Source organism: Sciurus carolinensis, chromosome 14, assembly GCF_902686445.1.
Source record: "Sciurus carolinensis chromosome 14, mSciCar1.2, whole genome shotgun sequence".
Taxonomy (NCBI): domain Eukaryota; kingdom Metazoa; phylum Chordata; class Mammalia; order Rodentia; family Sciuridae; genus Sciurus; species Sciurus carolinensis.
Genome location: NC_062226.1, coordinates 61,177,520 through 62,330,952, shown reverse-complemented (window position 1 = coordinate 62,330,952; position 1,153,433 = coordinate 61,177,520). Strand labels below are relative to the sequence as shown.

The 1,153,433-nt window shown below is 36.4% G+C and overlaps 2 protein-coding genes and 1 pseudogene across 48 annotated transcripts; 1 reads left to right on the top strand and 2 right to left on the bottom strand.

Annotated features, from left to right (window-relative positions):
* Positions 1-363,735: 363,735 nt before the first annotated feature.
* LOC124964863 (40S ribosomal protein S15a-like) lies at positions 363,736-364,170 on the bottom strand. The gene has a single exon (XM_047525575.1). The coding sequence runs from the start codon at positions 364,165-364,167 to the stop codon at positions 363,775-363,777; it is 393 nt and encodes a 130-aa protein (XP_047381531.1). The 5' UTR covers positions 364,168-364,170; the 3' UTR covers positions 363,736-363,774.
* A 143,162-nt stretch (positions 364,171-507,332) lies between these two features.
* Ptprd (protein tyrosine phosphatase receptor type D) lies at positions 507,333-1,136,846 on the bottom strand. Of its 47 annotated transcripts, none has more exons than XM_047523757.1 (38): positions 1,136,828-1,136,846; positions 891,762-891,928; positions 797,232-797,380; positions 794,616-794,757; positions 696,388-696,576; positions 695,135-695,143; positions 694,405-694,422; positions 692,686-692,796; positions 691,311-691,322; positions 689,003-689,272; positions 685,511-686,092; positions 674,943-675,076; positions 672,327-672,471; positions 668,820-669,125; positions 667,743-667,936; positions 665,594-665,620; positions 661,945-662,062; positions 656,818-657,405; positions 656,283-656,383; positions 655,020-655,279; positions 642,948-643,038; positions 637,528-637,737; positions 632,632-632,792; positions 626,800-626,811; positions 621,164-621,276; positions 608,711-608,752; positions 608,112-608,209; positions 578,656-578,779; positions 564,069-564,244; positions 552,839-552,958; positions 552,153-552,307; positions 521,233-521,518; positions 520,629-520,807; positions 519,900-520,026; positions 518,682-518,807; positions 515,752-515,906; positions 512,665-512,800; positions 507,333-511,013 (listed from the first exon to the last, which is right to left on the bottom strand). In XM_047523757.1, the coding sequence occupies exons 2-38, from the start codon at positions 891,844-891,846 to the stop codon at positions 510,945-510,947; spliced, it is 5,820 nt and encodes a 1,939-aa protein (XP_047379713.1). In that variant the 5' UTR covers positions 891,847-891,928; positions 1,136,828-1,136,846; the 3' UTR covers positions 507,333-510,944. The 47 variants fall into 47 exon arrangements, with proteins under 47 accessions (XP_047379713.1, XP_047379714.1, XP_047379712.1 ...); XM_047523758.1 differs by lacking the exon at positions 1,136,828-1,136,846 and adding an exon at positions 1,006,479-1,006,497; XM_047523756.1 differs by lacking the exon at positions 1,136,828-1,136,846 and adding an exon at positions 1,006,161-1,006,453.
* Positions 946,783-947,199, top strand: LOC124964127 (histone H2B type 1-L-like; annotated as a pseudogene).
* Positions 1,136,847-1,153,433: the final 16,587 nt, after the last annotated feature.

The following is a 1,153,433-nucleotide window of genomic DNA, read 5'->3' as shown; positions in this document are numbered from 1 at the left end:
GTTAATAGTTTTGAGGAGTTAACATAAACTTTGTTTTTGCATGTTTACATTCTTATCCCTTAAGAATGACCTTTTAATTCAGATTGCATCTTTATAAGTCAATTCCTTTATCATGCACTCCTAATTCATTTCACCTTTGATTTCCTTTGGGTATAATTGAAAGTATATTTCTTGTGCTGGTTTGTTCCCAGAGAATTACTGGTAAGAAAGGTATTTAGAATTCAAAGGTTGTCTCTGTTGGAGGAGATTGGTAAAAAACAGGACTCTAGGTTTAAACCTTTCCCCTTTCGGTTAGCTTTAAAAAAATGTTACTTTATTTTTTAAAATGGAAGTGATTTTTGGAAACTGAAAAAGGCAAAAATAAAGACATGATAAATAGGTAAAATTAGAATTCTGGGTTGACCTGCTGCTTACTTTCAAAGACCCTCTCTGTTTTGATATACATACATGGACAGATATTCATATCTCTATATATTTTACTCTGCATATCAAAGTATATATGTATATATGTGCGTGTATCTATCTTCATTTGTTGTATATTAGAAAGACATTTGGTCAAAGACCCTCTCTGTTTTGATATACATATGTGGACAGATATTCATATCTCTATATATTTTACTCTATGTATCTAAGTATATATATATATGGGTGTTTGTGTGTGTGTGTGTGTGTGTGTGTGTGTGTATCTATCTTCATTTGTTGTATATTAGAAAGACATTTGGGCAGCATACCTGGTTCTATGACTACGAGGCAGCCATATAACATAGAAAGTATTACTTATCTTCTCTGGCTCTTATTGGTCTCCTGTCTAAAATGAGATTTGAACTAGGTAGTCTCTTTCTGACTTGAAAGTCCTGTTACTAGGAATCTCCCTTCTAATACCACTGTGGTGCCATACCAAATGAATTCAATAGTATTTCACTTTGAAATTATTATTTCATGGCTGCTGCTTCTTACTGTCTGATACAACGTTCTACAATGCATTCAGCTTATTCTTATTTATGTGGGACAAAAATATCATTTGGCAATCACTTGGCAAACATTTTTATTACACATCCTTAGAGAAGAAAAAAGATTGAGCACACACTAATCATTCATGCATATTTGTTACTTATAAATTATTTATTCATATACTACCTTATATAAGAATATGGTAAAAATAATAGAAATAAAAATTTCAATATCTTCTCATCACAATATGTGGGCTCATGTGTCTTTGTGGATAGCATGCTATTTGACATAATTTTATTCATATTTTATCTAGAAGCTTGACTTCTGTACAGTACTTATTATAGTTGAGAATACCAGAGAGGACATCTTTTTATTTTTTTTGTATTCGTGATTCGTGAATTATACTCATGCATGATAGTTGGGTTGATTTTGACAAAATCATACATGCATTTTTTTTTTTTTTGGTACCAGGGATTGAACTCAGGGACACTCAACTACTGAGTCACTTTCTCAGTCCTATTTTGTATTTTATTTAGAGGCAGGGTCTCACTGAGCTGCTTAGAGCTTCGCTTTTGGTGAGGCTGGCTTGGCGATCTTCCTGCCTCGGCCTCCCGAGCCGCTGGGAAGACAGGTGTGTGCCACTGCTCCTGGCTCATGCATGAAATTTAATTTACTCCATTTCAATCCCCAGTGCTCCCACCTTTCCTCCCCTCCCCGCTTCCCTGTTCCCCTACCTCTACTCTTCCACTACCCTTTCACTCATTTACATATTTTTTTATTTTTAATCAGTGTCTTATAGATACACATAAAGGTGGAATTCACTGTGATACATATATACATGTAGCATATTTATATTTATATATGTAGCATAATTTTGTCAAATTCCAATTTCCTCCCCTTTCTCATCTTCCCTCCCTCCCTCTAATTTCCTTCTACTCACGGATCGCCTATGATATTTGACACCCCCCGCCTTTTACCCTTGCTTTGCTCTAGTTTCCACATGTGAGAGAAAACATTTGACCTTATATTTTCTGAGTCTCGCTGATTTGACTTAGCATGATAGTCTTTAGTTCCAACCCTTTACTAGCAAATGCCATAATTTCATTCTTCTTTATGGCTGAGTAAAACTCCATTGTGTATATATGCCATATTTTCTTAATCCATCCACCTATTGATGGGCATCAGTGCTGATTCCATAATTTGGTTACTGTGAATTATGCTGATATAAACATTGAAGTGGCTGTATTGCTATAGTATGCCAATTTTAGTTCTTTTGGATAAATATCAAGGAGTGGGATAACTGGGTCATATGGTGGCTCCATTCCTAGTTTTTTGAGGAGTCTCCATAATGCTTTCCAGAATGGTTATACTAATTTTCAGTCCCATCAGCAATGTATCAGTATACCTTTTCCCCACATCTTTGCCAGTATTTATTGTTATTTGTAGTCTTGATAATTGCCATTCTGACTAGAGTGAGATGAGATGAAATCTTACTATAGTTTTGGTTTGCATTGCCCTTATTGTAATAGATATTGAACATTTTTCATATATTTGTTGGCCATTTTTGTTTTCTTTATTTGAGAAGCATCTATTTAGTTCTTTTGCCAGTTTATTGATTTTTTTTTTTGTGTGTGTGTGTGTTAATCTTTTTGCATTCTTTATATATTCTGCATATTAATCCTGTGTTGGTGGAATAGCTGGCAAAATATTTCTCCCAATCTGTAGGCTCTTTCTCCACACTCTTAATCATTTCCTTTGCTGTGCAGAAGTTTTAAAATTTGATGCCATCCCCCTTACTGATTCTTGATTTTTATTTCTTGAGTTTTATTCAGGTCTTAGTCAGGAAGTCAGTGCCTGCACCAATATGTTAGACTGTTGACCTTATGTTTTTTTTCTAGTGACTCTAAAGTTTCTGGTCTAATTCTTAAGTCTTTGGTTCACTTTCATTTGACTTTTGTTCTGGGTGAGAGATGGGGATCTAGTTTCATTCTTCTACACATGGATATCCAGTTTTTCCAGCACCATTTGTTAAAAAGGTGATCTTTTCTCTGACATATATTTTTGGCACCATTGTTAAGTATCAGATGACTGTAACTAAATGGATTTGTCTCTGTGTATTTTATTCCATCCCATTTGTCTTCATGTCTATTTTGATGCCAATATCATGTGGTTTTGCTATTATAGCTCTGTAATATAATTTGAGATCAGATATTATAATGCTTCCTGCATCACTCTTCTTGCTCAGGATTGCTTTGCTATTCTGCATATCTTATTCTTCCAAATGAATTTTAGGACTATATTTTCCTAGTTCTGTGAAGAACATGATTGGTATTTGATGGGGTTTGCATTGAATCTGCATAATGCTTTGGTAATATAACTGTTGACAATATTAATTCTACCTATTTAAGAACATGGGAGGTCTTTCTATCTTCTAAATTCATCTTCAATTTCTTTCTTCGGTGTTCTATAATTTCATTGTAGAGATCTTCCTTTGTTAGAGTCATTCCCAAGTATTTTATTTTTATGAGATTATTGTGAATGGGATATTTTTCCTGATTTCTTTCTCAAGAAATTGTTGAGTATAGGAAAACTATTCATTTATGAATGCTTGAATCCTGTGACTTTGCTGAATTCATTTATCAGCTCTAAAAAGTCTTCTGGTGCAATTTTTTGGGTCTTCAAGACATAGGATCATGTCATCAGCAGAGATAATTTGACTTTTTTTTTTTTTTTTTGCTAATCCCATGAGAAACAAATTTATTAACTAGAGTATACTGCTTATATGCAATTCCTTTATCTTTTCTTCTTACAGACTCCATTCATCTTGAAAGTTTACTTAGATCAGCAATGAGTTTGTTTCATACATTTGTAATACAGCTAGGTTCTCTCATCATAATTTTACTTCTTTTCCTATTTGTACCCCTTTGATTTCCTTCTCTTGCCTAATTGCTTTGGCTACAGTTTCAAGAATAAGAGTGAATATTCTTGTCTTGTTCCTGATTTTTAAAGAAAATGTTTTCACTTTTTCTTCATTCACTATGATGTCAGCTTTGGGTTTTCATATATAGCCTTTACAATGTTGAGGTAAGTTCCTTCTGTTCCTAGTTTTTCCAGCATTTTAATCATGAATGGGTGCTGAATTTTATCTAAGGCCTTTTCCACAGCATCTATTGAGATGATCATGATTGTTGTACTTAATTCTATTTATGTGGCAAAATACTTTTATTAATTTGCATATGTTAAAACAACCTTCCATCCCTGGATGAAATCCACTTGATTGTGGTGTATTATCTTCTTCATGTGTTTTTGAATTTGTTTGGTTAATATTTTATTAAAAATCTTTGCATCTATGTTCATTAGGGATATTGTTCTGAAGTTTTCTTTCCTTGATATGTCTTTGTCTGATTTTGGTATCAAGGTTATACTGGCCTCATAGAATGTATTTCAGTGTTTCCTTCCTTTCAACTTCATGGAAAAATTTGAGAAAGACTGATGTAAAAGTCTGGTAGAACTCAGCTGAGAATCCATCTGTTCCTGGACTTTTCTTTATTGCAAGGCTTTTAATTGCTGTTTTGATGTCATTACTTGATATTGTTCTGTTTAGGTTTTCTTTATTTTCCTGGTTCAATTTGGGTATCTATAGGTCTATAAATTTATAGGTCTATAAATTTGTTAATGTCTTCTAATTTTGTTTATTTGGTTCTTCAGGAGAAGGTATCTTTAATTCTACAAATAAATACCATGAAAATAACCCAAAACACAATTCCCAAATAACAGGCAAGTTTTCATTTTAGTCTCTATTTACTTAAAGTTTGTTCCAAAAGATGATTGTTCACTTATGATGACCTTAAATGATCTTATGCTTTTTTGTGATATTCCTCCAAAATTCAACAATGACTCCTATGGAACCCATGTCTTACACTGCACGTAGGTGAACTAATACAATTTTGATTGGAAAATTATTTAACTTGTTGATGCCTCTTGACAAATATGAAACAAAACTGTCTGAGGATAACAGTACAGGTCCATGAAAGCAAGCACAACTATAATTGGAAGAGGACTGTATGTATTTGGGGAGAGGGAAGAAGAAGAAAAGTGAATACTAATTTTACCTCATTTTATTCTCTATTGTATTCCTTTCTCTTACTACTTATTATCACTATCGTTTACTTTGGCACTTACGATACTCAAGGTCTTGTGACTTCCTATGTACTAATAAATGTAAAAAGTTAAAAATTATAAAATGGTATGTATTAAAATGTCTTTCACATTTTCACAACCACTCAGTTCCCCTTCTCTAGCAACCACTGTTAATGATTTTTGCTTCTCTTTTCAGAGATATTGGCATGTACCTGTGTTCTCTCCTCCCATAATTTTAGAGTCCATTCCATTTCCTCTCAATCGGTGTGTAAAGAATTTCTTCATACATGTATATGGCTCATAATATTCCATTTTGTGAACATGCTGTGCTATATCTAACTGTGCCTTGTATTGGTGGATATTAGTGTACATTTAGGTTGTTCCTACTCTTGCTATTACAAATAGTGCCACAATAAATAGCTTGTACACATCATATCACAAACATATGAATATATCTTAGACTATATTTCTATAAGAGTATCAAATTTAAAAACTTGATGGACATTACCAAGTTGTCTTGCACAGAGTAGTAACAATGTACACGCTCCCCAACAAGTATGCAAAGACCCATTTGCCCTACTCTGTTCTCCAAATTGGTGGATTGTTGAACTTTGATCTCTCCCAATCCAATTGGTGAAAATAATTTAACTTTTTTTTATTATGTGTGAATTTCTCAATGCATATTTAAGGATAATTCGTATTTCCCTTTTGTGAACCATTTCTTTTTCCTATATTTCCATTTGAATATCTTTTTCTTATTCACTTCTAGAAACTCTGTCACATTCGGGAGTTAATCTTCTGACTGTGATATAAGTTCATATATATTTCTCTCAATTTGATATTTATCTTTTCATATTGTTTGCCTTACTTTTTACCATTTTTAAAAACATGTAACTGAATTTATCAATCTATCCTTTTATAAATTCTGGGTTTCATATCCTAATTAGAAGGACCTTTAACCTTCTGTAGTTTCTCATCTTATTTTGATCTTTTTAAACACTTAATATTTTAATACATTTAGAATTTATTCTGTTTTCAGATGTCAGGAATAGAATCAGATTTTCTTTTCTCCTCAGAGGCTGCCCAGTTGTCTCAATGCTACTTACTAAATACCCCACTACTATGACTTTTTCTAAAGTACCATATATATTAATTTTCATTCCTGGATGCTATATTCTGTTTCATGATCTGCCTATTGGTTGATGTGCTCACATCAAACTATTTTAATTACTAAACATGATACTTGAAGACTGGTTCCTCTCTTTTTACTTCTCTTCTAGACATTTTTTGGATGCTTTTGCTTGTTTGTTTTTCCACATGGATTTTTTACTCAGTTTGGTTATTCTGACAAAATGTTACTGACATCATTCTTAGACATGTATTGACATTGTAGGTTAATTCAGGGAAAACTGACATCTTTATGACACCAAGTCATCTAAGGACATGAATCCTTTTTCTTTTGTTTATATCTTCTTTTGTATGCCTGTGTAGCATTTTATATTCTTTTTTGTAATGATTTCGCACATTTCCTTTCAGACATTTTATCCCCTTTCATTTCAAATAAGAGATTTTCCTTCTATTGTATATTCTAATTCAGAGTTGTTTAAATATATGAAGTCTCTTTATTTCCACAGATCATAATATTGACTTATCAGTGCATTCTCATGAAACTCTGAAACATGGCTGGTAGTAGTTTCCTTTTTATGCTATCTTTGTTGATTTGGGGAATCACTAGTATGCTTGCTTCCCAGAAAAAATCTGGAAGCATTTCTTCTTTCTCTGTACTCTGGGGCAGTTTAAATACCACTGAAATTAATGTATGGTGGAATTTTCCTGCAAGATTTTCTAGTTCAGGCACTTTATCACTTGGAGGTTGGGAGTGGAAAGGATATTCTTTGTCACCTTTCTCTATTTCTGTTTTGGAAATCGATTTATATTTTCTTTTTTGGTAAACTATATGTTTCTGGAATATTATCTATTTCATGCTAGTTTTGAGGTTTGTTTGAAGTACATTGAGAAAAATCTCTTAAAATTCCTTTGCTTAATTTATAACTTAATCTATGTGGAATCCATCTGTGCTGCTTTACATAGGAAAGGGGAGATTTGCTAGGAATCTTGAGCTGGGTTGATTGTGATGGATTATCTGGTCAGACTCTATATACAATAAGAGAAATGCAAAGAGAAATTATATACAGAAAAAATGCAGCATGATCACAGAAACAGAGATTGGAGTGATGCAACTACAGTCAAAGAATACCGACAGTCACCAGAAACTGTAAGAGGAAAGGAACAAATTCTCCCTGAAAACCTCCAGAGGGAACTTGATCCTTTTGTCATTTTGATTTTGGACACTGGCAATCAGAATTATGACAGATAAACTTCAGTTGTTTAAAATCCACGAAGTTGTGAAAATTTTGTTGTAACAATCACAGGAAACTAATACATGTACTTGACTAAACTTTTGTTTCCAACTCTGAACTCAGGAGCTCTGGGCTGAGGCAGCAAAGTATGATCACTTGGGACAGCATCTTCTTTTAAGAAGCATTTGTGTTACTCCACTAATTTCTGACATTGAACATTGCTGTGGAGAATTCTGAGGCCCAGCAAATTCATTTTCTAATATAAGTGACTAGATCTTTTTGTCTGAATGCCCAAATAATCTTCTTTCCCTTCCTTCTTTCCTAAAATTATTGAAGTCCAAAAACATCTTTTTTGACTATTCTTGGTCCATTTTTCCAGACTTAAGCAATACTTTTCTACATATTTATTTCAGAAATATTTATCAGAATTATAGTTTTGTAAAGCACAATTACTTTATTACTTTCTTATAACCCAATACGGCCAACTAGCACTTCTTCCACTCCCTCATCATTCCATTCAAAAGACAATTTGTTGGCTATTTTAAAATAATGAACTACACAATACACAAAAGAATAATTACAATTAGTTATGTAGACTGGTAATTAAAGACAGAGCTGAGTTAATCATTTGTTCTTTTTTCCTTATATAATAGAAATAAAGTTCTGTTGGTCTTAATATTATCTTTATGTTAAAGTAGTACAAATTTTGGTACATATAGTTTCACCTTCAAAGGTGTGTGATCTACACACCTTATATGAATTAATAACATTTGAATAATAAAATGAATACAGAGAGCCTTCAGGTTTCATATTAAACTTAATAGTGAATTATCTTTCATGACATTATAGATTAATTATGTAAAATAACTTTGCCCACTTATAACTCTAAGAAAAGAAAAATAATTGTTTTCTTGTAAAAAAAAAAAGTATCCCAATGGCCATTTTCTTTACGATAGCTGGAACTCTAAGGAGTTTAGTGTCTATTAAATCTGTATTTCTTAGCTTTAGTTGACAGAGTAGATATGCTTCATTTCTTGTCATGAATTTGCCTTTTATACTGAAATATTGACAGACTATGCACTTCTGAGAGCACCCTGGTGTCATGGTTTTCCTTGGGTTGTTGTTTTTTATGAAGCATATTATTTCTCCACCTTTCTTCTTATGTGTTTTTCCATTTTACTTAATTATATATGAATCCTTTCAGAATATTCTCAAGAAGAATGTTCTTCCAAGAATTTCTCTAAAAGAAATTTTGGAGATGGTAAATTAAAGACAGGAAAATTGAGTATTGGAATGCCCTTGACTTTCCTTATAGTTGCTACAAACTTTGCCAGATTGATAATGATGTTCAAGTTTTTAAATGTGGTAACGAGCTCCATAACTCTTATTTTTTTCCTACGAAATCAGCCTTCACCTATGGCTCCTTTTTTATCGGATCTTTCTTAAAGACTTGGTCATTCAAGTCTTTAACTGTTTACTTTTTTTCTCTTACTCTTCAGTTCTTAGCTTCAAACAACTCCATATGTCTACTTAGATATGCAGTTTTGCAATCTACCCATTTGAACATCTTTTGGAATTTTGCTTTTAGTGTATGACTCTCCTGGCTTATTCTGTTGCTGAAGCAAAATATAGGTCCTTGTAAAGGACTGTCCTTGAGTTTCTGCCAGTGATAAGCATTCATTTCTAAGAAATAAAGAAGCGAACTTTTACCTTTCATAACAGAGGATAAGGAGATACTAGCATGATGAAGAGCTACATCTCTATACATATTCTTTTGGACTTTTCATGTTTTTCTCCTTTCTCACCCATCCAGAATGGTAACTGCATCATGTGAGGATTCCTTTGTCATTATAATGATAAATGGTTTGTTCAGACCATGTCAGTTTATTAGTTCAGAAAGATAAACATCTACCCTTTTGTGACAAGAAATAGCCTCTACATATTTCCCTGAAGCAAATAGTCTGTTCTTTTACTTTGTTTATGAGTTGTGCTTGAGAGAATTTATTATTTCCATAGACATTGGGGTGAGTGGTGACCCATGTGGTGGACTGTAGCATCAGCTACGTGGAGGAGGAATAACAAGGAAATGTGACAAGCTTTGGCCCCTCTCCTGTGCCCAGCGGAATAATAGCTAGAGCCCTTTTTCTTCCTGCACTATTGTCAATATGGATCTGCCCTTTAAACGTTTGTTTTACTTTTTTTTTTCTTTTTCTCCAAGAATTCAAAAAGTATGCATTGTTATATCTTATTTTATTTTCTCACTAATCCTTTTCATCCTTTAAATTTTATCTTTGTTCCTTAATTTGTTTATGGAAGTGTCTGTTCACTCTTGTATTCCTCTCTATTTGGTCTTATAAATGTGATGGCTTCATTTTTCTCCCACTGCTTTTACTGAGCTCTGACAACTCATATTTTGTGTGTTCCTGCTGTCTAATTGTCTCATTCCTAAGTTCTTTTATTAGTGCTTTGGACTCCTGCTTCATAGATTTGATAGCTTCATATTGTTTTTAAAATTCATGGAGAAATATTTGGTCATGTTGTTTATGTTCTCCCTGACAATATTTTTCTGAATGTTGTTATGAATCCACCTTTTATATTTCTTGTTTCTTTCATTCTGCCCTTTTTTTCTTACTGTATTTTTGACTGCTCTTTTTCGGTGTCTTGTTTAATTAAGTATCTTCCAACGGGTGAGTTTTCCCAGATATCAGGAGGTTTATATTGAAACAGACCTGGAACTGAGTTCCAGGTCAGTGGCAATTATCCTCACAGTTCAGGGAGTGGTGTGAGTTCCTGTTGCCTCCTTGTCTTGGAATAGGCAGCTTTGAATAGATCTCACAATTCAAAGTGTTTTTCTCCTACACTGCTAAAGAGACCATGTGCTTGCTGTACATGGCTTGACAAATACAGCCAAATTGTCTACCTGGAATGAGTGCCCCAACTGGAGAGTTTTCACATTTCTTGTTTAAGTAATTCATATAATTTTGTTATTTTATATGCATATATATTATTTCCTAAGTGTACTATCCATGAGTGAACTATTAGAGTTTATTCACTATAAAGCATTCTCATACTGTTTAACATAATACCTTGTACCTAATTGGTACTCAGTAAATATCTCTTTTATTAGATTGAAATATCATCTTGGGCCCAGGTTTCATAATGTACTTTCAGTATTATGGGTACACATTAGTAAATTCAAGGTTCCCCCTTTGTTTTCTGTAGTTTGAACTGACAAGAGACTTGAAAACTAAACAATTGAAAAAGACATTCCCTAAAGGTAACCATCAAATGTAATAAGGCTCAAGTCAAATGGCCCAGCTGTCACAGTAAAATACAGCCTATTGACTTCCTTCTCACTAGGGAAAAACACTGCATGCCACTTACCACAGACAGCATGGAGAGACAGTATCACCCCAAGAACTGCAGGAGGGAACGTTCTGTGCGGCTGAGAGAAAGGCATAAAATAAATCTGGCTGGTAGTAGATAACCAGATGTGTTTATAAGGGATGTGGGTGTAAAACAATTATCTTACTTTTCTCTAAGGGTGGAAAAAGTAAATACCAGCATAGTTAAAATCTACATGAGGTGACCAACAGCATTTTTTAATCGCTCAAGAAACGACTAAATACTAACTACAAACTTCTAAAGGAAGGAAGGTGGGTAGGAGATGTCACTCTCACAGAAAATGAGCAGGATTGAATTCATCTCTTAAGTTCTTGGAACCTAATCTATAAACTAAGCATATATATAAATGAATCTTTATCTATAGACATTAACAAATATTTTCATGGAGGCAGTAAGACTAGTAAGTGAAAATGCAGAAAAAACGGGCTTATTTCTAATAGGAGGAAAGAAAATGAGTAGAATTTAGGAGGAAGAATGCTTTAAGTTGAGACTTAAAAGAAGACTGATGTGTGGATCACTGGACCATAGGTAAATAACAGTAATTTACCTTATCTTAGGGTAGGGTTAAGAAGCATAAAAACTAACCTTGATAAAATGTTTTGCACTTAAATGGTGTTACATACATTATTCATGTGGATGTATTACTATGACTTGATGGCATATATAATTAGAACCTGAAAAATTATGAATGTTAAGTCTTTAAAATTGGGTATACTAAACATTTTTTTGCAATAATTTCCCAATGACTCTCAGCATATGATTTCAGATATGTTTGCCTAGGAGATTTACGTCTTGTAAAGTGGTAGCCAGTGCATATTCACATTGCTTCAGTCCACAGGCATTGACTTCTTATAGTACCTCATTTCAACCAGAACCAAAGATAAAAACATCATTCAAGATATTGTCTGAGCATGTTCTGTCCTTATAAGACAAAATACCATTACGGCTTAGTTTTAATGTTTATAGAATTCAAGAAGTTATATGTAGACTACTAAACTGTCTATTTCCTTTGGTGTCAGTATTTATATTGATTAAATATGGATTAAATATGTTGACTTGTCTTCAAGAAATGGCACTTCATAATGTCTTGAATCTCCTTAGAAAAAGTCTGATGTATATACAGTAAAGGGGGAGGAAAAGCTATTCAAGTATATGTCAGTGAGCCCAGACTTTAAGAACTTTAAGCCAAATAGAGTTTAATTATTTTTGTTCTTCCCATAACGCTTACCTACTTCAACAGGATGTCTTTCTACTCCCTAGCTTCTTATTACTGTCATGAGGAAGGAGCTCATATTGATCCCTCTTGTAATCTTTTTAGGCCTAGTGGGTATTGCATGGGTGAACATCTGGGAGTGCTGTTCTTTACTGTCCAGTGAATCAGCAGAAGAGGAGATGGGCCCCAGATGTCTTGCAGCCCAGTGCATCTTAAGAATTGCTGATACTAATCCACATCTCGTTGTACTGTCAAGTTAGATGACTCTGGGGAAGCTGCTGATGTGAAGCATAGACAACCCCAGGGAGATAACTGCTCTTGTGATAAAATGCACACTTTTCTTGGAATTTTAATTTATTCCAGAATTTCCTTCCAGAGTGTAACCTAGAAGTATAGCGGTACTTATGTGAATAATAAAGTGAAACAGAGAATTAAGTGATAATATGAATTAAAATAGCTGTAGTGCTTTTAGCTTATACATAATCTAATTTTAATATTCACAATAGTATGACAACATTAGCTATCATTATCCTCATTTTAAAGTAAGGTAAATTGAGATCTAGAAGGGTTCCGTAATTTTCTCAAAGAATTCAATAATGGATGAAGAGACTGGGGCAAAAAAATAACATGTAACATTGAGCCAGACACTCTGCATATGCTCTATGTGTGTTGGTAAATTAATTTTTCATAACAATCTTATGAAACAGGGAAACACAGTAATTTCATTTTTAAATAAATTGATGGATAACAAGATTTTAGGTTCACTTAGTTTAAGCGCTAAAAGCCTACATTTGAATCCGGGTCTTCAGACTCTAGAACCTAGTCTTGGCCTTTTTATTGGGATGTCGGTCCAGCTCCGTGTGGCATCTTTTAACTGAAATATGAGATTTCCAGTCATATACTGTGCTAAGATAATGTCTGTAAATTGTGTGCATACTGCCTGGCACATAAAAAAGCATTCCATAATATAGTAATATATGAATAGCAATGTTATAGTTGCCCTTTTTATTATGAAGATTTATGCATGTTTAACACCTAATGCTGGAGTCGTGTAGCACTAGATTCCATAATGCCTCTCTCTGGGTAAGGCACATTTTCAGGTTGTGGCTAGAAAGGCTGAAGTTCAGTGACCAAGTGTGGCTTTTCTAAGTTGCTAAGTTGCCAGTGGCAGGTGAAGCTGGGAAGGCCTAGTATGGAGGGAAGTTCTTACTGGGCTTGACCACATGTACACTTTTACTGACCATAAAGCCTTCACAATATTATTTTTTAAAAATGTTTTGCAGTTTTTCAACTGCTTTCCAACATGTTCTTTAATTTAAACTTTACAACATATAGGGATGCTATTGTCCTGGTTTTCAGAAAAGAATTGAGAAGCAAAGTGAGAGGTTAAGGAATGATGATGATTCACTCAACAAGGAAACGGAGGAGCCAAAGTCAAGGGCAGATTTCCAGGCTTGAAACCCAGTGTTTCCTTCCCTACACATTGCTACCTCATCATTTTATTAAGATTTCCATTCTTTTATATTAGTTATGAACCATTAGAATCTGAAAATACAAATGTGATAAAGTATCACAAGGGATAGTTTTATGAAATGCATGAGCAAAAAGAGAATTTGGTGGGCCTAATATTGAAATCTTTAAAAATCCTTTCAAGATAATTTTCCTTTTTACAGATATGAAAACATCACAGTGAATCCCACCATCAAGGATATTCAAAAGAATGGGATCTTAACTAGAATAAGATATATTCTCATACAATTTTATCAAAATGAAATTTTCTTTTCTTTCACATAAAGCCACAGCTATTCACCAAGCCATTCTTCGACTTTATTCCAGGAAGGATCCAAGAAGGGAACAGCACTATTCCCTTTCCTTTCCTTTCAAAATGGATTCTACTGTCATGTAAAACCAAAAAGAACCAATAAATAAGATAAAAACCTTTCAATCAATATTCACCCAATACATATTTATTTGGCATTCCATTGTTTATCACATTGCATTAAATTATTTTAGGTTTATAATGAATCAGGGGCCAGGATGCTGGGAAAAGACTTCAACTCAAGTTCACACATTTTTAGGTGTAAGAAATTTTATAAGAATCATGTCAAGATATTTTATTTTCTTTGAGGCTATTGCAAATGGAATCATTTTCCTAATTTCTCTTTCAGTTGATTTATCACTGATATATAGGAACACAATTGATTTATGGGTATTGATTTTATATCTGGCTACTTTGCTGAATTTATGAGTTTGTTTGAGGGCAGAAATTTTGGGGTCTTCTAAATATAGGATCATGTCATTAGCAAACAGGGATAGTGTGAATTCTTCTTTTCCTATTTGTAACCCTTTAATTTCTTTCTTTTAATTGCTCTGGCTAGGGTTTCAAGGACTATGTTGAATAGAGGTGGTGAAAGAGGGCATCCCTGTCTTATTCCAGTTTTTGAGGAAATGCTTTTAATTTTTCTCCATTTCTAAGCCTTGGGCTTAGCATATATAGCTTTTACAATGTTGAGGTGTGTTCCTACTATTCCTGGTTTTTCTAGTGATTTGAACATGAATGAATCCTGTATTTAAAATGCTTCTTCTGCATCTATTGAGCTAATCATTTATTTCTTATATTTAAGTCTATTGATGTGATGAATTATGTTTATTGATTTCCATATGTTGAACCAACCTTGCATCCCTGGAATGAACCCCACTTGATCATGGTGCACTATCTTTTTAATGTTTTTGTATATAATTTGCCAGAATTTATTAAGAATTTTTGCATCTATGTTCATCAGGGATATTGGTCTGAAATTTTCTTTCTTCTTGATATGTCTTTGTCTGGTTTTGGTATCAGGGTGATACCATTCATAGAATGAGTTTGGAAGGGTTCCCTCCTTTTCTGTTTCATGGAATAATTTGAGGAAGATTGGTGTTAATTTTTTTTTGAAGGGCTTGTAGAACTTTGCTGAGAATCCATCTGGTCCTGGGCTTTTCTTTCTTGGTAGGCTTTTGATACCATCTTCAATTTCATTGCTTGAAATTCATCTTTTAAAATTGTGTATGTTCTCCTGATTCAATTTGGGTAGGTCGTATGTCTCTGGAAATCTGTCAGTGTCTTCAAATTTTTCTATTTTATTAGAGTATAAATTTTCAAAATAGTTTTTGATTATTGTCTGTATTTCAGTAGTGTGCATTATGATATTTCCTTTTACATTGTGAATTGTAGTAATTTGAGTTTTTTCTCTCTTTCTCTTTGTTAACTTGCTAAGGGTTTATCAATTTTATTGATTTTCTTCAAAAACCAACTTTTGGTTTTGTCAATTTTTTGGATTGTTTCTTTTGTTTCAATTTCATTGATTTCAGTTCTTATTTTAATTATTTCCTTTCTTTTACTGCATTTGGAGTTGATCTGTTCTTTTTCTAGGGATTTGAGATGTAATGTTAGGTTATTTTAATTTGTGACTTTGTATTCTTTTAATGAATGAGCTCAATGCAATGAACTTTGCTCTTAGCACTGCCTTCATAGTGTCCCAGAGATATTGTACATTGTATTGCTATTCTCACTTACCTCTAAGTATTTTTTTATTTCATTGCTGATTTCTTCTGCTGTTTTTCATTTAATAGTGTATTATTTAGTCTCCAAGTGTTAGAGTAGCTTCTATTTTTTATTATATCATTGACTTCTAATTTCATGCCATTATGATCTGATAGAATGCAAGGTATGATCTATTTTTTGCATTTGCTAAGAGTAATTATATAACTTATTTTACTTATTATACTAATATCAAACTGGTGAAGGCAGTTGTGTCTTACTTATCTTTATATTTTACACAATCTAGCACAGTATTTTACCTTTTGAAGAAGAGAGTGGAGGTGTAGAGTCAGGGATCCAGTTGTCTTGGAATTTATGGACTAGACTAGATGACAATATATGCAAATTAATGTAATGAAATATAAAAATCATACATTATTATTTCTAGTTGGAACAATCAAGGAAAACTCCTTGTAAGAAACTTTTTTAAAATTTATTTTTATTGTAAACAAATGGGATATATGTTGTTTCTGTTTGTACATGGAGTAACAGCATACCATTTGCCTAATCATACATTTACATAGGGTAATGATGTTTGATTCATTCCGTTATTTTTTCCTTCCCCCCACCCCTCCCACCTCTATTTTCCCTCTATAGAGTCCCTCCTTCATCCATTCTTCCCCACTCCCACCCCCCATTATGTGTCATCATGCGCTTATCAGTGAGATCATTCATCTTCTGGATTTTTGAGATTGGCTTATCTCTCTTAACATGATATTCTCCAATTTCAACCATTTGCCTGCAAATGCCATAATTTTATTATTCTTTATAGCTGAGTAATATTCCACTGTATATATATATACCACAGTTTCTTTATCCATTCATCAATTGAAGGGCATCTAGGTTGGTTCCACAGTCTGGCTATTGTGAATTGAGCAGCTATGAACATTGATGTGGCTGTATCTCTGTAGTATGCTGATTTTCAGTCCTTTGGGTATAGGCCAAGGAGTGGGATAGCTGGGTCAAATGGTGGTTCCATTCCAAGCTTTCTGAGGAATCTCCATACTGCTTTCCAGAGTGGCTGCACTAATTTGCAAACCCACCAGAAATGTATGAGTACACCTTTTCCCCCACATCCTCGCCAATACCTATTGTTGCTTGTATTCTTGATAATCACCATTCAAATTGGGGTGAGATGGAATCTTAGTGTAGTTTTGATTTGCATTTCTCTTATTACTAGAGATGTTGAACATTTTTTTCATATATCTGTTGATTGCTTGTACATCTTCTTCTGTGAAGTGTCTGTTCATTTCCTTAGCCCATTTGTTGAGTGGATTATTTGTATTCTTGGTGTAGAACTTTTTATATATTCTGGAAATTAGTGCTCTATCTGAAGTATGAGTGGCAAAGATTTTCTCCCACTCTGTAAGCTCTCTCTTCACATTGCTGATAGTGTCCTTTGCTGAGCGAAAGTTTTTTAGTTTGAATCTATCCCAGTTATTGATTCTTGCTTTTATTTCTTGTGCTATGGGAGTCCTGTTGAGGAAGTCTGATCCTAAGCCGACATGTTGAAGCTCTGGACCTACTTTTTCTTCTATAAGACGCAGGGTCTCTGGTCTGATTCCAAGGTCCTTGATCCATTTTGAGTTGAGTTTTGTGCAGGGTGAGAGATAGGGGTTTAATTTCATTCTGTTGCAAATGGATTTCCAGTTTTCCCAGCACCATTTGTTGAAGAGGCTATCATTTCTCCATTGCATATTTTTGGCCCTTTTGTCTAGTATGAGAAAATTGTGTTTATTTGGGTTTGTGTCTCTGTCCTCTATTCTGTACCATTGATCTACTCTATTTTGGTACCAATACCATGCCGTTTTTGTTACTATTGCTTTGTAGCATAGTTGAAGTTCTGGTATTGCGATACCCCCTGCTTCACTCTTCCTGCTAAGGATTGTTTTAGCTATTCTGGATTTCTTATTCTTCCAGATAAAGTTCATAATTGCTTGCTCTATTTCTGAAAGATACATCATTGGGATTTTAATTGGAATTGCATTGAATCTGTATAGCACTTTAGGTAGTATGGCCATTTTGACAATATTAATTCTGCCTATCCAAGAACATGGGCGATCTTTCCATCTTCTAAGGTTTTCTTTAATTTCTTTCTTTAGTGTTCTGTAGTTCTTGTTGTAGAGGTCTTTCACCTCTTTTGTGAGATTGATTCCCAAGTATTTTATTTTTTTCAAAGTTATTATGAATGGGGTATTTTTCCTAAATTCTCTTTCTAAGGATTCATCACTTATGTATAAAAATGCATTAGATTTATGTGCATTGATCTTATATCCCGCTACTTTACTGAATTCACTTATGAGTTCTAAAAGTTTTCTGGTGCAATTTCCCAGTTCCTCTAAGTATATAATCATGTCATTAGCAAATAGGATAGTTTGAGTTCTTCTTTTCCTATTCGCATCCCTTTAATTTCTTTGGTCTGTCTAATTGCTCTTGCTAGAGTTTCAAGGACAATGTTGAATAGAAGTGGTGAAAGAGGGCATCCCTGCCTTGTTCCAGTTTTAAGGGGGAATGCTTTCAGTTTTTCACCTTTTAGAATGATATTGGTCATGGGCTTAGCATAGATGGCCTTTACAATATTAAGGAATGTTCCCACTATCCCTATTTTTCCTAGTGTTTTGAGCATGAAGGGATGCTATATTTTATCAAATGCTTTTTCTGCATCTATCGAAAAAATTGTGTGATTCTTGACTTTAAGCCTGTTGATACGGTGAATTACATTTATTGATTTCCAGATGTTGAACCAACCTTGCATCCCTGGGATGAAACCCACTTGATCGTGGTGCACTATCTTTTTAATATATTTTGTATGCAATTTGCTAAAATTTTGTTGAGAATTTTTGCGTTGATGTTCATTAAGGATATTGGTCTGAAATTTTCTTTCCTCGATGTGTCTCTGTCTGGTTTAGGTATCAGGGTGATATTGGCTTCATAGAATGAGTTTGGGAGTGTTCCCTCCTCTTCTATTTCATGGAATACTTTGAGGAGTATTGGAATGAGCTCTTCTTTAAAGGTTTTGTAGAACTGGACTGAGAACTCATCTGGTCCCGGACTTTTCTTTGTTGGTACGCTTTTGATGACTTCTTCTACTTCATTACTTGAAATCGATCTATTTAAATTGTGTACGTCCTCCTGGTTCAGTGTAGGTAATTCATATGTCTCCAGAAACCTGTTGATGTGTTTGAGATTTTCTATTTTGTTGGAGTATAGCTAGCTTTTCAAAATAGCTTCTAATTATGTTTTGTATTTCACTCGTGTCTGTTGTGATATTTCCTTGTTCATTATGAATTTCAGTAATTTAATTTGAGTTTTCTCTCTCCTTGTTAGTGTGGCTAAGGGTTTATCAATTTTGTTTATTTTTTCAAAGAACCAACTTTTATTTTGTCAATTTTTTCGATTATTTCTTTTGTTTCAATTTCATTGATTTCAGCTCTTATTTTAACTATTTCCTGTCTTCTACTACTTTTGGTGTTGCTCTGTTCTTTTTCTAGGGCTTTGAGTTGTAGTGTTAGGTCATTTATTTGTTGATTTTATTTTCTTTTATTGAATGCACTCCAATAAATAAAATTTCCTCTAAGAATTGTTTTCATAGTGTCCCAGAGATTTTGATATGATGTATCTTTGTTCTCATTTTCCTGTAAGAATTTTTTTATTTGCCCCCTGATATCTTCTGTTATCCATTCATCATTCAATAGCATCCTATTTAGTCTCCAGGTGTTGGATTAGATTCTGTTTTTTATTCTGTCATTTATTTCTAATTTCAATCCATTATGGTCTGATAGAATATGAGGTAGTATCACTATCTTATATTTGCTAACAGTAGCTTTGTGACATAACATATGGTCTATTTTAGAGAAGGATCCATGTGCTGCTGAGAAGAAAGTGTATTTGCTCTTTGTTTGATGATATATTCTATAAATGAGCATTAAGTCTAAATTATTGATTGTGTTATTGAGATCTACGGTTTCTTTGTTCAATTTTTGTTTGGAAGATCTGTTCAGTGGGGAGAGAGGTGTGTTAAAGTCACCTAATATTTTTGTGTTGTGGTCTATTTGATTCCTGGAATTGAGAAGGATTTGTTTGACATATATGGATGAGCCACTGTTTGGGGCACAGATATTTATGATTGGTATGTCTTGCTGATTTTTGCTTCCCTTAAGCAGTATGAAATGACCTTCTTTATCCCTTCTGACTAACTTTAGCTTGAAGTCCACATTATCTGATATGGGGATGGATACTCCGGCTTTTTTGCTGAGTCCATGTGCATGGTATGTTTTTCCCCATCCTTTCACCTTAAGTCTGTGGGAATCTCTTTCTATGAGATGAGTCTCTTGCAGGCAGCAAATTGCTGGATCTTTCTTTTTAATCCAATCTGCCAGTCTACATCTTTTGTTTGATGAGTTCAGGCCATTAACATTCAGGGTTATTATTGAGATATGATTTGTATTCCTGGACATTTGGCTCGTTTTTTTTTGTTTGTTTGTTTTGACACCACTTTGTTTCTCTTTTATTTGGCTATTCCTTTAGGGTAGTTTCTCCCTATGCTGACCTTCATTGTTGTTTTGCATTTCTTCCTCAAGAAATGTTGCTGAGAATATTCTGTAATGCCAGCTTTCTTTTTGTAAATTCTTTTAGCTTTTGTTTATCATGGAAGGATTTTATTTCATCGTCAAATCTGAAAGTAAGTTTTGCTGGGTATAAGATTCTTGGTTGGCAATAGAGTAGAGGAAGGAAATCAAGAAGGTGGGAGGGAGGGAGGCCATGGAGAAGTCTATCCAATTATACTATGTCCACGTATAAATATACCACAATCTAGGTGGGGGTGACCCCATCTATTTAATTCTATAATATTAATAATAATATATGCAATGCACTAATTAAAATAATAATAATAGAAGGGAGAGCTTTACAGTAGAAGAAAGTGGATCAGGGGAGGGAAAGGGAAGATGCCTGGGAATGAGATCATCGGAGTTGTCATGTGCACGTACGGATATGCCATAATGAATCCCACTACTATGTATGATCAGAAATGCACCAGTTTTAAAGACCTTTAAAAATTGCATGGACTTCTTGAGGCAGAGAATTCTCCAGTGCAAAGGCCCCACAGGCCATGTTTCTTCCTCTTCCTCTTATTACTTTATCAGGAAGCAGTTCAGGGACTCACCGCCTTATCCAGTGTTTCCTTTTTCTACATACAAGCGGTCACAAAAGGACAGTTAAAACCAACGATGTCCTAGGAGGGGTCACATCTAATAGAGGAGCTGCCACGGCCCCTTCCCATTGGCAGGACCACCAAGAGGAAGACACAGGAACTCTGCTCTGTTCCTGGCAATTCAGAGGCATCCCTGCCCTCCTAGCAGAGGGAGGTGACCTACTGCAGCCACCAAGAAGAGGGTTTGTAGCCTGAAGATAAGAAGGAAGCAGCTTTCCTCAGAGACCAGCATGGGTGGGGGGCAGGGGTGGGATTCTATTGTACTCCCGGGTAACTGCTGAGTAGTAATTATTAAATTTGGAGTGAACATTCCTTTAAAAAAAAAAAAAGATTCTTGGTTGGCATCCATTTTCTTTCAGAGCTTGAAAAATGTTCCAGGCCCTTCTAGCTTTTAGGGTCTGGATTGAAAAATCTGCTGATATCCGTTATTGGTTTCCCCCTGAATGTAATTTGGTTCTTTTCTCTCGCAGCCTTTAAAATTCTGTCTTTATTTTGTATGTTAGGTATTTTCATTATAATATGCCTTTGTGTGGGTCTGTTGTAATTTTGTACATTTGGAGTCCTATAAACCTCTCATACTTGATTTTCCATTTCATTCTTCAGATTTGGGAAATTTTCTGACATTATTTCATTGGATAGATTGTTCATTCCTTTGGTTTGTTTCTCTGTGCCTTCCTCAATCCCAATAATTCTTAAATTTGGCCTTTTCATGATATCCCATAATTCTTGTAGATTCTGTTCATGATTTCTTACCATCTTCTCTGTTTGGTCAACTTTGTTTTCAAGGTTAAATATTTTGTCTTCAATGTCTGAGGTTCTGTCTTCCAGGTGTTCTATCCTATTGGTTATGCTTTCTATGGAGTTTTTAATTTGGTTTACTGTTTTCTTCATTTCAAGAATTTCTGTTTTTTTTTTTTTCAGTATCTCTAACTCTTTATTGAAATGATCTTTTGATTAAGCATTTTTTAATGTAAAATCAGTGACAGAAACATCTTTGAGAGGTTACATCATTTCTTTGAGAGGGAGAACACCAAGTCAGGTATTTGGTTGTATCCTCAACCCTAGCTTACCCTTGACAGTCTGGCCATTTAAAAGATAGAATATGGGAATGGGAAAGAAAGAATGGAGGAAGGATGGGTTGTATAGAGGAAAATGAGGGGTGGGGAGGTAGGAGGAAGGAACGATAATAGAATGAGACAAACATCATTACCTTATGTACATGCATGATTACACAAACAATGTGACTCTACTTTGTGTTCAACCAGAGAAAAGAAAGTTGTATCCCATTTGTGTACAATGAATCTAAATTTAAAAAATTAAAAAAAAAAAACATAAAAAATAGAAAAATAAAAGCTACAATATGGGGATTCCAGCTCAATCCTGAGTCTAGGTAACACTTTAGCCTGTGCATTAGTCATTTGTTTTTATTTCTTGGCACAGAAAACCATTAACAATGCCTCCTACATTATTCTCAGTGTGATGGGTTTTATACCAATAATAAAAAGAGACATTATTTACCATAAGGCATTTTGCCATTTGATGGCCAATGAGTCACAGTGCTTTTCTTTACTCGAGTAAAATAATAGCGCTTCTGCCTAGAATTTAAGTTTTTTTTTAATGTTTACATAAATTTTAACCTGGATTGTAATCATTAAAAAATAAATAAGAAAAAGCATTTGTATGGAAGTGGCACTTCAATTTGCTTTTAATTATAGCTATAAATAAAAACATGTTAACTGACTTTCTAAATATTGTAATTTTACAGGATTTTCTTTAGCACATTTTAAAAGAATAACATAAATAACACTATCAACAATATTAACATTACTAACACAAATTATTTGATATTTTTGATGATAACATTTGGAGTCCCATCTCTCATTCAGGAGGTTCCACACCTGTATCGGATGACTGCATATCTTCAGTGACACCCAAAATGATTTGAAATTTTGATGTATAAAATATTGATGAGCAAGTGCTTTACCACTGAGCTATTGTGTACAACCATAGACACAAAATGTTGTACCTCATTTGTGTACAATGAAAAAAATGTAATCTGTAAAAAATTTTTAAAAATATTGATGGGCACTTATCAAAAATTACTTTCTAAATTAATTACTTAGCACATAAGGTACATGGTTCATTTTTGCAGACTTTATTCATAGAGATAGTTGAAACTTTCATTTTGTGTGATAAAAGTGAGTCTTTTATGCAACTTCTCGGAAATTTGAAAAGTTCAGAGAATCATATTATCCCCATCTGTTTTTTGTAACAACACATCATAGTTCTATATTTTTATAATGATTATGGCTATATGACTATCCTTACTTGGAATTCTACCAAATAAAAGAAGAAAATGATGGTAATAATTGAGCATATCATAAACAATAAGAAAAGATACTTTTAAAATATTTAGAGGAAAAAGATGGGTTTCATAAATAGATGTACCAAAATGGAATGTGTTTCATCAAATATATGAAGTACCTCCTCTGAGGTAATAGTTCTCAAACCTTGGTGAATAGGGGAATCACTTGGGGAACCAATTGAAAATAGCAATTCTGGGACCCAAACCCAAAGATTCTCTAGAAAATCTAGTATGCTTCTAAACAAACATGAAGTCAATCTCCTGGCCACATTCTAAGAAACATTTAATAGGGAAAAATTACATTCTATTCAGTAACTAAGCATGAATTTTTGTCACTAAAAGAGAAAATACTTCTACCAAGGAAACATTAGAAAATTGGGCAGCTAAGGTGCATGTGGTTTGGAAAAGATGCATGGTTGATTCTGATACATGCACTCTCCTCATTATCCTCCCTCTTTACTTTTACTCAAGACTGATATTCAGACTATAGAGTTGGAAAGGAGTATAATGAAATCTAAATGATTTCACTTAGTTAAACACCAAGGCCATGCAAGATCTCTCAGATATGTTCAAATATTTACAGAATGTGGATGAAAGAGAAATGTACACATAAGTGAAGATGATATGTTATGGTTAGATATTAGGTGTCCCCCTACAGCTCATGTTTAGAGGTGGAATTATTGGATTATGAGATCCTAGACCTAATCAGTGCATTAATATGCTGATAGGGATTAACTGGGTGGTAACTAAAGGCGACTATTGTGTAGCTAAAGGAGGGTCATTGGAGGAGTGCCTTTGGGGTATATATTTTTTTCTGCGGTATGGGGACTCTTTCTAGTCAGTCTCTCTCTCTCTCTCTCTCTCTCTCTCTCTCTCTCTCCCTCCCTCCCTCCTGAACTGGAGGTAAATGGTTTTGCTGTGTCCCACACTAGCATCGTAATGTGTTGCCTACCTCCTAACCACTTCAGAGCCTAAATGCATTAGGTCTGCCTGTTCATGGATCAAAACCTGCAAAAGTGTGAACCAAAATAAACCTTTTCTCTTCACAAGTTGATTATCTCAGGTATTTGATATAGTAACAGAAAACTGACTGTGAATTAAGCAAGATAACATTTTCCTACTGAAAGAAATTTAAATTATCCTTTTTTATTAAAATCTTTTTTATTTTTACAGACTGCATTTTGATTCCTTGTACACAAATGGGGAACAATTTTTCATTTCTATGGTTGTACACAATGTAGATTCACACCATTCATGTAATTATAATTATATATACATAAGGTAATACTGTTTCATTCTACTATCTTTCTGTCCCCTACCCATTCCCACCCCATTTTCCTCTACACCATCCAAAGTTTCTTCATTCTTCTCTTCCCCCCGCCACCCACCCTGGTTATATATTGTCATGCACTTATCAGAGAAAACGTTTGGTCTTTGGTTTTTTGGGCTTGGCCTATTTCACTTAGCATGGTATTTTCCAACTTCATCCATTTACCAGCAAATGCCATAATTTTATTCTTCTTTTTGGCTGAGTAATATTCCATTGTGTATATATACCACAGTTTCTTTATCCATTCATCAATTGAAGGCAACTAGGTTGGTTCCACAATCTAGCTATTGTGAATTGAGTTGCTATGAACATTGATGTGGTTGCATCACTATAGTATGCTGATTTTAAATCCTTTGGGTATAAACTGAGGAGTGGGATAGCTGAGTCAAATGTGGTTCCATTCCAAGTTTTCTGAGGAATCTCCATACTGCTTTCCAGAGTGGCTGCACCAATTTGCAACTCCACCAACAATGTATGAGTGTGCCTTTTCCCCACATCCATGCCTACACTTATTATTGCTTGTGTTCTTGGTAATAGCCATTCTAATTAGAGTTAGATGAAATCTTAGGGTGTTTTAAATTTGCATTTCTCTAATTAGTAGGAATGATGAGCACTTTTTCATATAAATTATCCTTCTATACTAAATAGATTCAGCCTTGAGCATCTATTTCTGACAGTAGTAAAGTAACTGGGATCCTATTTACTCTCTTACATGAAACAATTAAAAAACTGGACAAAATACATGTTTCAAGACAGTGGATGTCAAACAATAATGGACAGTGATCCCTGAGAGATAAGAAACAAACTAGGCAAGTTTTTATTGTTCCAGCTTACTGACTGGATAGAGTCTCCAGAATGTAGTACAGAGAGGGAAGCTAGGCAGAGCCTGGAGGTCTTAATGAATTGAGGTCTCACATATGGGAAACCAGAGGCAAAGGCAGCTAGAGTTCACAGGGCAAAGCGCCAGAGAGCAGATTGTTGCTCACATCTGCACAGGTAGCATTGGTACCTTCATCTGAATACCGACTGGCATATATATGTAAAGAAACCAAGAAAAGGACCACCCAAAAGACTGGAGGAAACAATCCTCACAATTTAGATAGGAACTGCAATAGCTCCTGTTCTCATCACCCAGAGAACGTATAATTCATGAGACATACAACAGAGAGTTCTGAGGACTTGCTAGTAGAGAGAAAATATTACCCCCAAATGTATCTCACCTAACAAAGGTGAAAATCAAGAAAAGAAAGGTTTAAACAGCTTTTGAGTAACTCAACCAAATCCAATAATGAAACTCAAGAATATGTATGGGAGTATAATAATTTCCAGCACTGAAGAAGGTACTGTTCCTAATGCTTGGCACCTATCAAAAGGCATATCAACAGTAAGTACAGATATTAGAATTAGGAGACAAGGATATTAAAACAATTATAACTATATTGCATAAGTTGAAAAGATTGGACTTGTTGAACAGAGACACAGAATATGTCAAGAAGGTCCAACTGAATGAACTTGCTGATTGACAGGTATATAGAACAGTCTACCCAACAGTTGCAGAATGTGCACTTTTGATGAGACTCACAGAACATTTAGTAAGATTGATCATATATTGGTCTATAAAAACTCAATAAATTTAGGAAGATTGAGAATGTACGATGTAAGATTTGAGCATAATATAATTAAATTACAAATTAATGTTACCAGGAAAATATACAAATATTTAGGAACTAAATAACATACTTTTAAACAACCCACAGTTCTAAGAGAAATCAAAAGGTAGATAGGAAATTAATTTGAACTTAATGAAAATGGAAAACAATATATAAAGAGGTGGGATATAGCCAAGGCAAAACTAAGGGGAAAATGTCTCTGCTGGAAAAGAAGGAAGGTCTCAAATCAATGCTTCAGTTTTACCTTAAAAAACTAGAAAAACAAAACCAAACGAATCACAAAGAAGAAAAGAATAAGGAAATAATAGAAATCAGAGCAGAAATCAAATCAAATAATAAAACCAAAGCTGGTCCTTTGAGATCACCAAAATGGATACATCTTCTTATGAAATGAATTGTGTTCTCTCAAAATTCACAAGTTGTAGTCCTAACTCACTGAGGTTCAGAATGGGACTGTATGTGGAGAGAGAAACTTTAAACAGGTAATTAAGTTAAAATGAGGTGGTTAAGGTGAACTTTAAATCCAACATGACTGTGTCCTTATAAAAGGAAGAGATCGGGACAAAAGAGGAACATATGGAATACACAGTGCACAGAGAAAGACTATATGAGCACGTAGTATGGTGTCGGCCTTGGACAGAGGCTTCAGGGTAAAATCAGCATGGCTGATGCTTTGATTTCAGATTTCTAACCTCCAGCATTGTGAGAAATAAATTTCTGTTGTTCAAGCCACTCGGTCTGTGGGTATGTTGTTATGGCAGCCACAAAAAACTAATCCAAATCTCAATGCGGATTGATTAGGAAAAATAGGAAAGAAAAAACAAATGAACTGTACAAGGAATGGGGGAGATAAGCACGATACATTCAACATTGTGCCAGTTAAGGACAATAAAGAACAAGTCCCTTGGAAGACACAAACCAGCAAAATTTACTCGAGAAGATAGTGAATTCTGAATTGCACAAATCTATGAAGGAACTTGATGTTATTAAAACACTCCAAGAAAATTGTACCAAACATTCAAGGAAGAAAATATGCCAATGTAAACATTTTTTTTAACCAAAAACTGATGAATAGGAAATACATCTTGACTCATTCTATGAGGTCATCATTACTTCGATTACCAAAACCAGAAAAATAAAGTGGGAAAAAATAAAATTTTAGGTCAGTATCTTTCAGAAATATAGATGTGAAAAATTTAACAAAATTTTAGCAAATGATATCCAAAATATATTAAAAATATAATACATGATGACAATGTGGCATCCATCCCAGGAATGCATATTGACTAATTATTTTTAAAAATTGATGTAATATACCATATCAACAGATTAAATTAGAAAAATGATGTGATCATCTCAATAGATGGCAGAAAAAAATTTTCAAGTCAACCATCTATTCATGGGGTAAATTCTAAGCAAACTAGGAATTGAAGAGGACTTTCTCAACATGATAAATGGCATTTATGAAAGATCCACAAATTGCATCTTATTTATAAAACTAATGACTGTATTCTCTTCCAAAGATCAGGAGCAAACAAGGATGTCCACTTGCACCATTTCTAATCACTTTGTGTGGTCTGTATGGTTTTTAGCTAATGCAACAATGTAAGATAAATAAATAAAAAAGCATCTAAAGGAAAGACAGGAGGAAGTAAAGCTGTCATTCTTTTTAGACAACATGATTGTTTATGAAGAAGATCCTATGGAGTCTACACAGAAGCTGCCAGAACTAATAATTGAAGTTAGCATGAGTACAGGATAAAAGATCAAAGTGTAAAAGCTCAGTTGTATTTCCATATATGAGAAATGAAAGAAAGGCTACTACATATAAAAATTTATTGAAAAGTCATCATAGACCTAATATAATGCATAATAAGGCACAAAAATCATAGAAAAACTGGAAAAATTTGTGTGACAACAGGTAGACAAAACTTTCTTAGCTCTAATACCAAGAGAAAAATTATAATTCATCTTCAACAAAATTTAAAATTTCTCTTTAAAAGGTACTGCTAAGTAAATGAAAAGACAGACCATATTGGGAGAAATTCTTTGTAAATCACACAACCCATAGTGGACTCCTGTTCTTTATTAGGATAAAAGAACTACCAAAATAAAAAACAAACAATTCAATAAGAAAATTGGCAAAAAGCCTGGTATGGTGGTGCACACCTATATTCCCAGTGAATCAAGAGATTGAGGCTGGAGGATTGCAAGTCTGAGACCAGCATCAGCAACTTAGACACCATCTCAAAACAACAACAAAAAAGGACTGGGGATGTAGCTCAGTGGTGAAATGGCCCTGGATTGAATTCCTAGTGCCAAAGGGGAAAAAATGGGAAAAACCTTTGAATAGACATTTTAATAAAGAACATATGTGGGGGCTGGGATTGAGGCTCAGTGGCAGAGGTTTTGCCTGGCACGTGTGCCGCACTGGGTTGGAGTCTCAGCACCACATCTAAATAAAGGTCCATCAATATCTAAAAAATAAATAAATAAATAAATAATATATGTGGATCCGTGGTTATAGTTAAGTTCATAACACCATTATTTTTCAAGAAGACATAATGACTAATATGTCAAGTATTATCATTTAAAACCACAATGAGATGCCTTGACATACCTATTAGTATATCTGGAATTAAGACGCTGATAATACCAAAGTGTTGAAAATGATTTAGAGAAACAGAACTTTCACACTCTGGTGGCAAGACTGTCAAATGGCACATCTGCATTGGAAAATAGTTTGGCAGTTTCTTAAAAAGTAAAGCATACTTCTACCATGTGACCTGACTATTTTACTCAGAGTTATTTACCTAAGAATTAATGCACATGTCCATACAAAGACAACTTTTATTTGTATTAGAGAAAAACTGAAAGCAACAGAAATGTTCATCTTCAAGTATAAGCAAAATCCACAGCATGGTATATCCATTTAATAAAATATTCTTTATAACAAAGAAACAAGCAACTGAGAAGAGCAACGATACGAATGAATTTCTGTATAACCATGCTTAGTGAAAGAATTCAGAAAAGTGTTCATATTGTATGATTATTTTTATACAAAATTCTATAAAATGAAAATTATAGTAACAAAGCAGTTTAGTGGTTTCATGCAGAAAGAAGTGATGGGTGAATGAGAAAGGGATAGAATGGAAGGGTTAAAAGTTCTGGGAAAATAACTCCTGGGGAAGATAGATATAGTCCTTATCTTAATTGAGGTGATAGCTCCACAGGTATGTACCTAAGTCAAAATATCAAATTGTACATTTTAATTTTGTTCAGTTTATTGCATGGCAGTTATATCTCAGTAACACTATTAAAAAAAATAAAAGACAAAGGGAAGAAGAGGGTTTCCCTGCCCTTTGAATCATGTTGTAGTATTAGAAGTTCTTATGTTTAATCCTGCAACCAGTCTAAGCAGTGTGTGTGTGTGTGTGTGTGTGTGTCTATTAGCATGCAGACATTGTGAACAAGGAGCAGGAACACTAGGCTTCAGACAATGTGTGTGTGTGTGTGTGTGTGTGTGTGTGTGTGTGTGTGCGCTTATACCAGGGAAAGGCATGACTACTATTTTTTCCCAATATTTTGTCTATGCTTAAATATTTTGTAAACATGAGATTATGATGTACAGTACAATTTGTATTGGTCTTTGTGCGTGTGTGTGTGTGTGTGTGTGTGTGTGTGTGCTGAAGGTTGAACCCAGAACCTAGTGAATGTTTAAACACATGTTCTACCACTAAGCTACATCCCTGCCTTCACAATTTGTATCTCATTTTTCCCTAATATAGCATGAGAATTTTTCTCTATTCAGAAATACTTGAAAATTACTAAGTAGTTTGCTAAATTGACTTAAAAATTAGTTTTCTTCTCCTTCATTGTGGATAGTTAGATTATTTAAATTGTTTTGGGATTTAAAAAAATTATAAAAAAATAAGAGCCAAAGAGAAAAGGAGACTTTGAGGGAAAATTTGCTGTAGGACTCTAGCAAATAGGAGTAGGAAGCCTTGCCTTGGTCTTCTGGACCCCTCTGGTGATTGTGGCACTATAAAGAAGCTAGTCACTGTCATATTGCCTAAGGCATTTGTTGTCCACATTCTTAAAAGACTATTTTAGAGCGATTTTAGATCTACAGTAAAATTAAGTGAAGGTACAGAGATTTCTCATATGCCCTGTGCTTCCAAACATTCCTAGTCTCCTCATTATGAACACTTTCCCTCAGAGTGACATGTTGGTTTTAAATGAGGAACCTATGTGGACACCTCATTATCACTAATAGTTCATAGTTTGCATTAGGGTTCATTCATACTATTGTATATTTTATGGATTTGGATAAATGTATTAATGACATGTATCCTCCTTTATACTATCATACAGGGTAGTTTCACACTGTCCTAAAAATCTCTGTTCTGCCTGTTTATCCTTCTTTCCTTCTGCTCCCTAGCAATCACTTATCTTTTAACTGTCTCCATAATTTTTTTCTTTTTCAGAATGTCATGGAATTGAAATTATATCATATGTAACTTTATCAGATCAACATTAATCACTTCGAAATATGTACTTAAGATTCCTTCATGTCCTTTTTATATTTTTATTTTAGTTTTGGTTTTTGGCATTAGGAATTAACCCAGGGGGTGCCTCACTGCTGAGTTATATACCTAGTCCTTTTTTTTTTTTTTTAATTTTGAAACAGGACCCTCTAAATTCCTAAATCTGACCTCAAACTTGCAATCCTCCTGCTTCAGCCTCCCAAGTCACTGGGACTACAGGTGTGCAACAGCATGCCCTATTCCTCCATGTCTTTTTATGGCTTGACAGTTCATTTCCTTTTAGCATAAAATTCCATTGTCTGGATGTACCATGGTTTGTTGATTCATTTGCCTCCTGAAGGGCAATCTGATTGTTTCCAATTTTTGGTAATTATGAATAAAACTACTTTATACACATATGTGAAGATTTTTATGGGGCTGTTTTCAAATTCTCTGGGTAAATACGAAGGAGTGCAATTTCTGGAACTTATGATAGAGTATGTTTAATTTTGTAAGACACTGCTGTATTATCTTACAAAGTGCCTGTATCATTTTGCATTCACACAAGCAGAGAAGGAGAATTCCTCTTGTACCATACCTTTACCAGCATTTGATGTTGGCATTCTGGATTTGGGGCATTCTCTTAGATATGCAATAATATCCTGCTTGTTTTAATTTCCCTGATTATATATTATATGAAACATATTTTCATATGCTTATTTTCCATCTGCATATGTTTTTTTGGTGAAGTGTCTGTGAAGGTTTTGACTCATTTTTTAATTGCAATATTTGTTTTCTTATTGTTGATTTTTAAGAACTCTGAATATTTTTGGGGGAAGTTCTCTATCAGATATTTCATTGGCAACTGTCTTCTTCCAGTCTGTGTACTTTGCACAGTATAAGTTTTTAATTTTAAAGAACAGGTTGTAAATCTCTTTATCATGGATCATACCTTTTTTGGTCTTATCTAAAACACCATCACCAAACTCAATGTCATTCAGATTTTCTCCATTGTTACTTTCTGGGTACTTTATAGTTTTGCCTATTATACCAAGGTAATTTTGGGAAAGGTGTGTGATCTGTGTCTAGAATTTATGTTGTTATTATTGTTATTATATGGATGTCCAAGTTTTCCAGCACCGTTTATTGAAAAGGTCATCTTTCTTCATTGCCTTTGTTACTTTGTCAAAAATTAGGACATTTCTGCTTGTGCATTTCTGCTCAGGTTAAGTTGTGATTTCTTTATGTATCTCTTGAATTTCGGCGTTAGAAATTTGCCCTGTAACCTCACTTCTCTTGTGGATCTAAGAAGAATTCTTGATTTTTTCCATTTGTTTGTGTTTTCCTTTTTTTGCTGTTTTTAGTTTTTTTTCATTTGTTCTAATTAGTTATACATGACAGTAGAATGCATTTTGACACTTCATACATAAGTGGAGTATAACTTCTTATTCTTCTGGTTGTATGTGGTGTAGAGTTACATTGGTCATGTAATCATATATGAACATAGGGTAATAATGTCAGATTCATTCTATTGTTGTTTCTACCCCTGTGCCTCCTTCCTTTCACTCTCCTCCACCTAATCCGAAGTACCTCTATTCTTTCCTAGCCACTCCCCTTAATGTGAATTAGCATCTTTATATCAGAGAAAGCATTTGACCTTTGATTCTTTGGGACTGGCTTATTTCACTTTGCATGATATTCTTCAGTTACATACATTTAAGGGCAAATGCCATAATTTCATTCCTCTTTAAGGCTAGGTAATATTCCATTGTTTATATATACCACAATTTCTTCTAGTTCTTCTTTTCCTGTTTTTATCCCTTTAATTTCTTTCTTCTGTCTAATTGCTCTGGCTAGAGTTTCCAGGACTATGTTGAATAGAAGTGGTGAAAATGGACATCCTTGTTTTGTTCCATTTCTTAGAGGGAATGCTTTCAATATTCTCCATTTAGATGATGTTGGCCCTGGGTTTAGCATATAAAGCTTTTACAATGTTCAGGTATATTCCAAATATCCCTAGTTTTTCTAGTGCTTTTAACATGAAGTGGTATTGTATTTTATCAAATGCTTTTTCTGCATCTATTGAAATGGTCAAATGATTCTTGTCTTTAAGTCTATTTATAATATGAATTATGTTTATTAATTTCTGTATGTTGAACCAAACTTGCATCTCTGGGATAAACCCCACTTTGTCACAGTGCACTGTCTTTTTAATATGCTTTTGTATGCAATTTGCCAGAATTTTATTGAGAATATTTGCATCTACGTTCATCAGGGATATTGGTCTGAAATTTTCTTTCCTTGATGTATCTTTCTTTGGTTTTGGTATCAGGGTGATACTAACTTCATAGAATGAGTTTGGAAAGGTTCCCTCCTTTTCTATTTCATGGAATAATTTGAGGAATATTGGTATTAATTCTTCTTTGAATGTCTTGTAAAACTTTGCTGAGCATCCATCTGGTCCTGGACTTTTCTTAATTGGTAGACTTTTGATGTTGTCTTCAATTTCATTGCTTGAAATTGATCTTTTTAAATTGTGTATGTCCTCCTGGTTCAGTTTGAGTAGGTCATATTTATCTAGAAATTCTTCAAGATTTTCTGTTTTATTGTAGTATAAATTTTCCAAAATACTTTCTGATTGTCTTCTGTATTTTAGTAGTTTCTGTGTTGATATTTCCTTCTTCATTACAAATTTTAGTAATTTGAGTTTTTTTCTCTTTCTCTTCATTAGTGTGGCTAAGAGTTTGGCAATTTTATTGCTTTTTTCAACGAACAAACTTTCCATTTTTGTCAATGTTTTGTATTTTTTTTTCAATTTCATTGATTTCAGCTCCAATTTTAATTATTTCCTCTCTTCTGCTTTTAATACTGATTTGTTCTTTATCTAGAATTTGAGATGTATTGTTAGGTCATTTATTTTTTGACTTTGTATTCCTTTAATGAATGGGCTCAATGCAAAGAACTTTCCTTTTAGCATTGCTTTCATAATGTCCCAGAGATTTTGATATTATATCAAAGTATTTTAATACTTAATTATATCTAAGTATTTCATTTATTTCATTCCTGATTCCTTCTCCTATCAATTCATCATTCAATAGTGTACTATTTATTGTCCAAATGTTAGAATAACTTCCAATTTTCATTTTATCATTGATTTCTACTTTCATTCCATTATGATCTGATAGAAAGCACAGTATTATCTTTATATGTATTTGCTAAGATTTGTTTTGTGGCATAAGATATGGTCTGTTTTAGAGAAGGATCCACGTGCTGCTGAGAAGAAAGTGTATTTGCTTATTTATGGATGAAATATTCTATACATGTCTGTTAAGTCTAAATTATTGATTATATTATTTAATTCTGTAGATTCTTTGTTTAGTTTTTGTTTGGAGGTTCTATCCAGTAGTGAGAGAGGTGTGTTGAAGTCACCCAGTATTATTGTATTGTGGTCTATTTGCTTTTTGAAGTTGAGAAGGGTTTTTTTGATGTACATAGATGCTCCATTGTTTGGGGCATAAATATTTATGATTGTTATGTCTTGTTGATGTATACTTCCCTTAAGCAATATGAAATGTCCTTCTTTGCCCCTTCTAATTAAATTTGGCTTGAAGTCCATTTTATCTATAAACCCTTACTTGTTTATGCAATCCATATGATTGATTTTTTTTCCTATTCTTTTACCTTCAGTCTGTGGATGTCTTTGCCTATGAGATGCATCTCTTGGAGACAGCATATTGTTGGGTCTTGTTTTTTAACCCAATCTGCCAGTCTGTGTCTTTTGATTGATGAGTTTAGGCCATTAATGCTCAAGGATATTATTGAGATATGATTTGTATTCCTGGTCATTTTGGTTTATTTCTAGTTTTTTTTTTTATTTGAATTAGTTTCTCCTTTGATTTACTAGTCCTTTAGTGTAGTTCCTCCTTTGTGTATTTTCACTTTTTTTCATTTCATCTTCATGAAATATTTTATTGAGAATAATTTCTAATGCAGGCTTTCTAGTTGAAAATTCTTTCAACTTTTGTTTATCATAGAAGACTTATTTCATCTTCAAATCTGAAGTTTATTTTTGCTGGATATAGGATTCTTGGTTGTCAAAAATTTTCTTTCAGATCCTGGTATATGTTATTCCAAGACCTCCTATCTTTGAGGGTCTGGGTTGAAAAATCAGCTGAGTTCTGAATTGATTTCTCCCTATATGTAATCTGATATTTTTATCTCATAGCCTTTAAAATTCTCCTTATTCTGTATGTTAGGCATTTGGTGCTTTGGTATGGGTCTGTTGTAATTTTGTACATTTGGGGTCCTATAAACCTTTGATATTTGATTTTCCATTTCATTATTTAGGTTTGGGAAATTTTCTGATAAAATTTTATTGAAAACATAATACTTTTCTGTATTATCTGTATTATTATTCTGTATTATACCTTAATCTATCCTGATAAATCTTAAATCTTTTCATGTTATACCATAATGTTATCCCAATTCATATTGGAAGCTCTGTTCATGATTTCTTAACATCTCTCTGTGGTGAACTCTCTTTTCAAGATTATATATTTTGTCCTCATTGCCTGAGGTTCTGTCTTCTATATGGTCTCGTTGGTGATGCTTTCTATTGGATTTTTAATTTGGTTTATTGTTTCCTTCATTTTTAGGATTTCTACTTCTTTTTTTCAGAATCTCTGCCTCTTTATTGAAGTGATATTTCACTTCCTATATTTTCTCTCTGATTTTATTCCTTACATTATCCTTATTTTGCAGATCATTTTAACTATGTACATTTTGAACTTCTTCTCTGATATTTCTTCCACTGTGGTGTCAATAGATCCTGTTATGGAGTATGGGGGTGATTTGTTTCCTTGCTTTTTCATGTTGTTTGTATTTCTACCTATCTAACAGTATGGATCTGATGCACGAGAGCTTTTACTCTGTGGACCTATAGTGTCCCTGAAGGTTTCTAGTATCTCAATGTTTAAGGGGAGACAAATAATAACAACAACTGATGCAAACAATCTACAACATTAAACCAAATAGTTCCTATCTATAATGTTAATTATCATAGTACACAGAAATGATAGGATCAATTTATTTCCTACAATGAAAACAGCAAGTATGACCATGTGCAGTGGCTCACACCTGTAATCCCAGCATCTTGGGAGGCTGAAGCAAGAGGATTGAGTTCAAAGGCAGCCTCAGCAACAGCGATGCACTAAGGAACTCAGTAAGACCCTGTCTATAAATAACCTACAAAACAGAGCTGGGGAATGTGGCTCAGTGGTTGAGTTCAATCCCCAGTACAACCCCCTCCCCCCAAATAAAGAAAAGCAGGTTTGCAAAAGGATTTATAATATCCAATGGTGGATAGGGAGAGAACAGAAGTGATATAGGATGTGATGATTATGAGGGAGGAGAAGAGAAGATGGAAGTAAAAAATTAAAGGAAGAGTGAAAGAGAACAATAGAGATGGGCTGTTAGCAGAAGAAAAGGGAATCAAGGGAAAGAGGTAGTAGAAAAATATTTATATATAAAGTAAAAATATTTTCAAAATTAAAAATAAAGGTAAAAGAATATAAAACAAAACTAAAATGTACTAGTCAAATATCCTAGTTCACAAAAAAATAATCCATGAAAAATAGCTGCCTTTAAAAAAACTAGAAATGAGAAAAAAAATAAATGTTCATGTACCATCAAGGTTACAATTAAAACTAGAAATGAGAAAAAAAATAAATGTTCATGTACCATCAAGGTTACAATTAAAGAAAGAATTTTTAAAAAGTAAAAGAAAAAAATTCTGATCAAAAGTTAGAGAATTCTTTCCTTTGGAGTTCAAAATATTCTCACCAGTTGCAGGTGGGGTCCTCTGGAGTGTGGTGCTCTACCCTCTGGATTGCTGGAGTGAGAGTTGTAATCCTGTAAGCAGAGTTCCTGGAGTTCCTGGAGGCAGGGTTTAGGCTTAGGTGGGCTCCCGACTCTGTAAATTGCCAATTGGTCTGGAGATTTTAAATCAGCACTGCTCTTGCTGGTCCACACTGGAAGACTGTACCCCAGGGATCTTTCTTGGATTACACTAACAGGGTAGAGGATCCAATTCTTAGTCCTCTAAGTCACCAGCAGATCCCATGTTTCCTGGTCTCACGTTCAGTCTCCAAAGAATTTTTCCACTGCCCCCCACCTTCTGAGTTCCCCACCAGACTCGTTTCTCCCAGTAGGTCCTGCAAGCAGTTGGACTGGAGTGGAAGGGTAGAGCTGGGTGGGTTTTTGCAACTGATTGTCCCCTGTGTAAACCTCTCTCCATGTTTGTTTTTTTCCTGGTCACTTAAGCAAACTCTATGTAGTGCAATATGAGTTTACTGGGCCTGTATTTTGGGTCAAACTCGAGTTTGACAGGAATTGGCCTCCTCAGCTATAGCACCCCACACAGTAGCTTCAAAATGGCTCCTTTCTTCGTCCTATTCATGCCACCTCAAAAGATGGCAGCTAATTTCCTCACACACAGATATCATGCAGCATATCTTTCAGGTTTGTTGGGTAATGTCCTTGATCTCCAACTGCTCTGTACCCCCACATGCCTCAGGCCTTCCCAAAATGTGGTTCCTTTATTTCTCTTATCCCTCTCCTATGCTCACAGAGGGACCACTTTGGCCAGTGGTTCTGGCCCAACCACCGGCCTTATTTTATTATATTCAATCTCCTGTGTCCTTGGTCTGCTTTGAATGTCCAGTTTTAAATTCCAGTAAAGTCTCCCCCAGTTCCTTTTTGTTTTCCCACCTTGCTGTCTCTGCTTTCTTAGTTTCACTCCATGAAACAGCCAAGAACATGACTTCTTCTATTCTGCCATCTTGAAAAATCCCCTCTGTTTAGCTTTCTCCTCTTGTTAGGACACAGCAGCAACTTCTAAGATCCTTTCATTGTTGGCCAGGACATAGCTTGGTCTTCATGACAGTAGTGTGAAATAATGGTGTGAACTAACAGCAGGGATAACTAAATGAGAGAACCTCAAAAAAAATCTGAAATTGTTATGAAGATGATCACATATGATGAGAGAAATGATTGATTCAGGGGTTTTATGAGTATTCTTTGGGCTGCCTAAAAATAACTTTGGGAGAAAACATTAGTAGAGAGGAATTGACTTTAATAAAACAGAATAGTGATTAGGAGTCACTTGAATATTAAAAGAATAATTAGTTAGATAACCACATATGGACCCTCCTCATATTTATGATCACAGAAGTATTTATGTGAATGAAAATGGAAAGTACATTTACTGAGGACAAACATGGAGGAAGACTCCAAGAGTTACGCATTCTTGTTTCCTCATATGAATAGAAAAATGCAGTCAAATATCAACCGTGAACTTTGCCTAAAGTATGTACACTGTGTGGCAACTGACATAAGGAAACAAAACCCATTTTCTCAGTTCTCAAGTGTCTGATCTTTCCACTACTCTTTCCACCAACAGACAATACTCTTTGTTTTGTTTTAACTCTGTAGAATTTACCATTGGATAGAGTAGAACAAACATGGCTAAGAGGTATTTGAAGTTCAGGCAAGATTAGACATGGAAGAACACCTGGGCACTGTAAATGAACATACAGCTTTGGTCATAAAAGTTGCAAACCAACGTACTAAAAGAACTTTCAGGGTAAGTCTTAATGAACAACATTTTTTTAAATGAAAAACAAAAAAGGTAGCATTTTGGAAAGTTGGACAAATCTGATAACACATAAGAACCAACATACTATGCTATGTGTCTCGCTTATAAACTGATAGGTTCAATAAGACAATCATTTTCAGATTTTACATAAATGTAACAACATTCCAGATTGATTGTTGTAGAATTGAAATAAGGGAGATTCTAGTAGACCTTTTAAGAACATGAGTGAGTGTTGGAAAGTTTAGCTGGATATAGTTTGGAGTAAAATCATTGACTGTAAGTAATTTAATAAGAGTTTTCATATAGAGAAAGGTTGTGGATGATTGTACCTATTCTCCCTAAGGTTGTATCTTAGGAAATAGATTAAAATTTGAATGAGGTTAGCAGAATGATTAATATTAGCCACCATCAGAATATGTAAATACTAAATATATTAAAAAAGATCTTTTAATTTATATCATATTATATTGCAAGTTCTATAGCCCCCAGGAACAGTTTTCTTTGATTTCCATTGACTAAATTTGTTTTACCTTTTTCTACACTTTATTCCTTTCAGAATCAATTTCGTGCAGGTTGCTCCATAATTAAGTTCAGCTTATATTTACAATGTGTAAATACCAAGTTAAGTATGACAGGAAGTACATACATGAAAAGATAATTCAGTTATCATCTTCTTGACTTCATCTGAGGAAGGCTTATTCTGAAAGTTTAGTTAGACTTTAAAAAGGAAAAAGGAAATTTCAGCTACAACTTAGAAATTTTAAATAGAGGGCTAGGAAGTAAATAATGAATGGACTATAATCACGATGGTAAGAGGCAGGAGGTGAAGATAGAACTGTAGATTGGGGTCAGATTGCAAGACAAACCATGGATGGGAGAAAGTATGATTTGAGGAAATCATGTATCTGATAAGGTTATAATATAAAAATATATAAAGGATTTGTACATCTCAGTTATAAGATGATAAATAACTTGATTTAAAAAAATAATCAAAGGATATAAATAGACATTTATCCAAAGAAGATATAAAATGGTCAATAAGCACATGAAATGATGCTCAGCATCCTTAGTAATCAGAAAAATGCAAAAGAAAATGATATTAGATGCCATTTCAACCTACCAGCATGGCTGTAATAAAAAGTCAGAAAATAGCAAATACTGTCAAGAACATGAGAAATCAGAACTTCATATACTGCTGATAGGAATGTCAATTGTAGTCACTTTAAAAAACTATGTAGCAGTGTTTCAAAAGTTATATATAGAGATACTTTTTGACCCAGAAATTTTACTCTTGACTTTTACAAAAACACAAGAGAAATGAAAACATGTGCTCACATCAAAAGCTATCCACACAAAAACTCATACTTGTTTTATATTCATAATAGCCAAATGGTAGAAAAATTCCAGATATTCTTCAGCTAATAAATGGGTAAACAAAATGTGGTATATCAAAGAGTGAAATATTATTCAGCCATAAAAATGAAGGACACACTGATGCATACTGCAACACAGATGAACCTTGTGAACAGGGTGCTAAATGGAAGAAGACAGGCACAGAAGTTCATTTTGTATGATTCTCTTTATATGAAATATCCAGCATGCACAAGTCTCTAGAGGCAGAAAGCATAATAGTTACTTAGGGCTGGTAGGGGAGTGGGATTATAGAGATTAGGGGGTGATAACGGAAGAGTATAGGCTTCTTGAGGTGGTGATGAAAATGTTCTAAAATTGATTGTGGTGATAGTTGTACAACTCTGAAAATATTGTAAAAACCACTGAATCGTATACTTAAAAGAATGAATCTTAATGAGATGCAAATTATGTCTCAGTAATACTAGTATTAAAAAATACAGTTCTATTAATTTGAGTTCTAACTAGAATTACCAATATTAACCATTGATATATTTCCTGTTTAAAATTTCCTTAGCTTTCTATACTGAAAAATACCTAAAATCAATCAATCAACATAGAGCAAAGTCTATCTCTACCTGTAGCTTTCAAATTACAGGTTTCTACCACTTCCAATAAAAGGAACTTGAGTTTCTTGGGTAAATGGTAGCTTCTAAGTATGGGGCAAAATGAAATATCAAAATGAGCCTAGAATGTACCTTTTTATTGGAAAGCAAGGTGGCTATCAAAGATTAGTCAAGTCTTGGCAAAAGAATTTAGGAGGCATATTAAACATGCCCTTTGGCCAAAGATTAAATATTTGGAGCATCAGTTAGACAAAACCTATAATCTTATCATACCAAATATGGGTTTTAGATGGTACTCAAAATAACTTTATAACTTTTACTGATTCAATTTGTTCATTTATTTTAAATTTCTAGAGTTAAAGAAGTAGGCATTTTTTTTTAATTGTAAACAAATGGGATAAATGTTGTTTCTCTATTTGTACATGGATACAAGGCATACCATTTGTATAATCATAAATTTACATAGGGTAATGTTTGATTCATTCTGTAATTTTTCCCTCCCCCCCACCCTTCCCACCCCTCTTTTTCCTCTATACAATCCTTCCTTCCTCCATTCTTACCACCCTCCTTAACCCTAATCCTAAACCTAATCCTAACCCTAATGCTAAACCCTCCCACCCCTCATTATATGTCCTCATCCACTTATCAGCGAAATCATTCGTCCTTTAGTTTTTTGAGATTGGCTTATCTCACTTAGCATGATATTCTCCAATTTCATCCATTTGCCTGCAAATGCCATAATTTTATCATTCTTTATGGCAGAGTAATATTCCATTGTGTATATATATATATATATATATATATATATATATATATATATATATATATATGCCACTGTTTCTTTATCCATTCATCAACTGAAGGGCATCTAGGTTGGTTCCACAATCTGACTATGGTGAATTGAGCAGCAATGAACATTGATGTGGCTGTATCTCTGTAGTATGCTGATTTTAAGTCCTTTGGGTATAGGCCAAGGAGTGGGATAGCTGGGTCAAACGGTGGTTCCATTCCAAGCTTTCTGAGGAATCTTCATACTGCTTTCCTGAGTGGCTGCATTAATTTGCAACCCCACCAGCAATGTATGAGTGTACCTTTTTCCTCACATCCTCGCCAACACCTATTGTTGCTGTGTTCTTGATAATCGCCATTCTAATTGGGGTGAGATGGAATCTTAGTGTAGTTTTGATTTGCATTTCTCTTATTACTAGAGATGTTGAACATTTTTTCATATATCTGTTGATTGCTTTTACATCTTCTTCTGTGAAGTGTCTGTTCATTTCCTTAGCCCATTTGTTGGCTGGATTATTTTTATTCTTGGTGTAGAATTTTTTGAGTTCTTTATAGATTCTGGAAATTAGCGCTCTATCTGAAGTATGAGTGGCAAAGATATTCTCCCACTCTGTAGGCTCTCTCTTCACATTACTGATAGTTTCCTTTGCTGAGAGATAGATTTTTAGTTTGAATCTATCCCAGTTATTGATTCTTGCTTTTATTTCTTGTGCTATGGGAGTCCTGTTAAGGAAGTCTGATCCTAAGCCAACAAGTTGAAGATTTGGATCTACTTTTTCTTCTATAAGATGCAGGACCTCTGGTCTGATTCCGAGGTCCTTGATCCATTTTGAGTTGAATTTTGTGTAGGGTGAGAGATAGGGGTGTAATTTCATTCTGTTGCATATGGATTTCTAGTTTTCCCAGCACCATTTGTTGAAGAGGCTATCTTTTCTCCATTGCATATTTTGGCCCCTTTGTCTAGTATGAGAAAATTGTATTTATTTGGGTTTGTGTCCATGTCCTCTATTCTGTACCATTGATCTACCTGTCTATTTTGGTACCAATACCATGCCATTTTCGTTACTATTGCTTTGTAATAGAGTTGAAGATCTGGTATTGCGATACCCCCTGCTTCGCTCTTTCTACTGAGGATTGCTTTAGCTATTCTGGGTTTCTTATTCTTCCAGATGAATTTCATAATTGCTTGCTCTATTTCTGTGAGGTACATCATTGGGATTTTAATTGGAATTGCATTGAATCTATATAGCACTTTAGGAAGTATGGCCATTTTGACAATATTAATTCTGCCTATCCAAGAATATGGGAGATCTTTCCATCTTCTAAGGTTTTCTTGAATTTCTTTCTTTAGTGTTCTGTAGTTCTCATTGTAGAGGTCTTTCACCTCTTTTGTGAGATTGATTCCCAAGTATTTTATTTTTTTCAATGCTATTGTGAATGGGGTAGTTTTCCTAATTTCTCTTTCTGAAGTTTGATCACTTATGTATAAAAATGCATTGGATTTATGAGCATTGATCTTGTAACCTGCTACTTTACTGAATTCACTTATGAGTTCTAAAAGTTTTCTGGTGGAATTTCCTGGTTCCTCTAAATATATAATCATGTCATCAGCGAACAGGGATAGTTGGTGTTCTTCTTTTCCAATTCGTATCCCTTTAATTTCTTTGCTCTATCTAATTGCTCTGGCTAGAGTTTCAAGGACAATGTTGAATAGAAGTGGTGAAAGAGGGCATCCCTGCCTTGTTCCAGTTTTTAGGGGGAATGCTTTCAGTTTTTCACCATTTAGAATGATATTGGCCATGGACTTAGCATAGATGGCCATTACAATGTTAAGGAATGTTCCCACTACCCCAGTTTTTTCTAGTGTTTTGAGCATGAAGGGATGCTGTATTTTATTGAATGCTTTTTCTGCATCTATCGAAATAATCATGTGATTCTTAACTTTAAGTCTGTTGATATGGTGAATGACATTTATTGATTTCCGGATGTTGAACCAACCTTGCATCCCTGGGATAAAACCCACGTGATCGTGGTGCACTATCTTTTTAATATATTTTTGTATGCGATTTGCTAAAATTTTGTTGAGAATTTTTGTGTCGATGTTCATTAAGGATATTGGTCTGAAATTTTCTTTCCTCGATGTGTCTCTGTCTGGGTTAGGTATCAGGGTGATATTGGCTTCATAGAATGAGTTTGGGAGTGTTCCCTCCTCTTCTATTTCATGGAATACTTTAAGGAGTATTGGAATGAGCTCTTCTTTAAAGGTTTTGTAGAACTGGGCTGAGAACCCATCTGGTCCCGGACTTTTCTTTGTTGGTAGGCTTTTGATGACCTCTTGTATTTCATTGCTTGAAACTGATTTATTTAAGTTGTGTATATCCTCCTCATTCAGTTTAGGTAATTCATATGTCTCTAGAAACTTGTTGATGTCTTTGAGGTTTTCTGTTTTGTTGGAGTATAGATTCTCATTATGTTTTGTATTTCAGTCGTGTCTGTTGTGATGTTTCCTTGTTCATTCCGAATTTTAGTAATTTGAGTTTTCTCCCTCTTTCTCTTTGTTAGTGTGGTTAAAGGTTTATCAATTTTGTTTATTTTTTCAAAGAACAAACTATTTATTTTGTCAATTTTTTGTATTGTTTCTTTTGTTTCAATTTCATTGATTTCGGCTCTGATTTTAACTATTTCCTGTCTTCTACTACTTTTGGTGTTGGTCTGCTCTTCTTTTTCTAGGGCTTTGAGCTGTAGTGTTAAGTCGTTTATTTGTTGATTTCTACTTCCTTTGTTGAATGCGCCCCATGAAATAAATCTTCCTCTAAGTACTGCTTTCATAGCGTCCCAGAGGTTTTGATGTGATGTGTCTTTGTTCTTGTTTAGAAGTAAGCATTTGTTCTCCATTTTTAGATCACTTCAAAGTAACCAAATAATTGATATGGGAAATTTTTCTTATATAAAAGTGTTCCAGCTAATATATTAAGAAAGAATGACAAATATCACTATTTTGAAACTCTCTAATGAAATGGAGTGCCTAAGTTATAGTCATCAATAGTTGACAACATTAAAAAAGAGAAGCAATCATATGGATCCTGATAAAAGTATGTAATATTACCTGTGCAGGAAATTTGCCCAGAAAAGAACAAAATAATGCAAATCTGAGCAAACATCTAGATTTGGCTATTCATTTATAAGAAATGTGAGTGATAGAAGAATTCAAACAGCATCATGGGAATGTCATTAGCAAATAATTTTTTTAAAAAGTGCCACAAGATAAATGACTGTTTCTACACCAACAGAAACAGCAAAAAGAAAGTTAATCTTTTCAATGTATAGACCTTATTTACATTCTAACTTAAATGAACAGTCTCTTTAAAAAATTAATAAGGTCTTCCATGCGGTGAAAACATTTCCTCCAGATTTTTCTGCTCTCATTATAGGCAAGACAAATGGGATTTGTATATACACAAATGCTGGGAGGGTGGAGCACCCAGCGTGGTCACGGATGCCCTGTGCCAGCACGCTCTCCCAAACCTCATCTTGTGCATCTCTCCCCCTTAAGTATTCCTGAGTTGTATCTTGAATAATACACTGGTTATGTAAATTTTAAAAGTTATAATACAACTAGGGTTATATGAACATCGTGTGGATACTTTTTGTTATTTCATTAGATGTGATTTTATTTTGTAGTCTTTTAAAAAGAATTTCATTTTTAGAAATCTATGCTTAAATATGCCTATGATATGAAATGATAGGATATCATTTGCTTTTAAATAATTAAGGGAATAGAGAAAATGAGTATAGATGGAACAAGCTTCTCATTTAGTAATCGTTGAGTGATGGGATAGATGGATTGATAATACTATTGCCAGTATGGATAATACTGTTTATCTTTGAAAACTTCAGTGTTAAAAATGTAAAATAGAATAATAACAATAGTGAATATTCTCAGACTACATAACCAGTAAGGAATAATTTAAGGGAAAGGAATTAAAGGAACAATTCTCAGCAGCTCCTATCCTACCTTGCAGAACATCATCACATTTACACTATACACTAGTTAACAGGTGTAAGTCACTAAACTCAACTGGTCCTAACCAAGAATGTATCAGAGCCTCAGAATAAGTAATTCAAAGCCAGAAAATGTCACAAGTTAAACCGTTTATGATGCTTATTTAAATATTCCGTGTATTCATTCCCTGTAGGTAGCAAGGAGTTTGCCTGTAGATAACAGTAGGCAGTGGGTGTTTCAGCATTAATGAAAATTAAATGGAAAGAAGGACTGACTACCTTCAGAACCAGAGAGGAGAATGAGAAAACAGATTTTTAAAAATGTGGAAAAATACAAAAAAAGAGGAAATGCTTTATGAATCAATTGTAAAAGAAGGGGGAGCTGCCTGAAAATAGGACATTCATGGGTATGAAGTAAGTAAATCCATTCAGAAAATTAATATTATTTAATGTTGGATAGCCCTTCTCCTGGAGTATCATTCATAAAGATTGATGTTGACTTAGTTTCTAAAGACCAGGAGACATTTAGTGATTAAACTATTAGCCTGGTGCTACAGGTGTAGCTCAGTAGTAGAGAGTGTAGGTAGCACACGCAGGGCCCTGGGTTCAATTTCTAGCATTGTCCCACATTTAAAAAAAAGTTTTTAGTATTCTGATATTTTTATATACTGGTTTATTTTTAAATAACTAAATCCTATTATTTATGTTTATATAATACCATTATTTGGTGTGTTAAAAAATCTGAAATCTCGTTATTTATGTCTTAAGATTATCATTTTCAAACCAACAAAATATACTCAAACTTTTCTGATGATATTCCTCCCATAAATAGTATTATTGTTAGTACTCCCATTTCCTAAGTTGATAATGAGTCTGAGCAGATTTTTTTAATGCTTGCTAGTCATGTGTTTTGCTAGTCATGGGTATATTTCATCAGAGTCACTTGGGCTTATCTGCTATACTCCTGGGGCAGGCAGAATTCTAAGACATCCCCCAAGATTCCCACACCAGGGAATTCATTCTTTGTTTAATTCCTTTTCCTTTAGGGTGGCTGGGAACTGTGAATATGGTGGGCCACTGGCTCCTTTGCTTACATGAGATGATGAAGGTGTTGGGATAGTTACTCCTGTGATTGTCTCCTGTTACACATATGCTGTCCTAGTACACTGGAGATGCTCCTGCTGGTTTTGAAAGAGCAAACTTCCATGTTGTGCGAGGGCCACATGGCTATAACCTGAGGAGAGCTACTAGGAACTAAGAGCAAACCCTGGCCAACAGAGAATGGGGACCTCAATCCTACACCCCAAGGAACTGAATTCTGCCTACCACCAAATGGACTTGGAAGAAGACTTCAATATCTACATGAGAGGACAACCCCACCTGCAACCTGGATTTAGCCTTGTGGCACCCTGAGCTTGGAACTCCAATGCCATGTCCAGACTTATGATGTACATAACTGCAAGATAGTATGTGAGTACTGTTTTAAGCCACTGTTTGTGCTATTTTTATTTAGTAATCAAATTTTTTTTTATGATTGGTATCCTCTGATGGAAGTGATATGAGTGGTAGCACATTCTAGAACATGGAAGGATGGTGTGGTTAGAGGTTTAATGAGCAGGAAGTTCTTGAGCCCAGTTTCCAGGAGTTTCCCTGGATTATGGTTTCCTGCCTTCACTGATAGATTCCCTCCATTTCAGTCCCCTGATTTTCCTTCAGGAAAGATCCAGATAAGAATAACAGTTGCTTACTTTAAATAATTAAACCAGGTCCTTTGACTCTAATTATTTCCCCCTGTAGCACTATGCTGTGGTTCTCACTCAGGTGGGAGCAACGTCTTAGGGCTATTCCCTTAAATAAAAGTAGTACTATTATGTGGCATGTATTTATTTACCTACTTGGTTGAACAAGTCTGTTGGTTTATTTTGTATTTATCTCCTTTTTTTCCCACATGAAAACAAACATGGTTTAAATATCATATTAAATTAAAAACTAAGTATTATCTTTTGCATCCAATATCATATTCAGTAGAGATATCTACTAATATATCTTCTTACCACTAGAGAACAGAGGAATTCATTTTGTTACAATTATTTAGTGTTTACTACTTACTATATGTTAGACACATCAGAGAGACATAAAAATGAATGAAACGTGGTATTTTCCAAGTACAGTAACTAGTAACTAGTGAGAGGGCAACTACATTGAAACCTTCCTCAAGTTCACCAAGCATCAGCTGAAGCACTGACTCATCCTCTGACTTCTCTGGGCTTTAGTTTCTTCTAGATAAGGATAGAGGTGGTAAATCACCTAAAGTGTCTATGGTAAGTGCAATAGTGAGGGGTCAAGTTATTAGGGACATGAGGCGGAGACAGAGACTAAAATTAAGATAAGCTTCACAGAGAGGTAGAATTGAAACTATAACATTAAGTTTTATTTGTACTTAATGAAATATAAATTAAAACAAGCATATTCCTATCAGATTATCAAAAAGGAAAAAGTTGATAAGGTCCAATTTTGGATGATATGCTAAAGAAGTTCTCTCTTAAATACAATGGGTGAGAGGGAAATTTGATGTTCATCAGAATTTCAACTTTGGTTCAGAAACTCCACTTTTAGGCTTTCATTCTTTAAAAATACTCTGACTGGTACTCACATACTTCTTTACAAGGATATATGTTACCATGATGGTTATAATTCCCAAACTGGAAACAACCCAAGTGGCCATCAGTCAAAATTGGTTCAATAAAGTAACTAATATAGTTGAATATCATACTATTACTAAAAAAAATTTGTGCGTGTGTGTGTGTGTGTGTGTGTGTAGAGAGAGAGAGAGAGAGAGAGAGACATTGAAAAGTATCCATGATAGAGTCTATTTAAAAAAGCAAGTTATAGAATATATGACTCCATTTCTCTAAAAATGGTATATATGTATGTTTAAAATATATATACAATATATATGCAAACATACATATTTTTATGCACTTTGGTAAATGTTTATATATAGAAGATTCTAGAAGCTACCCACTAGGTTGTTAATAGTACTCACCTTCAAGGAGTAGAATAGGGCTAGGAAGCAGACTTCCATTTTTGTATCTGAAAGATTTCCAGGAAGTGTACACAATTTTTACCACAAACAAATTCTTTAGACAATTTTTAATTGCATGTGAAAAGTATAAAAAAGGAATTATGATCTTGATCATAGGGAAAATCAGGCTTGAGTTTAGACCCTTGAAAATACATCAATGAAAATACAGAGCCCAGACTAAAGTACAGGTTTCCTTGGCAGCATCTGTCCCATTTATAAGACAGCCATCAAAAAACCTGCTATATTTAAGAAGTATGAAATATGCTCAGAGGAATGTGAGTGGATAAGGAAAGAATTCAACATGATCAGGACTAGGACTAGGAGAATAGGTCCACACTGGACTATTCCTGAGACTCAGGGTGGACAGTTGAGGATGGGGCTTTCCTTAGGTATTTTAATGCTTCATTGAACTCAGATCTAAGGACAGATATTATCTCCTATTACCATAGTTGCCCTTAATCTCAACTTCTGCCATAAGAAGCAAAAGTGGCTACAGAGACCAGAAAATCCCTGAATTAAAAATTATCCCCAAATAACATTAATCCATAAATGTGTAGAGATGGGATACTGTAATGGCTAATTTGAATTGTCAACTTGATTGGATTAAGAGATGCCGATGATTAAGAGGCTTCTGGGTGTGTCAGTGAGGGCGTGTCTAGGAATGATTGGAATGTGGGATAGGAACTGAAGTGGAGTCCCTCCCTAAGCATGGGCAGCACTGCCCAATAGATGGGAAAAAAGCTGGAAGAACAAAGAAGCAGATGCAGATGCAAGCTCAGCTCTTCTTGAACAGGTTCTTGACTGCTGCTTCTATCTTCTGAGGATAACTGACTCTTACTTCTTCAATCTTCCAAAGTGGTCTCTGCCAGTGATTTTCCAGGTAGTTTTCAGAAGCCTTGGTCTTGGACTAAGGTAGCACTGTTGATCTTTCTTGTTCTGGGGCTTCTGTGTCTTGGACTGCACAGCTTCTGGTTCTTCCAGCTCTCCAGCTGCAGACAGTCAGCCATTGTGGACTATTCAGCTTCTGGTCATGTAAGCCCATCTAATAAATACCCTTTTTATAATCATACTTCCTGTTGATTCAGTTCCTCTAGAGAACTCTAATACAGTTACTGTGCAGTATGCTTGCAGGAAAGTAAATGGTAGTGTGTGTATGGTCACACTGTAGAGTGAAATATCTAGAACCAATTTACACTGATTCTAGTGTTTATATCATTGAAAAGAGCACTGGACTCAGAGTCAGAAAACCTTGGTATACTTGTATCTTTGTGTTGTTACTTATTAGTTCTGTGGCTTCGTGTAACTTAAATAGTTTTCTTTGACTCCCAGTGTCCTCATTAGTAAATAGGATGTTTATTATTACCTATTTCATAGGGTTATTATGAGAATTAAATTTTGCCTGGCATGTGGTAAGTGCTTACGAAGCAGAGGCTAGCATTATTCTTTAAATGGTACTACATTGTAAAAGGTACTACAGAAATGCTTCAGTATTATTTGACTTAACCCTCACAATAGTTTTAAGTGGGAGTTTGGCTCTTTCAAGATGCTGAAGCTTATTAAATTTAAACTTTCCCCAGAGTAACAAGTGACCAAGTTGGAGTTAGGTTCTGGCTTTTAAGTTATTATGTATTATTAGTTTGTTCATATATTTTTATATTAGAAAACAACAATGTTCCAAATAATTTCAGAGTGTTAACAGAGGTAAGAGACAGAAACAGCAATAAAGGTGAATTACCTATTCTTAATAGATGGTAATCTTGATGAAGCTGTTCAATTAAAATATAATCTCTGTCTAAAGGTGAGATAAAGACACTTTCTTTCACCAGTACTTTTCAATATCTTTTACTGAATATGGGGAGTTTTTAATTCTATTTCAACAAAATTTGTTTGTAAGTGTTTAAAAATCTATTGTATGAAAAAGAAAACTATTGCTTCTTTTAAGTAAGGGACGTTGTAGAATCTGCAAAATTTTATGGTCTCTGCTTTTTTCCTGACTGTTGGGGAAGAATTGGGGGAATTCTTCAAGTATATTTCTTCATTTTTGCCAGAAAATGAGCTTTTAAATGTGCCAAATACAAGAGCTATGCTTGTATAGAGGGAATTTTTATTTCAAAAAAAAAAAACAAAACAAAAACAAAAAAAAAAACTGAGAAAGGAAAAGTTTCCTATTTCATCCTATCTGTAAATCTCTTACCACAAAGATTTATTCTCACTTAGTGCACCCCCACTACACACACACACACATTAGGAAATGACACCACATTCTATTGGTGAGAACTACAGATGCTTCCAGGAACTTTTGTCATTCAAATGTACCATTAGCAGTGGGGAAAAGAGGGTGCTGAAGGGGTTCAAGAGCTATGGAAAAAATGAGATTAGATTATAATTCTTGGTAGAGTTGTAGGAAAACCACAATTAGTCTTGGAAACTATGGTACTCTTCTCTGTGGTAGGGACAATTGAGTCTTAGAAAAAATACCATATTTTTGGTAAGAATTGTATATTCTAGGTCTATGTTTTCTCTGGAATGTAGACAAAGACATTTGGAGAAACACCTAACTATGGCAGAACTTTTTGCTGGGGTTTTTCAACCATCAGAGTCACTGCAATAATCTCTTTCTGCCACTCAGCTTAGGTCACTCTTGGAGTGCCACAGTCTCCAAAGGAAAGATGGGCAGTTGAGTGGTCATGTTAAAGTTTGTCATGATGGCCAGATCTATAGTTGGACAAAAGTATCTTACCATGTTATCCACAAACAAGAAATGAGGGAGCATTTATCATTCCAAGAGATAACTAACATCTGAAAGATTCAGCTTGACTGTTTCAAATATCCTAATTCTATTATTTGTTAAGTGTATATTTTATGCTAGTAGTCAAGGCATCAAAGATGAATAAGGCATGAACCTTTGCCTCAGAAGCATAAAGTCAAGTTGAAAGAAAGACAGTTACTCGGGTAATAATTTTCAATAAGTGCTATAGCAGGATTTGTATAAAACATTAGAAGTAGGTAAGTGAGGGAAAAATCAAATCTTCTTGGAGAGGAGATGAAATTAAAGTAGTAGACAAAATTACAGAGGGGCACTTGTGGAGACTGTGAAGGATTGCTAATTTTACCCTACTGGCAACCTAACAAGTTAACCCACTATGGTTTCATGGGTGCAAGCTGAAAACCCAACACTCCCGGATCAGAGACAAAGAGATTTATTACTCATGGCACCACAAGCAAAATGAGTTTCATGTTTCCCTTAGTTTTCATTTTTTGTCCAAGTCTCACAGGGACATTGCAGGGGGTCCGAAGGGATACTGTGTATAAAGTGTGTTTTTTGTCACAACTGAATAACTCCAGGCTTAGGAAAACCAGATCTTTTATCATGGCCTACAAACAGATCTGCCCAAGGGAGACATTATCTGTGTTATACAGGATGGTAAACAAACCTGACCTCTGATTCAGAAGGATAAATTATCTCTATCTTCCAAAGCTATTTGCAATATAGATATTGTTGAAAGGATCATCTGAAACAAAGCTGCTAGTGCTTCTGCTTGTAAGATGTGCAGAAATGTGAGAGGTATGTGAAAAATTGTCAACTAACAAAACCTACTCCTTTTTTTCCCATATATTATTGGTGCATTATAATTGTACATAATATATAATGTTTTGTTATTGCTATTCATACATGCACCTGATATAATGTAATTTGGCCAGTGTCATTCCCGTTATTTCCTTTTTCCCTCTCCTGCTCCCTCATGCTTTCCTCCCCTCTGCTGATCTCCCTTTGATTTTCATGAGACTCTCCCCCCACTCTCACTCCCTTTAGTTTCCTTTTTCCTCTCTAGCTTTCACATATGAGAGAAAACATGACCCTTGACCTGAGTTTGGCTTATTTTGCTTAACATAATGCTCTCAAGTTCTGTTTTCCTAAAAATGACGTAATTTCATTTTCTTTATGACTGAAGAAACTTCATTGTGTATATATACCACATTTTCTTCAGCGGTTCATCTGTTGATGAAAACCTACACCGGTTCCATATTTTGGCTCTTGTGGGTATGAATGTATTGCTATGGTATGATGTCTTTAATTCTTTCAGCTAAATACCAATGTCCACTCCTACTTTCTACCTCATCTTGGCCTATAGTATATTTTCCAATATGTACAACCACTCTGAAAAATTTTATCTACTGAAGATGACAAAAATGCCTTTAAATTTGTTTTATACAACATTTCTGTCCAACTATTAGACTCTAAGTAGTTAGATGAACATAGACTTCAATGTTGCCCTTGACCTGGCCCTAGAATACCCTAGATCAAATCAGTTAAACAAACCCCCTAAATGATCAGAATGTATCTTAGAAATTCAGGTTTTCTCCACAAACATCCATACTGGCCTTTCTACTTGGCCTAAGATGTTAATCCAGGTACAGCAGAATCTATCAGTGATGGCGCAGACTCTTTCTTGTCCCCTGAAGGAGGACATCTAGGGCTATATAATAGTCTTGGCCAATAAGTTGAGGCTGTTCTGAAGGCTTTCCAAGACTGAAGTGTGGCCTTAAACATTTGAAAGTCTCTTAGGACCACACCCAAAGTGCAAGTCCCTATATTTTTCAGGTGCAATTAATGCCTCACTTCTGCCTAAGGAGTATAGTCCCAAGAACACACATGCTGCTGGTAGTGTTCTTTGTAATTTTTGTTTCTCGCACCCCAAGTAGGACATACCTCAGACAGGGACAGAAGTTAACAATGTCTCCAATATGGCTTCTTGACCAGCTGGTGGGCATTAGGAATCTCACTTCATTATGATGGTGTCCAGTCCCTGTTCAGGAAGAACTGCTAGAGGGCAGTCGGTTCAATCTATGAAGTCCTATCTGTGTTGTCAGTGATGGGGACATTCATCAACCACATGAAATGACAGAGCAGCAGCTGTGGAAATAGAGGTGCAGTAGATAACTGGAGGTGTGACAGGTACTTTGTGTGGGAGGTGCACAAGTTGGACCAACCCTACTTTTTCTGACTTACTTCTCATAAAGATTAAGGAGAATGGGTATCAAACTATTGTCAAAATTCTTGGTGGTAGTGGGCAGTTCCTGTAGTCATTTAAATGTAAGGCATGCAGTTGTTTCAGGTAGAACTTCCCAGAAAGGAGAGTGGGGAGATAGAAAGGACACATAAAAACAAAGTTGCTGTTGTAACCAGAATATAAGAGTTCACAATCTAAGTTGTAAGTAAAAGTCTTTATTTCATGGGTGAAGAAATGTGGAGAGGCAGAAATGCTATTCACCTATTCTGAGTGACTGCATTTTTTTGGACTGAAGACATTTGACTCACATTTCTCCTGCCTCCTCAAGTAGAGCAATAACTTTAGAGAGGAAAAGAAAGAGTAAGGCTGTGCACTTAGCTACCAGGAGATAGTGAAACGGTCATGTCATGAGGGAAGTTCATAGGATAGTGTAGCACCTGGTCCATTGCTCTGGATGCAACTAAGGGTAATAGAGGAGGAAGTTTGATGGTTTATTTCAACAGAATTGTCCTATGACTGCACATCTGCTACACATTATTTTGTTCATTGGAATTTTTCAAATGATAAGTGGCCAGATGTCACTTTCTGTCACTTATCGGCCAACACCATCCCTTCCTCCTCAGTGAAATGACAGGGCCACTACCAATGTTGCTGCTGCTGTTTCACTGATAGGTATTTTGGAAAGGCTATATGATGGTGTTGTGAGCCCAAGCTAATCACTCCTTCTAGTTCTGAATACAAGCTGCCCAGCAGATGTCATTCCCACACAGAAAGCGATGAGCTGCCTAGTAAAAAATCACCAGGTTGTGAATTCTCTCTCATCTTAGAGAACTAAAAGAAAAACAAATAAAAAGGAAATTGGAGAAATCCAAAATGGTCCTTTGGTTCTTTAATATTTACTTAGACATTTTAAAAAATACCATTATTTACCAGGCTCTCCTACCTTCTTGCTCTGGCACACAGCCCCCTCCCAATCCTTCCTTTTCTTTCTCTCTTTGCATTCTCATCCTACAGACGTTCATAAGTAACTCTTCAGAAAGTGGCCAATACCCTTTCGTAACAAAGAGGCACTTTGTCTGTCTTAACATGCCAAGTGGCAGGCCGCCCAAGATTCCCTTTACAGGCAGCACATATCTGTCTGCTTTGGTATAGAGTGGCAGACATTTGAAATATGGTGAATAAAAAAGACTGCAGAAATCAAATTGCACTTGTGAAACAAAACGACAATAAAAACAACTCTCTGATCTTTCAAATGTCACCTAGCTCAGCTATCGTTTTCAACTTAGCGTTCACAGCCAGCTTTGCCTTAAATGCAATTTCTCTTCGTACTGGCCAAATAACACCTTCTATTTAGAAACTACTTAATTTTAATAATGTCACTCCACATCACCTCCAATGAAATATATAAATGGATGAACTTTTGCAGGAGACAAACTGTCATGAATAAATGGCTCCTTTTCTCACCAGGAGTCTTGTGAAAGATGTACATTTTAGGCCTCTTGTCAAGACACAACTTTCATGAAGTTACATATACATGATTAATACTAACTACTCTGAGAATGTTTTTAAAGAACTTCTTTTTACCTTCTACTCAATATTATTGCTGTTCAGATGTTTAGAACAACAAGAAAATAGTCATGATAGAACCCTGTGATGGTGGCACTATGCATAGGCTTGAAGTCAGGTGGGTTGGGATTGGAATCTCGGCTCTGCTGTTCAAGTGACTTAACATGACCTCATGGCAGTAACTTAATCTCGCTAAGTCTCAGTTACATCAAACATAAAGTGGATACAAAAATATCTATGGCATTGGGTATTTGTGAGGATAAAATGAAATAAATAATACAAAAATAGTATTGGAAAAAACATTGCTAGTTGTCCACCCAAATCCATTCTCCACTTCCTCTTGGACTTATTACAAGGCCTCATTTTCTATCTTTCCTGTTGCTATGTGGGGCTGTGTGACTTAATTCTTTCCAGTGAATGTAAGCAGGAGTAATATGTGCCATTCTGAGCCTTGGCATTAAGACTATGTGCCTGCTGCCTCCCTGGTCTCCATCTTCTTACTGTCAAGTGAAACCAGGACCTAGGTATGACTTTCTGCTTTGTTCATGAAAATAACAGTGTGTTAGACTCCACAGACCTGGAAAATGGCAGGTGTTGTGGTTTAGATATGAGATATCTCCCAAAAGCTCATGCGTGAGACAATGCAGGAAAATTTAGAGGTAAAATGACTGGATCATGATAACCTAATCAGTGCATTAATCCATTTGAATGGATTAAATGGGTGGTAATTAGGCAGGTACGGCGTGGCTGGAGGAGTTGTGTCGATAGTGGCATACTTTGGGGGTACATATTTTGTCCATGGTGAGGCAAGTCTCTCTCTGCTTCCTGTTTGGTCATGTCCTGAACTGCTTTTCTTCTCCACACCGTTTGGCCATGATGTTCTGCCTTACCTCAGGTCAAAAGGAATGAAGTTGGTCATCTATTTCCTGATAACTCTGAAACTGTGAGTGTCAAATAAATTATAAATTTTCCTCCTCTAAAATTGTTCTTGTCAAGTCTTTTAGTCACAGTGGTGAAAAAACTGACCAAAACAGCAAGTATATCTCTAAAGTCATGGGTCCCTCCAAGAGCCTAGCTACCTACCTTGAATATTTACATGGCAAGTAGGCTTATCTTGTTTGAACTATTGCAATTTTGAATATCCTTGTTAAAGCACCAAAGTCTTTATCTAACTAGGTATCTAGCATGAGATCCAGCTAGCTACAGGTGTTCAAAACCATATATAATGTGTACATGTTGACTTCCTTACCAGTCTATGTTTTATTTCAGTAACGTGTTTATGTTTTGTGTGGTCTTTCAATCCTCTACAGTGTTTAGTGCAGGGCTTTCTACATAGAAAATCTAGAACCATTGTTTATTGAATATATACACTTCCTGAAATTAAATCACAATTCATAATATTCTGAGTTTGAAGTCACAGTTGTCATACATTCTTTTCTTTCCCATTCATTTCTGACCTTTGCCGTTTTCTTTCCTTAACTATAGGCTGTTTGGAGGCTAGAATTAATAACTTTTCATCACCCTGTTTTTATAATCACAAGATTGTGCTTGCAGCAAGGATGTGCCATGATCTGACATGATAATTTCTTCTTTAAAATCCAATAAACCTGTAAGGAAACTAGGAATTCTTTCCTGTAGAAGAACTGCTATATTATGGGTAGCAATGCCAGTGGTTTTCTGGAGAAATTAAGCACATAATAAAAATTCTCATAATAAAAATGCTCAGGAAAGTTGCCACGAATTGAAAAATAATAACTCATAATTTAAAGTTCATCATTCTTCAGCATTATTTCATGAGATAGGTTTAAGTCATTATTAAGAATGTGCTGCTTCTTGCATTAAAACTAGATTAAAAAGGGACAGTAGTTTATGATCATTATATAATTGATATTAAATTTTGCATGCAGCAGGAGCTCAAGGAGAAGAAATATGTGAGAGAAACATACCCTATCATGGTGATTCTCTAGTCTAGATTCTGATCTAGTTTATAAGTTAGTATGAAACAATTACCATTTTTATAGCCATGTTATATATCCACATGTACTTAGAGATATGTAATTAACATGGATGATCTTGGGAAAATGATATTTAATTGATTTTTAAACCTCAGAGCACATAGGCGATGAAGAAACCAATACTGGGGAACTCATTGTTATCTATTTTACCCAGAAAGTTGTCATCTTCCTGGTTGTTTGCTGTCGGAAAGTTTATTTTAGGAGTCATTTGAGTTTCAATTCCAGCTTTGACACTTTCTAATATGTTTTCTTGATAAAGTCACTCAGTCTTTTCAAACTTTAGCTTCCTAAAGCTATAAAATAAAATAATAAAGTAGCATTATTTACAAGATTAAATAGGATAATGTATATAAACCTTATAACCATGCTTGAAACTTAGCAATTAATTAAAAAGTTAGCCTTTTATATTTATTCAGAACCAGAGTTCTCAAATATGAGAAATAGGAAGAATGACATCATATCACTTGAAAGCTTACTGGAAAAGCAAATTCTTGTGACTCAACCCAGACTCACTAAATCAGAAACTCTGGGGACTGAGAACAGCAATCTGTATTTTAAGTAGTTTGATTCTATCTAAAGTTTAAGAACCACTGCCTGTACAAAGAGTTGAACATTTCTGTTTCTGTTTTTCACTCGAAACACATTTCTATGATTAATGTACAATGCTCAGTAACTGCTTCTCTTCTTTTGAATAATGTGCCCTAGTTTTCCATTTTGGAAACCACCCTTCTCTATTCTCAGTTCATGTGGTAGGGTGAAACTGATCTACCTCCACCTTTGGAGCAAGCTAATTGGTGGCTAATTAGGGCTAAGTCAATTGGTGTGTCCCATTCGCCACATGATTACCTCAAGTATGAACGTGTAGTCTGATTGAGGGTAAAGAAAGTCCAAGAGGTTTGCTGGTATCATGGGTAAGATGGGACTGTCAGGCGCCTATCATCCACCATTTGCCTGCCTCTCGCCTGTCCATCACCTGCCTTACTCCTATCCATCACCCAACGCTGGAGGTTCACCTCCCGATCGTCTGACAACAGTCAGCAAACTGATTGCCAACCGCCAGTGGAGCACCAGCTGCCTGCTGCTGCCTGAAAGTTCACTTTTACAGTACCTGCAGGTTTGATTACACGTGGCTGCCGCCATTTTGAGACAACAGCCAGGCCCCGTAGGACCCCTGGCCGGACTGACTGAGCCCGGTCTCCAGGATCCCTCAGTCCGACTGATCACTTCCTGCCTCTGGGGCCCTCTCATCGAATGACTGCTCCCTGCCGCCAGGACACCCAGACCAACTGACTGCACCCTATCACCGGGACCCAAGATCAACTGATTGCACCCGGCCTCCAGGATCCCACAACCACACCAAACACACCGGACCTCCAGGACCCCTGCCAGACCAACTGCATCCCATCTCCAGGACCTCATCCAGCCCCTGAGCTGCAGCTCCCCAATTGCCAACACATTTCGAAGCCAGAGTGGCCATCTTGGATAATCCTGGAAGCCGTAGCTCCAATCTTTGGGTGGGGCAAATCCCATCTTGTGACATCTGCTGGAGGCTTGAAGCTCATTGTCAGGTACCTCTCATGCATCAGGCTACTGAACACTGGGAGGTTTCATTAGTATATGACTATTATACAGTAGATTTTCTTTTTTCTCCTTTTTAAAAAAATTTAAGTTTTTATTTCTTTACTTTTCTTGCTCTCTTTTCCTTTTGTTTACCTGTTCCCTCAGAGTCTCTTTCTCCCTTTTTTGCATGCTAACATCTGATTTCTTTTGATTACACTCTCACCCTTTATATTTTCTAGAACTTCTGTATATTCTTTTCTTATCCCACTAACAGCCACATTCTACATCCCTCTGCATCCTCTTTGTCCTCCATTAGAAACTGCAGACCTTATTGCAAACCTGTTTGTTTTACTGAAGATAATATTTGAACTCATTTTGTTTATTATGACAATTTTGTTATTGTCCCAATAGGGGCTATTTGGTCTAGGATTGCATAGTGTCTGATTTGGGCACTGCTAATATTGATCTCCCCTTAAAGAAAGGGTTTTGGAAACCTATAGGGCCACTATAAGCCTATAGGGGGAAATCTGCAATACCCCAGATCTGCACTGCTAGAGGGGAAGATACATGAACAACATGAAAAAACAAGGGAAGAAAATGATCCAAACAAATCTAGATTCTATAGTAATAGAATCCAATGACAGTATGTTAGAAGAAATGTCAGAAAAGGACTTCAGATTATACATGATTAAGATGATTCACGAAGCAAAGGATGAGATAAGAGAGCAAATGCAGGCAATGAATGATAATACCAATAAGCTGAAAGAGCACCTACAGGAAGCAAAAGATCATTTCAACAAAGAGATAGAGATTCTCAAAAAAAACCAAACAGAAGTCCTTGAAATGAAGGAGACAATAAACCAAATAAAAAACTCAATGGAAAGCATCACCAACAGACTAGACCACTTGGAAGACAGAACCTCAGACAATGAAGACAAAATATTTAATCTTGAAAATAAAGTTGCCCAAACAGAGAAGATGGTAAGAAATCATGAACAGAATCTCCAAGAACTATGGGACATCATGAAAAGACCAAATTTAAGAATTATTGGGATTGAGAAAGGAACAGAGATACAAACCAAAGGAATGAACAACCTAATCAATGAAATAATATCAGAAAATTTCCCAAGCCTGAAGAATGAAATGGAAAATCAAATACAAGAGGCTTACAGAACACCAAATGCACAAAATCACAACAGATCCACACCAAGGCACATTATAATGAAAATGCCTAACATTCAAAATAAAGATAGGATTTTGAAGGCCGCGAGAGAAAAGCATCAGATTACATATAGGGGGAGACCAAGACGGATAGCAGCCAACTTCTCAACCCAGACTCTAAAAGCTAGAAGGGCCTGGAACAACATATTTCAAGCTCTGAAAGAACATGGTTGCCAACCAAGAATCCTATACCCAGAAAAACTAACCTTCAGATTTGAAGATGAAATAAAATCCTTCCATGATAAACAAAAGTTAAAAGAATTTACAAATAGAAAGCCTGAACTACAGAATGTTCTCAACAAAATATTCCATGAGGAGGAAATGAAAAACAACAATGGAGGTCAGGAAATGGAGGAACTACCTTAGAGAAAAACCACTCAAAGGAGAAACCAAGCCAACTTAAAAACCAAAAATAAGTCAAATGACTGGGAATATAAATCATTTCTCAATAATAAACCTGAACGTTAATGGCCTAAACTCATCAATCAAAAACATAGACTGGCAGAATGGATTAAAAAGAAAGACCCAACAATATGCTGCCTGCAAGAGACTCATCTCATAGAAAAAGACATCCACAGACTAAAGGTGAAAGGATGGGAAAAAACCTACCACGCACATGGACTCAGTAAAAAAGTGGAGGTTTCCATCCTTATATCAGATAAAGTGGACTTCAAGTCAAAGTTAGTCAGAAGGGATAAAGAAGGACATTTCATACTGCTTAAGGGAACCATAAATCAGGAAGACATAATGATAGTAAATATTTATGCCCCAAACAAAGGTGCATCCCTGTACATCAAACAAATCCTTCTCAATTTCAAGAATCACATAGACCACAACACAATAATTCTGGGCAACTTTAACGTACCGCTGTCACCACTAGATAGATCTTCCAAACAAAAACCAACCAAAGAAACCATAGAACTCAATAACACAATCAATAACCTAGACTTAATAGACATATATAGAATATTCCATTCATCAACAAGCGGATATACTTTCTTCTCAGCAGAACATGGAACCTTCTTGAAAATAGACCATGTGTTATGCTACAAAGCAGCCCTTAGGAAATGCAAAAAAATAGAGATACTGCCTTGTGTTCTATCAGATCATAATGGACTGAGAGTAGAAATCAATGACAAAATAAAAAAGGGAAATTACTCCAACACTTGGAGATTAAATAATATGCTATTGAATGAAACATGGATAACAAAAAACATCAGGGAGGAGATTAAGAAATTCTTAGAGGTCCAACTCACAATTGGAATTTATTTTCTTGTTTAAAAAAAAATCAGTTATTAAGAGGTCAATGAGAACGATGATACAACATATGAAAATCTCTGGGACACTATGAAAGCGGTACCAAGAGGAAAATTCATTGCATGGAGCGCATTCCAGAAAAGAATGAAAAGTCAACAACTAAATGACCTAATATTACAGATCATGGGTAAGATGAAAGCTTTCTACCACTGGTTTTGCTGAGAGGAGGATGTAAAGCTGAAGTTAATACAAAAACACAGGCTCTCAGAATGGGGCCCAAACCAGAACTTCAAAGTTAAAAGATGACAGAAACCAAATCCTGATAATATTGATTGAATCCTTAGAACCAGTCATGCTAGAAAAATTTACCTGGACTTTACAGACAAAAAAATAATTATAACTCTTACCACCTATGCTCATAATTGGAATTTATTTTCTTGTTTAAAAAAAATCAGTTATATATACATATACATATATATATAATAACTGATTAATAAACTATTTCATAAGATTTTTGCAAGCCATAATTCTGAAAGATACAGTACCAAATATTATAATAACACATCTTGAAATTCCAAAAGATCAATAGCCCTAAAAGATTAAAATCCTGGAAATGGTAATTCTGGAAAAAATAAAATTTATTTAAAAGACATTTGTTTACATTTTAAAAGGGGATTTATTTAAGAAACATAAAACATATTAGACTTTGAAAACCACTTTACACAATAAAATATGCAATAATAACACACATTTTTGCAAGTATATGTACTCAGGTATTAATGTCAATCAGATGGATGTAGTAGTTATGAGCAGATAAATTATATTTAAAAAGTTAAAAAAGTGAGATGTATAAACACATATTAATATGATTGGTAATTCTGTGCACCAGTCTTTATTATTGAGATCATCTGAAATACCAAGGCAAATAATCTAAGTCTTTTGATGAGACTGATCAAAAATTATTATGGGTCATTTACCACACAAGAACAGTTAGACTCTTGAGAAATTTTATCTTTCACAAATGTAGATATAAACAAGCAATCTCTTTGTTGACAGAGTGAGTTTCACATGTACACACACAATGCTTAAGCACAAAGTTAACATTTATGATAATGCACTTTCCGAAGTTGAATTTGCAAAAAAAAAAAAATGCATAAAACAAATTATAATCCTCAAAATTCTTTATACGATTTTACTTGCCATATTGGAAATAATGTGAACATGAAATGCTTATATAGTGAATTGTGAAAAATAATGTTAACAATCTAAAATATTAAGGGGAAAACAAAAAAAAACTAAAAGAAAAATATGATATACGAAACAGTAAATCACAGGAATATTTTATGGGCAATTGCGAAAAGGTGATCTACAAGAGAGGAACAACCTTCACTATCATTAACTGTGTTTTGAGCTTGCATCATAATGAATGATTTGTTTGTTTGTTTGGGGCATTACTTTCCTTAGAGAATATGTTTACATTCATTGATTATGTGGTGCTGCTCATTTTGAAATTCTTTGATTCAGTGCACATATACATAAGCATTCCCTAGTAGATTTTCACATCTTCAGTTCCATGTTTCTAGGTTATTTTGGGTACATAGAAATCCATCCCACGAGTACTCATACAGACCACAAATGTGGTAGAAATAGCAGTGATCAAACAGCCACACCGATGTTTAAGTGTCTTCTTATGCTACTGTGTCTGCTTATCCTTCCTGAACCAGTCAGTATCTTTTCTGGCTTCTTCAGGCAATGAAGCTTTAATTCATTAAAAGATCCTGGGAATTTCTTCAAAGGGAAAGAAAGCCAGTGCAGACAAAGGACACATTTTAAAACTGAAAGTGTCATTTTTGTCATATTGCATGGCCAAACCCTTCCCCAGAATTCAAATTTATACCACTTTTATAGTTTTCTCCCTGGCCTCTTGGGAATTGTGGTTTGGGGGATTTCAGCATTCAGATTTTAATGTTTGAAATTATAAAATTTCAGAACTGTGATTTTCAGAACTTTGGAGTGTAAGGGTTTTGATCTTTAAGGATTTCAACATTTGGGTTCATGATGTTTAGGAGTGTGTCCTTTGTGATTTTAATGGGCACCATTTGTGAGGAGTAAAATGAGTCAATGTACATACAAATACTGTGCCATTTTGGGCCATCTGGAGAAGCAAATACTGAGATGGGATTAGATATGCAAGAGATTTATTAGAGGAAATGACTATTGGGGAAAATGGTAAGGATTCAAGGAATACTGGGGGCACTGTCAGACTTGCACTAAAGTATTTGTGAAGAAGGGAGGGAGGCTATGAGGAGGAATCTTAAACTAGAGCATAGTTTTAAGAAAGTCTTTGTGTCAAAATCACTGTCCAGAGAAGTCCTCTGCCTTCTAAGAGTGGACAGACCTTGGTATCCAGCCATGCTCACTTATTTACTGGTTAGAAGTAGCTCAGGGGAAGTCTGACCTCCATGGGAAGGCAGTGATGTATTTCAGAGCACAGCAGTTGACACCTAGACAGAGCATGCTCACCACCGTCAGAGATCCAAGAGACACATTTTCATGACTACACACATGCTTAGAGCAATGTCTATAATTAATAAAGCTTCCATAGGGGCTAATACCACTTTCTCTTAACTATTCTTCTGAAAGAAAAACAAGTGTCCCTGAAAACCTGCACACTCCTTCTATTCTTTGTTCTAATTATGAGCACATCCCAGGTCTCGTAGAGCAGTCACATGTTCTAAATATTGCAGACTAATAAAGCAAAATAAACTCTATGGGCCCAGCAGGGAGCAAGCTATTCAGCTAATCATTTATTGAAAATGCCACTCAGGTGCTGCCTTTAAGGCATAACTACCAGGCATACTGATTTTGTCAGTATTACACCTGGACTAAAATCAGGGTAGGTTAGCTGAGAGTACAGGCCACTGAGGCTCTCTCTTATTCTACTGAAGTATAATTTCCACACACTCTCACCCCAATTTATCCTTCTATGACTCTAGAGTAAATAGTTGAGCATCAGGTTTAATGACTTTCAAAAAATACAGTTCCAAATTCTCGGAATTCCAATCCAAGACCCATGCAGGGAATTTTTTTTATCATTCTTTCTCTCCTCTTGTGGAAGAGTTGAGAATAAATGGTAGCCAGGTAGATTGTAAATATTTGAGTTTTTTAAAAAAGTCATTCAAATAAAATTTCAGTGAAAGTTCTGAGATTATCTAAAGTGCTAAAGGAAGAAGAAAAAATGTGAATTACTATTATTAGGAGAGGCATTTGTAGATAGCAGTTTCTAATGCATTGATTTTGGGGGAAAATGATATGAATAAGACTCTGATAGTATTCTGAACATATATATCCATCAGAAATAGCAGTTCCTACTGTACTAAAAATAAAGCCTGATATTTTTAGAGTTTTTTTTCCTAGTAGAGACCATTTAATTCCCTATATAGTACAAAGTAAGAGCAATATTAATTATTTTAATATTTATGGGAGGGCTGCTTCCCATGTCCCACCCTGCAATTTTAAGAGGATTTCCCATCACACGTCAGACTTCAGTTCTCTTCAATTCTTGGTTTTTAAATTCCACTTTAAAATCTTTCTATATTTGTATCAGTTTAGCAGTGAGACTATTCAACTTCTTTCCTTCCATTTGCTTTACAACCTTCTCACCCATTTATTTAGAATTTCTAAAAGACCCATTTGGTATCACTGTTATTACTCAGATGATCCAATTATGTTTTAAATGACCAGATCTGTCTGTGGTGAATGCTGAGTGTTCCCCATGTGAGCTGAAGTAGCTTACAATTTGGATTAAAATAAGGAGAACAATATTGGAGTATGCACTACAGGAGAGAGGCCTGGGCATCCAGGACAAGGGAGCTGGCTAGCATCAATAACTGTGTTCCAAAGGGCAGAGAAAATCAGGGTTCCAACATGAACATACTTGACTGTTAGAGAATCAAGCCAAATCTGAGCCATTGGCTACCAGCAAGCCAAGAAGCAGCACCAAGGTTGTAGGTCCTGGAAAAATGGAGTAGGGTTTTCAGAATTCAGAAATCACAGTAGCTTAGAGACAGGGCTTGAAGAGGCAGCAGGTAAGGTACAAGCAAGCAGGATCTGGGAGTGGGGTGCCATGAGCAACTCGGGGTGTCTCTGGCTCAGAAAAGTGTGTGGCACATGAGTATTTGGGTTGCTTTAAAAGTGTCAGAGCCAGTTAGGTATACAGAGAAAGGACTAACCCCATCTTAGATTAAACCTGTGAGTCTAAATGGTGGAAGGATAAATTCAAGTTCCAGACCAATTTATTAATTCCAAGGGATTCAGTCTGAGGAAAAATGGAGCAAAACTCAGTTTTGAAATTTCTGAGTGCACACAGTTCTCACTTTTGTTGGAAGTCTTGTTTCCGAGGAGAGTCATGCAAAGTGATTGGAGAGATATTCAGAAGACAAATCTGCTCTAAAACCAACAAGGAGTGTTTGCCTCTGATGTTCTCTAGGTATTATAATAGAATAGTTAAGAGCATGGACTTTAGAACTAATGTGCCCCCCATTTGAGTCTTAGTTTTGCTAATTACTAGTTTGTGTGAATCTGAGTTAAGTTCTCTAACCTCTTTATGCCCCAGGTTCTACATCTGAAAAGTGAGAATAATAGTAATATTTACTATTATTATTATGATCATTATGACAATTTAGTAAATGATAGTAATACTTACTATTATTATTAGGATATTATAAGAATGTAGTGAATGATACCTACAAAATTCTTAGAATAGAACCCTAGCACATAGTAAGTGCCCATTACTATGCATTATTACTGTTACTTGCCAGTAGATACTTGATGTTTTGAGTAGAATATTTGAGGTCTTGTCTTAAGGTCTTCAAACATTTCTTAAAACAATGAACTCATCTTTAAAGTTTAAAATTTCATGTTAAACATCAGCATAATTAGATGAGAGATATACATGGTACTTCTCTGTTTGATACAAGAGATAGGGTACCCAAACTCCCACCCACTCATCTCTCTATAAGAATTCATGTAATCCAAAGACCATGAAGAGCACAGTTTGAAAGCCACTGAACAAGAATATTCAAACCCTCACCTTGCTAGTTGGACATGTGCTATCACCTATATGTGTGGGTTCTTATTGGTTCCATGTTGGGATCTTTAGCCCCCTCGCTCTTCTCAACCAGAGACAAGGGAAGGGAGCACTCCCCAACGAGGCCAGACTGGGAAAGGTAGGGCCAACTGACTGCCCACACCCAGCCCTCTAGGCTGAGGACAATCAGACACGTCAGGGAGACCAGTCACAGCACGAACTCGTTTATTGAGGAAGTCACACAGTTTTTATGCAGGGTGAAGGCTAGGCAGGAACCAATCAGCTTAAAGGTCAGCAAGGGGGTGGGGAGTTCACCTAGGCGAGAGTCCCATAGGACTATATGGCAAGCACGAGCTGATCACGTTCGCGGAACTGTTGTTAACCCAATCCCTGACGGTGGTCGGATTTATTGTCATTAACTTTTGAAACTGCCTTTGAGGACTTGATCTTGCTCACCCGCCAGGAAGTAAGGAGTCAGCCTGAGTTAGTTAACGTGTCATTAGTCCCAACAGTTCCAGAAGTGGAACCTACAGTGCCTAGGTTAGTCTTGCTGAAAACTTTGGAATGAACATTGGATAGAATGAAGCTCATAAGATACATGGTTGTACCCTCACTAATGTATTTGTGTAGCAGAAATAACCACCCACTGCAGAGAATTATTTCACAATAAGATGAAGGATTTTTGCCAACTATTGGTGGAGAAGGAAAGAATGACTTTGTTTTTCAGCTGAGTGCAGGTTCATCCTAATTGATGAACAGTGTACACATTCTTAGAACCTGGTTGAGATATTTCCCCAATTCATTATTCATTAAATCAACAAATATTTTTGAGAGCCTATGATGATCCAATCTATATTCTGAATGTATTGAAGTCCACATAACAAACAAAATTCCCAGTCCCCATGAAGTGTACCTTCTGGAGTCATTGCAGCATACCTGTGACTTTAATCCCCAGGGTTGAATAGTTCTAGGTTCAGGGAAGTTTCCGTTTATATATTATAGATCAAACAGAATCACAGACTAGTAAGATGAAATTAATTTTAGACATCTAGTAATGATACCATCTTATGACCCAGTTATACTACTCAATATCTATCCTAAACAATAAAGCCAGTATATTATTGTGATACATGCATACCCATGTTTGCCGCAACACAGTTCACAATATTCAAACTATGTAACCAGCCTAAGTGTCCATTAACAGATGAATGGGTAAAGAAAATGTGGTATATGTTCACAATGAAGTTTTATTCAGTTGTAAAAAAGAATGAAATTATTCCAATAGCAGGAAAATGGATGGAACATGAGAGTATCAAGAGTCATATGTTTTCTCTCATATGTGGAAGATACAGAGGAAAATGGAAAAGAAAGGTGGGAGTGGAGGACCTTATGAAAACTGAAGGGAGATAGTAGAGTAGAAGATAAGGACCAGGGGAGGGAGAAGAGGGAAAGAGGAAATACTGAGGAATTATATTGGCCAGATTGTGTTACTATATCATGTGCATGTATGAATATGTAACAATGAAACCCAGATTATTTTGGTATATTATTGGTAAAATTATACCAATAAAAATGGGAAAAATTAATTTTGGGAAATGTTTGATCAAAAATTCTTTATTTTATAAGAAAAGTAAAATCCTTTGCCCAAATTCCACACTATGTTAAAGTAGACTAAGCCTCAGATCTCCTTTCAGTCTTTAGGCCACAGACTATAACCATTACCCTTTGTCAGTTCTCATGCCCACGCCACCCCATCCTCCTATCCCTCAAACAGTTCTGCCATCCATCCCTATTTCATTTTCTCATGGATGAGTCTCAAGTTTGGCTACAAAATTCCTGAAACATTTCTTATACTGCAAGACAGGGTGTGCAATGCTTAGATTAATTAAAACTTGGATACCACCTAGAATTTATTTTTCCACACTGTCACACTTTTATTCCTGAGTTTATCTTGTGACCATTAATTCTGCCTTAAACCCATTAATTCTGCCTTACTTCACTGTCTTCTCCCTCCCTGCTTCAAAGCTACTGCAGCATTATCTCTGAAATGTCCTGTACCTGGCATATATTTCTTGCAGCCCATCTGCTCTCTTTTGACTGACATACTTCTTCCCATAGTACTCATTAAATTGTTTCTTCCATAAACATATACACATCCAATGCATATTCCAAAAATACATTTCATATTTTATAAGAACTGTGTTTGCCAATGAAATATTGGTGTTAATGTTCAATTTATCTATTCGTTCACAACATAGTAATAAAAACCAGGCACTCTTTGGGAACTAAGAGTGCAAAGATGGAGAGAACACTTCCCCCTCAAAGAATTTACAATCTAATAGGAAAAAACACATAGGTAGATATTTAAAATCTGATGTCATAAATGTTAATGGACCCATGGGAACAGAGAGAAAGGATAAACTAATAGCACAAATAGAGAAGTTTTTATGGACTGAAGAGTTGCTGGCTGTGAGATCTGGAGACTGGGTAAAATTCTGGCAGATGGAAGACAGAGGAGCAGGGAGACACTTCACATAGGCAGAATAGCATGTAGACTCACATATGTGTGCAAAACAGCCTGGTAAACTTGGGAAATTGTGAATCGTTTGGAATTTTTTGAGTATAGTGTCTTTGTGCCCTGGGTTTTTAAGAATAGACTACAGATAAAATTCTCAATGAAGAACTTGACTTGTTTCTGGTATTCTGGACAATAGGGACACACTGAAAGAGTTTAAGCCAGTAAATGATTAATCTGGAAATGGTACAGAGAATTGATGGGTATGGAATAAGGAGCTTGGGAATCTGTTGCCAGGGTATTGGTTGGATGGAGCAAAAGGGTTGGATTTGACAAAATAGAACAAAGCTTCTAACAGGTTATCCAAGAGCTAAATAGAATTCAGAGTAATATTTTGTGTTGTTTTAACATTTTAGCTATTATGTCTTTAAAAATTCCAATTACTTGCTGGGTGATCAGATTTCTCAAAACAATCTAGATTTTCATATTAAAAAAAATAGAAGAGGGTTTGTAAACATTGTTTCTGAGTTAGTAACATTGTTCCTTGTGGATGAGGCTTATACTCTCCTGGTTACCACAGTTTCCAACTCTCCCTTTTGTATGTGCAACACTGGAGAATATACAATATCATTAGTCATATGCCATTGTACATTTATGTCACCCAAGGGCATTTCTACAAATGGAGCCTCTCCTGAACTTATAGCCAGTTTCTAGCCTCTCTGTATTTCCTTTTTTAGTTGATTGGGGGCATAGTTCTCCCTACCAAAAACCATAGCATTTCCTCAGGATTGCTTGATTTTATAGATATCTTTTAATTTGACATTCTTAAATGTGGTTTAACTCTAGCACTAAAAGGGTTTGTGCTGGATGTAAAGAGCTCTCTCCTTTAAAAAAATATGTTTTCCCATTTTGTAGCAAATTAAGTTATAGATAAGTGCATATAGTAAGCCAACCACAGATCTAGGTACCATGGAGTATATTGGAGACATAAGACTGATTACTATTCCTTGCAGAAATTAGCAATCTAATTAGAAGGCATTTCCAATCTTCTAACTGAAGCTATCTCTTATAAGTGTCCACTCTTGATGCTTGATCAATGCTTTCTAACCCATAAAGTACCATTTAGTGCACTGAAACAGCTATCTCCTCAATGGCACCCTGAGGCCTGAAAGAATTTCTATAGCTCTCAAAGGGGTGGAGGCTGTATTAGAGAGCAGCATTTGAACTGAATCAGTGGAATCTATTCCCATCCGAACTCTGTTTACTACAGAATACCAATGTATTTCCTGTAAATGAGGTGAGTGGTGTCTTTGAAATCTCGGGAAGTTTGAGCAGTAATCAGTAAGTCCCTGTAAGCAAGATCATAATTGCTAAAATTTAAAAATGTATATACGCCTTCTAAATTGTGCTTTTGTAAGATAGAACAATATAGTTGTTAGTGCCTTATTTTTCTTAATGTTCTAAAAATTTATCTTCTGAGACCATAAATACTCTCACCAGCAATAAGAATAAATTACAGCAATAAACATATACAGTGACCTAATAGGAAAAGTGATAATCTCTAAAAATGTCACAGGGTAGCATTTAATTTGCATTTAAAAGGCAGTTACTGTGAATAATTATAACTTAATTAAATATTGATTATTCTAAGAGCTCTATTGTGATTTAGGATCTATGTAGTGTAGAGTAAATCTGGGTGATTTGAAATAAACTCAAAATGACATTAGTAACTATGGTGTAATTACATTTTATGGTTATTAAATGTGACAAAACAAGCTAAACATTTATGCCAAACAAGTCAAAGATTATGGTAGGACATCAACATTGGTTTCTGGGTACCTAATCTTATCATATGTCTGCTTTTCCAAGTAGTTACTAAATGATTAAACATTCCCAAATTGTTCTTTTTTTAAACTATCACTGTACTCTCAATTCTCTCTGTGGAACATTGAAGTATTTACAAGCGAAATTTTATGTATTCTTGGGAACATTTTGCATCGTGCTTGTCAATATTCTCAAATGCAATCAATAGTAAATTATTATGCAGTAAGGATCCTACACATACTTAGGCTAAAATGTTCCTTCAAAACACTTACGTTTTATCTCAAAGTTTATGTTTATGAACTACACAGCCAACTGATTTATCTTTCCTCTCTTGCCTCTTACTAGAAGAGTGCCATCAAGTAAACACCAATTAAATCCAAATAAAACTCATTCTTCCTGTTCCTTTGGGTGTCTATTTGAAGAGCAAATGCATTTTTGAGAAGGTTTCTAACTTTTAAATGAAGGGCAAACACAAAATTTGCTACTTGCAGCAAGATTAAAGGAATTTCTTTAATAAACTTCTAGACTTTGCTGTTGTGACTTTCCATTCATATTCACTTTCCATCTGTTAAAGAAAAAAATTATTCATGATGCTTGTTAAAGAGGTGAAGAGAAGTTTACTCACAGGGCGACTGTTGCAAAAGTAGAGGGATCAATGCCATGGGGCTCTTTCAATGGGGGAGAGATATTGAACCCCACCAAATCCAACAAGTTCACATGTGGATTCACAGCCAAGTAGTAGGAAGGAGTCAGTGGATGAAAAATTATCAAGAGGAAACATCAAAGATAAGGGAGATTCTTGCTGGACTAACTTGACAGAATTCTCAGTAAAGGCAGACAGAACAATAAGATATGAAAGTCGAGGAATGAGGATTGATACCAAGGGTGGGGGATTATTGCTAAATTGATTTTGTGGATTCTTGCTCAAACTGGATTCTACCAAAATGAAGAGAGATGTCTAAGGTCAATCCTCATGGATTAGAGAATGCAGAGGAATCCAATTTAAGTTTGGTCAAAAAGGAGATCCTTTGCCTCATCCATCCATTCATCTACTCACCTGTCCATCCAAATGGTTATTTATTAAATAGCCATCGTGACCAATTGAGCATAGAATTGTGAACAGATTCAATCTTTTGGCTCCTTTCCTAGAAACCCAATTCTGTTGCTGCTGGGGACTAGATAGGTACATTGATGGAACTCATATTCCTAGTGAAAATTTATGCAAAGTGTACACCCCACAGAAAAATCCAGGCCCCTTGTTATTGACCTCTTCCTCTGGTGCAGAAAAGCACCTGATGCTATAGGGATCATCAGGGCGTTGCCTCTCTCAAGCTTGACCCTCTGTACCCCTTCCCCAGGTGGTTAAAATTAGAAAGGGGCTTCCCAGGAAAAGGGTAGGAAAAATAATTAATGCACTGATAACCGTAAAGTTCCATAAACAGAGAAGTACAAATTGAACTATCGTGCACCTGATACGTGAAAAAATACTAACAAACATCTAAAAAGAGAAAAAAGCATTAATTATGAGCAGACACACTTCTACACTCACTCTTCTAGGCTTCGGAAGAGAAAACACAAATGAGGAACTAGTTGTCATTTAATCTTTTATTGAGCCTATAGAATGAGCCTGACAATGTCTCTATACTTCATATGTTTTATTCCGTTTAATTTCAATCCATGCAACAACTCTAAGATGTACAAAGTTTTGTTATTTTCATTTCACAGATGAGTTAACTGAGGTTTGGGGTGGTTAACTTATCTAAGAATATACTTCCAAACCTTGGTTTATTTCCATCAAAAACTCTTTCCTCATTCTATTATCCTGCTCCTGCTTGGAAACTCTATACTCATGAATGGTAAAACATCTCTATTTTAAAAAGGTGTTTTAAAAAAAAATTTTTCCTTAAATCAAATGTTAGCAGAACTGATGACATTTTAAATACACTTCGGTTAAAGGAAAGATGCTATTTAAGGAATCCTAAAATCACACTTTTGTGAAATAAGAATTCATTTGGTGATGTGCATTGTAATGCTTTAATTTATATTTTCTTTCACATCAAATTTTATAGTTCTTATTTTCTATAACCAGTATAGACTTGCAAAGGCCCTAGTGTGGACTATATTGTGTTGGAAATCTCTAATTTGAAAATTAATGGATCTTTTCTTAATTTCTTTCTCCAGTAAGTGGGCATCACGGAATATGAGAAAAACTAACCCATTAAGCTGATAAGTTTTTAACTCTAACTAGAATGTGCTGGTACTTTGCTAGGCATTTTATATATTGTTTCTATCCTTATAATAGGTTGTGAAGTAGCAGTTATCAATTCTTGTTTTGCCCATGTCGAAGCTGAGGCTTAGAGAAATTAAGCAACTCATTTCAAAGTCACTGCTTTATTAATGGATAATCTGGGATTTATTCTTACATACATCTTGGCTGAAACATGCCTTGTTCTCCATATCAGATTGTTTTCAGAATGTAATTTATAGGGGTTAACTAAGAAAAATTACAAACTAATTGGTTGTGATTTAATTAACACTAAGAACGGATGGTATTTCATGTTCACTTTGTCATATTTTAATATTTCTAAAATTGGCATGGAACTTTGATTCAATAGCATCTTTGTATTGTATCATATGTTAACCATAGTGATTCTTATTTCTTTAGTACATTAAGTGATGGTGCCTCTTCAATAAATGATATCTTAATTCAAGAAAATATCCAAATACATGTTTATTGAATATAGTATGATTTTGTGACATTTAAAGGTAGATTACTTTTTCCTTTATCTTTTAAACATTTTATGTTTTACTAGACCTCGCACTCAGACTTGGTTTTCCAAGGCATTGATCCTTGTAACTCCTCTCTACTTTCCCATCCATCCTTCAGATTCTTCTTTTATTTGATGTCACTATATTTTCATGTGGGTTGGATTTCTGAAAGTGAAGGCCTTAAAATGTTATTTTGAAATGAAACATTAAATGATATGTAAATATTGACAAGTCTCTTGGATCTTGCCAAGTGTTGATGTTGATATAAACTATATGAAGGAAAGAGTTAGATGTTTGCTTGTTAATCCATCGCTATGACCTTAAATTCGATTTGTTTAAAATTAATTACCCCTTTCCATTTTTCATCTCTTTTTAATTCTTATTTTTAATTTGTTCTTTTTAGATATACAGGACAGTAGGGTGTATTTTGACATTATGCATACATGGTATACCTTATTCTAATTAGGATCCCATTTTTATGGTTGTACATGATTCACTGTGGTGAAAGACAGTGGAATAAATCAGGCATAACTCTCCTGTATTCATATGTGAATACATCACAGTGTTACGGTTTGGATGTGAGATGTCCCCCAAAAACTCACGTGTGAGACAATGCAAGAAGGTTCAGAGGAGAAATGATTGGGTTGTAAGAGTCTTAACCTCATCAGTGATTTAATCCCTAGATAGGGATTATCTGAGTGGTAACTGAAGTGGTAGGGTGTGGCTGGAGAGGTGGGAATTGGGGCATGGCTTTGGGGTATATGTTTGAATCTGGCAAGTGGACTCTCTCTGCTTTCAGATTGCAATGTGAGCTGTTTCCCTTTGCCACACTCTTTCATGGTGATATTCAACTTCACCTCAAACCCCAAGGAATGGACCCAGCCTTCTATGGACTAAGACATCTGATACCGTGAGTCCTCAAATGCACTTTTCCTCCTAAAATTGTTTTGGTCAGATCCTTTTAGTCAGAGCAGTGAAAAAGGTAACTAAAACACCACAGTGAATCTCCATTTTTCACCTTTCTAAAATAATTCCCCTTCTCAAATTGTTGAGATCACTGTGTGCTCAGAATTTTTCAGTTGTTATCTCCCTTCCTAAAACCTCAAGTCTTAGCTACTCTGCCTGCATTCAGAGCCCTCCAGAGTCACCTAGGAGTATCCTCTATCCATTCTTATTTCTCATGACTCCCCAGCACAGTCTCAACAAATCCTCCCTTTCCTGTTTACCAAAATCTTTTAAGGTTGGGAACCCTATCTTGGGTCTACAACTCTGACTATTTTACATTTGTGCCAAAGCACCTAATCTCTCTCAGTCTCAGGTTCTAAATCTGTAAAATAGAGAGAATAAGGATGCAGGCTGTGGATGTGGAGGTGCATGAGATATCACTAAATTCTTTTCTGAGAAGTTTACCTGCTTTTAATTCTATGTTGTACTCGATGGTCGTCATGACTTTCCCAATTGTGCTAACACACATCAACTTCACTTCTCTGAACTCTTACAGCACTTGTAGCCCATGCTACTCAGTCACCAAGATATGAACTCTGTTTTATCATTCCTTTTTGCATTATGAAATTTTAGTATTACCTTACCAATGAACCATAAGCTTATAGGGTCATGATAGAGGATTATTTGACATACCCATTACCGTATGTCAAAAAAAACTATCATAGTAATAGGCTCAGAGAAGAGGCTAACTATATACTTTTGATAGAGGATAGATTAAAAAATAGAATTAATGGCTTCATTGCATCAAGTTGTATGGGCTGAAAAAATGCTGCTTTTCTCTCTAAACTCAGACAAGATTTTAATTAGTCTGTTGAACTATGTTTTGTTCACCTTTCATTCCCAGCACCAAGCAGATAGTGAGTGTTCAATAAAGGTTGGTTGAGAGATTGAATAAATGAATATCCTCTTCTTTGAGAGGTCTTATTAGATACTAGGTTTATTGAAAATGACTTCATCTCTTAGTCCAGGCACCAAGAAAATACTTCAGATCTGAGCTTTTCATTTGGGGATTTAAGTACTCCCTTTCAAAGTACATTAATCTCCATAAGCTTTTTATTATTTTTATTAATATCCCTTGTACTCCAAAGCCTTGTTTTCCCCAACAGGGTCTCTATACTAAGAAGGCACTTGCCTTGTCTAATCACATCTGCAAGTAGGCAAATATTGGCAAAAACTCATAAAATCTTATTACTCCCTCTGGGTAAATGATATCAAACTCAGTGGCCACTGTTGCCATTCAAAGTATGAATCACAAATTTATGTTGCCTATGGACATCATAAATGGACTGTCTCATAAAATGTGTGTAAAGACACTGCTTCCTCTTCTATAAGAAGGGTCAGCATGAATAATCAACTCAAAACAAGCCTTTAAAAGCATTTTGATGTTAAAGGTTGCTTATCTCAGCTCAATTTCTAACAGTAACATGTATTTTCACTTGTTTAGTTCTATTCCAAGATTTTGGTTGCTTATAAAAATTGTACCATGCAACAAAGAAAGCTAAAATGGCTTCTCTGAATAGCAGGAATGTCACTTATCACTCTTGATTGCAAATAGCAGAAAACAGTCTTTGTCTAATAAAAGGCAACTCATTGCCTGGGAATGAAGGATTCACAGGAACTCTGGGAAGCAGAAGGTCAGGGACTGAGAACAGATGGGAACCAGCAAAGCTCTGGAAAGCAGGAGGCAGGGATCCTTACAGCAAGCTTATAACCTAAACTGCCTGGTGAGTACTCCACACCATTGCTAAAGTGAGCGAACTTTCAAGCTTCCCCAATTGTTCAGTCACTCACTCAGGAGTTCCTTTCCTTATGTGCAAGACAGTTGCATAGAATTATACACAATGAGAAAAAAAGACATTGTCTGTAGTAAACAGGGTGCTGTTATAAAAAGGAAATCATATTGAGTGATCCCATATGACAAACATTCACCAAAGTAAATGCTCAGAAATACAGGTTTGCATTTATCCAGTGTATCACTTATTCAGTCAGTAGACTAACTATGCATGTCTATCATGTTTACCTGCTGGCAAAGAGCCTGGCCCCAATCCTGAAAAGTACATCATCTAGTGAATAAAAGAAGCCTGTAAAGGAATAAGTAACTGCAGTGTGGTTAGGGTCACAATGAATAAGTGTTAAGGAAACTCAGTGAGCAAGTATAATGAAAGGCAATGAAAGCAGGGGGAAAAAGTACCAGGTATGAATTTACTGGGGCTGGATTTGATTTTCTGTTTCAGAACCTAACAACTCTGTGTCTTTAGGAAAGTCACTTATCATCTCAACCTTCAGAATCCCCAAATGTAAAATAAAAAAAAAAGGTTCTTGCAGGATTGGGTAAAAGTAAATATGATTGAGTATATTTTAGCATTTAGCACTTTTAGAAGGTGGTCAATCAGTGGTTGTTGATTCATTCACAAAATAGGGAGTGACTAATTCAGCCTTGGCTATACAGAGAAGAGAATACAGGAAATAGATTTTGAAGGATGAGTAAGTATCCCTGAGTTGGAGTGAAAGAGTGTTTTGGTCCATTCAAAGATGAAGAAATGATAAGGACATGAGAATGTCTGAAGGGGTAGCAAGAAGATCAGCAAAGATGGATGGTGGACATTTAGGGCATTAAGATAGGTAGAGGATAGTCAATAAAAGGTATTGTACAATGTTAGAGTATGGGTTTTACCCTGTAGGTGTCAGTACTTTTCAAAATGTGATCCCTGTGCCTCTTGCAGTCAACCTGCCAGCAGCACTTCTTAGCCAGGGAGACCCCAGGGCTCCAAACTAGATTTCCTAAATCAGAATCCCTAAGGGTAGGGCATGAGCACTGCACAGTCTCCCCAAGGGATTTTAAGGTACTTCACACTGTGGGAATCCCTGTTATGGTATAAAGAGCCAGGGAAAGTGTTTAGGTGGGATAATCACAAGGAAAGAAGGCTTTAGTACTCCATGCAATGACTTTCTTTACTTTAGGACTTTGGAGTGCATTTTACCCATCTGGGTAGGATTTTGATATTGTTGAGCTAAACTTAACACATATGAAACAGAATCTCAGCTCAAATAATTGTATTCTCTTTTTACAGCCAAGAATCAGTCTAGACTATGGAATAATTCTATGGCAAATAAAACAGAGTGAGATGGCTGATAATAAAAATGAAAGATTTCAAAAAGCATTTAACACTCAAGGAGATGGAGCCAGAAGAAGAAGTATGCTTTTGAAAAGGAGTTAGAAGCAGGGAAAGGGAAAAAAAGCAGCATAAATTTACAGAGTTATGGTAAATGTCACAGAGAATTCAACAATTTTCTTTGCAGAATTTAGAAAATAAGTGTGTATAATTCCAACTGGATATCACAGGGAATTTGAAAAGTACCCTGGGGCGATTTAGAGAGCTGCTTTTACATTCAAACTGAATGAAAGAAAACATCTATATTTCAACTAAACATACACACACTCAATGACTGCATGCACAATGCATTTGCTTTAAAAAAATATATTGTTACACTGAAAGTACAGCAGGTAGGATTGCTTTCTGGATGCCCTCTATCTATCTATCCAGGTCCCAAAGACAGGGCTTCAGATGTTGAGCCAAAATGATCAACCTGGGGCAAAGCAACCTTGGACTTTTTGTTGGAAACTGAAAAGATTAAAAAAAAAAAAAAAGCCAATGTCTTTTACTTATTGTTCTAATTTAAAGTCTCAAAATTGCATACCTATGGACTTCTGTATTATTTAGATACTTATTTGCAGAGAACTACAGTGAGGTATAGCAGAACATCTGGCTTCGAACTCCTTTGAACCAGTTCCCTGCTTTCATTCATGCACTACAGGCAAATCAGAAAGCGAAGAGAGAAAAGAAGGTGGTAACATGTTTCAAAGACTGTGGAGAGTCAAGTTAGATAAGCCATTAAAAACAAACAAAAAGCAAACTGTTCTTCATCTGGGAAGCAATGTTAACATTATAATATGAAGGTTAGGGGTAATGTTACTTTTTTTGTTTGTTTTGGTAGATGTTCATTTTCTAACAGCTTGATAGAGATGTAACTCATGTTCTAAGAGTTACCCATTTAAAGTGCACACAATGCACTTGTTTTACATAGTTGTAAAATAATTGCAAGAATCGGATTTAGAACATTTCATCATTCTGAGGCAGAAAGACAGATGTGTTTTCATGACCATAGTGCTGTGGGCAACAGAGCAAAGAATGTCAATAGAAGATCCAAAATGGAGCTCCCAGGGATCACTCTTGGTCAAATTCACTCATCCATTCACCCACTCAACTAACATTTGGTTAACCAGGCAGTGCCTGGAAGAAGGGAGAAGCAGATGTGAAGTAAATAGTTGCAAAACAATGTGCGTAAATGCCAGCAGGAAGCACACCAAAAGCCATAAAAGCATTTAGAAGAAACCTGAAGAAACACAGTACTTGAAACTGTGACAGAAAAGAGACAGCAAGTAAAGTCCATAAGAATGCTTAAGGGAAATTTAAGATGACTTTCTGGCCAGTTTTAATGAAATACTGGGAACTTGCTTGATGTATTACCATTTAAATATCAACTTATTATCATGCTGCATGATAATAAGTTAGCATGAGTCTGAAGATGAAACGATCTTATAGCGTTGCTGTGGGAATGACACATGGCCTGTCCTGTAACTCTATGCTTCTTTCAGGATGAAGGAAGGAAGGTGCTCTAACTCTGAGTCAGGAATTTGTAGAAATTTATACCATTTGCTTAACCAGAAAAAGTTCATGGTTGTGTTCTCTTTTATTGCAGCCCAAAAGGAAAAGAATATTAGGGTAGAGTCTGCTCAAATTAAGCCCTAAATCGTAGACTATATGACTTTTTTCCTTTTTTGTGGTAACCCAGAGAACATTAGATGAATTAAAGGAACTGGCACATATGGAGTGTCGACTTTTCATCTGGTTCTGTGTCTACAGCCTAATGTAATTTATCTCCTAGGTTACTATTATGTCTGAAGTTTATGGAAGTAACAACAGTGCATAGATGTTCTAAATACCAGTTCCTCAATTCACAAGTTCTAGAACTTTGGACAAATTGCTTAACTTCCATGGACCTCAGGATTTTCATCTGTAAAACATCTATATAATAGACTCTGTCTCAATGGATCTTATGACTATTGCTATGACCCAATAATTACATAATTATTTAATATAAGTAAAATGTGTGGAGGAATACCTGACCTCAAATAAATCCCAATAAACTTGAGCTGTTCTTACTGCTTTTTGTATCATATACACCATTTTATCCTGACTTGATTCTCTGAGGGATGTTTTCATTTATATTTTAAAAGCTTAGCAAAATAGATACAGAGGAAATAGAATTTAATAAAGTGAAAAAAGCTTACAGTAAATATTTTACTTAATGGTGAAATGTGAAAAACTATCTCTCTGAGACTAGAAACAGACAAGAATGAATTTTAGCACCTATACTATTCAACAATATACTGGAAATTCTAGGGAGGGCAGTAAACAAGGAGAAAAATAAGAACCGGAATAAGAACTATTCTGAAGACATAGTTATCAGTATTCATAAATAATTTGATGATGTATATAACAATTTTAAAAGAACTACTAGAATTGAATGGTGAGTTTATCAAGATTGCTAGAGCCAAAGTTCATATAAAAGTAAATTGAATATTTATACCATATTTTAGAAACAAATAAAAGTAAAATTTCAAAAATATATATTTCATGATATGAAAGCATCAAATATCTAGTACAAACATAACAATTCTATTAAGAGAGCTATTTTAAAGTATTAAGGGAAATTAGAATGTGGAAGACTCAATAGCAATGGATTAGAAGACTCAATATTTTAAATATGTTAATTTTCCTCAAATTAAATAATGATCTTTTTGATAGAGCGTTTCCAACTTGTTCTTCTCTAGAAATGAAAGGCCTTTGGGGGGGGCAATAAGGGAATATTGACTGTTCTTAATTTTTTATATTTCCATGTTAATTTTTAAATCATCATCTCAGACGGGCATGGTGGCGCATGCATTTAATCCCAGCAGCTTGGGAGGCTGAGGCAGGAGGATCACTAGTTCAAAGCCAACTTTAGCAAAAGTGAGGTGCTAACCAACTCAGTGAGACCCTGTCTCTAAATAAAATACAAAACAGGGCTTGGAATATGGCTCAGTGTTTGCATGCCCCTGAGTTTAATCTCCGGTACCCAAAAAATCAAATCAGCATCTCAAAGGAAAACTATTGGGATAGCAATGGACTTTAGATTAATTAGGGTGGGAAAAGGGAAAATTTTTATTGCATAATCTGCTTACAAAATTAAAAACACGTAAAAATTCATAATAATGATAGCCATTGGTAGAACCAACAAATAGGAAAAGTTACACATAAGGAAATAGATATAGTGGAGTAAATGGCCAAGGTGTTTACAACTAGTATGTTTAGAATCCTCAAAAAATAAAAAAAGAAATGGATATTCTTAAAATAAAAATACCTTATTAAGTGGGAAAAGGCACATGCATATGTAAATAAAAAATGTGGAAATGAAAATTTAATAAATGACAGAGTAGAAGTGTTAAATAGTGGATTGTATAAAGTCACAGAGAATCAGTTTGCTGAAAGAGAGAACTAAATAAATGTAGTGTAGTCTGGCTGTATTACAATTACATTGGCTACATTACCAATTACATATTCTTTCTTAGGCCAGTAAGAAAGCTACATTTTCTATGTGATTGGAATGTGAGTGGCATTAAAGCATCATTTTTAGGTCTGGCCATAAGTCATCCTGGGTGATTCATTCTTCATGCTTTTCTCTTTCTTGGAAATTGCAAAGACCTTATATTAATAGTAGCAGCTTCACAAGATCTAAGGAGTTGTATGTCTGAGTCATAGTTTTTGGTTTGTTTGTGCTTTTTGTCAATTCTTTTATTTTTACAGACTGCATTTTGATTCATTGTACACAAATGGGGTACAACTTTTTGTTTCTATGGTTGTACACGATGTAGATTCACACCATTCATGTAATCATACGTGTACATAGGGTAATGATGTCTCTCATTCCACTATCATTCCTACCCTCACCCCATAGTTTGAAGGAGACCTGCTCAGAGAGCCACCAAACATCATTGAACACAGAGAAAAGCAAGAAATAAACCTTTGTTCTGCTCTCTTGAGTTTGTTATGCATCATATCATAGCCTATACAGAATATGCAGAAATCATCCAGAATCCAGTAAAACAAGATAAATACAGAGACAAATAAAAAGAAGTTATAGAGGAGAGACTTAGAAACTCCAACATATGTATAACTGGTGAGTTGGATGAGAAAATTGTTAAAATGGGAGAAATTATTACAAGAGAAAATAGACTGAGAATACTCCAGAATGAGGAAAGACATAAATCTTTTGATTGAAAAAGTCATTCAGTGTACTGGTTTTCTTGCTGTAGCAAATTTCATAATGACGATCCTGAAACATAATTGGGAGTAAAAGCTTAGAAAGACTATTTAACCATTTCGTAATTCTTTATTCATTCATTAATTGTTAGGTTAATCTATGTGGTGCTGGGGATTGAACCCAGGACCTGAAGCTTTCAAGGCAAGAACTCTACCAATTGAGCTATAACCCCAGCCCCTACAGAAGATTAAAGAAAAAACTTACTATCTGATTCTTTGTCAGTAACTGAAAGCTCATAATCTAATGAGAAATCAGAAAGGTAGCCATACATTACTCTAGAATGAATTTTATACAAAAGGGAAGTATTGAGCACATTCTTGGCAGAAAAATAGGTTATATAATGACCAAGAGGTGAGGAAAAGAAAGACTCCATTAAAGATATATAAAAGATCAGTTTAAGTATAATTCATGTGATATAATCGAAAAGAAAATATATAGTAAGTCATTTCTTGTTTTGAACTTTAATGGTAATTATTTTAAAGTTTTCCAAAAATTGCCTACCTCTGTTTCTTTAAATACAGAAGATAAAAATTAAAATTCCTTCTAAGTCCATGAGATGCCTTTCTAGTTAATCTTCATTAACAGTGTACAAATGGGGACAGCTATTCTGCATGATGCTATCAATGCATAGATAAGGACAGTAAAGAACCCCAGAAGTTTATGTTGGGTGTGATCTTCTGGGAATTAACATGGAGTGGGAAATTAAAAGTCAATAAGAAAGACCACAGGGAGATGTGAGCAAGCCTGCTCTCACACTAAGGACCTAGTTGTGGTTTTATCATAAAGGAGTGTTCTATTGGATTTTGAGAGAAAGGGGCTATAAGAAGTTTATCAAGAAGCATTTCTAGGAAGGTTATAATTCAGACTTATGAAAAGATTTTTCAGCATCTAAATATTCTCAGTTATGACTGTGTGTGAACACCATAAGTCAGGTAGGAGAGAGAACCAGTGTTCAGGAGACAAGAATCTCAAAGGTATGAAGATTTTCCTGCTGAGGGGAAAGTAATTGAGGAAGCCCTGTAGAAGATAAAAAATAGTTAATCCTTTCACTCTAAAATGCTTATTATTGCAAAAAACAGCAAATGAAGCTAGAATCTAGAACTTTCAAGGGATAGACCCAACATGGAACAAAGCTGAGGCTCCCAAATAGGACCACCAAGAACAAAGGGGATGCCATGAAGAGAAAATTTCAGTGTATCATCCCTAAAGAAAAGGGAGATAATAAACCACCTTGTTCCTGAATTCCTCCTTTCTGTTCAAAAAAACCTAGTTAAGAGAATAAAGAGAGCTAACCTGGGCCAGAAAGTCCAGATGCATATTATCTTCAAGGACACTGACTTTCTTTCATACACACTGGGAAGTAGGGCAAGTTCGTGTTATCTATAGATAGCTACTTTCTTGCATGTATGCCAGGACAATTGCTTCTTAGGATCCTGTCATACAAGCAAGCTAAAGCTGATAATTGTCCCTGAATCTGCAGTCTAACATATAAAACCCCTCTGAATGGGGCAGGCATGCAATGGAGGGCAACATAGAAAGGAAATGTGACATTTATACAATTGGCCACCACTGGTTATATGTTTAGTCTGTTGCCACTAAACATATTTTGAAGTAATCACCAATCTCTCATAAACTTTTTCTAATAAATCATACTTTCTCTGGACACTTTCTTTGACCTTTCAGCAACCTATGCCATTACCTCTACACAACTGGGCTGTGGATGTGATATCCTCATTTTCAAATGCCAAGGGAAATCTTCTCTACAGTGTTGTGAAGATCCTGATTCTATTTCTTGACCGTCCTTCCCTCAAAATTTTGAAATTTTTTGTGATGATGATAACCTCTCAGATTACTTAAATAGGGCTGGTCAATGCCCAGATTGTAGACGTGATACCCCAGATAGAACAAGAAGATGTCGGGGGGATTTTACATCTATAGGAAGTTTCCTAATGCCATCAAGGTCTCTCTGGTCATCCTTTTGGTGAGTATATATATGTAAGTTGACCAATGAGGTGGACCACAATATCCTGTTCTGTCTGCTGCAACTGATCTACCTCATAGGCAGGATGGACCTCATTCAGCTTCTTTGCTAGTTTGATGCCTTGGGTGGGCTCTTCTTGGAGGCTCACCTGTTTGGTGAATTTGCTCAGTTGCCTTCCTATTGCTGTGCAAGATCCCAGTCTTTTGTCAAATCCCTTAGTGTCCCTAGCTGTTCAGCAGTATATCACCTAGCCCTAAGTTCCGAAGGACTGGGAGTGACTGTAGCAGATTCTAAAGGTCCTAAAAGTCTGATAAGATGTTTCTTCTAATCCAGAGACTCTTAAGGGTTGAAAATGGGGTTTGCCTTGAGGACAAAAAAAAGAAGCAAACATCACTGTGTGCAGGGGGGACACATAAGGTGTGACTCAAAGAAGAGATTTTCCTGCCCAATTTGCTCATAAAACACTTCCTCCACTGACCAGAGCATATCAGTACATTTCTAATTGTAGAAATTTCCCACTTGTTAGAGGGTCAAAAAACCACCTTAGTGGATCCTGGGCAGCATATATTTTTAAATTTCTGGATTTAAATTTTTTTTTAATCTTATAAATGTTTTACTTAGAGCTATTTCATTTTTTAAGTAAAATTTTTAGCATTTTTACTTTGCACCACTTTTTAAAAGAGGAATTTTGCCAGATCTCAGCCTGGCTGAGTATAAACATTTTCAACTTACAGGTTCTTCTAGGAGATAGAACCAAGCTTAGGGAGATGATAATCTGAGAGAAAACAGAATAATTTTTTTAAGAATTAAACCAGCCAAACTTAGAAATATTGTCTCAGGAAGGGATGCTTGGGAGCTTGGGAAGATATCCTCGTCATGCCCCTAACTCCATTTCATGCTGTTCCACACAAAACAAAACCCCTCTCAGTATTTGTAAAAGGAACTTATTTTCTCCGAGGGAATATGGGAAAAAACTGATTAACAGGGAGCAGTTGACTTCTTTAGTAAATTCATGAATATTCCTTTTGATTCTAGGATCTGTGATGTTTCATTCATCTTAACATGAACAAAACCAATATCAACATGGGGAAATAAACATGGACTGAATGCCCTTTACAAACCAGAAACTTTTACATCCTTGATCTCATTTACAACTGTCCTGAATAGAATGTGTTACCATTCTCATTTTCAAATGTGTGGCTAGTAGCTATGAAACCTAAGTAATGTGCTCAAGTTCATCTGGTTGGCAGGTTATAAGAGCAAGGATCACTGTAGGCAAAGCGCCATGATGCAGATTTTTCTTGGATACATCTTGTTTTCTCTCTAATCACAATCAGAGGATTCATTTTATTTCCTTTTGACATCATTGTAATCCATGCTTTCTCTTCTGGTAGGTTTGATAGTGATCTTTCCATTGACTCTTACCATTGGTCCATAAACTATGACTACCCATCTGAAATGGCAACTCCCTTTGAACTCTTTCTCAAAACTCAGATAGCACAAAAGATGGAGCACCTTTCAAGGCATTTTACTGCTACAGTTTTGTACAAACCAAAACAAATCCTTTGGAATCTTAGTTGAAGATTGACTACCTTAAAAGCCAGCATCCATTATTACTGGAATTAAATTATCTTTTGCCACAAGACAAATGATTTTTTTTTCCCTAGAAAGAATAATGTAGTAGGTAACTCAGCTCATGCTTCACTCTATTCTAACAATGTGTTTAAATTCCTCAGTCTTGCACCACTCAGGACCAGTATGTTCTCTTGGCAGATTGTCCAAGCATTCTTATTTCCTTCTCCCTTTCTGAGAGTTGTCTATTTTAGTACTCTTACTGCAGGTGGAGCTACTTTGAGGCAATAGGAAACCCTAAACTCATTCATTTAAATAAGAAGGGAGTTATTTTATGTACATACCAGACCTCCTGGGTATGGATAGAATTGAGATTCCCAGAGAGCTTCTCTCATGACATTTCTCCCTCTCTCTCTTGCCTCTCTGTTTCTCTCTGCCCATCTTCTCCCTTGTCCTTTCTGTGAGTAGCTTTACCTCTAAACATTTTTTTTCTACATTTTATTGATAACTAATTTTCAAAGTCCAACCAATGCATTTTTTTTAAAGATGAGGTGTTTTTTCACTGGTATATATTATATTCAGTAAATAAGAGCATCAGAGTTTGTGTTTTTAATAGTTAGATGTTTTTAATACATCTTGTTAATTTCTTCATGGCAAAGTGGGGCAGTGAAAGTGGATGTGCTCATCAGAAAAGTTATGTTAAATTTTCAGGAGATCCAGATGTGCCTCTAATATGACCCCCACTACCTGCATCATCCCCTCAAAAAAAAGAAAAATAGTCCCTGCAAGCACCTTACCCACCATCAGTTTTCTGGAGTTTACCAAAGCAGTCCTATTCAACCACATTAAAAGGCTAGCCATGGTGACCACACACCTTCTTCCAACTCTAACTAGCCAAACAATCTAACCAAGATCCAAACCAGGAGGTATTGAAGGAAAGCACAACACTGAGTATTCCTTTCAATGACAGGAATGTGCTACCTGGCTTACTGAATTCTGATATTGATTATTAGAAGGTGTTGGGCAATGATTCTCCAGGCTCATGCTCTGAAAGTCCTGGATAGAGGAGGAATTTGTTAGGGTCTGTCTGGTTTTCTGAGTCAGGTGACCAATGAGGGGTTCTAGGCAAGTGGTAGACACAGGTTGGATCTATCTGCGCTTCAGTTCAGTTAGGGGCACTCTCCAGTGCACTGTAGCTATCCTTAAAGCTCACCAGTTCGAGGAAGTGCTTGGCACTTAGTTCTCTGCAGGAGAGCAGTATGACCCTCAGATGGATGGAGGTAGGGAAACTGGGCAGCATCTTCAGCTTTGCCTGATCATCATGTCCAACTAAGATGCTGCTTCCAGATAGAGCAAGCCCTCGTTCTGGTTAGAGACCCCTTCCCAGAGCATGCTGTTTCATAGTTATCTAGTAGAATATAAAAGAGAACCTTGCAAGTTTCTCTTGAAAGATACTAGCGTTTTGGAGATCTAAGCAGTGGGAGCCGAAATGCTCATCCATTAGGAAATGGAGCTGCTGGTCTGTAGCATGAAGTGGAATCTCAAAGGTACTTATGCTGGCCAGTGCGTTCATGCTATAGAGGTAATTGTTGCAATATTGATTTTCCCAGGTCTCCTGCTGCAGCAAACTGCCAACTTAATCTGCAAGAGCTCAAGCTAATGCTTGACATCATGTTTCCTGGAGAGTAGAGTGTCAATTTTTCTGTTCAGGAATTTAAGGCATTGTCTCCCACAGTACATGAGGTCCTCTTAAAGATGTCATTTCAAAGTATCCCACTCACTTTTTCATAAATGAATAAATTTAACAATGTAAACATCAGATTTCATCTCAGGTTCTCACCAGTATGATCTCTCAGTCAACCAGTTACATGTTGACTATAGGGCCTATCTCTATTCCTGCTCTCCTCAGGGTAATGGCTTCTAGAGTCCCCTGCCATTTTCTTAGGAAGAATGTCCACAGCAGGACTTGTCTGAAAGTATGGAGGCAGGGGGAAGTAAGAACATTGAGGGCCTATAAAAAGGGGGACATGTCTTTCTGCTGCCTTTTGACAAGAGACCCAGGCAGGCAATGGGTGGGTGGAAATTGGCTTGCTCCTCAAGGGTTAGGTGTTCTGTTTTCCCATAACTTCCTAGCGTCTGTGGTTTGGCTGGGTATGGCGCCTACTCTGACTTTTGCAGCTTCTTTCTCTAGAATGACTCTCTATTGTAGGATTTGTGTTTCTCAGTTTAATTTCTCAGTAGAGAGAAGCTTGATGAGCTTAGCTCAACCTAGCAAGGGTCTTCCCTTAATCGGGGGCTTCCCCTTAGTCTAATCAACTGCAAGCAGATTGGTTAATGTTTTGTTGACTCTCTGTAGGAGAAACTCCAAGAGTGGAAAGAAAGGGCTGGGAAGGAACCCCAAAATTATCAACCTTGATTAACATTCTCTGATAACAGTGATTAAAAAATAAAAAGCATAAAACCCAAATATCATTTATTAGAGGCTCCAGTGATTTATCAGCTATGGAAATATAATTGCTGTGTCAGATAGCACCTTATCTAAAGAAAATAGCCTTTCTGGATTTGTTTTTACCAATTTGAATCATAGCAAGAAATTTGGTAAGTTCTAGGAAATTTACTAAAGGCGTGGGATTGTGCTCCATATTACACAGGGTTCCTTAATGAGATCATGAGACACAATCTTTTAAATGGTCTCAATTCTAGGAAAAGTATTTCTTCTGAGAAATTGTGTTGACTTTATAATATGAATACTTTGTCTCATATAAAGGATTGTGTTTCTCTCTTTCCTCTTGCTATCAGGAAGTCCAGAACAAATTCGTAGACTATTTCCATTAAATGTATGGCTTTCCTGTTTGCTCATTTTCCATTCAATTTTATTTCATATTCCTCCCATTGTTCCTGTTTTCCTGTGTAACCTCCTGCCTCACTGATACAGGCTCCCTGCTATGTCTGCAAAAATCCCAGTTCCAAAGAGACTCTTGAGGTCTTATTTCTTCCCAGGGAAGGGGAACTCTCAAATACTGTTCTTCAATCTCTTACTAAGTTGAAAATACCATAAAGTTGAAAATTCATTTAATATGCCTAACCTATTGATCATTATACCTTGTCATGTTCATAGTACATTATAGAATATTGGTTGTTTATCCTTAAGATCAAGTGGCTAGACTGGGAACTATGGCTCATTTCCATTGTCCTATTATTACAAGAGAGTTATCATATCACATATTACTACTTAGATCAGGGAAATGATCAAAATTCAAAATACCACTGAATGCATATTTTAGACAAAATATCCTAAGCAAAACCATCATAAGTTGGGGGTCTGTCTATAGCTCAAGGTCAAAATGGAATTCCTTGATTAAGCAAATTAGGTTATCATTATGGTTTGGATATGAGGTGTCTCCAAATGGTCCATTGATAGTGCAGGAATGTTCCGAGATAAAATGATTCAATTATGAGAGCTATAACTTAATCAGTCCATCCTTTTTTGAATAGACTGGCTGAGTGGTAATTGTAGGAAGATGGGGTGTTTGGGGAGGAGGTGGGCCAATTGGGGTGAGCCCTGGAAGGGTTTATCTTCCCTGAGGCTCTGCCCACTCCCCCCCACACTTCCCTGTCGCCATGTCCTGAGCAGCTTCCTTTGCCATGTTCTTCCACCATGATGTGCTGCCTCAACTTGGTTGGGCCCAGAATAAAGAAATTGGTTAAGCATGAATTGAAATCTCAGGTACTGTGAGCCAAAATGAACCTTTCCTCTTCTAGTTTGATTTTTTTTTTCCTTTTTTTTTTTTTGCAAGGGGGTACTTTGCTCACAGTGACACAAAGCTGTCTAACACAGTTATCATATTGGCAGAGGAAAGCAGAGATTTTAATGAGAGTACTAATCAAATTATAGACCAAACAATATGGGAGACATTTCCCCCATATCACTTCAATTTTCTCATTTTCTCTTTCTGTATTATTCTCCAAGAAACTGGTATAACCAATAAAAAACAAGAAGTGTCTTTTCCTGGGAAGTACCCTGCTTTGGAGGGCTAAGTAGGAATCTAACAGGGCCCAGAGGAAAGGAAACTCAGATCAGCTGGTGATACTGATCTTTAAAAAACAGAGTAAGGATTACTAGATACACACCTTAGTTTTCTTTCTGCTCACCAGGGTGACTGGAACAAAGCTCCAATGGAAAAGAAGAGCCTATGTGGACTAGGAGATTGTCTTGTGCCTCTGTCCCTCATGGTGGTCCTCCTAGTGATGCCAGACAACTGAAATAGATTTGGATCCTTGCCAAAGAGAACATGAATAGCTGCTACAATTTTCTTATCTATTCATTTAATCCTGTTAGAGTGTATTTATTTTTGAAAATGCCTCAAATTCCTTTGTGGGCAAAACAGGATATGCATGCATGAACCAAAGAATATGGGACTATAATGAAAATGAGGGGAGTGAGCCCCATTCCCAGTGATGCCAGGGTCCTCCCATACCTTGATGAGGCACAATGCCTGAAATATCACCACTAGAGATACTTGTTTGAAATAAACAAGATCAAAATGAGCACATTTTATCCCATAAATACATTGGTAACTTATCATTGTCCCTTCAAATACTTTGCAAACTGAATATCCTTTAGGAACTAAGAAATTATAATATTAGCACCATATCTTGCATTAATCTGGATTAGATCATTATTATCTCAGAAGTCAGAAGTAAAGACCCTGGCACAAAGAAGCAGAGAACAGATAAATCATAAAAGTGAGGAAGATGAAACTTAAGGAAAAGCCTGAGATGTGTTGTTCATCTCTGGCTGGGGTAGAGTTGGCCCTGGAGTAATGAAGTCATTCGGGGAAAAAGGGCATTCCTCCACAGGAGGCTAAGTAAGTCCTGAGGAGCACAGACCCTGGGGCTAGAGTGCCCAGGCCAAATCTTCCTCTGCCACACACTACTGGAGCTGCGTGATCTTGGACAATTGACAACACTTCCTGTCATTTTCCCATGTGTAAATTAGAGGTAATAGAATGATCCTCATAAGCAGCAATGAGGACCAAAGGAATTGATATTAGAAGTATTTAAAGTAGTGCCTGGCACTTGGTATTTACCACATTAGTTAAATGAAGTATGGGGAAAAAATGTAAAATAACAGTAGTCCAGGTTGCTATGGGGCACAACTTAAGAACAGACCGATCACCACTGAGAAGTCCAAATTTGAGAGTCTTTAGTAAGTGGGCCGACTGACTGTCTCACACAATGCCCCAAAAAATGGCTATTGGGAGAAGAGCCCCGACCACAGGGTTGTAGGGGTTCTTATACAAAAAATCACATTAATCATAAGTGTCTGTTGCTATGATTCGAAATTACACATTAACATCATGAGATCATCAACAGAGGGGGAAGTGGGTCAAAATGACCATTACCTAGGTACAAACTAAAGAATGGTTACTAACATCCACACAATCACTGTTCACATGGTACATTGTTTAGGAGCAATAGAAATCAAAAGAGAACAATTTTTCTTTACATAGGAATTATCATTCTGTATTGTTAAACATGTCACACTAAGTAACTGATGATGGGTACAGAGGCAGGGTGTTCCCATGGGAGAAGCTTATTTCCTACATAACATGGAGTCTCAAAGCAAAGTGGAGTCTGTTTAGTCATTTCCCTTAGAGTCTGTCCTATAACATTCTCATGGAGCCAGTTCTGTCAGCCCATCACACAGGCAAAACTGAATATCATGAACTTTATAAACTGCCAGAGATTTTGAGTTTAAAATGTGTATATTTTTCTATTTTAATGAGCATATTCATAAGACAGATGTATAAGATAAATAAATACTAGAAGTAGGTGGTGTGGTGAGGCAAAGAGTGTGCAAATTCAGTGGAAGAGAAAGAAAAAGAGCAGATTTGGAAAATGAGTTAAAGGAAAAGAAAATACAATATGATAGAGGAGTAGTAGTTTTTGTTTTAATTTGTTTTGTTTTAGAGGAACAAGTAAGAGAGTCCTTGAGTACCAAGAATTGTCATTACTCAAGTATAAGGTCCTGATGTTTATGGAAAGGTGTTCTGGGGGCCTATTGTGAGCACAGGCATTGAATGGATGGTGCTGGACGCTGCTAAGAGTGAGCAGTGGCAGGACATGGCATGTCTGGGCTTATTCTGTCACTGCCCAGCAGAAACTCAATGAGAGCCACAGATGTAACTAAAAATTTTCTAGCACTTTCATTAAAAAGAAGTAAAACAAAGCAGATAAAATCAATTTTAATAACACATTTGATTTAAATATATTAAAATATCACTCAATATTTAATAAAATATAAAGAATTGGTATATTTTACATTTTTAAAACTAAATCTTTACAATTTACTATGTATTTTACATTTCCAATACAACTTAATTCAGACACTTCTACATTGCAACTGCTTAATAGAAAAATGTGACTAGTTGCTATGGTATTGGAATCCTTGTCATTAACCTCTGTCTTGGGGTACATAATCAATTCAGCAGAAAATGTTCTAGTTATTCCACTTTAATTATCCATGGTTTTACCTAATTGTATTCAGTTCCCACTCTATATTAGACTCACTATTAAACTCTGAAGATTCAAAGATGTCTGCAAGGAGTATGATTTTATATCCCAAGGACGTCTTAACTGGATTAAATTTGTTCTTGACTATTCAAATGGAATTCAACCAAATCAATCTAGTTCAAATATAACCAATCGAAAAATAGATCAAGCAGTTTTAAGCCAGCAAGCTAACATTAACACAAGAGCAAAGATTTCTAGTTAGTTCCTTTGGATCACAGCTTAATTACATGAGTAACAGTAGTTCTGTATTCAAATGGTTCTTGCATGTTTTGATAATTTAGCTTTACCTGGACTAAGTATATTCTAACCATTTCAAAATAACTTGATAATTTCTTTCCAATTCAAAGTTGAGTAGTTAGATTCTAATAATATTAAAATTTTTATCCACCTATGAGTAGATACATGTTGCTAGACCCAAGACACCATGGGGTAGAGGGCTAAAACCAGGTTAAAAAAAAATCAGACCCTATGGTCACAGCTACTTTGGCAAGAAGCCTGACTTTAGCCTGAGATTATTGTACTAGAATACTGCAAACCTGAGTAAGGGAATGCTTGTTCCCAGAAAGAGGTAGAAGTGTGAGACACTGTGTTAAAGTCAAGCAACCTTCATGGTGCATTTTTGGCAATGGGATGCTAAGTGATTCCTTACTCTTAGGGCAGTACTAATCAGCGGTGAGAGATCTAAGATTGAACTCCAGTTCAACTTGGGGTCCAAAGGAGGCTCCTGTAACTGTACTAGACTGAGTAATACTTTACCAGACTTCTGAGTTTATGCCTCAGGAGGTGTTTGGGAAGGGTTCCAACTGCCTTGGGTCAACCATGAGTTAATGTATGGATAGCCTTTACAGAAATGAACTACCCTTTTCTTATTCCAGATTTTGTACCATTCAATTCATGCTGCCTAGCACCATCAGGCTAATTTTTACATCAACTAACCTTTCATCCTTTTAGGCCCTTCTTTTCAGAAACTTTCAATGGCTTCCACTGGGCTACCAAGTCAAGCTTACATCTGACTTTTTTGTCACCTCTTGCCACCTTCTGATTGTGACTAACCTCTGTAGACAGAATTGTTACCTTTTAAGGATCATGTTAATTTGTTCTTTGGGTTGTTTGGTCTCCCCATCTTTTTTATTTTTCTAAATAGTTAATTTCACCCATTCAAAAAGGCCAGTATAGGTCCTGTTTCCTTCCCGATGTCTCTGGTCTCATACTTTTCACTATCCACTGAAGACTCCAAACCTTGTCAACATCAGATGACTTATCACCTTTATTGCCTCATCCTATTCCTTGAGAATTTCACCAGTGTTAATCTCAGCACCCCAAACAGCTTGGAAGATATTCAACAGCAAGAATCATGTTTTTATAATTAATCTCCATCAACATTACTACGTTATGAATACATAGTCTTTAGTGCATTTATTCAAAATTTGTTTTGATGTTTACCAAGGAACGAGGGCCCCATGAAGCTTTTAGCCCAATAGGAAAAAAAAATAAAGATGTAAATGAATAAATAAACTAGTTTACACTTGATATGTTCCATGATGAAAATGAATTGGGGTCAATGAGATGAAAAGAATAGAACTTTAGTTACTAAGATTCAGAGAAAGTTTCTTTGAGGAAGTTAAATGTGAGGAGATACTTAAATGATGGCAGGAAGAGATAGCCATGCAAAGGAAAGTATATATTAAATATTTTATCATTTGCATGGTTCATAATGAAAGCAGAGAAGCTATCGAACACACTTAGCCAAGGTACTGAAGAAACTTTACCTACTTACCTTTCTCAATAGTAAAGGAAGACACTAAACCTAGAAAAAACTGTGAAGGAAAAATTGTCCATAGGATAATGGAAGAACATTTTTCCAATTACTTTCTGACTGTGGGGTATTGATTTAAATGTGATAGTCAAAGCAATCTTACGATGAAACTTACAGCCTAGAGAGCATTTCAGCAGATTTTTTAAAAAAATAAAATAAAATGGTAATATAAAAGAGAGATGTTCAAGAACATTGAGGAAAATGAAGGATGGACCTCCTAGTCCCACCTTCTGGTGTCTAGACTGCCTGAGAAATATGAATCCTGTATTAGTCAGGGTTCTCCAGAGAAACAGAACCATGAAGGATAAATATTCAGGTAAGCAGGCTGGAGATTCAGTTAAAGAGTTGTAGTTTGAATCCAAAGGCAGTCTATAGGCAGAATTTATTCTGCTTCTAGGAAGATCTGTCTTTTAAAAAAAATCTTATTAAGGCCACAATTAAGGTGTAAACTATGATAATAGTTGTAGTGATAAAGAATGGGTTATATTCAATAAATATTTGCAAGGTAAAATAAGCAGAACTGAAGGGTCAGATGTATAGAGAGGTAGAGAAGAATCTTTTCTCCTAGATGCTTAACTTGAATGTCCAAGAGGAGTTTGGATCTATTACTTGGGATCAGAAGACAGGGAGAGAAGCAATTTGTTAAAGAAAGATGGTGTGGATATTAGTATATGTGGCGAATTCAGATTAGAATATAGTGAGTTTGAAGAGTCAGTGGGACTTTCCATGAAGATATGCAAAGTATTCTGTGAGCCTGCCTTAAGTTCAAAGAAGGTTTGGGAACATGAGACCAAAATGTGGGAATCAACAACATAGGGATGGTAGTATTTTTCAATAACTTTAAGTGAAAGTGACAAAATAGAGCATGAGGAAGAAAAGAGCAGTGAATCCAGGAGAGAGGACTCACCAAAAAGACTGGGAAGGAATAGGCAGAGAGGTAGAATGAAACCAGAAACAAGTCACATATCCAGGGCAACAGAAGGAACAGGGGGAATAAGGGATCTACAATTCTGAAGCATTAAAGAGTTTCAGAAGGTTAATGACCTATGCAGGACTGTGGTATTCAGCAACGAGGAGGTTATTGTCAACCTTAGCAAGAGAAGCTGGAGGGCAAACATGGGAAAAAACCTGAAGGGTGAGCAGGAAGAGATGGAAGGGCAAATATGATAATCCTCTCATAAAAACCCTGACGTAGAAGAAGAAAGTTGTGAAGACTCAAGTGCAAGGGAAGACTTAAAATACTAATATGGGAGAGAACTGAACCTGTTTCTAAGCTCTAGAAAATAATGAAATTGCAGGACAGGTAGAGGCTGTAGGATGAGATCATTGATGGAGTACATGATTCCAGAGGAAATGGGAACAAATCAGTTCAAGGCCCAGTCCTGAATGACTATTCATAGATGCAGGAAAGCAGAGGACCTGATTACACACACACACACACATACACAGACACACACACACACGCACACACAAAGTGCATGTGTAGTTGGTGAAGCCCCGAACTGAAAAACTTTGTGGTGGTAGCCACAGTTTCTTCAAGAGAAGTTAAGAGCTAAGATAATAATCCTAAGAATGCAAATGGGATAGGAGTTCACATGATTTGGGGCAACTGCTTAAGGTTTGGTATAGTAAGTAAAGGGAAGGGGAGAAGAAGCCATCAAGGTACCCAACTCAAGACTGAATTGTCAGGGCATCCATGGTTACCATTGTGTGATGCTTTGCTAGTTGGACCAATACTGTCCAAGGGGAGAGCAAATAGATAGTTGCCAGCATTGGTGAAGTGCTTCTGAAAAACAGCCACTTTAATTCTCTTGTCCTCTTTTCTTTTACCTTAGGGAGGTTTTACAGAAAAATCTCTAAAAACATCTCCAAGTTGCTTCCCCTTAAAATCCCACTAACTGAGTTTCTTAATCTTTTACTACTTGACTTGATGTGGAAGGAAATGATAAAACACTGAGCCTTCCAAATAGGTTTCAAACTATTAGATAACAATAGTAGCCTAACTTAAACAGTACATTTACTTCCAACAAACCCACAGAAATCTGAATGCAGAGTTTGAAAGATATGCATATGCATACAGGTGCATATATTTGACACAATGTGGACCTTTCATTGGAAAACTAAATACTATTCATGCTGAGTAGTTTTCATAATTATTTTCTTTTTGTATTATTGAAAGGAAAGCAAATGTACTTCCTCTGTATTCACAGGGATGGAAATTAGTATTGGAAATAAGCAATTAAAATCCACAAGAAGATTACATTAAAGATGAAATACAATAAGTTAAAAATACCATATGGAGCAGACAAAATCTGATGTTGAGCCAAGAAGAAAATGGCTATAAAGGTCCAGATTTCAAGGACAAGCTTTCCCTGCCCCTTCACTCTCTGCAAGGTGCAGGATCTCCACACATATGGTGTTAGAATCTTTCACTGTTCTGTAGCCCTAGTGCAGGACCATATGTGCTGCAATCTACAAGCACAACGGGATGGGATGGGAATTATCTGCCAGTTTTTTCTTGGATTTCCTTTGTATTAAGGAGTTTTATATCTTTTCCCTATCATTATAATTCATGAAATTAATTACTGAAGCTTTTTATATATTTGACATCCCCCACTGCCCCAGTCTCATGTATGACTGACGTTGCTCAAGGCTGTGCCCAAGATCACCACTGTAATCTGTTTGGGCCTTAAACCTAATCTGATGGAAAATCTAACCAGCTAATTGATTAAGTACTAAATTATACTTTTCTCTGGCTGGCTTTTCTCTTGTCTATAATTCAGAAATTCCATAATTACTGACTCTCCCACTATCCTTCAACCTTTTTAATTAGTTTTGAGAAGACAGAAGTAGCATCATGGTATGCTATATTCTTAGTTCTGGATATTTCTTTTGAACTTTAGTTTTTAAAATACAGTAAGGATTCAGAAGACATTAGAAGTAGCTCCCGCAGGATTTTTATGTTTTGCTGGATTTTTGAGTAGTTGACAGCCAGGACAAAATTTGTTAACTTTGGTACTATTGGCATGTCTGCCAGATAATCCTACCTGGAGGGAAGAGATCCTGTGTGTTATAGAATGCTTACCAAGTCTCCCTCTCCTCCACCCACTAGATGCCACCCCCCTGCAGCTGTGATGATCAAAAGTGTGTCTAGACATTTCAGATATCCCCTATGTTGCAAAATCACTCCTGGAGTAAAATCACTGATCTAGGGAATCTTTGAAAACTTAAATATATGGCCACAACAAACCCATTCCTCTATGAATGGTATCAGGAGGAGCAAAACATTAATTCTTATCACAGTATTCTCCTAATGAGTATAAAAGACTGTATGTCTGAGCAAGTCTGAGAATTCCAGAAACTAGAAACTAAACTAAATGGGGAAAAGGGCCACTGAAAAGGAACAAGGAGTAGAAAGGAGCGACTAAGAACACTGAACATTCTCTATCCAGATTTTTCTCAGTTCTGTCTCAGTTGAATTAACTGCTAAAAATTGATTACCACTTATCTCTGCTCTTATTCCCCACATCTAATCCATTACAAATCCTATTGACTTTATCTTTTGGATCTCTTACCCCACTCACTGATTTCCATACCCATTACTACCTTACTAGTCCAAACTGTCACCATCCCTTGTCTGAAATAGCACAATACCTCCAAACTGTCCCCTGGATCCAAATTTGGCCCCACTTTTCAATTCACTCTTTTTGCTTTTTTAATTTTTAAATCTTTTTTTTTTTTTTTTGTAGATGGACACATACCTTTATTTTATTTATTTATTTTCATGTGGTGCTGAGAACCCAACCTAGGGCCTCACACATGCTAGGCAAGCACCCTAGCACTGAGCCACAACCCCAGCCCCTTCAATACATTCTTTATGCTGCAGTCAACATGATGTTTTCAAACATTCAGATCAAATTAGCTCCCCATTGCTTTGTGTCCTATCATTCTTAAGATAAAAATATAACTCCTTAACATGGCAAACAAGATCCTACATCATAGGGTCTCACACCCTAACACAGTCCCAGTTCACTCACCACACTCCCTATTTCCTTATAGGTTCACACATTCCATTCTCTCTCTCTTGAATGACCTCACCCGCATTTTACTTACTCATCTTCAGATCTCAGTTGTAACTTTGCATAAATTTCATTAATATTCATTTCCCATCAGAATGCCTGCTCCTGGAAGCTTCTATCTCCAAAGACCAGCAGCCCAATGCCAGTATATAGAATGTGTCCAATAAATATTTGTTCTATCATTAAATAAAGAAATGCATAAATGAATGAATTATGTTGCAAATAACTTTATTAAAAGTTTTGATGGAGTTGCATCTTCTTAAGGTACTTTCTTATTCCATAAATATACAAATGTTACTCATTCAGTCTGATGATATCATGATCAGTTCATGTGACTCCATGATGTCCCAGACTCGGTAGAGAGCAAGAACTCTGCCTAAATACCTCTGTATTTTCCCTAGGGACTTCACTAGAGACCAGGAGATGAATAAATTCATAAGAAAGAAGAAACAATCAAATGAATGAATGAGTATATGAATGGAGATGAAAATTCTGTGGGGTAATTTCCATGAAGTTGGGGTCATTCAAATTTTCCTTTACATTGTAGCACCAGATAGTTCTCGAATCTCTTCAAAATTGATCTAGTTTCTTTATTTCCTTGTGTTCTCCTTTATAATCTGTTATCTATTTTGTGGTGAATTGCTACTGAACCAAAGTTCACTTCAAGATTAGGAAAGACTGAGTCTTGAATAATTTGATAAAGTAGAGAGAATCTATTAAAAAGCTGCTTCTGATCAGTAGCATTTTGAAGTGTTTTACAGACCTTATTGTTGGATAATACAGATTTCATTCTCCTAGTTTCTCCATAGGCTAAGATATCCAAATGAAAGAAAGAAGTAAATCCCAGAATAGCCTGAAGATGAGAGTGAGCCATAGTGACAGTTTTGCTAATATAATGGAATTTGGGATCTACTCTAGGGGGAACACTTTTTAAATTTTTAAATGATGATGATGATGACAATTGCTATTTTAGTGAGCTCTTAACTAAATTATAGACTTGGCAGCTAGCCACAAACATCTTACTTAGCTCTTGTGACTACTCTTGGAGTTATTATTGCCAGGGGTCAGAAAATGGGGCTTGGAGAAATTAATTCTTGGATCTGAATTCATACTCTGTTTTTGTCTATATGGAGCACAAGAGAAGAGAGGTGATCATAATGGTAGAGTTTTCATGTTTACACAGTCTAAATTTTTAGCTTACATCAAGAACTATAGTTTGTCTTATTTAGGGTCAACCATGGATGGTATCTGTTAGTGTTGTATGTATGTGTTAATGTTAATGCTGCCTAAATTTGAAACGTATTTCATTTTTATAAGTCAGTTTCATAAACATTGTCTCATTTGATTCTTTTTTTTTCATTTGATTCTAAATAGTCTTCTATCAAGAATTATATCCCATTTTAAAGAGGAGGAGTCTGATACTCAGTCCAAAATCTGTAGACCGCCAATAGTTCTGCCAGACCTTCAACAGAAACCTTGGGAGTGAGAACCCCAAATAAATGTGCTCCACTTATGAGAGCGTTTGATGAGTTTTATTAACAAGGTAAGGAGAGAAGGGGGTGATCATCACTTGACCAAAGAGGGATCTGTTATGAAGGAATACTTACTAGTGTGTGGAACTTTGAAGACTGTGTGATGGGCTATGGAGAATGAAGAAAACTTGTTTTGGAGATGAGAATATTCATGAAGAGAAAGTCAGGCTATAATTGAGAAAATAGCTTGACAGCATTAACAGTTTCCCTGAAAAGTTTTGGACTCAGGGAAAAATATTCAAACGTGGTTGTAAGTTGAGGGAGTAGGAAATCTAGAGATATGACTTAGAGACTTGACCTAGAAGTTTGAAGATTGAGATGGAAAAGTCAGAAAAGAATATGTTGATTAGTGTGTGTAAAGGGGTAAACACTAGATGATTTAACACTCAATTTATCTTGGCAGGTGTATTAATTCAACAGAATTTTAAAAGTAGAATTCTGTCTACAATAGTAATAGCTAATATTTAAGGTCTGAAGTGTTTCAGGTGCAATCAAAATACAAAAGAAATAACACTTTTAATCCTCACAGTGATTGCCATGTTGGTTGTTCCAAGGAGAATTTGAATTTATATTTCTTGGGTACAAAATCCATTTTTGCCTCTATTAACTATGTGAACTTGTACAAGTTACTCACTATTTAAGTTTCTTTATTTCCATATCTTTAAAATGAGAATAATAACAGAAACTTCCTCAGAAGATGGGTTTGGGGAAAAAAAAATGAGTGAACACAAGTAAATAGACCTAGAACAATGCTCAGTATATGATAAGCACTATGTAAGTACTAGTTGAGCATCCCTATATCGAAAATCTAAAATTGGAAGTACTCAAAAATCTGCAATTTTTTGAGCACTGACGTGAAACACAAGTGGAAAATTCCACACCAAAAAACTTTGTTTCATGCACAGAATTATTTTTAAAAATGTATAAAATTACCTTCAGGCTGTGTATATAAGATGTATATGAAACATAAATGAATTTTGTGCTTAGACTTGGATTCCATCCCCAAGATATCTCATATATATGCAAATATTCTAAAATTTTTAAAAATTCAAAACACTTCTGGTCCCAACCATTTCAGATAAGAGATACTCAGCCTGTACTTGCTCTTATTACTCTCATTAGCTAGCTCCAGTGTGGTTAGAGAGGAAAGGAGGCAGGAACTCCTTCATACTGAAGATTAACCACCTTATATTATGAAAGAAGGAAGTATGACTGAAATTCCTGAAAAAAAATCTAAGGTTTGGATTTAATAGATCTGAGTTCAAATTCTGTCTTCACTCATGGTAGCTACTACTGGACATTCAATGGAACATCCCTGAGCTAATATTTCTTCATCAATAACATAATAATGATATTGCTATCTCTTCATTAGGATTAAAGGGGATGCCATCTCTGGGGTGCCTTCCATTCAGTAACATGCCCTAGAAGATGGGAACACTAAGATCAAGGCAAAAAATGACTAAAGTGAAAAAGTCAACCAATTTAGTGATAGGATCAGGATTTGATTTATGTTTTTAAATCCTATTATAAATTCAAATCTCACTGCTTTCCTCATATACTTTAAAAAAATGCATTGCTATAATCAGTAACCACTAAACTAATCTGATTGCATCAATCAATTTATTTATAATTTAAACCTTGCCTGCTACCAACAAGAATTAGAAGTGACTTGATCAAATTTAATGCCTTAAGGAGAAACCATTACCAGCCTCCTCAGCAGTGTTGATAATAAGCATGTCATGCTGGGAAGGAGCAGAGAGGCCTGCTACCTGATGGGACATGGCAGACCCAACAGGTACTGCTGATCAAATGTAATCACACAATCCAAGGGAGAACTCATGGATTCTCCGACTTCATCATTCAGCATTTGTGCTGTTTGTTGATGGGAAACATTCTGAAGAATATGCTAGCAAAAATCTCCTAAGGAAAGTTACCATTGGCACAATGCAAGATAAAGTCACAACAGAGTCAGGAGTAGGGTAACAATTGGAAAGACAGCAAAATGACTAGTAAAGAGTAAAACTGCTTACCCACCTTAAGAAATGTGTTTTGAAAAACATCTTACCGACCAACCTTAACCTTCTGCTGAGTTTAATAAAAGCCAAGAATTAACAATGCTTGGAAAAAGTAAATGTTCAAGTCAGCAGGTTACCAAGCTACTTCTCAGAGTGAGTTCAAACAGAGTAAGTCCTGCTGCTGGCCAAATTAAGAAACCAGGGGTTGGAAAACAAATCCAATTGTGATAATAAAACTATAAACTTATTTAGTTCAGATTGTAGCCTGAAGTGGTCTGAAATGGATATGTAAACATGTGTGTATGCATATAAAACCATTCAAATTTATTTAAAACTTTTTTGGGGGTACTGAAGATTGAACCCAGGATACTTTACCAATGAGCTACATCCGCAGCCTTTTTCCTTTTTTATTTTGAGATGGGGTCTTGTTAAGTTGCTGAGTGTCTCACTATATTGCTGAGTCTGGTGTTGAACCCATTATCCACCTGCCCCAGTTTCTTGAGTTGCTGGGATTACACCACCACTTTTTGCTTAGTTTTTTGATGTATATATGTTGAGTGGTAGTCAATGTGTGAGATAAAATCAGAACCTGACCTCAGAGGTCTATTATAAAACATGAGCCATTTCCATGCATAAACTGTAATGAAGACAGGAAATCGTAAGTATAAAAGAGCGGTACAGAAAAGGCATATTTGAGTTCAAGGACATGGCACACTTAGTTGGGGAAATGAGGAAAAGCATTTTGGAAGAGCTGTTTTAAGTTTTGAGAAATAAATAAAAGCTGCATTTGAGGAGACAGGGTAGAAAGAAAGCCAAATGTAGGGTGTGTGGGGCGTGTGGGGAATGTGTGTAAGAATGAATGACAGGACTTTTTACGTGGGGAGAGCATGGAAGAAATATAAATTTATTTATTCAATCAAAAATATTTATGGAGAAGCTCCGCTGTGCTGTGCTCATTTTGAGGGCAAAGAGATGAAGAAGACAGATGGAATTCCTACCTTCATAGAAGGTAGTAAAAGTTGTTCATAGATACAGTACATTAAAAGGAAAAAAATTCATGGATGATATCAGTCCCACAAAAAGCAAAAACAGATTCTTGGCATGAAACAAACATTCTTTTAAATTTACTTCACTATATGAAGAGACTGCATTTATGAATGACTGTTCCAAGTAAACGCATCACTTACAGATAAATTCTACTCTTGGAAAGAAACAGAATATGCTATTCACTCCCCCTTACCTTTTTTTTTTTTTTCATAATGGAAAAGAGACACTGAAAAGTCCACAATAATTGCTAGAATAAATGCCTTCATTCCACAAAAAGAGTAAATGTATCTAGTATTCATGGTGTGTTTACTATGCATCTTGCATACGCTTGCTAGTTGATACTGGCAAAAACAAACAGTAGCGATCATTATTTTCCTGCCCATTTTACAATAAAGAAATTAACAGATCACAGGATTCAGTGGTCTTCCCAACATTGGTGGTTTTATAGCAAGTTACCAGCAGAGCTGAGACAAATTCAGGTAGTGAGCTCCTGGGTCCACCTTCTCAATTGGTCCAAGTTGCTCTTTCTTCCGTGTTACTCATTTCTAGAAGTTTCCTGGATGAGCTGCAAACTGAGACTAAAAACTGAGTTAGAAACAGGGAGATAAAAATTGATATTAGATGCTGTTTTGGGTTCTCTCTGCCTAACACTTTTCCTGCAATTCTCTTAAGTGGTAACATTTAGTTTTGGATACATTCCAGAAGCGTGCACAGAATAGTGTGAGAATGTGGCCCTCTCATCTAAAGATGGAAGATGTTGCTTCTTATGGGATTGCAAGTCTTCAGAATTTAGTGGTAGTCATTGGCCTTCCAGGACTTTGTGATTCCTTTATGGGAGTCCTGCTGGCCAAACTTCCAGGATCAAGTAGGTCCCATATGCTCCAAAAGTGTGGCTCAGCCCTTTGCTTCTGTGGCAGACAAATAGAAATCCCCTGCTGGGTTTAGCATTCTTGCTTTGTTCTCTAATCAGCAAAAATTCTTTTTCCCCCAAGTCAGTGTTTGTTCATGCATTTCTTGAGGCCTGGGAGGAAGGATATTAAGCAGAGAACACACCCAAGCATATAACTGGGTAGATTAAAAGATCCAGATGGACACCCAATGTAGTCACATAAATACATAAAAAGCCAAACTAGAGCACTAAGCAGTGGCACTTATTGTAAAATGGCACTGAATACTGCCGTTTCTTCTATTTCTAAACCAATTTAGATTTCAGGGCTCATTTGCAGTACTGGTTCTATAGCCATTGGTAACCCAGGGGACTTCTGCATTCTCTTCTTTTCATACGTTAGCCTTTTTCCTGTTCTTTTTAAAGGCATCAAACTTTTTAACAAACTTATTTTCAAATCTTCATCTGCCAAGTGCCACTTCCAGAGTTTCTCATGGCAAAGACAGGCGAAAACTCCTAACTGATCCTTATCTGTCCTGAACACTTACCTGGGTGCATGTGCTTATGAACACCTGGAGTTGTTTGGATGTCATGGACCACCAGCTGGGAGCCAGGTATCTACACAGGGCCATGATCTTGGAAGAACCTTTGACATGTGTTCTTTCCACAAAATTAGGATATTTGAAAATGTCACTAATAATTATTTCAGCAATGAACCAAAGATATTAACACGGTGCCAACTCTCATTATGAGCTGAGACAAAAAATTCTGAGATTCATCTTGAATCTTCAGACACCTGATCGCCACATTTGCACAGAAGTCCTCACTGGAACAGTTACTCTCATATAAGATTCTGAAAGGATAGGGAAATTTTATACAGAAATACAGCTTTGAATATTTTTATACTTTTAAATATTTTTAAATGAAAAAGGCAGAGTTACTTTTATAGGAAATCTTCCGAACTAAGGTATTCAGCATTGTGTTTTAGAATCAGATGACAGGGAAGGTAGGCTGGGGACGGCAAACACCATTGTTTCCATCACTGAATGGAAATATGAGAATCCCCAACACCCCATGATGAATTGGAATGCAATGCTGTAATTGGAGTGTTTTTCATAAGTATGATTACATTCCCGGAACTAACACATTCAGGAAACTCCAATAGTCCAGTTTATATTCACAGATGCCTTGACAGCTCCAGAAAGCATTGTGTACTTGATAGGCACTGAATAAACGCTCTTTGAATAATTATTGAATGAAAGTCAAAGAGCAATAACAAAGACTGACAAAAATCCACACATTTCCAAGCACACTGGGAACCATTTGGGTATATAAATCCATAATATGAGCAGGTGTCAATTTTCATGTAGCAGAGAGAAGAAAATTGGACTTGGGTCCAGGAAACCTGGCTTTGAGTCTCTACCCTCATATACCCCAGGCAGTGAGCTCAGGTAACCTAGCCCTGCTCCTGGAGATGAGGCCTTCCGCCATTCCAGTGCACTCATCTATAAATGGGGATCACTGCTTTCAGGCAACAACTACTTAAAGAGTTGAGTTTTGAAATGGTGAACAACATAATTTGTTATTAAATTTGGGGTCCTAAGCAGACATAATAGATGGATTTAATGATGAAACAAGTATGTTTTCCTTTAATCCTCATGAAACCCCATTATTCTGAGAGATTCTTTAAAGGATATCAGATTAGGGATGAGAATGGAACAGGGAAAAGTTGATCTATGAGTCTGCATCTCCAAGTCCTAACCTTTCATCTAGAACAGATTTACTTTATTTTATATGTGTTGGACTTGCCAATAAGATTTCAACTGAAGAAATAGTTGTATTGATTTAAAAATGTTGAAGACCATTGAATCAACTCCATTTATTTGGGTTTAAAACTATGAAAACAGGAAAGAACCCAAATGACCATGAACAGGAGAATGGATAATCACTTTGTAGCATGTTCATACAATAGTGTACTACTCAGCATTAAAAAGGAATGAAACTTTTCATGTGAAAAATGAATCTTAAAAGTGTTATGTCAAACAAAGAATCAGACATAGAAGAGTATAGAGTCTATGATTTTATTTATATAATGGTAATTATATGTTTTAGGCATCTTCCTCCAAGGTGCACTAACTGGAGAGAAGTACAAGAACTTTCTAGAATGAAAGAAATGTTATGTATCTTGTTTGACCTGGCAATTGATAATGCAAATATTTTTAAAGCTATTTAACTGTACATTTAAGATGTGTGCAATTCACTCTATGTAAATAATACCATGATTTTTTTACTTTTTTATTTCTTAATTTTTACAGATTGCATTTTGATTCATTGTACCCAAATGGGGTACATCTTTTTGTTTCTATGGTTGTGCACAATATAGATTCATACCATTCACGTAATCATACATGTACATAGGGTAATGATATTTGTATCAGTCCACCATCTTTCATATCCCACTCCTCCCTCTCATTTCCCTCTATGTAATCTAAAGTTCCTCCATTCTTCTCTCACCCTTCCACCCCCCACCCCCCATTATATATCATCATCCACTTATCAGGGAAAACATTTGGCCTTTGGTGTTTTGGAATTGGCTTATTTCACTTAGCATGATATTCTCCAATTCCACCCATTTATCTGCAAATGCCATAATATTATTCTTCTTTATGGCTTAGTAATATTCCATTGTGTATATATATACCACAGCTTCTTTATCCTTTCATCTGTTGAGGGGCATCTAGGTTGGTTCCACAATATAGTTATTGTGAATTGAGCTGCTATAAACATTGATGTGACTGTGTTTCTGTAGTATGCTAATTTTAAGTCCTTTGTGTATAAACCAAGGAGTGGGATAACTGGGTCAAATGGTGGGTCCATTTCAAGTTTTCTGAGGATTCTCCACACACTGCTTTCCAGAGTGGCTGCAACAATTTGCAACTCCACCAGCTATGTATGTGTGTGCCTTTTTCCCCACATTCACACCAACATCTACTATAATTTTTTAAAAGTAGGCACAATCTATTGGTTCTTTCATTGTTGTTGTACAGGAGGGAAACAGAATCAGTTAAATTCCAGACAGATACAAAGGGAAAAAATAAACTGTATCCATCTCTCTATGACAGAGTCTATCTCCTCACATCCAACTCTCTAAACAGTAGACACACACATCTGACAATATACACACCCATCCACACACTTCTCATTAAACTCATTTATTTTCTTATTATTTTCCTCTTTTTGTTTCCAGATCCTGCTAGATTACTAGATGTTACAAAAATCTTTCATGAAATAAGAATCCTTAGTTTTTGAATTGTTTTGTGTTCCTGCTACCATCTCATGAGACTCTCTAATGGAGAGAAAAATGCATTTGTATATATAAAAATATTCTAGTTCCAGCAAAGCATCTTTCCTAGAAAATTATTTTAATTGTACCTCAGACACACAAAAGTATTTTAAGATCTTGAGAATGATTACATATAAAATAATAAGTACTCTATGGACCTCTTACTATGGAATCTAGACAATGTGTATGAATTAACGATTTAATTTTTTCAACAAACTTTTGAGGTAAATGTAGATGAGAAAACTGAGACACAAAGAGATTACACAACTTGTCTATAGTGCTACATCAATTAAGTCTGGGAGCAGAAACAGGAACCTGGGTAGCCTGACTCCCTTCTCCCAGTAGCCATTAGCAAGACAAGCATCTTTGATTTAGCAGAATGTGTTCACTCTTTAGCACTATGTGACCTCTGAGGACCCACCTTACAATTAGTTACTTTCTAGTGATTTTCTTCAGACTTTTCAAACCTATCACCTCATTTTGGTTGGTGTTCCCAGGTGATGCTGTCATGGAAGAGACCTGTAAATTTTCCTGCAAGGCTTTGCAATAATAAACAAAGAGAAGACATTCATGTGCCTGGGCAAGCTGGTAAAAGGGGCACCAGTAAGCCCTTAACTTTTACAGCAAATCAGAGGCATGAGGACTCCTGAGCTAGTTTTGCAGTGCTGAGCCCAGTATGAGGCACAGAAGGGCTATTCTTGATAAATGTGTGACTTGTGGAGATCTAAACACAGCAAATATCTGTACACCTTGTATTAGTTTCCAAGGGCTGCTGCAGCAAAATACCACTGACTGGGTGACCTAAAACAGCTGTAAATTATTGTCTCAATGTTCTAGAGGCCAGAACTTTGAAATCAAAGGATCAGCAGCAGGGACATGATCTCTCGGAAACCTCTGGGGAGGATATTTTCTTGCTCTATTTAAAAAAAAAAAAAAAAAAATTATTTTTTTTCCCCATAACTCTATTGAGATAAATTGAAGTACAATACAATGCACACATCTTAAGTATGCAATTTGATAAGTTTTGACTTGTATGTAACCAATACAATCAATATTAAAAGCATTTCCATAACTTTTTTTTAAATTTGAAATCATGCAGACTGTTTCCTGCATGATTTATTACATTGGAAATCAATCACCATAAGATATAGAGAACACCACCCCCACATGTCAACTATTTCAAAATTAAATGATATACTTATAAATACCTCAGAGGTCAAGGAAGAAAGCATATGAAAAGTAAATAAAAAGTGCTTTGAAGTAAGTGATAATAAAAGCTTAAACTATCAGGATCTCTGTGATGAAACAGTACTCAGATGGACATTTATAACAAAGTACTTGTATCAGAAAGAAGCTAAAATAACAATCAAATTATTTTCAAATTATGTAGTAGGAAGGGAAAAATAAGAGAAGGAGCAGAAATATGTGAAATGGAGAAGAAATAATACAGTTCAAATTTGATAAATTTAAACAAGTCTAATCAAGAAATAACCAAGAACACAAAAATTAATATGAATGGAAAGGGAGCTATCAAAATAACCATACAGATGCTAAAAATATATTAAGGTAATATTACAACTATATGTCAATATATGTGATAGCTTATATATGATGGTCTACATTAGAGAAGGATCCATGTACTGCTGAGAAGAAATTGTATTCAGTCATCAATGGATGAAATATATATGTGTTTGTTAAGTCTAAATTAGCAATTTTTTACTTCTATAGCTTCTTTATTCAGTTTTTGTTTGAGGTATCTATCCAGTGATCAGAGAGGTATGTTAAAGTTACCCAATATTATTGTGTTATGGTCTATTTGGTTCTTGAAATTGAGAAGAATTTGTTTGATATACATAGGTGCTCCATTGTTTGGGGAATACATATTTATGATTGTTATGTCTTGTTGATGTATAATTCTATTTAGAAATATGAAAAGGCCTTATTTGTCCCTTCTGATTAACTTTGGCTTAAAGACCACATTATCTGATATGAAAATAGAAACTGCTGCTTGTTAATGTAAGTAATACATATTTTCCCCATCCATTCACCTTCAGTCTGTGGATGTCTTTGCCTTTAAGGTGAGTCTCTTGGAGTTAGCATATTGTTGGATCTTGTTTTTGAACCCAATCTGCCCAATCTGTGTCTTTTGATTGATGAGTTTAGGCCATTAATGTTCAAGGTTATTTTTGAGATATGATTTTTATTCTGGGTTATTTGGATTTATTTCTAGTTTTTAATTTGAATTAGTTTCTCCTTTGATTGACTAACACTTTAGTGTAGTTCCTCCCTTTGCTGGTTTTTACTTTTTTTTTTTCTTCATCTCATCTTCATGGAATATTTTGTTGAGAATGTTTTGTAGTGCAGGATTTCTAGTTGCAAATTCTCTAACTTTTTTTTTTTTATCGTGGACGGTTTTTATTTCACCTTTAAATCTGAAGCTTAATTTTGCTGAATATAGGATTCTTGGTTGGCATTCATTTTCTTTTAGAGCTTGGTACATGTTATTCCAGGACCTCCTATCTTTGAGGGTCTAGGTTGAAAAATCAGCTGAGTTCTGAATTGGTTTCCCCCTATACATAATCTGATATTTTTCTCTCAGCCTTTAAAATTCTATCCTTATTCTGTATGTTAGGCATTTTCATTATAATGTGCCTTAGTGAGGGTCTGTTGTAATTTTGTACATTTGAGGTTCTGTAAGTCTCTTGTATTTGATTTTCCATTTCATTCTTTAGGCTTGGAAATTTTCTGAAATTATTTCATTGAAAAGATGGTGCATTCCTTTGGTTTGGTTTGTGCCTTCATCTATCCTGATAAATCTTAAATGCATTCTTTTCATGTTATCCCCTAGTTCTTGGAAGTTCTGTTCATGATTTCTTAACATCTTCTCTCTATGGTAAACTCTATTTTCAAGATTATATATTTTGTGTTCATTGCCTGAGGTTCTGTCTTCCATGTAGTGATGCTTTCTATTGAATTTTTTATTTGGTTTATTGTTTCTTTCATTTCAAGGATTTCTGCTTCTTTTTTTCAGAATCTCTGCTTCTTTATTAAAGTGATCTTTCACTTCCTGTATTTTCTCTCTGATTTTATTTCTTATACTATCCTTTATTTCACAGATCATGTACATTTAACTATGTACATTCTAAACTCCTTCTCTGACATTTTTTCCACTGCGGTGTGAATAGATTCTGTTATTGGAATATCTTGGTTTGTTTGGAGCAATTTGTTCCCTTGCTTTTTCATGTTGTTTGTGTGTATGGATCTGAGGCAGTAGAGTTTCTGTCCTGTGGACTTATAGTGTCCCTGAAGGTTTCTAGTACCTCACTGTTTAGGGGGAGACAAATAATAACAACCAATGCAAAAAATATACAGCATTAGATCAAATAGTTCCTACTATGACATCTACAGTGTTAATTATCACAATAAACAGAAATGATATGATCAGTTATTGTCTACAATAAAAACAGCAAGTTTGAAAAGGGTTTATAATTTCAAATGGTGGATAGGTAAAGAACAGAGGTGATATAGGATGTGATGATTATGAGTGATTATGAGGGAGGAAGAGAGAAGAAGAAAAAAATTAAAGGAAGAATGAAAGAGCTAACAATAGAGATTGGCCATTAGCAAAAGAAAAGAGAATCAAGGGAAACCGGTAGAAGAAAAATATATATAAAGTAAAAATTTTTTTAAATTAAAAATAAAAATAAAAGAATACAATACAGAACAAAAATATACTAATCAAACATCCTACTTCACAAACAACAAATCCTTGAAAAATAACTGGTTTCAAAAATGCTAGAAATGAGAAAAAAATAAGAAAATGTACAAATGTCTGTGTATTGTTAAGGTCACAATTAAACATAGTAAAAGAATAACAAAAAAAAGATCTCTATGAAAAGTTAAAGAATTCTTTCTGTTGGAGTTCAAAATATTCTCAGTTTCCCTTCTCAGCAGTTTTAGGTGGGGTCATCTAGAGTGTGATGCTCCATCCTCTGGATTGCTGGAGTGAGGGAGGTAATGCCTTAGGTGGAGTTCCTGGAGCCAAGGTTTAGGCTTAGGTGGGCGCCAGGCTCCTTGCTGAATGAAAATTGGTCTGGAGATTTTAAATCCCCACGCACTTCCAGCACCCAGTCCACACTACTGGTCCACACTTTAAGGCTATACCCCAGAGATCTCCCTGGGTTCCACTCTTGTGGTAGGGGACCCAATTCCTAGTCCCTTATGTCACCTTTGAACCCCACATTTCCCGATCTTGGGTTCAGTCTCCAAACAATCTCTAGGGTAGTGTGGCCCTACTCTTCTGAGTTCGTAGCCAGATGTGTCTCTCTGCCAGCAGGTCCTGCAAGCAGTCAGATTAGAGGGGGAGGGGTGGAGCTGGGTGGGTTTCTGTGACCAGTTGTCCCCTTTGTAAGCCTCTCCCCACATTTGATTTTCTCCTCATCACTTAAGCACACTCTGTGGTGTGTAGTGAGTGTTTACTGGGTCTATATTTCAGGTTAAACTTGGATTTTCCAGGCATCGGACCCCTCAGCTGCAAGTCCCCTGCACCGCAGCTGCAAAATGGTTCACTCCTTCCTTTGTCCTCCACACCCTGCCTGGAGAGATGGTGACTTCTTTCACCTCACTTGGATATTGTGCAGTGTGTCTTCATGTTTGCTAAGCAATGTCCTTGATCTCTAAATGTTCTGTACCCAGACACACCTCAGGCCTCCCAAAAATGTGGGTTCTTTAATTCCTTTATCCCTCCACTATGCTCATGAAGGCTGATGGTTTTGACACAGCCATGGCAGTGGCTGTGCCGCTAGGGATTTCTTCCTCATTTTATTATATTATTATTATATACCAACCTCGTGAGTCCCTGAGCTTCTTTGAATGTCCAGTTTTAAATTCCAGTAAAATGCCCCTGCTTTTTTTTTTTGTTCACTTACCTTGCTGAGAAACTGCCTGTCTGCTTTTTGGCTTAACTCCATGGAGCAGCCAGGAAATGGGACCTCCTCTATTCCATCATCTTGAAAACTCCCTTTTCTTGCTGTTAAAAAAATATTTTAATTGACAAGTAACAATTGTACATATTTATGGGGTAGAATGTGATGTTACATTGTAGAATAATTGAATCAGGTCATTAACATATCCATCACCTTCTACTGCTTTTTCTCTTTTGGTAAGAACATTTAAAACCCATTTTACCAATTTTGAAGTATATAATGCTTAATTACTTAACTATTAATTACAGCCACCATTTTATTCATGTGATTGTTGGAGCTTATTTCTCCTATATAATTGAAAGTTTGTACCCTGTGATCAACATTTTCCCTTTCTCCATCCACCGACCTCCTCTAACAGAGTAATCGCCAACCTGCTCTCTAGTTCTGAGTTCAACTTTTTAGATTCCACATAAGTGAAATTATGTGGTATTTGTCTTTCTGTGCCTGACTTATTTCACTTAGCATAATGTTCTCTAGGTTCATCTGTGTTGTTGCAAATGATAGAATGTCCTTTTTAAAGACTGAATAGTATTCCATTGTGTGTGGAAGAAACCCAAGTGTCCATCACAGGATGAATGGATATAGAAAATGAGTTCTAGAGACACAGTGAGGTACTATCCACTTTTCCTTGTCTTTTCAAATTTCTGGTTTTCCCAGGATTCCCTTTGGTTTGTAGTGGTAACACCCCAGTCTCTCCTTCTGTTGTCATACTGTGCTGTCCCTATGTGTCTGTGTCTTCAAATGGCCATCTTCCTTTCTTATAAGAATACCAGGCATTTTGGACTCAGGGTTTGCCCTACTAATCTCATCTCAAGTTGATTTCATGTGCAAACACCATATTTCTAAATAAGGTCACATTCACAGGTCCTGGGGATTAGGACTTTAGCATTTCTTTCTGGGGAATATAATTTAACCCTTAACAAGTCTAGCCCACCCTGGTCCTAGAGTCTCCCCTCATGTTGTTCCTTGGTCATAGCCACTTTCCTATAAGCACATCTGTCTCTTCCCCACCACACCACTCTAATTTGCAAGGGGATTTGAGCCACACCAGCAAACTGAGTCTTCTCACCCACATACTACTGTTACTTCTTTTTCCTTGGGAGAAAAATCATCTCTGGAAAAGACCTTTAAAATGAGTTGTCTCTCTTCACTTTGACACCAAGTTCATTTTGCTTTCAGAACTCCAGGCTAAACAGGACCTTTGAGATAAATTTTGCATTAGTTTATTTGTGTAAATGAATATTCCGCAACACAGTATTGAATGTCACTGGGTTGCCTCCTTCCCATGCAGTTGCCAGCAAATTCCCACCATGGTGTCGGAGTGTGAAATTAGTGACTAATAAAATGAAACAGACAAAAGGAAAATGTGAGTTATGGAAGGGCTGGGCATGATATATGGATATCATTAGCTGTTCCTCAACGAACATTTATGTGATTACATGAATGTGAAAATGCAATGCAGTATTTTAGAATTCCACTAGTCACTGGAAAGCTCTGGAGCAGATGGACTGTGTGACTGATGCTTCAATAATTGCACTCATTAAAAATTTTCATGCTTTTAATTTCTTCACAGCCCCCACCCCCATCCCATTTTGTGATAAGCTGAAGAATGAAATGTTTTTGTCATTGTCAGCAGATAGATAATAATTGAGTTTGCTTTGATTTCCTGGGGTGCCCCACCCCATCTCTGGGTTCCGGATTGACAGCTCAGAAGCCTAATAAAACACTGGAACCAACCCCAGCTGTTTCAAAGGCAAGTGATATCACAAGATCTTCCCTCTGCCTTCATAGTCTCACACAACAGCCCACCTCACACATAAAGCGTGTGCTTGTGTCTCCCCAAGTTGCTATACCACAAATCTCAGGCATAAAAAAATTTGAGCTGACTACTTTGAATTCAAATTTGGAAAATTTCTCCATCCCTAGTTGTAGCCAAGAATAAGTAGAAAGTGAATGAGAGGGAGGCAGCAGATGGAGGAGTCTACAATACAGCCCTGATGTCAAGATGGGTAATGGAAGTCTAACTGAATAGCTGACATTATAATCTTGTATCTGTTGCAACCACAGTATCTGCAGGTCAGCAGAATGACTTCAGGCTGGAAAGAGTTAAGTGCTCGCAGAACCACAGCATAAAAGTGAAACTTGCTTTTCTATTTCTATTTATTTTCTTTACCGTGTGCATTCAATAGCAAAATATAGCATTATCCACTATCAAGAGATCTAGATTCTGATCTGATTCGTACCACTAATTAGCAGGGTATCCTTTACAACCATGAGCTTCATTATGTACAGTTCTCAGCACTAAAACACTATGATGATGTGAAATTCTGATTGCTCACTCAGAAGAAAGTGCTGTAGATCAAAGAAACACTAACTGAAGTAGTAGCCATTTTCAGAAATCCCTGGACTCACTGGGGAGATAAGGTACCATTGACACCATAGGAACAGCTAGAACCCTTCACCCAAAGATGTAGCAATGAGTGCCTGGATTTCATGGAAAAGAGAGAAAGCTCTTGTGGTTAGGGAGGTCTCAGAGTGGTATTCTTTGACGTAGAGATAGAATTTTGAGAGAAATAAAAGAAGGAAGAGTGTGTGAGGAAAATGGTTTGAGCAAGGGTTAGAGTAGATTAGTAAACATCTTAGGATAGACTAATGAGTGGGTGGGTTGGATTTGCAACTAATTTCCATTAGGATACTATGACTATTTGTACAGTGACAACAACATTGGGGTGCAGGCACTGAACATCCTCCCTAGCTCCTCTAAGCATTCTGTTCAGGATTGAATGGGGTTGGGGTTCTCAAAAGGGAATGTTTTAAGTGTCACACAAAGAAGCAGAGTTTTATTACTCTTATTATTGAGAGTTCCTGAGAAGGGAGTAGCACATGATCAGTAAAGGTAAAGGAAATTTAAACAGGGAGTACTCTAAAGGATGGATCGGAGGTCAGACTGAAGAAAGGGAGGCTGCCTCAAGAAGTAGGTATCAAAGGACCTACCCAGAGCAGAGAAGAAAGGGTGGAAAGAAAAGGTTGGATTTGCTTCTCCAGCACATGCCTATACATAATCTTCATTTCCCTTTTATTTTGAGTCAAATTTGTAACTGTGAGCTCTGTGTTGGATTTTCTTCCTGGACTACAAGGTCACCACAATGATACAATTGTGCCTGCCTTTTTAGAGTTTTGTGTCTCTAGTGCACAGTATTGTGGTTGCCTCAGAGAAAATATTCAAAACACTTGGGGAATAACCACATGCATGTAGGATACACTGAAGAAAGGAGCAACAAAATTCAGTGAGTCAAGAATTTTTCACTTGGTAGATGGAAGCATGATGACAGGAACTGGGAGAAGTGGAAATAGCAACATTGGAAGAAAAATGATGCTGGTGATGAATTTGAAGTCAACCTAGGATATCCATGTGGAAAAGTTCCAAAGGTCATTGGGAATATTGGGTTGTATGCTGAAAAAAATCTGCCACTGTGTTCTCCTTTAATAGAGAAAAATTGAGCTGGCTGGATGAAGTGCTTTGATTTCCAAATTTTATTCTGCAGAGAATACATTTGAGGTCATGATCCTCCAATTTAAAAAAAAAATGCATAAAAATGAAGAGGCACTGTTACTCTTTTCTTACCTTCCTAGTCCTTTATCTGAAATTTAACATCTACTTTCATACCATTTTTTACTTTTAAGAAAGACTTTTGGTAAACTAAAAACCTGATTTTTTTTCCTTTTAATAATCTAAACCATATCTGAAAAATCCAGAAGCAGAAGTTAAAATAAAATGCATAATATTAGAGAATGGTTTATATTTATTAGAGATATTAATACATCCCATTTGTTGAGGTGTTTTTCTTTCTACCTTTGGATGCCAAAGGGAAGACTACTGGGGAAACAACTAGTGAAGTTTTGGATATAATTTAGTAAGTTTTGGTGTCACACTGACTTCAACCTGAATTGTGGGTCCACAACTTTTTACTGAGTCACTTACCTACTTTGTTAATTGGAGTTTCTGTTACCTGCTCCGTGATTTTGTGAATGTTAGATACATGTTAGAATGTTGTGGATTGAATGATGGCCCCACAAAACATTTGTCCACATCTCGAAACCTGGGAATATAATCTTATCTGGAAAAAGGGTCTTGGGGATATACGGGTCTCAAGATGAGATCATACAGAATTATCTGGATGAGCCTTAAATCTGATGACAAGTGCCCCTACACTGAACAAAGACAGAGAAGAGGAAAAGAGAAGGCCGTGTAAAGAGGGAGGCAGATGGAGGAGATGCAGCCACAGTGAATACTGACAGCCACCAGAGGCTGCAAGAGGCAAGGATCTTCCTCCCGGGTTTCCAGAGGAACATGGTCTTACCGACATTTGATTTCACTCTTCTCAGCTCCAGAACTGCGTGAAAACTGTGTGAAAACACATTTCTGTTGTTTTAAGCCACAGGTTTGTGGTAATTTTTTTTACCACAGCCCTAGGAAACAAATACACACACAAACACTCAGGATGCTAGTTTTAAATAAAGATTTCCTTATTCTATTTACATGACCACATTCCAAGCCTTTCTATACAAAAATAAAATAAAGTGATATCTGGAAACATAACTCTGGAGGAAATAGGGGGAGAGGCCGCTAAGAAATATCTGTGGAACAACGGAAAATAATCCATGTGATGCTGGTATTAACTGTGAGAGAGTAATTGTGAGACACACAGGGAGAACAAAGAAGAGGACAGTACCAGAGGAAGGAAGAAAATGAGAGGAGCAAAGCAGAAACTGAAGCATGAAATAAGGAAAAACAATGTCTCCTCATTCCAACCAACCCCTGCCTTCCTTGCCCTTTAGAGTCCTTCCTTGATGGCTACTCAATAGGCACTGGAAGGAAATGGGAGAAGACATTAAGGAAAGGAGAGACACAGATATTGCAAACTTGCCCTCATGACATGTAAAAGCTGCTCTGCCATTAATCTTCTCAGGTTGGAGAAGTTGAGATATGGGGCTGCTGTCGAGTGAAACTGTCATTAGAACCAAGGACTATTGGCTCCCAGTTTTCAGTCCATGTGATTTGTATGATTCCTGCCTCATACCAAACATCTATCACTCTTTCTCCCCTCTTTTGCTCAGCTGTCAAACGGAAAGTTAAAAGAAATGTGAGGTTTAATATAAGACACTATAATAATCACAGCAGGCATAATCTTTGCCATAACACATTTTTCTTGTACATTAGTGACTTGTCATTTCTAAAAAGCATTTATTGAGCAGTAAAGTTATTTTCTAAGCATCATGTCCCATATGAACAATAAGATTAAAAAAAACTTAAGTTGCCAAGTATAAGCCACTTTCAAATATTATTATAAATAATCATATTGTATGGGGGCACATAGAGAATGGGAAGAATAACCTCTTCTTACACTCTAAGCAAATATATTGATATGACTGTAATAATGGAATCTTTCAAATACCAAATGATTGAAGATATATCTATGATTTCTCTGGGAAAAAAGTGTCCTGGGGCCCTTGATAATCACAGACTCTTTCAGTCTTCCATCTCGCAGTCTCAGCAGTGGTTCAAATGGATACAGGACAATTGTATAAAGTCTGGAGAGAAAGAAAATAGCAACTCATCACAATTGTGAATAATCATCCTAATAGGGTGACTGTTCTGGTATGGATTTGGAAATATTCCCCCAAAACTCATAATCCCCAATGAAGCAAGGTTCAGAGATGGGACTTTTAGACAGTGACTAAGACTACAATCTCATCAGTGGATTAATCCATTGGATAGATTAATATTTTGAATGGACTATTGGATGGTAACTACAGGCAGGTGGGGTGTGATCACAGCAAGTAGGTCACTGGGAACATGCCTTTGGAGACTATATCTTGTCTCTGACTCCTCTCTCTTCTTTCAGTTGCCATGATCTGACCACCATTCATCTGCCACGTCCTTCTACCATGATGTTCAGCTTCCTTTCAACCCAGAGCAATGGAGTTGGCCAACCATAGACTGACTCTCTGAAACTGTGAGCCCAATATAAACTTTTACTCCTCTAAGTTGTTCTTGTCAGGTATTTTGATCACAGCAAGGAAAAGTTGGCTAACACAGTGACATAAAAATTTGCTACATTGTATAACAGAGAGTTTTATTTCTTTGCTGCTATAGATATACCACAAGCCCAGAAAGTATCTCCCAATCATACCCCTTCTTCAGCCCCAGGAAAACAAGAGACTAGCATATGTTTCTGAAGACTGGAAAGGGATTAAGCTCAAAACAGGCAGATCTCAGAAGCCTCCAGTACAGATCTGATGTCCAGCCTGCTTTTGAATGGATTGCATGGAGTTCTGCCATGGCCAGAGTAGCTGTGGGTCCAGAATTCTCTCCAATACCTTGGGATGTGTAAGCCCCCAGGGATTTTCTATCATCTAATTCCAAAGGGGAGATCTTAAAAAGCAAAACTCTGCTGAGCAGTCCTGGCAAATGGAAAGTTAAAACTGAATTCACTGGAATTAGAAAAATAAAGAGCTGTGAAATAGCCCATACTGTTGTGAAACCATTTTCATTTTCACTTTTAATACTGGCCTCAAGGTTGGAAGTATTTGAGTGAAAAATTTTCCCAGTGTTGTTCCGTAGACTGCTATTTAGTTATACAAGTTTTAGTTTGTGAGAAATTTCCAATTAAATCAGTACATTGTTCTCCAGTAAAATGGACCTTTGGGACAGTAGTGGGTCCATCACTGGAGTACCACATGGAAAGTGCTGCAAGCCCCACCCTCTCCTGACATTCTGGAGACTAGAATTAATGACCTCTGGTGTGGGACACATGAAATATCAAAGGTTAAAGGTTATCAAAGCATGCCATGCATCTGAGCAGCTTGCCTGTGTTTTGGCCTGAGGATGACAGCCCTGGTGCTCTACTAGCCAACTGATAAAGGAGCTGTGTCCCTGTGTCACAGAGAGGCAGGTGCCCCCAAGGGTGCCAGAGATCAGAGTGGTCCACATCACTCTGCCCTCTCGAAAACGTTTTTCCTAAGGGGAAAACTTTAAACACATTAAAAAGAAAAAGACAAAGAAAATATAGTGTATATTTCCATCTCAGAGAAGATCTGAGTGACTAATCCTACCCCTAATGTCGCTCCCATGCAGGAGTCTTTCAACACCTTTTGAAGACCCAGGGAGGGTTTCTGGAAGTCCAGGAGCACCCTAAAATTGTGGGCAAAATCTTGTGTATTTTTGCCAGGAGAATATTTATAAACTTACAACCTATAAAAGTTTAAGCACCACTGAGGAGGGAGAAGCATGATCTTTCCTCTCCTGGCTACGTTTATTAACACAGGCCCCAAGAGTAATAGCTCTCAGGGACTTAATTCTAGTTTGGTGGCTCAATATAAAAGTGCAGGTGAATCCAGGAGTCTTTAGACTCCCCGTTGATGTTTTCTTTCATGTCTTGTGGGTCTGTGACTGCCAGGAGTCTTGCGTTATGAAAATCACCTTACTGTGAAAACTTGTCTCATTGCATCTTCACTGAAATCCTCTGAGGGAACTCTGTACTCCACAGAGAAAAAAAAAATCAGAAATAGAGAGGTTTTATAATTTACCAGAAACCACATGGTGAGGAATGAGCAGGCCATGAGCTCAAGTTAGTGGATTCCAAATCCTGGCCTGAGTCTGTGGTCTGCACTTCTTAGAACTCTTTGGCAATGGCCTTACAAGCCTCTCCCATTTCTGCTCAAGTGGGCTCATTCCTTCAGTTGTAGGGGTTTCCTAAGTATATGCTGAAGTAATTATATATCTTTAGTATTCCCTGGTGATACAGAATCCAGAAAGACAAAGGAAGGTATTTCATTTCAGGGAACGGAGTGATTGTGACTATTCAGACATGTGGTCTTATTCACTTCAGTCCTGCTTCAAATAGTGTACAGGGTGCGGGTTCCTGTGGCAGACTCAGGGCACCCAAGAGCCAGCTCTACCTGCTCTACCGGTTCCTGTCTGGTGCTGATGCTTTGGATGGTCACCTTCCCTGTGTCTGAATCATCATCTGACAAATGGGGATGATAGCTGACCTCTCAGGGTTGTGGTGTGACTATAGAGTGGAAGGTGACATTGGTAAGACATAAACATTTTAAACAAGGCACCCAATAAGACTATTTTTGTTAGTTTTAAAACAGTAAGCTCCTTAAGGGGGAAATTCATGTCTGATTTGTGTTTGTCTCTGTAGTTCCTTGAAATTCATAGGAGCTCAGTCAGTATGGACTGAGTCAATGAATTCAAATCTATCAGGAGATAATAACACCACCTGACAGGCAACGTGTGTGTATAGATGAGGTCATAACTTAATATTTGTGCTGTGGAAGAATAATTAGAAAATCAAATTATTTTAGTCCATTTTGGCAGCTATAAAAAAGTATCTTAAACTGGGTAATTGATAAACAAGAGAAATGTATTACAGTTCTGGAGGTTGGGAAATCTGAGCCCATGGTACTAGAAGATTCAGTGTTTGGTGAGAGCTCATTCTCTGCTTCAAACGTGATACCTTGTTGCTGTGTCCTCATACTAGAAGGGACAAATGCTCTGTCTTCAAACTGTAAAGAGCAAAAATGGATCAAACTGGCTTCTTCAAGCCCTTTCATAAGGACACAATCCCAGCCATGGGGGTGGAGTCCTTATGGTCTAATGCCCTCTCCCCCACTAAGGTCCCTCCTCTTGATAACATCATTGGAGTTTAAGTTCCAACATATGAATTTTGGAGAGATACATAACATTAAAACCATAGCTCAAATGAATGCCGTTACTATGTAACTGTTGTCAGAACTTTTAATTTAAGTATCAGGAATAATAACATGAAAAGTTTTTATTACTACTTGTGAAATTCAAGGCTTGATGCAAAGTAAGAATCATAATCAAAGCCGGAGTCTGTACTTAAAAAGACTACCTTCCAAATATGTTCTTACTCAGCAGAATTCTAGTCCAAAGAAGTGTGCAGGCAAATCATGTTGGAGCACTTATACTATGTTTCATAGAGATTTAGCATATGAAGACTGATAAATCTTGAAACAAAGAATACCATATAACTGTGCTTAAACCAAGATTATTTGGCTCTGGCATTCTTCTCTTCCACCATCTAGCTCTCCTCCTTTTAATTGTATATACTTAACATTCCTTTGAATAAATCTGGCAGTAGAAGAATAAGTAGAAATATCCCTATTTTGTTAATTGCCATTATATAACTATGTACATGGATTGAAACATACATAATAGAGTTCCATTCTCACTTAGCACTTTGTGAGAATCAAAACTATCAACTTGTGATATTGTAGAGGTGAAGACACTCTATGTAAAAATGCACGTTGAGCACATATGACATTGAACTCCCTTAATGAATATGTAAAGAACCTCAATAAGTAAACAGGAAAATGACAAAAACTAAGCAGGAGTAGAAAACAGAAATGCATTTAAACATAGCTTATTATAAAAGAAATGCAAATTAAGAATTCGACAAGATATAATTTTCACTTAGATTGTCAAAATAAAAAGCTGTGATAATATATTGGCAAGAGCATGAGAAAATGATATTTCACTCATTATTAATGAGAACATAAATTAATGCAATTTCTACCGAGGTACAATGGACTTATGAGTCACCTCAAAATTCATATGTTGAAACCCTCCCTCACAATGTGATAATTTTTGGAGGGTAGGGCCTTTGGAAGATGATGAAGTCATCAAAATGGTGCACTCATGAAATGAATGGAATTGCTACTCAAAAAATGACAGAAAAGAGCTTTCTTCTCTCTCTTTCCCCTCCCCAACACCCATTTGAAGATACATTAAGTCAACAGTTTGCAACCCTATTCTTCTGTTGCCTTTTCTTGGTCATGCTGGCACCCAGAAATTGGACTCCTTCTAGAACGATGAGAAAAAACATTCATTATCTAAGTTACCCAGTCTGTGATATTTTACTATAGCAAACCGAGTAGACGAAGACAGAGGGCAATGAAGCAATACTTATAAAAATTTTAAATACACATCCCCTTTGACACAGCAATTCCCTTTCTGGAAATTCCAGTGTACATTTATATATGAATATGTCTTCAGAGAAATTTGTATAAGGAGATTCATTGCAAGATTGCTCATCAGAGCAAAAGACTTAAAAAAAAATCACTAAACATCCCCAAACTAAATAAATTATGGTTGTAGTCATCCAATGGAATCTGATATAGGCATGAAACACAGCACTTTTATATACATGAATATGAAATGGTGTGCTGCTGAATGACAAGATGCAGACAGCTGGATCCATACTTCCATTTTTGGTTAAACACATGTATTTATTTAGGGACAGAATGACTTCAGAAGGCTGCCAAGAACACTGGTAAAAACAATTGCCGCAGAAGATAAGAAACTAGAGGGTAAGAGTAAGAACGAGGCCTTATTTTCATCGTATATCCTTTCTCCTTTAAAATTATGGTTTCTCAAATCTACTTATTAACTACTCAAATAAAATACATTAATTAAACTGAAAAAAAAAAAAGGAAAACAAACGCTTACAAACTTATATGTTCCATTCATGGGTAGAGTTGGTTTTGAAATCAGCCAAAATGATCTGTGGACATAGCTCACTGGTAGACACACGCTTAGCATGTACAAGCCCCCAAGTTCTAGGTGCCAAAGCAAAACAAAATCAACTAAAAAGTAGCTTTTTAATGGAGTTTCACTTTGTATAATATGTAAATAAGGATATTTATAGCATGAAAAATATAAAGCTGATATTTTCTTGACTATTCATAAGATAAGAAAGTTGACCAGAAAAGTCTTACACATCTGTCCTTGTAGGATGATGACCCCAAGTAGAATAATCTTTGTAGATTTACCTTGGTCCATAGAAATGTCAGGCACATACAATTCAAAGCTATCACTATCATTCTTAGCTCTTGTTGGATATTAATAATAGATTATTCAGAAGGTCTGAAAATAATGACAAACCACTTTCATTCTAATATGGACTTGAAATTTTTCAGCAGAGGAACTACCAAAATAACCAGACCCTCTCCCCCTAAATATGAAGCGGCTAAAGATACTTTTTCCTGCAAGCTTGAAAGGGCAAGGAACCTTCTCAATTGCTACATCCTTTAGCCTGTCTTCCCTCTTGTTCAGTGGAAGTAAACAAGAGTATTGGTTCTCTAAGAATTACTATGAACTAGAAATGGCCCATCACTGATTCGGGAAGGGATCATGATATAATTAGCCCTGAACACCAGAAGGGAGAATATTCTCCTATTTTCTGTGAAACTGTTCATTACCAAAGGGAATCTAATGTAACTCCCAGTTGCCAAATTATATCACTTAAGGGGAAGATGTTTCATTTAGAATGTCTTACTTTTGTTGCAAACAGAGACAAAGAAATTCAATAAGAAGCAAGTGACCAGTGGCTTTGGGGTATGCAATCTTTCAGGCTGGCAGATTTGCTTGTGTTTAAAGACCAATCTAACAGGTATAAAGGTCAGTTTGCTCAGATAGCTATAATTAACGATGAGAAAAGTGTTTTTGTTAGGTCACATGGAAATGACTGCGATCTGCAAATTTTCTTTAATCCATGTAATTCCATCTCTCAAGACAAGGGATGGCTATACATATACAGACATATATATATATGTATACGTATATGTGTGTGTGAAGCAATACTTCTGTCCATAACAGATTCCATTTAGAGACATCATGAACCTTATTGGAAATAGATCTGTTAGATCTAGTCTTAGTGAAATCTGGCCATATTTTGAATGAAATAATATAATACTCAGTAGCTCTGCCTGTGAACACTTCTCTCGAAAGGATAGTTATGTGTTTACTGCTGCATTAAGTAACTGGGTGAAGCTTCTACAGACAGAAGCAAAAAAGAGGATGAGTTTATAATTTAGCATTACAAACTCATTACTAGAGGAAGGCAAATACTAATATAACTCATTTATAACTCAATGATATGATTCAATGAGTAATGAGTGAAAAAGTTGGATACTCTTTTTTGTCCTTCATCTGAAATACATGGAATTTGGTAAAGGCCAGATAATGTGGTTCAGTGGAAATAGTGTTGGATTAGTGCCCACAAGAATGTGTTATCATCCCAACTCTGCCTTTTGGTAACTGAATGACCCTGGACAATAATTGGATTTTGTTGGCCTCCCTTTGTTCATGACCTAAGAGAGTTGGACTAGATGATCCTTCAAGTTTGTTCCAGCTATAAAATTCTAAGATTCTAATTAAAATTAGCCAGTGAGGTTTACATGCCAGGAAATCGCAGCAAGAAGATGGACATGCTATTAAAGACTCTCATTTGAAGCTTGCTGTATCAGAAAAGTATGCAGTAGCCAGTAGTGTATTAATCCTTTCATTTCGTGAATAAAGTTTGAGGTTCTTAGCACTAAGTGTTAAACTGAATTTTTAGAAAAGTGGTGTTTATAATATTTGTAGTTTAAAATGACAGGAAATTCCAATATGTATATGTTGAATTATTGCTTTTAAACATGCTGTCTACTGAAAAGAATTCACTTATTCTCTCGTTCTAAGTTATTGCCCTCTTATGCAGTACCTAGAAGCCTCTCGGACTGATCCGTGTCCCAGTATGTCTTACATCAGACTGGGGCAAGCAGAACCTAGGACAGGGTCTCTTTCCAAGCAATGTGTAGAGAGAGTACTCTGGGTAAAAACTGTAATGTAGCAAAGGTTGCTGATAAGTTAAGCAGGAAAAGCAGCTTTGCTTCCTGAAGAACTCAAGCTAGCATATATTTGAATCAAGATTTTTTTTAAAGTCGAACTCAAATATAGAGAGATGGATTTATTTATTTATTTTCCAATTCTGGGGATTGAACCCAGACATACTCTACCACTGAGTTACATTTCCATTCCTTTTTAAAAGTTTTGGGACAGGGTCTTGCTGAGTTGCCCAGGCTGACCTTGAACTTGTGATCCTCTTGACTCAACCTTTAGAGTTGATGGATTACAGGCATGCATCACCAGGCTCAATATATCTGTGTTTTATAGCAATGCTTTCTACAGCTTGAGTTAACCATTCTAAGAAGAATACACACTTTGCTTTCACATGATAACATAGAATACTTTGTAGGTACTACTAGAGTTAACACAGACCAGAAAGAAACAAAGGAGCCTCACTCCTTCTTTGCTGCTCATCAAACTAAGAGATGTGAATTCCATCAGTCTTCATCCAAGACCTCATCTTGTAAGTATGAGGGAATAGATAACAACCAGGTACTACCAGCTAAGCTAAGAATGACTTGTAGTTTAAAGTAAAAATCTGTATATATTAACTTAGACAAAATGGGCTGGTGTGAGGGGAGAGACAGTGGTCAAGCCAGAAATTCAATTTGCTCATTTGAAAACTGAAGGTTTATTAATGGAGGAAATGTGACTCATAACCACTCAAGTATCATTATAAGGTTGGAGGACTGTGGGTAGGAAGGCAGCTCTCTCTCAGGAGATCTCAGAGGATCACATTCTCTGTAACAGCATCTTGATCTGTCCTACTGTTTTACTGTGAGTATTACTGAAACAAATTGTTAGCACACTGAAAATTAGTACACGCCTCAGGAGCAGATACCTCTACTAAGTCCTTATAGCCAATGCCAAAGGGTAGAATGCCCATGATTTCTATGCACTGAGGGCAGGAGGCCTCAGGCCTGTGCTCTCTCCCTGTATCATTAGGAAGTCATGTGACAATGTGTTTTGTCAGCAAGGAAGTAAAGCAAGAAAGCTAGGAAAAAGAAACTACTGACTCACACCTCAACACATGTCCCCAGGGCTAACCTCTGTATTCCACTCTATCTGTGGTGGGCAGTCTCAGGTACACCATGGTCAGTTTCCCACTTTAAATCCTGCTTCTCTCTGATTCTCTGCTGGAGAGCTTCCTTCACACACAGGAGCATGTTCAGCCACAAGCCAGAACAACTCAGAAATGCCAAGGAATTGGTGCTGCCCTAGGGCAATCTTTAGCAGGGGCTAAATGAGAGTCCATGGAAAAAATGCCACAGACTTCTGTCCTGCTGTAGCTCGCTTCTGAGGTTCATTGCCCATGGTTTCTCAGAAATGCCCAGAAAGTTGGAACATCCATGGTCTACATTGATAACCTATTTGTTATTGTACTCTTTACTGGCTATTCTCTTTTACAGGATTGCCAGATAAAATTACAAGTCATTCAGCTCAATTTGAATTTCAGATAAACAGTGAATGATTTCTTTAGTATGATGCCTCCATGCAATGTTTGGGATATACTTATACTAAAAAGTTATGGTTTGTTTATTTGAACTTCAATTTTATGAAGCATTCTGTATTTTTATTTGCTAAATTGGGCAAGTGTGCTTTCATTTCTCAACTTCTTCACTTCCTGAATTGCATCCCAAATAAACTAGTCTCAAGTCCTGCTTTTGGATAAATTCAAATTAAAAGAGAGCCCAAATATTTTTTGCATTCCTGAGTAAAAAACCACTAATTCCTCAAAGAATATAAATTCTCCCCTTTCTACCAATAGAATTTGGTTTTATTCTAGGTAGGAATCTCCCTGTTTACTTCGGGCAAGGAGATATCAACTAAAGTCTTTTGGTAAAGCTTAAAATGCCAGTTGATTTAGGGAGCTTAAAATATCAGCTGACTTTAGGGAGATATTACCTTTTTATCTTTCTTCTTACTCCCCATTGAGAATACAACTATAATGACTGGAGCAACAACAGCCATCTTAGATATGAAGCTAATTTTAGTATTTTAAGGATGCATAATGAAAATACAGAAGACTAAGTCCCTAATGATTGGAGAATCACTAAAACAATCCATAACTGCCCACCCTTAGATTTTTTCTGCACATGAGAAAAGAACTTCTAATTTCTTCCAATTTCTAAGATAGAGTTTCTGTTCCTCACAGTTCCATTTAGATCCATGTCAATAGGCAGCATTCCCTCCCTCCCCTGCCACAATAGAACCAGAATTCTTCATCTGGTTTTCATCTTTCTCAGAAAAGTCTTTTCGTCTTCTCAGAAAAGGCCTATATCAAATGACACTTACCACCATTTCCACAGTTCTACTCTGTTTTCTTATTATATGACTATCTAATATTCATTGCAGGCCTAACTGAAGCAGAATTTCTAATTGCCTGACAAAGTAAGCAAATGATAAATGGTATTCACAATTATGCCCATCATTCAATGAGAAAACAGAGGAGCGTGGAGTTAACATTAGGTTACTTTGAGTTCTTGATCACCAGAAATAGACAACACAGTGTTTCCATGCTGATTCTTTTACAAGGCCGGGGGTCTATAAAAGTATTTGCTTAATCAAGGATAGGCTTTTTAGTTTTTTCATCTTTTTTAGCGGATTATTGTCATGTGCACTTAGGGAAGTATTCCAAACTATACTGAAATATTTAGGACTAAAGGGGAATTGCATTTGTAACTTTCTCTCAAATGGCTTAGAAAAAAATTATAGATGGATAGATGAGATAGAGATAAATAGTTGCTAGCTAGCTAGACAGTTGAAAGCAACGATAAAGCAAGATGAAATGAAATGTCAACTATACCTTCTGGGAGAAGGAAAATGAATGCTTTTGTACCAGTCTTGGAACTTCTATTTAAGTTTGAACTTGTTTCTAAACATCAACTTGAACACAGTTGAGAGGGATCTTCTAGTCAGCAACAAGTCACTGATATACTTCAGCTCCTCACTTGTAGGTGAGGAAATTAACCCCCAGAGGACCTGCTCAAACAGTGGCACTCATGTCTTCCTGGGTCTCACTCGACAGTCACACAAAATCTACCTTGCAATTCAAGTGGATATAAAGTTTAAATGATACACAAACCATCATAGCCATAAAGCTGTTCCCCTCTATTTGTGCAAATAATTGTTCTAAAAATATCAAACTTTTCTTTTGCCAACTTTAGACCTGTTCAGAGCTTCCCTGGATATTTTCCCTCATTACTTTCACTTCTGTTGTGCCCTGGCTATTTATTTTGGATAAATTAGAACTGTAATATAACCTTGCCTTGGGATAGGTTTTTATATGGGGGAAGGGAGTTTCTCTCTGTATAGCTGTTTGAGGGGTAGGTGGGGCAGGAATAGAAGCAGGTGGGGTGGGAACCAGCCTTCCACTCTTTCTTCAGGGTTTCTGACTTTGCTAAAGAGATTTCTTTCTTTTTCCTGTTTTTTTTTTTTTTTTTTTTTTTTTTTTTTTTTTTTTTTTAATAGCTTTGAAGGAATGGAAAATTTCTGTGGTAGCTGATAGCAAATACAGAAAGACTCATTTGCATATAGATGTTTCAGCTTGCAACTGCATAATCCCCTGAGAGAGGCCTTGTTTAAATGGGCAGGCAGGCTGGCACGGGGCTGCCCGGTTCCTAATGAAAACTAAATTGAAACTTGGGAAACATTTGCCTTGGAGGTAGCCAGCCTTTTTAGAGTATCAATTTAAATCTGAAAAATGCAGACAGACCCATGCCAAGTTGCCCCTCACTCTTAAAAAGCCCAAAGATGGAGAGTAGAGGAGAACTGGAGAGAAAAAGATAAATGATTAGGTAAAACCAGAGTTAACCAATGTGCCTTTTTCACTTAGAGATTCTGCCTGAAGAATTCAAAACCGTGAGCAGGTAGGAAAGTGGAGAAAAGCAGAAAATGCAGAGGTTCCATCTTTGCTGGGAAGGTCCTGGGAACAGAAAGTCTCTTCCCAGGCATCCTGGTGAGCCGACCCTTTGGAGACAACTGGTAATCCATTTACAGGCTAAAGACTTTTAAGAATGAATGTTCCCCTGAACCTGACTGTGGGCTAAGCAGATAAGGACAACTCTGAAAACAAGATAATGTGGAAAGAAAAGAGATTACAAAAAGGTCAAAAGATTAGCTGGGGGATAAGAAGAAGTCAGAGGAAAATAAGGGAAAAGGTTAGAAACTGATACCAGGCAAGGAAGATAAATCAAGTTAGTAAGTGGAGAAAGTGAACATGGGAGGAGAATAAGCAATGGGATCAGGGGAATTGGTCACAAGATAGGAGAAAAATACAAAGATGACTCAGAATAGAAATGCAAGGAAACAAAAGAACCGGATGAGGGAAATAAAATTTAAATATCAAACTGAGTAGCTCCAAGTCTTCTTCATTTAAATCTAATGAGAATTGGTTATGTCAAAAATTTCTTTTTTGCTCAGAAAAACTAGTCTTTCTTTGTTGTCATTACCAAAAACATTGTTTTCCTTTGATCAGACATGATTCTAGATCTTTTTGATTCAACATCTGGGATTGGATATAAAATCTTCCCTCATTAGCTAAGGCATCACAGGATTGGATCAAGCTTTTGATAAATGAATCTCTTAAAGGAGCCTTTCATGTAAGTGCAAGCAAGATAATAACAGACTCACATACACACTGATATCAGGCATGCTCACATGCATGTGTAGTGCACACATGCATGCTTTCTAGATACAGAGGATATTAATAATTAATTACATACACCTACCAGACAGGAAACAGATTTATCCTATAGTGACATGCATTTCAAATAAGCATTTACTGAGTGCCCATTGTTATATTCCAGGTTGATGCTTAAATGGGGAACTTGACTGACAGTCTTTGTGCCCATACTGCTTTTAGTTCAGTGTGACAACAAATAATTAGATAATGAATGAAATATGATTTTACAGGGAAAGGAACAAATAGGAGTGAAAGGAAATAACAATTGTTATCCACAGTAACCCACCCACAGAGGGTAGAGTCTGATACATGGAAGAACTCTTGTTTACTTCTCCTAGAGAAAGTATTAAACAATATGAATGTCAGATGACAGAAACTAAGTTATTTTGTCTATGAAATGGGTAGAGAGATTCTGTGGGAAGATGCTGTAATAGCACAGTTGGAGAGACCTTGTAAACATAAATCTATAATATCAAAAGCCAAATGGGACCTGGGAAGTCTGAAAGGAAAATGCATGCTCTGAAGTACAAATCCTTTTTTTGCTGCTCCTCAGCTACATCTCTAGGAAAATATACATTTTTCTACCAAAGTCCAGTGAGGAAGATTTTCTTTTAGGACTGAAAAGCATTGCTAAATTCTGCCCAAGGTTGACTTTGGAGGCTCACACTTACCGGTAAGGGAGCATCTGTTACACAGACAGGTTAAGTGTAGCTCATTGCAGACTGATTCAGTACGTCCTCCGTTTCAGAACATATGTGGGGCAGAGGGGTTAAGATGTGACTGAGCCAGTGCCTATGCCCCACAGGAACATGATCTGTGCAACTTGAATGGGGACATATCTGATTTGTCATTCAAATGCTTATTCATGGGTCCCAGACTTTTAAAGACAAAAACAAGCAGAAATGAATTTAAACAGCTACACAATCCAAGTATCTGTGGCTAAATACATTGTGGGCTAAACTGTATCAGATGCTGTGCTGAGCACTTTACATGCAATATCTCATTCAATTCTCATGACCAATTTTAGAGGTAGATATTTTTATTATCTGCATTAAGTAAATAAACTATTAAATAATTTTCTAAAATCATGGTGATCAAATGGCAAATTGAGGCTAAACCCATCTCTGTTTGATACTAAAGTCCATGCTTCAGATTTCATGATAGAGAATCTCAAAAGTGAAAACTACTTTAGTTCTTTATATTCCAACAGGAACCTAGTCCAAGGAGAAGTACTCAAGTTTAGATTGGCAACTCCACTTGAAATCCATACGGGTAATGTCTACATTAGTTCATAAAGTATTTGAGAACTTATTTGGTCATGCAAGAGCGTGACTGTTGCCTGTAAAACTAACTATAGCATCAATTGGATTTTTCTCTTAGATGTTTTGGTGAAGAGTTGACACAGAAAATCATTGCAACAGATAATGCAAATTCAGTCCTGAGTATCAATGATTGTATCATTGTATGGTGTATGACTTCAGGATATTATCAAATTTGACTCTTGTTTGTAAAAATACCATGCAAATGGGACAAAATATTCACAGCTTGCTTGTGCTTTAAAGAAAGAAGGAAGGAAGGGAAAAGAGGAGGTAAATGTACCACTTTGGATTGGAATTTCTTAACTTTTGTCTTGCTGGTTTGCTTGGTGTACCTTCCTTGTCACTGACCCCAAGTGACTCCAACCCCAAGTGAGAGTTCTCCTCTGGCATGTCAAGAATTTTTTAAAAAATTAAAGTATTTGTAGTTAAACAGGGCAATTCAAGGCAAGATGGAATTTATATATAAAATGGTATTTGCCTATAAAGGAAGGGAGCCAGCAGAAGAGAAATACATTCTGTCAGTGATTTTAATAACTATTGGACTAAAATCACTCATTACTCTCAGGCACACTGCATTTTGGTTGACCTTGTGGAATGTCTATTTGATGGTTTTCAAAATCACTTATCCATGCAGTTTGGCATCTCTGTGCTGTGTTAGCAATCCCAGTTTTATATTAGATTTTACTTCAATCTTTTTTGTAAGTTCTGAATTTTCTACTTCTCCCCCATCAAAACACATAAGCAAGTACCCTTCATTTGTAGGTGACCACAAAGGAGTATTTGAGGGCTATGAAAGGATACTAACATTTCAAAATATACTAAATCATGCATATACTTGTAATAAAGATGTGCAGTAGTTATCCTCCTGAAGTCCTAGGTCCATTTAGATATTCTTTAATAGAGTGATGAAAATCCTTATGTGAAGTTTGGGAAAAATTTTAGTAAACTTATGGAATGTTTACCACCACTAGATAAGTTTATTTTGGGTTTTGATTCTATCTTATTATCAATTATTTTTTTAAAAATCCATGTCCCTTTAGGGAAAAAGTTCATTTTGTCTCTAAATTCTCTTTTTCAAGTTCCATCACCTTTAATATATTTATTTAGTGGTTGGATACTATTTGTCAGCTACTATGCTTTGTATGTACACATGCTCTCCTATAATCCTCACAGGAAATCTATGAGCTTGGTACAACTAATATTTCTATTTTATAAATACACAGAGAGATTAAGCAACTCACCTGATTCTGCACAAATTGGAAGTGTCAGAGTGAGGAGGTGGTAGCTCTGTTTGACTTTAAAAACTTAAGTCTTAATGCACATTGTGGCCTTAGTCTAGTTTGAGTTGGGAAGCAGTTACAACTGGAAAAGGTCCGTGAGGCAGCACGAAGAGCCCTCATCTGGTTAAGACACAACATTGGCCAGTAATACCATGGGACACTTAGGGCCTCTTCCTTTGGTCTCTTGTTCTTTGTCAACTGCTGACCTTTCACAAGTTCTAATGATACCACCTCTTCAGTTTGGTGTTAAGACAATGGTGATGTTTTGAAGTTTAAATGCTACTTTTTTTTTTTTCTAGTTACTATGTCCTTGAGATTTTCCTTGCCTTTGACAGCTTTCTTTTGTTCCTATTATTAACATCTGGATCAGAACACAGGTGGGATTCAGGTCAGGGAAGTTAGTACTAATTGCACTTAGAAGTTTGGCAATGAGTAGTTGTCTACTTTTAAGGAGCTACTACAGCAAAGTACAATTAGACTAGTAAGCTTATAAACAACTGAAATTTACTGCTTATTATTCTGGATGTTGGGAGGTCCATAACTAGAGTTCTGCTGATTTGGTGTCTAGTAAAGTTTCACTCTCTGGTTCAGAGATGGTGCCTTCCTGCTTCATGCTCATGGTAGAAGAAGCTGGTTACTCTCTTAGGTTTCTTGTGTAGTGGCACAAACCCACTTATGAAGGAAGAACTCTCATGGTCTAATCACCTGCCGAAAGGCCCACCTTCTCATATTATCATACTGAGGATCAGAGTTTAATGTATGAATTTTGGGGGGACGCAAACCCTCAGACCATAGCTGTGGAGTTATGGGCAGAATGTTTATTTGCCATGTGTTGAAACCCTACTTCCCAGTGTGATGCTATTAAGAGATGAGGCCTTTGAAAAGTGTGGGGAGTCATCCATGTTTAGCAGACTCAGGCATGGCTGAGCCTTGGGATACTGAGGCCTGACTCCCAGGAAATGGCAGTCATGGGAGACTGTTTCAGATAGCCGAGGAGTAAGTGGCCCTGTACAGAGTTGGCTCACCATCTGAGGATATGCTAATTCTCTAAGCAAATGACTTCCCTAACTCCACCTCATCCTGTTTCTTACAGAAGAAGTCCCTGCCGGTCAGGGCCCTTTTACCTACGCAACTATAAATAAAGGTGAAGGTAGGGTCCTCCATCTTGTTGGAGGCCAGATCTGGTATAGTCCCAACCGTCATACCCCTTTCAATTTGAAAAAAGTATTGGCTCTTGTGTTTATTGAGTACATGAGTTTATTAGTAATTGATCTCTGGCACTATAGTCCTCCAACAGAAACTCTTCCCCTCATCCACGCAGGTCGTGGCTGAATCCCCCACAGAGAGGTAATTAGGTTTAGATAAGGAGGGTAGACCCCTAGAATGGGATTAGTGTCCTTACACAAAGTAAAAGAAATGCCCGTTTTCTCTCTGGCATGTGAGGGTACAGCAAGAGGGCAGTCTGCGAGCCAAGAAGAGGGTCCTCACCCAAACAAAAGGCACCCTGATCTTAGGCATGCCAGCCTGAGAACTTTGAGAAACAAATGGCTGTATTTAACCCACCCAGTTTATGGTATTTTGGTACAGTAGCCTCAGCAGACTAAGGACAAGCAGACAGGTAAGGTCTTTTAAAGAATTATTTCATCATAATAATTTTGTGAAGCAAGCAATAAATACATGAAAATAAAATCTATTAGAAAATTAGCAAGTTATGTTAAATGTAACTCTTAGAATACTTTGATTCAAAAGACAATTTACATTATTTGAAGGTGGAGATTTGTTTTAGAGTTCCAAGTTTATATGTTTCTGTTCTCTGATAAAGATATGTGTTCAATAAATATTTATTAAATCAAATAGCGAAAACTAAGTATGATTGATCTCTGTGTTAGGGTTCTTCAGAGAAACAGAATGAGTAGGAAATATACAGACAGCTAGTTAAATAGATAAAAGGGAGATTTATTAAGAGAGTTGGTTTGTGTGATCATAGGGACTGGGGAATCCCATAATAAACTGACAGCAGTCTGGAAAACTAGGGAAGCAGGTAGCATCTCTCAGCTCAGAGACAAAGGCCTGGGAAGCAGGAGGCTGCTGATACAAGTTCTGGAATTCAAAGTTCAGAGATCCTGCAGTTCTGTTATTCAATGGCTGGAGAAGATAAGCAACCCAACCTTGGGAAAGGGGAGGTGTGTGGGAGAGACTGACTAGGAATCTGCCTTTCCTCTGTCTTTTTGTTCTATCTGGGCCCTTGGCTGAGTGTATGGTAGCCACCCTCAATAAGAGAGAATTGATCCTCCTAACCAACCTCTTCCAGAAACGCCCTCACAAATGTAATTCTTTAAACCGACATAATGCTTTACCAACGATGTATTCTTCAATTAAGTTGCCACCTAAAATTAACCACCACAATCTCCTGGTCCATAATTAAGTTAACACATCAGAATCCCCAAATCAAGTACACTATGACATTTGTCAAACCAGAGATTTGTCCTGCATCTGGGTCTTTATTTACATGTTTAATTATGTATTTCATATATATATGTATCTATCTATCTATCTATCTATCTATCTATCTATCTATCTATCTACTTACCTATCTATCTCTGTAGGGAAGGTGGTGTTCAAAACTTGTCAGTTCTCTAGGCTTATAATTACATATGTGCTGATAGATTCATGACCCATGAAAGCTTTATAAAGGACTTTACCAATGAAAGATGTTGCTGTTAACAATGAATAGATTAGTTTGAATTTTAGTAAGAGGTTACAAAATTACTGCCATCTTTGAGATGAATTTCATCTCAAGATATAGGTTCTTGTTTCAAATCTGATTGAGTGCAATAATGAGTAATGAATTATTTTGAAAGGTTAAAAAAACATACAAACAGAAGGCAACAGACATGGTATGGGTCTAGAAATAATTGTCAGGAATTTTGGAATTAAAAAGTATATATTTGGACACAGATATAATCTGCACAATATATATGTGTGGATATATATGACATAGTATATGTATATATCATTTATAATACGTGTGTGTGTGTGTGTGTGTGTGTGTGTGTGTGTGTGCATGTCTGTGTATCAGGACTTTCCATGGATTCTGGGAACCACATGAAAGTAACAAGAAAGGAAATTCCCTTTGAGAGAAAAATTATTTCTCTCCACCAAGTATCACTGACACATATCCATCCTGAAACATGCACGCTTTCAATTCTGAGGACCAGAAGCACATTGAACTCAGGTTTTTCTGATTTTAAAACCTGAGCATTCAATGCAGCACTACAGAAGTATCACTCAGACTTCAAAAACACGACATCCTAACTCCCAATTCCCCTTCTACTTTGATTATAACCAAAATGTAATGAAGAGACTCAACAAAGTTTTATTAGATGCCTCAGAATACATTCTAGGAGGAAAATTAATAACATATATTGTCCTTGCCTACATTTTAACCTAGCAGGTAAATATGTAAAAAACATTTATCTGATTTTTTTCTTTTTAAATCGAAAGCCCAACTAGTGCCACTTTCCAACAGTTTGTTCTTTAAATATTCCTATCAAGGCTGATTTCAATCTACTATCAATTTATTAACTGCTGAATCCTGAAAATTTAGCAATTGGTTCTTGTGGGGGTAAAAATAGGCAGCTTTGGTGAAAAAAAAGAAGAAAAGAAAAACTTAAGGAAGAGCTTTGACCTGATTTGAGGGATTTACCATCATTTTAGACCAATCACTGTGTCAAAAGGTGTGAGAAATTACAACTCCTCTTCCTCACTAGGTAGACACTGAGGAGACCAGATCACATGCCTGATAACAGTATTAGTGAGAAACCATCCTCTGAAGTCCTGAAGAGATATGTGGATTGGGTAGACAAAATCCAATTGTATGCTATACATAATCTCTGAGAGAAAGACAAGATACACAAATACAAGAATATCAAGAAAATGTGAATAGGACCATAAGAATTACAAAGAAGAATCCAGAGGAATGAAATGAAGTCTTTCAAGAATACCTTTATTGGCATAGAAAACAGAAGGGTAATTGGAGAAGAATTTGCATGAGTTACATTTTTAAACTTCTTCAGCATGATCTTGCTGTTTATGATAAAATGTGGAAATGGACCCATTTTTCTCTTCCTCAGAAAAATGTTATTGAGGACAACATTTAGAACAAACACACATTAAGTATATTGCTTGTTTTAGGGCTGCTGAGATTGTGAATATGAGTTTTTCAATTAGCGCAAACACAGGTGTATTTTAAATGCTTCAGTTCTCAGCAGTTCTATCACTACAGTCTCTACCTTTGAAGCTTTGTTTTGATCATTTTTTGGCTCTGAAAAGGATTTCTTTTTTGTTCTGTTAGTCTATATTTTGCTTCTTTGATGTGGGGCTTGACTATCATATTGCAAAATCACATTTCTCAAACTTAGGGGAAAAAGTAAAAAACATTGCCCAACACATACACATTTGGCCTCATGGAACAGTTTCTTTCCTTATAAATAATCCAAAGGGAATCAAGATGTGTTGCTTCCTCTATTCATCAAGGCAATGGTCAATTGAAAAAGGGATAGTATCAAATGAAGCTAATTCTTCTCAGAAGCTCTTAACCAAAACAAACAAACAAACAAACAAAAAGGCATGAAGAGAGGGAACTTCTTTAGAAATCATTTAGAATTACGCATTTTCCTCACATTGTTATTTATAAATGAAAACAATTAGAAATATCTGAAGTATACAAATATGGAAGTTACTTAAGTAAATTATAGTGTTCCACTGAATAAAAACTAGGCAAACATTTAAAATATATTTTAAAAATAACTGATAAATATCTTTTTATTTCAAAATTCAAAATTTTATGTAAAATAAGTAAATGTTCATAATAGCTTATTCTTGATACCAAACTACTGTAAATGATCCAAATGTTCCTCAGAAGGTAAATGGATAAACAAATTATTGTGGATTCATCCAATGGAATATTCTTCAACAAAAACAACAACAACAAAAAAGAACAACTACTAATGCATGAATAAATCCTAAAATCATTATGCTGAGTGAATAAAAGTCAAGCACAAAATGTTACATATATGAATTTCTAGAACAATCAAAACCAATAAATAACAACAAAAAGCCAATTAATTTTAGCCTGGGGCTTGGACTAAAAGGGGATTCACCTCAAAGGTGAATGAGGGACCATTTTGCTGTTACATAAATGTTCTTTATCTGGATGGGGATCATGGTTACATAAAAGTATATTTTGTTGAAAACCATCAATTCATATACTCAAAATTTAGACTTTATAGTATAATATGCTAATAAAGTGGATTTTAATATTTAATGTTGTCTTAAACATTAGCAACTGGGTCAGAATTTACCCTTGACAGTTCTAGAGGCTGAGAAGTCCACAAATCAGCCAACTGCAGATTTGGTGTCTACTGCAGGAGTACTTTCTGGCTCATAGATGGCACGTTTTTGTTGTGTCCTCACATGGCAGGAGGCAAATGAGGGAATGGGCCTATTTTTGTAAGACAACCAATTCCATTTTGCCTCTCCTCTCTCTATAACCTAATTGCTTTTCAAAAGATCCCATCTCCTAAAATCATCATTTGGGGGCTAGTAATTCATTATATGAATTTTAGGGGCACACAAGCATTCAAACCATAGCAGAGTTAATTCCCATCTTGTAAAATAAGCAAACAAGAAACTCTGCATGAAAAATTCTATGAGAAACATTAATAAATATTGAAATCTTTGCATTTACTGTCTCTAGGTATGGAATTAGGGGTAATTTTTTTCTTTCCCCTATTTGAGTTTTTAAAATCTCTATTGTAAATATGTAAATCTGTATAGGTAATATATATCTATATCCACAGATATCTATGTCCATATCTGTCTATCTAAATATATATGTATATATATATTTTTTTTTCCTTTTTCCTTTTTGGCACTGGGAATTGAACCCAGAGACACTTTACCACTGAGCCAAATCCCCAGTCCCCCTTTTTTGTGGCTTCTTATTTTATTATTATTTTTTATCCCCAATCCTTTTTAATTTTTTATTTTGGGACAGGGTCTTACTATGTTGCTGAGGGCCTCACTAAGCTGCTGAGGCTGGTTTCAAACTTTTGATCTTCCTGCCTCAGCCTCCCAGGTCGCTGCAATTACAGGCATACATCACTGTGCCCAGTTGGAAACATATATTTTGAATTTTATATATCTATATACTCTGTCTTTGTATTCACCAATTGGTCTCCTCTTGATTGTCCTACCTATTTCTCCTTCCCTTCAGTATCATCATAAATCATCACTCTTTTAAGTGCTGCAATAACAGGTGGATATAGATATAATTTTCTAAGTGTGCTTGCCAACCCCTAGCATTATAACAATTCTGCTGCATAAATATTTAACCTGAGGATACTCTCTTGGTTAGTTTTGTTGGCTTGCATGTCCCTGTCTTTCCTAGATATGGGCACGCCAGAAAAAAAAACATAATAAAATACTGGATGTCTTTAAAGAAAGGCAGGATCATTGACTGCTTAGAATGCTTTGATCATTCATTTTGTCTGGATTAAAGAATAGGGACTATTGATTACCTAGTATTCTATACAGACCTGCTTGTATGACACAAAGATTACCTGAATAGCACTGATTGTTGTCTCTAAAATCTCAATGAAAATGGAAATGATTCTCTGGGGAAGCTGTCAATCTAAACCCAACAATAACATCAACTACCATCACCATAAAAAAAAAAAAGAATAAATCCAGAAAAAAATGAGCATATTGATAATAAAATAATTTGGGATACTTACATATTTATAAAGCACTTTTATCCACAATAACTCTCATAATATAACAATCCTGCAAGCATTACAGACCTATTTGCACAAGAAGACACTTGGGCTTGGGTGGCTTATCATACTGTTAAATGACAGAGCTAGTGCTGCAGCAAGTCCAAGAGTCCCAAAATGTTGTTTCTAGTACAATACACTATTAGTCTCAATGAAGGTTAAAATGCCTTCTTTCTTTTATCTTCATGTTATCATTTATGGAAGCTTTCTCTTCTGTATCAAATGAACAGAAAAAAAGACTTTATAGAAATTTTGGCAGTTATTATTAAGATGATTAATATTTCCTCCATTTTGCTCCTAGTTTGAAGGTAGAGATAATGAAATAAAGTCTGTTATAACTTACAAATATTTTTGGACCAGATCCATTATATTCACTAAAATCTGAGAATTCAGATACTTAAAGGCATTCAAAATGGTTTGACTGTGTATTCTTTCCTCTGACCAAAGTGTCAATATTCTAGACCTAACAGTGTGTTGGAGTTCTATTGCTGTAACAGAATACCTGAGAAAAATCAACTTAAAAGAAGGAAAGGTTTATTTTGGCTTATGGTTGCAAAAGTTGCAGTCCATGGTCAGTCATAATTGTTGGGCCTCTGACATGGCAGAACATGATGATGGGGAACACATGGTAGAGCATATATGCTTACTTCCTGGCAGCCAGGGAACAAAGAGAAGTAGAGGTAGGGGACTGGGAGCTCAATATCCCCATCAAGAGCACACTCATAATGACCTAACTTCCTTCCACTAGGTTCCACCTTAAGCTGCACCACTTCCCAACTGCACCACTTCCCAACTGCACCACAACTGGTCAACAAGTCTTCAGTATATAGATGGACCTTTGGGTGACATTTAATATCTCAACCATAACAAAGGAAAACCTGACAAATCTGTATCACTGGCAGTAGGGTAGGTATAATGGGTAATGCAACCACAAATACAAAGACAATTTCAAAGAAGAATTTAAACCTAATGTTTCATTTTGTCTGCATCAAAGTGCTACAGGGCTTGGGACTTCTAGAAAACTGAGGCAGGGTTTCTTCACTTCCTGCCATCAGATCAGGAAGATTTCTGGCATGTCACTCAGATCAATAGGCATGAGTTTATTAGAAGCAATAAAATAGAAGAAATGGGACACTCTCAAGGGAGAGAGTGGGTCCTGTTAGAGAGGAGAGGGACAGTGCCCCTCTCCCATCCTCCAGTTTTATTGTGGATTGTAGGAAAGTTTCCAGAGAAGCCTGACCAAGTCCACCTCTTGACTTTTGACCGACAGCAAGATGACCTAGACTTTTTTTAAGTCCTTACTGCTATGAGCACTCCAGGTCACTTCGGCCCATGCTGTCGAGTTCTAATTAGAACCTGTACTTACAGATCTTTTGGTCAATGGGAATCATCCTTAGTCCCTGAGTTCTGGGATTTGGTCTGTGTAAGGGTCACAAAAGTCTCCACTTCAGGGTAACTTGAGTTCTTCTTATTGGCATTCCAGGGCCTCTATTTTTCCTGCAGGTACAGGTAGCTTGCTGAGGAACGTAATATAACCTGTTAAATTAAGCTAGGCAGGGCTGCAGGTAAGTTGGTTTTTAAAATGAAAGCATGTGGGGTCAGCACCATGGGCCCCTTTTATAATATTATTCCCTTAACTTTATGTTCCCCCCACCCACTCACATCTGTCTGTCTCCTATCTAAAGAATAGGGACCCTTGATTATTCATCTCCTGATAGAGAAATAGATTCTCATTCTTGGTTCTACAACTTAATTTCTGTAACTAATCAATTTCTGGATTCAAAAATTTCTTCCACAAGACCTTTTGTTTCCCAGGAAAACACTTTTTAACTTGATAGATAAATCAGTAACAAAAGGACATATTTTACCAAAATATTTGTTTTATAAATTTTGTGTTTACATATCTACAAACATGATGACTTTTTCTTATTGGTATGAACACTTCTGGTTCAGTCAAAAACAAACAAACAAAAATACCTTTTTGCTGAACCCCTCATAAGAAAGTAACTGAGAATATCCCAAAGGTAAAATAGTTACTTCCTCATTAGGCTGAAACTCTATGCAATGTCAATATTATTAGCAGAGTGAATCCTAACCCAGCTCATCTAGGTTTGTGATTTTAATTAGCTAATTTTGCTCCTTCCAAAAGTAATGCAAATCAAAGGTGCCAAAATCACTTCGTAGGAGAAAGAAACACTATTTCTAAATCATTAAATAAAGCCAAGAGAAACTGCCTATGGACAATTGGCTTAATCTAAGAGTTCATCTTTTTCTGCCTGAAGTTTCACTGAACAGATGTTCCATTTTTCTCATTTTTCTTATCTTCTTGAAATATGATTTAAAAAAACATCCAGGGGAAAATTTAAAATTTCATGAAGGATGATAGTTTAGCATCCTTTTTTACACCTTCCAAAATTTTCTTCTTCAGGCAGATTATGCAGTAGGAATTCACGTTTGAAAATAATTGTAAACCCTGAGAATTCATGTGCCTAAAAAGAAGACACTTATTTGAGCAAAGCATCGGACATGGGAGACTCAAGGGAGAAAGGTTGTTTATAAGGTAGTTAAATTCTCAAATAATTTTTGTCTCCCAAATTTTAAATTGTAGGTAGGGAAAGTTCCTGTTAGTTTCATTAGATCCTTCTGTTCTTAATCCCAAACTTAGTTAATGACACAGGTATATTTTACTTGCATGAATTTGTCCATCATACACTTTCTTCTGCCTTCCTGCATTATGTAAAATGAGTAAAAGTTGGAAATGCAGACTTTTGGAAGAAGATGAAAATATGGTTATCAGAATGGGGAACAAGGTCACAGGAGGACAAGCAGAGCTATGGTATTACAGATTTTCTCATTCATTCTATTCATTTATTCAACTGTAACTAGTACTTAAAATTATTACAGTTACAAATGGCAAAGCCTAGCTCTTGGCTAGGTTCTTAAAATTATTGGTTAGAAAACTGCTATTTGGGGGGAAGTCTAAGTCTCTCAATTGCTATTTTTAGGCCATTTTCTGATATACTGAAATGTACTGGAAGGACATCTAATTAACCAGGAAAATAGATTCCTTTCTACCACCCTACAGGATCACCATCACAATCATACTAAATGAAGTATGTGCTTAACTTCATCTTGGTATGCATGCAATGTAATGTTTAAAAACAAGTAGCAAGGCTCTTCTTGTATGGCTTGTGGTTTATTTTCTAAAAATATCAATTAGGGCAGGGGGTGTAGCTCCGTGGTAAGGCATATACTCAGCATTCACAAAGCCTTAGTTCAATCCCCAGCACCCTAAAAAAAATTATGTGTGTGTGTGTGTGTGTGTGTGTGTGTGTGTGTGAACTTGTGTGTATTAGAAAATAGATCTTTGAGGGAAGACAAGGTCTGGGCCTCTCTGTTGCTATTTTCAAGATATTATCTTGTATACTTAAATGTATGGAATAAGCATTCAGTTAGGCCAGAAAAAAAAAAAAAAAGATCTCTTTCTATCACCCTACAGGATCATAATCACAATAATACTAAAGTATGTGATAAAGTTTATTTTATTATGCATGCGATGTTTAAGAACAAGTAGAGAACCCCCCACCCCCAACTAACTCTCAAAATGAAAAGAAACCAAATCAATGTAAGAATGGGATGCCTTCATTTAAGCCAGCTGCATAAATTCCCTAGATACAAAGCAATTTATGGACAGCTCTTTCACCTGCTAATGGCACTATTGTGGATATGTGACTTGATTTCTCTAAGCTTTAGTGTCCTAATCTGTAAAATGGGAATGCTAGTAGTACCTGCCTTAGAGTGTTATTATGATTAAGCAATTAACAAGACATCTGGCATTGTTGTGTTAAAAAATGTAAAAATTTTGTTGTTGTGTGAATATAAACTAACACAAAAACTAATAAATATACATATTTTTTACCTTAAGGATACCTATACTTGTGTCTACACACATATACACACATACACATAAGTGTAATATTTTAAGTGGAAGTATCTTTATTGTTGCTTCTGTTAGTCAATCACTGCAGTAAAATTCAAATAAGACAGAGAAAGGAACTTTGAGACCAGAGGTAAATGAGACAGTGGTTGTAATCATCATGGAGGAGATTGAGTGAGGCCTCCATTTTGTAGTAATCACTTCCCAGGTCAAAGGAGTCTTTGGGACCTGGAGTTTGAGAACTGGACAGACACAGAAGTGTGCAGAAACTATTTTATTATAATAAAGTGTAAGCCCTGTTCTAGTAATGCACACTTTGCCAGACCCCATTTTCTCATGACTGCATAATTTTTCACAGTATTGTTTGAGGATTATTGCTTTAAGCCTTCGTGGAATCTTGTGCTGAGTCTGTGGCTTGTGGATTAACAAGAAAATCCTAGAATTGAGAATTGCCAGAAGGCCATTTGCTACGAGCCTGGGTGATATCAGAGCTTTTGGAACATTGTCATCAAAGAGTTTACTAGCTAAAATTCAAGGAATTTTTTTCCCTAAGGTTTTTATGATCTCCCACAATTTCCCCTCATAGAATTTTTCTGTCTCATTTTCCAGTGATGAGTGCCCTTTCCTTCCTTTCCTATTGAAAATCTGCAAACTGCAAAGTGTAGACAGTATTTGTAAAAGGTTGGGGAAGGGACTCCCATTTCTAATCAGGCATCAGAAGTGGCTCCTGTAACTTGCAGAAGAAAAGACTAGTGTCCCTACTCCTCTGTCACTGTCTTTAGTCATGCAACCTGTGGTTTACTAAACCCTCAGTGCCATGACCACATATTTTGTAATATACTAAGATTTGCTATATAAGAGTGGTGAGACTTAGATGGGAGGGCAAACTCTCTCAAATGAAAATGAAACCAGGGCAGTGCATATCTTGTGCATATGAGGTATTTGATGAGAATTTATTAAATAAACTAAAGCATAATGAACGATTCATTGAGTCTTGCCTCAGATTTTCCTTTGCATCCTAGATTCCTCATCTGTATGGAGTTGGTCACAGATGGAGGTTATAAAAAGTTTTGGGAGATGACAACATTCCCTGCTCCCATCCCACATGCTGACAGATGAAAAGAGACTGGTGGAGCCACCTTCCCCCACCAGGATGCCCTCAAACCTGGTGCTGAATGCTTACCCTTCCTAGTACAGAGACTCTCCTCCGGGTTTCTGTGTTCAAACAGGAGCACAGCCAGTTGTTTGGGAAGTCAGTGTCAGCAATGAGGAGAGAGAGGAAGAGAAAGAACATGGAGCATGTTTCTTCTCCCCAGGGGAAAGGTCTTTGAGAAGCCAGGCAATGTGTCCAGAGTGCTATGACTCTGCAAAGGGCTAGTGTCCCAGCAGGAAGCCGAGGCAGCAAGCCAGGCCATGTGGACCAGGCCCAAAAGGCAGAGCGAAGGTGAGGATTACCATTTGGTCAGGCCCCAGGTACCCAGCACTCACACCAGGCCTACCAGATTCGGAATTTATGGCTACACAGCTATTTTTGGACTCCTTGTGCTAGTAAAGCCACAATTCCTTGCATACTGCCTGCCTTGGTTCAGGAAGGAGGTGGCATTTTCCTGCAGGTGGAAAAGCACAGCTGAAAAGGGAAAGAGAAAACAGCTCTGATGGACACAGAGTGGCATCCTTTCTGTGGTGCTAATTTGAAGTCCTCTGTAATCATACTGACAGGAGGGTGATGACATGGGCAGAGAAATGGAGGTGAAAGGAACGGATGCTTTCTTAGGTCTGTATAGCTGGCACGGGCTATGCTGAGAGCTACAAAATTACTTCCTGATGGATTTATGTCAATGTGTCCCACACCAAAAAAAAAAAAAAAAAAGGAAGAAGGAGAAAAATATAGGGTTCAGTTCATTAAAAATGTTATTTTTTAATAATACTAAGAAATGCCCATAGTATGTAGAAGGATGACCACATGGCAAGCTATAACAGGAAAACGTGTGTGTTAGTTTAGTGGAGTCTGAAATAGAGCTGACTTCATGTAGACAAGGTACAACCAACTAAAAAACATACAGAAATAAAATGAGATATTTAAACTTTAATATTGATTTCTATTATTCTACATTAGTGTCACTTTGAATTTTACCAAAAAGCCCAGAATTGAAATGCAACTGGAGAAACGTTTGCTTCACACAAAAGGGTGCGTGACTAGTCTCCCTATGTCTGGGCTCAGCTCTTAGGAATCCAAATCTCAGAGCCTTGGGTTGCATATGGCAGATAAGACATTCCCAGTAAGGCCCTCGGTGACCTTTCCCAAGTTGGGAAACTATTTTAATGAAGCCAATGGCTACAGACACCAGGGTATCCTTGAGGTGTTTTCTTCTCTTTTGTTATAATTCCCAACTGTTGTGAGAAGGTATGCATACTGGTGACAGCCTGTTACTTATGTTGCCTCTGCAAGGGCGCTGGTACCCAGGGAGCAAGGCAAGAGGGAGTTTTGAGGTCCATGTAGCCTTTTCCAGGGACCTTTAGAGGCATCATGGTAGATAGAAGGGGTCTGAGGTGGGCAGTGTGACATTCTAAATCCTGAGTGAGGTGAAGCAAGGCTCTCCTAGTCCCTATTGTCTCTATTTTCTTCATCTCTGTATTAGCTCCAGCATCATAACAAGACATCGTAGACTGGTTGCCTAAGTAACACTCATTTTCTTATAGTTTTGGAAACTAGAACTTTGAGATCAAGGAGCTAGTAGAGCACAGCTCCTGGAGAAGTATCTCTATGGCTTGTAGAGGCCCATCATATCATTGAGCCCTGGTGTAGCCTTTACTTTGCGTGTCCAAGAGGGATCTCTGATGCCTTTATCATTATAAAAACACCTTGTCTAATTGGATTGGGGCCCCACCCATATGACCTCTTTAACTTGAATTATTGCCTTCACACCCATTTCCAAATATGGTCACATTGGGGTTGGGACTTTAACACATGTATTTTAGGGGGACAAAATTCAGCCCATAATTATTTTGGTGTTGCAGAGGCAAGTGGGAGATGACAGCTGAGGAAACTAGAACTTAATTCTGATACAGTAAGTTCCTACATGGAGCTTGAAGACTGAAAATTGTAATGACTTATGTGTACATTTATATTTTTTCTCAAAACACCTTCATACTGATTTCTTTAAAATATTCATGACAACCCATAAGAGGTAAATTGGAAAAATATTATACTCCTGTTTGCCAGGCAAGAAACTTGAGGGGGTATTGGAAGTATGTAAAGTGAATTGCCCCTAGTAAATCTGGAAGCTTGGGAGGAGCCAGGAGCTCTGCACAGGCCCCACTGCATGCTTTCAATCGCCTCCCCTCTATCACTTGTCTTTCCCTTGCGAGCTGCTGGTAAAATATTTTTCAGATGTCCCACAATGACGCAACAGGACAAATATCTATTGCAATCCCAGACACCAGCAGTTATTTAAAATGAATAATATGAAATCATGCCCCAAAAGGTTGAGGCTCTGTAAGTTATTTCACTCTTGGTATAATTTCATTCTTAAAATATTTTCTGGGCACCGTTCCTCAAGTAAATGGAAGAAAAATACCCTGGAGGAAGATAAAAACTTTAGTGTGAGATCTATTGTATTTTTTTAAAGTAAAAATGAGCAAAGTTCAGACACAAACAGGAAAATTGAACACCTGGGGTAAGGGGGAAATATTTCTTATACAGAGTCTTTTAGATGATCCAGCATCACATCAGGGGGGATATGCCGATAATATGCAATTTGGAATATTCCCAAGAACAAGGTGCAGCCTCTCTGGGGTTTTATGGGAGATGCATCTGTGAAAACAGCTGCCTTGTCCTTGAGACTTTTTAAGCTCAGATCAGCACCATTGGTCCATCCTTCCTCTTTCCCTTTACTTCCTTGATCATCAACCAGCATTCATGGAGCAACTTACATGGATTCGAAGTAAAGAAAGCAAGGGAGATAGACCAATGGTTCTCTGATGCTTATGGCAGGGGCAAGCAGGTGTCTTCTAGTTGCTGGTCCCATCAAAGTCCTATCGATTCTGCTCTGTAAAAATGAGCCAGACTTATATATTCTTTGCAATAGGTTCTTACCCCTGACCTCTGTCCTATTATGCTTTGCTTTAATTCTTTTACTATAAATAATTTTTGACTAACTGCCAGTTTAGAAATGATTTACCAGCCTGAGCATGTGGGGTACTGAAATACCATTGCTCACAAAGTTGTTTGGTATATTTAAGAAAACTACATGTCATGGTGACCTCATTTCAGCACTATGTTATATGTATAGATATTTATAGATTTGCCCCCCTAGGATGGGGGGAAAATCATGGAAGAAAGGACTGGCTGTATTGTAAATCCATGGTTGTAGTTACTCTTCAAATAATAGTATTCACCAGATCTGCCACATCCTTGACCAACACATTTCATGTCAATTGCTACTCTACCTACGTAGACCTGCTTGGAAATAGTCCACCTATTTATTTATTTAGAGACCAACTATTCAGGGGAAATGAGTTGAGAGAAAAATAAAAACTGCTATTTACTAAGCATCTGCTGTGGACTATGTCCCTAGCTAGCTCTTCTACACACATTATCTCAGCTCCTGCTCACAAGCATTCCATCAGGTGAACGTTTCCATTCCTGTTTAGCCAAAGAGAAAACTGAAACTTGGAAGGACCAAATAACATGCTCAAGATTACCCAGCAGCAGAGTTAGGACTGAAACCCAGGACTCGTGACTGCCAAAGCCTATCAGCTTGACTAAAAGTCACACTCCTGCCCCCAGAGGTGCTTCATTACTTTCCCATTGTAGCATTTTCTGGGCTGTCTTCATTCAACCAAATGGAATCAATCTCAACACCCCAAAAGGTTTGGGCAAACAGTTTGTCCAGATCCACTCCACCAATTCCCTTTGAAATCCTTGTAAGCTATGTTCATTGTGTATTATTGCTATAATACAAATGAAGTAAAAGGCTTTGAAAAGCAAGTTGTAATTAAAATTTCAGACAACTGTATAACACAGCAGTTCTCTGTGTCATTCTATTCCAGAGCATGTGATCAGTGGGAAATGGCTGTGCTGGAATTGCAGATAAACTGTGGTTCTGACAGCAGAATTGAAGCCCATTATCAACACTGAGAAAACTCACTGTTCATTACCAGAAAGATTACAGATTGATTCTATCTGTCCTGCAACCTACATTTTTAAAAACATTTTGAAATAACTTGTTACACAAACACATAACAGTATCGATGGGATGCAAAAGAAAGGGGAGAAAATTACCCATAATCCCGACACATTTTTTAAAAAATCTATTTTCATTCCTCTCTGTTCCCTTCCAGTCTTAGTTAAATATATAAATTTTACAATGTTAAATCCTAGCAGAGGTATAATACTGTATTCTATTTATGTTCCTTAAAATAAGCATTGTCCATGCTGATTCAGACTCTTTCACGGCTCCACTGCTCCAGCCATGGAGTGGCACTGTCCACTTGCAGCTGAGGCCAGGCAGTGGGCAGCCTCACACACCAGGAGACCAATGCAAATGGTTCTTGCAGAAGCACTTGCTTCCTTTACTCCCCATTATGTTTTCGTATGTCCACATTGAGATATGTAGCTACAGTTTATTCACTTTAACTACCACAAAACATTGCCAGTATGAATACATCACTGTTAACCCACATCGAGGGAAGAATGAGAGCAGAAGGAAGGGATTAGTCTATCAAGGGATGTGATTCAATACCCAAAACCTGCATTAAAGATCATCTCCTGGAGTCCAAAAGCTTTCCTAGGAATCCTTATATAGAAGTGAGGAGAGAAACAAAGAAAGCAGAAGCAGTGATATCTTAGCCTTAAGATCCAGGTGAATCATCATTAACTAGGACAATCATTCATTTTTTTTCCTTTTTTTTTTTTTTTTGGAAACACCATCTCGCTAAGTTGCTGAGGCTGGTCTTAAACTGGAGATTCTCCTGCCTCAGCCTCCCAGTTTGCTGGGATTACAGTTGTGTGCCACCATGCCCACCTCGTTGCTCATATATTTATATTAAATTTCCATGAAGCTCACTCTACCCTTGTTTCTTGAGTTTTTAAAAATACTCGATTTAAAATTTCAAAGACATGCAGATTTATCAAGAGTAACAACAAAACTCCCAGGTATTCATCAGGTAGCCTGGTCAAATGTTAAAATGTTGCTATTTGCTTCAAATATTTTTAAGTCTTAAAACATTACAGAATGGAATCTACCTGTGTTGGTCCTCCCTGGTCACATTTCCATCATCTTCTGCAGAAGTAATTACTATTCTAAAGTTGGTATCTTCCCCATGAATGCTCTTAGAACATAGCATGCATATATCTAAGTAATAAATTATTTTCCAGGTTTCATACTAAATACAAATAATAGCATACTGTTTGTGTCTTTCCAAACTTGCTTATTTTGCTCCACATTATTCACATCTTAACTGTGAATATCTCATTGATTAAAATATACTAGTCTATTCATTTTCCTTTTGATGGAGAGTTATGTAGGTTTTTGTTATATCTAAAATGTTATACTTAATGTTCTTCCATATGTGCTTTTGTGAACATCAAGGGGTTTTAGCAATTTCTTGATAATGCCAACCTACTTCCTAAATTTGTATTTCTCCACATTCTTATCAATTCTTGGCATTAGAAAACTTAAAATTTTGTTGATCTTATTAATGTAAAATGTACCTCACTTTGGTTTGCTAATACTTAACTATTTACTGGTAAGTCTGAACATTTTTTCCCAAGTTAATAACCAATTCTGATTTTTTCTTCCATGGAGTCCCTGTGTATTTCCTTCTTCTTTTCTATCTGGTTGTTTGATACACCAATAACTATTAATGGTTCTTGTATATGAATATTAATATTTATTAATTATAAGAACTGCATGTATCTATATTTATTGTTCCTTATCTTTTAATCTTATAAAAAGATACTGAACAGAAATTCTGACATTACCAACTTTAGCAGGCTTCTTTTAAAATTTTTGATTATGTTTTAATAGCTTGTCTAAAAAATTTTTCTGTACCCCTCACATATATATTTTTAAAGTTTAAAAATCTTTTTAAAAAGGTTTAAAACTCTTTTTTAATCTTTATCTGGAACTATATTTTGTGTATAACATAAGATTAGCATCTGATTTTTCTCTATTTATTTTTTCATAGTCAGTTTCACAGCGTGTATTGCACTGTGATCTGATACCATCTTTGTTATATAGTAGGTTTCCCTATAGGAAAGGATGTTAGGGCTCTCTTATCCACCCTACTGTTTCATTGTTCATGCTCCAAAGCACAATTCTCACTATCAGAGCTTTATAGTAAATGTTGATACCTGTGCAAAAAATTCACTTAACCTTGTTCCTCAAAATTATTGTAGCTTTTTGTGGTGGTGGTTGTTCCATATTACTTTAGGATCATGAAAGTTCACACCTCTCTCTCTCTCTCTCTCTCTCTCTCTCTTACTCTTTCAATTCTTATACCTCCTACTTCTTTGTACTACTGAATTCCCCAGAAACTCCTGAATAATCTTGAATAAAACCATCAATAGGAAATATCCATATCATGGGACCACTTTTAGATTTACAAAGTTGAGTATAGAATTGGATGCAAGTTTTTAGTAAATGGTAGTAGTTATCAGTTTAAAGAACAAATACTCTTATTATTAGTGTTCTTAGAATTTTCTTTATCAAGCGTAGATATTGAATGATACTAAATTCTAGTACTTTATTATGACAATTGTATGAAAACTTTTCTGAAGTATCTATTAATAGATTTTTAAGTCAGTCTCTTAATTCTGAAAAATATATAGTTGACAATGTTACTGTAATTAATAAAATGCTGAATTCTATTAACCAATATTTTGCTATTTTTGTTTACTATTTTATAACCAAGATTTATCACCAAATTTTCTTATTTGTTTAAACTGTTGAATTTAATGTATTTTTTTCTTATACTGTATTTGTCTGGTTTTGTTATCAGGGTTATACCAACCCCGTAAAACAAATCAAGTAACTTTCTTCTCCATTTTTATTTCTAATACTTTTTTTCAGGATTGAGATTCTCTGTTGAAGGAAGATTTAGTAAGGCATTACTAAAAACTTCCAGGAAGAGAAAATATATAATCAGTGAGTTTTGGAATGTTTTGGAGAAAGATATTTGATCATTCATTTTGATTTAATAATGGCATTTCTCTACAGAATTTTTTTGAGTCATTTTTTGGTAATTTTTCTAGAAAACGATTTTAGAAAATTTATCTTAGCCTTTATGTTTTTGGAATAAAATTGTGATTTCTTTTGATTTTTAATCTTCATTGTAACTATCGCAGTTTTTCTTTCTTTTTTTTTTTTTTTCAACTTTAGGATTATTTGTGATTTCTCTTCATTTCTTGATCACTCTTGCCAGAGGTCAGTTCTGCTACATCAGAAATATTTCCATGATGCTTATCACATTGAGTCAGTTTGCTCTTTTATCATGAATACCACAAGTTGTTACTAGGTAATGCACTTTAAATAGGTGTTATGAGGTCAAATTAATGTACTTTTAACATAGTATGTTAAATAAGAGTCACCAAAAAGAGAGTTTTCATATATAATATTTCCCAAGCATATTTGAAGATGGAAAACAACCTTTAGGTCAACTTCATGTGAATAGGATTCCATGGAAACTTGAAAACTTGGGGAAAATCTTATATTGCCTAAATAATTTTGTAAATGAGGAAACTCACTCTTGAATCCCAGAAGTTACATGTTTGATGAAGGCTATAGTATTATTTCCTCACTAAGTCACTGAGCTCACAAAAGCAAGGTGAACCAATGCAACATCACAATTTAAAAAACTAATCACCAACTGCAACAGTTCTTTTTTTTGACTGCATCTTTATATAAAATGTTGGAAAAAATTGTTGTTGAAAATGCTAGTTTTTCTAAATATTGGATTGCAGTAATTTAGCATGAGAATAAACTTTATAATGTAACATGGCCTGGGAATGACAAATTTAACTCCAGTCCTTACTTCATAAGAAGAAATTCTTAATAATGGAGTGGGGAAGGGCAGTCTCCCAATTACATTTGTCTCATCACTTATCACAGTATCACTTCTAATAGAAATGTATATCATGAATATGTTGAAACCAAGAAATACTGATTGTGATTCATAACTTTTAATGAAAGATAATGAAGGAAGTAATATTAAAAATAGAATGTGCAGTAATTAAGATTCCCGATACTGAGTCAAGAAACACTGTTATCTACACATAATGGTATGTATTAAATTAACATTTAAAATTCTGCATGGTGTTAATGAAATGTATATAAGGAACCTATACAATAAATGGCTTAATGAAAGGTCAACATAACATCTGTTTAGAGACATAACATAGAAAGATATACAATGAAAAATTCTATTATGATAAATAAGAAAATGAGGGTATTTTACATAAAATACAACAATTTCCTGCTCTTTCTGTAGAAACCCCATGTAGGAATAATGTCTCACTTTATATCTTTATTCCTGCTTTGGGATTGATTAGGCCTACTATTTACTTCCCAAGACTTGTATCAAATAAGAACATCATTACCCATCAACATCCATGACAGTCCTTGTACATTTCTGTTATAGAACTCTGAAAGAAGATTAAAATTATTCTTCTATTGGAAACACAATTCAAACTTCCAGTGTGGCCCTCACATAACAAATACCAACAAAATAGGAGACAGGCAGGAAACATTATTACTTCAAGTAACATGTTTCAGTGAAAACTCTGAGATGTTCTTGGAAAAGAGCCTTTACTCTTCTCACCTTTGGAACTAGTCCAACCTCCAGAAGGCAACAGCCATAGAAATAAAACCACTCTGAAAGAATAGATATGTTCCATTTGATATTTAGATTTCAAAGGCCATCATTTCCAAACCAAAACTGGCACACATAATCTGATAAATATACATGAACTCAGGAGGCCCATAAGGGAAATATTTGAAGCTGAAATCAACCTGAAGAAGCAAGTACTATTTAATTCTTGTTAGAATATAACTGTTCTGAATTCTCCTTACTTCATTCCCTTAGTCTTGAACTTTTAACCTATTTACTCTTCTTGCTTCAAGTGGTAACTCTTTAGTGAAATGCCTGACTTTTAACAACCTATAAAGTACTAAGCAAAATCACATAAGGAAATGTACACCTGTGCCATGGAGGGTTAAGTAGAGGTCTGCTCTGCAATATGTTTTAAGTGCTTCCTCTACCCTGTGACTATGTAATGAAAACAATTTTATTCAAGGACATTTCCAAATAAATACTAAATGAACTTGAAAAATAGTTAAACATAAATTGTTACGGACAACATTAACTTAACAACATGGACACTATAAAAATCCATCTGTTACAGAATGATAATAGCTGAAAACACTAACGTAAAAAAAAAATGGAGGACACTGTGTGGGGTTGTTAATTTTCCGTCACCGCTTTTCTTTATGTTTTTGAAAAATGTTTTAGATATTGAGTTGTAGGAAAGTAAGAAGAGTAAGAATAAACATCACCCACCATCTCACTACCTAGAAGTCATTTTAAATTTTATTTACATTTACTTTCTCTGTGTGTGTGTGTGTGTGTGTGTGTGTGTGTCTGTGTGTGTGTGTGTGTTATTGGGAATTGAGCGGAGGAACCTCATACCTGTTATTCAATTGTTCTACTACTAAACTACATCTCCAGTCCTATTTCCAGTTTTATTTTTCAAATAAAGCACTACAAATGCAGTGAAAATCCATTCTTCCCTCTTCTCAGCCCCCATATCCCAGTCATCATTGCTTTTCCCTTGTTCTTCTTTTTGCATCTTCTACTAAAAGCTGAAGAGGTCAGGGGTGAAATTTCTCTAGTGGGTGAATAATGAAAGACATCCTGTAAGAGTGGAGCTGGGGAAGGGATTTAAAAAGAGATTTGCAGGTGGTAGGATTTGGTGGTACCTGAAAGAGAAGAGAGACTTTTTTACAGATGAGGCAGGTTTTCTTCTGTTTTCTTTAATGCTTTCCTATTTTTATATGTTATCATTCCCTGAGGCTCTAAGCCATGTGTGTGCTTCTTTAAATAAATCTCACAAGATAAAAGCCAAGTGCATCAAAATCACCAGGCATTGATGCCTGTCTGTAAAATATAATCACACACTAATCATGGAGTATAGATTTGCTTTCTTCCCCTAGGCAAGACGCTCCCTGGCACCTGTGGAGGTGAGCCCCAGCATGAATGATCTGTTTTTGACAGTCTTTTCATACATGAGAGCTCATTGACAAGTCACCTAGGCACACAATTTAACAATTCCAACTGGTATTTGTATTTGCTGTGAAATCATACATCCAGCCACACCCAAGACTGTTGCTGTTCTGAAAAGTACAACTAAGCTGTCCAGTAAATGACTGACCACGTATGGGTATTTAAGGTAAACTTAACCAAATCTAAAAATCCAGTACCTCAGTCATACAAGTTACATTCAAGTGCTTAGTAGCAATGTGACAGGTGGCTATCATATTGGACAATACAGATATTAAAAAAGTTCTACCATTACATAAAATTTAACTGGCAATGCTGGTCCAGTATTCTGTCAGTGATGACATTATTCTCTATGATTGAGTAGGAGTCCTCTGTATGCATAGCTTTCCTTGGAGATGGGTGGATCAGGGTGAAAACTATCTTCTTAGACTTTAGATTCTTTTTCCTCCCCCATCGCTTATAGAAATATATGTGAAGACAAGGAAAATACTATAGCTCTTTCTTGCTAAACATATCTAATACCCTTACACATAATCTATCACCGAACAAAAGAAATGACATATAGAAGGTGCTCAACAAGGGTTAACTCCTGTATTTACCAGAGCCACATTAGGAGAGTGAATTACACACCAGTTATAGGAACACAGAATTTAATATAAAAAAATCATTAATGAGATATACAGTTGTGAACCAAGGTATGGTAGAGATAGCAACTACAGAAAGTCGTTTCTGTTCTTAGGATTGAAAGAGCAATGTCAGAGATTGGAATTAAATCTTTGAAGCTCAGAGTAAAGTCTCTTGGTTGCGGAAACCCAAAATGCTGAGAAAAAGATGCTACTCTGGAGGGATTGGTGTCTCTTGCAAACACTGGGAAAAATTGAAAATTGAATTCTGCTGCTGCTATGAGAAAGATTTGCTACAGTCACAGTGAAAAGCATTGCTAGGGAGATGTTTGTGGGAAGGAGTGATGATCCTACAGGGAACAAATGCAAGGTAACCAATCCCTTCTGCCTCTTCTAACTTTGACCCCATGACCTCCAATGGCAGAGTCGAAAGGGAACAGATAGCAAAGCTGAAATAATGTTTGCAAAACACTGACAAGCCTGTTACAGAGACAATAACTTATCAACAAGCATAAGTTATAAACGCCAACATTTTTTCTTTGGCTAAAGATGGGACTTTTTTTTGCCCACAAATCCTTCTTATTTGTAACTATTTCTTTACTTTGGGCTGCCATTTTTGATGTTTCAAAACTACTTACTTTGGACCAATATAAAATCATTTATAATTCTATGAACTGTGTTTATAGTAGCATCAGACAATAAAAAATTTAGTATTAAATTTAACCAAAGTACAAGACTTTTGTAGTGAAAAGGTAAAAAACAGTGTGGAAAGAAATTAAATAAATGTTCATAGATGGTAAGAAATATTGTTAAGATGGTAACACTACCAAAGACTGCAATACTACCAAAATAAGGTATAAATTTAATGAAAATCTGATCAAAATTCCAACAACTTTTTTTAAAATTTTTAGTAATGGACAAAATGATCCTAAAATTCATATGGAATTTCTCAAAAACTCAAATCTTGAAAAGGAAGTGTAGAGTGGAAATAATCACATACTTCCTTATTTCAGCACTTATTATAAAGGTGTAAGTAATTAAAACTCTTTGTCACTGGCATAAGAATATGGACATATAGATCAACGAAGTAGAATTAAAGTAAAACAATAGATTCATATAGTTGGACACCTACTTCACACAATTTAAGAAAATTAACTCAAAATTCATCAAAGACCTAATTGTAAAAACTAGATATCTGAAACTCTTAAAAGGAAGCATAGATTTACATCTTCATGATTTTGAATTAAGAAATGGTTTCTTAAATATGATAAGAAAAGCGCATTCAGCAAAAGAAAAATAGATAAATTCAACTTCAAAAAATTAAAAACTTCAAAAATTAAAAAAACTATTGAGTGTTTCACAGAATGGCAAAAGATACAATCTACAGAAGGAAGAAAACATTTCTTACTCATGTATCTGTTAAGGACCCAGTACATAAACATTTTCACAACTTAACAAAAAGAAAGAACACAACTAAAATAAAAATGGGTAAAAGTGGGTATGGAACTTGAATAGATATTTCTATAAAGAAGATATACAAATGTCCAACAATTAAATGAAAAGATGTTTATCAACAGTCTTTAGGGAATTATAAACCAAAACCTCAACTGACTAAGAGTGCTTTTATATTTGTATCCAGCAGGAGAGAGACAGGCAGATAACTTATTCTCTAACTAACTATAAAACATAACTCCCATAGTTCTAGAATGGGCCAAATCTGGGGAAATGATATACTTATAGCAAGTTTACTTAAGTTCCACCCTGCAGATGGGTGAAAAGGGAATAACAGAATGAAATAATAGTATAACTAACTGGAGAGGGAAGAAGAGAGTGGGCACCAAAGAGTCCAGTACTTTTTCCTAACCATAGATGCCAGCCATTCCCTTAGGGAAGGAATTATCTCTTTAAGGAAAATACTGGGATCAGTCACTTGGTGGTAGAAGTTGAGAGATACCTTGGAGGCATAGGTAGGCAGGAAACAAGTAAAAAACAACAACAATAACAAAGAGCAAAATCATTTTACATGAGAAATAAACGGGTTTTTGATGGACTTGTGAAAAACAGATCACAGGATCATAGTGAGAAGGAAAAGAGGTGATAACAGAAGCCTGGAATGAGACTGAGGGATAGCTAAAAGAACTTAGAACTATGGATGTGTAATATTTAAATATTCACAGTTCTGGAGGTAAAGCCCCGTTCCAATGCCATACTCAGTGCTGAGATGTTTCATGGATGAGAAAAAAAAATTTTTTTTGGTGAAAATTGAAGAAAAGACTGTTTTCATATGTGCACCATTAAAGAAGTTGTGGAAGGAGGTTTTCTTCAGTCCTTGACTTAAGTCTTATATGAGAGATGGGAGGTGAAACAAGGAAAATAGAAAACAATGGTAGAATGGGGGTCTCTGTGTGGTTTATTTATAAGGCAAATCTTCATCTGAGGTGGAAACCAATCCAAGGTCAGGAGTCTGACTAAGTCCAATGATCGCTTCTGTTGAGGGCCATGCATGGTGTGTTTGTGTGCCCAGGTACATGTAGATGGGTGTGGCGGGGATTGTACTTGAAGAGAATGGCATTGTGAACAACAAATCTACCAAGTACCTAATACTGTATTTAATCCTCACCATAACTCAATTATGCACATATATGTATATGTTACATAAAATTTGGTGTGTGTGTAAATATATATATATGCAAGTAAGTGTATGTATATATGTATATGGGTGTGTGTGTGTGTGTGTGTGTGTATATATATATATATATATATGCAAGTAAGTGTATGTATGTATGTATATGTGTGTGTGTGTGTATGTGTGTGTGTGTGTGTGTGTGTTGTGTGTATCTCCAAGGTTACCCAGTGGAAGTAGATTTGAACCAACCCACGGTATGTATGATTCCAAAAGACATTTGCCTTATATCTGAATGATGATGATCTGTCTCTTGCACTCATAGATGAGAGCCAGAATTAGCCAAACATGCATCAAGTTGATAACATCACACATTTTAAATCCCAAGTGTTACGACCTCTAATATTTCATTAATTTTACAAACCCTGCCTCTATCCATTGTGGTATAAGGTCTTGTTTAAAAAGAATGATAGCAATATCAACCTCTTTGCTTAAATTGTACAACAGTAACTAAAAATGAATAAGTCTTTTCTGTGGTATATTGATCACTTTAGTAGAGGTCTGGCCCTTATCACCTCCCTGCCTGAGCATCTCAGGCCATTTTCTGCCATGACTTGGAAATTCTACTTTCATATGTCCTTGGAACAGTTCTGCCCTCCTACCTGGAGGCTTCTCCTCTTCCAGCTGACCATATGGTGGCTGTTTAGCTAGCCTGCTGCTGTCCGTCCTCTGCACATGGCCATTAAAGCAGTGCTCTTGCAGAGGCACAGTGTGCAGGTCTTTTTATATTTTTATGCTATATTATATTATAGTATAAACAGTTTGTGATGTGCTACATACACACACACAGAATAAGAGACAGGGGAGTGCATGTGTGTGTGTGTGTAGAGAAGGGACATGGACTGGCACACCTTTTATAATAAGGACTTATTTGTAGCTCAAGTAAATAAAACCCATTCTCTTTCTCTCATTCTATAAGTCTGCATGAGTTGGGTAATTCTGAAAGAGAAACGAGAAAAAAGAGAAAGAGAAAAAATTATATCTGCTTTTTAGGTATGGAGACCCGAGGCTCACAATAAGTATTATATAATAATCCAAGGTTGCTCTTATTTAGCACACATTAATTCTGAAACCATAATAATGAATTAATTATTAAGTTTCTACTGTGTTTCAGGCACACACATTTGCTACTTCTAATTCTCAAAATCATTTTAGAAAGATGACCTCCTTATTCCTATTTTACAGATAAAGAAATTGAGGATCAAATAATTTAGTAACTTAATAACACAGTGCAATTGACCAAGAGCTGGGACCAGATTTGAACTGCTATCTGAATGTCTTCGATATATTATTCTTTCCGCTCTATCTGGCAGATTTTCTTTGTGCCATGCACTTTGTGAGATGAGCCACAGAGATGAACACACCCTTAAAGTGTACACAACTAGATGGGGAAAGTACCCAGGGAAACTTCCATATTGTTGAGTAGCATTAAGTGCTGTGGAGGAAAGACCAAATTGGCTCAGGAAGACTGAGAAACAGCACAGAAATGGGTCTGAAGTTGGTGGCAGGGCTGAGGGTATTGGTTAAAAAAAAAAAAAAATCTTAGGAGCAAGAAAAAGCTTTTGATAGAGAAGGAAATGAGGACTCACTCCATTTTTTTGTTGTTGATTTGGTCTCTCTCTACGTAGAGTATCAGATGGTCAGTTGAATGAGACACAATATGTACCTACACCACCTTTCCTTCTCCAAAGGGATGACCCAAACCAACTAGCAAAAGTGGTGAGTTGGAAATGCCATGTGAGATCATTTATTTTCTGTTCTCAACCCTTAGTTTTTTATTCTAAATATAATTATGACCCTGGGGATTTGGCAAGTACAATCTGCAACACCCAGGGTGAGCTAAGAAGGGTCTTCAACAATACACAGATATATTCAGGGGAGTATTTTTGAGCAAGGGCTGTTTTTTTTGGCCAGCACCAGAGGTGAAGAACGTTTGAGAGAGTCAGCATGATCAGAGCTAAGGCTGAAGATGGTAAAGCAAAACCAAACTGTCCACAGTCACATCCATGCATGTTTGACTCTAACGAGTAGTCACCAAGTTACAGGCCAGAACCTGTCCTTTGGCGGGCTGGAAGCAAGTGTGGATGAAGATATGTCCATTGCTTCATTACGATGACTGAGTCTTCCCCACCTTAGGGTTTCACTTCAGAGCTTTTATTCTGAGCTAAGACAAAGTTCAGGATGATTAGAACCAGACATTTTTGGACATGATTTCTCTTGTGGGTACTTCTGCTATTGATGAAAACCCATTTACTGTTTTTATACCTCTGTGTCTAATAGGAGATAACCAGTCCTGCCCTATTTAATATAAATGAACCAGTCATGTGCAATACCATACACACACACACACAATTTAAACACACAATTTTATATTTTAAAATTTAAAAACAAAGAACCAGCACTGTACTAAGTACTGGGCACTCTACTTACTTAGCATTTTACTCACATCATTTCACAAAGCTTCACAAGGCCTCTATTAGAATATTTTTACTACTGTTTTTGCTTTACAGATGAGGAAACTGAAGCTTAGAATACATAGGTAACTTACCATAAAAACACCATAGTTGTAAGTGGATGAGTCAGGGTTACTGTACCTATATTCCTAGCTCATGTTCAAATTATAAATTTCCAAAATTCTATGAGATACAATGTAAGCCTCTCACTGGATTGCAAACTATTCATCTTTGTATGCCTGGAAGCATCTTGCAGAATATTGGCACCTAGTAGGAATTCAGCAAGTTTTATTTTATAATTGATAAATAGGAATTAAATAATAGATAAGCAAGTAAGTTATTGTCACTGTTATCATTGTCTTTTTATTAATAATAAAATAAGAAAAGCCAGCTTCCCTGGCAACTATGGTGAATCATGATATATAGACCCAGAGAATATTGATAAACTATATCACATCATTTTTCCCAAAATGAGGAGAAAAAGCACAATGAGAATCTATATGGAAAAGTAATTGAAGTGTCTCACTTCAAGAAGATATTATTGGATTTGCAACAGGGCAGTTCCAATATGTCTAAATGTTTTAATATGTGGTCAGTCTGGATTACTTAGAACAATGAACCTTGTGTATAAATGGCATAATGATCACTTTGCAGTATAACATCTACTACATTTTATAGCTGACAGTATAAATTAATAATATTGTAATATAGGAGGCTTACATACTTGTTTTTATGCCCCTAATAAGTCCCAAAACTTATGTCATGATACTAAACTGTAGAAATTATTATCAAGTAAAACATACTTGAAACCAAATTTCAAGTATATTTTAAAGAAAAAATTATCTATGATATATAGCTATCAGTAGAAGCACACACACACACATACACACACACAAATGTTACAGGTATGCCTGTGTCCAATATATGTGTGTAAATATATATATGTGTGTGTGTATATCTATATATATATAGATATACACACTCTATGACAGGAAAATGCAAATCAAAACTATACCAAGATTTTATCTTACTCCAGTCATGTGTGTGTGTATATATATATATATATATATATATATATATATATCGTGTGTATATATATGTGAAAATGTATAGATGTATATATGAAAGAAATTCTATTGAATAATTTTTAAAATCTTAAAGCTGGATCCAATCTATGGAATTCAAAAGGAAGAGAGATAAGGAAACAGAACAGTATATTATTAGCAAAACTACTTTGAATGAACAAGTGAGCCATCTGCACACCTGAGTATTCCTGTGTCCACATGTACACTATAAAAGTATATATCTGTCTGTTAGTTAATGCTCAATGAAAAAATGAGTAGCAAGTGTTTGTCTAAATTCACAGGGGAAATTTTGGGTAATGAGTTAAAGTAAAGGCTATGTTGCATATGCAAAATTTATTTGGGGAACTTTAGAGGACACCTCTAAACAGAGCATTATCTACGGATGGTTGAAATTGAGGTGGCCCATAATTATTAAGACACCAGGCAAAGTAATTAGCAGACATTCTAATGGAAACTGGTTCTCATGTGGGCAGCTCTATATGGTGGGTTCCAAGTAGCAGATTTATTTATTTACCAACAGCTACTTTTTCTCCTTCCCTTTCATTGATAGTCCCAGCAATTTTGAACATTTTAATAATGCTGCTGATATATATTTTACTATTTGTTTAAAAAAGAATGGAGGAAGGAGGGACTGTATAGAGGGAAAGAGGGGTGGGAGGGTCGGGGGAGAAGGAAAAAATAACAGAATGAATCAAGCACCATTACCCTACGTAAATGTATGATTACACAAATGGTATGCCTCTACTTCATGTACAGAGAAACAAGATGTATCTCATTTGTTTACAATTAAATAAATAAATAAATAAAATGGCAAATAAAAATTTAAAAAGAATTCTTCAGTAAGTACATCTTTTTCTCAGAGCATTGCAGTTACACATAGTAGTTGAGTTCATCCTGAAATCATACATGTAGAGAATTTGATTTCAGTTCACATTCCCCTCTTTTTCCTTCTCTCCTCTCTTCCCAATTCTCCTTCTGCTATTCTACTGATCTTCCTTTTATTCATCTATTTATTTATTTTTGATTGGTTCTTTCTACTTTTATATAAAATTGAAATTTCCTGTGGCATATTTATATATGCACATAGTATGATTTTTAAAATTCAATCCACCATTTCCTCCCCTTTCCCATCTCTCCTCCGTCCTTCTTTATCTCCTTCTTCTACTCCACTGATCTTCACTGTATATTTATGAGGTCTGACCCCCTCTCCTTCTTTACCTTATTTTGCTCTAGCTTACATGTATGACAGAAAACATCTGACTCTTGATTTTCTGACACTGGTTTATTTCACTTAGCATAATGTTCTCCAGTTCCATCCATTTACCAGTGAAGGTCATAATTTATGGCTGAGTAAAACTCCATTCTGTATATATACCACAATTTCTTAATCCACACATCTATTGACAGGCATCTGGGTTGATTCCATAATTTGGCTACTGAGATTGTTCTGCTATAAACAGCGAGGCAACTGTATTACTATAGTATGCTGATTTTAACTCTTTCGATAAGTACCAAGGAGTAGTATAGCGGTCTCTTACTGTGGTTCCATTCCTAGTTTTTTGAAGCATCTCCAACCTGCTTTCCAGAGTGACTATACTAGTCTGCAGTCACACAGAAATATACAGGTCTACCTTTTCACCCATGTCCTCACCAGCATTTATTATTTGTATTCTTGATAAATGTTATTCTGACTGGATTAAGATGAAATCTTAGTATAGTTTTGATTTGCATTTTCCTGATTGCTAGAGATGTTGAACACTTCTTTCATATATTTGTTGGCCTTATGTGTTTCTTCTTTTGAGAAATATCTCTTTAGTTCTGATGCCCATTTATTGATTGGTTTATTTGCTTTTTGGGTGTTAAATGTTTTTAGTTCTTTTTATATTCTGGATATTAATTCCCTGTCAGAGAAGCATCTGGCAAAGGTTTTCTCCCAGGCTGTAGGCTTTCTCTTCCTGTTCTTAATCATTTCCTTTGCTGCGTAGCTTTTTTAATTTGATGGCATCCCATGTATTGATTCTTGGTTTTATTTTTTGAGCTTAAGGGCTCTTGTTAGTGCCAGCACCAATATCCTGGAGTGTTGACCTTCGTTTTCTTCAAGCATGCAAGGTTTCTGGTCTAAATCCTGAATCTTTGATCCTTTCAGTTTGACTTTTGTGTAGGGTGAGAGGTAGAACATTAGTTTCATTCTTCTACATATGGATATACAGATTTCCCAGCATCATGTATTTAAAAGACTGTCTTTTCCTCAGCTTATATTTTTGGCATCTTTGTCAAGTATCAGATGGTCGTAAGTATATGACTTTATCTCTGTGTCTTCTATTCTTTTCTATTTGTCTTCATGTCTCTTTTGGTGCTAATACCATGCTGTTTTGTGTTGTTGTTGTTGTTGTTGTTTGTTTGTTTTTTTACTACAACTCTGTATTATAATTTCAGATCAGGTATCGTGATGTCTCCAGGATTTTCTTGCTCAGTATTACTTTATCTATTCTGGGTCTCTGATTCTTCCAAATGAGTTTAAGGATTGTTTTTTTACCCTAGTTCTGTAAAGAATATCATTGATATTTTGATTATGATTGCATTAAATCTGTATACTGCTTTTGGTAGTATGGCCATTTTGAAAATATTAATTCTGCCTATCTATGAATATGGAGGTCTTTCCATCTTTGAAGGTCTTCTTCATTTTCTTTCTTCAGTGTTCTATAGTTTTCATTGTAGAGATTTTTACCTCCTTCATTAGATTAATTCCCAAGTGTTTTTTTTTCTTTGAGATTATTTTGAATGGGATAGTTTTTTGTGATTTCTTTCTCAGTGGAATCACTATTAGAGTATTGGAAGGCTATTGATTTATGGGTTTTGATCTTGTATCTGCTAATTTGCTGAATTCATTTATCAGCTCTTGAAGACTTCTGGTGGTTTTGGGGTCTTCTAGATATAGAATTATTCATCAACAAAAAGAGATAGTTTCACCTTTTTCTTTTCCAATTCATATCCCTTTAATTTCCTTCTCTTGCCTAATTTCTCTGGCTAGTGTTTCAAGAACTTCAATAGGAATGAGCCTGCTGTCGGAGGGAGCGGGGCTGCTTGGGGAAGACTCTAGCTGCCCTGTCCTGCTCCGAGAAGCTGCCCCTGTCCGGGCCTGCCGCCCGGGCCAAGCTTCACCCGGTGGGAGAGACTCACCCTGTGGCTCTATGTTAGTCCGAGTCTCTCAATACCTCCCCTTCTTGAATCCTGAGTTCTGGAGCGCCGGGAGATGCAGTCACCCTCTGGTCCACCATCTTGGAAAGCTTGGAATGGAACCACCATTTGACCCAGCTATCCCACTCCTTGGCCTATACCCAAAGGACTTAAAATCAGCATACTACAGAGATACAGCCACATCAATGTTCATTGCTGCTCAATTCACCATAGCCAGATTGTGGAACCAACCTAGATGTCCTTCAGTTGATGAATGGATAAAGAAACTGTGGCATATATATACAATGGAATATTACTCTGCCATAAAGAATGATAAAATTATGGCATTTGCAGGCAAATGGATGAAATCGGAGAATATCATGCTAAGTGAGATAAGCCAATCTCAAAAAACCAAAGGACGAATGATCTCGTTGATAAGCGGATGAGGACATATAATGGGGGGTGGGAGGGGTTAGCGTTAGGGTTAGGGTTAGGGTTAGGTTTAGGGTTAGGGTTAGGGAGGGTGGCAAGAATGGAGGAAGGAAGGACTGTACAGGGGTACAGAGGGGTGAGAGGGGTGGGCAAGAAGGGAAAAATAACAGAATGAATCAAACAACATTACCCTATGTAAATTTATGATTACACAAATGGTATGCCTTTACTCCATTTACAAACAGAAAAACAACATGTATCCCATTTGTTTACAGTAAAAAAAAAAAAAGAACTTCAATAGGTACAATTTTGAATGATGAAGCTAAATTAACTCATTGCCCACTTTAAAATAATTTTGCTACTTATTTTATCTCTTCTTTCTGGTTGTATGTAAAAAAGAAAAGCAAAAAACTTGCCTATCATCCTAGAAAAATATTTCTGTTTTAGTCAGATTTTTCACTGCTGCGACCAAAAGACCTGACAAGAAAAAATAGAGGAGGAAGAGTTTATTTTGGAACTCTTCATCTTAGTACATAGATAGCCAACTCCATCGCTCAGAGCTCAAGGTGAGGCTAAACATCATGGTGGAAGACTGTAGTGGACAGAAGCAGCTCAAGACATGATCAGGAAGTAGAGAGGGAGAGAGAGACTCCACTTGCAGATACAAAATATATACCCCAAAGGCATAAAGGGGCCTATGTCTTCTAGTCACACCCTACCTACCACTTAGTTAATCCCTATCAGGGCATTAATTCACTGACTGGGTTAAGGTGAGGGCATTAGAAGGTGAACCTTGGGAGGTGATTAGTTCAGGAGGGCTGATAATGGTATTAGTGTCCTTATAAAAGAGACCCCAGAGAGCTAGCTAGCTCCTTCCACCACTTGAGGATGCATCACAAACATACCATCTAGAACCCAGGGGAATGAAGTCTCACCAGATATGCCTTGACCCTGGACTTCTCAACCTCTGGAATTAGAAGTAGTTTTATTGTTTATGAGCCACTCAGTTAATAGTATTTTCTTATGGCAACATAGCACATAGAAAGTGCTTAGTGATATTTACCAACTGAAAAGGTAAATTTACAGATAAGTCTCAAAATAACTGAAAATAATCACAAAATACCTGATGATAATGTCAGATAGGCAGTGATGACCACAAGAGGTAAGGATAGTTATCTAGCTCAGTATGGTGTCATTTAGGAAGTATTCCTGAGGATCATAGCCAACCTCCGTCAAGTACCTTTCTGGAAAACCCCTTGCGTTTATCTTCCTTATTCATTTGAAATTTAATCATATTCTCTTTTAAATTGATATACTCTCTTTTAAATTATAAAATTCACAATTGCTTGGCATTTCAGTTCACTAGACTATTTCACATATACTAATGATTATATTGTTATATCAACTAGTCAAGATAGGCAGAAAATGACTCCTGTCCTTTTATAAGATAAGGTTCATAGAGGTTAAGTGACTTGCTCACCTTGAACAAGTATTTAGCACTTTCTCTGTATAAGACTCAAGTGCCTAGAAATTTTGCAGGAAGTTCACTGAGATTGTGGCCTTCCATTTTGTTGCAGATGCCTAGATGTTGATTATAACTAAATCCTTGTTTTGTTTTGTGACTGGTATAATTATATATAAAAACTAGGATTAAAGTTTTTAGTTCTGTACAGCTACTACAAATGAAGGAAAGAGGCTCTGTGTAGAGAAAAATAATTTAAATACTAACGGAATCAATATTCTAACTCTTTATGTAGATAATACTTTTCCATCTGTTCCTATTTTGCATTGAGTTTTGTTTTAGGAATTTGGTGAGATACTTTTTTCAGATACCATTGTTCAGTGTATTACTTCATTTTCTGCTGCTGCAACTGAATGCTGAAAACTGAAATAGAAGTTCATTTGGTTACAGTCCTGGAGGCTGGGAAGTCCAAAAGCATGGTACAAGCATCTGGAGAGGGCCTCCAAGCTTCATCATAATGTGGTGGATTATGTGAGTATGTATAAGCAGAGATCAGGAAGCAGCTCAACTCACTTTAAAACAGACCCAATCTCATGAAAATTAACTCACTCCCTCATAATGATACCCTCTGTTAACGAAGGTGGAGTCGTCATGACCTACACACCTCTCATTAGGTCCCACCTCCCAGTTGGCCCCAACTTCCAACAATGCTGCTATAATAATGAATTTCAACATGAGTATTGGAGGGAACATTCAAATCATAACAGTGTGCTGGTACTGCCTCTTATCATTGATAAAAAATTTATATGACCAGACATTGATTTAATTAAAATCCTAGGACAAATGGTTTAGTGAATTTTTTGGCCACATCTGTATTCCATTTGATTATTCCTTATTTACACTTTAATATCTATATTTACTAGTGAGAAAATCTGTGGATTTATTGTTTCACACTATTTTAAACAGATTTGGTCTTAAAATGATAATATAAAATGAATTGAGCAGCCTACCATCTTTTTTCAAGAACTATAAGGTAGAAGGTAAACTCTCTGAGGACAGTGGTTTTGTTTTATTTAATGTTGTACAGAGACACCTAACACAGTGACCAGCATATACTAAGCACTGAATGAATGTCTATAGTTGGAAGAGAAGGCAGAAAGGAACAGAGAACATGAGAGAGAATAGGAGAATGCTTTTTTTTTTTTTTTTTTGGTAAAGCGATTGAACTCAGGGTCACTCCACCACTGAGCCACATCCCCAACCCTATTTTCTGTTTTACTTAGAGACAGGGTCTCACTGAGTTGCTTAAAGTCCTCACTGTTGCTGAGGCTGACTTTGAATTCTCAATCTCCTGCTTCAGGCTCCTGAGTTGCTGGGATTACAGGCCTGTCACTGCTACCAGCAAGAATCCATTTTTTACATTTGGTGAAACTCAACAGTGATGCTATCAACTGCTATTTCTGACTGTAAATATTATACTCTTTTCAACCTTTTCAGTATTATCTGGTTTACTTAAATTTTCAAATGTTTCCTTATGTAACTCGAGTTATTTGTATTATTCATTTTCCCTAGGTTTTAAAATGTGTTGCCATAGATTTGCATATAATATTTCCTTGTATTTGAATTTATTCTGTTTCTGGATGTGGTTATGTCTCCTAATGGTTCATAAACTTATAGATTTTACATTTTCTCCCTCTTCATTTTCCCTCTTAATTTGGATTCTAGATATTCATTTCTTCTTTGGGGCTTGTCAAAGGACTAGCTTTTGAATTTATCTCTTCTACTATTTCCATTTTGTTTTGTTTTCTAGTCCATTACTTTCAGATTGTATTAAATTAATTCTCTTTTGCTACTCTGCTCTAGTAGACTGTTTTGCATTTTCAGGATGCATGTTAATTTACCTTAGTTTTATTCATATATATATATGTATATATACATATATATGAAGGCATTATGGTTATAGCTTTTGCTGTAAATATTACTTTTGCTACTTCTGTGTTTGTATAAACTTTTATTTTCATCTTTTCCAGGTAGAATGTAATTTTAGTTTTCCTTCCTGCTTAGGCCCAAGGTTACATAAGTAACTGATTTATAATTTCAAAGAGAATAAGATTTTTCAGTTGAAATGTTTCCTATTTTATTGGATTATTCTGAGAGTGAGGCCTTTATGATAAAAAAATTTTTGAGGTTTTACTTGTATAATATGCTACTGATTTTATAAATTTCCATTGAACATAACAAACATGATCTCTATTTCTAAAGTTAAGATTCAATACCTATTAAATTCAGTTGGTTGACTAAATTATTACATTTCTTTGTTAACATATTGCCTTCTGGATCTTTCTGATTTTGAAAAATACAAATTAAAGTATGCCACCAACTTTTATGTTTTGCATAGTTCTTCTTGAACTTTTGGTAGTTTTTGCTTTATTGGTTTAGCGTTTTTTGCATTGTATGGCATCTACAGGGTTATCATTTTATTTCCAAATTTATACATTATACTTAATATATAATTTCCTTCTTATTCAAAAATTTTAACTTTAAATTCTACTTGGTATCACTCCTAATTTTAAATTTATAATTCCCCACTATGTTTCTATCCCTATTTTTAAACTTTAGCATTTCATTTTCAACTGTGTTTCTTATAAATGGTGTATAGCTCAACTTTGATTTTTACTACAATCTAACATACTCTGTCTTTGTTGTGAGAATTTAATTTTTCATAATTTGTATCATGATATACTTGGTTTTATCCTTTCCTTGTTACCTTTTGTTCAGTTTTTATTTTAATTTATTTTAGGCTTTTTTTCTTTTTCCTTAGTTTGATTGTATGATTAAGTTGTTAAAAACTTTATTAATTTTCCTTTTTTCTCCTTGTTAATTTGGAAGTTCTACTATAATTTTACCTTTCCTTAGTGTTTATTTCCTTTTCCTCATGCTCATAACTAGATGTATATTCCTTTACTGTGTTATGAAAATAAGACCGTGACTCTTTCTCTACTAAGGTTCTTTATTCTTTGACTGCTTTTCTCCCCGCTCCCAATAAGGCAAGACTTTTAATGTATTTTCACTTGCCACTAGCTTCCCCTCAACCCCATCTGTGCTCCATATGAGATTTCTGGAATTCTTTCACTCTACTTTTCTTCTTCCCACCCAAACTTGATCTTGAATAATTTAGTACTTTTAGTTTCAGATAATTAGAATTTCCTTTGCAGTAGTCCTATTTTAAGGATTCTTGTCTATCCCCTAATTTGTACATCTTTATATAGATCATCATTATTAAATTACATTTAATTATAAATCAATTCCCAAGTTCTCTGATCACCAGTTTTCCTCTTTCTCTGCTCTCTGTCTTTCCATCTCTCTCTCAGTTCAGATTTATTTATTCTCTTGCTTAAGTCCTTTCTTAAATGTTTCCTGAGATGAAATATGTGAGTGAAATAATCTCTGTAAATAATGTTCTCATAAGCTGTCAGTGAATAATAGCTGATCACAGCTCCAGTTTTTTATTCTAAAGCATCCTCAGAGATTGTTTCACCATTTCATAGCTTCAGAATTGCAAAACTTCATTACCAATCTAATTTCTTTCCTTGCAAAATACTTTGTTTCTGTCTGAATGCATTAAATATTTATTGGTCTTTATCATCAGAGTTCAGGAATTAAGACATCCCTAGGTGTATGTATTATCTCTGGAGTCTTATCTGGAATTCGAAGAGTTGTTTAAATCTGCTAACTCAGGTACTCTTCAACTCATGGAAATTTTCTTCCATTACTTGTTTAGTCATCATCTCTCTTGCATCTGTGTCTTTTTCTCATTCTGAAACTTCTATTTTTTTCTCATGAATCTACCTTCCAAAATGTGCATAGTTCCCTTCCTTTTTCTGTATAGTTTCTTTCTTTTTCTTTCTGTATGGTTCAACATATTCCTCTTCTTGATATTCCAAGCCACTGATTTGAGTAATGCTAACCTTCTCTTTCATGTCATCTATTCTATTTTTAATTAAAAATATCAAGTGATTTTAGTTCCAAGACCTGCCCTGAGAATTGTATTTGGGGCTCTTTTCATGTTCCTTTACTTCTTTTAAGTCTGGTTTTAATTGAAGTAGCTCTATTTCTTTAGTGGTCTATTCAGAATTTTCTGTTTAGTCTGCTCTCTGACTGATAGAACCTTTGAATGGGTTGTAATTTTTCTGTCTGCTCATTCAGACACCTCACATGGGATACCTCCTATGAGTGGTAGATCATGCAATCACATCTGCCCAGTGGTTCATTATGCAGTCTCCAAACTGTTAAGCTCTCCTCTCTCGGTGCATAATCTCATGATCTCTTCTGTTCTGTAAATCTCAGAAGCAGAGATCAGCAAACCCAACTGTTCAACTCTTTTTTTGGATGCTAAGAAACAGGGAGATTTTGAAGTTTAGAAGAGATGAGGTTCAGGAGACCTGAAAATGACTTTCTCTCTTGAAAAGGCTATTTTAGATCTTTGTTTTGGGCTTTTATAGTGAGCCCTAGAATTTTCACCAAAAGCATAGAAAGTATAGAAACAGGTCTTGGCTCACCCTTGCCTATTGGCCTGCTGGAAGTGGATGGGTTGAAGCTAGGTCCTTGAGTGGAAGGATATGGGACACCTCAAGCCACCATCCTCCTGAGTTTGTTCTAATTTTCTCTTTTTAGGGCAATATTTTAATAAGTTTTTTCAACTCAATAGTGGACTTTCCTTCATCCACCATGCAAGTTTGGATATTCACCTCCTTGGGCCTAAAGTTCTTCTCACTAAAACTATGTCCTTTCCATGAGTCTAAGGTATCTTTCTCCCTCTTCCAGCATGCTAATTGGCTCAGTTGTGTAACTGCCATATATTCAAGTGAGAATTACCACTCCCTGTATCAGCTCTGAGTAAGAAAATTATTTTGGAGTAAAACTTGGCAAAACAAGATCTTGAACTGCCAACAAATTATTCTGCAAGATTTCAAAACATTAAGTTTTAGCATTCACTCTCAAAGTCAAGCCAATTTTGCTTTAGGGAACACTATTGTTTGAGCTGAGAAAAAAAATCAAACCTAAATTGTGGTTATGCATCTGGCATTTTTAATATAAGTATGAAAGCAATAGATTTGCCTGGGTTTTTTTTTTTCCTAAAATCACACAAGCTGCAAAAAGTATATACACATATGGAATTTCTTTTCACATTCAAAAGTTAAAATCAAATTATGACTGCAAAGACTGGATCCTGAGATGTATGAGGGAAAATGCAAAATTTTACAGCGAATTGTTCTTTTGTAGATATGGCTTTTCCCTTTGTTTTTCTATTGCTCCTCTTAGATCATATTTAACCATACACATTTGCTGAAGAAGTCACAAATCTCAGCACAAGGTATGCTATCTTAATGCTTCATATAGAGCATTTTAGTCATCTCTTTGACTCCACTCTGCTATTTCTGCCTGAAGTGTCCCTCCTATCCCCTTCCTCTTTATATAGTTACAAGGTTTGCTGGCAATTCAATGTCTGACATTGGCTCTGGTTCCTATCAGCTATGCATGTGGAGCTGGGGATTCAGAAAATTTAAGGTTAGATTCAGTAGCTTCAAGTACAGTTTTATAGATGAGTGAATAAGTTCTGTAAGCCACTTTAGAGTCCTTTGTATTTATTATCATTATATGTATTTTTCTCCCTCCCCTCAATGATTTCAAGTCGCTTGAAGGTAGAGTGTCTCTCTGTTGTCTCTGAGTTCCTGAAGGAATGGGACCAATCTCTTAAAACATCATATACTCATATCTTACATCAAAAATTATTTGAGTATCTTTTCCAATTTCAATTCCACTATTCTCCAGTCAGAAATGCCAATGCTAGAATCTGAAGATCATGGTAGGTAGAAGCTGCATTTTCACAAATGGAAGATTAAAAACTGCTTACCATTACTGCCACTATGACTTGATTACAGAATATTCACAAACATTAAAATTTGTCTCCAGAGCAGTGAGAAAACTATTCTAAAGTCAAAGAATCAAGCCAAATTGCATCATGATTTTTCTTGACCTGGAATGGATAAAGCATTTCTTGATTCAAGAGTTGTCATTGTTGTTGTGGGTTTTTTTCCCCTTTCTTTTTGACCTCCTGCTGTCCCACACTGTAGTTTAAGTGATGGATAGATTGAAATCAATTGTATGCACTCTAACTATCCCTGCTATTGCTTCTCTGCAATTGTGCGGGAGCAGCAAATGAAGGATTAGAGGGTAACTCTCTGGGGGCAGTGCAAATACACATCAATCTGTTCCTGCTGCAGGGTAATATGGATGATGTAAAGCCAGGGTATCCAGAGATCACAGCACAATGTTCTTTGAGAGGGAAGGGTCATCCTGAGGAAAAATCACAATAACAACAGCCATTTACTTCTCATCTGTGACCACTCAACAGTCTCTCAGCCCCCTTTCCCAGCCAACACAATACACAGAAAGCCAAATATGGAACCTTAAGAATTACAGTGAGCTGCTGATAATCTGATTGTTATAAAATGGCAACATACTGTTTCTTGATCACCAGCATAGAATAGGTTTGGAAAGAAAAACTTTTGGTTTTAATTCTCAGAAGCTGACATTTTGCAAAAAAGCCCTGCTTCTTTCATTTCTCCTGGTGACTACTGAAGAAGAGATTTCCTCCCAGGCTTCTCCCTGTGCAACTCACAGCAATTATGGAGGATGCAGTGGACCTGTTACCAGTAGGAATGTTAGCCATGGTAGTGAGAGAAAACCCTGGAAAAGGAATTTCCGGGGGATTTTCAGAAGTGGTAGCTCAATTTATTTATTTATTTTTTAATTGTTGTGACCCTTGAGAAATAAAAGCAAAGCACAGCCCGTGGAAAAGACTGGGAGGGAGACTTCCCCCTCTTCAGTCCTTCTTTTTGCTGACTTGTGAGCACTTGGAAACTCACAAATGAAATTGTAAAGATGGGAGAGCACGTCTGGCATCCCAGTTACCATGGAATTAAAATACAATGGAGTCTTCTAGAGAGGCCTGGATTCCATTGAGCTGATACCAGAGAAGGAAAATCCTGTGGACATGACATTTCCTTGTCTTCTGAGCAACCAGGAATTAGGCAGAGGTCATTTAACTAATTTGAGTTTGTTTAGTTGTGTGTGTGTGTGTGTGTGTGTTCTTATGTTTAGCTTCCATATATCACCTGCATAATATTTCTTAGGTCTTTTTCTAAATCCTAAGACTGTGAAGCTGGTGAAAACTATAATCCTACCTGGGCATGGTGACACATGCTTATAATCCCAGGGATTTGGGAAGCTGAGGGAGGAGGATCACAAGTTCAAGGTCAGCTTTGGCAGTTTAGTGAGACCCTGTTTTAAAAAAGGGCGGGGGGGCACTAAAAAGGGCTGGGGAATGGTTCAGTGGTAAAGTTCCCTTGAGTTCAATTCCCAGGACTGAAAAGAAAAGGAAAAAAAGAGAGAGAGAGAAGAGAAGAGAAGAGAAGAGAAGAGAAGAGAAGAGAAGAGAAGAGAAGAGAAAAGAGAAGAGAAGAGAAAAGAGAAGAGAAGAAAAATGCATAAGCATTGAAGTGAAAAGATCTAGGTCCAAATTTGAACTCTGTCATTTATCAGCTAGATGAGCATCAGTTGAGCTGTGAATAACTTATTTTTCTCCTGGTTCTACCTCTACCTAATTGAGTGTTCTTCAGCAAGTGGCTTAAACCTCTGAATCAATTTCCTTATCTGTAAAATGGAGATAATAATTGTACTTAATAATAGTTGTGATAACATACGTAGTGCATATGTGCTTATAAAACTTGGAGAATTGAGGCTGACATACATTAAATACTCAATAAACAGTAAAACATTTAACCCTCATTTTATGAATTTACCTATGTATATACTCCTGTGGAGAAAGTTTGCCAACTGGTACAGTATTTATTCTGGGTAGCATTTGGTAGTTGCTATACCAAGCAAAGTGTGATACCTCTCTATACTCTATGCCCTGATGCACACGTGTGTGCCCACACACACACACACACACACACACACACACACACCAGAAACTTGAACCATGATAGCAGAGATGCAGATACATGGAATATACCTGTAAGTAACATGTCATGGTGGTGATTTCACTTACTAAACCTAGGGTGAAACAAAAATGGTCCATGACTCTAATCCAAAGCAATAGATAATGCCTTTGATGACCTCTCTCACTAAGCCTTTGAACCTGAAGAAATCAAATAGTCCTCAACATGTCTCAAACCTGGCAACCTACTGCCAAAACAAACAAACAAACAAAAAAAAAAACCCACTAATGTAGATGCCATTTGAACACCCATATTGTGATTTTTCAAAACCCAACTGTGTAGTAATCACTGGTTTGAAAAAGAAAAAACACATCTCCCAAACTCTCGATGACTTGTTTTTGCTCCGATGCTCTGGCAAGCCATTTAAGTTGGGTTTTAATCTTTATTGGTGATACATCTGCTCAAACTATAATGAATTATGTCAGTACATATGTGAAATCCCAGGAGGAAAGAACTTTCAGACAGCACTGAATGTCTGGTAAAGCCTTCCCAGGAAACCACACAATCCTCATGGACCACTGAGAATAACTTCAGATTTTCACAGATGCAATTGCTCCAGAAGGGTGACCTTCTGTGTAGTTCATATAATCAATTCCAGCCAATTCTCTGTGCCCTCTTTTATCCCCCAAGGGAGAATAAGCTTGTAAAAATCAGAAGTGTCTAAACAAGAAAGGGAAGACACCATCACATGTGGAAGGAACAGAGGATCAGGGGAGAGAGAAAAGAAAATCACATTGTGATGGTTTGTAACAGGTTTCTCATAAATGTTTCAGGAAGTGCATCCACTTTGATTAATTATCACAATTCCATTCATTTCTTGCTAATACAGCTAATAGCAGATGCCCCAAAAGGGTATTTCAAGGTGGCATATGACCACTTCTTTGTTAGTACCTGATATATGAGGACAGTGACACTGAGCATAAAGTTGCGTGGCTAGTAATTTTAACACCCAAAATATCAGCCTTTTCTGCAGCTGTGGTTGCACAGATCAACTAGTTACTGTGAGCAAGGGGCAGAAGAACAGGGTTTCAGTTTTAGGACTTGTTTATAACCTGCTGTAAGGGCTAACTGAGCTGTGAACAAAGGAGGAAGCCTGAATTCTGAAAGATGTAACAACAGAGATGTTTTTAAGGTAACTTCCATAGTAGACTCAGTACTGCTAAGTATGGAATTGAACTCCTCATGGGTAAGTTAGCAGTATATGCACTTTCTGATCCATACATATACAATTATAGTTCTGACAAGTCACTTCTAGATGAGGATACATTTCACAGATTTTTCTTCAAAAGGAGACTTGTTTCCCAGCTGTGGGGAGTGTATTAGCCAATAGCCTCCAGCTGTCAGCTCCTTCTTGGTAGAATACAGCTGCAAAGAGCCTTCTCTTCTGGGATCCCAGCCCATACCTGGGTATCAGGGCACAGGGGTATAGAGACAGTTATTTTGGCCCAACTTGGGACATCTCTAACAATCCATATTTTCTCCCAACATCCTCCTCTTAGGTCCTGACAGGTCAGCTGCAGTTTCTTCAAAATTCATCACAACTTGGCATCTCCTTCTCTGCCAAATGTGCTGCCTCTTCCTTTCATGGTTCTTGAACCCTAATAAACACCTGTCCCCTCTACCCACCAACTCAGTTTCAGCATCTGCTTCTGAAGATCCCAGTCTGCAAGTAGACATGACCATACTTTCTCACTAGCACATGCCTTTTCAGTTTTTTATTTCCAAAATCCAAGGAAACCCCAGAGCCCTAAGGTAAAGAGCTTGAAACCACTGCACTGAAGTTCAGAAGTAGAAGTAGTAGGGATTTTCTGGTATTTGGTATTAATTTAGTGAGGGAAGGGTGATTCCATCCAAGATTAAGGGAGGCTGAGAAATTCATTTATCAGCTTATGAAGGACTTACATTAGTATATGGAGCTGGGAATAGAAATGCTGAATAAATAATGTAATCCCTGACTTCTCAAGAATCACTGTCTAGAAGAGAGAAAGAAATTACACTGAGTATCTCTGATTTAAAAAAATTAAAATTAAAAATTAAGATAAACAAGTGTAAGGATTAGAGTAAAAAGGGTAGACAGAAAAAAAGTCAGGGAGATGGAGGGGAATAAATGGGTGAGGGGAAAGGAATCATCATCAAATTAGCATCCAAAAACACCAGCATAATATTTCAGAGAAGGAATTTTTCTCTCAATTCAATCTTCATATTAGTGTTTTGAGATTAGGTTGTATTTATCAGAAAAGTCACTAAACATTGTCTATAAAATCTGGTACAATAGGGAAATAATAAACAAAAATAGGGGAAAGAAAACTTTTCTGTCTCCTTAAAGAGTTTTGGTTGACTTTGTGATGAATTCAGAACAGCATCATTTTCTTGAGTCTCCCCAGTTATTGCTTCTTTTTTAGACTCCCCTCACTTGTTATAGTTTGACTCGGCATGGCGTCCATACTTCACCCACATGCATACACAACCCTTCTGTTCAGGGGAACCAGCTGCTTGCGTTCATCTCTTTGGTCCAAGCAGATGGGAGCAGCGTGGCCAAACAAGTACAGTCAGAAAACTTGGAAGAAATCTAGCTGACTGCTGGGGTCCTTGTACTATATCAAAGTATGCAATGGTCAATGTCACATAAGAGTATATGCAAATTAACTGCAGACATGAGGATACATCAGAGGGAAACCATAGTATTAAGGAACATTTAGGTAAATAAATTGACTCAAAAAAATTTTAAAATAAGTGAGAATTTAAAAATAAGTCAGTTCTGAAGAAAATAGCTTAAGTTGTAAATACAGGTGAAAAAGACAGGAGGCTAGGGAAGTTTAGGAAGTTAGACAAGCGAATAATAGGTGGGGGAAAATCTTAAGAATTATTCATGAATAAAAAGAGAAAAATAAGCCAGGATAGTAGCACACCTTTTAACTGTTAAAACTTAGTTTTTGATGTACTTCAACCTATTGTGTGACTTTTTTCTAAAATACCCTAGGAAAACTATAGGAATAGCAATTTTTGTCTTCATTTTTTTAAAATGAGGTTTGAAGAGAATATAAAACCATTTTTAAAAGCTGCATCACTGATTAGGGAAAAAGCTGGAATCCATGCCCTGTTTCCTTGGTTCTGAGTCTAAGATCTCTTCTCATCAGACCTTGATGAATATAAAAAACTGCATTTCCAGGATCTCCTTTCTTTATACAACCCAAGGAAAACTTGAGAGAAAATAAAGAACTTTGTCCTTAGAAACAAGCCATCTGTTACAGAGCAGAGCAAAACAGCCAGGCATTCATAAGCCTCACATCAGTTCTGCCAGGATCTGGCTGGGCGGCCTCTGTTGCAAGCTGTTTAATCTCTAATTTCTGTAAATCAAGAACAATAGCAACTGGTTGGTGAAGGGTCTGGAGAAGTTCAGGGCAAAGTAAATGCAAAAGCAATTACCAGCTTAGCTTTAACCAAGACCAGCTCTGCAAATTCTTTCTCATTCTGGGTCAGGTCAGATCCTTTAGGTTACTACCTGCCTGCTGCCTTTGTTACCAAGAGTAATAGACATGCCAGTTAAGACATGATGCTTAGATATTTTTAAGAAAAATTAACAAGATGACTATTCTCATCTCTAAAGGAAAATATTAAAAGCCAGGTGTGTTCTTATTTTCATTTGCCTAGCATTTTTATCAACCCTTTATAACATGCCATCAGCAATGTCAAAGAATTATAGTAATGCAAGTTTTATTTCTCTCTCTTTTTAACTTCTTAGTTTCATCTAGTTCATTTTTTTTTAGTTGTAGAAAAGAAAGTTATAAAATCACTGTTTTGAAATTATTAGAAAGAAGACATTTTTGGAAATTTTACATTCTGCCAAAGTAATAGCAGAATTCAAAAATGAGTGTCTTGTGATGAAAACATGTGTTCCACTTTGGTGAAGTAGTTTGTAAAATTGTTCCTGAGTGCGCGGGCATGATCTGGGATTTTACAATAGCTATTCCCTCTGTCTAAACACCTTTCCCATTCTCTCTTGCCTTCTCACCTCCTTCTACACTACTCAAATTAGACATCTTAATCAATTATTCTTGGCTACCCTTTTGAAGATTACATTCTTGGGCCAGGATGTAGCTCAGTGGTGGAGTGCTTGCTTAGCATAAGCAAGGCCCTAAGTGTGATCCCAGAATGGTAGAAAATAAATAAATAAATAAAATTTTAGGAAAATTATAATCTCCTCCATATGTTCTACCCCTTTTTTCTACTCATCCCCAACCCATAGAAACCATTGGTTCAACACCTTCTATAATTTACTTCTAAGCTGGAGGCAGTAGACTGAGTGATTGAGGATGGGCTCTGGAGCTCAGCTGCCTTGGCTTCATGTCCTGGCTGCCTCATGCCAGCTCTACAATCTTGGGCAAATTACTAAACATTATCTAGAAAATAGGGATGGGAACAATAGTAACAATCTCATCAGGCAATTGTGGGGGATTAGATCAATGCCTGGAACATAATAATAAGTACTATAAAAGTGTTAGTAATTAAGCCCTTATTTCTTGTTATTAGAACATGTACTCTGTGAGAGTGGTAGATTTTTGTCTCCTTTGTTCACTAATGCATCCCTAGTGACTAGATTAGTTCCTGACACATAGCATGTGCTCAATAAATATTTATTGGACAAGTGAGTGAAGGAAGAACAAATGCAGGCACACAGACAGGCAGGCAGGCGGGCAATCCTGTGCACAGGAACCAGAGTCTAGTTAGGCCATATTTGGTTGCAGATAAAGACAGTCAGCTTGGTTAGTTTTAGTTTCTAACCTACCCTTAACTTTTTTTACTTTAGAAGACTCAATGTGTTCAAGGTAGAGAATTAACAAACTTTTCCTTCTTCATATAGATGTTTTGGTATCTGGGTTTGTAAGAAAAAATGAAAAAGAGAAAGAGAACATTTATATTGAGTGAAAATTTCAGAATCTTTAATTATCATAATTTATCCAGGGAAAGAAACTTATTTTTCATGTCTGTATATTTTGGAGAATTATTCCAGCAATGGGAGCATAGCTCCACTGGAGAAGGGGAAAGTATAAGAAAGGACAGGACATGAAATTCCAGGATGAAGGACAAGGGTTCCTGCCAAGTACTGGAGGCAGAGGTCCAGCAGGAGAAATCAAAAAGTGCCCAGTGATATAACTGGTGTGCTAAGACAATATGTAGATGTATTAGCCAATGTGTTTCTTCTCCCCAGGGCTCTTCCTCTGGGAGATTAGAAAATAAAATGGCAGAAGAAAAATAAAAAAGAGACCAAACTCAGCTTTCGAGTGTCAAAATAAACTTTTGACTATTGTGGCAGAGATAGTGGTAAGAGAGGAAAAGTTATGAGTTCCTGAAGTTTTGGTTTTGAATTTTATAATCCACAATCTCAGGGGCACCGGGCATAAACTTTATGCACCAAACAGATAGGAAAGAATACAAAGTTGGCAAGGGTGAGTTTTCCTACCCATCTCACCCCTAAATTTCTCCAAACTGGATAAGAGAGGTCAGAGTAAAGCAAGATTTTAAAAATATGAAATGTTTAGCAAAAGGGTTCTGCACTCATGTCCTTCCTCTGGCTGAGTCCAGGAGCTAGTACTCTAGAATCCTCCATCAGGTCTGGGGGTTTGATGATAGGGTTAATATGTGCATTGCTTCCTAATTGGATTTTGAAGGGGAAGCCAGCCTTGGTCATGTGTCTCCTCTCTGTCACACAGAGGAGTTGAGATGTCTACAAAACTCTCACTTGTTATAAAGTAGGCTGATGAAATTCCTGTGTCCTAGTTATGGTTGGAGGATGCTCAGAATTTTCACCATGAACCTGAGAGCAGCACAGATAGAGCCCAGGGAGCAGACTGCAAGGCCTTCCAGTCTGGAGAGCATAATTACCATTTTGCAGGGGTGCGGATTGTGGTGTTTCAACATCAGGGGTCTTGTGGACTTCAGAGGGACTACCCTAAACAAGGTTGGCAAATTTCTTAAAAAACACTAAATAATTTGCCAGCTCAACTGGATGACTTTTCAAATCAAATCAACCAGTCGAGAGCCCACACTCCCAACCACTTCCATAGTGGACTTCCAAACTCTGGGCCAGTATCCACCTGATCTTATTGACCCAGGATCATGTATGAGATAACCTGGATAGCCCCTACATACAAGAGCCCGCTGATAAGAGACTATCCTATCCTATTCAAACTATCCTATCCTAAACATGCTTAGTTTGCTTTGCCTGCTTCCTCCCGCAGATCCACAGTAAAGTTTCTTACCCACAGCTTCCCTCTTCCCTCTGCCACAACCAAACTTGGTGCTTCTCTGTGTGGTCCCCATGGCGTGACGCACCTCTCCAGAGCTCGTGAGATCTGTGAGTATAATAAATTGCATTTTCATTGGCAGTTGTCTTCTGATCTATTGGCCTTACCCTACATAAATAATAATAAAATCTACATTAAAACAAGGGTGTATTGTTGATCAACAAGCAGAAAACCAAAAGCACATTAAGGTCTATAGGCAGATAAAACCTGGGGACCAGTTTATTACTCCCTTGCACTGATGCCTGGTACCCCAAAGCCTTCCAACACACAGACCCAACATGGGAAAGAAAAGAAACATTTGAATTGACAGGGAAATCCTAAAATCCAAGATAATTCCAAATTGATTATGAATAAACTGAAGTGAATATGAATTGGCTGAGATTTAGTTTATACCACTCACCAGAATGCAGAAATTAGTTTAAGTTAAAATAAAGACAGATATTTCCTGTGCCTGGGAGCTTGTGACCTGCAGTTTGAAAACTGGGATAGATGGAAGAAAGATTTGGTAAAGAAATACACTAGAGCAAAGTAAATAAACTAGTTCATTGAACTAGAGCAGACATTGACAAGCTATGGCCCATGGACCAAGTCCAACTTGGTTTTGAAAATAAAGTTTTGTTGGAACAGAGTTATATTCATTCATTTACATATTATATATGGTTGCTTTCCATTTACAAAGACAGAGCTAAGGAATTGTGACAAGGCCCATATATCCCACAAAGCCTACAATATTTACTACCTGACCCTTTACAAAAATTTTGCCCTGAACTGAAATACAACATCAGCAAAGGCTCAATTAATCTTGCAGCTGTACTGTACTGACATATAGTTGTTTAAATTTCTCCTGTTGGGAATAAGGTTGGCGCTAGAATCTGGGGTAGGTGGCCCTGGTGCAGACATTATAAAAAATATGACTAATAAGAACATGAAGTATGTGGCATATTATTATTGTTCTCCAAAGAGTTCCTCATGTAATCTTATTTATGTGTTGGGTGTCTATCTACTACTGGATGGTTTGATTGTATATCTGGAAAGTATCTTTTTTGAATGATCTCTGGTCAGTTCTACCCATGAATTAAAGTTTCAGTAATTAGCTAATCTTATCTTGTGAGTGCAAGGAAAAGATCATAGAACAGGGAACCTGGTTTTAGTGTTCATTTTATCACACTGCAGAGTGACTTTGTACAAACCATCATGACCTGTAGTTCTCAATTGCGAAGAGGGTGGTATTTTGTCCTTCCTTCCTAGGGAACACCTGACTACATGTGGAGAAATTTTCAGTTTTTCCATGTCAGGGTGGAGGTGCCATAGACAGAGGCTGGAAATACTGTTACCCATTCCACAGAGCACAAGGCCACTCCCCTCAGTGAGAACTGTCCATCTGTCAACAGTGCTATGATTGAGAAAGCCTTGTTTAGACTCTTTTTAAAAAAATTTATATATTATGATTCATTGTACACAAATGGGCTACCATTTATTTCTCTGATTGTATACAAAGTAGAGTCACACTATTTGTGTAATCATACATGTACATAGGGTAATGATGTTTGCATCATGCTGTTATTTTTCCTTTCCCCCACCCCCTTCCCACCCTTCTTTTTCCTCTATACAATCCATCCTTCCTCCATTCTTTCCTCCCTCCCACCCACCCATTATGTATCATCATCTGCTTATCGGAGAGATCGAAATTCATCCTTTGGTTTTGGGGGATTGGCTTATCTCACTTAGCATGATATTCTCCAACTGCATCCATTTACCTGCAAATTCCATAATTTTATTCTTCTTTATACTGAGTAATATTACATTGTGTATATATACCACAATTTCTTTATCCATTCATCAATTGAAGGGCATCTAGGTTGGTTCCACAATCTAGCTATTGTGAATTGAGCAACTATGAACATTGATGTTGCTGCATCACTGTAGTATGCTGATTTTAAGTCCTTTGGGTATAGGCCAAGGAGTGGGATAGCTGGGTCAAATGATGGCTCCATTTCAAGTTTTCTAAGGAATCTGCTACTCCTTGAGGTTCATTTTCCCCCCACACTCAGTGAATGAACCAAATTACTTACCTTACCTTTCTAATATAAAACTACTATGAAAAATGCCCCATATAAACATTACACTTATTATTCATTATAAGTAAAAACTTATTATAATAATACTAATTTTAAGACATCAGCTAGCTATTCTTGCCAACTTATTCAATAGACCACAATTTGCTCTTTTACCAGATTATTCCATTTTGTTAAATATAGTTCAAAATTAATTATATCTCCTAACCTGTGTTCCTGCAGCTCAGTGAATACACATAACTCTATTTTACCAAATTACATTAATTATGCATCTCTTTATATTATATTTCTCCTTGAGAGTGTGGGTTGAACCTCACTTCCCCTGGTCCTGAGCCAAAGCCAACTCTAAATAAACAGTAGGAGTATTATTATTTGAAATGCCCAGTTATGAATGGATGTGAATTGTTGAAATCATCAAATCATTTAAGGAAGATTTCGGCTGTGACAGCAAACCTGACATTGGACATAATGAAAAGGATGGGTTAGTTTTCGTCTATGATGGGAAGTCCAGGTCTGGATGAAGGTTGCCGTGGGCCTAGTGGTGTCAGACTGAGACGTCAAGGCTGAAGTCACTCCCTTCTTTTACTTTTCCCTGAAGACCAGCCTTTTCACTTCAGCTCTGGGCATCATTTCTATGCTTAAGGTAGACAGCAAAGGAGTGAGAAGCATTGCTTCAGCTTCAGCCATACTTTAATTTTGGAAAACATGAACTTCCCTCGAAGCTTCCCTGGCCAAATTTCATATATGTATCATCAGCTGGAAGTTGATTACATACGAACTCCTCTGCAAAAAGGTGTGAGAAAGGATGCATATTTCCAGTTTGCACATTTGGAAGTTCAGAAGAAAGGAGCCAATGGTAGCTTTTGGGAATCCACTCATTAGCTTTCTTGAGGACTCTCAAGAGAGTACAGTTGACCTTCTGCATCCATGTACTCCCATATTCAGGGGTTTAACCCACTGTAGATTGAAAATATTCAGGAAAAAATGGACACAGACTTTTTTTTATCACTACTCCCTAAACAATGCAATATAACAACTATTTTATATCTTTTATGGCACTTACATTGAATTAGGTATGATAAGCAATTGAGAGATAATTTAAAGTACATGGGAAGATGGATACAGGTTATATATAAATGCCACACCATTCTATGTAAGGGATTTGAGCACCCTCTGATTTTGGTATCTGCAGGCAGAGTGATCCTAGAAGCAATCCCTCAGAGACACTGAGAGAAAACTGCAGTTCATTTTGAAATGGGCATGGTATTCATGGAACTTGAAATTAAAAGAGGGTGCAGAGTTAGACGTTTAAAGTTCTTATAGTTCTGAGAGATAATATTGACCTTGTAGTCAAAGATGAAAATGCACTTTAATTTTATCTTCCCATTAATTATAAAATGGGAACCAATTTACTCTAAAGCATTTACTCCAAAGCATTGCAAAAATAAATAAGATTAAAATTAAATCATAGCAAATACCAGAAACATAGAAATGTTCCATTTTATGTTTTTTAAAAATATCAATATATTAATAATCTGCTCTTCTAAAATAAAGTCCACGTAAAGATATAGTAGAGAGACTTTGCCATTGGGGGACGCCACTATACACCCCTTTTGCCCATTTGGGAGACGGTACACATTGGCACAATATCATAAGGCACAGTCTTTATTTATGTAATCTAATCGGGAGTCTCCTTCACCCATGGCTTCAGAGCAGGGAATGAGTGGTCACAGGATCTGACTTCTGCCAACTGAACCATCCTACCTGGGATTTGAAGATCATTAGCAAAAGGTATTGGATTTATTTGTGATAGCTGTGAGATACCAGGAGGACAAGGCTCTGTAACAGTGGTAGAAAATCTTCACCAGAACTTTCTGTTAAAAGAGCCTTGTTGTGTTTGCTGTGCTACTGAAAAAAATCTTTTCTCTTGTTTAAACTACTAAAATCAACCATGGGCTTGCAAACAAGAAGCCTGACTGATACTGAAACTATTGGTAGATATACACACTACTGTTTGCAAAGTTAAGGTCAGATGAAGTTTATGAAGTTATAAGACAAAAACAGGTTTGTATCATATACTTTTCTACTTGCTAACTCAAGGCAAGATTATTAGTTATAAATTGACAACCATTCCCAGGAGAAGAATGGAAACATAAATGCCTGTTCTGGCATTTTGGAATTTGAGGCTCATATAATATGAACAAACAAAATTCTGTTGCTTTTATGTACTTTTTCTCCATAGTTCCTGTCGAGCAATGGGTTGTTCTATTAACCAAGACCATTAGGTGTATTTCTCTTACAAAATTTTTCCTCTGTTGTTACTAGTTGAGAAGTTGACAAGAACAGAATCTCCTGCCCAACCATCACAAATACACAAAACCAAAAAGAGCAACTTGGGTACTGCCAGAGTCGATGAAGCCAGGGTCTCATGAATCAGAACTAACACGCACAGTGATAATGGAAACATCTCATCCATATCTGATTCACTTACATATAGTTATTTAGATAACAAATAACACATTCCTGAGTAGGGAGACTCCGATTTGATTTCAATCTCATAGACCAAGTAAATATAAAATGACTGCCAGCCCAGCAGACATAAATCTCTACTATCTCAATTTCATCACAGTCTCTGCATTGGGAAAAGTGTGAGTGAAAAGGCATTTTCTCCCACCTTGTTTAGTACACAATTACATGGTTTAAAGAAGATAAGATTTCCAAATTGTTAGAACGATAGCATTACTCAAATGATTCCCCGAGATCCTAAAGTTACCCCCCCCCCCGCAGTGAAGACACAGCAAAATAGAACCAGAGGAAATGAAAAATGTTAATTGTTTCATGTTCTTTAATTTTGGGTTTAATGACACAGGCTCTGTGCCACTGAGTAAAATACTCATTTGGAGAAAAAGACAATTGTGTGACATATTTCGGATTAAGGACAATTTAAACTAATTCTAAGAAAACCCTTACATACCACACATGCCATAAAATAAGCAATCCTCTTAGAAACCAAATGAGCACTTATGAGTGATGTGAGTGAGTTATGATTGCCCTGGGAGTCTTGGTCTTGCTTCTCCTTGCCCTTGTAGATTTAAATGATTACTGCAGCATAGATACTGACAAATGGAGGCTTTACGAGCTCAAAGAATTGCTGTTGCTGTGAAAATACTCAGCTTGTGAGTAACAGGAAGTGACCCTGGATACATGTGCCATCTCATCCCCTTACCCCCAGAGTGCTAGCTTTCTGATGTCATCTCTGCTAAACTATCTGCCTGATTCCAGAATTTGTTTGTCCATAGCCCTATCAAAGCAAGACTTGCCTCTTAACCAAACGCTCTCTGCTGATTTTCAACCACCTTAGAGTGTCTCCCCTTTGCTGCTCTAAATTGATCTGCTTCTTCAAGTTTCCCAGAATCCAATCTCACCAGTGCACACCTTTCCCCTGGGGATGACCATGCTAGGGCAGCAGAGGGTGGATGAAAGATCCTGCTACTATTTCATGCAAGTGTCTTGATCCTATCTTTTCTAGTACATGGACAGGGCCATCTCTTTTTTCCTTCTTCACTTGCCTGGGTTCACATAGAAGGGATACAGACAATCAAGCCTATAAGGGAAAAACCACAGAAGCATTCTTACTGTCTTTTTCCAGTGCTAAAGTTTCAGCCAGGTTGATCCTTGCTACCTGATGAGACCCCTCTGATTTCATAGCCTCTCTGCTTGGCTCCTCACATATTAGAACAAGCTGACAATTTCCAGCTTTGAAGGCAGTTAGGCTCCATTCATGGAGGTTTTACTCTCTTAGAAGAGAGGGAGGGAATTATTGAACTATTTCTTCACATAAAATCTTTTCTGTAATCTTAATGACGTATTTAGCACTAATTCCAATTGGCCCTTAATTGTGTGTTTATATGCTTAATGTCCATAAGGGTCAGACCAGTGTTTGTCCTAGTTGCCTTTGGATTCCCAATAGCCTAGAAACCAGTGCACAGTGGACCTATCTGTATATTCAGCAAATATATTGAGCATCTGTTTAGCGCCAGAATGGTTACATGCTGGAAAGACATAGTGAACAAAAGACATGTATTCCTGTCTTTGAAAGCTTAGCTTCTTTCTAACCCACAAAAAAAAAAAAAAAAAAAAAGTAAGAGGTAAGACAGCAATGCTTACTCTCTGACACTTTTTAAAGTATTTTATATGTATTTCAGACATTTAAACTTCATACTAACCTGTATGTCAGGGATTATTAATATCCCTTTATTTTATAGATGTGAAAACTAAAGAACTTTACAACACAATATATAGCATATTTTCTAGATAATACACATATGCACAAATACATACTATAACCCACAACATATGTTATACATTACACAACTCATTTAATCATGTTCGTTCATGTGTATGTGTTTAAGCATATACACACACCACATATATAACACTGATAAAAATGAAGCTGTTCTAATTTAGGTGTGTGATGGATGGAAGGACAGAAGTCTTCTGTGTGCTCCCTCATCCTCACCTCTAACTTCCTCGGCACCCACTTTGAAAATCACTCTTTTAGCCCCAATCTCCCATTTCACAATTGAAGGAACTAAGGTTCAGAGAGGGAAAGTGACTTACTTAAGATGTAACAGCTAATTATTGAAATAAAACTAGAATTTTCTAATTTTTGGATTAAAAAATCTAAAACTCAGAGGCATCAGTTTTTCAAAATCTTGCAGGCATTAAGTGATGAAACTATGGTTAATCTACGATTTGCCTTATTCTTTCATGGTTTCTTTTTACTAAGCCCCTGACATCCTGGCCTGAACTTTCCTGAATCCAAGATGCTATATTCTGCCCATACAGTCTGTTATCCTCCAGATAGATTGACAACCTGCTCTTACACTCCTTGAATTTTTGTTTGTAAACTTTCTTGTCTTGATCAGAATGTCCTTCCCTCTCTCTTCATAAACCAAACTCCTAGTCATCCTACAAGAAGCAAACTAGTGTCATTTCCTTTTGAAACCTTCTCAATGTCTACACCCCAATCCCATTACCTCTCTCGTGAATGCAGGTTTGGCTTGAACCAGGGGTCTCCTCCTTGGTTTAACCCACTTTGAAATTCTTAATAACTTATGGACAAGAGACCCCACATTTTCATTTTGCATTTTAATTCTGCATATGATATAGCCAATCCTGTTTGTGTTTATTCACATAATATATTTCATACAGTCCCTTATAGTAACTAACACGTTGAAAAAGAGAGATTCTACCTCTTGCCAGGCATTGGGGCCACACGTGTAATTCCAGAGTCTAGGGAGGCTGAAGCAGGAGGATGGAGCATTCAAAGCTAGCCTCAGCAAAATGAGGCTAAGCAACTTGTTGAGACCCTGTCTCTAAATAAAATATTTAAAAGGGCTGGGGATGTGGCTCAGTGGTTAAGTGCCCCTGGGTTCAATCTCTGGTACCAAAATAAAATAAAATAAAATAAAAATAAAGAGTTTTTTCTCTTCTGATGGATTATGAGTGCCTGAAAGCAGAGTCTTGTCTTATTCATTGTATCCTTACTGCCAAATTTCATTTGGAAGTTCATGATTCACTTGTTGAATCTGTGATGTAGCCCAGGTTTGGGGGAATGCCTTTCTTTTAATTCCACAGTAGTCCCTGATTAAGAAAAATCGCTTGGCCTCTAGACAATATGGATATTTGCTCCTGGAAGTGGACCATTGCCTTCCCAATGTTGAAGCTGTTAGCACACAGTTGTATTCCAGGAACACAAAGCAGGCATATGCAGATTTCATCGGCTTTGATTGGTTTCCAAGATAAGTATACTGAGGAGAAAAGGAAACATTTTAGTTGCTTAGATGAGGTAAGAATGTAATAAGACAAAGGACCTTATTCCACTGGGTAGGGACTAAGCCCAGGATAGCATTGCTTTGTGATCACAGTGACCTCTTTAACCAGTGACATTCCTGAAGATTATGACTAATCATAATCTAGTGAAAGTTCAACTAACCTAACAGGAAGAATGTCCTCAATCTGCCCCTTTGCCATAGAATTAGGATAGATAGCTGGTTGTGTTTTTTTCATTGCTGAATACACAGAGGTCTCACATTTCATTTATGAACAGAAAAAGGTTCTAGAAGAGATAAATTAGTATTGGAGTTAGAAACAAATTAGAAGGCAAAGATGTGATCCCCATGATGTTATCACAATGCTTTGTTGATAATTCCAGGAAGGACTTGCCTAGAAAGAAAGAGGAGGCCAGATTGGTGTAATAGAGAGAATACAAGGGTCAGTGTGTGAGGGAATATGGTAACTGGTAAGCTTAAGGGCGGTGTGTGAGTCAGCAAAGCACCTGGACCCCTGCAAGATGAATATGCACACAGTCTCTGCCTTCCCTGGTATCCCCAACTCCACCAACACTGCTCACAATCCTCACATTCCAGATCCCATACTAGCTGCTGTGAACAAAGAGTTAAGGAAAACAGGTAGTCTCCGCCCTCAGGAGGGAGCCCAGGATGTAGATGATTGACAGCTCAGCATATGGGGCCAGACTACTGAGTTTGAAACAAGATTGGCTGCTCACTGACCGACAAACCTTGGGCAAGTTATGTAACCACTCTATGCCTCACTCTTTTCATCTGTAAGATGGAATAATCAATGTACTTTTTGAAGATATGAAATAATTTATGAGGATTAGTTTGAGTTAAAACATAAAAGCAACTTAGAACAAAATACCACCAAATAAATAATGTACATAAATATTTTTAACTACCTTTTACCCAGTAGGGAAGATGGGTATGTTACCAGAGGACTTTCATGTGAGGGGGTCAAAGTCAAGTCCCTGAAGCAACACACCACGAATGGCAGCTTCAATGCCAACTGAGGCTAGCAGTAGAGGTTGTGGATCCCAAGAATATGTTACAGAATAGATAGATCCTAATAAGTTTCATCTCTGGAAGCTTTCAAATCACATGAGATATGGTTCTGGAGGGACTTACCCTGTATGAATTCCAAGGATATTTCTGGTCAGAGAAAAAAAGATGGTAGGGAATGAGGGAGGAGGATGGGGGAGGTTGCCTACAGCTCCTGGTTACAGGTCCATTCAGGAGCCAACACAGGTAGTTTCCTTTCCATTATGTGCATAAAAAAAAAAAATAGGGAAAGACTCTCACTCTCCTTTTTAACTTTCTATTTCAATAACTATCAACAGATTCCAAAAGTCTAGAACAGTAAAGAGAAGGAATAATCATCAATAATTTTTTTCAGTGGCCCCCAGCATGTGCACCTGCACTGGAGCAAAGACAGTGTCATAGAACCACCTTGGACATGCACGTTACTATGGCAGTTTGTCACCTGGCTGGGCAGAGGGCCGCCAGAGGATGAGAAATGCAGACAGCAGACAGCGCCATGGCCCGATCATGAAAATGTTCCTGTTGTTTACGAGTTAATCTGAACTGTTCACCAGGGAAAATGCTGTTAGTCCTCTGAGTCTAGTTTTTCTTTCTCATCCCTTCATGCCTTTTCAAGACAGCCAGCTTTCCAATGAAATTCACATCCTAGATAAGACCCTTGCTGCACGGGTAAGATAGCAGACATCAAGGCTCACGGACGATGTAAGTTATGACCAAATCAAAACCGCTGCTCTGTGTCCTGTCCAACAGAGATATGACATTTATATTAATATTTGGCTAAGTTTCTCAATTAGTGATTGATGAACTAAAGCTCATCTTCACAGTGAGGTGATGTATTTTTTCTCTTTGCTTGATATTTGCATGGTAAATCTTTTAGAGGGCAGGGACGACATATTCTTACCGTGTAATAATATCTCAAAAGCAGGTCTGTCGTGAGAAGAAGATTTTTTTTTCTTTAATAGAGTCTGAGAAATAGTGCATTTCATATGAATTTTGAAATAAATTTGGTGGGAGCCCACCAGATAACTAGTTATTGTGGGATGTGATGAAATGTGGGAAGGGATTTAGGTCCTTTCAAAGACCTAAAGTCCCCTGTGTCAAGGTATGGCTATAATATGGTAAATACAGTGATAGGGATCCCTGGATTCTCAGATCATAATTGCCTTATAAATAATGAGATGTGCTTTCTCCGTAAAGCCTCGTGATTTCCTTAACCTAGCTATGAAAATGAATTTCATTAGTCTTTCCATTCAATGGCAGTTTTAGCACTCAAAGGTTTTCATTTTGGTCACTGCATTGTCATTTTAAACCCATTTTAATAGGACCGAATTCTAAGTAGGGAGTCACTATTTGGGAGAAATTTCTTCAAATTTCTTTAACAAGAAATGGACATATTTTTGCTTTACTCTGAAAAATGTCTTTTTCTATTTGCCTTAATTAAATTTCCTTTAATTAGAGTCTTAAAAATAACATTTACACTGCTGGGCTTGCAAACATTCTCTAGGTTTTCTTGGTAACATTTACACGTATTACTTTGCTGTTTGTGCAGCCACAGAAGTGGCTTTTCCTTTGAGCTTTCTCCCTACTTTAGTTTTAGCCAAAAATAAAGTGCTAATCCTACTTTTTGGGCAGACATCTTGCCTGCTCCTAAAACTCTCAACCAGCAGCCAGTTTCTTCAGACAGTTTTTAAATGTGTCTTTAGGCACAGGCTACAGAGTGGGAACTGGATTGTAAAAAATCTAGGAATAACATGTCCTGTTTACTTCTCCTTATTAGAAAGCATTAGTCCTCTGAGCACAGAGGAGGAAGGACCTTTCCCCGGGTCTCTCTCAGCATCAGGGTAAATGTAACTGCTCCAGTCCCATCCTGCCCTGGGCCAATCGCACCCTCCCTGCCCAACCTGTTATCTGTCCCCATGAAGCATACATCTAGGTTTTCAAATTTAAAGGAGAATTTCCACAAAATTGAAAGTAAAGCTTGAGTCCTATGGAGACGGCCCAAAACCATCCAAATGACCACACACAGAGGCTGTTTATTTAGAACTTGCTAAAGCACGTTCATTGCCACCGCTTGTGTTTGACAAGACTGAAAGACAGGCAGGCGAGTAGGAAAGCTTTAGAGGAGCAAGAATGGGATGGGGAGGCCCCAAGTAAGCTCTGACTGCAGTTCATTGCCATGTGAAGGAAGAGGCAGCTAACTGGAAGCAGGAAGTCTTGTGGAATTGACTGGGAATATACTTGATTTTCTCTGTTTGGTCCAGAGGTAGCACGGAAGGATGAGTTATTAACCAAATCATGACATTCGCAATTACTAGAGGACGCTGTGGGTTAGCCTCTCAGGCTTTTCATGCATATCAAGAGTATATTGTCATGTATGGCCTGAACATTGTCCATCTGATATTCAATTCTCAGTCTACATAAAGACTGATGCATCAGTAAAGTGTAACGCTGTGCTGTGCAGTACTGGAGCCATTAGCTGTACGTGGTTATTGAGTATTTGAAGTGTAGGTAACCTGAATTCAGATGTGCTGTAAGTACGCAGTATGCACTGAATTTCAAAACCTTTGGATAAAAATGTAAAAATGAGGTCGTTAAGAGTGCTTTCAATATTGAATCCATGTTAAATTGGATATAATTTGGGATACATTCAATTAAATAAAATATAAATATTAATTTTACTTCTTCTTACTTTTTATAATGTGACCAGGAGAAAATTTAAAGTTTCAAGTATGGGTCTCATTTGCGGCTTGCCTTATACCTATTAGGCAGCAGCAGAATGGAGGATTTACAGGGGTGGGGTGCTATTTTTCCTGGGAAATCCTGTACTAATCCTTTAGTATATAAACATTTTTCTCAGGGTAGAGAGTAGTGAGAAGGCAATTTAAAGGATCAGGAACTGAGGAGAGAAGACTTACCTATTCAAAATACTGCTGCCTAAATATGTCATTGGAAAGTTCTGATCCATGTGTCTTTACACAGCATTGCCCTTTGGTTTAGGAAATCTTTTTACTGTCCCTTTTGATTATATAAATAATCAAATAATAGAAGAGAGGGAATGAGTGGAGAAATCACTTACCCAACATCAGAAATAAAAAGGTTGATTTTCTGGATCCATGAAGTTTTGTGGTGTTAAGATTTTCCTCTTTTCTCGATAGCCTTTTCAAAAAATGGTGCTGGGAAAACTGGAAATCCACATGCAGCAAAATGAAATTAAACCCCTATTTCTCACCCTGAACAAAACTCAAATCAAACTGGATCAAGGACCTAGGAATTAGACCAGAGACCCTGAAACAATAGAAGGAAAAGTAGGCCTGAATATTTATCATGTTGGCTTAGGACCAGACTTACTTCCTGGACAAGACTCCTAATGTGCAAGAAATAAAATCAAGAATCAATAAATGGAATGGTTTTAAACTAAAACAGCTTTTTCTCAGGAAACAATCAATAATGTGAAGAGAGAGCCTACAGAGTGGGAGAAAATCTTTACCACACGCATTTCAGATAGAGCACTCATCTCCAGGATTTATAAAGAACTCAAAAAACAACACCAAAAATACAAATAACTCAATCAATAAATGGGCTAGGGAACTGAGCAGACACTTCACAGAAGAAGATATACAATCAATCAACAAATATATGAAAAAATGTTCAAAATCACTAGTAATTAGAGAAATGAAAATCACAACTATGCTAAGATTTCATCTCACTTCAATTAGAATGGCAATTATCAAAAATATAAATAACAATAAGTGTTGGTGAGACTTCAATTAGAATGGCAATTATCAAAAATACAAACAACAATAAGTGTTGGCGAGGATGTGGGAGAAAAGGTACACTCACACATTGCTGGTGGGATTGCAAATTTGTGTAACCACTCTGGAAAACAGTATGGAGATTCCTTAGAAACCTTGGAATGGAACTACGATTTGATCCAGCTATCACACTCCTTGACCTATACCTAAAGGACTTAAAATCAGCATACTACAATGACATAGCCACATCAATGTTTATAGTAGCTCAGTTCACAATAGCTAAATTGTGGAACCAACCTAGATGCCCTTCAATAGATGAATGGATAAGTAAACTATGGCCTATATACATAATGGAATAATATTCAACCTTAAAGAAGAATAAAAATTATGGCATTTGCAAGTAAATGTATGGAGTTGGAGAACATCATGCTAAGTAAGATAAGCCTAAGCCAATCCCCAAAATCCAAAGGTCAAATGTTTTCTCTGATAAGTGAATGCTATACATAACGGGATGGGGTAAGAGAAGAATAGAGGAACTTTGGATGGGGCAGAGGGGAATGAGCGGAGGGGAGCAGGTATGGGGGTGAGAAAGATGGTGGAATGAGACTGAAATCATTACCCTAGGTACATGTATGATTGCATGAATGGTATGAATCTACATCGTGTACAACCAGAGAAATGAAAAGTTGTAATCCATTCATGTATAATTGAAATTAAAAAAAGATTTTCCTCTTTCCTAGAGAAAGAAGTTAGGGGCCATAACAAGAAGAGGAGCCTGAGGGCCAGGGAAAGAAGAGGGAGCTAAGCACAATGTCTAGGACTTTGAGGGTGAGGTGGACCCTAGCAGCCCTGGAGGAATAAGGGAGTGGATTGGTGCTCACTGGGGGACCCTTCTGGTGTGACAGAAGAGACATACGGTCTGATAGCCAATGCTAGGCTCCTTTCCCTTTCTGCCTTGCAGCTTCCTTTTAAATTCCCAATCCTGTAGTCAGACAAGCGATTAGGATTGGCACTCCAGCAGGGCGAGAATGGGAAACCCTCCACGTTTTGAGGGGTTGCCACATATTAATCAGATTCTTCACTTTCATCCTGCTCCTTTGTGGTGCTGTTGTTTTAAACACAAGCCTTTCAAGGAAGACACCCAATGTTAATGCCTTAAATTTCCTAACTGTTGTCTTCCGTGAATCTTTTCCTATTGGCTGAAGAATGCAAAACTGTAGCAAGTCTCAAAGGGTTTATATTGTGGAAAGGGTAGCTGTAGATTAAAAATAGCTCAGCAGTTTATCTTCGGCTGCTGGGATATTGGTTTACTTTCCTCACAGAAACAGGCTTTAATTACAGAGCAAAGAATAAACTGGACTTGATTGCTCTTTGGAAAGACTGACATTTCAGGCTCTCCCACAAAAATGCTTATTGATGTTGATGTAAGAAGAAGAGAAGAGTCAGAATACAAAGGAGCTTTGTGTTGCCAGCAGTCAGGGAAGCATCCTTTGTCTTCCCAACTTAACAGTTTTGATGTGGAAGTCAACGCGAGATAAAAAATTTCAAACACAACATTGTCATTTTCCCAATCTTTTCTTTTTTGGGTGGCTGTCCTTTAGAAAACATCCACAGTAAGACAATTGATGTTTTTGAGCTGCTAGAGGAAAAAGGAAAACAAAGTCAGCCAACAAAACTGACCAGGTCCCAAATTCATACTTAGGAAAGTGTATTATTTGTAATAATTGTAGCTGTATTTTCTATTCATGTTGAAAGACAGAAGATGATTTAAAATTCAAATGGGAAAGAAAGCCCTCATTGAAAATAATTGGTGACATATAAACCCCTTTTGGAATGTTGTTTGGGATTAATTAAAATGCATGTGCAGTGGTATGTATTAAAGAGAGGGAGAGAGAGAGGGAAAGTATTCAGGGCTAAAGATGTCAGGATTCTTTTCCTATCTCAGAGAGAAGCTTCTGAACATTCCTGAGAGACATATGCTTGTAAGAAAGTAAACATTGCTATTAGGTAGATAAAGAAAGTTGACAGTAGAGGATAACATGTTCACACAAGGAAAGCCATCTGAAAACAACTCTTAAGCACACAGGTGAAGAGATCACCCTAGGAACAACCATGAGAGGGGCAGTCCAAACAGATTTTCATGGAGAAATACACCTACCTAGAAGTATTTTCAGATTTTAACAATAAATGCTAGCCTCTCAGCTTATTGGCTCTAGAGTTTACTCTCTTCGGTACTGCCAGAGCAAGTGCTAACAAGATAGAGTGGTGAGGAGGAGGAAGAGAGAGAGATAACATAAAGATCTTTCATCAACTCCCAGGGAATACAAAGGGAGGAGAGAACAGAAAGAGAAAGAGAGAGAGAGAAAAGAAGAAGAAGATAGAAAGGAAGGAAGGAAGGGAGGGAGGGAGGGAGGGAGGGAGGAAGGAAGGAAGGAAGGAAGGAAGGAAGGAAGGAAGAAAAATTCATCTTCCAAAATGAAAGAAAAGTGAAATCAAACTCAATCTTTAAGGAAAAAAAAAGGCAATATAAAAAATTGCTAATATCCATACAATTTCTGAGCATTCCTCAAGAGAGTGTGATGTGGGGAGGAAGAAATGAGGATGGCAAAACAAGAGTTTACTCCTAGTCCACTGAAGCTAGTTCTTGGCACCCTCAAATCCTCATCGTTCTCAAGTGTGCAGAAGGAATGCTTTAAATAACTCACGAAAATGGCAAAGCAGAATTTCAGATTTCAAAACATTTCAGTGTGAAGCAACCCAAAGGAGCAGCATCAAAATCATCATTCTCCAGCAGTATCCCCCACTCCTCCCGACTCTTGCCATCCGGGCAGAATGCTAGCAAACAACACAAAGCAAGGAGCATAGGGCCTCCTCCTTTTTAGAGACTCCATCAATAACGACTTCCTTTTAAAATTGTGGTACTAATTAAATATATCCTTTCACAATCTGTAAAAACAAAATTCAGAAGATAAAATCATTTTATAAATAATAGAACAATAATGATGTTTACAAGATATCCAATGACGAGACCCATTTGAATGAAAATCTCCTGTAGGAAACTTAGCAGTGTTAGAATTAAGTTAGTTTCTAATTTATGAAACATCATAGTTTTTGAGCATGAGCTTCAGAGATATTTAATGGTATGCCAACAAAATAAAGCAGAATTCTTGGAGATAACTAGTTCAATGCTTTAGTGTAAATTTGAGAAAATGGCTGTAATTGAGAGTGATAGTGATTACATAACTTTCCTAGATCGAAGGCCACAGAATGTGACTCCCAGATGCTGCCTGTCATAACCACACAAACCCAGTGGATCCACATGAGCCTCTCTCACAAGTAGGAAGTCTATGAGGGAAAGACAGAACTGCTATTCTGAGAAGGTAACTTGGATTCTTATTCTTGGAATAGTGCCATGGGTCTGAATCCACAGATGCTATGGTAGCATTATGATTACTCAACTCCCTAGGTTACAGTGGCTCAAATTCTGCCACTGGCATTTTAACCTGTGCCCCAACTGTTTTATTTGTCATATTGCCACCTGTGCACTCAGACCAAAACAGAGGGGATGGCTAGAAGCCATCATACTAATGGCTGAGGTCAAAAAAGTCATGAAATGCCACTGGGTTGCCAATTGAAAGGGTTCCTATCACCAAATTCATGTCAAGATAATAACTATCTTTCCATTAAAATAGTTAATATAACTTTATCCTTAATGTAATGTCCTGCTCCAATAGACTTACATATTCTGTTGGTTGCTACCTTAGGTCACAGAAATATGATCTTTTAAAAGCTGTAAGCAGCATCAGCCACCATACAGGCACGTTTGCTGTAATTTATTGAGCTGTGTGTGATTTAGATCCATGACCTAACAGATACATTCTAGATGCTTAGATGTGATACCTTCATCTAATAGTTTATGTAAGACTTATTATGGTATGTGTGAGATGAGCAAAAATATAAAGAAATATGGAATCGAGAAGACCTCATCTTGATTTTATAAAATGGTTAGGAGGAGGTCTCTTAGATCTTGAATCTTAGGTATGAGGCTCTGGAACATATAAATCTCTAATAAGAAAAAGAAGCTTGGACCCGATCATAAAATAAAAACCCTTACAGTTTCTTCTATAAGACTAACCTTAAGAAGTCAAATCAGTTGCAACACATACAATAAGATAAGTAATTGAAATTCATTCTTTATTTTATCTTAAGGGTCTGTACCAAAAGCCAACAGCAGAGAACATTCCCTTGGTGGTATTAAATCTTACAGCTGATCTATGCTAAGGTTGTATTTTTCCCCTCTTATGAAAAAGTAGAAAGGTCTTTCTTAAAGTAGCAAGTGCATGACTGAGATCTTATCACTTGTGATAATCAATTTACCCCAGTGAACCTCATTTTTCTTACCTCGGAGAAATGAAATATCCCATTTGTTCTCTGAGTTTTCTTCTAGCACCGAGTCCTTGATTCCCAATTGTCAGTATAATATCATATTACAAAGAAAATGATTAGCACAGTTAAGATAGTAAAATAATACTAATGTTGACTTTGCCATTGTCTCTTACAGTGGACACATGGCATTATCTTTGGTATCATAGATAACTTCTGATGGCTACTTTCCATGACAGAAAATGGAATCTTTTAAGTATATCTTTGAAGAAGAGCACCTACCTTTGGTAAGCAGAAGCGACCTTGATATAGGTGTTTATTCTTTGTCAGAAGTAGGTATGAACGCTATCTTTTGGTGAAGATGATAATCTAGGAATTGGTTCTTTATTCATATGCTAAACCAAAAGATGCTCTTGTTTCAGTCGTACTTAATATCCACAATTAAAATTCAGATTATTCTGTATTTGGAATATTTGGCAATGTACTAACTTTGTATAAAATCATGCTGAGAATATGCAAACATTTAAGCAGAGCCCAATTTCTATTTCATTGTATGAACTACTCTTCTCATGGAAGTTTTATGGAGGTTCTGAATTGACTTTACCTCCTGTAGTACAATTAGCTTGTCTTCAGGAAACAGAAAATATACCAGTCCCATTCTTCCCCTACAAAACTAATGAATACCAGGGCAAAATGAAGGCTTTTAAAGTTGAGTGGCAAAGGGATTGAGACTAAGTTTGTTTGTTATAACAAACAAGATGAGTCTAACTCTCTGAATGACACACTCGCTAGAAAATAAATAGCTGGATATTTGGGAGTTAGAAGCAGGATTGCATTTGCAAAGTCTGTAATAAAAAAGGAAATAGAGTTTTAAATTACACTTTTGAAGACCATTTCTGCCCATTTCCATAACCCAACATTCCATGAACTTAAGCCAGTGAGGACTGAGATTTCTACCTTAATCAAAATTGAATATGACAAAACTCTTCTTAGAATCACAGCAGGTCTTTTTGTCTCTTTCAAAAAAAGAAAAAAAAAGCAGCCTACTAATTGTGCTCTAGAAGAATAAATCAGGATCTGATTACATAGTTTAGTTGTCAAGTTAAGTCATGAATTTTCCAAAATTTTAAAAATCACACATGTTGAAATGTTGAACTTCTGCCCTGTGGAAACTTTTAGGTCCCTAAAAGACACAGTGACACAGAAAGAAAATATGAAAAATAATGAGAAGTATTTTCATGATATGTAGTGATATTTGCTACTCAGAATTCTATTAATTTAAGAGAACTCCTTGCACCAGTTACCACATTAAGAAACTTGGCAATCACGGAAGTATAATTATTTCTGCCTACAGACTGACACACACAAAAGAAAGAAAACTATGCACAAAATGTGTGTATGTATTTATGGCTTCTCTTATTTATGCTATTATAATACACGGTTCCCAGAAAATTACCTTCTTTCTTCCTCCATGCTCAGAAAGTATACACAAATGGTATTGCATTTCTATCAGTTGGTTCCCCCTGCAAAGCTAGTCCTAGAGAAGAGATGCTAATGATGATTCCTAGCAAAGCTGTTCATGAATTCTTAGCATCTGCCTTATGGATGTACTGAAGACCTAACTTTTTTTTTTTCAGTAATGTGGATTTAATCCAGGGCACTGCACATGCTAGGGAAGCACTCTACCACTGAGCTATATTCCTAGCCCTTTTTAAAATTTTTATTTGATACAGGGTCTCTCTGAGCTGCTGAGGCTGGCCTCAAACTTGTAGTCTTTCTACCTCAGTCTTTCAAGTAGCTGGGATTACAGGCATGTGCCACTGAACCTTTAACTGTATCTTGGCAATATTCCTCAGTGTTCGCCTGGTACCTAGATAGGACAGTTCTTCATTGTGTGGGATTGTCCTGAGGGGTTAAAGGTATAATATAAGAACTCCAAAATTTCTGTAGATCTAAAATTGTTCTAAAACAAAAAGGGTTACTTTATTTTATGATGCTTCTCAACCCTCACCCCTCTTCACTGACCCAATAAATGCCAAGAGCCATTGTAACTACTTAACTGACCCCACTTCCAAACTCTTCCTATAGACCTCCATTCAAGGACAACTGCAAATAGATGGGATGATATGATATTCAGAGTATCATAACAGGAAGAGGAAATTGTGCTCAACTTTTTTCTTTTTCTTTTTCTTTTTCTTTCTTTCTTTCTTTTTTCTTTTTTTTTTTTTTTTTTTTTGTTAATATGACATACTTGTTACTGGCAAATGAGAATGTCTTAGGATCAGAATTTCAATGCTAGAGGGAAACTCAGAGAACAACCAGTTAATTTCTTTTGCTTTATGGATATGCGGCTGAGGTCCAGTGAGGTGAAGTGACTTGATGAAGGCCATCCAAAGTAATAAAGACCTTCACTTTAGGGCAGGGCTGCTACACTAAGCTTTCTCTTATGATGCCTCTACTAATTATATAGATTGTGTAAAATTCAAAAAGCCTCTGATTCCTAGGACCTTCCATTTTGAAAAATTAATTTCTCTTTGGTGGTTTTTGAACAAGTTAAAGAAAAAATTTTAAAAAAAATAACACTTCTCTCCTGAGCCAAGTTGTTGAATCACTTCTTTCTACTACCTCTAAATGACTTCCCAGGAAGGGTAAGATTAAGGAACTCTTTCCAGAACATCAGTTCATCAAGACACAGGTGAGTTATCCCAAGGACCAGGGAAGGTTTCTATGATGGCTCTGCTCTGCAACATATTTTTGGAAGCTGAGTTATAAAACCAGAAATTAACTGAAGAACTGAGAACACATGGAGTTAGGGATCAGTTTGTGCTTCTTTTACTTGCCTAGTTCAGAAAGTGGAACTGACAACCATTACAAGATTAGGGCTTCCAATAATGTCTGTAGTATAGTTGACAGCTATGGGCTAATGTCACCCAGTGTATAATACACATAAATAATCAGTGGGAGAAACTGGGTGAGAGGTATAGTACAAGAATTCTGTGCTATCTTATAACCTCCCTGCAGATCTAAAATTGTTCCAAAATAAAAAAGATTACTTTGTTTTAAAAAAGTTGCTTTATAAACTTATTTCTTTTATTTAAAATGTCTCTTTCCCTTCCCTTTTCATTGTTTCTTCTTCCCATTATACTTTGCTTCCCAGTTTCTCCTTTCCCTCCACAGGTTTCCAATTCTACCTGCATTCCAATTGGGTTGGTGGCAAAAGTTTCACACGTCAATTCCAGTTTCTTTATGAATCATGAATTCTTCATGATTTTCTCAAGAATTCTACTGTCTTAGCCCTCTCTTGCTTGCTTGACTTCTAGTACTCACTTTCTCCTTGTTTATTTTTTAAACTATCCAGGTCTTTATCATTTACAAAGCATCTCCATACATACTCTGACATTTGATCTCCATCATATCCTAGTGTGTCGATCATAATTATCACTCCTGTTTAATAAATGACAAATGGAGGCGCAGAGAAGATAACTGATATGAGTGCTTTACCTATAACACTATTTATCATTAATAGCAGAGATGGAATTCAAATCGAGAAACCTTGACTATCTCTATTATATCACATTGTCTAGAAGTTAATACATTTTCCTGTGCTTCTACATTTTCCCACTACTTCCTGAAAATTTGGAAGGAATTTTGAGAGAAAAATACAACTCAATCTCTTAATATGACATACAACATGAAAATTAGATGACAGATTTGACATGATTTACTAGAGTTAAAAATAAATGCAATTCTCTTGAATACCAAAGAGAGGTCAGCTTTCTCTCACTGAACCCAGTACTCGTGAAAGAGCAGTATGCAGAGGCTCTACTCATTATAGTTTCTGTACACCTCACAGATGAGGGAACTTGCATCAGAAGCATACTATGAATTCACTAACATACTTGTCTCAGGAACATAAAGAGACTAATTTGCCAAACCCATCCCCCCAAAACCTTCTTGCTACTGAATTCTGCCCTTTGGAATAGGCAGAAATGAGTCATGTCACATCAGAGCCTAACTGTAAAATGTCTTGCCTAAGCTGTCTCTTTTTCTTTCTACTCACAGTCTCTCCAGTTGGAGAAGAACTTCTCTGCCAGAGGAAAGTCTTCTAGAAGAGCATTTGATTTCATGTGAGTAAGAAACCAACTCTTACTGTTTTAGCCTTTGGAATTATGGGGGATTATTTGTTACCTCAGCAGAACCTAGCTTATTTTAACTGATACATCAACTGCAATTCAGAGCTACTGAGTGGCTTGCTTAGGTTTACTTGGCTAACAAACTCTTTGTTAGCACTGGTAATATTAGCCAGGTGCCCTTAGTCAAGTTATTAACTTTTGTAAATATCCACATGTGCCATGAGAGACCAAGTCCTAGAAATACTCCTTTTCATTGATCTAACTGGAGGTAACACATTTTTCATTGATCTAACTGGAGGTAGCACACTACATTCTAAATTTTCAAAAATTCACTGTTACATGTGTACATACCTCAGTACACAGGAAAAGGCTAGAAATAATGGGAGAAAAAGCAATGGGGAGTGACTGATGAGGGAGAAAGGAAAAGAATTGGTGCTGCTTTAAGATTACCAACTTCATTATTTATTTTTGGAATGAAAATGTATTTGTTTACAACTGCTAAATTTTCAAAACAGAAAGAAAAAAGAAAAAGAAATCCTGGGTCAGCATAACCACAATGCTGTGGTCAGTCTTTCAATAACTACCAAAATACTATCAACCCTTTAAGGCTCATACCAGTGCTACCTTCTCCCTTGATGGGTTTCCCCATCCTTTCCAGAAGACACGATTTTCTCCTCTAACCGTGGTCAGTTTTACTAATATAAAAATCAATACTATACTAATATACTAATATAATATATTATACTAATATAATATAAAATTTTACTAATATAAAAATCAAGGTGTGTCTAGAATGACAGAGTGAAGAGTTTATTGAATCTTTTCCCAACAAGCAGTGATAAAACTGAAAAAAAACATTAAAAATAACCATACCATGGCTTTAGACAAGTAGCAAATTGAGATGTATTTATTCAAAAAAAGTTACTGCAGTTCAGGTAGGAACAGACTGATGTTAAAACCCAGGCTGCTTCCATTGCTGAGCTACCACCACTACCCGTTAACAGAACAACAGCAATTCTATCATGACTGGGAAAACTGTAAAAACCAACAAATACCCTACACAGAGGCTAATATGACTCAGAGTGTGGAAAAATACTAAGACCTATAAACAACCCAAAAGCCCATAATAGATGAATAAATAAACTCATGGCAGTCCACCAATGTAATGGAATACTATTCAGCAATTAAAAAGAATCATCTGCTGACACAGGAGGCTATATGGTAAGTCTCAAAATAATTTCTCCAAGTAAAACAAACTTTAAAAATATGCATACTTTGTAATTCCACTTATATAAAGTTCTAGGAAATGAAAACTACAGTGATAGAAACCAATAGAAACCAGTGATAAAGGATAAAGGAGGAATTACCAGTAGCATGAGAAAGCTTTTTCAGGTAGTGGATACATTCACCACCTTGTGATGATGTTTTCATAGAAGATTATGTTGGTCAAAACTTAAGAAATTGGGCACTTGAAACATCTGTAATTTATTATATGTCATTAGACCTTAATAAAGATGTCTTTTTAATGTCCTTCACTCTAAAAATTTTTGAGTTAAATTGATCTTCCTCAAAATCTCTCTCATCTATAGCCTGGAGCTCCATTTACTCATCAGTACAAAGCTTGAAGCCCTAAGGGGTACATTAAAGTTAAAAGAAGCATGGATTTAGAGCAAACAGAATCACTGTGCTTAAGAAATAGCAGTTCCATGATTCATAAATGTTCAAAGGAAGTGTTGTAACTTGAAGTCAATTGTCTAGTCTAGTCTCTCATATCATCCTCAAGGAAATAAGAGAATGAGGAAGAGAGATACCTTGTTGAGGACAATTGACAACCAAGTAAGGACTTGAAGATGTGTTTTTTTGTTTTAAGAGACTGGAAAACAGGAAGTAAATACTCACTTCATTGATTTTATAATTCACTTAGGACATTTCTACTTAGAACTGCAAAAGTAAAAAAATCACACTGAAAATACCAATTCTTCTTCAACTCTCACTGGTTTCCAAAAAAATGCAACCAAACCTGTATTTTAAGATGCTGTCTTTGATTTAATCATCCTGATCCTTTTTTAAAAAAATTATTTGTCCCAATTAGTTATACATGACAGTAGAGTACATTGATGCATTTTGATAAATCATACATAAATGGAGTATATATTTTTTATTTTTCTGATTGTACATATTGTAGGATCTCATTGGTCATGCAGTCATATATGTACATGAGGTAGTACTGTCTGTTTCCTTCTCCTGTACCCTGTTCATTTGATTGTGCTCATAGAGATTTAATTTTTGTCGATGTTTCTTTGAATCTCTGACAGCCAAAAACAGCTGAGACAGAAATAACGACTACTTGCAAAACCAGTTTTGAGGAGGGAGAAATTAGTTGCCAAAGATGGAAAGAAGAGTGTTTGTTCATCTAGAAGAGTTTTTAATTCTAACACTCATTTTACCCTTGGTCTCAGACATCCAGACACCAACCACAGAGAGGAAGGGCCACTTGGGTTAAGTTTCTGATAGTTGGCTACAAAGAGGCCCAGGGAAGAAATCCTCTCTCCATGCTCTGTTGAGGCATCAGTAATGCTCTGGTCTTCTCCCTAGTGGTGAGAAGAGGAGAGGCACAGAAGTCAGACACAAGCTAATCCATGGCCTAATCCTCCACTGCCAGCTAATTTTCTTCCTATTCAATGATTTCCTCGTCTGTAAAATGGAGGTAAAAATGTCTACCATATAGTGGAATTGAGATGAAATTCAGAAATAATTATGTCAGTTCCATTTTACAGTGCCAGACTTGAACAAGTGATCTGTGGACACTCCATAAAGGATAGCTGTCATCGTTTATGATCTTAGGACCAAGCACATAACCATGAAAAGAGAAGCTGCTGGCAGGGAGAAGAATAACCTACTGTACTTGGCAGTTCCCTTCCATCACACAGGGGCTGCTGTATTTGCCCCTCAGCGCCCAGCTGTTTCCTTCTGTTATACCTGACACAGTGTAAGAAAATTTCTCTGCGGGTTTCTGCAGATGCAGCCAGCAGCTTGGTTGTGAATCTCTTCTCAAGTTGGGTGAGAAATGGTTTCCTTTTGTGCTTAGAAGGACACGCTGCTCTCTCCAACACGGAGAAGAACTTCACTGACTTTGAGACCTTGATGGACTCACCTTTTTCCTTCATAAATGAACAGAACACTTCGTTTTACAAGTGTAGTTATTCCCTCAACTGTATTCCCTTAGCCCTTTATATTTTTGTCATGGAAATTATCACAACACGTTATGGTATTAGCTTATGCTCTTACTAGTACATCCGGAACTAAATTTTGAAATTCTCAAGCATAGGGAGTATCTTCTTTCTCTATGTGTCCCCAGAATGTAGCACAGTGTCTGCACATAGATGAAATTCTGTGTTTATGAAATAGAATATGAGAAGCCTCGATTATTCTAGATCAAATCAGTTAATTTCTCCTTTGAAGATCAGCAAAGTCTAAAGATTCTCTGGGCTACCTGAAAAGTCCAGTGTTCCAGTGGCTTCCCTTAGTTAACTGGTGCAGTTGGAAAATTTGGAAAAAGACTTCTTATTGATTATGAGTTTAGACTTAAAAGAGTGTATCTATCTCCTGGAGGAAGGATACACAACGTTATGTTAGCACCCCAGTTGGAAATGGTTGACTATTTTAAGCACGTTGCCCTAGATGACAGAGGATGGGTAGGCGGAAACAATTTCCCCAAAGTTAGTTTGGGGAAACAAATGAATTGGCAATAATAATCTATCATTATTTACCAACCTATCTGAGAATTTCACCAAAATGAGCTTGACATGCTTTAATAAGATATGCTTTCCTAACTTTATAAAACAAAAGAGGTTGAGGTAAGAAGTCCTGCATCTACTCACTGGAATTCTTTATTTAATAAACATTTAATTTAACTTTGGTTTAACTTAGTAAGAAGTCTGAGTTTGTGAGTTTCATGGAAATAAAAAAAAAAATGTTTTTATTCTGCTAATAACTGCTACTGACTGTATTCAGTCAAAGCCTGCTTTCCAGCTGGTGGAAGATTAGCTTAACAACCTCTCATCCAATTCTATTTCTTTTTTTGTCGCTTTCAATTAAGACAACTGTCTCACTTGGGTTCTTCAAGACTCTGCCCCATTCATTTTACCACTTTATTAATTGCATGTGCAGTTAGACCTTTCTCTTCTTCTCCCCCTTCCCCATCTCCTGCCTGCAGTCAGCACAGACCAGATGCATACATCTGGGGTCCTGGTTGGTGAATGAGGCATTGGGTTCCCCCTCACCTTTCACCTGTCTCCACTCAATTTCACTTCTCTTTCCTCTGCTTGAGGTAGAGGTGCTTAACAAGGCGGTTGAGAGACATGACCTCCATTAATGTGACTATCAGTTTCAGATGCTATTGGAAAGCTATTCCTCTACTTCAAAGGTTAAAGAAGCTAAAAATGTCCCTCCCTCCCTTACAGTTATAGTGTCCAGGTAACACAATTCTAGTTGATGAGAAAGAAGTAGAAATTTGCTCTGTAGCTTCAGACAACGCTTTTATATTTCTGATAAAAGACGCAGACTTGGCAGTTCGTTCCCATCCTCAGACTTCTTTCATCTTTAAATTTTCGCCAGCTGCCTGGAGTTTATACAACCATCTTGTAGCCATGAGGGAAAGGCTCAGAAAATTTCAGAACCATTGAGATATGAAACCAAGGCCAAATGTGACTTCTCACCAGACATTTTGTTATACGAGAAATAAATCTCTATTTGTTAAGGCTTTGTATTACTTGCAGCCAAAACATTTCCAACTGAGACATTGCTTCTAGATACATTTCAGTTGTCTCCTTGATTGGCCACGACCCTGATCTATCTGTTGTCCATGGGCTTTGCATGACATTGGCATCGCCGATCAGACCTGCACTAATTGCCAACTCCTAGGCAGTATCCCTGTATGTTTGTAGCCCCTTGAGAAGTCTGTCCACATCCGTGAACTAATCCTAAGCTGGCAGCTTCATGCCTCCTTCCTCTGATCTCTCTACCTCTTTGCCATTCACTGTGACATTTTCCCATCACATGCTCCTTCTACAACTTCCCGTTGCTGAAGCATACAGTGAATCCCATCTTCTGTACCTCTGGAGAACTGGGAACTTTAGATGGTTCTCAAAAAGTCTCTACAAATGTGATCCTCCCACCCTACACCACCTCCCCCTGCTCTGATGGAAAGCAGATCAGAAGCAAGCTTCAGAGATTAAGCAGACATGCAGGTTGCCAGAAAAACATCAGATTCACTTGGGGTCTTCCTCACCTGGTTCTTCCCACAACCCCAGAGAATTTAGGGAAAGGAATATGTTTTCTTCCTCAACATATTGAGGAAGAAATATTCCTACTTGAGTGCTCTAGTCCTACTTGAATGAGACATCTGCATCCCCATCTCAGACTCCTTCTAATATCCACCAGAGTAGAATGAAGACAGCGGTGAGGCGTGGGGCAGGCAGCAGCTGCAGTCCTGATGAACTGGCGTCCGTCAGCACATCCATCCTGCAGGAGGGGGCTGGCACCAAGAAAGGGAAGGCCTTCAAACTTAAATGGACGTGATGGATGTCGTAGATTCTGTTTTCAGTTGTGTGCTTTAGTTTCCAGTTCTGGTAGCTCTCCATGTTATCAGAAGCATTCACAGTCTAATATATATTTTCATGTACAGGGACCCTGGGTAATTTTCTGCTTCCATCTTCAACGCTACTCTATATTGTACTTCCCTTTTCCTCATGTCAAAAATGAGAATTTAAATGTCAAAGTTTCTCACTCCTTGGTTATCAGTTGCTGGAATATCAGCTTTGAGTGCGCTAGACTTCATGCTTTAGAGAGAGAGAATTAATGAACTGTATCTATTGCCCTTCTGCCAGCTATATCACAAGCCTACAGAATGTTACTCCATTGCAAACATGCTCTGCTGACATCTGCTGTGACAAGTCTACTGTAACGTTGCTGCTGCAGCCTTAGTACCAAGGGTGTTTAAAGACCTCGTCTTTAGGTCTCCCAAGGATGCATTTCAGGATCCATGCAGCTTGGAAGGCTCTCTAACTTTAGCTAAAGTTTTGTGGTTGTTGTTGTCTTTTTCCTGGTTCCCCAACCCCCAGAAACAAGCACACATTGCTCCCATACAGGTGTTGAGTGGAGTTAAAAGCCTACCTGTTTTAGCCTTGTTGAGGTTTGCTGGGTAACAATTTCAGACCCACTTAAGTTCCTCCCACTTGTACCGTTCAGTCTTTCACTCGCAAATCAGGGAGGCAGCACATGAGAATTTGGATGACAGCAAAGAAACAGAAAATTTATTTACTTATTTTTTATTAAAAAGGAGAGGTATTGGTGGATTCTGTTATGATTGAAATTGTGTGGTTGGAAAGCACTTTTTCATGATTCTGACCACTTTTAACTCCTTATGAACTGTAATCTAGACATAATATTGGATGAAAGCTTACTCCCCACCAGCGTTCAAAAAGAAAAAAAATATAACAATGACATCCAGAAATTCTAGCCATCATATGAATATGATATATATTCTTCAATAAGAAATCTAAGGAAAATAAGAGAAACTTCTCTAACTGAATTTAGAGAAGTTTTATTTCCTCTGCTATCTAAAACAAGCATGATCATAAAATCTAAATCCTTATTAAGGCAATTCAACTAATTTTCTTTGCTAATAATGGTAAGTAAATGTTCCACACTCTGATGCTGAACATGATACTATAGTCACATAGGTGTAGTAATTTTTACTCTTTCATATTTCTCTTTAGTGGTATCTATAATAACTTGCTAATTATTCTGTTTCTCCATTTGAAGTTATTATACTTTTTAGGTGGAGTCCACTTGTATTATTAGTAGGCTTTGTAGGAATGTTCTTTCTATACAAGCCTTGGTCCCAAATACATCAGGAGGACAAGAGTCCTGAGGTTTGCTGACCAGGAAGGCAATGACAAAGCAGGTGTTTTTGATGTCAAACAGAAAATGTGGTTTCTAAGGCATAATAACTCTCCACATTTGTACTTTGGTTAATCTATTCTTAGCAACTGGTCAGTCTCAGTCACTGAGAAACTGACTACGGATTATGTGGCCTGTGGAATATCTGCCCACCTCCTTTGTGCTTCTGAAATCTTGCTCTAAAACATTCATTTCTGTCCTTAAAGACTTTGGACCTCTCATTTCTGAAATGAGGGGACACTTTTAGTATTTCTGGTCTTCTGATCAGATCACCTATGATGGAAGGAACTCATGCCGTATATCTTAAAGGAGACCTTGGGTGTGGGAGACATGACTGAAGGGGAGATTGATACCACCAAAGTGAATTTGAATGTCTTCCTTGTTTTGCCTAAATTAGATGATGATTAGAGTAATAGACTTTTACATGTTCTGTCTGATCTTTCTGATTTATACACATAGAATACAACGAGAAAACCCAATGAGGCAACTACAAAGCAAGTAGAAAGAAGAAACTCTTTTAAGAAGAAACTGCTTGCTGAACACAGAAGATCAGAGAATTTAATTTTACCTGACAACCCATAGAAGCATAATAATTGAACCTGTCTCCTGCTTTGTTCATCCACTTTCTCTATCAGCTTTCCACTCTCTTCTTGTAGCCTCGACTTGGCCAATGGCTATTTCTAAGGTGAGTACTAAAGAATCAAGTCTATGACACTATGTGTTCAATAAGGTCACTAATATAATTAGACGCACATGTCTATTTAAAACTACACACACACACACACACACACACACACACACACACACACACGTGGGTTTGAAGTTAATGAGATGAGGTTTTTCAGTGTGTTGTACATTATATTTCCTGAAAGAAAATGGTGAAAGTTCCAAATGTTTTACTTTTTCCACTTTGCCTTCTTCTCATTTTAACTTGAGCCTGCCTGATAAATATCAGTGATTTCCCACTCATGCCTTCAGATTTAGTTCTCCTTTGGGAGGCCAGCAAAGCAGCTGTGTAATGGACCAATACCAGGGAGAGGCCAATAATGTTCATCTGAAAGCTTTCTCCATGTTCAGGGTACCTCCTGGCTTCCATTTCTTTCCCCATCAATTGTGCAGAATTAAAATAACAGGAGTCTACTTTCAATTATTTTAAGAATGGCTTTCTATTCTGGAGAAAACACCAGTGATTCTTGACAGGGCTTGAAACTGAACTAGCACATAGGCCCCTTAAATTCTTGTTTTTAGAAATCCTTGTTTTAGTCATACTCCAGTTCATATACAATCATCTCTGACAAAAAGCAAGGCAGTAACTGCTAGTATTTGGTGCTTCGAAGGACACTCTGAAAGCTTATCCCTGGTTCACTCTTCTCCCTAGCAATCCTCAAGATGCCAGAAGTTCCATCATTATTTGTTCTTGTGGTTCTTATCTGGCTAAACATCCATTAAAATATGAGGATTCTTAGGGCGATTATACATTAAGCTTTTATTATAAGGCAACTTAGATGCCTTGAGGCTGAGATGCTCTACTTTCATGTGAGGCTGAGGGTGAGCAGTGGAAAAGTAGTTGAAGACAAGTTCAAAGGTGCTATGTTCTATTATTATTATCAATATGATGGTAGAGGGGATTGAACCCACGGTGCTTCACCACTGGGCTTCATCCTCAACTTTCATATATATATATTTATATTTAATATATATTTTTTTTAAATTTAGAGACAGAGTCTCTCTAAGTTGCTTGGGGCCTAACTAAGTTGCTGAGTCTGGCTTTGAATTCGCGATCCTCCTGCCTCAGCCTCCCAAGCCACTGGGATTATAGGTATGACCAACACACCTAGCTAACATGTTCAAATTTTGACACCTCGAAAATTTGCTGAGAATCCACCTAAATTCTCAGTATCTTCATACAATCTAAAATATTTACTTGTTCAAAAATAAGCCATATGTGAATTCCTTAATTCATTTATTTCAACTTCATTTAATTCTACAAACATTTGTTAAGTATATTCTGTGTGCCAACCAGTGTGGCAAATCCTGGGAAGATAAGATAAGGAAGATAGGTGTGCTCTGCCCTTAGTAAAATCACAAATAGGAAAGACATTCATGAAACCTAATATTAACATACAAGGTAGACCACAGGAATGCCAGGTGGAGACAGTGACAGCAAGCTGCAGGAAGGGGAAAGAAAAAGCTGCTCATTCTGCTTGGCAGGTCAGAAAGACACTCACAGAAGTGATAACATTTGACTTAAGCTCTGATCAGTAGATGGAAAATAAGAACATTCTGGAGGCAACATCATGGAAGTAATTAATTGAAAGCTTAAACATATATGGATCTTCTGAGGTGGCTCTGTTACCTGGTGTGACTTCAGATTTGGATAGATGAAGGGATGGAGTGGGAGAGACCATCCATTCAATTAACATTTGTTGGGTGTTTTCAATGTGTAAGGCAGCTGACTATGAAATAACACTTTGCATATAAATAGTAAGTTAAAGAGCAGTGCGCGCATACACACATACACACATATGGAACTCTCTTCTTATTACTTTCTATATCAAACCAGGTATCAATTTTGAGTTTCCCAAAGTGGAAAGGATGGAAATACAGAGGGTGATCTACTGTAAGGCATTCACAACTGGAGTCCCAATGTGCTCCAGAGAGACAAGCCTGGGAAATAAGTGAATCACAGGAGAAATAACTGGAGAATATTCCACTTATCTCTGAGGGAGAAATTAGGGAAGCTCAGAAGAAATCACATCACAGTTCAAATTACCATACATCTCAACACTGTCATTCCATGAGTGAATAAAAATAGAGCGATGGCCTACTAAGTGCTGATCATTGGGCTCAGTGCTGGGGACAGAATGGTAAGTAGAATAGAAACTACAGTTAGGTTAGGGAGAAGCATGCACTAGCCAATAGCACTAAGGAGTAAGGGCAATAGTTAAAATGAAAGACCAAGGCTGTTCATCCTGCTTATGGAAGACAAGAAAGACTTCCTAGAAGAGTCAGCAGGCAAACAGAGTTTTGAGGGATGAGTAAGACTTTCTCATGGTCAAGTAGAAGAGGAGGAAGAGGAGGACAGGGAAGGAAAGGCAGAGATTGCATGGCTTATTACAGGAACTCCTAGTATTCTGGTTGAGCTGAAGTAATAAGAGAGGAGAAGAGCAAAGAGTTAAGGACTAACTCTCGAAGGACCTTGTATGGACCTTGTATGTATTTAAAGAAATTTAAATGTTATTGCAAAGAGAATTAGTTTTACTGGGGGGATTAAAGGAAGGCATTTATGTGAGCACATTTAACTTTGAATTTAATTTAATAATAGAATTTTTAATAAAAAATAAAATAGTATATATTTATGGTATGTAACATGTTTTGAAATATGAGTACATTGTGGGATGGCTAAATGAAAGCAAATTAAAATATGCATTACTTCATATATCATTATTTTGTAGTGAGAATGTTTACGATCTCTTTTAGCAATTTTTAAGTACATAGTATATTGTTATTAACTCTAGTAACCATGTTGTACAATAGATCTCTTGAATTTATCCCTCTTATCTAACTAAAATTTTGTATCAAGACCAACATCCCCCAATACCTCCACCAGCCCCAGGTAACCACTACCATAACTAGAATTAGACTATGATGATTGCTTGTTAGATTGGGCAGTAGTACTAGGAGTACGTGAAACCAATACTGAAGAAGTCACCTGAGTAAAAAGAGGGAGTAGGGAACAGTCTGGAAGCTCCCTTTTCTCCACCTTCTCATCTTCTGCCATCACCTTCTTCCAAAATTACCTGAAAGTTGGTGGGAAGCGAAGCTGGGAAATGTAGTTTTCAGGGATCATACCTCAGCAATATAAAACTGAGAAGGAGACGTCAAGGAATACACTCAGGAGTAAAGAGAGAGAACTCACTGGCTATCCACATATGTGTTACATACCCTCAGGTACAGTAATTCATTACACATGAAAACAGACAGAATTATATGATCTAATGTCATATACTGTCTTCCAGATGCTATCAGAACTTGTTATGCAAGTGTAGAAATTTTATTCACGTTTCTTTCTATTGACCCACACAAATTAAGAAGGGGATCAGTGTTTCAAAATTTGAAATATTTTATACAATACTCTTTGTGAGTTTCATAATTTGAATTGGGTAGTCAGTTGTTAATTATTTTATTTCCTTCATGATTTAATCCAGCTTTTAGCCACAGAGTCCTCATGGTTTGCAGCACACATGGACTCATTTCCTGTATTTTGTAAATGCTAAAGGATGAATGTTCTTTCTTTCTTTACTTTTACCCTGAGCAGCTCAAGTCTCTGTGCATGGGGCTATTGAATAAAACTGTTTGATAATGACCTAATAGAAATGGAGATTACAAAATGAGTTGATTTTCTATTTCTATTGTTTTTTCTCTCCACCACAGTTCTCAGTAACCTTAAAATGTATTCAGTGTGAAGAGTTCTAACATTAAGTTAAATTGTGGCAGATAAATATGTTTTCCCTTCCTCAAGCCACATTTGCTTTAAAGTCCATAAAACAGTTTTATTCATGTTTCTGTTAATTGAAGAACTCCTGGTAATCTGCCAAGGATAATGACGTGTGCCACTTTTGATCAGTGCCCTGCTATAGAACAACTCGTTCAGACCCTTGCTGAGAAAAGAAAAAACTTATTAAACGGATTACACCACATTTGTTGTATGTCGAGTACCAAACTGTGCTGAGATCAGAGAGAGCGATAATGTCATGATTCATCTTCGTAACTCAGAAATAAAGAAACACTCAAATTTATCCTGACTCTGAAAGTTCTTCACCCAATTTCCTCAGCATTCTTGCATCTCATCTGAAATGAACAGGGAGCTTAGATAAATAGTTTTTGTGACTTTTATTTCCATTTGAAAGTAAGGCTAATACTTAAAGCCAGAGTCACAGATTCATAAAGGAGTCGGGCAGAAAACTTAGAGTGAAATGATCAGTGACAAACAGGAGAACACATGGCCTATCTAAAGAAAGCAACTGCTTCTAGGCATTGTTGCTCCCTGTCGGGCAACAAGGTCCGATGTACCTCCTCAGGGCCCACCTGAGGAGAATACGGGGCTGAGCAGGATGATGAGTGTCAGAGGCAAAGGAAACACACCAGAGCTGGGAGGTCTGTCAGCTGACAAGGCACAGCAGGAACTCGTTTATTGAGGAAATCACACAGCTTTTATGTAGGGTGGAGGCTAGGTGGGAACCAATCAGCTTAAAGGTCAGCGAGGCACAGGGGAGGGGGGTTTGGTTCACGCAGGTGAGAGTCCCATAGGACTATATGGCAAGCACGAGCTGATCACGTTCGAGGAACTGTTGTTAACCAATCCCTGACGGTGGTCCGATTTATCGTCATTAACTATTGAAACCGCCTTTGAGGTCTTGATCTTGCTCACTCGCCAGGGAGTAAGGAGTCAGCCTGAGTTAGTTAACCTGTCATTAGTCCCAACAAGGCATGACTCAACATGGATGCACAAAGTAATACCTAACACAGGATGAATAACCTACACAACCTGAGCCATCGGGCCACATGGATGTTTAAGAGGAAATAGCAGATCTTTCAGACAGAAACCAACCAACCAACCAACCAACAAACAAACAAACCAGCGAGTTCAAAGGTACTAAGGCAGTGAGTGGTTCCCAGATTTTGCTAAACATTGGAATCACCTGGGCATCTTTAAAAATTATTGAGAGCCGGCACCCAACCACTCATAGACACTCTGTTTTAATTAGCTTGGGGGGCAAGTTGAGCATCAGGAATTTCTAAATCTCCCCAGTTGACTGTAATGTGCAGCGGAGTTGGGAACCCCCACCCCATGCCTCAGCTAATTATCATCAGGCCTGCAGGACTGCAGCCGCCATGCTTGTGACCCTTATGATGATTACCAGCAATCTGTTTTCTTTTTTAATTTGAAATTTCTTTTTCTTTCTCTGCCATGGTTTCCCATTTATTTATTCATTTTTACCCTTTTCAATTTGATTTTTACCTTTTTAAATTGATAAATAAAACTGTCTGCACTTATCATATCACTATGGTGTTTTGGAGTATATTCACACTATGGAATGACTGAATCTAGTTTATCAACATGTATGACCTCACATATTTATCTTTTCTGTAGAAAAAATACTCGACATCCACTTGCTTAACACTTTTTAGGGTCACAGTATATTATTAAATACAGTCAACATGTTTTATGATGGATTTCTTTAATTTATTCCTCCTAACTAAAATTTGTATCCATTGACCAACATCTCTCCAAACTTCTCTCCACTACTTAAACTCCTGGTAACCACCACTTTACTTTTCTTCTACTAGTTCAATTTTTTTTGTTTTTGATTACACATATAAATGAGGTCAAATGGTATTTGCTTATTGTGCCTGACTTATATCTTCCAAATTCAGTCAAGTTGCTGCAAATGACAGGATTTCCTTCCTTTTTATGCCAGGATAGTATTCCATTATGTATATACACTAAATTTTCTTTATTCCTTCATTCATTGATGGGCATGTAGATTGATATCTTGGCTATCTTGAGGGATACAGCAATAAACATGGGAGTGTAGATACTCTTTGACATAGTAATTTTATTTCCTTTGAATATATATGCTCAGTAATGTGATTGCTAGAGCATGCAGCAGTTCTAAAGTTAATTTTTGAGAACTCTCCATACTGTTGTCTGCAATGACTCTATTACCTTGCATGTCCACCGGCAATGTGAAAGGATTCCCTATTCTTCACATTCTTGCTTGGACTTGTCATCATTTTTCTTTTTGATAATAGTCACCCAAATAGGTGTGAAGTGATTTCTCATTGTGGTTTTAATTTGCATTTCTCTGATGATTAGGGATGTTGCACATTTTTTCATATATCTATTTTGTATGTCTTTTTTTGAGAAAGATACACTTATGTTCTTTGCCCATTTTTTAATTGTGTTGTTTTCTTGCTAATGAGGTCTTTCATCTGCTTAAGATTTTTGATATTAATGCCTTATCAAATGCATATATTTTTCTTATTCCATAGATTGTCTTTTTATTCTGTTAATTATTTCTTTTACTGTGCAGAAGCCTGCTAGATTGATATAATCAATTTTGTTTCTTTGGTCTGTCTTTTGGAGTAATATATAAAAATTCATTGCTCGAACCAATGTTATGCAGCTTTCCCCCTGTTTTCTTCTAGTAGACTCAGTTTGGGGTCTTTCTTTTAAACTTCTAATTCATTTTTAATTTTAATATCTTGTGTGAGAGCTACAGCTTTCCAGACACAATTTGTTAAAGAAACTATTTTCCCCATTATGTGTTTTTATAATCTTTGTTGCAGATCAACTGACTGTAATTGCACGGAGTTATTTCTTGACATGCTATTCTATTCTATTGAGTAATGTGTTTTTTAAGGAAGTACGATGCTGTTCTTTTCATGCTAACTTTGTTATGTATTTTGAAGTCTGGTTGCATGATGCCTCCATCTTTGTTCTTTTTGCTTGAGATTATTTGACCCTTTTGGGATTTTTGTGCTGCTATACAACATTAGGATATTTTCTTCTATTTCTGCAGAGAAATGTCAATGGAATTTCAATTAATAATACATTAAATCTGTAGATTGCTTTGGGTAGCATAGATATTTTTAAAATAATACTTCCTCCAATCCATGAATATAGGATATTTTTCTATTTATTTCTGTCTTCTTCAATTTCTTTTTTCAAAGTTTTACAGTATTCAGGGTAGAGATCTTATATTTCCTTGATTAAATTTATTCCTAAGTATTTGAAATTGTGGTAGAGTGAGATTGTTATTTTGATTGCTTTTTCAAATAGCTTGCTGCCAGTATATAGAAACATTACTGAGTTTTGTATGTTAATTTTGTACCCTGATACTTAATTGAACTTACTAGTTTTAACAACTTTTGGTGGAGTCATTAGGGTTTTCTATATATGTTCACACTGGAGACCACACACTGCTCTTAGACCCCAGCCTGACTATGCCCCATGTGGACTTGAAATTTATATTCCAACAAAATAGAAAATCTTGAAGACATTGACAAATTTTTAGAGACATATGATCTTCCCAAACTGAATCAGGAAGACATAGAAAATTTACACAGATCAATTTCAAGCACTGAAATAGAAGAAGCCATCAAAAGCCTACCAACCAAGTAAAACCCAACACCAGATGGATTCTTAGCCAAGTTCTACAAGATATTCAAAGAATAACTCATTCCAATACTCCTCAAAGTATTCCATGAAATAGAAAAAGAGAGAAACCTTCTAAACTCATTCAATGAAACTAGTATCACCCTGATACCAAAACCAGACAAAGACTCATCAAACAAAGAAAACTTTAGACCAATATCTCTGATAAACATAGACACAAAAATCCTTAACAAAATTCTGGAAAATCACATACAAAAACATTAAAAAGATAGTGCACCATGATCAAGTGGGGTTTATCCCAGGGATGCAAGGTTGGTTTAACATCCAGAAATCAGTAAATGTAATTCATCAAATCAATAGACTTAAAGTTAAGAATCATATAATTATTTCGATAGATGCTGAAAAAATGTTTGATAAAATACAGCACCCCTTCATGCTCAGAACACTAGAAAAACAGGAATAATAGGAACATACCTCAACATTGTAAAGGCTATCTATGCTAAGCCCACGGCCAACATCATTCTAAATGGAGAAAAACTGAAAGCATTCCCTCTAAAAACTGAAATAAGACAGGGATGCCCTCTTTCACCACTTCTATTCAACATCATCCTTGAAACACTAGCCAGAGCAATTAGACAGACTAAAGAAATTAAAGGGATATGATTAGGAAAAGAAGAACTCAAACTATAACTATTTGTGGACAACATGACTCTATATTTAGAAGATCCAAAAACTCCACTAGAAAACTCCTAGAACTAATAAATGAATTCAGCAAAGTAGCAGGATATAGAAATCAACATGCATAAATCTAATGCATTACTATTCATAAGCAATGAATCTTCTGTAAGAGAAATTCAGAAAACCACTCCATTCACAATAGTCTCAAAAAAATAAAAATAAAATACTTGGGAATCAATCTAACAAAAGAGGTGAAAGACCTGTACAATGAAAACTATAGAACACTAAAAAAAAAAATTAAAGAAAACTTTAGAAGATGGAAAGTTCTCTTATGTTCTTGGATAGGCAGAATTAATATTGTCAAAATGGCAATATCTGTATTCTACCAAAGGTACTATACAGATTCAATGCAATTCCAATTAAAATCCCAATGACATTCCTCATAGAAATAGAGAAAGCAATCATGAAATTCATCTGGAAGAATAAGAGACCCAGAATAGCATAAGCAGGAAGAGCAAAGCAGGAGGCATCACAATATCAGATCTTCAACTATACCACAGAGCAATAGTAATAAAAATGGCATGGCATTGGCACCAAAATAGACAGGTAGACCAATGGTACAGAATAGAACACACAGAGACAAACCTACATGAATACAGTTACATCATACTAGACAAAGGTGCCAATAACATACCCTGGAGAAATGATAGCCTATTCAACAAATGGTGCTATGAAAACTGGAAATCCATATGCAGTAAAATGAAATTAAACCCCTGTCTCTCATCCTGAACAAAACTCAAAATGGATCAAGGACCTAGGAATTAGACCAGAGACCCTGCAACAAACTGAAGAAAAATTAGTCCCAAATCTTTATCTGGTTGGCTTAGGATCAGACTCCTAAAACACAAGAAATGAAAGCAAGAATCAATAAATTGGATGATTTCAAACTGAAAAGTTTTTTTTCTCTGCAAAGGAAACAATCAATAATGTGAAGAGAGAGCCTACAGAGTGGGAGAAAATCTTTCCCACACACACTTCAGATACAGCACTAATCTCCAGGATTTATAAAGAACTTAAATAACTTTACACCAAAACTACAAAGAACCCAATCAATAAATGGACTAAGGAACTGGGCAGACACTTTACAGAAGAAGATATACAGGTGATTAATAAATATATGGAAAAATGTTCAACATCTCTAGTAATAAGAGAAATGCAAATTAAAACCACCCCAAGATTATCTCACTCTAATTAGAATGGCTATTATCAAGAACACAAGCAATAATAGGTATTGACTTGTATGTGGGGTAAAAGCACACTTTTACATTGCTGGTGGAGTTGCAAATTGGTGCAGCCACTCTAGAAAGAAGTGTGGAGATTCCTCAGAAATCTTGGAATGAACCCACCCTTTGACCCAGTTGTCCTACTCTTTGGTTTATACCCAAAGGACTTAAAATCAGTATACTACAGTAGTCATACTATATTGTAACCACATCAATGTTTATAGTAACTCAATTCACAACAACTAGATTGTGGAACCAGCCTAGATGCCCTTCAACAAATGAATGGATAAAGAAACTGTGGTAGATATACACAGTGGAATATTATTCAGTCATAAAAAAGAATAAAATTATGGCATTTGCAGGTAAATGGATGGAACTGGAGAATATCAGGCTAGGTGAAATAAACCAATCCCCAAAAAACAAAGGCCAAATGTTTTCTCTGATAAGTGGATGATGACACAAAATGGGGGTGGGGGTTGAGACCTGGGGATAAGAGAAGAATGGAGGAACTTTGTATTATATAGAGGGAAATGAGAGGGGTATAGGGCAGGGGTAAGAAAGATGGTGGAATGAGACAGACATCATTATCCTAGGTACATGTATGATTATATGAAAGGTATGAATCTACACCATGTACAACCATAGAAACAAAAAGTTTTACCCCATTTGTGTACAATGAATAAAAATACAGTCTGTAAAAATAAAAAAAAATTTTAAAAGATCACATCACCTGCAAACAGGAATATTTTTTATATATATATATATATATATATATATATATATATATTCAAATTTGAATGTTCTCTGTTTCTCTCTTTTACCTATATGTTCTGCCTAAGGCTTTCAGTACTATGTTGAGTAGAAGTGGTGACAGTGTGTGTGTATCCTTGTCTTGTTATGGACCTTAAAGGAAAAGCTTTTAATTTTTCCCCATGGAGCCTGATGTTAGCTGTGGCTTTTTCATGTACATGGTTTTTGTATCAAAATAAATTTCTTCTGTACCTATGTTGAAAGTTCTTATAAATAAAGAATGTTGAATTTTGTCAAATTATTTTCTGCATTTACTGAAAAGATTGTATAATTGTTTTTCATGTATTAATTTACATATGTTGAATTTTTCCTAGTATCTCTGTGATGATTCATTTTATACTGGTGGTGACATTTTTAATGTGCTGCCAATATGTTTTGATAGTATTTTTTGTTGAGGAATTTTGCATATATATTCATTATTCATCTGGACATTGGCATGTAGATTTTTGTTTTGGTTTGAGTTTTGTTGTTGTTTGTTTTGCCTTTTTTTGGTTGGTTTGTTTGATGTTTTTCGGTCTTGTTTTCATTTGGCTTTACCATTAGGATAATGTTTGTTTGACTTGTTATGTAAGTTTGGAAGGGCTCTCTCTTCTTAATTTTTTGAAGAGTTTGAAAAGAATTGGAATTAGTTCTTTAAATTTTGGATAGAATTGAGCAATGAAGATACCCGCTCTTGGACTTTTCTTTAATTGGAGACTATTTATTAATAATTTAATCTCTTTATCCATAACCTCCTTACTCAGATTTTCTATTTCAACATAATTCAGTCTTGGGTGACTCTAAATGCCAACAAATTTGCCCATTTTTTCTAAGCTATCCCACTTTTTAGTATATAATTATTTTTCATAGTCTTTTTTGACCACTTGCATTGCTACTGTTTAAGTTGGAATATTATTCTCTCTTTTTTTCTTAGTCTAGCTAAGGTTTATTAATTTTATTATTTTAAAAAGTCAACTTAGTTTTGTTGATTTTTTTTTGTTTTTCTAGTACCTATTTCATTTTTTTTTTCTCTAAACTTTATTTTTTCTTTCTTACACTAACTTTGGTCTTAGCTTGTTCTTGTTTTTCTAATTCCTTGAGGAATTAGAAAGGTATACAATATTGGGTTGTTTATTTGAGGTTTTTCTTTTTTGATGTAGGAGCTTATTGCTATAATCTTCCCTCTGTTTTTGCTGTATCACATAGATTTTGGTATGCTGTGTCCTGTTTTCATTTGTTTTGAGGCTGTTTTATTTTTCTTTGCTAGTTTTCAACCTCAGAGACTCTCTCATGTTGGGCAAGAACTCTACTAGTAAGCTACATCCCCAACCCTGTTTTAAGAAATATTTAAATTTATCTTTTTATTTCCTTGTTGAACATCCATTGTTCAGGACCACATTGTTTAATTTTCATGATCTAACAAAAGCTTAAGCCCAATGTTTCCCTACTGATTTTATGTCTGGATGAACTGTCCACTGCTGTAAATAGGGAGTCGAAGTCTCCTATTATGATTGTATTACAGACTTTCCCTCCTTTCAGATCTACTAATACTTGACTTACATATTTAGAAGCTCTTAGTTGAGTACCCATCTATTTACATTATTATACCCTCTTGCTGAATTGACCACCTTATCATTATATATTGACCTTATTTACTTCTTTTTACTATTTTTTATTCAAAGTCTATGTGATCTGACATAAATATAGCTAACTCTGCTTTCTTCTGGCTTCTGTTTGAATGGAATGCCCTTTTCTTCCCTTCACCTTCAGTCTATGTGTATCCTTAAGCACTATAGAGTTGAGTCTTCCTTTTTCATCCATTCAACTAGTTTATATTTTTGCATAGGAGAATTGAATCTATTTAAATTCAAGGTAATTATTAATGGATAAGGTCTTACTATTGTCATTTTGTAAATTGTTTCCTAGTTGTTTTGTAAATTCTTTGTTCCTTTTTTTCTTCATTGCGATTGATTTTTCTCTAGTGGTATGTTTTGGTACCTTGCTTTTAGCCTTTTGTGCATCTGCCAATGGTTTTTGCTTTGTATTTACAATAAAACTTACAAAAAATAATGCATCATATGGTTGTAATAGGTTATTTGAAGCTGATAAGAACTTTTGATTATGAAAACAACAAATAAACTGAAATTCACTACACTTCATAAATTTTGAATATTGATATCACAGTTTGCATCTTTTTATAGTGCACATTCTTTAACAAATTATCATAACTATTGTTGTATTCAGTAATTTTCTCTTTTTACTTTCATGCTAAAAAGTGATTTCAACCTAACTATTACAGTATTAATAATATTCTGAATTTGATGTGTGCATACTTTTACCATTGAGTTTTATACTTTGGATGTTTTCTATTTTCATTAGCATCCGTTTCCATCAGCTCAAAGACCTCCCTTTAACGTTGTTTGTAAGAGTTCTGGTAGGGAAATACTCCCCTAGCTCTCATTTATCTGGTGAAGTCTTTATCTCTCTTCTAAAGGACAGCTTTGTTGGATACAGTGTTATTGGTTGGTAGTTTTTTCCTTCAGCACTTTGAATATATTATCTCACACTCTCCTGACCTATAAGGTCTCTACTAGCCTTATTAGAACTCTCTTGTATGTTATTTGCTTCTTTTCTGAAGCTTTTTTTCATGATCCTCTCTTTGTTTTCTGACGGTTTGATTGTATTATATATGTTTGGGGAGAATCTCCTCTAGATTGAATATGTTTGGAAACCTTTGACCCTCAGGTATCTGGATATTTACATGTTTCTCCAGATTTGGAATATTTTCTGCTGCTATTTTTGTAAACAGGTTTTCTACATCTTTACCCTATTGTTTCACCATTTGAACTCCTGTGACTTGGAAGTTTGTTCTTTTCATACTGTCCCATACATTCCATAGCTTTCTTCATTCCATTTCAATTCTTTTTTTCTTTTTCCTCCCCCAAATGTACATTTTTAACAAACCTGTCTTTGGGTTCAGAGATTTTTGTAATTTATGTTTGCTTTTAATTTTTATTATCATCTCCTTATTAATTTCTCATTCTGATCACTATTTTCCTCATTTTGTTGAATTGATTCTATAATTTTAAGTTTACTGAGCTTCATTAAAATAGTTATTTTTAAAGGTTTTTGCCAGGCATTTCATACATCTCCATTTCTTTAGAATCAGTCACTGGTACTTTATGTTGTCCCTTTGGTGATGATGTTTCCCTGATTGCTCTTCATCCTTGATGCTGTGCATTGATGTCTATGCCTTTATATTAACTTTTTTACTACAGTGACTGCAAAATCTGACCAGAACAATTTTAGGGAAGGGAAAATTTATTTGAGGGCTCCTGGTTTTGGAGGTCACAGTCCAAAGACAGCCAGCTTCATTCCTCAGGGCTCCAGGTGAAGAAGGAGCAACATGGCAGAAGAGTGTGGCAAAGGGAAGCAGCTCACATGATGATCAGGAATGAGAGAGAGAGAGAGAGAGAGAGAGAGAGAGAGAGAGAGAGAAAGAGAGAGAGAGAGATCTCCACTTGCCAAATACAACCAATGCCCCACCTCCCCTTAGTTACGATTCAATTGTCCCATCAGGTTATTAGTTTACTGATTTGGTTAAGGTTCTCATAACTCAGTCATTTCTTCTCTGAACCTTCCTGCATTGTCTCACATGTGAGCTTTTAGGGGACATCTCACATCCAAACCAAAAGGGACTTTGAAGGAACAGGTATTTATTCTAGTCTTTGCAAATTGGCTTTGTCTACGAAAGCCATTCAAATTCAATGGTTTTCCTATCTAGCAATTTTGGACATCTGTCTGACATGGTCCCTCCTGAGAACTGGGCTGCTGCAGCCCATGTGGTTCTGAAGTATTCTTGAAGCCTTGGGCTACCGAAGCCTGCTATGGCTGTCTAGAGCCCCAGGTGCCGACAGCAGCACAGTAGGGGTTCAGATTAAAGACTGAGTCTGTTATACCAGCTGGAAGTCTGAGCTGTGCAGTCCCACCTGGCACTGAAGCAGATTTGGAGGTCTAGTCTATGAAAACCAGCCTGGAGTTTGGGACTAGTGCTTGCTGCAGTGCTGAGTTTTACTGTGATGTGCCTATTGTTTGGGTTCGAGGCAAAATTCTGTGTTAACTTTCCTGTTACACTCAAGAAGAAAATATATCATTACAAGTTATACTGCCTGGATTTTAGACAGGGGTGATGCAAGTGATGTAAAACTGTTCTTTGTACTTTCATCAAGGCATATTTTCTTATTGTGCTTACAGTCATGTACTGTGCTTTCTCACCTTGTTTCCTTAGCTCTTGTCAAATTGATATTTCTGCAAGGGAACACTTTCTCCAAAGAGACATATTTCATCATTTCATTCTGTTTCTCAAGCTGATTTGTCTTAATTTATAAATATTAAGTCCTTTATTCTTTTTGAAATTTAATGGCTATTGAAAAAAACCTCTGGACTAGATCTAGCCTGTGGCCAACAAGTTTCTAGTAATTTCCATTTTATTTGAGTAAACTGAAAAATTCCCCCAAATAAAAGAATATTTCCTATATGTGGAAATATCAGGGTGCAGTGCCAAAGTATGGGAACTTTATTAGGGATAAGTGAGGAGGTTGAAGAAGATCAGGTCATCCCTAGCTCGATCCAGTATTGGAATATCTTCATTTGATCTTGCCTTAGAACTGTGCTCCTTCCTCCTTCTATATCTATTCCATCTTCTCAATTCGTTTTGACTTGAGTTTCAAGTCCAGATATATAAATATAAATATATATATATATATATATATATTTTTTTTTTTACTTTTTATGTCTTAGCTCCAATAGACAGTTATATAGCTTCGTAGTACCTTTGGTTTATCACTTATGTGAAAAAAAAAATCAAATTTCCAAAAGCAACATGCAGTAGAATCCCATTTTTAATAGTATGTTCTTGTAGCGATCTTAATAAATGTAACATTCTGGAAGGATATACCAATACTAGAGTATTTATTTCTGAAAGAAACAAATGTAAGTGGTTGAATTTTCTTTTTTTATTGCTGTCAATATTGAGTGTGATTTTTTTTTTAAATAAGCTTATGATACTTTTAGAATCTGCAGATTTTCTCCTACTGGAAAACCCAAGACAGAAAGGAGTATGCCTTAGATGTATTTTAAACATAGATTTATAGATAGATATTTGGAGGGAGAGAAAGAAAGAATCTGACACCGGAATAAAATGAATAAATAGAAGCAACGTGAATTTTAAATTCAACCTTTCTTCTTCTTAAATACATTATAAACATTAGTATGTGACAGAGTTCAGTGAAAATCTTCTTTTCAACCTCATGCTCAAAGCAAACAATTCTCCCAGAGGCCCCAAAATGGGGAGGGAATAAGGAAGGGATGAGAAGTGGAAATGAAGCAGGATATGGACATTCTTAATTGTTTTTCCACATTTTTCCCAGAAGTTCAAATTCATGCTAATTTCTAAAACATCCACTACCTTATGTCCAAGTGGACTTCCCTCCACCATTTTACTCTAGTCAAATCTGAATTACAGCTCTGATAACCAGGGGCCAGTGAGAAGCATAACCATGTTATAAACAAGGTTGATTTTTGCATAATTTCAAGGTTTATTTCTTTTTAATATGTTAATTTAATGTTTATTTCCTATCTTCTTCAAAAGTGGGAATTTAGTCAGCAGATTTATGTTTGTATTATGAACACTGACTATACAATACAGTATCACATTTCAATGGACTGAGAATTCTTTTCTCCTTTCTTAACCTTATCAGTATCACCTGAACAGAAAGGAAGCTATGAACAGGAGGTACGATACTTTTTCAGCACAGAGTCCCTGATTGTAAGTTCAGAATGTCCTTGGAATTTACATTTCCCAATGATTCACAAATGCTTTGTTTTAGCATTGGGACCTCCCCACACTTCCCCATACATACTGAAAAAAAAAATATGACTGCAGCATCATTGCAAAAAAACATAAATTCAGCATGGCCCAGTTAAAGCAGAGGCCAGAATTCCTCTTGTTGCTTCAGGTGATGTTAAGGACCAATTTAGGATCCTAGGGCTCCTAACAGCAGTTTTAATAACTGCTGAGCAAGTCCAAGCTTCACAGTCTATAGACATTGAAACTAAGCCCCAGAAAGGCTGTGACTCATATTATACTGTCAAGTTAATGTGCAGAAAAACCACCTCTTGAATGTTTAATAGTGATGATGAGTGGATTCTTAATGGCCTTTTCCAGTTTGTGGATTAGTTTTGCCATCTGTTTCATCTATTCTTCTCTAAGGCTGCCTGCCCTCTGGCTATTTCACACTCATTAATAGCTCCATCAGAGGTCTAGTAAAGGGATAAGAAGATGGAAAACTCAAATCCCTTATTAGATTTTATCTATAGGAAGAAAGATTGAAACTAATGAACATGGCAAGATTGGATGTCAGCTCTAGCTGAGCCCAGAGTGCTGTCAACCTTGCTCCTGTTCAGTTTCAACACATTGTTCCACAGTCAAGTATTTCCACTCACCCAACTTCAGTCAGACTTTTCTCCTGACCATACATGAAACTTATGATGTTTCCTATCTAAAGCAAAGACTTCATTCAATATCAAACTTGGTCTTACTTAGACTGAGGTTTAGTACCTGGCACCAGACTCCAACTGAGTCTGTCTTCTTTTATTGGGAAAGTTTGATGGTTTCAGCTTGTCTACTATCCAGCTGCCCCTTCTGAATTTTAATGCAAACTCAGCTTCTTGTTCAAGATTTCATAGCAGCAGTTAGGAGAAGTTTGGGTTTTGACCTTCTATCACAGTTTGATCTCCTTCATAGGCTTCTGGATTCTGTTCTCTGGGATTATCTGCTTTTCCTTTGAAGAAATGGCTTTGGGCTTATTGGTGTGACTCCTTATCCCTAGTGCATGATAATCCATTGCACCTGTGGTGAGTCTAATGAGGATCTTAATGATACCTCATTTGACAGAGTTCCTGACTCTGCTGCTTCCAAATTGAGACCAGTCGCCCTAACTTGTAGGTACAGGCTTAGATATGAAACCAGAAGCTCCACTCATTTAATATCAATTTGGTGAGTTGAAAATGGCAGCTTCAAGTGTAAGAGATTCAAAATCACCATCACTTATTATGTATAAACACACAAACTGAAAAGAGAGAAGTTCAATAACATTGGGCATTAGCCATATGCAAAATATTCTTGTAGGCCATTTTACAAATAGATATTCCTTAATTCAAGTCATTTCTTCTCTCACATAAATTCATTTTTACATCTGTATGTATGAATAAACATGTAAGTATACATATTCAGATTTATAATATACTAATTAGTTTGAATATAGCTTTATTTACTACAGCAGAGACCAAATAGAGTTTAAATAAGATAGAGGCATTCCTTTTTCAAAGACTAGGTCTTAAATTGTAGATATTTCCTTTCCTTCTGCATTAGTAAGTAGAATGCCTGAGTCATCCTCTCTCCTATAAGGGAATGAGAAGCAGTGTTGGTATATTGACAATGAACACTTCTCAGTGCACCCGTAGTCTGTGGCCATATATAAAGAATCATTTAATCTGCCTTAGCCCAAATGGCTCTCTCTCACTCAAGCATAGCTAATGCATTCCTTTCTTTTGGTAGATTGTATGCTCTTGGAAGTGGGAATTGTATCTTCTATAATTTACCTTGAAAGGTCTTTGTCTGTGTAGATGGTGATTATTAGCTATTTCCTATTACCACAAAGGACAGAACAAGGATAAATAGCTTCAAGGGAAAGGAGGTAATCAGATAAGTTGGTCAGATATTAGAGTCATTTATTGAGGGAATTCATTGAAACTTCTTCCTTGAAAACATTTCAAATAGAATAGAAAACTATATGTCCGGTTTGGTTTAGAAGCAATCTTGCCTGGATTTAAGTACCTAAATTTTGAAACAAATGATATTCTACAATTTGGATAAATTCAACTGAGTGATCTACCCCTTAATTAGCCAAGAGCACATAGAGCTGGTTATAAAATACATTTAATCAGAGGTTGATCTTCCCCAATTTCCATTCCCTTAGGGTGAATTGTTAGGAGTCCTCTACTAGGACCCACAGACATTACAACATACTAATTAACTAATATATATTGATATACCTGTATATCAGGTACTAGATACTGACTGTAGAATGTGAAGATGGCAGATTATCCTTGAAAGTGAGGTCCTGGTTACACTGTGCACACTGACATACTAGATATCACTTTTGACTCCCAGAAACTTAATGAGCCTCAAGCGAATGAACCCCATATCCTTCTAACTTGGGGAAAATCTCAAATTCTTTCTTTTCCTGTACCTTGGTTGTCTTTAAGATCTGGAGGCTAAGGAGTAATACTGAGATTCTTTAGCTCCAAAAAACCCAAATTTGAATTCTCATCCTAGATCCTTCTTAAACTTATCTCCATGTCTGAATACTTAAATCCTCCATCCAAGTGGGGATTATTGGACCAGAGTGTGACCCTTAAAAGTCATAATAATATTAATGTTTTATTGTCTTCTTTCCTCTATCCGATCAGAAGGGAATGGTAGAAGTGCAATTAGACAGAGACTAAGAGGCATGTGAGGCATAGACCATGCACATTCTCAAAGTAAGTGCTAGACTTCACATCCCCTTTCCCCAAATTAACACACACGCTCACCTGAAAGGGAGATGAAGATCAGCATTAGCACTGAGGGTCCCAATGGATAGATGAGTCTCAGGTTTTATAATTGCTTCCATTTTTAAATATCTACTATGTGTCAGACACTAAGCCAAATGTCTTTTATACTTTTCCCTAATCTTCACAATTACCACAGATGGTATTATCCTTATTTTGCTGACAAGAAATATTTGTGGGCTCTCTGCTAACACATACCTACACATATATAACATATAATGTAACTTGTAACATGTAACATATAGAATATAATTAGGGTAGGCTATCTGCTAATGTTTAACATGTAACATATGTAATTTTAATATCTGACAAACCATAAAATTATCTATTATTCAAAAATAGCCCAATGTGATTTTTCTAGTCAGGTAATCATTCATATAGGAACTCAAGAATCCAGGATGGAAGCACCTTGGAGATCTCTCTAGCCAGTTTATAGGGAAAGAAAATGGAGAATTAAAAGTGGTGTGTGTCACTTTTCCCTACATCCCATTCATCAGAACAGTTAGATGGACAGTTAGTACCTAACTACAAGGAAAGATGGGGAACAGTCTAAACAGTCTGGTCATGAGAACAGGAAAAAAAAAAAAAAAGGAAATAGCTTGGTGAACAACTAGTTAGTTTCTACCACCCATATTATACAATTAATATGTGGTGGAACTGTGATCCAAACCTTCTGACTGGGAGCATAATCATGTCAATGTGCTTGTGTACCTGTGCCGCAGAATATTGGTGTGCCTTGACAAAAGCAAGTAATTCTTTGGAGAAAAGATGTTTACCCCATCTTTGGGATCTAGGAAGCACACTGAAATCAGAGCTGGCTATGTTATTCCATCTGCAACTAGAAGTGATAAAGACCTTACTGAAGACGAAAGAGGGAAGTAGAAGTTGAGAGGTGGCTATTTTACCCTTCCAGGAGACACAGAGATGCTACCAGGAGTCAGTCCTCGGCAGTCAATACAACTGATCTATCACTGGATAAAAGAACTTGCAGGAAGGGAGCTCCTGTGTACTTTATTGAAAGATCTGCACACTTCTCTGAAAGACCCATGATCCCAAACCATGTCATTTCTTATGAATTTCTTGAGTACCCAGAAAGACCTGAAAATGCTTATGAAAGAGTCCAACTGTAGCTTGAAGAAGACCCCAGCCCACAAGAAGCAGTTAGTCCATCAAAACAGGAAGCTAAAGCCAGTCATGGCAATGGACCAAAAGCTGTGAGCCACAGAATCAGAAGATAAACGGTTCAGTATGATTACAATCACCTACTCAGAATGTTGTTTACTGAGGAACACTGAGAAAGACTTGGGAGACACAGTGAAATTTTAAGGGACATATTTGGCTCCTACAGGATATCATGCTTGATTTTTTTCACTTATAGTTACATTTCAAGTTGTTTCTGGTACATTTATAAGTGGGTACTGGTTCATTTATAAGTGGGTACTGGTTCAACAGTTCTCCAGGTTTGGGGAAAGCATAGACCAAAAGAAGTGACTCACACCCATAAAGTAACGTGGGCCCCAGTTGTCATGGGTCTCATAGTGGCAAGTGTTACAATAACATAAATATCTTAATTTCAAAATCATATAGTCTCAGAGGATAAGACTTCTGAACTGTTCTTTTTATTTTGTCTTTATAGATTCCAACTTACATCTTCAGGCAGTATGATAAGTCTTATATAAAGAAAAACTCCACAGATAATTTTATGGTACCTTTTTTATCCTCCCTGAAAGTTCTTTACTTTTGTATTTGCATATGTCTGTTTGGGAAATATACCTGCACTTACATGTGTTTTCTTTGCCTTTGTCCTTGTGAGCTCTTATGATTCTTTGGAGATTGCAAAAACATTCCTTTTCCTAGGTCTCCATAGCTGTGTTGCCCTTAGCATACTACTATGCATATGGAGATGAGCCCATGATTACCCCAGCTATACAGAGTAGATGGCTGCCTTCCTGGCTAGGAGTACCCAATTCTGCCCCCAAATGGTTCAGTTTGTCTTTAATTAAAACTTAAAGCATGAGCTTCTTGGCTTTGGAAAAGGCTCTCAAATGAGAACCTGCCTCACACAGATTTGTCTCACTGCAATCTGCCTCACAGCAGGCCCCTTCGATGGCTGCCATCAGATTCTGGGACGAGAGGAAGCTTGCAAGCTCACAGAGCTGCAAAGAAAGGCAGTTTATGGCCAGAGGTACTGCAGTTCCTCTCAGTTCATTAACCAACACTAATGTGGGGATCATTGCTGGAGGGAGACGTACTTGGCACCTATCAGCTTAGAGGGCAGAGACACTACACCACTTGCAGGCCGGGTCAACCTGATGCCCCCCACCCATCAGCTAGTCCTTCCCTCTTCCCCATTCCAAAGGCCAGCTATTGCTCATGAATAAAGTCCCTCCCCATCTTTACCCAATACTTACCCTTTATCTAAATTTTAAAAAGTTTTTTTGATCTAAAATTCCCATACACTTTGTAAGAACATTAAAAGCCAACTAGCCTATCAATTAACAATTTTTTTTTTTATTATCCGCACCACACTTAATTAAAAGTTAAGGATATAAAAGAAATAAAAGATATAATTTCTACCCACAAAGATCTTTCAACCAAGCTTTGAGATAAATTTGCATGAATACAATATTATTTTGTATAAAATTAAAAAATACATGAACAAATAAATTTATATGAAACTATATGTAGAAGATCATTTAAAAATTAGACATTGCATAGTGTACAGAGTAGATGCAGAATAGGAGCAGCTGTAGAAAAGGAAAGTGCTCACAGAGTCTTAGTACTACTTTTTCCTCTTCCAAATTTTATGTAACAAAAGGTCCCTTAATTGAAATTTACAAAAGCATGGACAAAAAGGGAACATGTACACTTAAAATATGTTCTGAATTCCTTTACTATTGATTTAATCCACATCAATGATTCTAACTTTCAGCAGAAGTGCCTAAGAGATTTTCAGATACTATAGAATGTGCCAACCTCATATTGCTTAAGAACTGAATTGAATGAAATTCTCAATTATTTTTCAAACATTCAGATACACTGATATAATTAATGGATTGTTAACCTGTTAAGGAATATTGTTGAACCCATAGTAACTCATCAATATTTTATGCTTTTTTCCAGTCAATGGAATTAATTTTGTAAATTCTACATATGAAATGTCAAATTTAAACCAAATTCTTTTTTTTAAGTATTCCATTATTTTTCTCTATGTTCTTCAGCTATTTTCTACTGATACATTTTTTATTTAATTAATCATTTCTAGAATCCAATATTCTTTTAAACCTCTATGTTATAGTCTCAATTTCAATTATTATATTTTTATTCTAGAATTTTCATTTTGTTATATTTTATAAATTTCAGTTCTACAGAGACATTATCATTATATTTTCTATTTTTAAGCATATAATCACAGTCATTCTAAAGTTTGATAACTTCGATGTATGTGATGTTGATGGATATATTTAATTTTTTTTACTTTTTTTAAAAAATTTAATTATTTATTTATTTTTTAATTTTTTACAGACTACATTTTGATTCATTGTACACAAACGGGGTAAATCATTTCATTTATATGGTCATACATGATGTAGATTCATACCATTTGTGTAATCGTACACATACATCAGGTAATGATGTCTATCTCATTCCACCATTTTTTATACCCCCCATCTCATTTCCTTCTACATAATCCAAAGTTCCTCCATTCTTCTCTCACTCCCCATACTATCCACCCCCATTATATATCATTCTCCACTTATCAGGAAAACATTCAGTCTTTGATTTTTTGGGATTGGCTTATTTCACTTAGCATGATATTCTCCAATTCCATCCATTTATTTGCAAATGCCATAATATTATTCTTTTTTATGACTGAATAACATTCCAATGTGTATATATATCACAGTTTCTTTATCCATTCATCTGTTGAAGGGCACCTAGGTTGGTTCCACAATCTAGCTATTGTGAACTGAGCTGCTATAAATATTGATGTGGCTGTGTTACTGCAGTTTGCTGATTTTAAGTCCTTTGGGTAAAAATCAAGCAGTGGGATAACTGGGTCAAAAGGTGGGTCCATTTCAAGTTTTCTGAGGATTCTCCACACTGCTTTCCAGAATGGCTGCACCAATTTGCAACTCCACCAGCAATGTAAAAGTGTGCCTTTTTCCCCACATCCACACATCCATTATTGTTTGTGTTCTTGATTATAGCCATTCTAATTGGAGTAAGATAAAATCTTAGAGTTGTTTTAATTTACATTTCTCTAATTACTAGAGATGTTGAACACATTTTCGTATATTTATTAATCGCCTGTATATCTTCATCTGTAAAGTGTCCAATTCCTTGGCCGATTTATTGATTGGGTTCTTTATATTTTGGATGTAAAATTTTGTAAGTTCTTTATAAATTTTGGAGATAAGTGTTCTATCTGAAGTGCTTGTGGAAAAGATTTTCTCCCTCTCTGTAGGCTCTCTCTTCACATTCTTGATTGTATCCTTTGCTGAGAAAAATCTTTTTAGTTTGAGTCCATCCCATTTATTGATTCTTGATTTGATTTCTTGTGCTTTGGGAGTCTTGTTGAGGAAGTCTGATACTAAGCCAACATGATGAAGATTTGGGCCTACTTTGTGTTCTGTTAGGTTCAGGGTCTCTGGTATAATTCCTAAGTCCTTGATCCATTTTGAGTTGAGTTTTGTGCAGGGTGAGAGATAGAGGTTTAATTTCATTTTACTGCATATGGATTTCCAGTTTTTCCAGCACCATTTGTTGAAGAGGCTATCTTTTCTCCATTGTATGTTTTTGGCTCCTTTGTCTAGTATGAGGGGACTGCATTTTTGTGGTTTTTGTCTCTGTGTCTTTTATTCTGTATCATTGGTCTGCCTGTCTATTTTGGTACCAATACTATGCTGTTTTTGTTACTATTGCTCTGTAGTCTAGTTTAAGGTCTGGTATTGTGGTACCTCCTGCTTCACTTTTTCTCCTCAGGATTATTTTGGTTATTTGAGGTTGCTTGTTCTTCCAGATGAATTTCATGATTGCTTTCTCTATTTCTATGAGGAATGTCATTGGGATTTTAATTGGAATTGCACTGAATCTGTATAGTACCTTTGGTAGAATGACCATTTTGACAATGTTAATTCTGCCTATCCAAGAACATGGGAGACCTTTCCATCTTCTAAAGTTTTCTTCAATTTCATTCTTTAGCGTTCTATAGTTTTCATTGTAGAAGTCTTTCACCCCTCTTGTTAGATTGATTCCCAGGTTTTTTTTTTTTTTTTTTTTTTTTTGAGGCTATTGTGAATGGAGTGGTTTTCTGAATTTCTCTTTCAGAGGATTCATCGCTTATGAATAGTAATGCATTAGTTTTATGCATGTTGATTTCTATATCCTGCTACTTTGCTGAATTCATGTATTAGTTCTAGAAGCTTTCTAGTGGAGTCTTTTGGATCCTCTAAATATAGAATCATGTCATCCACAAATAGTTATAGTTTGAGTTCTTCTTTTCCTAATTGTATCCATTTAATTTCTTTAGTCTGTCTAATTGCTCTGGCTAGTGTTTCAAGGATGATGTTGAATAGAAGTGGTGAAAGAGGGCATCCCTGTCTTATTCCAGTTTTTAGAGAGAATGCTTTCAGTTTTTCTCCATTTAGAATGATGTTGGCTGTGGGTTTAGCATAGATAGCCTTTACAATGTTGAGATATTTCCTATTATTCCTGTTGTTCTAGTGTTCTGAGCATGAAGGGGTGCTGTATTTTATCAAACATTTTTTCAGCATCTATTGAAATAATTATGTGATTCTTAACTTGAAGTCTATTGATTTGATGAATTATATTTAATGATTTTCAGATATTGAACCAACCTTGCATCCCTGGGATAAACCCCACTTGATCGTGGTGCACTATCTTTTTAATATGTTTTTGTATGTGATTTTCCAGTATTTTGTTAAGGATTTTTGCATCTATGTTCATCAGAGATATTGGTCTAAAGTTTTCTTTGCTTGATGAATCTTTGTCTGGTTTGGTATCAGAGTGATACTAGCCTCATAGAATGAATTTGGAAGGGTTCCCTCCTTTTCTACTTCCTGGAATACTTTGAGGAGTATTGGTATTAGTTCTTCTTTAAAGGTCTTATGAGAAAAGACCTTATGGATTATCTGGTTCTGGACTTTCCTTGATTGGTAGGTTTTTGATGGCTTCTTCTATCTCTGTGCTTGAAATTGATCTGTTTAAATTACGTTCATCTTCCCGATTCAGTTTGGGAGGTTCATACGTCTCTAAAAATTTGTCAATGTCTTTGATATTTTCTATTTTATTGGAGTATAGATTTTCAAAGTAACCTCTAATTATGTTATGTATTTCAGTGGTGTCTGTCATGATTTTTCCTTTTTCATCGTGAATTCTAGTAATTCTCCTTCTCTTCATTAGTGCGGCTAGGGGTTCATCAATTTTGTTTACTTTTTCAAAGAACCAACTTTTTGTTTTGTCAATTTTTTGAATTATTTCTCTTGTTTCAATTTCATTGATTTCAGCTGATTTTAATTATTTCCTGTCTTCTACTATTTTTGGTGTTGATCTGTTCTTCCTTTTCTAGGGTCTTGAGATATAATGTTAGGTCATTTAGTTGTTGACTATTTACTTTTTTAATGTATAAGCTCAATGCAATGAACTTTCCTCTTAGTACTGCTTTCAGAGTGTCTCAGAGATTTTGATATGTTGTATTGTTGTTCTTATTTACCTCTAAGAATTTTTTTATTTCTTCCCTGATGTCTTCTGTTATCATTGCATCTTTTAATAGCGTATTATTTAGACTCCATGTGTATGAGTAGTTTTTGTTTTTATTTTTATCATTGATTCCTAATTGCATTCCATTATGGTCTGTTGGGATATAAGGTAATATCTCTATTTGTTGTATTTACTAATGGCTTCTGTGTGGCATAGCATATGGTCTACTTTGGAGAAGGATCCATGAGCTGCTGAGAAGAAAGTATATTTGCTCGATGATGGAAGAAATACTCTGTAAATGTCCATTAAGTCTATATCATTGATTGTATTATTTAGTTCTATAGTTTCTTTGTTCAGTTTTTGTTTGGAGGATCTATCCAGTGGTGAGAGCAATATGTTAAAGTCCCCCACTATTATTGTGTTTTGGTCTATTTGATTCTTAAAATTGAGAAGAGTTTGTTTGATGTACACAGATGTCCATTGTTTGGGGCATAAATATTTAAAATCATTATGTCTTCTCGTTTTATGCTTCCCTTAAACAGTATGAAAAGTCCTTCTTTATTCCTTCTGACTACCTTAGGTTTGAAGTCCACTTTACCTGATATGATGATGGAGACTTTTTTACTGGGTTCACCTGCATGGTATGTTTTTCCCCATCCTTTCACCTTTAGTCTGTGGATGTCTTTTTCCATGAGATAAGTCTCTTGAAAGCAGCATATTGTTGAGTCTTTCTTTTTAATCCAATCTGCCAGCCTATGTCTTTTGATTATTGAGTTTAGGCCTTTAACATTCAGGGTATTATTGTGATATGATTTGTATTCCTGGTAATTTTGGTTTACTTTTGGTTTTTTACTTGTCCTTTGATTGGCTTTTCCTTTAGGGTAGTTCTTCCCTTTCCTGACTTGTATTGTTGTTTTTCACTTCCTCCTTATGAAATATTTTGCTGAGAATGTTCTGTAGGGCAGGTTATCTATTTGTAAATTCTTTTAACTTTTGTTTTTGTGGAAAGATTTTATTTCATTGTCAAATCTGAAGGTTAATTTTGCTGGGTATAGTATTCTTGGTTGGCATCCGTGTTCTTTCCGAGCTTGAAATGTATTATTCCAGGCCCTTCTTCATTTTAGAGTCTCGGCTGAGAAATTTGCTGATTTCATATTGAAACAGTATTGGTTTCCCCTTATATGCAATCTGATGCTTTTCTCTCACAGCCTTTAAAATCCTATCTTTATTTTTTATGCGAGGTATTTTCATTATAATGTGTCTTGGTGTGGATCTGTTATAGTTTTGTGCACCTGGTGTTCTATAAGCCTCTTGTATTTGATTTTCCATTTTATTTTTCAGGTTCGGGAAATTTTCTGATATTATTTCGTTGAACAGGTTGTTCATACCTTTGGTTTGTATCTCTGTGCCTTCCTCAATTCCAACAATTCTTAAATTCAGTCTTTTCATGATATACCATAATTCTTGGAGGTTCCGTTCATGACTTCTTAACATCTTCTCAGTTTGTTCGACTTTATTTTCAAGATTCAATATTTTGTCTTCATTGTCTGAGATTCTGTTTTCCATGAGATCTATTTTGTTGGTGATGCTTTCTATTGAGTTTTTAATTTGGTTTATTTTTCCTTTCATTTCAAGTATTTCTGTTTGGTTTTTATTCAGAATCTTTATCTCTTTATTGAAGTGTTATTTTGCTTCCTTCATTTGCTCTTTTAACTGTTTACTGGAATGATCATGCATTGCCTGCATTTGCTCTCTTATCTCATCTTTTGCTTCATGGATCTTTTTAATTATACAGATTCTATATTATTTTTCTGTCATTTCTACTGCCATGCTATCATTGGATTCTATCAAAATAGCATCTTGGTTTGTTAGGGACACTTTCTTACCCTGTTTTTTCATATTGTTTCTGTATATACCCCTCTAGAAGTGAAGATCAGAGGTACTGAAGTTTCCCCCCTGCAGGCTTATTATGATCCTGCAGTTTTCCAGTACCTCTCCTTTGAAGGGGAGATCAACAATAGCAGCACCCAATACAGAGAAAATACAGCCCTGAAACAGATAACCATTATAAAGACTTTAACAGTATTGTAATACACAGGATGAGTTTGATTACTATTTATAGTATTTCTTGTTGTGAACAAAGAGGATGAGGAAGGGTGTAGGATGTAAGTGAGTAAATAGAGGTACCTGTCAAAGGGCCTCCAGACTCCTGTAGGTGTCTCAGGAAGAGAGCTGCCCTTCCAATGATGATGACCACGCCCTTAGGAATAATTTAAAATGTCTGCACCAGCCCCCAAAGAAGCTGGGGAACCCCAGCAAGGGTGCACTGAGTCAGCACAGGGGGCAGGCGCAGTGCCCCTCTGCAGTGAGGGTCCTGGGTGGGCTCAGCAACCAGCGTCCATCTGCCCCAAATTCTCGCTGTTGAACATTTGTTGAACATTTGTTTGTTGTTTCTCAGGATTTACTGTCTTAATTATGGAATTGCATTCAGAATATTTTTAACTTGTAATATTTCTAACTAGTTGTGAAGGATCTTTTTTCAGTTTTTTTCTTTATTTTTATTAGGTAACTACATGGAGTAATTTTTTAAATTTATTTTTTATTTGTTCTAATTGGTTATACATGACAGTAGAATGCATTTTGACACATCATACATAAATGTAGTATATCTTCTCATTCTTCTCATTGTACATGATGTAGAATCACACCAATCATGTAATCATATATGTACACAGGGTAATAATGTCCAATTCATTTCACCATGCTTCCTATCCCCAGACCCCCCCTCACTTCACTCCCCTCTGCCTAATCCAAAGTACCTCTATTCTTTCCTAGTACCCCACCACCACTTATTGTGAATTAGTATCCACATATCAGAGAAAATATTCAGCCTTTGTTTTTCTGGGGAGATTGACTTATTTCACTTAGCATGATATTCTCCAGCTCCATCTGTTTACCTGCAAGTGCCATAATTTCATTCTTCTTTAAAACTGAGTAATATTCCATTATATAAATATATCGCATTTTCTTTATCCATTCATCTGTTGAAGGGCATCTAGATTGGTTCCATAGTTGGGCTATTGTGAAGTGAGCTGCTGTAAACATTGATGTAGCTGTGTCACTGTCACATGCTGATTTTAAGTCCTTTGGGTATAAACAGAGGAGTGGGAGGACTGTGTAAAATGGTGGTTCCATCCAAGTTTTCTGAGGAATCTCCATACTTCTTTCCATGGTGGTTGCACCAATTTGCAGTCCTACCAGCTGACGCCGTCCAGCAGAGTCAATTTGGCGCGGGGGCGAAGGAGTAGTGAGGCTCTTGAATTCGGAATGGTTTATTGATGAATCAGGAAACCCAGGAACTGGAACCTCGAACCTGGAACATCCAACCTTGAACCTGGGGCCACAAACCTCGAACCCCGGCATTCGAGAAGAGTCGGCTTATATCCCCTCCAGGAGGTGAAGGGTAGGGCTGAGGCCAGTTATGCAAAGATTAGGCGAGGAGCTAGCTGCCCAATCACGGTAAAGGTCAAAACGAGCAGGCACAATCAGGAGCACTCGGGAGCACCTGTGCACGAGTTGTGTGCGTGGACTTAATTGGATACAGCCAATGACAAATCACCTGGGTGTGCTTATGTTAATCAAGCTCCTCACTGCCATGTGATCAAAACAACCTCTGGCTGGCTGCCAGGCGCCATCCCGGCCCAGTCCGCACGGCATAGCCCCCAACAACCAGCAATATGTGAGTGTACATTTTTCTCCACATCCTCACCAACATTTATTCTTGCTTATATTCTTGATAATTGCCATTCTGACTGGAGAGAAATGAAATCTTAGAGTAGTTTTGACTTGCATTTCTCTAATTGCTAGAGATGTTGAACATTTTTTCATATATTTATTGATCACTTGTATTTCTTCTGTGAAGTGTCTAGTTTAGTTCCTTAGCCCATTTATTGATTGGGTTACTTATTTACTTATTTATTTATTGGTGTTGAGTGTTTTGAGTTATTTACATATCCTGGAGATTGTTGCTCTATCTGAGGTGCATGTGGTAAAGATTTTCTCCCATTCTATAGGCTTTCTGTTCATGTTATTGTTTTCTGTGCTGAAAAGAAGCTTGTTAGTTTGAAACCACCCCATTCATTGATTGATTTTATTTCTTGCACTTTAGGAGTCTTCTTAAGAAACTCAGTTCCTAAGCCAATATGGTGAAGATTTGGGGCTACTTCTTCTATTAGGCATAGGGTCTGTGTTCTAGTGCCTAAGTCTTTGATCCACTTTGAATTGAGTTTGTGCAGGGTAATAGAGGGGGGTTAAATTTTATTTTGATACATAAGTATTTTCAGTTGTCTTTGCATCATTTGTAGAAGCAGCTATCTTTTTTCCATTGTATGTTTTTGGCACCTTTGTCTAGTATGAGATAACTGTATTTATGTGGGTTTGTCTCTGTGTCTTCTATTTTGCACCATTGGTCTACATGTCTGTTTTGGTGCCAATATCATGCTGTTTTTATTACTAAAGCTCTGTGGTATAGTTTGAGGTCTGGTATTGTGATGCCTCCTGCTTCACTTTTCTTGCTAATGATTGCTTTGGCTATTCTAGGTCTCTTACTTTTCTGAATTAATTTCATGATTGCTTTTTCTATTTCTATGGAGAATGTCATCTGGATTGTAAACAAGTCAGTGTTTCCATCTTCATATCAGATACAGTGGACTTTAAGCCAAAGTTAGTCAGAATGGACAAAGAAGATCATTTCATACTGATTATGGGAATTATAAATCAATAAGACATAATAATTGTAAATATTTATGTTCCAAAAAATGGACCATTGACTTACATCAAACAACTCCTTCTCAATTGCAAGAATCAATTAGACCACAACACAATAATACTGGGTGACTTTAACACACCTCTGTCATCACTGGATAGATCTTTCAAATGAAAACTAAACAAAGAAACTGTAGAACTAAATAATACAATCAATAATTTAGACTTAACAGACACATGTAGAATAGTTCATCCATCAACAAGCAAATATACCTTTTTCTCACCAGCACATGACTTCTTCTCTAAAATACACCACATCTTATGCCACAAAGCAACTCTTAGCAAATACAAATAATAGAGATACTACCCTGCATTCTATCAGATCATAATGGAATGAAATTACAAATCAATAAGAAAACAAAAAATAGAAGCTACTGCAATACCTAGAGACTAAATAATATGCTATTGAGTGATAAATTTATAGCAGAAGAAATCAGGATGAAACAAAGAGGTAAATGAGAACACCTATCAAACACATCAAAATCTCTGGGAAACTGTGAAGGCAGTGCTAAGAGGAAAGTTCATGGCACTGAGCTTATACTTTATAAGAACAGAAAGTCAATGAATAAAATACCTAACATTACATCTCAAAACCCTAGAAGAACACCAAAAGCAGTGGAAGACAGGAAATAGTTAAAATCAGAACTGAAATCAATGAAATTGAAACAAAAGAAACAATTGAAAAAATTGACAAAACAAAAAGTTGATTCTTTAAAAAAATAAATAAAATTTATAAACTCTTAGTCACACTAACAAAGAGAGAGAGAAAATTCAAATTACTAAATTCATGATGAAAAAGGAAATATCACCAGACACTACTGAAATACAGAAGATAGTCAGAAACTATTTTGAAAACTTATACTCCAATAAAATAGAAAATCTTGAGGACATCAACAAAATTCTATCCACATATGACCTACCTAAACTGAATCAGGAGGATATACACAATTTAAACAGATAAATTTCAAGCAATGAAACTGAAGATGCCATCAAAAGCTTACCAATTAAGAAAAGCCCAGAAACAGATGGATTCTCACCCAAATTCTACAAGATCTTCAAAATAGAATTAACACTAATACTCCTCAAAATTTTCCATGAAATAGAAAAGGAGGGGATTCTTCCAAACTCCTTCTATGAGGCTAATATTACCCTGATTCCAAATCCAGAAAAAGACACATTAAGGAAAAAATATGTCAGACCCATATCCCTGATAAACATGGATGCAAAAATTCTAAATAAAATTCTGTCAAATCACATACAAAAACACATTTAAAAGATTATGCACCACAATCAACTGGGGTTCATTTCAGGGATGCAAGGTTGTTTCAGCACAAAGAAATCAATATACATAATTCATCACATCGGTAGACTTAAAGACAAGAATCATATAATCATCTCAATAGATTCAGAGAAAGCATTTGACAAAAATACAACACCTCTTCATGTTCAAAACACTAGAAAAACTAGGTATAGTAGGAACATACCTTAACATTGAAAAAGCTATCTATGTTAAATCCAAGACCAACATCATTCTAAATGGAGAAAAGGTGAAAGCATTCCCCCTAAAAACCAGAACAAGACAAGGATGCCCTTTTTCACCACTTCTATTCAACATCGTCCTTGAAACTCTAGTCAGAGCAATTGGACAAAATAAATTAAAGTGATACCAATAGGAAAAGAAGAATTCAAACTATCACTATTTGCCAACAATATGATTCTATATTAGAAGATCCAAAAAAATTCCACCAGAAAACCTATGTAACTAATAAATGAATTAAGCAAAGTAGCAGGCTATAAAATCAACCCTCATAAATCAAACAAATTCCTATACATCAGTGATGAATTCACTGAAAGAGAAATTAGGAAAACTACCTCATTCGCAATAACGTAAAAAAAAAAATACTTGGGAATCAATTTAATGAAAGAGATGAAAGACCTATACAATAAAAAATAGGGAACACTAAAGAAATTGAAGAAGACCTTAGAAGATGGAACGTTCTCCCATGCTCTTGGACAGGCAGAATTAATATTGTAGTAATGGCCATACTACTAAAAGTGTTGTACAGATTTAATGTGTTTCCTTTTAAAATATACATGGAGTAACATTAATAGAAAAACAAAACCGTTCTTTGATAAAGATCTTTATTCTCACTAGTAAGGTTAGTTCATTGCTCATAAGAATATCATCATCAATCTTGGCTTCTTAGTTGCTTTTAAGATGTTTAAACTTTTCATCTCATATAAGCCATTAAAAAGTACTTAATGACAGATACTAGGTACAGATCATGATCTACCACATACTACAGTATCTAGCATATAAGTCAGCTTTTCATCATCCTGTGACATCATCCCTAATTATTTACACATTACTGATGAGAAAACTGGAATCTCAGAGCTAATCAGCTAATAGTATCTGGTTTGGCAGAAAAAAGAGAGAAAGGGAAGAATCAAGGGAGGGAGGGAGAGAGAGAAGAGAAAAGAAAGCCTGTTGCTATTTATAAAATTTCTGGCTATATTAGAAATAATGATAAACCTTTTTTTAGTGTTTTGTTTGATGTCCTTTCATAATAAACTTCTGGAATAATTTAGGTAAGGCTTTCAGGTATGTTTGTCTTGTCTCTGGAGAAGTAGAAATCATTCTGGAATTTATTGTTAGTTCTAAGTGGGAACAAATGACTTGTACCTTAGAAATAAAGAAAAGAAAATATCAGCATAAAGCTGTTATCTGAATAAGCATTAGAAAGCTCATTATAGACAAGTAATGGGCAAGACATTTAAAGAGGGAAATAATGAGCAGAATACAATTTAGAGAATGGTTAGCTAGACAGAAAACATTTAATAGTCATAGGTTTTTAAAGGCAGGGTGTTCTTAAAGATCTGATGGTATGACTACAATGTACAAACCAGGAACCAGGAGCCAGACTCCTGTAGTATTATTGCTGTATGACTTTGGTTTTCCATTCTCTTCAGGCTCCTGTTTCCTAGATGCACAATTCAAATTTGATGAAATTCAACATGATTTTATTGACTGGCAATCAGACCCAGAAGTTGGCTCATATGATCTCTACACCTGCCTCACATATCATAATCAGGGACTCCAAACATCCCTCTTCACTTCTCAACAAATAACCTGGGGTCCCAAGATTATAGTAGTTTGTTAAGTTTTCATGACTGACTAGTAGCAGAAAACAGGTCATTTTTACAAACAGTCATTTTATACCACTAATGTATCATCAGTTAAAGCCACACACTCCTATTTAGGAGCTTAAAATGTGTAAATGCATCACTGCTTATCTTCAAAATCTTGCATAATTATGCATAATTTTAAAAATGTGAAAATTTTGGCAAATTTTCAGAAAGAACCTCAGGAAATGAGAAAATGGTACCATATTACCTATAAAAACAAATGAAAGAGTGCACCTGTTTTTCTTTCAAAACAAAGAACTAAAGTTGAATTGCAGTGCTGTTGATATAGCCACATGACCTGGTCTCCTGAGTATCAATTTCCTCATGTCTATGAGAGGGGATGTTTTGACTATCAAATAAGATAGTATGTGTGAAAGTTCTCTATAAACAACCAAAGCACTACAAAAATATCCCATAGTCTTAAAAGAAGCTATTTTGCTAAGAGAATTTTTTGTGTATCTCCATCTTCTAGGACAGAGAAATTACATTAAATAGCATTAAATAGTAAAGAAGGCATTTTATCTTGACGAAAGAATCAAGTTTCTGGTGAGTTATTTGATGCTCTAGTGGGGTGGACAACAAAGTTATGTTAAAGTAATATTTCATCTGAAGAATTTAGGAAGACAAACATGGTATGCTTGAAGGAGGAAGAAGCAATAAATTATCTTTGATAAGGAAAATACAGCATATCAAAGTGCATGTGTGAGATTCAAAGGTTGCACTTCATTTATTTCTTTTTATCAAATGAAAAAGAAGAAAGCCTTATAATACTTGGTTCAAATACCTACTTCACAAATGCCAGGAGTCTTTTAATAGAATGCGGTGGTCATATGCATTTTGGAAGACTTTCCACATGGTCAGGAAAAGAGTTTGATCTTCCCTGCACAACTGGATTTTCTGGGTGCAGGCAAAGATTCTCAAAGTAGTTCTGTTCTGTAATGGGAAAAAGAAAACAGTGAGAATGAAGATGGCTGTGTGTATTTCAGTGCTACTCTCCTGACAGCACACTTAAAGTTCAGAGACAGTGTGTTTTAACTGCATCGCCTTTTATTTTCTCCAAAGAGCAATTTAGGGAATGGTGAGTTGCCATTTGCAAGAGGTTAAAAGAAAAAGAAAATTGTTACCCTGCTGTGAATTTGTTCGTGTGCCTGTTTTATGTTTTCAAATAACAGCCTGTGACTTTATTCAATATAATTGTGAACTGTATTTATAAGAGGCTAAGAGAGAGAAGCTTCTTAATTTAAAATGTGTGTGAGAGGCCTGAGACATGGGGAGCAGTGTTTATTGCAAACTCTATTCTTTCAGCACTTTAGGTTGCTCCATTATATATAAGCTGTTGTACCAACCCAAACACAATATGTGCATTGTGTGTATGTTAATAGCAATTAAGATGAGAGATCAGGGAGTTGTGTTTGGTCAGCTTTTTCATTTAGCAAGAGCACTCTGAGACCACCCAGCATTGTGGATTGTCATTTGCCAGAGAATGATTGGGGTCTGTCTGTTTTTATCAGGAATAATCTTTCATCTTTGGGGACTTAGAAGCACAAACATAGCATTGGCACCTGGAAGAAAGTTTAAAAAAAAATTCTCTCGAACTGAAATTAATTGGATGAAATTCATAAGACTGTGGTGTTGGCCACTCCTGTGGAAAGCGATATATGTCCTTTAAACAAAGTCTGTCTGATATTTTATAGTAAAAGGGTTTCAACAGTCTTTCTGCTTGAGCACACATATTCTAGGTAGGTGGAATCCACCTAGTTACAAACTAGTCGTTTGACCTTGGTGAGTTATCTCACACTCAGTTCCTCAGAAGTGAAATGGAAATTGCTATAGCATTTGCCTCATTGAGTTGTTGTGAGGTTTAAATGAAATCATCCATACAAAGCTCCAAGAAGAATGTATATACCCTATAGCAAGTGCATAATAAATATTAATGGTAAATAATGTCCTTGCATCAAAGCTTAGTTCATGTTTTAGTCAGCTTTTTCACTGCTATGACTAAAAGACCCAACCAGAATAATTGTGGAGGAGGAAAAGTTTATTTGCAGGCTCACAGTTTCAGAGGTCTCAATTCATAAATAGCAGGCTCCATTATTCAGGGCTTGAGATGAGGCAGAACATGGCAAAAGAGTGTGACAGAGGGAAGCAGTTCACATGATGATCAGAAGGCAGAAAGAGAGAGATCTCCACTTGCCAAATACAAATATATACCCAAAGCCATGCCCTCAATGCCGCAGCAGCAGCTCAGAATACTGAGGTAGGAGGATTGCAAGTTAAAAGCCAGCTTCACCAACTTGGGAAGGTCCTAAACAACTTAACAAGACCCTGTCTCTAAATTAAAAAAAAAAAAAATTTTTTTTTTGAAGGGCTAGGGATGTTGTTCAGTGGTTAAGTGTCCCTGGGGTAAATCCCTGATGCAAAAAAAGAAAAAAAAGAAAGAAAGAAAGAAAAAAAAGTATTGAGGAATCTTGGTAGTTCTTCCTAGCAATACTTGTAAGATTTCATTGGCTAATCAGCATCCACCTCCCAACCAGCAGGTCATGTCTGGTCTGTATTTGCAAAAGATGACTCAACTTCTTGGGCCTCCAATCCCTAGTAGCTGTCACAATTCCTCTCCTAAGCTTCAAGGCTGGTGTCTTTATTTCTCTACCTAGAATATGAAGCAATATTATCTTACTTCACTAGGTAAAATATGTAAATGTATAATATTATCGGATAATAAATATTTGGAAAGAAAGGAAGACAGGGTTTCTTTAAGTTCATAAACATTAATACTTGACATATTTTATTTAGTAAGCATTGTTTATTTATTGTACCTGACAATTGAATTGAATTGTACATTTCAAAAAAGCTATGAGAAAGTATATTGAAAGTTTTCATCATAAAGAAATGATAAATGTTGGAAGAGATAGATCCACTTAACCTTATGTAAACATTAATACAATGTAAACATGTATCAAGACATCATGTTGTCCCATTAATATGTACAACTTTTATGTTTGTATATACCCATTGAAATAAATTCAATTTCAATTTTAGAAAGAAAATAACTGCCTCTTTTGTATCTTCAAGGATGAAAGATTTACATGCAGCTTAGACTTGGAATATTTATCTAAAATGTATAGACATAGGCTGGGTTATGAGGGTAAGGAAGAGATAGCAATTCTCCTAATAATAAACCTCCTAAAATATTTCCTGATCTTTACACACTATTATCAAATAATTAATTCTTTAGAACCAGTATGATTTACAATTGCTAAGGCCACATGATTTGGAGGTGTTTTTATCTGATGAAAAATGAACAGTTCAAGAAGACATTGCTGATGCTACCATTTTTATGAAAATAACCAGACAGAGGATTTGCACCTGAAGGGGTGCAACATTAATCAAGATCAATTCTAAAGTGACCTCGGTGCTTTGGGATTTCCTTTAATCTTTAAACCATTATGTCCTCCTTGAACATGGCAACACAGTCACCAGATATGACTTTCTTGGAGTATTTATGCTCTGAGCAGAAATGCCCCAATAATATTTCCTAGCTGTAGAAAAAGGCCCTGGAAGTTGGTCTTTTGAAATACAATTGGGGAATCTGATGAGTTTTCTGATTCCTTCCCTGAGTTGTAACATTCTGAATTCTCTTATCTATGAAGATTTCTTAGGCTAGACTTAGTGGCTGCTTTTCATCCCAATGATGGATGCTAGAATATGTAAGAATCCAGAGTATGATAGTGCTGTCAAGACTCTGGAGAACTCTGTTTTTAGTCATAGAAACCTGTCCAGTGCACTATCTTGAATGCTATAACTTATTCTAGGTCACTGGGAAGTCCTTCAACAGATCATTGCTGCTTGGCATACACATCAGGTATTTGAATTTTTTTAACCTTCATCATTCAACCCATAGGCTTCAGAATAATAACCAAAAATAATCCTTTACTAACAATATCTCTTAGCTTTGGGAATCAATTTCTTCAGAAGCGGAAATTTTAAGAGAGGAAGGATAATTGAACCCAAGAATAGACTACCATGGGAATCTCTCCATTCCCAGAGAACATAAAGAAAAGAATATGCAACCATCTGCTGGATGGATGGGCTAGACACAGCCCTGTCTGGGTTGGGTGGTCTCTTGGGCTCCTTTCAGCTCTAGGCATCTATGATTTTGTGTGTGTGTGTGTGTGTGTGTGTGTGTGTGTGTGTGTGTGTAGGCAAAAGAAATGCTCTGGATTTTCTTTTTTCATACTGTGAATCTGTGCCTTTTTTTTAAAAAATGTATTGGTTTTATCAAATTACAAATGAATACATGTTTGTTGCACTTAGAATACAAAGTAAATGTGAAAATTGGCCACTCACCCCAAGTTCTTCCTCAAAGTAAAGGTTAACAGTGTGAAGAGCGTTCTTCCAGGCTTATTTCTATGTGGGTATGAATAGTTTTACAAATGTTTTTAAATAAACTACATAAATGTACATGAACAGACATTTCTTTAAATATGCATATATATATAGTTTTTTATTATAAAATAAGATTTCTTCAAAACCACTCTCAGATGTACTTCTTCTGTCTTAACATATATTTCTTGTTCTTCTTGTTCTTTCCAACTCCATGTTCCTGCCACCAAAAAACAGAGTCCCGAAAAAGGATGGTCCTAAATGGAGGATGGGGATGGGAAGACACAGAGAAGCTAGAGTGGGCATATATCCTATTTATGGTGTATTGTTTGTGTTGTGTGTGTGTGTGTGTGTGTGTGTGCATGTAAAGTTTATGTGTCCTAATTTAAGTAGGATATATTCATAGTGTGGAACCACTGTGTTCAGGGATATGCCTCTGTTTCTAATCCATCTTTCCTCAGGGAACTTCTGTGAGTTATTGTGTTGTGAACCACCCCCACAAGCATCACATACTATATTGCCATGTTCCATGATGTCTACCCATCAGGAAAGGAGGTGAGGTGAGCATGTCACTCTTCAGGAAACACAATAGGAACATCTCAGTTAAGGAGAGGGCAGCCTGATAGCAAGAAGGGGAGCAGAGGGAAGCTATGAACTGAGTCAGCTGCAACGACCTACAGAACCAGGAACCAGATGGGTCTAAACCAAGAGGAATTTCTTGATCCCACTTGCTACTTACATCCTCTTTCTGACTCTTCTTCCATTGCCTATGTTTTTGTTCAAATATTTTCTTTTTCCCTAGAACTCTTTCATGATTAACCCATCTCTTCTCCTCAACCACATATTCAGTTCTTGACCTCACACCTCATATTGCTTTAACCACACCATTGTTTGAATTTATTTTTAAAAATTATTTCGCTAAACTAAATTTCTTCAAGGAATTCTTCCAATTCTATATTCCCAGCACTGGGCACATTCTGATATATGGCAAGTGCTCAATATATGTGAAGAGCTGATGAAAGATTGATGTTGCATTACAGCAACAGAATCAGAGCATCATATCCTTACTAAAGCCCCCAAACTTCAAAAGACACTGATTGTGTTCCACTTATTTTGATATTTTCTACTATTAAAACCATAACATATCCAAGAAACTTCCATTAAGTTTAGTCAAAATGATTCGAAAGAAGAAAAATTGACAGAGACCATCATATGGAACAATGTGATCATCCTAAACCCACACACTTCTTGAAGTGTCTAGCAGGTTATTATTTTTTTCTCTCTCTTTCATTTGCCATGGCTATTTCGGTCAGAGCAAATATGACCTTATTCTCCTTGATTCTACTGGGTGGATAACTCTCCTGCCCAGTGGGTCACTATTCTGAAAGACAGCTATGTTTGCACATTAAGATGCAAGTAATTTTCTCTTCAGCCAGAAATGTGTCACTGGCATCAGGACAAAGGACAGCACATTACTATGCTTGTATAGTGATTGGATAGAGGCCAATATTGATCCTCTTCTCCCACAACCTGAACTCCCAAATAGGAGTTCCTGAAAAACCAACTGAACAGCAATGAATCTTGCCTAACATTTGCATTTTCTGTTCCATATTTCTGATGCTCAAAAATCACATTTCATTACATAATGTTTGTCAGCATCTCAATGGCATTTGGCGCAACATATACTTAATTTTCTTATTTTTGGAATTACACACTTTCTTTCTCCTCAACTTTATTTCACATATAAGATAAAAACCCTTAGATCTTTTTCCAGGTTGGATACCTTTTAAGTGTTACCTGACAATCCTAAGAACGAGGAGACCAAATTGCATGGTAAGGAAACTAAGGAAACTTTATCAGTGAAAGGAACCAACTAGTGAAAAAAATATATATATATATAAATATATATTTACAGTTACCCCAACTTGGAAGGTTACTTCAGCACTTTACCTCAAGGCATTTTTAACTGTGCATCAATTAGGCTCTGAAAACATATCATATGTGCTTGTAACCTCCTGTCTGGGTGTACAGTCTACTGTACCTAGCATTTGAATCATACTGCAGCAACAACTGGCTCAATAATTCAATTTGCAAGAGGGTCTGCATGGACACCCCCTCCTAGTACTGCTCCTTCCCATAAGCACATATTTCTTTCTCTGCTTAGAGCAGAGTGGAATCACATGCAACCCAAACAGTTCTTAGGAGTGGAATAGTCATTGCTTCAATGCTAATGTTCTGTGTCTGCATTTGCCTGACTGTACAGTGCAGAACTGGAAACCTCGTGCTTAACGCCTTGTAGAGGAAAGGAGTCTATGAAACTAATTTCCTTTTCTATCAAAAATTCATTTAGGTGTGTAGAATATAAAGCAATTGCTCCTGGCTTGATGCAGTCTCATTCTTATATAGTGGGAAAATGGGAACATCAGTTCCAAAGAAGGCAGAATTTTTATGTGAAAGCCAATAGCTTGTAATTTTTCCAGTCCCAACATTTGATCTCAACTGCTGATTGGTTTTTAGTGGTGAGTTCTTTAAAATCAAGATTCCCATTGTTACTTCAGGTTGTGGGTGGGAAGGAACCAAGTCAAGAATACCTTGTTCCTTCACTCCTCCTGCCTGGGGCAGCAAAAGCGTCTGGGATCCCCTCTCTTCCTTCCGTCTTCACCATTTACATCTCTCTCCCCAAATTGCCTTGATTATACAACCATGCTTAAAAATGAGCCTAAACATTCACCCATTCTATGCTCTTTTTCAGATTGTATAAAATTATAATTACTTAAGTTTGTTGTAATTTAGTTGTGGAATCATTTGTGCTTAAAACATTTTTATGAAAAGGATTTTAATGACCAATTCAATTTATTTAATGATAGCAGGACTATTCAGGTTTTCTGATTAGAATCATTTTATATAAACTATATTTTCCTAGGTTTTCAATTTTTGTCCAGGTTTTCAACTCTAGTGGTTCAAAACAATTTATGGTATTCTCTTATTCTGCCGTATCTGTAATTATGACCCCTTTTCATTGCTTATCCTTATTTGTATGTATATTCTTTCTTATTCATTCATTAAATAGCTCACCTGAGTTCTATTTAAGAGTCTACAAAACACACACACACACACACACAACATCTAACTATTATGATATTTTATTTTTATGTTTGTTTTCTCTTTTATTAATTTCTTCTTTACCTTTATATGTGCTTTGGGTTCATTCATTTATTTTTCTAATTTCTTAAATTTTGATTCTTAATTTTGATTCTTAGTTTTTAATAAGATAAATATTTAAGATTATCAATTTTCCTCTAATTACTATTTTTACTGCATCCTACAAACTTTGATATGTAATGTTTTCTTTATAAACTACATTGTATCTAGCCAGGCACGGTGGTGCACACCTATAACCCCAGCAAGGCCCTAAGTAACTTAGTGAGACCCTGATTGAAAATTTGAAAAATAAGAATGAAAAGGGTTGGTGATGTGACTCACTGGTTTAGTACCCATGGGTTCTGGTGATGTGACTCAGTGATTAAGTACCCCTGGGTTCAGTCCCTAGTACAAAGAAAAAGAGAGAGAAAAAAAGAGAGACAGACAGACAGACTACATGAACCTATTTTCCACTGTGATTTTTCTTTGATCCATGAATTACTTGGAAATGAGTTTTAAAATTGTGTACAAGAGGTAATTTATTTATCTTTTCAAACTAAGCTATAGCTCACTTGTATTTTAGTTAAAGGATGTGATCTGTATATAATTTCTTGGAAAACGTTTTAAAATTTATTTTTAGGGTCATTTTTAAAATACTTCAAGGTCTATAATTGTTAGGTACAAACACATAGAATATAGAATATATGGAGAATAGACTAATATAGATAGATAGATATATGGAATAAGTGGAATTGGTTCATATTTCTTGTATTTTCCAAACCCTTCTGTGATTTGCCTGTTAGTAATAGAGAATTGGATGATAGAGTAATTTTTTTCCTGCAGGTAAGTGAAAACTTATGGAAATATTTCAAGGTATTGTATTTGGCACATGCAAGTCAAGAATTATCTTGTGCTTTCTGATGTGCTGAACCTTCCATCATTACATAACTCTTTTGTCTTAAAATATTTTATGTAATATTAATTAAGCTTCCTTTGCTTTCTCTTGGAAAATTTTTTACTTCCTTTTACTTTCAATCTTCTCATATATTTATGTTTTATATATATCTCTTAAAAACAACTTATAGGTTGATGTTAATTTTTACTAAAATTTATAGTTTCTGAATTATAATTGTTTTCAATTTAAATTGTAAATTTTAGTAAATATGAGCTTATTTCTACCTTCACATTTGAATATTCTATTTGTCTTGCCTTTTTGTTCTTCTTTTTCCTCTTTTATTGCATTCAACTTTCTAAATTTGTTGATTTGATTCCATTTGTTTCACTTTACTAACCTGAAAGCTCTATCCTCTATATCTACTTTTAATGGGCTATAATTTAAATTGTACCATGCATACTTAAATCTAAAGTTAATTTCTTTATCACTTTCATAAAAAAAAAAAAAAGGCAGTTCTCTCTCTCCCAACTCACAGGCCATTGTTATAGTCCAGCATTTTATTTCTGTCTTTTTCAAATTCCCCACATGACACATTGTTATTACATTATGCAAGCAAAGCTAGTCTATATTTACCTACATGCTAACTGATTTCTTTGCTCACTGTTCCTTCTTGTATTCTAGACCTGCTTACTGGAATCATCTCCCTGCCTCCTAAAGTGCATACTTTAGAGGTTCTTTTAAAGGAAGTATGTTGGTGGCAGCTGATGGTGAACCCTGGCAGTTCAGTTTCTTCAGAATAATGGAGCAACTTTAGCCCTTTCAGATCCTGGAGTAAGACAGGAATCTCAGGTTCTGCTCCATATCCTTTGCTGCCCCAAGTTTTGTCTTTCCCCTGGGTGTTCCCATCTAACCCCTTGCTGTAATGTTGATATTAGCAGTTACCATCTCATTTTGTTCAGTTTCTTGGTGACTTTTCTTATTTAGCCCTAGCAATTCATTAAAAATGCTGTTTTTCCAAATCTAGTTGTTTTATAATGGAAGGACTTTCAGAGTATTTAATCTACATTACTGCCTGGAGGGGATAGCTTTTGATTGATGAGCCTCTTGTGTATTCTCATGCTATAAATGGCATTGTTTTTGAGTTCTAAACAACTGGTGTATCTCTGACATCTGGCCTTCTCTGGTGAAGCATAGCCTCTGTGCTATAAAGTAAAGTATCTATGACTGAAAAAAAAAGGCAGTAATTTCTATTCATCATAATTTACTAACACAGACTTAGATTTCAAGGACTACTTAACCTTCGCTATTCTCTATTTCTGCTGAGCGGTCTCTTGCCTTTATCAGGTAAGTCATGAAATTTTTCAGTATTGTAGCTTTTTGTGTACATAACACGTATTAGAAACAACGTAGCTCTAAAAAGGCTTCAGTTTTTCCTTTGCTTTTGGAATCATCACATCTTGAATTTCTGTGAATGTCAGAAGCAATAATTAAAGCATATGAGACTTTGAAGTTCCTCATCCACATTTCTCTCCCTCTCTCCACACACACTTAGAAAACCTCATCATGGGTACTCTATATTATTTCCTGCCCATGATGATTACATCATAAAAATGCATTTAGTATACTGATGGACACAGACATAAGTGATCCTTAGTATACTTATATCTCTTTCAAGGTATCTCCCCAGGCCACGAGCTGTTCCCTTTTCTATGCAATAATTCACATCAACACCATCTCAACTACTCGCAGGGACTGGGAAATCATCTTCCAAACTATATGAGCTTGTGTGCAAATGATTGGATTAGGGATGATCACCTGATAAGCAGAACCAATCAAATTCTCTTTGGGGGAATTTGAAGACAAAAGGGTTAGAGACTGAAAAGTGTGTGAGGAAGTCATATTTAAGCCACCTACAGGAAAATTTAGATAGGCTACATATGCTCCATAGTTCCTCAAGAGTTTAATCAAGGATTTTCCCAATCAATATCACAATTCAACTTTTCCCTCTGACCATACCTGCTTCCGCCTTCTTGTTTCACAGGTGGGAATCCTTAATAAATTTCCACTTGTCAAATCCAATCTTGTCATATGCTTCAAGAGAACCCAACCTCAAAACTTATTATACAGCCAACTGTTTCCTCTTTTTAAAAAAAAATTTAACCTAAATTGAGTTGATTCTGTTGCTTGTAATCAAGAGCGTTAATTAAGACACTCCAATATTGGCCCAGGGGCAAGAGAAATGACTGGGAGAGAAGTTCTTACAGCTTTGAGAATGTGCTGATTGACTGGATGTGAAAGGGTTTAAAATTTTGCTTAAAACAGGAGGTAATTTATAGGTTCAATTGAATTGGTACAATTCAAATGGAATTGCATCAACCCTTTTTTTTTTTTTTTTTGATACCAAGAATTGAATTCAGGGGCACTCAACCACCAAGCCACATCTCCAACCCTATTTTGTATTTATTTAGAAACAAGGTCTCATTGAGTTGCTTAGCACCTAGCCATTGCTAAGGCTAGCTTTGAACTCTTGATCCTCCTGCCTCAGGCTCCCAAGCCACTGGGATTTCAGGTGTGTGCCACCTCATCCAGCGACATCAACTCTTCTTTATTATCTCTTACTCTTTGTCTATTTTGCATATCCTTATGAACTTGATATCCAAGACAGTGACTGGAAGGCAGGAGAGTCTCAATAAATACTTCCTGACAAACTGAATAAAAATCTAATTCTAATTTCATTTGTCAAAATGCTCTAACAGAAGAGTGTCAGCTACACTGATTTTTAGTAATAAAATTTCGTGCTTCCATTCCTATTGTCCTCTGACACTCCCATTCCTCCCCATTCTGTTCCTCATCTCTGACCCACTTGTTCATCGTTCCTCTCCCCTAGAATCTTCCATGATAAACATACCTCCCCTACCTTCAGTCTTCTTTCTGTTCCCTTGGCTTCACTTTCTCCAGAGTTTATCAGTACTCCTTGCCTTTCAAGAGAGAAATAACTCTGATATTCAGTAAAGATATTCTTGTTGATCCATACCATGTGATCTTTATTAGTAACAAAAAGAAGTGTCATATCATGCTCAGAGTGACCAACACAAGGGACTTAGAAAGACCCTAGTGTTTGTAATTCTAGCTTTGTTGCCAAGAAAGTGCTCAGTTCTGCATGAGTTATCTATCAAAAGTGGGGGGAGGTGTTGGGACTAATGACACGTTAACTAACTCAGGCTGACTCCTTACTTCCTGGCGGGTGAGCAAGATCAAGGCCTCAAAGGCATTTCAAAAGTTAATGACGATAAATTGAACCACCATCAGGGATTGGTTATCAATAGTTCCACCAACGTGATCAGCTCGTGCTTGCATTATAGTCCTATGGGACTCTCGCCTGTGTGAACTGCCCCCCACTCCGTGCCTTGCTGACCTTTAAGCTGATTGGTTCCCGCCCAGCCTTCACCCTACATAAAAGCTGTGTGTTTCCTCAATAAATGAGTTCCTGCTGTGACTGGTCTCCCTGTCCTGTCTGATTGTCCTTCACGGGGAGGTGCAGGTGGTCAGTCAGCCCTACCTTTCCTGGTCTGGCCTTGTTGGGGAGTGCTCCCTTCCCTTGTGGCTGGTCAAGAAGCGCAAGGGGGCTAACAACAGGGAGGAGGAGAAATTCGTTTTAATGATCCAAAGATGATTCTAACAATGACAACTGGGGAGTTTGGCAAGGGAAACAGAAGCAACTCTGTGTATTCCAAGTGTGAAGGGTTTTGATTAAGGAAATAAAACTTATCAGTCATTGGAAAGCATAGAGGGAAAAAAGGTCATGGAATAATAGAAGGTATCTTAATCATGAAGTGGAAGGTTCTTTATAGCTCACCTGAAAGCTATTACAAATCTTTATGTCTGGGAAATTTGCTTTAGCTAACTAGTATCCATAAGTAAAATGGGTGACTTTGAAGAATCAGCTGAAATTTTGGAAAAATGCTATGATTCCATATATCTTCATACAAAATACCACTCTCCTTTTCTAATGCCTTCTAGCGCTTTTGTAAGTGTCTCTTTCTTATTGGCTGACTGTAACCTAGAACAGTGAAGAGAGGGGATTCTGGGAATTGTAGTTTGTAGCTTCTCCCCTGACCAGTAGTGGTGAGTCCGAAGAAGTTGGACATGGCTGGAGATGGATGGCGATGCCAAGTTGCCAAGGGATTATCAAGACAATGTCCCTGCCTCAGGAAAACTAAACATATTCACAAACTAAAAGGGACCCCAACTAGATAACAAATTACTTGAGGCAAAAGTTAAAGTTTCATTCCTTCCCTTAGCCAAGTTACATAGCAGAAATGGGTAAACTTCACCAAAACATCTCATTGCTAGAATTAAGCAATTAATATAGGCAATGTGAAGCTAGGCAAAGAAGCAACCCTTTTTATCCTAAAATATCCCCTTTCCCCTTCTGGAACTTTACGTAGCATGTGCCAGTCCTCAATCTCTCTACTATTTCTGAATTGCACTAAAACATTAATTAAATGAATGTAGCAATCAATCCTGGCAGGTTTTCCCCTTGGAATAAAGTAAAACTTAATTTATTTCTACTTAATTACCTCATTTCAGCTTTGTCATGTTTATTAATAATGAATATCTATTCCTTTTTAAATGGCATTGATCACCAATTTCCATTGCTGCTGAGAAGATTTGACATGACAAATGTCTGAAGCTGAAAGTTCAGGGTTATTGTTCAACTTGATATACTTATATAGCATAATCAATTTTTTAGGTAATCTATAGTGTATATGTAGCAAACAAGTTAGCAATACTGTATGAGAACAACTTTTTTCTATTTTTCAGTATTTCTTGCTAAAGCTTGGAGTTCAATTTAATTTTTGTGAACTTGGAAAACTAATGCAATTGCATTTGTTGTGTGATTTTTTTCCCTCCCCCTTCCCCTCTCTAGCTCTTGCTTTCATATAATGAATGTCACCCAAGACTAATTGATCCATTTTCAGTTTAGAAGAAATCACCCCAATTGATGTTTCCAGCCATCTTTTTAACAATGTTAATGGTTGGAAACAGGTGAGGGGAAAGACATTTACTACTTGCTGTGAGTGAGTGGAGTAAATGATATTGATCAGCTGTGCAGGGTTTACAGTAGGGAAACATTCAGCACATTTCTTAAAGTGTAAGTACCTACTTGAATTATTTGGACCAATTTCCAAACATTTTTAATGCAGTTTTACTCTTTTGTTTGGCTTCCTTTCTTTTAATGGTTTGTGACAAGCAGTGCCCAGCATTTGTTCTATGAAGTTGTATGCGTGTCATTTCTAAAGGCTGCGTGATAAGGAGAAAGAAATCAAAGGAAAAGGAAAAGCTAATGAACACCTACATTTGAAAATCAAGTCATAAGAAGTAAAGGAGACTCAGATCTTCAAAGCTGATGCTGAAAAATGAGGCCCAGGAAGACCTCCTCCTCAGACTCCCACCTCCAGCCTCCACTCTGTCATGAGATGAACCTCCCTGATAATGTGAATTATCTGGAAATTCTCAGAGAAACATAACACAGGTCAAGCGGATGTAAAGTTAATTCTCTCTGATTGGTAAAAGTTTTAAGCTTTTAAACAAAAAAAAAAAAAAAAAAAAAACAAACTGGGGTAGAACTCTCTCAGATGCATGTGAATAAGGATGAACCAGACAGAAACAAGGGTCAAGTTAGTAGACCCAGGAAGGCATGACCTGAAGGAAAAATAATTTCATTCTATTTGGAAATAGGGTAGAATTCAGGTGCTACCTTTTACTACTGTCTTAGTCAGCTTTTTCACTGCTGTAACAAAAAGAGCCAAAAAGAACAATTGCAGAGGAATAAAAGTTTATTTGAGGAGCTCATGGTTTCAGAAGTCTCAGTCCATAGGCTGCCAACTCCATTTCACAGGCTTGAAGGGAGGCTGAACATCATGGTGGAAGAGAGTGGCAGAGGAAGCAGTTCACACAATGACCAGGAAGCAGAGAAAGACTAAGCTCAACTCACCAAATCTATATACTTAAAAGGTACGCCCATGATGACCCACCTCTTCCAGTCACAGCCTACCGCCTTTAGTTTCCACTCAATTAATCCCATCAGGTAATTATTCCACTGATTAGGTTAAAACTCTCATGCCTGATCATTTCCCTTCTGAACTTTCTTGCATTATCTCATGTGAACTTCTGGGGGATACCTCACATCCAAACCATAATAACTACATTTTTGTGATGGGCTGACAGATCTGGTTCTATGAGAATGTTATGGACCAGACAGACTCCATTTTGCTCTGAGACTCCATGTTATGTAGGAAATAAGCTTCTCCCATGGGAACACCCGGCCTCTGTCCCCATCATCAGTTACTTAGCGTGACATGTTTAGCAACACAAAATGACAATTCTTATGTAATGAAAAATTGCTCTTTTGATTCCTATTGCTCCTAAACAATGTACCATGTGAATGGTGAGTGTGTAGATGTTAGTAAACCATTCTTTAGTTTGTACTTAGGTAAGGGTCATTTTGACTCACTTCCCTCTCTGTTGATGATCTCATGATGTTAGTTTGTAATTTTGAATTACGCAACAGACACTTACGATTGATGTGAATTTTGGTATGAGAATCCCTACAACCCTATGGTCAGGGCTGCTCTCCCAATAGCCATTGTTTGGGGGCATTGTGTGAGACAGTCAGCCAGTCAGCTTAATAAAGAATCTTAAATTTGGACTTCTCAGTGGTGATCGGTCTGTTCTTAAGTTGTGCCCCATAACAATTTTCATTTATGTAAAAAAAGCAACTATAGGCACTACTATTTTTAAGAGAATATGCTCATAATAGCAACTAAGAGCTTAGGATACAAGACCACATTTCTAATTTTTCAAGTTACATAAGGGTAATTTATCTTAATATGAAATATAGAGAATTCAGTAAACATCTCTTTGTACTTACCCTTATTAGAAGTAGCCTCTGTTAACTACTTCATATAGAACCTTGTAGTTCTGTTTTAACATTTACCAAAAATGTTAGAATTTTAGTTTCCTTGTAATTTGATTTTTTCGCTTAGGCTATCTTGGAGATTTTCCATGATAATAGAGAGAGAACATTATTTTTCTAAGGGATTACATAGAGTTCATAGGATATGCATAAAAACTAATTTTAAATTTCCTTTTAGATTTGTGTCTAGAAAATAATTTTGCTATTAAAATAGTTAACATCTCAAAAAAGGTTTTTGTTCTTAAGTGAGAGTATTTCTACATGATAGGTTCTTAGAGGTAGAACACCTGGACAAATAAATTTTTCATGTATTTTAACTTTGGTAGAAGATATCAAATTCCTCCAAACAGGCTTTTAAAGTGTGTGCAATGAGAAAATATAGCAGAGTGTTGTTCCCACCATCTCACCAACACAGGTTACTACCAATTTTAAAAAATGTTTGTCCATCAAAAAATATCTGATTGTTATTTTAATTTGTATTTCCCTTAGTAGTGAACTTTAATTTTTGAAATGTGATTATTAGTCATTTGTGAATTTTATGTTCATTATTTTAGTCAGCTTTTTCACCACTGTGACCAAAAGACCTGACAAAAATAATTTTAGAGGATGAAGTTTGTTTAGTCCTCACAGTTTTAGAGATCTTAGTCCACAGACAGCTGACTCCATTCCTCTGGGCCTAAGGTGAGACAGAACATCATGGTAGAAGGATGTGGCAGATGAAAGTAGCTTAGGACATGGCAACAGGAAGCAGAGAGAGAGCTCTTCTTAACAGGGACAAAATATAAACCCCCAAAGGTATACCCCCAGTGTCCTTCCTCCTCCAGTTACACCCTACCTGTCTACAGTTACCACCCAATTAATTCCTATCAGTAAACTAAGTCATTGATTAGGACATAACTCTCAAAACCTAAACATTCCATCTCTGAACATTCTTGTGTTGTCTCATCCATGAGCTTTTGAGGAACACCACATATCCAAACCATAACAGCTATACACTTAGCACATTTTGCCATTTGGTTGGATGTATGTTTCTTAAAGTAAAAGATTATATTCTCCAGACAATTTTATAAATACTCTTATCATTTTTGTGTGAATCAAAAGGCTACTTTTGTCATGAACTGTTTCTGACTTGTCATTTGCTCATCATTCAATCACCAGGTTTCTAGTTAATTACTGTAAGTATTTAAGGATTCTATTGAAATTTTAATATTAGTTTCACACCCAGACAAATGAATTCTCATTATTTTTCAGTTACTTTTTTGTGGATTCCCTAAGTAGAAAATTTCTTTTAAATATTTATACTTCTATTATTTTTTCTTATCATACTGCTTTGATGAAAACTTACAGGACTACATTTAATCATAGGGATAATAGTGACATCATTGTCTTTTTCTTGCTTTCTCTTTAAAGAATTCTAATATTTACTGATTGAGTAGGATGTCTTTTAGTTCCTGATAATTGAAATTTTTATTTCTTGAATATTGTTTGTTTACTATCTGGAATTCATGTTGATTTTTATTTAGCATTTACTGAAATAGTCACACAGATTAAAAGCTTAGTGTTGTAATTTATATGGGAAAACCCTTCTTATGATTACATATCACTGCAATTTTTGAAGACTTCTAACTTGGTCATAACATATTTTTTTCATTATAATGTTATATTCAACTTGTTAACATTTATGTAGAACTTTTAAATCTGTTTCTGTTTGAGAGTAACATTTGTATTTGTGTGTGTTCATGCACAAATGCTTATTTTTTTAAAACAGGGTTACACTAATATTATAGAATTGTTAGTGAAAATATCCATTTATTTCACATCTTGAAATGATATTTTACAAATTGGCTGACCAGAGACATTACTTTGTATGTATACTTGCTAAAAATAGGGAGGGAAAGGAAATAAAAAAGGAATTTCACAAAAATAGAAAAGAGAACTATAGACTAGAGGAAGAAAAATGAGAGAGAGGGAGGACAGGACAAGGGAAGGGAGACATTAGAAAATGAAATGGACCAAATTATGTTATATCCATGTAAAAATATACCACCACTTACACACACACACACACACACACACACACACACACACACAAATAAATATATACACATGCATATATGTATACATGTATATAATCCCACTTTCATGTATAATTATAATGCATTAATTAAAAAAAAAACAAGGTAGGCCAGTACAGTAGAGGAAGGGGATCAGGAGGAGGGAGGACTGGAAGTAAAAGGGAGGTACTGGGGAATGAGATAATCCAATTATGTTATATGCATGTACGGATATGTCACAGTGGAGTCCACTGCTATGTATAATTATAATGCACCAACAAAAACCATAAAAAACAAATTCCCTGACATTTCCAATGAAGATTCTAATTTAATAAATATGAGGGAGGTAAAATACACATAAAAAAATCTCTAAAGGTGGTTTTCTGGCAAATTTGGGAAATGTAACTTTGAGAAATATTTAAACAACTCAGATGTATGTATTTCCTGAAGTGTTGGCAGGTTTGTCTTTAATTTGGGCTAGATTTTGGATTTAAAATGATGGACTGAAAACTGATATTTATGTCTACTTCCTCCCCATACTCCAGTAGTGTAAGTATACTGAAAAAAATAAAAGTAACAAATAGAAGGGCAAATAGAAAGGAAAAGAAAGCAAGTTAATTATATCACGAAAACTCTAAAGGTTTAGGAATAAGTAAAAATTATGGAACTGGGAGACAGAAATGGCATTAAGAAAGAAAGAATGATCAAAAGACTAAAAAGTAATTACCCCAGCATCATAAAAATAAAAATAAAAAAGTAATTAAATTCTTATCTCTCTTCCCCAGTTTTGAGTGACCAAATAACTATTGTTCCATACTGAAAATGGAATTTTGTTCCCTGGAATAGGAAAATAGAGATCATTGGATAAGAAGACTCACCAAGTTGAGGATAGAGTTCTGTAGTAAACATAGGGAGATTACATAAATATTTGCATAATAAATATTAATATATAACTGATAAACCATTTTACTTGCTGAATTACCAGTGACTCTCCAAGATGTACATTGGAGGTACCAGTTCTGGGAATCTGACTGGTTCAAAAGAAAAGACTCAGAATATAAGCTTAAGAAATTATCTAATTACAAAATGCACAGCCAGTGGGAGTGATGGCATACAACTATAATCCCAGAAACTGTTGGCTGAAGCAGGAGGATCACAAGTTCCAGGCTAGCCTGGGTAACTTATCAAGCCTTTGTCCCAAAATCGCATACAAAAAGGACTAGGGATGAGTGGTATAGCACCCCTGGCTTCAATCCCCAGTATGGGGCAGGGCACGGAGAATGCCGATCACTTTAGAGTTAGTCCACAGTAAATTAAATAATCTGTGTGCAAAAAAGTATGTTAGTACTGTCATCTTGAGTAGAAAGTCAGCAATCACAAGAAAATGTCAGAAAGCTGCTGATATGAAATAAGAATTAAAACAGTAAAATAATAAAGAGAAAAAAGTACCAACCCAAACAGACTATCCAGGGAGAATAAAATGTAAAAAAGAAATAAAACAAATAAATTCTTACTATGCTTAAACTGATAAAAGATAGTTCTAAAAAACTTTAAAAGAACTTGCTTCAATAAAAATTCCTTACATAAACTGTAATTCCAGTGACTCTGGAGGTTTTGACCAGAAGAGTCCTGCTGGGACAATTTTAGCAAGGCCCTGAGCAAATTAGCAAGACCTTGTTTCAAAATAAAAAGGGCTAGGGATAGAGCTCAGTGGTAAAGACCCCTGAGTTCAATCCCTAGTACCGCCCCCCCCCCCAAAAAAATGCTTTACATAAAATATGAAAAGAATTTCTTGGAAATTACAGATAAAAGAAACAAAAAAAAACTTAACAGCAGAGTTAGATTCTAAAGCTAAAAAATGATTTCCTAAAAACTGGAAGTAAAAAGCAAGAGATGGATAACTGGTAAAACTAGGAGATACAACTTTCATGTAAAACAATTGAAGGAAAAAAGAACAGAAAAGGAGAAGGGGAAAATCAAAGAAATAATTCAAGAAAAAAATTGAAGACATGAATAAATTTCCAGATTAAAATGATAAAGACCCAGCACAAGAGATGAATACCTATTCATACCAAGGCATATCATGAAGTTTTATGGTTATGAAGATGAAAAAAAAATTATCCCACAATTTAAGAGAGAGGAGGAAGGAGAGGAGGGAAAGAGAAGGGAAAGGGAAGGAATGAGAAGCAAAGAGCAGGAGGAAGAGGGGAGTGAGGAAGGAAGGAGAGGAATGGGGGCCCAACAAATATTTGATAGATGAATGATTCACTCATGAATGGATTCATGCATACCTCTATTCAATGAAGTGAACTGATAAAAATGCTGATGGTGTACTTGAGAAAACTGTCATACTTATGATTCCTAAACTGATAAATATTTTTAGAATTAAATGTTCCAATATATAATAAGAATCAGAGCAAAAGACACTCTTCAAGTTAGTAAAGTCGTGTTTGAAACTATATTCCAGAGAATGACTTTAAGAATACGTTGGTTGTCCCAGAAGATCATGAGGCTGAGGCAGGAGGATCACTAGTTCAAAGCCAGCTTCAGCCACTGAAGGAGGCCTGTCTCAAAATGAAAAATAAAAAAAGATCTGGGGATGTGACTCAGTGGTTAAGTGTACCTGGGTTCAATCCCCAGTACAAAAAATAAAAGAGGAGTAAGAGAAGGGAAGGAGAAGATGACAACATTGGTTGCATGGAGATATTTTTAATCAGCTATACATTCTTTCCAAAAACCTAGAAATAACCTAAATGCCCAGAAATAGGGGAAGGGTTAAGCATATGCAGTATAATATTGAAACAAAATATATTTCCACTAAGAATGATAAAAATCAGCAATGCAACTGGAAATACATACTGAAAACTACAAGATACATATAGAGAAATAGAAGGAGGACTATACATATTGACAAATGGAAAGAACAAATGACAAATTCCCCAGTGATGACTGATATTTTTATAACACTTTGTAAATTTTTTTCACAAATAGTAATGCTATCATTATAGGTTTAGATTATTCATAGCTAGCTAGTTCCCTTTATTTGTTGTTCAACTAAATTCACTTTTTGTTAAGTAATGCTTAATGTTTTTTCTGACTTCAAATTATAGATGCTCTTTGTAGAATGGTTAGGAAGGAGAATACATAACACATATGAAGACAAAAAAATGTAAGCATATTACCATTACCATTATTTTATTGTGTTAACTTTCAAACTATTTTTTTAAATGCTTTTTGTGGATTTTGGAGTAAGGTATGTATGGTTTGCAATACTAGTAACCATATAAGATGGGAAAATATTCATTTTTCATCAGGTAAGTAAAAATAAGTCAAGAAGTAATTTGGGTGATTTGTTAAATTTCCCTGATCCTCCTTTCCTTTTTTGTGAAATGGAAATAAACACAACCACCTAAATTCTATTGCACATAATCTGTCATTAACTGAATCACCAATTAGACTAGGTTAACTCTTATTTGTCTTTCAAGATCTCAATTTAATGTAAAATATTCCGGAATGGATAGGATCTCCCAAGCAAGGGCTGATGCAGATTCAGTAACAAATGCATGAACAAGGTGTTAACAGACCTCCCATGGAGTGCCTGACCCGCTACCAGGCAGAATACATGTGAGTTAAGATTATATCACATATACAGTTTATGGCTTGCCTTATGTTTACTTACATGACTAAAAATGAATAGTTTCCCATCTTATCACAAAACTGAACAGTTTAAAGTCTTTAAAAGGAAAATATGGTATACAAGCATGTTTTTACCCTCTCTGCAACCTGGGTCCAGAATTTTAATATGAATGGCTCTTTGCATGTTTGAGAATCTTATTCTCAGGCTAGGGGAGTACAGATAGAGAGAATCTCTAATATCACAGTATTTGTGACAAATGATCACTTGAGCCAAATGTGACTGCATTCACTGACAGAGACCTCGCTACTAGCTGCTTTTGCTGGAGGATGTATGCTCTTTTCTGTATCTCTCCAAAAGACCAGAGCTGTGTGTGACTCCAATGTAAACTGACAATAAAAGAGACGAATTAGCATAACTGACTGTTTCAGTTATGAAGATTAAATAGCCTTTTATTGCAGATGTTTGCCAAGGAAAATGCTCCCCAGTGGAAGACTCTAAGCAGTTAAGATAGATTTGATGAGGGTTTTAATTGCTGTTATGCAACTGGTAATGGAAAGGTTTTATTAAATGTCATGCAAGAGTCAATCGATAGTTTAGAAGAGAAAAGCTTCTCTCTAATATAGACCTCAGGCTTTTCCAACAGTAGTTTATCAGCAGGGGCAGCTTCATCAGCAACCACAAATATTTATCAAGTACCCAGTATGTGTATGGCAATATCATAAATGTGTCGGGGACTGTTGGGATTAGTAAAAATAAGCCCACGCTGTGGAAGATCTAATGATTTGAAGCAAACAAATAGCTACCGTAGAAACCAAAATAAATATAGACGCATGTTGTATACACATGTATAAACATTTTACTTTAAAACAATTCAGCATAGGACATCAGAAATCAAAATGAGAGAGATATTCAGATTGAAGATGTACAAGAATATTTTACCAAATGATTCACCATAAAGATTTTATTTGTTCATTCTTGTTTTTGTATTGTTTTGTTTTCTGTTTTAGTGGCACAAAGAAAAAATAAAATAAAATAAAAAGGCTGTAATGCAGAACACTTGGATTCTAGTCTACCACTAACTATGTGTACCTGGGGCAACTCCTTAACTTTTCTGAATCTGAATGTTCATCTATAAAATGGGCCTTTGAATAAAATTCTGAGGACTTTCACTATCTCTAAGATACATTGATTTCACGAAGGAGTAAATAATCGCAGTGCATAAATACAATAATTCATCTTATAAAATTATTTCACACAAGTTTTAGGACATCATTCATTGCATAAAGTACATACATACTAACAAAAGAACCAAATTTCCCACAAAAATGTGTCTTTTAAAACTAGGATCTTGCTCAGGAAATTATAGTTGGTATTTTCCAGATCCTCAAATCTACAAAATTATCTAAAGCATTTTTTATCAAATTCAGCATACTGTCAAACTTGTCTCTCCCTATTGGTGTCATGTTTCCCTAACTGCTCAATAAGCTATGCCGATAAGTAAAAAGCACGTTGCTTTTAAAAAGAGCTGATCCTTCCTAAAATGGGTGTTAGTGGAGCATGAATCATCCTGTGCCATTCTGTAGTTCTGTGATCCATCAAGACTGAGTCAGCAGCTTGTCTGCTCAAAAGTATTGGATGAGAAAGGAGGAGGCTATTGGATTTAAAGCAGGAAGATCTGCATTCAAGTCCCAACTCAACCACACTTTAGCCATGTGACATTGGGAAAGTTGTCTACCTCTCTGAGTTTGTTTGCCCAATCTGAAGACATGATTTCCAACACTAACTGAAACAATATTGAAAATGAGATAATACACAGGTTTCTATATTGCAAGACATCATACATCCTATTATAATTTGGATATGAGGTGTCTCCCAAAAGCTCATGTGTGAGACAATGCAAGAAAGTTCAGAGGTGAAATGACTGGGTTATGAGAGCCTTAACATAATCTGGTGCATTAATCCACTGAAGGATTCACTGGGGAGTAACTGTAGAAAAGTAGGGTGTGGCTGGAGGAGGTAGATCTGAAGGCTGAAGGCATACCTTTAGGGTTTATTTTTTGTGCGTGGTGATCACAGCTCTCCATTTCTTGTTGCTGTGTCCTAAACTGTTTTTCTTCACCACACCTTTCTGCCATGATGTTCTACCTCATCTTGGGCCCAAAGCTATGGAGTCAGCCATCTATGAACTGAGACCTCCAAAACCATGAGCCAAAATAAATTTTTCCTCCTCTATGTAGTTTTTGTCAGGTCATAGTAATGAAAAAACTGACTAAAATACATGAATAGGCTATTACTGTTATTATTCTAGACAGGCATTTCAAATGTTTTCCAGATTCAAAAGAAGTTTTGTTGAGATCCTACTCCATGTTAGAATTCCAATGGGCAATTTCCCTAGGAACCTCTTATTTGATCCATAAGAATTGCCTTGAATTGTCCAGAATAAAGAATTGATTAAAGGATAATAATTTATGAGGAGACAGTGAAAGTGAAAATAATGACTGGAGAATTACTGATTTGAGGAGGAAGGGCTTTAAGTATTTGTCCATCAGTAGCAGTTTTGGAAATGAAGAAGAAAACACTGTACAGAATGATCCACAGCTTAGTCACAACGATTAAAATAAAGTGTCACTGCACCTTTAACCTATCCTCTCTAGCTCCCAAGATCTAGCATGCACCTGAAGGTCATCTACAAGCACCATGTTTACAGAGGGCACTGTGAGAACTTCAATGCAAGGGACATCAGAGCTGTCAGGAAATACACTAGATAAATAAAAGCTGCCCTGTGCTTCTGGACAAATTATTTAATAAATGTAGTTTACTTCACCTCCCAAGTTCAATAAATATGGCAATTCTTTTCTGAAACATGAAATATAAAAGAAGGGAAATTATGGATATGCCTACTATGTGTCAAGAACTTTATTAAAAACAAGGCAATTTATATATCATATTTTGTCCCCTTAGCAATTCTTAAAGGTAATTATCAGTTCTTCACTTTACAGGAAAGGGAACTAAGGCTTAGGAATATTGTCATGCTGTTGGCAGTAATGGAATTTAAACCTAAATCCCCATTACTAGGTCCAAACCCAATTATTCTTGAGAATGCTTTCAATTTCCTGTTATCCATCTATGGACTATCATTTGGTTTCTATTTTACAAGAAGATAAGGAGTTGTCTGTATTGTACATTGAAGGGATTTAGGAGTGTTCTCATTTTGAGTATACTGCTGAATATTTAGAATTTCATCAGAATTTGGCTCAAATCTACTTTTGTTAAAAATGAATTCCCCAGGAAGGGCCAACAATCTGTCAGTAGCCTCAGGATGTGTGGTAGATTAGATCATTGTTCCTCTATTCTTCATGATTTTCCTGTTTTAGAACTAGACCTCCTTGCTTTTTGCCATATGACTTTGGAGTTCTTCCCCTTACAGGTATGGTTTCTTTCTTTACTCTTGATGTCAAGTTTGATGATGAGACTTCCTTTGGTCAATGGAATGAGTAAGAAATGACAGGGTGCCTGTTCTACTTTAAGACCAAAAAAGACATTGACTATTCTCTCTTGTCCTGCTGTATTCTTACTATTCATCTTGAAAACCTGCTTGAATGTCTACTGGTCCAGAAAGAATGAGAGAAATATAGAGCAGACTTCAACCCAAACTGCAGCCTAATGCAGAACTGCTCAGCCCAGTCATGTCTAGAGCAGTCGATCCACAAACACAGAATAAATTATTTTTAATTGAAGACACTGAGTTTTGGGGCATAAAAAAGTGATAGTTAAATGAATCGAATTAATAGGGTGTTTTTTAAAGAAAGGTTTTCATAAGCAGAGAATGAAAACCTCGGGGTACGGGAAATATTCTGGTAAGGAAAGTAGGAAAGAAGTCAGAGAATATGATTAGGGTAGAAAAGGGCAGAAGACCCACGATATGACAATATGCAAATAAGGACTTGGAAGGCTGGTGGGTCAAGAGCCAGGAAAAGTGCTTATGAAAATTCCTTGAAACCCTTAATGACCAAAACTGAGACTCCTGTTCTGGAAACAATTGAGAGGTCTAGAGACATTGAATTATACAGGCAAGCCTCTCCTTGCAAACTCTGAATCTGGTAACTCACCATCCAAGTTCAGGGACAAAAAGAACTGAATAGGCTAGGAACTCTGCATTCAGTCTCCTGCTCCGTAGAGTCTAAAAATTATTTGCAATGAGTTTTGTGTTTAAGAGATGGTGCCAAAAGCAGGGAAAATAGTTTTGCTTTGTTTTGTTTTAATTTTTTCCTTCTGAAATGACTTAATTTCTGTAGTGCTTTAATAAGCATGCTTTGCCTGATGGGCTGATGGCCCGCTGCATTGTGTGTGCTTGTTTCTCTACTGCTCTTCAGAGCCACAATAGCTCTCCAGATAATGACCGCTGCTTCATTGCCATTACACAGATGTTATTTGGTCAGATGCCGCTCATCTCTTTGGCTCCTAAACAACAGATCTCTGCAGCAACACACATTATCATTCAGGTGGGAAGAATCAGAATTTCTGAAGCTCATTTCCTTTTCCAAAACATATTTCTTAAAACTACCATAAGTACTGCCTTTCCAAGAGAAGAGGGGAAGGGAAAGAATGTAGAAAAACCTAATGATTCCATGTAGAGAACTTGGTTAAATCAATTATCCTTATATTCACAGAAAGAACTACCAGGTCACATGATGCTATGGATCAGTATTTACTTATTTGAGTGTGTGTGTGTGTGTGTGTGTGTATTACAATTTATTAATGAAAAAGCGCATTGATATACAGTATTATTCTATTGTAATTATGCAACTGTGTGTATGTGTACGTTTATGTATGGGTAGAGTAGAATATACAATAATGTATGTCCTAAACCAATAACCTTAAAAGTGCCAGGATTTTGTCAGTAGTTACTGCTGAATGAGATGATTTCTTATATGATATTTAAATGTGTGCCTTATATTTTTCCCTATCTTGTTTTTGTAGAGAGTACAACTTTTTATAATCAAAATATGTATATTATTTTGCAAAAAATAAATGAAAAGCATGTCTCTATCTTTTTATGAATTATGTATGTATTTCACCTTATTCAAAATAATGTAAATCTGTCTATCTTCCTTCATCTATGACCAGAGTAGAGGTAAATTTTCATAAATGGACTAGTGATAGGTGAAGCTATGGAGAAGCCCTGGACACCCGGCTCCTATGCATGATAAGGACTGTAAAATGTGCTTTGTGAGATTAAATTAAAATGTTTATCCTTGAATAGTAACAACACAATCATTAATTCAACAAGTACATGTTCAAAGTCTATAGCAAGGCATTATTCTTCTGTACTGGAGTAGAAGAGGGGATCTAGAGGAGTAGTAATAATAACCTCTACATCTGCTTTCTAGCATTTCTTCCTATGCTTTATCACTTATGCTCCTCATAGCACAGTGAACACTGCCAAAGTATGCTCACTTTTCAAATTAAGGGATTGAAACTGAGATAGGTGAAATCAATCATGCACATCAGCAGAGCACCATCTCTCTCCAGACTGGCAGCTATATCTCTGGTCCCTTAGTTCAGTGTTCTTGCCACTTCATGCTTCTTCGAGAAAATGGAAGTCATTTTTTGTTTACCTATTTTTTCTGTCTTTTACCTATCTATCTATAGTTACCTAATTAACTCAGCTTTTCCATTTAAAGGATATCACATCTAAATAACTGGGACCATTCAACTGAAATTGGATTAATTCTGTGTGGGTTTTTCCAGCAAAACTGGTCTGGTCATTATAACCATATAAATTGGTTTATACAGGTAACTTGACAGCAAGCTGAGAGTAGGTAGTGGAAGAGGTCAGAAAACCAGGACGCCATGGGACAGATCTGGGCAGTAATGTAGCAGCCAGGGACATCATGGGTGCCAGGGACTCTGAAGTAATTATATTGATTGATTCCCTAGTGTCCAATGTACCTCCAAAATTAGCATAGAGTGGTCCAAACTATCTCTTTCCCCTGCCTACTAATTTATTTATTAAATAACAAGTAGGCCATTTCTGGCAAGTAAGACATGATGGGAAATCTCCTGGGAGCATCGTAATGAATATTTCCTTCACCCAAAAAGTGGAAACAAAGAAGAGTATACTTCCTTCTTATCCCCAATGGCTCTATGAAGGGAAATAAAGCCTGGAACTACTGAGCTGCCTTATGACCAAGGTGAACACAGCCTGAGGTCAAAGCTCATGGAAGGAACTTGAATCTGTAACAGCATGGACCTGATGACAATCAAAAAACCTTCAACTCAGATTTGTTGATTTTTCTGCTTCCTGAGATAATTCATTTCCTCATAGCTGAAGTCCATTACACTTAAGGTTTCTTGGTATTCACTGCAAGAAGCTTTCAAAATGATATAGGTTCCCTGGAGAAGAAAGTAGAGTCATCAGAGGTGAAAACGGGAAGACTCTGACAGTAAAAACTCTTACTTCGATTTTTCCCAGAAATAGCCCTACCTGGGAATACATTGCAACACTGCATAGTGTAGATCAGAACTCCAACATTAATGTAGAACCTTGTGGGGAGCTTGTTAAAATTCATATTTGTATTCAGTAACTAGCTCCCAAGTGACACTGACATTGCTGGTCCAGAGCACACTTTGAGTAATAGCAAGAATGTAAGTAACCAAGATTTAGATGTTGAAACCATAAATGTTGATTTAAACTCTAAGAACCTTCTTATCATATGAAGGTAATACTTCATAAATTATACATCATATGTAAAAATTATTGGTGGTAATGATACTGATAATGCTGCTGATAAAAATGGCTACTGCATGTCCATTTAGATAATATAGATAACGAGGTGATTAAGAGCATGGTTCTAGAGTTAGCTACATAGATCCAAATCCTGACCATATCTTCTCCTAGCTGCATGACCTCAGACAAATTATTTAACATCATTCTATGTCAGTTTCCTCATCTGAAATATGACTGTGTTAATGGTACCAATCTAACAGAATTAGTCTGGGCATGGAAAGAGATACACACTCAAATACTTGAAGATGCAAATAATAATGATCTAGTAGTAGTAGCAATACCTTGCTTGGTTGTAAGGTTCTCCTTTGGCTATGTTTTGTTGTGTTTTGTTTTGTTTTGTTTTGTTTTGTTTTGTTTTGTTTTGTTTTGTTTTAACCAAACACCTCTCTGCACTGAAACTTTTACTTGTGTATTCTCTGCTACTTCTCCTAAAATGAAACCTGGTTCGGTCCCTGTAATTCTACCTGTGCACACATGCCCAAAAGCCCAAGTGGCATAACCTAAGTGTCTTACTATTAGCTGTTTAAGGCCACATGTAAATTCCTGAAAATATACAGACAGTTATTTCTTTGAAATTGCACTGGTATGTTATTATTCTCCCTGGGACTACAGAAGAGAGGAAAATCACATCCACACTGAACTCTTTGTGACATTTTTTCAGACAGAAGGAGGAATGCTTTTCTTTGGACCTTTCCCATCATTTTTTTCTCCTTTTTCTGTTCCCCTTGTTCCCATTATCCTCTCTCCTTTTCTTTAACTCATCCTTCTAAGAGCTGTAGAAAGCAAAAAATGAATTCATTTTTGTCTATTTCAATGTGCAGCAGGGATTTGGCTGGATTAAGCATCTAACCAAAAACCTTTCCCCTTCCCACTTCTTGGCCTGTCTTTAGTTTTGTCTACTTTAATTTCCAGGTTCGTGAGGAAATTAGATCCCTAACTTCCAAATTCTTCAGCTCTTTTAGTGACTTTTAGTTTCTGAGATCTGTATTTCCATTTCACTTCAGTTGAACAAAATCATTGCTGAAATCTACTTTACCTTTTTGTTCAAAATCCCAGACTCAAAACAAACTACCTTCTCTATTACTGTGCCCAACCACTCACCTCTTAAGGTTTGTCCAGATGCCCCCATGATCAGCCTCCTTCTGGCTTTACTGGATCCTCTAATGAACACTAACTTAGCTGCTTTGTTGCTCTCATCTCAATGCTGCCTTGCTCTTTAGTCATGTTCTTCTGTCAACCCACAATCCTGGGTCACAAACATAATCCTGTCTCTTTACTTCTGAGTTCTGACCTTCACTGAAGAAACTTAAATACAACCAAAATTAAATACTGATTAGAATCAGTATCAAATGATCCCTTTTCAACTGCCTATCATATTCCCACAGCAGTTATTTCAAATATTTTTCACACTTTTTAAGCTTCTGATCTCATTCCTGTTTAATGTTCTTAAAAGCTAATGTACACACATGGTCCTGGGGAACCTTCTTAAAATAAAATTTCACCAAGTGATCCTGATTTCATTGGTTTAGAAAAACCATATTTTTTAGTAGAATGGTCTTAGGTTTCATCCCTTTATCCTTTCTCTGGAACACTGTCAAATTATATTCTTTTGTCTGATATCTTCCCGTCTCCTCTTCTCCATTATCTTCTTCTCCTAAGTCAAAAGTCTTCTTCTCCATTATCTTCTTCTCCTAAGTCCTGAGTGCGCTAGTGGTCAACAGATGTTCCTCATTCTTAATTGGTACCATGGCGCATGCTCCAACCGTGCTACTTAATCCTAAGCTGATTGGCTGCTTTAGTGTATATAAGACATTCTCTTCACCTGGGAGGAGATTGCAGATCGCGGGACTAAGCACACACCTCTAGATCGTAGGTCGCAGATCACAGAATGAAGGACGCAGTACGTGGGACACACCACTAGCATGCAACTCTAGCACGCACCTCTAGGTCGCAGGATGCAGGACGCATCTCTAAGAAGAAGCAGCAGAACTCTAAGAAATAGCTTCTCTGATAAGCATAGCCTCTCTGAAAGAGTAGCACCTCTAGAACTAAGCAAAGTCTCTCTTCCTCTAAGCAAAGTCTCTCTTCCTGTAAGCAAAGCCTCTCTTCCTCTAAACAAAGCCTCTCTTCCTCTATAAACTAGTGAACAAGCAAGCAAGCAAGGAAGTAGCCCAGATAAAGATAATAAAAGTAGTTCATTCCCAGTCCACTTCCAATAAATTCCCGCGGGATTGTTGCTGCGGGCGGCAACAGGTCTTAAGATTCTGTATTTCTAATAAGCTCCCAAGTGATACCAACACTGGTCACCTGAAGGCTCTGGAAAACATCATTTTATTGTTATGAATTGAAAGAGTGTAAAGACCTGGCAAGAAATTTGTACATGAAAATTTATATCTCAAATGAGACATGGGTCCTAAAACCAACCAACGCTTCCATACTTTGAAAGTATTATAGGAAGATACCATGGTGAAAAAAAGCACAATTTCTCTCTATGAATTCCATATGACTTTAGCTTGAGCCTTCAGAGTGTTGTCAATTGATAATTCTTTGGTTGGATACTGAATGATGGTGTTCATATACATGTAGAGGTCATGCTGCAGGAACATTTTAAAAATTACTTTTTAAAGTAGGAAAATAAATAAATAAATACTTTTAAACACCAAAATTGCAATGCTCACACTCTGAGAGGTATGTGGGAATTAAGGCTGGTGAGGGTAAAGTACTCCTTAGCCTCTCCTCTCATGCCCATTCTTGGGCAGAGTATCACAGAGTGAAATGGAAAACAGAACTCACACTAGATTAATTGTTATAGCCTCTATTTCTTTTCCTATTTTTGACTGAATGAATATAGTTAAATGTGTATAAATTATATGTATACGATGCCAACATTCTCATAATACCAATGCCAGGCACATGTAAGTTTTTTGGGTATTCCTGCCATCTGTAGACTGAGAGCTGAAGTTCAGGGTTTCTCACACCAACAGCCTGTCAGTTGAGACCTACAAAGCAGTGGAGTGTGATATGGAAAGCCTGTCATAGAATATTGAATGATATAATAAACATATTTCTGCTGAAATCCATCCACCTGTCATTCTCAGATCCCAAGGATAAACTGACATAATAAAGTCTACATAATTTTTTTCATAATTTTTTATTCATTTTTATGGACCATTTCCTAATAAAAGAACTAGATAGCTTTTGTTGTCATTTAGCTCCTAGTCTCTCCCTAGGGAGTTTAGTTGGACATGAGTATTATGCAACTCTGAAATATTCACTTCACCCTTACACATAATATTGAAATTGAAAGGTTTTATGTCTTTCTAATGAAGTCCAATGGATGTCTTAGTCCGTGTGGTTATAGAATGGGTAATAATCAACTTTCCTAGAATGTAGTTTCACACTTATCTCTTGCTTTCCCTACTACCTGCATCATTACATACAAATAGTTTTTGAAAAAGAAAATATATCCAAAGTAAAATATGATTGGCCCCTTTTGCCTCCCAATCTCAGAATCAAACTGTACTAATAACCTGCTTCTGATGTCTCGAGCAAACTGTCCTGCCTCCTGCCTGAGGGTGCTCAGGGAGATGATTGAAAATTTTAAGATATGAAAACATGCTGGAACTATAATAAACCACTCAGCAATGTGCCTTCCAAGGTGGACAGATTCTTGGTAGGCAGCTCTAATTGTTGCAATCGCTTTTAGGTGTTCTAATGCACTCAGCTGAATTATGCACCACACTGCTTCTGAATGACACAGCCATTTCTGACTCCATTAATATGGAAGATTTCAGCCAAATGCTCTTAAACGATAGCTTCTCTTTATTTGTAATTTCAGACTCTATTGATTTCCTTCTGTTCCCTTCATTATGATTTCAATTGATTACCTTGGCAACTGCAATAACAATGATTGCACTTGACACTGTCTGAGACTCTTGAGATGGTATTTGAATAGGAATGGTATAATTTGGGGGAAAGTGCCAGCAAGAACCTGTCATTAACAGTACACTTACACTTTACTTTTATTGACTTTCCTCTTTTGAGTAGGCCCTTGTCACAGAGTTGGCTGTTAACAGGGCTACGGTAGTAGTTCAGATTTCGGCAGCTCTTCAGAGGGTAAAAGATTCTTATTATTAAAGAGAATGGAGTGGGCTTGCATACACACACACACATACACACACACATTATACTGTGTGTGTGCATGTGCGTGCATGCATGCGTAGCTGTTACTGTTTTGTCAATGCTGCAAGCTCTGTGATTTGCCAATCAGCTCAACTCACCAGCTGGGGTGGGCATTCGATGGTAGATGAACTCTTAGGGCATCAGAGCTCAGATCAAAGACTCCAGCCAAGATTTGATAATGAATTCTGTACTATGGCTTTATTAGGCTTTTAAGAATGAAGGAAACAAACAAACTCGCTTTATGTCATTGTCACGCCACACATTTTAAAATTCAAGAGCTCAACTGTGGATTGCAAGCTGTGAATTTTATGCAGGCTCTTAGGTCACCACTTGAGCTCAGCTGGCCCATCCTGAAAGACTGTTTTCCATATGAGATACAAGGAAAATATTGGCCGTGCAACATGAGGGCATCTGTGGTCACACTTCCCCAAGTTTCTTTCTTCCAGTGTTGTTGTAATTAAAGAGTCACCCATTTATCCTTTTGATAATAGCACAAGTCTTCTGGGACAGGGGTATTTGCTATGTTGCAGGGCTTCCCAGGAATTTAAGAATACTACATTTTAGCAATTTTCTGCTGAGAAATCTTTATTCTGTTCATTCTTTGAAAAAAAAAATGTAGCATTTTGCTTCCCACCAATATGTGTGGCTTATTTATGTGAGATTTACCTTGAAGCCTTAGTATAATAGGAAGAATCATAAGTCAGAACTCCATAGACATGATTTCTAGGCTCACCTCTGCCAAGGACTATCTGAGTTTCTACATTTGTTCAGTTTCTTTAGATCTCAATCTACTTACCTGTGAAACAAGGTTGGATTTGATCATGTCTCAATCCCTTCCCAACTCAATTTTTAAAAAAAAATATTTGACAAAATAACTTGGTGAACCAGCTTATTATGTAATAAGTGTCAATGAATTTAAATAGAGAAGGAAGTGCCTGGCATAAAGTGTGCTTAGTGTTTGTAAAATCTGCAAACTTGAAAACAAACAAACAAATAACAAAGAGGTTTATTGAATTCATTTTGTTTCTTTTTCTCTTCAAAGTCATTGCCCTTGCCTGTGTAGCTCCATTGCTTTTATTGAGCTGAAAGTTAATTAGATTTGATCAACTATTTCCTGTTTATTTGGAGGACACAAGATTCTAGTTCCATCCTCAGTACAATCAATTTTTAATTTGATATTTCTTCAAATTTTCCCTGATGTGGTGTGGGAATAGATGCATGAGGATTGAGCAGAGGAAGCCGACGGCATTGACAACCGCAGATCAGAGAATGGCAAAATAAGCCAGCTTTTCAGGGTCACTCAACTACATCAGTGACTTGAGCTGACTTGAATGGCACAAGTCCTCAGGAGACACATTAAATGTAAACCAGTTAGTGGGTTACATGTTGATCGTATGTCATAGCTTCCATTATTGAATGTGAGATAAGAGAGAAGAGGAAAAGGTTAAGGGCAGTCTCTAAAGGATAAAGCCAGAGGAAGAGGGAAAAGGAAGAGACTTAGGAGAAGCCTGATTAAGTCAGACTCAGTTCCGTTTCCCGTTCTAAGGTGTCTGTCTTTTCACAGAGCTGTAGATTCTCATTTGGTTTTGACATGGCCCATCCCTCACCACTGCCAGAAGGGAAATCAGCGTCTTCTAGATGAAAAGTCTTCATGTTTACCATATTTAAGAATGACAATCACTCACCAGCCTCAATATTCAGACTTGCTTGTCGGTGGGTAATCACGCTGCCAGCAGTCCTAAAAGGGATCTGGAGTAAATGGTTGGATGTGACAGCTCCACTCCCTGACAGCAGTGGAGAGCCAAGGAAAGGTATAATTTTGATCACAGAAGCTAGGTGTGAAAGGAGCTTCCCATCCTGCTTTAACACGTCCTAACGGTATCTCCTTGTCACTAACACAACTCCTGCATGTGGGGATCTCTGTCGTTTAAGAGAGGATTGGTGGCAACAGCTATATGATGAAATACTTCTTGAGGATTAGGGTAAAGAAAGGAGATTTAGGTCTCAGACTTCCCGACTCACCAGAGCACTTGGTAATTACTTCCTTTTTAAACTGAAAGGCCAATTTAAAATGGAAAAGACTGATAAAACATAAGTAACTAGAAGATGCCGACAAAGACTTTGATAATCTTATTAGTTTTATAAAGAATTTTAATGTATTATATCCCATTCAATTTTTAAAAGAACACCGAGACACAGATTTATTATTCCCTTATGTCGGTGGGGAAACAAACTCACAGAAATTAGTAGGGTTTATAAAAATAGTAAGAGCCAAAAGTTAGGAATTGACAGCACATATTACATCAAGTCAGAATACTCTTGCTATTGTAACACCGTTTCTTTCTGGAACACTGAGCACCATGTTTAAAAGCCATGTCTGGGAGACACTGCCAGGGTAGACTGGGATGTGCTTGTGAAGGAGTTAAGGTGACTTTGACCTCCGTCAAGCATTGAGTTTTGAACCTCAGAGGTTACAGTTGTTAACAGCAAAACTTTTTTTGGTACTATTTCTGAGAACCTGCAATAAATCCTGGGCTGTTTGTCCTGCTGCCAGTGCCTCCTTGCTGGCACAGAATACCACCCAATGGCTAATCAATCTGGAAGACTGGCACAGAACTTGGGAATGAGCACCATTTCCTTGTATTGGTGCCCTTTTGTAATGGTTGCTCGCTTCCCAATTCAACTGCCAGGGAATGTGTCCCTTCATGAGGACATTTGAAGGAGATGCTTTTTTGTTTAGTGATTTTCTGCACCAGCAGTTTCCTCATTTAGAGACTGAAATGGATATACTTCACCTTGGGAAGTGATGTTCTAGAATCTGTTCCTTTTCTGTGAGCAGCCAGGTGGCAGGGACACTGCAGACTTGGGATGAAAGAGGATACAGTTCTGCAGAGGAGAAAGGGGTCTGTGGGAAGAGTGACAGGTCCAGGAGTTGATTCTGGCCATCACTTTCAATAAATGAAATACAATAACCAACTTTACTTGTTAGGGCTGTGGTGAAGAAACCCTATAGAATGTATACAGTCAGCAATGCGGTTTCTGCTAGGGATTTTTACAAAACACCTCTCAGTGGGAATCTTTGATGTTTATGAAAGTGTCCCTTGTATGAAAGTTTAGTAGAACAACTTAACCTAGGGAGCATGATGGAAACATTAGTGAAAGGACTTAAAGGAAAGGGAAACAGATGTGGAGAGGTACAAAATAACTGCAGTGGGTGGCGGTCGTTAGGCAACATGCTGTTCATACAACAACAGAATGTCTTCCAAGTTCATTGTGCATTAAGAGACTATTTCAGGGTTCAAAAGTTTAGCTAAGGTACCAAATAGTTTTGAATTAAAATTCACATTTTGCTACTGACAAGCTGCATAGTCTTGAAGGAATCATTGAATTTCATAAGCCACAGTTTCCTCATCTGTGAAATGAAATAACAGCAAAAATAAGTAAAACACTTGAAAAATGGCAGTTATTAGTGCCACTATTATTAAACTCCAAGAAGAGTCTACACTGGTTTTATCAACATTGTTTTGTTTTTGCTGTTTCTGTTGTTTGTGTATTTCTCTAATCCCTTGTTCTATGTACAACTCCAAAAGGTTACTTTTTTCTAGACATGCTCTAAAAGGCTTAGAAGGAGAGAAAGGATCAAGAGATGGGCTGCCTTCATTAGGAATACCAGTGGAGATTCTCACAGCATGAGAGATGTAGTTGCTTGGTTGGAAAGCTAGGATTTGCATCTCAATTGCTTGTCATCCGTTCCTTGACACTCCGAGGTTAACACATCTACAGACTCTCAGCTGCCATAGTATATATTATCCATTCTGTTACATTAGACTCTCCTCATATGGTATCTTTTTAATTTTTTAGTAATTTTGAAGACAGAATTAGGCCAAATCTATATTCTATCTTCTACGATTTCTTTTCAAATTGGTATTGGCTTCCATACCTTAATGCCAATCACATTATTTCTTATTTACAAAAATAGATTTTTAGTCATTGATAGTGAAGTTGATGATAAATAATAGCAACAAATTTTACATATGTAGATGGTTCTTATCATTTGCTGGGCATCGTTCACTTATTAACTTATCCTCGCTGTAAAGAATGTTCCAGAGATGGGAGTATGAAAAATGGTGGAATGAGACAGACATCATTACCCTATGTACATGTATGATTACACGAATGATATTAATCTATGTTGTGTACAACCATAGAAACGAAATGATGTGCCCCATTTGTGTACAATGAATCCAAATGCAGTCTGTAAAAAATTAAAAGCTAAATTTAAAAAAATCTACTGTAAAAAAAAAAAGAATATTCCACTATGATTTCCAGTATACTAATAAACAGTACCACTATTAGGACATGATGAAAGGGAACCCTGACCTGCTGTGGCCCTTCTTTAGTCATGCCCCTCACCATGGACAAAGAATCTATGGACTATGCCCACCTAGAGCCAGAGACATGATACAGAATCTGCAGGTAGGCTATCACCTCTCACTCTCCTGCTTCCTCACCTTCAAACAATTGTCACACACACACACACACACACACACACACACACACACAACAAAACAAAACAAAAAACCTCAGGTTTCTGTGTTATTCAAGGAAGCACCAAGCAGCCGTTCCCATACCTAGTTCAATAAGATCCACAATTCTCTGACCAAATGAGGAGCAAGGGGCAGGGTGGCTCCAAATGAAACAGAGGAAAAAACATTTTTCAACCACCAGAGAAATTAGGATATTGGATAATATATGGTTGGGGGGAAATAAGGATTCTATTACAAAAAGAAGAAAAGTGATTAGAAGGCACTATTGTGGTAAAATGAACTTGGGTTTGGAGCCAGACCTGGGTTTGAATTGATTTAACTGCTGAGTGTCTTTGTCAAGTTATCTAACCCCACCAATCTTTTGCTTTCTCATTTTTTAAAATGGAAAAGACAGAAATCCCATGTAAAACTGTTGAAACAGTATCTGACGCATTGAAGTCACCCCCATTAATGGATATTAGAACAGTAACAGAAGTAGCAACCATAATAAGAATAATGATAGAAATAATAATAATAATAGTTAATGTTCAGGTAGCAATTACTGCATGCCAGTCACTCTGCACTTTTGGATAAGAAAATTTGGGGGACAGTCCCACCATTATTATTATCTTCCTTCTACAAATGAGGTAGCCCAGACCTTGGGAGGTTACGTAACTTGCCCAAAGTCACTGGGATGATAAAGTGGCAGAGCAAGACTCTAAACCACAGATCAGCAAACTTCCTTTGCAAAAGACCAGATCAGAAGTATTTCAGTTTTTCAGATCAAGTGATCTCCCTCACAGACACTCTACTCAGCCCTTGTGTCGTGAGAACATCAATCAACAACATGTAAAAAAATGAACATAACTGGGTTCCAATAAAACTTTATTTATGAATGCTAATGCTAACATTCCATGTATATTTACATGTCATGAAATATTATTATTTTTACTTTTTACCTCAACCATTAGCTTGTACATTATATAAAAACAGGCAATGTACTAGGTTAGATCAGGCCTAAGTTTATTGTTCCTTTATTAAAGGGATTTTTTTTCCAAGTTCCAAAGGGGGCCTATTAGGTACAAAAATTGACTTTTGAGGGAAACAGGAAGAAAATAACCCATTGCTGAGATAGAAATTCTTGGAAAGAGAAATGGGATCTAAGGAGAAAGTTAGCTAGAAACAACCCCTGTTAGGAAAGAACATGGTAAAGAACTGATGTGATCAGTATTGAACCCAGTCAGAGCTATTTCAAGTTGTGTGATATAGTAAGCCTTGTCAGCTGAGGTAAGCCATACAGTTTAGCCTAATCTTGCTTTGCAGGGCCTGAGGAGGGAGAAAGCAGAGACAGTAGATGACTTTTTAGCCTGAGTAAGCAGTTTACTAGTAATAAAGAATTGACAATAGAAAGCTCCATGCATTCGTTGCTTTTTTTTATTGATGTGCTATCAAACATAAATATTCTGCTCACCATCAGAGAGACATTTGTGAAGTCCTTGCTTCAGGCATTAAGTGTTAAGATGCGTTCATATACTATGTGCAGAGATTTTGTCCTCTAGGAGCTCACAATTCCAAGAATTTTTCCAAACAGTTAGTTAGTGCCTTCCTTTCTCTAGAAAAGATTGGAATAAATGTCAAAAATCCTGTCTATGGATTTTGTGCTTGTCTAAAATTAAGACCTAGACTAGGTGGGGAAACTTGATTAATTCTATGGGCAGAATCAAGTCTGTTCCATCCAGATAACAGTGGCTGAACTGCTAGGGCCAGCCTCCTACCTCCCCAACCACTTTTTCCTTCTCCAACAACTTGCTGGTGAACTGATAATTTTAACCATTGTTCTGTGAATGTGGTCTTTTATTCCCTTTAAGGTGGAAGAATATGAGGATAACAAGAAAAAAAAAAGAAAGAAAGAAAGAGAAGTCAGGAGGCACTTCAGTTCACATTCATCTACTGAGAATAGCCCCAAGGTGCAGGGTTTAACCTTAGGGATAAACTTCAGACAGGATCTGGACACTCAGGTGTGCATCTAACATTCACCTAGGATCATACCTAATGCCTTCTCCTTTATATGTGTCTTAGAGAAATCTCCACTGCTCAATTCAGAAAGAGCACATCACATTTCACATATTACCCTAGAAGTTTTTCATTGGGAAAATCAGTGCTTCCATAGAAATTTGTGCATTATCTAGATCATACCCTTTTGGGCTATATGATTCTGATTCTAGGTTAGCTGTGTAGCAATCTATAAGTTGAAGAGAGTTGAGAGAAATGCAGAATCATTCTTGACTAGAGACAAGCAAATTTTACCCAGTGGATTTTTTACTGTCTTTATCCCCCTTGAGGAGAATTTAGTTTATCCCTATTTGCATATTCCTTTCTCTATTCCTATTCTATAAATGCATCTGTTCTTTGGATTTTGTTTTGAACTGCTGGTAACATCTGACCAGTTCCCTCATTAAGGAGTTAAATCTTTACAGATGTTCATCTTGTATCTATGTAAGAGATATTATTTTAATTCGTTTAGAAAATTACCCTTCAATGTTCTCTCCTCTATCACATCTGATAAGTACTTCTCTCACCAGTATCACCTGCTAAGGTATAGACAGATACATAGTCTGTTTGCCTTTCTTCTTTCTACATTTTCATCTCATCCTAATACTCATATTAAATTTAAAGCTAAACCCCTTCAGAGTTCCAAGGAGTGAAGAATAAGTGTCTTTCTGGATTGGGGAAATATTTTTAAATAGCCCAGAGGCACGATGTTCTGCATAGCAGCATAAAGACAGCAATTACATTCCCCACACCTTTCTTTCCCTATTACCTCCAGCTAATAAGCATTGCAGAATCAAGGTTGGTTTTTCCTTGATGGCTTGAAATAAAATGTTCTCCTTTTATGTTGTTCTGCCCATCCCTCTTAAAAGCCAGCGAATAAATAACATACCTGCTGTGGAATTTTACAGACCAATATAATTGACCAAAGAAACAAAATTTTAAAAAAGTGATAACTGTACACTTCTATGAGAACATTAGTGCAAAATGCTCTTTCTGCTTGGCTGGTTGGAATGGGGTCTGATGAAGAAAGAGCATAACTCTATTACTCGATGATTGTTGCTCGGTATAATGCACTCTTGAAATAGGCTTAAGAACTAATAGAATTAGTTGATTATAATTAGAGTTGATGAGATCAGTGGATGAGGTTGGCACAATAAAGCATCTCATTGACTTAGGCAGATTCTGCTGACTGCTTTTCTGGTACTACATTGTGTCTACCTGAGTCTTGGGTTGGGCACTTCACTCCATAGCATGACAACTCTTCCAAAGCCACTCTCTATGTGCATTTTTCTGGAATATTATTTAAGATATATTGTCCAATTATATTAAGGAATGGAGTCTTATCCCCAACTACTCTTACTTAAGTTTTATGTGACAAGCAGTGCTCAAAAGTGCTGGCAGGAATACACAGTATATGTAAGATAATCCCTGGCATCAGAAGCTTACAATCTAGTTGGAGAGAAAATTAATCAACCTACAGCAATTAGAAAACATTTGCTCACCTGGGATACTGATTTCAAGTAAAGAAGAAGTCACACATAGAACAGTAGTGAAGAACTGCTTAACAGAGGATGTGAAATTTGAGCTAGTCTTTGCATGATTTGAATGTTGGCTATTCCAGGTAAAGTTGGGCAAGCAAACCAAGGAAGGTGGAAATGGCATGCCACCTATGGAATTTAAATGGAAATTAGTTCTGATGAATGTGAAGAATGAAGTTTATGAAGTTGTAGAAAGTTTGAGTTGGAGAGGGAGAGAATGGACATCTCAGATGACCTGTAGAGAATGTGCAGAAGAATCTGGATTTGATGCAAAACGAATCCATGTCATTTTGGATCTGGTTGACTTATGTGAGAAAGATTGAAAGGAAAGTCCATGAAGGTAATAAACTAGGTCAGCAATAACTGGGTCCTCCATTGGGGGTAGCATTGTTGGAATAAAAAGAACAAAAACTCTTAATACATATTTTAAAGGAACCAACAGTAACACTTTAGTTCAATAAACTAAACATTTACTGCATATATTTTTGTAGAAAGTACAATGACAAGCATTTCAGGAAAACAAGATAAACAAGACTGCACTGTGTTTCATGAGTGTGGAATTGGGGAATAAACATTAACCAGCAAATACCATACTGACCATGAGAAGTGCACATGTTCTCAGAAAATTAAAACTATGCCAAGGGAAAGGCATTTAACCAAAGGTAATTAGGCAAGATCTTATGAAAACTCACTTTGATTATGAAAACTGAAAATTTTAAAAAGCTAGAAACATCATGGATATACGATTGGTTCAGGCAGAAAATGAAGGATGTGAATAAGGCAATAAATGTTGCAGGTATAATTTAGAGAAGGTCTAATTCTCAAGAAGAAAATACAGACTTTACCAATAAAACAATGGAAGGCATAAAAGATTTTGTTGGGTGAAGAAATTACTTAATCAAATCTATGCATGATAATGATAACACTGATTGTACATCCAAGGTGGATTATGGGAAGGAGCTAGAGGAAAGATTGGTGCTAAGGAGGTCAGCTTAGTGTAAGGTTGCCTGGAAGCTGTGAAAATAGTTATAATGAGGAGATAATTTAACAGTTCCACAGAGTAAGATTTTAAAAGCTTGATTATTAATTGAACATAAGTTGAGAAGCAAGAAGATGGTATCCACATACCATACAAATGAGGATTTCTCATTTGTATAGTGAGTCGGTGGCAATATCCTGAGCTAAAATAGAGAAAATGGAACCAAAGCCAATTTAGAAGTATTACTAAAGAATTCAGTCACAGACATACAGCATTTGAGGGTTGATAGGCTCTCATTATTAAAATGTTTAAAAGGCAAATAAAATAGTTCTCTGGAGCTTAGAAGAAAAGTCCAAAACTATAGATGAATTTTGTCCATGGAGAGTGATAATGTTGAATTATTGGCATTAAACAAAGATTATTCCATACTGAAAATATAGAAGACACAGGCTGAGGATTGGACCCTAACCTTGGGAATAAAAACATTTAATGATCAGAGAAGAGGATAAACCATTGAAGGAGTTAGAGGAAGAATTAGCAAGAGAACCAACCATAATGTTATTTAAGCCAGATATTGAGAACAGTTTTTTGATCATGAGGTTGGTTGGCAATACATGTATATGGACACACACACACACACACATACACACACACACAGAGTTTGTATCATGATGAGAAATATCATTGGATTTAGCCTCAAAAGTCCTGAGATGACTTTTGTGGAATGAACTTTAAGTAAATTTATGGGATGAAAGTCAAATTGTACCAGGGACTAAAGAGTGGGAAATAAAGGAGGAAAGTCATTGAGGGTACAGTTACTGTTTCAAAGTGAGAAGGAGAAAAAAAAAAAAAAACAACACATATCTTACAGAGGCAACCAAACTGACAAGAACTCAAAGTAACAACATCAGTATGGAAAGAAATTAGTGGGAAATGATGGAAGATCTAGAAGAGATGTAGAGACAAGTGATGAAGAAATGGGTGAGAATGCTACCCAGGCATTAGCCTAAAGGTACAACAACATTTTTATTTTCCCTCTCAGGCATTGTGATATTCAGATCATTTAATTTTTAACAAGATTACTGGTCCTTTAGATAAAGCTATATAAATTGTGTACAGGAAGCCAATGTTAGTGACTCAGCTACATATCACCTGTGACCCACAGCTTGAGCCCACTCAATCCAATATTGTATTTTCTGCACTGACCCCATTACCTCAGACTTGGCTCTTCTCCTTCAAATAACAGTCTATTGGACACTTTATTGGACTGTACACTTGGCTTTCAGTCTTATTTTAATACCATGGAATCACCTCTGAGATCACGTTGAACTCTATAGTCTTCAAGTTGCCAGCTTATTTCTTTTTTCTCCATTTGCCCAGCAAAGATCTCTATAAACACACTCTAGCCCAGTTTGAGCAGAAGGAAATAGCAGAGCCTGGATCAACACTAAAATGAACCTTTTGAGAACTGAAGAATTCTTGCATTGCTGAATAAAAACCCCCAACTCTGAAATATTGGAGGTCTTTTAGGAAAGAGAGTTGAGTGAAAGAGGAAGAATTTGTTTTCATTTTTGTTGAGATTGTTGTGACCATAGAAGATCCAAGTACAGACAGTCTTTATGCAGTTAAAATATGGCTTTAGAGCCCAGATGAAAAGCCTTCAATTTCTTCTGTCACAAACATTGACCCTATTACCCACCCCTAAAATAAATTCACATACATATTCATACATACATGTATGACCATATGGGACTTGAGAATAATCCCTCTCTCTCTCTCTCTCTCTCTCTTTCAATATAGCATGCTTAATATTTGGAAGTTTGTATTAATTTGGTAACATATGAAAGGGACATACACATAAAATAGGATATTGCAGAAAATGGAGATAATCAGAAGATAACTTACACCTACGTAAATACAGATATAAGGCATGTGTGTTTATGTGTAAATATGATGTATGTAATTAATATAAACTGCCAAAGGTTAAGCATTATGTATGTGCACAATTCTTTCCAAGCAAGGAGTATTATGTGTTCATTTATTTTTTCCTGTTAATAGAAATGAGTTGCTTCTAATTTTATGTAGGCTTTCTTAAACCATTTGACTTACATAAACAAGTTCTCAAATACATTATAGCTTTCTGCAGAGAGCTGTGATTGACATGTATAGCCCAGACCCAGTCTCTAGCAGGTAGTCTGAAGGAAAGCAGAGCCCCTTAAAAGGCTATAGGAGGCTCTTAGATCACCTTATATGGCCCAACTTTTCCTTCTCCAAGGGGCTGCATTTTAAATTAGTCAATGCCATAAAACATTCTTGGGCTTTCTTTATTGTCTTCCTTTCCATTTATTACCATAAGTGTAAGTCATTAGGAAGATTCACTCCACCAAGGGACCGTGGAGAATTGACTGAAATGGAGCAAAATCATGGGGTGAACTGAAGGTTTTCTATTTGTATAAGTGTTGAATTAGTACATCTAACAGGTCTGTAAAAATGAACAGATTTGATAATCCTCCTTAAGGAGGGCATCCAGGAAATCCTGCTGATATGGGAACTGCAGATTTGGCCTGTGTTCCCCTTGCTAGGAATGATCTTCCTGTCACCTGAATGTAATAATAAAAGCAAAATATGAAATTTGCATATGCTGGATTTGCCTATACAATCAAAGTTCTTTCCATAATACTGACTGCTGTGAACCACTAAGTCACCCTGTCCCCCAAAAAGAAAACTTTTTATGCCCTTCAAGATTCTCTGCAGACTAACTGTTCCTTGCAGCAGTGGTTAAGAGCTTAGCTTCTAAAATTAAACTCCTTCTAGAGTTTACTTTACCCCTTATTAGCTGTTTGACCTCTAAATCTCGATTTCTTTTGTAAAATCATGAGTAGTTTTTTTTCTGTTTCTTACTCCAGATTATTTAACCACCTTCTCCATCCTGTCATCAAGCCCAAGAGGCAAACTATTACAGATAGAATGGCCATTTAATTTGTTGTCCAAGATGGGACAATTAGGTGTAAAACAGAGGTGTCTATTAATATTTAAATCAGAAAAAGGGTATAAACTGGTAGTGTTCCAGGGAAATCTGGAAATACGATCTTCCATTAAATGGGCTATGTCACTGGACTCATTTGTCCCCTGGCTTCTGAAAAGTTGGTAAGATATCAGAAAAGATAACAATTTGATACCAGGGTGTTGGTTTCTCATTCTTCTTCTTTGTAGTATTGCCAAGAGCTAAGTCTGTCACTCACAGGTCACAAAAGCTATCAGGCAAGTTTCTTTATACGACTCTCTATTGGTTCCAGCCAGAGCTTCCTTCCCTCACCCTTCAGACCTAGGTTACTTATGTCCTCTGTTAGCAGCCTCAGGGTCCTGCACTATCATTTGGGGTCCTTACAGCATGCCCACAATTTTGTAAATATATCCATTATCAAACTCTCTTCAGATAAGCCACATATGAGTGTGATACTTGTTTACTAATAGGATGCTAACTGATAAAAATTCATGGATAGGAACTATATCTACTATATCTACTTATACCTAGAGTTCTTGATTGAGGCAATTCATAGACTGTGTGAAACAAGAATTAAGCATTAAAGAGTAACCATCATAAATTATAAATTACTCTGTGCAAAACATACTTCATCTCATTTAACCCTCAGAATACATATGACAGGAAGGTGACATTATGTTCTCACTTACTAGGTAAGGAAATTGAAGTTAAGTGAATTAAATGACTTATCTAAGAGTATGGTTCCAATTTGATCATATACATATATCATAACATAACATTATATCCCATAAATATGTACAATTTTATGTGAGTAAATTTTTTAAAATATTAATAGATTTGAGATTTGCATCTCGGTCTCTTGAGCCCAAAGTCATATTCTTCTGTTATTGTACCACATTGTAACAGTATTTCTACCAAGAAGGTTATTTTGGATTTTTTTTTATTAATCTTTTCAGATTAATTTAAAAAAAAAAGGTATCACCATTAATTATCAATCATTAAATTGCTGTTCATTATGAAATTTGAAAAAAAAATGCAATTAACTTTTTGGGATAGAGGGGTGGCAAGGTGTGGAACAAATAGAAGAGAAGACATTGCAGTGGTAAACTCCAGATGGCCCCACCCCTCATCAGCCTTTCCCCTAAACTTAAGATCATGGTTACATTCATACTGTGACTCAACCATCAACTTGAACATCAGCATAATGCCTGCTGAGTAAATTCTGAGAATCTTTGAAGGGGTATCCTCAAAATAGTCCATTAGCTAGAGTCACTAAAGGCTTCTGCCCAGTTCCTTCTCCATTGTTCTTGCTCCCTCTCCTTGATATCACTGTCTTAGAGCATCATAGAGAAGCCATATCACTGCCTCTGATGATGATTCCATGATAAACAAGTCAAAGTCCATGCCACACCCCTGAATCCACTACTCTTGATGCTTTTAATCTTTGCAAAACAGAGGTCAGGACTCCCTCTTTTATCTGAACCATAAGCTGATCAGCTGGACCTTGAGGCAATCCTTTTTGAACCAACATTGACTGGCTGTCAAAATTCTTCTTTCAGTTTCTGGTCCCCATCCCTCAAGCCACAAGAACACAGATTATGTCCAAGGAGCTGGATATAATTAGTGCACTCCATTCTTTGCTTTCCCTCTCATTGTTCAGCCTTTCTTACTCCCAACAGCTGTCACTCCACCATTTACAAAGTACAATACTGAAATCCCCATGTATGACAAGTCATGGATGACAAGACCTGGCCAGAGGGAGTACACTACAACCCTGTACCTCAGCTCAGCAAACTCCAAATCCCTTTTACAGAGAATATTCTTTAAGGTTTATAGTTCCAGAATAGACTAACAGAATCAGCTTCTGAAACAGAAAATCTTCCCAAGCAGGTCTCATTATTAGAAAAAATGCATCAGTAGTGCAATGAAGGGTTTCTTCTCTCTGAGGATCATCTTTCCTCAATAACCAAGAGGCTTTAATGAACTAAGCAAAGAGGAATTTAGAAGTTCCACATTCCTGCCACATTTCTGCTACTTATTGACTTGATGTTTGGCTTTGGGCAAGTTACTTAACCTCACAATGCCTTTGGTTCCTCATCTGGAAACAAAAAAGGACTAAAAATACTCTTCTCATGGAGGAGTTGTATGGATTAACTAACTAATGATTGAAAAGTTTATATAAGTGCTAAGTAATCACATACTATTCTTGCAGCAGAAGATTACTGGTGTGTGCTCAGGGGTGCTGCACATATCTCTGTGTTACTTAGTCCTGTCGGGGTGCTGACCTCACCTGGAGTACAACCTGGCTCTCAGACTACAGGACAGTGCTAGATGCCTTGCTGCCTTTAGGAGCAATGCTGTGAACCTCAGTCCTCTTGTCAAACTTCCCAGCTTATCCACTGTCAGAAAGCAATGTCAGCTACTCCTCCAACAAGGACTGACTAGAAAACAGCATATTGGAACACCATTGGCATTTGCATCTATTCCTGGACACCTCTAATATTTTGAGGTACTGTCAAGGAAATAGGCTGGTATGCTCTCTGTTCTCAGATGCATGAGTGACAGGTACATATTCCATATGTTCACTCTGACACATACCGTGGTCTCACATCTGGCAATACCTGAGTGTGCAAGCTGGGAACCTTAGATGTCATAGAAACAGTTATATACACTAATGAGTAGTTAATCCCCAAAGACCCAAAACTCCTAATGCCATTAATATTTAGACTTGGGTATATAACTCTATTCTTTTAGTAGATTTGTTTTTCTTGGATTACTCTTGAAATTTTCTTGCCTTCCTGAGCATATATGAGCTGTCAGGTGGCCAGTCTTCCCATTTTTATGTCTGTTTCAGTTTATTACGCTCACTTCAAACACAGTACTCACTGATCTTCCCTGGTTCCCATCTCCATCTATTTTTTTTGGACATCTAGTTCAAGTTCCATCTTTTCTACAAGTCCACCCCTGATGCTCCCAGACTTTGGCATTCACCTCGCTAATATTGTATTAACATTGAGTCCCCTTCACTTGGTTCTTAATATTTTCCACTTCGCATTGCTATTTGCCTTTGGCAAATGTATCCCAGATGTTAACAAGGGTCTCTTGGCAATTTGAGATCTAACATCAATTTAAAACTCCATTCAACACCTAGTGAAAATTCAAAGCCCTCCCTCAGATTTCCTCAACTTCTTCCAGAGACTCACTTTTCATACAGTCACCTCTGACTACAGGCTTGTACCTCTTTTGAAATATTTCCAGAGGTGGATCTTATTGCTCCAGAACACTGTCTTTGTTCTGTTTGGCATACACCTTAAAGTAAAACTCAGCCACTCTCTCTCTCATTGAAGGCATTCACCAACACTAAAGAAGAGATTGGGATAATAGAGAGATTCCCACTTTGCAGCATCATAAGCAGCTTCAAATTGAATATAGGAGATGTCTGTTCCTTCAGCCTTCTCCCCTCCAGGGACCATTTATTGGTGAGGTCATACCCCCAGCACCATCTGTCTGTTATTTCTGTTCCCTCATCATTGTTTCCTTCTGTTCTTTTTCACAAACAGAAGAAAAGTTCTCTTATGTTCTCATGCTGAGTACCTAAGCCATTATTTTGGTTGTTTGATCCTGGATAGTTATGCCACCAGTGTCTCACCTTGGATCCCAAAAGGTTAATGTATTTTCCTCCAAAAGACATTTCCACTCCCAAGCAGAATTCCATGCCAGCTGTGAAGATGCCATTTGTTATGCCACACCACTATGTGTGTGCCCTCGCTGAACAATTATATGCTCTGTTCTTCTAGGCTGGATGTAATCTCATTCTTCTTTCACATTCTTAATGCTCAACACAACCTAGGTACTATTAGAGCCGTCTGATGATGCTGAAGACTACTGTATGCAAAACCCCACCAGTGGCATTGTGGGGAGCACAGAGCTGCCTGCGATGTGGATTCTCTCCTCAGAAAGTTCATCGTCTAATGTAAGAGTTAAGAAATTAGGCATCATGATGATACTGATGGCCACTAACAATAAGACAGAGGAAATGTGAAAGAAAACATATGCTCTCAGTTGCAAAGAATGCAAGGGTACCTTGAACAGCTAACCCATTATATAAATACCTGGACATTGGTCATTAGGAGTAACGTATACTTGGTAGTAGACATATAGTATTATTTTCAAAGTACAGGAATTCACATAATGACCAAATGTTAAGCAATTTTTTTCTTCAAAGTTCATCATTTTTTATCTTTTAAAGATAAAGTATCTTTACTTTGATATATTTCATATAGAATGAATATGTTAAGATTTGGAAAAATATTTAAAGAATAAAATTGCCTACTCCTACTAAGTTTCACTGCTTCAGAAATAAAACATTAATGGCACATTTGAAACCTTCTGGGCTTCATCCTATCCTTTCTCCATAGAGAATATTACAGATAATTAATCTGTAATATTTTAAGTTTTTATTTGCACTTTCCCAGATCACACTACAATAAAAATTTGTACCACAGGCCCTCTTAGAGACACGCTTGTGATTACAAAATCTCAGGTGTTTATTTAATTCCCATCACCCAGGCCAACATCAATTTCTAGTTGTCTTTCTTTGCATGTGGGTATATTTTTTTACTGACCCAGCATTTAACAGAGCGTGTAACCCTTCATGGGTTCTGGTTCTATAACCGATTACCAATTCCAGCTCTCCACCAGGTGTGGGCTGACAGCCCACCTTGTCTGTGGGGAGATATGGGATCATTAAAACATAAGCCCCATAGTTACTCACCATCCCCACCCTTAGCTCCCTTTCTCCTCCCAGTGGGAGTCAGAAGTTTTATCTATAGTTCATGCTTCTGATTTCCAATTCCCTGTTTATTTCTAGCTTCTGGGAATTTTCTTCCTTTTCTTGTGAGCTTAGCTTCAAATTTAAAAGTTGTTTGCTATTTTTATTCAGGGTTTTGTCTTCCATGTTGTGAGAAGTATAAGTGTCCTTATAGCCTATTTGCAATTCAATGGTCCACTTTATGATCTTAAGAGGAACAAGTTTGACAGTCAACCTCTATCATTCACCAACTAGCAGCCACCAGTCTTTTATATATTTCTCAACTGCACCAAGCACTTCCCCACTCCACTGTTCTTTCTATCTGTAACACGCTTTTCCAAATTTCACTTATTACAGTTTGGGTCGCAGTTCAAACGTTTTCTCAACAGAGAATTGATCCTTCTATCCAAAGTGATCTTTCAGTGAGGTGTCCTCAATTGTTTCCTACCCCAATTTCTTATTTTATTGTATTTTCAATACATTTCTTTGTTTGAAAATTTCTGGAGGATGGAACATAGGAACAATTCTAGACTCTCAGGTAATCAGCAACAAAGCAAGAAAACAAAATCATGTTGAATAAATGAATGAATGAAACCAATAAAAGCAGGTGAAAAAGCATCCTGCCATGTAATATTCCATAGTAGTCAACCTGCCTTATTCAAAATCTGTCTTACAAAATCAATTTGGAACCATTCCATATGATCAAGCGTTGGTAGCCACAAAGCAGAAAAGTTTGGAATCTTCCCAGAAAATGAAACTCTGAAGGGCAATGAAGTGAAAATTTAATGAGTAAAGGAGAAAACATTTCAGATTTTTGTACTTCTTGCCTAGAAATCAAACATGAAAGAGAATAATAAGGACTTTTGAGGACAAAAGAAAGGTTTGGAAATTATTGACTTCCTTGTCCACTCATTCAACAGGCATATCTGAGTACCCATAACAGGTATCAGCACTGGATATAGCACCATGGTAGAGACGTGAATAGGCATCTATTTTATCCATGATTCTGCCCTTGAACTCACTTAACCACTATTGTTCTTAACCTTGACTGTTTATTAGAATTATCTGGGGACTTTCTGAAAATTCTCATGCCTAAAACTGAACACCAGACCAACTAAATCAGAATCAGAACTGAGTGGGGCTTGAGTATTAACAACTTTTGTAGTTCCCTGTGTGATTTCAAGGTGAAGAACTGAAAAGTCACTTGTCTACCACACTTTCACCAATCCATTGTCTACCCTGAGCCTAATACTCTCCCACTTTGTGCTCTGTGAGGGCAGCAATTATACCTATTCTCCTGCACAATTGTGTTCTCAGTATTTAGCAAGCACCCAAGAACTGGTGTGCAATAAATAATTATTGATTGAATGAATGAATCTGCAGTGCCTTCCAAAGTAGTATGGGAAGTACTGACTATAAAATTTTTCCTTAGCATTGGAAGGGAATGTTTTCTCTCTTCTAGTTTCCATATCAAGGTAGTTTTCCTAAATACACCCCTAGACTCTCTCTGCTCCACTTACTCATATCCCAGGAGGCAGATGTCATCTATGAATGATACACTTGGAATGTATAAAGAAGCATGACTGACTCAGCCCTGAGGCTTCTGCTCTTGGGAACAAAAAAGCTAGTGACACAGGAATGTATAACCTCCTTCCTCTGGGAACAGCACACTGTGGGGAGGTCGCCTGGTACAGGAAATCTGCCTGATTCTGAGGTTGGCTTCCACACTATCAATTAACTCCATCATTAGTAAGGACACCACTTTGATTTTTATCTGCCACTTCTGTATCTAAAACTTGAGAATTCGAGTGGGAAAAGAGGGTTCTATTTAGTAGAGTCCTCTCAGAATCCTGAATACCTGTAATAAAATTGAGTATGTCATTGACCACATTACACTATGGGGTGCATGTTATTTACAGGGCATTAAACTCACCTCTACGTGGGAAGTTTCAGGATACTTAAGGATTACTACCATGCCATATACCTTGAGGACTTTTTTTTCTTCATAAAGACGTATTATTTCAGATCCTTCAATGACATTTGGAGTACCTCTACATACTTCTTATACTATGCTGGTCAGCAATGAACCAACCCTGTGGTCCCTCTTAATAGATTAAATGAGAAACAGGCTTGTTCTTGAGTAGACCTGCCATATTCTTTAACCAGATTGGAAAAGCTAAGTGTGTACATCTCCATGTTTTGTGTCCATATGTTCATCTGCTTGTTTATTTTCCTAAAGGAAATTTAAAAAGATCAACCTATTGTCCCAAACATTCAAGTGTTTTCTTCTTTATAAATTGAGAGCACTTGTAAATCATTCAATGGAACCTAAAAATAAGTGAAGGAATCTTACAGGAAAACATTCGCTAGGAGCACATTGATACAAAACAAAACAACAACAACAACAAAAAAAAAACGTGCTTTTAGGCTCTGAATACTTTTGAAAGTAAATGAATGGTAGAAGTTAGGTAAATATATAGATAAAGCTACTTAGTTATTTTATGTCCAATATAAAATATCCTTCTATAAAAATTAAATGTACTATATTAGAGATATAAGATGATCCAGCTATATAAAATTAGTGAATAGAATCAAAATAATAAAATAATTCTCTCCTTAGAAAGAATGAAAAAATAAATAAATAAAACAGGCAAATGCCTATACCCTACTGCAAAAGCTCTCTTAAGCGAGGTGAGTTTGCCTATTTGCTACATGAGCACTTATCACTGTAAGCTCACAGTTTTGACAGCAGTGCCTGTTTAGAATGAGAAAGATTAGCAGAGATAAAAATAGGGAACTGATGCTACATCCTTTATTTCATGAGTCATGGGGAGGGGCTCCAGGAGGGAATAGAGTGAGGTTTTTAGTAACTGCTGTTGCAAACTCCATTTTCCTATTCATGGTTGTCCCTCTCTGTATCTAAAGGTAGCTGAGATTTGGTAAACAGAATTATATTGCTGAAATGGATAGCAATTTCCAAACCCTGAAATTCAACCTAGCTCAACAGAGTGACGAATCGTAGGCCCAGAGAGAAGTATTGCTGAGTCCAGCCATGAAATTTCACACAGGAAAAGAATTCACAACTGTTCTTAAATGACAATAAACCAGAGAGATAGAAGATTGATTCAGGAGCCTCTGCAAATGTTATAGCTGCTATAGTACATGAGGACTTAATGACATTCCCTCCTATAGGTATAGACATCAGGATAGTAATCCATTTAGCAGGAAAACAAGCTAACAAGCAGTTTATGCTACTAGAATTGTGTTTTCTACACATAAAATGAAGAGACTGAGATTGCAGTGGTGCCTCACATTGAAACATTCAGACTCCTCTTCCACAAACATCTTTGAGTGCTGTAAAACAGGACCTATGTAAGACATTTGACATCTATTACCTTACTTGCTACTCACAACTGTGACCAATTCTGAATATAGCTGAAGGAAAATTGTTCTTCCTAATGATACAGTCAGGACACAAGTGTCACAGTAAATACTAACATAAAATACAGATACATATATATTTTTTTTTTCATGAAAATGGAACCCACATTAAGCAAATATGTAGTAAAACACACTTTGGAATAATAATATAATTTTGGTCTGTTTAAAGTAAAAACAAAAGCAGTGAACTAATTTATTTTTTCTTTATTGTTTTCACAACTTTTTTGCATTTACTCTTTACCAGTCCTCCCAGTCTCCACCAAAAGTTATTGCTCCCAGCTAAGAACTTTGATAGGTGAATTGCTAGAATTCTGTAATAAGACTTTTAGAAGGGAATTATGCAATAGATGATATACCAATTTTCTCTTTGGGTCTATAAGATAACCTCTAACTTTCAGAAATAAATTAGATATACCAAGGGCTTATGAAGAAATAAGGAACAAACCAGAATGGCTATTTAATAAATCTATAGAACTTAGTCATCCTGTCTAGATCTTTACACCCTCTGGTGCAATCCCCTTCTGGCAACCACAAATCTACTCACTATTTTTACAAGTTCAACTTTTCAAGGCTCCATAGATAAGTGATCTTTCTGTGTCTGGCTTATATCACTTAATGTAATATCTAGGATCACCCATACTGTTACAAATGACAGAATTTCCTTCTTTTTTAAAAAAACTAAATAGTATTCCATTGGGCATATATATTAGTTTTATTTTATTCACTCATTAGTTGATGGACACTCAGTTTGATTCTATATCTTACAGTGCTACATTGAATAAGAGGAGGCAGATACATCTTCAACATACTAATTTATTTTCAATACCCAATAGTGGGATTGGTGGATAATATGGTAACTATAGTTTTAATTTTTCAAAGAACTTCCATAGTGTTTTCCATGATGGCTTAAATAACTTACATACTCACCCAAAATGGACAGGGGTTCCCTTTTCCCCACATTCTCACCCACACTTGTCTTTTTAAGAACAGCCATCCTAATAGGTGTTGTGTGCTTTTAATTAGCATTTTTCTGATCAGTAATGTCGAACATTTTTTTCATGTATCTCTCAGCTGTTTTTATGCCTTCTTATGAGAAATGTGTATTAGGGATCTGCCCAGCCTTCAATTGGTCTGTTCATTTTCTTCTTCTTGAGTTGTTTGAGTTCTTTATACATTCTGAATACTAATCCCTTGTTATATCGGTAGTTGGAAAATATTTTCTCCCATTCTATAGTTTGTTTTTCCTCCACACTGTTGATTGTTTCCTTTGCCGAGAAGAAACTTTTTAGTTGGATGCAGTTGCAGTAGTCTAGTTTTCCCTTTGTTGCCTATGCTATCAGGATCACTAAAAAATGTTATTTCCCAGACCTATGTCAAGAATCTTTCTCCTTATATTTTCTTCCAGTTGTTTTGCAGTTTCAAGTCTTACATTTAAGTCAATTTTGATTCAATTTTTATATATGGTATTAGATAAGGACCCATTTTTATTTTTCTGTAGGTATATAGCCAATTGTCCCATAACTCCTTTTTTAAAAATTTCTAATTTGTTTTAATTAGTTGTACATGACAGTAAAATGAATTTATACATTGTGCTAGATCATACATAAATGGAGTATAATTTCTCATTTTTCTGATTGTACATATTGTAAGATCACATTGGTGATGCTGTTATATATGTACATGAGGTAATAATGTCTGTTTCACTCTACTATTCCTCCTACCTCCATACCCCTTTCCCTTCCTTCACTCCCCTCTACCTAATCCAAAGTACCTCTATTCTTCTCTAGCCCTACCACCTTATTGTGAATTAGCATCTGCATATCAGAGAAAACATTCAGACTTTGGGTTTTTGGATTTGGCTTAATTCACTTACCATGATATTCTCTAACTCCATCCATTTAACAGCAAATGTCATAATTTCATTCTTTAAAGCTGAGTAATATTCCATCATATATATATATATGTATATATATATATCACATACATATCATAGTCCATCATATATATATATCATATATATGTATCCCACATTTTCTTTATCCATTCATCTGTTGAAGTACACCTGGGTTTGTTCCACAGATTAGCTATTGTGAGTTGAGCTGCTATAACCTTGATGTGACTGCATCACTATAGCATGCTAATTTTAGTGTCTTTTTTCCCCACATCCTTGCCAACATTTAATTAATGCTTGTATTCTTGATAACCACCATTCTGACTGGAGTGAGATGAAATCTTAGAGTAGTTTTGATTTGCATTTCTCTAATTACTAGAGATGTTGAACATATTTTCATATATTTGTTGATCGATTGTATATCTTCTTCCGTGAAGTATCTGTTCAGTTCCTTAGCCCATGTATGTATTGGGTTATTTGTTTTTTTTAATTTTTATTTATTTTAATTTTTACAGACAGCATTTTGATTCATTATACACAAACGAAAACAACTTTTCTTCTATGGTTGTACACAATGTAGAGTCACACGATTCATGTAATCATACATGTACATAGGGTAATGATGTCTAGCTCATTCCATTATCTTTACTCCCCCATCCACTCTCCCTCATTTCCCTCCACACAAGCCAAAGTTCCTCCATTCTTCTCTTACCACCCATGTACCCCCCCACCCCCCATTATATATCATCATCTGCTTATCAGAGAGATCATTTGGCCTTTGGTTTTTTGGGAATGGCTTATTTCACTTAGCATGATATTCTCCAACTCCATCCATTTACCAGCAAATGCCATAATTATATTCTTCTTTATGGCTGAATAATATTCCATAGTGTATATACACCACAGTTTCTTTAGTCATTCATTTACTGAAGGGCATCTAGGTTGGTTCCACAATCTAGATATTGTGAATTGAGCAGCTATAAACATTGCTGTGGCTACATTACTGTAGTATGCTGATTTTAAGTCCTTTGGGTATAAACTGAGGAGTGGGATAACTGGGTCAAATGGTGGGTCCATTCCAAATTTTCTGGATGAATCTCCACACTGCTTTCTAGAGTGGCTGCACCAATTTGCAACTCTACCAGCAATGTACAAGTGTGCCTTTTTCCCCACATCCAAGCCAACTCCTATTATTACTTGTGTTCTTGATAATAGCCATTCTAATTGGAATGAAAAAAAATCTTAGAGTTGTTTTAATTTGCATTTCTCTAATTACTAGAGATGTTGAACAGTTTTTCATAAATTTGTTAATCACCTATATATCTTCTTCTATAAAGTGCCTGCCCAGTTCCTTAGTCCATTTATTGATTGGGTTCTTTGCATTTTGGTATAAAGTTTTTTAAGTTCTTTATAAATTTTGGAGATTAGTGCTCTATCTGAAGTGTGTGTGGAAAAGATCATCTCCCACTCTGTAAGCTCTCTTTTCACATTACTGATTATTTCCTTTGCTGAGAAAAAAAGCTTTTCAGTTAGAATCCATCCCATTTATTGATTCTTGCTTTCATTTCTTGTGTTTTGGGAGTCTTGCTAAGGAAATCTGAACCTAAACCAACATGATGAAGATTTGAGCCTAATTTTTCTTCTTTTTGGTGCAGGTTCTCTGGTCTAATTCCTAAGTCCTTGATCCATTTTGAGTTGAGTTTTGTGCAGGGTGAGAGATAGGCATTTAATTTCATTTTACTGTATATGGATTTCCAGTTTTCCCAGTATCTTTTGTTGAAGAGGCTATCATTTCTCCATTGTATATTTTTGTCACCTTTTTCTAGTATGAAATAACTGGATTTATGTGGGTTTGTTTTCGTGTCTTCTATTATGTACCATTGGTCTATCTGTCTATTTTAGTGCCAATACCATGCCATTTTTGTTACTATTGCTCTGTGGTATAGTTGAAGTTCTAGTATTGTGATACCTCCTGCTTTGCTCTTCCTGCTCAGGATTGCTTTGGCTATTCTGGGTCTCTTATTCCTCCAGATGAATTTCATGATTGCTTTCTCTATTTCTATGAGGAATGTCATTGGGATTTTAATTGGAATTGCACTGAATCTGTATAGGGCCTTTGACAGTATGGTCATTTTGACAATATTAATTCTGCCTATCCAAGAACATGGGAGATCTTTCCATCTTCCAAGGTTTTCTTTAATTTCTTTGTTTAGTTTTCATTGCAGAAAAAACCTCTTTTGTTAGATTTTATTTTATTTTATTGAAACTATTGTGAATGGAGTGGTTTTCCTAATTTCTCTTTCAGAGAATTCATCACTCATGAATAGAAATGCATTAGATTTATGAGTGTTGATTGTATATCTTGCTGCTTTTCTGAATTCATTTATTAATTCTAGATGTTTTCTGGTGGAGTTTTTTGGATCCTCTAAATATAGAATCATGTCATCCACAAATAGTGATAGTTTGAGTTCTTCTTTTCCTAATCAAGTCCCTTTAATTTCTTTGATCTGTCTGATTGCCCTGACTAGTGTTTCAAGGATGATGTTAGATAAAAGAGGTGAAAGAGGGCATTCCTGCCTTGTTCCAGTTTTTAGAGGGAATGTTCTCAGTTTTTCTCCATTTAGAATAATATTGACTGTGGGCTTAGCATAGATAGCCTTTACAGTGTTGAGGTATGTTCCTACTATCCCTATTTTTCTAGCATCTTGAGCATGAAGAGGTGCTGTATTTTATCAAATGCTTTCTCAGCATCTATTAAAATAATCACATGATTTTTTAACTTGAAGTCTATTGATGTGATGAATTACCTTTATTGATTTCTGGATGTTGACCCAAACTTGCATCCCTGGGATGAACTCCCACTTGATCATAGTGCACTATTTTTAAATATGTTTTTGTATGTGATTTGCCAGAATATTTTTTAAGGATTTTTGTGTCTATGTTCATGAGGGATATTGTTCAAAAGTTTTCTTTTCTTGGTGCTATCTTTGTCTGGTTTTGGTATCAGAGTGATACTAGGTTTATACAATGAGTTTGGAAGGGTTCCCTCCTTTTCTATTTCATGGAATAATTTGAGGGGTATTGTTATTAGTTCTTTTTTTAATGCCTTATAGAATGCAGCTGAGAATCCACCTGGTCCTGGGCCTTTCTTGGTTGGTAGGTTTTTGATGTTTTCTTCTATTTCATTGCTTGAGATTGATCTATTTAAATTGTCTGTTTCCTCCTAATTCAGTATGGGAGGATCATATGTCTCTAAAAATTTGTCAGTATCTTCAAGATTTTCTATTTTGTTGGAGTATAAATTTTCAAAATAGCATCTAATTATGTTATATATTTCAATGGTGTCTGTTGTGATATTTAATTTTTCATCATGAATTCTAGTAATTTGAGTTTTCTCTCTTCTCTTTGTTAGTGGGGCTAAGAGTTTATCAATTTTGTTTACTCTTTCAACTTTTTGTGAATTTTTTGAATTGTTATTTTTTTCCTATTTCATTGATTTCAGCTTTGATTTTAAATATTTTCTGTCTTCTACTAGTTCTGGTGTTGTTCTGTTCTTCTTTTTCTAGGACTTTGGGATGTAATAGTAGGTCATTATTTGTTGACTTTATTCTTTTTTTGAATGTGCTCCATGCAATGAATTTTTCTCTTAGAACTGCTTTTCATAGTATCCTGGAGATTTTGATATGCTGTATCATTGTTCTTATTTACCTCTAAGATTTTTGTTTTTATCTCCTCCCTGATGTCTTCTGTTATCATTGCATTATTCAATAGCATATTATTTATTCTCCAGGTGTTGGAGTGGTTTCTATTATTTCATCATTGATTTCTAATTTCATTCCATTATTATCTGATAGAATACAAGTAGTATCTCTAATTTTTTGTATTTACTAAGGACTGCTTCGTGGCATAACATATGGTCTATTTGAGAGATGGGTCTATGTGCTTCTGAGAAGAAAGTGTATTCACTGGTTGATGGATTGAATATATATGTCTGATAAGTCTAAGTTATTGATTATGTTATTGAGTTTTATGGTTTCTTTGTTTGCTTTTTTTTTTTTTTTTTTTTTTTTTTGGAAGATATATCCTGTGTTGAGAGTGGTGTGTTAAAGTCATCCAGTATTATTGTATTATTGTGTTGTGGTCTATTTGGTTTCTGGAATTGAGAAGGATTTGTTTGACATAAATGGATGTGCAATTTGTTTGGGGCATAAATATTTATGATCATTATGTCTTGCTGATTTATGGTTCCCTTTAGGAGTATGAAATGTCCTTCTTTATCCCTTCTGAATAACTTAGGTTTGAAGTGCACTTTATTTGATATGAGGATGAAAATCCTGCTTTTTTACTAAGTCTGTAAATGGTGCATGGTATATTTTTACCTATCCTTTCACCATTAGTCTGTTGATATCTTGTTCTAGAGATGAATCTCTTGAAGGCAGCATATTATTGGGTCTTTCTTGTAACCCAATCTACCAGTCTATGTCTATTGATTGATGAGTTCAGGCCATTAACATTCAGGGTTATTATTGAGATATGATTTGTATTCTTGGTCATTTTGGCTTATTTTTGGTTTTTAACTTGACTTGGTTTCTCCTTTATTTGGCTTTTCATTAGGGTAGTTCCTCCCTTTGCTGACTTACAGTGTTGCTTTTCAATTCTTCCTCATGGAATATTTTGCTGAGAATGTTCTGTAGTATCGGCTTTCTTTTTGTAAATTCTTTTAGTTTTTGTTTATCATAGAAGGATTTTATTTCATTGTCAAATCTGATGGTAAGTTTTGCTGAGTATAAGATTTTTGGTTGGCATCCATTTTCTTTCAGAGCTTGAAAAATGCTGTTCCAGGTCCTTCTAGCGTTTAGGGTCTGGATTGAAAAATCTGCTGATATTTGTATTGGTTTCCCTCTGAATGTGATTTGATTTTTTTCTCTCGCAGTCCTTACAATTCTATCTTTATTTTGTATGTTAGGTATTTTCATTATAATGTGCCTTGGTGTGGGTCTGTTTTAATTTTGTACATTTGGTGTCCTGTAAGCTCTTGTATTTGATTTTCCATTTCATTCTTCATATTTGGGAAATTTTCTGATATTATTTCATTGAATATATTGTTCATTCCTTTGGTTTGTTTCTCTGTGCCTTCCTCAACTCAACTCAAAATGGATCAAGGACCTCGGAATCAGACCAGAGACCCTGCATCTTATAGAAGAAAAAGTAGGTCCAAATCTTCAACTTGTTGGCTCAGGATCAGATTTCCTTAACAGGACTCCCATAGCACAAGAAATAAAAGCAAGAATAAACAACTGGGATAGATTCAAACTAAAAAGCTTTCTCTCAGCAAAGGAAACTATCAGAAATGTGAAGAGAGAGCCTACAGAGTGGGAGAATATCTTTGCCAACCATACCTCAGATAGAGCGCTAATTTCCAGAATCTATAAAGAACTCAAAAAACTCTACACGAAGAATACAAATAATCCAATCAACAAATGGGCTAAGGAAATGAACAGACACTTCACAGAAGAAGATGTACAAGTAATCACCAGATATATGAAAAAATGTTCAACATCCCTAGTAATAAGGGAAATGCAAATCAAAACCACCCTAAGATTTCATCTCACCCCAATTAGAATGGCGATTATCAAGAATACAAGCAACAATAGGTGTTGGCGAGGATGTGGTGAAAAAGGAACACTCATACATTGCTGGTGGGGTTGCAAATTAGTGCAACCACTCTGGAAAGCAGTGTGGAGATTCCTCAGAAAGCTTGGAATGGAAACACCATTTGACCCAGCTATCCCACTCCTTGGCCTATACCCAAAGGACTTAAAATCAGCATACTACAGAGATACAGCCACATCAATGTTCATTGCTGCTCAATTCCAATAATTCTTAAATTTGGTCTTTTCATGCTATCCCATAATTCTTGTAAATTCTGTTCATGATTTCTTACCATCTTCTCTGTTTGGTCAACTTTGTTTTCAAGATTAAATATTTTATCTTCAATGTCTGAGGCTCTGTCTTCCAGGGGTTCTATCCTATTGGTTATGCTTTCTATGGAGTTCTTAATTTGGTTTATTATTTCTTTCATCTGAAGAATTTCTGTTTGTTTTTTTTTTTCAGAATCTCTCTTTATTGAAATGATCCTTTGCTTCCTGCATTTGCTCTTCTAACTGCCATTTGGTGCAATCATTCAATGCCTGCATTTGCTCTCTTATCTCATCATTTACTTCTCTGTTCACTTTAATTATATACATTCTGAACTTTAGATATTTCTTCTGCCATGCTGTCATTGGATTTTATTGATATAACATCAAGGTTTGTTTGGGACACTTTCTTCCCTTGTTTTCTCATATTGTTCATGTATCTTCCCCTCTAGGAGTGCAAATCTGAGCTATTGCAGTGCCCCCCCCCCCCATAGACTTATAGTTTCCCTGCAAGTTTCCAATAACTCACCTCCTAGTCTTCAGTAGCCTGATGTCTTGGAGGAATTTGATAATGCAGTGACTCAAAAAGGATGCTGCCCTCTAGGGATGGTGGCCTCCAGGTGGGGTATAATCCCTGCTACTGGGCAGAGGCACCTCTACGTGTTGACAGATGGTCAACCACAGCACCAGTACTAGACTGCAGGCTGGGGCCCAACTGGGCTGGGCCTGAGTCTCTGAGCCTGCCTCCCTGTTGTGGAAGTCTCACTCAGTGGCACTGGGCTGGGCCTGGTTCTCTCTATGTCTTTTGATTGATGAATTTAGGCCATTAACATTCAAGGTCATTATTGAGATATGACTTATATTCCCAATAATTTGGGTTTATTTCTGGTTTTTAATTTGATTTAGTTTATCCTTTGACTATTCCTTTAGTGTAGTTCCTCCCTTTGCTTGTTTTCACTTCTTTTTTCACTTCATCCTCATGGAATATTTTGTTGAGAATGTTCTGTAGTGCAGACTTTCTAATTGTGAATTATTTTAACTTTTTTTTATTATGGAAGATTTTTATTTCATTTTCAAATCTGAAACTTATTTTTGTTGGATATAAAACTCTTGGTTGGCATCCATTTTCTTTCAGAACTTGAAATATGCTATTCCGTGACCTCCTAACTTTGAGAGTCTAGATTGAGGAAAAAAAGTTGAGATCCCCTGTAGGTAATTTGCTTTTGTTTCTCTCACTGCCTTGAATATTTTATCTTTATTCTATATATTAATCTTTCTCATTATAATGTGTGTTGGTGTGGGTCTGCTATAATTTTGTACATTTGGGGACCTGTAAGTCTTCTGTCTTTGATTTTCCATCTCATTCTTTAGATTTTGGAAATTTTCTGAGAATATGTCATTGAAAAGTTTGTACATTCCTTTGGTTTGTATCTCTGCTCCTTCCTCTATCCCAATAATTCTTAAATTTGGTCTTTTCTTGTTATCCCATAATTCTTGGAAGTTCTGTTCATGTATTCTTACCATCTTCTTTCCATAGTCAACTTTATTTTCAATATTAAATATTTTGTCTTCATTGCCTCAGGTTCTGCCTTCCAAATGGTCTAGTCTGTTGGTGATGCTTTCCATTGAATTTATAATCTGTTTTATCTATTCCTTCATTTTGAGGATTTCTACTTGCTTTTCTTTTCACAATCTCTAACTCTTTATTGAAGTGATCTTTCACTTCCTGTATTTTCTCTTTGATTTCACTCTTTATACCACCCTTTACTTCACAGATCAGTTTAACTATGTACATTTTAAACTCTTTCTTGGACATTTCTTCTATTGTGTTTTCAGTGGATTCTCTTATTGGGACATTTTGGTCTTCTTGGGACACTTTCTTCCCTTACTTTTTCATGTTGCTTGTGTGTTTTCCCACCTAGTTGTATGAATGTGAGGCAGTACAGAGTCTACCCTGAAGACCTATATTGTCCCTGAAGATATCCAGTATCCCGCCTTTAAGAGAGAGATGAATATCAACAGCACCCAGTGTAAATAGTCTTAAATCTAATAGCTCCCACCAAGGTGTCGACTGCTTTCTCTCTATAAACAGAAAAGAGTTCAATCACTGTCTACAATATAAACAGAAAATTTGCTAAAAGTGTTTACGTCTCAAATACTGGACAATGAGAGAAGTAGCGTAGGATGTGATGATCATGAGGGAGAGAGAAACTAGAAGAAGAAATCCACAGGGAGAGTGGAAGAGTAACCAACGGAGATTGGCTATTATGTGGAGAAAAGGTAGAAAGAGAATTCAACAAAACCGACAAGTGAGAAGAAGAATACATATAAAAAGAAAAATATTAAAAATATAAGAATATATAGCAGAACTGAAAAACACCATGCATACATCACTGTCCTCAATAAACTGATGCATGTGGTGGAGAGAAATGTCAGAGAAGAAAAAAATAAAAATAAAATAAATCTCAGAGAAAAATTGAACAACTGTCAATGTTCCAAAATTTCTCAGCCCTGTCTCTGACTTCTCACAAGATTGCCCGGCCCAGACGGGCCCTTGCAGACCCAGTCACTTTCCCACCTATCTGGGTTTCAGATGTCCTGAGTTTGGCCGCATTGCAGTCCCAAAATTTCAATGCCACTGGCAATCACTACTTATTAAACAGACTGCCCTTTCCCCATTGTATGTTCTTGGCATCTTCATTGAAGATAAATTCATTGTAAATATGTGTATTTTTTTTACTTTTTATTCTATTCCTGTGAAATAGAATATCTGCATGTGTGTTTTTGTGCCAATATCATGCTGTTTCAATTACTATAGATTTGGTATTAGGTAGTATGATGCCTCTAACTTTTTTCTTTTTGCTCAGAATTGATTTAAATACTTCTAGTCTATGAACACAGGTTGTCTTTCCATTTATTTGTGTATTCTTCAATTTCCTTTATCCATGTTTTATGGTTTTCAGCATAAAAGTATTTCCCCTCTTTAGTTAAATCTCTCCCTATGTATTTATTTTGATTCTATTGCAAATGAGACTTTCTCTATGCCTTCTTTTTAGTTTGTTGTTAGTGTATATAAATACTAGTGATTTTGTACATTTTTTAATCCTACAACTTTACTGAATTCACTTATGAGATCCGTTTGCTTGTTTTTTTACATTTTCTCTCATTCATTCCATTCCAATTTATTGACACAATCTTAGGTGGCAGATTTGGTGCAGTTAATTTTTTTATTTGTCTAATTAGTTATACATGACAGTAGAATGCATTCTGGCACATCATACATAAATGGAGTATAACTACTCATTCTTCTGGTTGTACATGATGTAGAATCGCACTGGTCATGTAATCTTACGTGTACATAGAATAATAAATTTGAGAAGCCTTCTGAGTTTTCTGTTTATAAGCTCATATCATCTATAAACATGTTTTTAACAACTTTTTTCTAGTTTGTATGCTTTTTACTTCTTTTTCTTACCTAATTTTTCTGGCTAAGACTTCTAGTATTATGCTGGATATGATTTGTGAGAGTGCCCATTCTTGCCTTGTTTCTGGTCTTAGAAGAAAAGTTTTCAACTTTTCACCATTAAGTATGCTGTTAGCTGTGGATTTGTTAAATGTGGTCTTTACTGTGTTGATGTATGGTATTGAGGATTTTTACTAATTATTTTTATTATTTATTTATTTATTTATTTTTACAGACTGCATTTTGATTCATTGTACACAAATGGGGTACATCATTTCATTTCTATGATGGCATCAGGTCCTGGACTTTTCTTTCATGGAAGATTTTTTTATAATGCAATTTCCTTTTCAGTTTTTGATCTGTCCAGATTTTCTATTTCTTCATAATTCAGTCTTGACAGGTTATATCTTTCTAGGAATTTATTAATTCCTTTTTAGGTTATTTAATTTGGCATATAATTATTTATAATAGTTTCTTATTATCCTTTTACTTTCATGGTACCAGTTCCAATGTTTTCCATTTTATTTTTTATTTTATTGAATCTTCCCTCTTTATTTTTCTTAGTCTGCTAAAGTTTTGTCAATTTTACTCATCTTCCAAAAAACCAACTCCTATTTTCATTCATCTTTTCTATTTTTTTTTCTCTATTTTATTTATTTCTGCTCTGATCTTTTTTATTTACTCTCTTCTACTAACTTGAATTTAGTTTGTTATTTTTCTAGTTACTTGGGGTATAACATTAAATCATTTATTTCTCCTTTTCAATTCTACACATTTATCACTAAAAGCATAATTCTTAGACATGCTTTTGTGGCATTCCATAATTATAGATAATGTATTTCCATTTTTGTTTGTCCAAAGATACTTTCTAATTTCCCTTTAAATTTCTTCTTTGGTTGTTCAGGAGTATATTATTAAATTTTCACTCATTTGTGAAATTTCTGGAATCTCTCCCATTATTTATTTCTAGTTTCATACCATTGTCATCAGAAAAGATATTTGATATTATTTCAATCTTTCTAAATTTGCTAGAACTCTTTTGTGACCCAGCATTCCTGGAGAATTCTTCATGTGCTATTTGATGATATGTTCTATTGATGTCTGATAAGTCCATATGATCTAAAGTATAGTTCAAGTATAGTTCAATATTTCCTGATTGCTCTTCTATCTAAATGACATATCTATTGTTGAAAGTGGAGCACTTATGTCCCACTCTATTACTACAGTGCTATCTCTCCTTCAAGTCTTTGCTTACTTTCTTTATATATTTAGTAGGTACTCTGATGTTGGATGTATACATATTTACAGTTGTTTTATTGTCTCAAAGAACTTATCCCTTTATCATAATATAACAACCTTCTTTTATGACAGTTTATCACTTAAAGTTAATTTTGTCTGATATAAGTATACTCCTGCTCTATTTTGGTTTCCCTTTGCATGGAGTAGTTTTTTTTCCATCCCTTAACTTTCAGTTTGAGTCATTAAATGCGAAGTGAGTTTTCTTCTGGCAGTGTTCAGCTGGGTCTTTTTTGAAATTTTGAATTAGTCACTCTGTCTTTTTGCTGGTGAATTTAGTTCATTCACATTTAAGATGATTATTGATAGATAAAGATTGTTGTCAATTTCTTCAATGTTTTCTTTTTGTTTTGGTTTGTTCTGGCTTTTATTTGTATTTGTATTTGTTTTGTTTTTTGATTTGTAAATCCTTCATTCCTTTTTTTCTTCTCTTGACATCCCTCTTTGTGGTTTCATAGTTTTCTGCAGTATAACACTTTGATTGTTTTCCCTCTCTTGTTTTTGGTTTGTGGTTACCATGAGGCTTAAGTCAAACATCTTATCATTGTCCCTGCTTATTTTAAGTTAATAATTACTTACATTTCAACACATGTAGAAGCTCTTTGCTTTCACTTTCGTCCTCACACATGTTATGAGGACATACACATGTTTTGGACATCACAGTTTACATCTTTTATTATATGTATATATTCACAAGTAACAGTGAGTATTCTTTATTTTTTTTCTTAATGTTAGAGTTATAAATGATTTACACACTACCATTACTATATTAGAGCATTCAGTATTTGACTATACTCTTGCCTTTAGCAGTGAGTCTTATATTTCATGTCTTTATGTTAATAATTAGCAATCTTTTATTTCATCTTGAATAACTCCCTTTAGTATTTCTTCTTTTAGTAAAGCAGGTCTAATGGGGATGAACTCTTCCAGCTTTTGTTCTTCTGGTAAATCTCCCCTCCTTTTAAAACCTTATACATTTCCCAATTCTTGTCATTTCTTGAAATAGAAGTAATTCATAGACTAAACTTATCCTGTGTAGGGAAATTGTCAATATATGCCTCTCCGATTACATGTGTATCACAACTGTGTAAATATATCTTCCTACCATTCGTTCTGAAATGTCTAAAATTGAAAGCAATAAAAAGGTCACAATAAAATATACTATAGTGAATTAAAATAAAAATATGTACTCCTTTCACATCATCAACTACATTGTCAAAATAAAAATACAGGTTGCAAATATGCATTTAAATGTACAATTTTATGCCTAAAAATTAATCAGGAATGGTCTGCATCAAAATATTTGCAGTAATTGTATCTGCATAAAATGTGTGTATGTGTGTGTGTGTGTGTGTGTATGACATTTTTCCCTTTAAACTAATTGCTACATAGGCCAAAATTGGAGATCAACAGAGCAATATGCATATGTATAGTTTTTGAAGACAGCCACAGCTTTTATTAAAATGCATCAAATATTCCAAATGTAACTTTTTAAATTGGAGTTATATTTATTTATATTTTAATGATAGCAAAACACCCATTTTCCTTCCTTCACATGTATATGAAAATTAAACATTTGATCTATAAGGTCTTTAAGTCTATTTAGCTTCCAATCCTCAAATGCTTTTATATCATACTTGCAAAGCAGCTTTAAGTCAGAGGCCACCAAAAATAATCAGTGAAGCACCATATTTCTACTGGCAAAATGTACTTGGCTTCAACAATTTCAAAAACTAAAGAGAATCCAACTGATATTTTTTAGAGGACATGAAATTCTTCACTTGACTATAGCAAAAACTGTCTACTAGTACAGAGAATTTTAGATTACAAGAAAATTCTATGTGGGAAATAGTAACTATTAACTGAGTAAAAACACAGACAGATATAGGAAGCTATTTTTACTGTGTATAGTAAATCTAGGGCCTTAAGAAGCCTATTTATTTTCTAGTTCTTACCTATCAGCATTTTAGAGATAGGTGATATTAAATTTTGACCACATAAATAACATGCACTGGTATAATATTTCCAAGTCATGAATGTCCAAAATGGGATGTGTAAAATATTCAGGAAGAATGTAATAGAAGACATAAATACTTCACATCTTCATTATTCAATTCCCATTTTTATAAAGCTTTATAATGTTTAAGATATATTTGTTTATATACCTATGTTAGATAAATCTTACATGTAGTATATAAAAACACATTTTAAAATAAATATCAATGTATTTGGGAGTATGTTCAAAGGCATTCAAGTTTTATTCACCATTGTGCTAGGAAAAAAAAAAAAGATGTGCACACAGAAGATAAATAGCCTGTTGTCGGCTACTAGCTACTTTGGTCTAGTAGGCTAATAGGTAGAAATATTATTTGAGAAGTAAAACGAATTAATCCCCTGGAAGAAAAACTGTGTCAATGTAAAACAGATTTTCCCAAAATAACTAAATGAAGGAAATGGCAAGTTATAATAGTAACAGAAATTTTAAATGCAGCCAGGCAAATCATTAAGTTAATTGATTGGCCTATTCTTCTATTTAGAGCAGTTCAAAATCCCTTACCTAAAGGAAATGAATTAGAAGAAAAAGATTGCAATATTTTAAAAAACTTATAATATACTTGGTCAATCGTTTTACTCTGCTGCGTTGACTGAGAAATCAATGTAGACATTGCAACAAATTTTAAAACTCCAGGAGGATCTTGTAGATATTAGTCCCACCCTATAATAGTCACTGAGTTTAATTGACTCCCCACCACCATTTCTAAAATAGCTATGTCCTTTCAAAGAGACAAATTTCAAATTGTTGAGAAAATTAAAGGAAGGAATAGCATCTGCTACAACTAGATTTAAGTAGGAACATCATCTGGTCATACTAGGAGCCCAGAGAAGACCAGGAAATCATGAAGAAGGTAGTGGGTACAGGGGAGCTACGGATGGCCTTTCACCCTTAGACATACAATCCAGAAAACAGTAAACTGAAAAGCAGCATGGAGTTCTTTTGCAAAGTGTAAAGTCCTCCAGATGAGGATTGCTGAGCTAGACCACATAACTGGGTAAGGTCCTAGCAAGGTGACAGGTCCAATCAATTGATTAGAAGTATGAAGGTAACATTAAATCTTAGAAATCCAATCTAAGAGCTTTTGGAAAACTCTCCAATATAGCAGGGATGCCCCAAGCCCAGCAGCCTTGATAAAGCTAAAAATTCAAATTCTATACTCACATGCTGGCAAGTATTTTCTCTTTAAGTCAACGTCTTGAGCTTTAACAGCTGAAACCAAGTCATTTTAAAAATACAATAAAAGCTGGCGCTATAAAGACTGTGGAAACTTACTTAACAGCATGAGCTAAAGATAACCAGGAATTTGCCACTGGGAACTATTTAATGCTTTTGATGGAGCTGCAGCATATAGAGCCTAAGGTAATTGATGTACAGAATGAACAAGCTAATAAATACTAGTTCTAGAATTTCTATGATTTAAGGAGGACAGAAGTGTTAAGTTGATGGATAAGTCCAACAATGCTTTTCTTTTAGAAGGTCTGTTAATCCTACTTGACAATCATATTTCAGATCCATAAGGTCCCCATAGAAGGAAAAAAAAATAAAACAAGTGTCATATGTCTGGACAGTCATCAAAAAGGAGAACAAAGATTGTGCATATATTGTCAGCATTAGCGAATGTGCTAGACCATTACTTTTGGTGAATCTATTTAGCGTGGTTTCCTTATGCCTAGAAATTTAGATTATTTCTAACCTGCAGTTTTTAAATAGCTTTCAATAAATTCTGATAGAAAATGAAAAACATGCTAGATGTGCGGTCCACTCCTATAATCCCAGAAACTCAGGAGGTTGAGGCAGAAGGCTGGCAAGTTTAAGTCCATCCTCGGCAACTTAGTGAGACTCTCAGCAACCTAGCCAGACTCTGTCTCAAAATAAAAAAAAATAAAAAGGGCTGGGGTTGTGGCTCAGCAGTAGTGTTCCTGAGTGCAGTCTTTAGTACCACCCTCCACAAAAAAAAAAAAAGAAGAAGAGAGAGGAAGAAAAACTAAACAACCAGAAGGGTCATAAGCAGAAAATAGAGAGCAGAAAGTCAAAAGCGAGAGTTACTGATCTCTCTTGGTTTTTCTTGCTTTATGAATTCTGTTTTATTTTGTTTTTTCTTGGTTTTTGTCTTATTGTGTGATAAGGAAGTTTATTTGAGAGTTTTAAATATGCTAGAACTTTGTAATCGACGGTATAAACACCCTAACAAAAACACTCCCATCAGATCAGCATTGTATTGGTTAGCTGTTTCTGCATCATGAATTGACCAAAACTCAGTAACTTAAAGCAATAATCTTTCTTTCATTTTTTTTTTCCTAGTACTGCTAGAAGCTAACAAAGATGGTCTGCTGAGTGGGGCTGGCCTCATGCTGGGCTTGCTCATGTCTATAGTCAGGGATCAGCTAGAGGCTGGTGATTCCAGGACAGCCCATACAGGGATAACTTAGCTTTATTCAACATGGTTTTCAGTCTTCCAGTGAGTTGTCTCATGTTGGATCTCATGGGGGTGGCAAGGTTCAGAAAGAAAGCTAGATTGGAAGGCTCAACGACTCTTGAAGACTGGGCTAAGAACTGGCCCATCATAGTTGTGTCACGTTCTATTGATGAAATCTAGCCATAAGGCCCAGCCTAATGTCTAGGAAGGATGAGGGGAAAGAGTGTACAAAAGTACCTGCAAAGTTTTTTGTTTTTGTTTTTTTGGGTTTTTTTTGGTACAAAGTATTGAACCTAGTAGTCCTCTACTTCTGAGCTATATCCCCAGCCCTTTTAATTTTATTCCAAGGCAGGAAGGAAAGAATGAAAAAGAAAGAAAGAAAGAGAGAGAGAGAGAGAGAGAGAGAAAGAGAGGAGAGGGAAAATGATGGTGAGCAAATCCAATCTATATATTATTTCTATTAACAACTTACTCAGAAAAAAAAAAGAAAAAAGGACCAGTGATACTCTTGTCTCAAGCATAATTGGGCAAAGCAGGAAGCTGATGGTTCAAGGTGGATACCCTGAACCCACTTGCTTGATTCAAATTTCAAATCCTGGCTACACAATTTGCTATCTGTGTGATCCTAGGAAAATGTCTTATCTTCCAGTAACTTCCAATACCTCAATAACCTTATCTATAAAATAGTCTCATCTATAAAATACCTTCATCAGAGTGTTCATGGAAGTATTGAATAATGTATACAAAACTTTTAGTATAGAACCTGACACATAGTCATTGTCTAAATTTATGTTATTTTTTATTCTTAAGCACTGATAGGAAAATATTAACAAAGGTATAAATTATAAGAATGTGTAAGTCTAGTGGTTTTCCAGCTGCACTTGCCAGTAATTAGGTTAGGCATTAATAATTTGTGAAGTGCAATATAGTACCTAGTGCACATGTCCTAAGGAGTGTAGGTTTTAACAATCTCTAAATTATTTTGTTGAAACTTTGCTGAATCCTTCTAACTAGTAAATGGGCAAAAGGAATAAATGCTCTGTACTTATTTCACTTTTTGAAAAAATTGGGATTCTGAATTCACTCTAGTGCATTTTAAAGAAAGCTTTTTTCAAAGCTATCTGCAATTACATCACTACTCTCTGGATAGGACCAGAGGGAAATATTCTAAATCAGATTTTTCCCCCCATGGAGTTACATAGAAAGGTTCCCATTCCTTCTTCTCCAAAACTTACTTCCAATCCTTTTACCCATTACCTAGTAAGCCATAAAGAAATCAGATCAAAAGTTCTGCAATCTCAAGTTCATGTATCATAAAAAGAACATATTGTACCCATGGGCTGAAAAAGGAGGCAAAACAGTCTCCTAACGACAGATCATAGCAAGGGAGTATGTATCAAGCACCTATCACTTGAAAGAAGGATGGCAGTGCTTCTGTGAGAGGAGAATAAAGGAAAAATCTGGGGAAAAAAGATGCCAAGTCACCAGAGAAACCAATTATGCTTCCAAGCAGCCAGAACATAAGCATATGCCTGGGTGCCCAGGGCTTAAAAGAAATCAGAGAGTGTTGAAAGAAAATCAGGCTTCAGATCTAAAAGAAATCATCTTCTTTGTATATCCTGCCTTTACTTTTGATTTTTTTAATCTCAATGAAATTTGCATGAACCATTTTAATTCACTCTCTTTGCACAGATACCACCCATTTACCAGCAGGCTGATATTCTGGTAAAAGAAGTAGAATTTGATATATGCCTTTTCATCTCTTTCAGTGGGATAGATCACACTCAATAAACTTTGCTTTGAGCTTCAGGAAGGAAGAAGTTAATGTTTATTGAGCACTTGATAGGAGTCTTCACATGTGATCTGTCACTTAAATCTCACCACAACCCTACAAGGTTGAGCAGATGAGTTGGAGAGGTCATGTGATTTGGCCAAGACCACAGACCTAGGGTTCCATTGAAGCCGAACCAAATTGCTTGCTTGTCAATTTATAGGGAAAGGTAGACAGTTAGCATGCGAGTCAACTCTCCTGTCACCAACCCCCCAACCTCTTTCACTTTGTGATACTTCCTCAGAATAACTCATTTCACCTCTAACCACATTCATCTCCATTCACACAGCACAAGTGTCTCGGAAAAATGCAGTAAAATTCTCAACACAGTTACAAAAACATTCTCTCTCTCTCTCTCTCTCTCTCTCTCTCTCTCTCTCTCTCTCTCTCTCTCTCTCTCTCACACACACACACACACACACACACACACACACACAATAAAATTCAGGAGTTGAAGGGGAAATGGAAATAAAAATGAAAGTCTGTGCATGACACATATTTGGAAAGAAATGAAATTTGGTCTGAATCTTCTGTACCCATCATCCTGTTTTTTAGAGACCTATTTTCAATTACTGGTGTACTTCCCTATGCTAGGCAGTGCCTATGATAGGGAAACCTGCTAGACCACAAGGAGCCCTATTATTTATTCAATTTCAGGAATAGACAGTGTACCACTTACAGCAAATCACCAACATATAAATGCAAATATCTTGTGGGCCTAAATGGGGATTAGTCTGGGATTTTAAATTTCCTTTACAAGATACACAAGTATCTTATAAATTGAGTTTGATGTACTTCTTTCCTTTAAGGAAGTTCAGGTGGCTTGTTTCTGATTGTCATGTCTGCACTTCTGGAAGGAAAACCCCTATAGAGAGACTGAGAATGGAGAAAGATACTCTAGTCCTTATGTAACTAGACTGTGGTGTGAGGGAGTATATAGGCTACAGGTAGATGCAAATACAACCTTGCATTCACTGGTAGGGTCAAATGTGTTATTTCTCTAAGAAGTTCTAGGAAGCCTATAAGTAGGACCCACTGGGCATAGTTTAAGACAGGTTATCTTATTTAAGTCCATTTTATTATTTATATTCATTAGAAGCTGTTGGCCAGGGTGGTTTGCAAAAGTAGATATGACTGTATTCATATGTTTTACCTCTTTCAGCTAAGAGAAAAGCAAGCAGGGTGGTGGAGAAAAGCTCTGTGACACTAGTATTATGGGTTGAGCCCATTTAGATACACGAGAGCACATAGGTCCTGTGTTCTCAGTGACTCTTCCAAACATGGAGAAAGAGAAGAAGCCACAGGCTGCAGAAGTACAGGGTATTGATGGAGGCAGAGTTCTAGAATGTGATATCCACATTTGTGGATCTAAAAACTAATTGAAATTACTTACTGAAGACTGAAAATCAGAGAAAATGTTCTTTAAAGAAAGATACATTAAGAGAATTTGCTAATGGAGAGAACATCAATTCCTTGTGAGATAATACCTATACCAGTACAGTTGTCTCTTCTTTTTATTCCCTGGACACGTGGTGAGTTTCCTATCCTGCTACTCAGATCATACAGGTAGAGTCTGGCCACAACCTGTAGTAGAAGGAATTCAGTTTCACTGCCAAGGTGTACCCAGAAAGATATTACCACTGAAGTCATTTCACCAAGCACACAAAGTTATAGCTCAAATACCACTGTGACTCTTTGAGGCCTCCTTAGTGATAGATAAAAGTCTTCAAAGCTAAATATTGAGTTTTTCCCAATCAACCCATACTTGACTCACATTAACAAAGACCTCTCCCAGCTCGATGCCATGCTTATTGATCAGGAAAAAAATATTTGCATTTCTTTAATTACTGGTCTCCTCAGCTAGTGTTATTTCAAGAGGATTTCATTTTTTATACTGCATAAACTGCAAGCAAGGATTATCTGACACATTTATTTTAAATCCCATTCAGTGTTAGTGGGGGATATCAAATTGACAGGCTCAGATAACAAACAGAGTAATCAGAGCAGAGTAAAATTGCAAATATTCCTTCAGCTTATAGCCCTAAGAGCTGCCAGGTGACCCTGATGTTGCTGTGCAGAGAAGAATGCACAAGCAAGTTAGTTGGGCTACAACTTGAAGGAATTTTGTTATTTGGAATGAAGAAATTCTTAGAGCTCACTGGATAGTCATGGAATCCTGAGTTTCATCTCCATCCTCTGTTTTATAAAAGGGGACTATTAAAATATTTGCTGTCCCAAATGTCTTCATATTTCTTTTCCATTTTTCTAAATCCAGGCAATCCTTGAAGGCCCAGATTCCATTTCACCTGCCCTGTGAAGATTTGCCTGAGCACTGCAACTGACAGCAGCTGCCTGATCTTCCAAACTCCTATGGCTGCAGGAGGAAAGATGTAATAGTGATCGAGTCATGGCATAGGCCTGAGTTCCAGCTGAGCTTCAGACTGGTGACTTTGGGAAGGTTACCTCTCACCTCCAGTTCTGATTTTCTCACACATAATTCTCATCTAATAATACTTTACCCCATCAAATGGTTATGAAGATTAAATTAAAAGAACTGACCCCTAAACTTCCAAACAATTGATCATATTCTCTCTTAGCTTATTATTTACTATATATTTCATGTGTGGGGGGTTTTTTGTTTTTTGTTTTTTTTTTTTTATCCATAAGGAGATTCTGAGATCCATTGGGATCATGTGTCTGGTGACTTGTATTTACACCTTCCAACATCTGTTTTAGTGTTTGGTAAATCTTAGCTACCCTGGCAGTGTGGACTGATGGTTTGATGTTGTGATCAATGTGAATGGCCTGGGGAGAAGGAACAGAGCTCTATCCTAGAGACAGATGCAACTAGTAAACATATGATGTCTGCATTTAGTTAGTAGATGTGGCCATGGCATGGCACAGATGGCACAGAATGGCTTGGACCAGAACTCTGGCAGAAAGGAAAAGATTTATAAGGTGAAAAGAGAAAACTACCAGAGATGAAAGGCACTAATAGGCTTTGAAGAAGCAATTTTATATACAGATTTTTCTGGTTCATTAAAGTCAAGGAAGAGAGACAAATAATTTAATTCCTTGCAGATATTCCAACTGTAAATCTGGGGATCTTGGGATTTGAAGAGGCAGGAAGACCAGCAGCTTCCCTTAGATGTAAGTCATGGGTGACAGAGCCCAGAGGGAAATTGTTTTGTTGGTGTGAAGCTGTAAGAGTCTGTGTGACAAGTGATAGGTATTGCCATGGTGATGAAAAGACTGCAGGTTGCAAGAAGTAAGGCACCCTATCCTATCATGAGGGGCCAAGGTAGAATCCCTTCATTATAACTGGGAATCAACTAGCAAAATGATAGTTGTTTGGTTATTTGGTCAAGCATCCTTGGTTAGACACACAGTGTTAGCTAACTGATGCCAAAACATGTCCTGCCCCAATACTTTAAGCATCGTGAATCACTCAGTCTTATATTCAGACTTGGTGTGATTTCTCTATCTTACCCTGAACACTCACCTTGAACCTATAACTGTCCCTGCTGGGTCACTTCCAGAGAGTGCCCTTTTCTGTGGATTGGCCACATTACATTCACTCGATCCACCAACAATGCCTGCCCTGTGCACTTACTAGGAGTCAAGTATTAAGTGAAGTAATAATAGGTTTACTTAGATGAAAGACAGAGACTCTGATCTTAGGAAAGGGGTCAATCTTCTAGACAAGACAGGCAAGCAAAGAATCAATTACAAGCAGTGTGATAAAATGCAGTGGCAGGGTCATGCATTAAGCACTGTGGTAGGGGGAACACCTAATTTACACAGCTGCAAGGATGGGAGGTCAGACAAATCTCCACAAACAAGTCCCTCTGAACTGAGTTTTGTAAGATGAGGAGGTGTTAACCAGAGAAAGGCAAAGGAAGGAGCATTTTTTCAAAGGGGCACTACACATCCCAATGGAGGAAAGTCTGAGGCTTACTCCAGTCTGAGATCCATCAGATATAACTACAACTCAGGACATTACAGGGGCAAAGGGAGAGCTAGAGAGGTACACAAGGCCAGACCTGAAACACCTACATGTGTCCTGCTACAGAGAATGGACTTGAGACTGAACTCAGACACATTAAGAACAAAGCTTGATTAGATGTGAGGATCCAAGTCTAAAAAGAACGTGGGTGGGAAAAAGTGGGGAAGAAGAGGATCTGGGGGAAAGAATAAAATTTTGTTTGATCATATTCAGATTGTAGTGCCTGTGATAGGTCCAAAGGTAACTAGTGGAGAGTTGGATGTAACTTAGGCGCCAAAGGTGCAACCTGGGAACTTATCAGTAATTAATAAACACAGGAGGGTATTACATCACTCAAAGAGAGCAATTATGGTAGAGACCAGTATTCTGGAGTGATCTTCCAAAGAAGAGTAATCAATAGACACATCAAAAGAATGGCCAGAGAAGCACAAAGAAAATCATGAGAAATGTCTATGGAAGCAAAGGGAGGAGAGAGTTCTCCAGAAGAAGGAAGTGATCCGCAGTAACAAATGTCACTTGGCTGGCAACTGACTTTCAGCTTGGCATTTTAATCTCATCACAATCCTCTAGTAAAATACCCACTTCCTAATTTGAATGTTGACAGTTTACTCCCCCGACCCTGATTATAATTTCAGATCTTCAGTGACTCAATGAGGGAGGCTGAATTGCCAGAGCATTAGCAGAAACAAGTTGAATTGCAGGGTCCATCTCACATGAGAGAGGCACCAACAATCAAATTACAGAGGCAGTCATCAGAGATGTGAAATAGTCTTCAGGTTGGTGTTTATCCTGAGAGTTGGCTCAGTGCTTCTTCCTTCTAGGGGGAAGAAACAGTCATAGCACTTCCTTTTAGTCACCTACACTACAGATTCCTTACCTCACCCCTGAACTTCCCAGCAGTTGCTTGGAAATTTCAGTGTCATTTACACTGTGCCCACCCCTAGGTTTGTTTCAGTGTGTCATGGAATGACATACTGACAAATCTTGAAAGGGTCATTTCTTCCCCCAAATTCCCACCTTAATACAACGAAACTGAGAAAGCTCTAGAGTCTATTCCAAAGGAATGTCAGATGTCAGGTTCTAAAATCTAAAAGAAGCTAAACAGTTTCTATAATGATAATTCATTAGTTTCATACAAAAAAGAAAATATGACACATTTCCATAATTGCCTTCAGGGACATCTAAAGTCTTATCAGTTATCTATTGTGGTATAACAAATCACCTTAAAGTATGGGAGATTAAAATAATAATGAATTATTATTTTTTCATGATCGTGTGGGTTGATTGGTGGTTTCTGTTTATTTCACCTAAACTCAGGCATGTGACTGCACTCAGCTACTAGGTTGGTGGAGATGAATGGTCCAAGTTGGTCTCACTCACATGTCTGGAAGCTTCTGCTGGCTGGAGCTCCTTGATTCTCCTCCTCATGACACTCATCCTCCAGTAGGATGGAACATCTTCCTTGCACAGCTATCTCAGGGCAGCATTCCAAAAATGTGAGCATAGAAGCTGTAAGGCCTCTTAAGGCCTCTTAGACCCTGGCCTCAAAAGCCACACAGAATTATTTCTTCCACTGTATTCTATTTTCAAAGCAATTCACAGACCACTTCAGATTCCGTCCCTTGATGGGAACAACTGCATGATATTTCCCTTCACTACTGTTTGTGTATGTTTCTGTGTGTGTTTAATAGTATTTTTAACTAATTGTTATCTTAATTCAACTGGCAATATAATAAAAAAATTAAAAGCAGCTTATACAAAATTAGAATACTTTAGTTCAAATCCCAACTCCTCTCAGTTCCAAAAGGTTTACTACTACTTACCTCAGTGAGTTACGTATTATAGTGTTTCTTTTTAATGAAGCATTTAGAGGGGTATCTAGTATACAAAGAACATTTAGCAATCACTAACCATTTTTATTTATTAACATTCTCCATGTCCTATTTTTTTTTGTTCCATGTTATCATATATTTTCTGTTATTGCAGCTTCTTCACATAATTAAATATCTACCTACCAGTTTTTATGTGACCATGCCATAGTTTTCTTAACCATCTCATCTATAGTCTATTTAGCTTAATTGCTACCATTACTTATTATATATACTAAATTCAGTGATTGATTTTAGGTAATAAGCTTTGTAATTTGGAAGGCTGTTCTTGCACCTGTATGTATTTGCATTTTTATCATTTCCATAAGATAGAGTCACAGGGTTGAATTTCCAGTAAGCAAGTTCAAGGCTTTAGTTGTATATTACCAGTTTTCTTCCCAGAAGAGTACATCATTACACCCCACCAGCAATACATGAGAGGACCTCAAATTAGCTGTCACATCTTCTCTGGTTGAAACACAAGAGAAATCTAGACCATTTTATTTTCTCATCCCAGGGAATGTAGCTCAAAGTGGAGGTGAAAGCAGCCCTAGATGCTGTCATAGAGGTTGGGCAAACATGTGAGAGACAGAAGCAAACATGTCTAGTGAAAATAGAAAACTACAACATTCACATTTTTAAAAATTAGTTGCCATCTGTTCTTTCAACAGTAAACTAAGAATTATGCATTTAAAGTAACAGTTAAAATTACTATTTTCATTTGGTGGCTAGCTTGATTTTTTATAGTAATGTCTAAATAATGGGAAAACAGAGATACCAACATCTGAATTGCCACAGCAGCCAAAATGTCCAGTTAAGGCCCTCTGCAAAGCAAACCAGGATAACAGGTGGATTTGACATTTACAGAGGATTTTTACTCCCATCATTAGTTGTATGATTCTAACACAATGACAATAAGTCCTTATCTTCCAATCATATTTTAATAGAACAAATTTGCTATACTCATGAACATGAATAGGCACTTGGCAGTGCAGGTTATTTTAATGGACACATCACTTTAAGCTAAACCTTCTCCATCTGTTCTGCTCTCTAATTACCAATGAATAAAGTACATAATTCACAATTACATCATAAAAATAAGATCTACATTATATCCACTCATGTTAGAGCTTTTTGATCTGCACAATTTGGCATCTGTTACAGTATTAATATTTGTTCCTTTGCAACAAACATACCACCTTCTCAATTAGAAAAATCTTAAACAATCACATTTGCAAGAAAAAAAAGGGAATTCTCTATCATACTATTTCATTTTATAATCATGCCTTATTATTCAGTATCACTTACCTTCCTCTCTAATCAATCTTACACAGCCCAATCACTCTCTGAATTGGACTTTCACAACTTTCATCAGAGAAAGTAGAAATGAAGTTTAAGTCACAAAAAGTCAAATATTGCACATGCTACAGTGGTAAAGTTATTTCTCAGATCACTTTAGGAAATAATTCTCTCAATCTCCAATGAAGACACATATACAATATCTCAGCTTGGGGCAGATTAAATTGGTCTGGGGTTCTTTAAGGAAAACCTAAGAGGAGGCTAAGGAAAGGACAAGAAGAGTTGCAATATGGTGGCTAGGTCAGCCCATTCACTTGCCTCCCCACACTCTCTCCCACCATAGAGCATAGAGATTGGGCCATGTGTGGAATTTCCTGAAGATCATGTCCCTGGCTTCCCTGTGGTCTTGCTCAGGGCTCCCATAAGCTCAGTTGTTCCCTTCACTTACACATGCCTGGATGCGATCCTTCAATTTGTATTACCAGCAAATTGGTCTTTGTATATTTGTTTCATCCAAAGAGAGGGTACGTGGGTTTCCTTCATGCAGTGCTGCCAAGGTGACACACACATGTAGACAGCTTTGTTTCTGGCGATGATCATAAAAACACCAACAAAAGAAACCAACCCTGCCAACACCTTCATGTCTAACTTCCAGCTTCCAGAACTGAGAAAAATAATTGTTTTTGTTTAAGCCACTGAGTCTGTGGTATTTTGTTAGGACAGCCCTAGTAAACTGAGTCCGAAATTAAATTTTATTTATGTTTCCATCCCTTTCCAGTCTTGCTTCATGTTTGACGTGTAGTCTCTTTTCAGTGAGTGTTTGTTGAATGAGTTATTAATTTAATTAATTAAGTTTTGTTGTTTAAAATGTAGAAGACTCAGTTCTTCACCTCAGTTTGCTTCAGGAGGCTTACTACTTCTACTCCTTCAGTTGTTACTAGGGTAGAAAGTAGTAAGATAGAGGCTCAGCTAGAGGAACTCAGGAAATTTCAGCAGAGAGCCAGTAGAGAACATAGAAGAGGTATGTATCTCTCAGGAGACGAAGTAACAAAGAAACTCAAATTATCTGAAGTTTTCGTACATAAACATATTTATATGATTTCTCACTCACTCCTTAAGGGCATTCCAGGTCACCATAGGATCCAGAGCAGCTGGATCTGTTCTTCCAGAAGCAGAAGGAAAAAGGACATGGTGAACAAGAGACTGGTTCTCAAAGTTTTTTCTCTAAGGTGACATCATTGCTACCCACATCTTATTGGTCAAAACAAGTCACATGGCCACTCCAGAAGTTATAATGAATGGAATATATAATGTTTCCAGAGTAAGGGTCTTTATAAGGAATGTTTGGAAATGAATAGCATGATCTATCACAAAATGAGACTGAACTAGAAAGCTGAAAGCTAATTTCATTGACAACACTTTAAAAATATAAATGCATTATGTTTTCTTTCTACAAATAATGAATGTTAATTTGCTTTAAAATTAGGCCTAATACATACGAGTAACAATTACTTAAATTGTTAATTAATTCATCTTCTAGAGATAATCTCTTAACTTATTAGCGTGCATGTATTTATCTTTTCAGTCTTTCATTTAACAAAACAAGGATTTTTTTTTACTCACATATCCCGTTCCTTTCCCATCTACTTTCTACTTAATCTCTTTGGAGAGTTTAACGTGGTATGCATAACTGTTCCTGCTCCCACGAATTTTCCCACATGGATTCAGTTCAGTTTCACCTGAGATTGGTTCCTGCCTCTATCCTGGCTGCCTGCTCAGAACCCTCTGTTCTGTGAACTCTAGTGTGGGGACTGTGAAAGGTAGGTGAGGTAGGTGACAAACTGGTGAGGTCCCTTAGAAACAGCTCTGAGCCTCTTCTGTGTCCCTCCTTCTCCCATAATTGTCTCCCCAGCCCACCACAGGCTCCTGCTCATGCTTTTTATTTGCCCCTCACCTTTCCCTTCTCTTCTTGCAGGTCTATTTTACCGAGTATGGAGTATCACGGGTAATGAACTAACCCTGTAGGTATGCCCCCAAGGGAAAAGTCCATGTCAAACCGATAGAGATTCTTTTGATTCCTTGTTTCTCCTTCCTCACAGGGTTTGGAAAGCAGATTTGGTTTGGGGGGTAGGAAAATGGCTCAGAGAATACAACTAAGACAAAAGAAGAAATACAAAAAAAAAAAAAAAAAAAAAAAAAAAAAACTAGGCAATGCAATCCTATCCTGCCATCCAGACAAAATGGGGCTATGCTGTGGCACATAAGTGTCCTGCTCTGTCACTTGCATGTGTCTCCTTTGCCATGCCGGCTCCCTTTCATTTGAGCCACATTCAGTTTCCTTCCATTTCCTTCTCCCATACATTTTTCTATGTATGATCAACAAGACATGTGCCATATTGAATCAGGTGAAGACCTTGTTTGTTTGTTGACTTTTAATTTGGAGAAAGGATAGATGGGCAGGCAACCCAGAAAGGGTTTACATAGCTTCTTGCTGAGAACAGCTAAGGAAACATCGCTGTATCTACCCATCTAAAGTTGTCGTATCTACCATCTCCTTCCCAGTCCACTGACACCTTCCTAGCCTCCTTTGCTGCTGTTATCTTGAGCATGGCCTAAGTTGAGAAAATGGAAATAGGAATGGTTTCCTGGAACATTAGCTGACGGGATCAAGCATTTAACAAAATTGATGTTAATGATATTAATGAATATCTCGGTCAGTATTTAAGAGAGAATGAGAACTGAATCAACCATCAACATGTCCTCATCTTTGACAGTATTGTGCTTTACAAAGTAAGATAATTGTGTTTCAAATGTTGGTTTGTTATATTGAGTTCAGTTCACTTATTTCCTATAGTGTCTGTTCTGAATACTCCAAGTATTTTGTTCTATTTTCTATCAAGAGTTTGGGGATAAAGAAAAACAAATCTTGCAATACTTGCAAGTATTGACTGGAAAAGCAGTAATTAGTTTCCCAAATTCTTTCCTGACTTTGGCCTCATTTTGGAGCAACTCTAGACAGGATGACCTCAGTCTTTCTTCTTCCATGCTATGAAAGAAGTTTTCAGAATCTTCTGTCTGAAATCTCAGTTTTAAAAATGCAATTGCTGTGGATAATTGCTAGGATCACATCAAAAGAAGCTACATTGCAAGAAACTCCTGATTATATATTTAACATAAAACATAAAATGTCATCTTATCCTCTACTGTAAGGAGAACACTTATCTCAAAACTTCCATACTTACTGAGTACGACATGGTTAATAGGTTACATCAGTAATGAGTTCCAATGACTCTAAAACGGAAAATAGTAGACTCTAAATTATTGAATAAATACCATCCCATATTTGATGCCTGCCTTTGAAAGGATTATTCCAACCTGGTATCAAAAACTGCAGTTATAAGCAATGTGTTTGATTTCTTGCTTGCAAACCTTCGTAGATACTCCATCTGGAAAGTTAGTTCTCCACTGGCATTCCAACTTTGCTGGCCTTCCAACTTCGGTGACATGGCCACAGCCTAATTTCCTCTATCAGCCACTGTATCCTGAGACATGGTCTTTGTATTTAAAGGGGGCCATTCTCTAGCTATGTTCCAGTAAGAGTTGTCTCTCCTTGTCCATGCTTTTCCCCTTGAATATTTCCTGTCTTTTACTCCCTGCCTGCATCACTAATACATCTCTGAACCATCCTTCCAAGCACTGTTCAAATATCAACTGTCCTTGAAGATTGGCTCCCTGGTGACATAATCTCTCACTTCACTGATCCCTTGGGGCTCTTTATAATGGAATAATTCTTTCATCTCCTCTAAAACTTAGCAAGTCCCTTAACTATAGAGACAACACACTATTTAAACTATTCTGCAGCTCCAAGCATGGTACCTGGCACATAATGGACTGAGCTGTTTGGATGGAAGGGTCACATTTTGGAATCTCCTTGTAGCCTTAGCATCCAGCAGAGTGTGGGTCCACAATTGGTGCTTGGAAAACGTTGGCTGAATGAATTGAATAAAAAAAAAATGGATGCAGACGTTCTACTTGCCCTTTTCACAACCACCAGAAGAAGAAAAGACCTGAGGATCTTTTTTTTTTTTTTTTAATTGTGTGGTGTCTTTAAAATGAATCCTTGCCACCCCAGAAGGTTAGCAGTGTCACTCAGCACAGAACACAGAGTGATCATATCAATATTAATAAGCTCAGTGAAGTGCCACTGGCTTCAGTTCAATTTTGTCACCCTGCAACCTGACTAATAAAATAAAAACTAATTCTAAAAATAATTTACCTCCTGGAGACCTTAAAATGGATTTTACTAATGAAGGGGAAAAAAATCTAGCATAGATCTTTCCTTTTTGATAGGTGAATTGAATGTGATAACAGGCCATACGTCTCAAGTGACCTATTCTAAACTACCAGTGTCTCCTTCTAGAGGACATTTTGCACATTTTTCAACTAGGTTTACAATTTGAGCCATTTGAGCAGCCGATTAATGATGAATGGATGAGGTTGAGGGAAATGAGGAAGGCTTTGTTTTTATTTAGTCCATTTTAGCTAAAATGGCTGTTTTCTTCCCCCATTTCTAAGCTTCAAATTTTCTTCCAATTGGCAGATTAGTGTATGAGAGACTGTTGTAGGATGGCTGTACAGAGCAAAAACCATAGGCTCCTACAGATAGCAAGATAGCATCTTCTCATCCATAAATCCCTTTACCATCCAAGCAAAATCAGAATAACTCGCTGTGGAGCGAATGGAGAGTGAGAAAAGGAAGAAAGACACCATTCTTCAGGTCCCGCTGACTGGCAGCCAGGCAGAAAGATCTCAGAGGCTTGTGCTGTCTTCAATGTCCGTTGTTTGAAGGTTGACCCTGGATTTTTTGGTGTGGTAGTGGTAGTGGTGATAGTGGTATGTGTGTGTGTATGTGTGTGTGTGTGTGTGTGTGTGTGTGTGTGTGTGTAAGAGACAGAGAACTGACAGACATGGAGACAAAAAAGGAGAGAGAGAGAGAGAGAATACCCCTGGAGCTTTTAAATTCACATGCATCAGTTAAGCAGTCCCAGACCCGCATCTAGGCAAATAAATAGGCATATCTGGATATATTCAAGAAAAATGGGATCATCCTTAATCCTTTGTATTTTAATCATCTTTCTTCCTAAAGGTATGGTTTTGAGCCAGGTACTTTAAAATATTTTCTTCCTGTTCTATTTTTGGAATTGAAATTATTCCTTAGCTCTCACATGTTGTGATTCTTTCATCTCATGAAGTTACTAATAAGTCCCATAACTCGCTCTAAAAATACATTTTCTTAATGGAATTACAGAATACTGTGTCTGAAAAGTACTTTGAACATAACACTTCCCCACCTGCCTTGTTTTTATGGTGAGAAGTCTAAAGTCCAGAGGGGCAAAATCCTTAAGGCCCCAGAAAGTTAATGAAACTCCAAAAATAAGAATATATCCCTCTGTCCAGCTTATGTTTTCTGTTTGCTTTCTTGTATTTTAATTTTTTTATCTGCACCCACTGGCTCTAAATCAGTTCATTCTAGTATACAAATACATACTGATTCCTATAATCAAAGAAGGAAAACTAAATATTTGAGTAAAAATCTGAGTCTGCCTTGTATTTCTGAAAGACCTCTAAAGCTTTACTCATACATTCATTTATTTCATTTATTTAATGAAATTGTATTGAATACCTACTTTCTAGGTAGTAGGGATAGAAAAGTAGATATGACAGACTCCATTTCTCCCACTTAGAATTTATTAAAAAATACATATGTTTATTTACATATATATAATAATTATTATCTGGTCTAATATTAAATGGAAAGAGTAAAAAGGACATTTTTTTTTTGCCTGCTGCATGGTTTGTTTGTTTGTTTCTTGTGTCTTTCTTTTGAAAAAGGGTCTTGCTATGTTGCCCAGGCTGGTCTCAAATTTGCAATCCTCCTTCCTCAGCTTCCAGAATAGCTGGGATTTCAGGTGTGCACCACTGAGTCCTGCTCACCTATAAGGTTTTTAAATGTCTGTGTTATCTACATCTAACTCTTGAATATGCATGCTCTGTCTATCAATTCTCCCCTCCAGTGAAGGGCAGCCAATTAGAATCAGAAAGGCTGGTACGTTATACACACTTCCTCCATCACTGATACACCTCATTATGTACTCTGCCCCCTTTTACCATAATTGTATCCATTCCCCACCCTCTTCACAGCTTTGTGCTAGACTGACGTCAATGCAAATAAACTGCTTTCAGCTCCAAGTTGAGGAGTTCACTAATGGAGGTACTAACACCTGGACAGACTTTGTTATTTGGAGCCATAAAAAGACTGCCTTCAAATCCGTGATTAATTTCCTCTGCAAGGAAACATGTTAGACTCAGTGAGTGCCCCTGCTGCTAAATTAACTTCTGACCCTTTCAATGTCCTTCCTGATGACTCTTGGAAAGTTTTGAATTTCTTCAATGAAATCAATAGCTTGAGAATGAAATCTCATCACCGGGGGCCAACTTTGAAAACTATGGGAGGGCCATGCACAGCCTTAGCCAATCCAGCCCCCCATGACTTGGCCGTTTGAAACCTCAGTGCTGAACTGGCCTTGGCAGCATTCTGCCTGAGTTCTTTATTGAATATGCTTCTCTTTTGATCTGCTTCTAATTTACCTTGCTCTTTGTGCTGCCTCCCGCTCTACTGGGGATTGATGCATGTTTATTGTGCCACTGGTTGTATCACTAATTGCTTGACTGTGAGTCTGTTAAATGTGGTCGGTTTATTTCTCCACAAAATGCTTTTTGCTTTCTCCACTTTATATATTAATATCTCCAGAGTCCAAGAACTGAGTAGAGGAGCTTGAAGACAACTTGGTCCTAGGGGAAACTTGAGCCACAGATGTGACAAATACTGGTGACCAGGGTCCCCACAAAATGGCTTCCTACAGAGGCATCTGATCCATCCCTTGGAAAAATAGGGATTTGACCTGGTTCTCCTGCAACTGCAGGTTCTGACTCATTTTGATGTTCCTCTAAGAGACGTTCAGAAAATCTTGCCCTCTCCTAGTTATCCTTTCTTCACCAATGGCCTTTAATTTCCTTTGCCCCGACTATTCCCCACACTCCTGGAAAACTCCTAAAACGGGTGTTTGTTTTGTAGCCTTCATGCCCTTCCCACATACCAGTGATCATTTCTGTTTAAAATGGATGTCAATTCATTTATGAATTAATCACATCAGATTGAGAAATATGCTAAGACATAATCTGATGGCTTCCACATTTCCCTGATAAAATATTCATGACATGAAGTTCTCACCTTTATAAATCATGGTTACTCTATTGATTTTTTTCTTTCACATTTTCCAAATGAGCTCATAAATTTTTTAAAATGTGGATCAGAGAAAACAACATGAATGAATAGATGGATGTACCTTTCAATTACATGCATTCCTGATTTTATTGCTGCCTTCAGCTTACGTTCGGAGAATGAGATGCCACCTAGAAAGGGAATCTCCCAGGCCTAATAGATGTGGAGGCTGCTTTCTTAATATAAAAATTATCAATCATGATGATTTATTTTATACCAAAATTTGAAATTTTAAAAACTTGGTCACTTAGATCTTAAATGTATATGAGTTCTTAATTATTGCCATGTGTGTTTAGTTGACTTTCTTTTTAATTCTTGTTGGAGTAGACACACATGAAGAGGATGGGGAAGAAAATGTTTCCATTATGCATTGTTGCATAGCAAGTCACTCCAAAACATAGTGACTTAAAACTGTGGTGACTTATTATTGAGACTATGAACTGGACAGGTTCAGCTGGGCGGTTCTTCTGCTCAATGAGGGTTCAGTCAGGGTCATCACTAGCATGCACTCACATATATGGTCCTTGATGCTTCTCCATCTGATATTTCCACATGACCAGCTACTCACAGCATGGTGGCTCCTTGCATGGTGGCCTGGTCCTTGTGCATGGTGGACTGACTTCAAAAAGGGAGGAAGCAGTGTCTATCAACCTTCTTAAGGTCTGGCCTCAGAAATCCCCAAAATCACTTTCATGAAATTCTCTTAGTCACAAGAAATCAGGATGATTTAAGAAATAAAGAGAAGGGTTAACATTTTCTTCTTCTGAACAGATAGAACGGAATTCTGTTGGAGAAAGAGCTACTGGCTATCTTTGTAGACTGTTGGAGATGCCACAGAAAGTATAGTGTGCTGTTCTTATAGGAGTATGTGCCCCAAAGTATTTGCCTTTACTCAGAAAACCAAAAAAACTACCTTTGTTCAACCATAAATGAATTTGACACATGACTGAAACAAAATCTGAAGTGTATAGTGACCAAAGGACATTGGTATTTGTATGTATTCCTCTTTCGTACCTAGTGTGCAACTTAAATGTTAGGTCATGCAAAGATACAGATAACGAGTGGGATTGCACTGCTCAGTCTGTCAAAGTGTCTATCAAGCTGGTATGTATGCATCTCTATGTGTGTGCATACTCCAGAAAAATCTCAAGAAAGGCTATATATTGTATCAAATGTTTAGTTATTTGGAAACCAGACCTTGCTTTTTTTTCCAAGCCAGGAACAGACGTACTATTTAGTTATAGTTATATGGTAAAAATATTCAAATGTATTTCAGTGTATAGCCAACTTCCACTTACATACACATATTTAAAAATTTAAAAACAACCCACTTTATGATCCAAGGGTTGACAGTGTTGACAACTATAAGTAGGAAATGTGAGATTTTAGTTACCCCAGTGTCTTCTTTTTACATCATTCAGTCCCTTAGAGTGATCTCCACCTCTCCCTCTTATTTGTTCCTCTTCCCTACTATTGTCCCATCAACATTTGTTTGTAAACTTGCTTTCACTGAAGTATAAATGACAAAAGAGATTGAATATGTGAACTTTCCAGAATCATCTGTGTTTTATATATCTGTGTGTTATATCCTAACATAACTTAGGATATAATATGAGCACATTTCTTTTGTGTTTGGACATCATTAAGCAAGTTGAAGAAATAAAATTGCACACTGGGGTTTCTAACTTCCAGAAGATAAATCCAATACACATCAAGGTCATTATAGTACCTCTCGACCTCACTGTCCTTTGAGTTCTCAGAAAATGCAAAGTGATGGCAATGACATAAGCAAAATATAATTAGAAAAGCAATCTTTTGGAAAAAGAAATGATAATGCTTTCCAAAATGAAGTACTGTACCATGTAGAGAATTTGAGCACTATTCATTGTTTCAGAGGATCCATGCCATGGTTCCTCACCATTAGCCCTGATATTGGAAGAAAGTAATTTCAATTTTTTTTTTGACCTCCAAACTAACTGAACTTTCTACACTACCAAATAATGCTGCTTAGAGGAGTTTTCAGGACTTAATAATGTAATGCTTTGAAATGAATTACAAGGAAGGAGTTTCATATATTATTCCATGCATTCCTTATTTTTGTTTGTAAATGACATTCTTTGATATTTCGGATGAGGAAAAAATAGAAAAAGTCAGGCATCATGAATAAATCAGGAGTGAGTGATGACTGAATTGTGTGCTGTCATCTCTTTCTTTCTGGTCTTGACAAGCACAGTGTGTGGCTGCCATTAAGAGGAAACATGTTATGGAACCAGCGATTGGAGCCCCAGTGACAGGGCCAAGCAGAAGGATGGGATGGTGGTGTGCCCACAGCAGCCATGCTGATCCTGGGTGGAAGACAGGGAAGCCCAGGCATGAACTGTGGTTGTGAAAGAGTTGGCAGGGACTTGATGGAGTACTAGACAGATCATTGACACAGAAAAAGAGGCAGCAGTGGAAAATATGTTGCTGTTATTTGCATGAACTTGTGATTTCTCTGTTGAAAGTAAATCCAGGTCAGGTACTGTGCTAGGCAATTCATATAGATTACTTCACTTCATCTTCATGACAACTTGATGACGTAAATATTATCATGATACTTGTATTATAAACAATGACTCCAAAATAAGTCTGAATAAGCAAAGTCAGTTGCCCAATGTTTTACAGAAATAAGAAGTAAAAGAGGACAGATTTCATTTGAACTTAACAAAGGCAAACTTCTAAAAGTAATACTATATTTTTAGTTCCAATTTACATGCTATAAAAGTTATCTTTTTTGTTGTATGGTTCTGAGTTTTGACATACATACACAATTATGTAAATCCCACCACCCTCAATCTCCTTTCCAGTGGGTTTTGTTTTGTTTGGGTTTTTGTTTGCAGAATTGAGAATTAAACCCAGGGTCTCACACGTGCTAGGCAAGAACTCTACCTACATCTCCAGTCCTACATTCAAGCTATAGAAAAGTTTTTCATCACCTCCTCCAAATTCCCTAAAACCCCTTTATAGTCACCCTACCCTATCCTATCCCCAGCTCCTAGCAACCATCAGTATGTTCCCTTTATTACAGTTTTTGCTTTTTGAAAATGCCACATAAATAAAATTATACAGATTCTTTTTTTTTTTTCCTTCAGTACTGAGAATTGAATTGGCAAGTGCTCTGTCCCTGAGCCCCAGCCCCCACCGACATGTATCCTTTTGAGTCTGGTTTCTTCAGCATAGGGATCCGCCCATGTGGTGCAGCAATCTGTACCACAGCCAAGTACAGTTCAAGTCTATGGGCGCATCACAGTAAGCTTATCCTTTTACCTGTGGGCAGATATTTGGACTGCTTCTAGGTCTTTAGACCCTGATATCCTAACCATAATAAAATGCTGCCTTCCCTCAGCTAGAAATCATCCCTCATTATCACAGCCAGCGTTCCCGGGAACATCTTTGCTTCCATGTTCTCTTTTGTGTTCCCTGAGAACCTTCGCCTGGAGTCAGGAAGAAACACCGGGTCCGCGCTGGCTCAGGCACAGCTCCATGCTGTCAAGTATTTTCTCATGCAGAAATACTGCCACGTTTCCATTCCAGTCGCCATGCAGCACCCAGCGCCTAGCTAGCGCTCAAAGCCATGTGCAAGGAGTGACTGACCCAATGAACAGCAAATAAATCATCCAAGTTAATCTTCTAGCACCAGAGGCAAAGTAGACTGTAGTAAGATCAGGATTCTAGTTCAACCTTGGTGTAGAAATATACAGAGTTTAATAAATGGTACATACTATACTGAGAAACATTAGTAGAGGATTCTGGAAGTCCAGAGTTTATTTCTCTACACTATGTCAACACTGTTATGTTGAAAGGTTTAAAAAGAAAAATGTGACGATGGATGATCTGATTTCACTACTTCAAATAACTACCTTGACTGCATCTTTTCCCAGTTTTAAACTTCTTATTTCATGTAATTAACTGGTAATTAAATTGAATTTACAAATCACTCATTGCTTTGACATTGATGTTTTTCTAAAAAATTGTTTTCTTATCGCTTCAGGATATTCCTACTCAAGGAAATTGAATTCAGGTTTCAAAAACCCAGTTCCTTTTAACAAGGCAATGTACTTACTAATTCAATTCATTGCAGTCAGATTAACACTTCTGACTAAATTCAACTTTGTGACACAGTTTTCTTTGCATTTTTCACTCTACAAAAGATGTCTATCAACAGACTCGTTGCATCAAAAAAAGATAGGTCTTGGAGTCCATTCTGTGTTCTGTAATTTATCAGCTGTGTGACTTTTGGCTAGATGTAAAACTTCTCTGTGCTTTATTTCTTTATCAGATGAGATAAGTAAATAATAACTTCTGTACCTTCTGTTCTGGGGTATTGTGTGGATTAAAGGAGATCATGTCTAGGAATACCCTTTGTATTGTATGTAATGGGCAAGCGTGACACTTGAGTCCTCATTCTATGGTCTTTTGTGCAGGTAACTGCTTCTCTGACTGCGGAGACTACCCTTGCTCTATTATCTGAGGATTATGAATATTCTGGACTGTTTAAAATGAGCAAAATTTTCTCAAGGGGCAGTTGACACAGAGCTTAGTAAAGCCTTGCAGTGCCCATGAGCTTCTTTCTCATGATCTAGAAGACCCTCACCTCAGAGACCACACGAACCTCTGCCCAGGTGATGTGTGGGGCTCCCTGGAACAGTGGAAAGTTCGTCAGACATTGTTAGGGCTCATATTCTGTGGGCTCAATTTCCAATCAGCTTTTTTCAGAGACCCCCAGAGATGGGAAAATGCTGACCTTACTCCTTTCCAAATGCCACATCATTTCCCCTGTCCGGTGATCTGATTCCACAGAGGTCAGAACACCTGTCCTCTTGCTCTATAAACCACCTTACCCAGAATTGGTCTCCCTAAATCCCTGGCTGGGTGGCCTTTGTATCTTTCTATAATTAACCCTTCACTTTTTGTTTTCAAACATGTATTTTTGAAACAATCTGCACACTTCTACCTGATCAGGAGAAAAGTCCTACGTGATGTAGCTTTAAAAAGGAGGACATAAACCTGGAGATGCCAAGATCTTATCTTTCTAGAATTACGAAGCTCTATACTTAAAAACAATACTTATTGAATATATTCTCTAACTTTGACAGTTAGGTTTCTTAAAACTCCCATGATAGGAGAATTCCAGAACTCAAGAAAATGTATGAGAAAAAATAGGTAAGGGGTCTAAGGTTATAAGTGAACTGATAGAAGTTTATAAAAATATTTTCAATTGGACTAAAATAATACATATAAAGAATCATGCAGTGATATTTATACATCTAAGATTAATACAAAATGAGATTACAACTAATATCTTATTGTCATTTTGTCCACTGGTAACTTTACAGGATCTTCCCACTACAACAATTTTTATGAAATGCTTATAAATTTGTTTTGCTTGGTTGCAGGTAATATGCATACCACAGCATATGGTAGCTATTAACTCATTCAACTCTGTTCTGGTCCCCTTATGTTTTGCCTTATTGTATGGCTGACTTATAGCTTGGATTTTGCAAGTGCTTGGTTCCCATAAAGTACATGTGCGCATGCAAGAATTGGCAGGTATAAGTGAGTGGAAGACTTTTGCTAGTGTACATAGCCCCTGAAGCATTTGACTGCTCAGCAACAGCAGAAGCAGCAGCAGTCTAAATATTGTGGGAGTTGAGAGTTTGATGGGATATCCAATTTGGGGGGATAACTTGTAGTGGTGATGATGTGGTTCTGGAGCCAGTTGTTTGGACAGCAGCTTCTTCATCCTCTGATGATGGCAAAGAGTGTGTCCAAGCTCAATTGCTTCTTGGTCCCCCAACATCCTCATCATCCCCCACCTTCCTTATTATGGCAAAAACAGCTGCTCCTTTGGTGGGTCAGTTCTGCAGTGTTGCTTTTTCAGATTTATTTTTGGAACTTCTGCCTAGAGGCTAAGTTCTCAAGATTTTCCATATTTTTAAAGCAAAAAGTCAGTAGACTAAACCTTTTCTGTAATTGAACCCTGATCTATACATATACTAAAATGCATTGGTGTAATTTTTCTCCATCTTTGATATCTTTTTGATTTATGATTTGAAATTGTTAGCTTTCTCCTCTGGAGTTCTATAATCCACCCCAAGGGCACAGAGTAACTTGTATACCTGAGATGGAAAGAGATTTATGAAATCTTTATTTAATAAGTTCACTTGTATTTCTCAAATGCTATCCTTGCAGACAGGATTACTTATAGTATCTGCTCTGTTCATCGTAACTTCAAGCCAGAACACACTGAAACTTTGCAGCATTGGATTAATTCTTCATATGCTCTGTCCCTTAAGGTTCAATCCCCACTCTATAAGTAAGCAGCTGGAATGAATTATAAAAGCAAAATCATTCTCTATGTTTTCATATCTTCCAAGGCTGTATTGAGGAAACACCTTATATTTTGCCCTGCTCTTTTTCTTCTAACTGTTCCTAAATAATAGAGTGGTTTGAGATTATAGAATATGCAAAGCTAAATTGTTCTAAATCCAGAAAAATGACATAGAAGTAAAATGTATACAATAGAATGTGATATGAATAGCAATTTTGCATAAGAAAAATTATCTTAATAGTTGAATTTTTATCTGAGTGAGTAAAACATTTGTCTTCAATCTATTAAGTTTGTTTTTTAATTGACAACACAAACAAAAGCAGTATATATTTATGTGAAAAACTTAACACTTTAAAATATAGTACTCCCTCTTTATACAAGGTTTTGCTTCCCAGGTTTCAGTTAACCATGGTTAATCATGGCCTTAAAATATGAAGTGGAAAATTATAGAAATAAGCAATTCACAATTTTTAAATTATATGCCTTTCTGAGTAGCATGATGGAATCTCATGCCATCCTGTTCTGTCCTCACCGGGACATGAATCATCCTATGTCCAGTGTATCCACACTGTATATGTCACCCTCTTGTTAGTCACATAGTAGACATTCTTGTAGCTGTTATGGTAAAACAGTGTTTTACTTAATAATGGCCCTAATACACAAGAAAAGTGATTCTAGCAATTTGGGTATGCTGAAAAGAAGCTATAAAGTGCTTTCTTTAAATAAAAAGGTGAAAGTTCTTGACAATAAAGAAAAAATCATATGAGGTTGCAAAGATTTAACAAGAAGAATAAATCTATCTGTTAATTTGTGAAGAAGGAAAAAAGAAAATTTTATTAGTTTTACTGTTGTATCCCAAACTGCAAAAGTTACAACCACAGAAGGACTTGGTTAAGATAGAAAAAAGCATTAAATTTGTGTGTGTGCATATAGAGGAAAGCATAATAGAAATAAAGTTCAGCACATCACTATCTGCACTTTCAAGCATCCACTGGGAATCTTGGAATAAATCCTTTATGGAGACATGTATATCCACATATACATTAGCGGTGTCATGCTAATTAACATGTGTAAAACTTCATATATTTACTAGTTTTGTAATGAACATTAATGTTTATCATAAGGGAAAAATTTTTTAATTTAATTTCCCAAGAAAAATAAATATTTTTATTTCATATATTCTGTAAATTGACTTCCAATTTTATGTGAACAAAATATAACCAAAAATAAGATGTCATTCAAAAAAGGAACAATTTTATGTGAATTCTGGCACTTATTTTCCTTTCATTTTTTTTATATCACTGTCTTCTGATATTATTGAGAAAGTGTTCATTATATGTGTTTAGACTTTTACAAAATTATTTTGCCTCAATTGTCTCCTTTTCTTAAAGGTCCCTTATGAACAAGGAGGTGGGGAGAAGAGGTAGAAATGGAAGCAGGGGCCAAGGGAGAGAAGGAGAAGGGGTGAAGAGAAGAAAGGAGACAACAATGACAAAGACCTTTTCTTTCTCTCCAGAGAATGAAATAATACTTGCAGACAGGACAATTACAAGTTGTGGGCTAACGACCTACCATCCTTGCCCTTGAGAACACACTCTAAGTTTGGTGTTCAATCGTCTGGCATTATAAGTGGTACACTGAAGTCTATAAAACACGTTTGTCAGCTTGCTTTGGATTAGCTTTACTTTTTTCTATATCTGGATTTGGAGAAGAGAAAAACAGGGAGGGAGTTGGTTAGAAAAATAGTTGGAGTAAAAATTGAAACAAATGCAGGCAAAGCAAGTACCTCCACAGAGGGACATTATTCTGGCATCAGCTACTGATTCCTCTGCAGTGAGGACATCACAAAGCATGTGCATGGATTGGTTGTACTAGTTAGGGAACTGTCTCCACCGCTGAAAGAGTGGCCCATGATTCTCACCCAGATGTGGCTTAGATGACAGTATTTTACCTATGCCACCTACATGCTTTTCTCTTAGAATTTAAGTATTAAAGGGGGTAATGTTAGGCTTTCCATAGGAATTCTCTCTAGTAATAAAAGCATTGTTTTTATAAATCTCAGTCTAGATGCAGGTATAAAAGTTTTAACTTCAGCCAGATTTGGGATTTCAGTGTATTTTATAACTAACACATAAAGAGAATCCTGGCACTTTTATGCTGATGTGTGATTTTTTTCAGATGTAAGCTTAACCTCAGTGGGGAGGCATTGACAACTGAACCACAACATGGGAAATATAACCAAAAATAAGATGTCATTCAAAGTAGGAACAAAATCTTTAAAGTTTTTATGTATTAACAAACACAAACTTTCCGTGAAAAAAAATTACCTCTATTTGAAAATAACTGAATAAAAGAACTCATTAAAAGGAGCTATTGCATATTCCTCAATGGGGCAACTTGATATCAGTTCTCTCTCTGTCTCTAAGACCTAAATGTGAAACATAATGTCATACATGTCATAGGAGATAGGGTAAGATGATTTTAAAAACAAAATAAATGATTTCTTTTATCACATTAACATGAAAGAGTCCTGTTAAATGAAGAATATCAGGGATAAAACTAACACGCAAATAAAAGTTTTGGAGAAGATCTTTAAAAAAAAAAACCAGTCCTGAATGAATCAAGTAAGAGCAATAACATGCAGAGCATAATTCCATTTGTAACCATTAAAATTACATATCATATAAGTCTATACAAATATATGCATGGGCATGCATGTGTACATATAAAATATACATATTTATTTAAATTGTAAATTTAAGAATACATATAAAACATGCTTAAATGCCTCCCTGTTTGCTGGTAAGGTAAAAAATGAGAGGAAGGACTGGGCACAGCAGAGAAGGGAGGAAGGACAAAAATTGGGGAAGGGAAGGAGGGGGAGTAACAGGGACATGATGCAGACCAGGATGGCAATGTGCCACCATTTCTTCAACTCTTTCTAGTAAAGTCCTAACAAACACAGCAAAAAACAACCAGGCAGCCCTCAGGGAATGCAAATACCTCAGGTATTGGTCTTTTCTCCTTCACTCAGGCTGTATCACTTAGCTGTTTCTCCCTAACTGGCCTTAGTCCAACAGCCCAGGTGACTCAGGGGATCTTCAAAAGAAATGAAGAAGCATCTCTTCACAGATGGTCTTCTTTAACCCTGCTTCTGCAAAGACCATTCCCCTCTGTTTTAATCAGGTTTTCATTGTTACAACCAAAAGACTTGACAAGAACAATTAGAGGAGGAAAAGTTGTGAAGGGGTTCATAGTTTCAGAGCTCTTGGTTCATAGATGGTCAGTACCATTGCCCTGGGCTTAAGATGAGGCAGAATATCATTGAGGAAAAATGAGGTAGAGAAAAGTGATTCAGGACATCTCACCAGGAAGCAGAGACTTCTACCCTCATCACAGACAAAATAAAAACACCAACGCCACACCTTCATTAACCCAGCTCTTCCAGCCACACCCTACCTGCCTATAGTTACCAACCAGGTAATCCCTATCAGGGGATCAGTGCACTGATTAGGTTAAAATGTCCACAACCCAATCATTTCATTTCACCTTTAAACTTTCTTACATTTTCTCACTCATAAGCTTTTGGAGAATAACTCATATCAACCATAATACCCTCTTTCATATGGGGTGGGGAATGATCTGAATGGGACTGAAGGACACAACAAAATGGACATTTTAATTTGCTAAATTTTGTGTGTTTTCCCTTGGCCAATTGGTCATGGAATGAACTGTAGGAGGGAGGAGGATTCTAAGGCTGGAAATCACTTTGGTACCTCATATTTTGCCATAATAAATATTCCATATCACTCTCGTATGTTGGTTATGATGAAAAACAGCATACCCTTGCAGAAAGAAAGGGGAATTTTGCCACTAGGAGGGTCATCCAAAATACTATTTTGAAAGTAAACCTCACAAGCACATTCTCAGTTTATTTACAGCTCTGCAGCTATCAATAACAAAGACAATTAAATTAGCTGGGTCAAAAGCCCATTTGAACTGAAGAACTCTATTATAAAATTAAGGTTTGTGGAAAGCGCCCCTTACCAGCCCTTCTCACATGAAATTGATGGAGAGGCTTTTTGGGTTTGTTAAAATTCGAAAAGGATTAATAGCTTTCACATTGGAGAATATTACCCAGAAAGAGTGCACAGAGTTTAAAATACTTCACCCATGTAAATGAAGAGTGGTTTCATTGTTTTATTTTAGATATTGTAGGTTTTTGCAGAATCAATAAAGAGCCACTTGGGAGAGGGGGAGGTAGCTGTTCTCAGAGAAGCATATTCTGGCTTCTCCACGATGGTATGTAATTTGCTCTGTCAAAGCCAGAATAGTCAATAAGTCAAGATGTGGCTTTATCTGCGTCTCAGAATAAACACTGGATTTCTTCATTAGCTGATCAAATACAGAGTTCAAATGGAACTGCAGTGATCTTTTGTGTGGGTAAAAATAGTGGGTTGCAACAAATATTTTAGGGTTTTAGAAGTCACCCTAAACCCACAAGTTAGCAAGACATTTTCTTTGTCATCCTCAGATCACATGGGCATACACACAATGGAGCCTGCATTTCATTAGCCCTCTTTTCAGAATCAAGAGGAGAAAATGTGTCCCTTGGTCCAGTTACCCTCAGTGTAGCTTGACAAGAGCACTCCTACCTGGGCTTCTGCTTCTCTGAGGTTGGTAGTGTAGCACCCTCCTGGAGAGTCCCTTCCTTCCTTTATCTATTCCTCTCTTCCTTTTCTTCCTTCCTTTCTCACCTCCCTCAACCTCTTTCTCTTTACCTTCCTTCCTTTCTTTCTTTCTCTCAATTCATGCCATTGTTTGTTTATAGGAATTTTCTTTTAGTATCATTCTAAATTTCCAATAAATTAATTATGTGTTTATCTCCAATCCAGATCTCTTTCTAATGCTTTTATTAGTATTTCCCTCATTTTTGGAATCTTTTACCCAGTCATCTAATATTTAACAGTTCCAATACCAGTTATACCAATTTCCTCTAACACACTCCTCTTTTGTATTCTCTATCAATCCTTTTCTCCCCACTCCCTGTCCCAACCAGGAACCCTGGAAGTTCACCTAGAGCTTTCTCATTTTACCACAACTTTCTTCAAGCAGAGCTTCTCCATGCCAAATATGAAATTAGGTAGTCTGGGTTCATACCCCACATCCACCTCTGTCAAATTTCATAAACCCCCTAGCCTTGTCTTCCTTATCTATAAAATAGTCCTCATAATGATACCTACCTCATAGTAGTTTAGGAATAAAAGCATACAGTCCATGAAAAGCATATCACCAGTGCTTGGTATGTACTTATAGCCTATAAATGTGAGTTATTTTTATTTTCTTCCAATTGCCTTTTAAATATTGGATCCACTTTGTTCCTACATCTGCTCTGATACTGATTTTTCTCATCCTTTAACCAATAAGGAGCTTCCTATCTGGCCTCAACTTCCCAGACAAATTCCAGTCTGATCCATTAACTTCCTTGATACCAGTGTTGTCTTCCCTTTTTTTCAGATGAAAACATTCATTTTAGGACTTTGTAAATTAGAAGTTTAAAAATATATGAATAGTTTTGGTATTCACATGAGAGATTATGGTGCAGTCATTTTTTTGCTAATTTTTCCTTGTTTTATTTTGTTTTAATTAGTTGTACATGACAGTAGAATGCACTTTGACACATTATACATAAATGGAATGTAACTTCTCATTCTTCTGGTTGTACATGATATAGAATCACAACAGTCATAGAGTCATATATGCACATAGGGTAATAAGGTCAGAGTTATTCTACTCTTCTTCCTATTTCCATGCCCTTCCCCTCCCTTAACTCCTCTCTGCCTAATCCAAAGTGGGGGGTGGCTATTCTTCCCTAGCCAACCCCCACTTTATTGTGAATTAGCATCTGCATATCAGAGAAAACATTCAGCTTTTGGATTTTGGGGATTGACTTATTTCGCTTAGCATGATATTCTCCAGCTCCATGCATTTACCCACAAATGCCATAATTTCATTCTTCTTTAAGGCTAAGTTAAAATATATTCCATTGTGTATATATTCCACATTTTCTTTATCCACTCATCTATTGAAGGACACCTAGTTTGGTTCCATAGTTTAGCTATTGTGGGTTGAGCTGCTATAAACATTGATGTCACTGTGTCACTGTAACATGCAGATTTTAAGTCCTTTGAATATAAACTGAAGAGTGGGATGACTCAAATGGTGGTTCCATTCCAAGTTTTCTGAGGAATTTCCATACTGCTTTCCATAATGGTTGCACCAATTTGCAGTTCCACCAACAACATGTGAGTGTACCTTTTTCCCCACATCCTCATAAACATTTATTGTTGTTTGTATTCTTGATGACTGCATTCTGACTGGAGTGAGATGGAATCTTACTGTAGTTTTGATTTGCATTTCTCTATTTGCTAGAGGTGTTGAACATTTTTTCATATATTCGTTAATTGATTGTATTTCTTCTGTGAAGGGTCTGTTCAGTTTCTTAGCCCATTTATTGAGTGTTTTTTTTTTTTTTGGTGTTAAATTTTTAAAATTCTTTATATATCCTGAGATTAGTGCTCTATCTGAGGTGCATGTAGTAAAGATTTTTTCCCATTCTGTAAACTCTCTCTTCACATTACTGATTGCTTCCTTTGCAGAGAAGAAGGTTTCTAGTTTGAGTCCATCCCATTTATTGATTCTTGATTTTACTTCTTGTGCTTTAGGGGTCTTGTTAAGGAAGTCAGATCCTAAGCCAATATGGTGAAGATATGGGCCTACTTTTTCTTCTATTAGGTACAGGAACTCTGTTCTACTTTAATCCACTTTGAATTGAGTTTCATGCAGGGTGAGAGATAGGGGTTTAACTTCATTTTATTGCATATGGATTTCCAATTTTCCCAGCACCATTTGTTGAATAGGCTATCTGTTCTCCATTGAATGTTTTTGGCTCCTTTGTCTACTATAAAATAACTGTATTTATGTGGGTTCATCTCTGTGTCTTCTATTCTGTACCAATGGTTTAAGTGTCTATTTTGGTGCCAATACCATGCCATTTTTGTTTCTATGGTTCTGTAGTATATTTTAAGGTACCGGTGTTACCTTTCTAAAAGGTGAATGTGACCCTGTAGTTCTATGGTTTTGAAGCATTAGCTGTGTTACCATCACTTATTAAAGTATAGATGTTTTGTAGAGGCATATAAGACTTTTGATACTGGCCCCACTTATCTGGCTCATCTGCCACTCTCCCCTACCCCCATGAATTGCTTGTTACAGACACAGAATCTCAGGTAAGCCCATGAATAGGGCACACTCTTTCATGCCTTCCTTCCCCATAGCACATTCTGCATAATCAAGCTCCTACATCACCCATTCTATGACGCCTTCTTCATCTTCCATGGGCTAGATTAACCCATCCTCCATGTTCGTAAGTCTTTGTGCTCGCTCCATAGCACTAAGCACATACCATGGTGATGGTGATGTCTTTATTCCAAAGTGGTTATGAAGGCATATTTTCACAAAACAGCAAGGAGGCATTTGTTCTCTAATTTAATGATCTGCTTTTCCTGACCTCCTTTCTCACATAATTTATTCTGCCTCTGAGGACCCACTATGTCTGTTTGAATTCATAGTCTTAAAGTCTCCCACACAGTTGCCACATCGGCCTCATTCCTCAATTTATCACAAATTGTATAAGAACTCTGTAAATTCTAGTCTTCATTCATTGTAATCAAAGACAAAACTATCCACTAAAACTCAAGGAAATTTAGGAGTAATATGCAATGTTAAGGAACATGTAATTTAGAAATTCCCATATTCCTACAATATTCTCAGAGATTGAAATAGTTAACCATCACTCTTTAATAGACATAGAGTCTGTTGTATGTTACTTTAAACTTTCCAAAGCATTTCTGTATACATTTCATCTTCTCAACAACTCTCAGTGGTACCCAGGGCAAATATTATTATCTCTACTTTTCTGATGAAGAAATTGAGGCTCAGAGAGGTTAAATGATTTTTCAAGGTTACAGAGCTAGTGAACAGCAAATCCAAGAAACCACATTGTCTGAGTCATAATGTACTGTTCTTTCCATAAATTTTTTTCTCAGACTGCCACTTACATATTTCTTCTGCTGCATGGCATGCCATGATCAGAGCATTCATAAGAATTGTGTATGTTAGTTAAGATTTTATGAAAAATTTCAGAGAGACCTTAAATAAATACTTATATATTATTGATTTGGGTTTCTATCTCATAATAATAATAATAATAATAATAAGCTCATTATAAGAAATTTAGAATGTGAAAATCTTTAAAAAATAAAGCATAATTTTGACCACCTATATACTTCTAAATTTTTGGTTAATTTCCTTCCAGTCTTTTTTCTGGGTTTGATTCACTTTCTAGTTTTTTGTTTGTTTTCATTATTATCCTCATATTTGTGCTCAATACTTTATTCTCTTCTTCTCCAGTATTTTATCATGAACCATTCATATTTTGAGAAACCTAAGACTACTAATGTTATTAATATGTCAAAATATTCCATTTTATTATTGTATCAGAATTTAATTAAACAATTCATTATTTTTTTGGTCATTTTCTATAATCTGTTACTATCTTTTGATTAATGTATTTTATTTAGCACTGAATACCACATACTCAGATAATGATTAAAATTAAATTTACTTTTCCTTTTAATAACCTATTTACCAAGGTAACAACATTCAAACTTGAAGTCACTGGAAATGATTGTTCACTAAAGGTCAGAGCACTTTGAATAGGTGTATCAGCCCAACCCAGGCAGGGTGAGTCAAAACAACAGTACACCTTCAGTGTCTGACTGCTTGACTATACTCTGGCCAGTGAGATTCTGGGAGGAACTAGAAGATACAACTCATATTTCAGTTCAGATTCCCCAGATCCACCTTCTAATATGACTTGTTGCCCATGAATCCATATACATTTCATTTTGGCTCTCTAAATATTTGTTAAAACAGTTACACTTATTTAAATGCCTTGTCTCCCTTCCATGAGTCTTCCGATGTCTATAATGACCCCATGGAGGAGGTAGACAGTGGGTCAAGAGAATCAACCTAGTAGAACTCCCAGGATATCTAGTTTAAGGAATTCAAAGTATATGCAACTGGAGGTAAACTTCTTGGATTTGGATCCCAGGCTTTTCAACTACTAGTTGTTTGACCTCAAAAAATATCTGATTCTCCCTGTGCCTCTGTGGTCTAATCTGTAAAATATCAATAACAATAGTACCTACTTTATAAGACTAGCATGTGAGTTGAAAGTGTTACTCTATGTAAAGTACCAAGAATAGTGTGTGACCCAGACTAAAACCTGAATAAATATGAGCTATTATGGGCTTTATCACTTCTTTTTATGGAGCAGGGACCAAGGTCTAGGATTAATAACCCAAATCCAACTATTTTTATGTTAAGCCAAACTTAAAAGTAATGTATCGACCATCTATTTTATAGACATTCCCAGTTCAAATTGAAAGAAAAATCATTGTACTATGTTTTGACAAAGTTTTGCTATTTTTTAAACTTGATATCTTCAAATTGAACTCTTCCCTGAATTTTTAAACCCTTGTGTATTGCAGTGGAAATTGAATCAATAAATTTCTGATTCACTTACCTTTAACTCATCAAACCATCATTAGAGTTATTTGATGTCTGGGGAAGTCTTATGTGCCTGTGTGTGTGGAGGTGTGCATGTCTTCTCCTTCTAAACCAATAAATCTTTTCCAGTCATCCATAAACAGCAATGAAGTACCAATGGTTAGAAGTTACTCTAAACTCAGAATGCTTAGAAATCAAGGGGGCCTATTCTGAGAAACCTACAGTCCCTCCGTCTGACTTAACAACTCCCAATTTTAATGGATAAGCATTTCCATCTCAGAATGCATGCATTTTCCTTTAACTAATATTTATTGAATGTCTACCAGGTGCTAGGCACTCCTTTATCAAAGAAGGAAACATGAACTGCTTTTTTTTTTCTGTTTCAAACTGATTGTTATGGACATCCTCCGAGTCAGCACTGGGACTTCTCTGGCAGGGAACTGAGGACTTTAAATGGGCATGTTCTTAAGAGATCCAGCTTTGATTCCATGATCTTTTACTCTAGCTCCTCCAAATAATTTCTCCATGCATTTGGTCTTGACAAATCATACATCAGTTTGGATCCCATATTTTAGACTACCACCAGGTCCTTCACTGAATTTTACCTGCTTTTTACCACTAGTTCTGAAGCCAGTTAAAAACTGGCACTGCTCAGAGCTCTCACTTCCCAGATCCCCAAGTCAGTACTTCTAGATTTAGGATGCATACCTCTGGAATAGACACTAGAAAGAAACAGCAGCAAGCATGTTAGGCAAAGGAGCACTAGAAATAGGGAAAAAGAAAGGAAACTAAAGGACCACCTGTGTCCCAGGGAACAATGAGCACAGAATTCCCCCAGAACACAACTAGTACTGGTGGTTAGTGCTTTGGAGACTGAAGTACCCACAATTCCAAGAATACAATCAAATTAAGAGATACATAGCTTTTCTAACAATCTTGAGTGGATTTACCTTAGAGTGATATAATCTGAGAAAGATTGGTGTTCATAGATATGAACCTGGAAATTCTTTATATTCATTTGAAAACTTTATTTAGCTTTCCTATACCTCAGTTTCTTCAACTGTGAAATTAGGATGTAATTCATAGGACTTGTGTAAGAATTAAATGATTTTTTGGCATGTGATTCATTTAGAACTTATTAAATATTCAATTAATGTTAGCTATTAATATTGTATTGTATTTGCTTTAGAGTAATAGGATATCTAAGTGAATTCCAAACAAGAAGGACTATGGAGGAGAATGTAGTTAAAAGAGTTATTGATTGTGTATGAGTATAAAGAGTCATCTATTCCTTGAGTTTTGCTTTCCTACATTGGGCAGGTAGACACTGCCATAGTTAACTTCTAAGCCAGGGAAAGCACAAACAAACATATAAATAAATAAAGGAGAGGAATTAAAATGCTGGACCAAACCAGGGAGTCTGATTAGCAGCAGCATCCGGGCCGAGGCCAGTCTTTCAACCTGCATGCTGCTAAGGAATGCATATCTGCTAGCAGTGAATTAAAACATCAAGAGACAGGCAGAGCTCAAACAGGCAGTGCCTGGTGGAACTGTGCTCAAAACCTAACATAAATAAATAAGAACATCTATCTTTAAAGATTTTGAAATAAACAGCACAATGTGCCAAGAAAGATAGAAATTTGCTCTCTGCTCCCTCTGGATGCAAATATATCTCACTGAGGCAATGAGGGCCCCTGTTTAATTTGGCAGGAGCCTTGGGAGGGAGAGGAGACTCTGGTATGGGGGTTTTGTTTCTTATACAACTTCCTTTTGTTCTGATAGGGTAGGAGTGCATAATCAACACTTTGATGGTCTATAGGACATAACAGGCCACCCACCGATTCAATGAATGATGAATTTAAAATAACCAGAGTTGTGGAGGGTTGTAGCAGAGATTCAAAACCAAACTTCGGTTTTGGTCAGATGTAGTGAGAAAAGCACAAACATTTGGCCCTCTTTATTGTAAGGATGTTTAGGATCTTCTACAAGCACATTTTTTGTGTTGTGTTTTTAATATGTCTCTGTACAAACCATATTAACCCATATTTATATTTACCTATACATATATACTAGGTTATATACACTATATAACCTTGCAGAACCAGGAGGATCAGAGAGAAGGTTCAGCTTCCAGAATCAGATTCCAAGGCAGTTCCCTGGAACTGACCGACAGATTAGAAAATATTTCTGTCACCATTAAGAATCTGGAGAATAATCCAGAAACCAGAGATTTTTAAATCCCTCAAATTAGTAACTTCTGGGACCATTCCACTTGTGCTATGATAAACTTGTTGCAAGTGTCTGAATTCTTCCCTGCATGTCAACCCCATTCTAGACCATGAACCATCTGCTTCTTTAGGAAACCATGACAGTACTTGCTACAGAAACAGCAGAATTAACAAAAGATCAGTCCTACAGAACTCATTCTCTGATTTCTTAAACTCACACATGTGCTTCTGATTGGCTGATCCTAAAGTACATCTAGACTGCCTGCTGTAAAGGAGTCTGAGAAATTCTCTAAATTAGTCATGTAGAAAGTCACATCAGAGAGATGTTGGAATGGATATGGAGGGAAGCTATCCCATGGATGTGCCACAGTACCATTCCAGGCAGAGGAAACTGAAGAAGAAAGACAATAAGTCAGGAAATTTCGTACCATCTTAGCAGAAGGAAGAAGTTCTTATGTGGCTTGAATGTAGAATAGATATTAGGGAATTGTGGAAGAAGTCACTGTAGGGAAATTTGACCAGATTATGAAAGCAAATTTATGGTCTTCTAACGACTTGGTCTTTTAGCTGGTAGGTTCATAATTTGGCAACTATCTGATATTTGAAGTTATACAACTGGAAAAACTTTCATTGCAACTATATTATATTATATACTTGATATTTTTTCTTAGAGTGATTTTTAAAAGACTGTGTTCTTACTTGAGTGATGACACATTGCTCATTCTCAGCAATATATCTGTGAAATCAGTCAATCTGAAAGATACATTTTTCCTAATACAAATTATAATAAATATAAGATTTTTAAATAAAAAAACCAAACATCCCCAAAATCATATTATATGTCACTAAAACTTATTAGTCCTACAGTTTACAAAGTAGAGTAATAGACAGTAAGGAACATTGGAAAAATGAGATAAATACTTTCAAAAGATAACTGACAATGAATAGGATGGATTAGAAATAAATTTACAGGGATGAGTCCGGGTAAAGTGTAATATCATTTGAATTGGAGGAATGGCCATAGGAATGAAAAGAAAAATATAGAGTTAGATTTACATGTATATATATATGTACATATATATATATATGATATATATAAAAATATACTCATATGTATATATTTTTTATTTGTTCTAATTAATTATATTATAAATTATAAATGCATTTTGACATATCATACATAATAGAGTTAGTTCTTAGAGTCAGAATGCAAGGAATTTGATTAGTGACTGATTCAGGAACTCAGAATGGGAAAGGAGTTTAGATTGACCATAAAGAGAGAGTTTAGCTGACTACTGCTTGGTGGATTGTGTTTCAATAAGCTGAGATAGTAAACATGAAAGATTTGATTTTTGAATATGTACTTGAGAAGTCCAGTTGGACCTGTCAAGTTTTGAAGTTCCTTTGAGGTATCAACTAGAAATAAACTCTTTGAAAGCTGTAAGTGTGTGTCTGGAATTCAGGAAAGCACTCTGGGATGGAGTTAAGTTTGTGGAGTCTTTGACCTATGTGCAGGTGATTAGAGACATGGAAGTGAACCTGAGCCTTTGAGAAGAGATGGGTATACTGGAATTTAAAAGAAAAGTGGAAGAAGGGGAATCAGCAAATGACACTGAAAAAGAACATGGAGAGTTGTCCTTGCAATACTTTGAAGAAGGAAGTTTCAGTGAGAATTAACTGCCTACAAAGTCAAATATCAAAAAGGTGTAAAAAGAGGTCATTGGATTTGGCCATTAGAATATTGATGTCTCCTAATTGTGTTCAATAGTTGCCAGAGCAGAAGTTGTATTGCTTGCACTGAATAGCAATTGGGATATAAACAAATGGAGATGACAACTTTAGAACAGTGGTTCTCAGCCAGGGATGATTTTGTCTCCTAGGGGATGTCTGGCAATATCCAGAGACATCATTGGTTGTCACAACTGGGGAAACTGTTAACATCTAGTTAGCACAGGTTAGGAATGCTTCTATACATCATGGGCTGTTCAGGACAACTCCCACAACCAACAATTACATGGCCCAAAATGTCAATAGTGTTAAAGTTAAGAAACCTTGCTTTAGATAAAGACCTCAAAGCCTGACTCAGAAGAGAAATGAGATGGGGGCTTGTTATGAGCAGAGGGGAAATCAAATGTTTTCTTTAAGAAATAAGGTTTGAGCATAAGAGAAAGAGGGAAGAGAAAGTTAAGGAAAGAGAAAGACAAAGAAGATAGTTGGTTAAGTAATGTTTGATGAAGACAGGAAAGAAAATATTTCAAAACTTAGGGACAAACTTAGCAAAGGGATTTCCACCCACCCTCTCCCTGATTCCCCTTCTAAGACTAGAAGGAAGACAACAAGGAAAAATATGATTATGATCAACAGGCAGACGAGGAAGTACTAGGGGAGTTTATGTTGGGAAGCAGGAGGCTAAGGAATCAGGCACAGGTAGAAAAATACAGAAAATGATAAGGAACAGACCTTAGAATAGTAAAATTTTGAGCAGTAGATGTTGGTATTGCAAAAGAGAGATGTATGACTTTTAAACAGCGCTAAAGAACAAGATAAATTTTGAAATTACAAATTTGTAAGAAAATCAACTTATGTGGTAACATGATTTTGCCAAGTAGGACCCAGAAACCCAAGAACAGTATAGAGAGAGGGAGGTGTTTGGGTTACCAGGATAAGGGACTTCTGAAAAAGGTGCATAAGTGTCGGGGTCTTAAGCCCCCCTGCTCTTCTCGACCAGTGACAAGGGAAGGGGATACTCCCCAACAAGGTCAGACCGGGATAGGTAGGGCCGACTGACCGCCCGCTCCCAGCCCTCCCGGCGGAGGACAATCAGATGCGTCAGGGAGACCAGTCACAGCAGGAATTCGTTTATTGAGGAAGTCACACAGCTTTTATGTAGGGTGGGGGCTAGGCAGGAACCAATCAGCTTAAAGGTCAGCAAGGCATGGGAGGTTCACGCAGGTGAGGGTCCTATAGGACTATATGGCAAGTACGAGCTGATCACATTCCCGGAACTATTGTTAACCAATCCCTGATGGTGGTCTGATTCATCGTCACCAACCCTTGAAACCGCCTTTGAGGCCCTGATCCTGCTCACCCACCAGGAAGTAAGGAGTCAGCCTGAGTTAGTTAACATATCATTAGTCCCAACACATAAGTTCACGGGTTAAAGTATATTTGGAATGTTTGTCCCTGCCGTAAATCATGTTTTAAGGATAGTTGTATACTTCCAACTATCTGGGTTCTAATTCTGACTAATTAGAATAAGGGTCAGGAATAAAACCTCTTGCTAATTTTTCTTCAGCAATAGCCCTTAATCCTTTTTAAAAATTGTATCTGCATAGATACTAAATAAATCAGGAATAATTGGATGATGAACCCGATGAGCAAAACTGAACTGAGAGTTAGATGGTCCTTTCATTCATTGTTCATCGTTGGTTTTGCATTTATTTTATTGTACTTTAGTTTTTGCAAAGCCAAAGCCTTGGATTCTCTTTTCATTTCTATTCTCCTCAATGTGTCTTAATTCAGTATGCCTGATTTGCTCATTTTATTCCCTGTGCTTCATTTGCTTTTTGTCCAGAGTCTCTAAGCTCTTTTTGGCTCTGGGTTTTACATTGCAAGACCTATTAATGACACTAGCTCATTTTGTATCTAGTGCTACATCCTTAAGACATTTACAAAAACAGTCCTCAAATCCTCTGTTGTAATTAGGTCAAATAATTCTAGAAAATTTCTTTTGTTGACTGATTCTATAGACTCATCATGGCCTTTTAGTGTCTTTTTTTTTCTTCCCCTGGCATGAAGATAATTACTTCTATTACCATCCTCAAATAACAATGCCTTTCTTCTCCAGTCTTTGTCTGGAGCTGTCCATTAGCTCACTGACACCAGAGTTTCTAAAATGTTGCTTTTGTCTGTAATTTATTTACCCAGAAATTTCAGCTGAGTTGCTAGCATGTGGTTTTCAGCTAAGGTCAGCTATTTTCTAATTCAGATTCCTTATCTTTTCAGTTAAACATATTGGAAGTTCAGACACATTCTAGATTGTGTGTGTGAGGAGCCAATTTGAAGGCATAAGCCATAAACTGGTTGGAAGATCATATTTATTATTTTTTCTAAACTGCTGATTTATGTTGATTTGTTTCCCAGTGCTTTATTCCTCAGATTTTCAAACTACAAGGTACCAGCAGGTCTTATTCGAATGTTTATACACCATGTTATTGTAGACCAAAACTCAGTAAATACACCCTTTTTGAGTTTTCTTCAACCAGGAACCAGCTGTTTCTACAACGCTCAATTATAGAGTGGTTACATAACAATTCCAATTCTAAAGTTTAATCAAGTCAATCCTCTGGTCCACCTAGCCAAGGTAAATGGTTGATTTCCACTACAATGCAGATAGACTTCCTCTGATCAGAGTTATAAACAGCAGTCAAACACAAACAAAAATTCCTGTTTCTCAGTGGACTTATCTAGCATTCCATTTGTTCTTTGAACACATGGAAGGTTTGATGTCTAACTGTTCTAAAATATCTTTTTGGTTTACAAGACACAGTGAACAGCTGCTCTCTTTTATCCACTGAACTCATAACCATAACAGTATGCCTCAGTGAATCTGCTTGACTGTCTACCCTGTCCTGATCAGACCACAAAGCTTTTACGCCACTCAGCTCCAGGTACTTTGTCCTAGTAGACTTAATCAATCCTCACATTCCAACCACAGGCTACCATGCATGACCGGAATGAGCAATTAATTCAATCAGGCCAATTAGATGCAAGGAGATGTTCTCTTGGTTCTTCTGGAAATAATGTTTCCACTTTATTCCTTAGGATTTAATTCAAGAGAAGTCTTATTTCTGTTTACTGATGGAGAAAGTATAGTGGTTAGCCACAGAAACACTGAAGACAAATTACCTGGGTTTAAATCATGGTTTCCCACTTTGTATGATCTTGAGCAAGGTATCTAATCTCTGCCCTCAGCATTTTTGTATGTTCAATGGGAATATTAGTAATTTCTACAAATAGGGTTTATTTTGAGGGTTATATGAACTTAAGCACTGAAAACAACATAGGCATGTAATATATAATAGAAGTAAATAAAACTATTATAGAAATAAAGTTTTAGGAAGCTGCTGGCAATCATCTTAGTGACAGTCACTCTTAGGAAGAGAAAGAAACTGTGGAAAAGAAATAGAAAGTTGGACTTGAGCAATAACATTGACCCTTCTGAAGCCTACCCTAACCTTGGACTTTTCACTTATGTGAATCATAATTACAGTTTTATTGATTAAGCCAGTTTGAGATGAGCTTTCTGTTACCTACAGTGAAAGTCATTAGTTTTAATTTAATAAAGACTATAAACCATCTATCGCCTTTGGATGTAAAAATTACTAAGGCATAGATACTGTCTCACATTCAACACATATTTATTGAGTTCCTATTTTATTGAAGGCAATGTGCAATCATTAAGGGCATTTTTCAGAATCCTAGGTAAGATGATAAGCATTTACATAAATAATTACAAAGCAAGTTCTCTAAGAGACATACAGATGAGTTGCCTAGAAAATACAGAGAAGTCATGAGTAGATTGTATTATTCAATAAGTCTCCTTGACAGAATGCCATTTCTAAGACTCAGAAAATAATAAAATCTTCTTTAAACATTGATCTTCTATTCACTTATTTAAGAAATATTTGAGTATGAATAGTGTCAGACTTTTTCCACTAAGATAGAGAAGAAATGTTGAGCAATGGTCTCAGAGGGCATCAATGGGGGAGGAAATCACTAATCAGAGTCACACAATCATAGTACAGATACAAGGCTCTGGGATGTGACTCGTTGGTTGGTAGAGCACAGGCTTAGCATGTTAGGACCTGAGTTCAATCCCCAACACAAAGATAAATAAATAAATAAATAAATAAATAAATAATTTAAAAATTGGTTCAGACTTTATGATAAGTGCTATGAAGGAAAATCTGGCCAAACTCACGGAATATGGGATAAAGGAAATGTGAAGCAAATGGATTATCCACTTTTTTAAATGAGGAAACATCCTATCAAAGAGACTCACTTGTGCAAGGTCTCCCAGCTAGTTGGTGTCAGAGCCAGAAACAAAACCCAGGACTCTTGAATTCTTAACTCTTGCTTTCTCCTCTATAACAAACATGGTGCTCTCAGATAAGGCGATTCCTTCTGGTCTGGAAAGATCCTAGACAAACCAGTTCCTAGTGAAAGTTTTCTTCTCAGAAAACACAACACCTGTCTTCTTAGACCAATTAAAATAAATGCTTTTTAACAGTTACGTCAGTGACAGTCTTCTTGCAATAAGGTGGGATGTCATCTAGCTAGAATGAGGTATTTTATAGCAGCAGGGGAAAGGTTAAACTCGGGAAGCAGGGAGGAAGAAACACATCTGTAATATATTTTCTGTACTAAATTATTGTCATTTCCAGTTGTGTTGGCCTGATTCCTTGCTTTTCCTTGACAGACTGACAAATAATGAAAACCAACCCAAATTATGCCTACTGGAGGTCACACGTGGCTTAACTGGACTCTTTGGATGAAGTGTTGACATGTGGCAATTTTGTAGAAACAAACGATCATTATAGAGGGCATGACAGTCAACACAAATAGGAGGCAATTAGCATGTGTCACCACTGGCTTCTGGTAGGAACATCTTAATAGACAACAAATAATAAAAGTTAGTGTATTGAGACCAGCTCAGTTAATTAGTTTCGTTCTTGTTTCTCAGGGACCAAAGTAAACTATTTTAAACTTGTTTTTCCTCCTCTTTTCAACAGATACCATTGTCCCCCATGGGCAGTGTCGGGGTCCCTTTTATTCTCTTTGGCTCCTCACTTCTGTAAGGAGAGCTTTAAAAATGTTCTTATAGTTTTACCACCTTCTTTGCAAAATAGATTTTGTTTTTTATTGCATTTTTCATGCTCAAGGTATCCCAGAGCAATTTACAGTAATGAGTTTCAAATCTGGATTGACAGTGACTCGGTAGGCAATCATGTTAGCCATTTCATATTCAAGGCTAGCTTACACCCAGCCTTAAATTAAAATCTATTTCATCATGAGAGGCACTGTCTCCTGGGAGATTTAGATACTTCTCCTCTTTCTCTCTCTCTCTTACTCTCTTTCTCTCTTTCTCTCTCTCTCTCTCCCTTCCTCAAACTGACTTGCACTGGCACTGACAGTTATCAGATGGATATGAAAGGAATGGATAGGTATCACTCTCATAGGGACAGGAAAGGGCTTAGAGTATCTTGGCAAATTCATCATAAAGAACCAGGTTACACTGGGTCTACTATGTCAATGCTACCAAATGCCTCCAATGCTGAGCCTGCTTTGAGAAGCTGAGAGATGGGATATCATTTCCTGCAAACATTTTATGCTTGAATTAATACTCTGTCCTAAATGTACCCAAAGAATGTACTCTCCAAATCCCTTATCATAGCCTTTTGTGATGTGTATGGTAATTACCTATATACTTGTGTATATCTCTCAGTGATGGTAAACCCTGCTGCCTAATTCATTCACTGCCAAATTCAACAAGGATTACTACCTTGATTGACCCATAGTAGTTAGTAGGTAAATGAGAAGGAAGAAGAAAGAAAAGATGGAAGTGAGAACAAGGGAGCAGAAGTGGAAGAGGAGGGGAAAAAATAAAGAGAAACAGGAAAGGAAGATAAAATCTTTTCTTGCACATTCAGAAATAAGATAGGTTTGGTCAGAATCCCTGTAGCCATTCTAGAATATTCAGGTTGCAGAGGACAATAAATATGTCTGGTTTGCTGTCTTAGTACATTTGGGTTGCTAAAACAGATTATCACTGAAAGGGTGGCTTATAAACAGAAATTTCTCACAGTTCAGGAGATTGGAAAGTCTAAGGTCAAGGTGCTGTCAGATTCTGAGCGTGGTGAGGGCCAGCTTCCTGGCCGATATTTTTTCACAGCCACTTCATGTGGTGAGAGTAGAAGGGGTGAGGGAGCTCTCTGGTATCTCTTTTTTGGGGGGGATTAATCCCATTTTTGTTACTAATCCCGTTTCTGAGGGCTCTGCCTTCATTACCTAATTATTTTCAACAAGTCTTACCTACTAATACAATCACATCGGGAATTAGGTTTCAACCTATGAATTTGGAGGAGACATTCACATTCAGTCAATAGCATTTACTGTGTTCCCAATGCAAGAATCACTTGTGTTAACAACTCCGATGAAAGTTCATTCAGTCTTTGTCCAAACTGCACAACTTGCCTAGGTAGCCTTTGATATTTTCAGAAAGTCTTAATTATTGGAACATGTTTGTCCAAAGCTGCACAATATATCTTCTTCAACTCTTATGCAGTGTTTTTAATTTGCATCCTCTAGCATCCAACAAAGTAATTCAATTCCTTTTTACACAGCTGAGTTCTCAGATATATGAAAGCTCTTCCTAGATCTAGACTGGTCATTGTTCATGTCATAATCTTGTGGGCATCCTCCGTTTCCTCTTGAGTAATGGTATCTGTCATTTTGAAGAACGCTGTAGATGTGCCCTCACCCTAAAGAGCATATGGTATTGTGTTGATCAGTACCCTTGACTTACATTATAATGCTCCTTCTTCAGTTTCTTTGGGCCTTGTGGTCTAAAACTTCAGATATTTTTTGCATTAATTTTTGTGAAGTCATGAATCCTGCATTGTTTATTTGTAATAGAGAATTTAGGGTTTTCTTTTTTGTTTTTCTTTTATTTGTATTTTAATTGGAATTTTACTTGATATCACTTTTTATTGGGGGCCATTAATCCTATTTTTGTCACTAATCCCATTTCTGAGGGCTCTGCCTTCATTACCTAATTATTTTCAACAAGTCTTACCTACTAATACAGATAAACTCATCTGTGTGAGTTTATCACTTACAATTACTGATTTTTCTAAATGTACTAATTGTACTCTTGCTAATTCAGGGCATTAATCAACACAAAGTAGTTGTACAACAAGACAAGATATAAACAAAACGAAGTGCTGGGGTGTACAGTTATATCACTCCTTAGTTTTTATCCTAAAGAATTAAAGACAGCACGTCATAGTAATACATGAAAACCCATGTTTATAGTAGCACAATTCAAAATAGTCAGGTTATGGAAACAGCCTTACTGCCTTTCAACAGATTAATGGATAAAGAAAATGTGGTATATATAAAATGGAGTTTTATTCAGCCATAAATAAGAATGAAATAATATCATTTGCACGGGAAAACACTTGAAACTTGAAAGCATCAGGTTAAGTGAAATAAGACAAACTCAGAAAATCCAGGATCATATGATTTCTTTCATATGTACAAACCAGAGAGAGAAAAAAAAATGGAAAAAATGGCAGGTGAAGGTCTCATGAAAATAGAAGACCAGTAGAATAGAGGAAGGGAACCAGCAGACCAGTGAGGAGGAGAAGAGTGAAAGGGGAGCCACTGGGAAACAAGATTGATCAAATTCTATGGTTATTCTGCAAATATGTAACAATGAATTCCACTAGTACTAGGAATAATAATACACCAATTAAAAAATGTGCCAGGAAAAAAAAAAGTGCTGAGGTCTGAAGATACATCACTGTCATAAGAAAAATTACAGGCTACTAGATAAAAAGGATAAACTAATTCAGATTGTGAGTGTTCTAGTCAACTATTTTGCTGCTATGAATAAATTATTTGACCAGCACAACTGTAGAGGAGGAAAAGTTTATTTGAGAGCTCACAGTTTCAGAGGTCTTAGTCCATAGAAGACTGGCTCCATTCCTCTGGGGCTCGAGGTGAGGCTGAACATCATGGCGGAAGAGAGTAGCAGAGGGCAGCAGCTTGCACCATCAGGAAGCAGAGAGAGTCTCCACTCTCTAGATACAAAATATATGCCTCAAAGCCACACCCCAATCACAACATCCTCCAGCCACACCCTACCACTTCAATTAATCTCATCTGGGATTAATTCATTGATTGGGTTAAGGCTCTTACAACCCAATCATTTTCCCTCTGAACCTCCCTGCATTGTCTCACATGTGAGCTTTTGGGGGACACCTCACCTCCAAACCATAACAGTAAGAGTGTATGTGAGTACAAGAATAGAGGAATGTTCTGGCATTAAGAAAATGCAGAGAAAAGTCATTTAAATTAGGAGGAGTGAAGGTTTCCTGGAGGAAGTGACAAAGGAAATCAATTTTGAAAGATGTATACAAGTTAGCTAGATGAAAAAGAAAGGACAAAAGAATTTTAGACCAAATAAATGACATGGGCAATAACTTAGAATAATGAAGTAAAATGACATATTCTTTCACCTACTATGTTACCTATACCTTTCATCTTTGTCTCGACCACAAGTTTGAAAAACAAATTCCCTGTGATAGATAACGTTAGGTATCAACTTGACTAAGTTAAACAATATGCTGACAACTGTTAAAACATTTATGGGTAGGTCTGTGAGCATTTCCAGAAGACATAGCATCAGAATCAGTAAACTGAGTAGAGAATATTCTCTTTCTCAATGTGGCCAGCTTTATCCAAGTTGTTGAAGACCTGATTAGGACAAAAACAGAGAAAAAGTGCATTCGTGCTATCTTCTGGAGCTGGGACATTCATTTTATCCTGCCTAAAACATCAGAACTCCAGGTCCTCAGACCTAAAAATTGCAGGACTTATACTATTATTGCCCCCACCCTCTGTTCTTGAAACTTTTGTCTCAGACTGACATTTACACCTTGGTTCCCCTCATTCTCAGGACTTTGGACTCAGATTGAATTACACCATTGGTTTTCCTTTTCCTCCAGTTTGAAGACAGCACACTGTAGAACATTTTAGCTGCTGTAGTCAAGTAAGTCAATCCCCATAATAAATCTCCTTTTATAAATCTGTTTGTATACTTTATTGGTTCTGTTTCTCTGGAGAACCTAATATATACTCTATATCATCATTCAGGTCATTGATGAAATATTTAGTATATGCCTATGCTATTTTAAGACTCTGGTATGGCATAATATAGTAAGAAAATGATTCATGTGGGGCAAATTAACATTCAAACATTTTGTAACATGTGTTTTCAGAATGTACCATCTCAAACTTTCTAGAAGATTTAAGCACAACACAACAGCCAAAATAGTTTACTCTCCTGATATTTTTGTAGCTGGTAAAATGAAGAAGAGAAAACAGTTGTCCTGGCAACCTTGACCTTCCAGACACTGGGTCATCCATTTTTTAGTGGGTGAGAGAAGAACTGTCACCAGCCAAATCTCGTCACCAAAAAAGCACTAAATCTAGAAATCAAGATGCTGTCAGATTGTCTGCCCCGGTTTAATGGTCAAAGCAATGACTTTTACAGAGCTTTGACCTACATTACTTAGAGTAATACCAGCTCTGATAAAAACAGAAGAAGACAAAATTTCAGCGACTCAATACAACAGAAGTTTACCACTCACATAACCGTTTGATAGTTAACAAGTCAATGGGCATTTCTTATTCCATAATTCAGAGACCCAGGTTCCACCTATTTCCAGTTCTATTCATTGTGATATTGTGATTTTCAAGTTCTTCACACTTATATTCATCAAATTGGTGAAAGGGGAAAGAAAATATAGAGGAAGAACATGCATTTCTTAATCTCTTTCTTTGCCTGGGAAGTGAAATGTTATCTCTTATCAGATCCCATTGGAAAAAATTAGTCATGTGATCCTGTTGTATTCCCTCAAGGATCAGCTGTTTCCTTACTCTCTGAAGGGGAATGTCCTAAGGTTGGGTGTCTTACATTAGCCACAAGCCTTGCTAGTGGTGCCATGAGCTACATAATGACCTGGTCATTTCTACATATTTTAAACACCTTATCTAACAACCAAATCAAATACTTGAAATAGTTAAAAATTTTCAACTGAGAAATGTATCAAACATTTATTCAGCATCCGCCAATTATTTATCTCAAAAGAAACTTTCTTGCAACTATTAACCTAATACCATTAATTAGTGAATTCTCACCAATACACAACTTAAAGTATTACTTCAAAATAACTTAATATTTATCAAGCTCACAAAATTGACCTCCTGAAAATCTAATCACTTTGGAGGTATTTGTTTACTGTCGAGAAAAAACAGCACTTAAAAAAATAAAATAAAATAAGAAACAAGGAGTTTAATATGGTCCAGAGATATGTCACTACACTGTTTTATTCTAATATCATAATTAAACTATTTAATAAAATAATTTAACAAGCTCTGCATACCCTAACAATATTATCTTCTCCTTAATAATTTCCCATGTTGTCCTAAGAACATCAAGGATATCTGCTCTGCCAAATGTTTTACAGAAGGTAAGCAACTCCAAATCCTATTTTATTACTAGAAAAAAAATTGTGAGCTATATCTTTGTGGTTAATGAGTGGATTTGTACGTATCTCATTTCCTAGCAAGTATTAAGTTTTTGTCAGAGTGCTAAGGAATTATTTATTGCAATTCAAAGATGACTATAGAAATCAAAGAAATTACCAGTGTGAGGGACCCTAGAATCCATTAGTTATCCAGCTGAAGATCTTTGGGAACCTCTTGATACCTTTTTTTTTTTTTTTAAATCCTAGTAAATTGGACATAGTATTCAGATTTTCCATTTCTCAGACATACCAAAGAAAGTTTTAGGGAAGTGAGTATAAGTATTTCATACCAAGTATCCCAGGGAAAAGATATGGTATCATTAATATAATTCCTCTGTTATTTTTTTTTTTTTCTGTACCTAGTGGCATTTTCAGAGGGTCTATCCCTTGAAAAGACACTTCATTCCCTTTTAATAGTACCATCAGAAGAAATGCTTGCTTATCTATTCAAAGCTGCATTATGTAAAAAGAGATACTCTGGCCCTTTCCTTTGGGAAACTACTAATGGAACTAATGTGTTAAGGCAGTATTTTTATGGTAGCAACAAAATGGGAAAATGAATAATTTTTGGTACTCTGTCAAGGTGATTCTGTTGCAAGCTGTGTGAAGCAAGACACCTTCCATTTCTTGGGCTCCTAAAAGGATGCCAGAAGTACAGGGCCAATAATGGGGAAATGGGAAACGATGAGAAAACCTTGGAAAACCTTGTTATCTTTAAGCATCTTTATTTTGATAGCTACTCTTTTCTAGACCCCTTCAGAATATTGCAATTAGGATTCTTGAAGGATTTAACCCAGGATTTTTCGGTCATGGATACTCCTCTGGTAAGCCCTGGAGGCAGAAAACCTTGGTTTCAAACCTCCCAACAGGTTCATTGATTCCCAGTGGGAGACACCATTTAATTATTAACTTTCATGAACTTCTGGTTTCTCAGCTGCAAAATGGAGATAATAATATCGATCAGCTTTACAAGGTAGGTATAAAACTTAAATACGAAAATAAGATAAGCTATTAGAAAGTACATAAGTTGTTACCCTTAGAAATATCTCCAGAAATGGGGAGATTTCACTTTTTCCGTGCAAACAGTAGGTAAGCAAAGAACTTGACTATGAATGCAAAGCCCAGTCTCAATTATGGTCATGGTCATCACTCTGAATACACATCAGTTTCTTTAAGAAGGATACTGTTTTATGTCTTTGTTGTTATTGCTGTTGATTCTTCAGAAACAAAAGCAAATTAGATCAATGACTAGAGTTTGGAGCCTGGTGGTAAGGAGAAGCATAAATGACACAATGGCTGGTGTCCGGCAGCTGTCATTTCTGAATTGATGCATTATTATCAGTGCTGGGAAAAATCACATGACATCTACTGACATTGATTAAAGCTGATTTTCCCCTGAAATGCTCTCTCTCACATCTATCGCACAGTAATGAGTCATGCCCAATGTCAGCCTTTCACTTTCTGACAGTTTAAGTATACATCCTTGGATAGGCTCCAGCCAGGCTGACATCTGAAATATAATGAACAATACCATTCTAAATTGCCAATGAATGTAAAAGTAAATGTGTGAGGGGCCATACGGAACTTGCTATGGTACTGGATGCTACGGAACCTTGTTGAGCATTATTTAGCAGTGGGAAATGTGTACAGTAAAGGATGGACAACATCATTCTCAATATGATGGCAACTTGGGTAGAAAAGGCAACTTGGAAAATAACTATCATCTGCAACTATCCACATGTACTTCCAGACCATAGTAATTCCCTGTCAGCTTCTCTCATCTAGAGCCTCCACCAGATAAAAAAGATGTACTGGTAGCTACTCTTTTGAGTCAGTTTACAGTCATATGACATTAACAGTGCCTTCTCTGGGCTAGCCACTGGCCTAAACTTTCTCCTTGCCTTCAAGAGCCCTATTTTGTAGAGAAGCCAGACATTAAACACATTGTTACAATAGGGTACTTGAAGTATTCTGCCTGAGAAATGAACAAGGTGTAATGAGAGAGGGGAAGAGAAAATAGCAGAGTTTAGTGGGGTGGAATGAGAGGAGGAAGAGGAAAAGAGTTACAGAGAAAGCAATACTCAAATAACCATCCACATGGAAGGGTTCTGCACTGGTATATTCAACCAATGATGAATAAAAAATACTAAAAAAAATAGGTTTTGTACTAAACATGTACACTTTTTTCTTTACCATTATTCCCTAAATAATACAGTATAACAATTATTTATATGGCATTCATATTATATTTGACATCTTAAGTAATCTGGAGATGACAAAGTATATTGGAAGTTGTTTATAAGTTACATGCAAATATTGCACCATTTTATATAGGGGGCTTGAGCATGGGTAGATTTGGTATTTGTAAGGGTCCTGGAACCAAGACCCACAGATACTAAGGGACAACAGTATTTCTTTAGAGACTAGGGGGATGGTAAGATTCCTAGCACAGAACACAACTCATTTAGGGGTGGAAACTGAAGTCTGGCCTCTGTGCTTAGCAGTCAGCACTTTGGATGACTGAAGCTTGGGCAGCATGTGGGGAAGGAGTGAGAACTGAAGCTGGACAGAGGCCAAATCACGAACCACAACATTGTGAAAGCTAAAGATAATATATAGTAAATCTAACAGAATTTTGAAATATTTCCAAAAATTATCAAGCATACAGAACTGTTGGCTAGCCCACAAAAATGTACCTTGGCTAAAATCACATTGCCCTGTGATTCTTTTCTCATTAACTATTTAACCACTTAGAAAAGTGGTTGCAAGGTCATTGGGTGCTTCTAGCTCTCAAGGACACAAAGATGTACCCTTCTCAGAGATATTCCAAATTTTCTTTGACACAAAAACCCATGAAAAGAATGATTCAGTGGAATTTCATCAAAGGAGAGCAAGAAAATGTCTATGGATCAAGATATGGATTGAATGTGTTAGAGCATATTTAAATATGTTATTCTCATTGCAGTTAAAATAAATGAGTTCTTTACACACTGATTTGGAATGATGACCAAAATATTTTGCTAAATGAAAAGTAAATTGGAGAACAATATGTGCAAAGTCCTTTAGGATATGCATCAAAATATTATTATAACTTTCTCTAAATACTGTGCTAGAGTAAGATGGAGGAGATATCATTTTTCATTTTATGTAAATTTGTTTTACTTATTTGTTTTGCAATGAGTTTATATTATTTTATAATTTCTAAAGTTGCCCAAAATTGCAACAGTTCAAATGGGATAGTGAGGAGAAGCAGGAAAGATACAGGTAAAATATTCACAAAAGCCTTCTGCTTGGAATTATTTTGATGGCACCACCTCAACCAATTATTCAACAAATTTCTTAGCTAATGATTTTTTTATTGACTTGATTTAATGCTTGACTAAATTAATCCAATTGTCTGGTTGTTTTGGATCCAGAGGAATAAAGTCCTATTTTTAATTCTTTTTTTTTTTTTTTTTGTCCCCACAGTTCTATTTCTCTAGGTTTCTCTGAGTTATTTTTCCTCTCATTGAAATTTATGAACAGAAAACTGTTCAGTTTTTGAATCCATATTTCAAATCATTAAGGAAATTGGGGTGGCAAAGGGATAGATTCTGATGTCCTGTGAATCTGGGAAGGAATAGATAAGATGGCAAAAAAATTTTCCTGAGTATTTTAAGCTAAACCACTTTACAATTATTCTCCAAATACTCCCAGCAAACTTGGAGGTATGTATCTATGGTTCTGTTTTAAAAATAAAGGAGGATTAAGTAATTAAGTAGGATGACACCTAGTAAATGGCAGGTTTAGAGATTTTTAAATAGGTCTGTCTAGACAGAAATGTATAAAATACAATTGCATAGATATGAAAACTGATCCTACACAAATTGTTAACAGCCAAAAATACCGCAATGCTGCAATGACTCAGGTTGGAGAAGGAGGCTCTTGGAAGTACAGTAATTGGGCTGGAAAGGAACACACCCAGGCCCCTCTCAAGCCCACCTGACCTGCCGTCACTCCTTAACTTTTATGTACACTATGAAAGGATGACTTCCGCTTCAGTAGAATAGACACTAATATATTCAGGAAAAGCCTCTCTACCTCCTAGAATCCTCTTGGGCATCTGTAGGCTGCATCATTAGGGACTCAGATGACCATATGTCTTTCCTTCTCTGATTCTTATGTTTCATTTGTCTTCTTTTAATAGTTGCAGCCAATTTAGGTTTGAAATGGTTCAGTTCACTGCAGAGATTAAGGAATAATTTTGTTTACTCTCAATTCAAACAAACTCCAGAGCACAGTTAGTTATCTTGGACCTAGGGCCTTACTCCAGGAAAGAAAAAGGAGATTACTTCCAGACTTTGAAAACCTCAAACCACAGATTTGGTGCCCTCCCACTCTTTTGTTTCTCCTTCTAATGCAACCATTGGTCAGCAAGAAAGGCTCAAGAGTGTCGTCAGTGGCTAACACTGTTGCATTAGAACAGGGAATTTCTTGGGAGGAAGGGTCTTTCATTTACATGAAGTAAAAACGGGAACAATAACTGTGCTGTGATCATTTTTTGAATCTGAAGTCCATGGATCAGTTCATGCCAATGTTAGAGTCTACACTTATAAAATTTTTTGAACCTGAACATAGGAGGAACCCAGGCCGAATTCCCCCAGATACTGAGAAGATGAAAAAATACTATACAAAGGAATCTCTAAACATAATCATCTTCAAATAAAGGGGGATATCATAGGAACAGGCTTACTTCTCTCTCTCTTGACAATACAATTGAACCCAGGGACACTTACCCACTGAGCCGCATCCCCGTCCTTTTTATTTTTTATTTTGAGACAGGATCTTGCTAAGTTGCTGAAGCTGGTTTTGAACTTGTAATCCTCCTGCCTCAGCCTCTCCAACCACTGGAATTACAGGCATGTACCACCTTGCCTGAACTGACTATGCAATATTGGCTTCATTCTTTGTCACTAAAGTGAATGCAAAGGAGAAGGGTTTGTGTTTGGGCGGGGTGCTCATTTGTTTGTTTTTACTTTCTCTTCTATCTCTTTTTTTTTTTTTTTTTTAGAAGCAGAGTCCATTGAGGCATTTTATTATATGTATGTTTTACATCCCTAGAAAAAGAATCCCAGGATTTTTCCTCCTGTGTGTTTTTGTCTTGCTTCTTCGTGGTCCATGATGCCCGTTGAGGTTGTCAATACAATGAAACCAAACTGACAGGACGGGAGCAGATTATTCTGCCATTTTTCTAGGTCTTTGAGCTGCACATCAAATCTGGGGCTGATCACTCCACACTTGTTTAACCTGCCTGTGAGGTTGACAACAATTTTCCCAGCTCTGTGATCATCAATGATTTCAAATTCGCCAATGTAACCATGCTTCATCATCACAGTTAGAAACCGGACGATGACTTTGGAGCACGGCCTAATAAGGACCTGGCCTTTGCCTCTCTTGTCGGCATTGTTGATGCTCTTGAGAGTATCAGTCAGGATATTCATGCGCACCATTATGGCGGCACGAAAAGATGGTGGAAAGCTATCTTTTTCTAAGCCGAATTCATAATGTCCATTATGAGCTCGGCTAGAGACGCCCATGTCTTTGTTGTTCCTACATCCAGCTGGACAGTCAGCCTGTGACCCAGATGAGCCTTTCTCTTCAAGTTATCATAGCATTCTCAACCCAAAATTACCAAAAGGGGAAAAAAATGTTTCCATAACCATGTATTAACATGTATTAACATGATTTTAGAAAATATTTTATAAAACAAGGGCCACTTAGGACTTGACATTGAGAACCATCTCAACATATTAGTGTGTTCTATTTTGAACAGTAAATGATCTTTCCTCGTGATCTGTTAAAAAGGTTTCTGCCACCAGCAATGTGTTCAGAGGGGTTGAAATACCAACCCTCCATGGTATGTTGGGAAAAAATAAGAAATCTCAGCTTTACTTCTCAACCTCAAAAGGAGGGAAGAGGGGCTGAATGTTGATTGCCAGTGGCTAATAGGTTGCTACAATAATGCCTACATGATGAGTCTTCTATAAAAACCTAAAAGGGCAGATTTCAGAGAATTTACAGAGAGCTGAACACAGCAAGGTTCCTGTAGCTGATAGCCTGGAGAGGGCTGGGAATCTTCACACCCCTTCCCCTGTACTTCACACTGTGCATCTTTTCATGTGTTCTTTATAATATCATTCGTAATAAACTATTAAATTCAAGTGTTTCTCTGATTCCCTGAACAGTTCTAGCAAAATAATGGAACCCAAGGAGGAGATTGTGGGAACACCAATTAGTAGGCAGTTGATCCAGAGTTCCAGAGGCCCACACATGTGACTGCCATCTGAAGGAGGGGAGGAGAATGATATGGGACTGAACCAATCTGTTGGACCTGACACTACTCCAGGTAAACAGTGCCAGAACAGAAATAAATTAGGACACATCCGCTGGTGCCCACGGCTACAGCATTGAGTGGAAAGCACAAGATCCTCCATCCTTCCACAGCAGTCAGTCTCCTTCACTCAAGTCTGGGAGACCTTAGGAAATGTAGTGGCTTTAGAAAGGTGAGGGCCAAGGGCTTACATTGGCCAGTGGGGGAAAATGCACCCACACCTGGTATCAGAAGTGTGTTGTGAGAATAAAGTGGGAGTAACTGAGTTTGAGTTTGTCTTGTCTGCACACTGTATTTTAGAAATGGGATTCCATTCATGTTGTACTTTTGTCATTGGAATCAAGATTTTTCTAAAATGTTTTAGAAGTGTGCTTTAATTATATTGAAGTTCTGGTTGGAATGGTTTTAGCAGTATTCCCTAGTCAGGTAGACAGGATAGAAATTCTTTACCAGATGAAGAGTATCATTTCAAACGGAGAGTTTGAAGTGAGTAGAAAAAAAGAATAATGATCATGAAGAAGGAAATATGCCAGGCATTCACAGATGATGCATCTGAAAAGTACCACCACTTTAGCATTGCTCTGTCTCTAACCTGGTGCATAATGCCTATGTAGATCAATATTTCTGGACTGAAAACTCAGCAAGAAAAGACATATACCAACTCAATTGACCGTGTGTACTTACTATGCAGAGTAGAAAACGGTCTTTACAACTGAGGGCCCGATTCCTTCCACATTTACAAAAATGGAGAGGAAAGAGCAGGCCCTGGACCTGTAAAACAGTTGAATCAGAACAGAAAAATTGCCAACCTGAGATAATGAAAGTAGCCACAAAGATGGCAAGGTACAATTGACAAAGACACATCCTTGTCAGGATATGTAGAGCATGCACGCCGATATGTTTAAACATATTTATCTCTTAATCTTTAATGTGCCCTATATTAAGCAAATTTAAAAGGCTAACAAAATTTGTGCTATAAATTAAAATGCACACATATTCTTCCCACTGGAGCACTTTGAGCAATCCCCTGGGTGAATGCACTGTAACTCAGTCCTGGTGCCCCGCTTCCCTTTCTGCTCAAACACAACACTCCCTCAGGCTGTCTAGACTATCTAACCACTAATCATGTAATTGACTTAAGAAGGTATTGAAACCTAAGTTTCAATGTAAATCTGACTCTTGGAATAGATAAAAGATAAAACAACTATATTATCTTCATGAATTTTTTACCACATAGTGCCCAATTTTGAGGTAGATCCATCTCAGATACATGGATTCAAAATGGCCACAGCCAAGAGGACAGGATTGGGGACCTGGTTGTGGTATCAAGAGACACTGAGATTGCTTTTGTCCCCTAGTTCTTAGAAAAGAGTGTGTTAATGAGGAACTTGCAAAGTCCACATGTTAACCAACATCAAACATCTGTGTCTTTCTGTGGCTCAGTCATTCCCCTTTGGAGCAGCTACCATGATTTCCCTGCATGCTGTGGGCATTGCTTCTAGAAAACAGCTAATATGACTTCAGAGAGATCCTAACTACCCATATCAAAGCCCTTTGCCCTCACCTTCCTAAAACCACTAGGATATTTCCTATGGCTCCAACTTCTGATCAGACTTAAGTGGAGGAGACTAACTGACATGGAAAAATTATAGGATCTTGTGCCTTCGACTCTTTAAGGAGATCGATGCATTTTTAGTTCTCATATTTCAAAAGGAACTCAGATGTTTGAATTTGAAATATCATAATAGATGGTGTAATTTTAGTTCACTTTTTTTTTCATCAGGTTAAAAATATCTTTCAAATAATTCTCATTGAATTTTCTTAGTCTCAGTTTCTCTCAAACTCACATTTGGGGCCTTTATTAGTTGATAGTGTCCCCTTACTATTAATCATGCTCTTTGATATATATTAAATTTGACTTGATTTATTGAGAGATTGATACCAGTGACCTTAGAATGAATAAAAATCGTAATGATATTTAATACTGAAGCCTAATCAGCATCCTAGCTGCATACTAATAGCCTGATGGATTTGATGATGCATTTTAAGCTGAAACATTAGAGATTTTTCTTTTCATTCTTCTGGGTTATTATGGAAAAACTCCACACAAATGCTTAACAGACCACTAAAATAAGTAACCAAACCCTCCTGATTGATGTTCCTTCTGGAGTGAAAGAAAACAGTGTTATGGGGTAGAAGCGTACTGTCAACATTCCTGGGAAAACAAAATCTTTTTGTTTTATTATTTTAGCAATTCCTTTTCAATCATATCAAACATCACTTGGGTACTTAATATGTGTGGAGCACTTTGATAGGAACTAGATACACGAACATATGATATGATGCTCACCTGGGAAGATAAGACTAATGCAATATAAGAAAATTGGAAATGTCTTCTATTTGCAACATCCTGTATTTGTCTGCCTAATATCTATTACTGACACTCTCATAAAAGCACTGCTATATTCTTTTAAAAATAAAATTGTGTTTCTAATAGAAAGTGATTGAGTACAATATACCTACTGAGTCTTTGAGTTTGACAATATCCATTCTACCCTTAAAAGATTAGTCTGAGTCAATCGGGAGGATCAGAGTCCCCTTGTCAATGGTTGATTTAGAAATAGGAATATAATCTAGTCTTGGTCAAGGAAACATGAAGGACACTTTCCTGGGAGAATGTCCCATTGAAGTGAGGAAAATGTCCCATGAAGCATTTCCTTGCTTCCAAATACTAATATAAAGACAGACATGTCCTTTGAATTTCCCTTGGAAATTGAGTATTTGCACATGATGGCCAGAATCACTGGAGACCTCTTGCTCTCAGTCCAAGAGCGAAGTACACACAGGAAAGAACAAAGAGCCCTGAATGTTCCAGGATCAGAACTAATGCTTTCCCATCTCCCCTCAGTACCTGCTGTGTCCCTGGACTTACCACGTGAGTTACTTATTTTCCTTTCTGCTCAGAGTAAATTTTATGTTTCTTGTAATTCTGAGAGCAACTTCTCTGACAACAACAAACCTAAGCCTGAATCTAATACTCTGAATCTAAGCCTGAAGCTAATCCTCATTCAATTACCTCACCTGCAATTATCAAAGAAGCTCTGCAGAGAGAGAGTAAGACCAGAAAGATGCACACCAGCTGACCTAAGGTGGAGCATGTGGCAGATTCCTCTCTCCAGGCAGGGCCACATATGAACAACTTCCTCTCCCCTGTGCCAAAGGTTCTTATGAGTGTTCCGTGGGCTCCTCAGCAGGCTACTGACACCAACAGACCACTTCTCAATTAAATATTTAAAAATTAATAAAAGAAAATACATATACTTACAAAAAGTTATATCATTATAGTTAGCAAAATATGCTTAAAAACAACATTTGGGGTGTATATCACATGTGCTTTTTCATTAATGTTTAACATAAAAGATCATGATTGCAGTTTTCACTATTACTTCTGTAGATTACTGCCTTCTATTCGTAACAGAAAAAATACACAATTCCAGTTACAATTAGTGAAATGATAATGTAATGACCTTATTATACAATTTCATCGGCCTTCTGAATTGTATCCAAGGATTGTTCACTTAGGAACTCCTGTTCCTACCTTTTAATAAATAAAATATTCTAATCCACCTTGAAGGCAGCCTTTCGTGTTTGCTGATTGGGCCTGCACATAGAACATTAGCATCACAACTGTGGACTCACATCAAATGTAAATTAGAATTGCTGTCATCTTATATCTTGCACAGTTATGTTCCAAAATCTCCTTCTAGTTACTTTTTCCTAGTTAATTATGATGTTGGATGGGGATTTTTTAGACAACTACTAAAAAAGAACATTTTGTTGTCATTCAGGGAGAGTAATTCTAATATTTCAGCACTATTTTTCTTTTCTATATCATTCAGTAATTGGAAGGTTGCATTTTTCCTGCTTGGAAGTAAGCCCTCTGGCTAGATGGTATTAGTAATCTTGGTGAGTACAAAATTAAGAAGGTAAAATTTGTTATCTACTAAAATACCCAGCCTATGGATCCTAATTCCTTCAGCTGAAGTTCTAACTTAACCATAATTTTCTACAAATTGCTTAAGGCTTCACTTCAAACCTAATTAACAATTCAGAGAACAAGAAAACATATTGTTTTAAGAATATGTAAAGTCTTCTCACAAAACTACATTTATTTTTAGAAGAAAAACATATATGTTTATATTAGGGAGGTAACTATGCCTTTCCCTTTGTTCAAACTCCCATTGCCAAAAGATGTCATTTAGGGCTTTTCTTTGACTCATCCTGATCAACTTTGCAAAATATTTACAACTTGTTTCAGATAGGACTTGGTGTACAAAAAATAATGGCTTTTCTTTGTTAAATAGTAGGCCAGTTAAATGAGTGAAAATATGGAAGGGGTTATGAATTACAAGTGCATAGAGAAGAATATATATATATGTATGTAACTTTTCAATTAACTGAATTTTCATTGTTAGTGAAGGCTGTAAGAAACTGCTGGAAGATAGTCTCCTTGGAGTTTCCATTTGATCAAGTTTTCACCATTTCCTGAAATGGCTAAGTCTCATTAATGGTTACTACTTGTACTTTCTAAAGAAACTGCCCTGAATCTTCACCTGGAGCTTATCAGACTTGGATAATGAACAATGTGAAAGAAACTTCTAGGCATTAGCATTAGAGCCATCATTAGAGATAGGAATTATATTACTAAAAATTATTACAGCCAGAATGAAGATCTGGACAATAGACAAATAAAAGAGGTTACAGGGCGGGTTAGAAAGAATCATACAATGTTGGGTAAAATGTGAGCCTTCAAGTTTTCAACTTCCTTTCTCAAAAGAATCTGCATTTAATTGATTCCTTCTTTGAGATTCAGGGTGGAACCAGATTTACATTGAGAATAAAACCATGGAATCCAGTTCCATTCATCAAGTATTTGTTCATTTGTGTGTTTATATTTAAATAATTTTTCTATAAAAATAATATGTGCTAGAATTTTCTCAACCTAATAAAGGAAAGTTATGAAAAACCCACAACCAATATTAACCGAATGGTAAAAGACTGAATGTGTCCCTCAAAAGCAGGAAGAAGACTCTATTGTCCCTTCTGTTAACCATTGTACTACAGATTCTAGCCAGGGCAGTAGGGCATGAAAATAATATAAGGGTCATTCAGACTGAAAATGAAGAGGTCAAACTATCTCTATTCACAGATAACATAATCTTATATATAAATAATCCTAAGGAATCTCTTTAAAAATCGTTAAAACTAATAGATAAGTTCAGCAAAATTGTAGGATATAAGTTATAGAAAAACTATTTCTAAACGAATTCTAAAATGAAATTAAGAAAACAATTCCATTTGCAATAATAAAAAATGAAATACTTAGATATAAATTAAGCAAAGGATGTATACATCTGGAACTCTGAAAACTACAAAACATTTTTTAAAGGAATGAAAGAAGACTGAATAAGCAGAAAGACATTCTGTGTTCAAAGATTAGAAAACTTAATGTTAGGACAGCAAAACTGCCCAATATGATTAACAGATTCAATGCAATCTCTATTAAATCTCAGCTGGACTTTTTGTAGAAGTCAACAAGCAAATCCTAAATTTATATGGAAATGAAAGAGATGAAGAAAAGCAAAGAAATCTTAACAAAGAAGAGCAAAATAGAAGAACTCATGCTTCTCAATTTTAAAACTTACTACAAAGCTACAATAGTTCAGATATTGTAGCACCAGCATAAATATAAACATATAGATCAATGGGGCGAAATTGAGAGCACAGATATAAAACTATCCTTAGTTAATCGATTTCAACAAGCCTGCCAAGATTATTAAATGAGGGAAAAAAGTCTTCAACAAATGGTAATTAGAATCATAGAATACCTGTACTGAGAAAAATGAGGCAGTACTGCACCATACACAAAAATTAACACAAAATTGATCATACATATAAATGTAAGAGCTAAAACTGTAAAATTGTTAGAAGACAACATAAATCTTCATGAATTTAGGTCAGGAAAAATCTTCTTAGACACAACATGAAACACGTAACAGAAAAAAAGGAAATATAGATAAACTGGACTTCAAAATTAAAACTCTTTTAGTTTCAAATGACACCATAAGGAAAATATATATACATATACACACACACACACACACACACACACACACACACACATATATATGATGGAATATTACTCAGTTTTAAAGAAGAATGAAATTCTGGCATTTGCTGGCAAATGGATGGAGAGTATCATGCTAAGTGAAATAAGCCAAACACAAAAAACCAAAGACCGAATGTTTTCTCTGATATGTGGAAGTTAATTCACAATAAGTACTGGCAGGGAATAGGGAAGAATAGAGTTACTTTATATTAGGTAAAGGGGAGCAAAGAGAGGGGAAGGGGTGCGGCGGAAGGAATGATAGTAGAGTGAAACAAACATTATTACTTCATGTACAATTATGATTGCAGGACAGAAGTGATCCTGCAATGTGTATAATCAGAAAAATGAGATATTATACTCTATTTATGTATGATCTATCAAAATGTATAAATGTTTCTTTATCCATTTATCTGTTGAAGGGCATCTAAGTTGGCTCCACAATCTAGCTATTGTGAATTGAGCTGCTATAAACATTGATGTGGCTACATCACTGTAGTATGCTGACTTTAAGTCCTTTGGGTGGACTTAAACTGAGGGGTAGGATAACTGGATCAAATGGTGGGTCCATTCCAAGTTTTCTGAGGAATCTCCACACTGCTTTCCAGAGCAGCTGCACCAATTTGCAACTCCATCAGCAATGTAAAAGTGTGCCTTTTTCCCCATATCCATGCCAACATCTATTATTGTTTGTGTTCTTGATAATAGCCATTCTAATTGAAGTAATATAGAATCTTAGAGTTGTTTTAATTTGCATTTCTCTAATTACTAGAGATATTGAACACTTTTTCACATATTTATTAATCACCTGTATGTCTTCATCTGCAAAATGTCTGTTCAGTTCCTTGGCCCATTTATTGATCGAGTTCTTTGTATTTTTGGTGTAAAGTTTTGAAAGTTCTTTATAAATTTTGGAGATTTAGTACTCTATCTGAAGTGAAACTGTGGTATATATACACAATGGAATATGATTCAGCCATAAAGAAGAATAATATTATGACATTTGCAGATAAATGGATGGAATTATAAAATATTATGCTAAGTGAAATAAACCAATCCCAAAAAAACAAAGGTTGAATGTTCTCCCTGATAAATGGATGATGATATATAATGGAGGTGGGGTGTGGGAAACAAGAGAAGAATGGGGGAACTTTAGATTATGTAGAGGGAAATGAGAGGAGGAGGGGTATGAAAAATGATGGAGTGAGACAGACATGATTACCTTATGTACATGTATGATTACACAAATGGTATGAATCTACATCGTGCACAACCATAGAAATGAAAAGATGTACCCCATTTGTGTACAATGAACCAAAATACAGTCTGTAAAAAATTAAAACAAATTAAAAGAATACAATAATAAATTAAAAATAGAATATAATAACACTGCTTTAATTATAGAGATCATTTGCACAATAGCTGTCTTAAGTTTATTCCTCTTACTTAACTAAAATTTCATATACTTTACCCAACATCCCAACTGCCAACCTCCTCCAGACGCATATCCACCATTCTATTCTCTGCTTCTGAGTTCAACTTTATTTTTTCTACATGTAAAGGAGATTGTGCAGTAGTGGCCTTTGTGTGCCTGGCATATTTCATTGAACATAATGATGTATTTCATGTTCATCTGTGTGGTCACAACTGATAGGATGTCTTTCTTTTCTGAGGCCGAATAATGTTCTACTAAGTACATATGCCCTATTTTCTGTATTCAGTCATTCGGTGATGGACACTTAGGTTGTTTGCATATCTTGCTTTTGTGAATAAGCTGTGATAACCTGGGAGGTATCTCTTCAATCTACTGGAGATGTGTGTGTATATCTGTGTGTGTGTGTGTGTGTGAATGTGTGTGTTATTGTGGTTAGCATTTCCCTGATGGTTAATGACATTGACATTTTTCATATTCCTGTTGATCATTTTTATGTCTTTTTTGAGAAATATCTATTCAGTTCCATTGCCAATTTTTTGAATTGGTTTACTTAATTTCTTTTTATTGAGTTTTTTGAGTTCCTTATATATTTTTAATATTAATCCCTTATCAGAGGATTTGCAAATACTTTCTCTTATTTATAGGTTGTCTCTTCACTATATTGTTTTTTTTTCCTGTATAGAAACTTTTTAGTTTGATGTAAACCCACTTGTCTATATTTTGCTTTTATTGCAATGCTTTGGGGTCATATATAAAAAAAATCATTGCACAGATGAATGCCATATAGTTTCTTCCCTATTTTGTTTCTTGTAATATGCTTTTATTTCCTAGTTTAAGTCTTTAATCAAATTTCATTCTTCTGCATGCAATATATATTTGTTCTATTATCATTTATTGAAGAGAGTGTGTTTTTCCCATTGTATATTCTTGGCACCTTTGTCAAAAAAAATTGACTGTAAATACATGGACTTATTTCTGGAATCTCTATTCTGTTGCATTGGTCTGTTCTGTTGCATGGTACTGTTTATGCCAGTACCATGCTGTTTTGATGACTATAGCTTTGTAGTTCACTTAGGGTAGGTGATGCCTACAGCCTTTTCCTTTTGCTTTGGCTGTTTGAAGCCTTTTACTATTGAATATACAGGAGATCATAGTGGTTAAAGGAAGATATCATTATTCACTGTTTTCAGATTAGAAAACTAAGTTATCAATGATTAAATGTCCAAGGTTTTCTAGAGAATAATTAAATTCAGAAATTTTATGCATCTTATCCTAGAAATTTTTAGGCCAGAAAGTTGAATTAAACACCCAGAAAAATATCAAGACATGTAAACGAGGTCTGTATGTTAATTCTCATCTCCACTCCCCCATACTGCTACTGAACAAATCTTCCAATATTCCTAATTACATCACTTCTTTGTACCCCAAATTTTCTCAATGACTCTACAGAGTTCTGCCCCCTGCCCTGAGTTCTTAATCTGCTGTTCAGTTTTCTTGGTGACCTGAAATACGATCTAATTTTCCAAAAGTATACTCTAAACTCATGTAGTTCTGCTACCACATACTCTAAGGTCAAAAGCAAAGTCAAAGCAAAGGAACTCTTACTATTTTCTACTTTTCACACATCTTTCCACTGTCTTCATTTCGTGGCTTTCATCGTGTTCTCTTAGTTTGCAGTGCCCTTCCTCTCCCGTGACCCCAGAGAACCACATCTTTCTTATACCTCCTGGTAAACCTTAAATGCTTGTATCCAAGTGGGCAGGACTATGGAGGGGACTTACTCTTTTCTGAACTCCTCCAGCTCTTTGTTGGTACATTTTTATTGCCTTTACCAGCTAGTATCATAGAGTTATTTGTAATTTGTTACATTCCATTTCTTACAATTGGTTCTCAAAGTTTGAATAGTAGCTTAAGAGCTCTATTTTGGTCAAGATCAGTCTGTCACTTTTGATACTCTCCTCCTGACACTTCATTTTTGTATATTCTGTGAAGGAATATCTTGTGTCATTTCATGTATTTATTCATCATTTCTGTCACTTGTTCTGCTGCACCTTTTATTAATTATGCAGTAGCATGTAAATGAGTCTCATGTCCTAACCTATCAAAGTAGCAGTGGGATGGAGCCATTGAATTTTCTTTGGAAAGCAGTTATTTTTGTCTCTAGGAATCCTGTTGAGGTTTCCTTGAGGTGAGTGATGGAATATCAAAGAGGAATACAGGACTAGGAGGGGGGAAAAAAGTTCCTTTTGTTCCATTGCAAAGACTAGAGTGAGGAATCACATGATAGTTTCCATTTGCTGCCTCTGAACTGAGGAACGTGTCTAAAGTATTTGCATATATTAGAGAGAGCAGGAGAGTTCCAGCTTCCAGTAATACTTCTTCTTAAAAAAAAAAAAAAGAAAGAAAGAAAGAAAGAAAAGAAAAAAAAAAAAAAGAATTCACAGAAAATCATCCTGCCTGATCGTCTCACATGTATATCAGATTAACTAGCAGCCTATAGAAATTCCCTCAGCAAGTCAGCTGACAGCTTAGGTCTCCAATCCATCACCAAGGAGGACTTATTGTAGTTAAACTCCCTCTCCATTGCCCTAGATTCATGTTCATGTTCTAGATTTATAGATGCAGTTTAAGAATTGGAAATAATCTGACTTCTAATAAAATGTTTGGGTAACTTAAGAAAAATCCTTATTTCTTTCCATTTTACAGTAATATAAAGTTTTCATCCAGCCCCATAAAACTTAAATCCTTGTACTGCTGTGCCAATCCATAATTCAGAAAACTTGAGTTTTAAGGATTGGAAATGAACTAAGTTAGTTTCCCTGACTCTGCAATTGGAGGTTTGCATGCCCATTAGGTTTACTTCTCCAAAGTACTGTGAGTTCAAAAGCACTTATGTCTTGTAAATATAATCAGTAAATGTCACTGATGCATGAAAGAGTCCAGACAACAAAAACTAGCAGGCTATAGGATAGAGAATTTTATTTTGCACTTGTCTTTCTTCCCAGTTAGAAAAGGAAGACTAGCATGAGAATTTTGTCCTATTTCATTTCTTTATGTAATGCCTAACTCCATTAGATTCATTAAATCATGGAAATTGTTGACAGCACATCTCAGAGATATAATCAAATGAGTCAGCATTCCATAATTAATAGGTATCTGTACCGGCCAAGGACCCACTGGACCTAATGGGTCAACTTTCTGTGGTGGAAGGAGAGTTGGTTGTCAATCCTCTGATTTCTGCATTTCATTGTTTAAATATTACAGCAGTCTTGACCATGAGAAACTGCTGCTTTCAAAAGGCAAATGTTCACAAGATAGAGATAACTAAGATTTCATATTGCTTTCATGGACTAGCAGTACCTAGGAATTCTTTGTACTAGTGAATTCATAGTGTAGTATGTGGCTGTTTTAGTCAGCCTTTTCATCACTGTGACCAAAAGACCTAATAAGAACAATTTTAGAAGAGGAAAAGTTTATTTGGCACTCATGGTTTCAGAGGTCTCAACCCAGAAATGGCCGACCCTATTGTTCTGGGCCGGAGGTGAGGCATGACGGAAGGTTGTGGGGAGAACAACTCAGGAAATGGCAATCAGGAAACAGAGAAAGCAATGTCCACTCACCAGGGACAAAATATAAACCTCAAAGATATGCCCCTGGTGACTTATCTTTTCCAGCCACATCCCACCTACCTGCAGTTACCATCCAGTTAATTCATATCAATAGATTAATCCACTGATTAGGTTATACCTCATAATCTAATCACTTCACCTCTGAAACTTCTTGAATTCATGAACTTTTGAGGGATATCACATATCCAAATCATAACAGTGGCCATGGGAAAAAATGAATTTCTAGATTAACAATATCCAAAATCATACCCAAAGCAACCCATTTGGTCAGTTTATCCAAATATTTAATAACCCTCTAATAAAAATAATGGAAAAGTTACTTGCTCAGTGGTTTCCAGGTTTGGCTGATCATGGTAATGCCTTGGGAAAGATTTTTACAACACTTCAAATTTCCTTAGATCAGAACCACCAGGTTTGTGGCTAATGAAACCATATATGTGAAAATCACCTTCAAATAACCCTGATTTGCAAGTAGGTCTGAGAAGTAAACTACCCTTGTCCAATAAGTGGTCCAGGGAAATTGAGTATTATTTCAATTTTTTTTATTTCCTCAAATTTTTATTAGTTTATTCCTTTTACGTGACTATGCAGAAAGTAGAATGTGGTGAGTCATCAATTACCTGGCTCAAGGAATTACTTCCTGTACTCTAACCCTAATAATCCACAGCACTATCATCATTTTCTGCTATCTCAAAATACACTTTCCATCCAGTTATAGTGGGCCAATCTGGACAGAATTAGAACATTGAAAGTCTTCTCCAATGATAAATTGTTCAAGATGAGATTAATATATGCTCTTGGGGCATATTTTGCAGTTGAGGAATTCATATTCTAGTGAAAAAAGAACAAGTTTAAAATATGATATAATTTTATGTAGGAATAAGTACAATAATAATAATGATTTTTAAAAATCAAAGTAAAAAAAGTGAGAGAAGTGATGGAGAAGGTATTTCTGAGGAGGAGTCAATTCAGATAAGAATCTCAGCAGTGGAGACATTATTGGCCATATTTTTACAAAACTGAATAAATATTAGTTGAATGGATAATAAGAAGATAAGGTCTTAAGATTCAAGGGAATGAGGTCTGGAGATATAGCTCAGTTGGTAGAGTGCTTGCCTCCCATGCACAAGGCCCTAGGTTCAATCCCCAACACCACAAAAAAATTAAAGAGTCTAGGAATGAGCTTATGCTGAAGTGCAATCTTAAAATGTTCTAGAAGCAGCAAGAAGACCAATGTGACTGAAGATCCATGGTCAGAGGAGTAGGAGGCCAGTGTTAAGACATCAACTTGGAGGACTATGAAGTGGGGCCTGTAAGTCTTGATAAAGAGTTAGGACTTTATTCCGTGTACAGAGGGGAACTGATTATAGAGTTTTGGTCAGAGAGGTGATATGATTTATTGTATGTTCTCTAAAGATCACTGAGGCTTCTATGAGGAAAATGGATAATGGGATCCAAAGATGGAATCAAGGAGACCAGACTAAAGGCTATTGCAGCACTGACGAAGAGGATAGAGGTTGAAAGACCTGCTGAGAAGGATTCAGACTCTGGGTATATTTTCAAGGCCTTGAGAATGGATTGAAGACTTGCTAATGAACTGGCCATAGGAGTAAGGGAAAGAAAAAAGTCAACAATTGACACCTATACTTTTGGTTTGAGAAACTGAGAACACAGTACAACCTACACCACAGGCAAGACTAATGAGAAGCAGGGTGAGGCAGGGTGGGGAATCAAGATCTCCGTTTTGGATTTACAGGACTAAGATTCCTATCAGACTTCAAGGAAAGCTATAAACTTCAAGATTCACAAGCGTGAAGCTCAGGGCTCTGGTTGGATGAAGATACTTGAAAGTTATCCAAAAAATGCACATTTGAATTGTCCTTGCTGCCTTCAACTTACCTTTCTGCTTCTTTAATCTCAGTGATTACTCCCACCTTTCCTCTTCCATCTTCAACTTCCTTTTCTTTGTAATATATTCAGAACCCACTGTCCTCTTATTTTTTCTACATTTGTCCTACATTTTTTTTATCATGGGATTTTATATTTTTAGCTTAGAAATATACATTCATACCAGAAGATTTGAACTCTGTTGTATAATTCCTTAAGTTACTCACTGTTCTCTGTGCTTCCATTTTCTTGTTTGTGAAATGTGCAGGTGGGTTATGTCAGTGGATGGAAAGGCAGTGGGATGCTTGGATGCTTGTGCTACTACATGCTCATAAAGTCTGATTTTGTTGATACCATGATTAGTGTCATAAATAATGATGTTCAGATAAAAACCATTGAACAAAAGTGTCCATGAGCAGAAATGAAAGTTTGGAAACTACTGACTTAGAATGAAAAATGATCCTCCAGTTACCTCTGTCATTGAATTCAATTTTCCATGTGACTTATGTCGACTGAGGAAATGTAATCAGAAGTTATTGGGGCTTATGGTCTAAAATCAAGGCTCAATATTATGTGCTATCTTAATACCTGATAAAATCAGTAGAACTTCAAAACTCTAACCACCAGCTCCCCTCACAATTTTATTCCCACAGATAAGTTCCCTGAGCCAAACAATCCTCCTTATCAAAGGGACCAGGGATAGTCCTGCTTATTCCTGAATAAATGGTTCCAATTCCTTGCTAATCTATGGAATTAGTCAAAACACAGTTATTCAAACAGCCTCGTGTGTGAACCAGGGTCTCATCTTCTTGACATTACATTGTCCCTGTTAGTCCACTTTGTTCCTGAATGTGATCCTCATGTGGCCTCGCATCCTGTCCTATGTCATCCTCCCCCAGGCTATGAGCACATGTGACTGATAAACTGCTGTTGATCTCACCCATCAGATATGACTACCATGTGTCAGGTCATCTTCATTACACTGGGAGGGAATCCCTCCTTTCCTAATGAGGTAAATGGGATGCAATCAAAACTCTGATGTAAGACATACATGTGTAGAAGTTGGCAAAGCCAATATAAAGTTTCATTTCTTTTTTCTCATCTGGTATCACAATGTCACAGACAGAGGCCTAGACATGGTTCCAGGGCTGGAGACAATCCAGCAGGCAATTACAGAAGTGAGAAGCCAGTACTGGAGAGTTCTGAGGTTATGAAAGGACTCAACATAACTAGATCTAAGCTAAGATGAAGACAGATTTGTATTGAGGAGTAGAGAATATCCAGATACTGGGGTACCAAAGAGAAGGTAAAGGGGGTTATCTTGATTCTTTACTAGTATAGGTAAAAAAAGTTTTGTGTGTTAAAACTTAAAAATTTTTATTTTAAGTTTTTTTAAGTTTTTTTTTTTTTTTATTTTAAGTTTTAACAGAAACTTACAAGAGCAATGATTACTCCTCATCTTGGATGAGAATTAGAAACTTGCTTAGTATCAACCAGTGAGATGAGGTTTCTCAATGTCTGCACTATTCTAAGCTGGATAACACTTCCTTGTAAGGGTAGTAGGAGAAGGACTCTCCAGTGTGTTGCAGGATGTTTAACAAGATTCTTTGTCAAATGTCTCCTGGAGAACTAAATGGACCCTAGTTAAGAACCACTACAGTAGAGTCACAGACTTTTGAAATCAAACAAATCTACTAGGTCCAAATATCCGTGCTCTTTCTGTCAGGCCTGCAGACAGAACTGAGGGTATGCAAAAGAGGAAGACTGAGCCCCTTCCTGACCCAGCCAGGACATACCTGGCCTGTTCAGTAGATCAGGAAGGAAGACAGTCTCACTTCTCTCACTAAATTACCAGAACTGCCATCTGGCTCTAAGCAGCACAGCTCATAGTGTATTAAAGCTCCATATCCTGTTACCAAATAGCTGAGACATTCTTCCTCACAGAGGATATTCTTAATAAATTATAGGTCTGAAAGAGAGAGTGATGAGCCTAAAGAAGGGTTATGATAAGTCTCTCTTTACTGTTAAGAAAAAACAAAACTGTGACTAACCACATGGACCATATGGGGAATAAATCAAGGGAATTTAAATATGTATTAGAAGGAATTTCTGAAGCCAGGAAATAAAGCACATGCTTGCTCTTCTGCCAACCTGTAAAAAGACTCATGTTTGACTCAAGGTGAACTGTGTCCTGTAGCCAGCCGCCAGGAGACTTCTGGTGAGGCGACTGGGCCAACTCCTGCCTCCTCATTAAGGGGCAGAAATATACATCAGCTTGTCGGGTCTTGGAAAGGTGGACAAAGGCTCTGACACTTCAGTTACTACAAAATGCAATGGCCACATGTTACTCAACTCTGAGAGAAGCAATAGGAAGCCACCAGTCCTCAGAGACCCAAGGTGGTGTCCTGTTCTGTTCTGTATATAAAAGGAGAGATTCTCCCTTACCAGGGATGTCTAATCAGTCCTGAGTTGCTTCTCTCATTCAGAAAGGTGTCTTCCATTTTTGTTGAAACCCTGCTTCCCTCAGGGCAAATGCTTATGAGAAAGGAAAATTCCACAGTCCATGAGAACTGAGAAACGATACCACCATGTCTCCCACTGGGCTTCTGCCTTTGCTGTCACTCCGTATGCCAGCTCTCATTCCACCTCCCTCATTCCTCCAACCAACAATGGTCTTCAATACAGCACCACAGGCACACCATCCATGTGGGGCTACCAGGGCTCAACACCTCAGTCGACACAGTATTTCAACCTGAAACTCTTTAGGTCTGGTTAGAGGTATCCTGGCTGCAATTTTTAACCCACAGAACAAGAAAATGGATTGGGACTCCATTCCTTATTTTTCAGACTCCTTCCTTTAAGCTCCTAAATTGACCAATAATCCCTCTAAGTTGCCAGTGTCATTTCACTTGAATTCACTTAGTTGAACAGTTGGCAAGGAGACTTGCTTAGCTATGTACTTTGAAGAATAATTCAAATTCATTGTGACTTACATGGGGGAAGGGTCTTAAAGATTTAAGTCTAATATATAATCATGCATCATGGTTTTATTTTTCCAAAAGAAAGTAGCTAGCATCCTCCTGGGAGATCGTTCACTGCTTGGTGAAGGACTTTGGATAAATGGAGTCATGATAGGGTAACATACAATATATGGTTCCAACTGCAACTTTGTAGCTGACAGCAAAATTCCTAGGTTGTTCAGTGATGTGTTTCTGATAGTTTGCATTTTGTTTTAACTGTTATTGCTTAGATGTATGCATACAAATGTACAGAATTTCAGCTGTTTGGAGTGCTCTGCTTTGAGAATATGTTTAATCCTCTTTAAGGATAAGTAATTTTTATTATTTTAGCGTTGTTCTTCTATAGCGTTATAGCTTCCATTCGTGTGTGAGGTGTTTGCTATGGGTGAGCTATGTGGCTCCAGGTCATCTTGGGTGGAAGGGGTTATTGTTCTGGTAATCTCCTTCTTTGGATTAAAGAAAGGAAACATTCTCAGGCCTTGGAAATTTATCTTTGTTTAGTGCAACTGCACCAAACATATGGGTCTTTAAAGGATGCCTGAGGATCTAATGTGCTTATCTGAATGTTGAATATGGATGTTGTATGTTTCTATAAGACCAAGTTTTAAAAAGGTTCATAGCATTTCTTTTTTCCAGTAGTTATAAAACTTGATTGAATGCTTACTCTACTTTTTTTGTGTGTTTTGCTCTCTCACTTTTTACTTTGGTCTTTGTTCTTGTTTTTGAGTGATTTCTTCCCCCACCCTTGAATTTCTTACTACAACAGTTGATTCAGTGAAAGAAATGAACAGCAAGAAGAGTACTGAATTTATTGTCTGAGATTGGATTCAGTGGGGATAAATAGCAGCACTTAAGTCTATTCACTTATTACATTCCATTTTCCCAATTTTCATGGAAAAAATGGGATATAATAACAAGAAACCAAACTATTGATAGATAGATTAATAGAAAAACAAAGAAAAGTTTATTTAACCAATCTGTTTTGTTTTCTTTTGTTAATAATTTCAGTACTCCTAATGTCTTCTCAGATTGGTTATACAAGTATGTACAAATCAATCATGTGGAAATCAATCATTGACTTATAAAAAATGACTTTTCAATATATTCCAATTTAATTTATTTAAGAACTTTTTAAATTAAATGGTGGCAAAATACATTTAAAGGAAGGTGTTACCCACAAATTCCCTCCTTTCTGCCTCTCAGATACTGAGCAAATGGAAGTGTGACTTTAGGGAAATGACTTGCTAACTATGCATTTTCTTTATTTGAATAAAATGAATTCATATTTCTTCCTTCAAATTTTGCTAAGTCTCTTCATGAGACAAATCTTCCCTCTAGACGTAGTTCTGAATAGCATATATTGGTGCTCTACTGAAGCATATGCATTGACATTCAAATATCCAGAGCTCACAAAACTGTCTGGCACATGCTAGGTACCCAAAAAATATTTGTGGAATGAATGAGGTATAGTTAACAAAATCGTAAAGCTTCTCCAGAAAAAGGAACAAAAGTGAAGTTTCTGAAACACGTCTCATTAAATTTGGAAGTATAAAAATTAACAGATCTGAGGAAAGATGAACAATTAGGAAACCTAAGTTTTTAATAACTACCTTCTGACATCATCACTGCCCTCCTCCTCTTATCATCATGATTATCTCAGGAAGTTATCTTAGGACCAAACACAATAAAAAATCATTGTACTTTCATTTCATTTATATGAAATAGCACCACTACTCTGTCCATGTGGTTTGCTTGCTTTACTTGTGTATATTAGGATATGCAGAGAAACAAAACCCTGGAATTGCTTTCAGAAGTTTACTGTGAACACATCCCCCTTACCCTCTTTCTCCTTTAAGATTTCAATTATTCGACACTAACTTGTCAACCCACAAGCAGGTTAAAGAAGCATATTTTAATGATATTGACATTTGATTTGGTGTAGAATTGTAGAGTTAGTGATTTGGCCACTGTCAAAATGCAAGTGAAGCCACGTGAGGTGGCTTATGCCTATATTCCCAGAGGCTCAGAAGGCTGAGGCAGGAGGATCACAAGTTTCAAAGTCAACCTCAGCAATTTAGTGAGACCTTAAGCAGCTTAGCAAGACCCTGTCTCAAAATAAAAAAGAAAATATTCAAAAACTATGATTTCCAAGACCTGAAAACTGTCACTAAATCACCACTAAGCTTAACAATTGTTCTAGTGCATTAAAAAAATGACTAAATTGCCAAGTGCATTTTTATTTTCTAATTCTAAATTCAGTCAATCACAATAGTCAGTCTTGTGACATAGTAAGCCCTCAAACAACACTCTGAGTTAATATTGATTGCAATAATGATTTTCCTAATGACTCAAAATTGACTTCACAATACAAGTTTTGTTATGAACACTTTTCAAGAATAAGACTTGGAACAAAGGTTCAAAATGTCATGCTATGTATTGAACACTCTTGGTATGAGTTAACTAAAGGGTAATTATATCCATTGAAACCCATTAGAAGGGATCTTTTTTTGGCTTCAAGAGTCAAAGAATACTTCTAAAAAATAGCACAGTCTCTCACTAGTAAGTGCACAAATTCATTGAGCATTTATTGAGTGTCTACTTTATGCCATTGACCTTTCTATGCACTGCAGATAAATCAGAGAACATAAAAAATCTCTATTGTCATGGAGCAGATCGCTTAGGGCTTTGAAAGTCTCATAGGGTGTAACGAATGAGACAGACAACCATTGGAGAGTTAGAGAGAGGAATAGCATGGTTTGATTTATGTTTTCAAAAACTTACTTTGCCACTTGGAAAAGAAATATAGTGAGGTGGATAAACCCAGTTAGGAGACCACTGCACTAGTCGAGACAAAGAGGACAGCAGAGGATAGCAGTAGAATAGAAAGTTAACAGTGGACATGGAGCAACATGGTTGAATTATAGATGAATAGATTTTGAAGACAGAGTTAACTGGTTTCGTTAATTAAATTGACATGCTGTGTGAGAGAAAGATAGAAGTCAAATATGACACAAAGGAACAGGAAAGCCTAAGTTGCCATTTACCAAATTAGAAAAGAGATTGAATGGGAGTACTGAGAGTTTGACTTTGAACCTATTGTGATTATCATGCTTCTCAAACATACATGTCTTGGACAGCAAGAATTTTTCTAGTTTATTCATTCACTACAAGAAATACTGTGCCAGGTGCCATTGTACACACCTGGAATCCCAGCAACTCAGAGACTGAGGCAGGGGAATCACAACTTCAAGGTTAGTCTCAACAACTTAGGGAGGCTGTCAACAACTTAGAGAGACCCTCCCTCAAAATAAAAAATAAAAAAGGCTGGTGATATGGCTGAGTGATTAAGCATCCTTGGATTCAATTCCCAGTACAGAAAGAAAGAAAGAAAGAGATTGACTGAGCACCTACTCTGTGCTAGACACTGCATACAGTGGATAACAAAAATAGACAGGCACTCTACCCATGCTTTGAGCTTAGGGCTAGTCTAGAAGTCTGCAATTAAACAAAAAAATCATAAAAATAAGTAAAATTAAAAGAATAAAAGTTACAACTGTGAAAAGTGATATGAAAATAAAGTACAGAATATAGAAAATGAGACTTTGACCTATATCAGGAAGTTAGGAGAGACTTTTCTGAAGAAATGAAGGCTGAGATGAGATCTTAAGAACAATAAAACATACCATGTTTTAAATGGAAACAGGTTTGTGTGATACACAAGCAAGCCATAATTAAAACCAGTGTCCAGGATGTGGTATAAAATCAGGAATTCAGTATAACAGAAGTGCCTAGCAAAGAGATTGGAAATAAATGGAGAGAGGAATGGTATGAAAGGAGAACTTAGAGAAAGGAGCAACTTCAAAGTGAAATTTCAGACTTTTCTCCACTTTCATTTTGCTGAAGGGAAACGGTGACCCTTAACATAGTACAGCAAAAAGAACTAATTAGACCATCCACCGACCACTGAATGCAGAGTGTTTGTGTGAGTGGAATTATAATAACACTAAGTCTTACATTTTTCACATCACATTTATTGGCAGTTGGTCTTACATTTTCTTCTCTGTCACCTTTTATTACAAAAGATCACATTTACATTTTATTTGACACCCTGCAAATATAGCACAACTCTTCACAAAATTTCTTTATTAAAAAATGCCAAAAGCAGCTTGTGTAGTGATTATTATTTTATTGCAACCACATTTTACTGTCATTTATTGTCTTTGCAAAATTGAATTCTGACAAAAAATAGGGAAGGGGGGACTTGAAGGGAAACACATTTCCTATCTATAAATGTAAGTATCTAGTAATGAGGAAAATAAAAGATCTTGAAGAACTCCAGGCTGAGTCAGAAATTCTGTCATCCTTTCTATCTTTTTGGGTTCTGGTAAAACATAAAAATTGATTGAAACAGTATCGGATTGAGTGAAAGCATTTACATTGTACTTATGATTTCTTGTCACAACACTGATTTCAAATAAATTTAGTGTGTGAGGAAGACATTGCTGATTCTGCAGTCACTGATTAGCACCATGACTTCCAAACATAAAGATCTGACTGATTTCCTGAAACCATGGCTTCTGCAAGTCACATGAATTGGGTTTGGCTGAAGGAGAAATGATCTCCATGATGACAATTAGAACCTTCTGATGTCCTGAGTCTTTCTACCCATATCTATTCCTTGCTCTTCATCTATGCTACATTGGAACATGTGGATACTGACCACCACCTGATGCCAAAGAGAGAACTTTCAGGCTGCCCTGGCACAGCACCTACTATGATGTGATCACTCTGCAGCTGTCCCACCTACCTCCCTCCTCTTACCTCTGAAAAAAAATTAAAGTAATAAGAAATGTTAAAATGTATACAAACAACATCAAATTTAAGCATTAGGCTTATACAATTGTTCTGTACTTTTTCTTCATTACTTTTGTTAGTACAGAAAACTTTTATGTAAGTCACAGGTCATCTGTTGGCCTTAACCTCAGGGCACCAAAGATAAAGGGCTGACACCTCTACATACCAGGAAAAATCCAAAGTCCGCTGATTTACTAAGACTTTTGAATAAAATACCCTAGGGATTAATTTAGCTCAAGTTGAAATTTAATTTGAAGTTTTTTCTTCTATTCAAGTTTCAAAATAAGCAAAGAAAAATATATATTACTATAATAACCATCCACTATCTTTCCATTATTCCTTTGTTATTTTCAAAATATAATTCCATAATATTTACAAAGATTTAAAAGTGCCTTTATACTTTACCACCGATCCTGAAATCAAAACTCTGATACAATTACAAAACGTCTTAACTTGTATTATTGTTTTAACTACTGAAATATCTTGTTATTGCTGCTTTTCTTTTTAAAACTGAAGTACAAATTAAAAAATGCAGACTGCTATGGTTGAAGCACTGTGTAGCTAAAGACTGTTTTGCGCATGGAAAACGTTTTTTATCCAAATGTCTTTAATTACTTATCTATTTCATTGATACTGCTGTTAAAATCTTTCTCTTAGAGTCTTCTATGTGCTAGGCATTCTCAGAATTTCAGATAAAAAACTTCAGAGCAGAAGACAATATAATGGATGGAGTCTCGGTTGCATAATAGAGAAGTCGTTCTGATAACCACATTTCAGGGAATTGTGCTTTCAGAAATGACTTGCTGATTTCCCTCCATCTTGTGAGAGATTTGAGTACAGACAGCTACTGAAATTCCTATTCTTTAATATTTAAGGGCATCAGATTTTTCTGTGTTGAGAGAGACTAACATCGTCATTACCCAATTATCAGTGGAGAGAAATAAGCTTGAATAATCAGACCAATATTCAACTTTATGCAGTTAATTTCAAAAATAAGAAAATAAAATCAGTGGCCCAGGAATTGTTACCAGAAGGAAGAGATCATATGTGGGTTGGTTCTACAGAGGAAAATCTTAAACCTTCAGTGATGAATTATAGGCTAAAATTGGAAGAGGTAGAAAATATCCTCTGAAAGGCTTCTTTAATTTATCAAGTGGTCAGTTTTTATAAACAGAAATACCTACCATAGTGTGTGGCAAACATGAAGAAGATCATTCTAGTTCAAAAGAGGAAAAAAAATCTAAATGAAAGATTCAGAATCCCTGTGTTTCTGTGCTACTGGTTTCCTGGCTAATTTTGTTTGTTCCTTAAATTATTGAATTACCATATCTTCTCTTAATTTTCCTCCATGTCAATCCCTAAAAAAAAATTACCATAGAGTTCAGGCTAATCTTGGGTCACAGGGTTTCTATTGATATCTGAATTGAAGAGTTTAACTTCTCCCCTTATTCAGCCCTAGGACTGAATAGCCCAAGCAGGAAGATTTTATGGTGTCATATGAGAGAATATCAAAATCTACCCACACTGAAAGATATGGAAAATAGCATTTACTTCATCTTCACCTTAAAAAGGAACAAACAGTCTAGACACCCCAATCAATTATGGACTTTTCTTTCTCTTACCTGCATTTTATTTTTCATATGTGCCCTTCATTTAACACACCTAACAACCTGCTGATGTTCTTTATCTGCTTTCCTCATTTTTTTCCAGCTACAAAATAAGTTGCCCCAGGGCCAGAGCTGTATCTTACCCAACTCTGCCCAATGTTGGATATTAATAGGCTCAACTCTCATTTTCACAGTTTGCCTGTGTAATTTAGGGTGAGCCACCCAAGTCACATCTCTGAATTTGATTTCTGCCCAGGCATAAAGGAGATAATAATAGCTAGTTCACTGAGTGACTGTAGGGGTTAAAGTAGATAATGTAAAAGAAAAAAAGCTTTTTACAAACAAATGTACAGATGATAGCTGTTAATATTAGCAATGAGCATCGATGGATAGCTCATTAGAGAGCTAGAAGGGAATAAACAATCTCAAAACAGGTGTTTGTGACACAAGAAGAAAGCTTAGGCAAGAGATTGGCAGTCTCACATGTAGTATCTGTACTAAATGATTCCTCTGCCCTTCGATTTGACCAATATTTCAACTCTTAACCATGATGGAGTTTTTTGTTGGCAGCAAAACCTATTCCTGCTGCTACAGCTGGAAAGGAAAAAAGTCAATTTCCATTACATTCATTATTGGCATGAAAGAGTTCAATCTGTGATTCCTTCTTACTCATTTTGCCAAAATGATGCCAGAAGTCAGTGTGAGCAACCAAACTATTAAAGGCATTTCATAATTTCCAGAGACTCTTTGGGCTTGGTGCTCTACTGGTAGATTTTTTTCTGTTTTTTTTGTTTTTTAGGTTTTTTTTTATAGTTTAATTTGTTTTATTAGCCAAAAAGAGCCCCAGTTCTCCTGCTTGCCCATATAGTCTCCTTGAACTGCTCCAGCCTTTCCACAGAACGTCTCAGAGGTTGACAGAGGCTGAGCTATTTCTATTGGGGATGGGGTATATGGTGACATTCTAATAATATACAACAATAAAAAATGAAGAAATGCTGAACAGGATTACAAAAAAAAACCTGTAGTGTATTTTAAAAGTTCATATTTAATACATTAATCTTCTACCACAAAAGAGTGTGATACTGTACTATTGTATGTTACTTTAGGAATTTATTTTCTTGACCCTTGTCAATTATTGGTTTAAGAAAATTTATGTTACATTTGCTAACCTCCAAGGGAGTGAGTGAGGAGTCTCCATGGTCATATTGTAACCTCTTGAGAACTTAAATACTGTTATTTATCCATATTTCACTATTCCTTACATAGTACTTGACTAGAGTAAGTGAAACTTATTTGTGAATATTCCAAAACCAACCCAAAGACATGCTGCACATTTCTCTTTCTTCACTATTTTGAGGAACTTGATATTTCTTTTCACATTTTTCAGAATCACCAATAATCAAAGCAAGCAACTCTACCCTGACTGAGCCCAAGAAATAAATATCAGTGAAATCTTTCACCTACAAGTTAGTTTGGTATAAACAATGGCAATGTTGATTTTTGAGGCAAAAACTGAAAATGTACTAACCAAATTCTCAATTGCTGAACCAGGCTGAACACAATGGATATGTCTTTAAACAACCAGCTTTCCCTTTAATGGGTCCTCATTAAGTATTTTCCATGTTTTCCCAAGTGTTTCAGATGAATTAAGTAAAACCAAACTAGTGTAGTGGCGAATTTTGTTTGGGAGGGTTCCTCCAGCACCCCGTCCCCATACTTGCCAAATCCCATGAGGCAGCCTGCTGTGGTAGAAAGCTGGTTACCAGGGAGGTGTGGGTGATGGGTTTTAAACAGCTCTAAGTCAGCAGAGGGGACGTGTTAATGCTTCGGAAAATCAGCCATCTGGCCTTGGAATGAGAATGCCAGGAAGATTCAGAGGGGAAATCAAGAAAAGAGAGAAGAAAGGCACTGCCGGGGCTCTGGGGAGCAGGGCACAGGCTCAGGGAGGAGAGATTCTACTGTGATTTGGGATGGAAGATGCAAGGGAGGCAGGCACTGCTGAGCAGAAAGACTGGGGCTGGGAGGAGAGCTCCCAGAGCCAGCTTTAGGGCTAAGCTGCTTATCCAGGATGTTAGGGAGGATTCAGACTCTGGGAGGGAGGCTGAGCACAGGGGTTTGAGCTTAAAATTGGCTACCTTTGCTGCCCAAGAACTGGAAGGATTCAAATAAAAGTCTAAATGGAAGGTTTATGTTTTTCAACTTAATTGAAATGACTGCTTGTTATAGAAAATGTGGGAAATGCAGAAAATTAGAAGAAAATAGTAGTCCCCCCAACTAACCCTCCCATTCCATCTTCCAAACATGGCCCCTGCTAACATTAAGGTATATGGCCTTCCCTTGCTTCTCTGTGCCAGGTTTGCATTACACAGTGGGAGTCGTGCTATTTATACAAACTTGCAACTCTACTGTTTTTACTTAATGCTATTTTGTAAGTATTTTTTCCATTATTTCATACTGCAGCTTGTTTTATTATAATGATACACAATATACATGAAATACATGCAGTTCCTAACACATCTATTTACCTATAGTTATGCTGATTCCAGTGTTAAACTATTATAATTTAATGGTACCATTAACATCTAAATGTAAAGTTTATTTGGAGTTTTAGGTTATTTCTTACAATAGATTCATACAAGTAGATTGATGATCTGAATAGGAATATATATTTTAAAATCATGGACACATTGAATTAATTTTTAATTCTAAACAACTTCTACATGCCTTTACAGATGAGATACTTCATTCATTATCATTCAAGAACCTGTCACCCCAGGAGTGAAATTGATCAAATTGTGTTATACGCATATATGATTATGCTTCAATGAAATTCATTATTCTATATAATTAATGTGCACCATTAAAACTTTTTAAAATAATAGACAAAAAATAATATATCACCCTTCTTTCTCCTTTTTATTTGACATGGTTAGAATACCATCATTTAAGTTTACAAATATCTAAATGTCTTTGCTCCCAGAAATGTGAAATAGAAATAAAGAATGTAATCTCTATTACTTAAGTATACACTGAAAACTACTGGGGGTTTTTGGTGGTGAAAAATGATATTTCTCCCCAGTCCCACAAATTATTCAGTAAAATTGTAGTTCATTATTGTGGGACTGACCATTGATGTTAGATATGCCAAAAAAAAAAGCATGTGAGAGATCTCCAGTAAGGTCAGGTAGCTGCCACCAAGTGAACAGTGGTGCTTTGCAGGTGACTGTAGATGAATCTTACCTAGAAAACAGAGAAGTCGAATTAATATATGCTATTGACCCAGTTCTAACTCCCCAAACTTTCTTAACTGCTCAAAGATTTCATTTGCTTCCAAGTATAACACTAATTTCACATGTCAAATCACAAGAAGCAACATTTTCAAAACAAATGCAAACAAACTCTCTCCCCCCTTTACTAAATCTCAATTACTTCACTTCACTTCTCACTAAAAAGTAGTTAAAGCATATCCCTCAAAGTCAATAGCCTGTAATGATTTGGCTTATATATTATCAGAGAGTACTGAAACATGAAAATTTCCTTTTTTCTCTCTCTCATTTCTATACTTTTTCTATTCTGGGAGTCATTCCTCTGAAGAGTGTCAGAGCTAGGGAGTTTGCCTTGCAACCAGACTTAATCTCTTTTTACAAATAGGGAAATTGTGGGCTGGCTAAAGAAAGGAACTTAATGAATTCAGAATTGGAAATGAAAAATTCCCCTCTGATTTCCTAGCCCACTCCTTCCTGCTTCCTTATCCATCAAAATCCATATTACTTATACCAACAATATTTCTTGCTCCTCACTCCATTTTTTACTTGTTAAATGCTTACAAAAAATTTATCATATATATTTTAATAAGAAAGTTACTAATCCCAAGGAAAAACTACCCCAAATAACTTGTGTTCCTTACAAAAACTACACTTGAAATAGTTCTAATCTATAACCACTGATATTATAATACATAGAGAGAAAATCTATTTACTCAGTCTTAAGTTGAATGTGGCTCTAAATTTTTGAACTCAAGTCTCACTGACACCAGCATTACTTATAAGAAACCAAAATTTGCTTCACATAAGGTCATCATTTTAATGAATAAATACATTAATGATGAGATATTTTCAACTATTACAAAAATTGCACAAAAGGCCAATTCTTTCTTTAACAATAAAATAATTTTAATTATTGCATTGCATTTCTATGAACAATTTCAAGACAGAAGGAGGAAAATATCCTTGTAAAGTATCTTATTAACCCAGTTTCAACAAGAAGCTTTAACAAAATGGAAGGTAATCAGCCTTTGTACATAGCATTCTGATGATGGTAATCGAAACCATGCAATCACATAGATATTTTGCTCTCTATAACTAGCTCTGAATAATCAGTGATTTTCAATGGCAGAAAAGTGGCTGTTCCAAATTGCAACACTAGCAAAGCATTGTGATGTTTACATTTAACCCAGATATATTCTCTTTTGATGGTATTTATAAGGAACAAGATTTCAATGGGAGGGAAGAGAATAAAGGTTGTTTTTAATATTTCAGATTAGTTGAGTGCTTGGTTCAGAATTATAAAACTGACTAGTTGCATGATTTTGCCACATATTTTTAATGCTACCTTAATATGATAACCCTCAAACGTTGACTTAGCTCTTCTGCCAAGGTGGCTGGGAACATGTTGATGAATGTCAGGCACAGATTGGAAGAAACACAAGATTTTCAGTTCCCTTCAGTATAGAGTGGTACAGTTAGGCTTCAGTTTATTATTTTAGGAGAACAATATGTTCATGATGTTCACATTCATATATAACAAATTTCTACTCTCCCAGTCTCTTATCAGGCATTATTCACCTATGGGACCAGAGAGTAGATCTCAGGGGTCCAAGAGGAGCCACCTTTGACATGGACAGAGATAAGAATAGTTTTGGTAACATTCACCCTCTTCTCAAAGCCATATAAAAACTTGAATTTCCCTACATATGCCATACTTATCTAGGTTTTTCTTCAGTCAGATTACTTCTAGCTCTTTGAGTACTTCCTCTGAGACTTTTGAAGATTTTTATTCTCTCCTGACTCCCAGAGTTCCTTGATGTATCATTGAGGCAATATTGATATTCTTAAAAATTGTTGATTTGCTTAAAGATTAAAGAAAGCTTCAGCCTTTCTTACTAAAATATTATTGAAAGACCTCAGACTACATAAATGCCTACTACCACCATCAAGTTTTTCAAATATTTACAACTCATGGACATAGGGTAAACACACTTGATTAAAGAGCAATGGATGTGCAGTTAAGGTTTTCAAATGGAATATACTGGAGGAAGTGATAAAAACTTGGAATTCTGAATGATCTCAATTAGGTCATGGGAAGAATGACAATGGGAGAAGTTTCTGGAAACATATAAGGAAAATAACTAGAAAGGAAACATTCCTACTGTATTAGGTTTCTATCAGTGAGTGTGGGTGGGTAATAATCAAAGGGACCTAGATATTACAAAACAGAAATCTGTGCTGGAGAATTTCACCCCAAACAGAAAGAAGTCCAAGTTACCAGCAAAAGAAAAATCACATTGGAATGCTGAGGTTCAAATCAACAGCAGGGGAATGCAGAAGATGACTACTCCTATGGAGCTGAAAACAGACATGTAGATGTGGAACAATACCTGGAACCAGAAAAATAAGAATAAGAGCAAGTTCAGAGATTTTGAAGGATCAAGCAGATTCTAAAGACTTGTAGAAACTCAGATTTTAAATATCTGCTTCATTTTGCTTAACTCTTTGTTTCATAAACACATTTACACACATTAATTAAGTGCATTTCTTAAGTAATGCCAGCTAATATTCCATAAAACTGGTATTTTGGAGAATGCACTTTGGGGAATTAGAATTTTTGGCTTGTGATTTGGCTGAGGCAATTTAATGGTTAAGAAGGTAACTCTGGAATCACAAGGCTTGAATGTGAGCCTGTTTTCACACTTAATTCGGATATGAAATTGAACTTGGAATTTAAACATTCTGTACCTCAGCTTTCTTATATATAAAATGAGGATAATAATAGCATTTATCTCAGAACATTATCATGAGGACTAAATGGCATAAAAGTTGCAAAGCATATAGCAGAGTGCCTGGACACTTTTGGTCAGCTTTCCAAAAATGTTGGCTATTGTCATCAACATTGTCATCATCGACACATTTGCCAACTGACCAAATCAAAAAAACAGGGCAAGAGTACAATATTATTGAACAGAATAAACCAGAATTTCCCCATGGTACCACCTTGCAATTCCAGTTTCTTAAACAAGCACCAGAGGGGAAATCTTCACATCCTAATCATCTAGGGCATAGGTTGATGGAAGCTCCATTTTGTTATGTACTGTCATGGATATGACACCAGAAGAATGTGAAGAATCACACATGGTGCTTAAACTTTCTACAAAAAATGACATGTGTTCCTCTTGTTTACAAATGTGGTCAAAGCAAGTCATGTTTTTACATTCAACTTCAATTTTCTATCCAGGTCTACAATCCTTTCCTTCTCAGGACCTATTGACAAGTTAGTATGTGTATCTGCTCTTCATTTGACTCCCATTACATTTGTATATTACTTAAAATTTGTAAGAGTTGACCAACTTTTCTATAATGAGAAATTTTGTTTGATTAATTTCCTTCTGATTCAAAAAGTCTAAGCTTTTCCAAGAACAGGAATAGTACAATTCTAAATCTTTCCATACTATGTTTCAGAACATAACCTACTCCCTCATTTACCTGAAGAATGACCATTACAGTCAAGTCTGATTTTTTAATAATTGTGGATAAAGAAAAAGGAATATTGAAAAAAATGCCAAAGTATAAAGGAAAAGAACTTTAAAATGAAACAAAATATTTTCTTATTAGAACAAACAACTAAGCCAGAACAACACAGATAAGCACAGAATAAAAAAGAAACAATCAGCAATTGCTTGTTCCTTACCGACTATACAAAATCCCAAATTTCAGAGCTGTATTGGTCTTCCCACAATATACAGAAGTCTTTCTTGAAGAGTGCTTGCTTGCTAAAAATCCAGATTCCTAGTCTCTACATCAGACCAGCTGTAAAGACTACACAGCTAGGCTGTGTTAGTAAACCCCCTGGGGCATAGAAGCTGCTCAATAAGTAGCAGTTATTTTACTATTCAAAGGTTGAACTTTTAAACAAATTACATCTTTTTAATGAAATGAAAGGAATAAAAAAGAAACTCACAGCAGAATTTTGCCTAGCTGTCAAAGGGAAAAGGCAAGCTGTAGCAAAAAACTCAATGGCAAAGGCTCAGATGGGGTTGTTGGCAATGATAATGAAGAGCTAGGAAGGGCCTTGGTAATTTGAGAAAAGAAAGGGAAGAGTCTTTGAAGGAGTGAGTCAAAGACAACTTCAAGTTCTTAGCCTGGGTGAGTGACAAGCAGGACATAATTATTTTTTTTTAAATGATGTAGGCAACAAATGTTTAATAAAGTCAAAGTGTTAGTAGAGCCATGTGGCTGACCCAGAGCATTTGGACCAAGCTTAAGAAAGGGACATATGGGAACAATGTCTCATAGAAAAAAAATTGATGATAATTTGTAATAGACATGATATGGGAAGGATAGACAGAGAGGGCAAGCTAAACCTAACCTTGAGACTTCAAGGCAGTGTGACAAAGATGGATGGTGTTGCTTGATTTGCGGGGTGGGGTGGGGTGGGTGGGAAAGAGCAAGAGTTGGTGAGACTTTATTTTTCTAGTGGTGAATACATTGTTTCAAATCTATTTCAAATTCTGGTGTCTCTGGCTTTTTCTATTTTAAAGGGAGTTCATACTCTAGTTTATTATTCAAAGCCAGAGATTTGCTATTGTACACAGTTGGTTATTTGAAGTCAGGACACCCCAGCTAGCTCAATGTGTTTCTACATGTTCCGTGACACTTCCCTTTTATCCTCCTCTGCCTCTTTGACTTAATATCCACCTCCACTCCATGATTCACTTGGGTTTTGCAACAAATCCCTCCTGACAAGCCCACAAATCCTCCCAGACTTAGCACAAAGTCATGGAGCTGAACTAACCTCCCCAATTCTTGTTCTGACTTCTGGGTTGTTCTTTCAGGTGTGCAGGAAGAAGGCATCCTGATCAACAGGATTAAAATCAGAAGGGAAGATGCCAGGAAAGGTACCTGGCCCTGCCACAAGCCCCGGAGAGCTGTTCACACCCACATGAATGACAACTGCAGGTCTCTGAGAGTTCCTGGGGGGAGGCACACAGCAGAAAGCTCACAGCTTGAATCTGCAGATGCCAATTCGAGCAGGCAGCCTGGTATGTGTTTTGATTTGAGGACGCAGCCAATTGGATCAGAAAGTCAGAAATGGGTAGATGAATATAGAACGCAAAACATCCTGTTTGTAATTAATGATTACCTATCTTTTGAGAGGACATTTTTAATAGGTGAAAATGCGACTGAAGTCAAAAGTATAAAATTCACAAAAGTTTGTGATGTCATGCAGACATTACTGTTTGGAGAAATAGTTCTAAGAATGGAAGGGGTCTGTATCCTTCTTATTGTGACTTTGATTGTTTTCTTGAGGAAACTGCTATGGAAATGAAAACCTCAGCTCTAGAAAGGATTTGATGTCGTGTCAAGCAGCCAGGTGTATCCTCAAGGAAAAAGGGGGACTGACAGCTGGAGCATTCTGCTTCAGAAATTGCCAGCAGCGTTAATGAGGAGGTCAGCCATACACCTGCTGCACAGAGGCAGCTTCCTCCCGTCAGGTGCACTGTCCACAAGGACTACAGAAATGTCTTTGATAAAATTCAAAGAGCCTCAAGAATTATAATAATAAAAAAGAAGCACCAGTTCAAAAACGTTCATGAACCTAAGACCCACCATGAGATCTTATTAAAGAGGCACACTGAAAGCCCCTGAGAATTTCATTCAGCTGATTTGGGATAGTCCTGGGGATCTGCATTTTCAATAAGGTCCTTGGTGATTCTGAAAGAAGGAGCTGAATTAGAACAAGATGTAGACAAGATGTAGAGGAAGGGGAAGGACTGACCTTCCTCCCTTCCTCTGACCAGGTGTTTATCAAACCCCTGCAATGTGCCAAGCACTTTCCTACATAACAGGAAGACCACGATGCGTTCATTTCCTATGACTGATATAATAAAAGCAGTGACTTCAAACAAAAGAAATTTATTCTCTCACAGTTCAGGAGACCAGAAGTCCAAAATCAAGGTGTCAGCAGAGCTACCTCTTTCTGGGGGCTCCAAGGCAGAAACTGTTTCATGCTTCCCTTTGCTTCTGGAGATTGCTAAGATCCTTGGGGTTCACTGACTTGTTGATGAATTGCTCCAATCTCTGCATCTCTGCGTATCCTTTTCTATTTCTTTGTCTGTTTTATTTTTGTCTTCTTTTCTTTTTCTTTCTTTTCTTTTCTTTTTTTTTTTTTTAGTGCTGGAGATTGAACACAGGGTCACTTGAATGCTAAGTGCATACTCTACCACTACACCCCAACCCTTTCCTTTTCCATGTCTTCAAAAAACACAGTCATTAGGTTTAAGTCTCACTTTCATCCTGTAGGATCTCATCCCAATTCTTACCTTAAGTACAACAGCAAAGACCTTACTTCCAATAAAGATCACATTCTGAGGTTCTTGATGGAAATGGAGTTTATGGAGACAAGATTATTTAACCATTAGAAATAGTGATCAAAAATAGTGCTGGTTCTGCCCTCACAGAGCTTACAGTCCAATTGAGGAAATACATTAATCAAGTAATCAGACAGATAATTTTGAAAGCATAACTGAGAAAGTGCTGCAAAGCAGAGGTACACGCTACTATGAGAACAGCCATATGTAATCCATCAATCAAGAACTTTGCAGTTTCTATTCATTTTTCAAAATATGATTTTACTTACAAAGAATGCCAAATATAAAAAAAGTATACAGTGTGATCTCCTGCCTTTGGGATTAAAAATTTAGTGGGAGTCATAACAACCTCATCTTAATAAAATATAAAATAACAACATGTATTAGCCAATGAAGCACCAAACTGGGTGGAAATGTAAATGCAATAGGTGTTCAAAGAAGGATCATGTACTGAAAGATGATTAGTATTTATTTGGGCAGGAGGAAGAAGATTCTGGTAGAGGTAGGTATTTTCCTGTCTCGCTGATGTGATTCATCACCACTCATAATTGCTAAGAGTCACCAAGACACAGCAAATCCAGCAGGCCACACAAGGGTGGGTGCTAATGTGGTAATTCTCAAAGCCAAGGTGGCTGACTTTTAAAGTTCACAGTTTTCTAGGGTAGTCATTTCCATGCTTGCAGCTCTGCTCTCAGTAGTAATATTCAACACCAGACAATTAGTGGGCTTAGATATTTGTTCAAATTCAAGACTAGCCCTCCTTTGTCTGTGAGTAGGACTAATATAATATCTCATGCCTAACAGTAAATGCTTGCTGAATTGCTTAAATAAAACAATTCTACTTAAGCAAAACTTCTCTCAGCAATAAAAATAAGAAAGAGCTTGACTTTGTAAAGCAGGAAAAATCCTGCTTCCAGTGTTCATGTCATTTTTTTTTAAAGCACACTCATACCTGCAATATTTGTATCCACTGATTTAAATCCCCTGGTAATTTATTGAGTGCTTAATATGTCCCAGAAACTTTGCTGGTGCTTTACATGCAATGTCTTATAAATATTCTGCAAAGGGGTATTATAACCCCATTTCACATAGATATCATTCCGGAATTCTAAGACAAATCTTTAGCCCCCCGCAAAGTCAGTGCTAAGATCACTAGGCCTCTGTATCTGGGGAGGGGAGCAACTTTAATCATATATCTTGGCAGTAACTGCGCACAATTGGGGCATGGTAGTTGTGTCCAAAGGCACTAATAAACCTACCCTCTATTTAAACTCCATTGTGAAAACCCTATTGTTTCCTCTTCCTTCCTTCTTTCCTCTAACTAGACAGATTCCTTTCATGCTTCGTAACTCTGACTCGTGGTCTACTTTCCCTTCCTTTTAGGACTGTCTTCTAGGATTTTGAACTACACATTTGCCTCATTTAGAAGTCTCTTTCAGGCTGTGTTTGTCAGTCCTGGGATAACCCTGCCTCAATCCTCTTCTGATCTTCAAGTGGGAATTTGCAATCCCCGGGGGCCCAGATGCCTTGGTGATGAATAGTGGGCAAGTCTGAATGCAGAGTACTGGGAACCTGTAAGCAATTGTTTCTTAAGGAGATTTAGGGGCACAAGAGCAGACCACATATGTTGAGAGCACTAAATAACCCAAAGGCAACAAAAGTCCCATTTTGATGGCTGCTTTGAGAAATAACAGCCTTGGTTACCCATGAATTGCTTTTCAGTGAACCAGACTGACCAACGTTTTGCCTGAATATTCCACTGTAAGACCGCCTATTGAGACTTTTAACAGAGAAATCTGCCTCTGAAACTAAACTGACAATTTCTTTCCTGGGCAGTTTAATGTGGTCCTTTACTGTTATGCTAATGCAGCCTCTGTTAATACTGAGGGGACTTTGTAGAATGCTAAGACGTGTGGGAGCTGCATTCCATAAACCAATTAATAATATTTGCTGGAATGGAGAAACCATCAATCTATCTGGCAATTAACCAACCTTAAGCACATCATGGACTAAGGAAAGATGAATAGTGGGAGGTAGACTTTTGGAGGAGGAAAACGCAGCATTTGAGCATCAGTAGTTACCCACCAATCATGCAGGGAAATTAACTCTCCTTCAAGAAAATTATATGGTCAGCAGGCCTCCTTAACTATACAAGGGGAAGGAATCTTAACAGGGTGCTTCCGGAATTCTGTTCTCCTGGGCAACAGGGATATTCCTTTATGAAGGATTGATACAGGTCCATTTTCAGACTTCATAGATCCTTCACCCTATCATATCAAACATTTAAATGCACCCACATTCTCATTAAATACTTTTGGGGTAAACATTTTGGGAAATAAATTCACTTGTAATTTTGCTGTCAAAAATGTGGTTATAGGTCACTCACTTAAATTTATCATTGACTGCAATTTTTCCAAAATCATACATTCTCTGGGAGATTTGTAAATTGTTTTTAACTAAAACAAAGCATAATAATGAACAAAGCTGACATAATGTTTCATTTTGTAGACATGTAAATAAACATATAAGAATTTTTGTTTTGCAATTTTCTATTGTATTTGGAGTACCTTTTTTAATTTAATCATTTTAATAAGACCTTGAGAAGAATCGAGCTCCAAAAACCACACAGCAAAGGTAACGGTGAAAAAAATAAAAAAGAACTTTGATTAGTGTAGCTACATGGGAAGACAAGGGACCCATGTCCTCAGTCTTATCTCTGAGGGGCAGACACTAATTTGAAGGTTTTACACAAAGGGGACGATGGTCAGGATTGCAGGATTTGCACAGTTGCCAAAGCTGGAGGTCTTGGTCAGGTTTGGTCTGTCTGTCCTTATCTCAGAATTGGTTAGGTGGGGGCCTTATCCCTAATAAGAAAGTTGCTATTGCCTGGAGGTAGCTTCCTTCATCACAAGATATTTAACCATCAGATCTGTTGTTCCTGAAATCCAAAGATTCTCAGAGCAAAGGAGACAGACTCAAAAAGGAAGCAGAGATGCCAAATCTTTAATCCTGCTTTTAGCCACCCATTGGACATTTGAAGGCAAAAGTGAAAAGTCTAAGCCCTTGTTACAATGGTGGAGTATAATATTGCTCAGCAGTGGGTTTCTAGAGGGTTTCTAGTGTCAGATTCTCCTCTACTTAATTGCACTACAACCTTGGGCAACTTAATTAACATCTCTGAACTTTGGCTTTATCATCCACAAAATAGAACTAAAAATAACACTTATTTCAGATAATTTTTGTAAAAATTGAGATCTAATATACTAAGAACAGAGCCTGACAAACAATGAATACTCAATAAGTATTAATTATTATAATGAAATCTGCTTGAAAAATTAACCTGAATTTGGGTCTCCCTTGAGATTTAGTGCAGAGCAACATTCCTGGGGCCAGTAGAGGTTCAGAATAAATCAGAAAGTTTGATTAAAAACGATGCAGTGCAATTTTTGCAGAGGAAAATTTTTACAAGTTGAGGACTTGGGCAGAGGGTTTTTGAATTTCTCATTACTCCAGTGCTTCATTTTGTTTCTGTTCTTTGAAGTGAAAACATTTTAAGACATTTTTTTTCCTGACTCCTTTGAAAATACAAAACATTAAACAAAGGAGGGAAAATGCGCTCCATAGCTTAGACATTCTAGAGGTCACGAAATCTTCAAAGTTTTTAAATTGTGGGCCAGCTGCTCTTCCATCTCCCAATACTGAACAGATTTTCAACCCAGAATTACCACATTCCTTTCATGTCCTTCATTAAAGGATTTTTGCATGATAGCAACTCCAGCTTCATTTCTCTTCTTTCTCTTTTGGCCAGTATCTTATCTGGCAGCTTTATCAGTTAAATATTCATTGGTCAAATTAGAATTCAGCCAAATGCCTCCCTATTTAAAATGGCTGGGTGAATATAGTGATCATTTGTCAATGTCCCCTTCTGAATTGTTAGTGAGATAGACCTGCACACATTATTTGAGACAGAAAATGAATGGTTTCAGTTGCTATAGTTACAGCTGGGGTAGAGTATAGTTGTTTACAAGTTATCTTTGTTTTCAGGCTCTATGCATGTGCCCATGGTGAACACCCACATGTACATGCACACACGGGCCTGTGCGTGGACGTCCTAGATATTCTAGCAGAGTACCCATGTCTAGTATCTATCCCCGTGTCTCTACTAATTCCCCTGTCATTAAATTACTTGTCATAAATTTCTCTTCAGCAACTATGATTTCATATATATCCCAAGAGGGATATAGTAGATATATCATGACTACTATCTTCAACATCAGGTCTCCTCATTCACAGATCTTTGCCTTTATTGAAAATCTGTTTCTCAATATGCCAGTTTATTTAGTTATTCTTAGAATACATTAGTTTAAACAACAAAATAGCCCCACAACACAAAGCAACCTTATAAGATTAGTTTAGATAGATGATAATTTTGCTAGATTCCTTCAACACTGTCTTAGGCAGAGTTTTTCAATGTAAGCCACAAAACCTGAGTCTGGCAGATTAAAGAAAAAAAAATTCATGTCTAAGTATGAGTAGCTCCCTCAACTCATTGGAAGGGCTAAAAAATTAGCCTGAGTCCTATTTTTCCAGGAATCACACCCTAAATCACTCCACAGAATTGGTCTAATAAAATCTGCCTCCATCAAGTTCTAGCAGCTACCACATAAATCTGGGTCTTTTACGCATCAGGAATTTAACTTTACTTTGACCATCACTGTCTGTCACTCCAGTGCCAAAATTTTGCACTGATATCTCTCCTTCCAGTCCGGTTTGTTAGAGGTTGATGCCACCTTTGACACGAAATGAATTCTGCCCATTCTGCTGATCACTTCTAATTTTAAGTCTCATGTGGATGTACAACTGTTGAGGGACTTGGGTCACATCGTACCTTAACTGGCAAGGAAGGCTGGGAAATGAGTTGTCTGACTTTTATCTGGAGAAGGAAGGACTCCAAAAAAAATCCTCAAAAAAGTAGATGGCTTTGCCGGGTGCAATGGCACATGCTGTAATCCCAGCAGCTCAGGAGACTGAAGCAGGAGAATCGTGAATTGAAGCCAGCCTCGGCAGAAGTGAGGTGCTAACCAACTCAATGAGACCCTGTCTCTAAATAAAAAAACAAAATAGAACTGGGAATGTGACCCAGTGCCTGAGCATCAAAGAAAAAAAAAAGTTATATGGCTTCAAAAAATGCAAGAATACAGAAAAACAATAAATGACCACTAAAGATGCAATCTGATGTCTAGGTAATGGTCTTTTGGTTAATGGAATCAATTAAACTAACCAGTTAATTTACTTAAACAAGGAAGAAACTCTCTGCACTGCTCTCTAATGTCAAGCCTTCTACTTGCCTACTACATTCATCTTAAATTCTCATAGCTTTGCTCCAAAAGCACATTAGAAGTATTACTTTTTCTATAAGATTTTATTCAACAGCATGTAAACATGCAGTTATTTTTCTCATCTTAAAAATAGTCAATCAAATACTTTTTCATCTTGCCTCCACTTCTCCCTCCAGGTACTATCCCACAGTTACTGCCCTGCTCTGATACCATTTGCAGCAAACACCCAGAGTGTTACACATATTGGTTATTCTCCCTTATCTCTTTTGTTCTCTTTAACTTACTCCAATACTGTTTGGCCTCCACCACTCTGTGACAATTGCTCTTACAGAATTCACGAATAACTTTCCATTGCTAAATCCAACTGATGGTCAATTCCCAGTCCTCATTATACTTGAACTACTAGGAGCATTCAGCAGAACACTCCATTCTCCTTGAATAACACATTATTTTGGCTTCTAGATCATGTACTCTTTGGGGTTCCCAGGAAGTCTCTGCCTACACTCTTTCTTATCCACACCTGTGGGACAGGTATATGTAAAAATCATCTACGCACTTAAGATTTTGAATTTATTGCTCCAGAATGTTCTCCTCTATTTTTATTAGAAGTCTAATATGTATTCAAATGTACACAACCAAAGAGAATTCTTGATTCCTATCTTCTGTTTGTTCTTTCTTACTTCTTAAAACATTCAACCAACTGCTCAGATGAATCACTTTAGAATCATTCTTTCCTCCCCTATTTCTTTACATCCTATAATCAACCCATTAGCAATGCTGTTGATTATACCACAAAGAGTTATCTAGACTTTAACCTCTTTTTATCAACTCCACTGCCACCAGAAAGGCCAAAGCAACATTTCTGTTCACATAGATGAGTGTGATAACCTCTTATCTCTCTGCACCAATCCTTGAATCCCTGTGATCTGTTTTCCAAACAGCAGAGTGAACTTTTGAAAATATAATGACTTTATCATGACTCAGAACGCTCATCACATTAGAATAGTCACCAAAGTCTTTATCCTCCAGGACAAGTCCTTGATGATGTGACATTTGTCCCTCTTAAATATCACCTACTAACATTTCTTCTCTCTTACTTTCCTGAAGTCACCTCTCTTAAAGATAGAGGAGGGAAAATACCACATAAAAATAAACAATGATTAACATGGAATGGGGAAAGTCTGAAAGTAATGGTGATAATCAAGGTGGAGGGAACACAGAAATGATAATGATCCAAGGTTGATGTTTGAACTCTCCTTTCAGCACTGGTACACTTTTCAAAAGCAGAGATGAGAAAATGGAGACCATGGTTGGAAATTGCTTACCAAACTGAGCACCTACTTAAAGAATTGCTTAAAGAAACTGAGCACCTACTCCATCCTAAAGTCTAGGGAGTAAAAACCTGTGGTATATGTTCTTCAGGTCTGGAACCCTGGGTTCCCTTAATGTAGCAAAACTGTTGTTGGTAACAGGTAAGGGAATGAAAGTCACATGGTACCTAGCATAAAGCATAGCTGCTTTTTTCCCCTTTTTTCTTTGACCTGTCCTCTCCCCAACACCAGACCTGTACTTAATGCATCAAATCAATTCTTAAGTGGTTGTAATAAGGAATGGCCATTGTAAGCATTGACCTACCGATAATTTTAGAATTATTATAAAATAGTCCTTCTTCCCATGTTATTTTTTATGTGTTTTTATTTATAAAGTAACAAAATGTTTTATTTGTTCTAACTAGTTATACATGATAGTAGAATGCATTTTGACACATCATGCATAAGTGGAGTGTAACTTCTCGTTTGTCTGATTGTACATGATGTAGAGTTATGTAATCTTATATGCAATAGGGTAATAATGTCCAATTCATTCTATTATCATTACTACCCCTATGCCCCCTCCCTTCCCTTTACTCCCCTCTGTCTAGTTCAAAGTACCTCTATTCTTCCCCTAACCCTTATTGTGAATTAGCATTCACATATCAGAAAAAACATTTGGTCTTTGGTCCTTTGGGATTGGCTTATTTCACTTAGCATGATATTCTCCATTTCATCCATTCACTGGCAAATGCCAAAATTTCATTCTTTTTTAAAGCTAAGAAATATATTCCATTGTGTGTATATACAGCAGTATTTATCCATTCATCCGTTGAAGGACACTTCTGTTGGTTCCATAGTTTAGCTATTCTGAACTGAGCTGCTATAAACACTTACTTGGTTATATCACTGTAGCATGCTTATTTTAAGTCCTTTGGGTATACACCAAGGAGTGGGATGACTAGGTCAATTGATGGTTCCATTCCTACTTTTCTGAAGAATTTCCATACTGCCTTCCATAGTGGTTACACCAATTCGAAGTCCCACCAGTAATGTATGAGTGTACCATTTTACCCACATCCATGCCAACATTTATTGTTGCTTGTATTGTTGATAATTGCCATTCTGATTGGAGTGAGATGAAATCTCAGTGTAATTTTGATTTGCATATCTGTAATTGCTAGAGAAGTTGAACATTTTTTCATTTATTTGTTGATTGATAACATTTCTTCTTTGTGAAGTGTCTGTTAAGTTCCTTTGCCCATTTATTTAGTTGAGTTTTTTTTTTCTTGATATTAAGATTTTTGAGTTCTTTATATATCCTGGAGATTAATGCTCTATCCGAGGTGCATGTGTTAAAGACTTTTTCCCATTCTGTAGCTCTCTCCTCACATTATTGATTGTTTCCTTTGCTGAGAAGAAGGTTTTTAGTTGAGTTCATCCCATTTATTGATTCTTGATTTTACTTCTTGCGCTTTAGAGGTCTTGTTAAGGAAGTCAGTTCCTAAGCTGACTTGGTGAAGATTTGGGCCTATATTCTTTTATTAGGCATAGGATCTCTGTTCTAGTGCCTAAATCTTTGGTCTACTTTGAGTTGAGTTTTGTGCAGGGTGAGACTGGATAGGGGTTTAATTTCATTTTGTTACATATGAATTTCCAGTTTTTCCAACACCATTTGTTGAATAGGCTATCTTTTTTCCAGTGAATGTTTATGGTGCCTTTGACTAATATGATAACTATACTTACGTGGGTTTGTCTCTGTGTCTTCTATTCTGTACCAATGGTTTAAGTACCTGTTTTTGTGCCAAAACCATGTCATTTTAGTTACTATGGCTCCACAGTACAGTTTATGGTCTGGTATTGTGATGTCTCCTGTTTCATTCTTCTTGCTAAGTATTGCTTTGGCTATCCTGGGTCTCTTATTTTTCCAAATAGATTTCATGATTGCTTTTTCTGTTTCTATGAAGAATGTCATTAAATTTCAGAGACATATAAACTACTCAAACTGAATCAGGAGGACATACACAATTTAAACAGATGAATACAAGCAATGAAATAGTTGACAGCATTAAAAGTCTACAAATCAAGAAAAGCCCAGGACCAGATGAATGTTCAGCCAAGTTCTACAAGACCTTCAAAAAAGAATTAACACCAATACTCCTCAAATTATTCCTCGAAATAGAAAAGGAGGCAACCCTTTCAAACTCATTCTATGAAGCTAGCATCACCCTGATACCAAATCCAGACAAAGACAGATCAAAGAAAGAAAATTTCAGACCAATATCCCTGATGAACATAGATGCAAAAATTCTTAACAAAATCCTAGCAAATTGCATACAAAAATATTTAAAAGATTGTGCACCATGATCAAGTGGGGTTCATCCCAGGGATGCAAGGTTGGCTCAACATATGGAAATCAATAAACATAATTCATCATATCAGGAGACTTAAATACAAGAATCATATGCTTATCTCAATAGATGCAGAAAAAGCATTTGACAAAATATAGCACCCCTTCATGTTCAAAACACTAAAAAGAAACTAGGGATAGTAGGAACATACCTCAACATTTTAAAAGCTATATATGTTAAAACCAAGGTCAACATTATTCTAAATGGAGAAAAACCAAAAGCATTCCCTCTAAGAATTGGAACAAGACAAGGATACCCTCTTTCACCATTTTTATTAAACATAATCCTTGAAAATCTAGCCAGAGCAATTAGACAGACTAAAGAAATTCAAGGGATACAAATAGGAAAAGAACTCAAACTATCACTATTTGCTGATAACACAACTTTATATTTAGAAGGTCAAAGAAATTCCCACCAGAAATGTTCTAGAACTAATAAATGAATTCAGCAAAGTAGCAGATTATAAAGTTAAGACCCATAAATCTAATGAGTTCCTATACATCAATGAGTAATCCACTGAAAGAAAAATTAGGAAAACTATCCCATTTACAATAGTCTAAAAATAAATAAAATATTTGGAAATCAATAATGAAAGAGGTGAACAACCTGTACAATAAAAACTACAGAACACTAAAGAAAGAAATTGAAGATCTTAAAAAATGGAAAGATCTCCCATGCTCTTAGATAGTCAGAATTAACATTGTCAAAATGTCCATTCCACCAAAAGCTTTATACAGCAATTCCTATTAATATTCCAATGACAATCTTCATAGAAATAGAAAAAGCAATCATGAAATTCATTTGGAAAAATGAGACCCACTTATGCATTATTTACTAAAATGTATAAATACATTCTACTGCCATGTACAACTAATTAGAACAAACAAAAAAATTTAAATATTTTTGAAAATTAAAAAAAAAGAAACCCAGAATAGCTGAACCAATCCTTAGCAAGAAGAATGGATCAGGAGGCATCACAATACCAGATCTTAAACTATACTACAGAGCCATAGTAACAAAAATGACATGGTATTGGCACAAAAACAGATATGTAGACCAATGGTACAGAATAGAAGACACAGAGACAAATCCACATAAATACAGTTATCTCATATCAGATAAAAGCACCAAAAACATTCATTGGAGGAAAGATAGCCTATTCAACAAACAGTGCTGCGAAAACTGGAAATCCATATGCAGTAAAATGAAATTAAACCCCTATCTCTCACCCTGCACAAAACTCAACTCAAAGTGGATCAAAGACTTAGGCACTAGAACAGAGACCCTGCACCTAATGGGAAGAAAAAGTAGACCCAAATCTTCTTTCATATTCTTAACCAACTTGTTTACTTAGGGTACTAGGCTATGTACAGAAATAAGGATGCAGAGGAAAGAATTTAACTGGTCTCCCAGCACTACTTTGCCTCTGCAAACACTGCTTACCAATACTACCTTCCCACTCTCTTTAGAGCTTGGATTACCTTACTGAGTCATCACTGCAAATGTTTCCTTCATGGGGATCTGTGAGGTATCCAGCCCAAAAGTATATTTCATTAAAGAGAATATTTGAAACAATGGAAATAAATCACTTGGATTTTGATCGTTGGGTCTCAATTATAAAACCAGAAGTTAGAAAATATGCCATACCCTAAACAAACACAGAGAGAGAGAGAGAGAGGAGAAGCTCTAGTATCTAGTATGCTTTCTTTGGTGTGTTTTCCAAAATTTCAAAAGTATATACTATTTTTAATGGATTGGTAGGTTTTTGCCTTCCTATTATAAGAATGAAAAGCATTCCTAAATAAAACTTAGGAAAACATTCTAAAACCCAACACATGCAGAAGAAAGAAATAATTGCTCCTTTTAACTCAGTGCTTACTTGGTTCAGGCATTAAACTGAACATTTTATATGTGCAAGTCTAATTATCTCTTAACAGCACCAATTATAAAAGTGATGCTCCAGCTATGATTTGCCACCAAGTAATCCAGCTGTAGAGTAGCTGACAAAGCAGTGTGAGCATGGACGCCAGTGGAGGAAATGTGATCTGGTGCCCTTCCAGCCCCACATCAGGTCTGCACCAGGGGTGAAGGCAGGGAGAGAGACCAGAGGGCAGCCTGGAGCCCAATATGAGCAGGAGAGCCCTATCTGTGTGCGGGGTGGTGAGACAAAGAGAAACTGGCAGAAGTATGGGGAAGTCCTGTTGTCCAGATCAAGGGGAGCAAGAGAGGAAAACCTGACCCAAACCAGTCCCATTGCCTGACTTCTGTAGCAGCCTGGGTAAGCAGGGCAGGGAGGCTGTGAGCAGAACACATAATACTTTACTTTTTATGGATCTCAAAGAAAAGCTCATAAGAAAAAATACCTCTTACATCATTTAAGGGGGGGGAAAAAAAAACCTCTTTGCCAATGATGATTCTCACCAAATAAATGCTTACAAGTTTTTTCAGAGTTTCATATTCCTTTTCCCAATGGGAGAGGGACTGAGATGGGAATAGTTGTCAGTTTACTTCATCCTTATAAAATGCCTCTTATCTCGTGCTCCAGGTAGAAGAGACTTGACTGTGGATTTGCCTGACTGGGAAATGGCAAATTGACATGAGATAGACTATTTGACTCTCCTGGATTTCAGAGCTTTCATATGCAAAAATATAGCAAATAGGAAAAATATCATCTGAAGTTATATCAGCAGATATTTCTCTTAAATTATAGGAGTAGAATTAGACAAATGTCCCTTTAAATTAGAATTCTGATTCTCTCTCCCTTGCCATCTCTGTTATATATTTGTGATTTTGTTTCTGGGCCAGGAAATTGTAGCAAATATCAGATGGAAGAGAAGCACCTTTTTCCATGGTGCCCATAGTGGAAAATAACAATGGTTGTGCTCTTTGTCCCTAGTGGAAACGCCTTGATAAATGTCAATGAAGTGATCTTTTCCTTCCCTGGGAGGAGGTGATATTGTGAACCTGCCACTGTGATCATTAATACTTAACAAGACCTTCTCTTCCTTTATCAAGGACAGCCCTGGGGACCATTCACAAGGCTTTGTAATGGAGAATGAAATTAACCTTTTGTAGAGAAGCTCACAGGTCTATTAGAGAATTCATTATGCAAGGACTGGTTAGAGAAGGGGTCTCTGTAATCTCTTTGGCAAACAAAGTGGCTTAATTCAATATTTGAGGTGTTAACATATTTTTCCACAGTTGTAGTTTAATTGAACCTGCCCCTGTCCCCAGTGACAGATGGACAGGAATACCAGAGGCTCTACAAACTGGTCCATATTGACTAGCCTCAGCTTGTATATCAAGTTTGGGGCACTGACTGAGTACTTAGGTAAAGCACTGGGTTCCGTGGGGAATGCAGAGATGAACAAAGCACTTCTCCCACCACAGCCTTAATGAGAAATATCAATGTCATGAATGAATTGTCCCTTATCAGACGCTAAAATGTACAGATCAGGCATTCCCATGGAAATACACAATAATGTGGAAGGAAGTAGAAACCTTTTTCAAACTCTTTATAGACTTGCAGAGGCTAAATCCCATCATTGCTATGGCAAGTAAATTCCTTTTCTATTAACTAATTCAACCATGACTCTAGTCCTGGAGAAGAAGGGATGGAGGAAAGAAAACCAGCAGATACCAAATATCTGTCTTGCACAGGAATCTCTCAGAGATATCTTATTAGATAAATCCTGTAACCCAATGAGTTACAGACTGTCATCTCCATCCTACAAATGAAAGAACTGAGAGGGTTCAGGGAGGTTAAATGGCTTGTTAAAAGCTCATACCTTAGACAAGCAAGGATGTTAGGAGTTGGACATATAACAGTCCTGTATTTCTACTATTCCTCAGCTTGATATTCAAAAGAACCTAAGGCAGAATGAAGAGGAAAGTCAAAGGTGTTTAACTAAATGAATGCTTATGTTTCTTTAGAAAATAAGGATTTTACAAGTACTGACCAGGCTAGAAATTTGGCTTGGTGTTCTTAGGAATTATTCTTGTTTGCATCAAGAAAATATAAAATCTCTTATTAGGCTTTTCACTTTTAAAAAAGCATATATCATTGCTTATGATATATGTTATATATGATGTTATATATATTACAATGCTGTGCATAAGATATGAGAGTGTTAGACCTTCCCTCATTTAAAAAATTATGCTTTAAATCAACATACTGCATGTATCTGGTTTAAATGACAAATAACGCTCCAAGTCCTATAACAAAAATAGCAGCCCCTGTCCCAAACTCCAGAGGGACCACCTCTGCTCTTGGTTTTCCTGCTCTCACTTTCACACTGCTGTGCAGCATTGGTTTACTGTTCTGGTTTTGATTTTTTTGTTTAATTTTAAAACATTATCTATTGAGTATGATGTAAGTAAAGGTTTAGGTTTCTAACACCCCGCCCCCCCCCACACACACACTTCCACTACCCCTAAATTTAAATGTTAATTGATACAAGAAATATTATTGGGATGTACTATCTAGGCATTGTGGTTATATAGATGTGGCCTAATTAGACCAGGTCCTTGCCTTCAAGGAGCTCCTGTTTTAATAAGAAAGATGAAAATGAACATAGATACACACTATCAGGTAGATAAGAGCAATAGGATTTAAGAAGACGGGTAAGGGGACAGATAAGAAGTGATGATTTAGGCAAGAATTTTTGTTTAAATCAAAGTTCAGTGCTTACATTATTTTGACAGCAGATTTGCTTTACATGGACATTATGTATTATGATTGTATTTTGTTTCTTGTAAAATTTCTGCTTTCCCAGGAATTAAATATTGCTTTGGCATGAGAGTTGGGTAGGGCATTGCTTCTCCTTCTATCACTAAATCATCTGTAGCCTCTGCCAGGGTGTCAAATGTTTCTCAAGATAGTTTAACAAGGCAAGAACCCATCAGATCCACATCCTGCTCCTCACCCTCCTCCTCCTGCTTGCTTCAGGGCTGTCATTTGAGGGTTCTCCTTCACCATCATCTGAAGAAATCCTTTGGTCAGATCCCCTTTTTTCTTATCTTACAGACTCCTTTAGATGGGGCACATCTCTTTCAGCAGTTTCCTAGGAAAAGGTAATGGGTGATTTATTTTAAAAAAATATTTTACTTGAGAACATATTTATTCTACCCTCACACTTGAGAATTAATTTGTGTGGGTGGAGTGTCTTAAATTGAAAAAATATTCTCCTTGAGAATTTTGAAGACATTACTCTGTTATCTTGCAGCTTCCAATGTTGCGCTTGAGAAGTCAAATGCCATTTTGAATTTTTTATCTTTTCTTTGCAAACTGTTATTTTTTTTTTCTTCACTCAGACTCTTAAGATGGGCTCTTTATCGCCTGTTCTGCAGAGTTGGAACAGGGTGCCTTGGTGTAGTTATGTCACCACCAGGTGCAAGGTACTCAAAATCTGAAGTTTGTGTTTTTAGGTTCTCAGGCATTTCTTTCAGATCATTTATAACCATTTCTCCCCACACTTTCCCCTGCTTCTCTTTCTAAAATATCTATTAGTCAGCCATGAGACTTCCTGAGTTAATTCTTTAAATTCCTTCTTGTCTCTCTCCTTTTCTTTCTTCTTATTTGTTTTTCTTTGGGGAAATTTCCTCAACCTTATATGTCAGCTCTTATATGGAGTTTTTCCCATCTTTTTAAATACAAATTTTTAATTTTGCAGCAGAGTTGAAAGATCTTTGCACTAAATACCCACATGTATTTGAATTTTAAAATTTCCACTATTAATTTTTAATTTTCAATATCATTTTATAGTTCTCTGGTTATTTCTACATATAGCATCCTGATATTATTTCATGGATATGACATTTTCTCTTATTTCTCTAAAAAAATTTTTTAAATTTTTCTTTTTCTCTCAACCTCCGTTTCCTCAAGGTTTCTTATCTTTTTCTCCTCAGCTTTATCTTTCTTTTTAATGTTAGACATCTTCTTCCAGTTCCTGGTAATCTTTGGCTATTCCTTCAGATTAACAGTAAGAAAGGCAACACAGATTTGGCATTTTTCTTTTCTTCTGGGAGCAATCTGAAAATAATAAAAAGAATGCAAAACATTGAAAACTTCATTTTTAGTGAAATTAGGAATCAGAAACAAAAATATTTTCCAAAGAAGTCAATACTACTTAACTTTTCGTGGACGGCCCCTAAGAAAAGTAGAAAAGAACCGAGGAGAAACTTCAGTAGAAAGAGAACCCAACAGAATAGTTCTCAGAAACTGGCCATAAAAACACAGAACATGACAAGGAACAAAATTATATACCCTGGGGGTGTGAAAGTTGGGATGAACTTCCTTTCTGAACTCTTTTAAAAAAAGAAAAGAAAGGAAAGGAAAAGACAGAGGAAGTAGTCCTACCTGAAGTGCCATGGAAATACCGTTTTTCTGAGAATCACTGATATCTGTGCTGAGAGGTTGAGAGCCTTCCGTAGGAAAATCTATTAACCTGCAGACCCCCTTGGTTCTTCCACACTCCTGAACTTACTGGTGTGAAAAAGCCAGCGCATTGGAAGGCAATTACAACATACACATCCCCATCCATCTACCTGAACGCACACAAAGATACCAAAAAATACAGAAAAGCATGCAAAAGAGCTCCCAAATTTATCAGTGGATAAAGAACATTCCCAAAATGTGTTGCCGTGAAGAAGCTGAGAAAACTGAAACTCCTGAACTAGTGGGGCAGTAATCCTGGCTACATAGGTTTGTGAGCGGTCCTTATCACTTGAATGGGAGCCACAGAATGGGGATCTGTAGGTCTCAGTTGTGAAGTCATGATCTCTGACCCTCTTAACACTATTGAAAACTGACATTTTGCTTGTCATCTGTCACTGTCTTACATCTTATTTCTCAATTAATTCAGACTTGGGAGGAGAAGAAAGGGAGGTATTTATTGTAAGTAAAGAAGAAATAATACATAGTGTGTCGTGTAATAATACTGACAGGATACCCCAATGAAAAGTAGCCTTGCTCTGCATGTGAGTGGGGCTGAACCCTGGTTAAGTGCTGTTCCTACTCTGTTCTGCATCTGTGCAACAGCGTGGGATGCCAAGATCCTAGTCCACCTTCTCTCTCCCCTCAGAGAAGCGATTTAAGTGGGAGTGGAGAGGAAGACAGGTAACATCAGCCCCCTGGAACATCTGTTATAAGACAAAGGTAGGAGTGGCAATGGGTACTATTGATTTCTCTTTTACAGAAAGAGAAGAATATATATATATATATATATATATATATATATATATATCCTGCATTTTTAAAAGTCTGCTGCTAATACTGGCCAATACCATTGGCACCCATGTATGGACTTAGAAGTACTGGAATGAAAAGCATTTACTACTTTAATCTCTAGGCACCAATATTGTAGAAAAATAAGAAGATTTTTAGAAAGAACTTGGTATTTAATAAATCGACATGATTTTATGGGTAATGTAAGACATTTGTTTAATTTTGAATGACTTATAATTAGACTCTCATGCTCTTCAGTGAATACAGCCTAGAAAGATCTTAATCCATCTAGGCTATGTTGTCCCCTATCCTTACTTGTTATAGCTAAATCTGGGAGACAATTTTAATAGCTTGGTAGTTCTGTCTCTGATAATAAGTGGAAATAAATGGCACCATGAGCTAGACATTCTAGACCCATATAGAGGACTTCGCGTGAGTTAGCATTCCCAAGTCAAGAATCGATTTCTGAGCAACAGCCAGAGAAGCAGACCCACAACCACTGGAGTTACCACCAAAGTAAAAGTCCCTGCAGATTTTCTCATATTAATGCATATTTTCCATTTGAACAGGGGGTTCTGGAGACCAACCTTATAACTTGTGGTCCCCGAAGTTATCAGGAGTGGAGGTTCACAGCTGCACTCTGTCTCAGGCAAGTGAAGTAATATTTTAGGTGCTGAAAGATTTTGATTTTAGCTGAAAAAATACCGAACTAGGAAATAGAAGCACTGTTTTCTTAAGCTATGCAACCCTGATTAAACAACTTCTCTGGGCTACAGTGATGTCCCCCATAGAACAAAGGAATGAGTAGAATAGATAACCATGGCCTTGAGGGCTTAGTCTTAAGTTTCATAAATCCTCATGACACATCTCATAAGTCATTGCTCATGATCCCAAAATGTCATCCTATTAATTCATCAACATGCCAAAGACAGGGAAGCTACTTCTGGGTTCCTGACCAGAAGCTTCTACTTTGCTTCCCTTCACATCTTCTACTACCCATGTGGGTTTAGGGCAAAGAACAGGCCTGGAATGATCAGATCCTGGGGTTAAGACAGGGTGGGGCAGGCAGGTGCTGGGGGTAGTGGTACTAGAGGATTAATACCAAACACTTCATGAGGAAGACCAGTGCTGACTTAGTAATCATTCAACAGGAGGCATGAGAGACAGTTGCTGAGAAGTGAGTGAGCAGTCTAAACTGAGCACAAAGTCAAATTTGGAGAGGAATGGGAACTAGGAGAGAATAGAGAAAGAAGCAAGAGAATTCTGGGTCCCAGTGGAGATATTTTGCAGGCACCTGAAGTGGGCATTAAGCTTTCCCAGATACATTGTGTTAATAGCTTAAAGATGCCAAGATGGACTGGCTGCATTGCATGGCTTCATTTCCTTAGAATATCTTCATCATCTCTAAAGAAAAGAGGGGGCAGGAAAACACCTCATCCCTGAATGCCATCTCTTTTTTCCCAAAAACCTAACCAAGTTAAGGGAACAATGAGAACAAACCTGGACTGTAAAGTCCAGGTACATATTATCTTGAAGGACACCAGCTTTGTCTTACAAACAGGGAGAACTAGGACAAGTTCGTGTTATCTGTAGAAAGCTCCTTTCATGTACATACACCAGGCAGTTCCTCCTTGAATGCTGGTCACAGAAGTAAACTAGGCAAGATAACGCTAATGACGTCACTGCACCTACAGCCTAAAATGTGAAACCCCTCTCTTGAGTGGGGACTGGGGTGACACTGAGGGCACTGTGGAAAGGATATGTGTCACTCACTCAGCTGACTGCCACTGGAAAAAATGTCCTGAGAGAAGAGGCACTGCTTGGCAAAGCAGTGGTGAGGGACAGAGGTGCTATGTGTTCAGCCTGTCGCCACTGATCTCTTCTTGGAGCAGTCCCTGATCTCTTGTAGCCTTCCCGATAAATCATGTATCTCCCATGGTATCTCTGGCCACTTTCTTTGACCTTTATGAAACGTACCCCACTGCCCTGGCACAACTGGGCCAAGGACAAGGCAAGCCCCAAACGGAAAACATTCCACCAACGGGGAGCAGACAGATCACCCAGAGAAGCCAACCTCCACGGCAGCCTAGTTCCTCACAGTGCGTCTGGGTCTCTGCCTTTACACTACCCCCTTGATCAGGGCCAGGAGTGTTGACTGTCCTGTAACAGTGTGGGGGGAGGTGTCTGTACCTCCATTTGTCCTCCCCAAAGCAGGTCTTCGAAACAGGGTTTTGCAGAGTCCATCCTTCTTGTCCTCTATGCTTTAGTTTAGGGGCCCCAAACTGGGCTTCTGCCTCTTGCTTAGTTTCCTTGGATTACACCTCAAGGTGAGCCACCTTGTTTATAGGTGCAATTCCTCAGATCAGGTAAGGTAGACATATTTATTTTTATACTTGTCTTTGCTCCTTATGGAGGGTACATTTGTCTTATGTACCACAGTATCTCTGGGGCACAGCACAATGTCTAGCACATGGGAGGTAGACAAGTACTAGTTGCATGGAGAAACACATCGGGTTTCACACATTGCAGTTCTACCCTTCCCTCTCGCTCACCCCAAGACCTGAGAATCCTGCTATTATTCCAGCATCCCAGGTCTCTTTTCCCTGGGAAGTGAAATAACCAGAATCTTTCCCATCCTCTTTTCAGAGGAAACCTAGTTAGATAAAATTATTCTAGTACTCTTAGGAACTTTCACATCAGAAGGGCATCCCATCAATTACATGGTTAACATTTCATAGATAAATGTACAGGTTTTCTCGGACTATGGAGTTCAGGGGACAAATCTTCTCAAAGAATCTCAAAGGATTAGTTAGGGAGTTTAAAAATAAATACATAGATGTCTGAGCTTCACTTCCAGAGATTCTGAATTAATTGGTTTGAGGAAGGACTGTAGTGTGTTCCTGTTAGCTCCCTGGGTTCTAATTATCAGCCATGGTTGGGATGCTCAAGACTCAGCAGACATCAATCTCAGCTGCAGCGTCTGGGCCACTGGGCAACAGAGGAAGAGCAGCACACCTCCAGTGAATTCCAGCAGCTCCCCCACACACCAAGCCCATGGGCACATGTTAGAAGAACACAGGCACAGCCATGACAAACCACTGACTCCATCTAAGGTCCAAAATCTATAACTCGAGGTAAGGGCAAACCTCTGGTAAAATGTGTTCTTACCCAACAACTTTTGTAACTTTACCTCAAACCTGAGGGGTAGACATAAAGGCTTTTGATCACCTGTCCAAAATTACTCTAGTAAGGGTCCAGCTGGAGTAGCCACTGAGGTATGTCTGAGACCAAAAGCTGTGCTCAGGCTTTTACAATAGGAAACAGAGCTCCTAACAAGTTAAGCCTAACTAATGTCTTTTTAGAAAACAAACTGGGTGAGGAATGGTGTGCTCTGAGTCATAGATAGGCCACCGTATGTCCATACTAGTGCCGCTGACCCTGAACTCAGTATTAAGTCAGATCTCCTAGAAGAAACATTTCTGGAATTTTCCTCCTGGGTCAGCTCTGCAGACTCAAGCCTGGCTCATGAGGGCCTGCCAGGAGATTAAGCTCAGAAGTGCTAGACTTGAAGGGACTTGGTAGACATTTGTTTTCTTAATGCCCAGCTATAAGCAAGAGTTTATAGTTGCAGATGAATTTGTCCCCTTATTGCAAATGGCTTTGATTTAATAATAACATTTTCCAAGCCATTGGCCCATAATGAGGATTATTGCCTGTGGGTATTTATACAGGAAAAAAGAAATGGGCCCACTTCACCATGCAAATGGCTACCACAAACCCTGCAGCAGGAGGGATGAAGTGACAATTTTAATACAACAACAACATTTGGGGCAGCATAAAAATGTAGGCAAAGACTAACTCTTTCACTGAGTTCAACCAAATCTCAAAGGATGATGTTATGGAACTGGCTTTCGAAAGTCAAAGTCCTCTTGATTCTGGTGCTTGAATCAAAGCCTGAAAAGAGTTGGTGAGTTTGCAAACTCAATCAGAAGTGACTGAATCAAGGCAAGAATGGGCAGAGGGACAAGGAGAGAGTGGTGACTTCTGGAGATGGAAGAAATGACAACATAAATGCCAGATGTCAAACTGGAGTGATTTCTGAAGTGATCTAATTTGAATCACAGTATCAGCTATGTGTGGTAAATGCTGCTCTTATGCATGTAATAGGGAACTGATGCCTTTGAGATGTGAGGAACTTTTCTCAGGGCACAAATAAGAAGCAGAGCATAAATTCCATTGCCCATTTGTCAAGCATGGAAGCCCAGGATCTTCTTCCCAGGCAGTGTGACCTGTGTCTGAAGTTTCCTGCTATTAGCACCTCCCCTTTCTTAACCCTCAAGTTCTCAGATTCTATAGCCATATCATCTGGTGCTCCTGTCTGGAAAGGGTCCTCCAGGGGTCATTTCTTTCTGGTGAGAGTTTGTCTGTGACTTCTGAAGCACTGAAAGTCTTGTCCTTTCCTAGTTATGTGTGAGGACAGGCAATTCTTCCCTGCATAGGACAGAACAGCAGACAGGTGTTTTGGGAGAAAGGTATACTTCTTGGACTTTCTGAGAGTTGCAAACTGTCTTGGGTGACCAGACTTTTCGGTGGAACTGGTGGTGGTAACAGGAATCGGCACCGAAGAGGAGTGAGTAAGGGAGTAAGAAAGAGAACATTGAAACCTGAGGACTTAGGCCACTTCCTGTCTTTCTGTTCCTGCCCACCTTCACCCCTTGCCTTACTTGTCTAGGCTTCCTGTATTTACTTTGTGTCAGTAGTTTGCCAAGCACTTTACCTCCATCAAGTCGTGCAATCCTATCTCAATCCCTTATTGTTCTTATCCCCAGTTTGCCCGTAAGGACACAGGATAGAGGGAAGCTAAGTAGCTTGCCCCAGGCCAACAGCTGGTCAGTAGCAGAGCAGGGATCATAAACAGGCAGTCTGACTCCTGAGTCAAACTCTCCCAGGCTCACATCACTGCCTCTGATGAGTGGTGAGTTTTCTGAAGCCAAGGAATCCTACCATTTTACAGTGTTTTTGAATTCTTGGTATTCTCCCAGTGTCTGCTCCAACAGCATCCTGCCTCCCTTCACTGTCATTTTTACACACAGATTCTTTGTCTCCAATTGCTTCTGTCACTGGATGTCAGCGGTCTGTGGGGGTCTAACCTATTTGGTGGTTTCTGAAATGGTTTTGAAGTGATATTTAAAATTTGAAAAGAGAAATTCAATGGGCTTAAAATGTTGTCTTAAAAAAGATTGCAGAAACGTTTCTGAGCTTGGTCAAAAGTAATTGATGGTAGAGACTGTAAATTGTAGTTAACAACAGGGTGGAGCTTCCTTTCATTTCGTGTGCTCCCCCATGTTGATATTAAATTTCGTGAATGCTTTTGGATAGTATCCTCTTTATTTATAGTGTTAAAACCACCATTCCAAGTATAACATTTTGCAGTCTGTCTACTCACCTAGCACCCTCCAGAGTCCTAACTGTCTGACTTTGAGCCCATGCAGGAGTGCTGGCCTGGTGGTCCATGCTGGGGTTTAGGCAGGATAAGAGTCTAGGTGGCCCAAGGAAAGTATGAGGAGCCAAAGGAAAAAGTCCAATGTGTCCTAGGAGTGTTGAGGGCTCATAGCCTGGTAACCAAAGCAGGAGAATAAAGGAAAGTGGTGAAGACATCCAAAACCAGATGAAGGGAAGAAGCTGCTAGGTGTTGAAAGAGAACCATATGTGAAGCGCACCGGCAGGGAGAATCCACAACTACTGTGCATGGAGCACTCTTCATGTTTGTGTCAGTCACATGAGTTATACATGTGTGCACACAGCACACACGAATATATGTGCCAGTGCAGACATGCTGGTATAGGGTGAACACTAACCTTCCAAAATCCAGCTTTAAAAATAAAAAATAAATAAATAAATAAAAATAAAAATAAAATGATCAGGGCAAAACATTCAGAACTATATTGGCATCTGGATAGGGAATGGTATGTTCTGCCCACAGCAGATCCAGAAAGAGGGAAGGCGCTAGGGCAGAGGTTCCATCTCCTCAGCCCTATGGAGGCATTTTACAGTCAGTGCCTACCTCCCTGGGATCCTTGCTCCCAGTTTCCAGGTGCAAATGCAGATCTGGAGAACTACTGTTGCTGCAAAGCCCATCTCAAGCCAGTTTGATCATAACAGAAGAGTCTCCCTTTCACCGTTCACTCGTATTCACCAAAGGAAAGCTAAATGCAACCTCACAAGGCCTCAGTGTCTAAGACTCACAGGAAAAAGAGAGGGCACAGGTCTTAACACCAACAGCCAAATCGGGAACAGATTTGGCACACAATTACTCAAACGCCCCAAAGGCCAGAGAGGTCTGGAGAAACAAGGGATGCTTGTCAAAAACTAACTCTTGACCTTCAAATCCCTTCCCAAATCTTGTTATCTTCTGGTTCTGAAACTCCCCTTTATCTATCACATTCTTGTATTACATTAAATTGTCTGTATTGCTGGTTAATGGTGGCAATTTGCCCCATTTTTCGTTATTCTGCCATGATAGACTCTTCTTCATGTTCCCTTAATCTTCCTTGTGTAACCTGTGTGCCATCTGGGACTCTTTCCTCCTAGTTTCTAGACTCACTTGATTCAGTCCCATGATGTAACCCAAGCCCTACTGATGGTGTCCAGTGAGTATGAGGGAGATTGCCTCTGTGGTCTGTTACAGAGGAATATTTGTGGCAAAAAATCAAAGAAGACACCCTGCTTGCCAGGCCCTAATTTACTCAGTTGACCCTCAATGGTGTGAGCTAGTGTTTTCTATTTCTAAGACGTAGTCGAATAATGGGTTTCTTTTATTTTTTATTCCAGAGAATATCAAGTAGTATTAAGATATTTCCCATCCTGATTGTGAGGACTCTGATGCAAAATTTTCTGTTTGGTTCAAAACTTCAGACAGCAGAGTTTTACCTCCTTTTACATCAGGAGGAGCAAAAAAAAAAAAAAAAAAGAAGAAGTCACACACCACCAAATATAATATAACGAGGAATATATAAATAGTGCTTCCCAGAAATAGGTTCTCTTCCAGGGTACATAGACTCTATTTTCAAGAGTGACATTCCCATAACAATTCTTCCTTGCTCTCTGGATCTCTGAGACATAGGCTTCCTGTTTTTCAGAGAAATGTTACGAAATAATCAACATACATAATATTTCAGGACAGAGAGGAAGACTTTAAAAGCAAACTTGCAGAATATCTCATGTTTTTCTATCACTTTTTTCAGATAAAGGAATTGTATTCACATGACTTAGGTTCAAGGTTCCTGGTCTTTGAAGCAAGGTTTGCCTGGATTCTTGACCTCTGTCTTTGGCTTTGGTATCTGTACATGATAACTCTGATTTTTTTCAACTTAAGGTGAGAAATTTATTTCTATAAGAAATGTTCTCACATAACAGAAAACATGGTCTTCTACCACCTGACAACTCCCTTCTCTTTGTTCCTCTCAACTTTTTCCTCTTAAGTATAACTATACAGGAACATTTTTTTCTTATTATGCAAGTATTTGAGCTTTCTCTAGTTTCTGCCCAAAAGGCTAGTGTCCTATCCCTCAAAATCCCCAACAGAAGCAAGAGTCTTATATTTAATATTACCCTCCCTTCTAGAGGACAATCAAAATTATAACTGTCAATATTTGTCTATGGCAGTCATTTTGCTCCTACATCTTTTAACATCTTGCTTTTCACTTCAGCTTTTGAAGATGAATCTTCATTGATCTTCAGGACCTAGAACCTGCTATGCATTGCCAGGGGGACTTGGTTGTTGTAGGAGACATTGCCCTGGCTTAGCCCCACGAGATTGATAGAACTACATGACTATTAACCACCAAGGTATAGCAACTGTGTCATATTTGCTGTGGTATAACTGCATCCTAGGTAGACCCAGAAACCTCTCAGTTTTCTCTGGAGCTACAACTTTTCTTAATTGAGAAAAATAAAAGTCTCTCAGTCCTTATCTGACACAGTTGGATGCAAGAAGGTGCTAATGGACCAGCAACTGCCTCAAATACATTTTAATAAAACCACTTCCAAGAAGCCATGTGCAACTGAGATAAGAATATGAAAGAAATCCAGAAGCTGGGAAGGAGGTGAGAGACAACAGAAAAAGGTCTTTGTGTAGGTCTTATGGGGAGTAATGAAGTAAGGCCTTAAAGGGGAGGTGTCTTTCAAAAACTTCCGCTGCCCTCCACCCTGAACTTGCTTTTCCTTTTCTATCCTACAGGCTGTCTGCAAAAGTGAAAATTACAACTCAATTATAGAGTCAGTGGAGACTGCTTGCTTTGAGCCTGAATCATTCATTTGTCACAAAACAACATACTTCAGTTATTCTATGAAAGAATATTGTGTTGGACACTGTTATTTGTATTAGGATAAAAAAAAAAACCAACTCTAACCTGTAAGGTTTGCAATCTAGCAGATAAACAGATAACCAACTAGTTATAGTATAAAATGTATAGAACCAAATACAAAGAAACATTAATTCTTACCAAGAAAATAAAGAAACTTAACCAAAGAAGCAATTTTTCAGCTCAACTATTTTTCAAAATACTTAGGGGTGAAAAGGTCATTCAAGAGAAAAAGGACTGTGAAAATATGAAAGGAATTAGCTCTGAGGGAGGCTGAGGCATTGGACATGCAGAAACATGGGGAGTGCAGAAGGATATGAGGAGATAAGTTTAAAAAGGTACTTTGGAACTTGATGAAGGTCGAAGGAATTTAGATTTTTTTCCTTTGAACAATGGGAAAGCCGTCCAAGGTGTTTATGCTGAATATGATAAGAACTGTTATACAAAGTCACACTGGCAGCAGTGTGGACCGGGTGGAGTTATACCAGAGGCAAAGAGACCAATGTACAGTCTATTTCATTCAGCAAGTAAAGTGTAAAAATGTGTAAGAGTTCATGAAGACTTGAGCTGAAAGTGTGATCATGGGAAGGGAGAAAAAGGGAGCAATTACGGTATATTATTAGAATAAACAGATGGGACTCAGAGATGTGGTAGAATCTGGAAGATTCTTGCACTCTGTACAAAAGCCCTCAGACTAGGGAGAATGGAGACTCACTTTCCCTATTGTGGTTGGCTATTGTTAATAAATAGCCAAGGTATTTGAATGCTCTGTCCTTAACCTCTGAACTTGATAAATTGTAGGACTACTTTCAGTTCTTAAATCCATGTATAATTAATCAATGCCTCTCATCCCCAGTTAAATACAGCATTCATAGTCTTTACCAGGTAAAGGAAATACCTTTAGAGGAACAGCCATGAATCCCTCCTTTCTGACACTCACATCCTACACATCATCAGTTAAATAATTATACATGTGAACTACTACATAGCACAACATTAGTGTCCCAAAACTCCCATAGAAATGGTAGGGGGTGCAGAGTTCAGAGTGGGGAAGAGGAAGATAGGAGGGCAAGGAGAATCAATACAAGTCTCACTTTCTTAATGGATAGCTTGGATAGGCAGAGGAAGTATCCAATTTGGACCATCGGCCAAGCCTAAAATATCCTCCTGCCCAGCACCTGGCCTCCTTGGCTCTTTTCAACTGTTATTGGGAATTTTGGAAGCAAAATTTGGCTGGTATGCTCTTTGGAGAGCTCTCCCTGGGGTCAGATCCCAGCCGTCATCACTGGCTGAAATGGAATTTGGAAAGATAATACTCACAATGGAAAATACCAACAGGGATTTTCATGACAGTTTTCATAAAGTAAGAATAAGTAAATGCAGAAAAGAGTATCTTCATGGACTCATCCCTTACAGGATATAATCAGCTAAATAAAGGCCATCCTTGTAAAGGTTTAGATGCTATTTGAATATGGGGTTTCATTTGGAGGGATCTTAAGGGAACCAAGTTATGTGAGGATGCAGAATGACATACCATGTTGGTTCTTTGAATGAAGAATCATATGAGGGTGGGATGATCTAGAGTAGAGGATCAATTGAGGATGATATATCAGGGGGTTGATTTATCTGCAAGTTTTCCTTGTTGAATAATATTATTTCCCACTTTGTATGTCCTTCTCAGGGCCATCACATCTCAAGGCTAATGTTATTCTCAAAATTAGCACATGTGAGAATTATCTGGAGAACTCAATTCAACCTCAGATACTCTGTCTCAGTGGATGTGAAGTGAAGACAGGCACTGCATTTTCAACAAGCATCTAGGTGAATCTGCACCCTATTTTCAGCATTTTGCCCTCTATTTGGCAGCAGATGGTGGATCCTCTGTAAGTTCCTTTTCTCTTGCCTTCTGACCTCCCCTGAGTCAGAGGACAGAGAATGTGGGTAGAGTATGATAATACCTAAGGTAAGAAATCACACTTCCAAATATGAGTAAATGCTCAAGCTCCTTAAATTCTATATTCACCTACAGTGAGGAATGAGAAAAAAAGAGAAAGCAGCCAAGTACTGCACCTCTCAAATATGGGTGATCATCATTTCTCCTGGGGTAATAGGCTCCCCTTGGAGAAAGAAATTACAAATTAATAATAGTTCATATGGCAGAAAATTGCAAATTCTAAGCAAAATAAATTTGTTCTTCCATTTCTAGAGTTTGCAATTGACTATAAGGTGGGAGGATGCAGTATTAATAGGCAGCTATCAAATAGGACAGTGATGTTAAATTACATAATCAATTTAATGTTCTGGGTCAGTTAACAAAGAAATCCGTTTTCTCTCTGCCACTAATTTAGAGCTCTCAATATCCGATTCATGAGTATTTTCTTTTCTTTTTTTTTTTTTTTTCTTCTTTCTTTCACTTTTGGGAAAGATGTGGTATATCAAATTGTTCCATAAACATCTGAAACAGCTGTATAAGGAATCCCAGACTAGCTGACCTTTCTCCTTCTGCAGTGTGATGGTGAAAATGAGAACATAATCGCCCATGATGAGCTGGCTGAGCAAAGTTGGGCCAAGCCATCAAATGCAGCTGTTGACTTTGCACAGGGTTGATCTTGTTTGCCTCACAGTACACCTCAGGAGGACAGTATACAGGATGTTTGGCCCCTTGTCCCATATGGACTGCGTGTGATTTTGTGTGTGTGTGTGTGTTTAAGTACAAGTGTACATATTCACAAACGCATGTGCAAAGTAGGCGGGGCAAGAGAGAGAAAGAGAGTTAACCAAGACATAGCTTTGGTGCTAAAGTTTGCTATTGGGAAGACTTCTGGTTCTTTTTCTCTAGACAAAAATGATGAACATGTCATCTTCCTTCTCAAGTATAATTAACAAATAAAGTTTCTTACCTGCGTCAACTGATTGGTGAGTGGTTCTCTGAAACTCTATGTTCAAAATTCTGAAACAGAATTCCATTAGCCGGAAAGATGATTATTGGTGTATTCCAGCACTGCAGAAAGGGATGCCTTGCTAGAGCTCATAGACATATGCTTCCATTATTTAAGGACCAGGACTAGATGAGCAGAAGCCTTGGAATGTAGTGTGCACCATGGTGCCCATGTTCAAAATATTCATCACTTTCCTCGATCAACTATCTTTTTGTCTGTCAACTACCAGGCACTGTTCTATGCCCCAGGTCTACAATGGGGAACAGGATACTAAAGCTGAGAACTGAGCCGCCACTGAAGGCTAAGTACACCAACAACCAGTGAGGTCATATGGGGTATCTGATTGGTTTAGAATTGAAAATCCAGCCCCTGAGTGTGCACACAGAGGAAAAATAACTCATAGATTATTAAATACGTCTTTATGTTCACAAGTGAATGAATGAAAAGTCCTTGCAATGGAATCAAGAGTGGGCATGGCTGTGAGATGCTCAGATATCCATTCAATTTGGGCTCGGGTTCAATAATGTGGTGGACTTAAAAGACTTTAACCATTGTAATTCATCATTTTGGAAGGCTTACAGGCAGAAAAATCTATTTGGTACTTTGACCACATTTTCAATTCTGAAAGTTTCCCAAGTGAAACAAGGCATGGTAGGATCAACGGAGAGTGGTATGATATTGCATTTAGCAGTTGGGAGAAAAAAAATTAAGAGTTTTTGTAGAGGGTAAAGTCTTTTGGAAAAGAATTCACTCCTACAATATGCTTGTTTGTTCAGTACCTAATCCTTGGCAGTCCCGTTGTGGAAGGTTAAAGGAGTAGACCCATGGTCTTCTCAGACATTCTGGGTGTTCAGGTAATATTGATTACTTACTTGTATAGGTTTTCTGCTCAAAAGGTAGGGCAAATATAAAAACCGAGGCACTCCTCTCTTTCATCATAAGTTGGCACATACACTAGAAACAGTCACTAATTGAATTTTGTTTGAATCTAGTAGACAATAATTTAATTCCACTGCATGAACAGAACATGCTTTTCCTTAAAATGTGTCCTGATTTTTTTTAAGTTTCCCATGCTTTACTTTATCTGTGCTTCAGCTCTTCTCTCTTATGCATATTTAAGTCTTTTATTTGGGAAGGTTAAGTGCCTAACAGTGGTCCTCCAGTCACAGAAGGAATTGATATAGGAATAGCTTTTGTGTATGGACTATCTCCACCCATCAAGCACTGTGCTAGGCAGGTTAAAAGAAAAGTAGTTTGCAATTTCCTCAGAAACTTATTACAAAATTTAATTCAAAATGTTCTCCAGAAAGGAAATATCATTCCCAATAATATGCTCAAACAATTTTCTGATATACTTTCAGGAGAATTTTTTACCCACAGAGTAGTCTGTCAGCAGACCATCAGTCAAGAGTTTAGTGACTTTTAAAAAATAAAATCTTACTTTTTAGAACAGTGTTAGGCTCACAACAAAATATGAAGAAGGTACAGAATTTTCCACATACCTCCTACAAGTAAAGTCTCCCTCATTATCAACTCTCCTTACCAGAATGGGACATTTGTTACGACTGGTGATGCTGTGCCTATATATTATTATCCAAAGGTGACACTGATAAATTAGGGTTCACTCCTGGCGGTACATTCTATGGATTTAGACAAATGTGTAATAACATGTCTCCACCATTACAGTATCATATAGAATATTTTCACTGCCCCCAAAATTCTCTGTGTCCTTCTGATTCATTCCTCTCTCCCAAAACCCAACCATTAAACTTTTTTCTGTCTCCATAGTTTTGTCTTCTCTGAAACGTACTATAGTTGGAATCATACTATATGTATGTAGCCTTTTCACATTGGCTTATTTCACTAAGGAACAGGCACTCTGTTTATACCCAAAGGACTTAAAATTAGCATACTACAGTAACACAGCCACATCAATGTTTATAGCAGCTCAATTCACAATAGCTAGATTGTGGAACCAACCTAGATGTCCTTCAACAGATGAATGGATAAAGAAACTGTGGTGTACATATATACAGTGGAATATTTTTCAGCCATAAAGAAGAATAATATAATGGTATTTGCAGATAAATGGATGGAACTGGAGAATATCATGCTAAGTGAAATAAGTCAATCCCCCAAAACCAAAGGCCGAATGTTTCCCCTGATAAGTGGATGATGATACATAATGGGGGTGGGAGTGGGGGTGAGAAAAGAATGGAGGAACTTTAGATTACGTAGAGGGAAATGAGAGGGAGGAGGGGGTGGGGCTATGAAAGATGGTAGAATGAGACAGACATCATTACCCTATGTACATGTATGATTATACTATTAGTGTGAATGGACATCATGTACAACCATAGAAATGAAAACCTGTACCCCATTTGTGTACAATGAATCAAAATGCGGTCTGTAAAAATTTTAAAAAGTAAATAAATAAAAATGATTCCTCCATTTCCCCCCCACAACTTCATAACTTGTTTCCTTCTAACACTGAATAATATTTCCTTGTGTAGATATACAACAATTAATTTATCCATTCACCTATAGAAGGACATGCTGATTACTTCCAAGTTTTGGCAATTATGATTAAAGCAGTTATAAAGATCCACATGCAGGATATTATGTAGACATACATTTTCAAATCCTTTGGGTAAATACCAGGGAATGTCATTGCTGGATCACATGGTAAGTTTATTTAGTTTTTTTTTTAAGAAATCACCAAAGTGTCCTCCAAAGCAGCTATACCATCTTCTGTCCCCACAGCCATGAATGAGAGTCCCGTCACCCCACATGCTTTTCAGCATTTGGTGCTTGTTGTCAATATTCTGGATTTTGGCCATTCTAACAGGTGGGTAGTAGTATTTCATTGTTTTAATTTGCATTTCCCTAGTCACATATGATGAACATTTTGAATATGCTTAATTAGCATCTATATATCATAACTGGTGAGCCATCTGTTGGAATCTTTGACCCTTTTTTTAGTCATTTGCTGTTGTTGCTTCTTACTGTTGTGTTTTAAGAGTTTCTCATTCTTTTTAGATAATAGACCTTAAGCAGATACATCTTTTTGCAAATATTTTCTCCTGGTCTGGGCTTTTTTTTCTCTCCCTTTTTTAATTATTTATTTTTTTGAGGAGCAGGGGATCTTACTAGTCTCTTCATGGTGTCGTTCACATAGTAGAAAGTGTTAAACCTAATGAAGTCCGGCTTACCAGTTTTTTCTTTCATGGTTCATTCCTTTGAAGATGTATCTAAAAAGTCATCATCACAACCAAGGTCATCTAATTTTTCATTCATGTTATCTTCTTGGAGTTTTACAGTTTTGCATTTTAAATGATCTGTGGTCCTTTGTTATATTAATTTTGTGAGGGGTGTAAAATCTGAATCTAGATTTTTCCCCCCTAGTGGATGACCAGTTGTTCCTACACCCGTTGTTGAAGAGACTCTCCCTTTTCTCCATTGAATTGTCTTTACTCCTTTCTTGAAGATCCATGACTACATTTATGTAGATCTGTTTCTTGACTCTCCACTCTGTTACTTCGATATATTTCTCTATTCTTCACAAATACTACACAGTCTTGATTACTAGCTTTAAGTCAGATACTGTCAGTCTTCTGGCTGTTTCTCTCCTTCAATAATGTATTGTCTGTTCTTGGTCTTTTACTTCTCCATTTAACTTTTTTTAATTTTTGATATATTGTACACAAATGGGGTACAACTTTTTCTTTGGTTGTACACAAAGTAGCATCACACCATTTGCGTAATCGTACATGTATATAGGATAATGATATTTGTCTCATTCTATTATTTTTCCTTCCCCTGTCCCCTCCCTACTCCTTACTTTCCTCTATACAATCCATCCTTCGTCCATTCTTGCCTCCCCACCACCTCCCATTTTGTATCATTGCCCACTTATCAGAGAAATCATTCAGCCTTTGTTTTTTGGGGATTGGCTTATTTCACTTAGCATGATATTCTCCAACTGTATCCATTACCTGCAAATGCCATAATTTTATTCTTCTTTATGACTGAATAATATTCCATTTTACATATATACACCACAGTTTCTTTTTTTTTTCTTTTGCTTTTATTTTATTTTTTTTATTGTATACAAATGGGATACATGTTGTTTCTCTATTTGTACATAGAGTCAAGGCATACCATTTGTATAATCATACGTTTACATAGGGCAATGATGTTTATTTTTTTTCTCCCCCCCACCCCTCCCACCCCTCTTTTCCCTCTGTACAGTCCTTCTTTCCTTCATTCTTACCGCTCTCCTTATCCCTAACCCTAAACCTAACCCTAAACCTAATGCTCACCCCTCCCACCCCCCATTATATGTCCTCATCCGCTTATCAGCGAGATCATTCGTCCTTTAGTTTTTTGAGATTGGCTTATCTCACTTAGCATGATATTCTCCAATTTCATCCATTTGCCTACAAATGCCATAATTTTATCATTCTTCATTGCAGAGTAATATTCCATTGTATATATATGCCACAGTTTCTTTATCCATTCATCAACTGAAGGGCATCTAGGTTGGTTCCACAATCTGGCTATGGTGAATTGAGCAGCAATGAACATTAATGTGGCTGTATCTCTGTAGTATGCTGATTTTAAGTCCTTTGGGTATAGCCAAGGAGTGGGATAGCTGGGTCAAATGGTGATTCCATTCCAAGCTTTCTGAGGAATCTCCACACTGCTTTCCAGAGTGGGTGCACTAATTTGCAACCCCACCAGCAATGTATGAGTGTTCCTTTTTCACCACATCCTCGCCAACACCTATTGTTGCTTGTATTCTTGATAATCGCCATTCTAATTGGGGTGAGATGAAATCATAGGGTAGTTTTGATTTGCATTTCCCTTATTACTAGGGATGTTGAACATTTTTTCATATATCTGTTGATTACTTGTACATCTTCTTCTGTGAAGTGTCTGTTCATTTCCTTAGCCCATTTGTTGATTGGATTATTTGTATTCTTCGTGTAGAGTTTTTTGAGTTCTTTATAGATTCTGGAAATTAGCGCTCTATCTGAGGTATGGTTGGCAAAGATATTCTCCCACTCTGTAGGCTCTCTCTTCACATTACTGATAGTTTCCTTTGCTGAGAGAAAGCTTTTTAGTTTGAATCTATCCCAGTTGTTGATTCTTGCTTTTGTTTCTTGTGCTATGGGCGTCCTGTTAAGGAAGTCTGATCCTAAGCCAACAAGTTGAAGATTTGGACCTACTTTTTTTTCTATAAGATGCAGAGTCTCTGGTCTGATTCCAAGGTCCTTGATCCATTTTGAGTTGAGTTTTGTGTAGGGTGAGAGATAGGGGTTTAATTTCATTCTATTGCATATGGTTTTCCAGTTTTCCCAGCACCATTTGTTGAAGAGGCTATCTTTTCTCCATTGCATATTTTTGGAATCTTTGTCTAGTATGAGAAAATTGTATTTATTTGGGTTTGTGTCCATGTCCTCTATTCTGTACCATTGATCTACCTGTCTATTTTGGTACCAATACCATGCCGTTTTTGTTACTATTGCTTTGTAGTAGAGTTGAAGATCTGGTATTGCAATACCCCCTGCTTCGCTCTTGCTACTGAGGATTGCTTTAGCTATTCTAGGTTTTTTATTCTTCCAGATGAATTTCATAATTGCTTGCTCTATTTCTGTAAGGTACATCATTGGGATTTTAATTGGAATTGCATTGAATCTGTATAGAACTTTAGGTAGTATAGCCATTTTGACGATATTAATTCTGCCTATCCAGGAACATGGGAGATCTTTCCATCTTCTAAGGTTTTCTTGAATTTCTTTCTTTAGTGTTCTGTAGTTCTCATTGTAGAGGTCTTTCACCTCTTTTGTGAGATTGATTCCCAAGTATTTTATTTTTTTCGATGCTATTGTGAATGGGGTAGTTTTCCTAATTTCTCTTTCTGAAGATTCATCACTTATGTATAAAAATGCATTGGATTTATGAGCATTGATCTTGTAACCTGCTACTTTACTGAATTCACTTATGAGTTCTAAAAGTTTTCTGGTGGAATTTCCAGGTTCCTCTAAATATATAATCATGTCATCAGCGAACAGGGATAGTTTGAGTTCTTCTTTTCCTATTCGTATCCCTTTAATTTCTTTGGTTTGTCTGATTTCTCTGGCTAGAGTCTCAAGGACGATGTTGAATAGAAGCGGTGAAAGAGGGCATCCCTGCCTTGTTCCAGTTTTTAGGGGGAACGCTTTCAGTTTTTCACCATTTAGAATGATATTAGCCATGGGCTTAGCGTAGATTGCCTTTATAATGTTTAGGAATGTTCCCACTACCCCAATTTTTTCTAGTGTTTTGAGCATGAAGGGATGCTGTATTTTATCAAATGCTTTTTCTGCATCTATTGAAATAATCATGTGATTCTTAACTTTAAGTCTGTTGATATGGTGAATGACATTTATTGATTTCCGAATGTTGAACCAACCTTGCATCCCTGGGATAAAACCCACTTGATCGTGGTGCACTATCTTTTTAATATATATTTGTATGCGATTTGCTAAAATTTTGTTGAGAATTTTTGCATCGATGTTCATTAAGGATATTGGTCTGAAATTTTCTTTTCTCGATGTGTCTCTGTCTGGTTTAGGTATCAGGGTGATATTGGCTTCATAGAACAAGTTTGGGAGGGTTCCCTCCTCTTCTATTTCATGGAATAGTTTGAGGAGTATTGGAATGAGCTCTTCTTTAAAGGTTTTGTAGAACTCGGCTGAGAACCCATCTGGTCCTGGACTTTTCTTTGTTGGTAGGCTTTTGATGACCTCTTCTATTTCATTGCTTGAAATTGGTTTATTTAAGTTGTGTATGTCCTCCTCGTTCAGTTTAGGTAATTCATATGTCTTTAGAAATTTGTTGATGTCTTCGAGGTTTTCTGTTTTGTTGGAGTATAGATTTTCGAAATAGCTTCTAATTATGTTTTGTATTTCACTCGTGTCTGTTGTGATGTTTCCTTGATCATTCCGAATTTTAGTAATTTGAGTTTTCTCCCTCTTTCTCTTTGTTAGTGTGGCTAAGGGTTTATCAATTTTATTTATTTTTTCAAAGAACCAACTATTTATTTTGTTAATTTTTCCAATTGCTTCTTTTGTTTCGATTTCGTTGATTTCGGCTCTGATTTTAACTATTTCCTGTCTTCTACTACTTTTGGTATTGGTCTGCTGTTCTTTTTCTAGCGCTTTGAGCTGTAGTGGTAAGTCGTTTATTTGTTGATTTCTACTTCTTTTTTTGAATGCGCCCCATGAAATAAATCTTCCTCTAAGTACTGCTTTCATAGTGTCCCAGAGATTTTGATATGATGTGTCTTTGTTCTCGTTTACTTCTAAGAATTTTTTTATTTCCCTCCTGATGTCTTCTGTTATCCATTCATCATATAATAGTGTATTATTTAATCTCCAGGTATTGGAGAAGTTTCTGTTTTTTATTCTGTCATTTATTTCTAATTTCAATCCATTATGATCTGAAAGAGTACAAGGTAGTATCTCTATCTTCTTGTATTTGCTAACAGTAGCTTTGTGGCATAAAATATGGTCTATTTTAGAGAAGGATCCATGTGCTGCTGAGAAGAAAGTGTATTCGTTCTTTGTTGGATGGTATATTCTATATATGTCCGTTAAGTCTAAATTGTTGATTGTGTTGTTGAGATCTACAGTTTCTTTATTCAATTTTTGTTTGGACGATCTATCCAGTAGTGAGAGAGGTGTGTTAAAATCGCCTAGTATTATTGTGTTGTGGTCTATTTCATTTCTGGAATTGAGAAGGATTTGTTTGACGTATGTGGATGAGCCAATGTTCGGGGCATAGATATTTATGATTGTTATGTCTTGCTGATTTATGTTTCCCTTAAGCAGCATGTAATGTCCTTCTTTATCCCTTCTGACTAGTTTTGGTTTGAGGTCCACATTATCTGAAATGAGGATGGATACTCCAGCTTTTTTGCTGTGTCCGTGTGCATGGTATGTTTTTCCCCATCCTTTCACCTTTAGTCTATGGGTGTCTCTTTCTATGAGATGAGTCTCTTGCAGGCAGCATATTGTTGGATTTTTCTTTGTAATCCAATCTGCCAGTCTGTGTCTTTTGATTGATGAATTCAGGCCATTAATATTCAGGGTTATTATTGTGATATGATTTGTATTCCCAGTCAATTGACTCATATTTGTTTTTGAAATGATTTGGTTTCTCCTTTATTTGGCTATTCCTTTAGGCTAGCGCCCCCTGTTGCTGATTTGCATCGTTGTTTTTCATCTCTTCCTCATGGAATATTTTGCTGAGAATGTTCTGTAATGCTGGCTTTCTTTTTGTAAATTCTTTTAGCTTTTGTTTATCATGGAAGGATCTTATTTCATCGTCCAATTCAAAGGTAAGTTTTGCTGGGTATAAGATTCTTGGTTGGCATCCGTTTTCTTTCAGGGCTTGGTATATCTTGTTCCAGGCCCTTCTAGCTTTTAGGGTCTGGATTGAAAAATCTGCTGATATTCTTATTGGTTTCCCTCTGAATGTAATTTGATTCTTTTCTCTCGCGGCCTTTAAAATTCTGTCTTTATTTTGTATGTTAGGTATTTTCATTATAATGTGCCTTGGTGTGGGTCTGTTGTAATTTTGTATGTTTGGAGTTCTATAAGCCTCTTGTACTTGGTTTTCCATTTCATTCTTCAGATTTGGGAAATTTTCTGATATTATTTCATTGAATAGATTGTTCATTCCTTTGGTTTGTTTCTCTAAGCCTTCCTCAATCCCAATAATTCTCAAATTTGGCCTTTTCATGATATCCCATAATTCTTGTAGATTCTGTTCATGATTTCTTACCATCTTTTCTGTTTGGCCAACTTTGTTTTCAAGATTAAATAATTTGTCTTCAATGTCTGAGGTTCTGTCTTCCAGGTGTTCTATCCTATTGGTTATGCTTTCTATGGAGTTTTTAACTTGGTTTATTGTTTCCTTCATTTCAAGTATTTCAGTTTGTTTTTTTTCAGTATCTCTAACTCTTTATTGAAATGATCACTTGCTTCCCGTATTTGGTCTTTTAACTGTTGATTGGTGCGATCATTTAATGCCTGCATTTGCTCTTTCATCTCCTCCTTCAGTGCCAGCATTTGCTCTTTCATCTCCTCATTAGCTTCCCTGATTGTTTTAATTACGTACATTCTGAACTCCCTTTCTGACATTTCTTCTGCTGTGCTGTCATTGGGTTTTATTGATGTAGTATCTAGGCTTGTTTGGGACATTTTCTTCCCTTGTTTTCTCATTGTGGTCAGCTGTCAGTGGGACCCTGAGATATTGCAGTTTTCCGCTATTGGCTTATAGTGTCCCGGTAGATTTCCAGTGTATCACCTCCCAGCCTTCAGTAGCCTGATGTCTTGGAGGAATCTGATAATGCAGTGCATCCGAAGAAAACTTCCCCTAGCCCCCTACTGGTTCCACGGTTTGGAGCTGGCTCTGTGCAGAAAGGCTCTCACTGTGGGCCTGTACCATGCAGCTGGCCGTGTGGGAGGAGCCCACTGCCGGAGTGTGGAAGGCTACCTTGGGAAGACTCTAGTTGCCCTGCCCGGCTCCGATAAGCCACCTCTATCTGGGCCTGCCACCCGGGCCGAGCTTTACCCAGTGGGCAGACTCACCTGTGGCTCTATTTCAGTCCGAGTCTCTCAATGCCTCCCCTTCTTAACTCCTGGGTTCTGGAGCGACTGGGGGTGCAGTCACCCTCTATGCCGCCATCTTGGATCGCCCCATGAAGAGAGCCTGCAGCCGTAGTGGGCAGAGCCGCCTGAAGAGGTCTCTGGCTACCCTGCCCTGATCCCAGAGGCTGCTTGTGGATCGAAGCTCTCCGTTGGTTCGGGGGCTTGTGGCTGGTTCTATGTAGAAAACCTCTCACTGGGCGGTCTGGTCTGAGAAGCTAGCCTTGAAAGGCACCTCCCACCGCAGGGGTCCAGGCTACTTGGGGAAGTCTCTGGCTGCCCTATCCTGGTCCCTGAAGCTGCTTGCGTGCTGGAGTATGCTGCGCTGCGCTGGCTCCGGGACTTGGAGCTTGTTCTGGTCAGAAAGGCTCTCACTAGCGGGCTCGTTCCGTTCCGAGAACCTGGAGAAGCTGGCTGTGTGCACACCACAGTTTCTTTATCCATTCATCTATTGAAGGGCATCTAGGTTGGTTCCATAATCTAGGTATTGTGAATTGAGATGCCATAAACATTGATATAGCTCCATCACTGTAGTATGTTGATTTTAAGTCCTTTGGGTATAGGCCAAGGAGTGGGATAGCTGGGTCAAATGGTGGTTCCATTCCAAGTTTTTTAAGGAATCTCCATACTGCTTTCCAGAGTGGCTGCACCAATTTGCAACCCCACCAGCAATGTATGAGTGTACCTTTCTCCCCACATCTTCACCAACACCTATTGTTGCTTGTATTCTTGATAATAGCCATTCTAATTGGGGTGAGATGAAATCTTAGGGTAGTTTTGATTTGCATTTCTCTTATTAGTAGAGATGTTGAACATTTTTTCATATATCTGTTGATTGCTTATAGATCTTCTTCTGTGAAATGTCTGCACATTTCCTTAGCCCATTTATTGATTGGGTTATTTAGTATTCTTGGTGTAAAGTTTTTTGAGTTCTTTATAGATTCTGGAGATCATTGCTCTATCTGAAGTGTGTGTGGCAAAGATTTTCTCCCACTCTGTAGGCTGTCTTTTCACATCGTTGATTGTTTCCTTTGCTAAGAAAAACATTTTTAGTTTGAATCTATCCAATTATTGATTCCTTCTTTTTTATTCTTTTGCTTTGGGAGTCATGTTAAGGAAGTCTGGTCCTAAGCCAACATGATGAAGATTTGGACTTACTTTTTCTTCTATTAGGTGCAGGGTCTCTGGTCTAATTCCAAGGTCCTTGATCCAATTTTGAGTTGAGTTTTGTGCAGGATGAGAGATAGGGGTTTAGTTTCATTCTGCTGCATATGGATTTCCAGTTTTCCCAGCACCAATTTTTGAAAAGGCTATCTTTTCTCCATTGTATGTTTTCGGCACCTTTGTCTAGTATGAGATAGCTGGATTTATGTGGTTCTGTCTCTGTGTCCTCTATTCTGTATCATTGGTTTACCTGCCTATTTTGGTGCCAATACCATGCATTTTTGTTACTATTGCTCTGTAGTATAGTTGAAGTTCTGGTATTGCAATACCCTCTGCTTCACTCTTCCTGCTAAGGTTTGCTTTAGCTATTCGGGTTTCTTATTCTTCCAAATGAATTTCATGATTGCTTGCTCTGTTTCTGTGAGGTATGTCATTGGGATTTTTTTTTTTTTTGAAGTAACAAAGATGTTTATTATTTACTGTAATAGTAGGTTCTCACAGAGGTTTCAGGGCTGGTTATTTAGTGTCTCATTGATGGCACTAAGAATGGAGGTTTCTTCTTTCTTTGAAACATCCATGTTTGAGGAATGGGGATCCCTAGCATGTTGGCCTTTGTCCTCATTCTTGTCTCCTAAGGGTCAAGAATGTTGTTGTTTTAGCAGTCAGACATAGACCTGACAACTTTGAGGAAGAGGAAGAGAGAGAGAAAGAGAGAGAGAGAGAGAGAGAGACAGAGAGAGAGAGAGAGAGAGAGAGTCAGAAAAGAAAATAACACATCTCTCTTGAAGAACAAGCAACTTTTCTCAGAAGCTTCCAGAAGTTTCCTCATATTTCATTGGTAGAATTATATCACATGTACACACAACCAATCATTGAGACCTGGAATAACAAGTCCATGATCATGGGCTGGAGACCATCTTTCAGACCTGGGTTCTCAAAATTAGGATTTGTTAGCACAGAAAAATGGCAGTAAGTTGGCAACAAATGTCTCTATCATAGTTAATTCACCATTAATTTCTTGATAGAATTGTTGAAATTTCAACTTGTTTTCCTCTACCAGTTCCTCCAAGGGGCCCACCATCATATAAGGATATAAGATATCCTTATATCTCCCTGGATAATCTTATCAGTGTTCATGGTCTCAACTGCTTCCCATGAAATCAACAGATTTCATTGTTTACCTCAGACTTCCTTTCTGAACACCAAATACATTTACTCAATTTTGGGGTGGCAGTCTTTATTAGCCTATTCTAGTAGAATTTCAAACAAGTTAAAAATGAGTGTTTTTCCCCATAAGTCAACATAAGTATCAAGGAAGAATAGGATTCAGCTTTGCCTTATAGAGGTCACAGTAATACTGCTCCAAGTCACCTAGCCTTGCTTCTTCTTTTTTTTTTTATTGCAAACAAATGGGATACATTTTGATTCTCTGTACGTGGAGTAAAGGCATACCATTCATGTAATCATAAATTTACCCAGGGCAATGTTTTTTGATTCATTCTGCCATTTTTACCCCTTCCCCCCCACCCCACCCACCCCTCTTTTCCCTCTATACAGTCCTTCCTTCCTCCACTCTTGCCCCCCTCCCTAACCCTAACCCTAAACCTAACCCTAACCCTAACGCTAACCCCTCCCACCCCCCATTATATGTCATCATCCACTTATTAGCAATATCATTCGTCCTTTGTTTTTTTGAGATTGGCTTATCTCACTTAGCATGATATTCTCCAATTTCATCCATTTGCCTGCAAATGCCATAATTTTATCATTCTTTATGACTGAATAATATTACATTGTATATATATGCCACAGTTTCTTTATCCATTCATCAATTGAAGGACATCTAGGTTGGTTCCACAATCTGGCTATGGTGAATTGGGCAGCAATGAACATTGATGTGACTGTATCTCTGTAGTATGCTGATTTTAAGTCCTTTGGGTATAGCCAAGGAGTGGGATAGCTGGGTCAAATGGTGGTTCCATTCCAAGCTTTCTGAGGAATCTCCATACTGCTTTCCAGAGTGGTTGCACTAATTTGCAGCCCCACCAGCAATGTATGAGTGTACCTTTTTCCCCACATCCTCTCCAACACCTATTGTTGCTTGTGTTCTTGATAATAGCCATTCTAATTGGGTTGGCAGTGTAGCCAGAGACTTCCCCAGGCAGTCCTGCTCCCTCCCGCAGCGGGCTCCTTCCACAGCCAGCTTCTTGGACCAGACCGCCCAGTGAGAGCCTTTCCAGGACTTGGTTCCAGCTCCAAGCCCTGGAACCAGTAGCGGGCTAGGGGCAGCTTTCTTCAGAAGCACTGCATTATCAAGTTCCTCCAAGACTTCAGGCTACTGAAGGCTGGGAGGTGATATACTGGAAATCTACAGGGACACTATAAGCCAAAGAAGAAATCTGCAATATCTCAGAGTCCCACTGATATCTGACCAATATGAGAAAACAAGGGGAGAAAATGTCCCAAACAAACCTAGATACTATATCAATAAAACCCAATGACAGCACAGCAGAAGAAATGTCAGAAAGGGAGTTCAGAATGTACATAATTAAAACAATCAGGGAAGCAAACGAGGAGGAAAGAGCAAATGCAGGCATTGAAGGAGGAGATGAAAGAGCAAATGTAGGCATTAAATGATCACACCAATCAACAGTTAAAAGACCAAATACAGGTAGCAAGAGATCATTTCAATAAAGAGTTAGAGATACTGAAAAAAACAAACAGAAATCCTTGAAATGAAGGAAACAATAAACCGAGTTAAAAACTTCAATGGGATTTTATTTGGAATTGCATTGAATCTGTATAGCACTTTTGGTAGTATGGCCATTTTGACAATATTAATTCTGCCTATCCAAGAACATGGGGGATTAATCCATCTTCTAAGGTTTTCTTTAATTTCTTTCTTTAGTGTTCTGTAGTTCTCATTGTAAAGGTCTTTAATCATTCAACTTTAGATGCTGATTATTTATATCCACAAAACATCAATTTTGATTGGTATTGCATTGAACCTATAGATAAAATTGTAAACAGCTGAAATCTTAACAACCTTAAATTTCTTCTATCCATGAATATGGAGTATCTCTCCATTTCTTTAGTTCTTTTTTTATTACTTTCATCAGAGTTTTGCAGTTTTCCTTAGATAGATTTGTACATATTCTGTTAGATTTATACACAAGTATTTTACTTGATGAGAATGTTAATGGAAATGCACTTCTTAAATTTCAAATTGCCCTTATTTATGGCTAATGTATAGAAAAGTGACTGATTTTTGTTGATTAACCTAGCATATCTTGGAAAGTTCTGTAATTGCTTATTAGTTCTAGGAGTTACATCATTTCCTTCATATTTTCTATATACATGATCATGTCATCTATGACAAAGCCAGTTATATTTCTTCCTTCCCAATATGAATTCCTTTTATTTCCTTTCCTTATCTTATTGCATTAGTTAAAAACTACCTGCACAGTATTGTGAGAGGAGACATTTTTGCTTCAGGGAAAAAGCTGAAAAATTGGGAAAGCTTCAAGTTTCATATGATTTAGTAGGGTGCTAGCCTGAGGTTTCTTGTATCCTTTATCAAGCTGAGGCAGTTGCTCTCTATTCTTAGCATATATATATATCATGAATGGGTGTTGGGTTTTGTCAAATGCTTTTCCTGCATCTATTGTATGATCATGTAACTTTTCTTTACCTTGTTGATGTAATAAATTACATTAATTGATTTTCAAATGTTGAGTCACACTTGCATACTGGGATAAATCCCACTTGGTTGTGGGGTATAATTCTCTTCATGCATTATTTGATTTGAATCAATAATATTTTTTAGTGGTTTGCATTTATATTTGTGAGAGACACAGGTCTGTAGTCTTCTTTCTTGTAATGCCTTTGGACTTGATATTAGGGTACTGTTGGTCTTAGAATGAGTTAGGGAGTGTTCTCTCTGCTTAAATCTCTGAAAGAGACTGTAGACTATTAGATATTATAGAATATTTGATAGAAGTCACCAGTGAAATCTTTGGGCCTGGCATTTTATGTTATAAAAAGTTATTTATTATTGATTCAATTTTTAATAGACATAAATGTTTTCAGATCATCTATTTCTTCTTGTGTGAATTTTGACAGATTGAGTTTTTCAAGGAATTGTTACATTTTGTGCAGATTATAAAATTTGTGCCCATGGAGTTGTTACAGTATTGCTTTATTGTCCTTTCAATATCTATGAGTAGTACATCCTCTCCTTCATTTCTGATGTTAGTAATTTGTGTCTTCTCTCCTTTTTTTCTTAACCTGACTAGAGGCATATCAATATTATTGATCTTTTAAAAGAACAAGCTTTTGGTTTAGTTGATCTTTTCTATTGATTTTCTGGCTTCAATTTCATTGATTTCTGCTCTAATTTTTATTATTTCTTTTCTTCTGCTTACTTTAGATTTAACTTACTCTTCTCTTTGTGGTTTCCTTACATGGAAGCTTAGATCATTGATTTTGGATCTCTCTTCTTTCATAATATATGTGTTCAATGCTATACATTTCCTTAGCTTTAAGCACTGGTTTCACTGCATTCCTTAAACTTTAACAAGTTGTATTTTCAATTTCCCTTAGTCCAAAAAATGTTTTTTAACTTCCATTGAGATCTCTTCCTTGGTCCTTGGTTATTTAGTAATGTGCTGTTTGGTATCAAGTATTTTAGGATTTTTCAGCTATCTTTCTGTCACAGTTTTTAATTGAATTCCATTGTGATCTGAGAACAGATATTGCATTACTTCAAACCTTTTACATTTGTTGGGGTTTACTTTATGTCCCAGAATATGATCTATCTTGATAAATATTCCACGTGAGCTTGAGAAGAATGTGAGTTCTACTGGTATTGGATGAAGTAATGCATATCTGTTCATTATATCCAGTTGGTTGATGGTGTTGAGTTCAACTGTGTCCTTGCTGATCTATGTGCCTGCTGGATGTATCAATGTTTTGAAACAGAAGTGTTGAAGTCTCCAACTAAAAGAGTGGATTCATATTAAGTGTATGTATGACCACGTAACAAGGAATCCCACCATTGCGCACAATTATAATGCGTAAAAAAATGGAAAAAAATTTAAGAGTGTGTTCATCTATTTCTCTTCATAGTTTTATCAGTTGTGGCTCACATATTTGGCACTCTGTTGTGAGGTAAACTTGGTGACTTTTAACCTAACATTTTTGTCCATGTTTAGCTTGATTGTGTAACTATTCACTTTTCATATAGTATCCTGCTACTACAAAAGAGTATTCAGATTATCTAAGGAGGAATCTTTGTTTCCCTTATCTGTAAGAATTAAGCAAATGCATACCTGTAGGTAATTTTCTGAATCATTGCCTAGACACACTTTGAACACATTTTCTCTGATTTTCCCAACTGTCCTGTTGATTAGTGATTTAAAAAAAAAAAAAAAAAAAAAACCTAAGGTCCAGATCTGGTCACAGTGGTTCACACCTGTAATCCCAGCTGTTTTGGAATCTAAGAAAGGAGGACCATGAGGTCAAGTCAACCTGGACAACTTAGTGAGACTCTGACTCAAATACAGAGGTTTTAAGAAGTGCTGGAAGTGTAGCTCAGTGTTAAAGCACTTTCCTAGCATGCATGAGATTCTTGGTTCAACCCCCAGAACTAAATACAAAACAAAGCAAAAGGTCTGGAAATGTCACTTAGGAAAAGGTAGCTAATAAGTAGAAAACTTGATTATATTGAAATCACTTCTATGAACCAGGTGTGGTGCTGCATACTTGTAATCCCAGTGACTCTGGAGGCTGAGGTCAGAGAATGGCAAGTTTGAGGCCAGCCTCAGCCATTTAGTGAGATCCTGTCTCAAAATAAAAAAAAATAATAAAAAGGATTGGGGGGTATAGCTCAGTAGTGAAGCACTCCTGGGCTTAATCCTAATACCAAAAAATAAATAAAAAGTACATCTATCTGACTCCAAAATACTTTCCAAAATGCATCCCTAGCTCTCTTGGTGGGTTGGAAGGGTTTCTATTCCAATTTTCTGGGGTGTCTTAGACTTTCAAGTGTTCAGAGGCCATTTAAGTTTCCATAGTTGGTAGGTCTAGCGGATGCCTTCCACCTCAAAGGCAACATTCCTTAGTCAGTTCAAACACAGACTAGCTCCTTGTGACATCTGTGTTCTGTGAGGCCACAGAGAGGTACTTACCCTGAAACATAGGACAAGAGGCTCTTCCTCTCTTTGTATTAGAAATATTTCTATCTACATTCTGTTGTGTCAGGTAGTCTATCTAGATTATGTCCTTGAACCCTATTATGGAAGATAATAATGTCTACTATATTGTAAAGTAGATATTATTTCCTACTTTATATGGAGAAGGAAATTGAATTTCAGAGCATTAGATTAATGTGCCCATGCACACAAAGTTGCTAAGTAGCCAAGTCATACACTCTTGTTTAGTGAATGAATAAAGGAAAGGAATTCTAGTGTTTCCTCACTTTTTCCCCATGCTGCCTTCTGAAGATGCCACAATGATGCCATTTCTTCAGCAGGCAAGTACCCTCTTTGAAATTTGTGATTATAATTTTCCCAAAGGGAATGTGACTGTCCTGTGTACTACCCCTCTCCCATTTGATCTATTTGCTGTCTCAAATTAGAGCATACAAACTTTGAAAAGTTCGTCCTTACTTCTGAGGATAAAGGTAAGACATTTCAAGATTTCCTATGCCTGTAAGAGGAGTAGTAGGGATTCTCAATTAGGTGGCTACTGAGCTCTGCACAATGTCAATTTTGGTCCCTGAGACTGTCACTCACAGTTTTTTGTTAACTTTGTCCAGATGTTGGGGATCAAGTGTCAGATTCTTGGTGGGAAGGAAGGCATCAGCTTGGGTCCTAGAACATGAGCCTCCCCCTAAAATCAGAGACCACTGAGACCAATTCCTATTTGGAGCTCACTACATGTTTTTGGCATACATGAATGAATTAAAATTCTTTTACATGTTTTTCCATCTTTTAATCTTCATGGAAGACATTATCATATCTATTTGATAAATGAGAAAGGTCAGGGTCTTGCTCAAATTCACAAAACTAATTAATAAAAGAAACAGGGCTTGAATCTAATCCCAATGACTTTTGATACTACACAGATACCTTCTCTTTCTTATTTTATTAGTCCTACAAACCAGAGCATAGACAACCCTGGGAGGAAGCAGTTCTTTCTTGGAACTACTATTCAAGACCACTTGCTCCTCTTTGGGTGGGAGGGGGCTATAAACCCCACCCCCTCCCATGTCATTTTCTTTTTTTCTGGATGACTGTTCACACCCCACAGCCAGCGAGCTGATGCTCCCCAATAATGTCAGCAGAGGTCTGGTGCCTCCATTATGTTTGGTTAGGCAAGTTTCTTGTTCTGTGACAATCTGCAGAGAACACACATTATAAATCAAAAGCCTATGGAAAGTTCAGGAATAAAAGAAATCTCTTACAGACCCGAGGAGCTGAGAGCTCATTTTTGAATCCCTGCAGGAAACAAAACAAAACAAAACAAAACTGTGGCCTTAAAAAGCACATTTCCTTCTCTCTCTCAGGAATATGTCGGTACTATTTGTTTGCCACATAATATATTCTCCCATGTACTGGCAGAGTTCCAGGAGGGTGGAGCCCAATCTCTATTCATCCTCCAGACTGAGAAAAAATATGAGATGGAAAGGAAGAAGGCAAACTTGGAGAAGCTGTGAGATGAGAACGCTAACCACACTGAACCATCAGGGTAAGATGCTGATTAGGCATGTGAGTTCACCATCTCACCCCCTGGATTCAGATCCCAAATTCACCGCTTACTAGCAGGTGGGAAGCTCCATTGAAGGCAATGGGTTTGTCTTGAGATGTCTTGAATATGATTAGCTGGTGGAATCCTAGGTCTTGAGGCTCTGCAGTGGGTGAAAAGACTGGATGGAGAGAAGGGCACCAGACTCTGGAACACTAACGAGAACTAATGCTCCTTCTGTGTAATACTGAGCCTACCTTTGGCTCAGCATTTCCTAAGTGTCACATTGTGGTGCTTTATTCTTTCTGTTAATCCATTTCTTAGGAGTCCTTAGGAACAAGGTTCTTAGATTCTAGAATTTTCTTTAGTCTTTGTCATGATACTTATTTTGTAATAATCTTACCCAGACTTCCTAAATCAAATCTTCCAGATTTATAGTTTAACAATGAAAGAAGAGTGTATTTTTGTAAAGGTTAGAAAGGAGAAATATTTACACCCAAAGAAAACTATAAAATAAAGCAGAAAGAAACTTTGTTGTGTGTTAATTATGATCCCAATATGCCCAAGTTTATCAGCATGGGGTGAGAGATGTTATCACACAAATATTACACCTGAATTTTGCTAACTTTCAACCTGGACATAATGATGCCTTATAAGATGTTTAGGGCATTTAAGTCCTTGCTGTGGCTCTACACCTGCCACAGAAGCTCCTACGTGGACCCGCAGAGTTGTGTGGCAGACACTGCTGTGTTTGTCTTTGCCAGGTTCAAATGACATCCCTGAGTGCAGATCCTGGCTGAGTACTTAGACTCTGGTACCTAATTTTTTGCAGTGCAGAAGCATCCTGGGGGATGCAAGAAATGAAAAGGAAGGTTGCAACTTCTAGGTTGCTCAGCATTGTAGAGCTTACTGAGAAAATTCTTAAAGATTATATGTACAACCTATTTCTTGAGTGAGCACAAAAATTCCACCAGATAATGCTATTGAGATGAATTCAAGTTCTGGAACACTACAGACCTCAGGCCACTGCAAGGGTACTGAGTCTACTTCAATATACCACGTATTTTCTTGATGATGGCTCTCTTTGAGCTTTTAGAAGATTCTAACAATTGGCTTCTAATACATCCTCTCATCCCACTGGGTTTGCAATGCACAGATGTGATCTGACAAGGGAATAGTTGAAGGCAGTCCCATGGGAGGGGTCCCCCAATGGCTACTGCATCATGGAACTAGAATTGCATGGAGCACAACTTAAACATACTTAGTGCTCTCTTCACTAATTATTTTGATCAAAAATGTTTGGACTGAATTATGGCACCCCAAATTCATGTGTTGTCATCCCATGGTCAGGACTCCAGAATGTTTTTAGAAATACATGATCATATCTTTAAAGATATGATTTAGTTAAAATGAGGACATTGTGGCACAGTCATAATCCAAGATGATTCCAAGAAGAGACTGAGACACCAGAGGCACACATGCCCAGAGAGACAACCATGTGAGACAACACAATGAGATGGCAACCATCTCCAAGCCAAGGACAGAAACCTGGAACAGATCCTTCCATTGTGGTCTTGAGAAGAAACCAATCATGCCAGCAAGTTGATCCTGGACCTCTAACCTCCAGAACTATGAGAAAATAGGTTTCTGTTGTTCAAGTCATTCAATTTTTGCTATTTTGTAGTAGCATCCACCAACAAACTCATAAAGGCCACTTCATGCCATCTCTAATAAACAAACTAATCATAAACAAATTTTGCAAATGAATCCCTTACTCTCAGTTTCCACCAGCTTGCTCCTCCTCCTCAAACTTACCTGCTATAATCCTCTCCTGCAAGGTTTTCACAGAATGCACAGTACCTCCAGAAATAACTTGCCAGACATGCATAGTTACTAGACATGTATTACTTGACTTGGTGCAAAATCTGTCTCCCTGCTCCTGAGGGGGCCATTCTTGTGCCACTTATTAGGTATCCAAGGTCTATGCAGTTCTACTCTATACCAGTTATGGTTGGTTATGTGCTCCACTTTCCAAACCAGAGAAGTCTGGCCCTGACATTTACTAGCTGTATGATCTTAAGGGTGTCATTTAACCTTTCAAAACCTAATTTTTTTTCATCAGAAGCAGTGCATGATAATTGTCTTAGTCAATCCCAGCAACTATAGCAAAGTACCACAGACTGAATGGCTTATAAACAACAGGCCTTTTATCTCTCACAGTTCTGGAGGATGAGAAGTCTGAGATCAGGGACCAGCAAGTTAGTACTGGAGAGGACCATTTTCTGGGCTGCAGACAGCATTTTCATGTTGTGTCCTCCATGGTGGGAAGAGAGCTTGCTAGTTCTGAACTCTTAGGGCACTAAGGCCATTCATGAGAGCTCAGCCCTCAAGACCTAATTAATAACCTCTGGAAGACCCTACCTTCTAACACTACCACATTGGGTTTCAACATATGAATTGGAAGGTGGAACAAACATTTAATCCATGCAGAGCATATGGATGTTCAGGCCAGATATCAATCATGATCACTATTATTATTTTTAGAAACTATTAGTCTCTTAGAAATTTCCTGATTTGCTTCTGTTGAATGCTTCAGCTATCTTGAAGTATATAAAGTAATTTCTTCAATTCAATTTCTTCAATCCTAGTCTCTATTTTTTTATTAGTCTTCATGCAGGTAAAATTGCTGTTCTCCACAACACTCTAAATCTATCAGGATTGGAGGACACTTCCCACTTTCTAGTCTCGGCAGGAAGGAGAGGGTGGGACTGAGCAGGCTTTTTTCCTTCTGATGATTGCCTCGAGAACACATTCTTTATCCAGATAAAGAATGAGAATCTTTGACGATTACCCTGGATCACACACATCATATTCCAGAGATGACATTTACAAAAACACTTCACAAAAAGCCTGTGTGCAATTCTAGAGTTTAAATACATCGTATGCCGATCCTCATCATCACCTTTGTGACTGGTTTGCACAGATCTTCTCTGTGGAGGTGTGTTTTCTTCACAGCCACCCAATATTTTAAAAAAGAAAATTAAAACATTTAAAGAGTCTGAACTTCATGCTAGGTGATATGCTATTTCTCACACCAGCTTTTAAAGTTAATTGTTTTATTTCCACTTTGCAGATGACAAAATTGAGACTCTGAGAAGCTAAGTAACTTAACCAAGGTTAAACAATGGTTTAATGTTAATTAATTTTTTCTGGAGTTTTATGAACACTGTGAAATTTATTCTAAAACAATTAAGAGGAGGGAACTTTCTTGTTAAACAAAGAGAACATTCTCATTGAAAAAAATATGTCAACAAAATTGAAAAACAAATTATCTGTGATCCTACCTCTTCTAGCATTTTCATTGATTAAACAGTAAGTGTGATTTTTATAGGAAACCCTTAATCATTCGTACTAATACAAGGGAAAAAATGGGTGGAGAATCTAAAAATCATTTCTGTCTGCATTGTGTGCTTTGGGGAGTAGAAAATTAACCTTTTTGATCATGTTCTGCATGGGCTAATTACTAAAATTGCTTTTCCTTTCCCAACTGATCCCAATTCAGGGCAGAGTCCCAGAAGCATTTTGGTGACAGGGGATTAAACATGTGCTGTGGCTAATTCAAGAACTGGAGACTCTACACATGGATAATTAAGATCTGACTGCAGAGCAAAAGCTTGCACATTGTTGTAGCATGGGGGCTCTACAGCATTTCAGATGTTTTATCCTCAGAGCAATCTTGAAAGGTAAATTCGATTCAATTTGCCAAGCATTCATTGTGAGATTGACTTGTTCTGTGGTGTGCTAAAGTGTCCAGGAAACAATTTGATTATAGGGGACATGCAATCTAGTGAAGGAGAAAGTTCTGCATTCCACTAACTTCAATAATAGTAACAATGACCACTGTAGCTACCATTTATTGAGCACTTACTTACCTAAGACCCCGTCTCTCTTTTAAGCTTTTTAAATGTATCAACTCATTTTGTCCTCATAAAGCATAGTGGAACAAAGGGAACACTGCACTTACAGGAGAAGGAATGGTTTATTCTGAAGTGGGTATTTAGGAAGCCTTAAGGATGACAATCCTAACTGGAAGCTCATAGACTGCAGGGACCATCTTTAGTGCCTGATGTGGGGGTTCCTCAGCAACTGATGATGTAAGTGGGAGTCTTTGACTGTATCTGTTTGTTTTCCTTCTTCTCGTGATGATGACTGGCTCACAAGAATCCCTCCTCCAGGAGTGGTCTCCCCAACATGCAGGAATGGACCTCCTGAGAAAGACTGATGCTTTCCACTTAATTTTGCTAGTAATAGCCATTGTGTGTGTCTAAATGGCCCTGCTTGATAAGTATTGTCATGGTCCAGGTCTTAAATGTCTCCCAAAGGCCATGCATTAAAGGCTTGGTCACCAGCCTATGGTCCTATAGAGAGGTGATAGAAAGTTCAGGAGCTGGGGCTGAGTGGAAGGAAGTCAGTCATTGGGGGCATGCCCTTGAAGGGTATCTTGGCAGCCTGGTCTCTTCCTGTCCCTCTCAGCTGCCCTAAGGTGAGCAGCTTTGCTCTACCACACATTTACTGCCATGATGTTCTCCCTTGCCACAGACTCGGAGCCAAGTGACCATGGACTGAAACCTCTGAAATGCTGAGCCAAAATAAACCCTTCCTCCTTTAAGTTGATTTCTCTCAACTATTTTGTCAGAGAAATGGAAAGTTGACTAACACAATTACCAATACCTGGTCTAAGTAGGTATATTCTGGGAGGTACCTGATCAAGCTGGGCCATTTAGATCCTTACACGTAATTATTTCTACCAAAATTAAGGGGAAAGCATCAGTCTTTCTTTGGTAGTGGGAACTAAAGAACTATTCGTAGCTTGTTGGCCATGAAAACAGACCATTCAGATTTACCACTGAGGGGAGTGCAATGGATCCACAGCCCCAGCTGGGGCTCTGCATCCACTGCCCTATTCACATGGAGGCTCTGCTCCCTGCAAAGACTAAGCATGGCAGACACAGGAAGCAGAACTTATTTCTGTGAGTTAGGCAACTTTCCCTCCAGGACTCCTCTTCAACATAGTTGAAACTTTTTTAAAACACCAGGTGGCAAAGATTCTGCATGTTCAATATTCATTTCTTCCTACTTCCTCTTCCCCTCCTTCACAGGGATCAGACCTACATCACACTGTGATAGGTCTCCCTGCCTATTTCTGTCCCCTAATAAATGTCTTACAACTCTGGTTTTGTCTTGACATCTGCTTCTCTGAGAATATGACTTAATGGAGGCCCTTTCTCTTCATGTAAACTTTCATCCTTGAACGCTAGACTATTTCTTTCATAACAGTCATGGTATTCCACAAAGTTAGGTCCCAGCAGGCAGGCACATCTAAAATCTCATATACTAATGTGCAGTTGACTATAAAAAGTCACATGGCCAAGTCCAGAGATGATGTAGGAAAGGATTATCCAAGGGTGTGGATGTCCAAAGGTTTGATTCATTGGCCACCACTGGTGTGATGATCTCATAATGCTACTCATGAAAAACAGCTACCTACATTTCCCATAAAGTGTAATTTATAGAAAGGTAGTTTCACATGCTACCTTCTGAGAAAAACTAAACCCAAATACTTATACAGTAGAGGCAAAGTTTGTAAACTATTATAAGAAGCAATTTTGAGAAAAGAAACTGGTTATATTTAATTGACTAATTGAAATTATCCTCAGGTAGTAGAATTGGTATTTTTAAGTCCTTGCTTTTCCATCAAAAGGAGCAAGGAGGACAAACTGAAGTTTTGGAAATGCCTGGTTAAAAGGTGCTTTTTTGATTTGAAATATGTTCTGTGGGCAACTCTGCATTCAGTAAATCACCTATGAGACTTTCCTAGAGAAGTCAGTGGGCAGAACCAGAGGTGAATTCCATCACAGGGAATAGAGATGGGAGGGTTAGGGAGGATTCTGTTTTGCTGTTTGGTAAGAAAGTAAGCACATAGAAAGATATTCCCCTTACTAAGTATGGTGTTGCATGCCTGTAATCCTAGTAGCTCAGGCGGTTGAAGCAGGAGGGTCACAAGTTTGAAGCCAGACTCAGCAACTCAGCAAGGCCTTAAGCAATATAATGAGATCCTGTCTCAGTTTTTTAAAAATTAAAAATTAAAAAATAAAAAGGGCTGGGGATGTTGATCAGTGGTTAAACACCTCTGGGTTCAACCCCTGGTACTGAAAAAAAAAAAAAGTTCCTCTTTCAAAAGTTTTTCTGTGAATTCCACTGACTTGATCTCATTGCTTCCTCCTCATCTTTTTGAAATTAGGCTTGGAGCCCATTGTGTTTCTTTGGGAATTGAAAAGGAGCCGAGCCATGATTTAGAATAATTGCAACAGCTCCCTTTTCTCTAGGAATATTATCTTTCTAAAAGTGGGGAAATTGCATGGGAATAAGTGGACTTTGCAGTCCAAAGACTTACAGATGGGTCTTGATTTTACAGCTCACCCTCTTGAAATGCATTTTAAAGATGTGTGTTTTCCAATTGAATTACATATCTGAGCCATCAGTAACACTGTGATGATCATACAGAATACTTAGCAGATTGGGAAGTAATCATTTGTTTTAAAAATGTGCTTACTGCCAAAAGCAAGTGGTAAAAGAGAGCAAGAGATTGATTTATTGATCAATTCTATGTTGGGTGGAAGCAAAATAACAATTCTTCTACTTTCAGGTCTCTTGGAGAAAGTTGAGAAATGATTTGTATCTTGAAGCACCTCAGTGAATCAATCTCTTCATAATTTCAGAACATTATGTACAAGGTGGCCAGTCCATGATCAGAACAAAGGAGCAGTTTAAAGAGTAACCAGCACTTCTTTACCCAGGTACATTTATCCCCATGTACCTGGCCCCCAGGGCCATTTTCCTGAAGCTCACAATATCGGGAATGTTCTACAGTAACACCTTAAGTAGGCAACATAAAATCTCACTTGGCATTAACATTGATTCTAGCCTCCAGGGATTACTTCCTCTTAAGAAAGATTTTTAATATTTGCTTGAGTTGTATAACCACATGTGTCTGAGAAAGTTACAATTAATTTCCACCTAGGCTACATCAGCACTAAGTCAGTGAATAAAATAAAGGCCTTTTTTAATTGAAAAGAAAAAGTCACCTTCATTTCTACAAGTCAAGTTGATTAGCATGAGGTTTCACAGGGTGGGTGAGTCAGGGGCAACTCGCAAAGTCAAGCTCATCCTATGGGCAGTCACAGAGGTTATGCCAGCCATAAACTTCACCAGGCATTTGTGCATTACATTAATGAATGTGTGAATCAGGTGAATCTACAAACCCCAGTAGGAGACAAGTTACAAATTAGGTGTGCTGCCTTTGGCCTCCTGGTGGAGAACTGGGTTCCTGTGAGCCGGTGCTAGCTGAGCCTAATGTCTGATCATTATCATGTGACTGTGAAGTTTGGCCTAGGAAAATCAGCAGCCTCCTGGCAGCCTATCTCTTTCCTCTTGACTTCATTCTGTCTGAAACCAATATCCTACAACTTCTCACATTTGTGCTTAGGCCTTTATAATTTGTTAGTACTTTGTATGAAGCTCTTGGTCTTTTTCTTGCCTTTAGAGTAACAAGACACCCACTAGTTATGGCATCAAAAGTCCTTCTCAGATGGTTTGCATTTCTCATTCCCATCTTTCTGACCACTTTACTTGTTCCTTTTTCTAGAGAGGCAAGGGACTAGACTCCATAGTATTCCATCCATACCTTTATTCCTGCCCGCTCCTCTGCCCAGAATTTTCTTGCCACTTCTCCACTCCAATCATTGTATTCATCAAAAAATAACAGCATTTCAACTTCGTGAATCCCTTCATCTTCTAACAGGTGGAACTAATCCCTCCTTCTGTGCCACTGAAGTTTTGCATATATTTGCTATGGTATAGTCTTAGACTTATATTCAAATAAAGTTATTCACAGTGATATTTCTTTGCTTAAACCAGAAGTTCTTCTGGGATTGATCAAAATTTCTTTCAGATATACATTAATACCTTCAAATTCTCTCCCCAACATGATGTAAGGAGGTAGCTCAAAGATGTGGAACAAGGGTTCAGAACCCAAAAGTCATACCCTAAATTAAGGTCCTGGGAAAATAAAACAAAATCCAGAATATTAAAGTGTGATAGTTAAGTTTTATGTGTTTGCTTGGCTAAGCTATGGTGTCCAATTTGGTCAAACATTAGTCTAGATGTTGCTGTGGAGGTGTTTTATGGGTGTGATTAGCATCTATAATCAATTGACTTTAAGCAAAGATTCCTTCAATAATGCAGATGCACTTCATCCAATCAATTGAAAGCCTTAAGAGAAGAAATTGATTACCAGGAGGAGAAAGAATTCTGCTTCAAGACAGTAGCATAGAACTTGGAATTTTCAACTTTCCTGGTTGCTCTACAAATTTCAGGTTCAAGACTTCATAATCAACTCTGGTCTGAGTTTTCAGCCTGCTCATCACCCTACACGTTTCAGACTTGCCAGCATCCATAATCGATCCAATCCCCCCGAATAAATCCCTTTATGTATGAAGAGATTTTATAAAACACACACATTCTCTTGGTTCTGTTTCTCTGAAGATCCCCAACTGAGACACAAACAGAAGAAAGGAAGAAGCTGAGATATGGTGTCAAATTAGGGATAGGGAACTGGAAGCTAAGAAATGATAGAGAAAGTGGCCAGCGGAAATGTACAACTCCAAGAGAGGAAATGCAAACACTTTTATCTTTTCATCTTAGCAACTCCCAGTATATAGAAGACATTTGCCAAGTGAGTAAAGGAAGCATTTGTGAATGAATTGATCCAATACTTGCCTCCTCTTCGCAACAACTTGATAGTTAGAAATATCAGGAGTCAGGGTTCCTGGGACAATTTTGACTACTGGAAAAATTAAGCACCCACCAGGCTAACTGTTCTTTACTTCTTTCACAGTCATGATTTGAACTGTGGAGTGACAAAATCAAGCCAGGGTAAAGTAATAGTGTTTGCTTTCGGAAGTGTCATGTTAGGCAGGGTAGTTTCCTCAGCTCAAGGATAATGCTGGCAGGAAGACAATGGCTGCCCACGAGTGCCAGCTTCTTCAGCTTCCTGTTGAAACCACCATGGAAATTATCAAGGGCCTGGGGCACCCCTTTGCCACACACACTTCATCCTTCTAATAACATCTGCTCACTGGGCTAAGGATCAATTCTCTCCACAGAGGAGATATTGTTGCCAGTCCTCAAAGTAAGAACCCTGCATGTAGGCCAAACATGGACAACATCCCAGAAGCTTGATTTTAGCCTTTGGACATCATTTAATCTTCATCAAAGGGTTTTACTTTTTTTCTACCATGTATGTGTGGAATGTGTACCTCAGAGGAAGTCATATACCATATTGTGGCTTCTAAAAAAGTTGGGCACAGTCAGGAATAGCAGGGCTCTGTTGACTACCAGGTACCTATCATCGGGGCAGCTAGAGGAATCCAATTTCTCTTCTACTATCTTTTGTTCCCAACTGTGGCTTTCACATTATCAGTTGTCCTTTAAATTCCACAAATATTTATTGAGTACCTACTGTGTTAAGGGTGTTATTGAGGGAAGAATCACATGGAAAACCTTTCCTGATGCAAAGTTAAGGTAACAAAATAAAGAGGTACAGACTAATACATAAGAATTTAGAGGGACAAACAGTCAAGATAAATTCTAATGAGAGCATTGTAACCAAAACCAAAATAAGCCGATTTTGCAGAGGATTCCTGTGTATGAATAAAATTCCAAGAGACATCTTCCAGGAAGTGCTGTAATCAAGTTTTGGGATGTATTCTTTCCCTTGAGAGTTTTATATTTATCAATATTTTCCAATCTATATGCCTTGGAGCATTATACTTTCATAAGAGATTAATAGTAGTTCTGGGGGTATATAGATTTTGAGGTTAAATATGAGATTAAGAAAAACTATATATTTAAATCTTTCTTTTCCCTTGCCAGAAATTTCCAATCGATTTTAAGCATCTCAGCATTTAAAAAAAGATGTTAAGGAGTAACCTATTAACATTCTAGAAGTTCTAAGATGTCTAGCAGAAAGGAATTCCAATTAGGAAATATTTAAATGGAAACTTAGGATAACTTCATGATGGCATCTAAGATGAACCTTAGGGAACAGAAAGAATTGCTGCTGGCCAGGTAGAATCTCTTCTTGTCTGTCATGCTGTTGGTCCACATACTTCTTTTCAAAACTGACATTTTTCTATATTTTTCCTTGTCATTTATTTAGGAGAAGAACCTAGGAGGAACCCTTTCCCCCTCCACCCCAGCATCACACAGTTGAAGTTTTATGAAATGTTTCTGAAGTTCTGGGAATTAATTCCTAAGAATTTCAATATTGGCACTGTCAGTTATGTTCCCTAGCAGTAACATCTCAGGTTCGCTTAGTAAGAATTTGATCCAAACTGAGGAATGGCATGCTTTCTTCTGATGCAATTCCTAAGTGGGGAAATTAATGTATGTGGAGTTTTCATAGCTTTGTCAGATTAACTGGGGGATGAATGAGATTGTCAGTAGTGTTCTTGAGGATAAAACCACAAAGGAGTTTGCAAGCAATCTGACAGGTGGAAGGTCAAGAAAAGGGGAGGAAATCTAGCTCAATTATTGGAATGCAGACCTTGAGTTCTCTTATGGGAACTAAAAAGGGAAAACGGGAGGGGAAGAAAGTAGAGAAAAGGAGGACGTGAAGAAGATAATGTTTCCCTCATTTGCCTTTCCATCCCAGGATGGAATTTTTATAGCATAATTCTGAGAAGTTTCTCTTCTGTGTACCTTTCTTTCTGCATGTTTTTACTCTGATACTCACACTCCTCTCACCAAGAGAACTTCTAGAAAATTCCCTTATTTTAAAAATATGCCATTTAAAAAAAATCAAACTCAACCCTGCACTTAAACAGGAGCTGCCCTTGCTTCCCAAAACCTTAATACCAAAAAGACAGTACCTGTCCTATTCTATTTCTTTAATAGCCAAAAATATTAAAATGATCTTAGGATTTTTTAAAAACTGATTTAATAACTGTTAATTCCAGTTTGATTTAGTTCTAACCAGTACCCCCAGAGACCCATCCCAGCCCACACCATCTTCTAACCTCTACCTAGATTCCCAAAGGACTTTGTAATACCCCAGTAATGATGCTAGAGAGGATTTGCTTTGCTCCTTGGTCTTGTGTTTCCTTGGGTCTTAATGATGTCCTAGTCAGCAGGTTTTCCACCCTGGGAATGCCTGGTACTTGCTCCAGAGGTGGTGATGGACTGGAGGTATTCATTCAGCACTCACTCAATTTGCTGACATTGACAATCTGCAGTAAATTGCACCCATAGTCCTCTTCTGTCCCGAGCTTGGGTATTATGCTCATGTGTTCTGATGTGGAGTCCTCCCTGGGCCATACCAAGGGAATCCCTAAGCAGGCACTCAGGCTCCTTCTCAACAACAACCTTTTCTCCTGAGTACAACGCACTTTATGTGACACTCATTAATAGGAAGGACATATAAGATGGTGGTCTTAGGTTCATCTGATGCCAAGATATACCTGTCACCATCTCTTTTGATCTCTGTCATCACCAAGGCAATGGTATGGGGCATATATGCTGACTTCAGTACTAAAAACAAACAAACAAAAAACCCTAAGATATTTCATAAGAGAAACAAGGCACCAATCTCTCTGCGCTAGAAGCACCCATATTTCTTGGATATTCTCTTTTTCAATTCCTTTAGTTGTATGGAAAAGGGCTGGTGACAAGACATATTCCTGTAAGATCACTTCCACTATTAGTGCTCTGGGGTTAAAAAAAAAAAAATTGATGTTCTTCTTTTAGTATTTCTTAGTAAGTCACATCCAACTCATAACTGGTTGTGCTTTTGAACTTATAATGTTAGAATGTGGCTTATTAATGGAGCTGTCTCTATTGTAATGATACACCTTGGTGGACCTGCCAAGTGGGCAGGGGTCTAAACTTACAGTGATTTAGGACAAATTGGCATAGCAGCATGTACTTTGAAATATTATTTTTGTTTGTAACATTTGAATATCCTTATGGGGTACATTATGGTAATTTGACACATGTACATAATGTATTTCTGACTGCATTTTGGCTGCCTTTATTGAATTGCTCTCTGCTTGCCCCACTCCCTTCTGCCTTTCCCAATCACTATTCCATTTATTCCATTCTTGTGTAAGATAAACATTTTAGTTTTCCCAAGTGAGGGAGAACATATGGCATTTGTTTTTCTGTTGCTGGCTTATTTCACTTAACATAATGACCTGTAGTTCCACTTATGTTGCTACAAATGACAGAATTTCATTCTTTTTGGAGGATGACTAATATTTCAGTGTGTATTTATGCCATTTTTTTCTTCATCCATTCATCCCACTATGGACATCTAGTTGATTCCATATTTCAGATTATGAATAGTGCTGCAATACACATGGGAGTGCACATATCTTTTTGGTGTAATGATTTCATCTCCTTTGGATACATACCCAGTAGTAATATGGTTATGATCACTACCACTACTGTTTTCAGGAATCTCCATACTGTTTTCCATAATGAACATACCCTCTACCAACACTGTAGAAGAGTTCTCCTTTCTCCACCTTGCCAGAACTTGTTGATATTATTATTATTGTTACTTTTGACAATAGCCATTCTGAGATGAGATGAAATCTCTTTATGGTTTTCATTTGCATTCCCTTGATGAATAGTGATATTGAGCATCTTTTCATAAACTTGTTAGACATTTGTATGTCTTTTGAGAAGTACCTATTTTGATCTTTAGCCCATTTTTAATTAGATTATTTGGATTTTATGTGTTCAGCTTTTTAATATTGTACATGTTCATGGAATTCAGAGTGATATTTACATACATGCATACAGAATGCATTGGTCATATACAAATAATGTTCTTCTTCCATTCTTGTGGAAAAAGAACCCCTCCCAGTCCCTAGTAATCACTATTCTACTTTCAGTTTGACTTTTGAGTTTCCTCATCTGAGACAGAACATATGGTACTTGTTTATGCTGGCTTGTTTAATATGAAACCCTCGATTCCACCAATTTTGCTCCAAAGATAAGATTTCATCTGTATGGCTTAGTAATACTCCATTGTGTATATGCCACATTCTCTTTAAGCATTCATCTGCTGAGGTCACCTAGCCTGATTCAGTATCCTAGCTATTATGAATAGTGCCACATGAATCATGGGCATGCTGGAACCTCTTTTGTATGCTGACTTCTCTTCCTTTGGATATATACTGAGGAATGGGGTAGCTGTGTCATATGGAATTCTATTTTTAGTTTTTTGAGGAACCTTTATATTCTTTTCTATAGTTTACATTCCCACTAACAGTGTGCAAGAGTATACCTTTCTCTGTATTCTCTACAGGATTATTTTTTGTCTTTGCAGTTCATAGAAGTAAGGTTTTTTCTGTTTGTTTTGTTTTGTTTTTCTATGTTGAGCTGATTTTTGTACAAAGTGGGAGACAAGGGTCAAGTTTCAATTTTCTGCATGTGGGTATCCAGCACCATTTGTTGTCCTTTCTCTTATCTATGTTTTTGGCACTTTTGTCAATTATCAGGTGACTGTAGATGTGTGGGTTTATTTCTGGGTTCTCTATTCTGTTCCGTTGGTCTATGTCTGCTTTTATGCTAATACAATGCTGTTTGGATTACTATGGCTCTGTAATATGTTTTGAAAGTAGCTGTTGTAATGCCTGCAACTTTGCTATTTCAGCTCAGGATTTGTATGGTTATTTGGTGTCTTTCACATTTCCATATGAATTTATGATTGATTTTTCTAGTTCTGTGAATGTCATTGGTACTGATGGTAATTTCTTGAATATGTAGATTGTTATGGGTAGTGTGGAGATTCTAATATTAATTTTTCCCATCTATGAACATAGGAGGTCTTTTCACCATTTAGCATGTTCTTCGATTTGTTTCATTGGTGTTTTATTATTTTCATTGTAGAGTTCTTTAACTTCTTTGGTTCAGTTGATTCCTAGGCATTATTAATTTTTTGTGGTTATTGAGTAGGTTGCTTTCATCCTTTCTCAGATTTTTTATTGCTGTATAGAAAAAGCTACTGATTTTTGCACGTTGATGTTGTATCCTACTACTTTACTGATTTATTTTTTCAGTTCCAGTAGTCTTTTGCTGAAGTCTTTTGTTCTTCTATGTATAAACTCATATCATCTGGAAGCAGGGATAATTTGACTTCTTCCTTTCCTATTTGCATATTTTAAAAAATTTCTTTCTCTTGCCTAATTGTTCTGCCTGAAACTTTTAGTATTATCTTGAATAAGAGTAGTTAAAGGGGGAGTTTCAAGATGGCGGACAAGGGGGCGGCTGCATTTCACGTTGCTCCAGGACGCAAGATTCAAAAGAGGAGATAGTGAGAGACTTGGGACCAACTCAAAGCCGCTGGGTGAGTCTCTCCCATTGGGGAGGTGTCCCGGATGGGGCGGTAGCCCCGGAACCCAGGGAACTTTGTGAAGTAGAGTTGCTCGGCGAGACGCCCCTCCCCCCACTGGAGCGGTAAACACGGACAACTGGGATCATCGTAGAGGAGGCGGCTCAGCACAGTGCTTGGACTCGGAGCAACCACTGGGGCTCTGGGCAGCTGCCTGAGGAGGAGCTGCATGGCGAGCTGTTTGAACTCAGAGCGAGCACTTCTGAACACCGGGGGGTTGCCCAGAGGAAGAGGAGGAGCGCGGCAGGTCGCTTGGTCTAGGAGTGACTGCATCAGAGCCACAGGCGGCTGCCTGAGGAGGAGCTGCGTGGTGAGCTGTTTGAACTCAGAACAACCGCTCCTGAACACCAGGATGTTGCCCGGAGGAAGAGGAGGAGCGCAGCAGGTCGCTTGACCTAGGAGTGACTGCATCAGAGCCACAGGCGGTTGCCAGAGGAGGAGCCGAGTGGTGAGTTGATTGGACTAAAAGCGACCACTCCTGAACACCGGTGGCCTGCCTGGAGGAGGAGCGTGGTGGGTCACTTGGTCTCGGAGCCACTGCTCCTGAACACCTGGGGGGCTACCCCGAGGAGGAAGAGGAGGAACAGGGTGGGTCACTTGGACTTGGAGTGACTGCCTAGGGCTACGGGCGGTTGGCGGGAGGAGGAGACGCGAAGTGAATTGCTTGGGCTCCTAGTGACTGCGTCGGAAACCCGGCCGCTGTCCGGAGGAGGAGGTGTGTGGCGGATCTCTGGGTATCTGAGCTATTGTACGGGGCTCCAGTTGGCGGCTCAGAGGAGGGGCCACATAGCCAGGCGATTAGGTGCAGAGCAGGGTCCCAGGAGCTAGGTGGCTTCTTGCTGGAAGAGCCGCACAGAGACACGCCTAGGGGCGGAGCGAAGTTTCCAGGATTGCGGGCAGAGTCTCTGGGAGAGGCAGCCTAAGGAGACTTGCCTGCGAAGGGAGAGGCTCCTAGGCCCAGGAGGTAGGTCCAGGCCACTGGGAACGTTGCAGAGGAAGACAGTCCAGCCCAGGCAGTAGTTGTAGATTGAGAGGAACCTCTAGGAGGGGAACTGACCAGCGAGACCTCCCCACTGGGTGAGTCTTCCCGACCAGGTGAAGTTTTCCCACAGGGACGGTAAAACCAGAGACACAGGCTCAAACAGGCCTTGCCTCAGCCCGCAGCCTAGTTCCCCGTTGGATGACCATTGGTCAACAAGTGGAGGCACCTCTGCCCACTATCAGGGAATATACGCCACCTGAGGGTCACCACCCCTAGAGAGGCAGCTTCTTCGTGGAGCTCCGCATTATCAACTTCCTCCAAGACTTCAGGCTACTGAAGGATAAGAGGGGATATACTAGCAATTTTCAGGGACATTATACGTCGATAGAGGAAATCTGCAATATCTTAATGACCCACTGATTCCTGAACAATATGAGAAAACAAGGGAAGAAAATGCCCCAAACAAATCTAGATGTTACATCAATAAAATCCAACGACAGCATGGCAGAAGAAATGACAGAAAGGAAGTTCAGAATGTACATAATTAAAATGATTAGGGAAGCAAACGATGAGATGAAAGAGCAAATGCAGGCATTGAATGATGAGATGAAAGAGCAAATGCAGGCATTGAATGATAGCACCAGTCGACAGTTAAAAGAGCAAATACAGGAAGCAAAAGATCATTTCAATAAAGAGTTAGAGATATTGAAAAAAAACCAAACAAAAATCCTTGAAATGAAGGAAACAATAAACCAAATTAAGAACTCCATAGAAAGCATAACCAATAGGATAGAACACCTGGAAGACAGAACTTCAGATATTGAAGACAAAATATTTAATCTCGAAAGCAAAGTTGAACAAACAGAGAAGATGGTAAGAAATCATGAACAGAATCTGCAAGAACTATGGGATATCATGAAAAGGCCAAATTTGAGAATTATTGGGATTGAGGAAGGCTTAGAGAAACAAACCAAAGGAATGAATAATCTATTCAATGAAATAATATCAGAAAATTTCCCAAATCTGAAGAATGAAATGGAAGATCAAGTCCAAGAGGCTTATAGGACTCCAAATACACAAAATTACAACAGACCCACACCAAGGCACATTATAATGAAAATATCTAACATTCAAAATAAAGACAGAATTTTAAAGGCTGTGAGAGAAAAGAACCAAATTACATTCAGGGGGAAACCAATATGGATATCAGCAGATTTTTCAATCCAGACCCTAAAAGCTAGAAGGGCCTGGAACAACATTTTTCAAGCTCTGAAAGAAAATGGATGCCAACCAAGAATCTTATACCCAGCAAAACTTACCTTCAAACTTGATGATGAAATAAAATCATTCCATGATAAACAAAAGCTAAAAGAATTTACAAAAAGAAAGCCAGCATTACAGAACATTCTTAGCAAAATATTTCATGAGGAAGAGATAAAAAACAAAGAAGCATATCAGCAAAGGGAGGAATTACCCTAAAGGAACTGTCAAATAAAGGAGGAACCAAGATGTGTCAAAAAAGAAATATAAATAAATAAAATTTTAAATATGAACCAAATGACTGGGAATACAAATCATATCTCAGTAATAACCCTGAATGTTAATGGCCTGAATTCATCAATCAAAAGACATAGACTGGTGGATTGGATTAAAAAGAAAGATCCAACAATATGTTGCCTGGAAGAGACTCACCTCATAGAAAGAGATACCCATAGACTAAAGGTGAAAGGATGGGGAAAAACATACCATGCACATGGACTCAGCAAAAAAGCTGGAGTATCCATCCTCATTTCAGATAATGTGGACTTCAAGCCAATGTTAGTCAGAAGGGATAAAGAAGGACATTTCATACTGCTTAAGGGAAGCATAAATCAGCAAGATATAACAATCATAAACATCTATGCCCCAAACAGTGGCTCATCCATGTATGTTAAACAAATCCTTCTCAATTTTAGAAACCAAATAGACCATAACACAATAATACTAGGTGATTTTAACACGCCTCTCTCACCACTGGACAGATCTTCCAAACAAAAATTGAACAAAGAAACCATAGATCTCAATAACACAATCAATAATTTAGACTTAACAGACATTTATAGAATATACCATCCAACCAAGAGCGAATACACTTTCTTCTCAGCATCACATGGATCCTTCTCTAAAATAGACCATATATTATGCCACAAAGCTAATGTCAGCAAATACAAGAAGATAGAGCCACTACCTTGTATTCTATCAGATCATAATGGATTGAAGTTAGAAATAAATGAAAGAGTAAAAAACAGAAACTACTCCAACACCTGGAGATTAAACAATATGCTATTATATGATGAATGGATAACAGAAGATATTAGGAAGGAAATTAAAAAATTCTTAGAGGTAAACGAGAACAAAGAAACATCATATCAAAATCTCTGGGACACTATGAAAGCAGTACTTAGAGGAAGACTTATTTCATGGAGCGCATTTAATAAAAGAAGTAAAACTCAAAAAATAAATGACCTAACACTACAGCTCAAAGCCCTAGAAAAAGAAGAACAGACCAACACCAAAAGTAGTAGAAGACAGGAAATAGTTAAACTCAGAGCTGAAATCAACGAAATTGAAACGAAAGAAACAATACAAAAAATTGACAAAATAAATAGTTGGTTCTTTGAAAAAATAAACAAAATTGATAAACCTTTAGCCACACTAACAAAGAGAAGACGAGAAAAAACCCAAATCACCAAAATTCGGAATGAACAAGGAAATATCACAACAGACTCGACTGAAATACAAAACATAATTAGAAGCTATTTTGAAAATCTATATTCCAACAAAATAGAAAATTTTGAAGATATCAACAAGTTTCTAGAGACCTATGAATTGCCTAAACTGAACGAGGAGGACATACACAATTTAAATAGACCAATTTCAAGTAATGAAATAGAAGAAGTCATCAAAAGCGTACCAACAAAGAAAAGTCCGGGACCAGATGGGTTCTCAGTCCAGTTCTACAAAACCTTTAAAGAAGAGCTCATTCCAATACTCTTCAAAGTAATCCATGAAATAGAAGAGGAGGGAACTCTCCCAAACTCATTCTATGAAGCCAATATTACCCTGATACCTAAACCAGACAGAGACACATCGAGGAAAGAAAATTTCAGACCAATATCCTTAATGAACATCGATGCAAAAATTCTCAACAAAATTTTAGCAAATCGCATACAAAAACATATTAAAAAGATAGTGCACCATGATCAAGTGGGTTTCATCCCAGGGATGCAAGGTTGCTTCAACATCAGGAAATCAATAAATGTCATTCACCATATCAATAGACTTAAAGTCAAGAATCACATGATTATTTCGATAGATGCAGAAAAAGCATTTGATAAAATACAGCACCCCTTCATGCTCAAAACACTAGAAAAAATAGGGATAGTGGGAACATTCCTTAACATTGTAAAGGCCATCTACGCTAAGCCCATGGCTAATATCATTCTAAATGGTGAAAAACTGAAAGCATTCCCTCTAAAAACTGGAACAAGGCAGGGATGCCCTCTTTCACCACTTCTATTCAATATCGTCCTTGAAACTCTAGCCAGAGCAATTAGACAGACCAAAGAAATTAAAGGGATATGAATAGGAAAAGAAGAACTCAAACTATCCCTATTTGCTGATGATATGATGGTATACTTAGAGGAACCTGGAAATTCCACCAGAAAACTTTTAGATCTCATAAGTGAATTCAGTAAAGTAGCGGGATATAAGATCAATGCACATAAATCTAAGGCATTTTTATACATAAGCGATGAATCTTCAGAAAGAGAAATCAGGAAAACTACCCCATTTACAATAGCTTCGAAAAAAATAAAATACTTGGGAATCAATCTCACAAAAGAGGTGAAAGACCTCTACAATGAGAACTACAGAACACTAAAGAAAGAAATTAAAGAAAACCTCAGAAGATGGAAAGATCTCCCATGTTCTTGGATAGGAAAAATTAATATTGTCAAAATGGTCATACTACCTAAAGTGCTATACAGATTCAATGCAATTCCAATTAAAATACCAATGATGTACCTTACAGAAATAGAGCAAGCAATTATGAAATTCATCTGGAAGAATAAAAAACCTAGAATAGCTAAAGCAATCCTTGGCAGAAAGAGTGAAGCAGGGGGTATCGCAATACCAGATCTTCAACTCTACTACAAAGCAATAGTAACAAAAACGGCATGATATTGGTACCAAAATAGAAAGGTGGATCAATGGTACAGAATAGAGGACACGGACACAAACCCAAATAAATACAATTTTCTCATACTAGACAAAGGGGCCAAAAATATGCAATGGAGAAAAGATAGCCTCTTCAACAAATGGTGCTGGGAGAATTGGAAATCCATATGCAACAGAATGAAACTAAACCCATATCTCTCACCATGCACGAAACTAAACTCAAAATGGATTAAGGATCTCAGAATCAGACCAGAGACCTTGCATCTTATAAAAGAAAAAGTAGGTCCAGAGCTTCAACATGTCAGCTTAGGACCAGACTTCCTCAACAGGACTCCCATAGCACAAGAAATAAAAGCAAGAATTAATAACTGGGATAGATTCAAACTAAAAAGCTTTCTCTCAGCAAAGGAAACTATCAGCAATGTGAAGAAAGAGCCTACAGAGTGGGAGAAAATCTTTGCCAATCATACTTCAGATAGAGCGCTAATCTCCAGAATCTATAAAGAACTCAAAAAACTCTACACCAAGAATGCAAATAATCCAATCGACAAATGGGCTAAGGAAATGAATAGACACTTCACAGAAGAAGATGTACAAGCAATCAACGAACATATGGAAAAATGTTCAACATCTCTAGTAATAAGAGAAATGCAAATCAAAACCACCCTAAGATTCCATCTCACCCCAATTAGAATGGCAGTTATCAAGAATACAAGCAACAACAGGTGTTGGCGAGGATGTGGGGAGAAAGGTACACTCTTACATTGCTGGTGGGGTTGCAAATTAGTGCAGCCACTCTGGAAAGCAGTGTGGAGATTCCTTAGAAAACTTGGAATGGAAACACCATTTGACCCAGCTATCCCACTCCTTGGCCTATACCCAAAGGACTTAAAATCAGCATATTACAGAGATACAGCCACATCAATGTTCATAGCTGCTCAGTTCACAATAGCCAGATTGTGGAACCAACCTACATGTCCTTCAATTGATGAATGGATAAAGAAAATGTGGTATATATATGCAATGGAATATTACTCAGCCATAAAGAATGATAAAATTATGGCATTTGCAGGCAAATGGATGAAACTGGAGAATATCATGCTAAGTGAGATAAACCAATCTCAAAAAACCAAAGGACGAATGATATCGCTAATAAGTCGATGATGACACATAATGGAGGTGGGAGGGGTTAGTGTTAGGGTTAGAGTTAGGGTTAGGGAGGAGGGCAGGAATGGAGGAAGGAAGGACTGTATAGAGGGAAAAGAGGGGTGGGAGGGGTGGGGGGAAGGGGAAAAAAATAACAGAATGAATCAAACAACATTACCCTATGTAAATTTATGATTACACAAATGGTATGCCTTTATGCCATGTACAAACAGAGAAGCAACATTTGTCCCATTTGTTTACAATAAAAAAAAAAAAGGGTAGTTAAAGTGGACACCCTTGTCTTATCCAATGTCTTAAAGGCCATGCTTTGTTTTTCCCTGTTCAATAAGATGCCTGCTATGTGTTATATGTAACCTTTGTTGCACTGACATGATCCTTCTCTAGTTAATTCAGGGATTTTATTATGGGGGGGGTGTTGAATTTTGTAAAATGCTTTATTTACATGTCTGTTAAGATGATCATATGATTTTGACCTTTCATTCTATTAACGTGATACGTTATGTTCACGTGTTGAATCATCCTTGTGTCCCTTGAATGAAAGCAACTTGATCACGGTATATGATTTTTTTCACATGCTGTTGAATTTGAGTTGCTAATATTTTGTTGAAAATTTTTGTGTCTATTTTCATATTATTTTCATTAGGGATATTAGTCTGTAGTTTTGTGTGTCTGTGTGTGTGTGTGTGTGTGTGTGTGTGTCTGTCTGTCTGTCTGTCAGGTTTTGGTAATAGAGGTAATTATGGCCTTATAGAATGAGTTTGAAAGGGACACGTCTGTTTCAATTTTGTTGACTAGTTTGAGAATGATTGGTGTTAGGACCTTAAAAGTTTGGTAAAATACAGCAGTGAAGGTTCCTAGTCCTGGGCTTTTCTTTGTTGGAGGCCTTTTGTTACTAATTCAAAGTCATTCTTGTTACTGGCCTATTCAGGTTTTTAATATCTTCTTTGCTCAATATTGGTAAGTCACATGTATCCAGAATTTGTCCATTTGTTCTAGATTTTCCAATTTTTTACATATATATTTTCAAAAATACTTCCTAATTATCTACTGAGTTACTGTGGTATCAATTATAATGTTTCCTTTTTCATTTGTGATTTTATTTTTCAAATTTTTTTTGTCTCGCTAAAAACTTATCAATTTGTTTACCTTTTCAAAGAGTCAGCTATTTGTTTCATTTATCTTTTGTGTTTTTTTTTTAGATTCCATATATTCATAAAATTTCTAGTTTCTATTCAAAAGTTTTCTAATTTAATTCCATTGAAATCAGAAAAGATTCAGCATGTGATATCAATTTTTTTTAAATTTGTTAAGATTTTGTGGTCTAATATTTGCTCTATTCTAGAGAAAGTTCCATGCTGTGATAAACATGTATCTCACAGCTTTTGAATGGAGGGTCCTATAAATGTCTATTAAATCCATTTGATCTATCACTCTGATGTCTCTTGAATTTTTTTGTCTTAGTGATTTGTCCATCGATTAGAGTGGGAGTTAAGTCCCTCAATCTTATTGTATTAGAGCTCTCTTTAGGTCCAATGAGTGTTTATTTTATAAAATTGCATATTCTGACATTAGGTGCAGACCAATTTAAAATCATTACATCTTGCCAAGCATGGTGGCACATGCCTGTAATCCTACCAGCTTGGGAGTCTGAGGCAGGAGGATTGAGAATTCAAAGCCAGGCTCAGCAACTTATCAAGGCCCTATGCAACTCAGTAAGACCCTGTCTCTAAATAAAATATATTTTTAAAAAGGACTGGGAATGTGGCTTAGTGGTTGAGTGCCCTTGGGTTCAATCCCTGGTACCAAAAAAAAAATAAATAAATAAAAAATCATTACATCTTCTTGAGGAATTGATTCCTTGATCACTATATAATGAACTTCTTCTTTTGTCTTAAAATCTATTTTGTAAGTTACAAGTATAGTTAATTCAGTTCACTTTAGGATCCCAATTTCTTGGAATTCATTTTTCATCCTTTCATTTTTAGTCTATAAGTTTTTACTAGTGAAGAGAATTTCTTATAGGTAACATTGTTGGGTCTTATTTTTTGGTTTTTGCTTTTGTTTTTTCTTTAATCCATTCAATCTATCTTTTAATTAGGTAATTTAGTCCATTTACATCCAATAGTATTGAAAGATAAGGATTTATTCCTTTTGTTTTAAGTTTCTTAGTCGTTTTGAATATTCTTTTTTCTTCCTCACTTAGTCATGTTTGTGGTTTGATGGTTCCTTGTATTGATGTTGTTTTATTCTTTTCTATTTCTCTTCCAGTGGGATTTATGCTGTAATATAACAGTTACTTTCTTCCACTTCTGGATATAGGACTCCTTTAAGCTGCTTTTGTCAGGCTAGTCTGGTGGTTATGAATTCCTTCAGTTTTTACTTATCATGGAAGTTCTTCTCCCCACCACTTCATATCTGAAGGACAACCTTGCTGGGTGTTGTAATCTTGGTTGTTAGTTATTTTCTTTCAGGACAGGAAATATATCATTCTATGTCCTACTGGTCTTTATCATTTTTGCTGAGAAAGGCTGTTTAGTGTAATGGGGTTACCCTTAAATGTGAGATGGCATTTTATTTCTTGAAGATTTTGCAATTCTTTCTTTGCCCTGAATTTTTGAGAGTTTGACCATAATATGTCATGGTGAGAGCATTTTCTGATCATTTCCATTTGGAAATAAGCCTCCTGTACATACTTATTCAGGTCTTTTTAAAGATTAGAGAAGGTTTCTGCCATTTTATTGGATGTTTTTATGTTCTTAATTTTTATTTCCTCCTATTATAGTTTGAACTTTCTTTTCTCACTGTTATGACTAAAAGGACCCAAGCAGAACAAATGTAGGGGAGAAAAGTTTATTTGAGGGCTCATGGTTTCAGAGGTCTTAGTCCATAGAAACCAGCTCCATTCCTCAGGGCTTGAGTTGAACTGAACATCATGGCAGGAGAATGTGGCAGAAGGAAGCAGCTTACAACATGATCAGGAAGCAGAGAGAGAGGTCTCCACTTGCCAGATACAAATATATACCCCAAAACCACATCCCCAATTCCTACCTCCTCCGACCATACCCTATCACTTTAGTTATTGCTCAGTTAATCCCTATCAGGGGATTAATTCACTGATTGGGTTAAAACTCTCACAACCCCATTATTTCTACTCTGAACCTTCTTGCATTGTCTCTCATGTGAGCTTTTTGGGGGTGCCTCACATCCAAACTATAACAAACTTGAAATGTCACCCAAAAGTTTGTGTTGAAAATATGGTCCCCAATGCATCAAGGTTCACAGATAGGTCGTTTCATTAATGATTGGATCATGAGAACTTGGATCTCACCAGTGGATTAATCCACCGATTAATTATACTGATAAATGAATTCCATAAAGTTGCAGGAAACAAACATAAAAAGTAGAATTTCATACGCCAACAGTAAGCTTTCTGAAAAACAAATTTAGAAAGCAATCCCACTTGCAATAGGTACAAATGATAAGATATTTAGTAATAAAATTTATAAAGGAAGTAAGGGGGCAAGAATGGAGAAAGGAGAGAGTGTATAGAGGGAAAAGAGGGGTGGGAGGGGTGGGGGGAAGGAAAAAATAACAGAATGAATCAAACACCATTACCCTACGTAAATGTATGATTACACAAATGGTACGCCTTTACTCCATGTACAGAGAAACAAGATGTATCCCATTTGTTTACAATAAAAATAAGTTTTTAAAAAAAGGAAGTAAAAGATCTCTACAGTGAAAATTAAAACAGATTGCATTAGTCAGCTTTTCCTTGCTGTGGCCTACTGAGAGGGTGTAGGACTGTTGGGAGGTGAGACCTAGTCGGAGGAGGAAGAAGTTCACTGGGAGCATGCCCTGGGAAGGTTTCTCCTGTTCCTGGTTTGCCTCTCCTCCCACTCCCTCTCTCTCCCCAGCAGCCATAATCTGAGCAGCTTTGCTTTTCTCCGTCACACCCTTCTGCCATGATGCTTTGCCTCATCTCAAAAAAATGGAGTCAGCTGATCATGGACTCAAACCTTTGAAACTATGATCCAAATTAAATCTTCCTCCTCTTAAGTTCTTATCAGGTACTTGATCCACGGAAATGAAAAGTTGGCTAATAGTCTGTTGTAATTTTCACTCTAGAGACTTCTCACTTCCTTGGTTAAATTTATTACTAAATATTTTAAATTAAATGCCTATTGCAAATGGGATTGCTTTCTAAATTCCTTTTTCAAAAATTCATTATTGGTGCACAAAATTTTAATTTTATGTTGAATTTTTCTGCAACTTTACTAAATTTATTTATCAATTCTAATAGCTTTTTGATAGAGTTTTTAGGGTTTTCCACGTGTAAACTCATGCCATCCACATGAGTGGATAATTTAACTTCTTCCTTTCTGATTTGGATGCCCTTTACTTCTTTCTCTTGCTTAATTACTCTTGCTACTACTTTCAGTGCTATGTTAAATAAGAGTGGTGAAAGTGTATGTCTTTGTCTTGTTCCCAATCTTAGAGGAAATTTTTCCTCATTTAGCATGATATTGGTTGTGGGTTTTTCATACATATTGTTATGGTTTGGATGTGAGGTGCTCCCCAAAGCTCACGAGTGAGACAATGCAAGAAGGTTCACAGGAGAAATGATTGAGTTTTAAAAGTCTTAACCTAATCAGTGAATTAATCCCAGATGGGATTAACTGGGTGGTAACTGGAGGAGGTGGGGCGTGGCTGGAGGAGGAGGGAATTGGGGCGTGGTTTTGGAATATATATATTTGTATCTGATGAGTGGAATCTCTGTGCTTCCTGATGATGTGAGCTGCTTCCCTCTGCTACAATCTTCCACCATGATGTTCTGCCTCCCCTGCAGTCCCAGAGGAACGGAGCCAGCTTTCCATGGACTAAGACCTCTGAAACCGTGAACCCTCAAATAAACCTTTCCTCCTCTATAATTGTGCTGGTCAGATCATTTAGTCACAGCAGCAAAAAAAAAGCTGACTAAAACACATATCTTTAACATATGTTCCATCTATACCTAATTTTTAAGAGTTTATCATGAAGGAATATTGATACTTACCAAAACTTGTTTCTACATTTATCAAAATGATCACATGGGTTTTCTCCTTTGTTTTGTTGATGCATTAAATCATGTTTATTGATTAGCATATTTTAAACAGTTGTTTCCTCAGGATAAGTTCCCTTTGACCACCTTGTATGATCTTTTGATGGGCTACTAAATTCAGTTGCTAGTATTTCATTGAGAATGTTCACACCTGTGTATCAGAGATATGAGTCTACAGTTTTGTTTCTTTTTCTTGCATATGAGTTCATGTGCAAGCATGTGTGCACGCGTGTGTGTGTGTGTGTGTGTGTGTCCTTATCAGGTTTTGATATCAGGGTAATACTGGTCTGAAAAGTTTTTCAGAGTTCTTTCCACTTCAACTTTTAAAATGGTTTAAGAAGAATCGGAGTGACTTGTTTAACTGTTTTGTAGAATTCATCAGTAAAGCCCTCATGTCCTTGAAATTTTTGGATTAGAGACTATTCATTACTGCTTCAATTTCATTTTTCATTGGTCCATTTTAGATTTTCTATTTCTTTATGTTTCAAGTTTGATATGCTGTATATGTTTAGGAGTTTATCCATTTCCTCTGGATTTTCTAATTTGTTAGCATTTAATTGTTATCTTTTGTGTTTTGGTGGTATCAAATATAATATCTCCTTTTTTATCTCTGATTTTAAATATTTAGGCCTGTTATCCTTCTGTCTTGGATAGTCTACCTAAAGGTTTGTCAATTTTGTTTTCCTTCCAAAACAACGATTCTTCATTTCATTGATCTTCTGAACTTTTTTTAGGTTCAATTTAATTATTTATGCTCTGATCTTTATTATTTCCTTCTATTAATTTGAGGATTGGTTTGTTATTGCTTTTCTAAGTCCTTGAGAGGCATTTTTAGGTTATTTAATTTAGATCTTTATTTTTAATATGCACATTTATTGCTATAACCTTCTCTTGGTACTGCTTTTGCTGTGTGGATTATTTGATATATTGTCACTTTCATTTGTTTTACTAAATTTTCTTATTAAATTTCTTTAATTACTCATGTTATTCATTTAATTTCCATGTATTTGTATAGTTTTCATTGTGGTGTAAGAAGATACATGATATGATTATAAACATTTAAATTTATTGAGTCTCGATTTGTAGCCCAACATATAATCTATCTGGAGAATGTTCCATGTGCTGGTGAGAAAGAATGTATATTTTGTTGCTGTTGAATGAAATATTCTGTAAATGTTTCTTAGGTCCATTTGCTGGTGCATATGTATTTGTTGTGTTTTCTTGCTGAACTGATTATATTATCAATGTATACTGACTTTCTTTGCATCATTTTAAGGTTTTGATTTAAAATTTCCTTTATCTGATATGAGTATAACTCCTCCTGCTTACATTTGGTTAACATTTTCATGATTTTTTTCCAGTCCTTCACTTTCAGTCTATATGTAATTTTATCTGTGAACTGAGTTTCTTTTAGATAGCATACATTTGGGTGTTTGTTCTCATTTTGATTGTTAAATTTAATCCATTTATATTCACAACTATTATTGATAGGTAAATACCTCCTCCCGTCATTTTATTAATTGTTTTCCCTAGGAGACATTCCCTAGTTCCTGCCAGGTGAATGCAGGTGATGCCCTGATTGGCACCACAGGTAGCTATATCCTTAGAGCTGTGGGATATGGTTGAAGCCTTTCTCAGTTCCTGATAGACATATATGGATGAAGCCATCACCTTTCACCACTAGTTGCAGTCCCAAAGTTGTGGGTTACAGAGGAGACTTTCCCTAATTTCCATAGGGGAAGTGAAGGTGGGAATTTGGTTTGTGGCTACAGCAATCACTGGTTCTGCAGGTGGATGTTTTTCTACTTAGTGAGGTGTGCTCTGACCTGAGACTTCTGGCAGTTTAATGGGAGAGGTGAGGCAGGTGGAACAGTTGCTGGCCCCTATGGAAAGATGACATCTAGAATTGGCTATTGTAGCAGATGAGGTTCTGGGGGTTAGAAGGGGGCCTAAAGTGAATTCTTTCTTTGGAGCAGAGCCGTTGCTCTTAAACCACCAGCTTCCCAAACTGGCTTGGAAGACTGGAGGACCATAGAATTCTCCTGAAGTTGGAACTGTTACTATGATCCTGGTTTCTTTTTTCATCAATGTGGGGTCCTGCCAGGGAGCGGAATTGCAGTTGCTATTAGCTTTGTTCTTCACTCCAGGTTGCCAGTCTGACTTTTCTTGCTCTTTAGGGTTCCTGTGACTTCCTTGCTGATTTCCAGAGTTCTCCCACTCTACTTTAAATACAGCATTTCCTTTGTTGTCCTGGTTCTTCTCTGTAGTGGAATCATGCACCTGGGAAGCATGTACCTGGTAGAATCAGGGGACTTCTGTTTGGCCATCTTGGCTAATATATCCTGAGATTATATTTTATACTATATGTACAACTGTATATCACAAAGATCCAGATTTCTCCAGTGTACAGGAGCCATCCTTCTTTAATTAGCAAAGAAGGATCAAGTCATATGACCATAGCTTTTAGTATGTTTCCATCCCTATAAGTGTGGAAGTTACCATTTGCCACAATTTTTTTTTTGTTTCTTATTTGTTTTTTTGTTTGTTTGTTTTTGCCATAGACAGTATCTTACTCCAGACTGCTACCATTGTCTTGAAATTTCATTCTGTCATATAGCCCAAGTGTTGAACCAGAGTAGAAATAGTTTTCTCCCTTATTCCCCCAAATAATATCTTAGGTTATGTATTTGACAATGCAGAAAGGAAATACAAAGCAGAAAACATTTTTGACTCGATACTGCATGTCCTTGTACCTATAATTTGCACATCGTGCTTCTCCAAGCCATATCAGACATTTGTTTCCTACTCATAAAGCATCAAAGTGGATTTTTATAATTGGAGAGTGGCTCTTCTTTAAGCAGCAATTCAGGGACCCAGACTCTTCTATCTTGAGAGTGTGTCATCTTCAAAATATGGTTTCCAAGGAGACTGTTCATCCGCATCAAGCCAAAGGAACATGAGGGAAAATAAAGGATCAGCTTTGGGAGCTCTTTATGGACTAGGCCCCAAACATTACTTTCTTTCACCTTTCTTTGGCTAGAACTCAGTGATATGACCATATCTACCTGTAATGGAATTTGGGAAATGTAGTCTAGGTATATGTCCAGGAAGACAAGAAAATAGATATGGTAAGAAATTACCTGGTTTCAAAGGGAAAGTCAGGTCGATATTATCTCTACCAGGCAGTCATACCAGGCAACACAATAATTTACAGAGGTAACGTTTTTCTCAAGACAACCTCCTGCCTGATTATATTCATTATCCATTCCAGAGTAGAAGCTTGCCTTTACATTTAATAATCTGAAAACCCAAGAATTTTAATTTGAAAAATTCCTGTCCCCAAAGGTCTGAATTTGGCTTTTGTCTCAAAAGTAACAGAAAAATGTCAGTTTTCAGAAATATTGGTAACTAGTCAGAGATAATTCTATCACAATTATATTTATATGCATGGATAACTTTGTACTACTTATTATCAGGGGGTATTGAATTCTGTTTTCTTCAATGAATGAAAGAAGCTTCTCATTAGCTTTTTATGTAATTCTTTTAGCACTCCATGCTTAGTTTTGTGAAGGTGGCATGCAGGAATGAAGCTGAGACTAGATCATAACACCCTTTGACTAGAGAGTAATCTCAGGGCATTTCTGTGCACCTAGAATTTAAAGTTAGTGCAGTCATTTATAACAAGACAATCACCACAGAACTGATACATACATTGAAACTTAGATGACTAAATTCAATTTGCTACAACAAACACATTCTAACAAATATAATTTCCCATAACAAAGTATAGAGAATAAATACAATATCCAGTTACAAATACATAAAGCATTTTTGCAGTAATCGTAGCCTCAAGGTTAAGGGTTATGTTCCATAAAAACGGACAGTAAAACATTATACTTAAAGAGCACAGTGTTTCAAGGGAGGTTCTGGTCATTCTTGGCAAACACACTACCTGTAAACTCAATCTCATTTTCAAGATATAGATGATGTTAAGATGTGCCCTAATCAGGATATTTACTAATCCAGTGCCTTACATTCTCAAATTATGCCTTGTGGTCAGTGGTTTCAATACAGATGGTTTTTGTATTTGTTTAATAGAAAATTAGAGATCTATAATTTTTTATTTTCATACTTTCTTTTAGAGAATATCACTTAAATATATTCATTCTAATTATTGGCCAATACACTAGCAACTTATTGAAGAGTCCATTAGGCTATTTATTCCCTTTATCTATTCTTATATTTACTCTATAAGTGTATTAACCCTGCTGTGTGTGTGTGTGTATTAACTATCAGGATTCTTCATTGCAAAAAATAAATCGACTTTGGATAACTTAAGCAGAAAAAGAATCTTGGGAAGATGTTATTTGATTCATAGACAGAAAATCTGGAGAGCCTATTTTTTATTATTGAGTCTGTTTAGTTATACATGACAGAGTCCATTTTGATGTAATTATACATGCATGGTATAAATCCTATTCTAATTAGGGCCCTAGTCATGTGCATATTCACAATGGTGGGATTCACTGTCATATATTCATATATGTACATAGGAAAGTTATGTTGGATTCTTTCCATTGTCTTTCCTATTCCTATCCCACCTCCCTTCCCTTCATTCCCCTTTGTCTAATCCTTTGAACTCCTATTCTTCCCTTCTCCCTTCATATTGTGGGTCAGCATCCATATAATAGAGAGTATATTCACCCTTCATTTTTTGGGGGGACTGGCCTATTTCACTTAGCCTGGAAAGCCAATCTTACAAAGAGGCAAAAATCAAGGGGACAGGCTCCCAGGACAATTTAGCATCCTTGACCAAGTGACCAGTCAACTTCTGCTGAAGTACCTCAAGGTAAAGATTAGTTCTTCTTTGGAGGCATCTTATTTATAGGAAATCCTTCAGCCTATCCACACTGAACTCCTAGTTCTACTCATTTAGGTCACCTAGAATAGTCTGATACATCTTCCTTGTATTCAGTAGCCATGATTTGATTTATCCAACTTATGCCCTGTCATTAAGCCAAATGACATTGAAAGCATCAAAAGAACATGTAGAAGATCAAGTGATTAATTTCCTTTTCCCAAAGATGAGATGTCCATGTGTGCTTTTTAGTTTTTATAATCATGATAAGTGAAAGTCTCCTACTCACAACTGACCATGTGATTTATGTTCCAGCTCCAATAGGCATGGTTAGTATATTATGTACCACTACTACTGGCAAGGAAAGTCTGTTTACTTGCTTCTGTTATAATAATAAAGTCCCCTTGCTTACTCTTTGCTGACAGAAGCAGGATGAATGTGTTTTGGGTTCTAAAGCACCCTATTTATCGTTCCATTGTCCAATGATCTCTATTCATTATGACGCTGGATTTGCGGGTTATCATTCTACGTCTGAAGGCAGGCACAGATGTATGCAAGGGGCTTTCCGGTTGAGGCAAGAAAGGGAAATCTTGAGACAGTCTGGTCCCTGACTACCTTCTGAGAATAGGTTGGAAAACATCCTAGAAGTTTAAACAAAAGCCCTTTTTTACTACATACCAAATAGAGCTGACATTGAATAGAACCACAGAGGCCAGGTAGGCTGTGTCCACTCAGAGGAATTTTCACGGGTCAAAGACTCCTAGTTTTATTACAGACTCTGCCTTAACATAAGAACTTGATCCTCACCACAGGTGCACTTCTAAATATGGCCATTTTTTTAGAACAATTCATGATTTGTTATTTCCTTGAATTTGTTTGATTTCTCTAAGGAGACATTATTCTGGAAGCTTATAGAAAAGTCATCTTGCAGGAACCTTTTATTTTGTACACTTTCCAGTGATCCATTTAAAGACAGGGAGTGCTTGGAAGAAAAGGCCTAAGAAATATTAAGTTGAAGGCTACTCTTGAAAACTAGGAAGGGGCCAAAAGCAAAGAAAACATTATTTAAAGTATCATCTGGATGCAGACTGGAGATGTGCTTGCCTGTTGAAGATGGTGGAGACAGAGGGCAGAATGGAAGGTGTCAGGAAGGAGAGGTATTCTGTATTGGAGCTTGATGCTGTGGCTGTAACGACTGATGACGCAGTCCTGTCTTCAAACATTCATCTTCACTTATATCCTTCACTAGAATTTCCTCTTCCTAGATTATATCTATTAGAATGCTGTTTATGCTTCAAGGCTTACAGTGATCTGGAATATAGGATATTTGTGCACAAAATAGATGTTTCCAACTGAGATTCAAATCTCAAGTTGGATATTTGATATGCCAAAATAATCCCTTCTGACCTCTACCTACATATCCCCAATACATATCAGGTTCTCATTCTATCTCTTAAGCTTCTTATCATGTTCAGTCCTGTCTTAGTTATAGTTTCCCTGTTACATACAAAGTTGTTTTAAGGCAAGTGCTTCTGAATCTATCTCATCTTTGCCTCCTCAACCAAGCAAAAGTCCAGGGTATGGGACCCACTCAGTTGATATTGACTGTCAAGTTCATTGGTCTTTCTGATATCAAGATGCTTTTTACAGCAGATTATCTGAATGTTTAAATGTGATAGTGCCTACCCTTGGGCGGGCTTCAAAAGGTTAAACCCATTGCCTAAGTCACACAGTTATTAGTTAGAGGAGCTCACAATACACAACCTTATTCTGTCTATTTCCACTGGTCAAAACTATCTTTCGAAGGTTAAACATCTCCATAGGGTTACCCTAGCCTCATTCCACTCAAACTCAAATTTCATTCCTCCTTGGGGAATTGAACCCAACATGTTTCAGGTTATTGACTTACTTTTTAAATGACAAGATGTGTATTTCAGTGATAAGATTATTGATTTATGTTTTCATTTAGAAAATGGTAGGCTGTTATAACCCTGGAATCTAGAACTCCACGAGTCCTTCTGATTTTTCTTTTGACATGAAGAAATAAGGCCCAGAGAAATTTTGAGAATTTTTCAGATTACATCCCAACCATCTGAAATTCCATTTTGCAAATCTTTCCATTTCAGCAAACTAGGTCCCCTGTGCCCTGCCATCCTCCTGCCTTCACTGAATGTCCTTCAGTAAGTTATATGATCTTTCTGTGCCAGGTTCTAATTAGTGCTCTAAGAAGGTTGCAGTGGTCCACTTCCCAGGGATATCGTAAGGACAATAATTAATAGCTATAAAACACTCTGCTATACACAGCACTATACAAATACCAACATGATGGCAAAACCAAGTCTATTTCACAGTAATTAACTTGGTATTCAATAAGGGAGAAATCAGTAGAGCAATTCTTACCGTGGCTTTGCAGAAATGCCTATTTATTCTATCTTAAAAAAAAAAAAAGAAAGAATCAAACTATATAAGTGAATTTATCACAAGATGTTTTGTACATGAATACTAGTTTCCTTCTCTTGTTCTTTAAGACATAGGTGCTTTTTCAATGAGAAATAAGAAATACTCACTTTTTTAACAACAGTAAGCATAAATCCTCCATATGTAGGAACTATTAGCATATTATATAAAATATTTATAATTAGCACAATAAATCCAGAGGTAATTTCAACCCTATTTTATAGATGAGAAAATCAAGGTTCAGAAGAGTAACTAACTTAAGACCAATTTAGCCAATTTATTCAATAGTTAATATTTGAATTATTTGATAGGTATTTTTTCCTTCTAATTTTTGTGGTAAGTACACATAAGATTTAACCTTTAAACACTTTCAAGTGTACAGTTGGGCAGTATTAAATATATTTAGAAGATTATGCAATCATCACTATTATCTATATTCAGAACTCTTTTCATCTTGTAAAACCGAAATACTATACCAGATAATGATTCCCCACTCCCTCCCCTTTCTTCTATCCCCAAGAAAACCCCATTCTACTTTGTATGATTTTCACTAAGTATCTTATCTAAGAGGAATCATCCAGTAATTTTTGTTACTATTTAGAGACAGGGTCTCACTGAGTTGCTTAGTGCCTCACTTTTGCTGGGACTGGCTTTGAACTTGCTATCCTCCTGCCTCAGGCTCCTGAGCCACTGGGATTACAGGTATGTGTCACCACGCCCAGCTACAGTTTTCTTCTGTTTTTGATTTCTAAAATCATTCTATTGTGGTCATAGAAGATACTTTGTGTGATATCTATCCCTTTATGTAAGCTGAATTTAAATTTTTGGCCTAACATATGGTCTATCCTGGAAAATGTCCAATGAGCAATTTACATGAATGTACATGCTATATTGTTGGGTAGAGTGTTCTATATGTTTGTTAGATCTAGTTGATTTACACTCTCAAAATTAGTAGGGAGATTCCTCACAAAAACTAGGAATGGTATAACCATTTGACCCAGCTATCCCACTCCTCAGTGTATATCCAAAGAATTTAAAATCAGCATATACAGTGACACAGGCACATCAATTTTTACAGCAGCTCAATTCGCAATAGGTGCCCTTCAACAGATGAATGAATAAAAAAAAGTTGTATATATATGCAATGGGGTATTATTCAGCTATAAAGAAGAATGATTTTATGACATTTGCCAATAACTGGATGAATCTGTAGACTATCATGCTGCCAAACGCTGAATGTTTTCTCTGATATGTGGAAGCTAACCCATAAAAAGGGGGAAGGGGGAAAAATAGATATTCAATCAATTAGGTGAAGGATAAAAGGGGAAGGGAAGGGGGATAAGAAACAGAGTGGAATGAATCCGAAATAATTTTCCTATGTACATATATAAATACACAATAGTGAATCCCATCATTGTATACATCCTATACATCTGTAAGAATGGCATCCTAATTAGAATAAGATATAATCCATGCTTGTATAATTGTATCAAAATGAATTCTACTGTCATGTATAACTAGACAGAACCAATGATAGTGAAAGAAAAACCCAAGTAGTGGTAATTAGATTATTGTGTTGTTTTGTATTTCATTACTCACTACTTTTTGTCTGGTTTTCTATTCATTATTGAGAGTATTGCAGTTTCCACATATTATTATAGCTCTATTTCTCCATTAAACTGTCAAGTTTTGCTTTATATATTTTCATGGTCTCTTATAGGGTGTGTGAGTGTGTGATCTTGCTGTATTGAACTTTTTATTAGCATACAATGTCCTTCTTGGTTTCTTGTAATTTTTTAAAGTTTCAATTGCATTTTATCTAATATTAGCATAGCACTTTTGGTTACTATTTGTATGGAATATCTTTTTCCATCCTTTCACTCTCAATCTTTTTGTGTCTTTGGATCTAATTGAGTGAATATCTTATAGAGAGCATATGGTTGAATCATGTTTCTCTTAGTTTTTTAGTCCATTCTGCCAATCTGTCTTTTGAGTGAAGAGTTTAATTCATTTATACTTAAAGTAATTACTGATGAAGAGGGACTTATTTCTGTCTAGAGGTAATGTATTCCTTGAGTTTTTGTTTTTCAGGGACTTTCTGAATTTCTTCCTCATTTTGAAAAACAGTTTATATTTTCTTTTTTCTTCCTTACTTTTCTCCCCTGCCTTCCTCTGCACTTTGATTATAGGCCACTGCCTATGACATCCAAAGTTTCTCATGAGAAATCTGTGGATAAGCTTATTGAGGATTACTTGTATATAACAAGTCCTTTCTCTCTTGCAACTTTGAAGATTCTCTTTGTCCTTGTCTATCAAAAGTTTGATTATAATGGTGTGAGTCTTTTTGAGTTCACATTACTTGGATGTTTACATTTATGTCTTTCATCAAATTTGGGAAGCGTTCACCCATTATTTCTTAAAATATTCTCTATTCCCAAATATTCTTTCTCTTTTTCTGAGAGTCCCATAATATGTATGTTGGTCTGTTTGATGTATTATAGGTCTCTTAGACTGTTTACTTTTCTTTGAATTTTTTCACTTTGCTCAGACTTGATAATTTCCATTGTTCTATCTTCATGTTTGGTGATGTTTTTCTTCTTCTGCTTGATCAAATATGATTTTTAAACCTTCTATGTTTGTTTTCATTACATTTACTGTACTTTTCAGCTTTTGAATTTCTTTGTGGTTTCCTTTTAGGATGTCAGTCTCTTCATCAATATTTCTATTCCACTTATGTTTTCTTGGTTTTCTCAAAATCTTCCTTTAGTTCTTTGAACATCATTAAGATTGTCATTCAAAGTCTTTGTCTAGCAGATCCAGGACATATTTTTTTTTCTCTGATTCTTCACATGATTGTGCTTTACTTTTTAACCAGACATTTGAATCTAATGGTTATAACTCTGGCAATCAAGTAGGCTTTCTAATGTTAATGCTTTTGCTTGGTTTTAATGACTATTGGCTCCTTGGTTCCAATTATCAGTAGTTTGAAGTATAAATTACGGACTTTTTAGATCATTTTTGATCCTGTACTTTTCCTGAGTACACACAATCACTTTTTATTTTTTCCTATATATGTAGTTGTTTCTTTAATGATTTAGACTTTAACATATTGCTCCCGGTAGGGTAAAAGGTGAAAGAAATAATGGGTGAACACTTCCCAAATTTGCTGGGGGAAAGTGCTCTGTCTCTTTAAATCCCCTTGAATATACATCTAGAGAGGAAAGGGCTTGCAACAAGAAGCAGTGCAATAGCATTGAGAACCTGCCTCTTTGAACCTCTGTGATCAGATGTAGCAATCAGTGTCAGAGAACACTAATATCTGGAAGATAGGATCCTTTATTTGCCTCCTTCATACCCTCCGCCACCCTGGCTCCAGCAAACTGTGGGGAGTTTGCTGTGTTCTAGGAACACATGCATAGCTGCCTACAGTTGGCCTCACTGTGAGGCACGGGTAGCTACTGCTGTGCAAAGAGCTAAAATTGACTGAAGTTCACCACAATTTACTGTCTGAGCCTCCTGGCTCCAGAGTTACAAAGTAGTTACATCAGGTGCTGCCAATGAGATTTTCATCTATGTAAAGATCTTGATGGCTGGGCTTCCTACTTTATCGTCTTCCCAGAGTCTTCTCCAGGGCTTTTGTTTCCTTTTACTTTGAGTTTATTTTTCTCAAAATGATATAAATCCAACACTGTGTTGTTTCATCCGTATCGTTATGTTTGTCTGTCTTATTGCCAATAATCCACAGTTTTCTACTTGTTGGATGGGTTATTAGCACAATCTAGGACCATGAAACAGTAAAAATCTTCTTAACCTACATGGCAGTTCAAACCCCAAACTTAATTAACTTAAGCAGTCAAACCTAGAATAAAAGTCCTTATATCCTATCTCCTTTTTTTTTTTAATTTCCAGTTCCCATTATGATTTTTTTTTTAAGTTTATAATAAGGAACTGGAGAGACCAAAATAATTTTGGTTGCACCAAAGCTTAACAACAAAAATTTATGCATCAAATATTAAATACCTCAACATTAAATACCTCAATAGGCTATAATGAGTAGTCCCTATCACATGTGCATACTACATACAGTTACTTCTGTATCCACAGTTTTCATATCATATCTATGAATTCAACCAAAAAGAGATTGGAATTACTTGAAAAACTTACGAATTACGTCTGTATTGAATATGTGTACTTTTTCTCATTTCCTAAACAATATAACAACCATTTACATAGTATTTACATTGCATTAGGTATTACAAGAACTCTAAAGATGATTTAAAGCATACAGGAGGATGTGCATAAGTTATATGCAAATACAGTGCCATTTTATATAAGGGGCTGGAGCATCCATGGACCTTGGTATCCATGGGGAATCCTGGAAGCAATCTCCCATGGATGCCAAGGAATGATGGTAATTTCGTGGCATTCTCAATCTCCCCTGTGGCTTATCAGCGGGTTGGCTTCTGTGCATTGACAAACACAGCTGAACGTTGACCACAGTTGTTCTTTTTAATTTTCATCAATTATTTTCAGTTTAGCCCTATGATTATCTCCTTCCCATCTGCCTAAAAGAATGAGAGGTCTGTGACCTCACCAGTAACTCATTACAATGATAGCTATCATCAGCAGGACATCATTCCACATTTTGACTTTCAGATCTTTAAGTTGAATTTTAAGCACAGTTCAGCTTTTTCCCATTCACAATAATGTTGCAAAACAGATGTTACCCTTCCATATATAACACTGTCATATTCTGAAGACAAGTTATTTTACATCTGTGAATATATGTGCATACAGAAGTCTTCAATAAAACTTTATTAGTGGATTTGGTCAAGAAGGTGGAGTAGAGGAGGTTATTTTCCATGCTGCTCCATGGCGTGAGATTGGGAAGGCGGACAAACTGCTTTTCTTTGAGGTGGGTAAAAAGAGAAACCTTACTGGATATAATATCAGACTCTTAGAACAGCCTAGGGACTCAGAAGTTTGCATAGAATAAAATTAAAAAAATAAAAGAGAAAAAACCGACTGCGGGCCCCTGGTGGCCAATGATGTGAATCCACAGCAAACAAATTGGAGAGAGGGCGTTAGGAAAACCCACATTTCAGGTGGCACTGTGGCATGTCTTGAAATGGAGAAATCAGTGATTAAGCACATTGTTGAACTGATCCAGTAGTTGAGCTACATTATAGTCTCACGTGGGAAAGATGTTTCACATCTCCCAGTAGCCTGCAGAGGGCCAAGACAATCGCCATTATTTCCCACTATTCTGTGTCAGCGTGGGTATGGGTTCAAACCCAGGTGCCCAGTCCTCTGTAATTTCAGTTGGGTCTGAATACTTGTTCTGGCAGAGGCCCGCAAGTGACCCAGAGTGTGACTAGAAAGCCAGGTGAAATTCAAGTGTGAAGAGTGTTGTACTCTGGGGAATTCGGGACACTCAGACCCAGGAGATCCTAGGTGCCTCTCACCCTTTGAGTCTTGTGGTTCACAGAGCCATCTGGAGAGGACTGAAAACTTGATTGGGAAGGGGTGGTGGGGACTGAGCCCAGGAGGCCAAGAAATATAGGAGCCATGGGTGGCAGAAGGGATGAAGAACTTGCTCCTCAGCCTACCGAGTAGAACCCAAGGGGAACTTCAAGGGTCAGACACCCAGTGTGAACTGGAAGCAGCTGGGCTCTGCAGGTATGCTGATTTAAAAGTTTCAGACTGAACACCCTTCAACAAAGCAACAGGGGACTAGCTAGACCCAAATCCCACCTCTAGGGGCTCTGCTGCTGGGAAATCCTCTCACAAAACTCTATAGCAACCTCTTACGGAGAGTGGAGCAGCAACACCCTCCAACCCACCCCACCTCATACTACTGAGAATGGCCAACTTGACTAACTTCTCAAAAAGAATAAGGTTAGCCTCTGACCACTACTCTCGTGTGTAATACATACCTCAAGAGAAAAAAAGTGAAGAAAGACAATTGGAAACAATCAACATATAATATTATTGACAATTTTGACCACTGTAACAGAAACAGTTCCTTAATCTTCCATCAAGAACCATTATTTTTTAAAATAATTTTTGTGTGCTGAATGATTCATGACATTTGTATATATACATATTTGTCTCACTCTTCTCATTTCTAGCATTTCTTGAAGGTAGTTATTTTCTTGACTGTCTTTTGAAGACTATGGTATTTGATTAGTATACTTTGGTTTTCTTCTACATTTTTTTGTTTATATTTTTTTCCCTATCTTTCTTGATTCTTTTTCTTTCTTCTTTCTATTGTTCTCTTTCATTCTTTCTTTAACTCTTTCCAATACTCTCTCTCATCCTTCCTCACAATTATTACATCCTACATCTCTTCTGCATTCTCCCTCTTCACATTTTTGAATTTTCAAACCTTTTGCAAGCATACTGTTTCTACTGTTGGCAATTACCATCACATTTCTGTTTACAGTGCCCAGTAACACTGTAGATGTCAAAATAGGAAGTATTTAGTTTAACACTGTATATTGTTTGCATAGGTTGTTATTGTCTTTTCCTAAACAATGAGGTACTAGAAACCTTCAGGGACACTGTACATTCTTAGGATAGAAGCTCTGATACCTCAGTTTCTCTTTGATAAATGGGTATACATACAAACAGTATGAAAAAGCAAGGGATCACATCATCCCAAACAAATGAAAATCTCACTAACAGAATCCAACACCACAGAGGATGAACTGTCAGAAAAGGAATTTAGTGTGTTCATAGTTAAACTGGTCTGTGAGGTAAAAAATGATGTAAGGAATGAAATCAGAAAATCCAAGAAGTGAAAGATCACTTCAATAAGGAGATAGAAATCCTGAAGAAGAACCAATTGGAAATTCTCAAAATGAAGGAATCAATAAACCAAAATTAAAAACAATGGAAAGCATCAGCAGCAGACTAGACCACTTGGAAGAAGTCACCAAAAAAAAAAAAAATAATCTAGCATTGTATCTTAAGGTCATAGAACAAGGAGAACAAATGAACACCAAAAGTAATAGAAGACAGTAAATAATTAAAATAAAAGCTGAAATCAATGAAATTGAAACAAAAAAATTCAAAAAAATCAACAAAACAAAGATCATTCTTTGAAAAATAAAAAAAAATTTGATAAATTCTTAGCCAAGCTAATCAAGACAAAGAGGGAAAAATCTCAAATATCTACATTTTGCAATGAAAAATGCAATATCACTATAAACACCCCTGAAATGCAAAGGATAATCAAACTATTTTGAAAACTAATAATCCAATAAAATAGAAAATTTTGAAGACTTTGACAAATTTCAAGAGACATATGACCTACCCAAATTAAACCAGAAGGACATAAAAAATTTAAACAGACAAACTTTAAGCAGTGAAATTGAGGACACTATCAAAAGACTACCAACAAGGAAAAGCCCAGGATCAAATGGATTCTCAGCTGAGTTCTACCAGAACTTCAAAGAAGAATTAACACCAATACTCCTCAAATTATTCCATGAAATAAAAAAGGAGGGAACCCTTCTAAATTCCTTCTATGAGGCTAGTATCACCCTGATACCAAAACCAAACAAAGACACTTCAAGGAAAGAAAGTTTCAGACCAATATTCCAGATGGAACAGAGATGCAAAACTTCTCAATAAAATATTGGCTAATCACAAAAACATATTTAAAAGATTGTGCACCATGATCAAGTGAGGTTCATCTCAGGGATGCAAGGTTGGTTTAGTAAATGGAAACCAATACATGTAATTCACATCAATAGACTTAAAGAATCACAAGATTATCTCAATAGATGCAGATAAAGCATTTGACAAAATACAGCATTCATACATGTTCAAAACACTAGAAAAACTAGGGATAGTAGGAACACACCTCCACATTGTAAAAGCTATATATATTAAGCCCAAGGCCAGCATCATTCTAAGTGGAGAAAAACTGAAAGCATTCCCTTTAAAATCTGGAACATGACAAGGCTGCCTTCTTTTACCACTTCTATTCAACATAGTCCTGGAAACTCTAGCCAGAGCAATTAGGCAAAAGAAAAAAAATTAATGGGATATAAATAGGAAAAGAAGAGCTCAAACTATCCCTATAAGCTGATGACATGATTCTATATTTAGAAGACCCAAAATCTCCACAAGAAAATTTCTAGAACTTGAACAGATTCAGCAAAGCAGCAGGGTATAAAAGTAACACCATAAATCAATTGGATTCCTATACACTAATGATGACTCAGCTGAAAGAGAAATTAGAAAAACTATTCCATTCGCCATTTGCGGTAGTCTCAAAAAAAAAAAAAAAACTGGTAATCAATCGAATAAAAGAGGTGAAAGACCTTCACAATGAAAACTATAGAACACTAACGAAAAAAATAGAAAAAGACTTTAGAAAACAAAAAGATTGCCCATGTTCTTGGATAGGCAGAATTAATTTTATCAAAATGGCCATACTACCAAAAGTGCTGTACAGATTTAATGCAATTCCTGTTAACATTCCAATGACATTCTTCATATAAATAGAAAAAGCAATCATGAAATTCATGGAAAATAAGCAGCCCAGACACAATCCTTAGTGAGAAAAACGAAGCAGGAGACATCACAATACCCAACATTAATTTATGTTACAGCATGGAATTGGCACCAAAAAAAGACATGGAGACCAGAGGAACAGAATAGAAGACATGGATAATCCCACATAAATACAGTTATCTCATACTAATCAAAGATGTCATAAACGTACATTGGAGAAAAGGTAGCCTCTTCAACAAATGGTGCTGGGTAAACTGAAAATCCATTATGTAGAAGAATGTGATTGAAACACTCTCTCTCACCCTGCACAAAGCTCAAAGTGGATCAAGGACCTAGGCATTAGACCAGAGACCCTGCATCTACTAGAAGAAAATGTAATCCCAACTTTTCATCATGTCACTTTAGGAACTGACTTCCTCAACAAGACTCCTAAAGCATAAGAAGTAAAACTGAGAATTAATAAATGTGTTGGTATCAAACTGAAAAGCTTCTTCACAGCGAAGGAAACAAATCAAGAACATCAAGAGAGCCTATTGCATAGGAGAAAAATCTTTGCCTCCGATACCTTAGAGTATTAACTGTAGGATGCCGCGCGTGCTTCAGGATATATAAAGAACTTCAAATACTTAACACTGAAAACAAACAAAAACCCCAAATAACCCAATCAATAAATGGGCAAAGGGGGCTGGGGAGATAGCTCAGCTGGTAGAGTGCTTGCCTTGCAAGCCCAAGGCCCTGAGTTCAATCCCCAGTACCGCAAAAAAAAAAAAAAAAAAAAAAAAAATGGCAAAGGAACTGAACAGACACTTCATAGAAGAAGAAATATGAATGGTCAAAAAATATAATGAAAAAATGTTCAACATCTCTAATAATTATAAAAACACAAATTAAATCTACACTGAGATTTTATCTCATTCCAGCCAGAATGGCAATAAACAAGATTAAAAGTAATAATAAATATTGGAAAGGCTGTGATGAAAAGGATACACTCACACATCGCTGGTGGGACTGCAAATTGGTGTGATGACTCTGGAAAGCAAGCAGTATGGAGATTCCTCAGAAAACTAGGAATGGAACCACCATTTGACCCAGTTATCCCACTCCTGGGTCTATGCCCAAAGACTTAAAATCAGCATACTACAGAGACATAGTCGATGTTTATAGCAGCTCAATTCACAATAGCCAAGCTATGGAACCAACCTAGATGCCCTTCAACAGAGAATGAATAAAGAAAATGTGGCAAATATACATCATGAAATATTACTCGGTCATTAAAAACAACTTAATGACTTTTGCCAGTAAATGTATGGATCTGGAGACTATTATGCTAAGTGAAATAAGACAATCCCCAAAATCCAAAGGTTGATTGTTCTCTCTGATATGTTGATACTAACACAGAAGAAGCGGGGTGAAGGGGAAGAACAGAAGTTCATTAGATTAGACAAAGGGAAGTGAAGGGAAGAGAGGGAGGACAGAAATAGGCAAGACAGTGGAATAAATCTGACATAATTTTTCTACATTCAGATATACAAAACAGTGAATCTCCATATCATATACAATCACAAGACTGGGATCCTAATTAGAATAAGATGTACTCCATGTTTGTATAAATATGTCAAAATATACTCTACTGTCATGTATAACTAAAAAAACAAAACAAGAAAACATTATTAACTTACAGTAAATAGGGAAATGTGCCCAAATGGAAAGATAAAAGTTCAGTGTTTATCAAAAAGCAAACAAGTCTGGGACTCCAGCTAAGCCAAGAAATTACCAGCAACTCAGATTGCTTGATTTTTTTTTTTTTTTTTTTTTTGTTCCTCTAACCAGTCATTACCTATTTACTTCTTCCCAAGGAGTCATAGTATATGTTTTGGGCAGAGGGGTAAGGTGCAAGTGGGTCATTTTTTTTTGCTCAATGATCTCTTTCATTGCTATATAGTGTGTTTTGCTTTATTATATCACAATTTATTCATCCATTCCACTGTTGATGAATGTTTATATTAGAGTTTGAGGCTCTGACTCATGCTGCAATAGACAGTCTCTTTTGTATTGTTCACACATGCATGCTTTTCTATTTGTCATATAACTGCAACTAGTGAGACTACTGGATAAGAAATATGTACTATGTAATGTTAACTGTTTTCCAGAATTTTGGTAAAACTTCATTCCAACAAATATAATGTGACAGATTAATATCTATATATCCTTATCAATACTTGATATTAACTAATTTAATAATAATTATGAGTGTGAATTGGTATTACATTGTGGCTTTATTTTCCATTTCCCTATTATGAATTTCAGGAACAGTTTAGCAATCTTTTTCTATGTCAGGTTATCTGCCTTTTATTGATTTATGTGAACATGGAAACTTTATTCCATATATTAATTAGCATTGGTAAGATCCTAAGTATATTAAATGACTGAGACCAGTTAAATTTAACAAGGTTTAGCTGAACGAGATAAATACCTCTAGAACTGTGCAGTATTCCAAACAAAAGACGGTTCATTATGTAGGGGTCCTATGTACAGACAAAGAAAAGAAACAACCTGATTGGCTGCATTTGGCACTTGCCTCACATGGTCATGTTTTGGCAACCTCTGATTGGCTGGAAGTTCTGCTGCCATGTGTGATTGGCTAAGACTCAGTAGCTTGGTTATAAGGATATACTCTTAGGTTAGGTTATAATTCTTTTATATGGCAAGGCAAATTATAGTTTACTATATATGGAGTCCACCTTTGGCCAAATGTATTATTCAAGTATGGAGGCTGAATTAGGTCAAATCCATTTCAGTTTAATAAGTGGTATATTCCTTTTAAAATTATTGGTTTTAATGATTTGTCCACTTTTGTTTAAATAACTTTGCTGGAGTTTATCAATTTCCTTGTCTTTTGAAGAACCCACATTTAACTTTGATCTCTGTTGATAGGTCTTATTATTTGTCTTCACTTTGCAGTTTTTTTCCCTTTAGTATTTACTTTCTTGTTTTAGTAGTAAACTAATTTCTAAAAAAAATAAGATCCTTGATTTTTTCCTTTTCATTTCCTAATATATACATTTACGCCTATAACAAAAAATTGGTTTTAGCTTTATTTCACAGATTTTTATATGCCACATTTATAACTTTATAGTTATAAATTTCTTATTTTCACTGATTTCTTTGTTGACCTACTTGCCTTTAAGTAGTGTATTTTTTTTTCTGTACACAGGGATTTTCTATTTTTTTATTGACCTCCAGCTGAATAGTCATATGAACAAAGAACTCATTTTGTATTATTAAAATGCTTGATATTTGTTTATACTTGCTTCATGGTCCTAGTCAATTTTAGTAAATATTTCATGTGCTCTTGAAAATAATGTGTATTCTAAAGTCATCAAGTTTTCTGATCAACATGGGTCTCAGATCAATTTTGTTAATCAGTGTTATGGTTTGGTTGTGAGGTGTCCCTCAAAAGCTCAAAAGTGAGACAATGCAAGAAGGTTCAGAGGAGACACTATTGGATTGTGAGAATCTTGACTCAATCAGTGAATTAATCTCTGATGGGATTAAGAGAGTGGTAACTGAAGTGATAGGGTGTGACTGGAGGAGGTGGGACTTAGGACATGACTTTGGGTTATATAGTTTGTATTTGGATAGTGGAGACTCTCTCTACTTCCTGATGATGTGAGCTGCTTCCCTCTGCCACACACTCTTCCGCCTTGATATTCTGACTCACCTCAAGCCCGGAAGAATGGAGCCTGCCTTCTTATGGACTAAGATCTTTGAAACTGTGAACCCTGAAATAAACCTTTCCTACTCTATAATTGTGTTGGTTAGATCATTCAGTCACAGCAGTGAACTAACTGACTAAAACAATCAGCTTGTTCATAGCTTTTATAGCATTGCTAAAATTTTCTTTGTTCTGTTCATTTTATCAATTACTGAAAGGAGTGTTTCAAAATCTCCTGTAGCTCCTTTCAGTTTGGTCTGTTTTTGTCTATATTTTGATGTCATGTTATGAACTGCATGCAAACATAATTTTTAAGTCCTACTTGTGCATTGAAGGTTTTTTCCTTGGGAATTGACTACTATTATTTAGTAATGCCATGACCAATAATATTAATATAACTAAGCACAACTTACTTTTGTCTGTTTGTAAACAATGGAAATGCATATCACATTCTTTTAAATTTTAGCATTATTGTACTCTTATAAATTGTATGTCTAGACTGACCATCTGCATCTTCAAGTTGGCTATACTGTATTTACAGTTAAGGTAATTACTGTTTTTTTGTTATTGTTTATATCTACCAAATATGCTTCTTTTTATCCCACCTGTCCTAGGTTCTCTTATTGCTCCGTTCTCATATTTTTAAATTGATTTCTAAAAAATTATTCCACCTACCTATAGAAATTATTTTTCTTTTGCTGTTTTAAATATGGAAATATTAGAAAGTGAAAAAAGAATAAGATAATTTAACCAGCTTATCATTTATTTGATGCATTTCTTTTCATTTTATGTGTATATAAAAGAAATTATAAAATGTCTTCATGTCTTTTTTAACAAAAACTAATAGCTAAGTGGTAATACATTATATCTAGCATTTGGCATGTGCGTCCATGAACACGTGTGTATGTATGTAATATTATAGATGCATTAGCCATCTAAATTATTTATAATTTTGACTAGATGTATAATAATGAATGAAATCTGATATTGTAGATTGTAGATGGTAGAGTATAGCATTCCTTAGAAGTAAAATAGAAGTGGACATACCCTTAATTTCTAACAGTAGGAAATGATATAAAATGTGTTAAATCGTATATATGTATAATTATAGATATATACATATATAGTAATAATTTAGACATAATTATATGTATATAATTCTTACAATTATTATACATAGTTATTGCACATAATTATATAACTATGCATATATAATACAAAATTATATACATAGGTATTTTAATACATACTATACATATGATTATATTAATGCAGTATATTTTATACATGTTAATATGATATCAACTTTATTCAATTTAAATTAATAAAATAAAAATTAAATTTAAATTCTTTAGTATTTACTAACAATTAAAACATTCAAATATTTATTAGCAATTATAAAACTATATAGAACACAATAATTATATGTAATACATGATCATTACATTATGTAATTATTATATAATATACAATTATATATAATTCACATATATACAATATTCACAATACATAATATCTATATATATAAATTATTAACAACACAGGTTGATTCCATATTTGGACTATCATAATAGAGCTGCAATGAACACGTGAGTGCTGACATCACTTTAAGATACTGGTTTCATTTTCTTAGAATATATACTCAGTGGTAGAATTGCATTTGTATTTGTTTTTAATTTTTTGAGGAACATCCATACTATTCTCTATAATGGCTGTGATAATTTACATTTTCACCAACAATCTGCAAGGAAGAACTTCCTTTTCTTCACTAGCACTTGTTTTCTTTAGTTTTTTTTATAATTATACATTGTTACTGGTGTAAGGTGATATCTCACTGTGGTTTGATTTGCATTTTCCTGATAGTGATGTTGAGCATATTTTCATGTACATTTTGGTCATTTATGTCTTCTTTTGAGACATACCTATTTAGATCTAATCCCCATTTTAAATTGGATTATTTGTTTTCTTGCTGTTGAATTTTGGGGGTTCCTTATATATTCTGCATATTAACCCCTTGTCAGATGAATACATTACAAATATTTTCTCCCATTATGAGGATTGTCTCTGCACTCCATTGTTCATTTACTGTGCAGAAGTTTTTTGGATTGATAAAATTTTACTTATCTATTTTTACTTTTGTTTCTTATGCTTTTGGAGTCTCATCTGAAAAATCCTTGTCCATTCCAAAGTCCTGAAGCATTTCTATGTTCTTTTGGTAGTAGTTTCACCCCTTTAGGTCTTACATTTAAGTCTGTAATCCATCTTCAGTTCATTTTTCCAAGTGGTGAGACACAGGGGTCTACTATATTCTTCTGCATGTGGATATTATAATTTTCCCTACACAAATTATTGAAAAGTCTGTTTTTTTCTTCAGTGCATGCTTTTAGCACCTTTACTGAAAATCAGTTGGATGTCAATGTGTGGGTTTATTATAAGGCTCTCTTTTGTTTCATCAGTCTGGGTCTGTTTTATGCTAGTGCCATGCCATCTCCCCACCACCACCACATATTTCATTGGTGAATTATTTTTTAATGGTGCAAATGATGGAATTTTTTACATATTTGCACATGTACACAGTATAACAATATAATTTGACCAATATCACTCTCCAGCACTATTATTGCTTTGTAGTGTGTTTTGAAGTTGAGTTTTTAATGCTTCCTACAGTGTTCTTTTTGCTGAAGATGACTTTGCCTATTTTTATTTTTATTTTTTAGTGTTTTCACATACATTTTAGAATTTTTTCCTCTAGTTTTGTGAAAACATCACTGGTATTTTGATAGGAATTGTATCAAATCGGTAAGTCACTCTGGGCAGTGTAGACATTTTAATTTGATTCTTCTAATCCATGTGGGATAACATTTTACACATTTGTGTGATCTTCAATTTCATCAATGTTTTATAATTTTAATTGTAAAGATATTTTATTTCTGGTTAAGTTTATATCTATTTTATTTGTAGCCATTGTAAATGGGATTTTATTGATTACTATTTCAGATGATTCCTATTAACATATAACATTAGTACTAAATTTTGCATTGAGTTTGTGTCCCACAGAGTTTTGAGGGTGTCCATATGCAATGTCATCTGCAAAGAGTGACAATTTGATTTCTTTTTTTCTCCTCATGAGCCTAATTTCTTCTTCATTTTTGTCATGAAGGGATGTTGAATTTTATCTACTGCCTGGTAAATTGAAATGACCACATGGTGTTTTCCTTTATTCTTTTGTTGTGGTATATTACATTCATTGATCAATTCTTATATCCTTGGGATGAATCTCACTTGATCATGGTGAAAAAAAAATTTAATGCACTATTGGATTCAGTTTGCTAGTGGGAATTTATTTATTGGAGAGTTTTGCATCTGTGCTCATCAAAAATATTGGTGGGCAGTTTTCTTTGTTACAATATCCTTGTTTGGTTTTGGTATCAGGGTAATGCTGGCCTCATAGAATGTGTTTGGAAGAGTTCTTCTTTTATTAAAATTAAGAAAAATTGGTATTAGTTCTTTGAATGTTGTTTGAATTCAGCAGTGAATCTACCTAATTCTGGACTTTTCTTTGATGGGAGGCTTTTTATTACTCAGTCTTGTTATTGATCCAGTTTTCTATTTATGATTCAGGGTTGGTCAGGTGTATTTGTGTAGGAATTTGTCCATTTCTTCTAGATTATCAAGCTTTTGATCTATAGTTCTTCATTAATGATCTTTCATGATCTTTTATATTTCTGTCGTGTCAGTTGTACTCTTTTCATCTGATTTTGAGTTCTCTCTTGAAGAAGCAGCTATTTGTTTCATTGATCTTTTGTGATTTTATTTTAATCTCCATTTATTTCTGCTCAGATCTTTATTATTTCTTTCTTTCTAGTAATTTTGGCCCCAGTTTGTTCTTGTTTTTCTAGTTCTTTGAGATGCCACAATAGATTGAGATCTTTCTACTTTTTGGATATGGGCATTGATTGACAGAATCTTCCCTCCTTGTACTGCTTTGCTGTATCACATAGGTTTTGGTATGTTGGGTATTCATTTTAATTTGTTTCAAGAAATTTTTTAATTTCCTTCTTGATGTCTTCAATTAAGTTGTTTAATTTTCATGTATTTTATAGTTTCCAAAGTTTATCGTGTTATTGTTTTCTAGCTTTGTTGCATTATGATCAAAACAGATATTTGATATGGTTCAATTTCTTTACATTTATGAAGACTTGTTTTGTGGGCTCTCATATGATCTTTCCTAGAGAATGTTTCATGTGCTCATGAGGAAAAATGTGTCAGTAGCTGCTGGACTGAATATTCTGTAGATGTCTTTGGGTTCATTTGGTCTCTAGAGTACAATTTAATTTTGCTGGTTTTTGGCATTTCTGTATGCATGAGCTGTTCATTGCTGGAAATGAGATGTTAAAGTCCCAAACTATTGTGGTAATGGAGTCTATCTTTCCCTTTAGGTCTATCAATGTTTGTTTTACTTATTATCTATTGGTTTCACATGCATTTAGAATTATTTCCTCTTGCTGAATTAACCCCTATGTAATGACCTTACTTTTATCTTTTTAATGATTTTCATTTAAAGTCTATTTTACCTGATGTAGGTAGGGTTATTTCTGCTTTCTTTTGGATTCCATTTGCAAAGAATATCTTATTGCATCCCTTCGCTTTCAAATTATGGGATGTGTGAATATCTTGTAAGCATACAGTTGAATTTTGTTTTTTAATTCATTTAGTCACCATGTCTTTTAATTGGAGAATTTAATTCATTTACATTCAAGATAATTATTGATAGGTAAGGTCTTATTATTGTCATTATGTAACTTGTTTTTGGTTTTATTGAAGTTCTTTTCTTCTTTCTTACAGTCTTCCTTGGTGGTTAAGTGAATTATTCCAGTGTGTGTCAATAATTTGCACACTTTTTCTGGCTCATCTATTTTAGATTTTTGCTTTTGGTTACCATGAGACTTTCAAAAACATCTTCTGATTGTAACAAGGTATTTTAAAATGAAAGCAACTTAATATGATAGTAAAGAACAGAAACAAATGAATAAGAGAACATAAACTGTGAAAACTATTTGCACTTTATTCCTCCCTACATCTTGAGTTTTTTTTTTTTTTTTTTTTTTTTTTTTTGGTACCAGGGCTTGAACTCAGGGACACTCGACCACTGAGACATATTCCTGCCCTATTTTGTATTTTATTTAGGAAGAGTCTCACTGAGTTGCTTAGGGACTCCCTGTTGCTGAGGTTGGCTTTGAACTTGTGATCCTCTTACTTCAGTTTCCCAAGCCTTTGGGATTACAGGTGTGAACTACCACGCCCCGCTCACATTATGAATTTTTTATATACATTTTTGCATCTTTCTATATTGCCTATCATTTAACATCGTCATTTTTAATCATTTTGCCTTTTAAACTTCATATTAAAGATATCTTTTATATTACCATGCTTCCAATTTAAAAAAAAATTTTTATTAAAATATTTTTACAAACACATTTTGATTCATTGTACACAAATGGGGTACAACTTTTCATTTCTATGGTTGTACACAATGTATATTCATACCATTCTTGTAGTCATACATATATATATAGGGTAATACTGTCTGTTTCATTCTATTGTTTTTCCATTCCCATCCTCTCCCACCCCTTTTTCCTCTACACCATCCAAAGTTCTTTCATTCTTCTCTTCCCCCCTCAACCCCCCATCGTTACATATTGTCATGCACTTATCAGAGAAAACATTTGACCTTTGGTTTTGGGGGCTTGGCCTATTTCACTTAGCATATTTTTTAACTTCATCCGTTTACCAGCAAATGCCATAATTTTACTTTTCTTTATGACTGAGTAATATTCCATTGTGTACATATACCACAGTTTCTTTATCCCTTTGTCAGTTGAAGGGCATCTAGGTTGGTTCCACAATCTAGCTATTGTGAATTGAGCTGCTATGAACATTGATGTGGCTGCATCACTGTTTTTAAGTCCTTTGGGTATAAACTAAGGAGTCAAATAGCTGGGTCAAATGGTGGGTCCATTCCAAGCTTTCTGAGAAATCTCCATACTGCTTTCCAGAGTGACAGTACCAATTTGCATCTCCACCAGCAATGTATGAGTGTACCTTTTTCCCCACATCCATGCCAACACTTATTATTGCTTGTGTTCTTGGTAATAACCATTCTAATTGAAGTTAGATGAAATCTTTAGGGTGGTTTTAATTTGCATTTCTCTAATTACTAGGGATGATGAGCACTTTTTCATGTATTTGTTGTCACCTATAAATCTTCTTCTGTGAAATGTCTGCCCATTTCCTTAGCCCATTTATTGATTGGGTTCTTTGTATTTTGGGTGTAAATTTTTTTAAGTTCTTTATAAACTTTGGAGATGAGTACTCTGTCTGAAGTATGTGTGGAAAAGATTTTCTTCCACTCTGTAGGCTCTCTTTTCACATTATTGATTGTTTCCTTTGCTGAGAAAAAACTTTTTAGTTTGAATCTATCCCATTTATTGATTCTTGCTTTTATTTCTTGCTCTATGGGGGTCTTGTTAAGGAAGTCTGGTCCTAAGCCAATATGACGGAGATTCGGGTCTACTTTTTCTTCCATTTGGTGAAGGGGTCTCAGGTCTAATTCCTAGATCCTTGATCCATTTTGAGTTGAGTTTTGTACAGGGTGAGAGATAGGTGTTTAATTTCATTTTACTGCATATGGATTTCCAGTTTTCCCAGCACCATTTGTTGAAGAGGCTATCTTTTGTTCATTGTAAGTTTTTGGCACCCTTGTCTACTATGAGGTTATGGTACTTATGTAGGTATGTCTCCATGTCTTCTATCCTGCACCATTGATCTACCAGTCTATTTTGGTGCCAGTACCAAGCCGTTTTTGTTACTATTGCTCTATAGTAGAGTTTAAGTTCTGGTCTAGTGATACCTCCTGCATCTCTCTTCCTGCCCAGGATTACTATGGCTATTTTGGGTCTTTTGTTCTTCCAGATGAATTTCATGCTTGCTTTTTCTGTTTCTATGAGAAATGCCATAGGGATTTTAACTGGAATTGTGTTAAGTTTGTATAGTGCCTTTGGAAGTACGGCCATTTTGATAATATTAATTCTACCTATCCAAGAACATGGGAGATCTTTCCATCTTCTAAGGTCTTCCTCAATTTCTTTCTTCAATGTTTTGTAGTTTTCATTGTAAAAGATCTTTCACCTCCTTGGTTAGATTGATTCCCAAGTATTTTATTTTTTTGAGGCTATTGCAAATGGACCATGCTTCCAATTTAAGCATTCTGAATTTATTTGCATAATGGCCCTTACCAGTGCATTTTATACCTTCCTATGTTTTCTTTGTACTCATTAATATCACTTTCTTTCAGTTTGAGAACCTCTTTAGCATTTCTTATAGAAGAGATATGGTGGAGATATATTTTCTCAGCTTCTGTTTGAGAATGTCTTTGTCACTCTTTCATTTCTCAAGAATAGCTTTGCTGGGCACAGTAATCTGTTGTTTTGTTTGTTTGTTTGTTTGTTTTCTCTTCAATACTGTGAAAAATCATGCCATCTTGTCCTGGTTTTTAAGTTTTTTCCTGAGAAGTCTCTGGTCAAGTAAACTGGGATACCCTTACATGGTTTTATTTTTTTTTTTTCTTTTGAAATCTTGAGAATTTTTTTTTTTACCATGGGAGCTCAATTATAAGATGTCTTAGGGTAGACTTGAGTTAAATTTGACTTTCCTGAGGCGGGCCAAGATGGCGGACTAGAGGGCGGCTGCATTTCACGCTGCTCCAGGACACAAGATTCAAAAGAGGAGATAGTGAGAGACTTGGGACCAACTCAAAGCTGCCGGGTGAGTCTCTCCTGTTGGGGAGGCGTCCCGGATGGGGCGGTAGCCCCGTAACGCAGGGAATTTGTGAAGTGGAGTTGCTCGGCGAGACGCCCCTCCCCCCACTGGAGCGGTAAACACGGACAACTGGGATCATTGTAGAGGAGGCGGCTCAGCATAGCGCTTGGACTCGAGCAGCCGCTGGGGCTCCGGGTGGCTGCCTGGGGAGGAGCTGCGTGGCGAGCTGTTTGGACCCAGAGTGACCGCTTCCGAACACCGGGGGATTCCCCGGAGGAGGAGGAGAGGCCCGGCGGGTCGCTTGGGTCTAGGAGTGACTGCATCAGAGCCACGGGCGGTTGCCAGAGGAGGAGCTGCGTGGTGAGCTGTTTGAACTCAGAGTGGGCGCTCCTGAGTGCCGGGGGACTGCCCGGAGGAAGAGGAGGAGCGCGGCGGGACGCTTGGTCTGGGAGTGACTGCATCAGAACCACAGGCGGTTGCCAGAAGAGGAGCTGCGTGGTAAACTGTTTGAACCCAGAGCGAGCGCTCCTGAGTGCCGGGAGGTTGCCCGGAGGAGGAGGAGGAGCGCGGCGTGTTGCTTGACCTGGGAGTGGCTGCATCAGAGCTGCGGGCGGTTGCCAAAGGAGGAGCTGCGTGACGAGCTGTTTGAACTCGGAGCAGCTGCTCCAGAACACTGGTGGCCTGCCTGGAGGAGGAGAGCGGTGGGACGCTTAGCCTGGGAGTGACTGCATCAGAACCACAGGCGGTTGCCAGAGGAGGAGGCGAGTGGTGAGCTGATTGGACTAAAAGCAACCGCTCCTGAACACCGGTGGCCTGCCTGGAGGAGGAGCGTGGTGAGTCACCTGGTCTCGGAGCCACCGTTCCTGAACACCTGGGGGGCTACCCCAAGGAGGAGGAGGAGGAACAGGGCGGGTCACTTGGACTTGGAGTGACTGCCTAGGGCTACGGGTGGTTGGCGGGAGGAGGAGACCCGAAGTGAGTTGTTTGGATTCCTAGTGACTGCGTCGGAAACCGGGCGGCTGTCCGGAAGAGGAGGTGTGTGGCGGGTCTCTGTGTCTCCGAGCTATTGTACGGGGCTCCAGGTGGTGGCTCAGGGGAGGGGCCACATAGCCAGGCGATTGGTGCAGAGCAGGGTCCCAGGAGCTAGGTGGCTTCTTGCTGGAAGAGCCGCACAGAGACACGCCTAGGGGCGGAGTGAAGTTTCCAGGGCTGCGGGCAGATTCTCTGGGAGAGGCAGCCTAAGGAGACTCGCCTGCGAAGGGTGAGGCTCCCAGGCCCAGGACGTAGGTCCGGGCCCCTGGGATCGTTGCAGAAGAAGACAGCCCAGCCCAGGAGGTAGTTGTAGATTGAGGGGAACCTCTAGGAGGGCAACTGACTAGCGAGACGTCCCCACCGAGTGACTCTTCCCGGCCGGGGGAGGTTTTCCCACAGGGACGGTAAAGCCAGAGACATAGGCACAAACAGGCCTTGCCTCAGCCCACAGTCTACTTCCCCATTGGATGACCATTGGTCAACAAGTGGAGGCACCTCTGCCCACTAGCAGGGAATATACACCACCTGAGGGTTACCACACCTAGAGAGGCAGCTTCTTCGTGGAGCTCTGCATTATCAACCTCCTCCAAGACTTCAGGCTACTGAAGGATAAGAGGGGATATACTAGCAATCTTCAGGGACATTATAAGTTGATAGAGGAAATCTGCAATATCTTAATGACCCACTGATCCCTGAACAATATGAGAAAACAAGGGAAGAAAATGCCCCAAACAAATCTAGATGTTACATCAATAAAATCCAACGACAGCATGGCAGAAGAAATGACAGAAAGGGAGTTCAGAGTGTACATAATTAAAATGATTAGGGAAGCAAACGATGAGATGAAAGAGCAAATGCAGGCATTGAACGATCGCACAAATTGACAGTTAACAGAGCAAATTCAGGAAGCAAAAGATCATTTCAATAAAGAGTTAGAGATATTGAAAAAAAACCAAACAGAAATCCTTGAAATGAAGGAAACAATAAACCAAATTAAGAACTCCATAGAAAGCATAACCAATAGGATAGAACAGCTGGAAGACAGAACTTCAGATATTGAAGACAAAATATTTAACCTCGAAAACAAAGTTGAACAAACAGAGAAGATGGTGAGAAATCATGAACAGAATCTCCAAGAACTATGGGATATCATGAAAAGGCCAAATTTGAGAATTATTGGGATTGAGGAAGGTTTAGAGAAACAAACCAAAGGAATGAACAATCTATTTGAAGAAATAATATCAGAAAATTTCCCAAATCTGAAGAATGAAATGGAAAATCAAGTCCAAGAGGCTTATAGGACTCCAAATACACAAAATTACAACAGACCCACACCAAGGCACATTATAATGAAAATACCTAACATACAAAATAAAGACAGAATTTTAAAGGCTGTGAGAGAAAAGAACCAAATTACATTCAGGGGGAAGCCAATACGGATATCAGCAGATTTTTCAATCCAGACCCTAAAAGCTAGAAGGGCCTGGAACAACATTTTTCAAGCTCTGAAAGAAAATGGATGCCAACCAAGAATCTTATACCCAGCAAAACTTACCTTCAAATTTGACGATGAAATAAGATCATTCCACGATAAACAAAAGCTAAAAGAATTTACAAAAAGAAAGCCAGCATTACAGAACATTCTCAGCAAAATATTTCATGAGGAAGAGATGAAAAACAACGATGCAAATCAGCAACAGGAGGCGCTAGCCTAAAGGAATAGCCAAATAAAGGAGAAACCAAATCATTTCAAAAACAAATATGAGTCAATTGACTGGGAATACAAATCATATCACAATAATAACCCTGAATGTTAATGGCCTGAATTCATCAATCAAAAGACATAGACTGGCAGATTGGATTAAAAAGAAAGATCCAACAATATGTTGCCTGCAAGAGACTCACCTCATAGAAAGAGATACCCATAGACTAAAGGTGAAAGGATGGGGAAAAACATACCATGCACATGGGCTCAGCAAAAAAGCTGGAGTATCCATCCTCATTTCAGATAATGTGGACTTCAAGCCAATGTTAGTTAGAAGGGATAAAGAAGGTCATTTCATACTGCTTAAGGGAAGCATAAATCAGCAAGATATAACAATCATAAACATCTATGCCCCAAACAGTGACTCATCCATGTATGTTAAACAAATCCTTCTCAATTTTAGAAACCAAATAGACCATAACACAATAATACTAGGTGATTTTAACACGCCTCTTTCACCACTGGACAGATCTTCCAAACAAAAATTGAACAAAGAAACCATAGATCTCAATAACACAATCAATAATTTAGACTTAACAGACATTTATAGAATATACCATCCAACCAAGAGCGAATACACTTTCTTCTCAGCAGCACATGGATCCTTCTCTAAAATAGACCATATATTATGCCACAAAGCTAATGTCAGCAAATACAAGAAGATAGAGACACTACCTTGTATTCTATCAGATCATAATGGATTGAAGTTAGAAATAAATGAAAGAGTAAAAAACAGAAACTACTCCAACACCTGGAGATTAAACAATATGCTATTATATGATGAATGGATAACAGAAGATATTAGGAAGGAAATTAAAAAATTCTTAGAGGTAAACGAGAACAAAGAAACAACATATCAAAATCTCTGGGACACTATGAAAGCGGTACTTAGAGGAAGATTTATTTCATGGAGCGCATTTAATAAAAGAAGTAAAACTCAAAAAATAAATGACCTAACACTACAGCTCAAAGCCCTAGAAAAAGAAGAACAGACCAACACCAAAAGTAGTAGAAGACAGGAAATAGTCAAACTGAGAGCTGAAATCAACGAAATTGAAACGAAAGAAACAATACAAAAATTGACAAAATAAATAGTTGGTTCTTCGAAAAAATAAACAAAATTGATAAACCTTTAGCCACACTAACAAAGAGAAGACGAGAGAAAACCCAAATCACTAAAATTCGGAATGAACAAGGAAATATCACAACAGACACGACCGAAATACAAAACATAATTAGAAGCTATTTTGAAAACCTATACTCCAACAAAATAGAAAATTTCGAAGACATCAACAGGTTTCTAGAGACATATGAATTGCCTAAACTGAACGAGGAGGACATACACAATTTAAATAGACCAATTTCAAGTAATGAAATAGAAGAAGTCATCAAAAGCCTACCAACAAAGAAAAGTCCAGGACCAGATGGGTTCTCAGCCGAGTTCTACAAAACTTTTAAAGAAGAACTCATTCCAATACTTCTCAAAGTATTCCAGAAAATAGAAGAGGAGGGAACTCTCCCAAACTCATTCTATGAAGCCAATATTACCCTGATTCCTAAACCAGACAGAGACACATCGAGGAAAGAAAATTTCAGACCAATATCCTTAATGAACATCGACGCAAAAATTCTCAACAAAATTTTAGCAAATCGCATACAAAAACATATTAAAAAGATAGTGCACCATGATCAAGTGGGTTTCATCCCAGGGATGCAAGGTTGGTTCAACATCAGAAAATCAATAAATGTCATTCACCATATCAATAGACTTAAAGTCAAGAATCATATGATTATTTCGATAGATGCAGAAAAAGCATTTGATAAAATACAGCACCCCTTCATGCTCAAAACACTAGAAAAAATAGGGATAGTGGGAACATTCCTTAACATTGTAAAGGCCATCTACGCTAAACCCATTGCTAATATCATTCTAAATGGTGAAAAACTGAAAGCATTCCCTCTAAAAACTGGAACAAGGCAGGGATGCCCTCTTTCACCACTTCTATTCAATATCGTCCTTGAAACTCTAGCCAGAGCAATTAGACAGACCAAAGAAATTAAAGGGATACGAATAGGAAAAGAAGAACTCAAACTATCCCTATTTGCTGATGATATGATGGTATACTTAGAGGAACCAGGAAATTCCACCAGAAAACTTTTAGATCTCATAAGTGAATTCAGTAAAGTAGCGGGATATAAGATCAATGCACATAAATCGAAGGCATTTTTATATATAAGCGATGAATCTTCAGAAAGAGAAATTAGGAAAACTACCCCATTCACAATAGCTTCGAAAAAAATAAAGTATTTGGGAATCAATCTCACAAAAGAGGTGAAAGACCTCTACAATGAGAACTACAGAACACTAAAGAAAGAAATTAAAGAAAACCTTAGAAGATGGAAAGATCTCCCATGTTCTTGGATGGGAAGAATTAATATTGTCAAAATGGCCATACTACCAAAAGTGCTATACAGATTCAATGCAATTCCAATTAAAATACCAATGATGTACCTTACAGAAATAGAGCAAGCAATTATGAAATTCATCTGGAAGAATAAAAAACCCAGAATAGCTAAAGCAATCCTTGGCAGAAAGAGTGAAGCAGGGGGTATCGCAATACCAGATCTTCAACTCTACTACAAAGCAATAGTAACAAAAACGGCATGGTATTGGTACCAAAATAGAAAGGTGGATCAATGGTACAGAATAGAGGACACGGACACAAACCCAAATAAATACAATTTTCTCATACTAGACAAAGGGGCCAAAAATATGCAATGGAGAAAAGATAGCCTCTTCAACAAATGGTGCTGGGAGAATTGGAAATCCATATGCAACAGAATGAAACTAAACCCATATCTCTCACCATGCACAAAACTAAACTCAAAATGGATTAAGGATCTCGGAATCAGACCAGAGACCTTGCATCTTATAGAAGAAAAAGTAGGTCCAGAGCTTCAACATGTCAGCTTAGGACCAGACTTCCTCAACAGGACTCCCATAGCACAAGAAATAAAAGCAAGAATTAATAACTGGGATAGATTCAAACTAAAAAGCTTTCTCTCAGCAAAGGAAACTATCAGCAATGCAAAGAAAGAGCCTACAGAGTGGGAGAAAATCTTTGCCAATCATACTTCAGATAGAGCGCTAATCTCCAGAATCTATAAAGAACTCAAAAAACTCTACACCAAGAATGTAAATAATCCAATTGACAAATGGGCTAATGAAATGAATAGACACTTCACAGAAGAAGATCTACAAGCAATCAACAAACATATGGAAAAATGTTCAACATCTCTAGTAATAAGAGAAATGCAAATCAAAACCACCCTAAGATTCCATCTCACCCCAATTAGAATGGCGATTATCAAGAATACAACCAACAACAGGTGTTGGCGAGGATGTGGGGAGAAAGGTACACTCTTACATTGCTGGTGGGGCTGCAAATTAGTGCAGCCACTCTGGAAAGCAGTGTGGAGATTCCTTAGAAAACTTGGAATGGAAACACCATTTGACCCAGCTATCCCACTCCTTGGCCTATACCCAAAGGACTTAAAATCAGCATATTACAGAGATACAGCCACATCAATGTTCATAGCTGCTCAGTTCACAATAGCCAGATTGTGGAACCAACCTAGATGTCCTTCAATTGATGAATGGATAAAGAAAATGTGGTATATATATACAATGGAATATTACTCAGCCATAAAGAACAATAAAATTATGGCATTTGCAGGCAAATGGATGAAACTGGAGAATATCATGCTAAGTGAGATAAGCCAATCTCAAAAAACCAAAGGAAGAATGATATCGCTAATAAGTGGATGATGACACATAATGGGGGGTGGGAAGGGTTAGTGTTGGGGTTGGAGTTGGGTTTAGGGAGGGGGGCAGGAATGGAGGAAGGAAGGACTGTATAGATGGAGGGGAAGGGTGGGAGGGGAGGGGGGGAAGGGGAAAAAATGGCAGAATGAATCAAACAACATTACCCTATGTAGATTTATGATTACACAAATGGTATGCCTTTACGCCATGTACAGACAGAGAAACAACATGTATCCCATTTGTTTACAATTTTATAATAAAAAAAAAAAAAAGAGAGAAAAAAAAAATGGAAGGAAAAAAAAAAAATTTGACTTTCCTATACTGAGATATTTGTATCCTTCTCCGGATTTAGGAAATTTCCTGTTATTTATTTGAATAAGATTTCTATCTCTTTGGCATTCTCAAGTCTTTTGTGAATCCCAACAACCTGAATAATAAGTTTTTGTAACTTTCATTTCTTCTTTTTTTTAATCTCCAACAGTGTATTTTCAAGTAGCCTGTTACTGAGCTAATTCTTCATTGTTTATCCAACCTGCTATTGATGCCATCGAGTTTTTAATTTTTGGGAGTCTATTTTTCAGTTCAAGAAAAATTTTTTAACAGCTTCCATTTCTTAAAGTTATTCTGTTAAAGTATTGAAATGTTTTTCTTGGTTTTCTTTATGATGATTGAGTTTCCTTAAACAGCTGCTTTAAGCTCTATGAATTATCCTATAGTAATTACTGCCTGGTCAGTTTCTAGAACTTTGTGTGCCAGGTAAGGTCATGTTCCTGAAAACTCTTAATGCTTATTGACATGTGACATCATGTGGGCATTGAAGGACTTCCATTCATTCCAGTCTTCCTAATCTGGCTTGCTTTGTGCCAGTTTTTCCAGAAATTCTGAGCAGGTTGCTTTTTTACTTTTCTCTGAGACTATAGTCATTTCCACTATTTCAGCACTGATGGTACCCAGGTCGATACTTGCTAGGAGTCTGCTATTGGCACATTGTCAATATTTCAGTAATAAAGGGTAGTCCAAGCCCAGGTTTGCCTCAAATAAATTGTAGGTGTTATTATTAAGAGAAAAAGAGAGTATTAAGTGTTCCCACAAGCCTCTTCCTGGGGCTAGGTTAGGCACACTTACCTCATTCACAGTTATTAGTCTGTGGTTAGACACTAAAGGGTTCTGCCCAGTTCTAGGCAGCGTCATCCAAGATGGATCAGCTGAAACTCCTAAATCTGTTGCCATCAGTGCTGTATCACACCCAGAACCCACAGGCCACCAAGACCAACACAGCAATGAGGTAGAGGCAAGGCCCATTATTACCAAGGTGAACTCATGGCCCATCACCAATGCAACCAGCTATAGTTGATAGAATTCCAATAGATTGTGGTTGTCTTTCTTTTCTTCACACTGAATGGTCTCTTCAGATCATGAGGCTAGGGACAAGAGCCATTAGGATCTGCCCAATGTTAGGTTTCATCAGACTAGAAGTCCAGGGCATAGTCTTGTGCTTACTACTCTGGCTAGTACTGGTGAAGGCAGCCCTTGGCAACCTAGGCTGACATTAAGATGAATTGTGCCCAATTTTCACGGCTACAAGGGCCTACACGGTTCTACAAGTGCACTAGGCCTACAACACAGCTGTTTGTGATGTAGGACAATGCATGAATCTATCCCACTGTTTGGCACAGGTTTTCGCCTGGTTCCAGGGCAATTTTAAATTCCTATATGTGAGCAATGACCTGGTGATAGCTGTGCTGCCTGAGATTAGGGGATGAGTGGTGGAGAGAGTCCTTTGGCAAAGGCTGGCATGAGCTGGGTCATGCCTGAGTCTTATGGCCACAGGGGCCTGCATAACTTTAGGAGGATGGGTGTGCCATGGTCTTCTCCAAGGCTGAAACTAATGAAGCTGAAACTTGGGTCTGCCTCACCAGTGTACGGGTCCCTGCTTGATGCCAGAGTTGGTCTAGAGATTCCATCTGTAAGCTCTGGCTTGTTTGGGGTCTTCAGTTTTCTACCAGTTTCTGGGTCTCACCGTGTTTCCTGCCTGGCTCTCCAGAGGATGGAGATTGCTTCCTGCTGTGCTATCCAAAGTTGGAGGTAGAGTGGAGGCAGTCAGATGCTTGGCCTAACACTGTTCCAGTGATAGGACTACAGATATTGGCCTGGCAGTATGTGGGGCTTTGTCTAGCATTGGGTTTCACTGGGGCAATTCTGGGTTTCAAGTTTAAGGCCTGGACTTATTTCTCTCACCTTCTCCCCAAGCGGGAAGTGTCTCTCTTTACACTGCTGCTTGGGGGAAGGAGGGTGACAAAGGCAATTTTTTCCTTTCTGTCTTCTTCAATCTGTCTTTTTGTTTTACTAAAAACAGGCCCTATGGTCTCTCACCTGATGTCCTTAGTTTTTCTGAAGGTAGTTTGTGTTTAGCTTCATCTGTGAGGAGTGAGTGATTGAGGATATTAGCCACCATATTGCTCTGCTTCTACAAGTTATGTTTTAATTTACCGAAATTATTTTAAAAAGTTTAATCTTGGATAGGATTAGGTAAAAGAGTCATAAGCTAGTTATTAACTGGGTTATTAATAATTTCTGCATGTGTGTATATGTACAGTTATATTTTGTCATCATTGGCATTCTAATCAGATATCTGTATAAAATAATGAATTGCAATGATCAAAATACCAAAAACAACATACTGTGAATTTTGTTCTAAGTTTTTGGATAAGGATTGTGTGCTACACAATCAAATCTGCAAAACTAAAGACTAATTAGGCAAAGAGAAAGAGGAAGAGTCTAATTGTCAATTCAGTATCAGAATTCAAAAATAAGGTTTAAATAATAGGATTGTTTCATTCGGTCATTTCCATGGCAACAAGTAGTTTTCCTGATGTGAATGATTCCATTAACAAACATTCCAGTAGTTTGCCTTTCCTTAACTCATGAAATCGATAAGCAGCAACTTTTACATTAGAATATTTATTGCTATTTGGCAAGGAGAAAGCCACCTAAAAATCCATCCTATAACTTTTGTTTTTGCTGTCAGGGAAGTAAACTCTTCCACTTGCTTGGTTTGCAGTGCTATGGTCCTGAAGATTCCAGGAACCACAAAGAGGAGCTTAAAATTCACATGAATAAAAAATCAGGCAGGAAGATGGGGAAAGATGTCAGGTCTTTAAGACATGACCTAAGCTCTGAATTCAGTTGTGCCTATAAAGTGTGTCCTATTCTTTTAGTATGAATCTGTCCTTAAACTTTCTGTATATGAGCCAATGAACACCTCTATTTTCCTGGAATCAGACTTCGTCACTCACAACTTAAAGTGCTATCTTCATGGATTCCATATTTTCCTTGATAGCAGTTGAGTGCAACTTTGTTACTTGTGTGATTTTTCTCTGAGTAGACCATAACATCTATGTAAACAATAGCACTGTTGTATTTGTTCAGAGCTACTTGCCCAATACCTAGAGCAGTTCTGGTCCATTATTGGTATTCAATAATAATGAATAAATAATCCATGTTCGTGAAGGATTTTTAAAAAGTAACTCAATAGAGCTGTTTTTAAGTGCATGAGAGCCATCTACCATTTCAAGATAATCATACTTACATATATTGTAATGTATTTTATACAGTAGTCATCTTCCACAAAGTAAGCATTGTCTATGATCTCTTTCTTTGCTGTGTGAATGTGGGCGAACTCTGAGCCTGTTGACTTACCAATGGATAGTGCTTACCTCAAGGCAGGCACTTGTAAATAGTAGGCTCCTGGTAAACAGAATTACTATTAGTACAAAGGGGCTCACTAGATGACCAGAAGAGAAGAGGGAACATATAGCCAATTCAAAACCAATGCGCTTGAGTGGACAAAAGCAAAGGCTGGGGCTGCATAACACTGACATTTTTATTAGAATTCATTTGTAACAAATGGAACTTGTGTCAGCAAAGAACTGATTTTCATACAGACTTCTTTCGCCACCAATGTAACGAAGTAAGAAAATAAAAAGCACGCCTTTCATTCTGTAAAACATTTACGCGTACTACTAATTAGAGGTAATTGTATTTTTTTAACAAGCCATTTTACAAGTTATTTTTTAAGTTCTCAGTCTATGCATCCAAAACGAGAGCAAAGAACACAACTGTTATTATCTTTGTAAAGACACTCCAAGCTTGGATGGCAAAGCCACGTAACGGATGGATAGGATGGATCTGCAGCCTTCTGATCTCTGCTGGAGTATCAGGGCACCCATAAACCCAAAGGAAAAACAAAACCCAAAAAAGGAAAATGAAAAGGGAATTGAAAAGAAAAGGGGCTAAAACAAAGCAAAACCAAACATAAAGAGGAAAGAAAAAAACCTGCAATAATGCAATAATGCAGGTTTTTTTCTTTCCCTTTTTTATGTTGTGTTATTTACATACACATAAATGAATTTCTGAAGCAGTTTCTTACAGATGGGTTCAAGTAATAACATTATTGGGTGTAGAATCAATAGGGCAGTGCATAGTACAAAGGTATAGAAAGTGCAAAGTTCCCTAGAGGCCCTTCCCTCCCCTGGCTGTCCTCGCCGTTGTCTAACCATGCAAATCATTTTTAAAAAAGAGCTAAAATAAAGTTCTGTACAAATCACTTTTTATATATTTTGATTTTTTTACCATTGTAACTAATTACAAAATTATACATAACTACACGTACATAGGTAAATAATAGCACCGTACTGGTTATGATGATGAAAATAATTGAAAACTTCAAAGTTTATGGTAATGGCAGATAAAGATGTTTACCTGGGAAATTATAACTTGAATGGTTGTACAGAAAAGTACAGAGTGGAATGCACATCAATGACAGTAAGGGAGTTAGTTCTAGGAACAGCTCCTGAACAGTAAGATTTCTGGAATAGTCTCCGCCTCCTTCGTCTATGGTATGCATCCCATTCGTTTTCTCCCTGTGGTTATTGTCATTTTTCCCCTTTGCCACATGGGCAGTGTTTGTTTCAAGGAGACAAACTGCTCACTGGCCGATGGTTCTAGTGTGTGATACTCCATCAGATTCTACATGTCCGACATGGCGTGTCTGGATGAGGCAATGTCTGTCTGACCCCCTTTGTTTCACTAAAAGAAAATTACAGCACTGAGTAATCTGGCACTTGGATAAATCTTCAAAAGATACAAACGAAAAGAAAACAACAACAGACCCACATAGTGCACATTCTTTTCTGGTTCTGATGTAGGTTAGAGAGTCTCATTCTGAGGTAGCCTTCTAGATACTTTTTTTTTTTTTTTAAGTATTATATATATTTTCTGTTTTTTTTTTTTTTGTTTTTTTTTTCTTTTTTACAAAAGTGCTCAAATATGATGCTTGCAAGTGTTTGGTCTCTTGGATTTAATTCTGCTAACAATGGGAAAATGTGAAAACAAATATCCTTCCATGCAGAATATCCATGAAGTTAAAATTAAATCAAAATATATTGATATCAAAACTCTGTTCGAGTTCTTAGGATTTCTTTTTTTTTTTTTTGAGGGTTCTTAAAAATCATGTAAGGTGATGTGGCAAACTCATGCCACCATCCATGGCTTCCTACATAAATGAAGTTGGAATATTTGGGGGAAAGATATTTATTAATTTCCCCTTTCAGAAAAATCCTAGTGGAATATCAAATATATCCCAAAGTTGCCAATGATGTGTGTTGCTAAAATAAGTTGGGTGCAGCTACTGCATGTTCCAGAGCAGATTTGGAAGGGATTATAAATAAAACAAGTAGCTTTTCCTGATGTTGACAATTACGAACGGAAGGGCCCTGATTATCCAAGTGCTTTGGGCTGGTACAATCACTAACATCCCCGACTTGGTTGAAAACTAGGAATGCATATTATTCAAAGAGTTTTTGTACATGTGGTAAACAGATAATGTTTTAATTGAAAGAGTAACAGACAGGAACAACTAATGGAAATATGAACCAAAAGCTAAAAGGAAATGCTATTAAAATAGGCATCAATTATAAGGCACTCTAAATGCAAAACTAAAATTGAAACAAAACAAAGTACAGCACTTCCCAGGAATGCTGTATGCCACAAAATGTTTCTGACTGAACAGAGTAACATGAGTTTGGCTTTGCCCCTGTTACATATCATAAATGCAAATTTCATAGCACATACTATAGACAATATACGATTGAATACACTTTTTTTAAACAACTTGATAGCTGATATATTACAACATTCTCCCCTCTAAAGGGATATGCACTGACCTTTCCCACATGCACACCTCTTAGATATTGAATAATTTTTTATTGCACTAGAGTGTTAGAAATATCGAACTTGGTTGGAAGCCTGGCGAACAAAACGGTATTTGTGAATATGACTGGGTGGGTGGGGGAAAATCAGGGGGTGAGGTTTGACAATCACTGATGTGCATTCCTCGTTTCCCTTTAAAAAAATTAAAGTTTTGTGATATTAAGAAACGCCAATGTTATAAAATTAGGGACAAACTGAAAAAGATGCTACGAGAGCTCTATCCTTAAGAAAATTAATAGTGGAAGAACTGAATGATAGCTAAATCTTTGTGTGGACATACTGTCTATATATACATAGACACCCTTCTAAAATATGGATATATATGTATATATGTTAGCAGCAACTTTATACTTTGCGCCTCCCTGTTGATTCCAAAACCAAAACAAGATTCTCTTTGAGCATTTGAAGAGAATGGGTACTTTCTTGTCAATCAAAATTGAAGTGTAAAAGTAATATCTGATGAGACTGATACTGTAGATTAAGAGAGTTGCACAAAAATGTGCAAATTTCCAACTTATTTGATATTTCTACAGCAAGATATTACAGATAACAGTTTGACAGCTTAAAAAAATCTACAATTTGGAAATAAAAAATGAAGAGTTATGTAACTTTTTAAAATTCACTTTATCGAATGATACATTTTGTTAAAAAAAAGTTTACACAGTTAGAAATGAAGCACAGGTCAGCAGTATCTTTACAATACTAAAAAACTAAATCAAGGACTTTCTTTTAAACATCCCCACCCTCACCCCTAAGATGCTGTTATGAGTGGCATGGTGGGAAGGGGCGATGTCGAAGCAGAGTCCGTCTAATCGTGAGAAGCCACACCAGCAAACATCTCACGCTGAACAGTAGCACTCTGGCAATTTCGCTCTGTACCTATCAAGCAATCTGAACAAGATGGTGGTTCTTTGCTGTGATTTCTTCTTCCCTTTATTTTGAATCCTCAAGGTATCTGTAAATAAAATCCTTCAGATGCCTCATAAGTCAGGATTCTCTTTATTATTTTTCGGGTTAGATTATTAAACTGTGAATTCTTGGTCCACCTGGAATAGTTTGTTTTTAATTTGTTTTGTGTGTAATAGTCCCACTAAGTGGTTGTTAGCTAGAAGTTAAGAAGGACTTCTCAAATGCCCTGTATGGCTCAGAAGAGACTCCATGGATAGCGAAGGGCCTGTAGTAAAAATCCTGAAAGGGTCAGGGGTTTCTACGTTGCATAGTGATCAAAGCTGCCCAGGTACTCTAGTGCGGCTCGGTAGCAAAACTGGTACTGATCCTGCAGGAGACAGGGCATGGGAAAAGAGGAGAAAAATGAAACGTTGTATTGGAAAACAAACTGGAAACAAAATCACTACTTTCTTTAATCAGTTCATCCAATAACAGGTTGGTGAGAGTGAGCAAAGAGCAATTAGCCACATGGGGTGTTCATTAGCTTTACCAATCAATTTGACTAGAAGTTTCCTAATGCCAAGTAGTGACAACTACAGTGAATATTACCTTCCAGACAAGTATGAGCTATTTTCCAAGCAGTAACAACTACCACCAACTGAACCCACAAATCCTACCATAGTCATCTTTTACAATGATCCCTTATTTGTGATAACTAATTCTCAGTCTGTAAGTTGAAAGAGGCTGATAGAAATACAAATGGCCTTTAAAGAAATCAGATTTATAGTTCCTATTGCCAACTGAGTTTACATTCTGACTGGACAGGAGACCCTGCTGCCCAGAGTCACTCACTATCCCTTCTGATATTCATATGTAAGTCAGAGAGGCAGACATAAGCCAGATGGAACACCAGGCTCACAAGCCACTTACACAGGGCACTGGACTTCCAAGCTTTTCACCAGACTGGCTGCCCACAACAAAAACTACCTGTGCAATTTGGCTTCATTCAGTGTGATTGCAAGTTGTCTGTTCTAGAGAGGCCCACATTAAAATAAAACAGAATGAAACATGCCCTTTTACAGACAAAGAAGAATGCTGTCATACTAGAATAAATTGGAGCATTGTTGGGGAGATGGAAAAAATTACAATTTATAGATGACTATAGGGATGAGAGAAAGTAGGATTTTCTCCCCCATAAAAGAAACTTATTTTCGGTAGCCAATGGGGCTGAAAGTAGATAGTTTCTATTTTGCTTAAATGTGCATTTTTCTACAATAAAAATGGTAATGCAAAATAAATGGAGTTTGCTTTCCTATCTTGTCACAGTAAGTTGTTTGGCTAAGTGTTAAGGCTTTTTAAACGTTCAATTTCCCTCTGTCACCCCCAACACCCATTAAGTTTGTCAGACCGACATAATGTTTCAAGTATTGCAAACCAAATGCTTGCACTATTTTGAAATCAAAGTCTGGAAAATATTGTGAATGATGAATTTAAGAACATATAAGTAAATTGTATAATTTCATGGCCATTTGAGGAATACAAACACTTTCATTCATGTAATCCTTAGAAATGAATGGTCATTAGGCCAGATTGGCTCAATCATGATCTCATATTTTTCTGAGAATTTCCATAACAATTATTGAAAATAGGAAGCTAATTTCTCTCAGTGTATGCAGGATTCAAATATTTAATTCGGAGCAGTTGAAGTAAAATGGACTGAGAGGGCTTATTATGTACCATACATTTTATGTAAATAAATAGGTAAGTATTAATCATTAAAGTTATATATGATTAATTGCCATTTTGTAGGTGTTAAGCTAAACTATACTAAATCATCACCATTTAACACAGACTCTCATAAATTTCTGTGACATTAAGATGTGGATATTTTCACTCCATTTAAAGAAGGGTAAATAAGGTTCAACAATATTAAATATTTGATGCTTTTTCCACAGTATCTTATGCCTGGACTCTAGGAGACGCTAGCTAGTGAGACACAAGCTTTTGAGATATGAAAAACTCATGGAGCTTTTTCTTACCTCTGTCTGTACCATGGCTGGCCGTTGTGTTCTTAACATTTTGACAGTCTGGAAGATATCTACAACGCCTTCATATCTCATTCTTTCCAAAACAATGCTTAGAGTTATGAAGACACCAGTTCTTCCAACACCCGCACTGCCAGAAAAAGAGGCAACATTCCTACTTGAGATGCTCATACTCTGGGCTGCCTTTGCTTGGGGGTGGACCTTCTTCTACATTTCAAGTTTCTCCACAGCATTGTTCAGGAAAATGTGGAATTGAGTGCACTAAGGGATTGCTCTTGGCATGGTGTGTCATGATACCATGTGAGATTGTCTTATAAATGACTTTGCAACACAAGGAGCAATAACACAAATGTTGTAAAATAAATGGATGAGAGAGGGTGAAAAAAAAAAGTTTAGGGCTAGGGATATAATAGCTCAGTTGGTACAGTGCCTGCCTTGCATGCACAAGGCCCTGGGTTCAATCCCAGCACCACACAAAAATAAAAAAAAATTTTTTTAAAGTTTATGCTATTCATGCAGATCCTGATACTCTAGACCTTGTTTATAAAATATTTTTAAAGAATGAAACAATTCAGAAGAAGATGAAGTAAACTGGGCATCTTCAACTTTTCTAGTGCATCATGTAGTTTGTAGTAACAATCTGCAGGGTGCCCCATCACCTCTTAAATTTGACATTGGTTTAGATTCTATAGCAGATTTTTTTTTTTTTTTTTTAAATGGGAGGATTTTTCACTTAGTCTTCAGGGAGAGTTTTTGAACATCCTGTATGTATGTATGTGTTGGGGAAATGTCATTTGTTCCATGGAAATCATAATGTTCAACGGATTCTCAAAGGGGTCCTTAATCTAAAAGAAACCTCTATTTTGAGGTGATCAGCAACTACAACCCCAAAGTTTTGAGTTTCTCTCTCTTTTGTCTTTACTATTTCCAGATAATTCCAGACGCTTCACAGCAGCAAGAATGAAAATTGAATTCATAGCTCTTGTGCACTTAAGAAGTAGGAAAGCATCTGGAGGTTTAGGTAATGAGGAAAACAGTGAATAATCTGAAAAATCCCTACATTTTCAGATCCTAATTAAATGGCACATGTAACGCTTGGGCAAAGACTGTAGAAAATGGATGAATTCAGTTACTGGGGGATGTAGCTGACAGGCATATATAAATAGTGTGTCCCATTATAAACTGCAATTTCTACACAGAAATGTTAAGTGAGGCTTTAAAATCCACAGGCAGTCTTTAAACAGCAACTGAGGATGTCCAACAGCAGCCACGGCTTCTGCTAAGATGGAGCAGAGGACCTTGAAGGTCCCTTTTAACCCTGAACGTCTCAGTGCTAAGAGACTGTGATGTATGATTTTTTTTTGTTGAATGGTCCAGGTATAGCAGAGTCTATCTTATGTTGATTGAATTGCTCCATTGTAACAAAAATACAGTGTTTGTGGCTTTCTACAAAGTATTTTCAAGAAAGGCACTGATCTTATAACTTCTAAATTTATTGATTTTAGCACATTACTTTAATAGGATATAAATTAGATAAGTGGTATTTTTAGGCAGTTCCCAGATAACAGCAAATTTTTAGAAGTCTTCAAAATATATTGATTTAAGGTGTGCGAAGAGCATGCCATAGTATTTACACTAAGTGCTTAAATCCTTGTGTGATGATAAAAGCAATGAAAAATAATAGACACATACTCTTATGTACTTGTGGGAATGCCCACAGCTAAAATGTGTATTAAGTTAAACATTATTTTCCTCAAGGATCATATGGGAAAAGTTTGAATTAGCATTTGGGCTAATTATGTGCAATATTAAAAGAAATGCCAAATATTTCAAGCAAGGTATACAACATCTACTTTGAATATTTGAGTCCATCTGTCACTTTCTACATGCTCTTTGGTTTGTAGAGAGCAAAAGACTTTTGAGAACTCAGCATAAAGCAAATGTGTAAAAGTAAAATCTCTTTCTCACAGAATAGACCTGAGAAGAAAGGGGTGATAGTAAGGCTCTTAGAGATCAGCTGAGAAAATTTAAAGTCTAGAGAAATTTAAAGTCACAGAGCTACAAAGGAGTAGAACCAGGATGAAAACACATATCTTGAAGGTCCCAGTCTAATATCTGTATTGTTTTGGGATTCGGTCTTCAATGTCACTAAGAACTACAGATTTTTTTTTTCTTTCAGATACTGAAGCAAAATAAACCTGATAATCCCAGGGTTTGGGAGGCTGAGGTAGGAGGATCACACGTTCAAAGCCAGCCTCGGTAACTTAGCAAGGCCCTACGCAAATTAGTGAGAACCTGTCTCAAAATAAAACATAAAAACAGGCTGGGGATGTTGCTGAGTGGTTAAGCAACTCTGGGTTCAATTCCTGGTACCAAAAAATAAATAAACCTGATAAACTCCTCTGGGACCATGAAAAGATTAGAAACTTGCTACCATCCTAAAATATAGTAGTTGAAGTAAAATTAGATAAATTCTGTTTACCACAGGTTTTTTTGCATAGTACCTTCCAAAAGCACTAAATTTATGGTGAATGTCTAAATCGTTTACTTGGTATTTCTATTAACTTCAATGACTTAAATTATAAAATGCTCTAGAAACTGTTAAAAATAATTAAATTGAAGGTGCTTCATTTTCTGATGTAGCAACAATTTTCAAGCAAATTGCATTTTTAAGTGAGGTACCATTCGAATCACTTATCGACTGGCGAGAATTAGTATTGTCATTAAGACTTGATAGCTATTTATGGCTTTCCAAGAAGACAAACACAGGAGAAAGATACAGGAAGATAGTTATCAGTGCAGTGCTATGAAAGTAAAGCAAATACGAATAGAATGGATTAGCACAATAAATTATGATTAGGGAAAATACCAATACTTTCTGGCAAGGAAAATCAGTTTGTTTGTTTGTTTTTCCCTACAAAAGGTAAATTTGGGGGATAAAAATTTTCCTCTGATTTTTTGCAACATATTTATGAGAATAAATTTTCAACTATGCAGACTCACAACAATAAGACTTATTTTCAATGTTATTACTGAACTAATCACAAACAGAAAGTCAGCATTCATGATTTTTCAACTCACCTGCAATGGACTGAAATGGGTCCATCTTGGCCAAACTGTTCTTTTGTTTTATGGACTTGGCCGATGAAGTCAATAAATCCTTCTCCAGACTTTGGCACTCCTTGCTCTGGCCAGTCAGTGAACTGGAACTGCCTCACTGTTCGGGACTGGCCGTCCTTTACAGGGAAAACCACACACCAGGCCACAGAGGAGGGGGCAGCAAGCGCACAGACCACAAGAGTAATCATATTTTTTCCCAAAAATGAAAAGGGCAGAAAAAGTTAGACACACACTTAAGTTTCAAGTTAAATGTGTTACTATCTTAGCTGCTATTATGTTTAAATCAAATTTATTTACTCTAATGCCGTGTTAAAAACCTAGCTTCTCTAATAGTAGCCAAATAGTTCTATTAATAAATGTTTCTGAGACCCAAAGTTTGAGGTCTGCATTCTTTCTAAAATGGAACAAATATACTTTCAGAAACTTCAAAATTTGCTAACTTCTGAATATGAAAAGGAATATACAGAGCAGAGAAGTTTTGGTGTTGTCACCATAATTTCACATCTTTTGTGCTTATTTTTAACATTGTCAAATGCCAAATGGTGACATTTAAAGGATCTGACACTAACCAGGTAGATGCTGTTAACCTGGATGCCCCACCTGTCTCAGAGGCATAGTTTCTAACCATGGCAAGGGACACAGCAGGTGCCTATGTTGTTGAACTGGAAGTGAAATATTCCTTAAGGAGATGAAAGCAATTTTTTTTTTTTTTTTTGCAAATAAATGCCCTTTTCTTAAAAGAACTCTTCCTGGCTGATGACAGGAATTAAGTAGGCTGTGGGGTACTTGTACAGAGACAACCCAAAAGGCAGAAAACAATCCAAATGTTTCTTCACTAAAGTGACTAGGTGAAATTGCTCTGATGAAGTATGACAGTTTGAAGAAAAGACACTAACCACTTCTATTCTTTCAGGAATTTTTTTTTTTTTTTTTTTTGAAACACTGGAGCAGAAGGACCTCAGCTCACAGAAGCAGGAATAGTAATCATGCCCACCCAAATTTCTCCTTTGACTTATCAGGAGAGAGAGAATCCAAACTTCTAGCCTAGAAAGGCTGATCCCATTGGAAGAGGCTTCTTCCTTTCTATATACTTCTTTCCCATATAGGCACCCTGTTCCCAACATTCTGGGTAAATGGCAGAGACTCGATTGTTCTCCTTCAGTCATACTGAGAAGAGGGTGGCTCAACTAGCCTGGTGGTTCCTATAGGCATAGGTTAGAGTCCTGACTGATACCATTTGAGGATGGAGGTAGAAAAGGAAGATCACATAGACTTTGTGAGAACACAGAGGAATATAGAAATAACTGCTTGGCCCCATAACCAACTTGTAAATGGTTACCATAGAAGCATGATTTACTTCCTCCTATTCCTGGAAAAGGTTTGGAAAGCGAAGCTAGGTAATGTGGGTTTGTTCTCCTCTAAATGTCCTGGGGATTTCATTTCTGACCACAGTTGCTTTTAACAGCACGAAGAGGTCACATGCACAAACCTTTAATGTTTGGAGGAGAGACCACCTGACTCCATTTAAAGGTTACCTGTTAAACAATACTGTATTCTCAAGTGCCAACTTGTTTTCTGAACTGGCAAGTTGAGATTAGAAGCACACCAGGAGCACAAACAGCAAGTGCTGTGGTAGCTAAGAAAATTACACAATCACAGGGAGACTTTAAAAAGAGAACATGCAAGCAGTTCTTAATATTTCCTTTGCCTATTGAAATCAGATTTAATTTGGGAATATATGGAGTAGTAAAGATGTTTCTGCCATTGTCTCCTGTTTCCTGGTCTCCATCGTCAGAAATAATTGGTGGCTTTACTTAAGAGAAGAAAAAAAATGCCCTTTCAGCATATGTGAGTAAAAATCTTAAGATTAGGGTTGGTCACCTAGGCATACCTGCTTGAACAACTCAAAAATGAAACCATAAACATTGCTGTCTTTAGGGTAGTTATTACTTCAGACATTTTGGATTAACAAATCTGTCATCAGGGTCAACACTCCTAACCGCTTTCTCTCTTTGGGTAGAGAGAGAAAGCTCTGGGCATTAGTACATGATCTCCAAATGTGAGTCTAAAGAAAGTTGATTTCCAGGAAAAAAATAAAATGGATCTAGTAAATAGCTTTACCCTGGAGTTTTACTCAACCCACCCACTATGACAGTGCCTAAAACAAAGCAGGGCTTTGAACTGACCCAGTCTACCCTAATAAGTATTTGTAATCATGGTTTGAGAATGGCCAAAGGAAAAGATATTAAAGTTTATGCACAGAACATCTTACATCAGGGATGAACCTTGGACCCAGCAATCTTGATAAAAAATGCAGAATGAAAATTAGCCAACAAGGGTCGTGGGTGCACAGCTCTTGTGGACAGACATATTAGCACACCGAGGAATAAACCATGCCAGGAATCAAATTAGAATGTGCAAAGCTTGTCAGATTCTTCTAAAGAATGCCATTTGCTCTGCAGTTTTAAAATCATACCAAATTAACCTCCAAGCCCACATGACCTAAAGGGCTTTGCAAAACAACAACATATTTACAGCCTCAAGTAATGAAGAAATCAAAAAACCTCCAAGAGAATGAGCTGAGAAGGTGAATGTAAGCACAGCCAACCAATCAGTAAATGTTTCCCAACACACTCACTCGCCCAGTGCATCCCCAAAGTTGGGCTGCCAGATGTTTCATTTGAATGAAAGCCAAATCTGGGTTTGTGAGAATGCTTGCCAGAGGAAAAGCTACTCTGATGTTTTTAAAAAAAAAAAAAAAAAAAAAAAAAAAGTCATCCAGAATGGGTGATTTCTTTTCTCTCTGGGAGTATGGCTACTTGGCCAATGTTTTTCCCAGAAAAGTGTATTTTGGATGAATTTTCAGCTAATGGTTAAGACTGTCAACTTACCCTGGCATCTGTGACCTTGAATTCTCTTAGGATATACTGTGGCATGTTGTACTCGGCCATGGGATCTACAACAAAATACTGGTATCTTGCAGATCGTTCTGCTGGCCAGTATTGGTGGCATTTCTCCTGAAAGGAGGGATCAATGTTAAACTACATGAAGTGTAAATAAAATTTGCCTGTCAATACATCATCTCTTTTACTAATAAAATTTTGAAAATCAAGGCCATTCCAAGTGCATCTAATTCATTTTCTGTTTGAAAATCCAAAGCTCCCTGAGGATAGGGAAACCATCTGTTTTGATATTTGCCCATGATATCCAGCACAGGACCTGGCATACAGCAATTGCTTAATACACATCAGTTGAACACTTCAACAGGGCAAGTATCTTTCTATCTACAAATTATCCAATTGGCATCACACCACCACAGCTGACGTGGACTACTGTGGTTTGGAAAATCATCCAGGTGAATATAGAAAGACACTTCTGAATTGATCTGGTCCAATACCACTGAGGAACCTGGGGCTCAGGCAGTTTTAATGAGCTGAGTAAGCCCTGTAGAGAGTCAGATGCAAAATCAGAATAAGTCAGTTACTTTCTTACACTGATATTATTTTTGCTTTCTCTATGGGCTTTAAAAGTTGGGTTTTAGCTGTATATCTACCATTTTAATTTATACAAAGAAAATTCCTTTAACAAATACGTCAAAATGCTTATTGTTCTGAATCTAAGCGGTATCTGTAATATTCCATTATGAATATTTTAGAGTCATCATTTAAATACGTCTGGGATTATAACCTTGGAGAAACTATGTAACTTTCCAACACATTATTTAGTGATCAGAAAAGGTAGGCAAATAAAAATCAGCCCCAGGAATGGAAGAAAGTCAAGTTCCCTCACACACAGATGATACCACATTTCTTCATTAAAGTCCAGCCTATCCAGAGCAAAAGGAAGTAATGCTGGATTACACATAAATCCAACAGGAGCACCTGCTGACTTATTTGTCTCCATGATAGTGCTTCCTTGGAAACAAATCACGTAGATCTTTCCTCAAAATACACAAAGAGCTCCATGTGGTTTTGCAAATTAGAAACCAACAAGGAGTAATGAACAGTCCATATTGCATCTGTATTTAAAAGAAATGAGGTTGGTATTTTGGTAAAAATGAAATCCCCTCTTCTCTAGAGAGTGCATCTCTTAGGAGGTGACACACTTACCCTGCCCATTTCACGCAACTTGGTGAGCATCACAACAATGGTGGAATTGTGTTCCCACAGCATCCGCCAGAAGTCTTCAGTGGTCTCTGCCAAGGGTCCCTGGGTAGCAATGTAAGCTTTCTGTTGTCTGAATTATAGAGGGTGAAAAGAGCCTGTTAAAGTATTTCGAGAACATACAAAAGCTCACACTTGATTTGTAAACATCAAACCTGGTAATAGAAAATGAATACATTATTAATGCAATTGCAGTAAATTCCCTTTCACATTACATAATCAAACAAGAGCGTTTAATACATTTTGCAAAATAAATTGCTTTGTTAATATTATGATGTACGACTTTATCATTACTATTTAAATTTTAGTGTAATGCTAATAGCTCAATTTCATGTGTCATACAAATCAAATAGTTATGCACTTTCATTTTGTAGAAATGACTCTCATACAATCTATTAAGTTTATGAAATATGGTGCAAAACAGCTTCTTTATTAACACCTTTCAAATCCAACTGTCTTCTCAAAGAAGAGTGCAGAAGGTCAGATTAAAAACCTCCCTAACTGCTGCTTCTTACTCCTATCCAATATAATAAAAAAACAAATACCAAGGTACTGAATGCTGACCTATGCAGAAAGAAAATGGCTTTGAATTGAGATGAAATTCTTTCTGGTTATGAAACTAGGGCACATGTAAATATCAAGGCTTTGGGTTGTCAGGAGAGCAAGAGTATATACCTGTATCCATCAATAAAACTGGCATTGATGTAATCAGATCCTTCTACTCCTCGGATAGGCTGCAGGCATACCCTTGTGGATTCATATGGCATAATATTAACAAGGCGATTTTTGAATTTATTACATGGAAGATTGGCACTGATGAATCTTGAGGTGTGAGCTTTTGAGCTGGCTAGACGCTGTTGAATAGAAAAAAAAAAAGAGAGAAAAATTACAAAGATAATTTTAGCCAGTGGATTGAATGGAAGGTAGCCAAGATGTTGTTTTTAGATATAAATCTTGTTTGCTTTAAAATAAATGACTCTTCACACTGCTGTGCATTTTACATCTACCTGATTACTTCAAATTGCCTATCAAAGTTTTAAAATGCTACGTTCTGAGAGTCTGAGTTCTCAAATTAAGACACGAAAGGGCTCAAGGTATTGTTAGGAATAGAAAGGAAAAAGAGGAAGAAATTGTTTTATAATCAGATACCTGGGGATCCTGAAGGTCAAATGAATCTTGTACTTCCAAATTTGAAAGGTTAAGGAAGTAAGGCCACTTCTCAAAGACAATCCCAGAAATGACCTGCTCCCGAATAACCACATCATGTCTGATGCCATACCTTGAACTCGAGCTCCATGCCTGTGACATTCTCGCCCGTTTCTATTTGTGTCAGCTTCTGGATGTAGGCATACAAGTTTCTGGCTGGCACTTCGGTATTTCCACAAGTCACTGCTTCCAACAGTGCATCGTGGATAAAGATGTACTGGTCCTCTGTTTGAACCATGTAATTCCTCTGGGCTCTCATTAAAGTTACATGGCCATAAATATCTACAGTTTTTTCATGCTTTATTCTTTCTAACATGGCATCTATTACAATGAAACAACCAGTTCGACCAACTCCCGCACTACAAGGCAAACAGAAAAGAAAAGCCTAAATTATTGGGGAACCAACACATAATAAAAGTATCTTTATTGTCCTTATTCACTACATTTAATACTCAGGAAGTCTACTGAAGTAGTTATTGTGATGATTTTCGATCACTGTAAAGTCAAAAGTATTAAGGCACCATTACTAGAATGTAGGGGAACAAATACTGAGTAAAATTGGCTTAATTTCATAATGCAGAAATACTAAATCCAAAATTATCATGCTTCTTGATCACACAATGCAAAATGGGTATTTTTAAAAACATTATGTAAAAATACAAATATTTAGGCGATTTATATTTTAGAAGCTATTTTTAAATGTTGGTCATGATCTAAGTAGGCTTTTTTTTTTTCAAATACTGCATACTGTGGTTCAATTTACAAAAAATAAAGCATTTAGCAAATCACTCAAAACACCTCATATTCTAAAACTCAGTAAGGAAGTTCTAAAGTCAACCTATTGGGATGTACATAACTAATATATTAAAATGCTGCACACTAAAAATAGCAGAGTATTTTTGAAAGCGATTTTTAATGCAAAGCCATTGGTACAGAGTATATGTGCCTTTACTCCATTTTCTTCCATAGTTGAATGTTATTTTGAAATTCCAGGTGAAATCCAAGTATTTTGTGTGGGAAAATAAAGACCTCAATCTTTGCTCCTGGAAGAACTCTGAGGTGTTTTTAAAATTCCATTATTTGAAGACTCATGGGTCACTTTCCAGTTGGTAGAAAAAGATTCAAGGAAGAGAACACTAGAAAGTCAACAATACACAATGGCTAGACAAGACCTGCCATTCCAAGGAGAATCCAATTTACTGAACTGGATTAGAGAGTCAGGTGCTTGAAGCAATGGAACATCCTCTAGTTGAAAAGAATACCAAGAAAATAATACTTCTGTGTTTTCACAACCTCAGTGTAAATCTTGTATGCTTATTATTTATCAAATCCTTCAGGCTGAGTAGTGCATTTGTGTGTCAAGAATGGTTCAGTCCAAAATACTTTCTCTTTCGATCGTACTTGTTTACCCACACAATCAACAAAAACAGGTATAGATCACCTCCTTAGCAGCTAATGGATAGCTTCCTTCATTTGCTACAGGCCAACTGCTGTCATCAGTGTATCTAAGAGTTCATTTAATTGCCTGTCCAACTAGACTGTCCCTCTTTTCAAAGAACAATGAAGTACTTTACTAAGTGCAATAGGATGCAATAATGATGACTTTCATCTTCAAGATCTCAGACTCTATCAAAGAATGTAATACTTTGCATAATGGTTATACAAGAGGAGAAAAAAGAATTTTGGTTTGGTAGATGATGTGGCATTTGAAATGGGACCCGAAGGACAGGAATGATGGGGAACGGAGAGTGCTGGAACAGCAAACAAGAAGAAATGACTTATAAAATCATACTGTTGGCTCTGGAAACTACACGTGAAAATATTCATAGGTCTGGCAGGATACTTGTGCCAGGAATATACCAGAACTCCAAAATAAATGACTTTAATGAGCACTGGGGTGCTTGTCTCAACTAAAATGGCAAATTCTCTCTGGTGCCATGTGGTAAGGTGGTAAGAGAACATATGTTTTAACAAAACAATACTTTAAATACCGAACAATGTAGATCAAATCCAGCTTCCACACAGGAACCTGCAGTTTGTAGACTAGGCTAAATGGAAAAATATGATACAAGCACTACTTTAAAATTGCCTACTGCTTTATGTCCTATGCCAAAGGGTCCTTGCACGCTGATTCTAAAACCCCATTCAAGTTTTAAGCCCACAAATTGATGTGACATTGAGATATCATGCAAAAGTCTTCTTGGTACATAAAGTTTTAGAAATCATAGCAAAATCATTAGCACCAAACCAATTAGAAACCTGATATTTACATGGAGCACAGTTAGCACAGCAGTTCCAGTGCAGTGAGATTCATGAAGTTCCATTTCATTGAGTTTACTAAATAAACTTGTTAGGTGGCAAGTTTTCCCTGTCATTCTCTATCCCCACTTTGCCAGCTAGGATGAACCCTCCTCTTCCCTAGATCCCCTTGTACCTTAATATCCCTCTACTATAGTCCCAAACTTTATAATTAATTAATCTGAAAAGGTAGCCATTCATAAACAATAGTGCACATCTTGAGAGGGAAATGCATTTGTATGTGCCCAGCACCAAGTGTACACACTAAGCATTCAATAATGTTTGTGGAATAAGTAAGTGAATTTGTGATTGGCATACAGGCCTTATGTAAGGAGCAACTGATCCAAGGTAAGGGAAACCTACTTAGGTAGCAGACTCTTTCAATCTGAATGAAATTCTGTGTCAGCTGAAGTTTTGGAACTATGTAAATAATATCTAAATATCACCATGCATAGTGCCTGGTAGGGAATGAGGAGATTGAAAACATTAAGTGGTTTCTGCATCTTGGTCTCCTGGTATACAACTGAACTGCAGTTAGAAGGCCTTATATCAGATTTAACATGCAAAATGTTCATCTTTCTGGGTTTCTTTCAAACCCTATGTAAAAGTATGAGTATCATCTTTTACTTTTTTCTGTGTTGTCTTTCTAAATTGTCTTCATTTTAATTGGCATTGCTTCTAAGTGGATACAACTTCATGGAGTTCTTCCTAGTGGAAACCACACTTTAAGTCTTATAACTGAACCTTGTATATCAAGTCAATTCTAGATAACTGCCCGCAGTATTTTCTTAAAATATGCATCAGGGACCACTTAAATGTCTGGATGATACATGGTTCTACTGTCTGGCAGAAAGATACTACAGAATCTTGCAAAACTAGGAGGAATAACTCCAATTCCATAAGGCATTATCATTTCTTGATTGTACTCTTTCAAAAAAACAGGGATGGGGGTGGGAGGGAGGTAAGAATGGAGGAAGGAGGGACTGTATAGAGGGAAAAGAGGGGTGGGAGGGGTGGGGGAAAGAAAAAAATAACAGAATGAATCAAACACCATTACCCTATGTAAATGTATGATTACACAAATGGTATGCCTCTACTTCATGTACAGAGAAACAAGATGTATCCAATTTGTTTACAATAAATTAAAAAAAAAAACAGGGAAAGAAAAATATGCACCTGAATCTAAATCTTGAATTATGAGAAGAGAAAAAAGAAGGCTATGATGAACAGTTTATCCTCCCACAAAACACAAAATATTGTACACTGCCCATTTTTGCTGATAAAGGATTTATGCGTTTTCTCTCCTCTAGGGTGAAGAGTTCTTGAGGGGTTTATATATTAATATTAAATATTAGATGTGTGTCTAGCTTGACGCAAGATGCAAGACTGTGAAGTTCAAAGCACTTTTTCTAGATACCAATGGCTGTGTGACATTCAGAAAGTAAAAAAATTACTCAGTTTATCTGAAAAATAAACTTGTTAGATGGCAGGGTTTTCCTATCATTTTCTTTTTCCTTAAATCTGATAGCGGTAATTAACTTGTTAATGAGTACGTATAATCATCTATTGTCTTAAGGCTGACTTAAACATATTGAGTGTTCTAGAAACACAGAGAAAGAGGTGTTTACAAAGTGTATTCTAAAATTCTACCCAAGGTTCACAGCAAGAAGCAGGTGATGTGATGCTTCCAAAATTATGCTAGAGTCACTCCAGAATCATTAGAGATTTGGTTGTTAAAATCTTGCTGTAATCTACCCCTTCAAGCTGGTCTCCCTTTTCTCTGCCTATTGCCAACAAAGATCACCTTACGTTTGGGGAACCTCCTGCTTTCACACATGTTGTCATGGCAAATGAGATAGCCGTCAAGAGCCTTCCCACCACAGTGCCTGATGCCTGCATGGCATTCAGTAAATGCTGGTTTCTTTTTCCCTTGCCTGATTCATAACATTTGGGCACTGCTCTGAGTCATACAGTGTATGGCAGGTGGCAGAGCTGAGACTCAAATGCAGGTTTGGGATGCTAAAATTGAGCAGCATGTTTCTCAGCACCCCTGTTACTTCATATTGCTATCTGCCATTGGGGTCAGCAGCAATTGCCAAATGTGGTGGCTCTGTTGTAGCCTACTCCTCCAGAATCTCCCTTTAGCTGTTTGCCTACCCCTAATGTGGTTTCCTTGAAAAGCCCTTCTTGTTTCCATGACACTAGCTGAGGGAGTATGGGAAACATCAGATGTCCTCTTGAGGTTGATAGTAGGAAGGGAGGAGGTTTGGAAACTATCCCAAGCACAGAGTAACCCAAAACACGTGGTAGATGAAATTCATTAGAAAGAATTGTGTGGTGGTCTTGTGTCATGGTTCCATTGATTCTGAGAGGGAGGACTTCCTGTTAAATTGGAAACAACCACCAAAGACTAACTCTAAATGTCATCTTCACAAATTGACTGGTGCCCCTTCAGACTGTGCCTCACTATGTAACTTTTGTTTGGTTGTCTGATTCCTGTGCTGTTGATCCACGTGCCTCTTTGGATTGTTTCATTGCATTTCTTGACCTGCTTTACACAACATTGCCGTTTCCTGAAAGGTGGATAATGCTCTAAGGTTCCATCCTCCTTTCTCTCATTCCCCGTCATGGTTCAGTAATAGTCTCATACAAAGGAGTCCCAAAGCGATGGCCCTTGATTTGAGCACAAAGGTAAGACCTATATCTCAAACCACCCTCAAGTTTCTCAAAATTAAACAGACTCCAAGCGTAGTCAGCAATTTCTCCTCTCAAATCTACTCCTCCCACTCAACCTCTCTCCTTGACACTCCAGTATAAAATTAAAAAATCACCTTGGCTTGTTCTTGCCTCTTGCCCTGCAATAATAAATCATATATTTTTATACATTCAACTCTATGATTTTATTCAACTATCCATCAGTGGTGTGCTGGAGCTGACAAAAGCCAATTATCCATTTTTCAGGATTTGTGCTTAAACAAATACAGGTAATACTTAACCCTTTGCTTTTAAATTATTTTATATTACTCATGTTATTGAGATGAAAATTATACAACGATATGCCACTAAACATCTCTGCCTAGTGAACCCAGGTTTGTAGCTAGATATCAACCATGATGAGAATAATTATATGCAACAAGGAAACCAGCAAATACTATGCTGATTATTATACTATACCTCCCATTCCAAGCTGGTTGGTACACATTCATTAGCAGCATATACTATCCTTGTTTGTACATTCCCTTTACCCAGGGACAGACAGGAAAGTGTCCATTACTTTGTTCTGCTTTCTACATTTGCTATATACTTATAAAGCCCTATAGGTCCTTATTCCATAAACATTTACCCAGTGTCTACCATGTGCTAGGACATCAAAGAAGCCATGAAAAAAAAAGCAAAATACTTTCATCTTAGATGTTACTATTTAGTGGGGGAAATTAGACATTTAATAGCCACATGAATAAACAATTATAAATCTCAACAATTTCTGTGAGGCAAACATGCAAGCTGCTGGCAAGAGAGCACACTGGAGGAAATGTCATTCAGATTGATACCTGTTAAGGATGGAACTGTGTCCCCATTTTCAAAATTCACATATTGAAGTCCCAATCCCCCAGAATGACTATATTAGCAATTGGGCCTTCAGGGAGAGAATTAAGATTAGGTGAGGTCATAAAGTGGGGATCCTAATGAGACAGTATTGGCATCCTTGTGGAAGTAAGAGATGAGAGCACTTTGCATACAGAGGAAAGGACTTGGGAAGACGGTCTTTTCACAGAAAGAAAGGCCAGAAATCAACCCTGCAGGCATCTGGAGCTGGGACTTCCAGCTCCAGAACCATGGAAAACAGATTTCTGTTGTGGAAGTCACTCAGTCTGTGGTGCTTTGTTAAGGCAGCCCCAGAAGGCCAATACAATTCCTCAAGGACAAGCAACTGTTGCTTACAGGAAGAAGGGTGGAGAAAAAGAATGCCCCATAAAAGGCACTGGGAGAGAACCTGGCACATTTGAGTAACAATAGCAAAAAGAGCCAGTGGCTAGAAGGCAGTGGGGAAAAGGCAATCATGTTCCCCATATTAATTACCCACTTTAAATATTGTTTATGACATTTTTATCAGACTTATAAGTATATTAACAGCAATTATAGAATAATTCTGTTTTACATGCTCATCTTTCTGATATGGCTCATCTATTTTTGAGCTCTTTGATCAATCTATTGGTTGGATAGAATATGTCTTTGGATAATGTTTCATATAAAATGCACATGAATATTATTTCTGATGCCATGCAAATCTGACAAATTGTTTTTGTGTTTTTGTTTTTCTTTCCCATATGACCAGCAACTTGGTTTATATGGAGGATTAAACTCCAGTATCATCTCCTCAAACTAAACATACTGTTCCAGGGTTTTCCTTTGTATTCTGAAGAAATCATAAGCCCATCTGGCTTTGTTTGTTTGTTTCTTTGTTTTCTGGTTTTTGTCCCAAGACTTATGGGATTTTTCTTTAATGTAAAGTTTGAAAACTTTCATCTGCATGAAAGGCCCTGGCCTACTGATTAAAATGGCATGGCTCTCAGGCAATATTTTATTATAAGATTCATGACTTCCCTGGCATCAATCTAATTAAACACGTTTTAAGTTTTCCTACCTCTGGGTCTTTGCCTGCGCAGCTCTTTCCGCCTTAACATCTCTACCCGTTGACATTTACCTGCCTTCAAGATTCACTTCAAATGTTGGCCCCTTGGAGATTCTCCTCTTGTTTTATTATTCCCTGGACTCCCATGACAATTTATATCACCTTTCAGCAACTGTTTTTATTTTTGTTTTCCTAAACAAAAGGAAATCAGCAAATACTATGCCCACCTCCCCACCCCCATGTGCCCCGCCACCGCCCAGGTATTATCCATATGCTAGGTGATGATCAGTTTGAGGGAAAGGACACCAGCTTCCTTGTCTCTAGTGGGTTTGACAATATAATGGGCCAATTTCCATGCCATGAAAATTGAAGGTGCTCAACTAGAGTTGCAAAATTTTAAAAAAGTACATATTATAAAATTGTTAGGTCCTTTCTTGGATTGAGGACACATACAGAAACATCCTGAATGGTCCCAGCATGGAAATATTCCTTTAATGTATGTTAGCAAAATTAAAGAGAATTCTTTTCATTTGATGAGATGGAGATAATTTGTGCTTATGTTTCACTCCAGTTGCTCAGAGACAACAATCCTCAGGCGCCATTTTTCTCTTAAGAAACAGAAGGATGAAAATTCAGAGCTTTAAAAAGTATGCCAGCCTACTTTTGTTTGAATATCCAAGTTCCCATAGCAGCACATATTTTATTTCCTTTACCAATTTACTTTTTTTTTTTTTTTTTTTACCCATCAGTATCTGAGTGCAGTGTACCTCTCAAAATGAAGAATTGTAGTTCTGAAAGCAAATGCATTTTTCTTTGATCCTGAAAAACTCAGCTCCCCATAGCAGCGATAATGACGGAACCCTATTTAGTGCTGTTTGTTTTTCATCATTTCAACAGCCTTCAACCTGAAACATGATAAGAACAGCAAAACTGATAAACCACCCTTATTTTTTATCTGTTTTCTGTCAGAGTAGTTGCCAAGCACTGAGACAGATTTTTCTAAATATCTTAAAAAAAGGAGTGCATAACCCTGTGCTTCAGGCTGAGGCCAGCACAATCCAGTAGGTTTATTTATTACGTTACAGAAAACCCCAGCAACAGGGAGGAAGACAGCACTTTTAAATCAAGTCTAGTGTTATGTTGGTCCCTGTTATCCCCAAAGTAAAATCAACTTTCTAAGTTATCTTCTGGTGAGGACAATGGTTCCACTAATGAGAATCAGAACACAGACTGTATTTGTTGTGACTTGTGCAGCAAACCAAATTATTGCTAAACTTTAGCCTTTAAACAAACAAACAACAGTTTCAGTGAGTGATGGACACTGCAGTGTTTACAAGCTGAAAGACTATACGATCCATTAAGCAAGTACGCCTACTAGGAAATTGTTATTACTTCAATATTATCACTCATCCAGTTACAACATTTGTTTTCAATTTCTAAAAACATGATTGAGTTAGTCCCATGAGTTGAAATATGCTTAATGTCCCGTGATGCGATACAGTAGTAATGTGCAAAAAGAAAAAATTAAGAGGCATAAGGGGACTATTTCGTGCTAAAACCATTCTGGAGATGTGCTTAAGAGTTGGCTTTTCTGATTAATTTGGTGGAGTGTTAATGCTGACCCTTCACCGATACTTCAATGATCTGGCAAAGAAGGACAATAGAATTAGGGAATTTCACAGATCATTTAGTTGGGCGCAAAGACAGTTAAGTATGAACCAGAAATCACGGTAAGCATTTTGTACATCTATCAGCTCGTAATCTGAATGGATATTATGGTTCGGCTATGAGGGTGGCATTTATGAACTGCAAGTCTGTAACAAAGGGCATCTATAAGAATGGACTGAGTTTTGTGATTCAGGTTTATAGGACTATTCAAATGGCCATCCTAACAACTGTGAAGTGACTCTGAGAAGACTGCCATTTTGAAACTTTTCGGTTGTTCTTGGTGTAAAATCATTTAACTTAATATGCTACTATACCGGGTATCTCTACACAATTTAAGGGTCTACCAAAAATTGATTCATGAATAGTTTGATATTTTCTAGTCTCTTTAATCCAGATAGACCAGAAAAGTTATATAGATTCTTTGACATGAAATATTCACCCGTTTATTTCATTTGCATATATTACAAAAGTAAATTGAAATATTTTAGAAATGTCATTGAAATGCAGAATTTATCTGTGTTACTGAACACAGACTATATGCTTATATAATATAGTTGTCTTTGAGGGCACTTTTGTGTTGTTAATTAAAAATTAAAATGCACATGCTCTTTGATCCAGTACTTCTTCTAGAATCTGTTATGGAGGTCTGTATGAATAAGTATGTTCAGAGAAACTTAAGAGATTTTTACTGTAGCATTATTTGAAATAGCAGATTGACTAAGGAAATGGTTAAAGTATGCTCTCTCAATATCATCAATATTATGAAACAGTTAGAATGACATGAATCTATGTACTGACCCTCTCCAAAAAAAGTTTCTAAGACAGTAAGTCCTAAATATGTTGCTCTCAGAACCACATATACATCCCGGTACCACCTACAGTTTTAGAAAGTTCACACAAGGAGATAATATATGTATAGGAACACATGTTCATACATAGAACACAACCTGGAAAGATACACAAGTTACCTCTGAGAGGAAGAACTGGTGATTTAGGTAGTGTGGGTGAACTTAAACTAAAGTTTGACTGCTTTTTTCTTTTTTTTTAAGAATGGCAACATAATCATACAATAATGAAATTAAAAAGGAATCTAAAACAGAAGAAAAAAGTATAATAAAAAAAAATCACAATTTAAGTCAATAGAATTGAGGTTCCAGAAACAGAGGGAGGAGATAGAATCCTGTTCTCTATACCTTGGGAATACTGCCTCTCCCAGAGAAGATTCTCAGAAGAGGTCTGTGTGGTGCTGTTGGTTCCCTGCAGCTCAGATTTGCTCCTGCCATCCAGTGCTAGCTTTAAAGGAGTTGGTTTCAGAAAGTAGGGATATAGGAGTCATCAAGGAGAGGAGAATTTTTGGCAGAGTTAGAACAAGCTAGAGTTAGGTCGAGATGACCCAGAACTGTGATCACTCTGATAGGTAAAGTGCATGGCATGCTTTGGTGGCAGCCTTTGAGGATCAAAAGGCGCTCACACTTCATCAACACAGGAGAAACAAAGTCTAAACACAGAGCTCCTGATCTGCTTCATAGGGATCCTGGTCTAGAAATTTAAAGGTCAAGGGTAAATATATCCAGCTCATATTTTCTCAGGACATTTTGTTTTTCCATGATGGGTGAAGGGTAATTTCCTAAAAGAAATACGCCTAACAAGAGCCAAATCTGTGTGGGCCTAAATCTGACTCTTCCCGGGAAATATGTAGATTCAAACAGAAATCCTCCAAAGATTTCTGCATTATCTTGGCTCTGTCCCAACATTATCTGCCAAACACATTCTGTATTCTTAAAATGCTCAAGATAAATTAGAAGGCTAATATGTTTACATAAAAAACACCTGAATATGCCGCAGCAGGTCTCATTTTACAGGATAGAAGAGGCCATTACGCATGAACAGAAACAGACTCAGCCAGCTCTGATAACTGGTAGTTAACAAATCTGTATAGAGGTCAATTGACTAATGCTATGAAAGTACCAGAAACTACATCATTTACAGAGATATTCTTTGTTAGTGGCCACATCAGTCAGTCTGTGTTCTAAATTGTGTTTAGAAGAATACAAAATTTTGTATTTTTAGAAAAAGGATAAAACCATTTACCAGGACAGCCAAACAAAGTTGCAAGGGTTGTATACTGCTCAATCCTAAGGACATAATCATCACACGGACTACAATGTATACAAATCTGCTCAGGCCACACAGCGGGCTCACCATTACCAACAACAATTCCATAGGTTAAGTAGAAGAGGCACTGGAAGGTATTTGGAAAACATTTACACTTTAGAACTTTTTATTTTGCAAAGCTTATCAGTGTTTTCCCATGTAGCAAGATCTGGAAGGGTTTCACTTTGTTTTTCAAAATGCTATTATCTTTATTTAAACATAACAGTTAATTGTTTTGAAAGCACTAAATCAGAGGTTAGGGCTAGGGTTGTGGCTCAGTGGTAGAATGCTTGCCTAGTATATGTGAGGTACTGGGTTCAATCCTCAGCACCAAGTATAAATAAATAAAAGGTCCGTTGACAACTATAAAAATATAAATATATATATATAAATCAGAGGTTACATGTCTGTAGTCCCTCGTTTTGTTGGAGACTCTACAAGCTTTTAAAAGGAAGCAAGAATCTATGTCTCAGGATAACCAAGTCACCTACTGTCCTACACAGGGCCTGATTCCACTGTTTACATCACCCTAATCTCCAGGAGGCTTTTGTGTTGGGGGTTTCCAGGACCTGACCTGGATCCTTAAATATGCAGTTTTCTGAACTTATGAGTACTGCTGGCATGAACGCTTTTCCTTATTTAGATGATTCCCCTGCCCTTTCTTTTTAGGAAGGAAACGGAGACCTAGGCAGGGTTAGGAATTTGAGCAACATGACATAGCTGCTCCTATGGAGCTGAGACTTGGGTCCAGGTCTCCCCTTTTCATTTCCCCAAAAGATGTTTTCCTGAGATGACAGTTTTCATTAGAGCTCTGGAGATGACCCCACCTCTATAAGTCTATCAGTTTAGATTGCAAACATGTAGATCTGAAAGAGAAATGCTACACTTAAGATTGCCCTTTCTTCATGAAACATTGGATGTACCTATTCAACCACTCAAAAAGAAATGAATTAAGTGGTTTCTGAAGTGCAGCTGAAATCGTCTTTACATACCTGGCTATGTATTAGCTAGTTATGATTATGTCAGCTCTATCTCCATTAGAACATTTCAGTCTAAGAATAACTTCAGTAGGCATACATGATCATTACTTAATGAAAACTAGTATCAAGCATATTTAGAAGAGCATACTGGTCATGTTTGAAGATAGCACTGGAGAAGATAGGGTTCACCTAGCATGCTGATAATAACTGAAGATGGAAAATGCTGAGACTGTGACATCAAAGAGATGAAAATTAGTATTCAATAATTCAATAAATATGAAAGGAGAGATTCTTGTGCATGTATCAGTTACTATGTAGCACGTACCAGGTATTTATTTATTATATGTTCCGGTGGTATACACCTTGGCAGTATTAAAATGCAGATTGCTGGATTCTCAGACACCCCTAGGGTTCTGATTCAGTAGCCTGGGGTGGGACTCAAGATTGTATATTTCCAACAAGCTCCAAAGTCACACTGATGCTGCCAGTCCGTGGGCCACACTCAGGTAATGAAAATATAGAAACAGTTCCCTTTTAATATTTTTACAAGTAAATGAGGGCAAATGCACTCATCAATTATAATCACGTATATGTTTAGATATATAAGTGTAACAAAAAATCTTGATCTCTCATTCAAATAGAATGAGAGCTTTTCTCCTTAGACCTAAAAATTCAATGAAAATGGAGACTGCTTTCAAGAATGTAAGGATTTTTTTTTTCCGTTTTTTAAAGACCAAATACTTTACTATCTCCAGATACCTGCAAATATGTGGAGTTATCTTGTAATAAGGTTCCGAGGCCAGGAGCCCACCTTGCAAGTTCTCTTTGCAAGAAACAAACCCAGATGTGAGTAAATCAGATACTGTGTAATAAGACCTGAAAGTATTTTTCCGAAGACAGAAAAATACCCATGCGGTAGAATCCTGATCGGAAAGACACAAAACAAAGATAACAGAACTATTTTTAAGTTTCATATTATGACTGGGGGCACAGAAAAATAGTTTGAAATGTAAAATATTCATGCCGATTACATGAAATCAAAATACACACTGTTCAAAGGCAGCCAACATTTTTTTTATGCTGTCTAGTTTATGCAATGAGTATCGGTGTTCTCAGACTGGGAATATTTCAAAATAACATTGCAGGTACAGCTGGGAAAACTCAGTGATACCCCTGTCCACATCTTAGCTATTAGGTTATAAAAATATTTTCAGTTTTCCTACAGATGTCTAGATTCCTTTCTTTGCTAGTAATTTTAATTCAGATCTCATTATTGACAGCTGCTTGTTCTGATAAACCCTAATTGCTCTCTACCAGACTCAGCTGCATGTAGCCTGATTTTCTTTCCCTTATAGAGTATATTACATATAAATACAGGGAGGAAAAAAATAACCAATTAACTAAATATGTGTGCACAAAATGATTCATTGAGAGCTCTGATCAAGTAATGTATCTAACTGCAACATAGGTCAAAGGAAATTACAGCACTTATAGTTTATAGTATTAAGTATAATTACATGGAAATATTCACAAGCACTGAAATATATAGATGGTGAGTGGCAGCATCTGAAAATTTATCCTTTTATTAGAGCAACTTATAAATTACTGTATTTAGGTACTCGGCAGGGCATTTAATCTGTTGATGAATTAAATCAAGGATATCTCTTTGACATAAAACTATATACTATGTGGAATCTGAGATGCTTTCCATAACTGAAGGGATCTAGCATGCTATGGGGTCATTTTGTTCTGCAGACAATCCTTCTCTGGAGGGCACAGTTTCTGGGGATATACCAATTCTTTTTCTCATTCTCCAAACAGTGCTATGAATGAGCTGCTTTCCCCAACTTTACAGGAAAGAAATATGGTATTTCTGAAGGAAGCTATTTCCTCTGGAAGATTCTCTTCAAAGGCAATACCTCATTTTAGCAGCTCCCCAAGAGATGCAGGAACAGCTTGGCAATGCTCATTCTATCAAATGCCTTTGCAGCTTCACTCATGGAGTCTAGGCCAATTTGGGGACCCCAAGCTGCCTTCCTTAGTGGACTGGAACCCTCCAAAGAGGGGTAAACCGTGAGCTGGATTCACTGGAGACCATATAAGCAACAAATATACTCCATTTGAGAAGAGCAACAGTCCTTTTATTTGCTCTGTCTGTTCTGGGAATGGAGGGAATGTGGTGATCAGGGAGGAGCAAACTGTTCCTTACTAAGGAACCTATTCAAGGAAAATGAACTTTGTCTTAACACCAGGGACACTATATGGTGCTTCCCTTTCTGGGGGCACAAAACACTTCTCTTTGCAGACTTAATCTACCTCATATAGGGAGGAAGATTTCGGGAATGGGAAGCTTATTACCCTGATAATTCTCAGGGATGCAGCAAACATTTCCATTAACACTAATGACAATGTGAGCCCCAGACTCAACATTTGCAAAGCCTGGCATACTGACTGTAAAGTATCCTAAGGGGCTTAGCACCCACAGAATCTGCTCAATAGCCTACAGCTTCACCTCCCACCCCGAGTGACAATGCCATTTTATTTGGCACTTAAGAATAAGGCTACTACCATTGTTTTAAACCTATGCACACAGTCCTTCAGAGCTGTTAGAATTCTTTCATGGCATGGCTCCTGGCATTATTTTTTAATAGGACACTTCTACTGCACTGTTCATTGAGCCATCAAAATTTCTTGAATGTTTAAGTGTGGTATGGTTCAAAAGGAGAGGGTACAATGGTGAATTCACAGACACCTCTAACTGCATCTAAGAGTTGGGAGTTACAGTCTAAGGAAATAAATTCTGGTTTTGCCCATGGAATGAAAGCACTACCACATTTTAAAAGCCCCCAATACTTTCCTGGAAGGCTCACTTTTTACTCATTCTAATAGTTTAAATGTAATTAGGATACTGAATTGATGAAACTATTTTGTTTACACATAAGCATGATAGGGCAAGTGATCTCTAGTATGATGTGACCATTTTATGAGAGTCAATTTGGCAAATGGAAAGAGAATGGACCTTAGAGATTCAAAATTTGAGTTTTATTCTTATAAGCTACATGCCATTACATTATTTAGCCTCCCTGATTCAGTTTTCTCACCTGTAAAATGGAAACTCATTCCTTAAGTTTGCTATGTAAGGGTACCATTGGAAAAATGTCTTAACCAACAGGTTCTTGATAAATGTTAATTTCCTAACTTTCCTATTATTATGAAGAGATACAGGTCAGTACTTTAATACAAATGACCTAATGGCAGAATAGATATGTAACCTTTCTATAGTTGCATGGTTTATATTAAAAATATAGTAATGCAATCTCTTTGAAAACAATATTCTGCTTTATTCCCTGGTTGTTATTCTCTTAAGGAAAAAAAAAAAGTAACATATAATTAAATCAGATTTCAGACTTGGAAGGGACCTTAGAGATGACCTAATCCAGAAGATCTCAAAAACTGTAGCTCCCTGACCAATGGCATCATCAGCGTATGGGGATCTGTTAGAAATGCAGTTTTTCAGGCCCCACCACAATACCCAGAATCAGGAACTCTGGGGGTGTGGTCACACAGTCTGAGTTTTAACAAGCCCCCAGGTGATCCTGATGTATGCTCAGTTTAAGAATCCTCACATTGTCAAACCACAACATTTGACAGATAGAGACTGTGGAGAGAAGAACTGTTCAGGACTAAGACTCAACTTCAGATGCACTGCTTTGCTTGTGTTCAAGTGGTTTTCATCCCCCTATCTCAAGTATAGCTTATGGTTTGTTCCAGTCATCTGTTCCTGTCTATATGCATAAGTCTCTATGTGCATGTTCTTTTATGACTTTCATTTAATGAATTTAACAACCAACCCAATCTTTACCTTTCCTCCAAAGTCCCTGGCTGTTGCTCACTTCACTAGGATGACTCAAGACTAGGAGGCCACTCTTGCTTGCTCTTTTGGGGTAGCATGGTAATTATTCCAAAAGAACTACTTATTTTAAATTTTTTAAGTATTCAATAAATGGAGGAGATAGACACAAAGTAAGAGTTGTTGTTTCTGTGAAAACTAAGTTAATGACTTTGGAAAGACTTCATAAAAGTAATTTGTGCCCTGTCATCTCCCCTAAAGTACAGATGAATTAGATAAAGGTGAGGCAACTGCAAATAAATGGGAAATGTATTGATAAAGGAGAATTCTAATCTCAAGTTGATTCAAAACTACTGTTTGTGGTTTTTTAATTATACTAAATCTGCTACTCATAGCTTTTACTCAGTTGTTGGTACATTTTAAAAACTGGTGAGTATAATATATAATTATATAAAATTAATTTCAATTGTACACATACTTTTTCAGAGTTCTTTGCTCTGAGGTTTTCTCTAAATGATCAAGAACACATAGATCAAGGCTTCTCATGAACATTCACTCTCGTTCCAGGTATGTGTGTCCTTACAAACCCTTTGAGGGAGATGCCAGACTTTAATTTCCAAATGGCACAGCCTTGAGATCTACATGGTTTAGTTTTAATAAAGACTTATTGATTATAATAACATATGCATTGTATTGAGTGCTGCTGATTGATCAGTCAATTATATTAGTTGTTTTATCATTCTATTAGTGTCCTGTTTTATCATTATGAGCCAAACTATCCAGGTTATGGTTAATATTATTTTATGATAGTGCTGCCTGAGTCCTTGAAGAAATTCCAAGGAGGGAGGGGGAGAGTTCCATGTTTAGATAAGTTTCAAAAGTTCACTCCTGGAAGTTCACAATGAAAATTAGTATTTTATAGGCTTGAGAAACCCTGCTGTAAAGAAATCATTTTAACATATTATTACCCATACTTATTTGATTATGGAAATCCACTCTGCTCCACCTAGATTCTATTAACAACTCCTGACTTAGTGTACATACATTGACAAGGCATCCAAATTTTTGAGCTGTTTGCCTTCTTATATTCACATCATTTTTTTGTTTTCATGGACTTTCTCATACTTCTGAACACATTATATATGCTAATAATTAATTAGGACATGATCAACATTTGGATTTGGATTTGTAAAAGTGCTACTTTTTTTCCTCTTTTTTTAAAATAAGGTAACAAAACATTTCTGGTCCAACTCTACTTTCACAGATTAAAAGAAGAAAGTTTTAGCAGGGGAGTGTGAAGCAGAGGATGTTAAATAACAAGGAGTGGTGGAGGATACCATAAATGGAGCCTAAAAATTTAACATTTCTTTTAAAAATAAAAGCGCTGAATAATAATAATAAAAATGTATGCAAGCCAAATGTTGCAAAGGAAAGTTCTGGGGACAAGATCTCCAAAAAGAGAGGTGGCTTCAATACTCTGGCATTATTTTAAAAATTGTTTACCTTAAGACTTTAGACTTAAAAAGTAATAATTAAGTATCAGATTATAGCAGCATTTAAGAGAAACAGTTTAGGAGCACTCAACCTGAAGCTGAGAAACTAGTGATGAGTGCCCTTTACACTAAACATGTCCCTGGCAATGGCACACTGACCAGAGATAAAGCTGCCCAGGATATTAAAATCTCAAATGCTGAATGGCAGCTGTGTAATGAGTTTCTTTAAAAAATCCAAAATGAATTGCCATTTAACAAACACTGCCTGTAAGGTTGATAATTGACACTGGAAGATGTATGCTTGGGGATTCATTATACATTCTCTGTACTATGTTTGAAAATGTCCAAACTAAAAAAGTTTAGGAAAAACAGACTCCGCCCCCACCCCTAAGATAAAGCTCTCTCTGAATGTAGTATCCTTTACAGGGTAGAATTACAAAAGAAATCTTGTTTAGAACTGTTGAATACTTCCAGTAGATCAGAGTGGACCTAAATTTCTTGTATCATAGCCAAACTGTGATGCCATGGAGCTTTAGCAGGAAACTGAATGTGATAATTCCTTAAGTGCTACTTAATAAGACTGTGGAAACGCAGGCAGAAGTCAGCAAGAGGCTTGATGCTCACCAAGGGACTTTGCACCTTTGCACATTATGTCTGCCACAAAGATTCACTCTGAAAATGATTTCGATGCAGAATTATTATCTCAGGTTTTAAAAATGTGCTTATCCACAGGCTTTAGAAAATACAAACACAACCACAAAGGCATACATACCTATGTTTTGTAACCAGATGATATTCACGGAGCATTTTACTGAATTCTGGAAAAGGTTTTGCTAAGCTTATGGCTTTACTATTGTACCCTACAAACCAATAAGTTTGAGTTTAATTGAACCAAGATAACAAGTGAATTTCAGGCTTCAGCACATAGGAGAAAATAGTCTGAAACCAGGTCAATCATTTTCAGACACACAAAAGCGGGATAGAATGTTAACCACAGGTTATGAAGGATTTTTGTGGTTCGTAACATGATTGGTTATGACTTTTCAAATGTAAGTAGTGAGCATGACTCTGGACTGAGCAACACTCCCTGCCCAATTGATTAGAATCAGAATTGGGTTAAGATTGATGAAAAGAGGCTTTAAGATGTACAGAATGATTGACCACCTATGAACCAAGGATGGTCTGAGTCATTTCTTCAAAAAAGCAGAAAACTACTTACGATGGCTTCCATAAAGCCAAAATTCACAATCATTGTCACAATCATTATCAAAGTAAACAAGGACTTAATCTACGACATTTTATCATTTTATCCAGCTTTCTTTTGCCATTAGTGAATGGCCAGCTTGGTTCCAGACTCCCTAGAAAAACAAATTCAGGTGAGGGGTTTGCACAAGATCTAGCAGCTCTAGGGCAGTTCGACCTCTTATTTTTCTACATATGCAATTCCTACTTCTTAACTCAAAACCAGAGTGAAAGAAGTGGAACTCAGGGTTATTTTTATTAGAACACACTTGAAATGAAGGTTTTAAGGTCTAGGAGTTTCATTTATCACTTCAGGTTTTTAAATATACTATGTATCAACTGCTTTAGGAAGAATTTTATTTCCATTAGGTTTCTTGAACAAGTATGAAACAGCTCACATTGCATACTATTCATGGTTCTTCTTTATCCAGTCCTGGCTCTTGGTAAAATTTAGAGGTTAGAGTTATATCTTAGGTGTATTTATCGGATGTAGTCATTTATGGTTTTTGAGCCAAGCTTGGTTATAAAGGATAATGTAATTTAAGAATCAATCAAAAGACATCCTCAAAAAATCACTGTTTAGGCAATGGGTTGGATAAGAAGGGGCTCTGCTCACCTAGACTTCCTCTTTGTGACTAGAGACCACTGCAGTGAGGTGAAAATTAGAGACAGAAAAAGACCCTCCAACTTGTACCTCTTCCATGTGAATCTGGGTTAGTTATGCCAAATCTGGGTTAGTTAAGCAAACCCAGTAACAATGGCAAAAAAGCAGGCAACAGTTCTGAAAGAAACTAAAAAGACTTTCCCTCTACTATCTTACCTATTTCAGAGGATGACAAAAGAACTTGTAGTGTGGTTAAACTTAGGAATTTTGCTTTCTCATTCACCCCATGAAGCCAATTCACTTTGCACTTTACCCAGATGACAAGAGTAGAGAAGTGAGGAAAACAGACTATTGAGACTTTGCAGATTCATTCATGTCCTATGTGGCTCAAACAGAAGTTTGATAAGACTACTTGGGAGGACCAGAGACAGCTGAGTCTTGAGAGTCCCTGCAACCCCATCCCAGGTATGTTCTGTGTCCAAAAAGAGCCCGTTTGCTTAGTTTTTCATCATTTAGCTTGATTTCAGCACAGAGACTCATTATGTATTCAGGCTTTTATTTCAAAGGGGATTCTCTACTGCTTTTGGTGTCACTTCATTCGTTTCAGCAACCAGAATCTCTCTGCAGCTGCACTTAACTTTAGAAACGCAAATGTACCTTATTAATGCTGCTTATCAGGCAAAGCATTTAAAGATGCTTGCTAAACAGTTGTTTATTTACATGAAAGACTTCAGAATTTTGCAGTTAGATTTACGCACATAACAAACACAGTGAGTGTACGAAATAGGAGTGATTCTAGCAGATGGCATTGTGAGAAGCAAAGGGTTTGCAAGTGTGAGAAACTGCACAAATCCAAGCTGAGAAGTCTGAATGGTTATTATTGCAACACATACACAGTCAAATGAAGATGGTCATTTACATCATGTTAAGAAATACAGGGGCAGAGTCTTATCTGATGTAAGTGTGTTATACAAAATGGGGATTTGGCACATGGGTTACTACTGGACAATATACCACATGCAGTTTTTTATTTCGATTCCAACAGAAGAACACTATTGACAGATTTCTCTCTCTTTGCTTCCTACTTTATTCAATAGAAGAGGTAACAATAGCATCTGCTGCTCTTGGCTGGAGCCTGGGATGAGGAAATTGTGGATAATGAGACTCCCAGGCATATGGACACTAAAAAGCTCATGCTACAGCCATGGCACAGCCAGACTAGCACTCCAATGGGAGTGGCAGATATACAAAGCAGCCACTGTGAACCAAAGCAGAGCTGCCAAGACAGCGTGTGTAGTAATTTTTAGTGACCTGAAGTGATTTCCACCATCAAGGTTCCAGAATGGAACCAAAGCAGGAGACAGTTCCTCTTTCTTCCTCCCTCTGGCCTTCTTTTACCATTTCCTGCTGCCCCAGGCTACCTGACCACCTGGGTGCCCAGTACATAAATAGGGCTCTCAGGCTACCCATGAGACCTTCTTACCATTAGTCCTGGTCTTGAAGATCTGTGATACTTAATTGGTTCTAATGCATTAAATTACCTATTTCAACCATCTTAGTGCTAAACATCACACCTCCTCTCCCACAAATGCTTTCTGGTTATTTTCCTGATGCACAAAGAATAAATTTAAGGAACTCTTTAATCAAATTAATGTGAACAAAATTTAAAGGACACAATGCACTGGGAAACTTATCCACCAGCAGTCTGGAGATGTGAAGCCAGCAAGAGTTTATGAAGGAGGGTCCTTATTTTGTTTTCTCATCTATCTCTGAAATGAAAGAAAAAGAGAGGTGGTGGTCTGGAAGCCCAGAGATGTCTGTTTTAGATCTAATTCACTGTAGATGAATCATATTCCTGGAGATTTTGAGTCTAAAAAGAAACCCATTAACCCCAATAAATCCTAAATTACAGGAAGATGCAGAGGAAATACTTTTCACACAGGATGAGAGAAGAGTTAAGAGTACAATTTTCTCCCACTCACAAGCTAGCTAATATTTCAGTAAAAATAAACAGGTAGCAGTTATGAAACAAATTAAATGGACTTTTTCTCTACTTTTTTTTTTAACAACCTCCTATATTAACCAACAAACCCTGTAGTTTGGGGTAAGTGAGGGTCTTTGCTCCTCTCATCCAGTTTCATTAGGGACATTCACACTGCACTAAGGCAGGCTGGCAAGGGTGGAGAGAAGAGCCTCCACTGCCTGTAAATAAGGTTTAGGCAGGTAGCACTCAAAGGCAGAATAAATAAAGTTACAAATTATCTGTTGCTTCCCACAACAAGAGGTAGAGTCTGCTTCTCTATCCCTTAAACCTGGGCCAGTCCCTGACTTGCTTTGAAAAAAGGAAAGTGCTGAAGCCCTGGTCATAAGACCTTGCAGCTTCCTCTTGGGATACCCTGAGAACCTGGACCAAGACCTGGACCTTGGGGTGTAGACCTATCTACCTTTTCCAACTGACTTCCAAGGGAAGTGAGCACAAGAGAGAACAGCAAAAGACCTGGGCCTTGCCCCAAATCAACCCACAAAATAGTGAAAAAGTACAGACACTGAGGTTTGAAGCCAACTGGTTTTGGTTTGGTATTTGTAGGCAGCAATGGCTAACTGGTGACATACCCTCTATTTCAGAAAGTTTGCCAAGTCCAAGTCCAAAGGTACACACATGTATCAGAAACAGAAATACGGTTACAATTTTTAAAAACATTCAATGCTCAAAACAAACCTAAGCCAAAATGAAAACAATGTGAAAAGTCATCCCTTCTCAAAATAATCAAAATTCTCTCCTTTCAGATGTTAAAAATAAAAGCACACAGCTATTCGGTCTTTATCATTAGAATGGAGAAGCCACAGTTCACCCAGCCCCGTTTTATCTTGTTCATCTTGTTACCTGCTTAGGTAAGTTATAAACTGTGGGCTCTACAAGCACCACTGTGCACTGACAAAAGACTTACTGTGACTCTGCCCTGATGGACTGAAACTTAGAGCAGGACTTCTGGGGGGAGGTGGGAGAGGTACAGAGGGAGATGGGATGGGAAGAGAGGAAAACTGCTCAAGTCTCTTTACAAGGAGGTGCTGAAAAACACAAATGAAATGTGCTTAAGTATTCTACAAGGAACTTTGAGTACAATTCTGCGATTTAAATACAAAGCGCACTATTCCAGAAATATATACCCCCCCTCCCAAATCAAAGAGCAAGGGATTTCAGGACCCTGCAAGCTTGGGCAGGGGGTCTGACATTATGACTTCTTTTCCTTCCATTCAACTCCTCTTATCTTTGGCCACTGCTTAACAATGAAAAAAGGAACAGTTGCTCAGTCACATGCCACTTGAGAGCACTCCTGATGCTTATTGTGGACGTCACACCAAGCATGAATACAAAGCAATGGGACTGATACCCTCGCAAAAAAGACTAGCATTTATCAACTACAAAGTGTTTGGCCTTTAAATGTAGCCACCTTGGGGGGCTGAAGATTTATTGCAGCAATTCTGCCATGGTGCAAAAATATTTTTGGAACTCCTTTTTGGCAGTAAAGAGCCTGTGGCCTGTTCCTTTGAATTCACTTAATGGTGGCACATTTTTGTTCTTGAAGATGGATTTTTTTTTTTTTTTTTTTTTTTTGGTGCCAAGTGATGTTTAGAGCCAAGTATTTGGTTTCTGTGTTTGGGGATCAACACAGTGAATACTTTTGAGTGATTTTTCAACTAAGGAGCCTTGTTTTCTCTATGCTCTAAAGCTATTTACTAAAGTAAATTTCATAAAGTACTTCCCTAAATATTTAAAAGAAGGATGTTATTCAAAAAAATTTGGGTATATGTGTGAAAGTTTTGGGGTTGGTTATCATTTGATTGGAGCAATTATGCCACAATTAAAAATCAGTTTTGTTTCCATTTAAGAGTGGTTTTCAGTTAGAGGTGAATGTCCTCCCCTCACCCCCAATGGAACATTTGACTATATCAAGAAACATTTTTTACAATCACAACTCAGGGCAGAGGTGTTACTGGCATCTGTGGGCAAAGGCCAAGGGTGCTGTTACCCTACCAGGTATGGGATGTGTCCTGCAACAAGAGTTATATGCCTAAATTATCTACACTGCTCAGACTGAGGAACCTTGCCTTATAGGAATAATCCACTCCAATACGTGAAGCGTTTTTTAACTGCAATGAATTATTAAACATTTTAAAATTGTTAAACATTCTAGTTGCTATTGATCTTCTAGATTTATATACACACATATTTTCTAATCTTCTAAATAACAAATTATACAGAGCTCATTCACATTTCAGAAAATGCGACAATACGCTTAGTCATTTTTATGTTAATAGAGCCAATAATAACTACCTATTTTATGTAAAACAAAATTTAATAATAAAAAAACAGGAACTGCAAACATTAATTAACTTCTTTTTATGTGGCAAATATGTGGCTAATTAATCACTTTATACCCACCATCTTATTTAATCTTCATAAACAATATTATGAAGGAAATACTATTGCTATCCCCATTTTATTGATCAGGAGATTGAGGTGTTTTAGAAAGACTCAATGACTTGCTCAAGGTCATAGATTCAGTAAATGTTGTAGCTGGAATCTGAATTCTGGCAGAGTGATTTCAAGTGTTCTATCTTCATCACCATGCACTGCTATTACCAAAGAGTACACCTATCTGTCAGGAAGCAGCCCTGATGTGGGTTGGGGACAGAAGACTTTCATTTGTGTAATGTAAACTGAGCGAAATTGAAAATGCTAGAAAGGAATCTACAAAGAGCATGAAACCTTGATTCTCAGACAGACCCTGCTTTCTATTGGGTATGTGGTCTTCAGCAAATCCCTTTACTTTTCAGTCTCCATGTCCTTATTTGTAGAGTGATGACAGTCATGATGCACATCTGACATCTTTGTTGTCAATATCAAACCAAGTAAGTGACAGGAGATAAACCATCACATTCCTACATGAAAGTGAGCAGGTTGCTCTTCTTTTGCATGGAATGGCCACAGAAGGTGACAGTTTCACAGCTGCCTCTGAAGGGGCCTTCATGATACAGGCCTGATGCATGACTTTGAAGTCTTACACCATTGGCCTCACCTCTCCTCAACCTACTTTATATCTATAATGTTTATTTCAAACAAATTTTCCACTTCATCAGGCAGTCTGAGTGTTCCTCCAGAAACTGAAACACCTTCTCCACTTTGAATTTTACACTTTATACCAAGTGGGGCCATTGTGCAATTCCTTTTGATGGGTTCTTTTGGTTCAATTATTTTGAAATTATTTCAGTAGAAGTAAGGTATTTTTCTTTTACAGGATTATGCAATCAAAATATTGAGGGTCCAACCTCCTGTTTTGTATCACCATGTTATTTCACAAATTAAGCATTCGGTTTTTATGCAGAATTATTGGTATATTATAAGAACAAAACCTGGAATAACAGATTCCACATGGTATAATTATTTCTCCTCACCTTAAAACGTTTCCAAAATAAGGATATAATTTACATATTACACCCATCTTCCTATCCAGAGTGCTGGTATTTTTAACAATCCAGTCTTTCATCTACAGAAGGCTAGCTTCTCCTATTACTTAATTTACAAGTGGAAATAAATCCCAGGTTTAAAATGTGAGTCTGTGCTTCACACTTGTCAGCATCACAAAGCTATCACATGCTTTGGCAGGAATTGTGGTCTTTGATCTGAAGAGACATTTGAATGCAGCATTGGGAGAAATAAAGGATGGGATTTAGAAAGAATGGTTAAAAATGTAGTAAACAAATTCCCATGGTATTGGTACTTCTTCAGATCACAAGGTCTTCTATTTTTATGCCTATCTCGAAACCCTTCGACCTCGAAACCCTTCGACCTCGAAAGAACTACTTTCTTCAATATTGAGTTGGTCTTAGGGTAAATGGTTATGCTGTGAATATAACCTAACCTATGTGTTTTCATATGCAAAGTTGAAAACTAATAAGATTGGATCTTAAAAATCTTTCCAACCCCAAATTGTCATTTGATTTTTAGGTGGCCCATTGATGTTTATAAGACATTACTGATTTATATGTGGCCTACAGGTACTGTTCACTCCAGGTTTGAGGACTGGTTTGATTTTAGGACCTGAAAGATTTACGTGACCTTCAGGAAGTCTATTTTTTTCTTGGGATAACTTCATTTAGAAGACAGATTCAGAGGTCCTCAATTATCTCCCTTTCATATTTATTCTGAAATGAATAAATTTCTCCTATGAAGAAAAAATATTCCCTTGGCCATAAAAACATTTAACTCAAGAGCTGGCATCATAGGTCAAAGTTTTATAACTGATTCAATGATATTATAGTTATATCCTAATGTATTCATTCCTAGTAAGAAAAAAAACTTAAGAGTTGGTTGTCATACTCTTTTTATACTACAGAATAGAATTTACAGAATATGTGGTTTAGGATATAAGCCACAAACTTTACTAGAAGACAACACAAAGAACAGGGCTCAAAAAGGAAAAGGGGAACAAAACTTCTTTCTTTTCTAAAAGGAAATCTAAAATAATACAGGAAAATATAATGCATGATCTCTAAGAAAATCTAATTTTAATAAAGAGCTTGAAAGATCTCCTTAGACTCTTTCAAAATCCAATACTATGAATGAGGTAAAAAAATATCGCATGTCTCTATTCAGGTACTGCATAGATATCTGAAGAGGCAGTGACAAATCTGACCATTTGCTCAACCAATATGGAGCGAGGAGATAAGTGTAAGGAAATAGGCAATTGTGTAACAAGGAGTCAGAACTTGTTAAAATTGTAAGAAAACAGGTTGTGCCCTTTGCGATTAGGCCTACATTTATGAGTTGTATGGCTTTGAACGACCTTTGAACAATCACTTATAACCCTTTTGTGCTTAATGCTCTTGGCAAGTAAAATATATTGTTTTGTGGATTAAATGATTATACCTGAAATACTTACTAATTCTTGTGAAACAGTAATGGCTCAGTAACTGCTAGCTATTATGACTGTTTATGTTAAAATGATTACAGGGGTAGAACAGACTCACATGCTAGCAGCTGCCTTTGTTATAGACAGAGTGAAAGAAAGGCTAGAATCTGGCAATGTGATGTGCAGGCAGAAAAGGAAGATGACTTATTCTCACCAGGTCATCAGGATAGGATGGACAGTGATGTGTTCTCCCAGTGGGCAGCTGAAGGGGAAGAGAGAACCACAAAGAGATCTAAAGACTGGAGAATGTGCTTGGTCTACAGGGCCAGGCAACCTAGGACATATGATGGCTTTGCCACCACTAGTGCCATAAACTCAGGAAAGTAAATTGACGTGTGTTGGCCTCTGTTTTTGTCTTCTGTGAAATGGGAATAATATCATTTCTACTGACAAGGATGACGGGGAGGTAAAAGCAATAGCACATGTAAAAAGAGATTAACAGAAAAAAGTTAGGGTACTGAAGATTGAATCCAGCAGTGCTCTATCACTGAGCTACACCTCCAGCCCTTTTTATTTTTTACCTGAGACAGGATCTTACTTAAGTTGACCAGATTGGCCTTGAACTTTTGATTCTCTTGCCTTGGCCTCCTGAATAGTTGGGATTATAGGCATGTGCCACTGCTCTTGGCTTAAAAAGATAGTCTATTATGTTAGAAGAGAAAAAAAGTCCAGCCTTGAAACTTTCTCACTCATTTCTGTAAAAAAAAATTCTAAAATATGGAATGCCACTAACTTGAACAGCCAATTATTGAGCACATGCTACTGTGGTGTAAGAGCTGGGTATGAATGCACAAAAGCTAAAGCCTATACTTTATGCTCTCAAGGCATGCATGTGATCAGCACACATGCTAAACATGCTAAGTGTGAACAAGTTTTAGGAGATTTCAGAGAATAAAGTGCTTAAGTCGTCTTGCGTGAAGAGGAATGGGGAATGAGCTTAAAAGGCTTCTCCTGGGTTGTGACTCAAATATCTATAAGTAGAAGCAATGCTATACACAGATTATTTTAGATGTGGATAAAACAATGTGGAGAGCGGAGAGTTTGAAAAACTGCATAGTGCGTTCCCACTTTGATGAATTCCTGCTCAGGGTTGAAAAAAGTTACCATGTATATCAACAAAACCATCTGAAGTCACATTTCATCTTTTTCCATACATATATTGTAGCACTACTTCAGTTGGATTGTGAAAAAGGATTGAACATCCCCTAGGAGAGAAAGGGAATAGTTGAGTTCCCAGCCACACAAATACTGTTCACTGAGAGCCAGGGTGAGAGTACTTGGAATTTGTAGCTGATCTAGGTGGTCCAAAGTGTGGATGAAGGGTGAAGGGCAAGATCAGCCTAGGTTACACAGGGCTGTGAATACAACAAGTTCAGACTTTATCTTGAAGAACTCACAGAATTGAGTTCCACATGTTCTGAACAGCACCATTTTTAGAGTTCTATGGTTTTAGACATTTATGAAAACAGACTTGTTGTATAAATCTAATTCACAGCATTAAAATGTTTCCTGAGAAAAATCTGATGTATTACAATAAAAATGTCAAAATTTTAAAAATCCACTTAATTTACTATTTGGATATATACAAATATCTGGTTACATATAATATGAGCATTCATGTTGTATTTTTCTCCTTAGGGTTTTAAATGTACATATGGTTCTTAAATCCCACTCAATAATGAATAACTAATAATTTAACATTACCACAAACTTCTAAATAGCATGCACTGGCCCCAGTGCTGTATGTTTATCATTAGATATCATTACATTTGAGTTTCATGAAAATCTTACTGCTATAAATATTGTTACCCCATTTTCTAAGTGAAGACACAGAGGCTAACAGATGAAATAATTTCCCCAAAGGCACAAAACCAATGTGTTAAACAAGCTAGCCTTTTCCTGTGCAGCCTGTCTTCAGAGCATACACTTTCAACGTTAAGACTGTTGTCTGAGCTTGTGTTAACACTAGACTAGCCCTGTAACTCTTTTTATTATTGTTAGAATTTCTGTAATTTAATGGCTCTTATTTATCCTAGTGCATTTATTACTCTACAGAACTACGGGAGAAACGTGAAGACCCAATTTTCTGGATACTGCCAGATTTCTTCTGAATCGTCCTCCATTCTCACTGAAGCTGTTTGATGGAAAGTTTGGATTTGCCAAGTTGGTTGCTGGCTTTTTAGAGAGAAAAGAATCGGGTATGTGAAAGAGAAATCAAAACAAGAAACAAAGTATATTTGGGTGCTTTTCATGTAACAAGATCATGGTAGCTATGCCCTTTGTTACTTGGCGATCGTGGGTTTTTGCTTAGTTTCTTACTGCTTAGAAATGGTTTCTAAACTAACATTTTGGGATACCACGTGGATAATTGTTATTTAGAAATGGTTTTAATTTTTCTAAACTAACATTGCTGAGACACCACATGAGTAATTGTTATTTACAGTAACATTAATTTGCTACTCCATCTGAAACATGCTCTCAAGTTTTAACATATTTGTTAGCCAAGTCAAGGATGCCTGATGGTTTGGATACTATGTTGACATGACCTCTAAGCAGAAGTCAACATTTCTTATCAGATACATGAAATTATCTATAGGTAAACACAGGTTATTTCATATTAGATTCATTTATGCTTTATCTTTCCCTTATTGTGTTTGAAGTTACTAACAAATTTCTTCCACCAATACACCTACTCTCCTGTTGTTTGTTTCAATACATAGCTTCTCAAGAGCCTCAGGCATGGCACTTCCAAATGTCAGGAGCTATTAGCACTTCACATTCATCTTTGTTTACTTATTTCTCCTGAGCAGGCTGCATATCTCAGAGGTGAGTCGAGGTGGCTTAACACCACACAGAGGTATGTGTCTGCATGTGTGTGTGATATATGTTATCAAAAGCAGGTATCATAGTTATCTTTTCTCTCCTCCTGGCTTGCAAACTTCTTTGGAACCCTCATAGTGCCTAGTGTAAAAAATGCACACCTTGCCTATGATCAGTAGAAGGCAGATTTCATCTTAAGCCTGCCTATTTTAGTCTTCTTATGTATCTACTTTATAGAAACAGAAGCACATTTTGAGAGGGAAGATGCTCTATTTCAAAATGTAATGCTGTTTTTCAGTAAAAACTTCCAAGTTAGGTTTCCCTAATTTTGTTCCTACTATTTTACCTATTTATTTAATACCATTTATTTAATAGGTTTTTAAATAATTGCCTGTGTGTGTGTGTGCGTGCACTTGCATACCTACACATGGATAGGTGGGGGAAAGACAATTTTGTATTTTTGCCATTAGTCATATAAGGATAGCATTTCTCCTACCAACTCAAAATTTCCTTTTTCTCTACCTTTAGCCAAACTACATCTTAAAACATTTCATGTGTTACACGTCTGATCTTTAAAATCAAGTTTGGCTTATACCAATCAGGGGTACCATATAACCAGTTACACTGGATCTCTGAAGCCTGGAAAAAAAAGTTTAGATAACAGTATACAGACTTGGTCAGACTCATGTCTGACTGAACCAACAGGCAGGAGAAACAAATTTGCTTTCCAGATGGAAAAGTATTTACCTGAAATAATAAAATGAATTTTTAAGTGTTTCACAACCATGCAGAAAAAAAGCTACATTCAAGTGGCCAGTCCTCAAAGGTCCTGTCCTGGGTGTGAGAGAGCAAGAACTAGATAATGAGGCATGATCACACCACAACACCACCTTCTTAAGTAGCAATACTCAAGTAAATCCGTAGCCTGTCACTTAGGCTGACTTGACTCCATCTATTGTTGTTATGAACAATAGACAAAAATAAAGCATGAAGAATGCTTTGGTTGAGTTTGAAAAATACTCTCTATAAAGGTAATGTAATGCTAATGCTACTGTTTATCAGGGAAAGCATTTGCTGGAAAAGGGACATCATATTGTTTGAAATTCACTAAGCCACTGTTTAACAAGAACCACTGTAGTATAAATTGACCAGCTGAAATTTTTTCACTTTTGATGTATTTATTGACCCCACCTTTTTTTTTTCCCACAAAAATAGCTCCATTTTGAGGGTCTGTTGTGTGATGTTATAGGATAATATGGGATGTGAAAGAGTCACACTATTAATTTATGATGGAGGTGGCTTATGGCAGATGCGCTCTTGTTCTTTTTTAAAAATAAACTTCCATACTCGAATTTTACTTATCTGTTCAAGAAGCCATATTTTTTCATATTTAAATTACTCAGATAATAAAGAACTATTAAGAAGTCATAGAAGCTATACATTTATATAGAAGTAAATAGTAATACATAGAACTGACTAAACATTTTGAATAGTGTGTTAGAATACTTGAGAGGAAACAGACAACTGGAAAAAATCAGTTCAATAATAAAATGTGCGAACATTTGCAAATAACAGAACCTGAGTGGTGATATAGAGGATATTAGCAAAATTATGTGAAAAATATAAATTATACATTTCAAGAGAAATATAAGATCATTATCTCTGAGTATTTAATGTAACGTTCCAATCTATAGTCTTGGAATATATTTTATTAAACAAATTAGTATATTTATTATATGTGAATTGGTATTAATAATGTGTAAATGGCTTTTGTCTTCAGGCAACATGATATTCTCCCTGAAAACATGAATATTTACAACAGTATTTTGTTCAGCAATTTCCCCCCTATAAACAGCAAAACTTTTCTATTAATCTAGCCCACAAGAGCACATGAAACAATTCATGTAAATATGTTTTAAGAATATTTCTCCACATAGGAAGTAAAACCTGACCCTGATTAAAAGGTTAGTACTTTACTCTTTTCTGTTATAAATATTTATGGCCATATGCATGCTGAATTTTTTGTTTATTCATTTTTACCCTAAAGAAAAAATAGCAATGGGTCATTATTGCTTACTATCTCAATATGCATCTGTATCAAATCCCTCCTATTGCAGTACAGGCATCTGACCAAAAGAGATCTGTATTATTCATGAAAGTATTTATTACCCCCAGTATCAACAAGTTGAAAAGAGAACATCCGATAAAGAACAATTTAACTTGGTTTCTTCCAAAATCTTCTGACTGCAAGTAAACAAAGGCTCCTACAGTACTTACCTGCAGTGCACAACCATCGGACCTGCATCAGGAGGGTTACAGGTTTTGACTCTCCGTAAGAAAGCTAGAAAAGGTGTGGGGTGCTCCGGAACACCGTGATCAGGCCAGGCGGTGAACTGGAATTGTCTCACTTCTCTCTTCTCGCTGGAACCATTCTGTGACATAGGAACACTGGCTGAAATTCTGTGTTCCTCACCTCGGGTGGTAATGATGAATAACACAGACACAATAACACTAGAATGTTAAAAGTGCTATCTTAATTCCACCCTCCCACCCTGTTATCCTTTGGGAAGCCACGTTTCTTTGGAGATACAAACCCCAAGCTATTCATATATGACAACTATTTGCTCAGGAAGATTAAATTCTTAGGTGAGAAGCATTCCTTGGTTCAGGTTTAAACATCCGGAGCGTTTCTGTTATATTTTATAGAAACAACTAGCTCTTCTTCATCTATTCTTTATTTGCTGAAACTTTCCTGCAGAGCACGGGTTTCATATTTACTGATAAATTGCCAGACTGGGAGAAAAATTGTTGGGCGATAATGGAAGAATTACTTCATTCTTCACTGTTGCCAGTGGGACCAAGATTTAAGTAAAGGCTTAAGAGATTTGATTTCTCAAAAGAAGCTTTCTTTAAATAATGGAGAGGGGAAAGGGTGGCGGGTGGAGAAAAGACAAAGAACAAACCTTGTAAAGTGCAAATGTTCTAACACAATACGTGGCCAGCTCCACCGTATCGAGCAGTGTCACTTGGACCAGTCCGTGGGTTTCTGTGCCTCTGCTGGGCCAATATTGGTCACACTTCACCTACAAGAAACAAGTGATGCATTCAGGGTAGAGGCTCATCAATTTCTCCATTAGCTTTACTTTGAGTTGCTGTTGAAGGAAAACAGCTTTTCTGCATTTCATTTTATGTTGATCTTTTTCTGGCATGCATTCTTGTTATCCCAATATATGTAAATTACTGCTCTGATGCCAATATAAACCACATTTTTCAAACTGGTAAGAATATTAAGCAGTAACAGATTCAATTTTCCTGGAGAAAAATAAGTTGCAGATTGTTGCTGAGTAAAATAAGGAGAAAAGTATTTGAAACTTCAGAATACTTGGGAAAAAAAATCACAAATTTGTTCTAGGGCAGATGTTATGATTTGCATCAGGAAGATTATACTTAGGCATTTAAACTCTGTGGGAGGTAGTTAGTGTCCATCCATCAAGATTTAAAAGGCACAAGTTTTTCATCTTCAGCTATCACAATTTCTAAACAGGTTTGTTTTAAAGAAAAGTAGAAATAATTTGAAAATTTATCAAAGTATAATAAACAACATAAGCATGTATTTTAAAAAAAATACAAGATAAATGGTATTTGTATCCAAAACAAATTAAACCTGTAATGTCTAGGGGAAAAGATCTATCTATTCCTTAAAAATAGTCTCAGAGGGTCATATACGAGCAGTGCAAAGTTTAAATAATTTAAAATTCATTCATTTGAGATGAATAATCTACAATTTCTATGTGGAGTGGAACAAAAGAGTATTCAACCCAATTAGTTTAACACGCAACAAAGAATAATTCCAGGTCTGCAGTAAGCCTCAATTTTACTGAAAATGTCCGCTGGGCATTAAAAAGCATAATGAAAAATGACAAACACAGCACTATAGTTTCCAGTAAGGCCATAGATCAGAATATATTTACCCTTTCTATCTCAGATTAAAAGAAAAATGGAAGTGATTCTTAACTGGAACCAAATGAAATGCATTTCTCTAGGTAAAGAAAGCTGCTAGAACTCTTTTATATTAGGAAGCACATCCTTTATTTGAAAAGGGAGGAATTGAAAGCACAATCTTTGGTTTTAAACAAAGGCAATAAGGCATTATGACCACAGATAAGAGAATTTTTTGGTCTGGTGAATAGAATTATTAGATAATTATTTGTTTTAATGTTTAATATAAATATTAGCAGCATTCTGTGCGTAATATTGTAATCTATTTTATAGAGATAGTAACTGCTCTTTCTGTAGATACTGGACCTTCTAGAAAGGCAGAGGTTTTACCTTCTACACAATTTTCTTGACAAGAAAAAGGAGAAAAGCACTTTATTGTACATTTATACAGTAAGCCAGAAATCGAATTCACAAGATTTGATTCCTGTGCTTTTTTTCAACTGTGAGACCACATAAACATCACCTTTTTGATGAAAAATAAACAAAAGTGTGACAGTAAGATGAAGCATTTGTTTTAATATAATTAAAAATAATATCTTGTATGCTTCCCAGATGCACAGAGTATTTTTGTTCTTTTATTTCTCTCACATGCTCTGACTTAAAGAGAAAACGACCCCAAGAGAAGACAGTTCTTCAGGGAGTACACTGAGGTAGCATGCCCAGGGTTGAACTACTCTATATGTTCTTTGCCCATCATCTAAGTCCAGGAGGTCATGTTTGATATACTTAGCAAAGGCTACCTCTTGAATGGAACATTACTTAAGTAACAATGCTTCAGGTGGAAAAAAAAAATCATAAAAATTAGGTCAAAGGCTTTGTTTTAAACTATGAAACAGATGTCAAGTTGATGTCTCACTGCAGAGGACAAAAACAACTCTGTAGGCCTCATACTGCAATCTTCAAGAGGATGCCAGAGATCTGCTCAGTTAAAGAATTGAGAGAAATTCAAACTCATTATTTTTCAGCTGGACAGCAATCCTTTGAAATGAAAACCAACTGATCAAGTCCCATGAGGACAAATATCACTATGATGTACCCAGAAACATCACGTTAATGCAACAAAATGATCTATAAGGTCAATTCATTGAACTGAACCAAATTCAATATAATTACATTTCAAAGTTGGGAACTGGAGGACAGTTTTTATGTAACTTTTGGAAAAATCACTCTACTGTTGAAGACTATCTATAAATCTGTAAGATACAAGAAATCTGAAATTATACTATTCTTATACTTCTAGAAGTAGGTATTAAACTATAGGTATCATTGGCTTAGACTCTGACTCCTTTAGAAGAAATACCAAAAAGTATTACTATAAGAAGTAAATGCTATAAAAATTTCCAGCTAAAAGATAAAACAACTGCTTCTGTATTCAATTTAAATGAAGTAATCTTTTCCTTTACCTCCCCCTAAAAAAAAGTTTTAACATGTTTCAAAAACAAATGGGAACAATTTTATTTTAACCAATATATTTAAACATTACCATTTTCAAGGTTGGGGGTGTAACTTAGTGACAGAGTGCTTACCTCAATGTGCAAGGCCTTGAATTTAATCCCCAGAGTTGGTCAAAAAACCAACCCAAACCAAACAAAACAACAACAACAAAACACAAAAATAATACACCCAGAACATTGCATTTTCCTCAGGAAATATTTCTGAGGGAGCTTATGAAAAATAAATACTCTAACGTGTAGACACGCACACACCAGGTCCTGCAGTGACTAGATGCTTCCTCTCTCTGCGTCAGCCTGCACTGCATGCAACTCTTCTTCCTTGGCCTCATTCTCAAGTAACCTGCCCAGGTTTCTTCTGACTTGAGAGGGCTAAACTTAAGGGCTCACATTCACTGGCAAGTATTATTTTAGGTTTTCATTTCTAAGCACATGTTACACAAATAATTTCTAATTTCAATACTGGATGTGAATATGAGGTAGAGTGAGAGAAAAAAAAAGACACAGAACAATAGAAATGATTTTTTCTAATTAGCTAATGCAAATGAGCTAGCTCTATTTTCCTCTCTCGAAGTATTTTACTCTGACAACAGCACTTCCTTCTCCCACTTTGTTCTCCTGAGAGAAAAATCTCACAAGGCATTTCTAGAGAGAGTTACTGTTGGCGAGGCTTCATGCACAGAGCTGAGTGTGGGAGATGAAGAATTAAGGCTGTTCCCTGAGAGTGTAAGAACCTGAAGGCAGCAATTACTGAATACAAACATGGATTTTTGCCTTTTCTTCTTATTACTGAGAGATCAACTATATGTGGACTTTTCATTTTTGTATAATTATGGAGAGAACAAGTTGACTGTCACTGCTTATGCCCTAAAATTAATGCATTTAACATTTTCATGATAAGATATCAAAAGTAAGTTTGATGGAATGATGAAACAAATTTAAATGTTTTTCTGAAGAAAATCGTGTAACTGGCAATACCTGGTAGGTCCGCTCACTGCTTTGGGAGAAATGCCTCTATTCTAGGCCATCTTTACTCCCATATGGCTTATCTTAGAAGTGCTGGCACATTTCAGGTACTCAACAAAGGTAGCCAACTTTATAATCAATTATACTGTGGTCTAGGTTGGCTTATTTTTAAATTGCCTAAAACTTTCTGAAAACAAATTCCCCTCATTTTGATTTAATAAAGACTTATTGAGCATGACAAAGCAGCAGAATTCCAATGATAATGAGCCAATACCTCCAGAGAGTTCTAGCATCACTGATACAGAATGCATTTACCACATGGCACTTTGAAAGGACTGCCTAAGGCCTGGTTATTTAGCCAGAGGACTCAAGATAGGCAATAAATAATATGTTGGGCACTAGCTGCTAGTAAGAGTAATTGTAAGTCCCTATGTGGTAAGTTTGGGCAGAATGGTTGTTAGGATCCTTCTCTAAAGGGTGAATAACAAGTATGCTAACTTTAGAAAGCACAGATCAAAGTTATTTTGTGATACCAGTTTATCACGATTCATTTCATAAGGGGCACTGTAAAAGAAAATTTTAGATAAACATCAAGATCTGTCTTGGTGGAAAGCAAAATGTATGCTGAGTTAATTTCTACAAATTATAACTCTTCTGGAAGTTTTTTTTAAGATAAAATACTTGACTTTTTACAGGACATAGATTATCTCGATGTTTCTATTTTATAGCAAGTGTCATTCTCTACTACATTTAACTAATATTTGGCCGTATCTGTTCTCAAGTTGCAAAACAGACTGGGTTGGGTATTTCCCTATTTCATTTTATCTTCAGTGATCATTGTGTAGTGGAGGATCAAGGGGCAACTGAATGTTTGAAATGAGAGTGATATTAAATAAAGCCTTTGATGACCAGGCAGTCATAGCCTTTCATATATACAAAGTCATCAAGTTGAAAAATAATGTTCTCTAAATTATATGTCATAAAACTGCTTATCAGTTCATTAAACCATTATCCTAAAACTTTCCAAACCATTTAATATTTTTTAAAAGTTGTTCTTTTTTGTTTGATGTGTCTGCCAGAAGCTGACACAGGGAGCTACTCTGAACTTTTCCAGTGACTTCCACCATTACATTGATAGACATGCCGTCTTAGGGGTCCAGCATTTTGTTGTAATAAGAGGATAATCATGTGAAGTGCCCCTCTGCAGTGGCTGGTAGCATTTGGATATCGAGTCCTCCCACATGGGTCCTTAGAGTACCTACCTCATCCCTAATTACTCCGGAGGAGGAGTAGTTCAGTGACTCAGGTAGCCCTCCTGCCATCTCTGCTTCTGCCCTGTTCTGCCCAGTGGTTGTTTTTGACCCAGCTACACTCCAGTATCAGCATTACCAAGCAGTATCACTAGGTGACTTAGTGTTTCAATGCAAAGACAATTTCTGTAGACGAGTCAGTATAGATGCACTGCAAAACTAACCAATATGACTCTACTTAAGTGCATGCCAACTGAATATCAACTTTGCCTTAAATTTTGATAGAGGGCAGAGAAAAATCATACATGATGGAACACTAACCACTGGAAAGCATGGAGACTAATTCAGTTCTCAAAACCTTGGAAGTGACCTAATCCAGCCTGGGAGGACTACTGACATAAATGCAGAGAATGAGAAACACAAAGAGACTTCACACAAAGTCATCGGGAACAAAGGTGCAGGCCCTGCTCCAGTCCAGCTTTTTACTTCTTAGGCCATGATACCTCTAATTGGCTTTAATAAGAGTGCGTTGAGCCAAAATCTGTAGCCTGCCATTCTCTGTAGAGAAGGTGGGGAAGGAAAAGAAGGAAGAAAAACCAGGAAGCAAACAGACAAGAAGCTGGTGGGATTCTTTCCCTTTTATCTGACACTTGTCTGCTGACAAAAGAAAACCAAGAGTGTGGAACTTGCTAGATAAGAAGCCAAACATCCTTTAGATTGCCAACATGAGCATCATTCTTTCTGTTGCCAGTGTCCTATTTACATTAAGTATCCACCACTTTGAAAACAATCTCATACATCATGCAGACTCCAAAGGCAATGTTTGTGCTGCTGTTCCTAAAGTTGCTTAAGGAAAAAAGCAGTTTCTGTTGCCCTAGATAGGCAGGGCTTTAGGCTGCAGTTGGAGAAATTAAATGTTCAAGGCCTTCGGCGCTTCCAGTTCTATTTGGAAAAGGACACAGACCTGGCATTTGGAAAGCATTTGCTCTCCATTAAACTTACCGAACCTTGACAAACCAGAGAGGCCAAGAATTAGTCTGCCACTGGCCAAGGCTGGGCTTTCCAAAACCGATAACGACAATGGAAACAATAACCCTGCCATTTATAATCTTCAATGTGACTCTGTCAAACTTTAACCCAAAAGGACCTCACAATCTGAAGAGAATCTCAAATTTTGTTTTATAGAAAAAGAAAATGTTTAACCAGAATCTCTTCTTTTGCTACCTCTTTCCTGAAATTGCCCTCTTGCCTACAAAACAAAATGTGAATGTGTCTCACCTCACCCTGACTCTGTTGGGGAAGTGGACACAGGTGACATTCAGGAACTGGAAGAGTAAGTGGTTATGAGGTCAGAGGTGTACCACTGGCCTTAGGTCAAGTCTTGGTATTCTAATCCCCTGGAATGTCAACACAGTGAAGTAACACCAGTACAGTCTCTTTGACCTTGACAACCTCGAACCTCCATTCATTTGCACAAACAACAAAATTAAGCAGTAGAGGGACTTTCCCACTCTGGCCTACGAAACAACCAGAATCATGATGTGGAAAACATTTGATCTCCTCTAGTAATGGATGTCATCAACTGGTTTGTGCGATTATTCTCTATTTGGAAATGGAAAGGATTTAGATATTTTGAAAACCAAGTATAGAATTCCTAATTTCTATCATCCATTTCGAAAACTTCACCCACAATGCATGACAATTCTAATCATGTCCCATTTGTTGGGTGTCAAAATTTATCTCCCATCCCATACATTTATAGCATTAAGTTCAGCCACAATAATAGCTCTGTAAGTTAATCAAACCAGTTTGAAAGACATCACAAATAAGGACAGTCTCAGCAGTCAGTGGTGAATGCAGGCTGGCTGGAGAGGATAGTGAGAGACCAGCATCCTCTAACTCTGCTAAGCCATTCATCATCTAACACTCATCCTGCTGCTCTGGAACTTGGCAAGTAGGCTTCCACCTTCCCTCTGTCTTGTGTATCTAAAGACAGGAGGCAAAATAGAAGGGAAACTGCCAAAGCAGAGAGATGAAGGGCTAAAAAAGTGGACAATCCATTAATAGAAACCTCCTGGGGCAGGAATCACTGTGGCAAATTCTTCTTTGGAGACTCTAATTCTTCAGGGGGTGGGGTCTGTCAACCTTGTATGTACTCAGTCACCACAAATTACATCCTTGGAGTGGAAATCCCAGGTGTATATAGTTTACTCTCCTTCCAGTGCCTCATTTTTTCCAAACTTTTTCTTCCCTCTATGTGGTTGCCCAGACCAATTCATGTGCTTATTGGCATGTTATGAAACATGGAAACAATTAGAGACCACATTCTAGGGTACAAGAATGACTTGCTCCAGAATCAATGAACTACACAGAACTTGAGAGGATTTGGCAATACAGATGGAAACTGTGGAATGAAACCCACTAACAGTATTTTCTATCACATGGTCCATTCTACAACAGCTTTAAATTGGTCTTAAATTGATCTATGTGTTTCAGGCAGTGATCATATTTTACCTTCAAAATCTCTAGATTTTAGACTTATTTTTAACTTTTATTTCTTTATATACTGTAGCGAAACACGTTCAACTTATACTTCTTAGGGTTGAGAACTGAATCTATACACCATACAACAGTTTCAGTTAAACTGAGGATTCTTTCAAGGCCACAATGGAGGGAGAGTGATGGCATTTGAAAGACAAAGAACTTAAGTTTTCAAATGACCACCTTAGGTCCTCAATTGCACTTCACCTTTGTGAGGGCTTCTTTAGCAATTTCAGTGTTAAGAATTGTCAGTTTCCTAGAAAGAGACCATTGAAACTTCTAGCAAATGCTACTGAACCTAGCAGCCTTTATGTCTCAGTGAGATGTTATAATGCAGCAAAGATTACAGCAATGTTGACAAACCTCAGGCAGGAAGTGAGCCAGGTCAAGACAAAGCAGACAGGTTTTAAGGGGAGAATTTCTTAGCATCATAAAATAAGCAAAAAAGTAGGGTGGGAAGGGAATGCAAAACTGAACTGAAAGGATATGTGGTGTCAAGAAAATATTATCTTTAGTGACAATCATCACACATGTAGCCCATTTCTATATTACTCATGATTTCCCATTATATTGCTTGAGATATGGTTGCAGCAAAAGTAGCAACCAGAATGTCTTATTTTGGTCTACTTGCGGACAAACAAGTTCCTGTGCCAGGACTCACATTCTGGAGACTGAGTCCAGGGGGGAAGCAAGTATAAAAGAATCCCATGGTCTGTGCTCCACTCTCTTCTTCACCAAAATGCATGGGCATGCTTGTACTGGGAAGAGCGGGCAGAATTACCACGTGCAGTGGCTCTTTGAGGTTGGTAGAGATTCACTGTTCACCCCAAAGGGAAAAAAAAAAATCATTTCATTTGGGAACAAAAACAATTCTTTTGAGGCCAGCTTTAGAGGTAAACTGAAATTGTGATAGTAAAGCGACCAACCTCTGCCAAATATTAACAGCTGACACTCACACAGCCACCTTGCCACATTCATTCTCAGTCAATGCTCACGCAGCCTTTTTGTGTAATCCAAAAAGGAGAAATGAGAGTTTGAGGAGTCAGGTAATAAGTTCATTGTTATATAGCTGCAAGAGTTCCAATCTGAGCCAAGACATTTGACTTTAAAGCACCCCTACTTGGAACTATGCTCTTTCCTGAACATGCCCTTCTCTCTGATGGTGGTGTCCCTGTGCAGTCTTCCATAACACCATGCTGCCTTCCCTTTCTTTTTCTTCTCTATTCCTCACCCCATATGTATAGTCAGCAGGTATCCTGCATACTTCTAATTCATAAAAGTGCTAATAAACATACCTTTTCCTATACCATGGGGGTGAATATTATTTTGAGAACCTGAGCCTTAATTTAAATAATAAAATTTCAGGCATCAGTTACTGGAAGGATGATTTGTTTAAACTACGTGGACCACCTCCCTTTATGAGGGAGACTATGGGCAGTTTCTGTGTAGAGCCAGGCAGGTTCAAATGTCTGCTTTGAAGTTGGCGGCTGGGAATTGAGAATTCGCTTGGGTTCCCAGGTCAGCCCACACAATCCATAATGTTCCTAAAATATGGAGCTATATATTTCAGTAACAACTAACCACTATTTATAACATTGTTTTTATAGTGCAATTCAATCCAAGTTCTTGTTTGAGAGTCCAGAAATGCCTTCCTCTTCTTTATGTTACTTTAGGGGAAAAAGTAACAGGACAGGGAAAGGGTGAGGCAGGAGGATGTGACAGAGGAAGGTAGAAGAGCACATGAGACACTTGGAGGCCCCATTACTTTGTTCAGTCTCCTGGTGACATTTGGACACTTCTTCCCAAGTGTTCTAGAATGGAGAACAAAGAGCTTGCTCATGTCAGGGGTCAGGGCTCATTTGTATCTTCAGATTGATGATGACTGAGACTCCCTAACTGCCTGCCGGCTTATGCAGGTCATCTCAAGTTTGGGTACAGGCTGAACCAGCACAGAATAAAAATCACAAGACAGCATTTTAATTGGCCTCCTTAGGCCATTTAACAAAGAAGAAAGCTAACTTGCAAGAGCAAAGAGTAATTAATGAAGGGAGCAAACAAAGGTTCATTTAGTAACTTCCAAATAAGTTCCTCTTTCGGAGGGGGTGGAAAAGGTAGTCTGCAACAGAAAGATAAACTGAAGGTATTTAAGTCACAATGCCTTCCGCCAAGAACTGCTCATTACCATCAGATGTTGCAGTGGCAGTAGGGCCAGTCAGAACTAACTTTATTATTAGAAGCAATTAGGGAGAAAAGGGGGCAGAATTTCATTTGGTTATTTCAAAACAAGTTTCTGTGCACAGTTTAATGAAGGCCTGCAGTGTCAAGATAAAATGTGTGTTTTACTGAAAACAGCTTTTGCAAATGACTGCTTGTTACCAGCTGGTATCTCCAGGCAGAGCAAACTGGGTAGGTTGGATTTACATACATGCTGTAATAGAATAGTTCAGCTGTCTCAGCTTAACAGAAGAGTCACTAGGCAGTGTGGCCTGATGGTGAAGAATGTGTTCTGGAGCCAGAGTGTTTGTCTTCAGTTCATATCTCTGAACCTGTCAGTTGAATGACCTTGGGTGACCTTTTATAATTTTCTGGGCCTTAGTATACTTGTATGTAAAACAGACTTCATACTAGTGTTTACCTCAGTTTTTATGAAATATCTATGCACTTAACATGTTACATGTTGTTAAAAATCATTAACAATTATATTCAAAAATCATTTGGGTCAAGGGTTGTTTTTAAAGAAACCACTGGCCATATAGGCCCTGAGTACAAATCAATAATGAATTCATTTACATTTTTTGATTGAGTTTTCATTGGAAACATGAAATAAATATAGGCCATTTTTATATAAGTTCATTTCAGACAGTATCTGAAAACTCTGAAATTGTGAAAAGACTACATTGCTTTTTAGGTTTATTAAACTAGCCTTGTACCACACTTCTTGATTTTCCACCTTTAAGGTAACAGTTGCGGCTTTTTAATATTTTCTTATGTGTGAACTTTTCCCTTATCAATCTCCTGGGCAGCATTTAACTCATCCTTTGTATACAAACCTGAGCTAAGAGTCATTGCCACATGTTTAGCTTAAGTAATCTGAAGTGTCAAAGTGGCAGAAGTGGGCTTTAGTTTCCTTCTAAGTGTGTTTTTTGAGACTACTGTAACCATAGAGACCGAGATCTCACCCGCAGCCCAAACCCCACCTTGATCAACCCCAACTTTCAGTGACCACATGTGCAGTCTTCAGTAATTTTTCAGAGATCCCTTCCTTCAATTCTCAAGGCTAAAGATTTTCATCAGACAGCAACAAAATTTGCACATGCAGAGGTGAGCATGGCACACTGCATGTGTATTATGTCTTGATTTTCCAAATCAACAGCATTTAACCAATGTACATGCACCCTAATATTGGACCCATATGATTAATAAAACTTCTTTTGTGGATCTTAACAAGCAATGACTTGCTGTTAAAAATCTATTCCTTTTGGAAAAGTCTAAACTAGCAAAATGCCCTCAACACATTTATGTGTATTCTTGGCCATGTGTTTAGCCACATCATTTTTCTGGCTGCCCTGAATTAATTTATGCTAATTTGAATAATTTAAGTAAGAGCCTCTTTTACAAAGATTTTTAGATTTAGATTGTGAGAAAGAAACTTGAAAATTTTGGGAAGTATATATTAGTGGGATTCTTCCCAAAGCCTCTGGGTTCTTGTTTGATGTGAGTTTTAAGAAGAGCTTCTATGATCTTGAATGCTACTTCTTCCCTTTTAGCAACCACAAACAACCTAACATGGTAGAATTTCCTTTTTGAAAAAACCCAGATTAGTTTTAAAAGAAGAACTTAATCAGAGTTGTTGATGCCCATTCACAAGTGGTATCTGCCAGAAAACATTCAACCTTAGTTGCAGGTTGGATTCTGAACAGAATAAAACAGGCAATACAGAAGCTCTTGGAGGGAAGATTCTGAGGAGGTGCACAACTTTTTCTTACCCTGGATCTTTCTTCTAATTTTGTCATCATGACAACGGTGGCACTCCGCTGCTCCCATATCATTCTCCAAAAGTCCCCAAATGTTTCAGGAAGGGATCCCTGTGTGGCAATGTAGGCATTTTGCTTCCTATAGCCATCTATGTAGTTGGCATTCACATAGTCACTTCCTGGGATGCCTGTAAAACAAAGAATGTTAGTCAACTAGGTGAACTATGGCTAGAGGGAAGGGCCTGGGCATCACCTAATGGCAATGCTACCTTAGTGCTCCATATTATTCTAGAGAAGTCACAATATATTGAAGTTTGGGTTTTAAGCAAGATTAAAAATAGGTCTTGCCGGGGCCGTCATGTTAAAAAATGCAATGTTCAAGGTGTCAAGTATTTATAATATGGCAAGGTAGATTACCAAAGAATGAAAAATACAATGGGGATGGCCCACAGAATGCTTTTTCTCTCACTGGTTCCCCACTTTTCTTTTTGCCCAAGCAAAAAGTAGTTTGCAGCCACATGCCTATAATCCTAGCTCCTGTGGAGGCTGAGAAAGAATTGAAAGTTTAAGGTTTAAGGACATTCTCAGCAACTTAACGAGACTGTCTCAAACAATATAGGACTGGTGATATAGCTCAGTGGTAGATACCACTAGGTCCAATCTCCAGTACAATCAATACAAAACAAAATGTTCACAAAGGATAATAAAAATTCTGGTCACATGTCTTACTCATGTTCTTTCCCATTTGCACACAAAAATTAAATAAAGGAATGTCTGAGTCTGAAAATGCAAAAATAGGGTGGAACATGTCACAGTAACAAACAATTTGCTACCGATTTAGCAAATTGTTTATATATGCTAATATACATATTAGCATATATAAATATTAGTTTATATATGTTGATATATGAGTAAAATTTTACCGATTTTACTCATATATCAACTTCTAATCCTCAAAGCAATATGCAGAAAGTTCTGACAAGATCATCCTTTCACAAAGGAGGAAAGAGGTACATACAGGTTAAAAAAACAAACTTGGGAAAGTCGCCTATGTTGGTGAAGTCAGGTTTAGTCACAGGCAGTTCATTCACTTGTCTAACTCAAACCTCTGGTGGGTACTGCTTCTCATTTAAATCTTGTTGGGTGTTAGAAAAGAGCACATGAACCCCTCTTATGAGAACTGCCTCCTAATTGACTCACTTCTACTTCTGTCCTTCTCTATCTAACATGAGAGCAATTTTAAAAAATATACTTGAGATACTGTAACTTCTTTTCCTCGAACCCAACAATAGCTTTCCCTTATACTCCAAATAAAATCCAAACTCTCAACACTGCCTACAGCACCCCGTGCTTCTCCAGACGCATCTCATTCCACTCCCCTTCTGAACTCTAGACCCTGACCTGCTTCAGTTGTCAGAAAACATCACTTTCCCACCTTAGCACCGTCTACACTCTACAACACTCTCTATCTCTTCCCATTCTCAAGCAGCCTCCACCCAGACCTGCCCTGAACCCCAGGGACCTCAGAACTCCCATGATAACCCTTCTTGCTACCATTTCAGGTAATGAATCCTAAACTGTCGGTTAACTTGTTTACTGCCTGTTTGATCACTATACCATATCTCTTTTATTCACCTTTGCTACCTCTCAAGACGAAAACTAACAACTTGCCCAGGTTCAACATTCAGCAAACAGATACCTGTACTTAAAGGCATATGTTCCGGTTTGAAGTCTAACTTTTCTTCAGCACAATGCCTTTAAGAGGGATATAGGCAAATTTGGGCTGCTCCTATAGAGAGTGACCAGAATTACTAAGGAAATCAAAATATTCGATATGAGAAAGGAATACACATGAAAACAGCAAGAGAAAAGTTAGGAGTTGGGAATGAGAGCATCCAGACATCAAAAGGTAGGTTTAGATGTACTCTGTGGAGACTCAAGTTTTCAATTGTGGAGGATACAACTACAGAGGAAGGCGTTTCACCTCCAACAAAGCATTTTCAAATAATCTGGGGTGGGGGGAAGGGCAGGGGGCTGAGTTTCCTTGGGAGGTAATGTCTTGCCTTTTCCCTGAAAAACAGTAAGAACTTCCCAGGAATATCAGCATATTATGGGAGGAAGCCTAGAACTTCTACTTGGTTCTTTCTAGCCCTGGGAAAATACGAGTGCTGGAATTATGGAAAAATATTTTTTTCTTTATAATGGAACATATGTTCCCAAGCTAAAAATTGTTGTATTTCACTGATTGCCACTTGCAATTACTTTGACTGCTTTTCTGATTCCAGTTGTAAAACTGATCCTCTCAAGAAAAGTAATGAAAGTCAGATGGAAACTACTGCCTTCTGAGATGAACACATGGATATGGAATACCACCAGCATTAGCTGAAAAGCCTTTTGAGCAAAAACCGAAATGCACGGTTGGTTGTAACATTATTCATCAATTATAGCTACTCAAGAAGCAGTTGGGGTTCTGGCAGCCCTTTGTTGATAAAGATCCTATTCCTCCCGACACCAAATTACTGTAGATTCAAAGGAAAGTTTAAATAAAATCCTCAGGTTACAGCCACTGGAAAGTGCGCACATCTCACATGTCCACAGGATTTGATTCTGAGCCAAGAATGAATCCACTTTAGAACACAGGAAAATCCACTTTCAATATTTTAATTTTGCAGTTAACAACACTAAAGAATTGATTTAAAGAGAAAAAAAGGTTCCTGGCTAAGGGCATCATTCAGCTGCCAATATACAGAAAACTTTTTTCCAAGAAAATTCAGAATGGAGAAATGTGGGTTAAATGACTCAGAAAATACATCAATTGGGCACAGTGCCATTTCCCCCTTATCAAGGATAACAAAAGTCTCTGAAAAATGCATCTGGGGCCCAGGAGGAGGTGTGTGTGAGACTCATCTCTAAAGGAAGGAAATCAAACCCAACCAATCCTCTCTGCATACATTTGTATCACTTATTATGTAATGAATTTTGTTTTGATATGCTGCTAAAGTTTGAATAAAATTTTTTGAAGAGGGAAAGGTTGATACTTCTCATGGTTAAGAATCCAAAAGTTCAACTCGAAGACAACTAGGCACCTGGGATCAATACTGTATCTCCCAATGCTTTAAGAAGTTAGGACTTGATATTTTGATAGGAAGAAAATTTGAAATAAAAAATTCAATACCCAGTGGAGCTAATTATTAGGCTAATGTTTACATCTTGAAAATAATGCTGAAGCTCCACTTAATTTTGGCACTTGTCTATAAGGAGATCCAAGACCTAGCACGAAAGTCTTCTTCTGGCCAAAAGACAGTTAAGTTTGCTCCCACGGTCCTTTGCAATGTGGAGATGTGAGAGATGGCTCGCCTTTGCAATGTGGAGATGTGAGAGATGGCTTGAAGATCTATTGACTCCTGTATCCATACAACCCAACATAACAAGCTGTGCAGAAAGATGAATGAGAAAATATTTTAAGAAGGGTGGTGGCTTGTCCTTCTAAAAATATTAACCCCAGATTGAAAGCTAAAGTTAAACAGCAGTCTGTTTCCAGTAGATGAGACCCCAGTTTTCAATGTGACATATTTAGAAAGGTTTTTTGACAAACCTTGTGAAAATACACAATATGCTGGCTTTCTAAATGTTTTGGTGCCATGAAATGCTTTCTCAGACTCTTGATGAGGATGCCTTTTGCTGGGAGGCTGGATCAACACAATTATTTCCCTTTTTGGGGGGTGACCTTCTCCAAGAAATGCCTATTTGTTTATTTAATTTTCAATTCCCTGCTTTCTCAAGAAAATGATTTGCATCTGCTAATGCAACACTAATCAGAGTATACTCCTAATATAAGAAAAGTGTGTGAGAATTAATTGAACTGCTCCAGGGCTCTGATAGATGGAGACTAACTTGAAATACAGTGCTGAAAGAATACAGAATTACAATAATTTAGCTGATTGCCTTTCTTTCTTGGAGTCAAGGAGACCTTCTTCTAATACTCTACTAACAGTGCTTGGCTTGGAATTTTTTTTTCTTGTTGTCTTCAGCAGGAGGAATTATAAAGCAACAGGGATATGACAAAGGTGATTGCTTTCTGCTAGTCGCAGTCATAATCTGAGGACAGATTGGCCCCACTATTGAATCAGTCTCCTGAAGTCTCTTGGTCTTAATGTCATGTTCAAAAAAAGCAGCTTAGATCCAAAACCTGTTCATTTCTTTGGCTTGACTGCATTTATAAGTAGTCATGATTTCATATGTATTGCTTTATGTATATTCTCTAATAATAGTCATGTAACTTTCAACACCTTAAATGTTTATCATTCTAGTCCATCTAAGGCCGGACTAATTGTACATTGTATCAATATGACCCAATCCTGCATTTCACCATTTAATGGACTGTTCATTCTTGTGGCACATTAAACCATGACTGACATGCTTTACCCTGAGTCTGTGTGCTGGGCTAGCTAAACTTGGAGCTGTAAACTCAAGCTTTTAAAACTAACAGAGCCAGTGATGAGGTGATGGCTGGGTAGAGCTGTGCTCTGATGTTCTTCACGCACAGCAAACACCTATTCAAGCAGAATTAGGCAAGTTGTGGGCTCTCCTTTTATTTGTTGGCAATTGCTAGTTACAGTTTTCAGCGGAAAAAAAAGCTTTGTCATGGATTTTTGACTTAACCATTCTCTCAGTGGTCTGCCAAACTTTGGAAACTTTAACATGAGTTCAGGTATAAGGACAACACCCATTTTCTTCTTCCAAACATAAGCTTAGAGGTCAGGGACCCCATGACATTGTTTCTACATGCGTTTGAATACTGCCAGGAAAGGGACTCCTAGGAAATATAAATGTATTCTGTTTGAAAGAGTATTTGTGATGAAGAATTTGTTATTGAAGAACGTTTTAAAATCTTTGAAAGCATGTTACCGTGTCAAAGGATATGCCATCTGAGTTGTTTTGTCAAGTCAGGGTAAAAATGAAGTTTTTTCCTATTACTCTGAGGAGGACTAATTGTTATTCAAGTTGCTATGGATTAGATATTTGGGACAGAAGATAATTTGACCTGAAAAGATTTGTTAAAAAAAAATGTTTGCCATTATAAAAGGTTTATAATAAATCCTATGCCTTGATGTTAGGTAAAAATTAAGTCTGTCCCAAAATAGTACATAAATTATTTTTTTAATGTGAAATTAAGTAACCATGAGAGGAATCTTCACACTTTTGAATTGCACCATGTAGGGAAAATCCTGTGTGCATTTTAGAGTCCTGGGACAATCCTAAACACTTGCTAAGAATTTAGAAGTTGATCAAGAAACTGGGACCTCTGTCCAGGACTGCTAGGAGTTTGCTCTTTGACATTTAACCACTCAATTTGCCCAGACCAGTGACTGCTTATCTGCTAAAGAAGGCATATTGGACAAATGGACTCCTCAAATCCTTTTGAGTTCTAAAATAAGATGCCTCTCCATGGTATTCTTAACGTGCGTGGATTTGGAAATTTCTGTCAAGTTATTTTAAGATAAATAGAGTCTTTGTATCTCTCAGATTAGGCAGGAACACAGTCTGATGCTCTTTCAAGCTGATTCCTATCGTTTCTGCCTCTGATGTGCTGTGATGAGAGCTTTCAGAGAGATTGATCCTTCAAATCTTGATTGGAACCTGGTGGGTAAAAACTCAACAATTTAGAAAACAAGAGGAAATGGTGGTAAGAGGCTGGTAGGAGGTCTGTTTATGGAAAGAAGTCTTCCTTGGTGTTCAGGAGGTGAGAATGAGTCCAAGGCAGTCTTGGAGGGAAGGCGGAATCCATCGTGGCTACAGTGGAGACATGGAGGGGGTGCTCTGCTGAATGGCTTACTGGGTTCCACCTTACACCATGGCTGATAAACCTAGGTACATTTATTTCCTTTAAGTTCTACAAATCCTTAATGACGTGAAGTTTGTGTCAAAAAGAAACTGTTCTTTGGTAAACCAGTTTATTTCCTGTTGTAAGACAGAAGGACTTGTGACCCAAATCAACACAAAAGCCACCTTTCATTTAGTAACTCACATCTCCTCCTCCCCAACACGCACACACAAAAAACCCCTAACAACAATGAATGGCTGGTTAAGATCTAGATTGCAATTTTTACAACCCATAATGCAGAAGAAATTTACTTTGCTGATAATAGCTAACTCAGAAAACAGAAAATAGAAAAACAAAATTCAATAATAATTTAAGAGTAAATTAATTTAATTTCAAAAGACTCAGGCCTTCTTTCCCTTTCCCGTGCAACACGGCGGTCACCCATGGTTGCATCAGAATTGGCAAAATGAAAGATTTTCTTTGCAACACACCAGAGAAAACAAACCTTTCTCACAAAGACACGGTGCTGCAGTATCCCCTGATGTAACTGCAATTTAGCGAATTAGCCTCCCTGTTTCTACAGAATGCACAGCAATTTTTACAAAAGCATGCCTTGCTCTGTGGGCATGTAGCTCATTACAGTGAGTTCATGGGGGAATGGATAACATTCAAAGCACAGGTGAACTCAACCTGCACCTTCTCACTGTTCTGTGTCCTTCTCTGTTTGATTTTTTATACCTCTGTACTGCTGAGGTCGCTGGCTTTGAGGATGGGCACAGGTAAGGAGGAGGGTGAATGAACTGTCTATGAATACTCAGCAAGATTAGCTATACATGTTGGAGGATTATGAGCATCTGTGATAGAAGGAACTCATTTCTTGTTAGGACTCACTTTTTCTTTAAAAAAAAAAAAAAAAAAAAAGCAACTTTGAGCCAATGTAGCATACCTTTTATCCACATCAGAGTTGTGGCCCAATTAGCTTATATGAATAAGGATGCTGTTATTACAGCAATAAGATGGAAACAGGCATGGGATATGCTTATAGGAGATGTGTCTATAGGAAACACTCCGATCCTCAGTCTTTTCATCACTAACATATAAAACATCATCATCATCATCACATCCTCTTCATGAGAATCAAGAGTTAATATATTTGAAATTTCTGGATATTATTGTTATGACTGATGTAATAAGCAGAAGTGAAATAAACCCACTCATTCCTAAATACTCTATTGATGAAGAGTAATTCTAAATCTGGAAGACTCCTTTCCAGCTTCTATATTTAAAAAAGAAAAATTAGCAGAGCAGACAAAATTAATTATTTTACAGCTTTCCAGCAATCTACAAGCTGTGCATGTATTCAAATAGAGCCATATTACAGATGATGTAGGTTTCTTTACAGCCTCAGAGAAGTGTAGATGCTTTGTAGTAATCTGCATAGGTGGACAATAAAAATGAAAAAGATTCCACTGAACTGAAGGTAATAGAGATAAAAATAAACTCATTCACAGAGCTTTCTGATTTAGTCTTCGATTAGCTCCTGAGACAAAGAGTTAAAAAAATAAAATCAAAACAACAACAACAACAAAATAATAATATATCCATCTCTTACAAATTCTTCTCTTTCTGGGTTCTAGTGTGAGGCAGGGAAATAACATCCTCACACACTTACTTGCTCGACAGGAGAAAGATGCCACTCAAACAGCTCTAATTAGATTGTTTTTACAAAGACTGCAAGCACCCTGTGAAATTGTTCTAAATTTCCAAGGCTAATTCCGATCTTGCTTGCTACTTAAGACAAATTAAGCTATAAAAATATGTCCATTCACTGCTCAAGAACAGAGTTGCTTTTATGTCTTAAAAAAAAAAAAAAAACCCTGAGATAAAAGGATTAAACTGTGTCACACTTGTAAACAATTAACTTGAAAAGTAAAAGACCAAAATTGTGGTGCCCTCCGAAATCAATGACTGATGTTCTGAACAATGTGAGAAAAATGTACTCTGCCAATAACTGGATGAGATTTATAAAAGTAATTTTTTTTTTAAAACAGGGTATATATTTTCACAAACTTCCCTCAGTACTTTAAATAGAATTTCAAGAGCAAAATAAAACAAACACCAGGTACCCACAAACTATTCAGTTCACTAGTGACAAGGAGGAAGGAAGGGAGGGAAGAAACCAGGAGGCAGAAAAGGGGTCATATTTATTGACATGATGTGGGAAAGGACACAAAGCAAGTATCAAAGGAATTCTACACTCAGGCAAATATCTTTAATTCTCTGATATCAGAACTTCATGTAGAACATTTATCTTTACTATAATTAACATTCTATTAGAGAATGTTGGGTAGAGTGTATTTACTTATTTTCCTGGGGTATTTTTGCTTTGTAGTTTTTTGAATTTTATAAAAATACATCAGGCTACTAGATATGGTCTGAGGGAAAAAAAGTGGGTATGAGATGAAATTGGAGAATATGTTCATGTGCTGACAGCTGTTTTAAATGAATTGGCATAGACTTACCGAGCCCCGTGGAAGACTGGCTACAACACAGCTGAAACGCAGGCTCTAGTGCAGTGACAAATGGCGAATCCACACTACAGTGGAACATCAGTAGTTTCTAGTCCTGACTTCTTTAATTAGATTTATCTTAGGGGTAGCGATTTCCTGTGAGATGTTTTCTCATTTTAAAGGTGCTAAATTGCCCATCTCACAAATAATCAAGTTGCTGCAACATCATCTATATTATTTACACTTGGATTTTTTTTGAATTGCTATTATGCAAATCCAACAGCAGATGATATATTCTGAATTTCCATTTAAAAGAACACATTCTTCCCGCTGTTGAAATTTGTAATGCTATTATGGGTCTGGTTTCCATTTATCAAGCACTAATATTTTCTTCTGCTTTGTGGAGTGCTCCAAATATATGCAGTTTTCTCATTTGGGTATTGATAATTTTTTCCATAGATTATATGGAAAAGAAATCCCATCTGAGGATAAAAAGGACCCATCTATAGTAGTAATAAAATTCATAATACTAATGATGATTTTAAAGATCCCAATATATATTGGCATTTTCTTGGTGCCAGGTACTCTTGTAAAGGTTTTATATACATTTAATTCTTCTAGTGATTCTAGGAAGTAGATGTTGTTAGTGATCCCATTACACAGATTAGGAAACTAAGGTGCAAAAACCCATCTAAGCAAGCTCTTCAGAAGCAAGAGCAGCCTAGGAAGCTTTAATAGGAAAGTAGGTCTTGAGAAGTACATGGGCATTCTTCAGAAGGCACTCATCAAAGAGATGAAGTGAATAAATGTTTATATTTTGAAGTTTTAAATATATACACCCACCCAAAAGAAAAAAACTAAAGCAGACTGCTATGGTCTGAATTTATTCCACAAAATTTATATATTGAAACCTAATGGCTAGTGTGATAATGTTAAGAGGTGGAAACTTTATAAAGTGATTCAATCATGATGGCAGAGCCCAGGGATGGGATTAGGGTCCTTATGAAAAAGCTAGAAGGAATGGGTTTCCAACCCTCCTGCCACCCTAGGGCATAATGTTTCCTCCCCTGGCTCCTTGCAGAGGATGTGACAGCAAGGTACCATTTTTAAAGCAGAAGGACCAGGCCTTCAACAGACTTAAAACCTACTCGCCCTTTGATCTTGGACTTTACAGACTCCAGAAATATGAGAAATAAATTTCTTGTTTCAGTGTTATTCAGTCTATGGCAGCTTTTTATAGCAGCACAAACAGGTGAAGACTCAGCCCCATATGTTACTTTTCTAAAAATCAAATTAATAAGCACTAGTGCTAAAAAACACATATATCATGCTGCAGCATACTCTGTCATCTCTGACTCTCTCGCAGATCCAATACCTGTTTTGATGAGAGTCACATACCAGACAATAAACCTGTTTAGATTAAACCTACTAGCTTAAGTGTGTTTGTGGGGGTAGGGTTCTTGAAGGACCCAGTCCCTTAATATCTATTATTTAATATATGCCTATATTACCTTTTGATCTCAGGATTTAGAATAAACATTCAAAATTTTAGGGATGGTTGGAAGGGTCAAGTGCAACCTAGTTTTCTTAGGAAACAGAACAAAAGAACTCAGGAATTTTTTTTTTTATATTTTTATTAGTTGTTGATGCACCTTTATTTTATTTACTTATTTATCTGTGGTGCTGAGAATCGAACCCAGTGCCTCACACATGCTAGGCAAGCGCTCTGCTACTGAGCCATAACCCTAGGCCCAAGAATTCAAAAATTTCTAAACTGGAGAATGGGCTTGCAGAGACTTGGGTGTCCACAAACTCCTTGAAATGAGTGTGCAAATACAGTGAGTGCCCTTCACTTCCAAGTGGGATTTTAAATGTCAAATTCATAATGGATCCAGCTCTTCTAAAGAGTTATTGTCACCTGCATTAAGTGACATGCTAAAGTCATAGAGCTGCTTAAATTGGAAGTTATAGTTTCCAATTTCCCATCTTCTTATTCAGCATTCTTCCCAATATACCTTAAGTTAAATTAGGTATGACACACAGGCATAGCCATCATGGCTTCAAAAGGGACTGTTGGCCTAAATCCTGTATTGGGGAGAGTAGCAGCCTTGAATCCAACCAACTAGCATTTTGGCTCTGCCACTGTCTAGCTATTGATCTTAAAAGTTCTTTGACTTTGTTTAATGTTTCAGTTTCCTCATCTATAAATTCTGATGGAAATAATTAGACTTGAGGTTGTTTTGAAGAGGATAGGTAATGCACATAAGATCCATGATAGGTATCCATCATAAAATAGATACCCAGATCACCATGTCTGTTACAAACTTATCTTTACTGACGAATTGAAAAGTAGCATTTTATTTTGCTTTATATTTAGACTTGGCCAACAACTTTTAAAAAAAATCATGACAATATGGCTTTTCAAGTGAAATGTTAATTATAATCCTACTAATGAAAATAAAGTGCTGGCAGCAGTGAAGATTAATTATATTTTAGAACAAAAAATTCTTTTTTTTTAAAATCCAGAACTGCAGTAATTAATTTTTGGTAGTTATAAGGCATTACAATAAATAACTTGCCACTAATTGATATTCCTGGGTTTATAAGAAATTGGAGGATTACATTAGGGCAGATTAGGTGAACATGTCACCTGTAGAATCAGGTAGAGATGCACTTGAACTTATTTCTGCAGTGCTATGATTCTGATGCATTTGGATCACTGATGTTCTCATATTGTGTCACTATTTCAGGTTACTCATATGATAAAAGAGAAAGTGAAATTATAAAATATGTCTGTATTATCCATAAGGCTAATGGGAAGTGATAAAGTGAATTTTTAGGCAAAAAGATAAGGCTGGACTTTTAGATTTATACTAACTGACTAAGGCAAAGTCACATCTGCTATTGGTGGGAAAGCTTCCTTTTTGGTGTGGGTCAGTGGAGGAAACAGAAGAGCTGGATTTTAATGTGAGCTACATTATTTATATGTGGGGCAACTCTGGACTGATTCTCTAAGCTTCAGTTTTCTTATCTATAATGGGTACCTTTATATCAATTAAAAATGTTTGCCACCACCTCATTAGATTGCTGTATTCTGTAAAAAAAAAAATAACCTATATGAAAACTACTTAAGACAACTCTTAGAAGTCAGGAATGAAAGAGATTATTGATTGAGAAATCCACAGAGAAGTCAAGGTTACCTAGCTAGCTAGTGACAGAGATATGCCCCAAACTCAGATTTCCTTGTTCTTCATCTTTTCATTTGTCTACTTCTCTTTTCCTGCTTTAGTAAAAGTACACTTTCAGAACAATTTTGGATTATGAGATTAGCATATTATATATTGTGATTGTGCATACACAAGTATTAGCTTCCCTTTGATCTTTATTTGAAAATATTTATCTTAAGCCATTAAAATAATTCTTATTACCTCTCACTTAGGAATTACTATTTTATCTTAAGAAATGCTTAAACATGGAGGGTATCCCTGTGGTAATTGGATTTGTCAAAAATGCAATTGAGTTTCTACAGTGATTATAATTCAACAGTTGAAAGCCTTTTGTATTTAGGATTCTCTTGAATTCATTCTGCATTTTTCTCAGCATAAATAAAATGAGTGCGATTTGGAAACATGTCATGAAGTGTCACTACTTTCAAGAAGTTCAATAGGCATGTTGGTGCCCACACATAATTCCTAATGCTTTTTATTTTTTTCCCCTGTCATTGTCTCAATGGAAGTAAGGTAAAAGTTTGCTCTATTAAGCAAAGACAAAGACAACATGAATCACTGCAGCCAATTCTAGTGTTTTCTCTAGTATCTGTCAGATCACTCGGCAGTATAATAAGAAGAGAGGATGGCTCCCTTGGGAAAATTACTAAAATTCCCAAATGAAGACCCTCAACCAAAGTCATTTAAGTTAGTGACACAGTGGAACCCCAAACACACACATTTTGTGTTATAAATTGTGCATGAAGTCACTTAACGTTTTAATACACTCGAAAAATCTGGTCCTGGGCTAGCAAACTTGCCCATCTAGGAGAGGCTTCAGGTAGTGGTTGTGTGGTTCCAGTTGCCAGCATTCTGTCTTTGGGGTCTGGAATATAGAATGATTGACTGTACACTTAAATACCTGTTGGTTAGGGCTTTAGTCTAAGATAAAATGCTGTTCATGGTTATAATCTAGATTTAAGCTCTCTGTGTAGCCCTTAAACTTCAATTAAATGCTCTAACCTTTTGCATAACACTTCAAATTGAAAGATTTTTGGTTTCTAGGTCAGCTCTAGATTTTGGGAATATTTGTGGGCATAGAGCTATAAAAAGGCAGGTTCTAGTCTGATTCAAGTGCTTTTGCTTCTATACTGTAAAAATAGCATAGGAATAAAATGAGCATAGTTTTCAACAATCATAATAAAGGTACAAGGAGGTTATTTTTTTATTCGTCAACACACTTTGCTTCTCAGATGTGGAAAATAACAGGTTAAGGAAAATAATGACAAAGTGGCAAAAATACAGGGAACTAGTAGTACTGAGTGACCTAATTCTGAGTAGAAATAACACTATAATACAGCAAATGTTGAGTGACAAGTTTTCTAGGCAAGGCCACGCCAAATACATTCTCATCTTATATTCACTTAATTTATTTCTATAATTTTCCTTACTTTGCTAAAGAAAAAAAGATTTCTCTGTGACTTCATTTTGCTTTTCATTTACTATGGAAATGATTGAAGAGACTTGAAATGAGAAATTGTTATTTTTTACATTTTAAAATGGGCGATATACATAAAAAATGTAAACCTATTCTAACCATCCACATGTACTAATTATAGTTTCTAAACAAGTTGAAAAGAAACAATTACCTCTTTGACACTATCCTTCCTGAACTAGCATTGGTGAACTTAGTCGATTTTTTCAGGATGAAAGAAGATTTTAACTCTTGAATACCTAGCTAGTATATACCTAAAAAAGGGACTATAAAATTTCTCACCAGCGAAAGTAAATTGTAAGAATTTTAAAAAGACTATCTACACCACACAACACTCTTTTGAGGAAAGAATACTGCAGGTATGACCCTGCTCAAATGCTGGAAGATTATTTCTTGCTCCCCCAAGCCTGGAAATAAATGTATCATTGCCTTTGGTACTTATTAGGAAAGCTTTTAAGCAGAATATCACTTTCAAGTTAATCTTGGACACTAAGGAGGCAGGCAGGACTTGGTCAGAGTTGTGATTAAAGTAGAGACCACCACAGATTTTAGAAACAAACAAACAAAAAATGGGGGGTTGGGGGGAATACATGAACAACTGGAGAGAAAAATGTCTGAACTGCAAAGTTCGAAAAAGCTGGATCTGAAGCTAATATTATTCAGTGTTTTCTAAGGTATCTGCAGGAAAGCAAGCAGTGAGCCGCAGGTATGAAGAGGCCACAGAGCTGTTTTGGACATCAGGGGGAATACTCATGGTTATGTGACAGGTGGTAGCCCTGGCTGGATGCAGGACACAAAGAAGGGTTTGAGTGGCATGGCAAACTGTTTTCTAAAGACTTTTCAATCCAACATACTCCTATAACCCAAAAAACTTAACAAAATGCTGAGTATTAAGCATGGACTCCTAAAATGTTTGACTACTGTATGTGTCAGGGGTTTACTACTGGAAAGAGGTGAGTGGAAACTATTCTCTTCATGCATTCGAAGGGAAGCTAGGTATGTTTGAGGAGTAATCCTCATTAATTTCTCCCTCTGGAATATACTCCTGCTGCAACTGTGAGAGACAGATTACCAAGCAGTCCACAAATGAGACACACCAGACATTTCCAATGTACTTAATTTATATTAATTACATCACCAACTCCTAAACTTCATACTTTCCTCAGTAAATATCCAAATTTAAAAACCATCAATCCTCTCCCTAACTTTCAAGTAGCCAGTTCATTTATGGGCCCCTTCTGACAAGCATCTATCCATTTATTCATAACCATCAACAGCCATCAGTAAACTGGCCAAGCCCAGTTTGTTTCCCATATGAAAATATCAATTACACTATGGGGTGGAAGCACTAAGATAATGAGGGCGGGTGCTCTTGTGTCATGATACCAGTGATATTGTGCATCTATATGAGATATATTTGTGTGAGAAAGAGTGAGAACAAACTATACATGAATCTTAGGTAAGTAGTTTCCTACATGGCTAATAACTTAACTAAACCTAAATTTTCATGTATGTACTTAAGAACCCCAAAATAACAGTATGAATAATATCTGCATTTCCTTACCTTCTATTGCTGATAGGAGAACACGGGAATGATCATATGCAATTACATTTGCATATCTATTCTTTGGTTTGTTTACTTCCAAGTTTGAATGTTCCCATGTGAACTGCTGGCCAGGGTCAATTGACTTTAAAAGAAAAACAGCACATACAAAATCAAGAGTGAATAACACAGAATTATAGGCATTTATCACAAGTAACAAACAAGAGTTAAAAAGAAAATTCTGAAGTCACATTTCATCAAGACCATTCTAGCAGTGAAGCTGAACATTCATGTAACAGCATAACACAAAATGATTAATTGTGGTAAGAAACAGTGATAGTCACCAACATTGATTCAAATGAAAAAAAAAAAAAAAACCATCAGTATAGATGTCCTGTTAATATTGGAAAGGCAGGTTTTTCTTTTACTTCTCAAATTTCCCTCACTGCTGCTGTAGTTACAAGTTATCTTGGTTTGCTATTTCTACTAGTTCTATGAACATTATTTTATCTTGACTATTCTTCCCTAAACTTTCCTTTCTATCCCTAAGCTCAGAATTTAACACAAATGGTCTTTCACTGGCTACACTGCTGGTTCTTCTCCTACATGTTCATGTCTTAAAGGCAACATAGGAGTTTTGTCTGTCTCTTTATAACACACTATGGCCAATATCATTGGATAATTTGTACAACTCAAACTAACAATAACAGAAACGAAGGGAAGTCAGTCATATTAATCAGCACAGTCACAAAATAAATTTATAACCCAATGCAGGTAGAGTATTTTTTCTATTTATCCTTTTCCATTTATCATTGTGTTATCATTGTTCATCAAGATTAGATCTTTTCCCTATTTTAACCTTATTTTAATTTCTTTCATATTCAAAGAAATTATTCAACCAAAATGTTCAACCAAAATTATTCAACAATCTAAAATAAACATTGTACAAATATTACAATGTTTACATACACATACATACATATATACATATACACACACATTATAGGCAGAACTATTATTTCAAGAGCAAATAAGACTCTAGGGGACTTGTTAATTTCCAGCTGTGCTAAGAAATCAAAACATCTTTTCTTTCATCACAGGCTGCTGACACCTTTTTTGAGATTTCTAATTTCATGGTTTATGGAAACATGAGTTGGGTAATAACAAATATGATTTTAAGTGATCAAAATCAAGGTTTCAAAAATAATAATAATATAGGTTTACATCCAGGTGAAATTTTTTTAAAAGTTAATAGAATTTTTAGCAGTTACTTTCAATGCTAGATATTTTCTACACCTTTATGTGTTTATGCAGAAGTTGAAAGTAATACAGGCACAATTGCTATCACATTACAGATGAATGCTTTCTATGGAAAGGAACAGTTGAGTATGACAGTAAAACACATAAGTGTAAAGAGTCAAGCCTGTCAAGTCTCAAATATCTTCCAAATATTCTGAAAAATTTAGCAGTATACCATGCAGCCTCGAATTAACTAAGAACATAACATCTTCTTTTTTTTTTTTTTAATTTCTTAGCTTGTGCTAATCTAAAGAGGTAATCATTGAACAGTAGTCACTAAAATAATTATCCATGCCTTTGGGATCTAAAGAATAATGTTATCAAGGGATTTTCTAATTTGTTCTTCCAGGGAATGTATACCATCCCCTGTAGAACAAAATTCTCTCCAAGTAATCCATGAACAAAGAAGTTAAAATAGTCACATGCCAGGAAGTAGACTTCAAGTCAACCCTGAACCTGCTCTAACACAGAAGAGTTCCATTCAATGACTAAGACCTGCCTTAAAATATCTTAGGTTGGTCCTAAATCTATAATCCCAGTGTCATTCCCTAAATCCAGAACTTCAATTTCTCATTGAAATTCCTTCTCTAATCTCTTATTCTAATCCATTCTTCACACTGTGGTCAAAGTTGCTTTGTAAAGTGCAGAGATCAGTCAGCTGTTTTAGAACTTCTACTGGCCCAGGTGAGTTTGCAGCCTAAACTCTAAACTCTTCATCATAATCTTACCTGTATAGCTTTAGTCAACTTTGCATTTACACTGTACCTGGCTTAGTAAATAGTTCAATGAATTTTTTAAATAAATGAATAGAATTAATGAGTAAACATTTCTGAGAAAAGTTCATAAAGAGAATTCATGGAGTAGTTTCTTATATAACATGGAAGTTAGAGAACAAAGTATAAGAACTTCAATGTACAATGTACCAAAATTTTTAATATTTAACACCCTCTATCATATGGATTAGAAATTAAGTATATAATCCTAAAATTAAAACTACTACTGATATTCTACTTTATACTATTTAATATTACTAGGTAAAGTCACTGTCACATCATCCTCTCAGATATCCCAACAAGATACTAAGCTCACTGATATACAGTGCTTCTGGTAGAAGGCATTATGCTATTACTCTCTGATGACCTTGGTTTACTCTGATGAAGATTCCCCACATATGTATAAAATGACATGCATTTCATTATCATAATGAAATTGCATCTATCAACTCAAACACACTGTTAACTCCTGTTCATTTCTACTCTTGCCGCATATCCTTAGCCCTCTGTGTGATTTATTGAATACCTCCATTGCTCAAAAATTGGAAATGGAAAAATGAGCTGTGTACCACATATTAATATGCTTAGGCTTAAAGTGTGGTCCATGAGAAGATGACCTACAAGTAACAGGATGATTATAATAATGGCTGCCAAGTCATTATGCTTTATATACAATATAATTTAATTTTTACAATTGTACCAGGTAAATATTGGTTTTGTTTTTTCCATTTGGCAGACGAAGAAACTGAAGCAAAGAAAGATTAGTTGAATAAATCTTACTGAGGGTCTGTTTTGTGACAGGCACTGTGATACTTGGTGATTAAGTAAACTGGCTAAACACACATAGACTCATAGTTATTCTCAAACTCAGGTCTGTGTGCATCCAGTGCTCAGTGGAGAATTACTAGGGGGTGACTCTTAAGCCAGAATGCTCCTGACTATTCAGAATGCCAGTACAAAACAAGGAAGCCCAACACATGCCATACATCTAAGTATAACTATCCTTTACCTTGCCAGTCCGAATGATATTTCTTCCCAACTTATCATTCTGTGCCATTTTGGGACAATTACATAAGAAATCAAGTTTTAAAAATGAGGTTGGCTTCACATGGATGATAAAACAGATGGGATGCAGCTTACATTTATACTTGTTTTACACGGATCAAACAAACATTGATTAAATAATGCTGACTTGTCTGTGTGCAACACAGCTCTCATCCATCTGTACCTATCGTCTGACTGAACGTTTAACAATACACAGCATAGGTCATTATTTTTGGAGCTTGTCAGAATGCTGAGAGCAGTAAACTCAGTAAAGAAGAGTAAGTACTGAAAGTAGGTGAGGTATCCTAACCTTTTTTTCAGGGAAAAGAAAAAAAAAAAAAAACTTGAGAAAAATCATGTTTCCATTATCCATGTGAATAAGTCAATGATCACAGATGGATAAGACTCTAATTCTCTGATCCCACCTTCTAGGTTTTTCTTAGTGCAAGTGATACATGGTTGCTTTGCCTCTTTGTTTTCTGACTTTCTTTGCTGCTAAGGATGAATGAAACCATCTATATAGAGAAAGAGCAATATAGACCTTGAGGGGTGTAGAAGTTGACTTCCAGTTCAAACTTGTATTTCTAGCTGGTTCACCTTGACCATGCAGCTTCCTATTGCAAGGTAAGCCTAGGTCAGTCACCACAACAGTATTCAAAACAATTTGGAATAAGCACACTTTTCCTAAGGGACTCAATTCCTTTTTTGAACTGGCTGTCAGTATTTGTTGTTTGTGAGGCTGGCTCTCAATTCTTTCTACTCATCCCTGTGTTTAAATAGACACACCTGTGTGACATCCTTGCCTCCCAGCACTTGAACCACAGTCCTACCTTCTGGAGCAGGAAATCTGGCTAAGTTTTCTTTAATCCCCTTTGAGGAGAATGTTTCAAGTTGGAAATAAAGCCAAGTTAATTTATTCAACCAATCTGATTACTAGACTTTTTATGAACTATGTGAAATTTGTACATGACATTGTTAAGGAATTCATGAACAAGAATGCTTCATCATATTTAGATCTGATTCTCAACTCAGTCAATAAGCTCCTAGAGACAGATCCTGAGTAGATGCTACATAATATCTAAATCATTACCAAGATGCCAAAGCATCACTGTCTGCTGCCTTGTTGCTGGGCTGCCCCTCCCCACCACAACTTTTGACAAAATCACCCTAATACTAGCAGATTTTCAACTCAACAGCTTTACTTCACTGAGAAAATCGTGACCAAATAGAAGTAAAATCTTCCTTGTGCGTGATTTAAAGAATAAAGAGAAAGTCCAAGTAGACACCGTAACAAGTACTTGGCATTAAGTTTTGAACGTGATGATCTGAAACTTCTAATCTTTAACAAGAACTTTGTCTTAAAATAGGTTATTGGAAAAATAAGCTATGTAACCGATGGATTTATAATTTTGCACTGTACTCTTGATTAAAATGCCAGAATTAAAAAGTAAATACTTATATCTAATATTTTTAATAACTTAGAAAATATTTCCTGTTTTCTTTGTGCTTTTCATATATTAACTTATTTTATCTTCACAAAGACCCTAGATGTAGTTACCACTATTAGCACAGTTCTATAGATGAAGAAACTATTGTGCACAGAAGTAACTATGTCACAAACAGTGGTTGGAGAAGCCAGGTTTGGGTGTAGGCATTCTTGCCCGCAAGTCTGAAGGCCAAGGTGCCACGCTACACGTCCTCTGTAGCTAAGGTATAGAAAATTCCTCAAGTGTCTCCCACTTGCCTTTTGGTTGTTCCCCTGAAATGCAATACAAGGAAGGCTGGAAACAGACTCTGCAGACTACTGGTAGACTATTCTTGTATTCTAAACACAGAACAAGAGAGTGACCATAAATCTGCACATCAGATTACAGACACTGAGTAAAACTTCCCACTATGAAAGTGATTTTTTTTTTATAAAGCTGAGGTCTTTATCATCTAAAAACAAAGTCCTACAATAGATCTGCACAATTCAATATTTTTACCCAGAAGAAAAATATAATTCCCATATGCAAAATACCACACAATAGTAGTTATCTTGTTCCACTCCATTCTTGACCTCAGGAACAGAAAAACCTCAAAATATTCCTTTAGAAACTCATCAAAGAGAAACCACAAGAAAAGAAGAGATTCATCTTGTTTCTGTGTTTCTAAAACAACTAAAAAATTTAATTATACGGAAGAAATAGACCAACTACTTCACTAGCCAAACTAGGGGTCAGACCATCCTTTTTACAGGGATTTGAACTTTCAAGGACCTTAACTCCCAGAGAAATACTATCTTTCCACATCGTTTTCCATTAGTGGGTTCATTTGGCTCTTACTCAGTGTGGTTTGCTTAGATAGTCTTCCTTTCTGAGGTTTAGAAGAACAATCTGCTATTGACCATGCTTTTCTGTAATGAAGACTTTTAAAAAAATTCTTATTCATTCATGCTATTTGAAAATGGTAAGTTAATATATATTCATTTGAAAAAGACCCATGCTTGCATAGTTGGGAAGGGCTATATTTTGCACTGTTGGCAAAGCCCTGCAATTGGCATAATGAGTACTTTTTTCAGAGAAAAGCATGAGTTCATTTGAATGGAACAATACTATCTAAACTTGACGTGAGAAAGGGCTGGAAAATCCAGTGATGAGCAATGTCTGAGAGTCAGAGAGCAGCATGTTAGCTTTCTCTTTGCCCCTGGTTAACTGGGTCAGGTCATGTAACTTGGGTCTGTTTGCTGTTTCCTTTTCCTGTTACTGTCATCCAACTGTCAGGTTTGTGCCCTCATTTTCTCTTATCTCCCTTGATCCAATTAGTTATTAAATCTTACTAAGTCTCTCCTTATGAGGGCACCTTTGATCCAGGCTACCATTAGAGTGTCAAGAACTGAAACAAAAATTTTTACGGACTCCTAGTGTTAACTAATGAATGAATGTTGAAGTTCCTCACCTTCAACAGCAGGAAAGACATACAGAATTTATAAATGTACCACATTCATCAAAGGTAGCTGAAAGTGCTTCAATTGGATATTATGTACTGTTAAAATTTTATCTCCAGGCAATAGTTACATAGATGTTGCCCAGTGGTTTGATCTGAAATTCTGACTGCAACATACTATGTAACAAATATAGAAAGTTATTTGAAGTAATATTTCCCTATGTACATTTTTAGAATTTGTATGTAGGGAGGTAAAAAGGATAAACTACACTCATAGTCAATCATTTAAACATGTAAAGGAATTATCTGAGGCAACCCTTTGGTAAACAGTTTCTTCTGAATCACATCATAGCACTAAGGATGAGGTCAATTATTTCAAAGAGGACACCATTCACTCTTAGATGTACATTAAAATTATCTTATTTTACCAAGGATTCAAAATGAAGAGAAAAAGCCTCAATCAAGACAAAACACTGGATTATTCCTCAGCTCAACATAATGTGGTCTCTGGAATCCAAATAAGTGGTTTTACTACTTTATGTGACAGTGAAAAAGATTTTTGAGAGAGTTTTCCAAATAAGGATTTGAGAAAGAACATGCACCTTTAAGATCTGGAGATTTAAATGCCAGTTTTTATTATACATTCCTTTTTAATATGCCCAACACTTTCCTGAACACTAAAAGAAGTTATTCCTAGTACCCAAAGGCAATGTTCTAGTGCAGTGAGAGCAGTGACATGTTTTAATCCTAACGTTTTAGTTTTTAGCTATTTATCATCTACATCAAATAAAAATGAATAAGAAGAAAAGAGTGGACAGGTTTATAGTTGATATTCATAAGAACCAGAGCGTTGTGGAAAATCACTTTACAGACAGAGTTCAGATATCAGGATTTCTGATGTTATTTGAAAAAGCAAAAAGAATTGAAGAATTTCAGACAGCCCGGGACAGGAAAAGGTTCTCAGAAATTGATTAAACTGCTCTGATTAAAGAGATAAAATGGATTGAATTGGTAAAAAGCAATTACAATAATTTACAAATATAAGTCACTTGATGAGCAAATCTTTAAGAGATTGATATTAAGAAATAAAATAGGTTGTGCACTCTAGGAACATTAGTGAATATGGCAACTGTGCATAAGTAACAGAAAAATGAATTAATCTATTGAATGCAATCGACCTGTACCATTAAACTGAATATTTTGTAGCTGCAACATTTCATTCCCATGAATAATGGCACCCCTTTGGGGCATAAAATTAGTAAAATCCCTCATCATCTTTTGTTAATGTTGATATCTATGAAGACCCAAAAAGATCAAGGGTAGACCACCTGATACAGAGTTATCACTAAAGAATGCTAGACATTCTGTGTCCTCCTGCCTGTACACACTCACAGCCTCCTGTCAGAACATCCCTGGCCCAGGGCAATTTTATTAATCCAGCAATGTCTCCTTAACACCAATTCTATCTACTCTGACATAAAACTTCATATCCATTTTGAAGCACAAAACCTAGGCAACTGCTCCATTAATTTAGACAAAGAAATCCATTTTTTCCCTCCTACTTACTAAATGACAATCTATCTACATCATTTGCAACCTCATCCATCTTTGGGGCAGAGATAACAAAAGTGCACAAGTAGCCTCATATTTCTTACATTTTCCTTTCATTTGTTAATGGAGGCCTGATCATTCAGGAAAAAACAGTGCATAAGTAAATTCAAAAGAAAACCAACTGATGAATGAATAGCTCAGTTCCTTAATTGTTGTATGACTCATGTTGCCTCAGCATTTAAAAAGCAACACTGTAAGGAAAAGAGCAAAGATAAATAATCATCTCAGTTTTTAAAAGTCAGATGAAGTTTCCTAAATGATAACTTTAACTCTTCTTCATAAAATGTAGGAAGTTTTAACCTGATTTTAAATACTTTTCTCCCCCATATTTAGTTTCAGATGTGGGCAGGGGTGGGGGTAGGGGGAGAGATAAAATTCAAAACTGAAATATGAATCAACTTTGTTCATGTTCATTCAGTGCCATTTTAATCATCTTTTCTGGATCAGACAAAAATTCTACATTCAGAATAAAATGAGAAAAAATGGTGCTTTTTCTGAGTCTGTGACAGAACATAGGAAATCCCAAAGAATCACTTAAAAAGTCTCCACCTCATTTCATCCCCAAATGTATTTGGTGCAACTATCTAGTTGAAACACAGGAGTTCCCAGAAGTGCCTTTTGGGCACAATATATATGTACTAAGAAACCCATGCTGTTGATATTACTTTTTGCAGGTAAGGTAGCAATGTACTGCACTAAATATAGACTTCTAATTAAAGAAGACACACAGGCTGATCATTATTACTTATTCCCATGGTGCTTTGGTAGCTTAGAAAGTATTTACAATCCAAAGTGTCAGTAGACTATTCTTTCTTGCACATGATAAGCAAACTAGAAACACTAGAATTAACACAACCTAGAGTTTAGAGTTTCTTTCTAAACTAAAAGATTACTTCCAAAAATTTGTTTTGTTCAAAATGTATAGTGGTTTAACATTGTAAAACTTCGAGGGGGGAGTACCAGGGATTGAATTCAGGGGTACTTGACCACTGAGCCACATCCTCAGCCCAATTTTGTATTTTATTTAGAGACAGGGTCTCACTGAGTTGCTTAGCACCTTGCTTTTGCTGACTGGCTTTGAATTCACGATCCTCATGCCTCAGCCTCCTGAGCTGTGGGGATTACAGGTGTGCACCACCGTGCCTGGCAACATTGTAAAATTCCTGAAGGCTATTCCAGCTAAAATATTATATTAAAAATTGCACTTACAATTTCTCACAGCAGCCCTTTTGAAAAAGTTGGAATCACTTGAGAATACTGCTACAGGGGAGTGATTTCTCTGATGTTATATACTCCACCATTTAGCATATAGTGCATTTTAAAATATATTTGTAGAACAAATCAGGCAGGATACAGGGAGATAATGACTATTACTCTAGAACCTTAGAAGTAGTTAAGTAAGTTTCTCCTTTGAAGGTGGGATGATAAAGTAAACACATACTGCAATAGATCAGAGATATATAAAATCATTTTAAATAAACGGAATGGCTCCAAGCTCAGAGTTGGCTGCAGTTTGATTCATAAGAGCCCTTCTTATGTGGCACATTTGGAATTTACCCTAAGCTAACACCCACAGCAGCCTTTCATGCCATGACCCCAGCTCTTGCAGGCTTCCTATTCACTATTCGGATGTATCATATTGGGGCTATTTGCCAGGTGGCAGTTCAGTATTGATCATACAACCAAATTCTTTTGCCCAGCAGTACGTGTTTATACAATTAATTGACCGGTTTAACATATAACAGCTTTTTTCACACTGTTTTTTAGTTTGTTGTAGTAACTACGCTCTACAGAAGTCTCAAGGTCAGAATGTTGGGAGTTGTGGAAGAGGGAGGGGTTCAGATGAGATGGAAGAAAAAGTGTTTGTAAACGAGCTCTGGTGCAGGCAGGGTTTTGGTTAGAGAGACCTTAGGTTCTGGTTACAACTGCTGTCCCAGTGCAATTATTAGTAAGACCCTCTTTCACTCAAGTGTCCCACTTTGGGCAATAAATTATGTGGCCAACCCAGATTACAGCAGGCCCTGACTTTGTCATACCCACATCTCTGTCTTGGGATCCAAGTGAGCTTCAGGATAGGGTCATGACCATCATAGGCAGGAGTGAAGGGTGTGGGTGTCAAGAGAGCAAGGAGAAGAGAGACAGATGTCAGGTCCTGCTAAATACTAAGTTCACTTATAGACATGGACAAGTGGGTGGGGAAGATAAAGGGTAATTTCTGCACCACATCACCTGTCTCCACTTCCTTAACCTTGGGATACAAGAAGAGGTGGCTGTTTCTACTCAGTGATAAACCTAACTCAATTTATGTGTGGAACTGCATGCAAGAGAGAAAAATGAGGAGGGCAGAGCATGTGCTTCTTAACAGGTACCCAGGTCTCTAAAATAAAAATAATCAGTAATGTGGCCTGTTGAGAGTACCACTTTTTTCCTTCTTTAGGTGCAGGGAGGATGATGGGAGGAATGTGCTGGTGAACAAGCTGCTTGGATGTGTGTTCAACTGTGGAGCAAAGAACAAAGTTAATGAACTGATTTTCTACATGGATAACTCATTTTATAGACATAATATTTCATCTTTGGTATTCAATGTTTTATTTTAAGACCATGATTGAAAGATGAGGTATATCTTACCTTTTTTTTTTTTTTTTCTTTCTTTCTTTTTAGTGCTCTGGAAATGAAACCACAGACTAACGGCTTGAGTATTACACAATTCATCCACCATATGTCTTTAAACACAGTATGTTTCAAGTATTAGAACATACTTTAACATGTCTTAAAAATCTGCCTGTATTAACCTATCTAAACGAATGCTAGGCCAGTTGTTAGGAAAGTCAGCCACAGACAGACAGACAACTGAGTAAAAGAAGGATGATAATCGTGAGTATCTGGGCCTCTACCAAGATGGCAGCATTCAGTCAGCGGAGTTAAACACCATGCCAACCGAGATCATACAACTGAGGAAAGGAAGACTAAGGATCAGACTCCGGAGCAAAGTGACCTTACTGAGGTGCTCTCCTGGTCTGAAGGCCTGCCTTGGAGTCACTTTGCTTTCTCCATTGGAGTAACATTCATCTAACTGTGCACCTTTTATAAAAAAATGAGCTGGACACTGATTCATCCATTTCCTAAGGCTAGACTTCAGACACATTAACAGACACTAGGCTCCACCTAAAATTTTTGAAACTGAAAAATGAGTCTTTTCTCTGGATAAATGGACATGACAGCCATTGAAGAATAATTTACAATAGTGGGGAAAAAAATCTTGAAAAGAGCCTTTCTGTAGTATGAGACTCATGAAATGACTTACAGTATGAATAAAACTAGAAAGTTAATGAAATTGCCATGTAGTTACTGACATGGAAAGATATACACCTATACTATTAAATTTAAAAAGATTATAAAGTGTTTTGATTAAAAAGTATATGCTACCTACATATATGGATACATACGTATATACATATATATGTATACACATACACCTAGAACATTGTATACCAATAATATCAGTCCTTATATCTGGGCTGTGCAAGTTCATAATAATTTTAATGCATTTCCTTATGGTTTTATCTGTGTTCTTCAGTTTTTCAGTGTGTGAACATTGTACTATTTAAGCAACTGAGAAGAAAACTGAGTTTCCAAAGACTTTCCACAACTACACATTTGACATCCTCCTATAATGCTAGAGGCAGAAGGAGCAGATTACAGAGCCCAATACCCCATAGGATGTTTTGCAACATCCATAACAAGTTTTTCAACAAGGTTTTAAGGTCTATGGAGGTAATAATATTCAGTGTAGATTTATGATCAAGAATGCATATTAAAGAGATAACACAAGTTTAGACTATCTTCCTCCAAATTCACCAAAGAATGGAAGTAAGAAGGAATCTGTTTAAATTACTTCTTATTTTGATGATGATGTTGAAGAGTATATTGATACTACACAAAGTATCTAATGTAATTCTTAAAGTTAGAGGCAGATTTTGTGTGTGTGTGTGTGTGTTACAGATGAGAAAACGAGGCTTAAGGAGTTACAACACTTTCTGTGAATCACCTGGTAGTCCATAAAGGAGGGGAGCTGCACTGTATATTCAGGGAGTTTTGACTTTGAGGTCTGAGTTCTTAACCAATACGCTCTAGAGACAGAGTGTGTGCACATGTATAAATTATAAATTTACTATCATAAAGCTTAAGTCCTCATTTCAAAACAGTGGACAGTAAGGAAAATAGATTAAACTCCAGATGTCTCTGTCAGTTTTGGTTTAATGATGCATTTATATACCATAGTAACTTTCGGTTCCAAAATTTTGTGGTAATGAAAGACAAGCTATAAGCTTTCTGTCTGGTTATATTTTTAACACAATTTTCATCAAATCCAAAACAGTGACATCTTAAGTATAATCTTCACCCTACAAAATTAGAAACAAAAAAAACATGACCTCAACCTTTCCTTCATTTCTACCAACCCAATAGTCCTCCTTCTCCCTCTCATTTGCACCACAAATGCTACAGGAAAGGACAGAGAGCTGATGCACATTCATTTGTGCAACTGAATAGGCATAATGGAACAAAGGGTAGAATAGTATTGGCAGGAATTACAGAGAATGGTGCGAGACCAATAACTCATGAATAACAAGTCTGCACTAACAGTTTTAATGACTAGTCTAATGGTTTAATGGATAGCACTTTAATAGGATTTCTAGTAGAATCCTTCTGAAAGCTTGTCTTCAATAAATCTGTCATTAACAAAGAAGTACCCTGCTTTACCACATAACCATAGTTTACTGAATCTTAACACAAAGAAATTATGGCAGTTGTCACCCTGTATTAACATCCTCATCTCAGGTCTGCTATTGTTCGAGAAATGGCTACATGCTCAAAATGGAGGTTGCCAGGGAAGGAAGCATATTTATACTAAAGGCATTAAACAAGATAGAACCAAAAGCTCATAACTGTCACATATCAGAGTACAAAGACAAAAGCAGAGACAACTGCAAGCTAAATGCAAAGATTATGAGACCACTGAAACCTTGAAGACATGCTGGAGTTCTCTTTAAAATGGCTAATTGAATTCTTTGAGGTGATTCATGTTTGAATGCCTATTGCATGGTTTCTACACTTGTGTCATACTTGTTTCATATTCTTTTGTTTCCCCTGCTGATTTAAAATCTTTTCAAGTCAGGGATTCCTATGTCACATTCCTCTGGATGCATACCACTTCGATATTAATGCTAAGTGGTTATCATCAGTCCTAATAAACAATCCTGAATTCTAGCCCTTGGCTCTGTTTTTCTCTGTTCATGTCAGAGGTTCTTAATTCTTAGTTCTCCACATTGGGATATTTCTTGCCAGAGAGCACTTACGCTGTCTGTTCTTCTAAATCCTTCCTTTCTTTCAAGGTTCAGTTCAAATGCCACTCTCCCAAGCCACTCCTGCCTAGAGATGCTTCCCAAGCATCTGCACATGAGCCCGCCACCACACATTACAGTATGGACCATCCACTTGGCAATGAGCTTGATTTAGCCTGATTTTTCTTCTTTTAAGGACATTTAAATTCATAACTTTTCTTTACATTTGGCAATTCTTTATTTCCCCAACTCTATTACAAATTCTTGAACAGAAAAACAGCCTACCATACATATTTGTAGCCTATAAAATGACTGGCCTAGTACAGGTACATACAGAATATATGTAAGATATATTTATATAACTTTAATAATTTCAGACTTTTGCCTCAATTTCCATGCCAGTCTTTAGAAATTAGGATACTCATTTTTTTTATAATTACACTTTCACATCCTGAATCTTAAAATTTAGGGAAAAAATCTGAACCCTGAGGGTAACAGACTGATACCTTTTTCAGATAACCTTCCTCATCGATGGTGATAACTATAAATGCATCAACTTTATAGCATTTTATATTGATCATCAAGACTACTGAAAATAGCCCATCAGCCAGGCTACAGTCCATTAAATTTGTACAAATTGAACAAGGCCTAGAGTATGTTAGAAGATTAAAAATAACACTTTTCGGATGCAATGCTGGAAACATTTGAATAGATATAAACATTCTAGGAGATTTATATATGTCTATTTATGGGCAATATTACTGTAAAAATGACTCAAGATCAAAAGTATTTATTAATCCTGCTATCCAATAAAAGTAAACACAATTATATATTGAAAAATACAAATACAAATGACTTCATTTAAAACATGTTATTAATAAGAAAAATTAGAATTTGTTTTTATTGTATATATGTCTCATTTACTCTAATTTGAGGATGAGATCTGATAATTTAACAGAACAGCAAACAAAATACAAGAGGCTCAACACTGAATAGCAACATTGGTAAGAAAACAACAGGAAGGACATGCTCTGCAAGATGAGCATCTTTTTCCAATATGGATACTAAAATGAAAGAGTCCCTTAGCCAATGATTTACAATAAGGGAAGAGGAGAAAAAGATCTATTTGATATGTTAGCATCCATATTTCTTTCTGGAGGAATATATTTTATCTAGCTTGGGAAATTTTCATTGAAATTATAACATACAATATTATGCTTGTTAACTGCTCCCATAGCTTACAGAAACTAAGAAGTTCTGCCAGGGAGATATAATGAAGAACAAATGCTGTACCTTTATCTTATTTTATATACATTCAAGTTAACAGAATATGAGAAAGAGGAAAAAAATGAGTTTTTTCTAAGATAGGTCCAAAAACCTCAGAGTTTGAAGGATTTATTTTTCTGTCCAAGAAATTAGGAAGTGCAGACTTTGAAGAACAGATTTTAGACAGTTGCTAGCACTCTAACTGCACTGTTCTACAAGATTTCTAAGTACCTGAATTTATTGAACATCAGAGGGAAAAAAAATCCCATCAACCCTCACATGGTAGAATGTAAGAAATAGAAATAAAAATCCAAGTCATTACTTTGAAGTAAAACTCATGCTAAATTATAGTGAATCCTAACAAAATCTAGTTATTGTGGCATTGGGTTAAATTTTGGCTTTAATTGACCTTTGTGCCCTTAGAGTCTAGCAAAGTATCTAGTATACTGTAAAAACTCAGCAAATGTCTTTTGCATTAGTGACTTGAATGTAAAGCTGGAAAACAATGAAGACCCACAACAAGCAAATATTAATGTTCTTAAAATTATTCAGAGGTAGCCAATATTTTTCCAATTGGTCTTCCTTGTTCTCAAGAATATTTGGGGGAAATGAGAAGCTTTGTTTCACAGAGATCATTTGTTTATTCTCTGATGAAAATTATAATCCTCAGTTTGTGGCACTGCAATTGGTTGCTGTGGGAATGATTACAGATGAAAAACAAAAAGATTATATCCCTCTTCAAGAGCAAATGAGTACCAAGAGCAGATGAACTCTTAAGGAAACAAAGATGTTCTTTTCATGCAAATATTTTTATGATAAAACTGCAGGAAGAAAAAAGACTTATTCTATGAAATTTGCTAGTGGAACTTTAGATTTCAGGAAAAATGATTTTTTATTTTTCATCCCAGAGTTGGCCTTGAGCCGTGAATCTTCAAGATCGTTTTTCTTTACGGACACTGGGGCAGTAAGAAAAGGGAGCTCTATAATCAACATTCTTCTCTTGCATCAGTTTAGGCAGGTTAAGGGTTTCCCTTTCTGAGCCTTCAGGGGACTCAGTCTCCTGCACTGCCCTGACACTGTGCTGCCTAAGGGAGGTCCACCAAGCAAAACCAAAGGTGCATCCTCCACCTAGAGAAGGTACCACCGCTCTGGAGGCTGCTGCTTCTGTCTGTGGGCCCCCTGCGGCAGCACAGTAGTGGAGTTACAAGCTAATGAAGCATCTTTATTCATGACTTGATAAATGCATCTTGCTGTCATGTGACTATATTTAGGTAAAAGGAGATACCAAGAACAAACCAGTCTCCTCTATCATTTTTTTCCCCCTCAACTCCTGCATACATTCATTCTAGAACCATTTTCCATGCTGGTCAGAGGGATACCCTGATCAATAAGATACAATCGCTGCCCTAAAGAAGCTTCGATTCTAGTGAAGACATGAACAGATGAGTAAAAAGATGAAGCTGTACAATCCTTTGTACTGTCATGAATTCAACACAGCAAAGAACAAGTCAAATCTGCCACACACACACACACACACACACACACACAGTGACAGACCCCTGTACCACCTTAATCTCAGTCTGGAACTCAGGTCTCCACCTAGAGTTTGCCTCAGTCTCTACCACTGTCATGTTCAAACAACTCCTCAGTTCCTTCACCTTATCATTTAAAAGTGATAAAAACAAATGAAATCAATAAAGGTTGAGGTGAAAAGCCTACTAGTCTCCTTGTTTCTTTATAATATAACCACTTAGGAGACAAATATAAAGTGTATCCGTTGAATTCTTCACTTTAAAACTGTGAGTTTCCTATATGAATGACATATTTCCATAATAAAACAATAAAGAAAAATACATAAATATATCACACAAACTTGTTTTTGTTCTAAAACTGCTTTGTTTCTTTCTGTTAATAAACATTACTTCTTTATCACAATTCTTGATGGCTACCCAAATTTTTAGAACTGCTTATAATCCGGGTTCTCACACAAAAAGAAATCACCTGCATGTTTTCAAGTTAGCATGACTTTAAGATGGATTACTATAGTTGGCCTTTCTTTCCCCCCCAGAAAACGGTTTCCCTTATTCATCTTGGGCGTCTACTTAGAAAACATCATTTGTCACATAATGTTAGAAGTGCAACTTGCCGAGTGACTTCAGTCATGTCATTTAAACGCCTTGAAATATTTTCTCCCCATAAAATGATAGAGGCGGACAAAAGACAAAGATCCCCAAATCCTCAAATATAACTCCACTGTGGAAACTTTATGATCCTGGATTCAAATCTCTGGAATTTGATGAAGTATTTTTTTAAAGCTAACATAAGAATTCTTGAGCTGTGACAACAAAGATCAATATAGAAGGAACAGAAAAGAAACAAAAAAGGAAATCAATGCCCAATTGCACAGCAACATCCAACATCTCCAACACTCAGGCCGAGGATTTTTACTCTCATGTCTCAAGTGATGACAAGGGGTTCGATTAATTACTAGGGGAGAAAATGGGGATGAAATTTTCCTACCTTTCCTAATACAGTACCTTCACTGCTCTTAATACAAAGGGAGTCTGCATTTCACTGTTCATTAACTAAACTAATTATAGTTTCTCCTTTGTGGCCATGTCTGCACTCTGTAGTGACAAACCAACAGAGGAGATAGGACCTAAAACTGCAGGGTGCACAAGAGGCATTGGTATGGCACAAACCTACAGGAGAATCTGGCATAGAATCTGATCTTCACAACATCAACTTTGAACCGTACTCTATAACAATCAGATGAACAGATTTCAGGGTGAGATGCTGAAGGAGAGTGAGACTGACTCTAAAAAGGTCCCCTAGTGAAATCACTTCTTTGATACTTGAGCTTCCACCTCCTGATGAGCTTATGGACATGACACTGGCCACATATATACCATACCCTTTATCAGAAAGAAAAGCTGGAGCTAAAGCAAACCAAACAATAATGATGACAAACCCTTAAGCTAATGGCAAGGAATGAAAGTAGGCAAGGAGTTTGCATGCTCCTATCATCTTGAAATGTGGCAAACTTCTTGGATCGAAAAGTTATAGCTCCCATCTTTTCAAGTCATTTAGCAGTTTTTAGGTAAAATTAAGATGCAGAAACATAAAAGGATATTTCTCACAGATGAAAGGGTGTTTTTAAAATCTAAAGGGTGTTACTTTATATCACTTAAATAGACTGATGTAGTTTAATTTATTGTAGAGAAGAAGTTTTCCTTTCATCAAGGCTCTTATCTAAATGGCATTGAAATTTGGCTTGTCATCTGTGGAGAAGAGGACACCTTGCCAGAATGTCTTCACTTTTTCTTCATCTTCAGGATTAGACGAGTACGTAGACTCAACTCTATAGTTTAAAATGTCAAGAAACGAAACAAGTCGATACTAACCATCTTCTCAGAGTTAAGACTGTGTCTTTACACCTTCCAATCCCTTCCAACACCTGCTTCTCTTTACCTTCCCGATGAATAGTCAAGATCCAAAGTCAAAGGTATTCAGTCGTATTATAGGCAGTTATAGAATATGGCTGGTAAGTTGTTGATTTTAGCTCCAAGAATCAAATGTACTGTTCTGTTTGACAAAGTTGGGATAGAGTGCTAGCTATTACTTTTCAGGTATTCTCTGTAACCCTTTTGTCTTCTTCAAATTTGCTAATTTTTAATAAGAAATAAATATGAAAATGAAGAGGGAAGCTGGGTATAAGGGGTTCTAACCAAAGCAAAACAAGTTCTTTTGCATTATTGTTCAAAGAACGTCTCTGGTACTGAAAGTAAAAAATATAACTATATCAATCAGAAATTTGGCCAATATGATATATTTGGGATCATGTGAATAGTATGTGCACACCTTAAATAAAGTGAATGGCATAAAACTATCCATAGCAAAAATCATGGTATAAGATCAACCATGAGAGGCAACTGTTTATAGTAGTCACAACATTACTCCCATGCCAAAGTATGTGGATTCACACCCCAGTTCTGCTGTACTTGCTGTGTGACTTTGAGCAAGTTGCTTAACTTTTCTGTGGTTCAGAACCTTATCCTGTACTGCAGGGACACTAAAAGAACCCACTTGGAAGAACTGATGAGTTAATATATGTAAGGTGTTTCAAAGAGCCCCTGGCATGTGGTAAGTGTTATATAAGGGTTTGCTGTCATTGTTATCCTTGCAAAGCACTAGGTACTGTGACACCCTGGAGAAATCTAAGTATTATTCTCACGATATAAAAATGTTTTATTGTTTAATAATAATAAAGCAGTTATGAAAAAATTCTTAAAACTGGCAAGAAAAATCAGGTGTGGTGGCCCATTAGTAATCCCAATGACTCTCAAGGCTGAGGCAGGAGGATTGCCAGTTCAAGGTCAGCCTCAGCAACTTACCAAGATCCTATCTTAAAGGGATAGGGATGTAGCTCAGTGCTAGAACACCCCTGGGTTCAACCCATACTACCTCCCACCCCCCCAAAAAAAACAAAGCTGGCAGGAAAAGAAAGGAAAGAAAGGAGGGAGAGAGAAGGAGAGGACAAAGAAAAAGGTGGGGGAGGGAGAGAAAAAGGGAGGGGTAAGAAGAAAGTAAATCAAGGGTCTTCGTGAACCTCTGTCTGGAGTGGGAAGGACTGATGAATGCCTGCTATTAAGGAAACTTACTCAGCAAGTGAGAAATAATTAAGTTCTGATTATGCTGCATGCATGAACTTTTTAGTTAAAGCCAAATACTCCAATTGCTGCATCTGTGATGATTAAAAGACTAATGCTTCCCAAGGCATAGCCAAATCTGCAAATTCATGTAACATCTTAAGGCTCATATCCTTGTCTTTTATCCTCTCTGTACTCCCCAAACATGGTGGTGAGCCCAACAATTATTTCTCAAAAGGAGTGACAAACTGTTTCGCCACAGTTGAGAAACTATGACAAATAATACTGTCATTACCATTAAAGAAATACATGAAAAAGGAAAGACATACTTGTGATCTGGAGTAGCAATAGGCTCTCTGCAGCCTCACTCCAAGCCCTCATTGCAGTACTGTTAAAATTCTCCCCAAAAGTTATCTCAGAAGAAATAGCAATATAGGTGCATTCATTTAGAAATTTGGAGGCTGGGGATATAGCTCAGTTGGCAGAGTGCTTGCCTCACATGCACAAGGCGCTGGGTTCAAAAAAAAAAAATTGGGTACTTGCAGCTTTGGGAGTAGAAACAGGAAGTGATTTCTGTGACTTGAGAATTCTTCTGTGATCACTCACTCAGACTCAACATGTTGTCGTGACCTTTCAAGGGTATAATCACCTTTCCCACCTTGATGCTCAGCAGCATGGACGGTGAGGTTGCGGTGACAGTTACAGAACAGGCTGTGATCCCCTGAGCAAGTCATGCTGCTTCTCCTTTCCATGGCTCTGTGCACACACCTCCCTGAGCCTGGAGTCTTGTATCTCTAGCAGTCTTCAGTGACTCTCCAAGTCAAGCTCTCAGGGAAGAATCTCCTCAATACTGCTCCACTCCTGACATTCACTTAGAATTATTGCTTCTTTTTTCCCTTTTTCCTAGGAGCTCTATCATCCAGGATAGAGCCCAATTCTTGATCTTTTTTTAAAATTTTTATTCCCCAGTAAACACAAACAGATGAAGGCATTCAAACTGTGCTTAAAAAGAAACAGGTCAGGGGAAAACAAGTGTCTAAGGGCATTAAAATTCATAGTGGAGACACCAGGATAGTTTCTACTCACCAGTAAAATGAGTTATTTTTGAGATCTTTTTGTGGACTTTATAATGTGGATTTAATTTCCAGAAATAACATGATAGACCAAATATGAAAAGAACTCTGCAGACATTATAATTACCCTTTATCCCTGTCACCCCTTACCTTTACCTAATTGCTTCTACAGTGCTCCACTCTCAATCGATGAGAAGGGAATACTATAGAAGGTAAAATAACTTGTGAAAGATAGTCAATGTTATTAAGTGACTAAACGGTAGCTCATGAGTACTGAAGTCCACAATGACAAGGACCACTTCTGTACTGAGTATAGAGAGCAAGGGGCCCGGCGGCTAACATATATACACCTTTGTTATAACCTCATGAGTAGATGCCAATAATCGCATCTTAAAGCAAGGTCAAATAGGGGGGGGGGTTTGGGGTTAAGCACCACTGCTCCTAATGGCCGAGTTGAAACATGCACCCTATTTCCCCTGACCTCACAGCCCTCTCCAGCATCTGCTGTGGTGTCCCTCTAAGTGCACCCTAAAACTCCAACTTCACTTTAAAATCAGACTCAAAAAAGCAGTGTCTTTTTTTGTTTTCCTGTGTTTTTCCTGTTCTCTTCTGAAGTTGAAAGCTTGCTTTGGAACTAAAGACACCTCAGGATTAGTTGCATCCTGACAGTCCTGGGCTCCCCATGGGAGCAGGCGGAAGACATTCTGGTCAATGTCCAGTGGTGGTCAAGAGCCAGTTAGTAATGGTGAACTCGTGTGAGAACAAGGGCTGTCAGAACACTGGTTAAGAGAGCTTTCCCCAAGATGAGTAGGATTCCCACAAGAAAAAAATGAAAGGCTTAAGCATGAAAGATATCAAGTTTAAAGCTGGCAGGGAAAAAAAATGTCTGAGGTTCTTAAAAAAATTTTTTTTAAAAAGTGGGTGAAAGAACAAACATTTTAAAAGTCCAAATAGAAATAAGCTTTGAAACTTGAGAAACGGGTTGCACTTTGAGTTCTATTAACTACAGAAGTTCAGAAGGAATATAGACTATAAACACTTAGAAACACACCCTGATTCTAGATGCGATGTTTCGTTTAAGATGTGCTGCTGTGTCTTTGTGTCCAACTAGATTTGTTTACAAGATGCAGAACGGCTGCCAGCTGGGAAGGAACTTTCCGTACCTTTATATCTTACTTGGTGAGGTTGGTCCTTAACTACAGAAAAAAGAAGGCATCTTTTCAGATTGCCAACTGGCAGGCCCACCTTCACTAAAAAGCTGCACTGAGAGTTTAATCAGTAGGTACTTTTGAGTTAAATCTGAGGGTCTGTATTAAAATGTGTTCACTTGAAACTGTTGAAAGATAATAACAATCTATTTTCTTTCTGAGACAAAAGAGCCTGAAAATGTGGCTTTGCTGCTGATACATCAGGTGGGAATGTCGAGCAGGAAAAGCAGCTCTTTTTACAGAAAGACTCCCTTTGTTCTGTTTGCTCCTGTTGTTGGTATGAGCAATTTTGATCACAACAAAGAGTTTCGGTGAACTGTAAATTTAGTTAGAAATTGATCCAGACACACACTTTGGTTAATCATCAGCTGCGGGCTCAGTGGTGAGCTTGTTGCCACGTGGTCAACAACACGCAGAGAAACCATCACACCTGACCCCAGGAGAAGCCTGTACAGCCCCTGACTAGAATGCAAGAAGAGGCAAAGAGGAAAAGCTCACTGTGTTGCTTTAAACTAGCAGATTTTCTTTTTTTTTTCTTTCCTTATATTGGGATTTTTACTGGCTTCAGCAAAGCCTTAGGGGTTTGGCCAATGACAGGAAGAGTAGAGGGTTTCATTGATTCTAAGACATACCCTTTTTCCTTCATTGTAACATCTCTGAAATTGATGTATATCTTATCATTGATGACATATTACAATTAAATTGACAATGCCTTTCTTCCTTACTGGTACATGTAACCATGGGGCATCTTTAAAATGCTGCTGTCTACATTTGATAGAATAAGCTACTAAAACTCCTGAGCACTTGCATGAAAGACATGATAAGCATTCTAATGAATTAACTTATTTTTAATAACTTAAAGAAGTTAAGATCACTTCCTTTGTGGAGATGAAAAAACTCAAATACAGAGGTTCAATAATTTGTTTAAGGTCACACAGCTTGAGCAAGCATCCACATTTAGGTAGCCTGACTCCAAGGTCTATGCTGTTGGTCACTCTCTGTTATACTATTCACTGAGTGGCAGGCAGAGGGGTCAGCATCCAGTGAGTAGAAAAACTATCCAATTCTTATCAAAGTGGGTAATAACATCCACCCTCTCACCTCCAGTCCTGGAGTACCAGAACAATCTGACTTAGCGTTGTAAATTCAGTCATTCAACAACCTCATCAGGTTGTTGTTTATTCAGGTCAGGTATGAAAAAAGTTGTTACTGCTTTTTGTTTCATGAAATCATTTTCATTCACTTACATAAACCACCATCATGTGTTCATAATTAAAAACAAAAGCAAACTCTCTATGTATGGTTCATATGTCCAAAAAACATAAAAATGGAGGCTTTTCCCTAGTCTATTCTACTCTTCAATTGTGTATCAAAGATGAAAATAAATCTGTCATTTCCTACAATGCTTCTTCAGGAAAATAGCAGAGCCACTATGTAGAAAAATTAGTGCATTTAAAGTTGGTGAAAGAAAAAAAAAAGAAACCCAAACAAAAACCGTGTGTGTGTGTATATAATGCCTGCCTTTTTACTGGTGTCTGTATAATATTCTAATGTGAGTCCACCCTCATGAGTTTACACATAAATTATAAACTAATTGAAAGCAGATATGGCAAGTGGTTTTGCATTATGAATACTCAGAGGTTTACAAAATATTTACTAATGATGGCTTTGTGCCTGCTAATACACACACTAGAACACATGGTCGAATATACCTAGAGCATTTTCCTAGGGAAAACAGAAATGTTTTCTTTTGTGGTCCCTGCTTTGATGACACAAATTTTGTCTCTTCTATGGAGGAACACAATGTTTACCACTGGGAATGGATCAACTGCTTATAGAGAAAAAAAATGCATCTTTATCATATCACAGGAAAAGCACTAAGTTTTCCCAGGGATGGTCATGCAACACAAATTGGTAACTATGACATTTCACAGAAAATACCAGGAGAAATATTTTGATCTAGTTGGAGACTACAGTTCCTGGGCTCTGTAATCAGAACACAAACAGAAAAAGATGTAGATCTTCGGAGGATGTAAGTTAAGGTACAGCGAAGACTGACGACATGACATGAATTTGTAACTTGGATCTGCCAAACAGCAGGTGTGTGACCTTGGCCGAGTAATTATTTTCTTGGTCTCATGTTCCTTATCTCCAAGACAAGGTCTATCAAGTTCTATACATCTAAATATTGACCTAAGTAATGTCAGCACTGTCTTGATGTATTCCATTATTCATCAAGGAAATGATATATCTGTTTCCTTTACCTGTCTCACTAAAGTGCTATGAAGATTTTTAGCTCGTTCAGCAAAGGTACAATATACATGCTGTTATAAAAACAGAAGAATAGGGCCCTGGTATCTGGAATATTTCATACAAGAATGTCATTATCATTGGCATAAACAGGGGACATGAGAACATTGCCATGTGTACAAGAAGAAATTCTTAGCACATTTAGATGATAAACAATGGAAGACACGTAAGAGCTGAGATCAAAGATAATCCACTTCCACAGATGGCAGCAAAGAAATTGGCTCTGGGCTTTGTGATAGGAACAAAATAGGTTGAAGGTGTTCTTCAGGTAGGACTTCTGTGAACTACAGTTTCTTGCCTCTTACCAATCACAACTAAAGACTGCTCAGACTAATTTTAATATACAATTTTAAGATGATACTACCAAAAGACCTAGCACTGACAAATTTGAAACTAGATAGCTGAGAATAGTGGCTAACTGGCATGGCAGGTGAAATATGGTATGAATGATACTTTGTAAATGAGCTATTACTTCCTACTCGGAAGCTGTAAGTTATTACTTGGAGGATATGTTGTTATTCTATGTTTATAAGGGAGCTATTATCTCAACCCAGACCACAAAACATATGAAAGCTAGAACATACCTGAAGTAGAATGTATGACTCAGGACATTATTTCTATGGGGCACTGCATCTTGAGAAAGAATTTTATATCTTCTCTAACTAGCATTTATTGACAGTGACTACTGGTATATTTATGTGTTAGGAGCAATGTGGTTGGAGTAAATTCATCTAGCAAAGAGCATATGGAATCTAGTTGTGGGAAGAATGGGATGTGCTCTGGGAGATTCTTGTTTCCCTATCATTTACTTCTCCCACTGCAAAGATCAGCAGCACCAAGATGTGAAAGTCAGAGCATGTGTAGTTCTCCTGGTGCCGTTTGTATATTTGGTTGTTTGAACACACGGATTCAACCAGGAGCTGTTTTATAATCCCCTAATTGCTCTTACTTTCCCCAGGTTCTATTTTTCCATTATATACACTGATGATAGATTAAGTTCTTAAGAAACCATGTTATGAGTGTGCTCTGTATTCTTGTCGTATCCTGAAAAGAAAATGTTTATCATAGGGATTGATCATATTTTATAATAATTCTTCATTGGTATGTCTATTTAAGGAGAGGAAATTTCTTGAGGATAGGCATCATAGGACCTTAATAAAATATTTTATCTTACTATAAATAATACTTTTTAAGTAAATGAATGTAATCACCTCTTTACAAAAAAGCTTTCACTGGATCCCTATATGAAAAGAGCCCAGACTTTTGACTACCATTGTCTGAGCCACTCATAATATGTGCACATGCACACATGTGAGCATGATGTGTGTGCTGGGATTAATACATATATGCACACATATGGCCTAACTGTTAAAGCAACTCTTAGGTTTGTGCAGGATTACAGGCATACAAACTATTCAAGTCAAACAAGAATCTATCTGGGTTAAATCCCATGCCCTTTCCACCATTAAACCGCCTCAGACTCATTTTTAACACTGGTGAGCCTCACACTGGAAGCTCATTACAATTCTTGGTCCTCCTTATCTGCCTAATTTCATTTCATCCAACTCTTCACCATAAACAATTTATTCCTCCATAACAAATCTACTTAGTACTACTCTCCCACTATACTTTATCTGCAAAGGGAATTTTGTTAAAAATGCAAATTCTGATTCAGTAGGTTTGCAATATTACCTAAAATCCTGCATTTCTAACAAGTTCCCACCTGATGCCAATGCAGATGGTCTGGAGTCCACACCTTGAGTGTGACAGCACCATGCATCCTTCTCCTATATGCCTTTGAAATGTCCCTTGACAACATGCTCTCCACTCCTCTTCCAAGATGCTCTAAGTGTACCACCTTCTCTTCAATACCTTTCCCAGTTCTTCAGCTCACTCTGGTGCTTTCTGAATCCCAGTAACATTCCATTATTTCCTTGGTATATGCATTATTTTGTATGGATATGCTTGTCTGGATCAACGAAATGTTCTAGAAGTACAGTTTCTTATTTCTTCTCTGTTCTTCTCAGTACTTAGCACAATAATGTTCTGTAGTCATGCAGTTGATAATTGCACCTTTTTTACATTTTTGTTTTAGTTGTAGGTGGACATAATACTTTTATTCTATTTTTCTGTGGTGCTGAGGATCGAACTCAGGGCCTCACACATGATAGATAAGCACTCCACCACTGAGTCACAACCCCAGCCTGATAATTTCATCTTCTTACAAGTCCTTCTATAGAAATTTTCCCCTCTCCAATCCAAGGAATATCCATATCTGTTCAAGTAGACTGTTAGCAGCTATAGTGTGTCCTCATGTGTGTCCCCACAACAAAGGGAGTCAAATAGAGTTTAGAGCCTGTTCTCAGGCATTTCAAATTTAACTGGCAAAAAAAAAAATATATATATATATAGAGGGGACCTCTATGTAAATGAAAACATGACCAAAGACCATGTTTTGTGTGTGTGGCTGGAAGAAACAGAAGTTGGCCCTCAAAGTGAGATGAATAAAGCCAGTCCAGGGTAGCACAAAGATCTTCCAGGATTGTTGTTAGGAAAATGGCAGTTTTCCTGTTTCAGATGATAGTCTTTGAAGCATCACTGTAATGTTAGCCTGTGGCTCTACAATAAATCAACTGCTCTTCTTTTTTCCCTTAAACATATTCTATGGCTAAAGTTACTGCTAATCAATCCAATCTATATAGGGTGTTTGTGTGTATGTGTGTGAGGGAGAGAGAGAAAGAGGAGCGGGAGAGACAGACAGACAGACACTAATAATGACTGGGGTGATGCTTATCAATTGAATCTCAAATATGGCAGTGTATTTGCCATCACAGGACAGGATGAAATGAGAACTGAAAGAGGTTGTGTAATACATTATCCTAAAGCAATGCTATTTCTCAATTGAAGTCTTCAGAGCACCTGCATCAAAGTTACTCAAGGTGCTCTTTTAAAAAGATCCCTGGGTACCATGGTTGACCTACTGCATTTCTAGGATAGAGACCAGGAATCTATTTTTAAGTAGGCTTTCCAAATGGTGCTGAAGCTCCAGCTAAAGATTTTGTTTAGCAAGAAGTGCACATATTATTCTGTTTGGCCTGACAATTCAACAGTCTAATGCTTTGACTTCAAAAACCACACTATTTGTGGGAGCTGAGGGGAGGATGCTTTGTTCTCTGTATTCTAGAGGCCTTCCTCAAAGAGTCACTACGTAAATCCTAGTAGCCTAAAGTGTTTACAAAGACCTTCAGAGATGAGGTCATATTCATTTCTCAAGTTCCTTCTTGTGGCTGTCATTGAAGACAATAATGGGGTCCAACTGCCTTTGCAGTAAATCAGGTCTCTCCCATGATCCAATGATGCTGTGCTACAATTTAACCTGCTTCCTCCTATTCTGAACTCGGGATCAGTGCAAAGAGCTTTTGTGTCTTTAACCTCTGCTTTAGTCTTAGAATCAGAGGGAGAAATTTAGCTTCCTGCAACTTAAGAGGTCTCTGTAAACGTTAATTCATAGTGATTATGCCAAAATAATAAGGTGTTTGAAAGTAATGAGTTTTCTTTCCTCCATTTTCTTTGCTGAAAGCCAGTGAAAATGTATTCAAATATACATGGAAGTTAATAAGAAAAAGTTCCCTCAAGTGTTGCTCTGAAATATTATGTAGAGGTCTTAATCCTATTATCACAGATGAGTACAACACTTAAATATCTCCTTCATGGCTGTTAAAGCAGAGTTGAGTCAATTCATGCCCAGGGAGCTTTAATCACACATCTTGGTCATGATGAACGTAAAGACTCAGTACAGGCTATCATGGCAGTGGCCGGGGTCCTGGGGGAGTTGCTAATGGGAGCACTGCCAGCATGCACTTCAATTACTTTCAAGGAGCACTTCCAATCCAATGGCTAAATGAGGATCGTTAGAGTGGCTTCATATGCAGCATTTCTTGGGAAATACCACATTTAAAGGAGGCCAGTTACTGCATTCAATGCATACAACTGAGATTGCTTGAGGGATGCAAATATTGTTGTCAACGTTTAAAGTTTCACTGGTGGAGAGTGAATTAACGGCTTCTTAACTGGTTGAGCAATCACTGTTTTACAATTTTGTGACTCATTATATTATTCAATCACAAACAAGGAATGAAAGCAGGGCCATGAAGAAAATGTCACATGTCAAAATATTCATCATGATAACACAAAAGAGCAGGTTGAAATGGTGAAAGATTTCTGGTTGTTGAGCACTGACACTTCGCTGAGTTTTTCAGGGTGCCTCAGGTGGTATTCATCATTCACCTTGTTTTCACTGCTAAAATTCAATTTGCATCCTCAAACCCCAAACTGGAAACCACACAAACTGTTTGAAAGGATACTGCATAATTTAAAAAGAGCCATTATGATGTAGAAGAAGAGCAAGGAAGAAAGAAGAACCTGAGCATGTATGAAAATAAGACAACCTACAATCCAATGTGAATTCCCCCAAATTGAAAATGGTCTTTTGAATGCTTGAAGTAGAATAAAGGAAAAGATAACAAGAAGCAAGAGAAGGGAGAAGAGGATAAGAAATATATTTTGTGTTCCTTTATAGTTGACCAAGATTGTTTGAATATGCAAATTGACAAAAAGGCCTAAGGGTGGAGGTGGTTGTTAGTATAGCTGGATATTGCTTACCTAGCACAGTAATTAAAAATAAAATCATAAGATCTGAAGATTTTAGGAAGGCCATGCAGATACTCAGCTTGCCACAGGCCCTGCTGTTCTATAGTCACATGGCACTTCATATATTTGTTGCCTCTCCAGCCACTTGAGGTTGGACCCCTCGAGAGGCCTGCAACAGGGTGGAGTATTAGAGCTTGTAAGGATTGAGAGATCATGTAGTCCAACTGCCCCATGTGAGGTGGATCTGATGGAGAACAGGGGAAGTAAGAAGGAGGTAGTGCTTTAAGATTTCTAGTAAGGAAATCAGTAGAGACCCTTTATGGAGGAATCTGAGCCACTCAGGCACCACAGGACCTCTTGTTGTTTGGCACGACCATAAGAGTCAGATGGAAATTTTAATCCTATGTGAAGTTAAAACTGAACTACCAGCATAATGACAGCCCAGTTATCAATAATTCATCAGTTGGTTTCACTATAGTTCCCTGTTGCTATGGAAAAACATAAATATCCAGTTTTGCAATTCTTAAGAAATGCCACCATTATCCAAATACACATACATGCAAGGGCTTTTCATTTATCTCCATCAAGAAATCAGTTTTTAAAGACCCTGGTATTTTAAGATCGTATTCAGTTCATTGTTCTTTCATAAATAGGTGACTTTCTAGGAATGCATTACTATCTTGATATTAGTGCTAGTATTATTTTAGACTAAAGGATAAAATCACAAACAATACTGAAGAATCTACTTATTCTTGTAACCTCTTTTTTCAGTGAAAATCCTTACCATAAATCAAAGTATTTGGCACCCATTTGTATACTGGGAAGCTTATCAATTCAGAATATTTTATGAGCTTAAAAAACCAAATATGGTAACTGAATATCACTAAGTAACACTGAACAAACAAAATAACATCTCTAAAAAGATACAACTACTGCCAGGTGCAGTGGCACATGCCTATAATCCCACCAGCTCAGGAGGCTGAGGAAGGAGGATCTCAAGTTCAAAGTCAGTTTCAGCAAAATCGAGGTGCTAATAAGAAACTCAGTGATACCCTGTCTCTTAATAAAATTCAAAAATAGGGCTGGGGATGTTGCTCAGTGGTCAAGCGCCCCTAGGTTATCCCTAGTATGCAACCCCCCCCCCAAAAAAAAAGATAGAACTACTATATTGCTTGTGCAAATATTTTTAAGTTGGCTATTCATTCAACATATTTATATCAGACTGTGAGTCATATTTAATGAAAAAGTCCTGATGTTCATTTTCAGGAATATGGTCAAAAAAAGAGGCAACTCTTGGAAGTGCTGTAAAACAAACACAGTGATTTACCTCATATTCCTGGGAAAACTTCAAGTTGTCATTTGCTTTCAATCTTTCAATGTGATCTGCAAGTTCCAAGATAGGTATTGGAGGATGGCTAGCCATACCTATTAAAAAAGAAGAAATACATTTGAGCACAGATGAAAATTGTGTGAACTCTTCCAAAATATAGAGAACACTGTAGTTAGAAATGGCCTGAAAATATGTGAGTAGTAAAGATGTTTTAGGTGAGGAAGCAGGCAGATAGTTTGGTTACTCAAAGCAGGACATGCTCTGGAAGGATGGATTTTGTAGCCAAATAGAAAAGTCACCAAGCATAATCCCCAAACTAGCACTCCTAGTGTGAAAGAAAGCGTTATTGTGCTATGAGTCAATGAGGTTAGCTAGCGGAGAAAACCGAGTCAGGCTTGATGTCAGCTTCTGCTTTGAGTAATGACTGTTATGTCATTTCAAACTCCTTCTCCTGCACTGTGTGAAATGGAAATTGGGTGGAATTAAATGGTGTAAAGTGAACTAAGAAAACAGACACTGAGAAAGGCCTAAAAGGGAAAGAGCAGTAGCTTGATAGGAAACATAAAGTGACTTATGCATAATCAAGGAAAACTAACTTGAGGAATGAAGGTTACCAGGGTAACCGGAATCATCTGAACCTGCAAAGGAAATGATGGTGTAAATAAAATAAAAGAACGAATTTGTTGAAAAAAAATAATGAAATGGATAGCCTGATATGCTTTTAAAAAGGACTAATAAAAGTGCTGCAAGTTTTGGCAGGATTCACCACACTTTGTGACTACATTAGGATCACTTTAGTATTGCACAAACCTGTAGGTGACTGACATTCACATGCAACATGGACACAAAAAACGACATGCACCACAGTTCATTGACAATAACCACTGTTGACACAGCAGACACCAAATTGAACTTCAAAAATGTTTCCACTAGTAGCAGATTGTAGAAATTGGGGTTGCAGCCTTCTCCTGAATGTTTACAAATGGCCACACTAACAACTTTATGGCATTTTACCCAGGTCCCATTATTCAACCCCCAGAAAAACCTACAATCTACTTCAGGTGTAAACATCTTTGTCCACTAATAGCAAATGAATTCAGGAAAGTGAGCACATGGTGAAAGGACAAGGAAGGAAAGAGGGTGGAAAAGGAAACAAAGCAGAGAGATGGGGGCTCACACATCTTAGTTCAGTCTGCCAGCTGATGATATATTAATTTCACAGATCTTGTTAAAAATAATCCACTGTTAATTTTGGTGATTCCTGTATCTTTCTGAAGTTTTTCACTTTTCATAGGATTTGCATTTTATTTCATTCTGATTAATTTTGCAAGAGTATCATGAGAGCTTTGCTGACTCATATCTTAGAGTCGCAATGGCAGCTGGCTAGAGAAACCTGAACTAGCATGTCCCCAGGGAAGCTCAGAAGGAGAAAAGTCCTGAGGGAGGAGCTCAAACTGGAAGCTTTTCCACATTCTGCTGTCACTGGGACCCTCTGGAGGGTGATGGGCTGTGGAAGGATGACCTTTAAGTCCACATGACTGGGGATTGGTTTATGGGCACTTTAGATATTATGCATTATTGGAAGTCACCCAGTAAGTTCCTTCACCTCAAATGCCAAATTATCAATGGTTCTAGTTAATTAAGTTTCTTTAAGACTACCATTTAGTATAGTGCTGTGAGTTGAGGTGGTTAAGTGTTCATGGCTGTGAAGGCCTGTTTCCAGTCAGTCAAAATCTTAGTGGAGATTCAATAAAAATGAAATTGGTTAGAAATAGAAACTCTTTGTTGGTGACATAATTATGCATTTGGACCAAAATTTTGGAGCCCTTTCTGAAACTTTTCTGTAGAGATGGTAGAATTGAACTAATTTGCATTCTGGGGAGGGAGCGGGTGGGTGGGTGACAGTGATCTGATAATTAAAATGATCTTATCCAGATGAGGCACTCCCCAGTGAAAAGAATGGAGATGCAAAGGCACAAGAGACTTCAGGCTTATCTGGAAATGGAAATGGACTGATGTGGACATCATTACAGTGCTTTAACAGAGAAAATAATAGAGACAAAGATGTTTAGACCTTTTCGAGCGAATCGTGGGAGAGAGTTATTATCATATATGGACTGAGTGGTGGTTTGGCTAGAGAGGGAGGACACAGAGCCAATCAGGGAGGCGTAGGGGACTGAATTACTGCTCAAAGCTGCAAAAAGTAAAGCCAGTTGGAGATGGGAGAAGTATTAGTATAACAGCAGTAGAAGACCATAATAAACAACCAAAGATGCGATCAACACATTTACTTTGGGCATGCACTGGCACATGGTCTGGGAGTATTACTTTGGAAACTAATTACAGAGAAATCCAATCCAATCTGTGCGGACTCTTTCTCAATCAAAATATATATTGCATGCGAGGATACCATAGCATTAAAAAACACCATTCCCTGAAACTTGTGAGTAGTACCGCATTGCACCAAACTTATAGACAAATAAAAATGGCAGAATGGCTGTTTCACAGAAAAGGGGCAAATTTGTGGAAATTCAATGACACAGGAGAAGAAATTCTACCCAGGAATACTGGATGTGAGTTCTATATCTAGTTTGGCCATGTACTAACAGAAACAAATTACTTGCTAATAAGCAAGTCAATTTCTGTATCTATAAAACCAAACTACAGAATTAGATAAATTCTGGGATAACTTTGTATTACACAGTTCTCATTTCTATATAGAATTTCTGAACAAAGCAGGGTCTGTTAGAGTCGGTTTGTATGTAAGTGTTCTAAAAGTTATTGCAGCTTTTCTTTAAGGGGTAGGAGCACTGACTTTTCATAAATTAGAAAACTATTACTCAGTTGAATTATCTATGTTTAAAATTATACCAATTTAATGACATTTTCTTTAACCAGCCAAAAGGTGAGTATGATGTTACATTAAGTATCTGAAAGGCTAAACGTCAACATAAAAATTATGCTAAATAATAAATGTGAGATGAAACAACACTAATCTGAAACTCTTTAGTTTATATCAGAAAGTAATCACCAAGATTTTACTTGTAAATAATGTTATATAATTTCCCAATAATTTCTTATTGGTTTATGTTGAAAACAATTTGTGATATAATGAAATACATATATTCTGAATGATAAAATAGAGACCAACAAAATTAAGAATACTAAGTTGATCTCACCATAGTATATTTTCAGTCTTGCGAGGCCACCTGGCCATTGCTCAGTTTAGAAACTACAGTTTTTTTAATTTGAAAAGTATTTTCATATTTGGATCTGAGGTGCCTTAAATTTACTTTTTGCAGGCTACACATCAGACTCATTACTTCTCAATCTCTAGGTATGGATGTCAGACAGTGATACAGTTTTTAAGTTTATCAGCCTTGGTTCTCAGTTCTATGGGAGCTTAAGTTGTGGGGCAGGGGAAGGCCTGTAACTCCTATTTATTAGTATTTTTTCCTATCCCAAAATCTCATCAAGATTTATGAGAATGAGATAGCTTTCTCCTGGTGCTATCTTTGAATCCCCTCTGACTCCCCATTAGCAAGCCTGAGTCCTTTAACTATGATTAGCAACAAAGAACACGAAGCACAGCTAAGAACTGATGGGGACTTGCTAGTGTCATGACCTCATCAATTCAAAGCTACAAATGTAAGACACAAAGGCATTTTAAAGGGACACATTCAATCTGAGCAGTTTTCATACTGAAGCTATGAGACCCACAACATAGAGTGTCATCATGAAAAATGACAGATGTAGTCACTAAAATCTGCTTTGGATGGGAGAAAAATACATTATGCCTTCTTTTAATGGGTATGTGCTTGTGATAATAATGTCATAGTGGCTTTCTTATAAGAAGTAAAACTTGAAATTCATGTCCTTTTAAGCTGAGAGGTATCTTAGTCCAGGGTTTTTATTTTGTACAAGAGAACTCTGAAGTCCAGAAAAGTTAAATGCCATGCGAATGTCCAGATAATAAAGAAGAAGCATGTTTACATGCTGTTTGGATATCTTTCTATTGTGTTATTTCTAGAATGGTAGTTAGGATTCTCTAAAACAGTGGTGGTCTCCCATGACTGAGGGGGCCAGGCTGGCAAGGTAAATCACCAAAGATGATTAGGTACTATGTACTAAATATTTTTATGAAGAAAAGCACTTGTTCCACACAACAAGCAGACTTGGGGGGCTGTCTTTAGTTCCCATATTTCAATATAGGCTCAGGAGAAAATGAAAAATAACAAGAGATAAAATGGCAACTAATGCTCAATCTCAATTTCAGAGTCATTTTAGAGCTGGTGGAGATGTGGGAATGGAAGTGAGCTATCGAGTGCAAGCACTTGCTCTGCTAAGGGGAAATGCAGTCTAACAAGGTCAGATTTCTCAGGTTTCAATAACATAAAATCCAGATTATTTTGTAACATATATATCCTCAGTTTTCAACGTTGACTCAAAATTTTCTTGAAATCCAGTGGACATCAAAGATAGATCTTCTCAGGTTATATTTTGCCAACTAGATCGTTACCTCTGTTTTCAATAACAGAATTATCCTTTTGTAAGTGTAAAAATTAAAATCAAAGATTGTTGGTAGGGACAGACTGCATGCTTGCATCCACAGGGCAACAGGTGAGGGACCAAGATTTGTGCTGGGGATATAAAGATGGGTACTTTTTGCATGGTTCATTCTTTGTGGGTCCATCTACATTCCCCTCCCCCAACCCAAACCACTATTAATTTTACCAGTTAAGAAAATGAAGCTGAAGGAGTTAAAGGACTTGATCAAGGTCATCATTATCAACAAAATATGGTTGCACAAGGTAGGGGGACTGACCCTAGACCATATCACTTCTCACTTAGGGCGCTTCTCATTATGCCATGCTATCTCCCATAATGTAACACTCCTGCAAGAGTGGTGATGTGTGCATAAAACTGGGTCTGTAAGACTGACCCATCTGTACAACAACTCAGAGATCATAAACCAACCTCAGTGTAAGAAAACCTGTTAATGTAATAACTTCATTTAGATCATACATCTGATTCCATAGTCGGGGACAGGTAAGAAGTGCCCATACCCAACTCCATATTTTTTAGTTACTTCTTGCCAAATATTAAGTTTCCATAAAAACAAGATCTAAAGATATAAATTCCAAACGCCAAAACCTGTAGTATTATTTGGCAGATGATTAAAAAAAACCTAATTTATGGTGTTTTAGCTTGTCAACAAAAATATTCTTCTACATTTTTCTAATCTATTTAGAATATCCTTCTGATGACATTATTATCCATACAGAAATGTTTATCAAACAGGTTGAGCATTCCTACTCCAAAAATCCAAAATCTAAAATACTTTAGTATCTGAAACTTTTTAAGCCCTGATATGACATCACTTATGTGGAAAATTCCACACCTGACCTCACATAATGATGGCAGTCAAACTGCAGGCACACTAAATTGTATAAAATTTCATTCAGGCTATGTGCATAAGATGTATATGAAACAAATTAATTTTACACTTGGACAAGGGTCCCATTCCCAAGATATCTCAGTATGTATATACAAATATTCCAAAATCCAAGAAAATCCCAAATCCCAAATATACTTCTGGTTCCAAGTATTTTGTCAAAAGGGATATCATCCTGTACTTGCTTTATTTTCATATATTTTAAGCCTTGCATTAAATACCAAATGGCACTTTATAACTTATAATAATTTTGTTAAGTACAGCTTTTGAGGCTATAAATAAGGGTGGTATTATCTTTTAGATGATTTTTTTTTCTGGTACTATATATGCATGTTTGTAATGTCTGGATAATATTCTAATTTTCCTTTCCAACACATTGTGCTAAAAGTTGCAGAATAGTTTATGGTCATGGACCAAAGAGTAGATACTGTCTTCTCAATGGCCACAATCTTATAAAAAGTGTACTTAATAGACCTAAAAGTCAGAGAGAGAAACAGTTCACTGAAGACTTGTCATATTTTAACATGATTTATTCACTATTCAATGAAGTACAAGACAAACTCTGCATCTTTATAAACTAATGATAAGTTAAAGATAAAGAACACTGATTTGTAAGGTATAATTGTTCCTTGGTAAAAGAATAATGGCAATTTGACTTAATTAATGATGAGGATAATCATTGAGTGAAATATTCTCTAAGAGTACTTCCTCAGGTTAAGTATTGAATGACATAATTAAAATTCACTGTTTAATGTAGAATTTCTCAAAATGCAGAATTTGAACACAGCATATTTTTGTATATGCAAAATTTACCATTTAAATTCAATGAATCAGGGTTTCCAAAATACACAACAAAAACAGCTGGTGTTCTCCATCTAGGTTGCATATCCACATTTCTTATACTAAAAAATATGGAGAAGAAAGCCCATATAAAAATGTATCTTGGGCTGGGGTTATGGCTCAGTGGTAGAGTGCTTACCTAGCACATGTGAGGCACAGGGTTTGATCCTCAGCACCACATAAATAAATACATAAAGTTATTTAAAAAAAGAGGAAACTTTTTTTTTAAAGTATCTTGCTAGCATTGATCCTATTACTAGTACCAGTTGATCAGCAGAGATGCTTCAAGAGCTTTCAAAGCCCATTTGGTTGCAGCGCAGACACTTCTGCTGCTGACACCACTGTTTCTGATCCGTTAACTTTTTATGAGTTTGTTTTTGTTTTTCACAGTCCATCAATCACCTACCATCTATGTATGCTTTAGGGCAAAACATATTAAGGTCACCCACCCAATGAAAATGAGGCCTTTATGTTGTGACATCTGATCATCAATTCCTAAATCTCTTTTTGGAAAAGATGTAAGCACAAACACTAAGTTTTGTTTTTGTTTTTGGAGCTCTTTTCTGGGAGAGGGGGCTTGAGCAGGGGCAGCGGATCCTATAAAGTCACATCCAGGCTGACACAGTGAAAGGCAGTGGCTGGTGTACCACCCAACTGTCAGCTAAATCCTCCATCACACCCTTGTATGGGAAAGGGAGCATACTTATCTAAAACACTGAACTTCCAAATAGGCACAGGTATATGAAATTTCTTTGGTTTTCTTATATATCACCATCTTTTGACAATATTATATGTATCTTGGTCATTTTGTCCTATCCTATAGGCCATGGACCAGAGGGGTTAAACAATCAATAAGGATTTTTACAATATTTCAAAAAGACTGCAATTGGCAGTCTCTATCCAAATGATGGATGTGCCTGCCCTAAAACCCTCTGACGTACATTTCAAAGTGTCCTATCATGTAGAAAGAGTGATGATGGTGAGAAAAGATCTGGCCTTGGTACTGCTTATGACAGCATTATCTGCAACGTTCAAGTATGGGAAGTAGCCTCTGTTAATAGGGATTCAATCAATACATCTTCAAATCAACAGATCAGAATACCATCAGGTGCTAAAAAGGAGATCAAACCTAATATATCTTAGGGAAAAGTTTTTTTATTTGTTTGTTTGTTTAGTTTTGTGGTACTGGTGAATGAACCCAGGGGAGCTTTACCACTGAGCTACATACATCTGTAGCCCGTTTTTTTTTTTTTTTTTTTTTTTTTAATTTTGAGATGGGGTCTTGCCAAGTTGCTAAGGCTGGCCTTGAACTTGTGATCCTCCTGCCTTAGCTTCCTGAGTCACTGGGATTACAGGTGTGCTGCAGTTCCCTGCTAGTGAAAAGGTCTATTTTGATATAAGTTAAACATTAAAAAAGCAAATTGTGTGTATATTCTTCTATCCATCCCCCTATTCTACATTGTGTAAGATAAAAAATTAAATACACAAATGACAGAGTCTAAAAGAATATGCATGGAACTGCATACAGTAGATATTTCTGGAGTGTAAAAGTGAAGTAAGGGTAAAAAATCTTTTCCTTTTTATTTTACATATGTTAAGAAAAAGAAGAAATTTAAAAGTGATGGGATAAAGAGTATTCTTTCCTGAAAGTGTCATTTTTTTTGCCCCCTAACATCAAATTAGAAAATATTAAAAAATGAAAAAATTTAAAGAATATAATGAATACCCCTTTTACCACAAACTGTATATAATTATCAACAAGCTTATTTTCTGTTTTCTAAAATCTCTCAAATAAACATGTGCTCTTTTGTAATTAAAACCAAGATATATTGGAATGGTGGACTAAAATAAGTAGGAAAAAAATTTTGTTTTTGGAGACAGGTTCTCCATAAATTCCTGAGACTGGCCTTGAACTCAAGACCTTTCTGCACCTGCCTCTGAAGTACCTGGGAGTACAGGTGTGCCAGTGTTCCTGGCTATTGTTTTTTTTTTTTTTTTTTTTTTGTAAGGAAAAATTTTTCCTTCCTGCCCAGGTTAATGGACAGAGTTCCTTTTTGTCTAATGTCCAATCCATCAATCCTACATACATGCATACCAAGTTTCAGTGATCCATAAAGACACGTGAGGTTTAGTAAAGGTTTCATTTTAAAGCTTCTTTAATAAGCAAATATTTTCTTCCCTTCCTCCACTCATCTTAAAGATTTATAAAACTTGATTGACAATTAAGAATTCTAGTTAATTCTTCTACTCCATGTCCTCTTTCCTTTAGTAATTTTGTCAAATGTATTCCATCATCCCAGGTGGAATACAAGGGATTCTAACCTTGACAGCATGACACAGACCTATGTACTTATGTCTCCATTTTAATTATGTAAAGTTCTTGGTGATACTATAGAGGAGCCCCTGCAATGGCAAGTTCCACACTAGTTCTGCCTGACCCTGGACACCAGTACTTGACGACTTATTGATGTGAACCATTATTCTCTTAAGAGATTAGGCAGCTTAGGTTGTCTTAAACACAACCTGGCTGCATACTGCGTCTGTACCTTTAGGGCAGATACACACATTCATGGACAACTGCTACCAGCAGAGGCAACTGTGTTCAACTGGGAAGGCCTGAGCCTCCCTGACCTGTTCAGCTGCTGGAATACAAGGCTTCACTAACTGAGGAACTTGATTCTTATCCAAAATTTTACAAGGTTGATAAAGCAATTTTTCTCTTCATATTCCCCCAACCTCACAAAGGTGGTTACACTGAAAACTTCAGGCTTTTCTTCCTTCTGTGTCTTAGCTGAGCAATAATGTCAACATTGTGACTTGTTCCTGACCAAAGTGTCTGTGGTACTGCCAAATTATCAGGATACTGTCATGGGAAATTTGGAACGTTGGACAAAAATAAGAAGAAAAGATGACTTAAAACCAGACTTTCCAATAAGAACAAATAACTTAAAATGTAAATGGATCTTCCATTCACAAGAGTTTTTTGTTTTTTTAGAAAAATAGAATTTATATAATCAGCAAACTAAGCCATGTGCTACTTTCATACTTTCAGAGAGGCTGAATGAATTTCAATTGATAATTTTTTTTTTGGCATTTTATCATTCACAACAGACCCATCAGAAGTGGAAATCAATTTGCTTTCATGGGCAAGTTCTGTGCTAGGTGCCAGGTATATTAAATCACAGGTTTCTTATTTCATTGAAAGTCATTTTTTTAAATGAAAGTGTGGCTAATTAATTCCCCATTTATGCACATCATTAATTTTCTTAAAATGCTATAAGGTTTGGGGATAAACAATTAGACATTCATAGGTATGATACATATAACAGCATATTTCACACAGTAAAATATACAACATTTAAAATCTAAAAAAAAACCTAAAATCATAGCACCAGCTATAGAACATCTCATAAAGGATCACTTTATCTCAGCACACAGGAAAACACTTAATTCTTTGTGAATAAGAGGAGAAAAAAACAGCACAAAAAGGTTGCTTGGTTAACAATCCCACCTTCTGCTCTCATCCCTATTGGCAAGAAATTAAGGTAATTCATAGCCACTGGCTGGAATCCATAGTGGCTGAAGCAAATGGTCACATCTCTGTGAATTTCACATTAACAGCTGAGTCTATTTCCTTTACAAACTAGTAAACTTTTCAGGACAGGAGACCACATCATGGAGCTTGGGAGAAAATAGACTATTTCAACAAATCAAGCTTAAGTGGATGGCTCGCCAGAGCCAAAGGGCACAATACAATGCTCCTTAAGTGGGCACTTGTGCTAGGATCTTAGGACATTTTCTCCTTTTCTCTTTTCTTCCTTTACTACATCTCCTTCCTTCTTTATTCATTTTGCCCACTTTATTCCACATCCATTTGGGGATAAATGTGATCTTTAATTGACAGCTTCTATCCCCATTTTAACTCTGCAAAGTCACTAGTGATACAAGTGGTGCCCTTTCAATTGTCACATTCATTCTCCTTTCCAGTGACTTATTTATACTTAACACATTCTCTTTATAAATGGAACATTTCTGCCATATGAGGAAAACATTCTTAATAAAATTCTTGGATTTTCCCTATTTGAAAAACTGTTCATGAAAGTGAGAAGGGGGAGAAGACAGAGATCTCTTGGGAAAAGGCATTCCTATCTTGCTTGGTCACCTGTCCCCTCTTAGTAATCATTTTGACACAGTTCATTCATGCTTTGCAATTGGGTCTGGAAGCTTTCTCTATCAGTTCCATAAGTGGTAGGGGTAGCAATCCCCTTGGCTCTCTTATTTGGGGACTACATTTACCTTTATACTCAATCCTAGACTGTAATACAGTCTCTGCTGGAAGACCACAATTAGTTCCAGCACAGATCACAGTTTACATAAAAGCAGTACAGAACAGCAAGTTACTACTCCTGAAAAGCCTGCTGTTTTCCTCTATTTCCAAGATGTATTGTTGGTGACGAGGCAAGTTATGCAGGAATCATGTTGCACATAATGGCTTTCAGGGCATCTATACATTCAGTTGGCCAACATGTAGATGAATTTTTAGGTTCATTATTAAGAAGTTTCCTGTGGCCTGAAATACTGGCATACCATCTTAAAATGCAACTAACCTAAGATTTCAAAAAGATATTAACAATATCAGTTTCCAGGTAGTGGGATTATGGAGGATGCTAGTGTGTGTGTGTGTGTGTGCGTGTGCGTGTGTGTGTGTTCTTCAGCATGTAGTGCTTAGAAGATAAAAGTTTTATTGATTTCAAACCATTATTCCTAGCTTGTTATGGTAGTGTGCACCTGCAATCTCAGCTATTCAGGATGCTGAAGCTGGTTAATAACTGGAGCCTGGGAATTTGAGGCCAGCCTAGGCAACATAGAAAGAACCTGTTTCAAAAGAATGAATAATATCACTATAATTTAATAATTATATTTTAGTATTTATCTGCATGTAGGAATTAGGGTATAACATAAAATCATTGATAATTCATAATTAAAAACCATGATTAGAAAACTAAAGTTTAAAAACACGATTTTACTCTAAAAATATCAGATAAAGACCTAGGAACATGGACAGAATTTGCTTCTGACAATTTGTTAAATCTATAACCACAAAAGTAGAATTCAGAATAGTTTTTATCCAAATATAATATCTTCATTATACATTTCAATATTATCTTGAAAGATTAATAAATGTTATATTTATTCTTTTGCCACATTTTTTGACTACTCATGAACATCCATTTGCTAAAGGTAAATGCAATATTTTCAATGGATAAGTGTAATTTGGTATTTTAAAACACTTACTTGGAATAAAGTATTTATGAAACTTTTAAAAAATGCAGCTAACCAAGATTTACTGTAGCAACTTATTACATATCAATTTTCCTTCAAGAGACACAAAGAGGGCAAGTAAACATGAAGCATGCAGGGGACCACAGTGATCCAGGGGGACTCAAATTTGTTCAATCATCATATGCATGCTCATGATCTTTATTTGTAAGCCTTTTAAAAAGGCACACAGGAGATTTTTAGCTATGTGAACATTTCTTCCACCTTTTTACTAATGAAGGCATATTTTTGCCTTCCAAAAAAAAAATTTTAAAGTTTCACCTCATTTAAGCTAGAATACTTAAAAAAAAAAAACATTTGTGATGATTGTATAGCCACTTTGAAAATGGTCAACATCTCTTTACATTGAAGAGTTACTGGTTACTGTGATACATTTATGTGTGAAAGAGAAAATATGCTAAACACAATAAACTATGCATTTTCAATTCAAGGCAATTCACTGAGAATGTATACTCTAATGGACCTATATTGCAATAGACTTGGAGTTGGAACATTCACTTGACACAAAAGAAACTCACCTACAATTTGGGGTACAATACTATAGCCAAATGTTAATCCAAAAGACTTCTTAAATCAATTCTTTACCTTGTTCATCAGCATAAGGTACTAAGACGGTGCCACTCAGCTTTGTATTCTTAACTCTATCATTTATTATTTGCCATTCATTTGGTATGAACAAATTTTGGTTGAAAGAAAACAAATTGATCTGGGCTTGCATTAACAATAATGTACAAAATGCCCCTCAGTAGGAATACTAGTTTTCCTCTGTTGAAGCACTTAATGTTCTTTGAGGAAAAAAACAACAACTATTTTTCACCTATCAGTTCCTTCATACATATCTGCAGTAAAACCTGAATTCATTAGTGAGATTGAGCATAGGAATTATTTTAAAAACATTTGCAATTGTGCCTGGAATTTTTCTTCTCCTTCCTTTCTTTTGTTCCTTTCTCATCCTTCTTCCCATTTTCAATATAGCATAAACACAAATAGGAAAATATAGAATAAATCTATGCTTTCCCAATGGGATGAATGTCGAATACATTCATCTGTTTATTCATGCATACACTTTGTAGATGAGAAGCTGAAATCTTTCCAGATTGGTGTCAATGAAAATAATAAACTGGTTGAGTTCATAAAATTTGGTGGATATTCTTATAAAGATTATAGTTTTTTGAAGATTTTAAGGAAAAATTACAATTCTTTGTCTTCCCCAATCCACTTCAGAATTGCACAAAAATCATTCATAATTTCCTTTCACGCTTAGGATGGGGTGAGCCTCCATAATATTAAAAGAACAGGAGAAACAAAATGCTTTAAAACAAAGTGATATATTCATCTCTCAAAACGATATCACCTGGGCTATAAAACTTTCCACGAAGGCTGTATTAGGGAGAAGCAGGGTTATGCCTCTTACCTGGTGTTTGAAAGTTAAGGCGTCTCAGTTCTACTGGGTCTGTTGGGTGGTGTGAAGGGACCTCCTTACTGTTCGGGATGCTGCTTTTTCTAGATTCGGACTCTGCCCTCTTCCTACAGGGAGAAAATTAAAATTTAAGAATTGAAACAGATTTTTGAAAACCTGAGAGTCCCAGATAGAAAGGAGACAAAGAAGCATCCAGGTAAATAAACTAGATGAACTAATATATAAAAATCTACATTTTTATAGTTTTTTAAATAAGTTCAGGGCCACAGAAAAAAAATTACCCAGATACACAAACTGATATCAAAGATAAGTTATGTCAAAGAGCACCAACAAAACTAAGTGGGAATGGCATCCTTTATTATGGTATGGGTTTTTTTTAATTAAAATTTTATTTATTTTTACAGACTGCATATTGATTCATAGTACACAAATGGGGCACAACTTTTCATTTCTATGGTGTACACAATGTAAATTCACACCATTCATGTAATCGTAAATATACATAGGGTAATACTGTTTCATTCTACTATCTTTCCAAAATGGGGTTAAGTTTTAAGATGCGTAAAATTTCTATCCCTGCCCCCAGAGAGCTACTTTTATTTTTTTGTTTAGTAGAACTCAAAGAGAAATGAGAGCTAGGGTATCTTGTACCTAGTGCTCTTTGATTCTGTGATGTTTATTTGTTTCTAAGAGCTTAAAGATGTTCTGTCAATTTACAGGAGATAGGGAGTTATAAAAATTTTTGAACAATCAGGTTGTTTGCTTAAGGGGGGAAAGAGAGAGAGGAGAAATTGGATTGGGTGGTCTGTGGAACTTCTAATCTAGTATTTACCAGGTATGTAGTTTAGCCAGCTTTGTCCTAATATAATCTTTCTTCCCCCCAGTGCTGGAGTTGAACCCAGGGTCTTGGATGTGCTAGGCAAGTACTCAGTCTCTGAGCTACCTCTCCACCCTCTTTAAAAAAAAAAAAAGTCTTAAAAAATTTTGAGATGGGAGTCTTGCTAAGTTGCTTAGGATGGCCTCCAATTTTCAAACCATCTGCCTCAAGTCTCCTGTAGCTGAGATTACTCTGGTGCACACTCGCACCTGGCTCAGATTCCATCTCTTTAAAAAGGGTTAAAAGTAATAATTCGTAATGTTTTTGTCATAAGCAAATGACAAATGTTTGAGGGGCTAGGTATGTTTGACTTGATTTAAATATTATACAATATTAATGCTACCCATTAATAGGTATAATTTTAATGTATCAGTTAAAAATAAACTTAATTTATAAAATTTGAGAAAAAAAAAAAGCTGATTCATAGTGTACTCCACTCTCAAGTTTCCAGTTTTGAAACTTTCTAACCAGTTAGCATTATAATCATGGTCAGGATGCTTTGTTTTCTGTTGGCCTACAGTGATGCTTCAAGCATAAAATGTTTAAGTGGATGATCTCAAAGTTCTCCTCCTGCTGAAGGATTAAATGATTCATTTACTGCCTCTGCCTTTTGGCTTTAATGGAGTGTTAGTAATAGAGTGCTTAGTCTTGTTCAGCCAGTCTCTCTTACCTACCATTTATATTCGTGAGGGATGGGTACGGTGCCCCTAGTAGCCCAAACTAACATTGTTACAAGAGAGAAACTACCTGGCCGCAAGCTGAACAGCTAAATCTGCCTCCCTCTCTTCTTAAGAATATATAACTGATGACTCCAGAGTGGAGATGCAATGAATTTTCCCGTAGGGCAGGTAAATACAGTAAGTGCATTTCTAAGATATAATTTTACCTTAATACCTAGAAGGAGAATTGGGACAAAACAGGCCAACATCCCCTTTCTCTTTCAAATTGGAAGGAAAGAGGATAGTTGGCTATTTATGGTGACATTAAATTAATTGTGATTACTATTTTGTTTATGAAAGGCACAGAGTGATCAGAGAAAAAGTAATGTCATCTCATGGGCAATCCAGCTCTCCTGATGAATATTCAAGGTAACATTAATGGTGCCTTGTTACAAATATGATTTTTCACAAAATTCATCCTATCTTTATTTTACAAGCTATCTATTGGTTGTATTAAATACGCTTATTTAAGCTGTCGTAATGAAACATTAAACTTCAAAGACATTTGTTCACAAAATTTCTGTACCCATTTTTTCTAAATTCAAATCTTTTTGTAGACTGAATTAGATTAAAAATCCATTCAACAAATGGAAGCCTTTTTCAGACTTTGCTTTTTCCCCAAACACAATCTCTGAGCTAGAGTCATAACCTTATATGGCATTCTACCACCTCACACCTGACTCGAGCAAAAGCATCCTCATTTTGGGAAAGACTCGCTTCAAAGGAGATAGGTACTCTCTCTTCCTCACATGATTGTGGTATAGCTCATTAGTGTTGCTGTGGCAATGGGCTCTCATTCAATGCCAACCAGCTGATTCTATGGTTAGCCAGAGGGCGCCTATTAAGTAGCCTTTCTTTCCATCTCTGCTGTATAAAAAACTAACCAGGGGATGAAGGGAAGATGGATGCAAAGGGGATGTGCACTTGATTTGCTCAAGTGCAATGCCTTCGGCAAAACATCCTCAGTAAAATGAATTTCCTTGGGCAAGTCCTATTAGACACCTTGCTTTCTAAGCACCTAGGATTAGCCTGTCTCAGGATTTCCTTTTTCTACCTGAAAGTGTCAGGTACAGCCTTAGGATAGAATGTACTGCCAAGCCAGACTACCAATCAGAGGTGAGTAGTGATTTTGAAATGTGCCAAGATACTGGCAGCTCCAGTTGTATGGAGTGGAAATCGAAAAGGAAAGGAAAAGAAGAAATGGAAGATTAGTGAGAGAGATGTGAAGTAAGAGATGGGAGCTTGGAGAACAATGTGAAAGGAGCATATGATGACCAGTCAGAGAAAAGAAAATGTCACTGCATTCATGCTATGGGTATTTGCCTCACAACACTGAGAGATTCATTTTACCACCAAAGATGCAAAATCGAAATGGGTTAATGAAATGTCATGGAGTTCAGCTAGCCAATCAATCTCTCTCAAAGCCTATGGTTGGTCGTCTCACTTCAATTAATACCAGTGTCCTATCTCAGGCTTTGGCCCTTTCATGGAAGTTGGCACAAATCTGCTTCTTAACTGATGTGCCAATTTCAATGACTAAAATGTGGATTTTTCTCTCTTTCTAGAATGGTTTTTCTTTCAACACTGCAAGAATATGGGAACCAGAATTAGAAATATCTGGCCAAGAAAACTGCTTCACCCTTGCAGGTGTTGTGAAACAACCTCCTTATCTTCTTCTTCCCAGAGTCTCAGCTGAGCGACACTCAGCCTGAGGGACAGAAAAGAAAACTCTAAAGCAATTTAGCCAATTTCTCTTGTACCAGCAAAGTTGGAAATCATGTCTCATTGTCAAGATATGAGTCTCAGAAAGTCCAGAGTATGGGAATAAATTTACTTACAATTTAGACTTGTAATGAGCTGGGAGGGGTGATCAGACATTTAATAACTAACTTTTCCCTTGCACTATCTGTTCAAATGAAATGAACTCCAAGACCTTAGACTTCCCAAATCTGAGCCAGCTATGAAAGCTGGTTATCTCACCTTTAATTTTTTTTTTCTCGCTTAATTTTGATGATCACAACATGCATAATTCTAACTGCTGATATTTTCAGTGCAGTATTTTTACACATTTATATACTAGAATTTTCTTCTAACACAGAAAGTATTTTTAAGACTTGGAAGGTGAAGTGTTGGTCATCATTGGTAATAATGTAAAGAGCTTTTAAAAATTGAATTTACTGTCATAAAATATTAAAAGGCATATGGTAGTCTAAATCAGGTCCAACATGAATGTACAAGGTAACATTTTCTTGATAAGCTTTCACAGGTCTCATTTTCATTTCCTATTAGGAAAACGCAAAGAATAGTGACTAGACACGGATTCTGAATTTTGTCTTGTTATATTTTTGATTAAGAGTATAAAACTCTAGTGCAATTTTATTGCTCACAGTGAGAAGTATCTACCATGTACAGGAATTACATGGCAAAAAAGGAAGTAGAAGATCACATGATATTTGAGATCTGTCAGAAAATGCTAATGTGATAAAAATGGGTTGTTTGGGAAGTGGAGAGTATGAAGCACAAACACTGCTCTATGGTCTAAGGGATGTTTTATTTTCACTTTCATCTGCCTCTCATCTAGGGAGGATGCAAGAACAAAGGAAGGTTGTAATGGAAGATCATATTTACTGCCTTGAAATAAAGACATTCAGACATCTGGGAATTGACTTTTGAAAGAAATACTTATTTGAAATCTCTACTATTCATATTCAAAGAAATTACTTCAAACATGTCACAGTTCTGATACCATGAAGACTGTAATCTCAAATCTGGTAATGCCACTGCTATGTGTTTTCTCAATTTCTTCACTTACACAATAGAGGACTGCAATGTGTTGTGTAAGTTTTGGCCCAACTCTCTCATCTTAATAGAATGAGTAGGCAGTGACTGAGTTATAAAATGTAGGCAGTGGTCACAATGGAAATTAGATCTGAGTACATTAGGTTGTTTCAGAATTTTGTGTTTGGGCTGGGGGCCTGGGGGCTAAGAAAAATATGGCTTGTGTTTTTCTGCTGGATTAATGGCCAAGTAGAGATGTCCACAAGAAAAGACACCTTGCAGAAGAAGTCTTAAGATCCCTATCACTGAACGCTTGGCTTGCTGGCCAGTATAAAGTGATTCCAGTGAAGATAACACAATCGTGATTCTCAAATTTGAATGTACACGAGAATCATCTGTGTGTGTTTGTGTGTGTGTGTGACTGAAAACACTGGTTGCTGCTCCAGTGCCTGGTCATAAGAACTTGTATTTCTGTCACGCTTCCAGGGCACACTGATGCTACCACTAAGATCCAGGGAACACTCAGTAAGAGCCATTGGGGCACAATGATAGGAGGACGTGAGGGATTCTCTGAAATCCTTTCTTTAGTTTAATTTTAATCAGGAATTTATACAGGTGTATATATATTTATATATAATATATATAAAGGTAGGAAGGTGGGAAGGCAGTTTGGACTCAACATTCAATAATCACACTGTGTACTTTAGCTATTATTATTGTTGGTATTGTTATTATTAATCAAGGTTGGAAGACACAGGTAATAACTGTGAATTAGGAAACGGCTTTCACTGAGGACCTGCCCTCAATATTTGCAGGGTGTGAAAATGCCAGTATCCCTATATCAAGAGGTGATCTCTGATCAAATTTGAAAACTGATCTTTGGTTAAAAAAAACAAAAACAAAAAAACAAATGTAACAAAACAAAAGGGCTCATGGGACACCTCAAATTTCCACTCTGCAGACACATTAACACAAACATGCGCATTTAACCTTGACTACACAGAAAACTCAGAAACTGGCTTTACTACCTTCTCAATTTTCCCCGGAGACAAAATGTTTATTTTCCTCAATTGTTTTAAGTATTAAAATTATCATATACATGTAGGTTTTGTCCATTTTCCACTAGTCAGAGAGTATCCTCTAGATGCAGCCCCCACCCTTACCTCTTCGACACCTCCAAAGGCTATCAGAATCTTTTTTTTTTTTTTTTTTTTTTTCTTACTGAGCAATGAAAGGGTTTGGTCTCTATTCCTCACCTGTCAGGTTTACTGCTCCATTTTAATGCAGCAAAAAAGGAAAAAAGAAAAGCTAAATGTTAGTTGGCCAATGGTAACAAGAGTAACCATGACAACCAAGATTTAAAAACTAGTGCTCACAAGCAAGGATACATAACTGACACATATTAGGAAATGATAGTGTATCAGAATAGTTATAAGGCCTCTAATCATGAAGTAAATGGAGGACATGAGGTTGCATCGCTGAAGAAAAATGTGTGTGCTAATGTATGTTCACTTTTATCCATCACCTACTAAATACTGCCACAGTTAATTATATCCCAGGAGGTGTTTGATGATGGAAATATAATTTCATTTTTACAAAACATGCCATGAGAAAACTACTAATGTATTTGATGATGAAAATACAACAGCATTTCATAAAAGGAAATTCATTCATTTGAAATAAAGAGTCTTCAGTTAAGAGGTACACTATTGCTTTAATGATATGAAATATCTGTAAATTGCATTGAACTGCACAAAATTTTCACAATTGAATACTACACCACAAGGTAATAAAGTGGCAGAAATGATTTCTTCAAACATCTCTTGACAAGTAAGGTAATCATAAATCTTTTTCCCAGTAAAGGATTAAATACATTTTCAGTTTGGGAAAATATAATACTCATCATTATAAATCTACAGAGCATGACCCATTAATACAGCTGGGCCAATCCAGAGAAGCATTTTATTACCAGCCATTGAAAAGACAGATATCTTCCTCAACAAAGAGTGCTGCTATCTGCGAACACATCTACTGTTACTCTCATGTGTGATAATACATTGATTACTTAAACAACAATATTGTTTTGGTGGATACTGTAACCTTTCCCTGAAAGAAACCCAAACAATCTGCACTTTGAGGCAAATTGAAAAATATTTAGTGAGTTCTCACTGCAAAGAAAAAGAAAAAGATACTAAGTCCTAAATGCATAAAAATAAATACCCATATTGCTGAAGTGTTTGGGACTATGAGATAATCCAGTCCATCTCTTTAAAAAAAAAAAAAAAAAAAAAAAAAGAGGAGAGGAAAGAAAATCCACATTTAAGTTGTACAAACACACATATAAAGACTGAAAAATGGGATGAACTAAAACCTACTGGGAAAGTGATTTATAGGTGTTAATTTAAAATAATTCTACATATGTGTTTCTAACTTGCTCATTTTTTTTTTTTTTTTTTAATCCAGGCCTATCAGGAAAATCAGGTGTAGGACAATCTACTCCTCTGGACGGAAGAAAACCACTCAGTGAATTACCAGTTTTATGTATTAAAAGTTGCATGGATAGTCACATGAGCAGATGTACGGTTAGTGTACAAGTCACTTCCTCTTCTATGAAATATCAGTTTCAGCACATTGAGGGTATATATTTAGTGCAAATATCTAAGTTGAAAGGCTAAATTTAAATTATGGCCAATGGCTTTATCATAGTTCTTGCCAACCAAGATAAAGGTGATGGAATAAACAAGTGAAGTTTATTTAATACTACTCGACCTGTATAAATTCAACTACTCAATGTAGGTCTCTGTCATACACACTACTAGGCACTAGGGTCACAACAAGAAATAAGAGTCCTTGACCAGTTCAGTGGTAGCAAATCAGAGAATGGATAATTATGGAAATGCAATAGTTTCTATAAGAAAAAAGTACTTTAAGGGCATAGAAAAGGGGACTGACCCTAAGGCAGCTTTAACTGGTAGAGAGGATAGGGGAAGAGAGAGGCATCTAGAAAGGCGTGGATCTAAAAGGTAGCATCTTAGCTCACTTCTGATGGATGAGTTAGCTGGGCCAAGAGGAGTGGCAGGATGTGATGGGGGAGGCCTTGCAGGCCTTGGAGGGGGCTGTGTGAACACCAGAAGGCAGGATCCATTAGCAATGTCCAGGGTGGGTTGGTGGGGCAGCATATTTCTTAACAGTGTCTCAAGATATTGATGACAACTTGGAAATATATGTAGAATTGACACAAAAAGAGAAGATTAAAGAATCAAAGCCCAGGCTGCAGCTGGGGAAAGCTGGAAAAGCTGAAGTCTCGATTTCAGTCACATCTACTTCATGGCTTTCACATGAAAGCATTTGAGATGGGAGTGGAAATTATCTACTCCCTTCACCCTGTTTGTTCGGGCTAGACTGTTCGTGTCCAAGGTGTGTTTGAGATTTCTCTAACCTCCTAATCCACGCTTTTTTTTCCACAGATTAATACTTACTTCTCATCCATCCTGAGAAGCTTTTTTCAGAGTCAGGTTAATATTTTATTCTTAAGTATTTATCTTCTATATAAATAATTCTTGTGTAGTTCTAGAACTAAAGACTAAAAAGCCTTATACATGTGACAGCTGCACAGGGCAGATGAATACCTAAGAACTTCCAATTGCTCCATGAATTTTAATTTCTGAACGTGGCTGGACAAAGGCAGGCTGGATTCATGCTAAATACACACAGCAGAAATAATATAGTTCTATTCCTATCACCTGCTTTTAAAAATTTTCTCAGACTATAACATACTATCATTTAAAAACCTCAATTATCTAAACAACATACCAATTGTATAATTGGGAAATCTAGGCCCAGAGGGCTGGCATGACTTTCTTTCTACCTCACGTGGCCAGACTTGAGATTTGAACACAGGTCTTCTGACTCCTTGTTTGGTTTGTTTTTAGACCTTCCTACCATCTTACCTCTGAAATGTGCATTTTAAGTCACTGTTCACATTGAATATGAAGCACAAAATTTTTAAAAAGTCATAGTACAAAAAAATTTGTAGCACTAAAAACCTGCCAAACATATTTTAATTTTCTGATGCTATTTTAGTGCCCTTAGAAGTCTCAGTAACAGTTTTTTTATTATCAATACAACTGAACAAATGACTAGAATAAAAACAAAATCAAATTAACAGAATGAAAGATAAAGAGGGTGTTACTTCCATATTAATATAATTAATAAGCTTCAAATCCTCCTCAGACAATTGGGTAAACTATATTTCTTTATATGAAATATAAAGTATGAAACATTCATAGTCACAGACCTATTACTAATGTAATTATCTTGTAAATAGGTATATTTGATAATGGAAATTATTAAGACAATGTGAATCAACACCTTTTTATGCTCATTCCTTTCATAAAGCATCAATTGCATAAAGGGAAATAATAATTTATCAATAATTATAACAATAAAGATATTTCCAATTCTGAGTCATTATTAATGACCTGTATATAAACTAAAAGGCACCTAAAAAGAGGAAATGAAGTATTTATTATATAATTAACTCTGTTCAAAACACATGCTATAAAAGACACTATTCACTGGGTACAGAAGATTTCCTCTTGAACTGCCTCATGATAATCAAGAAGGACATTGTTGGGTCTACTTGAATTTCAAGTCAGGAATGTTCTTTACTGCTGAAGCAAGCATTTCTATTTCAGAAACGCTTCATGGGCCTTCAGATGGTTGGCTAAATATACTTAGGATTCGAGGATGTGTGCATTTTCTAACAATTGCATTAGACGATGCTTACATATGCACACACTAAAATGCAACTCTTTTAACAGAGTCATAAAACCTTTAAATATGATGCCTCTTTTTGCAGGATTAGGAAAAATCATAACTGAGTAGGTTCTTTTTCAAACACATGCAGATGAAGCAAGGAAAACTTAATTATAAATCTTTTAAAAATTATCAGAGCTGTAAAACGTCTATTTTTTTCCCATTTAATCAACTGATTCACAAATACCATATAGAGCTCTGTTAATGGTATAACTTAAGTATATCATAATGAAACACAGCTTGAAAAATGAGGCATGCATTCTGTTCATTTTGAATAATCAAAAAATATTATCTGATATAGTCTAGAAATGCAACTGTTAACAGGCACTTGTTTTTTGATCATCCATAGTATGTGACCGTTTGAACAAATATTTACTAGAAGAGAATCAGAATTGAAGTAGAATTTTACTTTTGCTTTTTTAATAATATTTCTGTTCTGGTAATTCCTGCTGCAAACAAACAGGAAAGGGCACCAGCTTCTTGCACTCAGACATGTTCCATAATTATTCTGGGGCATGTTCGTAGCTCTTACTTCCTGCCCTTATCTCCTATACGGGAGTAAGGTGATAAAATATGACAGGCTCTGTGAGACACACACTAATAAGACATGGGCTGGGATGGAAAGATTCAAACCATCAGCTGAGAGGACATTTTTGCCTTCAACCACTAGCCTTCTCAGCTATTTCAGGATGCGGATAATTGAGTGATGGCAGTGATTGTGGGGGGGGCAGTAATTCTGGCTCTAAAGTAAGATATGCAATTTAATGGGTTGTGGTGATGAACTTTTTTTTCATCATTTGTCATTAATTTTTTCAACCCTCTGTGCTAGAATAAAAAAAAAAATTGGAAAAGAGTCTCAGATTTTCCTAAAAGAGAAGTATCTTGAAGGGTTTTTTAATGAGTCAAAATGAGAGGCTATTAAAAACAAACATCAGCTTATGATAGGAACATAAGAAGAACAAGGATATATAGGTAGAAAAAAGTCATGTAACCCCTCCAAAGGCATCGTGGGTAGGAAGAAGAATTAGTGGCAATAATCAGATTGAGCAAGAATCAAAATGAGGATAATCATTTTGAGAATGATAGGGAAGGAGAAAAGGAGGGAAAGAGAAGCTGTTTATAGTATAAGGAGGGGATCACCTTCATAGAGGCATTCCAAGACATGACATGCCACAAAGGAAATGGGAAGAAAGGTTAAAATCTTATGAAAATAAAATTTGGATTGAAAGAAAAATTGATTTGAAGGGAGATAATTCAGAATTCAGTCATTCTAAATGTTTTAGGAAATGTATTACATGTAATTGCTTATTTTAAGTTTTTATTTGTTCTTTTTAGTAATACATGACAGTAGACTCTATTTTGATATATTTATACAAATATGGAATATATCTTACTCTAATTAGGATTAGATATTCCTAATATTATAATTTTGAGTAAGAAAAGGTTTAGGGAAAGAATTATAAATGTGCTCTATTCAAGAGGCTGGGAAATCACCTGGGGGAAGGGCAGGAACTTGACTTATATAAAGTGTAGGCAAAAATAAAATTGAAAAAGAGTGGAAGATAAGAAAAGACTGGGAAGGTATGAGTTACCTGTACTCTAATTGTAGTCAGATTGATATTCAGGAGAAGGACTGAGGTTGTACTTGTTAAAGTAAAAAACTGATACCTTCTCATCCCCATGTCTTGGTTACAAAAGAGAACTTAAAAAATATGTGGAATAATAGAATAAAAGTGAGAGAGATGTATTCTCCATCTTCTTTTTTGAAAAACAAAGTCTTTCATTGTTAGCTCCTTTTGCCAAATCTTGAAACACAGCTACAGAAAAATATTATAGCACACAGCAAATTACACTTATGAAATGGATACAAATGTGCAAAATTGTAATAGTGGTTTGAAAAATATGTTGACATTCAATAATTAACCACCTAAAATAATCGAAGTAAAACTTGCATGGAATGGTCTGCAGTGAATGTGCTAATATCTCAGACATCAAAAAAGTTTCTCATTCTACATCAGACAGTGCAGAAGATGTGGTCTAGGATCCACACCTGGTGGACAACAAGGTGCAGACCACAGATTGAACAAGATGCTAAATAGTTCAGTTTTTACACTTTGTTCTAACTCTAATGGAAATATTTTCCTACCAATCATAGGGTTGCATTAAGATAACCCTACTAAAATCAACCACATGGTGACAATAGAATAATTATCAAGTCCTCAAAATTAGGCAGCCCCCAAAGTTGCAACAGAAATTCTGGGCAAACCTACCTTTTATAAAGAAGAATAGCAATGACAATGCAGATGATAAAGACTACTGCAAGGACAGGACCTACGACCCAGATCAAGCCTTCTTCTTCATCTGTGATGGGTTGTGGATCCAGATCCATCGACACAACAGGGTCAGAGTAGGGGCTGGTTGCATACATCTTCTGAGGAAAAGCAGAGTCTATTTTAGTTATCAAATAGTGACTTTCTGGACTATATTTAGCATTAGAAGGAACCCCCAAATTTAGGACACAGTGGATTTGATGCCCAATGGATAAAGTTAACGAAGTCAAATTAAGGATGAAATTAATCAAATGAAGGAGAAAAGAAGGGAGGGAAGAAAGATGGAGCAGAAAGAGTCTTCTGCACCATCAATTTGCTCATAGAGTGAAATCTTACGATAAAATCATTTCTGTGGTATAAATTACTTAACTGGTACTTTTCAGTGGGAACCGCATATAGAATATTAAATAATTTTATAAACAATAAATACCAATGATTAACCAGTCCCAAAATGTCTGATGAGGAGCTATGTGAAAATCAAGAGAAGCAGAGTTCTGGCTTCAAGGAATGACAGGATAAGTATCCCTAATTCACAACTCTCAAATACAAAACTTTTTGACCAATTTCAGAACACCTAAGACTGCAGATTTTTGGATTCTTGATTTTAGATATTTGGAGTACACAGTATATTTGGTTTAAATATTCCCAAATCCAAAAACATCTGAAATTGCCAACTCTGCCAGTCTCAAGTATACTGGAACTGAAATACTCATTCTGTATCAAACAAAAAGGTCAAAGTTAAAAGGTAAATTTATAGAAAAGTAAGTCGGTATTTAGTTAAGCATTTAATTCTACCTGTACTTCTAGTACTATATGTCAGTAGGCCAAATTCTGGACACATAGAGCCCACGATTTCCAAAGAGAAACCCAGTGTACAAATCATTGTGGCATGATGTGCAGAAATGATGACAGCTTTTATAGACAGGGAATTTTCACACCTTGAAAGGATTTAGTAGTTCCTAATTAATTTCATTAGAGTCACTTTTTGGTATGCTTGTTCCTAACATAATCGATAATAAATATAATTTCAAAAATAGTTACTTGGTGAAGGAATAAACTGAATGAATATTTATGAACTTTCTACAACATTCTATTCTGTTCTATCCTATTTTAGCATAATTTCAGACAAGCACTCTCTTGACTCTGTCCTTTCTTATTGTCCTTTCCCTTTTCCTTCCCACCTTCTCCAACCCACCTCCACTGGCTGCCCTGTTTCTCCTCTCTTCTCACCTAAACACAATTATTTGGCTCTATTACCTAATCTAATTCTATTTATTCTATTCTGACTGCTTTTCAGATTTGCCACAGTTGACCAAGACTTTTTAAAAACTCCCTTCTCTGATTTTTCTTAATTCCTTAATCTTTCCAGCTGCTCGAGCCCGACTGAGTTAACTGCCTGTGATTCTATCCAACGGACCAGCATTCTTGAGTTTTGTTCTCCACCAACCTAAGATGTTCAGATCATCCCCAGTGTTCACTACCAGCCTCCTCTGTTCAGATTACTTCTTCACTGGAGTTCCTAAACTCAGGAACTCTACTCAGTCTCAGACCCTCATTTCCAATTTTCTCTGTATACATGCTCAAATGAAGAACTGCTTGCATTATTTCCCTTCTTCACAGATACAACTTTCTCCCAATTCCTCAATTTCTCTTATATTCCCATTATTTATGAATAGAAACTACTGATATTACCCATCAGTGACCCACAGGTCCATCTGTCCTCTCTGCAGTCTCATGGACATGATCTCTATTTAGGACTTTATTCATGCTCTCCTAACCATATCCAAAACTTCTCCCTTTATCTAATAATCATTACTGCTGCAAGAGTTACTGCCCTGAACTGCATAAAACCTTCAAGAGGTTCTCTAGTTATTACTAGATAAAACCTGCATACCTGAGCATGGTTCTCAAGGGCCTCCACAACTTTGTTTTAAACTGTCTCAGCACATCTAATACATTCCATCACATTGAGCTTTTTGCCACTACTCCCCAGATGCTCTATCTTTGCTCTTTAATCCCCTCACAAGTTCCACAACATTTAGCTCCTAAAATTCAACTATCCTCTAAGGCCCCACTTAAATACTGCTCCCTTAACTAGAAGAAACTGGTCATTCCAAAAATTACATGTAAAAATAACAAGTTTAAAGATTCTACTTAGTCCTTTATTCCTTTTTTAATGATGCTCATCAAACTCTCTTTTTTTAAAAAAATTTGTGTACATGCTTCACTTCCTCTAATGAAATTATAAATTCCTGGAAGGTAAGAGATTTATATACTATTTGTATTCATATGTTTAAAATGGCTAGCACAGAGCTTTGCAGTTGGTGGGGTCTCAGCAAATCTTTGCTAAATAAAAAAGCTCCATCTTTTCAAATAGCTGTGATTATGAAAGATATGAGTATATATACTCTTTAATGATCAGCAAATATATTTAATGTTTAACCTTCGTCTTTTAAAAACTCTTTCAGGCTTGTAGCGTGCATTTTAGTACAACGAGCTCAGCAGGCACGTTAGGACGATATATGCTGTACTGAAAGTTTGATTTTAATCCATTTTCTTCACTTGCTAAGGAAAGGGTTTGACTAGATTTCCAGATTTTTTAATGCATCAAAAGATGAAGAAAAGTCAGTATATATTTGCAACCTGCTCAGAAAGAGCTGAAATGAAAGGAAGGGAAGGAGGATAGGTGGATAAAGATATGTGGTATAAGAATTTACACAAAGGACTTGGCAGGAGACTACTGTATTCAAGAAACGTAAGTCTTCACATAAAGTTTGTCTGTTTGTATAGTGCCCTCCCCCTGCATTTTGTAGGTCACATTCAAATTGTCTGTAGATAGAAGCAAAATCTGTTGATTTAAAATTATTTCCCAAGAAACTTTGAGATAATAATCTAAGTCAATCAAGATGGTAATCTAAGCAAAGGTCTTCCCAAAGCACATAGATTTCCAACCCAAATCAGGAAACAAAGCCATGCTAAAATAAAAAGAAAACAAAGCCATAAAATGATAACAGCCTCATGAAAAGTAGAATTTGTTCAGTGGGTGGCAATAATAGTTTTAACTTTACTCTATTCAAAACTAGGTTCTCTGATATTTTTAATCTGAGGCAAAGGATTGGGGTAAAGCTCCTGTCTTTGATGGGGAGACAAATGTTTTGACTCTGTGAATTGCCCATCCATTCTTGGAGTGGTTATGCACATTATTAACCACCAGTCACAAAAGTCTGAAGCTTAAAAAAGGATGACCTCACTGCAAACATGATGCTAATTGGATACAATTCTCATCTATAAGGAAATGCAGACCTGAACACATAGAAATCACAGGGAAAACCCTGTTTATATGGAGAGCAATACCAAGAAATATGCTGGAGAAAAGGAAAAGAAATAAATTTGGGGAAAAAGATCTTAATTCTACAATTAATGAAACAGATGACACAGTAAGGGCAGGAGTAGACATGTCAGCAATGGTGACACACTTAAACAGGGAGAAAAGGTTTGGAAGACCTCAGGAACCAGAGTGAGAGAGCGTGCAGTCTGTTTGCATGATCAGATGAGTTTTCTCTTCTTTGCTGGGGTCTCTGATCTACTTCAATGTTCAGAATGTGCTTTCTGAAACGTTCATAGAGCTATTTAAAGAAAATTCCTCTCAAGTATCTAAGTCTTTTTTTTTTTTTTAAAGAGAAAGATGATTTCCAACATCCCATTCCCTTGATGTTCTGCCTTAAAAATTTCAACTGGAAAGAGAAAGCGTATCTGTACATTAAAATTCCAGGAAGGCCGTCACATCGTTTTGAAATGACATTTTGCGTACAAAGGTAAACCAGTTTGCCTTTGTGTTTTGACTTTCCACGGGGGAATTCCTTCAGTCGTTTGAAGAGAGGCCCCACTGTACACGCTAACACCTGATGTGGAGAAACCTTTGACACACGGAGGGCTTCTTACATACAGAAATTGACTGGCTCAATGGAGTTGCCACGCCTGTCAGACTCAGGCCCTGATTAGAAAGATCCAGTCTGCAGTATGTATGTTAAATGTTAATGTGAACTGCCACTTCAAAATCCACCCCCTTTCCCATCTACAGTTTCTCTCCATTTTTTTTAATGTTCAAAGCAACTGAAGCATAAAACGACATAAGAGCAAGATGAATTACATAAAAGAAGACAACTCATTATTTAGAGTACCTTAGGAATTCTTCCTTTTATTGAATATTTTCAAACTTCTTGGCTTTTCACTGATAAAGTCACTTGTGAAGTGTTACAATTAAAGAAATTGGTTGTGCTTGCCTCTTCCTAGACAGACCTTCCAGTGATTCTGGGCAGAAGAACTATATGGCCTTATTGGCAGTTTTATAGAAGAATAAATGAAACCACTTCCAAAGTCAATATTTTCAAATATTTGGAAATATACCATGTGGAACTACAGAGTTTATTAGTTAGTACTGAAATCACAGGGACTAATATCTATGAGGTATTATGTCAGATGAGAACAGTATTTTTTTTTTAAAATACTACTCTACATGGATAAGAGAAGGAGACTATAAGCAATGGATATAACACCAGGCAACAGACCTTGACAGGTCTGGAGAACCATGTCCTATCATTCTTGTACTTCATGTACATGGAAACCACCTAAGCTTCCTGTCATCAAAGACATCTTGTTTGCACTGCAATCTCATGCAGTGTACTGGAAGGGCAGGCAGTCTGTTCTTACACTTAATGATAGCTCAACAGAAATAATTAGGATGGATGTACCTACATGGCCCCAAATAACCACCTAGTATACTGCTACAACTGTGTAAAGTACAACAGCAAATAGATGCCATGATAATGAACTTACAGACTCTGCATGTTCCATTACTGCTAACACGAAGAAGACATATTCTTGACCACTTTGGAGCTGCTTGTTTGTAAATCCACCATAATGTTTGTCATCCCCCAGGGTGAACTCAGTGGGAAGAACATCAAAGTGAGCTGCAATATATGGCTTTAATTCAACTTCTCTCCCATAACGGATGCTTCTGCGTTTCCTAGATATCTCCTTAAGCAGCTTAAAGAAGAAATGAGAAACAGAAAAAGAACCGTAAACAACAATAACCCAACATACTGATGGTTAAATGGGAGAAATTAATTCAGTACTGGGAACAACCCAAATACAATTTGTCCACATTTTGTGTAAAATGCCAGCATCACTAAATCTCAGTTCTCTCAATACTCCAAATGCTCATCTTCCTGTTAAATAAGATACTGGACTGCTCTTGCAAGGGCCAGGCTATAAACACAGGGCAATTAGATCTTTATTGGTAGCTCATATCATTTCCTACACTAATGAAATTCTCTCAAAGGGCAATACTGCATCATAACTTGTCTAAGGAGAAAAGGCAGCTTGATTCATAAAACCCTTGCCTTACAGGAGATTTATTAACAAGATTTATTAACCCCAGATAAAGTCATCTAAACCTGTAAATATAACCACATTTTTGAGGGGTTAGTTTTCAATTATAAGATCATTAATATGATGTAAATTCCCTCAAAGCAACAGAAGCAAAATCTGAAGACTAATTTTTAATTAATATACATTAAAATGGACATTGTTATTCATTTAACTATTTATGACTTGATTTGCCCTCTTGATAATTTGGGTGCAATGCATCACTGTTTGTCATGGAACCCATTTTTTTCTAGAATACAGCCCTCTGAGGAGTTTGTTGGGTGACATAGGCAGTATGGGTGAAAATCAATTTTAATATTATCTTGGAGAAAACAAACACATGTATACATTAAGATCTCATGTGTTTCTTTTAAAAAGATTTTTAGATAATCTGTTCTTTTGCATTGATCCTCTAATTAGGAGAAAATCACATTAATGATATGACAACTGATTTTAAAATGATATCAAAGCTGTCATTGGCTTCTTCCATTACATATTGGTATTTCATCAGGTTTAACAGAATAGGTCTGTTTCAATCTGGAATGCTTTTTGAGGCAAGCAGCAATTTTTTAAAGGTTTCTTGGAGAGAATTTTTGTTTTGTTTTTTTCTGTACAGAAAAGAACGTATCTGAGGACAAACTGGAAAAAGATTATGTACCTGAGGGCAAACCCTGAACTTATCTTGATAGACAAAATTAAGATATTTATGAAAACTCTGCAGGAAAAGTATTTATATCTCTTGATTTTGTAAATGAATAAGTTACGGTAAAAATCAAAGTAGTGATAACTACTTATAGAATGAGATGGTGCCATAATCAAGGTCAGTATTCTGTGCATAAAGCCTGCAGATTGAATCTAAGACAAACACTGAATCTGCCCACTAGGAATCTGATGTGCTACAGTTTCTTCCACATGGGACTTGCAAATGGGCTCAATTGGTTCAAAATTATACCCTAAAAATGTAGAAAACAGTTTTTTGGTTATATAGATTATTTGTGCCCATGTTACTTGTCAATAATATCTAATTTATAATGTTCTAAAATTTTCCGTTAAATTTGAATTTAGTGATGCAATTAAGATTATGTGAAATGTGAACTGTATGAAAAACACAGTAAATTTGACATGATCTGTTTGGTAAATTTGAACCATCTGATGACGAATTCAGAGAAATTGATCAATTATGCACCAGTTGGTTAATAAAATAGGAATGGTAAAAATTTAACACTATCTTTCAATTCTGTTGTGAAATTTAGATCTGTGCATAATAATGATAATAGTTACCACTTATTAAGCATTTACTGGACACCAGACACCATTCTAGAAGCCTAAAAATGCATTAAGTTCATTTACTCCGTATAATAACCATGAGGTAGGTTACAATCATCCCCACCTATAGATGCGGAAACTGGGGCATAACACAAAAGTTGCAATGAATGATTAGACTCAATGAACATAAAATTACTCCTAAGAGATTTTTTTCAATATTATTTTAATTTAACGGTTGCACAAAATCAAGAAATCAAATGCTATGTTTAAGCTCTGATCATCTAAATTGTTTTAACTCGGTTTGTACTTAGACATCATTTTTGTGTACTTGCTCTCATTAACAGACGAATTCATTATTTCCTTTCTCTGGATTCTTTTAACATGCTAATTTAAAAAAATCTGTTGTCAAATATTCCACATAACAGTATACTTCAAAAGTCATTAGAAAGGTTATTGCCACTGTGCAGCAAATGACGACAGCCATTGCTTTGAGGACAAATGCACTGCAGATGAGCTGAACAGCATCTTCAAGTTGGTAAATCAAAAACATTTACCATCAGTTGTTTATGTGACTGCATCCCCTCTTCTACTTCACTGATCAAACCCTACCTTGATTTTATTCATATTTCAGATGTAGGCAGCTGTCATAATTCATCCATATCATTGTCATTCCCATAAGAACCTTTTGCTAAGGTTTATTTACAATACATAGAGAAAGTACCTCATAATAAAATATTTGAGTGTTTTGGTGTTCCTTAGGTCCGATGCAGTCATTCATTAAGGACAAATTTGGAACATCACCCTGGCCCTGTTGGTTGCTCTAATCTCTGTAGGAACCTTCATATGTTATACTCTAAATGGCTCAAGTGAACGCAGATGACACCAAAGTTAGACGGTGTATGCTGGTTACAATCACAAACGAACACAGTATTTTATGACAAGTCTTTGAAGTACAGTGCAACGAAAAGCTTATGATATATTATGTGATCTGCTCTGAATTAAATATAACTAACATTTTGGGAGTCATTCTGCCCAAAATTCATTTCAACTATCAATGTCTGCTCTGCCCAGTCTGACCTTGAGAACAGGAGTTCCGGTCTATGAATTTATCATGTGAAGAGCATTCCCAGACAAAGAATAAACGAGCTCAGAAGATAATTTTAAGAGTAACTCTGTTTAGACAGCCTCTTTCAATTTTTTATGGGCCTCAATGTGAGGCATACATGTGGAAATCCCCTTAGGCCACCATTCTATTCGATGATATGGTTCCAACAATTTGAATTATAGGCCTTTCTGAAAAATTACTTGGTCAAATACATTTAGGAGAGGAACACTGCTTTGTCAAACTTGGCAGTACCAAGTTATATATAAAATTACTACCATGCTTTTATTATCCATGATAGGGTGGGAAAACCCTGTCTGCAGGGATCAGAAACTGGATGAGTAAGCAGAAAGTGAGGCCATAGCCTACTTTCATTTGTTCCCCTCCACAATAGTTACAAGATGTATTGGAGGTAATTCCAGAGATATATCAAGGGCTTTAGTTCTTTTATCAGAAATAATTTTCATTTTCCAGTCAATGCATATCTTATTTCTTCCACCATTAATTCTACAATGTGGTCTCAATTATATCAGTAAGAAAAGTGGGAAACAACCCATCCTGACCCAAAAATTTTGAATTAATAAAATGTTCTTTATCAAGCTATTATACAGATTAATGCACCACAACCTACGGGATGATTAAAATGACCCTTTGTTAAGGGAACCAGCAGCACAGACCTGTAGAATTTAATTGCAAGAAAGTTCAATGTCACATAGCCCTACACTTTAATCCATTAATGTTGCTGTGCATTTCAGAGGTTAAAAACTGGCTGTAAAAGAGAATCACTTTCTACTACTTATTATCAAATGGCTTCGCTTCTAAGGAAAGCTTATTATTTAAAAGTATTTGAAGTCATTTTACCTTGGATCTCAATGCCTTGAAAACTTAAAAAAATGTATATAGGTGGAGAGATTCACAGAATCTACAAGTTGCCTTTGTAATTCCAAGTAAAACGTGATGGTGACAATTCTGTAATTCAGATAAAACCCTAATAAAATAGTAAATTATTTCCCAGGATTATCTGATTAGTCAGTTGCAAGTAATATCCTGTCCTGTTTTGGAATTCTTACAAAAAGCAAGCTGATTATTTTGCATCTTCAGATGAAGGATTACTGTTTCTCCACTATTATAGAATGATGACTTTATTTATTATTAGAAAAAATTAACTTGATAACTTATCTAAACTACTTCACAGTATTATTGAAATGATGCCTATTTTATAGCCCCCTATGACATCGAAGCACTATAGAATGACACCAGAGCACCAGCCTAACCTTGAACCAATCTCACCTTCTGAACTTGATCACACTTAAATCAAATAAAGTGGGTGATAATGAGTCCCACTTCTAGAGGTGACACACATCTACCATAGGATGCTAACAGTCCCTGTTTGTCAAATCAAAGTCTCCTTTCTGCAGCCATGTGTGAAATAAACATCACCTTCCAGTAGTACAGGTAAAGAATTTAATATTTTCCTTGCTGCATTTGTACTAATTTGACAGAGAGAGAATACCTAGAAATAACAGATGGTGCTATGAGATGTGGCCTATGTTGTAAATAAACCAAATAAATTAAGATCTCCTATTTCCCAAAAGCAAAACTGAGTATTTGCCTTATGAACTTATTCAAAACAGCCTTTCATTAAAATAACAAATTCTCTTCTGTATTTGAAATGTGAATCCTAGTCATTAACTTTCAGTGGCCCTCTAGGGATGTGGCCCAACACCCTGGTTTGTAGTGCTCTCATGCAAATAAAATATGTAATAAATAACTTTTCTAACTCACAGTATGTATTAACTTTTTTAAATGTTCTTTTTAAAAAAGTATCAATTAAAATGCACCTATTTTTAGATTTTAGAAATTAAAATCATACTATTTAATTATTGCTGGGTTTTTTTGTTTTACATTTCCTTCTATGATCAAAATTTTGTTATTTGTTTTGTTTTCATTTGTAGTTTTATGTACTTTTGATTCTGAAAAGCCTACAGAATACAGAATTAGGCAAACATTTACTAATCAGTAGAATTCTGTGAGACTGGTCAAGACCACGTATTAGGACAAATGAACTCTGCTGCAAAGTACAATGTAGCATTTCTAAGGGCCTTAGCAACTGTCAAACTAATGATGGCTCCTAAAATTCATATCAATGGTCATTAAATCTTTGCTTAATTTATTTCACCTTCTCCACTTCTAAATCATGTTTTACAAGGGGCAAAATATTAAGGCCAACAAGGACTAGACAGGTTGTAAGCATTACTGCAGTTTAATGTCTTTTAATTAAAGCCAAAGGATCTTTGTTGGGACCCCTAGAGTATAACATAGCCACAGCACTGAGCCACCCGACCAGCCAGATGTGCAGAAGCCATCACCTCTATTAGATGCTGAAAGCCTCCATAGGGAAGAGAGGATATTTAATATATTAAATAACTAATGAAAGACACAGCCAACAAAATGTAGTTACCTCATCTAATTCCATTTCATCTGGACTCTCCCATGGCTTGATAAATTTCCCACGAGATTTCTTCAAAGGCACAATTATTATGTAGTAACCTCTGCACAGAAATGGATGAACAAAAAGAAGGTTAGTTCAGAGGAAAAAGAAAATGGATGTGCCCTTCAATCTTCCACAGACCAGTGATTGAGAATGAAGGCAAATTATGGATATGGAGTGACTTGTCCATTTCTTACATCAATGACAAATAACCACCTGTTGTTCAATTTTAAAAACAACACGGATAGACATTTATGTGTGACTTCAATGATCTTGTATGGCAATATCACCATGGTTGACTGCTCTTTATTAGGTGTAATAAACAGAACAGGCACTTGTTGTTAGGACCCTGGTGCTGGACACATATAAGGCTGGTATATTGAAATCTACTACCACAAGCTGCTGAAACAAATATTTTTTCATGACATTAAGAGGATATTTTTGAAAGAGGGTGACATATAATGAAAATCATTCTTCAGTTCCACAAGTATCTATTACTCTGTTCATACAGACCAAAAATACTTTTTGTTTGGATACAAAAATTAAAACTTACTGATAACAATTAAAGTAAAATGTAAAATCTCCTCTCTTATTTTACACATCAAATTATAAAACTAAGTACTGCAGAAATTTGAAGATTTCTATGTAAAGACCTTCAAAATAGGTCTCAACACAATGATATCTACAGGAAAAGTCAAATGTAATCGAGACTTCACAATGATATGCTTTAGATTACGTAGGGGGAAATGAGAGGAGGGCGGGAGTGGGGATATGAAAGATGGTGGACTGAGACAGACATCATTACCCTATATACATGTATGATTACATGAATGGAGTGAATCTACATCATGTGCAACCACAGAAATGAAAAGTTGTACCCCATTTGTGTACAGTGAATCAAAATGCAGTATGCAAAAATTAAAAAAAACAACAAAAAAAAGGTCAACTAAAAAAGTGCTGTCTAAAGTCACCTGTTAATAAAATAGACGTAGGGTCTAATAAAGTTGTTTTTTAACTTCACTAGAGCATACACCCTTCCCTTGCATTCATGTTTAGGGATTTATATAAGTATGTAAGGATTTGGAACATAGTGGATAATAACATATTAATCATTTCCTACTTTGCAGTTATTATATTAAATGCATAAACTTGTTTTGCCCTCCTATAGCAAAATCCCTTAAGGACAGCCTAAATATAAGCTCCAAGGTTGTAAGAACGGGTCATGAAAAAAAGATCTGGAGATTAAATAATTGGCCAAAACAGATAGTAAGGGGATTCAAACTTTTTCAATGGTCTGTCTCTTTTATACATTTACTCCAAGAATCATATAGCATTTTTGAAGGACCCCTCAAAATTGATGTAAATTTATCGTGAAAGTGAAAACACACACATACACCAGAAGACAGGCACATACCTTTGAGAGAGAAGGGGACAAAGCAAAGAGGGGGAAAGGAGCTACCAGTCCTTGCTGCATGGAACACAGAAACCAATACCAGGCACAGGAAGGTCTCTTTTCACTCATCTCACAGTCAAATCCTCAACAAACTTAGCAAATACTAAGCACTACTGAGCTGCTCCCATGAACACAGTCTAGAGCTGAGCTGACCAGTGCCCCTATGGCCATCAAGTTCTTGAAACATGGCTCCCCAGAAAAGATGCACCCTAAGTGTAAAAGACATACTGGATTTTGAAGGCTTAGTATGAAAAAAGAGAATGTAAAATATCAGTGACGTTTTTATAAAGGCAATCATAGGCTGAAATAGTAATACTGTACCTATAATGGCTTACATAAAATGCTATTAAATTTTACCCACTTCTTTTTGCTTATTTCACCGTAACTACCAGAAAATTTAAAACTTTACAGGGGTCTCTCATGATGCTTGTTGATAAGTGCTACTCTAGAGTGTTCTGGTGAAAAATATGGCACTTGGAGATATATATGGCCAGAATTTAGGCTCTACTACTAATGTGCTGGATAATCTTAGGTTGCTCGTTGAACATCCCTGAATCTCAATTGTATATTCTGACAAATGGAAGTATACAACACTAGGCTGTGAGTTTAGGGAAATAAAATAAATGAACCTGAGCAGTGAGCACAGTGTGTGTAACCAATAGCACCAAACGGATGCCAGCTGCTATGCGTGAGGCTGACATCACGGTGGGAGAGACACATCTGAGCTATCTCATTCACTAGGACTGATGAAATTCTGTGATTGTAGGTAGAATAACTTGCTAAACTAGTTCCCCCAATCAAGAATTCCAGTCAAACCAGTCAATTATACCAGAAACCTTTCTCCATGGTGCTATGAACAACTCATCAACGGATGCACACAAATACATCACCTAGCTGTTCATTTTCTTTACTACAAATAATGATGATGATCAAGGAGGGTGAGGCAGAAGAAGAGTTGGAGAGTGTGAGAGAAGCCAATATCTTTTATTTTATGATCCAGAGAAAGCCTCCTCTTCATCCTGTCCTCCCACTACCTGAAGAATTTGCCAAACAAGTCCATCATGTTAAATGAGCAAGGAGAAGAATGACAGAGGCTGCAACTGAGCATACAAAATAACACTGCAGATATACTTGATAAACACACTTGTCAAGGAACCTCTTACTCTTCCTACCAACTACACAAAGTCAGGAGAGCTTCTCTTCTAAAGTAATGATGCTGCACATTATCAGAGAGCGTCCATGGTCCGCTTTCAAAATCATATAAATCAAAGTTAAGCTGATGAATTCTATTAATTTTTCTTCTGCTTTCATACACTGAGTTGTCATTCTTGTACATGAAAAAAAAAAAAAAAAAAAAGATCCATTCCATTCTTTCTTCAACAACACTCCCCCAACTGTTCATTTCACCCGAGGCTGGGATAAGAATTGAACAGCCTCTCCCATAGCAATTAATTATCAGTGTGGTCCTATATCCATAGCCTTCTCTCTGCTGATCTCTAAACCATTCATCTAGGGCAGTCAAAGTGGGGCTTGCTTCAAAGTCACTCTTGCACATTGAGAGCAATGGGACATTGGTAATTTGGAACTTCACATTATACAAAGTATCTCCTCAGTTTAAATCCACCATCTGAACCATGTTCTCTGCAACTCAGGCTTTGCAAACATCCATGTCTTTGCCTAACCTGCACCCTAGCTTTCCCCTGAAGGTGCTGCTTTTCTTGCAGCCTTCTCCTGTGGTAGCTGTTAATTCATCCCTCCTCCTCTGTCCAGGAATCGAAGAACCAGGATTTGGTTGGCTTTTTACAGGTATTTTTCCTCTACCCTCTTGCTAAAAAAATTAAACGGTCAGCTTCTGTTTTGAAGTTCATGCAATTAATCTATATGATTCTCTTCTCTGGTTGATTTTTGCCATCTACCAACTTCAACAACTCCTTTTATGGAAGTTTTGTTTGTTTTTTGTTGTTGTTGTTGTTGGGTGAAGTTCAATATCTACCTTCCTCTCAAACTCTGCCATTGTCCTGGGTGATTTCAACCTTCATAGGGTTGGCCTATGTACCAACCAACCTCTCATATCTTTCAATTCTTCCTTTCCAAAGTGCACCTCTCCCATGCCACCTTAGCTGCAATCTACAGTGCGCTCTCCACTTTCTGTTCTTGAGCGGAGGAAGCTGAATACAACTGGAGATATAGGGAACAGGACAACATAATGCTGCAAATCGATGATCAGCAAATCCCAACAGACCCTCAACACTGCCTGGCAGTCTTACCACAACTTCTCCCTTTATTTAGCCCTTCCACTTTCCACAAGGACTTTTTTCAAGTGTTCTCCACTACTCTCAAACTTGGATGTTCATATTTCCCCACAAAAATATGGTCTTATCTTTTACTTAAAAAGAAAATACAAACAGCCTGACAAGAATTCTTCCATCAGTCTATCCAATTGCAAGCCTAATTCTACTATACTCTTTCCTTTGGGTACAGTGATTCCCATTCTCTGACTTTTTTAGAAAGTTAACTAGGCACCATATCCCTTTCTCTATCATCTATCCCAACTTCCTCTCCAAAGGACTCTAGCCATCAGACTTCAACCACACACATGTATCTGCCATTTAAAAACAAACCAAACCATCCTGATCTAGTCAACTACCCCTCTCTCTGACCCCTTACAGTCAAAATTTTGCAAGTAGCTGCATGTTCTCCAGACTCTCGTTTTCCTTTCCTTCCACTCACATCTTAGCAGACCTTGCTATATTCCTGCCTCATCACTGCACTTCACTGCCATCAACGGGGAACTCAAGGACCTTAATGTGTGACATGGAAAGGAGAGTTTTGATCCTCTTCTTACATCATCTCTTAGCGGAACCTTAACCGTGTTGGTAAGATCTTCCGTGAAACCTTCTCACCTCTTTGGTATGTAACTCTATTTTCTACATTATCCCTTCCTACATTAATTTTACTTCCTTAACATAATCTATTATCTGCTATCCAGCTATTAAAGGATGAAGTCCCTTGAGGCTCTTGCCCAAGATTTCTCTTCATACTCTGTTTTCATCCTAGGAGAACTCAATCCAATTCATGGCACAGGTTATCAGCTATATGCAAATGTTTAAAAGATCTACATCTTCAGCCCAGAGTTCTCTGAATTCCAAAGATTTGTCAAAATTCAAATTTATGTCTTCATTTCTGTCACAAAGTACCTCAACGTCAATGTGGTTAAAATTTAATGAATAATACACCGTTCAGAATAAATCCTTCTTTAATATTAAACAATATCCATAGCACACATGTTAATAACCTAGGCGTTTCCATTGAAAATCTGATTTTATTCTCTTCCTCCCTTGTACCCAATCTATCATCAAGTGCTTACTTCCAAACTCCACCTCTAGAGCATTCACCTGTCTCCATCTCTACTGCTATCCCTCTGGTCTCATTCCATTTTCTCATGGCTACACAATGGTCTCCTAACTTTATCCATTGACTTTAGCTTTTCTAGTCTAGTCTCTTGAGATTTTCATTTTACAATACAAAATTGATTGTGCCATCCCTACTTTTTTAAGACATTTCAATGAAGACTCATTTCTCTTAGGATAAAGACCACAAGGAATTACAAGACACTGCCGGATCCTGCCTGAGTCCATCTCTCCACACCTTATATCTTGATTAGCTTTCAGGTATTTTGAATTGATCTTGGTCGATTCTGAAATCAAACCTCTGATCATTTTGTCCTATAAACCTAGAACAGTCTTTTACTCCCACCAAGTTAACTCCTCTCATCCTCTGAATATCAATTCACTTATTCTTTCCTAAGTGCAAACGTCCCTGACTCTAATAAGATGAATTACCCCACTACATTTCTACAAGTTTTCTACACTTTAAGATACATTTATGTATTTAGGAAAATATTACTAAAGCATATGTACATATAATCTTTTCAAAATTTGTTTTATTACAATTTTACCACTGAGTTGTTTTTTTTTTTTTTCCCCATTTAAAAATGAAAGCAAATGGGGTGGGTGATTCTCAGGGACCTAGGTCTCTCTAAATCTAGTAGTCAAAACTGTGTGGGGGCCCTACTTATCTACCAAAATTCCCAACTCTCAATCTCATCTAGCTTTTTCTCTTTTCTCCAAGGCAGCAATGTCATGCTCAAATAGGGCTTATAGAAACTATAACTCCTTACTGCAAAAGCTTTTTTATTTACCAGCCTCCTGATGACATTTTTTCTAACCTCACAAGACATTAAGGAAGATAAGGTGATTTAGTCAGGGCAAAAATGAGGACTTAATATGTACCCTACAGATCATATCAACCAAATCATATGAACTGAAAAAACTTGCTTGAAATGAAAAAAAAAATGCTTTTAGGGCTAGATCAGTTTTATAGATGGTTAAAACTTAACTCTATATTTTACTTGGTCTCTCTCAAGCCTGGAGTTTTAGGCTCAAAATACCTTTTTCAACACAGTCCTTAACTATTAAACTAATAGAAAAACAAATAACTCAAAATCAATATATCTGAAAAGCCCATGTCTACTGATGAAGTAAGCCGTGTTTTCCCAGTATATTAGATTTAATTAGATATGTTAAATCTAACCTTCAGAATTTTAATTATATTAAGTAAAGTTTTACTAATTTCATTTAATACATTATCATCTAGGGGCCCAGCTCCATATAATTATATGAGAAGGCGAGCTCTGGTCCTTGCAGCAGTCCCACTTCAAATTCAGACAGGCTTTTTGTATTAGCAGTCGGTCTTAGCATTCTTAAACTCACTATTTAACCGGGAAGTCAAAATCTGTCTTAGAGTTTAATAATAAAAGTCAATCCTTGCACAATTTTGATTTTTAAATTTTTGCTATGGTCATCTGGGTAATATATATGATTTAAATACAATGAATTTAAAATAGAAAAACCACAGCTGGTTGAATGATCTCTCAGTTTCTATATTTAAATTAAGGCTTTGAATCTTTTCAGTTTGGCATTGCTGGGCAAGTCACTTGGTTGTCTTAAGCTTCATTTGTTCATTGGTGGGTGACACACTGACCAGGAGGAATCTCCCCCTTTACCTCTCCTCTAACTGCTAATGGTAGCCTACTGATATACTGTTTCATGACACTTAACACATATTCCTGTGATCTGTGCACACTTATGGTTCTAAGGTTTGCCTGAGTAGCCCTGTTTATGAATACTACTTAGGAATTTCTTACCTGGTTAGCAAGTATTCAGCAGAGAAATGTCTAGAAAAGAACCAACTGATAAATCTATGATTCAGAATGTGATCTATGGAATGAGAGTACCTGGATTCTAGTATTTCCTCTCTGGTTCTGATATGTGGACTGAAGAAAATCAATCTACCTACTAACTTCCTCAGCTATAAAATGAGGAAGCCTCTTCTTCAGAAATTGTTATTTGTTAATGAATGTCCTTTAAATAGCAGCTAGCAGATCTTTGCCACCATTGATATCAATCATTAATATCAATTATATGACGTAGGCCAGGACACTTACTATCTCTCGGTCTCACTTTATTCACCTGTAAATGGAAAGAATACCTACCTTAAGGGGTATTGTAGGGTTTAAATGAAACCTTCTAATTATTTCAGTCAACTGGAAAGTACTGTATAAACTTAAGACTTCATTACTTAAAGAAACATGATAGATTATTCCTCATTCAATTGCTAAGTGTGGTACATAAATTTTAGAAAGTCACATTGCAAGCCATACTTCTACTAATATCTTTTTTAAAAGAACAAGTAGATAACCTTAAAGTCAAATTAGTAAAACCGAAGAAATTTAAAATTTCATAAAATATTCTTCATTTTCATTTTCCATAAGCATAAAATGGTTGTAATGAAATTAATTTACACTAGGCACTTTCTGATACAGGTTTTTCTCTTAGTATCATCAGTTTGGTGCAGTATTGTATATACATATCTTGTGTCAACAAGATGCATGCACACATGCTTTTTTTCCCTAACCATTCAGAGGACAACTCTATAAAGTCACAGAAGAACTCTTTCTAATTACCACTGGCTTCTGAAGAATGAAGGCATTGCTAAATGTTCTGATCATCATTCTGTCCCCTTTATCTATTTAAAAAGAGTGGTGCACCTCAGAATTTCTGCTTCCAGAACCTGTGGTATGCTTCAGATTGTTTGAGAAGGACTTTAGCCTTTCTCTGGAGGAGTCTTCCCTGGTTCCTAACTCCATACCAGCAAATAGAAGAACCTGGGGATGAAGGTACACAGAAGCAAGGAGCTATGTGTGCATTACATTTATAAGAATTCATCCTGTTTTTAGGTGGTGAGGACTTGGGAGGCAGGAATCAAGACCTAACAACTAATTTTGCTGGGAATAAGGAAAAACAGGCTTCAATCACCAAAATTGTATTTTTCTAGAAAACAAATAAAAATGTCTCAGCTAGCTTTCATTTAAATAAGCTAGCAAACTGCCCACAGTTTTGGAATGAGATCTGTTTCCTTCCCTCATTTCTTCCACAGAATACAGGACAAAAAGCTACAAATCTTTTCTATTTTCTAAATTTGCCAACTAATGCAAATGGCACTTAGGGCAGAGCTTCTTGTAATGTTTGATCATGCCACACACATCAACCTTAAGTCAGGATGGGTGACTTTGTGATGTTTCTCCACTAAAAAAACCAAAAAGCATAAATTATATACATCATCAATATAAATTTGTATTATTAAGAATTTAAGTTTTTACTACCAAATTTAGCTGACATTCCCTATGGTTCTGATGCTTTTCTCACTCAAGAAATTTCTTAGTGTGGCCTTTTGTTCCCTTTGTTCTCCCAGGAGGCTAGACTATATTTCTGAGAATCTTTAATTCATTTCTAACATATAATTCTATTCCATGATAGTTTGCTTTCTTTTTCTATTTCATATGGTCTCTTCTCTTTGATACCCAAGTTTTATCCAAAGTTTTTTCCCTGATACCCATCTCAAATATAGGGGAGAAAGCATATAAATATAGATACTTGAACAAGCTGAAGAAAAACACTACAGGACAGAAAACATTCTGCACTTTTCCCTACTAATTCAGAAACTGCAACATGAAACTAAAGTTGACCACCAATGGACGGAAACTGCCATTTCCCATTAAGGGCTAACACACTTTAACAAGTGTGTTTGGGTGATTAATCTTTTAATAGGTAATTTTTTAATATAAATAAAATTGTGAAAACTACATGAATAGTAATGCTATTGAATATACTATACTATTTTCATTCTGCATCTGCTCTGTTTCTGAATAGACATGCATTTTTTAATGGATTAAATTTACAGTCCATCTTTTCCTCTTCTTTCAGTGTTTACAATGTTTTTCACCTTTCATCAATCTTTCTCATCCTTCAAGGCTCAGATTAGATATTAGCTCCTCCAGGATGCCTCCCCTGACACCCACGTTGTGCTAAAACTCAATATTTATGTTTTTGTAGTACCTGGAAGTACCCACCACATTAGAGCCATGTTATCTGTTTTTACAGTGGTGAGCCACTGTAAGTCAGGGCTTTATCTCACTTGACTTTCCATTCCCAGACATACTGCTGGAAACTGTGTACAGAACATGCATTTGTTGTATGCCAGCTGCAAAGTCCTAACAGGTGGGCAAGATGTGTACAGAAGAAGCAGGAGGTTCTTCTGTGCCTCTACTGTGTTCGTTGAACAGTTGTGTCCCCAACCCCACTGTGATGGTTCATATGACTTCCTGTCATCCTTAAGTCTCAGCTTAGCAGTCACCTTCTCTGTGACCTGCCCCGTCCCCAACCCATGGCTTGCCTTACCTCTCTAATCTTCTCCATCACAGGACTGCTGCAATTGACTCTTGACTTGTCCAAATTAATATATGGTACAAGAGCATGAGAAAGATGGCATTCTCTCCACTGAGCACCTGACACACTGCCTGGTACTATAGTAGTTGATGAAATATATTTCCTCTGTCTGTGGTCTTGATGTTTCAGAGGTGAATACTTACCACCAAAACTACTGAGAACTAAACATGAATTAAATACACCATTTTATGTATCAATTATGCTTCCATAAAGTAGTTTTAAAAATAAATAACTTCTATCTGTCAATAACAAGAAAATATTCTGCAGAATGAATAAATAACTAAACAGATAAATATAATGTCACACTCATATTCAATTTTATTGGGATAAGTATTACAATGATATTCTTGTTTTCAGTTTTCTGAATGATAGAGGACAGAAATGGAGACTTGATTTGTCAATGAACTTAGTAAGTTTTTTTGGAAATCGTCAGCTGGCTGAAATCTAACAAATACTTTTATCAAATAAACATTATTTGAAAGCTTACCCAGGAAGGACTGATTTTGGCTGAGTCTCAACTGGCCAAATTACTCATTCCTAAATTGCACTAGATTTAAACTTTTTGTTTACGATTTTGTTTTTCAGTATGTGATTTTTAGACATCTTCTTTAAATTTTGATTTGGAAATCCTTGAGTACACTTTTTGAATTTTCTTCCTTCTAGAAAATGCCTTTGCCATGCTACCCTGCCTCAGTTCTCAACTCTGAAAGAAGACCTTCCCTATGTCCTCCATGGGCTTTCCTCTTCCTACTGAGACCTTTACTTTTAGTACATATTTGCTACATATTTTCATGAATTGCCTCAGTGATTCTGTCTCCTTCCATAAAGCCATTTTTTCTCTGTTAGCAATTCCCAAATTTATATTCTTCGTTCTAGTTAACTTCTCTTGGCCCACATTTCTAATAGACATTCACTGATACTTCATACAAAATACACACATAATTAACTTCCTCTTGTTTTTTCATCCCTTAGGATAAATGGCAGCATCATTCATTATCCTCTAAGCTCCAACCTCAGGGCCACCTATCACATTTTCCTCTGCCTTGATCTTATAATTAAAGCCCCTGACAATTCCTGCTGCACTTTTGTTCACTTCTACCTCTATATCCTATGTGTACCATCATCTTCTTATTTGTCAAAAATCAATTAAGCATGTGCTGATTTCCCAACTATTTTCTCTACCACTGTCTTTGGTGCTCCAAATGATTGCAGCAGTCCGGGAACTATGTACAAATGCCTTTCTGTGTAACCTTCAAACCTGTCATAGCAAATTCATCTAAACTTGATGGTGTGGGATAGAAGAAATAAGAAAAAGCTTACTTTTATACCAACAAGTAACACAGTGTCTAACATACAGTGGGATATTCAAAAGAATATTTTCTAAAATAGAAAAAAAAAAACCAAAAATGTGGATATCATACAAATGGTAGCATGCTGTTTTTCTACATAAAGATCTTTAATGGATTTCCAGGGTCTACAGAATGTAACTCCAATTTCTGGGCATGGAGTGACTCATGTATTCCTCCCTCATTCTCCTCTAATATTGCCCAGGCACTTTGGTCTCCAGACTTCTAATATCACTTGCTGTCTTTTAATAATGGATCTCGGCATGCACTGTTCCCTTTGCATATAACATTCTTTTCCTTATTTTTTTGAATGCCTATTTGTCCCTGAAGACTATGTTCAAAAACTTCTTTTACCCATCTCACTCTGAGTTAGCTGCTCTTAAAGATAAAGCATAATTCTACCACTCACATTTCTTACATTTGTCTGTTTATCCATATCCCACATGACATGGTAGGTTTTTTGAAGACCAGAATCACATACCTTTTATCCCCAGGGCTCACCACAGTAATTGTACTTAATATAGTTCAGTGACTATAGTATTTTCATATACTGGTATGCAGTCATCTGGGTCTATGTTCTTGGACAAATTACTTAATTGATTGGATTTAATTTTTTACTTCAGGCACATTGGCTTTTACATTAAGTTCCATTCAAACATGATAACTTGCATTTTATGATTTATTTTTTTCAAACATCATTTTCAACTTTACCTTGAAATTCTTCCTACTTTTGTAGCACACAAATAAAACAATATCCAAAACTATTTTTGGTTATCTAATATCTCAAAGTTTCTTCCAACCTTGTAGCACTTTGTAACACTTCCTCACAATTATTTTATTTTGCTAATAATTAGAGTTAGTCAACTCTTCACCATATTTCATAAGACTATGACATGAACTACTTTATAGAAGGACTCTGCTTTGTTTGTCTTTACATCTTCTAAACACTGCTCCTGGAACATAGGAAAAACTCAGTATTGTCAGGCATGGTGGCACACACCTGTAGTCTCAGTAGTTCAGGAGACTGAGGTTGGAGGATCCCAAGTTTGAAGCCAGTCTCAGCTATTTAGCTAGACCCTAAGCAACTTGGCAAGACCCTATCTCAAAATAATAAAAAAAAGGCTGGAATGTGGTTCAGTGGTTAAGTGCCCTGGGTTCAATTCCTGGTACCAAAACAAACAAACAAACAAAAGAACAATTCAGTGTTAAATTAATGAGAGTCTTTGTTAGATGCCAGATCATCGAGTAGCAAGCTTGGATTGTATAATCATGAGCCACTGTAGAAGCATCTTTCGTCTACATTCAACAATATATTCTTACAACCACGACAACACTGGGATCTAACTTCCCCATTGGCCTGCAGCACTCCTTCATTCTCATCATTCTACCAACTTACTTTATATTTTCATTTGCAGGAACTTCAGGCAATTGCACCGTAATCATGCCATCCAGGTTGGTCTTGCCAATGAAAGCAGGCTTCGTGCGGAGCACATCTGGCGCAGTCTTCGCTGTTACCCTGTGCTGCAGCCCTCCTGCGCTGTTTCCACGATTCGTCAGCACGAAGGAGTATGACTTCTCAGGCTTCAGGTTGACAATTAACTTCTGTGTGGCTCGGCCATCCACTTCTTCTACCATTTTCCCGTCGTCATAAAGAATCTAAAGAGTCACAACCCATCAAACAACTTTCGTTATCAAGAGGCAAAGTGTATTTTCTAAACCAATGTTCACCTGCTTCTGGAAAATATATGCCAGATCAATTCTAATTCTGGGCAATTCCTAAGCCCATAAGTATTCACAATTCTACAGAATGCATCAATTTTCCTGTCAGTTCTTGGTGTGTAACGATATAACATTTCTAAGTCTATCAAAAATACTCAACAAAGAAATGTGCAATAACTTCTCAATATTTGACCTCTTGGTTATAGGTGATCTTAATGAAAAGTGTGCTGAAATGCACCTTTTTTTTCCTAAAGATTTCAGTCCTCTTCTAAATATATTTTCACTTTCTCAAACGTTTGTCTACTTCTTATTTCACAAACATGAACTTCTAACATCTCCAATATACCTTAACAAAAAAGCAGAGTTTAAGAAATGCCAAGAATTCAGACCAATAAACAAACTGAAAAACTCCCAGAATATTGCATGATAAAATTACAGAGATCATGTAAATTTTATTGTTTTGTGGAAAAACGCAAGTACTAGTTAGATGCAAATAGTTCAAATTCAAATTATTAGGTATACTATAAGCAATGTTAGTCCTGGGTTTGAGATCCTGTCTGCTCCTTAGAGCAGAAAAGTTAAGATGCCAAAGCACCAAACTCAATGTTTTACCTGAAAGTCACAAATGAGACCATCAGGGCTGGAAATGCTCAGTGGTACAGCACTTGCCTGGCGGGTATATATATATATAAATCACAGGGGCTTTGCAAACTTTGCACATTGCCCTAATGAAAGTGTTCCTTCAATAATACCTTACAAGGACTGGGAGTATAGCTCAGTTGGTAGAATGCTTGCCCTGCATGCACGAGGCCCTGGGTTCAATTCCCAGCACCACACACACACACAAAAATAATAATAATAACAACAATAATAATAATACCTTACAAATAATATTACATAATATCTTACCTATAATTTCGCAAATTAGAAGACAACTTACTTTGAAAGGCATGGCGGAATTATAATTCTCTGGAATCTCCCAAGACAGCAATACTGAAGTCTTCATTACTGCTTTCACATGAAAATTTTTTGCAAACACTGCTGGAAAAGGAAAAACAGTGTATTTAAACTATTCCTAAGGACATATTACCTGTCCTTTTCCACCATGGATCATAGAGCTTACGCTAGATGCTGGCTACTTTGCTTAGAGAGAGAAGTGTGATTTGCCTACCTGGTTAGAGCATTCATTTTAACCCATTCTCATAAAGATCTCTCCTTTCTCTCCAATTCAGTCAATTCTATTGTGTTTTCCTTACCTGAGGACATTGGGGGTGCTGTCAGCCAGACTTGCTTGGCATTCTATAACTGAAATCTACGGCATCCAAAATGTATTAAGTTTGATATACTTTACCTTTTGGGTTTTGCTGAACCTATTAATATGAATGGGCCGATCAGTTATTTTTAGCTTCAAAATACTGATTTCCAATGACTGATATTCCTTTAAAGGAGGAAGGCCATAAGCAGACAAATCCTACCTTGATCCACAGGCAGTGTCCTGAACTGGACACTGGGACTATATGGCCCGGGCCCTTTGCTCGTGTGAGCACGTACTTTTACATCGTATGTGGTATCTGGTTTTAAGCCACTGAGTGTCATAGAGGTGTCAGCTGGAACAATAAGCTGCTCCATTGGAAGAAGGGGGATGTTGATATCCCTATAGAGAATGGTATACTTGGTGATTATGCCATTTCTCTCTGCCAAGACAGGTGGCTGCCAAGATAACTGGACGGAGGTTGAAGTGGTGCCTTCTGAGCGGAGGTTTTGAGGGAATCCAGTTGGTGCTTCTTCAGGAACAGAAATCTCTTTCACCATCTCCTCCCCAAAGCCCACTTTGTTTCTGGCGGACAGCCTGAAGACATATGATGCTCCTTTGTGGATGTCTGTAGCTGTAAAGTGATCTTCTTTTTCAGAGAATTCAAGAGTAGTGAGAGGCTCCATATCCTTGCGGCCAAATTTTAGACGGTAGCCCTGAAGAGGTCCAAATGTGTCCACAGGGGGGTGCCACTGAATGAGAGCTGTATTCATCTGAGTGTGGTTGATCACAAGCCGGGGTTTCCCTGGAACTGGAGCAGATAGGAGAAGTGGTGAAACCAACTGGTATAGATGTCCACATTTCAGTCACTGACAAATGGGAGTGTGCCACTCTAGTGCTAGTCCCATTTCATTATTTATAAAACAAGTGAAAACCACATTTGACCTACATACCTGTGAAACTATGTTTCTTCTCTTACTTTATGAAGATAGGCTGCACTACTACAATTTGATAAGAAACACAAAATAGGAGTTATCATTGAAATAACAATTTAAGGGATTACTTCTAAACCTTTGCACATACAAATTCATGCCTTCCATAGAAAAATGAATCGAAGTAAAGATTAGCCAATAATATATAATTAATGATTATTTATAATGTGCCATGTTTCATACACTATAATAAAAGCATTGAGCATATTATCTTATTTGATTTATATTCCTCACTCCTATGTGCTTTAATTCATTATTATTATATTCAATTTCTACAATAAGAAAGCAAGACCAGAAAGGTAGAAAACTGTCTAAAGTCAGGTACATAAAAAGAAAGCTGTAAGATCAATCCAGCTCTACTTAAATCCATAGCCCACTTAATTATGCTGTCATATTGCTTAAAAGTTAAAAAACATGCTGAGCTACTATGGATCTAATTTACACATTCTAACTTTCTTATACAAGATGTCCTTATGAAGTTTTTCATTTGTACGATGGGCATGGCATTAGGAATTATCTCACATTGGTGCTATGTATTATTAAATGAAAATGTATAAGCAAAAGTCTTAGCATAAGGATTAATACTACTAACATTAATCTTGATTATTAGTAATCACAATATTAAGCTTTTTTGTTAAGGAATCAGTTTCCCATAAGTTCAGAATTTTCTTTTAAGATAGATATGTGGAGAGATCTGATTTATTCACTCAATGTTCATTTCAGCTATAATTTGTGTTTAATAGAATACAATTATTCCTGGAGTCCACAGAGAAAGGCACTGATAGAAAATACAGCCAGGGGTTTCTTCAAGAATGGTGCAAAGATGGAGGGTGGGGAGGAGATAGCATCACAGAACCAAAATCAACCCAAGTTTGTATAATAAGAAAGATAGGTGGGAAAGAAAACTTACAGTAAAGGGAGATAGGCAATGAAAGAGTACCATGGAGATGTTAACACAGATTAAAACAACCTAAAAAGTGATGAGGCAACGCATAAAACATTAGCCTCGGAGGCAATCTGGTTAATCCCTTCATTTCCTATGTCAGAAAGTTGAAGCCCAGGTTGGGATGTCCTCTACCCAGGAACACACTCCTTCAGATATGTCCACCCTTAACCAATGCAGCAAGCTGTATTTCACAAGAAAGGTAAATTCGTAAGCTTATTTAACTCAGCTAACCCACAGTGTATGGGGAAAAATAGTTCCTGAAGTCTACAATGGCAAGTGTAAGTGTATGTGTGTGGGGGTTGGGGGTGTTAAAGATTGGTCCAATACTGGACCATTGTATACTCATAGTTTCCCAGGGAAAATGCAAGTAGGCACCTGAACAATTCATTAGCAAACACTTAGAATAAAGTCCACTCATTCATAATCTGGAGAGTACCTGAACTATTACATTTATTTTTATTTTAAATAAATTTACAATTATTTTAATTTTAAAATAGCACTTTAAGGCAGACATGAACAGACACCATTAATTTCCCTTTATGTATATAAGCATATACATTGTTTGCCCATTAAAATGTGAATGATGGTGTTACAAATCAAACACTTCAGTCTCTGCTTAGAAAAATTCATGTTAAATGGGGGGCTTTCAGCTGAGAATGTAACCTTCAATAAATGAATCCCAGATGAAAATGTAGGGTAGAACTATAACCATTAACTCACATTCTCCAGAGCTAACATTTATTAAATATGTTTATAGAAATTTTTTAAAACTCTGGTTCTAAGGAACTCCTTAATGGTATATAAGTTGTATATCTTGTTTCTGTAAGATGCATGGAAAGCTAGATTAAAAATACTTTTGAATTTCTTGATAAAAAAATCACAAATATAGATTGCAGTCTAATAATATCTGTTATATTGTAAGATTTTGTTATTATCTGTTTTACTTAATATTGCTAAGGTACAATATAACTGGAAATATAATGGACTTGGAAGTTCTAGGGAAAAAAAAACCATCAAGTTTATGAAAACATACATTCGTTCTGCAGTTCTGCAGTGAGAGTCAAAGCTTAGGTGGGAGTAGCATATATTGCTTTTCAATGTTGCCAGGCCCTTTCTTGTTACAGGGTATAAAGGCTTGTGGGCTTGGAATCATGAGACCAAATAATGTTCAAGAGGATAAGAGCATCAGTTCCGACCTACTGGTTTTCCCTGCTGTGTCAGGAGCATACCAGTCTGCTCACTAGAGCTAACCCACCACCGCCATTCCTTCTCCAGGCACAAGTTTAACTAAGCCTGAAAAGTATGAGACAACCACCCTGGGAGCACAAAAAGCACAAGGGAAGGATTCAGTGACAAAATGAATGCTGAGGCAGCTAGAGAAAGAGCTGCTAATACCAGTTCAGGAGAGGCAGCTCACAATCTAAGGGAGGCCTACAAAAAAAAAAAAAAAGAAGAAGGAAAACCTCCCTTAGTATGTAATAGAAATACTAGATGCAGTCAAATCAGTTGGGGCAAGGGTTCAGAATGTTTGTAATATTTTATCCAGAGAACAACCCTTACTGGGGAAAGCTTTTGGGTAGTAAGGTGAATCAGGAGCTTTTCTCTTACAGGAATTTTAAATCTAGACACACCTCCACCCCAGGCTCATTAAGGAAGTGTGAAGAAAGCAAACGTTGACCATTTAAATGAAAAGCATTTGTTATCTTAATACATAAGTCGCTGTTGGTTAAGGAAGATCTGAAATTGTGAATAAAAATTCCAACAGAATTCTATGTACAAATAATAGCCATAACTGTAGATCTGCAGGGTGACTCAAGAGTAATGAGCTAGTTTTAGTGACATTAAAATACACGAATTCGTTCCTTTTTCTGGGGTTCCTATCCTTTAGCTGTAAATCCTCTAGTTCTTCTTCATCATTCCATGACCTCCACCTTACGGGCAATAGGAGTTTGATGTTTCATGTAAGACTTTCAAGTTTATTAACATGTAATGATGAAAGTGGATGAAGGAAATTCATTTCTTCAATTTGGGACTGAAGTTCAGGGGCTTCACAGTGGTTATCAATATTCCAACAATGGCTGCTTAGATAGTTGCATAGTCCTCGTACCATCACATCACTCGCTGAACATGTCTCTCCTATTCAGGGTATTAGATTAGCTTGATACAATGGTATTGCTGGAAAATGAAAAGAAGAAGAAGAAGGGAAAAAAAAAAAAAAAAAAAAAAAAGCCCGAAAGACTCTGCCTTGAAGGAGTTTTGCCATCTGTAATCCTGCTGCTTGAGGCAGTTCCAGGTGGCAGGATGTGAGCGAGGCAAATCTTATGACATTTAGACAAATTTGGCAGTGAGCATGGCACCCAGGAGGGTGCTCAACATCACAGCTGTTCTTTGCTTTAAGCCTTTGCATAGAGGTGTGTTCCTAAAAAGTTGTGTGAGAAGCAATTCAGGAGGAGTAAATCAAATCACAGCTTAAATGTTCCATGGGAGATTGCTATATGAAGGGATTGGAGAAGAATCCTTTTGTAATTATCTCTTAATTTATCGCTTTTACAATGCCAGACCTTCCTTCATGCTGGCTTTTCCTAATGTGGCCGAACAAAGAGCACCGAGGAAGCTTTGTTCTTCAGAAAGGAGCAATTTTATATTATTTAACCTCCTTGATATTCTTCTTTCTCTAATTTTTGTGCAATCTGGCTTCTTTTCAATCTCCACAGCAGAGGGTAAGGAGGAGAAAATAATAAGGAATAAAACTGCAAGTCATGAACCCAATGCAAGATGGTGGCTCTTTCAAAAGGGTTTTGGGGGAAGGTTAAATTGGCTATGTGACTTCTCTATGTAAATACCTTCTTTTAGGACCTTCATGGGACTTGCTCCTTCATTTTCAAGATGCAGCTTAAATATCCTTCCTCTAAGAATCCTTCTAGGCCTTAAGGGGGATTTCTGATACTTAAGAGGTCTATATATCTTTCATCTTATCACAATCTCACATTTTATTATAAACTCTTGGTTCATTTGTTAGCTAATTAGTCCAGGTTAGAAAATAGATTTTTTTCCCATTTGTTGATGGCTATATCCCCCATACAAGGAATCATGTCTGATACATACACAACAAGTACTCAAAAAATATTTGTTGAAAGACTGATTGAATAATTTGGACAAACTATGCACTTTAATTAATCTTTTCTCCTTAACTCTTTTTCCTGAAGTAACAAAAAGCAAAAAAAAAAAAAAACAAAAACAAAAAAAAAAAAAACAAACAAAAAAAACAACACCCCACAAAAATCAACCATGGTCCATTTATTTCCTCCAATGTTACTGTAACAAAAAAAAAAAAAAAATGATGGACTCTACCCATACCAGTTAGAAAGTTAGTATAACTGTTCAAGGCACAAATAAGTACAGATATAATTACCTGCCCCAGTGGTGGACACCAGTTTGGGCTTGCTGCGAGCTCCATCTCCTTTAGTGGTATAGGCTGTGACCGTGAGGGAGTAGGAAGTTTCAGGCTGTAGCCCAGATATGATCATGTCCTGAAATGATACCACAGAACAACACTGATTCATTATAGAAATACCGTAGGGAAGACAAGGTTTTCCACCTTCACTCTGTGCATGCCTGAGCATCCTCTGAAGTCATGCTAAGCACTGGAATTCTCATGCCTGCAGCTCATGCTATGGAAATCTGTTTTCATGCTGATATTGAAGCTGGGTCTTTAGGCATCCTAAGAAGCAGCTTTTAGGGGCATAGTTAAAAAAAAAAAAAAAATTTGGAGTCAAATCTTCTGAACTCTGAATTTAAAACTGCCTTGTTTACTAGCTTGGTAATCAAAGGCAAGCAAGTTTACCTAACTGTACCTCCATTTTCAATCTGAAAGTTACCATCAAGGGTAAACTGAGTATTAAATGAGTGATATCACAACTGTACCTGGCTCATAGTGAGTGATCCACACACTAGCTGCTATTTTATGCCAATAGCTTTCCTTATGTATCCACTGCAGCCCTTCCACTGGTGACAGGGCAGATGCCAAAGCAGTCTGATCTACCACCAGGTAAGTTCTACCACCAGAGGGTTGTTCTGTTGGACCTAGATACCCTCAGAGCCAGAGAATTCTTAGGACTTCAAGAATTCATTATCAGTTAATTATATAGGCTAAGAACAATAGAGATCAGACTATAAAACCAAAACTATAAGAAGACATCTACTGCATGGCTAATATGTGTTTAATTCATTCAACTGTTAAGAAAATAGGAGATCTCACAAATTATGTACCAACTATCTTACTTCTCTTTTAATAAGGACCCAAAGTTGTGATGATCATAAGACCAGATGATCTTTGAACTGTTTCTACAAATTAGGGGTTACATGTGTCATTAGACAGAATTCTAGTTACTGACTTGTTCTGGTATATTTTTTAGAGCTACTCATGCATATGATACACACAGATTTTTGGCATGTCCATGATTCCAAATTGACTATGGATAAATTTAAGAAAATGCACAATGCCATTTTTATCCAAACCTAAAGGCACCATGAATATCAATGAACACTGGGTTGTATGCAGTCCAGTAGGGTTTTTCTTAGCAAGACTATTAACAGGTATCATAGAACTCAATTTTTGAAACTTGCCCCAAATATGACAGCTTTTGACAAGGTGTTTTCTAAAAAGGGTAGGAATATCATCAATGTGGAAATTAAAACATTTCAGATTCCATCCTGAAGAGCCACTGGAGATTTTATGCCACCAGATAAAGAAACTATTTGGGAAAAGTATTTCATCTGCAGGATCTTGAGATGGTTTCACTCATATTACAGAGGTTACCAAAATCAAGTAAATCATCTGAGTCATATTTTATGTTATGGTAGACAAAATAGCTATTCTAAGAATTATGAAGAATAAATACTAAGTATTTTCCATGGTTCCCTAGATTACTGCTAAAAAGCAAAAGAGGCTAACAGGGAAAAGGCAGCAGCTTGGTTCTATCACCAAGTTGAAAGCCAAGAAACGTATACGTCTGCAGCTCTCTATAAATGTATGATTCAAAAAATTGGGACTAATTTTATGTGTCCTTCCTCTTGCCTAGGTTGTCAGTAGATAACATAAGTTACACCCTTTAAAACTGGGCATGTCTTTTTCAGCAGTGTAATCACTGCCAGTCACACCTGGATCTGTCTTGATCATTGCACCTCCTGGGTTACAGTTTCTTCCTTTAAGCTGGCAGTTTCAGGTCAAAGGGGTATGTCTAAGGGGAGGGCCACAGTTCCCACTGCTTCTTTGTCTCCTTTTCATCTTCCTCTGCTCCTGCCTGTTAAGGGTTGGCATTCCTGAGGTTCTGTCACAGTACTAGTCTGCTGCATTCCTCTCTAGTCCTAGAAAAAAACTGCATTCACTTCAAAACCCGAAATAATTATGTCACACATTTATCTCCAGCCTTAACCATCCTGAGTTGCAGTAGTCTGCATATGGTCAGAATGTGCTGGACATTTCCCTTTAAAACTTATGAGTTTTCTCTCACCTCTTTCTCTTCAAGTTCTGGCTCAGCAAGTGTTAGTCAATTCTTAAGATAATGAAAACTTCCCTTTTCATTTGTTTCAACTTTGTTGAATTTTGTTCACTTCATGAGTAAATTAGTAAAAAGAACTCTTTCCCTTTGTTTTACTATTTGCTATATTATCACTATCTAATTTATCTACTAAGTCACTGGTTTTTTAAACTGCAGGTAATGATCCATTTAGTAGGTCATGAAATCAATTTAGTAAGTTGCAACCAGCATTTAAACAGAAAGAAAATGTAACAGACTTGAATACAAAATGCTAAGAGTTCTTCATATATAAAAATAAGGTATGGTTTTATAAAACTTATTTCAGTTAAATGTGTGTGTACAGGCTCAAAACATACATCTATTTCTTACCATCATGGTCAAAGAAGTTTACAAAATTCTGCTACACTCTTAATTCCACGAGAACTGATACTCTGTATGTATTTTCTAAGATTCCCAATAAGAACCTTATACTCTGGCAATAAAAGTGTACAGTGGATAAAGTAATACCTTCCTTGTTACCTTTATCTTATTTTCTTTTTAATAGTTTTCTTCATCTCTCCAGAATTAAAAAAAAAACCTCAAGTTTTCCAACATGTAATTCACCTTAGCTGTATTTACATAACATTCTTACCCTAAGTTTTCCTTTGTGTCCTATGCTGTCATCCAACTATATACATCAATCTCAGCTGCCTTCCTGACTGCTTCTGCTGTGCCCAAAATGTGTTCCAATCTCCAACTCCCCAAAACACATACACATTCACCTATTTACCTGTTACTCATCCCTTAATATCTCAAGTCCACCTTACAACCTCATCTACCATCCTGGTCCACTGTCTGAATTCAAAACTCCTACTGACATTGTCATTCCTAACACATTCCACCTTGCTTGAGGCCTTTTCATTTGCTGTAGTTTACAAACTTTCCAGAATTTCACATCTTCCTAGCTATCTACACTGTGAGCTCTTTCATTCCTGTATCCCCTGCAGTATTATATACAATAGACTCCCCATAAATAATATAACCACTCATTAAACTATATTAAAAAGCATTCCTTGCACAGTGAGAAACTTCTTAATTCATGGCATGATTCACTCAAATTTTTATGGGTACAAGGAGAACAGCAACATCTAGATAACCAGTAGTAGCCAGATCTACTTCATGCTGTCCACTCAATACAAGGATGATGAGCAACCTACACCAGACCACTTGCCACCTCCAGTCTGGGATGCCTTCATTTGAAGCATGTCTCCTCTGACTATGTCACAAGGCAGAATTAGTAGCAGAAATCAAAATAAATATCGGGAGCCCATTCCTTATGCAGTCAGTAGCACCATGCTGATTTCACAAAACAGTAACCAAAATGAAAAGTGCACAGGTAGTGAAGATAACTTAAAAACGGTGAGTTAGTTTCATGCATCCAAGCAAACTGCGGTGACAAATCACAAGTGAAAGAAGGTGATCAGAAAAGACAGGCATACACAATGCAGTCTGTTTTGGACAAAGCAGTCAGAAATTACTCACATGTTCAGTAGTATCATCAAATTCCCACTGATTGAGATTAAGAAGGTGGGGCGGGGACAAAATAAAAAGAAATGAAGAGAAATTTGTAGCCTACTAAAGGCAGTTTTGTCCACCTTTGATTAAAAAAATAGGAAAAGTAATTTAAACAACATATACAATAAAATTGGAAAGAATATAAGTGTCATGCTGCAGCTCCCTCACCTCCAAGTGTGAAACCAAATTAAATATGTTATACTATTGATATTGCTAAACCCAGCTAATGTACTTTTTAATGTATGGATTACTAAAAGGAATCAATAAAGCATAGAAAAAAAGATGTGGTTTATACTAATATCCTACTTCATGACATTTATTTTGACTTCTTTTCTATTACACAATTAATGCAAATTACTATTTGGATTAATATCTTTCATTATATTAAAATCATATAACCACAGCAAAAACCTATTTCAATGAATAGTCAAGTAGAATAAATGATAAAAAAAAGAAAAATAAGCAATGGACAATTAATTTCTCAGTAGAAGACAGAAAAAGAGTTGACATTTAATGCATTATATAACTCCATTAACTCCCTAAATTCAATCAAAACAGATAAAATTACCATTTTTTGATGTTAAATAACTAAGAATCAAAGGACATCAAAGCACATTGGTCATATTATTTTCTTTTCTGTAATTTCAGACTCTCAAAAATATAGCAATAATAGCTTTATATACTTAATGAGAACTTTCTAACTTTACAAGGTATTACAAAATAAATACTTATAAAAAAGCAAGTCAATGGCCCTTTTTCACTATCAAAGAGATACCACAAATCTCTACCTACATATATGGAAGTGACCTTTAAATAAAATATATATGCAACAAGATTTGGGATAGCAAAGTAAACTGCAAACCTGGATTCCTTTTGTTTGAATGTTTTGAAATGGGAGTAAGTGTAAGCACTTTTGTGAATTGACTTATATTAAGGCTTTGAGGGTAAGTACTTTCCTTAGAAACACAGGCATATTTAATGTCCCCTTTTCTCCACAGAGAAAACAACATAAAACTTGGCAACCTAGTATAGAAGATTTAACTTGGTTCATAATACTTCCCATCTCCAAACAAAGGAAAGCATTTTCATTTGAAATCAATTTTAAAATTTCATAAACTCCATCCTTTTTCCCGCTCAACTACCAATTTGCAGGAGAAGCAAAGCAATTCAGCATTCATAGTATCTCATCACCATTCAAAACTGCAAAAGTAAGCTAGTCTACAGGTTATGTTTAATTTCCAGCATGGCAATACAAATTGAATAATTTTAATAATTTTAGGAACATGCATGAAATACAAGTAGATTTTATCATGGGACTATCTTGAATCAAGTCACCTCTAAATAAGAAGACCAAAATTTTCCAACCATCAGTTTTAAGCAATTGATTACAAAACCAAGTTGTGAAACCAAGGTTGTAACCCACTGCCCCAAGATCAAAAGAATTTCTCACATACTCAACTAATCATGGTTAGTACTCTAACTTGGCTAAACATGGGACATGCTATTTATTCTCTGGGAAACTCTAATTTTACTCTAATTTTTACTAATGACAACAAACTATTATCCTTATTTTCATTTTCTGAGACACGAAGCCATTATTTTCATCAAATATGTGATTTGATAAAATACCAAATAAAATGCTACTTGGACACCTTTAGCTGAATAAAAATGTCTGTTCTTCACTGGAAGAAGTCATACATTTAGAAATTAGATCAACATAGTTCCCAGCAGTTCCTGCACGGCAGAAAAGTAGATTCTATCAACAAACTGCAGTTTAGAATTCTTCTCTTTGATTTGATTAAATCAATCAATTTTTTGAGGTCAGAGGGGCAGACTCAAAGAGTTCAAAAGAGTCGAATATCGGTCTTTAAAAGAAGTCATGTTTTCACAGATTTAAGATCATTTCATTACAATTTACTTCTTAACCTGATGTCACTTCTGCTTAGAAGTGTAACATTAACATGTTTTAAAAAACCCAGAATTTTATCCAGATTTTTTTAAAAATGTAAAAAAAAAATAATAATAAAAACTAAAACTAAAATAGGGCCAATTTTAAGGAACAGACTAAGATAAATCCATTGTGTAAAAACGAAGGCACCTAATTTCATGGGCTTACCTGTGCATCTGCCAGCATGACATCCTTCAGCATGGGCTGGCCCTTGGGCTCACCATTTTCCATCCTCACATAATGGACCTGGTATCCTCTTATCTGGCCATGCTGTTTATTGGGCACAGGTGAGCGCCATGAGACTTTAACAGATGTTGAGTTGACAGCCTCTACCTCGACTTTGCGAGGAGGACCACTAGGAACTGGAACAACATCATCGGATAAAAGAAAATTATAGGCACTTGTCCCACCCAGTCAGAGCATTTTCTTTACTTAAAAATGGGTCGACCCCACTATGTTTGCTTTGAAGAACACATTTTCAACCAATGAAAATGCTCAACCAATCTGCTCTACCTTTTAAGAAAAGATCAAAAAACATGACCGATGCAAAAAAACAAAATGGAAGAAAAAAAGAGTATCAGAGAAATAGAAAAACATGTAAAAAAAAAAAATGTACAAAAGCCAAGGAAGATGCTTTGAGGTCCAAAGCATTAAAGCACAAAGAGTATTGCACTGAAATAATAACAAAAACTGATTGTTGTGTGTTTTTTTTTAAAGGTTTCTTTTTTAATAGCAGAATAAAAAGATTCTTGATTATACGGATTATCTTCTTTTTCTCATATCAAAGGTATTCCAAACGACAGATGCCAAAAACTGAATGTCGAGCATCATTGTCTCTGAAATATGCAAGACAAAAAAAAAAAAAAAAAAAAAGCAACAAGAAGAAGGCAGTTTTGTAAAGTTAACTTCAAAATGAACAAGAAGTGATTACAAAAAGTCAAGAAAAACACCGAAGACTTTACATGGAGATACAGAGAAGGGCTGGATTGCAAGATCACAGGAGCACACTTGTCCTTTTAAAGGGAAGAAAATTATTGCATGGAGACTGGGGAAAAAAAAAAAAAAAAAAGAATCCCAGGATGTAGCAAAGACAGGTCTTTGACAAAAAGACTGAAGTAACAGCAATGCTGGGTAAAAAGCTGAGCAGAGGAAAAAAAAAATGAAGAACTGTTAGCCTATCAAAAGACAGCAGCAGACCGAGACTGTGTCAGAAGGGTGCAAACTGATGGAGCGGAGGCAACATACCATCTTCATCGGTTCGAATCAACACGGATAAGCTCTCAGGGCCAGGGCCGACATCTGTGTGGGCAGTCACAGTGATCCGGTACTCAGTCCATTTTTCCAGCTGTTCCAAAAGGTATTTGGTAGTGTCCGAAGGAATTCCCAAAACCTCGTGAGGCTTGTCATCTTCGCCATCCACTGCAGTATACTTGATGGAGTACTCAGTGATAATGCCATTCTGTTTTTCCACTGGTGGAGGTTGCCAACTTACCAAAATACTAGTGGAACTTGGACTGGTGCAACTAATGTCTTGAGGAGGAGCTGACGGCTCTTATTTTGGTAGTGAGTTAAAGGAGGATTTGAGTGAAAGGACAGGAGTGGTTGGAAAAAAAAAAATGATAAAACAAAAGAAAAGGCAAAAATAAATAAACAATAAGGGCAACAAAACAAAAATAAGGCTTTGAAACTTAAAGTTTTAAAGATAAATTTATGTACCTTGGCTTAGTAATATGAATAAACCAAAAAAAAAATGAATAAGTGATGAAAAATAATTGTTAAATAATGGGTGGGGGGAGTACATGAAAATGAAACCTTAAGATAATAGAGCCTCAAGTAAAATTACCTACCTGAGATTTAAAATTCTTCTTCTAAAACAATCCCTCAGTATTCCCACCCCCACTATACTGACTATCCAGCCCCCGCCCCAGGCTGCAAATAATGCTAATTTTTTTTAACCTTGAGATTTTGATGATGCTTCACAGGTGTCATTTCATGCTTTCACTTCTACATTCTAGAAATGAGGACGATTCATATACCATATTCATTTATGAAAGGATTCATATGAGGGAAATTTATAATAACTGCTAGGTACCCTTCCACCAGTTCCAATGAAAAAGAAAGAAAAGCCCAAGAAACATAAAAAGGTTCACCCTATCTAAAAAAGTCTGCATGACTGGTTTCAATGAAAAATGTTAACCTAACATTGATCATAGCCCAAATACAGTGAGCATGCAGAATCAATAAAGGATGAGAATGCACAGTCCAAGATTTACCTACCCGAGGGTAAGGTCAGGCTTGTTGATTCTGACTGTAACTTGTACTTACCCTATGTCAGCTTTCAGCTTTTTTATTATAACTCTTCTTGAGACACCATTGCTAATAAAAAATTAGATCCCACCAGCAAATTTTGATAAAATCAGTAATAATCATCTATCCCTTTCAAAATGTCAATAAATGCCATTAAAAATAATTACTTAAAAAAAAAAACCCAAGAATCACCTGGAAAAGATATAACTAATGTGCAACATCTTTCATTCTGTGCATAATCAATTATGTAAAGTGGTTTTACATAAGAGTAAAAAGTTATACTTTCTTAATACCCATTCTAAAATAAACTAGTCACTTTCTGAGCAATTATTTCCATCAAATGAGACAAACATCATTATTTGAAAAAAACTGAAAATCCATGAAGTTCAACACAACTCTCTCCAATTGTTCTTAAGTAATGTATCTTCCTATGGAAGACAAACAAAAGGATATATATGGTAACTTTTGTATATAAATATGTCATCTGGGGATTCCCTTAGTTTTTTTTTTCTTTTATTTCTTTTTTGAGATATGGGTCTTGCTATGTTGCCTAGTCTGGTCTTGAACCCCTAGGCTCAAATGATCCTCTAGTCTCCGCCTGCTAAGTAGCTGGGACTATAAGCACATGCCACCAAGGCAAGCAAGACAGTAAGTCTTAAGGAGTGTAAAATGTACTGAATTGTTTGGAGGATTACTGCTCTCTCTGAATCTATATGCCTTAAGTTCATCATTATAGTCAATTAAAATGAAAATCTCCTAATTGATAAAAAAGAAATTTTCACAGGATAGTCTAATAAATTTGAAATAAGATTTGCCAAATTTACTACAATATCATTTTTACTGATTCTGAATGGGAGTTCTTAAATCTCAAACTATAAGACTATATTTTAAGTGTTATCATAATCCATAGTAAGTTATTGGTCATGTAATACAAGAACTCATTCATGATTGGTTTTTAAAAAGCTTATTTGGTTTTTACTAGGTTGCTACCTTCAGACCTGCTGGTCTATGGAAATAAACTCAACACTATTTGAAACTCACTTTAATAGAGTAGGTACCATTTTCATGCAACTACAAAAGTTCATTTTATGTCTATAAATGTATTCATGTAAAAAAGAAAGACTTGTAAACCATGCAAAATAAAATATTGAAACATGTAACATTTCTTTTAACTAAGTGCTCAATTTTAAGAAATTACCTTGAATAATACTATTTATTAGCCTGTCTGAAATTCAAAGCAGATATATAGAAACTTCATTAATTTACATCTGTCAGTTTTTAAATGAAAGGAAATTTTGGGGGAAAAAATTCATAATCACTAACTGATCACAGTATCCTAAAACACTTCAGATTAATAATCATGTTTTAATTAAGAGGGAGAATATAAATGTTATCATCAAAACACCCTGAAAGACTACAAATGTCTATAGAAAATGAATTAAAGAATTCTATATATGAAAGGAAACTAATCTTTTAAAATACATAAATATCAATTTTCTCTTAGTTCTAAATATGAGGTCAACAGTATACTCTTGATAAAATACAATGTATTCATATTGAGGTTTATCTCCTTCATATGCTACCATGTCAAAAAGCATAGAGAAAACATCAAACAAAACATGTTAAGACAACAACTGTATAAAACTCTTCAGTCCAGGGTAAAGAATTGTCTCTGATCCAATTGTAGATACTTACTATTATAAAAGCAAACAATAATATTGTGAGCCACCAAACTTTCCATCAAAAACAATGTCCTATGTAATGCTTTAAAAAAAAAATCTGTTCTGGACACAATAAACCACCATTATCACAAACACGACTGTGCTTAAGGGTGAAAGTTACAAAAAGAAATCAAACCTGAGGAAACAAAATATAATTTAGGATTGCAAATGTGCTTGTGATCATTCTGGTTTCTTTAAATTTCTCGGAATACAGATTTTCTACGTCCATTCTCAATTTCCACATGTACCTCTTGCAGATTTAATAAGAAACTAGTATTAAGAGTTGAGTTTTTCTCTTGAGTAGGAACAATACTGAAATAAAGACTTGTTTCTTAGCAAAGGTAAAGGTGTTTTAAAGAGACAAAAACTTTGTCTTTCACTGCATCTTTAGTTTGCTGTGTCCTTCTCTGACTATTTTGTAGTGTTCACAACCTAAATTTTACCTCTCGGTCCTATAATTCATTCCTTGGGCCTGAGCTAACTGCTTTCACTTGCCTTTCACCTGTGGAGGACTACTAACTTCTCTTAAAGACTTTCCATTGAGGACAGGAATTATTTTATTTGGACCAAGTTTGAAGACAACATGATCATGAGATGCTTACAAACACATAGATAACTGACTAGTTAGCCCATTAGCAGGGGTGTTTAGTTGGTGAAGTCAAATGCCAGAAATATGTCCTAGTGAATAAAAAAGGGCATAAAGTAAACAAAGAGAGACACCTACTTGATTGCATGGTTCTGGCTGATATTTCAGCAGTCGAAGCACCTAGGCCTTGAGGAGAGCGTGCAGACAGACGGAAGTAGTACAGGCTGTTTGGTCTCAGCCCCTGTAGCCTGTATGATGTCCCTGGCTCAATGGTAATTCGTTGCTATGAGTGATAAGAGAATTTGGTCATCTTCATTAAGATTCATGCAAACTCTCTTAATCATACTGTCTGTAACATTGGACTTCTGTCATCAGAATTATAATGATATCAAAACAGCACAAAACAATCAACAGTGAGAATCAAGGATGATACTATATTTTTATTATATAATAAAAGCACCATAGTTTAAAAAGCAAGTTTCTTTAAAAGATAAGCAAAGGCTGGAATAAATAAAGCCTGATGTCTTTTCTAATGTCCACAATGTTATGCAAACTCATCAGATAAGAGGGAGTCTGATAGGTTGACACCCTGGAATGTGTTACCCTAAAAACATGCATGTTGCTGTGATACAGACCACAAGAGAAAATGACACCTGCCCCTGATAAAAGAAGATGCCAAATATGAGCAATTTCACCTGAACAGATACCAGTCTCCCTTGATCTTCTACAATATAAACAGAGGGATAAGAAAATATAACCAGAAGTAGCAACAGTAACTACCATACAATATACAAGATGTTGCCACAAAAGAGATAGAACTCCCCAAGTTCTAATAAACTAAACATCAGATGTTAGTCACTGAAGAAAGCTGAATAATTTTCAGTGAAACCATATCACTATTCCAGGTTCATTCAAAATAATGAAAACTTCCTTTTCAGGAATACAGAACCTACATATAGAAAAATATATATTCAAACTTTGTACATCTTTTAATATTATCAGAAATGTTTGAAATAAGATTTCTTTTATTGAAAGGCTATAAATATTTTATGCTTGAAATTTGCCATTGAATTTAGAAAAAATAAAGTTGTCCATGAGTATTCAACCTCAGATTGAACACTAGTCTATAGTAAACTTTAATTGCAAGCAAACATGTAATCTAGTAATAGCATAAATTATCTTAAGGCTTTTATCAAATAGTATTTGCTAGTTACACAAACAAATCAGTCAAGGGGAATTTAAATATAAAACTAAAGAAAACATCCCTAGGGTGTTCTGGCTTGCAAATATAAAAGCTCTCAGAAATTTTGGATTCACTAAATAAGACAAAAAATACCCTAAAAATCTGTAAAGCACAGTAGGCGTACCAACATTTATCCATAATATTCTCAAAAGGATTGCCATTCTTTTTTTAACTCTTTGAATTTATTCAGGTTTATTGGTGGTGAAGACTTAAATTTTAATGCTAATTTATATCTATGGAAAACACAGCTCAAGTTGAATCAGGAGTACATCGTCATCTCTGCATTTCAATTATATAATTTTTGAATGCTTAATTTATATCAGCTTTCTAAGAAAATTCTAAGAACCATGCATTGAAAAATTTTTCTGAGATTTCATTCAATTTAAAGTGATATAATAAAAATAAAATTTTATAAGATTATATGAATTTAGTATATTATTTCCAATGAGTTAATTTACAATAATCATTTAATATGCAAGTTTTTTAAAAATTTATTCCTTTTTACAATTTGGGGTTAATTCTTCAGCTTTTTGAACACTTTTTATTAGATAATGACGGCTAAGAGTTATAATAAAATGACTTATAAGGATTGAGTTCTCTAATACAATTTCACTAATTCTTTTTTCTCCTGATGTTCCCTAATGGATTTCACACAAAAAAGGGAAACATATTGATTACAATTACACACTCCCATTCTAAGAATGTTCAATTTCTTTTTCAGGTCTGAGTGTCAAATATGGGACTTCGTACATGCTAGGTAAGTGCTTAAGGAGTGAGCTATACCTCCCACCCGTGATGTATCTTAATATCCATTTCTACCATCTATTCAAAGTGCAATCCCAGAGGGAGTAGACTCTAATGATTAAGAATACTTGGAATCTATCTGCCCCAATTCATATCCACATTCTGCCAGTGAGTAAGTAGTGTAAGAACTTGGGCAAATCATTTAATTTCTTTCCTGTGCCCCTGCTTTGTTTTAAGGACAGTGCTATCATAAGGATTAAATGAGTTAAGATATGTGAAACTCTTAGAAACAGTATCAATTAACACAAGTATTCATCATATTGATTTTTGGTTCATACTTTCCACAATCAACTATCATTGTACTTGTACAGCATACTAACACATTCTATATATCTATATCTATATTTATATCTATATATACTTTATCTATATATATATCTCATATAATTTATATATATATATTCATATCAAATACTTTTTAGTGTGCCAATAAACATTTACTCTGGGGCATCTTTCTCTAAAACCAGTCTGGACAAATGGACAACTCCATCTCTCCAGTGACTTTTATTAGGGTATAGTCCTCATTCAATCATGTGTCTCCACATTGATATAAGAAATATAGAAAATAAAGGACATTTTATGATGAATAAGTCTTCTCTATGAAGGTCCTCTACAGATGTCTGATCAAGACCCTGGACAAGTTCAAAGAGATAAAGCAGTTGACCCAATGCAATGAATGGCAACGAAGGTGTGAAGCATGGTCTTACCTCCTCTCCATGCTCTCCATCCTTGTAGACCAGTTCATAGCTGGCGATGGTATCTGAACGTGGAGGTGTCCAAGACAGCAAAATGCTTGTTTCAGACTCCGGTTCTGCTTTGAAGTTCAGTGGCTGCCCTGGTACTAAAAATAGGAAGGCAAAGGAATGAACTCACCATCACCATGAGTATTCCCAAATCCTTCCAGAGTGCATCCATCTAACACTTCAGAATACACCTACCTACGCAAGCTTAAAGAGAACCAGATGACTTGTACTGTCCAACTTAACCTCTCTGCACACAGTTCATTTTTGTCCCTCCAAAGTTCAAGAACAAAGTGATAAATACTATACTTGCCCTTGTGCAGTTTAATATGTACACAGATATAGAATTTAAAAGTACATTACATATATAAGTCTCTGGATTCAATGTTAAGGATAATAAAATTATAAACTTAATAATACTATTTTAAGAAATGAGATGACTTACACAGTGCCATTTGCAATATTGCCTAAAACTAACAGGTGCTAAATCCGTAAAAGTTATTTACAACTCAGGGGGAACTTATTCTCTAGCTCTACATGTATTTTTCAAACTTATCTCCAGTTAGGTTTATAAAATATCAACTTTACTCCATCAACAAACTCTAAAGGAAGCCAAGAATCACCTAGTATTTTTCTTACCAACCCACGTTTTGAAAAAGAGGTGAAAAAGAAATCAAAAACAGAGGGAAAAAAATGAAAAAAAAAACACTTCATTAATTATAACTAATTACTTCTAATTCTTAAATTATTTTAAATTATTTAATGCATTAGAAGTGGAACAAACATAATACTGCCTGTAGTGGCATGGTAACAACAGAGGTTTTCTGTAATTCTCACATTAGCCACATAATCTATGTAATAGATAATTTAGAAGAGCCACCTATTAGAATAAGAACAGGAAATGTTTAGTTTATAGAACCTTAGTCAAATACTAACCCAAACTTCCTAGTCAAAACCTAACCACTCTTACAGTCCTCTACCTATTATACATAAGACTGATGTATGTCACAGTATCACTAACACATCTAAGTGTATTAAATTGTTCTTGGCCGATTTCTGCTATCAGCTGGTGCCCATGCCTTGGCAATTGCTAAATACTTTAATCACTGCCGTGGATATTACAGTGTGTCTCCATGTGCTAGACCTGAACATACGTCCATTTCCTTACACGAGAATTTCATGTGTATTGTATTAAAAAAAAAAAAAAGAGAATACTTCATACCTGAAGGAAAAGAACTCTTCCAAAGTGTGCCTTTTGGCAAGTTAGGAATAAACATTCTAAAACACATACATAAAATAATATAACTTTTTGCTAATATCTAACTTTTAAAATAACACTTGAAGCATCATTTTCATGAAAAAAGGGAGAACTTTCACACAAAAATATGTTGTTCTTTTTCCTCCTACAGTCATGTCTCTGTAGTCTGACTACAGAGGGGAAAGAAGGTCCTTTGTTTAAAGAGAGATTATAAATCTAAAGGAGTCTCAGAGTGATTACTGGGGTCCGTGGTGACTATTTTATTCCTCTGCCTGTTTGTTAGTCTGCATCTGTGTGTATGCCATAGAGTTTGGGGGATACACTCACGTTTGGACTGATGTGGCCATAAATAAATGTCTTATATTTCTGTCTGCCTTCCTCATATTCTATCACAAGTCTTGTGATTTCTCATTAATTTGATGCCTCCAGGAACTTATTTTCTGAACAGTGTATCAATTTTTTCAAGTACATACCCAATGGGTAACCTAAGACAATCATTTGGATTGAGAGTCAAAGATAAAAGAAGATGAAAGATCAAGGAGCAAGAGAGACAGAAACAAATGGGAATAAAAACAAATGGGCAAACTGCCCTCCCCAAAAAAAGATAGGAAAATGCAATAGTTCTAAAAATGGAATTACCAAAGGCAATGACAGGTCCAACAATGAAAGCTGAGAGAATCAGATGGGAAAATTATGATTGAATTCTAATATTCAGATGAGTTAGCTTTTCAGTCTAAAAATACACACATTCATGTGTATGTAGCTACTCTCATATTTCTCTAGGTTTATTAATTTCTTTCCCCTAATTTCCACAATTCTGGAAAAGAAGAAAGCCTGTGTTAACTCATCACTCAAACCAAACTGGAATACAGTACAACATCAAGAAGTGGAACCACGTACAATGTTGAAGGGCTACTTTCAGGAAAAGAGAGGCTTGTTAGGAATTTTCTTCCTGTCCAATGCTAATAACAAATTGAAACTGATCGAAAACATCTTGGAAACCAATTAACTTTTTCTTACTTCAACTGTTTACTTTTTGCTTTTAATTTGTCTTCAACGAATTTGTGGTTAGTTTCAAGTTTTCATTCTTATTTAGTGACACATGCTTTATCCGACCTTCTAATTCTGTTTGGTTCTATTAGGGGTCCCTTCCTTCTTAATAATGAATTAAATGAGCATATCAAAGGCTCAGAGATGAATCGTTATTTCTGTTTTGTTTTACTCGTGGACAAAGTAATTGTTGACATGAATTGATATTAAGACTCCTCATCTAACATGCAGAGGCTTAGAAAAATCATTCATTAGATTTTAAGCTTGAGATATCAGGCAAATAATCAGATGAGTAAACATACTATATGGGGCCACAAGCCAACAGGAGAGTGCCTGCCCATCTGAAGAGGGCTAACAGGTCAAATTCAGAGCCTGCCAGTGGCTGCCTTGTAAAACATGGGCCAAGACTTCTCAGAGTATCTGCTTATTTTTTCAACAGAAATTGCTAAAGAATACTCTAAGTAAAATCTTCCAATTTTTAATGATTGAATATTAATTAATTAAAAAATTTTATGTGGGATAAAATGTGCCTACAGATGAAATTCAGCATATGGATAAGTGCTTGAAATTAACTTTTTATTATAAGTGGCTTGAGAGCAACTAAAACTTTCTTGGGAAATGAAGCTCTACATAAAGATATCACTCCTTGGGATCATTTTGTTATACTTGAAAAAACTACTAAAGGTGAGGATTCAAGAGAAAATCAAAGGTTGTCCAATGAATGGATTTAATTCACAAACATACTAGTCTTAATGATCATAATATAGATAAACAGGAAAACACTTTAGGGGGCTCCAGACTCATATTTGGTTTCATACCACCACTTGGGAGACACAGAATAGTTTTGTTATCAGTCAACTGAACTGTTATACCAAACGCTGAGGCTACAGAGGTTCTGTTTTACTTTAATATTCATGATTTTCTTTACATGTTTATATATGTTTATATAAAACAGATAATTAAATATGCACATTTATATATAAACTTACATATATGCATATTTACATCTCTTATAATCTCAGTCTTGCATATTTATATACATATGTATATCTTAAGCTCTCACTCTTTAAATATTGTACTTATTTGTATTCCTTTACGGTTACTTACTACTTCTTTTTCTATCAGTATTTAAGAGTTTTTCTGTGTTGTAACATTTCTCACACGGATTAACTTAACATCAATTATGTGAGAAAAATCTGAGATCCTTGAAACTTATGAGCAAATAAAAAGAATGCATCTAGAACACAGAGAATAATCACTCCACATTAAAAGGGAAGATGTGAGAACATTGACCATATGCCAAATGTACAATCAACTATGGAAGCAGAAATGAAGGTGCAGTACAAATTTTTCTTTAAAACCACATTTTAAAAATCATTATATCCTGTACATTCATGTGCTCCTCCTTGATTACTTAGTACCCATAAGGAAATAAAAATATAAGCTATTGAGTCCTTAAAATTAGATAACCCCATTGATAAATGTCAAGTACCTTATTATTCCTACAATTATGTTCTACATAAATATCTGAAGGCAACACAATGACAGGATGAAGAAAGATTGAGAAGCATGAAAAATCCTTTATGTTGTGTGAAATGATGATATATTAGAAGAGATTGGTGTTTGAGTAAAACTTAGGTAATATCTCCAGATAAAGGCTGGCACGTATTATACCGCTAAACTACAATATTATCTTGTCACATTATAAATATGAAATATTACCAAAGATACTAGAAAACCTATTATTGCTAAAAGAGCTAATACTTTAACAAGGTACACATTTAAAAATGTGTTTACCTAGCATATTGATAAATGATAATAATAACAATAAAAGCAACAGCCAGAATTATGGTTGTAGTAAAACAAAATTCAAAACAAGGAGTCTGATCTGTAAGTGCCACACATATATCACTGACAAAATAGGTACTTAACACACAAGCAACTGTACAAATCTTACTGCCAACTGTCATTAACTAAAATAAGAAAAAGTTAAATTTTATTACAGTTCTATTTACATCCAGTGCTCCTATACTCATTGCTAAAACTATTCAGAGAGCATTTACACTGGACTCATAATTTTGATGACTTGAAGGAAGTGTTTTTCTAGTTTGTTTAAATGGCCTGATGACATAACCAATACATTGGTTTGTAACATTGTAGAAAACTAAAACATAGTATTTATAAATGTCCTAGTCTATATTTCATTACTTTTCCAATTTACAGAATATGTAGAATGCACTTGAAGTAAATTTAAAAGTTAAATTTGATACCACTATTTATTTGGTAAATATATGCCATTCTTTACCTTTTCCAGGACTATAGTATGAAGGTATACTCACAGATATCAGTAGGCTTTTTCTAATAATCAACAAAATGCATAAAAGTAAGATATGCTTTCTCGAGAATGTTCAAGGGGATCGAAATTTAGAATGCTTTCAACTAGCATGAACATCACTTATTTTATGCATTAGATTTAAGATGTGATTTGTTAAATTTTTTATCACAGTTTTATTTGTGCTTCTTCTGTAAAGTACAGTTGCTGAATATTCTTCTTATCTACATAAGAAAACTATAGGATGTCCCCTTGCCTTCCTGAATGTGTTTTCTAAAACTGAGCACACTTCCATAGCACAGTAAAATGCTTCCCTCATTAACAGCCATACATCCCCATTTCTCCAAGGTAAACTACTTGCAATTAACAGTTTTTTCTATCAGCAATGTGAGGAGAGAGCCTACAGAGTGGAAGAAAATCTTTGCCACTCATACTTCAGATAGAGCACTAATTTCCAGAATATATGAAGAACTCAAAAAACTCTACACCAAGAATACAAATAACCCAATCAACAAATGGGCTATGGAAATAGACACTTCACAGAAGATCTACAAGCAATCAAAAGATACATGAAAAAATGTTCAACATCTCTAGTAATAAGAGAAATGCAAATCAAAACTACCCTAAGATTTCATCTCACCCCAATTAGAATGGCGATTATCAAGAACACAAGCAACAATAGGTGTTGGCAAGGATGTGGGGAAAAACGTACACTCATACATTGCTGGTGGGGTTGCAAATTAGGGCAGCCACTCTGGAAAGCAGTATGGAGATTCCTCAGAAAACTTGGAATGGAACCACCATTTGACCCAGCTATCCCATTCCTTGGCCTATACCCAAAGGACTTAAAATCAGCATACTACAGAGATACAGCCACATTAATGCTCATAGCTGCTCAATTCACAATAGCCAGGTTGTGGAATCCACCTAGATGCCCTTCAATTGATGAATGGATAAAAGAAACTGTGATACACACACACACACACACACACACACACACACACACATACACAGTGGAATATTACTCAGTCATAAAGAATAATAAAATTATGGCATTTACAGGCAAATGGATGCAACTGGAGAATATCATGCTAAGTGAGATAAGCCAATCTCAAAAAAAACAAAGGCCAAATGATTTCTCTGATAAGTGGATGATGACACATAATAGGGGGTGGGAGGGAGGCAAGAATGGAGGAAGGAGGGACTGTATAGAGGGAAAAGAGGGGTGGGAGGGGTAGGGGGAATGAAAAAATAACAGAATGAATCAAACGCCATTACCCTATGTAAATGTATGATTACACAAATGGTATGCCTCTACTTCATGTACAGAGAAGCAAGATGTATCCCATTTGTTTACGATGAAATAAATTTTAAAAAAAGAAGTTAGTTATTAAAAATTTGAAAGATTTGTATTTCTAGAAAATAATCATCTGAACCAAAATCTTTTCATATTTAAAATAAAGATAACTTTAATACAGTCAACTATACTAACATTCACCCTCGAGGGGAAATTCTTTGTTGACTGCATTTCAAAATAAACATTTTCATTTTCTATAATTTTATAAACACTGTAAATAAATTTATAACACTCCCCAATTTCTATCAATCAGAATGTGAGTTCTCTCAGATAAGAACCAAAGTAAGGACTTTCTCTTAAACCCTATGTCGTAAAGTTCCTTTTTAATCTTATTTTAAACAAAACTAGGAATGCGAGTGTGAGGAATTAAAGATAATAAAATGAAATGAGCACCTGTCAGACACAGAAGACATCAAAATGCACATTTTTGTGTATATGTAATTAAAACATACTTAATTTCACACATATTTTAGAACAGTAAATTTCTGCAGGCTTAGAAGAGACAGAATTGCAGTGGAAACAATCATATCTTTCAATTTTATATAACCTCTCTACAGGAGTATTTTATAACGGTTTTATGTTCTTGTACAGCAATGATCCTAAGAATTAGCTAGTCAGCAATAAGTAAAAGGAGCGGCTCAGCATTAATTACATCAGAACTAACATCATTGTATTTGGCAGGTGTCCACTAACATCAAATGGCCTTTGTTAATTAAGCCTATAGAACAGATCAAATCAGTGACTCTTTTGGAGGGCTTCCTTAGCCTATTGATCTTGGCAAGCATGAGTCACTATGTCATCATACATCTTCTCAATCAATGAGCATTAAAGGTACAACTATCATGGAAGGTTCTTGGAAACATCTTAATGTAAAAAAGAGTTAGTCAAACAGAGATTGAGAACTATTCTAACACATCCATGACCCATTCTTCTTGATTTTCTAAATTTTGCCATTAAATTAAACCAGACCTTGCAAAAATAGAGTCCTTGGATCACATCAACTCCGTTGTCCCTTTCACAGTACTATTGTCACTGAATTCTGATTCAGTGTTATATTATGCCTGCCGGTAATATTTTTAAAAATTGAAATACACTGTTTAAACATCACTTCTCTATTTTTACCAACTTGTGACTGAAGGCATTGGTGTATGTCATTCAATGTTTATGTGTCCAGAGAATTTGTATGATTGGATTTAGTTTCAGGAAAACATTTGTTTTATGGGTAGCTAAATTCTCCTGTCTTCTGAAAATAAAGATTTGCAAAACTATAGATTTCTATGATTAAACTGGTAGGCACAAACTTAATTGTCAAATTTAGTGATTGAGTATAATGAGTTTCTTATGAAAAACCAAAAGTTATTCTTCCTGCATATTTCAGATAAATTAACTTTCTCATATATCCATGTTTTAGTGAACTTTTGCCCTAGTATGATTTAACAGCCACCTCAAATATTTTGGAAATATGTTACATATAATTTTTAAAGTCATAAATGATATACTGTGTTTTTCTTTCCTGCCTCTATTTTTTCAACATCTTCTAGACAAAAAACACTAAAAAATAACTAAAATTAGGAAATTCCTAAATTGAAAGATATTCATGGTTAAAAGTTTCCAGGGTCCCTGCATTAAAATTCTATTCCATTAAATAACTTTATGATCCAAGACAAGTGCCCAAGTCTTTTCTTCTCCTTTTTTGATCATGAATTTATTCACTGTCAAATGATAACTCTATATCTACCCAATTAGATATCATGAAAATTAATATATATAAGTTCCTAGCATAGTGACCAGTCTATACATTATCTGACATTACTGTTATTATTATGTAGTTAAATTATAGCATATTTCTATTCATTATCTAATTTACAGTTCTGGTATGAGTTGAACTGTAATAGAACTGTACTAAAACATTTCAAACATTTAAGTCTTAATTTACAGTACATCACAGTGTGACTGTATTGGGTATGTGATCATTGGGGTTCTAATTATTTTGAATGAGGCTATTAGGATGAGTCCTAATCCATTATGAGTCGTGTTCTTATAAAAAGGAAATTTGGACAAATACTTGCTTATAAGGAGAACACCATCTGAAGAGGAAGACAGATCAGATGATGTTTCTAAAGCCAGGCAACTGTCAGCACACCAGCAGAAGTTACCAGAAAGAATGGAATGTATTTTCCCTGAAAGCCCTTAGAAAGGAGGGACAAGTTGATTTTGAACTTCTGGGCCCTAGAAATGAGACAACTGACTCCAATTATATAAACCACTCAGTATGCGGCACTTTGTCACAGTAGCCCTAGAAGTCAAAGACTAACACCAAATTCTGCAGGGCACTCATTATTATAGGTGAGAAAATTGAAGTTCAGAAAGAATATATTATGGTTTGGATTTTAAAATGCTCCTTGAAAGGTTCATATTCTTTACCAATCGTGACTGTGGAGGTGGCAGAACCATTAGGACATGGGGCCTAATGGAAGGAAGTCATTACATTGGGTGCATGCCTTTGAAGGCGGTATTGGGACCCTGTCTCTTTCTCCTCTCTTTGCTTCCCAGCCACTATGAGGTGAACAGTTTTGCTCCACAGTTCTTAGCTCCATAGTACCATGACACTCTACCTGACCACAGATCCTAAAGTAAGGGAGATAGCTGACCATGAACTGAAACTTCTGATACCATGGGCCAAAATAAAACCTTTCCTCTTTTTAAGTTGTTTGTATCAGATATTTTGTCATAGCAACGGAAAGCTAACACATGAAATTGCTTCTCCAAGGTCACAGAGCTAACAAATGCGACCTTGGGATTCAACGTTAGGGTTAGGATTAGGTTTAGGGTTAGGGTTAAGGAGGATGACAAGAATGGAGGAAGGAAGGACTGTATAGAGGGAAAAGAGGGGTGGGAGGGGTGGGGGGGAGGAAAAAAACAGAATGAATCAAACAACATTACCCTATGTAAATTTATGATTACACAAATGGTATGCCTTTACTCCATGTACAAACAGAGAAACAACATGTATCCCATTTGTTTACAATAAAAAAAAAGAGCAGGAAAAAAAAAGATGTTAAAAAAAAAAATCACAGCTGAAAAATTAGAAAATTTTAGTTCTTACTTCTCATCTTTTAATGGTCATGGATCAGCTAAAATATCCTAAGAAATAATCTCAAACAGTTGATCACTTTTAGTCAAGAAAAAATAGAACAAGATTCATAGATTTCTACATTTTCTAGTGAGAGACTTTTATGATAAAATCAATCTATAATCTATCTGCATATTAATAAAGATAATAAATACAGACAAATCAAAAATGGCAAGTGAGGAAGGAACAAGGATGATATTTAGTACATTTGCGGTGAATCATATTTTTTATAGTGAGCTTTTGTACACTGTAGTAGGGAAAACAGTAAATCCATGAACCAGCCAGAGAGAACCAAATAACACTAAGAAAATAAAACCGGGCCAGCTGTAAATATGCTCTGAGATCGTGTGTGCCAAGGACAAATAGTGAACACACTGAGTCATATGATTCATAACTCCATACCATGAAAATAAGTCAGTGGCTCAGTGAAACACAGGTACCAGGGAAACCAGATAACAGTGTGTTATCCAGTTCAAACACCTGAGAAAATGTATTAACCCATCACCAAGATTAGCAGTGAGTTATACCTACACATTATAGATACTATCTCCAATAATGCAGCTCTGTACAGATTCCTAGAACACGCCAAAGGCAAACCGCCAAAGATTAATGCACCTTTACAAGGTGCCAACACAATAAGAAGTCAAATGAGCAGGAATTTGATGCTAAAGAACAAGCTTCAGAAGAAAGGTATTTTATATCCCCAACCCAAGGCAAAACTGATCACTTGAAGCCAAATATCAGAGGTTGGATATCCTCTTAGGAAAGTAAAACCACTGGTAGGGCCAAGTTTTTCTCCATAAAGTACTTTGGCATCTGCTCTAGCACCTCATAAAATGGGTGAATAAGGCCCCAGAAGTTTGATCTGAGATTCTGCCAATTCAATTGTTTTTTTCATCCATCGGAGCCCACCCCTACCCACCCCACAAAAGAAAAACAAAAAATTAAGCCATTCAGACAACATTGATTTTTATAAAGCAAAGAGCTTCCTGGTAAGCAATATCTGAGATCCCTGGCAGTTTTAGTTCTAAAGTTTATCTCAAATCAATCTTATATAAATTAAGTAATTTCTTGAAACCATTCTATCAGAGGCACTGGTACAAAGTAGCAAAGTTTTTTAGTATCAAACTGATGCAAGAAGGGGGCATTCATCATCTCATGCAGAAAAATCTTCAACTTATTCTCATACAAATGAAAAAGAAATGATGCTAAAAACATACCTCAGCCTAACATGATTATTTGGTTTTTCAGATGTCTCTGCCTATTCCTTTTCAGACATCTTATCACAATCTCTCAATTTGAAGACCTGACTTTCAAAAATTAAAATTTATATTGTCTTTGTGACCTTCCCACCCCTATCTCCTCCTTCTCGCCCTACTTCCCAGCCTGACCCTTACTTACTTACCTCCTGTCTGAGTGATGACTTGTATGTCACTTGAAAGAGGACCATCTCCAATTGAGGTAAAAGCCAGGACTTTGACAGAGTATGTTTTCTGGGGCACTAAGTTGCCAATAGTAGTGATTTGGCTGTCAGCTACATTATGTTTCATCCAGTTGTTGACATGCTGAGTAGGATCCATTGTATAATAAACTCTGTACCCTTGGATCTGTCCATTCGGCTCCTCAGGTTCCTTCCACTGCACCAAAATGGTGGTTGAGCTCAACATCCGTGCCTGGACATCCCTTGGGGCACTGGATGGTGCTTGCTCTGAGGTCTGTGTTAGCACAGGCTCACTGGGAGGTCCACGCCCAATATTATTGACAGCAACAACCCTGAATTCATAATCCGAGTAGGGGCTTAGTCCAGCCACACTGTAGCGTGTGGTTGCTACCCCATCAATTTCTTTGTAAGGTTCCTCAGAATTTTTAGGTTTATGCTGAATGATGTAGTAAGAGACAGGCTCAGGGTTCCCAGAGTCCCATGTCAGTGTGATGCTCGTGGCTGTGCTCTCTGTCACTACTGGAGTTCCTGGAGGTTTGGGTAAGGCTTGGGTGGAGAAAAAACACAGTGACTACCCAACTGCTCCACAATGTTGCACAAATCAACAAACTTAGATATTGCAATGATAGAACTACATATCTCTACTAAGGATTTAATTAGATGAAATTAGTTACTAAGTGATCCAGAAGTACAATAAAACACACACAGGTGACACAAATCCCATTTCACTAGAAGGGTCTGATAGTATATTTTGGAGTTTGTATCCAAATCCAGCATTATTTGCTAAATGATCCTGGTTATACTCCTTAACCTTTCCTTGATTTGGTTTTCTCATGTGAAAAACAGGAAAAACTGCATTCCTGGAGTTATATTGAACAGTTGAGTATTTCACGGGTTTGCTGTGAAGATTAATGAGCTAATATGATAATACTCAAAAGAACATAAATGCAGGTATTACTATTTTTACTCCAAAAGCTTGACTATCTAGTTTCCCCTGCTTCAACAAATAAATGATATAACTAACTATCAACAAGGAAAAGAACAAAAGATGGAATATACTGAAATAAAATTACTATGAAAGAAAAGTTCCCATATTCTTTTATAAACATAGGGCATAGGGAACATTATGAAAATTGTCTTATAAATGATCTAACCAAGAATATTGAGGTAGGGTTAGAGTTAAATCTTTCTCTGGCATTCATGGAGTCTTGGGTTCAATTCCCAGCACCACCCAAAAAGAGAAAAGAAAAAAAAAAATAGAGATTAAAAAGAACAGTAATTTCAAATAAATATTTTTTCATAATTTGTAAAAATGTTGAAGGAACTAAATTAAGACATTTACAAATCACTTTCTAAAGCATGTTCTTGTCAATAAAAACTTCTATATTCTACTTAATAAAAATTATTTGTTCCACATTATATGCATCTGAAACAAGAGCTACCTGACAAACACTTGCATTTGAATCCATCTTTTAAGAGATCCAATTTTTTCATTTTAACAGAACCCAACTCAAAATGCTCCTTTTTAAGAATATAAACCATCTATACCGGTAGCCTTCTATTTAAGTGCCTTACTGTAGACCACCATTGTAAAAGGGGAATTCTACCAACAGATATTTTTAGAGAAAACCAGGAAGGTAACATTCATATAAGCAGGTCATTGTGTGGGTCTTGCAACACCCCTGCATAGGATGCTTTCCCAGAGCAACAGGCTTGTACTATGAACTTCCTGCTGCATTCACAATACCTAGAAGACTGGCCCATACAGAGTTGGGTCTTAAGTGAGAATTGTCAAGTGTCTGACGAATGAGTCAGTACTCATTCTCCTATCTTCACGCTCCTTTCTTTCATTTTGGTTTTTTCATTATTTGATCTTCAAGATTCAACCTTAGCATTATTTATTTTTTAGGTAGAATGGGTAGGGAATTGGCTGAGTAAAGGGGAAAAAAAAGTAGATAAGATTAGTGTACTGTGAATTCTGCTTTTGTACTCTTTAAGGTGTTCGGCAAACCTTCAAATATTTAAAATTCTAATGGTTATTATGAAGAGAGGTGATTTAATATTTGCATATTACTCTAAGAACTATAGAATGATAATATTTGGCCACAGGAATTTTCTAAAAAAATAATAAAAAGATATTTCTTCAAATATTCTGTCTGGCCTGACATTTTTTTAAAGAACTAGGTAATTGAGATTTCCTGTTTATCTTTCTGAAATTTCAAGGCAAATAAGTATATCACTGTTTAAACTCATATTTACTAATATTAACTGATGCTATTTTTTCTAAGTGTTGTTTATTGTTCTGTGTCTATAATGTAAGGTAAGTAATAAGGACACGTGGTACATTATTTTTAAATGACAATAAATAGCTGGGTGAGGTGATGCATGCCTATTCATTCTAGCAACTCAGAGGGTGAGACAGGAGGATCACAAGTTCAATGCCAACCTCAGCCTCTTGTTAAGACCCTAAAAACAAAAATTAAAAACCAGAAAAATTTTAAAAAGGGCTGGGCATATAGCTCAGTGTTAAAATGCCCTGGGTTTGATTCCTAGTACCAAAAACTAATGATGAATGTTGATAATGTGCACTTCTGCTATTACATCACAGTAATGGTTTTACATGGTACGTATCTGATATATATATATATATATATATTCAATTGGAGATAATGACACCAATTTAATGTGTGTTGCATTTTCTAAAATTGTACTTTAAAGAAAGGGAAGATAATTTGTGCTCATTTTGCAATAATTCTAGACATTTGCAGGAAACAAGTCACCCTCAGTATGACCCCATTTCCAAGTTTTTGAGACAACAACTTATACTCCCACACATTCAATTTTTTTAAAATTCGAAATAGTCATAGAATATAGTGCTTTGGGTGTATTTAGTACATTTATTTCAAGAATAAACATTTCAGAGCACTTATCTATGCAACTGGAAGGATAAAAGTAAAACAGATGATAATGCTATTTGCATTCGATTTTTTGTGCTATGGTTCATCAAAAACTTATTGCACTATTAGATTGTGTTAATTTCAATGCTCTTTTTCTTTTTTTCCTTCATGTTCACAGACTTTAAACATTTAACAATACTCATTTGGATTCTTCCTGGGACTCCTATCAAATCTCTAGAGTAGTATGAAGCTGGTAGCAACTGGTCTTACCATGATGATCAATCAGATCTAGAATTCCTAACTCTGCCAGGATAGTGCCGGGGCTGCCTATTGCTGAATATTTTGACAATTATTCCTACTCAGACAGTCAATATTTTAAGTAAGAATTTGCTTTCCTATGTATGTATTATATACATTTATTATATACATTTCCTTACCTATATATGGATTATATACATTTGAAACAGAAATGAATTGATTCAATTCATAATTCTGGAAAACAGATTTCCTAAGGACATTTGTCAGGTACCTTGAGTGTACCCAGATTTTCAAAGCATACCTTTAACAGTGATCTGTGCTATTGCTTCAATGACACCTAGTGTGGACATGGCGACACAGGTATAATTTGCTGACTGTCTGACATCATTCAGTTCTAGGACATTTCTTCCTATTGGCATATCATCTTCAGGTGTCAGATCTTCTGCCCCCAACATCCACTTCACATAAGGCATTGGTGACCCCACTGCCACACAGGTGATATTAACACTTCCACCTGGCATGATTTCATGATTAGTGGGTGGGATAGAGAATCTTGGTGGGACACGGCGAACTGGAATAAAACACAAGGGAAGATGATAACATATACAAGGCAAGAAGAAAGCGGCTTGCTAAACACATCACATGCACAAGTACAGACACAATTAAACAACTGAAACATATCGTGGACTGTTCAAAAACAAAACAAAGAAAAGCTGTGGATAATACAGACCATACAAGTATGGTGTGTGTATGCACAGAAGAATTTATTTAGTTTAATCATTGGTAACTTAGACACATTCATACAAAAGTTGATTCAGACCTACAAGGGCCCCACAAAAAACTATCTACAAACTAACAATACACAAATATCATGCATAAGATAAACACAGAAACATATACATTCATGCATATAAGATTGGTTATATGCATGCATGTATATGCAGAAAAGGGGACTGGAAGATCATCAGCATGTTTGAGTTGACAACCAAAGCCAACTTCAGCACTGTGTACTTCCAGTTGATGTGAATGTATGTGTGGGACCACACTGTCACATCCCAGCCCTAGAAAATATCTCCTAGAATACACTGAAAGTATAATTTATTTGCTTTCAGATTCAGAGTGGATGCAGCCTCAAAACCTTACACTAACAGTAGAACAAACACAAAAATATACATATATGTGTGTATATATATATGTATATGCACACACATGCGTGCGCGCACATACGCACGCACGCACGCACACACACACACACACACACACACACACACAGAAGAGGAAACAGGCAAACACCAGTAGAGATACTGGACTAAGTCATGCAAGGCATGCATAAGATGGGATCTCAAGGCCCGTGCTAGGGTAATGGGAGAATTGCTGGAATCCAAGATGACAATGACAATAGAAGAAATAACAGGGAAACAAAACTACACAACAGGAGAAGGAATAGTGTTGGGATGGGGACTTAGGGGATGAGAGGTTTGAAAGTTGGAAGATATTTGGTTAAGTTGAGGTTGCTAAAGGTAAAAACTGCAAATTCAGAATGGGAGCTGAGTATTTTGCATTCAGGATTCCATTCAGTTCTTATCTAAGTTAAGACAACACCAACGACCACACAATCTAATAAGAGGTTTTCTATGGCTACATTCAAACTGAGGGACATCAGATCTCAAACACACAGTGGGACATGACATTAAGAGAAGTGGTTATATTAAAGCAACATAACAGAAGAAATTACCAAGCAATTATAGTTCAGTGTTCCTGCTTCAGATAATCTGCACATTTATGTGTGTTTAAATACATGTGTTTTGAACGTGGTAAGAGGAGAGGGTGAGAGAGAAATGGTTTCCTCTTGGGTTTTTAGGAGCAGACCATTATACCATGAGAATTTTAGATCAAGAGGGTAATCTTTAGGAGCATACCTTAAATACAGATAAGAAACTAATTTTTCAAAGTTATAAAAAGACTGAAAAACCACCTCATAACCCCAAGAAGAAGCTATGTGATTCTGTCTGAAAACTCTTTGGCTACACTTAGGGTTGAGATAAACCTCCATTGACTTGAGTGGGCTCGCTGCAATGGCCTCATGGGTGAATGACAGTCGGGGGAAAAGAGGGGAGAGTTAAGCATGCCTCCTGCAGCCAATTCACAAGAGGTTACCCAAAGCAAGCAGGAGCCAGTGTAGACTCTGAGGTATTAAAGAGCATATCAAGAAAAAGGAGCAGAGTTTAGTCTTCATGCTTGGGATTAGGGGAGCAATTGTAAAAAGTCATTCTTTGGGCAGCAGGCATCCTTAGAAGACAGAAATTAAAGGTGGAGAGGGAGACGGGAAGCGTGGAGGAGGAAGGAAAGCAGGAACACTGACCACGTTCACTGGACCTTAGAAAGTTAAGTGTTACCAGTTACCATGCACCCAGGCACATTCTCTCCCGTCATGCACCACAGACACCACCAGCAAGCAACGGAAGCCATGGCCAGAAGCATTCTCTGCTAAAATATACCATTAACCAAAAGAAGACCACAATGCAGCTACATTCATTTCATTTGTATTCTTTGTTATTGGTTTAATTAATAGTTTTGTAAGGTGGGTAAAAAGTAAAAAACACACCAACCTTCTCGCAGCTCTGAGGGATGTAGGGGGTTTGATGCAGAACACAATGAAATGAGGAAAGGAGAAAAACAAGGGAAACACAGAGAGAGTAAAAAGGCCATATCAAGGCTTTCAACTGCTACTTGAACATCTTTATTTGCTCTAGTTCATCCTTCCTACCTCAGCTGGAAAAGTTAGCAATACCTCATGGACTAACACAGTATTAGAAACAATAGCTAGCATCATTTTGAAATTTTCCACGGAAGAAGGTACACATGCCTCATGCAGTAAAGGAGGTCACCATTGTGAGAAAGGGGGTCAAAGGGCTTTCAAAGAATTTACAGAAGAAACAGTTTTCTTCATATTCCCCCCACCCCAGACTCCAGAGAAAGGAGGAGAAAAACATCCCCAGGACAACAAAATTACCTCTAACAAAAATTTCAAAATCAAGCTAGGTATTTCCTTCAGGGATCCCCATCCTACAGTAACAAAGTCCTTGTAGTCTCTCCTCCATTCCCACCCCCACCCATGCCTTTTGTGGCTACTGAGGAATGTAGTCCAGGAATCAGAGGTTTCTGGTGAACAAAAAACTACAGGAACTGGCTTTGAGAACTCCTGGGAAGCAGCACTTCTTTGTAAGAGCTCAAACTTCAATCATTTCTATTAGTATATGAAAAATTACAAATATATCCCCATAATTCATTCTTGTTTCAAGTCCAACCAATATTATTTTTTTAAAAATTGGTGTTCCGTGGTAATCAGAAGACTAAATTTTTTAATAAGTATTAATAATTTAAACACGTATGTGTATATAACATGTGCCTACACACATGTAGGCACAGATAGATGCTACATGTTTACAATTGAGACACTATAAAAAGAAGGAATACAATTTGTTCTACTTGCATGTAGCACCATTTTTTAAAGTTGTTAGCTTCATCCTCACAGCTCGGTAGCAGAGGTCATGAAGACATAAACACTTCTATGCTTGCAGTTACCCACTGAACTGATTAGTAGCACACCGAGCAATTATTTCAAGGTTTGGTAAGGAAAGAGAAGAGAAACAACAGAAAAAAAGTAGAAGAAAAAGGAGAAAACCTCAAACAAATGCCAAGCACAGTTCAATCGATGTGGTTAAAAATAGGAATCAAAATGTAAAAATGCAAATATACTTACAAACTTCAAGCCTCAGGATAGATTATACTCAAGAGTTCTCATTTTTTAACAATCAACATATTGCGAGTTTTCAATTCTCTACCTACTAAAATGCTTCAGCTACCATAACCATTACCAAATCAGCTTGTTACATACTGACAGAATAACACAGACCCCCGTGGGCATCTCAAGTCCCCCTGAGCCTGAAGGAAGAAGCCACGCCAGGGTTGTGGCATTCCTACCTCTGACATATAAATTGGCAGGGGCAGAATAGCGAGTGCCCGCGCTGTTGGTGGCAACACACTCATATTTTCCTTGGTCAGATTCTTCACTCTGTTCGATCTGAAGGGCTCCTGTGTGGATATAAAATATATTGCCAAAGAGATGGTCAGAGCAAGCTTTCTCAGTTCAGAAAGCTAAACCTCTTAACAACATGAAAAGCCCTGCAAAGCGAAGGTCCGCTCAACGTCGATTCAATCTCTTGCTAAGGTGCACAGACAGAAAATGATGCGATGAGAAAAACATATAGAGATTATTTTTTTACATCATCAATGCTAGCATAAGAAAACAATATCTTTTCTTTCCCAAGCAAGACTTCTAGTCATAATTAACACTCTTATCTCCTAGACTAATAAAATGAAGATGGGTGAGACTGCTTCAAGGAAGTATGGCTTTTAAATAAAACAAAAGATTAATTTTTGGTTTTGTTTTGTTTCATTTTGGTACCAAAAGTGGCGCAAAAGATAGGCACGCTCAAAAAAAACCAGGCTGGGTTTTCAAGAAAGTCTTCCGCCGAAGAAAGCCAAAAATACGCAGCGAGTACAAAAAGGCTGCACAAAGTGAAAAAATAAAATTAGTCATTATCAATTATCAAAATAATACTTAAAGAAACAAAACTCCCTTAAGACATGCAGATTTTGAAGAAAAGAAAGACAGTTTGCCACAACTTACAATCATTTTTTTTTTTTTTACATTTGCTGAAAAACAAAGAGCAGTTGCATTAGAAGATTTTTAAAAAGTTCAAAAGCACGGCCCAGGCCAGCCAGGAAGAGCCAACCAATCACTGCTTGAGGACCTCGAGACGGATCCCCTAAGACACCCATCAAAATCCACCAGTGGGATTAGCAGTGTGGTGTCACAAAGCCCCAAGAAAAATATAAAACAAGAATTACAAAAGAAATGAACACTGAGTCAAAGTATGAAAAACCAGCAATACCACATACCACCAAGAATACTGAGCACCTTGTTTCCATGGCCTGAAGGACAGAAGATCCAAAAATCCAGAGACGAGTAATCCAAGAAAAAAAGAAGTGGGGAAAAAAGCATTGCTGTCAGACTGGAGGCGGGTGGGAGCAGGTGGAAGGGGGAGTCATTCTTTGACTTTAAAGACATTAAGAGAAAAAAGAATTGAAGAACAAAAGCAAAAACCTTTTGAAAGATAAAGACAAAAAGCAGATGGTCCAGGCTGTCTTCTGCATGTCTGCCTGTTCTCCAGACCACCTTGGCTTTGGTCCAGAACAAGAACAGCTAAGGAAGAAAAAAATGATCTTTTTTTTTCTCCAGTTGGACAAAAAAAAAGGAAAAAGAAGAAAAAAAAAGGAAAAAAATAAAAAAAGAGAAAAAAGAAAAAGGAAGAAGAAGAAAAGGAAAAAAAGAGGGACAGATGGTACGCTGTGACTGGTCTGTGGTCTAAAGACCTGGATATGCTTTCTTTGAAGCATATCACAACTTAAATAATCATTTTCATAAAGAAAGAAATGAACAAAACAAAGAGAAAAAGAAAAAGGAAAAGGAGAGCTCACAATATGAGAATCACGAATCATAACCAAACAGTACAAAGGAAAAAATTAAGTTGATGCACGTTTTTGGAATGACTTTGGAAACCAGACAAAGATGAGAGGGATGAAAGGACAGAAAGAATGAGTAAGATCATTCTGTGAACGTTAGTTCAGCACTCTTACCTCTTATTGGTGTACCACCTGGGTGGATAATATGAATGCAAATAAGATTAGAAAGAAGAAGCATTAGTACGAGAAGAAGGAGGCTAGGGCTGGGGAGAAGAATTAAATTAGATTTACAGAATTAAATAAGGTCTTAAAAGAAACTTGAATTACTATACTGGTAAAACAGGAATATATTAGATAGTATTATTAGATCATAAAAGCAAGTTGCATTATACCACAGAGGGCAAAGACCATAATAGGCAGCATTGCCTTTCTCAGAGAACAACTGAGTTCTTAGGTCTGGGGTCACATAGGGTTAGAACTGTATCTCATATGCCTCATATCCTTTAAAAAAAAAAAAAAAAGAACTATACGATAATTTTTAAAGACATAGTTTAGGTACATACTGACTAAGCTATTTAAGTATATATATAAATATGCATATATATATACTGTTATAGGAAATACTAAAGACTAACTAGAAACAAACACTGTTGATTGGCTATCTTATACTACTTACTATGCTGCATTTGTGTGATATAACTATTTGTGTACTATTTTATTTCTCTATACAGTGTTCTTACAATAACGGCTCTGTGGAGGTGTGCGTGTGCGCGCCACTATGGAGATTTGGTGTCTACACTGACAGTTAGTAAAATGCATGCCATGCATTTTATTATTAATAATAATAATATTCTGAATATGGAAATTAGTGGGGGTGAAGTGCGCTTCAGAACTAAGCACTTACCAATGGATTCTGGAGATTTAAATACGGAGAGAAGAAAGACAGCATAAAAATATTATTATATTCCTTATATTTTGGTACAAATTTTTCAGAGTTAATGCTTTATTATACTATATCATCTATGTTACATGTGAATAATTAATTCTTTATTTACAATAACAGAATGCTAATCTACACAATTCTGCTGACAACAAGCAAAAGAGGCAGTTAACAAGACGCTTTAACATCACAGGACAGGTCAAAAGCTGAGAATTCTGGGAAGACAGGCAGTTAAACAACTTAGAACTCTATATCCATATTACTACCAATGTCAAAGTAAACAGCTTATTAATACATGCCCCATGAAATTACCTAGGGACAGCGTCTAAAACTTACAAATTCAGAATTACCTCTACTTTTCATCTACAGAGAGCAAAGGAATAAACTTGGATGCGAATGGGAAAGGGAGAAAAGGATAAGGAGAGAGAGAGAAAACAGCAAAAGCTGGAGTCTACACCAAAAGCAGGCTTCTGTAGATCCAGTCCCTGGAGGGTTCGAAAACCTTGAGTGTGGGCGCACACTACTGTGGCTAATGTGTAGAAAATGCTCGCTCACAGTGATCAAGTATCAAGAAAAATCCCCTCCTCTCATCGGTACTTTGAAAAAGACTTTGTTAAAAAAAAAAAAAAAAAAATCAGCTGGTTACTCATAAGAGACCGTCTCTGTGATTTATGTATTAGTGAAAAGAAAGCAGATGTGCCCAAACTTACTAAACTTTGGAACTTGGGTGAGTTCAAGTGTAGACAGTAGAAAATACACTTTAATAAAATTGAATCATTTTAGTGTTTAATATGAACATTTGTTTTTTAATGGATATAACCATTGGAACTCCTTGCAAGCTCTGAATGAAGTCCAATGTTGAAATAAATTTGTTTCAAAAGAAAACAGAGAAAGAAGAAAGAGGAGAAAATGGATCCATCAAATACTGCAGAAAAGCAGTAAATTAAAAAAATTATCAAAAATACAGTCACAGCAGTGAGCAATGTGGATTAAACAGAAGCTGCAAAACAGAGAGAAGAAGAACAGACTCTGAAACAGGCCATGACATCACACACATGGACAACATATTAAATAACAGAGAAAGAAAAGAGGGAGAAAAATCAATACCTCAAAATTAAAAAATAAATAAATAAAATAAAAATAAATAAAATAAAGAGAGAGAAAGATTTTTTTAAAAAATTATCTAGGAGTTAGTAGAAACAGTAACAAGACCCTACCTGATCGTAACTGCTTAATACGACCATTGTTGTTGCTTGTGTCCACAGGTAAGAAATCTTTGAACCAAGTGATTTCTGGATCCGGATTACCACTGGCTGCACAGAGCATGGTGGCAGTGCGTGTACGCTCCACCACCTTCAACTGCGGGCCCATGTCAATAGTAGGGAAGCCCCTGGGAATTTGATCCTCTGTAAGACAAAAAGTAACGCAAACACTGTGTTAAGAAGTCAAATGCCAGGAATTCAATATTACCCACAAATCTCCCTTTTAATATTAGTCAGCCATGTGTTGAAAACCTAATACAAACCAAGCACCATTATGTTAGGACTCAGTGATCACCTCTGTTCCAGACCAGCAGAGTACACATATATGAAAGGCCAACACACACACACACAGAGCTCAGACTCTGTGATACAGATGAAAGTGAGTTTTCTAGGAGCACAGACAGAAAGTAACTGCAGTATTAGTGCCTGAGATGGTCAATGAGTACCAAGTGGAATCTCTGATTTGCAATAATCCTTGAGGAAGAAGTCAGGTTGACTCAGTTGCAAAAAGGAAGAAGGAATTTTAGAAAGACAGGAATGTTTTCACTGAGAGGAAAGCACGGGCTAGGATGGGAAGTAAATAGAAGCATGTGCCCCCTGCTAACAAGCAGGTTAGCTGGGAGCTAAGTTAAGCTGTCTGTATTCCAAGATGACTTGTTTCTCTTATAACGTAAGTAAAACTACACACACTTGATCCTCTGAATCCACTGGTTCCACACTTAAAAGTTTCAAGTATTAAACCAGTTGAGGATTGAAAGCATTTGGAAATAAACTGTACTGAACATGTACAGAAATTTTTCTTATTATTATTCCCCAAACAATGCAGTATAACAATTATTTACATAGCATTTACATTGTATTATATAGTACGAGTAACCTAGAAATAATAAAGTACACACAAGGATGTGCAAGATTATATGCAAATACTATACCACATCATACAAGGGACTTGAGCATCCACAGATTTTAATATTGTTGGGTGTGTGTACATGTGTGTGTTTTGAATGGATCCCTCTCAGATACTAAGACACGTTGTATATAATACTCACACGATTACAGGTGAAATACAAATGAATTTATTTGTAGGGAGTTTCAATTAATCAGAAAATTGTCTACAAGGGATTAACCAAAGAACAAATTAACTCCCCACTAATGGCACAAAAGTAAATGTGTCCTATGGAAAGAGAACAGTTTCCTCTATCTCTAAAATCTGTACCATTTTCAGTAATTCAAAACTTGAAATTCCTAAACTTTGAATTTCCAACTGATCCACAGTTGACTTCTTCATACCCACATCAAATTGCTCCAGATTTCTGTTGAGAAATTAAAATCTACTTAAATCCCTGGATTGTGCTCACACTGATAATCTACATTGCCTGTTCATCCAGGCAGGATTAGAAAGGTATTGAAGGAATTTTAGTTCAATGGGTGAAGATTATCCAAGTAGAATGCAGCCATTTGTTTGAAGACCATTAGAGAAACATTTTTCCTTCCAGTTGGGTCTGGTGATTAATAACATGCCCTTACACCCTTGGAACCACCAGTGAATTTTCATGTGCCACCAATTTGAAAATGACTCAAAAATATCAACTCCAGTGCACTGAACACTGCAAATCTTCAAGTGTGGCAACTAACTTCTCCTTGGATATCACCTACAAGCTCCATCATGAGTAACAAATCCATGGTTGACTCTGTGAATCATACTGAGGTTTAGTTACAATTCCTAGTGCAGAAGCCCAATTGTGGTACCTCCACTGTACTGTCAGTCAGCCCTGGTGCTCTCCTGACTCTCTTTATAGTCTACAGAGAAAATTCAACCTCTGAAAGCTGGCTAACAAACTCCTTTGTTAAATCAAGTCCCACTTTTATTAGCCTTTCATGGATCACTTCCTCCACAGGAAACTTATGTCTACATTGAGATTCTCACCATTCCCCAGACAAATCATGTCTGTTGAGTAACTCCGTGCCTCCAGAAAGCCAGATGAAATCACTTTCATTGTAAACCTTTTCTAAACTCCCACATAGTTGATCATTTTTCCTTGTCAGAGATATACAGCTGTGGGTTCCTAAATCCACTGTCTTGTACTTATCAATTACATCAGTTTATCCCTCCAGACCATGAGTTCTTTCATGTCTCATCTGCATTCTAATGCCCTGCCCTCATGGTAGTATGGATTCCCAGATTTTAAGATAAACTCCAGTGATTTCCAAGCATAAGTGTGAACATATCAAAATGATTGTGGGCAAATTTTTCCTACTATACAGAACTTCTGGTAAAGAGGTGACCAGAAGCATAATCAAGATTGGACAGATTTTGGATCTTGACCTTCTTTAAGGTCCAAAAAAGAAAGAGCTCAAGAAAAGAAAAGTTCAGTGAACAGTTATAAGTTATTTTAAGATAAAACTGATGGGCTAGTAAGTCCAAGCAGAGACTCTGGCCCTTTTGCTCAACAGTATGGAGGTTATATATCTTCTATTAATCAGTCTGTGCAAGATCAAAAGGATCTGTGGCAAGTAGAATTTGACATCTAAATTTTCCCTCAGACCAGTTACTTAGGGCCTGGAACTTGAAATAAGTGTGTGTGTGTGTGTGTGTGTGTGTGTGTGTGTGTGTATACATGTATACATACACATACATTTATGTGCATGTATGTATAATAACTTCAATGAATTATTTTTTTAAGTTGAAAGTTGTGCCACTTTTAAGAAATCATAACATTCTGTTTATATAAAAGCTTATACATTCTTAGTCAAACAGAGGTCTACAGTGGACAAGTGTCAGAAACAGTGGTTAATAGTGTAATTTCAAGATGATTTTTTTTAAGTCTTCAAGGGAAAGTTAAAAATTAAAACTGGAATTAGAAGTATCTTGCAAATTAGGCTATGCTAATTTTAATCATCTATTCCACTTGAATTTCATCAGTCTGTTCTTTATGTCTTTAAAAATTCTGCCGATATATTTACATCTACAGTGCAGTTCTAATGTTGTTTGGGAACAAAAAAAAGCAGAAAGATCAATAGCTGCTGTACCACACATATTATATTATTAAACATTGCACTTGGCAGCTATTGACACAAAATGCTTCAAAGGATAAAAATAATTTACCTCAAGTGCTCCAAAGTCAACTACATTGCCTTCATCATCTAGAAATGAGGTTCTAAAAAAGTCTGTTATTTTCAATTTTAAAAACAACATAGGAAGGTTAAATTTTTTAAAAAATATCACCTTCAGATTCCTGATTTTTGCATTCCCTGGGGCACTGTACCACCTTCTGACCCTCGCATTTAACTACTAGTTCATTCACAGCCATGACTATTGCCTTACTAGTCCTTGATTTTCTTTGAATGGTTCATCTCTCTGAAGAACCAAGCCAACATTTACAGGGCTGATGTGTGGCAAGTGTGAGCCACTTACCAAATCTCCTACCAAGGAAATCTAGATTTAATAACCATTCACAAGAAATGAAGTCCTCACCTTTTGGGGGAGCTGACGAAACTGACTTGTGCCCTCCAGAAAGTAGCCTAATACATTTACATGACCTTTCCTTCCCTTTTCGGCTCATAAAGAACACTCCAGAGCCTCCTTTTCATACACACAAGTATACAACAAAGATAATCATTCTTGCATACTAATCACACAGAGAATGTAAAGAGCATCCTTTTCTTATTTTTAATAAGGGTAATTAAATTCCATCCATCCCCACTTTGCACAGAAACTCTTTGAATGCACATTCTTCATTAAATTTTCATGAGAAACATCACAATGTAACAGATTCAAATAGCCAGAGCTGCTACACTTTGACAGTTGTGGCTTGTTTCCAATTTGACTGTCAGGTATTTGGCAATAAATCTCAGTATTCAACATAAAACGAACTGTAGAAATAATGAAATTTCTAATTGGAATGCTTATCTCAGTGGGTGTAGTTTAGAAGATGTTAATTGCTTTTTTTCACCCTCTACATTTATTAGTGATTTATATAAAACTGGCTTGGCCATTGGATAATGTCAATTTTGAAGGCTTATCAAATGAGTAGTACCAGAAACTTAGGAATCGAATCAATACCCTTAATGCCTTAACCACATAAACTTTCATAAGGGAAAAACAACAGTTATCAAACAATAACAAATTGTCAATGTTTTAGTTTTAAACTTTTACATGAGATGAAAAGAAAAACATTTTGTCCTATTCATTAATGTGCTCATTAAGTTTTAAAGTGCCTTACTTAACACCGTTCTATATTAATATTCAATCATGCAGAATTAGCTACTAATTCATCAACAATTTAAATCAGACTTGACCTTCATGAAGCCATTTGGTCTGTCATTTTGAGAGGCCATTAAAGGGCAGATTACTACATACTTGTGCTTACTGAATTGTAGAGTCATATATATATATTTTGTTTGCAATGGCAGCTATAATACACCAGGAAATATAGCCCATTCTCTTAATCTATTTGTGTCTTAATGAAAAAGGCTGATAAGAAATTTTCAGTTCTATTTAAAAAAGAAAAACACGAATGTCAGCATTACTCAGAATTAATTTTCATTGCTATTCAACTTGTTAACAATCCTTTACCTACCCAGGACTTCAAAGGTATCTAAGAGAAAAATAGTCTGTTGCTGTTTTGCACGAAGTCAGGCCTCAGATATCTGTCAATGATCAAGTACTAGGTTTTGCATAATTTGCTCAGTTAATAGACTTTCATTTTTTATCCATAAACAATTTTAGTGATGATGCTTTTATTTTTGCTCCAAGTCCACAAACACTGAATCTCTCACATTTGAAAGGAAATCTTGAAACTCTAAATTGCCTGTTGAGGCTACAGACTCCTTCTGAGATAGCCTCAATTATCTTCTTGCCTAATCTTGCCAGGGCTCTTGAAGATCATCCCAGTCTTTCCACACTTGTCTAACTGATTTAAGGATATCTTCAAGGAGGGATTCTATGTGATGGTCCTTGGAAAAAATCCCTATTTATCAGCTTTATCACCAATACATTTACTAGGAAAAATCATGCCAATCAATGGTATGTTTTCTCAAATGCATTATCAAAAGATTTGACAAGTGTAACAGAACATTTGGCAAAAATAGTGGTACAATAAAGCAACATCTGAATCCAAGGGAAAAGACGAATGTCTCTTTTTTTTTTCTCCCCGCAAATTTGTCCCTTGAAATCACTTTTATTAGTACCAGTTTATACTGGCTCCTTTTTAAAATTACCCAAGTGATGTTACCAATAAATATTTTATGATAGTCAATATATGTATGAACTCTTACAAATTCAGGGAAGGCCAGAGCTTTGTGTATTTCCTCTCTACCTTCCCTATGTTCAATAGATACTTGGAATGAGACACATTTAGGATGTCGTGATGACCATTTCAGAGATCATTCATGAGGCATCTCTGAATTCCCAGTGGGCTTATTTGATGGCACTCGTGTTAATGGTTCACCATTCTTTAGTAATTTTGTGGCTATACATCTAGCTTCTATTTGACTACCGGTACATTAAGAGGCAGAAACTATTTTAAAACCCCTATTTCTTATTTAACACAAGGGTAAGTGGTATTAGGCTTATAAATTCATAAAAAGAGTTGTTGGTGACTTTACTTTCATAGTCTTTGGTTTTATTTAGTAAGCAATTTTTATCATTCAAGATGTACATTGCATGTGGTTCTTGTAACTTTGTCACAGCTGCTTCATGAGAAGAATGTCATTTACTTTCTATTCTTCATTTTTCAGGTCTTCTTGCATGTTACTACAAATCAAAACCAGGGCCACATGACAAAACCTAATGTGTGAACACAATAAAACAAAAAAAAAAAAAAAAAAGAATATGAATTTATATTTTAGTGTTACTCCATCTACAGAAAAATGGAATTCTTGGTGTTCAAATTAATGGCAAAAACAAGTGGATCACCCAGTTGCATGGTGAGGCAAACGCTGTGGGATCGTCTTTCATGGACAAGAGCAAAGATCTCTAAGGGACTAAATAGATATCGTAAGACTTGAGGTATCAATTTACAGACAATGAAAATGAGATTTCCCCCCCTAGTTTGAAAGGTAGAGGAATGGAGAGAAGGTTTTATTAATTAAATGTTGAAATAACAATATGCTGAGTAATTTCTTAAAAGTGCTAGACTTAGTCCTTATCTGTTACAGAAATAGTACTAAAGTTGGTGTGTTTTTACATCAAAGAAGACATACAAATTTTTTGAAAATTTTACATTTATGTTGGTCATAAAGAAGGTCAAATGAAGGGGTCAAATAATATATTTAAGAAATAAGATAATTATAAAGTATTTATGGAAGTTGTAGTATCTATTATAGAAGATAATTTGAATTTTAAAAAAAAGCCTACTAGATAGTCAACAGATGGCATCATTTATTCTACAAATAACTCTTGAAGGACTCCTTAGTGTCAGACTGGGCCAGGCACTGGGTATGAAGCAGTCTAGAGACTCTAGGTTGTTGTGATTTCATTGTATCTTCAAACTAATTAGATTCTGTGGAAATAACAATAGTACTCAGTTTATAGACTGGAGGACTGAATGAGACAATACATTCAGTGTGTCTAGCACTGCCTGGCACTAGCCTTGCATCCAGGATAATATTAGCATATACGCATGTATTCAATGCTGAGGTCCAGCGGTAGGTCTAAGTAGAACAGAGGCATGTTACTCTATGTCTTGATACAACAAGAGCCACAGCAATAAAATGAAAATGAGAAAATAGTCCATGCAAATCACAAAAAAGTAGGAAATATCTAGACATACAAGTGATTTAGAGAACAGTGTCCATGCAAAGTAACTTCTTCAAAGTTGATGAAGTTTCCTGTTTCCCTCTGTGAATGAGATTGCAGGGTCCTTGATGATTCAGCAAGACAAATAAAGAGATGTTATATTATCTGATGATTTGTCCCCCAAATGAATTTTTAAATGACTAAAGCTCTGTTGTGAGTGACCAAAAATGCTGAAACCAACTGGTTTCATAAATGTCATGGGAGACATCTCTTTCAGTAATTCAGAGGAGGAGAACTAAGCATTTAACTTGGGGAGCTGGTCATGTTAAGAAGTCTAAATGTCCTTCTCGAATAAAATGATATTTTAAGAAGATGAAACCAACAAATCAGATCGTTTTGGTTTTGTTCTTTGAAAAAAAATTTTTTTCCCATTTAGAAACTGAATATTTGGGCAAAGGGATATATATCAAGATATACCTTCGCACATCTCTGAAGGTTAATAAAAAAAGTCCTATTAGTTGTCCAGTTCTAAAGAGCAGATTCACAAGTATTACACAATGGAATGAGGTAAGAACACCATATTGGACAAATGTAATATATACTACAAAGTGCCTTGAGGTCCAGTATTTCTAAAACACAAATATTTGAGTTTTTTAAGGGTACTTTCAGGAGAGGAAGGGTAGTATCATTGTTTTCATTTTCTGTGAACATAAAACAAAGACTCAGCAAAATTAAGTTACTTGTTCCAGGTCACACATACAGTATATATTAGAGAAAGTCTTTCAGTTCTAGATTTGGTATATTATAATTTTATCTTAATTTATTATATTTCCTCTACAACTGTTCTTTAAATACATATTCACCATCAATGGTGATGACCTCTTAACTGGAGTCTACCCATGATGCTTACACAGTGAAAAAAAATTGTGAATATTTGGACATTTTACAGTTTAAGCAGAAAGGACCAGACATTACCATGCCATGGGATATAGCAGTAACTTTAAAATAGGTCCACATGTTAAAAATTCACCTTTTGATATATATCATTGATTTTATCATTGGTTCTAGGTAGAGATTGAATTCTGCTATGCTTGCCAGTCAATAAAATGTAGATTAAAAAAATGGAAGGAAGTGGAAAGGATGATAAAAATCAAGTGATTTCCCTAAGGGGCTCAAATTCAGCACTCTGTCTATATCTCTAACCCCTCTATAGTATTGAAAGGCCCCAGCTCTTTGTCTTAAACCCATGACCTAGGACACTCTACCAAACCCCCCCCCTGGGAAGGTTGCACGGCCTACCTGGAGGTCGTTAAACTGATAACTAGGTTAAGAAAGAATAGGGCGGTTGGGAAAGCATAGATCATCGGGTCCCAGGGAGTGCCTGAACAATCAGGAACTGATAAGCGGGAACCAGGAACCATAAAAATACCAAGAATACCAAGTAATAATTGTGGATTTTTTTGGGATATAATAACCTTACCCTTCAAGTAACCTATGTGCTGTGTACGTGCTGGATTCAAAATAACCAATAGGAAACCTGTTGCTTACCGCACGCGCGAAACCTGCCCCTTTACCCTAGAAAAACCTGTACCCCAAAAAGCCCGGTGTGCCACTTAACCGAAGCTCCGGCTGAGGTTTTGCTGCGCACCCGCAGGCGCCTGTGTAACCAATAAACTGCCTCTTGCTTTTGCAGCCAGTGATTACGTGGGTTCTTCCTTGGACAGGGGGGCTTAGGGTCTTTCAGTATATTTAATTATTTAGGAAGTGCTATAAAGGAAAGAATTTCTGCCATGTGCAGACACAAAAAGATAGTACATGAACCAGAAAACCAGACGTAACTAGACTTAACATATTCACACAGGTCTCTCTGAGATAATGTGTGGCTAGGAATGGCTACTTTTGTTAAAAGGTAGTAATGACTAGCTTTCTTTAGGAGAGAAGAGGGATCAGGGTTTCAGGAACTGGATGGTATAAACATAATGGTTGAAGCATTTGTTTGCTACTTTGCTGAACGGCAGTGAGTTTTCAAGTCACTATCCCATAGAACGAACCACAGTAAAAGGCTACAAACAAGAGCCATTTTCTTTGCAGAACAGAGTCCCTGAAGCTGGGAAAGTACATTTATTATTTTTTCTTAAAGAAAAGAGAGTAAATAAAGCTTTTATTCCCACCATTCCAGATGGCAACAGGGTATAATTTGTACTGTTTTGACCTCATGACCATAGTATTCAAAAATTAATCTTCCTGCAAAAGAATTGAATAAGGGACTGAAAATAAAAAATAAAAACAAAATAAAGGCTAAATCAATGTTTTCAAGCACAGTTGAGCTGCTGGGCCATTATCAAAATGATATGCATATGAATGAAACTGAAAAAAATCATATAAGTACTATAAGTAGTCATAGGCTTCTATAATTCTGAAGGAATTTATCTAAACCAGGAGAAAAGTTCCAGTTAAGTAATGACATTCCAAATGGAATATTTAATAAAAATATGTCCTCCAAGAGTAATTATGTACAACATACAATAAATTTTTATTCTAAAGTTCTCTTTGCAAGTTATTGTATATAGATGGTATCCTTATCTTAATATGACTATTCATAAATCACAGCAGTTTTTATTTCAGAATGGATTTAGGTGATTATTCAGTAAGTAAGGGCAGTTACTGGGTACAAGAGTCTCCAAGGATTTCTCATAGAACTATGCAATGCAAGTATAGAAAATTAGACACAATGAGCTTCAGCAGCATCTACTAGGCATACCAATCAGCTACCCACAGAGCATTCTAGAGCAAAACTTCATTTTATGAAATAGTCTTCAAATGCTGAAGAGTTTGTAAGGTTCTCACAGCACAGAATAAAGAGAAGTTGTTTAGAAGCAGTATGGGCAATCATCCTACAAATTGCAAAATAATGTCTGCAGAACACACACCCCAGTTAAGATTAAATCATCATTTATCTGAAAGTGATAGTTGCAATTACACATTGTATTAGTTAGTTAACACATACTGATATTAATATTTGTCCTTAGTCAATGATCACCTTATTTGTGATTTAAAATCAGACATTCTTAGAAAAACTTTTAAAGAAGAAAGGGTATACCTCTTCTCCTATGTAGCAGCAATATTATTACTTGGATATTGAATATTTAAGTCAATATTTAGGAATTAGAGTAACCCTACTTTTTCCTTCTTAGGGATATAAATCTTATTGAAATAACGAATGTAGTAATCATCACTTTCAGAAACCTTTTTGCTATTAATTTATACTTTATAAAAAGTACATGTCATGGTATCCACCCTGAACATTCATCCAAAAGACTGCCTTACTTCAAACAGTAAAATAATTAACTACCTCACAGAAACTTCTATTCTAATCATGCTATGAATTTAATTATTTTTAGAAAAAAAAAAAAAGGAGCTGAATTTCAAATATTTGATTTTTTTTAAAGACAGAGACATGAAGACAGAAATAGCGAACATGGACAGAGAATTCAGTTTGCTTCCTTCCTCCATTATTCATTAGCTATGTAAAAGGCAAGAGCTCAAATCCAATAAAACTAAGAAAAACCACTCATCCAAGCTGCCTCACTATACTGTGAATGTAAAAAAACAAACAAACAAGAAAATCTTCTCAAAACCAATGAATATTAAAAAAAAAAAAAAAAAAAAACAGAATGAAAATGAAACATGTGGCATTGAATTGAAAAGATGGAGGTATTAGTGTGAACACCTAGTTTTAAATATAAATGTGCTTGTGGATATAGAAATAAGTAGAACTGTAAACAAGTGTCAGACACTCTTTATATAAACTACCCAAATACACCTTCCCTAGCTATGTGAACGAAAAGAGCACTGGAGCAGCAACATCGAATAGCCAGGCAATGACGGATAGCCATGGCCACACCTAGGGGTCAGATCTTGGCTTCTAACACAACTCTTCAAGAAAAGAAAACACTGCTCCTTGGAGAAATGACTGATGCCAACCAGCACTGGGACAAGAAAAATACAAAATATACGTGAAATTTTCTTGTGCAATAGAATGCACAAAGAACTATAGGGATATATAAAAATGACATAGAAGCCAGGTTGATGGGCTCTTATGGTTAAATGTGGAACAATGTGAACATCAGAATTTTTTAAAAATTTGACAAAGATAGCATACTGAATAAAATGAAAAGGTATGATAGATGCTAAACAATTAAACGAATAAAATGGAAAATTTCAGGAGGAAAGGTGTTATTACAGTCTCAAAGTAATTTCCCACATGCATTAAATATAAACAAAAAATAAGTAGTTTTATATTAGAGAAGTTTAACAGAAACAATCTTTATCAGGGGTAAAGTTAACAATATTGGTAATGGGATAAGTAAAACTCATGTACTAAGAAAATATAACATAATTTCCAAGCTACTCTTGCAAAAAAAAATTTATGACCTAAATAAGATCATGAGTAAATATCAGCAAAACAAATTGAAAACATTTTACGAAATAAAGCTTGATATCATCAAAACCGTCCCAATCAGAATTATCAAATAAAGAAGAAACTCTCCCTAATTCTTGAGAAAGTATAATTATGAACAGACCTTTGGAGGACAATTAGACAAACTTGAATGAGGTGACAGGTGAAAGCCCAACTGCAATATTTACTTCCTGAGTTAGGTTAGTAGAATATATTTATTTGTATAAATATAGGATTCAAGGATGACAGGCATCATGTCAGCAATTAGCTCTCAAATAGGTTATAAATAACAAGTTCTTTCTGTTGTAAGTCCCACTTTTCTATATGACTGGGATTGTCTGAAATGATATACAAGTAATTACAATCAATTTATAATAACATAAATGAAATTTTATAAAACCTTTAGATTTTATTAAAAATCTCAGTTGGGTAAGATTCCCAAAGCATGTGGGTAGTTACATGTACTCAGGCATTTTTGTTCCAACTCTGAAAAATATTTCCACAAAAAATTTCATCTGAGTCCCCCCAGAACACCATGACTACTGAAATGACATTTCAAGTTTTCTTACCAACTTTAAACAACAACAATATCAGGAAAAAAAAAAATTAAGGTCTGGAAATATATAAATTCCCATAAGTTATGACTTTAACAAATATTTAATTTCTAATACTTAACAATGAATAAAATTGAGTAAAAATTCAAAAGCATGTTTCAAGCTCATAAAAGGACAATGGAATCAATATTCAAAAAAGTAATTTCAGGTTTATGATTTTTATTAAACAAATGAAAAAAGCAGTAAATAATTTTCTTTCCCAGTATCAGAATGTTTATCAAAAAAATGAACTTTCTAATGACCTTCCTTCTAACCAAAATATCAAATTGATTTAAAACTAACAATAGCTTGAGAAATCCAAATGGTATTTCTTAAGTCAAGCTTTTGAAAATGTTCAGGAATAATCCACACCCCCACCTTCAGCTCTTCACAGTACTCTTTCTAGAACACATCAAAGAATATGCTTGTGGTACAGTGGTCATTAATTTCTGAGAGTAGGAGGCAAGAAGAATAAGACCCCAAATTAGGTGACTCAGATATGTCTAAAGTTTTTCTGGATTTTACTCTGAATCATTTAGTATAGTTCTCATAGTTCTAAGGGCAAACTATGGCAGGTATTTGATTTATCTGAAGGCAGAAGATACAGTCTTGTGAAAGACATAATGGCACTTTTCTTTTGGAAGTGCCTTGAAAAATAAAAATATCAAATCAAGGGAACTATTGGGGAGTAAAATTGATCAAATTATGCTTTTATGTGTATACAAATATGCCACAATGAAACCTACCATTTGGTATAATATGCACTGAAAAAAATCAATAAAACATGAAATATCATAAACATTTCACTGTTAAGAATAAAAACCACAAGAGTACAACAGACATTTAAAGATAATGTATATTACCCAAGAATATGTTGTGTGTATATATATATACACATATATATATATATGCATGTAAACACATACACAGAAAAAAGAAACTTTCCCATCAGTACAAATAATTTTATATTTATATTATAAAATACAGCCTGAATTTAACACCAAAGTACCACCAAATGAAACTAGTTTACATTTCTTATCAGTGTATGTTTTTCCTCGAAATCTTAAAATCACAAGCTGTTAATTTATAAAACTACTCAAAGAAATCTATAACCATCATACCTTTAATAATTTTTAAACTTGTTCCCTTTTTATATAAACTTACCAATATAAACAAAACCATTTTTGAAAATAAACGTTGTACAAACATATTTATTCCATTTTGAAATCTCAAAAACATTAACATGTTGATCAAAGGAGGTCAGACTTCCAGAAAATAACCTGACAGAAGAAAAACTTCCCAAAAGGGGCCAAGTCGACCACCAAAAGATGCATGAACAAAGTTCCCTAAAGCCTAGCTACTGTCAAGATACCAAGCTTCCCCATAAATTCTAAAAGCTTCACTTTCTTCAATAGATTAACCCAGCAAATTATAAAAAGGATTTAAGACAAAACCTGAGAGGTGCACAAAGAATTGTGGGATTTTTCTGGAAGCAACCAGAAGCAAAGGTTTTAAAGATATGTACACTGGTGGTGGCACTTAAGTGCATGCAGACATGCATAATGGGAAATCATGTTGCTCATCATCACATCTGTATTTTGAAAAGCACCATCTTAATAGCAGTGTGAAAAATGGGTTGGGGGAGGTAAAAAAAAAAAAAAAAAAAAAAAAAAAAAAAAAAAAAAAGGAGATACAGGAATGCAATTTAGAAGGTTATGGAGAAAGCACCCAGACAAGAGAACCTTAAATCAAGAACCAGGTGGAGGTCATGGGGAGAAGTTTTTAAAAGGAAAAGAATTTGAACATTAATTTTACAGGGTTTGGGGATATTCTGAACACAAGGAATGAGGGAAAATTGTCAGGGATGGCTTACTAAAAACATAATGAATTTGTATGGTATATTTTCAGTTATGTCTTCCTTTTGGGAAGAATGTTATCCTATGAGGAACTTAGGAAACAGACACTATGCCTCCAGGAAGGCTTAACTCTTACCCAGGAGAGCAGCTTTAGTGCAAACAGCACAACAAGCAAACATCAACTACCTACCAAGTGAACACTGGTCCACCTTCATCTTTAGAAACAGAGGGGTTGACAGAGTAAACTAGTTGGCCCCTACGTGCTCTTTCAGGGTAAAGGTAAGAAAGATCTGCTTCTGCCTATACCTGTGGGCTCAACACCCTTAATGGAGATGCTCTGGGTTCACTAGAATGGGATGGAGATACCCATGAATTTGCATCCACTTTCTCCCCTGGTGATCTGAAGACAACAAAACATACTAGAGCAGGTTTTCCTGAGCCCAAGAAGACACTCACAAAGTTTAAGACTGTGACAGTCAGTGGTCTCTAGAATAAAAGAAGAAGAATTTGAGTTCTACTCCTATGAAGACACAGCATTAAGAATCTCCTTATAGATAACTTGTGGTTGTCACATTTTAATATATGACACGCCAATTAAACAGACACAAGTTTCCAATGATAAGATACTCAGAAGTAATGCAATAAGCCTGTTTCTTTCATATTGAAAACAACACAGAGTTGCTCATTTTCTGTTAGTTGTAAGAGACTGACATATTGTTATAAATTTAGGAAACACACAATCTCTAATTCTTAACAAAATGACAGCAACTTGACAAGAGTAAAAGTTATCTCAGCTTTTAATTCACTGACATTGAAAGCCAACATATCCCAGTGCTGTCCCCACAGCACAAGCGGATGGTTTTTATGTTTGCTGCAAGATTAATGCGCCTTTGATGGCTCTGTGATGACGGCTGTGAGGCTGTAGAGCAAACTGTGTGTGAATTCACTAAAGGAAATAAGGGAGTGTATTTCAGCCACTGATCCTTAAAATAATCAATGCGAGCTACATATTTATTGTTATGAAAATAAAATACAGTACAGCTTTGTAAATTATACATGATGGGATTCATAGGCAAATTATAATCAAATGGGCAAATTTCATAGTTTTTCAGGAATTTGCTTAGAAGAACATAAAATATAATCAAGAATGCTTACCCACTGAGAAAAGGACATTGCCCACTTAGTTTTTCCTAATGAGTATCACAGCCCACTCCAGTACTAGTGAATTAGGCTTAAAATCTCCAACTTCTAGTTAGAGAACCTACGGAGTACATCCTATGAAATGATCTGTGGGAGTTGAACAGATCTGCTCCCTTGGATATAGCAGTTGGATCATACAATCATGCTAGCCTTTGTTGCTTCTAATTTTCAGAAGGAATTTATTTAAGTATATCCTCTCCTGCAAAGCCTAATCTACTTTCCTAGATGAGCAGGGTTCTTGAAAAAACTGTGGGATGTTAGCTCCCTGTTGCATTTTAATATGATAGAGACATAAGAACACTCCAGCACACTTACTCATAAATTTAAAAAGTTCACTTATATATTTGGGAGGGGGAAAAGTGCAGTGAGTTACAGATAAAAGACTACACTGGTCCAGTCTCCCCTCTCAGCACATAAGCAAACTTTCTTTCTTCATTTTTTAATCTACTTCCTGGCAGTGCAGATATTATTTTTTTAATATTTATATTCCATTTTGTCAAGGAGTCTATAGTTTGTTCATACATACACTGACATGTTTCTAATCAATTAACTTTTAGGTATTCTAGTTAATCCATGGCAGAAGTAGCCAGGATATCTGGACTTCAGGAACCCTACTAAATTAATGAGAAGAGCTGTTTCCTTCTGGATTATTCTTTAAAAAGCAAATGTTAAATGAAAAGTTTCTCACTAAAATCATTTATGTATCATAGGACAAGAGATAGTTCTGAGAGAAACTGTGTCATTTAGATAAAATCCATGATTCCAGACCTCAGAAAGAGTTGACTATCAGAGGTTTCATCACAGTGATTTTCAGAAGGAAAGGAGGTTGCTGACCAACACTTGTAAAGTGAGTGTGATGCTTTTGGGTAAATAATCAAAAGTATTTAACCATGTCAATGTGAATCTACATACACATTATCTCACTGGAGTACTAAGGTGTGTACTACAACTATCAATAGCAGAAAAATGATCAAATGATATTTTATAAAGAACTTTTAAGTTGACTGAAATGAACACTTGCTTATAAATTCTTAATAATTTTTCAGGTTTAAGTTATTACATCTGTATTTCATGGTAGAGATATGTAGTTCTTTAATTTCCCATTAATCCTGTCCAAACAGAAATCCACAAACTTCATACAAACTATCTAAAACCATGGTGCTCATTCTGTCCACCTCAGTGTAAAGGGTATCTGAACTATCCAGGTATACAGCATCAAAATTTTCTTTGGTACTCATGGGATGAACACGCTTGACCTTACACAGACCAGTGATAAAGCCCGAAACTCTTCATTTAACCAACCACACAGTGTAGCTTTGATGTGTACTTACCAAGGATCCTAATCTCAAACTGACAACTAAAACATGCTGGACAGAGAAGCAATGCTTACAAAGAATGAGCTGAAAGAATACATTTCCTCCTTGTGATATAAAAATAGTCTTGGTTAACTGGAGGGTGAGAGAGCTACACACTAGGACTGCTTTTTTCCTTGAGAATGCGCTTGACTGAACTGTGTTTTAATGTAATTTCACGGGTTGACCTAAGGGACTTTAGTTAAGTAACTGTCCTATTATGTTACAAAGTATGATTCAAGATGTGGAGAATATTCACCACATGACAATGTTTTTACTTTGAAAAACTATGAGAGAAATCTTTGCCTCCTGGTTTTAGTCTCAGGAATACTTAAGGCTTTTCTGAAGAGCTGATTTCTTGTTTTATGGACATAGCATATATGAGTCATAGATTCCCTCATTCTAATTCCCACAGCAGGTAAGAAATTTAGATCTCAAAGTGTGTTCTGTCTAGAGAAGATCCAGAAGTCCCTGGCACAGCCTGTGGTCCACGTTCATGCCTAACATCAGCTCATCTTCCTGCTCCAACATCACGTCATTTCATCTCATCATACTAGGCGTTCCTCTGTAAAGGTTCTTATGCCTCAGAAGTAAAGTAAGAATAGACACAAACATATGGAGATTATAAATCCAATCTTTTAAAATATACAATGAACAAAAGTTGTGTTCCATGAGAAGTCAGTTGACATCACCTATACTTAGATTGTGGTCTGTCCCCACCCAAACTTGTGTTCAGGCTTAATTCCCTACTAAAACCTCATTGATAAGTGGTGAATATTTAAGGAGGTGAGGTCCAGGGGAAATGATTAGATTTTTGGGTTATTATCCTTAGATGAGTTTAATGTGCTTTTTTAAAAACTGGATTAATTCTCATGAGAGTGGTGCTATAAAGTGAGGCCACCCATGTGTTTGACCTCTTCTGTATGTGACCACATCTCCTTTCCCTTCTCCGACATGTTGTGATATAGCCAGGGACCAGGTATGGTTGTTTGAACTTTTCAGCCACCAGAATTGTGAGCCAAATAAACAACTTTCCTTTATAAATAACCTAGCCTCAGGAGTTTTGTTCCACAAATACCATTCAAATGAATCAATCCACGTTATCTTTAACAGTCTATAGGAAATGTTAAAGTTGACTGCAGGTATAATCCCAAAACAAATTCATTAAAGTGAGTTTGTATGAGAGTAGGTCATCAAAAACCTTGATTTCATGAAGGCTACTTGAAGGAAGAAATAAAGGAAGAAAGGGGTGGAGAGAATGAAGAAAGATCAGAATTACTAGGGAAGAGTTCTGTTTCTACGAAAATCAATTAATACTTCAGCCCATGATAAAACTGGGTGATGTATATTCTAAAGAAAGATATATAATATACCCAAATATAAGGGGATATATTTTATATGCATGCATGTACATTTATATATGGATATATGTTTATATAAAGCACATTTTACATTATCTATAGGAAGTTATAGTCACATGTAATAAATGTTAGTGATACTATTTAAAATATTAAATAGTGATACTATTTGTTCAAAAGCTGTTGAATACCTCTTGGACATTATATAAAGACACTGTTTAGCATTTGACAGCTCCAAGAACAATCCCTCAGAAGCCTTATAATGCAACGGAAGAAACATGCTTGTGAACAGAGGAAATGCAAGAAATCATTAATGGCTAAGGAACAGAGAAGGGAATAATAGATTGTCCTAGAGATTATGGAATGAAGGCATAAGAACATCAACGGAACTTTGATAGACAACAGTATAATAAAGGGCCTTGAAAGCATAAGAAAGAGTGTGATCCAAGGTCCAGAGAAGATAAAATAGATGACAAATGGACTACGTATGACATCTGCCCACTGCATGGATGCATGGAGTTGGGATTAGAAAGACAGTGTGGCAAATCGTGCTGAAGTCTGATGAAGGTGGTTACCTGGGTCCACCTGTGAACATATGGAAGAATTTGAAGGGTTCATTTGGTAGTAACTATGGAGTCATATATTTTTGAGCTAAGAAAATTGTAGGAAAATCTTCATGTTCTATAAATGCAGTCTCTGTCAATGGAATGCTATGTGTAGGGGGAGAAAGAAAGAACATTTACTATGCTGATTTAATGCTCAGACGATAAAGCCTGTGTTGGGCGAGGGCAGGGAAAACTAACAGGCACTAGGGAGCTTTCATTGTACTTCAAAAGAAATGGAGGCAAAGTTAAGACTAAAGTTTTTTGTCTCGTATTTCCTTCGTGAATACTAATAGGTAGGCAAGAAAGACATCTAATACAAGAGATACAGGAAAAGATATGGAAAACTCAAGATTTGAAATATAGTTGAGGGTCTCATTCATATGAAAATGACAATCATGGACTGGATGAGATGATCAAGCAAAGAACTTACAGTGAGAAGAATACAGGAAATAACCATAATTAAACAGTATTGCATGATGAAATAATTCCCTTTAGTAATACTAGTATGTTGTATATGGATATAACTTGTTATATGGACTATATTTTCATACTTTGTCAGTAAATTAAGCAATCTGTTGAAAAACATCCCAAGTATGTTTTTCATAAAGTAATGTATTTGCTTACTCTTACTGAATAATATAATTTCTTATCACGTTTGTTAAGTTGCATATTTTAAGCAGACAAAAATTTGTATGAATATTTGGTTCATAAGGAGAGACACATAACAATATAACTTTGAGAGAAGGTGACATAAAACAAAGCATGAGAAACAAATCCTATAATCCTATGGGAAATAATTTAAATAAAGTTATAAGTAATTCATGAAAAAAACCACATCACTCTAATGTTAACTTAGGATATTAAGTCAATGTTTTTAAATCATTCCCAAATATAATTAGATTTTGTTTTGAGCCATGAGATCATGCAAAGCAGCAGTCATTTCAAGCATTGTCCTTTAGGGTATCTATATTTATATCTTCATTCACATACTAACGTGGTGTGAAGCATCTAAAAATAGATTAAAATTTATGCAGGAATACAACACTAACATGAACAGCGCTGATTAACTCAACTGAATGACACTAAAATAAAAACTACAACAGGAAACCATTCAAAGTTGAAAGGAACAAACAGAAGACCTGTCCTCTTTTTGGTGTATTTCCAAGAGTTTGATACTGAACCTATACTAATCTATATGTTTTTTAAAAATCTTTTATATATAAGAATATGTTCCTTTACTGTAACCTTGCTTTGCTAGCAGCACTTAAAATGGAGCTGTATTCCAATATGTGTTTTCAAGATTCTAAGATTAGTATAGGTATTTTACATTTGTAGGGTATATTCCACATTTGAAGAATGAATATTAAAATGTTTTAATACATGTACAGAATTCAAAAGTGGACTTGTAATTCAGCAAGTATTTAAGAATTTTACATTACTGCTACTAACACTACACTGTGTTAGAAGAATGAAACAATATCTACTCTACTTTTCATAATAACCAGTTTTTCTCAAAGAGTTTAAGCTCAACAACCATTTCCTTCTGTTAAATGACCTACTGAAAAATGCACCTACTACACACACACACACACACACGTACTTTATAGGAACACATTCTTCAACACAACCTGGAAAGAATAGCACCACCTGTAAGAAAAAGACCAATCAGTGGACAAAAGCTAAATTCCTATTCAAAGAGAAAGCCAGCAATATGGTATTATATGATGGATAGTTTGAAAGTCCAGTCCTGAGATTTCCTCAAGGATCCTCAGTTATCAAGGTCTGCAGAGCTCACTTTGAGGACTAATCACAAGAACACCTAAGACAAGTTTAGTATTTAATTGTCCTGCTAATTACATAAACAAGAGAAATAAATCAGTAACACCAAAGCTGAATGTGTAAAGAACACTCTCTCCATGGGCCTGCCATTGATAGTGAGCTTATCCTATAGATGTCATAACAATTATTGGAAACCAACAACAGCATACACCAATTCTGCCTTGAGAATATGGTTGAATAAACTTCATATCTTACATTCCTAGAAGAAAAATTCCTATAAAAACAAATCATAAGACTCAACCTCATTTTTTTATTCAATAGGAATCTCATTTGCCTTTGTATATTTTATCCTTTCATAATTAAGCAATTTATTTCAAATTCTCCAATAACTGGTAAGCCTTCCTTACTTATCTTAACTTCTGAAGGTCTTAATTTTAAGACTTAAATACAAACATTTCATAATTCTATTTAAACCATTTTTTAATACTGAAGATTGAACCAGGGGGGTCATTTTACATTCCTAATGCTTTCATTTTTTAATTTTGGGACAGGGTGTTGCTAAGTTGCTGAGGCTAGCCTCGAACTTGCAATCCTCTTGCCATAGCCTCTCTAGTTGCTGGGATTACAGGCATATGCCACCATGCCCAGCATATTTTGTAATTTTTATAAATTTCATATTTGCAGAAGCCATGTAAAAAAAAGTTCTGATACATGATTTCCTTCCATCAAGTGATATTTGATATCAAAGTTTTATAATCTAACCCCGTTTTATTTCATCCCTACATGTTCTATTCCTCAACTTTTCTTTGATTTCAACCATTAAAAGCCACATCTCTTCCTTGACAATTAAAAGGTAAGAGAGCATGTAGCAGGTCTAATTTCTTGTCCTGTTTTTTAAACAAGGACCAATAGATGCTAAATTTAAAAGATTAGCAAGGATGCAAGACTGACACAATTATTCAGCAGCCTGAAAAGCCAGGCATTGTTAAGTGGCTTCAGATTCCAACCTGTGTGGGAGATAATGTGATCACTTTCAATCACTTGCCATGAAGGAAAATCATTAACTGGCTCTCTCTGGAAATTGCTAACAACATTTCTATAAAATTTATGGGTACAATAATCCAATGTTCCAAACACAATGAAGATCTACAAAAAGTAGACTCTGAGCGTCACTCAAAGCAATGACTCTGCCAGAAATAAACACACAGACACTATTGATATACAATCAAGGCTTATAATAGATCAAACTAAAAATGGGATCCAACCATTCTTCCAATTAAAGAGAGTATCACACATTAAACTAAGCAAATACATGTAGATAAAATGTGTATTTATAGGTTTGAGTAGAACTTTTCTAGTTGGGTTTCCATTGTATCTAAATCCAAATTCAAAATAAATAATAGCAATAATCTGCTTCTCTCCCACCACTAATTTTAAAGAAAGTTGACCTGGACCACCAAGTGATGACCACAGACTTGCTTACATGGGTTCTAACAGATGACTACTGACCTATTACCAACAGCCACAACCCCAGCAACATCCAAATCCAACCCCAACTACACACAAAATGGAAAAGAAAAAGTCAGTAGATCTTTGAAAAATAAATGTTTTTTTTTTCCCCTCTGGGAAAATCATGGCATGTTTTGGGGTGTCTATCAAAAAGGAAAAAGGGTAGCAGGATTTGTCTTTTTGCTATGTCAGCACTGATGGAATGAGAGTGTTTCTGAGAGAAGATGACATACGTTCCTGGATTTGGTATCCACCTTTCTTTCAGAGCGCAGATAAAAAACAGTCAGTGATGTGCAAGGGAAGCAGGCAGAGGTTTTCTTACTAGTGCATTTCACAGAACTCCTGAAAAGGCCCTGAATAGTTCTGGCAGCTGAGAAGATTCTGATGATAAATGAAGGACAAAGCAATAGGAACTCCAACCAAGAAGAAGTTGGGTAGTATGAATGACAGAAGAGACTGAGTGCATATGACTATCCTTCTCTAAGGAGGAAATGAGCAATGCTGGAGGCAAGAGAAAGCCAGATACTACACAAGGACACTTACTGTTCCCTGAGCCCTCTGGGTTAGATGGACAATGGCCATACACTCTTAATTCTGACTTGGCCTGTGGCTTGTTATGCTATGTTACTTGTAAATGTGTTACAAGTAAATGATTGGCAAGTCCTCTAGCACTGGGGCTATTCTTTAGATGGTATCTAAACTAATATTCTGAGTGAACATAGATTCTAGGACACAGTGTGTGTTAAAACTGCTTTTTTACAGAAATATTATGGGAAGACAAGAAGAAAAATGCAAAAAATTCCTCTAAGGAAGCAGAAAACCGTCCATATAGAGTTTCTCTGACCTTGTGCATTTCAGAAGGCAAAAAGAAAAGGCCTGAGTCACCTGTTGTGACACAAAGACAAGTAGCAATTTGCTTGGCTTTAACTTCTTTTCTGGTGAGCAGAGGAAGACGAATTCACTCCATTCTAAACTAGTGCCAATTCCTCACTTACCAATAATTAGTTGGACACCTACTCTAGGCAACCAACTGCACCATCTACAATAATGACAAATTAGATTAGGAAAAAATGGGAGAGGGAAACTGAAATGTACCTTTATGACAGGTATGAGACTGAGCACTGTAAAATGATCTCTCTATACCCCCAAAATCCTAAGATAAACCTCAAATTTATAGATGTATTAATATGTTGAGAGAAGCCTATTTTAATAGGTTCACATAGTTTTGCTGAGTTTCTTTGCCTGTGAGTTCTATCCTCACTTTAGGAGATAGGGCACATATACTGTAATACAAAAAAGAGGGAGGCAGGCCTCCTAAGAAATTGAGAGGGACAGAGATCACAGATTATAGATGGGAGCAGAAGATTTAAAATGATGTAAAAAGCTTTATTAATAAGTTGCATTTTAAGTTATATTTTGGAGACTAGAAAGAAATATGATATTGTTAAGACTAGAAAAACATGCTCTTTTGCTTTTATATCATATGAATACATTTTAATACAGAGAGATTTCAAACAGGAAAGGAGGGAGAAGTCCTGGTTCATCTTCTAAATAAGGTCCTGAATAAGTTTTGGGTCAAGGTATTTAGACTGTAGTCCAGAGAAGCACATGACCAGCCTAGAAACTAAAAAGCAACAAGTGGCTTCATCGAAATTACAAAGAGCCACCTCAAGAGCAATGGTGCCACCTATTCCCTAGGACTCAGGAATGGGCCTTGAGTGCCAGGATAAACAACTACAGATTATATCAAGTGAATTTAGGCAGTTAGGTATTTACTAAGCTACAATTCTATAAAGGCACTGCTGAAAAGGAAAGCTAATCCTGGAATAAAAATCTATTCTTTGTCCAATGAATGTTTGTTTTGGTCTGTTGATGCAAACACTCTGGAGGTGTCAAAGAAATATACGAAGCACATTTAACACCACAAACCTGGTTTACTAACATATTTGCTTTTCCATCATTTTTATACAGTTTGGTATATGAAGAATAAGTTGATGAAGGATCAGATTTCATCATTTTAAATTTGAAGTCTCTCTGAACCTGAATATATCACTCAACTATTGAAGAATCCAATTATATGTACATGTGTAATTCTCCCTCTAAAATGCTAGCTTGCTAAATCTTACTATGTAAATATGAAACACTATTATAAGAAAGTCCCAGAATAAAGAAAATGTTCCTTCAAAAATGTAAAGAGAAAAAGAAAATACATTTTAATTGATGATCACCTATACATTAGCTTTGGCAAGCTGAGGTTTAACACAAAAGATGTTAAGTGTTTGTCTTCAGAAAGATTTTTTAATTACACGGCATCTAACCATGGAGAATAGATTAAATCCTAAATACAAATTTCTCAGAGGAAGTAGTAGCTTTGAATGGCAGGAGTATCATAAGACTTTCTGCCATTTGATTGCATATCATGTTCCTTTGAATATCTCTCCAAAAGTGGATTTGGTTTCTACTCTATACTTAGAACACTATTTGCTATACTCAGGAAGGTACAGTCCTTGTCAACATCACAGAGACAAAGGCTGTCCATGCAAGGGAAGCTCTTGAGCCCAGAACACAGAAGGATAGAAAGTGTACAAAAACACTAAAAAAACTCCACTTGTCGATCCTGGACATTTTACTGACTCCCTCAGAGAAGCTTGGGAATACAGAAATAGGCCAGAGCGGATGCAGATCTGTGAAGACATCTTCATTTCTCTGATGTGGAACAAGCACAGATGGATGTTTAAAAAAAAAAAAAAAAAAAAAAAGTGACTTGGCTGATCTGGAAAGAGCATGCTACCCTTTGGGAAAACATCTGGGCTGCTACATTGTTTTGCAGCATAGAGGCTAAAATTTCAAGTTCTTTCTCCCTGCTTAAGACTTCTGTCATTCTTAAACTGCTCTGTCACTGAGGAAGCTAAGAATTTATTCAAAAGACTCTACAATGAAATGTAGATTAAAAGCAGTCTGTGCATGTATGTCCAGTTTCTTAGGCTGTATTCAACTTCACTATGTCCAGAACATATGTCACAACCAATATAGTCCATATTTGGTTACCAACTGTGAGTCAAAGTTGAAATTCTGTTGCAAAACACCCAGGATAAACTTAACCATGAACATTTTTCTAACAGTCTGTGGCTGAAAGTGTGATATAAGCCAACAATAACAACAATAAAAATCTATGGCCATCTACACGGCCTTCTCATCCACTAAAATGAGTTAAACTATAAAGGATATTTCAAGGCCACTAAGATACACTATGTTAAAAGCATATCATTAACAAATGCTTATTATACATCTGTATGTATAAATATGTGCACATGCTTGTGCATTTCATATTTGTTTTTGTTGGAATAAATATGCACTTAATTAATATGCTTGTGTATTTTCTTCCCAACAAGAATCATTTTTTCATGTATATTAGAGTTTGCTACATTAGTAAAATTCATTAGTAGTACATATGAGTAGAGTTTGCTATGTATTTAGTTGCACAGGTGTGATTCTTATTCAAAATGAACAAATTTAGCATCTTCATAGGAAAAAAATTTAAAAAGCCAAACTGGAGAAATATAAAATTAAAGCATCTAGGTTGGTTAGTAGACCAAAAAAGATACAAGTGACAGAAACAAATGCATTTATCATTGGCCATTCAAGATGAGCAGACTTGGGAATTAAAAAGAAAACCAATGAGAGGTTCCAGGGTGACCTTTATTTATATTCTCATATATCTTTAAGCTTTCCCATTAAATAATGTGAGACTGATCATTTCATGCCAGCCACGTCTACAACAAAAGTTGATGGTATGAGGTTTGTGGCCCAGAAATGGAAGATCAGAGAAAGGAAGGTGTACCTGCCCACAAAGAGTGGAGCCACAGTGGAACAAGAGTGAACACCATGCAGTTGGATGGCATTAATTGAGGCATAGGAGAACCTAATCTGTGGTGGAACAAGCCACTTGGTGGCCATGATCACACTGAAGGCTACTGAGTGGCCCTGGATAGGAAAGCCCATTACTAATGAAAGTGGATTTCTGGTAAGTTTAACAATGTATCCGAGACTAGCAGGGGCTCTGATGTGTAGCAACAACTCAATAAATGTTTGTTTTTATTAGAAGCATAATGGCACTTGTTATATTCCATTTTATTTTTAAAATTTCAGAAGCAAATGTATTTTGCTTTCAGTTAAGTTTACTCATAAATGTATTAACATATGTAAGTATGTGTTCATAAATGCGTACATACATGAGACAAAATTTTTAAAAGTAAAGATCACAGTACCCTTAATTTTACTATAATTTTGTGTCCCTTATGCCACCATAGCAAATTGATTAAATGTAGATCCTGAAAAAATTATATACTATAATTAATGTATTACAGCACTTCTGCTACAATAAATGAGCCTCTATCTCTTTTCCCAATTTAGAAATAATGATAAGGTGCTTAAAATAATGCAAAAATCAGAGACACAAGACAAAGAAAACAGGCCCCTCCTTTCTACTGAAGTTTGCTGTTTTGAACTTTAAATGTCACATATTCAGCATTTTCCCCAGGACCAGTAATGAGCTATTTCGTTATGCAAATGGAAACACTAAAGATACCTTTCTTTCTTGTACTGTATGGTCTCTTCCTTTTGATTTTCATTCAGCCTTGCCAGGGAGAATAAAGTGAACTCAATCACCTGTACTGCATTCCTAATAGTGATTCAGAGCCAAGTTGGGGTGACACATTCTCTTCCTGCTTTCTCCTCTCAGGATGTGGGGCTCACAGAGGCAGGCAACATAGCCTCCTAACTCAGGCTCCCCATCTGTCAGCACTCACATGCCCCTATACCTTCCAGACCTGCTCTGAGGGAGAGCCCAGAAACAGGTTTTCATCTTTCCAAAGGGTAAAGGTGAACATTTTTACAGTAGGTGAGATGAAGCCTTGGAAATAGCAAATCACTTATCATATCAGTTATTATACAAATATTCTGTCTAATCAAAATGTAGCATTTTATTTATGTCATGTCATCGCTGTTCATTTACAGTATGTAAAGGCTTAAAATAATTTCATTGCCAAAACAAGAGGAACACCACTTGCAACACCTTCTTATCTTACATCTAGTCAGTAATTTGTTTACATGTAAAGGTGACCTGGAACAAAATGGCAGATTGCCAACAAGAATGGTGAAAGATCTTAAAAAACTGAAATGTATTTCAATATTTCTTCAGGGACAATAAATATATGCTTATCAGAATTTATCAGCAATGAATTGATTAAATATGAAAATGTTCAAGACATAGTACTTAATGATTCATTAATATTCCTAAGAAATACAACCGCTTTCAAAATTGAGATGACAGGCCTAGGGTTACATATGATCCAATAGTTAATTTGTTCTTTTTGCTATTATCTTTAGGTCAAATTGTTTTTGTTTTCATTGAGGTGACATAATACCTAATGAATTTCCCTTAAAAAAAATGAAGAAAAATATCCAATAATTCAGATGTTCATATTGTATCACATGCAATCAAATTTTATTTAACACTGTGTTTTTTCTCTTTAAAAACTATTTAGGGACTAGATATATACTGATTTCATTTGAGTAAAGAAAAGTTATCCTCAAATGTCATCCTTGGCAGATGTTCCTATGAGGAGAACAAGGTAATCAACTCTAATTCTCAATATCAAGAAGCCCAACAAACTGAGTTCTCCATCCTGCACACAAAACCATGCTTGCAAGTTTCCAATGTCTCAACCTCAGTCACAACTTTACTTTGTGCTACAAAGGAGGCCAGCAAAGAAAGCCCTCTATTCCATTTCAGTCTGGCTCCTGTGCCAACTGCCTGAGTCCTTCATAGAGTTTAACTCTTGCAGCTTTACAAGCCCCATGAGAAGTCAGCTCTAAAGAATACCATTTCAACTATCAAAATACACTTCCAGTGTAAATATAGCTTTATAAGCTGTTTCCGACTGCCTGGAGCAATTAACATTAATTTGCAGAATAGTCTTTATTGAAAACATTTCTCTATCTCCAACAAAGAAATAATATATTGATTTTTATTCCCACTGTCTTCGACTGTATCATTAACAAGAATTTCTTAGGGAAAGTGTAAGTGCAGTGAGAAAGCAAGAGTAGAAATTCAAGGAATATTGAAAACCCCCACAACTGACTCCTCTTTTCAGAGAGGGAAGCATTATGCTTAAAGCAGACCTCAAATTGTATAAACTTAAAAATAGTCATTGTTGTGCTTTTTGTGCAGTTTTTGTAGTTTGCACGAATTCTCTCATCTTTCAATTCAGTTATAGTCTATATATATAGAACAAATTGCAAAGATAGAATGACTTTAAAAACTCATGTAAATCACTTAGATAAAATTATTTGAACATAAGAAAGTTTAAAACTTTTTTGAATGACAAATTCAAATGGGGGATAGGTAATGGAAGAAAACAATCTAGGTTAATTTAGACTGGATCAAGTCAAAAGGAAGATGGTAAATACCAATTTATATATAGATAAGCAAGGACACATTTTTTCAATGCCATAAAGGTTCTTTCATACTAAGAGCAATCGACATGTAATTAAAGTGAATAAAATATATGCATGTATCAGTGAGGGTCAACATAACCATGTGAAGGACCTGAACAAAGCCATTCATCCATCAGCTATAATGACAGCAATCCAAATATACTTTAGTAGTATGCTCCAACCATCAAACAAACAATATCCTTTAAAGAGTTTAAGATAAGCAGAGGTTTCTCAGAGTGATGCCCTTATCATGCTCAGCCTAAACAAAGAGCATGAAATGTTCTTCAAAACAGGGTTATCCACAGCTTACAAAGAAACCTCCACTGGTAAATGGATCTATGTAGTTTCAGTTTATAGTTGATGGGTTAGATTCAGATGATAAATTTTTCTGGGTTCTTTAGCTCCAGTGCAAATAAAGATGCAAAGTATTCTTTCCATTTACCATCTACAGTCATGGTGATTAACGGACTGAAATTTCAAGAATTTATTACTTTTAAGAAGTCTTTAAGAAGGGATCTGTGGTCTTTTATCAGCACAGGAACAATGTTGTAAGCGGTAAGGATAATGAATGAGATGTCTAAAACTATATGCTCTTAATTATCTAAATGCTTTTGGTGCCTAAGTTAGAAACTGAACTAACTCACAACATCTTTAAAAGGCATCTACTTTGGAAAAAAATGCATGTCAGGTCCTACCAGAATACGACAATATACCTCCTAGAGTTGAAGAGTTTCCAAAACCCACCATTTAGCCACTGAATCACAAGGAACCTATGCCAATAGGAAATGCTGTGACACAGAAACAAATGTAATTTACACATTTAAAGCAAGAGGCAGATTCCACATAGACATGTGCACCCTAACCAGAGATAGTGGCAAAGAGATCCTGCTTTTCCCATTTTGATAAATAACAGACTTTCCCACAGACATGAATGAATCAACTGCAGGTTTGATGAAACAGCCCTAAAAGGAAAAATCATTGAAGACATTGATACCTGGGCTATCAATTTTCACTCCTCGGTTTACATAATTTAACAAAACTTTAAATCTGTATGCTAAAATAGATATATAGTAGAATTAATTATCTTTCTTTGTATGATTCTCTGTAAGTTTTAAAAATTGAGTAATTCTTTGGAAACCCTGTCTTCAAGTCTGTACCTTAATTTTTTATTCTCTTATACTGTCTTTTGCAAATGTTTTTAAACTTGGTATTTTCTTTTAGAAACCAGGATTTGAAGGTAATTGCTAAGAAATATCCCCTAATATAAATCACAAAGGTTTTCATTTATGCTTTCTTGCAGAATATTTATTTTATAGTTTACATTTAGGTCTATGAGTTAATTTTTTGTGTCTGGTACAAGGTTTGAGTCAAGTTTCAGTTTTTGCATATAGATACTTGTATTTTCTAGCACCATTTGTTGAAAAGTTAGTAAACAGAAAAATAATCTGATATATACATGCTGTGTTATACCACTTGGCATTAAAAAGGAATGAACTACTGTTAACATGAACATGGATGAAAATAGAATTATTCTGAGAGTAAGCCAGACAGAAAAGTATACACATTGTATGATCCCACTTATATCAACTTCTAGAAAGTAAGTATCAATAGAAAGTGATAGAAAGATGATGAATAGTTGTTTGGTAAGTATGTTGGAGGCCAAGTTTTTATAGAAAGGGCCAAGATAGAAATATTGCAATTTTGAAGAGGGTTTCACAAGACTATACGTATGTAAAATATTACGAATGGTAAGTATTCTATATGTGCAGTTTATCATGTAATTTATATCTGACTAAAGATGTATTCACACACACATCCATGTATACTCATTTTTAATATATGTAAATAAAGCATAAGTGTTTCAACAGAATCTTCTTTAATTAAAAGTTAACATTCACATTCAAGTCATATCACACTGCTTTGATGACGCTAGAATCTTCGGAAAATTTTATTTATTCAAATAAGTATATAGGTATAGTTAGTTGCTATGTATTTGCTTATCAGGGAAAGACACTGATGAAGTTTTTAGCAATATAAACATCTATTATTCTATTGGACACATATTGAATACTATAGCCATACAATAGGTATTAAAGTTCAAAGACACAATGAGGTTAGCAAAATTGATCAACTGGTTGAATAAAAATACTTGTCAAAATTTGTCCCTAAAAGTATAATCATGTCTCTACTCAAAAATGCCCTCAAGTGAAAATAATTAAGATACTTAGAAAATTTAAAATGAAACCCCAATAAGTGGGGATCCGAATATGACAATGAAATTTGATCCCCACTAGTGAAGTTTTGAGCTAATCACAGGGGCTTTGAGCACAAGAAATGATGGTGATATGAACATGAATGAAGTTTGGGAAGGGTCGGGGCTAGGAGATCTGAGAGTTTGCAACTCTGCACGATGAATATTCATTCTGAGGCCTTTCTGTGAACATCAATGGCTATGTTAAACGTAACTTTTTCCTGGAACAGTAATTTCATGTACCACTGTTTTCATTTGACAACCACACCGGGTTGCTTAATAAGCTATTAATTCACTACCCCACTCAAAGGAGGAGATTCACTTTCTTATCAAATATTAAGTGTTAGCACACTGTGTTACACTTGGATTTAAAATTTCTACGCATGAGTAGTACTCCAGGAAACACTTCTCTTTTTCCTTCTCTCTTTCATACTTTATTTTACACCAAAAAGAAAATACATTAGCAGGGCACTGTGGCACATGCCTGTAATCCCAGAGGTTCAAAAGGCTGAGGCAGGAGGATCTTGAGCTCAGTCAGCCTCAGAAACTTAGCAAGGCCCTAAGCAACTTAGTGAGACCCTGCCTCTAAATAAATAAATAATAGAAGGGCTGGGAATGTGGCTCAGTGCTTAAAGGGCTCTGGGTTTAATCCTCAGTACCTTAAAACAGGGAGAGAAGTGGGGGGGAATGAACAGATAGGTTTAATTTCTAAACACTGGAAATAGCATGTTTGACATCAAAAGTCTATTGAAAAGATACATTACGCTGTTTAATCATCAAGAGAAGGTGAAAGAAGAGAAACAAATACAGGAGAAATTTTAGTTTCTTCCTTTAATTACAAATTAAACTCTTCAATAATCTAAAATCTTTACCATTTAATTGTTCTGTATGGCAAAGGAAATGCATATCCCAAAGGATAGGAGTAGGTTATTCAATGAAGTTTTATCCCAAATACTATTATGAGCTAAAGTATACTTCTTACCTCTTGAAAACATGGTATATTATTAAAAGTTTTAGTTCAGGTGTTGTTTGTATATATAGAGAAAACAAGACAAAGTTTATGAGACTTCAGTTACCTAAGGACTACTTTTGAAGGATTATAGATCAAATATGTGGAGGAAATAAACCAGGGTTCGCAGGTAAGCTGGTATAGAACAAAATCACCAGTGAAGCAGGAACTGAAAATATTTCCCTTGAAAAGAAAAACACTGAGTATAAAGGGTATACAGTATGGTTCATTTATAGACCAATGCATTCTCTTTGGCAGGAGCAGTTTTTTAACCTGGTGTTACAAGCATATGAAGAGGAGTGTAGATGGGAGACCTGCTAGCTTCAGGGTTTTAGTGTTATTTCTACTTCAAGATGCCAGCCAGCCAGCCAGCCATTAAGAATGGAAACAATAATAAATGCTAGAGAGGATGTGGAGGAAAAGGAACACCTTTACACTGTTGGAGGGATGGTAAATTAGTACAACTACTATGGAAATCATTAGAAGGGTCCTCAAAATTCTAGGAATAGAACTACCATATTGTCTAGCAATACCACTCCTCAGTATCTTTCTTAAAGAATGAAAGTCATCATAATGTAGAAATACATGCATACCCATGCTCATAGCAGCACAATTCACAACAAGGAACTAACCTAGGTATCTGTCAACAGATGAGTGCATAAAGAAAATGTGGTATATAGACACAATGGAGACTAATTCGGCCATAGAGAAGGATGAAATTTTGTCCTTTGCAGAAAAATGGATGGAACTTGAGAACATTAATTAAGCAAAATAAGCCAAACTCAATCAAGAGTTGTTTTTTGTTTTGTTTTGTTTTTTTCATATGTGGAAGTTAGAAAAAAGAAAAAGAAAGGTTGTAGGGGCAGGAGAGATCTCATGAAAATTGAAGGGAGATGAGGAAGAGCAGAGGACAGGAACCAGAAGAAGGGAGAAAGAGAAGGGAAAATAGTGGGGAAAGACATTGGATAAATTATATTCTGTGCCTGTATGAACAGGTAACAATGAATCCCACCATTATGTATAATTATAATGCACCAACAAAACATAAGGGGATCCGGGAAGGAAGCCAGTCTAAGTAAATGAATCACTTTTTAGGAATCTGCAGCACTAGTGGGCTTTTCCCAGTTTTCTTCACTTACGTTCTTGAATAACAGACTGGCCTATCTGGTCACATTCCTCATCTTGCAGTTTGAATTATAACATCATATCAAAGGCTGATCATCAGATCAAAATCTGATATGTTTTAATCATATTCCCACTGTAAACAGTGTACTGAAGGACATACACTGGCTCTAATAATGAGCTCATGACAGCTATCTCTCTTAAGTGTGAGAAACATAAGACCTAAAAGGAACAGATCTGAGTTAATCACAGGAACTCTCAGTAACTGAGGCTCCCTGAGGACAGGAGCTATCCAACTCAGCACACAGCCTGAAACATGGTCAGTACTCAAGATTAACTGCCAAATAAAAGAGAGCCAAAAAGCCATTCATGTGTATTGTGAACTATCCAGAAAGTAGAAGTTTTAAGAGAGAAAGTGCTTCTGGAACACAGTTCCTGCCTTCTGTTGAAAATTCCAAAGAAATTATATCCTTAATGCTCTAGTTCTCAAAAAATCTCTCCAGCCTCAACAGTTTCTGTGGTAGATCATTCTAAGTCACCTTCGTTCGGGTTGCTGATCCCAATAAAAATTTCATTCCTGACTTGGGTTTTCTATCCCCTGGCATGCGATGCACCCCCACATTTGAATGCTTCCTTCTTTAATGTAGTCTCTCCTGTTTACCCCTGTAAATATCTCCCTTTCCCAAATGATGGTATTTTATTAGTTTACAAAGAATGTTTCACATTGATGCAATGAAAAATTATCAGAATAAAAAAAGATCACAAACAATGAACATGGATCCCACGAGGAATTTTAGAAAGGTCTTCCTTCGTCTAAGCTGCAAAACTGCAATTTTCATTCATTCTGTTTCTTCTCTCTCAAATTCCACTGCTGATTTACAAACTTGTGTTCTTCCTTTATATAAATATTCTTTAAAGCATAGTTCAGAAAATCATTTTCTTTAAAAAATAAAATAAAATCCCCCTGGAGTCCCTCGTCATCCCCAGTTCCAGTGAATTAGGTACCTGGCTCAGGGCACTATGAGTACATCTCCTCTTTCAAAGAGGAAACTGCATTTCAGGGATCTGGGCAAACACTGTCTCTCACAGAACCAAGTTCCTTCAGAAACAGGAGAGCTCCCTACTCATCATGGTCGTTTCTGGCACTTTGTGAAGCATGTGTCATGATGCTTACTCAGCATTTTATGAATAAATTCACATGTAATCTCCTACACCTGAGTATGTGCTCATTGAAGTCAAGAAGTTTCTAATTCAATATAATTGGCACAGAACAATGTTCTAAAATGACTCATCAATGAATGAATGGATCATACAACTTTGGGGCTAAAGTAATTACATTTTTAATCCAAAAGAGGTATGATGCCCAAGCTTATTAAGATATGAACAATTGTTCATGAAATCAAGGGACAGGAACAAGTTTTCACATTCTCAGCATAGAATTCACTCCAGTATACTGTGATAGTTCTGAAAGAAAAATTGGATGAAGTAATTCTATCTAAAGACTAAGATATTGACTCGTCAGTCGTCACAATGAACAGATATTTAGGAATGAAATTCTTGATAGAAATTTAATGCAACTTGCTGCCAACCTTTTTAAAATGAATTCTCCTATTCTGTATGCTAGTAGTTACAGACAATCTATCAAAATAGAAATAGAAGCAAGTTATATTCAAAATACCATAACTTAATCATTAATAATTTTAAAATCCAGTGGGCTTTTGTTTAATCAGCAAATTCTTTTACACTCAAGTATTCTGCATACTGTGGATTTGCTATGTTACAATTAAGACAATTTATCAACATCTGAGGGAATATTTGGTCTTGAAATATTAGTGATATAAGGACCAGAAATGCCATGAATACTGTGGGAAATTCCTCCTTCTCCTTCCTCCCCCTCTCCTTCTCTCTCTCTCCCTCTCTCTCTCTCTCTGTTGGAACAGTGACTTCAATGCATTGTGACAGCAACTTGCACATTACCTGTCAACAGCAAAGAGTTAACCTTCATCTCTCTGGAACCTTTCGTTCCTATCACTCCTAAATCACCTACTACAAAATTGGTAATTAGGTTGCTAGAGACATCTTGGCTAAACTGATTTTGAACCAAGTGATTTTGAAAGGCTGATTATTAACCTTTGGTAAAACATAAATAAGAGAACACACTAGAGTGATTCTCAGCTTAAGCAGGAGAAGAGAAAGGTCAGGGCTATATGTCTCCAGTAGATTTGATTTTCTACATTGCTATTAGACGGTCTGAATTAATTTTGTCCTGATCACAATCACTAATTCTAATGACTTTTGTATCTAAGTATCTCAAGTATTTTTCTCGTATCTAAAGTAAAATGAAAACCTACAGCATAAACATGAGCATTCTGCAAGTATTTTATTTTAGAGGTTCTATTTTCTCCAGAAATCAGAAATATGAGTACTTTAGCAAACCTCTATAAAAGTTCATCTAAATTCTAAATACTTCTGAGGGTTGGGGGGGGATGTAGCTTAGTGCTATAGCACCTGCCTACCATGCACAAGAACTGGGTTCAATCTCCAGGACCCCTAGAATCCTAGTAACAATCTCAAGTAAATATGGGAATACTCAGTTGCCTCACTATGAACATCTGCATGTTGTTAGCAAAAATTTAACAGTTCAGGTCAGAAAAACAAACACTAACATCATTTCTACTACACACAAAAATATGCTTCCCAAGCTTAAACTCAAAAACTGTATATGATCCTAAGCAAAGTCATTAAATTTTGTTGATAGTAGTCTACCTTTTCTGCCAGAAACCTCCCTTCCTACTTCCAAAGCCCTCCTTCAGACCATAGCACCTGTCCTCAGGGAATTCATTTTAACCAGGTTGATGAAACTCACAGGTGTTATCTCACAAGGACTGGCTACCTGACTTCTTCCTTTCCTAGGGGTGCTACCTCTACAAGCCTCAAAACTCCCAGAAGAAAATGCTATGTTGGTGCTGCACCATTACCAGAAGCAAGACCACTACGGGTAGAAGAAAGTCCATCCAATTCAATATCCTTAATATTATATCAGGCCAACAATTTCCCTCCAGCCTACTTGAAATTATGGACCTGAAGAAATTGAAATAAAAATTCAAATAGACCTCAGCTAGAGAAAGGCATAGGAGGATAATCTCTTTTTAATTTCTCCCTTAGAAAAGTCTCTTGCTCTTTGAGGAAGAACATTCCTGAGAAAACTTCCCATGAAAACTAAAGAACAAATTGAGTCCTTCAATTATCACACATCTCCCTCCCCACCAACAACTGGGGTGTCTACAGCCTCCTTCATCTGGTGATGATTTATTTTCAAAGGATGAAAATTAAAAAGAATCACACCTTGCAATTTGTCTTGTTCATTCTTTCTCATTTATCTAAATTGAGCAGTCATATAATATCCTTAAGTAGACTTTAAAACTGTATTTTAAAAATAGCCTGAAAAGATTTTATGCATCTCTACTATCAAAGAAAATTTACTTATTATTTTTATTTAAGGAAGTTATTTAAATGTACCTTAATTCTTAGAAACATTATGCAATTCCCACTTTAATTATAAATTCAATATTAAAATGACAACAGAACTTTCAGGTATTTTCGTATATACAACAAATTTTCTAGATCTGGGAAACAAGACACAGGACACACATTTCCAATTTTATACTGACTTTTGTCTTAAAGAAGGAAACAACACTAAGCAATTCACTTTTTCTCTTACTTAGCTTCACCAGCAACTTTGATTCCCAAATCACTAATTTTCTTCCTTGTTATACCTTCATAGGGATCACTTTTGAAATCCAAAGGACAGCTACCCCAAGAAAATGAGTTCTGATGATAAATACTACACTCTGTTGTCCCTCCCTAGCAGACAAGATCCATAAATAAACAGGACAGATCTTTGTACTAAATGCCTAAAATACACCCATCTTCCTTTTCTCACCTGCACACCATACCTTTTAACATTAATTTGTATACATCAGTAATTGCTCATGTAATTACAGAAAAAAATCTTTTTTTTAATTTATCATTTAAAAAATTTCCAATAATGATATTTCATTCTAAAAATGCTGCATTAAATAAGTAAAAGCCTTTTTAAAAAAAATCAATTCATACACACGCATAAAAGAAAAATAGGTTTGGTAATAAAGTCTCAGGAAGCAAGGATACATCCATTTCTTAGTTCTGAGAGTGTTATATATTGTTTTAGTCAGCTATTCTGCTATAACTAAAGGACACAACCAGAATAATTGTAAAGGAGGAAAAGTTTATTTAACATAGTTTCAGAGGTCTGAGTTCATAAACAGCTCCATTTTGGCAGAAGAATATGGCAGAGGAAAGCAGCTCACAGGATGATCAGCAAGCAGAGACTCCACTCTCCAGATACAATATATACACCACACCCTCAGTGAACTACTTCCTCTAGCCACACCCCACCTGCCTCCAGTTACCACTCAATCCCATCAGGGATTAATTCACCGATTAGTTTAAGTCCATAACCCAATCATTTCTCCTGAAAACCTTCCTGCACTGTCTCACACATGAGCTTTTGGAGGACACCACATCTAAACAATAACATTTGTGGTTAAGGATGTTTTTAAACTTCACCCAGTACAAATCTTTTATTATGTTAGAACAAGATACAAGGCATAAACTGAGCAAAGATTTTCATGAGTAGCTCTATGAAGCCCTGAAGCCCCTGGGAGATGCATCTTGTGGGGAGCCACCTAGTCCTTCCACCTTGCTCCCTCATCTTCAACCAGAGCCCTCTTCCTTTGGCCTATTTAACACACTGGGCTTCCATTTTTACCACAGGCAGTCTTTTACTCTAGTAAAACCAACTTCCACACAATACTCCACTACCATTCCTCTATCATTCATAAGGCCTTCTTTATGTACTGCCATAAACACAACAGAAGCACTGCTTGTAGGTCAATTCTTTGTTTGCACACTTTGTATGCAACTATTTCAGTCTTTTATTTTTCCCATGTTATTTAATTTTGAATTTTTATGTTTTTGGTACCAGGAATTGAACCCAGAGGCACTTAGCCACTAAGCCACATCCCCAATCCTTTTTTATTTTGAGACAAGGTCTTGCTAAATTGCTTACAACCTCATTAAATTGCCGGAGCTGGCTTTAAACTTTCAATCCTCCTGCCTCAGCCTCCCAAGCTGCTGGGATTACAGGAGTGAATCATTGTACCCAGCTTCCCTTGTTACTTTCTAAAGGTAAGTCAAAACAGTGAAATAAAAATACAGATAATAACAATCAAAAGGTATAGGTTAATATTGTTTATAAAATTAGGATGAAAATATGGAACTGTCAGAAATGCTATAAGACTTATTGTTTCTAATTAGATGATTAAACTTGAAGAATATACAAACTATGGTAGAAATGCATAAACCAAAAAAGTCTCAAAAATAATGTGGACATTTGGTTTTCTAGAATTCTGTATAGCCAAATTGAACATTTGAGTACACTGCATACTTACAGCATATTATACAGATGCCCGAAGGCTTCAAAGCTCATAAGCATAACTTGAAATAATGAACACATTTATCTTTGGTCTTCTTTTCTCCTGCTTTTAGTTTTTGTCATACTCTGGACTTGAAATACATGGCCTGACCAGGTGTCTCTAAAATAAAACATCATCCCTGTGTCTGCAGGAAGTTATTTCTGAAATGGATCCTCTAGATCAGAGCTGCTACTGTAGTATTAAATATTTCCTCAAGGGAATGAAAATGAACAGAACAGAGGTCCAAGTGACTCCAACCAAGGATAAGGAACCTCTTCCTGAGTGCCATGAGTCAGACATGAAACATGCCCTAGAACAGATAATTCATTATCGTAACTCATTATCCCATCCTGTCACACCTACCATACTTAACGAATCTTGGAGCTCTGATCATGGTGCTGCTATGGACTGTATTCATGTCTTAACAGCAGGTATCGCCCTTCTGTGACACCCGCAGCCAAGGCTTAGACACTTGCCATGCCAAATTAAAATCAAACTTGCTCCCTATTTAAATATTGTTACCATAATGCTTTTGAAAATCATCAACATATTTTCCTGGTTTATTTTTAAGTCATGTTTTATCATCTAGAAAAAATATAAAAAATAAAATTTAATGATGAGAGGAATTTTATTTAAAAATAGATTTGGAATTTTTTTGTTTCCTTAAGTGTCCCCCGTCCCCTCCAAAAATGTTAACAGTGCCACAACAGAAGCAGCCTCGTGCTTTTGAATAAGTAATAATATTGGCAACCTTGAAGATTTATTGACGCAAGGATCAGAATGGATCCTAATTTTAAAATGAATGAGAGTGAAGCAAGAACAATTCAAGTTGTTTTTGTCAACACTGAGTCCCACAAACAAACCTTAAATCTATAAACAAAATTTATCTATATGGAACAATTACAGATCATTAAATTTTAGGGCTGTAATAGAACTGTACAATGACCATTACAAGAAAATTAATCTTAGAGAGTTATTGTGTGTATAATAAATGATTTTTGTGGTCTACAGACTGAATATCCTTATTTAACTAAAAGTGTTTTGGATTTTTGTACTTTTTCTAATTTTGGGATCTCTGCATACACATAATAAGGTATCCTGGAGATAGAAACCAAGTCTAAATATGAAATTAATTTATGATTCATATTCACCATATATAACCTGCAGGTACTTTGCAACACAATTTTAATAATTTTGTATATGTAAGAAATTTCCTATCACCTGGCTGAACGGGCAGAAATGTCTTTCTCCCTTAGGGATGGTGAAGAAACTGAATGTTGTATACTTGCATTTTGATTAATCCATCACATGAGCTTTGGCCTGAATTTTTCAAAAAACATTTGCATTTTGGAACACTTTGGATTTCAGATTTTCAGAATAGGGATGTTCAACCTAAAACAGAAAGTGGACATTTAAAAAAAGAGAGATTCTGCAAGTTATTCGTAGTGCACTTGACCTGTTCTTTGCACCTAATCCCCACTCATGTTTGGGGGTTGTGGCAGAACATATGCAGACAGGTGGGGTAGACTGACAGTAGGAAGAAGGGCCAGCGGCTCCCATGGATTGAACAGGCGCTATGTTCCAAAACCCTTCTAAACTCCTTTGATTCATGGTTACTTAATTCTCAGCACATCCCACAGTGGTAGTTCTTTGCTTTTGTTTTTGTTTTTCTGGTACTAGGAATTGAACTCAGGTGTGCTTAACCACTGCCAGACCCCAAGCCCCTTTTTGTATTTTATTTAGAGGCAGGATCTTCCTGAGCTGCTTAGGACCTCACTAAGTTGCTGAGGCTGGTTTTGAACTCATGATCCTCCTGCCTCAGTATCCCAAGCTGTCCTGATTACAGGTGTGTGCCACCACACCCAACAGTAGTTATTTTGTATATAGACGAGAAGAAAGCTAAAGAGGGCTTGTAGAGACAAGAGTAAGAAAGAAGAGATTTGGTTCAACCCTGAATTTTACCCAAGAAAAGTGAAAGCTGAAAAAATGGTGTGGCTATGGCTATAACAGATCTAATATGGGAAGTGAAATCCTTTATCACTATAAGATCCTACCTGAAAATGTATTAAAAGAAATAAGAAATGTCTAAAAAGGAATTTACTCTTTAGAACCACTGAACAATCCCTAATGAACACAGGAAAAATTGTGAGGTTTCGAGAACAGAAGCATCAAGACCAGAGGATAATTATCCATGTGAGAGTCATTCAGTATTGCACTGCAAATGTATATGGGGCACAGATGTAAATGTATACTTCAAATAACATTATACATATAAAGGAAATAGTCAGGTATGCACATTCCTGCTACCATAATTCAAACAAGAGTAAGCAGAGAAACTAGGTGGAAACTAAAATTGTTAGCACTGTCAATGTTTAAACAATATACTTGGTTTACTTATAAATTATTCCAAGGGCAATATTTGAATGTCTGGAGGCAAAAACAACTTTACATTTTGGACTCTTCCATTTATCAGAAAAACAGTTTTCTTCTTTTGTCAGACCAGAATTTTCACAAACACATGGAGGGCCCAACATTTTCTTTCAGCATTAATTCTCCAGGTATCCGTTGTAATTTCAGATAGAACAACATTCTACTATAACATAGTGGAGTGTTAGGAACACAAAACACTGTTTGCCTAATGTGTTCATGGAAGTGCAATCACAACTGCATGTATAGAAGTGTTCTGTGTTTCCTGTACATCTTACAAGGGCTAAGGATTGTTCCCATAGCAGAGATTACACCACTGGAATCTGAAGAGCTGCAAAATGGTTTAAGACCACATAACTTGATACTATGCATGATTCCATTACATTAAAGAATGAGATTCTTTTTATGTGAATTGGGATTAACAGAAATGGTGATAATAAACACATTAATCATAATTTATTATGTTTCCATAGCATGCTATTTGCTATAATACACTTTCAAAATCTTAAACAGATGTGTTCAAAACCAAATTGCAAAACAAATAAACCACCACCTACTGTTAAAGGGTAGTTTAAATATTTCAAACGCAACAACCTAATAAAGATTAAGGGATCTAATAAGCTTCCCTGTTTCTTTTAACAAAAAAGCTTTCAAGAGTCAATCAGACACTGAGAAAGAAAACACTGTTACACTAAACCGTGCTATGTAAAGTATAGTAATAAATACATTTAAGAAAGGTAGATTTTGGTAACAAAAATTTTTGTTTCCTTACCAATGACTGCCCATGAGGCACATTCTTAAGTCGACTTTCATGGGTATGGCTATTTGTCAAAACTTGCCTCATCATTTATAGTCTCAGAGTTCTTTTCCTTTTAGCTCAATGTAGTGATGGAATCAATACAAATCTGCTCTTAAAATATCTGTCTCTGACCTGTGTTTGTTTTAAGCTGTATCATTCATAATGGTGATGGATTGGTAATGCTATTCCTCTTTGTCTGCACAAAGCACCACAGCATAAAAAGCGCATATATTTTATGCCCAAGGTCAGGAGAAAATTAATGGATAAAGAGCCTGATAAAATGGAGTTCAAGCTGAATGAGTTGAGTGTGCTCTACAGGGTACAGACCAGGCAGGCAGTATGAAGTCTATTACACTTAAACACTCTTGAAGCACTGCAGAAGCGAAATCGTTTCCAGAGGCTAACACATAAAAGCGCCAAGCTCTCATATGGCTACTGGTGAGTGCCTACAGGTATGAGCAAACCAGCTCACTCAGTTCCCCAGAATATGCCATTCATCATGTTTTACCTTGAGCAATAAATCCATGTAGTGTTTATCACTAAATCTGAATAGACTATGCTTTCCAGTTACCAGCAAACTTCTCTTTGAGGCATTCCCACTAATGCTATGTCCACCACTGACTCTAACTTCACCTGGTGAATATTTAAGCTCTCAGGAAAAGGCAGGGCTGGCTGATTCTAACAAAAAGGTTGATAGCTAAAAATCACCCTCAGTTTTCTTTATCATACAACCTCAGACATCTAAATGGTAGTAAACTAAGCAGAGAATTTTTAAAAACAAAACAAAACCAAAAATCAGCAACTGAGAATTCTAAAATCTGGTATTCAGGACACCATCAAAATCATTCATGAGGACAGAGTTTATTATATTTAATATAAATACATGAAATAACATTTTATAGTTTAGCAACTTAAAATTAATGGGATTTCTTCACAAACCTTGTTCAGGAGAGAAGTATTATTATTTTGGAGGATAGACAATAATGAAGCAAGACATATTGAAATTTATCCTAAAAACTTCAATTTAGATTAAAGAAAAATATTTAAGAGATATTGCAAGATGTTGTTGGGTTACTTGTTTAAAGTGAAACTCACAGTAACAGTTGTGATGTGTCCCTAGAGTAGAGCCTTCAATTCCATAAAACTGTATAAACAAAGTGTTTCTGGAAGCTGCAGAATTGTCCATTATCTCCAAGGGCATGCCTGATAACAGTCAATCAACCTGAAGCCAAAACTCATCCAGAGCATCAAAGGAGGAAAGCTGCTCATGACAGTTTTGGTCATGGTCTCTTTTGAGCTGATTATGTGGCAGAAATAGGAATGAAACTATGAAAGAACTAAAGTTGGTGGAATCAAACATAAAGTAGACAGTAGTGATACTGAGGCTGAAGACAAAAATCTGTCACCTCTTAAATATGACACTGCAGTGCAAAACACAGTTTTACACAACTTACAAACAGATATCGGTAGTCTTCAATGAGTTCATTTACTAAATGTAATTGGCAGATTTGGGATATCAGTAAAACAGGATTCAACTCTTGAGTATGTCACATGTTAAGGTGGCACTGGCCAAAAATTTAATCTCCCTGCTTTAGCTTCTTTATTTGTAAAATTAAGGGTCAGAAAACAGGGTCTGAGGGATCCTTCACCCAAAAAAAAAAAAAAAAAAAAAGTGAAGCCAAAACCTCCCAAAAATCTTCCATGGTATTCTCTTAACAAAAACTGTGTCATCCTTATAATTTGGGGATAGAGGTTTCTGCTGAGACAAGGCTTTCTGCCCTGAATGCACAGGGCAGTTATGTACCTAGAAAGACTTCAGGGAAACTCTTCATTTAGGTGGGAAAAAGCAAATATACGAAATTTTTAGAGGCTGGAAAATATTTTAATGGTAATAGAAGGCTCAAATAGCTAATGGTCTAAAGCTTACAGAGCAAGAAATTAAGACTGGACATCACAAAATATTCTAAAAGAAGAATCAGGCACTAGAATAATTGTTCACAGAGGTAACTGAATCATTCTCATTAGCATCATTCAACAAAAGATGACATTAAAACATAGGTGGAAGTCTAGAGAACATCTTTTTTGAATTACATGAGTCACTCTCTGGCTTGATAAAAGAATGATACTTAACATTTCCACAATGTAAGTTTTCATTTTTTACATTTCATTTTCCACAGTTTTGCATATATTTTATGCTACACAGGTGTTAAATGTAGTATGTTGCCCACATTGGTTTGCCTTATTTTCACATGTATGAAAAAATTTCTTTCAAAATTTCCAAAGGTTCAGTATACTATTATAAACTTAGCACTTTAAAAGCCTGTTAGCATTCAAAGTTGTTGATATATCAAATTATTACTTCAATTGAGTACATTTAAAATTTTTGCTATCATAGTAATTTCTGTCCTAAATATTTTTGTTTATGGATCTTTGAATTATCTCCATAAACTCCTAAATACAAAATCATAAATACAAAGTTGAAGAATATGAGTATTCTGTATCTTTTTTTATATCACTACTTCTAAAGTCATAGATATGAAAGAACAGATAGCAAATCAGAGTTGTTATTTTAACAAGCTCTGACAATGTGATGTTAACATTTAATATGAAAACAAATTAAAGCTAACTTATTGTTAAAATACCTTTGTAGTTATATAGCAATACTTTAATAATTTGCATTTCTTTGACCATCACTAGTGATAAACTTTTTCCTCAAGCTAGTTGATTCAGTGCTTGCTTCATGCATATACCACCTGCACAGTCACACAAGACCCACACTTAGTATGCTGTTCTGTTTTATCTTTAAATTTTTTAAGAATTTTGTTTTAACAAGAAGCTCCACATTTTCATTCTGAAATGTGCCTCAAAATTATGTAGCCAGTCCTGAGTTCATTATTTTTTTGTGTTGTTTGTGCTCCCATTCATACTATTCTCAGGGTTTTTTAATACTGGCTTAAAATAAGTTCTGAACATTCTAGATTCATGTATAAAACTTTTACCTCTTTCACTTCATACAAGAAAGGTATTGGTGCCACTAAAGAAATGTGTATTTATTTCTATTATATATTTAATCTACGTATTACAGAAAGGAATGAGAGGCAAATGGTCTATACATATTCTAGAAACACTACACTATTTCAACAGACTGAAAAAATTAATTTCTGGATCAACAGGAGACTAGGGAGACCTCAAGTAATCTCATAAGAGCTGTAGACACTCAATTGTTGATTCACTCTGGATCCACAGCAGTGCCTGATAAATAGTGCATATTAAAATATCTTAAAGCTAGACTGAATTTTTTTCTCAAATCAAAAATGATAAAATTATCTTTCCTGATTACTAACCATATCTCTAACCTTTACAAACCTATTTTACTTTCTCCATCTATAGCATGAAAGTGATGAAAATTATTCTTTCATCGCTAAAAATGTTAATTTACATCACATGAGTAAAAAGTATCAGTAGCAGTATTTATGGTACAATACTACTAATTCTGCATTTTTTACTCATGCATTACATTTTATAACTACTGCTCAAAATTATGACTAAAATATGAAGGAGGGTAATATTTACATTTTGTTTACATCTAGTGCAATAGTTGTGGAATTTATGTGTGTATGAATGTGGAAGAAAACAATTTCTCCAATGAATATTTTGACTTTAAGTACCAATGATGGCAATACTAATCATTCACCCTTATCTTTTCAGATATTTAGCAAAATGGCAGTTCCAGAGAGCTTCTCCATTGTTTCTCAGTACAAAATTACTTATGTCATGTCCCATTAATGCTCCAGATTCCATATAACTTCTGCGCAAACCTAATAATACCTACAGATATTGCACTGGACATGATATACCATTAATCTTTCAGTCTTTTTTATGGAACCCTGTCTCAGTTAGTCTCATGAGAACACTGGAAGAAAGGGGGGTAGCTGCTCCTTAAAATTACAAAAATTATAATCATCATTCAACTACTAATAACTGAAAATAAGCTGCAAGGACTAGGCTATGGCATCTTCAATCAAGATCATCAGATCCCAAGAAAAGTCACTTTAAGTATTCAATTAGGACACCACCTACTACAACTGCTATAGTGTTAAACTCCAGTAAAATCGTTTCAACATTTTAATACATGCAGACAATATTTAGAAGGTCCTACAAACTGCCAACATTAATAAATGTAAACAAATTATATAAGAAAGGTATTAAATAGCAAAATGTCCATGAAAACATAATCTAAACAGTCTGAAGACATCCAAGGAACACCCTTTTAGCTGTTTTATTGCAAAATGAAGACTAGTATCTGAGAAAAGAAATGTTGGACATAAAGTTTCCAGATACAATGTTATTACATTCAATGCCCACGGCACAATTTTCTGTGGGTTCTTTCCATTTTTCTCCATTCAATGAAATAACTATCCATGTTCAGCCGAACTTTCATTCCTCCCCCAGAGCTATTAAAACTCAATTAATTGCTCAATTAATTGCCAATTTCATTTAAACGATTCACTGCTGAACTCCAAATAAACTTAAGTGATATGCTGATATAATTTATTTATATGTAGTCACAACTTTTAAAATAAATTTTTAAAAAGAAAGAATATCCAAGAGAAGAATTGCTACCATTAATTAGAAAATGAATACGTGTATAAATAAAGACAAATAAAAGTAAATAAATCCAACCCTGGCAATAATGTCATGAAGATAATTTGGTTATCTATTTCATTAAAGTGAACTGAGGAGACCATATTGCATCAGAGGGCTTAGGGAACTGTTATTATGTATTCTGATAGTATCTGTTTGGTAGTTTAGACTGCAAACTTCTGATCTTGAACTTTAGATGGAATTTTAAAAGCTGATACTTATATTGTGTGTCTCATTTACCAGGAATAAGATTCTGCTTGAAGGTAACTCAGACCACATGTGCTCCATGAGAGACAGACGATTATTTACAGTCATCCCTCAGTATATGTGGAGGATTCGCAAATGGTCCCTGAAGGTGCCATAATCCAAGGATGCTCAGGCCCTTAATTTACAGTAACAAAGAACTTGGAAATAACCTATGCATATCCTCCCACACTATCAATCATGCCTAGTTTACCTATAATACTGAATATAATGTAAATACTATATAAATAGCTGTCATAGCATATTGTTTAGGAATTTCTTTTTAAAGTCTGTACCTGCTCACAATAGACTCAATACCCCTACCACATATTTTCAAACTGCTGGTTTAAATCCAAGAATGGGGAATATATAGATATAGGAAGCCAACTGTAGTATGTTTCTAAAAGAGGTTGACTAAATTTAGTTCTCAGAACCAAAGCTCTCAAGTTTTTGAATATTCTTGTACTTTTTCCTCACTTCCTAACTCCTATACCTAAGTTTTCATAGGAAAAAAAAATGATTTATTTGCAAGAATTTATTAAATACCTCTGTAAAGTGTAGGCAACAGGGCTGAGGTTGTACCTCAGTGGTAGAGTGCTTGCCTAGCACATCTGAGGTACTGGGTTTGATTCTCAGCTCCACATAAAAATAAATGAACTGTGTCCATCTACAACTAAAAATATTTTTTTTTCAAAAAAAGAGTAGTCAACATGCACATTCACATGCACTTTTCATTTGCTCTAATTCTTCAAAATAAATTACAGGAAAATAAGCAACCTTTGCTTCTGTCCTTATCCTCTTCCCCTATGGACTTTTACTAGATGATAATGTCGATCTGGACTGACAAAACATGGCTGCAGAAGATATATATATATATATATATATATGTGTGTGTATATGTATATATATACGTATATATATGTGTGTGTATATATATATATATATATACGTATATATATATGTGTGTGTGTATATATATATATATATATATATATATATATATACTTTTGTTGCAAGCAGCTATTGAGTGTCAAAGCCCACAAACGTTTCATTAAAATATCTGAAAAACAAGAAAGCTTGCCTTTTGCTCAAGAAAAGTTCAGAAAATAAACAATTACTACATTTTTCAAAATGAGTTTAAATTGCAAAAGCAAGTGGGGAATAGTTGCAATGAATGGAGCAGCTCTAAGTTGTAAGTGCATTAATTAAAATTGATCAAATACCAACCATGCACTAAACGCACAGGGAGGGTACTAAAGATGCAAAGACCTGCTGGGGAAGGCTCCCCACAGGGCAAACTCCAGGCTCTATTCTGCTAAAAAAGGAGATGTACTGCAGTGATTTCAGCAAAGAAATGACTTGGGTCAGTTTACTTTTACAAAGGAGATGTTCCTAACAGCTTTTAAATCCCCACATGTTGTAATGGATGGTATTTAGTATGCATGCAGCTTGGAAGAGGATAATGTTTGTACAAATTGTTTATCTATCTTTATAATACCAAACCCTGAAGTGTTGGAAGATTATTGAAGCCTTTTTTCTTTCCTCTTAAATATTAATGTGCACACTTTTCAACCAATTGTTGGCACATAATACCTGCAGCAATTCTTGATTCTATCATATTTATAAAAAATAATGTCAATATCTATAATAACTATAAACACATGATATTGAGTTTTGTTATAGTGCCATTTCCAGCTAACTGAAATAATTCTGCATTTGAGGCAGACTTCCAAAATAGAATCAAACACTCTTACTGATATTTGTAGGAAGAAATGATGGTTGCTTTATGGTCATGATTTGCATTTTTATGGATTATCTATTATAGTTTATGTCTTTTCCAATGTGTTTTAAAATTTCAGATTTTGGTTGTATTTTAAAGTCAAACTAAACAAAATTTCTGTTAAATTTTGTGTTATGGGATTAAATCAGGATTATGTGCAGTCAATATTTTTGTGCATAGAGATACAAATACACACATATTTTTCTGTTAATGTATACAGCAAGGTTAAAACAACAAGATAATTCCTATCTGTATATCCATGTCTCTTTCCCAAGAATATCTAGTTCCATATTTCAGAGAAAAAGCAAAATTCAACAGTCAAAATAAATCATTCCCCAACCACCAAACCTCCACAGATATATTCTACTTTCTGCAGACATAATCCCAATACATGACATCTTTACCAAGGCAGTTGGCCAGGAAGCATGGTTGGTCATCTTCCTAAGTAGCAACATTCAATTGCCATTGATGCTACATGTTCAATCACCCGAACTCACTCTCCTGTGAACTGTCAGTAGAGCAAGCCTGGACCCTTACCATTCACTATTTTAACTTCACTACTAAACCCCTCCAGTCCAGTTTCTTTCCATACCACAGCCAGAGCCATTTTTCAAATTCGCATACTTTTACTACATCTTTCTTGATTCAAATCTTTTTGCTCCAGAAGTTCCAAAACCTTTCTTCCTGACCCCTGCCCCACCATCTTCCCAATATAACCTGAACTAGAATCTGAGCTACTGCAGAGTTCAGTCATCACTGACCACATCACTTGAGCATGTGTCATTTTTAACACTTTTACTTGAAAAACTGAGGGATCCTTCAAGTCTTAGCTAAAGAGTCCCCTTCTTCGAAAAGTTTCCCCTAATTCTCAAATCAACTGAGGATCTCCTGCCCCTAGGTTGGAAGTACCTTTACCACAATCTTTGTTATTCTATTTGTACTCAACTGCAATGGTTGTGCAGGATTACTGCAAAACAGCAGCCTCAAAATTACCTGGGATTTTATTAAAAATGCACATTCTTGGCCCCATTCCCAGACTTACCAATCAAGTTCTAGGGGTGGGGCAGCCATCTATGGCTCAACATGCTTTCCAGGTGATTCTGAGATACACTAATGTTTCAGAAACTCTCTTCTTTTGAAATCATGTGTTTCCATGTCAATCACTACACATTATTGAAATAAACTTCATGATTTGATTTTCCCTTCCTATAAATATGTATATACATTTATTGAAAAAAATGAACAAAATTAAACTTGGAATCATACACTTAATGTATGTGCACTTTATACAGATTCTGGACACATCAAAGGGCTATACATAGGATAGTCATTTAAAATCTGAAGGTCATATTTAAATCATGTTATAATGCAAAGCAGTTTCACATGCCATATATACATCATGAAAAATGAGTACAATCACATGAAATCCTCTCCATGCAACACCACAGGAAAATTCATTTAAAGCTGCAATGAGCCAAAGACAATTCATCTGTTATTTCCTTAGAAAATCTACTGGGGATGCTGTTAACCTTACAGAGCCCACACCTCCAGCCACTACATATAATGTGGTTAGGAAACAATTGAGTAATTTGTGTTTCTGATAAATTTGTTGTTTATATACCCAATACAAAAAGCTGTAACAAGTTCAATTCATTACTTGAGTAACAATTTAACACAATGGTTGCAAACACTCCAAACAAAACTTATGAAAATTTCTGTAGACTCACAAACACTTACTTTACCTACTGGTTAAGAGATTGCAGGAACTATTTATAAGCCAGCTATGGTGCACTATGGAAAGACAGCAATACTGTGTTGGAGTACTGTTAATCAAAATCTACCCACATTGCCTAAAATATTTAGATGGCAAAGTGCCTGAAATAAAGATTTGGGGTGTTATACATTGTGCTTGAATCCCCATCCTCAAGTGCTACACAGTGCCTTTGCATGGGCTAATTGTTTAATAAAATACTGACTTGAGCAGAATTTCCACACAATTCTTCTCTTCTAAACATTTTGACTAAAAGTACAGGACTTAGAACTTCCAAATTACAGTTATATGCAGAACATGTAGAACTTCTATCGCTAATATCAATTTATGAATATATTGAACTGGATTTTTAAGTATTTCAGAAGTGCTTTGAGACAAAGACTGTGTGTATTTCACTTATGTACATCCAGGAATGAAAAAGTTCTTAGAAGCTGTCTAATAAATGCTTGTGCAAGGAAGAAGTCAGCAAGACTTTCATTGAATTGAAATTAACCACTCTAGTGACTTTTGCTGATGTTATTTAGATAGACACCATTCTTTGAAATAGATTAAGTTATGGGGAGTATTACATGGCAAGATGCTCTTTCTCCTTTTCAATTTTCTTTGTTGCCTGATGTGATTCAGTTCACAGGTGATTTTACTCAACAGAATAGCACTGAACTGTCTTTAAAGAGTTATGTCACTTCAAAAATGGGCAGTTTCAATCTTTCTCAAGAGCTTTAAAAACATACTATTTAAAAATTTTAACACATTGTGAAACTGCAATTTGATGCTTTTAATTTTTTTTAAATCAATCACTTATCTAAACCAGAAAAAAATAAGACCAAATACACACAAAGTAAAATCTTTGCAAAGTGCAATGACTTATCAACTTATCTTCTGACCACACAAGAAAAAGCAAGGCTAATGTGCTATACTGAGAATAGTCCTGTTTTGCAGAACAGTATTTAAATATTCAACAAAGGAAAATGAGCCCAAATCCATGGTGTAATGGTATATTATGTGCTGGCATAATATATGACATCAGAATGAATGTTTCTCTACAAGACCCAAGTTCTCATCCAAGAGATGTCATTCTGTGTGCGTATAGTCTAGGGCTTAACCCCATCAAATCTGAGAAGGATCCAATTTCAAAACTTAGTGTGATGAATAAACCAAAACAAAGAAATAAAGAGAAGAAGGATATTTCTAAGGCTTAGTACCTTGTAAATAACTTGATAGGAACAGGACAGTTCTTTTTTACATGTGGAAATACTCAAGTCTTTGACAATTGTCCCTTTTTTCTTTTCCACAGCTTATTTTTTCTCACATCCAAGATTCTTTTCATTTTTATTTTTACACTGTACTTGGTGTACAACAGAGACTTGATAAAAATAATTTTTAAAAGAAAGACAAAATAAAATGCACATAAAATTTTGAAATGGGAATTTTGCTAAATATATTTTTATTAGTTATAGATAGTTTTGTGTCAAAATATGCTCAACAAAATGGTGAATGTTCATCCATTTTATGTTCATTCATTCTTACTGTCATTTCAATCACCTGCTCATGCCAAGCATCATAATAAGTCCTTGGCAATAAAGGGACAAGAAACCCAGTTCCCCCTCATAAAAGAGTTCACATTCAAGAGGAAAAAAAGACACGTGCATAGTTGCAAGCTAGAGTACTTTAATGGAAAATATTATAAAGCGTTTCTTATAAAGTATTAACAGAACAAAGCAAGATGTTGACCAGCTCTGATACAGCAACTAGAAAAGATTTCAAAGAGTTAGATTGTGGTGGTTGAGAATGATTTATCAGGTGGTAAAAAGGTACACCAGGAAATTAAGCAGAAGGAAGAGCATGTGGACATGCATATTAGGAGGAATGCAGGACTTTTGGTGAGAATGGACCACAACATTCATAATGGCAAGTTAGGTAGATTCTAGTCCAGGCAAAATTGGTTGCTTTTTGTCCCACAAGAATCATTAATTTCAATCATTATAGGGGTGAAAAAGGACAGACATGATCTGACTTCACTACTGAGTCATAGCCAGGAGGATTTATCACTCTTTGTGGGTATTACAACAGGTTTCTCAAGTCATTTCATAAATCTGAATCAAGCAAGTTACTGGTAATAGGAAATATATTCCTATTAATAACAAACATGCTCTGATAATGTTGAGTATTGAGACAAAATATATAAAGTTGACCAGATGTTTATGGTAAGTGTTATTAGTAGCAGTGTAGACCTGAGAGAAGAAACAAGTTTGTCTTTGGAAAAAACAAAAGAACAAGAGGATATGCAAAGAGAGCAGTATTTAAGTTGAGATAACTGACAAACCAAGACAGATTCAAAATGATGAATGACTCTAACATACCAAGGCAAGTAATAAGAAAATAGCATCTAACATGACAACACAATCACCTGAACTAATAGACCTAAAAAGTGGAGTGATTATAGCAATTAAATTTCTCTTGTGTAATGTTGACCCAACATATTTTCTATCTTTAATTTTAAATATACACTATATATTCTGCAGTTTGCAGTCCCTGGCAGACTTCTTATTCTCGCAAGTGAAAACAACACCTGAATGTGAAGATAACAAGGTACTTGAGAGTTTGAACCACATAATTAGGGATGTCTTTGACAGGTTAATAATAAACAGTCGTAAGCTTCAGATGTCCATTGTGACACCTTTGTGAGGTCTGTTCTAAGCAATGAGCTATGATTTGGAAAACTGTCTAATTATAGACAAGAGCTGTCTATGGAACCACTGGTAAACATAACACATGAGTAATGGTCAACTGGACAAAAGCAGCTACCAGATAGATAGACAGACATAAACACACACACAAGTACATGTGTGTCACTCTATGACTACCAAACTTGGTGAGATTTTTTTTTTTTAAAGAATAGAAAAAACTAATGTTTTTACAGAGACTGCAGAGGTAAGGAGCCAAACATAGTAAATCATATATTCATTGATAATCTTCCTTCTCAAGTATTTTGGTAAACAATAAAGAAAATCAGATTTGCAGTTGGTTAATTTCTAAAACTACCATTTTCAGTAAACACTAGAGTTTATACATATTTGCTCTTATCATGGCACACAACCTATTGAAACTGTTATTTAATTCAGTTAATTGGTTGGTACTGGTAATGGTCTGAAGAATCAATTCTAGCTTGGATACTACACATGGAAGTTGGTTAAAGATGTAAAGTTAAAGTAACTGGAAGTAAAATACTGTAGATGCTATAGAAAAATTATGAAAGAATGAATTAACCCTTCGAGGCAAAAAATTAGGAAAATAAAGACTTAGTAAATCTAATATAAGCAAAAAGTAGTGATAGGTTAAAGTAGAAATTAGAGAAATACAAAAACAAAGCTCCAGTTGAATGGAATGACAAAACTAACTAAATCCTCTGACATTAATTAAAATCCTCATCTTATAGTGAATCTACTTAAGTGGGAATAGGCAGAAGTAAACATGAAAAATTTTAAAAGGGGTAGAACTACAGCTAATTTACACATTCTGAAATATTAAAATAAACTGAATAAATGAAAAATTTTATATCTAAAATTTCAAAAATAAGATGACATATATAACATTCTGGAAAACACAAATTATTGAAGTGACAAAAGTTTTATAAAGAGCCAGCAAAAAGGTATCAGGAAAAGGCTCACACACAACTATGAAAATTCTGTGTGACAGAAACAGCATTTCAAATCAAGAGAGAAAGAATATAATAACAGTCAATAACTAGTGTTAGAACAACTATGTATCCAGGTAAAACAAAAACTTGTACCACCACTCTACATCAAAGAGAAAAAAATTAAATTCAGGAGTCAAAGATAAAAATGAAATAAAACCTGCTGAATATATTTATTACCTTGGGTCATTTAAAACTTTCTCAAACATGACAGAAGAATTAAAAATTATACAGACAGACTGATAGATTTGACTACCTGAAAATTCAAAACACTAGTTTAGTTAAAAATTAACACAGCAAATAAGATAGACTTGTCCCAAACAAGGAGACTACTTTTTTAGTGCATTTAACTGGCATGATTTTAGTAAAGAAATTCTAATGCATTAATGAAAACAAGGACACAACAGGAATAAAACAGGAGAAAAATAGTGACTGACTATAGAAGAAACAGGAAGAGAAAGAATTCAGTCTTACTAAGAACCAGGAAAAAAAAAATAATAAGAAGGAGGTACCAATTAACACCCAACACACTAGCCAAATTTAATAATGAAAATACCAAAATTTAGGCAAGGTAGGTAGAAAAGATTAATCTTTTTTATTACTGGTGGAAATGTAATTTGTGGTAACCATTGAAGACAAATTTGGTCATATCTAGTAAAGCTGAGGGCATTTTTTTGTTTTTGTGTATTTCTGCTATCCAATTCAACAACTTGAAATTAAGGTAAATTCCTAGAGAATTTACACCATAAGTCAAAATCATGTAGAAGCTGATCAGTTGGAGCACTGAAATTGAGAACTCAAAACGACCTCAAAATTCAAACTTAAAAATGGATTAAGAAATTATAGTTTATTAATTCAATGAGATACATAAGGAAATTTAAAAATCAATGCTCAAGACCACATGCTTACACCTGGATAATTTTTTTCAAAAAATACTGAACACAAAAACAAAGTTGAAAATTTACTATTGAATTAAATTGTTGATAATATGAAATTTGAAAATATGTAAATCCATGCTATGTACTATTTAAGATGTATGCATAACTTGAGGTACAAAATCTTTCATAATTTTTATAATACACAGCAAAATCAAGATGCTTTTGTCCTTATGGAAGGTGGAGAAATGGAAATGAAAAAAATCACAGTTAACTTCAACTCTTAGAGTTTGGTTTTGTTTCTTTAAAACTGAAGTATGCATGACAGAACACTAGGAGTCAACAGATATTTGCCCACTGCATGCTATTTACTTTCTTCATTTCATATTTATAAAGCAAAGTTCAGATTTACTAGTACCTCTATGAGAAGTATTTTCTATGTCAAATATAGGAATCATTTCACCCATTTTTTGCAGTCATATCAATGAGAAAAGAAATCTATGTCAAACAAAATTTCTGCTCTTGTTACATCCTGCAACCAAGCCCAAGATCAGGAAATTGGGAAAATCTCATCAGTCCTGGCTTCATTTTGTCTGTTAAATGTGTGTCTTCTAGTATTAATGCTCTTTTTTTTTTTTTTTTTTTTTTTTTTTGGGTGCTGAGGATCGAACCCATGGCCTTATGCTTACAAGGCAAGGACTCTACCGACTGAGTTATCTCCCCAGCTAAATGTGTGTCTTCTAGTATTAATGCTAGTACTACTTGGTCGTTATGTTTTGCTCCCATAGGAAAAAAAATCTACATTTTTCTCAATTATATTTTTACTTAACGTGTCATTCCTTCAAAATGTGAAGGAATTGCATTATGACATTCAGCAAAAATAATATTGCTTTTTATTATTGCTAAGGGAGAAAATATTTCTAACATCCTTGTACTTGTGTTTACTCACTGATTTTACATTTTTCCAACATTCTAGACACTGTTTAAGGAACATGCCTTTAGTATTTGCTAGTAAATCAAGTACAAATATAACATGCATTGCACTTTCCCTTTATTTTTTTACTACCAGGGATAGAACCCAGGGGCACTTAAACACAGAGCCACATCCCCAATTCTGTCTTATATTTACAGACAGGGTCTCGCTGAGTTGCTTAGGGCCTCACTATGTTGTGAGCTTTCCTTTTCAAAGGTGATATTCAGGACTTTGGGACTCAGATGAACACAAAGCTTGACACAGAAAGGGTAACAGTGATCTTAAAACTTGAATCTCAGTTACCCAAATTGAGGGGACTGAATTCTTTAAGGGGAGTAAAGGAAAGGAAAAGAGTCAACTGCAGCTTGGAGACAGAAGAAAAATAATCTTTTTACATTTAAAAAAAAGAAGAAGAATTTCTGGGGCTCTGTGGTAAATGAGCCTCACTCTCCTGAATCAGTTGCTTTTTGCCCTGGCAAGGTGAAATGGCCAAAGTAAACTAAGAGTAGTCATGATTTTAGTCTTCTTTTAAGTCATTTAGAGATTTCTTTTCACATGTCATGAATGCCCCAGCATAAAGAGAAGTTACATGCTATACGGATGTTTATGGATTGGTGGGATTTAATTTCAACCGAGTCATATTTTTATGGTCACATGCATCAGTATTCTGTATCATGCCAACCACCTTACAATGAACAATAGTGCTAACCACATATTTAGATAGGGTGATTTTCACAGCAGTGATTGCTTCCTTAGATGAAATGTATTCATACATTTCAGGAAAACCACATAATTTTGCCATTCGTAAGTTATTTTAGTGAGTAAAAATTGTAATTTTATCAATGAAACACAGTGCATGATGCGCTTCCAAATCCTTTTCCTGTTCTTCACAACACACCACATTAGCCTGTGGGTAAGTCATGTCCTCATCTTACAGGACACAAGTTGCCATAGATCTCATAAATACACTGTCTTCTCTCTGCAATGGATTCTCTATTAGTCAAACAAGGATTAAAGTTTTATTGTAACCAATTAAACTCATAAATAAGTTGTGGATATAATATTAGTAGGCATTAATTTTTAAATGATTCATATGTCCCATGGGTTGTAAAGGAATGGATTATATAAACAGCTTTGGTTCTTCATCAGTAAGTCTTCTCCAGTCCATGTTTCTTTCCCACTTCACTTCCAAACCACAGCACTGTCAGTCTGCACTACGCATTTCATAGTGGAGTTTTACATTATTCTGTACTGTTCTACTTTTACCCACTTTATCTAGATGAGGATCAAAGACAATTATCCAAACAACTGCATATCCAAATGCAATGATATAACCAAACTAGCCCTGTGAGTGTTCAAAAAAGTTAGGCTTTAATATGTGACTTTACATATGGCTGGTTGGGTGGGTACATCAAGATGAGAATCTGTTCGATAAAAAAAGCTCCCCACTCCCACCCCCAAAGCCAGAGTCTATGTCTTTGGCTGCTATTGTTCCACACGTTTTACCAACAGTATGCCAGGACCTAATATGTTTTTCAATAGTCAATATTAAAACAAGATTTTAAAACATACAGTAATATACATTGAAGTCAAAGAGGTCACCTTGTTTGAACTCATTTAATCAATACAGATACTCATAGCAAAACATATTAAGAGACTCTTCTTATTTCATGTCATTTGACTGCTTATAAATAAATCAAAAATGTCTACACTGGGATCAGTTACATATTATGGTATCTGTTTTAGTCATTATTGAAATTTTGGCTTTTGTTTTTTGGGTTATGGGTAATTCTGTTTACTCCTAAACAATACAAAAACTAGCCCTTTATATAATAATGCAAGGGTTTTTCTAATTTCACTGACCTCAATCCTTTAAGAAGAGAACAAATTTATGTTGGGTTTTGCTACCATTATAGTTATAAATAATTACGGAATTTTAAAATATGTAATTAAAAATAACTTCAGCACAACCAATAAAATATAGCCATTCTATTATAATATTCCTTGAAATTTTTTAACCATATAAAATTTAATGCAAAGTTGATTGAGAGGGGGAAAAAAATCAAATTAAATTTAATAGACTAAAAGTTCTCTCGTATCCCAAAAGGAAAATAAAGATATACTTAGTTATAAAATACCATGACCTCAACCACCCTGGAAAGCTATATGTCATCTTTACAGTCAAGAAATTTGAAACACGTGTTACAAGAAAAGAACAACCCACTTAGCGGGAAGGGGCAAGCTTAAAAAAAAGATCCATAAATGTAAATCTTCACTGTGGCAAAAAATAATTTTATTCAAAGTTTCCATCGATTAGATGAAAACTATAAATCCTGAAAGATGTCAACAGACACTTAGAACAATCAAGTCTCTGGAATTAAATAGTAAATAATAGCTTTCTGCATTCCAAGCAAGGTCAAGAATCTTCAATAACCCCCAGGGATGGGACTATTCTCTCAGAACACATGCTGCTCCCCTGTGACAATCTGAGGTAAACCTGATCTTTGACTACATGAAGCAATTGCCTTAATTTAAGGATTTTCTTTTACTGTGACTTCTACCCATGAGAGTGAGCACCAGCAAAGCTAGGCTAATTTGCATTCTGAAATTTCATTCTGTGTTTTTATTTTCCTTTGGAGGGTTCTTGTTACAGAAGAGCTTCATTAACTCAATTAGGCATGATCTAGTGGGCCCATACAAATTAGGCTAGCCACAGTATCTTTAGAATGGACAAAAATAAGAAGCCAGCTGTAGTCTTTGTTTTGAAGAAAATCTTACCAGCTGACATTTCTTTGTGTCCCAGTCATATTAAGCTCATGGCAACTGCAATAACCAAAATGTGTTTTGGAAGCCCTAGCTTCCAACATGATGAGACATATAAAAGATACACTACTGGAATAGGAAATGGAAGAGCTTTTATACCACAGATTATTCATAGCACTTAATTTCTTTGCTTTATTCACAGAAACAATGATCCTCTGGGGAAAGGGTACTCCTATCAAACCAACCCATCAAACACTTTCAAGAAGCTAAACATATACACTACTGCCTTAAGGAAGAACAAATTTTAAATGACGGACACTTAAATTCATATTTCATACCACAACATTTAAGGCAATAAAACTTTTCACAAATGCTGGGACTAAACAAACAATTCAGCACGATTGCAGTGACTTTCTCACTTGTCTCCTGATTGTGAAAGTATTCAGGAAACATGAAAGAAAATAAGAAAACCATAGAATCTCCTTCTGATGACCTGAATGAACAATGTTGAAAAGAAGATGGTACTTGGAGTAGGGATTTACTGTAACCATAAGCTATTTGTGACTTAAAAATGAGAACATGTAGTTCAGAACACATTCCAATTTCTGTAGATGACAGTGAGTTCCCAGCAGGGGTTGTTCCTCTCCAGAAACCTGCCTTGGATAGCATCCTGGTACTTGGATGCCTTGGAATGTCTGCCACCTCAGAAATCAACAAAGTCATGCTTCCGTTTGAAGGAGAAACTTGAAACATTCCTCTGATTCCTAAACTGTGCCCACACAACCTGTTACAACATTCTGAACGTTGTTGAAGTCCCATGGTGCCTAGATGCAATTTCAAATGTATGCTTGCAAATGTGGGAAATGTCAATTGCGGAGTTTCCTGGAAAGGAAATCACATTGGAAACAACAAAGATTGCTTCCTTTCACATGGTCAACTGATGACAACTGCTTTTTAGTAACAAAAGATCACCGAGGTTATGAGTATTGATTTTTGCAAACTGAATATGCCCATACTAAGATGATATAGATTCTGTACAGTCACAGTCAGCTGAAACTGATTTTATTAAAGCTGATAATAGAAACCAGATGGTCATTGTGTGAAAGAGATATACCCTTCCTTAAGCAAGGCTGAAAAAATAGTTCAAGGAAACAGTTCTTAAAATAACATATGAGGGGTGATATAAGTGTGGGCATCTGAGAATAATAATTACTTGCTATGGACTAGTGTTGTATGCCCTCCAAGGTATTTTACCTGGAGAACTTCTGCATGGTTGTGTGCTGCATATTAAAACACATGTGTGCAGCAGACTAATCAGAGGGTTGGTGATCAAGTTTGTCATGCTTTAGTCTTTTCCATTTGTGGATGATAAGGTTACCAAGTTTCCCATTCTTCTCTTCCTAGACACTTTATTTTTACATTTGAATCCTGTAGTGGCTTCCCAGCCTGTAACCCCAAAACAATGAAGTTCTGGGTTCACTAACTGGCACTAAAAATGAACTCAACAGATATTTCAAACAAATGACTCAAAGGAACTCTGGAAATGCTTCTTTGATGTGAGAGAAATGGTCAAAGGCACATGGATGATAAATAAGGACATATTACTAGACATTTTCATTGTAAAATTGACTAAGCTGTAGACCAAATAAGATAATTTTGAACAAAAATTAAGATAGATAATTTTATATTGCTGCTATAATTTGCTATCACAAACTTAAAGCAAAAATAAATTATGATCTTACAGCTCTGGAGGTCAGAAGTCACATATGGTTCCCAGTGGGGTGCATCAAATGGCAGCAAGGTCATAGTCCTTTCTGAAAGTTTTGGAGAACTGGTTTCCAGCTTCTAAAGTCTGACTACCTTTCCTAGCTTATAGCTCATTTCTATCCTCAAAGCTACCAAGAGTAAATTGTGTGTTTCTCAATTTGCAACATCTGACATAAACTCTTCTGTCTCCCATTTAAAGACCCTTGTGGTTACACTGGGTGAACCTGGATAATCCAGATAATATTCCTGACCTAAAAACCGGCAGATTAGTAACATTATTTCCATCAGCAACCTTTAATTTCCTGTCTTACAAAGTAATATTCACAGGTTCCAAGGATTAGGACCTAAGTATGGGAGTGAGGGGGTCACTGGAGGCATTATTTGGTCTACCACAATCATATATCATGATGATGATTTTGCTATAGCTCTGTGGATGGTCAAAACTCTTCAAAGGAAGACACATCAGCTATTCTTCAGTTGGGAGATGTCGTTCAGCCTGATTTTCACTTCAGTGTCTTTTATACACTGATCCAAGGTGGTTCTTTATTGGCAGATCTGATTTAATCTTCAAAAGATAGCTGCTTGATTGCAATCAAAATCAAACAGAATAATTTATGGAAAATGGAAGCAAAAGGAGAAAGAATATGGGAGAGGGTGAAATTTTTCCAAGTGATTTAATTGAAGATTATTTTAAGAATTTCTGCAGATCAAATTCATAAGGAAAATTCTAGTTCATAAAACAATAGGTCTGGGCTAGGGTTGTGGCTCAGTGGTAAAGTACTCGCCTAGCAAGTGAGACACTGGATTTGATTCTCAGCACCAGAAAGAAAAATAAAGATTTTGTGTCCATCTACATCTAAAAACATTTTAAAAAAAAAACAATATGTCTGAGAGCAATGAAAAAATTGCTATTCCATGAGCCTTGAGTGCAAACCAAACTAGTAATAACAACCTAATTTATATATCACAGAAGTTCACTTTCAGCATAGGATATAAGTCTAAATCAAGCTTTAAATTTGAACTCTGTATTCATTGTGTAAACTTTCTAACTGTATAGTCTTTAATGTAAAGGGCTGGTTGCCCATTAATAAAAATTTTAATTCTTCTTCCAAGTTTGGATTTGGTTCAAGAAACACAAATGTCTGGGCAGAGAAGAAATAAATTTTCATTAGCTGGTTGTTGGTTTTACAGAATTACTTTAAGTCCAGTCTTGTAATATCATATATTCATCAAAATAACTTTTAAATGAAACACATGAGGTCAAAAAATATCAAAATACAGTGAATTTAACATGGAAATTCAAATTTTAAAAGAACTCTTTGGACCAATTAAAAATAAGAAGTACTGACCATACAGACCTTGAATCCGACAAACTTGCATTTGATACTCAACTCTTCTAGCTGAATTTGATGGTACTCCTTCTAGGTAATTCTTGAGGGCTAGCTCTTCAAACCCTGCTCAAACTCAAAGCAGTCTCCCAAATCCAACCCATTAGCTCAAAACCTGAGTGGGTGAGATATAAGAGCCTTCTTAATTTTCCTATGTACCTATATGAATACACCATAGTGAATCCCACCATGTTCTACACCCATAAGAATGAGTGCCTAATTATAATAAGATATATTCCACACTTGTATAATTATATCAAAATGAATTCTACTGTCATGTATAACTAAAAAGAACTAAGATAAAAAAGAGCCTCTTCCTGAAACTAATTAAAAATTTTAAAAAGCCATCCAAACACCTTGTCTGTGAAAATAAACATGGGACACACTCCTTATAAAGAAGCAGAGTTGACTCATAGATGAATAAGAAGAAGGACTTGGATAGCTCTGGGAATGTGCACAGTTCTTTATGGGTGGAAGAGAGTCACCAAAGATGGCACATCCTTCATTGTGATTACAGTCAATGCCAGTGATGCTCACACTTAAGATTCTATTTTGATTTCACAGTTCTTTAATGTGTCTCAGCTACATAATGAGTAGGTTTCCTGAAATGTTTCCTTTATTCACTTGACAAAAGTTCAACTCTGGTTAGTGAGCAGCAGACACTGACTGAGGTAACTGATGAATAATTTGGTTTCTTGAAGTATATAAAGATTGTTGGTCTTGAGGATCTTGGTTGAGATAGTACCCAAAAGAAAACAAGTAATTATGATATAACATGCTAACTGTTAATGTAACCCATGCATACTATAGACACAAAGGAAAGGAGACAACTCTTCTGAAGGAAGTCAAAGACAGGTTGTGATACACAAAGTGAATCATTAATACTAACTTGGTGTTTAGCAAAGAAAACAAATATTAAAAAAAAAAAACCTAGAAGTACAAATAAGTGCAGTACATTTAGGAAACTGAAGACAATTTTATGAGGATGGTGTGAAAGAAAAACTGAAGAATAACAGAAAACAAGACTGGAAAGAAAGATGGAGGATAAACTAGGAAAAGTTCACATACTGATAAGAACTTTGTTGAAAATTCATGACCCAAGAAGTTCTGGGAAATTATACAAGAAAAGAAATTCCAAACTGAAAACATATGCAAAAAAAGAACTTAACAGCAGCACCCCACCCCCCTAAAAAATGATTATGTTTTACAAGGTCAAGTTTTGCTGAGAACAGTGAAATGGTAAGCTTTCAATCCTGCTACAGAAGATGATTGACTATGATTCGTATGTGTGGTCTCCCAGAGTTATTCAGCTTAATGTCTAGAAAACCAGTGTGCAACACCAGGCATGCAGAGCTAGTGAAAGTTCACACTGTGCTCATTGTAAGTTGCCTTTGTTGTTGCTGTTTTCAATTTTAAGTGGCAAATTTCCAAACACTGAGTGAGTAGATAAAACTATCTTCTCCAAACAGCATTAACACTTCCGTGTAAACTCAGAATGTTTCAGGAGAAACATCTTACCAAGGTCTTCTAAGAAATCTTATTTGAATGTAAAAATGACTCATTACACTTTGATTCTTATTGGTGTGAAACACTATCTTAACAGGTTGTGAGATCATATCTTCAAAGAATAATAGAATTTCAATAAAAGAGCCACAAAGTATTTCAGAAAATGTAACTTCTAGAAACAAACGTGCTGTTGAGTGCTCAGGACAACCACACCAGCTTTGGCAAACAGCCTCCAGGAAAATAGAGCTGGTGAAGGGAATACCAAAGGGTAAGACAGAGCTTCCATCTTTACTTGTTGACCACCTCAGTGAACCAATGATTCTTAGAGAGCTAGATGTGGGACCTCGTGAGAGTTTTCTCAGTAGCATACACACATACACACACACCTCATAAAGTCCCACGGAAGATATGCATATTCACTATTCACTGACATGGACTTTTCTGTATCCCAAGTTATCTTTTGCAATACTAGAAAAGCACTATATTGACATATAACATCTAAAAATTTACATTAGTTCAGCATTTTATTTTTCTGCACTGCTTTGACAAGTGCAATCACAGAGTAAATTAAATCTCTACTCCATAATTCCCACTCCCAACACTCAATTACTTTAAATATCTTCTTTTTTTAATAATAAAGATCAAATTTTTAAAAATCCTAATGCTCCAGTTTTTTGCAATAGAAAATTGATAAGGAAATTTCAATTTTTCATCAAATGGCAGAGTTTACTTCACCAAACACTGTTACCACCCATTCCGGAACTAGTGAAAATGTTTGGCACAACTCAAATATACAATCTAAATTCTGACAGAGAGCATCATAGTATACTGAAAAATTCACCTAAGAGTTTCAATCTGATTTTATTTTCCAAATTATATAGAATAAATTTTAATGCAAAATGTGTGAAAAGATAAAAAGACATTAGACAGAGCTAGGGCAGAAGAGTTCACATGACATGTTCTTAAAATTCTTTTTAAAAGAGAGAATAGAGGAATCGGGCAAATGTTGAAATGTAGAACCAGATAGCCAATTACTGCTGACATGAGAACTATAATAAATTAATGCCCAGAAAGACAATTTAGATTTAAAGGGCCATATAGGAGCATCCAGTGGTTAGAGTAAAAGTTGCACTGGGATGGTTTTTAAATACTTATGTTTTATAATTTACATCTGGATACAAGTAAGGAGTGGAGAAAAATAACAAAGTTTTCTCATAAAGGTATGTGTGTGTGTGTGTTCATGATTCACATCTGTGAAATACTATAAGCCAATGTTTGACAGTTAATGGCAACAGTTTAGAGGAGCACCAACATTATTTCTTTGTGCTTAGAAAGCTTGGTTTCATTTAACACATAAAGTATATTTCCAAGTTAATTTAATTCCACAAACTTCTTTTTAAAAAATATTCTCCTACATTTAATGTCTTGGCAATCATGAAGATGAATCAAGTGTTCTAATTTTCAAAAAGCTATAGCCTAATTCATAAGCAACAAGTGAACTTATCCATGTGAGCTGATTTAAAAAAAAAAAAAAAAATCCCAGCTCTATAAATCTCTCTTTAAAGACACAAGTTAATGTGTACTCAGCAGCACAGGCACTTATCTTAGTCACACACATCAGGATAAAATTCTACATTGCGTCTACGCCACTGTATATCACTATTAATCATTGGGTCAAGTTCCTAGAAGAAAATAAGAAGCTGATGAGGAATTTTCTTAAAAGCGTCAACATTTCTTAATGGCACAAGTATCAGAGATTCTAAGAATATTTACTTGTTCATAAAAGTGAAACAAGTGAGGAATATGTTGTAGTAATTTAGGAAAATGATTCATCACTATAAATAACAATATTTTGTTAATAATCAATTATCTCAATATGAATATCCTATTAAATAAAATATATGGACTCACTATTGATTTGTAATACTGTCTCAAAAATAAATGAGCAAATAAAAAAAATACATTAGTTACTTTGAAGTCCCTCTGGGAGATAGTGAGAAAAAAAAAATCCATAATATATTACATTTTTCAACCAAACATACATTACAGTAGAATTCATGGTTCTAGTTCTTAACAGAATTAATATCACCAGTATAACAAGTGAAAATATAAAACAGAGGCCTCTAGAAGAACATAAAAATGTGGAAACTAAGACTCATAGCAAATTCATTTTTTCTGTTCTCTTTTATAATTATTTTCCTGTTCTCAATAATTTTGAAGAATGAAGTTAGTTCAGATACATCAGATGGCCATTTAAGGAAAAACTATAATTTAATCAAGATATGACAATCCACTAAAAGGAAGTGTTTAATATAGGTAGTAGCACCATGATATTTATACACATAAACTACATTAAGTAATACCTAGTTTATAAGATCTAAAAGAATGCTATACTGCTTTAATTCCTATTTAAGTTAAATGATGCAAAAAAAGTATCTATTATGGAGTGAGGTTCAAATATATAAGGGTCTGGAAACCAAGTAAAGTTGTGGTAGCTTTAGTTTTTTAATGTTCCGGGTTGGACTTAATTTGACACATTTATTAACTGGTGCAAGAGATTTTTAGCTAAATATCAAACAGAATGTTATCCTAAACCTCATGTCCCTGTATTACTACTGTGCTGTTAACAGAATCAGCTTGCAAAGATTTATGACTTCTATTAATTACACTAAAAAATATGGTAGATTTGCTCAAAGAAATCAATTGTAAGAGGGAAATGAAAGTGTATTTTTAATTACATTCATGCCTTACAAATGACTGTCATTATCAATTCTTTTTCTGTTAATTTATTCCCAAAGTGAAGGGTTAAAGGAGAATCTTTTTGTTTTCCTTTATTCACCCTGAAAGAATAGTCTTCAAGTTAATACTTTGCTTGGTTTATAGGAACCTTAGTTGAGCTTAAAAAACTAGAAAAAAATGGAGACAAAACTTCATGAAAAAAATAAAATTCAAATATGGAATTATCTGCCATTTCCTTTTTTTGTGAAATGAGTTTTCTTCTCTCCCCAATTACCTTTCAGTTCAAGGAAAATTATGGTGTCTCCACTCTGCACTACTATAGGTTTTATTTATTTACATATTTGTCAATATACCTGCCTTGTTGCAGAAATAATTTAGCATTTATGGAAACAATACAAGCAAAAAATTAAAATAACAAAAATACTGGGGAAAGAGAACAGAACAAAGAAAAATAATAAGACAAAAAAGAATCAAAAGCAGAATGCAGTCAAGTTTACATTTAGGACTACATTTCAGATTTCTGAACACTTTTTGTTGGACATTAAATCAATATCAATTTCATGCTCACTGATGTTCCCAAGCAACTCTGTTTCTTTGTCCAATATGGCCCTGGACAGCATGAGCCAGTGCTATAGCCTATATTCCCAAAGACTTACATGGCTTGGCATAACTACAGAATCAGAGTTGGTAACAACACTCAGATCATTCTTTTCACTCTTCATTAAGCTCCTGTGACAAGTATAATCTATTATCCCTGATACTTCTTATTATTTAAAAGAAAAATACATCCATTTTTCTTGGGCCAACTTATTTAAAGACACAAAACATTCATCATCATGAACAAAACTATAAATGCATGCACAATGTTTTATGCCATCTTTTAGCACCTCTCCTGGGGATTAAGGAAGAGATAAGTCTTTTTGTCTGTTTCATAGAGAAGGGTTAAAACATGACCCCATGCACAGAAAGGCCTGGAAGAACACCCACCAGCACACTTATAGTGTTTATCTCAGAGTCACAGCATCTTGATTTTCTTTTTCAGATTTTCCTACATTCTCCAAATTTTCTACAAAAAAGGTCACCATGAAAGAAATAACTAGAACCTGAAAAATGTCAAATGACTGAAAAAAATATCAGAATAATGGCACATATGATGAGCCAACATGAAAGAGTAGCTACTGTAATTTCACTACTGGGAAACACTACAAAAATGATCTTTCTTCAGCTCATGTATTTTAACCCAAGAAGTTCTTCCAAAACCAATCAGATACACAACCTAGCTTGATCTTCAGAGCACCATAAAGTGCTCTCCACAGTGAGAGGTAGACCTCTCCCAAAAGGGCCACAGTAAAAGAAACTCAACTCTTGACCTCCTCAGAGAAGGGCTGCCTTCTGAGGAGTGAACACTGAGGTTATCAATCTAGGAGCAGAGCTGGAATCATTAATCTCAGGTCTAGATATTTCAAGACCTGGAGGCAAACACAGAATAACATAGTTGGATATAGGGTTCTGCTCCCTTGATAGAAAAAGAGACAAAGACTGGACATTAATTAAAAAGTAAAACCCAAGGGTACTGAGGGGGTTGAGAAGACCAAACCACTTATGAATAAGTTACCTATGAAACACTTTGTTTTTGCAAAACTGATTGCAAACAGCAAAACTGGAAAATAGAATTCTTTATTTGAATTTTTTTCCTAATTCCAAACTCCTAAATTCCAAAACATGAACACAAAATATGTTGAACTGCTCATATTTCCTCAGCTCTCAACCCTTATAACAAAAGCTGTAACATTTAAATTTAATTTCATCTGTGAATTTATAATTAGTGTTTGAATAAGGAACTATGCTCTTACTATACCAAATGTGTTCATTTAAGAACAAACCACAAACACACACTGTATTTTAATATTGCTAAATTAAAGAGAGACTTGAAATAAATGAAGAAAACAATATTACTGTACTTACATTTTCCTGGACATTCATACTTAATTATTGCACCAAATTAACAGGTTCATCCTAACTCCATGCAAATTTCAGCATGAGCTGCACTGTTATTCACCCAACAGAAACACTATGAATTGGATTACTTTTACCTAGTTGATGGTGGTGGTGGTGTTATCCCTTTTGATTGATGGTGTTGCTACAGAGTAAATTCTTCGTCTATTAGCACGGAATTCAAGTGATCAAATACATGTACATGTTATCAGGGTTGAAAAACAGAACTTAGAAAACCATCATTTATTCACTTAGCCAATCAGTAAGACAAAAATATCGTACATAGGTCAGACGTTGCGCTGGTCTGGAAATCCAGAGACAAAAGTCACGCAGCCAAGTTTCACTGGGTCTCAATACAGAGAGGAAAAGTATCACAGGTACAAACCGTAATCACACAATGTGGTGCATACAAAAACAGAGAAGGGGAGAAAGCGGCAGGCTTCCACCTCTGCACCCAAACACTGACACTTCACAGTGTACCAAGAAACAGAAGATGCAGAGCAGGCACCAGGAAAAAAGGATGGGGACACCTCTTCACATATGTGGAGGCACAATATCCAGTACACCAGTGGAAGGAAAGTCATGAAAGCAGAAACCTCCAAATCTTTTTGGCACTCTGTTTCAACTAAGGTAGCTAGTTTGAATGTGCAATCAGTGAGCTGTTTTCACAATTAAGATGTTCTCAATCACACCTATTTGTAAAGCCCTTTGGACATCACTGACACACACCCTCCTTAGTGGCAAGACTCCTGAGACCTCACACTACCTTGTCTGCACAAGTCTGAGGTCGGGCTCCTTCTCCTCACCTATGCAGAGGGTTAGAGAGCAAATGAACTGGGAGATGGGAAAGTCAGGGAAGTGATTCTAAAAATGAAGACATTTGAAGAGAACATTCTAACAGATCACAAATTTTAAATTTCAATAAATAGGACATAAGTTGAATTCAGCTTATTCCTTTGTTCTTTGCTTATAATTTTTTCCACACAATATACTGTAACTGTTATTTTTATCAGGAGTGAAGATACCACAGACCATTGTTTTATAAGATGGTAAATTTCCTTGAACTTGTGCAAGGAGATATTACACAAATATCCAAGTTTTCATGTTTTCAAAGTACAACAGGAATTAGTATGATTTATCTGATACAAAAACAAGTGCTAAGACACTACAATGTGCTAAGACACTTCAACTTTAAATAGAAAAGTGTCAATCTGAATGAGCTCACTTACATTTATAGTTTACCAGAGTCAGTACCATGTCCAAACTAAATATATATATAATCACTCATTACATATACTTAAATAAATGAATAAATATGGATGCATGTGCATATATAAACATTTATGTTTATATATGCACATGCATTTATATATGCCCAAAGTGGATATGGACATACCTTTCTATATCCATATTGTAGCTTTCATTCCATCTCCATCTCTGTGCATCTGTATATATTCCTTTAACACATTCTCTGTCAGTCAAACCCACCATTCAATTATTTGGTTTTCCTTAGATTGCTGCCATTGGAACACAAAGTGATTCCAGCAACATGAAAAAACTATAGCCACTGAACCTCCCTTAATCAATTATGAGGTTTCACAGAGATGTTTTTAATCATAAATAGTATTCTACCTGAGAGCTGATTTGTATTCATGGGAAGTGTATTATAATCTTTACCAGAAACTAATAATGATTTTAATGAAATTGCACTGACTTCAGAGGTTTTACCATTTATAAGATGCTTAATTCAGCCTTAGTAAAATCATTCATTACTTCTTACAAACATCAGCAGGAGATCTACACACACAATTATTAGATTAAACTGGATTTAAAGGCTGCTTTTATTGTAATTGCAACAGAAAAAAATACAATTTTAAAGATGTACCTTTCTTTAACTATGAAACTGTATTCAGATCACAGTTGAAACTCAGTGCGAATACAAAGTCTGGGTCTCTGGCCCTATATACAGTTTTCTCTAGTCATTAGTTCTAAAACCAGATAATTTGTAACACTGGAGTTGCTTTCCTTTAATGTGTTTGCTCCTTCACTTATTAGAGTAAAAAACCTTAGCACCCAAAACGCCATTTCCTAAATTAAATACTTCATTTATTTCAAAAGGAGATGCTCTCAATTACAGTCACCAAAGTTCAGGAAGCAATTACATGATTAATTCACTTAGAATATAAATCTAAGAATCACCATTGCTTATAAAAGAAACTGACCTAAAATACAGATTCTTACTCTTCTATCCACCAAAATAATCAATCTACCAATAAATAAAATTCAACTAGAAATATTCTGGGAACTTTGAAGAAAAGAAATGAGTGTACATCATTTTCAAATACAAATATTTCCAAGTTTGGGTGCACTGAAATCATATTAAAGTCCCTTAATAGAAAAGCCCAGTGGATTAGAAGGGTTGCACTATAAACATGTGGTTTGAATTGAAAAGTATCAGGCACCAGAAGGTACTTTCTATCAACCATACACTAAGGTCTCTCTACAAATTGCCCAGGAAATACTATTCCCACCACAATGTGCATCCAAAATCAGGCCCTCGGGTGAGTTTTGCTCTTTCATATTCAATTTCCAGAATATCTATTTATTAAGAAAATTCACTAACAACATACTATGTGTTGTAATACAAGGAAAGAAACTCAAAAACAAAGAAGGCACAGTCTCCAACTCCCAGTGTTTCTCCAAAGAGTGGGGCAGACACATGTATGAAGAAATAAGATGCTCAAGTCTGAGTAAAGAGTGGAGCACGCAGTGGAGCACACAAGGGACCCGGATCTCCAACACCCAAGGAAGTAATGTGGGAACTGGAAGTTTTTCAGAGGAGTAGCAGATTTCCCACTCAGCATTTAGTGACTGAATCACAGGCAGAGTAGGGAAGAAAAAGCATGTGCTGAGGTAGAAATCTGTAAGAACAGCTGGGTTTTTTTTTTTTTTTTTTTTTTTTGGTGGGGGAGGGGGTGGAAAGTAGTTTAGTCTAACAAAAGTATGAAAGATATTCATGAGATAAGTGGAGCCCAGGATGATGAAATCAAGGAACCCTAAAGTACTTGAGGACTTGGCTTTAACCCTAAAGGCTCTGGGGAATGATAACAAAGTGGTCAGCAGTTGAACAGATGCCAAAAGCCTAATACACAGAAGTCAGGTAAGATCTCTTATGAGGGTCCTAAAAGAAAGAATGAGGCCCTAAACTAAGTCAGCCAAAGACAGGATGAAGAGTCCTAATCTAAGATACATTACAAAGTTACTGACTTTTCTGCAGACCCAGACTCGGTGCTGCAGAATAAGCAGCAAAGAGAACCAAGGAAGTGCATGGGTTTTCAGGCTTAATTAACTAACTGGAGTATATGATGCCATTAACTGGGAAGGAAAATTTGGAAAAGAAAAGAGAAAAATCAGGCCAGTTCTTAACAGGTTTAATTAAGATTATTACAATACAGAAATATCCAATGTGTAATGGAAATAGTGCCAGCACCATAGGAAAAAACAAGATATTCTCAAGTGATATCACACATGAAAAGGGACAAAAACAAAGAGTGGGCAGAGGTATAGTGAGGTCAGTAACCTATTGAAAAACAATGGATTCTTGATCTCTGAATTTGATTTATTTTAAAAAATAAAACTGCCATCATTTCACCTATTGCTTGAATAGTGTAGGTAATCTCTGACCTGTCAGACTGTACTACTGTCCGTGCTTCCAACTCCAGTGCCACTGACCAGCTATTCTTCCACTGGCCTCTTCAGTCAGAGCACTCCACTTACATAACATGCCTCAACAGACCTTAAAAGGACCACGCTGAAAGAGTGCAGGGCAAGCACATTTTGAAGTTTATTAAACCTGACAATTTGATATTTATGTAAGCTGCAAGTGCTAAGCATAATTGGACTTAACTATTGGCTTAGGTTTAATGGGTTGTGAATTTAACTTCATTATCACAGTTTTAGTTGTTCTTTGGGCTCATTCGACCAAAATAGAGGGGGAAAGCGAAAACCACCTTCTGCTGCACCAAAATAAAAACTTGAGTTGTTCTGAAACTGAGTGGAAGAATGTGGGATCTTCTATTGCAAAAAAAGTGAAGAATTTAAGTGACAATCAGTGGGTTGAAGTATAGGAAGAAAGAAAAGAATGAATGAATCAATCAATCAATCAATCAGAAACAAAAACCAAAACCTTAGGCTCCAATTCCAGATCTGCTAGTTACTTAGTTACTGTAAGGCTCTGCACAAGCCTCTGGAAACCTCAGTTTCCTTAAAAACAGTGACAATGTCAGTCAATAAAGCTAATCATGAGGATGTAAAGAGAATGTACCATGTCACCTGGCAGAAAGCCTCTGCATGTGATGTTAAGTAATGCGTGCTGGTTTTCATTATCCCTAGTGCATTATTTTCTACTTCAACAGACCTACCCTAGTTCAAGGACTTTGAGTTCATCCTCGCCAATGTTGGCAACATAAGCATACTTTACTTACTAGGGGTTCATCATACCAACTGCTATTACAGTCATCTCTCTGATACAATAGGTTAGCAAATAAATGCAGGAGTCATACATAGATGAGTGCCTTCTTGGGTAGGAGGGGTACAGAGTGTCCTATATCATTTTCATGAAACTAAACTAAAAGGATCCTTCTTTCCACCTACATGCCATGGCTGTGTAAGTGCAAGGACAATTAATAGATCCACATATGTGGACAAAGTTTCTAAGAAAGAATGCCTTTAGAAATGAATTCTTGTGATATAGTGATGAGGTAAGAAAGAAGGGGGACAGAGGAGGGAAGAAAATAAGGAAAACTAAGTGAGGGCGAAGTTTCTGGATAGGAATTCTTACATACAGACACAGGCACTGACAGACAGACAGACACACACACACACAAAATGGGGACCAATCAAAAAAAAAAAAAAAAAAAACTAACCAGCAAGCACAATTCTGTAATCAGAAAATGCTAATGATAGGAGGGAGCTGATAAAGATCACTCTAGTCTAGTCCTCTCATTTTATAGAAAAGGGAGCAGAAGTCAAGAGAAGGAAAACTGGCAACCCACAAATAGTATCATTAGTGAGACTCAACCTAACAAGAGATGTGAAGCGTATGTTAGGACGTGTGTTCTTTATGTGTGGTCTCAAGAACCCAGACCAAAAGATGTATAAGAGATGAAATGAGTTTCCAGTTTCTTTCTGAGAAGTAAATAAGTAACTGTAGGAAGAAATAAACCAACCCCAGATGCCATTTACTGCACAAAGCATTGTTCTGCTACATGGTGCTTAATATTCTGAAATCCAACTACCCTTCTCCCTTTCCTCCTAAACAATTCCAAACTCTCCTGCCCCAGAAGACCACACCAAATGTATTTATTTTATTTATTTTTATTATATTTTATTTTTACACTCTAGAAAGGTCATTTTTTATGTCTATATAGTAAACTTCTCCCTCTTACTTCTTTAGTTGCCACAACTTAGGTTTTAGGAATTATTCAAAATCCTCACAAAGCACATTGCCTAGATTATGATTGAATTCAAGTTAATAAAACTCCTGTTTCACAGCTAGCCTCCTTCACAGCTCAGTTACAGTTTGACTTAATTTGGGCATCCCTTGCTGGAGAGGAAGGACACTGGGCCCAGGAAGCAAAGCCCTTTATGAATATTTAACTGCAACAGAAGTCAAATCAGGGCTACAGTGAAGTAAATCATAAGAACAGTGATAAAACATGTGAGAAATTCCTCCTGCTTATAATGCCCTTTGCAATGAACGATAATAAAACCCTAGAATTCATGTTGCCAAAATTTCATGGAAATGAGCAGAATGGCCATTTAAGGAATACAAAAAATACTCACTTCAGTATAATGAGATGCCAATGTAGGATCTATCATTTTAAGACAGCACTAACAATTTTGAGATGTTTTCATGTTATGGTGAACTTTACAAGAAACATGACACATGTTCATGTATCAAGTACCATTCAATTTAAGTTAACATGGAGAGATCCTGCCACACGTGGACTACAGCTATCATTGATTACAGGATGCCAGACTAACATGTATCACATTATAATCATGTCTCAGGATGATGCTTTTCCACTATTTAATTCCAAGAATGACTCAGAACACCACATAGAATTTCTGAAAACAGAAGTGTAGTATATGTGTACACAAATACAAAGGGAAGATCGTACTATTACTCTGTTGACCTGGACAATACAAATACATGAACCAAAAACTTCAAATCTCAAAGTGAAAATTGGTGGTTTGTATGATTCAGCTTACCCACATTAATCAGGAATACAAAAATCCCTAATGATATATTTGCAAAGTATTTTCCTTAAGAAGACAAAAAGCATAAATCATTCCCAATAAGGAAACAAGTAAGGAGGAGCATAATATATTTCCAAATCCGAGAATTTCACTTCACAAATACCAATCATGGTACATTTTAGGACTCCCTAACCACTCAGAAAAGCACACATATCTAAAGCAGGGGGCACATTCTCAGAGAGTCACTTAGAACCAATCAGAGTCCCAGAGTCTGTCCCAAATCATCTTCTGGCTTGACTCTCCCCCTACTGCACCCATCTCAGGATCTGAATTAGCTGTCTATATTTATCAAATTCACTGTATTATTGGAAAGTCTGAAGTGGATTTAGTAAATGATTAGTAAGCCCCATTAGTGATGGAAAATGGATGATGAAGGTAGAATTTTGAAAATATGCCTACAGAATAAAAGAAGAGAAATATCTCTTTGATTTTCTTAATTCTGGAGGACTTTGGGGTATATCTCTTTAGGGATCTTAATGAGTTGAATCATATGTTCTTTATCTCTACAAGCGGGAAGGGATGAATGGCCCAGAGAGAGAATCAACACAATTCAATGTAACAGAGGTCTTAGACATACTAAAGGGATTCCAACATGATTCACAATAAGAGAACTGTATAAACAGTAGGCTTCTCACTGTTTTCCATGTGTTACTCCTGAAGTACAAGGACCAAGGTCATCTGTGGGCAAATTCTGAGATAACCAGCAATAACAACAAAATTTCTGACATCTTGTCTCAAAAGTGAATGGGTATTTTACATTCACTTCCTGAATAAATATGCTTATTCAAATATTAAAATAATGCTTGTGTTCTCTAAATTTCTGAATAAGTTGATGTTTCTGGGAAATGAGCCATATTAATTTTGAATCTTCACTTTTGCTTGTTAAGTCCCAGGACCCAAAATGTTGATATGGCAGCTCTGGTCTGGATGACCAAAGGTCACTTCAGAAAAGTCAACAACACAATGCAAAAGGGTATGTATGGGCTTTGATATTGAGGTGTTTGTTTTTATGTTGTTTTAGATCAGGCTCTGGTTCACACACTGTGGTTTTGGGTCATTTTAGTTTAATGTTTGCATGTGTAACTTCTTCAAAACATCATTCATCTGGTAGAATTACCACACAAACTGGGTTAACACATGACAAGCATATAACATGGTGCCTGAAATATACAGGATGCTTATTATATGAAGGCACTCATTACCACATGATCTCTGATCATCCATACACAGAAACTGTTGAACACGAGCAATTTAGCATGCCTCATAACACAGGGCACAAGAAGTAAAATCATTCAATATTATTAAAATTGTTTAATATTACAATAACACAAACTCCAACTTTGAACATAACTTCTTAATTTTCTTTTAGTTACTAACAGATTTTTAAGGTTGTAGGTACTGAATTCACCTACCATGAGTTTCTAGTGGAAACGGAAGAGACCTTTCCATGTTTTAAATTTTTCTGTCAATAATTTGATATTTTCCCTACTATAACCATATTTGTTACTTCCTTATGTAAATAATATAAAGAGGGGAACTCAGGATATTTCCCACATGGAAAATTCCCACATAAATATTGAATAGAACAAACTTAGATTTACATGGTTCTGACTATTAGCCGAATTGCTAAGGCTCACTATACCTCAGATTCCCAAAAAAGGGAACAAATAATTCCCTACCTACTTCTCAGGCTTGGTATTGAGAAGAAGTGAGTGCTATGTAGACTAAAGTGGCATATAAAGATATCATGAACTTTTCAGTATTTTGGCATTGCAGCACAGTTTTTATAAGTGATTATTTTTGCTAGTAGTTGGACAGACTGATATGACCTCAGGGTACCCACCTGTTAGGTAGAGATAATACTTCACAGTTGCTATGAAAGATGAGCGATATTTCTGTAATGCACTTAACATAACGTTTAGCACACTGTAAGCATTCAATAAATTGTGGCTATTGTCAATTCTAGTCTTCAGAGAAAAAAAACCCAATTATTGAAAAGTCTAAGATTTGGGTCAATATAATTTTGCTATTTAGCATCAATTCTAGAATGGAATCCTAGGTCTCCTGATGCTCAGTCCAGCATCCTAGTCACACCCTAACCTCCTACAGGTATCTGAATTTAAGCAGAAAAACAAGGATAGGTGATTCTTTCCTTTACGTTATGTGTTAGGTAAAATGAAAACAAAACATTTGATATGTACAGCAAAATGCCACTGTTTGTAACTAAGCTATTAAAGTTAAAAAGTGGATATGCTAAACGCCACAGAATGACATTTAAGGCGTTTATTCATAAACATCCAACTTAATAGCCATGTGCCAAGGTACTGCTCGGCATACCACTGGGGCTTCATTCACTACTCTAAGTCACAGGAACATTATTTCTTTAGTCTAGTTCTACTACATTATACTATGTGGTTTTTAGAAGAGCTTTAATTTCCTGGCCTTTAAATTTTTTTCCACAAAACCATTTAATTAGACTATACCACAGGAAGTGATTTAGTTTAGATGAAAAGGCAAAAAAATAAAAACAAGCCCCAGAAAAATAACTATTAGCCGACTATTAACATTCTGAACATAAATCTTTCTAAGCCTAGGTTACTACATTAAAATTTTCCATATCAAAAACCATGATAGTTTTATATTTTAAATGTGAAATATTATGAGTACTTTGATCTAAACTCATGGTTTATTCTTTTTTAAATACTAGGACACTCAAATGCCTGATGAGATGAATAATATGCCCAAAAGATTACATTTCTTATAATTAAAATAGATCTAGTTCTTTAATGTTTCACAAATATAAAATGCTTTCATTATGATAATACAATGCCCAAAAAGTGACCCCCCAAAAAAGCTGATTATTCAAAAACAAAAAACTCAAAGTTAAATTAACCAGATTCTATCCAAGTCATTGGGAATATCATTTTTAATGATCACAAATATCAGGAGGACTTGCCACGTGTGCTGGCATCTTTGTAAAGATAAAGCTAAAAGATGAAGGTGATAAAGGTGACAAGAGAGTAAGAATGTGGATGAACAAAGCAAGAAATAGAACAAAAATGGCATTATGCTTGCTACCTTTCAAGAATGCTTTCACAATATTATCCACTCATGCCTTATTCAATATAAGATAAAATTTATTTTATGCAATTCATTCAATACGTATATTTATATTTCATGTTCTATTTTTTTTCTATGTATGTTTTGCCACATCATTTGTGAGAATGGTAAACACACACACACACACACACACACACACACACACACTTATTGAAAGACGAAGATTAAGTGTATGAATTTTGGTCTACAAGTGAAGGACACATCTGGAGAGGCAAGAGAGACAGTGAATACACCCTCTGAGGAAGGAGACTGCTCAGTGAAGGTGGTGGTGGCAAAAAGAAATGACAAGGAAAAAGTCATCATGCTGTTATGACATGGGAATGTACTGGTCAGAAAAGGCAAGGAAGAGGATTAAACCACAGAAATCCAAGGCTGTAACAGGTAGAGCATGGAGGTGCTGTTGTCTTTATTAGAATGTGGTGTCTGGCAGGGAAGCTCATTGAAGTGGGAAGAGAATGCAAACTTCTTGCACATCAAGACTGGTGGGATCATTAAAGCAAATGCTTAACCTTTCCTTAACATTTCCATAAGTTTCTCCAGGAAAAACAAAATGTACTTTCTGGTACAATGCAGATCACAATAAGAAAGGAGGTGGCTCTCTGTAAACTGTGTCAACCTTACACCAAAGCACAGCTCTACAATCCCTAGGCAGCAGGCTAGGAAACTCACTATTGAACAAGAGGGACAGGATATGTGCTGGGTCTATAAGAAAATCCTCTCAGTTTTGGGCAGGTTACTGCAGACAAGGCAAACCCATCAAGCCTGCCCAGCAAGAAACACAGAAGCCTGTAAGAATCAACGGTGTGGCCAATCCTATTTGGCCAAAGCACCCAAGACAAGGACTCACAGCTATAGTCCTTCTAAATGGTACTAACATGGGGTAATGCAAAAATCATAAAGTTATATAGCCATCCTGCACTGAGTGAATGTCTACCCCCAAAACTAGAGCTGGTTCCCACATTAATCCATATAAGCAACGTGTTTCCATTGAGAAACCAAAGTCTGGTACATTTGTGCTGGCAGTGCATTGGCATTCTTTTCTTAAAGCCTCACCTTCACTGGGTTGGTGTCCAAGGTACCACTGGAGGAGAAAAAGAGCCCCATACATTCAAGTCAACTCAGTAAGTAGCATCAATCTTCAATCTCCTATCAAATATGTACTTACTGTCTTTGCTATTACTTTATTTGAATCAAATGCTGCACTCTTAAGGCTGATTGTGTATTCACATGCACCAAAGCCTTTAACTCTCTATCAAGTTATTTTTTATATTTTAAGATTTCACATCTACAGATTTATTTACCTCCAAGTTTAGTCTTAAATATCTATGTAAGTTTCTATGGTCATTACACTGTGTCTTTTTTTTTACATGTGGTTGATGTAAGGGTAAGCACTCTCTACAGTTGGCGGTATGCTTAAAAAACAGTGTTTAGTAAGTCTCTAAATGTTTTCTTTCTGTACAATGTCTACACTGTAACAGGATTCATTATAAAAGTCAATTTTAGTTGTATGTGTTTTCCCTCTCACTGCAGGTGTCTGAAACTTCACACTAATGTTTACACAGTCTATAAAAATAACTTCTGAAAATTACTTTTAAAAGACTCAAATACCAAGAAAAGAGAGCCTTAAGTAAATGTGAAAAAAATGCTTAAATTTTTAAGAATTACACAAATTTATTAACGTGCAATGAATACTATGAATAATGTTTTTAAAATATGCTTGTGATTACTGTGGTCATATTAATGTTTGATTAGCAATTTTCATATTATAAACTTATATGTGTAAGTTGCCTACAGTCTAAAGCTAGTACAATTTAGAATGAAATTAAACCTACCTCTAGAAAATTCTACAACATGTTGCCACATGCATCCAAAAAAGAAATTTTTTTCAAGGGTTCATAGCATTCTCTGTATTAGCACTGCATGAAAATCACTGACAATAAAATAAAATAAATACCACATCAGGTTACAATTTAGCTTTATGCCAGTGGCTCTCTATGATCCGGCAAGGCAAAATAGACAAGCAAACTGAAGAATCCATGAATCCACTGATTAAAGCAAAGTAATCTTTAAACTATACACCAGACTGTGTTTTTCAGCTACAAATCTTCAGTACATTAAAGAGGATCTGCAAAGATGTAACACAAACTGTCATGAGGGTTTACCTCTGCAGATGAGGTGAGAAAGAGCACCTTTTGTTGTTTCTATGAGATTATTGGCATGATCTAACAATTGTCTCCTACAATTTTTAAAGTTACGAATTATTTTAAACCATGATGTGTCCCATGGTTAGCCACAACATTGCTATGAACTACTACAGTGTATTTGAAACCCCACAATGAAATGGTTATTAATATCACATCAATATTAATATTTTATATTTTACATTTTTACTTATGTCTTGGAGTGGTTAACTTTCTAGTAGTCCTAAAACATAAACCTATTTTTTTAAAAAGTGGCTCTAGAATAGATGAAATAAAATAAAAACTACACACACATGAAGACAAAGTGACACTACAAGGACATTGGTCTTAAAGGTTATACTGCCTTCTTCTGTCTAAATGGCCTCTTCCATTGCTAGATCCCTGATACTGATGCTGAGGAGTTAACATTATATTACTACATCTTCCTGCTGGGGAACAGAGCACTTCAGCCATACCTAGAAACAGGTGAGAAACCACTCCTCTACTGGCATTGTTTTTTAACTAGAAATGATTTCTAGTGGGAATAAAGGGCATAGTAAAATATCACAGTGTCACAGAATCTCTGACATCATCAGGCCAGGTTTTCTACCTACAGTTTTAATTCCCTGCCTCCTCAGCATGCCCAGAAAATTATCACTCACCTCTAGCTCCTAAAATTGCCCTAGTAATTTTAAAGAAGCTGAGATCATTCCAGAGTTCTGCCTGGGACCAATCCAAAAATCTGCCACTCTCTGATCCCCATTCGGCTGTCTGAATGAGCACAAAATGAGTCTAATCCCTCTTCTACATGACAGTCCACAGAGGCAACCACCAGTTTCATAACTGGCTTAGTTATTTTTCTTGCACCCTGAGGGACCAGAAGAATTACATTTCCACATTCTCAGCCCAACTGTCTTTTCTGCAAGAACTTTCTTAAGTGAATAAATAGTGTTTTCTTTGAAACAGTTTCTATTCAAGGAATATGGTTATTCCTGTACTTTTTTTTTTTTTTCCCACCCTCTAAAACATTGTAAAATAGAAGCCCTTCACAGCTTGGTAAATCTGTAAGGAAGCATGAGTTTCTCTTTTCTTCTGCTATTTGACTCTGAATTACTTTCAATATTCTGTACTTCAAATATGAATATGGCATGATTATTATTATTGCAAATGGGATTTAAGTTGTTTCCAGAAGTAGCAATGACATCACACTAAGCAACCCAGGAATTTTGTCCTGGCCTTCCTCACAGCATCTACCATTAATCTGTGTGGCATCTCATCAGACTAATACAGGTAGGAAAGTCTCTTACTTGGGGAAAAAAAATCTCCATGATCCTAAGATGATCAAACCTCTCAACTCAATTGTTGTCTCACGTGCAATAAACACATAAACTGGTTGTTGCTTTTGACCTTAGCTAGGAAGGTGAGCATTAAGTGATGCAAATTTTTGACCACTCTATAAAAATGACTATATGAGTATTAAATGTGGGTTACTAATACATTTTGTTAAATGAAGTCAAAATTTTGAAATCCAACAAGAACGAAGGTTGACTGCAAGACAGAAGAAAACCACTTACATGTTTTTAGGAGTTGATTTCATTTCCCTTGTGTGTATATCCCTACAATGTAAAGTTCTACAATTTTCTTAGTTTCTTGCAAAGACAACTGCTACAGGAGTTTATACAAGAGAAAAGCCAATACACATAGGATCTGGAAAGTTAGAATTATGGACATTCAGGATTTCCCTGAATGCACCAGTCACTTAACAGACACAAGTTCTTCCTGTAACTACTTGTGGCTGAAGTCTAAGACAAAGTTGCACAACACTCAGCCCTGAGTAGTCCTCCTATTTCACCAAAACCCCACACAAGGCAGACAACTAACCCAAGGAATAGGGTGTTTTATTTTCTCATGTTCTGAATCAAACCAGATCAAGCCAGTTTAGGGGCAAAGAGTGTCCATTCTTGAGACTTCTGCTCCTTCTTTCATTTAGCCTGATAATTCTTTCTCCATTTGTGAGAAGAAAAAGATTTTTTTAATAGCAGCCTCTTTCACTGCCAACCTGCTTTGATAATGTTCTGGGGCTTTACCAAGAATCACATTTTAGACCACTCGAACTCAGCTTAACCACTGAAGCTGAGCACAGCTGAAGAAAGCACTCAATTAGCAACTCCAACTTCAAAGGCTATATTATTCTCTCCTCAATACACATGTGTAACTCACATTAGCATTAATGGGAGCTGTGGGAGCCCATGGCTCAGAGACTATACCTCCAAGTCTGTTTGCTTGATGAGCATGCAATTAAACCTTATGGCCCAAATTTTTCAAGGAGGGCTTAGTAAGTACACTAAGTACTCATGCAAAGTCAAGTGTGTTCATTTTGGGGAAAAATAAGCTATCACTCTGTTAACAAGATGAAGTGAGAGCTATATAAAACAGGACTATTTTCATTTCATTTACCCTGTTAGATAATGCCTTTTCATGATGTTTTGAGAAAAACTGCTCCACTGTTTTAAAAGTTGTGTTACATGTTTTGATAAGTACTCTACACTGCTTAAAAGACTAACCTCAGGAAAAAAAAATGTCTCTAAGAAGACTAACACCATTCTATGTAAGCCTCCTACAAACAAAATTCAGCAAGGCATCCATATACTCAGTGGTTTTTCCTGTTTATTACTATTATTTATTTCATAGCTTTATTCTAATTTCAATTTAGGAAAAAAAACTAATTTGGCATTTAAAAATAGATTTGAAATGGGTGTGCTGGCACACATCTGTAATCCCAGCAACTCAGGAGGCTGAGACAGAAGATTGCAAGTTCATGGAAAGTCTTAGTAACTTAATAAGGCCCTAGGCAACTTACTGAGACCCCGTCTCAAAATAAAAAATAAAAAGGGTTGGGGATGTAACACAGTAGTAAAGCATCCTTGAGTTAAATCCCCACTAACAAAGTAATAAAAAATTTTCAAAAGATTTGAGAAAAAGTGTTTGCCTCAGTAATAGTAGTATGACAATCAGCCATTATCAATATTCACTGCTTTCCCTTATCCTAAAGAGACATGTCCACCAACACAATCAATACATATACATTAGTCTGCGCTACCTCTATTCTTAATCATAACTCCATGGAGAAAATAATCTTGACTGATTTAGCATCATTTAAAATAGTTCATTTTCTGTGGTTCACACACTTTTCCCAAACCCTAAAGAGTTATGAATAATATAATTTGTTTTATAAAGAGGAGTTAATAAGAAAACTTCCAAGGTTTACAAACGAATTACTGATAAATTATTGACACATTATAATCCTTCCCATCAGATATCAAATCCTGACTTCATTACATGAGAAATAAAGGTTATCATAGATATTGAATCCTAAGTACAAATCAATCAAAACTCAATGGGCCAATGAACTTGTCAGAAAGACAACAGTGCCTGCATCAAGCTGTGGCAGTGCTGTCAGAAGATTTTTCAAACTGTAACATGGCAGATGAGCTAGGAGAAAATTCTATTTTAAAAATTTCACCTACTACATGGTCTTCAAAACATCATTTTGCACTTAATATTTCATAACTTGTCTTACAAGTTTGATAGGTACTATGCCTCATGGAATTTAAATACCAATGTGGTAAAGAATGGAACATCTCAAAATTGAACACAGGGGTCCCTTGCTTCAAATTCTATGGCAATGTGAACAAAGAATGATAAGCATGGATGAGAGAAGAAACTGTGCCTGTGGTTAACAGAATTATTGATAAATGTGAGAAGAAATGCACTATTTCTTATCAAAAAAGATTGTGAATATTTTTCTATCATGTCCACAATCATTATCAATAAAATTGAAAGCTACTCAAATAGATACCCTATTCTCACAGTATACTTCATATTAAAACCACATTTCAAGTAAGAGAGAAAGGGGGTTGATGTTTTTGCAGAGGGCCTATGCAAGGTTATTCTTAAGTGTTTGGTCTTTCAATTACTCTGGCTAAAACTGCTAACAATTTAACTGTGCTAATAATCTTGCTGGAGCAATTATGCCCTGTGTTGCTGAGACAAGCTTCACCAGCTAATGTGAAATTCATCCAGAGCTTCAGATGGTACAGACAGTGCCTTATTTGGAAGTTTAGGTGGTAATGGTCTCACTGGGGATTATCAGTATATGCAATGGCACTTATTCAAATGTTCACATGAGTACAGCTACGCTATGCATTCCATAACTTTTGTCCAAAATATTTGTTTACAAATCCTCTTCTTTTTGCCTAGTCCCTCTTTAAATAATTTCTTTCAATCTGATAAACTGAAATACACAACAAATTCATGAATCTTATGTGGGTCATGGAAAATAGTAAATTGATGACTATTAACCTATTTTTTCCATTGTCCCAGTTGTGAACACCTATAAAAACTTAAATATGGTATATATAATAAATTTATTGTATAATTATAATATTAATACATACTAGCTCTAGATTATTATTTTCAATCTATTTTAATGAACTGTGTCAATTTCATTCAAATAGAGTTGAAAACTTGGGACTTAATGGATTAATAGCAATTACCTAAACTATTTGTGGAAAGAAGGCTAAAAGTGCAAAGGAGGGAAAGAAGAAGAAGAAATGAAGATGTCTACCCAGTACTTGTGATATGGGCTAATGTGTGGAGCAACCACGTTATGATTCAGGAAGCATACTTCACAGAGGAAAGAAACCACCATATTATTTTGGAGAATGTCTAATGACTGTCCATCAAGATATTCAAGACCTGATACATAGAAGTCACTTATTTCTATTACTGATGCTTAGCCTACATTCAACCTCGTATACATCATTTAGGCCATCTCAAATTTTCAAGTCTACTGACATTATGATGTATACAAATAGTTGATGGCATGCTCAGTACCAACCCATTTAAGCCCTGAGGATAGAAGCAGGACTAAGTCAAACATCCTTTTCCCTAGTGGAATAGAAGATATTGATTTCATTTCTAATTAAAAGGACCAACAAAACTTTGTTAATCTTATCCATTTAATTCCACATATCTAAATGGCTGGGATTAAAACAACAGAGTCTTTGAATCACTGAAATAGAACTATGAATCAATAGCCTTTCATAAAAATAGATATTTCTGCATGAGCATCTGTATGCATGCATAAAAGGGTAAATTTAATTTCTTTATCTTCAGACTCTTTTTACCTAAGTTTTCATTTTAAAAGGCACATCTGATAGGGCAATTTCAGCACAGAACATCCTCAACAGGAAATAACTAACTAGAAAACCAAGGATGTACCTTCTTTGAGTCTTGCTGGGTTTTCTTTAAATACTAACTTTGAAACTAGTAGGTTGTGCCACTTAAAGCCCTTGATTTTAAATTGCCATTTCTTTTTACACCCAATTAAATTGTCAGTTTAATGAAGAATTGTCCAACTGAGTCGAACTGCAAGGATCTTCTCACTGCTGCTTTGTGCAGTCTTAATTTGCAGATGCTTTTGCCTAAAACAAGAATTTAAAGTCATCTCCTCAACAATAAGACCTGTGAAGCTTGCACTCCACTGCTGACACAGACAGACACACAAAGAAAACTTATTCCACACACCAACCCTCTCTAGGGCATACCAAAAGAAATACTCTCCTAGAATAATAAGATATTTGGACTCCGAAAAAGAGATTATCATGCCCCTAATTTCCTGGTAAAGATTAAATTAAGACCCCAAACATGAAGAACTTGGTATTTTTCAATTACCTAAGCAAGTGCATCTAATCAATAATATTCTAAAAGAACATGCAAAACTGACCCTGGGGTGTTTGTTTTGTGAAATATATTGTGTAAAAAGCTTTAACTGATGATCAAGATGCCTTGAGAAATTTTCATAGAAAGGAGGACTAGTTCCTTATTGAATTACCAAACTGAAGCTCAGTGAGCAATTTCAGCAATCTCCATCAATCAGAGGTTTGAAAGAGAAAATCATGGGGTCATACAACACTAACATTACCCATCCCCACCGGTTTGAAATGACCAACATTGACCTTTCAAATTACTGTGGTTGTCTCACACTTTTGAAGAACTTATTTGACATGTACATATATGTATGATATACAACATAATATTTATATTGTGGGATGACTAAATCTGGCTAATATATTCATTACCTCAATTACTTTGTGGTAAGAACACTTTATATTTCACTATCTTAATATTTTTCAAGAATACATTATTAGCTGTAGTCATCATATTGCACAATGGCTCTCTTGAACTTACTTTTCCTAGCAAATTTTTGTACCCTTTGATCAACATCCCCCCAACCACATTCCACCTCCAGTCTCTGGTACTCTACTCTCTACTTCTATGAGATCAACTTTTAAAGAGTTCACATATGAGTGAACTCATGCAGTATTTGTCTTTCTGTGCCTGGCTTAGTCCACCTAACATAAAAATAAAAAAATAATTAAATCATAACAATCAAATGCATTTTTATAGCACCCTTTATTCAGCCTTTGGGTGAACACTCAGTCTAAGTGCACATTTTGGAATGTATCCTTTTCGTAACCACCTCTTACATCCCATCCCAATCCAACCTTTCTGTTCTCCCAGCTCTCTTCCTGCCCTCACAGGGGAAAAACTCAATGATGATGGTACAGTGCCCCTTACACAACCAGCTCCATAGGTCCTCTTGCTGCAGTTATTTTTCACACATCTCCAATCTTCTATAGCGATCCCTATCTCTTCTGTCACATTATGCTTGACTGTGCCCTTTGCAACATGACATCAAACAATAATACAAACTGGAGAACAACAAAAAAAAATTTTCTGGCATCAGAAAACCTGATAATTATTTCTTTAGGTTAAGAGTTTGGTCAAGCCACCCCTGAATTTGTGGCTTCTTCACAATGCACCTGGACCCTTCCTTTAGTGAAGTATTTAGCAGTTGATCTTTTAGGTTCAGGATTTCTAAATTTCACACTAGACAAGTTACAAACTAAAACTCACACCTCCCCAAATTGTGTTCACACTTGGGAATTTTTGATTTTCCAGGAATGTGTTGATTTTTGCTTCTCCAATAACTTTCAAAACATGAACATTTAGGTTCTATAATATTTGTTCACTGAGTTAAAAGTTCTAAAGATGCTTAAATATTCATCTTACAGATGAAGCCCATAAGGAAGCAGATCCAACCACTTCTGTTGCCCTCCTTGTTCTTTCTCCTTTGATATACAAGACAACAGGCCCAACAGGATAAGCTCACAAATTCACTTGGTAAATCCCAGAAAATAATTTCAATTAACTTTAGAACTAGATAATGTGAAAATAAAAATTATAAACCCATACTAACCTGCTGAAAAGGTTACTTTGCATCAATGATAGTGATAACAGTGATGGAATTAGGTGAGAAAACTCGCCTTCTAGAATGGAGAAATGGAAAAAATTGTGCAATAAAGTACGGTTAATGGGGGAACCCTTACGGAATGTGCATAGTCATCCTGTTATGAGACAGAGCAGTCCATGTTTACTGCCTGTGTAGTATTATGTGTGAAACAGAGGAGAAAGAAAACAAGGCAAAGATATTCTCCACAAATTTAGGACTAACATCATTGAGCAAAATCCTTTTAAGTCTGTGTTAATACATGGAGATGAGCCAGAACAGATATTGCCCCTCTATGAGAGACTCACCCATGCACTGATGTGGTCAACTGATTTTTTTTCCAATTGTGTAACATATAATGCAGATCTTCTATCCTTTGGTCCTCTCAGAGTGGCAGATGCAGATTTCATGCAATCTAAATCTTATGAAACCTTGAAAGTCTACTTTATGAAAATAAATGCAACAAGTTCACTTTTGTAAATTTTAGAAAGACATTCTCTGAGGCTCTCCAAGGCCTCTGGAAGGCACCATGCAAAGGGAAAGTCCTAACTCAAAGGTCTCCTCAGATGCAGAGACTCTACCTCAACCTCACACCAGATAACTTCCCCTCCACCATTCCCATACATATTTTCTGGCACCAAAGTATGAGGCTGGCTTGGTAGGGATCTTTGATCAAGAACTTGTATCACTGGAAGACAAGAGGAATGGTCACTGAGCTTAATCAATGCATACCCAGGCTGATTTAAAACACACCACATCAGAACTTTCATCATTATGCTGTAAAGTGATGCAAAACCTTGTTGAATGTTTTAAAGTTATCACAATCATATTTTTACCATGTTGACAGGGAATTGAGAAAAGAATGGCCCAAATCCCAGTCCTCCTGGGCAAAATCCCAGTCTTACTGGGCAGAATTTAATGTCATTCTTGGGTTTTTGTTTTAAGTTTATGGCAAATCATTAAGAATAATAACAAGTCAGAGTTAATACTTCCTCCCAGGTGATGATTTATCTGTCTATAAGCTGAGATGAGAGAATTTCATTCGCTATTGAGCCAGTGAGTGTTAACTTTATTAATGCATCTTTGCAACAAAGATTAATGGGATCCACAGTAAGTCAACTGTAGCACTTATGTCAGTTTACAACAGGCTCAGCAGTACCAGGAAACTCAGATCTATCATCATAAGACAAAATGACATGCATAAAAACCTGAGTGTAAATAAGAGGCTCCTTAGGGTACAGGGTTATAACCCAAGTGGGCAAGTCTTAAAAAGTAGCACAGTGAAGAACGTTCCTATTCTGGAATATATGCTAATATATAACCCTTAAGGGTTAAGACACCTAAAATCATATTTTTTAATAAATAACTATTTTATTATGAAAATAAATTTTGCTTAATGAAGTCTTCTGAGGGAGAAAATGCTTTAAGATATTTTATTAGTACACTTTTAAACCATTTCATATTTAGTTATGCTTTGTCATCTCCAACTAGAGCAAAAAGGAGTCATAAAAAACAGTTAAGTGCAGTAATAAAAACTCCTTTTACTATTAGTTGGAAAAGAAACAAATGGGAATATTACTTTAAAGGTAATTACTTAAGGGTTTTTTTATTGCATCATATCTTCTCAAAACCCTAACAAAATGATCCCAAATCTTCCTACAAATGAAGTATAATTTTCTCCCAGAACATTTTTACTAATCAAGAAAAACAAAGAGGAGTTTAATTCTTCTGTCAGTTGAGGCTTCATATGTCAAACACATCTTCCATTTCAAAAGACCTCCCTGTGGAGCTGAAGGAACACTCAAGGCGAACATCAGTGCTAACTGCAAGTACTAGCTTGAAAGGTGTAAGCTGAATTACTGTGAAAGTTCTTTTCTAAAAATACACTTCATTATCCCCAACCACAACTGAAGTGTGTAACTCCCTTGTTATTTTAACCAAAATTGTAGTTTCTCCTCAAACCAAGAATGTAGCTTCCTTGAAGGTAGGTGGGGATACTGTCCTTTGTATCTTCTTTTATTTCCAGTTATTTAACGCAATTCCTGCCATACAGAGACAATCATAAGGATCAATTAATGAACTAATACAAATTTCATCTCTTATAACACGTGGGTAGTAGGACTCCTTACCTCTCCAATTGACAGATAAGAAAGTGAAGCTCAGAGAAGTTAAGAAATGTGCACATGCCCAATGGCATGTCACAATTTGATCTTGGATCTGCCTATTGGTAGAACCTCAACTCTTAACACCACATTCAGTCACTTCCTGCACCAAGATTGGTGATATCAATAATCTAAGGGGAAAATAAATGCCCTTTCTCTCAGCTCTTTAAATGTTGAAATAATGTCTGACATTTTCCTGCTCTTCTTAAATATATAACTAATGATGCTACTTTTCCACAGGCATTTTTTTAAAAATGATAGCCATTATCTATTTTATGACCTAGGATAGTTCAGCACTGATAGAACAGAAATCACATTTTGAGTAAGACCCAAGAATGACCTAGGTAATCCAAGCAATTGACTATCTGGTTCAAAGGAATATGGAGCTGGGCATGGTAAAGCACGCCTGTAACTCGATAGGCTGAGGCAGGAGGATTTTTAGTTCAAAGCCAGCCTCAGCAAATTAACAAGACCCTAAACAACTCAGTGAGATCCTGTCTCAAAATACAAAAAAAAAAAAAAAAAAAAAAAAAAAAAAAAAAAAAAAAAAAGACTAGGGATGTAGGCACAACATTTAGCACAAGGAAAAAGAATTCATGCTATTGGATTGTAAAGAGCATTGTGCCAATAAATGATCTTCAGTCCTTCAAAGTAACTTAGTAATATATTTTTAGTCTCACATTCCCTGTTTCCACGTTAAAAGCCGATCTTTCAATCTGATGGACAAAGCACTGTTTTAAAAAATGAGACATCTGAGGGTTCTTGACCTGTGCCTCCATCATGACAGCCATGTATTCAGATAATAAATGTTTACTAAATTACCAGTGCCCAGAACTCTTCTAGATGTAGGGGGACTGAGCAGTGAAGGCCAGCCAAACCAAGCAGCACAACTTCAAAGGCATGAGGAGGAAAGAAGGACAGCAATACTTTTCACATTGGAGTCACTGAACCACGTGCTTCACCTACATGTCCTTAACTTCTCAAAATGATCCTGAAAGGTCTAAGAACTTGACATATGACCTTGACTACAATGGATAAAAACCATACAGGTAGGAATGTTCATATGAGCTCAGGTCCATCTAACTATAAAGAGCACTCTTGGTGGCTTCCTTGGTTTCATCTCCTGTTGTTCTGCCTTGATTTTCTGGATCTAACTCACCCTCTCCAGCATATGGTGGGCACTGAAAGCAGACCTTTTGTCTACCATAAGGAAGCCAAGACTGATTAATGCCAGTCTCTTACTGCATTGTGACTCTATAACCATACCACATGCCCTGCCCCTCCCTCCCTCCCTCCTGTGTGTGTGTGTGTGTGTGTGTGTTTGTGTGTGTGCGCGCACACATGCGCTGCCATACACGTTCACTATTTCTAGGCCACAGAAAATATAATGGAGCATATACACAAAGAAAATATATATTGAATAAAAGTCTCAAGAAGAGCTGAATTCCATACAGTGGCAAAGTACTATGAAGTAAATTAAGCAGATGAAAGGCACACCAAATACGTACTCACAACATGTATAAAACCCACACACACACCAATGCATTTCCTAACAATTTTCAGTTTACTTATAAAATGTATGAACACTGAAATTAATTACTAACTTTATTAAAAACCGTCAAGTTGTTTTGAATTTATCGTCATGTACTATATTTAATTTACAAGTTGTCTGGTAAATGATAGACTTGGATTATCCATGCAATTAAACAAATAAACAAAGGAGAACTGTATGTGCCAATACTTAGAAGGATAGGAAATATCTGAAAACTGTTAATATTGATTTGCTGGTCTCACTTATATGACTTTATTCAATAGTTTTTTTCCCATTATTTTTATTGGTGTCAATTGTTCTTTTTTATATCATCCTCTTTTTAAATGTATGATCCCTCCTGTACAAACCCAGACTATGAAAAATTTTAAAACCTAAAACCTGAACACAGACATCATCAGGCATGTGCTAACACTTCTGATCAAAATTTGTTAATTAAATAAAAGTCCAGAAGGCTAAAGGGTTAAAAGAACTAATTACTGCAAGGGTAAAGTTCAAAGAAAGAAAAAAGAAGGGCATGGAAAGTTTTGAGATGGAAATTATACTGCAAGCTGATTTTGAAAGATCACAGGTAAGATAGTCTCAACTTTTCTAGCAATCTTTAATAAAAGATACTAAGAATACGAGGATGTGTGTCATCAATGTTGTGTTTAATGTGGCATTAATTCACAAGTCATTGTTTTTTTTAATAGGATAGAATAAGTTACTTACTCTTCTAAGGAGATATGTAATTAGGACTTTGATAATTAAACCTTAGATGAGGCACTTGGTATATCTGTGTCCTAAATCCCAATAAATTATGCATGCATAACTTTTTAAACTGCATCTTAATTAGTAGCTTAAAATAAAACTAATTTTGAAAGCCAAGATATTGAAGTTTTAAAAATTAGCCAACTTTTATCAGTGAAAGCCAACTAAATATCCAGTTTTAAAGTATAAATATCAATTATGTATAAGTATCTGTGAATTGTTTGATATACTACCTTAAGTATTTTTTAGTAAAGTTTTTTGCAAACAAACTCACAGAGCTGTTCTGTTAATTTGATGATGTGATTTCTCACTTGCATTTTTTAATCTCCTTAGCCACTGAGGTATTCAGAAATTAATGTTCTTCCTATATTGGTCTTCTCTTCTACTCCAATCTGAACTACCAAATACCCACCTGTGATGGCTAATTTTATGTTAACTTGACTGGCCACAAAGTGTCCAGATATTTGTTAAAACGTCATTATCATAATCACCATCATTATTATTATTACAAGGGATTGAACCCAGGGGCACTTAACCAGTGAATCACATTCCTAGTCCTTTTATATTTTTATTTTAAGACAGGGTCACCAAGTTGCTTAGGACCTGGCTAAATTTCTGAAGCTGGCTTTGAACTTGTGATTCTCCTGCAACAATCTCCCGAGTCACTGGGATTACAGGAATGCACCAGTGCACCCAGTCAAATGAAATTAGCATTTAATTCAACACACTGATAAAAGCAATTGCCCTTTCTGATATGGTGGAACTAGACTAAAATGGCTAACCCTTCCTTAGTAAGGAAGAATTCCTCCTGCCCAACTGCCTCCAAACTGGGAGATTAGCTTTTTCCTACTGTGACAGTCTGAAACATCTGCTCTTCTGGGGTTCGAGCTTACTGGCCTTTGGATTGGAACTACATCATCAGCTCTCTTGGGTCTCCAGACTCCTGACTTGCCCAGCAAATCTTGGAACTTGTCAGTTTCACTGATCATGTCAGCCAATTCCTTATAATAAATGCCTTTCTATAGACATATACATCCTATTGGTTCTCCTTCTCTGAAAAACCCCGATTGGTAAAAGCAGGGATGATTTCTAATGGAATAAAGTCCAAAGAAGAGCTTAGCTATTTGATCAAGAAGAAATCATTTCAAACCCTCAGGATCTTGGTTTCTTAACATCAACATCTTCACTGATGAGGATAGGTAAACACTAAATTCCTTTCTAGTTCAATAATTTCATAATACCAGTAAGTCAATCAGCAGTAAACACGCATGTGACTATATTCACTTCAAACTCATGATATTTTAAAGAGGTTCTTACTGAAATGCACTGATTCACATTTACTGCCATTCTCTCTGACCCCTTTTAAGACAGCATCTCAGTGTGGAAAAAGAAGTGATAATGGTTCCAAGAAAGGGGTGTGTACCATCACACAGCTGTGCTTAGAGGACAGATGACAAGGACACATGGAGAGCCTCTGCTCACACATACACTTTCCCTCAAATATTATCAGTTTCAATGCCTCCCATTACTAGGATCTTCCATGGACTGTCTTTACACTGCTGACAGGTGAAGAGAAGGTACTGGTAAGTTGTGCAGATTACACTGGCTAACGTTCGAAGTTTCTATTTATGTCCAGTGTCTCTGCCCACTGCCACCTCTTTCCAGCTTAGAAACACAGTACACCAGAAAGGCTTATCACGTTGGTATCAATTTATTCCAAGTACTCAACTATTTTATAAGCCTTTTCAAGTAATCTTCACTCAGTACCGTAATTGTCAGCAAGTTTGTTCTGTGTTGGCCACCCTTCCTTTTGTTTCAGTCTTTCATAAAAATCCTTTTGTGTGACAGTCAAGCAGCTGTGCTTTGTTCTTTAATGTTCCTAGCCTGGATCCCCAGCCGAGACCACTTTATAACATAAACGGCAAAGTACCATTTTCACAGCAGGGACAACTGTGTTCATCTTCAAAAAGAGGCATTAATAAAATGAGACTGTAATGAACATGCTAATTCTGATCACAGGGTACTGCACAATGGCAGAGATAGTTGACTGCCATCTCCCTGAAAGATTGTAAAAGTTGTGTGTGTGTGCATGTGTGTGTTTTAACAACTGCTGTAATAGCTTACATTTTTTTGAAACAGACATATTATGCAAACATTTCTATTTCCCAGTGCAGTGCCTTCTCAGTTTCATCCAACTGCTCTGTGTGTGTTACTATCTCAGTAACCATCACCTTCGGGGAGTTTTTTTTTTTTTTTCCATTTTGCAAGAACTGACTTCCTGAAATACGCATATCACTGAATCACAGAAAGTTATAAGTGATCTGATGGATCTGATCACCAATCTAAGCCTTCTCTGTGCAAATGAGGTTATAAAAGAGAAAATAATAAAACAGGGAAGTTAACAGATTTGCACCAAAAAAAAAAAAAAAAAAGAAAACTCCCAAATTACCTGAGACCTTGATTTAGGTATTATCTCATATACAGTCATGAACGCCACATTTACGGGTAGAGTACACACACGAACATCACTTATTCAAATAGATTTGCTAACCTAGGTCAATAAAATGCCTCACATTGGGTCAGTTAACGTTTTTAGGCAATAACTATAGTTTGAATATATTCAATGAACAAGCAAGTTTCCAATGATAAGGGCTGTAATGTTACACTTTACACCCTGTTTCATTTTGGCAATGATGGTAGTGATTTGAGGGTAGTGCTATTTGAAGAATGGGCAGGTCTCTGAAAATAATCCATGAAGCTGGAAAATGGGACATTAGTCTGAATGATGACATATTCCCTAGATTCCTGTGACTAACTGTGTGGCATTTACTCAGTTTCCCTAAACGGGGGCAGTGAGTCACGTTAGAAATATTAAAGGTATGAGAAAATTAAGAAATAAAGACAAGACACGGAAATAAGTGAAAAGTGGGGGCACAGAAGGACGATCCAGCTCTGATGGAGACTGGATCCAATGACAAAATGAAGTCTGCATGCTTTATTTAAATGGGATTCACTGGGAAGAAACTTCCTAAGGAAAACCGGAGAAGGTGAAAGAACAATTTGGCTGGGGCTTAGCAGTTTATGCCCACCTCCTGTACTTCAGGGCTGCTGTATTTGAACCTAGGGCCGTCCTAGTCATTGAGCAGGGTGTCAGCATAAACTGAGTGGTCTTGAATTGGTGGGATTTCACAGAGTTCTCAGAAGAGCACTTGAGATGCTTGAGCCTTGAGATGGCTCAAACAAACCCATAATTCATTCACAGTTCCCAACAGATTCCTACCCTAAAGAAACAACAAACCAAACTAAGTTCAAGAAATGTGACATTTAGTTGTATGTTTGAAGACAAAGTTAATTCAGTTTTTCAAGAACATTCTCTTAGAGGAAGGGAATTATGTGAATAAGAAAAAAGGATTCTTCATGCCATTCCGCTAGACCCCAGACAGGCAGGTGCTTCTGGGTTTTTTGCAGGAAGAAAATTCTACAGATGGTGATATCTTATTTCCCCTGCCGAGTGGCTGATAACATATCAGAGAGAACATTTTCATCCTCAGTTATCATTACAAAAATTTGTATCACACATTTTCCTGCTGATATCTTTGGTTGAGAAGACACTGGCCAATAAACTAAGGATCTAGATAGAACCAATTTCATTTGGCGGATAATCCCGCCTACTAAAACACCCACTCTGGTCCTTGGTTTGCCCCTCCCTAGACATCTGTCTAATCCACTGTACAGAGAAGTGTGCCACAATTAGGTAAGGCTTAGCTCTTAATAACCTTTCAGTGAGCCCTGTGCTGCTTGGTTTGGAGGGAGTACATGTGCATAACAAATATGTTCACCACCTGAAGTACTGCACTAGAGAGCCAGCATTTGCTTCTGTTTCCACAACTAAAAAATAATGACCTAGGGGACACAAGTATCACATTCAACTCCCCCTTCTCCTACTTCTTTCTCCATGAACCACACTCCACAGTGTAAATGGTTAATTGCCCAAATATCTCATTCCAGGTCACGTTCAGCCTGGAGTGTGTAGTTATCCTTCCTTATGAAAACAGTTTCTGAAGCCAGGGTAATTTGAAACAAGCAACTAAGGGAAAGTTTTCCCTGAAATGCTCCCTTCAATGCACATGGGTGGTCAGAATATTATTTTCACATCTTCTGCATTAGCCACACAGGTCAGATGTCTGAATCTCCAATTAATTAGGTTGTCCAGTAGCCTGTGTGAAATAAATGAGTGATCTCCATCCAGTCCACTTAGACAAAACCCATCATGACAGTTGGCACATTTTTGGCATTTGTCAGCAAAGTGGGGGAAAAATAAATGACCCATGTAGATGAAATGGGCATCTGAGGAGGGCCACCAGACAAAAAGTGTAAAGTGGTCTGTGTCTACTGCAGAACAGAGTTCTTGATTGTCTGCCAACATGATTTGCAAGAGAAAGTAAACTCAAAGTGAACACCAAGTTCATCAACTGTTATGAACCTCTTCAATCATTTATTAAACTGTTCGAAATGTTCAAAGTCTATGAAAGTCAGTTTACCACCACTGAAATATATTTCAGACTATTATTAATAAATTATCAACATTTAAAAATTTTAAACTGAGGCAACTCTAGAAAACAAAGGTAATTCTACCCTTATTTTATCCCACAAGAATGTATAAAAGTATTCCATTTTAAGGTTATATTTAGACTAATTTCCCATTTTCCAAATTTACCTTTGTATTTTTCTCAGCAAATATTTCTGAACATGCTAAACAGTCTTTTGTCTTTAAGTAGGATTAACTACTTTACTTGAATCATAAATTCACCCAAATACACTTACATATGATAAATATTCAAATAGAAATTCAAGATCATATTCAAACTTTCAAATGAACTTGTTTCATGTGGGAACTAACTATACAAAAGCAGATGAAATGGGGGAACTCTTGGCAGTCAAGAGATAGGAAAACTTAAATCCTCGTGGATTCCTAAATCTACAAGGTAGAAATCCCTGAACCCACAAGGTGGAAAGTGACATTTCCCACCAACTTTCTGCTAATTTCTTCATCAAATGCATAAAGATTAAGTCAGGCAAATTATTGCTATTATCGCCTTTGAAGGAATTCAAGGACTTTAAGATGGTGACAAAAACGAAAAAGTCCCTGTTAAATTTTATTATACATTTGCAATATACTTTTTACCTAGTTTCAAATTAGCTGAATCAATGGGGATTAAATGTTTGAAAGAAGATCAAAAATTATCTGATGTCTGATTTTGTTTCAGATATGAACACCTGTAAAATGACTGCAATTTTCAAATCTTTTAAAGTTTATGTGAGTGCATATATATATATATATACACACACACACATTCACATGTACACATATTTTTCAAAGCATATAGTATTACATGTGTAAGTAGGATGTCAAAGATTCCATCCAGTTATAGAAACTGGATTCTAATTTCTGCTTATTTTGTTTTGTTTTTGCCTATGTATTATAGATACTTAATATATTACTTCTCTTACCTTGGCGAATACCTTAAACACATTTATTATAAAACCCCATTCATACTGTTTAATTATTAGTTCACAGACTATGACTTCCATCTTTACTGCTTGGGCTTACTATACCAATGGTTTAGAACTGGTTAGCTGCATGCTTTAGAATTGGTGGCTATGAGTCCATCTGAGAATAAATAACTTCAGGGTCATATGCCCTAGGTTCTGAGAGGGTCCACTGGGTGAGTGTTTTCCTGGTTCCCTCTTCCAGAATCTATCGGATTCTGTTTCTGCCTAGCTTTAATGTTAAGCATCTGGGTTCTTAATACTGCAGCATAGGAATACTGTAGGTCTCGCCACAAGACAAAGCTAATGTAGCTGCTCTTACTCCCATCTTTTTTTGTTATCTGGAGAGTATCTGTACCTACTAGAGTCTCCAAACTCCACTTCACATATCGAAACCTATTTAGTCATTGTTTTGGGTTATAAGACTACGATTACCTCTTCTCTCAGGATTCCCTCTTTGTGTTTAGCACCTAGAAACATCTCTTTCTTACTTGCTAGCCTAAATGTGCATTTAATTGAACTACCAGATATTTTATCAACATCTCTATTTATGAGGAATGAGGAATCCCCTGGATCAACTTTTCATAATGGTGAAAAATGTTACTCAAATCTGACTTGGTTTTAAGTAGCACTGTGCTCTATGCGTTTAAATATACAAATTGTGTGTGTGTGTGTGTGTGTGTGTATACACACAAATATCTCCAGTTTTCAATATTTTCCCTTCAATTTGAAAAGGTATTTATACAATTTAAAATACATTTTAGGATGCAAATGTAAATAAGCTCATTCAGCTTCTTGCATTAACTAGTTTTCCTCTTAGATATTTTGTGACTTGATTTTTTTTTAAATCACAAATACAACAGGTAAATTTCAACTATGTTACTTATAACTGCCCTTATCCAAATAAACAGACTTTTAATATAAAAAATGTAAAGCTTCTCAAGAGAGGAGAAGATTTAATAGAAAATATGTTTGGAAGGAAAATGGCTTTTTTATTTTATAAAAGATACAAAGAAAATACATCCCTCAATGGGGAAAAATGGTATGCAGGAAAAATATTCCTAATACACATAAGTTCCTCTATGATTATTAAATTGTGTTCCCTTCCTTCCAATTTCCTTCGCCTTAAGAAACATCTATTCTACTCAACTCTGGAATCAAGCTCACAGCAAATCAACAGTGAGAGAGAGAAAAAGAGAAAGTCACAGAAGTGTAAGCATGGAAATGTCATCTGTTAGGTGTCCCATCAGGCAATGTCCTTATCTCTACACAAAAGGCTGAATTAAATATATGAAACAGAGGGTTAACCACCAGTCTTTATTCTGCAGTACTGCCTTTGTAAAGGAAGCCTAAAAAGTGAACACACTGCAAGTCATCCATGCTTTGGTCAAATTATGCAAGCAACACAGAGACACAGAAGGGGATTCACTGCCTCATTTCACTTGCATCAATAGATATGGGTTCAAGAAAAGATAGAAGATTGAAATAAAAAGATTATTTTTCAACAAAGAAGAAAGGCATCCTTCTTATCCTTGGTTCTGACCAGCTGCTTAAGAGGAGCTCATCTTTAGATAGCAATTGTTCCTTTAGTTTTAAAAACAGTCACTATCAGGTTTGGTAGTTTGTAAAACACTGCTGAATAAAGTATGAAAAAAAATCTATGCACAAGTAATGCTAACAAGCAAGAGAAGCATACCTGTTCCTTCCTAGATTCTTTAGCCAACATCAAAATGGTGGCAAAATGGCATTTGAAATCAATACTTCTTTTTGCTTTCCTTTTCTCTTCCTGATTAGCATTTCTTCCAAAACCATAACAAGATCAAGTCCACTGTCTAATTAAAGTTAGAATCTTAGAACATTTTACTGAAATTCATTTCCTACTTAAACATCACAACAATGCTAGTCTTTCTTGTGGACCCACAAAAGAACACCTGGGATGCAGAATGGCAACAATGACACAATCAACAACCTTGCACTTGAGACTTACCACGCAAAACTGTGAGCCTCGTGGAGACAATGATTTCATCCACTTTATTCGAGGCCACACATTCGTAAACAGCCTCATCACGAGGAGTCCGTAAGGGCTGTATTCTGAGAACTGATCCAGATCCATCATCAAACTCTATTACCTATTAGAGGAAACAATAGCTGTCACAGGTGTTGTTATAATTGTCCACCCCTCAGCTAAACCTCTCAAGGCAGCAGTGAACCAGCCACTAGGTTCTGAATGAACTCAGCATCATTCCAGGACTGAGTTTAGAGACAGTGGTTAAACAGAATATTCTAATTTAATTAATTTTCTACCCAAAAAAAAAAAGACAGACATAAAACTACATATGCAAAAATGCAGATTTCTAATGCAACTCAAAACGGCTCTCCATTAACACTTCAACGTATTCTAGTATGTGCATCTAGGCAATTTATGCCTACTAATTTTGCAAGTTATGATGGATAAACTTCTCAAATTATTTGGTCTCTGAAAGCACATATGCATATGTGATAACTGGACTGTAAGGTGAAGAATTAAAGGAAGCCACCACAAACAGTTCTGTGGATCTAAAGTATCTCATCCTGAACAGTGTAGTTGAGCAAACCAGGAAGAGATACCATAAATCTAGCACTTAGGCAGTCAACGAGATGGTGTTCACAACCCAAAGACCTGATGACATGCATTAATTCTGCTATAAATCATTCCAGTATTTGTTCTAGCTTAGCATTTTCTGCATTTTTAGAGTATTCTTGCTGTAAAATGGAGGCTTGCTTCACCAGGCAGAAAATTAATGTCCTAAAAACCAAGCCTGAATTCACTATCATTATGAACTCTATTGCAAAACAGCTTAGCAACACTAGTAACCATACCATGAGCTAATTCAAGTACTATTTTTAAAAAAATGATAACAACAATGTTGGTGATAAATATGTATACATAACTATGTAGTTCGTCACCTTTCTATAACTATGCTATGTTCTATCAGTTCCTCACTCAGATGACACACACTTTTTTTCCACAACAAATAATACTTTCATGTGCCTACATTGTGAATAAATTGAAAATGTCTTATGAATATGTTCATGGTATGCTCAATCCCAAATTCTATGTATTAGCATGTGGAGGAAGATAACCAAATATTTGTTAAATATGTCCATTTTAAGTCCTTTGTGTACTCCCTATTCATTCTAAATTCATGGAGATATCCAAAATGTTCCACTTCTCCAAGTGCATAATTTATTTTCAACTCTATTAAGCACACATTTTAAAATGAATCTACTATGCATATTAGGGGAGAAATGGCATAGGGGCATAGTTATTAGAATCATGGACAAAAAAATTATCATTTAAACTAAATTTAAAAAAATGTGCACCAAAGATACACACATACACACATTTTCTATGTGCTGTAAGAAATAACCTGAAGACTAAGATATTCTTTTCATGTTTAAACCACCATCATCATTTGTGAACTACAGTTGCATTTCAAATTTCATCAGGGTAATTAATAGGTGTTTTGTTCATATGAACCATATACAATGAAATTCTGTAAAAATGAACACAATCAAATTGTTCTGGATTTTGTAGTGCTACATTTCTTGTAAGTAGAATGCACTTTTAATCTGTCATATTATAAATTGAACCAGAAGAAGATTAAAGTCTTAGGTTAAAAAAGTAAGCAACTTGGGGGTCTTTGTAGCACCTTAAAAAAAAAAAAAATCAAGCTAACCTCTCCATGTCTAAAATTACAGCTGGGACATTGTCCATTCCTTCTCTGAGTAACTTACCTATTTTTCTTCTCCCGAATGAGAACATTTCAAAAACTTAAGACTCCTCACCAAGACTCAAAGAGGAATTTACAAAAGATGTGCCACCATTTTGGATGCACTGGGCTTTAATGAATAAAGACAAGCAATTTCTCCTCTAGGTTTACCTGCAATGTCAACCTGTTTCAGTATGTTTCTTCCAGGGTAGTATTTTACACTAGGATAATGCAACAAATTTCTCATTTAGATTCATATTATTTTGCTGTTCAGCATCTCTTCCTCATCTTTGTAAGAACTGAAACTCGAATCCCATTTCAGGAAAACACCTTCCCATCTTCTCCCCAGTTGTAAACCCATCTTCTTCCCAGTTGTAAACCATGAGACTGGATGGAACTGATCCCATTCCTGTAGATTCTGTTAGCTTCAATTAATTAGCCTATACTATTTACCTGCCCACACACATTGGTTCAAGAATAAACAAGTAACTCAGAAGGGCCAATGAGAAAGGACGTTTCTGGAGGAGTCAAGTTTTCACATATCCTCTAGACTTGGTCATGTAAGGACCAACCTTAAGAGGAAGCAGCCTGAGGCTGGAGGTGAAAAATGCATCCTGGGAACACTGCTTAAGTCCTGGCAAAAGGAGAGGCAAGAGGCAGCCACTTCATCCCCCAAATTCTCCTTTTCAAAAGGTTATTTAGAGTTACATTTTCTGTGACACATGACATTATGAATGTCACACCTCAGAGACTACAATATCTTATATCAGAGAAAAGTAAACAGGTTAACACATAAACCCAAGACAGATCAGATACATTCTTCCCCCAGAGAAACAGAACAATGGACCTAATACCTCAAATCTCTGATTGCTGACTTTCTTTCCTTTTTTGTTCCAGACAATTTTAGGTCTTGGGTCTCCCGTAGCTTGGCAAATGAAAGACGCAACTCCGCCAGAGACCCCTGTCTGATCAACCGGAGTTCGTGTAAACCTTGGAGGTGCTGAAAAGAAATAAACATCACAATTAAATGAAAAATTGAAATACAGACCAATATCCCTTTGCCACTACTCCCCCATAACCCTTAACCTCACACATACATAGGTATACCAGGATTATGAAATTAGAAAAGCACCTTTTACTTTTGAGGATAGTTTACCAGGGAAGGAGGTAGTTTCCTGGTCAAATTCTCTGTTATGCTTTTATTGCTGAAATCCGTATTAAAGCAGAGATCCAATAACTTCCGAAAAGCAACATCACACATTAATTTTTATTACTAGTATAAAAAAATCCAATTTGTCCTCTGTAACAAAATGAGCTCATCAATCAAAGTGAGTAAAATTTTAGCTCTTTTCTTTGATGCCACTATCAGGACCCTGCCAGAAAGCAGCATTGCCACTGCTGAGCTATTAAAATTAGTGACATTTGAAAGAAATTCTAGAGAATTTTAAAGAGACAAAAAAATGTAGCCCTGAATTAGAAGGTGTGGCAATAAAAAGAAATGGGGGAAGGGAGGGAGAGTGACTTTCTAACCCAGATACTGTGGGCTGCCTTATTTAACTCCACAATTGACAAAAAAGAACCACCACTGAGAAGTCACTGAATTCACAGCAAACACATAAAAAGTTTGTTTCTTTATAGTACTATGGATGAAACCCAGGGCCTCACTCATGTTTTATTGTTATTTAGACAGGGTCTGATTAAGTCACTGAAGTTGGCCTTGAACTTGGAATCCTCCAACCTTCGCCTCCAAGGAGTTGGGATTACAGGCATGTGCCACCATACCCAGCAAAAAAGGATATATTTAAAGAAAGATGAAGTCTAAAAGACTACTAAAGCTGAAAGGCTAGAAGTTGGAAGCTTTGAAAGCCCTCCCCATCTCTTTAAAATATCCCTAATATTCACTTCCTTTTCCTTAAAAACTTATTTTCCATCTCATGTTTCAAAATCCAGAAATCTGTCATAAAATAATATTAAATGTAGATGAGTATGCACAAAGCTGTTCATCAATTCATACGTTTAGTACAAGATTATAAGTAATACAAATATTAATATAGGAATTGATGTTGAAATAAAGCATGGCACAATGATGGAGCAATATACAAATGGTAACTGTTATAAAGTTTTTATTATGACATGATAAATACTTATTCATTGATAAACTACAGAATGTTTCATGGAATTATGTTAGAGGCTATCTGAAAATAAAAATGGACACAGGAAACTGGACAAAGCCTACTAAAATCATAATGGTGGTTTGCAAGGTGGTGTTTTAATTGTTTTCCCTACTTCTTTATACCTTTCTTACATCCTTGACTTTTTATGCTGATGCTGTAATTGGCATTTTTTTTAAAACTCAAGAACATTTCACTAATTTTGCATATTTGATCCCTATTGAAGGTTTTTTCTCCTACTGTTTAGTTATATGTCATTGAAAAGTGGTTTTCAGCAACTATAGCTAACATGCATTTTGAAAACAATCCTTAAGATTCTAATAGAAAGAAACAGGAGTATCCATTCCTGCTCGCTCACCATCACCATGTTGTTTACCTCAATTCAGGTTTCCTATTTGATGCTCTTGTTGCTCTGAGGGAGTGTCTGACTACTGGTTTGTTTTCCCTGTACTCACTCAAGAACATCAGACTCCCATCTCAAATCCAATAACACTTTATGTTTTCAGATAGATAGAGAAGGATAATACAGGAGAGGGGAAAAAATGAACTTTACTGTTTCTTCACTGTAAAAATAAGTTATTTGCAAAAATCCCTTCCAGTTTTAAGGTTTCCTAGTTTAATATAAGATTTTCATGAAGAGGCAAGTATAGAAGAGAGAAGTAGAGAGGCATCTTTGTAACTGTGGTCCCAGAAAAGAACTTCCAACTCATGAGCAACTAATTGATGGAAACACAGGGGCCTGGGGCCTGCTTATGTTCAGAAAGATTAGGAACAAAAACAGGCTCTAACAGGCTGCTAAGATATCATATCCTGCAGCATCTCTGGATAGCAGTACAAACTAGACGATTACCAGAATCTGTGGGAAGTACTTAAAATGATTTGAAATTGAGTAATGGCAATGGAATAAAAAATACTGTATACCAATATCACTTTGGAAACAAAGATATTACAAGTTTTTTATTTCTTTTTCTGCTGTTACAAACAATGCAAAATGATAATAACCACCCCCTTGTCAGTGCCTAATAGAGAAATCAAAATTATGCAATTAAAATTCCTAGGGAATCTCCTTGGAAAAACAAAGTGCTTTGAATCACCACATTAAAAGTTACAATACTGTCAATTTCAGGTACTTTCTCTTATCCATATTCTAAAAATTGTCAATGAATGAAAATCCAATTTAAAAACCCAGGTTCCCATTTAAGGTCCATTTTGAAATTTCTTACAAGAGTGTTTGAAGGGAATCAAGGGCTGTCATAAGAAATGAATATGTCATATGACACAAAATAAACCTAGAGGAGGGTGCCATTTTCCCTGCACTGAGTTTTTTCTTAAGGGTATTTCATTTTTCATCCCAAAGAATGAAGGCAAGCTGGAGATTCTTACAATCTGCAAAGAAAGCAATGGCTACTTGATCCAGTGCTTTTTTTTTTCTGTCCGGCTGCCATAAAAGGGCTTATATAAGGAAGCTCATCTTCCTTACATCTGTAAGGAAACAACTAGCAGGTAAAGACACTCAAGAAGTAAAATTTGCATTAAATGCAGAAATCTTCTAAATAAAATACAAAGAGACAAATTCCCATATATTCAAGGATGGGTGTACCAGTCTAATATTTTCTAGCTTTGTTTTTCATTCATTTGAAGTTTTGTGCTAACATGGGCAAAAATTAAAAACGGATGAAGACATGACCACTGGGTGCTACTACAAGGATTTTATTTCCGAAGATGAAGTCAAATAATGGAATTAACCTACTTATCTCTGGAAAATGTATTAAAATAAATTAGCAACTGTTACAGGATCTGAAACTATTTTTCTAAATCCTACTAACTACCACTATAACCACAGTATTGACTTTACATTCTTTAAAAAATCTTGAAAAGATCCCTTAAAACAGCAAGAAAGAAGGGCAGTTCAGGTGCTTGTCCACAGAGGTCTTTTTGTTAATATGAAAGACAATGGCCTTCACAGACTAGAAAACTGTGGCTTTCTTATGGGATCTGATACAAATTTCTCTACATTTGCCCACCAAATACAAAACCTCAGAAAAGATAAATGTCATCATTTTATGATTCAAAGTAAGATTCTAGATAATACAGTAAAATCCTTTCAGTAAGCATGTGTGTTGCATAAATAATCATTTTGCCTGGTCACATTCTCAGACTGACACTGTCAATGCCAGGCAGCCAGCCAAAACAAAGATGTGAGACAGAACTAAACTTAATAACACCAACTAATGCTCCAGGCCAGTGAAATCTTTACGCTGAGGGGTATAAAAATGCACAGCACCCACTTTCCCTTCCATCTCCAGTCATAAAAGGAAGCCTCTGCCTTCTTTTGTCAGGGAAGATGTCCAAATTTAAATCTCATTCTGAACAAGGGAAAGAAGGGAAAAGATTCAAGTAAAGGATAAAATAAAGATGTCTCCTAAAAAGTCACAAAACAGGACAGGCTCAAACCTGAATAATTAAAATTCCTATTTTTATCCCAGGAGATACAACTATCAATGTTACAGTTGGTTAAAGGGGAGAAAAGGCAGTATCAAGAATATGAAGATGAGGAGAAGAGCATTAGAAGTTTCCAGTCACCAGTATTATTTCATTCCATTGTTCTTATAGCTAACTGTCACTGCTCCCCACCACTGCTGTTGGAGCTGACTCTGCTCCCCACCTGAAGTTGCCAAAACTGAGCTTTGCAAAATGTGTATCTGCTCAAGCCAATTTTGACAAATGGAAAGTATCTTTTATTAAACTAATGCCAGGCATTGCAGAGGTCAAATTACTTTTCAACTCAGAACGTTTATTTTCTAACATGGTAAACATGCATATGAGTCAGAACACAGGCATGGTTGACATTCTAGACTCTACCATGCTCCGTGGTCATTTTCAAAGGTGCTGCATTCTCCGGATGCATTCACAGAAAAGACAGTCACTCCAGAATATAGTCAATCATTATTTTCCATACAGTTCAAGAGGAACACACGTTGCCAAATGATTTTTATATGGTTTCTTAAAATAAAACCAATGCACAGAACCTTTGCACAACAAGGCTGTAATATTTTGGGGCCATATCATGTTTCAAGTTGCTAGGCTCTCCAAAGACAAGGTGGTATAAATGTGCATTGACAGCTATTATATGGAGGAGTCAAAACCAAGAACAATAAACTGTCTTTGACCATCCTTAACAAAATGCCCTACTGAGGACAGAATCTTCCCTCTAGTACAATACGTGAAGCAGAGCTAGACATTAACAGGGAAGATCCACTGAAGAATACTAGTAATATCTATGGAAGAACAAAATTGATGAGAAATTCTTAAAGGTTAAGAAGGCAACTCTCGGATTTGAGATAACTGGATTGGCCAACTGAGAATTATTTAAAATAGAATCATAGAAGGATCACATGCTACCAAGTGAAGAAGGGTGCCATTTGTTCAATTTAATTCTAATTAATAAGCTGTTTCTGTGGACATCAAGAAAATATGTTGCATAGGGAACAAAACTAACAGCATGTAACTAATTGGCTTTGTTTCTTTTAGCTGATTAACACTTCCTTAAATAGAGAGCTTTGTTTTTAAAGGGATATTTATCATAACACTCTTCTTAAAATCTTGAAAGGTAAAGATTAATATTAAATGATACTTAGGGGAAAGATAAAGGAACGTTCCATGAGAATATGCTGCTAGTCCTGTTTTGGGCATCTGCTTCCTCGCTAAAAGGTGCCTATAGCATTTATGAAACAGCCAGTTGAACCCAACCCTGATCTTTCCTTGTAAGGATGAAGGCTCTGAAGGAAAGATCAGGAACAGGCCTCTGTGCTGGGTCACGAGGGAAATGCAAAGCACAGAGGTGCATTAGAGATACTTCTAAAAGTAATGGCTGGTCTGAAGGTTTAGGAGTAAGGGCTTTACATTCCTGTCCAGTCACAGCACATCCTATTGCCACTGACCCACACACAAAGACTAGTCACAGTTTGTGTGGATGCTGGGCCTTCGGTTAGAATTAGCTTGAACTTTAAGGAATAGGGGTGTAGGCAGGATGTGTGCCTCAGACAGCAGCACAGCTACATGAACACATTATAGAAGTCCCCAAGCTGATGTGTAACTGCTAATGAGGGCCAAAATCATGACACAGAAATGGTATAGGTGGTTTCCATAATAGATATGCTATGTAAACCATGGCCTATCACACTGGATCAGAACTGGGTCAGCTCTTGATGTCCCTGACCAGGACAGGTTTTCAAAGTCAAACAGACTGTTTCTGAATCATTCATGGTATTTCCTTTTTAATATAGCTCCCCAAACAACCTTTTAGCCTTAAAATGTGATTTATAGGGCCGAATACTTCAAAATAAAATAACTTGGCTTCACTGAGTTCCAACTCCTAGACTAAATGCTTTATAGATCTTATACTATTTTCCAACAGCCCTACAAGGTGTAATGCTTATCTTCCTTTATAGATTTATAGAAAGCTTTAGGGTAATATTAGATACTTGGATAGATGGATGGGAGGAGTGGAGGGAGGATGAAAAGAAAACAAGGAAAGCTCACTGAGTTGAAGAGTGAGTCATGGACTTTTGATCTCATTGTAATGCCCTGGTATTTTTACCCTGCCAAATTAGAAAATGGAAAGTTACAAAGACACTGTACAGACAATGTGACATAGCTCAATTCATTGTACATTGAGGTTTGTTTTATTTAGTGCACTGTGTATAGTGATTGCTTTCTAAAGGGTTTAGTATGTATCATGTGCTATATTACAGCAATTATTTTTCACTAGTGAAAAAGTTCACTGAGAACATGCTGCCTAGGAAAGTCCTTCTAAAGTGGAGTAAACATGACAGAAGCCAAATGAAATCAAGAATAAATTAACTGATTATGATGCCTGGACAACAGAGGAAAAATCAATGCCACAAAATTCATACACAAATCACCTAAATTCCAAGCTGAGTATCATAAATTACATTAACATTATTCTATGCATATGCTCAATTTGCTCATGAAGGAAAAATACAACTATCCTATTAAAGTTCTCAAAACTGATTTATCCTGTTCCTTTTCAAGAAACCTCAACAACAGATTTCTAAGCGCATCTATATCACTAACTTTATTTAGGTCTCAACCCTCAATTCTTTGAGAATAACTACTAATGCAGCCTCCATTGAATAGATGCAACTCTGTCTCTTAACTGTCAATATTCAAGTTGCAAAGGATTGCTATGTATACTAATAGGAAGGGCAAAAGGGGAAGGAGGGAGGGAGGGAAGGAGGAAGGAAGGAAGGACAAAAATATGTGAGTTAAAGAAATACATCTCCCACTTGAATTTGTCTGATCCTTATTTCTAACTGACTGAAAAGTTTCCTTCCAGCATCTCAAAAATGTTACATTGGAAATGCAATGCTATCTGCCTTTCTAATCCTTCTTCTTTTATTAAGTGTACACTTCTGCTTGTGGTACTCTCATTTTTCCTAATACCCATCCTTGCAGACTCACTTTCATCTTCCGCCCCACATTTTTTTTTTTTTTTTTTTTTTTTGGTACCAGGGGTTGAACCCAGGGGTGCTTTACCACAACTCCAGTTTTTGTTTGAGACAGGATCTCACTAAATTGCTTAGGGCCTCACTAAGTTACTCAGGCTGATTTTGAACTTGTGATCCTCCTTCCTCAGCCTCCTGAGCCACTGGGATTACAGGCATGCACCACTACCACGCCCACCATCTTCTGACTTCTTTGCTCCACAACCAATCAATGTGTAGTCCTATTGATCTACTTCTAATATTTCCCATTCCTCTTTTTTCACACCTAGTGACAACAGTCCTGATTCTGTTTTGAGGTTGGGCATTAAAATTACCTCTGAACCTTTAAAAAACAACAAACACACATACACACACACACACACACACACACACACACACAGAACTATAGGCCCTTAGATCCCCACCCCAGGACAATTAAAATAGAAAATCAGTGAGTGGAACATTGTAAATAATTTCTAGAAGATTCCAATGCTCAGTTAGGACTAAGCATTACTGAATGATACTATGGTAACTGCATTCTTCCATCAAGTCAACCTCACTTCCACTTTTTATTCCTACAATTAATACTACACATTACTGTGATTCTGTTTGCTCTTTTGTTCTTTCAGATCCCCCAGCCCCGCCAAACAATGTATCTATGATTACAGCTCTTTTCCATCCACTCAAAAAATAAATAATCTTTAAGAGTTGAGTGCTGTAAAATAAAACTAGAAATTATGTTTGGTCATTAAGATATTTCTGAGATGTTGCCAACCTATTTTCCCAAAGATGTTTCTACCAGTAGACATCAAAGACTTAAAATTCCCTGTCTCCATGTCTTGGTACATGTTGCTCCCTTATACAAGATGCTTTCTTGACTTGTGCATTTACAGAATTTTCAATCCAAAATTAAATCTTTTGAAGCCTTCTTTGTGCCTCCATCTGGATGAAATCCACCATCCTTTTAACTTCCTTATCACGCTTTCTGTTTCTCTTAGGAGTCACAACAGCCTATATTTCATATTCTTAGTTATTATATGAACACAAGTTTTCTTCTGCTCCACTTTAATAGAACCCTGAGAAAATCTTTTATGATGGGGTCTTCTCAGACTTCTCTTAACTCCTAACCACACCCAGCACAAGTGTTCAGGGCATCCCCAAGCTTGAGGAAGGATCTCCAAGGTGCTACTCACCCTAAACCCTGCCTGTATAACCTGAGTATTTCAGGATGGATAATAATGTAAACATGACTGCTCTGCCTCTATTTGAATTACATTTGCCCACACCTTGATAAATTAGCTCTGTAATACAAATTCTATGTAATGCACATTTAGCATTGCACTGGGAGACGATGTGGGAGGCTAACGAATTTTACCCCAAGCTGGTAAAATGTGGTATAGCCCAATCTCAAAGGCAAGTGAGCCATCACAGGACTGAGAGCCACAGAGCCACATGATGTGTGAGACAATGTGAGGAATCTTTTTTCTTTTTCCCGTCTCGTTGTTAGGACAGGGCTCTTATCCTCTCTGCCACTTTTTATTTTTAATTTTTAAAAATGATTTTGTTGCTCTGGTTGTACTATTTATTATGTGAATAGGGAAAGAAAAAATACTTCATGAATTCTCACAACTTACCTTGTTGAATAACTTTAAGGAATTAATCTATGCCCATTTAATATATTTTTAATAAAGAGGTTATAATGTGTTATTGTATAATAAGAATTTCATTAAAATCTATTGTGAATATCTACATCAATAAGATGAATTTCTAGTTTCTAAGATTTCTAGTTTTTCAATGTTTTTAAAAGACTTCAATAACTAATCTTATAATTATACCCTTGCACGCATATGTAATTCCTATTATTCATTACAAGTAACAATTCCAGTATGTATAATGAGTTACTAAGTATAAAATTTCTAAAAACTGAACATTTTTAAAGCTTTTGATAAATTTTAACAAGTTATGCTTTAAAAATAACATATATTCACACCAACAATATATCAGTGTTCAATTACCTAGACCACTGCTAAAGATTATGACTATCATTGACCCAGTGTCCATTTATTTAAAATAGGAGAGATGAAAGATGGAGATCAAAGGGTCATCATTCTGAGCAAAGTACTGGATGATACAACACTCAAAAAAAAAAAATCCCTCAATCTTGACTTTTCCATTTCTCCTTGGGAAAAACAGAATAATACTTAAGGGTAAGCTCTCAAAGAACAATGAAGGAGGAAGAAAATGGTGGAGGACAAAGTTTTATAAGAAAAACTTCTGAAAAATCACACTACACTATATATTATCAAAAATAATTAACAATTTTAAAAAGTTGAGGTACTCAACTCCATTTTAGTCTTTCAAGTTATTTTTCAAAACTTTATAGAGGTAAGTTTTCACATGAATTAGTTTACAGACAGTAGTTAACTGAATTTCTAGTTTGATATCAGGATTATTTATCTCAATGGTCCCTCTGGTCCTCTGTACTGTATTTCACTCCAGCAATAAAGGATTAAATCATTTGTATCTACAAATAAATATTTGTAATAAATTCACATAATGGGCATATTATATAAACATCAAAAGTGCTGAATATTAGAAGATTATCAAATGGAATTTTATTTTTCACCATTTTTTTTTTCCTGTTTTTAATTGAAAGGTGTTCAGGGACTAGCCAGCAGAAATTCTGCTAGCATTTACTGGAAGGTCTGGTAGACCTGGGCAAATCACAGTGGAGTGACATCTGGCTCCTCCCTTCTTTGAAAGAGTATACTTCAAATAACTATAGATAGGCTTCCCATAAAAAACTTATAGAACTAGATCATTTGTCTAGTATTATTTATTAGAAATAGGGATATTTTGAATAGTTAAGCATACAAAAAATTATAGAAAAACGTAACAATGATGTAGAATAAGTGTATGAGAGCTCTTACTTGATATTTACAGATATACACATAATTTTTCCAACCCTCAATTTCCCACATATAAAATTAAGCTAATAACAGCACCTCTCTCATAGGCTTGTTGCAAAATTTAAAAGATGGGTGCCCAATGTGTCGCAAAATGACTGACATGTTAAGCAACCAGTAAAAGTTGATAGATCACAGCACAGCTGACCAATCTCAGTCCTAGCACTTTCCCCACCTTCCACCCCAACTTGCCACAGTGGAGCATCCCTGTCAGTTGACTTCAACATCTCTGGCCTCACAGGGGATTACGACATATTCCAGAATAGACAGATTCTGCTGTTCACAACACAGGCCTGCATATTATAACAGGACTATTCACATTCATGGCCACAACAGCACAGGTCAGAGTAGCAAAATAACAATGGTATATTCCAATGTTTTGCAGCAATTTGTCTTATTTCAAGGTATATTGATACCTGGGTCATAAACACTTGTTTTACAGTGGTGAAAATTGTATGGTCTCAAAGCTATAATTTTTTGTTTAACATATAGCCATGGGATATTCTGACCAAAACAAACAATTCCTTCATTGAGTGTGCCTGCGCAATAAAATTTCTCTGATCTACTGACATGCTTAGCAAGACTAGCCATCTGTTTTGGTCAAAGACACTCACAGCAACCACTGGTTTAGTGACATAAATTTCAGGAAGGCTATGAAAGGGGTTTTGAATCACTCAAACAAAATCTGTGAAGCCATTTTTCCCATTCCGTATGCCAGAGTCATGCATTCTTAATGAAAACGTGTTATCAGCAACACCATTTAGACATTCACTCAATATTTTCCACTTTAAGCCTCCAGGTTTGCTTACTACCTATTTATACATTCAAAATACACAGACTGCACATCGGTTTCCATTCAGTAGAGTGATAAAGACCCTTACAGTGAAACAGATGAAAAGTCATGCATTGCATGCGATCTCCCAGGCTCATTCAGTACAGATGCAGGCCAATGACACAATATTTATTGGATTTTTTCATATCTCTTCTAAATGGTAATATACTCACAAGGATATTTAACACAGACACTATATCTGACAAAAAAAAAAAAGCTCTACCAACACTTTAGCATTTTTTGTAGAATTAGTTTTCAAAGCAGATTCATTTACATCATTCACTGCTAATTTACTCATTAATCATAATTTATCACATCAGATGTGCTGATCATCATTAAAAAGTAATCATTTATTCTGCATTCTAACCTGCTGCTTATCGTGTATCTGCAAATTAGATCACACAGGAAAGGTAATTGGCTTATTTGTAAAGGAACATGAGAGCAGATATAAATTAAGTGGCAAAGGAGGGGGTAGGGAGAAAAACAATGCCTCCTTCCCAAATTTTATTTGCCAAACTCCAGAATATCAATTCTGTTATTTCTTTTGTAAGAAGAATATATTTTCAATATTTTTGGATTTTATTATTTTTCTAGAGAAAGTAATGTGCTGTTTGTTCTGGCTCTGATTTACACACCATTATCAAACCAGTTTCACCAAGAGAAGAGCTGGAGTTCGTTTATGACCTGAAAGGCTCAGCTACTGTGAACTGTTCTTATCTTTCTTTCACCCAAAGTAAGGTGTGTTACCATGAATGGCAAAAGCCTGAATCATTTCATGTAAAATAGATCCACTTATAGGAATAAATTGCTGGAAAAATTTATAAGTGTTATTATAAGATCTCTTTCTTTATGGAGAAAATAGCATCTGTATAGATACACTGTTTTGATACATTACAAAAAATCTTTTGTGTAGAATAGAATGCGGTGGAAAATACACTACCCAAGTTCTGATCACAAAGACTATATTAATTATAAAATGGAGCTTTATAATAGAGTATTTCTTAAAGTCTATAATATTATCTTCTAAAAGTATGATTTTTAAATGTTTTCAGTGATTAGACATTTAAAATGATTATTTTAAAACATTTCCTTGGTTCTCAGTGATTTTAAAGGTTGCTACCACTTATTAATAAGCATGCAAATACATAATGGCAAGTACTGGAAAAGATAAAACAAACTAAAAAAAAAAGTTTGCATGCCTATACAACAGTGTTATTTTAGAATGAAATGGTTATTCATAAACTACACTGGAAAAATGCCCAGCATTATATTCTAAGTTTATAAAGTTTACATCATAGTTTTGTTCTATGTAATACCTATCATCCTGTAGGCATTCGATATCTTTTAAAGCAAGTACAATTATTTTGGCTGTATGAAAATTCTGGGTATGTATCTATATCCCTTCCAGATATTCCCCACTACATTTAGGGGTTTCTTTTTAATTCATTTCTCTATAGACACAAAGCTCTAAGCCAAAAAGAATTTGGCAATGATTTGCAGTCTTTGAAATATTCTCATTCAATAGTAGGTAACATTAGAACCAATAACATTTTGTAGGATATTAAAATTCTTTCTGATATCCTTCCAACTGAGCACATGCAGCAAGCAACCAAGCAGTGCTTATTTTACATATTAGATCCATCTTTTCTAAAATAAAATCCAATTTCTTCCTTAAGAGTTCAGAGAAAGAATCTACATTTGGACAAGAAGTTTGAAAATGAGGAAACTGTTCTGCAGATGTATCCCTGAGTTTAATCTTGCTAACAATGATTGATCTCTGCATTCTTAAGCAGCGGCCCTGCCCATTCGAAAACTCTACTCCCTGAGCTATTTGGGGGTACAAAAGATGGAAAGCATGACAACTGGTTCCATGTGAGGGCTGTGAAGTCATGTACAAGCAAGCAATGATAATAATAGATGATCACCCAGGGCCATGGACTAGCCCTGTCCACACAGAAATCTCAAGTTGACAGTAATTGGAGCTTGGCACAAAGTCAGAGGCTAGGGTACAATTCCTTGGTTTGGAGATGAAAATAAACCTTTAAAGAACTTTAATAAAATGAGCCCTAGATGGAACAGGGTATAATGCAATAATGTAATTTTGTGCTTTTTTTCTTAATTATGTCTGGGTAAAATAACCCTATCAGACGTTTCATGCCAGTATGTTAAACCTGAGGAAGAAAATGTTTCATCCTTGCAGCCTGTGGCCTGAAACACATATTAAATAAAAATTTAAAAAATAATAAGAGGAGAAGAAAGAAACTTTTTTTCTCACTTCCTCAGTGAAATCTGTTATGTGTCACCCAGTTCTTTTGTTCCCATTTTCCAAAGGGCATCAGATTTATGCACATAAATATGCTTCTCACCTCTCCTACCCTTGTTCTTTTACAGGGTAACTCCTGAACCTACAGACACAAGGTAGCAGTGCTTGAATATTCTAGAAACGCTTTGCAGTTGAATTCATTTTCAAATATCAAGTCCCTAATTTGTATCCCCAGGCAGTACAAACTGTGGTACCAGCTCATTTGGGTGCAGATTATGCATGCTTTTCTAGAGAAACACATTATCTGAGCCCTAGGAATATGGGAGGCATTCCAAAGAGGCACAGACAGTAAGGACCTTTATTTGCCAACTAACTTTTCTCCCCCCTATTCTCTAATTTACAGCTCAGGGTATTAAGTTAGAAAACAAAGGGTTTTCCCACACAGCAATAACCTTTTGGAAAAACCTGCAAATGAGATTTTAATTACACTATTTACCAATATAGAATACACTCTGAAATAAACTGAAACATTTCTTGCTGTGGCTTTCTTTTTTTTTTTTCCTAATTTAACTGTTGCAAGCAACATCATAGCAATTTAAGTTGGTTATGTGACAAATTATTAGGACACTTATTTTAGAAGGAAAATCAACCAATAATTACTGCCCCAGCACATGGCTATTGTTCACAGCACAAACAGAAGCTGGGGCTGACAGCTGATGGGCCAAACCCCCTGCTATCCTTAGAACACATTTGCAGAATCCCAAGGCCTCTTGCCAGACTGAGGCATGCTGCAGTCACCCTTTCTGTCCAACAGGGCTACACTGACCATGTTTAGGACCTCCTGCCAGCTTGGCCCTAGTTTTAGATGCTAAAAATATTGTTTTAAATATTAAGGGCTCCAATTGTAGAAGAAGGCTGACCTTTTAGCACTGCTCTAAAATACCAGTGTGGAACCTCAAGCACAACGAGTTTTAAACACAAGATGAAAAGTTTTTTTGTTAGTCGTCACAAATCATTCTGAAAGGAAGAAAATGCTTTCTTGTATTTGAGTAACAGGAGCATTTGTGAGTACATGCCAGGCCACATGCGTGAGAATCTGGATGAACTTAATCTTCCAGAATTAGAAAAGGGGTCTGTGGGTTGCCCTGGGATAAGAGTCTATTCACTGTCAAATGAAAGGTAGAGTCAGGGATTCCAAAAGGCAAGGGATGAATACTTCTTGCCCTGAATCTTAAGCATAACCTGTTCACAATCACTAGTTTTTAGTGAATAGAAGTGTTTTAAAGTTCACCATAATACATTGGTCAAATTTTACTCTGAAGTTTTTGGTAACCCAAAAAGTATAAAAGCTGCCTTCTGAGGTAGATCTAAAAATGCTATGAAAGATCTCCTGCAAAGTTGTTTCTAAGGGAAAAGACAAAAGAAGAATCTAAAGGGATAGGCTGCCATTGATAATATTTATCAGTTATTCCAATTCATTCCATAAATGGCCTCTGGGGTTGTCAGAGCACCTATGTCAAAATAAACTAGAGAAAGACAAAGCCAGTGCTTAGAATCTGAAAAGCACAACAATTTTAAGTGATTGTACTAAAAGAAAGGCTTTTGGGAATGTAGTCTTTTATATATATACATATATACTTTCACTATAAAGGCTCTGCCACTCCTCACTATGCAGTTGAATATCCTAACAATCAAATTGCTCCCACCAGTGTCCATCCTCATGTCAATTCCTACCCAGACCACTTGCCCTGAAGAGACTAAATCAGTTCTCTAGTATGCCTCTCTTCCTGTACTAAAGGTTGAGTCTTCCTGAGAAAAATCACAGCACTATAAGAGCTAATGCCACTGCAAATTCATGATCTACAGTCTGGACTGGACTCTGTGTCACCTATCAATCAACCTCCCACCCTTTACTAGTCTCCAGCAGTCTGCCCTGCACCAACCTCTCACCTCCAAGAGATTGATGTTCTTGCCTCCTTCTTCAGCAGATAAAATACTGTCATCAAGCATAAACTTGATGGAAGCTACATCCTATTCACTGTATAAGAATCTCTAACTTACAAATCATTCTCTTCAGTTTGTTTACACTGTCCAAGGCCAACTGTTTCACTTGTGTTCTTCATCCATTCCCTGTGAACCTTGTTGCATCTACTGTTCCAGCTCTATACACAATCAATAGTTTTACTCTCTCCCTAGTAATTGCTTTCCCTTAGAACAGGGTTCCTCACAACTTAAATTTTGGCTCACACTATTCTGTGTGGGCTGCCTGCATGCTGGTAGTAATAGCAGGACCCCTGGTCCCTACTCAACAGATACCAGTAACATCCTACCTATCCACTGTGACAACCAAACACTGCAAGATGTCCCAGGGAGGAAACATCGAAAGTTTAGTCTTTATCCTGGGAAATTCTGAAATGATTTGGTCACCCTAGTTCTGCCTCCTCCAAATAAAATCATTTTCTTCCTAGTCTTCTGTTCCTTTTAAGAATATCTATTTCCACACATTTCATCCTGCTTAGAATTGCTTGTTCATCATCTCTAGCCTACTAGATGGTGAAACAACAGAAGGCAGATTATGTCCTACTGGACACTCCTCCAATATTATAAACCAAACAAAGAATAAAGTACAAGCTAAAGTTTATTGAACTGCCACTGATTTCATAACATTAAAGCAAATACCCCAAATACAAGAACATTTTGGTAAAAGCCAAAATGCAAGAAAAATATTAATAAGGTACTTAATTTTGCTTTTACTGAAAATTATTTAATTATTATATTCTATGAATATAAGCCAGTGTTGTTAAAAAGGTAATACACAAAGATTACATTCCATCTATCAAATTAAAATCTGCCATAAATTTAAATGTATTTTCAATTCTCCATAATCACTAAGGTTACAATGAAGGGGTGGATGTCCCACTGGGGGGAAAAAAAAACATTTTTGATTAAAAAAAAAAGTAATAAAATCAATGGGCTTCCCATTCTATGTACTTAAATCATCATTGAGCTTTAACCATTAATATGTAGTATTACTCAATTCCATTAACCTGCCAGGATTTATATCAGCTTCATTATTGGCTCTATTTTCTGTTAAGATTTTATTTTTCTATTAAGATTTTTATCACTAGAACTTTTATCAATCTGGTTTTTTTTAAGCAAAATCACTACACTTAATAACACATAGGACATTATGAATTTTTTCAAGATTCCTAAACATAACCTGGAAATGTAATTGGAATTAGATGAATAAGAAGCCAACAATGAGAACAAAATATAATCATTGAAAACAAGAAGAATAAGAAAAGATGAGAGGATATTGCTCACTAAATAGCTATCACATTCAGTAACACAGTCAGTGTTTGATGGTCTGGTTATTCAAAACTTTGTGGGGGTTTCATATGGCGAGTTTTATCTCAACCAGCTAAACAATCCACAAATGCAACCTCCATTTTCCTCTTCTGTCCCTTTGGGAAAATTTATAACTATGAGTAGAAAATATACTTTAGCTGGGTGCAGTGGCACGTATCTGTAGTCCTAGGGGCTTCAGAGGCTGAGGCAGGAGGATTGTGAGTTCAAAGCCAGTCTCAGCAACTTGAGGCTCTAAGCAATTCAGTGAGACCCTGTCTCCAAATAAAAATAAAAATAAGGCTGTGGATGCAGCTCAGTGGTTGAGTGTCCCTGGGTTCATTTAAAAAAATATTTAATGACAAAAAGGTTGATGTTGTGTTTCTTGGTCAGAATTTACTGAATTTTAGGGATTAAATAGCAAAGTTTTGAAACAAAATTGGCTTTTGAGTTCACAGTAGCCATTTACCCCCAAAGGATGAAAAACCTTTTCCAGAAATAGTGTAACTATTTTATTAACTTTAGATATTGAACTTATGAGCAACTCCTAGGTTTCACAGGCCTGCAAGTTCAGCAGTTTACGGGGTTGAGGCAGTAGAATTCCAAGATGCTATCCTGGACAATAATGCAAGACCCTATCTCAAAATAATTTTTTTTTTCCCCCTCAGTAGTAGAGATAGGACTCAGGGGCACTTTACCACTGATCTACATCCCCACTTCTTTTAAATTTTTTTTTTTATCCTGAGACAGGTCTTGCTAAGTTGCCCAGGATGGTCTTGAACTTGAGATCCTACTGTCTCAGCCTCTGGATTGCTGGGGATTTAGCTCAGTGGTAGAGCACTTGCCTCATGTGTGTTGAGATCCTGGGTTCAATCTCCAGTATTGCAACTAAAAAATGAACAAGCAACAAAACTATATTTATACATATACATATGAAAACAAAGAACATCTAAAACCTTTGAAAAATTCAGTGATGGATAAAAAACTACATTTCAGTCACCACAACTGTCCCTGGAAATGCCATTTCATACACTTTTTCCCAATCTCTGCACTTCTTATACTAGCTGGAAAATGAACACATTTGACCATTTCCATTGCCTTAAAAATTTCTTCTGTCATTAAGAGCTCCTTCACTCATTTATTTCATGTTACCATATCTTTGGACTTTCCAAACTCAATCTTTTTCAATCCAAAGAAAATACAATTGCAAGCAGACCATGACCCTACTCAAGAATCTTCAGTGGTTCCCTACCATTGCCAACTTAGTACATGGCAGGAAACTTTGTTGAAAAAAACTAATTGAAACCTAGCAGATAAAATAACACCTTGCATATTAGATCCTGAACTTACCTGCTATGGTCACAACCCTCAATCATAAATCAGACAAATACCTTTCCCGAGTCAAAAATAATTTTATTTCAAAACAATGTCCATGCCAGCCACTGGCAAGAGAAATGCTTTTCATTACTTGTTGAAGATGCATATTTTGTTTCCTGGTTCAGATCTGGAGTCAGAATGGAAGACCTGGGAATCTGTGTCATTAATTTCACCAACAGATGATCTTCAGGCATACTAAAACTTTGTAGTTTTTTCAATGTATTTGAAAATGCTCTTCCATTGTTCTGAAGTATTTTCAGTGAAACACCTCCTTCTGGAAAGCCTATTACGCCTTCAGGGCCATCTCTTACACTTTCTATCGGATGATGTCTTTTCTGACTCCCTATCAAGTATGACTTCTGAAAACTCTGAACTCCTGTATCACCTTTAGACCACACCCATGGTCAGAGGAGATGCACCTTGACCTGAGGAAATTTCAGCTTGTGGGTTCTTTCATTGCACAGATCCCCCATGTCACACAGGCCGGGTCAAATGTATATAAATCTGCAATAGTAAGATGCTTCACCCCACTTACGTCATCGCCACTCACTCTTCCCTTCACACAAGATGGTGTCAGAAGAGCCACAGACAATTATGTGGGATTCACTCAGGGGAGTTGATGGAATACATTCATTTTGGATTTAGTAGAATATACTAATGTGGCTCACAGCTAAATTCTTGCTGGTAACCGATGTGGTATAGGACCGACCCATTTCTAGCACTACTCCTATTGCACATTTTACCTGTCTCCAGTTTCTTAGAAGAGGACTAATGACAAGCTATTTGAGGCTTGTCATAAGTGCAAAGAACATTTTGTCTTGACCTGCACAAGAAAACTGAAATGAACTGAAGTCACATAGCTGTCACAGAAATTATCACATAAACAATATGAAGTTGCAAAGTTGACTAGAATTTTCTAAACTATCACTTTAAAAAATACATAAAATTCTGTCAGCAGAGCTACAGGGAAAGAATGAACCACTTCTCTTTTCTCCATATGGAAAATTACATTACACAATCACCATGTGAAAAAGCATTGAAAGACTATAGCTGAAGTAAATAAAATAAAAACAATTCTAGAATTGTATCATAAAGTTGTGAGTGGTGAAGCACACCTATAATGCCAGAGGTTTGGGAGGTTGAAGCAGGAGGACCACAGGTTCAAGGCCAGTCTCAGCCACTTAGAAAGCCCTCAAGAACTTAGCAAGACTCCATCTCAAATCTAAAAATGGGGGCACAAACCTGTATTCCCAGCTGCTCAGGAGGCTGAGGCAGGAGGATGGAAAGGTCAAAGACTGCCTCAGCAAAAGTGAAGCTCTAAGCAACTCAGTGAGACCCTGTCCCTAAATAAAATATAACAAGGGGGAAGATTACTTGCTGACTGCTGCAGACCAACCGCCGGTGGCCCATTTGCCTGCTTTTACCTGCCCATCACCCACTGACTGACATCCACCCGCTGAGTGCCCACCATTTGCCCACAGACCACCCACTGCCCATTGCTGCCTGGGAGTCCATTATAGGGTACTCAGAGGTTTGTTTATACATGATCACCACCATCTTGGGACACTGGCCAGGGCCTGGTAGTTCAGGGCCTGAAGGTTTACTGCCACCATCACTGCCATCTTATGGCTCAGCTGTCTCAGTCTGGGAACACCGGCCAGGGCCTGGAAATATATTGTCAGAGTACCTGAAGGTCCGGTTGCACCTAAGGTCTTCTGCCGGGTAAACTAGTGGCCACTACCGGGCTGCCTCTTTCTAGGGTAACTCCTTTGTGTGAGCACATCCCTGGTGGTGGTCCCTTTGTAAGCTAAAATGGCATTGAGATCTTGGACTGCAGCAAGGCAGAGTATGGGGAAGCTGAAGACCAGGTGCATCAGATTGCAGCTGGGCTTATGTGGACCAGGCTGAGAAGCCTGTGGAAAGCCTGAGACTGGGGGCAGTTCCCTGGGAGGGAACACAAGCTGAAGAAACTGGAGAAAACCTGGCTCTCTCCATCTCAGTGAGTCCTAAAGAATGTGAGGATGGAAGGGGACAGCTACAACGGGTGGGAAGACAGGAAGAAGGCACGAGGGCATCTTGCCATTGGCTCACCTAGTCAACTGGTCCAATACCCAATGGACTAGAGGGCACATCAAATTTCAGACAACCCCACATATCAGTGGAGAAGCAAAACAGAAAATGTTGAAAGCCGATGGAAGCAATCAATTTTCCATAAAGACTTTCCTATATCTCTACCATCTTTGAATTAAAATATTTTTCATGCATTAATTTTTTGAAGAGTGGGATGTATGAATAGTATATTACAGTTTCACTTTGTATTCTTATATTTTTACTTTAATTTTGGTGTTTTGTTGATTTTGTTCATTTTTGGTTTTTTCTTCTTTTAAATCCGTATATATTTTTTCTCTCACTTACGTGTCTTCCTGGATTCTCTTTCTCACTTCTCTCATGCTCTTATTGGAATAAATGAAGGCACAGCCAACCTCTATTAATCCATCCTCTGATCTTACTATTAATTTTTTACCTTTTTCTTCTCTCCTTCTCCCTCGTAAACATCACATCATATACTACTTCTGTTCCTTCTTTGTCCATCATTTGAAATAGTAAATCCTTTTAGCAAATTTACTGCTTATATTGTAGACAATAATTGAACACAATACTTCTGTTTATGGTGACAAAACTGTAGACACCTTAATAGGAACTAATTGGTTCAAGGTTGTACATCATTTGCATTGGGTGCTATTAATATTGGTCTTCCCCTTAAAGGTGACATACTGGAAGCCTTCAGGGACACTGTGAAACTACACAGTAGAAACTATACTGGCTCAGATCCATACTCCTAGATGAGAAAACACACAAACAACCTGATAAAAACAAGGGAACAAAGTGACTCAAACAAACCAAGATGTTCCAACAATAGAATCCACAGACAACAAAGTAGAAGAAAAACAAAGAATGAATTTAGAAGGTACATAGATTGATCTTCAGTGTAAAAGATGGTACCAAAGAGAAAATACAAGTGAAAAAATTAGTTCAATAAAGGGGCAGAGTTTATAAAAACAAATCAAGCAGAAATCCTTGAAATGAAGCAAACAATAAACCAAATTAAAAATTCAATGGACAGTATCAGCAAGAGACTAGACCAATTGGAAGACAGAATCCCAGGCAGTGAAAACAAAATACATACTCTTGAAAATAAAATCAACCATACAGACAAGATGGTAATAAACCATGAACAGAACTTCCAAGAAATATGGGAAAACATGAAAAGATCAATTTTAAGATTTATTGGAATAGACAAAGGCACAGAGAAACAAACCAAAGGAATGCACAATCTTTTCAATGATATAATATCAGAAAATTTCCCAAATAAAAAGAATGAAATGGAAAATCAATTATAAGAGGCTTACTGGACCCCAAATGCACAAATTACAGCAGACCCACACCAAGACACATTATTATGAGAATGATTAAGATACGGACTAAAGATAGAATTTTAAAGGCTGTGAGAGAAAAAAAAAATCAAATTACGTACAGGGGAAAACCAATTTAGATCTCAGTTGCTTTCTTACCCCAGACCCTCAATGCAAGGAGATTCTAGAATAACATATATCAAGTTCTGAAAGGAACTGGATGCCAACTGAGAACTTCAGCAAAACTAAGCTTCAGATTTAAAGACGAAATAAAAACATTCCATGATTAACAAAGTTGAAAGAATTCACAGGTAGAAAGCCTGCCCTACAGAAAATCCTCAGCAAAATATTCCATGAAAAGGAAATTAAAAAAAAAAAAAAAAACAATGAAAACCAACAAAGGGAGGAACTACACTAAAGGAAAAACCAAAGGAAAGAGAACCAAGTCAAGTTAAAAAACAAAAATAAACCAAAATGACTGGAAATACAAATCATATCTCTTAATAACCATGAATGTTAATGGCCTAAACTCATCAATCAAAAGATGAAGACTGGCAGACTGGATTTAAAAAAATACCCAAGAATAAGTTGTCTCCAAGAGATGCACCTCCTAGGAAAAGACATCCACAGACTGAAAGTGAAAGGCTGGGGGAAAAAAAAAATCACTCACACGCACTATGTAAACAAGCAGGGGTTTCCATTCTCATATCAGACAAAGTGGACTTCAACCAAAGTTAGTCAGAAGGGATAAAGAAGGACATTTCATACTGCTTAAAGGAACCATAAATCAGGAAGACATAACAATTGTGAATATCTGTGTCCCAAACAATGGAGCATCTACATATCAAACAAACCCTTATCAATTTCAAGAATCAAAGAAACCACAACACAATAATAGTGGGTGACATTAAGGCACCTGTCTCACCACTGAATATATCTTCCAAACAAAAACTAAACTAAGCAACTATAGAACTAAATAATACAATCAATAATTTAGAATTAATGGACATATATAGAATAATTCATCCATCGAGCAAATACACTTTCTTCTCAGTAGCACATGGATCCCTCTCTAAAACAGACCATATCTTATGCCACAAAGCAACCCTTAAAAAAATAAATAAATAAATAAATTATAGAAAAACTATGCTGCATTTTATCAGATCATAACAGAATGAAACTAGAAATCAATGATAAAATAAAAAATAGAAGTTACTCCAACACCTGGAAACTAAATAACAAGCTATTAAATGATGAATGGATAGCAGAAGAAATCAGGGAGGAAATTAAAAAAATACTAAGACGTAAAAGGGAATACCAATACAACATATGAAATTCTCTGGGACACTTTGAAGACAATACTAAGAGGAAAGTTCATTACACTGAGTTCATTCATTAAAAAAAATAAAAAGATAACAAATATATGACCTTACATTACATCTCAAAGACCTAGAAAAAGAACAAATCAACAACAAAAGCAGTAGAAGACAGGAAATAATGAAAGTCAGAGCTGAAATCAATGGAATTGAAACAAAAATTCAAAAATTGACAGAACAAAATATTGGCTCTTTGAAAAAAATAAATAAAATTGATACACCCTTAGCTACACTAATGAAGAGAAAACCCAAATTACTAAAATTTATGATGAAAAAGGAAATATCATGAAAGACACCATTGAAATAAAGATAATTAGAAACTATTTTGAAAATTTATACTCCAATAAAACAGACAATCGCGAAGACATCAACCAGAGACATATGAACTACCCAAACTGAATCAGAAGGACATACACAATTTAAACAGATCAATTTTAAGCAATAAAAATGAAGACGGCATCAAACGCCTATCAACCAAGAGAAACATAGGACCAGAAGGATTCTCAGCTCAGTTCTACAAGACCTTCAAAGAAGATTTAACACCAATACTCCTCAAATTATTCCATGAAATAGAAAAGAAGGGAACCTTTCCAAATTCATTCTATGAGGCTAGTATTACTCTAATACTAATACCAGACAAAGACACATCAAGGAAAGAAAACTTCAGATCAATATCCCTGATGAACACAGATGTAAAAATTCTCAATAAAATTCTGGCAAATTGCATGCAAAAACATATTTAAAAGATGGTGCACCACAATGAAGTGGGATTCGTCCCAGGAATACATATGGAAATCTATAAATGTAATTCACATCAAGAGACTTAATCATAGGATCATCTCAATAGATGCAGAAAAAGCATTGGACAAAATTCAGTACCTCTTCATGTTCAAAACACTAGAAAAACTAGGGATAATAGGAATATACCTCAACATTGTAAAAGCTATCTATGCTAAGCCCAAGGCCAACATCATTCTAAATGGAGAAAGACTGAAAGCATTTCCCCCTAAAAACTGGAACAAGAATGCCCTCTTTCACCACTTCTATTCAACATCATCCTTGAAACTCTAGCCAGAGCAATCAGATAGACCAAAGAAATTTAAGGGATACCAATAGGAAAAGAGAACTCAAATTATCACTATTTGCTTACAACATGAATCTATATTTAGAGAATCCAAAAAGTTCCACCAGAAAACTTCTAGAACTCATAAATGAATTCAGCAAAGTAGCAGGATATAAAATTGATACCCATAAATCAAATGCATTTCTATACATCAGTAATGAATCCACTGCAATAGATATTAGGAAAACTACCCCATTCACAATAGCCTCAAAAAAAAAAAAAAAAAAAAAAACTTGGGAATCAAACTAACAAAAGAGATGAAAGACCTTTACAATGAAAACTACAGAACACTAAAGAAATTGAGAACACCTTAGAAGATGGAAAGATCTTCCATGCTTCTCAGATATGCAGATTCAATTTGTCAAAATGATACTACCAAAATTGTTATACAGATTGAATACAACTCTTATTAAAATCTCAATGACATTCTTCATAGAACTATAAAAAGCAATCCTGAAATTCATTTGGAAAAATAAGAGACCCAGAATACCCCAAACTATCCTTAGCAAGAAGAGTGAAGCAGGAGGCATCACAATACCAGAGCTTAAACAACTACAGAGCTGTAGTACCAAAAACAGCATGGTTTTGGCACCAAAAGAGACATGTAGACCAATGGTACAGAACAGAAAACACAGAGAAACTCATAAATAAGTTTATCATATACTAGACAAAGGAACCAAAAACATACACTGGAGAAAAGACAGCCTGTTCAATGAATGGTGCTGGGAAAACAGAAATCCATAAGTAGCAAAATGAAATTAAACCTCTATCTCTCACCATCACCATGCACAAAAATCAGCTCAAAGTGGATCAAAGACTTAGGCACTAGAACAGAGACCCTGCACCTAATAGAAAAAGTAGGCCCAAATGTCCACCATGTTGGCTTAGGAACAGACTTCCTTAATCAGACTCCTAAAGTGCAATAAGTAAAATCAAGAATCAATAAATGAGATGAACTCAAGCTAGAAAGCTTCTTCTCAACAAAGGAAATAATCAATAATGTGAAGAGAGAATCTACGAAATACAGCACTAATCTCCAGAATAAGGAACTCAAAAAATTTATCAAAAAAAAAAAAAAACCCAATTAATAAATGGGCTAAGGATCTGAACAGACACTTCATAGAAGTACAAATACGATTGGTCAACAATAAGAAATGTCAACATCTCTAGAAATTAAAGAAATGCAAATTAAAACAGCACAGATTCCATCTCACTCTAGTCAGAATGGCAATTATCAAGAATACAAGCAACAATAAGTGTTGGCGAGGATGTGAGGAAAAAGTTATACCCATACATTGTTGGTTCAATCACTATAGAAAGCTCCAATTTCTCAGAAAACTTGGAATCACCATTTGACCCAGCTATGCCACTCTGAGGTTCATACCCAAAGGACTTAAAATCATCGTACTACAGTGACACAGTCACATCAATGTTTATAGCAGCTCAATTCACGATAGCTAAACTATGGAATCAACCTTGGTGTCCTTCAACAGATGAAAGGGTAAAGAAAATGTGGTACATATACACAAGGGAATATTAGTTAGCCTTATAGAGGAATGAAATTATAGCATTTGCAGGTATATGGATGGAGCTGGAGAATATCATGCTAAGTGAAATAAGCCAAACCCAAAAAACCAAACAAATGTTTTCTCTGAAAAGTGGGTGCTAATTCACAATGGCAGAGGCAGGGGTATGAAGGAACTTTGGATTGTTCAGAGGGGACTGAGGGAAAGGGGTTGGGGGTGGGATGGATGGTGGAAAGAGATGGTCATCATTACCCTACATGCATGTATGATTACACTACTAGTGTGACTGCACCACAATCAGACAAAGGAAAGAAAAGTTATGCTCCATTTGTGCGCAATGTGCCAAAATGCATTCTACTGTCGTGGGTAATTAATTTGAAAAAAATTAACAAGAAAACAAAAACTATAAAAGAGCTGGAGATGTGGCTCAGTGGTAAAGTACCCTTGGGCTCAATTCCCCTTATTAAAAAAAAAAAGTGTATCATTAAGTTAATAAAAATATACCTTACTAATATTTTTAGCATATTCATCAACTTTCTACAAATTTATAAAGTATGATTTCTTATTCTGACTATCCATTGATCTAATTGTGTGTTCACAATTTTAACTTTATTTTTGAAAGAGCACATATCCAGTTGGAGAAGCTTAGGGCCTCCAAATTCTGGGTCTGCTTTTGATTTTAGTCCTTAAAATGACCTTAATGCATGTTTCCCTTCAAAGTTCTATACGAGGAGGGCCCCTTTTATACTAAACTTTATACTCCCCAAAGAAATTCGTACAAGGGATTTTGTTAAAAGCACATACAGTAGCTTCTCATTAAACTAAAGAGAACTCAAGTTTCATGATAGCAATTTGTAGATTCCCTTTCAAATTATTTTTTAAAGTGTCTGATATCCTCTTATAATACTCTATTATAAATTCTTAGTCATCTTCTAAATTTAATAATTTCTCCTTAGCCAAAAATATTACCACAAAATTATCAGACTTGTTTAGTTAAATACAGAAATAGAATATGTTTTCTCTCCTCTGAATATCTGAATTATATATATATAATGCAAAAGATGTCAAAGTTGAACTTTTATCAGCCTATTTTGACCCCTAGCATATTGCTTAATCACAATGAAAGTGAACCTATAAATAATGTGTAACAGGGGAAATTGTAGGAATTAAACCAATCTCTATAAAGAACTGATGTTTTTCATTTGCCTCTCACTATGGAAGTTTACATACATCTAAGAATCTAAGCATGGCACTGTGGCACACACCTGTAATCCCAGTGACTCAGGAGGCTGAGGTAGGAGAATCACAAATTCGAGGCCAGTCTCAGCAACTTAGTAAGATGATCCCAAAATAAAAAAATGAAATGGACTAGGTATGTAGCTCAGTGGTAAAATCATCCTGGATTCAATTTCAGTACAAAAATAATTTTATGTTTTTGTGTTCTTTTCTATTAGTCCCAATAATGTCCAAGATTTGGCAAATCCACACATGATATGAATCCAGTGTAGAACCCCATCAACAAAAACTCACGCTGGGTTCCATTAAATTGTTCTGACCTTGCTCATTAAGACAATTTCTCCCATAAAATGTACCAAGAGCTTCAATGAGTAGCTCTTAATTTTATGAAAAGCATTTTCTGGTTAGTAGTCAATGTATATCTACATAAAAAATAATTTTAGCATTTTCCCTAAATGGACTAGATTCTCTGATTTCTATAAAATGGTGTGAATTTGGCTCAGCAATTATTGTTGCAATTTTCTTTAGCATCCAAATAAAAGTACATTTGAAGAACAGAGGTGATGACAAGTCAAACTGTTTTGTTTTCTGTTTGTACCTAAACAGAAACACTGTCCTATCACCACTGGAAAATATTTTCTTCAAGGAAGTTTGGATGGCTCTGGGTATGATCCCCAGCCCTGCTTTTTAAAAAAAAAAAAAAAAAAGGTATGGTGCCCAAGCACGTCTTTGATACTGACTTCCTGACATTCAAAATAACAAATAAAATGGTAACAGATCTTCAGACAATTAACTAGAATGCTCAGTACACTCTAAAATCCAGCTCTGTTGCCAATTTTTATAATTAATCATGAACTATTTTCACTGCAGGCCATTTGCTCCTTTCATTCTTAGGAAGCCCTGCACTTATTCTCATTTGACAATTTCAAGAGGCAACGAAAAAGAGAAAAAAGATCAAGATCAAGATGTAATAATTCCATCTTTGATTAGTCAATGTTTTACAAAAGACTGATTTAGAAAAATGGGCAACCATATAGGTCACATGACTCTCAAGAAAACAAGGCTATTTTGATTATGGTCAATAAACCAGGTTAGGTGTTAAGAGCTGCGCTCTACCTACCACGGATGGTTGTATCCAGTGGCTGCTCATCAGTAAGGGTCCAGGGCACCGATGACCTTCTCTGCTCAGCTCTCAGCCCACCACTAAGTTACAGCCACCACATCCATTCTGTACAACTGTTTCACAGTCAACTTCTATGTTAATGAAGTTCACAAGAGAAGGATTTGGCCAGATGTTCTCAGAAGCATTTAATAAAAAAATTTCCAGGCTCTGTTTGATCATTACCTAATTTTAATTTAGTTTGCATTTCATTTAAACAGTGACATTCTGGTTTTTACCACTTGTCACTTAATTGTAGTCTTTTTGATTTACCCTGACCTAGTGTATTTTTACAACACACACCTAATCTTTGCACTAGACATGCTGTAGATTCAGCACATATTTCTGTTTTTGGGGGTGAGTCAGGGCAAGTGGTGGTACCAGGGATTGAACCCAACAGTACTCAACCTCTGCGCCCTATCCCCAGTCATTTTATTATTTTAAGACAGGGTCTTGCCAAGTTGCTCAGAGCCTCACTGCATTGCTGGGGCTGGCTCTGAACTTGTGACACTCCTGCCTCAGACTCTGGAGCCACTGGGGTTGCAGGCATGCACCACCATACCAGCTGTCTACTTGTTTTTCAAACTTTAAGCCTCATCATTTTGGTGATTTAAAATCAACTGAAAGCTGTGACTTTCTTCTTATGGATTATTTTTATACTTTTGCATTTCACAGTTTTAATCATGATCAATTTATGTACTTCTGTTCAGTTTTGGAGCTGTTTTGGAGCTGTCTTTGAGGCTATCATACAAAAGGCCTCCTCTTCATATTTATAGAAATTGCTATGCAACCACGTGTATTAATCATTTAATAAGCTATCACCCCCAAAAAAGGGAGGGGAGGAAAAGGAAACAAAGGATTTTTACTAAGTATAGAACTTCATGAACTTCATTTAGTGCATTTGATCTTAACTATAGTCCTATAACATGAGGAAGTTGAAAGTACAAATTGTTCATCAGATTTATTCCCAGTTTATTGCTTCAATCAGTCAAGTAGTAATCATTGCAACTAGTTTAAATCTGATAGTTCACAGTGGTAGCTCTGTACAATAGATTAGATTGATGTTATGCAGAAAGTCAAATTCTCCACTCAGGAGAAAGACCTCTGACACTGACTTAATGACAGAGTCAATTAAACTTGGAATAGTCAGCATTCCTAGCAAAGGAAGATATTCTATAAAACAATGTTATCTGCTCAGCAGTCTGCTACATCGCCTTTTAGCATTAACACAAAGGACCTGTACCTTTTTTAGCCTGCACATATGCAGTAAAGGTAAGATCTCTCACATTAAAAGAAGTTACTGCCCAGCAGTAGAGCCTCTCAAATATGTCCTGAGAGAAACAGACTATGTACGTACTAACACCATGTTCACCAGTGTGGAGAGAACAAAGCCTCCTAAAACCATGACAGATTCCCATTGGAAGAGACCACAGAGAATCCACTGCACCTTCACAATTACACTCTATAGACAGTAAACTACTAGAGAGCATTTCCTTCCATAATAGCTGTTTCATCAGGACCAATCATTGAATGTGATATTTACTGATATCCATGATCACCTCAATTATGCTTGAGAAATGCTGGCATCAACACAATTATCAGTGACATGCTTTACTGAAGAAAAACTGATCACTTTAAAAAAAAAACTTTCTTAAATTAAAATGTCATTTAAACTTCATGTGCTTAAATAATGAGTCTATATGTTTAGAATTAATATATCATGACAAAGAAAACAAATTAACCAATCATTCTAGAAATGAGTATTAATGGTATCTGATATAATATAAAACTATCAAGTACATGGTTTCAAGTCTCCCTGTTCACGCCATTCCCTCTACTGCACAGGAGCGCCTTAACTGAGGGTCTGGCACCCTCCCATAAAGCCACCACAGCTGAAAAAGCACTAAACACACTGATCCTACTGAATATCACATAGCAACACAGTACACTTCAGACTATCAGTTACTTCCCCTTCATGGTCCTGTGGCTGTCAATGCACAGTATCACATGAGATTATCTTGCCACATATTACTGGCCTGGGACATTCAAAATTCTAACTGTGGTTTATACTGAGTATCACTTTTGTACCAACATAAAACTAAAACATCTTAAGTAGAATCCTCATAAGTCAGGAACCATCTGTATTTACTTATCCATCTCTACTTGATACGATATAAATTCTTACATGAGACATAATTTGTAAGTTAAAATGAATTTCAATCAGATAAAAAAGGAAGGGAGGGCATTTCTCAATCAGAGCAATGACAGTCAAATATTTAAAAATGCATAAATTTTTATGGAAAACAGCAAGTAGACTAGAAGGCTGAAGCATGAGATAGCAATACATATATCCAGATGTGATGGAAGATGGGCTTACAAGAAAGGGAGCAAGCTCTGCGCTCTTACTGTCCATCTGTCCACAATGTCTACAAGGACAAAAGGTACTACATGATCCAGTTACTTCCAAGCAATGGTTTCTGGTTCAAACAAGCAAAACTCTCTTTCAAAGTAATCAATATTACACATTCTTTCTCAGTACATTGAAAGTTGCCCAAAAAAGTCAATATTAGCTATGCAGATTCAAGGACTGCTTTCAAGTTAAAAAAAAAGAAAAGGAAGAAAGAAAGGAGAAGACAAAGGGCAGGGTTATGTGGGATACTGTGCCATCAACTTGGAAGCAGAATATTCCTGAAAAAGAAGATAGTTATGACTCTCAAGACTCATCTCAATTTCTGAAAACGAATGCCTTCAAGAGTTTGAACGATTTGAAGATAGAATTTCTTCAAGAGGATGCTAGACATTTGGCTGGAAGAATCGTAGGAGATTATTTTGGCCAGATGGTGGCTACCACGCCAGGGAAGTCATGAAATGTTCCAATGCAAAACTGATTTAAGACAGGAAAACATTCACATATATTTTATGTGCCAAAATGTTACAATATCCCATCAAGAGTTCTCCAAATTCCTTCCTTTTGCTATCACCATGACAATCAGCATTTTAAAATAATAATAAATAAAAACCAGTCCAGAGGAAAGGCTTCTAACTCTTTCCACCCAAGAGTATGTTCCAAAGTTTCTATCTCTTCTCACTTACTGTGTACAATGTCCTGAAGAAGCTACCAAAATGTTGAACAACCACAGAGCACATTCCCATGTTTGGGATCTTGGACCAAGAAGTGAACACAGGAGTTATTGTTTGAGGTGAGCAGTAAAGTAAATCCTTACAGCAAGTAACACAACTGTTCATAGCCATTTCGTTTTAAAGAAATTTGCCTTAGAACAAAGTAGGACTTCAGATTTGAAAATTTTTCTACCTAGTTATTATTAGATGTCACTAAAATTAGTATCGATCCTTCCTGTGATTAAAATTATTATTCTTTGATGATTATATTTGAGTTTTGAAAGAGTACTGTGTTAGAAGTGCAAAGGAAGTATTTACCAGAGAAGAATGAACAGAGACTAGTTGGAAAGATATAATAAGACTCAACCAAAATAAAACAAGTTCAAAATTATTTTATTTAAATTGGTGGAGAGACAGACTGTGCTCCTCCTTGCAAATGTCTAAGACAGTAATTTTCACTTTCTAATGAACTGAGATATGTTGTTTTGAATTTTGTTTTTTGGGTTTTGTTTTGTTTTGCCTGTTTGGTTTTGTTTGGGGTACTAGAACTGAACACAGGGACACTGTACCACTGAGCTACATTCTCCCATCCTTTTGAAGAGTGTCCTCTGCTAAGTTGCTAAGTTTGGTCTTGAATTTTCGATCCTACCACCTCAGCCTCCTGAACCACTGGAATTACAGGCATGTGCCTACTACACTTCACAAGGATGTGCTTTTCAGAAATGATTTACCCAGAAAGCAAACATACCCACCTTGGTTACCCTAAATATTACAAGATTTAACTGAAATCTTTGCAAGTACAATATATACACGTTCCTGCCTTATACAGGGATATCAAAATGAAGATCTCAACATACTTTACAATTTAAGATCATTACTCTGAACTTGTACTATATCCAATAACAGGCCTATTTCTCCTTTTGTTACCAATCACATATTTAATGACAGTCTTTCACTTCATTTTAGTTTGCAGGACCACATCCCCTTCTTCCTCTGATTTAGAGTTAGTGGTTTCTCTGTATTAGAGGGAGCCAGGCAAATAGAGAAATCTCTGCCAAAGACAAATCAATAACCTAACAAACAAAGGGGATTTGTTTTTACTATTACAAATACTTAAAGGTTATGGGATTTGGATGTATCATTTGTTTGTTTTGTTTTGTTTTTTCCTACTTTTAATTCTTTGTGGTTCACTCATAGCAGTGTTCCTCAGGGTTAAGCACACGGATGGCAGATGCCTGGGTCAGATGCATTAAAAAGGTAAGACTCATACAAATTACTTGGACTTGTAGGAAAAACTGTCCCACACTCCTGTCTCCTATTACAGAGTCTGCTTTCTTGGTTACTGATCCTTGGCTCCTACTTCCAGCTACGTCTCCAGCATCTTCTCCCAGCTGGCTCCCAGTCCTTCAGTAAAATACTGGTTTTGACCCTGGCAGGTTGCCATGATCCTACCTCTGAGACTACTAACTGAACTGGACTTATTCTTTTTCAACAATGACCTCACACAACCTTGATTTGGTCCTGCTAAGCCCTATGTTGCATCAGGCAGAACAGTTAAGAGATAAACCTACAAAGCAGTGAGATTTCACATATGAGGTCTCATGACTTTCAACTTACTCTTCATTTTCTTCAGTCTAACTCATTGCATCATCTTGGAGGATTTCCCCCAGTCCAACAGCTGTCCTGGACAGCAGTAGCAGTGAACAACTCCCAAAAGCTATCCTTCAGGGAGCACTGGAGTTCAGAGAATCACACTGCGTTTGTCACTTAGCTGACACACAGGCAAGTACTTGCTATGGTTATGAAAAGATGTTATACTATTTTCCTCCTGCAGATGATGAATCTAAGGCTCACTGTTCTCAAAGTCACACAGTTTTGCAGTTATAGAGCCGTCTCAAGTTCAGATTTCCCTCTACAAATACCCTGAAATTATACTAAACCAGACCCCCATAAACTGAAGAGATAAAAATGCTCTGGATATAAAGGTCTACACAGCCACAAAGCATCTGAGGACACTAAAGAGAATCACACCTCATTCAAACCCTTAGAGAAAATTCTGAGGGAGAAACTGGTACTTCATTATGGCCAATGCATGGTTCAGACCAGGGATTTGATTTTCTCTCCTAAATCATATTGTCAGGTATTCAAAGTCATTCTCCTATTTCTCATTACCCATTAAAGTAGGTTTTATTTATAATGCAGATATTTCTTTGTACAAAGTCTCCATTATTTCCAACCTACTGGGTTGCTGGGTAAGAAACTTTGCAGTATGAAGAAAATTTGGATGTTTATGAATAATAAAACTATTAGAAAGAAAGCACTGACAAATAAGTTCACTTTAAAGATTAAAACAAAGACAAGAGTGACTGTAATCTTACCACTTGTCCCTTTTCTCTAACTTTGAAGTATCTGAGATCTGATCTAATAAAAATGAGAAGTAGAAAGCAAAACATTGCAGTACCATCAGTAATTACATCCTCTCATTACTCAGCCGTATGTTGAAAAAAGATGGGAATGCTGACTCATACTCTCCTTCTTACTTCAAAGTTGATGTTTTGTTTCTGCAACCACCACCACTTACTGAGTTGATGACCCACACAGTCATGTAAGGGAAAAGAAAAAACGTCCCAGTTCATTCTGAAATTTCATAGCATTTCATATGTTCTACTGAATACTGAAAGTGACAACTTATTATGTCGTTGGTTTAAAATATGGATCTATTTAACCTAAAGTAGAACAGCAATTTATGAGGATTCTGTGTGTTCTCTACAGATAAGAGACGAACCAGTCATAATTGGACCTTTAATTATGTATAGATGCATCTACAGCACAGATGCTGAAAACTCTAAAAAGTAAACTCAAAAGCAGTCTTTATATTTGTTATTGAAAGAAAAGGATCACTGCAGGGTTTTGTGAGGGTTTTGTTCGTTTGTTTTGTTTTTCTTAATCAGACTCTAAGAATGGGACAACTATAGAAGCCTTGTGGAACACCAACTGTGGGATCCAGAGATTTGCTACTGAATTGCAAAGGTGACCACTATAACTGGAGAAGAGGAGGAAATAAACCGAGTGTGTGACAAGTGGGGCCTCAGAGCAGGCTCCATGTGACTCTACAGCACCCTGAGGCTAAGACAGACCAGCTGGACCAGAGACAACACTACTCTCCCTAGCCACCTGGCCACTGGCTTTTCATATCTGACTCAGCTTGTCCACTGTTCGTATGCTTTGCAAGGTGGAGGTGCTGCGGGAAGGAAATGACACGATTACAGGGTTTCTGTCATTTACAACAGAAAGACTCTGGTATGCTTTGGATAAAGGGTATATTTCCCTCTTCTGGCTTTCTTCTGCACCCCACCTCCAGGCCAGCAGCCAGCACTCTCAGGCTCCTCTCTCCCCACTGCCTGGCCCCCAAGCCAGCTCCATTCTTTTACTCTTGCTGGAATGGAACCGCACTAGCATTTGAGTTTGTAATTCTAAAGTACATTCTATGCTATTATTGAAATGGGTATTTGTTTTACATTTTGCAAACTTTTTTTGAACAAATATTTGGAATTTTGGTTCAGAAAAACACACACTTTTTTTCTGATAATTAGCTTAAAACTAATACTCTTCTATAAGATGTTTGTGTATAGTACATGTTAAGCACATTTTTTAAGGTAGTAGATACATACAGGAGAAGAATCCCTGGTATCTGGAATGTATGAAAATAAACAAGTTGTTTTCTCCTATACCGTAATAAAAACTGACTTTTCTGAATAAATAGCCTTTTATAATAAAAAATGGAATAAGAACTAAAACTATTTAAAATTGAGCTTTCAAAATCAGGAGTCTTCAAACTCTTCTGTAACTGAAGAAGAACTTCTAAAATGATAGTTTTTGTAATATGGAGAGCATTTTCTGAACATGATCAAGTGGTAGAGTACCTGAAAATCTTGTTTTCCTTTCCAAAACAAAATTAATGCCAAGATTATTGCTAATATTTTATATTAGTCTAGATTCCAAAAGTTAAAAGATAAGATTCACAGGAAAGAAGTTAGTATTAAGAATACTAGAAAGCTGGTTAAATTTTTTATACCTACAAACTAGGACAATGACTTTGGTATTGAATTTTAGTATCCAAAAATCCTGTTCAACTTGCACCTGTGAAACCATGGTTGTGATGGGATTTTATTTTGACAGTATATTTAAGACACAGGAGCAGTACTTGTTTAAGTGATATCACAAAAATGATTAAATTGTATGGATAGTCTCCCTGAAGTCTTCGATATGCGAAAAAGGAAACTTAAACACTTAAGGGGGATTTTTTTTTTTTAAATCATTGCTTCTTTCCAAGGTTCTATAAAACTCCTTGGTACCCACCGGTTCTTGATCTCTGACATTTCACACAACTTGCAAATCTTCTCAGATTAGATGGAAAAGTGATGCTTTCTCTAGTATTTGTATTATCCCTACTATAGCATGAAGATCTTGAATTTTAATTAACATCAGGAAAATGAACATTAGAATACTGTACAAACCCAGTGTGATGCTCCTCCACTCCAAACTTTCTCTGAAAACATGGGGAGATACAAATGTGTGGAATCATCAAATCCATGCAAGATTTATATCCGCTTCTAAAACTTCTATTAATGATCCTTTGTGAGCTGGGGTTGTGGCTCAGAGGTCGATCAATTTCCTGGCATGTGTGAGGCACTGGGTTTGATTCTCAGAACCACATATAAATAAATGAATTAAAAAAACAACAACATGTAAATTAAAAAAAAAAAAAATCAATCCTTTTTGAAAATGACCATGCATATTACTTCACATTTTTTAGTTACTATAGTATGCATCTATATAACTCTTGTGAATCTTACTACCAGTGATTATTAAAGTTCAAGATGTTCTTGGGGAGTGGGGTCAGTTTCCCATGGAGAGTACAGGATATCAAAGCTGCTCATTTTTTCTTCAATGAAGGCAAATCACTGTTAAGCACTATGGGTACAAGACAGGTACCATCTGTAACATCAAACTGCTCACCAAGAAGCTTGGGAAAACCACCCTCTATGTGGCACTTGTCCCCCAAATGTGCAGCATCATCCAAACAGCATGAAAGCTCTACCTGCCCATCAATCTGTGCATCCCTGCTGGACAGGGACCACCAGGTCATGTACTTCAGACTAGCTCGAGTGTTTGTATGTCTCAGCATGTTTGCTGTGACCTAGTCATGGCTCACACTCTATAGATCCCAGACTATACTATCCAAACTATAGATAGCCAGAACCTGCTTTGAAATAGTTGTAAGTTTTATTTTTCATGGTTTTTTTTATCAATTTTAAAATTAAAACTCTTATGTCCTATAGTTATATAATAAAGAGGTCATCTCGGCTTAACAAGGGGAACATCAACTACACAAATTCTAAAAACAATGGAATGTTGAAAATATAATTCAATAGGCAGGCACAGATTGGGAAATTTTCACCTACTACTCATAACTGAATGGATAGGTACAATACAAATTACTTCATGCATTCTCATCAGAACACTAAAATCTATCCTCTTAATTTTGTCAAACTATTAAAAAAAAAAAACACCAAAATTTTTCTTCACTTAACCTCAAATACTAGTTGGGTTTGGATTTATTTATTGATTTGTTTTCCAAGGGTAGGTTATTTCTAAGCTTTTTTACCTGAAGGTAAGATTTTTGATTGTTGGTTTGAAATGTATCACATTACTCTCAAAGATAAAAACAAATGTTGAGCCACTCATTGTGTCCCCACCAAAATGCAGCAGGCTTGAATCCCCACCTGGTGTTTGGATGGCTGCTCTATGCTGCCCTTCCCCTCTTCAGAGTTGGCTGTTATTTCAGAGGTGGGTTATATGACATACACATGAAACTGCATAATCTGAAGTTTGCTTTTAATAAAATTACTTCAAAAGACAAGAAAGAAATAAAAGGCGGCTTTATCTTTTTCATGAGCTTATCCTTTGAAGAGCTACTAAGAGGAGGGCAGTTTACCTGCATTAGAAAATAAAGCAATACTGTTAAGTCACTCATCCTAATTAAGGAACAGCATAAACATTATCTGACACTCTGCACATCTAATACAGCACTCTGATGTTACCTGGTATGATGGCTGCCTGTGCTTACTTCTAAATGTTTACAGGCTCTTCCTATTGTCTATTTCTGTCTGTTCCTTCCCTGCTTTTATTTTTCTTCACAGAAATGTCTGCCTACATTACACACAATAACAAAAGTGACAGCCCCTTTGCAAGAAGGAAGCAGCCTGAATCTAAGCAGTTGCCCTTTGAAAACTTCACCACCCAAAGAAACACTTATTGTAACAGTGTCACTGCTACTCCTTAGACTTGTTATTATGTTTATGAAAGTTAATTACCTGATAAGATCCACTGTGATTATTACTGTCATAAAAAAAATGTATGGGTATATTTATTAATTCAAAATGTTCCATTAAAATAAAGTGCATTAACTAAAGAAATGAACAATTACTTCTCCCTAATTATTACTGCACAATCATTTGGGTATTTTATAACTTTTATTTTTTTTTTTTTCCTGAATGAATTCCACTTTACTTTGAAGCTATTAGCATTTACATTTTTATGGTCATAGAATATGCTGTTTTGTCCATATTTTTATATGGAAGGACTTCGTAGAAAATCCAATGCTTTAAATTGAAGTGCATTTTTTCTCTGCTGTAGAAATGTCAACATTTGAGCAAATCATTAAACATACTAGAACAAGAACTTACAACTCAAATGCTGATTATGATTCACTTCAAATATTTAAGAGTTAGGTCAACATTCAACACAGGATGAAATTAAATGGCTTGTTCAGAAGAAAGAGCAAGAGGTTTTCACATGACTCTTCAATTCTGTTGTTTCCCTAGGATGAATGACAAATCTCATGTGAAAGGAAAGAAAGAAAAGACATTTTAAAAATGGAGGCCATAATCCTAATGGAGTTAATGTGGCTTCCTATCACAAAGCTTTTACAGTTGTCTGTCTCATAAAATTCTAGTAGTAAAACTGAAGTCCAATATTCTTTCACAGAAACTGCCTCTTTCAGAATACCTATAAACTTGTGTTCTATGACAAGTTCAAAGGAAAATACACACACTTCCCTAAGACAATAGATCTGCAAATTTCCAGGCAACTCATTTGTGAAAAGAAGTGCACAACACTATACAACAAACTAAATTCTATTCTTTCTAAATTCAGCAGTTTCCAGTATGAAGCATCCCCTGTGGACTGTTCCCTACAGGCATTTAGCAGAATACACCTCCCTCCCTTGGAATGAAGGCTATAGCCACTGGATTCAAGGAAGTACACCACCCTGGTTATCTGCAACCTCCACCTTTCCAAACCACCATGTATTGAAAAACTCTAGTTTTTGCTGCCCAGCCAAACCTCAAAGTGTATTATGTACACACTGTCTATAACAATATTGCTGAATGTCATTCTACACAAAAATAAAGGCAATTTGGAGGGCTGACTTTAAACAAAACTGGAAAATCAATTGTTCCTTATTGTTTCAGTACAATCCATGAAACCCAAACCCTCATGTACCAAAGAAACTTGGTTCTTGGATAATTGATGAAGTTTCAAGATACAAGTTAAGAAAATATATAGATCACTAATAAAACCACCACCTAAAAATCTTAGGATTGAGTTGGTCACTTTTCTTCCATTTTTGCATATAACATGATCCCCATTGAACACTGGTTACTGTGTAAAGATACACCATCTTGGAACGGGATGCCAGTGGGGTCTTTGAGAACCCTGTATCACTCAATAAAAACACACCAGGAGCAGGTCATCCTCATGAAGAACTAGGTCTGAAGACACCTAGTGTCAGTTTATTCTTTGTGGAGAAATCTGTTCTCTATTCTTCTAACTAAAAGGGGCTTTACCACATACTGAAAGACCAAATTAGGTGAGTGTACAGTTTGCATACTTGGCCTAGGTAGACAGATTTCATTCTGATTACATGCAGATAAAGAGTTGGAGACACATATGTTCACCAGGGTTTTCCATGGGCTTCCCTTCTTTTTTTTTTTTTTCCTCCTGCCTCCATGGGCTTCCCTTTTTAGGTAACTACAAAATTAAGCTACACTGTTTTATGACACATTCCAAAAGTTGTCATTTTATATAGAATAATTTGTAGTTTCCAATGTAAATTAAAAATGCACCAAAATAAACTGCATGCTGTAATTATTTAAAATGTCAGATATATTCATAAAGAGGTAGCAAAATTATTACTAAAGGAAAAAATGCAGTCAATAATAATAGTGAAAAATATTTGAAAATTTGCAATGTTCGTACATTGGGTTAAGCAACTTGTATCCCCTATCCTGCTATTAGAACTCATGATTTCACCATCTCAGAATCCTAAATGGGATTTTCCTAGTCTCAAAACTGTTGTCTATGATCTGAAGCAGATAACAAGAAGCTTGAAATATCCCAGAACAGACAGCCTACAATGAGCAAGCCAGCAGCACAAGGGGACAAATGCATACCTTTAGCTCACACCAAAATAAGCCAAAACAGGTCCTTTTCCAACATCCACTTCATCCTGCCAACCCCTTCCCAGATGCACAGGAGAGGTTCAGAGGGCAGCACTGGTTGGTTTTGTGAAACTCAATGTTGAAAGGGAGGGTCCATTCTTTCTCCTCTCTCTCTGGGAAAGGGGAGGGAGGATTTTTCCCTTTCCCTGCAAAGTGATAACGTTTCAAAATCAGCACTAAAAAGATTAGGAGTGCATATAGGCAGAGACTATACCTTCAACCCCATTCCTTGGTTGGGCACACAGAGCTCTATTCTGAGCAGAGTGGGTGGATTTCAGGGAGAGCATGTAGGCAGCCCAGAAATATAGCACACTGTCTTATCGTATCCCCTTCCACCATTAAGAAGAGCAGTTTCTTTGCATGCAGCCCATGAAGGCTAGAACACACTGATCTTGGAGAGTGCTAAGGTCACTTCTGCTGTCCAGTTGTGAGAGGGTACAAGACCTACTGGGCTGAGCCAAACCAGCAAGGCAAACACACTCTGGTAAAAGGTGTCAGGGAGATAGACCTGAGAAATCTCACCAACAGAGTTCAGAGGGTGTGGAAGAAGCCTCCATCATTTTCCATTCTCCCATCTGAAGAGACATGTATGTGATGGGAGGATGGGCATGAGTTGTTGGGCTGGCCCAAATCACCCCCAGGACAAGTAGTAGGAAACCCAACTGCGGAAGCATGCACAAATGGAAGGCAAGACCAGGATCTTTTAGGATTCATCAGATTTTAAGGATATGAGTAAAGCAACCAGTTTGGCCAGAGACAAGTGATAAACCAAGAAAAGTAATCTAGACTCAGAACGTGGGTCACCTAGAAATGCCAGATGAAATGAGTAACAAAGGCAATGAGGGATGCACGGCTTGTGAATGAGCAAGAGCTTTGCAAGGCCTATGAAATGTCTTTTCTTCTCTGCTTCTTACACCTGCGGCAATTAAATTCAGACTGCTGGAGAAAAGGATCACAAGGTAAGTGTCCTCTGATTTTTTTTTTTTAATTATCAAATAAGAGTTGTGGATAAATTGCCTAAAATCACTCACCTAACAAAGGGATGGTTCCCTCTTTGAACTTGTGATTTTTTTCTTTTACCTCCCTAATTTGGGCAGAAAAACAAGGCAGCAGAAAAAGATGGAGAGTCAGTGTGGTGACAGTGGGAAGATAACACATCACCTGTCAAAGCAGTGAAGAACCAAGAGGAGGGCTGGAAGGACCAGACGGAGTGTGGAGGGCTGGAGAACCAAGCCAGGGAAAAGGCCATTGCTTTTAGTAGTGAACTATCACTGCTGAATTTGTAAGCACAACTTTAGCTGCATTTCTACAAAGGAAGACAGCTTGAAGGGAAGTGGGTGGTGAGGAACGAAGGCAAAAACTTCTTCCAAGTGTGAGGACAAACATAGGGCGGGGTGGGGAATCCTCCTTTATTTAATACTGTGGCACTGCAGACTTTACATAAATCCCAATTCTACCTGTACAGAAGTGGTGGGAAAACATTTGATTAAAGGAAGAAAACAAGCTAAAGCAAAATTAAATAAGAATGAAATAGTAAATAAATGCATTCTAAATAAATAACCTCCCATCTGAACTACTTGGTTTTGCAGAAAAATGTCACAGTACTTCTACATTTTAAAATACACATGTAGGGTAACATCCTTAAGACTATCTTCACTAGATGAATTAAAAAGTAAAAAGAGTGGATAGCATATAAAGGAGCAAGTCTTAAAAAGGTGTTCCTGAAAAGGCGAAGGTCAAAAGTGGTAATGAAGTGTATTAATTACATTATAAGAAGCAATGGAATGATAGTTTGTCCAAGATAGAGAATACAATAAACTGCAAAACAGCTGTGGAAATGGATCCAGGAAAATTACAGTAATAAATTCTAAAGTTCACTTTTCAAAACAGTACTTGGTCAAATATTGTGTATAGGAGAGAAATGCCTACATTGGACATGGAAACATACTCATTTCCAGTAACCTAAAATGGTGTATTTAAAGGAGCATACACCTAAACAGTAGCTAAACACAGGCAAGCACGTACCACTGAAATCAATACAAGTACATAAGTATTCACAGGAACAAAGTGTCACAAATGTTAATCCAAACTAAATTACCACTTAGAATCATCTCCTCCTGTTTGTAAATAATCTAGTTATATTGGACCATCTTTCTACCTGTTTTCTACCATGTTCATGACAATTTAAGCCAATCTAACACCAAGGAAACTTTTGATGTAATCCTTTTGGTTTAACTTGAAGTTAGATCATCTCACATCTATTTCTTCACTGAGACAGGAAAATAATTAGTGCAGAATCACTAATTAAACAGAATGAGATTCAAGTAGTTTATGTAAATGTGTTTTCATCATAGGATACCAGATGCAAAATTAAACAGAAGTCACCTGAGTCAGACAATTTTCCCAAGAAATTTGATACTATACCTATTAGCAAAACACATTGGCTAAAATTTCCATTTCAACTCTTCATCTTTGTCTAATTGTTATCTCTCATTTTTTTTTATTAGGATTCAATAGGATCTTACATATTGATACTGACAAGATGGAGTACAGTGTAATACAAATTTAACTCTTCTTACAACCATTATTTTGCTTCTTAAAAAAATTCAAAACTATGTAAACTTAGAAATTATTTACTCTAGTAAACAAGATTTTGGTTATAAAATATTCTTAGGAAAGCACTGTATCACAATAGGAGAATGACAGATTCTCTCCCTAAAACAGTATCCCTTTAAGATGAACATATTAAAACACAAACCAGTAACAGAATTTTCGCTTAAGTACTTAAATATGATATCTACAGTTAGCAAGACAAATCTAACATACTTTCATTTTCTGACATGTAAATTTTGTTCCCGCATGCATGTGTGTTTTCAAGGTCCTAAATTCTCTTAAATCTTTGTTCTCATTCTGCCAGTTAAAAACAAAGAGCAAATGAATATAATTGGACAATTCATATAGAAAAGAATCAAAAGTCTCTCATCTATTTCCAGAGTTGGTTAAACACATAAAACTAATGTATTTTATAAAATGCTTAAAATTTATTTCCTTTAATATTTCTCTATACATCTTATGATGATCATTTCAAGCTAATTCATATCAGCTGGTATTATTAAGTTTTTCTCCTTGGTAGTATCAAATCATTTCTTAAAGCCTTTTTCTCTTACTCAGTGGCTGCCTTCATTAAACACAGACACACATACACCCAACACATAATTAAAGGTTAACTGAAATGTAAGTAAAAACCAAATGAAATCAGGTTTGAAACAGTTGTGACCTCTTTCTCATGTTGTCACCTACTTCTCCCATCCTAAGCTTGAGTCTGCTCCATCTGCCTAATTATAAGTTTGAAACCCTCTGGGTGGTGACCAAGTCTATATTCTGCACCACACTTAACGCATTTTTCATGCTCTACAAATTATTAACAGCAATAACATGTACTTTACTTAATATAAAAGCAAATATAGACCTTACAACTGTCAATTATTCACACTCCTTTAAATCGTCTAGACAACACCAACTCTTTCTATTCGCTTTATTTCTCCTTCAATATCTCACTTATCTTTCCTCTCTCCATGTTTTTATTTATCCCTCTATTTTCTTTCCTCTGATACCTACTATTTTATCCTGAATGCCAGGCAACATCAGTATATTTAATTTAGCTGCTATTTAACAGGCAATAGTATACTGCACAAAAGAGGTGTTTCTCGACTAGCATAACTGACATTTGCAGATGTATAAATTTTTATAGTAGAGCATTTTCCTTTATATTGTAGGATGTTTAGCAGCATCCCTGGAACTCCCCACTTCATTCTAGTAGCACACCACACTCCTAGTTCGGACAACCAAAAATGTCCCCCCAAATTGCCAAATATTCCCTGTAAAATAACTTCCCTGAAAGATGGAGATTCACTGCTACACAGCAAAAGATTCTTTTCAGTGCCTTATACTGATGAAGCTGATACAGAATAAATGTGAAAAACATAAAATGGAAATAACATTAAATCTTACATACCCTGAAAATATTTTGAATGTGCAGTTCAAGTATTGAAGCCTGAAGTTAATACAAGCAAAAAACAAGGAACATTTCAATACTGAGGATTATTTGATGGAAAAAAAAATAGTTCTGCCGCCTTACTTATGAAAGCAAACCTGGAACAGAGTTCCAAGTAGAACACTAGCTATGATTTAAGACCAGTATGTCTCAACGTCCAATTAAAATAAATCCTTCTAACAGCACTTTTACAAAATCACTTAGCTTGTTAAAACATATAAAATGTTTGGCTCCCCTGGGCTACATTATGATTAAGGTACATTCAGAGATGAAAAAATGCTTCTCATTTCACAAGGTTACAGTCCATTTCAAAATGAGCAATATACTTCACTGTTTTCTAAGATTTCTCTGCTTCCTTCAGTAAACTAGCCAAGGTCCCCCCACTTTTGAGCTTCACTATAAATTGGGATACTGTCAAATAGCATTTTATCTCCAGTGCACTGGAAGTTTTGTTAAATTATAGCCAAAATAACCAAGGCAGAGCTTTTTTTTTTTTCAAGTTTTCTCTTCTACAGCCAATAAACATGTCAACAACAGCCTCTTTTAAGCACTAACGCAAAAAGCAGTAAATGAATATCCTATGCATTTAATTTATTGGAAGCATAATGAGATAGTGCTCACGTGCTTAAGCTCTTTTTTTTTTTTTTTTGTGGGGAGGGGACCACTTAATCATTAATTTACACCCCCAGCCTTTTTTATTTCGAGATAGGGTCTTGCTAAGTTGCTGAGGCTGGCCTCGAACTTGGAATCCTCTTTCCTTAATCCCTGTGATTACAGACATATGCCAACATGCCCAGTTATGGCATTGCTTTTAAGTAGAAATAAGTTTTAACAGCTACCTTGCTACATAATGCTTAATGGATGTTCATGGGTATTACAGATTCATTAATAGTAGATGTACTTCAAAGTCAATATTCCCTGACATGAAAGCCCCATTCTTTCCCCTCCCCAATGTGTGTATTCCTTTATTTCTTCATGTCATCCCCTTCCTCCAGTTACTCTACCAGATACACCAGTCATCCTTGTTCCCTCCATTGTACTACCTCCAGTTCCCATCCAGAAACAATGAAGCCCTGTAGCTCCAACACCATCACAATGCTCCAGGCACTAGGTTTTACATACATCACCTCATGCTACCTTCAGTATTTAGATTTTTAAATTACTTTTTCTCTATTCCTCCTGCCCCCATCCTGATTCACCCCTTGTCTTACATGCGCTGGAAAATTTTAGAGGTTTTCTAACCTATTTATAGTAGCATCCCTACTCTGATCTTTCCTTCACAGTGAAGCCAGGATAATATTTTTTCTAAAATGAATACCACACCATTAACACCTTATATAACATACTATGATATGCCCCAAACCCCAAATTTTAGGAAAAAGTAAGTTCTCAAAACTTGACAATGTTCTCTCTCAGAGTCTTGTCTGTCACATTTTTCTCCAAACTGCTTCCTACATACCAACCATAGCAAGTATCTCCAGGTCCCCAAAGAAATGGCATTCTTCCTAGTACTTCTGTGTCTATTAGGACTGTTGCTTGGCATGGTTATCTTCAAACATCTGTCTAGCTCACTTTGAGCCTTTCTTTTAGGCCTCCCCTCCTCTCTGAAAGTGTTTCAGAACCTCTAGGAACAAAAAGATGCTCTTTCTTGTGGATTTCCTTCCCACCACTCCCAACCCTATCATAAGGAGCAGACTACTGCATTAGAGTTGTTGGCTTTCTTATCAAACACTTCCACAAAAAGTTATCAACAAATATTAGCATAGTTTAAAATTATTTTATGGCTTTAAAAAAACTGAGTTCTTTGCACACAGTAAGTACTTGAAATATGTTTGAATTTAAAACATTTGAATGATGTTTTTGAATGAATAAACACTATAAATGCTGGGGACAAGTTCCAAAATGGATAAAGATATGATCAAATGGCATTTTTACATGGTTCACATACTAGTCATAAAGGATATTGCCTTTTACTATAAAATTAAACAATTATAGCATGGAAATGATTTTCATGTTCCATCTTATAATTTTGAACCTGGAACTCCCAACAGTCCAAATGTTGTCACATAGTTCCCAGAAACCAGGAGGCGTAGAGTAGGATATCAGTCACAACTCCTATTCCAAAATGTCGGACTTCCCCATGACACCTTGTAATACTCCTTAAATTATTAACAGACACCAGAGGCAGTGGGGACAGCATCAGTCAAGTACAAAAACATTTATTTAGTTTTAAGATTGATGATTCAGAGGGAGGGGAAAGAGGAGGCAGCTATTTTGATCAGTTGGGGGTCTCAGAGCCTTTTATATCTGAGCCTCTACTGGTCCCCAAGCTCTTTGCTGGTGCAAGCCTGCAGGCCTCATGTGTCTCTCTCTTGCTGTCTCAACTGACAGCTTCTCTGTGTGACAACTTAGAAACCCAACAGTGAAGTGTGAAAATAAAACAGGCAAAAATTTAAACAGAAATTCAAAATTGGAGTTATATTGATTTCTGAAAGTTTTGAATGCTTTCAACATTTAGAAAATGGCTTCCTTGGTATAGCAAATAGATTAAACAGAAAGAGAGACAAAACTAATTCATCATTTCATACCCATGCTCTAAGGTACCCTGACTGTCTGAAGACCCTGGCACTCTTCGATTAATTGTTCTGATTCAAGTGAATGTCAACTGACTTTCAAAATCAGTTTGCTACAAGTTAACATCCACCCCATCAAACTTGTGTTTCTGTTGTCTGGTTTGCTTTTTTTAAGGAAGTTTAAAAAAAAAAATTCTTTTGGCATAATGTGAGGAGACAGGAGAAGTTATTTTCCCTAATTTTTTCATGATTCATATTCTCTCTCTCTGGTTCAATAGTCCAAGCTCAAAAAGGACAAAAGAAAGCTGTGCCAAGTTTTCCTTTTCAATCATAAAGTGGATATAGTACTTTAATTCATGTTTGCTTTATTTAGGACAACATCCTAGATGTTAAGGAGGAGTACGATTACCAACCCAATCGCCCAACTCCCTTTCAAGACAAATGGTTTTTAAAGGTACTCTATATTGTCCAGTGGTTTGGCAGAAGATGCTGTGTAAAACTATTATGTAGAAGATAAACAAAACCACACAGCACATTTAGCCATAGATACGCAAAACCACATAGCACATTTATACCCATTTCAATAAAAATGAAATTGGTGGTGTGGTTTGGAGCCAATGCTCTAAAGGATGGGCTAAAGTGAGGTCCAGTAGTAGCAAGGATAATTTACACAAGAAATTAAAAGAAAATGCTTTGGGGTAAAGAATAAAATGCATACAAACAAGCATTAACAAGGCTGTCATGAAATAAAGAGCAACTCATGTCACAAGGCACATCAGAAAACAATCTTAGGAACATCTGAGATAAACTCATGACCTCAGTGAAAACACATAACACAGTTAGGATGGAAATTGATATGTAAGAAAATAGAAGATGGTAGCACAGCAGTAGCGATTCTTATTCTCAACAGCCTGTCTTTTAATCGTTAGACTGCATAAACCATAGTTGCTTCCTACTGAATTTCTAGGAAACCTAAAGCAATAAATTCTCATCCTACCTCTAGTATCATAGCAGAATTTCAATATAGTTTGCTCATTATCATGTAATTTCAGCAAATCAGTCTATTGACATGATTTCTGATCTGGAAATTGAGATGTTTAAAATAATTTAAGTAGTTCTCTGAAATTCCTATTTCTAAAACTGCTTCAAAATTCCTAAACTTTCCCACAAGAATCAGAAAAACACATGAGCTGTGACGGCCACTTCTCTTTCCTTGCGGTCATCTCTGATTTTTTTAAGGAATGACTCAGCAAGGCTGGCCCACTACTGACACAGGGTATACATAAAGCCACAATTTTACATATGAAGCACTGTTCCACACTATAGAATGCCTTCAACTCCTGAGCCAACATTACTTTAAAAGTGCTAATTTTTATTTTAAAAGCCTCACTCATTATATTGGTGGCAAATGCATGTAGTTTAAGAAATAAATTTTTGTGATCAATACTGAGATTCAAAGGTAAAAAGAATAATGGTATGATGTTCTCTCTCATGCCAGAACTGAGATTACTGCAAAGGTTTTGTTCTCCACACAGCTCACCTTCTACCACAGTCAATATAGCTTCTTCTGTAGATAGACTTCATTCATTAATGCTGAACAAACAGAATATGTGCATTTTATAGCTTATAATTTAACAAAAAGGTTCTCAAACTCATAAATGTACTAATTCTAATTACCAATATCTTATATTTTACACTGTCAATCTGTTGAAGGAAAGATCATCAATTGACCAGGAAGTAAATTAATCTCATTCCAATGCTTAATGTAATCCACTACCATAATGAGATTAAATGTAATACTGAAACATTACTTATAAATCTTATGCTATATATTAAATGACTCTTTAATTTCTTCTGCATAATTGGAAATATATCATGTTATGTGTGTTACAAAATCAACTTACTTCATCAACGGCAAAATAAAGAAGTTAAAAGAAAATGGTTCTAAAAGATGTCAGCAGCATAAAAAGCAATCATTGAAAAACCAAAGTTGAAAAGAATACATGGTTTTCAATTATACCATCTGCCCCTCCTCCAAAGCTAATTAAAAAACACCTTAGGAAACAACTGTCTACAACTTTAATTATATCTCTTCCCTTCCTTTATTCCTCAAAGAAGAAAGAACCTCAACACCCAGGAAACACTCTCACTCAGTTACTGTATGTTTCCTCACCTTCTGATTCTTTCCTCATATCACTGGTGGCTAGTACTTCTCTGGACATATGCAATCACAATGCCCATGTAATTTCACAACCTACTAAATTCAACAGTGATTTTTTAATTCAAAATTGCTATTGCTATTAAATAGCAATTATTCATACCATATTCATATTGACTATATATACATTCATATGTATGTACCTCCCTATACTATGTAGAGATATATCTACATTTTAGACTATCCAGCTAAATGAGTATTATATATATATAAATGTACATACATGTTTGTATATTTTTTTATTCCCAGAACAAATCATGGTATACATTTGTTTGCAAATACATTTTTTGCCATTCAGAACAAAGTTTTCATTGAAACAATGTCACATATTCTCAGGATACCCCACCAGAGTTTTATAAATCTATCACATGGTCAAATCATTGGCCTTGCAGGACCAACTTTAGTTTCAGCATCCTCAACAAGGATATCACATTAAGGAAGCAATAGCAGCCCATGGAGAATGAGGAAGAGAAAAAGAGGAAGAATACACCCTCATTTTTTTCAGGGAGGGGAATCTCTCCTCTCCTTTCTCTACCCATCTTCTGACTTTACTAGTATCCTCAAGTGCCCTTGTGTTAAGCCCAAAGATCTCTACTGAGGTCCCTAAGTCCCAATCATTCCACATGCCTACCTTTCCTTGGTTTCCCGGAACTACCATCTACAGACCCAAACACAGAGTGCAGAGGAACTCTTAGGTGTGAGGATTTAAGTTTCAGATAATGGTAAAGCTCCATAACCACACTAAACACACTGACACAACTTTTTCTTAAAAAGCATGATTGTTAATGCAGACAGGCCCTAGAAATACTGCAGCTAGTGAAAATTTAAAGAGTACCACCCCTCTAGGATGTCTATAAATCACAGGTAAGTTTGGTTGTTTAGAAATACTCCACTGTAAACATTACTTTAAAGTTGAATTTAAATTCTTCATCCTTGCATATAAATTCATTTCTCCACTGTCATTACTGCTTCCAACAAAATGTTGAATAGAAAAAGGAACATAATAGTTGCTCAGTGATCACCTTACTCATTTAAAATGCATAATATCATCTATTATTTCAGTTATTATATATTTGGAATCCAGTATAGTGTTTGGACTCTTAAAAGTGCTGGATAACTGGCCACTGCAGACAAGACAATAAACTATGATTTCCCAAAAGCTCTCAGAATATTTTCCATAAAACAGGCAAGGATATTAAAAAAATAAAAAAATAAAAAACCCAATCCTTAAGGATAAACATGTCAACACTTCCTAGCTGACATTTATGAGCATAACATGTAGGTATCATATTCACTGGGACAGCAAAACAACAAAGGGCACATTTGTCACTTAGTACAAGATGGCCACAACAATGTGCAGAATGTATGCAGCTCATCAAAACACCATAAAAATGCATTATGCATAAGGCAAACAACAAATAGTGTTTTAACACTAGAGAAGACCAAGTCAGAATGTAAATTTATTTATTAAAGCCCCTTCAATGAGACCAATTCCTGCTGGGATATGCACTCTTAGCATGACAAACAAAAACTAACAATAGGGGCTCACAGGAGGGTGCTTGAACTTGGGCTTTAAATAATTAACATGCTTTTCTCCCCTTAACTTACACCTGTGGAGATTTCTCTGCCAATAGTTAAGACAAGGTGTGATCTTAATCATAGCAGTTGGTTTGTAAAGCTCTTCCCTTATTAAAACATTGGATGGAACATCACATTTGAAGAGGATAAATTGAGATAACTCTGCCTGAGTACCTTCTCACTAAATGTCAGAGATGTCCTAAAACAAATTAGATGTTTTCTTTCCTAATTTCTGACCCTCCTTTAAGAGTAAGAAACACTCCTTACTTTAATTCCTCTCACTTAGGTCTATTGTGGGTTATTGCTGTTTGTTTTCTCCAAGGGAAGAGGTTCCCTGTTGCTAATTTTAGTTAGTTTGTAGCATTGGGGATGGTGACTTCCAGGTTTTAAATAGTATCTAAAGGTATTTAAACCTGAATTCTTGCAGAGATGAGTCTTCATCACGATTTCAGCTGCAGCATTTCAAATCATTACTTCAACAGGGCTACATGATTTTCCATGTTAATTTTTATAAATGGAATATAAAGAAAGAGTAACAAGTTTGGAAGAATAGGTGGGTCTGGTTCCTGAAGGTGCATCATTCTTGGGTAGGATACAAGAAGGTGTATTTCTGTATGTTATGGTGTCTCTATAATGGAATTCTCAGTTCTACTCAAATGATACGTGTGTCTGTAATTTGACTGACAGGTGTAAAATCCAAATTTACGGGCACACAAGAAGAATAGGATACCTTATAAGTCAAGTTTATTTGAGAAATGGTACTTCATAGCTTTGAAAAGCACCTCTTCCATGGAGTCATTCCTTTTGGGGGGAAAAATGTGTGTGTGTGTGTGTGTGTGTGTGTGTGTTCGTACATATGCACACAATCACCCCTACATATAGAAAATTTCAGAGGATGACCATTGTCTGCAAAACAGCTCACTTTCTTCAGCCTGGCATTAATATGCCTCCATCTAGCTCCAAAAGGACTCCCAGGAACTATTCACATATGAAAAAGAAAGGAGTAAGAAAGAGAAAAAGAGAGGGGAAGAAGGTAAAGGAGCAAGAGAAAAAATAATGAAAAATAAAATTCTTCTTGACCTACACAATATTCTTGCAACAGATAGCATTTTCTGAAGGTATACCTATCTCATCCCATAAGCGTTCCTCCCTCCTCTTGCATTCGGAGGTCTGTGGCAGCTCTGGCCTACAGCCTATGCTAAAAGCAATGCTATGTGACTTCAGAGGCAAAGTCCAGCTACCCTTCTCCCAATCTCCCTACTCCCTTCTTGCCTCTTCCTGCACCTACCACAACATGTGCTTTAGGAATCCTGAGCCCAGATGTAAGAGTTCTAATTACTCTGAAGTTGCCATGCTGGAAAGAACTCATAGGCCACATATAAAGAGATGTCAGAAGAGTAAATATGCCAGACCCCAGATGTTCAAAACCTCCCTACATCAAATAGGCCACATGTGAAAAAGTGAGCTTCAGAAGAATCCAGCAAGCCCCTTTAGGGTATTCCTGTTGAAACCCAAGACACTGTGGAGCAGAGAAAAGTCATTTCCACTGTTACACCACCTAAATTCCTGACCTACAGAATCTGTAACTATATCAGGTTTTAAACCAACAATTTTTTGTATATGTTCCACATTTACAGTGAGTAGAACACTTCCCATATGCTGCATTAATTACAAATCAAATTTTTTGCAAAACAAAAACATTTTGCATATAATCAATACTTATCACAACCACTAGGCAAGTCATTTCTATTTCAGAGAGGAGGACCATGCTCCAAGAATTCATAGTACATTCAACGTCACACAGCTGAGAGGTAAACCAAGACTGGAAACCAGGTCCTTTGTACCATAAAGTTCATGATCCTCCTCTTTCTTTCACTGCCTCATTCTGAAAGTCCACAATACAGTAGAAATCATGAGATTTTAATTCCAGTCATAGCCTTGGGTTCTAAGACTACTCTCATTCATTTCTCCCTTTTCAACTAACCTCAGAGACCCTAAATCATATGACTGTAGACTAATTCTAAATTATAGTTATTTCTAGACATGTTGAAGCAAAATACCCTAAGAATAAGGGAGTTTATTTTAAAGTTGATTAATTAAAAACTATTTAGGAAGAAGACACTTATTTGGAACAATATTAGGGTCCCTACTGGGTTTTGATTTTAAGGGTTACAAATTACACTATGACAAAAGTGCTCCTATGAATTATAATTACATTCATTTATTTCACAATGAATGTTTTCATTCAAAGAATTTTACTGCTCTCTGTGGGCATATGATTAATATGCATGTCCTCAGACAATATTCACAAACTTCACAATCCTAGCGAGAGAAAAAAGTGATCCAGTTTTCCCAGTCCAAGGTTGTTCAGAATAAATTTCTGCACCTCTAATGATGCTCTTCTGGGTTATGTGTGCATCTCAGGATGGGCTTTTGCATTCTCTCCTGTTGCCTTCAAGGGCAAAAGCAATACATTGTTATTCCAATGGATGGAGCTCATAAAAAGTCATCCTTATATTCTGGACCCTTCAAGAGAAAGATTTTCTTTGGCAGTGAATGAAAACAAAGACTAAAGATGAAAAGGGACCATCCCTGAAAGGAAACAAAAAGGCCTCCACAAAGAAGTGCATAAACATAGAAAGCATAAAAGAAGGTGCATTCTATTTGGAGTGAGAGAAGAGATATAGGAAAGCCCAATGGACCCACAGCCTTCCTTTACAAATACAGTTAAAATGGGGGGTAGGGAGGAACTATGTTTGAAGGTTTCTTGAACAAAACTGACAGCCAGGAGCTTAAAATACACACAGCCACAATGTTTCCATTTTGTTGGGGTTCCAGAACTCCTGTGGGCAAACTCTGCTTATAAAACAGACTGGGTGTGATGTGTCTATATCAAGACAGCAGACATACCAGGAACAAATGGAATCAAGCCAATATTTTGGTTTAAAGTAATATCAATCAACTGGCTGGGCTGATTTTTACCATAAATGGCCCATTTTTAAACTGAATGGTGGATTGTATAAATAAGTACGGAGTTAACAACAAAGAGCAGCACATGAAATCAGAGGTGTTCCAGAATGTGACCGCAAGGTCGCACCAGAGGAACACACCAAGTAACTGAAGCAAATCTAATTATCTCTGTATTTTCAGATGGATATCTTCTCCATAACAGTACCTTAACACATGGTGCTTTTTGTTTTTTCAATAAAAAGCCAAAGGAGCACCATGGTCCTGTTTATTATGTCTTTAAAAGTAAAAGATTCAAGCCAGACTAGATAGTTTTCCTTTAAATCCTAGTTTCAGTTGTTTTCAGCAGCTCATTTTGAGAAACATCTGGCCAGTCAGGCTCTTGGGGAGATGTTCAAAAACAAGTGTCCTCATTTGAATGCTAAGGGACTCTCCCAAGGGAAACAGTAGTCCTTTGAAAGCAAACACTATCAAAACATTTATAACACTTGAACTTCTTAATCAAATTCAGTGTACAGTGTGCAATAAGACCCCATTTCATCCACAATCCAAAAGAGTGAGAGGGTGAGAGACCTTTAAGACATCACATTGTTTTGACCCTATGAACTTGAGGATCGAGAAACCAATTAGTTTTGATCCAATGTTGGACAAGTACAACATTACATAGAGAAGTGGGTGCAGTGAGGAACATTTGTAATCCCAGTGACTCAGGAGACCAAGGCAGGAAGATCACAAGTTCATAGCCAACCTCGGTAATTTAGCGAGACCCTCTGTAACTTGGTAAAACCCCGTCTCAAAAAAAAAAAAAAAAAAAAAAAAAAAAAAAAAATGGCTAGGAGATGTATGTACCTCAGTGGTAAAGCACTGGGTTCAATTCCCGGTATTAAAAAAAAAAAAAATTATTTAAAGATGATACATAAAGAATTCATGATTGAACAATGCTAATCTGAAGTCTGAGTTTAGGTAAAAACCCACATGCTGGATTTGTGCAGGATGAAAATTATCCAAGTTCAGGTACACAACACAAAACCTCCTCATGTTGAATTGAATTAAATATAGTCTAATTTTTAACAGAAAGGACCCACGTTAGTTGAAACCTGATATATAAAATACATTATATATACGTTATATCCTGAGCTGCACAACAATTTTCATGAAGTAGGTACTAACATTGTAATAGAGATAAATGAAAGAAGAATCAAATGAGACAAAAGTTTTCACATGGTTAGCTGTAAGTGACAAAGCTGGGATCAGAACCAGTCATTTTGATGAAGAGGCTTGGGAACTCAGCTCTACAAAACTCTCCTAACAGGAAGATAAGAAGATTCAATGTTATACGTGACATTGAAAATGCATACTAAAAATAAAAGCAATTTCAAGTTTTGATGCATGTAGAAATAACTCTAAGGCTTGGGTCAAATGTTGAAAGCTAGCTCTCAGAAGTTTATACCTTCTATCGAGAGAAAACTAAACAAAAGACCAACTGACTCAAATTTTCAAAACTCTAAGTCCCTATGAAGCAAATGTATAAGATACAGAATTTCCTCTGGGAGAGAATAGCCTGTGTAAGATTATTTTTTCACTCTCTTGATTGAAAGAAAAGTCAATTAAAGTTCTCCTGTGAGGACTTCAATACCATGCCAAAGAACAAAAAAAGGCACTGGACACGTTCTGAATGCAGCAAGCTGGGCTCTGCTCAAAAATATTCCATATATCGCTTGTTAAATCAAATTCAGTCCTTAGATTTTACAGGTTTAAGAGAAAATCTGGAATAACTGGCAGAAAACAGAAAATCTTATTCTACATTTGGTTTTAAAGTGCTTGCTTTCAAGTTTTCCCATTTTTTATAGTAAAATTTGTCATGGCCTATCTCAAATCTCTGAAAGAAATGCGTTTTCAAAAGAAAACCAAGATGAATGCCCTTTAAAGTGCATTGGGCAAGGGCGGCTCGGAGCGTTTGTTCCAGGTATGTGATGAGAACCGCATGGTCCACGAGGCTTCCTGCACTTGATAGGCTCCCAGGGCAGCCAACATCAACACACTGCAGTGTTCACCCTGACTGCAGTCACAGCCAAGGTCAAGGGGAAGGGTGGGCTCTGTGACTCTCAGTCTAATTCTTTAATGTCAACCAAGTAGCTGACATTTGGGGGTACAATACTGCTATCCAAAGCAAACATGTGGGATGTGGAGAAGAAAAATAGTAAATTCTGAAATAAATAAGAGATTCTCAGGTAAAATGGGAAACTCAAAGCTTTCCCAACTACTCTCCTTTCTCACAGTAAGTTTCACATCATGTACTAGACACCCACCCAAAAAAACTTTATATATCAATTTCAACATCTGCTACATGATGAGGTTATGTAAGAACTGAGCCACCTAGGTTCAGAGCCTTTGCTCTCTGATTACCAGTGGATAATCTCTCAAAATATCAAAAACCAGGCAACAGAACTATATATCACTTTTACCACTCTGAAATTTCAGATGTCTAGAAAATTGTTCATTACCATAAAAAAATCCACTATATAATGATAATGAGAATTCTTCACTTTTTTAAATTTTTTTTTTTAGTTGTCATGCAGCTATTATTTTATTTATATGTGGTGCTGAGAATCAAACCCAGTGCTCACACATGCTAGGCAAATGCTCTCCCACTGAGCTACAACCACAGCTGGAGAATTCTTTGCTTTTAAAAATGAGATCTCATTAACATAAGTAATTGTCCATCTATTTAATTGGTCTCAACCAGTACATTCATGATGTTCCATAATGTATCAAGTTTTCATAAGCAAGCTAGATAGGGGGCCCTCTTTCCTTTTTTCTTAATTCTCCTCATTCCCATAACCCCTATTCTTTCAACAAATGAGTAAGATGAGATGATATATACCCTAAGCTATTTAGACATAGGCTTTTAAAAGGAAACAAAATCATAAGATAGTATCAGTATAGCAAGAAATAAGAAATATTTATAAAGGAAAACAGATGTTTAAAGTATAAGAAATATTTCAAAAGGAAAAGAGATATTTAAACTTAGGCATAGGAATTTGATTGATTTACTTTTCTTGTTGAATGAGGAGAAAGTACCCCCTGAAAAGGCCCCAAACTGAAGTATCTACCAAATGGAACACAAAAACAAGCTAAATCCTGTCAGTTTGAGCTGTAAGGACCCTGGACTCAACTCAGGTCTGTCTAGTCTTTCATCTGAACTATATAGAGCTGTTGGTCACTAAGAGGATCCAGTCAAAAGGGAGCCAAAGACCACAGCCTCTGAATCTCAAGGTTCAAGTTCTGACTTGGTCTTTGCTTTTTAAGCCTCAGTTCATTTTCTCACCTAGAGTGAGCCTCAAATGATACTAAACCATATCTCATAAATTCATCATTTCAATTAAATGCATGTTGATAGCTTTGAGGATAGAACCCAGTGCACATTAAATATACTGGGTAAATATATGCTCTTGTTATTTTTGGTGCAGATGCTATTACTGTTATCAAGATGCTGTAACAAAATTTTCAGGTTACTCATTCATGTCAAATGAGTCCTTGCAACTGATACACTCTACCTACAGAATACAAAGTTGCCCATCCATGGTTAAATGAGCTTATGAGATGTGTATTAAAACATATGCATCAGTTTCCACATCGAATAATTTCTAAAATTCCTCATAGGTCAACGTTTACCACTCTATAAACATCGAATAATTTCTAAAATTCCTCATAGGTCAACGTTTACCAATCTATAAACAACTATGCCCATATTCATATCACTACCGGCATCAATGTACATGTGAATATATTTGAAGAACTTCCAAATTTCAGGGCACAAGAAACAGACACAGGCAGAAAGGAGCCTCTTCAAAATAATGTATTGGAATTAGAATAGATGCATTCATGTATTGGTCTCACTCCTCCTGGATAATGGAGATGTCCAGACCAGGTTGGGTGATCCCCCTAATGTGAGTCTGAGACCTATTTTCCCCTCTAGAAGAATGGCAATGAGAATTTAGAACTACATGGGAGCCAATCTGCTTAAAAAAAAAAAAAAAGAAAAAGAAAAAACACTCAAATTCTGAACAGGAAGATGAAAACAAAATCAGAGAAGGCACACATGCCTTTGGGGAAGGGAATGTTTCCCCTGTCCCTATTAGTTTACTTCTTGCTACTGGAGGAAGGTGTAGGAATCAAGGGATGTAATATTTCATCTGGTCACCTTCTCCTTGGAATATTATTATTTCTATACACATTGAGAGAAGAGGGAATACTTCATTGGATAGAACTTTAAAAATTCTTCTCCTAGCAATCCTAAACCCTCCTACAACTAAATAATATTAGGTTATTTTCTTGCATGCATGACTTAGCATAAGTTGCTTCTTTAAATATTTTGACCTAAAAATAAATTCAGCAATTTATCAACAAGAGCTAATTTATTCAAGAGAACACAATTTATTTCTCATAAAATGGAACAAAATGCCCAAAAGTGATATTAAAATGAAAAAGAATACAGCAGGAAAATGTTAAAGAGGGAAGTAAAAAAGTGAAAGAAGGAAAGAAAAGAAGAAAAATGGTAATTTTAAATAGTATGGAGAAAATGTTGGGGACATGGGAAAATCCTAGAAAATTATATATGACTAATGAGTATAACTTTGAGCAAACTTTCTTTTCACAGAATTTTAAAATAGATACTATTTTTTTAATTATCTTTTAAATTAACAAATATTAACTGTACAAATTTATAGAGTAAATATATTATTTTGATATGCATTTACATTGTGAAACCTAGTCCTCTTTTTTAGGTGACAATTTTTATCTACTCCCTGAATATATAACAAACTTAATAATTAAGTTAAGAAATGGACTTCACTGGGATGTTTCCTCCTTTCTTTTCCCACATCGAGGGAGGCATTAATGAATCTTGAAAAGGTAAATCTTTGAGAACAAGTGAAACATTACTCCTTCTCTCTTAATTAAGAGTCCAGAATGAACTATGAGTAGGAAGAAAAGATTTTAAGTGAATGATTAAATGACTCTTGATACAATTATTCCTCAGAGCCACACCACATACCGTCTCCACTGATCTCATTTGATCTCAGAAGGACTGAAATAAAGAAGAGGGAAAAAGTCAGGCATAATGGTGCATACCTGTAATCCCAGGGACTCCAGAGGTTGAGGTAGAAAGAATATAAGTTCAAGGTCAGACTCAGCAATTTAGCAAGGCCCTAGGAAACTTTCAAGCCTATCTCAAACTAAAAACTTTAAAAAAAAAAAAAAAAAAAAAAAAAAAGGAAAAAGAAGTAAATTGATTCAAGAGCTAGTTTATCCAAACACATGGATATGCACTACTAGTTTTACCCCTCCCACCCTTTTCTCCTGCCTCAAACTATTCCTGAAGAAACATTCCAAAGTGCTATGTTCAGAAGCCTTGTAAGCCTATTCCCCTAGAAGAATAAAATAGAAGAGTCCTGTTATTGATTAGTAATGTCTGCTTTGAACAAGGGCTATAGGGAGTAGCAGCAATATGCAAAGAAGAAATAAGCAAACTTCTCCTGGTTGGTTTGAATCTCCATAAATCTTTGAATTCCCAAGTCTTGTGATGTCTAGGTGACATAACAACTCCACCGAATTTGAAGGCACTTTGCCTGAAAATGTTTTGGGTACAAACAGCATTCTGAATTGTGCTTTGAGGTTGCTATCTTTTGACCAAATTCCAAGAGGCCAAACAATTTCTACCTTGGTATTTGATAGCTTACTTAAAATAACTTGGATAGGACTTCCTTTCACATTTTCATTGCTGTGATCAAATTCTTCTACAATCCCATACTAACTTCACCCCAGAGCAACTTCATGCTATTTTATTCCTTCCTGTTAGTCCTACCTTATGCCCAGAATATACTGGCTTGTATGTAATCATGTTGTTTTTCCTCCTACTTCCTACTTCTCTCATTCCATGGCATCCCTCTGGGACAAAAACTAAGAACATCTACTTCCTGGATTATTTCATTATCTGTTTTGGAAAACTCAGACTCCTCTGTCATTTTGATCATATGGCACTTCTTTCGACTGTCAAACAGCTTCATACTAATTTACAACTAAAAGATTTCCACTCATGCAGTAATGAAACTACATTAGACTACAGATTAGAGAAAGCTATCTCATATAATCAACAACACATATCTTTGTAACTGGACAAAATAGAATTTATTCTCCACAAATGACACAGGCGAGTATTAGTCACAGGGAGCCTCCATTCCTCCATCTAGTGGTTTTCTACTCTCCACTCTTCCAATGGATCCTGTGTCTTTAGCGGAGAGATGGGCCACAGAGCATGCGGAACCTTAACAGTAGGTAAAACTCACTTCCCTCTCTCTTGCAATCACAGTCCATTAACCATCACACCACCACCACATGAAAATGCTAAGAAGGTAGGGAATGTGGTCTAACAGTGTTCTCACAAAAAGAGGACATCTTAGTGAGCAGGAGCATTCTCTACCACAGGTTAAGTCATAAACTTTGATTTCCAAGAATATGGCAAAATGATACCTGCCCCATCTCAAAAAAAAAAAAAAAAAAAAAAAAAAAAAAAAAAAAAAGAGGAGGATCAAGTAAATAAGAAATGAAAAATTTGTAAGACGCTGTATAAATATATGATTCAATGGCCCCTGGAAATCCACAGATTATTTTTGAGAATTCTTGAATATAGAAATATTCCAGGGGATTGCAGGTCTTCTCCTAGATGGTAGTCCCTTTTTTAAAAAATTCTTTAGTATTCATAGTTTTATGCTGCAAATTCAAGTTTAGGTCTCCCTTGATAGTTGTTTAAAAAGAAATTTTTAAGTAATTCTCCAGAGTTACTGAAAATTAATCAAGAATGAAGTTAAATCATGATGCAAAAGTCTAATTCTAATCTAGGTTCACTGCTCAGCTATGGGTTCAGTTCACCCACACCAGGGTTAAAACAACATAATTAAAGTCCAAGTTCAAAAGATGAGCAAAATACGTACTTCATGCCATGGAACTCTAAGTTAACTTAGTCAAAATTACCCATGGTAGCCCTATGATTATGGTATCATATGATTTGCTATTATACATGATACATGTGGAATATATGCTCTTGGAGGTTCTGAGAGACTGTGTCATAGCCTCTGCATCTGAAGGTTGATTTTAAGTTTTGCGGTTTCTGGCACTGCCTCCCAGTCCACCATCACAACTCCAACCCACACTTTTCTAGCAGCTCTGCAAACCCTATTTCCAGAAACCTTACTCCACTGCATAGTGGAACACCTCCATTTTCTCCTTGTCTTTGGCGGACCTGGAAGAAATATACCCCACAGGACCATTCACTTTCAGGAAAAGTATTTCCTTTTTCTCCATGTAGAACTTCTTCAATCAAAAGACTGGAAAATCAAGCCAGATGCGGTGGCACATACCTGTAATCCCAACAGCTCGGGAGGCTGAGACAGGAGGATCAAAAGTCAGCCTCACCAATGGCAAGGTGCTAAGCAACTCAGTGAGACCCTGTCTATAAATAAAATACAAAATAGGGATGGGGATGTGGCTCAGTGGTTGAGTACCACTGAGTTCAATCTTCAATAACCACCCAAAATAAAAGACTAGAAAATCAGGGAATATGGAAGGAACCTGTATCCTGATGACACATGGCAAACACAGGCATGAAGGTATTTAAAACATTAGCATGTACTATGTTATTTCATTCCCCTTAATTCTTGCTCTTCTTCATAGGCACATTGGCAGAACTGAGGAAGTAAAGTTGGTCCGGCCTCCTCAGGGAGCTCATATTCTATGGGGGGGCACACATCATTCAGATGTCCATATTCCATGTAAGTGATAGAAGACTGAAAAGTTACTCAGTGACAATGAGGAAATGTAGTGTGTTCATAGAGTTATGTGAGCTGTTTCCATACAGCAGTTATGAAACTGCTCTGCACACATCTGTATGTTCATTGCTCTGAAAAGTGCTGAAAGAAAAGCAAAACAGAACTGGAAAGACACCACCACTAACACAATAAAACAACTTGTGTATCTTCAGTGTATCTGCATAGGGTGACTTTTCCCTACAGACCCCAGGGACCTGTCAACAGCACCCAGGTTTTCCTAAACACCAACTTAGAAGCATTACTCTAGGCCCATGGGGTATGAAGAGTCAGGAAAGAGGCACATGTTTTAATCATTTTAAAAGCTAGTATTTTTACTTTACAAAAGCATTGAAGATCACATCATTGCAGGCACAGTTCTCAGTACACTATTTTAAGTGAAAGTGTTATCGATATTCTAATATTTCACTTTAAGTCATATTTTAAATAACTAAGTAAATCTCTAGCTGTCTTACCATGATGTGAATAGATGATCTAACAACAGACAGCAATGCATTTGAAATAAGAGAATATACTTACATCACACAGCTAATAAATTTTTAAGTCTGAATGAAATAATTTCTGGGAAAGACATAAATTACTAATTTGACTCAAGAAAAAATGAGAAAGTTGAATAGAAAATAGCCATGGGAGAAAAATGGAAAAATTGGGGGTTTTTTTCCCGCTCTAGCAAAAGGAGGCAAAATCCATAGAGGTACCCAATTTAGGGAAGCCTCTAACCCCAAAGCAAATTCATACTGATAACACTCATACTAACGGCAGTTCAAGAATAAAAGTCTGAAGGAAAATCTGATTTGTAGTCAGTGCCACTGAAATATAAACATTCAGGGAGTTGGTAGTTTTCCTAGAAAAGTTGAATTTATAAGAAAAAACATTTTTTATGTAGTATCTAAAGATGCCCAATAGCAAAAGATAAAAATGACAAAAACAATACATTCTCTTCGGGATTAAAAACACTTGTTTTCTGCAGGTGCCAAGAAAAACTATGGAAAATGCTGCATAGTACACAAATTTAAATCTTGAATTTTCTAAGCTATGTATAATGAATATCTATTATCTGTTAATGTTGGCAGTCTTTATATTAGCTAATTTTTTCTATGTTCCGCATTCATACCTGCTTAAACCATGAGATGTGTTATTTTAGTGTTCTTTTCCCCTGTGGAGTCTAGTGGTTTGAGATTGTAATTGGGATTTAAGCTTGGCTATGTTTTTAGTTAACTTGACAACTTATGCCTGTTAAAATATTTTCAACTGTAAGGAATAGAGCCCCCTTCTAAAAGTAGCTTAAATGAAGACAGCAGTCTCTCACATACAACCTGGGGGCAGGAGGTTTTCAGCTATCAGTAACAGAGTCAAGCACTCTACTTCACTTCCTCCCATCCGTCTGATCAGTCTGCCTTTCTCATTGTGCTGGTATGTCTTCTTAAGTTCCTGCCTCTCAGGGTCCCCGGATCTGTCTCAGTTCCTCTCTTAGCAGACAATAAACCCTTCTCAAAAGTTCCTCCACAGAGTTCTCTCAATATCGTCCACCAGAAGTGAACTGCATTCCATGGTTAAATACATCACTTACTGGGACAAGTAAAACCAATACATTTTTTGGATCTTTAAGATTCACCATTTGTGTAGTCCATAGTCTCTCCTAGTACACACAAGTCAATTAGAAAAGGGATTAAAAACAACAACAAAAAAAATCTGGGTAATGTTAAAAGCAAGCGAAAAAAAAAACTGTTTATTCCATTTGTGCAAGCAATAAAGTCTATCAAATAGTCAGTTTACATGCACGGACACTATCAAACATCCATTTGCATTCCAAGGAGTCATTCTCATAGGAAGTTCAGTTATATAACTGATCACATGTAACTTCTGAGATGTGATATACACTTTATTCATCCATAAATCAAAGCTACTAAAGCTGAATCTTATAGAATCACAAAATTCTAAGGTGTAAGATCCTCCATAATCAAACTGACCTGAGACATAAAATTATATTTTCAATTTACTAGGGATTCTTGTTACTGAAGAAAGTCTTCAACTGCAGTTTTTCTTTTTTCCTTTTCTTTTGGATTTTGAATATCCAGTTTTAAGTTGCAAAGGACAATACAGAAATATGGAAGTGATTCATGTATATTCATTTACTATCTCTCTATTCCCCCATTATTGGATTGGGCCTTTAAAGCAACCACCTGCTCAAAAACTAAATCTACATCAAAACACATTGTTGATTTTTATGTAGGTTTTCTTTTTGATACCCTAAAGCAGTGTAACATCTAATGGAAAGGAGTAAAAGCCCAGTCCCAGAGGCACTCAGGAAGCAGGTAGCAGATTTTCAGAGGCAGCAGAACTCATATGGGACGTGGACCAAAATCCATCCTCCTTTTTCAAGGTACCATCAGAACACAGTATAGAACAGTGGATACAGGGCATACATACTTCCCTGTCATACACTTGGCCATACACTTGCTTTAACCAATGGAATCTAGCAGACATGATATACAATGGAGCTAAGCAGAATTTCAAATGTCATCCCAGGGTCTTTCTTTCACTTCTGCCAACTGAGCACTGCTCCTTCAATTTGAGTCCTGAAATAAGACAAGCATAGAATAATCACAACAGTCAACCCATAGCTGCCACACAATACAAAGATTAAATGTGATTGCTAACCTTTGTCACCAACTTCTAATCAGGAAAGCTGATTAAGTCATTATAAAGTTTGATTCACAAAAATTAAAATATCATGTCACTTATGTTTGGGGTAGAAACAGATGCATCTATCCATGACCTAGCCTTTGTGCTAGAATCATAGTTAAGAGGACTGATTCCATGGGTGACTTATGAATATACATACTTCTCAATACTACTCGGCCCAATAACGTAACAGTCACTAATCCACCTTAATAGTTGTACTACAGGTATTTCTTATACCACTAGTTTCTTTTTCATCTGACAGTGAAAGATATTTTGTTATAGTTTAAGAGTATAAAAAAAAAGGCAAAATATTTTTGAGCCTTTGATGTGAGAACTTGGGTGTACTTGGAAAGCTTTCCTTAATTCATAAGTGATCCCTGTGAGATCTGAAACTCAAAACACCAAGAGAAATACTACAGTGCTGATTAGTATCATCTCAAATCTAGCCTCTGTGCAGTGTGAGGAGCACTCCAGGCACCAGGCAAGTCCTTCAAGAGGAAACAGCATCCATCTGAAATTGTGAATCCATGTTTGTTCTTTGATTAGGGGATAGATTTCTAATGCCATATCAAAATTTTTATTATCACAAAACACACATCCTTTTTCGGAACTCCTGAATAATAAAAAATACAGAATTTATGATCCTGTGAGTGAATTTCTAACAAGTAATGAAATTCTGATGAACTGTATAATGATTCCTCATTTTCTTTATGAAACCTATCAGTTCAACTCTTTGCCTGGAGGACAGATGCTAAACAGTTGCTCTGGCAAGTTATTAAATCAAGTTTCTGGTTTTATGCAGGGTCTTTTGACATATCCCCCACAGAAAGATGAGGCAGACAAAGAAATTCTATCAATACACTGCATATAATTACAAATAAAAAAGATTAATTTCTGAAATAATCTAAACAGATAGTCTCCATTAACCAATATTTCTCACTATAAGTATTTGCTCACATTTTCCTCCCATTTCCTTAACAATCAGAATTAAATCCCAACACTGTGGGTCATCTAGAGTATACTTATTTTACAAAGGAAAGGGAAAGTAAACTGATTCTATTGGACGAATTTGACAATTTACGACTAAGTACTCTGATATATGATTCTACTTGAGAAAGTCAGAGATTCATTAACAATTGTATGCACTGATGTGACTAATTTGCTAGAAAACCTGGTTGTAAGAAATTGTTCTCTGAAATATCATCACATTGCTTCAGTGCCATTCTTATTGAAAAGACCAATGCCCTGCCACTAAACATGGATGCTCTGTGTTAATGTCGCATGGTTAGGCAGCACATTTCACTATAAACTCTACAGAAAACACTGCAAGAGGTTCCTGCTATGTTGAGGGCAAAACTTACAAACAAATCTGTAGCAAATCCTGATTGATCTATTCATTTTACAAACTATCAGCGAGGTCTTCTGTGTTCCTGTTTTTGACAGTGCACCTTTTTCAAATATCACAGATCTTGGGAATCCAATGCCAACATTTATGACAGTTACATTCTTAAAATATGAGGTATGCAATAACAGACCAGCCATTTTAAGCAATGATACAACTGTCAGTAACCAATGGATTGTTTTAAATCTCTTATTTTCCCATGTGCCATTTGAAATAGTTTATATTTTCCATAATTTTTTTAGCACTGCATGTAACATTCTACCAGGACACATCTTAATGGAAACTACATAATTTTATCTTGATACTACATTATTACTTTCATTTAAGAGAGTGTCATTTAAGAGATTGTGTGGCCATCAATAGAAATACATGTAAATGACTGTTTACTGAAATATAGCAAAATTTCAAATTCTACTTAGAAAAGTGGTCAGCCAAGAGAAAGCAAAGGCAGCTTTTTCCATTCAAAAACTTGCATAAATGTCAAACAACTGTTTCATCACAAAGATGTAAATTCATTTCTACTCTTGAATGTCTCCCTCTACAAAGTGTTATTCAATTACATGGTTCCACAGCACATAAGAGGTCAGCTGTTAATAGCACAGATGTATTATGATGTGCTTTTCTTATTTCTAAGGACTGAGAAAAATAATACTTTGTACTAAAGAACTTCAGTTGGTCATAGTCAAGGTTTTCAATCATTTGTAAAAAGAGATAAGCAACCGAATCTAGAAGTACACAAAAGAGGAAGACAAAAATCTTTTCATGTGGAGTAATTAGAGAAATTCCTCAATTCAACATCCTTGAACAGTTAAAAAAGCACCATGTCAAATAAAAAAACAACAACAAACTGAAATTGCACTAACTGATGCATGTTTTCAAATTATCTTTTGTAAATGTTTGAGTTCATAAAATACTAATTATGTTTGAGGTATCTGTTCTGTAAATACCATTGCCTTTTTGCCCACTAAAATTCAATTTAAATTAGCAGAAAGAAACATAAGAGATTGGGAATTTTTAATGAAAATAAAATTTTTATCTGACTGCCATAATTTAGGACAAAAAAATATGCAGAATCCTCCCCACTGCCCTGGGGAAAAACAAATTATCCATCCTGGGAAGGTAAAACAACACATTATTTCAACTCAATTATTATAATGAAAGAAAATGCATTTGTACATGTGAATCCATAATGATTTTCCAAGATTTTTCTACTATTTGCTTCCATACTTCAATACCTTTTATGGGGTATAGAGCTAGGTATAGACAACTGAACCCAGGGACATTTTACCACTGAGCCACATCCCCAACCCTTCTCATTTTTAGATAGGGTCTCACTATGTTGTTTAGGGCCTCGCCAGTTGCTGAGGCTGATCTTGAACTTGTGATCCTCCTGCCTCAGCCTTCAGAGTCACTGGGATTCCAGGCATCTGCCAGCCTGTCTGGCTTGAATACTTAATTCTCATAGCATGCATTCCCCAGGTCCATATTATTTTAATCTCCCTGAATGCTTTGATGTATTTTCCATAATACTGTATAAATGAATGTCAGCATCAGGAACAGAATTATATAGAACTGAATATTTTTTCAATAAAGTTTTTACTTTCACAGTTTATTTTAATCTTAATGGATTTTTTCTCTCAATATATTAAATGTTTTTCTACCTTTTTGGAAAGAATAAAACATGGTCAAATCATTTCCTGGTAAGACAGTTTTCAGTAAACTCATTTATATACCTGGCTTTAGATCAGATAGAAGACTTGGAAGACCTTTTAAAAAATAAATAAATAAAGAGTTCTCCCACAGTTACTTTGCATAGCTTTAGTTCACTCTGGTACTTTTTGTAGCTTTTGTCCTCATCTACTTTTTATAGTCTTTATTTCCCTGTCAGCCAGTTACTTGTTTTATGTCTGGGATTTATCAGTGGGTCAGGGGCTTGTCCAAGTTTATACAGGACAGTGTGCATGCCAGATTAATAAGCATTTCAGAGTTGCATATAAAGTTGCTCTGAGTGAGACTTATGGGTCTTTATTTTGAATAAAATCCTGCACTTATTTGTTGTGCCATATGAACCTAGTTGAGGTTCATTTATCCAATCAACAAACATTATTATTACAACATTAGGTCATTAGGATAAATGAATAGTATCCCTGTCTTCAGGAAGTTCCAGCACAGGAGAGAGAGATGTAAAAAGAAACAAGGACAGTTGGAAGCTATTATAGAAATCTATACTGTAGAGGCACAAAAGTGTTTCTTCCTGGGTCTTCGAAGGCAGGCAAAACAAAAGAAATGCTATTTGGCTCCTGCTAAAGGAGTGAGGAGGACATTTCAGTCTGAGTCAGCAGTATTGAATCAAATCAATTGATTAGAGAAGTTTTTATTATTCATACATAAAATCTCCAATTACTTCGAGAAGGCAAATTCAGAGTACAGGGGTTCAGTCAGACCCACAAGACAGCTGGTCAGAGATAGATGAGAAAGTGTTGGGAGGTTATAGCAATCGCGAATTTGAGAAACTACTTAGAACTCTTTCCCAGACCAAACATGCAGGGGGTGATACTCTATTCTTTGAAGAGATCAGCAGAAAAGGGAAGAAAGATTTAAAGTCTAGACACCCCATAGCTTATAATATTCTTTTCTGTTAAATAAGTACTTACGATATTACATCAAAAAGATTCTTCTAGAGTGTGCTGAGGATAAATGAAACGAACATTTCCTGATTCAGTATTATCTGTGTCCCATTTCTCCCTTAAACAATTATTCCACTCACTGATTCATTTCTACCACTCTGCCACACAAGTACCCGCAAGGTCATCAATGTCCCCAATATTAACAAAGCCCATGAACACTCTTCAGACCCTTCAATAGCATTCCAATAGCATCTTTCCTCCAAACTTCTATGCATTTGGTCTTAGACACAGCTCTACTAGATTTTCTCCTGTACTATTTTTTTCTCTCTCCTTTTCCCAATTTATTCTCCACTATTGTCTATAAATTGAATCTCTGAGGGTTGAGTCTTGAACCCTGGGTGTCTATTTTCTCCTTAGGTAACTCTGTTTATTCCCATGGCTCTTTTACAATTTATCTGTCTGTTTTTCCTAAAAGATTATCTTCCCACAGCTCTCTCCCAGGGTCAGTACCCACATACCCAATTGCTTATTTGGCATTTCCAATAGGTTAACAGAATCAATTCACAAACCGTGCTCGTGATTCTCCATTCAACACCCACTCCCCTGCAACAAAAAAAAAAAAAAAAAAAACAAACAAAAAAACACCTGCCCTTAAGGAGTCCTGTGCCAACAAAGAATACAATCAGCCAAACAGATATTCATACCCGAAATCTGGAAGTCATCCTCAGTACTTTCTTATCTCACCTTTCACATCCAAGGTACCAATTTACTTACTCATATTTCTGAAGTTCATCCACTTTTCAATACCACAGCCACCACCACCACTACAGTAAAAAACCATCATCCCTTTCACCTAATCAACTGCACTCTCACTAAGGAACACTGAGCTCACAGCAGCCAGAGTTAACACTCCCTAAGCCCAGCACCCTGCAGGGTTGGAGGCCCCTGGCCCCTGCAGCTGCCCACACACTCCCAACTCCAAACTGGTCTCTCAGCAAAGGGTTTCCTTAGGTATTGCTGCATGAATGACTAAAGGAAAGAAGGGAGGGATTCACAGAGGAGTAAGAGAGGCAGAAGGCAGGCAAAGATCCAACAGGCTTAAGGTAATTAAAAAGAAAATCTGCTCTTGGAATCAAAAATCTGAATTCTAGCTTGTTACCTAGAATCTAAAATTCTGAAGTGGACACAATGTCTCATTCCTGGGGTATGTAATAAAGGCCAAGGGAGGCAATGTATGTGAAAGTCATCTGTACAAAAAGAATATGTGAGTTTTAGATATGAATACCCCAGGAGAGCCTATCAGAGACAACACAATTTGAACAATACAAAGAAATGTGTTCAGTGGCACTCAGTGTCCTTTCTTCCTATTGCTCAGAAGTCTTAACTACATACAGTTCATCACATCCATGAAAATTGGTGGCAGCACCCTCCTACCAACACCTCTCATTACAGCTACTCCAATTTTCAAGGTGTACCCCTTGATCGCTCCTAAACCCAAGCTTATCAAATTTATGTCCTTGCAAGCTAAACATACTAATCCTATTAATAGACATAGTTGCTTTTCTAAATTCATTTTGAAACACAATTTTTTTTTTAAATACAAAAAGAGCCACGTAAAAAACAAATTCCCAGTCAAGCATGGTAGCACAGGCCTATTACAATCTCAGACACTCAGAAGGCAGAGGCAGGAGAATCAAAGTTCAAAGCCAGCCCAGGCAACTCAGTGAGACTGTCTCAAAGTCTCAAAATAAAAAATAAAATAAAATGGACTGTGGAATGTAGCTCAGTGATAAAATGCCACTGGGCCCAATCCTCACTACCTGGAAGAAAAAACAACAAAAAATTCTCAAAGATTATGGTATCAAGTAATACTAGTTCTGAATTTTAAATTCAATTACTTAGGGAACATAGGATTTGTCTTCTGAACCACACTTTGTCTCATAAAAATAAGAAGCAAATGTAAAATAAGAAGCAACAGCATAGACTAGATACATAAGATAGATCTGCTTACTAGGTTAGGGAGCAATTAACTACAATGCAGGAAGAAAAATTTCTCATATTCATGTAAAATGGCCTTAAAGGAATCAAACGCATGTCTAGGTAGAAAACACTTTTATAATTATATATATGTTTGTTTTTATGGATAAAACAATCATAACCATAATAAATGACCAACGGTACAGTAACCAAAATTTCCTAGTTTCTTTCAATAACAAGTGCCTAGGATTTATTTGTTCACTGTGCTTTTGCATGAGCAAAGAGTTGTCAAAGCTATGTCAATAATAATAAAATGGCTAACTCTGAGGCAGCATTCTATCCATATGTGTAAATTCCAAGCCAGGCATTCATTTCAACCTAATTTTTGCTGCCTTACTACTGCTATCTTGTCAACCAGAAAAGCACAGTACTCAAATCCTTCCAAGGAACTGCCAGACTCAATCCAAGCGAGAGAGAAAAGCAGCCAATTATGAATTTCATTACTTCCACAATTTTCTGCTAAAGGAAGAAAATAAGAACGAACATTGAATTAAAAAAAAAAAAAAAAACCATACATATCTAAGAAATCTTTATCAAATCACACTTACTTTTGAAATCCTGAAATTAGCCATGATGGCTTTTTCAGGAAGGGGTGATATTTTTCCCAAGGTAACACATCTTCTTACCTCCTTTCTCCTTTTCACCCAACTCAAGCATTACTGAAATGACTGGATTAGTAGTGATTCATTTTAAAAGCAACTTTTCCTACATGAACCTTATGAAAACATCTCATATTTCAGTTTTCTAAAGTAAAGTATTCCTGGTTTTACCATTCACAGGGAGTTCTGGAAGTCGTCCTTTACCCAACTCCTAAGATGACTTTGAAGTTTTAAAAGAACTTCAATTATTTAGCAAAGAGTCTTGATCCCAAAGCTCTGAACTTAACAGAAGAAGAAAAAGTGCTTGCCTCAAAAGTGAAAAAGAAAAAAATAAAATAAAATAAGTGTGGGTATATGCCAAGTGGGAATGGGTGTTGGGGTCCTTTGATGGAAATCAAGTCTCTGAAAAGTACCCAAGCAAGGCACAGCAAGCAACAAAAGCTAATTGACAGAGTCAGGGTTGTCTTCATAATGGATTGCATCTGCCTAGTTCTGCATCCAGTGTTAATTAACCACAGCCAGGTTTGGGCTGCTTCCTGATTTCACTGAAGCACGCCCCAAAGCAGCAGCTATGTCTCAAGTTAGCATTATCCTCCTGTGCCACTGTCTCCATTAGAAGGACAGACTACAGCCCCCACCTCTCCACAGCATAAAACACCATAAATGAAGAGGTGCATAAAGAACCAAAGGGGCAGTTCTTTGGGGATCATGCAAAAAAGCACCAAGTTTTGCTCTTTGTTAGCAAGGGATCAGCTCCAATCAATTAATGATTTAATTGCCTAGACTAATTAAGATAATGAACAACAGCAAGCCTACAATCAATTAGCTTTATTCAAACTTTCTATTTTGAGGATTGGGACTTCAGGACTACTTTTGCTTACTTGCTGCAGTAAAATATGTAGGTATATTACAGAACAAATTATAGGAGACATGATCCCACCCTATCTTAAGCAAATCTACAAGGTTATTTGAATGATTTTTGGGCAACAGGGGATTGTGGAAAGGTGATACTCACACAGACATTAGATATTCAACTTTCCATCTGAATTGCAGATTTTAAACCAAATTATGTCTCTCTAAAGCAAGCAAGCAATGGACCACAGGACTGTGTCTCTTCAGTCATCCAGCTTCTACAGCTTCAGTGACTTCAAAGCAAGCATGTAACAATACAAAGCCTCTTTTAAAATCCACCAGAAAGTAGCAGTTTTCTTGATTACACTGCTCTTGGATCAAAGCATTTCTTAAATTACTTTGCATAGGCTAAGAAATTCCAACTGCATAAGAAAGATGTATAGACAAGCAAACAGTAACGGGGCAGGGGGACAACCTGAAGAGGAGCACCTCATCTTCTACATCTACTTTGGAATCTAGGGGTTTATGATCTCACTCCCTAATTATATGAGGCGTTCCTCACAAGAGACAAGATTGTTTAATCATAGCCTCTATTAAAGTACAGTTATTGTCCATAATAAGTAATTTTCAGAAACATTTGCCCCATGCATAAGAGTCGTCTAATACACCACACAGTTTTCAAATCCACATTTCACATCTACCACATCACCCGGTTTACCTACACTGGTTATGTGTCGATTGTCAGATTTCCATCGCTGTAATACAATACCCGAGGAAAATCAACTTAAGCGAGGAACAGCTGACTGTGGCTCAAGGTTTTGGATGTTTCAATCCATGGTCAGTTGATTCTGTTGGTTGGGGGCCTACAGTGAGACAGAACATCCTGGAGGAGGATAGATGGTGGAAGAAAGCTGCTCACCTCATGACAGCCAGGAAGCAAAGAGAGACCCAGAACCGGGCAGGGTCCTAATATTGCCTTCAAGGGCACACCCCCATGACCTCACTTCCTTCACTAGGCCCCACCTCTAAAGGATTCACCACCTCCTAATAGCACCCCAGGCCAGGAACTAAGCCTTTGGGGAGTACTTCAGATCCAAACTATAGCACTCAGTACAAAACTGAGTCATGGTGCAGGTTTCCTTGTATAAAGCCAATAATGCCAAATTATGCTTACAGGAGAAGTTCAAACTTACTCATGGATGAAAGGTGCTAAGCTTTTACAGCTTAAAGACTAAGCCAACTCTGCATCAGGCAAGAGAACTGATTCAAGTTTCCAAAAGCCTCTGAGGCACCTTTGAAATGAAAAGGGGATCTCAATCCAAGAAAGTAGATTCCTTGTATGCAATTTACATCTATCTCTTCTTTAATCAGTCAATCAGTTACTGACAGCCTACTGTGTGCCCAACAATATGCAAATGCACCTAAAATACCTGAAGTCACCTCTCACCTGTTAGAATAACTACTAAGTGTTAATAAAAATGTGGATTAAAGGAAACCTGTGCACACTACTGGTGGAAATGTACATTAGGACAGCCAGACTGGAGGTTCGTCAAAAAACTAAAACAATGATCCAGCAATCCTGCTACTGGTTATATATCCATAGGAAAGAAAATCAGTATGTCAAAGAGTTGGCCACACTCCTATATTTATTTTGGCATTTTTCATAATAGTCATGATATGGAATCAGTGTCCATCAATGGATGAATGGAGGAAGAACATGCAGTGATATGCACAACAGAATATTATTCAGTCACAAAAAAGAATAAAATTCTGTTTTTACAATAACATAGATGGACTTAACATTCTGTTAAGTGAAGTGAACAAGGTACAGAAAAGACAAATTCACATGATCTCATTCATATGTAAAATCTAAAATTTAATGCCATAGACATAGATAATAGGATGGTGATTACCAAGAATTGGGGTGAATAGAGGGAGGCAGGTTGGGGAGAAGTTGGTCTAAGTACATTAATTTCAGTTAGATAGGAAGAATCTATTGTACAACATGGTGACAACAGTTAATTTATTATTTTCTTGAAATACAACTGTTGGCTTTTTCTATTACCAAGACCTAAAAGGTTTTTATCCTGGCACTACTGGGCAATGAGTGCTCCAGGTAATGAGTTATATCCCTGTGGAGGAAAGCAAAGCTCTGAAAGTCAAGGCTCTCCCAAATTTCCTGAGGCAAATATGTAAATAGTTCATGTTCACTAGCAATTACAGATCTCCATCAAATGAATAAAAGTAGGCTTAGGGTTAAGAACAAAATAAAAATTCATCTTGGTAAGCATTTTGATCATCAAAGCATACAGCTTTCAAATAATTTTTCTAGTTGGTTCAGAGAAATTTTTTTAAAACTCCATATGCACTTATGTAATTAATGCTTGATGTGAAAATATCCTCCTCTATTATAATATCAAATATGTAAAGTGCCAATTCATAATAGCATTAATGTCATTTCACTCTTTAACTCAATGTAATTGATTAAATAGTTAAATATCATTATAAAACATTGTAACAACTTACCCCCAATACATATAAGATAATAACATATTTCATCAGCAATATAAAGTAATTGTCTTGGTAATTAAAGAAGCTCATTTGGTTCTAGTGATAGTTTATTCAAACATATAATTATACTATATAGCAAGTACTCCTTTTAATCAAATATATAATTATTAAAATATTCTTGAGAGATATAATTGGCAAATTATAAATGTATTTCTATCATGACTACTTAAACCTCAATAAATATACCTTTTTTTTCAAAAAAGGTCTCAGTTTAATTAGCATACAGTAACTCTCTCCTTGAAATGAAATTAAATCCTTAAGAGAAACAACTAATTTGAAGCATAATCTTTATTACCTAAGTATAATTACTAAACCTTGCCAAGTAAAAATAATTTTTAAAAAATTTTAGAGAGATTATTTACCAAAAATACAAAGATCACAAATCCCCAAGCAATAACTCACAACTTGAATGCACAACAGGACTCCTGGGGAGCTTTTATAAAACCATTAGTTAGGCCTACCCACAGACATTCTGATTCAACTGGTTCGTTTTTGTAGTTTGGAAAATCTCTAGGACCACTGCACCAGAGACTGATAACGTGTATTTTTTTCCAGTTAATAAATGCTTCTTATAACTTCATTCATAATTGACAAATATTTGAAATGACCAAAATGAATAAACAAAATGTGATATATATATATATAATGAATACTATTCCAACGACTCTACTGATTCACACAACGACATGGATGAATCTGAAATACATCTTAAGTGAAAGAAGCTGAACACAAAAGACCACAGATTGAAGCAGCATGAGAGAGTTGTTGGGGTGAAGGAACTGCTATATGTAATTGTAATGGCGGGTACCTAACTTCATGCATCTGTAAAATTCTACTGAACTGTACACCACAAAGCAAATGGATTTATTGTACATTTTTTTTAAACCAAGAAGTGGGGGCAGGGGCAGATGGAATGTAGACTGTGACAAATGAAATCTAAGTGCCTCACAAATGTAGCACGAAAGTATTCTGCAGATGCTGGGAAAGGAGCTGTCCTAAGTAATTAGAGTAAATAGTGTTTGGGCTGAATACAGTAATGCTAAAGACAGCTTACAGTTAACAGTATTTTCTTACTCTGAATTTAAAGAATCATTATCAAAAAAAGATTTATATTTGTCATTTCTATAACACACTTTGTTTTGCTCTTTATAATTGTATGACTGGTTTTGGTTGGTTGGTTTGTTTCTCAGTACTGGGGATAGCATTCAGTGGGTACTCGATCACTGAACCACATCCACAGCACTTTTTATTTTTTATTTTGAGACAAGTTCTGGCTAAATTGCTCAGGGCCTTGCTAAGTTGCAGAGGTTGGCCTCGAACTTGCTATCCTCCTGCCTCAGGCTCCTGAGCCTCTGGGATTACAGGTATGCACCACCAACACTTGGTTGTGCGACTGTATTTAATAATGAATAACATTAAAAGCTGAAATGTTTCGTTAAAAACTCTTTGCTGGTATTATTCTGATCGCTGTTTGCCTTTTTTGGTTTTGTATGTTTGCAGGGAAGCAGTGCAGTATAAGAATGTAAAGCTTTCCTTAAAGTGCAAAAATGGAAAGAATATCTCTCATACAAATAAATTACTTGCGAACCATGTATTGTAAAATATTTGGAAAGGGAAGGAAGGGAGACTAGACTTACAGGACCTTAAAACATCTGTGAATAAGAATATGAGTGCAAACAAGATCTCTGGACAAAAACAGCTTTGTGTAACTTTAAGGTTACAATTTAGAAGGGTCAGAAGCAAATCCTGCACCTATGTCTACCAATTAGGAGCCCTTAATCCCTGCAGGTACTTTGAACACACTGTTACAACAAAACAACTGTAAGATAAGGCCCTTATCCCTATTTTACAGGTGAGCAATCTAAGATTAGTTGGAAACTATGAAAGCCCACAGGCCCTGCCTAGCTACTTCTTATTCATTATCATTTCCCTAGCACACAACAACAAACTAGCAAGTAGTAGATAAAGAATATATATCAGCTGCATAAAATATTGTGTTAAGAGGTTAATAAACTGACCCAAGACCTCCCCATACAGTACATAGCAAAAGACAGAATTTGAACTCAAATCTTTTTTTATTTTTATTTTTTTGAAAGCTAATGTTTTTCCTATCACATCACATTTCTTCTGACTAAAAATTTAAAAACATGATAAGGCAGCAGTCAGGCCCAATAGATACCACAATAATTCTTCAGGGCATCTCAACATAACAGAAAGAAATATAAATTGATTTTCCTAATGAGAATCAACCCAATGTACATGCAGCAATCATGTTTCATTTAGCCTGTTTCATATTCAGAAGTGCAAAGTACACTCTAGAGAGAATTCCATCAAAATGAAAAAAAAAGTTTTGCCAGGCATGGTGACACATGGTTCAGGGGCTGAGGCAGGAGGATCTCGCAAATTCTTCTGCAACTTAGCAAAACCCTCAGAACTTGGTGAGGTCCTGTCTCAAGAAAAAAAAAAAATTAAAGGGGCAGGGGTGTGGCTCTGGGTGGTAGAACATCTCTGGGTTCAATCCCCAGGCGGGGGGAAAAAATAAAAAGTTTTAGCACCAAACCTTCAGTCTTCAGACAGTTCAAAAGTCATTTTCACAGATATACCTTATTATCCAGACATTAATGTATGAGTAAGTTTCTGTGCTTTCACCCAGTAGCTCACTTGGGCAGTGTCCTCCTGAGCACAAGACTTTGAAATGCTAATTTACTGGCTGAACAACTGTTAACTGCTCTTTAGCCTTAAATGTTCAGAGGCTTCCCACTGTGTAGCCCAAGCAGTGCCCTCACCAGAGAAAACCAGCTCCAGCAACCAAACTGCCTTGACTCCAGGGAACAGATCTAACCAGGAGGAAAGAGTGAGCCTCTGCCCCAGCCATGGGCCACCAGGCCGCCTGAGGTCTTTAAACCTGGCATTGTTAGAATCTATAAGGGGAAAAAGGATTTGGATGAATTATTCATCAGCCCAAATTCACTCACCAGAAGTATCGGTATAATTGCAGTTAAAGTACACTGAATTTGTCCTGTTTTGTATCTTAGTGTGAAAAACCAGGTAATGGAGTCCATTCTCTTTCCACACACAGATGCATCCCAATGTTTGCTGCTGCTCTGTCACATTTTCTGCTATTGTTAACCACGGAAAGAGCTGGAAACTGCTGGAATTGGGAAATTTTATTCATTTCAATTCCACAAAGGCCCCACCTACCTAGAGACGGAAAACTTGTGGTTCCAGAGGAGATTCATCCCAAAGATGTATTTTCTTTGGTCTCAGTATTGTTACTGAAGGTTTTTAATTCTAAAGAGTATCTAAAAATTAGAGATGATGTATGTAAAAAATTTAGATTTCAAGCTTCTCTAGGAATATCAGAAGTATGCATCCATCCCCTATGGCAAGGACAGGATGGATAGATGCTTCTCTCATGAGATCCAGCACAAACATTCCAAAGGGTTGAACTGACCTGCTTTATGAATGAATTTTACTTGTCTGGTCAACATGGGATCTGCTAAACCTGGTTGCATTCAAGGTTCACTAGTGGAAAAGGAAGTGGGGAAGGAGATGTTTTCTAAGAGGAATAAACACATTTGCCCTGAACACAGGAAAATGAGAATTTTAGACAACTGCAATAACTTCTAGGAGAGAAATTAAAGCCATATTAACAGGCATCAGATGTACTGGAGAGAGGGGCAGAGAAATATAAAAGGATGTTTGTTCTTCCCTAGCTACTTCTCACCCTCTCAGGTTGTTCCTTCTAAGATGTATGCAATACTTTCCACCCATCATAAAATTCAGCAGATTTCACCTCCAGGACAAATTTTGTACATACCCTTCTCTATTCTATAACTGTAACACCAGCTCAGACCTCTGTGGTCCTTATCCTATTTGATTTTACAGCAGTCTCTAAACTGGTCTCCTGTCCTCAAATGCATCTCTTACACAAATGTCAGTGGCTCACTTTAGTGCACATTGAACCACATCCTCCCCAGTGTAAATGTTTTACTGGCTTTCCCCAGTAGTTGGTAATGCTGGGCTGCACATGAGAATGGAAAGAAGGGCACACTTTTAAAATTACCTAAGCTTGGTCCTTCTCTTCACATTATTTTGGTTTAATTGGTCGGTGTGGTAACTAGGTACCTATACAACTAGTAATTGTAAAGATCTCACATCTGATTATCCACATCTGATTTCTCTGTATCATCAAGTTGGATCACTGATGGATCTACCAAGCATGCTCCCGACTCCTTAGCTTTGAAGAACTGCCCTCCACAATCTGTCTCCACCACAACTATGAGCACTATCTCTAAATTCCAACAAGGACCTGCTGCTGGCAAAACCCAGGGCATAGGCCTACCACGGCACTTACTTCCCTGTATATAATTTTCTCTTCATTGCCTCCACCAAGATTCTAAGTCATGATTTAACTCCATCTTCCTTATTCTCCACATGCCTAGGACATAGTGAGCACTGAGCAGGAGTGAAAAAAAAACAGCAAGAAAGGATAGCCTTGGACGAGTAGGTGAGATCTGGAAAGGCAAAGCTGCAAAGGTCAGAAGGGGACATGAGGGGAATACCAGGGAAGCTAGAAAACCAGAAAGCAATTTGAGGTACAAATCGTTAGTGACTGTGAATAACTGTGAAAGCTTCTTTTAGCCTACAAAGAGGAGTCTAGTGGCCTGAGTAAACAGACCAAAGAGAAGTGAGCCAATTTATTCCCTGCCCAATGGTGGTGTCAGATTCATTTGTTAAGCTGCAAACTCTCTAGAGAGAATAGATCCCAGAATACAAGTAATTGTTTTATTATATTTGTCATAATACCCCTCCTGTTTCCATCTCTCACTCTAAATCAGAACAATTAAAATGAAAAAAGAATTATGTGTTTTGCAATTGCTAAATGATCTTTTTATATCCCTTTGCTGATGTAGTTTTGATTATTTCAGAAACAGTAGTTCTCCACGGTGGTTTCTGCTGCCTACTGCAAATGATTCACACTGTGGGGCTCTCACTCTTTCCCTTGAGATTTTACTCCATAGTTGAATAGACTTAACCATTAGTCATTTTCCTTCATACTCAGCCAAGATTTTTGTTTAATCTAATTAGTCCTCCTTCTTCACACAATTCTAAACAACTTCAATCCTTATGAGAATATAGTTATGTCCTTCCTACATTTGCAGAAACTTGTGTCTTCTTATACCAGCTGCCAGGACAAACTGACAATAGTTGGTTCTTTAAATTTTCCCATGTGAGTCAGGGATTCCAATTGTAAGAAACAGCAAACCACCTCCTCCCCACCACACACCCCACAAATGCTTTCCAATTTGCTGACGTGATGGAGCATAGGCGTTACTTCTGAGCATTTGCTGGGGGAATCAATGATGCTTTCTCATTAGGGTTTTATTTTGCTTTGGATTTATAAGCACTGACATGGTACAGAGTATATTTATACCAGAAGCATCCATGATGCAATCAAATTCACCTTGATGTTTCTTCTTTCGCTTGCCTTTATGAAACCAATATCAGGCTTCGATACCCATGATTACAAACTGTTTCCTTACAACATTCCCAGAAAATGTAACACTTCCCCACATTTTTTTCTCTATTTAAGATTTTGGTAGCTCCAAATGTCATGAGCATGGTGCAACAAAAACTATCCCACAGCTCATAAATTATTCATTTTTCAGGAGTTTGCAACTATAGTGGCACTAGCAGCCGAATACCTGTAGCACCCCCAAAAAACAAAACACAGTAACGTTTGAAGCGTTTCCCACATAAATTCTAAAGGTTAAGCACTATTAAACATTTTTTTTTTTATCAAGAGATGTGCTCCTTGAACTTCTTTCTTCTAATTAATCTGCTCCCGATAAACATTAATAACAAAGTACTAAAAGAGGAATATCAAGCTCCTGTCTTTCCCTTAACTAATCTCACCAGGATAAATAAGGTGCTCTGTTGATACCCTCCACCTGCTGCCTGGTAAGAAGCTGTAGTGAGTAAGGCCATCAAATGTGACCCTCAGACTACACCTGGCCCACTGCACATGTTATAAAATAGAATCTCATTGGGACAATCACACACATTATTTATGGATTAGATATGGCTGCTTTATTGCTACAAAGGCAAAGTTAAACAGCTGCTGCAGAGACCCTAAAAAATACCTATCACATGGGCATTTTCAAAAAATCATTGCAGACCTCTGGTCAAAAGGCACACAAGATGTAAGACCTAAGCCCTAAGTAGGGCCTTAAATGAGCACATCGATGTTTGCATTTACTCAAAACGGGATCACATTTAAATGTGTGTCACGCAGAAAATCATGGTCTTACAGTTCCAGAGAAGGAAGAGTAAAACAACTTCAGGCCTGACAGTGTCCCCTGGAAGGGACTTCATTTGGTGAAAATAATCACCAGGTGTTTCAGGTATTTATTACTAAGGCCAGAGCAGGTGTGGTGTCACTTCTGCACCATCTAGTATTGATCCAAGTCAAGGTTCCCACACTTTTCAGGGGAGGGCACTCTGATTTCACCTTGATGAGAGGGACTATGAAATATTTCGGCCATAATTTCAAATCCACCATACCATGATAAGAACAGTGACACCACAATTGTTATAAAATCTTGAAAGGAGATCTCACTGCTGACAACTAAGAATCAAATGAACACGTAACAGCAATGAGGAAGCCTAATGAAAAATGAAATCCATTTTATCATAAAATACTAATTGCACAAAACTTAAAATTTTCCAATATTAATAGTTGTTTTTCTTTTATTATAAAGTGGAATTGGACAGTAGATTCAAGGCTTCTCTAATTCTCACACAGTATATGAATTGCACATATGCTGTAACCTTTCCTCCATAAGTCCCCATTGTGACAATAAGTGAGGGTCCTGATGATTCTGGGGCCACTGAGGCCTCTGTCAGGGCTTCTGGTTGTGGTGCACTTTGCTCATGGGCCTGCTCTTTTTAGCCCTGCTGTCTCTTCCCTGGTCAGGACTAGAGAGCTGAGTTCTAGGTGTTTTCCATTTCTACCCATCTTTCTGCTCTGAGCAGGTTATCTGCTCCAACCCCTGGTTTCTTATGTCTGAGAAGTGAAAATGACACTCTTAGACTATTCAGGAACAAATGAGGTTAAAGCTATAAAGTCTTTAAATGATTATTTAAGGTAAAAGTATTAGCATGATCATTACTGTGGGATAAAATTGATTTTTGTTAAAATCAAATAATGCGGTATGGAGATTCCTCAGAAAACTTGGAATGGAAACACCATTTGACCCAGCTATCCCATTCCTCAGTTTATACCCAAAGGACTTAAAATCAGCAGACTACAGTGATGCAGACACATCAATGTTTATAGCAGCTCAACTCACATTAGCTAAACTATGGAACCAACCTATCTGTCCAATCTGTCCTTCAACAGATGAATAGATAAAGAAAATGCGGTATATATAATATATGTGTATATATATATATATATATATATATATATGATGGAATATTATTCAGCTTTAAAGAAGAATGAAATTATGGCATTTGCTGGTAAATGGATAGAGCTGGAGAATATGCTAAGCGAAATAAGCCAAACAGAAAAAACCAAAGGCCAAATGTTTTCTCTGATATGAGGATGCTAATTAACAATGGGTGGGGGTAGGGGTATACTAGGAAAGAATAGAGTTACTTTAGATTGGGTAGAGGTGAAGGGAGGGAAAAGGGTATGGGGGTAGGAAGGATAGTAGAGTGAAAGAGACATCATTAACTCATGTACTGCATGACCAAAGTGATCGTACAACATGTACAATCAGAAAAATGAGAAATTATACTCCATTTATGTATGATTTTTCAAAATGCATAAATGCATTCTACTGTCATGTATAACTAACTAGAACAAATTTTTTAAATTAAAAAAATCAAATAATATATTAAAAAATAAATTAACATACTATAAAACACAGTTAATACAATAACAATGGTAGCAGGTCTTTAGTGCCTTACTGTATGGGAAACGCAGTCCTAAGCACTTTATATTGGTGAACTCATTTAATCTCCACAGTACCCCTATAATTGCTATCCAGTACTCCAAAGGACAAATATGAGACGGGAGAGATAAGGCAATCTGCCTCTGCTTCTACAGTTTATAAGTAAATAAATAAGTGTTGGTTTCAAGAACTTATGAAATAGTTCTCATGTTTCTGACAAAATTTCTCCCTTCCAAACCCCATAGAATTTAGAAAGGCAGTATTCTGTTCCAACATTCTGTTCCAAAATTTCTGCAAACAACATTAGCAACTTTCAACCAAGGGGGATTTTTGCCTCCCAGAGGATATTTAGCAATTCCTGAAGATAAGCTGACTGTCACAAGGGGAGTAGGGTGTGGCTGGGTAGAAGCTAGAAGTGCTGTTACACATGACAAAGTAGGACAGCCTCCCACAATGAAGAATTTATCTACCCAAAATGACAACAGTGGCAAGCTTCAGAAACCCTAAGTTACCCTACAGGTGCAAGCATAGCATGAAAGTTGTCACCAGGAGTACAGCACGAAAGTTATATTATGAATCTACCATATGGTTGTGTTTTGCTTTATTCACTGCTCCTCCTAGGTATCTACTGCTTAATTCCTTCATCTAAAAATCATCTCAATAGGTGAAAATGCTAGAAAGATGATTTGTGCATATGTCAGGTATTACCATATGTATACAGCATGAAGGGAAATGAACTCTTACTAAATACCTGTGAATCAGGCCCTCTCAGCACCTACCCTGTGGATCCCTTTTAAACCTCAAAGGAACCTTCAGGAGCAATGAGCATCTCCAAAGGGTCAGAAGAAAGAACTGAGAAACTTCCTCTAGGTAAGCAGAGAAGCCAGAATTTAAGCCAAAACTGGTTGCTAATATGCTGTACTATTTTGGAGAAAACATTTAAGTTATGGTTTAATAATCATTTTATGTATTACCCTACATTCCCATTGGGCTTAAAACTAAATCCAAATACATTGAATCATGTAAGTAATAAAGGTGTTTTTTTCCCCAAATGGAAGAGGTTACCAGAAAAAATTTTTATTAAAAAGCTTTCATCTATATAGGGAATACAACCTAGGAATCACTTAGGAATTCTATTGCTATAATTTTGACTAAGTGGAAGCATATAGAGAAAAGACCTATTAAACTTCCTTTCTTTCCTGCAATTCTATGTTGGTCATCACCCTCCAATTACAGACTTGCTTTGCAAATGTACCCTCCTTAGTCCTCTCCAGCAATGGATACTGATGAAGGGAAGTATAGACTTAATTACATGTTTCCAATGTAAAACTATCATCTTCTTTAAAGGGAAAACAAAACTGGCCAGAGATAAAGCACTAAAAGCAGACATTTGTTCTTTTGTTAAATAATGCTTGAGTGTTCCAAGTCTATATTGGCTGGTACAAAGGAAATTTCAGCTAAGCTGTTTAGACAATGAGTTTATAACTTGATCAGAAGATTATACCAAACTTTGAATGCACTATTGTGGAAATAATTTTTGTTCCAGTGAAGGATAGTAGTGCCCATCTCCAGTTTCATAAATAAATATTCCAAGAATACATCTGTTTCCCTACATACCTGCGCAGCAATCCAAACTCTCCCAGGACCATGTGATCAGGTCCCTCACTCCCACCTGGCTTTCCTCACTTGTGCTTCAGGATCCTGGGCTTTAGAATGTACAAGGACCCCTTCCTGCCCTGAGACCTCTGCAATTCACTTTTTCTAAGCTGGCCCTGTCCCATCAGTCAGTTAATGTTGATCTCATTCAGCAACACCTTCCTGGACACAAAAACAGAGTCCTGCCCCTTCCAGATGCCCCTCCTTACTCTCCTGTCATGTCACCCTGTTTTATGCTCCTCCCACATTTCTAACTGATCATGTCTCTCTGCCCATAACCAAGTCCTGCTGCACCCCTCCACCTTCCACCACACTCCAACTAAGAGTTCTGTTTTAATGGAACCCAGATCTGACTTGTTGGCATCTTCTGAATGAAATATTTGTACTTTTAAGTTAAATGTTTTGATTAGAATTAAAAAGATAAATACAGACATGAGAGGGGTCTGAAATCAATCTGAAATCACTGTAGCTTAAAGTTTTGACCATTTTAGTGATAAACCATAGTTTTTTTTTTTTTTTTTCACTTGTTCATATGCATCTTCAACATTTATTTAACGAGAACAAAAAACTAAGATAGAAAAGAAAACCTACTGGAATGTAGTTTAAGAGGTTCGCTATACTTTTGAAATTAATATATTAACCTGGATACATAAATACTTAGTATATTTTAAAGTCCAATCTAATCACTGTAGTTATTATAAATGATTATCACAGACTATGTTGTACTTTTGTAAAACTCACCTCAAGTTATAGTTAGAATTTAAAATTTCTGTTATAGAGAATAAACTAAACTGAAATATCTTTTGTAGTAAGGTCTGAACTTCATTCACAATTTTAAATTGAGGATGGATTCCACAATTTTAATAGACATTGACATAAAGATAGGCTTGAATAAATCTAACTGAACTCAGTAATCAAAACATGAGATTACATTAAGGAATAAAGAGACATATTGGGGGGAAATTACAGATATTCAAAACAAAAGATTTAGCCTAGCACAGTGATGCACACCTATAATTCTAGCAACTAGGGTAGCAGAGACGTGGATTGCAAGTTCAAGATCAGCCTGGGCAATTTAGCAAGAACCTGTATCAAAATTTTAAAATAAAATTTAAAAAGTTGGGGATGTAACTCAGTGATAAAGTATCCCTAGGTTCAATCCTCAGAACCCCCTGCCCCAAGAAAAAGATTAATTGTAAGACAAATACAGATTACTTGGATCATGTATAGATTCAGTCCTCTTAGCTTAGTTTTCTCTTTTACTCGAAATCATAACAATGTGTTGGTGCTTCATATTTAGGGGGATGCGTATACATAAAAGTCAATTAAAGGGGCTGAGGACATAGCTCAGTTGGTAGAGTGCTTGCCTTGCATGCACAAGGCTCTGGGTTCAATCTCCAACACCACCAAAAAAAAAAAAAAAAAAAAAAGTCAATTAAAATTATTTCTTAAGTGTCAAAACAATTTATCCTCCCTAACCTCTACCAGCACCCTGAGCCCTTGTACCACAACTTCTCTATAACATCCAACTAGCCTTTTAAAAGATTTCACGGCCAATCTGGAACAGTCACATCAAAGTATTTCTCCACCCTGAACCCTCATGAATCATCTTAAAATGCAAGTCTCTTTCTATTACAGCTTAAAAGTAAGTCGATAAAAATATTAAGAATAAAAACCAAGATCATAAACAAGATGACTGATGCCTGGCATTAGCAAGTCTTCACCTACCCACCTATCAGACTAGTCTTATTTGAATTATAATCTCGGGGTTTGGGATCCAACCAAATTTCATTTTTTTTTCCTTCAGTACCCAGAATATACTTGATCATCTTTCTCCTGAGGTATATGAACATACTCTTCCTTTGGTCCCAATAGTTTATCTCAATCAGGTAGTTAATTAACTTCTTCTATTCATTATCAGATAATCCCTCAGAGCTATGCATGTGATCAACTTCAATGAACTATATGCCTTAAAATAACAGAAGTGAACGTAAAAAGTGGCAAAATCTAAATTATGTCTGTGTTAACATTGGTATTATGCTGACGTTGGCTTCCTGGTTTGGATCATGTATTGTGATTATGTAATACATGGGTGATTCCTATACAATTTTTGTAACTTTAAGTCTAAAATTATTTCCAAAAACAAATGAATCACTCCCTCAGGAAAACTTTTTTACTCCTTAGAACAGATGAGGCACTTAGCTGCCTATTTTTTTTTTCCCTTGCAACATTTGTCATAGTTAGAAAATACATTTTAGAATTAATGTTAAATATCTGTATCCCACCAGGGATCATATCTCTTTTTCTCAGCAGTGTATCCCTCTTAGCTAACTTAATGCTTGGCACAGGAAATGTGTCCAATAAACATTTATTAAAGGGGCTATGAAATACATGAATGATCCAATCAGTCAATGTCCTTTGGAATCATAAATGTATGTAATAAAACGTATTTATACTTTTCAAACATTCTGTCCAAATTATGAAGTTAATTGAATAATAAATGCCAACAGAGATCTAGACATAGATGCTTCAAATTTGGAAATGATACAAGCTCATGAGAAAAAATAGTAACATAACATTTAGTGAATAGTTAGTCCTCTTATTCAAAATACTATGCAAAGAATTCTTTTATTTAATCTGTATGATAACCACATCAAGAATGTATTACTTTTATCTTCACTGAACAGATGAAAGCCCCATGGAAAATGGTAACCTGCCCACAGTCAGAGCCACTATTCAGAGAAGGTGAGATCTGACCATAAACACTGCTTCACATGCCATATTATCACATACTACTTCCTGCCTGAAGATAGAATGGAGAATAGAGCTGGGAATGTGGCTCAGGGGTTGAGCGTTTGCCTGGCGAGCTTCAGGCCCTGGGTTTCATTCCCAGCACCAAAAAGAATAAAAGAAAAGAAAAAGAAGTCTGAGAAGATTGCATGAGAGCATCCTACAACATGAGCTATGATTATAAAGACAGATTACACACTGGAAGAGGACCTCATGTCCAAAATTTTATATGTCCACCCCTATGCATGAAGCTTTTCCACATAGTGCACACGTGTGCACATACTCAATAGAGAAGGAACAAATAAAAATAATGAAAAGTGATAAAAAGAAAAAATACAAAGTTATTGATCAGAGTGGTTCTAAAGAGGCTTTTGCACACAATCCTCGGTACTTTTCTCTGACACTCTTTGTTCCAAGATGGTCACGGACTTGGAATTTCTGAATTTACTGAAACACATTCACATGAGCAGGAGGATAGGCAGTTCCCAAATAAATCAAGATTATTTGAAATAGATCAGTTAAACAGCAGCTAAGTGAGAAAAGTTAAACAAACTAAAACCCTGAAAGCAAAGAAATTAGGAAATAATAGAATACTAGAATCAAATACCAGCAGGCTATAAAAATAAGAAGTAGCTCACAAATATTTTAGATATTGTTCCATCCCTCAAGCTCAGGGCCCTCATCACAGAGATCAGAGATAACAAATATGTCATACTTTGGATTTTTTTTTTAAGTGAGTCCCACTACACTCAATAAAATGCTTTGATGTGTACACATGTGTTGATTTTGTGACATATTCCTAACCTTACTAGGTAGCTACAGCTCTGCTGGGAGCAATTAATTCGGAAAGTCATAGAAACTCCACAATGGAGCTAAAGGATCAGTAAAATAGCTGGAATATTTTCCTTGTTGCAGACAGCTGGAGGTTGCTAATTTAGCTACTTTAAAATGAGGGGAGGAAAGAAGAGGGAGAAGCAATATTTTTATTTCACCTCTGGTAATTCAGGAAAAAAAAGGTTAAAAATGATAAACATAGTAAACAAATGGGCTTTCCTCTTGCTCTACTAAATGAGGACATCTTATTCTCACTGACCCAAAGAAACTGCAACAAACATTACTTTCAGGTTGCATATACCAAAAGAACTCTAGCTAAAAAATTAGAGTAAACAGCAATCTACCATTTCTTATACTTAACTGAGATATAATTCACATAATATAATTTTGCCCATTTAAAGTGTACAATTCAATAGTATTTTGTAGTTTTACACTCAATTAGTTATCATTACTCCAATCTCATTTGGGAACATCTTCATCATCCCTAACAATTTAACTTTTAAAGCACGGTTAAATGTGTGGGGGGTGGAAGAGAGAATACTCATAGTCTAAAATGAAAACGAAAAGATATTTAATGAAATATTAATGTTCCTGGTGTGAACTGACCCTGCCTATTGGAAGGTGTGCATTTTAATGACATGAGAAAGGCAATCTTTTCATTCTTACTTTCATTTTGGAAGAAACCTCACTAACTTCTGAAAACTGCAAAAGACATTAATTTGCTCTTGCCTGTCAATCACATCCTTTTCCTGTCCTTTAAAAAGATTTTTTTTTTTTTTCAAAATAACTCCTGGCCATATCAATGAACACTCACTCTCTTCCTCACCATGTTCATCTCCATCTGGCCATTTAACTGTATTTGCTTAAGTGAATTTCTCTATTCCTTCCTCTGCGCAGCTTGAGAAAATGCATTGCAAGAAGCAACAGAACAGTGGATGGATGGAACATTTTCCATTATCCAGTCTACTCAAGCCAAATTAATTTCAATGTGGTGATTCTAAGAGACGAGCATTTTTAAAGACTGAATAAATCAGATATGATTCATATTTCTCCTCCTGATCAGCAGTTTAATTCTTGAGGGCAAGGGTTTATAAGAATCTCCTATGTATACGAGATACTTTATAGACAACCAAGGTGGCAACTTACACTTGCCCAAGAAAGCCTTGATAAACAAAAACGCAATTTTTGATCACCTCTAAGTCAAATGACAGAATTTTAGCACAGTTCCTAATTCGAAAAATGCTTCCTGAATAATTTTTACTTCAATACCTAAAGTTAAACATCTACCCTCTTCCATCTACTGATGTAGGTGTTTTGCTTTAACTCAGTAATTCCTACAAAACCCAAGAGCATGTATTATGCTATCCCATCTTCATTATTTCATTATCTTCATCACACCCATTCTAAAAATAGGCAAACTGAGAGAAAGAACACAATTTGCCAAAATGACAGGCAAAATTCAAAATCAGATTGTGGTTTCAGAGCTCACAAACTACCCATCAGGAAATATTTAAAATACAAATGGTTTCCCTACAGAATAACTGCTGATCTATTATCTTATATCCAAGAAATAACGAAATTCCACAGGATATAGTGAGAGAGTAACAAAGAGGAAGAGGCTTACTGCATTCATATAAGACAAATATTGTGAAAAATAGAGTACAATAACATTCTTCAACAGTAAGGAAGGAAAATGAGGGTGTATTTACCATCTGAGATGGAAAAATCACTAATAACAGAAGTGGATGCACTAAACCATTTGAAGACTTAAAGATTTATGATTCTAAGCTGGGCACGGAAGAGCACACCTACAATCCCACAGGCTGTGGAGGCAGTTGCAGGAGAATCTCAAGTTCAAAGTCAGCCTCAGCATCGGCGATGTGCTGAGCAACTCAGTGAGATCCTGTCTCTAAATATAAAACAGGGCTGGGGATGTGGCTCAGTGGTTGTGTGCCCTGAGTTCAATCCCCGGTACCAGAAAAAAAAAAAAAAAAAAAAAAAAAAAGATTTACAATTCTAACAGATACCTGGTAAAGAGGAAGATCCAATTATCATGGTCAATGTGTAAACTTCAGTCTAGGACACAACAGGAAGATGTAAATGATTTGAGGGAAACTGTCTGACAAAGAAGATGCTAACGGCAGGTTCTGGGTCTGCATCTCATATTAAAAAAAAAAAAAAAAAAAAGACTGATGACTAGCAAACTAAAGTTACGTATGAAATAAAACCACCAGAAACTATTACACAAATTGGGCCAAAATGTAAAAGATTCACCTCAGGATTACACTAATACAGTCTTAATTCACCTTTTGTTTGCATGCATGTTACTGTGCAGCTGACCTCAGAGCACCACCTAAAAGCAGAAAACTGCTGGCCCATCATGAATGTCAACAGAAGTCACACTGGACTCTTCCCTTACCCTACAGCTCTACTTTGGAAACGATCATTCACAAAGTTACAAACAAAATCATCTGGAGCACTGAAGACATAGTAGTAAAAAGAAATAATATCCACACACACACACACCTAGACTTTTAAAATAATAGTGGGGACCTGTAGGGCATTTTAAATTGGCAATGGCAAAGACTATAATTTCCTGCTAAAGGGATATTATCACATTTTTTCATCCGAGGTTGGAGACAAGGCTTAAAACAAACAAACAAACAAAAAACCTCTCCTACTTAGTGGAACATCACACCTAGCACTTTGCTAAGGCCTTCTACATAAGAGATCATAATCCTGACTCCTAGGCTCTTTGGAGTTAATTATTATTTCAAAACAAAGTGAGTTGTATACATTAAATGAATCTGGCAAAGTAAAGTAGCCTCTTTCCATTTCCTACACACAGTCTTCTTTTTTCAAAGGAGGAAAAACTTTTTTAAAAATTATTTCAGAATTATCAAATGGCTCCAATAAGTCACTGTTAAATTTTGAAATATTAACCCTTGATCCCTTGGATCAGCACAACACACAGTGGGGTCAAAGGGAAAAACAAATGGTACTGGATATAAGGAAACACACTCATGACCCAGGTATTGAAAGCCTAAAAAATACCATTTTTATGTGATGGTGAAGAAAGCAGGCCATCTATGCTAAGCCCACGGCCAATATCATTCTAAATGATGAAAAACTGAAAGCATTTCCCCTAAAAACTGGAACAAGGCAGGGATGCCCTCTTTCACCACTTCTATTCAACATTGTCCTTGAAACTCTAGCCAGAGCAATTAACACAGACCAAGGAAATTAAAGGGATACAAATAGGAAAAGAAGAACTCAAACTATCCCTATTTGCTAATGCATGATTATATATTTAGAGGAACCAGGAAATTCCACCAGAAAACTTTTAGGACTCATAAGTGAATTCAGTAAAGTAACAGGATATAAGATTAATGCACATAAATCTAATGCATTTTTATACATAAGTGATGAATCCTCAGAAAGAGAATTTAGGAAAAATACCCCATTCACAATAGCTTTGAAAAAAATAAAATACTTGGGAATCAATCTAACAAAAGAGTATTCATTGTAGTTCTACAATGAGAACTACAGAACACTAAAGAAAGCAATTAAAGAAAACCTTAGAAGATGGAAAGATCTCCCATGATCTTGGTAGGCAGAACTAATATTATCAAAATGGCCATATTACCAAAAGTGCTATACAGATTCAATGCAATTCCAATTAAAATCCCAATGACGTACCTTACAGAAATAGAGCAAGCAATCACGAATTTCATCTGGAAGAATTAGAAACCCAGAATAGCTAAAGCAATCCTTAACAGGAAGAGTGAAGCAGGGAGTATCGCAATACCAGAACTTCAACTATGCTACAAAGGTATAGTAACAAAAACGGTATGTTATTGGCACCAAAATAGACAGGTAGATCAATGGTACAGAATAGAGGACATGGACACAAACCCTAATAAATACAGTTTTCTCATACTAGACAAAGGTGCCAAAAATATGCAATGGAGAAAAGATAGCCTCTTCAACAAATGGTGCTAGGAAAACTGGAAAACCATATGCAACAGAATGAAACTAAATTCCTATCTCTAACCCTGCACAAAATTCAACTCAATGGATCAAGGACCTTGAAATCAGACCAGAGACCCTGCATCTTACAGAAGAAAAAGTAGGTCCAAATCTTCAACATGTCGACTTAGGATCACCCTTCCTTAACAGGAGTCCCATAGCACAAGAAATAAAAGCAAGAATCAATAACTGGGATAGATTCAAACTAAAAAGCTTTCTCTCAGCAAAGGAAACTACCAGCACTTGAAGAGAGAACCTCCAGAGTGGGAGAAAATCTTTTCTACTCATACTTCAGAGAGAGCACTTATTTCCAGAATCTATAAAGAACTCAAAAAACTCTACACCAAGAATACAAATAAACCCAATCAACAAATGGGTTAAGGAAATGAACAGACACTTCACAGATGAAGATCTACAAGCAATCAACAGATACATGAAAAAATGTTCAACATCTCTAGTAATAAGAGAAATGCAAATCAAAACTACACTAAGATTCCATCTCACCCCAATTAGAATGGCGATTATCAAGAATACAAGCAACAACAGGTGTTGCTGAGGATGTGGGGAAAAAGGAACACTCATACATTGCTGGTGGGGTTGCAAATTAGTGCAGCCACTCTGGAAAGCAGTGTGGAGATTCCTTAGAAAACTTGGAATGGAACCACCATTTGACCCAGCTATCCCACTCCTCGGCCTATACCCAAAGGATTTAAAATCAGCATACTACAGAGATACAGTCACATCAATGTTCATAGCTGCTCAATTCACAATAGCCAGATTGTGGAACCAACCTAGATGTCCTTCAATTGATGAATGGATAAAGAAACTGTGCTATATATATACAATGGAATATTACTCAGCCATAAAGAATAATAAAATTATGGCATTTGCAGGCAAATGGATGAAATTGGAGAATATCATGTTAAGGGAGATAGGCCAATCTCAAAAAACCAAAGGACAAATGATCTGGCTGATAAGTGGATGATGACACATAATGGAGGGTGGGAGTGGGGCAAGAATGGAGGAAAGAGGGACTGTATAGCGGGAAAAGAGGGGTGGGAGGGGTGGGGGGAAGGAAAAAGAGAACAATTAAAAAAAAGGAAATCAATTTCTTTCTTTAGTGCTACTTAAATCTTTTTTTTTTTAACTTGTTTCAATGTTTGAAAAAAAAGGCAATGACACGATTTAATGGGTTATAACCTGGATTCAGTTTTACCAATTGTTATTTAAACATTCTTAAAACATGATTCAGTCCTATCTCTGACTCTATCACGTGCTTTCTTATACCTCCAGTAGATTACTGATGGGTGTTCCATCTTCTTTTAAATCTGGTACAACCATAGAAATGAAGAGCTGTGCTCCATTCATGTACAATGAATCAAAATGCATTCTGCTATCATGTATAACTAATTAGAACAAATAAAAATTAAAATAAATAAATAAAATTTCTTAAAGAAACACCTGAAAATTATGGCCAAATTTCCTCTTTGCCAAGTACTTTGAGAATACACATGCTATCCAACAATGCCAAATGAATCTGATGAAGAGAAAATACAAACAAGGCTAAGTAGACATGGGCAAAACTAATCAAAATTGATCTGGCAAAGTGGAAGCCTGTCCACTCTTTCTAGCTGCAATGGGAAGGTGAGAGGGCATGATTTCTTTTTCAAGAGACCTCTTGAGATGGAACACTAATAGCACATAAATATAGAGCATGGAAAATTTTGACCTAACATTTTGGATTAATCAGAAATATTTTGAAATACTTATTTTTACAATAAACCATAGGTTATTTCCGTATTATGATTTTTCCCTTTACGGCGCTTACCAAAACTTCATTTCAAACAGTTATTTTAGCAGTTTCACTTTTCCCTGGTTTACCAGATTATGTACCCCTGGAAGGCAAAATATACCCTGTTTGTATCCTATCACCTCAGCCTGCAAAATACTGTCAAGTCTAGATAATGCGTCTTGGATTAAACTGAACTAGAGCAGTTGAGGAGTGTAGTCTTAAAAGACTATATTATTGGATGAACTTTCTGTATAACACAGATGCAATCTGGAGCTTTGCCACTGACAGACCAATATAGTAGAATGCTTGTTAACATGGACAAGGAGAGAACAGAACGCAACACTCCACTTCAAATCAAACATTAAGTAACAGATGCCTTACAAGTATTCGGATCTATCCTGTATTGAGAGAGGATTTCAGAAAAATTTAACACAACCCCAACTTTTATTTTTAAGAGAAAGTGGTAAAGGATAGGAGGCAAAAAGTTTCTTCCTAGAACACTACAAATTCAGAACCCATGAATTCCATGATGTAAATATCTTAAAAAACTAAAAATTGCTCAACAAGTGTACTCATGGGGTTTTCTGCAAGAAAAGCACACAGGAAGTATAATGAAGGAAAGAGAAGGAGAAAGGAAGACCAGGAAGAAGACAGGTTGCTTTTGAAAATACAATTTCAACGGTACTTATTCCTAAACTCTTGATATCTGCCAATTTCCAACAGAGAATTAAGCAAAAACATAGCTGCTCAGTAGAACATTTATAATTCATGGAAGGATAGCTTCATGGATATACAATAATTATATCTGATAACGTCAAGAAAATCTCTAGTTGAGATATGACATTAAAGTTGGTTCCCAGGGTCTTAATATACTTTTGCCAAAACTTAACAATGGTGAAACAACTAACTCTTACACTTTAGCCAAAATGAAATAAATAAATAAAGCTAAATGCCCAATTTCTATCTAATAAACTAAATTTATCCTTCAACTTTAGAATAAGTTTTGACATAAATGGTCTTAAAATAACAAGAGCATCCACATTTGGGTCTTTTCCCAGTTAATTATTTCCTGGCATTGTACTAGAAATTCCTTGGCTTCACCTTAAACCCATACTCCCAAGTGCTAATTAGGAGACTATATACATTATTAACCACAGAATACTGTACTTGAAACATTCGTGTTCCATATGTATCTGATTAATAACGTTATTTCGTTCACCCCTCGAAAGGAAAGATCTCTTCAGAAAATAGGATCCTGATTTAAATGAATCCATTGGCTGCTATTGAGGGAGTTCTTGTCAAAACGCAATTAATAAGAAGGGGCTGAGATGACATAGGATCCCTGTCTTGGAAAATCCTCAACATGAATCAAATTTAATCTCAATGGGATAGCGAGTGGAGGGAAAAGTTAATGACTGCAGATGTTACCCATTTTCACCGTACCAGGGGACTCCCAATGGGAACGGCCAAGCCACCCATGGGCTAAACCACTCTCAGGGAACCAGACAAGACAGTGACGACAATATGCCTCATCCCAGAACTTTCTCCTCAAAAGCCAAAGGACAGAGTGGAAACAAAACACATGTAAACAAGGTAGACCTAATGATTGCCTAACTGTGAAGGAGATATGATCTTCTCATTAATTGGCAAGCTAATTAACCACAATCCTAGTTTCATAAATTGAGACCAGAAATCCAAACTTTGGAGTCTATACTCCACAGAATTCTCACACTTCCAGACCCTCCATCCAACCACCAAGTTGTCAGTTCTGCTTGATTTGTTTGAATATTGTACTCGACGACAGCTGTCGGAAACAGTACATTAGAACAGCTGCTGTGACAGCTACAAGGGGTTTGGAAGTTTAATTGGGCTCAATGTGACATTGTGCATTTTTCTAAACATAGAAATATCCATACAAGTAAAGAAATTTCTAATGGGTCTGAACAATGTTTACTTATTGGCACCACCAACTGGCTAGCCTCCGTTTGAATTTTATCATTGGTCTCATAATATCTTTGCCACCAGGCTGGTAAGAGGTATAAAAAAAATAAAATAAAATAAAGAGTAGGAGCGGTTAGATGCACAAGAAAAGGGGCATTAAAGGGGAGAGGAAATGGTAAGGAAGTCACATCAATAATCCTTTTCAAAGGCTGGCTGGGAGCCAAGGAGGATCCCACAGTGTGTCAAGATTTACTTCCAAAGGAAATGTATTCAGAGGCCCTGAGCCTGGTGCCAACTGCAAACAAAACCACTCATTATGGTCACAGCCCCCTAGAGAAGGGGAGAATGGCTTACTCTCAGCATCAGCGCGGAGGAAGAAGGCAAGGAGCAGCAACAGCGGCCTGGCTACGTGCACCATCCTGCAGCTTGGCAGCAGCATGCGCTGGCAGCTTGGATTCACTGCCTCTGAAGCTGCAGCAAGTCTGTCCGGTCTGAGATTTCAGCTGGAACCCTTTCAGAGCCTGTAAAGGGAAAGGAAGAGAAAAAGAGGGGAAGAAAACACAAAGACACTTAGATTTCTCATTCTTTTTCCCCCATCCCATCATGACCCCCAAGAATGACACAATCCATTGGAAGCACCCAATTATAAATTGTAACTGTCACATTCTGGCATTAGACGGTAACTTGGTCTATAAAATGTGGAGTCCCTAGCAAGCCCATTTCCAGGCCATCCTGCAACCAGCTGACTTAAATTTCACTCTCTGCTCATGCCACCTTTTGGGCAACACACTCTCAGGAGGAAGTGTCACATCATATGAAACGTGATGTGAGCACATCCGTGAAAGAAAGCACACCAGAGCTCTAAGGAAGATTTCAGTGACATTCCTCTGTGCAGGATAAAAGTCTATTAATGACACAATAATGGAAGTTGCTTTCTTGGCACCAGGTGAAATGACAGGGCTAATTCCACTTCTCCATCTAAATAGCAGGCATTAGAATTTTTTACACTTGCACATTTGGCTTCTTCCATGAAGACACATCAACATTCAAGACTAATTTGACTTCAACAAGTCAAAACAATAGTTAGCACAGTCTCTGATTTAAGAGGATTTATTTGTGCCTCCTGGGCAAAGGTTTCTCAGCCTTCTCTGTAAAAGGGATAAGTCTCAAACTCTTTCTAGAGAGCCCACTGTGTGCATGACATCAGGAAAGGGAAATGGCACTTAGCACAAGGTAACTCAAGATCCAAGGACTGGTCAGATTCCATCCTTGTTGAGATTTCAGATTAGTAGGAAATTTAAGACAGGCACACAAGAATGACTAGTATGAGTTAATAAGTGATTAGTGACAGGAAAGAAAATCAAGTACTGCCATAAAAAATAAGATTTGGGAATAGCACTATGGAAAAAGAAGTATCTTAAAATGGGCCTTGGAGTATAAGCAGGATTTTAATAAGGTGAGGGAAGGGCATTCCTGGATGCTATGCAAAGGCAGGGCAATAGGAAAGGAACTTTGGACAAGCTGCACTGTCTCTCTGTTTGGGGAGGGCTTCCCAAACATCAGCATGCATCAGATGACTTGGGTAGCTTGTTAAAATGGGAAGCGGGGCAGCACCCCAAGTTAGTGGTTCAGTAGGTCTGTGGTCAGGTCTCAGAATTTACATTTCTAACAAGTTTCTGGGTGATGTTGATGCTACTGGTCCTGGGACCATACTTTGAGAACCACTGAGTTGGAATAAGGTGTCTATTAGGAAAACAAAAGAGGAGGCAAAAGAAACTGGTTCAAACTTAAAAATAAGTCACAAGAAAGCCCAGGATGTCAATCTAAGTCCCATGGTATTTATTCAGCAAACCAGAAAAAGAGTTGTTTAATTTTTTGCAGCAAAAAAACAATATGGAACTAGATTTTGAGATGATTAAGTGACAGCCAAGTCAGGGACAATTTAGAGAATGGTATTAGGCCACGGCCAAGGTCCCAGGTGACATGGCAGGAATGAAAGAGGAGGCGATAAAAGCAATGATTTGAAGTATGACTTTTCAGGTAATAAATAATTGCTCTCATAGAACCTTCTATAAATCCAGCAGAGTATATCAAATAGACTCTTAATAAAAAAAAAAAAAATCAAACAGGGTATATCATATGTTACTGCCTCCTCTACCATCATGATAAGAACTGGAGAACAACTTATCAGAATTAACTTGCAAAAGGAAACCGCATACCTTTAATTTTTGTATTAGAATGTTTGAGTCACATATAAAATTCTTGACAGGATATACTAGAGATATCCAGGAATAACTTAATCCACTAAAATAACTTGTACTTTAAAAAGAATTGTAACACAAAGATACTATAGCATGTCTGACACCAAGCTAGCAAGAAGCGCGTGAGAACAATTTTTTTAAAAAAAAACGAAGATATTATCTTTTTCATTACTATGCATGAGTGGTTTGAATACAGGAAGGATAAAACTCAAAGGAAAGGGGCAATCATTCTAATTACCATTCTACTAGACAGCCTCCATTTTTATGTCTTCTTAACAGATTTGTGGACGGCATGGAGAAGGAAGTTGGACACTGAAACACATCTTCTTTAATCTAAAAGCTAGCCAGCTGTTCCGAATCCGCTATTGTTATCAATCTCATCTGGAAAAATAACAACTCAAGCAGTTCACAGCTACCAAATGTGAACAATCTCAAAACTTCACAGGAGAGGGCTAGAGGAATCGGCTCTGCTCCCCACCCCTATGGCTGCTCCCTTCCTCATGCCAGCATTTCCAATGACAGCAAAGAACAGGAGACATCAGTCCTGTCGGACTCAATTTGTGTCTGTGCAAGCGTATCAGAGCCAACTGCTCCGTAATGAGTCGGTGCAATCAGAGATGGAGCCCTAAGAAATGCTTGCACAGGGAAGGAAGGGGCGGCTTGGCTTTTTCTTCTACTCCACTGAAATGTGTAAGACCCAGTTCTTCCAGATGAATCTGTGAATGTAACCTCAGGACTTGGAACAGTGATAGGGTCTAGCACTCTAAAAATGAACGCAGTCACCAACATACATATTTATACTTAAACGGGCTGTGCCCTTGGCCAAGATAGGACCAGAAAAAAGCGATCCGAGGTGGGAAGATAAAACCTATTCTAAATGTTCATTCCACTCGATCTCCACTCCTTATCTTGCTTATTACACAAACATCGCCAAAAAGGAAATGCTGGCTGCATATCAGGAAGGTGGAATTTACATTTCAGAACACAAATGGAAAATCAGTTTTAAGGAAATATTTAAAGCAAAAATAATGAGGATGAATGATATTACAAGTAGTTTCCATTTGCCTATTGCAAGGGTTGCTAAGTATGCAAAGAAAAGAGCTCAAAAAGGGGCTCAGGATACTAAAAGGACCATGCTTCAGCTTATATCACAAATTATTCTGCATTTGCCCAACAGCCTTCAGCAAAGGCCAACTGATTTTTATATGCTTTGCCCTTTGCCCATTCAAATAAAACTAAAGTGTCTATGAGTTTAAAATAAAATGTTAAAACTTAAAACTCATTATTTCTCACACCACAAAGATATTATGAAAATAATCCTACTGACTGCCAGTCATCTGAATATTTACTTTTGTATTTATGTACCTGTGTGGTTAGAGAAACTCACAGTTCAGAGAGCCACCCAGTGCATGTAATATAATTAGAAATGGAACAAATAAATAGTGCACGGGTCTAAAAACCTTAACAAATCTGTTTCAGGTGATCACATAAGCTGACACCTATCCAACTCTTTTTCTTTAAGAGTGTAACCCTTTTCTGTAATAAATATTCAAATTCAAACTAACATGAACACATTTATATTTCTTTCAGTCTTCTATACTACTGATATTTATTTCTGAAGATTGTGTTAACATAACGAGGGAGGTGAGGCAAAATGGGGCTTTTTTCTCTCAAAAATATCTTGACTTCCTTAACAAAATGGCTAATTTTAGGTTTTGTATAAGAAATGTAGAAAATGAGACTGGAACATCTTGTCATACCAGGAAGCTTTCAGGAACTACTAGGTTATATCCAAAAAAAAAAGAATCCAAGTCGATGAAGTACCCATCAGCTAAATGTAAAAAAATATGACTCGTAAAAAGAATAAAAACTGCAATGAACTGAAACACACCATTTCATAATCAGGACTTGAAATTTCTGAAAATGATTTTTTATTACACTGGTCACTTTAAGAAGAGGTCAGAGAACTGCTGTGGTTTGGATAAGTGTCCCCCAAAGGCTTATGTACTAATTTCTTGGCCCCCAACCTGTGGCAGTACTGGGAGATGGTAGAACCTTTAAAAGGTGTAGCCTACTAGAAGGTGTTTTGGTCACTTGGGACCTATCACTAAGGGGTATCACTAAGGGCTGGACCACAGCTCAGCCCTTCCACCAACTCTCCTTTGTGTCTTGATCATGAGGTAAATAGGCCACCTTTGCCACAAATACCTACCATGATGTACAGAGCAACCACAGGCTCCAAAGCAATGTAACCAATTGGTCATGGACTTAAACCTCCAAAACTATGAGCCAAAATAAACCTTTGGTCTTTTTAAATTGTTTTTATCTCAGTCCTTGTTACAGTAATGGAAAGCTGACTAACACAAGAACCAAATCTTTATTTTGAAAACAGGGCAGGAAAGAGGAAAAAGTTAAGCATTATGAAGAAAAATTCCTTACAAGGACTTGTAAAAAATTCACTGCTGCTCTCACTAGGTATCATTGTTTATCTCTAAACACCACACATCTTTCTCTCTGTTAGCAAACTCACTCTATTAAGACTAGACATCTTATAATCAAGAATACCCTAATGATACTTAACCTGGGTATGTAATCCCCACAGATATTCACTAAGTTAAGGGAATAGTAGAAGAACTTAGTCCCACAAGCTGTAACTTATTTTTATCAACCTCTGAAACCAACCTCTATAAATCAGCTAGAACTGGTTTCCAATTACTTAAGACAAGGAACCATTTGTACACAAGATGTGCAATTTGTAGAGACAGAAGCATGATCGTATGGCTGAAGGAAGGAGGGTCCCGAGACCTGTACAGAGCAAACCTAGCTAGGGTTTCTAAGGGTCACCTAGGGAGTCCCCCTGCCCTCAGCATATATTTACAATATAAAGACACCAAAAGAAAAGACAAAAAATAAACTTTGAATATTTCACTTATTTGTCCTGATTCTGTCAAGAGAAGATAGCCCCTTAAATAATTTTATCTTAGTATAGGACAATAATGTTCCAGCCCTGTCCAGTGTAACTTTCTTCAAGGTAGAAATGTTCTTTGCCCTGAATAAAAATTAACCACTTTTAATTCAGCTAGTGCAACTAACAGTGTAAACTTTTAATTTTATTTCAGCTTAATTTAAATTTAAACAGTCTCTCATGGTTAGTGGCTGCCCTACCAGACGCTGTAGATTGCAGCAACATGTTACAAGAGCACTGAACGGGCACAGCTAAAAATGAGGTCTGTGTTTCTGAGTTGCAGACTGCAATGATGAGGCAGGAAACCCAAGGTCTTTAGTTCTTGACTTTCTAATAATCAGACCCTCAACACGTGAGAAAACCCACTTTACTTTTGGGCCCCTGACTCCTTCCACCCCCACAAACTTGTAGAAGGTAATGTGAAAAAAATCAATATATTTAAGTTTACAAGTGAAAATTTTCCAAAAAGAAACATTATTGTTGAAAGGAAAAACTGTGTTAATGATAAGAGTTTCTATATGCAAAAGAATAAAACCACAACTCTATCTTTTGCCATATACAGAGATCAACTTGAAATGAATGAAAGACTCAAATACAAGACTCAAAGCTTTGAAGCTACTAAAAAATAAAATAAAATAAAATAAAATAAAATAAGGAAAATATCTCAGGGCATTGGCATGAGTAAGGATTTTTTTTTGAGTAAGACCACCATGTCACAAAAAATAGTTCCATATCAAACTAAAAAACATCTGCATGACAAATGCAAACAATGGACAGAGAGAAGTTAAGACCTGCAGAAAGGAAGAAAACACTGGCGAACTAGTCATCCAACAAGGGACTAATACCCAGAATATATAAGAAACTCAAATAATTCAACAGTAAGAAAACAAATAATCCAATTAAAAAATGGGCAAATGATAACTGGGCGTGTAGCTCAGTGGTAGAATGCTTGCCTAGCATGCACCAGGTCCTGGGTTCAATCCCCAAAACTATCAAAAACAAATATTAATCTGAAGGGAGGAAGATGATTTTCAAAAGAGGACATCTAAATGGTCAACAAGTATATGACAAAAAAAAAAAACCTCAATATCATTAAGTGAGGAAATGCAAAATCAAAACCAAAATGGAATATATCTCAACCCAATTAGAATGACTAGCAGCAAGAAAGGCCAAAATTAACAAAAGCTGGCAAGGAAGGAGAGAATTTTTACACATTGTAGGTGGGAATGTAAATCAGTACAACTGTTATGTAGTATGGAGGTTCCCCAACCTAAAAACAGAACTACCATATGATCCAGCTATTCCACTACTGAATGTACATCCAAAGGAGTCAGTATGTCAAAAAGATAACTGCACTCCCAAGTTTACTACAGTACTATTCAACTAAGATATGGAACCAACTAAGGTGTCCATTTTAATGGAATACATAAAGAAAATGTGGTGCATACACACAATGCAATACTAGTTAACCATTAAAAGAACGAAATCCTCTCATTTTTAGCCACAAGGATGAGCCTAGAGGACATTACATTAAGTGAAATAAGCCAGATAGAAGGACAAGTACACATGGTCTTGCTCATATGTACAAGTTAAAAAATCTTATCTGGTAGAAGTGGAGAGTAGATAGGAGTTACCAGAGACTAGGGAAGATACAGAGAAGGGGGACAGAGAAAGGTAGGTTAACAGTTACAAAAATACAGATAAAGGAATATTAGTGTACTATAACACAGTACAGGCACTAGAGTTAGCAAGAACTTACTGTATATTTCAGCATAAACAGAACAAAGGCTTTCAAATGTTCACATCACAAACATCATGAATATTTGAGGTGAGAAAAATACTAATTACCTGATATTGATCATTACACACTATATACAGGTATCAACACATCACAAGTATACCATGAAAACATACAATTATTATGTATCAAGAGTTTTTTTTACCCACATAAATACAGTTATCTCATACTAGAAAAAGGTACCAAAAACACACAATGGAGAAAAGATAGCTTGTTCAACAAATGGTGCTGGGAAAATAGAAATCCATATGCAGTAAAATGAAACCAAACCCGTATCTCTCAGCTTACACAAAATTCAATTCAAAATGGATCAAGGATCTCAGAATTAGACCCGAGACCCTGCACCTAACAGAAGAAAAATAGGTCCAAATATTCATCACATTGTCTTAGGGCCAGACTTCCTTAACATGACTTCCAAAGCACCAGAAATAAAAACAGGAATCAATAACTGGGATAGATTCACACTAAAAAAAGCATTTTCTCAGCAAAGGAAATAATCAACAATGTAAAGAGAGAGCCTACAGAGTCGGAGAATATCTTTGGAACACACACTTCAGATAGAGCATGGATCTCCAGAATCTATACAGAACTCAAAAAACTTTACACCAAGAATACAAATAACCCAATCAACAAATGGGCTAAGGAAATGAGCAGACACTTCACAGATCTACAAGTGATCAACAAATATATGAAAAAATGTTCAACATCACTAGTAATAAGAGAAATGCAAAGCAAAACTACCCTAAGATTCCATCTCACCCCAATTAGAATGGCGATTATCAAGAATACAAGCAACAATAGGTGGTTGTCAAGGATGTGGGGAAAAAGATACACTAATACATTGCTGGTGGGGTTGCAAATTGGTGCAGCCACTCTGGAAAGCACAATGGAGATTCCTCAGAAAGCTTGGAATGGAACCACCATTTGACCCAGCTATCCCACTCCTTGGCCTATATCCAAAGGACTTAAAATCAGCATACCACAGTGACACAGCTACATCAATGTGTATAGCAGCTCAATTCACAATAGCTAGATTGTGGAACCAACCTGGATGCCCTTCAACAGATGAATGAATAAAGAAACTGTAGTATATATACACAATGGAATATTATTCAGCCGTAAAGAAGAATAAAATTATGGCATTTGCAGGCAAATGGATGGAGTTGGAGAATATCATGCCAATGAAATAAGGTAATTCCAGAAAACTAAAGGCCAAATGATTTCTCTGGTAAGTGGATGATGATACATAATGGAGGATGGGAGGGAGGCAAGGATGGAGGAAGGATAGATCGTATAGAGGAAAATGAGGGGTGGACAGGATGTGCTGGGAAGGAAAAAAAATAGAATGAGACAAACATCATTACCCTACGTACATGTATGATTATGCAGATGGTATGACTCTACTTCGTGTACAACCAGAGAAATGTTGTACCCCATTTGTGTACAATGAATAAAAATATTTTTAAATGAGGTTTCTTAACTTTACTATATTTCTTAATATTGAAAATTCCTATTTGGGATATAACAGGAAAGGGAACTTCTGGCAGCAAAGGCAAGTCACATCACACAGAAGTCAAGACAAGCCTCCTTTTACACATGCATGTGAAGGAATCTATAAAAATTGTATCATTTTTATGAAATGACTGCAATCGATTATTATCAGTGAGGGATCTCAAAAATATTTTTACATTACAAAAAAGTCTCAATGCTAATTACTAAAAACACTATTGAAAACAGAATGGCAATAGAAGGTTATTAAATTAAATAAACAACAATATAAGTGCACACCAGATAAATCGCTGAATAAAATACTCAAATCTAAAACACATGAGGGAAGCCCAAAATATCTTAAAATTATATTCTTCCACATTAAAAGTAAATCAAATCACAAAACTCTACATTTTTCTCTATTTTGCCCAAAACATGTTTTCAAGACAATTAGGAAAGGGGGGGAAGCATTTTATGAGCTACTACATATAACTTCAAAGCAATAATTTTATCATTTCATTTTTGGCTTAGGTTATGACTTAATATAAAGATGCCAGGTGGCTATAAGTACACAATGCTGCTTCAAAGAAATCTAATGAAGTGTAAGAAGAATAAAACATACCTATCAATGCAGATACTTAAGCTATTCTCTATATGTTTAAATCTAATACAGAGAAAAGTCAATACCTATTAATCTGTCCTTATAGTAGCTTTACATTAGAGGCACACATAAATACTAGCTACTTTCAAAAATGACAAAATAACATTATTAACTTTGTTCCCTTTTCCTTTGGGAAGTAAAAATGAGGTATTATGAGGTATGCCATGAGAAACAGAAGAAAGAAAACGCAAACAACAAACCTCAATGCCTGCCCATATTTTTCCCTAGAAAGTAGAATGAAAGGTAGCTTTAAAGAAGCATGTAGTTTTTCTTTTTCTTATTTCTTCTACTTCTTTTTTTTTTTTTTTTCCTTTTTTGCAGTACTAGGGATTGAACCCCAGTGGACTATAGCACTGTGCTACACCCCCAGCCCATTATCTTTTTTAAATTTGAGACAGGGTCTTTCAAGTTTCTGAGGCTAGTCTCAAACATGAAATCCTCCTGCCTCAGTCTCCTAAGTAAATGTGATTTCAGGCATGCACCACCCATGCCCAGCTGCTTTAAGTGATTACTGCATATCACAACTTCTGCCTAGTATTTTGTGATGCTAGTGGAAATTGGCAATGGAAAAGTTTAGTCAATATGCTGTTAGGACTCTTATTTATTCCATTCTTCTAAAAAGACATTAAAAAAGTGAGAAACTGATCTTTCTCAAAAATATAGATGGATGTGCAACCCAGTCACTTCACATCCAAATAAGAGAATACATACTCTATTATTCTAACATTTGGGCATTTCCAAATGGTGTTTTAAAATGTCATTTTTAACTCATTATGACTGGTTTTCCTTTTCACTGTTTTAAAAATCAAAGGGTTTCTTTTATCATGTACTCAAATACTTTTTTGTTTGCCATATTTCAAATTTTAAAATACTTTGTGGGTAATTTGTTATAGTCCCCATATCATACACATTGGAAAAGAAGTCTGATAATACATGATATATTTTACTTCTTAAAATTTGTGTAGCATTTACCGCACACCCTAAAGGGAGTAATCTAAAGTTGGTTATTTTTTTCCCTTCAGATTATTTTAAAACCAAAAAAGAGGGGCCTTTTAATAGTTTTAAAATATTTCATTACTAGAGTTCAAAGGAAACCAATTCAGCCTACAAACAGGTGGTGTGGTATGGCTCCAACCCCAGAGCCCTCAAACCTTGCATCAGTGACTCTCAATGGAGTGATGTCACCTCCTTTCCAGGGAACATCTGGCAGGGTCTCTACACAGGTTTTGCTCTTGAAGGATGGGGGGTGTTCCTACAGCATCTAAGGGATGGAGGCCTGGGATAACTGCTAACTCTTGTATCCTGTGCAGAATAACCCTCTACAATAAGAATTATCCTGCCAAGGTCTGGAAACACTGTCCTACTAATCCATTAACAGTCAGAAAAAAATTTAAATTAAAAAATGTGAACTTCAAAGGCCTACTTCCAGAACATTTTTCTAAACCCACCAATATCAGGTGTTTTTAGTTCAGTGTTAATACATGAACCCAAAACAGATTTGAATCTGGGGCATGAAATTACGGATGATACCCAAATTTCCTTTTTTGCCCTAAAGTAGAACCAGAGTTGGTTTGCCTTATGGAAAGTTCAGTTCATAAGCTTACGTGGCATAAAAACTATCACCAATTAAAAGAATGAACCTGTTAAATGGAGCAGACAGTGCACTTATCTGTCAGTGAATAGATGAGGTCCCCACCTCAGAAGAGGGGCTCTTCTCTGGGGGAACTAAAGTTATGGGGAAGAATATTTGGTGCCAAGCAATGATCTTTCAAAAGGCTGCCAGCGATGGGGAAAGCAGAATGGGGAGAGACGTCAAGAACCGCTGGGAACGTGGAAGAAGGGATAGGCTGCTTGTTCCCCAGCACCATCATCATGACTCATCTCCGAAATGCTTACCACAGGGAGCAGAGGAATTCACTTCTGTGCGGTGAAACCGAGTAACCGGTTATTAACCCAGACAGAAATAACCTCAAGAAAGTTTGAGAGGTTAAATGTGAATCACAGACCCTCAAAACACACTGCCTTCCTCTCACCCTGCTCAGTCACTCAGTCACACTAGCTCATGGCCACCAGGCACATCCTCTTCATGCCCATTCCCCTCCTTCAGTGAAACCCCTGATTGAAAAAATCAGAAGAAAAAATGTACATCACCATAGGCAACACCCTCCTTCGACAATGACTGAAGCCAAAGGGCACAAGGGAACCAATAACCCAAGGAGGCACCTGTCACTGGTCTCAGAGGACCATCTGGAACCCATTTCTTAGAGCGCTGTAACTGCTGTAACCATCTCAGGCTTACTAAAACAGGGGTAGCTGGTTAGGGTAAGGTCATGCTAATTCTAAAATGACAACATAAAGACAAGACTTCTCCTTTCACTAGTAGATAGATAATAAGAGCCACGGCACAAATAAAGTCGGAGCCCAGGAAGGAAGGGTAAGAGAATCCAACTCTATAGAGGTATTTAAGAGTCCTTGTCCTAGACCAAGAAATAATTCAAATAGGGAAGTCTATCCCAGAGTCAAAAATAATCCAGATGATCAGTCTTTAATTTGGTAACCCATTAATGATCCAGTAAGTGTGTACCTCAGGGTGAGAGTTTCTCCTTAGAAAGAGAAATGATTAACCAGAAATAGATTTTTTAAATTCTCATATTAGTCATTGAATGAATCACATGCAGATACATGTTTTACCACCTTAAGGCATGTTTATTCTATATATTACCATCAAGTTCTTTTTTATGGAGCTTTTTTCCCTTTTCAATTTAATTTTTAGCAGGGATACCTGCTGACTAATTGGGACGAGGCAGGAATGTTAGAAGGTGAGTTCACAGCTCTACACAGCAGTTGTAGAGTTCCACAGCCCAGGTGGAAAGATGCCAGGTTGAGGACACTTGACTGCAAAGCTGCTGAGGGCATCAAGGCCGTAGTCAAGGAAGAAATGAAGACACACAATGGTTATTTTTCAAAAGCAGTTGGCATTATAAATGGATTTGATAATAAAGTACAAAAATTTCCTGCAGCAATAAAAGCACTATACATTCCCCATTCTAAGCCATGTCAGACCAACAATGAAAACAGTATTTTCCCATAGTTACTCTTTTAAAGAAATATATTCAAGACCTCCAGAAAAAGCTTTGTAAAATTGTGTCATTTTTATTATACTCCTATAAAATACTGAAACAAAATGCACAATACAGATATTAAAAAAGAAGTTGAAAGTCATTAAAAGCCTACTAGCAAACAAGTAACTTTCTTTAATGCCAAACTTTTTAGATGCCAGCTATAATCTTAAATGAATAGCCCACAGAACTAAAAGAAAAGGAAATAGCAAATAAAAAGATCAGCCAGATTTGTCTGCTAGATTTACACCTCATTCAGTCAATTTCAAACACAGATTGTTATATTCTAAAATAGAGGAACAGTCAGGTACCAACATGAGGGGGTTCACTGGGAATGGTGTTAGCAGGCAGATGTGGAAGGATGGGGTGGAGGGAGGGAAGGTCTGATTTTCTATGTTGAAGGATGGAGCCCCAAAGTAAAGTAATTAGGAATATTTCTATCTTTTGGATTTACACAATGATTTTTGCTACCCCAAACTTAATAGACTGACTCTTTCCCTTATTATGGTTCCCTTAATATTTTTCAATCACAGATCTTACCATGATGTTATTATACTGCCTTGTAAAAAAAATCTGAAAAGTTACACGAGAAAATATGCTCACTTTTTTCAACAGCAGTCAAAACAAGTCATTAAGGTCAAAATAATCCGTTGCATAAATCTTCATCATTTTCAAACCTGTACTTTAAACTGGTAAATAAACTCCAAATATATTTCATATGGAAATATAGTGCATGTTTTAAAGTATACATAAAAATATGTACTTATGCCACGCACAGGGGCACACACCTGTCACCCCAGCAACTTGAGAGGCTGGGTTAAGTTAGGAAGAACACAAGTTGAAAGTCAGCCTCAACAATTTAGCAAGGCCCTGCCTCAAAAATAAATAAATAAATAAATAAATAAATAAATAAATAAAGGCGGGGAAGCAGATTGTGGTTTTGGCTCAATGGTAGCACATCCCTGGGTTAAACTGCCAATACCACACACACACACAAATCATATACACTTCCTATACTCCTGATGAACCAAATGTATTGTCAGCACACAAAACTAAAAAATTATTTTAAATGAAATTAAAAAATTAACAAATATAAGTTCTACAATTCTTCTGTAGGTCATATAAATCATTGGAGGTCTCCTGCTCTAGATATTTTGTACTTTAGATTAAACTACAGATAAAAATGGGAGCCTATAGTAATTTGTCCATCCATCCTCCTCTGGATTCAAACACTTGCTGTCATAACCCAAAGGCTCCATGTGTTCAGGCAACAACAGAGGACAACGAGATGTGACACACAGGAAAGAAGACACTGCTATTGTTCGAGACTTTCAGACAGTGTCCTCTTTCTGTCATTGTTAACCATCTACACCAAACTGGAATAAATTTGCACATAAACTGGTTTTTGTTCTTGTTTTGAAAAAAAAAAAATTCGCTCTTTTGTTTCAAGAATACTTTTGAAAACCAGGCATGGTGATGGGAGCAAGAGACATATAACAATGTAGGGGACAATGAGGTCCCTGGCACTGATACATTCTGCTGTGAAGAGAAGAATGTAAGTCATTTAAAAAGGGGTGGTTACTGAAGGGGAGTGAGGCTGGGGTTTCAGCTTAGTGGCAGAGCACCTACCTACCATGCAAGACATCCTAGCGTCTTATGTCCCCAACATGGCAGCAAAGAAAAGTTAACCTGGAAGTGCTATGAGGAAGAGTAAGCAGCAAACGGGGTAGAAAGTAACTGGTCTGGGGAAGGGGCAGAAGAAGCTTTAGAGGCGGGGCCAGGCAAGGGCCCGGAAAAGACAAGACAGAATGGACAAGAACTAGACTAGGAGACAAAATAGCCATGATGGAGGCCCAGTGACGAGGAGCAGGTTGTGTGACTGGAGTACCAACAGCCTGGCAAAGAATGATAAAAGGTAGGCCGGGAAAAACCAGTTGGCCAGACCAGATTCAGGGACTGAAGGCCACAGTGGAGAGACTAGATTTTGTTTGAATTGTAGTGAGAAGACATTTGAGGGCTTGATGCTATGGAATGACAAGCTCTGGTTTATACTGAGACGGCCTCTCCAGTGACTGGGTACCCATGGTTTTTAAATTCACTCTCCCCACAGAACCCACCCTACCCCCCAAGTCTCTGTAGAGAGTTCCAATCCACCTTTGTGCACACAGCATGATGGCCTACTGTGGTCTTTTGACCCTTAATCAAGGTTTCCCCCGTTTCACTATTCACTGATCTTGTGGTGGTCTCCTCCTCCCAATTCTATTTAAAACAATCAGAAATAATGTATTACTTTAAGAGTGTAAGCTGCCATCCTCTATTCCTACACAGCAACATGTCCTAGAAAACCAAATGATTTTCTTTTTCTCCCAGTATGCTCCCAGGGAGAAGTTTAACACACCTTAGAATTTTTTCTTGAAAAGCAAAGTACATGATGTTACTTCTCATTTCTGTTCCTGAAAAACACAAATGGAAAAAATCGACTTTCATGTACAAAGAACTGGTAGGCACACCGGATCTCTGTGGTCACGCTTTTAAATCTGTGATTCCGAAAAGGCTTTCTACACTCACTTAATAAAACGAAAAAAAAAAATTTAAGTTTCTTTAGTTTAGTAGATCAAAGTCTTTTTTTTTTTGACTCTTTCAAACCTTGTAATGTTAGCAGTGATAAGCATACCCAATAGCACACACTGGAATTCAGGCTATTAGAAAACAGGATCCTTCCAATGATTCAAAAATTCATTCTTTTAGGATTTAGAAGCAAGGTCCTGCTGTGAGTCAATTGCTGCCTACCTTCCCAAATTATCTTTTCAATCTTAGCTCTCTTACACATCATCCCTTAGTCTTCAGTCTAGGATTTCTTCTATTATGGAAGCAAAGCTTTTAACACCCCATGAAGTCCTCTGATTCTTTAGTTTTTCTTAATAGTTACCTAAACAGACTTGAGATTACCAGCATTTAGTATTCTGTCTTAAAAATACATTATAGAGCTTATAGTTTGCTGTATGGAGGTTGTCAATGGTGACCAAAAAAAAAAAAAAAGCAACTATCGTTTTCTCTGTCTCAAGTGAAAGAATCTACTCTTCTTCTGGGCTGGCCTTGCCACATGTCTTTAGCAAAAGAAGAGGACAGGAACAGCATTTTGTGCCTGCTTGAAATGTAGTGGGAAGACTCTTGAGGGCTTGATGCTATGGAGTGACCAAGCTCTGGTTTATGTTTACAGCGCCCTGAATCTCAAAGAGCCCAAGAATTTCAAGAAGAAGTTTTATAGTTCTTTCCACTTGCTGACCTGAGGCCTCCTACCACCCAGACAAGCTATCCTGGTGGAGAACAGAGACCACAAGGAACAGAGATGAGTCACCCAATTGAGCCATCTTACAGCAGTCATTCCCCAGGCGACATAGCAGCTGACCAGACTCAAGAATAGCCCAGTCAACTGGGCACAATGGCATCTGCCTAAAGTCCCAGCAGCTCGGCAGGCTGAGGCAGGAGGTTTAAAGTCCAAGGTTAGCCTCAGCAACTCAGCAAGGCCCTAGAGCAACTAAGAACCTGTCTCAAAATAAAAAAAATAAAAAGGGCTGGGGATGATGCTTAGTGAGTAAGTACCCCTGGGTTCACTCCCCAGTGTCAAAAAAAAAAAAAAAAAAAAAACAGCCAAGTCAAGATCAGAGAGCCTGGTCAACAGCAGAACGGCTAAGTCAAGCTCTAACTGACAATCCAGAGAATAGTGAGATAAATATATGCATGCTGGGTCAAGTTACTAAGTTTTAGAATGCTTCATATATAGCAAAAGCTAGTACTACCAAGGTGTTCAGTATTTCTCTCATTCATGATAAAACAAAGATAAATAAGTATATGTTTTCTTAAGGACTTTACCTCATTTCAAACACTTGAGTAGGCAAATTGGCTTCTTGTGGTTACATTTAAATTAATTTGGCCCACTTCTGACAGAAATCAACAAGCAAAATTACTGCCATTTGCTTTCAGTTCTTTGAAGTAGGGTACACTGATCTGTGATTTAAGAAAATCAGTAAGTTGGAACTTATTTGTGCCTCTTTGCCCTTTCTTCCAATTAGAGATATTTTCTACCACACAGCTCAGAGACAGCAAAATTGTTCTAAAATCTCTTTAACCATTGGTCCAAACCACATAGCATGACGTTCCTTCCTTGTGACATAATTGAAGTGACGTATGTAACTGAGGTCTCAATTGATCTTACCAAAAGGACTGACAGGTGGTCATTAGCATAATTTTAGATGCTATTTTCCTGAAGCAGTTTCTGCCCAAGGATAAATCCCACAGCTCATCTTGGGTTAATAATCTAAATGTAGGGTAATTTTCACTCAAGTTTTTTAAAGGAATAAACTTTTGAACACTCAATGTGTGTTCCTCAGGCCAGATTCTGTCTGCACACAGGAGGTGCCTGTCCTGGACAGGACTTAGTCCACTTGACTAGTTAGAACAACATGTGAAAAAGTAAAGAGATGTGCTAACACTGGAATTAATAAATGAATTTAGAAAGGCTGAAGGATACAGGGTCAGTTTAAACATATAAATTCTAGTACATACAACAATTAGTAAGCAAATATTTTTAAAGTAGGCTACTTGTAACAGCATCAAAAATATAATTCGGAAATAAATGTAACAAATGTTGACAAGATTTCTATACAGAGGATTACACAGTATTAGGAATAAAGATGACTTAAATCATAGCTTGAAAGACTCATTATTGTAAAGATGTCAATTTTTCCCAAGTTTATCTATGAAGTCAATGTAATCCCAATAAAATTGAAATATCTTTTATCAAATTAAAATAAAACTGATTTTGTAATTTATAAAGACTGCCAAATAACCAAGACAATCTTATGGAAGAACAAATGTTGAAGGATGTATACTACCAGTTACCAAGACTTATTATAAAGTCACAGATAGTCGCAGATATTAAGACAGTAAAGAATTGACTCAAGGGCAAACAAACCAGAGGAAGAAATTTAAAAGGTCTGGAGATTCACTTGTACTCAGGCTTTACTTACACGCCACTGTGTAACTGTGATGCAGTGGAAAAGAATAATCTTTTTAATCAGTGGTGCTGGGTCAAGTGGGTACCTGTATGAACCAAAACATGTGGTACCCCCCCACCTCATACCATATACAAAATCAACAGATCAGAGATGTAAATGTTAAAGAAAAACAATACACCTTGCTGAAAATAACACAGAGGAAGATCTTTGTCCTTGAGATCACAAAGATTTTTAAAACAAAAAAGTTATAATAAATATAGATGAATTTATTAAAATTTGAAAATATCTGTTCATCCAAAGACATTATTTCAAAGGGCAATTCACAAGGAAGAAGAAGAATTTCCAAGATATATGTTCATGACAGGCCTAACACTATCCTTTTTTTTTATCCTAATGTTAAATTGTGTATCTTTCTTTTATAGGGTAGAAGGTAGAGATAAAAGTCTTAAATAAGCAATCCATAAAAGAAATTATCATAATGGCCACTGAACATATGAAAGCATTCTCAATAATGTTAGTCACTAGGAAAATGTAAATTAATGTTACATCAAGAATACAGCTACATATTGACCAGAATAATTAAAATCAGAAATCGAACACTATCACACGTTGACCAGGTTATGGAACAGATGAATACTCATACTACTGGTGAAAATAAAAATTGGTAAAACCCCTTTGAAAAATTGTTTTGCAGCATCTGATAAGGCTGAATATACAGCTGCCATATCAACAAGCAATTTCAATGCTAGGTATATACCCAACACTAACATAGACATTATTAGTATTTTAAAGAAACAAACTAGAAAAAAATCCAAATATCCATTAATATTAGAGTGAACAACTTGTGGTATATTCAGAAAATCAAATCATTTGCTTACAGCAATCGAAATGTAAAATTCCACTGAAAAATTTTAACATAGTTTTTCTAAAAACTGCTTATCAATGCTAACTTTACCTCAGTTTCCCTTTAAACATTTTGAAGAAATTCATCATTAAGTATAAAATAACTCGAGTCCCATAAAAATCAGAGTGGAGTTCAAATTCTCTAGGAAACATATACAGGAAGAAAAATAGTAAGTGATCAGTCCACTTACTGGTGACCTCAGTACCTGGGATCAGATACAGCCTTTCAGTTGGAAGCAGGAAGGGAAGGAACCCATGTGAACACAAGAAAGATGGTCCATTAGGTCCAAGAGTGGCATTGGGGTACAAGGAAAAGGGCAGCCAAGGAACCAGAGTTCTGGACGACTGATAGCAATGACTCTCTTCTCACCTTGGCCAAATCACTCCCCTTCTCTGCTTTAGTTTCTTTAGCTGCTCTACTTTACACTACCTCTTATCTTCAACATACATAAGTATTTGTTGTTCAGTGTTTATTGTCCCTATCCCCAAAAGGCTGTAGTTCCTTAAGGATGGGATTTTTTTTTTTTTAACATTTTTAAACCTTCAATGTGAAATATACTTATATGAAAGTACATACATGAAATATGGGTGGGACAATCTTATTTTGCAAGATACATCAAAAACAATCCAGCAAACCCATCTGCAACATACTCCAACTCAGAGGATGACGGAGATGGTGGTAGTGGTGTTCAAGGGACCAGGTCTGCTAGTCAGCTACACTGATTGTTTACTATTTGTAGAGCACAGTCCTGGATCACTGGAGGGTAGGTTTGAAATAGCTCTGGAGTTTTAGACCTAATAAGAAATTACTGTTCAATCCCCAAGCATATCCCATGTTTTGAAACTTCTAAGGTACACAAAAACACAGGTAAAAGGAAATACAAATCCTCAAAATAACATGCTTTCAGAAGCACATTGGGGCTGAGGATGCAGCCCAGTGGTAGAGTGCTCACCTAGCTACATTTGGCCTCAAGTTCAATCCCCAGCACCACCAAATGTAAAATACAAAGTATTTAAAAATAAAGAAGCATGTTCTTTCTTTACCATATGAATAGCCAAGAAGAAGCTTCTTTAATGATAAAGGCAAAAAATCTATAAATAATTGTTTATTGAATGTCTACTCTTTATATCCCTGTAAGGATAAAACATATCTGACATAAAGATTAAACCAAAACAGGGCCTGGGGAAATAGCTCAGCTGGTAGAGTGCTTGCCTCGCAAGCACAAGGCCCTGAGTTCGATTCCCCAGTACCGCAAAAAAAAAAAAAAAAAGAATTAAACCAAAACAAAACTGCTAATGAATTTGCTTGTTTGGAAATATAGGAATGTGAAATACCAGCAAAGCATAATAATATGTCATGAACCAAATAAATAGCTGGATTAATACACATCAGTATGTGTGAAGGAGGAAAATGTGATCTTTTCAAGTTCTTGTGAAACTGGTGGTATCTGACAAAGATCCTGAAGAATAAACATAATTTTGACTTCAGAGGAGCAAAAGCATTTTCACAGTAAGCATAAGATTTGAGTGTTGGTATACCTGAAGCATTTTCAGAAATTATTAAATTGGCTGCTATATATACACCACAGTTTGGGTATAAGAAGGGTCTGAGGGCTGGGCAAATAGCTCAGTTGGTAGAGCACTCACCTAGTAGACCTGGGTTCAGTTCCAGTGAGGAAGGGGAGAAAGAGGAGGTAGGGAGCAAGAGGAGGAAGAGGAGGAGGAGGAGGAGGAGGAGGAGGAGAAAATAATTAAGATACAGGTAAATGGATAAAGCCAGTTTGTGGTAGCCTTTCAACCCTGGCTGAATTCATCCTACAAAGCAGTAAATCTCAAACCATTATTAAGAAAAGTCAAGAAAGAATTGGAGTTAGTAGCCCCCAAATTCTGCATAAAAACTTAAATTTCTTAAGGAAAGAAGGTAGAGCTAGGCAGAGACCAGTGAACTGTTTTTTAAATATTAGTGAAGTATTTAACAACAAATTACATTACTGAATTCCACAAAATACATTCAAATTACACTATTGCCATAATAACCTCAATGTCTTATAAGGCACCAGATAGTTCTGATTTCTTAGGTTCAATATCTATACAAAATATGTGACATCTGCTTTATACTCTGAAATCTAGATGCCACAGAAGCAGACCGGTAGTTAGGCTGAAAGGACGTCCCCCACTCTGAAGATAATTCCTGCCATCCCATACTTCAGCTCCATCTGTGTGTAATGCAGTAGTGGCTACCACTGACCCCCCTCATCAAAATCAGTAAGCAACAAAAGCACATTAAAATCAGAGATGCAAGAAAGATTTTGAGGAAACAAGCTTCTGTCCATTATTAAAAATAAGACAAAATTTAGTCAGCCTTTCTTAACCAGGTTCCTCGAGATAATTATGCCCTACCAAATATAATTTGACTGTCTCTTCTCAATTCTCCTAAGGATGGCACAAAGCTAGTTCCATACTAGATACACAGGACAGAAGTTGATTCATTATATGCAATACATGCTTTAGAGCATTAGGGCTGAATTTTCTCCCAAGTTCAGGATGGGAATAGCTGACACTCTATTAAGTCTACAAATTAGGATTTGGTACTTAATGTCATTTCTTTAAGGAAAAAAAACTATGTATACATGGATCCAAAGCCTCACATATTCTTGGAAAAAAATAAAAACTTTCGGCCTAGAGTAATGCTAGAATGAATGGCCCATAAATTTGGGATGTCACAGAGAAGTTAACAAACAAAAAAGAAAAGTGTCATATTTTACAGTTTATAAAATATATTTTGAAAAAAAGATTTCTGGATTAATAGGTAATATTTATTGAACTCATTTAAAATTCTACACAATGTGCTTCTACAAGGCAAGCATTTATTTCCTGTTTTAGAAATTAGGAGAATGAGATTCAGGAAAAATAACCTTCCTCACATAGAAAGCCAGTGTGACACAGACCATCCACTTCATCAGCCTAGTCACACCAAGAAGGCTGTCCATCATGTAACTATCTAATCTCACAAAAGCACATTCATGTAGGACTCATCTTCATGCTCAGATGAGAAAGCAGAAGTTCAAAGAAGTAAACAGTGTCTGGCCCTAAAGCTCAGAGCTAGCAAGTTCCAGACATGGTTCCTTTTTTTTTTTTTTTTTTTTGGGGGGGGGGGGTACTGGGCATTGAACTCAGGGGCACTTTACCACCATAGAGTCACATCCCTAGCCCTATTTTGTATTTTATTTAGAGACAGGATCTCATTGAGTTGCTCAGCACCTCACCATTGCTGAGGCTAGCTTTGAACTCACAATCCTCCTGTCTCAGCCTCCTGAGCTGCAGGGATTACAGGAGTGCGTCACCACACCCGGCTAAACATGGTTCCTTTGACCACTAATCCTACAGAATCTCCTAAGCCATGGCTGAAAAAGAAGCAAAGTAGACCAAGAAGACTGTTATGGGTAAACTATGTCCCCGTGCAAGTTTGTATGTTGAAGTTCTCATCCCCAGTGTCTCAGAAGGGGACTTTAATTTAGAGTAGAGTCATTACAGAGGGAATCAAGTTAAAATAAGTCACTAGGGTGGATCTCACCAATAATAGCTATACTCACATAAAAAGAGGAAATTTCAACAGACACATATGGACAAAAGATGATACAAAGACACAGGGGAGGGAGAAAGATGGCCATCTATAAGTCAAAGGGAGAGGACTAAAATAGATCCCTCCCTCATAGTCCTCAGAAGGAATCTGTTGACACCTTGGTTTAGTGCCATGAATGGAGAAAATAAATTGGTTGTTTAAAACACCTATAGTAAGGTACATTGTTGAAGCTGCACTACTAAACTAATGTAATGACAATAGGTAACTGAAACAAAATTTACATTTAAATAATTACCACTCAAAATTCATACACTAGATAAGTATAGAATAACTTTTTATAAGTTTGTTGCATCCACGTTTCTGCAGTTATGAAAGCTTAAAACTACACTAAGTCTTTGAGAACACCTTATATAATACAACAGATTAAAATTTCAATATCATTTTGTTAGGAAAAAACTGAATCTATATCATCTATTGAAGGGTTATATTTTTAAGTATAGACTCCATGGGGAATGCCAATTCACAGGTTTTTATGATGATATTCTGAATCTTCAAAAATTATCGCAACTATAAATCATGTGTAACTACATGTGTATTAAAAATCAATCTTCTTAACCCCAAAAAGATAATTCTAGATAATGAACTTACACTAATAATTGTTTATAATGTTAATAGCTAACAAAATTGAATATTCTTTTTCCAATTAACTGTATACATCATATTCTGAGTCCCAGTCCTAGTGCTTTCTAATTGGAAAGATCACTATGTAGGTATGTTGAAGGTCAAGATAAAGATAATGATAAAATGATATTGAGTCAGAGCTATTTCATTTTCTGTTCATTGGATGGTCTTCCCATGGGATGATTAATGAGAAAGACACATGGAAAAATGTCCAATGAATGTGAGCATTGTCACTATTATTATTAAATCAATTTGTTAGTTTATTGTAAAGTCAACAATAAACATTAAGAAGACTCAGGCATGATATTTATTTAGTGAATTATATAGTATTTTATATTATATTTGTTATGATTTAGATATGAGGTGTCCCCCAAAAGCTCAAGTGTGAGGCAAAACAAGAAAGTTTAGAGGTGAAACAATTGGGTTATGAGAGTCTTAACCTAATCAGTGCATTAATCCACTGATGGATTAACTGGGTGGTAACTATAGGCAGGTAGGGTGTGGCTGGAAAAGCAGGTCACTGGGGTCATTCCTTTAGGGATTATATTTTATCTCAGGTGAGCAAAACACTGTCTCTCACTCTCTCTCTTTTCTGTTTGTCCCATCCTGAGCTGCTTTTCTCTACATTACCATTCCACTATGATGTTCTGCCTCACCTTGCGGCCAGAGCTATGAAGTTGGCTGATCATGGATGGAACCACTGAAATCATGAGCCAAAATAAAATTTTCTTCCTTTTTTTTTTTCTTTTTTGTACCTTGGTCCTGGAGATTGAACCAGAGGTGCTTTTTACCATTGATTCCAATCCTTAACCCATTTTATTTTTTTATTTTGACTCAGGGTCTCACTAAATTGCACCGGACCTCACTAATTTATAGAGCCTGGTTTTGAACTTGTGATCCTCCTGCCTCAGCCTCCTGAGTCACTGGGATTACAAGCATGAGCCAGAGTGCCTAGCTCCTCTACATTTTTCTTGTCAGGTCTTTTCACCATGGCAAGGAAAAACTAACTAAAACAATATTGTAGTCATGAAATTGTATTTTAATTACATTTTTCAATTAAATGTTTGTAAGAAAGTGGTACAGACATTGATATATGCCATAAGTATGAATCTCTTTAATTCTGCTGCAGAGGCAATAGCGCTTTCCAACTGTACATGTCATTTTTAAGCTCACAGTGGTATTCTTCAATCCATTTCTTTTTTAATTTTAATTTTGATCTCTGTTACTTCTTTGCAGGAGGCCACTAATATCTTAAAGCTGTATATGAGTCCTCTGCCATTCCTTGTTTTCATCTCCCTGGTCTTTATCAATGTACTGTGTTCCAGAAAGCCTGACAATACAATGACTTTACATAAGAATATTTCACACTGTCACTCTTAACTCTGCTCAAGACACAATGATTATTTGAACCTGCTGTTGCCCTCTCTTGTTCTCTTCGCATTTCTTTTTTTTCCTATTCAAACTCCCTTTCCATTCATCTCATTATCTTTTCTTTTCACCTCATCCTGCTGCCCAGGAGTTTTTGTTCTTTGATTAAAAAAAAAAAAAAAAAAACATCTTTTTTTCTGCTCAACAAGTAACACATCCGTTCAACACTTTCTCCTGGTCACTGTAATAAATCCTCTTTGGAAAAGTGGTTCTTCTCTCCTTTTGAGTTTTCTGAACAAGCTTCCTATTCCTCTGAGCTGAAGCATCATTTCCTGGACTCACATTTGCTTATTTTTATATGTTCAATCTCTGAAAGGCATACCCAGACACTGTGTATGTCAAAAGGCACTATGGCAAAGTGTGTCTGTGTCCCTTTCTAGAGTCTTCACGAGAACACTAATGTTACATCCTCCTGGGGTCCAGGCCTCAGGGTGCACTGAGCTGGAACTCATCTGAGGTGGCTTTCCTGGACCAACATAAGACCTTATGACCCCACTATCTGGTTCTCTTAAATGGGGGAGTCAAGGAATGTTGGAAAGACTAGCCACCTGGATGTTCCACAATTCCACAAAAAGTGGAAGGGCTCAATACCCACAGAGTTTCCACAAATGGTGCAAGAGAGAGCGTTCATTGACTATTTTTCCAAATGGCTAATACACAGGAGCTCTGTCCAACAGTCAGTCTGGAACCAAGTAGCTTCTGGCTGTTTAGACAGCTGCCCACATCATTAGAGATAGCAGGGATTATTTTTTCCCCCTCATCCTATTCCACTTTTGATGTGATGAAGGAGACTCTATTAAGATTCTCATTATGGTCATCTGTCACTTTAGTTTCCATTGTTACTCAATTTCTATTTTTCTGGGTCCGAAAATGGTTTTATATTTTCATGGTAAAATGGGAGGGGCCATATCAAAGACTTCCATTCAGCCTAACACCATTTGTTTTTCATTGTTGTGGACTGAAACCAGAGCCTCAAGCACAACAAGCAGGCACTCTATCACTAAGCTACATCCCCGGCCCAACATCTTTTTAAAAGAAAACTTAGTCAGAATTAAAATATATGTATGTACTTAAAGACATACAAAATAGATATATGTGTATATAATTTAAGTCATATTGCTTTTCTCTCCTTAACTTTATTTCCATGTACCTAAAAAATAAAAATAAAATAGATTAATATTATTTGTGTTTAGGGCTTTGTTTAGCTACTTATTTTATTGATTTATTATTTTTGCTGCTGATTTCTTTGTTTTAAAGTAGTTTGTTGAACTTAATTCTATGCTATAAATTGACAATACTATAAAATAACAAGTATGTTATTTCATTCCTAATCTATTAATATCCCCACCTACCTAAATATTTTCTATTTCTACAAGTGGTCCTTTCCAATGTTAGCATTCCAAAATGCTCAAACTGAGAAGACCTCAATGTATACACAAATACCACTGCCCCCACCCTTACACACACACACACTGCTTTCTCTTTTTCTCTTTCTCTCTGTATGTATGTAGATGCTTTATGGAGGTGCCCTGTCTGGCTAGGGGAGCTATCACTTTTTATTCTTAACTATAATGTAAATCTCTCTTTGATATTTATATGGACTGGAAGAAGGCAATGGCCTTTCAGGTTGTTACCCTTGGTGCCCTCGCTTCCCCTAAGGGGAAAGGAAAAATGATTTTATTTGCTACAAGTAAAGTAGAAAGAAAATTGAAGAAAGAAATTTGTACTATTTCCTTTTTTTTTTTTTTTTTTTTTGCAGTGCTGGGGATGGATCCAAGGGCCTCATGCATGCTAGGAGAGCACTCTTCCACCAAGCTATAACCCCATACCTAGCCTTTTTTTTGGCAGTACTGAGGATTGAACCCAGAGTCATAACCATGGCCACTGAAATACATCCCCAGACTTTTATATATTTATTTATTTATTTATTTTTAATTTTTGAGACAGGGTGTAAGTTGCCTGGGCCAGTCTTGAATTTGTAATCCTCCTGCCTCAGCTTCCTGAGTCACTGGGATTACAGGCTTGTGCCACCACACCTAGCTCTATGCTTATTTTTTTTAATATTTTCCATTGTAGATGGACATGATATCTTTATTTATTTGTTTATGTGGTGCTGAGAATCGAACTCAGTGCTTCACGTGTGCTAGGCAAGTGCTCTACCACTGAGCCACAATCCCAGTCTGCTCTGTTTTCTGGATTATGAATTTTGATGATGTGACTAGATCCACTTTTTTCTAGTGCTTCCACAGAAAGGACATACAATTTTTGCTTTAAGTTTACCTTCATGAAAGAATCATTTAATCTTTTGTCTTTTTTTACTAAATGCTTTATAATTTTGAAAAGCAATGCAGTTAGTGTTTTTAACATCTCTCATGTCCTGAGAGATGAAACTACAGACAGAAAAATTTAAAAAGCTGATTTCATTTCTTCATCTAAAGAGGAAACAATCTGAAAACTAAACTGAATTCTCTTTATAAGCAGAGGCGAATGTGACTGCACCTTGGATCCTGACAAGTCAAATAGGTAATTAACAAGTAATATGGGGACAGGACATTATAACTTTTAACATGGTAGCTATAAAAAGAGATCAGGGCACTCCCACAGGGGGGATTAGAAAAAAAAACTAACAAATTAAAGTAGTGGTTAAGTAATGAATAATCTAGAAGTATACTATAATAGACAAACTACAAAGACATCTGTCATTTTCACAATCAATTTTAGCATTTCTTTGCACACTTCTTTTCACAAAGTTACATGCCACAAGATATTGTCAATGTTTGCAATGACTATGAATGAAGAGGGCAATCACACTAAATAAGAACTGCAGGAAAAAGTTCCACATTTTTCCTGAGATTTTAAAACCCAAAGTTGCAGTACAGAAAGCAGAGGTGCCAGGTTAGCTGAAAGAACTCAAATACATCAAATATCTCTTCTGAGGCAGTTCCAAAAACATACAGCTAATCACTAACTGTAAAGCTCATTCACACAGAATTTTAGAGAAATGCAATAATATTGTGAATAATAATCATGGTGCAAAGAAGATAAAGGAAAAGACGAAGGGTTTATTGAAGAAAAGAAAATGGAAAAAGGATGAATCCTAAGGAGAAAATCATTTTAAAGGTCACTAGACTGTCACTGTAGTGGAAGCAAGAAGGTGAGATTATCAAATTTTAGTCTTAAATATACATGCAAAGCGGGCTAAGAGTAGGAAAAAGTCCATTATCCTTTGCTTCAATGGTGAGCTATAAACCAAGGTCCCTAAGGCATCATTAACACAAGAATCAAGGATAGTCACATAAATTCAAATGCCCTATTTAGAGGCATTAAAAATACCTATTGGGGCCTGGAACAGTGGCACACACCTGTAATCCCAATGACTCAGGAGGTTGAGGCAGGAGGATTACAAATTTGAGGCCAGTCTCCGCAATTTAGTGAGAACTTGTCTCAAAATAAAAAATAAAAAAGACTGGGGATGTAGCTCAGTGGCAAAGTGAGCCCCCAGGTTAAATCCTCTGTACCAAGAATAAAAAAGTAGGAACTACTGGAAAAGAAATAGTAAGAAGTGCAAGACCGAAGACAAAACCTGAATGTTTTAATTTCTAAACAACAGAAGTTTAGGGTGTGTTTGTGTGTGTGTGTGTGTGTGTGTGTGTGTGTGTACATTCATACATTCAAGATTATAAATATGTCTGTACATATACAATCTTATAATTTTTTCCACGCTGACTTTAATATATCAGTATAATTCTCAATCTTTAGTTTGCATTCAGTACAACCATATCATATGTGAACTTCATTGAGGTAACAGAGATTCAAGTTCAAACACTGAAATTAAATTGACTTGGGAAATTTTTTCATGCATAAGTATAAAATAAGCATCATTAAGTAAAACTTCACATATTATCTTCACAAAGTGCTTAAATACTGAGAAATCTGCCATGTCAATAGGACACAATTTACAGCCTACATAATAATAATGTTTCTTAGCATAAATTCGTAATTATTTAATTTAATCTAATTTCTAGCATTTTCCTTGGGGAAAAAATTAAATTAAAAAAATGCTCCTCAAGAGCATCTCTCTGGCATGGAGGAGAGAAAGCAGTGCAGACTAACCTATCATGTCCCCAGATGAACGGGCTCTTTCAATAGAAAACCTCTTTCAGAATTAATGGCCTGCTGCACATGATGAGTGCTCAGGAAAGGAAATATTTATGGTTTTTCTCCTAACTTCTGACCCTTGAAATTAAAAGCACTTTCTTCACCTCCTCTGTTCCAGTTAACCCGCAGGAAAAATGTCTCTCTTTATGGCAGGGAGAAATTTTTATGGTACCAAGAGATACAGCTATATAGATAAGTGATCCAATTCAGAGCCTCCCCCTTTAAAAAGCTGCCTCCCAGTAGTGAGAGGAAGCACAGGATGCCCGGGGGCCCTGGACTTGGCCTCACCACGTAGAGGTACTCTCCAGCAGGACACTGAGATGCCCAATTAGGCAGGTTCTCCAAGGGACTTTTGTGTCTGACAGCAAGTCTGAGGACTCAGGTATTCTCAGGCCCCTTGCCTTGTTGCAAATGCAATTTCCGCAGCCACCACCAGTCTGTATAGTCTGACAAAAAGGGCTTCCAGCTAGGTAAAATCCAGGGGACAAAAGACTTATTTCTCTTTCCTATTAGCTTAGAGAGAAGTACAGCAGACTGACTCTACCACAATAAAATCATAAGATTTTTTTAATAAACATGAATGGTAATAATTGTATATTGGTAGAATATATATTTACTATATATGTAGTATGTATATATATATTTAATACTATAATGCATTGCTATAAATAGCATTTTTACTATGAAATAACAGTACACTTAAGAGATAGAGTCTGGGATTGAATCCAGGGGTGCTTAACCAACTGAGTCACACCTCAGTCCTTTTTTTTTTTTTTTCTTATTTTGAGGTAGCGTCTTGCTAAGTTGCTTAGGGCCTCACTAAGTTGCTGAGTCTGGCCTTGAACTTGCAATCCTCCTACCTCAGCCTTCTGAGTCACTGGGATTACAGAAGGGTGCCACCACACCAGGCACCATAATCTTTTTTTAAAAATGTTATTTTTGAGGGCAGTCACTTTTTTCTAAAGGGGGATGAGCATAAGTTACCACTCTTATATCAAACAGAAATAAAAATAAGGTCATAAGCACAAAGATAAGTAATCATACATACTTTAATTGAAAGTCATAGAATACATTTTCTTTTTTAAAATTCCTTCTCATTAGCTTACTAAATATGGAAAATTCAAGGTCACACTATTCTCCCCTGATAATTGATTTTCAGAAAGCTAATGCTTTCTAAATATCACCATTTCAAGAATTCATTAAAAATTATTGGGGGATTGTTTCTTAATAATGAAATGCAAATATTAAAAGTGAAGGGAGTGTTAATTACTTGAAAATGTGAAACCATTTGCAGTGTTTAAAACAAATTACGGCTATTCTACCATTAATTATTTCAGGATGGAAGTTAAGTCTTAGTCCTCTATGGTTTTTACATATGGCAGTACATTAGATATGACACATATGTGAGGCACGCTTTTTCTTCTTCCTACTCTACATATTTTACTGTGATGTGAGCCATATGTCTCATTACAAAGGGTGGCATGAAAAGGCTATTGCAAGAGGGGAAACTCTTGATTCAGATTTCAGCAATACAGAAAGTCCTCTTCATTAAAAACACATTATTGTTTTGCTTCAAGGCATTTACCTTATGTTCCCAGTAACACCCTGACAGTTTAGAGATTAAAAACATCTGGAATGTAGACATTAAGATTTTAGGGATCATGAGTCTGACACTAAAAACACAGACCATTATGGAATACTCAAAATAATGGGCTATTTGGTGGGGATGGGAATCACATGATGAATAAATTAATATATAATCACTTAATGATTAAACTCATCTCATGAGTGGGCATAAGGGTATCCCAGGTTAAAATTTGGGGTCCTGAGATTATCTCCTATTTATAAACTAGGCAACATCTAAGATAACGTCATTCTCCCATATTTATTTTAGCAGTTTGTTTTAGTTACTCAGTCTGATAAAATGGCTATCTATCTTCCTCTTAGGGTCAGAAGGTGAAATCAAATGCCCATTCAGCTAAGATTATGAATTTCACCATTTCTAAATGCTAAACAAGGTTTAAATACATGAATGGTGGTTTAAAGATACATACAAAAGTCATTTGATGCTCTTTCCTCCCAAGAGGTGGAGCATAACCCACTTCCCCTGTGCAAGAGCTAGTCTAGCAACTGCTTCTAGCAACAGATCATGCAGAGGTGATGCACCACCTAAAACTACAGCAATATAAAGACTGCAACTTTGAATTAGGGGTATGTTCTCCCAGTCCTCACCCCACTCTCCCTCTCAAGCTAACTTTTATGTTCTAAGAATTCAGGAAGCCTGTGGAGAGTCCCAATGATGAGGAACAAATGCCTGCCAGCAATCAAATGAATGAGCTTAGAAGTGAATATAATCAGATCCATCAGTGGCTATGCCAGTGAGCCCTAGCCACTGACATGCCAGTCAAGTCTTGAAATGACTACAGCTCTGGTCAACATCTTCATTACAATTTCAAAACAGATCCTAAACCAGAACTCATTTGTTAAGTTACAACAATATTCCTGACTCACAGACACTATAAAACAAAAATGTCATTTTAAGTTGTTAAAGTTGGAATAACTTGTTACACAGCAGTAGCTAGCCATTACAATATATAATAGGAATAGGCTTTAGTGAGGCAGAAAAAGGACCAAAAGGACCATTTTTAGGTCTCCAAACCTAAAAATATGACTTTTCAGTTATATGATACTCAACAGGGTCATACAGAATCTCCAGGCTTGTTTCTTCATCTACACACTAATATTTCAAACAAAATGATTTCCAAGACTCCTCTGGTCATGAAAAGGCAGAATTCTAAAGCTAAAAAGAGGCAGCACTAACCATGAAGTAATAAAAGAGAACCAACAGAACTGCCCAGCACTGGGGGTTGCCTTCAAGGCCCTCTTAGAAGAAAAGAGGCTGAATTACCATTGGTGCTGACTATTCTAATGCTTCATGAGAAACAGGGAGAAAACCTTTGGTTTCTTTCAAATCTAATATGCTATATTTCTAACTCTTGATTCAAGAAAAAAAGGAAAGTGATAACATCCCATACCAAAACAATCACACACGTGTAAGAAATGTAGGAAAAACGTCCCCCGTATTGTTTGAATTCCCTCATAAGACTCTACCTAGAGATAATTTCCATAAGAATCCCAAATTACATATACACTGGAGCTTCTTTTTTTATATAAAGGCAAAAATCAGAAAATATCTAAATGACCATTAATGAAGGTACACCATATATTTTACCATGGAAAGGCAATCATAATGTGCTCTAAGGTGTTCATTTCAGTAAATGAAAAGTACAAACTGTAAAAGTTTTGTTAGGGATCTCAAACCTAGACACACACGAGAATCAGTAAGCATTTTCTTCTTTTTTAATGCTAAGGACACAATCCAGCTTAAGTAAGTCAGAATATCTGAAGGTGAGACCCAAGCATCCGTATGTTTAAAGCTTACCAGATGATTCCAGGGTACAGCCCAAATTGAGAATCACTACCAGTGTGATCTTATGAGTTACTGAAAAAGGGAACAAGATCCAGTGCTGTGTTTATACCCATATACAGGAAAAGATCTAAAGGAAAAATATAACTAAAGCAAGTGAGGACTGAAGAGGAAATTACATCCTTTGTTTTTGTTTTGTTTTGTTTTGTTTTTAAGAAATATAAATGGCTACTCTAACATAAAAGGTAAAGAGGAAAGAAAATATGTCACAAATTTCTTAATAGCTATAGGGTCTGGAAAAAACAAAGAAAATTATTACTATTTTGCCCCCAGTTTGTATCTTTAAAAGTCACTAAAACTTTTTAGCTACAAAAAGATGAACATCCAGATAAAAAGTAAAAATTTTAACTAATTTTTTAATCTATAGCACAGAAGACTATAATTGTCACTGATTTTTCCCTTAATAAATTATTTTCCACTAATTATGAAGACAAAAGGATATAATCTAAAACCCTCCACTGGAAGAAAAATAATTAAAGTGTGCGTAGAATTTATAATCTGGATTGATATTAGAAATGAAGAAATATAGCTCTTTTTTTAAGATATAATGAAACTGATACTCAAAAAATAGTGTTAAATAGTTTTTGCAAGGGAGTAATACATTGACTTAATAAAAGTGTAATGCTGCTTATTATGTAATAACATTGTATAATTGTGATGTATTGCTTGTGTTTCAAGGGTGTTTGTGTAAACGGTAGGAGGTAGAGAGAAGATTCTTGTTCAGAAGAAATCTAATTCTTTGTGTCAGTATAATGCCAACTTTTATCCATGATTTATGAATCATCCAAGGAAACTATATCATGTTAGAGTTGAAATATTACATATTTAAATGTTCAACATCAAGAGAAATTAAGAAAGATGACAAATGGTTTAAATCATAATGTAAACTAGGCATTGTATTAGGAAATACTTCTGTTTCTAGTATTTATTTGTTTGAGTTCATTCAGAATCTCTTTACTTAGTCATCCTCTATTTATATACTTTAGTTTAGTTTTTTCGCAATGCTACAGTTTTGTAAACAGAAGTACTGAGAACTAAATGGAAATTGCAGAAGCATAATTACAGCTGGGTGAGAATGGTAAGTACACACTCTTGAGTTTTAACCTGTGAGTGTTTGGGATGCAGAGTACCATCAATCAATATTTATTGAGCATCCACAGGGTACATGATTTGGCCTGGACAGCAGACAATAAAGGCATCCACACTTGTGTGGATGGAGCTCCCTTGTTTTTGAGAGTGGTGGAAAACTGCCAAAAATCTAATGTGATAGGTAAAAGATGTGTCCCCCACCACTCATTTGAAGCAGGCCTCCTCCTAACAATTAGCCTTCCGTATGAAAATGAAACAGCTCCACTCTGTGAATGCTGATGTGTGAAGAAAAGAAACAGTTTTCTTCGAAGATTTTCTACCTCTTAGAAAAGTTTATTGTTTTCCTTTTGGAAGGAAGGAATGGAGGAAGGGAAGACAGGTGCTTTTCTTATTTCAAATTCATATTGTTTTTTAATTTTAAAATATACATCAAAATCTGACCCCCTTCTCCCACCTCCTGTCCAAGGATGTCAATAATGGCAAGCCAGTGGATTTTCAGAGTTTTAAAAAAAATAAAACAAAAAAGATATTAAATAAACAGAAAACAAGAAATTGTATGTAAAATATTAACATGTTAAGATATCTATGATTAAAAACAGTTTGCTTCAATATACCTTATGAATTTGATATAACACTCTAACAAGGGAAAAGATTAACTGCCAATAAGAACTCAGTAAAAAAATTATAAAAAATAATGAATTTCGTAAAAGAAGATACATGTGCTTTGCATTATATTTTCTATTCAAGGGCCATTCATTTTTCTATCATAAAATATGATCTCTCTTAATTGTATGATACAGAAGATTCACTGATTATTAGACAATGGTGCAGCCTAGGAAATTAATTGAGAAGCTTTCACTAAACGTAAAATGTTTGAACTAAATTCAGGCAAAATCCAAAATAGAGATCTATCTGATATTTATTTTTTAATTGCACATTTTCTTGGAAATGTATATTGTACCTTTTAAATAATGTATTTTCTACTGATTATGTTTATGTTGTCTTTTCCTAAAAATGCTCATGTGTTAATCTGTAAAAACACAAACTCAACTGAAAGGCAAAATATAATAGAAACACAAAAACTTTTAAGATTTAATCACCATTCAATTCACTGAACTGAATGAAAATTCTCATTGCACACTTATTTTCGCAGTAGTCTATACTCTTTAAAATCCCTTCCGTTTAACTAAGTACACTGATTTTCATAATCTATCATCAATATTTTCCTAGTTATTTGCAACTTTTTTTTCCCTATCATAGAGGAATAGAAAGATAAGTGTATGTGTCATTTACAATACTAAAGACCATCACTGCACCTTTTGAAATTTTTAGAATTTAGAATCAAGAAAAATATTTTATTTTTTAATATATCAATAGCAGTGTTTTATCTGTCATGGTAAAACACAAAATCTATTTTATTCCAACCAGTGACAGGTGACAAGTTTAAGTCAGAATGGTAAAGTGATACATGGACTTAAAATAAGTATTTTCACTAAGAGCTAAAGACCTTATAGACCTCCAATGTAAAGCCTGTCCCTGCTTGTCACTTGGAGATTTGTGGGATGGAGATAGGAAGCAGGAAGGTGTTTTTGTTGTTGTTGTTGTTTTTGAGGGCTTTTCTGAGGGGTGCAGGAGATTGAACCCAATGCTAGGCAAGCAGTCTAACACTGAGCTATAGTGGAGTAGAGTGTGATAGGTGCTTATTTACACTTAAAAGAATACTACTCAAAATTCCGAAGTTCAAAAGGAAAAATAAACCTAAAAGTAATTATGAGAGAAGAATGTCCTCAAACTGTGTGCACACAAACAAAGGTTCAATGACAAGCTTTCCTACTTGTTTGTTTAGTGGTACTAGGAATTGAACCCAGGGACACTTCACCACTGAGTCACATTCCCAGACCTTTTTATAGTTTATTTGGAGACAGGTTCTTGCTAAATTGCTCAGGGCCTTGCTAAATTTCTGAAGATGGCCTTGAAACTAGAATCCCCTACCTCAGCCTCCAGGGTGGCTGGGATTACAGGCATGTGCCTCAAACCCTGCTCAACCTTGATGATAAAACTAGTAATCACAACTGTGAGTTGAGTATGGCTAGAAAATGCCAAGTCAGACATCAGTCATCTCCTAACCTCAACTCATAAATCAGCCAATCTGAGTACCTCATTCTGAACACCTCGGATCTCAATTTACCAAAACAAGCAGAGTGGGGTCATAAACCAATCAACAGTGCTTCATCAACTAATCAATATCAGGAAATATCAGGCTGTAGGAATAACTAACCACAAAAAACTATTAACTTATTCCAATGGTGGGGCAGAATTTGATGCCACACAATACTTTTTTCCCTCTTTCTTTTTAGATAAATTTCTGTTGTTATGGTTTCAAGTTCATTCATTTTTCCTTCTGGAATGTCTTGTCAACTGTTAATCACACCCAGTCTATTATTCACCTCAAGTATTATAGTTTTCATCTCAAGAAATCCAATCTGGATGGATGAATGGATGGTTGGATAGATAGGTATCCACTGCATGTTACTACCTATGCTTTTAACATGTAGGAATTAGGTAACAATTGTTTTAAAGCTCTTGTCAGCTAACTCTGACATCTGTCAATACTGAGTTAGTTCCAATTTTCCTTAGCAATGAGCGTATTGTTTTTCCTGCTTCCTTCTGTGCCTGGTAATCTTTTGTGGGACACTAGACACTGTTAATTTCATTTTGGGGATGTTGGAAATTTTTGTGCTTCTATAAATATTCTTGTTTTTTGTTCTAGGAGGCAGTTAAGATTCTTGAAATCATTTCTGATGCCTTCAGGTCTTGTTTTTAGGATTTATCAGTTGGGATGAGCTCAAATTAAGATTTAGCCTAGAGTTCTCCCGTCTCAGCCTCCTGAGTAACTGGGATTACAGGTGTGTACCACCACAGGGCAGTATGGGTAGATTTTTTTGTATGAATTTGGCCAACGGTCTGTTGAATACTATAGGGGTGGCATCTGCACACCACCAGAGTCCTCTCTATACACCTGTCTCATCTCCAATGCTGTCCTGAAAATTCTAGTTGTCTTAGTAACCCAGACTCTCAGCTCCATCTCCCCAATTCAGGGAGTCTTCTAGATTTCAACATGGTTTCCTCTCCCTATGTTGTACCCTAGAAATTCTCTAGAAATCTAGGCTAATTATGGAATCCACTGGTTGGTTTCTTGTCACTCAGGGAACCCTTTCCTTCATTATCTTCTATCTGCTGTCCTGAGGATCACTGTTTCACCTATTTTTTCTGTTTTATGGCCTGCTTCAGGCAGAAGAATAAATTGGTCAATTCATTCCTTATTCCACTTATGTCACATGCACAAAGCCAAAGTCAGAATTGTCTTTTCACAACTCAAATGTGATCATGTAAATCCCCTGCTTAAACCACTTCATTGAATTCTCATTAAAATAAATCCAAGGAGCTGGTGTTGTGATTCAGTGGTGGAGTGCTTGCTTAACATGTGTGAGGTACTGAGTTTGATTCTCAGTACCACATATAAATTACTAAATAAAATACAGGTCCATCAACAACTAAAAAAATATTGAAAATAAACAGATATATAAATCCAAGCTTTTTACATCAATTGAAAAATTGACTTCATAATTTAAGTCTTGTTTGCCTTTCTAATAAATCCTCCCCCCAACATATAATTGTAATTGAGAATTTAAAAGTTGTGATTTCAAACACACAAAATACTTTAAAATTACATTTGTAGATGTTGCTCTTTCTATCTAGAACTGTCCTCCCTGCCTTGGCTGCTATGAATTCATATCAGTCCATGAATAATCAATATAAATAGATCCCTGGGAAGCCTTCCTGCCAGCCACCTTCTCCCTCTCTCCTTCATTCCTTTTTTAGTGCTCAGAGGAACCTATTATCCACGCTCCTGGTAAGGTATCCATTACTTTCTTCCACAGCTATTTATTTAAACTTTTATTTCCTACCTTGGATCATTTCTTGGGACACTCGGGCTTTCTCATTTGTAAAATGCAGACAATAAAAGGTGTCCAAGGGTTGGGGCACATAGGACACATTTATGTTAACTGGTAAACTGGCTATATTCATATAATCCATTTGTTTGCTTGTTTTTTCTTCAGTTTGAGGAAATCTTTGTTAGGTCATATACCTTAAAAGCACTTGGGTCCATTTGCTACTCTGAAATACATACGATATCAATACTACCTAGAAAATCCTAAAACAGGAAGAATGTCCATGTCTTCAGAATGACAGATTAGAGACAACACCAGAGAGCCAACAGGAGGAAGCTAATGAAATAACAGGGAGCCATGGGGACTATGTAAAGGATTTTATAATTTAACATTAATGTAACAAGATTACCCAAGTATAATCAAATATATGTGAAAAATAAAGGAAGAAAATATATTAGAGGTGAGCAATAACTATTGATTACAGAGATATTTCATTATGGGGTAGTGTATTTTCAGTTAGAAATATAGTGAATCTCAAGGGAAAATTAAAGTTCTACCACCCACCCTGTATTAGAGTTGGGGAAGAGAGGGGAACAAACTTTATCAGTGAGTCAGGGTCAATAATAATCCACAAATCTTCATTACTTGCTATGTTCAGTGATGCTTTGAAAAAGCACTCTAAAATTCTGTAGAAGGACTAAATCCTTAGAAGGACAGTTGACTACATTTGTATTTAAAATACATAGCTAAAAAAAAAAGTCCCTAATACTTGAGAACAAACAACAGAGGGCAAAACATAATTTTTAAAAACAACATTTCCGAAAAGAGCCTTTTCTTCTGATAGGGTCTGTTTAAGCTTTGTTTACTTTCTCAGCAAGAATAAAGGCCTGGGGCAACATTTAATTAAAATGTTCCCTAAGCTTTCATGCTTCCTGAGGCAGTGAGACTGGGGACACTGAGATAGTATTCTCACTGTGGACTATGAAAGGAACAAGGAAGGATAACTTTGAACTCTTCAACAATATGTAAAGCAAAGCCCCATTCCCAGAAAGGCCAATCAGGTGGAGTATGTGAGTGGTTTAGATTAGGAGGGAACTGGAAAGGCCTCCACTACACACCTTCTGTTCTTTCAATTAGAACAACTAATTTCTAAGATCTAATAACCTGGAAGAAAGAAGGATTCTTTTATCATATGAACTATTATTCAAATATCAAATAAGATGGTGTTTCACTGAAACTGAGTGATCCCCACACCCTGGCAGTAAGTAAACTCTATGGAAATGAATTAGAAAATGCTTAATGTGTTGGAAATTATGAGTTAAAACAAAAGCAAATGAAGGTTTGCTTTGGCAATTTTTTTTTCCTTTGTTTGAGCTTTAAAAGTAGACAACTACACATAGTCACAGAAACCAACATAGAAATTCCATGGTTTCATAACTAGAAAGAAGGATAGGACCCTAGATGGAAGACTGGAAGGAAAGAACCTTGTAAAGACAGTGAAACAGTGAGACTGGACCTTGGAACAAGCCATGAAATTGTACTGAGGCTCATTCTGCTGTGGGTAAACTGGGATGCTACCAAAATTAAGAGATATTACAAAGAATATGCATTTTTTATAAGCAATGATGGTAATGATCTAAGGTGCTCAGAGGTTATTCTAGCAGCTGTATACATGATAGCTGCAAAACACGACAGGTGAGAGGGAGGGATTCTATTTAGGGAGAAATGTGTTCAAGTAGTTAGAGTAGGCTTTCCTCTTTTAGGAAGAAGTCCTAGCCTTTAAATTATTATTTAAACTTTCTTGTTAAATGAGTTTGCCTATGTACAAAATGCAAACAGGGATTGCCCACCTAGCTAATCACACATTTGCCCTCCTTCATATTTCCTTCTGGAAGGAAGCAAGCATCAAAGGGGAAATGAAATTAACAGCAAGAAAAATTTTATATCACCTTGCAAATCACTGATACACTTCCTTTCCCATTATGTGAAAGAAAAATAATTTTGTTGATTTTGTTTTCTGTCAAAAAAGTTTCGTAATTCAGGAAAGATTTTAAAGTTAGCGCCTTTGTATTTTAATATATCTAAAACTATGAATATTTCCTGTTCTGAGCAAAGCATATGTTAATTTTTGTTATCTAGCAATCTTAAGCAATTGATATATTTGTAAAGGTCAAAGGTAAATGAAAAGTTGTCACTTATTGTTATTATTATTAATTTATTTATTTTTCTAGTTTTTGGCAGTATTAGGGATTGAACCCCGGGGCACTCTACCACTGAGTTATATCCTCACATCCCTAGTCCTTCTTTTTTATTTTGAGACAGGGTCTCACTAAGTTGCCCAAGCTGGTTTTGAACTTGTGATCCTCCTGCTTCAGCCTCTGGAGTCACTGGGATTAGAGGCAAGCACCACCACATCTAGCTAAATTTTTTTTTAATCCTTATTTATTTCACCTTCTGATTTTTGTAGCCCTATATCCACTATCCCAAAAATATGGTTCCATGGGATCTAATTTTAATAAATGAATTGGAGTATTTAACTCTTATTTTTTATCCAACTGTTATTTCATATAAAATCCTTTCCACGCCCTATAATGAAAAATATCCTCAGTGCAACAGTAGAAAGATATCTTCAGGCCCGTTCTGAGGTGTCGACTAGTCCACAGAAGGCCTTCCAGGGAGATGTTTCCAAAAATCAAAGAGAATGTCTCAGATGTGGTTACTTGCCTTCTCGAATTTGAAAACCTGTTGTGCTCTATGGTAATATAATGTATTGTGCTTTGAAAGGTGCATGCCTCTTTGTTTAAATGTTTTGTGTCTATTCTATATAGAGAGGGAGAAATTAATACATAATACACGTGTGTATATACACATAACATAAATATACATATAAGGATGCATATGTGTATTTATACATATATATGTATACGTGTATGTGTGTGTGTTTAATTTTAAGCCACCACAAGAGCCACAGACAAGACCACTCTAGTTGATGTGCAATTTATAACATCTTGGATACAATGAAGCCAAAATTAGTCATAAAAAATGATTCCTTTCTTAAAACTTGAGATAATTTGCATGTTTACTATATTTTTAAGACATCAACTTTCCCTTCTTTGATTTATCTCAGGCTGCAAGTCCTACCTATAGCCTGGCCAATATCTGTCATATTCCTGATACTTCAGCCTCTTCTGACTTCTGAGTTCTCCTCACCTTTGGATGAAAGAATAACAGTATCCAGATAGATTACTCATCACAAACCTGCCCAATACTGAGGTTGTATCAGTGTGGCAAGATTGCTGTCTTATCCCTGCCCTGAATCCTGAGTCCTGACTTCCCAGCTCTACAGAGTAGGTTCTGCTTTCTCAATAAAAACACCATCTGAGTCCTGGAACATGCTAATTCCATTGTGTACCTGAGTTTATATTTCAGTGCTTTGTAATGAAAACAGAAGGAAACTTTGTGCTTAAAAGCAGATCTACAATCCTAAAAAGCCAGTGAGGGCATAGCATATAGAGTCTGCACAGAATGCACCAGTAGGAACATTTCTAACTCACCAACTCTGAGACATTGGGTACAGCACTCATCATCTCTGAGCCTCAGGATTATCACATGAAAGTGGAGATCAAACAGTGAGAGCTCAAGGCATTGCACAGCAGATTCAGTGATGTAACACCACATTGCTTAGGACATGGTAAAGTTACAATATTTCATTACACCACCAAGAAAACAACTTTTAAGAACAGTGTGAAAAGCATCATAATTGTTTTACTACCTCTTCACTTTAAATTCTACTACAGCATGATGTATGGTCCATTCTGAATAGCAAAGGCCAAGGAGAATGGGGAGGGGGTCAGAGGCAAAGCCTGGGAGAGATACCAGAGAAGAAAATCAGCCCCTTTAGACCCAGATGTTAAGTCAGCATGCCCACATTCTACAATGGAAGACAAGCAGAGAACAAATAACAGGTATGGGTAGGTGGATAGGTAGGTAGATAATGCAATAAAACACAAATTGTGGAAGAACTGCTTAAGGATCTTTTAACCAAAATACAAAGAGAAGTGATTTCAATTTATTCACCAAATGAAGTGATTTTTAATTCATTCTCTCTTTTCTGTACATACATTTTCTTATTCATTTCTTTTTTGGAACTTCTCCCACCATCAGTCAAGGCCACCATGGTCCTTGCTCAACATCTCATATGTTTCTGGGTTTTCTCTCAGTTCTCCCAGCCTTCTGTGGCTTATCATGCAGACAACAGGGAAAAATGAGGAATCAGTCCAAAAGTAACACATATTCCCAGGGAGGAGTTTCCTCCACTGTTTTTATTTAGGGCTGCTTTCAAGCTAGCACTCACCACTAAAGACTGTGAAACATATTATTACAAAAGCACATCACATTGCCAAGGCGCGGCCTCTCATGCTCTCATTTCCACCACTACTACCCCCCCCACATACACACACAAACAGCCGGAGACACCACCATCTCTTCAGTCACTTCAAGATTCCCTTTTAATCAGCACAGTAAATAAGCTTCTATGCCTCAGGCTGGCGTTCCACAAACTCAGCCAAATCATGGGGTTTTGTGAATGCTGCAGTCAGCAGGGCCCGAGAAGGCCTATTTGTTCACACACTATGTTGATCATTTTTTTGTGAGGGGTGGTCCTAGGAATATTTCTTGGACAGAGAGTATGATCAACAAGAGATCCCATTTATCTTACAAAGATTCTAATCTTATTGGTTTTTAATTAGCTGTGGTATCGGGTGAATTGAATAATTACCATTATTAACATATACTCTTTATATCTTACTCCACTATGTGAAATCAAAAGCATAGTGAAGGAAAGGTAAAGTGTCAAACGTTCAAAGTCATAATTCTCTAGTGCTCCAGTTCTGGAAATATCTATAAAATATATCTCTTCTGGGGGAAAAAAACTAAGACTAGCATCTTCCAAATAAATGGAAATAAAAGTATTCTAAATTCACCAGATAGATCATAATGATCAACATAAAATTATAAAGCATAATGATTGGTATTCAGTGAAATTTCTAGACGATTATTTCACCACACAGGATTAGACCATGTATTCCAAGAAAACCTCACTTGATAACTTTAGAGACCGCTAGAAATTTGTCCCTTTTCCTTTGAGAGGAAATACAAACATGTAAAAATACTTGTTAAGTATTGATTTTAAACATAACCCAATGCTAGGTACAGTAGAAAGGACAGAAAACAATTCAAACATTATCACCATCCTTGTGTTTATAATCCAGCCAGGAGTCTCCCAAAGGGATCTGAGACTAGGTACCGCACTCCTCAGACACTGAAGGGACTAACTTTTGCCATTTGGGAGAGAACATTTGTAGACGAATCCCAAGAAAAACTATCCAGGGAACTTTCTGGTTACCCAAGGTGATTCTATGCACTACATGAGATACCAGGAGCAACCTCAGAGTCAGGTGGGCACGCCAAGCTCTTAGCTTGTATAAGTCCTTGGAATGAATACCAGAATTTCGGGCAAGACCCAATGATCCCCCTTAAATGGATGTGAATTATCATGTGTTATCTTTAAGGCCAAGAAATACTGTGTCCCCAAGAAGCCTGAGGTAAGAAAATAGAAATAAGTAAAGCTTTCTTAAACTTCAGTTGATAGATGCCAATAAAGGAAGGAGGGCATGCCAGAAATGAGCTTGGAAGTGGTACTTGTCGATCGCTGAGGTTATGTTTGCTTACAGTATCTCCAGTACTTGCCTCTGCACATTGCAGCCTTGTTATTGATCAGCTGTGGTCTGATATTGTAAGTATAAATTAACATGCTCCAGTGAAAAATGCCCCTGGGAGACATTACACTCTGAAGAAATCTTCTCCTCAGGTTTAACTGTAATTACAAGTAGAATTCAATTGGAAGAAGGGGGATGGTTAGTTCTGAGTTCCCCTATCATTTTGTGTAGCCCCTGATAGTGAGATTCTGCAGGGCATTTTGCAATGGCAAAATGCTTTGCCTCGGTACACCTTCAACCTGAAGGAATGGCACAGGAGATGCAATTTACTGTCACCAGCTAGCAATCAGCTGTCGAGAGGTGCATTTTTTTATCTAAAGAATCTTAGAATCAAGGGAGTGCTCTTTAATTGACTTTGGTGATTCCTCTAGAAGGCTCAGAGGCTGTCTCTGAAGCCTGTGGTATCGTGCCTGTTTTAATCCTTATGAGTTAAAATTATCAGTTCCAAGGAAAATACCCGTAGGAGATAAAGGTATTAAGTGAAAGAAGAGAGACACAGTCAGGAGACCTGCATCCTAGCTGAGGAAAAGATATGTCAAAATATTTACCATGAGTGGAAGGCAGGTTTTTATAGTGATATTGCAATTTATCAGTATGGGAAAACAGGAAAAAGGTGTTATAAAAAGAACCAAAATAAAGAAATAAATAGTCAAACTCTATATTTCACGACCATTTGCTTAACTTTTAAAGGTCACAGAGAGCACTATGCTAATATTTTGCAATAATGGACTCCAGGGCAGTGCTTTAATTAAATGAATTCCAAAGCTCTCTGACTCTTAATCAGACTGTGCAGAGGCTGTGAGAAGGTCAGGCTGTTGAGCAAATGATGCAAACTATACTAACACACTGAGCACCTTTTTTTCAAAAGAAATATAGTGTGTACCCTATCTTTAATATCATAATAATTTCTGACAAGGTGAGGTCTTCACTAGCATCACTAAGCAGCCTACCAAGTGAGTCAGGTCAATGGTGAGTCCATGAGACATTCCAGTAGACCAGTTTAAAAATATGGTATTGGAAGTGATGATCTTCAATTTCTTTTAATTGACAAAAATTCTATATATTTATGGTATACATGATTTATGGATATGTGTCTATACTCTCACACCCACATATAATGAAATAGCTCAGTCAAGTTAGTTAAAACAACGTTCCCTGTTTTAAGTATCTGTTGACTCACATACTTATTTTTTGTGGCAAGAGCATCAAACTCCTGAACTTACTACTCCCTTCTAACTGAAATTCTATGTCTTCAGTTGCTTTTAGTAGTAGCATACCCAGTACCTGCTTTCCAAAGCTAAATATGAAGGGAATCTTCAACGTCCCTCAAGGCAGAGACAGGGGTCAATGAAAACATACATAGTTTATATTTTTTTATATGAAATGCAACAATTTAAGTAGTCAGAAAATAATCTCGAATAGGTAAGCAATGACATTTTATCCCAAAATAGGTTTCTTTTCTAAGCCTTAAACATTTTTCTCCAACCAACTAAATTGTACCCACCCCTAAAGACTCAATTCTGATTTTAAACTCAACAACCCACCATAAGAAGATCTAGCAAATTACAGGTTATCAAGATCAGAATATTAAATAGCTAATGAAAGTAACGTATATGAATCATAACAATGAACAGAAATATTCATAAAGGAATCAATTTTAAAATGAGAACACAAATAAGTACCTACAAAATGACTGTAATTATATAAAACAACAAACTACATTTGTGCGTTGACATTCAGAAGTGAATGTATAATGGCACAAATAGAGCATAATGTTTATTGAGTTTATTTCCCACAAAGTTAAAGACTTTCCTAGTGCTAGTAATTTTCTGGACCTCTTAAAACTCTGGTGTTTTCCACTAATATTCAACTGAGAAGTACTAAGTTGTTAATGTTTATTTTGTTATGTACAAGGCACTGTGCTAAAAGTTTACATGCACTCTTTCACTGATCTCCAAATGACTCCACAGGATAAGTACTATTACTTAGTCCCATTTTACAGAGAGGAAGCCAAGGCTCACTGAGCTGAAGCCCTGTGAATTGTGTAAGTTGACACAGCAGCAGAGGAAAGAATTTAGCATCACGGCACCAGTCATTCCAACACTGCCTCAAGGTGAAGCCTCGTGTCAATGGACAGTGGCCAATGGGTTGGTTTCTTACACCATTGAGATGACAAATGGCTCAGTTCCATTTTAATACTGCAATTCTCTTCTGATGACTGGATTATACAGTCATAGGATTTTCAATTCTATTTTATTCCTCTCAAAATTCCCAGATCATACAGGACAGTAGGTAAAGAAAACATATTACCCTCCAAAATAAGAAAAAAAAAAAACTTGAGAGTCAAGACACTTCAGTATTTATGTTACCCCATCAGTGCTGTACATCCTAATATCCCTTAAGTTTTTATTTTATCCACACGTCCTGCTGCCTTGGTAATTTGCAAAAGGTTTGTGTGCCTGACCTCTAATGATAATTCATCATATATCCTAATGCTTTCTTACCGGAGCCGTAAAACAATGAATTAGCAACAAATCCCCCACTCTTTGCCCCTTCAGCCCTTGGAGTTTAACTCCTCTCACATTACAGTATTTATTGAATTTCCCAGCCAAACGGTGTTCTGCTCCATAAAATTCTGACAAGTGGACTCTGCCAAGCTAATAATGGCTTCATTCTGCTGAAATAAACTTATTTCACTGCGGCAAACAAAACGACATGACCTGGAAAGGTTATTTTTAACTGGGTAATGACTTAGTCCCAACCAAGCATTTCTCCCAAGCCTCCCTGTTTTAAATAAGTTATAATTTCTTAAATATAAATGCATGTTATTATGTGTGTTCTTGTCTGTCAGTCTTTCACAATGAAGTAAAAGATATTTTCATTGCTTATGATATCTGATTCTATTATTCAATGACCTGGTCAGCTTATCAAACTGTTTTCAAGTCGGCATGGAGAAATCACCCATAGAACTTGAAAGTCAAGATGCATAAAGTTAGCAAAGGTCCTTTTAAGCAAAATCTGGTTTTATTGCATCTTCTTCTTTTAATTAAACAACATCAAACCCTTTCAATTCTGCAAAGCTTTCCAATGTGCCTCTGAGAAATGGCTTTCTTATCTCACGGTTTTTAAAGTGTGAATAAATTCTGCTAAGATTGCTTAGGCTGTTTACCAAAGAAAGGTCTGCCCAGAAAAATTTATCGACATCCACATTAGTTAACATTTTATGCAATACCTTAAACTCTCCCTAACAAAAATGTCCACCACCAAAAAGTTTCAAAAGCAAAAAACAACTTCCGTTTTCCCCTATACTACATCTGTATTTTAGGGTTACCATACACAACTCTTCATCTTGTACTGCAAAGCCCCTCGAAAACAAACAAACCAACAGAAATAACTGCTATGCTAAGGTCAAATTTTTCTTCAAGTTTCAAATGATCAGGGACTCCAAGAGCACTATTGCAACAGCTGGGATCTTGTACCAACATGCTGCACCCTGCCAGTGCTGCCTTCGGAGACTAATAAAAGAGAAAACCCTTGACAGCGAACAGCTGGGCTCCTTATGAAGCTGTTCAATAGAAACGATGAGGCCTCCCACAGCCCACCAAAAATCAGGGCTTGGTGTGCAGACACAGAAATGCACAAGGAAAGGAATTTGGTAAGAGGGAGTATGCATTTAAAAGAGACAGAAATGAGGAGATGATGATGAATAACAGGGAAAAAAAGGCTAATCAATGAAAAAGAAATCCTGCTACATTCAGATCTGGCATGGCTACCACAGATGTAAGAGTTTCAGGGCTGCAGTATTATAACTTAGATTTGTGCAAAAAGAATCACACGAGTTTTAATCTGGCTGGGGCCACTGACTTATAATGCACACTATTAGTTACAGATGAAAGAGAACCAAGAACCTTTTCAGTTAATTCACATAGTCAGGGTTCTGTCCAAACCTCAATAAGAATCCTGAATATCCTTCTGATGACCTACAGTTTATAGTCACACTTGCAGTTAAAGGAACTAATCTAACGTGCCTTGCCTCTGCTTCCTCCAACTCTTCTTCCTCCATGTTAAATACCTTCATCAGCTGGGTTTTGGCTACCAGGAACAATCCTCCCAGAGCCATGCTATAGAACTATTATTAATTAGCTTAAGAAACAAAGAGTATAAAATAAAACCACATTAAAGCCATATACAGTCACAGAGGATAACAAAGAGGCAGCTATGTTGGATGTGAGTAAAACTGTAAGTCCTTCAAGTTTGGTAAGTTAAAAAAAAACTTCAAACTAATTAAGGTTAAACTCAATAAAGGAAAAATACAAACAGAAACAAAAATATAAGGAACACAAAACTCTCCTAAAATGTATAAATAAAATAAACATATAAAGGACAGGTTTTATGGCTACCCATAAGGAAACAAAAGCTGTTAGATTTCTTTTTCCTGAATACCATGTGCACTTTAAACTGTACAACAGTCATTTGGAATTGCTAAAAATGGATAACAAATCCCAGGCAGACAAAGTCTGAGAAGCCTCTTAATTTGCACTGTGTGTGTGTGTGTGTGTGTGTGTGTGTGCGTGTGTGTGTACTTCAAACTGCCATTCACCACAAGTGGTACCTCAGACACAGACCCAGGAAACAGAAAAAGGGGAAAAGAGATATTAGCACTCTCTGACAAAAGACCATAACATCATTTATAAATTAAGGACTAAGAGTCAATTGCACTAGTCTCTCTTTTAAGTATGAATTTAGTTTTGTTAAATAGGCAACATTGAAAATGTTACAAAGTAACCTAAAACCATTATTGAAGTTTGTTTGATACTGTGGTCATTCCTACTTCTGCAGGAGTTAGGCACTATTCACATTTGAGATTTACCCCAGACAACCCAAATAGGAAACATCTGGAGTCCTATGCCTGAATTCTCTGCCCCTCAAAAATGGATGTATTTTCATTAACAAGCAGAAAGTGATCCTCAGTGTCTAAATATATTTAAATACATTCAAGGAACAAAAAGTTTATTTCAGTTGTGATACTAAAGTAGCTGCAGAGGAGATCCAAAGCATGGTGAGAAAGCCATCTTAAATATCCCAGAATTTGTACATTTCTGTAGCTAGTGGACTCTCTACCACAGTGACCATGAGAAGTTCAACACTTGTTGATTAATCATCAAAATTGTTCCAATACTACAACCCTCACCTTCTAGCTGGATTATCAGAGCAACAGAAATATAGCACGGTTAAAGCTGCTTTGATTGATACTGTTTCTCTATAATTAGAAATGAGTACTGATCACCTAAGTACACAGTACCTCCTTACTTATTAAAGATGGTGACGACATGCACCCCTTTCATCCTAAAAAGCTTCACCTTCTCATTTTCTCCCACTTTACATGTATAATTTGTGTAATTGGTGCCTCTCTCTAGTCTTCTAATGTCTAGAACAGGGGGATACACACCCCTGTATGTTTGATAAAGAAAAAAAAAAATGAATAGAGCCTTAGATTCATCTAGAAATCTCTCAGTCCTAGTTGAAAGGTATGAAAGGTATGTACAATACCTAAATTTGAAGAAGGCAGGAAGAAACAGCAGAAAAGAGAAGATGCAGTGTAGTGTTATAAAGGAAGGGGATGGGAAGAAAGGGAAGCTATGTTAGGCCTAGAGAGAAGCATGGAGGACAGCAGTACCCAGCAGGTCTCAGAAGGAGAGCAGTATCTTTCCCTCCAAGTATTTCTGCTGATTTGGTCCTTTAAGACCTGACTTTCCTGTGCAACTTAGCACAAGCTGCCCCAACCTCAGTCATATCCCCACCAAATGGTTGATAATCTTGGTTCCAAGTTCCTCTTCCACAAAGGAAGCATTTTGGTATCCCGGCTATACACTGTTTCTAATTTACTCTTTTTTCATCTTATTTAAAAATGCATTTTAATTTAAAAGATGATTTTTACTAACTTTGAAAAGTAAATGAATATAGTTCAGTTACTGTCAAGAAAATGTGACAATGTTTCATTATGTCAAAATAAGGCAGAAGTGGTTTTTTTTCCCCTTAATAACAGGATGTATCAAAAACATTCTGTGCTTGATCACATCTGTTATGGTGCATTCAAAATTCACTTAGGACAATTAAATTAACAAAGTAAAAACAGGTTATGGGTAGCCATGGCTATGATGGAAAAAAATAGTCAAGTATCTTTTGGTTCATTTAAGATGACATTCTTGAAGTCAGCCTAAAAATAAGTGACTTAGAATCAACCAAGGAAAAGTTATGATGGAGAAAAGTCACAACAAACACCTACACTGATGACATTTCTTATCAAATGAGCTATAATTGTTTTCAAATGCAAAATTCAATTTTAAAAAACAGGAAAAATAGTCTGAGTCAATCCTCTTGCTTCAAATCCACTTTGAAGAACAGAATTTATTTAGTGATCAATTATTTACTTAAGAAATGATGCAATGTGCAACACAACTTTAGAATACAGGAATCCTAATCCAGTGCAGATGAGATGTCTCACATTATGATGTGCTTTTATTACTGACTTCATGTTTACTGGACTTCATCAATATCACATTACTTCTCATAAAAATAATTCTAGCTATATTTGCATCATAGTTCACAGCTGAAACAGATACAAAGTTGAGCCATTTCATTCTAGAAGCAGCAAGTCTATTAGAGGTCCCTCTGAAGTCAATTGGCTGTCTAAAGGCTGACAACGGTGACACTCTAGGGGCACCCTAAACAGAGGTGATATGGCAAAAGACACAGAGGAATGGACACTTGATGCTACTACTGACAAATCATATGTCTAAAATTTGGCCCAAAAGCAGTTCCTGATTTTCATCATCAGGCACATATTACAGTATAAACTGCCACAGTTGACTGGCACTTGTCCTTAAAGGTCTCACTGAAAACTTGGAACATAAATGGAAATAAGACTACCTATGGTGGGTGTATATATGAAATATAAAGCCCAGGAGCTGTCAGTAACTTTAATTCATATTAATCTGCTCTGTAGAGAAACATACACAAATCAATGCACAGAAAGCATTAGAATTCCAGTCTATTCTTCAGACTGTTATTCCTGTTTTAAGATCCCATGAGCCATATAAGCACTCTTATCTTCTTCATAGTTTGTTTTTACCTAGTTCAAGTTCAGATTCTGTTACTTACAACTGACTCCACTGGACATTTAGGATAGTTTAGCAGAAGGAAAACAGTTTTATAAACTGGGCAAAAATAATCAATTCAGTGGTTTACAATCATAAACATTTATAAAGAAACAGAAAAGCAAAGAATCAATACTCCCTACTGGGGGTGGGTAGATTCAATCCCTATCTCACACCATACACAAAAATCAATTCCATGCAGATTGAAGACCTAAATGTGAAAGTTAACAGTATACAAGTTGTAGAAGAGACTACAGGATCTCTGTAGTGCTGATGGGTACAACACCTTAAACAAGACAAGTGTTTTCCATAAAGGAAAAGATACTGCACTAAAATTTAAAATAGTCTACCCAAAGATAAGAGTGAAATCATAAGCTACATATGATGAGAATATAGACTCAATACACACAACTGACAAGGCATTCCTAAGAACTACTACAAATCAGAAAATGGTGACCACTAGATAGAAAAATGTACAACAGAGGTCAACAGGCACTTCACAATAGGAAATCTAATGGTCTGTTAACAAATGAAAAGGTACTCAATTCCATTACCAGTGAGAAATGCAAAGTAAAACCCCAGTGAGTAATATTACACACTGGTCAGACTGAAAAGCCTAAAAGTTTGACAATACCAACTACTGCCAAGGATGCAGAACAACAGGGAATCTCATACATGGAAACTTGTAAAACCATCTTGAAAATCAATGTTACATTATCTAATGAGATTGAGTATATGCATATCCTGTGATTCAAAATTTGACTTCTGGATGCATTCAGAAATATGTGTGCTTGCATGCACCAGAATACATGTATGAGAAAGCTCAGAGCAGCACTATTCATAAATGTGGAGAATTGTATACTGTCTTTCAACAGGCATGAATAGAAAAAATGCAGGTATTGATTCAAATTTAATAGTATATATTAGAGAGTATGAAGAAATTGTAGATATATGCAAAACTATCAATAAATATTACAAACTCAATGTTGAGTCAAAAAAAGAATGCATGTAATATTGTTTCATTTATATCATGTTCAAAACCAAGACAATTATATTGTTTAGAGATGCATTAATGGGCAAAGGACTATGAAGAAAAGCAAGAATGACAGTTAACAAGGACAACAATTACATCTGGGGGAAAAGAGAGGATTACAATAGAGAAGACTGACACAGAAATTTCCAGAGAGGATCTAATGGTGGGTACATGAGTGTTCAACCATTACACAAATATGCTATTTCTGCAGGTACCACACTGATCCAAGACACCATCATCAATTGCCTTGATGGAAACAGTCTCCTACTAGGTCTCCCTGATTTCACATTTGCTTCCCTCTACTGTCAACATTGTTGTGTTATAGAATGGTTTTTTTGTCATTTGTTTGCTTTTTATTTTAAACTCAAGTCAGCACTATTCTACTTAAAACCCCGCACTGGTTTCCCTTTTCATTCAAAATAAAAGTCAAGCTTTTTACAGTTTTCTGCAAAGCCCACATATCTGGCTCCTCCATTACCCTTCCTCTACTCTCACCAGCACCCAGCTTCTCCATGTCTCCACCCTTCACCCTGCCACCTTTATCTACCCACACTTTCCTCCTTGCTATTTTCTGCATGGGTCAGATACATTCCTGACAAGGATCTTTGGCCTCTGCATGGAATGAATACATCCCCCTACATATCTCTCTGCCTGCTAACTCTACATCCTTCAAATCTTTGTCTCTTTGCAATGAGACTGACAATAACCACCCTCCTGAACATTACAACCTGCCTCTCCTGCTCAACAGCAGTCGATTCCTCCTTCTCCAGCTCTGCCTCTTCCTTTGTCTACCACCATCTAATACACTACAAGATTTATTTTCTTTGTACATTGTCTTTATAATAGGATGTTATCCCCAATAGCATGGGGAATCTTGTGCCTTATTCATAGATACATTTTGAATGCTTTTTATCTGGTTGGTGCTCAACAAACATATGTTACTTATGTATGAATGCATAACCTTGTCTTAGTCATGACACAAAATGTACTTTTTAGTGTGAATTGAGGTAAAAAGGTTGCAAGCTATTACATTAGCACTTACAATAAATATATGGTTAGTAAGGAATGAGGGGAAGAAAAGGGATGTGGGTAGCATAAAAAATAGGAAGGTTGTACTTTATCCTATACACATGCATTGTCTAATATGATGGCCACTGGACACAGGTAACCAAAGTAAATTTAATTTTAAATGAAAAGTAAAAATTCAGTTCTTTATTTATATTTCAAGTGCTCAACAGCCACAGGTGGTTAGCAGCTACTCTACTAGGCAGCATAATATAGAATATCTTCATCATCAGAGATGGTCCTAGTGGGCAGTGCTGCTGTAGATAATAAAATGGTATCACAATATTTTAAGTTAAAGGAGTAACAAAATTACATGAGTGTTCTTTAGGCAACTGGCAGCTATGGAAAGAGAGAACTCAGGAGTCCAATATCAAGAAAATTAAAATGGCAAACATGTGAGGTAGATTGGTAGTAGAGAACTATAGTAGAGGGGGCATTTTTCAAGGGATTGTTGAGTCAGTAACATGAGGATCTGTTTGCACAGCTTGAGAGTTGAGAGAGAAGGAAAGAATGCGAGGTGAGTGAGGATCCTGACTGGCTAACTGGGTGTTTGGTGAGAAGAAGCCATTTTTAATGGATGGCAACTTAGATAGCTTAGAGTTCTTTTGAACCAAGTATTTTGACTTAGGGATCATTTCAACAGTTAAATTAAAATGAAAAAAAAAAAAAAAAAAAAAGTGCTTGTGGCCAGAGAGGACAGTAATGGATGGCCAGATCTTCATTTCTTCCCTGATGCATGCCTCAGAAATGAGATAGAGTGAAGGTCAGAGACTGAGCAAGTAATGAAGCAAGAAATCTATGAGAATTTTCAAGGAATATGTGAAATTATCTATTGAAGTCATGTCATGAGAGAGAGAAAAGCTGAAATATCCATTTTTGGATAACATCAAACTGATTTCTTCATAACTATCAATATGGCAGGTGGATTATGGTATAAATTGACAGAATATGTTAAGTCAGCTTTCCATTGCTGTGACAAAATACCTGAGATAAACACTATAAGGTGGGAAGATTTGCTTTAGTTCATAGTTTCAGTCCATGGTCAGTTGACGTAGACGTTTTCAAGCCTGTGACAAGGCAGAACATCATGGAAGGAAGTGTAGTAGAACAAACCTCAGGGTGGCTAGTAAGCAAAGAAAAAAAGCAGAAGGGATCCCAATATCCCATTCAAGTGACCTCACTTTCTTCCACCTAACTCCACCTCCTAAAGGTACCATCACTTCCTAATAACACCACAGGGTGGTATTCAAGTCTTAAAACATGGGCTTTCGGGGCACATTCCCGATCTGTACCATAGTAGGAGATAATACATTTGATTTCCAACATATGAATTTGAAACACTATGATTCCACCTGTAAATGATCTCCAATCACTATCATACTGAGGGAACAGAGATTTTTTACATTAATTCTAAAAGCAAGAAAACAACTCCACAATTAGATGCCACAAAATGAAATTGAAAGTCATTCACAAAATTCAGAACATTAGCATTAAAAATGATAATAAATGCAGTCACTTTCTAGACTCTATACTGAGTCAAGGTCAGGGGCTTACAGAAATACTAATGGCTATCTTAGCTGTCCTTTCATAATGCACAGGAGAAGCATTTACAGGGGAGATTAGCATTCAGTTCCATTTTTGAGGAGGGCAATGAGGGAGTATTGGTGCTAATGAGTTAAATCTAGTCTTTTGACTACTGATTTAAATTCATTTGATTTTAATCAAATCAGCCCCAGCTGAGAAAAGGAGCTCAAAATTAATAGTTTTTCTTTGTTTAATCCAGAAAAAGGGGGGGATTAATGAAATTTGAAGATATGAACACCTGTTTTATGAGGAGCTGAAATGCACTATTGATAAAAAGGAGGAACAAAAGCAGGAAGAGATCCCCCCCACAACTCTCAGTCCATGGAAGAGACGCTTCTTTCTAAGCCCTGTTTCTTCTTCCTTCTCTCCATTTCTCTCTTTCCCTTATCTCTCTGGTTTTTTCTTCATTACTTTCTTTTTATTCTTCCTAAAGAGAAAAACAGTTCCTTAATCAACCTACACATGAGGATGCTACTTCATATTTACAAAATGCTTTTACAACCATCATCTCATCGGATTTCCACATTTTGAGTTACAGGATTGCTCCAACAGCATGTCATACAACGATGCTACGTCATTTTCATAATTCATTTATAGAAGACTGCAACCTCCATCTTGGTCACTCTCTCTCCTCCTGTTTCTCTTTTTCTCTTTCTCTCTGGAAGAAGAAAGCTATCACAGGAACAGCCCTATGGAGAAGCTCAAGTGGTGAAGAATTAAAGGTTCCTTGAGTCAATAACAAATTAAGGGTTCTTGTCAATACTAGAGTGAATGAGGCATTTTGAAAGCAGATCCTCCATTCCCAGATGACAGCAATCCCACCTAATGTCTTAACAGCAGCTTCTTGAGAGACCCTGATCCAGAGCCACCCAGTTAAGCTGCTTCTGAACCCTCAGAAACCATGAGAGAATAAATGTGTATTGTCTTAAGGTGTTAAGTTAGGTACTGTGTTGCACAGCAACAGGTAACTATGGCAATGCCCAGTGTTCTTCCTCCTCTACCATATCATACCTGCACTCAGCACACAATTGTCTGTAGAGTTTTATCAAACATCCACAACACTCCATTTGGCATCACATTTTAGAAAGAAAGACAAGTTAAGAACAAACAACTTTGTACACACAATTTACAATAATGCAAGTATTTCATTTGGATTGTAGAGCAGAAAATAATGTATATGGAAAGTATACTATAAATATGCTATGCATATAACTAAGTTTGTATTTTTAAGTTCACTCTAAAACATAACTTTTATGAACTCAGTCCTGAAACACAGGACTAACAGAGGGAGAGGTCTAGCTAGATTTGCTTTTTGCTTGAAGGTCCTACAAGGAATTACCAAGTGCTGAAGGAGTTGCTCAAATCCCTGCAGCACAGCTGCGATATTGATAGCAAGTACCAGGAAAGGAAGGAAGGTCTTGCTTGACTGCAGTTGTCACATTATCATGCATTACAGTGCAGCAGCCCAAATCAAAGAGATATGCAAAATTCACCAAGGACAGCAGCAATGCATTTTCCTGCTGTATTTGTGGAAAGGCATCAGGAAAAGGAAGGCAAGCACAAATGCAAAAACATCTGCTCCCTAAACTAATTTGAAAAATATTCCTGCAAAAATAAACATGAATCATCTATAATGTACGGCACATGCACAAGCAATATGGTTGACCTGGAAGTAAGAGGATGCAATTGAGAAATCTGAGAATATTGAAGTACAAGAACATACAGGCCACTCCCCACACTGCTGGCCCATTAGGCTATACTCTGCTAAGATGTGTACAGAACTGCCTTTTGTCTGTATCAACTACTCTGAAAGATTTCCAAATAACTAGTCAACTCTCTAATACCACTTAGAGTCTATAGATGATCTTATACAAGACAAATTTGGGAGCAGCAACATTACTTGCACCTAAAATGAGAAGTAAATTGTAGAGTTGTTTTTTGATTTCAAAGAGATTTAAACTTCACTCACCTGCCTCACAGACACTTAAGAGTAAATGAAGGGTCAGGTGAAGTGGTCCACCCCTGTAAACACAGCAGCTCTGGAGGCTGAGACAGGAGGATCGTGAGTTCAAAGCCAGCTTCAGCAAAAGAGAGGCACTAAGCAACTCAGTGAGACACTGTCTCTAAATAAAATACAAAAGAGGGCTTTCGCCACTTCATTTTCACCATGCCTGAGCTAGCCAAGTCCACTCAGGCCACCAAAAAGGGCTCCAAGAAGGCGTGACCAAGTCACAGAAGAATGACGGCAAGAAGCGCAAGCACAGCCACAATGAGAGCTACTAGGTCTACGTGTATAAGGTGCTCAAGCAGGTACCACCGGCACCTCATCCGAGGTCATGGGCATCATGAACTCCTTCCTCAACGACATCTTCAGCGCATTGCTGGAGAGGCGTTGTGCCTGGCGCACTACAAGCACTGGACCATCACATCTGAGGAGATCCAGATGGCCATGCGCCTGCTGCTGCCCAGGGAGCTGGCCAAGAACGCAGTGTCCGAGGGCACCAAGGCTGTTACCAAATACACCAGTTCCAAGGGTCCTGATACTATGTTGATTAAACCCAAAGGCTCTTTTCAGAGAGTCTAGAACACTTATTTATTACCAGTATCCTCTGGCTTTTGCAAGAATGAAAGACAAAACACTGGTGAGCTTGCAACTAAAAACTCACAATGTACTCTTAGCAGCCAAATCCATGGAGTATTAGGCCCGGGCGCTTGAGCGTGTACACCACGTCCATGGACGCCTTGGGCTTGATATGTTTCTTGTGGGTGATGGCATGCAGGTCACAGACTCCAGGAACACCTTGAACACGCTTCGGGTCTCCTTGGAGATGAATCCGAAAATGCACTTGACGCCACGGGGTGGACCAGGAGGCGCAAGACAAACTTGGTGATGCCTGGGTGTTGTACCTCAGCACCTGGCAGTGGTACTTGCCACACCCCAACACCCCACCCCACCACCAAACATACTTTTCTGACACAAACCAAAATCGGGTACGCACACAGCAAATGGCTGGCCTTTTATTTCAAGGCTTCAGACTAAATTGAAAACTGGACGAACAGCCTTGGAAACTTCATGGTTGTAGTTCTGCCTCCTTTCTCTGTTCCAAACAAAGGTGGAGGAGGAATCTACCAGCCAGGCTGCTGGCAGGCATCCAGGCCATCTTGGATGACCCCAAGGCTGACTGTATAATGAACCTCTGAGGGGCCTCCAGTCTCCAAAATATGATTATTTTAGGCAAGAAACTGCTTGATTTGTGAAGATGGCTCTCTTGCTCGCAGAGATGGAAATGCAGTGTTATGAAACATGAAGACTAGGTTGGATAGAGTGAAAGGACTGGATTCTTTCCAGCTGCATTTGCCATGTAACCACAGAGAAATTTAAGACTGTTACCAGTTTATCTGTAGAATTAATGTATTATTAGAAAGCACACTATGTACAGTTTGGCGTGTAACAGTGTTGGATTTGTGTTAACTTGTTAGAAGATGATCTTAATGAAGTAAGTCCTGCCATCTTTGGTTTCTCAAATGCCCAAGGTCATACTGCCAAAAGTAGGGTGAATAGAACTTAGGAAGCCAAACTCTGGAGTCCAGACTTAGGTCAGTTCTAACCTCTATCTTCTGGCAAGTTACATAATTTCTGGGTAGTGTCTTTCCTCTGTAAAATATGAATAACCTGAAGATTTCAATTACAAGTTTAAAGGGGATACAGCATCTATTAGTCACTTGGTACTCCTGTTTCCTTTTTTCTCTTGAACTTTGCATATGTATCAGAATCATATATGTGAAGAATTATGTATGTGAAGACACTATTACAATAATAAAGCATTTTCCTACAGGAAAGCCAGTAAATCAACAAGCTCTGGCCAAGTTTCTATTAATAACCTGCCATCCTGTTGCATTATGGTATTAACAGAACTTCAGGGATGCTTTTTAATCACCCTTTCCTGGTTCTAAGGAAAATCTCTGTAATAGACCTGCCCAAAGTGATCAGTAAAAATTAACATCTTGACTCCTCTTAATGGCTTCACTACCAAACCAGATACCAAAGTATATTTATAAATGTTTTTCTTGGTACTGTTAGGTGGCAGCGAGACATAAGCAGTGGGTCAGCCCTTTAAGAATACAGAGCACATGAGTTAATCAACAGCCCTGCCTCATTGGCACTCAGTGAAGTAGCTGACAGGACAACTACTTTAGGACCCTTGTCTGGTCTCAGCCCTAAAAGTACTTCTCTTAGAATAGAAGGAAGATAGATAAATTCAGGAGAGGACAAGGATGTATTTGCTCAGAAGGGCCTGATTGCTAAGATGTCTTAAACAAGACACTACACAGACAACCTAGATCAGAGATCCCCAGGCATGGGGAAGCAGGATAACTGAGACCAGGGCCCACCACCATAAAATCTATAAAACCAGTTCCAATTAGGACCTGGCAGTCAGGCCAGGATGGCCAAGAGCTGCCCTTGGGTTCTTAGCTAATGTATCTGTGAATCCAGAGCCCATAGTTGATGTAAGGGGCAGGACCTTCTCACAATCTCCCTCCTTGCCCATTAAAAACTGGGACACAAGTAAGTTATTGCCTTCCTTCCAAGAAAACACACTCTCTTTCTTGAGGGTACTTTCCCCTTCTACTTTCTCTTCTAATAAACTTTGCTGAACTTTCAAAAAAAAAAAAAAAACCACAAACTAGGGCTGGGGATATGGCTGGTTGAGTGTCCCTGAGTTTAATTCCCAGTACATTATGCAAAATAATTAAATAATCTAAATGCCTTTGAATAAATGGCCAACAACTGTAAACAAAAGAACATAAGTCTGTTTTTGTAATGTAGACTATTTTTGGCTCAGTCTTAAACAAAGTTGCTTATCTTCTCATCATGAACTTAAGTCTCTTGAATTCATAAGATTAATTGGTCTGAAAGATGGAGACTTTTTATATTTTTAGAAGTCACTTAAAGATTTCATTAGAATTTCTCAGACACAACCAAAATGGGAAAGCATTACTACTGCCCACACCTGTGTTTTAATTCATATGAAAAAACAAAATAGCCTACTTAGGAATTACAAAAAATAAGGTATGGTGTAAAATTATTTTACATGCTAGATAACAGCACCAATACAAGGGGTCTCAGAAATGATAAATAAACACCCTTAGGTTGAATACTGATCAATGTAGTATTATCTCAGAAATAGTTTAATCAGAGTCCAGATAAGAATAAATTGTATAAATTTATTGTATAAATTGAATAAATCCTTTTTGGGAAATCTAAAAATTTTAAAGTTTGAAAATTGCTTAAAATCTCTTTCTTTAAGGGGAAGTCCCAAGTCAGTTATCTACAGCAATCTCTGCTACTGTTAATTATGGAACATATAAGTACTAAAGGATGGGTCACATCTTCTTAGTGTCCTCTTCACTTGAAAAATAATTGCTCAAAAAAGATGGCTAGGTTATAGCTCAGTGGAAGAACACCCAAGTGTTCAATCCCCAGTACAAAACGAAAGAAGGAAGAGAATGGAAGGATGAATGAATCCGTGCCATAAGATGAAATGTGATAACAACCAAGTCAGTTTCAAGTTTCTCATAAAAACAAATCAAATTGGGCCTTTTAAAGGTACCTGTGTGTGCTATTGCTAGCTACAGCAATAGTACAGCAGAAAATGTTATATAGATCAATAGATGGTCTGTGAATACATGAATGAGGGCATAAGCAGGGATAAAATGCCACCTTTTTTTTTCTTCTTTTTTTTTTTTTTTTTTTTGGCAGGGGGTACTGGGGATTGGACTCAAGGGTGCTTCACCAATGAATCACATGCCCAGCACTTTTTATTTTTTATTTTGAGACAGGGTCTCACTAAGATGCTGAGGGCTTTGCTAATTTGCTGAGGCTGGCCTAGAATTTGCAATCCTCCTGTCCCAGCCTCCTGAGTCACTGGGATTATTGGTGTGTGCCATGCATCTGGCCAATACCTGAATTCTTAATTGCCAAGATAAAAGTGAATTTTAATAATACTACAATATAATATTTTAAAATTCTGGGCTAGAGGGATATCTAAGTATATAAAATTGAACAGTATACTATACTAGGAATTAGTGGATGTCAGTGAAACATTTGACCTTTAATATTAACACAAAATGTTCTTCAGCAGACTGACACAGATATGAGAATGGACTCACTAAATTATAATGATCCTCATTTATCAATACCTTAGAATGAGTATTGCACAGCCTAGAATATTTATTAGTCATCAGAGTATGTGTAACTATGAAGTAGAAATAGGAATTTAAGTGCTTCCACTCTCCCAAAATTAATTTTTCAAAAACTCTGTAGATGTCAAAAACCCTGTAGATGTCTATCACTTCCTGATTTGGATTACACTGACTTACTTTAAAGGTAATAATGTATATCAGAACATCATGAGCCTAATAATCCAAGACTTTAAAAGAGTGTGATTCCTATTTTATTTACATATGAAATATGTAATATGTAAATATGTGTAGGAGACTAAAAGCAAAAGTTCTGAACATAGAGTTGAGAAACTCAGATACTAATCAGTCCAGAATTAAAATAACCAGAAATGCTAACTGACCACAATTATTTCTAGAAAATAAAGAATAGCAGAGTCTAGTGATAAGCTAGAACATCACTAGCACCTGAAAGAGCTTTCTGAAAATGATATGAAATTCAAATTCACATTACGTTCAGTATATTTTATGTGTTAAAAAACTGTTTTATTCTAGTTTATGGAATTCAGTAACTGAGTAAAATATTTCTGTAATCTCCTAGCTACTATAATGTTAGATTAAATGCAACTTTCTATTCCCCAACCATTTGGGATAAACTGAAAATTGCCATAACATGATATTTCCTAATATTAGTTCATATTCAAGGGATTTAATGCACATAAGATTTGATCATGTTACAAAATAAATTCAAGTTAAAAATGAAGGTGAATCCTAATATGATTGTGTTATGGCCAAGAGATTTATTCCTTGCTCTGTTAACTATAGTTGTAATATGCAATAACACAAAAACCTCATTGAGACACGAATTTCAAACTCTGTCACCATCAATTCATTTTCCAAAGCTATCAAATAAATACATAGGTGACTTAATTTTGATTTTTTTTATTCTGTGCCAACATAGGCCTCATATACATAGTGGGATAGCCAAAAAGGAAACATGACATGCAAAAAGGATGCCCTTGGGGAATGTCCTCTCTGCACCATCAGAAGGACACCTCAGCCTTGGGGGCCCTTCCATGACCCTCTATCTCCAATGCCCCATTATCTCCCACAGACATCCTGTTTGCAGAGCCCTGTCTCATCCACTAGTTACCTGTGATTTTCCTCTGCTCACTTCCCAGGGAGCAGAAGCTGGACCACTCACCCAATGTGCTCTGCAGTGAAGGTTATTTGTGTATTTGTCTTCACTTATCTTGTGTCTCTGTTCTGCAGTGAAGTCCTTGAGAAAGGAGAATGTGTCTTCTCATACATAAATGCATTTATTTACTTTGTTGTCTAGAAGAATACACATTTCCAGAAAATAAGTTCAATAGAATCTTGCTTTCAAGAGGAAAGACAGGAGTTGCACAAAGTTTCATGGTGTGCTGGGGTCTACAGCACCTGCAAACACCCTCAGGCCACAAAGATGCCCACAAGGAAGGTGTGCCTGTCCAACAGGCGCTAAAGGAAGAGCCCAAGGAGATGGTGAGCTTGTTGGCTAAGGCTGTCACAGTCAAAATGGAAAGGAAGCCTAAAACTGGGAGCAAAAAAGGATAACTCTTCAGAGAAAAAAGTGCAAACAGAAGAAGGGAAAAGGCCTCCAGTGGCAAAGCAAGGAACTAAGTATCTGACCGCAGAAAACAGAAACTAAAAACCAGGAGAGGCCTGGGCCTAAGAAGGCAAGGCTATGAATCATACACCATGTCTTATCAGTGGTTCCTGTCTCCCTTTTTGTACAATCCAAGAGTAATTCTATCAACTATTTTGTAAATGGACATTTTTCAGTAGCTCTAGAAACATTTTTTAAAGAGGGACTTTTACCTCATTCCATTTTTTAAGTGTAAGTGATTTTCTTTAAAGAGGCGAAATCACTCCCTGATTGTTTACTTTTTGGCACAACTAAAAAACGATGGTATAGTGAAATTATGGGAGATTTTGACCATTTAGAGTGTCAGCTTAACATTCCACAGGTAGGTTGTTAGTTTTATAACTAACAATACAAAGCACACTAAATGGCAATTTGAAGTCACAGTCCTGCATTTAAAAGGTCTCAAATATACTGAATTACTTCTAGTCCCATGTTATTTTTTAATGGAATTGTTTCCTAAAGAAAACCACTCTTGATTGATGCCCCATCAAAATGTGTAGACTCGGTAAGATCTTTGATGGTCATAGCCCAGTTTTCCTAATAATTAGGTTAATGTGCTGTGAAAGATTAAAAATTTGAATTTGTAGGGTATATGATATAAATTTGTGAATTGGTTGAACTTAAGTAACAGCTTAGCAGCATTTTAAGATATTTGCTCTTGATATCGTCTTAAAGAAAAATTTGTCTTTAAATCTGAAACAGGAAAGTCACTGTAATAACTTAAAAAAAAAAAAAAAAAGCAAGGCAGGCATTGTGGCACACACCTATAATTCCAGAGATTAGGGAGGCTAAGGCAGGAGGATCCCAAGTTTGAGGTCAGCCTCAGCAACTTGGAGAGACCCTGATGCAAAATTTTAATAAAGGGGGGGGGGGGCTGAGGATACAGCTCAGTGGTAGAGTACTCCTGAGAGGGAGGGAGGGAGGAAAGGGGAGGGAAGGGGGAGATAAGGAAAGAAAGAATACAAACAATAGAGGAAAACCAGTGGAGCTCAGAGCTCTCAAACCCATGTTAAAAACATCTCAGGCTGGGCTTCCTTGAAATTCCATCCTTTATACTTTACAGGACGGAATTTTCTCCTTATTTACTGCATTATATGATAATTAGAACATTTTTAAATATCTAAATATTTATCTATGTGTCAAACTGCCCTTTTTCCTCTTTGGTGTTTACTTCCCAGCCAAGTCCTAACACTAAACCATTAAATAAATTAACTGAACAACTTGATGATGTAAAGTAAATTCTAGGACCATTTAGTCCAGTTCTCCATTACATTCTTTAAGAAATCTCAAGATAACAATCACTTTTAAAACTTTTTAAAAGTTTAAATCATACCAAAGTGGCTACCCTACCACTGCTTCTGCCAAGAATGCAGATAAAACTTCTTCCAACCAGGGATTATTTAGAGAATGCAAAACCAAACAATTCTGGGTTTGCTGGTCTAAGCATAATAAATCAGCAGAGAAGTTCTTATATTTACTAACAGGAAACAGATTATAAATGGAAGATGTTTAAATCTACTCAAATCATTCTGAATCATCTTTAATAAAGAGTAGCTTCCTGCTATGCATTCTAAAGCTAGCATAGCAAATCATCTACAAGCTGTGACTTTTTTACTCATCCATTCATTTCAAAATGTTTATGAAGCACCTACTCCAAGTTAAGTGTTTCTCAGGGGCGCTGAAGTTCAGCAGTTAATACAGGAAAGTTGCACCTCCTTGATGTGTGCATGTACTTAAAAAGATTTAATCTGCAATCCTGGCTCCCCTTACTGCTTTAGTAATCATATATAAAGATAGTTATTTTAACCAGACATGGTACCCTACACCTGTAATCTCAGCATCTCAGGAGGCTGAGGCAGGAGGATGTCAAGTTCCAGGCCAGCTTTGACAACTTGAGACTGCGTCCAAATAAAAAGACAAAAATGGCTGGGGGTGTGGCTCAGTGGTAGAACACGTCTGGGTTCAAACCCTAGTACTAGATCAATAGACTGATAGTTATTGTCACATACCTCTGATTAATATAAATTTAGAATGAGCTGTGAGTCAGAGAACCTAGGTTCTAGTCTCATTTCTGCAGTTTAAGCACCACTGAGAAATTACATAGCAACTTGGAGTTGCAGTTTTATGGGGAAGGCTGGATAAATAAACCCAAAGCTACTTTCCTTACAGGGTTATTACACAATTAATAAAAAATTCAATAAAGTGATAATGCACTTTGCATTTATATATCCTCAATACTATCCTAGTGTCAATGTGCCTTGCTTTATTTAATACTAATTACAGTCCTAAGGTATTAGAATGAAACATTCTCATCTACATTTCAGAGTGCATTAGGTATGAGTAAGAACTTTGCCTTTCAAATTTTTTGTTTGTTTCAAAATGAATGCATTTATTTACTTATTTATGTCCACAGGTTACTCTTACCAGAAGTCTGGTAGCAATCACTTCACAGGTTCATCTGAGCCCTTAAAGGCTTGTTTCAGTTTTGTTGTGGATGGTATAAGGAAGAATCCCTGGAGCCATCTGAGAATTCATTAAAGAGAACTGCCTCAGGGTGACCCCCGAGGTGCTTTAAAGTTTCCCAGCTGGAGGAGATCAGGAATTGTCCAGTTTGGAAGATATAAGCACTAAATATGTCAACACCATAAAAAAGAAAAAAGAAAGGAAGGCATTCGGTTGAGAGGCAGCAGGGGGGAGGGAGGAAGTGTTCTCTTGCAAACTTCTAATATCTTAAATGTTAGCAAAGAGGAAACTTGCTTATATCTCCTCCCAGAAATGAAATTCAACAGTTGATCAAGCTTAAAGTCTTAGCAATCAACTCAAAACTCCAGCTGCCCTCCCCACTTCACCCTCCTCAATAAAGATGGTACAGCAGATGCTGCCAGCTTCAATTAACTTTTAGCCTTTTTTCTTTTATGTTTAGATGCTCTTTGTAATGAATATCTGTCACTCTTATTTACTCTACCAGTTCTCCACAGAGAAATCCTCCTTTCTTAATTACACTTTTAATGTTTGTTCCCCCTACACACACAAAACACATACTTCTTCTTCTTTTTTTTTTTCCCCCCCTTCTCTCTTCCAAGCTGGTATGTGACCCCAGTCAACCCAGGGCAGATTTCTCCAAACTCAAAAAAAAAAAAAAAAAAAAAGACTTGTTTTTGTTTTTAAGCAAAGAATTTCTACTTTTTCCAAGCAAACACCAACAGGATTTTATCAGAAATTTAAAATATTATACTGCATCATTAATTTTTTAGGGAGAATGGTATACAAATATTTACAAATATGTGAATCTATAAAAACTACATATACAGGTATGCAGTGGTACTCCATTATTTTTCAAGAACATGAACATATGACCTTCCTTCATCCTCTTCCCCTCATCCCACATACATTTTCAGATGGGTGTATGCATCATAGCTCTCTAAAGACTGCTTGACATCAAAAGGTGTAACAACTTTAATTGCTTTCTTAGCCTATAACTGATATAAAACCGATTTGTTATATATACGTCATAAAGGGCATTCAATTCTTTCTCTGAACTGGTCCAAAGATATGTGTCAGAAAACCCTATTAGTAAAAACTGTATATAGGAATTATAAATGTCTGAGCTAAGAATTCTGGGTCAAGCAGTCCTGGATTTGAACATCAATGCTGTGGGGCAATAACATAAATAATCTCTCTGAGCCTTAGTTTCCCATTGGTAAACAAGGAGAAATAAGAACTAAGCTTATATTTTCAAGGAACAGACATAATCTATGTAAAGAATTTAGTATCTAACTCTCCAATATTTGCTGCCTTACTAATTTCTGTCTTGCTGGGGTCACAATATCATGATGATGGTAGTTTGGGCACTAACCTTCCAAAGAGTCGAAAATGTAAGGATAAAACCAGGAATAAAAATGCACTAGGAGTTATTGCTGATTCACATAACAATTACTTATATCTTGCTGTATTTAATAAACTTCCTTTTGTTTCAGACTGATCATTTTGCCATCCTCTTGTGAGAATCAAACATGGTGCTTGGACATTTATTTCAATGATATTTAGAAAACAGTTGAGGCATTCAGAAAGTATTTTCTTCATTTTAATGACATAAGTAAGGGTCACCCATTATACCTGGCTCCTAATGCTGCCTCTTCCTCCATATACCATATTGCTTAACCACTGTGAGTTGTTTTAACTCTGAATGGTACTTCCACAGTTCTCTGCACACTATAGGCATTGATAAACATTTGAAAAAGAAAGAAAGGAAGAGGAGGGAAGGAGAGCTGGGAGGGAAATCTGAACTAAGATAATACCCTCTTCACCTTTAAAATGAGATAAGTGAGAAGGTTATGAAAATTATAAACCTTTATTTATTACTGCCACTGTGACACTTTTAGCCCATCCCTTAACTTAAGTCAACTGCACCAACAGTTAAATTGCTTTATTACTCTTACTATCACTTAGGCTCTTTCAGAATCCTGGAACTTCCAGCTGGACACAGATTCACAGACTATAGGGATTACTTGAGGTAACTTATAGGTACAAGTCTGAAAACAGCAGGAAAAAATCCACTTCAGACACTGTTCACATGGGGCCTGACACTGTTTTTCTGAGTCTCATACCATTAACAACAGGTTTCATGAACTAGGTAGCCAAGCCTAAATGCCCTCAAAATAGAACAATTCACAGTTTTCTTTCTTAATGACACTTCTTTGTTCCACAGGCAAAGAAAGGAAACACAAAGGAAGTGAAAGGAGATGTGCAGATGGATTCACTGCAAAGAATTTGGGTGCATAATGGAAATTTGTATTTGCATAAAAATTGGCCACACTCTTTCTGCAGGATGTTCTCAAAAGTGGATGCAATCCTATAATCCCAGCAGGAGGATCCCAAATTCAAGGTCAGACCAAGCAATTCAGAGCCTTTGTCTCAAAATAAAGACTAGGTATAGAGCACTTGCATAGCCAGGCCCTGGTACAATCCTCAGCACTGGGGTGGGAGATGGGGGAGGATTATTTATGAATGTAAATTCTACTTCTAATTCCTTATTTCCAAGTGAATTGGTAGATCCTAAAGTGTTGTTGTTGTTGTTGTTGTTGTTGTTGTTGTTGTTTGGTCAGAACTGCTTGGATAACTTCCTTCACCTTCGGTTTCCTCATACTTAAACTGGAGATAATTTTTATACTTACCACCTCGGGCAATGAAAAGGACTTAAACAAAAGAACACATGTGAAGCAACTGATTGACATATTGTGGACTTGCAGCCAATGTTAGCTATAATTTATATTTGTGAATGGATGGGTACATAAACCTGAGACCGTTTGTAGGGGGGAAAAAATTCCTTTTTTTTCTCTGAACCAAACAAATGCACACCTTACATAACATGAATAAAAATCCATACCATAGTTTTTAGACTTACCCTATAATTTACTTAGCCTAAAGGAATAAACAGCTTCTAATGAATTCTAAAGTCTAATGGGATTAGTTTTGCCATTGAGAAAACCAAAGTCAATGAGATTCCTCAATACTCTACTCTTCAGATCCGGTTAGCAATTATACCTTACAGCATAATTATCCTGAACTTTTGAATTCCTTATATTCATATTTATATTATAAAAATTATTAAATCATTTTTAGTAGTCCTATGCATTATAACAACCTTTTGGCAGAAAAAAGGAGAAAAAACCCAACAGCTGAAAAGTCATGTCAAAACCCATTTACAGCTAAAAAATATTATATAACACAGAGAAAAAACCTTTTTTATTTATTGGAATTTTATGTTTGAAATCCATCATGTCTCTTAATAATACAAAAGTACAGGCACTTTAAAACCAAGAATCCTAACCAGAGAAACATGTGGGATGATTTTTTTCTTCTGAACTCCTTTACAATTCCAAAGAACTTGAGTACTAGGCACCTTAGAGCATTGGAGAAAAAGTGACTAAGAAATGACCCCTAATCATGAAAATCTTTCAAAGTTTGTTAGGGAAAACAGATAAGTAAGTCCACAAAAATTTTTTGTGTAGGATAATGAGGTGTTTTTTACAGCTACCCCAGATCCTGTAACATCCTGAGTCTTCTACATTTAGACGGAAATCCTGATGGCGATACCCGTTTAGAAATTTGTTTCCTGGTTGTGATGTACAAGAGGGAAAAGAAGAAGCTCAGAAGAGACTGTATAACCCTGTTGGTGGAGACTTCTGCTCACCTTCTGCTCCCTTTAAGAGACCTGTGCCCATCAGATGAAGAGTAATGGGATTGGAAACTGTTCCTTATAAATATTATCTGGGAAAACAAGAAGGATGAAAAGAAAGTGAACCAAGGTCATGTTCCTTCAGGTCTAGTTCCATTTAATTTCATAGCAAATCTACAAGCTTAGTATGATCCAAATTATAGCAAAAGATCTAAAGTTTAGAAAGATTGAAGAGCTCAACTCCACAAAGCAAGTCAGAGCTATAATTAGAATTCATGTTTTCTCCACTTAAAGGTTCAGGTCAGGTAGTCTCTCTCTAAAAACAACAGCATGGATATCAGCATACTCCCAACACCAACAATGGAAATGAAAATCTTATGGCAAGTCACCCTTATACAATAATCATGGCTTATTAAAAATCCAGTGGTTTGCCAATTTGGGAAAATGACTATAAAAAAATATGGAAGATAGAAAGATAAGTAAACAGAGAAGGAAAATCTTTTGGATATCAATGTCATGATCATGATCTACTGCATACACTTTTTGTGGTAGTTCAGGAGCTAACCAATTCATCTTACTGTACATATAAAATCACATGTTCATTTTCAAAGACTTATAAATGGCAGACATCATCAGAAAATTGGTTTCAAAATTCAAACTACAATTATATGTGTTTTAGAAACAAAAAACCTATATTCATGTGCAATGAACAGATTCAAAACTACCTCTCACTAGAGCACTTCCGGAGATTAAACAGTACCTGCCACACTCAAATGAAACCACCTTCTATGTTAACTTCTGAGTTAACTTCTATGAAACCCTTCTATGTTAACTTCTGAGTTACGTAGCTTAATAAATGCATGCTCTGAGATTACCTGCAAATATCAAGCAAGTATTGACAAAGGCTTCATAAAATTAATTGTATGTGTTTAAAGTAATCTAATATTATAATTTCATATCTTGCGCCGCTTAAGAGATGGCATGACCACTCTACTGTAACTAACAAACTGAGATTCTCTTCACACATTTTATGCATGCCATTTGATTAAAATGTTGTGATGGGACAGATATTTGGATTACTATTAAAAACATATTTTAAAAACCACTCTGCACAAATTAAGTATTCAAACATACTCCCTCCATTGGCTGCTGTTTTGAGATCTACTATAATGGCGCCAGAAATGTTTGCATGGATATAACTTAGTCGATGGAAATAAAAGCCTAATTCTGTCACAGGAGTAACTAGGACAAGTAGAATGCAGGAACACCCATGAACTGCCTTTGTTCCATCACAATTACAGTGACAAAAATATTTATGTTAAGGGAATAGCTGCTGACACTGAGAGAAGTGGGAAGTAAGATTTTTAAAAGATGAAAATAGAAGCTGTGAGCTTTCACAGACTGTAGGTTATTTGAAAATATGAACCACTGCACCTACCCAGTCAGTACTAATGAACACTATAATCACTATAATCAAACAAACAAAGCAACTACACATTAGCACTGAACTATTATTTAGAAAGTTTCACTAGGTGTCTGTAGGGATAATTTTATTTGTGAATGGTTAATAAATTTAGAAAAGCATTGTTTAAAAGGAATTTTGCATTTTAATATGGATTTGGTCAGAGCTCACCTGATATCTTATTCTTCCCCTCTTTAACTAAGTTTATGAAATAAAACACAAAACATCTTTCGCAGTCCTTCAGAACTTGATCTTACAAATAATTCCAACAAGTCTGATTGGCTCCTTGGTTAAATTTCATTTCACATCCACAGTCCTTCCATTTTAGAGGTGTGATCTCCCTTAAAAAAATACACAATGGTCATGAGCAGTAGTGGTGTAGGGAGAAGGGGCAAAATGAATCTTAGTAGAAAATGTATTCCACTGACCACATTAGTTCACACTAGTGTATTCACTTGTGTATACCAAGTTCAACATTAAGTTAGAAACCTAAATTTCAACCACTGTTGGAGAACACATTTGCTCGACAAAATGAAAATCACATGCATCCTGCACACGGTGGTAAGAATCCCCAACTAAGTTCCTCCTGCTCTTCCTCCTAGACCTGATTTAAACCTGACAGTACCAGCTGGTTTTCCGCCTTTTCTTCCAAAAGCATCCCATTCAAATCTCTAACTTTTGGATTTGAAAATATAAAAGGATCAAGGATAGGATGCCACAGAATGGGTTCAAAGGGGGTTTCTTTAGTTAAAGGGCAACAGTGTGAGAGCAAAGGGAAAGAAATCACAGTCCTGTTCCCATTTTCTTCCTTCACCATAATCCTCCTCTGAAAGATGATGTATCACCAAGTCTTTCTTTCATGGTAAGCACTTTGGAGAGAGCACTAAGCCAATTCCACATTCATTAACTTTAAAATGACTGTAATGAAATACCAAATGCAAAATTTATCTACCAGTAAAATTTTAAAAGCATATGTTGCTTCCTTTTGCTTTCATGGCAAAAACCCAAAAGAATATAACGAAGTATACAAACCCACTACAGCAAACCCCAGTGACACCTGATAGAACTTGTTAACTGGCTGGCCCACTATATTTATGTAAATTCAAGTTAGTGATGATAATAAATTCACAGACTCTATACAAAGTAGTAAACAATCAAAACAATATTTACTCTATAAATTATTATTGAATTTTAATAAAACAAGACATGTATGTATTTCTAAACCAATACTTTTCAAGATGCAGATGTTTTTTCCCGTGCATCAGATTCAGATGGATACTAATAAGAACCTGGATTGCTGGGACCTAACTGGACTCATTGAATCAGGCTCTTTGGCTATACAGACTTGAAATTTTCATTACCAAAGAGTTCCCAGATGCTTCACATGCAATTAACTACCACTGGTTCCTGCTTTAACAGAAGGAACTTCCTAAACACAGAGAGATGAAGTAATACTATAAGAGATAAGTACCCAAGCACAATAAAAAGTAACTATTTGCCATAGAACAAAAGAATCAAAGGAAAACCAGAAACCACAGTTCAGTAAGACTAAAGCAGACCATAAATGACATTTCCAAGGTCACCAGCTAGTTCTTCCATTGTTCAGACTCAAAGCCAGATCTCCTGACTCCAGTTAGTAGCCATTACAGCAGCCTCCCACTTCAGAGGTCTATTGTTCTGCTTTACATATGAAGTGTCCCCCAAAAGTTCATGTGTAAGACAACGTAAGAATTTTGAGAGGTGAAATGATTGAGGTTACGAGAGCATTAACCTAATTGGTGGGTTGATCCAATGATATGAATTAATTGGGCAGTAACTGCAAGCAGGTAGGGTACGGCTGAAGGAGACAGGTCACTGGGGGCTTGCGTTTAGGTTTATATTTTGCTTTCCGTGAGTGGAGCTTTCTGCTTCCTTGTTGCCACATTCTGAGCTGCTTTCCACTGCCACACCATTCTCTCAGGATGTTCTGCCTCCTCTGGGGCTTGGAGCTATGGAGTCAGCCATCTATGGACTGAGACTTCTGAAACTGTGAACCAAATAAACTTTTTTCCCCCTGTATTTGTTCTTCTTGGGTCTTTTGAGCAGTGACAAAAAAAGTTGACTAAAACATTTACAAAAAATAAATAAATAAATAACAGTTTTAAACACTGGTTATGCTGGCTGTGGTGGTACACATCTGTAATCCCAGTTACTCGGGACACTGGAAAACTGCAAGTTCAAGGCCAGCCTCAGCAACTTAACAAAACCATGTCTCAAACAATTAAAAGGGCTGGGGATATTGCTCAGAGGTAGAACACACGGGTTCAATCCCCAGTCTCACCTCCTAAAATCAGTTATCTAAACTTCACATTTAAACTTTTTGAAATATTTGCTTATTCAAATCACTGAAACAAAATCACCATTGAATGTTTAAATAGTTCTTTAACCTATCAAAAAATGCTTCCAAGTTTCTTATGATTCCCCAACATGACAGCATAAGGGAGCCAAGGTAGGCATCAGAATCTCCAGCTTACAGATCAACTGAGATTTGCAGAGGCTTAGTGACTTCTCCACAATCTATAGCCTTAACAATGGAGCCAGTGATGATCCAATACCTACCATCTTTTTTAAAGTTCAGTCTTGATTCCATTTATACCTCCCTGGAGTGTATAAAAACTCTCAGCTCAATCACTGACTTTTTTCCACTTCTTATATTCAAACGGATGAAACAGATGTTAACCTCTGCAACCAGTCTCTGTGCACATGCCTGAAACCCTGTGTGGTAGCTGCACATTATCTCAATGGATTTCTATAAGGTAGCTGGTAGTGGTTTACTGTGCCTACAAATCCAGCAGATATAACACTGCTGTCGAGAGTCAGTGTTCATTGTATTATCAGTTTCAGCTGGGTAATTTGATATGACGGGTGTGAGACACAAGCTACAAGCCCCTCCTTCTTAAAACAATAATTGTGAGCCTTTATTCTTCACCAAGAATATCAAGGTCATTGTCTGGATCAAATCTAAAAGGGAGCTTCCATCAACAGATGTCATAAGAGATAAGTACCAATTTGACATGCTCTTGTAGAACTATCACCTGCTATCAGAGCTGCTATGACAGCTGTGTAGTAAGACAATGTGGGCCAATTCATCAGTCCTCAGGGTCCCAAATGCTCCCCTAATGGATATGACAAACATATGCCTCACTGCCACACAATGGGTATTTATTACTGTAGGGTTGTTTGTATAACGACCCAATTAATCAGTGTTGATAGTCATGGGTTTTTTTTGTAATTGATGGAAAGCCAAAATTGCATAACTCTACTGAATGACTGTATCTTCTGCCATAGTACGAACTTTGAAAAGAAAAAGGAAGAGTACTGTATATACACAAAATCCTTCCGAAATATAAATAACATATCCACTTCCTTGGTTTCAGTGTGATGTTATCTCTGCCATGTAGAGGCTTTTTTCTCACTCCTTAGAAAAGTCCTACTTAGCTTTGCAAGACTCAAAGCCAAGTGTCATCTTAGATCCAAGTCCCCTGACTTCTGGAGCCTTGATAGGAATTTTAAGGAGAGACTCAAACTGGATAGGGATTAGGGTAGCCTACAAAGTTCAGATCACTCACTTTTAGCAGAAGCCAATCTTCAGCATCAGCTGACAACCGTGATACAGGAATGTGCTCTCAGGGTTATAAGCACTTAGTGTTTTAAGAGAAGTGGGAGATCTGAATTTTTATTTGCCGTTCTCTAATTTTTAAATATTGGCAACCACTGTTGTTTGGTTCCCCTGAATGTAGAGCTTGAAGCAAGCCACTTGTCAATAATTTATTTCATAAGTGATTCCAAGAGAGAGGAAAAATGGAGGCAAGGAAGAATCAACCAGGAGGTGTTAGCCAAGTCCTGGAGCCCCCAGTTTCTTCTCCACAGATGAGGGAAAGCCGGGCAGTCATCCCTTAGCCCCTTTCCCTTGCATGTTCCTAAGGGTGAGAATCCCCTACACTTCCCAACTGGACTTGCCAAAGTGTTCACTGGGCTTTCTCAGTTGAGGAGAGTCCAGATCATAAAGATAACTACTGGCCAGGCACAGTGGCACACACCTGTTATCCCAGTGGCTCGAGAGGCTGAGACAGGAGGATCATGAGTTCAAAGTCAGCCTCAGTAACTTAGCAAGGCCATAAGGAACTCAGTGAGATCCTGTCACTAAATAAAATAAAAATTAAAAAGGGTTGGAGATGTAATTCAGTAGTTAAGCGCCCCTGGGTTCAATCCCCAGTATCAAAAAATAAATAAATAAAGGCAACTAGTTTTAGTCAGCTTTTCCATTGCTATGACGAAAGAACCTGACCAGCACAACTGTAGAGAAGGAAAAGTTTATTTGGGGGCTCACAGTTGCAGAGGTCTCAATCCATAAACAGCTGGCTCCATTCCTGAGGGCTCAAAGTGAGGCTGAACATCATGGCAGAAGGATATGGCAGAGGAAAGCAGCTCACATGACAATCAGGGAGCAGAGAGACAGAGACACCCCTTGCCAGATGCAAATATATACCCCAAATCCACACCCCCAGTGAACGGCTTCCTCCAGCCACACCCCACCTGCCTCCAGTTACCACTCAGATAACCCCATCAGGGATTAATTCGCTGATTATGTTAAGGTTATAACCCAATCATTTCTCATCCAAACCTTTTTGCTTTGTCTCACATATGAGCTTGTGGGGGACACCTCACATTCAAACCATAACACAACTACTGAGGTGGGACACAGTCAGTGTGACTGATGGTAAAGGTGACAGAAAAGATGTGACTTAGGATCCAACAAGCAACTACTATAGCAGCTAACCAAGCTGCAAACACAGCACAAGTCACACGATTAATGGATGTGATTGGTTCATGGACTCCATCTGTTTTTCAAGTTCAGGAAAACCTGACTTCCTCCCACAACCAGACCCTCACAGGGAAGCACAACACCTCACCACCACCATGTCAGCATCGACACCACTGAACTGCACCACTGACAGGCCTATGTAGAGCCCAGGCACCCGGGGCTCCCTGAGAAGACTCCATAACCTGTAATTATCCACAACACCCAGTTCAAGGTAGGTGTTCAGTAAAAATCTACTGATTGAATTAGCTCAGAGAAAAGGCCTATCAGTGTTTGTGGAACTGAATAAATGAATATAAAATAATTTTGAATAGAATTCTGTCAGATACGACTATAACCCAAACCCAAGCAGGAGAAACAGTCCTCAAGTCACCAAGGAACAGAATAATCATTCCTTAATTCTGCCCTAAAGAGCCTTAGGACTCAAAGACATTAATCACTGACAAAGATGAACTTTTTTCCTTAAAAGGCTGCCATATTGCCTCAATCATTAAAATTATTTGTTCACAACATATGTATTTTTATATTAATCAAAAAGTTTAGAAAATTATTTTTGCCCCCAGAAAAACAAAAACCCGAAGTAACTCAGTTTTGTCATCTGCTATTACTAAAACTGTATTTTTCTTATTTGTGATCCAGAAATTCACCTTCTTTTCCATACAAACTCTGTCTTGATATTAGGAACTTTCTGTATGGCTCTCAGTACACTTCAAATTTCAAAGACATCAGCTCTAGCTGGGACCTAAAGACTCAGACCTGAGTGACAGATCTGCATAGGGAAACTTCAGGAAGATCAACAAAGGTGGAATCCAGAACATGCTATAAAGATGGAGGTTCTCCTTATGCCAACTTAGTGGGTGTACCTCAGCATAAATATCAAAGCAAGTCACATGCTCCTATCCTACATATGGTACAAACAAAACAGAAAAACTAAGAACTCATTACAGAAAGTCAAATGCATAAATGACAGTACCCCCAACAGACATCCATTCTTTAAAAACAGTGAGGAAAGATGTCCTGTTTTACAAATATGCTGCATTATTTCTGGCAATGATTAGATAGATACAGAAATTTATATATATGTATACACATACACATACATACATAAATATTTTAAAGGACAGCAATCCCCCTTTATCTTTAGGGATAATTTTTAAGCCCACCAGGAGACACCTGAAACCATGTATAATACTGAACCTTACACACAAGCACTGTAACACCATGACAGTCTCTCTGATATCTGAGATGACTACTAAGTGCCCAAGGGGTAGGTAACATAAACAGTTTGGATACACTGCAGAAAAGGATGATTCTTGTTCCGGGCAGGACGGAGCAGGATGGTGAGAGATGTCATCATGTTCTCATAACTTAAATCTTATACATTGTTTATTTCTATAATTTTCCATCTAGTAGTTTGAGATTATAGTAGACCACAAATAACTGAAACTACAGAGCAAAACCACAGGTAAGGGGGAACTACTGCATAAGAAGCTATATGAGCAAGTTCTTACAGGAAACAAACTCATTCTTGTATAAAAATATCATTCGTACAACTAGAAAAAGTTGAGAAAAGTTTCCATGCAAATGCTTTGAAATATTAAGAACACTCTGCATTGGTACAGTTATGTCCATACTTTCCCACTGACTTTTTCTTTTATTTTCAAAGGAAGAATTAATTTGTTGATGATAAACAACCTAACAGGTTCTTTAAAGATACACATACAAGTACTTAAGAAAGATGAACTGAGAGGGGAAGAGGAGAGGCTGGACAATATTTGATAGGAGTTTGGCAAAATGAGTACACTCCAATCTTCCAATCTGTAGTGGAAGACCACATGGACCTTTCACCCACTGTACTAAAGGAACTAGCCAATGCTACTGCAAAGTGACAAATATTACAAACTCTTACAAGGACCGGATGGGGCTTGAAGACGAATAAAATATAAAAACAATTTTCAAAGAAAGTAATGGTCTTATAATGAGAAACACTGTTAAAAAGAAATCGAGTGCCCACATCTTCAGGAAAACAGACTATTGAGTAATAACATGGCTTGATGCAAATCCAGTCCTGTCACTATAACCTAATCTTCTCTGATGGAGTGACTAGCCCAGTAGATCAAGGGGAAGAAGCAAGTAACGATTTATATTTGGGTTTTCACAAAGCTTTTGATTCTGTTCCTTATGACATAATCATCAATAAACTGAGAAAATAGGATCCACACTGCATAGTTATGAAGTGGCAGGAAGGTCACGCCTAGTGAGGAGCAATCGAGGGAAAAGCGTCCACTTCAAAGGAGTATAACAAATGGGCTCCACTGTGGTCAATTCTGGGCAGTGCTCTGGTGGATGTTTTTCATTAATGACCTGGAGAGTGGAATAATTAGCGCCATCATTAAGTCCACACATGAGATCAGACTAGGAGGAAGGGTTTAAAGAAGGGAGGGGAAGAGGTCAGAGGGAGTCACCAGCCATTAAGGAATACAGTATCAGAATTCAGAATGATCTTGAACATTGCAAAGAGAAGCCGCCAACAGAATGCTGTTGAGAAATGGTGCAGTGTTTTCTAGTCCCTCTCCCACTTACAGCTCTCTCCTTCTACGGGAGATGAGGCCCACTCCTCTCAGTTAAACAGCCACATTCATCCACTTGGTAAATATACAAGAGGTGCCCTGCCAAGTTCAAGGGATACTTTGTTAAGCAATAAACATTTCTGAGGTCACAGAAATAATCTGTTTATTGAAGAAGAAATTTAAAAAGAAACAAAAAAATATTTCCAGGGAAGTCTTCCTTGATCCTGATTCACCTTTCTCCCCCTCTCCTAGTTGAGTTAGCTACTTCTCTCCAGTTCTTCCATGTTTCTCAGACTTCCTCTGTCACAGAACACCAGAGTATAATCAGATATATTTATTTGTCTCCCCTCTAAATTGCTAATCTTACAAAGAGCATGGTCCATAGCTTATGCATCTTTGTATCCCCAGAGCACACCACCTGACACTTAACGAATGCTCAGTAAATGCTTACTGATTTAGAACTGAAAACAAATTACACACAGGCAAAGAGGGCTTTATGCAAGTATTTTAAAAGTCTAGGGGTGGTGCCCTGAAACTCAATAGTTCATGCCCTCCACAGAGCCAGAAAGTCAAAGTTAAATCTGCAGAGCTGGACATCTTCTGCACATGTGGTCATTTCATATGCAGGTAAGTGGAGAGCAAATGTACAGAACAAGTAAGGGCAGGTGGCCAAGACTGCACTGGAAGAATGTCCTGAGGGAGAACTGCTGTAAGTGAAGGAAAGAGGGATGGGAAGACTCATTGGAAGAATGGAATGTTCAGGGGAAAAGAAGGACTGTTCAGGGAACCAGGGAAATCATGGACATTTTGGCTCACAACCTGAAGCCAAAGCCAGCAAGGATGTCCCAGAAAGAGTGAGGCCAGGAGCACCTAAAGCATCAACTAAGAAAGAAGAAATGCCCAGGGAAGAAACCCTGGATGACACACAAGTCAAAATGTATTGAAACTGTGAGTGAAAACAGAAAACAGCCCTCCACGGGCAGAGAGAAGACAGGAGCTTGCGTTTGGGGAGCACAAAACCAACTCTGACCCAGATGGTTCAATGGTCTAAGTAAGCAAGAAAGAAGAGACACAGAGAAAGAAAAGAAAAGACACAAAGAAAAGAGTAGAGACACAGAGACACACACACGCGCACGTAGCCTAGATTATACACCTAGTAAGAGAGGTATTACATCTATAAAAATAATAAAGACTGGTTAGAAGAGAAAAGAAGCACTTCACCATTTCTTGTGGGCACGTGTGGGGGTGGCAGATTCAGAGGACTGAATGCAGCCACCTTCTACTGCTGTGCTTTATTCCCAGTTCTTTTTATTTTACTTTGAGGCAGGGTCTCACTAAATTGCCCAGAGGGGCCTCAAACTTGCCATCCTCCTGCCTCAGTTTCCTGAGTCACTGGGATTACAGAAGGGCGCCAACCCTCCCAACCAAAGGTCACAACCTTATAAGAGGCGGGACATCCAAATTCTCTTTGTATGTGTATGTATGCAGCAATCTAGGGAGACTGTTCATTTCAGTATGTAGTAATGGACAACAAATGTGTAAATTTTGTCCAAAACTACCACTCCTTATTCATTGAATATTGTTCCCAAATATGGCCAAATCTGTCTCAGCTTGCCTGTGGCTTCAATTCTGGTGGCAGATAAGTATTATCATTATTCCACATTTTAAAATGACATCACTTTATAGAATGTGGCTTTTCTTTCCATTTCACTTCATTTTTACTGAGGGAAGGACAGGGAAAGGGCAATGTGAAAAGAAGTGATGGAGGGTGACCACTTCTTTGAAATCTCCACATCTGATGCAGTCTGTTTCTCAGTCTGTGAGGCAGGCCTCAGCAGCTTCAAGGAACTGGCTTACCTTCAACCACAGAGAATGACAAGCTCCTAAACATATATTTTTTAAGATAATCCACTAGATCTAAAATAAACCATCATAAATATTTGAGGTAAGTTAGACTTCTAATTTGATCCAATCTTTCCCAACAGCTTGTTTAAATGGCAGAATCACAAATAAAAGGACTGGTATAGAAATTTTTAAAAATATATCTACACGTAGTTATAACGATCTGAATTCAAACATTTACTCACCAAAATATGACAATAACTCTAATATGTTATTGTGTATAAATTTTGTTGCCCAATCATGAGATCCATAAGTTAGAAGCTGTGCATTTTTTAAAGAAGCTGTACAATTTTTAAAATATTCATATCAATATGAGGTTATGTCTCTTTCTTCTCACCCCCTGAACAGAATTATACCTAGGCAACTTTAAAGTCATTGTATTACTAGCACCAACAGCGTTGACACAATTCTTCAGTTAAAGTCATTAAGTATGTTTTGGAGTATCTGATTCCAAAGCCTTAAACCAAGGGGCAAAAATGAAAAATTGCAAACATGTGGTTGATTAGAAAAATAGTTATAATAGGTCTTACTGCTGTTATTATTGAATGTACAAGTGAAATAACCATTAGCCTGTTTTAAGCACTGGAAAACACCCTATGGTGGTACTTGACTGATTCGATGCATTTTTGTACACAATTGCTGTGCTAATGGATCAGACATTTACCCCATAACAAAGGAAAGCTCAAATGTAAGCCTTAGGGTTTACAGTAATTCCAGAATACCAAACCACCGCTAAGGGTTTTAAATGAAGCCCCTGCTGATCTATTTACTGGTTAAACCCTTTTGTCTCCACAAAACAGTAACATCACTCACAGGACAAATTATTGATAAATTGCAGAATTTCAAACAATGATAAGCAGAGAATTAAAAATCCATAACAGACATTAGCTTTAGGAAATGCACTTAGCAGAATATGATTGTTGGTCTGGATCCAGTTTTTTCTTTATGCCTTTCAAGACATAAAGGTCCCCGAAAGCCTCCTGTTATCACTATATCCCAAAGAATAAAACTGACTCAGCTATGGAGAGGATGAGATGCACCAAAATGTCTTGATTGCTGAGGATAATCTATAAACACAAGACACAAAGTTGACCCTCAAAGTGATCTTTTCTCACCTTCCACAGGGATGGCATGTTAGGGATATCATTGTTACAGGGTACAAAACAGTGCTTAGGGAAGGTTCCTAAAGGAAATCGTTCTTCCATGCAACCATGTTGCTATGACAACCAAACCAATCAAGCTTCTTCACAAAAGCTTTTATGTCAAGTTCTGTTAGCAAACTCATATGGAAAGTATAACTCAACTAAATTAGCACTACATTTGTTACCTTATTAGAAATAGGCGAAAGGCACCAATCTTTTAAAAATTAGAGGAATATATATTCTCTATACCAACATCTTAAATTAGTCAAATTCAATCTTTACATAAACAAAAGCCTCTTGAAAGGCTCCTTCTCAGGAATAAAAGAATTCACCTAGCAGGGCATGCCCTTTCCTAAATGGATTCTCTCCCCACATTCTGCCTGACACAGAATTCTCCCATCTTACTGAGTCTTTTATTGTCTCTTTGCAAACCTGTGCATCAGATGCATCTGTATTATAGCTGTAGCTTACATGGGAAAAATCCTAGCATTAATCATAGTATTTTTAAGGATTAGTTTTATTAAGGAGTATTTTTCTTCAGTAAGGTGATGAACCTATAGTATTAATTATCACCTTAAATGTGAAAGCTGAGATACATTAGCAATAAGGTTTCACATTAGGGTAACTGCATTTTTATCAGGATTTCCCCTCCAGTTTGTTAAACTCACTTTTTAAAAACAAAAACTATGCTCATGAGTTTAATGAACTTTAATACTGTGACACTCAGCTCCAGAGCCAATGTATTTTACAAGAAGATGACACTGCACTGTGCTGAATAAATCCTTCATATTCCTATTTTTAATTTTAATCAGAAATATCAAAAGAAATTTTACTTCCTCAGGCCTAAAAATCCTGTATTTTAGGTTTATAGCAAAGATTTCTTACATTATTTTCATAGGATGATGGAATTCCTGAGAGAGATCACAGACACACTGGCTATGGGCACAGTTAGTGGATCTAGCCTCTGCTCTGAGATCCACATATTTTAAATAGGTGTTTTTGTCTTCCTGGACTTAAGCAGAATTTCAGGATTTCTGATAAGCAGATTTTGCTCCAAAATACTTGACAACTATGATCAGGCTAGAAATAAGAACCCAGATAAGTTTAGATCAAATGAAACTAAACATAGCTGTTCAGAGTTTCTTAAAAAGCAAAACATCGCTGGGGTTGTGGCTCATAGCACGTGTGAGGCACTGGGTTTGATCCTCACCACCACATAAAAAATAAATAAAATAAAGGTGTTGTGTCCACCTACAACTAAAAAGTAAATAAATAAAATTTATCTTTAAGTTTTTTAAATAAACAAAGCAGAACATCATCAATACCATCTTGTTAGAAATCATATTTTCAACTGATTGCCTATCTATGATTTGAGGCACTCAAAGGTCAATAGGAATATTTTCATAACATTTCAGCTAGAACTAAATTGTAACTCTAAATCATAATAAAGGGACTGAGACATAATACAGTATTAAAGCTTCTGCGTAGCATATGCAAGACCCTGAGTTCAATTCTTAGCACCTCTAAAGTAAATAAAGAAAGAAAAAAAAAAAAACAATTAATATGACTGTATACACTGTATAAAATGTGACTGTCCATTTTAATTTCTAGGTGATCTCAATCAGTTAACATCAATCTAAAACCTCGAAAAATGTCATTTTACTTAACCTTACTTATAAGCATAAAATTATACACCTAATCCTAAATAAGATAACACTCTACGTTTGCATGGTAAGTGAAAAATCTGAAATCAATATTCACTACCTCTTATGTGATTCTCTCTACAATTTTCAAACAGATAGGCAATGAGATATTAGGAGAAGAAAATAAAGCTTAATTCAGTTTAATAACATTTATTATTAATGCTGCCTTTTATATTCATCATTATAAGATTTTGCATTTAATAATACCTATTGCAGGCCAGTATTGTCCTAAAAGCTACACATGTGACTCTCTTTATACACACACACATACACACACACACACACATACACACCCCTATGTACTTCATTCTCACAATAATTCTGAGATATGAATATTCTTGGCTTATAGACTAAAAAGCAGAGGCTCAGACAGAATAAGCAGACTGCCAAAAATTACAAAGTGAATAAACCAAGAATTCAAACTCAGTCCACTGAATTGCATTATATTCATTTGTTCTAAGAACAGATCAAATACCTGAAAGTGCTTCCTACAAGGTTGCTTCTTATGTACATGAAGTTTAATTGTTGCTAATATAATATTTGTGACATTTATTAAATTTCAGACAAATTGTTAATTTGGCTTTGGTAATTGCAATTTTGGCTTTCAGAGATATGTTTGGCCATTTTTTATAGCAAAATAAATACAGTCATTCTAAACACATAGCTGTGTGTTCTCACATCAGATTTAAACAATTACTCCTGAAGGGTTCCCCTGCTATCATTTTGAGGAAAAGAACATCCTTCAACTAATGAGGAAAAGGACAAAGTCCATGGATGTGCTGTCTGACTGCGGGTTCAATACAAAATATCACCATACTAGAACAAGGCAGAGATACTAAGAAGTGATGCTCTAACAAAAGTTGAGCTTTCAAAGGGAAGAGACACAAGAATTAATCTTTAACCTTGTTAAGATGAAAGGAAATCACTAGCTTAAACAATGAGTAAAACATCTAATGCTTTCTTTCTGAACCTGGGCACTTCACTGCTAAGTGAAAACAGTTACTATTTATCAATTTGGAAGAATAAAATATATAAATGCTCTTCTAATACAACATATTTTATTTTATATTGGTATATATGAACATATTAATTTATACCTTAAATTAATGTAGTTTTCTAATATAAAAGCTCCTTGGGAAACTGGGGAACATATTAACGTACTATATTACATTTGAATAGCTTTCAATAAAATTATCTGGGAGATTCTTAAACCAAATTCCTTTGTGACACAGTATTGTAAAGTTCTTGATAGCTGGAATTACCAGATAATTCTTTCATCTGACACATAATCAGAGAGCACAAAACGTGGGGGAAGATTCGTGTGTCTTGTTCTCCTTGCCCACAGAACGATATCCTCCGGAAGCCAGCATATTATGGAAGCATGACTTCCCAAGATAGGAGCTGATTGTCCCAGCTTCCAGGTGCTTAAAGTAGCCATTCCACAGCTAACAATGCTGCTTTTGCGGTAACATTTTAGACATGCTGAAATTTCTTTGTAAGAACAGAGGAAATTATGTAAACCAATATATTTAATAATAATAGCATAGAAGACTATTAATATTTGCTAGTACTTTCTACATATATATTTATATTCTTTTAAAGTTCTTTTATCATCATTATATATACTTCAAAACATCATGTTGGGGCTGGGGACCTAGCTCAGCAATAGAACACTTGCCTAGCATGTACAAAGCCCTGGGTTCAATCCTCAGCACCACACGCAAACACACACAAAAATCATGTGGTACATGATAAACACATAAAATTTTCTTTCAATTTTCAAAAAGAAAAAAATGTTAAATATGTATTTAAATACGTATATTTCTATATCTACTTAAATGCAGGTGCAATTGTTATGTCCACTGCACAATTATGAGAAGCACAAAGAAAACTCAGTAATTCAACCAAAGATCACTCAGCTCTCCAGTGGCAGAGGTCAGATTCTGTCCTAGCAATCCAGCTGCACACCCTGTCTTTTACACCTCGACACTTAAGATGCAGAAGACAGAGCTCCTGCTCTCAATCTAGTTTTTCATTTGAAAAGGGTGGAGCTACACAGGATAAAATGATCATATTCGTTAGCTAGTTTCAAAATATCAGAATACAAATGCTAAAATTAAAACAGGAAACCTCACACCTATGGCACACACCTGTAATCCCTGCAGCTTGGGAAGCTGAGGCAGGAAGATCACTAGTTCAAAGTCAGCCTCAGCAACATAGTGAGACCCTATTTTCAAATAAAATATAAAAAAGGGCTGGGGATATGGCTCAGAGGTTAAACATGCCTGGGCTCAATCTCCAGTACAAAAGATAATAATAATAATAATAATTTCTCAGTGAGTACTTCCTTTTAGTTAAAATGCACACATACTACACAGCATACACATACTTGTTTGTATATGTATATGTGTTTCTGGATGCATGCAAGACTCAAGGAGGAGCTGGGCACAGTGGTGCACACCTTAATCCTAGCTACTCAGGAGAGTGAGACAGGAGGATCCCAGGTTCAAGGCCAGTCTAAGCAACTAAGCCAGAGATTGTCTCAAAATTCCAGGAAACTCTGGCATTGGGAGGCCAAATTTAACAGTTAGCTCTTCTTTCCACCACTCTGTGATTAACAGTAGACTGGTCTGGCTCTTGATCCTTATTCTTAAACAGGAATGACACCAACCCATTCAAGTTTCTTGGGATGAGCACTTACAGAATAGCCCTTGCCAAAAATCCGTCTTTGTAAATCCTGTCCTTGAATCCCATCTCTAAAACAATTTTCCGATACTTCTTTTGAAAATTCGTCTATTAAGTTAGGGTGTAGCTCAAAGGTAGAGCTGCACCGTTTAGTATAGGTGAAGTGTGGAATTCAATTCTCAACACCCCTCCACCCACAAAAGAAGAAAGAAAATTGATCTCTTGGTATCTATCATCTTAGGGTCACGAAGTTTCTATTTCAGTATCTTTACCTATATACTTATAACTAGTCCTAAGAATAACTGAAGCATTATCTGAATTGTTTGAAATCAATTTCAAATGATATGTCACTCTCGAATAAGATTTTTTAGATACTGTAGTTGTTATTTTAAGAATTTAAATGGTAGCATGCTTGTAATCCCAGTTACTCCCGAAGCTGAGGCGGAAGGATCCCAAGATCCAGATCAGCCTCAGCAATTTATCAGAAGCTCTATCAGAAGCAACTTAGTGAGATCCTGTCTCAAAACAAAACAAAAAAAAATGTTTAAAAAAGGGATGTTTAAAAAAATGTTTAAAAGATGTAGCTAAATGCTAAATGGTAAAGTGCCCCTGGTTTCAATCCCCAGCACACACACACACACACAAAAAAAAAGTTTAAATATCAATATCAATGTCATTATATAAATCTTTTTATGAATATTTCTATTTCAGTAGTCAATGTTTATTACTATTTGTCCCTTAAAAAAAACCTGATTCTTTATGGATGTGCCAGATATTCAATAATCAGAACTCTGAAATATTTTTAAAAGTATTCAAGAATGAATGTTCTAATCATTACACTTAGAATACAATGGATTTCTTTTGCAAAATATTGACAAATCATTAATAAATAACATATCGCATAAATCATATTGTCCTCAAACATGGTGGACTTTCCCTTAATAACAGAGTAACAGAGCTAACTCTGGGACAAAGAAGTCTTTAAGTACTCCATGATCGTAGGCAGCCACAGGATTGATTGCCACAACTCTGGCAAACATGAAAGTCAATAAAAGTAGAACTCAGGTTTTTTAGTTGTTTTTGTTTTGCTGAGAAACATTTTCCAGCTTTTATTATGCCATAAATGCATAAAATAACAAGGGGTCTACACACCTTGTTGCTTACTCTATGCCAAGCAATTCACTGAAAATTTCCCCTCAATGATGCAGGACATCTCTTTTCTTTAGCTTCTGCCCCTGAAACATTTATCCACACTCTGGTAATATCTGCCTTAGCAAGGTCTCCAGTACCCTAAGTGCTATCAAAGCAAACACAGATCCAGAAATAAAAGACTATAATAAGACCTAGGAATAAAATGTTAAAGTGCAAACTGATATAAACATGTGTTCTGACAGAAAAAGTGCACTTTAAATTGTGCACAGCCCGGCACTCACTACAATTTGGAAATTCCCTTAGTGAGAGTAGAATTGTTGCATTTATCTTGATTGGAAGGTTAAGGACATGGTGACTGAAGGCTAATGCTAAAATACAGAGGAAGGGGAAGTACAAAGATTTACTAAGATAAACCATTATGAAAGGCATGTGTATGCTTACAAATCCAGTATCAATAAAAAGTAATTTGATTGAGGACTTATTTGTACTACGCATTAATCCTCACAACACTCTGTGAGGCATATTATTTTTTTCCCCAAGTTACATATAAAGAAACCAGAGCTGACAGAGATTAAGCAATTTGTCTAAGGTCCTGCTGCTAATAATGGAACAGAACTTGAATCCAGTTCTGTTAAATTCCAAAGCTGCCCATCCCCCAAGATCGCCACACATGCTGCAGTCATTTATTGAAGCTAAAGCAATTTAACAGGTTAGAAAGCAGAAAGGATTAACAGATTTCCACTCTCCCAAACTAAACCCAGTATCCACGCGGCCCAAACCGTGATCTTCCTAAAATACGCCTCTGGTCATGTCAGTCTTCTGCATGAAATTCTTCAATGCCTTCATATCCACAGCTGAGGAAAGTACAGATGCACCAGTCGAAGATTTAATACTCAGTGTAGTTAAATAAAGACAGTAGACCATTGTTTTGTACTAGGCTCCAACAAACCAGAAAGAAAATCAAAATGGAGTCACTCACACTCAAGTTCTACCTTACCAAACTGAAACTGAGTGTTCTTTTTGTTTTTGTTTTGGTACTGGAGAGTGAACCCTGGGCACTTTTTATACTGAGCTGCATCCCCAGTCCATTTTATTTTTTTAATTTTGAGACAGCATCCCACCAAGTCTAAATTGCTGGCACTGGCACCAAACCTGTGATCCTCCTGCCTCTGCCTCTGAGGTCTCTGGGATTACAGGCATGTGTCTCGGGTCCCATTGAAACTAAATTTTTATCTGAACTTCCCAGAAGTCAGGACAGAGGGCTAACAAGTTTACTAAGCAGGTCAGTTTCAATCAGCATGATAATATAAATTCCCTCTGCTTTAATCCTTCTGAAAAAGTAAAGCCAAAGTAATCTGATGCTAAAACCAGTTATTTTTCTATTGTTCCGTCTCCCTGTTCCTACCTTACATGAAAAGTAACTTTGAAATGTCAATCAATTTTTGTTGTTTTTGCTTTCCCGATCCTCTGCTTATAGAATCAAACACCTCTAATCTGCTCATTGGAACACTTATTCTATTTTATGGAAGGAAGTATTCCCTGACTCAGAAGTCACAAAAGAAAGTCGATTAAGATCTCTAAGTTAAATGTTCTAATTTTGTCCTTTGACAGTGTTGTTTCCATCTTACTCAGATTAACAGCCCACTCCCCCAGCACACCACTGGCCTGCTTTTTCTAGGACTTCATAAACATTTCACCTTTTGCCTGACCTCTAAATGTTCCACATTCCCACTGACTCTCCCTTGACATCCCTGGATGGTTCACCCCTTCCCACGTAGCTTTAACTGCCCTCTGTGGTCCAAGGATTCTCAAACCCTTATCTCAACAGCAACCACAACTCAGAGCTACAGAATCATATAATGCATAGTCCCCCACCCCCATTTGGTCTCTTTGGCTGTTTTCTAGGACCATAAACCAAAAGTGTCCAAACTGATCTCCCCATCCACCAGCATGCTTATTTTCTAGTGTTCCCCATCTCATTATATTCTAGATAAAAGCCTATATCTATCCTCAGTTTCTTCCTAATCCTACTCCTCTTCTACCCACCCCTAATCCAATCACTTGGAAATCCTATCTCAGTAGCCAGCACCATCTCTCATCTGGACCATCCACAAGAGCTTTCTAAATGGTCTTCCTATTTCTACTCTTGTTACCTCCCAATCTATTCTTTACACAGCAGCCAGAGTAATCCTTTTAAAACAAAATCCAATGTGTCACTCCTTTTTGCCTACAACTCGTTCCATGGTCTCCTATTGTGCCTTAAATGAAATACAATCTTGTTACCCAAGCCCACAAGGCCCTGAGCCATCAGACCTCCTGACCAGCTCTCTCCAGTCTTAATCACTTTCAGCTCCCTCAGTCCACTGCCCTCCAGCCCTGCTGGTCCTTTTTCAGTTATCAGATTCCCTGCTTTTCATCCTTCATACATGCCGATACCTGCTACACATGTCCAGCTAAATGCTTCTCATCCTTCTGGTCTCAACTTAGATACAGCCTCCACAGAAAAACGAGAACAGGATTCTAAGGTCAGACACCATCTTTTATTTCTGTCATCATCTTAACTAATTTGTATTGCACATTTATCTATTATTTGCCTCTCCTACTGGAGATTGAGCTCCACAACGTCAAGAATAGCATCTCTCTGATCACCAGGTGCCTAACAGGGCACCTGTACTATAAAGACATTCTGAAAATAGAATTCAAATACTTGCATGATCTGGTCCCTGACTACTTCTTCCCATCTCCAACCCCACACTCTCATTCTGAATAGGTAAGTGGCTTTGGGGGACAACCAATGAGCATGCCTACCTAATAAATGCTGCTCCTTCCTCCTGGAATACTCTTTCTCCTCTTGTTCAATCTGGCAGGTTTCTATTCTCTCTGGATCAAATTCTGGTATCTTTTACTCTATGATACCGCCACCTCTAACACACACCCTCACTGGGGGCAGATTTGATTACTTCCTCTTCTGCAGGCTAATGTACTTCTATCAAACTAATACCACACCAAGTTACTCTATGTCCTTTAAAAGGATAAGTTCATTGAGAATAAGGACCATTTTCACTTCCTGTTTAAATCCTCCAAATCTAGCAGTATCTATGGTGAAATAAGTAAATGAGCCAAAGCAGCAATCTTTGACATTTGAGGAATTTTCATTTTCTGCCACAAAAAGTAACCAAATTTTTCCCCGAGACCCTACAACAGAAATCAGCTCATCATTTACAGGTCAAAGTAGATCATGCCTTTAACCTACAGGATATATATCATGTTCCACCACTCCAAGATTTATTCTTATTCGCTAGAAGTTATTAAAATTTCTGAATTATACTAAACATGGATCTAATCCAATTAAGCCATGGCTAAATGAACTTGAATAGAATCCATTTAAAATAATAGGCCTGAAATTATGTGGAAGAGCATCTTTCTTGAAATATCTACATTGTCATAATTATTAGAACAATATCCCAAAGCACATTTAATTAGCACTAACCACCATCCACAAAATAATAATAAGATAATAATATATTCAATAATGTGTTGGGTACTGTTTGATCTATTTTACCAATATGTCTATTATTAAAAAGGGAAGTAGCTGGGCATGGAGGTGCATACCTGTAATCCCAGCTACTTGGGAAGCTGAGGCAGGACTGCAAGTTCAAGGTCAGCCTCAGTAACGTAGCAAGGCCCTGTCTCAAAATACAACTTTAAAAAGAAGGGGCTGGGGATGTAGGTTAGTGATAGAGAGCTTGTCTAACAAGCATGAGGCCCTGGATTCAGTACCCTGTACACAAAAGAAAGAAAAAGGAGAAATTTTGGAGAGATGATCTTTTATTCTTTGCCACATGAATACACAGCAAAAAGGATGCTATCTGCAAACCTAGGGAAAAACCTTCACCAGGAACCAAATCAGCTAGCACTTTGAACTTGGAACTTCCAGCCTCCAAACTGTGAGAAACAATGTTTGTTGTTCAGTACACCCAGTCTGTTGTATCGTGTCACAACAGCCCAAGCCAACAAGAATGGCATGTTTATTAGAAGTACTCTAAGACAGTTACATATTCAAATTACTGTGGAATATACTGCAGAAATGATACAGGTTCTGTGGCAGTTGCAGAACCAGTTATCAAAAAGTGAGAAGGCAACTGAGATTTTTATTGCTTATGTATCTCTAGAAAACATTTATTTTAAATGTGTAGGCTGTTTGGTTTGGATTCATTGTAAAGTTTTAACCTTTGCAACAGGATAAAATTAAATATGCTATATAAAATTTGTGAAATGCTATCCCCAAGTCAACTCAGACAACTCAAGCCGTGGCAGGTTTGTTATCATTCTAAAATAACTCTGAGTGCTTTCATCTTCACAGGATCTGTGGGCAAGGGTATTCCATAAAATGTAATGTTCACAAAAGAAACAAGTATTCTTGGAAATACTCCACCATACCCTGCCACAGTGCTATACATCATGTGCATCTGTTTTATAGTTACTATTGAGAGCTTACCAAGTTGAATAGGTAATTACCATGACAGTTTTCTTAATTGCTCAAGTAAATTATTTTTTTCATATTTTTAAATAGAAGTGTAATTTATGGAGCGAATTGCCTAGACTTTAGGTTTAGTCAAATGAGTTTTCAAATATATGTCTATGTAGATACATCCTTATCAACATATAGAATATTTCTATCCCTCCAGAAAGCTGCCTCCTGTCCCTGTTCAGGCATCCTCCTGTCCCCCTCACAACTCCCTTCTTCTCATGCCCAGGCAACCATTGTCATGAATACTGTCTCTACAGATATTTGTTTTAAACTTCGCATAAAAGGAATCACACAGTTGTGTCTGTCTTCTTTCTCACATTGTTCTTCATGTTGTTCTTGTTATTGTGCATACATTAATTATTTTAATTTTTCACTTCCCTATGAAGTAGAGACTATTATTATGCTCACTTTGCAGATGAGAAAATGAAGGAAAACTGAAGTGACCTGTCCAAGGTCTCCCAGCTTACAATAAGAACTGAGCTGTGGACACAGGAACTTTGGTTTCAGACACCAAATAATGTGTAATATAAATTTAAGGAGATTATTTCGAACTACAACACTCAAGGGAAAAAAAAATCAGAGGATGAAAAGATATAAGGAAAATCTTATGGCAATTCTGAAAGACTTCTGGCACTTTCAAAGGAGGGAATCAGCAAGAAAATTATATCTTGATATTAAGAAACAAGGATTTAAAAAAAAAGGAAGGTATAAAATGAGCTAAAACGTTATATTTTAAATAACAAGTATACTTTATAATACTCAGGAACTAGTTTTTCTGAAGAATTTTGATGCTTCAACTCCACAGTAAGATATGCACTTAGAAAATGTGTGCGCTTACAAGGGACATTTGGTATCATGGAATCCAAGTCCTACGCTTTGAAGATAAGAAAACGCAGGTTCAGGAAGTTTACCAAGTTTTTACCAAGTTTTGCCAAGGTTCACAGGGCACACTATTAACAAAATCAGGCCTAGAAGCTATGTCTTCAAATGATAATCATAAATGTAACATTTATTGAACACTTTACTGTGTGCCACGCATTGGGCTCAGCAGTTTGTGTTGTTTTAATTAATCCTCACAATAAAGTACGACATACATAGGACATATTTCGATTATGTTAAATTAACATTAACTAAATAATGATCCAGCTCATCCAGTGAAGTTCAATTTTGCATTTCCATAGAAAATGTGATAGTAGCATAGGAAAATAAAATAACATGAAATTGTGGAAAAAACACCACCACTGTACTTCAATTATCTAAGGACTCTTTTTCACATTGATAGTAATTTTACTATAGACTCCAGTTAACTAAGAACATGTATATTCATTATCCCACAAGTAAACAATGTGTTAGGTGGGTAGGAAGGTGAACTTCTTTATATAATATCCTAAATATGGATAGGCACACCACCTAATCAATATCTAATCAATATCAATCTGATCAGAGAGTCTTAAGTGTATCCTCCAGGTACCTGGAGTAAACAAGGTGTAAGTTGGTCCAAATCAAGTTTTCTTCCGCTTTAAAATTAGGGTTTTGGAAAGAAATACGTTTTTGTAAGTATTTGGCCTGTTTTGCCCGCAGTCCGAATCCATTAGCCAGTTTACAATCACATTTCAGAAATACATCTGTGTGGTGGGCAGCACTGCCTGCTGCGCGGTTGAAAGGGAAATGGTCCCATTACAGTCGACAGCATTCCCAATTGTATTACCCAGCTCGGTGTCATCCACAGGTGCACAGCAGGTTCTCAACAAAGCACCGCAGAGGGACAAGTTAAAACCAGACTATAGAGGCACGACCTACAGGGACCCCCTGAGAGAAGCAGCATTGGGGAAGGAGCCCCGAGCACTGGCAGTGCCATCAGAGGACCCTGCGTGCTGGACAAGTTTGCTGCATTCTTTCGCCATGGAGTCTCATCTCTCAGCACAGTCTCTCTGGGATCCTAACAATCGCAGGTAACCACAGGATACCTGACTATTTTTCCTAAGGTAAGGAAGAAAGAGGGAAAGGAGCTGGGTGGAAGAAAGGAAGGACAGCAAAATCATCCACAGAACTCCTACTGAATTCCGTGAGGAGGTCAGACGGAAAGCTCAGAGGTGCAGGACGTGACTCACTCAAGAAGACAGCAACTGGTTTTTGTTTTTCAATCCCTGAGAGTTAGAATCCGGGTTAGGGAATGGTCCTGATTTAAAAAACAAAACCAAAAGCTCCCCTCCAAAACTGATATGATGATTCCCGCACTTGTTTCAGATGCTCATTATCTTTGTTGTGTCTACTTATTAAGTCCTACAAGAATGTCAGGAAATGTTTAATGCTAACTGGGTTAGTTAAAAAATAAAAACAGTCTTGCTTACTCTGTATCAAAGTACGCTTGGCTTGCTTCCATTACACCATTATGAAATTGCATTAGGACTATGTTATGTAAACATGCTCAGAGGACAGACTAGAGATTATTCAGTCCACATACAGTTAAATGGAACACCCAATCTAATTCAGAAAATTGAGACAGTTGGGATAGGAAGAAACATGATAGGTAAGCAAAATTAAAGCTTAAGCTTCCTTACACACACCTCTTAAAAATGTCCAGCCCTTCTGCATCACACGTATCATCTCTAAATATTAAAAAAAAGAACATATACAAGACATGTCCCTTTCCATCACAGTTAGAATTTTATTCTGAAAAATGCTTTGCTATTCATTTGAACACTATATTACTTTTATCTGTCAACTATCTTGTAAACACTGCAAAATCTCGAGAAAGTTTCCCACAGCAAAGACCATTTACATACACTAATTTGGCAAAAAAATTGCTTTCCAAATCACAATGTTTCACAAAGGCCATATTCTATTTTTCCTTTAGTGCTTTTTTGACAGTTGGAAATGGGTACAAGTTGTAATTTACTCCTATCCATTTCCTACTTTAGTACTGTCCAGTAAAATCATTCAAACAGCATGACAGATAAAAGGCAATAATAAAAAATGTTTGCAATCTTCTGAGAGCTGTAATGTACATTGAATGTAAACAGTAGCTGGTGGTTTTATATACATATGCATGATCTATACATGCAGTTGATGAGCTAGGAAAGTACCTAAATACATTTAAAGATACTATAATGAAAATGTTAGGTGTGCACTAACCCAATAATCCTCAAAGCTCCTAGTCCGCCTTTAATTTGCCTTAATGGAGAATTGCTTTGGAAAAAATTATGCAAGAACAGTAAAATCTGACAGTAGGTAACAAATATTTTTGTATTTATGAAAGCAGAACAAAAAGAAGTCACATGTAAGGTACATGGCAGCGAAAGCTATCATTTTTTTTTGTCAAATAACATCCCACAGTGTAAAAATTAGGAAGAAAGCAGGCAACGAATTACAAGAATAGAGAAAGTCAATTAGGGTGATTACCAAACAGCCCTAGAATGTTTCAGAAATGCCCGACTGAACAAGGCCACAATGCGCTTCAAGTATGAGAAAGAGAAAATTAGCCAGTGTTTGCACCCACTATGTGTGTTTTGTTAACAAAGTGATTTTGATTAAGTTTATGGTCACACCACAGGATCATAAGACTTCACAAAGAGGATTACTTTAAATATGAAATCTTTCAACTGTAAAACTAATCATTTCTGAAGGAGCCTGGATATTCAATATTTCTATAAATTGGACTTTCTCTCCTCTCCTTTTTTTCTCAGATTATATGAGGCTTTTTTTCCTTCAAAAACTGGATAATTATGCACACACCCCAAAAGAACATAAGACAATATTTTAAAAGAAATGCAACTTTTCACTTTGTTAGTACTCTTATAAATTTAATATCCACTGTTCATTATCCAGAGAACTGTATAACATGAGACATTTTCCTTTCCTATCTTCTTTTGCACATGCAAAAAAATTAAATAATACAATTGACTTGGTGTCTTCCCCGTGGGCCCCAGATATCTTAATAACAGTGGCAGTACACCCAGTTCATTTATAAGCCACAGAAACAAGGCTTATAGCGAGAAAGAAAAGCATGGGATTTGGAAGTTTATAGCTTTCCCCCTCAAATTAGTGTAGGAGTAGACTTTGCTAAAGAATTAACCTTATCAAACAGTGTTTCACTACCCCTGACCTACCAAGAGGTTAGTGGCACTGATTTCAGCATGAGACCTTTGAAACTTTTAGGATACCTGAGTGTGGCTACTTTTGAAGCTCTATAAACCTCATATACTAAAAGTGACAGGCAAAAAGACGACCAAGTTCAGTATCTAGAAATACGTAGTATATAAATCAACATTTAATTATTTCAATTTATTCATTTATCACTTTAGTAGGTATTACATAAAAATTGTCATGATCCTCTAGATATCATAACAAATATTCACCATGTAACATATTGAAAAAATTTCATATTGAAAAAATTGAAGCTCTACTCCACAGATGATTTATTTTTTAAATATACATTTTTTAGTTGTAGTTGGGACACATATCTTTTTTCTTTTTTTATTTTTTTTAATGTGGTACTGAGAATTGAACACAATCCCAGCCCATGTGATGATCTTGAAAAGGGGGACTATTAATAATATTATAAAATTGAATGGAAACTAATTCAGTATAAATAAAGACATGATTTAACAAGTGTGCTAAAATTAAGTCTTTGAGAAACAACTCTACTTCAGAGCTGTTTGCTTGCTTTCCATCTCTCCTTATAGGACATTGTTAGCTATTCTTGCTCTCAATTCCAAAAGGAATCCTGGCAGATTTTATAATGAATCCTTTTTCTTATCATTCACTTGCTTTTATTTACATTTACATTAATAACTTTATTATAGTGGATTTATTTACAGTAATTGAATTCACATCTAATAGTTACAGGAGAGAAGTATGCCAATGTGTTTTTCACATTTTAAAAGTTATAATAAAAAAGGAAACTTTCCTAAGTAGATTTTCTGGACAGATTTTAAAAGCCCAGATAATATATAATTAAATGATCCCATTTTAAAAATTTACATATATCATACAAAATGTTATAATATAGTGACTCACGTGATAAGGGTTTTTTAAATAAAAATATATTTAAAATTCAGTAATGCAGAAAACGTTTTTGTCAAACATCAAATAATTTGCCTGTTTCTATTTACTTCAAAAATAATTTTATCAACTTGGCAAGGTAGCACAAACCTGTAATGCTAGCTATTGGGGAAGCTGAAGCATGAAGATCCTGAGCAACCTAGCAAAACCCTATCTCAAAATGAAATAAAAAGAGCTGGAGATATAGGTCAGTGTTAGTGGTAGAGGGCTTGCTGACCATGGTGAAGGCCCAGGTTTGATACCCAGTACCACAAAAGAAAAAAACTAAGAATGTTATTAATAACTTTCTGATGTATCTATGGGTTCATACACCTATAAACTTTTATAAAAAGGGGAAGAAATATGGCAAAGATAATTTTAATAGCAGCATCAATAATAATAATAGAAATTACTTTATTTAATGGATAGCCCATGTGGTGTTCAGGTACACTATTCTTAAAATGCATAATCTCATCTAATATTTATAGAAATACTGTAAGGGAGATAGGTGCCTGAATTATTATTCCTGTTTTGGCAATAAATTCAAAATCAAAGCGGTTACATGGGGGGAATTAAAACCCTGGTCAATCTAGAGACCAAGGAAATGAGCTAGGACATGCAAAAACCAGGATTTCTAACATACATTCCATTGGGTCCTCTGTTTATGGCTTTGGGCAAGACTAAAAAACTATTTCTCAGATTTCTCCTGTAAATAAATTAGGACAGAAAAGTGAATACAGAAAAGCTTTATACAGGCAACTTGGTAATTCTTGAACTTACATGGGGTTATTCGGAACAAATAACCACTCACAGCATGTTTATCTCTGTCTTCTAAAGGACAGGCATGCGTGAACTAAGGAATCCAATTGAATGGAAAGGGCTGAACAGACTCACCAATAGATCACACAAGGACCGAGGGTTAAAGTCAGTACCCAGCAAAACAGCAATTAGCAAAAGAGGCACATATTCAAGTCAGCTGAGAGCACTGGAGTCCGCAAAGCAGAACCAGGATATAGAGTGGGCAGAGGAACTCAAAGACCCTGGCCTTTCTGCTCAGTTCACTTCACCTGAGTTGACCAGCACTAGCTGTATCTGAGATCAGAGAACAGAAGATCTGACCCTGCATTTGAGGCATGTGGGATATGTCTAGAATGATAGCCTCTAGGAATAGAGGTAAGAAGTAAATTTGCTTTTCAAAGAGCTAAAGAATGTCATCTGAGCACACTTCTGCCTCAAGGGTATTTGCACTCACTGCTTTCCTGAATTCCTCTTTCAGAGAGTCGCCTTCTCAGAACCCCACCCTAACCTCATTACTTAAAAACAGCAGTGTTTCTACCTCACCCAGCACACTGGCCACCTTATGGATCCTTTGCCTTCCCATGTTATGTTCATCAATATTGATGTATTTTACATACTGTTGTATGTCTCTTTATTGACCATCTCTACAATAGTCTGTAAGCACCTATCTGTGCTACTGCCTGCTGCTTTCTCAGTGCCTAGATCCATTTCCAGGACACAGAAGGAACTTAGTAAATACTCTTTTAATTAAAATATGAATAAATTTCAAAGCAACATTATTAAGGTTCTAGAATCATGAAAACAACAAGAGTCTTTCTCTTGATACAAGACTATTCAGTATCTCAAAATGTCACTTTTTCATTGTCTAGAATTTTGAGTTCTATGTGCTGCTACATGCTCTATTATACAAGTAAGGAGATGGATAAATTAGTAAATAATATAATCAAAGTTAGTGACCTTGAAACTCATGAATTAATTCAAGCATAAATACTGCTCAGAATGTAGAACTTGAATGTTTTGATAGTTTAATAGAACACTAACAAAGCAAACTACAAAACATGCTCTATTTCACAAAGAAAGGGAGCCCCTGGCACATCTCTAAAATACCAGAGTTATTGGTTAATCACCGAAAACCAATACTCTTCCTGGATTGGTTTTTCCTAGCTAAAAATAAAAAGGATTTTAATCTTATGACATCCACCAAACAACCAATTATACAGCAAGTATATAATCAAAATTCATCCTTACAAAAAAAATTAGGGTTAATTTCAAAATTCTCATCTTTGATATATAATTCTTAAAGTAATTTTAGGTTCTAAATTCAGAACATTAATAAATCAAATTTCTAAACTAGGAGATAGATAAAAAGGGGAAGGAATATGAAAAAGTTTTAAATTTTTTTTCCTACTAGAAAATAAATTGAGACAAGGTTCTAGAATCATGAAAACAACAAGAGTCTTTCTCTTGATACAAGACTATTCAGTATCTCTTTAAAATGAAATGAAACTCTACCACTTAAAACAAAGATAGTTTTTCATCTGTTAGATTAGTTGGTTTTTTAATTTTGAATTTGTACAGGGAAAGAAGAGATTTCTCACTTAATTAAGGATTTAGTTAAAAATATCTATATATATATGCCCACTTTTCAGAACTTGAGTAAGTCCCAGAATATTATATGAAAGTCTGAAAGAAGGGATCTTGGTTTCTTACTCAAAATATAAAAGTCAGCTAAAGTTCACGTCTAAGAATAAGCAGGAGAAAGTGCCAAAGACAAATCTCAAAAAAAAACTTAAGGGGGAAGAGAGTGACCCAACTAGCTCTTTTAGCAAAGTAAAACTGAATTGAAAGTGTATGATGGCTGACTCTACTATGGACCTACAGACAAATAGAACAGGTTAGATAATAGATCTTAAAACATGATTTCAAACAAGAATTTTTAAAGGAACACTGCAAATAATTGGCATAGGAAGAACTGCTCAGTGCATTGCTCAGGGATAAGAAATTGGTAATTAAAATTACAATATTTTTATATTAAAAGTAAAAAAAAATTGGTAATTAAAAAATAAAATTCTATTTAGAACTCTGCCTTAGGCTGGGAGTGTAGCTCAATGATAGAATGCTTTCATAGTATGTATGAGGCCTTGGGTTCCATTCCTAGCACCACAAAGAAAGAAAAGAATGTTTTAGAACCTTGCCTTATACCACAGTCACATATCACAGATGATTCAAATGTGAAAATTTCAAACTATGTTCCTCTTCTTTGAAACATTCAGCTGCTTAGAAGTGTTTAAATTCTGAGATCAACTAATATCCTTTTCAAATTCAACTGAAAATTAACAACAAATGTTTCACTAATCTTCATACTTTTTTTAATAATCTGTTTGAAAATAAATTTTTAAAAAACATAAAACACCTTGATTAGAGGTCATTTAGCTTAAGTTTTTTTTTTTTTCAATTAATCTATGAAACACAACTCTTGGTTGTGAATTTATTTTTTTAGTTTTTTAGATGTTGATAGACCTTTTTGTTATTAATTTATTTATATGTGGTGCTGAGAATCAAACCCAGTTGCCTCACCCATGCTAGGCAAGTGCTCTATCACAAGCCACAACCCAAGTCCTGGTTGTGAATTTATAATATGCTTTAATAAGACTTTCTCCTGCCCAAAGAGTACCTGGATCTCTGTGATGGAAATAAACATAATGATATTTCATGGATATTTCATACTTTCAGGTACTACACCAACTAAATAAATTGAAAACCACTTTAATAAAGAATAGATATAAATAGTAATGAGAGGAATTAGACATCACGAAAGTCAGATGAAAATCTTAGGAAAGGAAAAGATGTTCTAATTCCAAATGCAAAAGGCATAATAGAGAAGACTACTAACAGTCTTGATTATGTAAAATTATAAATAAAAATTCTGTATATTAAAAAATTGCTAAAGTAAAGCCAATAAACAGACTTGGGATAATACTTGTTATAAATACAACAAAGAGTTAATATGCCTAATATATAAAGAATATGAACTAATGAATGAAAACCCTTAGGAAACACAGAGACAATTCATATAATGGAATAATTACTTCAAACAAACATAAGGGAGAAATTATCGCCTTAGTAATTAAAGAAATTCGTATTAAAACAATAATGAGGCAGTATTTTGCCTATTAAATCAACAAAACCTAGATTATAATTTCCAAACTGACCAAGGGGAAAAGAAGTTCATATCTTTAATCATTACTGGTAGGGTTATCATCACATACATCCTTTCCAGAATGCAAATTGGCAATTTATTCCATGAGATATAAAAATGTGCAAACTCTTTGACCTAGCAATGCCATGTCTATATATTGGTCTTACGAGAAATAATGTAAAATCTAGGGGGGGTAGTTATATTCATTAAAATATTCATCAAAGCCTTGCATTAGTAATAGTGGGAGAGATGGGGAATAAGAGTAGGAATAGGGGAGACAATGTTCAACAACAGAGAAAGACACATACCTAATTAATGAAGTATTGGGCCACCATTTAAGATGACAGTCATAAGGAGGCAAAGTAGGAAAAAACATTTATGTTAAATGATAAAGTATGGGACGGCAAAGTATAAAGGACCAGAAAATATAATCAAGTCAGAAAAGTGGGTTGTTTTCAGAAGATAGCATTTTGAGTTAATTTGCTTTTTTCTGATTTTAATTCTCTTAAATGAGGCTATAATTCTTATATGGTTTTAAAATAGATGAATAAAAGTTCAGATACATAAAGATTAGCAGTTATCACTTGACCACTGTATTTGAGTGATACATTAAAAACACTATTTTGGTTCTTGCTTTCTTCCAAACCACTCCACGATAACTCAAATTATCTTTTCTTACTCTGGCACTTGTTGGACAAACCCAAATTGAGTGTTCCATATTTCTGTGCTTTCTGTCTCTCTCAAAATGTGAACTACCACTGAGGCCCAGCATTTAATTTAGTGGGCTTGTAGTTACATCAGTTGAAACACCAACACATTAACCACATCTGTGTGAAAAACAATCATACCCATCTTTATTTTTTTTCAGATAATTAATACTGAAAATGATTAATTGCCTTTTTAATGGACTAAGCAACCCTTGACATTGATGCCATCAATTAAGTACAATACTAGATCTGATATTGGCAGCTTCTATTCCATGTGTAACAATATCAGCAAAGACCAGAGTCATGCTTGAATCACCATGACTGCTTAACTGAGATTTCTCAGCATCCTTCCTATGACAACTATGTCAAGTTCTGCATTATGACCTGGAGTACTCACAGCAAAGACTACAGAATGGTTAGGAAAGGAGATAGACTATTAAATCCTTCCACAATGAAAATGTGAGACCATTCTACATAATTCCTATTTTGTCATAATATTCTGGTAACCATTAAGATTTAGATCTGTAATTATGGGAAGGAACCTGATATTCACCCCGATTACTGAGAAAGACAGTGAGTATAATCGCAATAAAAAGCCAAGACTTGAAAAATGAGAGTTTGCAAGAGGTGAGTGTTCCCAAGCTCTGTTCAAAATGAACCTTCCAGTTTTCTACTTTGTTGGCAAGGCATGGAAAATGTCTCCAAGTATATGTACTTCCATAGGTACTGCAGATCCTCTTTGGTAAATAAATAAATACATTTGTTTTATATTTATGCAAACAGGCTTTTAAAAAAAAATAAGAGACATTGCATGGTAAAACATGTCCTGCTGGGCATGGTCATGCATGCCTATAATATCAGAGGCTAGGGAGGCTAAAACAAGAGGATCGCAAGCTCAAAGCCAGTTTCAACAATTTAGCAAGGCCCTAAGCAATTTAGTGAGATCTTGGTCTTAAAATAAAAAATAAAAAGGGCTCAGTGGTAAATGGCCCCTAGGTTAAATCCCCTGTATGGGGGGAAAAAAAAAAATTATTATGTCCCAAAATGTGCTCAGTATTGTATAAATAAAATACCCCAACAAAAACCTTTATATTTTTTTAAAACTATAAGCATTGCTTAGTACACAAGTTGAGTGTACTCCTAAGTAACTGCTTTCAAAACCCTTTACATTTCAAGAAACTGTTTTTGCTTTTGATTATAAAATTGAAGGTACACATCTAAAGCCCAGAACTGATTTTAAAACAAAAGCAAAAACCAAAAAACCTTACCTTCAACTACTGCTGAATAAATATGCTTTCTAAATCATATTTTAAATAAAAATCACTTCTTGACACAACAATAGTAACAATGAAAAAGAAAATCTACATGCAAAATGCAAACCCAAAGAAAAACACCAGGACCTGTGATATTCCCTGAGGAAGGAGATAGAACTTATGATGTGAGAGGAAAAGAGAAAGGTGTTTGGGAAGAATTACCTCCAGCCTGTGACCAAGAGAGAGACTAGGTAGGAGAAAGGTGGCTGCTTCCAGGAGCTGTAACCAAGTCACATCGCTTATATCCCTCCTCCTTCCCATGGCTGTTCTCTTTTACAGCTCTACCGAAACCTTAATCCAAGCCTTTAACGCTTGCCTGGGGAGCAGAGAGGCGGTGGAGAGACCGGGTAGAGGCAGTGGGCTCGGTTCTCTCTCCCCTGCCTCTCCTTCCCACAAGATTGTCCCTCGTGGAGTCTGGAAGCCTCTCATCTTCCCCAGATTTCTCCAAATGACTTCTAACAGGTTATTCTGATATATGCTTGTCAGCATTAATTAACAAGACATTGGATCGGCTTGATCACTGACAAAATTTAAAAGCACAATAATAAAACAAAAGGGCAGTAGGAAAGATGGGGGGGAGGGGGAGGGGACGGGGGCAGTTGGGCTGAGCATTTGCATCTCCAGTATATCCTTCACCTGCCCGGTCTAGCCAGCCTCACAAAGGCGCATCTGCTCTGCTCTGCATATGGAGATTGCAGATATCAGACCTATCCAGTTTGCTTAGGACAGCCCAGTCTACACTACTGTTCCATAAAAAGCGTCCTCATTCTCTCACAGCATCCGGTTTGGATGTTAAATTATATGATCATCCTACTGAGCCTGTTCTTTCAACTACATGGCCTCTCCTTACCTTAATTTCTCCCACATAGCTAAAGACAAAGGGGCTAAAGACAAAGATCACTTGGAAGGCAGGAGAGAAGCCACTCTGGGGAATTTGCAGAGAGAGATGTAGTAGAATTGATAATGCTTGATTCGTTTCCTTGTTTGATTTCCATGGGAAGAGTATTTCTCCACATTGGGCTGATACACATATTTATCATTAGACACAAAGCACAGAATCTGCTATCAGTTCACTTTCCTTGAGAATGAAGTTAATTCTGAAACAGCATCTTTCACTTACATCTGGCTGGTATATTCTTTCCTCCTAAGATCCTCCTACCTATGCAAATGTTGTGCCTTTATTTTATTTCCCATGTAACCTTGCACAAGATCAACTGAAGTTTCAGAACCATAAGCACACCGTGCTGTCCAATACAACTTTGTGCAATAATGGAACTATTTCATGTCATAGTTATTCTTCCTGATGGCTAATAGCTACATGTGGTTTGGGGCCACTTGAAATGTAGCTAGCACGACTGAGTTTTTAATTACATTCAACTTTAATTAAGTAATAAGGAAATTTGGTTTCTTAAATTAGAAAATTAGGATAAAGATCTGTCTCCTGTTGTTTCCTTTGAGTCTTGATGAGAAAAGTCACTAGATAATTCATCAGGGCAGATATTGTCTATTAAAGGAAATTTCTCCCTCTCAGAGCCATCAATGCATTGGTCTGGGCCCTATTTCTGGCACTATAACATGACTGGTGTCCAGCACAGAAAGGACTGTCCTTGGGTCCCACGAGGTGTAAAGTGAACTCTCTTCAATTCTTGGGGTCTTAATTTCTTCAGGGGGTCAAAAATTCATGTGGTCAAATCTAATGTCCTTTCTACCAACTTTGAACATTTCCCATTGGCTACCTGAGAAACGACCACCATGACAAAGCAGCCAAAATGGCCCATTCTGCCATCAGAAATGTGTTGGTTCTGATCTACAGATATGGGGACAAGGGTAATGTGTCAGTCCAGTATGTAAATATTACCAAAGGAAAACAAAGTTTAATATTTAAGAGATCATTCACTTCCCCTTTACCCATCCTATAAGTAATACCATGTATATATACATCACCATGTGTCTTTTCTGTAAAATGAAAAGATTACTTTGAAAGACACAGAAAAGGTAACAAGCCTTTAAATACGCTTATTAAAAAGTCTTATTCACATTTATGTTACCTTTACTTAGTATACTTTTTAAAAAATATGAACAAATCACTAAGTGAATAATTTGGTGGTATACTCCTTAAAGGGTTCTATCTGCTAAAAATGTCCTGAAATTAAATATCATTCAAAATGAGGCCAAGATGATGCATATTTTTAAAAATTTCTCATAGAAACTAACCATCTGTATAATAATCCATTGTCTGTTCTATCAAGGTGATTTATTAAGGATAATGAAGCATATGATTTAATAGCTGCCACAAATCCTTTTTCAAGTAGGATGGGTATAAATAATACAAAAAGATGGTCCAATAATAGTCAAATCCTAACGTAAGAACTATTCTATATGCTGGGTCACAGGAAATTACATGGACTCAATTAACTGCAGAGTGAAGTGAAAAGTGGCTGTACACCCTCTCCTATCTTAGAATTATTACTATTATCACCATTATCATTATTATTAAAGGGACCTGTGAGCTCTACCAGCATGGTAGAATCTGAGTGGGTTTCCATATAATAACATAAAGTTTTCCACTTGAGAATGAAAATTATTCCAGCATGCATTTTTCAAAACTTTAAAAATCCAGATCTCTGAAAATTGCCAGTGCAAACTTCAGTTGGCAGCTCATCCTCACATCCACACAGTTCCTTGTATCCAGCAGAGTTGACTGTAATGAATGCCTAATGGGGGAGCAGGTTAATTAGTAAAAGGCCTCTGAAATCCATGCAGGAAAAAATATATATATTTTTAAGAAAAAAAAATATATATATATGTATATATAAAGTAATATATATATATATATATCTTAAGTAATGAATATATATATGCACATATATATTATAAGTATATATCACAGTCCTGGGTTCCTGTGAGACCTGGTTCCAACATTTACCATTACTCATACCTGCGAAAAGTTTGTGCCACCAGTTGTCAAAAGGTTATTTCCTTTGGTAGCAAAGCTTTCCTTAGGGCTACTTCCATGAAGCATGAAAACAAAGTCACAAAACAATACACACCATTTGAATGCAGTATCCAACCATTAGCTCTTGTTTGCCAACTGACAAGCTCTTCTCCTGACTATCTCTGCAAACAGTCAGGTCTTTACAGGGCCTTATGTAACCAGCGAGGCAAATTTTTAACAGGAAATACAAGCAGTCTTACATGCCAGCTGTTTGGCATGAGCAGACTGCCTGGCTGTGCCTCACAGGCATGGCACAGCCATTCATTGATAAGCTGGCACAGCCAGTCCTGTCCCCAGGCCACCCAATGAGTCCATCTAAAATAAGATTAGATGCTGCAAATCCTAGTGTTCAAGTAACACTGGGATTCAGAAAATGTCCATGGCTCAACATAAACAAGGGGCTGATATGTGAGACATATGCTGCCTTCCCAAAAAATGTATGTTTCACCAGATGCATTTACCACCGACCAGAATATTTCCACACTGCAGTTCCTACTGCTCTTGCTCTTGTGAGGCTGGCTTGCCAGAACTGAGATCAATTTTATTAGATACCATTAGTCTCTGTTAGGGCGGTCATTTGAATAACAACAGATTGGCAAGTATAAAACTAAGGCACCTGTTGTACATTTGGCAGCCTGGATGAGGCCCCTTAAAACGAAAACAAATAAGAGCTATAATCATGCCAGGCAATGGCTTTTGGTTCAATAATGACCATGTGTCAGAATTAAGTGCATCTGGGAATTCCTACCACAGCCAGATGTAAAGGCAGATTTGTCTTGTCTAGTGGCATATGAGTAGACACACACAGTCTACTCAGATTTGGCTTTGTCTTGATTTGGTAAGAAACTAGGTAAGTGAACTAAGCTCAAATGAAATAAAATTAATTACTGAAGAGCATCTGACAACAGCATCATAAGCCGCCAAGTCTAAATGTACGGGGCCTAAGATTGGGGCCATGAACTAATCACCTGACTTTTCTGGTTATGCTAACTTATTCACAGAACATTCACCTGCATTATCCCAATATTACTACTATGTGGATCCAGGCCATGAACTAAGAGCTGGAGATAACACTGTGAATAAGACAATGACCTTGGACTCAAGCACTCATAATGAAACAGACCACAAATAAGCGATTGCAATGCATTATAACACATGCTATGTGTAGATGTGTAGAATTCATTCAGTGTTCTTTTAGCACACAAAGTAGAATATCTGGGCTGCGGAGGAAGGAAAGGGTTCCTGGAAGGGTTGTCAGTTATGACGCAACCTGAAAGAAGAGGTAAGAAATGGAAAAGAGGGGGACAGACATTCACATGGAAGGAGAGTGTCCAAAATTACAGTAGAAAGTAGAGAGTGGTGCATCTGAGAAACAGCAAATATTTCAATGTGGCTCTAACAGACCTCTGTTGGGTGGGGGGTGTTGAATGAGAATGGTAAGATGGCTAGAGACAGGACAAAGGTCAGGTGCCTCCTGCTAAGAAGTATTTCCTGCTTTATACAGAGGGGAGTGAAGAGTGACTGGAATATCTAGAATATCAAATTCAGGTTGCATTTTGATAATAATAAAAATGAGATTAAAATAAACTTAAGCAGTACCTGACTATGCATAGCAGCATTTATTAAATTTGTCACTCTTAATTTATAGATATTATTTTTAAAAAGCATTTATTAAGAACCTATGAAAGAATTCTCAAGACAACATAACCCAAAGAAAGTAGCATATCCTGTTCCGTGCTTCCAGGAAATTATGCTGAGAACTCAACTTATAGAAAAGTATGTGGCTACATAGGCCAGTGTTTCATGTGAGAAGTATTTTAGAAATCTGGGTTGGGGGGCAAACAAACAAACAAAAAATCTTAAATGTTAATATAAGAGCCACAGAAGAGAAAAAAAGAAAAAACATTTTCCATGTACCTTTATTTTATGTACCATATCTGATTTAAAACTTCAGGGTGCCTTATTGTTGGAGAAAAGATAATTTTCCAATTCATCAAACAAATGTAACATCCTGTATTTTATTATTTATAAAACCATAATTAATCAGAAATAGTCTCCTGAGACCTTAACAAAAAAATAGGTTAAGTGAAGAAAAAATTTAATCAAATCCCACATCTGTTATTGATAATTAAATTATCAGGTGAACAATGAAAACAAAATATTTTGGAAGACATGATAATGGACAAAAGTTGCCCAGATAAAATTGCACAGGGCAGGCTGCCAAAAAAATAGGGTGTGTGTGTGTGTGTGTGTGTATCAGTCACTTGACAAAATTTCATTTCTTTGATAGGCAGGCACTCTTCAGATATTCCTATGTTTCTCCTTAAGAAAATGCTTTTGATTCCTTAACTCTTAGGCAACTAGGAAACACCAGCCTTTGTGATCTTAAAGACTGTTTTAGGTGGAGCTACTTGTTTAACCCCTTCTGCTCCAGAACTGATCCCAGAGCTCAGGCAGTTGTGTCACTGGCCTGAAAGCATAAAATGTTAGTGCTGGAAGGCAAATGCAAAAAAAGGATCATCTAGTCCAAACCCCTTTGGTAAAAAGTTGTATTTCAGTGGCTCAAGTTCCAAACAGAAAAAGGAAAAGAAGAAACTCTACAGAAACAGTCGAGGGAAAACCTACATAATCCTTAAAATTTCTTCTAAATTTGTGTCAAGAAAACAACATGCCATTGGGTATTCTTGTGTGGTATATGTGAGATAAATTTTTTAAAAAATTATGTCAGGCACAGAATGAGAAGGTTCCGAATAGAGATGATATAAATTGAGATGCTAGCCAAACACAGTGGCACTTGCTTACAATCCCAGGGACTTTGGAGGCTAGGACAGGAAGATCACAAGTTCAAGGTCAGCCTCAGCAACTTAGCAAGACCCTATCTGAATAAAAAATCAAAAACGGTTTGGAAATGTAGCTCAGTGTTAAAGTCTCCCTGGATTCAATCCCCAGTCCAGAAAAAATTTAAAAAAATAAAAGTTATGATGCTAATAATGCTTGACTTAAAATTTTCTCCCTAAGTCCCATCTTTATTATACCTCTATTTCAATCCTGGGCAAATTACTTAACCTTCCCATGGATCAGTTTCCCTTTCTGTAAAATAACAACCTAAAAGCTCTAATTTGCATAGAGTGTTATTTAGAGATCATACATGATATTGAAAGTAAAGTACTGAACAGAATGCCTGGCACGCAGTAAGTGCTCAGTAAATTTTAGTGACTATACCACATTGACTGCTATTATTGTACCTGTGATATCAAGATATTAAAGGAAAAATTTTCCCCATAAAGGAATTTTGATTTTTACCTATCTCAGGGTTCATAGCATCATCAAAGGTTTCTAATGAATAATTATTCCTTGCATTCATGATTTCAATTAAATTCAACTCGAATCTCTTTAGTTCCTATCAGTTCAAGAAAGGACACAGCACTTGAGCTGTGCTTTAGAAAATAAGATGAAAATTAAGACAATTTCAATGTAAGCAAGTTAGGGCGGCTGATAAGGAGAAAAAGGGAATTCTAGGAACGGTCATGGTAGAATCAAAGAGATGCCCAAGAGCAGACAGACTCCTCGATGTTAGCACAAAATCCAATACTACACAATCACAGAGCACCTCAGGCTACCATGAAAAGGTTGAATATGCAAATTAGGGTTAAGCTGAAAGGGCTGAAATTGCTTTGCTGGGTATTGAGCACTTAATTATGTAGACCTGAAAAGTTTGCAATTCAGAAAGCAAGTTTCTAATAAGAATGAAAGAGAAGTAATGAGAAACACAAAGACCACACAGGAAGTTATACAGGGAGTGCTAAGTATTTAAACATAAGGTAAAGTTAGAAAGGGAGAGGAAGTGATAAAGTGAAGAGATTACAGGAGAAACTACAAAACCTAAGGGGAGTGAAAGGAAGAAAACAGAAAGACAGTAAAGGGATAAGTTACATAGTGAGGCAGGAAGAAAAGGGAAGTAGACATGACTATGGATGTTGGACAATATTTTAGGTCTACAAATACAGGGTCAACTCTGAAATAGTTTGCCATATAGAACAGTCTTGTACTTCTTAATCATATAACAAGTCAATAGCATTTTAGGTCTGGTAAACTTATTTTTACGGTCCTCTATGGAGACATTAGTTCCATGATAAGAGGCTAGGACTATCCCAGCAGACAATATAGGCAGAGAATAGGAGAAGGCTAAGAACACAACCATAATGGAAGAGTTTAGAATGAAGACTAGAAGTGAAAACACTACAGGAAAAGGGAATTCAATGTGGAAGAAAATGAAGAGTCAAAGAAGGAAGTCAGAGGAGCAACTTGCATCCATGGGATATTTTCAAAGGAAGATGCTTCCAATATTTCAGTCATCTAGAGAAATACAGTTCTTTCCCAGAAACACAATCTTTTCCCAGAAAAAAAGTAAAAAACAATTACATAACTAATGAGTAGACTTAGAATATTTAAGATACTTCCAATAGATTATTACTCCTAGTTAGCCTAATAATCCTGATAGACCCAATTAAAATAAAATATAAAGTCAGGAATCTGAAGAATCACACTAAGCTATTTCAACCAGAGAAGTCTAAATTGGTGGCTATGGTTTGTTCTTCTTTTAAAATCCTTTAATAATTTTTCAATTAAGTTCCTACTACAAATAATTGGAATATGTTTTCACAGGAAGTCCTGGATCTAATTATACAGTAAAAGACAATCTAGCATACATTCGATATGTCCCTTTCATGAAATGGGCATCAGAAAGGGGACAGAAAAAATTTTTATTTTAAACATTGAAAACAAAAGTCTCTAGGACCTATAATGGGTTACTGGATCAGCATTGATGTGTGTAGTCTAATTTCTCCCTGTGATATTGTACTGGCAGATCTTAGGGAGAGACAGAAGGCAGTAAATTCCTATCCTCCATCAATACATTTGACCTCGGAGCAAACCCCACAACTGGCTACAGGCACCCACCATCCATCACTGCTCTTGATACCTGATCCTTCAGGAAAGGACAGCTGCACTGGGCAAAAGGCTAAGCAGCTTTCTAAGATGCACTACCAGTGAGGGGGGGCAGGGCACTTCTTTTTGCTTCAGTATTTTTATTAACTGCTTTTCTAAACATTTCTTCCTCCAAACTGCATCTCCACATCAACTGTCTTCAGGAATCTATGAACACATTCTTGACTTTAAAAAAAATATGCTCTCTGTGTACATTCTAGGTAAAATCAGTTCTAGCTTTTCCTTTGAAAGCTGTCTGAGATAAGTAGTGTACTGTGGCATGCTAACACGCACAGACTTCAAAGAACACGTTGGGCTGGAAAAGGCTGTTCCAGAATCTGTAGTAATTACAGCAAGTATACAACAGAGTGCCAGTAAGTGTACACACGCACCCCTATTCAACAAATACTAATTGTAAATCAGGTGGTGGTAATTTAGAGCCAATAGTTGAAGAAAGCAGATCTTCATTAGTAGAGACCAGTGTTTTAAATATAGTATGTCCATCACAGACTACTATGTTCAGTAAGTTTTTAAATTTAAAATACAAAAGAAGACAAATTCTTATTATCAAATTTAATCTTCATCCCAAGTATGGTCATTCTCTCCATTTTACAGATGATAAAACTGAGGCTCTGGGCCAGGGTCCTGAGTCAGTGGTAGAGTGCTTGCCTAGCATGAGTGAGGCACTGAGTTCAATTCTCAGCACTGCATATAAATAAATAAATGTCCATTGACAAATAAAAAATAAAAAAACCGAGGCTCTAAAATGTGCTATCACAAGAAATAATAAGATGAACATTTAGATCTTCTTTCGGCAAATTTATGTTCTTTTCACTGGAGCATAAAAAGAAAATTGGTCTATACTGTGTAAAAGAAGTTCATCTACTAAAGATAAAAAAGAAGTTTCTTGTACTTGTGATCCAAAGATTACAGATGATGTTTGTATACATCTTAAGGTACAATTTCTCCAGATCCCAAAGCCATTCTGAGAAACACTGTTTTCTAAACACAATTCACAAATCTCAATTTAGTTAGCTACTGCTATATTAAAAAGCTCAAAGGCTGCTAAAAAAAAAAAAAAGACAATTAAGATTTTATAAATTCAATCAATCTCATGAAACTGACAGATTTACGAAGGTTAAGTCCAGTAAATAGCAATGTGGTAAAGGTCACAATGCTTCTGACATTGTTATCTGAATGTCAAAGAAGAACCAAAGTTAAGTAGCATTTCTGTTCAGTGAATTCAAAGAAATCAAAGAAAGCCTGGGCTCAAATGGTGCTCTAGCTCTTACATTTTGTTTGGAAATGCTGAAGGAGCCAGAGGGGTCTGCCACATAAATACAACAGTTTGCAAAGGAAGGCAAGGTTTGTTTGCTGCAGGTGGAGAGGGAGGAACATTAAAGTTGCCTCAATACTATTTGCCTACTGATATCCTTGACCTACCAGCTTACAGACAGCACAAACTGCCTTATCTTTCCAAACAGTCAGCTCTTTCACTTATTATCTATAAAAGAATTTGATCTGGGGGACAGAAAAAGTTAAAAAGCCATGAAAAGGCGCATTTTATTTTATTTTTTTTAATTTTCAAAAGGCTATACACCAACTGACTAGTTTTGGTATAGTCCCGTTAAACATATCTAAGCATCAAACAGAAAATAATGAACAGAAAGCTACTGAATTATTTTGAGAGGGAAGAGGAGGAACATTGCAGGTCTCATTTTAGTCATTTTTCCCCCTGAATTTTTTAACCCTTTAAGGAGTGTGGCAGTATACGTGAACATAATATTTACTCTAATGTCTAGCTATTAAAAATATTTTATAAGTAAAATGCTAAGAGAATACAAAGTGATTGCTGATTATAGGGAAGCACAGGTAATTTATTAAAGGTGAAATGAGAGACATAATACTTTAATTTTATGAAATACGTGTTGTAAGAATGTTGTTATCATTAATGCTTCAGTCTCACATTGTTGTCACAGCATTATTATTTAGGTTCATTAGATCAGAGACGACTGTAATATGTAAGCATTTGCTCTTTGACCTTTCCAAGGCTTTCCAAGACACAAAGGAAATATTGAACTTTTACATCTGAAGCTATGATTTCACATAATTAACAATCAGTGAGAACACGTCATGTATTCTTCTAGCTCTTATTCTTAAGGGTTTTGATTATGGAGAGCTAAAATTCATTTCTATTTGTTTTTAAAAGAGGGAGATTCTGGACACTTTCATTGTCAAAACAAATGTAAGCCAAGGATGGCATTTTAGTAAGTGTGACCAACTCGTGATTAGAAGCAAATGAGATTATCCGTATCGGAAATATGAGCAAACAAACCTGTCCTTTGGTAGAAATGTCACTGTGCTACAAAATTACAGCTTCTTAAACAAGTGATGCTTGTTGGAATGAAATTTACTGACAAATCCCTTCTAAGCAATCTTCTTCCACATTATCAGATTTCTTCAGTTGATGTGCTATATGGGAATCCTCAATCTTGGCGTTCACAGAGAGAACTTTTCTCTTTGCTCTTTCTTAGTAAAATACTGATAATATAAAACAGATTTTTTTTAAACTCTGATTTTGCTCAAGGTTGCAATTTGCCTCTATACCATCACAAAAGTAGCTTCCCTCAAATATTTTCTCAAAAAAACTATACAGTACCAAGATGAAGCAAAAGTATATAACTTCCCAAGGCAATAAGATTCAGAGTAAAACAGGCTTAACACATTAACTCATTTGCTCAGGCTCACCTTCAACCAAAAACTACTATCCCTTTAAGAAAATAGAAAAAGATAAAGCATTCTTTGAATAGTCTGGGTAAACTTAACAACTGTATTTTTATATTTAGCACTTTACATTTCTGAGCTTGTAACACAAATCCTAAAACTATATTTTATGGCCACTAAACTAAGTACACTATATCAAAGGCAAAGTGCATTTTCAAGATTCCCAGAAATTTTGGGGAATTAAAAAGGTGCCATAATCAAAGGTTATATATACAACTTTTGAAGATATTAACCTTAGGTCTGATGCTTTTAGGATCACAAGTTAGAGCCCAGAGACTTCAATTCTGGACTACCCCCAAACACACAATGAAACTGGTGAAGAGTGGTTTTAAAACAAAATCACCTTGAGGAATTCATCTTTCTTAAATTGGCACTTTACATATATAACTGTGTTAATGAATTCTTATTTATCCATAGAATCTTCTTAAATACAGAATTGTTCAATGGCTAGATATATCAAGTTTGGCCTGAAGGAAATCCAATATGCAAATACTTTTAGTGTGCTCTTACAAATAGGCACCTTGTCAGTTTGAAAAAGTGAAAATCAACAAAAGAACATTGTAAGTATACTTGACCTTATTGCCCAATGTCTATCAAGATTGGCACAGCTGGTCGATTTCAAATTTGTGAAACTGACACTTAAAAATGTGTAGTGCATCTTTAGTCCATGTCCCTCAAGTGCTGACTAAACTGTAGTCACCGTCTTAGATTCTTCTTCCATACAAACTTGCACAGTACTTACAAAGCTAGTTTAATCACATCATCAATCTATGACTATACTTCCCTTAAAGTAATTCTGCTTCATTTATCTTTTAAACCCTACATTATGCAAATAGCACCCTTATCAATCCAATAAGGGAAAGTTATTAATGCTCTCTCTTACCATACACTGAGAAACTGGGATCACATAAGAATTTGCACAAATAACTCTTCCTTTTCTATTTTACACTCTATGAAAAACCCCCCTTGCACCACCATAGAGTCTGGAGACGCCTAAAATAATATTCTTGAAATATCCTTCAATCAGTGTCTATGATTGATATGAGAGCAGGAGTTAATGTATTAAAAGAAAACAAAAAAACTTGAGGGATGGTCTACTTGATCTTTTTTTTTAAATGTCTCTCTAGGAAGGGTTTGCATTTGCGATACCAGGATACCTCCTGGATATAAGAACAGTTATACAGGCCCCTAGTGGCTTACCAAATAGCAGCAGATGAGGGAATTCCAATTCAGTTCTCCACTTTGAGATATTTTGGTTCTAAATGAGTGTCAATCTTAAAAAGCAAACCAAAGCATTGCATTTAATACTTCAAGCAGTTTTACATCTATAGTTATCTGTCATAATGCATAAATATTAAAATATATTGCTGCATTTCATTACTTTACTAACTACACAACTGCTCTGGCCCAAGTAGAATTTGTGTTATATAACCTCCACAATAAAATGGTTAATCCCTCTATCCCTTTACATGTCATTTTATTATAAAAGCAATACATTACTCAAGTATATTAAAATATATTAGAGAAAGACACTTTTCCTATTTGAATTGCATTCCTATCAGATCATTATTACTGAAGGCTTTATGTTAGTTCACTATTTAAACTGAGATACAGATAAAAACTAAATGCCACTTTTACAGTGCTAGAACTCTAAATGTATTTCCCAACATCAGCCAGTGAACTCATATTGTAGTGTAACTATTTAAAAAGATTTACAATTAATAACACCCCTTAAGTCCCCCATCCTCTTGCTGTCTTTCCTTCACAAAAGAAAATTTCAGGCAGGCACATTTACAGCTTTTAGCAATTTTTAACTGGACACAATCTGACAGCTGAATTCATGAAACTGACCAGCTTGTCAATTTCACACTTTGAAAGTACAATAATAGCTGATAGCATGAGGGTGAATTTAAGAAATCTGTCACAGAATTGCTGGCTCCATTGAAAAGCAAAGTACAGTACATAATTATGGGAGGTGGGAGGTAGGGAAAATTTTATTGTCCATTTAGGATATCTGTTTCAAGAATTCAGACCTGAAGCATTGAAAATATGTTCTCTCTTTGCTATAATAGCCATCTAAGGCATCTTATCAAATTTGTTTTAAAAATAAATATATCTACAAAGCATGTTTCTGATCATCATCATATTACCTATAACATCATCTTTAAATTGATATCTAAAGATTCCTTTAAATCGGAAGGTTGAGTCTTGGCACATCACACTGTTTTTTTACTCAAGTTGAGTGGTTGGTATGTGCACTTTGAAACAGAAAGAATAGTCCAAATGGTTGGTCAGAACTATCTATGGTAGAACTCCCCATGGGTGAGCTACAAGATGGTTATAAAGAATACACCAAAGGGTAAAGTCCACATTGGTAACTCTGTAGATCCAACAGCCAATGTGTCTCAAATCACTAGCAGTTACTAGTTACTAAAAGGCTCAAAATGTGTAAGCTGCCCTTTAAGTCACTGGCACTGTGTCTCTGACATGTGTAAAAAAAAATAATAATAATAATAACAACAGCAACAACAACAACAACTTTAAGAGGAAATGCAGGGAAAGTAATCTCTCAGGAATCTTCCTAGGTACTTAAGATCCAAACTGTAGATTGGGCTAGGGGATCACTCTAGGAAATTTAGAAAACAGAGGAGACATTTGGCAAATAGTATACCGGGAGGTGAAATGGAAACAATACAAGCAGATTGTGATAGCCCCGGTTTTGAAGAATGCAACTACTATTTGAAATCATAGAACACCCAATTAATGAAAGCCAAGCTCACAGTTAGTGTTCAAGATTTCTTTTTAAGCTTAAGAAAACTGATTTCACTTGTTAATGTTTTTAAGTTAAAATCAATGTCGCAGAGAAGCAAAGCAAGTTTTCCATATGCCTATGTAAAAACTACAATAAATCTAAAAGAAAGCAAAAATATATATATATATATATATATATATATATATCTTGGGTTTGTTCTTGGCTTTCTTTCCAAATTGTTTCCTACAACTTCAACTCTTCATTATAAATTATGCGTTCCCTTCCTTATGGAAAGAGTGTGTGTGTAAGTACACCAGATTCCTGTGGCAGAACTACGAGCTTTGATTCTGCCGTGGAAAGGTCTCCAAAACAATCCCCCTCCTCTATGGCAGCCGCGTAGACTTTGATTCCTGCTATTTCTCCTTCTCCCCACTAGTTCAGAGGAAAGAAAGAAAAAGAAATCGCCCCCTCACCATAATCAGCCCTCCTTAAAACAGTAATCTCTGCCTTTAAAAAATTACATATATATATAATATGAGGTGGCAGAATCCCTGAGTAAGGTCGGAATGCCCCACCGCTCCCTGTTTTTCCCTAATACTACGCCCACCCTAGGAGGAGAGGAGGAGGGTCGCACAAACACACAGACCCTGACACCCCCATTCTCTAGAATCGCCTCTTTCCAGGGTCTGAGGTTTCAGGCGAGAAGTGAACCATGCAGGGGAGGACCTCTGCCCGAGGAGGTTCAGGAGAAGAGCAAACTGTGTGCGCTCCGGCGCCCGGGCGCTGGGCTCGTGGACGCGGGAGCGTGTCGCTCCGGCCCGGGAGGCGCCGGCAGCCGGGGTTGGGCTCAGGGCGATCCCGGCGCAGCCAGAGGGGAGGACACAGAGGGGCGGACCGGTCAGGCAGGGGACTTACCTGGTCATGTTGGCTCCGGGCAGCCGCCGCCACCGCCTCCCGCGCCGCCACCAGCACTTTGCTCCAGCGCCTTCGCGCCCCGCCACGGCCGCGCAGCCTGCGCCTGCCCGCGCCGCCGCCTCCGGGCGGCCAATTTAATCCCGCCGAGCAGCGGCCGCCGCCGCGGGAGCCCCCCTGATCGCCGCCGCCGCCGCCCAGCCCTGGTGCGGCCAGCCCAGTCCAGAGCGAGGAAGTGGAGGAGAGTCAGCGAGTGAGTCCAAAATCCCGAAATCCAGCATCCAAGGGAGCGCGTCCCCCCGCCCTCCCTCCACCCCTTACCCCTTCTCCTCCTCCTCCGCCTCCTCCTCCTGTTCCCGGGCCGTCCTCCGGCCCTTCAGAGCCCGCGGCTTCGCGGCGGTTTCTCCTCCTCCCGCTCCTCCTGCTCGCCCTGCGCCCGCTTCTCCTGCTGCCTCTGCCGCCGCTGTGTGGCTCCTCTCCCTCCTCCTCCTCCTCCTCCTCCACCTCCTCCTCCTCCTCTTCCTCCTCCTCCCGCTCCTCGATGCTCCGCCGCTCGCGGCTGGGGGGTCCGGGGCCGCGTCTCCTCTCCTCCCTCCGCCTCTCCTGTTTCCTCCTTCCTGCTGCTGCTTCTTTTAAACCAGATTTTTTGGCCACAAATAGCAACTCGACTGCCCCCCTCAGCGCCTCCCCTCCCTTCTTCTCTTCTTCCCCCCAAAAGTGAAGCGCACGCGAGGTAACCAGAAACTGAGGCCCACAGGGCGAAAGGGGAGGCGGGGAGAGGGGCCTCGGCGAAGCCTGGAGAAGAGCCCGAGCGAGCGGAGTCCAGGGCCAAGAGGTGGGATGGCCAGCCCAGCCCAGACCTTGGACCCGGCGTGAACCTGGTGGTTACTGTTGCAAGCGAGGTGGTTTGGTGGGGAAATTAAATGAAAAAGCTCAGGAAAGTAATTGGAAAGGCTTCTCTCTTTGTTTCCTTGACTGGGTGATTTCTAAAATCTTCATAACGTGCTGGGGATCCCACGGAATCGTTGTGCCCCAGCGCTAGGGTGTTGTGTGTGCGCGTTGCCTGCGCGAGAGTGCGAGTGTGGGTGCGTCCGGGCGCGGGGAGAGCCAGGCCCGCTGCGCCCGCTGGCGAATCCCTGAATCTGGATCACTGACCCACTGAGAGGGCCAGAGGGCTGGACGAAGGAGGGGCAGGCAGGAGAGCTGGGCTAAGGAGGCAAAACACACACACACACACACACACACACACACACACACACACTCTCTCTCTCTCTCTCTCTCTCTCTCTCTCTCTCTCTCTCTCTCTCTCTCTCTCTCTCTCTCTCTCCCTCTCTCTCTCAGAGGAGGGGGCGGGGTGACGTCACTCTTCAGCATCCATCCACCCGGTCAGAAAAGACCCTCTCTCATAGATTCACTCATCTCCTAGAGAGGCACACCCGGGCGCTTCCTGCTCTGCGTCCCGGCGCACAGGAGGAAAAAATTCTGGTCGCACCCTTTTCAGAGCTTTGATAATATAAGGAGCGTGCGTTGATGAGACACAGTTTGTGTCCGCCCCAGTTCACCTTGGCAGCCTCATTCGGGGACGCTTGTAGGATCCACTTTGGCGGCAGAGAGGGAGAAAGGGAAGCAGTGAATCCAAATCGTGGTGTAACAACTCTTGTTTTGCCTTCATGCTGTTCGCTTTTATGATGTTGGAAGTGCAGTGCTCCCCAGCTTCTGTGAAGGACAATATAAAACCCTCTCCCTAGATGGGAGCCCAGTTGTTGGCATACATGTTCTTTATCCACAGAACCCAAGGGTGGCTAAGGTGCCCTGTGTGGATTGATAACTAAGGGATCTCCATAGGATCTCCAGCCCCTTGGAGAAAGTCAACAGTTGCAAGCCGCCATTGGCAATTGACCCGTCAAAATTCATTAGAAACTTGGTCAGAAAGGTTAAATAAAGTAAAGCCAGGGCCTCCATCCACCTCCGTTGCTCATTCTGTGTTCAGGCCAGCACATACAGACAATACTTATTCCTGCAGACTCTAAGCTGTCTTCAAAAGAGCAAAGGTAAGCAGACCTCCTTATATTCAACCTAATGATCCTGCTTCCTCACTGCTGGCTCAAGCCACCCATGTGTTTCTACCATCTGCATGCTGTGCTCCTGAAAAGCACTGAAGGATTCGTCAGTAATCCTCTGCCCCCTGTGTGTTCCAAAAAGAAGGCACATCCTTTTAGAGTCTTGTTAAATGAAGTTTAGTTTTCCAATAAGTTGGAGGTAAAGGAGGAACACCCTGGCATGTCTCTTTTTCTTTTATCCTTTTTAATAGTCTTTTTAATAGTTAGCCTCATAGTGATATTCGGGAATAAACTTATTCCTGCCCAAGCTTTCCAGTCAGGTGTGCCCTGAGCAGGTATGATGGACTTCTGCTCCTTGTGCCCTTAGGATAGATCTAGAAATCTGACCCTCCTGATAAATGACTCCCATCCAAGATGTAAACTCCACCTTGGCTTTCTCATTGCCACATCCTCCCCTGATCCCATTTCCCTCATCCAAAGCAGAATATTAGAGGAACAAATTTTTTAAACCCTACTATTTCTCTGCATTTATCTTGGGTGGGGAGACTCACAGCCCTCTGCCTGCACATCTGACTTCATTTAAGAAGAATGCATCTGAGAAGCCTGACTTCTCTCTGGGAGCATAGTCTAGGAAATATCATCTTATTCCCCTGGTAGCAAGTTAGACTAGCTATAGCAATCGGCAATGATTGTTACCAAGGTGAGCAACAGCAGGTAAAAAAGGGGCCCAGACATCAAAGAAACAGAGAGGACAGTATAAGTAAAGGACACAAGCCCAACTTTTCTGACACCACGAGGTCCTCAATGTTCTTTTCCCTACTACAACTGAACATCTGAGACAAAGAGGTAAGGATCTAGGGCAGCAGCTAGAGAGTGTGAGCTATTATTATACAAAAGAGACTGAGAATTATTCAGGGTGATGCTGCTGAGGAAGGCGAGATAGACAAATAGAGGAGCCAAACTTTCTCTGCACATACGAGTAGAAGTGGGAGTAAGACTGCAGCCAGATACACATATATTAATACAGATTTGTAACCAAAGAGCACAGTGATGCTGTAGCATCTTATATAACTGTTTAGCATTTGGAAATTTTAAATCAAAGAACACCAGAGATGGACTAATTATCTGATAAAATCTTCTCAATTTGTATAGGTAAGGAAACTGAGTCCCTAAGGCCACCCACCTCTTTGGTGGCAGAAGTAAAGTAAAAACCTAGATATCATGACTCAGTTTCCCCTATCACATAAACTATTCCTTATCACCTCCAAGTTCTGGATCAAAGAAATCATTTTTCCAACTTATCAATGAGCAATAAATATAAAATACCTTAAAACTATAAATACATGGAGGAAAAAGAAGCAATAGGAGACATTTTCTTAGCTCCATTCCAGCTCTAACATTCTGTGATAAATAGCACACAGGAGCTTTGCTATAGCACAACCCCCTCTAGTGCATAATTCAGCATACGATGAGTATGAGTCTGTTTTGGACCTCATCCAAGGGAGTTAGTTCCTAGAAGTACTCAAAAGATTTCATTCTCATTTATCATGAAGCATCGTAAAAGAAGACTAAAAATAGTCATGATGACAATAATAGTAATCAATTGTTCCAGTTACATTATGTACTAAGCATCATGCTAAGCATGTTATCGTATCCCGCTTTTTTAAAAAAGGCACATCGTGCCTTTTATTGGCTTACAAATCTGGTGGGTCATGAATAATTTTTTCAAGGAAGGAAAAGTAGGAAAGAAATGGTTTTGATCATATGTTTAGTAATTACAGGAGAAAGTTTGAAAGCCACTGCCTCATCTCCAGTCTTTACAACTGCCTTGCTAGTTAAGTGTCATTAGTTCCATTGTATAAGTGAGGAATGAGATCAGACAGGCTAATTTGGCCAAGCTGACAACTAGCAAGTGACCAAACTAGAATTGAACTTAGATCCATTTAACTTCAAACTTTTATGTTTTTACTTCTGTAATGATGACAAATTATGAACTGAGGGATAGAATAAATTGTTGTTAATCATATTTTCTTGGTGAGGAGTACAGTGGTTTTTATTAAATTCGACTAGAATGGAGAAACAGAACAGTTCCAAATGACATGTTCTGAAGATAGTGAGTGGTGTCGTAAGGCACTAAAACACATATCTTAGACCTTTTCCCACAGGTGCTAGGTTGTACCTAACATACTTCGTTAATTTGCTGCTAAATGTAGAAATGTGAAATGGTTTGAATCTTTAAATAAATATATATCTCTGAAAGTGTTAAAATGTTTGAGTTTTCAAAATTAATTCATACAGGATTTCTCAGTAGCTTGCAAGGGAGAAAGATAGAAGAAATAGAAGACAATCCCTACACTGAACAATATTTTGCTTACTTGAGTGACATAAGATACACACATATAAAGACACACAGAAATAAAGTAATCCACCTACATTACGAAGAAGAAAGATGATCCATAAACTCAGGCACCATGCTAGCTCTTTGGACTCATAGTCCTATGAATTTTTCCTATAACATTGCATATTTAGGTGTGTTATTCCCATTCTCCAGATTTGAAAGCTCAAACTCAACTCTAAGAGATGATTTAAATGAGTGTCTAATCCTGATCTTTATGATTTTAGTGTCCTAGGCCCTTTTCAAACAGGTGGACTTCCAGCTGTTTAGAGGTTTTGAGACCTGCTCTGCAAATGTTCACACTATTCTGCATATGAAAGAAGTACAGTTTCTTTTTCACTAGAGCAGCATCTCTTTTTGCTGATAGGCAACGCTGTCCTCTTTAAGAAAAGACATCCCTATCTTTCTCTAACTAAAGACCTAGAAAAGCCAGGTCCTCTCTCTTGACTGCTCAGTTCGGCCTGCTGCATTTCAACCTCACCTGCAGTGTGTAGAGGACGTTATGGTACGATGCTATTTTCCATTGGCTCTGCTACTGGAGATTACAGCATGTGACTGTGACAAATGGATATTCCCATTAAATTCTTTAGTAGAGTGGGGCATTCCATTAACCATTGGCACCATCCCAACCCAAGTGAAACATTGGGTCATTTTTTTCTTGTGAGCAAGAAGTGAAGGGAGAAAACAAAGGATATACTCTAATTACCTTTCCTATTTTTTTTTTGTTGCATGCATTATGATAGCCGTATATTACAATTATTTATAATTAATATATGACAAGCTGTCAGCTAAAATTTAACAGGTGATTTGTCAAGAAGCCTCATTAACGCATGCATTAAGTACTGGCTTTCAGTGTTTCCTAACAATAAAATTGTGTCTTGGTTTTGTGTTTTTTTTTTTTTTTAATCTATACAGTTTAAACATTCAGAGGTCACTTATCTTGATATATTTGCAGCATTTTTTCAAACACAACTAACTATTGCTAACCTAAATGAGTGCATTGATATTAATGTCAGGTATAAGCATCTTTTCTTTTTTATCACTTTGTTTTAAATGTGAATGTTTTAACTGAGGAAATCAATGGCCTCTCATTTATTTTTAGGTTTTATTTCTTCATGATTTAAATACATTTTTAACTGATGTCCTTGAAAGAAAAGACAAAGCTGAATAGAAGGAAAGTAACTACAGTTACTTATGTTCCACTTTGCATTTGCATCTTACATTAGAGAACTCTGAAATGTAGGAATATCTTAAAATACAGAAAAAGATTAAGAAGTCACCAAAAAGCTAGTAATTAATCAACTAAGTAAAGGAAAAGTCTTTAGAGACAAAAAACAGATGAAGCAGGCTCCATTTTGCTGAGTGGTACAAGAAAGGGACACACGATGGAAATGAATCACAGATAGTTCCTGGGACAGGGAACAAGAGTCTTTGAAAGAAGGAAAATCTTGGTTTCAGTATCTGTAAGAATGTCCAAGACATAGGATATAACCTGAACCGAAGTTAAATTTTATACTAAAATTTTATTATTGGCTTCACAGCCAACCAAAGCTTGAACTTCTTAAGAGAATGATAGAAAAGTAAAGCAGCATTTGTTTTAAATTTCATTTGCACAAGCCTGACTCTTATCTTTTAAGACTAGGACATGCTGCAGGCTGTTAATGACTCGCAATCAACTACTGTAGAGGGTGCTGAACCTCCTTAATAAAAGAATGTGCTTCAAGATTCAATGGTTAGGAAGAGAGAAGAAACAAGAGTAAAATCCAAAGCCCAGCAGCTTTTCAAATCTTATAAGACTTCTGTGTCCACCAGCCAAGTTCAGGTTTCATGTTTTTCACAAGAAACCACTGCCACAGAGCTGTGAAATTATTTTATTTATTCATTTATTTATTTAGGTACCAGGGATTGAACCCAGGGGCTCTTAACCATTGAACCATCCCCAGTTCATTTTTATTTTTTAACTTGAGACAGGATCTTGCTTAGTTGCTGAGGCTGGGGCTTTGAACTCATGATCCTCCTGCCTCAGCCTCCCCAGGCTCTGGGATTATAAGCATGTGCCATCCCTCCTGGCCTGTGAAAATTTTTTTTTTTTTTGGGTGCTGGGGATCGAACTCGGGGCCTTGTGTTTACAAGGCAAGCACTCTACCAACTGAGCTTTTTCCCCAGCCCCCTGTGAAATTATTTTTAAAAGGTTTTTCTAATAAAGTTTCAGGAAATGATTTTCAGACACTGAGAAGCAAAGTACCACCAGTTACTCTCCATACAACAGGAAGTGTATCTCCATGCAGTTGGGTAATTACAGATGACCAGTGACAAACTAGTCATTGTATCCTGAACCAGAGTCCTACAAGTTACCGAATCTCACCTTGTTTCCCATACACAGCACTGACTCCATGTTCAGCTGTGGACAGTTACCCATGCATTCAAGGGCAGTTATCACAGTGAATACCACAAAGACATCAAGAATACAATCCTCCAGCCACCTTTTCTCTATCTTTGTCTTATACTTGTATACTTGTCTTATACTTCAGATATGCCACTTAATTTCTACTTGGTGTACATCGTGTAGTGTTCTCTCAGCTGTTCTCTCAGAGTAGGATTCATGTCTGATTGGAACTAAAAGCTCCTGTCAGAGTGCTTTAAGCATTGTAAGTACTTCATAAATATTTGAGAAAGTAAAGGAAGGGAAGGATGGAGATAGGAAGAAAGAAAAAGGAAATGAAATGATTGTTAATTGCCTATTTTATGTGAAATATCACTTACTTTACAAAGCTTCCTGCAGTCCATTAAACAGAATGAATCTACCCTGCCTCTGGGCTCTCATTCTTTTCTTTTTCCTTTATTTCCTACTTCTCTGTACTTTTATTGTACATGTGTGCACCCTATTAAGCTCTGAGCATCTCTACACTCTTTATATCACCACAGGTGTAAGCATATCTCAGAAAATGTCTACTGAATGAATCAATGAATGGTAAAATGTGCCTAATACCACTGTGGCTGGTTAAATGTCACTTTCCTATCATCTCTCACTGTGCCCATGCTGAAAGGTACAATTACCTACAGTTTGGTCAGATTTAGGTCTCACCAATCACAATACACACCAAAATGTCAGAAGGAATAATATAATCTGAATAGGAGTGTAGGGATTCACAGCTCCAGAGAATTCTGAATGAGAATAATTAGAAAGTTTCATGTTTTCCTACAAGATGGCAAAATAATTGATCAGTGTAGAAGGGAGGGGGATGCTTCATATGTCTAACTGGTACTGAACTTTTTATTTTTATTTAGTTACATTAGGATTCTCCCCACCTAAGAATATCTGTAAACAATATTTCCTATCTGATCATATAGTACCACAAGTCATCCTGACTTTCCAAACTCATTGGTCACATAGTAACATCAAACAAGCCTAGGGAGAGATTTTAAAAGGAAAACCAAAGACTATTTTTTTCCCCACATGTATGATTACCTCAAATACTCTATTCAAGTCAGTGCATGTTTTAAACATGTACCAAACTTGCTCAGTTATTAAGAACACAGAAAGTTCATTTTTCTAATACAAATATCCTTACTTTGTTCGACTACTACAGTAATAAATTTTTGCATATTCTGCTCTCAACCTTTTCCCTATTGGCAACAATTCATTCCCTACTATGCTGTCTAATTAACTTTAATAAATCTCAAGTTTGATTATGTAACTCCCATGCTCAAAAAATTCAGTGGGTCATGATTAAGTACGCACTCCACAACTAATCACAAATATTCTACCAACGTTCAAGACACATCACAAATGGAATGCCGCCTGAGCCCATTATTCCTTTCTGTATTTCAAATCTTTACTACCAATATCCTGAACTCCAATATTGTCAAAATAGAAGTGTACATTTTTTTTACTCAGCAGTTGCCCTATGATAACATGAGACTGACTACCCCCACCATTCCTAAAGCATCATCTCACCAAATACTCTTTCTGATGCATCTACCCACATATGAAAAATACTTTGAAACATCCAATTCTTAGAATCTCTTTCATGCTAAACATTCTACTGAAATTTACTAAAAGTTCATAGAAAACTCACCACTAAGATGTTTCATGGCTAGTGTTTTAGTTTTGATCCACTAATTGGAATGGCAAAATGCTACCAGTGTACGCATGCATGAATGGAGTTAGTGGGGATTTATGCAGACTTTTATGTAATCATATCTTGGTCTCTTAGTTTAATCATGCCTTCAAAAGTTCTTATGCTAGGTTACTATGTTTGTAAGGAGATCAAAGAAATTCTAAAAATTCTGAGTTAAGACCAATATGAAGAGCAACTAACTATGGAAACTTTTAACAATTTCTTTCTTTCCTTTTTGTATTCTTAACTCAGCTTTGCTTATTATCAATGCAAGAGATGAACTGACCTGGGACTATTAACGGTCTTTGACCTTGAGAAGCACAAAAGCCAATCAAGTCAGGCCGATTTTCATCTCTGCTTTTCTTTTGGCAAAGACGCCAAGGCTCATGTATCTGGTAACAGTCCTGAAAAGGGCTGATGTTCTTGTTAACTTTTATCCCTCCTTCAGAGGAACCTCCTGCCTGTTGAGACCCAAGCTCTAAATATCCTACTTGTACCAAACGGAGGTAAGAAGGAACAGGTGCCTGTATTATTCTTCCTTTTTATCCCTGCACACCCCCTCCCTTAGAGTAAAATAAAACAGGCTGTGTTCTAAGGCTCTGGATGTCATCACTGCTGAGTAGAGATAAGAAATTAGAGCAAGTGCTGAAAACTAAAATATTTTGTGAAATTCAATCCTACCTGTACCATTCATAACACATTAAAGTTATGTTTATATTGTTTTTCTCATCCTGTACCTCTGCCACAGGTCAACCCTTCTGCCTATGTTTTTTTCTAGATTGCAATCCTACAAGATCTTGATCAGAAGGGCTGGGTCTTATTTTTCTGTGTATCCCTGCAGAATGTCCTGTCCTAAGAGTGTATTATCGAACTTGATACAATTGAATCTTTTTGGAGGCCAGTGTTTTCTTTGAAACTAATGAAAACTTTATAGGGCATGAGCAAATCACAGTTTTTCCAGTTTCATATATTCTATCATGTGGTCTCCAGGGATCATACTCATATTTATCAAATCATGAGTCCAAATGTTTGGATTGTCAAACCCCTGGAACGGTGGTTCATAATCCTAACTGTGCATCAGCATATGTACAAATTTTTAAAATGTATGCCCATTCCACTCATACTAGCTGAATTGGATTCTCTTGGAGAGGGGCTTTCATATCTTCACTTTTAAATATTCGATTAATCTAGTTAGCCAAGGTGGAGTAACCTTGCTTTACAGCCATAGGAAACACAATTCGAAAATCACTGGACTAGATTATTTCTAAAGTTTTTTTTTTTTCCAGCTGTAGGAGTCTTTGTGAAAGTGCTTTTATTTTTTTATCAGTGAAAAACACATGACCCTTTGACCGAATTCCATTTTTAAGTAGTAACTACAAGTGAAATGCAGCCCAAATTTCTTACAGTCCTGCGGTGTTTTTAGCATTTGTTACTACTTAGTTTTCACGCATGCCCACTCACCCACAGCTCATTCATCAAACCTCCAGTGTGTGCAAGGTATGTGAACTATGCACTATCAAGTCATGCTAGAATGTGTTCTGTGAGCAGGACACACATGCTAGGGAAAACCCTTTTATCCAAATACAATAAAAACATCCCCTAATGATTTTCATTCTCTACGGTTCAGTAAAAAAAGGAAGCTGTGCCATCAAACTAGCCTAAATTCCAGCCCACCCCCAAATGAGTCTGATTACAACAAAAAAAGGAAAAAAGAATGAAGAGGAAAGATCGAAACCCCTTCCTTGGAAGAAGCAAATTGGAACCAGTCTAAATACCTGCAAGTTATTTTCAGAGTTAAGTCAGGAACAACAAAACTACTACTTCTGAGAGAGAAAGATGTTGCTCCCAATTTTTGCCTTAGGGAATTCATTTTCTTGCGAAGGAAATATTTTCGGTGAACTCTAATAATAGAAACTATCAATATGCAACTAGAACGGACTTCTTTCTCAGAGATTTCCTAGCAATGTCTAACAAATACAAGGAACACTATATTTTATTAAACATTAACACATATGTAGCACTTTATGGTTTACAGAGAACTTTAAGGGACCTGTCTTTTTAATGCTTCTAGTAATTTTCTAAGTGTCAGAACACCCAGACTCATTAATTGTTCCAGACTCTCCAAATCTTAAACTCAGGGCTAGATCCTGGGAGTCAGAATTCCTGGCAAGCTTTTCAGGTAGTTCTGAAAAACACCTTGATAATTCAGTTCAAATTCAGTTCAAATTCATTGATTTTTTTTTTTTTCGTCCCAGGACAATAACCCAGTGCAGCTGAGCAGATTCCAGCATTTTCTAAGAGGTTCGCTCTCTTTTTCCAGGATTTGCCTCTTTCTTTCCTCTATTATCTTTGGCGGGGGAATCACAGGTGGTACTATTTTACCTAAATCTACAAGCTTTTTAATTCTGCTCTGCACAGCTGGCTTATTCTAACAGTGGTCTGTGCTCTGAAGGATGCTCCTAGCTGCTAGCACTCATTGGCAGTCGGGTGGCGGGGGCAGGCTTGAATCCTACCTACTACCCTTCCAGCCATAACTAAGGTCCTAACAGCCTGCAGAGACCTCAAGCCTCCTTCAGCAGTCAGCTGTAATTACTTGAAATTTAGTGGACATTGAAGTGCAAACCTAGCAACCTGCTGGGACATTTTACTGGGTTTCAGCATTCTGTTTGGGATGCTTCTAGCTCTAGCTGTTACACTCAGACAGAATTGACCATCAACTATTTGTGTTGCTGTGTGTCTTTTCCTGTTGGGTTTTTTTAAAAACCTTAAAAGATATGTACTTAGCTTGCTCAGCCCCCAAATTTTATTAGAACAGCATAAAATAACTACCCTGGTATACCATCTCATATATCACATGAAAAGCAAAAACAACAAACAGACCTCTCAAAAAAAAAAAAAAAATTCTTAGAATAAAGCTACACATTTCAAGGGAGGAGACAATGTTATTTTTACCTTATAATTTCCTAATCCATGCACAGAATGGAGAGAAGAGGATTTTGACTTTATGTCTGGAATGAAATACACTTGACCGAAATTGAAGATGCAAGGGGAAAAAAAACCCTCAAAAATTAAAGGAAAAAGAAAGTGTGTGTCAACCACTCCAATCTTCGTGATTCTCAAACTCTCCAAATTCTTTTGGTTCACCACTCTGATCTTAGTAATGCCCTCGTGGGTAACAACCCTCCAGCTCTTCTGGTTAGCATTTCTGGGAAAATTGTCTGTCAAAAGAAGAGAGGTTCCAAGAGTTTGGCTTTTTTCCTCTTGGGCAATATAAAGCAATAAGGGTTATAAAACAGATGTGAACACACAGTCTCTTGGGACTTCAGCACCCTGTGATGTACTGGCCTTTTTGGCTTTGAAACTTTGGAGGAGGAAGGAGGTGGAGGAAGAGGGATATTGGAGCCACCCCATCACCTGGCATTAATGACCACTCTGACTGCTTCAGGACTTTACCCTCATTCCTGATAGTGCCTGCAAGGGGAAAGGATACTGGGAAAGTACACAAGGCAGTTTGCCATACCTTTGGGTGGCCGAAAGATTAGAAGGTCTTTATGCCTTTTATTTCCAGCCTGCTAAATATTCAAGGCAGGCATCCTGTGAGAGACCACTAGGTACCCCCTACCTTAAACTATCAAATAAGTACTCATGTTGCTAGGTTCATAATTAAAGTTGTTGGCAATGCCTGTTCACTTGCTTTCAATTTCATTTGTACAAGTGTTCCCGTCACTCTCTTTAAAAGCCCTGGGCACATGTTCAAAGCATACAACCCAAACAAATAAACTGTATAACCTAAGCCAAACCCACAAACAACTGGAACATCCTTCCTATTTGGGAAGGCCACCCTGCAAAACTATTTAATTGCAGTATTTTCTCAGAATCAAAGTTCACAAAGCTAAAAAAAAATGGAAGTTTTTATGTTAGCATCTTATCACCAAAGAAAGGTAGGACACATACATAAGCCACAGAATCAGCTATTTAAGATTCAGTGAAGCAGATTTCACATGAATGATGTCCTTAGAAAATAGGAAGCAGTGGAGTCCCTGTGGGAAATTCTAGGGTAGAGTTAGGCTTTAGCAGAATTTACTACTCACAAGTGTTGAGGGTTATATTTAGAACTAAGTTCTTGATCTTATCCAGTGATTGACTCTTCATGGCCTTTGGAAGTAACTTTGATGGCAATATCCCTGTTTGTCATTTACCTGTAAAGCTGACATAATCATCCCAATGGGACCTGCTGCTGTGTAAACAGGTCATGATAAGAGTAAATGCTTTACCAAGAGGAAGGACACAAACATATGGGGAAAAAATTTATGACAAATTGATTTTACCTTAGTATAGCAAACAAAAATTAAGTAGCACAATAGAATTCAAAATTTGGTGTGAAATTTTTCTAACATAGAATAGGAAGAACTTTCCACATCCACTGTTGGGGGCAGTAAGGAAATGAGGATATTTGGCGGTAACCCATCTGTGACTCTGGCTGGCACCGACATCCTGAGTGAGGCACCACTGAGAAGGGACGTGTCTTCTGCAAGATGGCAACCCGAAGTCAGTGGCAATGTGATTGATCAACAGCAAGAGCCAAAAGCTCTTGCTTCTACTTTCCTGATTGAACAATTGGCTCAAAGACAGCTAAAAAGTCAAATCACAGTTCCTCCATCAAAAACTAAAAAGTTTATAACAAGTGGTACCACCTGTGCATATTGTCTCAGCCTAGCCAAAATAATTTCCTGGCCTGATCTAGCTATGGCAGTGGGCAAGGAATTGACAGTGAGAATACCAAGCTGAAGAAGTTTCCAATGTGGGGCCTGTAGGGTCAATGGAATATTTTCACCTGTGCTAGTACAGAGATCAGCAAGTCTGTTGCCCCTGCTTTGGAGGAATTATGTGAGATCTGATCTCCCATTCCCTACCAGAAAGGCCCTGCCTTCAGAAAACAAAGACTGAGCAGACAGCTCCACTCAGTGCATTACCCACATGACTGAGTTCTCTTGTTAACAATGTTACATTATTACAACCTTTGTAAAATTGAGGATATGGAGTTCCTATTAAAAACACAATGAAGAAAACAGCTTGCTTATACAAGCTAGTATTTTGACCATAATTATACATTTCTGTCTTCTTGATGAATAATGAAATTTGGAGCCAGGTATTTGCGCAAAGCACTATAGAAATGGGATACACTGGCACATCATCCAAGATGTGACCTATTCAATGTAAATCCTGTTGATATAAAGTTCTGTTATCATTTCTTATTATTTTTTCTTAAACCTATTATTCTTTCTTTAATTTTAATGAAAACCATCCAGGGACAGTCCAAATTTTTCAGAAAGAACAAATTTTTCAGTACAGGAGGCAGCATTTGCCAGTACAAGAAACCAGCCAAGTTGCTTTGGAGGAGCTAAGCAAGTACGTTTCAATAAGGACCCAAACAATCCTTGGCAACCAATTGAAAAAACAAGTCATCATTGCATTAAGGAAGCCCTCAAATATGAGTGCTGTCGGTGGAAAATAGAGTTACTCACCAACTGAAAATGTTTACTTGAAGTCAGAATTATTTTATGGAAACCACTGTAAGTTTTGGAATACTTACAATCTGTTCAAATTGGTCACTGTGCACAATGTTACTGGAGCAATATGCCCTAAGACGTCTAATCTGTCTGCCTAATGGAGCAGGTGGTGAGATCCTCCAGTGAGCTGTCATCTGCTAGAGGGCAGGGACCATGTCTTACTCATTTTGTACCTCACACCGGACCCAACACTTCAAAGGAATAAATATTGAATAAAGGGATGTTTATATACATGGCCACACTCCTTGAACCCTGGCATAAGGTATCACCCTGCCTTCATTCCAATCCTTTTATCCTGTTTAATTTTTCTTCTGAGTGATTATTGCCAGATGTCATAGTACATGCGATTCTTTTTATTAGTTATTATCTCTATTTCTCCCCTAGACTATAAGCTTCCTGAGGGTAAGGATGGAACAGGTTTGATTCCCTGTCTAACTCTAGTTCCTAGTATGGTGCTTGACACATAATGGGTCAATTATAAATGTGTTGACTTTAAAAATTTTTTTTTAGTTGTAGATGAACACAATGCCTTTATTTTATTTCTTTTATTTTTATGCAGTGCTGAGGATGGAACCCAGTGACTCACATGCTAGGTGAGTGTTCTACCACTAAGCTACAATACAAGCCCTATGTGTTGACTTTTGAATGAGGGAATGAATAATGAATGAATAGTAATAATAGTAATCTGTCTCTTTAATTTTCTTCCTTCTTCATCCCCACCTATTTCATATTAATAAGGACTAGAAATTATATTCTGAGCTTCAATCAATAGTATCAAAAGGAGGACTTCTTTATAAGTGGTGGTTTCTAAAGCATAGAAAAATCAGTCTTGCTCTTTCTAGTGCCAGGCACAAGAGTCTGTAACAATGCAGAGAAATGTAAGTGGCAAGAAATAAAAAGAGGGAGGCAAGACAAAATATGATCTGCTAAAGGCCATCAGTCCTAGACTCCCTATGAACTGACAGGCTGCCCCATGTGAGTACTTGCGAGCCATCTTCTAGTTTTGTAACTATATCTAGTCATTAAAACCTAACTCTGGGTTTTTATCACACTGAGCAGAATCTTCATCCACTTCTAGGATCTGAGGGTTACAACTGTCCCTTACTTAGATTTTAAGTACTTTCAATATGAACTTGTGAACCTAGGGTAAAATTCTGATAGGATAATTCAATACTTGCTTCCCTTGCCTTTGTATGTGACCTAATGACAATTCACAATCAAGAAGTTTCCATTTTACTGCCCACATTTCATGGCTGATAAAAACCAGTGACTTGTGGCTCAGTGACTTGCCCATGACTTGCGTGGTGATCTTGTCAGTGATAGACTCAGATGTTCTTTCTTTCCAAACCAAGACAGAAAGAAGCTCTTTGTTCCTTGTGGAGGTGTCTAAGATGTGATAACAATCGTACAGACTTGTTTTTTCAATGTCCCAACTTGGGTATCACCAAAAGAACCTGGGATAAGTAAGAACATGGCCTAACTGAAGAGTCTGACTCAGGAAAAAGTAATGAAGGGTCTGTTACTGGCCTTCTGCTCTTGCCCCTTCTGTCTACTCTGTGCCTCCCCTGAGCAGCTCATGCTCTGCACCCGGACCCCACTCCCCTCAGGGTGTCTGTCCAAAGCAATACTGGGTTACCTTGTTCTCCCAGTGACTCTTATCTCCCTCTTAATATATCACAGTGGAAATTGCACTGGAGTTGAAAGAACATAATCCCTAGCTCAGTTAAGAGTCATGTGCCACAGGGTGAGCTGTTAAAAGCCGTAGGGTCCTTGTTTCTTTATCTGTAAAACAGTGATAATGATATTTATTTCAAAGGGTTATTGTGCAGACTACATAAAATTGTGTCCTTGAAACTGCCACGAAGAGTTTAGCTCCTAGGAAATGTTTGGAAAATGCTAAAGACACCATGTCTGGATATTTTTCTGACCCATGTGGGTAATGCTAATGAAACTTTTAAAACAAAAATGAAGAACTTTTTTTTTTTCTAGTGGATGGTGAGGGGATTCCTTCAGGTGGAGCATGTGTAACATGAGGGAGGGGAAGCAGACTACTTAGAACCCTGATATACAGTTGTGCAGTCTTTAACCTATACAACCACACATGGATACACTGAACAGAGTCATCTATCTGTGAAATGGAGATAAAAAAATTTGTTTTTAAGATTTTGAGGATGGTTACATTAAACAATAGATGGGGAATCACTTATATATTAAAGTAAATGATGGTAAATAACATAATTGCTAATCCGTCTGGCTCTTTCTAGTGGTCATGAAAAAGTTCCCTAAAAGTTCTAGTATAATCACAAGCAGAATGACTTTAGCAACTTTTATTCAGTTCATATTATCTTTAAGAGTTTATGATCATTGACAACCCTATTTCAAGCATAAGGTGAATATCTCAATGTGTACTTACAGAATTATGTAGCAGGGACAGGGAGTTGACCATTGTGTAATAAGCAGATCCCGTTTTATGAGTGCTTGTGTACATTGTTATACTTTATAGTAGGCATTATCTCATTTCCTTAGGCAGTGTATCTACAGTGTATCTACATCTACCATATTTCATGATGTTAGAGTATTAGGACAAAAAGCTTTAGATCCAAAGTGGCCAAAATCCTGCTCGGCCACTTAACTGAATGACTTCGTGCATAAGCCTTAGCCTCTCGGAGCGCCACTTTCCGTTGAAAAGGAGGAAATAAGAGTCACTTTTTACAGTTTTTGTATAATATTCAGAAAGCTAGGGGGAAAACCACATGTTTTGATGTTGAGCCACTAAATTAACCAATCCTGCTGTCCTATGCCAGGGTTTCTTATGAGATAGTAAGTGTCCTTATTGATTAAATAATATTCTTGTTAGATTTGTCTCTTACTTGGATCTCACAGTGTCCTAACTGGCCTATCCCTTCTTTCCAACACTTTAGCAAATGTGTATGTAGAATAGAGTGCTGAATGTCCCCATCTTGTGTGTCTACCCCTTCTGCTGTAAAGCTCTCTACCAGGCTAAGATAAAACAAGAGAGCCCGTTGGCGCATGCATGAAGACGTAGCTGGAAAAAACTACTCAGACTGGTCTTATCTCTACGACACCTGGGGTGTGTCCTGGGGAACAGTCATCAGATCAGACAAGCTGATGGCTGCCTGCCATCAGTTCACCTTTCCCTTTAAACTCTGGCAATAGACCAGGAACCTGGTTTTCTGTGGGAAAAAATGTTCTGAGTCCTGAAAATTCCTTGCACCTATACACTGCCTTTGTAATGCTTGTGCCGTATAATATTACAGGATAATCACTTTACTACAATATGCTCAGAAGAATTTGGAGCTTCATCATTTCCTGGTTAAAGGTTTCATTATTTGCTCCCCAAAGAAACCTAGTCAGGAAGAATTCATTAGTTTATAATTCTAAGTTAATACACTCTGACTATTTAAATCTGGGAAATTTACTTGCAAAAATAACTCAGCACATTTGGTGTTCTTTAGAACTGCAAACTTTACCCAGTGGCCTGGTACCCTCTACAAACAAGAACTAGTTTTTATTATTGAAAGAAAATGTAAGTATGTTTGCAAACATCTTTAAAAGTTACAAAGTTCAAGGTCATGGCCCAATATGCGCCTGAGTAGAGAGTGTTTAAAAGCATACTGCTTGTCCCTTTCCTTTACTATGCTGTTTCACACTTTTAAATAATTTGTATTAGCCAAATAATAAGAAGAAACATAATCTGGGCCTTGTTCCAAGAAGTCAAACATGAATAACCCAGGGTAACATCTATGTCAAATTAATGATTCATTAGGCATCACTTAATCTACCTAAATAGGTAAACATCTCATTTTTAGCTGTTTTTGGAACTTTATCAGACCCTGACACCCTGGGGTCTTTCACAATGGTAGTTTATTTCTCCTACTGTAAAGGATTTCAGAGTCACAATAAATTAGCTTATTAAATAGATTTACATATTTTAATGAGCATATTGTCTTTTATTATTTTGTTCTTTTGGTGTTTCTTTTTTTTCTGACAATAGGTCAAATAATAAAAATTCACATTTGCATCCATTTACAGAATAATAGAAGTTTATCAGGAAAAAAATGCAAAAGAACTGTCAGGTCTCAGTTAAACTTAACATATTTTTTAGCAACATTTTCTAAAAATGATAACCCTCACTGACATTTTACATTCATGAATGAGACAGGCCAATAGACAATGTTTCCAAGGGTCATCATTTCCTTCTCCCCTTTCCCATGTAAACACAGCAAACAACTATCACCAATTTTTCTCATATAATCCAATTCTCCTTTTCTTAAATGTGAAGCCAAAAGGATGCTGGATAGAAACAAAGGGGTTTACTAAAATAACTATGGGAGTGTGCTCATTATCCACCAGAAATGAAATTGGAAAAAAGAGGGCCAAATACTTTCTCAGGTGGTCTCACTCCTTTTAAAATTTTTTAAATTTACTTTTTTGTTTCATTGTATTTTATTTTCGTTTTAATTTTTTATTTTTTGATGCTGGGAATGAAACCCAGGGCTTCACACATGCTAGGCAAGTGCCATACCACTAAGCTAATCCCCAAGACCCCACTCACTCTTTATTTTGTCGGGGGAAGGGTGCCAGGAATTGAACTCAGGGGCACTCAATCACTGAGCTACAGCCCCAGTTCTGTTTTGTATTTTATTTAGAGACAGAGTCTCACTGAGTTGCTTAGTGCCTTACGGTTACTGAAACTGACTCTGAACTCCTCATCCTCCTTCCTCAGCCTCCTGAGCCTCCCCCGGGCTCCACACTCACTCTTAAGGGAAATTGTGGATGATACTCACCAGTGTACAGTTTATATACTTGACTTTGAACATGAAATGTTTTACAGCCATTAGAAGTGGCACATATTAATCACAGTGGAAGACAACGGGTAGACTTGCATTGCCAGATATTACTGAAGGAACTTTATGAAACATTGTGTCTTTGTGTTCCCAATTGCTGGATCATTTGTAGGAGACTGGTAAGCAGTGGAATTGGAACACATGTCCTTCTTTGCAATTCTTCATTCCAGGCACAGACAATACTTGGAAGGAAATAAAATGACTACTGTACCTATTATGCTGTCAGCTGCCTCTGTAACCAGCCAAATTGAAAGACACAGGGCCAGTGTGTGGGACCAGGATGGGGGATGGTGGAGAACAAAGAATGAAGAAGAAATGTAAATAAGGAGGGTTGTGTATGCTTAAGAGGAAAAGCTAAGTGCTCTAAATTCATTTTCTGGACCTTTAATCCCCTCTGGGGTACAGAGCACAAGAAAGAATAGCCACAGCTCTACCCTTGGTGATGTGGGCAGATGCCAACCCTGCACCTCCCCAGGCTGCTCTTGGTTATGCTTCTGTGTTCACCAGGCTCTCCTGGCCAGTAATGTGGAACACTTATTTTACCCTGGGCAAGGGTGGAATAGAGGGCATTCAGACTTCCTTAAAACAACACACCTTTCTGTATTCCAGAGAAAGGCTCAGATCCCCAGGTGTTTTCCCTTCTTGATTCCATTTATAAGATCAGGTAAATTAAATTTGTTAGCCCTGAGATGGGTGGTCAGCCATGGTGGGGACCCTACTTCAAAGCTGTCCTGAATGTTCCTGTTTCCTGGTTTCACAGAAAATAAACCTTCTGGGCATGGTGGGGATGGAAGGCAATGAGTACTGAACACAAAGTGTGATTGGACCATTTGACTTTGTTCTTGCATTTTCTCATTCAAACCTTCTTTCAAGCATTTGTTCAAACCTCTACTGAGGTTGTCAGGTACTCTGCAAACACTGGGGTATAATGCCGAGCCTGAGCCAGACACAATAGGGTCACAAGTCTATTATAAGGGAGTACACTGGCCAGGGAAGTCAGCCCTGGTTATTATTTCAGTTTCTGAGGTCCCTTTATGATTAGTGCCCATTTCCCAATTATGAATTATAGACTAACTAAATTATTTTAAACTTTTTGGGAAAAGGAATAGTATTTAATTTTAATGATTGGAAATAGAATCCTGGATCCTGCTAACTGATTTTTTTATTTGGCATGATGGTTTTCCAGCCTTAAAGCTTATTAGACTTCAAATATACTTAGAAGCACAGACTAAGAGAGTTGGACCAAATCTGGAAGCCAAATCTCTGGTCATCCCTTTCATGAGACTGCTCCGAATACCCTCCATGTGTACCTAAGCACAAAGAAATTGTACAAGGAGAGAAGAGTGACCTTCCAAATAACAAAGCATGAGACTTTTGGGTCTCACTCAATAAGTCTGAATTTTCAGTGCAAGCATTTTCCACCCTATATTGGTAACATTGTTTACAGGGAAAATACACCCTGTTTGTATTTTGGGGTCTGAGATGTGCCCTTTCAGATGCTGGCAGCAGGGATTACTGGTTGAAAAGCAGTCAGACTATAGGGAAAATAGCACAGCAATTTTTTTTAGTCTACCCTTGAGGAATCCCACAGCATATTCTGCCAGCAATTTACCTGGTGATATTTGATATAAGCTGGGATGGTAGCCATGTTTATCATCACTGAATAGACAGCATATTAATGGCAACTGTCTGAGAGATAAGGAGGGATTTTAGATCCTCTCTTTAGTTGGTATTTCTGAGCAAGGCTTCAATTCTAGGTCTGGCTCACCTCCATTTGGTGTTATCTGTGGAAATCACCAGTCATCTGCTTCTGCCTTTTCCCTGTCATAAAGATGGTGGTGTAGCACAGCACACAATCCACTCCTACTCACTCGTTTTAATACCGTTATTTTTATTGAGCAAAGTTCTAACTATTCAGAGCGATCACTCTTTAATCCGAAGGTGCATGTTAGAAGTATGTCATCACTGAGAAGACAAGCAGAAAGCTAATATTCCAGGTACACTGCACCTTTCCACCATCAACACCTGGCTGTTGTTCTTCGTGTTGAAGCACTAACAAGAAGTGCTTATTCTTATGAGCAACAACACATTTGCCTAAACAGAAAATAAAGAATTAAACTATTGTAATATATTTTGTTTCATTAGCCTACAATATTATTTCTAAGGTCTTTTGTGATCAGCAGCAGGCATTAGCAACATACTCTCCTCCTTCATTTTAATAATAGTTCTAATTCTTCATTTATTCTTTCATTTACTCATTCCTTTAATGTATTTATTAAGCACTTACTGTGTGCCAGGCACTAGGAGCACAATGGAAAGGAAATTAAATATGATCCTTACTCTCAAGGAGCTAAGAGTCTAGTGGGAGAGATTATTTCAATAAAAGCTGTACATTAATCAAATCTTTATAAATTCATATTAAAATTCAATAGAATTGTTTAGTTTTTTAAAAAAACTCTACATGAATATTTTTGTAAGGTGAAGAACTGATAACCAGTGCACCTGTTTGGTTAGGACAGATGTATCAGGCCTTATTAAAGCTAGGCATATTTTCCCTATTGAACATGAGAATGCCTTGCTTCTGCTGGGTTCAGCCAATGATTATGATATAGCTCTACAGTCTTTCAGTCCAAAACAGTAGGAGAGCCTTTACTATGCATTACAATACACTGGTTATATTTATAGTGATGTAAGCTTAAATAAAGTGCTGACATAGACAACTAACCACAATCCAGTATTTGTGCTTTTCTAAAAGTGTGAGAGCTTAGCATAGCAGAATGAATGAGAGGTGGGCCGCTGGAGACAGAATTTTTAAAAAGTCCCCAGGACCTGGATCTTAGGGACAAATCCGCTTCATGAGAAAAAGGAAGACATCGCAGGGAAAAAAATAATAAATTCACAGGGAGCTAAAGATCTATCTGACCATAGTTTTTCCTGTTGTCTGGTCACTCCTCTTAGGGGAGAGATCCTCAGTTAGCTTTCTAGACATTCTCCATGACTCTGAGTGGGCTCCTGCCTGACCTTTTACTCAGAGGACTCTAGAAGGAAGGCCCCATTTAGCTTTCACACCAGGAACCACATTATATCCTGCAGGATGGGCTTGGGCTATGGTTAAGCAGGCTGGTAGAAAAATGTGGGGTGCAGGTAGAGAAACAAACTCAGCCATCCTCAGTACCATGTCCCAGAAGTCAATTAGGGTGCAAAACATGCAATCTGAGAAAAGAGCACTGGAGAAAGAACCAAAAGGGTTCTATTTTTCCCTTTCTTTATATCAAGAAGGATGAGCCCTCAAAGAATATGGACTTGCTGATTCAAAACTGAAAATTGTCCTTCATTTTATTTCTCCTTGATTACATTTATTTTTAGGTTTATTTTATAGTATCTCATCTTAAACTTATATTTCTAGAAAGGATCTTAAAAATGATCCAATCCAATCTCCTTGTTTTGTAGATTAGAAAATTACAGATCAGAGTGGTGAGAAAATTTGCTCAATATCATGCTTTTTTAGGGGGGACGGTGAGACCAGAAACCAGATCTTCTGATCCCCACTCCCCCTACCAAATAGAAAGTGATTTAGAGTTATTTAAACCTGGTTTAAATATGTGTTCTTAATTACGTCTGTATCTGTTTTCTTTGTATAATGGAAATAATAACACTTTGCAGGGAAGTTGTGAAAAATAGATGAGAAAATGTATGAGAAGCATCTAGCAAGTACCATTATCTCCGTGGGTACTTGCCTCTGTAACACCTTCCTCTCCCATTTACCCAACAAAGGCCATCACAAGAGTCTGTAACCAGGATATGTTAGATCACGACTTCTGAAGTCAGTCTGAAATAATAAGCATAACTAAAGAAGATATGTATATATGAGAATTGATTGAAATCATACACTCACACTTGCATGTACATTCACACACACACATATACACAAATATGCATTATTTTCCCACAGTGAAGGTTGTCCTGGTATTTGAAACTCCTGGTAAATATCTTCATAATATTGATTTTGTTGATAATGAATACCATTAACCGAGCAATTACTAAGTCAGGTATCATGTCACTTAAACTTCCATATACCAATTTTTATCCTTATAGCAGGCTTGCAGAGCTCTGCACAGATGATGTCACCAATGGTATCAAGGTTATGTTACTCCTGGTCCAGCAGCTAGCACAAAGATTCAGACAAAAGCTATGGAGAATTTTCAACTCTCAGATTTGTTTCATGTGGATTAAGTAGAGAGGTATTTTCTTTCATAACATCCTTTCAAGCACAAATGCCTAGATTCTTAAACCAGCAGCTGTTCTCCTAAGACATTCATTGGTGATATTGCTCAGCTTAATCAGAAAGGACCATAAACTTGGGTAATTTAAAAATTGAACAAAGGACACAGATGATGATTTCTTCCAAGCACACACCTGCTGGGAGCTATGAGTAACTATCCCTAAGGTCAGACTTAATTGGATCTAGATCTAGATGAACTCTGACATGTTGATTATTCAGTGCTTGAAAAGTGGAAAGAAGAAAAATGCTAAGGTGAGAGGTCAGGAGTGTAAGCTTTCCTCTTTCTCCCCTGTGGTTGTGAAAAGTCCCCATTGAGGATTTTCTTTCATATAAGTCTCGTATTTTCATTTTTAATGTGACTTGTGCTACCTAAATGCTTTTGTTCTAACTCTACCCTGGCACAGATCTTCTAACAGAGTGGACTCTACAACTTCTAGAGTCAATCCAGTAATGAATATTAAGAGCCTACTAAAAGCCAAAACAAAGTACTTGGGAATAGATAGCCAAGAATTCTCACAATTGTTTTCTCTACATAATTTTAGTAAAGAGAAGTAGGCAACCTTAAGAAATGTTGGGAGTATTAGGATGAATGGGAGTGAGTGAATTCAGAGACAAGCTTTGAATATGTTACTATATTCAATTCCCATATTGATTATCCCTATTTTATCACAAGTACAACTCTTATCCTCATTGTATCAAAGGACTAATCAAGGCTCAACAGAGTGGAAACATCCCTTCAATGCCATGCTGTAGTAAATGGCAGAGTTGGTATTTAAAGCCCAGCTCTGTCTGATTCTGGCAGACAGCACTCTGAGGGTTGTCCTGGTTGGTCAGATATTGAGTGGGACCCACCAAAAATTTGTGGAGAAAGTCCATCCTGAGTGGCAAGACAGAGAGTGAAAGAATGTGACTTGACTCTCTTTGCTCTTTGAGTCTGAATTTTGAGACCGTAGGCATTGGGAGGGCTGAAAGCAGGGGCATAACTTGGTTGACGTGGAAGGCACAGGACATGAGTAAATAACCCTGAGATAGAACAAGGTGAAGAGAGGAATCTGAAAGATTCAATAGGATGTTCTTTGAGTTTGGAGCTGGACTAAGTGATGACGCTAGACATGGCCAGTGAATATTTCAACATAGCAAGGGAGGAACCTGAGGCTGGAGAACCAAGAAGCAGTATGGAGGCCAGAGAGTGGGAGAGGGCAGACTAGGTATATTGGAAGCTTTTGTTCTGGAAAAGAAATATTCTCTTGACTCCTAAAAGATACTGAACAATGTTTCTGCCATAAGTAAAGTGAAATCGATAATAAAAAAGGTGAGTTTATTGAAAAGAGAACAGCTGCCACTTTATGTTCACCCCATTGGTTTGCCATAGTTCACCTGTGGGTTTTCTGCTTTTTGATAATGAACCATTCTTTCATTTCACAAGTATTTGTTGAAGGCCAACTGTGTATCACTGTGGGGTCTGGAAGTTCCACACTGTACATCTCAACTGTAACAGTATATCAGGTCAGCATGGCAGGAAACAAAAAGTTATCTCTTGGATTCCAGCAAGGATGATGTAAAGCTTATGACCATCGAGTGGAGAATACAGTGTAAAGATGTAGGTGTTTTCAGAATGTGATGGGATCAATTAGAGTGACTATTGCAGTGCAAGTTAAGTGTTGATTGTGTTGAATAAAATGGAAACAGACAAGCCTATGCTCTGAGAGGAAATAGAATAGGACATGTGGATGAGATTTATAATGATGATAATCGTTCCCATTTGGGGATGTTGTTCTTGGCTGTGCTGGATGCTTTGCTTATTCTCCAGTCTGCAGTACAACTCAGTGAGGAAGTTACTACTACCCTCATCTTTTTGATGAGGATAAGGGTAACCAGTCCTCTGCTTGCCTGGTACTGAGGGACTCCTAGGGCACAGGTGGGAGAATCCCAGGAAAACTGTGATGATTTACCTTAGAGAAAACTAAGGATTGTAACATTACAAGTCAAGGACACAGTGTGCGATGATGCCCCAAATTTTCTGATGCCTGTTTCTTTCCATGATAGCACGCTGCCTCAGTCTTTAAAACAAACAAACAACAACAACAAAAACCCCTACCAATACCAGTTTGCTTACTCTCTACAAACACAAACATGATGATTTTATTTCTTGGACCAAATAACTTCTGTGCTTTCTATCCTATTAAATTTTTCATTGCTGTTCTCTTGACTATAAACATCCATGTATGACTTAGCAGATGTTTGACCAACAGCATCCTTCAACAGCAGAAACATTTCAGGGTAAGTCTTTTCGCTTTTTAATAATTCACTTATAATCCCAAAGTAAGTGGAAGGAAAGAACCCCAAAAGAGGTTGTGTCTGCAAGAGACTAACATTTGGAAAAAAACAAAATGAGAACCATAAGTCTGGCTGTTTTGTCCATAAGCCAAGCACACTGGTATTTGGGGACATCTGCAGAGTTGATTGAACTTTTTGATACTCATTGAGTGTCAAAAATACTCAATGAGGTTGAGTATCATATAGACATAGCCATAACTACACTTGGAAAGATAAGAATAATAGCATTTCACTGACTACATCATTGCCACAGGGAACCCTTTCATAATGCTAATGTCTGTGGACAGAATGAAGACTCACCTTATTGGCCTATGCTGCTTTATCAATAATATTTTATAGCATATGCCAGGACATATATTTTGACCCAGATAACCATGTTACAATGTAGATGTTATGAATTTTAAAATTAGTTACCTCATAGTCTTTCTTGTTTTGCTTTTTGTTTTTTGTATTTGGTTAAATGTAGTCGGGAAGAGTATGAGGCATTTACTCAATTCCCCAGGTTTTCTTAAATAATAAAGTTATTTAAGACACACAATTCGAATAATTCAAATTTTAAAATGATGTCACATTCTAACTAAATATAGTCCTAGGGCTCAATTTACTCTGCAATCAGCACACCCCCCTGTTTGACTGTTGTGCGAAGCAGCTGCATTATCTGCATTTTGCCAAGTAAACAAACTCGGCACCACGCAATGGTGTTTGTTGTTTGCTAATGTGCTAGTGGTTAGAGACTGCTTAAAAACTCTAATTATACATTTTCATATAATACAGAGGCGGTATGGGGGTGTACTTCACTACTTGAAGAAATACACACACAAACTACATTTGTATTTTGTTTGGTTCATAGTAGTTATTCAATATGTTTTATAAATGACTAAAAAATAATAGCAAGCCTTATCTGATTACTTATTATGCACTGAACACTGAACTTAGTACTTAAATGGTATAACTTTACTCTATCCACAAAATAATCTTCTGAAGTGTTTTTTTTTTTTATCCCCACTTTACATGTGAATTACCTGAGGCGTGCAAGTGTTTTGCCCAAGATTGTATAAATCTAGTGTATTGCTGGACTGGTTTTGAATCCAAGTTTGTCCCACTCCAAAACCCATACTCTTAGTCATTATTTTCTGCTGCCTCTTCTTAAAGTGATTATTCCATGACAGAGATATAACTTTGTTGAGGTCCCCGCCAAAATGGTTTAAAACCACTCAAATGTAGTCATATACAGAAATTTTACCTCTATTTTGTTAAAAACCATTGTGGTTCCTGCACGTGAGTGGGAGAAATACACAGTTATTACACAACCTCACCTTGCACACATCCAAAATGAGCCAGTCACTGAGTGAGCAAAGGTTGTTTTAAGCCAATGACACCTGTAAAAGAAAGTTATGTCACGGCTGTTTGTTTTTAAGTCTGAGTTTCTTACTTACTGGCCTGGTCAGTTGCAAACATTGATGTGTCATAAAGAATACGTTGCCTTATAAATCACGTCTCTGCTGTAGGAGATTACAACATTTTTTATTGGCCATCTGAAGCTCTTGAAGCTTTGTTTCTTCAAAACCTATTCCAGTTACAAAGAGATGAGCTTTTTACTTCAAAGGAAACACTTTTTGTGAAATCCACACTGTTTAGCACACAAAACTACCTATTTAGGTCTTTTCAATGGCTGATACTCCACTGACTCCTTGAAATTGCTTTTTAAAAATTTCACAATACACAAAGGTACCTGCCTTCTATGATAATCCACTGCTAACTTCAACAGTGCATGCAAACACATCAATCCTCTGATCTTGTGTCTTATCTCTTCTCACTGGAACTTACTGGAAGAGCCATCAGTTATGGTTTGGATCTGGAGTGTTCCCCAAAGGCTCTAATGCTTGGTCCCCACTGTAGCAATGTTCAGAGTGGGACTTTTGGGAAATGACTGAATTGTGAGGACTCTGACATCATCACTAGGTTAATTTACTGATGGATTCATAATTTAATGGCATTATTGGGAGATGGTGGAAAGATGGGCAGGAACCTAACTGGGGGCAGTAGGTCACTGGGATGTGCTGTGGAAGGAAGGGTATTTCTTGTGTATGGTCCCTTCCTCTTTCTCAGGTTCCTGGCTGCCATGAATCAGCTTTCCTTTGCCACAATTTAAGGTAAATAGACTTTCAGGGCACTATCTTGACAAAAAAGTTAACAAAATAATACTAGTCTAGCCCCAGAGAGATTTCAGACAAAGAAGAAAAAAAGATGAAAAACATTTCAGTCATGTGAAACTAAAATTTACAAAAAAGGCTTTTGTTAAAGAGTTTCCCAACTGTACCAGACCCAAAGTCTGACAATTCATTCTTCTAAGATTAAGTGCTTCACCTTGAGGCTTTTATTTTTTTATTTTTTTTATGACTCCTTCTAACTGGTGCTTCACCTTAGGCATAAAATATCACCTCAGACAGATGAGCTAATGGTGTGTGTGAAGGGGTCTCTACTGGGAACCTCCATGAGGAAATGCAATGTTGGGTGCAAAGCGTGTGGCAGAATGCAGAGAACATGCTTCCAACCTCAAACTGTGTTGCATCTGAACACAGGCTAACCCACTTAAGAACTCAAGGGTCTTGGGTAACCTCCCTGAGCCATAGTTTTCTTATCTCTATAATGATGGGAGGTGAGAATATCCTGTTCCGTAAAGTTATTGTAACGATCAACTATAATATTTAATATAAATAAAACATTCATTTGGTGCTCAAGATATTAAATAATTAGTAGCTAACTTTGTCCATCAATTATTAGACTTGTGTCCTTGGGATTTCAGTTTTCCAGGCAGAAATCCAAGATTAAGGAACAACAGAATGTGCAATAGAATGAAAAGGAGGAAAAATCTTTAGTTATTATGGCTACCCAGATTTTTCTTATTTGTTTCTTTGAGACAAAGTCTCAGTGTTGCCCAGTCTGGCCTCACACTCATGGTCCTCTTGTTTCCACCACCCTAGGAACTGGGTTATAGGTGCACACCGCCACTCCTCAGCTTGGCTACCTAGATTTTGACAGGAGCATCTAATATGTTGATGATGATATTAAACAAAGTCAGAAATGGAGAGAGATGGTATTGCATGAGAATAAGAAAGAAAATCAAAGGGGAGGAAGCGGAGAGGGAAATGGAGAGCTTTATTGCATAAGATCTTGTTCACTCTTGAATGCCCAGCTCGTAACAAGGTCCCTGGTACATAGTAGGCAAGGTAACAGATATGTGTTGAATTAATGAGCAAATGAATAAATGAGCAACTCACACATCGAGGTCACCCTGCCTAATTCAGTGCCAACATCTGACCTAGATGCATGATCAATACCTCAGTTAATATTTTTATCATTAATAAATAAATATTTAACCTGGAATTCATGTCTTTTATCAAAGGTGACAACAAAAGACTTTCATAGTATTTCAAATCAACTGTATTGAGATAAAAATTACAAAGGGACAGTATTACCCTGATATATCAGGGAATTGTTCCTTCTAATCCCTAGGCTTACAGAGGTATAGTGTCTCACATTCCTATGTGGATGTACACAATCTAAGAAGTTACTGGAATCTGACAGAGACCTTGTTGGCCTTCATAAGTTCCTAGTGCTTCCCTTGCCACTTCCCCAATACTCACAAATGACACAGACCACTCCTTAGCTAAAATTGATCTCTTGGGTCAGACCAAATCTGTTGTGGCAGTGTGGTGTAAAAAAATGTGTTAAACAAAAGGTGACTTGGACTTTTTCATGGAAAGATCTTCACTCGAATGTACATGTTAGGCAGCTATTTTCACATACCCTTAAATATCTCTGTTCCTAGAGCAATATCTCTCTTCATTTTGTGCTAAATTTTACTTCCCTTTCCTTTCAGAGTCTTATCTTCCATACCACTATAGGCAAGTAGATAATCTATCTGCTATTTATACAGTACAGACATTTTTCCAGGAACATTGGGCTGTAGGAGTCAAGGTTGCTATTACAGTGCCTATTTTCATTTGTTATTTTATTATGAAACAGTCTAAAATGAGGGTACAAGGAGGCCACATTCGACAGCTGCCCATCGAAATGAGGAAATGGGAAAAAGAGGCCTTTTCAGTCATAGATCAGGTTCAAGAGCCTTTTAGGATTACTGATGAGGTGAACTTTATCATTTTAAAGTGTAAATATGTCACCAGTGTTTTGCAGTGAATTGCGTTAAAAATAAAGATCAAGGTCTTTGGGCCATCAATTAGCCTTTGTATTTGAACAGATGGGGGCTGCACACCTCTCTCAGTGCTTTGAATCAAGCTAATATTTCTTTTCTTAAGGTAAGCACTCTAACACACAGAAAAGAGGGGGTCTTTACAAAACAGCACTAATACATAAAAGAGTTATTTGTTGTACATATGAGTTGGCAACATACTATTTAATACAAAATTAGCAGCTGATGAGTCTGGAAAACAGCAATTTCTTCTTACTAGGGAAGCTGCACAATGGCCTGAATTCTGTTCCCTGCTTCTCACACATAGTGATGGAAGAAGTATGTGCTCATATACTTCACATGGTGAGACTGGCCCCAAGGAATGTGTTAATGGAGGCTTTTGCCATGAGTGAGGTACTGGAAACACTTAATAGGAATGGCCACCGGGTTCTAGGAACTGCTTGGGGTAAAATGTAGTCATTTTGTGACACCTTGAAACCACCTCGGGACTAGCAGCCCTGCAGGTGGACAAATGTAGGTGATCTAAATCAAAGTCTGTTGCTCCTGTAGAAGATTAAATTTTATGCCTGCAATTCTGAGTGGGCTAAAACCCTCATGATTCCCCTTCACCTACTTGACATCCCTTGTGAACTCTTGTTTTCTTCTTCTTATTCACTCATGTCTCTCTCCTTTCCTCTTCCTCACCTCCTATTTTTCTTTTCTTAGTGTTTGGGAATTGGGGGATGGAAGGAAAGGAATGGAATTCCACTCAGGCTTCATCTGGTTCTCTGGAGACCCAAGTTCTCAGAATCTGACTGTTGTTTCTCAACTTGTAACAGAACTTTTGTTCAGACCAATGTAGAACCCCCTGGATTTTGGCTAATGACTTCTCCAGCAGGGGAAAGGCCATTAGTGCAAGTGCATAAGGTGAGACAGTGCAAGAGGAAAGAGGCCCCTTTTTATTCCTGCAGACTCTGCACTAGTGTGTTAGAACTAGAAGGGCCCCAGAGAAACACCCAACTAATTAATTGATTGATCTACAAACATTTACCAAGACTCTGAGTTAAGCACAGTGAGTACAGAAATGTAAATCTTTCAGACTCTCTTATCATCAATGGTTGTAATTCATGTAACCCATGTAAAGGGTTGAAAATAAATAATAAATGATGGCAAGTTTCCATGGAAGCTCAGAGAAAAGAACCACAAATTCTGAGGCTGGAATGAGAGGGATTCTTACCAGGTAGTGGACACACTAGAAGAAATAAAAGGAGACAGATTGGTCAATAAAAGAAGGAAGGATGGAGGAATAAGCATGAGGTCCAAAGAAATGAAGTAAGGTTGAGGACAACAAAATTAGCCATGGACATGAAAATGCCATTGATAATCTTGAAACCCATGTCAGTGGAATATGACATGAATACCATGAGATTATGAGAGTGTGAGAACAGAGACTGCGTCTTCCAAGAGAGTTGAAGCTGGGTAAGAGATGCATGGCTTAGACTTTTGATTAGAATGCTGAGCAAAGGAAAAACATCTAGGGTAGAAGAGACTTGAAGTTGTTTGTTTTCAAAATAGGAAAGGGTCAAGAGAGAAGAAAATTACTGGTGCAAGAGGGAATAAAATAAAACCATGGACCAGAAGCAAGTTCTGCAAAATGACAAAGAGCATAGGTGGACAGATTAACACTGGGTGGATCAGTATTGTTAATTAATAGGAGAGAGAAAGAGAAAAAAAAAAATCTGTGTTGTCACCTGCAAAATCTGCAGGCAGTGTAAAGAAGGGAGCTAGGTGTGGGAAAACAAAAAGCTTGTAAAGAAACAGAAATAAATGACAAGAAATGACATGCTATTCAACATGACCAGTTAACCAGGGACATACCATTGCGCTCTCAGCAAACTGTCAGAACCCAACACACCCCACGCAAACAGGTATCTGACAATTCCAAGTGTTGGCCTGCATCTAGAGCAGCAAGAGCTCTCCTCACTTTCTGCTACCCCTGCTTTGAGAAGGATGCAATTTGGCACTGTCCAGTAGAGATGAGAGTATGCACACTTAGACCAGCAGTTACACGTCCAAGTAGCCACTGGAGGACCTCTTGGGCATGTGCCACGGAGGATAGGCCCTATGTGGCTGTCAACAGGACACAGATTTTTTAACATGGTACTTTCAGTGGACTACTATTCAGAAGTTAGAATACACTAGACATACTTATATTGAAGTAGACAATACATCTATAACCTAAGGTTGAGAAAAGAAAACAGTTGTAAAATGGGTGTATAGACAGGTACTATTTAGTTAAATTCAAAACATACAGAATGGTTTTATGTGTCATTAATGGATATAGCTGCATAAATAGAAGTGGTGAAAAAAACAATAGAAAGGATACAGAGTTCAAACTTATTGTATTTTATATCCCTGTTATTTTTCTTTTAAAATTCATCAGAAAACATGCACACAATGGAATATACAGCAATGAGAATAAAAGACCTACAACCATAAGCAGTGTATAGATTGAATCTCCCAAATGTGAGTTTAAGAAAGGAAATCAAACACCAAAGAACACATACTGTGTGATTTATATAAAAACAAAGTTAAGGTCTCCTGCTAGGAGCTGAGGCTAAGGTTAGGGACCCTAAGAGGCTACAGATGGGTTGTCTGTGGTGCTGGTACAAATTCTTTCTTGATCTATCTTTTGGCTTCACAGATGTTTTCAGTTTATGGAAAGTCATTCAACTGTCTATAACTAAATGTTTACTTTTCTGAATGTATGCTATACTGGAATAAAACTCGAAAAAAGGAAAGAAAATTCTAAGGTAAAATGGCATATTAATATAAATTTACTTTTGGCTGATGAGTTCATAGGTATTTTTGTGGGATTTCCTGTGCTGTGCTGTTCATTTGTAATATTTCATTATGAATAAAGGAAACACAGAAACCAACTTAAATTAGGAATTACAAATAGGAGATGGTACCAATCAACAGAGACAATAGCACAGAAGGAGCTGAGGCCCAGAGAGCAGAAGAGATCTGCTGTTGGAAAACCAAGTGTGAACACAGTCTCCTTACTTCTCTCTCCAGTTGGGTGTTGTCTTCTTACATACAATATTGCAAGACTGCTATTTTGGAAATCAGTTCAACTTTGACCTTTAGAAGACTTGCTGTGGTGCCCTTACTCTATGTTAGTAACTATACTAATCACCAAGTAAAGAACTTCCCAACCCTTCTGGCAGCTGTTGATATTTTAAAACCTGGAGATCTGAGGTAGGAGAAAGGATGACAGTGTTTCCTTTTCTGCTTTTCAGACTTTCCCAAACAAGGGAGTACAGGCCACCCCACTTCCCTAGGAGGTACTATTTTATACCATGCATCAGATAAGATCAAAGCTCTGTGAAGAGGGTCTGGCATTCTCTCTTGGTTTTCATCCTCAAAATAAAAATATAAGTCAAGGGGCTGGGGCTGTTCCTCAGTGGTAGAGCGCCTGCCTAGCACGTGTGAGGCACTGGGTTCCCTCAGCACCACATAAAAATACATAGATAAAATAAAGGTGTAGTGTCCATCTACAACTAAAAAAATATTTTAAAAATATATAAGTCAAGTCCAACACTATCAATGGGTAATATGTTCTCACTTTCTCTACCCTTTTGAAAAACAGACTGTGGGTTTTATTTGGGCAATTCAGTGATAGCAAGTTTGATTTTAAATATGCCAAGTATTTGGAAACTTTCTCTCAGATAATGGAACCTCCAAACAGTGTGGGAGCTATTTCAGGAAAGTCCAACAGTACTCAACACAATCTGAGTAAATGAACCAGAGAGAGAAGAAAATGCTCTTTGTACACACTGTTTACCTCACGTGTGTGCTGTTCATGGGCCGCTGCACTCACTGCAGCGCTCGGATGATGCCAGGTTTTTAATCCATGTCACTTCAGCACATCACGCTTGCAGAATTTGAAGAAGACAATGAACCCTGCTGAATGTGAGAGATCCCTTGTGGATTGCAGCACGCAGTGCAAAGACAAGTGGGAAAGCCTTTGAGATTTAACTTGTATATATCTTCAAACTAAAGCGATAAGAAGATGATCCATTTCACATTGAAGTTCTGCAATTCTCATCAGAGAGAGGTTGAGCAGCCCAGCATTTGTTAATGCTGAGGTTCGGCATAATCCTAAGAGCCTGTTAATATTTGCTGCCCCCTGTAGTTTGCTCTTGTAAAAATTCTAAAAAAATCAAGAGAGCTATTTAAAACTCCAGTTGCTCTTCTAAATCCTAAGCACTTGTGGAATGTCATTCCCTATCTCTGTTCAATCCAGTTCCACACATCAGTGTGCTGACATGGGGCAAGGCAGGAATTATGCTTCTACGGACAGTAGTGATTTCATTTTTGTGAATAAACTTAGGGAAATGATTGCCTTTTAAGCATGCAGATTGTATTATATGGAGAAAGCCTACTCAAATAAATATGATTTTCTTTAAAAAGGAAAAGGAAGCATCTGTTTATTAAACCACTTTCTCAATTTCCTATTGCCTTCAGAATTGGCTGTGGGACATGATTGCCATTGTCTCCAAGCACAATAGCTTCTAATAACATTAAGCTTAAAATAATATAGAAGAACAGTACGGACTTGTGGTTTGTTCATTTGCTGAAACTAATATAGATGGCAGAAATTTTACCCAAGCTTAAAGTAGCTTAAAATAGCACAAAGAACACTAGAAATTTAACACTGGCTCAGTGATGAATGAAATTTCATTATAAAGAATCACAATCTAATATCTAACTTTTGTAAAAATTTTGGAACTGGTTATCACCATGAACAAATGCCAGGGCAGAAGGTAATAAAACTGTTTACTTTAGCAATAGATTAATGAAGAGTAGATGATCCTAAGATAATATCATCCCATAGACTGTGTGACTTGAATAGCTTTAGGTTTAATTTCATGATTCAATTGGCCTGTGAATATGTAACTCCCAGAAAGATTACAGAAGGGTGATATTAATTTGTACAATGCTAAAGCTTCTCTCTGGCACATAAAATATCTCCTATAGTTTCTTTAGAATATACATTATATATTCAAGTTTAGTTTTTTTTTCAGAAATGGATCAAAAATTGGTAATTCCAGTCAAAATGGTAAAAAGAGATACCTGTGATTATTTTAATATCATGAAATTGAATTTTAGGATTGGTCAAATTTTATGTAGTTAAGTGAATTAAACAATGCCAATTTCTAAACAGATAGAAATGAAAAGAATTTTTTTTTTCCTTTTTTTGTTTTGCAGTGCTGGGGATTGAACCCAGGGCCTTGTGCTTGTGAGGTAAGCACTCTACCAACTGAGTTATATCCTCAGCCCCAGAAATATTTTTAATAGAACCTTCAATATATAAAATCCTGTTACATGCATGAGTATAAATTGTATTTGCTGATAATCATTTTTATCATGAAATCACAGTAATAAACTTAACATTTCATTTTGAGCTACAGAGGCCAAAATCCATCAATCAAAGAATATTTGTTAAATGCTCATGGGCCAGTTGAGGGGAATCTAAAACAAACTTAGGATGTGGACACCCATCTCAAGGTGCAAGCAGACTGACAAAAGGGTGAACAAGTGAACACACTAAGCATTAGATAAGTTCAGAAAAGAAAGATATTTTTTTCTTAGAATGTTTAGGAAGGCCTATCCTGAGCTGTGCTAGGATTTAGACAGGAAGACAAGTGCACTAACTGAAGGGATCGCAAAGTAGTTCTCAGGTTCAAAACATGAAAGAAAAGCTCTGAGAGGAGCTGCCATATATTGATGGTGTCTGCTCTCAGATGACATTCAAAAGATTTTGGACCTGGCCCTACAGATTTCTGATATTCTCAAATGGATCCTTGGTCGTGAGCTCCTCTGTACTGCTAACACAAGACAGAAAGGAATTTCTTAGTGAGACATACCTCGTGGTAGATCCAGAACTCAGTATTTAGCTGAACAATGCTATGAGGAGGCTCTGGTGAAAAAAAAACTGGCTAGAAGGAAAGAGACTTCTGGGAACTAGGTAGAGAGGTCTGCTACCTGAGAGGGTTACACTGCTAGAGAGGAAGCTGTCGGGAGAACTGAATACTTCATTCCTTGTCAGCTTCTTACTGTATGAAATTTGGGTTTGGCACCAAATTTCTCTGGTCCTCACATCTTTTGTTTGCAATGTAAGGATTAGGAATATATAACCCTTCTGCTCGATATTTATTTTCTACATCAAATACTTTTAAGTCATTGAGTATCTAATACATAAGACTTAGGCCAGGATAAAATTGCAATGCATTTTTTTAATCTTCAGGAATGAGATGAGTCCCCCCAACTGGTGATATATACTATTCAATTATTACTAACACTGGTATGATGAGACAAAATCTGGAAACCATCCATATCAGATAGACAAGTCATCTGTAAAGGTCACAGTGAGGAGGAAATAAAGTGCTTAATTTTATATTTAAAAAGACATTTGTTTTATGTTTAAGAAAACTACTTTCAGGTTCCAATCAATTCATTGAAAAAAGCAAAATATAACTAGGAAGGGCAAATCAGGAATAATGTAACACAATGTTTTAATAAAAGCGACTTTGTGAAAATTCATTGTTTTGGATTTTCTGCACCAGTGATCCAACTATCAAATGTCTCCCTTCATAAATTTCTATGTCAAATTATTTTATCTTCTTCTCTAAGAGTGCTATTGAGCTAGGTAAAATGGAATGATTGCTTCTACCAAGCAGAATCATCTGGCATATGCTTTGAAGAGTCTAATCTAGGAGCACCATAATTATCATCCTGAACCTGGGTCCCTCCAGTGCTGTTTTCTTTTAAATGACAACATTTAAAACTAAAGGTAATATGCCTTTTTCCAGGAAAGTGAGTTGAATATAATGGACTCCGTATTTCTGTAATTTAAAAATGTGCTCTCAAACATTCATCTAAGCTGTTGTACAACTCTGTGAGGAGTGGGGTTGGGTTTCCATGTTTTTGTTGCTGTTGTTGTTCAAATGAAGATCAGCACGTTGCCCCCAGCCACTGCAGGTGATCCTTGGATGGTGGCTTTAAGATCTCAAAGCAGAAAGTTGCTGAGAAAAAACTTACAAAACAGATTGTTTCCATTTTTGCTCCCTCTATCCTGCAAGTGGCGGCTGCTTTATGGCAAGAGGCAGTTGTGGGAAGGTTGTTGCGGGTGCTTGTAAGGGAGACAGCCTGTGTTTAGACTGGAGTAGATGCTGGAACCCACAAACGTGAGCATTTCTCCTTTCACTTGCACTCATGATGTGTCACAACGGGGACTGCAGAATCTCACCCAGATGCCAGTGTGTGCATGTTTTAGGTCTCCTTGTGGGTGAGTGCCTATCAGTGGTCATGGTGCCTTAGACTGTGAAATGGAAGAAGCTCGTCCTATTAAAATTTAGACATTTAAGAGCAACAAGTATTTGTAAAGTTTTTTAGGATTGGAACAGATGAAAGATTTTGGAAAATGAGAATTTTTGAAAAATAAATCCAAATGATTCCAAGCACCTTTGAGCACATCTTTCTTTCTGAGTGCATTTTTATTCTGAGATGTTTTATGAAGACCTTTGGTGAATGTAGATGTGTATCAAAACATTATTAAGTTGGGCACTGGATGATTTTATTCAACAGTTGTTTATTTCTAATGCAGTGAGTGGACTTACATGACATTACTATATAAATAATTGTCTAAGAATGTCATTTCAGTAAAATAATTAGGTTCAGGGTATTATTATGGAGGAAAAGCATCTTTAGAAGGTAAAAAAGAAATAGCTCTTTTATTGCAACAAAATTATATTCTTAAAGGTGGCAGTAGGTTACCCTACCATTAAAGTGTTTGTGCAAAGGAATAGAGATGTTGACATTTAAAGAACACTACAGCAGAAGAACATGTTGGATTCTGTGTAGAATTTTCAGGATTCCTTTTTTGCTTATCTGAAAACAGTATAATTTTTAAAAAGCATAAGTAGAACAAACCCAAATTTCACAGTGTAAACTGTTAGTGGTACAAACGCCATTTTGATAGTTATGCCATTGTTAACTTTAGAATGATTATTCCTCAGGTCAGGTAACTATTTGGCCAGAGTCTGACCATGGACAGTATCTCTCCACTAATTTTTAGTTGTGATTATACTGACATATATAAGCAGATCAGTGTTATATGCAATAAAGCCTATCTGAAAATCTTCAAAATGTTGGCAGAAAACAGTGAGCATTGAACGCATATTAAAAATGAGGAAATAGTCCCAAAGAATTCATCATTGAATTAAATTGCAGTTGAACAACAAATGCTTGGTTTACTATAAGATCTCAGCAATACTGTTCAGTAGCCATATTGATATAACTTTTATTTTTGGCCATTTAAGCTGAAACTGGCAGCTTTATAGAATTTGTGATTCTGATTTTTTTAATTTTTCAAAAATGGAGTTTTACTTAGTCATAAAGAAGAATGAAATTATGTCATCTGCAGGAAAATGAAACTTGAAAGCATCATGTTAAGTGACTTCAGCCAGACCCAGAAAGTCAAGGATCATATGTTTTCTCTCATATGTGGAAGCTAAAGAGGAAAATAAAAGTTTCTCATGCATGAAAATAGAATGGAGACCAGTAGCGTAGAGGACAGGAATCAGGGGGAGGGAAAAGGGGGAAGAAAATGGAAGGTACTGTTCAATAAAATTGACTAAATCATGTTATGTGCAGATATAAATATATCACAATGAACCCTGTTATTTTGTATAATTATAATGAACCAATAAAAAATAAAAATTGAAATAAAAAATATGCTATTGACATACAACTTACAATTATTACTTACATATAAGTAAGTAGAATTAGCATTGATATCAGTAGAATAAAATTGGAAAAGGTGATAGGAAAAAAAGGAGGAAAAAATTGAAAGACAAAATTAGAAGGCATGCAAGAATAGATACTGAAAAGGGACAAGAGCTAGAAGGAACAGGAAGAAGAGAAGTTAAAGAAGTTTCCAGTGAGCTTGATGGCTCCACTGCAAACTCAATTGCTCTGTACATGTCCTAGAGTGTTTACCACAATGAGAAGCCGGCATTTGTATTTTCTGCACTCTCTCTGATTATCTCTGATGGGTAAAGAGCTGGAGCTGAGATGGTCACCTAAACTAGCTGGGGAAACTTCAGAAGAGTGAGAAACAAGTTGATGCTAAGTTACCTTTCCTCAATGCCGTAGAGACAGAAAGGACATTATTCATAAACATTAATCCTAATGTAAAATCAGCTGTACAATGTAGAGCACTGTTAATTTTGCACATCTGCTTTACATCTATTGCCTCACAAGGGCAGCATGCGGTAAGTAGGGCAGCACTTCTTATCTCCATTTTACAGATGCAAAACAAATACAAATTGCCTCAGGAAGTTTAAGTAACTTTTCTAAGTTCCCACCAGCAAAACAGTGGCAAAGTTCAGGCTGGACCTCGGGTCTCAACAATTAGTTCTTTCCCTTATTTCTCTGGCCATTCTACATGAACAAGCCATAATAGTAAATCTCCAATTAGAAAATAAATCAGTTGTAACTACTTTGTAATTGTTGTCATTTTATGTATTGTTTCAAATTAGCATACTTGCCTGAATCTCACTACTGTCCTTGGTCTAACTTCATAGTTCCCTTTTATCCTCTCCCCAAAATAGTCATATCACTGATTTTTGTATTCATGGGAAAGATTAGGTAAACTTGCCCTGAAATTGTAGTCGGAGGTACAGGCACAGTACCAGTTCTATGACTTCATATTAACAATCCTGGATAAGTCTACAAAATTGTCTGGATCTTGGTGTTCTTACTTGAGAAAGGAGGGATCTGCATCTAGTGCCCCAAACAACTTTTCTCTACATAATCACCCATACACACAGAGATATTCCATATCATACTCTCCACTCAGTTATTAATTATATCATTGTATTCTATGCATCTAACCTATTTGTTGATATATTAGTTACTAATACATTTTTTACTAATATTAGTTACTATTGTTAATTTCATTTGCCTTCCACCTGAGTTTCTAAGTGTGTGTGTATTGTGATATTGTCCTGTGCCAGAAACTCTTGCTACTCAAAGTGTGGTTGGTGAACCAGCAACATCACCTGGAAGGTTGTGAGAAATGCAGCATCTCATGGGTCAGACCTACTGAACCAGAATCTGCATTTTTAGCAAGAAGCATGGTGACCTGTATGAGCTTTAAAGTTAGAGAAACATTGCCAGAAGAGATCATAGGCTTCAAGGAAGTAGAACAAGACTTTGTAAGTCTGTTCACAAACACATTGTAGATGGTAGTTTTGTAACCCACCTGAGTCTTCCAAATGCCTTCTGAAGTCTCTAAACTTGGAGTCTTCAAAATTGCCATTTGAAGACAAGTGTAATTTGAATTATTATTAGGATTTTTAGAAAAGTAATAGTAATGAAGGCATCAGATTTTTTACTGTGTATGTTTTCTGGTTGTGGTTGTTTTGTGAAGGCTTCACAAGCTTTGGGGAATAAGGCAAAAATAATTCTAGAATGAGGATAAAAAACTGAGTTTGTCCCAATCTTATTGAATAATGAAACGTCAAATAATGAAGTCTCACCAGATTCAGAAATTCAGATAGATTATAGAACTTGCCTAAGGTAATACAGTTAGTAAGTGGTTTAGGAGTGTGATTCCTAAATATAGTCACATTTTATCAAACTGGGTAACTGACTTGTAGAGAAAGGTAACACCAGGAACACATCCAAGAAAAAGGCCCATTTAATGTTGCTTTAAAAAATGTGGAGCCAAATTTTATTTATCCGTTAGCATTAGCATTCTTTCTTCAAAGTATTATCAGCCAGCTCATATTTGTTTGTCCAAGTTTTGCATCCTCTTGGACAAGGTATACATTTGAATAATATCAATCACTTTTTAGTGACTTCAAATTAGTGGGTTTTGCCTGGCACAGTGGCGCACACCTGTGACCCAGCAGTCAGGAGGCTGAGGCAGAAGGATTCCTAGTTCAAAGCCAGCCTCAACAATTTAGCGAAGCCTTAAGCAACTTAGCGATACCCCTCTCTAAATAAAATTTTAAAAGGGCTGGGGATGTGGTTTGGTTAAATGCCCCAGGTTCAATCCCCGGTATCACAAGAAAATGAGTGGGTTGAAAAAAATTTCCAAGAACAGCAAGGACAAATGTTGGAGCATAAGTAACAATTCTGACTAATCATCTCAAACATTGTAGAATATTTTGGAAACCTTCTTAAAAACAAGGAAAATGACTTTAATGATGCATATTATTGAATTATAATGAATAATTATCTTCTACAGTTCTTAGTTTCCTTATCAGTACAAGTAGCATGAACTTCTATGATTGTCTACCTTTAAGAAAACTCTGGGATAGTTGATGGTTGTTGAAAAGACTAATTTAAGTTGCATTATGCTACTGGTGAATCAGGTAAAGTTCATGGGAATAATGTTTGACCTAAATCTTGTTTTCTGCATTATTTTTTATATATTTATATCCTACTTTTTACAAAAATGATTCATGGCAATTTGTAGAAGTAAAATTTTAAAGAAAGAAACCTAGACTTGTTCATTTACATATGGTTAAATTATTTTTCTTTCAACATTTTTATTTTGAAAATGTTCAAACCTATAGAAAAGTTGAAGACTACAAAGAACTTTCCTGTACACTGACTGTAGTTTGCAATGTGCACTTCTTTTCAGAATCATTTGTGAGTTAACTGTAGTCATCATGACATTTTTACCCTTAAATAATTCAGCATGTGTTTCCTAAGAACTAGGGCACATAACCACAGTTAAGTTATAAAACTTAGGAAGTTTAACATAGACAGGATGTAATTCTGTTACAAATAATCCACACTCAAATTTTTAATAAAGAATTTTATAACTGCTTATTTCTTGGATTCAATTAAAGTTCACACATAATTTAGTTAGTAGCAGTAAATATTATTTGCAAAAAATATAATGTGTTATTCTGATCTTTTGTAATTTTTCCTAAAAGAGTAAAGGCAATTGAAGGGAAATTCACATATTTAATTGCAGATTCAGTATATATAGTTTCATAAAATTGAAGTAAAAATGAACTCAACTGAATTTTTCTCTGATATATAAACACATACGCATTTTTCCACTGAAATGAGCATGTTTGGAAATTTTGGTGTGCATACATGCTAAAATTGGCTGAAGATATAAACTTGAAATTTGGCAAGATTGTAAGAAAATGAAGCCAGAGTTAGAAGAAAAACTCCTCAAGAATTAAATGACATAAATGATTAGAATTACGATAGACGAAAGTGAAATCAAACATTGTCTGCCTTTAAGGTCATCTTTACCAGTCAATTCTGATTGGGTGGCCCAAGGTCAAGATGAAGTAAAATGACTTAATGCATCATGCAAATCAATCCAATGTTTGTGATTAAAATAAATCCAGCAGTTCCAAAGTAAAGAATTCGGCAGTGATTTTAATTTGGCCATGGTTTGCATTTCTGTTCCTGTTTTCATAGATATGTATAAACTTGGCCTTTCCCTTTGCCTTTTTCCCACGAGTTCTCTCTGGTTGCCCTTGGAAGGACCATTCTTTCTGAATTCATTTTGGCTCTCCAGATACACTGCATTTCCTTCGAATGTGCAAAAAAGATGGGGCACTAATGAACACACTTCAGAGAATAAAGAATAAGCCCACCCTTCTTCCTTCCTGGGCTAGACTGAGATAATTTGTTTTGACACAGGATATTGCCCAACCCAATGGATTTATTCACAAAGACCCATGGAAACAAATCAAGTTTGTGTCGCTAACTTAACTACACATTATCAAATGCAAAAATAAATATTACGCTAGCCCCGCTCATTTGGAATGCCAAAGTTTAAGTTTTCAAAGTTTAGTTTTAAGTGTGCATAATTCAGGCTTATATTTCATTTTATATGTGTAGATAAATCTGTATGTCCAAAACTTCAAGAGACACGTGGAAAACAGTTTGTGAATGCAATGAATACATCTTGCACATGATGAATTAAATATTTTTTTAAGGGACTCTGCCTTGAGTTTGGACATTTTCCTGATCAGATGATGATTTTTAACCTTTGAAATGCCGTTAAAACAAACATTTTTTCATTAAAATATTGACATAATAGGTTAAGAGTTTGAATGGTGAGACTAAGCACTTCCCTTTTCTTGGCACTTGTTGGAATAAATAAACTACCTTGTCCTGCAATTCTTTTAGTATTAATTTGCATGAATTAAGAATAAAATGACTGCAGACAGATTCTGGATCTGTTATTTGCTAGCAGTATAATTTTGGGGAAGGTACTTACTCTTTATATAACTCAGTATCCTTATCTTAAGGATATTATTATTATTGAAGTGGAATTTAATTCTCTCTCTCAAAAGATGATCAATAAATGAGATAATACTATGTCATACCAACAAAGTATAAGAGATAAATAAATGGTAGCGATTGTTATTATTATCGTTTTTATCAGTATTATTGTTATGGTTTGGATCTGGAATATTTCCCAAATCTCATGGCTAGGTCCCCAATTCAGCAATGTCCAGACATCGAGTTATGGGGCAGTGATTGGATCATGAAGGCTCTGACATCATCAATGGATTAATCCATTGTTCACTGAATGGACTACCAGAGGTGCTAGAAACTGTGGCAGGTGGGGCATGGTTGGAGGAAGGATGACATGCCCTTGGGACTATATCTTGTCCTCGGTCCCTTCCTTTCTCATTCTCTCTCTCTCTCTCTCTGCTTACTTGCTACGATGAGCTGATCAGTTTTCCTGTGCCACAAACTTTGACCATGATGTTCTGCCTCCCAAAGCAATGGAGCCCGTCAACTGTGGACTGAAAACTCTGAAATGCTGAGCCTGGGGTTTCTCCTATTCATCCAGCGCCCCCTGCTAGCCCCCAACCTGTCAGTATAATAATTCTATTACATTGGGGTTGTCTGTTTAAAATCTGTAGCTTCCATGACTTGAAATACCCAAGTCTTAACAGCTTTAGGCTGTTTCAGGCTGCTTTAAAGTAGTCCTTATAAATATGTTCAAAGAATAAAACCATGTTTAAAGAACCAAAGGGAAACAAAACATTGAATCAACAAATGGAGAATATAGATCAGGGAACTAAACAGAAACAGATGGAAATTTTTGTGTAAAAAGTAAAATAACAGAGATGAGAAATTTACTACATGGACTTAATAGGAAATGCGAGATGGAAGAAGGAAGAATCAGTGATTCTAAATATACACCAATAGAAAACTTTCCAACTGAAGAACAGAGAACAAAAAAGATCAAAGAGAAACAAGAACAGCTCTAGAAACCTGTAAGATAATATCAATTGCTCTATCTGTATGAATTCCAGAAGGAGAAGAATAAAAGTAGCAGAAAAAATTGAAGAAATTATGATGGAAAACTTTCTGATTTTGATGAAAACCTACCAACAGACTCCAGAAGCTTAAATATCCACAAATATGACAAACACCAAGAAAGCCTCATATAGAAACAACATTGTCACACAGCTGAAAACCAAAGATGAAGTGAAAATCCTGAAGCAGAAAGACAAAAATGACTTTACACACAGGGAAGAAATGCACAATCAATGACCAACTTCCCATCAGAAACTGTGGGACCAGATAACGGTACAATAATGCATTCAAAATGCTGCAGAATTGTCTACCAATCATTCAATATTCGGAAAAATTATCTTTAAAAAATGAAGGTAAAATAAAGACTTTCCATGAGACACAAAGACTATGATTTTTTTACTAGAATACTTCCACTATAGAAGTCTGAAAAGAAATGACACCAAGGGGTAGTTCAAATCCACAGTTAGAAATGAAGGTACTAAATTTAATAAAATTAAAACAATTCAAAGTAAGTTCTTTAATCACAATGTAATTAATTTGAAATCAACAACAAAAGAAAATCTGGGAGATGCCCAAATATGCAGAAATTAAACAACATACTTAAATAATCCCTGAGGGAAAAAGACATTAAAAAGGAAATTAGATTACATTTTAAAAAATGAATTTAAATAGAATTACAACATATCAAAGCTTATAGGAAACAATGAACATAGCATTTGGAGATTGAGTTATAGTTATAAACACATATGTTTAAAAAGGAGAAGGGTCTCAAATTGATACACTAAGCCCCATCTGAAACTGAAAAAGAAGTACAAATTAAACATAAAACAAGTAGCAGAAAGAAAATAATAAAGATCGGTGGGAAAATCAGTGAAACAGAAAATAGAAAACTAAGACGAAAATTAATGAAACCAAAATTGGTTCCTTTGAAACATTGAGAAAATTAACCTTTAAGAAGAAAAAGGAAAAAGGAAAAAGAGAAAGAATTATTATTATCAAAACTGAAAGAAGGGCTATCTCTACTGACCCAACAGAAATGAAAAGTCCTTTAATTCGATATAAGTATAGCAACTATAATTCATACATAATATGATATAACTATGTATAATTATATAAAATGTAAAATATATAATTATGAACATTTTGAGACTAAATTACATAATTTAGATGAAAAAGACAAACTTCAAGGAAGATACACAGTGTCAAAAATGACTCATGAAGAAAAAAATCTGAAATTGACTTACTCAAAATTGAGCTGGTAATTAAAGAATTCTCAAAAAGAAGTCTAATAACAGATTGTTTCTCTTATGAATTCTATCAACTCATCACTTTTACATTGACTCTTGGAGAAAATAGAGGGAGACAGAAGACTCCACAGCTCATTTTAGGATGCTGGTATTATCCTGATACCAATAGCAAACAAAAAAATTACAAGAAAATAAATCTGTTGGCCAACAGGATTCTGAACACAGATAGAAAATATTTTGACAAATGTTAGCAACCTAAACTCACACACATGAAAATTGGGTCTTGCAGCTTGACCAAGTAGAATTTAATCCAAGCATACAAGGTTCATTTGCTTTTCTATATTCAATTAATGTCTATATTCATAAAATGTCATTTTTTATTAGAAAAATAAAATTATATGATCATCTGAATAAGTACAGAAACTTTTTGGCAAATTAAACACCCATTCCAGACAAAAAATTTCAACAAACTAGGCAAAGATGGACTTCTTCAACCTGAAACAGAGCAACCACAATAAATAAACACATAAATAGAAAAGAAAGAAACATACAAGGAAAATCTACAAAAAAAAGAGAAAATTTACAAAAAATTCTATCTATATTTAATTATAAACACTGATTGCTTTTCTGCTTGGGTAAGAACAAGTGAAGATGTCAGTTATTTCTCTTCAACATTATTCTGGAGGTTAATGACAATGTATTAAGGTGAGGGGGGCAAGGAGGGATAAAAAATAGACCATAAAGGAAAAAGTAAAGACATCTTTATTCACAGATGACATGAGTAACATGTAAAATATCCTAAGGAATGTATGAAACAAAATGACCTGTACTAGAATATGAATTTAGTAGGATTATATGATATAATTCAATACACAAAAATTGCCTTATTTTTATGTATTAGCAATGAATAATCAAAAAGTGAAATTAAGTTAAAATTCTGTTCAAAGCAGTATAAAAAGAATAAAATGTGAATAAAATGAACAGAAAAAAGGTAAAACTTTACACACAGAAAATTACAAAACATTTCAGATAATATTAGAGATATTAAAGAACATATAACTAATTAGAGAAGATGTCCATGTTTGTGGACTGAGAGACAACATTATTAAAATGATAGTTCTCACCTAAATTGATATATAGGCTTAATATGGTTTCAGGAAAAATCCCAGTGGGAATTTTATTTTTAGAAATATTAACATTTCTATGAATGCAAAGGACCTAAATAGCTGAAAAAATTTTGAAAAAGAGCAATGAAATTTTTTCATTGTCTGTTTAAGAATTTACTCTAAAGAATGTGTCCTGAAAACAGTGATTTAGACAACTGGAACAGAAGTGAGACTCCAGAAATAATCTTCAACTTTGTGGTCAATATGGCTGTATCTGTATCTCACTGTGGTCATGGGTACAAATGCACTAAATTATATTTATAATACATATGTATATGTATATGTACTATATATGGTTTGTGAATTATACCCTAGTAAATCTATTAAAAATCAGAGGAAATGTCTCATTAAAAATAGAAAAAAGGATTAATTCAGACAATGTATTATTTCTTAAAAATTATATTTATTATTTAATAAAATGAAATTAGATAATATTAATTATGGAGCTAAATTAACTGAGTTTAATTTCTGGCCCAATGAATTTCTGTAGAGCTCTGGTCAAGTAATCATGATTAATGCTCAGTTTTCTAATTGAAGAAAACAGAGATGTTAATACCAATGTCCCTACCTGAAATCACTGTTGTGCAGCTCCAATGAGATATGAAGGTGATTTGTAAGGCATAAAACACTACACATATGTTAATTATAATGATGATGATGTTGCCTATTAAACCATCTGTTTTGAACAGTCTGTTTTGTTCTTAAGCTTAAAGTCATTGTGGTATTCGCCCTGCCACTTTGAAAAGCTCAATAGTATCATCTTTGTAATACATTTTCTTCTTCCTCAAAATAAATACTATGGAATTTTATTTAAAAAAATATACTTAATGAACATGATTTGATCATTAAACAGCACAGGTAGAATAACTTTACCATGTATGTGGTTGCAAGTAATTGGTAAAAGGATAAACCTGAAAATACCACATATTCCATATGTATATATTTGTAAGCTAAAATGTGCATATTCCTTGCCTTTGGAATTATTGCTATTCTTAGAATTCACCCTTGTAAGACATAATGCTGAAGGCATCCCTCTGGTGGATATTCACAAATACATCAAAGGTAAAAAACTAAATGGAAAAAGTAAATAAAGCATTTTGCAACATCAATTTGTTTATATAAAACCTCAAAAATCAAGCAAAGTATATTATTTACACATGAGAGGTTCTATTCTAAGTCTGCATACATCTGGCATAGCTCATATTTTCCCTTAATTTAAATGAATAAGTGTTATAATGAGTGCCTTCCATTTAATTGCTCTACATTGGTAAGCTTCTACCCCAAATTTAGGAATGTGTTTAGCAAGAAAGAGATTCTCATTAAGGCCTACATTCCCTGTCCCATTCCCCAGTCAGTACACTTTCCTTTCCTGTCCTTCCAAGTGAACAAATCAAGAAAACATTTAAAAATCTTTGTTACTAATGTTCTGCGGATAAATGTACCTGTATTGGTGAGCAGCAAGGAGGGGAAGCTGGAAGTCAGTGGGCTAGACAGGTCATGACTGACTTTGGAGCTGGAAAGACTTGGATAGAATCCTGGCCTTCTAAGTATTACTTGTTCATTCATTCATTCATTCATTCAACACACAATTTTTAAGTACCCATTTCATGATAGAATTTTGCTGAAAAAGCAATGATGATGAATAAGGTGCTCTTATTCTCAGAGAAGGGTCAGTTTATTCAGGGATTCATATATTAATTATATAATCAGACTAATGAATATGGACTGTAACTGAAAGTGAATACTCTGAAGAATCATGTTTCACGTAGTAGCAAGTCTAGAGACGTGAGGTATGAAGTATGAAATTAATCATTTTTCAGCACTTCTCTTGTCCATATGACAAACCTGCTTTCAATAATGTTGATGTAATAACTATTGATTATTTTACTCTTTAATTTTAAAGTAAACAAGAAATAATACATTTTAATTTTGAAGAAATTACTTAAATTAAGCCAAACTAACAAACTAAAAATTTGTTCTTCCATCCAAAAATATGACCCTTTGCTGCTTGTTGTGTTTTGCCATTTGAACTTTCTTTTCCCATGTTTTTTAAATTGGTTCATTATTGTTACCCATGATGGTCAGATTTGTTTTTATATATGTGCACTTCAAATTTTAAACAGAAATAAAAGTCCAAGTGTTCACAAAGAATCATAAAGCAAAAGCAACTCAAATGATCTCTTTTACTTACAATCACTGTTATCATTACTTATTTGGAATTTACTCTTTAACTTCAGAAACATGTCGTGTGACAGGGTTTGAGACAAACCTGTACCTGAAGCACACTGTAATGAGTGTGAACTATTATTACAGACTAATCTTTAAACAAATGTATGCAGCTGAACCTGTATCAAGGGCTGCCAATATAACTGGGAGTTCCCCAATTAACTTCTAAATAGAATATAATACTTAATACTTCTAAAAATACTAATTTTAAGTGTACATAATATTTAAACTTATTAGTAATTTTATCAATTGTTTCGAACTTATAACCACATAAATTTATTCACAAAAAACTTTGTTAAGAATTGATGAGGGCTGGGGAGATAGCTCAGTCGGTAGAGTGCTTGCCTTGCATGCACAAGGCCCTGGGTTTGATCCCCAGCACCAAAAAAAAAAAAAAAAAAAAAAAAAAGAATTGATGAGGCTGGGCGTGGTGGTGTATGCCTGTAATCCCAGCCGCTCTGGAGGCTGAGGCAGGAGGATTGAGAGTTCTAAGCCAGACTCATTAATGGTGAGGTGCTAAGCAACTCAGTGAGATCCTATCTCTAAATAAAATACAAAATAGGGCTGGGGATGTGGTTTAGTGGTTTTGTGCCCTGGAGTTCAATTCCTAGTAGTCTCCCCCTGCCCCTGCTCCCCAAAAAGAAGAATTGGTGAAGCCAGGTACCAATCAAAACAGACAAGCAGTGAGTTTTGTTATTGCTTTTAAATCCCATACAGAAAATGCACCCCTTTATTGCTTGCATCCTGGCAGACTTCTACTATCCTATCCTGGGTATAGCACAGATATAATGACAGCTTATAAATAACAGAAGGAACTGAATCACAAAGCATGTGCCAGACCCATCTGAGAACACATGTTCAAGGAACTGTAATATATCCCTGTGTGGTCAGTGCTAAAAAAGCAAGAAGGAGAGTAATGTAAATGTAGGTTGGAGAAATATGTATACAGAATTAAGCAGAGCCTCATATGTTATATTTGGGATTTTGATCTTCATTCTAAAATCAATAGACTTTGAAGGTTTTGTGGAGGGGAAGGGTGTAGGTGATAAGGAGTTATCATAATCAGATTAGTATTTTTAAAATACATTCTAGTTAGCCAGAGAGAGCAGACTGGATGAAAACCAGTAGCAGTGAAGACACAAGATTCTCTAGCAGTACTGTATGTGAAAGATAAGACTTACATGGTGAAAATGAAGTTGAAGGTGATTTATGACAAGAGGCATTTATAGGAAGTAAGATCAACAGTGATTAGTGATATACCAGATGTAACAAATGGGGTTCTTCAGAGAAACAGAGGCAATGGGATGTGTGTGTTTGCATTTTAAACTATATATGTATATATGTGTGTGTGTGTGTGTGTGTGTGTGTGTGTGTGTGTGTGTGTTTGTGTGTGTATATTTGTGAAAATTCATTATAAGGAATTGGCTCATGTAATTATGGAGGCAGATAAGTCTCAAGATTCACAACCAGCAAGCTGGAGACCCAGGAGAGCCTATGGTGCATTTCCAGTCTAAATGCCAGCAGACTTGAGATCAAGAAGAGCTGATGTTCTAGTTTGACACCAAAGGCAAGAAAAAACTGATGTCCCAGTTCAAGACAGTCAAGAATGAGGACATTCTTTCTTAGTTTTAGCAACATCAGTCTTTTTGTTCTATTTGGACCTTTAACTGATTGGATAAGACCCACTCTCATTAGAGAAAGCAATCTGCTTTACTTAGTCTATCAATTCAAATGTAGTGTCATCCCAAAATACCTTGAGAGACACACCCAGAATATATTTGACCAAATATGTGGACATCATATAGCCCACTCAAGTTGACACATCTAATTAATCACACTGGATAGGAAGATCGAGGTGTTAGAAAGATCCTTATGTTTCTGGTTTGGACAATTTGGTTTTGGTGGTTGCATTCACTCAACTAGGGAAAACTAGAAGGATAAAATGATGATCTAAAACCTAGTTTTATCCTGAACTTTTTGAGTTCGAGGTGACATGGTGACACCTAAGTGGATATATAAATGGACATATAGTCTGGAACTCAGAAGGGATGTTTGGTTTAGAAAGAATAACATTAGGAGTCAATACTATAGGGATGTCAATAGAAGTCATCAGCACAGGCAGGGAAGGAAAGGAAAAGAGGCCAATACAGAGTAGAGAAAGAAAGAAGTCACAAAGTCAGTCCTTGGGGAAGTATGGCATTTAATGACAGACTCAGGAAGACCCTGAAAAAAAAATCTGAGAATCAAAGTCAGACAGGCAGTGGGCCATAGTCTGATGGAGAATATTGGGTAATGGAGATTTAGTGAGAATGGGGACCTGTGGCCCTGAAGTGGGTTTTGCAGTTCTCTGGAATACACCATGGGTGGGAGGTAAATTAGCAGCAAGAAACTGGAGACAGTGTGTAGAGCAAACTCTCAGAAGAGTTTGACTATGAGAGAGAGCAGATTAAGGTCATAGATTACAAAATTCCTAGTGATATACTTGTAAAATCATCCTTGCTTACTCTGCCCATGAGATAAACCACCTAATATAATCAGAAAGTAGCAAAGTAACTTACATGGTGCCCAATAAATATGTGTGGAATAAATGCATCCTAAATGCCTGACATTATTCCTTCTGCAAAGTCATTCACCACTCATGACTCTACTTTTTAAAAAAATTGGAAACAACAGGCTATAAAACATCATCTATTAAATATAATGAATTATAATATATATATTGTGTGTATATATATATATGCATATATATATATATATATATATATCAATGCATGTATCACTCGATTAAACCTTGTAAAATCTCCCATGGCATCAAATATCCAAAGCAAACTGTACACATAAACCACAGAGTTCAGGCAAGTTTGCATATAATCATGTTCTTTTTTTTTTTATGATGCTTCATGGGATAAATATCTCTCTTTGCACAAGAAAGAGACTTGTTTTTATTGCCTAGGTGATGGGAATTGTGTAACTGATTCTGTATCCCCTTTTGCTATGGGCAAGGAGGCACAGGGCTGAGCTGCAGTATACCAGTAACATCCAGAAACAGGAATCTCAGAGCATGATTTTGTCCATATTTCTCACTCCTGGGGTTTTATTTTTAATTTTTAAAATTTTTCCCACTTTAATTTTTTCCTCACCGATTTCCTTAATTTGAAGAAATCTTGTCATGCTCTATGTACTTTGTAATATACTCTAATTTTTTGGAATATAACAGTGTATAAATAATAAAAAATCCCAGCAGTCTACACAATTCAAAAGGATGCACCTATAAACGTGTTGCACTGCTTTATTCCAGAACCTATTTAAACGGAACATTTGGCAAAATGGTATGATTCAGACCTCAAGGTTTACTGCTAGAGAGCATTTGATGGAAAGGAGAAAAGAATTTGCAGCTTTACTTTAAAGGTTGATTTTGCATGTGTGTGCCTGTGCATGCCCACTCTCCCGCCACACATGTGTAATTGTTAAATAAGCTTCTCTTTTTGAGGAAGGGAGGTGTATTTTTAACAAGGAAGGGACATTAAAGGGAATTTGGGACCTCTCAGAATCAACAGCATCACAACAAGCTTTCAATTAAAGGGACATCTGTTGGGAATACAGGGGAATCTCTACTCAAAGTCAGTTGCTAATCACATTCACCTGCCCAAGCAGCCAGACAGCCCTAGCGCTGGGAAAGGTTGCTTATTTCCTCCATGCTCAATCACACTGCATTAAGTGGCCACCTGGGTAATGTGTTAGTGCACACCTGCTGACCTACCCAGTCTAACAAAACGTCCTGAAATCAAACTCCTAAAATAGACAGAAAGCAGATCCTCCCTTGGCCTAGAAAGGGAAAGAAAAGAGAAAGAAAGAAAAAGCCCAAGATTGGAAAGTACATAATAATTGTCAGGAAATCCAGCATTAAGTTTGGAACTTTTTGTTAGCATGTTCTGCTTTCTTTAAACAGTACATTTAAGGGATTTTTACCATAGGGAAAATTTCAGCCATTTCACTTCTAGAACAATAGCATTTAAATAGAATCAGATCAAATAACAGCCTAATCTGTAGAGGGTGATATTGAGCAGCATTGAAGATATATAATATGCCATATAATTATATAAAGTATATAAATAAATATATGTTTAATATAAAAATATGTATCTAGGGTGATTAACTGTAGTCTATATTAGAAAATATATTGTACCCTTTCTCTGAATTCATAAAGGTACTGTTCCTAAAACATACAATTTCACTCAATTAGATGCCAATTGTTGGGAAGGAATATTGCATATTTCATATAATTTAAAGTTATCAAATTATCACCCACTATTGTGGACCACAGGTTTTCTAACTTGATGGACTGCATTGCTAAGGTTACTTGCACTGTTATTTTTTTGTTTAGTATGAATCATTTTTATTGTTTTTTTCTTTTTCTTTCTTTCTTTTTTTTGATCAGGTGGTCTATTGACAAGCTTCACAACACCAAAGAAGTTTGTCCAAGAAAAGAAAACCCATCCTAGGAAACCTAAGGTTTATTTCTGAGGATTTCTAAACACACGGGTAGATGCATGTAGACAATTCCTATCACTTCATTGTCCTCTTCTCTCTCTTACAGTCCAGTAAAGAGAAGATGAGATCAATTATCCAGAACAGCAGATGGGAAGAAATTTTATCCCAAGTTATCCAGATTCTTTTGACCAATGCCACCTAGTAATGGTTCATTTTCCCAATTTATTTTGCCTGTTTAGACACAGACTTTCTGTGTCAAGTTTTCAATATGAAAAATTGGCATAATAAAACCTGATTAAAGAGGACACTATGTGCACAAAACCTCCATGTTACAGAAATCTCTTGACTTCCCCAGGTTTTCATGTATAGATTATCAAGGGCATTTATAATGTTTTATGATTATTGTTATATGCATATATATGTGTGTGTGTGTCTATCTATAAATATAATTTTAACAAGACAACATTTCCCTTAATTTTAAATGAAAAAAAACACTAAAAATATCTGTCTTGGTCATATTTTTATAGTTTAATCAAAATGATCAATAACCAAACACAGTCCTTCCTGTAAGCACTTATATGCAATTGATACATTGTAACAGAAGTGAGTACTAAAATATGCCACCACAGAGTGTTTAATTCCCAATGAGCCTCTCTGTTTTCTGATGGAGATAATCAGTAAATAGGTCTCCAAGGCATCTATTAAACACTGTCATTTTTGACTAAGTGAAAGTTCTGATCGGCTGCTCAGGAATGACCAGTTGCTAAAAGAAAACAGAGAATCTACAAAAACAAATTTTTTTTTCCTTCATTGAAATAACAATGAGTTAAATACACAAACAGTTTTAAATGAAACGAGAAAGGAAATAAATCTAAAGAAATAAATGTGTAGATTCACCAGCTGAGATATTAGCTTATAAGTTTTAGTAACACTAAGATATTGTGGCTTTTTAGAATAATGAAAAGGGATCTGAGGGAAGAAAATTAACATATGTAATAATACATTATTTCACAACACAATAAATACATAGAACCTTAGATTATATTTTCCTATGTAAATTTCTACTCAAATACTCAATTTTGGTGTTAGCCAAAGAAGTTTGAAGGTCAGGATCTACATTGGAAGTCAAGGCAGAAATATCAACTAATAGTAACATAATTTTGATTGTTGCTTTAGTGTTCTTAACTATAGCTACCTGACAATATCAATAGCTTTCCATTCCTAGTTATGTAGGTATTGAGTTTATTTTGTTTTGGTTTGTTGTTTTTGTTTTTGAGACAGGGTCTCACTATGTTGCTCAGGCTGGGATCAGACTTGGGATCCTCCAGCTGGGATTGCAGGCATGGGCCACTGTGCCTGTATCTAGGTATTCAGTTTTATGTTCTACCGACCCAACAAGTGCTTTAATTTCCTGCTAAATTTAGTACCAAAGAACTGGAAGCTTTGAATTAGGAAGAAACTTTGAAGCAGAGATATTGCTTTCAATATTCAAGTGATGCCAGTAATTCCCTTTGACATTCATTCATTCTATTCCTTGTCTATATCTCTCTCCTAAAAAGGAAGCCATGGTATCCCCTTCTCAAAACATGCTCTGCTGACTTGGTTGATGCCAAGTTAGATGCCATGTCTTTGACCTTAGTGACAAACAGAACGGGTGCAGTCTAACTGTCTCAGTTATTTGGGATTTAAGTACAGCAATTCTGGTCTATATTTGTGCTTGAACTGAGAAGATATTAGATACCTACAATGTATATAGAGAAAGGAAAAACTGCTAGTGGGCTGTAGACAAATTGGGATGAGGAACCATGAGGTCACAGAATGAAAAATAGGTGCAGAAAGAAAGTGTTTGACTTGGAATCTGCAAACAACTTTCCAGGTCCTTGCACGGTCCCTTGCACAGTCTGCATATTCCCTGTACTCTTCTGTCATGAGATTCTTTTGATTGTTGTCAAGAAATTCCTTTTTTGCTGCTCCTTGGGCTAATCAATTGTACTTGTATTACCTGCATTCAAATGCTCCATCCTTAGACCCTTAAGATGTTTGAAATTAAAACCAAGTTGTTGTTTGTTCTTACTCTTGATTTTATTTTAGATAGTGATACTAACCCTACCTCTGTAAATAAAAATTACTTTGTTCATCCTTTTTTACTTGATTCTTGCTTTACATGTGAAGTTGTAATTTTCAGGTTATAGTTTGGGAAAGTAACAGCAAACCTCTTTTTGTTGCCATTGGATAGACTGACTTCATTTGTACTTCATTTGTGTTTGTACGTGTGTGTGTGTGTGTGTGTGTGTGTGTGTGTGTAGGTGTGGATGGGAGTGATAGCATGCTCATTGAGCAAAAGAAGGAAGCAATTGTGAGAAGGAGTGGGGGTTGTGTTTTGGGAAATACTTAACCTGGAAGTTATTCTTTTCTGTCTCAAAATAAGAAGATCTATAAAACCTGCCACTGCAATTTCTGAGCCATTCATTGTTACAATAGAAAAGTTATACAATTTCAAGTAGGAACACACTATTAAATACACTAGAAACATAGGCGTGGATTCTATGTGAGGCAGTGGTAGTCTTTGTGTTAACGACTAAACGGGCACACACATGTGTGTGGGCACACACACGCATGTGCGCACACACGACTATTCAATGTCTATTCTGCATGTCTGCCCATCAGATTTACTTGAGAGGCTATTAAAACTGCTGATTCCTAGTTCTTCTTTCTGGAACTATTGCATCTGAGGATGTGGGTGTGGGGCTTAAAATATTATCCCTTGTTATTTTAATATAATAATCCAACATAGCCTTGGGAAGTCACTATTTTATGCATTTAATGTATCATTTGGTAAAGCTAAATAAAGTGAATTGGAATGGACAAGAGTAAGTTGTGGGAAAAAAGACGAGGCATGATCAGAACATAGAAGGGAACACTGGCCAAGAAACAAGTCAGAAGAAAGTAGCACAATCTCTCTTTGTCAGGAGGAAGTTGCTATACTAAGGAGATGCAATTAGTAGTTAACGTCAGATTCATACGTTAACTCGCAGATAATTTGTGTGGTTGACTCTTAAATTCTCATGTTAACACTCATTTAAAATTATATATTCTGCTACTGTTGTGTGTATGTGTGTGCGTGTGCACATGTGGTACTGCAGATTGAACCCAAGGGGTATTCTATCACTGAGCTACCTTCCCAGCCCCTTTTATTTTTTTTATTAAAACAGGGCTCCCTAAATTGTTCAGGCTGGCCTTGATTCTGTGACCCTCCTTCTTCAGCCTCCCACTTGCTGGGATTATAGTCGTGCACCACTGTACTTGGCTTGCTGTTGTGTTCATGTTCTTCTCTCTTTATAAGTCCAACGTAAATGTGCATTTTTGTTAATGTTACGATCTTTCTGAAATGGGTAGATTCAACACATTATTTTTATCAATAACAAGCATTTCAGAAAAAATAAATCAATAACACGTTCTTTATACAATTATTGCTAAAAAAAGAACATTCATTTTTATGCTCTTATACAGGTATACACACATATGCACATATCACATAAAACAGGCCATTACTTTTTGCTCATATCATTTATTTTATTTATTTATTTTTATTTTTGGTAACAGGAATTGAGCCCAGAGGTGCTTAACAGCTGAGAAACTTCTCCAGTCCTTTTTATTTTTTATTTTGAGACAAGGTCTCACTAAGTTGCTTAGAATCTCTCTAAGTTGCTGAAGCTGGCCTTGAACTTGTGATTCTCCCACCTTACCCTCCAGAGTCACTGGGTTAATGGGTGTGTACCATGTGTGCCATTGCACTCTGCTAATATAATTTATTTTTGATGAATGCGAGAATAGAAAGGTCATCGGGGAAGTTAAAATGTTTAACGGTAGTTAAAATAGCGTTCGATGTTCTAGATAGCTCTCACTTATTATCTTTGCCTCTATCTGCATAGGAACTGATTCAGAGACCTAATAAGCAAGGATGAGAGCTTGGTTTAGAAGAACTCTTTCTGCATAGCTCTTCAATTTCCAGATACTTTTTTATTTTAGAAATTACTTGCAACCATTTAAAAATAATAAGATAGGTTACCAGGTTTTAGACTCTTTGAAATAATAACAAAACACAGGCAAGTTCTCCCAATGCTGTCTATTTCTTTGGCTGTTTGTTCACAAATACGTGGGATCTATGAGGACTAATGAATGCCAGCTCTCGTGTCAGATGGAGGTGACACACCTCCAATGTAGTTACTTTGACATAATGTACTGATGCTGGGCATAGTGGTGCATGTCTGTAATCCTGAAGACCTAGTACGCTGAGGCAGAAAGATCACATATTTGTGGGCAGCCTTGGCAACTTAGAGAGACCCTGTCTTATAATTTAAAAAAAAAAAAAGGACTGAGGGCATAGCTTAGTGGTACAGTACCATTGGGTTCAATGCCCAGTACCACACACACACACACACACTCACACACACGCACATGAACATAGTGAATGATATGGTATTTTTTAGTCCTGTTTTTTGGAGCAAAACATTGTAAAAGCTAGAAGATGCTGTCTCTGTGAGTCCTCCAAATGTTTTAATTAAAAAATCCTTTAAACTGTGTTATACCACTTACATAGCTAAAAAGACTGAACTGTTTGCAAGCCATTATCATTTACCAAAAGAAGAGAGTCACTTTCTAAATTTGGAACAGTAGAAATATTTTAATTTTATTATTATGTCTATTATTTGTCTTCATAAGGTGCAGTCCCAGGAGCCTAAGCTACTATTAAATCTAGTAGTCTCATGTCACTCTTACGATGCCTTGCTTCTGAGACAGGGAGCTTCTTAAGTAAGTCTGCAGTACTGAAAAAGGATGAACACTGGTAAACCACAATGAAAAAATCTAAATCTTTCAAAATGCAAAATAATATTCTTGATTTTTTTTCTAAGAAGCACTGTTTCAATCAGGTATTCATGGTGGCTCTGCTCTCTGCTTGGTGCAAGGGAAGGAAGGAAAAACAATAAAAAATTTAGTCCTAAATGGGATAGAAAGTGGAACCATTTGTTGAGTACATACCACGTGTCAAGGTCACCATGAGATGCTTTCAGCACATTGCATCCATTTGTGGAATTAGAGTTTATTTGGCGAGGCAAATATACTTGTACCAATCAGGAGATCAAAGAGGTGCTTGAATTTCACCGACCTTGTCAAGCCCTTTCTCTTGTCTTAAAATCTCACCGCCTTGCCTCCTAGACAGATGGGTCTGTGGGGGTGCCCCGTTACTAGCAAACTCACCAACTCCTCACTTCTACCTGCAAAACCATCATGTCTGTGGAGGGAAATTGTAAATGACTGTACTGCTCTGCTTCTTCATCCTCACCCCACCAATTTCTGGCTATGTAGTAGGGCTTGGCATGAGTCACTCACCCAGATGTGAAGTATGATAGAACATGCATTTGTTGAAATGTTTCTGTGATTTTCTCTTTTGGAAATGTGGCACCGCTTAGCGTTCATTAAGTTTCAACAAGCTGGGTAATCTGAATGGGCCTATGAAGCCATCCTTTATGACAAGGTTGCTCCTTGGGTGTGTTGGTTAGATTAGAGTGAACACGAGCCCTATGACTTGCTGGCTTCCATGTGTTATAGTCTCTAAAGACTTTAAGAAGTCCTGGGAGTTCAGGAAATGAGACGACAGCAATTCTTCCTGCCTGGTCTTTTTACGACCATTTAAATGCTGGCACTCTCTCAGGTTTCTTTCCTTTGTCCCATACCCTTCTTACACTACATTTCCTCTGTGCAATCTAATCTACTCCCTGATTCTAAGTACTTCCCACATGATGACACAGTCTTTAACAGCAGCCTGAGGTCCTCCTTCAGACTCAAATCCATATATACATCTACTTATTGGTCATTTCCCTACATAGAAAAGTGCTCTCATAGGCAGGGTTGGTGTACAATGGCTCTGTGGCAGGGGTCACTGGGCAAGGTACATTCTCTTCTCCCTAGTCTCCCGGGTTAAAAATAAAATACAATGATCAGAAAGGTGAAAAAGTCAAAAGTGCATAAATTCTTCTACATCCTTTCTACAACATAAGACACAGTCATATTTGTCCTGACAGAGCAAAACCGTTCCATTCAGTGAAATGGAAAAAAACAAAACAACAAAGTACCTATCACTCTACCATGTTTAGGTAATCTGGGCTCTCCAAGATGTTTTTCATGTTATGAGAATGGTCACCTTGATGTAGATATCCACAGTGACCAAAACTCAGCACAACAGAGCAAAGCTAATTGCTTGAATATCATTATCAACTATTTCTTTATTGCACACATAGTTGTCAAGATCTGTTCTTTCTACCCTTGAAGACCTGTCAAAGCTCCTCCCTCCCTCCATCCTCACTAGAGAACTACTGCACTTAGTTCAAGTCCTCATGTGTAATCTGAATTATCTCAACAGTTTTCTAACTGATCACTAGCATGCAAATTTGCCCCTACCGAGTCCATATCCACACTGGGGTTGTAGTGATAATTCTTCTCTTTAAAACTGTTCAAAAATTGTGTTCAAGGTAAGTCAAACCCAAACTATTTAGAATGACCTAAGAGGGGCGTTAGGTCTACTTGGTACAGACTGACAGTGGCACCTCTTGCCATGCCTCACCTCACCATGCCTAGTCACTCCCAAGTTTTTTTTTTTTTTTTTTCTTTTTCGAGGTGCTAGGGATTTGAACCCCGGAACCTGCACACCGAAGGCAAGCACTCTACAAAATGAGCTATTTGCTCTATTCCCAAGCTTTTTGAAGATTCCGTAATGTGATGCACTCTCTATCACCATGCTGCCTCTTCTCACGCTGCATTCTGTCTAAAAAGCCTCTCCTTGTCCCTGCTATACAGGTGTCACCAAGTCACCTTCTACTTGTCCTTCAAAACTCATTTCAAATGTTGCCTCCTCTGGCAAGCTCTCCTTGGTTAACCCAATGTGTATTGATTGCCCCTTCCACAATCAGGTACAGTATCTTAAGCTTGCCTCAATAAAATATAACAATAATAGTAAAATCTAGTGTTTTCAGATGAATAGTGGGTCCCAGACAGTGTGATAAAATTTGTATAAATTTTATCTCATAGAGTTTCTAATAGTTTATAGTAACTATCAACTTGAAGTTTCCACCTAGAGACTCTAAACTCTTAAACAGAAAATTTCCATGATTTACCTAATTTTTTCTTTTTTAAATTCTGAGTCTAACTCAGTGCTTGTTCGTGGAAAGATTTAATGTTTTGCAAGGCTGTGACTCTGTCTTCTTCAGAGGAAATGCCCTGGTTTCTTTTGACTGGAAACAATCACTCTCATGTCTGAATTCTACTCTGTCAGGATCTGCTCATATGAAATATTTTCATGTATATAATGTGGCTGCCCAACGTACAGGCTATGCAGTAACTAAGTGAGCCCTTTTTGATTATACTTTCTGAAAATATGTCTCAGCTTCTTCCAAAATCTTTTTATTTCAAATCTTCTCTTCTTTGTTATTTACAAAAATTAAACATTATCACAGTCTTAGGCAGAAAACTTCATTTGGGCCCAGGGAATAATGATGAGTCTGTTTAGATTTCTCTCTTTTGGAATACAGAATTTTTGAGCTCAAAGGCCGGTTACAAAATCATGTCATTCAATCTTGATCTCTCTTTTAACAGAGAAAGAAACTGAGATCAGAGGTCAAATGATTTGTTCAAGGTCACAGTGCAAGTTAGTATGAACAAGTTCCTTTGAACTTCGACAAGTTCCTATGAACAGAGAAGGAAGGCAAAATTTTAATTTGACAATTTGAAGGACGATTTCTACACTATACCATCCCCATTGTAAGACATGCTTCAATAGTGACTGGTCTTTTTCATAGAAGGACTCTAGAATAACATACAGAAGATTTTTTATTCCTTTGTTATACCAGGCTTCAGTTTTTGTTCTGAATGACTGCAGAGGGATTAGCTGTAGCTCACATGAGCATATTTTATCATGGATGCCAATGACATGCTCCTCAAGTCCACGATCAAAAGAGTGAGTCGGATCCATTCTCTGATGCATGTGACTGATTTCCAGTGAGCTAATGGATACCTGATATAGTTATTCTAACCTAATATATTTTTAAAAAGTGAATATATAGTGTTTTAATGCTTCTAACTGCAGGAGTACTTGGCTCAGAGTCATCACTGATGCACTCCTTCTCAGTCTTTCAGCCAAATCTATTTGTAGGTTTAATGCATTGACATCAGAAAATTCCAGGGGAGCAGGGGAGGTTTAAAATCATATTTGCTGTCATTTTGACCACCTGTAAGAATAAAAATTGTGATGCAAGCTTACATCATAATCATACCTACTATTAATGGTAAAAAGATTTAAGGACTTTTTTTATAGTAAACCACAAACCTAAGATTCCTTGTAGGATATTCTCTACATAGGTGGTAATATATAGGTTTTTACATTTCGTTTCAGGGCTGGGAGAGGAGGTAAAAGAAGCTTCAGATAAAAAAGGTTAAGGAAGGTCAAGAATGATCTTCCCCGAGACTACTTTGGCTCCAGCCACCATCTAACCTCTTTCTCTCACCTCCAGATGTGCAAATGGGTAAACCTGAGTGATGAGGGAGGAAGAGAGAGTTTGGTACAGATAAATATGTGTTGATTGAGTGGATGAGATAATATAGAAAGCAGAATGGAAAGAAAGTTGTTTGGTACCTAGACCATTTACACAAAAATGATGCATATTTAAGACAAGATCTTCCACTTCCTAAATTTAGTTCCAATTTGTACTAAATTGGGACCTGCAAACACCAAGTTAAGGTGGTGTCTCCCCACTCCCAAGCTTTATTGAAGTTAATTGAAAAAGAAATATTGTATATATTTAGGTTGTTCTACATATTTTTATATGCATATGCATTGTGAAATGATAACTACAATTAAGGTGATTATCACATTCATTGCTTTACATAATCACCGTTTTTATTGTGGTGAGAACATTTAAGATCTCCTCTTCTTCCAAGTATACCATACAGTATTGTTAATTATAGTCACATGCTATGGATTAAATTTCCAGAACTTACTTATCCTATGAAACTGGAACTTTTTACCTTTTGATTAGTATCTTCCTATTTCCCTTACCTCTAGTCCCTGGCAATTATCATTCTATGCTTTGCTTTTATAAAATCAACTATGTTAGATTCCAAGGTCAAGTGAATTCCTGCAGTATTTGTCTTTCTATGTTGGGTTGTTTCACTTAACATTATGTCCTCCAGTTTCATCCGCACAGTTGCACATGATATTTCCTTCTTTATGAAGGCTGAATAATGTTCTGTGTGTGTGTGTGTGTGTGTGTGTGTGTGTGTGTGTATCTACCTCACATGTTCTGCCTCTATTCATCTTTCGTGGAGACCTAGACTGATTCTATATCTTGGCTATTGTGAAAAATGCTGCAAGGAAACATGGAAATACAGATATTTGGGAAAGCAGGAAGTAAAATTGTTTGCAGATGATACAATCAGTGTACAGGGTACGCTAAGGATTAAAAAAACTATTAGAATTAATAAAGTCAGTGAAGTTGCAGGATACAAAATCAACCTGCAAAAGTCAGTCATTTCTATTCACTAACAACAAGGTATTCAAAAAAGAGATTTAGAAAGTCGTTCTATTTACCTTAGCATCCCCCAAATAAAAATAAAAAAAAAATACTTAAGGATAAATTTAGTTGATAAAGTAAAGTATCTGTACACTGAAAACTATAAAACATTGGTAGTACCTACCTTTAAAATAATCTGCATTGGGATTTAAAGTACTGGCAAGTAACAGGTTCTTAAACTATTGTCTGAAGAGAAATCTGACTATTCTTCTTCATGCCTTCATAATCTTACTGAATAGATCCTGAGGAAGCCTTAAGAAGGGATGTTTCATTCATATAACCAGTTCTGTTTTCACTGGAGGCCCTGGAGGAAGGCATCAGAAAGTACCCTGTCTGCTTTACTTGAGAACCTAGCAATGGGAAGGTACATGAGGCTTAATGCTGTATGAAATGAAAAGCTGGGAAGAGATTTTTCAAAAGATGTCCCAAAGTACAGGGTAATAAATCTTAGTCTAAGTAATGTAGCCTTTTTCTCATAATCATTCTTTTTCTTTCCAAATATGACCCTTAGGGGTTATATCACCAATTTGAATAATGATACACAAGTCCTGTGTCTTCAAATATTGCTGGAAGCCTTAATAGAAGATGCGGATCTTGAACATTTTTTTTCTCACAGTTTTGATACAGTTTTGTTGGGGGACAGGCTGCTCTTGGCTACATGACTTGACATTTGCTCCATCAACCTCCAAAGAGATATTTGTTGTTCCCTTTGCTTCTGACACATTACTTTGGATGTTAGAAGGCGTCTTCAAATCAATTGACTGAAGATTGAGCAAAAGAACATTTCATATAATTTCTGAGCTACTGAATCCTTATTGTGAAAGACTAGCAATTTAGTGTTGGTACATGTGGCAATTATAGTCTGCTTAGTTTTCAGTAGTTCATCTTTAAGTCAGTCTTTTTGTGGGGAATTAGAAAGTCCAATTAAATATGGCCATGGAATAGAAACAGTCACTAAGAGATAGGCATGGCAATGTTAAACTTAGTTTTGTCTTTGGTATTCATAATCATATGATACATTGGTCTAATTTCATAAGTTTGTTCTATCACTGATTCAGTTACCTTGGTAGATCTCAGCTATAATGAATTTATTGCTAGATATTCGAAGGATAAAAGTCTATGTGTTGAACCTAGGACAATTCAAAATGGTTTCTTGAACAGAATGCATTTGAGATACATTTAATAAAATGAAAAATAAATAATAATAGTGCTGAGCAATTTGAATTTTGCTTACTGATCCATTCTTATCCATTCATTCTGTCAGAGGTACATAGGTTTTCCTTTGTTTTGGGCTAACAGGAAATAAATAAATTCCTTGAATAGATGTTATATATGTTACCATGTTACCATTTTCTAATGGTATATATTACTTCTAAACTTAGAGTAGAAATGTTGTCTTTTTACTTTATTTTTATTTATAGATTACCTGAGAAAATATTGATTAACTATATGGTATTGAGAACATCTTCTTAAAAGTCCTCAAATGTGAGATACTATATAAACCTCATAGGAGGCATGAAAACAGGATAAAAAAGTCAGGGACAATTCAAGAAGATGTATGGAACTTACAGTCATGTATAGAGAAATGTCCTTTCATGTCAGTTCCCAAGGGATTCTCTTTCCTATAAAGTCCTGTTTTCATAATCACAGTGTGAAGATGGTGAAAAAATAGGCAGTGATTAGGCTAATTTCATATATGGTTTTTGCAGAGTGCAATATTTAAATGTTTGAACTTCAGGACTTTTCTTCTTCTCTCAATAACTTACAATTAAAAACCTTTTGTTTGGTTTTGATTTTCTCACTATTCATTGTCTTAGAATACTCAGAAAAGGAAACTAAAGGTCCGAAAATATTAGGGCTACATTGTATAACCTATTCTCAAATTCACATGGCAAGTACTCACTGAAATATATATTTCCCCTAAAAATTGTCAATATGTAATGTGTTTTCATTCATTTATTTTTCTGAGTTTTCACTATGCCCCAATTTCTGTGATGGGTATGGAGAACAATCTTATTAGATTAGACCTAGTTTTATATGGTCTTCAACAAGTTATGCATACAGAGGAAGATGGTTAAATGAACAATTCTATTAATATGAAATACAGTCATCATTAGTTATCTCCCAGAGAGACTGGCTTCAGGACTCCCCTCAAGTACCAAAATCCACAGATGCTGAATTCCTATATATAAAATGGTGTTAACCTATGTAGGTTTTCCTGTATACCTTGTTATCTCTCAATTAATTAAAATATTCAATCCAATGTAAATTCTGTGTGAACAGTTGGCATATTGCAGTGCTTAAAAAAATCATGGCATGAAAAAGGTCTGTCCATGTTCAGTACAGATGGAATTTTTTTCCCTATGTTTTCTTTCTATGGTTGGTTGAATGCATGGACACAGAGGACTGTGTTGCAAAAGACAAATTTGTAGGCAAAAATAAATTCATAACAATTTATAAAAGTACAGGCTAACCAATTTTGTTGATGGTTGGATGGTATGGAACATAGAGATGTTATAGATATTAAAAATGCATGATCTACCAGACTTGGTGATTGATTGGATTTTAGGTAAGAATTAGAATGGAAATGGAAAGCAAAAGAGGTCAAAGCAAGGGAAGAGGAGAGAGAGAAGAGAGGAGAAAAAAATTGAAACATAGCTAGGATTTCTGAGCTGAGTAAAAGTTCCTTTTCCTAAAATATGTAATAGAGGAGCCACATCATGTATTACAGTAACAAAAAAATGTAAACACCTTACAGTCTAAATCTATTCAATTAATCCCAACATCAAAGAATTGCCTTGTTGATTCATAAGTATCCTTGAATTTGAAAGGACATGTGATTTGATTTATGGTTTGGGAATAGTGGGAATACATTTACTATAATATTAGTATAGAGCATATAGTATTTATGTACACACTGCCTCATAATTGCAGGATGGTAAAATGCCTCTGTTCAATCTAAGAGAATTTAAGGGAAGAGAGAAAAAGAGGCCTGCTGATGACCTTTCTTAAGGGACAAATTTTCTTAGTACAAAGGGTCCACTATGTGTATGAAAAATAATAGTAAGTCAGTACTATTACTGTGAAGAGTCTACCCTCTCTTGAAGATACTGTCTTGGTGGACAAATTTTCTTCAAACAAATTTGAACTAAGCTTGCCTAAGCTTTCAGTAAAGACATTAGCTTAGTTAGCATATTAATTAAGACAAGTTCAAATGCCTTCTTCCCTTCATTGCTGTGTAATAATTACACGCTCAACATTTGACTAACACAGTTCCATTATGTAGAAACTGTCCAGCTGAGGTTGCTGGCACTCATAGATTTACCCTAAAATCACTGAGGTATGCTAAGAATTGCAGGCTATTGGATGTTTTATTTATTTTTTAGCCTTTGCAATTGAATTTTGAATGCACATTTTGTGATTAAGGATTTAGAATACTGCAAGTTCTTTCAGAATCTCTTAATGAGAACGATAATGTTGCTCCTCTCCATGCTGATGATTTAAGTCCATAGCTTATTGTCACTGGAACTCTTTCTCATTCTCTTAGAATGGATATACTTTCAATTACTGATGTTGATATTTATTTGAACAGCCTGTTTAAGTTCAGTGTTCTAAATTGTTTGCATGGAAGAAAATATCTAGAGTATTTTTAAAGGCTCTGGAGTCACTCCAAAGTCTTTTTAGGTTGAAGTGGGGAATAAGCACATCAAGTATACAGGCAGTTAAGTAGACAGATGCATCTACAGTTTTAATTTCATTTTGAAAGATAAGAAATTCTGTAACAATTACTGTGGCTCTATCATTTACTGGAACCAAAAATAGTTTCACCTCTATCCAGACAGAGCTATTGAAAATAAATTTATAGAATTATAGTATAATATTTATATTAGCTCTTCATCTGTGTATCTATGTGTGTTACATATACAATGTGTGTGCACATACATACACATACACATACATATATACATATATACATATATACATATGGACATATATACACAGGTTATTCCCTATTGTGCTCTGCACTGCAAATCTTTCCAAATCTAATTAAAAAGGAAAGCTGAAAAAGAATATATCTAACTATTTCTTGTCTATTGAAAAGGATTTGGGGAGAACAACTAGGAATATTTTCTTTTTTTTTTTTTTGTTCCAAAAGGTTCAACCATTTGGACAGACTAAATTGAAACTAAAGCAAATCAATATGATAAATACTGAGGTTCACTTAGTGGTGTACTCAGTGATAGTTTTCCTAAATGCTTCCCTCATTCTTTTTGTTTGGTTTGGTTTTTTTTAAAGAAAACTATGAAGTTCTCTTAATAAAAAGTACCTAAATCAACATGCATATCTTTGGGCCTTTTAAACTCAATTATTCTTTTTTAAACAGAGTAGAAAGGAATAAGATTTGAAAAGGAATAGTGTTAGTGTTTTAAATGTGGATCACTTCTGCATTTAACTAATTGCAAATAAACTTTGAAAAAAGTGTTGGATTCTAGTAACAGCACAGGTTTTCAGAGAGTCGAATGCCTTATATACAAGGTCTCTGTTCATTAAGAGCTCAGGCTCTAAACTCAGTTTTAGTCTCCAAGGCTTTGAATCCTTGCTTTGCATCTGCTAGATTATTTCCCCACAAGGCTAAATTGATTGAAGATTTCTTAAGCAGGTTAGACCTAAATCTTCAGTATCTGACCCTGAGTTAGGAACTTCACTCCCCACCAGGAACTTCTTGAGGTAACGGCTGACCTGCTGATAAAAGACCCTTTTCCATACCAAAACTTCCCTGAAGTAGATTTATCCTCATTAATCCTTTCAGCACTATACTTTAGATATATTCCACTGCCACTGCTCCTCTTCCTTCTCCTTCTTTTTGGTATTGGAGGTTGAAACCAGGGAAACTTTACCACTGAACTACATCCCAGCACTTTTTATTTTGAGACAGGATTTTGCTCAAACTGGCTTTGAACTTACGGTCCTCTTCCCACAGACCCCAAGTTGCTGGGATTATAGGCATGCATTACTGCTTCAGGCTCTACTTTGTCTTCTTAAAATTACCGTTGCAAAATATTGATGATGATGATGATGATGATGGTGATGATGATGATGATGATGGCCTCCAAGTCAATCTTATTTCAGTGACTCAAAAAGTGCCTTGACTCAACATGCATTAAGCCTGTGTTGCTCTGGTTGTAAAACTTCAAAGTAAGAAAACAAAATGAATATTTATAGACTGAAGCTATGGCTTCTAGCTGGAAATCTTACACAATACCTTGGCAGGGCAGTAGTCACTCACTGGCAACTCCTGATAAACTGCCTCAAGAGCATTGCTTGTGATATTTCACCTTATCCTCTCAGTAGACCAGGTAAATGACCCATATGCTCCCTTTGCTCATAAATGCTTCTATTATTCTAAAGTTTAAAAGGCAAAGTGAAAGAAAATGCTGATTAACTCTTTCTCCTCAAGTTTACTAAATCAATGAGGAAGGCATTTATTAAAACTTCAACATACAACAAAATAAGGATATGTGCAACTGCTTCCAGAGTATGAACAAAATTACACATATATACACATTTTATATATGATTACATATTACATACACATATTATATTTATACACACTTTTAAAATAATTCTTAGAAAATGAGCTGTATTTGAGTCCTGACTTTGCTGTGAGAACTTGGGATAAATTACTTCACTTAATGTCTCAGTTTCCTTTTATTTAAAATGGGGACAATAAGCCTTTAGAGTATTATTGTGGGGAATGAGTTTAAATATGCACTTATAACTTCAAATTACTATATGAGTGAAAATTAAAAATATAATTGACAAAATATATAAAGTAAAAACAATTTTGAGAGGAAGCTTCTTGTCAATGAGTCAAAGTGGATGAATTAGATTGGACAAAAACATCTGTATAAAAGATTTAATTAGCTGGTCATCCTGAAACACACAATGGGGGGTCTTAATTCAGCTGCAGGCCTCTTTCTGATTGTTGGGTAAAATGAGTATACTTTACCTATTGCCATAACTATTTTTTAAAAAAATATTTTTTAGTTGTCAGTGAACTTTATTTACTTATATGTGGTGCTGAGAATTGAACCCAGTGTCTCACACATGCTAGGCAAGCACTTTACCACTGAGTCATAACCCCAGTCTCTGCCATAACTATTTTAACAATGTGGTTTTGTCCCCAGTGATTAGATTTAGTCCTTTTAATAAGCTGGTGTAAAGTAGAAAGGTGCAAGTTATCACTTCCACCTCCTTAACCCTGCCTGCCTCCTCCAGTATTACTGTGGCACCTACTGGGGACATGCTCCTTAAACCTGATGGGTGCACAGGAGAGAGGAGAGCTACACAGACTCCCTCAGTGTCCAGGCTCCCTGATGTGATTAAATAGCCTATGAATATGACTGGGAACAAACTCTACTTAAGGAGACATCCAAATAACAGCAGCTAGGGAATAACATTGAGGAAAGAAGTTCCATCGCTATTCTTAAAGGTCTCTAATTTGTTTTTCATTGTGTTTTGTTTTGTTTTGTTTTGTTTTGTTTGGTGCTGGGGATTGAACCCAGGGGCACTCTACTATTGAACTACATCTCCAGTCTTTTTAATTTTTTTTAATTTTGAGACAGGGTGTCACTAAGTTGCTGAGGCTGGCCTCAAACTTGTGATCCTCCAGCTTCAGCCTCTTCCGAGTAGTTAAGATTACAGGGGGGGCACTGCACCCCACAAAAGTTCTCTAACTTGATTGTGACAACAACATAGAAAATTCAAAACAAAGTTAAGAAAAAAAGAAAATGAAGGAAAGAAAGGAATAAACATTGGAACTCAACGGGCTTGGGTATCTATGATTTTCTTCCTGTGCTTGTCCTTGATTGGCTTGTGAATTCTATGCTTCAGTTTTTTATAAATATTTTTGCAGAGATAATTTAAAGCATCTCCAGCTGGGCATGGTGTCATATGTCTGTAATCCCAGCTACTCAGGAGGCTGAGGCAGAAGGAATTGCAAGTTTGAGACCAGTCTGGTAATTTAGTGAGATTCTGTGGCAAAATAAAAAAAAATAATAAAAAGAACTGGAGGGTGTGACTACATGGTAGATTTTTGGTCTAGCATACCATGTGCAAGACCCTGGGTTCAATACCCAGGACTTCAAAAACAGAAAACCAAAAAACAACTTTCCTTCCCTGAAGTATCCTGCCCTATATCAGAGCAGTCTCCAAGTAAGTATGGTGTGTGTGTGTGTGTGTGTGTGTGTGTGTGTGTGTGTGTGTATGAGAGAGAGAGAGAGAGAGAGAGAGAGAGAGAGAGAGAGAGAGAGAGAGTTATTGGAGTTATTGGAGTATTGAACCCAGGGATTCTCTACTATCAATTTATGTCTCTAGTCATTTATGTCTCCAGTCATTAAAAAAAATTTTTTTTTTTGAAACAGGGTCTTGCTAAGTCATGAAGGCTGACCTCAAACTTGTAATCTTCCAGTTTCAGCCTACAAGTAGCTGGGATGATAGGCCGCCCCATGGTGCCCTGCTCTGTCTCTGGTTCTTGCTCTCCCTTTCTTGTACTTTTCCTTCTCTTCCATTTTTGCCATAGAGTCTTTGAATTCTTTCTTTCTTCTCCATGTCTGCTGTGTCATCACTTCCTTACTTCACACCTGTCCATCTGCAACAATTCATCCTGGTCACTGGAACATTCCTAACACAATGGTTCTCACTATGATGCTTTCTTCAGAAAGACAGAATGATGATTGACTCAGATCCATGTCTCATACTCTGGTATTCAAGACTTCTATCTGTTCACTCTATTCTTCCACTTTTGTCATTAATTAGTTGGCAATAAGACTTCACAACCCCATTTACAGTGGCTTCACATACTCTACCTTTACCTTTACCTGTGTGAATTTGGCATACTGCTCTGTCCATTTGGAATATGCACCTTCCTTTCCTCTAGCTAAACCAAATTCTATACTTCCTGCAAGTCCTAGTTAGAAACCCAGTTTCTCCAGGAAATGTCCCCTAAGTAAGTCAGTGAACAATTACAAGCTAACATTAATCACACTAAAATTATTATTGTTGTTATTATTTGAAGTTCTGAGGATCAATCTCAGACCCTTGAAATTGCTAGGCAATCACTTTACCAATGAGCTTTCCCCTTGGCACATTAAATTCTTAATTCCTATAATATATTCTTCTCCTCACCTGGAAACCCTTGAGGGTTTTCCAAACTTGTCCCACTGGAAGAGTCCTCTTCAGCTATGCTACTTTAATAGGAAGAACACAAGATATCAATTTAATTCACTCATGCAAAGCACAGAACATCCTTGCTAGCAAAATGTAAATAAATGACTATCTACTACAAAATATAAAATACTACTGAGGGTGTTTGTGTTCATGAAAAAGATAACCAGCTGTTCAGTCGTCACTATCAGTTATTCCTAAATTTTAAAAAAATGTGATTTTTTTTTAGTTGTAGATGGACACAAATAACTTTATTTTATTTATTTATTTTTAATGCGGTGCTGAGGATTGAACCCAATGCCTCACATGTGCTAGGCAAGTGCTCTACCACTGAGTCACAACCCCAGCCAAGCTATTCCTAAATTTTTGCATCAATACTTGCTTGGTGTGTGTCCCCTCATTTTAGTGTCTGTTTGTGCTCACTGTGAGAAAGCTGAGAATAGCCAGCATTTCTTCAGGTAAGTTAATCAAAGAAAAATATTAAAATCCAGAAATTTCCCCCCAGGGAGAAGGGGTCTGGAGGGTTTTGTTGTGGGGCTGGCTCCTCTTTGTGTCGTTGGGAGAGTTACTTAACCTCTATGAGCCTCAGTTTATTCACAAGGGCAGTGGGGTGGGTGGGTAATAATGCTGGGCTTGGGGAAGATCAAATGAGGTAATATTTGGAAACCACTCCCTATCATTCAACATCGCTGTGCTGATGACAGATGACAGATGACCAATAACCTTCAGGAGGGAGGTGAAAGTCTCCATTCTCCATTTGCTGCCTTCTATCCTCAGGAAAGGGGAGTGTAGTTAGAGTGACACTTTCAAACCTGATTCAAGGGCAAAGGACCCGGGAACCTGGCCTCTGTTTCCTCTTACCCTCCTCTGGAGTCAAATGTTAACAGATCCCCAGCCTGTTCTCTTCTAGGAACCTGGAGAAGGACACACCACTCAGGGTCTCCTTAGGCCCGTGCCTTCCTCAGTCTCTTTGACCCTCCATCTCTTTCTCATTCTCTCTTTGTTCCCATCCTACCTCTCACTCTCTCTTTCTCTGTTGGTCTCTAAGTTTCTGACTCTTCACCTTTGCCTGTTTCTGTATACTTCTCTTCCTGTCTCTTTGCTTCCTCCCATTTCTGTCCTCCTATTTCTGCCTGTGTCTTTCTCCCTTGTATTTTTTGTGTCTTTCTGTTTTAATGTATTCTTCCTGTCTCCTCTTACTCTGTTAAATGTTCTTTCCTACACTATTTTTGGCGTTCTCCTGTTCTGTAGTTTATATTTGGCTTAATTTTATTTAATTTTAAAAATCACTATGGTAGGAAAAGGAATTTTTTAAAAGGGGAAAGCTCATGAAAATAGAAGGGAGACCAATAGGGCAGAGGAAGGGGAATGAGAGGGAGGAAGTAGGACAGGGCATGGATGGGGAAGTACTGGGGAACAAAATGTAGCAAATTATGATATGTCCATGTATGAATATATAATGAATTCCACATATATAATCATAACATGCTGATTAAAATAATAATAATGGAAGGGAGATTCATAGACAAGTGGATCAGGGGCAGGAAGGTGGGGAAAGAAAGAGAAGGTACTAAAGAGTGAGATTGATCAAATTATGTTATGTGTATGTATGAAAGTGGTACCATGTATCCCACTATTATGTATAATTACAATGCATCAGTAAAAATCATTATGGTAAGACTGAATCTTGGGTTTAGCCTTGGAAAAAGTAACCAGTACTGACATTCATTCTGCTCTGGTTCAAGGACATTCATGCTGCCCTTGCATAAGAAAGTGTCTTCATAGGGTCCAGGTGAACAAATAGAGCTCAGTGCTTTTTGCTTTGTTTTGTTTGTGCTGATGGGTAAGTGGTACAGTATCTTAGCACATAATTATTTTTTAGTTGACTTTATATGTGTATTTTTTATTCCTTCTATGGATCTCAAGAGAGTACTGTGATAGAACACAGTAATAATAATAGATTTTATTTAAGAAACATTTGCAATGTGTCACACTATTTTAAGTATTTTGCCTGAATCAACTCATTAATCCTCACAGATATTAGAATTATTCTAGTATCACTGGGCTACAGTTCAGTAGGTAGCCTTAGATGGTACACTAGTAAGTTATGTCAAACCACATACCCAGAGAGTCTGGGCTGTTAACTATCATACCCATGCATCATCTGTAATAGTGTTGATTATTACTGGTGTGTCCATTGGATTTTTTTTGAACAAAACAAAATAGTATAGCCATTGCTTGATTCTAACAATGGGACATTTTTAGATTTACTTTATGGAATACCTCTGCAGTGGTATAAAAATGTTATGAAGTATATTTTATCAATAGATCCCATAATCTTTGCATCTCTCACATTCATGTTAGATTAGATGTTTCCTGCTTACGGAATGAGTGTCTCAAGGAAGAAAAAAAAGTTGGGCAAAATTATAATTCTGGGATATTTAGAACCAAACAAACCACATGATAAAAGCAATTCTGGTCCCAAAAGATATGACACAAGGTCTTCAAGGTTTTTTTGTTTTGTCTTTCCAGTTTGAAACTACTGTTAAGAAAAGTGTATTGACTTGTTTCTAACACAAAATAAAATAAATGGTATTTAAAACATAGTAGGAGTGCGAAAAGTAATTTATGATACTAAATGTTGTATTATTATTTTTAAGGCTACATTTCTCCTAAGAATAATTTTCTCTTATCGATACAAGAAGACAGTCCCAACTCCACTGCTTGGTTCATAGATTAATCTGCATGAAAAGCCAGAGTTAAAAAAAAACAGTAAAAAATGCAGCTGGATTAGTCATAAATAATAATCATTTCCATTTACATAACGCCTTTGAAAAGGCCCTAGAAGCTTGCTAACTTTTAAAATCATGCACCAGATTTCAAATGCAAAATATCCTGCTAGTGTGATGTTGAGGTTACAAATTTAAACACATGGAGGTCAGCAAATTCAAGAGGTATGGTTCTCATTAAACATTATCTCGCCCACATAAGCATGCTTCATTTTTTCTTAATATTCTTTATTTAAGAATTCAACTGCTACTGAAAACATTATGTCTATCTAAATATTTAGCACCACAAAACATAAACACTGTGGGATTGTTTTTTTTTTTTTTTCTATGTGTTGATATTTTGAACTGCAGTATGAAATCAGTGCAATTTGAATTTTATTTTTGCCTAGAATCCTGAACTAAATGGAAATGCTGATCCTGAAGGCAAACAGGAATTTTATCTGTTCTCCTCACTTCCTTTTATTTGCCCCTTTCCTGAGTTCAGGAATGCAAGTCGGCATGGAAAGGCGGGTAGCTAGTACAGGAACCAGGGTTTACTGATTGCCTGCCAGGTTTGAAACACTGTTAGGTACATTGGCCAGGTTGACTCCACCCTTTGAAACAATTTTAAAAAGTAGGTATTTGAATGTCTATTTTACAAGTGAGAAAATGGAGACTCAGATTGATAGTCTTGGTCAACAAGGAACAACTAATGGGATGCACATCTAAATTATTTAGTTTCTAATGTTGTCCCCACCTTTCTCACTAGATGAGGTGGAGGAAGAAACCTATTAAGTACCTTTCCTGCTGTCTGCCATTTCCTCCATTCTTACCTTAGAAATTATGTGTGCTTGGGAGATAGCATGTAGAAAAAAATGCAAGGGTGAAATTTTAAGGAAAAGTTAAAAATCTTTAACATATTCCTCACCATTGACATCCAACATTTTAATTTAGGAACATATGGAGAAGGGTATGTGAGTCCAGTTGAGAAGAAAGCTGTGGGGCAAGACCATCTGCTTATATGTACCGATTCAGTCACCTTCTGGAAAAAAAGTAAGCACCATGTAGTTTATCAAACAAGTTCACTTTGCACTGGTGCAAGAAGGTTTTCTCATATAACAGATCTCTCTTCGCTATGGAAACATGTTTTCAGATGTCATGTGATATACTATGATATCACATACAGAAGACTTTGTACAAAAGAGCAACTAATTTTTCCAATTGGTAGAACTTCCCAGAATGCTATATTTTCATTTGAAGTGACCAAGACTTAAAAATTACATTCTTTTAGAGCTAGAAAACAATCTAAAAGTTATTCCTTTCCCACTTTGGACCTTTTAGAGATGTGAAATCTAAAAGTGCTGATAATGGAGTTAAGCTGGAGCCATGCTAGAGCTCAGGACCACTCACTCACTTGTTCAAATTTAATTGCCAGTTTCTAATCACCAAAAACGTACTTTGAAAGGTAGCTTCAGAGTTCTAGCTTGCCTTCTAATGAAATTTCATGAAATTTTTGACTATTGAGTCCTATTTGGGACGGATTGGAAGAATTCATTATTTAAATAATAGATTTTGGAGTCCTTTTAGTAACTGAAGAATCTTCCATAATGTGAATAATATCATTCTTGTTTTAAGAAGTTAAAGGTTTTGTGGGTTGTAGGAAGCCAATTGTTCATCGAAAAGTTGCCTAAGCCTATGCATTTGGTGTGTGTGGGTAGGGGTAGGGGTGGGGGAAGAGAGTGTTGGTCAACATGAACTGCTTGAAGTACTTCCCCCAGTGTCTTTCTGGTTTACCATCCTTCCCTAGTTTTCTTCTTACCAGAGGGGCTACTCCTTCTTCATTACTTATGCTAAATCCCCCTCTTTTTCCAGGTCTCTAAATACTGTAATATGCAAGGACCCATTCTTCAGTCTCTTTTTTTTTCTCTTTCCTCCTTAACTCTCAGGTTATCTAATTAATCCTTAATATCATATGTTAATTTCAGATTTATAACTTCAAGTACTTAACTTTTCACTACAATCTAGACTTATGTAGCCAACAACATATTTGATATTTCTACTTTGTTACCTCATAGCTTTCTCAAATTCAAAATATCCCCAAATTCTTGATCTCCCACCTCTCATTTGCATCTCTGTGTTTTATTGTAGTTAGTAACACTGCTCTTCACCCAATTGATCAGGCTTGAAATCTTGAAATCACCCTTGACTCCTTTCTTACCCAATCCATATCCAGGCAATTCAGCAATCCCATCTGATCTTTCACAATACATCTAGATTCTAGTTTCCCAAGACTTTCACCTTGACACCCAAGTTCAAGCCACCATAAACTTTTCTGTGGATAATGAAAAAAGTCACTTTGTTTCAATACTTCGAGTCTTGCCCCTACAAAATGCACTGCATAGGCTTGGTGGTACATGCCTGTAATCCCAGGGGCTTGGAAAGCTGAGGTAGGAGAATCTCAATTTCAAAGTCGGCCTTGACAACTTAGTGAGGCTCTGAGGATGTGGTTCAGTGGTTAAGTGCCCTGGGTTCAAACCCCAATACCCGCTGCCCAAATATACTACACAATCATAAAAAAATCAATTCATGTTGAAAATTCTCCTCTTATAACACTTAAAATAAACTCCAAAGATTATCATAATGTACAATGTTGATCCTCATTCTCTGGTTTCTGCTCAAATGACTTCTGAAAGACCATTCATCACTATATAAAATATATTTTATATATTTATATAACAATATGCACACACATACACATATAGAAAGAGCACTCTTTCCTACCTTGACTATATGTAATAGAATGTCTAATTTTATATATACACACACACACACACACACACACACACACACACACAGACATATACACACATGTAAATTTTTAAAATGCATCTGCTCTTTCAGTCTTATGAAGTTAGGAACTTTATTTGTTTTGTAAATGTCTATACAATAAGTATGCACCTCTAAAAGAGGTACAACTTGCTATTTATATAATATGCTGTAGAAACAAACTAATATCTTTTTCTTATATATAACATGTCACAGAACTTGGAACACAGAGCTAAAGATTCAGCATATTAACATTAATCATTGTAATTGATTCATTGCATTTTATTTGTACCATCCTATAAAAGAATGTACAGTATCATTTTTCTTGAACTAATCATATAATCAATATTTTCTACTTTACTTTTTTTTGCAGTACTGGGGATTGAACCCAGGGCCTTCATCATACTAGGCAAGTGTTCTATCACTGAGCTACATCCTCAGTCCTCTGCTTTCACCCTTAAACCATGTTAACTGAACACAAATATGAATGTTGTGCTAATATAAACTATACATACATATACATTTTCACATATTGTTGCAAATCAATAAACTTCAGGACATGAAGTTTCTTTGACCCAAAGTGGTTTCAGAATAACTAAATCGTGATGGATTCTATGATCCAGGAAGCCCCAAGAAAAATAGTTCAATAGGTTGCAGATGAGCAATGAAGCTATTTGAGGATATTTTTACAGATTGAAAAGGTCCTTAAAGATATTGAAAAATGAAGATTTTCACAGAAGAATAAATTCTATGAAGAAGTGATCATGTGGCATAAAATTAATAAAAACTTGGTGAAAGTAATAAAAGGAATTTAAAGAATTTAAGAAAAAAAATAAACTTGACCCACCCTCAATGTAATATAACCCCAGATCCCAAGATTCTTGTAAGAATAAAAGTATAACTTCAGATTAAGCAACTGAACTTTCCCTGGTTTCCATTGCAAAGCAGTATTTAGTGTTTTTAGGTTGCGCCTACTGCTGCACAGTGTTCACACTCTCAGAAATCTGTAGCTGTCTCTTGTTGCTTCATTCCAGTGATTTTACAATATAGAACAACAAATGATGTTTTTGCATATATTCTTTTCCAGATAAAATGCATGTTTTTGGTTAGTGCAAAAGATGTGCAGGATGCTTTGGAGCTCATAATAGGGGTGACTAAGCAGTCTCCTATGGCATGTGTGTGTGGATGTGTGAGCCAGATGTGGGAGTTTCATAAAGATCTGTGCAGAGGAAGGGCTGTTGAATCTGAAAAGTGGAAAATGCCCAGCAAAGGAACACAGGTCTTCCAGAGCTTGAGCTGTGGAAAGCTGTTCCACAAGAGACAAAAGGATGAGTCTCAAAACTAACCTCAGTTATTCTGTAAAGAAGTCCTTAGTTCCAGTCTAGATTTTGTTGCTTTCTGTTTTCTTGGTCATTTGGTAATCTGCTCTTAGTTTCTTCTTTAGCTATACAATGTAGATAGAAACAATGGAGCAAAGGAAGCACAATGAAGATTATATTGAAGAAAAATAAACAATATATGTAAATAACGTAAATAATCTTTGTAAAAAGCATGTTAAGGAAACCTACCAAAGTTGGTTATTACTATAGATACAAACACAGACAATCACATTCTTTCTGAGATTCATTGTTGTAGTTTTGTGGACAGCATATGTTCACGCAGGTCTATTGTACTTTAAAAAGGATATTGAAAAATTAGGCAGCATCTAAGGAAAGAGCAATAAATTGATGGAGAGGAACTGTGACATAAGAAGAAAGGATTGTGCATTATTTGGTCTGGCAAAGAGATGGCTGAAGAAGGGTATAATAACTCTTCAAAAATATGAAGAGCTATTATTAGGAAAATGTAGGCCAGCTGTTCTTTAGCTCCACTGAGGTCAGAATAAGAAAAAGTTGGCTGGGTTTGTTTAAACATTTGAGAGAAAGCCTTGAAAGTAAAGGTTACTTATGGATTCCTGGAGACGGAGATAGGTGGCCTTCCTGACAGGAGATCTTGAGATACCATTTGCTTGGATGGAGAGATAGCCTTACTCAGAGGAACTCCTTTGTGCTCAGAGGTAGGAGCTCTTAGGCTCAATTATTCTAGCATCCCAGCCATTGATAATTGGTGAAGGACTGGGGGTTGCTCATTTGAAAGACAATCGCCAGCATAAATGTGCAGCTCTCAGGGAAATGGAAGTGCCCTTTCCTGAGTCCTTTCTATGGCTCCCTTGATTATAGACTTCCCTTGAGCCTTTCACAGGACGATGCTTCCTCTGACAGACTATTTCTGTTTTTTAATGTCTTCCATAGAAACTTATTTTCCAAAACACAAAGCAAAAAGACAAGAAGTCTTTTCTTCATCGTATTTTGAAACACCAGCATTTGAAATTGAGAAATATGCCTTTTAATAAAAAAGGTCTTTCACTCACATCTCACTCCTGTAACATATATAGTGCTAACTCGTTAAATCATCTCAAATGTAGCTGTCCTTTGCTGAAGAAAAAAAGAAGCTCATGCCTTAGACCTACATATAGCATTCATTTGCATATCTATGCATATACACACACCTTATTTTACATTAAATCTGTCTCTATACTATTTATATTTATACCCATTTGCTGAGTCCAAATATATCTGACCATTTTCAAATTGCACCAAGTATTCTTTAGAAAGTGTTCTTAAGAAGTTATACTTGGTAAGACTTTGCAACAATGCTGAATTATGGTGGAAATCCTATACAAATACTCAATCTTTCCAACAGCAATAAATTACAATGTCAGAAACATAAGGTGCTGACCTCCCAGTGTGAACAAAGAGTGGGGGGTGAGTGATGGGGATAAAGCTCTTGATTAGAAATGTTTTCCTTGAAGAATAAAGCATTTATGCAGGGAAACAGCCATGAATAAAGTCTATCACCTCCTGATGTTTACCCATATAAAGCACAAGATGATTTTTCTTCAAGGGAAGAAAAAAAAAAAAAGAAAAATAAAAACCCTGCATTTTGGAGTGATACTCAAAGTTATAAATGTTTAATGCATCTGATTACTACAATTTTACAGTGCTTTTTTTCCCTCTAAACAAACGAAGACTTTTTTTTTTTTAACAAAGAAGAAGCAAATGAACAATCCTCAAAGTGAGAAAGCATTTTGTAATTTTAGAATATAGAAGTGACTAGTGGGTTATGTGAAAATTTCTTTGAAAAATAACAGCACACTGCTTGAGTTGGATTGTATTTTTAAAAATCAGGATCAAGGATTGGAGCTTGTAACATGCTTCACAATAGGGGAGCAGCTATCAAGCTCCTGAACTCCACCAACCATGACAGAAGCAGAACATTTCTTTCCTTTTGTTTCTGCCTCCTTCTCTCTGATAAAATCTATCCTGCAACAAGAAGAGGATTTTCACAGAAACTGAACCCACCATCATCTACTCCAGTGGATCTTAATCCTTGATAGTTTGCCTTTAAAAAAAGACTGATTCCCAGGTCACTCAAGACTAATTCTTTGGATGTTAGTGATTTTTAAATCTCTAGAGATGATTCCAATATGAAATTCTTGGGACTACTTTGACACTCACTTGTGTGTCCCTACATTATTATGACAATAAGAGTAACTCCAGCAATTTAAGCCCAGCTGTTCCATTCCTTCTTGATTCTCCTCTTCCTTTACCGCTGACTGTTCCCTTTACCATCTCCACTGTCAAATCCTTTCTTTGATACAACTGCACTATGACGATAGTTCCAATCGTGACTGTCCTGTTTGGGACTTACCACATACAAGAATCTTCCTTAGACTTAATTTTTATGTTTTTATTACATAAATATTCTGTGGCTTCCTACACCTCCAGAAAAACATTCCAGTTTTTTAAATAGAGCTTGAAGCCCTCTGTTACCCAGTTTCCAAGTTAAAAGTACATCATTACCCAGCAGGGATCCTCTCCTTCTTCTACCCTTGTCTATATATTTAGTATTTCCTGAACACCTTCCTCCACCCTATCTTCTTGAATTTTTCCTTCTCTTTTGTTTGTGAGATGTTGATTCTCTGTGCTCAGCAAAAATCAAACCCTGTTCATTCTCAGTCTTAGCTTCAGTACTTCTTTTGCTGCATCTTTCAAGCATGCAAGCAACCTCCTATCAGTTCATTGTCTGTAGGTAGCACTTTTTTTTGGTACCAAAGCTATTTGTATTGATCACATTATTCCTGTATCTTGACCAGTTTTGCTTTGGGTGCTCTAATAAGATCTTCAAAGACAAGATACCTATCTTCTCTATAGCTGTCAGCACCGGGCACAGGATCCTACACGTAGTAGGTACTCAATTCTCACTTGTTAAAGTAATGTAAAGTGATTAAGTGGCACAGAGCTTCCATGATCTCATATCACAGTGGCTTAATGCTGAGTATGCAAGTGCTGGGAAGTGCTGTCTGAATTCCAGTGCCAGAATTATATTTATGAGGACATATGGAGGACAAAACAGAAAGGAATGCTACAGTCCAAAGAGAAAAAAAAAATACGTATCGTTCTCAGAAAAAGAAAACCATTTTTAACCTTACAGTGTATTTAGATCTCTTTAAGATCACAAAAAAGATGTGATGAAAAGTAAAACTTTAGCATGGAAGAACCGTTAATTTTAAGCTCCATAAAATGTAATGATAATTAATTATTCTTTACATGAACTTTATTCTTTGTTTTAATTCAAGCACCCTGAGTGACTAGTCAAGAGTCCTCCATCCTGCTGGTGTTAAATGTGTTCTTTAAGATCTGAGAGAATTTTCTGTCACAATGGAAGAAAGTTATTTATTTAGGGACCAAGGACACTTTATTTACTTCCCTATGTTCTGCTGGCTACCTCTGTCACACTTAACAAGGAAGATGTAGAGTTACAAGTATTTCCTACAAGTTCCCTCTTAAGGATAATTTCTCCTTTCCTTCCAGAATTACCCTTAGTTTTAATATAACATCTGATTCAACGAAAATTAGAAATTATCAAGTTTATTGAGGAAGGCATATTGAAATCCAAGAAGGGCTGAAAACTCAGCTTCTTGCACGAAACAATTACCAAAGTTATCATGCCCACTTTTAGCCACCAGCACCCTATCAGTCAGCAGCTACTGACCAAGAACCATTACTAGTAAAAAGATCATGATTTTCTGAAGGCTCATATGATCAGCATTTTTAGTATTACTTTTAAATTAAGTTATATGCATTAGTTTTAGACATAGTGCTATTTCACACTTAGTAGATTATAGTATACCTCCATGCACTGGAAAATCAAAAGACTTGTGCAACTTTCCTTCCTGAAATATCATTTGATTGCAGTGGTATGGAACCAAGACAGCAAAGTCTCTGAGATATACTTGTAGTTTTAATTGTGACCAATGGGCATTCTATAACTACAATGGAATAGGCCAGGAATGAAACCCTTACATGACTAATGTTTGAGAAGTAAGATGGAAAGAATATGGATAAGTCATTGAATCAGAACAATTAACTCTTCATTTTGGATTAACCAATGCATTTTGTTTTGTTAGTCTGAGTTAGATTTCTTATTACTTAAGAGTCCCATGTACCTTAACTGATATGGTGGTCATGGCAACTGAGCCAGACCCAAAGAAAAGACATATCTGATTCCAAATGACAAACTGGTTCACAATCCCAAGACACATTTGCTTTAAAATTATCTTATTTCAATAATCTCTGTTGATCCAACATGGTCTTAAGCATAAGGATGTCTTTATTCATTATTTTATTCACTCATCAGGGAATGGCACAGTGAAAGATGACAGGAGATGAGCATTGGAGAAGTTCTTGTGGGTGCTATGAATGTTGTGAAGGACAACAGATGTTATGGAAACAATAGGGAAATCAGACTTGCAGCAAGAACCCAGAAGAGGGATCCCTGAGAAATATGCTCTGATATATGAGTAGAGGAGAGCCAGGGAAAGAGTGGGGCATACAGAATAGCACAGATGAAGTCTTGAACAAAAGAAGGATTTGGTGTTTTTGAAACCTGAAGAGCTCACATGGAGAGAGAGTGAGAGGCAGAGAGTAGCAATAAAAACTCTGAAGCCTTGAGAGTCATGGTAGGCATTTTGTCTCAAAACATTCTAAGTACAAATATCAGATGTAAATATCAGAAGATTAACATTATTCTATTCATTTGCATTTTGTAGTTATTTAAAGTCTACATTTACATGCAGGAAGCTGAAATTAATGTTAATAAAAGAATCATTGAGTATATCCCAGGGAAGGCAACCATATTTCCTATCAAATCCTTTACTAAGCCAGATGGATAAAGTTTCATAATCTTGAAAACTTTTGAGTGCTTTAGAATATTCAAAACAAACACTTCCCCTCAGGGCTTGTTGATGGAACAGCTGAAGTATTCTCAGTTCTATAAAGTTAGCTAAATTAGAGTTTGAAGGTGAAAACATTATTCCAGCAGTATTTATTGAGCATCTGATCTATCAGTTAATAAGTGTGCAGCTTTGTCCCTTAGTTATGTTTTGCACATGTTCATTTAGCTACTCTGTATAATAGTTAATTTGTACAGAAATTTGCAAATATTGGTGAATTAAAGACATCCCTTCAGGTTGTAATGCACCAATAAAAAGGAAAAAAAAAATCCTTCAGGTATTAGGTACTTGTTAGTTCAAATCCCTCTAGAAATTTAGTAGTTGTCATCTAACATGTCACATAACTTCTCTAAGCCTCCATTTCCTTTTTTGTAAAGTGGAGATAATATTAGTTCTATGTAATGAGTTTGTTCTCAGGATCAAATGAAAAAATACTTATTGAATAGTATGCTTGTAACATAGTGAGAACTCAGAAATATTACAATTCATTATTAGTTGTCATTATTAATCTACTATGTAGGCAAACATAAATTCTTGTGGAGTTCTAGTGTACTAGAAAGGGTTTGTCATACCCTACCTTAGAACCTCAGGTGTATTCAGAAAGAAAAGTGTTGCTAGCAACAGGGAGCATCCTAGGACATTGGACTTTGAGTAGGCAGTGGAATCAGGACAAGTAAGCCAGGAAAATTCTGTCGTGAGTACCAAGAAATCTGAAATCTTAGGTTCAAAATGTACTTGGAAGATAGAGGAAAATGGCAGGTATTGAAAACAGAGCAGGAGGTTGAATATGGAATATTAAGGAAAATTTTCTAACTGGACTAACCATATCTTAAAGATCTGTTTGCCTTGAGGGAATAAGTCTTTGTCTGAGGGAGAATTAAAATCTTGACTCAGACTCTGACTAAAGTTAGGAGACCTGCTTTCTAGTTTAATTTTGCCACTCATAAGTTATTGATTTGGGGCAAATTTTTATATCATTTTAATGATCAGTTATCCATTAGTGAAATGGGGGTATTTATATCTGATTTGCCTACCACATGACATTGTGGGGGTGATTAAATTAGGCAAAGGGAAAATTTTAAAATAGTATATCAAATCATTAATAAATTCATTCAGGAATAGTTATTAAATCTTTATACTTTTCTTGGGATTATTGTACAAAAATGAAAAAATATATCTTGCTTTAAGGTACTTATTGTCTGATAGGCAGTTCAATACAAATGATCAGCCACAATTAATATGTAATAGATAATATAATGAGAAACCAGCTCTCACAAAGACATGTACAACTCAATGTGGAAGGAACACTTAAATCTGCCTAGGAGAAGCAGGGAAGATGTCACAGAGTAGACAAAATGGGAGTTATATTTGATACATGCCTGAAAGGCTTTCAGATGGATAGGGGAGGGAAGGATATTCAGGGGAGGAAGGGTAGAATGTTCACAAAGCACAATGGCATCTTTGTGGATTTAATGAGATAGGAAAGTTGCAAGTAAATCAAGCCAAGGGCTACTTGAGGTCTTCATTCTTTCCCAGTGTTATCATGGCCATTCCTGTTGCAGAACATGTTGGGAAATGGCTGACCTTGATCCTGGAATCCTCCTTCCATTTGGCTTCATTCTGCAATTCTTACAACTATGTCAGAGTTAACCTTGCACCTGCAATTATCACTGCCTCTGGTAGTCAACAGTGAGCATGCCTTCTATTCTAACTTCCACTGTAGCACAAATTCTCCATCCATCAAGGCGGCCCTTCTGTATCAGACTAAGGATATTAACTGAGCAACTAAGGATAATAACTGGGGCTGATTGTATCATTTCTGCCCAATAGTTGAACAGAAGGTTTCAGTTTCCACTGCCTGCTAGGTACTTAACCCTTCTAAGCAGAAATATTCAGATGAAGAAGCCCAACTGTTACTATAATTTTGTTGATGTAAGACATCTGTATATGACTTCATGGCATCTGGCACTGTTTGAAACATACAGAATTCAGAGCTTCAGTTTCAAATTCTCTAAGTACACCATGTGACAGTTTAGGAAACATTCACTCCCTGTGATAGCCCCAAAAGTCCTAAACAAGGTAAAATGTGGAAAAGTACATTTATGCAGAAATAACCAAATAGGAATACATATGGAATGCGTTATATGTGGAAAAATCCTGTCAATGCAATCTCCCACCCCACCACCCTTTTTTTTTTTTGGTACTGGGGATTTATTTATTTATTTATTTTGTACTGGGGATTGAACCCAGGGGCATTTTACCACTGCACTAACATTCCAAGCCCTTTCATTTTTAACTTGTGATCTTCTTGCCTCTACCTTCCCAGTCTCTGGGATTACAGGCATTTGCCTCTGCACTCAGCTAAAAGTTCATCTTTTCTTTTTCTTTTTTTTTTTTTTTTTTTTTGGCTGTGCTGGGGATCAACACAGGGCCTCACATATGCCAGGCAAGTATTCTGCCACTGATCTATATCCCAACCCCTATTGCAATCTCATTTCATACAATTTTTAATCATCTCTGCTTTATGTCAAGATGAATTCTCCTAAAGTACCTTTTACATTGGAGAGTGTAAAAAAATACATTGTCCCTTTTTCTTTCTTATTTAGCAGACACTGCTATGGTTTGGATGTGAGGTGTCCCCCAAAAGCTAACCTGTGAGACAATGCAAGAAGGTTCAGAGGAGAATTGATTGGGTTGTGAGGGTCTTAACACAATCAATAAATTAATCCCCTCAATGGGCTTAACTGAGTGGAAACTGAAGGTCAGTAGGGTGTGGTTGGAGAAGGTGGCATTTGGGGCATAGCTTTTGAGTATATATATTTTGTATCTAAGGAGGAATCTCTGCTGTCTGATCATCATTTGAGCTGTTCCCCTCGTCACACTCTTCCGCCATGACATTCTGCTTTAGCTCAAGTCCCGAGGAATGGGGCCAGCTGCCTATGGACTAAGACCTCTGAAACTGTTAGCCCTTAAATAAACTTTTCCTTCTCTAAAATTGTTCTTCTCAGGTCTTTTATTCACAGCAGTGAAAAAGATGACTAAAACACTTAATTAGCATCTGCTTTATGATAACCATCCTGCAGGATAACAGGAATAAAGAAATGAAGAACTCCACTTGGAGGGAGCTAAGATGCAAGGGAACACTTAATTGCTTGTTAAGAACAAGTTGTGCATGTGTGTAGGCATCATCTCCTACAGAGAACCACTCCATGTGGTCCTCATACAGTGGTCGGTCAGTTTGGGTGTTCTACCCCTCAGTAACCCTCACAATTAGAGAAGGCATATGACTCAGAGAGGCTAATTTCTCTCACCTTGTAATTTTCCCACCAAAACATGATGTGGAGTTTATCTCTTTCCCACATGCTTGCTAAGGTGGGAAGATGGCACTCCACATGTCATTTTGGCAGTCATCTTCCCTATTACAATGACGAGAAACAAATGTTAGGGGAGTTGGTGAAGAAAAAGGGGGCAAGAGGAGAGAGAGAGAGAGAATATGCTCTTATGATACCATTTGAATCTCCTTTCAAATGTAATTGCAGCCCCACTTAAAAACTGATTTTTCATTTAATTGATATCTGAAGGTGGAATGCTGTAATTGTCATCCTAAAATATCAAAATAACTGATTTGAGGAGGGATAGGGACAAGGATCCAACAAATCTCTTGCTGTAGAAGAGAAACTAATAATTTATACCTACTAGGTTCAGGCTATCTTAGGTAGAGCTTTGCAAAATTGATATAATAATTTTCATCAATTATGTCTTATTATCTAATACAATCAAGTAGTTATGTACATTCTGTAACCCTGCAATTCAACTCTTAGGAATTTAAGAGCATGCATATTAGGATACATGATTTTCTAGAAGCATTCTTTGCAACAGACCCATGCTAGAAATAAGAAATATCCACCAAGAATAAAAGGTATGAATAAATAAACCTTTGAATACTATGCATTAGTAAAAATAAAATACAACTACCTTTAATTAAACATGGTAATCTTGCTATTATGATGTTAAGTGATGGAAGCTAAACATGGAAATGCGTAAATTTCATTCATTTATATTATAAGAAAGCAAAATTAAAACTTTATTTTAGAATATTTGGTACACTAGTAAAGAAAAGCTAGTGGATAGTTGCTTGTAGGAGAAATAAGTGCTTTGAGATCAGGGTGCTTTGGGGGTACTAATAAATTTTTAGTTTTTTGAGGTGGATAGTAATTATATGGGTTTCCATATCATAGTAGTGCATAGAATTACATTTATTTATGCTTTATGTGCTTTTTGTGTGTGAGTTATATTTCACAGTTAAAACATGTAAAATAAAACAATACATTATAATCAAATAGATTTAGCTCAAGGTTGTGAGAAAGATTCAATCTATCATGGTAACTTACTATGAAAATCAATTATAGGGAAAAACTCATGTACTATTTCAGTAGGTACAGAAAAAGGATTCTCTAAATTTCCACAGCCATGTATGATTAAAATAAATAACTAAAAATATAGGGACCTTGTTGTTATGTGCCAAAAAAAAAAAAAAAAAAAAAAAAAAAAAAAAAAAAAAAAAAAAACTACAGTAAGCATTAAACTCAGTGGGGAAACTTTACTTTCCCTTTAAGAACAGCAGCAAGATAATGACACTCATTATCATCGCAAGTGCTTAATAGAAAACTGGAGGTCTTGTCTAACTCTCAAAAAAGCAGAAGTACTAAAAGATAAAAGAAATGGATGAGAGCAGATAAAACTGTCAATTTTGGTGATGCTATGAACATCTCACCTAGAAAAGTCAACACAATCAAACTCAGAATGTGGTTTCTATTTTCTTGTTGGATGCCAGAACGGCTTACGAAAACAAATAGCATTTTTTTTTACATCAACATTAGACAAAGTGAAAATGTAATTTCAATTGTTACAAAAAATACAAAGTATCTATGGATTTTAACTTAACAATGAATGCCCAGGACTTCAATGGAAAAAAATTCTTGTCTCTAACAAAGAGCATAGAAGATCTGAAAGAAAAAATTTGTGCTCTTATTTGGGAGGGCTAAAGAATAAAGAGTTCAATTCTGTGAAAATTAATAAATAATTTCAATGTAATCAAAAGGAAAATTTCATCTGAATGATTTTTGGAACTCAGTGCAATCATTTCAAAATTTATGTGAAAGAATAAAGACAAACAAGTAGCTGATTCTGCTTTGAAAAATAAGAGCAAAGAGAGAGATTTGCTCTCTCAGATAATAAGATAAAAGTCATAGAAATAAAACCAGTATGGTTGTGTTACCTGAGCATCCAAAAGAAACAATGAAAGAGAACAGTAAGCATACTAACCAATCTGGGAAATCAAATACCTGAGAATCAGACATCAAAAAGTCATAAAAATTTAGTGGGTTGTTTAGCATATGGCTTTGAGAAAAGTGATTCATAATATGCAGACAAATAAAACTGCATTCTTAATGAAGTTGTCTGCATGTAGACATGCACACACACACATACACGCAAACATTTATCATAATGGCAACATTTGTACCATACTTAGTATGCAGGACAGGCACTTTTCTAAGTGTTTTCTGTATTGGTTCATTTGATTCTCATCATAATCATTCTGAGCTCATTGGTGTTATTACACCCATTTTATAAACCAAGAAACAGATGTGTAGAGGGCTCAGTTGTCCAAATTTACTGAATTAATAAGGAGTCAATGTTGTGAATTTCAAAACAGTGATTCATATCCTTTGTCTTAATTACTAAACTATAACGATAAAACTATAAATGTAAGAGTAAATCTTTGTAATCTAGACATGGGGAAGAACGTTTTCAATAAGATTCAGAAAAGCAAAATTATGAATGCAAATAAATAATGTGTTTTACAAAATAAGAATTAAATGTTTTTATTCACTAAAGATTCAAGTTTACAAAATCAGACAACAGATTGGAAGAAAAATTTAACTTTCAATGTCTAATCTGGATAGGGATTTAGAGTTAGATTGCTGAGCAATTCTTGCTAGTCAACATGGAAAAGACAGCCATTCGATTGGAAAATAAGCCAAAGATAAAGGACATTCAATAAAAGAAAGGGAAGACAAATGACTCTTCTTCACTCCACTTGCTCTGCCAAAACCTTGTGATCAACAAAATGAAATGGAAATGACATCACTTTTTGCTCATTGTGCTGATAAAAATTAGAAAGCTGAATCATGCCAGGTGTTGGCAGCAATGCAGGGGCTCTCATTACATTCTTCAGAGATTACAGACTGCAGCAGCCAGCCTGCAGAAGAGTCCAGCAGTACCTTGATGAGTTCAGGATGTGCACAGGCCATCAGTGCCACTGGTGAGCATATATCCCAGATTAAGTCCTTTGCAAATGAGATAAAGCTCATGTGCATGAAGGCTCATAGGTAGGCTCATAGGTACATTGGCTTGTTTTGTGCTAGCAAAGAATTAGAATTTATCTATGTATATGGTAGTCTCCTGTCACAGAATGCCACAAGTCAGGTAGAAACAATTAACAATGTACAGTGATAGACATGAAATTTAAGAATAATTACAAGCAAAATTAGTCAGAGATCTAATGAGTTTTACCAGAAGACACTCATAAAATATATTTTACCAGAAGGTATACATATGAAACAAACTAATAATGGGTGGAGGGAGAGAAATGAGAATGGAAAGGAGAGAAGAGAGAATAAAGAAATGGATGAATGGATGATAAAGTCAACCATCAGACTGAGGAGTCTGGTTAAGTCATATCTTTGTCCCTAAGTTCATAAAAAGGAAACAAAAGCAATAAGAAAACAAGACCAACTTGGTCCTAGACTTTATAGAGTTTACATTCCTAGAGTGGAAATAGAGATTCAACTACTAAAAATAATATATCTCTTTATTATTTTGAGAAGTTCTATAAAAGATAAAAGCTTGGCATGTTAGGAGCATAGTAAGTTCTAAGACATAAAGATTAGTATATTCTCAATCAAGTAGAGAATAAAAAATAAATATCTGTGAAATGCAGAAATTGGGCTAGGAGAGAAACATCTACCATCCTGTGACAAAACTGAGGAGTGTGACTGGGCATGGTGGCACACACCTGTAATCCCAGTGACTCCGCAGGCTGAAGCAGGAGGATCATGAGTTCAAAGCCAGTCTCAGCAAAAGTGAGGCGCTATGCAATTCAGTGAGACCCTGTCTCTAAATAAAATACAAAGTAGGGCTAAGGATGTGACTCAGTGATTGAGTGCCCCTGAGTTTAATCCCCAGTACCCCCCAAAACAAAACAACAACAACAAAAAAACCTGAGGTATATGTGGAATTGAATGTGCTGTTTTTAACTAGAAATTCTAGACTCATTTATAATTTCAAAGAACTTAGTATATGTTAATAAGTAATTTGAGCATGAGTATTCTCCCTTTCTAGGTTAGTGCTACAGCCTTATTGGCATGACTTATATATTAAATAAAACAGCATGAGCCTTATCATCTGTATCCACACATAACACTATGACAGCCCTACACAGTAGAGCTGAAAATAGCAACATTTCAAAAAAGTGCGTTCTAGAAAACCTATGTTTGAAGCTGAATAACTAGAAAGAAACTTGCTTTTGACTTGTGAAAAAAATTCTGCAAAACCAAGGAAATTGGTCATTATCCACAAGATTATAAATGATCAAACATCTAAAATTGATTTATTTAAAGAAATGGAAGACAATTATTTTCAAATGCGATTGTTGCATATAAAAGTCAAGAATCCTATGAAACAGTAAAAAATGACAAGGAAGCAATGGGCAATCCAAACTGATATAGAAGTGGGGATATAAAAAACTGTTAAAAATCAAAATTACAATAACAAAACTACTTTGGAGGTAATAAAATTGATATTACAGAAACTCAAATCAGTAAAGAAAAAACCTAGATACTCCTTCTTTTCATTTTTCTTTCTTTCTTTCTTTTTTGGACTGGGGATTAAACCCAGGGGTGCTTAACTCCAGCCCTTTTATTTTTATTTTTAAATTTTGAGACAGGGTCTCACTGAATTGCTTAGGGATTCCCCAAATTGCTGAGGCTGACTTGGAACTTGCAATCTTCCTGCCTTAGCCTCCTCAGCTGGTGGGATTACAGGTGTGCACCACTAAGCCCAGCTAGATACTCTTTCAAAGTGAACACTAGGTTTCACCTAAGTTTTTCAGTTTCTGATAAACCAAAATGGAACCAAAACAAATGCAGAAATACTAAAAATGCAATAATGTAAATAGCTCATTTGAAATCACATTTCTGAGTTGAAGAAAGCCTTGAGTGTGTATTTCACAATAACAATGACAGAAAAACACAAAATCAACCAAAGAGAGTTTCCCATAAAGTGTTTAAGCTACCAGGGTTTTTAAAAAGCTTAAAGACATCTTTGTGGAAATTCTTGTTATCAACAAAGAAACACATATCAAACTACTGTCATTATTTTTATGTAACTTTAAAATGTAAGAAGACTGCTTCAGATTTGTAGTATTATTTTCAAATCTACACCATTTTCAGCAAATACTAAGTATTTTACATTGAGCTTGAATATTGTATAAAAACAAAAACTTTATTAGATCTAAGTTGTCTGGGAAAGAATGCCTTTATTGGAAATCATTAGTCAAAGACATACTTCAGCTGGCCAAGATATCAATAAAGATAAATAATTGAGAAAAATGAGAAATTTAAAAAACATCTTTCTCTATCTGCCTAAAAAATTCAGTATAGGATAGTGGTTTAGCTCATTGACTTTTGAGCCAGATGGCTTGAGTTCCCAGTCTGGATTCTGTAATTACTTGATTTCTTCCTATTTCATTTTCTTTATCTGTGAGATGAGAGGAAAAATAATGCCTGATGTACAGAGTTACTGTGAACATTAAGTCAGTTGATCTATGTGTTTGGACTGAGTCAGATACATAGCAAAAGTTCAGTGAATGTGATCTGTAATTTCATGTTTATATTCTAGCATCAAACTATTGCAGTTTTCTTTGTCCAACTTGCATGAAGCAATAATCTAATCTAATGAGATGATAGATATTGAAGTCAATTAGTAACATTAATAATAACTAACTCTTTATTAAGAATTTACTACATGAAAATAACTATATATTTTACTCTTTAATTTTCATAAGAAGTTTTAAAGGTATATGCTATTATTATTCCCATTTTATAAATTAGAAAAACAAGGTTAGAGAAATGAACCAGCTCCAGAATCACACAGCTTGCAAATGATGGAGCTAGGATTTGAACATTATTCTCTGTTGGCTGAATACTAGTTCATAAAAGTTATTTCTTCGTTTTATCCTACTCAAGTTTTGGGTCAAACCACACCATTTCATTGCATACCTCTTTTTATTCAAATACTCTACAAAATTAAAATTATATAATACAGCATACAATTCTCTGACAGGCTAGATCAGAGAAAGGGAGTTATTTCAATGGCTCCCCATGAAACAATCCAACCCAGGGGACAGTTCTGATGGCATCATCTCACCCAGTTACCAAGTGACCTGATCTGCATTTTGACAACAGCATTTATTATACTACATTGCATGCATTCTCTCTCAGTAGACAGATACAGTGCCTGGTGCACAATAAATGCATATGGAATGGATATTACAATTTCATCTAAGGCTTACTACTGATAACATTTCCTAAATAATTCATTAATATCTTTATTAGACATGAATAGTACATGAACAAATGGCAAAAATAGAATAAATGAAAAGTTAACACATTTTGATTTAAAGGATTTTTTCCAGTAATGAATGAAAATGAAGAAATTTACATGAAATCATACATACTAATTGCCTTAGAATATATTCACAATTAGGAAAAATTAACGTAGAAGGAATAAAATGAGGAAGGTAGGAAGCAGAAAAGGAAAGCAAAGAGAGAGTGTGGTAAAAATGGAGGAACAGAAAAAATGAAGAGACGAAAACAAATATTTATTGAGAACAAACAGCTAGTCAATAACTGACATTAATGTGCATTATCATGTTTAATTCTTACAACAAAACTTATGGAGGTCCCACATTTCCATCTTATGAGTAAGGAAGTTGAGATCAAGACAAGTTCTCAACTTCCTGGTGATGCTTAATAATCAAGGAGACTTCTGTTTCTTTCTTTCTTTTTTTTTTTCTGTGTATTTCCCATGAGCCTTTAATGAATGAAAATCTACTAATGTTAGCTATCATGAGGAATGCATATGTACATTACATAGAACAGTAACAACATTCAACTAAGAATCCCATTCTTATTCAAGTTAACTTATTGGATGCATCAATGTTTTAGAGATCTTTAACAAACTAGTAGATGAAATTTAAGCTTCTTTCTGCTTTCATTTGCAAGTATACTACTCTTCATTGACTACTCCTAGAGAGAGAGAAAAAAAAAAGATTTTTGTAGTTGAAAGATATTGCTGGGAAGTATGTACCTCATGATTCAAATTAGGGAAATTGCCTTTAAAAAATTCTATTAGGGTTCTATTACTCCACCGACTCCTGGGTATACCTCTTTCAATCTGTCAGTTTCCCAAGAGCGGAGGGCTATTTTCAGGATGGCACCTGTTGCCATCAATTGGGGGCCATTCCCCTTCATTGGATTATCTGGATTGACCATGTATATTGTTCACATTTATTACTTCCTTTTGCCCTTTGCTTACTTGATACCATGTATAACCAGCTTTAGAATTTGCATTAAAAGAATAAAGTCCTGCTTTGGAGTCAGAGACATAAGGAGCAACAGGGTAAAGAGTACTTGCTGCATGAAATCTACTAAATGAGGCTCAGAAAATGAAAAGAATCTGGCTTTTGAAAAAGCTACTATGTCTTCCCATTTTACTGCTAAAGATTCCAGAAATATCCACCACTTTGCAAGGCAATACATATATTATTCAGAGTTGACTTTGAATGACATTCATATGAATCCACTGAGGCTGCCATCTTTTTTCTTTTTCTTATGTTTATAGTTGTGGTGACTTTAGATTATAGATTCTTGTGAAGTTGAAAATCTAAACTTTGGCAACAAACCCAGACTTGTCATTCATTTCTTGTTTATTACTTTTTAAAGGTTAAAAGCAGTTCAGTTACTTATGTATAGCCATACACTAGACAAGCCTAAAGTCCTTCAAATTCAAATTTTTTTTTTGGAAATTAGATTTAGATGACTTTTGAAGGCCTTTTCAGCTAATGAAATTATTCTGAAATATTCAAATGTTCTCTGAAGTATTCCTAAAGGACTGGAGAATAAGTCTAACAGATATTAATATCATGATATAAAAATCTATTGGAAAGTAATACTAGGTTTCTAGAAATTTTATCAACATTCTCAAGGATATTAAAATTACCCCAGGAAATTCTCCACGGACAAATTGAGAGTTATGTTTTCCTTAAACAAAAGGATTTTTTTCATTAGAGAAAATGACTCTGGCATTCCATTAGGAAAAGAATGAACAACATGATCTTAAATATACGTAGCCCCAAGTCTCTACCTAAAGTAATAGAGGTTAAACCTTCCAAAGATGATTTCTGTGCATATAGCTATTTCTCAAAGCCAGTCTCTAGGGACTCATGGTGTAGATTTATGAATCCTGCAGGGCAAAGGGCGGTTCCAAACAGGAAATAAAAGAGACCATGAACTGATAACACATGCGTTTTTGCAGGCCAAAATTCCATTGTATAGATCTGTATGGTGATAATGGGTATAAAACTGACAGTGACATTAACCTTGATATTATAAGGCTTGGCCTCCTAGGAGTTAAACCTGAAAGGCCCCCATGATCTGTGAGCAGCATGCTGAATTACTTATCTCAAGCAACATGTTAATGAAATTTCCTATCCTTCTTTTCAAAATCCTATTTTCAAAAGCTTGGTAACTTTAGGATGCTGATCTACTATTTGGGTTAGTCGTCACCTAAATCAGTTTATAAAACACATTTTCCTCTTCAATAAGCATGCTTTTCCATGCTGGATACTTAATAAGCAACTCAGCATTGGAGATTTAAAAAAAAAAAGATGCTAAAACTATTGATCTCACTGCTTATTTTTAGTGGGATTACAATTTTTTAAAGAAAAGTTTTTAAATTTAGGGGACCCATTAAATACTAAAGGCAAGTTAGTGTCCTCGAAATTATTCCAAAACATATGCTGCCATATGGTTCACTTCTTTTGTTTGAATTATTTTTGAGTAGGAATCATTTAGGAGAGTCAAATGTTTACATTTTATATGTGGCAACGCAGTGCTTATTTTTTTCTAGAAATGAAATAAATAATTTCAGGGGAAAAAAAGGTATGGGACAAAAAGGGAGATAACACGTTGTTACATTTCTGAACTTCAATTTCTTCTCTTAATAGGATTTTGTTTGAAGACTAAATGAGATAATGTAAATACTATACCTAATGTAATTGTTTGGCTTTCTAATTGTATGTATACAAATTTGAAAACTAGAATCCTCTGGTGAGAATGAATAAGCCAAACTGACAGCTAATGATATTCCATGGTTTCCCCATTGAATGTCTGGGATTATCTAATCTCATCAGAGCAAAAGATAGATGACTTTGAAGGAATCTTAATATAAATAATTTTTTTCCAGTATTGGAGGTGTTGTACCTCTGAACTACATTTTCAGTCCTTTTCTTTTTTCTTTTTCTTTTTTTTTTTTCCAGTCCTTGGGATTGAACCCAGGAACGCTTAACCACTGAGCCACACCACCAGCCCCTTTTTACATTTTATCTTGAGACAGGATCTTGCTGAGTTGCTCTGGGCCTCTTTAAATTGCTGAGGCTGGTTTCGAACTTGCCATTCTTCTGCCTCAGCCTCCTGAGCTCCTGGGATTATAGGCATGCACTACTGACCCCGGCCACCTACAGCCCTTTTTATTTAATTTTTAAATTTTGAGGCAGTTCTCACTAAATTGATGAGGGTCTTGCTAAAATGCCCAGATTGACCTTGAACTTGGAATCCTCCTGCTTCAGCCTCTGAGGTACTGAGATTATGGGCATGTGCCTCTGTGCCTGGCCAACAAAAGAAGTCTTATATAAGAGAAAGTTAGTCTGAGTAAGAAACTTTGTAATTCAACATGGATAGGAAAGAAGAAAACAGGTCAACAAGTGAATGACAGTGAAAACAGAGGTACTTTGCAATGAAATCAATACACTAAATTTAATAATTTCTCATCTTAAAAGGGAGGAGAGGTTAAAAGGAGAAAGTATTCCTATGAATTTTTCAGACTATACATGTGATTTAGTTTTGAATGGTGTTTAATTTAAATGCATATATCTCAAGGCCTCATTATAGAAATGATAAAACATTGCTTCCGTCATCGTGTCCTGGGTTTGTTCCCCATGTCAAAGCATTAACTGTTTTGAGCGCTAAAGCTGTAAAATTTTAAACCTTCTTCATTTCCCTCCATCAACCTCTTCAGTGAAGTCTTTCTCTGTGTTCTTACAAAACTGACCTTTCATCTTGAGCAAATGCTCCTCCAGCAGTTCATTCCTGTTATTAGCATCTTAATAATTGTAAATGGGTTCTACCACATCGATACCATGGTTTTCAAATATGACATTTTTGCAAACTTCTTGCTTTTAATTTTTGAGAATGAAATACTACATAAAGGGAAAGGACAGAAAACAAAAGCAAAATACTAAACAACAAAAACTCCAAATTCATTTTATAGCCCCTGGGATAAAATGTTTCTGGAGTCAGGAGTGCTACTATTATGCAATCAGCTCTGCTCCTGGGAAAAATTGTTTCTAAAATGACTTCTGTTTTAACAATCTGGTTCATTATTATCAACAAGTTCACTATTTTTTCCTCTAGATTGTTAATTCATATTCAGAAATCACCATATCTTTAGACTATAAATATAGGCAAATATTACTTACATTCTCAGAATTTTCATAATAGTCAGAACGACTTAAGTTCAAGAGCACCTTTTTGTGACTATTCACATGCAAGTCACCAGTCAGCAAACATATTTTTGGCTTGCATGTGGCTTCCAGAAGAAAATGTGGTGTCCCTGCATAGGAATACACTCCAGGGCTGGTGTTTCAGACTGTGTAAGTGGAGCATCAATTAACCTCACTTACATGAGTCGAATCGCACCATGTTCTGTTGCACTGTAATGTACTGTGTAAAAAATCTATTCGATGTGCTACAATTTTCCTTCTTTATAAATCATTTTCTTTTCTCCAGTCTGTTTTCATTGTGGGCTATTTCATATTTTAGTGACTTTCCATCATATTAGTAATATTGTGATTAGTAATAATTAGAATGACCCAAAATAACCTATGTGGCTGTGGAGGAAATGGACTTTCTTTATATCAAAATAATTTCATTGAATTATTTTTACTTTAAGACAAACAGGTAAAAATAAAATGTTTCATTAGGAATTATAACAGATGATGACTTCAAATAAGTAGAAAAAAATCTGATGCCAGTAAAAATTTTTCTCAATTTATCACTTTTTACTCTTACTTTATGGAGAATTATATTTTCCTGAAGTAATGTCAAGAGTCACAACTCAAGTTGTTATTGTTTAGCACATCTTTCACCAACTCTTTTGTGTTTAGGAAATATGTCATTTATTTTATACAATTTATTATATCTTTATCATAACTGTAAAAGCTAGGCATTATCATTGTTTATTTATATGTGTAAAAGAAAGATTCATAGAAATTAACTCGCATTATTAGTAAGTGGCATATCTGAGACTCAAACTCGGATCCAAAGGTCAGTATTTTAAAATCTCAAATGAACTTATTTTATTCTCAGTATGTTTTAAAATGTCACACAACTATAATGTAAACTCAATATGTCTTCTAATTAATATAGAACATAAGGTAAAAATTAAGTGTTTAAAAAGTCTGTTTTGTGAGCAATAATTGTTGATAATAGCATAAAAGCAAAACAGGACAAAAAAAGTAATAATTTTATTAAGGTGTAATTATTGAGTCACCAATCTAATATTAAAAATTTTATAGCTTTTAAACTGTACTTAGCAGTATTTAATGAGACCTGGATCATAAACTGTGTTATAAAAGGAAAGATAAACAGCATGAATAATTTCCTTAAAATGATATAAATATAACAAATATTTAATAAGAAGAACGTCCAATTGTGATGGCTGTGCTTCCTTTCCAAATGTATCAACCTAAAAAATTCATTTAGGTTATTTGAAGTTTAATGCAAAGTGATAAAGTACCACACTGATGGAAATTGAAATCTAAATTATGAGCTGTTCTGAAACATACAATAAATTCTTTGGGACGAGAAGACTTCTGGAAGCACAAGCAAGCAAGCAGTGGTGAAATCCATCTTTCCTCTGACTTCCCAGGCACATTAGGCTAATTCCTGAAATAAATCCAGTCAGCTGGAAAGTTAACCTCTCACTCCTGTCGAAGAAGTCATCTGCAGCCTTGAGTTTAACTGTTTTCCTTCTCCCTGGCCTTAGTCCTTTCTTTAGTGGCCCTGTATTTATGGTGTCACTTGGGGAATTTATCTACAGTAAGAATGTGTATCTGAAAATCATTCATTTTACAAAAGCTTGGATGCAGGGATCATATATTACGTAAAATCTCTTTAATTCTTTTAATGTGGATTCTTTTTTCTCCTAGGGCCACTCTAAGCCACCCACTTGATGGTTTTGTGTTTTCAACATTATTTACTCAGGACTTATTTTATTTGGGCCTTGGAAATGATTGGATAAAGATTTACTTTTGACTCATTTAGTTCTAACCTTTCCTCTAGGTTCAATAGGTAAAATTAAAAAAAAAAACAACCAAAAAAACAAAAAAAACCTGGAGAGATTTTTTTTTCCCCTCATGTAATCAGAAATGCGAATGATAAACATGGGCATATTTACTTTAAAAAGGTGAGGTTTGGGATGTATTTTATTTAGACTTTTAAAAGTTATTAAAAGAACGACTACTTTACATGCTAAGAACCTACTATGCATATGTATACATATTCAAACTGTTGCTGATAAATCCTATTTTGTGTCAGAACTAGATGATTGGATGTTTTATTCAATATTTTTAAAAAAATTACCTCTCTTATTTTATAGTGAAACAGATTCTGATATGTAAACTTTAATAAATTATTGAATACCTGTGGCCAGCATAGACTGGTTATTACAGGTTATAATAGCAAACAGCAGTAACAGGTAATAGTCATGTGGAACTGACTGTGGGCCCTACTCTATTCTAAGCACTTGGCTTATTTAAATAATTTAATCTTCCAACAATCCAAAATACAGTATGGTTGAGCAATTTACTCAAGATTATACAGGTGTTAGGTGGTGAAACTGTGATATGCTTCCTGCTGTCTGCTTTCAGAGCCCACATTCTTAACTATTGTGTTGACAAATGTCATTTAAAAATAGCTATTAGAGGTTATACACTTTGATTAAATTTCCCATTTTTTAGCAATATATACCTATACCCTGAGGTTAATGAAATTATTTAATGTCCATTTTAAGTAAAATATTGGTTAGAACATTATGTTCATGTGCATATTATGAAAGCAAAACCTTGTGAAAATATCATCTGGTACACAAAATCTTTTCCTATCTTCCATTAGCCAGAAGATCTTTTTTTGCTTCTTTTTCTTCACATTATTTCTTTTGCTCTATTGTTTCCACTGAATATTAGCTATAATGACATTTTATGGTGGTAAACCTAAAATAGAAAACAAATTTTGGGGGGTATTTTAGTATTATGATTTGGATCTGGAACGTCCCCTAAAGCTTATATGTTGAAGGCTTGGTCTTTAACACAGCAATGTTCAGAGGTGGCACTTTTAGGAAAAGATTGGATCATGAGGACTCGAAACCCATTAGTGCATTGATCCAGTTCATGGATTAATAATTTGAATGGGTTACTGGGTGTTAGTGAGAATGGAGGCAAATGTGGCATGGTTGTAGGAAATAGGTCATTGCAGGCATATCCTTGGGGACCATATCTTGTCCCTCCCTTCTCCCTGCTTCCTAGGTGCTGTGAGATGAGCGGCTTTCCTCCACCATGCCCTTCCTCCATGATGTTCTGCTTCAACTCAGGCTCATAGTATTGGAGCCAGTCAACCATGGACTGAAACCTCTGAAACCGTGAGCTAAAATAAACCTTTCCTCCTTTAAGTTGTTCAGGTATTTTGGTCACAGTGACGAAAAGCTGACTAACACAGTTACTAAAGCCTTGGGAGGATCTTCACGATTCAGTTGTATAAGGACTAGAGTGCAGCAATGTCAACTTTTAAAGTGAGTTCTGCAATTAAAGGAGATTTATAGCTTGGACTGTGTTCTCTACTGCTTTTTATTTTGCTACAGATGTCTCTCTCTCAACTTTGTGTAAATCCTTTAAAAGAGGTCCAAACATTGTTGTTTTTTGCTGATCCATATCCATACTACTTTGGTTTCATTTAAAAGATCCATACCGTGGTGTCATTTTAAATAGATACTATTTTTAATTTATGAAAATGATATAGAATCATTGAGGAAGAGTCAAAATTGTAGAGAGAAGAAACATAATTACCTATAATGCAAATAAAGAGATAATGGCTATTTAGTTTTGTTTAAATTTCTTTCTAGGTTTAAAGATATAGATAGATAGAAAGAGGCTGGGGTTATAGTTCAGTGGTAGGGCACTTTCCTAGCATAGGTAAGGCCCTGGGTTCAATTTCCAGCAGTGTGATGGTGGTAGGGGGGAAAATACACACACATACACACACACAAATATGTATAAATGTACATGTCATATACATTTTTCTTATGTTGTACAGTTCCTCGTAAATAGTTCAGTATCTTCATTTTTTCATTCCATATTTTATCATAAAAACCTATCTGTTAATTTAAAAATATGTTTATTTATAATATTCCTTTATATTGTAATAGGGGTGCCTTTGAAACTGTTCTTTGACCTACCATCCTTCCCCTCCCTAATTGCTTTAGCTGAAGAGAAGCCCCTCTTGATGATTGTGGTTAACTAGCCACAGGAAGTAAAAGTCCATTGCAGATGTTCTGGTCACAGAAGAAGAAAGGAGATAGTCCCTGGATGAGGAAGGCTGACCCAGAAAGTGGGGTTCCTGCTCGTTACATCTTTTTGTCTCCCCATAAAAGAACTTTATACTCTGGAGCCCCCAAAGATAGAGCTCTGCAATAAAACAAAACAAAACGAACAAACAAACAACACTATCTTTTCAAGATGCTGAATCTTGAAGAAAACCTGATTTCCTCCGACCAACTTTTATCTTCTGAATATTGGTACTTCAGCAGCAGACAGGCAGGATGTTTGTTCTGGTAGTAATATATTTTGGTAATTTTAATTTTTATTTATTTATTATTTTGTGGTACTGGGGATTTAACTCAGGGTGCTCTACCACTGAGCTACATCCCCTGTGCATTTTTTGTTTTTTATTTTGAGACAGGGTCTCCTAAAGTTACTGAGGCTACCCTCAAACTTTCAATCCTCCTGCCTTAGCTGCCCAAGTCACTAGGATTATGGGCATGAGCCACCATACTTGTCAAAAGGCCTCTAACTTGATTAAATACAACAACAACTTGGAAAGTTCAAAACATAGTTAAAAAAAAGAAAGGAAAAAGGAGGAAAGAAAGGAATAGACATAGGAACTCAATAAACTTGTGTGACTATGATTTCCTTTCTGTGCTTGTCCCTGATCAGCTTGGTATTTGAATTCTATGCTTCAGCTTTATTGTAAATAATTTCTCGGAGACAGTTTTAAAAATCTCTTTCCAGTCAGGCATGAGGCCCTAGATTCTATCACCAACAATACAAAAAGAAAAGAAAAGAAAAGAAAAGGTGTTGATATTGCTCAAAAGATGAAAGTTGAGAGGAAGATAAAATTTAGATGGCTATGATGAATACTTAACTGAAATGTCTAAAAGCAATGAGTGACATCTGAGGTGAATGGATTAGAGGTCTAGTTAGGGAATTCTCAATTGGAGATAATCATTAAAACTATAAGGCTGAATGAACCTCGTAAAGTGTGTTTGAGAGGACAGGTAGCAGAAGATTCTGACGGTTGAATCATAATTTGAGAAAGGTAAGAATTGTAGATGCTTCTTAAGAATAGTGCAAACATATGACATCCAAAATAAGGCAGTTGTCAAGGAGGTAGCTGTTGTCAATATCATATTAAAGATACTCTAACAAGGACTGAGCAGTGCTTTCACTGAAAACACTGACTCTTCACTTGGGTCTACAAATGTAAAGAACTTGGCATCTCAGCCTCTATTTTGCTCTGTCTCCTTTGTTCTCAGTCACTTTGGATTCCAGAAAGAACAAGTCTGGTCATAAGCATCTTGTGATAAGTCAAAATTACCCCTCAGGCAACAGTAACTTCCTTATCACTGCTCACAGGGCTCCACCTGGCCAGAAATGACCATAATTTAACCAAGACTGCTTGACTGTACATACTTCTGGTTCCCCTTGTCTGTATTATAAGGGAGTGCATGTCAGGATCCCTGAAGACAGAACTGGAGAAGCTGGTCCCTTCATCTTCCCAATATGGCCATACTGATTAAAGTTACTTTCCTGCTTTTCACCATTACCTTTTCCATTTGGTTTATGGGGCAAGTGACCAGATCAGATTTGTTGGAATCTCTAGAGTTGGGCTTCTGGTCTAGTACTCTGGTAACAATACAACCCATGTCCCTCTCCTAGACCAAAATAAAGGAAGCTATTGGTGACTGGTAAAGGAATCAGAACCAGATTGGAGGTAATTTAACATTTAAATAAAGTAATTAACCTACAACTGGTCCTGCATAGTGATATTTAGGATGTTAAAAAAATTATCGAAGCCAATTAATATGTATAACTACAATAAAACCATGCTAGTTTAGATCTTGGTTGTTTAATATGTCAATAGAGTAGCTAAACATTCATTAGAAGTAGTTTTCTTTGCAAAAACTCTTAAGAAATTCTAACTTTTATAAATTAAAATCATGTATGCTATTTTTGATTAGTGTTCATTATTTGGGGTCAAATAATAAAATGCTTAATTTATTGATTATATTCATTGGTATGAACTGGAATTTTATGCTGCTGGTGATAAAAACAGGTTGTAGCAATTCCTCTCATGGTGGTTTTATTTCAAAAAATAAATCTCTTTTATTGGTTTATGTAGAAATAGTTTAACAGTGTAATCCATCCATTTTCATTACCATTACAAAAATTGTGTTTTAGGCTCTCCCCCAACACATTGTTTTATGGAAAGAATTAAATTTTACTCTTTTTGTCTCTATCATTGCACAGTTTGTTTTCATTTGTTTATTTTTGTGGCCTTAATTGGAAATTTAATGTGCCTTTTTCTTGAAGACAAGAAGACACCACTTTTTTTTCTAAATAGAATTATTCCAAGAAGTGAAGTCAGTCCTTAAGGGTATCAATTCAGAACAAAACTGGCAAGAATTAATGAAAATTACTGCATTCAGAATGAAATTAGGAAAGCTGGACTTACTTTCTTCTTTAGCACAAAATATTTATACAAGATTTTTAAATAATCTTCTAATTGGCTTCATAATTAATATTAGTGGATTTTATAAATCAGACTCAATTTCAACTAATCATATCTAAGTTTTCTCATCTGTAAAATTATGTGAATAAAATATACTTTCTTATTCTAAAGGGTTGCAGAAGGCATGACTAATTTTTAAAATGAGCAAAGAAACCTTAGTCTTAAAAAAATTAGAAATGACTCTCACCTATAATATGACTTTGTTTTATGCTCAAAACACAGAAGAAGTATTCATGAGAATTAAGAGGCATAATGCCAGAAACCTTGGAACCCTGAAAGGAAAAACATTAAGAAAAAAATTTAAAAAGCACTATTTATTCTTAAAGTGAAAACAAATTGCCATTTTGAATTTATTTCTACATTTTAAATTGCAGTATTTACTCAATCAATTTCTAGTATAACAGCTAAAATGGAAAGCACCTTATTTGGAAATGAATTATAATAAAACCATACTCATTTAGACCTCATTTATTCAGAATTTGGGATAACATGGACAAATTTGGACTTGTTCTTTTTTATTATTTATGAAGAAGGTATTTGCTAAGTAAACTAGGTGCAAAAAGTCTTCAAGAGAATATCTTCAAGCACTTCCATATACATGAAGAGAACATGTTTATATGGACAACATTTAGTTGGCTTGTGAATTTAAAGATCTATTGAGGTAGGAGAGAAAGTAAAACCATACAGAAGCAAGGGATAGCTTACGAATGGCTGAAGTTAAATAATTCCTCAGCAGTTAGACATGGTAACATGTTATCCATCTGAGAGAAAAGGTCAGAATATGTTTGCTTCTGTTTACAACTAAACTGTAATTCACAGAGAGTAGGAAACTATCAACAGTGCACAAAATAGTTCCTGGCATATAGTAGGTACTCAGTAAATATTTGAATGAAAGAACACTCTGAACTGTATATTTCCCTTTCATTTTAACCTATTCATGTTTATTGAGCACTTGTTTACCCTTAGCCCTGTGTGAGGGACTGATGTGACTACACACTGCTAGTTCACGTGTAAGAGTAAGATGAAAAAAAAAGTATAGGTGAATGGGGGTTTAGATTTAGATTACTCCACAAAATGGATAGGTAAGACCATTTTCTTTCTTTTTTTCCTTGTCAAAAGGCTTTTAGTAACTCATTAGTTCTGTGCAATATGCTTGCTAGGATAATTTTAATTAGAGGTAATTTTGCCCTGTCCATCAGATCAACAATATTTTTAAATAGCTAATTATGTATTTGCTAGTTCATAATAAAGATTTTGGAAATTTGCCTGTATGTCTTAATTCAGAGACATAATTGAATATTTCCCTCAATGCCCAATTTGCTAGAATACTTCTAAAGAAATTAGCAATTAGCTAGAACTCAACACAAAATTTTAAGTTTACTTTTATAAAAGATGTGCAATAATAATCTAGGGTTGTGAACTTCAGAATGGTAGGATAAAGCCCGAAAGAGTGTTTTGGAAAGGATTTGAGAGAAGAGGTATAATATATTTACAGTTCAATTGTCCTACATTCTACCTTTAAAGACTAGCCTTGTGTTTGGGGGCTCAAAAAAGGAATAGGATAGCTGATGATACCACTATGACATACAAATATACTGGTGGAAATGTCTCCTTAACCCAGAATGGTGGTAGAGAGAAATACTCTGAAATGTTAGGTGTCAACGTATCAAATTGTGATCATGACAAGGAACATTGACAAAATGCCCTTCTTTCTTAAAAAAGAGTTATCCACTCTGGTTTCTCCACACTTTTACTTCTCTATAATTGTCATTACAATACTGAAATAAAGAGTGTGCTATACATCTATTCAGAGTTAATTTGTGTCAGGCTCAGTGGCACACACCTGTAATCGCAGCAGCTCAGGAGGCTGAGGCAGGAGTATCTAGAGTTCAAAGCCATCCTTAGTAAAAGCAAGGTGCTAAGCAACTCAGTGAGACCCTGTCTCTAAATAAAATACAAAATGGGGCTGGGGATGTGGCTCAGTGGTTGAGTGACCCTAAATTCAAACCCAGGTACCTCGCCCTCCCCCCAGAAAGTTAATTTGCATCCTGGTAAGATGGCTGTAACACTGGGGGAGAGGTTAGTTAACATATGAAGACGCTAATTTGGAATCTTGTCAGCAAGATGGCGACTCAGGAAACCTTTACAGGGGTTTCTACTATAAGACCTCGGACAATTCTGTTTTTACCACTGATTAACACCACGGATATGGCTTTGATTTGTGTGTGTGTGTAGTGACATGGGTTGAGTTCAAAATGTGGTTTGCTGCACATAATATATGTCCCCTCAGAACCTTGAAGTAGTGAGCCCAAGATCTTACCCTTTCAGAATATTGCGTTGGTTTTAGGATTCTGTACCAGTTCTTTGTTTTAATGCTTATTGCAGAATTTTGTTACTTATTTCTGACTAGAAAGTTCACTACATTATGCCATGTTTCAAATGAAACTTGAAAGCAAATTTAAAGTCAGAGGGTCTAAAAGGACAGAAACTTGGGACTTTATCAAGCTTATGGGTTACATGGCTATTTTCAAGGCTGCATGCCTATAGACTTTTATCGGTGAGAATGGTTGTGGTCTGCAATTTGCTTTTTCTGTAATATACTCTGTAAGTTTAAAGAGGAAAGGGTATTTCTAAAATTGTTGGAAGTTATTGACTGCCTACCAAAGATTCAACCACTCTTAGAAAATTTTGTCTCGATTATCAATCAGAGGAAGAATAATTATGGTTTATGCCTTACAAGAAAGTATAGAAAGGGGCTTACCCAGTTTTGTGTGTATGCAGCAGAAGCCACATGCACAATCTGCTGAACCTGGCTGCTAGGGTTGGAATTTTTTACTACTTTTACACTGTTCCTGAGGGAGGCTGCTCAACTGTCTCCTGTTTCCATTTCCTCATCTGCACAATGGATTTAATAATAATAATAATATCTGTATTTTTAATTTAGTGATACTAATATTTTATTATTAACTATTTAACATTAAAATAGTATTTTAATAATATTTAATAATAATATCACAATGTTGTTTTGGAGATTTAAGAGTCTAATACAAGTGAAGAGTTTGGTTTATAAGGAAGTGTACAGCAAATTATAGTGATTACAAAGTGAAAATGTGAAGACTGAGCCTTGTGTTCTGCCCACTTTGTGTACTGTTCTTCCCATTAACCATTCTATTGAAAATTAGTTTTGTCAACCTAGAATAAATTCAACCTAATCAAGAACAAAGAAATTTACATTTATTTGGAACCAATTGGAATTGTAATCTGAGAAAACTCAGATTCAAGCAATTTTGAAAAGATGCTCTGAAATTTTATAAAATGGTGGTTGTAGCTTAAACCACACGAGGGTTGGAAATTACCTGACTTGTTAGTCAAGAAAGTTATTGTTGGCAAAAACTAAGCTATCTTATAGGGAAAGGACTGGGTGTGGTCCCAGTGACTGGGCAGTTTGGAGGATGTACCCATCCCCCTCTGTGACAGAAGGTCACAGAGGTTAACATATTTCAGAGGTCAGCTCACATCTGAGGAATGCCTGTGTGCAGCCAGTTCAAAGGTTCAGCTGTGTGATATTTTATTAGCAATTGCCTCCCAACTCCATTTTAAGTGGCCCAAACCTAAGCTACTCAATTTTAACTTTCTTCCTTGACAGTTTTTACTTGTCTGCAATGTGTGTGTAATCCAAGCAATATTGACCAAATAATCAAGTGACTAATAAAAGAGGATTTAGCTGAATTGTCATTTTCCTGAGAATATCAGGGAGAAAAATTAACCACGATAATCTCATTTTTCCTGCTTAGTTGGAAAAAAAAATCTCAAATTGCTTAGAATATTTGAGTTCTGTTTAGTACATTCTACTACTCTTATTGCTCTGCTTTATTTCATGCAAGCCCTGAGTTTCTCAGACTTTTCAGAAAATAAAATTTTTCTGTATTCATCAAATGTTTAAGTACTTATTGACATCGATCTGCCATTTTACAATCCAGATTGTTAGCCCTCAAACTTCCTGGTCAGTCATTGGTCCAATAGTTATTAGCCCATGAAATTCCATACTTAAAAGTAGCTCTATCTCCATTCTCTCTCTCTCTCTCTTTCTCTCTCTCTCTCTCTCTCTCTCTCTCTCTCTCATTTTCTCTTTCTCTCACCTTGCAGGCAGACACTCTGCCTGTCCACTTAATAAAATCTCTTGTGTGAGTTCCCAGGTCCAGAGTGGTTTCTGGGTGCTTTCACTTATTATGTCTGTTGCACATGAAGGGAACCTAAGGAGGTATATAAGAGGTTCATTCAAACCTAAAGAGGTTTATTTATTATTACTAACAGGACTGACAGAATACAAACATGAGGAGATGAACAAAATAATTTTATTTTATAAATTTAATTTTTTAAATCTTATGTGCAATAAGTGCTAAAGAACTTATTGAGAAACATGGAAGGATTTAGAAATGTTTTATTTACAAAGTAGGATTTGTGTAATACATTCAAGTAAATATAGGATTTCTGCTGAACAGGACCAAGTACGGAGGGTATTCAATGAAGTGGAGGAACTCTACTCTAGAAATAGCTCCCCCACCTCTGTCTCAGGCTCCACCAAGCAACCACTTTAACTATTGTTTTAAATAACTTGCTTTACCTTGCAACTTCACTGAAATTTTACTAAACAGAAACAGGAATGCACTTGGAAGGGGTAACATAATCAGTTTCTCATTCTGTGATGTGATTTAATTAGTTCTTTCAGGATTGTTGCCATGTCTACAGATAGTTCCTTCAATAATAACTAGCATAGTGGTCAGCAGGCAGATGATGGTGATGAAAACAGTTTTCTTCTATTTGGTTTATTTAATCAAATGATTTTTAATCTATTGGGTTACTGAGATCAATAAGACAATTATTCAAATAAAGGAGAGAAACAGAACAGGGAATTTGAGAGTATGGAGTAATTAGGTGTCTAGAGAGCTTTAGATGGGCTACCATATGTGGGAATTTGAGGCAAATAGGAGTGACCTATTTGCTTAAGAGCAAGAAAGTGTTCTGTCAAGAGTGGGAGTCAGGACAGACGTGGTAGTGAGTAGATGTTGAAGACAAAAGCAGTCTTTGGTGCTGAGATACAGAAGGAAACGAGGCAAAAGCCATGAGTAAGTAAGAGTGAAGGGACTCATGTTGAGTAATATGAAGAGATAAATTTGGAAAGATAGCACTGGTCTGTGTTGAAGTGTGGAACATCATACTAAAGAATCTGCATTGCATTTTATATGCAACTGAAAATACACTTGGTTGTTCTATTTTTATCCCACTCTAAGGCATTCCCAAGAAAAAGTTACAGATTTCTTTGATAAATAATTGGAATTTTTAAAAAGGAGAGGAAATTTAACAGACATAAGAGACATAGCAACCAAATGCAGTATTTTAGACAGGGGAATTTTGAATGTGTACTGGGAATTAGATAATGATAAATAATTTTTATTTTATTGATTGTGGTAATGGCATTGTGTTAAACAATGTCCTTATTTGTTAGAGATGCACATTGACAAATTTATAAGTGAAGCAATGCGATATCTGAAATATGCCTTAAAGGGATCACATTTCCTTCTCCCTCCAAATTGGTATCAAGAACAAAATATTGGCAATATTTTCATTACTCTCTCTCCTTATGGGATCTTTGAAAATGTCCATGGTGGGCCAAGTGTTCTACATTTTAACACATGAAAGTATATGGGGGCTCTTGTAGAATCTTAGGGATTCAACAACTATCTGCTCACCCTCTTGGATAAGCATTATTCAAGAGACTTTTCCCTATCATTTAGTGCTCAAAGCATTCACACAGAGAGCTGAAATCAGATTCTTTGGACACAGAGGATGCCAGGGGCTTCTGCTCTCTCACCAGAGGATCAGAGCAGGGCTAGTTCACAGAAGTTTCAGATTTTGTAGTGATATATGCTGGTTCCTAGAAAGTCTCTTTAGGGTGCATAATACAGACAAGCTTATATTTTACAGTGTTATGAAAAATAAAAGTACAGTGTCATGAGCTGAGGGGCAAACTGATCGATTGTGATTTGCAGAGAAATTTTGAAAAAGGCAAAATATCTTCCTTTTATTAAATTGGTGTGGATTCAATACCTTTATACTGGCTAATAAAGGATCACAATCAGATATCACTACACACTGACCACAGTATTTGAAATTAAAAAAAAAATAGAAAAAATTGGCAGAAAAGGGAAATTAACTGGGACTATCAAACATTTCTGATAGGAATTTGAAATAATATAGCAACTTTGGAAAAGAGATTAGAAAATACTTTTTTGTTTATATATATATATATATATATATATATATATATATATATATTTAGTTGTAAGTGGACACAATGCCTTTATTTTACTTATTTATTTTTTTGTGGTGCTGAGGATTGATCCCAGTGCCTTATACATGCTAGGCAAGCGCTCTGCCACTGAGCTACAGCCCCAGTCCTAGAAAATTCTTATAAAGTTAAACATACACGTCATATATAAGCCAGATATGCCACTCCTAATACTCCTAGAAAAAGTGACTACAAGAGAAAAGAAAACATATTCTTACAAAAACCTGCTTTGAAATGCTTATGGCAGGTTTGGTATATAATATTGTCAAAAAGAAAACTATCTAAAAACTTGTAAATGGAGAAATGATTTGTGTTGTGTTGTAACATCTATTCATGAAATAGTAGTTAAAAAATAAAAACAAAAACAAAGTATTTACAGTTGTGTGATTATATATATATATATCAATATATCACACAGTATGTATATCACAAAATATTCAATATGATTGGATCCCAAATGTTTTCTTCTTTCTTTTCTTTTTGATACTGGAGACTGAACACAGATGGGCCTCATGACCTGGATAGAGCCATAGAGTCCTCATGACCACTCAAATGTTCTACCACTGAGTTACACCTCTGTCCCTCAAATGTATTTTGCTAAGTAAAAATGTATTTTGCTAAGTAAAAGAAACCAAAGTCAAAGGGTTACATAATGTATGATTACATTTATACAACATTTTGGAAGATGAAAAACCATAGGTATAGTAGAGCATTTGTTGCTAGGGAATGGAAGTGGAGAGAGGCATTGACTATGAAGAAGAATGAGGGAATAATTAGGGGTGTCTGAGTGTCTTTGGGCTGCTAAAACAAAATTCTTTAGACTGAGTAATTTATAAACAACAGAAATTTATTGCTCATAATTACGCTGGGAGATCTAAGATCAAGGTGTCAGCAGATTGGATGCCTAAATGACACCTTTTAGCTGTGCCCTCACATGGCAGAGGGACAAACAGCCTCTCTAAAGCCTATTTAATAGAGAATTCATTTCATTAGGCAGACAGGTAGAGCCCTCATGACCTAATGACCTCTTAAAGGCCCCTCTATGCTACCTCCTTGGGGGTGAGAGTTCAGCATAAGAATTTTGGGAGCTCCAAATATCCAGACCACAAATGCTTGTGCGGCTGATGGAAGTCTGTATCTCAATGTTGGTGATGATTGCAGGTGTCCATATGTTTGTCAAAAATTAGAACTACACAATTTTAGAAAGGGTGAACTTTATGTATATAACTTAAACTTCAACAAACCTGACCAAAACTGTGTTTAAAAACCCTCAAAGAATGCTTCCTCAGTTTCTTGCACCAGAGCCTCTTCTTTCCTTGTTTCTTTACCTGTGAAAATGTTTAATGGCTACATAATATTCTGTCATTTAGATAAACTGTCACTGGCATACTGACTTGCAGTTAAAAATTTAGACTATTGTTTTTTACCCTATTATAATAAAAGTTGAATAAAATAATAAATGATAAACAGTTTTATTTCCTCTACTGAGTATGCTAACATGATTGAGAATATTTTGATAGTCCTTTGTAATTGATATTCCTACTTTTGAACTAGTTCTAGTGGAGTCCAAAGAAATAAGAAGATATGAACAAAATAATCTTAATTTTCAGAAATGTAGATTTCTATTTTTATGAACAAAATTTGTAGATTTAGCTTTGTGGAGAAAAAAAATGGGCTGAGGTATTGCCAACTGAAAAATAAATCCTATCAACAATATTCAAAAAGCCTAGGTAAACTAGGGCTAAAAAATCTGAGAAGCAGAGTAAATATTTCTAAGGGTTTTATTTCCTGATGAGAATATTGGTTCTCATATGCCAGAGTGCTGGTGGCTAATTTGTACTCTGGCCAAATGCTGCTTATATGGATAACTGAGGGCTCTGTGTGTAGCTTTGGGAGGTATAATAATGACTTGGACAAGAGATGTGTCAAGCAAGGTTGAAAGTGTAGACATCTTCATTGATTGTTTTAAATTCCATCATTGGCTCTGCATGTGGAGCTAAGTCCTGAATCACTTCAGATTTGAGAATACAAAACACCAGTCCTTTCAGAATGCTAGTCCTGCTACCAATCCAAGTCTCCATAAAGGTCTTTAATTAGGCAATCCCCAAATAGCAATAGCTATTTTATTAACATAAAATCTCTTCTACAAAACTGCTTTAATGTACAATAGGGGAGAATCATTGGATAAAGATGGGTAGGTAGGAGCATAGAGAAGAGACAGCAATGGGAAAAAAAAGCAGAGTCTGATTTTAGTTTCTCTCAAGGTGCTTGTTTTAGCTTCGTTTTATGAAACGTCAACTGATTAACATTTCATTTTTAAGAAATGTCTGCCTCTGCTATGGACCTATATCACTAGTGAGAACATTTCTGTATTAAGACTCTCTGTGTGTCCAAGCATTTTTAATGACCCCCATTGCCATGGCACCATCTGGACACCTGACATTTTAAAAACAAACATTTCAGTATAATTGATGAATTCTTCCTTAGATGGCTATTATGCAGGACTGACTATGAAAGGTACCGGCAGTCTTCATTCCACCAAATTAAACTTTGCTAAGCAGAAATATCACGTTGCACAAATTAGTATGAGTGTGTTGTAAAGAAAGCTGAACCTGAAGATGCTCTCTATAACAATAAGAGCCACAGAAACCAAACCATGAGAAATAACTTGGTGGATTTTGGCCAGAGAAGACTCACTGTGGAGAGGTCACAAGGCAATTGTCAGTATTGTAGGTAAGCTGAATAATACCATACACAGAGCTGCAGCGAAGATTACTATGCTAATAAATGACCCATTTGTTGGACAGTAAGGATTATCCTGCTCTCTATAAGAGGGCATACCTTTTGCCTTAAACTGCCATAGATTTTGGAGAAAGATGGGAGAATTCATCTAAAAGGCACCTGTAATTTATGAAGCACTTTTGATTCATCCATCCCTGCATTTTACATAATCCACAGAAATGTATTACATATAACTGTTATGGGCCAGGTTAATATGGGTAAGGACCAAATAGACTAAGACTTTTACCCTAAGACTCCATGCCACTTAGGAAATGCTTCTTCCTTGAGGAAACCCTGCCTCTGTACCCATCAAAGTTGCCTAGGATAGCCTATTTGGCAACACAAAATGGTAATTCTTATACAATGTAATATTGTTCTCCTTCTGGGTTCCATTTTTCTTGGGCAGTGTACCCTAACATTTGTTTAAATGTTAGTAACCATTCTGTGATCGTCATAGCAACAGCCACTTATGATTAATGTACTGATATGCTTTACTTAAGGTATAAAAGGTGTACTCTAACCCTTGGAGGGGGTTGAAGGGTGCAGACTTGCAGCCTGCCCCTCGTCCTGCCAGCTGGTGAATAAAGATGGTTCTGTCTCCTGCTTTAAGATCTACTAGGTGATTTACTGTGATCTCACCATAACATAACTACATACAAAGTACTATTCTAGGTTCTAGAGTTGTAGGAAAAAGAAAGACAGACAATATCCCTACATCTTTGAATCTTCAATTCCACTTTGGTCCTGGGGGAAAGTCGGCAGTAGGTTGTAGCCTTTCAGGCAGTCTGTGAATTTGTGAGTTACATATTATTTTGTAGATCAGGAAACTGAGACAGAGAAAGACTAAGTGACTTGAACGAGGTCTATTGAAGTGGCATTCATGTTTAGGTCTCCAACACAGCATTTTTTGCAGAGTAGGAAGCTCATATCAGGTAAACACCTCCCTTATTTCAGTCACCTTGAGATAAATGGGACCATAGTCTTCTTTATATTCAGTACTTAAAACTCAGGATCAGGGTTTAAAAAGCATAGCTTTTAGGAGAAACTAGAGAAGCTTAGGGCTTAAGTCTTCCATCAGTTTATTTTCAGCTCTTATAGTTGGATAGGGTTTTTGGACTACCATTTTGAACCACATTGCTGTTGTTGGAAAAGCACATCTTGAATTCTGAACGCATGATTTACAAATCAGCTTTTACCAACCTGCTCTTTTAATTTCTTTACCCTCAGATTTCTAAAATCCACTTTTCCATACTAGTTTCCAACTCATGCTATCATGAATAAAATAGGAACAAGGCATATTTTTTTCTTCTTTTATTCTTTCTATCATTTTTAGAATATTCTCCCCCAATGAGCATCTGTCTAGTTCCTGCCCACATGGATCCTGGTATGCAATAATTGATTGCAATCACCAGTTCACTGTGTATATGTGTGTGGGGGTAGTGGGTGGGGGAGTTTAAGCCCCTATACCACAGTCAGAAACTCTAATCAAATTACTATAATCATTGTAACTGAACTTTCCCCCTTATTTTACAAGATTAATAAAGCCTGATTCATAAAATTTCATAATATGTATTATATAGAAGATAGAATGTTTATTTCCTCCAAATGACCAGGGTAATGGTAAGGTAAAAGGAAATACAAAATGTACAATATAAAGAAGTATTTAACCCAAGATTTTTCAGAAAAATGACATTCATGAATTTTAATATTTATGAGGCACTAGTACACTATGTAAAAATTAATATATTGAAAATAATTAAATGAAAGCCAAGTAATGATCAAGCCAATAGTCAGCCCATATCAAAGACTGATTTGCAGAATAAAAATTCAAAGGAAGTCTATATTGATAATAGTGGAAAAAATAAAATTAATTATTCTATTATATAAATGTATTTTGCCATCTTTGAAAATTATGCCTGGTCCTTTTGTAATTAATTATATGCCTATAGAGACAGAGAATTTATAGCTCAGGGTTAGGCCAATTTTCCACACCAATACTAAGATCCTTTATGATGTCTAATTTATATTACTTGATGTTTTATATAAAACTAGACTTCTTTTCTAATGTCAACGATTTACTCTTTGGACATAATCTGCTTGCTGGGATTCTGCCCACTTTTACCCAGATCTTATTCCCTGTAGGACTTGAGGCAGTTGCTTTTACTCAGTGGGTTCTTTCCAAGAGATTAGAGCCCTGATCCTTCTACCCCATCAAGGGAGGGTCTCTGTTATGCACTATGTGTCTGTGAGGCTTCTTGTGTACCTCCCTCCTTAGATATTGCCTCTTCCTCCACCAATACTGGGGAGTGGCCCAGGGGCACTCCACCTCTGAGCTACATCCATAGCCATTTTTATTTTTTATTTTGAGCCAGGGTCTTGCTAAGTTGCCCAGGTTGGCCTCCAACTTGTGATTCTCCTGCCTCGGCCTCCAAAGATGCTAGGATTACAGGTGTGTCCCACCATGTCTGGCTTTCTTTTTAGATTTTAATTAAAATTTTTTTTGGTATGGGGATTAAACCCAAAAGCACTCTAACACTGAGCTCTATGCCCATTCCTTTTTATTTTTTATTTTGAGACAGGGTCTTGCTAAGTTGTTGAGGGTTCTGCTAATTTGCTGAAATTGACCTTGAACTTGACATATTCCTGCCTCAGCTTCCCTAGTAGAAAAAGATTATAGGTGGACCAACATACTGTGCCTTCTTAGATTTTTCATATTACTTTCAGTGGCATGTTAGACTCTGTTCTTCCCAGATTGCAAGAGCCTATTAAATATTCAAGAATTTTGTGAGTAGAACTCTGGCAGGAAATCAGTTATAGTGGACATATTTAAAACAAAACAAAAGAAAGCAAAAATCATTATATGATTTTTATCCCTGTAAATATTGTTTATCAACATACCACTGGATCATTGTGCTTTTCAGAATACATTAGGTAACTATGGACTGCGGGACCATGAACTATAATTGAAATATTTATTTTACATCATATTCTACTGGACTTTGTCCCAGTACTTTGAACTACATTATCTTAAAGTGACTGATTCACTCCAGTAAGTCACTGTAGTTCCTCCATTGCTCTATGAGCAACTAAGACAGGACCAGCTGAATCTAAAACTTTGACTCTCTGAAAACTCTAGGCAGTCTGTCTCTTGCATCTGGGTCTGTCCTTTTGTAACCAGAAGCCTCCCTCTGCTGGCCTCTACTGTTAAAATGCACCTATTTGTATTCTAGAAGCTAAATTACCAAGGTGTAGTAAGAGACAGAAATATCTACTGTTCTTTAATAAATACTTTGACTATGATTTTGGAAGTATACACTTTAAGGAAGGTTTGCTAAAATATGAGTGATCCTATGATGGTGATTGACAGCTGAATGTACATATTCATTTTGAAAATCCTCATTTTAATGCTATTTAAACAGTTTTCTACTCAACTGTAGTTTGGAGTATTTTTATTAATGGAGAGTACATAAATTATGAATGACAGGCTGAGCTGGGCTTTGATATCACATTGGCTACAAAGTTAGTTAATTGAAGATTCTGCTCCAGATAGAATCTCCTTAATACCCATTATGTATTTTTGAATGGACCTAAAAATATCTGGCAAAAGGCTCCTCTCTTCTTACCAAGGTTATTAAAGATTTATCTCTATTAGTAAAATCAGAAAAATCACATCATGTACATGTCTGATCACATCATAATAGGCAGGGACATGAGTATGCATCAGCTTTTGGGTGATTTTGTTGCCTTTCAAAGACGTCATCCACTTACTGTTCCTGTGGTCACTGCATTCCTAAATAGACCTATCCCCTGATCTAGGTGTCATCCCTCCACAAATCATTTGCTATGTTGCAAAGACCAATATTGAGTATGCATGAGCATATATTGGTCCTTTAGATAAATCTTTGTGAATTCTCATTGACTTTGATCTCCTACACCCCACAAGTTTGTTGTTTAAAATAATTAAGATGAACAGTGTTTGTCACCCATAACTCTCCAAAATATCAGTATTATTTGTAGTACTGTGGGTTGAACTCAAGGATGCTCTACCACTACATTTCTGATTCTTTTTATTTTGTGACTGGGTCTCACTAAGTTGCACTGGCTGGCCTTGAATTGAGAATCCTCATCCCTTAGCCTCCAGAGTAGTGTGTATCACCATGCCCAGTTCAAAAATACGTATTTCGATAGAAAATATCATGTTTGTTAGTGTAATTCATAATTTAGAAGGCATTCACATTATCGTAATCCTTTTAAAGGTTAAGAATATAGCTATGACGCAGAAAGCTTTGAAGTATCTCACACTTTACTTGAAAAGTATTAAACAAATGATCATATAAAGTAAAACCTCATACTCTTATTCTTCTACATTTCAACTTTCTCAACGCAAGTCTCTTTGGAGCTCTACAATGATGACAATTCTAAATCACCTATCTATTAAGGAATTCTAAACTTTTGGCACATAATACTGGGTGCCTGTTTTCTTACTTGGCTCTCCTTGGCCTAGATGATCAAGATCCGGAATGACTGCATCCATGTAATTCTTTCCAAATGTTTCCCTTTCTGACATTCTTTAGCCATATGGATCATTCCCATTTTCAAAAGGTGAAAAAGTGCCAGGAATAAAATAAATTTATGTTTGGATGATATAACCACACTGCAAATTAAGGATGGAGGACAAAATTGCCCATGTGCAAGAGGTAGGATTGAAAACCAAACCTCCCTAGGAATCCATAAAACTCATCTCTTTTGGTGGAGCAAGAAGAGAGGAACTAGGAAGTGCACAGCAATGAGCCATAGCTCAGATTTGAAACATGTGTGTATAGGAAAAAACAAAATAAAATAGAACAAAATAAAAACACAAAAACCAGGCTATTTTCAATGTAAGTTTTGTTCCATTGCGCAGTACACAGGGAAGCCAAAAATGAGCTAATTTTCAGTGCCATTTACATTATCTGCCAGGTGTTAAACTCATTACAGACCATAGCATCATTTTCTGGAATCATCTATTCCTTCATTAGCCATGCTCTCTTTATACCCTCCAGTGCATACATTTTAGTGGATCTTCAGGGAGGAAAGATCTAAATAGTTTTGTTATGGCTCCAGTTTATTTTCATTGGTTGAAATGGAAGTTCAATTAACTAGAGGACATAATAATAAGCACAATCACAGTCTTCTTACAATACAGTCACAACATGTATTGACCACTTTCTATCTGCTCAGTTCATTGCTGGACATTTTCAATGATGCAGGAGAAAGAGAAAATGTAGTCTGAGTTCCAACTTCCTCCCCATAAAATGGGAATAGAAATAGTGACTACCTTGAACAAAAAATAGCACGTGTAAGTGAAAGTACCAGGGTGCGTGGTGCATAGTAGGTACTTTATAAATAGTAACAATTATGGACAATAATTAGTTTATAATTCTCACAAGTGAGAGGGGAATATCAGTGTGAAATAATTGATGAACAAAACAAAGAAGTATAAAATCCACCAGTATCCTGCAGGAACCACCTGATGGTCACAAATCATTTAAAAAGGTGACTGCAATTACACTTAGCCAATCCTTTTTGTAAAAAGACATTCTCTGAAAAGCTAAGTATAAGAAGACTAAAAGGGCCAGGCAACAATTTCTGCTGCTCTCAGCTGTAGAGGATGATGGGATTGCTCCCAAGGGGGCCTTTTAATAAAGTTCACTTTATTATTCTCTAATACATTTTAGCAAGCTTCACTGGCTATAACTATGACTTTCTTAAATGAGAGATCCTTTTTCTTTTCAAAGAAGCAAATCAAGATTTCTTATCATAATTTGGATATGTCTGGAAGACAAATTCATACCTCTCATTGTTCAGTGACTGGGCTCCTATTTTATACCAGTTTACTTAATCACTAAATGTACTAAAGAGAAATAAAGCCATATATCCAATGATTATTTGAAAAATACAGAACTCTGGAAATTTCTTTATTGGAGAGCTTCTGGAGCTTCTGTCTGAATAGGCTGGACTTCTTATTTTTCTCATCATAAATTAAATAACTTTTAATCTTCATAGAATGAAATGCATCAATGAACCATAAGTTGGCTGCTGCCTCATTTAGAATGAAGCAATAGTGCAATTGATTCATAGAAGAATTCTTTCACTTTTGTGTCTGAAGCACATGCATTTAGCTGTCAAAAGGAAGATTAGAGGTATATCCAATTGACGATGTAATATGATTTTCAACATTAAAGTCTGACTCCATCATTCTAGGCTCTACTATATTAGAAAGCTTATTAGAACAAATACAATGGTACATCATTTATGAACTGGTATTTCCCTCCTCCTCTCTTGAGAGTGCTGGTTTTCTTCTCAAGAATGAGCACGATATATAGTTTAAAAGAAGAAGTCTATTTATGTTGGGGAATAAACAAGGCAAGGACTATTCCCTCCCTTGGTATTTATGAATTCGATTTTAAAGGCTAACATTATTCTGAAGAGTCATTGATCCCCAGATTTCCATCTTTGTAAGTGACTTCTTGTTAAAATGAAGATTGAACTCTAAATTTGCAATTCCCATCGGGCTGCAATTACCATATTTATTTACATAATCTACCTGTTGGTTTTACTCTGAAATTGGGAAAAGATATTATGTAAACATCTGCCTGCTGGTGTAACTATTAATTTTAGGGAGCGTTACTGATATTATAAATGCATTTCCCTGACAATTTTAAAAAAAAAAGTTCATACTATCAACATGGTAAGGAATTAAGGAGTATAATTCATGGAATTCAAAATGACCTACAGACTTTTTCTAAAATATCTTTTCTTTTATTAAAATGGGAAAAAAATCCTATTTAATGAAGTAATACTTATAAGAAAAAAGGAGAGAAGTGATTTTTTTAAATATTGATAAGTGGTATAGTTAGTACAGCTAAATAAAGATAGAAAAATCTAATGGTTTTGCCTTCCCCTACACAAGTGATAGCAAGCTTGGGTAGAGGAAACTTTTTTCGTTATTATTTCTCTGGTACTGGGGATTCAACCCAGTGCAACCACTGTACTATATACCTAGCCCTTTTTATTTATTTATTTATTTATTTATTTATTTGTTTTTTGAATTTTGAGGTAGGGTTTTGCCAAGTTGCTGAGGCTGGCCTCGAATTTACAATTTTTCTGCCTCAACCTCCCAAGGTGCTGGCACAGCAGGGGTGTATACCATGCCCTATGAAACTATTTGTAACATTTAATGATTTTTCTATTCATAACAAGGGAAAAGTCTTCATTAGCCACCGACACCTCTGAAAATAATAAAATTAAAGAAGAAAACAATGTATTATACAAATGTACCTTCAGTTTGAAGATATATTCGTAAACACAGGTCTATCGATGCTTCTTTCTAAACCGTTCAGAACAGCCACGACTTCCCATCAATTCCAGTACCTGCTCAGAGACCTTCATTCCTCCTATATCAATCTGAAACTTTTGCTTTGGATACCCATGTAAAGTTATTATTATTTTGTTGTTGTTGAAATTCCCTTTACCTTTTTCCTATGTTTGGTCTTCTGTTTCTTGGGTCTTTGTTCTGTTTTGTGTGGTTTACTCCCAAGTATAGATTAAGCATATCTTCCAGTTATTTCATACGAAAGATTAGAAGGGGTGTGTTTTAAAATAATTTTCCTATCTGAAATTGCCTTTATTATATTTTCATTTTATTGATAGCTTCAATGTATATGATACTTTAAGTTGGAAATCTTTTCTTCTCTAGAATTTCCACAGATTCTTGTCTTCTAGCATGTGAATATTCAATGATATTTTGAGAACCACAATGTCATTCTTTGTTTTTTTTTTCCCTTGGTGGAGTAGTACCTGTGATCATTGCCACCCTCCCAGCTGCCTACACCCCTGGGGCTTAGATTTTCTTAGCTTGGTGATTCTGTAATTTCCCTTTAGCTTGTCTCATAGTAGGTCTTTCAAAGAAACCAATATGTTAAATTGTCATTGGATCCTTCCACTCTGGAGAATCATGTCCTTTTGTTCTAGTAAAATTTTCTTTGTACTTACACTTTCTATGAGATTGCTTTCTGGAAGTCATTTTAATTAGATGTTGCATGTCTTGGATTGATTCTCTCATTTTAAATTTTTTTTCTTGCTGAGCGTGGTGGTGCATGCCTGTAATCCTTGCTACTTGGGCAGCTGAGGCAGCAGGACTGCAAGTTTGAGGCCAGCCTCAGCAATTAAGTGGGAACTTGTCTCAAAGTAAAGAATTTAAAAAGGGTTAGGGATGTAGTTTAGTGGTAAAGTACTCTAGGATGCAATACCCAGGAGCAAAAATAAAATAAATTAAAATTAAAATAAAAAAATTAAAAAATATAAAAAGGATTGAACTGTAGCTCAGTGGTAGAGTATCCCTGGGTTCAATTTATTTCAAAAGAAATAAATAGATTAAAGTAAAATAAATTAAATAATTTTCTATTGACTAACTTTTTTTTTTGGCTCAATTTTCTAAGAGGTTTTATCAACCGTATCTTTCATTTCTCCTTTTGTATTTTGCTTATGTGCTACAATATTCCAAATATTGAAGGTCTTTAAATTTTTCTATGAATGTTTTATTCTTTTTGTAATATACTCTTCTATTTTCATGAATCTAATATTTTCCAGTTCTGCTCCTTGGTTTGTATCTTTTTTGTTTTATTCTTTTATGTTGCAGCTGCTCCTCATATCTGGTCATCCTTGACTATTTAAGTGGTGACAAAAGAAGTTCTTTTGTGACATTCTGTCAATATGCTTGTTGGCTCAGGGTTTATGATAGGATGATTGCATAAACAATGTCTATATGTCATTATATGGTATTTTCTCAAGCTCCACTAGTTTTCTCCAAAGAAGAAAACTCCAGTATCATTCCTTATTTTGGTACTCTGGGTATAGGAGGTTCATGTCTAGGACAAATACTCGAGTTCCTTTTTTCATGATATCTGACCAATACTTCATCTTGGCATACATTTCTTTTGATATCCATTGGTTTTAGTTTAATTTCTCTGAAGTTTTATACCCCTCATTTCTTAAGAGCATGAGGGAGATGTGATCTCAGAGCTAGATGTGAATATGAAAGGGGATTTGGTGATATAAGCATATTCTAGAGACTTCCAAATAGTTCTCCTGTTTTCCGTCTCAGATCTTTGTTTTATTTTCATGTGCATGGTAATTCCAAGGAGTCAGCCTTTCTAGGTTTTCAGAGTGGAGGGAGTGAATCAACACACCTGTCCACATTGTCTAAACTTAAGCTTTCTAGCTGAGATCCTGGAATAAGTTTTCTGTTTCGTTTTTTGTTTTTTAATGCTATGGCTACATAAAGAGTATAAGGGAAGATACAAAATACTATGAGATAAGCTAAAATTTGTGGTGAACTTTAGAAATTATTTCCAGATTTTGAAGGAGTTCTGAGAATTTTGTGTTGACTTTGGGCCTGTATGCAGGGTCTTGGGTAAATTTCATTCCTTATATAGCTTTTGAAGCTTTCTTTAAAGAAGATTTAGAGTTAAAGAAATGTCTTGAACTTGGTTACCCTACATAAAAATGGGAATTCTTAGTTTCTTTTAACCAGTGAATGATTGAAAGAATATTAAAGATTTCAGCAATACTTCCTAAAAATCCCATGATTCCTGAAAAGAGGCCAAAATCTGAATAAATGAAGTAGATGATTGATGTAGTTCCTAAAGCAGTGTTAGAAAGTAATATAGATTCAACATAACTTTTACTGGTATTCCCCAGGCATAAAAGGAAGAAGTAACTAATAGAATTTCAACTATGGACAAAAGTTAGAATTTTAATAAAAATGGGGCAAAATTATCCATAATACCCCGTGACTTGCTAATGCACATTGACCTGCTATAGGATATCCTAAGGCTTCTCACCTTTCTTTCTCCTCTCTGCGCCCAGTGAGTTTGACATTTATGGACTGCATCAACAAGGATCTCTTGCCTTTTGACTTCTTTTTGGTTCAAGCAATGGGAGGTTCCAGCAGAATATTAGAGGGTCAAAGAAAACAGAAGTTGTGGTATTTACATCTCTGATTATTTACCTGCCAGGCACATATTCTCATATGTTGCTTTTCTTTACTTGAAGTCTGGTTCTAGTTGGGTGACCCTCTTAAACAGTACAGCTCTTTCTGATTTCCGATAACCTCATATCTCATCAAGGCAAGGTGTGGAAGTAGCTTCACTCTCTTTAAACCTTGTCCAACCTTCTGTGAGTAGTCATCAGTTTTCTGCCAGAATCCTGACAGATGCACATGTACTGCATTGCCACATGACCATTGTGTCAAGTGAAAAGTGCTAGTGGTGGACTGTTATGATTTGGAGAAGTACTACCTGAAGATGCACATGTTGAGGACTTGGTCCCTAGACTGTGGTGCTATTGGGACATGCTGAAATCTTTATGATTTGGGGCCTAGTTGGAATTCTTCTGGCCATATGGGGTTGTGTCCTTGAAGAGGATATTTAGATCCTGACACCTTACCTCTCTCTCTTTTGCTTCCTGATGGCCATGTGATGAGTAGCTTCCTCCACCATGTACTCCTGCCATGATATGCTGCCTTGCCAACAGGATCAAAAGCAACAGGGTCACTGACCAAGTACCAGAACCTTCAAAATAAACCTTTCCTCTTTTAAGTTGATTATGTCAGGTAGTTGTTATAGTAATGGAAAGTTGACTAATGCATGGGCTGATAGAGATGTTCTTATTATATAACAGAAACAAAGGATGTCACAACAAAAGTTAACATAAATAAATACAATTATTTTGAAATTTCAATGATTTATATTGTTTATTTGCTATGGAAAAATGTCCTTTGCCTTTGGGTTCATGTGTAATATGCTGATAATTTAGATTGCCTTAGTTATAAATTGCAATGGAGTGTGCATCCTGGTTACCTTAGAGATTGCTTCTCTCCAGTAGAAAGTGGCAATTATGGTCTGCAGGGGAAATCAAAAATAGTATCTGTTTTAGTATAAGCCTAGGAAGATACAAAGGTGGTGAGTTTTTCCATGGATTATCAGATGTGGCTTCCCCTATGTTACATAGTCTCATAGTCTCACAAATCCCAATACACTATTCCTTGGGGAATAGCTTATAATTCACCTATCATTTTCACATCCTGGAAGACTAGTAATCCTGGAGATTTTGATTTAAATATTATAGCATTAAGTGGTTATTTGAGAAAACAGACCTATGGATAAATAGATGGTAAAACACATAATAACTACAGTATATAATTACATGGCATATAATTGCCTCTGCAGTTGTTAAAGACCAAACAATAGTAGACATCATGAGGCATACATAAGAGCAAACTGTGTTATTCAAAATCCTGAGACTCAGAATGCACTCAGCAAGAAAAGAGGTTTGCGTGCTATTCACTGCCAGAAAAGCCAAGAATACATTCCCGTCCCCTGAAGATTCAGCCCCTTACCATGGGAAATACTATGGACGTGGCACTTTGGTAAATCTAGCATAGTGATAACTGTACACCCTACAGACATTTTAACAGGCATTTTCTATTCTAATTTGTAAGATCAAACTAGGATTTTTTTTTTGTCTTCTCTAGTATGATTTTAAATTCTAGTTCAAAGTTGGGATTTCAGGGCTGCCCCTGGCACTGGTTCTTATGATGATACTTGTGACAGAGAGACTTTAAGGTGATTCTCATGGTCTCTTCTTCTTGGTGTCCATATTGCAAATCCTGTCCCAGGGAGTCTTGCTGTTGGTGGTAGAGTCTCTCCCTTTCCCTTGCTGGTTTTAGAGAATTACGGTGCCATGTTGTCAGAGTGCTATAAAGAAGAAAATAGTCAGGGAACTTCAAGCAGCCCCTGGATCTGAGAGAAGTCTCTAGCCAATGACCAGCAAGAAGCCACCCTATTCCCCATTCTTACAGTCAGAAGTGAGAGAATTCTGCTAGCAACCTGAGTGAATAGGAAATACATCTGTCACCAGTCAAGCCTCCAGTTGAGATCTAAAACCTGGTTGACACATTGATTGGAGAGGACCTGATTAAGCTATCCCCATATCTATCTGTGGAAACCATGAGATAATAAATATGCATTTCATCAAGCTGCTAAGTTTGTGCTAATTTGGTACAAAGCACAGAAAATTGACACATTCACCAAACACAGACATAGTTAGTAACCATTGACCGAATACATGAGGGATGCATTATCCCCAGTATTTAAAAAAATTACAGAAGAGATAAATGCATGCACCTAAGGAAGTTATTGATGGACAATTTCTAATACAAGTGGCTAAAAAATTAAATAGAAGATTTGTTCCCTTTCACATGCAGACATGAAAAACTATTTACAATGTCTAATAACTAGTTTTCATTAAGTGGATATGAGAACACAACAGATTTAAAGATGTATAGAATTGTACTGAAGTTTTTATCACGGTGCATTACATTTGATGTCATATGTATATGTTTTTGCCATTCTACCTTCCAGGATAAGGAATTGCCATTCCCTGTCATGTGAGAACATGCATCTTTTGTCATTAAATTCTGTACCATCAGTAGAGATAAACTTCACAAAACCCAGCAATGCTAAAAGAAAATCTGACTCCCTTGGGTATTCACTGCCCATTAACCCAGAACACTAGAAGTCTGTATCGTACAGTTGGTACTTTCTTAGGTAGATGGGTTTTTTTTTTTGCAGAATTTTGTGTCCAAACTTATGAAATGAAACATAAACATACCAGATTTTACTAACAAAGGCAGAAAGAAAGGGAGTTAGAGGGATGCAGATAATACAGATACTAATCTTTTTAAAAAGTTGGGCAACAATTCTTGCTAGTTCTTATGCTATTATCTCCCAACATCTGAGACTTTAGGAATTTGTATCAAAGTAATAAAACAGTGACTAAACCCCAATGTATTATAAGAGCATTTGCAGTAATAGTTAATATTAGGGGTGACTGGTACAGAATTAATACTGGAAACAGGGAAAATAGGTGTGCCATGGGAGTACCTCATAGTGCTGTGCTAACATTGTTTGGTCCTGTCATTGATCATTGATGAAAGCAAAGAAGTGATCACTCACAAGTCAGGTCTACTAGCAGTCTTCAAATGCGGAAGAATCCTTATTCTTTACTATCTTTGGTAACATTTTAGTGGATGTTAAATGAACATTGTATTTTTTCTGCTCCAAAGGGCAGAACAAATCAGCGTCCCTTTTCTTTCCCTGCTGCACTGTAAGTAACCTTGGAGGCCAGTTAATTCACTATCCTGAAATGGCCCTTTTGATAACCCATTCTTTTCCAGAAATATGTGGCTTTAAGAAAGTACATAAGAGCCAGGTTTTAGTATTCCTGCATGGTCACCAACCATACGGAAATTGCAGACAGGAGCAACTCTGCCCAGATCCAGGCACCCAAACTGATATCAAAAGTCAGGGAACACTTGGTGCAACAGCCATGGGGATGGGTTCATTGTCCACATTGGTTCTATCATTGTAGTGCTACTACTTAAGCCATTTCTTTCCTTTACAAAATGACTTCCTGGAAAGTGTCATGCAAGCTGGGATTCTGAGGTAAAATAAACTCTGTTGGGTGGACCTTGCAGTTTAAATGGCATGACTAATAGATGGCATCCTGAATGCCCCCCTCCCTCAGGCGCTTGGCAGATACACTTCTCCCCTCTCAATGCCATTCATCCTCATAAGCAGTAACTGGTACAGATAATGAATGTTTTTCTATAGCAGGTAAACCATAAACTATGTAAAACTCATAGAGGAACAGTAACTCTCTTTGGAAATAAAGAGGTAGCAATACCAAATAAACAACTGTTTGGGCCATTGCTATCACTTCATTTCTTTCTGGAAGCATTTATTACTTGAGTTTCATGAGCAAAGTTGATATTTTTAAATAAAACTCCTCCATGATCCCAAGATAACTCTTAGTTCTCACAGTCTAGATGGAAATGTGTCCATGTTGTACAATTTATATTCCTTCTCTTGTATAAGACTCCAAATGTTTCTCAATAACAAATCCTTCTTTAGTTGTGCCCTGAAAAAGGCCATCTAATAGCCCATTTTTACCCCTCTGAACTTCTCTACACATTAAATGCAGTTTTATAAAAATATATGTGATTATCTAGAATGAGATTCCAATCAATCCACAAGAAAGTATCAGATTTGTCTATAAATTCTTTCTGGGAATAATCCAAAGAGGAAGTAAGTGTGTTTATCTATGGCAATAACAACACAGATGGACAACAACCAAGTTAACTTTACCACCATCTTTATCAATCACTATGTTTACACTGGAGACAATCTGAGGAAGGGGAAACCTGTGTTGTTATATTAACACTAGGAAAGTATGTTTCTAAACACATTCAGCCTCTAGCTTCTGAAGTAAGATGACTGCTCAAAATGTAGCATTTAAATTGGCGTAGATTATTTAAAGTTTAGAGACATAATAACATTTTTCGAGATTCAGTCATTGCAACCATTTTCCACAATCATCTTCTATCATTATTTATTATTAGAAATATAAAAAGGAATTTTTCAATAGAGGAAAAGTTCTTTTTACATTCTAGGTAAACATGTATGTTAATCTGTGTACATATGAGTACATGTATATAAAGGAGTAGAAAGAGGATCCTTTGTTGATTTCTATTCATTGATTTTTATTCGACATTCTAACAATTTAAAATCAGCTTGTGGAAAAAAAAAGGATAAAACATTACTTTCATGAAATTAATCAGAAGTAATTCTTTTTAAAATTAAACATGTAAAATCTATTTTAACTTTCTTCTAGTAGTTTCTTTTTTTTTCTTTTTTAAGATTGAAGAGACTGGAGTCTCAAGGGACTGCTCAAAAGAACATTTTTTTTCATTTGTTTTTTTTTAATATTTTTTATTTGTAGATGGATACAATATCTTTATTTATTTTTATGTGGTGCTGACAATCAAACCCAGTGCCCTGCACTGCAAAGTAAGTGCTCTACCACTGAGCCATAGCCCTAGACCCTAAAATGAACATTTGCATATGATAATTATCCTTTCTTGATTTATTTAAAATTTAGAGTGATAATAACATCTGTCTTAAGTGTACTCAGGCCAATTCAGATGAAACACAGATTTGACACCATCAACAGAAAAGTACAGGTCACTTAGGAAAAAAAAAATCCTTGTTTTTTGTTTCTGAAAAAGAATGCTAATAAAGAGAAGGAATGCAGAACCTAGGGCTTCTCCCATGGTAAACTACTGTAGACAGGCAGAGATGGGTGGTCTTAAAGATACTTGGGGCAGGACTTGAAGTATCCTGCTATCAGACCAAGGAGGAAAGAGTTGTAGGATTTTCCTTGAATTGCTTACCAATGCCTTCCCATAAAGCTTGTCCAAGGCACAACTTGAGACATCTCACTGCATCCTCTCAACAGACCTCATTCTCTTGGAAAGTAGCAATACCTCTTGTTCTCCCTTAAATATTTGTCTCTTCACTAAACATTTTCTCTACCCAGTGTGGGTAAAATCACCGTGATTATTCTGTCCCAGGTATTTGCATTGAAAATATTACATTTATTTAAGGAAGATAGGAAGGTACATTTGTAATGAACATGTGATATGGAGAAAGTTCTGGGTTCCAATACCAGCTTCTTTTCTTTCTTCTTCTTCTTCTTCTTCTTTTTTTTTTTTTTTTTTTTTGTGTGTGTGTGTGTCTCTTCAGTCATGTTACTGTGTTTCTGAGAATCATCTGGAAAATGGGGATAATCAGATATTCTTTACATGATCCATCTGTGAGTTATATGAGACAATGTATGTAAAACCACCTAGACTAGTACTAGTAAAATGGGGGAAAGGGCCCCAGGTTTATTTCATTAGAGAAATGTAGGATATGAGCAGCAGGTAGAGATTTCTATGAGACTTAAAGACATTTTCCTGTACGCCAGATATAGAGCCACGAGGGTGATGACTAAAGCTTTTAAATGATAGGTTAATCTACCCTCAAAATAACTTTTAAAATGGTAAAGTTGAATCACAAGTACAAACACCTGCAGCAATTCTTACAAAGTCATTTGTGTGGCTCTTGGGACTTTGGACAGGAGCCTGTAAGAAGCCAGAATCAGCAAAGTTGACCAAATACTTTCAGATTGACAACTTGTTCAAATGCCATAGCACTCTTGTGAGTTGGTAGTATTGTCCTTATTTTAAATATGGAAATATTTTCTAGGGAGATTAAGTGACTTTTAATGGTTGTGATGGGATTTCACCCAGTATTTTGGATTCATAGTCAATGGAAGTTTTTCCTCTGCACCTATTGAACTCTGCTCTTTGGGTTTGAAAACTAATGTTTATGAAAAACTAGTAGGAGTAATGGCTTTATAAATTGTGGATCAGAAGCAGGAAATGTTCCCAAACACACTTCAATTATTAATGAGTACTTCTGTCTTGCCATTAAGTGATTATCACATTACAATCATCATAAACCAATGAGCCGCAGCAACAAGCATGAACCTAGAACTACACTTCCTCAAGTTCGCAGCTGCATAGAACTTCCTACTTACCTGTAATCTTTATGCCAAGGAAAAGGGAGGTTACCTTGATGAATCTTTGTGGTTTATCTTTTGGAGTAGAAAAACTCAGTTCTACAGTTTTCTTGGTAAATCTATATATTATAATCAAGATCCACACTACCGTTAACCTTTCCTTTGCCAGCAAATAGCAATTACAGGAAAACTACTGGGTAATTCTAGGCCTTTGTGTCCCTGAATGTGGGAGTGATTTAAATGGTTCTGACAGTAAATTTGAATTGTTTAACATACACTTTCTGTGAATTAGAACTACATTTTAATGACTTATTTCACCTCCCTAAATGCATGATTTTAACTTTTTTTAGACATCAAGTGATTGCATGAGTACAGAAAATTTAGAACACTAGTAAGAAAACTTGGAATAAATCAGGAAACATTTTCTTCTTTTAAACATAGCTTAAATTGAGTATAAAGCAGGATTCTCAGAAACATCAAATAATTGCATGATGACTAGAATTTTTTCTTTTTCAATGAAATAGATAAAAATATTCAATGCTTCCATTTTTAAAATGTTCATAGTCTAGTTTCAATGAACTAAATTGTCAAATAAGCTAAATACCAAAAATTAAAATGGAACTTTCTCCCTCTTTTACTACTCTTTTCTTTTTTCCTCAAGTGAAACCTATTGCATATCCTGTCTCTACTTTATTTTTTAGTTTCTAACCTCTGCTATCTTTAAGAATTCTACCTCTATTTCCTTCCTCCCAAATGTTGAGAGTGACATATATATACTATCTATTCACTTATTATATTTGTTAGCTGTTCACTTCCTTTATTCCTATGGAGATAACCCTTTTTTGTTCCTACTTATTATTTCTCTTTTAGTTCTCTGCTGGTCTTTTGATGACCAAACTATCTCTTTGTACTTCATTAGTGGAAGGCTCTCCTCTCATCATCTCAACCCATCTTATTCCAGACTCTGTAGCGATAATAAAGTTTCTATATATGATGCTGAGATGGGAAACAAACACCCACTGACCTATTTCACTCACAGGCCAGAATAGGATAATTATAGCATTGTACATCTTGTAAAGCAAAAATTACCTTGCACAAATTCCTTTTATAGATCCATACCCACTCTTGCCAAGAACATAACCATTGCCTTGGAAATTGAAATTTCACTCCATACATAATGTCTTTATGTCTGCCTACCATATATGGAAAATCCATCTAGACTGCAAATAATCTAAAATTATCAAAAGTTCACTTTTATTCCTCAAGCTCCATGATAAAATGGATAACAGTTTTTAAAAGAAGCCACAATCTACAGTAGTAAAGAAATACTGCTTAGTAATAAAATAAAGAAAATTTGAAAGTCAGGCAAAAACCCCGGCATGTTTTAAATCTTACTTGTTCCTTAGATCCCACGGGTGTTCACCAGACGTCTCCCTAAACAAAGAAGAAATGTGACAACAATTAAAGTGAAAATGATGCTACTGAAATACTGCTCATTATGTGATGCATGTTTATATTACTTAACTAGTGGAAAATGTCACATTCTAACAAGAAGTGAAATTTGTTGTATTTTGGCATTTTTCTTCACACTCGTTGTAAAGATCAGTTTAAAATATTTCTTTTAAAACAACAGGAAGCAAAATGTTATGATTATTCTGGAAAGAATGATAGCTTAAAATATTTAGTATACTTCATAATTAAAATTATATATAATGTGAAATAAATAACATATAGAGCTATCAATATTATTAAATAAAAATTTGTGTTGGAAAAGTCTATGAAAAATCCTTACAAAAAGAAACATTATTTGCATTGTCAACTTCTGTTAAGATTTAATTTTTTTGGTAAACATACATAAAACCCACTGAGTTGCTTTGAATAACATCACAGGCTCTCTAGAAAGAATCTTTCAAACTATGAGAACATTTTTAAACGGGGGAGAATTTAGATTTTAAAATTCATCTGAGGAAAAGACTTGTTAAAATTGTAAGTAAAAACCTGAAAGTTTATTATTAATATAAATATTTATTCAGATTGAGAGAGTTACGAGTCCATTGAGGCATTGTAGTGTTTCAGGATATTTATCTATTTATTTATTTTTGATACTGGGGATTGAACCCAGGAGCTTTCAACCACTGAGTCATATTCCCAGTCCTTTTTAGTATTTTATTTCGATACAGGTTCTCCTGAGCTGCTTAAGCCTTTGCTAAATTGCTAAAGCTGATCTTCCTGTCTCAGGCCCAAGAACCACTGGGATTATAGGCATTTGCCACTGCGCCCTACAACATTTATACGTCACTCTGCAAACTGGACAATCATCTTCACATTTTCCTAATGATTTCTGCTATACTTGTTCACTCTCACTTTTTCTTTCTGTGTTTTTCTTTTTTGAACAGTGAAAATGGAGAAATTAATTTGTACTCTTTGTCGATTATTTAGGCAAGTAGAGGTATCCACTAAATTTTTGGAAAATGCCCACTACTTTCAGTGATATTGATAATATCAATGATAGTCTATAGACGTGGGTGGGGAAGGGAAAAATGAGGCATTAACACATCCAAACTAATTTTGTAGAATTGATGGCTGTATTTGTTATCTTGATTGTGGTGATGACTTTGTGGGTATATACACGTGTCCAAACTCATCAAATAGTTTGCTTTAACATGTAGTATATTATATATCATTTATATCTTAAAAATTTTTTTTTTTTGGCACTAGGAGTAAACTCAGTGGCACTTAACCACTGAACCAAATCCCTAGTCCTTTTAATTTTCTATTTTGAGACTAAGTTGCTTAGGGTCTAAGTTGCTGAGGTTGGCTTTGAACTTACAATCCTCCTGCCTCAGCCTCCTTGGGCTGCTGATATTACAGATGTATTTCATTTATATCTTAATAAAGCTCTAAAAAATATTGAATGATGCATAATATTTATTTAATATAGAACATGACATGTACAAATAAACAACTGAAAAAATTAGTAGGTATGGTATTGTTGCAATTTTTCTTTTTAAAGATTATCTGGTTACTGTGTCATGACAAGCTGAGGACACAGTGTTTAGAAGCAGTGGTCAAATTTTGTAAGGAGACATGGACTACCATATTGGCAGTGAAGGTAGAGGATGCTGGATTGATTATTGACATAGTTTGTAGGTACAAAGAAGAGGCTGGTTGAGGGCACTGGGTTTAAAGGTAAGGCAGAGTAGGGAACCAAGAATGATGGCCAGTTTCTGGCTTGTGGAATGGATATATGGATACATGTGCATCAATTTCCCAAAATGTTGAAAATTTGGAATATAAGATTTGAGGAGGGTAGAAGAGTTCCATTTTGAACATATTATGTTTGAAATGCCTGTGAATTAACCAAGTAGAAATGTTAAGTTGGGTTAAAATTTCTAGAACTAGAAGGAAAAGTTCAAGTTATACAAGTAATTTTGAGAATTGCCAGTGTATAAATTAGAACCAGCAGCCGCCATAGAATGAAGGCATAGGTTATTGAATGGGTATAGACAGAAGAATCTAGAGTTGGGATATACATGACTTATCTTCTTGGATATTTATATTATACTCCCTCAATCTCTTAGATAACCAGAATGATGGTGAAAAAGAATTCTATGAGACACAAGTTAATTTTAATGATTTCTTATGCTCTATAAGATATTTATATTTAAAAGTCCACAATATAGGTAGGAGAGAAAAATTATTATAAATTTCTTCCAGTTTAACCTTTAAATAAATCCTCAAAGACCCTTGGATATCTAATTAATTATTTAAAAGATTTTTAGTCACTCCAAAGTTTATCTCTCAAATCAACTTGATAGATCTGTTTTTTACATATATATTTTTAAATGAGGCTGAAGTGAAGTATATAACTTAACTGAAAATTTTCTTGAATTGAAAATCTTTTCTTTGTATGTTCACAGAATGTGGAAAAAGCTGTGATATGATTTTCTAAGGTAGCTATAAAATTTATACTGCGATGGTCCAAAATCAGCTGTTCTTATATAATAGAAATTAATCACAGAGGCAGAACAAACAATATTGAAATTATAGTTTATTATTATAAAAGGAGATAAAATGTAGGCATTTGTGTCTAGTGTGAATGGTGTTATTCAAGGTAATTCTCCATTTGAAAATGATTCATAGGAGACTTGGTTTTGTTAGTTTCCATTGGCTTTGAGCATTGCTGGAATATTGAGTAGTCATGTAAACTTGCTAAATTCTTGCTTTTTATTTGTAAAATATAAATTATACAGATGACTTTACAGGGTTTTGGTGGAAATATGTGGAATAAAATATATAAAACTGTCTTTCACAGTGCAAGGTACTAGAGACTAAAGGAATAACACCATCACAACAATAATGAGATATCATAGCTAAAGATAGCATCTGATAGTACAAAAATAAAATTTTTGGTGAACTGAATTTGCATATTGTATTTAATTTCACTTAGAATTTTCCAAGTCATTAATAAGGCCCAGAAATAAGTCACAGGTTCATATATATAATATATATGCATCTATATATACATATATATATGTATATATATGTATATAAAAAAAACATATATTTATCTTTTCTTATTCTACTTTATGTACTTTGAATGTGAGTTATTGGCACAAATAATAAAAATGAAAGATTGGGACCTACTCCTGTTGAATTACCTGGATTGAAACAAAAATTTGAAACATGGTTCTTCCATCTAACCCAATACCTCTCTTTATATTTAATTTGTTCTTTAATCTTATAATTTAGTTTCTTTACTCCTTGTTATTTTTCTCATTTTTCTTTATCTCACATTTTATAAAGATTAAATCATTAATCATCATTTTATAACTAGTTTTTATTTTTCTTTCTATAAAATTAAGAAAAATTTCCATATTTATAAAAATAATTTAATATTTACTGTTGAAAATATACAAAATACATTGCAGAAAAAACCCTGAAAGTCATCTATAGGGACTGAGAAATAATTGCTATTTTCTTTTTGATCTCTTTTCTATTGTTAATATATACTTTATAAGTTCAGAAATGGTATCATATTTTTATTTTTACTTTTTTTTTGTGTGGTGCTGAGGTTGAACTGAGGGCCTTGTACAAGCTACACAAGCCCTCTACCACTGAGCTACATCTCCAGTCCCATCACTACAGTGTTTTATAATCTGTTCATCTCATGGGACCCTCAATAATTTTGGATTAGGTAAGAAAGATATTGTGGTAGAAAAAAAGAAAGAGCTTTGTACATATATTTGCCAGTCACATGATGTTGGACAAGTTGATTACTTCCTCAATAATTAGTTTCCTTTTCAGTAAAATAGATATAAAATCAAAAGGAATACTTATGTTTGAGAATGTCTGTGTAATTACCAAAACATAATGGATGTTTAGCACTTAATGCTGACCTCATCATTTATTTATTCAACAAGTAAGTACATTTGAACATTTACTGTGAATTTCTTTCTAGAGGCTTGGAGTTACAGTTTGAAGAAAAATAACCGAAGTTTCTGCACAGATAAAGATTACATGCTAATGGATAAAACAGGCAATAAACAACAAAGGCAGATAGATAGAGAGATAGAGATGACAGATGAAAGATTAACAGAAAGATGAATGGATGTGCATTTTCAAATGTAACTAAGAGTCATGAAGATCATGAAACAGAATAATGTGGCAGCAAATGGGCAGTGCTGGGCAATTCTGCACAGTGAGTCAGGAGGGTCTTCCTGAAAGGGAGTCATCTGAGCTGAAACCTAAATAATAGAAGGGAAAATGAAAGGAAAGGATAGAGACTTCTGGAAAGAGCATTTAAGTGCAGAGCCTCTGACTCAGGGACAAGCTTTAGTGTTTGAAGAACACCAGTGTGTCCAGTGTGGTTGGAACACAGTGAGACAGAAATAGCTTGGCATGAAAAGGGTGGAAGAGGAGGTGTAGGCCAGATCTTACATTATATAAGGTTTCGTAAGACACAGTAAAGACTTGGCCATGGAGAACTAACAGGGAGCTACCACGAGGATGGTGAAGATCAAACTGGTTACCTATTTAATAGTTCAGGAAACAGGGTCTGTCTTTGTCTATATATCACATGGCAAACTAATCATTAAGTCCAGTCTCCTGTTCAAACTCTGATTAGGTTTAGCATCTCTATATTTTGTTGCTATCCATAATGGTAATTTTTTTTCATCATTTAAGCCTAAAGTTGAGGACTGCTCTTGAATGTTTTTTTTTGTTGTTGTGTCTATTTCTTTTCTTAAGTCATTTCCCAGTTTTCTACATTGGTTTTAATACTAAGGAAGAATTTTTAAAAAACTAGTTTTATCTGGGATTATATATTCTGAAATCCAATTTGCCTTAACAATTAGGATACACCTTTATAGCTTGCTCATTCTCTACATACCCCATGCACTAAACCCCTCCCTTTAAACTGGTCTTTCTTACTCACATATTTTAACTTTACCAGTCAAAAAAAAAAGCTGGCTTCAACTGACATTCTAGAAATAACTTCCCTTCCAGAGCCATGTCTCCTGAACTACTTTTTTTTTTTTTTCCTTGCCTATTTGAGCCTCATCTGCTTGAGTGTGTCTTTTCCCCAGGTACTTCTTTTCCCCTTGACTGGAAACACCATCTCCAACCTTGACTCAGGTACCTGCTCTGTCTGATGCTCCTCTGATTTGCTATTTCAGATGGCTCCTCACCATTCCTTTACCACATCTGCCTACATCCTGGATTTTGTTCAGCCCATTTCCTCCTCATTTCCCCTACTTTTCTTACTGAATTTACTAAATGTAACTATCAACAAGAATAGAGTTTGCTTCTCCACCTGGGACTCTGCCTGCCTTTAACTTAACAATAACCTTAGTTGTAAGAAGAATAAATAGACAACCCATGCATTTTCAGGTTAGGTTCTATTTGATATTAGTTGTTACATGGAAAACAAATCCTAAAAATTTCACATGCACACTGGACACTCTGATTTTATTCTCCATCATCCAGAAGAGAAATTGAATTTGAGAAGCAGTTTTTTCCTTAATTACTCTTGTACATATTAAATGTATTGGACTTTGAGCATCAGACTTATTAATAGGGAGATCATAGTATAATTTTAAGTATTGGTGAGGGACTTTCATCATATTTGTTTCTTTAATGCCAGTGCTTGAACAGTGTATTTTTATCATGAAAACCTCAAGAGCTCACGATAAAATTAGAATACATCTGAAAAGTCCTATCATTCACCTTGGAGGTGCTTTGGGTTACAATACAGTATAAATAGGCCTGAAGAGAGAATAGGGTGGTGAAGGTGGAGTTTGACTAAGTGCAGACTCCACTTATTTTATAATTTTACGTACTATCTACTTTGTTAAATATTCCTTACATTTTTTTTTACTATGCTATTGAGTCTTGCCCTTCACACAAAAGAGTGTTTGACTACTATCAGTTTCTCTCTTATATAAAGTGATAGTAAATTATAAACAGATCCCTTGCGATGAAGGAAATATTACCACATTGAACTTCTTTATTCTCCATACCAGGACTCATTACTTTAATCTGTAATTCTTTGTGTGAAATCTCATCATGGGTTCCGTGGGTATGTAAATGTATAACCCACCATTGCATTCATCACCCTTGACAAAGAATTTACCTCAACCTTTAAACACATCCACAGAGTAATTGTACAAAACTTTCCCATCTCAAATTGTTGTCAGAGCTCCCTTATCGAATCACTTTTTTCAACACATTCTTTTATTAAATCTTCTAAATATGTTTCTGAGAATTTCTCCATACTGATAAGATAATCAGGCAATATTTGTTGGAGCTCACTAAATTATATCTTCCATAATGTTATTATGTTCACTATATTTCAGATATCAATATTCTCTTTGCTCCATATACAAATAAATTACAGAGCTAAAATTATACTAGCTTCACTTAACTTTCTATTTAGTGTGTGTTACTCTTCTTTTCTTAATACTTATTTTACCCATCTTAAATAAGAACAGTGTTATGTTTTGGAGAATATATTTTCAATGAAATCTATAAAGTTAAACTTAAAATGAAATTAGTATACAGTATGGTATCATAGCCAATTGGCGAATTATATGACTGCTGAATAATCGAGTCTATTTATTTATTTATATTATAGTAACTCTGGGTTATTGATCTGCCATCAACAAATATTTATTGTATCTTCTCCATGGAAGACATTCTGCCTAAGTAATATGAGGGACAGAGAGAAGCAATAGGGTGCAAAATTTTGACAATCTGGTGAGAATGTGGTTCTCATGCATTAATTATAAAAAGGAACACATGGGAAATGCCAGTCGATTAGTATAGCTAATGCATCTCATAAGAGGAGATCATAGTTTTGTTGCCCAGTAGTGTTAAAATTTAAGCTGGGAGAGTCTTGAGATGTTATCAGGATTTAATTTTATTGAAAGGAGAGAGAGAAAAGTAACAGCATGAACAAAAATTGGAAAGGACAGGTAGAATGTAGAGCTGCATTGTTCTAATGTGGTAGTCACTAGCCACATGTGGCTATTGAACTCTTCAACTACAGTCAATCTGAACTGAGATGCATGATTTCAAGAACTCAGCATGGAAAAAAGTGAAATATTAATATTAGCCATTATATATTAAAATGAAAATATTTGAATATATTGGGTTAAACACGGCAATATAATTATTAAAATTAATTTCCTACATTAATTTTTACATTTTTTAATGCAGTTTCAAGAAAATTTAAATTACCTACATGGCTCACATTTGTGAGTTAGCATTAGATATCTGTTGGGTAATGTTAAACTATTGAGTTATTTTTTTGTAAGGACACTGGAGTTATTACACATACATTTTTAGGAAAAGTTATTGGACTTAAAAGTGATGACTGGTTAGGAGTGGCTCCAGACTAGAAATGTGGAGAATCAGAGGGCCCACATATGAGGTGACAAGGGCTGGATGAAGCGGTGGAGGAGAGAGATGGCAGGGCGATATCCAGTTTTTTGGTGTCTGGTTATTTTCACTTAACAAAATATTATTTTAGATTGTTACTACTGCCAGAGAGATTATAAAAGAAGACTTTTGGAATAATAAACTCCATTGAAAACTATGGAGATAGGAAAAGAGTGGAATCAATAACTTGATACTATGAACTGAGAAGACAGGAAGAATGATGATTGGTGAAAGAACCTGCTTTGTGGGGTGGAGGATTTGAAGCCTGGGAATGTATATTAAGGGTGGAATTCTGATGATGATTAATCTTGGTGGAATGAAGAGTGTAAGGAACAGGCAGATGGTGTCTGATATGATGGAGGGACATCCAGGAATAGACAAAGGCTTTGGTAGAATGGAATTGGAATTCAGGGGCAGAAAGGGTCAAATTGATAACAGAGATTTGATAACCACATTCAGTAGAACGGAATGTGAAATTAAAGAGCAACAGTGTAGTTCAGGTGATGATTTGCTGAACCACGGGGAACACTGACATGGTTGGAGGAGACTGCTCTACAAAGACAAATTGATCAATCCAAAAATGGGAAGAGAAAAAAGACAGTGTGGTATCATGAAGCCTAAGGAAGAAAGAAAATCTCAAGAAGGAAGAAAAAGCTAAGAGGAAAAGATGTCTTTAAGAAGGGTATAAAAGAATGTAGATGGCATTTTATTATTTATACCAAAATATTACCTGGCAGAAATATAGTGCTCGACCATGAAATCTAAGAAACACCAGATGTTCCATGATCTGTCTTATTACTTTTGGATCACATGGACCACACTTAGGCTTTTCTCCAGATGTTTGTCCTTTTCTCAATCTCTGGTAAGTACACCTATCCTATAAGCTTCCTTCTGAAGAGGGTCAGATTTATTGTTTCCTGTAGCATTTAATATCTGCATACGCATTCAACACTTATCACTGACAGACTAATATTATTATCTTTTTTGTACATACCAAGTCTTCTGGCTCAAAAGCTGTTTTTTGTTCTCCATCTGGCTGCCTCTCTAGGATTGCCCTTAGTGCTTAAAATATACCATACATAGAGGAAACAGAGCCAATAAAAAAAGATTTGGGGCCAAGGCTAGCACGAATAATTGATCTGGGCTGCTGAGAGTCATGGTGTTCCCAAGAACCCACACGTCATCTTTGGTTTTTCATTTCCCCACCAGTTTTTAATCCATGTTTCTCTTTGTGGCCTTTACTGTTTAAGAGTAGAAAGCACATTTATTCATTCAACAAATTGCTAAGATATTTAGAAGGTTATAAAAAGAAATCCTACATGCATTCTGCATACTCTTATTATAATTCACATGTATATCTTCCATACTAAAACGTAAGATTCTTGAGGAATGGTCCAGTTATTATTCAGCTATCGATATTTGCATTTCAAGCCAAAAGTTTCTTGGCACCTGGTTGACTGTCCACTCACACTTGTTTAATGAATACAGGAATTACATGAAAGTGTGAATTCTTTTCTGAAGGAACTTACAGACTGAGTAGCAAAGACGCAGTGTGTGCACAAATAACTAGAGTATAAACAGGAAAAAGATGGCTGGAAAAAGAACTCAGATAAAAAACATATCAGGAAGTTCACTATAAGAGCACAAAATGTCTCATAGAAGGGACTGGGAAACTGGCATTGGAGCAAACCAGAAGAGAGTGAAATTGGAAGGCTAAAGGGGGCATTTTTCCCAAGGAGATGCTGCCCATTGGTTTTTTTTGAAGATTTTAATTATTTCAAAATTATGAATTATATTATGAAAATACCTATTCTCCATGTTTTGTTAGTTTTTATTTGAACTCCTATAATTTTTTTCTTCACCAAAAAGCTTTCTTGCCCATAAAAAATTGTACAATATGTAGCTGCAGAGCCGAGTTTTATTTTAAGGACAACGGCATTTTTACCTCCTGTTTTGCGTGAGGGTCTGTGGGTTGTAGGAGATGAGAAAAGAGAGTTCCCAGCTGCCACAGCCCAACAAAGCCCCTGAAAATGATGACTGCATCCATTTCTACCCAGTGCCGCATTCTGAAAGTGATCTTTTTGAAACAAAGATTGCAAATAGCTGCAGCTTCTCAAAACTGCAGTTGCTTTTCATAGTGCGGCGATGCTGTCTCTGTGCTGACGCAGCTCCCAGCACGGGAACCAGTCTGCCTTTGAACTTTTTCAGATACTTCATTCCCAACAACATAGAGAGTATTACACAAAACAGAGGGGCTGTGTTTTTAATTATGTGGAATGGATGAAATGGGCAGCCATGAAGCAAAAATGACTATGAGGGAGAGAAATGAAAATGTAATGCCTGCTTCTCCTTCCTCTGACCCCTTAGGTTGTAGGTAACGTTCTGTACCCCTGGGCAATGCTCTGAAAACATATACATAGATAAAGATGAGAAATCGGTACCAGAAAATAAATAGATGTGATGGAAAAGACATGACGTTTTCTGCGTAGATGATGTATTATGCTGGGAAGAGTGGGGGTGGTTAGGATAAGGTTTGTATCTCAGCTCTGCCCCTTACCAGGCTTGTGGGCTTTTGTGTTTTGTTTCTTCACTTTGCTAAATTGTTTCATCTCCCCAAGTTTAGGTTCCTTCAAGTGGAGCTTATTATATGAAATGCTTCTTGGCGTTGCTCTGAAGATATTGAGATATCTGTAAACCTAGTAGGTTTGTAAGAAATGCCAGTGCCTTCCCTTCCATGCTTCCTTCCTTTCCCTTCCCCATGTGCACTTGGGAAACCTCTTGTCAGGGACTTCTCAGACCAGCAGTTTCACTTCTTATTATTGGCATGTGGGCTGCATTCTCTTTCACTGCAAAGATGTACTAATCATCCACCATCTGTAGTGTTCAGGCATGTCCTTATCCTTTCCTAATAGAGATGCATTAGTATGCTGAGATGGGCAGCAAGGCTTTTTCCCTCTGCTCTCCCTTGACCTTCGTTTCTCATTTGGCCCGCTTGGGTATAGTCCGTAGACATGACAAGCAATTTGTCAGTAATCAAGTCAGTGTTTTCAACAACGCATTCTTTTTTCCAAGGGTGGGCCAGGGTTAAACACACCAAATTATATTGCTGGAGGAGGCTTTAGGAAAGATCTGATCCAAGCTCTTCATACCCTTCTGTGGAAACAGGCCTAGGACCTAACTGACTTGACCAAGACATGAGGAAACTTAATCCTGCATCCATATTAGAATCATGATTTTTGCTACTCAGTCCAGAGAGCTTTCCAATCAGTTCTACACCTCTCAGAAACAGGCATCTTTCCAGCTTTGCCAGAGAGCATATCACCACAGTAAATCCAAATGTCAAATATAAGACCAGCCATATGAGAATCTGTGAAAGGATTCATCATTAGATGGTTCTGATTGCGAATATCTTTTGGAAAAAACTAGAGACTGGAAAATATTCAGAAGATTCTTTTTCTCTTCTTTGATTGGATATGATTTCAAATGCACCTCTCTTTAACCCCCTCCCCTTTTCTTCTCTCCTCCCTTGGGTTTGATACCCAGGTGGTCTTGCTTAATGACTGCACTATCTCTGGCATGAAACACCGTGACTTTTTGCTTTGGGGACTGCAGTATGCAAATTGACGAAAGTCAATCGGTACCTGATTTTCTAAATTGCCTTTGCTATAACAATTCTCCCACCCATAATAACCCATTGAAATCAAACAATGGGATTGATTACACATTCCTCACTCTGGGGAAAACTCTATTAGTTTTAAATGAATAAAAACTGCAGAACAGGGCCCAATTTGGGGTAAATAGTGTACAAAATTGTCCAGGAAGCCTGGTGGAAATAAGCTTGAAACAGCTTAAACATTACTCTCTAGTCATAGGGACTATCAAGCAAACAGGATTTTATTTACAACTCACAGGAAGGAAAACAAAGGCATGCTACCTGAGTACTGTACAGTGTGCCAGAGTCGGTGGGACTGACATTTATCCCCGCTTGGCTCTTGAGACAGAGTAGTAGACTCCAGCTGAATTCTGGAACCTCTACAGCCTGGTTAGCAATCTGTACATAGGTGAATCTCCAGGTTGGGATGTTTCAGTTTCAGACTGTAAAACAACGAGTTGCTGAGCAGTCTGGAACAGAGTTGTGGCCCTTCTACTTACTTGCTGTTTGACAGTGGTCAAACTATTTAATCTTTGTTGAATATCAGTTTTCCAATACCTCAGATGGGATTTAATATTCCTGCCTTACTTGTCCTCCAAGGTTGTTGAAAGGATTAACTTAAAACCAGGCACAAAAAGTGACATTGCAAGTGTAGGGAATTATTATTTGAGGCAGTCTTTTTCATGGAGCTCATGCACAATTCTTAAAGTATAAGGGGGAGTCTGTGGTGAGATTGGTCTTCTCTTCCGGTCCTGAGCTCATACAGCAGTATAGGTAGACTCCGGAGTTAGACAAACCCATGCTTTCATCATGGCCCTCCCTCCCATTTACTGGCTCTGTGTCTAGGGTCAAGTTATTCCAACTGCCAAGACTCATTTGTAAAATGGGACAGAAATGATGCCTACAACATAGAGCTGTTGTGAGAATCAGCAGTGAACACATGGGGCAGCAACACTGCGTAGTCAGTGACACTGATGATTATTAGCAGAAAATAACTGCAACATGCAGAAATATTCATATGACACTTTTTTCTGAACCATGCAAAAAATTTCTGTGAAGTCTTCACCAGAGTTACTCAGATTTCTCACTCTTTGCAGGAGGGACCTGTAAGAGGACTGAGGTGATATTGCAGCCTGAGATGTCTGAATTCCTAGAGGATGAGCTCTTGGATTGTGGGATTTGATGTTTTTGCATCTCACCAAATATTTGCATTCATAGCACCTAGCAAGGAGTCTGGCATGTGGTCATCTACTCAGTGGGCCCTTGAGTGAATGAGAAGAGAATTCATGGGTTCATCTAAGGATATGTAGGAATGAAATCAGGAGGCTTGCCTCCTTTAATTGAAAGGAATGGAGACTTCCCTTTCTTCTTGCTAGAACATTTACCTTAGAAAATTTGTAAGTGTAAGTGTTCTCTTTGTCCTTTTGAAATGTATCTTTTTTAGAAACTAAATATGCCTTTTGTCAGCTTTACTTAGGAATGTCTGTCTCAAAGACCTGGGAACTCTCTCTTGGAAATGTAAATATCAAGGAAGAAAGTATCCTGTCTCCCAGTTTCCATGGGAAGGTAGGAGCCTAACTTCAGTGGGCTCCTGGGCTGAAAGGTATAAAAATCCTTTCTGTCACAAAGTTTGTCACCCACACCTCCCCATGGATAAAGTCAATTAGTTAACACAGATGGCCAATCCAATTATCAGGTAAATTATGATGAACTATTTGAGACCAATGGTACCATCAAGTCCTCTTACTTGAGGACTAGTTATTGTTTATCTTGAAAACATGTGTGTTATGAGGTATATCTACTTGGCTATAGGAAAGGGTGAGATTTCTTTCTGTCTGTGAAATCTTAATGGATTGCCTGAGATGCTTGTCACATTCTGGCTTAATGCTTATTTAACAATAAAGGTGTTTCTTTCTCTGTTACCTTTGTGAAGATGATTTCTGGGTTGGGAGAAAAATCTATCTATCTATCTATCTATCTATCTATCTATCTATCTAATCCATCCATCCTACCTACCCATCCCCACTCCCAACACACACACACAAACTTGCTAAGCAGAGAACTATGATTTTCTGTTTAAATGCCATTTGATGACTGTGGGATAGATTGAGCCTCAGGAACTAAAAGAAATCTGAACCCTCTGCTGTACAGTAGATGACAAACTGCATTCTTTTAGGATCCTTTATTCAAATGCTGTCAGGGTCTTTATTATTGAATTGGGTGAAGACAACACTGGAGTTCTTGGACCTTGTATCTGAATTAGACACAAACCCAAACTTGTACTTAGTTTGGTAAATCTGTTGAATAAGCAACACTGAAAAGGTGTGAATTTTTCTTACTCTTCGGAAGGAGGTAAAATCTCCAAAGACCAAGGATGGTAGCTTAAATGCTAATGTTCTTTACTCTTTATGTAACTATAAACATTCAGCTAATGTGCCTACTTATTTTGAAACTCAAGTAGGTTATTCTTCAATTGAGTAAGATTTAAGAGTTTTAATGGACTGACTCACAATAAAGATTATTCCCTTTCTGCTATACAAAGAAAGTTCTGACTAACTAATCATAAATTCTCACTGGCCTCTGGTTAGGATTGCCCTCATTATTTGCAAACTTTCTTAAAATTAAAAAAAATCTTGGCAGTTTGTATGGAAAGTAGAGATTTCCACAACACTAAACAATGGAGTAAATAATTAATGCTCTGCTAAATAGAGGAAAAATTCAAGACAGCTTATACAAATAACATAAGCAAATGAAGCTATTGAGATAAAAGGAAAGTGATTATAAAAAATAAAAGGGTCCAACATAGCCAATAGGATCTAAGAAGACATGGCTACTAAGTATAACATAGAAAGCCTGAGATGGGATTCTGGAATAATTAAAGGACATTAGGAAAAAAAACCTAAGAAAGTCTAAATAGAATGTGGATTTTAGTTGGTAACAATGAATCAATAACATTTCATTAATTATAATGTAATTTAATAAACCATTCTAATATTAAATATTAATAACAGAGGAAAATGAGATGAGGTACAAGGGAGCTCTCTGACAAGGAGGGAGAATAGCTTAGGGAAAGACCCCAGATGAAAATATTGAAATGTCATATTTGTCTTTAAATCCCTAGATTTAGCACAGGGCCACTCATTTCATATTGAATGAAAATTATGTTTGTATCCCTTATTTCCCTCCTGTTAGTCCCCATTTCCTACCTTTCCCTCCTACATACACATGCCCCACTCTCTTGGTAAGATCCCAGTATGTCTCTTAGTTGAACCTGCCCAAATATTGGGAAGAACAAAGCAACAAGAACACAGCCCACACAAACAACTTGAGTCATTTGGAATTTTTTCATATTTCAAAAAACTGTGAAGCCTCCAACTCTCCTTAAAGATGAAAGTTAAAGTGATTTTGACTCTAATGTCCAGAGACTAATGCTCCCACAGTACAATCTGTGTTTGTGTACTGGGATAAAAATAAAATGTCACCTATACAATGCGACTTCCCTTTAATAAACTTGTTAATATCAGGAAGTAATTCATCCTTGTGCCTTGTATCTGGATTTAAATTGAGGCCACATTCTAACTGGAGAGACCAACAATGTGTATCTCAGGATAAAATGAAACCAGAACATCCAAGCTGGAAAGGATCTTAAAGACTATTTAATCCAACTTCTTCATTTTTTGAATGAGGAAATGAAAGTCCAGGAGAGGTTACATACTTTGTCAGAAGTTCCCCAATATGAATGTTTGTGTGTCACTAAATTCCATAAAACCTATGAGAATGGATTAAAATAGAAAAAACAAAGAATACACAGATAATTGTTTGTGAACTTGACCTTAATGGTTCAGTCATTAAAATTATCTTCTCCTGGAAGAACTTTTCAGAAGTGCTAAATTTTATAAATACAAGACAACAGGGCTAATTTGTTCAAGGATAGAGCATGCTGACATGGTTTAACTTCAGAGTTCTGAAGAGGGTTCCCTGCTCTAAAAGTTATTCTCCCAGCTGCTAACTGAACTCTGAGAGTTATCAAGAGACATGAATTTATTCCATAATTGAAGGTTTTATATGAAAATACCCTTGGAATGATTCCCTTCTTTAAAAGATTTATCAGGTATTATAGAGGGAGGCTTATTAGCAAAGATGGCCATAGGGAAATCTAAAGATCACAAGAGGATTACACATTCAAATAAGCTGGAAAGAGTGGAACCAGTGGACATTTCACCAGGGCCATATTTTTGGGAGTTCTGATTTTTGGTCACCTGACAGGTCAGTGAGAGACAACAATGACTGACAAAGGGAACAGGGGCTTCAGTGGCAAGTATGGTTTTGTGTCTGATCTCAGGCACTGTGACTTTGGGAAAATCAAGGAACTTTTCTGAAACTTAGTTTTATTATCTATCCAATGGAAATGACTTAGACTCAGGTAGGGGATAGAAATGAATAAAATACTTAAGAACTTGAAAACTCATTGCAACTGCTAAGTACATATTTGTTTCCTTCCACTTTGTACATTTTTGCTCCCTTTTCCATGTCTAGATATAAAATCCTCTAGGGTGTGTGTGTTACCTCCAAGCAGTCACTCATGATGGGGTAATAAGACATGAAGAAAGAGTGAGATGGAAGAAAGAAGGGAGAAAGGGAAAAGGCCTGTACCTTGCTTTGGATAGCACAGTAACAGACAAGAGGGGAGCTGGATAGTGTGGTGGGGACAGACTGGAGTGCGTTTTCCTTCAGGCTAGATGCTTCTTTGCCTTTCCTATCTCTGGCCATATTCATTTTACTTTCTTGAGTAAAATTCTTCTCCTCCCTCGTACTTTCAAACACCCTCCCCTACCAAATAGACATGACAGAATACACTAGGACTGGATATGTATACAAATTACTCTGTCACAATTCTTTGTGTTGAGACTAATTCAATATCTGTTCAATGTGTGTGATAACTGTTATTCTTATTTTCAAGTTTCTCCCTTCCAGTAAGTTTAAAATCTCTACTGAGTATAACATACTTTTATTTTTAGAAGGTTTTGCTTTATTTTCATGGGTATTACTTGCACACAGGACAGGGTGATGGTGAGAAGTCTACTTCACCAAAATATTAGAGGTAAGATTATTTTCTAAGAGTTAAACTATAAAATAAATAATCCATATACAGCTATATAAATTCTATGCAATGAGTTATACAAAGGGATAGCTGTACAAAACTATACCTTAAATAGGCAGAATGATCTCTGCACTAAGTAAGACCGGACATGGAACAGAAATGAAGTTATTTACATATATGAGAAATGTGTCAATTAGAATGAGAGTTAGTTAGCAATGGAAACAGGATGCTGAGAAACACAAATTGGTGGTGAAGGAATCCTACCCCATTTCAGAGAAGAGGTTCACTAGCCCTGGATGCAGGTATTG

Bases quoted from the DNA above. Each gene is read 5' to 3' on its own strand.
- LOC124964863 (XM_047525575.1), bottom strand. From the start codon at position 364,167: ATGGTGCGCATGAATATCCTGACTGATACTCTCAAGAGCATCAACAAT.
- Ptprd (XM_047523757.1), bottom strand. From the start codon at position 891,846: ATGCTGCTGCCAAGCTGCAGGATGGTGCACGTAGCCAGGCCGCTGTTG. The intron at 657,406-661,944 runs GTAATTATATCT...TATCTGCTCCAG, and splicing joins GGTGTCCACCACTGGGGCAG to TTCCAGGGAAACCCCGGCTT. The intron at 655,280-656,282 runs GTAAGTTGTCTT...GTGACTCTTTAG, and splicing joins ATTCCGCCATGCCTTTCAAA to ATTCTTTATGACGACGGGAA.